This window comes from Lepus europaeus, chromosome 1, assembly GCF_033115175.1.
Source record: "Lepus europaeus isolate LE1 chromosome 1, mLepTim1.pri, whole genome shotgun sequence".
Lineage (NCBI taxonomy): Eukaryota > Metazoa > Chordata > Mammalia > Lagomorpha > Leporidae > Lepus > Lepus europaeus.
In genome coordinates this window covers 42,680,237-43,814,803 of record NC_084827.1, presented here as the reverse complement: position 1 = coordinate 43,814,803, position 1,134,567 = coordinate 42,680,237, and the positions used below count along the sequence as shown (strand labels likewise).

Here is a 1,134,567-nt window from a genome sequence, read left to right as displayed (position 1 = left end):
CACGGAGTTGTTATTAAACAAAAAGTCACACGTGGCCTTTGGGCATTTCCTGGATAGTCATGCGTTCTTCTACCCATCTGAGCCTCTACAATGACTGCGTCCTTATTGAATACTAACAAGCGGTGTGTGCCACTTGAATCCGGCTAGTCGGTGGTGGTTTAGGGGGGCCTGGTCTCCACCTCCGACTCGGAAGCCACATGAGGAATTCCTGGGTGACGGGGACACAGAAGAGCCTCACTCGTGTCCAAGCACACCCTAGAAAGTTCTAGGCGTCGGAGACGCGACCTCTGCGGAGAAAAGGAGCCACGGTCCCGGTCCTGGGTCCCCAGGGGCCCCAGGAGGCGGGGCGGGGCGAGCCGAGGAGGGGAGGGGCGATGCGGGGTGGGAAGAGGCGGGGCGAGGTGGGGAGGGGCAGGGCACGGCGAGACCCGGCGGGGCGGGAAGAAGGTAGTCGGGGAAGGCGCAGCCGGCGCTGGCGCGGTCCTTCCAACCCGCGGCCGCCGGCGCCTCCAGCGAGAGCCGCACGCGGAGGCAACGGCACGACGTCCAGGCCCAGCGGCTCCGTCTGAGCAGCGCGGGCCGGTGAGTGCGCGCGGGCGGCCGCGGGGTCGCGGTGCTTAGAAAGAGCCGGCCGGCCGGGATTCCACGTCTCGCGCTGGGGCTCCGTCTCTGTCCTAAAAACCCGTGGTCCACCTGTCTCCAAAGCTGGGGGGTGGGAGGGACGCGCCAGGGAGGCGCCTTCTCTGCACCCTGCGCGACCACGCGCGGGTTGAGTGCGGGACGTTTGCCACCTACCCCCCTGCCCGGGCCAGACCGGCCTCCCGCTTCCTTCCTGGAGCGCCTGATACTCCTCAAGCCCTGCCCGGGATCCCAGGTGAGCCTGCAGCCCAGACCTTGTGAGGGGAGGGCCCAAGAGTCCTCCCACCCTGCCGTCTCCTGTCGGTTGCCGCTTCCCGGCTGCTCCCTGGAGATGGTCGAGGTGGCTCGGGGCCCCGTGACCGCGCGCGTGAACCGGGCCGGCTACCCTGCCCCCGCACGGAGAGCCCCGCGTATAGGAAAGCTTGCACAGGTATGCCTGCAGGTAGAGCACAGTAGGGCGCGCCGCGATGAGCTCTTGGGGTCCAGGACTGACAAAGTGGATAGAGAATCCGATAAGAGGAATGGCCGCTTGGCGGGACTGGGCTTGGGAGTCCAGTTTCTCTGATCTGAAGGCTGGGGGGTCGTGGGCGCGAGCTGTAAAGGCGTTACCTCCTGTAAGGGAGGGACTGGCCCTGAGAGGAAGCGCAAGGGAATTGCTTTGAGGGGTGGGCAGTATGAGCGGTTTGAAGAATGAGTTTGTGCCAGGCGCAGGGCAGTGGGTTCTAGCAGGTGCAATGAGTTCTGACAGGTGCCGGACAGTGTTGTCTGTATCAGCTTCTCAGGCACGTAGAGAAGCAGAGAGAGGGAAGTTGCAGCTCATTTGCATTAGCAGGAGGCTTGGGGAGAATTCCTAGTGCCAGTAGCTGGGACTGAAACCTTAAGTGAGCTGCTGGAAGGCTTTGTAGCCTATTAGGTAACACCTGGAGCCCCAGTTCTGTTTCAGCGCATTTCTCTCTCTGTCTCTCGCTAACTACTTTGAAACTATACAGAGTTACACGTTCCTCATTAATTGATGAGCGATACCGAAAGAATTGACTCAATCCAGCAAGCATTTGGGGCGCCTTCTTTGTGTGGGCGCTTTACAGCTGACAACCGCAGAGGGTGGAAGGTGGAGGAATTTTCCCCCCGCCGCAGCGGTAGTCTGACTTGTAGAGTTCACACGCAGGTGTGTGCTGCCTTTTTAACTAAAACCCAAAATCAGTTGCATCTTCCTCTCATTCCAAATGCGGGGTGTGTCTTCTGGTATCCCCGACGTTTTTGTACTTTTTCTGCCATCTCAGGTAGCCTGGTTTTCCAAATAAGAAGATATGTCTGTATTTCTGGTTTTTTTTTTTTTTTTTTTTTTTTTTTTTTTTTTTTTTTTTTACTTTACCATGAAATCAATAAAGTTAAACTCAACAAGAGAAGATGTTAATTTTTCCTTTGGTTTCAAATGAGTGAAAGCTTGCCAAGAAAGATGACAATGTCAGCATGGACAAGTGGAACCCTCAGGTGCTTCCCAAACTAAGACCCAAATCCATCCTCTTGGAGAATAGATTCAGCCTCATGAATTGTATTTATTTGGGGCCAGCGCTGTGGCTCACTAGGTTAATCCTTCGCCTGCGGCACCGGCATCCCATATGGGCGCCGGATTCTGGTCCCAGTTGCTCCTCTTCCAGTCCAGTTCTCTGCTGTGGCCCGGGAGGGCAGTGGAGGATGGCCCAAGTGCTTGGGCCCCTGCACCCGCGTGGGAGACCAGGAAGAAGCACCTGGCTCTTGGCTTCGGTTCCACATAGTGCCGGCCGTAGCAGCCATTTGGGGAGTGAACCAACAGAAGGAAGACCTTTCTCTCTCTCATTGTCTATAACTCTACCTGTCAAATAAATTTTAAAAAGAAAGATTTTATTTATTTGAGAGGTAAAGTTCACAGAGAGAGGTCTTGCATCTGCTGGTTCACTCCCCAAATGACCACAACGGCTGGAGCTGGGCTGATCTGAAGCCAGGAGCTTCTTCCAGGTCTCCCACACAGGTGCAGGGGCCCAAGCACTTGGACCATCTTCTGCTATTTTTCCAGGCACATTAGAGGGAAGCTAGATGGAAAGTGGAGCAGCCAGGACTTGAAACAGCTGCCATATGGGATGCTTGTGCTGCAGGTGGAGGCTTAGCCTACTATGCCACAGCGCCTTCCCCGTGAACTCTTGCTTCTTTACTTTGGAAGTTAGTTCCAGGGACCAGTTTCATAAACTCTGTCGTTGGAGGTACCAACTATCATCAGTGTTTCTAGCTTCTCCCCAGCTTCATTCTTGAAACAGTTGTGCTCTAGGGATAGATCTTTTTCAAAATCCAGTGAACCCAAGAGACTTGAATGCAACTCATTCACAATGCTGTGTACCTTTTAAAGCATTCTTGGTGTAGAACATGAAACCTTGCTTTAAAACGGGAAGTAGGTGGATGGAGCAAAATGAAAAAATGAAGCAAGGGTGCAGGTAAATCCACAAACTGAGTGGGCACCGGTTAGTTTATTTCCAACCTAGCCTCTTGAGTATGTGTTTTGTGAATGGGCAATGATAATTGTATCATTCAAGAAGACTAAAGACAGATTAGTTCTGTTACTTTTTTTAAAAGATTTTTATTTATTGGAAAGGCAGAGCTAGAGAGAGAGAGATCTTCCATCCCATTCATTGGTTCACTCCCTAAGTGGCTGCAATAGCCAGGGCTGGGCCAGACTGAAGCCAGGAGCTTCTTCCAGGTCTCGCACATGGGTGTAGGGGCCCAAGCGCTTGGGCCATCTTCCACTGCTTTCCCAGGTGCATTAGCAGAGAGCAGCCAGGACTCGATCTGGCACCCATATGGGATGCTGGTGTTGCAGGCAGAGGCTTTGGCTACTATGCCCCAAATGCCGGCCCCTGCTGTTAAATTTGGAATTAAACAAGATCAACTTCTATTTGGAACATCGTGATTCTCTCTTGTTGTTGTTGTTTTGTTATCAAGGAAAGCACTTTTGTGGGGTACTTGAGTCCACGAGAAATGTCCTGTCTGTGTACAGTCTATCACGTACACCCTTCGTGCCCATGAATTGCAGAGTATGGGAATGGTCAGTTCAGCAGTTGGACTTTGTCTCTCCCTTGCTCACACACACCCCTGCCATTCTCCCTGAGGAAGGAGACGTGTAGACATTTATATGTAGTGATTCACATATGCATGTGTGTATTATAAAGCCATACTCCACATAAACCGCTGTGATAATGGCTGTGTCTCAGGAGGGGGCGGGTGGGTGTTAGGAAGAAGGAATAGACAGCATTAAAAAAATGTTTTGGATGTGGCTCCTTTGAAATAGCAGGATAGCAGCTGCCCGATGAACTTGTCTGTCTTCTTCTACATGCAGAGCCGAGGAACCTGCGCCGCCTTCTCCCGTTCGCAGCCCCATTGGGCGAGCTGTCCCTGACCTCCTCTGCAGCTCCCGCCGGGCATCCTGTCACCTGCCCTGTGCTGCTCGTTGGATCTGGGTGAGTAGAGGTTCCCCTTGGAACTAGGAAAGGAGAGGGCAGGTCGGCGACATTCATGGCTTTTTGCCTGCACGAGGGGCTTCCTAAACTTTTCCAGAGGCCTGAGTTCCACACCACGGTTTGGAAGGAAACCATGAGAGAGAAGGCTGGAACCATCATCCCTTACTCTTACCACCTTTTAATGTGGCTCAAGACCAGCCTGACTGCCCCTCGGCTTATCAGCCAGCTTTGACTCACCTTGTTCTTGAGTGGCAACCAGCTAAGCGGTCCACACCCCTGCAGTGGTGCTGGTAGATGCTTGCTCAGTGAGTAAGTTAATGGGGATCAGGCTCTGCCACTAACTAGATGTGTGTTCATGGACAAGTCCCAGGTCAGTGAAATTCTTTGGATGTTAGTTTTTCTATATTAAAAAAAGAGTGCTGTGTGCGATCGAAAGTTCTAACTAATAATCTGTAGTCTTTTGTGTTTATGTTGCCTGTGAGGTGGACTGTGTTTGTTTATCCAACAGAGATTCTGATTTAAGTGGACTGGAGTAAGCCCAGGTGTCTCTAGTTTTTTTAAGGTTTCCCAGGAAATACTAATGTCCAGCCAAGATTAAAGGTTACTGGGTAACCCAGTATGGTGGCACAGTGGATTCTACTGTCCTTTGCGATACCAGTATCCCATATTAGAGTGCTGGTGCCAGCCCCAGATGCTAATGTGTCTAGGAAAGCATTAAAGATGATCCAAGTCCTTGGGCCCCTGCCACTCATGTGAGAGACCTGGGTTGAGTTCCAGGCTCCTGGCTTTTCAGTCTGGCCCAATCTTGGCCATTGCAGCCTTTTGGGGAAGTGAACCAGCAGATTGAAGATCCATCTCACCCTGTCATCTCTCTCTCTTCTTCTTTCTTTATCTTCCTCTCTCCCTTTCTCTCCTCCCTCCCCCCTCCATCCTCCCCTCGGCCTTTCAAATAAATAAATGAATATACCTTTAAAAAATAGTAAAAAAAAAATTGTTTAAAAGGATCACTGGGTTAAATAATCACTAAGAAGTAATTCAATGATTGTCTCTTAGGATGGAAAGCAGGCCCACAAAATTCCCAATACACAGAGCCGACCCAGCAGTGTACAGTCTGGGATAGCCAAGCATAATGCATGTGTGTGTGAAGCAGTCCAGAGGAAGCCATTCCCCTTTACCCAAGGAGGGGGCGGTGCCCTCTCTCCTCAGTGCTTTGCTGAGTCCCTAGTCCAGGTACATTTTGCTGGACTGAATTCGGTGTAACTCTGCCTGCCCCAGCTGATCAGCTGCCCCTGAAGGTCCCCAGAGAGGATTCTGCCTCTTCTCCAGTTCCCCAGGCCACTGCTTAACAGCCTCGTGTGATGTTCTCCTAGCCGTGATCTGTGGCTTGTGGAGGTGGGGAAGAAAGGTGTCAGCAAGGGACAAGGATGCTGGGGGCTGAAATGTGAGCCTGTGGGGCCACAGTGAGATGGACAGCGATCCTCACGCCTTCTCAGGTAGTGGAGGACTATTGAGTTACCACACCTGCGAGAGGGCTTCTGGGGACCTCACCTTGTTGCTGTTACATTGTAAATTCTGTGGCTGTTCATGCCTGGAAAATGATCCTTGGCTTTGAAGCTATAACTTATTAAGTTAGCATTCGTGGCATCTGTTTGTTGCTCCTATTCCTCTTTTCTCTACTACCCTTCCTATTTCCTGCCCCAGATACCTAGGAGACAAAACACAGTATGTTTACATGGCTGTCAGATCAGTACAGGAGAGACAGATGTGAGTTGATAAATAGCAAAAAGGATGTGAAGGGAGAAAAGTAAAAGAAGGGTACGAGGCACGTGGGTTCCAGGGAGCTATACTCGATTTCTTTTTTTTCTTTTCCTCTGTCTCCACCAGTCTCATCCACAAGTTTATTCTCAAGCCTCCTATCATTGTGCAAATTATTGCATCCCAGTTGCTGTGTGTTGGTCAGTGTGGGTTTGTGGCCCACAAGTCTTTTTTTTTTTTTTTTTAAGATTGATTTATTTGGAAGGCAGAGTTACAAAAAGGCAGAGGCAGAGAGGCAGATCTTCCAGCCATTGGTTCACTCCCTGAATGGCCATACCTGTTGGAGCTGTGCTGATCCTAAGCCAGGAGCCAGGAGCTTCTTCCAGATCTCCCACATGGGTGCAGGGGTCTAAGGACTTGGGCCATCTTCTGCTGCTTCCCGAGGCACATTAGCAGGGTGCTGGATCAGAAGTGGAGCAGCCAGGACTTGAACCAGTGCCCATATGGGATGCCGGCACTGCAGGCTGGGGCTTTAACCTGCTGTCAGCCCCCCCTTACTCACTTCTTAAAGTGAGCTAAGAAAAAAATGACTGTGCTGAGGAAAGGGGGATTTGTTATAACTAACCCTGATGAAAAAGTTAATTATTGCTAAACTCAGACACTTGTATGTTTCTATGTAAACATTTTTCCTCCCATGAGTCTAATTTTTGAAGATGGTAAGAAAAGTCAGTCTTGAGGGATGTGCTGTCTTTAGGATTACCATAAGTTTGCTTTTTAAAACTTTATTTCCTTGGGGCTGGCACTGTGGCGTAGTGGGTTAAGCCACCACCTGCAGTGCTAGCATCCCATATGGGCACCGGTTCAAGTCTCAGATGCTCCACTTCTGATCCAGCTCTCTGCTGTGGCCTGGGAAAGCAGTAGAAGATGGCCCAAGTCCTTGGGCCCCTGCACCTGCGTGGGAGACCCAGAGGAAGCTCCTGGCTCCTGATTTCAGACCAGCACAGCTCTGACCATTGTGGCTATCTGGGGAGTGAACCAGCGGATAGAAGACCTTTCTGTCTCCATCTCTGCCTCTGTGCCTTTCAAATAAATAAATAAATCTTTAAAAAAAAAAAAACTTTCCCAAAGCAAATTGTTGCAAAAGAATTAGCAATGACAGACTTTCTTTTTTTAAGATTTATTTATTTATGAGAGGCAGAGTTAAAGACAGAGAAAGAGAGACAGAGAGGGACAGAGAGACAGACAGAGGTCTTCCATCTGCCAGTTCACTCCCCAATGGCCACAATGGGAAGAGGTGGGCCAATCCAAAGCCAGGAGCCAGAAGCTTCTTCCAGGCTCTCACATGGGTGCAGGAGCCCAAGAATTTGGGCCATCTTTTGCTTCCCCAGGCCATTGCAGAGAGGTGAATTGGAAGTGGAGCAGCAGGAATACCAAATGGCACCCGTATGGGATGCCGGTGCCACAGGTGGAGGCTTAGCCCTTTATCCCGCTTCTTAAAGTGAGTAGGTGCCAGCCCCTAGAATTCTCAATTAGTCCCCGCTTTATTGAACACTTAACACCAGTCTCCAAAGATGACAGTTTTCCTTTCTTAGCTCTCTTTCCACCTTGTCTTGCTTTCTGCTGCCTTTGATCCACTGGCTGGTTCAACAAATAGCTGACACATTCCTCCTAGGTGCCTGTCCTCACGTAGCTTACATTACCAGGAAGAGAGGAGGGAAGACTGAAGATAGAGAAGAAAAATATAACGTAACTTAGATGTCGACCACTGGTGTGGGAACACAGTGACTCTGAAAGCAAGGTATTGGAGTTGGTTGTACAATTCTTAAAAATAAGATGCTCAGAAAAAGCTGCCCTGAGGATGTGATATTGAACAGAGACCTGGTGAAGGTGAAGGGCAAAGTTATGAGACTTCTTGGAAGAAGAGCTTTCTAACCAGTGCAATGGCCCTGAGGCAGCTGAGTGCCAGGCTTGTTCATCCAGTGTTAAGGAGATGTGTATGTGTGGCTGGTGCAGACTGACAAGGTGGGAAGTAGAAGGTCATGAAATGAGAAAATAGCAGTTGTGGGCAGGAGCCTAGGAGGGTGCTGAGCTCATAGAAGGCCTTAAAGGGCCTTTTCAGGGGCTTACTTTAGAGTGAGATGAAGAAGGAGATACTATTTAGTTAGAATAACAGCAGCCTGCATTTTCGTTCTTCCCTGTTGCACCCTCTACAGGTGCCCCGCGGCTTTTCTTTCTTTCTTTCTTTTTTAAAAGATTTATTTATTTGAAAGGTAGAGTTACAGAGAGAGAGAGGGAAGATCTTCCATCTGCTGGTTCACTCCCCAGATGGCCTCAATGGCTTGGGGCTGGGCTGAGCCAGGCTGGAACGGGGAGCCAGGAGGTTCTTCTGAGTCTCCCACATGGATAGCAGGGGCTCAAGGCCGTGGGTCATCTGCTGCTGCTTTTTCCAGGCCATTAGCCAGGAGCTGGATCAGAAGTCAGGACTTGAACCTGCACCTGTACAGGATGCCGGCATCATACATAGGCAGTGGCTTGACCCCCGGTGGCCCAATGCCACCCTACGTGTATCCTGCCGCTTTTCTCTCCTTGCTCAACCATCTTCTTCGCATTCTTTCTCCTGCGGGTCCTCTTTCCCCAAGGCTGGCTGTGGAGTAGGTGCCAGCGGCCCTTTCTCCTTGCTTTTCTGTTGCCCTGAAGATAAAGCTGCCCTTTCTGTTTAAGGAATGTGCTACTGATTGGCAGCTCCTGGTCAAACAATGATCAGGAGAGCAGTCTTGATCAGACTGTAACAGGTGTGAGCTCAGTTGCTGCTGCTGTGGGGCAGATACGAAGTAGCTCCACTGCTCCAGGGCTGAGGTTAGCCCATGTGCTGTGTTGAGACTGCACATTGCTTCATTACAAATGTGTGTGGTTTTTTTAAAATACTGGATGCTTTATGTGGTGATCTAAACTAGGCAAAATAAATCTACAGTGATAGCATCAGACTGGGTTGGGGTATGAGGGAAATTTCTGGATGGTGGAAGGTTCTATTTGTAGTGCTGTAAAATAAAAATCATTAAACTGGGCTGATCTGTACACATTACCATCTACATTGGAGCTCAATATAAAGAACATTTTATTACTTCTTTCACACACACACATGGAGTGCCTGTCTACTGGTTCACTCCCCAAATACCTGAAATGACTAGGACTGGGTTGGGCCAAAGCCAGGAGCCAGGAATTCAATCCAGGTCTCCCATTCAGGTGGCAGCAACCCTATGATTTGAGCCATCTGTGGCCTCCCAAGGTCTGTAGCAGCAGGAAGCCAGGTCCAGGCATCAGACCCCAATACTCTGATGTGGCATGCAGTCCTTTGAACTGCTAGGCTAAATGCCTCCTCCCATAAATTTTTAAAATTTTTTAAATTAATATTATTGTAATGGGCAAATCATAATTATATTTAGGGGGTACCATGTGGTGTTTTGATGTGTGTATACAGTGTGGCGTGATTAGTGTAATTGTTCTTTATGATGAGACGTTTGAAATTCACGTAGATATTTTGAGATGTATGATACATTATCCTGGGCTGTAGATACCCTGCTGTTCAGTAGATCTCATTACGCACTCCTCCCATCCAGCTGAGACATTGTACTCTTTGACTGGCAACCCGTCATTTCATTCCCTCCCTCACTGCTCTCAATCCCTTTGGATGTATGCCCAGAAATTGGATTACTGAATCATATGGTAGTTCTATTTGTAGATTTCTGAGGAGCCCCCAAACTCTTTTTCTTAGTGGTTTTGTCAATTTGTATTCCCAACAGTATACAAAGATTCTCTTTTCTCCACACATCACCAACTTCTGTACTTTCATCCTTTTTGTGAACTTGAGAGATGAAGAGATGGATAAATAGGGCTCCCATCTGCTGTTTCACTGCACAAATGCCTGCAACAACCAGAGCTGGGCCCAACTATTCAGATCTTTGATGTGGGTGACAGGAACCCAATCACAAAAGTCATCATTGCTGCCTCTGAGTCCGAATTGGCAGGAAGCAGGAGCCAGGAGCCAGAACCTGAGCCTGGAATCCAGCCCAGGTACTCCAGGGTGGGATGTGGTTGTCCTAACTGCAGAGCTGAACACCTGCTCTTATTCTCTCATCTTTTTGATAACAGCCATTCTAATAAGCGAAGGTGATCTCTCACTGTGGCTTTACTTTTCATTTCCCTGATGATTGTTGATTCTGAACATTTTTGTACTTGATGGCTGTTTTTTGAGTGTTGTCTTTTGAAGAATGCCTATTCTGATGTTTTTCCCATTTTTAAGTTAGGCTGGTGGTTGTTTTTTTGTTTTGTTTTGTTTTTGTTTTTGTTTTTGTTTTTTTTTTGGACAGGCAGAGTTAGACAGCGAGAGAGACAGAAAGGACAGAGAGAAAGGTCTTCCTTTTTCCGTTGGTTCACCCCCCAAATGGCCTCTATGGCCGGTGCATTGCGACTGGCATGCTGCACCAATCTGAAGCCAGGAGCCAGGTGCTTCCTCCTGGTCTCCCATGCGGGTGCAGGGCCCAAAGACCTGGGCCATCCTCCACTGCACTCCCAAGCCACAGCATAGAGCTGGGCTGGAAGTTTGAGTTCCCTAGACATTTTGGTTGTTAAACCCTTATCAGATGTGTGGTGTACAGTTTTTTTCCTGGTCTTTGTAGTTGACTGTTCATTTGATTCCTTTGCTGTGTAGAAGCTTTTGAGTTTGCAATAATTCCATTTGTCAACATTTGCTTTTGTTACCTATGCCTTTGGGATGACATCCAAAAAAAAAAAAATGACTTCCCAGAGCAATGTCATGAAGCTTTTTGCTCTGGAAGTTTTGTAGTTTCAGGTCTTACATTTAAGCCTTTAATGCATTTGGAGTTGGTTTTTGTATATAGTGTGAGATAAAGATCCAATTTTATGCTTCCTCATGGACAGCCAGTTTCCCCAACACCATTTATTGAGATAGTCTACAGAAGAAAGTTTCCGTGGGATCCTTCCCCAACATTGTCAAGAGCTGTGCAGGAGCAGACTGCTGTAGGCTTGGCACCCGCTTTCTCGATCAGCATGGGCGTGCCTGGCTCACTTCTGTCACTTTCATGAACCACCTTGCCGTTCCTGAGTGGCATTGCTTTGTGATTCCTTCAGTCCATGCTTGGGAAGTTTTTGTTTCAGTTATCAGTGAGGAGAAAATCTGATACTGTTAGAGTGACTTAAAAAAATAGTATTTCTGTACAACGAAACAGAATGCTCTTAAGGAACAATCAGGAAACACACAAAAGTGATCTTGAAAATTCAAAAAAGTAGGACTAAAGTTAAAATTGTTTTTAAAGGCCTAAAAGATAAAATTTTTAAAACCTCCCAGAATGACTAATCGAAAGTCAAAAGGGGGGAGAATCTGCTGGAAACAATGAGAAATAGGAAGATGATCCAGTAATTCTATTGGAGCTCTACAAAGAAAAAGGAAAGAAGTTGACAAAGAAATGCAAGAAAAAAATTTGCTGTAAAAAGGTTCACAAATGAATTAACACCCAGAAATAGAATCATTGCAGAATTTCCAAGTCAAAGATGCAGAGAGATTGCTAAAATTTTCTGAAAGGAAAAATAAAGTCGCTTCCTTAAGATTGACCCAAGACTTCCCATGAGTAAACTGGATGCCAATGGAACAATGCCTTCAAATTTATAAGGGAAAATTATTTTGAACTTGAAATTCTGTTGCCAGTAAAATTATCAGTTATATGTAAGGGTGAAACGAAGTTGTGTTCAGACATTCAAAGAATGAGTCCATTTACCTTCAAGTACGCTTTCTGAAGTAGGTGCCTAAGGATGTGCTCCAGCCAGCTGAAGGAAGATGTGGAATTGGAAAGAGTGGAACTAATTTGAAGTACAACAGTGGCGGGGGGGGGGGGTGGGGGGGGGTGGGGGGGCAGACTACTACATTGGCAGAGATTTCCTGAGCTTAGAAAACATTTTCACAAAATAGGGGAAGCTAGTTAGAGAACTCCAAGAATGATTTTAAGAATTAAATATGATTCACTGTTTAATCAAGCCATTAGGATGCTCATGTTCCATATTGGAGTACCTGGCTTTGGCTCAGCTCTTTTTTTTTTTTTTTTTTTTTTTTTTTTTTTTTTGAAAGGCAGAGTTATATATAGAGAGAGAGAGATCTTCCAGTCACTAGCTCCCTTCCCAGATGACCACAACGGCTGAGATTGGGCCAGACCAGAGCCAGGAGCTTCCTTGGGATCTCCCACATGGGTGCTGGGGCCCAAGCACTTGGGCAGAAGATGGCTCAAGTACTTGAACCCCCACCCCTGCCTCCCACATGGGACACCCAAGCATTTGGGCCATCCTCCACTGCCCTCCCAGGCCACAGCAGAGAGCTGGACTGGAAGAAGAGCAACCAGGACTAGAATCCAGTGCCCATATGGGATGCTGGTGCTGCAGGTAGAGGATTAGCCAGGTGAGCCATGGCGCCAGGCCCCTCAAAGCTTTTATTTAATGAATACATATTTCATAGGTACAACTTCAGGAATATAGTGGTTCTTCCCCCATACCTACCCTCCCACCCTAACTCCTGTTCCACCTCCTACTCCCTCTCCCATCCCATTCTTAATTTGGTTCATTTTTAATTTAACTTTATATACAAAGGACCAACTCTATGCTAAATAAAGATTTCAACAGTTTGCACCCCCCCCCCACACACACACACAACATATAAAGTACAGTTTGAGACCAAGTTTTGCAGTTAATTCTCATAGTACAACTCATTCAGGACAGAGGTTCTACATGGGGAGTAAGTACACAGTGACTTCTGTTGTTCATTTAACAATTAACACTCTTATTTATGACATCAGTGATCACCTGAGGCTCTTGTCATGTGCTGCTAAGGCTATGGAAGACTTTTGAGCCCACAGTCTCCATCAGTATTTAGACAAGGCCATAAGCAAAGTGGAAGTTCTCTCCTTCCTTCAGAGAAAAGTACATCCTCCTTTGGTGGTCCCATCTTTCCAGCAGGGTCTTACTCACAGAGATCCTTCATGTAGGATATTTTTTGCCACAGTGTCTTGGCTTTCCATGCCTGAAATGCTCTCACAGGCCTTTAGCCAGATCAGGATGATTTAAAGGTTGATTCTGAGGTCAGAGTGTTACAGTGAATGTCATTCTAGGAGTTTGCTGTGCAGACTGCTTCAAATGTTGGATATTCCCCCCTTTTTAATTCTATTATTACTTGATGTTATTTATATGATCTCGTTAACACTTAATCCTATCTATATGTTCACATTAACACTTAATATGATCACTTTAACAATTAAGATGGCATTTTTACCACCGATTTTAATGGTATTGAAGTCCCATGACAAGTTTTTAAACTGTACCCTTAGAAGTAAGTCTGTAGGACTGTGTGCAGATCTATACAGCTTTACAGTTACAAACTTCCTCCTCCCTCTCTCATTCTCCCTCTTATTTTTTACTGGGATCTATTTTCAATCGACTTTATAGGCCGGCGCCGTGGCCCAACAGGCTAATCCTCCGCCTTGCGGCGCCGGCACACCAGGTCCTAGTCCCGGTCGGGGCGCCAGATTCTATCCCGGTTGCCCCTCTTCCAGGCCAGCTCTCTGCTATGGCCTGGGAAGGCAGTGGAGGATGGCCCAAGTCCTTGGGCCCTGCACCCGCATGGGAGACCAGGAGAAGCACCTGGCTCCTGCCTTCGGATCAGCGTGGTGCGCCGGCCGCAGCGGCCATTAGAGGGTGAACCAACGGCAATAAGGAAGACCTTTCTCTCTGTCTGTCTCTCTCACTATCCACTCTGCCTGTCAAAAAAAAAAAAAAGATTCTATTGACTATATATACATATGATTAACTCTATGTTAAGTAAAGAGTTCAACATATAAAGAAGAGAAAAGAAAAAAAGAAAAGAAAAAAAACATATAAACTGCCCCTCAACAGTCAGGACAAGGGCTATTCAAGTCATTGTTTCTCAAAGTGTCAATTTTACTTATATGGCTTCCATTTTAGGAGTGCTATTAATTCTCACAGATCAGGGAGAACATATGGTATTTGTCCCTTTGGGACTGGCTTATTTCACTAAGCATGAAGTTGTCCAGATTGATCCATTTTGTTGCAAATGACTGGATTTCACTTTTTACTGCTGTGTAGTATTCCATAGTGTTCATATCCCATAATTTCCTTATCCATTCTTCAGTTGATGGACATTTAGGTTGATTCCATTTCTTGGCAATTGTGAATTGAGCTGTAATAAACATGTAGGTGCAGATAGCTCTTTTTTTTTTTTTTTTTTTTTTACTGATTTCATTTCCCTTGGGTAAATTCCCAGGAATGGGATGGCTGGGTCGTATGGTAGATCTGTATTCAGATTTTTGAGGTATCTCCATACTGTTTTCCACAATGGCTTTACCAGTTTGCATTCCCACCAACAGTGGGTTAGGGTGCTCTTTTCCCCACATCCCCTCCAGCATATGTTGTTAGGTGATTTCTGTATGTGAGCCATTCTAACTGGGGTGAGGTGAACCCTCATTGTGGTTTTGATTTGCATATCCCTGATGGCTAGAGATCCTGAACATTTTTTCATGTGCCTGTTGGCCATTTGGATTTCCTTTTTTGAAAAATGTCTGTTTAAGTCCTTGGACCATCTCTTAAGTGGGTTGTTTGTTGTTGTGGAGTTTCTTGATCTCTTTGTAGAGTCTGGTTATTAATCCTTTATCAGTTGTGTAGTTTGAAAACAATTTCTCCCATTCTGTCGGTTGCCTCTTCACTTTCCTGTTTCTTTTGCTGTAAAGAAGCTTCTCAATTTGAAATAATCCCATTTTTAAATTTTTGCTTTGACTGTTTGTGCCAATGTCTTGCAGAGTTTCCCCAATGTTCTCAATTAATTTGATGGTGTTGGGATATAGATTTAAATCTTTAATCCATGTTGAGTGGATTTTTGTGTAGGGTGTAAGGTAGGGGCCTTGCTCCATGCTTCTGCATGTGGAAATCCAGTTTTCCCAGCACCATTTGTTGAAGAGACTGCCCTTGCCCCAGGGATTGGTTTTAGATCCTTGGTCAAATATAAATAGGTTGTCAATGTTTGGATTGATTTCTGGGGTTTCTATTCTGTTCCATTGGTCTATCCATCTATTTTTGTACCAATACCAGGCTGTTTTGATTATAACTTCCCTTAGTATGTCTTGAAATCTGGTATTGTGATGCCTCCAGCTTTGCTTTTGTTGTATAAGATTGCTTTATCTATTCAAGGTCTTCTGTGCCTCCATTTGAATTTCAGCATCATTTTTTCTAGATGTGAGAAGAATGTCTTTGGTATTTAGATTGGTATCACATTGAATCTGTAAATTGCTTTCGGGAGAATGGACATTTTGATGATATTGATTCTTCCAATCCATGAACATGGAAGATTTTTCCATTTTTGTGTGTGTGTGTCTTCTATTTCTTTAAAGTTTTATAAGTCTCATCATAGAGATCTTTGACATCTTAAGTAAATTTATTCCAAGGTATTTGATTGTTTTTGTAGCTATTGTGAATGAGATTGATCTTAGAAGTTATTTCTCAGGTGTGGCATTGTCTTTGTATACACAGGCTGTTGATTTTTGTGTATTAACTTTATATCCTAATATTTTACCAAACTTTTATGAGTTCCAATAGTCTCTTAGTGAAGTCTTTTGGATTCCCTATATATAGAATCATGTCATCTGCAAATAAGGATAATTTGACTTCCTCCTTCCCAATTTTTATCCCTTTGATTCCTTTTTCTTGCCTAATGGCTCTGGCTAAAACTTCCAGGACTATGTTGAATAGCAATGGTGAGAGTGGGCATCCCTGTCTGGTACCGGATCTCAGTGGGAATGCCTCTAACTTTTCCCTGTTCAATATGATGCTGGCCATAGTTTTGTCACAAATTGCCTTGATTGTGTTGTTAAAAGAAATGTTTTATAAGAAATGTTTTAGGCTGATACAGAAAGATCACCAGGATTATTTAAAGATTTTATTTATTTGAGAGGTAGAGTTAAGACAGAATGAGAGAGACAGAGAGAGAAGTCTTCCGTCTGCTGGTTCACTCCCCAAATGGCTCCAATGGCCGGAGGTGAGCCATTCTGAAACTGGGAGCCAGGAGCTTGTTCCAGGTCTTCCACATGGGTGCAGGGGCCCAAGCATTTGGGCCATCTTCTACTGCTTTCCCAGGCCATAGCAGAGAGCTGGTTGGGAAAAAGAGCAACCAGAACATGAACAGGCACCCATATGAGATGCTGGCACTGCAGGCAGAAGCTTAGCCTGCCACGCCATAGCACTGGCCCCACCAGGGTATATTATTAAATCAAAAAGGCAATGTATAAAACAGTACTAAGGCATGATTTCATTAATGGGAATATATGTGTATTTTCATATCTGCTTGTGTGTATATAAAATATTTCTGAGAAGACATATAGGGAATGGGTACTGTTGTTTCCCAGCCATGGAGTGGAAGTAAGCCCTCACTTGAATTCTTTTTAAATGTGGATTTTTGAGCTATGTGAATATATTAGTGATTGAAAAAAGCAATTAAATAAAGAGCAGTCATGCTCCTCATTTTTTGAAAGATTTATTTATTTATTTGAAAGAGTTACACAGAGAGAAAAGGAGAGGCAGAGAGAGAGAGAGAGAGAGAGAGACAGAGAAAGATCTTCCATCTGCTGGTTCACTCCCCAGTTGGCTGTAGCAGCCAGAGCTGTGCTGATCCGAAGCCAGGAGCTTCTTCTGGATCTCCCATGCAGGTGCAGGGACCCCAGGACTTTGCCTGTCCCCTACTGCTTTCCCAGGCCAAAACAGAGAGCTGAATTGAAAGAGGAACAGCCGGGACTTGAACTGGCGCCCATATGGGATGCCAGCACTGCAGGCAGCGGTTTACCTGCTATGCCACAGCACCAGCCCCTCATGCTCCTCATTTACAAGTGAGCAACCTGGAGCTAAGGGAAACTACATGCCTAGTAGTAATGCTAGTCACGCAGAGCACTTACATGATAAACACTTCAGAAGTTTTTTTCTAATTACCTCTACAGGGGTATTATTTTTATGTCACTGTTACAGCTGCAGAATTTGAAGAGAACATAATTTATTACCAAACTCTGGGCCACATTTGGATGTAATAATTACTCTGGGACAGCAGGCCAAAGCCACACCCTGTTGTCTCAATACTTAGGGCAAATAACTTGCTGATGTTCCATCATAATGGCAGAGTGGGGCCGGTGCTGTGGCATCATAGACTGAGCCTCTGCCTGTGGGGCCAGCATCCCATATGGGTGGCAGTTCGAGTCCCGGCTGCTGCTCCTCCGATCCAGCTCCCTGCTAATGTGCTGGGGAAGCAGTGGAGGATGGCCAGGTACTCGGGGCTCCTGCACCCATATGGGAGACTTGGAAGAAGCTCCTGGCTTTAGCCTGGCCCAACCCTAGCTGTTGTGAACATCTAGGGAGTGAACCAGCCAATGGAATACTTTTCTCTCCGTCTCTCCCTCTCTCTCTCCCTCTCTCTCTCCCTCTCTCTCTCCCTCTCTCTCTCCCTCTCTCTCTCCCTCTCTCTCTCCCTCTCTCTCTCCCTCTTTCTCTCTCTCTCTCTCTCTGTAACTCTGCCTCTCAAATAAATAAATCTTTTTAAAAAATGAAAGAGCAAAGTCTTGAACTGAGGTTAATGGCAATACAACTCTTTTGAAAGGTATTATTATTATTATTATTTTCATGTTGTTTGAAAGGCAGAAGAAGAGAGACAAGCAGGCAGAGCTTCTATCCACTGGTTCTCTCCCCAAATGCCCACAACAGCCAGATCTGGGCCAGGTGGAACTCAGGAGCCTGGATTTCAATCCAGGTCTCCCACTTGGACGGCAGGGACCCAAGTACTTGAGGCATCACCCGTTGCCTCCTGGGGTGCACATTGGCAGGAAGCTGCATCAGAAGCAGAGTAGCTGGGACTCGAATCAGGCACTCCAACATGGCATTGCAGGCATCCCAAGAAGTGGCTTAATCTCTGCCAGTGCCCACATCACTAGGCCTGGCCTCCAAGCCCAATCCTTCTGATCCCCAGGCCTTGCATGTGGTATTGGCATTCTGGACCCTAATTTCAGAGCCCTTTGGCAGAGGACTCTTAGGGGTGGGATAACTAAAAGAAGAGGGAAGCAACGTGCAGAGCCCTAGGCCAACTGGTCCCAGAACCTTGGCGTGACTACTGAGATACACCTCTGTCAAGGAAATGTGTGGAGGCCCCTGTGAGCTAGGCCACGGCTCGATCCCAGGCAGCAGCCCTGCCCTTGCACAGCTGCCAATCCACAGTCAAGATCAGCTTGCATCAACTTGAGGGCTGTCTGCTCTCCCTGCGTATTGGGCCACTATAATCAATCAGAGATTATTAAGAAGGGATAGCAGATCATATATCCTGGTTACGCTAAGGGTTCATAAGTATAAAGAGGAACTTTTTCAAATTTCTTTCAAGTAAAGTTGTAAGTGGAAAAAATATTTTTGGATTTTAAATCATGATATCTTTTCTGCATGCTATGCACATTATAGAACAGTTTATGTCTTGCTCTGGGCAGAAAAAAATTCTTAATTGGTTTTTGTTAGTTGTTCATGCAAATACCTATAGAGGAGGTATATAAAAGTAGATTTCTCTGTCTCTCTAACTCTGCTTTTCAAATAAATAAATCTTAAAAAAAAAAAAGTAAACTTGGGAATGTGCTGGCATGCTTGGAACTAAAAGGTTAGCATACGCTTTACCAGCTGAGTCAAGTTCCAGCTGCTCCACTTCGGATCCAACACCCTGCTAATGCTTCTAGGAAGGCAGTGAAAGATGATCCAAGTACTTGGGCCCCTCCGCCCAAGTGGGAGTCCCAGATGAAGCTTCTGACTCCTGACTTCTGTCTGGCTTAGCCCTGGTCATTGCAAGCATCTGGGGAGTGAACCAGTGGATAGAAGATCTCTCTGTCTCTATAATTCTGCCTCTTAAATAAATAAAATAGATCTTTAAATGAACATACACACACATTACCAGAGTTGCAAATGCCTACTGTGAGTGGATGGATGGATGTATGCCCTGATACTCATTACTTTCTTTTTATTTATTTATTTATTTATTTATTTATTTATTTATTTATTTGAAAGGTAGAGTTACAGACAGAGGGAAAGACAGAGAGGTCTTCCATCTGCTGGTTCACTCCCCAAATGGCTGCAACGGCCGGAGCTGTGCCGATCCGAAGCCAGGAGCCAGGTGCTTCCGCTCAGTCTCCCACACAGGTGCAGGGGCCCAAGGACTTGGGCCATCTTCTACTGCTTTCTCAGGCCACAGCAGAGAGCTGGATTGGAAGAGGGGTAGCCAGGACTAGAACCGGTGCCCACATGGGATGCCGGCGCTGCAGGCAGAGGATTAACTTACTGCACCACGGAGCCAGCCCCTGATGTCATTACTTTCTAATACCTCCAAGCCACAGAGAAAAATGCTTGGTTTCAAACCTTGAAGAAAAGCATTGCTGTGCTATTACTGTCCTTAGTTTCAAGAAACTGAATTCATTTTACAAAGTTTCAGCACACAGAAAGTTCAATGGTGTTTTAAACAAATCTGCCAAATACTGTTCTGAAGAATGTGTCATTAGAACCTTATTTTTAAGAAGCAAAGAATTTCTGTTTTTATATTTATTTTTACACTTTATTTATTTTAAGAGGGGGAGAGGGCTGGTGCCATGGCTCACTAGGCTAATCCTCCACCTGCAGCGCCAGCACCCCAGGTTCTAGTCCCGGTCAGGGCACTGGATTCTGTCCCAGTTGCCCCTCTTCCAGGCCAGCTCTCTGCTGTGGCCAGGGAGTGCAGTGGAGGATGGCCCAAGTGCTTGGGCCCTGCACCCGCATGGGAGACCAGGAGAGGCACCTGGCTCCTGGCTTCAGACCAGCGTGGTGCGCTGGCTGCAGCGGCCATTAGGGGGTGAACCAACGGAAAAAATGAAGACCCTTCTCTCTGTCTCTCTGTCTCACTGTCCACTTTGCCTGTCAAAAAAAAAAAGGGGGTGGGGTGGGGAGAGTCCTCCCTGCTCCTGTTCACTCTTCAAATGCCCACAACTGAGATTTCACCACGCTGAAGTCAGGGACCTCAATTTGGGCCTCCCACAGGGGTGGCAGGGGCCCTACCACTTGAGCTACTACCTGCTGCCCGCCCCCCCCAGGGTTACATCAGAAGGAAGCTGGGGTTGAGAGCAGAGCAGGGACTTGAACCCAGGCCCTCCAATATAAGGTACAGGTGTCCCAAATAACATTTCAACTACAGTGCCAAGCTGCTTCCCAAACACATTAAAGAGGAGGAAGCATAGAAGCTGAGAGAGTAGAATGCAGGAGCTAGAGGGAAACGTTAGTCAAAGGCAGCGAAGTTTCAGATCTGTGTAGTAGCAGGTTGTATGTTGTGTGTTTATGAGGTAGGATCTTGGGATGTTCTATCACGAGATGATAAAGAGAGCAGGAGGAGGGCAGGTGCTATTGTATAGTAGTTTAAGCATTTTCCTGAGGCACTGGCATTCCAAATGGGCACCAGTTCAAGTCCCAGCTGCTCCACTTTTTACTCTTTGAATGGGAGCATTCAAAGAGTAAACCAGCTGATGGGAGATCTATGTCTGCCTTTCTCTCTTTCAAATAAATAAATGGAATAATAAATATTTATCTTTTCAATTTGATAAGTGCTTTGAATTGGAAGCAGGTTTGTGGTTTGAGAACATTTTTGTAGAAGTCGTTCACCCTCAAGTGAGTGTAGGCAAGTCCATTTTCTCAGGCACAAAGTGAGAGTGAAATTGCATGGTCTTCAAGATTAAGATCTAAAATATGAAAAAAAAAAAAAGAGATGTTCTAAACTGCAGTAAAATCCCTTGTGTTACCGCTGTGCAAACTGTGTCTTAAACCTCTAGGCCAATTTGCTGTTCTGTTGTCAGTGTTTTGTTTGAGGACCTACCAGAGGATTTTTCCCTTTAGGCCATCTTTTTGTTTGTTTTAAACTTTTTGAAAGGCAGAGTTACAGAGATAGAGATAGAGAGATCCTGCATCCCCAAGTGGCCACCACTAAGGCTGGGCCAAGCCAAAGCCAGGAACAACTTCTGGGTCTCCCACATGGATACAGGGGCCCAGGCACTTGGGCCATCCTCCACTGCTTTCCCAGGTGCATTAGCAGGGAGCCGGATCAGAAGTGCAGCAGCCAGGACTCACACCGGTGCCTGTATAGGACGCCAGCAACACAGGTGGTGGCTTTACAAGTTCTGCCACAATTCTGGGCCCTTTAGGCCATCTTAGAAGTGACTTTTCTCATGGAAGGATTTTAATTATGTAATCATCATTGATGAGAATAAAAACTACCCCCCAAAAGGGGAGTCTTTCACTGTAACATCCTTTTCTTTCCTTTGCCAGTTGACACATTCCTGGAGTGACAGACACCTGACTGTAGCCAGGATTCTAGCACCTCAAAAATACTTGTGAAACCCCTGTTTTCCATGTCTCTTCTTAACCCATAAAAGTTAGGGTTGTCAGATCTAGCAAAGAAAAATAGAAGATACTCAGAGGGAGACAAAGAAAAATATTTACTACAACATGTGAAATCCTTGAGATACACAATCATGTGTTGCCTATGTGACCTTCAAATTTAAGTAGACCACCTGTTCTTCTCCAGCAACCCTACAGTGTGTGCACACAGGAACACCAAGTCCTTTGAATGTTCTGAGATCTCAGGTGTTTGCCACAGCAGTGAAGTTGCTGCTTAGATTCCTGCACCCCAGATTGGAGGGCCTGGCTTACGTCCTGGCTCTTCTGCTTCCAATCCAGCTATCTGCCAATGCACACTCTTGGAGATAGCTATAATGGCACAGAATACTTGGGTCACTTCCTGTGTGGAGCCCCTGGTTTTGGCTTGGCCCAGTCCTAGGCATCACAGACATGTGAGGAGTGAACCAACCAATGGAAGGTGTTTCTTTCTCCCTCTTTATCACCCTCCTGAATGTCTCTTTCTGTCTCTGTCTGCCTTTCAAATAAAATGAAAAATTTTTTAATTAAAAAAAAATCAGAATGTCTAACTACATAGGTGGGTGCAGGGACGTTTGCTGCCCACACCAAGTGAGTGTCCATTGTCCACCCAGGCACCACTCTGGAAATTCCTAATCCATTAGGAATCCATTCAGAATCACTCCCTGGCACCAGTAGCCAATGCTTTCCCCAGACTGTGGTGCTAACTGGCAAGGTTTGGTCCCCTTTGTCTCGTAGATGGACACCGTCGCTCCACAGTGGCCATCATAATTCATCCTGTTGACTGCTGAGCAAATTCATGTGGATAGCAGTAAAATCAAAGTGAGTTTTTACAACAGGAGAAAAATCAGAGCTGCATTCTCATTAGAACTCCCTCATGAGGGTCTTTCTATCTCTGAAGGGCTGTAAGAAGGAGGACATGACCTTCCTGGCAGAAGACAGAAGATCAAGGAGAAGTCCAGAAAAAAATAATTTTTAGAAAAGTTAGGCAGACAATCTTCTGTAATGAGAAATATCAGAGAAGAAGCATGGTGTACATTATCAACAGTCATGATCTAGCCAAAGGTTCCATTCATCCACCACTTACTGAACACAGCTAAGTAACGGGGCAGGACTGAGGGAGGTCCCGGGAATTCAGGGTCCGAAAGTGCCCAAGGAACTTGCAGTCTAGAAGAGGAGACCAGAAACTGCAATGCAGCAGGAGCAGAGTGGAAGAGGGTATAAGTATCCAGTGTAGACTGGCTCCATGTGGGATTAAAGATGACAGAGGACCTCACAGAGATAGCGAAGGCAGTTCTGGGGTTGGAAAGATACAGTGATGAGGATGTGAGGGAAATAGGAGAGAAGGAAGGGGAAACAACTGACCTCCCTTATGGGAATGAGTTGGAACTGTGCATGGACACATATGGAGCACATATCCTGTGCTGAAGCAGCAAGATATGTTGCCCGGGTTACGGTGGTTCCAGAATGCCACTGGGTCACGTTCTGGAGGAGCTGGGGACAGGTGGAAGTCAGTGGTAGGGTTCATGATATGAGCAAGTCAACTCACATGCATTAATCACCATGAATTCCTAGGCTGGCCTTAAAAAGTTAAGTGAGCAGTAGCCAACCAGCCATACTAGTGAAAGACGAAAGATGTACCATCTTCATTTGTCAGGCTCTTCTCGCCAAATCTTTATCCAGACATCATGATCAAGTGGGAGCTGGGTCTCTCTGCCTCCAAGATGCTGCCTGGCTCTGCATCCTCTGGGGGCGGGATGCTGTGATGTCTTGTGGTGGAAGGAACAGAAGGGATGACCCTCCTGCAAACCCTTTGATGAGCAGACCTAATCCTGTTCAGGTGGCCAGTGCCCTCAAGATTCAGTTTCCTCCTGAAGGCCACGTCTCCTTATGCTCTTGCGTTAGGGATTGGGTTCTCTCCTCGTGCAGGAGGAGAGAAATACATTCCCACACTGGCATTTCCATATCATCATTTGCTACTGACATTTCCTTTTATTCTAAGCTCTTGAATTTTCAACTTCCTTGGACATAGATACTTACTGGGTTTAGTTGTCTTTAAGCATATCATTCTCTTCTTGTGACATATGCAGTCCAAATACACACACAGGTACAAAGAATCATGTAACAAACACCAGTGTATTTACCCTCCCTCACCCCAGCTTGATCAAGTTTTCACATTTTGCTCTATTCACGCCAGTTTAAAAAAAAAAAAAAGATTAAATCATTGCAGTTGTGGTTAGTCGAAGCTGTGACTAGCCCTTGGCGGTCTTTATCTTCCTCTCTGGAGGTAACAACATCTTGGTCTTAGTGTTCATCATTGTTACCAATGCTCTGATACTTTTATGGGGTGTCTATGTATCTAAAACAATGTATATAACTGCTTTGTAAGTTTTTAAACTCTTGTTTGGTTAATTGCATTCTCTAAGTATTCCCCTATGCCTTACATTTTTGAATTGACTTTAAGGTTCTATTTATCTGAGAGGCAGAGAGAGACAGAACTATTGTCTGCTGGTTCATTGCCCAAAGACCCACAACAGCCAGGTCAGAGCCAGTAGCTATGTAGGTGACAGGAACCGTTCCATCCACTTGAGCCATCACCTGCTGCCTCCCAGGGTCTACACTGGCAGGAAGCTGGAATCAGGAGAGGCAGCTGTCCATTCCAGGCACTCTGGGATGTGGGTATCTTAACCACCAAGCCAAATACCTGTTCCCTGTACTTTTCTTTAAAATCAAGCTTTGGGGATTTATTGATGATGATACCTACAGATTTAGCTTGTTTTTTAAATACTATATAGTGTTCAGTTTATTAATATGCTAAAATGTGTTTTATTGTATATGTGTAGACACTTGAGGTATTTTTCCAAAATTTTACTATCATATAGCTACCATGTACATTCCTGTATACACTTCCATGTGCGTAGACATGTTGAACTTTTCTTTCACTTATATAAGTGGTATTCACTATGTAGCATGAAAAATAATTACTGACAGTTTTAACAGTATATATCCTTGCAACATCATCAGCTTTAGAACAATACTATAGAGTATAGAGTTACACTAATTTTTTTTTTTTTTTTTTGACAGGCAGAGTGGACAGTGAGAGAGAGAGACAGAGAGAAAGGTCTTCCTTTGCCGTTGGTTCACCCTCCAATGGCCGGCGTGGCCAGCACCCTGCAGCCGGCGCACTGTGCTGATCTGAAGCCAGGAGCCAGGTGCTTCTCCTGGTCTCCCATGTGGGTGCAGGGCCCAAGGACTTGGGCCATCCTTCACTGCACTCCCGGGCCACAGCAGAGAGCTGGACTGGAAGAGGAGCAACCGGGACAGAATCCAGCACTCCAACTGGGACTAGAACCTGGTGTGCCGGTGCCGCAGGCAGAGGATTAGCCTATTGAGTCACGGCGCCGGCCTGCACTAATGTTTTTAACTATGGCCTTCTGCAAATGTCACCAGGGACTTCCCTCACAGAGTCATACGAACCTCGGTTCTGAACCACAGGATGCTTTAAGAAGTCATCAGGGGCTGGCACTGTGGCGCAGTGGGTTAAAGCCCTGGCCTGAAGTGCTGGCATCCCATATGGGCGCTGGTTCTAGTCCCGGCTGCTCCACTTCCGATCCAGCTCTCTGCTATGGCCTGGGAAAGCAGTAGAAGATGGCCCAAGCCGTTGGGCCCCTGCAACCACGTGGGAGACCCAGAATAAGCTCCTGGCTCCTGGCTTTGTGTCTACCCCTCTCTGTGTAACTCTGTCTTTCAAATACATAAACTAAATCTTAAAAAATGCAAATGCTATTAAAAAGAAAAGGAAGTCATCAACCATAAATTCAGAGTCAGAAAAGGAGACTAATAAACCATCAGGAAACTTGAGGTCCCGATTGAGGATTGATCCTCGCCTCGTTTCTGTTCTCTTCTTACAGAGCTGGTTAAAGTCTGCCTGCTTGGCAGATCCGCTTACCTGGAACCAGAGGCCCTGGCTGCAGTGTTTAGCCCCTGAGCTTGCGAGATTTTATGAAAAGCAAACATATTACTTGCTTAGCATCCTGGGAAGGAAGAAGTCACGTTTACTCCTTTTCTCGATCCTGGTTTCCTTTCAGTTTTCAGTGCTTACTGTTTAGAGGACAGAGTGGAAGGGGCCCTGGGGTGACCAAAGAAGTCCTCAGGAGAACTCGGGGCACCACAAGGAAGAGCGGCCAGGGGGCGGTTGGCAGGAAGACTCTGGCATCTAAAACGGAGTTTTCTCTCCTCCCTTAGTGACGCTCCGCGATGCTTGTCTCCTGCCGCTGATGACTGATGTCAGAGGATGGATCATGCGGAAGACAGTGAGGCCCTGGCGGCCGCCCAGAGGTACTGCGTGGAAAGGCCCATCTTCAGCCATCCCGTCCTCCAGGAAAGGTTACACAAGAAGGACAAGGTTGCGGACTCCATCGGGGATAAGCTGAAGCAGGCATTCACGTATGTCGGCCCCCAGCCTGCCTCCTTTCCCGTACTGTGCTGTGACGCCGTGAGCCAGGTGGGAGGCGGGGGTCTGTTAGGTGAAGTGGAGAAGAAACGAACGGGGAACATGTGTGGTTTGCAAAGCTGTCCGCGGCCGTTCAGCCAGGGTTAGATACTGGGTTGAACACGGGCATGTATCTCACCATGTATGTTGGATTCCTACTGTGCCTTACATCTGCGTAAAGCAGGAGTGGGGGATTTTTTTTTTTTTTAAACAAGGGCCGTTTGGGTATTGACAACATCATTCACGGGCTCCTACAACGTTAGCAACTTAAACAGCTTGCCATAAATGTGTTGGATTTCAAGTCCTCTCTGGTTGCCTTAGCAGGTCCACACCAGATGATTTTGCTGGCCTTGTTTGACCCGCAGGCCAGACATTCTCCACCCACTAGTAAAGGTTTACACAAGCAACACCCTTTCTGCTTCCCTTTCAAGTAGCCATGTCTTCCCTCGGCCTCCCAGCAATGCTGCAGCCGCTGTGTCTCTGGTTTGCACTCCTGACTCCCACCCCATGGAGTAGCATCCAGAATCGCCAGTTGTGAACTTGTCCTTGTTGCTCATCTTAGTGCGTTTTCTGTTGCTGCTAACACAAGACAGGGCACATTCTAAGCCAGAGAGGCTCTCTGTTCGGCCTGTGGTTGTGGCGGCCCAAGGGCCTCCCAAGGCGAGACAGGGGTACACACAGGTGTCCTGTGGTGTCTCTCTCTCTCTCGCTCGCTCTCTCTCTCGCTCTCTCTCTCGCTCTCTCTCTCCAGTGTTCAGTCATGGGTGCTGCACCTGCTGACCTCACCTACACCTGCCCACCTTCAAACCCCGTAGTCAGATTAGGTCTCCACCCTCTTCCTGCCTCACAGCGGGAATCAAACCCCAGTGGGAGTTTCAGGGGATAAGCTGATTGCAGACCTTAGCATCGTCACTGCTGGGCCTGAGGAAGGGAGGGAGAATGCGTGGGTGTGACGTGCAGAGATGTTCCTCACTTACGCCTTTATCTCTGTCTTTGTCCTTCTAGATGTACTCCCAAGAAAATAAGGAATATCATTTATATGTTCCTACCCATAACTAAGTGGTTACCAGCGTACAAATTCAAGGAGTACGTGTTGGGTGACTTGGTCTCGGGCATAAGTACGGGGGTGCTGCAGCTTCCTCAAGGTTAGTGGAACTCTTGCCACTGTCTCCTCACACGGTCACTTGGCCTTGTTTCTGTTTGTTCCATCATCATTGTAGGTACAGTGGATTTTTGTTTTGTTTAAGACACTAAGGTGTAGCTTCTTTTTTAAAAAAAAATATTTATTTTATCTATTTGAAAGAGTTACAGAGAGAGGTGGAGACAGAGAGAGAGGTCTTCCATCTGCTGGTTCACTCCCCAGATGGCCACAATGGCCAGAGCTGCACCGATCTGAAGCCAGGAGCTTCCTCCGGGTCTCCCACGTGGGTGCAGGAGCCCAAGGACTTGGACCATCTTCCACTGCTATCCCAGGCCATAGCAGAGAACTGGATTGGAAGAGGAGCAGCCAGGTCTCAAACCAGCACCCATATGGGATGCTGGCACTTCAGGGCAGGGCGTTAACCTGCTGTGCCACAGTGCTGGCCCCAGGTATAGCTTCTTTCTTATGTGCTATTTATTTTACTTGAAGAGCACAGAAAGAGATCTTTGATCAGTTGGTTCACTCCCCAAATACCCACAACAGTCAGGGCTGGGCCAGACTGAAGCCAAGAGCTTGGAACTCCATTCAGGTCTCCCACATGGAAGGCGACAATCTAAATACTTGAACCATCACCTGCTTTTACCTGTGGTATACCTGAACAGGAAGCTAGATTGAAGGTAGAGCCTAGACTTGAGCCCAGGGACTTGACTATGGGAATCAATGACTTACCTGCTATGCCTAACATCCACCCAAAAACCATGGATTCTTATCACACCATTCTATTAACCATCACCTGTATAAAGGAATGCTTCAGAAATGTTTACCTTATAAAAAGCCCCAGGGAAATCGGCATATGACACAACAGGTAAGTTGTCACTTGGGCCACCTGCCTCCCATATTGGAGTGCTTGGTTCAAGCCCCAGCCACCTTACTTTCAATCCAGCTTCCTGCTGATGCATACCCTGGGAGGCACCAGGTGGTAGCTCAAGTCTTTGGGTCCCTGCCATCCACATGGAAGACCTGGGTTTAGTTCTTTGATCTGGCTTCAGCCTGGCCCACCTCTAATTGTTTGGGAAATTTGAGGAGTAAACCAGTGATGAAAAATCAATTATTCTGCCCCTCTCTTATTCCCTCTCCCTCGTCCTCCCCCTCTCCCTCCCCCCCCACCTCTCTCTGCCTCCACCTCTCTTTGCCATTGAGATGAAATGAGAATAAATAAATAATAATCTCAAGCAAAAATCCCTAGGGATATTAATAGTGAAAAATGATGGTGCTGTTTTGTGGGTCAGCACACTGGTTGCATATTATCTTGCTTCTTATCAAGTCATTCATTCAGTCAGCAGTTTGGGGTGGTTCTTAAGTTCTTGACTTAAGAAGATTTATTTATTTGAAAGACTTACAAAGAGACAAGAGATCTTCCATTCTCTGGTTTACTCCCAAAGTGGCCACAACAGCTAGGACTGAGCCAGACTAAAGCCAGGAGCTTCATCCGGGTCCCCCACATAGGTGGCAGGGTCACAAATGGTTGGACCATCTTCCACTTCCTTTCCCAGGGACATTAGCAGGGAGCTGGGTCAGAAGTGGAGCAACTGGGACTTAAACCGGCACCCATATGGGATGCCAGTGTCACAAGCAGCAGCATTACCTGCTGTGCGACGGTGCCGGCCCCAGGTTCTTGACTTCTAATTCCATATTTTAACTACAAGGGACCATGATGAACCAAATTTCTTTGCAACTCTGTGGTTTTGTAGGTGACGTAAGGGCTCAAAAAATACTCATTAATTTATTCGTGGAAACAGTATGTGATTATTAAGCTCCTGCCTGGCCTCCTGCCACTAACTGACCATTCAGTCAGAGAGTACGATGTGCAGAAAACAGAGGCACATTTAGGTCTTGTTTGTTTGCTTGCCTGTTTTTTAAAGATTTCTTCTGTATAATTGTTTCAAATAAATAAAAGCCCAAGAGATCTTCCATCCACTGATTCACTCCCCAAACGGCTACAATATCCAGGACTGGACCAGGCTGAAGCAGGAGTCTGGAAGTCTGTCCACATCTCCCATGTGGATGCAGGGGCCCAAGCACTTGGGCCATCTTCCACTGCTTTCCCAGGTGCATTAGCAGGGAGCTGGATCAGAAGTAGAACAGCCGGGTCTCGAACCAGCACCCATATGGGATGACAGTGTCACAAGCAGTGGCTTAACCCTCTGTGCCACAGCACCATCCCTGTAGTCAAACATCCAAAAGTAAAGCCTAGGGGCTGGTGTTGTGGCACCATGATTTAATCTGCCTGCCTGCATCTCCGGCATCCCAAGCAGGCACTGGTTCGAGACCCGACTGCTCCACTTCAGATCCAACTCTGAATGAGCTCACTGTCTGTATCACTCTCACTCTCTCACTCTCCCTCCCTTTCTCCCTCTCCCTAGCCTCATCCATCTCTCTCTCTCTCTCTGACTCTGCCTTTCAATAAATAAAAGTTTTATCAAAATGGTATTTTTTGGCCCCTCATTAATCAAGGACAGAAAAAAAATGAAAGAATAGACACAGTGAACCAGAGGAAAACCAATGGCAAGCAGCTGGGCAAGTGACCGGTGAATCAGAGCAGAGGAAGCTGAGACTTGGGAGCCTGCGTCCAGAGCCCTGGGGGACTGGAGGCTCCTGGTGTTGTCAAAGCTGGGAGCCAGGCAGGGAGCTGACAGCAAGGGCCTTGGTTGGAAGTCTCATCTGGTAAGCAACGCGTGGACGCTCAGGTTGTCAGCCATATGCCGTGTGGTCGGGTACTGGGGGCTGTGAGGAGGAATCGGTGAAAGTCTACATGCTGGGCTGTGCACTCTCAATGGCTGTTCCCTTTCCCTGCTCAGCTTCCAGTGCCTGCAGAAAGACTTAGCGCCCAGGCAGCTGGTGAACTCCCCCAGAGAAAAGACCTGGAGTGACAACTGGGAGTCCCCCAGGAAGGATGCTGGCTGGACACCCAGCAAGGCCCATCAGAAAACGGCATGGGCTGTGCACTTGAAGCTTCAAGGAAGAAACCAAGGGCCAGCGCTGTGCTATAGTAGGTTAAGCATCCACCTACGGCACTGGCATCCATATAGACACCAGTTTGAGTCCCAGCTGCTCCACTTCTGATCCAGCTCCCTGCTAATGCACCTGGGAAAGCAGTAGAAGATGACTCAAATGCTTGGGTCCCTGCACCTGCATGGAGACCCAGAAGAATCTCCAGGCTCCTGGCTTCAGATTGGCCCAACTCTGGCTATTGTGGCCATTTAGGGAGTGAACCAGTAGATGGATGATCTCTCTCTCTCTCTCTCTTTCTCCCTCTGTAACTCTGCCTCTCAAGTAAATAATAATCTTTTAAAAATAAATAAACCAAACCACACTAGAAAGAAGGAACTTGTCAGGAATGGAAATAACAGAGATTGATGGCATTGTGGCACAGCACACCTCAGAGTACCTGGGGTCAAGTCCTGGCTTAGCTTCCTATCCAAGCTTCTTGATAAAGCAGACGCTCAGGGGTGGTGAATGTTGGCCCAGAAGCTTGGGCCCCTGCCACTCATGTGGGAGACCCAGATAGAGTTCCTGGCTTCTAGATGTGGCCCCGATCTGCCCTGTCTGTTGCAGGCATTGGGGAGTGAAAAGGTGGATAGAAGCTCTCTCTCCCTGTCTCCTCCCAAATAAAATTAAAATAAACTTAAAAAAGGAAAAAAGGTGGGGCTAGCATGTGGTGCAGCAGGTTAAGCCTCTGCCTGTAATGGCAGCATCTCCTATGTGTCCTGGATGTTCCACGTCCCATCCAGCTCCCTACTGATGCACCTGGGAAAGGAATGGAAGATGGCCCAAGTGCTTGGGCTCCTGTACCCACACGGGAGACCCAGATGAAGCTCTGGGCTCCTGGCTTTTGCCTGTTTCAGCCCTGGCTGTTGCTGCCATTTGGGTAGTGAATAGCCAAGTAGAAGAGAGAGCTGTCTCTCCCTCTTTCCTCTCCCTCCCTAACTCTGTGTTTCAGATTAAGAGAGAAAAAAAAAGGAAGGAGCATTCAAAGAACAATAGCCCATAAAATTATAACTATGACAGCTGCAATCAGATATTTGCTTGGAGGATTGGAAGATAAAGGAGAAGAACTCTGCTAGAAGTAGGAGAGAAAGATAAATCCATAAATAAGAAGAGAACAGATGAGAATATCGGAGGCTCAGCCCTGGTGCTCTGGCCTGTTTCCTATAGGACTTCCAGAAAGAAAGAAAGCAGGGAAACAGGAAGGAGGAAGCTACCAAAGAATAGTCCCTGTCGTTGAAATGCCCAGATTTTCAGACCAAGGAAAGTCATTCAGTACCCAGCAGAATACGTGAAGGAGAACTCAAACAATGCACGCTATAGTGAAAGAATACCAGGGGTAAAGGAAAGATCCCAAAGTTTTCTAGAAAGAAAACTATGCATCTAATTATAAAATAACTGATGTGGTGCTGAAATGATGGGTGTAATAGCTTATGTCTAAAGTTGATAAAAATAAGAAACAGCTCTATTCTCGTGTTAGTAGGAACTGGGTTTCCCAGCACCGCACCAGGTACATGTTGTAGGATGTTTAGTAGCATCCTGGCCTTGAGTGCAGGGCCAACCCCCCCACCCCCACCGTGATCAGCAGCAGTGTCCATCCCAGATGTCAGAACATGGAGATAGAGGGCAGAGCAACCACCAAAGAAGGGAGCGGCACCTGGAGGGAGGGCAGGAGGCAGAAGAGTGCCTTCGTGTTTCTTTGCTAGAAACAAAAAAAATTTGTAAAGGCATTAGAGTGAACATATGAAACAGGGATATTTTCCCAACTTCTCTTTGGCTAGAGGTGTTTTCTCCCAGCCTAACAGCACATTAAGAGTGTTTCCTGGCTGTCCTGAGTCCCCACGGTGGAGAACAAAGGGCATTTGTGCCGGCACGTCCAGACCATCTCTGTACAACTGTGAGTCAATGACACCAGTGCTCTCTCTGGAGCGCATCACTCCAACAGCGTATGAGGGCCGTCTGGGATGAGAGCTCCTAATCCCCGCATGAAAAGCCTCTGACTGCCCTTAAAAAGTAACATCTGTTAAAAACAACTCTGAAGTGAACCTGCCCCTGTGTGCTTACAGCAGCTTTACTCGAAATGGTCAAACCTTGAAAGCACACAAGGCATCCTTCAGGTGATGGATAAATAAGCTGTGATACACCCAGACAAAAGAAAATTAATCCTAAAAAGAGAGGAGGGGCTGACATTGTGGTGTAGTGGGTTCAGCTGCTGCCAGCAATGCCGGCATCCCGCCACCCTGCCACTCCACTTCCAATCCAACCCCCTGCCTAATGCACCTGAGAAAACAGCGGAAGATGGATCAAGGGCTTGGGTCCCTGCCACCCACGTGGGAGACCCAGATGGAGTTCCTGGCTTTGGCCTGGCCCAGCCCTGGCCATTGTGGCCATCTGTGGAGTGAACCAGTAGATAGATCTCTTTCTCTGTCTGCCTCTCCTGCTCTGTCATTCTGCCTTTCAAGTAAAATTTAATTTAAAAAATAAAAAGAAACAAGCTCTCAAACCATGAAAAGAAAGGGAGGAAATGTAAATGCACATCAGGAAGTGAAAGAAGCCAGTGTGAAAAGGCTGCAGACTATATGATCCCGACCATTCAGCTTTCTGGAAAAGGCAAAGCTAGGGAGACAGTAAAAAGATGGATGGTTGTGGGCCAGCACCATAGCTCACTGGGTTGATCCTCCACCTGTAGTGCCGGCATCCCATATGGGCACCAGGTTCTAATTCCGGTTGCCCCTCTTCCAGTCCAGCTCTCTGCTTGGCCCGGGAAGGCAGTGGAGGATGGCCCAAGTGCTTGGGCCCTGCACCCACATGGGAGACCAGGAGGAAGCTCCTGGCTTTGGATCGGCAAAGCGTTGGCCATAGCGGCCATTTGGGGGGTGAACCAATGGAAGGAAGACCTCTCTCTCACTGTTTAACTCTGCCTGTCAAATAAATAAAAAAATAAAAATAATAATAAAAAACAAGATGGATGGTTGCCCAGGTTTGCAGGGAGGGAGGGATGAGCAGCCAGAGCACAGAGGCTGTTTAGGGCAGTGAATTGCCTCTCTTTTGCTCTGGAATGGAGTCTCCCTGTCCCTGTATTATATGGAATGTCCACTATCAGCAGTGAAATCTTTCAACGCACAGAACATGCACCACCAAGAGTGGACCCTGATGCAAACTCTGGACCTTGGGTGATGATGTAGCAAACAGACCACCATGGTAGGGGGTACTGATGGATGGGGGGAAGCCATGTAAGCATAGGGGTAGTGTAGGCAGGAGATCTCTGTGCCTCTGCTCAATTTGCTGTGAACCTACAAATGCTCTAAAAAAATAACATCCATTAAAAAATGGAAGTCTGTCGGTCAAGGATGAGAAGAACTGCCCATGACAACATAATGAAGAGATAGTCCTCCCCAGAGTGGAACCAAACCACCTACATGTCCTCAGGTGCAAATGCCAGGCTTTCCCATTAGGGGAGTGGACACCCTGCAAGGTAGCCAGGCTTGGCTCCCATCAAAAGCACCTGCCCGAGAATGCTGCCTACAGGGTGAGCATATGGCAGTGGAAAGAAAATGCAGACTACCTTCTAATAAAGAAGCAAAGAGAGGAATCCATGAGTCAAGTGGAGGGGCTGCTCTGTAGGCCAAGGAATGCTACAATAGGATGGCCAGATCACAGCCAGACCCATTCGCTAAGACTTTTTGACTCTCATCTAATTTGTGAGAGAATAAAGCAAGAACAATATTCCACCCACTGGCCCAGAGCAGCTGGCCGAGAAAACCATCTCAGCCCAAACTCTGCCCACAGATGCAGGAGCCGTGCAGGACTGCCGTGGAAGAGCAAGCAGCTCGGACACATTGGCCCAAATCTAAATGGGCTCCACGTGGCCATCCGAGTTAGAGAACCAAGAAGAAGAAAACGTGGACCCCCCCCCCCCACACACACACCAGTTTTCTAATGATCTTCCCATGTCTGTCTGCTTTTGAATCCCACAGGCTTGGCGTTCGCGATGCTGGCAGCTGTGCCTCCTGTGTTCGGCCTGTACTCTTCGTTTTATCCTGTGATCATGTATTGCTTTCTGGGAACCTCCAGGCACATATCCATAGGTAAAAGCTTACGTCCTTGATATTTTAGCACCTTTCCTTTTGGACCTCTAAGCTTTGCAATGTAAGAAATAGCATGGTGGTTACAAGAACATCTGCTTCATGATAACTTTTGATACTACATACACAGTACTTTTAAAAAAACTCCAGAGATTTCAAGAAGTAGTAGCTTTCTTAATCATCTTAAGGTAATAAAGACCATGTTCTTGTGTAAAAGAGCAATTATTGAAATCTATGATGTTAGATAAATGCTTTATTTCTTAATGCAAGTTGCTTGCATCTGATTTTTCTGTTAATTTTAAGATTTGGTACTTCAGGTTCCTATTGCTATGCGGTTACTTCATTTTCATCTTATGTTAGGCACACACACACACACATACGGTGGTTCACATATCTATTCTTGGGTAACAAGTGCCCCCACAATTTGACAACTCATACAACAATCACTGTATATTCTCTCACAGTTCCTGTGAGTCATGTTTCTTAAAGAAGGGCTGTCTGGGCAGCCTCCCTCCCTCCCTCCCTCCCTCCCTCCCTCCCTCCCTCCCTCCCTTCTGCTTCCCTCCCATCCTCCCACTTCCCCTTCCCTTCCCCCTCCCCCTCTCTCCTCCCTTCTTTCCAGGTAATCCCAGGACTCCTGCATACGGTCTAGGTGAAGCTTTCTTACATACAGTGGCTCCTGGGGCTTTCCCTTGGCCTCTAGCACAAGTACTGCCGCTCTTAGGGGGAAGCCGCACCAGCCTCTATTATCACAAGTCCCACAGGGTCATTTCTGGTTGCCAGTGGATCTCAAACCCACTAGATTCTAGGAGAGAAGAATTAGACTCCACCTCTTGATGGGGAATTGACTAGGTTATAGATTAGTGTGTAGGATGAAGAGTATTGCTGTGGTCAGTTTTGGAAAAAGATCTTCAAAAAGTTTTTGGGAAATGCTTAGTGTGAAAAAAATATACATAGATTTTAAGTATATTTTGTACCAAAAATAAAATGTGTTAATATCATTTTCCATGTACTTTTTGAAGCCCCCTCATACAGTCTGTGCACACGAGGTTGCTCGTACCCCAAGAGCAGGACGCCGAAAGAGGGCAGCTCAGCCTTTGGTCCACCTCCCCTGTGTCTCCGGTGGACTGGCAGCAGCCACGTCAGACACACTAGTTTCCTTGCACCCTGGAGCAGGGCTCATGTGCGCCTTGTTATTTCAGGTCCTTTTGCTGTCATTAGCCTGATGATAGGCGGTGTGGCTGTTCGACTGGTACCCGATGACATAGTTATCCCAGGAGGAGTAAACACAACGAACGGAACAGAAGCCAGGGATGCCTTAAGAGTGAAAGTTGCCATGTCGGTGACCTTGCTTTCGGGAATCATTCAGGTAAGACTCAAGGATGGGTGATGGGTTCTCATTTGTTCGTTTGGTAAATATCCACTGGGCACTTGTGGTCGGTGTTACCGCACCAGGGCAGAGTCCACCAGCAGAACTCCAGGGCTCCAGCTCATAGCACACAGGAGCGCTCCTCCGATGCCATGCCTTGTTACTACAAGGAGTGCTGGCAAGTTGCACTTAGGGCGGGCCCAGACACGAGATGAGCTGGAAGCAGCGGGATAGGGTAGGGCTGGGAAGAGGCCAGCCCTCGTCAGCTGTAAGATGCAGCCAGCAGTCCTGCACTCCGTGACGGTGCATGCCCCTGGCTCTGTGGCACAGGGAAGGCAGGGCCCTGGCCAGTGCCCTGTAGGGCTCCAGGCTACTCCCGGCTTTCCACTGCGTCCTGTCCAACCCGTGGTTTACGTGTGAGCCACTAACTGCTGCAGGCCCAAGTATCTAGTGGCAGGAGGTAGTCCAGAAAGAAGTTTTGAATGTTTTTTTTCTTGGTTGCATCTTCCTGATCTATCATGTGATTTATTTGTTTCTTTGTCATTTAAAAAAAAAAACACCAGTTTTGCCTAGGTGTCTGTCGGTTCGGCTTTGTGGCCATCTACCTCACGGAGCCCCTGGTGCGCGGCTTTACCACCGCAGCAGCCGTGCACGTCTTCACCTCCATGTTAAAATACCTCTTTGGAGTTAAAACCAAGCGGTACAGTGGGATCTTTTCGGTGGTGTATGTAAGTAAGCAACTTCCTGACTCACTGCTTGTTTCTCTTCACGCTCCGCCTTTCTCCTGAGTGTCTAGTTCCCCAGCGAGCCTAAGGTTCCCTTTTCCCAAAAATTTCCAGCACAGGGAGAACATCAGGGATTCTAAGGCTTTCCGAGAGGAATGCTATCATGGGCATCAGTATCTCAATCTCTGCTCCTAGTTCTTGTCCCCGCAGAGGTGAGAATTCAGAGCAGAGGCATAAATATGGTGCACGAGGGAGCGCAGAACGTATTTGAGAGTGAGCGAGCGAGTATACACTCAGGTGAGAGTGTGGGCAGCCCCACACGGAGGGAGACCCATTCTGAGCGGGCCACTGAGTTGCCTGTGAGGAGGGAGCATTGGAGGAGGCCAGAAACCAAAAAAGCAAAAAGGGCGTTTCCACATGTAATAGGCACTTTTATGGGGTAGAGGGTGGAGTCTGGGCAAGGTTTAGCGTGTGTCTGAGGCTTTCTGGGAGTTTCATGGTGCCTCCACCTGGAACTTTGCTTCCCATGTGGCCATCGTGGCATCTCCTCCTTCCTGGTCCCAGATGAGACACAGGTGCATCCTGGGAAAGTGGGCATGCTGGATTGGTAGGTAAGGGATAGAGTTAGTGCAGGGCTGGCAGAGCTTGTGAGAAAACTTCCAGCTCAACTATTCCTACCTAATCTTGCTGCCTAGTTCTCCCATATTGGCATCACAAGAAGGGTTACACCTCAGAGTCCCACTTCATCAATGCATGGCTCTACCTATGCACAAGGAAGTTGTTGTCAGACTTTTATTTAATGACTGCACCATCACTGGCAAAGACATCGACCAAGTTCCATTTGTTTTAGAAACTAACAAAGATTGTGTCTCTCAAAAACAGTCAAGCAGGCATAAAAATAAGTAAGGCTGTGAAAGATTTCACTAACACAGTTAACCAATTCAATATAAGGAAACATATAGACTGTGCCCAACGCAGAGAAAATATAAGTCATTGGCAAGCACATAAGAAACTATGTAATAGCCAATGGTATTGACGCTGGTCACAAATTCTAAGAATTCAGTGTTTTTTTCACAGAGTACAGTAATCAGTAACTAATTGTATCAGTAACTAAACATATTTATATGCACGTGTATATCAGCAACTAAATAGAGCTTTAAAAACCCCATACATCATATGATACTGATTACAAATTCTGAGAATTCAGTATTTTTTCAGAGTGTGATAAAACTCAAAATCAGTAGCTACATATAACTTTAAAGCTCCCTACAGTTAGAACCCAAAAAACACATTCCTATACAGAGGGAATTCAGAAGTAGTGAGCTCAGCTGACAAGGGAAGTGTTGCCCTTCACAACATCAGAGGTGTCGCTGAAGCCATCCCTGGAGAGAGAAGCCTAGAGCCAGTGCGCTCAAGTGCCGCAGACTGTGCTGGGCTCTGAGCTACAGCAGCAGCCAGGCAGAGGGAGCCCTCGCCCTTTGGAGCTGACAGCCCAGGGAGAAGACAGCTGGTCAGCCATGAACCGTGTAGGTATGTGGTCAGTGATGAGCAGTGTGAAGGGCTACAAGATCTAGGCTGCTGCAGGGAAGCCTTTAGATGAGAGGTCCAGGGAAGTCTCTCTGAGGAGGCATCATTTCAACAGTCAGTGCTCTGCTATGATGTAGTCAAACTGTAGGCATATTCCCTAAATACCAAAATTCGCAGTTTCCCCTGATGGCTAGCAGCATCCTTCTTACTCTGGGACCTCCCAAAATGCCTTGTCACAAAGGAAAGACGACGTGCCCACACACCTGGAAGGTGTAGGCAGGTGGGAAAGGGTGTGCGGCCTGGGCTCGGCCAGAAGTCTACTTCACTGGCATCAGATGAGAGCTGGCTGTCTCCGGGGCGCTCAGTAACCCTAGGATATCTCTAGGTGGCCTTCCCCTCCAACTCTCCTGGGCTCCTTCCAGATACGACTGCTCTCTGGACTTCAAAGCCTGATTTCTCTTTCATCTGCTAACATCAATCCCCTCACTCTTTGAGCTCCTACGGATTCGTCATTCTTTCCTATTGCTCGGGACTCAGGTTCATGGTTACGTTTCTACATGTGATAATACCACATGGAGACGTCAGCATATCGAAAAAATACTGCAAGTTTGTTGGATAAGAATTGCAGCTACCGAGTTGCATGAGGGGGGTTAAAGATGCCTCCAGGTTGGAGGAAGCTGCTGGGAGAGCGACGGCAGCCTGAGCAGCTGGCACGAGCAGGGTCCTGCCTGCTGGCCGGCCGCGCTAGTGCACTAGTGGGACTCTGTGCTCCAGAGCTGTTCCTGATGTAAACACCCAGTGTTCACTGTGTTGCAGAGTACAGTTGCTGTGTTGCAGAATATTAAAAACCTCAACGTGTGTTCCCTAGGCGTCGGGCTCATGGTTTTTGGTTTGCTGTTGGGTGGCAAGGAGTTTAATGAGAGATTTAAAGAGAAATTGCCGGCACCCATTCCTTTAGAGTTCTTTGCGGTAAGTCAACGCAAGGCCGTCACCTGTTCGGCTTCTGGAATTGCGCCCACGTTTTTGTATGAGGGGTTTCGAAGTGGATGCTAGCAGAGCAGGGAGGTAGAGGGTCTTCTGTTCTGTTGGTTCTGCCAAAAGAAGATTAGACTTTGTCAAAGGGAACTTTTACCAACTCACAAAAAAGCTAAAAGCTTTAAAACGTAGACGAAGATGTTTGACCCCTAAGTGGAGACCATATGTGACTGTTAACACTAATTACTGCTGAGGGATGGGATTATGGAGGATTTGATTGCCTCACATTTTTATCGTCTAATTGTTTTCTAATGAGCAAAAATATTGCCTTAATGACCTGAAAAAAAAAAAGAATTCAACTGTTTCCATTTTTTAAAAGATGAGGGTCCCCAAACTTTGTCAGCTCCCTAGCAGTCCTAAGCCAAAAGCCAGTTCCACTGAGTAAATGGCTCAGTCCCAGCACCTTAGGGCATGTTTATGATTGACAGCTGGGGAGCTGGCGCTTGATAAGAAATATGCATGTGAATTGGAATTTTAAAATATGGTTTTAAGAAAGCACAATTACTGACCGGCGCCGCAGCTCAATAGGCTAATCCTCTGCCTTGCGGCGCTGGCACACCGGGTTCTAGTCCCAGTCGGGGCACCGATCCTGTCCCGGTTGCCCCTCTTCCAGGCCAGCTCTCTGCTGTGGCCCGGGAAGACAGTGGAGGATGGCCCAAGTGCTTGGGCCCTGCACCCCATGGGAGACCAGGAGAAGCACCTGGCTCTTGGCTTCAGATCAGCGCGGTGCACAGGCAGCAGCGCGCTGGCCACGGCGGCCATTGGAGGGTGAACCAGCGGCAAAGGAAGACCTTTCTCTCTGTCTCTCTCTCTCACTGTCCACTCTGCCTGTCAAAAAAAAGAAAAGAAAGCACAATTACTTACTCATGGCATGTAGGTGCCTGTGGAGCACATACCCCAAACCTTGAAATCAGGTTGGACATCATTGCCTGATTTTCTATATTTTCATATGGTTCCTACTTTTTGAGAGAAGGAGGGAGGAAGAGAGGGAGAGAGAGAGACAGAGAGAGAGACAGAGAGAGAGAAAGAGGGAGAGAAAAAGAAATCTCCCATCTGCTGGTTCACTCCCCAATTGCCTGCTCAGGCTGAGGTTGGGCAAGGCCAAAGCCAGGAACTGGGAACTCAATCCAAGTCTCCCACATGGATGATGGGGACCCAACCACCCGAGCCATGACACCCTGCCCTCCAGCATCCACACGTCCACACTGGCAGGAAGCAGGACTTCAGAGCAGAGCCAAGGGCCATTTGGATATTTATGACATCATTCATGGGCCATACAGAATCATCCACTTTAAAATTAGCCTGCTGGAGATGTATTGAATTTCAAGTCAGCACTGAGAAGGGGTTTGGCCTGGCTGACCAGGTCTTAGGAACTCATTGTTGTGGTTCTGAGTATTCCTTCCTCAAGGCACGCTTGGGTCTGTTTCAGGTGGTCATGGGCACTGGCATCTCAGCTGGGTTTAACTTGAAGGAATCATACAGCGTGGACGTCGTTGGGACACTTCCTCTGGGGTAGGGAGATCATTTGGAGAACAGGGTGGCTTGAATAATCCATGGATCTGTTGTTTCTAACTCCTGCTTTAGTGCCCTTGCAATGTAAAGTGTGTGTGTGTGTGTAATACATTTGTTCCTACAAATCAGATAGCTGAGAGTTGGAGGGCTTGGGGTGTGTGCTTTTAGTGGTAAAACCTATAGAACATAAAATTTACCATCATAACCATTTGTAGGTGTACAGTTGATTAGTGTTAAATATATTCACATTGCTGTAAAACAGCTCTGCAAAACATAAATCTCACAGATCTGAACTTCTGTACCTTCGAGACCCTGCTTTCAGTTCTGTGGGATGTGATATAATAGCTCTATTTTTAACTTTTTCAGGAACCTCTCTACTGTTTGCTATAGCATTTTGCAATCCCACCAGCAGCTGGGTTTCTTGGTTTCCTTTTATTTCCTTAAATGTACAGGTTTTTTTAAGTCTCTCCTTGACTGGTGTAGGAATGACGAGCAGAAAGACCTAACTCCTAGCCTGCCACTTACTAGCTCTGCGACCCTGGGCAGCTCGCTGACCTTCTGCAAGCCAGGTGTGCATGGGAATGGACACTCAGACCATGGGCAGGTGTAAGAGCTGCAGGAGCTGACGTGTGCAGAGCAGCACGTTAATACAGCACCTCGCACACATCAAGTGAAGGCTCTGAGGCTTGTTGTTTCCATAAATTTTCTGATTTCAAGTAATATTTTACTTCTTTACATCATTTCTATACCTAACTCCATGTTTTTAAATTCGTTACTCTATACTTTAAAGAACAAGGGTGACTACCACCTCTCAACCTCTGACATGATCTGGCTATCTCTTTCTCTGTATGTCCCTTCTATCCCTAGTCCTATTAATCTCTCCCTTCTTCCCTCCCTCCCACCATCATGTATGCTCTCGCTCTCTCACTCTCTTGCTCTCTCATCCAGAAGAACACAGACGTTTGCCCAAATGTTGCACATTGGTGGAACTGCCCATGTCCCACCAGGCCTGTCTAAGTTCCATCCTGGGAGGCAGAAGGAGCAGAGCTTGCTCTTTAAGTCAGTGTTCACCCAGTGAAGCAAGTATTAGAGGAGGAAGCGTGCACTCTACTTTTCTTTAAAGATTGTATTATTGGCCGGCGCCGCGGCTCACTAGGCTAATCCTCCGCCTGCGGCGCCAGCACTCCAGGTTCTAGTCCCGGTCGGGGTGCTGGATTCTGTCCCAGTTGCTCCTTTTCCAGTCCAGCTCTCTGCTATGGCCCGGGAGTACAGTGGAGGATGGCCCAGGTCCTTGGGCCCTGCACCCGCATGGGAGATAGGGAGAAGCACCTGGCTCCTGGCTTCGGAACGGCACGGTGCACTGGCCATTGGGGGTGCGAACCAACAGCAAAGGAAGACCTTTCTCTCACTGTCCACTCTGCCCATCAAAAAAAAAAAAAAAAGATTTTATTATTTATTTGAGAGGTAGAATCAGAGAGGGAGAAACAGAAAGAACAGTCTTCCATCTGTTGGTTCCCTCTTCAAATGGCCAAAACAACCAGAGCTGGGCCAGGCCAAAGCCCGGAGCCAGGAGCTTCTTCCAGGTCTCCCACGTGGGTGCAGAGGCCCAAGAAGATGGTTCCATCTTCTACTGCTTTCCCAGGCCATTAGTAGAGAGCTGGATTGGAAGAGGAGGAGCCAGGACTTGAACCAGCACCCATATAGGATGCAGGCACTGCAGGCAGAGGCTTAACCCCATATACCACAGCACTGGCCCCACACTGTATTTTAAACCTCAAATCAGTAAATTGGTATCATGAACATGTCACTAGCAATGATTCAATGTAAAGCTTTAACACAGTAATATGCATTGCTTTTATATTTGGGCTTACGAAATACTTTTATTTCCATCATCTGAAACTCTGTAGACAATATGCACTATTATCCCCGTTTTACAAGTTCATTTATTCTCATTTATTCAGCAGGTGTTTCTTGAGTGCCTGTCATGTCCTGGGGATGCAGCAGTTAAACACACAAGAAAAAAGGTCCTCACCCTCACGGACTTTGTATTTTCCTGGAGGATATAGGCAGTCAACCAGTAAACACTGAGCAGTGCTGTGAAAAAAGCGAAGCCAGATAAGGGGGAGGGGGGATGAGGTTGCTCTTTGAGGTAGGGTGTCAGGAAAGGTGATATCTGGGTGACATGAGTGAGGTTTAGGGACTCCGGCGAGTTCCAGCCTGCTCCTAAAACTCAGTATTCTGATAGCCAGAGTGTACTCTTTCCATTAGCTCACACCTAGGTCTCTATACAGTCATGTGATAAATGTCAGTCTTTGATTGGATCCAATGGCTAATCCTGTTCAGTTGCCAGTTACAAATAATTTGATTAAATGTGAAATGCTTACACTTAGGTTTCTGTCTTAAAAAAAAAAAAAAAGATTTATTTATTTGAAAGACAGAGTTACAGAGAGACAGAGGCAGAAGCAGAGAGAGGTTTCCATCTGCTGGTTCACTCCCCAAATGACCGCAATGGCTGGAGCTGGGCTGATCCAAAGCCAGGATCCAGGAGCTTCTTCCAGGTCTCCCACATGGGTGCAGGGGGCCAAAGACTGGGACCATCTTCCACTGCTTTCCCAGAGACATTAGAAGGGAGCTGAATCGGAAGTGGAGAAGCCAGGACTCGAATCAGCGCCCATATGGGATGCCGGCACTGCAGGCAGCAGCTTTGTCCACTACACCATAGCGCCAGCCCCACATTTTTCTTTTTAAAAATAGACCAATAGGTTAAAATGCACATTTCACCATAATTTCTACTTAGTACCTTTCTTTCCCTATTTCATTGCACCCAAAAATGTTTGTTTTCTCCCATGTGAGAGAGCTCAACTTAAAAAAAAAAAAAAAGTATTTACTTTTCTGAAACTTGGCTATTGAGAAACCTTATCTTTCTGAAACTTTTCCAAAGCCAAGCAAATAACAAATACCTACCTACCTACCTAATCTCTATGTAATCATACCATTTTAGTCATCTGTGAATCTTATTGAAAAATTGTCTCAAAATAGTGATTCGCTCATAGTTCTCAGCCTAGGTTGGGCTCAGCTGGTTGGTTCTTCTGGGCTCACTTGGGGGTCTCTCATGTGTCTGAAGGTGTGTCTGCTGCTAGAGGGTCAAGAGGGTTTCATTCACACGCCTGACAGAACCTGGTTGGAGTGGCAGGAGCAGCTGTGGGCTGGCTAGCTGGCATATTCTCTCCACATGGTGTCTCTAGCAGAGTCCTGAGACCCCAGTGCATGGAACTCAGGGCAAGCAGAGAATTGGCCAGGCCTTACATAAGCATGTGTACAATATCACTTCCACCACATTCTGTCGATCAGAGCAAATCAGAAGGGCAGACTAGAGTCAGCCCAAGGGGAAACATATTCCATATGTGGACGGGAGAAGCAGCATGCAGTACAAGTATGGTAGGAACGACTGGTGGCCGTGCTTGAAAACAAACTGTCACCCTTATCTTTTAGACATGAAATGTATTACACTGCATTGCCCAGAAAGGAGTGTTGAAGTGTTGAAGACTTAATGATGGCAGTATATCTTGATTTTTTATTTACTTTCCTTAACTTGTTGTGAAATACATCTTTTTCTTACATTTGTGTTCCTCAAGCCCAGACCTGCTGCTTGGTCTCCCCTGTCAGTTAACGCTTAGGCAGCCAAGTACAGTGAAAACCATTTTATAGTCAGACCCTTTGTGTTTAACTCCCTGCTCCGTCTTGGAAAAAATCAGTTAACTTCTACAGTCATCCATTTTTCTTCATCCTTAAATTAGGATAATAATGGACCTATCTGATAGAATTGTTTGGAGGGGGAATGAGATGGCTTAGTTAAGGCATGTAGCATCGAAGGGGTCCTGAACACATCAGAGCTTCCTTTCTCTTTCTCTCCTCCCTTTCCTTTACCCCAAAATTTGAAACTTCCCTTCTGTCACTGTGCCGTGACATAGTGAGAAAGATGGGGAAGAGGTGCATGCTATTTGTGGTTTTGTTGTACTTAGCGGATGAGCTGTTGACCTTGTTCAAGCTGCCTAACCTCATTATGTCTAATCTGGAAAATGGAGTTTACACTGGTACCTTGTTCACAAAGCTATTAGACATAATTAAATGAGCACAGAACCTGGCACAGAGGAGGTGCCTAATGAATGGTTGTCATTGTGATACTTACTGTCCATCAGCTGGGTGATTATTATTGTTGTTTAGCCCAAGTGCCTTGAACTGGAGCAGGATGCCTTTGAAAATCCTCATTGACCCTTCCCCAGTAACATCAAGGGAATCCTTGTTCTGTTTCTTTAAGACAAGGATCCCAAACACCTGTTAAGGCTGGACCACAAAAGCTGGGCTCCCCATTGTGGGATTCGAGGAGTCACGCTTTGGGCTCCCTGAGGCTCACAGGATTCCCAAGGGGCATCATCTTCTGCTGTTGGTTTTCCTCACCCAGAGGGGGAACATGGGGAGAGGTAACATTCTCAGATTCCTCACATCAAGTAGCAAGAGGAGTGCCCATGTCACAAGGACATCGATTCTCCTCGGAGGGAGCCCTTGTCCGATAACCTCCCCACCCTAGACTTTGGTTCAAATGTCTTGTGGCATCTGAGTATTCCTCTGGGCCTCTTTGCTTCCTGGTCCTGAGTCTTACTTACACCTGTCCATGGGGTGCCATGAGGTGTGCGGTTACTCCCTGTCCAAATAAAACGGTACCCGATCTCTGCAGATTAACCCTCCAGGGCCTCCAAGGTAGCCCTCTGTGTCCAGCAGGGCCCTCCAGGGAACACAGGTGTCCAGGTGTGGGTCACCTCCTTGACAGTGCCCCTCAGAAATGCTGCCCTCCCATCTCGGGCTTTTTCCTTAGAGTCACAGCACTCAAGTTAAAGCCATCTTGGTTTTCCAGGCTACTACCTCCAGCCAATCCAGACACCAGCCTCTTCCACCTCGTGTATGTGGATGCCATTGCCATAGCCATCGTTGGCTTTTCAGTGACCATCTCAATGGCCAAGACCTTGGCAAATAAACATGGCTACCAGGTTGATGGCAATCAGGTAAAAACCACCTGTTTCCTGCAGAAGTTTCATAGGACAGTCATTGTGCTCTGTTAGGGAAGGCACAAGAATGAAATTTATCTATCCTGGGGGAAAAACATTTGTTTTGGTGATGGACCTATTTGAAACATGTGTTTATTCAATAGTACAATCTTTTTTCATTATTTGTGAGCATTAAGTAATCAGAACCCTGGGGTACAGAGTCCTGCCTCACCTCAGGCGTGAAAGTCTGGCTACAAACTTGAAATCTCCAATCTGCAGCCTATTCCTAGAGATGTTGTCCCTATTTTTAAGGATTTGTTTATTTTAATTTGAAGGGCAGACTGTGTGTAAGAGAGGGAAAGATGCCTTCCACCTGCTGGTTAACTCCCCTAATGGCCACAACAGCTGGGGCTCCCCAAATAGCTGCAATGGCAGAAGCCAAGAGTGAGGAATTCCATCTGGGTATCCCATGTGGGTGACAGGGACCCAAGTGCTTGGATCCAAGTACAGGTGCCTTAGCAGGAAACTGGATCAGAAGTGGAGCAGCCAGAACTCAAACCACACTCTGTTCGGGGAAGTTGGCCTCACATCAGCCGCTTAACCCACTGCCCCACAATGCCAACCCCATCCCTGTCTTTGTAAAATCATTGCTTGCAAGTAAAATATCTTTCCAGAAGGATTTTTGCTCCACAGGAAGGCTTACCTTCGTTCCTTAAGCTTTGGGTCTGTAACTCATCACTCAAACTCCACAGTATTCTCTAAGCTGTCCCCTCTTGCTGCATGGCCACAAAGGTGCGATGTTGAATCCAAACCCCATGAGTTCTAATCTTGGTGTGCCGATGTCTGTTTTGCACCTTGTGTATGTCTAAAGGAAGACGAGATGCTCCACCTTCATGGGAACTTCAGTGATCAAACTAGAAGTACCAGAAATAGCCTTAGGAGCAGGACTCCCCAGTCCCAGAAGACTGGCACGTGCTCATCAGTGAGCAATAACCCAGGCATTTGAGAGATGCCAGTGGCCCTAGATATCAAAACCTTCCTATTTATCCCTTTTACTGGACTTCCGTTCAAGAAACAAAGTATTATTTGTGTAGAGAGAGTGTTTGATAAGGCGGCACTGGGCAGGAAGCATAACATTTATCTCCGACACAATAAAAATTCAACCTGTGTTTTCCCCCACCATGAAATATGCCCTACTTCCTATTTTGAACTGATGCTAAACAAGTTCTTATCTCTGAAAAGAAAATGAGGAGACAGCAATCCTACTGAAAGTGTGTAGTCAGTGGACTCTCAGGCGTCTCTTGCTGAAGAATGATCTGTCTCACTCATGTCTTGTTTGCTTGTGGCAAAGGAACTCATTGCCCTGGGACTGTGCAACTCCATTGGCTCACTCTTCCAGACGTTCTCAATCTCCTGCTCTTTGTCTCGGAGCCTTGTGCAGGAGGGAACCGGAGGGAAGACACAGGTGTGTATGCTACAAGCCTCTAACAGCCACTGGCATGAGCGGTGATTAAATTGTCATCTCCCGATCCTATGCTGAACCCAAACAAAGCTACTCTGCCTGCAGATCCATGTTCCAGGGAGCTGGGTAGTGAATCAGAGAAAGGCATGACTGGTTGAAGCGAATCACCAGGAACTGAATCTGTAGGAAAGAGGGGTAGTGTCCAGTTAAACTGGAGAGTTCCAGAGCACTCCCTGCTGTCAGGGACCCTCCTGTTCAGACGTGGGATGTTATCATGAGAGCTGAGACCACCAAGGGCAGGAGGCCAGCACTAGTGACACGGACGTTTCTGTAGTGATGGAAATGTTTGATGTTTGCGCCATCCAGTGTGGCAGCCAGTAGCAACAGGCAGCTCTTGAGCACTTGAAATGTGGCTACTGCGATCAAAGCCTGGACTTTCATTTTAATTTTTGAAAGGTTGAATAGCCACATGTGGCTTGTGGCTACCCTATGGGACAGCAAACACTGTCTGAACTCTTCCGGCCCTGGTGGGCCTCAGCTCTGAGAAAGGCATTTCAACTGGAATGTGGAAGCATTTCAGCTTTTGCATAAAAGCTAGAAGAGGACCCAGAGCTTCTAAAAGGGTGTGGGCAGGAGCTATAGGTTATGTGGTGGTTTGGACACTTTGTTTGAATCTGTATTTTCTTGATCATTTTCTTGAAAATCACTTGATTTTCAGTGGCTATCAAATGAATAAGACCAACCTGTGCCACTTAAGTCCCCTCAAAGTGCCTCCTTGTGTTTTCTCATTCAGCTTGCAGGTTGTTTGGCCTCCTTGATGATTCTGCTGGTCATCTTAGCCACTGGATTCCTCTTCGAATCATTACCCCAGGTGTGCAGCATGGACTTGGTGTGAGGTCTGGCCATATGTAGAGATCTTGCACTTTTATTTGCATATATTTTTGAGGCTGTCTTAGGGAATTTTAAGCAGTAACCCTAGCAAGGTGGTATGAGAAAGGGTCAAGGCTGAGCTCAAGGTCATGCTCCGTCATCTGTTGATACCTGCTCACGGGACCTTGGGGACACATCTCAACCCCTTATCTCCAAGAAGTGGTTTGGACTGGCTGGTCTCCAATCTCTCCCCTCTTTGACTCCTGTGGCCTTATGCCTTCATTAAAAATGGAGTGGCCTTCACTCATAAGATATTTGCATTTAATCTAATAGAGATCAGGAACAATATAGAGAAAGTCACCGTGGCAGAAGACTCTGGATGAAATCACTCCTTGAGTCCCAAGTCTAATTCTGAACCTCTTGGCCAGGTATGCTTCTAGGAGATCAGTCTGCTTTTCCCAGGCCCACTTTGGCCAGCCACGTCCTGAAAAGCCAAGTGTTCATGGCTGCAAGTTAGCATCAGTGTCAGGTAGGAAGCGAGTGGGGAAGTCAGCAGCAGGACAGTGAGGAACCAGCAGAGGGCACCAGAGAGGAGGCACCTGAGCACCTGTGCTGTGTTTCAGGCGGTGCTGTCAGCCATCGTGATCGTCAACCTGAAAGGCATGTTCATGCAGTTTGCAGATCTCCCCTTTTTCTGGAGAACCAGCAAGATAGAGCTGGTAAGTAACAAAGCTGATCAATAGGTTAATGCGTTCCAGCAGCAAACGCGATCAGTGCCAATGCAAGTGTGAAAAAGAGAAGTTAATGTGGTTGTTACCTACAACACCCAGTTATTCTGGGTCAACATAGCTCGCACGTGTATGTGTTTAACTCTTAGGGTTTTTTTGAGAGACAGACGGAGACAGGAGAGCTCCCAAGCACTGGTTCACTCCCCAGGGGCCTATAACAGCCAGGGCCAAAGCTGGGAGCCTGAAACTCAATACAGGCCTCCCATGTGGGTGGCTGGAACCCAATTACGTGAGCCAGCACCAGCTGCCTCCAAGGGTGCGCATCAGCCTGAAGTTGAAGTCGGGAGCCAGATCCTGGCACAGAGTCCAGGCGCTCCAGTGGTGGGACCTGGACATCCCCCGCCCGCCCCCTTCTGGAATTTCCCAGGGATTCCCCACGCACTTTTCCGCCTTTGTCTAGACGATCTGGCTCACCACCTTCGTGTCCTCCTTGTTCCTGGGCTTGGACTACGGTCTGATCACGGCTGTGATCATCGCGCTGCTCACGGTGATTTACAGAACACAGAGGTGAGTGAGCGGCTGAGACCACGTCGTGCACTCCTAAGTGTGGAGCGAGGCTGCAGCTGGGGAAAGTGGAGCCCTTGGGCTGTTTCCGGTGAGCGTGCCAGGAAGCTGTAACACTCCCGCGGGATGTCGATGAAACAAAATGCCAAACCGATCATCTGGTGCTCTCCTGGGTCGCAGTTCGGACTTGCGTCAGCGACTGTGTTATATAAGAGCCTGAGACCCATCACGGTTCCTGCCATGTGTGGCCCAGGGGTAGCCTGGGTTTCCTCCCCACATCTGAGGACAGCGTACGTTCTTGCGATTTGCTTGGGCACCAGGGGCCAATGTGAGTTTTAGCTGATGTGGACCTCAGGTATCAGATGCAGCCCCCCCCCAGTGTCCCCTCCTCCCTGGCCATTACTCCCTGTCATCCCCTCCTTCTAACAGGAAGCTGGACTCACTGGAGAAGGTAGAAAGTAGCCTGTAAAAAAAAATACTGTTTATGACAAAGACATCGCCATAAAGGTGAAAAGGAAATGTTTCAGAGAACAGCCTAGATTTTTTTTTTTTTTAATAATAGATGTATTTGTTTGTTTGAAAGGGAGACAGAGGCTGGTGCTGTGGCATAGTAACCTAAGCCTCCCCCTGCAGTGCTGGCATCTCATATGGGTACCAGTTCAAGTCCCGGCCAGCTCCCTGCTAATGTGCCTGGGAAAGCAGTAGAAGATGGCCCAAGTGCTTGGGCCCTTGGACTCATGTGGGAGACCCGAATGAAGCTCCTGACTCCTGGCTTGCGGCCCTCTGAGGCATGAACCAGCAAATGGAAGATTCATTCTCTCTCTCTGTCTCTTTGTCTTTCCCTCTATCTCTGTAACTCTGCCTTTCAAATAAATAAATCTTTAAAGAAAAGCAGGGAACATCTCCTTTAATAAGGCACGATATAGAATTAAAATTCTTTGTTTTCCTTACAGAATAGAATTTGATGGTTTCAGATAATAAAGTTAGAAGTTATACAAAGATTTTTAAAATTTATTTTTAATGCTTTTTATAAGAAAAATATTCATTTATTTATTTGAAAGAATTAGAGATCTTCCATCCACTGGTTCACTCCCCAGATGGCCACAAATGGCCAGGACTGAGCCAGGAGCCAGGGGCTTCATTCGGGTCTCCCACATGAATGCAGGGGCCCAAGCACTTGGGCCATCCTCTGCCGCTCTCCCAGTCACATTAACAGGGTGCTGGATTGGAAGTGGACCAACCAGGAATCGAATTGGCGCTCATACAGGATGCTGGTGTTCAAGGTTGGCAGGTTAACCCGCTGTGCCACAAAGCCAGCCCCTGGACAAAATTTTTGTTTGTTAAGATTTATTTATTTATCTGAAAGGCAGAGTTACAGAGGGGCAGAGGCAGAGAGAGAGAGAGAGAGAGGTCTTCCATCCACTGGTTCACTCCCCAAATGGCCGCAACGGCTAGAGTTGGGCCAGTCTGAAGCCAGGAGCCTCTTCCATGTCTCCTACGTTGGTGCAGGGGCCCAAGGACTTGGGCCATCTTCTACTGCTTTCCCAGGCCACAGCAGAGAGCTGGATCAAAAGTGGAGCAGCTGGGACTGGAACCAGCTCCCCTATGGGATACCGGCACTACAGGTGGTAGCTTTACCCACTATGCCACAGCACCAGCCCCTGGACAAAGTTTTTTAATACTATATTTCTTTCTCTGTGATATAATTAACAAAAAGTGATGGCTGACTTATGTTCTGTTTTTGGTTGCTGATTCTGCTGGGTCTCAAAGTTCGAGTTGGAGCCCCAGCCTTTGGGACACTTGTTCGTGCTCCACTGTCTTCTTTTCCTATAATTAGGGCACTTTTAGGAGACAGCTGGTGGCGCCTTGGCCTTGGCCTTGGCCTTGTGTCCCAGGGCCTAGTTTCCTTTGGAGCATGAACAGTATGAGACAGCCACTTCTTTCAGCACACAGCTCCCATATGCCTCTTCCAGGCAGGCATTGTGGGGGCCAGAAATGTGATGGATGTTCAGCCCCTGCCTCCAGAGAGCTCAGAGTTTGCCCAATGTTATGAGCAGTCAGTATAATCTTCATTGAGGGTCATGTCTGTTCCCAGGGCAATGCTAGACTCAAGGGTATTACAGGAAATAAGACATGGTCCTTCTCTTCGGGAGGTCACGTTTCCCTGGATGACAGCCACGCCATAATGATGAGGGCGATGTCAATAGTGACAGTGAAGTGACAGTGCCCCTGAATTATCACAGCTCCTCTGTGGCTGGCTCTGTGGGGAGACCGATGCTTTATATCACCTCCCCCCTGCAACACAGGGACTCCTAGCATCCCCGTTTCCCAGATGTGCAAACTGAGGCCTAGAGTGAGTGGGTAACTTCCCCAGGTCGACAGTAAGTGATGAGGCAATGACTCACCCCTGGGTTTTTTAGGAATCTGGAAGCAGTCGCTTCATTAGCATGTCATACTCCACAGTGAGAAGTGTGTCTGTAGGTGTGAGCAGGGCGAGTGGGACGATGAGCCTGACACACGCCCAGAGAAAAGCCCCCGGGAGCTCACGGCAAGAGATTATCTTGCTCCTGGTGCTGTAAAGGAAGTCATAAGGACTTGGCCTTTGCTGGGAGCAGCAGTCTTTGGACTGGGTGATATGGGATCCCAGGGTACTGCGCGTGGCCTGGGAGGCTCATTCTTCCCCTGCCTGTTAAAATCCTCATCCTTTGAGGCCCAGCTCCCCGGCCAGAGGGACCTCAACTTCCCCTGCATCCAGCAACAGGATGCCCTGGGAAGGTGGGGGGGGGCGCCCTCTGCAGAGGCTGCAGGCAAGGATCATTTGTCTGCTGAGTTGCTAGCAGATGCACGCGTCACATGCACACGTCACATGCACACGTGAAATGCACACATGACATGCAGACGCACAAACCCCACATCTGAAGCGCATGCGGCGCCTGCACCCAGTGGTATCTAACGGCCTCTCTGTCTCCAGTCCGAGCTACAAAGTCCTTGGACAGCTTCCAGACACCGATGTGTACATTGACATAGATGCGTACGAGGAGGTAGGCCCCTTCTCTGCTGTTCCAAGAGGTGGTAAGCGTGTGCTGTGAGCTGCCAAGTAGTACTTTGACCCAGAACGGGAAGTTGGGATGAAGAGAAGGGCGGCTTCGCGGCCAAAGTGAGAAGTCAGAGCCTGTACCCTCTGGATTCAGCCATGTCCGTCACGGGCATTACCTGCTCAACCTCCTAGTGTTTCTTTTTCCCAATTTTTAATGGGGAATTAAAATATGGATTGGCCAAATACGGACGCCAGGAGGCTGGCTTGCATGTGCATGGTTTTCTCCTGAGGAATCCCAGCCAGTGGCAAATTCCGATTTTGACCACGGGGAGTAGGGGTGGCGGGGCCATTGAATGATGCCTGTAGGTTCCCATGGTTTTGAACGTTCTTTTCTTCTGTGGGGTCTCAAAGACTGTTCCAGAATCCTTGAAAAATGGCTTTTGTTCATTTGTTTTGGTTCCTGCGCAGGAGGGACTTATTGGGGTCACTCTAAGGGGTCTGGAAATGAGACCGTGGTTGGGATTCCTCTTCTCTCCTCATTGCAAGGATCAGTGCTTCCCCCACTGCATCCTGGGGCTCTCGGAGGCTTCTCCGTGCCACCTGTCAACCACAGCTGCGTGCAGCTCTGTAGCCTTGGCCGGCCTGCCCCTCTCAGCCTGGCCGGCCGCCTGCCCACCCCCACCTGTCTCCTCCTCTCTCGTAGAGTAGGAGCGCGCTTCAGACAACTCATGGACGAACGGAATTAACGTAGGAGTTTGAAGTGCCCTTGGATTTGTCTCTTCCTTCTCTGTGCTTCAGGGGAACAATGACCCCGAGTCAGACGTTGAAAGGTTCCCTGCTTGGCACTCTCCCCTCCAGGGCGGGAGCGGAGTGGCCTCGCTGTGTCATGAAGCCATTCTGCAGGACTTCGGGGTTCCCGCTCCGGCTGGTGGAGGGCGGTGCCTGCAGCTCTGAGTCTGAAAAGTCTCCGTGTGTTAAGTGTGTGCGTATTTTACTCCTTAGGTGAAAGAGATTCCCGGTATAAAAATATTCCAAATAAACGCCCCGATTTACTACGCCAACAGCGACTTGTACAGCAATGCCTTAAAGAGAAAGGTGAGTGTGACCAAGTGTGAGCGATTGTTTCCGGGGCAGGAAGGTGCTTTGGGTTGACAGAGTGTCAGCAGCTACTCTGTTTCACTATTTCATCCTTAATCCTTTCTCCTTCCCCCATCACCCACTCCCCACACACTCCTCTTTTCGCTGATGGCAATATATATATATAATATAACTTGACATTTACCATTTTAACAATGCAGTGAGTAACATTAAGTATGTTTACATGGTGTTACATCAGCATGGCTGCTCGTATCCCTTATCATAAGGACAAAAGGTTCGTGGGAAAATCAAATTAAAAGAGAAGTTTGGGTGCAAACGTTTTGAAGTCTGTGCATAATTTTTCCATAATAGAAGTTTTCCATCAGCCTTCTGAAGACCTCGTGTATATAGTTTCGATTTTTTTCTGCGCACAAAATGAATTTTTCTTCTAATTCCACTTTCCATGAACTTTATGGAAATACTTTCATATGGTGCCTTTTCCAAAAAAAAAGGAAAGTGAACAAACAACCTAGATTTCCATACAACCTAGGTTTCATACTCTTGAGATCATATGGGGTTTCTGTGGTCATCATTAGAATCCAACCCCGCTCTGCCCCTTTTTTAGGAAAACCTCCCCATCTACCCACAGCATCTCTTCAGCATGAATCACAGGGTTTGGAGTTTGGTAAATAGCCATCCAAAAATTCTCTTTAGTACTTGAGCTTCTGGTTGTCTTGAATAAGGATCGTGAATAGGAGAGGCTGCTACTACTCTTCTAGTGAGGGAGGAGGAGTGGGCGTGTAGCCCAGGAGTTAAGCTGCTATCAGTGGAGACCCCCACATCCCACAGACGAGGACCTGCATTGCCTTCCTGGCCCTGCCTCCAGCTCCTGATTCCAGCTTCCTGCTAATGCAGACCGTGGAAGGCAGCAGGGGCTGGCTCATGTGCTTGCTACCTGCCACCCATGTAGGAGACCTGGATTCAGTTCCCAGATCCTGGCTTCAGCCCCAGGCCAACCCTGGCAGCTACAGGGGAGTAAACCAGTGGATAGGAGCAGTCTGGTGCTCACTGCGGCTCTTACATGCATGCTCTCACTCTCTCACTCTGCCATATATGTAATATGTGTGTATATGTGTGTATGTATATGTGTATATTTATATGTACATGTATGTGTATGTGTATGTTTGTAAATATATGTATTGTTTAAATATATGTGTATTTGTGTATGTGTGTATGCATGTGTATGTATATGTGTATATATGTGTGTATATGTTGTATAAATATAGGTGTATGTGTATATTTGTGCGTATGCATGTGTGTATATGTGTATATGTATCTGTGTATATGTATCTGTGTATATATGTGTTTGTGTAAATATGTGTGTTTGTGTACGTGTGTATGCATGTGTATATGTGTCTGTATATGTATGTGTGTGTGAGTATATGTGTGTGTATATGTATGTGACTGAGTTCAGGACATCAAAGGGAAAGGCAGAGCAAGGGCAGGGGTGATTCCTGGCATAGGAAGCAGTTCCCTGGAGGAGAGTGGAGGATTACTGGTGTTTGGGTACAGCTCTGGGAGCCAAGAAGTGACTCTGTGTCTGTTGTTCTTCCGTGAAGACTGGCGTGAACCCAGCAGTCATCATGGGAGCAAGAAGAAAGGCCATGAGGAAGTATGCTAAGGAGGTGGGCAATGCGAACATGGCCAACGCCACCGTGGCCAAAGCGGTGAGTGGCCTCCTCACCACGAGCTGCCCCTCTCTCCACCTGCAGTGGCCTCCGTCTGCATTCACGGTCCAGAAATTTCCACACCAGGAACGCTTAGAAATAGTCTAAGTGTCCTGTCGTACTACAGGTACATGAGAAGGTCAGTGACGGGGACGGTTTGGAGAGAAGGAGTGAAAACGTTTAAAAAAGAAAAATCACTGGTGCAGTTAGCTAAGCCACCGCTTGGGACAACCACATCCGATATCATGGTGCCCATCTCTCTCTGTCACTCTACCTTTCACATACATTTTTAAAAAACCTTTAAAAATAAACTTTTACCATCGCACTGTCCCTTAATAAATTTTGTCATCAGAACAAAGATTTACTCAAAAAAAAAAAAAAAGGTTGATTCAGCTGACAGTAGAAAAACCCAACAGCTAGATTTTTTACTGTTTAAGCTTACTGTTTATTGTTTACTGTTGAAGCTTACGGCAACCTGCAGCCTCTCAGGAACAGGAACTGTTTGGGGTATGGATGGCCAAGGAGATGGATTTCACTGGACCAGAAAGTGAGGGGAGAAGAGAACAGGACAGGCTGGGCTGTGACCCATGTTCTAGAGGGGACCTGGCAGGGTCAGTCGCTTGAGAACAGAAAGCTGACTTTCCGGTACCAGTGTTTCTCACAGCCCCGAGTGTGGGTTGTTGACCCAGTTCCCGGTTATGTTTCGCCTCTGGCAGGATGCAGAAGTCGATGGAGAAAACGCCCCCAAGCCCGAGGAGGAGGAGGAGGAAGTGAAATACCCGCCGATAGTCGTCCGAAGCACCTTCCCGGAGGAGCTGCAGAGGTTCATGCCGCCAGGGGACGGCATCCACACCATCATCCTGGACTTCACGCAGGTCAACTTCATCGATTCTGTCGGCGTGAAGACCGTGGCGGGGGTAAGCATCGCCTGGAACAGGCACTGAAACCTCCATGCCCCATGGCACCCTTGGAATAGCCGGGGAGCTCTCCCTGGCTTGCCCTTTCTGCTCTTTGGGAGCTCTTGTTTGTTATTTTTTCAACTATTGATTATGGGGAATTCCTACAAGGTCCAAAAGTGGAGAGCTAAGTTGAGCGGATCCATGTGGAATGGTCAGTCTTCATGCTTCAACAGTGACGAAATGCAGTCAGTCTGGGCTCGTTAATTGCTGGGGTCCCCTCGACCTTGTCTCTGCCATCCCGTCCTCAGGGGCTCTGTAAAAGGCTCTCCTTGAGAACTCAGTACCACAGTCTTTTCTGTGTGAGTCTGCTTGTCATTATTTTGAATAGACTGTCTGAGAGGAACTTCTTGGGGGGAAGAACGGGCTTGTTTCAGCTCATGGTCCGGAGGCTCCCGCTCAGGATCAGGTGACCCCATAGTCAGCCTGTCTGGTGGAAGCTCCTCGTGATAGGTGTGGGGGAATGATCCCGTGGTGAGCCAGGGAGCAGAGGCAGAACAGCTAAGCAGAAGTTGAGCCCAAATCATTCCACGCTCTCGGACGAACCACCCTGCCAGGGCATACCCCCAGAGACCTAAGCATCTTGCACTGGCCCTGCCTTTCAGATGCTGTAATTAAATCCAGCTTCTGCCCTTAGCCCCTCAACCATCAACAATAAAGACTATACCTGCTGTACCCATAACTCCTTCAATAAGTTCCACTAAAACGTCCTAACGTTTTTGATACCTCCAGTCATCCCTGTGTGCATAGAAAGCAGAAGAAATAGGAAGTTAGTTTTAACTTATTCGTCAAAGGCGCATCATTACTGAAGCAAACGAGAGCACGTGAATGGATGCTCTTGTATCATTAAAATGCGTACGAGGACTGGTGCAGAGACTCGCAGCTGGCAGAGGCAACAGAAACAAAGTATTTCAACATTTTTACAGATTGTGAAGGAATACGGCGATGTCGGCATTTACGTCTACTTAGCGGGATGCAGTGGTGAGTGCGCGTCTGCCGTGGGCCGGAGGCCTGACACTTTAGCTTTCTCTTTTCTTAAATCATTGCATTTGGGACATTTTCCCTTTAATTTTATATAAAATTAAAAACGATTTGTCGGAAAATCACCCTGAAGGCAGCTTTAGAATGGGTCGCCTGCGGCGGATCCCCCCAGCCTGGAATTTGGAGGAGCACTGTTTACTGTCTCGTGCCTGCTGCCAGAAACATACTGCAGTTACTGCAATTCTGTATGCATTACTGCAGTCAGCATTGTTCCGTGAGTGCCGTAAGCATATTACATTTCTATGAGATCATTCCAGTCGCTTGTTTCTCCACCCGAGAGTCTTGGAATGTCTTGCTCATCGTTTCTGCTTTGTATTTTGGCTAAAACAATGCTTGGAAATGAAATGGACACACAGACAATGCATGACCTGTGAGATGGGCAAAAAAATCAAAAATCTTGACAACGTGCTGTGTGTGTGTGCGTGCAGTGGGAGGACAGATTGTCATGGGCATTACTGGTGAGAGGGCAAAATGGAGCACCCCCTGATGCTGGCCGACAGCATTGGCTTTCCAAATTCCACATGGCTCTACCTTTGAAGGAAGTAACGCCACAGTATACTGTACACATTCAGAAGGACACGCATGTGTGGTTGATCATCATGGCACTGGTGTCAAAACCAGAGAGGGACCAGTTAAATAAGACGGGGTGCATCCATCCATAGGGTAGAAATCCATGCAATGGATGAAAAAAAATTAAGTAAAAGAATTATTATTATTGAAATTATTATTAAAATGAAAAATTTTTAAGATTAAGTTAAAATTTAGTAAAAGAATTACAGAATAATCCGTGAGGGGAGTTCAAAAGGTTCATAGAAAATTGAATTAAACGCTGAAATTTATTTTGATGCAAAACATGTTTTGAAATCCAAGCGTAATTTTTTCGTAATACATAATTTCCCTGAACCTTTATGAAAACCCCTCAGCGATCTCTGTTGGGTAAGAAAATGGAGAAAAGAGTATCTATTTATATGTACTTATATGTGTGTAGAGGAATTCTGGACGAATACGTAAGAAGTCACTAGAAGTTGCTTCCTCCTACAGGGGTGTGGTACACCGGAGATGGTCATTAGAGTGAGCCTTCTGCACAGCATTTTCATAATTAAACTCGGTGAAGCTGCTCCCTAGGGTACAGACTCACTTTCCTTTCCTTCCTGTTGCAGCCCAGGTTGTGAATGACCTCACTCGAAACAGATTCTTTGAAAACCCTGCCTTGAAGGAGCTGCTGTTCTACAGCATTCACGACGCGGTGTTGGGCAGCCAGGCCCGAGAGGCGATGGCCGAGCAGGAAGCCCTGGCGGCCCCTGGCCAGGAGGACCTGGAGCCCAATGCCACGCCCACCACTCCGGAGGCGTAGACGAGGACCCGAGCCTGGGACAGGCTTAGGGGCCTCTCATGAAATTCCCGAGTTGCACTTTTTAAATGCTAGACACGAGGCTTTTTCCTAGGCGTGAATAACCATAGGCAGGGCTTGATTTGGAGGGTGAATGACGCATGCGTGGCAAGAGTATCTGCCTTGTGCTCTTTTCATTGAGTATTTCCCAGACAAGTAGGACTCCTGCCTGCATGTATCGTGCAGTGACATCTCTGTGACTTTTTTTAGTGTCGTCTTTGCAAACCAAGCACTTAATGCATTTGCTTTAAGACCCAGGTAGGATAAGCTGACACCAGATGGCGGGGGGCACCTTGCTGTAGTAGCCCCATTGGTCTATTGACTATAATCCATTTTCTGACAGAAGAGGGAAACCCACTACTTTCTAGAAGCTATTGTTTTCGAATAACTTTTCATTATTACAGAAACAATAAAAGTTTATTGTGGACATTTTGAAAAAAATAGACAAGCGAAAATAAGAAAAGTATTTTGTTAACCGCTGTTAACACTTTAACCCATTGTGTCCCATTGTCCTATATATATGATACCCAGAAAGACTTAAATTGAGCAGCAAACACACCACTTATGCTAACTGTGAAGTAAATATTATACTGCATCATTGAATTCAAAAGTTGGACATAATGTGTTAATGCATATCTTTCCAGATCTTTTTCTGTGCATGAATATTTACATGTTTAACCAATATAAGATCATATCTACATAGCATTTTAGAACCCAGTCAATAATCTCCATTTTTTTTTTTATTTCAGAACATATTTGCCTCAGATAGTATTCAGATTTCCCCAGCTATCCCCAAAATTGCAGTTGGCTTGTCCAAGCTGCTATTCATTCTGACCTTACACTGCAACTAGTCATTTCTTTTAAGTCCCTTAAGTCTGGTGTAATCTAGCGCAGTTCCTTTTTTTTTCTCCATGACATTAGCTTGTTAAAGAGACTGGGGCATTGTCCTGATGTCTCCTCTTGTGGATACACGTTTGCTTTCTCATGGTGGTGTTTAGCACTTGTTCCTTTATTCTGTGATCTGCAGACAGTATCTAAAGGCTTCATGGGTTTGAGTTAGACATTTTGTGCTAGACTCTTAGAAGTCTCCTATCACATCAGAAAACATGCCGTGTATAGTTGGCCTACCATTAACAGTGCTAAGCTAGACCAGGGTCAGTGAGTCTGAATGCCCAGTTAGGTTTTCCCCTAGTTATCCACATAGTGTTGCTTTGTCATTGAATGGAAGTCTGGTTTTCCACTAACCATTCATCCATAAGTATTAGCATCAAATGATCATCCATGGCTAGATCAGTTACTTTATTAAGGTTTGTGATTTCTTTTTCCTAAATCTTGTTTCTTCTTCTTTTTGTTGTTCTATATAAACAATAGCCTTCCCTCTTCAACTTGACCTATTTTGGTTATCCTTAAAGGTTCTTTTTTTTAAAAAAAATATTTATTTATGATAAAGTCAGGGTTACAGACAGAGGGATATGGAGATCAGTCTTCCATTCGCTGGTTCACTTCTCAGATGGCCACAACAGCCAGGACTGGGCCATGCTGAAGCCAGGAGCTTCTTCCAGGTCTCCCACGTGGGTGCAGGAGCCCAGGGACTTTGGCCACCCTCAGCTGCTTTCCCAGGCCATTAGCAGGCAACTGAATTGGAAATGGAGCAGCCCAATGCAAACTGGCACCAATATGAGATGGAAGCATCGCAGGTGGTGGCTTCACCAAGTGTGCCCTAAAGGCGGATCTTAATAGGGAGGTTGAGTACTTGGTTGTTGCCATTTAATTCTCAGCTTCAAAATAAGGAATTGGTTTAATAGAGAGTGACAAATTAGTTTTAAAGATTTCTTCTTTGGTATAAATGTAATTTTGTGAATTTGTATAATTTTAATGTGTTTCAGTCCTTTATGTTCTTCTTGATGCTAAAATTGCCACGACTGTGGCCTGTAGGAGTTGCTGAAGTTTCTATTGTGGTTGCTAAATACTATATTTTTAACAAAGTGAACGCCCAGGTATAACTTGGTATCTTCCTCGGCCGGCGCCGTGGCTTAACAGGCTAATCCTCTGCCTTGCGGCGCCGGCACACCGGGTTCTAGACCTGGTTGGGGCGCTGGATTCTATCCCGGTTGCTCCTCTTCCAGTCCAGCTCTCTGCTGTGGCCCGGGAAGGCAGTGGAGGATGGCCCAAGTGCTTGGGCCCTGCACCCGCATGGGAGACCAGGAGAAGTACCTGGCTCCTGGCTTCGAATCAGCGCGATGCGCCACCCGCAGCAACCATTGGAGGGTGAACCAACGGCAAAAAGGAAGACCTTTCTCTCTCTCTCTCTCCCACTATCCACTCTGCCTGTCAAAAAATAAATAAAAATAAAAACTTGGTATCTTCCTTAGACATCCACAACAGCTAATTCTTCATCACTAAGTTTTTAGCATATGGAATAGAATAGTTGTTTCATTCTTCAGAAACATGGAATATTCAAAGATGGGGACAAGGGGATCTTTAACCCAATTTGTCATCAATAGTTCTTGTTCTTGTGGTTCTTTCTGCTGTCTACCAGAGTTTATTGTAAGTCAAAACACAGGTACTAGCCAACCTGTTTAAAGCTGGCTCTGCTAAGAGTTCCTGCTCTTGGTGAGTGTGTCTTTTTTTTTTTAAGTTTTCTCATGGACTCCTTTTCATTTTCATGAACACTGCCAGGACAGAAGGGATCTGGCGGTTCCAGCCGAATTATGCTAGCATGGCCTACTTGCAACTGAACCCCATGGTTTTGTTTAACTCCTATCAGGTTTCTCAGTGACTTTACTCATCTAATTTGAAGTAGATCCCTTCTTTCTAGTCAGTAGTCTATCTAGATCTAGAGTAAAATTAGACTTGCATCCAGGTAGTTCCTTTGCAGTGATCACACACAAGGTCAGATACATTTGTGTCCTGATACAGACTGCCTTCCGAAACAGCATGTAGCTTGTAGAACTTCTGCTTATACTAGAAACTTTGATAGAAGGACCCATATCATTTCAACCATTTAAATAGAATTTAAGGATTTTAAACAATGTTATAAAATACTTCATCGTGTATTCTTCAACAAATGCTTTCCATGTGGTAGATATTCAGTACTAGTGGTTGTTAGATTGATGGTAGCACACAAAAAGCACACGTGTATTTAACTTTTACTATTCTTTAATTTTTTAACCTGTTTTCATTAGAATCCATCATGTACATAAAAAGCACTTAAGTCTTAAGGCAAAAAACACAATTCTTGTTTTAGCATGCATCTGAGAATGAGTGCATTTCAAAAACTATTTCATCCATATGTAAATAAGCCAGAATGTTTTAATTTCCAATTATTTCATACAGTGGAACATTGCCTGACCTTGTCTTTGTCTCCTTTTCAAGGAATTCATGTATTAAGCCCAGCTTGTTCTTTCTGGGCTGTAGTAGCTGCCAGTATATGCATTTCAGCCCTGACTCAAGTTCAGGTTCATATTACCGTATCAAAATGGGTACATTCCACAATGATGACTCAGGGACTGGAGTCTTACCTTATGGCAACATGGGAAAGCCTGGTTTTTCAGGAAGTCGCATAAAGAGAAGCCCTTTGTCTTTCTCAAATCCTCTGCAATGTAACAGTGGGTAATGTCTACTTCATGGATGAATCAAATATATTTGAAAGACCATTGTGAACCAGCATCAGGGAGATTCCAAACATCCATGCGTGGACTCTGTATAAGGTACGGTGGCTGATGGTGGGGTCCCAATCGCGTCTCCTCTGCAGTGAGACCCCAAGAAACGGTGAAGGGTGTGGATCTTCTCTAGCCCTGGGAGCAGCTCATTTTGTAGTCTTCATTTAACACGGAAAATAGCTTCTTCGTGTGATTTGTTCCTGTATACTTAATGTTGAGCAGAAAAGAGGTGCCTACCTCCAAGTGTACATTTTGAGAAAATGACTGCCCTCTTGTGTGCATGGAGGGAGGGTGGCAAACCCAGAGAATCTGCTGGAGTGCATGGGTGTGTTTTTCTGTGTGGTTTGGGGTTTGGGGTGGGGGTGGGGGCGTGCCCTTGTGTAGGGGTGAGGGAGAAAAAGGGAGGGAAGGGTATATGGTGGGGAAGGCTATGATCAATTACGTATGCCCATTTAAATTTAAATTCTAAAGTCAAACAAAACTTCCTTGTCGTGAGTCTGTATGCTTTAGTGAGCCTTTTAAGGGCACCTTTCAGGAAAATTCAGTAGGTTGGTTCTTGATGATTTGTGTGCTGATAGACGTTTGCCTAACTGATAAAGTTATTAACCAACCCTCCAAAAATACAGCCAACCAAAATGCATGCAATGAGTGGTTTAAAACCCCTTAAGTTCCAGCAGTAATCAAAAGCTAGCACAGCACCAGCAATATACCTGCTTATTGACTTGGGTTTAATCAAGTCTGAACAGCTTGGAAGTTCAGCTTGTCTTTGAGAAAGGCTTACCAGGCTTTTCACTGTACTGGTACATAATTTTTTGTGTTGTGTTAACACATGAACCTCAGAAGCATGGTGGAAATGTTTTATAAACTTATTCCCACATTTGTGAGAGAAATGTTTTTAAAGGCACCCTACAACACACTTTGCTGCAGTCATAGACCCTTTGCCTATCAGCATCCTGATACAATGTACACGTTATGTATATCTATATACATGTAATCAGATGTTCCTTGAATTATGGTGTGACTACATCCCAGTAAACACTCTGTAAACTTACTCTAAGTCTACCACACAGCACAGTTCGCGACACAGCACACCGTGATGTCTGCTGTGTCCCCTCATGATCACAGGACTGACTGGGAACTGCTACTCACTGCTGCAGCACAGCATCATGAGAGGATCATACTGCGTCATTAACCCAGGGAAAGACTGAAATCCAAAGTATGGTTTCCACCGAATGTGTACTGCTTTTGCACCACAAGGTGAAAAAACAAGTCAAAGCATCATTAAGCCGGGGACCATCTATAAATGAAGGCATGCATGTAGTTTAGGTAGTGGGAGTGAGCAATAACTCTTTTTCTAAGTAGGGTGCAACTGTGCTAATCTAGATTCTGCTGATGCTGTCTGCATACACATATGTAAGCAGAAACATGTTTTTCCAATCATTCTTTATATATTTGATGTGTAGCCAGTTAGATTTTTCAACTGCAGTATCAAGATTATTCATAGGCTATACCATATTAGGCCTGAGTGAACTCAACATCTCCAGTTTGAGTTGTCTTAAATCGGTGCGTATGAATAAATGGAAAGAGTTCAGAGTGTCTTTTAAATGCTTACATTTATTTCACCGGAACATTCACAGAAATACATCTCTGGTTTACTCGAGTATATTTTATTGTACACACAATTTGGAAATGGTTTGCTCTACTTCATACCTCAAGAAAGACTAGACCAGTGCTTGAAAAATGATGAAATTTTCTGGTCAAGTTCACAATACTGAAAAAGGAGTACTGGTTAGATGTAATGAATGAAGGGCTTTACTTCTTCTACTTAAAAACTTTTGTAAACTTAAAATATTTAAATAGAACACAGGATTTTCTATGTTGTCAGCTTTTTCTTTTGTGAATTAAAAATTATCTAACATTCACTGTTTTGCAACTTATTTATGAATATTGAACTTCAATAAAAATATTCATTACTGTGCTTTGGTCTGAGTTTTTTGGGGCAGGGAGTAGTTGTGGGGATTTGGTAGTGGTTACATAGGAAATAATTGTTAGAGATATGCTCAAATTCTAACACAGCCTTTATTTTAAAAAATATTTCACTGTAGACCAGCAGTCTAACATAAAATGAAAACAATCACTTCTCTGTAGGAAGCCTATTGAGGATCATCTAAATGAGATTGTTCTTTCTGCTGTATCTGCACCACTTCACTGTTCATTAAAATCATCAATTCTGGATTAATTTGAAATCAGAAGCAAAGCAAAAATCTATTACACCAAGTGCTTCTCCATTTTTTAAAAGGCTTGGCCAAAACTATTATTCAACTTTGGGGTGGGGGTGGGGAGGGACTGTTATGCATGTACTCATAGACCTAGATGAGCTATTTTAATAAGATTATAGATAATGGAAGTGACAAACAGACTTGAATGCTAGCTCTGCTGCACTAAGTAAATCAGGAAAGTGTGCATCCGTTAGATCCAGACCCATGGAACCATGGTCACTGGGCAGGTGGGAGAACACGATGAGATCGAGTGTGCACTGGGCCTGTGAACCATCTAACATAACTGTACATGATGTGAACCCTCTTTACAATAATGGGCCAAAAAGCAGGCAGCAGTGGTGCAATAAGCTTGGCCGCCCAACTACATTCGCTACTGGCACCTTTCATTATACTACAGAAAAGACATCTGGAAAAAAGCATACAATTTTGAAGCCATTTATTTTTTGTGAGGTGGTTATTAAGTCTATAAAAGGTTAGGATTCCAATTGAAAGAAGTGTTTTCATTTGAAAGCCGTAGGGGCTCAGTTGTATGTCATGTAGCGAGGAGTAGCACTGAACTTGGCATAAGACTTAATGACCTTATTTACAGCTTCCAGGAAATCCTTCTCCGTAGCAATTTTCCTCCTCGCTCTGATGGCAAACATACCAGCTTCTGTGCAGACACTTCTGATCTCGGCACCTTTCAAACCAAACGAGAATAAGCTTAATTTAAAGCAGTCTCAACTGGCAGACCAGCAAGTAAAGCAACACCTTTGCACTCACCAGTGCTATTTGGACAAAGTCGTGCTAGCAATTCGAATCGGATATCTCTTTCAACACTCATCGAACGAGCATGGATCTTAAAGATGTGAGTCCGACCCTAAAAGTCAGAGAAGTGACAAATGGTTAGCAGCAGAAAACATAGGAAGACAACTTTGAGGCAGCTCTTTTCTAATTTCTCACCTCGAGATCAGGTAAGCTAAATTCAATCTTTCTGTCCAACCTCCCGGGCCTCATCAGTGCTGGATCCAAAGTATCCGGTCTGTTAGTGGCCATCAGCACTTTGATATTGCCTCGAGGATCGAAGCCATCCAGCTGATTGATCAGTTCCAGCATTGTTCTCTGCACTTCATTGTCACCTCCAGCACCATCATCAAACCGAGCCCCTGAGGAGACAAAAGCAAAGACAAGCTCTTGGCGCCCACTTGGAGTAACGGTACGTGGAACTTCACATTGCCATAAACCTCAGTTCAAATCACGCCCTCCAGCACAAGTGCACAGTTCATTTCCAAACAAATCCTGTGACCAACTGTCTGCTTTACATAAATAGTGAAACCTTCTTTGCTTTCTAAAAGATTCATCATAGATTTAACAGTTAAATTCCTTAGAGAAAACTGAAAAAACTTTTTTTCAACTCAACTAAGAACACCTCTATTGTTTAATACAGTCCATACCTTAACGAGCCAATAGAGTAACACACAAATTTTTGCACTATAATGATGTTTGATTTTTATGTAGGAAATTATCAGACTATATTTCCCAAAGCTGTCCTTTAAAATATGGCTAAAGCCCTAACACTATAGAAGCTTAACAGCTTGCTATCAGGCTGATCTGGAAGTACTTAAAAACTCTATGCACATGTCAGTCTCCCTTTCATTTCAACCAAAAGAGAAAAACAAAACCCTCCAAATATATTTTTAAATTGATAAATGCACACTGTTGTATTGATATACGCTAAGATACCAAAAACAATTTTGAAATTAAAAATACAAAGAAATTCTAGTATTTTCTTCCTGCATGTGCCCGACTAGACTGTCTTGTACACACTGCATTTGGGAAGCTGCAGCTCCGGAGCGCCCTGACAGCAGGAGACTTACTGAATGATGCTATGAAAATGACTGCAGAGTCACAACACGCTATCATTGGCCTGGAGCCAAAGTATGGCCTTTGACAGCATTAACTGCATCATTTCCAACCTCAGCAACACCCGGCCAGTCTCTTTCTCTCTTTCTCCCTTTCGCCCCCTAAAGAAGGCAATACTGTATAGTGTTTGTTTTCTACTGGACTGCAATTAAAATTTTGCACAAGATTAAGATATCAGAAAAACTAATACATAATCACTGCAGAGCTCTCACTAAACCCAATCCTAAAGTAGTTCTCGAAAATATTACTCATACCTCCAATGGCATCGATTTCATCAAAGAAGATAAGACAGGCTTTTTTTGTTCTGGCCATTTCAAAGAGCTCACGAACCATTCGAGCCCCCTAATGAGATAAAGTATCTGTTAATTCAGAGTTGACTTTAAAATCTTTTAAAATACTGTAGTGATGCTTCAAACTTTTTCAATATTTATTCCTAACAATATTCTACCAGCAAATCTTAGTCTGAAAACAATTTTCATGATTCTAATTTATAGTAAGATCAAGAGGTCAAATTAATGCTTTTAAATAAAATAAAGGCAGCATTCTAATCTGTACAACTTGAGGAAATAAACTCATCTGATCTATCACTGGGAATTCCTACTCACTGGTTTTGATCTGTTATTGGCAGGGAATGAATGTTCATCTTCACTCCTGCAGCTCCCTGTCTAGTTCTTCCTGTAAGTACACTAATCACTAATCCCTGACTAGGCACACAGACACACAATCGATGTTCTCTCTCATGAGACCAGGAAACACTGTCTGCAGTGAACACACATTTCCGGATGCATTCCCCAGGTATCTCTAGAGTATCTACCTCCCAGATCAGATCTGAAGAAAATGCCATCCTTTAAGTGGATACTGATTACAATTTTAAGTGGCTGTCTATTTCCAAATGACCAAAAAAGGAAGGTTGGTGGCTTCTGGGCTTCCAAATTATTAACAATCATTCAAGAAATTGAAGGTCTTTATCCTTCAACGTGGGATTGTCATTTTAACTTCAGTCCTACTTTACAAATCATTCACAAGGCTATAGATTCTTTGCTTTTGGTAAATTTACCTCACCGACGTACTTCTGCACGAGTTCAGATCCAATAACTCGAATGAAGCACGCATCAGTCCGATTAGCAACTGCCCGCGCACAGAGCGTCTTGCCTGTACCCGGTGGACCGAAGAGCAGCACACCCTTGGGAGGCTCAATGCCAAGGTTCACGAACCTCTCTGGCTGTGAAAGAGACACAACTTTTACACCTGTCACTTCTTTGACAAGATGACTTCTATATCAAAATGTTTAACCACAGTCATTAAGTCCACGATCAAAACAAGTTAATTCTAAGACATAAGATCAAAACTAAACCAGTTCAACAGGCAAGGCTGAACAACTTTTAGAAGTGTTTCTACTAACCCAATCTTAATATTTTCCTAATTTTGAAAAATTAGTGTTTTAAGTTGGAGAGTATTACCTGGTCTTCAATAGCCTTGTTTTCTGTTATTGTCCCAAATTTAACTTTATTCAATTTAAGCTCATTTCATCTTGATGTCATCAGAATACCTGGTTTCTTCTATAAAAGCCTATACACATTTAGCATATTGCTAAAGGCCACACCTCAAGTGCCCTTGTCACTCTAAGTAGTTCTTCTTTTTTGAAAAATGCTTGACTACTCAATCCTCTTTGCTTGCTCTTTTCTGAAACTTACCAACTTGCCACACCTCCACTTTCCATCCAAGGTTTTCATCAAGGAGGACATCAAACGTGAAAGCTATCTAATGTACAAGACATTCCAGTGCTAAATACACAATAGACGTTCCACCTTCACACAAAAACTGAAATCCAACCCTCGGCTACTTACATGCAGTAGTGGGGTTTCAACCACTTCTCGCAACTTCTCAATCTGTTCCTTGCAGCCACCAACGTCACTGTATGTGACGTCAGGTTTTTCCTCCACCTGAGATAACAATATACAATATTCAGTCACAGGCTTTTAAATGCTGGTCAAAGCCCAGTACGGTAGACTCAATGCCCCGCAATGGAAAAATCCAACTTAAAAAGAACTTTAATAAAAATGGAATACAGGGACCAGCACTGTGGTGCAGCAGGTTAAGCAGCAGCCTGTGACACAAATACTACCAATGCCAGTGGGAGTCCCAGCTGCTCCCCTTCCAATCCAGCTTCCTGCTAATGTTCCTGGGAAGGCAACAGACAATGGCTCAAGTGCTTAGGAACCTGCCACCCACACAGGAGACCCAGATGGAGTTCTAGGCTTCTGGCCCAGCCCCAGCCCTTTGAGGACTGAACCAGCGGATAGAAGATTCTTCTCTCTCCCCCTCTGTCATTCTTTCAAATAAGTAAGACTTAAAAAAAAAATTTAGAAAATACATTTATCAATGTCTAAAACGACTTGGCATATTACTTGTTAGGATGCTTGCTAATAAGCAAGAGAGACAAACCAGTAAAATAAATTTTCTTCTGAAAAATTGTTCAAAAAGTTTTGGCAACTCTGATACACAGCCACTTATTAACGGTTTATAAACTTAAAACCTCAATACATTTTTGGAGATTGATATAATTAGATGAAAAGGTCAATCTCATTCCCTCCCATAGCTTCTTACCTGCATCATGGTAACGGTTGGATCAATCTTAGGAGGCAGTGGAATGTGAATTTGATACTTATTTCTGTCCACACTAAGGAGGTTAAAAAACACACATTACAGTCTATCGGCTTTCAAAGTATTTTTACGGTTAGTCTGTCTTCAAAATCATATTTTAAACAAGAGAAAGACACAAAGTCCCTCAAACTAATACAAATAGAAACCAGGAGAATATTATGACACCAAGTCAGCAGCCTACACAAAAATCTTGACTCAAGGGGAAGGAGAGTTTTTTAATTTACTAAGTGAATTCTTACATACTCTGTACATCATCACCTTCCTAAATCAAGTACTTCCTCTACCTACATCGTTATTACGGTAAATGGACTGGTAAACTCAAATTCTGCACTTACTTTGATTATGACAGTTGAAAGCCATTCATCAAAAACAATAGTAGGGGCGGGGTAAGGAGAAGCTGGTCAGCGGTTAAAAGTAGATGCAGAAGAAAAATGTGCAAATCAACTAGGCTGTCCCTCCGTATGCCGTGGCACTCAATTCATTCCCTCACAGCAAAGCCAAGGACATGCATGCGACATGCTATCTTAAATGAAAGAAGAGTACTGAGTGTCAGTAGGAATCTTACCCAACTCTCATTCCTTCTTCAATGTCAGTGGGTGCCACCTGATCACTAAGGTCCACCACAAACTTGGCAAACTGCTTCACGTTGATAATGTATTTCGGGTCCTCCGAATCAGCGTTGATTATCTTTGTACACCTAACACAGCAAAAGGCTTGATTAGAGTGAGGAACCTAAACCACTAATAATGAATTCAAGGAACCGGACTCTCTCCTGGACATGCAGTATACTGATGAGCAGGTGTACACTAAAACTCCAGAAACGGGGCCGCCGTTCAAGATTCCTCTCTATGCTCAACCCCAAGGTCCACTCAATTTCAGCCAAGCCACAAAATTTTCAAAAGATGCCTTCACCTGGATAAGGATACCCGCATATTTCATCATTAAGAAGCTCTCTCATTCCCTGATGATCATAGCTACCTCCTATAATGACCCTCCTTTATTTATTAAGTTGCTCTCCTTTGTATTTTCCCTGTAAGCAGCAGTCATCTTGTCTTACATCAGATTCAGCAATCGGTGTGGTTTTTTCTTCTGAGTTTGTACTTCAAATCCATTTTTAATGTTGCTATTTTTAACTTGAATGTATTTGCTTTCTGAGTGAATTGTTAACACCATGTAAGCCAGAGCTTTCTTTTGTCTCCTTTAGTTACCTGTCTACTAAAGAAAAAAACTCATGCTAGAAAACTGTGACACAAGCCACGGTAACAAACAGAGAACTGGAAGAGTCTCTGGAGCGGGCACACCAGTGGGGCTGAGCAGCGGGGAGAACACTTGGCCCTGCAGTGACAGGTCCCTCTTCCATCACCAGTCATGCTCTCCCAGGGAGACTCATACACACACACACACACACACACAAAATTATCACTACCTTATCTCACAGAGCCTGCCAGCACTATCTACAAAGATGAGAATTCTTCAATTCACAGTTTAGAAAATATAGAGGCCGGCACCGTGGCTCAACAGGCTAATCCTCCGCCTTGTGGCGCCGGCACACCAGGTTCTAGTCCCAGTTGGGGCACCGGATTCTATCCCGGTTGCCCCTCTTCCAGGCCAGCTCTCTGCTATGGCCCGGGAGTACAGTGGAGAATGGCCCAATGCTTGGGCCCTGCACCCGCATGGGAGACCAGGAGAAGCACCTGGCTCCTGGCTTCGGATCAGCGCGATGCGCCGGCCGCGGCGGCCATTGAAGGGTGAACCAACGGCAAAAAGGAAGACCTTTCTCTCTGTCTCTCTTTCTCACTATCCACTCTGCCTGTCAAAAAAAAAAAAAAGAAAAAGAAAATATAGACAGACCTCAACTTCCAGATGGACCCGAGAGAGAACCCAACAGGTCAGACATATCTGCAAAGGAACAGCGGTCTACACAACCAAAGAACAAGCGGGAGCTGAGTTGGTAATACACAGAGAAAACGAGGCAAGGGAAGAAACAAGACAGTTACAGAGAAAAAAAAATGGTATGAGAAAAGAAATCAGTTTACCACTTGTTCTTTGTGCCCCCCCCTAACAGGGTAACAGGGTTTGTGCACAGCCATAATTATATAAACATAAAATTAAACTGGATAGGAAATTAAAATTAAACAGATAGGAGCAGATGTCTTTGGAAGGAAGGCATAGGAAACAAATCACAACAAAGTCCTCACCTTCCACAGTGGAGAGCCAATAGATACTAACTAAAACTAAAAAAATCAAGGAGGAACAATCTCTACTACCTAAGACACAGCAATATCCATTAGAATCATGAAGGTAGAAACTGCAATCAGCAGCTGAGTGTGAAACTGGAATCTCTAGCGAAAAGGAGCTGTTACTATAACACTTCTTTTTATTAAATTTGCATTCATGTGAAAGGCAATGACAGAGAAGAAGAGACAGAGATCTTCTATCCTTTAGTTCCCTTCCCAAATTCCCACAACAGCCAGAGCTGGGGCAGGCCAAAGCCAGGCACCTAGAACCCACCCAGGTTTCCCAAGTGGTGTAACAACTCTTTAAAGCCCTGATAAAACTAAAACATGCATGAATGAAAAACAAAAGATGGAAAGAGAGATGGGGAGGACAGATAGGAACAAAGAAAAATAATCTTTAGCTGTGCTGAAGATCACATTAAAAAAAAACCAGTTTTAAACATTAGGATAAAATTCAGGAGAATGACTACAGTCGATTGGGCTTTTCTCATCAATGTTAATATCCATAAGGTATGGTGAAAACATTGTTACATTTTGCCTCCTAAAAATTTTCAAAATCAGTGCGACAAAAGGTATCAAGAAGTCACATAATAGAACGGGGACAAATATTTGTAGCATAGTTAAGAAAAGAGTAATATGTACAATATATGAAATGATTCTAAGAATAAGAAATGACCCAATAGAACATGAATAGCAAAGAAATATCGATTTTTTTTTTTTTTTGACAGGCAGAGTGGATAGTGAGAGAGAGAGAGACAGAGAGAAAGGTCCTTTTTTGCCGCTGGTTCACCCTCCAATGGCCGCTGTGGCCGGCGCATCGCACTGATCCGAAGCCAGGAGCCAGGTGCTTCTCCTGGTCTCCCATGCGGGTGCAGGGCCCAAGCACTTGGGCCATCCTCCACCGCACTCCCGGGCCATAGCAGAGAGCTGGCCTGGAAGAGGGGCAACCGGGATAGAATCCATCACCCCAACCGGGACTAGAACCCGGTGTGCCGGCGCCGCAAGGCGGAGGATTAGCCTGTTAAGCCACGGCGCCAGCCGAAATATCGATTCTTAATAAGGATAAGTAGCTATACTAGTTATCAGTATAGTGCAGATTAAAATGAAATATTTTTCTTCTTATTGGTAAAAAATTGATATAAAATTTGATTATCATGTATCTTCTGTTGCTCAAACAGGCATCTGCCCCCTTGTGCTTAAAGTGGTCAAGACACTTGTTTTCAGATTTTCAAAATTATAAATGCCTCTGACCCTATGATGCCAGTTCTAGTAAGCTATCCTACAGAAATGTATGCACATATTTAAGATGAATGTCCACTACAACACTGTGAATAATAACACAAATTGCAAACAGCTTAACTTCTATTGATCACAAAACTTAAATAAAGGAAATAAAGAGGTACACCTATACTAAAGACTGACAGATGTCTGAAACATGTAATTATGTCCAAAAACACTTACACTGTTTCTTTGCATGCTAACATATGCATGAAGACACACAAGAATTAGAAGGACCAATCTTTGGTGCCTACATCCAAAGAAGGGACAAAGGGAGAGCAAAGGTGAGAAAAGGTTTTCATATTTTGCTCTTTATCTTTTTGTATCTTTCCAGTCTTTTACAATTATGCCTCTGTGTACTTTGAACCATAGCAGATGGCTTTATTTGCCTGGAGTTTGCAATACAGATTCTTTATAAATTTCCATGTTATCCCTAAAACGTTAAAAAGTGCTTGAAAATACAGATAAAAATAAATGTCCACAGAGAGCTATGCCTACCGTGCAACCTGCAAAGGCTGTTCACTCTGGAGCGTTTGCTTATCTGCAGCCAGATCCCATAGTGCTGGTGGGGCCAGACCAGTGTCAGACTCTTTAATACCTACACAGAGAAAGATGACAAAATCCAGTGAAACATCACCCTACCATCAGCTTCGTCAGCCTCAGCACTGCTGGTATTCTGGACTCACTAACTCTTTGCTGTGGGGACTGTGTACGCACTGTAAGGCAGTTAGTAGCATCTCTGACTCTGGCCACTAGATGCCACTAGAGCCACTCTCCCTCAAGTGAGGAGGATCAAAAACCTCTCTAGACATTCCTGAAAGTCCCCTGGAGGGGCAGAATCACTCACACTAAAAAGCATGGCCCTAAGGTGCTCATCAGGCTAAAATCTACTGACATATTTGTTATGTTTTGTGTGGGCCAAATACAGCAGAACTTCACATTAGAGTTCTCAAGAAGAAACTTTCCAACTGTCAATTAACTATCCACTTACTTCAAGCAATACTATGTGAGATCAAAATTGTATTCAATTAACAATTCTAACTTGGCATTTACTGAGCAGGGCTCTGACCAACTGAAGCATTACTCGCTTAGAGAGGCATGTTGTTTGTTGATTGTACAAGCTTTAAACCTGGTTCTGAAAAGGAGTCAGAGAGATTAAATGAGACTCAGTTTCTTAACAGATCATTTTTTAAATCTGTAACTCATGAAGGCATAAAATTGATGTAAAGTCTTTTGACACAATGAACATATAACATGTAGAGAGGAAATGAAAATTAAAAAATAAATACCAGTGAGCTCATTAATTTTCTTGAGAAGCTGCTGAATGTCATCCTCAACCTGTTTGATCTGCCTGGAGTAGGTACTCTGTCCCTAGGTGATGAAGATCAGTTGAACATCAGGATAGCAACAACTTATTAAACTGGACAGAAATTTTAAGTCACAATCTTAATAGTGATTACTGTCCCAAAGCTTGCAATTCCTGAACCAACATTTCCCACCATTATATAAGACAACAAATTAAAATCATGCAAAACCAGACTTATTTCTATGCATTAAAACTTTACATTTTGCATCTAATTCAACTGCATATGTTTTAAATACAGTGAATATTTGTATAAACTATTTGAAATAGCTTTCATATAGTACTGTACTTCAATAACAAATATTATAAAAATAATGGATAAGCTTCGACAAGCTGAACACTTACTGATCTACTCCAGAAAGAAAACTTTAGGAAAACATTTTTTCAGTGGAGATTACTGTGGACTGCTGGACATCCTTGTCTATCTTGGAAAGACAATATCAAATGTCTACACTTTGCAGACACCGCAAGTACTTACGTAAGTTTTCAGCAAGGCAATGTCCCCCTCATCCAGAGCTGAAAGAAGAAGTAACACATGAGATCCACAAAGTACTGGAGATCAACTTTTTGTTCAATTCAAATTGTTTTAGATGAGTGCCGAAACTGGAGCAAAACTATGATGATACACATACAATCATCAAGTATTTCCCCAACTCAAGGAAGCTAATTTTGGGAAGGAGAACTTTAAGAATATATAATGTATATGACTGCATATTTTATATGCATAATAAAGTACATATCTAAAACACACCCATTAAGGATCTTTGGTTAAATACAATAACTATTTCATGCAATGAAAAACAATGTAACCATCAAAAATAGCAGCACCTATGGAAAGCTATCTAAGAAAAACTATTAAGTGAAATAGATATACTAAAAAGAACACATAGAATGTGTATGTCATTTGTTTTCATACAAAAAATTTTATTTTTTAAATATATATATATTTAAGATTTATTTATTTGAAAGAGTTACACAGAGAGGAGAGGCAGAGAGAGAGAAAGAGAGAGGTCTTCCATCCACTGGTTCACTCCCCAGTTGGCCACAACGGCCGGAGCGGAGCTGCGCCAATCCGAAGCCAGGAGCTTCTTCCGGGTCTCCCATGTGGGCGCAGGGGCCCAAGGACTTGGGCCATCTTCTATTGCTTTCCCAGGCCATAGCAGAGAGCTGGACTGGATGGAAGTGGAGCAGCTGGGTCTCGAACTGGCACCCATTATTTGAAAAGCAAAGAGAGACCCAGGTGGAGTTCCCAGCTGCTGCCTTGGCCTGGTGCTGTCCTAGCTGCTACGAGCATCTGAGGAATGAATCAGCACACAGGAGATCTCTGCCTGTCTCTGTCTCTTTATCAAATCAATAATAATAAAAGCAGAAACAAATCAGGCTCCAGAAGTCAGGTGCTAGCCTGAAGATAAAAAGATTGATTATACATAGAGTGAAGACAATCCAAAATGAGACTGGATGGAAGCCAGAAAAACAAACCCTTAGCGGAACTACACGAGGACCCAATGAAAAGAAGTGAAAAGGCAAAGAAAGGTAAACAGGCAGGTTCAGTAAGAGAAACAAAGACGGGAGGTTAACAGCTTCCCCAGTGTCCACACCATGAAGATCAGCTGGAACATGTGGAGAACGGGGAGAGTAAAAACCCACAAGCCTTGTGGTTCAGAATACTAAATATGAAGACACCACTGATCACTTTAAACAGATTTATAAGGACAGCAACCTAAGTGCAAGGGGCTTAAAAGTGAAATAAGCCGGGGCGCCGGATTCTGTCCCGGTTGCCCCTCTTCCAGGCCAGCTCTCTGCTGTGGCCCGGGAGTGCAGTGGAGGATGGCCCAAGTCCTTGGGCCCTGCAACCGCATGGGAGACCAGGAGAAGCACCTGGCTCCTGCCTTCGGATCAGCAGGGTGCGCCGGCCATAGCGCGCCGGCCATTGGAGGGTGAACCAACGGAAAAGGAAGACCTTTCTCTGTCTCTCTCTCTGTGTCCACTCTGCCTGTCCAAAAAAAAAAAAAAAGTGAAATAAGCAATAAAGAAATGCACACAGTGGGCTTAATAGCAATACCAGGTGCCATGGAGACACTGTGATGAGACAGACATGCATTAATTAATCCTACAGGTTTCTAAGCCTAGAAAAGGAATACAATTACTTCCACATTACGCACAAGAAAAATGGAGCTTCACAGAATTTAAGTGACTTGCTCAATGTCACACAGCCAGTGAGAAGCAAAGCCAAGATTCAAACGTAAGACTAACACACAAGCCTGTTCTTTCCAGCCACCTTTAGGCCGTAGAAGAACAAAAATGGAAGTTAGCTTGGGAGGGTAGGAGAGTGGAAAGACTGTCCTAAATGCGTGTGTTTTTAAGATAAAATGGACCCTGGCATAATTATAGGAACAGATGGGAAAATTCCATAGGAAAACAAACACAAGTGGTGGCTGATGAAACAAAGTACAACAGGAGGAAGGGACGGGGTCAGGGACACGGGACAGGATTGATGGCATTTCCTCCACGGCCAGGTTGAAACCAAAAAAATGGGAAAAGGACAGAGACGTGGAGAGAACGAGTGGCTTTGTGCTCCCCTGAGCAGAGAGAGAAAACAGCAACTGCCGGAAGAAAAGGGACTACACCAAGTACTCAAGACAAGCAAGAAGTCACTGCACAGCACTCTACGTTTATGCAAACGAGGGATATATAAGCAGACTTGCTTGCAAATCCGCAGAAAATGTCTACATACAAAGGCAACGCAAAATTAGCTGCCTTAGGCGGGAGCCAAAGATGGGAAACTTTTCAAATGTATCTTTGCTGCCTCTCGAGTTTTGATCCTTGTGCATCCATAACCTAGTGCAATAAACGGGAGGAGGAGGAGGAGGAAACAACGTCTCGGGATTCCCGCTGCCCCCTGGGGCCGGGGCGGCCAGGAACCGGCATCAGGTGACGGAGCACCGCCGGGCACAGGAACTTTCTGGGGCCTGGTAGGCCGAGCAGAGGCCTGAGCAACAACAATTTTGATCAGCCGCAGATGAATGTAGGCCTTGGAATGGGATGAGCAAGCCAGAGAGGGCCGGCAGCTCAACCCGGCAGCCGCCCGGCACTGATCCCGAGCAGCAAGGCGGGCCGGGGCACCGAGCGGGGAATTCGGCAGGGCAGCCCCTCTCCCGGGCCAACGCTGGTCCCGCCCGGGCTCCTGCCCACATGAACTCACCTCGGATGGGCTTGTCGTCTTTCTCATCCTCTTTGGTTTTCCGCTGATCGGCCCCGAGGTAATCCGGCATTTTGGGAGATCCAGGTGCCTCGGCTCCTTGGAGATTACACAGCACCTTCCTGGCTTCCGGTGGCGCTTCCCTTTTCCCTTCCCCTACCGGAAGTAGAGCTCCGCGGGGAACGCTTTTCACGGCGCCCAAGGCGGAAGAGGGCCTGGGCAGACCCCGGCGTGGCGTCTCGAGTGTTGTTAGGAGACCGCGAGCTATCCCAGCCTCTACTCTCTCCATCTCTGGCCCTTAGGGCTCCCCGAGCGACAAATCCGAGCCTCGCTCTGGCACAACACTCTGAGTTTAAGTCCATAGGCTGAGCAGCCGTGGATAACCTCAATCTCTGAACTTTCGTTCGTCTTCATCTCACAGGATTGTGTAGGTGAAGAGTCAACACTGTGTAAATTACCTGGCGTATTAGACACATGGTGACTAGTGCTAGATCTCCAAGTGGCGTGAAGGGAATACATTCCTGATAGGGAATTAATATCTAGAATATACGGAGAGCTCCTATAACTCAACAGTCTGATGTTTTTAAATAAACGTAGAACCTAAACAGACATTGCCCCCAAAGAAGATACACAAATGGCCAACAAACACAGGAAAAGGTGTTCAGTATCACTGTTACCGGAAATACAAATCAAAACCATAATTAGATGCCACCTGAAACCCCTTAGGATGACTAGTATTTACCAAAAAAAAACCCCAAGAAATACGTGTTGGTGAACATAAGGTAAAAATGGAACTCTTGTGTACTGGATGTGGAAATGTAAAATAGTTTAACTGCTGTGGAAAAGAGTCTGGTGGCTCCTCAAAAAATAGAACTGCCATAAAACCTAGAAATTCTGAAAACAAGGTCTCAGAGGTGTGTACCCTCTGTTCAACCAGCAGTATTCACAATATAACAAAAGTTGGAAGCAACCCAATTTCCCATCTGCATATGAATGAATAAACAAAATACAATACACTCCTACAATGGGGTATTATTCTGCCTTAAAAACTAACAGCATTATGGCACAGTAGGCTAAGCCTCCGCCTGCTGTGCTGGCATCCCATATGGATGCCAGTTCTAGTCCTGGCTGCTCCTCTTCCCATCCAGCTCTCTGTTATGGCCTGGGAAAGCAGTGGAAGATGGCCCAAGTGTTTGGGCCCCATACCCATTTGGGAGACCTGGAAGAAGTTCCTGGCTCCTGGCTCCATCAGCTCAGCTTTGCTCGTTGCAGCCATTTGTGGAATGAACCAGCAGATAGAAGACCTTTCTCTGTCCCTGCCTCTCTGTGTTACTTTACTTCTCAAATAAAAAATAACATTTTTTTAAAAAAGCAATAATTCTGATCCATATTACAACATAGATGTACCTTGAGGACACTGAACTAAATGAGTAAGCCAGTTACAAAAAGTCAAATACTGTATGATGCCATTTATATGAATTTGACCTGGAGTAGTCAAATTCAAAGAGATAGAATTGTGGTTGCCTGTGGCTGAAAGAAGAGAAGAATAAGAGTGTGTTCATTGAGTTTAGAGTTTGTTTTGCAAGGAAAAAGATCTCTGAAAATTGGTTGCACAACAAGAATACTTAATACTAATGAACTGTACTTTAACATGGTAAAGACAGTATATTTCATGTTATGTATATTTTATGACAATTTTAAAACAAAAACCTCATCAACTTTAGAAATGAAAGTCAAAATGGATGTGAAGCAGTGTGGGAAAAAATTAAGATTACAAAAATGGAGTCAGGTTTGTACCTTAGAACAGGTGTTAGCAGTGGCTGCATAATAGAGAAAGGAGTCAGGAAGAGGTTTGTGGGTGCTGATTATTTCCATTTTAAACAGCAATTCTGAAGTAACAGTCGTGCATACAGCCCACCAACCTGTTCAATGTATTTAACAGTGAAAATGTAAGACCTAGAGAATAATTTGCTAAGTTCTGGTACCCTTGCGGAAGACTGCACATCAAGTCTGTTTTTGCCCCCATCTGTTCCAGATATTACTGTTGGAGATGAGCCTTCACCCACTGGTTTCCTTTTGCTAGTTTTTGCTTTCTACTTGTATCCTAAAACAAAGCAGTTAGTAAGAATACAATTGCATTTACTATACATAAACAGTTAAATATACTAAACATATATATACTAAACAGTTAAATTCCAGAGTACTGTAATTGGAACTATCTTGAAAAAAAAATAAAACTCCATTCAGTTTGAGGAGGGTAAAAATATTGCTGGCCTAGGAATAGAATCCAACAACAGAGAGGTTTCTTCTCCAAATTAGTACTAAAAGAGATAATGTGGATTAATTAATCATAGCACAGCAAATGTTAGCTGCTATTATTATTATTATTATCAAGGCAAACACAAACCCATCACATAATTCTCTCTAGACACACACACTATACTAGTTACTGTCAATAGTAGTTCATATACTCCTTTAATTTTTTATTTATACAAGTGGAGCTAATTGGAAACTCGGTGATTAAGTTCAGCCTGACACATTAAGTAGCATAAACTTAAGAAGAATATAGAAGGAGCTACTTTTCAATGTTCTTAACTTATTTCACCTGGACCAGGAAAACAACCTCCTTTTACAGGGGAACCAATGAGTCTAGGAACCATTCTTGCCGGCGTCTCGGCCTCCGGCCGGATCTGAGTCAGCGGAGGAAGTAGGCTGCCGCACACGTTGGCGGGGGCGAGCGGGGGTGGGACTGGCGTTCGCACCACGAAAGCTCCATCCCGGAAGTGCTTACTGGTCGTCTCCATGCGCCGGTTCGTGGGCGTCGTGGAGCCAAGGCGCGAGGCTCGGACGGGGAGGTAGAACTGGAGGGGACGCCAAGCGCCCTCCGCCCGGGACGTGAGCCGCTGCGCCCGCGGGGCGAGCCGCAGCGCCATCATGCTGCTGCTGCCGAGCGCCGCCGAGGGCCAGGGCACCGCCATCACCCACGCTCTGACCTCCGGTACGTGCCCACCCGGCCGTGGCTCCTACCCGCCTCAGCCGCCCCCTGCCTCAGTCCTCTGCCCGGACGACCCTTGGTCACCCTACCCTTGACCCTGGCGACGAGTCTCAGGCCTTGGGGCCGTGACAAGTGCCCTTGTGTGCTCCGTGCTGGACAGTAATCCTACCTTAGTTTGGAAGGAAGCGGGGTGGGGGGCGTCTTCCTGCTGCGCTTACCTTTCCTCCTCGCCTTGCGGCTGATGATGACTCACGGGGAGGGCTGGGCAGTTCGGGTTCGGCCCCTCCGGCGCCCCAGAAAGAGTCGCCTGAGCATCTGTCGCCTTGCCTGCGGCGAAGGGACCTGCCGGGTTGCGCGCAGCCCACGTGCCTGGGTCGTACAAAGCCTTGCTTGCTAGCGCTCTATTTGAACGCCTTTCTCGCCCACTGCGTGCGTTGCAGCTTTGTGCTTTAAATGTCAGAACTCTTCTCGGTCGGTGTGGAAAGCGCCTTTGCCAGCGTTGGGGGACAGGTTCGCGCAGAGAGACTGTTACAGGCAGTCAGCACAAGGGAGACGCGGCTGGGATTTCACAGCCCAGGGACAGTCGCGGGCATTGTAAACGGCGGCGGCTTCCGCTCGTTCCCATTTGAGCGTAGTGGAGATGATTTGGAATGTTATCCCAAGACTCGTGTTGCATTGCTGTGTCTCTGTGGAATCCTACGAGGAAAAGGCAGTGTTCTGCAAGCCGCACCCACAGCACTTCTCGTACTGTGCTGTCCTGTAACGTTGAGCAAATACTGATTTTCCCAAACCAATTCAAACATGAAAAACCAGTTGTTACGGGAGAGGAGGTTTGCCTTTATTTATTTATTATTTTTTAAGAAAACTGGCCATTAGGTAGAAAAATTTTTCTTGGCTTTTTGCTTTTTTGTGTAATATTAATTTAAAATTCAGAGTTTACCGTTTATCTTTTGACCCAGATGACCCCTTTGAATTACTGATATACAGATGGTCAGTGATTTACTTCCCAGGAAGATATAATGCCTCACTTTTACACACTTTTGTTATTTTTCAAAATGTTCTTGTTTCTCACTCTGTCTGCCTGGGAACTGCAGTTTGATTCCCATTTTTTTACAGCTGAAGACGTCTTTGCAGCACTTCGGAGTAAGTGGCCACTGTCAGACTTAGATGAACACCCAGAGCACGTAGGCAGCCCCCCCTTTCAGAGGCAGTCACTGCCAATGCAGCCTTGACACTTTTAAGAGCTTTTTCAGTTCCAGATTTGAATAATTGAAATAGTTTGGCTTGTTTCTGAAGACTCTCTGTTTTTAAGGCCAGATCTTGGTTACTTTTATCATTTATAGCTTTATTACACTTACTAGTCTAAAGGTGCAGCTGTTCGCTACATTCCTTCCTGTTCCTCACCTTCCTTTCTGTCCTCAGAAGAGTATTGATTTCTTGTTGGCATTGCTGAATGTTTTATTGGGTAAGATGGATGATTGACTGCACCGTAAGGTAAGGTGTTTTATTTGGAAGAGGGTGAATGGATGCCTGTAAATACCAGAGAATGATTTCCTGCCAGTCGTCATATAAGCAATCGTTTTCTTAGTGGCTTGTCGTCAGGTTACATTCTGATGGTATTACTGCTTTGCTCTTGCTGCCTGAGAAAGTTTATTATCTTGAAACAGATCGATTCCATGCCATACATTGAAGCCTCTCTTCACACTTTCAATCACAGCCTCAACACTCTGTCAAGTTGAACCTGTGGGAAGATGGTTTGAAGCTTTTGTTAAGAGGAGAAACAGAAATGCTTCTGCCTCTTTTCAGGAACTGGAGGATAAGAAAGAGTTATCAGAAGAGTCAGAAGATGAAGAATTGCAGTTAGAAGAATTTCCCATGCTGAAAACACTTGATCCCAAAGACTGGAAGGTATTACAGCTGAATCTTTGTTCAGGCAGGTGCTTGCTAGTCAAAGACAACTTTCTCATGAGTTTTCCATAAACCATGGCTTAGTGTGGATCAAGCAGGTAACTGTTTTGAGCACCTTGTTGCTAAGCCTTGAGCAGGATACTGCCAGCTATAGGATGCTGTCTATTCAGGAGAAATCCGGGAAGGTTTCACCAAAAAAATGTTCAAGCTGGTCTTAAAAAGATGAATGGCAGTTCATGGAGCAAAGAAGGGAGGAGAGGCGGAGGAACAGGTGGGCGGACACACAAAGGTGTAACACTGTGGTCACCTCTTGGGGATTAAAGAAGAGCAGAGCAGGTATAGAGGGATGGGGGGAGAAACTGGGCTAGGAATGGACTCCACACCAAGCTCTGTCGTGTCCTTTCTGTGCCATGCTAAGGATGGAGGTAAAACTTTATTTGTGGTGCAGTAGGAAGTCACCAAAAGTTTCTAAGATAATTTTTAGAAAAGTAATTTTCTTAACAGTACAGAAAATTACTTGTGGTTAGTGGGCTGGGGGACAGGAATGAAGGGACTAGTTCCCTGGTATAAAGGCAGTGCTCTGACCCTCAGCGGTGAGTGAAGACTTGAACTGATTTGCAACTGGATGTTGAGGAAGGGATGACAGGTTTACGGCTTTCAGAGGTAGAAGCGACAGGTCTTGCTGACACTGGCTGTGTGGCACCAGGGAAGCAGAGGTATTTAGAAGGCCTGTGGCATTCTGTGGGAGTGACCTGCTGCAGTGTGAAGTCAGGAACCAGCACTGGGTGCAGAGTAAAGACATTTGTGGGGAAGTGCTGTTTGGATCTAAGTCGGGCTGTGTCACAGCCGAGATCATAGGACTACATTGGTGAATTTGTCTAGTAGATGGTTAGACTTTGATCCGTGACAACCAAAAGAGGTTACAGTACAGGACACTTTGAAGTCATTGGCACTCGTATAGTAGTTAAAACTGTGAGGCAATGAATCACCTTAGCCAGAGAGAAGTACAGACAAATAAGCATAGTGCTTGAGTAGGCACTGGCATACTACTGTTTGTTGTAGAATTAAAATACGCAAATTGACGTCTGCAGTTCTGTGCACTGGGACCTGGAGAAAGTTACTAGATGTCTCTGAACCTCATTTCCCTCCTTAGTGCAGTGAGTTGTTAACAGCTCAAAGGATTATAGTGGTGGGAAAAAAGGATTTTAGTGAAGATCAATAAACAGTGTACATAAAACACACAGGGCAGAGTTGGTGTTTGTCATAAGAATTACAGTGTAACTTGGGACACCCACCTCCCAGATCAGAATGCCTGGGTTTGAAAGCCATCTCTGCTTTTAATTTTCATTTCCTTCTTGTATGCACCCTGGGAGGCAGCAGGTGATAACACAAGTGCCTGGCTCCATTCCACCCATGTGTGAGATCCAGATGAAGTTCTGGGCTCCTTCCTTTGGCCTGGCCCAGCCCTGGCTGTTGTAGGTATTTGGGGAGTGAATCAGCATTTGCGAAGATCTCTCTCAAGTAAATGAGTTAAAAATAAAGTATTTAGTGGTTGGTGTGTGATAAATGTCAAACTAGTGGATAATAAGAGTTCCTATCTCATAGGGTGTTTGGAGAATTAAATAAAGTAAGGCTTATGTATAAAGCACTTGGAAAAGTAAATAAGCACTCGAAAACTTTAGCTGGTTATATTAGCATTATCACTTTCAAGGCAGAAGCACTGAGGTGGGTAGTTAGCCTCACATTAGAATATTCACATCCCACATTGGAGTGCCTGTATTCAAGTCCCTGCTCCATCTCTCAGTTCTGGTGGGAGGCAGCAGGTGATGGCTCAAGTGCATGGGAGCCTGCCACCCATGTGGGAGAGCTGGATTGAATTTTTAGCTCCTGGCTTCAGTCAGGCCCAGCCCCAGCTGTTGCTGGCATTTGAGGGAGGACCCAGCCATTGGAGGCACTCATTTGTGTGCATGCTTCCCCCACCTCTGCTCCCTTCAAATACGTAAATATCTTTTAAAAAATAGTTGACTCAATATTCAGGAACATGGATATTTAAGGGGTTGGAAGAGGAGAAGAAACAGAGGATCATGAGGGTGAAAGAAGTAGAAAAAAAACTAAAAAAAAAAAAAATTATCTCCACAAAAGTTTAGTGACCATCAAGCACAATACTACAGAAACTAAGGGGAAGAGGAAGTCATAGAAAGGAAAAAACAGTTATCACTGTCACTGCTTTAAAGTGGGGTCAATCATGTGATGTGAGGAAATGATAAAAAGCCACTGGGATTGACAGGAAGTTTAGGTAATTGAAAGCAGTGCCCATAAAATGACTGGAAAGGAGAAAGATGGCAGTGAGTGGAAGAGAGATTAGGAGGTGATGTGGTAGAGAAGTAAATGTAAAATTCTGTCTCTCAGAGCTGGATTGTAAGGAAAACAAGAGAGGATATTAACTGGAGAAGGCAGAATTGGGACTGTTGAACTCCGTGCAAGAGAAGAATGAGTAGAGAAAAACATTGGTGTAGAAAGGAGTAGATGGCATCAGAGCAAGGTAATTTGCTTGTTCCATTAATTATTTCATCCATCAAATTGGAATCAAACACCTATTAGATATCAGGACCCCCCCCCCTTTTTTTTTTTCCATTTTCCCCAAAATGAATGTACTCGCTTATTTACAAGGCAGAATGACAGTTCTTTCGTCTACTTACTCACTCCCCAGTTCGCCACAACACTCAGGTCTGGGCCTGCCAGGAACTCAATCCTGGTCTCCCTTGTGGGTGGCAGGGGTCTGGATACTTGGGCTATCATCTGCTGCCTTCCCAGGCATATTAGCAGGGAGCTGGATCAGAAGCAGGGCAACCAGGACTCTGATATGGGATGCAGAAATTAGAAGTGGCGGCTTAAAGTGCAGTGCCACAACACTAGCCCAAGATGCTGTTCTAAGTGCTAAGGGTACTGTGCTGAACAAAATGATATAAGGTGTTCTCCAAAAGTTCATGGAAAGCAAGGATTTAAAAATAATTTTTTTGCACCAAAACTTACCTTTTAATTCCATTTTTCTGTGAATTCTTTGAAGTAGCTTTGTATCACTGCTCCCACAAAGCTTATTCCAGTGAACAAACAGACAATAAGTAAATAACCAAGAACATGTGGCCAGGAAGTGTTCAGCAAAGAATAGGAAATGGAATAGTGTCCAGGTGACTGCTTTAGATTGAGAAGGTAATGAAGGCCCGTTGAGTTGACATAAGACTTATATATTTGAAAAGCAGGGCCACAGAGAGAGAGAGAGAGAGAGAGAGATCTTCCATCCTCTGGTTCATTCCCTAAATGGCCTCAGCGGCCTGAGCTGGGTCAGTCCAAAACCAGGAGCTTTTTCCTGGTCTCCCACGTGGGTGGTAGGGACCCAAGAACTTGGGCCATCTTCCATTGCTTTCCCAGGCACATTAGCAGGGAGCCGGATCAGAAGTGGAGCAGCCAGGAGTCCGACAGGTGCCCATGTGGGATGCCGGCGTTGCAGGCAGCAGCTTTACCTGCTACACCACAGTGCCAGCCCCCGAGGTGACATTTAAGATAGAATCTGGATGATACACACAGATCAGGGAGCACTAGCTTGCTAGCCTGACAGCTTGGGAGTCAGGAAGAAGTCTGGAGTGTACCAGAATCTAAAAGACAGCAAGTGGCTGCAGCAGTGTAAATAGAGGACAAAGTGTGGTCAATAGAAGCTGTTAGAATTTTCAGCACTATCTGTAAGCATTTTGGAAGTAATGCAAAAGTAGAGCTGGGGGAGAAGAGTGGCTGTTTGAGGTAAGGGGAGCTATCTAAGCTGAGACCTGGATAAGAAGGTTGCAGCCCTGTGCAGGGTGGGGGACAGAATGTGAAGGCAGGGGGAATAGCAGGTTATGCACCTCTTCCCTCTGGGGTGGGAGAGAACTCGGCACTTTCCATGAACCAAATGCCTGTCTTGTATTTGAAGGTGAGGGACCCAGGTAGAGGTTCATGCATCAGGAGGTTGGAGAGATGGAGGTGCTGTGTGTGCGTGGAGCTTGAGAAATCTGTGCCAGAGTTAGCAAGGGAGCGGTCAGAATACACGAGCTCCATGTCCTAGCCTGGGATTGAATAAGATCACCCAGGACCAAAGGCAGCAAAAGAGAAAGAAACCCCAGGACAGAGCCTTGAAGGTCTGCTACAAGTCAGCAAACATAGCCGAAAACAAGGCCCCTGAGAGGTGGAGGAAAAGGAGAGTGGATTCACTTAAACTCTAAAGGAAGATCCTCTTTCAAGCAAGAAGTCGGCTGTGGGGCCACTGGAAGTTGAAGCTAAAGAGGGCGGGAATCGGTACTGAAGGCAACAGTCTCATAGCCCATGGGGTGGGGGAGCAGGTAGAGCAGAACCAGCCTACACTGGGCTGGAAAGTGAACACGGGGAGAGTAAAGACATTGTGGGGACAGCTTTTTTAAGAAGTTTAACTCTGGTGCTGGCACTTTGGCCTAGTGGGTTAAGCTGCCATCTGCAGCACTGGCATCCCATAAGGACCCCGGTTCAAGTCCCAGCTTCTCCGCTTCTGTTCTAACTCCTTGCTAATGCGCCTGGGAAAGCACCGGAAGATGGCTCAAATCCTTAGGCCCCTGCACCTACACAGGAGACTTGGATGAAGCTCCTGGCTTCAGATTGGCCCAGCTTCGGCTATTGTGGCCATTTGAGGAGTGAACCAGTGGATGGAAGATCTCTCTCTGTAACTCTGCCTTTCAAATAAATAAGTAAATCTTAAGGGAAAAAAAGTTTCACTCTGACAGAGCTGGGTGGTGACACTGAAAAGGGGGTCTTAAAGAGTTTTCAAGATGAGCTATGAGAAATCATCTTTTTAAATTCTTTAAAAAAAAAAACAAAACTGTTCATTTGAAAGAGCATCAGAGAGAATGAGAGACTGAGATCTTCCATCCACTGAGTTCACTCCTCAAATAGCCACAGCAACCAGGGCTGAGCTGTGCCAAAGCCAAGAGCCAGAAGCTCCATCTTGGTCTCCCACATGGGTGGCAGGAGCCCACACATTTGTGCCATCCACTGCTTTCCCAGGCGCTCTAGCAGGGAGCTGAATTGGAAATGGAGCCATCAGGACTTGAACAGGTGCTCTGATAGAGGTTGCTGGCAGTGCAAGCAGCTGCTTAGCCCAGTGCTCTGCAATGCCTTCTCCAGTTTGAAATTTCTTTAGCATTTTTACAAGAAAATCCTTACACATCTTTAATGGATACAAGCTAATGAGGTAGTTTTAATTTTTTTTTTTTTTTAAGCAGGAGGAAGGCTATCAGCTAGATGGTAGAGAAAGGATATATGAGATTTAAGGAAAGACTAGATGACAGCGGTATCAAATAGCCACCCTCAGGAATAGAAAAGTAAACTGACTGGAACAGACTGATTGCTTGGCATAATAGGCTGAGGTTTGTAATCCTGAATTTAAAGGAGAACAAGTCATTCTGTTTGACATTTTCTCCTCACTTTCCTTCCCTTCCCTTCCACTCAGTTGTCCAAGACAAAATATGCCATTGGAGACTTCTCTCTACTTGCTGCCTTGTCTTCTGAATTTGCTAGAGTGTTAACCAAAGCAGAAATGAAAGCAGGTACTTCCTGCCCAGAGAAGCCTCTGAGTTGCTCAAGAAATTGCCCTCCAACCTACCTTCGTCGCCTTTCAGGACTCCTGCTAGTCTGAGGCTGTCATTGTCCACTAGCCCAACCTTGTGGAGCTCCTGCGATGCTCCCCTCAGTTCTGAAATGTTGGCTGGTCCTTAGTTTTAAAATGGTCATAGGATATTAGCAGGTGTTGAGAGAAAAAAAGGTGTTTTGGTCGTGTGTTTGGAAAATGCTAGGTTTTAGAGGTTTCTGTTAGTTTTTTATTTTTTTTTTAATTGCTGGACTTCTCAGAATCATTATTAAGCTTATTTGCATACACATCATCAAGGAGGCTATGTAAAAGTCCAGATTTCCTAAACTCACATGACTACAGAACCTATTTTATGCAGAACTTATTATTGGACTCTTGTTATGAAAGTGTCACTTTGGGGAACACTTTTTAGGGTGCTAGAACACAAGAGATAGGATGTATTGTGTGTTGCTGCATTTCAAACTTGACTCTCTTATGTGTGTTTTTCAGAACCAAGATCATTATGCAGTTCTTGGTCTTGGCCATGTAAGATACAAAGCTACACAGAGACAGATCAAAGCAGCACGTAAGTACTTAGTTATTCTGAAATAATGAACATCTGGTACAGGAAATGTTATCCCTGTGAATAGCATGTGATACCTGATGATAACAGTGTCAGACCACAGTCACCTTTACCCTTAGAACCAGCAGAAAGTCGTCAGTTCCATGTGTGAATTTTTCTCATTGGGAGAAGGAATCAGAATGGGTGTGCATGTATGTCAGGATAAAGATAGTCTCCCATGGCAAGCTTTTAAAAGATACTTCATCTCTCTCTAGATGTATCAGCTGCCTCGTTACTTGAGTTTTTAGATGTTATTTTTTGGTCCTATTCTTCATAGACAAGGTTAAAAATTTGGGGAGGAAAGTGTTGGGAACCCACTCATCATATGCCCTATAAAACACCATCCCTGGATGCACCTAAATATCCTATCCTTTTTCATTCCTGTGGACGTAAGTCCTTAGACACTCAGTTCACCTAGTTAGTGACGTTTCATGAAAGAGGTGAGGGTGATTAGTTTTCTATGTTTTATCTTAGGAGAATGTTCTGCCCTCCACTCTAGAGAATGGATGTTGAGGTCAGAGGAGGTAAGATTGTGGCCATATGGAAAAGGAGTAGGCAGTTAAGACCAGTCAAGAGAAAATATTGTACTTGGAGGAAAACCGCTGAACAGTAACTGATGTTGAGACTTAGTGTCATATGTAAGCTCAGAATTTTCCCCCATTAGTGTCTATATTTGTGAAATCATAGGAAATATTTTTTAACAGAGTGAAGGCGTTTATTACATTCTTTTAGACTTATTTATTGGATTTCTGAAAAGGCTGGTTTGATTTTAGGTAAAACATATTAATGCATAGTCATGCAGTATGCATAAATACCCAAAAGTTCATTTGCCATGAAAAAAATATTTGCAGAGCCTTATTCTGTTGAAGAATAGCATCCAAAGACCAAATGTGCCTGATAGAAACGTGTGAGGGATGTAGAAGTGATGCAGATCTGTGGGAATGGTGATGTTTTAAGATGAAGGAATCCTTGGGCTCTTTCTGTAAAAATTAAGATACTTAATGAACTGTAAACGACACAGATACTGGCTTCTGCTAAATCCACTCTTACTGGCATAATATAAATTTTGACCATTCTGTAACCCAAAGGTTTATACCACCAGTACCCAGATGAATGGTCAGGTCACCCTCTCACACCTTTGCTGATAGGCTCTCTGTATTTAGTCAGAAGATTGTCATTCTCTACCTCCATCACTGTAGGAAACATGGTTGCTACGTCTCTCTGAAAGTCTAGCCCAGAAATAAATATACCCAGTTAGTGTTTACAAGAAGATGGTTATTGGCACAACAAACCTAATCAAAACCTAAGTCTGATAGTGTTTAGATCCGTTGAGTCCTTGCCTCAAATTCCAAACACACAAAAAAGTTTTCTTTGTTGACTGCATTTTGAATGGCTATAATTAAAATTAGGCAGTCAATCAATGGTGAATAAAGTAAGTGTTCTTTTTTCCCCTCCTCTATAGTATCTGAAAAGAATAAATACTAGAAAAGTTGAATGATGGGTTAAGAGACAGTATCCGAGTACTAAAGGAGGCATTTAAATTATCGATATAATTTTATTCTTCAAGTTAAAGAGTCTATGCTGGCAAGTGAAACGTGTAGATTTTATATTCTTTGCATAAAAATGAAGTCTTTAGTAATTTGAATTTTCTATAGCTAATAATTTTAGTTTAAAATATTTGAAAATTTTCATATCAGGCTTCTTAAAATTAAAACTCATATTTAAGGACATTTTATTATAATAGAAATGTAAATGTACAATAAAAACCCATTACTCAGGGCTGGCGCCGTGGCTTACTTGGCTAATCCTCCACCTGTGGCGCCGGCGTCCCATATGGGTGCCGGGTTCTAGTCCTGGTTGCTCCTCTTCCAGTCCAGCTCTCTGCTGTGGCCCGGGAAGGCAGTGGAGGATGGCCCAAGTGCTTGGGCACCTGCACCCGCATGGGAGACCAGGAAGAAGCACCTGGCTCCTGGCTTTGGATCAGCACAGTGCCGGCCATAGCGGCCATTTGGGGAGTGAACCAGCGGAAGGAAGACCTTTCTGTCTCTCTCTCATTGTCTAACTCTATCTGTCAAATGAAAAAAAAATATATATATATATTAAAAAAAAAAACATTACTCATGTATGCTCAAAATACCTCAGAAACTACATTTGATAAGGACAAGAAAGGCAAGGGAAGTCTCTGAAATTTCATTAGCTTACAATAGCTGCTCCCTGATAGCCTTTGTTTTTTTTTTCCAAGCGGGTAATGTCCTTTGCCCCCCTTTACCTTTTAAAAATTGGGTGACATGGGGTAGGTATTGTGGTGCAGCAGGTTAGGCTGATGCTTGGGATGCCTGCAGCCCTTACTGGAGTGTCCGTTTGAATCTCAACTGCTCTGCTTCTGATCCAGCTTCTTTTTTTTTTTTTTTTTTTTTTTGACAGGCAGAGTGGACAGTGAGAGAGAGAGAGACAGAGAGAAAGGTCTTCCTTTTGCCGTTGGTTCACCCTCCAATGGCCGCCGCGGTAGCGTGCTGCGGCCGGCGCACCGCGCTGTTCCGATGGCAGGAGCCAGGTGCTTATCCTGGTCTCCCATGGGGTGCAGAGCCCAAACACTTGGGCCATCCTCCACTGCACTCCCTGGCGACAGCAGAGAGCTGGCCTGGAAGAGGGGCAACCGGGACAGGATCGGTGCCCCGACCGGGACTAGAACCCGGTGTGCCGGCACCGCAAGGCGGAGGATTAGCCTGTTGAGCCACGGCGCCGGCCTGATCCAGCTTCTTGCCAGTGCATTCTAGGAGGCAGCAGATGATGGCCCAAAAACTTGGATTCCTGCCACCCATCTGGAAGACCCGGATGGAGTTCTGGGCTCCTGGCTTTGACCTATAGGCCCTACTGTTACTGGCATTTGAGGAGTGAACCAGCACATGGCAGACCTCTCCCCCTACCTCTCTCTCTGCTTCTGTGTATGTGTATCTCGGACTATCTGCCTTTCAAATAAATAAAAATCAAAATATTTTTAACAATTGGGTGACCTCTTGTGCTCCTCACAAGGACAGAGTACAGGATGGTGAGGACCTACAATATGCATGGATGACAAAAGATGGTTAGGTATCAAAGGCAATGCACAAAAGAAACAGTGCAACTTTAGTAAGAGGAGATTAACAAAATCCAGACACACTTCTCTGACTTTATCATAAAGCGTCTGTGACATTGTTGCATTAGGGTGTAATACAGGCATTGCAGGAAGAAACTAAGAAGAAATGGGTGGAAATTGCTTGGAAATTAGAAATATGAGGGCAGAGCTTACAATTAGGCTCATGTGCAATTAGTAGACATAATAAAGCAGAGGGCATCCTTGAGAAATGTTCCCAAGATTCTGAGGGAACAAATAAAGGGATGCTAGATATCCTGAAAGAAGAAATCAGAGTAAGTGTAACAAACAGTAATTGCAAATCAAGAAGAAAATGTAGTTGATTTTTTTTTGTTTTGTTTTTGGAAAGGCAGAGAGATGGAGATCTACCCATTGGTTCACTCCCTAGGTGCCTGCAACAGCTGGGGCTAAGCCAGCCAAAGCTGGTAACCCTAAACTCATTCCAGGTTTCTCACATGGGTAGCAGGGACCCAAACACTAAGTCATCACCTGCTACCTCCCAGGGTGTACCTCAGCAGGAAGCTGGAATTAGGAGCAGAGCTGGGACTGGAACTCAGGCCACATGCCCACCCTGGGATTTACATATTGAAATGGAGAGTTTTTTGTGGTTTTGTGTTTTAGCTAGTTGACAGACAATTGGAATTGAAAGAACAATGCAAAGCCATGCTGCAGAATCCCTGTGGCTGCCAAGGGTGCGAGAGCCTTAGAATCTTTTACCAGCTGCCTTGGCAGGGACCATAACTTGCAGGGAACATCCTCAGTGCAGTGGCATGCCCAGCAGTGGCAGGATCATCATGCTTCTGAACTGTCCGGGGTGATCTGATTCCAGAGCCTCTATTCCTGAGAGTATCTGAAGCCAGGGCCAGGAGCTGCTTTTTGGTCTCCCACGTGGGTGCAGGGGCCCAAGCACTTGGACCATCTTCCATTGCTTTCCCAGGCACATTAGCAGGGAGCTGGATCAGAAGTGGGACAGCCAGGACTTAAACCAGCACCCAAAAGGGATGCCGGTGCCACAAACCAAAGCTTAACCTACTACACCGAACTTTTAACTGTGTGATATTAGTGCTGTTACTATTATTATCCAGGGGAAAAACTAACCACATTATTTAATACTGTTTTGGGAATTGGTGCAATGAATTAAGGATTATTTGTTAATTTATTTTAAGGTATTTTAATTAAGTTAAATAAAGATATCTCTTGGAAAGAAATATATTTTTGTGTAGGTAATATAAAATCTACCTGGAACACCAAGAGTTGAGTCAAGTGGCTATATAAGAAAAATATGTTAAATGTTGCAGTTTGGGGAAGTTAAATATATTAGAAAGCACGCCCATTTTAAAAATAATCCAGAGCAAGCCTAAGTGACTGAAGCAAGAAGTAAAGTTGTCTATGATAAAGGAGGCATTTCACATCAGGGGAGAAGGGGATTTTTAGTTGATATTAGGGTTTTGAAAAAATGACCAAGTTTAGCTATTAATTTGGCTGTCAGCTCCAAAAAGATTTAAAGATTTTTTTTTTAACTTTCAGTCTAACCATTGGAAATACTAACAAAGAAAAGTATCGGGGCCGGCGTGGTGGTATAGTGGTAAAGCCGCTGCCCACAGTGCTGGCATCCCACATGGGCACCAGTTACAGTCCTGGTTGCTCTGCTTCCGATCCAGCTCTCTACTGTGGCCTGGGAAAGCATAGAGATGGCCCAAGTCCTTGGGCCCCTGCACCTGTGTGGGAAGAAGCTCCTGGTTTCTGATAAGCCCGGCTCCAGCCATTGCAGCCATTTGGGGAGTGGACCAGCAAATGGAAGATCGATTGATCTCTCTCTCTCTCTGCCTCTCTCTGCCTCTGTAACTCTGCCTTTCAAATAAATGACTTTAAAAACATAAATACTGGAAGAATTTGTAAAGGAAATGGTCAGTAATTGTAAATAAAAATGACTGAATTTTTTAAAAAATATTTTATTTGAAAGAGTTAGGAAGAGACAGTGAAAGATCTAACATCTGTTGGTTCTTGTTCTCCAAGTAGCCACAATGGCTGGGGCTGGACTATGCCAAAAGCAGTAGCCTGAAATTCCATCTGGGTCTCCCATGTGGATGGCAGGGGCCCAAGTACTTGGGCCACCTTCTGTGGTCTCCCCAGGTGCATTAGCAGGAAGCTGGATCAGAAGCGGAGCAGCTGGGACTCAAATGGCCCTCCAAATCAGATGCTGGCATCCCAAGCAGTGGCTTAACCTGCTGTATCACAACTTCAGCCCTTCATGAATATTCTTAAGATCATAAATGTGAATAACATTTGAAGTAACGCATTAGTGATGAATCTGGTGATGTTAGGAGAGACAACATAGAAAGCACAGGCTAAGGTGTTCAGCTGCCTGGATTGGAGCCCAACTGAATCACACTTGGAGGAGGTTACAGTGGTTCTGACTGCTGCCCTCTCTCACCTCATCTTCCTCTCTAAAATGGAGAAAATAATAGTACTTTTCTTATAGGGTTTTTTTGGACAGGCAGAGTGGACAGTGAGAGAGAGAGACAGAGAGAAAGGTCTTCCTTTTGCTGTTGGTTCACCCTCCAATGGCTGCTGCGGCCGGCGCACCGCGCTGATCCGAAGGCAGGAGCCAGGTGCTTCTCCTGGTCTTCCATGGGGTGTAGGGCCCAAGCACTTGGGCCATCCTCCACTGCCTTCCCAGGCCATAGCAGAGAGCTGGCCTGGAAGAGGGGCAACTGGGACAGAATCCGGCGCCCCGACCGGGACTAGAACCCGGTGTGCCAGCGCCGCAGGCAGAGGATTAGCCTATTGAGCCGCGGTGCCGGCCTCTTATAGGGTTTTGAGAGATGAACTGATACATAAGCCTGGCATGTGTTAAACGCCCAGTAGAAGTCAATGACCAGCCATTTGAACAAGCGGATGCAAGATAACGTCTCTTCCTCACCCCCTTCTCTTCTATCGCTCTGCCCTTTGAATAAATATTAATTGTGAAATGATTCACACAAACTAGAAGAAAAGCATAAAACAGTCCCTCCATCCTCCAAATACAATGGAAGAGCTGTTGAGCACTGTTAGTTGTCACTGATTTTAAATACCAGACCCTGTGCCAGTGAAAGTAGTGAAAAAGAGCATGGCGGAGTGTGACTTGCAGAGGAACCTGCTGCTGCATTTTCATTGACTAACTTCGCTTTTGTAAATGTATCCTAAGAAGAAAGAAGCCCAAATGTGGGGAATGCTTCCATTGAAAATGATTCATATTGGCTTTACAGTAGTTAAAAATTGGAAACAATCCAAGTGTCCGACAGCAGAGAGACACCTACATTAATTATGATAAATGTAACTTGAAATATTGTAGTCTTTAAAAAGAAGATTTTGAAGAATATGCAAAAAGATGTAAATGCTAATGTTGACAAAAAGAATATAAATTTGGATATGTGATACAATTATGCCTACTATTTTTTTTAAAGCATACACTTAAAGAAAAAGATGTCTTAAGAAAGAAAGTATATGGAAATCCACCAAAATAGTCATTTTCTTTGGATGCTGGCACTAATTCTTAAAATATTCTTTCAGTTTCCTCTGTAATTTCCCCATTTAATAAGTGTAGGTTTTACCATGGAAGAAAGTATTTTAAAATTAGCACTATCATTTTAGAAGTGGTCTCCAATTAGCTCATCTTTAGTTTCAGTTTTGATGCCTGAAGTGACAAATTATCTCGATGTGACTTCTTTTGTAGACAAAGCAATGGTTTTAAAACATCACCCAGACAAACGGAAAGCAGCTGGTGAACCGATAAAAGAAGGCGATAATGACTACTTCACCTGTATAACTAAAGGTAAGAAAACAGAGTCGGGCATTTCTCGGAGTAATTCTATTTAATAATTGCTAGGGTTGTATACCGTCATTGGATTAACTGTTCCTTGCATTGTCAGATGTTCTCAGTAATGTCAGTTTATTTCTAGTAATCTCCCCAGAGCCACCTGGCAGCTGGTAGCAATGCAGGCTCAGGCCCTGCCCCTATGAGAATATGTATTTAACAGGCTCCTCAGGTGATCCTTTTTAGAAGGAAGTATTCATTTTCCTTGAATGTGATTTTTTCCTAAATATGTTTTGATGGTCATTTCTGAAAACTGTCTGTACCCTTCAGACTTGCTCCTCATGGCCCTTGCAGGGAGCCTGACATCCTTCCATTTTTCACAACCTCAGCCTGAGAGCCCAGCAGTGAAGTTTCTAGCTATTTCTTTTTCCCTAGAGTCACCTGCCATCCTCCAAGGTGAACATTTAACTATTATTTTGTTTCTTGTTTATCAGAAGTCCTTTTAAAAGGAGCTAAGTGCAGTGACATCCAGGAGTGTAAGAACTGTTCCCTAAATTAAATCTTTCCTACCTCACAAACACAAAATATTTAAATGTGAAAACCGATAACTGTTTTAAAGGAGGGAGGTATTTGTTTTATTGGAGACAAAAAAGTAGGTAATGTTTTGGTAATGTGACCCTACAATTTTTTTTCTCAGCTTATGAAATGTTATCTGATCCAGTGAAGAGACGGGCGTTTAACAGTGTAGATCCTACTTTTGATAACTCTGTTCCTTCTAAAAGTGAAGCAAAAGACAATTTCTTTGAAGTATTTTCCCCAGTGTTTGAAAGGAATTCCAGGTGAGTGAGGGCCTCTCCTTCTGATCAGAAAACTCACTTCTTAGAGTCATCCAGGTTTCCTCTTTTCCCTCTAATTAGAGCTTTGTTTATAGAATGTTCCCAGTGTCCCCTCCTCACTGAACCTTCCCTGAGCTTACTGTTCTCATTTATGTTTGCTGTGAACAGAAGTTCTACCTGTCCGTAGTGAAGTTCCTTCCTTCTTAGGGTGTCTTTTTCTTGTCAGTTCCCTTCAAGGGAAAGAACCATACAGTCATCTCCCATTCTTTGGTGTCCCCTAAAAAGTGGGTATACTTTTCTGTTTGGCTTGATATCAGTTAGAAAAGCTTTTGATCCTTTCTTGAACACCTGGTCATCACAAGGCTTTGGGACAAAAGGCAGATTTATATTTAAGATGAAAGCAGGAGCAGGCTTTGGCACAGCCGTTACGGTTCCCACACCCCACATCACAGTGCCTGGGTTCCAGTCCCAGCTCCACACTAGGCTCCAGCTTGCTGCTAAGGTGCACCATAGGAGACATCAGTGACTCAAGTTCTTGGGTCCCTGCCCTCTCTACATGAGAGACCTGGGTTGAGTTCCTGGCTCCTGGCTTTGGCCTAGCCTAACTCCGGCTGTTGCCGTCACTTGGGGGATAAACCAACAGATGGGAAATCTTCGCTCTGCCTTTCAAATAGAATAAAGAAAAGGTTAAAGCATATATAATTTATTTCATTAAAGTTCATTTAAAAATAGTATATACAGAACCAGTAGCCAACTCCTCTGGTTTCTTCTGCACTGAAAAGTTCCCTTCAAGTTCGCCTGGGCTGCACACTGGAATCACTTGTGGTGTCTAAAAACATTTGCCCGAGTTTCACCCGGAGAGATTTTGATTTACTGGTTTACATACATGCAGAGATGTTTAATGCTCCCAAGTGATTCTGCTTTGTAGCTGGTTTGTGAACCGCTTGGTGAGAAGTTTTATGTGGTCTGATACTTCCTCCACTCTTTCTCATTTGTGCATAACAGTGTGGGAAGTGGTACAGTGGAGTATATGTGTATATAAATAGTTTTAATCATTAAGATCTGGTTTACTGTTTAAAGAGAGCACATAATTCAAGAACTGTTGATGTTTAAATGATGATAGATAAAAAAATTAAAACATGGCTTTAGACAAAGATTTCCTAGAGTATTTCCAGGACTGTTAACTTCATAGAGTGGAAAAGATGGGATCAGACTCCTTTTCAGAGGCCAGGCGTGAAGTGCTGAGCCTAGAAATCCAGGTCTAAGCATGGGGTGGTGGTGATGAGGAGATTGAAAACTGTTTCCTCCTTGCATGTCAGTATGTTATAGGATTGGCCTACAGGGTGCTCCTGTGCTGCCTGTGAAGAGCAGAAAGCAGTGAGCTCGGGAAGATGGGCCGGCTGCCAGGCAGCTCCCACGTCATCATATTTATAGGCCTGGAGCTAACCTGGTGGTTGGAAGACTGTTGCATAGTTTCTGTCCCCTCTCCTGGCCATCCTTGTTCTCACTCTTGCACACCTCCCTTGTTTAATGCACTACAGCTGACCTTCCAGTTCATTATTTAGATGCACAGGTTAGAGATGCGAGAGATTGAGGGGATTAGTAAAATCTTTGAGTTGAAATTTTCTTTTAATGTTTCAGATGGTCAAATAAGAAAAATGTCCCTAAACTTGGTGATATGAATTCCTCATTTGAAGATGTAGATGCATTCTATTCTTTCTGGTAAGTGAATACACTACTTCTCTGATGCTGTCTTTTTTTAAAAAGTTAAATATTCAATAAGTACTTCATTGTCATATTAATTGTGGGATGGATGAATCACAGACTTTTCACCGAACAAAAGCACTTTGGTCAGAAATGAAGATCTTTACATAATTTTCTTCACTTTCCATGTGATAGTTAAACTTTTATGAATATTTTTCCTGGTCTGTTTTCTATTAATAAAAAGAAAAAAGTACAGTCTTTACTAGACATTTTATGTGCTGTATTTTCTCTAAATCATCTTGTAAATATGAAAACATTTTTATCACTGTTGAACAAAATAAGGTTTAGTTCTCTGAGCTGTGCAGTAGTCGCTCTTACCTGATCACTCCTAGAGTGGCCTTGTAGCTTGACAGACGAGGGAAGCCGGTAAGCCATGCAGGTCCTAGGCAAGAAATGTTGGACCTCTCAGTTGTAGAGATGCCCACTTGCTCGAGAGGACGCCCAAAAATCCAGACTCCAGACCAGTTGATGCAAAAAGCATGAGGTATTTATTGTACGTTTGCGCAAACGGGCCCCCACCTAAGGCGGTGAGGAGCCCTGAGCGGCAGTTTCACACAGGTTATATAGAGGGATAATTAGCATACCGGAGAATGCTGAGGAGAGTGCTGAGGGAACCAGCTGAAGAGAATGCTGAGGAGAGTACTGAGGGAACCAGCTGAAGAGAATGCTGAGGAGAGTACTGAGACTCTTCGAAGGGGGAGTGGCAGCTCTGCTCTGGGCATGCCTAGAGGTTCTCTAAAGGGGATAGACTTTTCCTTCCCAGAGAACGTGCCCGCTGGACCCTGGGGAACATCTAACCTCTTAAGAAGCCCCTGATATCTGCCCAGGCCTAGTTTCTTGTCCCTCTCCCCCATAAGGGTCCTTCAGAAAGAAATCTAACAGAGAAGGGATAGCAGGGAAGTGTGTATGTGCCTTAGGCATGAGGGGAGAGAGTCTTTTCCTTGTTCATGCCAAATGCAGTTTCAAGAAGAGGGGAGGGAGCTGTGCCTGTGAGAGCTGAAGCGCAGCGTCCCTGACCACAAGGAGGGCAGGGTGACCTGCTGAGGCAGACCCATCCGACCTGTCATGATTGTTTTCTGAAATGACATGCGTTTTTCTTTTGTTTTCATTTTTTTGGTCTTGATTTTATTATTGTCTAGGTATAATTTTGATTCTTGGAGAGAATTTTCTTACTTAGATGAAGAAGAAAAGGAAAAAGCAGAATGGTATGTATGAACGGCATTGATGAAGAAAAATATTTATTTGGTTTTTTGGTATTAGTGATAATGTAAAATTGTGTCACATGTTTTCTTTTGTTTTTTCTCTTTGTACATCTTTTTAAATAAGCTCTCTGACAAAGTATTTTGAAATCCCTTCTCAGAAGTTAAGCTAGACAGGGCCACATCAGTAATTGGTTGGGATATGCTTAAATAGTAAAATGTAACTGTCAAAACAGCTTACTTCATGAAATCCTTTTTCTTCTGTTTCCTTGACCCAGGTTTTATTTTAATTTTCCCTGTGAGGAGGGGGAATTCTTTTGACTTGAGTGTCCAAAAGTTTTCGCCAAGGTTAATACTAAACAGAGGCACACTTCAACATTAGGAGCAACAGAGCATTTTAGCCTTCTAAGACTTTACTTACGTAAAATGTATAAAACAGTACATTTTTCAAGAATACTACCTATAAGCAGTAATTTATTGCCAGTATTTTCTGTTTTCTAGTCGTGATGAGAGGAGATGGATTGAAAAACAGAACAGAGCAACCAGGGCTCAAAGAAAAAAAGAAGAAATGAACAGAATAAGAACATTAGTTGGTCAGTATAATCGCTGCTGTTTTTTAAGTTCTTGAATTAAATGTTAGACATTCAAAAGATTAACTTTTTTTGGTAGACAATGCATATAGCTGTGATCCAAGGATAAAAAAATTTAAGGAAGAAGAAAAAGCCAAGAAAGAAGCAGAAAAGAAAGCAAAAGCAGAAGCAAAACGGAAGGAGCAAGAAGCTAAAGAAAAAGTAAGATAATATTTGATGAAGTTGGACTTTAAATGTTCATAAAATCTTTAGTCTTTGGATCTATTTTAAAAATTGGGAATGCATCATGACAAGCTGGTTCAGTTGATTGAGAGCTTCCTTTAGCAGATTCTTAGCAAAAACATGATGTCCTACCAGTGCCTTTAATACCATGCTGATTTCTAGTGTTTCTGTTGCACATTTTGCAGTAAATATTGTAGAACTTAATGAACTGTGTTTCCCAGTCCAACCTCCAGTCCTTAATAAGTAGATGTCATTTTTTCTAATTTGACATTTTTAAAAGATTGAATATTTTGAATAAAATGACAGGGCATTTGGAAATTCTGAGTTTGTTATTAAAATGATTGAACTTTCTATTTTTAAAGCAAAGACAAGCTGAATTAGAAGCTGCTCGCTTAGCTAAGGAGAAAGAAGAAGAAGAAGTTAGACAGCAGGCGTTACTGGCAAAGAAGGAGAAAGATATCCAGAAAAAAGCAATTAAAAAGGAAAGGCAAAAACTTCGAAACTCATGCAAGGTATGTCAGACTGATTGAATAAATAGTATTACTAATAGGCACAAGCAAGCTAAGCTTAAAAATAGCTCTTTCTTTATACTATATAAATATGATTAAAAGGTGTACACATTTTATCTTAAAATGCAAATTTGCTTTTAAATTAACTTTTGCTGAACTTCCCATGTGCCTATTTCAGTATGCAGTCCTGGTGGACTGACATTAAATGACCATGATGCCATTAGTAAACCAAAATATATTTGTCAGTGTTGATGGTATTAAAGTTGGTATTCATATTCTGATACTCAGTTCATATTCTGATCTCCCTGTATATCACTGTAATTTTTTTTATACTTGGTTTATGTAAAGTAGGATGCACATAAGGTCAACACAGCAGCTGCAGTGGTCTGTAATTCTGTAACAGGCCCCCAGCCCTCCTCCTCCACCCCCATTTACTCTTGATTTGTTGCAGAAACCAGATCACTGTGCAAATGGACCACAATTTGTTTGTTTTTAATATTTATTTATTTATTTTAAAGTCAGGGTTACATAGAGGTATTTAAAAAAAATTGTTAATTTATGTTTATTTTTATCTACTAAGTGGGGAGGAGGAGATGAACAGGACGGAGAGAGAGAGAGAGAGAGAGATCTTTCATCCACTGGCTCACGTCCCAAATGCTTGTAACAGCCAGGGCTGGGCCAGGCCAAAACCAAGAGCCCAGAACTCAGTGTGGTTCTGTCACGTGAGTGGCAGGGGTCCAAGTGCCTGAGTCATCTTCTGCTGCCTCCCAGGATGCATAAGCAGGAAGTTGGACCAGAAGTGGAGTAGCTGGGGTTCGTACCAGCTCTCCAATATGGGATGCAGGACCCAAGCAGCAGCATAAGCCACTGTGCCTCAAAGCCTGCCCCTGTTGTGTTTTCATGTGAATGTCTAGAAGGCTCTAGACACTGACACATATAGTACATGCTCTGCCAAATCATCAGTTAATAATGAACTGAAATTAGCCCATCCCTAGGCTGCATTTATTTTTTTTTTTTAATCATTTCAAGCATTTGGTGAGCAGGAAGAGAATTTAAGAGTAAAAAAAAATGAAATATTTTCTTAAATTTCACTTGGGTAGAAGATTGCTATGTGTGTACTGCTTCTATCAGAAAACAAAGTGAGCCGGCGCCGCGGCTCACTAGGCTAATCCTCCGCCTTGCAGCGCTGGCATACCGGGTTCTAGTCCCGGTCGGGGCACCGATCCTGTCCTGGTTGCCCTTCTTCCAGGCCAGCTCTCTGCTGTGGCCAGGGAGTGCAGTGGAGGACAGCCCAAGTACTTGGGCCCTGCACCCCATGGGAGACCAGGAGAAGCACCTGGCTCCTGCCATCGGATCAGTGCGGTGCACGGGCCACAGCGTGCCTACCGCGGCGGCCATTGGAGGGTGAACCAACGGCAAAAGGAAGACCTTTCTCTGTGTCTCTCTCTCACTGTCCACTCTGCCTGTCAAAAAAAAAAAAAAGAAAGTGATAAAGAACATGGGCTCAGGCAAGCTGCCTGGAGTTGAAGCCATTCTCTGTCTACCACTTTTTTTTTTTTAAGATTTATTTATTTATTTGAAAGATGGAGTTACAGAGAAGCAGAGGCAGAGAGAGAGGTCTTCCTTCTGGTGGTTCAGTCCCCAAATCGCAGCAACGGCCAGAGCTGAGCCAATTCAAAGCCAGGAGCTTCTCCATGTCTCCCATACTGGTGCAGGGGCCCAAGGACTTGAGCCATCTTCTACTGCTCTCACAGGCCATAGCAGAGAGCTGGATCATAGGTGGAACAGCTGGGACTCCAACTGGCACCAATATAGGATGCTGGCACCACAGGCGTGCTATGGCACAGCGCTGGCCCCCCTACTACTTTTTTACTTCACCTTTTCCACCTGTATTCTGGCTGACAATGCCTTGCCATTGAGTAGTGAAGATTAAATAATTCACAAGTATACATGTAGTACACCCAGCATATAATGAAAACACAATGGAAAATCTTTTTTTAATTTGACAGGTAGAGTTATAGACAGAGACAGAAATGTCTTCCTTCCATTGGTTCACTCCCCAAATGGCCACTACGGCCAGCACTGCGCCGATCTGAAGTCAGGAGCCAGCTGCTTCCTCCTGGTCTCCCATGCAGGTGCAGGGGCCCAGGTACCTGGGCCACCCTCCCAGGCCACAGCAGAGAGCTGGACTGGAGAGGAGCAACCAGGACTAGAACCTAGCACCCATATGGGATGCCGGTGCCGCAGGCGGAGGATTAGCCAAGTGAGCAATGGTGCCGGCCCAATGGAAAATGTTAAAAAGGCCATTTAGGGATGAGAAAGCTTGAATAGCTATTAGAGATTATGCATCAATGAAGATAAAAGTACTGGCATTTTGTAACTTCTTTATTTTTTTTAATTTTTATTATGTTTAAAGATATATTCATTTATTTGAAAGGCAAAGCTACAGAGGCAGAGAGAGAGAGGAGAGGGGTCCTCTATCCTTAGATGGCTGCAACGTTCAGAGCTGGGCTGATGTGGAGCCAGGAGCTTCTTCTGAGTCTTCCATGTGGGTGCAGGGGCCCAAGAATTTGAGCCATCCACTACTGTTTCCCAGGCCATAACAGAGAGCTAGATGGGAAGTGGAGCAGCCAGGACCCAAAACAGTGTCCAAAGAGATGCCGGCACTGCAGCTGGTGGCTTTACCCACTATGCCACAGTGCCAGTCCCAGTAACTGTTTTGTTGCTGCTTTCCAGCATGAGTAAATCTATTCATTCATCAAATGTCTCTTGATCATTCACTGATATGGATATAATGACAGTCATTGCCTTCACGGGATCTACTGGTTAGTGATGGAAAATGACTAGAAAAACAAGTGATTTAAACACTTCAGAATGAGTACTAATATGAGAAAGTACCAAAAAGCGGTAAGAGGCAATGCAAAGATGCTGAGAAATGGGGCCTACTGAGCCAGGAGTATCTCAAGTGGTTACAAGGACCCCAATTTTTTTTTTAAGATTTATTTATTAGAAAGGCAGAGTTACAGAGATGGAGAGATGGAGAGATGGAGAGATGGAGAGAGAGAGAGAGAGAGAGAGAGAATCTTCCATCTGCTAGTTCACTCCCAGATGGCTGCAATGGCCAGAGCTGGACTGAACTGAAGCCAGGAGCTAGGAGCTTCTTCTGGGTCTCCCATGCAGGTGCAGGGGCCCAAAGACTTGAGCCATCTTCTACTGCTTTCCCAGGCCATAGCAGAGAGTTGAATCGGAAGTGCAGCGAGCAGCCAGGACTCGAACTGGTGCCCATATGGGATGCCAGCACTGTGAGCAGTGGCATTACCCACCATGCCACAGCGCTGGCCTCAAGGACCCAAATCTTGAAGGACTTTATATTAAAGCTTTACTGAAGAGTTTAAATCTGGTACTGAGCTGGTTTTGGTCAGGGTTCTGTGAGAGAACTAGAGGCAGAGAGACCTAATAGCAGTCTTTTGTCCTAGGAGTCTTTGGCCATAATCCAGATGAGACAGTTTTCCAGCCTGAAATAAGTTAAAGATGGTAGGAATGGAAAAAGTTAAATGAAATGAAGAGATGTTCAGGAAGTAGAACAGGCTACTGCCTATTGGGCCTGGTAGTGTATTTCAGGTAATAGAGGAGGGAAGTGGTAGCATTCAGTGAAATAGCAGACATGGGGCCAGCGCTGTGGTTAAGCCTCTGCTCTGTGGCTCTGGCATCCCATAAGGGTACCGGTTCGAGTCCTGCCTGCTCTACTTCCCATCAAGCTCCCTGCTAATGTGCTTAGGAAAGAGTGGAAGATGGCCCAAGTGCTTGGGCTTCTGCACCCACATGGGAGACCCAGAAGAAGCTCCTGGCTTCAGATCAGCCCAGTTCCAGCCATTGCAACCATTTGGGGAATGAACCAGCAGATGGAAGATCTCTCTGTCTGTAATTCTGCCACTCAAGAAAAGAAATAGAAGACAAAGGAGGAACAGACTGCAGGGAGATGATGAGTTCAGTTTAGAGCACATTGAGTCTGCTGGGACACTTAAATCAAGATGCTCAGTCAAGAGCAGGATCACCACAGCCTCACCCAGGTCGCACTGGCATGAGAAAACATGCAGGTGATGAGGTATCTCCCTGGAGAGTCAGGAGGGTGCAGGATGGCACCCTGACAACACCAGTGCTTAAGGTGTTGTTGAGGAAGCAGTGACCAGACAGGAGGAAAACCAGTGGTGCGTCTGAAGTCTGGGGAAGTGTCCATATAAAAGAAGCACTGGAGGGGCTGGGGTTGTGGTGCAGTGGGCTGAGTGGGATGCCTGCAACAGAGGCATCTGTATGGGCACGTGTTCACATTCCAGCTGCTCCACTTAGGATCCAGCTCTCTGCTAGTGCACCTGGGAAAGCAGCAGTGCTTGGCCTCTGCAGCTGCGTGGGAGACCCAAATGAAGCTCTGGCTCCTTGCTTTGGCCTGGCCCAGCCCCTGCTGTTGTGGCCATTTGGGAGTGAATCAGGGGATGGAACAGAATTTCTTTTTTCTTTTTTCTTTTTTCTTTTTCTTTTTTTTTTTTTTTTTTTTTTTTGACAGAGTGGATAGTGAGAGAGAGACAGAAAGGTCTTCCTTTTTGCGGTTGGTTCACCCTCCAATGGCCGCTACGGCCGGCGCATCTCGCTGATCCAAAGCCAGGAGCCAGGTGCTTCTCCTGGTTTCCCATGCGGGTGCAGGGCCCAAGGACTTGGGCCATCCTCCACTGCACTCCCTGGCCACAGCAGAGAGCTGGCTTGGAAGAGGGGCAACCAGGATAGAATCCGGCGCCCCAACCAGGACTAGAAGCTGGTGTGCCGGCGCTGCAAGGCGGAGGATTAGCCTGTTAAGCCATGGCGCCGGCCAGATAGAACAGAATTTCTGTTAATATTGCCTCTTCTTTAGTATTATGTTATCTTTAATTTCACATTTGAAATTTCCAGCAGGGGGGTGGGTGTCTGTTGCATCAGTTAGGATGCCACATAGGACACCCACATCCCATATCTTCCTAGTCCTGGCTCTGCTTCTTGTCCACGTTCTGCCTATGTATACCCTGTGAGGAGCAGGTGATGGCTCGAGTAGTTGGGTCGCTGCTACCCACTTGGAAGACCCAGATGGATTTCTGGGCTTCTGGCTGTTGTGGGCATTTTGGGGGTGAACAGCAGGTCGATGATTTCTACCCATATTGTTCTCTCAAATCAAAAATTTAAAAAAAAATTAATGAAAAATGAAATTAAAATTTCCAGGAGAGATGGGCCTTTAAGACAGTGGTTAGGACTCGCACATCCTACATTAGTGTGCCTGGTTTCAACGCCTAGCTCCAACTTCCTGCTGGTGCACACCCTGGGAGGTAGCTGGAATTTGGGGAATAAACCAGCGGATCAAACTGCTCTCTCTCTCTCCTTCTCTCCCTCCCAAAATTAAATTATCAATCAAAATTTTTAATTCTATCAGATTTTACAGTTAAGTACACTATATAGACTAAGCAGTCAAAAAGAGATTTTGAGTCATCACATAGATTTCTCAATCCTTAATTAGTTCTGAGGAGTAATGACTAACTTTTTTAATGCCATCCAGAGATACTCTACCTTTTTTTTTTTTTTTTTTCCTGTTTTGATTCTCTTCCTGCATTTGGTAATGCCTTTTGTTGTCAGCTGATCAGGGAGAGCCCTGGGATTACCTAGTGATGGACAGAAGACCATCATGTACATTCGCATCAAGAACCTCTCAGAGGTCAGCGTCGTAGAGCTGCAGCCTTAGACATTGGCATCCCTTATTGAAGCGCCAGGTTGAGTACTGGCCACTCTGCTTCCAGTCCAGCTCCCTGCTGATATATGCCTGGGAATGGAGTGTCCCAAAGTGTGTGCACCCCTGCCTGTGGGAAACACAAAGATGGAGTTCCTGGATCCCGAGTTCAGCCTGGCCAAGCCTAGCTATTGTAGGCATTTGGGAGTTAACCAATAGATAGAAGTTCTTTCTCGGCCAGCGCCGCGGCTCAATAGGCTAATCCTCCACCTTGCAGCGCCGGCACACCGGGTTCTAGTCCCGGTCAGGGCCCTGGATTCTGTCCTGGTTGCCCCTCTTCCAAGCCAGCTCTCTGCTGTAGCCAGGGAGTGCAGTGGAGGATGGCCCAAGTGCTTGGGCCCTGCACCCCATGGGAGACCAGGTGAAGCACCTGGCTCCTGCCTTTGGATCAGCACGGTGCACCTGCCGTGGCGGCCATTGGAGGGTGAACCAACAGCAAAAGGAAGACCTTTCTCTGTGTCTCTCTCTCACTGTCCACTCTGCCTGTCAAAAACAAACAAAAAAAAGTTCTTTCTCTTCAAACAAAAAAACACTCTTTGAAAAGGTCATGCTCTATAATTGTGCCCATGGATGCATTTTTGAGTGTCAGGAGATATAAATGGAAATGTTTGCATTGTGTTTCTAGACATGGAATCACTTTTCTGACAATGAGGCAGAACGGGTGAAGATGATGGAAGAAGTGGAGAAACTTTGTGATCGGCTGGAATTGGCAAGGTGTGTGCGTTATCTTTGGGACTACTACGGAAAGCATCTTCAGGCTTAGCAAGAGTTTCATACTTTTTTCTTTCTTTAGCTTACAGTGCTTGAATGAAACACTCACATCTTCTACAAAGGAAGTAGGAAAGGCAGCTCTCGAAAAACAGGTAATGAAGAAAGAATCACTTCTACCTATATTTAACAATTAATTCTGCTTTTACCCTGCTGTTTCTCCACCTAATATGTTACTAAGAGCAGAGAGTATCTGACTTCTGTTTATGTCTCTTACTATGTTCTGTTAATAAGTTTATCATTGATAGTATTTGTGCTAGATAGCACATTAGTCAGTTTTCATGAAATTTTTAGAAAAAATTTGATTATTCCTTGAGTATTTTCATATGGTATAACATTTTGATCCAAAAGATCTTTCTGTCCAGTCTACAGCTTTTATTTTATAAAGTTAACTCAGTTCAACAAGTTTGAGCGCATATATATATATATATATATATATATATACACACACACACACATACATACACACATACATACATATAGCACTGACTGTGCCTATGCACTTTTGGAGAAATGCCTAATGCTGTTGCTGCCACAGAGTTCAGGAACAGTTATGCTGAAAAGAAAAGGATTCTGGAAAGATGAAAGGCCATAGTAAATGCTATTGGGTGGACAGGAAGTGCCCAGTCCTCATCTGAGTGGTTAGGGGAAGGGCAGAGGGCTCAGTGAGGAAGGAGTGTTAAAGTGAAGGCTGGGGACCATGAACTACACAGCTATGAAACGGGGGCCGGCATTGTGCACAGTGGGTTAAACCTCAGCCTTCCATGCCAGCATCCCATCTGAGTGCTGCTTCATTTCCGATCCAGCTCCCTGCTAATGTGTTTGGGAAAGCAGCAGAAGATGGGCCAAGTGCTTGGTCCCCTGTACCCTTGTAGGAGACCCTGTTGAAGCTCCTGGCTTTGGCCTGGCTCAGCCCCAGTCATTGTGACCATTTGAGGGGTGAACCAGCAGATGGAAAAACTCTTGCTCTAACATTCAAATAAACAAACTTAAACTATAGAGAACTGGGAAATGAAGTTGATTAGGAAGAATGAAGTCAAAGTAAGGAAGTGTTTAATACCCTCAAGACCCATCTGTGTTACTGCAGATCTCTCAGAGGGTTCAGCGCTGTACTGTACTGGCATTTGTGGGCAGGATGCATCAGCTTACATGTAGTGACTAGTCAGGAGTGGTCACTATAAGGCCCTGGACCATGAAAGTGATGGTGGAATCAGGGAAAACTCACAGTTGGTATCACAGGGACCCAGTGATTGTTTCTAGGGTCCGAAGGGGAGAAATGTCAGATGCTGCCTGGGTAGCAGCTGAATGAAAGCTCAAGTAGAGGAAGTATTATGCATATTTGAAGTAGACTACAAGTAACAGTGGAAGGGGTAGAATCTGAAGGTAAAACAGATTTTTCTGTACCTTTTCCTTCCTGTAAAGAACAAATGAGATGATCCACTGTGAAAGGCCTGGAGCTTGCAGGTTTGAAATGGCCTTGTGTGTGAATGACCTAGTGACCACAGACTTCCCAAGTAGTGTCCAGGGCAACTGGAAGTCGCAGGACACAAGGGCAGGGCAGGGCAGGCCATGGGTGGTTCTTGTTCCTGGAACAAACTGGAAGCTAGAGTGGAAAGCTGATGCTAGTTTGGGGGCTTGGCATGAGAGGTTGTGGGGCCAGAGTGAGGGCTACACAGAGCCAGAAAGGGAGTATCAGGTAGCCAGACGCCTGAGCTTCTGACTTACCTATGATATTTTGTGTAGATAGAAGAAATAAATGAGCAAATTAGAAAAGAGAAGGAGGAAGCCGAGGCTCGTATGCGGCAAGCATCCAAGAATGCAGAGAAGTCAACGGGTGGAGGTGGAAGTGGCAGTAAAAATTGGTCTGAAGACGATCTGCAGTTACTGATTAAAGCTGTGAACCTCTTCCCTGCTGGAACAAATTCAAGGTACTAGTTCGAATGACACCTTTTCCTGAGCACACGCGGGCTACAGCAGGAACTTCAGAGATGGCCTTTCCACTAGATCCTGTGCCACACACAGGTACACTTCACGCTGGCCAGTCTTGTACACGTGTATCTACTGCAAGATGCTGCCGCAGGGTCTGGGGCGAGTGCAGGTCGCCGCCACACGGGAGCCGCACTGGCCTGTTGGCTGGTGCTGGGCTTCATGTTCTGTGGCACCCTTTCACAGTCTTGCTCGGAGACTTTTCACTCCAGCTGAAGCCTCAAAGTCTGGGTTTAGAACTCAGAAAAGCTTTGGAGGTCAGCCTCCCTCATTCTATAGATGAGGAAAGTAAGGTTCAATTTTCAGAATGAATTATCTCAGTACCAGGACGCTTTAAAAAAGTCTGTGAAAAGTGGAATTAAAGGATTTATTTTGGTACAAAACCATTTGGAAGTCCACACACATAAAGGGTCTTCAGGTAGTTCATGGAAAACTGAATGGTTTTCAAAATCCTTTCGCACTAAAAGTAAACTAACCTTTTCATCCTGTTTCCCCCTGAACTTTCAACTACCTTCATAGGCATTACATTGGCAGTAGTGCATGTATGGTTTTATTTCTGTTGATTTGTACAGACTGTCAGGTTTTGTATGAACTTAAAACCAGAATTATAAGTAGTTGGTTTAAACATATGAAAAGCAAAAAATTATAGTCCAGGAATAGTAGTTTAGGGAAGTAGCATAATCAGACCACCAATTTGGAGCTCGTACCGTTCTCTTCTGCAGTAGAAATGTAACGACTTTTGGTATTCCTTAGTACTATTACCTGATCATGTCCATTGCTCTAGATGGGAAGTTATTGCTAATTACATGAACATACATTCTTCTTCTGGAGTCAAAAGAACTGCCAAAGATGTTATTGGCAAGGCGAAGAGTCTCCAAAAACTTGGTGAGTTACTTTTGAGAAATCACTTCTCTTAAACACCTATTTTTTAAGTGACTTAGGCAATTAATGAAAGAGTAAATGAGATAATCTGTTCTGCATTGAATTTTTTTCATTTCTCAGACCCTCATCAAAAAGATGACATAAACAAAAAGGCATTTGATAAGTTCAGAAAAGAACATGGAGTGGTGCCTCAAGCCGACAACGCAACACCTTCCGAACGATTTGAAGGTAACAACGTTTTGCTTTTCTGGAAGTGGAAAAAAGATAGCCGTGTATCCAGGCAAGCATTTTCCAGACAGTCCCAGCTTTACTCCAACTAACTGTTACTGAGAATTAACAGTGCTTTCATCTCAGGTGCCGTGGGGCTGGGGGTGGGGGTGGGGGAAGGACCTGGGCTTATTTTAGTCCTAGGTTTTACAAATCAGAGTTAGAGAGGATTTCATTGGGACAGCTGAAGAAACAGTACTTTATCCAGGTTCATTTCCTGATTCTGAAGGATGTATGGTGTAAGAAAATTTACCACTGATTAACGTTCAGGAGCAAAAAGGCATCTCCTTTTCAGCTTGCTGTCTGGCTCAGAACAAAGTGTGTCTGCATGTGCAGAACAGGCATGTTTGGTGAAATGTGTACATTTGAGGTGACTGACGAGAGTGCACAGGGATCCTTTCTACTCTATTTCACAGTAACGTTTAAACCTGTTAGAGTGTTCACATTACCTTGAGTATCCTAGACAGCCTGACTACAAGTCAAGACCCATAACTGAGCCATGAAATCAGTTTTGTGGTTTATGAATGGGAAACATCACCAAGCATTATACCTATAACATAAATGTGTATTATTTGTGAAACTTGTTTGTGTGCATTTTGGGATGAGATGTATATATTTTTTTTACTATGACAAAGTTTGAAGAAAGATCTTTCACTTACTGTTTTCCTTTTTTTAAAAAGATTAATTACATTTATTTGAAAGTCAGAAAATCATACAGAGAGAGAGGGAGGGAGGTCTTCCACCCGCTGATTCACTCCCCAATTGGCTGCAACAGCTGGAGCTGCGCGGATCTGAAGCCAGGAGCTTCCTCTGGGTCTTCCCATGCAGGTGCAGGGTTCCAAGGACTTGGGCCATCTTCTACTGGTTTCCCAAGCTATAGCAAAGAGCTGGATCAGAAGTGGAGCAGCCGGGACTCAAACCTGCGTCGATATGGGATGCTGGCACTGCAGGTGGTGACTACCCGCTTTGCTACAGCGCCTGCCCCAATGTTTTCCTTCCTTAAACTAATTTCCGGTGTACTTTCTAGATCAGGTCCAAGGATGTTTTTGGATTAAAAGCTAACCACACGATAAGCTGTCCCTGTTTTGTAACAGACCCAGCTTTATCTTTCCTGGTCTGGTTTACAATACCCAAATTTCAGGTAGAAATAATTTTCTATAGAGCATAAAAATCATTCTGCCATTGCAAAATGTTTGAGTGAGGCAACAAAGTACAAGTTTCTGAACACCTGGAAGGCATTTCTCAAGAGGCTTGTTCCTTTATCTCCTCCACAAAATCCAGCCTCAGCACACTTGGTCCCGTGGTGGAGACAAAGCTCGATATTTGTGCCCACAGCCCATCGTCTTTCTGTGAGGAGTGACCACGCCCTGTGAGAGCAGGCGTGACTGACAGTGATGCTGCCTGGCTGTGCCTTCCCTCTTTTGCAGGTTTAATGGGAAGGCACCTGCCTGTTCAATTATATCATTGAACAGCAGGCTGCTGCTATGTTTTGAACAGTGGCTTCTCATAGGAATTGTGCAAAATGTTGTAAAGTAACTGAAGAACAGTCAAAATATAAATGAGTTAGAGCTCTGGTACTGGGGGGCTTTAGACCGCTAACAGGGCCTCAGGAAAGCTTTCAGTCTGCCTTCAAATACAGATACAAGTTCCCTGGCTTGTCTTGAGGAGGTGTACTTTTCTTTCTTGGGAAGTAATCATATATGCTATGGCTGTTACATTTTTATTACATGGTCTGAAATAATAAATTAGTCTGTGAATTTAGAATAACCAAATCAGCTTTTTTCCACTTAACATTCATTTTACCTACAGTATGGGCTAAACCACATCCTTAAGAAATCCAAGTGTATTTCCTCTTGAGACTTTACAAAAACTTGGTTAAAAGAAGTACATTAACAGTTTCTAGAGGTGGTTAGCAGTGACTCCACGCAGTTTAGCATATTTATTGGAAAGAACATCAGACTAAAACCAGATCTCTAACTTCAGCTTGCCTCTTTAGCACTGAAACCTTGAGCACCTGGCTTAGTATTTCAAGGCTTGTTTTTTCCAGTGTTAAACAAAATTGGTTTTCAAGGGCCCATGCAGCAAAACGTTCAAACTGTGAGGCATGGCCGGCGCCGCGGCTCACTTGGCTAATCCTCCGCCTGCGGCGCCGCACACCAGGTTCTGTCGCGGTTGCTCCTCTTCCAGTCCAGCTCTCTGCTGTGGTCCGGGAAGGCAGTGGAGGATGGCCCAAGTGCTTGGGCCCTGCACCCGCATGGGAGACCAGGAGGAAGCACCTGGCTCCTGGCTTCAGATCAGCTCAGCGCGCCGGCCGTAGTAGCCATTTGGGGGGTGAACCAACGGAAGAAAGACCTTTCTGTCTCTAACTCTGCCTGTCAAAAAAAAAATTTAAAAAACTGTGAGGCAGCCCAATCCTGTAGGGAACCAGACTTAATTTAATGGTGAGGGGAATGTCTGCTACCTCAAGTTTTTCTCTATCTGTACAGCACATCCCTTCACTTAGCAAGCTACTTGTGTGTAAACATTTCTACAAATCAGGATAAGCGTTCTCAAATAAAAATTGTTGTGAAACAGGTCCATGCACGGATTTCAGCCCATGGACAACAGAAGAACAGAAGCTTTTGGAACAGGCTCTGAAGACATACCCAGTAAATACACCTGAGCGATGGGAGAAAATAGCAGAAGCGGTCCCTGGCAGGACAAAGAAGGACTGCATGAAGCGATACAAGGTTGATGAGATTCCGTTCTGATGTTGTAACTGTGTTATAGATAGCATTTTGATTATGTTTGTTAACTGGAAAGAGGTTACGGTGGCTTCTTCAATATCACAGTAGTTATGGGGCCAAAGTTATTACAGAGAAATGCCTACCTGAGAAACTTTCTAGCCCTGGCAAATTAGTGAAATCGGTCTTTTTTTTTCTGAGTTGTTACGTATTCCAATCTGTTCTGAAATCTGGTTTCCTAATCTCAGTCACCCTTTCTCCCCTTTCTTAGGAACTTGTCGAGATGGTAAAAGCGAAGAAAGCTGCTCAGGAGCAAGTGCTGAATGCAAGTAGAGCCAAGAAATGACTTAATGACAATCTTTGTTGTGTGTGCATTTTTATAATAAAACTGAAAACACTCTACCAATTCTCTTTCTTAAAGCCATACTTACAGAGATTTGAGAAGTGTGCTGCTTCCAGCACAGTTTTTTAGATCAACCATCTGACAGAACAGCCTTCAGGGCATTAATGTGTTGTGAGACAATTTTTATTTTTGTCTTTAGGTATTGATAAAAATCTGTAGGTCTCTCTTTGATATCGTTCCAGAGGTCTTGATTTAGGAGCATGTTAATCATGAAGCCAGCGCATGTTACTGCGAATCTGGTTAAAATCTGGAAGTTGCTCAATGGGACCTATAGATTGAAAAGATAGCAATTACAACTGCGAAGAAAAGCACTTAGCCAACTTGCTGCAAATGAGGAGAGGGGCCAGACTCACCAACAGCAGCAATAGCTGGACTCTTATCATAAATGTATCTGGTGCATACTTCTCGAACCGTCTCGGCATTCACAGCCTGAAAGAAGAGATTATCATTCCAAGCTTTTTGTAGGAAGGACACATTTTGCAACGAACTCTTTAAGGCAAGATGTAGGATACACATGTTCAGTTTCTGTAAATGACTTACATCAATCCTTGCTTCAAGCTCAGGAATAGGAATTCTTCTATTATAGCATAACATTTGCCTACCAATATCTTCACAAATTGGAGTTGAACCTGTTTCAAGAGAAAGAAAAACTAAGCGGTGCACTATAGATGAACCATATGAAAGTAAAACTTAAGGGCTGCAGCTTACCATCAAGCTGCAGCAACATGTTTGTTTTCAGAAGATTTTTGGCTCGTGCAACTTCACTTTCGGTGACACTTGTACAGAGTCGCATCCTAAAAACATTTGCAAGACTGGTATCACCAAATGGTTGGAAAGCAAATAGTACACAACATAAAAATGACTGCTTTTAACTCAGTAAAAAGTTAAATTATTAATCCCCATAAAAGCACAAGCTAAAATAGTATTTTCCTTGCAGAGGAAGGTTTGACAGGATATAAAATAAGCTGCCAACAATTTGAGAAATGCTGTAATCTTGATACTTCACCAGTTTCCATCTGGTAGGGCCTGGTAAAGTCTGTGGGCCATTCAATTCATTTATCAAGAGAATATGTTGAATTTAACTTAAAACTACTAGAAATTACATCTCAGTTGACTGGATTTAGCTTCCCAACAGTGATGGCTCAAGTAATTGGGGTCCTGCCATGCCTGCAGAAGACCTGGATGTAGTTCCCAGCTCCAGGCTTCAACTCCAGCCCAGCCCTGGTGTTGCAGGCATTTCAGGAGTATGCCAGTGGATGACAGCTCAGTCTTTCTATGGAAGTTCTCGGTCTCTGCCTCTCACATAATCACTATAAAGAAACAGGCCTGCAATACTAATCCTAGACAAGATTTAACTTAATCAGAGCTATTTTCTCACCATTCTTTTTGAACAACATGTAGCATGTCTGCAACTGTGCCTGGTTCACAAACCGTATAGAGTCCCCACAGTCCGGTATCTGTGTAAGAAGTGTTGAAGGACTGGAAGCTATGGCACAGGTTGCCATGACAGGTAAGCTGCGCCAGCTTGCTAGATAAATTCTGCAAGGGAAAAAGAAGTCCAGGAGAATTGTAGGTCTGTGAATGAGAAATGTCTGTGTGGCAAACAGTGACTCCCCTGGCAGTAATAAAGTTAATGAGACTGAAGAGCTGGGCTTGGCAGCACTGTGCAGGGGTTAAGCCCATGAGCATTGTTTGAGTGCTAGCTGCTCTGCTTCCAACCCAGCTCCCTGCTAATGCACCTGGAAAACCAGTGGAAAATGGCCCAAGTGTTTGAGCCCCTGCACCCACATGGGAGACTAAGATGGAGTTCCGGGCTTCTGGTGTTGGCCTGGCTGTTGCATCCATTTGGGCAGTGAACCAGTGGCTAGATCTCTTTTCCTGTGTCTTCCTGTCAGCTCTGCTTTTCAAGTAAGAAAGATATTGAGTTAGGCTCATCTGGCCCAATGTAACCCTGGAGAAATTTATGACTAAATGCAGTTAAGTCCTTGTAATAAACGTAGTAGCCGTACTTTTAAAACAATACGCTGCTGTATCAACCTATTTTGTAGGGCTCACTCTTGGCAACATATACCTAAATATTCAAAATTATACTGCATATGGAATCTAAACTACATGAAATGCATTTTGGAGAAATCTGAGTACAGACAAATTTGTAATAAACTTATTTTGTATTTGACTTACAGAAGAGATATAAAAAGAATACACATAATTCCCTTTATCCTGTAACAGCTGTTAATCATTTTACTTTTTCACCTGTTTGAAAGTACATTCAAATATGTCTCTTAGCTTCTATGTAGTATGCACTCATGAGAAATAGAAAATTTTCTTACATCACCTCAGTACTATTAAATTAGAAATATTAACATTAATACAGTACTATAAACTGTATTAACTGTAGTAACTAGTACTACAGTATTAGCAACTACAGTTATTTCAATAGTAACTCTTCTGTCCTCAAAATCTTACCAATAGTCCACTAATTTGTAGCAAAGAAAAAAGATGCAACAAGATTAGCTTGTATTTTCAAAGTCAAAATTCATAGTACAAAGTTCCACTTTGTGATAAGGGAGGTGGGGGTGGATAGGGGATTCTTACAGAGAATTTATATTTAGAAAAACATGCTAATCGCCATTTATGAAGGAAAGATCACATACCATCCCTCCTCCGAAAGAACGATCCCAGTTGCCAATCAGCGTGTTTGCAACCATGAGGCAGATTGTATCTGGGTGTGCCCAACCAACAGCTTCCACAGCTATGGCAAGGTGTGCCAAAGGCATCTTGTCATCCCTCACACGAATCTAGTGAACACAAACGTCTCATTAAGATGACCATTACAGCACTGCTTACCAAGGAACAAAACTGCCAGTCACATTAACTGCAGCGTTTAAACAGCTTATCGTGACTAGTTTTTAACTAGCAGGCTTCATAAAACCTTTGCATGGTTTTATCTAGAAGAATTTCTAGAGTTAAGGAAAAACTACTTTCACCAAAAATCTCAAAGTAAAATACAACAGCCAGCCATCAGATGGCTTACCTGGTCAAAAAAAGGTTGCATTTCCCTGGTACAAATCAATCTTTTGCACCTGAGTTTTTACAAACTGATACTAATGTTGGCATTGCAGGTTTATTTTTGTACTACAGTTCTGAAGCTTCCAACTTAACACCTCTTTCGAGGTACTACATCGAACATCATCTTTAAGTGGCAAACTAAACCCTTACTAGGGCTTAAAGCTGTTAACTGACAAGTGGCAGTTTCTCTTTAGCTTCTGGCTTTAACACTTGCTACCCTTAGAAATGTATAGTGAGCAGAACTTAAAAGAGTAAAACCTGATAGGAAAGTCAAAATTGGGGGCCTTTTTAATCCTACAATTACTTTTTTACCTTACTGCATACAAATACGTATACTACCAAAGAAAAACACAAAAAGACCAGATTACAACACTGCTCTTAAAAGCGTAGCCTTCTGGTGCCGGTGCTGTGGTTAAGCCACTGCCTCCAATACCAGCATCCCTTATGGGTGCCGGTTCAAGTCCCGGCTGTTCCACTTCTGATCCAGCTCTCTACTATGGCCTGGGAAAGCAGAAGATGGTCCAAATACATGGGTCCCTGCGCCCACATGGAAGACCCAGAGAAGCTCCTGGCTCCAGATCAGCTCAGCTCAGCTTCTGGCAGCAGTTGCAGATATTTGGGGAGTGAACCAGCAGATGGGAGACTTTTCTCTCTCTCCCCCTCTGGAACTCTGCCTCTCAATAAAAATAAATCTTCCAAAAAAAAAAAAAGCATGCATGTGTGCTTGCTCTCACATGCATGTGCTTACAAATAAATCTCAAAAGGGAGGGGCAGTGTTGTGGCATAGCAGGTAAAACCACTGCCTGCAATGCCAGTATCCCACATGGATGCCAATTCATATCCTGGCTATTCCACTCCCAATCCAGTTCCCTGTTAAGGACCTAGGAAGTGTGTGATCCCCTGCCGCCCACGTGGGAGAGCTGGAAGAAGCTCCTGGGTTCAGCCTGGAGTGAACCAGCTGTTGAAAGAAAACTCTGTAGCTTTTTCAAATATATATATATATGTATATATATAAATGCACATTTCATACACTCATAACACAAGACACCCAAAAGGCAAGGAAACTCTAGCCACAAGGCTTGCCCTACCTCACTTCCTGTGAATTTGCAAGGAGGCAGAGCTGGTACATCTCCTGTGTGTGTGCACAAAGAGTCTCCACCAAAATGAAACTTTGCTAACTCAAGCAGTTCATCATGGGAAACACCTAAATTGAAGGAAAATATTTTCACATGTACCCAGCGGCAGGTCAATCTGTTAAGACAACAAACTGCCAATACCTTGGTTTACAATCAACTGGTGGCACAAGTGATACACATGAACTGTGTGCACTCACTAAAAGCCATTTTAAGAGTAAGGTCACACCACACTTAATTTCTTTAGTGTTAAGGCCCAGGGTTGCACAGCTGTCTGATTCTGTAAAGCAGCTGATGGTTTTCATCAAGATACCAATGTAGGGTATTGTCCCACAGCAGGTTAACCAAGTTAAGGAGCAGCTTGGGCCACCTGCATCCCATGTCCTGGGATTGAGTCCTGCCTCCACACCTACTTTGGATCCATCTCACATCTTGAAAAGACAGCAGATGATAGCTCAAGTACTGGGGTCCCTGCCTCCCATGTAGGAGACTTAGATGGAATTCCTAGCTCTTGACTTTGGCCAGGGCCAGATCCCGCTGCTGGCTGTTGTGAGAATTTGGGGAGTGGTAGGTAGGTAGGTGGGTGTGTGGGTGTCCCTTTCACATAAAGATATTTTAAACATTTTAAAGAGACCACTGCATTCACATCGTGAAAACAGCACTACAAGCAAGCCAGAAGCACAGTTACCAGAAGACAATCATTCCCACTGCTTCCCTATTTACTAACCTGGGTTGGCTGAGCCAAATACTTAGCTCCTACTCCACTTACTCCCAATTTAAAAGGCAGAACATAGAGGTTTTTGTTTTTTTCCCCCAGTAATGCTAGAATACAAAAGTGTTTGGCAAAATAAAAGCTATATACCTAAAGAGTGACCCAGAAGAGCTAAATGGAAGCTCAAACAGTAAAACCAGAAGAGGTCAGCAAAGATGTAAACCTGGCCTATTTTTGAAATGCCATCATTTATGAGGAGCCTTTGAAATGTTTATGGGGAATATGTATTCTGAAAAAACTATGCAGACATTTTTTTGTACCAAATAAGTATATCTTTTAATTCTATTGTCCATAAACATTCTGAAGCACACTCATAGAAGGCGCACCATCATCTATGTGCCAGTAACATAAAATACTAATTTCAAGACAATCTAACCTCAGCGATGTCAAAATGACCCCATAAGGGGCTGGTGCTATGGCATAATGGGTTAAAAGCCACAGCCTGCAGTGCTGGCATCCCACGTGAGAGCAGTTCAGTCCCAGCTGCCCCACTTGCAACCCAGCTCCCTGCTAATGTGCATTGGAAAGCAACAGAAGATGGCCCAGGTGCCTGGGCCCCTGACCCACGTGGGAGACCTGGAAATTCCTGGCTCCAGCCTGGCCCTGTCCTGACCGTGGCAGCCATTTGGGGAGTTAACCAGCAGAGGGAAGATCAACTGATCTCTCTCTGCTACTTACTTGCTCTCTACCTCTGTAACTCTTTCAAATAAGTAAATGTTTTAAAAAAAGAAAAATAGAATTCTGGATAACTTTTCTTTCCAAATAAACATGCTCAAAGGATACATTTTAAAAAAAAATCTAGGGCCAGTGCTGTGGCATGGCAGCTAAAGCCACCGCCTGCAGTGCCGGCATCCCATATGGGTGCTGGTTCTAATCCCAGCTGCTCCACTTCTGATCCAGCTCTCTGCTATGGCCTGGGAAAGCAGTAGAAGATGGCCCAAGTCCTTGGGTTCCTGCACCTGCATGGGAAACCCGAAGAAGCTCTTGGCTCAGTTTCAGATCGGCACAGTTCCAGCTCTCATGGCCATCTGGGGAGTGAACCAGCAGATGGAAGACCTCCCTCTCTCTCTCTCTCTCTCTGCCTCTGCTTCTCTCTGTGTAACTGACTTTTTTTTTAAGATTTATTTTACTTATTTGAAAGACAGAGTTACAGAGAGAGGTAGAGACAGAGAGAGTCTTCCATCTGCTGGGTCACTCCCCAGGTGGCTGCAACAGCCAGAGCTGCGCCGATCCGAAGCTAGGAACCAGGAGCTTCTTCTGGGTCTCCCACGTGGGTGCAGAGGCCCAAGCACTTAGGCCATCTTCTACTGCTTTCCCAGGCCACAGCAAAGAGCTGGATGGGAAGAGGAGCAGCCAGGACTAGAACTGGCACCCATATGGGATGCCATAAACATTCAGGCCAGGGCATTAGCCTGCTGCACCACAGCGACAGCCCCTAACTCTGACTTTCAAATAAATAAATCTTAAAAAAAAAAAAACAACCAAAATCCATAAGCCAAAATAAAACTCACTGCCCATATGCCACACTTGCTGTTGAGGTCTCATATAACCAAGAATTTCTCAACATTTTCAAAATAGTTTCAAATGTGTAAGAACCAGGGAACATCAGACATTTTGAAAACATTGTTACTAAAGAGAGTCCCAGAGTGCACTGCTGCCTTACAAAGGTAACGTGATTGGATTGGAAGTCACGACAGGGACATATTTGAGATATGCAACCTGAATTTTCATTTTCTCCAATACCTCCACATACTCAGCTCAACAGGCTATCCAAGTTGACTAAAATTTTAACTTATTATGAGGGTACTTTAAAAAGTTTGTGGAGAGGCCGGCTCAATAGGCTAATCCTCCGCCTTGTGGCACTGGCACTCTGGGTTCTAGTCCCGATCAGGGCATCGGATTCTGTCCCGATTGCCCCTCTTCCAGGCCAGCTCTCTGCTGTGGCCAGGGAGTACAGTGGAGGATGGCCCAAGTGCTTGGGCCCTGCACCCCATGGGAGACCAGGAGAAGCACCTGGCTCCTGCTTCGGATCAGCGCGGTGCGCCAGCCGTTGGAGGGTGAACCAACGGCAAAGGAAGACCTTTCTCTCTCTCTCTGTCCACTCTGCCTGTCAAAAAAAAAAAAAAAAAAAAGTCTGTGGAGAATGGAACTAAAAATGAGTTTATATTGGTACAAAAAACTTCTAAATCCATGCAGTTTTTTAATACATCTTTTCTATGCACTTTTTGAAGAACCCTCACATATGTGGATTTCAAATTTTGTTATCCCAAAGAAAACATCTTTTAATTCCACCCCACTAACTGGTTGAAATCTGAAAACTGCCAGCTCAGACAGAATCTACTGTGAATTTTCTTTTATTCGCTCTCTTCAAACATGAACACGAGAAATCCGATGCCACGTCCATGTCTGGATTCCCATGAAATGTTCCATGAAGGCTCCCTGTTTCCCCTTCCTAGTAACTCACAGATCTATTAAATGAATTAGCAAATGAAAAGAATGAGCACAATCATTTCATTCCTCACCAGGGATGAAGCGGTTTCTCGAGAATGAAGGATCTCCAGATTGTCAAGCTGCAGAACACTGAGTTCCAAGTGTAACTTCTCCCAGTTCACTCATTCACCCCCGTCTTACAAGTAAACAAGTGGCTGTACACTTACGTGGTGAATAGTTCATTACGTTTTTCTATAAGTGAAACCCACTAAAAAGAAGACAGTCTTATTCCACTGTTCCACACTCCCTTTAGACAGAATATAGTTGGCTCTAAATAAAGCTTTTGCACATCTCCCCCAAAATGATCAAACTGACTCTGCATACCACTCAACACCTGCATCTAAAACACGCAACAAATATTGACTGACCTCCAGCTGCAGCAAGCACTATTCTGGGCCCCTTATAATGGGTGGTGATATAATCCACTAAGTCCTTACGATTTATAGACCTGTAGATGGAGTAGATAAAGCAATTGTAAAAGGAAATTTTAAGCAGCACAGATCTTTATATAACACACCTGAAATCAAAGACAACCTGAAAGGTATCCTAGAATTAAATGCAGTCAGCAATAGACTATGGGGTAGGTGGGGGGCAAGCATCCAGCCTCGACACCACTTGGGACACCTGCATCCCATATCTGATTGCCTGGTTCTAGTCCCAGCTCCTCCATTTCTGAGCCAAGCCTGTGATGGCTCAAATACTTGGGTTCCTGCCATGTATGTGGGAGACCCAGATTGGGTTGTGGGCTGCTGGCTTCAGCTTGGTCCAGCCTCAGTTACTGTGGGCATACGCCAGCAGACGGAAGCTCTTTTTCTCTCTTTGTGTCTCTCCATGTCTCTCTGCCTTTCAAGTAAAGAGAAAATAATTGAAGTAAAAAATTAAGGACAGGATCTAAGTACTGGAGAACTTCGCCTAGTGCTAAGACGCTGGAGTGCCTGGGTTCAAGCCCTGGCTCCATCTCCGCAGTCCAGCTTCCTGCTAAGGCAGACCCCGGGAGGTGGTGGAGACAGCTCAAGTAACTGTGTCCCTGTCACCGAAGTGAGAGCCCTAGATTGAATTTCCACCTCGTGACTTTGGCCTCAGCCCAGCCCTTGACATCACAGATATTTGGCAGTGAACCAGTAGGTGGGGAAGGAGGAGGCGGCAGAGGAGCGCTCGCTCTCACCCTGTGCTTCTCAAATAAATAATAATAAAAAGCTGTCAACATTCTTACAGCAAGGAGAAAGATTCAGCATCATTACATCTTTACTCCAGATGTACACCTGGGAATTAAGTGAAGTGGAGCTAACTACAATTTCATCTGGGCCATCAGGGGCAAAAGTGACTTCGAAACATACTTTAGGAATGTTCCTTTTCACAACTCACAACTTTTCCCAGAAAACTAAATCTGAGAATTGTACCTACTTGATATTCTCAGTTGGTCCCAGAATTGTCCGACCGAGTGCAGTATTTTGATAAGCTGTGGCATGAAGATAATCAAAAACAACTTCCTGTAAATTAGTTTCCACTTCCTGCATCTCTCTGAGGATTACACCACGCTCACGTTCAATCTCGGCTTCTCCCAATGTGCTGTTCTGTATTATATCAGCAAGGATTTCTACAGCTAATTGGAAAAAAATAAATAAATAAAAAAATAAAAATAAAAATCTTAACTCTCACTATTAAAATCTCTTTAAACATCAGACCCTATGACCCCATCCATCAATTCACTATGGACTAAATGAGTAATTTGGGGAGAAACTTTCCCATTCAGTGACCCTAAAAGGACAACACTACGATGGAAAGGACAAAGCCCTGTGGCATAAAGAGCTTGAAGAATCCTTGAGTCACCCTTGCTTTGCAATAGGCCCACCTACTACAAAAGTGCTAAGGAAATTGCACGTTAACGTACAGTGTTCTGTGTGAAATCGCAAGGTTTCAGACTCTAACAGTCTGAAAACAGTCAGCTATGCACAGAGGGTTCAATCACCCAAGCACTTACTAGCCAAGTGCCCACAGTAATGAGGCTGCTTTGTAAAGGAGTACAGAATGAATACAAGCTAACATAAGCCCCCAATGACCCATTAACATAATTACGTCCTCTCCACACTACTGTGCAAAAAGCAAAAACTGAGGTGAAGGGCGTCTTATCAAACTATTAAGCAATTTTATCAGAAAAACCACATCCCTTCCCAAAAAATAAAAGTTTGTTCTTGAAGAATGAGTACATAACTGCAACCACAACCTAAATGTTATTAAACACAAAATAAAACCTAAAGAGTTCATTTTCTTACTCAATTGTGACCTTCTGTTCTTTAAGATCAGTTAAGGAGCCTTATCTCAAAGTCACTTAAGTTCAAATACCAAGAACTTTAGAAAACAGACTATTAAGAGTAAGCTGGGACTGAGATGACCAGCAAAGAGGGGGAAAATCTATAAAAGCAAGTAAAATCCTCTGTCTAGATGAGAGAACCAGAGTCCAAGAATGGTGAGGAAGAGCCCGCAACCAGACAAGGGGACAAGATTAACCAATGGGGTCGGGCGCAGTGGGTCAAGCCTGACTGGGACACCGGCATCCCATAATGCAGTGCTGGTCTGAGTCCCAGCTACTCTGCTGCCAATCCAGTTTCCTGTTAATGCAATCTTGGGAGCCAGCAGATGATGGCAAGTGGGTAAGTGCCTGCCACCTGCAAGGGAGCCCTGCGACACTGGCATTCCACACGAGGGCCACACAGAGGCCCTGGCTGTTAGAGTCTGATCCAGCTCCCGGCTAATACACCCGGGAAGGTAGCAGAAGATGGTCCAAGTCCTTGAGGCCCTGCGACCCACATGGGAGTGAACCAATGGACAGCATCTCTTTGTCTCTGCCTTTCAAACGAAAAAGGAAATGGGCCAGCACGATGGTACGGCTATGTGGCTTTCGTCTACCCTCCTGCTGGTGCGTTTGGGAAGGCAGCAGAGGATACCCAAGTACTTAGGTTCCCACAACCCACGTGGGAGAACGGGATGGAGCTGCAGGCTTCTGGCCTCCCCCTGGTCCCACCACGGCTGTTGCTTCCATTTGAGGAGTGAACAAGTAGACAGAAGATCTCTCTCTCACTCTTTCACTCTTTCAAATGAATTTTTAAAAATACAAAATTTTAAAAAGCAGACATGCAAAACAGTACAAACATAGTAACTACAAAAAAATGCTGTACTATTCTGTCAAAATAACTATTTTATTTCAACAAAATAAAAATAATATCTACTTGATTATAAGTAAACATGAGCTTATTTTGCCCAGAACCAATAGTGTTTGTTACAAACAAGGAATAAAAATGACTTTAAAAGTTTTCCCACACAGGTATGGGAAAGTGTTCCTCAAGTGTTAGGGCCTGTAGGCACAAGTCTGTAGGCCTGTAAATATTTAACGTCATTTGCCTTATGAGAAGAAAAAAAACTCAGAACAGCTGCCCTCTCACCAGAGTTTGATCCCCCTTTTTTTGTTCTTCCACATTTCTGGAGGTTACAGACATAATCAAAGTCATGCTAAATTATCTCTGAGCCCTGGAAGGTAAAGTCTGCATCACGCACAGTACAAATAAGAGCAGTACCTCTTGGCAAATCTTTGGAGAACGCTTTGGCATAATACACAGTCTGCTCCCTGGAGGTATAGGCATTGAGGTGTGCACCCATGTTTTCTATCTCGAGTTCCAGATCTAACTGGGATCTCTTTTTGGTGCCCTTGAAACGAAAGAAGAAAAACAAGTTACGGCTCCTCTCTTCATCCTTCCTGTATTCTGAACACTCCAAACCATGGGTTCGGAGGACATCTGCCAGCGTCAGCTTCTTGCAAGGACAAATCTGCTTTGTGAAGTGCACAATGCAGAAATGGCCTACATTCAACCACCCTCGTGCCCAGGAGAAAACCCTCGTTTCAGCTTCAAGAGCCGAGATCAGTAATCATTTCAGATACTGCCCTAAAAAGCAAACACGTTAAAGCGGTTCTTCACTGTGAAAGGATGAACTCCCGCCGTTACCAAGTCTCAGAGAAGGCGACACTTCCTGTCCAGTCCCACCACTTGCCTTGAAAGCCATGTGCTCCAGAAAGTGGGCTGTCCCGTTATTCTTCTCATTTTCGTATCGACTTCCAGCGTCAATCCACAGCCCAACCTTAACGCCAGCAAAACACAAGGAAGCAACGACAGTCTTCGTTGTTTCTCTGGACGAGGGGAGGTTCCTTCCCTTTTCTGACAAATGCTTTCAGTTATTAACATTAAGGTTTTCTTATTTGACTGAACCGAGTTCAGTCCTATGATTTAAATGCTGACCATCCGGCTACTAATACCCACTACCAGTTTCAAGCAAGAACCTAAATTCTCAGCCCAACTCATGACTATAGCCAGTTAATACTGGTTGAACGAATAACACTGGAGACTGTCAGACAACTGAGCTCAGATCCTGGATCCAATCTTAGCTCTGTGACCTTGGACTAAACCAAGACTCTTAGAATCTGCTTCCTCCACTACAGACCATGCGGGTTGAGGCCTGCCACCAAGAACTGTTTTAACAATCAAGTAAGAAAGACAATACTGAATTATGTCAAACACCTAGCACCCAGGAAGCCAGCCCTCTTTCATTATTCTCAATACTGCTAGCAATAAACACCATACTAGGCTACAGGAACCAGATGCAGATCGTGAACCAGGGTTCCGAACTCAAGCGGCACCCGTCAAGCAAACCACCACCAGCCAACTGAAGAGCTAAAGCTCGACTCAGCAGTCTGCCCTCTGAAAAGGGAGCCTGGTCACGTACGGTGCACGTGGACAGCCCCGAGTCTTCCGAGGCCACTCGGAGTCCGTTTTCCAGACGCGTCACTCGGGTCTCGGGGACATTGAGAACAACTTGCGGTGCAGCCTGTGTACTTCTCCACCTGTTCCCTCCACAATGGGGGGGCTGGTCGGGGGTCGGAGAGAGGAAGCAAAACATCTTTACTATTCTTATCTTAGAAATCAGTTAGAAAACCAAACCAATGAGCCAGCACACATCAGAGTCCCTGGCTTCAACTCCCCCCCCACCCCACTCCCCACTCCCGCGCTGGGAGACAAAACCAGACTGGGCCCCTGCCACCTGCTTTCCCGGCTTCAGGATGGCCTGGTCCCGACCGCTGTGGGCAGGTGGAGAGTGAACCAGTGCTCTCGCTGCTTCTCGAAGACAAAAATCCCACCCCTCCTCCCCGATCTACAGCCAAAGGGAGGCAACCTGGAGAACCCTGCCCCAAACCAGCCACTCTCCCAGAGCCGGCAACCCGACGAGAAGATGAGCAGAGCCTAGCAATACGGAGAAACTGATACTACATTAATTATTATCCAGAAATGTCTCGGGTTCGTTCCTGCGAAAACAAAGGTGGGCGGAGAGGGAAAAAAAAAAAAAAGAGAAATATAAAACTACCCACTCACAACACAGGAAGGAAGGAGACTCGAGTTTTCCCCGTTCTCGAAAAGCAACGAGTTCTACAAGGAGGGGCAGCGGGAGCAAAGACAGGGGACATCCGCAGCCCCGGACTCCGAGCCTCGGACTGCTGGCCTGGCTTTTCCTCTGCACACAGGTGAACGCCCCCCACGCCCTCGGAGAGGAGAAAAAGGCAATCGCACACTGAATTCTGCCTCCAGCTCCCCCGAGGCCCCGGGCGCGCGCAGCTGAGGCTGAAGCTCCGTCTCGGGCCACGAGAGCGCGCGCCGCGGGGAGGCTACCACCTCGCTTCCCCGCACTGTCGACCACTCAGTGTCTGGAGGGCCACGGGCAACCTTCATACTGGCAACTCAACAGCGGGGATAACGGACGAGAAGCAGGGTCGTCCCTCGTGTCTCCCAAGTCCCGAGGAGGGCGGCCCGAGCCCAGCAGGCCTGGCCCGACCCGGTGTGGGGACCGCGCCCAGCCCAGCCGAGGGGAGCTCACCCGCCCCGTGGCGCCCCGCACCAAGAGCTTCTCGGCGAACCCCCAGAGGCGCCGCCGCGCCGCGGGCAGAAGCAGCCCTCGAGCCCCCGCCGCCGCCGCCATGTCTGCTAGGGGGTAAAGGGGAGGATGTGCTTCCGGGGTCGTGACCCGAGGTCCAGAAATAGCAGGCGGGCCCCACCTTGTGGCCATAGTGAGAACGACACCCTTGGAAACCGCCGTGGAGGGCAAGCGGGGATGCTTAACTGTTGCCACCAAATCGATTCCACGGAGCAGTCCGCAAGCAGCTTAAATATTCATGTATATATATTTGAAAGGCAGAGTGACACGGAGAAGGAAGTATGAGATCTTCCAACCACTGGTTCACTGCACAAATGACCACAAGGCTCCGACGGGCTGGGCCAGGCGGTAGCCATGAGCCAGGAACTCCATCCGGATCTCCCAAGGACTTGAGCCTGGGCACGTTAGCAGGGACTTGGATTGAAAGCAGAGGATGTAGGACTTGAGCCCAGGCACTGCAATATGGGGTGTGTCCATATCTTCTCACAGTGCTGGGGAGGTGCACACTGTACAGGCTTTGTCAGAATCCTGCTGGCGGGACTGGGTGTGGTTGGTCTCTGAGGTTCTTTCCTACCTTAGAGCTTCACCTCACCGTGGTGCCCTCTCTTTCATCTTCCTGTGCTCTCTTCCCACTGTGAGGTCCTACTATTGCTATGCTCATTTTACAGACGTGGAAACTGAGGTGCAATGACTTACCCAGGGTTCTGCTGTTCCAAAGATGCCCATCTGAAACACGTCGGCATTTGGTCCTAAGACGCGGCACTGCCCAGTGTTCTGGGCCTCTCCTCCAGCACATCCTCCCTCAGGACTTCTCTTCCTCCCGATCTGCCCACCCAACCTGGGCTTTTTGAGCTCCAGACCCACTTAAACGTTGACCGCTGGACAACTGCCTTTGAATGTCCTGCTGACACCTCAATGTCGAATTCGCTGTCTTGTCCCTAAATCTCTTCCTGTATTTCCAATGCTCAACAGCTAATGGTACGCCCCTCCATTGACTCAGACACCCAAACCAAGAACCCGGGTGTCATCCTCAGCTCCTCCCTTTTCCCAGCGCCCACATCTGCTTCATACACCCTTTCCAGACTCTCCCATCTGCCTGGGCTCCATTGTCCCAGTTTCCCACATCGCCATCTATGGGATCTTTTGGAGTATGACAGCCCTGTCCTAAAAAATCCTCCAGGAATTCACCTTGGTCAAGCATGGCCAATAGAGAGACCTGCAGGGCTGATTCCCAGTTACCTTCTGCAACTCATCTGTCTCCTACCCGTTCTGCTATGGCTCAGAGCATCAGCACTTTAGATCCATTGTCTTGTAAAGGACAGCCAAGGTCATGCTCTCACGTTTCTAAAACATGTGTGTGTGTTAACCATAAACAAACCATGCCTACATATATACAAAAAATATTTAGGCATAATAACAAGAAGCACCTGGGAAAAGTGTAGCAAGAATTTGTGTACAACTTTGAATATAATCCACTTTATGAGTTTGTTACAGGTTGTTAACAATCAATATCTTAGACCACAAAACCTACAGGAATTAAGTATGCAGGATGAAACCCAAAAAAGTACTTGACTGTTACCAAAATGATCCTATACTCTCACCAGTACCTATTACTTTTTTTAAAAGATTTATGTGAGAGGTAGAGTTATAGACAAAGACGAAGAGACAGAGAGAAAGATCTTCCATCCACTGGTTCACTCCACAATTGGCTGCAACGGCCGGGGCTGGGCCGATCTGAAGCCAGGAGCCAGAAGCTTTTTTCTGGTCTCCCATGTGAGTGCAGGGGCCCAATCACTTGGGCCATCTTCCACCACTTCCTCATGCCATTAGCAGAGAGCTGGATCAGAAGAGAGGCAGCCAGGACTCGAACCAACGCCCATAAGGGATGCCAGCACAAGAGGAAGCTTAGCCTACTATGCCACAGCACCGGCAAGTACCCACTACTTTTAGGCCCTCACATACCTGAATAAGATTTAATGTTGCCCCCTAGGTCCATGCAATCACGTTTAGAAGACAGCATTGATAATTAACATGCTTCACCTATGTCTTTTATATCTAGATATATTTTTTAAAGTTTTTTTTATTTCCATCAATAAATGAGAGAGAGATATACCTTCCAACTGCTGGTCTACTCTCCAAATGTCTGCAACAGCCAAAGCTGTTGCAAAGCCAAAACTGCACACCAGTGCATTCAAAAGCCAAGAGCCCAGAACCTAATCCAGGCCTCCCACGTGCTTGGCAAGAATCCGTCCTAGGCTCTGCGTTAGCAGGAAGCTGGAATGAGAAACAGCTGGGACTTGAACCCAGACACTCCGATATGGATTGAGGGCATCCTATACAATATCTTAACTGCTGCCTCAAAGCCCTGCCCCTAAGCGTACTTTTGTTTCCCTTCTTGTAAGGCGCAGAGTTAAAGATTGGACATGAGAAGGGGGAGGACAGAACAAAGGAGAGAAAGCAGTCTGTGATAAGTTATTGCAAAGGAGCTGAGAAGCTACTAGGAATCTGAATGTTTGTAAGAACATCTCTACTGATAATTTTTTACTGCTGGGGCGGGGGGGGCTCCAATCGAAAAGGAAACAAAGTTGCTAAGCCTTCGCTCCACAAGGCCGCTAAGCCTTTGCTCGAGTTTGCCTCACTTCCGCATCCCAGCGACTCAGCGTTTCCAACAATCCAAGATGGCCCCCGGGGGAGGTACCTAGCCTGACAGGAGACTTCCGTATTCGTGGACAGTATGTGTCCTCGGCTGTGATAGGCCCTTGAGGGCGTGCCCGGCTCGTGTCCTGCCTTACCTTTCAGCTGATTGGCTCAGTTCCCTTGTGCCCTGGACAGCCCCCTTTCTGTGTCTATAAAAGCTCTTCCCCTCCCAATAAAGTCAAGAACCCGGCTGCCTGGGCGTTGGCTGATCTCCCGGCTCTGGTGGGCTCTGGTGTGGTTCCTTTGCCGCCGACACTCCTCATCCCGCTCGGCCCCCGAGCTCCCCAGGCTGGCCCTGAGGAGCTCTGTCGGACCTGCTGCCCCGTGACGAGCAGCATACTGCAGGAGATTTTTTCTAAGACTATTGCCTTGGGGCCAGCATTGTGGCATAGTGAGTAAAACCCCCAACATTGGCATCCAATAAGCTCTGGTTCAAGACCCGGCTGCTCTACTTCTGATCCAGTTCCCCGCTGATGCACCTGGGAAACTGGTGCAGGATGGTCTCGCTCTCGCTCTCTCTGTAAATCTGCCTGTCAAATACATATGCAAATAAATATTTATTTTTAAAAAAGACTATTGCCTTGTTCAAAGGAAGGGTGGTGGATGGAGTTGGCTAGAAAAAAGGGTATATAAATATGCACATATTAATTTAGGATATCAGAGAAGAGAGCAGAGCAAGAACTCTGAAGATTCTCTCTGCCATAAAATAATTGAAAAAAAAAAACTGGTGAAAATAATAGAACTAACATTTTCTTTCTTTTTAAAGAGATATTTATTTATTTATTTATTTATTTAAAAGAGAGGGAGAGTCAAAGAGAGAGAGCCCCCCATCTGCTAATTTTTTCTCCAAATGGCTACAACGGCCAGGGCTGGGCCAAGCCAAAGCCAGGAGTGAGGAATTCATCCAGGTCTCCCACATGGGTGGCAGGAGTCCAAAGACTTGGCCAGGTGCACTAGCAGGGGATGCCAGCGTCGCTATGTCACGATGCTGACCTCTTCAAAATCAACATTTTCAAAACTCTGGACATAAAAAAAAAAAAAAAGACCTGACAGCAATCTGAGGAATATTTGTTCAATAAAAGCAGCTAAATTTGGGGCAAGCATTTAGCCTAGCAGCTAAGATGCCTGCATCCCACATTCAGTGTGTGAGTTCAGTTCCCAGCTCTGGCTCCCGACTCCAGCTTCCTGCCAATGCAAAGCATAGGAGACACTGCCTGCCAGGGTCTGTGTTAGCAGGAAGCTGGAGTCAGGAGCCAGTGTATCAAACCCAAGCATTGCAATATGGAATTCCAGAGTCTTAACTGGTTGTCTTAAAAATTAGGTCAATCACCCACCCCATAAAAATGTGTTCAAACTTTATTAAGATATTTTTTATTTGAAAGGCAGAATTAGAAAAAAGAGAGGGAGACACAGAGAGATATCTACCATCCATTGGTTTACTCCCCTGAATGACCACAAAGGCCAAGACTGGGCCAGGATGAAGCCAGGAGCCTGGAACTCCATCTAGGTCTCCCATATGGGTGGCAGGGGGCCAAGTACTTGGGCCTCCCGCCACAGCTTTCCCAGGTGCATTATCAGGGAGCTGGGTCAGAAGCGGAGCAGCCAGGGCATGAGCTGGTGCCCACATGAGATGCCAGCATCGCAGGCAGCAGCTTAACTCACTGTGCCCCAACACTGGCCTTCGTGTGTTTCAACTTAAACAGTAGCTCTTGACCTCTAGCTTTGAAAGATAAAGGCATTTGCAACCTTACATTTCCTCTGACTTCATTTCTCCACCTCTTGATGTCACGTAGCCATTGTTCGTATCTATAGAGTACAATGTAGTATTTCCATGCATGCATAAAATATATAAGATCAAGGTAATTGGCCTATCTGTCAATGACCTCATCTATATGTCATTCCTTTCTTGGGGACATTAAAAATCCTCTCTTCTAGCTATTTTGAACTATGAAATTAATCGTCACCAACCATATTTATCCTATTGTGCTAAAGAAGATTAGACGTTCTTCCTCCTATCCAACTAGGATATGAATGTATAGCACCTGTTTATGAATGTAGAGCACCTGTTCTATTTTTTAAAAAGATTTTATTTTATTTATTTGAGAGGTAGAGTTACAGAAAGAGGGAGAGACAGAAAGGTCTTCCATCTGCTGGTTCACTCCCCAGATGGCTGCAACAGCCGGAGCTGTGCTGATCCAAAGCCAAGAGTCAAGGGCTTCTTACAGGTTTCCCATGCAGGTGCAGGAGCCCAAGGACTTGAGCCGTCCTCTACTGCTTTCCCAGGCCATAGCAGAGAGCTGGATTGGAAGGAGAGCAGCCAGGACTCAAACTGGCATCCACATGGGATTCCAGTGCTGCAGATGGAGGCTTAGCCTGCTGCGACACAGCACCGGCCCAGCACCTCTTCTTTATCATTCACGTATTGGTGGACACCTAGGTTTAAATTCCATATCTTGGCTAAAGTGGATAGTGCCACAGTGAATATAAAGATGCATGAATATGAATACCCGTGTTTCCTCAACATTCCGATTTCATTTCCTTTGAATATTGAGCAAGGAAAGGGATGGCTGGACAATGTGGCAAATGTTTTTTCTGTCATTTGTTTATTGGAGAGAGAGAGAAAAACACAGACAGACAGATAGCTTCCATCTGTTGGCTCACTCCCCAGATGCCCACAATGGCTACACAACCCGGCTGGTCAAAGCCAGGAGCCAGGAACTGAGTTCAGGGCTTCCAGATGGGTGGCAGGAACCCAATGACTTGAAGCATCATTGCTGTCTCCCAGAGTGTGCATTGGCAGGAAGTTGGAGTCGGGAGCTGGAGCTGGTACTGCAATGTGGGATGTGGGTGTCTTAGCAGGCTTACGCTAAAGCTTAACCACTACGCTAAATACCCGCCCCCATGGCAGTTCTGTTGCCAGAGTTTTGAGGAATCTGCATGCTGTTTTCCATCCTGCTGGCAGTGTGTGCACACCTTGATTTTTGTTGTATTTTTCTTCTCACTGAAATTTCTCTCATTTGTATTCTGTAACCACCACTCCCATAATTGTTTTGTTCTGGTGACAATATTCTCACCCCAATGTTCCATTGGAAACCAAGCCTCATTGTGAGTTTCCGTGGGGACAAATCCTATTCAAACCCCAGCACCACATACTCAACAAAGGACTTGTGTCTAAGTACACAAAGAACCCTCAAAACAAAACAAAACAAAACAAAGACAAAATCTAACTAGAAAATTGGCAGAAGACATGAGCAGACATTTTCCAGAAAGAGACCTACAGATGGCAAATCAGCACATGAGGGGGCCGGCGCTGTGGTACATCGGGTTAAAGCCCTGGCCTGAAGCACCAGCATCCCATATGGGCGCCAGTTCAAGTCCCGGCTGCTCCACTTCCAATCCAGCTTTCTGCTGGGGCCTGGGAAAGCAGTGGAAGATGGCCCAAGTCCTTGGGCCCCTGCCCCCATGTGGGAGACCCCGAGGAAGCTCCTGGCTCCTGGTTCCTGGCTTCGGATTGGCGCAGCTCCAGCCATTGAGGCCAACTGGGGAGTGAACCAGCAGATGGAAGACCTCTCTCTCCCTCTCTCTTCCTCTCTTCTCTCTGTGTGCAACTCTGACCTTCAAATGAATAAATAAATCTCTAAAAAAATCAGCACAAGAAAGGATGTCCAAATCATCAGTCACTGGAGGAATGAATCCTAAAATCATGAGCTATTGCTGCACACAGGGCAAAATGGCTCAAAAAGCAATAATACCATATGCTGGCAAGGGTGCAGAGAAATGAAACCACTCACACAGGCACACTGATGGTGGAATGTAAAATTCCAGAGGTACAACCACTTAGTATGCAACCCAACCATTATACCCTTGAGTATTTATCCCCCAGAGAGAAAAACTTAGATCCACACAGAAACATCTACATGAATATTCATAGCTGCTTTGTTTGTGATAGTCAGACACTAGAAACCATCAAATGTCCTATATCAGGTGAACAAGGAAACTGTGGTACACCCATACCACGGAATGCGCCCCAGCATTCAAAGGGAATGAACGCTTGATGATTGCAACACAAATAGACCTCGAGGGACTTAGGCCCATCTCAAAAGTTATGTGCCTTATGATTCAACCTATACAGCATTCTTTAAATGATAAAATTATAGAGATGGAGGATACCTTCGTGGTTCCCAGAAGTTCAAGTGAGGAGAAGAGGAGGGTAGGGACAGGAGGGAGATGAGGAGGAATACAAAAGGGTAATGTGCGATGTCCTGGAGGCAGAGGAGCAGTTCTCTGTCTTGACTGTGATGCCAGGCACATGAATCCACACATGTGACAAGATTCCATGAAATTAAATGCACACAGACGAAAACATGCACAACAGATGATGTGTGAATAGTCAGTGATTGCATCAGTAGCAGTTTACTGGTTGTGATATTGTATATATATATATATATATATATATTTTTTTTTTTTTTTTTGACAGGCAGAGTGGATAGTGAGAGAGAGAGACAGAGAGAAAGGTCTTCCTTTTTACCGTTGGTTCATCCTCCAATGGCCGCCACGGCCGGCGCATCATGCTGATCCGAAGCCAGGAGCCGGGTGCTTCCCCTGGTCTCCCATGCGGGTGCAGGGCCCAAGGACTTGGGCCATCCTCCACTGCACTCCCGGGCCATAGCAGAGAGCTGGCCTGGAAGAGGGGCAACCGGGATAGAATCCGGCGCCCCAACCAGGACTAGAACCCGGTGTGCCGGTGCCGCAAGGCGGAGGATTAGCCTGTTAAGCCACGGCGCCAGGCCAGTGATATTGTATTACAGTTATATAGTTATGTTAGATGTTATCATGGGGCCGGCACTGGCACTGTGGTACAGAAGGTTAGGTCTTGGCCTGCAGTGCCAGCATCCTGTATGGACACTAGTTCAATTCTCAGCTGCTCCACTTCTGATCCAGCTTCCTGTTAGTGTGCCTGGGAAAGCAGCGGAAGATGGCCCAAGTCCTTGGGCCCCTGAACCCACATGGGAGAATTGGAAGAAGTTCCTGGCTCCTGGCTTTGGCCTGGCTCAGCTCTGGTCATTGCGGCCATTTAGAGAGTTAACCAATGGTTGAAAGATTCTCTCTCTTTCTCTCTCTCTCTCTCTCTCTCTAGCCACACCTTTCAAATAAATAAATAAATCTTTAAAAAAAGATGTTATTAGGGCAATCTGGCTGAAAGGAATGTGACATCACTCAGACTTCTGTTTTATTTCTTGTAACTGCAGGTGAACCTACAATTATCTCAAAATAAAAAGTTTAATTAAAGGAAAAAATAAAGTTATAGTTCAAAAAATGTTTTATGATGGGAGGGGCAGCATGGGGGAGGATACTGTTTTGCTTCTGTTGTCTGTTATGTAACACAGCCACATAATCAAATTTGCACATTACATGCACACACACACACACACGCACATGAGTCACAGGGGTTCCTATACAAATTGAAATGAGAAGAGAATTTCATAATTGTTCATCTGGCCATAACTAATAAGGTAATAAAGGGAACTGCAAATGAATTGGAGCAAAAAAATCTTTGCATGTTTCATAAAGCTTTCCTGTTCTAGCCTTTTCTACAATGGCCCCCTGGTGCTAAGGGAGCGATTAGTGTGCTATGAGATGTGTAATGTGACAGTTTGAGCTGCTCCCTGCATCTGCTCGTGGTGCTGGGCGGTCTTTGTGCACAGTCTGCACCCACTGAAGTGCTTTGGTTTTATTCCTTTTTTTGTCTCCTGCCTCTTAATAGAGGTTATATTGGGTAGGCGGTGGGCCCTGAGTTGAATGTACAATCACCATGGGAACTGAGGCTACAATCGGTCCCTGGGACTGCGGCCCGGGGCCCCGCATGTCTATTGTCCAAGTTCTTCTTGTGCACTTTGCTACGTTCCGAATGCTTCTGAGTTTGAGTGAGTGCGTGCCAATGTCGCTGTGTGTGTTGGTGCTTCTCTGCAGGCTGATTTGCCCCTGAGACCGAAGCGACGAACACGCAGGCCACTTTGTACAAACACCGTCACAGCCCTCAAGCTTCTGCTTTGTGCCCAGAAGTCCACTCTACTCAAGCACAGTTGGAGAAAATTCATTTCTGAAAAACTCCCACTGACCCCACACAAGCCGCCATTGTCTCTCCCACAGAAAACAAAAACCAGCACTGATGGTGATGGTGACATCTGATTTCCCATCACCCTCCCCTTCGTTCCCCCCTGGACTGCATGACCCCAAATTCTGCAGATCTTTCTGTGCCCACTGGTCCTTCTGGAGTGCTTGAATAGTGCATTCCCTCCTCTATGTGTTCATCGTTCATCCATGTAGTGTCCCTAGCTTGACACTGGGCTGATGTGTACTGAGAGTTTCTGTCCCTGGCTTCCATTCCCCCCAACAAACCATCTTGGAAATTCTGTCTGATGTAGTGGAGACCAACAGGGACTTCCAGGCAGGTGTCCTGACCAGGATGTCTTCAGCAAGTCGCCTGTTAAAGTGGAGGGGTAGGATGGGCACAGAATCTGGATCAGAACTCAGTGTGGGAAAGCTTCAATAAAGGTCTCAATGCTGATTTTCAAATACCAAATCCTCTGGGTCCCAAGACGCTGTTCTGGAGACATGTTTATAAGATTCTCCCAGAAGTACATTGAACCTGTTCTTTTTTTTTTTTTTTTAAGATTTTATCTATTTATGAACCTGTTTTTTTTTTTTTAATTTCTTTCTTTTGACAGGCAGAGTGGACAGTGAGAGAGAGAGAGACAGAGAGAAAGATCTTCCTTCCATTGGTTCACCCCCCATGGCTGCTGCGGACGGCGCACCACGTTGATCCGAAGCCAGGAGCCAGGTGCTTCTCTTGGTCTCCCATGCAGGTGCAGGGCCCAAGCACTTGGGCCATCCTCCACTGCACTCCCGGGCCACAGCAGAGAGCTGGACTGGAAGAGGAGCAACTGGGACAGAATCCGGCGCCCCGACCAGGACTAGAACCTGGTGTGCCGGCGCCGCAGGCGGAGGATTAGCCTAGTGAGCAGCGGCGCCAGCATGAACCTGTTCTTAACACCTGCTCAGCTATATGGTCTCTGGGAAAAGGACAGCAGAGCCAGAAACTGCAGGGATAATGATTTTCCAATTAACCGACTAACTTTTGGCACTGTTTTAATGTTGATTCCTTGGGAGAAAATCAAGCCGTGTCTATATGGTAACCCATTTGCCTGGGTCTCCCATGTGTACCCCTGCTTTCTTATCCCTGGCTGATTTCACCAAAGTTGGGCGGAGCACTCTAACCCTGAAGTCCAAATTTAATGGTTAAACCAAAAGCTAGCATGAAACTCTTCTATCACTGATGTCTTTGGAGCTCCACTTTGTGATAAGCAGAGACCTAAGATGACCCCCAAAGACCCCTTGCCCTTCTGTAATCCCCTCTCCAGGGAGCCTCAACCAATCAGTTGACCTTAAGTTAGTCAAACAGGAGATCCTGGGTGGATTTACCCTATCGGCTGAGCTATTTGGTGGGTGGGCTAGAGATCAGAGATTCTCCTAGCCCTGAAGGACAAGACTGCAAAGGCTCTACAGCTGCAAGAAAATGAATTCTTCCACCAATCACGTGAACTTGGGAGAAGACCCCAAGCCTGAGGTGAGACCCCAGCCTTGAGCGACACATTGATGGCAGCTTTGTGAGCCCCTGAGCCGAGGACCCATGTGCAGGCTGCTGACCAATGGAAATCATGGGAAAAGAAAAGCTTTGTTGCAAGCCAATTGGTTTGTCTTCATTTTTAAGAGACCACCAATGCACAATTGAGTAGGAGTTTGACTGACTGTTGCATAGTAGCTGTTTTCTTATTTGCCTTCAGTCTCTCTCAGGATGTTCTACCAACCAACAGGAATAAACAAACAAACAAAAACAAAAAACAAAACAGCCCTTAATGCCAGGCTCTAGAGCTGGGTTTTGCTTGCCTTTTTAAAGATCTATTTATTTATCTGAAAGGCAGTTACAGAGAGAAAAAAAGAGATCAATCATCCATCTATTGGTTCAATCCCCAAATGGCTGCAACAGTCAGGACTGGACCAATCTAAATCCAGGAGCCAGGAATTCCATCTGGGTCTCCCAAGTGGGTGGCAGGGGCCCAGGCACTTGAGTCACTTTCCACTGCTTTTTCCCAGGTGCATTAGCAGGGAGCTGGATTGGAAGTGGAACAGTTGGGACTCGAACCAGCACTCCAACATGAGATGCCAGCATCATAGGTGGCAGCTTAACTTGCTGTACCACAATGCTGGCTCCATAGCCTCTTACCTTGATTCCCCCATTGCCTGCCCAGTATACAAACTTTCCCCATCAGAGACAATTCACTATCAGACTCCGTGATTCTACCTACAAAATTTATCCTGAGCCCATCTTTTCTTTCAATCACCTTTCCACACTATCCTAAACCCCCATTGCTTATACACCAAGACAACCACCGACTAGACTCCTCTCCAGCTTCTCTCTCCCTCTGCTGACTCCATCTTGATCAGTCCAAAGTGATACTGAAACACTGGGAGGGGGCCGGCATTGTGGCACAGCAAGTTATCCCATATGGGCACTTGTTTGTGTCCTGGCTACTCCACTTCCAATTCATCTCCCTGCCGATGTCCCGAGAAAGTAGCAGAAGACGGCCCAAATGCTTGGGCCCCTGCACCTTGTGGGAGACCAGGAAGAAGCTCCTGGATCCTGAATCCTGGCTTTAGCCTGGCCCAGTCCTGGCTGTTATGGCCATCTGGGGAGCGAATCAGTGGATGGAAGATCTCTGTGTCTGTATTTTTTCAAATAAATGAATAACTTAATCATTTTTAAAAGAAAAACTATGCGGCCGGCGTCGTGGCTCAATAGGCTAATCCTCTGCCCGCAGCGCCGGCACACCGGGTTCTAGTCCCAGTCGGCGTGCCGGATTCTGTCCTGGTTGCCCCTCTTCCAGGCCAGCTCTCTGCTGTGGCCCGGGAGTGCAGTGGAGGATGGCCCAGGTCCTTGGACCCTAAACCTGCATGGGAGACCAGGAGAAGCACCTGGCTCCTGGCTTCGGATCAACGTGGTGCGCCGACCGCAGCGACCATTGGAGGGTGAACCAACGGCAAAGGAAGACCTTTCTCTCTGTCTCTCTCTCTCACTGTCCACTCTGCCTGTCAAAAAACAAAAACAAAACAAAAAAAAAAAACACAAAAAACAACTATGCAAACTCACGTTAAAAAACACTGTAAGGGGGATTGTGTCACTCCCTGCCTTAAAACTCTGCAGTGGTTTCCCACTGTCCTTAGGATAAAACCCAGAATGATCTGGGCCCTTCTCAAACTAATCTTGACCTGCCTTTCCTCAGCCTCATGATTTCCCAGCCCTGCTGGTGTGATTTCTTTTTCTTCACCTTAGGGCCTTTGCACATGCTGTTCCCTGAGCCTGTGATATTCTGCTTTGCCAAACTCCGGCTCATCCTCCAAGTCTCCTCTCAAAAATCCCTTCTTCAGAGAGACCTCCACAGAGGCTCTGTCTGTGCAGATCCCACTGGAGGCCTGACTGCCTCGCCTGCACCCAGTTAGCACCCTGAGCCACTGCAGGTGTGGCTGCTGCTCTCTGCCCACGCTTGCCCCCTTCTCTGGAGCACTCCCTTGGGCTGGTGATGGGAGCTGCCTCACTGAAAGAAGCCCGGAGCCTCATCCTGTCCCCAGAGATGGCTGCCTCAGTCACTTATCATCCAATGTGGGTCACCACCGTTCCACCCCCTTTCCTCCCTGAGTGGGACAAACCCAGGCCTGCAGTTCCAGAGCTCCCCATGGTATCAAGCTCGTCCCAGGAAGCCTCCTCTTTGCCTGATTCCTCTATCCTCACTGTCTTACGAGTTGCTCTGAGAGCACACCCTCCATGCGTCTTTGCAGTAGGATCCCCACTTCAGGCCCTGCTTCAGAAACCCCACCCTCACACACTCCCATAGAAGTACCCTTCTCCATTATGGTCTCACAGGTATCCTCTGTGCCGTCATTCCACTTCTCAGAAATAGCCACTAGGTCTGTAACCCAGTGATGAGGCTGATGGGCCCTGAGCTCCGTGAGCTGGGGACCAGATCTGTTTCATTCAACCTCTGCATCCTCACTAGCACCGTGCCCAGCATCACAGGGGGAGATCAGGAGTTGTTGAGTGGCTGGATGAACCAGTGCATTTTATTTATTTATTGTCTTTGAAAGGCAGAGAGACAGAAAGGGAGAGAGAGACAGAGATCTCCAGTTTGCTAATTCACTCCTCAAATGTGTGCAAGAGCCAGGGTTGGGCCAACCAAGGCCAGGAGTCAGGAACTCAATCTGAGTCTCCCACCTGGGCAGCAAGGGATCCAAGTACATGAACCATCATATGCTGCTTCCCGGGATGTACGTTAGCAAGCCCAAGACTGGGAGAAGAGTCAGGACACTCCAGCATGGGATGTGAATGTCCCAAGAGACAGCTTAACCATGTGCCAAATGCCTGCCCCATAGCGATTGTGTCATAATTATTCTTTGATCATGCGCAGCCACATATACAGGTATTTAAAAGCCCTACTGGATACAGGCAGCGTTTCAGTTGCTGTGGTGATAGGAGTAGATAGCAAAGAAAAATCGCTTCTGTCACGGATCTCGGTGTATACTGGGGAGAGACAGTCAGCGGACAAAGAAACAAGCCTAACAGTAACACATATAGACACTCAAGTTGCAGGACCCCTGTGGATTCCAAACTCCACAGATGTTTGAGTCCCTTCTGTAATAGCATAGTATTTGCATATGACCCACGCACATATCCTCCCATATACATTAAAGCATCTCTAGATTATTTACAATACCTAACACAACAGAAATGCTATGTTAATAGTTGCTACCCTGTATTATTCAGGGAATAATTACAAGAAAATAATCTGTACCTATCCAGTACATATGCAATTTCCCCCCATCTCTTTCTCATCCCTGGTTGCTTGAATCCCAGTGCACAGGACCAGCTGCACTCTGTAGGTGGAGTGGGCAGGGAAAGCCTCTGTAACTGGATGTCCTTCAAGTTCAATGGCTGCAGTTACAACCCAAGCCTCAGAAACAAATTAACACAGTAACAATGCTTCTCTATGTGTTTCCCAGTGGAAGCACTTCGGAAACTGGGCCTCATTAACTTGCGGTCTTGTTCCTGAGAAAAACCAGAAGGAGGAGGAAAAGGAGATGAAAATACTTGTGGCAAATGCCTTTTAAATTTACTTAAGAGAGATGAGAAAAGCAAGGCTCAGGGAGATTAGGCCACCTGCCCAGGGCACAGAAAAGGTGAAAGTCTGGCTAGAGAACCTGATCAAGGGTTTTCTGACTCTGAGGCTTACGTTTCTTTTTTCCTGTTGTATTTATTATATATTATTCTCTTGCTCTCTCTCTCTTATTACTAATCTTACCTGATCATCTTGGACTAAATATAAGTTAAAAGTTTGTTTGAGAGCGAGAGCGAGAGAGCGAGAGAGAGAGAGAAAGCTCTCATCACTGGTTCACATCCAAAATGCCTACAATGGTCAGCCAGGGTTGGGGCTGGAGCCAAAGCTCCAGTGGATGGTGGGGACCCAGTTACTTGAACCTTGAACCGTCATCTGCTACTTTCCAGGGTCTGCATTAACAGGAAGCTAGGGTCAGGAATCAGAACCAGGAATTGAATCCAGCTATTCCAATATCTGTGGGTATCTTAAAAAAAAAAGATTTTATGTATTTATTTGAGAGGCAGAGTAACTGGCAGAGAGAAGGAGAGACAGAGAGAAAGATTCATCTACTGGTTCACTCACCAAATGGTTGCACCAGCCAGAGCTGGGCTGATGCAAAGCCAGGAGCTAGGAGCTTCTTCAGGGTTTCCCACGTGGGTACAGGGGTCCAAGCACTTGGGCCATCCTCTGCTGTTGTCCCAGGCCATAATGGAGAGTTGAATTGGAAGAGGAGCAGCCAGGACATGAACCGGCACCCATATGAGATGCTGGTGCTGCAGGTGGAGGCTTAGGCTCCTACATGGTCATCTTAACCCATGTCTTAATCACTAAGCAAAATGACCACCCCAGGAATAAATTTTTAATATGTAATTATCTGTGTTTGAAAAAATGGCATAACTAGGTACAAACCTTAAACTTCTGTTAATCTTAGGAATAACTGTTACTCTACAATATTTTTTAAAGTCCTTATTCATTGAGAGGCAGAGACCTAATAGGGAGAATGCTCCCATCAGCTGGTCCACTCTACAAATATCTGTAACAGGGCTGGGCAGGAGCCAGGAACTCACTGGAATATTCACTGGGTTAAATCCCCGGCTCTGGTTCCTGACCCTAATTTCCTATTCATGCAGACCCTTGGAGGCAGCAGGTATGGCTCCTTGGATCTGCTAAAGGCAGGACTCCAACCCAGGCATTCTGATAGGGGATGCTATGGTGTTTTATTGAATGCTGATAGTGTGTTAAACATCGACTTCACCATGAGTTAAGGAAATTAATTGGAGATGATATTGTCTTTTTATTTCTGCTTGTTAACTGATGACCTAGCAAGTCAGGCACGTGAACTCAACCGTCTATTTTCTAGCTGGGACGGAGTCATCAGTGGATACTTACTTATTTAAAAATTTATTTATTTGAAAGTTTATTTATGGGACTGGTGTTGTGACACAGCAAGTTAAACTGTCATCTGAGATGCTGGCATCCCACCTGACTGCCAGTTCAAGTCCTAGCTGCTCCATTTCCAATCCAGCTCCTGGCTAATGTGCCTGAGAAGGCAGTGGAAGATGGCTCAAGTGCTTCTGTTCCTGCCACCTGTGGGAGACCCAGATGGAGTTCCTGGCTTCTGGTTTCTGCGTGGCCCAATCCCAGCCCTTGCAGCCATTTGGGGGAAGGAAGCAGTGGATGGAAGGTCTGTCTTTCTCCTTCTGTCTCTCCCTGTTTCTGTAACTCTTTCAAATAAATAAATACATCTTTTAAGTAAATAGATAATTATTTATTTGAAAGGCAGAGTGTCAGAGAAAGAAAGAGATCTTCCATCTGCTGGTTCACTCCCTCATGGCTGCAACAGCTATGGCAGTTGGAGCCAGGAACTCCCTCCAGGTCTCCCCATGGGTGGCAGGAACCAAGCTCCTGAGTCAGAGTCTGGTTTGGTGGGCCAGGAGGTGTGAGTTGCCCAAGACCTGTGGTTGCCGCCCTGTCATGCTGGCTCAAGGTACGCTGCTCTTGACATCAACACAAGCAGCTTTCCCAATCCCAGTGTCAGGCTGGTTGACGAAGGTTCTCCATTTCCGGTTTTCTCCAGGAACTCTTTTGAAACATGTCAAAATGAGTGAACCAACACCAAGTCAATCTTAGTAGTGTGATATTTTTGAATACTGACAAATGTTATTAGGAAACTTTTTCTAAAAGGATTTATTTATTTATGTTTAAAGGAACTATTTTTAAAAAATTTTTAAAAACGATTTATTTATTTATTTGAAAGTCAGAGTTACAGAGAGAAAGAAAGGCAGAGAGAGAGAGAGAGAGAGAGGTCTTCCATGTGCTGGTTCACTCCCCAATTGGCCAAAATGGCCGGAGCTGTGCTGATCCGAAGCCAGGGGCCAGGAGCTTCTTCCAGGTCTCCCATGTGGGTGTAGGGGCCCAAGGACTTGGACCATCTTTCACTGCTTTCCCAGGCCATAGCAGAGAGCTGGATCGGAAGTGGAGCAGCTGGTACTTGAACCAGCGCCCATATGGGATGATGGCACTGCAGATGGCAGCTTTACCCACTACATCACAGCACCGGCCCCAAGATTTATTTATTTATTTTTTGTTTTGTTTACTTGAAAGGCAGAGTGACAGAGAGAAAGGGAAAGGGCTGGGCCACAATGAAGCCAGGAGCCAGGAACTCCATCCGCGTCCCCCATGTGGGTGCAGGCGTTCAAGGACTCAGGCCATCTTCTGCTGCTTTCCCAGGTGCATGAGCAGGGAGCTGGATGGGAAGTGAAAGTGGAGCCCCAGGACTCGATCTGGCACCTCTGATAAGGGATGCTGGCATGGTAGGAGCAGCTTAACCCACTGCATCACAACACCAGCTCCAAGAAACTGTATCTTGTCTGTTGTCAATTTGTATCAGACAATTGGCTTTCTCACTGGTGCAACTGTTCCAGTTCATCTGATGGAATTAAATGTATGGGTTTTTCAAGGACTCCAAGAATGGCTCCTCTGTCTCCAGTCTCATATCCCTCAAACCAGTCCTTAACCCAGGAGTGCACAGGGACACTTCGCAGCCTGCCTGCAGGAAGAAATACAGTCTGGAAGGTTCTACACATGGCCCTGCCAGGCCCCTACCCCTTCCCCTGTCACTCCCCTCTTTGTTACTTGGCTCCAGTTACGCCCGGCCTCTCATCCTCAGAGGCACAGCTCTCTGCAGCCTCAGGCAACGAGGCCTTTGCTTAACCCATCTCTCCAGCCCCACAAGCCTTCTTCTCCCACCAAGCTCTGCTGGGCCTTGAAGATTCAGAGCAGGCAGCACACTCTCCAGGAAGCCAGGGGCTTCCTTCTACCCTGTGCAGGTAGCATGTTATGCTGACTTTTCAATTTTAATTTTCATTAGTTTATTTTTTAATTAGTAATACATTCATGTGATTCAGATTTCAAAAGGCTCAAAAAGGTAAACAGCACTATCTCTCCTTTTAGCTTGGCCTGGAGACAAGATTTCTGTTGCCCAGAGACAACAAATATCACCACTTTCTTAGGAAACCATTCAGAGACTGGCCAGTATATACAAGCAAATGCATACCATATATTCTTTTTCTTCCTTATTCTCCTTTCCTCTCTTCCTTCCTTCTTTTCTATCCTTCCATCCAGTCACACAAATGGTAGCATATCACATACAACAGTCCTCTCCTGTTTCATTCAACAAAATGTCTTGGGGCCGTTGCCGTGGCTCACTTGGTTAATCCTCCGCCTGTGGCGCCGGCATCCCATATGGGTGCCAGGTTCCTGACCTGGTTGCCCCTTTTCCAGTCCATCTCTCTGCTGTGGCTCAGGAGTGCAGTGGAGGATGGCCCAAGTTTTTGGGCCCTGCACCTGCATGGGAGACCAGGAGGAAGCACCTGGCTCCTGGCTTTGGATCGGTGTAGTTCTGGCCGTAGCGGCCATTTGGGGGGTGAGCCAACAGAAAAGGAAGACCTTTCTCTCTGTCGTTCTCTCTCACTGTCTAACTCTATCTGTCAAATAAATAAACTAAAAAAAAGCTTATGTGTTCCTTTTCTGTCTCAAACATCTATCAAAAATAGATTAAAAAATAAATTAAACAAAATGTCTCAAAACCTGCAGCGTGGTACAGCAGGTTAAACCTCTGCTTGCAACATGAGCATCCCATGTTCTAGCACTATTTTGAGTCCTGGCTGCTCCACTTCCCATCCAACTCCCTACTAACGTGCCTGGGAAAGCAGCAGAAGATGGCTCTGCCACCCATGTGGGAGATCCAGATGGAGTTCCTAGCTCCTAGCATCTGTCTGGCCCAGGCCCATTCGTTACAGCTTTTTGGGGAGTGAACTGGTGGATGGAAGATATCTCCCTGTATGTCTCTCTGTCTCTCATCTAGTCTTTCAAATTAGTAAATGTACTTTTTTAAAAGTCTCAGAGATTATTCCATTGCACAACATGAAGATTTTCATTTTAAATATGCAGTGATATAAGATTCTATTGAATGGATGGCCCATTATTTAACCAACTCTGAACTGATGGGCAGTGAGTTTATTCCTCTGCTTTCCTGCAATTATAAGAAATGCTGCAATGGATGACTGCCCACATGCATTTATTTCTCCATGCCATATTGTATTGAAATCATCTCCTCACCAGTCTGTCTGCTGCCTTAGGTTACAGATCCCTCAGAGAGAGGAAATGATGTTTGGTATCCCAAATTTACCTGCTTCTCATGGGCCTAGCAGGTGTGTGTGTGTGTGGGGGTGCACTTGGAGTTGGTTGGACTGAAGGTGTGGTGTCTATGCTCTGCCACTTCAGTGGGTCAGGGAATCACAGGCCTGCAGTCCTTTCTGGGTCTGTTCTCATCACTTGCTGTTTGCCCTCCTGCTCTCCCCGACTCTTCTCCACCCCTGTCTAACCTGATCCGTGCACCCAGCAGAGAGCTGAGCCTTACCAACAGTGCCACCTGGGTTCCCTGCCGCCAGTTTCCCTTGGGGACCAACCAGAGGGAGGCCCTGCCAGGGGATGGAGGGTGGGAGAAGAGGGAGATGGAGGTGCCTCTTCCTGCCTCTTCCCTGCTTCAGGGGCTGCATCTTCTGGGAAGGACTACTCAAGGTGGCCCCTGCCCCGCAGCTGCAGCTCACCCAGCACTCACAGCCCTGTTTCCTGTCCGTGAGCTTCAGGGCCAGAAGAGTACCTGCAGCACTGTTAGTCCTGGTTACTTCCCCATCCCTTTTGGGATCCCTTAACCCTGCCTATCTCCATATAACTCAGCCTGCCATTAAATTAGCTCTGCTGAGGGAGCCAGGCAGTTGGCACAGAGGTCAAGAAGCCACTCGGGACACCCATATCCCCATATCAGACTGCCTAGGTTAGAGTTCTGGCTTCACCCCAGACTCCAGCTTGCTGTGAATGCGCACCCTGGGACTCGGCAGGTGATAGCTCAAGTACTTGAGTTGCCGCTCACATGGGAGACTTGGGCCGAGTTTCCAGCTCGCAGGCATTTGCAGAATGAGTCAGTGGCTGGAAGCTTGCTTTCTCTGTCTCTCCCTCTCCATCTGTCTGCCTCTCAAATAAATTACATTTTTTCAAAGATAGCTGTGGTGAAACTCTTTGCATAAAACTCTGTTTACTGCGGGTACCCTCACTTAGGTGGCGTCCCTTCTGAGCCGTGCTGAATCTTGGTGCAGACAGAGTTTCCCAGCCCTGATTTGAAATGTAAGAAATGTGGGCTGTGCTCACTTTGGTAGCACATATTGTAAAATTGGAATGATACAGAGAAGCTTAGCACGGCTCCTGCATAAGGTTGACACGCAAATTCGTGGAGCGTTGGGGCCGGCGCTGTGGTATAGTGGGTTAAGCCTCTGCCTGCAGCACTGGAATCCCATATGGGCAGTGGTTCTTGTCCAGGCTGCTCCTCTTCCAATCCAGCTCTCTGCTAAGGCCTGGGAAAGCAGTAGAAGATGTCCCAAGTGCTTGGGCCCCTGTACCCACGTGGGAGACCCTGGGGAAGCTCCTGGCTGCTACCTTTAGATTGACTCAGCTCTGGGTGTTGTGGCCATTTGGGGAGTGAACCAGCGGATGCAAGACCTTTCTCTCTGTCTTTGTCTATAACTCTACTTCTCAAATAAATAAATTCTTTTAAAAAATGTGTGGAGTGCATTTTTTTTTGATATTTCAAGATTTGATGATTATTTACAGCCCTTGTCTCTACTGTTGAGAAACAGTGGTTTCTTTTTTTCTTCTTTCTATTTGTTCAATTCTTTACTTAGTGTAGGACTAATATTAGGAATATAAAATAGACTGAGAGTAGCTCATTGTAAAAATTAATGGAAGGAATGGGAAAGGAAGGAGGAGGGAGGGTGGGGGCTTGGGAGGGCAGGAGGATAGGGTGAGAAGTATCACTATGTTCCTAAATCTGCATATGTGAAATATATGAAATTTGTTTCCCTTAAAAAATTAAATAAAAAATTATCAAAAAAAATTGGTAAATCCAGAAAAAAAAAATGGACTGCCCAGACAGTTGGTCCATAACTGATTCCCTGAAGCTTTATAACAATAGTAATAAGGATGTCTGAAAAGACAGACAGGCACCCTGAAAATACTCCCTTATTCTACTGCGACTGTTTTGCCTGCAGTAGCATCTGTGACTGGGCCAGGAATGTTGGTTAACAATGCAGCCCAGCGTTTCAAGACTGCGTCAATGGCTCTGCCTGGATGTTCTCTCTACTCACTGAGGCAGCCCACAGGCGCTGAAAAGATGGAGCAAACAGATAGGACCAGGGAGGTTTTTATGTGAATAAGGTGGTCTTCTGCTTTCTGCCTGCCATGTGATGTCTACACATAGCGCTTTCAGTGTGTGTGTTTCCTGCTAACTGCTCGTTGGTGCGCTGTGGTTTGCATTATTTATGTCTATAAGGTTGCCCTCCAAGCAATTAAGCTGAAAATAGGGTTTTGATTTTTTCTTCCCTATGATTAATTGCTGAGCAATAGCCTGAAGAGTCTTTAGGGCACTGAGATTGATTCTTTGTACTTTGGAGCCACGAGGAAACATGGTTCCAAGGAAAACACAATGGCTGCAGATCGCAGTGTTGCTCATTAGCAAAGCTCATGCTTTGGAAATCAATGATATGGTTTCCCTTTAGGGAAGATCAGACCACAGTGTCTACATACACAGTGCTTGCTTCTAGACATAAACCACCAGAAATACTAAAATACATACAAAAAGTAGGCCTGTCACTTTGTCTCTGATCATTCAGCTTTGAAGATACGCTATATCTTTCTCAGGCATAAAAAGAGTTTGAATGACTCATGAAATCCTTCCTCCACAGTAAAAGGGAAGGGAAGGCATTACTGTGGAGTAGGAAGTAGGGAAAATACACGAGACAGATATGTGCACATATGTACATATGTAATATGCACATGTGTGCATGAGATAATTTAAAAAGTCCATGGAAAATGAAAATTTTTTGTGTTTTTTTATGTTGTTTGTGTAAGGAAAATGGAATTTAAAAATAAGTTTATTTCAGCATAAAAAATTTTCGAAATCCATGCATAGGAGGTGTCTTCAAAAAGTTCTTGAAAACTCATATCATAACAAAATTATGCCTGGATTTTAAAATTTTTGCACCAGAATAACCATATCTTTTAGTTCATTTTCCATGAATCTTTTGAAGATCCCTCATACATACTAGGGAATACCAATGTTTTCCTATTTATAGCTCCACATAGAGAATTTTGTTTAAAAATAAGATTCACATAGGATTAATTTTAATCATGCTTTTGTTTTTAGACAATTTGCATGTACTTATATCACATCAAATCTTGTGTGTGTGTGTGTGTATTCCTTTTAAATCTTTTTATTTAGAGCAGGCATTTGGCATAGTCAGAGTCCTGGGTGCAAATATCAGCTGTGTGTCCAGTTCCAGTTTCCTGGTGATGTGCAGTGGCTATGGCTCAGGTATTTGTGTTCCTTTCACCCGAGTGAGAGATCTGGATTGAGTTCTTGGCTCTCAGGCATTCAGGGAGTAAACTAGCAGATGGGAATTCTGTCTGTCTCTCTATGACTTGCAAATAAATTGATAAAAATTTAAATAATTTTTGTTTATAGAGTAGCATTAACATAGCAATAACAGAATGTCTTTAATCAGGTAGGGTCATTGTATTCATACATTACATTAATATACTCTTTTTTGGTTAGTGAGAGATTATAGTATTTGAAAAATATACCAATATTACAGTTATAAATCTCATAATGGTCACCATGGTTTTTTCTTTTCTTTTTTTTTTTTTTTTGACAGGCAGAGTGGATAGTGAGAGAGAGAGACAGAGAGAAAGGTCTTCCTTTTTGCCGTTGGTTCACCCTCCAATGGCCGCCACGGCTGGCGCATCGTGCTGATCCAAAGCTAGGAGCCAGGTGCTTCTCCTGGTCTCCCATGCGGGTGCAGGGCCCAAGCACTTGGGCCATCCTCCACTGCACTCCCGGGCCATAGCAGAGAGCTGGCCTGGAAGAGGAGCAACCGGGACAGAATCCGGCGCCCTGACCAGGACTAGAACCCAGTGTGCCGGCGTCGTAAGGTGGAGGATTAGCCTGTTAAGCTACGGCGCTGGCCACCATGGTTTCTGTTCCTATGGTTTTGGTTTCCAGTATTTTGAGCTTTATCAAGTGCATGTGAATGATGTAATGCCAATGGGCAGGTTAATAAGACCATGTTTCTGTGGAGAAGTAGGCCTAATACTCTTGTATTATTATATATAAAACTGATATTATTATTGTTGTATATACAACTAACAGTTTGTCTTAATTCAGGCTTCTGTTCAAAAATTACCATAGATTAGGTGGATTAAACAGTATGTATTTATCTCTTACAGATCTGGAGGCTGGGAAATTCAAGATTAAGTGCTGGCAGATTCAACCCACTTCTTGATTTGTAATTAGGTATCTCCTTGTGTAGCATAGAGAAGCAGTCAGCTGGCTCCCTCTTTTTTTTTTTTTTTAAAGATTTGTTTATTTGAAAGGAAAAGTGGTAGAGAGCAGAGAAAGGGAGAGGGAGAGACAGAGAAATCTTCCATCTGCTGGCTCACCACCAACATGGCCATAATGTCCCAGGCTTGGGCTCATGCCAAGAGCTGGCAACTCCATCCAGATCTGCATACGTGGCAGGGGCCCAGGGTCTTAGCCCATCATCTGCTGCTTTCTCAGGTGCATTAATAGGGAGCTGGATTGGAAGTGAAGCAGGCAGGACTTGAAGTCCTTGGAGACCAGGATGGAGTTCCCAGCTCCTGGCTTTGACCTGGCCACAAGCCTTGTCTGTTGTAGCCATATGTGGAGTGAACCAGCAGACACGATCTCTCTCTGCCTTTCAAATAAATAAATAACCTTTTTTTTCTTTTAAAGAAAAAGTTCATGGAAAAGTATATAATGAAAAACAAATCTGCCTAGATCTCAAAAGTTTTTGCACCAAAATCAACTTATCTTTTAATTCCATTTTCCCATGAGCTTTTTGAAGTCCCCCTGTATTAAAGCACTTAGTAAGGTAGTTGGCACATAGTAAGTGCTCAATAAGTGATAAAGTGGTAACTTTTATTATTACTTTTTCCCCAAGATGTTGTCTTAAAATGAAAACATTATGATATATGAAGTTTTGTTTTTAAAGATTTATTTATTTGAGAGGCAGAGTTACAGAGAGAGAGAGGAAGAGACAGAGAGAGAGGTCTTCCATTCACTGGCTCACTCCCCAAATGGCAGTAACCACTAGAGCTGTGCCGATCTTAAGCCAGGAGCCAGGAGCTTCTTCCAGGTTTCCCACATGGAAGCAGGGGCCCAGGCAACTGGGTAATTTTCCACTGCTTTCCCAGGTACATTAGCAGGGAACTGGATAGGAAGTGGAGCCAGCATTGCAGGTGGAGGCTTTCCCTACTATGTCATAGTGCCAGGCCCATGTGCAGTTATTTTTAAACTACAAGTATGATTGCATAAAAATGTTAGCAGTGGTTATTTCTAGATGCTGGGATGGATAGATGGTGATTTTTTAAAAGATGTATTTGTTTATTCAAATGTCAGAATTATAGAGAGAGCAGGAGAGACAGAGATATCTTCCACCCACTGGTTTACTCCCCAAGCAGCTGCAATGGCTAGGACTGAGCCAGGCTGAAGCCAGGAACCAGGCACTTCATCCTGGTCTCCCATGTGGATGCAGGGGCCCAAGCACTTGGGTCATCTGTGGGTAATTTTCCCAGGCCATTAGCAGGGAGCTGGATCACAAGTGGAGCAGTTGGGACATAACCTGGCGGCCATATGGGATGCCAGCTTTGCAGTCAAGCGGTGGTTTACCTGCTATGTGACAACACTGGCCCCTAGATGATGGCTTTAAAAAAAATTATTTATTTGAAAGGAAGATCTAGAGAGAGAGATTGAGAGATATCTTCCATCCATAGGTTCACTCCCCAAATTCCCACAGTAGCTGGGTCTGGACCAGACTGAAGCCAGGGGTCTGGGGCTCTATCCAGGCCTCTCATGTCAGTGGTTGGGACCCAAGTACTTCAGCCATCATCTTCTGCTTCCCAGGCACATTAGCAGGAAGCTGAATTGGAAGTGGAGTAGCCAGGACTCTATCCAACACTGATATGGGATGTGGACATCCCAAGTGGCAGCTTAACATGCTCCACCACAGCACCAGCCCCTGGATGGTGATTTTATGTTTTTTTATACATGGATGCAATTTTCTAGGTTTTTAAGAGAAACCATGAATTATTTTATTGTATGAAATGTTCTTAATTATCTTTTTCCCAACCAGATTATTGCCACCAGGGAGGCAGAAGAGGTAGAAAAACAAAAACAAGGAAAACAAAAACAAGAAAAAACAAAACTTAAAATGTTCCTAGATGCCTCAGCAGGGAGAAAGAATGACTGAGTCCAGCAACTCGCTGAGTCTGAGCTGGGCTACCTCTGGGACAATGTTGACAAAACAGTACCAGGTGTGCTTGCTTCGTCTTACTTCGCAGCTCCCGACCATGGTCAGCAACCAGCTGACAGCTGTGTTTTCTTTTTTGAGAACTGGCAATATTACAACACTAATCTACAATCTAAACCGAAACTCCGTCTTCAGTGAACTGTTTAATGGCAAGAGCAGCTGAACTTCCAGCTCTTTAATGAAGGCGCTAGATTAACATAAACCTCCACAGAAGCAGTGACTTGCCTACAATCCCGGGGTACTGGAATCCTCAGCTTCACAGCCTTCATTACCACTTACAAGGTCATTAGATCAAAGGTGAAACATATTTTTTTTTAATACATCTTGATGTGGCCTTCAATTAAAGGCTTCAGTATGATGGTTTTATTATCCTGATACTTTCCCCAGTATAATTGGGCAAGAGGAATAAACAGCATTCAGGAATTCAACCTGGTAACTGGGCTGGGTGGTATTCAGGGAACAGATACTGAACAAAAGGTGCAGAACACACCAGTCAAACCATCCTGCTCAAAGAGACTGGGGTATCCAAACTGCTGAGCGCAGGGCCTGGGCGTCCAGAAGAGGTGATAACTGGAAATCCAGGCAGCGGACTCAGGGAAGCTCCTTTGCTGGCTGTGGGACCGCATTCCTGCACTGACCTCATGGCCCTTCATCTTCCTTGGGATCCCTTCCTTGTGGGGGTTGGGAACACAAAGACAGAGAGACTAGGCACTGTGACCGCACACTCAGGCCCAGGGGAACTGGCAGAGGTCTGGTTCTTGGAGCTGAAGGAGGCGGGCAGAAAAGCCAGCAGCCAAGACGGGTTGACACTGAGGTTAGGATTGGCTTCAGGTTAGGGTTGAGCTCGTCTGGTGGGCAGAGGGGATGAAGTGGATGTAGGGTGGCAGGTGGTACCAGACTTGTGGGAGGTAAAGGAATTAAGTAGTTGGAAACTAGATAGGATCTGACATAAATAAAAATAGCCACAGCTTGCTGAGTGTCCACTGTGCGGCGGACACTGCACTAGGACTTTGCACATATGATCGCTAACTCACAATACCCTTGCACAGCAGTAGTATTCTTACTTGATAAATGAGGAAAATTTCTTCCACTCGTTGAGCACGTTTACTTTTTTTTTTTTTTTTTGACAGGCCGAGTGGACAGTGAGAGAGAGAGAGAGACAGAGAGAAAGGTCTTCCTTTTGCCATTGGTTCACTCTCCAATGGCTGCCGCGGCCGCCACACTGCAGCCGGATCATCGCGCTGATCCGAAGCCAGGAGCCAGGTGCTTCTCCTGGTCTCCCATGCGGGTGCAGGACCCAAGCACTTGGGCCATCCTCCACTGCACTCCCGGGCCATAGCAGAGAGCTGGCCTGGAAGAGGGGCAACTGGGACAGAATCCGGCGCCCCGACTGGGACTAGAACCCGGTGTGCCGGTGCCGCAGGCGGAGGATTAGCCTATTGAGCCACGGCACCGGCACGTTTACTCTTTATTGCGAATGAGTGCAGTGGATTCCCATTGTTTTTCTTGCTCTTGGAGACACCACCATTCAATACAACACCATTCATACAACCGATGTTTAAAGAGGGACATTTCTATTCATGGAAAAGTAAGCTCAAGCCTCAACCTGGTAGTTATAAATCATGAATGACTGACTCCATATTGTAGGTATCAGTGACCTTTGACTCCACCTAAAGAGAACATAAAGAAACATTCTGGAGTGACAAGAACCAGTAGGGGTTTCAACATCATTTTTTTTTTTAAATAAAATATCTTTTAGTTCCATTTTTCACAAATCTTTTTTTTTTTTTTGAGATTTATTTATTTATTTGAAAAGCAGAGTTACAGAGAGAAAGAGAAAGGGAGAGGTCTTCTACCCACTGGTTCATCTGCAACAGCTGGAACTGAACAGGTCCAAAGCCAGGAGTCAGGAGCTTTTTCTAGGTCTCCTACGTGGGTGGCAGGGGCCCAAGAGTTTGGGCAATCTTCTGCTGCTTTCCCAGACACATTAGCAGAGAGCTGGATAGAAATTGGAGCAGCCTGGACTCGAACCGGTGTCCATGTGGGATGCAGGCATCGCAGGTAGCGGTTTTATTCACTACACAATACTGGCTCCAGCTTCAACACTCTTGCTGGCTGTTTTGCTAACTCTGAGGAGGCCACAGAAATTAGTGTCAGCTTTATTATGTAGAAGTAGAGTAGTTTAAATAAAAACCTACACAATGTATGTTGAAGCAAATTTTCAACAGGAAGAAGAATTTTGGAAGGAGAGTTTGAGGTTTTTTTTTTTTTTTTTTTTTTTTTTTTAGAGTTTATTTAAGGACCAGTGCTGTGGTACAGCAAGTAAAGCTGCCATGTACAGTGCTGGCATCCCAAATGGACACTGGTTCAAGTCCTGGATGCTCTACTTCCAATCCAGCTCTGTGCCCTAGGCTGGGAAACCAGTAGAAGATGGCCCCAGTGCTTGGGCCCTTACACTTGCATGGGAGACTCAGAAGAAACTCCTGGCTCCTGGCTTCAGATGGGCCCAGCTCCGGTCATTGTGGCCATCTTGGGAGTGAACCAGGGGATGGAAGACCTCTCTCTCTCTCTCTCTTTGCCTCTGCTTCCCTTTAACTCTGCCTTTAAAATAAATAAATAAATAAACTTTAATTTTTTTAAGTTTATTTATTTGTTTGAAAGGTAGGGTTAGAGAAGAGAGAAAGAGGGAGAGAGCGAGAGAGTGAGAGCAAGAGAGCAAGCTTGATTGCTGCTGCCAGACCTGGGGGAAATAATGCTCCCGGCTGGCTTTGCAGCCGGCTGTGTCTGTCTGTGATCTTCCCCCAAGCCTGTTTAACAGTGAGGCTGTTCTTTCCTTCTTTCTCCAGTCCAAGCTGATTTGTCACCTTTAAGCTCTGGAAATCTGAAGGGCTGAGGTCAGCTGTGGAGCAAAGTTGGGAGGTTCCCTTTGCCACCACCTGGCTGGCTCTCCTGTGTGCTGTGCTGTGGATCTGCTCCTTGTGCTTGGTGGCTGCCACTTCAACCTCGCCCTCTGCAGCTGTATTTGTATCGTGACCCAGCTGAGAACACTGAAGGCGTGGTTATCAAGTCGTACATGACCGATAAATGGAGGCACAGAACTTTTCAGATGACCAGACTGGGTAATTTCTGAAACTTAAGTGCCAGCCATGCTCAAATGTGGCAATTAAAGCAGCTCCAGCCTATGCCTTCAGGTGGTATGGTATTGTGGGCTTGGTTAAAATCAGGTCACACCTGCCTCCTGCCAACACACCTTCCAGATTTACAACTCCGCGGTGGCTTCTAGCTCACTGAAAACCCGCACTTCCTAATGCTCTGCTTGCCTGTCCACTTTCATCTTCTGCTACTCTCCCTCCCCACACTGGCCTTCTTTCTCTTCCTGGCACCAACCTTGTAACTACACCCAGGCTTTTTCTAGAATATGCTGGAATGCTCTGGCAGAGATTTTTTTTCTTTTAAAGATTTATTATTTGAAAGGCAGAGAGACAAACGCAGACAAAGAGGAAGCTCTCATCTACTGGTTCACTCCCCAAATGCTGCAATGGCCAGGGTTGGACTGGTTAAAGCCAGGAGCTAGAAACTCCATATGGGTCTTCCACATGGGTGGTGGGAACTCAAGTACTAGGACCATCTTCCACTGCTCCCTAGGCACATTATCAGGAAGCTGGTTTGGAAGTGGAGTAGCTGGGACTCAAACCGGTGCTCGTATAGGGACTGGAGTTGCAAGTGCTGGCTTAACCTGCTGTGTCACAACGCCCACCCCTCACAGAAATTTTAATCAGATAAGTGCTTTTCTCATCACTCAGATCTCAGCTTAAATTTTATCTTTTCATTGAGGCCTTTCCTCTCAACACTTTTAATGCCTTCTCTCCTGCCCTCTCTGATTACCTTGATTTTTAGTTTATCGTTTGGTTAATTTTCCCTTAGTTGTTTATTGGCTTTCTTTCCCATCAGAATAGGTGCTCCCTGAGGGTGGAGTCTTCGTCTATACCACCAGCACCTCTAACAACACCTGGCACATGATAGGTGCTCAACAGCTGCTGAATGAGGGAACACATTTTTGTCAAGGGGCCCCATTATGTTGACGACATCCCAGGGATCTAACCAGGTACTACTATTCTAGTCCAAACCAATTGTTGGGAGAATGGGGGAGTGTTGTGGTGCAGTTAAACCACTGCTTGTGACACCAATATCCCATATGAGAGTTAGTCTGAGTCCTGGCTGCTCTGCTTCCGATCCAGCTGCCTGCTAATGCACCTGCGAAGGCAGCAGAAGATGGCCTAAGTACTCGGGCTCCTGCCACCCACATGGGAGACCCAGATGGAGTTCCTGGCTTCCGACCTTGGCCTGTCCTAGCCCTGGCCATTGTGGCTATTTGGGGAGAGAACTAGTGGCTGAAGATTTCTCTCTTTCTGTCTTTCCCTCTCTTTCACTGTTACTCTGCCTTTCAGATAAACAAACAAACAAACAAAAAGGAATCTTTAAGACACAACAAATCAACTGTTAGGCTAGACACAGCTGGGCAGCGGCCAATGAGGGTGTGCGCGTGGACAAGCTACCGAACAGTGTGCTTAAAATTGGATGGAACTCTCAGATGCCATCAGATTCACAGTTAAGGGCAAAGGAATAGAAAGGGAAGGAATAGAAATAAGTTGTAACAAAGAGGGCAATAGAAGCAGAGTTAGTAAAAGAGCAGTTCATGAGGGAATCAGACACGTTTTGGACCTCAAAGATGTCACTGGTATCTGGATGAGTTTTGGATTACCAAAGATTTTAGAGCTGTAATTCTATTCCAAGCGATAAACATTTGTCCAGTTTTCCATGATGCCCTTTTCCTCCATCTTTAAGTAAACACGCAGTGATTTTTGCCACATGAAAGAATACTTGACAGGGGTGGGCATTTTGGTCCACGTCCCATGGCAGAGTGCCTGGGATCACACCCTGCTCTGCTCCTGGCTCCAGTTTCCCAGTACTGCAGGTCCTGGGAGGCAGCAGTGATGGGTCCAGTGATCGGGTTCCAGCCACCCACCTGGCAGAGCTGCACTGAGTTCCCATCTCTTGTATTTTGCCCTAGTTGGGTGCTGTTTGGGGCATTTGGGGAATGAACCAGCGGATGGGAGCTCTCTCTTTCCTTTACTATCTCTTTCTGTCTCTGTCTCTCAAGTTAAAAAGAGGGAAAAAAGAATAGTTGACAGAGGCCAAATCAGTACCTAAAATACCCCCAAAGGGCTAGGGTGATAGACATAATGTAATTTATTTAAGGTTTCATAGGAACAAACATAAAAGCTCTCCATTTAGGTTCAAAGAACCAACTGTGTAAATATGAGATTAGAGGGAGATAGCACTACATAGCCAAATAAAACCTGCAAGTTCAGGTTATATAAATAGATTAATACTGTGATGATTAAAAAACAAGTAATGTGCAGCTGGTGTTATGTGGCCTGTGACAGCAGCACCCTATATCAGTGCCAGTTCAAGTCCTGGCTACTGCACTTCCAATTCAGCTCCCTGCTAATGTTCTTGGGAAAGCAGCGGAAGATGATCCAAGTGCTTGGGCCCCTGCACCAACATGGGAGACCTGGAAAAAATTTCTGGCTCCTGGTTTCATTCTGACACAGCCCTGGCCTTTGTGGCCAATTGGGGGAATAAACCAGCAGATGAAAGCGCTTGGTCTCTCTCTCTCTCGCCCCCCCCCCCCACTTCAAATAAATAAACCATTTTTAAAAAAATGTTTTAGGCAACTTTCATAAAACTAGAGTGTTCTAGTTCTCTGTGCTCTGTACATCTGCCTGCAGCTGGATGGTGGAGTTAGTTGCCAGGACATACTTCAAGAGAAGTTTTGTGGAAGGAGGTCCCCGTCTGAGTGGACAGACACTTCAGCTCTGGAATTCACATGGCCTAGGAGAGTCTGCCTAGGGGATGGGCAGATTTCGGTGTGGGTTATCAATCCCAGTGATAAATCGCAGACTACCTCATGGAAAATCACAGACCACCTGGAGCAGTTAACAGACTTAATGGTTGAGTAAGAGTGTACAGTACATGCCCACACTCGATGCAGTCCATGTGCAGGGAGAGGCAGACAATGGACTTGTGAATCACTCTTGCTGCGACGGCCCAAGACACAAAGCTCACTCCTCTTTTTTTTTTGACAGGCAGAGTGGACAGTGAGAGAGAGACAGAGAGAAAGGTCTTCCTTTTGCCGTTGGTTCACCCTCCAATGGCCACCGCGGTAGGCGCGCTGCAGCCGGCGCACCACGCTGTTCCGATGGCAGGAGCCAGGTGCTTCTCCTGCTCTCCCATGGGGTGCAGGGCCCAAGCACTTGGGCCATCCTCCACTGCACTCCCGGGCCACAGCAGAGAGCTGGCCTGGAAGAGGGGCAACCGGGACAGGATCAGTGCCCTGACTGGGACTAGAACCCGGTGTGCCGGCGCCACAAGGCAGAGGATTAGCCTAGTGAGCCGCGGCACCAGCCTAAAGCTCACTCCTCTTTAGGAACAAACAGTTGGAGCCAACTGCAGGGCGTCGTCTTCACGGTCCGGGCGGTGTCCCGGCTCAGACTCCTGCAGTTACCACTTGACCCCCGTGTCCACAGTGGCAGGGATGGAACTGCAATCACAGAAGCCATCACTGCTGCCTCTCGGGCTCTGCGCTGGCCAGGACCTGGATCCAGGAGTGCAGCTGGGTAGCCAGTCCAGGCACTTTGATGAGGTACGTGGGCATCTGAACTGGCATCTTAACCACGAGGCTAAGCACCTGTTCTTGTCTCCTTCTTTTTACAAGGCCACATTCCTACAGCATTAAGGTCCAACCTTTGCCTTTCATCCAATCTTTTTTTTTTTTTTTTTTTTGACAGGCAGAGTTAGACAGTGAGAGAGAGAGACAGGGAAAGGTCTTCCTTCCATTGGTTCACCCCCAAATGGCCGCTACAGCTGGCATGCTGTGCTGATCTGAAGCCAGGAGCCAGGTGCTTCTCCTGGTCTCCCATGCAGGTACAGGGCCCAAGCACTTGGGCCATCCTCCACTGCCTTCCTGGGCCACAGCAGAGAGCTGGACTGGAAGAGGAGCAACTGGGACAGAATCTGGCGCCCCGACCGGGACTAGAACCCAGGGTGCTGGCACCGCAGGCAGAAGATTAGCCAAGTGAGCCGTGGCGCCGGCCTCATCCAATCTTAATTACCTCCTAAAGATGACCTCACCAAAGAATGTCATGGGGGAGGTTAGAGCTTTGACATATGAATTTTGGTGGTTCAGTCCACAGGACTTTGCTTTTCAATGGAAATTGTGAAGATTTTGACTTTGGAAATTACGGTTACCTTTTCTTTTTCATTTCTCTCCATAGGCTATCGTTAATTGCTGAATGGTATTTCGTTTCTTTCCTTCTTTTTTTTTAGAATTATTTATTTGAGAGACAGAGTGAAACAAAGACAGTGAGAGTCAGAGGAGGAAAGAGATCTTCTGTCTTCCAGTTCAGTGGCTGAGGCAGGCTCAGGCTGAATCCAGGAGCCAGAAACTCCATCCGGGTGGCAGGGACCCAAGCACTCGGGTCACTTGAGGAGTGAACGAGTGGATGGAAGAGCTCTCTCTTCTCTTTTTCTCTCTCCCGCTCTCTCTGTAACATAAATACATTTTTTTAAGTGATATATTATGAAATGTGTGATTTCATAGGTTTTCTGGGTGTGTGGAATTGATAACCTCATTTCTGCTGGAAGGAGGTTTTCAGAGTAGGGTTCCCTTTCTTCTATTTATCAGGAAGAAGGGAGAGACATCTGGAGTGCACCAAGGGTGGTAGCCCAGGGGTGTGTACTCTGTTGGACTCAGAAGGAAAACTAAAGGTGGGTAGGTTAATCAGCTGCTCCTCAGAATGCTTTGCGAGGACAGAGTTGTGAAGCAGCCACTGGAAAACTCACAAGCCATCAGCCTCTGCCTGAGCTGGGCAAAGATGCAAAGCTGACAGATCCTGTGTGGCTGCCTGCCATCCGCCCCAGTTAAGAGCTCCTCACCAGCAGATTGCTGTGCCCTGGTGCTCAAGCTGCTAACTCCACTTAGAGGCTGACTTTGAAGCAAGGTCAAGAGCAATGCTACATTGCATGTATAATGAGAATCGGAGGATATTCTTGAATTGAGTCATCACACAAATCAGCCTTGTCTTTTTCTCCTATGCTCGGATGTCTTGTTGAACCATTAATTTCCTGCTCCCTTACCCTGCCCTGCTTCCTACTCCTGCCAATCCCAAGTAGGCTCTTTAGAATTTAGGGAATTCTTAACCATTCATTTATTCAGTCCACAGACACAATATGAGTGTCTGTTGTGAAGCACAGGAGTAGGTGCTAGAGGTATAAATGTGGATCAGTGTTTGCAGGGGCCGACATTGTGGCTTAGCAGGTTGAGCTGCTGCCTGCGATGCTGGCATCCTGTATGGTCACTGGTTCAGGTCCCGGATGCTCCACTTTCAATCTGGCTTCCTGCCAATGGCCTGGGAAAAGCAGCGGAAAATGGCCCAGATGTTTGGGCCTCTGCTACCCATGTGGGAAACCTAGAAGTAGCTCCTGGCTCTGGCTGGTCCAGCCCTGGCCATTGTGGCCATCTGGGAGTGAACCAGAGAATAGATCTCTCTCTCTCTCTCTGTGTGTGTCTCTCCCTTTCTCTGTATAGCTCTTTTAAATAAATAAAGAAACCTTTAAAAAAAAAAAACCAGTGTTTACCTATGAGGAGCCCACATTCTGGTTTGAGAAATAGAAATGGAAACAAATAGAGTTTAAATTAGTAACTGCTTTAAAAGTTAAATGGCAGGGACAGTCATTTAGCTTAGCCATTAAGATGCCCATAGCACTTATCAGAGGGCTTGGGTTCAATTCCCATTTTTGGCTCCTGGCCCATTTCCTGCTAATACAGCACCAAGAGGCAACAGTATTGGCTCAAGTAGTTGGGTCTCTGCCACCCACGTGTGAGACCTGGACTGAGTTCCCAGATCCTGGCTTCAGTCCTGGTCATTGCAAACATTTGGGGAGTGAACTTGTGATTACTAGTTTTCTTTTTTGAAAGGTCTAACTGGGGCCAGCTTGTGACAGTGGCATACAGAATTGGAGCTCTGGATAGAGTCCCAGCTGCTCTGCTTCTGATCCAGCTCCCTGGGCTCCATGGGCAAGCATGTGGGAGATACGGATGGAATTCTAAGCTCCTGGCTTTGACCTGGCCCAGCCAAGACAGGTCTGGCCACTTGGGTGAGTAAACCAGTGGATGGAAGATTTCTCCTCTGCCACTCTGCCTTTTTTTTTTTTTTTTTTTACATTTTTAAAAAAGATTTATTTGAAAGGCAGAGAGACATAGGCAGAGAGAGAGAGAGAGAGAGAGAGAGAGAGAGAGATCTTCCTTCCGCTGGTTCACTTCCCAAATGGCTGCAAAAGGCAGAGCTAGGCCAATCTGAAGCCAGAAGCTAGGAGCTTCTACAGAGAAGGCTGTAACCTACCTTACGCAGGATCCCAGAACCCAGGCTAGCAGCAGAGTTCTAGGCGTCAGCTCCCGTAGGGAACAATCAGCTCTTCTGCCTTCACCTAGGACTAGAGCCTCATGAATCGCAATGTCTGGTCCACAGTAGACACCGGATCAGTGTTTACTGGGTGAATAACACATCTCTAGAAAGTTCCACACTGCCCAGCCTTCCTTCTCCAGGCCCTCCTCATCGTCCACCCTCCTGCTGAACTGACTCCTCGCCATGCCCCACGCCTGCTGCCTCGGAGCACCTGCTCTGCTCCCCCCTCCCCCCGGTGGCAGCGCCTTCCTCCAGGCCTTCACAGGGCCAGGTTCAGGCACCACTCTTCCCGTGAGGCCTGCCCCATCCCTCCTGGGGGAAACAGTCCCTAACTCCGAGACCAACCAGCTGTGCCGCACTACAGCACCTCCCCTTCCAACACCCATCTCACATGTGCGCCTCCCATCATCCACCAGAACCAAAGCCTCCTTGCAGGGGAAGACAGGATGGCTCCCTGTCCTACCTCCGGGACTACACACACACGCTTGGTTATGGAAACTCATGCTTTGTTAACTCTAAAGAAATCAGCCCAGAAAGAGGACGGTTTCTCCCTCTGCAGGTACGGATGTCGTGACTAACCGGAGCGACGTACCAGCCTCACGCACGCAGGGACTGTGATGACTGTGCAGGGTCCGAAGCCCCGTGCAGCCTCGGAAAACACAGCTGGGGACAGGGACGCCTGAGCCCTCCCATGGCTCGTGCACGTCCCCGACGCCCTGCTTCTCGCCAGCAGACTCACCTCATTGGCTAAGGCAAAGGTTCCCCAGTGAATGGCCACAGATTTCTTGGTCTGAACGTCCATGTGAATCCTCACCGCCTCTTCAGGGTCCACGTGCTGGTATCTCATAAACCACCTGACGGGACACAGCAGTCATTAATTCTGGCCTACGGAAGCAATGACGATGGATTCCTCTCTCTAGCCTTTAAGATTCTGCACAGGATGACGGGAAATGCCAGCCACTCAGCGTGGTGATTTGGCGCTCCCTTCCTGATTCCTTCGTTGGATCGTTAATCAGCCAGACCTAAGACTGTAGGCTGGGTGGCCAAGACCCAGCAGCGGTGCCTTCCCCACGCTCCAGCTGCTGAACTCAACCCGACTCAGCCAGGGAGCGCTTCATAAGGACTGCCACCCTGCCTGCGCTCTCCTCCATCATCCTGACTTGTCCCAGGTGAGTCCAGTGCACAGCCACTGAACCTTGGGGGCGAACACAGGCAATGGGGGGGGGGGCAAGTGGGAGGTGGGGGTGTGGCAGAGCTAGGAACCAGGATGGTAGAAAGCAGACAAAAAGATGCCAGACAGGAACAGTCACAATAGGTGCAGAGACCATTTTCCTTAAGTCTGCATTTTTTTTTAAAGATTTATTTATTTATTTGAAAGTGAAAGTTACACAGAGAGAGAAGGAGAAGCAGAGAGAGAGAGAGAGGTCTTCCATCCGCTGGTTCACTCCCCATTTGGCTGCAACAGCTGGAGCTGGGTCAATCTGAAGCCAGGAGTTCCTCCCGGTCTTCCCATGCAGGTGCAGGGGCCCAAGGACTTGGGCCCTCTTCCACTGCTTTCCTACGCCATAGTAGAGAGCAGGATTGGAAGTGGAACAGCCAGATCTTGAACCGGCACCCATATGGGATTCTGGCACTGCTGGCGGCAGCTTTACCTGTTTTGCCACAGCACCGGCCCAAGTCCACTTTTCTACTCAAGAAAAAACACACACACACAAAGCACACTCACACAACAGTCTTTCTTTTACAATAAATAAGCCTCAAGCAAATTCCCGTCTGAACAGTAATATTTTTGTTTTCTGTGTATTTTGATTTTACAGATTTATCATGAAAATATGCTGATGACTTCACAGCAGTTTTTTTTTTTTTTTTTTTGACAGGCAAAGTGGACAGTGAGAGAGAGAGACAGAGAGAAAGCTCTTCCTTTTGCCATTGGTTCACCCTCCAATAGCCGCCGTGGCCGCCGTGGCCGCCGTGCTGCGGCTGGCGCACCGCGCTGATCCGAAGCCAGGAGCCAGGTGCTTCTCCTGGTCTCCCATGCAGGTGCAGGGCCCAAGCACTTGGGCCATCCTCCACTGCACTCCCGGGCCACAGCAGAGAGCTGGACTGGAAGAGGGGCAACCGGGACAGAATCTGGCGCCCCGACCGGGACTAGAACCCGGTGTGCCGGCGCTGCTAGGCGGAGGATTAGCCTGTTGAGCCGTGGCGCCGGCCCACAGCAGATATTTTGTAATCCTGGGGATGAATCAAAGAAACTGAATAATGGGGAAAGAGCTAGAAACCCAATGTCCGATTGCAAAGAACCTGAATGTCCTGTGGACATGACAGCTTTGGAACTTGCAATGGTGACAAGCAAACAAAACTTCCCTGGGGCCAGCTCTGTAGCATAGTAAGTTAAGCCTCCACCTGCAGTGCCAGCATCCCATATGGTCGCCAGCTTGAGTCCCGGCTGCTCCACTTCTGATCCAGCTCTCTGCTGTGGCCTGAGAAAGCAGTGAAAGATGGGTCCCTGCTCTTATGTGGGAGACCCAGAAAAAGCTCCTGGCTCCTGGCTTCAGACTGTGCAGCTCCAGCCATTGTGGCCATCTGGGGAGTGAACCAGAGGATGGAAGACTGACCGACCATCTCTCTCTGCCTCTGCCTCTCTGTAATTCCACCTTCCAAATAAATAAATCAATCTTAAAAAAAAAAAAAAGGCAGCACAGCAGCAATGTGTGCCTGAGCTCAGATGTGCACCCGGCTGACACTCGGGCTTCTGGCGGCAGGGTCGCCTGAGGGTAACTGTGACAGCAATCAGATGTGGACGTGAAATTCAAAGGGAAACGCATTCTGCCGCAGGTCTGAATTGTAGAGCTAGAAGGGATCTTATGACTGTGTGGATAAATTTCATTAGTTCACTGACAAGGAAACGCAGGCCTAAGGCAGTGAATGACTTGGACTAGGACAAGGAGCCAACTCTCCCAGTTCTTCTTCTGTTTTTTTTTTTTTTTTTTTAAGATTTATTTATTTGAAAGGGAGAATTACACACACACAGAGAAAGAGAGAGAGAGAGAGAGAGAGAGAGAGAGAGAGAGAGAGAGAGGAAGAGAGAATTTCTTCCATGGGCTGGTTCACTCCCTAGATGGCTGCAAAGGTTGGGGCTGGGTCAGGTCGAAGCCAGGAGCCAGGAGATTCATCCATGTCTCCCTCATGGGTGCAGGGGCCCAATTACTTGGGTCATCTTCTGCTGCTTTCCCAGGTGCATTAGCAGGGAGCTGGATTGGAAATGGAGCAGCCAGGACTCGAATTATTGCCCATATGGGATGCCGGCCCTGACTTTCCCTGTTCTAGGTCATCTGCTCCCTTCTTCTTGGCCTCCAACCATCACCCCTAGCACCCCTCTAGGAAACCAGTCCTACAAAGCCTGGAAATTGGGTCTTTCACAGCTTAACCTGGAACTCACACTATGGAGTCTAGGTCTGTAGTCCTGTCTACTCATTAGTGTTTTGCTAATTTGACAAATATTTTAAGATTTGTTTATTTGAAAGGCAGAGCAACAGAAAGAGATAGGGGAAGAGAGAGAGAGAGAGAGAGAGAGAGAGAGAGAGAGAGAGTCTTCCAATCCACTAGTTCATTCCCCAGATGGTTGCCATGGCCAGACTGGCTGGGCCAGGTCCAAGCAGGAGTCAGAAACTCCATCTGGAAGTCCCACACGTATGGCAGGGGCCCAAGTACTTGGGCCATCATCTCCTCTGCTTGCTCCCCAGGGTGCACATTAGCAAGTAGCTGGACAGGGAGCTCAGCAGCTGGGATTGGAACTGGCACTATGAGATGGGACACCGGCATTTCAAGTGGCCGCTTAACTCACTGCACCCCAATGTCAGCCCCTACACAAATATTTTATACATTTGTCAGGAGACTTCAAAGACTTTAAAAGGAGTATGTACGGACTGGCCTGGTGGTGCGGCAGGTTGAGCAGCTGCCTGCGATGCTGGTATCCCAATTGGAGCCTAATTTAAGTCCTGGCTGCTCTGCTTCCAATCCAGCTCCCTGCTAATGCGCCTGGGAAAGCGGCAGAGGGTGGCCCAAGTGCTTGAACCTCTGCCCCCAACATGGGAGACCCAGATGGAGTTCCAGGCTCCTCGCTGTGGCCTGGCCTGGCCCAATCCCAGCTATTGTGGCCATCTGGAGAGTGAACCAGCAGGTGGAAGATCTCTCTCTATTACTCTGCCCTTTAAATACATAAAATAAATCTTTACAAAAGTAGAAATAAAATAAAGGAGTGTGTATTAATTTTCTATCGCTGCTAAGACAAATTACCATAAAGTTGATGACTGAACACAATGGCTCTCTGGAAATCAAAATCTGAAATCATTTCCCTTGGCTGCAGTCAAGGTGTTGGCAGCACAGGCCCCTGTGGAGGCTGCAGGGGAGACCGTTCCTGGCTTTCCAGCTGCTAAAGGCTGCCCCCATGCCCCGGCCATGGCTGCATCATTCCAAGCTCGGCACAGCTGTCACCCCATCCTCACCCCCCAGCCCTCCAACCCCCGTATCCCTCCTGCCTTCCTCTTCCAAGGACCCTTGAGATTACATTTAGAGCTCATCTAGTAGTTCCATCCAAGGTCTTTATTCCCCTGCAGACTCCTGCAACACAAGGTGACATTCCCAGATTTCAGCAGTTAGGAAGCAGATATTTTGGTTGGTGGTGGGGTGGACAGTATTCAGTTTATGACAGAGAACGATACTCAGTGATCAGAGTGGAAGCATGCAGAAGACATGCACCTGTTTGTGGCTGGGGACTTGGCAAAGCAAGGGTAGAGGAGAAGGGCCGTGGGATGAGTAACTCTCATTCGTTACCCAGTCTGGGGGAGAATCGGACACTCCTGAGGGGTTTGGTCAGACCTTTGCAGGGAAGAAGGCCATAGTCTGTTCTTCCTCTGCTCATAACAGATGTCATCCTAGTTGTGGTGAATTGTCCTGGAAGTGTGCTGGAAGTTTGGGGGACTCCTGAAAATAGCAATCACTGGCATCAGGGCCTATGACTGGATGAACAGTGGCAGAAAATGTTTCTTTTAAAAGATTTACTTGTTTATTTGATAGGAAGAGAGACAGCGAGAGACATCTTCCATCTGCTGGTTCACTCCCCAAATGGCTGCAATGGCTGGGGCTAGGCCAGGCTGAAGCCAGGAGCTAGGAACACCTTTCAGATCTCCCACATGGGTAGCAGAGGCCCAAGCACTTAGGCCATCTTCAACTGCCTTCCCACACAGGCAGAACCAGACTGGAAGCAGAGCAGCTGAGACCCAAACCATTGCTGGCATCTCAAGCAGCAGCTTAACCCACTGAGCTGCAAACACTGGCTCCTATTAATTTTCTTAATCATGAAATACATACGGCTACTTTAGTTTCCTCTCCATTTTTGTCATTGTCATTGGTTATTGTTTTAAAGAAAACACATCTGAAGTTTCATAGTTGTGGTCAAAAACAGCAGGCTCACTGGTACTACCCATTGTTGCAGGATTTTCAAGGCGTAATAGATAGTACAGTCAGGCAGGGGAACCCTTAACCTGTGAAGTTCTCTCTGGTACTTTTGTAGTTATTAACCCACATAAACATTTCTAAGAAGCTAAAATTCTTATCTTAAAAATCATCAAACTCATCAGTACCACATTTTGAATATCATAGTTTGAGTATTTTTATTTTATTTTATTTTAATTTTTTTTCTGCATTTGAGAGAGAGAGCACACGAGAGAGGAGAGAGCACATTCTGATTAGCTGGTCCACTTCCCAGATGCCCACAACAGCTGAGGCTGGTCTGGGAGTGAACCAGGAGCTTGAAACTTAGTCCAGGTCTCCACAAGGGTGGCAGGAACCCAATTACTTGAGCCATCACCGCTGTAGCACAGGGTGTGCATTGCCCTTTGTAGTTGGTTATGCACTGGAGCAAAAAATCGAACACAGGTACCCAGGCACTCTGATGGTGGGATGTGGGTATCTTAATTGCTAGGCTAAACACTGACTCCTCCTGTGTCTTTTAGATTAGGAAAAAAAAAAAGAAAGAAAGAAAAAAGGAAATAATCTGGATAATTGTCAGTAAGAGAAATATTACTTTTCACACAATTGAAACACCATATCTGACTAGCCTACATTTTCCAGTCTCTGATAAATTCTAGACGAAATTCAGAGTATGCTCCTATAACTACAGTGTATGAAATTGTTCATAAGAAGCAAAGGAGTTTACCTTTTAGTTATTTCTTCATCAACTATCTCCTCTAGTTGCTAACACCATCCTCTAATTTGGAGACCTAAAGCAGTCCCCAGTTATTTTTCTTTCATTGTGAGTCCCTACACACTTATTTATTTATAAATATTATGATGTACTGTTGCACTGATATATGTTCCTTATGAAACTCAAACTCAGGGAAAAAGAGGACATGAAAAATATAAACAGAACTTCTGCTCTTCTTTTGGGCACTGCACTTTGAAAGTTGCCGCTGTGAGTTGGCATCATTTGGTTTAATAAAAAATTTCTCTTGAGGTGGGCTTTGTGGACTGCTGGCTGCCCCACTTGTGATCCTGCTTTTTTAAATTTTTTTATTTTTTATTTATTTATTGACAGGCAGAGTGGACAGTGAGAGAGAGAGACAGAGAGGAAGGTCTTCCTTTACCATTGGTTCACCCTCTAATGGCCACCATGGCCAGTGCGCTGAGGCCGGCACACTGCGCTGATCCGAAGCCAGGAGCCAGGTGCTTCTCCTGGTCTCCCATGCGGGTGCAGGGCCCAAGCACTTGGGCCATCCTCCACTGCACTCCTGGGCCACAGCAGAGAGCTGGCCTGGAAGGGGGGCAACCAGGACAGAATCCGGCGCCCCGACCGGGACTAGAACCCGGTGTGCCAGCGCTGCTAGGCGGAGGATTAGCCTGTTGAGCTGCGGCGCCGGCCTGATCCTGCTTCTTGATACTGTGCCTGGGAAAGCTGTGGATAATAGTTCAAGTACTTGAGACTCTGCCGCCCATGTGGGAGATCTGGATGGAGTTCTATGTCCTAGCTTTGGCATGGCCCAGCCCTGGCTGTAGCAGGCATTTGGGGAGTGAACCAGAGGACTAGAGATCTTTCTCTCTCTCTGTAACTCTGCCTTTCAAATAATAATAATAATAAAATCTTTTGAAAAAAAATTTCCCGTGCTTATTAATTGTGCTTTAAAATAAGAAGAGAAGGTTTGGGTAACTTTAAAAAAAAAAAGCTTTATTTATTTTAAAGGCAGATAGGGAGAGAGAGAGAAAGAGAGCGAGAGAGAGAGAGAGAGAGAGAGAGAGAGAGAGAGAGAGGTGGCTTAACCCTCTGTGCCACATCGATGGCCTCATGATAACTTTTTTTAAAAAAATTCCTTTCCTTTGGGTAGACTACTAACACAACCCTGGACTTTGAGTTCTTGACTCTACACTTTTTTACAGTTTAATTTTATTTGAAAAACAGAGTTACAAAGAGAGAGGGATCTTCCATCTGCCGATTCACTCTCCAAAATGACCATTATGGCTGGGGCTGGGCCAGCATGAAGCCAGGAGCCTAGAACTCCACCTGAATCTCCTGCGTGGGTGGCAGAGACCCAAGTACTTGGGCCAATTTATGCTGCCTTCCCAGGCACATTAGCAGAGAGCTGGATCAGAATGGAGCAGCCAGGACTCAAACCAGTATTTATATGGGATGCCAGCACTTGCAGTGCTGGCCCCTATACTTTAGCTTTTTTATTGGGAAGAGTACCTAACACAGGGGCCAGAAAACTTTTCTATAAAGGGTCAGAGAGCTACTATTTTAGGTATTGTGGTTCAGGTGTCTCTGTTACCTCTTCTCAGCTCTTCTGTTGCAGCATAAAAGCCATCCTAGGCAATAAGTCAATGAATAGGTATAGCTTGTGCCAACAAAATTTTACCTATGAGTACCAAGATAAAAGTTTACTTAATTGTTAGGTGTCACAAAATACTATTCTTCACTTGTTTTTTCCCCCCCAACCACATAAAACTAAAAAAGTCATTCTTAGCTCATAGGCCATAGAAAAATAAATGGCAAGTTAAAACCACTAAACTCCTAGAAGAAAGTATAAGGAAAAGATTTCCTGATATTGGACTTGACAATGGTTTCTGGGATCTGATACCAAATGCACAGGCCACAAAAGCAGAAATAGAGAAATGGGACTATACAAACTTTTGTGCATCAAATGACACAATCAACAAAGTAAAAAGGTCACATAAGGAAGTGGAGAAAATCTCCTCAAAACATAATGAATAAGGGGTTAATATTCAGAATGCATGAGGGACTTCCATAGGTTAACAACAAAAATTTATTTTAATTTTTTTCTCTTTCTTTGAAAGGCAGAGTTATAGAGAGGCAGAGAGAGAGAGAGAGAGAGAGAGAGAGAGAGAGAGAGAATCGATCTTCCATCCATTTGTTCACTCCCTAGATGGCCACAATGGGCAGAGCTGGGCCAATTTGAAGCCAGGAGCCAGGAGTTTCTTCTAGGTCTTCCACATAGGTGCAGGGGCCCAAGGACTTGGACCATCTTCTGTTGCTTTCCCAAGCGCATGAGAAAGGAGCTGGATCAGAAGTGGAACAGCCAGGACTTGAACTAGCACCCACATGGGATGCCGGCACTACAGGTGGCTGCTTTATCCACTACTCTACAGCACTGCCCCCCACCCCAAGTTAATCAATTAAGAAATGGGTGGGTGTAGTGTAGTGCTCTGGTACAGTGGGTTAATCCACTGCCTGTGATGCCAGCATCCCAGCATCCCACATGAGTGCCATTTTGAGTGCTGGAAGCTCACTTCCCATCCATCTCCCTGCTAATGTGCCTGGGAAAGCAGCAGCAGATGGCCCAAGTGCTTGTATCCCTGCATCCAAGTGGGAGACCCCAGTGAAGTTTCAGTCTCTTGGCTTTGGCTTGGCCCAGCCCTGGCACCCATTTGGGGAGCAAAATAAATCTTAAAAAAAAAAAAAAGATAAGAGCAGTGTTTACCCAGGTGGCTAAGATGCCTGAGTCTCACAATGGAATGCTTAGATTTAATTCCTGGCTCCAGCTCCTGACTCCAGCATCCTACCAATGCACACCCTGGGAGACAACAGCGAAGGCTCAATACACACCCTGGGAGACAACACATGGGAGACAACATCCTACCAATGCACACCTTGGGAGACAACAGTGTTTGGCTTGATGCAGACCCTGGGAGACAAGACTCACATGAGAGGCCTAGATTGTGTTTCCGGCTCCCTACTTTGACCCTGGCTCAGTGCTGGTCATTGTGGGTATTATGGGGGTGAAACAAAGGATGGGTGCTCACTCTGTCCATCCCTCTGCCTCTCAAATAAAGTATTATTAAATAAAGGAAATAAATAGGCATTTCTCCACAGATGATATACCAACTGCCAATAAGCATATGAAATGATGCTCACCATCTTCAGAGAAATGCAGACCAAATCACCTCACACCCATTATTTGATGGCTACCATCAAAACAACAGAAAATAACAAGTGTTGACCAGGGTGTGGAGAGATTGGAACCCCTATCCACTGTTGATTGGACTGTAAGATGGTGCAATCATTTACAACTGCTATGCAAAACAGTACAGAGTCTCCTCAGAGAATTAAAAATGGGAGAACCATATGCTGTAGCAATCCCATTCTGGAAACAAACCCAAAATAATCGAAAGCAGGGTCGTGAAGAGATGCTTGGATCCCCTTGTTCATAGCAACACTTCATGGCAACCAGGACCTGGAGGCAATCCACAATGTATATACACGCAGGGGAATAGTATTCCTCACTTACTACAACATGAGGAACCTTGAGGACCTATGCTAAATAAAATAGGCCAGACACAAAAAGACAAATACTGGTGAATCCAGTTTTATGACCTATCTGAAATAATCAAACTCATAGAAATAGAGAGTGGAATTGGTTACCAGGAACTGGGTGGGGGTGAGGTGTGGACAAGGGGAGGACAGTGTTGCTGTTTAACAGGTATAGGATTTCATATTTATAACACGGAAACGTTCTAGAGATCTATTTCACAGCAACGTGCATATGCTTTCTGTAGAACCGTATACTTTAAAATGGTTAAAATGGTAAATTTTAAATTACACATTTATATATATATATTTTTTACCACAATCAAAAGGAAAAGAGAAAACCTCTGCTGTACTACAATTGTTGAGGACTTAGTGCTCTGAAAAATCAATAGATTGAGTCCAACACACACAGTGACAGGTGGCAGGTCAGATTTGGCTGTCACAGGCCCGCTGACCCACAGCCTAATGCAATCGTCCTCTCCCTGGAGTCAACACCTTGTGTTTACATAGTTCCCCCACACCTTTCTCTACAGTAACAGGTTCCAAGTGGACATAGAGAGTGCCATTCACTGTTACCTCAGTGGGGAGCAGTAAGGTGAAGCAGGTAGCAGGAGTAGTATTTTAGACTGTAGTTAATGGCAGAATAACGATTAGAATTTAGCTAGGGGCCAGCACTGTGGAAAAACTGGTTAAGCCTCTGTCTGCAATGCTGGCATCCCATATAAGTGCCGGTTTGAGTCGCAGCTGCTCCACTTGCAATCCAGCTCCCTGTTAATGCCCCTGGGAAAGCAGCAGAATATGACCCAAGTACTTGGGTCTCTGCCTATGTGGGAGACCCGGATGAAGCTCCTGGATCTTTGTTTCAGCCTGACCCAGTCATGACTGTTGCAGTCTTATGAGGAGTGAACCATAGGATGGAAGACTCTCTCTCTCCCTCTCTCTCTCCCTCTCTTTCTCTCCCTCTCTCTCTCTTTCAAATAAGTAAAATAAATTTTTTTTAAAAAAGAATTTATCTGCCCAGGATTTTTCCTGTAGCTATATGGAGCTATCTATAGATTTAAAAAAAAAAAATACTTCATTTAGGCCGGCACCGTGGCTTAACAGGCTAATCCTCTGCCTTGTGGCGCCGGCACACCGGGTTCTAGTCCCAGTCGGGGCGCCGGATTCTGTCCCAGTTGCTCCCCTTCCAGGCTAGCTCTCTGCTGTGGCCCGAGAGTGCAGTGGAGGATGGCTCAAGTCCTTGGGCCCTGCACCCACATGGCAGACCAGGAGAAGCACCTGGCTCCTGGCTTCGGATCAGCATGGTGCGCCGGCCGCAGTGGCCATTGGAGGGTGAACCAACAGCAAAGGAAGACCTTTCTCTCTGTCTCTCTCTCTCTCACTATCCACTCTGCCTGTCAAAAAAAAAAATTTTTAAAAAAGAACTTTTTGAAGACACCTCCTATGCATGGATTTCAAAAAAATTTTATGCTGAAATAAACTTATTTTAAATTCCATTTTCCTTACACAAACAACATAAAAAGAAACAAAAACAAAAAATTTTCATTTTCTATGGACTTTTTAAATTATCTCATGCACACATGTGCATGTTACATATGTACATATATGCACATATCTGTCTTGTGTATTTTCCCTACTTTGGATCAGCGAGATGCACCTGCTGCAGCGGCCATTGGAAGGTGAACCAACGGCAAAAAGGAAGACCTTTCTCTCTGTCTCTCTCTCTCACTATCCACTCTGCCTGTCAAAAAAAAAAAAGTAAAAAAAAAATACTTCATTTATTTGAAAGGCAGAGTGACAAAGATCTTTCATCCACTAGTTCATCTCCAAATGGCTGCAACAGTCAGAGCTGGGCCGGGCAGAAGCCAAGAGCCAGTAATGCTACTCAGGTCTCTCACATGCTGCCTCTCCAGGAATCCGGATCAGAAACAGAGTAGCCAGGACTCAAACCAGTGCTCAGATAAGGGATGCCAGCATTCCAAGTGGCGGTTTAACGGCCTACACCACAAAGCTGGTCATCCATAGTTTCCTAACAATCAGGAAAACAATACTGATTTGACTGGAGTGAACACAGTATTTCAATGAATTCCATACTTGCTGCTCTAAATTTAAATTGAATTAAAGTGCTCTGGTGCTCTGTGTGCATTTAACCCTAGAGCTAGGAGAAGAGAGGACAGTACTGATTCCAGAACTCATTTAACTTGAGATCTACTATGTTAAATGTTTCTCCAGAAGTAATTTCAGTAGCACCTAATCATCTATGAACTATGAAAATAATCTCATTTAATACTAGTCTCCAGTGGGCATTAGGCACTTTTAGGGAATTATGTAAATCTGTCCTTTGTCTTTACAGCATTGACAGACATTTAAAACTTAAGTAACAATTTAGAAGACAAATGGTTATCATTGCTGTCTCTCTAGGGGTGGCATAAAAGGGAAAGACAAATATAGCCCAGTTCAGCAGGTCAGGATCTAAAATTAAACCATGAGTAAAATGCTGAGGGTACAAAGTTCATTTGGCTCCGTACTGTGAAGCTGCACAAATGAGAGATTTTGCCTGGCATGATATGAATTCTCATACTACACAGCTTCTTTTCACTGTCTAGGGAAAAACCCAATCAGTTACACTTTGGTTACACCACAGTCCATAAAGTTTATGCAGAATCTGGAGAGTTACGGAAGCATAAACATCACTGTGTACTTAACACAGTTCCGATTATAAACGTGAATGCCGTGTTAAAAGACCTCTTTCTTCGTGTACACAGAGCTGTGCTTAACGAAAGCAGTGGCTCTCAGGGAAAAACACCTGCGAGTGTCTGTCTCTCTGATATCTGTGTGATAAGCACAGAAACAGGAAGTGAATATTTCACTGTTACTCAGACATAAGAAGCAAATGCAGCACAGAGGCATCAAGAGGCTCTTAGTTCAGAAACACAAACCTATAAGAGACGTCCTGGATTCAATCACGGAAACTTGAATACGGACTGAGTATTAGTTGATATCAGGAAATCACTGTTTTCTTCAGATGTGATGACGCTATTAAATTAGAAACTAATGTTCTTAGTCTCAGGAGAGACAGCTGAACAATTTGGAGAAGAAGTACTATGATCTTTGTAACTAATTCAAATGATGTTATAGAAATAACCTCTATTTTCTGTGCATTTGAAGTTTTTTTTTTTTAAGAGAAATGAGAGGGAAGAAAGAGCATCTTTAAACAATTCCTGGAGTAGGTGTTTGGCCAATTGGTTAAGATGTTTGTGTCCCACCTGAGTGCCTGCGATGGATTCCGAGTTCCAGCTCCTGCATCCAGCTAGTGCAGCCCCTGAGAGGCAGTGGTGATGGCTCATGTGGTTGGGTTCCGGACATACACATGGGAGACCTGGACTGCAGTTGCTGTTTCCTGGCTTTGGGCAGGTCCAATTCTGGCCACGCCAGGCATTTGGAGAGTGAACCAGGATTGGGCACTCTGTTTCTTAAATAAATAAAATAATAAAAATATCCTTAGCCAAGAGCACTATGGGAGAACTTTTGAGCAATAACTTCCCTTTGGGTTTGCATGTTACTTTTTTTTTTTTTCCCTGTTGCACTCAGGGTATTTTTCAGTTCCTGCAGGCTCAGCTCCACCCAGGCACAAGCAGCCCTTAATCACATTTAAGTCAACAGAATTCAACAGCCACTGCAAGTGAGCCCGAGGAGATAAAGTCCACAGTTACATTCAGTCTTTGCATTTGTGCAGTATCACACGGGCACACTCACTTTCAAGGTGCCCAATGGTTTCATCGGCACTTTTTGCAGTCTTATCACCATGTAGGGTCTGTGTTTCTCGCTTCTTTCCTAGAGGCAGACAATGACCTCAGACAGAGGCTATTTCTTTCTAGCCCATGGACGCAACCTGAAAGGACTTTTCCAGAGGAACCTTTGTTTTTTTTTTTTCTTGGTCCAATCATCATCCATTCTTCAATCCTATGGCGATGGGCCTATACTGACGTTTTTTCTCCTCTGAAAATCAATGTCATCCTGCAGCCTGAAAAGGAAAGCCAGTATGAAAACTCCAGCCACCATGTCATACTCTTTGGTCATCAGCAATAAGGATGTAAATCAAAGTGATAAGCGTGTGTACCAGGACGCAGTGACATCACTCTGACAAGAGAGCACACGGTGACAAGGCTGTGCACACTCCAACTTAACAGCCTGGCTTCCTCCCTGCCAGGTTTTGGCGCCAGAGGCTGTAAGTATTTAGCAAGCGCCGGTCGGTCTGTTATTCCTGAGCGAGCTCAGAGAGGGGACTACCGGGTCACCAGGATCCCATTTAGCGTTAGCAGCTGGGGCAGGTGTCCAGGATACATGTGCTCACACCGTGGTACACCGGCCGGGGGCCTCCTGAAGGACACGGGCGGAGCGTGTGCCTGAGTGGCAGGCGCGCCGCACCTCCCCTACCAGCATGGCCCCGGCGCCCCGGCCCGCGGGGGCGGCCATCTTGGTCAAGCCGGGCCCAGGGGGCCTTGGCGGGGCTAACGGCGGCCGGGTTGCCAGAGCCCAAGGTCACAATGGCCGAGTGACCGGGGCGAGCCGAACGGCGGCCTGGGGCCCCGCGCGGCCCCGAGGTGCCCGGGGGCGCGGCGCGCAGCCCCCACCGACGGCTCACTGCCAAGGATGGCGAGGAGGCGAGCGCTGAGGCGCTGCCTGCAGCAGCTGTTGGCGCCCTCGGCGGAGCCGGCGCGGCGCGGCCGGGGGCGGCGGGATCCGGGCGCCGGCCGCCGCGGCTCCTCAGGCAGCCCGGGGGCGCTGCGGTGGCAGCGGCAGCGCGCGCGCCCGGCCGCCCTCCGCGCCAGGTGAGCCCGCGCGCTCCGGCCCCGCTCCCTCGGTCCGCCCCCCGGCCGCGTGCCCGCGGCGGAGGCGAGCGCCGGGCGAGAGCGCTCGCTGCGGCCGCTTGCTCCCGGCCGCGCGGGTCTTCGGCGACTGTGCAGCGGCTTCCTCCCGGGTCTCCCGGGGCGGAGAGCTCGGCACGCCTGAGGTTGTGCGCACTCGGCTGGCCGCGCCGAGCCCCAGCCCGGCCGCATCCTGGGCGCGCTGCGCTGGTGAGCGCCCGCACCCCGCGAGCTGCGGAGCCTGCACCCCCGGAGCTGCCTGGGTGAGGAGCCGCAGGCTGTCCCCCGGCGCTTTCGGGCGAATCGCCGTATCTGGGATTTGTGTCAGATCCTATCTCTCGCGCGGATGACCGGGTTGCGTGTTCGCTGTCTGCATACGCGAGGCGGGTATTTTCTTTAGGTTGCATACAAATAGATGGGTGGACAACTTCTCTCAGAGCCACTGACTTCTGCCTCGTCTCTAGGACTTAGCCTCCGAAACCCCTTTCCAACAGGTTGCTCTGCTTTTACCTTGAAATAAGTGTGTTCATTTAACCACGGCGTGGAAATGAAGAGCAAAGTAATGGGGCAAGGTGGCCTGGGGGAAGGCGCTGCTTGCTTGAATTTTCTGGGCTGGGACGGTTTGCTTCTTAAATCGGTTGTGCCTGCGGGATCTGCAGAGTAGGTATTCAGGTAGGGATTTTTTTCCCCCCAGTGGATAGGATATGGTAGTTGGGATAAGTAGGCTGTCACAGACTCCTGGGAAATCCGGGGGTGAGACAAATTAATAGCCTTTAAAAAAGTCATTTAGTTGTGTCTTTGCTTTACTGTATGTAGGTTGTTACCTACGTGATAGTTGGCTTCGGTTAAGCATGAATTGTTTGCTATATGATCATTCATTAATTGGTTCCGAAAGTCACTCCTGAGATGCTGTTGTCTGCGATTCAAACATTTCCATCGTTTGTTGAAAACTGGAAGTTATGCTTTAGCTTCAGATGTCAACTTCGTTTAGAAAGAAGTTATGTAATCTTTAAAAAGAAAAGATTACCCACATCCCAGCACACTCTGGTGTTGCTGCAAGATCCGCGAAAGACGACACTCAGCACAAGTGGACTTCATTACAGGAAGAATTTGAGAGAGAGCTTGAGGGGTTGAAAGGGTTTTAAGTCAACTGAAAGTACAGTCACAGTTTGCAAAGATTTTACTTTTATCTTATTTTTTTTTTTGCTACAAGAAGTATGGTAAGTCTCCAAGAGATGGGACTACCTAGTGCACTCCCTACACCCTTGTTTTCATGCGTAGTTGAAAGTTGTATTGTACAGGTTCTAATTGTGAAATTCAGCATTTTAACTAGCCCAGCTATTACTACGTGAAGAACATTTGAATATAAACATCACAACACAGGGTTTCAATCATACTTTCATCTCTGTAGTCATCCTCATGTGTTTGTTTGAAAAGAATATTATGTTACTTTGGGCATTTGTGAGCTTGGAAAACTGAGGGTTTGCTTTTTATTTATTTTTTTGATATGCACATTTAGCCTGTTTGGAAAATTGGAAACGTAATATTTGCCTTTAATTGAGTTGCTTCATTCTGCTTTTTCTTTGTAGTGGTGGCTAGCTGTGACCATAGTGGATTTTTCCATTCCTTCCCCCCTCTCTTTATGTCAATAAGAACATGGCTGCAGGGATGTGGGCATTTTAGGTTGAAATGCACACAAGCAAAAAGTGTTCTTACTGACGTGTTATTAGGGAGATGAACTGTGCATGTAATTCACTGCTTCAGAACAGTTTTATCCTGAAGGTCTGTATAAAACTGGCATAAAAAAATACCCAAGTGATTTCCAGCATAAGGCTCAAGCAGTATTTCATCCTAACTCCCATCATCCTGGAGAATCCCACCCACCTATAATCTAGAGTGTTCTGCTTGGTTGTCTTTTGAATTCAGTAACCATTGACTGAGTATGTAACTCTTTTTGTAACAGCCTTTTGTGACAGATTCCATACGAATTCCCATACCTGCAGGGGCAGTTTGAGGTCAGCAATGCAGCCTTCTGCCCAGATGGTTAACTAATGTATTTTGACTTTATCATTTACAAAGCTCCTCCTATCATTTACAAAGTAATTTTTATGTATTTATTTTTAGTTTGATTTTATGGACATGAAAAATGTGAGATTATTAACCCCATTCCACGGATGAACAAAACAGGAAACCGAGACCTGGGTGATTTTAATCGCCTGGCCGGGGCCAGCCTTGTGCAGATGATGAACACTAGCTGACTCATGTTAGGGTGCTGATGAGGTCAGGGTCCAGGGGACTGGGTCAACAGCATGGGTCAGCAGCGTTGGGCCACAGCTCATTCATAGATTGCACCCCTAAACCTGGGTGACAGCTTGTGAGCTGTCGGTACCATTGTCTACGGAGGCATAGGCCTGGCCAGTAGATGGGTCAGCATAATTCACCACTAGACTCAGAAATTCAGTTTGTGCCTGCTTTCTAGAACATTCTGTCTTTCCCCTTAAATGCAGCAGATTGTCGTGTTTATATCTAATTTGGAGGCCTTCCCAGATTAAGGGACAGTAACACACTGATGGAACAATGGATGCCTGTAGACTTCTGCCTAATTTTGTAATCTCTCTCAGCCATAAGAATGATCTTACCAGATAAAGAAACATCAGGCTGTCTCGCTGTTTCTAGCATTCCTTAACCTGGTCACATACTTGTTTGTATTGCCAACAGCGTGATGCTAGGGCTGTCAGATGGCAGTCATATTTTGTTTTGAAAGTTGCTCTTTTCCGTTCCCTTTTCAAGTTGCTGTATTCATTCCTTTGGTTTGCCTAGCTCATGGAAAGCTCTCTAAGCTTTGTTTATTTATTTATTTTTACATAATGTTGTGCTATTTTACAGCTAAGCAACTAATGAAAGTTCAAGACAGGGTCCAAATGCTGGTGTTGTTCAGGACGGCCTTGTTGGGCTATTCTGGGCTTGTATGCAGATTGGGGAAGTCTCCCAGCAGGGCAGTAGGGCGTCTTTTGCTACTTAGGATCCAGACGGTTCTTGCTCCTGATTGGTTGATTAGGAACTGGAGCTGGCTACATGTCAGATCAGAAGGGACTTGACTGAGTGAGTCCTGTTTCTATCCTGTCTTAATTGTACCAAGGTTAGTTTGGGCCAGTTTGAAAGACTGTGCTCAAATATGGTTCTTGGAGCTAGTGTTTGCCGCAGTCGTTCTTTTTTTTTTTTGAGAGGCAGAGTGGACAGTGGGAGAGAGAGCCAGAGAGAAAGGTCTTCCTTTTCCGTTGGTTTACCCCCGAATGGCCGCTGAGGCAGGCACGCTGCGGCCAGCGCACCGTGCTGATCTGTAGCCAGGAGTCAGGTGCTTCTCCTGGTCTCCCATGCGGGTGCAGGGCCCAAGCACTTGGGCCAGCCTCCACTGCACTCCCGGGCCACAGCAGAGAGCTGGACTGGAAGAGGGGCAACTGGGACAGAATCTGGCGCCCCGACCGGGACTAGAACCCAGTGTGCTGACGCTGCAGGCGGAGGATTAGCCTAGTGAGCTGCGGTGCCGGCCTTCTGCAGTCGTTCTTAATGGTGCCATTTGGGACACCTGCATCCCATATCTGAGTACCTGGATTTGAGTGCTGCCTCTACTTCCAGTGCCAGCTTCCTGCGAATGCAGACCTTGGGAAAGCAGTGGTGATGGCTCAAGTAGTTCAGTCTTTGCCACCCATGCAGGAGACGTAGATTGAATTCCCAGGCCCTGGCCCAGCCCTGGCTGTTACAGGTTTTTTGGGTACTGAACCTGCAGATGGGAGCTTGCCCTGTGTCTGTCTGCTTTTCAGGTAAATACAAATTAAAACACAAAAAACATGGTTCTCACATCAAAGAAGTCCAGAGTTGGGCAGGTCAGCTGGTAAGGTAGACCCTGAAATCATGGATCTCCTCTCTGCCATTTCTAGGATGTGACCCTCATGCCGCTGGCTCAGGCTGCAGGGAGAATGAAGACAAGTGCTTTCGGGAGGAGACTCCCAGGAGCACTGTGTATGTGAAAGACTTGAGCCTGAATCACATCAGTCACAGCATCACCAACATGGCCATGCCTCGCTGGAAGGCTGGAGTAGAGTAATTAGGGTATAGTAACCCTGAGTGCAGGCGACTCTGCTGTGGGGGGCAGAGGGAGACTGGATTTCCTTGTGAGCACCGTCTAGTCTTTACCACTGTGCACCGCGGAACTCAGCCACTGCCCAAGACGCCTCAGCTTTTATTTTCAGTGACCAGTAGGGTTGATGGAATGTTCTTTTTGTCTCTCAGCCCTTTGGGTATTTTTTCCTTCTCAGATTATTTGATCCCAGTAGATCTTTTCAAAAATAATTAACTAGGTGCGAGATGAAGAGTGATTAGGAGCTGAATCTCCAGTTTGTTTATTCATCCCATCAATAACTGAGTGCGCCTTATGTCCAGGCTGCGGTGTGTTAGTATGAATCATTACTGATTGTATGTTTCTGGCTTGGCTTGGCTTGGCTTGGTTTGGCTTCCTAGGAGCACAGGGTAGAATTTGTGTTGAACTTTGTATCCAGGAATGTAGTGTTGCCAGCATGTAGCAGTCTCAGGTTTAGACGGCCTCCAACCTGGAGTGCTGGGGAGGCAGGAAGAGGAGACACCAAGGTGGGCAGTTGCCAGGCTAGCATACATTCTAGAGGTACCTGAGAGTCATGTGAGTCAGTCCTTTGGTGCCTGATGATTTAAAGTTTTGGTTCTGGACAGAATCACCACCAACTGAGCTTTGAAAAAACTACTACAGCCCCAGTGCAGCCTTTGATTCAGGAACCTCAGGGATGGGGTGGGAAGCTCCACAGGTGCTTGTGATGTTGCAGCCAGGGTTGACGATCACAGGTCCAAGGCTTTGTAGCCAGCGGCCTTGGAGATAGTCTAGGGAGGGTTCTCATGGCTTTTCCTATGACTGTCACACTGGAGATCGGATCTTTTCTCGATACCTTCTTGTGATCAGAAAGAAGAGGTAGGAGGAGTTCTGAGATAAGCAGGAAAGAGAAAACACTGAAATGCTTTTGAGGCAAACTGTCTCATAATTTCTCCAGAGCTGGCTTTGCTTGCCTGTTCCAATTGTGGGAAATATTTCCTTGGAGAAACACCCCGTTTTAACTGGGACTTCAAGCCCTGGGGAAAATGCGGGGTCTCCATGAGGCCAGTGTTAGTACCGAGTTTGCAGTTTTTGTTCCTGCGTGGGGGCAATGAGGGGAGGTAAGGACAGTGGGAGGAACAGGATTATGACTTTCACAATTGTGGGACTTTTCAGGGTTGATGACAAGAGCCTCCTGGTGAATCTGGCAGAATTGGTGGAGGCTGCGGGAGCCATGTGTGGGGTTGGGTAGGAATCCTTGTTTTATATTTAAAGGTTGTGTGAAGTCCAGAAAGGCAGGCTTTCTCTTATTCAGATATAAGAACACAGACGCATTCCAGGGTTCATGTCATTTCCTACAGCCCCCATATTGTATTCGTGTAGAAATTTTAAAACGACCTTGATGAAAACATCCACTAACCCTTATTAAGCCCTTTCTAGAGTATAATAAAGTAGTGGCTTGCAGTTACTGACGGCTTACTATGCACCAGAGACTGGATGAAGAATTATGAAACTAAGGCTTATAAAGGATGACAAGGGGCAAGGGAGCAAAGTTGGGAAGCTTTTTTTTTTTTTTTTAAAGAAAGAGCAGGAGGAAGGAAATCTTCCATCCACTGGTGCACTCCCCAGGTCCCCTAGTGCCTGCAGTCGCTGGGCTAGGCTGAAGCCAGGAGCCCAGAACTCTGTCCAGGTCTGCCACATGGGTGGCAGAAGCTCAACCACTTGAGCCATCATCAGCTGACTCTCAGGATTTCATTAGCCAGAAGCTCGACTGGAAGTGGAGTAGCCACGACTTGAAACAGGCACTAAGTGATGGCTTAACCTGCTGCACCACAATGCTTGCCTCAGGAATTATTTTTTTAATTTTATCTGTTTTACAATATTTAGTTATTTATTTTGAAAAAGTTACAGAGAGAAACAGAGTGACAGAGAGAGCATCCATCTGCAGGTTCACTCCCCAGATGGCTGCAATGACCAGGAGCCAGGCACCTCACCTGGCTCTCCCATGTGAATGACAGGGGACAGAATACTTGTACCATCATCCACTGCTTTTCCAAGGCTCATTAGCAGGGAGCTGGATTGGAAGTGGAGCAGCCAGGACATGAACCAGCGCCCATATGGGATGCTGGTGTTGCAGGCGGCAGTTTTACCTGCTACACCATAATGCTGACCCAGGAATTATTTTTTTAAAGTTTTTTTTTTTCTGTAATATTTTATGTTCCTTTTCCTAGTTATATTTTTTTCCTGAAAATGGATTCAAGTATGTATATGTATATATATATATATACACATACATATATAATGTGCATATTATATATATGCTTTTGGAATTTATGCTTCCTGCTATTCTTCTACAAAGCATGCTGAATTGAATTTAGAGATCTCGATGTTTCCTTGAACTTCAGCATCCTGTTAGTCGACCTTTTGGGACTGTCTCCAGGCAGCATTCTGAACAGCTTACAACCCCAGGGAGCGGGCCGGGCCTTGTTTCCTTGGCTTGCTTTTTTGTCAATAACCCTCTTCTCCTAAAGGATGGGCCACGCAGGTCTTGAGGGCAGAATGTCGCGCCTGCCCTTCTGCCAAATTCTCTGGTGAGGGAGCCAGCGGCTCGGGTGACCTCATGGTGACTCTCCTGCTTTCCCCCTGTCTCTGCTGACCTCAGGGCTCTGCTGCTGCTGTCTGCCTGCAGAAGGCAATGAGCCTTTTTAGCACGCCTGACACTTGGTCACAGCACTGGCTCAGAACCAGTAGCGTGTAAGGAAACAGAATTCCTCACCACTTCCAGATCTGGGGCCGAGGGTCTTGGAATGCCTGATTCTGGATATATACCATTTTCATGATCAGACACCTCTGTAAACGTGAGATTAAGCTCCAGTCTGTGTGATTGCTTATTCCCCACCCCCCACCCCCCACACACATTTTGGGTCACTGGAGGTCAGAGCCTCACATTCCTCCCAGCACTGGGAGGACTAGAACTTAATTAAAGTAGACGTTCAAACAACGTTTGCTAAATATGACTTTACAAATGCTTTAAGTCGAGGCCATTGCAAATTACGTCTGAAATCTTAACATGGTTGAGGTGTGATGGCTGTTTGATGTGTCAGTTTTCAGATTGGTTATGGAATTTCTGAAATGTGGCGTCATTCTCCCAGCAGCTTCCTGGTCTACCTGATTCACCTTTGGAATTACCTTTTGCCCAGCAGATAACTGCTGTGGTCAGTTGAGAGATGCTTTGCTTATCACTTACCAGCCCAGCCCAGGGAGTACAGATTGGCAGGGCCAGACCAGGGCCTGGGACGAAGGGACAGCCTCTTTGGTGGCCTGAGCTGGCTCTTGGTTCAGCCAGATTGTTAAAATTTTAGAGAAGTAGGAACCTTAGAGGTGCACCCTGGGCCCCTCGTTTTACAGGGAGGGAAAGTGAGTCGCAGCAGTGTTAGGTGACTTTTTAAAGGCTACAATTCAGTAAAAGTTGGAACTAGGGCTGAAGTCAGAAAGAAGTATACAGTTAACTTTTTTCATTTTTCCCATTTTTCATTTTTTTTTTCTGTGCAGGAGCTATGAGAACTCCATTTCTCCACTGCTTTTTTTTTTTTTTTAAATGGGTTATGCTTTTAAACAGGAAGCTTTTCTTTATGCATAACTGATCATGAAGAAGAATAGAGAAAGAATGCGCACCTTCTGGAAGCATGTTGTTGTTAAAATCTTGGTTGAGGACTGGTAAATGAAGCTTTAACATCACTTTACAGCCTTAGGATACCTTTTCAAGTTCTGTAGGCATTAACTTAGTATTCTTTCCTCTTCATCTTCCCCCAACCTGTTCAGTTTGGTAAATCTGTATATCACCTAGGTATTCTTCTCTATACCAGAAATGAATTTGTACTTTGTGTTTTTGTATTATTTTTAAGGTATTAAAGAGACTATAACTACATATTTTTAATAAACATTATTTTATGCATGTTTTTCTAAATTTGCCATAACATGACATTTTAGTGTGATTATCCTAAGGATTCCAGTTGTGTGTTGTGACATTTTAATTTTTTATAGACAGAGAGATCTGCTGGTTCACTTCCCAAATGGCCACAACAGCCGCAGCTGAGCCGATTCAAAGCCAGGAGCCAGGAGCTTCTACCAGGTCTTTCACGCAGGTGCAGGGGTCCAAAAACTTGGGCCATCTTCCACTGCTTTCCCAGGGCATGAACCAAGAGCTGAATCAGAAGAAGTGCAGTCAGGACCTGAACTGGCAGCCCATATAGAATGCCGATGCCATATGGAGGCTTAGCCTACTATGCCACAGTGCTGGCCCTGGTATTTTAATTTTTTAAAAATTTATTTTGGGCCCAGCATTGTGGCATAGTGTGTTAAGCCACCACCTGTGATGCCAGCATTCCATATGGACACCGGTTTGTGTCACGGCTGCTCTACTTCTGACCTAGCTCTCTGCAAATGGCCTAGGAAAATCAGTGGAAGATGGCCCAAGGCCCTGGGCTCCTTCCACCTGCATGGGAGATCTAGATCCTGGCTCCTGACTTCGGCCTGGCCCAGTGTCGGCTGGTGTGGCCTTTTGGGGAGTAAACCAGTGGATGAAAGATCTCTCTTCCTCCCTCTCTGTAATTCTGTCTTTCAAATAAATAAGAAAGCATTTTAAAAACTATTTTATTTGGGAGGCAGAGAGAGAGAGAACAAGAGGAAGAAGCACTCCCATCTGCTGGTTTACTCCTCAAATGCTTGCAATAATGGGCCTGGGCCAGGCTGAATCTGGGAGATGGGAACTCATTCTAGGTCTCCTACGCAGGTGGCTGCAACCTAATTATTTGAGCCATCACTGCTGCCTCCCCGAGTCTGCATTTTGGAGTCGGGTGAGTACTGAACCCAGATACTCTGGTACAAGTTGCAGGTATCTTAACTGCAAGGTTAAATGCTCACCCTACAAGTCATGTTTTAAATGAACTTTGTCCTTAGGCCTGTAGTTTACTTTCTTGTTTCTAATTCTAACCAAAGCTTTGCTTTCTTACTCACATATAGGGAAAACCTCTTATTGTAGGGGGAGCACCTAGAATGTTTATGCATGTTGGTGATTTAAATCTGTTGGTAGCCTGTGAAGTGACCTGTTCAATGTATTGATTTTTGTCTAACACTAAGAATTTTCAAAGGCTTTGGCAATTTATGGGCAAGAACATTTGTTGTCCTTGACTACTTTTTTTTTTTTTTAAAGAAAGCAATGTTCTGTAATTTTTTTGTTTAAATTTTTTTTTATTTGCTTACTTTCATTTTATTTGGAAAGCTGATATACAAAGAGATCTTCCATCTGCTGGTTCACTCTCCAAATGGACTGCAATAACAAAGGCTGGGCCAGGCCAAAGCCAGGAGCCTGGAACTCAATCTGGGTCTTGCATGTGGGTGGTGGAGATCCAGGTACCTGGGCCATCACCTGCTGCCTCCCAGGGTGCACATTAATAGAAAGCTGGAGCAGAAGCAGAAGAGCCAGGACTCAAACTGGGCACTGCCAGTTGGGATGCAGGTATACAGCAGCATCTTAACTGCTGCTCTGATTTGTATCCCAAGGAGTCTACCTGTGTTCTGTGTTCATCTTTCTCTAATTCCGTATTCAGAGTCCTGTGTGCTTTTGGTTAGCAATCATTTCTTTGTAAATTATTTGTCAAAGCAATTGTCCTTTGCCTATAATCAGATAAGTGCTTTATGAGACATGTAACTTTTAAAAAAAGTTTTTAATTTTGAAAAACAGGGAGGCAGGGAGGCAGGGAGCTCCCTTCTACTGGTTCTCTCCTTAGCTGCCCGCAGTGGCCAGCTTTGGGCCAGGCTGGGCCAGGTTGAAGCCAGGAGCCTAGAACTCTGTTTGGGTCTTCTACATGAGTGGCAGGGACACAAGTACGTTTTAAAAATTTTATTTAATTAAAAGAGTTACAGAAAGTGGGGCGGGGGGAGTGAGAGTGAGAGAGAGTGAGTGAGAGAGAGAGAGAGATTTGTTCCATCTGCAGGTTCATTCCCCAAATGGCTGCAACAGCCAAGGCTGGATCAGGCTGAAGCCAGGATCCTGGAACTCCATCTCGGTCTCCCAGGCAGGTGCAGGGGCCCAAACACTTGGACCATCTTCCACTGCTTTCCTGGGCTCATTAGCAGGGAATTGGGTCATAAGTGGAGCAACTAGGACTCAGGGTAGTGCCCAGATGGTTTGCTGGTGCCATAGAAGGCAGCTGAACCCACTGCATCTCAACGTCAGCCCGAACCAAGTGAGTGAACCATCACTAGTGCCTCCCAGGGGTACGTTAGCAGGAAGCTAGAGCTGGAAGTGGAGTGGCAACTCAAACCCAGGCATTCTGATAGAGGACACAGGCATCCCAAGTGGTGTCTTAACTGCTGTGCTAAAAATCTGCCGTATTGTATGTGTGTGTGTGTGTGTGTGTATTAACAGAGGAAAACACACTGTTATTTTTAAAATAAAGTATAAACAAACTTACATAATTTTGTAGTCCTTTGTTACATAAAATTATTAAGGAAAGAAGAAACACTTCAGCAATCTAGGTTTTAATATCCAAAATGTAAGAATGTTGATCTTTAAAAGCAACTCGGTTGTATGGAAAAGTCCTATTGTATTTTCTTTACTCTTTTACTGAATATGAACCATAGTTGTAATAACAATTTAAGTTTATCTAGCACTATGAAGTGCTAACCGATGGTGTCATTTGTTCATTGCAGCTCTTTAAGGAAGTCCCTAGGGCTTCTCTCTCTCTCTCTCTCTCTCTCTTCCCGTTTTCCCTGGCTGGACAAGTAAGCCAGCTTTAAAAAGTTGATTCCTACCCCCAAGCCAACACTTCTAATTAATGCTCAGAGTGGAGTACTGGTTTCCTGGCTCCAAGTTAATGTTCTTCGCACGCTTGTGATGATGAATTGCTTGGTGAGATATATAGATTGATATTATGCACACATCCATTTAAGTGTACTTTATGCATGTGCATTAGTTCCAGTAGATTTTGACTCAATAATTGTTCTTAAAAGTTATCATAACTTCCATTTAGTTTGCTCCTAAATGTACTGTGTGCTAAGCTTCATGGTTGATGTGTGTGTGTGTGTGTGTGTGTGGACATAGCTCTTACAGAACGTTCTTCCTTTCATTGTCCAATGTACTTGCCATGCTTGGACATAGCTCCCTCCCACCAGTCTCTTAAATGCCTGTGGGCGTCAGCTCCAATTTCACCCAGCATCTATTGAATGTGGAGGTTGGGACTAGTTTCATTTTACCCTAGGAAGCCCTTGGCAGACACTTCAGTGAATCAAAATAGTTTCATTAGCTGTGTCATATAGCACTGTATTGAAAAGACCCTTCTCTTCAGCAAAGGTAAAAGGAGAGGAAATATAAAATTGTGAAGTTAATATTATTTAGTCTGAGGGGTCTGAAAATACAGTTCTTTTTTAAAGATTTATTTATTTGAAAGAGTTACAGAGAGAGGTTGAGAGAAAGAGAGAGAGAGAGAGAGAGAGAGAGAGGTCTTCAATCTGCTGGTTCACTCCCCACATAGTCCCAACGGCCAGAGTTGAGCCGATCTGAAGCCTGGAGCCAGGAACTTCATCCAGGTCTCCCATGTGGGTGCAGGGGCCCAAGGAATTGGGCCATCCTCCACTGCTTTCCCAGGTGCATTAGTGTTACAGGTGGGAAGACTCCCTTTGTTCAAACAGGCACCAGAGACAGTGGAGGATCGAAGCGGTTTATTACGCCAGCGGGCTCAGCTAGAATCATTTCCTGAGAACTGAGCGACAATCCCAAGCTTCTTACACTATTTATAGGTTCATCAGCATCGTACCTTAGCTGTTGCAGCATTGGTGGGTTTAAATTGTAGCCTGCGTGATTAGGACCACACTTCCAGTGGTCGATGGGCCTGCTATGTTTGTAAGAGAGATACCAGGGGCAGATTTATTATGACAGATTCATGACTGGAGTTTACAGAAGCAGAATTTAGGACATTTTCCCTCCCTAGACAAGTTAACAGTGGGCAGCTGCTTCACTAGTTAATTGCGGGCAGCCACTTTTCAAGGTCTGTGTTGGGAGGAGGGGTACGCTTTTCTTTGTCTCTGGTTGTGGCCATATTTCCTTTACATTAGCAGAGAGCTGGATCAGAAGCAGAGCAGCCCGGCCTCGAACTGTGGTGCCCATATGGGATGCAGGTGCTGCAGGCCAGGGCTTTAACCCGCTACACTACAGCGCCAGCCCCAAAAATACGGTTTTGAATACTCTTCAGATTGATTGCATGTCAGCAATCTGTAATGTATTTATTTTTGTAAAGGACAGTCACTCAATTTTTATTTGAATGCTGATTTGCTACTGCAGAATTGATGAGTATGTTGAAATCTCAAACATACATTGTACTATTGTGTTTTTTTTTTCACTTTTTAAATGATAAAGCTGTGCATTCAACTCTAGTCAGCTGGCAAATCTTAAATGTCAAAGAAAAAGCATGAAACATTTGCTTTTGAAATAGAGAATTCTTGGGTTTTGAACACATTTTACCCATGTGTGCAGTTTTTGAAGTAAAATATTTGTGCTTGCCTGACTTTTCTTCACCAAATGTCACAGTTCAGAATGCTTTTTGGTAGGAGACAGAGGAGTAAGTTCATCTGCTGTTAAACAGGCAATTAATCATCAAAGAAATGTGGGGAATGTGCATCTCAATTAACAGGATGGAATTTATGTTGTCCCTTTTATAATACATAGTTCTTTTAAAAAGAGATTGGTTTATTTATTTGAAAGAGAGAGAGAGAGAGATCTATCCACTGGGCCACTCCACAAATGGCTGCAGCAGTCAAGGCTTGACCAGGCTGAAGTCGGGAGCCAGGAACTCCATCCTGGTCTCCCACAAGGATGGCAGTAACTCAAGTACTTGAGCCATCTTCTGTTTTCCTAGGTGCAGTAGCAGCTACGTAAGAAGTGAAGCAGCTGCGACTCAAATCAGCACTCTGATACAAGATGCGAGTGATTTAACCTGCTGTGCCATGGTGCCTGCCCCAATAAATTGTTCTTTCAAAAAGAACATTTCAGGGTGGGCATTTGGTACAGCAGCTCAAGCTGCCATTTCACTCACCTTTATTCCATGTCGGAATACCTGCGTTGGAGTTCTGTATCTGCTTCTGATTCAGCTTCCTGCTAATGTGGCTGTGGCTAGGAGGCAGCAGATGATGGGTCAAATACGTGGGGCCCTGATACCCACGTAGGAGACCTGGATGGAGTTCCTGGCTTGGCTTTAGCCCGACTCAGTCTCAGCTGTTGTAGGCAATTGGGGAGAGTGAAGCAGCAGATGGAAGAGCTCTTTTTCTTTCTACCTTTCAAATAAATAAAAATCAATACACTTAATAAAATGATATTTCCTGTACAAAAAGAACATTTCTACTTATTTATATATTTATTTGAAAGGCAGAGTTATAGAGAGAGAAGGAGAGACAGAGATTCTTCCATCTGCTGCTTCACTCCCCAGTTGGCCTCAATGACCAGGATAGGGCCAGGCTAAATCCAGGAGTCGGCAGCTTCTTCTGGGTCTCTCATGTGGGTGCAGAGGCCCAAGGAATTGGGCCATCCTCTGCTGCTTTCCCAGGCACATTAACAGGGAGCTGGATTGGAAGTGGGGCAGCCAGAACTCGGTCTGGTACTCAGACGATGCTACAGGCTGTGGCTTTAACCTGCTGCATGATAGCACCGGCCTCAAACGTTCCTATTTTATACTTATCAGTTGTTTAGGGCTTATTTAGCTTTACACTTCTGAATTCTAGCTTTCCAGTCAGTTTCTGCTATTTTGTGTATTCTGTATCTAGTTAGTTACAGAGGGAAGAAGGTCAGTAAATTAATTGTGCCTCTGATGATATTTAATTACTAAGGTTCATGTTTTCATTCCTGTTCTGACATACATATTTGCTTACATAAAATACATCGTGTCCATTTCAAGATAGACATTTTATTGGTATTTCAGTACCACTGATACCAAAGTATGTTATACAATTCCTGACCTAATCATATTTGGTAACATTTTTACCTTAGTGGTACATAAAACAGTGGTGTGCCTTATGGTTCATGGTATCTTAAATTACATAAAAACCTCTAAAATTGAAGGCTCCTTATCTAATTCTGGAGCACTATTTGAAACCCAGTTACTAACTATTAATATGCACTCATGAGCACCCATCTCTGCCTTTGCTTGGTGTTAGCACGAAGGCTGATTTACATTGTTAACTTAGGAGACAGATTTATAACAGGAAATAATTGGGACATCTGCTGCATTTAGTGATGGAAGGAAGCTAGCTCGAGGACCATACATGCAAGCACTGCCGTTTCTTCTTTGGTTCTAGTTTATCTGTCATTTTATCTTTGATGTTTAAGGGTGACTCTTGTTACATCATTTCCCTCATAAGACATCCTGTGAAACGTGCTTCATTCATCATTTTATGCTGTTTGGCATCTTTCAAGTCACACATGATCCTGTGAATATCTATGTCCAGAAGACCCTTCTTCCCACCCCACAGATAGCTGGAGATCACAGGCAAAGGCCCTGTGGGGACAGAGAATGGGCCTGTGGTTGGCGCATGATGCATCCAAGGAAATAGACGAAGGCCTTGTATTTGGAGTAGAGGAGATGGCAAGGCTGGAGCCATCTTACCAACCTCAGCCTCATTCTCGGAGCAAAGTTTCTTTTCTTTCTTTCTTTTTTTTTTAATGTGCCTTTTAAAAGATGGCATCCAAGGATTGGGAGTTTGGCTTAGTGGTTAAGACACTTGTGTCCCCATATCAGAGTACCTGGGTTCAGTACCTGGCTCTGGCCCCTGACCCTAGCTTCCTGCTAGTGCAGACCCTGGAAGGCAATGGTGGCTCCACTGGGTACTGCCACCCACCTGGGAAACCTGGATTGCATTCCCAGCTCCTGGCTTTGGCCTGACCCAGCCCTGGCCCATCCCCTGGTGTTGCAGGAGTGAACCAGTGAAGGGGAACTGTCTGTTTCTCTGCCTCTCTATTAATTAATTAGTTTTAAAGAGATCACTCCCAAGATGGAATTTTTGTGTGTGTGTGTGGGCATGCGCCTGGGGGTGGGTGTTGAGAGAAGATGGCTACTTGGTAGGGAGACCTGTTTTGATTGAGGTGTAAGCCTGAGCGGATGGGAGGTGATAAAATGGAGGTGATGTGAACATACAACTTTGAAAAAGCTCATTGTCCTGGGAGAAAGCAGATCACTAGGCCCAGTCTTCAATGTCGTCTTACTCTCCAGGTTCTTGGAGACCTTTCTGTCTCTTTCATTGTTTATCACCCCTAAAGCGGCCCGGATCCCGGGATCATCCATTTCCATTGGCTGTCAGTGAGTCTTCCTCTTGGATTCTTGCTTCCCGGTGCTCGCAAGCCCAGCCTCCAGTTCCTGTGTCAGAAATCCACCTTGGTTCTTGGTGCTGCCGTTTCTGATTCCTCCTGCTTTGCTGCCTGCCCTCCTGCCACACAACCAGCCCTACAAAGTGTCCAAAATCTGGACCATCCAGATACTGCCAAGTCCTCTTGATTGAGCTTCTTTTCAGTGCCTTGGGTTTATTCTGTTCTTTGTCTTCTCACTGTCGCTGCCTCCTCATCATTTGCCTGGGCTCTTAGCTGCCTCTGAGTGCTGCAGTGAGAACCTGGTTGAAGGTGTGCTGGGAACATTCTTTTCAATGAAACGTGAGAAACGCTGGCGTTTTCTGTTTCCTGCTCGCTAACCCCTCCCCCCACCCCCAGCTCCAGTTTTAGTCGTTCTCTTTCATTTTTTATCCTGTTACCAGAATTGTCTTCCCTAAATAGCCATGATGTAGCCGAACTCCTTACGGTGGCAGTCTGGGTTCACCATGTAGTCCCGTCCTTGACAGTTCAATTCTTTGTCCTGTGACCTTCACAAGCCTGCCCTGTTTCTTGTATCCTAGCTATATTAGGCTATATTGTTCCAAAACTCTATTTTTATTTTGTTTTTGTGCTGTTTGAGTGAAAATACTTTTTTCCTGTCTCCCATTTTTCCTGATTGTTTGAAGCAGACTACATTTTATTAGTCTATTTGGTAGAATTATTTTATATGAGAAGACTTCAAAAAGTTCATGGAAAAATTGTGAATCATGATAAAACTGCATGGGTTTTCAGTTTTTTTGCACCAAAATAAGCTTTTTATTTTTATAATTATGGCTGTTTATTTTATTTATTTACTTTTTTATTAATTTGAACAACAGAGACAGACATAGGGCTCTTCCATCTGTGGGTTCACTCCCCAGATGCCTATGACAGCTGAGACTGGGCCAAGCCAAAGCCAGGTGCACGGAATTCAGTCTGGCAGGGACTCAAGCACTGAATCTATCACCTGCTGCTTCCCAGAGAGCCCGTTAACAGGAAACTGGAATCGGAAGTGAAGCTGGGACTCCAAACCCAGGCACTTGGTGTGGGCTGTGGGGCTCCCAAGTGACATCTTCCCCATGGCACCAAATGCCCTCCTCGTCTTTTAATTCCAGTTTTCATGAACTTTTTGAGGGCCACTTCAAAAAGTTCATGGAAAAATGGAATTAAAAGGTGGCATGCACTTCCCATGACCTTTATGCAGACCCTTTGTATATGAATATATGTGTGTCTACACGTATATTAATCCATGTTTTCATTGCTATGACAAAATACCTGATACCAGCTAACTTTATAAAGAAGAGAGAGGTGTATTTGGCTCACAATTTTGGATGCCTTAAGTCCAGACATCATGGCACAAGCTCTGTCTGGCGGGAGTCCCCTTAGCCGTGTCGCCTCATGATAGATTGCAGGAGAATGTGAGAGAGAACACAGCTTGAAACAGGAAGCCAGAGCAAGAGTTGGGTTTCGCAGTCCCTTCCAAGGCCCTCCATTGACCTCAGTGGTTCTCAGCAGATCCCCTCCCAACATCAGGACACTCAGGACTAACCTGGCAATGTAGGGAACATTTCTGGGACTAGGATTGGGGACCCGTTGAAGCCATATCCAAAACCTACCATATACAAGTATGTGAGTAGAAACGTACGGGGGCCAGCGCTGTAGTGTAGTGGGTGGGTTAAAGCCCTGACCTAAAGCGCCGGCATCCCATGTGGGCACCTGTTTAGTCCCGGCTGCTCCTCTTCCGATCCAGCTCTCTGCTATGGCCTGGGATAGCAGTGGAAGATGGCCTAAGTCCTTGGGCCCCTGCACCTGCATGGGAGATCTAGAAGAGGCTCCTGGTTCATGGCTTCGGATTGGTGCAGCTCAGGCCATTGTGGCCATCTGGGGAGTGAACCATTGGGTGGAAGACCTCTCTCTCTGTCTCTACCTCTCTCTGTAATTCTGACTTTCAAATAAATTAAAAAAAAATAATATAAAAAGAAACATACGTGCACCTCATAAGCTGCTTCTCATGACAGGGGTGTAGCAGAAGCTTAGCTCTGCCACCTGTCTCCGTAGATTCTGCCCTTTGGGAAAGTAACTTAAACTCTGAACTTGTGTGTGGGGCTGAGCTGGATGACTTTGGTAAAGGTGTTGGCCTGAACTTAATCATGACCCAGAAAAAGTGCTTCTGTGAGAACAGCAATGACACACCTAGATCAGTTTTAAGTTCTGACGGAACTTAAAGGATTTGGATATTTGGCCAGTGAACAGTTAGGAGAAAAGGAATTAGCATTTGAGAGTGCCAAGTACTTTATGTACATTGTATCATGTAATCCTTTGAGAAGCCTTTAGGTAGGTGTTTTACAGGTGAGAAAAGGGAGGATTAGAAAAGCTGAGGTTTACCCAAGCTAGCGAGCTTGTTAGACTCCACCCTCCCGGAAGCAGGGCTGGCTGAGCAGCATTGCGTGCTGTGGCTTCCTCTCTTCACAGCCGTGGTTCTCCAGTCTTGGCGGGGAAAGTTCTGGTTCGGCCCGGAGTTTATCTTCTTTCCCTTCCTCTCCTGAATAGGTGTTTCTATTTAAACCCCCTTATGGCCAAATACTGTTTGGCTCTCTGTTGCTGTGCTTTTTTCCTTAGGGTTGCAAAGTGCATTATGTGTATGCCTTAGATTTAAGCCAATGAGAAAGAAAGCAAACGTTTGGAGTTCACGGCAGATGAGTGCATGATCTGAATAGCTGACCCCTTTCGTGCCTCTGTTCAGACGCAAGGATCGCAGAGCTGTGGGTTGAGCAGTAGTGGTGGTGGTAGAGGCAGTAGCAGGAGTCACCGGGTCAGCAGCAACAGCTAACAGGTGCCTGAGCAGCTCTGAGGTGTGTCACGTCCCCAAGTGCTTTCTTTGCGTTTGCTTTTTTTTTTAAATCCTTTCAGTAACCTCAGGGAATAGATAGCAATGTTACCTTCAGTTTATAGTGAGGAAATCCAGGGCCTGGTGGCTGGTGGGGGGTGGGTAGGAAGCCTGCCTGAAGTCACATAGCTAGGAGAGGTATTGTGCTGCCTTAGCAGTTCTAAATCAAATTTCTGTTGTTAGCCAGTTACATACATTATTGAAATGTCTCTCGATTAATGGGCTATCATCTCCTTTCCCCAGATTTGGACTTACTGTACTTTCTCCCTAGGGAAATTTCATTGGTAACAGATTAGTTTTTTCTTTCTTTCTTTCTTTTTTTTTAAGATTATTTATTTATTTATTTATTTCAGAGGTAGAGTTACAGACAGTGAGAGGGAGAGACAGAAAGGTCTGCCATCCATTGGTTCACTCCCCAATGGCCATAATGGCTGGAGCTATGCCAATCTGAAGCTAGGAGCCAGGTGCTTTTTCCTGCTCTCCCATGTGGGTGCAGGGGCCCAAGGACTTGGGCCATCTTCTACTGCTTTCCCAGGCCACAGCAGAGAGCTGGACTGGAAGAGGAGCAGCCGGGACTCGAACTGGAGCCCATATGGGATGCTGGCACTGCAGGCGCAGGATTAACCTACTGTGCCACAGTGCTGGCCCCAACAGATTAGTTTCAATGTGGGTTATATCTAAGTCTGTTGAATGAACCCAGATGTCCTCAGGGAACTGAAGCAAGCCTTACTGTGTGTTAACAATTATATTTTCAACGTGTAGGTATGAAAACATCATAATTCATGAAAGTGATTTAATTTATTCTATATAAATGTCACTGAAATTTAAAATTTCGTGGTTACCTGCTGGCTAGGGAAATGCATTTTGTGGATTATAGCAGAGGAGGAAGTCGCTAAAAAAGGTTTGGCTGTTGTGCTAACAGGTAAAGCAAGCATTTTTTTTTTTTTTTTCTATGTAGCAAGCAGTAATACTGGATTCTAAAATTTTCCAGGAAGAAAGATTGAGCTAATAGAGACATAATTTTTTTTTTTTAAGTTTGGGGAAACTTATTGGCTAAGCAATAATACTAGATGAGTATGTTTTAATGCTTGTATGTTAAACTCAGTAATTCCTTCCCCCTTCTTTTTTTTTTTTTTTTTTCTAAAGTTCTTCACCAAAGGTCATGGAAGAAAGTGAAAGCAACCAATCACTGGTGCCAAGCAGCCAATATCCTAAGGAAGCCGTAAGAAAACGCCAAAATGCAGCTCGGAATTCTGGAGGAAGTGATTCTTCTAGGTTTTCCAAGAAGAGCTTCAAGCTGGATTACAGACTAGAGGAAGACGTAACTAAGTCAGTGAGAGGAAGAGATGGGAGATTTGTTAATCCTTGGCCAACGTGGAGAAACCTCTCCGTTCCGAATATTCTCAGGTGGCTAATAATGGAGAAAGATCACAGCAGTGTTCCATGCTCTAAAGAGGTAGTGCTTGGCTCTTTGGAATGCCCAATGCGTAGAGCACCTGCTTTTGCTGAGGATTGTATTTTGACACTCACGTTAGTTCATTGAGTTCTTTTATAGGCATAGAACTGGGTTCTGGGAGATTGAGTGAAGAGGGGTAACCCGTGCCCTCAGGTTCATAGTTAAGATGAAAACCAGCTCTGACGTGGCTGCAGCCAGAGGTAGGCACAGATATTTGGAGGTATAGGAAAGAGGGTGACTCATTGTCACCAGTAGGGTTGGAGGTGGTATTCCACAGGAGGGGATCTTTGAGCTAGGCCTAGAGAGCAAAGAAGTATTTTGACAGTGATGTGCTAGATAGCTGTTGGCATGACCAAGGCTGCGAAGCTGAGAAAGTTTGCAACAAGTTCCAGAAAGAGATAGGGGTTTGGAGCGTGAGTTATGAGGTAAAGACCTGGCCTGGAGTGCTTGGCTTCCGGTCCTTGAATAAGGCTGCCAGAGCTGTGAATGGCATCTTCACAGGAGCGTCCCTGACCTTTGAAGATGAGCTGTAGGTCACTGACCTTTACCTATGATATGTTTACTTAGGGTCAGACCTACCAACACTTGGCATGCAGACATTGAGATGAACGACATTGTACTGTAAAGGTGACAAGATGAATGGCTCTGTGTTGTGGCAGGGGTGGGTGGGTGGCTGGGTCGCACTTGCAGTAGCATCTTCTTTCACAGTTCCTTGCATGCCCTCCGGCCTCCTGCCCCTCACCCTCTCATCCCTAGCCTGTCTTCCCTACCAGCTCCAGAGAGACAGGAGACCTGATGTTGTGAGTTGAGGAGGAGGTGATATGAGAAAGGGGAGACATCCTGAGGGCTTGGTCTGCAGTGCCAAGAGCAGGAGGGAGTGGAAATTGGTGTTCCTGCTGGTGTGAATGGTAGATCTCGTCCATTTTTCTTTGAAAACCTGGTATCACTTTGATGCTAGAAATGTTTATAGTGTTCATTTTAGTTACCAGAGTTGATTAATGTGAATATTTTTAAACACCTTTTTAGAATAAGGCAGGATGCTCATAGATGAAACCTTGTATGTTTTCAACTTTGAACTAGGGACAAAGGAACGGGGAAGGTTTTTTTGGTTATGATTTGGGTTTCCTGGAGAAGCCCCTCTAAAGAGGAACGTGGAGTGAAGCTGTGAAGAGGAGAGGAGGGTGTGTTTGTGTTTTGTTCCCATAACTAAAATGCACGAGAGAAGCGAACTTAGGAAGGAGAGGGCTTATCTTTGCTCACGGTTTTGGAGGCTCACAGTCCACGGTCGGGCAGTGTCATCAGTCTGGCGTTTGATGAGGGTGCTGGATGGCAGATGCATGCAGAGGAAGGAGCACGTGGCAGACCAGGAAGCAGAGAATGAAGCCACACACTTGCCCTACATCTGCGGTGCCTCTCGTAAAGCCAGATCAGTTTGCAAGGCCCCACTTCCAGACACCATAACTGGATTAGCTCACGTCCCCAATCCATCCACTGAAGACTCTGGGAACCAAGCCTCTGACACCTGGGATTTTGAGTGGCCTTCAGCTGGAAATAACTTACTTAGAGGTCTTCTTTCAAAGTGACTTTTAAAAAAGATTTATTTTATTTACTTGAAAGAGTTACAGAGAGGAGAGGTAGAGACAGATGGAGAGAGAGGTCTTCCATCCGCTGGTTCACTCCCCAAATGGCTGCAACAGCCTGAACTGAGCCAGTCGGAAGCCAGGAGTCAGGAACTTCTTCTGGGTCTCCCATGTGGGTTCAGGCACCCAAGCACTTGGCCCATCTTCTGCTACTTTCCCAGGCGCATTAGCAGGGAGCTAGGTCAGAAGTAGAACAGTTGGGACTTGAACCGGCGCCCAGGTGGTTTGTTGGTGCTGCAGGCCAGGGCTTTAACCAGCTGCTCCACAGCCCCGCCCCATCAAAGTGATTTTTTTTAAAAGAAACATGATTTAAACATATTCTGATGAGATCATTTTCTTGTTTCATCATTCATGCTTACAAACACGTATTTTTTTTATAACAATTTTATTTATTTATGTGAGAGGTAGAATTACAGACAGAGAGAAAGGTCTTCTTCTTCTTCTTTTTTTTAATTTGACAAGCAGAGTCAGACAGTGAGAGAGAGACAGAGAGAAAGGTCTTCCTTCCGTTGGTTCACCCCCCAAATGGCTGTCATGGCTGGCGTGCTGCGCCGATTCCAAGCCAGGAGCCAGGTGCCTCCTCCTGGTCTCCCATGTAGGTGCAGGGCCCAAGCACTTGGGCCATCCTCCACTGCCTTCCCGGGCCACAGCAGAGAGCTGGCCTGGAAGAGGAGCAACCGGGACTAGAACTCGGTGCCCATATGGGATGCCGGCGCTGCAGGCAGAGGATTAACCAAGTGAGCCAAGGCACTGGCCCCTCAAACATGTATTCTTAAAGTATGTTAACAGGAGTATGGGTTTCTTTGTTTACTTCTGATGTAAGCTAATATTTATGTCACAGAAAGGGTCATGGTTTAGTGAACGGACAGATCTTTTGAGTAAGAGAGTTGTGGCTTCCACTCCTGTTTGGACACTTACCTGTCCTATGAACTTGGAAAGTTTCTTAGTGACTCTCTTTGCTTTGTCCTGGTTATCTGTGAAATGACCTCATGGAGTTAGATAACACAATGTGCTTAGGGCATCTGGCAAAGGGTAGTGGCTGGATGAACCCTAGGATGTGTCCTTTCTCCAAGAAAAGCAATACATTAAGTAGTGGAGTAGCTCTTGGGAGTTCCCCTTTTGCAACTTTCAAAAAGGAAGATCAGCCTTGATCTAGCCAAGAAAATGCCAAGTGAGTGCTTAATTTCCCCAAATAAATAGGAATTCCTCCCCTCCCCCACCCTTCTTTTCTATGTGCGTTTTTCAAACTCTGGTGATTACGACAGAAAGTTAAAAAAGATTTTTTCTTTTTAAAATCTGAGTTATAAATTCTGTTTCTTTGTGTTTTATGGGATAGCTGTGCTAGAGATAAAATTCTTTAAAAAAATATTTATTTATTTGGTGGAGTTATAAAGAGGGAGAGACAGAGAGAGAGAGAGAGATAGCTTCTATCCACTGTCACTCCCCAGATGGCTGTAATGACCAGGGCTGAATCTGGCCAAAGTCAGGAGCCAGGAGCAGGGACCCAAGCACTTGGGCCATCTTCCACTGCTTTTCCCAGACCATTAGCATGGATCTGGATTGGAAATGGAGCACATGGAATATGAACTGGTGCCCATATGGGATGCCGATGTTGCAGGTGGCAGCTTAACCCGATGTGCCACAATACCAGCTCCTAGAGATCAAATTCTTTAAAATATGTTATTTTATAATGGATGTGGAACAATACAGTACAAAGAAAGGAAAATAAAGTGGATTACTTATCTCAGATTGTTTACTATCTTGCCTTTCTAAAATTAGCTTTATTGATATATAGTTCATCATAGTATACAACAGACTGTGCAAGGTATATAGTTCAGTGGTTATTTGCATATTCACAGAGTAGAGGACAAAATCTAATACATTTTGTTTTTCAAAAAACATTTATTTGAAAGACAGAGTTACAGAGAGAGAGAGAGAGAGATATCTTCCATCTGCTGGTTCACTCCCCAAATAGCTGCAATGGCCAGAGGAACTGGACCAGTCTGAAACCAGGAGCCAGGAGTTTCTTCTTGGTCTCCCAAATGAGTGCAGGAGCTCAAGTACTTAGGTCATCTTCTGCTGCTTTCCCAGGCACATTAGCAGGGAGCTAGATTGGAAGTGAAGTAGATGTGACCCGAACTGGGGCCCCTATGAGATGCTGGCATTGCAGGCAGTGGCTCTACTCATTATACGACAGTGCCAGCCCCGATCTAGTACATTTGTATTATCCCTAGAAGAAACTCATTGGTCCCTAGTCATAACTGACCAGTTTCCTTACCCTGCAAGCCTTGGAAACGACAAACTTATTTTCTGTCTTTTTTTTTTTTTTTTTTTTTTGACAGGCAGAGTGGACAGTGAGAGAGAGAGACAGAGAGAAAGGTCTTCCTTTTGCCGTTGGTTCACCCTCCAATGGCCGCCGCGGTAGCGCGCTGCGGCCGGCGCACCGCGCTGTTCCGATGGCAGGAGCCAGGTGCTTCTCCTGGTCTCCCATGGGGTGCAGGACCCAAGGACTTGGGCCATCCTCCACTGCACTCCCTAGCCACAGCAGAGAGCTGGCCTGGAAGAGGGGCAACCGGGACAGGATCGGTGCCCCGACCGGGACTAGAACCCGGTGTGCCGGCGCCGCAAGGCGGAGGATTAGCCTGTTGAGCTACGGCGCCGGCCCTATTTTCTGTCTTTATGAACTGGTCTATTCAGTGTATTTTATATAAATGGACTCACATCGTATGTGGTCCTTTGGGACTATCTTCTTATAGTACTTTACCTGCTCATACTTTGGAGAAAAAACTGAAGCTTCCAGAGTTGCTCTATTGAAGTTTTTGCTTTTCCACCAGTGGCAGCTGTGGTTCACATTCTTTTGTTTTGTGTTATCATTCACCAGTGTGAATGATACATCATCCTCATCATTATGAGCCTAGTATGATGCCCGTCACATGGGGGTGCTCAGTTTATCCTCACTCCCTCCTCTTCTCCACCCTCAAGCCTTGATATGCACACCATTCGGCATTTGTGCTTGTTCACTAATGCTATCAAATCTGAGAACTTATTGAAAAAAAATCTAAATTCATTCATTCATCCAACAAATTTTATTGAGCACATGCTGTGTTTCAGTCATGGAACCAGGCACTCTGAATGAGTCCAGGTTGCATAAGACGTGGGGTAAATTCACAGGTATCTGATCAGAATATCCAGAGGAGACGTGTGGACAGAGGCACGGCAGTGAGCACTTCCAGCTGTGGAGAATCAGGGATGGCCCCGTGGAGAGTGTGCTGTTTGCTTATGGTTGCAAAGGGATGAAAGAGGAAGAGAATTTAACCTGAGCAATGAGATTAGCACAATGTGGGATTCTCCAGCTCAGTACAGGAATGGGAAGTCATCTCCCCGTAGGTGGCAACCAGAGTCCATGGAGAGAAATAATGGGAGACACAGCTGGGAGGAGGACTGGGGAGTTCCCGGGCCAGCTTGCTGGCGAGCTAAAGACACCTCTGGTGAGAGTGAGGGTGGACATGTCAGCAGGGGAGAGTTTATCCCTTATGTAGGTTGTGTTGGACATGGCTCCTGAGTATGGATTGAGTTCACAGGAAGATGGTTATGACTGCGAATATGCAAGAGATCCAAAAGGATCACTGTGGGGTTGGTTGTCAGGATTGGAGGTGGCTGTTTTCTTTTTCTTTCTTTTATTTTTCAAGATTTATTTATTTACATATTTATTTATGTATTTATTTATTTATGTTTGAAAGGCAGAGTTAGAGAGAGAGAGAGAGAAGTTTATCTTGGGATTTTCATGTTCCATTCTCTCCCCAAATGGCTACAACTGGCAGGGCTGGTTCAGGCCAAAGTCAGGAGCCAGGAACTCCATCTGGATCTCCCATGTGGGTGCAGGGGTCCACACACTTGGGCCATCCTCCACTGCCCTCCCAGGTGCATTAGCAGGGAGCTGGGTCGGAAGTGGAGCAGATGGGACTTGAATTGGTGCTCATGTGGGATGCCCACAGTGCAGCTAATGGCTTAACTCATGCACTAAAATGCAGACCCCAATCTTTTTGAATGCTTGGAGACTACCACTCCTAAGCCAGTCTTCACAGCAATGGAGTGTAGGTATAATTACTATACCCATTTTCCAGATAAACAAATTAAGGCTTGGTTATCCTCTGCCTCTGTTGCTCTTCCCCTCCATGGTCTTCTTTCTGTTTAGCTTCTCCAAGTGATCTCTCAGTTTTCCTTTACCAGTGTCTCCCCCTCTGTGTCTCCTTTGTTCAGATCCTCATCTCTTTGTAGTATGGCAATGGTTGTGATTGCCTGCAGGTCAACATGTGGACTCCAGAGTCCTTTCATCTGAACATAAATCGGGTCAGTCTTTGTGCATACACTTGTGTAAGAAGATGCTTCCCAAGGCCTGGCATTGTGATGTAGCGGTAAAGGTGCTACGTGTGATGCAGGTATCCCATGTGGTTGCTGGTTCGAGTCCCAGCTGCTCCACTTATGATCCAGATCTCTCTACTAATGTGCCTGGAAAAGCAGTGGAGGATGGCCCAAGTTGGGCCCTTGCACCCATGTGGGAGACCTAGATGAAGCTCTTGGCTTTAGCCTAGACCAGGCTGTTGTGACCACTTGGGGAATGAACCAGCAGATGGAAGATTTCTCTCTCTCTCTCTCTCTCTCTCCCTCTGTCTTTCCCCCTCTCTCTGTAAATCTGACCTTTAAATAAATAACTGAAATCTTTAAAAAAATATGTTTCCCCACTCTCTTGGGGTGGGGCAGGGCTCTCAGAGTTCTTACGGTGTTCTGATCCTTTAATTAATTTCATTTGTTCCCTGCCCAGACACCACGTTCCCATTTGGCTCTGTGCCTTTGCTTGGGAGGTTTCCCCAATATGAAATGCCTGTCTTCCTTTTCTATGCATTATTAGGCTATAGTGCATCTCATATTTTATTTAGTTATACATATCAAACCCTCTTCAAAATTGACTTGCAGTGACTTATAAAAGTATACACACACATACACACACACACAAGGGGGCTAGTGCTATGGCGTAGTGGGTAAAGCTGCCACCTGCAGTGCCGGCATCCTATATGGATGCCAGTTCAAGTCCCAGCTGCTCCACTTCTGATCCAGCTCCCTGCTGTGGCCTAGGAAAGTAGTGGAGCATGGCCCAAGTCCTTGGGCTCCTGCACCTGCATGGGAGACCTGGAAGAAGTTCCAGGCTCCTGGCTTTGGACTGGCACAGCTCCGGCTGTTGCAGCCATTTGGGGAGTCGAACCAGTGGATGAAGACTTCTCTGTCTCTGTCTTTGTCTCTGTCTCTCTCTCTGCCTCTGTTCCTGCCTCTCTGTAACTCTGCCTTTCAAATAAATAAAATTAGGGTAGAAAAATCAAGGTAAGAGTAAATTTAGTCCCAAAATACATTCTACCATGCCCTGCACATTGCTGGGGTGACCTCTGCTTTCCACTCTGGACCCCCAAAGTCAAGGCAAAGAGGGGCGGGGCATGATCTGTTCAGTCTCCTGGTGAGTGACAGTTGCTCGGGAGCAGCAGAGTATCCCTGTTACTGAGAATTGAGAGGACTGTTGGTGGGGTAAGTGGGCAGTGGAAGTAGTACCAAGTCATCAGCAGGTCTTGAGGCAGCTCCCACAAGAGACCTTTTTGGTTGTGTTTTAAGACTTACTTATTTGAAAGGCATAGTTAGAGAGACAGACAGAGATCTTCCATCCACTGGTTCACTCCCCAGATGGCCACAGTGGCTGAAGCCAGGAGCTTTATCTGGGTCTTCCACATAGGTGGCAGGGACTCGAGCACCTGGCCATCTTCCATTACTTTCTGAGGTGCATTAGCAGGGAGCTGGATCAGAGGTGGAACAGTCAGGACACCAACTGGCACCCACATGGGATGCTGGTGTTGCCAACAGAGGCTTAACCTGTTGTACCACAGCATCGGTCCGCTTAAGAGGCTTTGGTGTTACTGAGCAGCGTGGACATCAGGCCCAGTTCAGTAAAAGCAGCTTTATAGGAGCCTGTGACCCCCAAACTTAGTTTTTTTATTGATCTCAGTTAATATAAAACTTTGAATAGCCAGGGCTGGTAGTGTAGCGCAGCAGATGAAGCTCCTGCTCGTGACATTGGCATCCCATGAGGGAGCACCAGTTAGAGTCCCGGCTGCTGTACTTGCCGTCCATCTTCCTGCTAATGCTCCTGGGAAGGCAGCAGAGATGGCCAAGTCCCTGGGCCCCTGCCACCTACGTGGGATATCTGGATGGAATTCTATGACCAGCCTCAGCCCTTGTGGCCATCTGCAGAGTGAACCAGCAGATGGAAGCTGTCTCTCTCTTTCTCCTTCTGTCTCTGTCATTGTGCCTTTCAAATGAATGAATAAATAAATTTAACAACAAAGTAGAATAGCTAGAGGAATAAGACTCACCACAATTTGTTGTGGTTATTGCTTAGATCTGCTTCTCCCCAACATAGTCAACTTCTTACAGGCAGTCATCACTGGGTGTGAGCAGTGGTAGAAAATGTTAAGGGCAAGGAGTGACGAGAATGGTTTATGCCTGATGTACCCAGAGACAGTTGTGGTGCTGCACTTTGAACTGTATGCACTCAGAAAGATTCCGATCTGAGATCTCAGAGCGGCAAATAAAGATCATCAGTTTTCTTGACTCTTTCCAGGGCCTGCTCCTGAGGCCATCTGCAGCAGCAAATACCCCAGCTGAGTGCAAAATGGCTGCATCTAGGCCAGTGAGCTTCTGGCGACTACAGGAGAGAGCCTTTAAAAACATTAATGAACTTAGCAGTACGCAACATTTTCAATTTAATTTTCCTTTGCCTATTGCCTTTGAGACTGAGAATATACTGTGTTGTTGTTAAATCAGATTCAGGAAGACGTATGCATTTTCAGGAGAAAGGCAAAAATAGCTTGTTTACTGAATGACTCCAACTCTCCCAAAATAGCCCTTCCTGGGTGCTGTAATGTAGGCCACAATGTTCTGATATAATTTTTATTCTTTTCCCTGACTGCTTTTTGTCCTATATATATGTATAATTTATATTATATATATATGCATATATATACACACACACAGGAACTTGACAAAGAGCTCCCAGTGCTCAAGCCATATTTTGTGGATGAGCCCGAAGCTGCCGGAGTGAGGGAAGCTGGTTTGAGGGTCACGTGGCTGGGCCATGCCACGCTGCTGGTGGAAATGGACAACCTCATCTTTCTCACGGACCCCATCTTCAGCTCCCGCGCGTCCCCGTCGCAGTACGTGGGTCCCAAGCGGTTCCGGCGGCCCCCATGCACCATCGCCGAACTCCCCCCGATCGACGCGGTCCTCATCAGCCACAACCACTACGACCACCTGGACTACGGTTCCGTGGCGGCCCTCAACGAGCGGTTCGGCAACGAGCTGAGGTGGTTTGTGCCGCTGGGGCTCCTGGACTGGATGCAGAAATGCGGCTGTGAGAACGTGATCGAGCTGGACTGGTGGGAGGAGAACTGTGTCCCCGGCCACGACGACGTCACCTTTGTCTTCACGCCTTCCCAGCACTGGTGCAAGAGGACCCTGCTGGACGAAAACAAGGTTCTGTGGGGCAGCTGGTCTGTCCTGGGGCCCTGGAGCCGCTTTTTCTTTGCCGGAGACACTGGTTACTGCCGCGCCTTCGAGGAGATCGGAAAAAGGTTCGGGCCTTTTGACCTTGCAGCCATTCCCATCGGGGCTTACGAGCCAAGGTAAGAAGGCTTGCGGAGAAACCGATCCTGCCCGCGAGCTCACTGACCCTGGGAGGAGCGCTTCTGACCTTGACCTGAGGCGGTGTGATTGGCGGTTGAGTGGCCACACTGGCTGGGGGCTAGGGGGTCCGATACAGGGAGTTTTTAAAGGTTTTAAGAATTCAAGTTAAAAACTTTTAATTGACAAGTAGAAACGTTACCAGGAAAAAAAAAAGAGGACCGAAGTGTGACGAATGGCTGAGCCTCACCGGAAGTCCAGGTGCTCGTCCAACTGCGGTTAAACCGGAAATCGCACCTCGCTCTGGTCTTCCTTCTACTTTGGGTTGCACACTTTTCGCTCTGTGACTGGAAGGCTCCAGTGCCCTGGCTTAGCAGCTCTCCTGTGTGTAGCAGAGAGAAAAAGCTAGAAGTCGGTCTGCAGCGTTAGTCCCCTGCCAGGGTCTGGTTCCGTCAGCCCCGGAAGTGCATCCGGCCATGGCTTGGTGGGGTGACTCCGCGCTCTGCCAGGGCTGGACTTCGGCGCCGCTGAAGGGCCCCCTGCCCCTGTCTGTTTCCTGGATACCGTCTGGGGAAAAGACAAGTGATTTCAGAGACCTGAGGTCGCAGTCAACGCTTGAGTGTGTGTAAAGCACTGACAGTATGGGATAATTTTTAAAAATATTTTATTTTGTTCTAAAGCACACGCACAGAGAGAGATACAAATGCTTTTTCCTTAGTCGTAAAAGCAGAAAAACGAGTATTTCTCTAGTTCACGGATGAATGTGATCTTTTGTTTCCAGCTGATTTTGTTAAACTTGTTAATTTTAAAATTTCACTGAACACATTTCCCTCCTATCTTTATTAGTGCTTGTTTTCCCCTTTTATGTTTTTTTTTTTTTTAGTTTCCTTATGTGGGGAACCAGATGTTGTATCCCCTCTTTTTTTGTGGCTCCTGAAAACGATTAAAGTTATTGTAAGTCAATATTAGTGCTTGAATTTCACTTTTCCACTTCAGTAACTCCTCCGAGGAGACTTCTGGAAACACCAATCCACCCGTGTTTTTCAGAACTGTGACAGATCAGTCGCATATGGTATTGGCCTTACTATCTTTTCTGAATATAGTGGAACATCTTATTTGTAATGAGGCAAATGGTAGCAGTATGTATTGGCACACGGGTTTGTAGTGATGGGATGCCTGCCACCAGACTGCGCAGCTGACCTCCCGCCCCCTCCCTGCCTGCGTGGCTGCGGAATTCTTTCTATGTTGGAAGGAGGTGAGACTTCCTAACGGTGGCCTCTGCGACGGACTCACCCACTTCCCCAGTGAGTCCTAGCAAGTGTAGAAATCAGGTTATCCATTCTGCCACACGGGAGTGCGCTCTGTGGGCCCAAGGCGATTACAGCATTGGCAACTTGCAGTTAATATGCCAGGAAGGTGTCTCTTGTCTCCAGGGAGTCTATCCAAGTCAGTTAAATTTCCTATTTTCGTTGTTACACCTCAGTAAGAACTTTAATTTCATTTCAGATGGACATAAGGATAGAGAGGAATATGTCTATCCCTTCAATTTGGAGTAGGATTTTGAAAAAAAAAAAAAAACAACGACAACAACAACAACAAAAAAACCAAAAAACCAGCAGAAACACCAAAAAGCCATTTTCATCTTGTGCTGAGCTCTGAGCGGTCCTGGGATGCTGCTGTAACCTGGTGTTTTGGGCTCCCCTAGGGCTCAGCAGCTCCTGACAGTAACTAACCAGTGTGGGGCCTTTGCGGAGGCATGCACTCCGCTGTGTGTTCTCTGGAGTGGGGAAGCCCCTGGCCTGGGTCCCCATCCGCTGCCACGTGGAGCAGAGCCGCTTGAGTGGGATGTAAATTACACGAAGACTGCGTGGATTTTCCTGCTCCAGCCTGGTCACTTGGAAAGCACAGAGCTTACTTGTGCACGGCATATTTTTCCCTTCCTGTCACAGATAAAAAAATTCTTTTCCTTAAAGTGTTGGTTTTGTCAGCTCTTTTCTGGGAGAATTCTACAGGGTAGGTGCTTGCTCGAAGCTCTCACTAACTTTGGCTTGTCTAATCCCATGATACTCTTACAAGGTAGATGGGAATCTGGATTTCACAGTCAAGGAACTAGAAGCTCAGAGAATCTGAAGGAGTTTCGAAAGGGAATCCAGGGACTGCACGAGTGGCCGAGCCTATTGCCTCCTGAGCCCGTGGCCCTGGGCAGCCCTCCTGCATAACTGCAGTGTCTCTAATCCTGTTAGTCCTCTCTGTGCTCGCCAAGTCAAACACCTCACCATCAGCTTCATGGTGTTTAAATAAAATAGCAATTGGAATTTTTTTCCCTTCTGATCTTTACATTTTGTATGATGTTATTTTTTTAAGATTTATTTATTTATTTGAGAGGCAGCATTATGACAGAGAGAAAGGTCTTCCATCCGCTGGTTTGCTCCCCAAATGGCTGCAATAGCCGAAGCTGGGCCAACTCAAAGCCAGTAGCTAGGAGCTTCTTCCTGGTCTCCCATATGGTTGCAGGGGCCCAAGGACTTGGGCCATCCTCCACTGCTTTCCTAGGCCACAGCAGAGAGCTGGATTGGAAGTGGAGCAGCCGGGACTCAAGCTGGCGACCATATGGGATGCTGGCACTGCAGGTGGAGGCTTAACTTACTACACCACAGCGCTAGCCCCAGAGAAGTTTTGTTTGCTTGTCACCGTCGCAAGTTCCAAAGATGTTATGTCCACAGGACATTCAGGTTCTTTTACAATCGGACACTGGGTTCCTAGTTCTTTCTCCATTATTCAGTTTCTTTGATTCAAACCCAGGATTACAAAATATCTAATATGAAGTCATCAGCATATTTTCATGGTAAATCTAAAATCAAAATACACAGAAAACAAAATGTTACTGTTCAGACAGGAATTAGGCTTGAGGCTTATTTATTGTAAAAGACTGTCGTGTGAGTGTGCAGGTGTGTGTTTTCTTGGTAGAAAAGTGGACTTAAAGAAAATGGTTTCTGCACCTATTGTGACTGTTCCTGTCTGGCATCTTTTTGTCTGCTTTCTACCATCCTGGTTCCTAGCTCTGCCACACACCCCTCTCCCAGTTGCCTCCCCCCCCCACCCCCCATTGCCTGTGTTGGTCCCCGAGGTTCAGTGGCTGTGCACTGGACTCACCTGGGACAAGTCAGGATGATGGGGGAGAGCGCAGGCAGGGTGGCAGTCCTTATGAAGCGCTCCCTGGCTGAGTCGGGTTGAGTTCAGCAGCTGGAGCGTGGGGAAGGCACCGCTGCTGGGTCTTGGCCACCCAGCCTGCATTCTTAGGTGTGGCTGATTAATGATCCAACTAAGGAATCAGGAAGGGAGCGCCAAATCACCACGCTGAGCGGCTGGCATTTCCCGTCATCCTGTGCAGAATCTTAAAGGCTGGAGAGAGGAAGCCATCGTCATTGCTTCCGTAGGCCAGAATTAATGACTGCTGTGTCCCGCCAGGTGGTTTATGAGATACCAGCACGTGGACCCTGAAGAGGCGGTGAGGATTCACATGGACGTTCAGACCAAGAAATCTGTGGCCATTCACTGGGGAACCTTTGCCTTAGCCAATGAGGTGAGTCTGCTGGCGAGAAGCAGGGCATCGGGGACGTGCACGAGCCATGGGAGGGCTCAGGCGTCCCTGTCCCCAGCTGTGTTTTCCGAGGCTGCACGGGGCTTCGGACCCTGCACAGTCATCACAGTCCCTGCGTGCGTGAGGCTGGTACGTCGCCCCGGTTAGTCACGACATCCATACCTGCAGAGGGAGAAACCGTCCTCTTTCTGGGCTGATTTCTTTAGAGTTAACAAAGCATGAGTTTCCATAACCAAGCGTGTGTGTGTAGTCCCGGAGGTAGGACAGGGAGCCATCCTGTCTTCCCCTGCAAGGAGGCTTTGGTTCTGGTGGGTGATGGGAGGCGCACATGTGAGATGGGTGTTGGAAGGGGAGGTGCTGTAGTGCGGCACAGCTGGTCGGTCTCAGAGTTAGGGACTGTTTCCCCCAGGAGGGATGGGGCAGGCCTCACGGGAAGAGTGGTGCCTGAACCTGGCCCTGTGAAGGCCTGGAGGAAGGCGCTGCCACCGGGGGGAGGGGGGGGCAGAGCAGGTGCTCCGAGGCAGCAGGCGTGGGGCATGGCGAGGAGTCAGTTCAGCAGGAGGGTGGACGATGAGGAGGGCCTGGAGAAGGAAGGCTGGGCAGTGTGGAACTTTCTAGAGATGTGTTATTCACCCAGTAAACACTGATCCGGTGTCTACTGTGGACCAGACATTGCTATTCATGAGGCTCTAGTCCTAGGTGAAGACAGTAGAGCTGATTGTTCCCTAAGGGAGCTGACGCCTAGAACTCTGCTGCTAGCCTGGGTTCTGGGATCCTGCGTAAGGTAGGCTACAGCCTTCTCTCCTGGGCTGGATCCAGGGCCAGCCGTAAGCACAGTTTTGAAAGACGTGGTTGGAATATGACTTTTCCCACTTTGCTTTCTATGGCATCTTTCACATTCCAGGGCCTCTCTAGGAACCTAGCGTTTTCTTGCTATTTGAGGAGTTCCACCTGTCCCGTTTCTGGCTTGGCTTCTCCCCCAAGTAAGATGCAGCTTGTTTCAAAATTATTTCCCATTGCTCACCTCAGCAGTGTGCTGTCACAGTTCTTAGCTCTGTTGGTAGAGGATGGAGTACAACTCATGAATGAGTGAGTGAATGAAGGAATGAGTGAATAACCATGGGATGCAATGGAGGATGAATGGGAATATAAATGTGAATGTGTGTACTGGGACAGGGGAAGCTTAGACTGTATTGGGTGGTGATTCCTTCTTTCATATCTGTGTGTGTGTGTGTGTGTGAGAGAGAGAGAGAGAGAGAGAGAAAGAGAGAGAGAGAGAGAGAGAGAAAGTCCCATTTATATATAAATATATAATATATATCAGTGTTGGGTGAAGTAATACTATTTTATTAAACCTGTACAAAGAAAGTGATCAAGGATACTTCTAGATTTTTAACCTGCATAATGGGGTAGTCAGTTGTCATATTTTATTTTTTAATTTTTAATTTTTTTTTTTTGACAGGCAGAGTTAGACAGTGAGAGAGAGAGAGAGACAGAGAGAAAGGTCTTCCTTCCATTGGTTCACCCCCCAAATGGCTGCTATGGCTGGCGCGCTGCGCTGATCCGAAGCCAGGAGCCAGGTGCTTCTTCCTGGTCTCCCATGCGGGTACAGGGCCCAAGCACTTGGGCCATTCTCCACTGCCTTCCCGGGCCACAGCAGAGAGCTGGACTGGAAGAGGAGCAACCGGGACAGAATCTGGCGCCACAACCGGAACCAGAACCCAGGGTGCTGGCGCCACAGGCGGAGGATTAGCCTAGTGAACTGCGGCGCTGGCTAGTTGTCATCTTTTATTGAGATGGGGAGAATGAGGAGAGGGGCAAAACTTTAGTCATTCAAAATTACTGTTATTTGGCCTTCAAGAATTATTCTGGTTATTAATCATTCATGTTATCTTTACTTCTAAATGAGACATGTAATAAAACCTCATTTAGCCTTCAACAATTTAGAATTCGTTCACTGTTTTGACATATACTTGAACAAGTCAGACAGCATGAGTTTGTTAAATTGTAAGGTAGATGGAATTTTCAGAGAGGATGCTTAGCTTATCATTCTAGACTCTTTAAAGCTATTTGCATATAAACAGTTATAAGCGCTGCTCACTGTAATATGGGCAGGATAAGAATGTTCATAACTTGGCAACCCTGAATTACTGTTTGTATAGCAACATCTGATATATCTGGTGCATGATGAGTGGGTATCCTAGATGTTATATTTAAGCACCAGAATTTATATCAGTAGTTTTGACAGAAATAGATTTTAAGCATTACAAGATATATAAGTTAACTCTTTTTATATTTTAATTTGCTTTTATTTATTTGAAAGAGAGAGAGAGAGATGGTTGGATCTTCCATCTGCTGGTTCACGCCCCACATGGCTACATTTTCGGCTGCTTTCCCAGGCACATTAGCAGGGCTGTGCTAATGACACTGGGATGCCAGTGTCACAGGCAGTTGTTTAGTCCTCTCTGCCACAATGCTGGCCTCATGAATTAACTTGTTAGAGGATCCAGCTCTGTCTTTTATTTGGATGGTATTCTAGTGGATCATAAAACCCCCTTTAGGTACCTGGTTGCCTGGCCATTAATGGATCCAGAGTGTTGGCGACTCTTCTGCTTTGCCCTCTTGCTGATCTCTGATCTCCTGTGTTGGTTTGTATGTGGTTGTTTGGCCGCATAGCTGTGGGGCATTTTTTTCTCCGTGCTCAGACCAGTTACCAGTCAGGTGGAAGTCTCTCTTGCCCACTTCCAGAGTCAGTGACCTTTGAAGAAACACAGTAGATCTGGCTGAATCTGAGGAGATGAAAGAGAGTCTACTTTCAACCTACAACATCTAAATCCGCACGTCACTCTCCACACACGAATTACAGCTTGGGCAAGACATGATCAGTGTAGGGTGACTGGTATGTGTATTATTGGCCCAGATGTGTAAAGAGTGGAAGAGGAAAGAATTTAACAAAAGGAGTTGTTTTGGCAATGGGAAAGAATTTCATGCATTTGAAGCCTCTAAAATCATTTTACAAGGGAAACTTACTGACTTAGGAAATTATTTAGTGACATGCTAGTGATATTTTAATGTGTATACAAGTAGATTCCTGTTAACAGATATTGGTTACTAAGTGGTTCACTTCAGCAATACTGAGTAACCGAGGTACTTGGGCAGCAGTCAGTTGAAAGGCATCCTTGACCCTCCAAATGTAGCCGTAAGCCGGTACGTGAGCTGAGGGGAAAACACCTGTATGTGTGACAAATAACTGTACCAAGCCAGCGCATTCGAAACCCCAGGAAACTCTCCCTGTTTTCCCCTGTGCGTCACTGGCGGTCCTGTTTTGGCTGTTTCCTCTGAACACTGAGTGCCTTTGGAGTGCCTCCTCTTTCCTCTACCTGGTTCCCCCCATGAAGCTGTCATCCAGCCATGTGGCTTTGGTACCACCTGTCCACTGCACCGCCCTAGCTCAGATGTTTTCCCACTATAATCTACACTTACACATCCGACTAACATGGCATGGGCACGTAGGTACTAGAACGGAAGTCTGAGACTACACCTCCTAATCTCCCCTCCTACTTGTTTCTCTCACATCTCAGTAAATGGCAGCCCTCCTTCCTTGTACTCAGACTAAAGCCTGGGCTTCTCTTTCTCTCATAGCCTCCATCCAGATCCCGTCTCTACCCCCGGCCTCAGCAGCTCAACCTTCAGATTATATGCAGAATTCGCCCCTTTCAGCCTGCTCTCCACACTGGAGAGCAGTGACCTTTACCACTGGAAGTGGATCATGACAGCCCTCTGCCAGCCACTTGACAACTTCCCATCGTACCCAGAGGCAAAGCTTCAGCTCCCACAGCTGCCCACAAAGCCCTGTGCTATCTGCTTTATCAGTGCTCTGTCCCTGGAGACTTCTGAGTGTTGCATTTAAAACTGGATCTCCATCTCCTGCACCCCTCACTCTCTCTCCTACCCCTCCCCAGAACACATCAGCCACTCAGATCTTATCTGTTTCCTTGTTATTTGTTTTCTTCTTTCTTGTTGATCTCTGTGTCACAATGGAAGCTCTGTGAAGGCAAGGGTTTTCATTTGGTTCCCTAGCCCGGCACACTCTGGGTGCTCAGGGGATGCTTGTTGCACGAAGGGGAGGGGCAGACTGCTGCTCTCCTACGATCAGATCAGACACAGCTTGATGCTTTCACTTCCACTTTTTACGGCTTTTCTAATTGAAACTAGGAAAAAGTCCGAAACACAGCAAAGATTTAGACCAAAAGAGAAACAACTACTGATTTATATTTTTCAACTTCTTTATGAAGAAGTCTTTTACTCCACGTTCAAGTTGTCTCAACTGACTTGGAAGACATTGGAGTGGATGACACCACTCTGGAAACTGCCATTGCTGTCTTTTTCTTGAGCTGTGGAAAGAGAAAGTAAAGGGAAATAGAGAAGCGTCACCTGTCGTGTCTGTACTCGCAGGACCTCTTCCATTCTGTAGACTACGGTGTCTGTTTTGGCTATGGTTTCTACCCCAAAACATTTGCTCCAGCATTGCTTACACACATACATGTGTCTTCTTAGATTTCTCCGTCCTTCAAAAATGTCGGTAACATTCACTTCCTTTAATAGCATCTTTGGTGTTAATTCCACCTAGATTGGAATTTCAAGGAGTCAGATAGTGATCAGAAGTAACGCAGTGTCAAGGTGTTCAGGCTAGGATGGAACCACAGGTGATGTACATAGTGTATGGATGCTTGATTTCCATGCAACAACAGTATTTCTATCAACAGTCAGTGTTTCTAACTATGGGAAAACACGATGAACTCAGTTGCTGATGTTTCGTTTAAAAGAAAGGTCATTGTTTTACATACAGAGCTCTTAGTTATTTTAGGCTTATTTATTTGAAATAACCCCCCATGAAAGTATTGTTAATGTCTCCTTTTTCTTCTCTCTGCCCCTTTCTAGCATTACTTAGACCCGCCAGTGAAACTGAGTGAAGCTCTGGAAAGATACGGACTTAAGTGTGAAGATTTTTTTGTCTTGAAGCATGGAGAATCAAGATACTTAAATACTGATGAAGAAAACGTTGAATAAATATAAGCAGAGAACTTTGAAAGGGAAAGGCATCATCTGTATAAGTTTGCAAAACAATGGAAAAAACTAAGAAGTTTATGAATATTATGCTTTTTTAAATCTTTGGCAACACCTTCTGCAAGTTTGTGTTTTATGTCTTGTGTAACAACTCGCTTACGCATGTGATGACGAGTTCATATAAACTACAGCAGGCCAGGGGCAGGGCACTTAAATAATGAATTGGCTATGGATGGTATAAAGTGATGTCAGCATTGCAGAAATTTGTCATGAAAAACTGATAAAACATTCATTTTTCTGTCTTTTGAGGTCTTTGATAAAGTGAATCAAGTTGCCTGCCTCCCTAGGGTTTTCAGGGGCCTACCCCTACAAATATCTTCCTTATATTTATATTATAGTAAATGATAAAACTGATTCCCACTTGCTTGTAAATGTAGCTGTCCTTGCTCTATCAAGATTTGCTTATATGCTAAATATTAAATGGCTTATTTTGTTAAGCATAAAAACAGGAGCTTGGGCTCAGTTGCCATTTTTAAAGATGATATTTTTATCGTGGTGAAACATATATGTTTATATGTGTGTATAGCAAATTTTGTCACTGTCCCCATTATTCAGTATACAGTTCTTTGGCATGAAGCAAATTCACATTCTTGTGAAGCCATGACCACCATGAACTTAACGTTTTTAAAGAGGGGGGAGCAGTATATTCTATTGCATGCCTACAATCACTAAATCAAAAGCCCTCTGATTTGGGCAGAGAAAGGGAAAGAGTGGTTATAAGTACATAATTTAGGAAATTTTCTATTTTTAACCTAAAAGTCAGGGCTTCTGCTAAGCACAAATACAGCTACACTGCAATATTTTATAGAGATAGATGCAGATCTTAAATGTTAATAGACCATCACCTTTGAATTAAATTTTATTTTCTCTACATACACTTGTTTTGCTGATCCGTTAGTGCTAACTCTAACACTTAACTCTAAATATATCAATAAGATTTATAAATATTTTGTTTTCCATGATTCAAATGTCTTATATATTTTTGTATTACATGAATTCTAAGTACCTTTGTAGCTTTTATTAAGCCAGTGTGGAATACCACCAGTGGCATAAAAGGATGGTGATTCTGGGAGTCAGCTGACCCAAGTTTCAGTCCTAACTCCTGAGATTTCTCAGAACCTTCTCTAGGGAGGGGACCGGATCAGAGACTCTTGGAGGCCCATTCTATGCTTCTGATCCATAGGCTCAGTGAAATAAACTTTATTCACACAAAGTAATCTAATTAAGTTTTCTACATTACACGCTACCCAGACAGTGCTCTGTAATTTGATTTCCTTGCACGTACATGCGCATGCCACTTGTTAGCCAGTAAGTACGAATGTTAGTCCGACTTCCATTTCATTGTCCATGTTCTGCATTACCTGAAACAAGTCACTGTGCTCACTGTGCCTCGGTCTCCTCCTGTGCAACATGAGGATGACCCTGACCTACCTCCAAAAAATGTGTAGAATAAACAATAAAGTGATTTTTAAAAAGCACTTTAGAAATATAAGGGAGAAAATAACTTCTTAATATATCACTGCCTAATTTACTGATAAATATATTTGAAAGCTAAAAGTAGACTAATGCTTTGATTGTCTATTGTTCCTGTTGCAGATATTACCACAGATCTTAGGACATTAACATTGAAGAGTAACAGCTTTACCCCACTCATTTTGTAAACCCGGAGAGTAATAGCCAAAATAAATATAAATGGTCTTTATCAAAACTAATTATTTTTGTCTACAAAGGTTTGAAACATTCGAGGGGAAATGTGTTTGCAATGTGTGTATATATAATGCACGTGGATGTATGTGATTTGTGGGCACTAAAGCACAAAAGATTTCCCCATAAAATAAACATCAGGAAAAAAAAAAACAAATAAGTACAACTGTTTCATTCCTAGTAGAGGTGAATCCAGGTGTTCGGTTTACGATGCTTAGCTTTGGGGCATATTGTCCAAAGGCTAGTCAACATTATTGTAGTCGGCTCTCTTGTTGCTGCACACTGAACTGAAAACTCATCGTACCTCTGCTCTACAAAGCAAGCCAAGCATATCTTGCTCAAGGATTTCTTCTCCATGAATGGCCTTGGCATTAATTTTCTACTTTCAGGTATTATTTATCTGAGGCTCTCTAAGCACTCAGAATTGTGTTCTAGGTCCATTTAATCAGTCCTGCCCTCATTTTTCTAGGTCTCCTCACAAGCCATTCACTTCCTTTCTACATGGACATTCTATTCACTAAGGAGTTTAGCAAACCTCATCTCTCTATAGAATCTGGCCCTGTTGAGCAGCCTCCAATTTTTCACTCATCTACCATTTGAAAGGTTTATGTACAAACTGAAAAATTTTTAAAATTGCTAATCTGTTGTCTTCCCTCAATTCGGCCTAATGCACAATGCAGTACTTTTTATGTTCTAACTCAGTTTCATGTCCTCTTTGATTAGTGAGCATCTGTACCAATAATGCACACTGCATACTACACGCAACACTGCAGACACTGCACGCTTCATACTGCAGACTGTGCACACTGCACACACCACATGCACTGGACTCACTGGCACTGCAGACACTGAACATTGGTGTGCTGCACCAGTACACACACTGCACACTGCAATCACTATACACAGGTGAGAAATCCAGAGTTCCAGATTCCTGCCGTCAGCCTGGTCCAGCCCTGGGTGTTACATCCAGCAGATGGAAGAGTTCTTTTCTCCCTCTGTCCCTCCACCCTTCAAACGAGCAAATCTTTAACAAAAGTATGCAGGGTATTTGCTTGGGCACCAAGTAGTCCTTCTATCGTAGCTGGATTTTCAAATTCACAATTTCAAAACTTGAACCTGAAATAAAATATTGGTTTATTTCAGACCAGCAAGCAGTGCTAGAATTGTGTGCAGTGTGTGGTGTTGCAGTGTTGAAGCGTGCACTGTGTAGTGTGTGTAGTGAGTGCAGCGCGTACAGTGTGTGTGCATATAGTGGTGCAGTGTGTGCTGTGTTTCCTGGGTGAGGAACGGTTTGATTCGCCTTACTTCCTAACAGGGCAGGTCCATCAGTTATGAGGAGTCCTGGCGAAGAAAGTCAAGATGTGCCATGACCTACACAGAGATCTATTTGTGTATTTTCAACTGTGAATTCCTCCTGGGTAGTAAAAAACCACTGCCCTCTTTGTCTAGCATTTTGACACTGCAGATGCAGTGCTGAGAACTCTGGGAAGTGTGCTATTCAAACTAACAAGAAAGGAAGAGAAGGTGCAGAGTTTTAGAAAGCACATGGAGTTTTAATATGTGTGCGTTTTGAGCACATACTTTAAGTAGGGGGGCACTTTTTATTTTTTATGTATTTACTTGAAAGAGTGGAAGAGTGGAAGAGCGAGAAGAGAGAGAGAGAATCTTTCATCCTGTTTCACTCCCCCAGATGGCTGCAACACCTGGGGCTCAGCCAAGCTGAAGGCAGAAGTCAAGAGCCCCATCCTGGTCTCCCATGTGGGCACAGGGGCCCAAGCAATTGGGTCATCTTCCACTGCTTTTCCAGGTGCATTAGCAGGAACTGGATTGCAAGTGAAGTCAGGACTCCAACTAGTACCCAAAAGGATGCTGGCATTGCAGGCCGTGGCTTTATTCACTACACCACAACTCTGGCCCCAACGTGGGGGCACTTTTTTTTTTTTTTTGACAGGCAGAGTGGACAGTGAAAGAGACAGAGAGAAAGGTCTTCCTTTGCTGTTGGTTCACCCTCCAGTGGCCGCCGCGGCCGCTGTGCTGCGGCCAGTGCACCTCGCTGATCCGAAGGTCTCCCATAGGGTTCAGGGCCCAAGCACTTGGGCCATCCTCCACTGCACTCCCGGGCCACAGCAGAGAGCTGGCCTGGAAGAGGGGCAACCGGGACAGGATCTGGCGCCCTTACTGGGACTAGAACCCGGTGTGCCGGCGCCGCAGGTGGAGGATTAGCCTAGTGAGCCGCGGCACTGGCCAAGACACATTTTTTTTAAAAAGAAATTGTTATGAAGAAATGTGCCTTTCAGAGGCTACTTATGTGTCGCCAATATATACAAGTAGTATTCTTAGCCACCATATTACATAACCACTGCAGCCTACTGGAAATTTCCATTTTTCATTTTCTACTGAACTCTTTTTCTCCCATGAAAAGTGTTTCTTGAGTCTGATTTCTGTTTCGGGATAACCCTGAGAACACACACTCTTCTCATTGAAGATTTGTGACTTTGTACTGTAACAGGCTTGTGCCTATGTATTCGTAAGTGGAACTTACAGTATCCTTGAAGCTCCGTCATGGATACATGAGTGCTGAAGCTTCTGCTTGCACCTTGTTTACTTCATGCAAAGCGTGATGGAGGCTATGAACCTGAGTATTATAAATCTTTGCTGAATTCAGATACCTCACATTGTTACAGTAGCTTATGGAATGGAAGTACTATTTATAAAGATAATAGTTGAGAAATTTTCTTATTCAATTAATGGGAGAGAATACATAAGCTTTGTCATTTTTTTCCTTTTTATTAAAAAAATTATACAATTTATGCTCAGAGTAAAAATATGCTAATAGAAGGTGTATACATAGAAAAGTCATGTCCCAATCTCACTCCCAGGAGTTTGAATATCATTCCAGAGATATTCTGTTCATATATAAGCATATTTTTTTAAAAAAAGGTTTATTTAAAAAATTAGAGATTGAGGGAGAGACAGAAAGGTCTTCCATCAGTTGGTTCACTAAGTGGCCCTAATGATCAGGGCTAAGCCAGGCTGAAGCCAGGAGCCAGGAGCTTCATCCAGGTATCCTATGTGGGTGGCAGTGGTCCAAGTACCTGGGCCATCTGCTGTTGTTTTTCCCAGGCCATTAGTAGGGAGCTGAATTGGAACTGGAGCAGCCGGGACAGGAACTGGTATTCATATTGAGAAGCTAGCATCGTAGCCAACAGCTTCACCTGCTGTGCCACAATGCTAGCCCCAGCATATATTAAACACACACACGCACACACAAGGGATATTATACATCTTTCACAATGCATGTTTTAAAACCAACCATATTTCATAGGTGTCTTCTGCAGCACATTCAGCAGAGCTTCTTCAATAATTAAAAATGGGATAACTAATATAGCCAGTTGCTTATGGATGCACATTTTGATTAATCCCAGTATTCTGTATGTGACATCTTTACCTACTGGCACACTGAATGGCAGGGGGTTAGCACCTAAGAAACTTTCTACCAAGAGTGGAGTTTTCATTGTCAGGAAGTGATGAGAATGGATTTTCATGGTTGCAATAGGCCTCTTGAAAGCAATATGGCCGGGTCGCCAGGTGGACTCTGGAGCTCAGGATCTCACTGCTACTGAAAGAACAAGGTCATTCCCGGGGCAGCTGTAAAACAAGGACTTGGTCACGTGCTAGTGCTGTCTCAGAGGGTTACCCGCAGACCACCCCAACAGCAGAGGGCAGCTCATACACAAAAAGGCCACCGCCCCTTCCTGTAAACAAAGCAAAACCAGGTGATATCCATGCAAGCTGTGATATTCGGTAAAATGGTCCAAAATAAACCTGAAGACCATGGTAACATACACGTATTCCTTTTCCAAAACACTCATGACCTGAGTGTTTCTCTCTGAGAGTTTTTTTGATTACTTGCATAAACTTCATTGCTTGAGAATGCCTAGGCCAGCGCCACGGCTCACTAGGCTAATCCTCCACCTTGTGGCGCCGGCACACAGGGTTCTAGTCCTGGTCGGGGTGCCAGATTCTGTCCCAGTTGCCCCTCTTCCAGTCCAGCTCTCTGCTGTGGCCCGGGAGTGCAGTGGAGGATGGCCCAGGTGGGCCCTGCACCCCATGGGAGACCAGGAGAAGCACTTGGCTCCTGCCTTCGGATCAGCGCGGTGTGCCGGCCACAGTACGCTGGCTTCGGCGGCCATTGGAGGGTGAACCAACGGCAAAGGAAGACCTTTCTCTCTGTCTGTCTCTCTCTCACTATCCACTCTGCCTGTCAAAAAAAAAAGAAAAAGAAAAAAAAAAGAATGCCTAATCTTAAAACCTTAAAGATGCCCCCAAACTTGAATTTTTAAAGCATGTTAGATGAGGGATGCTTAATCTGTAGTGTGCAAATGATGAAATATGCTATTTACTGGTTAACTTCAGCAGCTGAAAGCCTGTACCAGGAAAATGGAAAATAGGTGTACGTATGTTGCTTCCAGACTGCAATATTCCTTGGAAAAACAGGACCGAGCCATCAGAATGCTGGTATGATTGTCACGGCCTTCTCTCTCACGTCCGCATCTTGGTGAGAAGCCAGAGCTCTCATTTTCTGGGCACACTCTTCTCCGTACAACAGGAGAGACAGTGAACCCTGAGGGGAGGGTGGCCGAACGGCTAAGCGGCCTCCCGTTTGGAGGCAGTTGTTTATGTTCTGAAACAGTGTGAGTACTCGAAGAAGAATCTCCTTTGCCACGTGGCCGTCGTACAGAGCAAGGAATGATGAGTCCACCTGAAACGGGAAACAGTGTCATCGTCATACAGCAAAGCTGCGTGCAAAGTGTTGCATTTTAAATCTCCTGTGGGAATATTAACTTTAATATACAATTTTCTTGGAATCCCAGTGTGTAGTCATTTGGAAAAATATCCATTTTCTTTCTAAGATCCATCGTCTATATCTCATCTAATCACTAATCCATCAAGTATGTACTGCCCAGACACTGAGGCCCAGGGTGGGGAGAAGGGAGAGCAGACACAGGTGCAGGTGCCCTTGCTACAGAAGCTGAGCTCCACTGTATCTTGGCATCCCTTCTGCTTCCTTCAGAGCGCTTGCTACAGCTTTTCATGCTCCTGCTCGCTTGTTCGGTATTTAGTCTTTCCACTACACTGTGAAATCTATGAGAGCGAGTGCCAAGGGCTTGTTGGTGTGTCTCAGCAGGGGACTCCATACCGTTTCAGTGGATGCTTAAATATGTGTGCATTAAAACAGGCCACCTCAGGGCCGGCGCCGCGGCTCAATAGGCTAATCCTCCGCCTAGTGGTGCCGGCACACCGGGTTCTAGTCCCGGTCGGGGCACCGATCCTGTCCCGGTTGCCCCTCTTCCAGGCCAGCTCTCTGCTGTGGCCAGGGAGTGCAGTGGAGGATGGCCCAAGTGCTTGGGCCCTGCACCCGCATGGGAGACCAGGAGAAGCACCTGGCTCCTGCCATCGGATCAGCGCGGTGTGCCGGCCGCAGCGCGCCTACCGCGGCGGCCGTTGGAGGGTGAACCAACGGCAAAAGGAAGACCTTTCTCTGTCTCTCTCTCTCACTAGCCACTCTGCCTGTAAAAAAAACAAAACAAAAACAAAAAAACAGGCCACCTCTAAGAGGTGTGATGCCATAGGTATACCCAAAACTGTTTGAGACAGAAAAATGATAATTCATTGTTGTGAGGGTAGAACTTTAAAGTAAAATACACTTGCAGAAAATTTAGAAAATTCATATATGAAAAAAGAACTGAAAATCACCCATTATATTATTTTTCACAGATCATCTCTCTTAGTATTTTCGGATTAAGTCTTTCCAGATCTGTTCAAATCTATGTGCTTACAAAAAGATAGGTAAGCCAGGGGCTGGTGTTATAGCATGGTGGGTTAAGCTGCTGCCTATGACACTGGCAACCCTTTATTGGAGTACCCTTTTGAATCTCAGTTGCTCTGCTTTCTATCCAGCTACAGCTGAGGTATCTAGGAAAGCAGAGGAAGATGGCCCAAGTGCTTGGGCCCCTGCCTCCCACATGTGGAAGATCCAGATGGAGTTTCAGGTTCCTGGCTTCAGCCTGGCCCAGCCCTGGTTGTTAGATCCAGCAGATGGAAGATTTCTTCTCTCTCTCTCTTTCTCTCTTCCTCTCCCTCTCCCTTTCAAACAAACAAATATTTAAGAAAAGTATGCAGGGTATTTACTTGGGCACCAAGTAGTCCTTCTGTCATAGCTGGATTTTCAGACAAATTCACAATCAGTTTCAAAACTTGAACCTGAAATAAGAATATTGGTTTATTTCAGACCAGCAAGCACACATTCTCTCTTCCTAGCACGCTGTCCCCTCAGTGTGTCCACCTACCCTCCAGGACCTCGGTCATCCTCTCTGTACTCCACGGAGCCTTCACAATTCCTTCCACATCAAATGAATGCTCTGCACTCCTACAAAACTTGGCACTGCTCTCACAGCACTCACTGCACAGCCATCTTCTGTCAACCTGATATTTTCTGGCACACCATGCTGATTTTCCAGCAGTGTGGCACAGGGGGTTAAGCAGCCAACTGTGACTCTAGCATCCTATACAAGAGCAGGTTGGAGTCCTGGCCACTCTGCTTCTAATCCAGCACCAGGCTAATGCACCTGGGCAAGCAGCAGCAGATGACCCAAGCACTTGGGTCCCTGGTACCCAGTGGGAGATCCGGAAGGAGTCCCAGCCCTGGCCACTGTGGCCATCTGGGGAGTGAACCCAATAGATGGAAGATTCTCTCTCTCTCTCTAACTCTATCTTTAAAATAAATAAGTAAATATTAAAAATAAGCAATAAAATTTTTAAAAGAAGTTTATTTTGGTGCAAAAATACTTTTGAAATCCATGCTTTTTGGCACCAAAATAAACTTACCTTTTAATTTCATGCTCTACAAATTTTTGAAGTGCCCTCATATTGTGACTTTCTTCATAATTCACCCCTCCCTCAGACACATTCTGAATTCACTATAAACAATGCTTTAAGTGTTCTGTATTATATTACTGACAAATGAAGTAAGATCTTTTTTTTTTTTGGACAGGCAGAGTGGACAGTGAGAGAGAGAGACAGAGAGAAAGGTCTTTCTCTACCGTTGGTTCACCCCTCAATGGCTGCTGTGGCCAGCACACTGCGCTGATCCGAAGCCAGGAACCAGATGCTTCTCCTGGTCTCCCATGCGGGTGCAGGGCCCAAGCACTTGGGCCATCCTCCACTGCCTTCCCGGGCCACAGCAGAGAGCTGGCCTGGAAGAAGAGTAACCCGGACAGAATCGGCGCCCCGACCAGGATTAGAACCCGGGGTGCCGGCGCTGCAGGTGGAGGATTAGCCTAGTGAGCCACGGTGCTGGCCGAAGTAAGATCTTTAGAACCACCAACAAACCAACTCAAATCTCAGTTCATTTCTGCTTAAAATGTATAAAATTTGGTTACCGAGACCAGTAACAATGTGGCCTTTTTCATTTTAGTAGGTTACCATGATTCTTTAAGGTTATTTCTTTTTGTTGTGAAAAATGTTTTACAGCCATTTAAATGGGCACAGTGATGTTATCAGCAAACAAATGTTACTGAATAATTGACTAGCCAAAATGTCAACACTCTTCTCTTATTTCTGCAAATTCAATAATAAAAACTTTCTAATAGAGTTCCTCTTTTAAAAACAGGCCAGGGTGAAACCACACTGTTGTACAAGATAGGAGGGGACTTCAAAATGTTCATGGGAAAGCGGAATTAAAAAGGTTTACTTTTATGCAAAAACTTCTGAAATCAATGCATAGCTTTTTATAGTGAGTATTTTCCATGAACTTTTGCAAGATCCCTTGTACTTGAAATTAAAGTGAGGAGGGGGTGGTGGTGCTAAAGTCAGGGAGACGTGACAGATGTGCTCCCATTATACCTAGGAAGGAAGCTGGTTGTTTATAAAACTTTTGATTATAAAGGCAAGATATGTTTACCATCTAAAGCATTCTTTGTAAATATGGAAAAACACAAAGAAAAAAAGAAGTTCACTCATATTTTCATGACCAGATATGCTTATTATTTTTGGTCTTTAGCCATATACCCTGTATTGTATACTCACAATGCCTTTGCTCATGTTGTACCTACTCATTTATTTATGAAGGAGAAGGATACAAGGCTTTGGTTAATTAAATTGTTTTATCAATGATTTTTTTTTAAAGCTTTCATAAGGCTAATACATGGTCATCACTTCAAACACTGCAGAAATAAAGGAACCAGATTAAAACAAAAACCAGCATCCTAGCAGCCCATCTTAGACCCGAGGCCTGACTTCTGGTAATGCCTCTTGCATGTGCAGAGATCATTGTTTTTCAGGCAGACTCTCCTCATAAATAAATGATGGCCTCTGAAGGTGAACCAAGCAGACTCTGACCCTCTGTAGCGCGCTCACTGTCACATCTCATCTGGTGTACTTGGTGGTCAGCAGCACCAAGAATACGTGTCAGGTAGAAACATGTGGCTCCACAGTCAATGAAGTCTTGATTAGGAAAACAGGAATGAGAATTAAGAAATTGGATGGTCCTGAATCTATGAAATAAGCTAGAGAAAGTCAATATAGAATCTAGAAAAGACCAACCAGCATCCCATATGGGCGCTGACTCCTATCCTGCCTGCTCCTCTTCCAATCCGGCTCTCTGTTATGGCCTGGGAAAGCAGTAGATGACTCAAGTGCTTGGACCCTTGCACCCACGTGGGAGACTTGGAGGAAGCGCCTGGCTCCTGGCTTCAGATCAGCCCAGCTCTGGCAGTTGTGGCCATTTGAGGAGTGAACCAGTGGATAGAAGACTTCTCTCTTTCTCTCTCTCTCCCTCTCTTTCTCTCTCTCTGTCTCTGTAATTCTGCCTCTCAAATAAATAGAATAGAATAGAATAGAACAGAATAGAATAGAATAGAAAAAAATAAAGAAAGAGAGAAAGATAGATTCACCAGCAGTCAAGGAGGGCAGGTATACAATAGCATCCTGTAGAAAACATTGATGTTGCTATTCTTGGGAGAAGAGAGTGAAATGTGGAAGACAACTATAGATTAAACGTGTCAACTGTAGATTAAATGTGTATTAAATATATATAATTAAATACATATATTGGTTTGAAACCATAGTGAGGCCTGCTTTTTCCCTTTAATCATGTATGCCATCTTGTGGTGACTCCAGGACATTTATTTTTAATCTGTTAGTTTTATTCACTCTCCTAGCAATGTAGCACACAGGGTTTACTCATCTAAATCTTCCACTATTTGTATATAACAAGTATATATTAAGGTATAACAAGTATATAAAAATATAACAAGTATAAAGTATATAATAAAAATTAAAAGTATATAACAAAGTATATAATAAAATAACAAGTATATAAAAATGTTATTTAAAAATAAAGTAAGGGGGTGAATGTTTCGTGCAGCAATTAAGATGCTGTTTGGGATGCCCACAAACCATATCAGAGTGCCTGGTTTCAAGTCCTTACTCTGCTCCTGATTCCTGCTTCCTGCTAATGCATACCCTGGGAGGAAGTGGTGATGGCTCAAATACTTGGGTCTTTGCCATCTACATGGGAAACCTGGACTGAGACCCTGACTGCCTGCTTTGGCCTGACCAGGAGCTGTTGTGGGCATCTGAGGAAGATGTGCTTCTGTTTCTCAATTAACTAAATTAATTTTTTTAAAAAAGTAAAGTGAGATCATGGCTTTAAGCAAAATACAATTTTTAAAGTCATTTTGGTGGTTATTTACTAAGACAATCTAAAATGGATGTATTTTCCTACTATCAAAGATATGACTATTTAAAAGTTTATTTGTAAGTTGGGAATTTTACACTCAATTTTTATGGAAAAATGACATTATAATGGTGGCTATGCTCCCAGGTAGATCCAAAAAAAAACCAAATTTTCTATCCCAGCAATATATTAGGTAATGTAATGGAAAAACAAAACAAAAACAGAAATACTATTATTGTGGTGTGAGTCACCTTTTATAAAATTGTAAAATATATGAAAACATAGACAGAAATATACAGGCCCAAGGCAGACCCGCCTGCCTCTGAACTCCATGTTCCTCCTGGAGGCTTGGGTAAAGCAGTGCAGAGACAGGCAAAGGACAGTTTTCCTAGTACGGCAACGCCATGGAACGAAGAGGAAAGGAGGTGCGGCCAGGACTTGGCTGGAAGTCATCTTGCCCCACTGGAAAGAGAGCTGCCGATGGGGGCATATCGGACGTTGGCTGGAGAGGGAGCAGTGTTACTGGAGAAGGACTAACTCTTACATCTAATTTTTTTTTTTTTTTTTGACAGGCAGAGTGGACAGTGAGAGAGAGAGACAGAGAGAAAGGTTTTCCTTTGCCGTTGGTTCACCCTCCAACCCGTGGCCGGCGCGCTGCAGCTGGCGCCCCGCGCTGATCCGAAGGCAGGAGCCAGGTGCTTCTCCTGGTCTCCCATGCGGGTGCAGGGCCCAAGGACTTGGGCCGTCCTCCACTGTACTCCCTGGCCACAGCAGAGAGCTGGCCTGGAAGAGGGGCAACCGGGACAGAATCCGGCGCCCCGACCGGGACTAGAACCCGGTGTGCCGGTGCCGCAAGGAGGAGGATTAGCCTATTGAGCCGCGGCGCCGGCCTACATCTAATTTTGAATGCCTTCGGGTGCAGCCTGGGCCATGTCCAAGTAGGTCTGGCTGGGGGACAGGTAGAGAGCCCACACACAAAGCCCTCTGTCACACAGAAGCAGGGCTGCTTGTGCAGTGAGGCCCTCCTGTAATCACATCTTGGTAGCCTCAGAGGTAACCGCAGTGACCGCAGATAGGGTAAAACCCTGAGGAACAGCCAACCCGACTACCAGAACGTTCGATGCACCTACATTTTATTTTCGTTCTTCTCTTGAAAACAGGCAATGAGATCACTGCGCAGTAATACGATGGAGTCAGGAAACGTTCACGGGCATCTCCTGAGGTATCCCATCTTAATTCAGCTCTGTCTCTGTGGCCTCCTACGTCTGCATGACTGAACAACGTGAGGCACTGAGACAGCCTTCACACACCCGCTTCACTTCCTACAGCTTCAAAGTGGTTTTAGAAAGATCTTCAACAAGTTAATGGCTGAATCAGAAAAATGTTTTAAGCCTGAAGTAAGACAAAAAAAAAATTCAGCTAACCACTATTACCATTCAAAGAAACCTTTTTACCACAATGTTTGTATGTTTGGGGGGGGAAAAGTTAGCTACTTCACTTCACATAAAGGTAGTTTTACTGATTTTCGGAAAACCAAATGAACACCAACCTATTGGTTAGGGAAATTATGCATGATTTTACTAATTTTGCAGCTCAATATTAGGACAAAAATAATATACTGTCTTGGGCCCATGTGAGGGTTTTTAACAAACCTTGACTGAACTTTCTCTTTTTTGAGGGATACCAACTTGAGATACCTGATACTCAATTTCAGTCTTGGTAGGCTGATACACCAGCTCTTTGCCCTTTGAGTAATAATCCCTGCATACCTTGGTGCGTCCGTTTCCAGCGAGTAGCACGTGGAACAGGTCTGTAATGTAACTGCTCAGCATGTGCTGGTGGTCGTTGGTCACGGTCATGTTTGTTAAGAGTCTTAGTCCAGCCAGTTGTACAGCGGAATTCAGGGGGCCAGACAAGACATCCTCACAGACTTGATGGAGGTACATCTGAAGGCATCAGGGGAAACAGTGAGCAAGTGAACAACCCTGGTGTTCTGTGAAGCAATCACTTTTCCATACAGAGGAGGAGGGCAAGGGCTCTGGGTGGAAGCGGCTCCTCGGAAAAGATGACCTCAAAGTGTAGAGGCTTTTCCAAGCCACCTTTGTGAATGCCAGGCATGATGCTATGCGTTTTGCCACTAAACCTCACTTAATCCTGAATTCGACTCTAATCAGGTGGGTGCTGCATCCGCTGGCTTACAGACAAAGACTAAGACTTCAAGGAGCGTGGGTCCCCTGCCCCCTGTCAGCCAACAGGTTGGGGAGCAATGTCCATGCCCAGAGCTCATGCTCTCGACTCTCTCTTGTTGGGGTTGAGGGTTTCTCAACTCAGTTCAACTTTTGTTTTGCCATGATTAGGAGGGAAGATGTGTGAGGCTATACTGTAACTTGTTAGGTGCCTTACCAATAGGGTCTAGAGAGTACACCATGTCAGCACAGAATGCTGGTCAAGGAGTCAGTGTTGTGGTGCAGAGGCGTAAGTCATCACTTGTGACACCACTGGTGATACTACCATCCCAAATGGGAGTGCTGGTTCGAGTCCCAGCTGCTCTGCATTTGATCAAGGTCCCTGCTAATGTGCCTGGGAAAGCAGCAGATGATAGCCCGATTGCTTGGGCCCTACCACCCATGTGGAAACGGGGATGGAATTCCTGGCTTCTGGCTTGGTCCTGGGCCAGACCTGGGGAGTTTATTTGGGGAGTGAACCAGCAGATGGAAGATCTCTCTCTCTCTCTCTCTTTCTCTCTGCCTCCCTTCCCACTTGCACACTGCCTTTCAAATAAATAAATAAATAAATCTTAAAAAAAAAAAAGAATGAGGGGTCAAAGTGAAATAGGATAAACAGAACAAAGTTATATTCGGTGCAAGGTTCTCCTTAATTACCTAAGTGCATATTTATATGATATACCCTTTCATAGTATTGTTAGCTACCACTGGCAAAAAGTATATTGCAATCCAGGATCTATTCCTGTTTCATATACGAGAAACTAAGCCCAGGATGATGTAAAGTGTGTTAGAAAGTTTTCTGAAACTGTTTTCTGTGTCTGGCCATGATCTGATCTAACAGTGTTTCACAAATAGGTGGCATTCACCCAACTAAATCTGAACTCTACCAAAAGTTCAAACAGGTAACAAAATTTTCCCAATTTGAAGTGCTAGGAAATTACCAATTATCCCATTGACCATCATTAATTAAAAAAAAAAAAAAATCCCCCAATTTCTCCATGTCACCACAGAAGCTGCATGCCATAGTGGAGTGCCTGGGTTCAAGTCTTAATTCAACTTCTGACTTTAGCTCCCTGCTGACATGCACGCTGGGAGGCAGCAGGTGAGGGCTCAGTGCTGTGTCCCTGCCACCCACGTGCGAGACCTCAACTGGTACTAGGGTTTTGGCTTTGGACTGGCTCAGCCTAGCTACCATAGGTCATTGAGAGAATGAACCAGCAGATAGAAAATCTGTTTGTCTCTCTGGTTTTCAGAGAAATTAAAAATAAAACAACTTCCTTTAAAAAATAATAAATTACATGTACTAGTTGTTTGTTCACAATTTAATTGTTCTTTTTAAAAATGACTTTTTTTTTTTTTTAATTTTTTTGACAGGCAGAGTGGACAGTGAGAGAGAGAGACAGAGAGAAAGGTCTTCCTTTTGCCGTTGGTTCACCCTCAAATGGCTGCTGCGGCTGGCGTGCTGCGGCCGGCGCACCACGCTGATCCGATGGCAGGAGCCAGGTGCTTCTCCTGGTCTCCCATGGGGTGCAGGGCCCAAGCACTTGAGCCATCCTCCATTGCACTTCCTGGCCACAGAAGAGAGCTGGCCTGGAAGAGGGGCAACCGGGACAGAATCCGGTGCCCTGACCAGGACTAGAACCCGGTGTGCCAGCGCCACAAGGCGGAGGATTAGCCTGTTGAGCCGCGGCGTCGGCCAAAAATGATATTTCTTTAACTCTTTATAAATCCCATTTCTTCTCAAGATGCTGATATCTCTCAAAGAATTTCCTAAAATATGATGAACACTTACATTCTTACATTGGAAGCTTTTCACTGCTTCCAGGCTAGCGAGATCATCAAGTGGGCCAGCTCTGTTATTCGTGGAGCTGTGTCCACCTCACCTTGTTCCTTTTTCTTGGAATTCTCACTTTTCCTAACTCCATCTGTAGAAACCTTGGACATCCTTAACAGTAAAGTAAGAATCTACTTCTTACAGAAATTCTTCAAAGGGCTCTCTCTTTCTACGTACTGGACAGTGTTGTACTTTTTTTTTTTTTTTTTTTTTTTTTAAGATTTACTTATTTGATTGAGAGGTAGAGTTGCAGAGAGAGGGAGAGACAGAGAGAGAGGTCTTCCATCCCCTTGTTTACTCCCCAAATGGCTGCAATGGCTGGAGCTGAGCCAATCTGAAGCCAGGAGCCAGGAGCTTCTTCCAGATCTTCCAATGTGGGTGCAGGGGCCAAGCATCTGGGCCATCCTCCATTGCTTTCTCAGGCCATAGCAGTGAGCTGGATCAGAAGAGGAGCAGCCGGGACTTGAACCAGTGCCCATACAGGATGGCAGCGCCACGGGCAGAGGCTTAACCTTCTATGCCACAGCGCAGCCCCCTATATATTTTTTTTAAAGCACTTCTCTGTAGCTTTCTTAGAACAAAAGCTGTATCATGTTCACTTCTGTACTCTGTACTATAGAGTAGATGCTAGATAAATGCTGCATTTTAACGTAATTTTCTACTTTATTGTGTCTCCCTGTTGATGTTACCTGACTCTCTACTGGTTCCTTTAATGTCCTTGGATTAAACTGAACTCCCACTTCAAAGTCCATTGTAGCTCTTAATTGGACGGTTCCTTCTCTGCCCTAGCCTCCATTCCTCTAACGGTAATTCCTGGCCACAGAGTTTTAAAGGGCAATCTCTTAAAAGTTTCCTCACTTACCTTTTTGTTACTTTTGCTTTCATTTAAGGAAAACCTTATTCATTGGTGATTTCAGGCAGCTTACCTTTATCTTGACTTGATTTTCAACATTCACACTCAGGTTATTTAGTGCATTTAAGGCTTTCTCTTTAATGCTCTGGTTGGGATTGTTGAGTTTGTTTCCGACAACTGGGATACCACCCAATTCACGAATAATGGCCTACGAGGGCAAAAAACAGGGCCAGGACTTCAGTACGTATCCGCTTCATTGAATTTTCTACATTCACAAACACAACTAAAAGTTAATGAGTTTTAGAAATACCTCTCCCAAACATGAATCTGTAATTTCTCTTTCTAAAAAACAAAACAAAACAAAACAAAAAAACAAAAAAAACCACTACTTACAATTTAGTAAGAAATAAAATCAACTGAAAACAGAATTATTGAGATACTTATTTAAAACACAGCATGGAGATACATTATTTGCCAAGTTTCTGTAATGATCTCAAAGCAATTCCCAGTGTTATTTTACTTTGAAATGACATATGACTTCTCTGGTATAGGAAAACTTGAAAAAATGTTATGATTTAGAATATTAAAGTAGTGTTTTACTAACATGTTCTTTGTAACACAATCCCTCAAGAAATTGATAGACAGTCCTCAAGAAGGGGAGACGTCCTACAACTATGTAAGATTGTGAAAATCTAGGTATTACAAGATGAAGCATTTTTTACTGTGAGGCATTAATATGTTCATGTGCACTGGGAATCTCTAAGAGGCAGGTACTGACTATTCTATTTCTGTGAACTATACTAAAAAGAGGACCATTTTTCAGTGGTGGGAAGAAAGATAGTAACATCTTACAGAACTGGAGCTCTACACAGTTTGAAAAATGGTATCCAAATTTTCAAAGGAACAATTTCCTGGGTTTCTCAGGACTCACTGTAACACTGTTACCATGTATCTTTCACCCTAACATTGAAAGAAGTATTGATTACTTTAATTAACATAGGAAAAATAAGTTGACAATGAGTCCTGCCATGCTATGATGGGTCATCCCATCAGAAAAAGAACACGATTGCTATCACCTACTGCACTACACTGTTAACAGTGGGCTGAGCATCGAGAGAAAAAGAAAATTTCCCTTCTGCAATTCTAGCTTCTCTCAGAGACATTCAGTCATGGCGGGGGTAGGGTGGAGGCGGGAGGCACCTTTTTATTAAAAGACTATCAAACAACTGTACTATAGATCAAGGCCACAAACTGTGGATACTGACCCGTCTGACAACAACTTGTTTCAGAGGCAAAGAAAACTATGGCTTCAGAAATACTCCAATACAGGCAGGCTAGCAATTTAGTCACCATCTACTGTTTTTTGTTTGCCTACCGCCTCTTTCCACTGGGGCTGACGTGGCACCACCTCCATCCCACATAGTCCCTGGTAGGACTGTTGGCCAGTGGTGTCTACGTCCATTCCTGCTTCGTGGCTGTGGGATGCACATGGAGCCAGGCCTCCCTGCCATGGTCCACGTCCCTTGCTCTAGAGACTGATACAAAGGACTGGCGCTTGATCCTCATAGAATGTGCTATCTTGGGGATCATGAGCTACAGAGATGAAGGCTTGAGAAGCCAGGGGCTTTCTTTCCTGTGAAGCAAAACTCTTTGTGGCAAGAGAGGCAAAGAGCAAAAGAAAGAGGCCCCGCAAAGCCAAACAATGTGGAAAAAAATGCTCTGATAACTCTGCCTGAAACCCTGACCTGGATTCCATCATGCCTGGAACCAACGCTATACTTAGATGTCCACGTTAACTGACATTGGTATTTTCCCCCATTTTGGCTTACAATAATTTATGTTGAGTCCTGACTTGCAACTGAAAGAGTAGAATAATGCATGAACATTCTGTGTAACTATTTCTAAATATTGATATTCTATTCTATTGATTTTCTATTGATATTCTATTGATTTCTAAAGCTTTACAATCACCCTTGCCATTCTTGAGAAAACTGAATACAGGACAAATTCAAAGTACTTCTGCATTTATGACAATGTTAACAAAGGTATTGGCTGAGGGGCTGGCACCATGGTACAATAGGTTAATTCTCCACCTGTGGTGCCAGCATCCCATATGGGCGCTGGTTCTAGTCCTGGCTGCTCCTCTTCCAGTCCAGCTCTCTGCTGTGGCCTGAGAAAGCAGTGGAAGACAGCCCAAGTGCTTGGGCCCCTGCACCTGCATGGGAGACCAGGAAGAAGCACCTGGCTCCTGGCTTCAGATCGGCACAGTGCCAGCTGCAGTGGCCATTTGGGGAGTGAACCAACAGAAGGAAGACCTTTCTCTCTGTCTCTCCCTCTCACTGTCTGTAACTCTACCTCTCAAATAAATAAAATCTTTTTTAAAAAAAAATCAAAGGTACTGCTTGAAAAAAATTACAATTTTTTTTCACTTTTTCTCCGTGTTGGGTGGGGGCCAGTTAGAATGAAAGCTGGAAGCATTCAAGTTGGGCTCTTTAGTGCTCCTTACTTGTAGGGGCTGGTGCTGTGGCATAGTAGGCTAAGCCTCTGCCTGCAGTGTCGGCCTCCTATACGGGAGCTGGTTTGAGTCCAAGCTGCTCCTCTTCCAATCCAGCTCTCTGTTTATGGCCTGGGAAAGCAGTGGAAGATGGCCCAAGTGCTTGGGCCCCTGCACCCATGTTGGAGACCCAAAAGAAAATCCAGGTTCCTGGCTTCATTTTGGCCCAGCTCTGGCTGTTGTGGCCATTTGAGGAATGAAGCAGCAGATGGAAGACCTTTCTCTCTGTCTCTCCCTCTTTCTGTAGCTCTGTCTCTCAAATCAATAAAATAACTAAATAAATCTTTTAAAAAAAGATTTTTTAAAAGTCCCATTTGTAGAAACCATTGACATTGATCAGTGGGTGTCAGAGTATGGTCCAGGGATCACCTGCATCAGAACCAAACTGTTAAGGCCTACACACAACTTAAAGCAGGAGCTTAGATGTTAGATGCTTTCACTGTTTTACTGAAGCACTGCTGAATTCTAAGTCACTTAAAAGGTCACTTGGAGTCAGTGCTGTGGCACAGCAGGTTAAAGCCCTGGCCTGCGGTGCTGGCATCCTATATGGGTGCTGGTTCAAGATGTGGCTGCTCCACTTCTGATCTAGCTCTCTGTTATGGGCTGGAAAAACAGTAGAAGATGGCCCAAGTCCTTGGGCCCCTGTACCCACGTGGGAGATCAGGAAGAAACTCTTGGCTCCTGGCTTTGGACTGGCCTGGCTCTGGCTGTTGCAGCCATTTGGGGAGTGAACCAGGAGATGGAAGACCTCTCTTATTCTCTCTGCCTCTGCCTCTCTGTAACTGAGCCTTTCAAATAAATAAATAAACCTTAAAAAAAAAAAAAGTCAAACAATGCTAAATGTCAATGAGATACACTTACCATGAATGTGATGTTAGTGGCTAACTTCACAGGGGTCTGAGATTCTATTAATAATTGCATTACTATTAGGGTGCACATTAAATAAACACTAAGTTGTAGGTATAAATATCCACACTGTATATACTTGAGGCTCTAGGAGGGTAAGTATCTTACCCAGGGTCACAATTACCGTGAGTGTGTAAGAATGGGAGGAGCTCGTTTGCTTAGACTAGGGTACTTACCTGGTTAGCTGAAAAGGCTGCGCTGTTACCCAGAGTGACCAAAGCTCTTTCAGTAATGACAGGGTCTTCAGTGGACTCGAGCAGATAAAGAAGTTTCTGGAGTTTGCTGGCATTTAGGACATCATCATGTGAACCACTGGTTAAGTCTTCTGCATAATAGGAAGAAAGTTATTTAAAGTTCACTTAAAGTCACTATGAGAGTTTTTTAAATCAAAAAATATATTGAACACATATTCTGATGCCAGGGACAGTTTTATGAACTTTACATGCTTTATCTCATTTAGTCCTAAAACAATCTTAGAGAAAAGATAAAGATAATAGTCTCAATTTTCAGATAGAAATCTGGGGCTTACAGACATCAAGAAATTAACTAACTTATTAGGAAAACACTGAGTGCAAATAATATGAAGGTTTCAGAAAGTTCATGGAAAAAAGGACTTAGAAGATCCTTTTGGGGGCCAACATTGTGGCACAGTGGGTTACACTGCTGCATGTGAAGCCATATCAGAGTGCTGGTTTGAGTCTTGGCTGCTCGGCTTCTGATCCAGCTTCCTGCTAGTATGCACCCTGGGAGGCAATGGTGATGGCCCAAGTACTTGGGTCCCTGCCAGCCACGTCAGAGACCTGAATAGAGTTCTAGGCTCTTGGCTTCCGCATGGCCAGTGCTGGTTTTTGTGGACATTTACACACAAAGAGAGTTAAACCAGGATAACTTAAGGATTTGTTTTTTTATTTAATAAATGTAAATTTACAAAGTGCAACTTTGCATTGTTGTGGCTTTTCCCCTCCTAACCTCCCTCCCACCCGCAGCCATCCCATCTCCCACTCCCTCTCCCATCCCACTCTGCATCACGTTTCATTTTAGAGTCACAGGGTTAGTAGCAGAGGCCAGAGAGAGGAAAATACAAAGTTGTCAGCAAGTTACTTAACATTTTTGGATCTGTTTTCTCATCTGTAAATAAAAGGGTTGCTCTAAGACTATTAGCTAGCTCCAAAGGTTCCTACACAGATTTTTTTAAGAAAGATTTATTTATTTATTTTGCTAGAGTTATAGAGAGAGAGAAAAAAAAAAAAGAGAGAGAGAGAGAGAGAATCTTCCAGCCTCTCGTTCACTCCCCAGATTAGTAAAAAGCCAGGAGGCCTGTAGCTTCATCTGGGTCTCCCATGTGGGTGACAGAGGCCCAAACACTTGAGCCATCTTCCACTGCTTTTCCCAGGCCATTAGCGGGGAGTTGGATTGGAAGTGGAGCAGCTGGGACATGAACTGGAGTCCACATGAGATGCAGGGGTCGCAGGTGGCAGTTTTATCTGCTATGCCATGACACCAGCCTCCTACACAGTTCTCAAGCTGTGTGATTTTACAGACATGTGGTGGAAATGTGCTAAACTTAACTCATCCATATTTCTAAGATATTTCAAAATTGTACTATTTCCTTTTGCATTGTCCCATAAGGACATCTAAAGAAAGCTTAATGGAGATATAAACTCATTGTTTTCAAGTCAAAGTTTAACAACAACCAGTGTTAAATCAATAGAATTTTCACTTGAAGGTAGGCGATACAGTGTGGTAGTTCAAAGCCAAGGCTATGGGAGCCAAAGTGGCTAACTCACATTGCAGTAAAGTTTCTTATCAGGCGAGAAACTTAACCTAAGCTTCACTTTTCTCATCGTTAAATGGGAATTAATAGCACCTGCCTCAAAGCCTTTTTGTGCCTAGAACATTGTGCCTGCTGTATTTTAGTTATGGTTATTAATAAGACCCGTTAGCCGTCACAAAGCACACCAAACATCGGAGTAAGGGAAAGGGTTTATTGGGGAAAACTCAGCAGACCGGAGGGAAGGGGCGAAGAGGGAAAAGACAGAGGAGAGGAGAGTATAAGAGAGACAGAGAGGAGAGGAGAGGAGAGAGAGTGAGGAGAGAAGAGAGAGAAAAGAGAGACAGAGGAGGAGAGGAGCCAAGAGAGCACGTGTTCAGGAACAGGCCCTTTTAAAACTTTGCCTGAGGGCGGGCAGGGAAACAGGAGCAGCAAATCCTATTAGGATGGGGGTGGAGCTTGACAACAGTGGTTGGGCCATGTGGCCACCTGGCTTCCAGCAATGGCGGAGGGGGCTAGGGCCTAGGATGTAAATCAGGGTGTAGATCACACCATAGATAAAACTGCACCAGTTTCCTAACAAGACCCATAGCAGGTATTTTATTCCCAATCTGTTGCTCTTCCTTTACCACCATTCCTCTTTATATATTACAATGATGAGCCTTTAATTTTGTAAATAAATTTTAACTTCTCCATTGCTTGAATTTTAAATAAAAACCATGTATTACTTTTTTGAGTAAGAAATAAGAAACTTAAAATTCTAGAGGACAGCGATCATCCTCTACATTGTTTTTGAATTGCGTCACAGGTGAGGCTGTCTAACACTGTGTGTCTCTGAGCTTTGTGTCAGCAAGACTGAGAGAAGCTTGGCTCAGGGGTTGTCAGCCTGCCAGGAAACAGGGGAAATTACATTTCTCAAAGGCAATCACAAGTGACTGCCAAATGGTAGCATAGCCAGGTAAGTTTCAAAATATGGTGCACAATCTTTCCAACGAGGAAATCTCTATTTATGTAGACTTAGGTCTTTCAATACAATTATTTTCACATAGACTTCTTGGTAAATGTTTTCCAGTTTTGAAAGTTCTTATAGTTTCCACGAATGAAATCTTTCCAATAACAAATTTTAATTGGCTATTGTTTGTATACATGGAGCTATTGATTTACTTATCTTGCACTCAAGTTACTTTATTAAACTCTTATTGCTTCTAGTAGTTACTTTTGATTCTTCCAAATAAATCATCATGCTACTTACAAATTATAGTTCTAGCCGCTGCCGTGGCTCAATAGGCTAATCCTCCGCCTTGTGGCGCCGGCACACCAGGTTCTAGTCCCGGTCGGGGCGCCGGATTCTGTCCCAGTTGCCCCTCTTCCAGGCCAGCTCTCTGCTGTGGCCCAGGAGGGCAGTGGAGGATGGCCCAAGTCCTTGGGCCCTGCACCCCATGAGAGACCAGGAGAAGCACCTGGCTCCTGCCATCGGATCAGCATGGTGTGCCGGCTGCGGCGGCCATTGGAGGGTGAACCAAAGGCAAAAGGAAGACCTTTCTCTCTGTCTCTCTCTCTCACTATCCACTCTGCCTGTCAAAAAAAATAAAAAGATAAAAAAAGAAATAAAAACAAAACAAAACAAATTATAGTTCTACCTCCTTTCTAATATTGATGCATCTTATCTTGTTTTGTCTTGTTAAGTTGCCTATGATGCCAAGACAATGCCAACAGTCTGACAGCAGGCAGGCTTCCCCTGTTCTTGAGTTTGGAAAAGCTACTATTAGTGCTCTACTACTCAGCAGATTTGCTTCTGGTGCACAAAGGATGCTCTTCAAAAACACCAGCCGGCCCCGTGGCTCACTTGGTTAATCCTCTACCTGTGGCGCCGGCATCCCATGTGGGCACTAGGTTCTAGTCCCAGTTGCTCCTCTTCCACTCCAGCTCCTTGCTATGGCCCGGGAAGGCAGTGGAGGATGGCCCAAGTGCTTGGGCCTTGCACCCGTATGGGAGACCAGGAGGAGGCACCTGGCTCCCAGCTTCAGATTGGTGTAGCTCCAGCCGTGGTGGCCATTTGGGGGGTGAACCAACGGAAGGAAGACCTTTCTCTCTGTCTCTCTCACTGTCTAACTCTATCTGTCAAATAAATAAAAACAAAAACAAACAAAAAAAAAAAAGAAAAAACATTGCCTCCCATTTTTTTCTAACCTGCCATTAAATTTTGACCAAAATTGATATTTTAATGACATTTTGAGATCACTATGTGGTTTTTGCTTTTCATGTATTAATGCAACAAATTACATGGATAGGTTTCTCAATATGATTCTCTTTGCATGTTCACTTGGCATTTTATTTCTTTAATCCTCTGGTATACTTAATAAGGATGTAATGTTTTTATATTTTAGTAATAACTCACTGTAGTTTCTCACGCTATCCTTATCAGGTTTGGATATCAGGCTGTTGAATGATTTGGGGCTGTTTACATTCTCTTCAATGTTCTTAAATAGTCTTAACAGCACAAGAATGACAAATTTCTTAGTTTAAGACAGAAAAAAAAGTCAGCTTCTAAAAACTAAAGGATGATGATGACAAAGTGGGCATTTCTTAAGTCTTCTTCAAAGACAAGGGTGTAGCTTCAGGAAGATGGGATCACAAACAACTTATTTTTAAGTTAACTGATCTAAGATAATGATGATTATGAGAATTGGTAAAATTAAGTTTAAAAGTAAGACTGTCAGTGTTCATCAGGTTGAATCAGCGTAAGTGAGAAGTTACATGCGCGCAGGCCAGCACCCCAGGTACTTACACAAAAATCTCCCACAGAGAAAGACAACAAATTAGGCTTTATTAAGTAAGGATAAATATAAATTAAAAAAGTTTTTCCCTTGTGACAGGAGAGAGACCCCTCCCACTCCCTTTTCTTAGAACAATTCCTTGAGCCAATATGTAATTACCTTTTGTCTCTTTGTCATAAATGTAAGCCTTTTAAAAAGCTTAGCAAGAGGTAGACAATTGGGTTGCCTCTTGAGAAACCTGGATCCCCATATTGCAGTGCCTGGGTTCAAGTCCCAACTCTGCTTCCAATTCCAGCTTCCCTGGGAGGCAGCAGGCCATGGCTCAGGTACTTGGATCTCTGCCACCCATGTGGGAGACCTGGATTGTGTCCCCAGTTCCTGGCTTCAGTCTGGCCTAACCCTGGCTGTTGCAAGCACTGGGGAAGTGAACCAGTGGATGGAAGATCTGTCTCTGTGCCTTTCAAATAAAAAGACAATTAAAAAAATTTTAAAGTAAGTGCTAAGTAAGTCTGTAGCCATTTTTACAACACAAGAGTCTTTCTAAGGGCTGAGGAGCCATCTCTTTGAAATACAGTCATTAAGAAGTAAGATCCCCATCTCCCCATTTCTGTGGGAGTTTAGCCTAGCTATTTTTAGCTATTTGCTTTATCACAAAGGAAAGAAATCTTATCGTCTGTGGGTAAAGGCAATTAACTAACACAAGTGACCACCCCAATTACCAGTGATTGTAGGGTGAACTATAGGTGGCCAATGCTACTGTCAAGTCTTCTTGCAGGCAAGTTAACATTTCTCTTGAGAACACGTCTGTAACATGAAATCTGTTGCATGTGCATGGCTACGTTAAAAGAATACAAATTGTTTCTGCAATCCCATTAGAAGATTATCTGAGATGTGCCAGACAATCTGGTTTAGTGCTAATTCAGTAATATTGTTTAGATTTTTTTCTTTTTAAAGATTTATTTTATTTGAAAGGCAGAGTTACAAAAAGAGGGTGGGAGAGTGGTTGTCCATCTACTATTTCATTCCCCCAAATGGCCACAACATTGGAGCTGGGTCAGTCCAAAGCCAGGAGCCAGGAGCTTCATCTGGCTCTCCCACACGGGCGGCAGAGGCCCAAGCACTATGGTGGGCCACGCTCCACTGCTTTTCCAGGTGCATTAGCAGGGAGCTGGATCAGAAGTAGAGCAGCTGGACTCCAACAAGCACCCAAATGGGCTGCTGGTGCTACAGATGGCTGCTTTACCCACTATGCCACAGCACCAACCCATTTTTAAAATTTTTACTATTTTTTAAAAAAAGATTTACTTATTTGAAAGCTAGAGAAAGAGAGAGGGCCATAGATTTTACACCTGCTGGTTCACTCTCCAACAGCCAGGAGCCAGGAACTTCATCCGGGTCTCCCAGGTGAGTGGTAGGGACGCAGGTATTTGAGCCATCACCTGCTGCCTCCCAGGGCACGCTGAGCAGGAAGCTGGATTAGAAGCAGAGTAGCGCATACAGGAACCAGGTATGCCTGCATGGGAGGCGGGTGTCCCAAGAAACCCTCGCCCACATTTTATTTTTAACCAGTTCCCTAACAGTTTCCAGGGCCTGAACTTTCTCTCCAGAACATTTAGCAAACCTAGGATTCCGCACAGCAACCTCAGTCCAGCCTCACCCACGCGCACGCACCAAGCTGTGAGGGGCTAGACCACCTCGACTTCCAGGCCCCTCTCCCCTCATAGGCGCCGCGGCGGGTGCCTTCTCCCGGGCGGCTGCACGTGGCTCTGGGCCCCCGCAGCAATCCCTCCGGACCGCCACGGCCCCGGCGCAAGCTTTAAAGTGAGGCCCGGGCAGCACCAAACCCTCCACGGGTGGCCAATTTTCCATCCCAGGGCTGTGAACAAAGGCGTGGAGACCAGGGAGGTAGCTCAGGCCTGCACACCCACCAAGGCCAGGCACAGCCGCCCCCTCGGCCCCGGCCTCCCGACCGCGCCAGCCCGCCCCCTCCTCGGTTTGGCTCCCGCCCCCCTCTCCGGGGCGCTGCACGGACCCCCGCACCCCGTGGCCTCACCAGCTGATCCCGAGCGGCGCGGCCCCTGCCCGCGGCCACCGCGCCGCCGGCCCCGCGTCAGCAAGTAAATGCCGTAGCAGGCGCCGGCCCCCAGGAGCAGGCCCGCCGCCACCCAGCTCGCGTGCCGGACACCGCTCATGCCGCCGCTGGGACTGGGCTGGTGCGGGCCTGCAGCGTGCACCGGGCCTGACGCCACCGGAGCGCAGCCCAGCTGAGGGAGGAAACCGCGGCCCGAGCTCCGCCCCCCGGAAGCCGCCCCGCTGACACCGCACACCGCCCTCTCCGGGTCCCCGAGGCTGCCTCCCGGCGGGCTGGCCACCAGACTCCGGCTGCTGCCGCACGGGCTTCGCGCCTTCAGGGGAGCCCTGCCCGCCGCCCTGAGGCGGGGTTCGGTTCCCGCCGGCACGCGAGGCCGCCGCCCCGGCCCTGCCCCCAGCGACTCTCCGGTTGCCGGGGCAACGCCGGGACGCGCTCCGCCCCTGTCCGCGGCCCGCGACCATGGCTTCGCTCCGCACCGCCAGCCCCACGGTGAGGAACTACTTCAAGGAGAACTACATTCCTCAGGTTTGCGAGGTACTGGAGCCGCGTGGCGGCGGACACGCATCCTTCGTGGGGCGCGGGAGGGGAGGATGCAGGGAGGACCGCCCGGAGGGGCTGCTGCGGCGGGCGGGCGGGGAGGCGCGCGTTGGGAGAAGGTGGTGAGTTATTTGGGCTACTCCGTGGTCTGGGCAGAAGAGGGGGGCGGTGCTGATGGCTGAAAGGCGAGAGGGGGTGACAGCTCTCAGAAACACGGAGTCGGTCAGGCACCCTCGCTGTCGTCACTGCTGCCAAGCCCGGTCCTTTATTATTATTATTTTTTTAGCCATAGCTGGTCATTTAAAAAATACAATCATAGCTGTGCAACATGCTCCCGTCTGTGCCAACGTAATAAAGAGGTGTGTCTGCAGTCAGCTGCGCTGTTCTTCTTTGGTCTGTCCGAATCTGCAGCCGAGCTCCTGAGTTAACTCTTGGGGTCGTCTGCAGGATTCGTCTCAGGCCCCTGTGGAGCTTGCTTCCCGCCAGAGGACGGGATTCAGGGGTGACAGTGAGTGGCCTTGTCTGCCTGGGCAACACCCCCCTGTCCCGGGAGTGGGCCAAAGTGGATGGTGCCTGTTAGTATAGAAAAGGCATTGCATGGCCGGCGCCACAGCTCACTTGGCTAACCCTCCGCCTGCGGCGCCGGCACACCGGGTTCTAGTCCCGGTTGCTCCTCTTCCAGTCCAGCTCTCTGCTGTGGCCCGGGAAGGCAGTGGAGGATGGCCCAGGTGCTTGGGCCCTGCATCTGCATCTGCATGGGAGACCAGGAGGAAGCACCTGGCTCCTGGCTTCAGATTGGCACAACGCCCTGGCCATAGCAGCCATTTGGGGGTTGAACCAACGGAAGGAAGACCTTTCTCTCTGTTTCCCTCTCTCACTGTCTAACTCTGCCTGTCAAAAAAATTAAAAAAAAAAAAAAAAGAAAAGACATTGCATGGGACCTTAGAGAAGGATGCCTGGGCAGCGGCAGGGGCTGTGCGGTGGGTCTTCCTGGTGGAAACGACTGGTGGAAACCACTGCTAGGTTATAGGGCATTCCTTGGGGGATGAGGAGACAGGAAAATCGAAAGGTGAGGGAAGATGGCATTCTGGCCCTGGAAGTCGAGGTCGCTGTCCTCCAAGCCACACCTGACTCTGGAGATAAACCGGTGGTGGTGGTGGTGGTGGTGGTCAGGTCCTGGATGACGAATATAATGCTGAGTCTCTGATGCTGTTCCAGGCCTGCCTGGTTGTCACCCAAAAAATTAAGACTCAGCAATGGAAAGTTCCACAGGGACAGCTGCAGCCCTCCCACCCCCACCCCCCAGGAGGTGGAGCCTTCAGTGTTCTGCCTGTATACTCAGGTGGAAATACTGGATCTGGAGTCTACAGTTAGGCAGAAGGCCTCTGAATCCATTGCAGCTTGGCTGCTCCAACTGAGGGATGTAAGGGTGGACACACCCGTCATATGGCAGGGCATCTGCCCTTGTAGACTCGATTCTGGTGGGAGCCCACACGGTATAGCTTAATGCCTGGGGCCATCAGCAGGTGGCAGATGTATGCCGAACTACAGCAGGTGTTGCAAAAGTTGGGGCCAGATAAAGAAGTTTTTATTGCAGGGATGTGGGATCTTGGGCTGCAGACTGCTCCCACTGCCCTGTCTGGCCTCCTGGTGGTGATTCTAGCCACCCATTGGCCAGCCTGTTGCTATGATTATCTGTACCATTGCTTATTTGGGGGAGGCAGAAACAGTGCACACTCAGAAGGGGGTGCGGGCCACAACTAGAGAAGAAAGAAGGCAAAGAACCAATCAGGGTCACTTGAACCCAGATGTGGGTCGATTTTCTGGCAGCAGGGACAGACAGGGAAAAATTAGCCGGGAAGGCTAATTTGAATTATGGCAACAATGAAAACTGCAATGATAGTTTCAGCCATCAAAGAAGCCCAATTTGAGTACAGCATCCAAGTGGACACCAGGAGGCTGAACAGGATGGTAACAGGATTTTCTTTCCTTTTTTTGTGTGTGTGTGAAAGATTTATTTATTTATTTGAAAAACAGAATTAGAGAGAGAGAGATCTTCTGTCGAGAGAGAGAGAGAGAGAGAGAGAGAGAGATCTTCTGTCTACTGGTTCACTCCCCAAATGCCGCAATGGCTAGAGCTGGACTGATCCGAAGCCAGGAACCAGGAGCTTCTTCCCGGTCTCCCACATGGGTGCAGGGGCCCAGAGACTTCCTTTCCCAGGTGTATTAACAGGGAGCTGGATTGGAAGTGGAGCAGCAGGGACTCTAACCAGGTCCACGTGGGTTGCCACTGCAACTTTGCTGCTTTACCGACTATGCCACAGTGCTGGTTCCCCCTTTCTTTTTCTTAAAGATTTACTTATTTATTTGGAAGGCAGAGTTAGGGAGAGTGAGAGTTTACAGGATTTCTAAGTGACCCTGAGCCGTCTGAAGTGACTAACAACTGGACATCTCAATTCAGTTATGGACAAGGCCAAGGTTCCTTCTTGGCTGAGACTTGTGGGGACCAGAGACCTCGTGTAGAATTGGCTATTCACTGACCCACTTCTAACAGCCATCAAGTGCTGGCATTAGTTCACACAGGGGCCGATGAACATTCTACTGCTATCCTTAGAGGTTTCTGGGTCTCCTGGTAGTCATAGATAATTATGGGGGTCGTGCTATCCAGATAAAAGAAGTAAACCTGCCCCTGAGAATCAGGCGTCTGCCACCTTGAGAATGCACTGTGTGTGTATGCCCTGTACCTGAGCACCTACTGGTATTGATGCTCTCCAGGGCTTATGGCTAAAAACTGCAATAGGGGAGTTCTGCCTGTGAGTACCTGTGGCTAAAGTTACATTGAGGGGCTGGCGCTGTGGCGTAGCAGTGCTGGCATCCCATATGGGCACTGGTTTGAGTCCCAGCTGCTCCACTTCTGATCCAGCTCTCTGCTGTGGCCTGGGAGAGCAGTGGAAGATGGCCTGAGTCCTTGGGCTCCTGCACCCATGTGGGAGACCCAGAAGAAGCTCCTGGCTCCTGGCTTCAGGTTGGTGCACCTCTGGCCATTGTGGCCATCTGGGGAGTGAACCAGCAGATGGAAGACCTCTCTCTCTCTCTCTCTCTCTCTTTCTCTTTCTCTCTCTCCCTCTGTCTCTGTCTCTCTCTCTCTTTTCTCTAACTCTGCCTTTCAAATAAATAAAGCTTTAAAAAATAAAAAAGTTGCACCGAGGGGGCACCCTGCCCACCCGCTGTTACAGTTGCCCACGCCTAATCAGGTGATGAATACCACTAAGTATAAACTGCCAAAAGGTCCTGAGGAAATTACTGGAACATTCGGGGAACTGGAGAAGATAAGCATCATTAGGCCTGTTTAATTCACCAGTACGGCCTATAAGGAAGCAAGATGGGACATGGCAGATGATGGTGGAATACCAAAAGTTTAATAAAATTGTATCTCTCTTGCATGTGGCGTGATTCCATTCATTTTTTTTTTTTTAAATCTTGATGTTCCTTTATTGGAGCATGATTCCTAACCAGCACACAGTGAGGGATTCACTCCAGACCTGGGCACAACGCACACTCCCCATCCCAACGAGCCTGTCACACTTCGCCAAATCCAAAAGCTTTGGATTTGTCCAGGGTGCTTAATAATTCATCTGTGAAAAAAGTGGCATTTAACTTCAGCCCACTCACAGCGTTCAAAAGCTTATCCACTTAGGGACATTCTCAAAGACGCTCTGTACAAGGGCAGTGGACATCATCCCACCAGGACCGAGGCAACACCCCCAGCCTCAACGGGGACTGTTCTACTGACAGTCTCTGCCCGTGGGCCATACTGAAGCGCCAGTGAAGACCCGACAGTGACCGTCTCATGTCTCCCTTGGTGTCAAGAGCACCAGGTCTGTCTGATGGTGGTGGCAGCCACTAATATATTCAAGTAAATAAAAGCCCATTTTAAAAAAACTGCCAATTTGGTAAAAGTCAACAGTACCACATACTCAGAACTCAGCTGAGCAAGATGCTCTCCAAACGATGTGATATTTTAAGAAACCAAAGGCAAGCTGTGCCCATGGTTCCCAGGTATGGGGAGACAATAATACATTAATTCAAACCCCTTTACTGGTGATTCCATTCATAAGCAGTATTATGGACTGTCTCAGCCATGAACTTGGGACCTATCATTATTGTTTTAGATTTAGCCAATGCCTTCTTCTCTATTGAAATACCTCCTGAGAGTCAGGACCAATTAACTTTCACATGGGACGACTGGCAACAGATCCTGACTGTTCTTCTACAAGGTCATCTACGTTGCCCCACCTTGTATGGATTTGGCACAATGGCCAGTACCCTTGACAATGTGTGTCAGTGATGTGATGAACCTGACTTTCTTTTAGAGTTGGAAGCAGCCATACTCGCTTTGCTGAACCATTTAAAGATGGGTGGCTGGGCAGTTAATGAGTCAGGGACCAGGACTGTGTCAAATTCTTGGAAGCTGTCTGGTTGGGTAAGGTGAAGGTCATTCCTGAGACTGTGATAAACAAACTCAGCCCTTTCCCATCCCGATGACAGGAGTAAAGCAGTTGTAGGAGTTTATAGGATTTTTGGGATATCGGAGATACTGTCCCATGAGTGGCACAGATTCTGAGACCCTTGTACTGCTTGGTGAAGAAGGGCATCAGTTGGGAATGGGGTGAGCAAGAGCAAGCAGCCTTCACAGTGGCTACGCAAAATGTGCGAGCTGCCGGGCCCTCAATGTTTCATCCAACCCGCCCCTGTGACTTTAACATGCATGTCGCTGCGGAAGGGTTTGGTTGGGGACTTTGGCAGTGGTAAAAGAGGCTGAGGTGGCCCATTGGGGTTTTGGTCCCAGTTATGGAAATGAGCAGAGATTTGGTATTCCTTGATCCAAACACAGCGCTATGTGGTATATGCTGCTTTGATGACTACTGCAAGGATAACGGGCACCGCCCCTGTTATTTTGTTATTTGTTATTTTGTTATTTTATCCTCTCATTGGCTAAATAAGAGACTGGGCAGTGCAACCACATGGTAAAACAGCACAAGTGCTCACACTGGCAACGTGGGGAGCCTTCCTGCAACAGCAGGGAGTTCTAAATGCAAGCCCATTGTGGGCTGAATTAGAAGGACTTGGGGCCAGTGACTTAGTTAACTGACAGCACTCTTGAGCTATGGAACCAGTACCTAGTCCACTACTGGCCTGGTCTGGTCCACTCCTGCTGATCTCTGCAGTTGCCTGGTACATGGATGGATCTAGCAGAGGACACCCTGCACAGTGGATCGTGGTCCCCTTCCAGCCTTCCATGAAATGATTTGGTGAGAGTCAAGTCATCAGCAAAGTAGTCAGTCATCAGGCTGGCTGGTTGCTGTCAATGAGCACTCGCCTGTGATTTGCAGGATCAGCTGGGCTGTCTCTCAGACCCTAACTGGATATTGTTTAGGCATGTAAAAAATTGGACGGTCATGCACCAACATTTATGGGACCAACCATGTGGTAAGACCTGTGGGAGATGGAACACAAGGAGAAAATCACTGTATACCCTATGACAGGTCGCACGCCCCTTGGCCATCTAGGGGATGATGAATCTGATACCCTAGCTAAGGTGCGTTGGTTGGAAAAGGCACCAGAAACTCATGTTTCCCAGTGGTTACATCAGTGGTTGCTATATGCAGGACAAAAAGACTATGTGGGCTACCTACCAGTAGGGTTCTAGATGCTTGCAAAAGCTGTACCATCTGTTCCCAGGAGCATCTCCACCAAGTACCAGTGGCCACTAGAACTGTGATACAGTGGCCACTGGAACTGCGAATGTCCCTTGAAAGGTGGCAAGTGGAATTTTGGACCTTTGCCCCAATCTGATGGGTGCAAGTATGCTGTTACCTGTGTAGATGCTGCTGTGGGACTGCTTTTTGCAGTTCCCATTAGGTGGCGATCCTGCATGCCTTGGAAAGATTATTTGCCATGTATGGAAGACCACAGGTTATTGAGAGTGGCTGAGGGACTCATTTTACAGGCTTAGGAGTGCAAAGTTGGGGTAAACATCTAGGGAGGCATTGATTGGAAACTGCGTGCACCATACCGTCTCCAAGAAACCAGCATGACTGAATGATAGAATGGCCTGTTGAAGCATGGCCTCAGAAAGGAAGCTAACTCAGGCTCCCTGGTGGGATGACCTGTGGCCTGTGTTAGGGTGATTAAATGGCCGGCCCTGGGCAGGAGCACCAGCCCCTGTGGAGGCTTTGCTGCATCATTCAGCAGTACCCATTCAACTCCTGGTGCAAACCACTGACCTCCTGCTGAAGCCAGGTTTTGGAAGACTAAGCAGTGTGTTGTTACCTACCCCTGTGGCTTTAGAGACCGGGAGTGTGTATGTGACACCTGGAAGTGGCTATGGAAAATATGAGAAGCTAACAGCAAGGCCTGATTTGCCTTGCAGTTGCCATAGGGAGCAGGAATAAAATGTGACCTGGGTGTGACACCATGGGTAATGGCCACTAGGCCCCCTGTGGTCCAGGGACATTACCCATGCAAAGAAGGGGCCACTACCTTGCTTATTGGCACATTTGTTCGAACTTTATAGCTATTGTTAGCTTCTCCAGTATCCCTACATGTGAAAGATTACCTGTCAAAACCTGTGCCCCACAAAGTCTGATAGAAGAGGCTGGGATGACTCCTTTTGCCAACTGTAGCATTGTCCCAAGTCTCTTGCTTGTATCCTACCCAGTGCTTGAGATTTACCATTGTTGGTGTTGCTTACTTCTTTGTCTTATTGTCCTTAGCTTGGTGGCTGCGCACACCCTGGCTGACTGGGCACACATGTGCACCCAGCTGCCTATCAGATCCACAGCTGGACTGCTGAAGCCACTGACAAAAACTGGACTTGGTTGAAAGGATGAAATTCTTCTGACCCATTGTGGAACTACACCTGGATAGAAGAGAAGTAGTCTGGACACTAACTGGCACTTTGATATAGGATACTGTGTTGCAAATGGCTTCTGTTGCCCCACCATGCTGGCCATCTCCCAATTATCTTTGCTTACACTGTTCTTTAGTCATCTGCTCCTATGATCCATACTTTTGACTCTTTTATCTTTTATTGTTTCATCTGTGAAGTCTCTGTTTCTTCCTCATCTCACTTTCCTTCTAAGCTCACTCTTTCTAGAACTACTTTTTTTTTTTTTAACAATTTTTAAAATTTATTTGAATTACAGAGTTGAGAGAGAGAGAGAGAGAAAGTCTTCATGATATTTCAGTTACCCATTGCTGTATAACACAAAGCTGTAAAACTCAGGGGCTTAACTCAAAAGGAATTATTTACTTTGCTCAAAAATTTGAAATTCTGGCAAGTTTTCTAGGGACAGCTTATATTTGTCCCATGTGTTCAGCTGGGATGGATCAACAAGGGGTAGAAGGTGTTCTTTTAAAATGATTCACTTGCATGCCTAGGAAGCTGGTGCTGGCTTTTGGCTGGGTGTTCAGCTGGAGCTGTGAACCAGGAGCCTTGGTTGCTCTCCATGTGGGCCTCTCCATAGGCTCTTGGACTTCCTTACAGTATGATAGCTGGGTTCTAAGAGCAAGCATCCCCAGATAGAACTGGCAGAAGTTATACTACTATTTTAGACTTTGGCTTGGAAGGCAATGTAATATTATTTATACTGAGCTGCAAGGGATGGGAACATCAAATCCATTTATTGATGAGAAGCATATGAGAGTCACATTGCAAAAGGAACATATGGCTTGGGAGATATTGTCATAGCCATTTGGGAAAATATGAATGCATCTGCTGTTCTTGGCTTGTTCTTATAGGGGGTGGGGATTACTATCAAGTTGGATCTCAGACTATCTGAGAATAAGATATAGATCACAAGAGCATCACCTAGTAAATGGGCCTCAGTCTCTCAATAATTATCTCCTCTTCTTTTGCTTTTTCCTTTTCTGTCTGTGCTCCTCAGGAGCAAATCTGTAGTTGGCATTAGGTTGCCCATGCAACATCCGTTCCCTGCCTGCAACAACCTCTTCCGTCACATGGCCCGTAAACTTCAAGGACATTGATTCTCCTCACCTGTATTAGCTTCCTGTTATTACAACTAAAACACCCGAGAAAAGCTACTTAGGAAGAAGAAGGTTTATTTCAGCTCACAGCCTGTGAGGTTCAAACCAAGACTAGGTGGCCCCATCAGTCTGATGTCTGGTGAGGGTGTTGGAGCAGATGTGGAGGAGTGATCACATGGTGAGCCAGAAAAGCAGAAAGAGAGAGAGAGAGAGAGAGAGAGAGAGAACACTCTGTGCCCACATGTGTAAGGTCTCTCCTTATGAAGACATCATGATTTGATAATAGAGTCTCCAACCTAACAACCTAATCACTTCCCAAGGCCCCGCCTTCAAGGATCATGCTTGGATTAAGTTCTATTTGCATAGGAGGTTAGCACAAGGGTCTTTGGAGGGGGAAACACAAACTGCCGTCCAAACCATAACACCATCCCTGGGATTGGACCCTGACATTAGTGCGCCATTGTATTAAACTCAGGCTGAAGCTTGATTTACCTTTGAGTGTCTAGTGGTAGGAGCCAATACATTTCATGCTGAATTGAGACTTGTTACTTAAACGTAAAGCAGCTGAAACAGTAGAAGAGGATTCTCTCTCTTTTGATAAGATGGCCTAGGTTTGACTCTTAACTTTACCAATTATTAATTGGATGACTTTGATTAAGTTTTAAAATTTCTGTTCCTCAGTTTTCTTTATAGTAATATTTCAGATGTATGAGATTCAGAGTGGGAGAAAGTGATTGTGAAAGGGAAAAGTAGGAAAAGAAAGTTCCAAAGGGTGTCCTCAGATCAATTTTAGGGAAGAATACATAGGGAGGGCAAGGATCTGCAAGTGGATTTCTTTATACCATTCATGTCCCCATGTCCCTTGGGAAGCCTTTTGTGGACTCTAAGAGTTTCACACACTCAGCTTAAAAACTGCTACATGGTATGTTCAATTCAACTTAGATAAATTTCACTTTTAAAAGATTTGTTTATTATTTATTTGAAAGATAGGATTAGAGAGAGGGAGACAGAGAGATTGTCCATCTGCTGATTCACTCCCCAGATGGCCACAACAGCCAAGGCTGGGCCAGGCTGAAGCCAGGAGCTGGGAGCTTCTTCCAGGTCTCCCACACACGTGCAGGGGCCCAAGAACTCAGGCCATCTTCCACTATTTTTCCCAGGTGTATTGGTAGGGTGCTGGATTGGAAATGGATCAGCCGAGTCTCGAACCAGTATGGGATGTTGGCACTGTAAGGTGGCAGCACTACCTGTTACACCACAGCACCAGCTCCCCAAAATGTCATTTAAAAAATATACTTGCTTCTTGACATTAGCCAGCTTTTTCCTAGGGGAATGTCAAGAGTGGTCACCTAAGGGGGTGTACATTAGGCCATTTGATCAGCAGATATTTGCTTACCATCTACTATGTGCTAGTAAAAAACATCTTGTTCCTTAACCACTTAGAGCTGTGACTCTGAAGCTGCCTCTAGCCCAAACTTTTCTCCTGAATTCTCTAAGCATTTGTCTATTTGGGTGTCTAATAAACACATTAAGGAGGTAAAAAGACTAGATGAAACTAATTTTAACTATATTTTCTGTAAACCAATCTATTTAAAATATAGTCATTTCAACATGGGCTTATAAACTAATAGTAAATCTTTAAAATTGGACATCTACTTTATACTTCTAGCATATCTCAATTTGGACTAGCCGTATTTGAAGTACTCAGGGTAGCCAATAGCTGCTATATTGGACAATGCAGGTCTAAAATATGAAGAGTCTTCAAAATATTCATGGAAAATAGGTATTGTGTAGGAAAAAAACTTATACATGGATTTCAAAATTTTCTTATTTGAACTGATTTGTTATATCTCGGAAGGATCTAGTTTGAAGTACTAAGAAGGACAAGACTTCGATTTGAGGGTCTTGCATTGTGGTGCAGTAGTTTAAGCCATTGCTTACACTGCTGGCATTCTGTATCGGAGAACCAGTTTGTCCTGGATGCTCTACTTCAGATCCAGCTTCCTGGTAATGAGCCTGGGAAAGCAGTGGAAGATGGCACAAGTACTTGGGCACCTGTTACCCATGTGGAAGACCTGGATGAAGTTCCTGGCTCCTAGCTTTGGCCTGGCCTACCCCTGGACATTTAAGCCATTTGGGGACTGCAGCAGCAGATGAAAGATCTCTGCTTTTCTCCCTCTTTCTCTGTAACTCTGCTTTTAAATAAACAAACAAAATAAAATAAAAAGACTTAGATTTGAAAGAGCCCCTATTGGAACAACATGAATTCTGTTAAAATGGAAGCAAGAATAAACATCAAATTTATGGTAAGGCTTGGGTGGAAGAATGACAAAATCATTGATGCTTATGAAAAGTTGATGGGGACAGTGCCCCCAAAGAAATGAGCAATTTTCAAATGGATAGCTCATTGTAAGAAGGGATGAAGGGCCGGCCTGTGACACAGTGGATTAAACCACTGTTTGTGATGCTGGCGTCCCATATTGGTGTGCCCCTTCAAGACCTGGTTGCTTTGCTTCCAATTCAACTTCCTGCTCACGCACCTGGGAAAGCAGTGGAAGATAACCCACCAAGTACTTGGGCCTCTGCCATCCATGTGAGAGAGCAGAATGGAGTTCCTGGTTCCTGGCTTTGGCCTAGCCCAGACCTAGCTGCTGTGGCCATTAGGGGGAATGATACAGTGGATGGAAGATCTCTCTTTGCCTTTCCCTCTTTGTGTTTTTATTTTATTTTTTTAGACAGGCAGAGTGGACAGTGAGAGAGACAGAGAGAAAGGTCTTCCTTTGCCGTTGGTTCACCCTCCAATGGCCGCCACAGCCGGCGCACTGCGGCCGGCACACCGCGCTGATCCAAAGGCAGGAGCCAGGTGCTTCTCCTGGTCTCCCATGGGGTGCAGGGCCCAAGCACATGGGCCATCCTCCACTGCACTCCCTGGCCATAGCAGAGAGCTGGCCTGGAAGAGGGACAACCGGGACAGAATCCGGCGCCCCAACCGGGACTAGAACCTGGTGTGCCGGCGCCGCAAGGCAGAGGATTAGCCTATTGAGCCGCCGCGCCGGCTGCCTTTCCCTCTTTGTCACTCTGCCTTTCAGATATTTAAATACATAAATCAACAAGACAAGGTGTGAGGCCTGCAGCAGCAGACCCCTCGAACCAGTTTGTAGGCAAAGGCTTCACTGTGTTTGTGCTCTCTGTGAAGAGAACAGATGGTTAACAGCAGAACTGGCTAGCCATGTAGATTAGTCCCATGCACTCAGTTCTGACTGAGAGATTAAAGTGGTGTGCACTTTCCCAATGGGTTCCAAACTTGATGTACCCAGATCAACTGAAGACAAAAGCACAACTTGCTTTTTTTTTTTTTTTGAGCATGTAAAACATGTTTTCTTGCCCTTTAAAGGGTTCAGGGTTTGGTTTTAAATCATCAGTCTGTCTCTCCTACCATGTCAGATTGGCTTCAACCAGCAGCGCTTCATTAAATCCCAAAGAAAAACTTCTTTCAGTTTTGCAGGAAAAAAAGACAGTTTTGAGAACAATTAACCTTAGTCTGTAATTTCAAAGAAAATGATGGCTAATATTTCATGTTGCTTTATACACTCTTCTACTCACACAGAACCAGGAATGTTAGTTTTCCTCACCTACCAAGTACTGATACTGATGGACACTGTGCACAAATGTATAGACACACACACACACACATACCCTCTCCCCAAACAACAGAATTTATAGCATGGCAAAGGGGAAATTTTTGTTATGTTATTGGTCAAAACCCTTGGCGTCAACAGTCTATCTGAACTTAGACGGTATGCTTTTTTAATCTTGAGTTTATGTTAATTGCATCTATTTATCATGTTCTGAAATAAAGAACTTTAGATAGTACCATCATTTTTCCCTCAACATTCTTGAAAGAATTTCAAAAAGCATGATTTTGTTTTGTTTTCTGGGGTGGATGGGGATAGAATTTAGATTTTCATTTAGCTAAAAATCAAAACAACTCTGATAATAGGAAATAGTTCACATAGCCGGCCAACATCTGAGGTATCATCAGTGTGAGACAAGGTCCCGTTCCATTCCTACTGGCCGCGCCAATGCTATGGTTCTGCACAGGAAGTTCCAGCAGGACAAGATGACTCCAAGCTTGTATGCAGAGCCTGAGCAGCAGGGCATTAATAAGCTTGTAGAATCTCAGTGCAAAGAGTTCAAGAACACCTGAGGTGCCCTTCCACCTGCTTCATCAGTGCCGCCCAGCCACAGCTGCCTTCCACAACGGAGCCGAGAAACAGCCTGTCTAGATCAGCACACTGAACCCAGCACAAAATGTGCACAAATGCTTGTGTATACCATTTCCCAAACAACGCAGGCCGTCTGCTGCTCACTGGGCTGCTTGATGTCTCTGTTATGGCCTATGGACACATAGTCACTAGGTGTTGCTGGTTTTGAAAACCTAGTAAAGTAACAAGGCAATCAGTGGTTAAACTGAACTGTACATACAAGTGGCAATTTGGAAAAACACCTACCACAGGCATTTCTCAAGCCTAAAATACTGTGGATTTAGAGTACAAGTAATCCTAAAATAAAAAATTTAAACTACTAGCATTCTCTGACATCATTAGACAGAAGATCAGAGGAGAGCTACAGCCACAGCTCTACAGGGCGCAAAAACTGTGCTAACTCAGCCTGGGTGCCTCGAGTCTCCCTTTAGAAAACTAGTTCCGGCCGGCGCCATGGCTTAATAGGCTAATCCTCTGCCTTGCGGCGCCGGCACACTGGGTTCTAGTCCCGGTTGGGGCACCGGATTCTGTCCTGGTTGCCCCTCTTCCAGGCCAGCTCTCTACTATGGCCCGGGAAGGCAGTGGAGGATGGCCCAAGTCCTTGGGCCCTGCACCCGCATGGGAGACCAGGAGAAGCACCTGGATCAGCACAGTGCGCTGGCCACAGCGGCCATTGAAGGGTGAACCAATGGCAAAAAGGAAGACCTTTCTCTCTGTCTCTCTCACTGTCTAAACTGCCTGTCAAAAAAAACCAAACAAACTAGTTCCGGGGATGCCCACTTAGCTTCATTGGTTGGGAAAGAGAAGAACTCAGTTCTCAGCTAAGTTCTTCAAGAGACTTCTCTTAAAATGCCATTTTTCCACTAATTTACCAAAACAAAAATCCAAATGATATGTCTTGGCTATTGCCTATACATATATATACAACCACTGAAAAGCAGAACTTTCTTTCTTTTTTTTTTTTTTGACAGAGTGGACAGTGAGAGAGAGAGAGAGAGAGAAAGGTCTTTCTTTTCCATTGGTTCACCCCCAATGGCCGCTGCGGCCGGCGCGCTGTGGCCGGCGCGCTGTGGCCGGCGCACCGCGCTGATCTGAAGCCAGGAGCCAGGTGCTTCCCCTGGTCTCCCATGCGGGTGCAGGGCCCAAGCACTTGGGCCATCCTCCACTGCACTCCCGGGCCATAGCAGAGCTGGACTGAAAGAGGAGCGACCGCGACAGAATCCGGCACCCCAACCGGGACTAGAACCCAAGGTGCCGGCACTGCAGGTGGAGGATTAGCCTAGTGAGCTGTGGCGCTGGTGGAGAACTTTCAATACAAGTATTAGACAATTGAAATAATGATCCTGGATTATTGCTTGCACTATAACAGGGACCTAGGGAAAGCTAGATATTGTGGATAAAGTGTCTACAAAGTTATTAAGTAAGTATATTTAATCGTTGTATCTGAATGCAAACAGTGCTGTTCGATTTTAATGTCTGGGAAAGATGAAGAGTTTACAAAACTAGATCCCTCCAGCAGAGGGCACACTTAAACTACAAATCATGATTTTAAAAGTTTTTTTTTTTTTTTTATGATTTCATGAAAAGTTTTTATGCTTTACTTCTTTCAAGATTTAATTGGCAATCTGTATTTTTTTAAAAAAATATTTATTTAGTTATTTAAATGGTAAAGTGACACAGAGGGAGAGACAGAGAGAAAGAGATCTTATATCCATTGGTTCACTCGCCAAGTGGCCACAGTGACTGAGGCTGCGCCAGGCCAAAGCTAAGAGTCTGGAACTTCATCCAGGTCTCCCACGTGGGTGGTAGGGGCCCAAGTACTCTGGCCATCTTCTGCTGCCTTCCCAGGCACATCAATAGGGAGCAGGATCAGAAGCAGAGCAGCTGGGACTTGAACCACTCTGATACGGATACTGGCATTGCACAGTGGCTTATTCCAATGCACCACAACACTGACCCTGCCAATTTGAATTTTTTAAAATATTGCATTTATTTAAAAATCACATAGAGCCTATCATTGGATCAGTATTTTTTTTTTTAAATTGATTTTATTTATTTGAAAGAGTTACAGAGAGAGGTAGAGCCAGTGAGAGAGGGAGGTCTTCTATCCCCTGGTTCACTCCCCCAAATGGCCACAACAGCCAGAGCTGAACTGATCTGAAGCCAGGAGTCAGGAGCTTTCTTTGGGTCCCCCATGCAGGTGCAGGGGACCAAGGCCTTGAGCCATCTTCTACTGCTTTCCCAGGCCATAGCAGAGCACTGGATCGGAAGTGGAGCAACCGGGGCTTGAACCGGCACCCATATAGGATGCTGGCTCTGCAGGCTACCCGCTACACCACAGCACCAGCCCAGACAAATATTTTTTTTAAATATATATTTATTTGAAAGGCAGAGTGACAGAAGCAGAGGAAAAGAGATGTTCCAGTCAGTTGGTACATTCCTTCAATGTCCACAACAACCAGACGGAAGCCAAGAGCCCAGACCTCTGTTGGGATCTCCTGCGTGGGTGGCAGGGCCTCAGGTTCTTGGGCCATCATCTGCTGTGTCCTGGCATATTAGCAGGAAGAAAGATCAGAAGCAGAGTAGCTGAGACTTGAACCAGGTACTCCCATACGGCCTGCAAGTGTCCCAAGTAGTGGCCTAACCTGCTACTACCATGCTTGCTCCTCACTAGGCAATTTTTTAGGGACTTATTGGTGGACACACTTGTCTGGAGTTCCTGGCTGCGGAGCAAGGTCTGCAGGAGAGGACTTGCTTGCACTAACTGATTTGGCTGGAGCTTGGGGCCAGGAGGATGTGGTTTCTCTGAGGGGTAGTTATCTTTGCTGAGTCCCCTCAGCCTAACCAACAAGTTCACAGAAGCAGTTCCTGAGGTGAATCCACAGGGTATTGAACAAATAAAAAATATTCATTTATTACTTCTGCAGTTACAACTCACTCATCTAGGGATTAGCGGCAGGGGCTGCTTCCCCGTTGGGACAGCACAATCCAGCAGGTGTCACAGTCAGCTCCTCCCATGTCCAGTCTGCTTTAAAACCTCCGTAAGTCTGGCCCGAGGGACCCTTCTGGATGTCTGGGGCCAGATGGCCTTTTTCAGTGATCTTCAGGATACTTTATTGATGGGGTTTCTGCAATTAAAACTTGGTCCCCTTGATTTAAATGTCAACAGGACAGAGAAGATTTTTTTCAGCTTTTTAATGTACTGACTTCCATAAATACAACTTTTTTTTTTTTTTTAAATTTATTTGACAGATAAACAGAGAGAGAGAAAGGTCTTCCTTCTGTTGGCTCACCCTCCAAATGGCCACTACGGCTGGCGCTGCGCTGATCCAAATCCAGGAGCCAGGTGCTTCCTCCTGGTCTACCATGCAGGTGCAGGGGCCCAAGTACCTGGGCCATCCTCCACTGCCCTCCCAGGCCACAGCAGAGAGCTGGACTGGAAGAGGAGCAATTGGGATTAGAACCTGGCACCCATATGGGATGCCGGTGCCACAGGCGGAAGATTAACCAAGTGAGCCATGGCGACACCCCCCCATAAATACAACTTTAAGATATCCCCCTAACTTGACAGCATGCTGACTCCCTCCCCATTCCAGAGGGAGATGTCAGTCATTTGTGAGATGCCACTCTGGACTCATTGCAGAGGTTAGGGATGGGGAATGGGAAAGTAGAAGGGACTCGGAACGATGGTTAGGAACTGAAACCTGTCCCCAAGTAAGGGGTTTTGTGATTGTGATTGTGACGTTGCTTTTTTTTTTTTTTTTTTGACAGGCAGAGTGGATAGTGAGAGAGAGAGACAGAGAGGAAGGTCTTCCTTTTTGCCATTGGTTCACCCTCCAATGGCCGCTGCGGCCAGCGCACTGTGGCTGGTGCTTCACGCTGATCTGAAGCCAGGTGCCAGGTGCTTCTCCTGTTCTCCCATGCAGGTGCAGGGCCCAAGCACTTGGGCCATCCTCCACTGCCTTCCCGGGCCATAGCAGAGAGCTGGCCTGGAAGAGCGGCCACCGGGATAGAATCCGGCGCCCCAACCGGGACTAGAACCCGGTGTGCCGGCGCCGCAAGGCGGAGGATTAGCCTGTTAAGCCACCGCGCGGGCCATGACGTTGCATTTTAAAAAAACAATCTCATTTTTTTTTTAAAAGGCAGAGAACTACCTTTTATGAATTATTTGCCATCTCTTTAAAAGAAGAGTATGTTTCTGAATTTATATATGAATAAAATATTCTCAGATAGATGAAGAAGCGGCCCACCACACCCCACAACCCCTCCTCTGTGACCACACATATTCTGGTGGAAGAAAGACAGGTACACAATTTTGTGTGAATGCATGGTAGTGGCAAGTAGAAAAGGAGAAGCCCAAAACCTATCAGCTCTTGGGGCTGGTGTTGTGGCGCAGTGACTTAAGCTGTTTCCTGCAACACCAGCATCCCGTGTGAATGCTGGCTCAAGTCCGGCTGCTCTACTGCCAATCCAGCTCCCTGATAATGTGCCTAGGAAAGCAGCAGAAGATGGTCCAAGTGCTTGGGCCCCTGCCACCCACATGGAAGGCCCAGGTGAAGTTTCAGGCTCCAACTGAAGCTTGGCTCAGCCCTGGCTGTTGTAGCCTTTTGGGGACTGAACCAGTGGCTGAAAGATCTTTCTCTCTCTCCCTCTCTCTAACTCTTTCAAATAAATCTTTTTTTTAGAAAAGAAAAAGGAAATGTATCAGTTCTTGTGCAACAGGGATGCCTACTTGCACACACACTACTATTATGCCAACATGGAATTCATCTTCTGAGAAAGAGAACATTTTATGATTGCAGACCTCCAAGGAGAAGAAGCAAGTACTGTCAATGTCCAAATTAGTCTCTGCTCAGAAAGGGGTTTGGGAATTCATGGAGTCAGGGTAAATGGGGTGTAACTGAACTAAGAGACTGAACTATGACTCAACTAAGAGACTGAACATGACAGGTGCAGAGGAAAGGGATGGGAAAGTCCTTTGAGCATGCGCCTTAACAAACCTTGCCTGTACGTGCAGTGCCTTTCAAGGATGGCTGCTGAAACACTGGGGATGTGTATTTTAACATCGTAATGAACCATAAGGTAACTCTGTGGTCAGTCTGAGTGGGTCTGCTCAAGCTCCAGTCACAAGGTTGGCTACAGCCAGTTCCGTTTGGTTTTAACAGGGACCTTCAACAGCTCAGCAGATTTTCAGCAAAAACAACTACTGTGGGACAGCAAGTTACTGTGCAACAGGCAAACGACTCTTACCAGCTGCTGGTGTGATAGGAAGCTGAGGGGCACTTGCTGTTAAGCAAAAGGGAGGGGACCTGTTGTTGTCCATGGTTTCACTCTGTGGACCACCCAGCCCTTCTTTGTGTCCTCTGTGAAATCCAGAAGCCAGAATATACCATCCAAAGTCAAGGTCATCCCTAATGGGATGATGAGAGCAAACTCTACTGGGACTCTGAGTAGACGGATGGCCGTCTCTGACCTTTGGCTGTGAGATTGGTCTTTCTGGGGTTTCACTGTCTAGAGGGTCTAGAGGAGGACCCAGTCCAGGCCCTGGTATAGGATGCTGGCGTCTTCACAGAGTGGCCTTGGCTTCTGTTCTCTTACATTCACCCTTTAATACTTCAAACTGGTCTGTGCTCCGGGGGCTTGGCTTTTCCTGTTTCCCCACCTGTAAGCCTCCTGCCCTCTCATTGCACTTGGGCATTTCTGCAACAGCTGAGGCCCCCACAAGCATTTGGTAATCAATTTTATCTCTGCATTCTTGGAGCACTTTTTATATTACTGCTTAGGCCCATAGCGTATTTTACCATGTTTATCTCAGTATCTAAAAAGATAGGATGCGATTTCTTTAGTGTCTTGCATCTGTTTTCGTTCTATCAAGTTCTCTCTCCTAGTGATTTTCACCAAAATGCATTTGTTTTAACCTCTTCCATTCAATCTGGTATAATGTCAGTTTTCCTCTTTCTGTTTTTGTCTTTCTCTATCATCACACTGAACTCGAGTGGAATAAAGGAATATTTCGAAGTTTTTTTCTTTGTCCAAGTTTTTTCTTCTAATGGAGATAACAGTGACCAGTGGAATGGTTCAAAATAATGTTGATGACTTGTTATATGATCTAATGAGTGCCTATTTTGTGCCAGACAATGTTCAAAGCAGTTTACATATATTCATTTAATTTATTTTCATGGTAGTCCTATGGCATATATGAATTTATTATTTTATTAAAATTTATTTATGTGAAAGATATATGTATATATAGTGTATATATATATGTATATATATATATATATATATATATATATATATATATGAAAGAGAGAGATTGAGAGTACATTCCCATCTGTTAGTTCTCCCCCCAAGTGCCAGAAATGGCCTGGTGTCAGAGCAAGGAACCAGGAACTCAAGCCAAAGCTCATACGGGTATCTGGGACCCAGCTCCCTGGGCCATCATTGCTACCTTCCAGGGTCTGCATTAGCAGAAATGCTTTAATCAGGATCTTGAGCTTGAACTTGACCCCAGTACTCTGATATGGAGTGTGTGAGTATGTCTTAATTGGTGTCTCACACATTAGGCCAAACACCTGCCTCTGTATCTCATTTTAGTTGAGGGAATACAAGATATAGCAGTAACTTGTCAGAAGTTACACACAGAAAAATTGCAAATTTGGGATTTAAACCTAGTGGTCTCCACTTACTGCATTATCTTGCTCTTTGCAAGACAGGTTGGGGACCAGCATTGTGGCATAGGGGGTTAAGCCACTGCCTGCAATCCCATATGAGTGCTGTTTGAGTCCCAGCTGCTCCACTTTTGATCCAGCTCCCTGCTAATGGCCAGGGAAAGCAACAGAAGATGGCCCATATGCTTGGGCTCCTGCATCCCTATGGGAGACCTGGAAGGAGTTTGAGGCTCCTGGCTATGATCTGGCCCACCCCAGCTGTTGTGGCCATTTCGGGACTAAATTAGAGGGTGGAAGGTTTTTTTCTCTGTCTCTCCCTCTTTCTCTGTAACTGTGCTTTTCAAATAAATAAACAAATCTTTAAAAAAAAAAAAAAGGAAGGAAGGAAGGAGAGAAAGAAAAAGAAAGAAAGAAAGAGAGAGAGAAAGAGAAGGTTGTTGTGGAAAGGAATGGAAGCAACCATCCTAGAGAAAGCTGTATTTGTCCTCAATATCCAGAACATCTTTTAGATTAGAATATTTGAGAGATATGGGGACAGAGATTTGGGAAGCAGAGCCAAAGGAAGTGGAGGACTGTGTGATTGTTTTGTGAATTTTTAAGCATGAGGAAGCCAATCAGAATAATTAAGTCATTGTGTTTTTTGTCCTTGGTTGTTTGTAAATTTTTATTAAGAGGGCTAGCTAAATAATCCTGATTAGTGAATCAGCCATCCATCTTGTAGGGTCGTTTGCATATTTTGCTTCTGTTTATGATAAAGACTAAATTCATAGCTTTATGATTTTTAGTTTCACTAAACAGAAAAAAAAGCCACTGATTCATTTTCTGTGCTGTCCTGTTGGCATGTTGCCAAATGCTGTTCACTGTTAATATATAAAATCTCATGCTGTCTTATATTGTTCCATAGTAAAAGATGAACAATGAGTTTACTTGTGCAAAAAATGAATGTTTCAATTCTGCTAGTTCCATATGTCCTTGATTAGTATTCCAGTCATCTTAACTTGACTTCTGCAGAATAGGTTTTTGGGAAAAATAATTTTCTGATCTGTGGAGCTTGGAAGTATATAAAGAAATAAACAAGTTGTAATATTCTGTAAACAGACCTCAGCTTTCTTAAACATTCATAATAAGGCTGAACTCCAGTATGGCACTAGTTTTTAGACTTTAGCATACATAGGAATCATGGACACAGCTTATTAAAATGCTGGGTTCTAGGCCCCATCCCCAGAGCCCAGCCTCTGCCCCCATCGTGGTTGATGTAGATGCCCTCGGAGTCCCAGAATTAGATGGAAGAGGAGATGTGGAGTGGAGAGTCCAGAAACCCAGTACTCTGGGGATCCAGGCACAGAAGTGTCAGGGAGCAGATGGGCTTTTCAGGGAGCTGCGGGAAGTCTGGCCTCCAGGCAAGAGAAGACTTGAGCTCTTCCGGCGGGTTCCACATGGGACCCGCTGTTGCTGGCTCTTGAAGTAATAGATGAGTGTTTGAATTCAACTTGCGACAGTGGTGAGGACCAGTGATCTCCTGTGCAGCCACGTGGTCTGCAGATGGCTGAGTTTCACCGTGGGCAGCTGGGATGGGGCTGGGTTGGGAGGCGGAGCTGGAGAGGGAGGGGGATCACAGCCATAACCATTTTGCCATTGTCTGAAAGGGTGGGTTCCTGGCCTGCAGGAACACAGAGTTGTTACGAAAGGGGAAATTGCATTATGCAGGATCCAATTAGGAAAAATTGTCCTCTTTTGGGAGTGGGAACTGCTGAGTCTAAGACAAAGGCCCCAGGCCTGGGTCTGCTAACTCTTGGCCTGCAGGGGTGGGAAGAACTGCCCTGCAGAAGTCAAAGGGTGGGATTATTTGGTTCCTTAAATACAGGAGCAGGAAAGAAGCCAGCAGCAGTGATTCCTGCGTAGGAGAAGAGCCAAAGAAAATGTTTCCACCCCCAGTGTGCACACACTAGACCTCACTGGAGACCGGGAGAGGGAACTGAGACATGCCTAAGGAGCAGGCCTGGCAGTCTCTGTGTCCTGTAACCTTCCTGCCTGCCTCCTATGGAGAAGTCTGCAGGGATTCTGTGTCTCTCTCCAGTACTTTTAACTAGAACTTTCTTTTAGGGGACCTTATAGAGGAAAATGAGACAACAGTGGCTTTCTGAGTTCCATAACACATGTTTTAAATGTTATCTTAGGTCTAGGAAGGCATTTGTTTCTCTCCTATGCATACTGTGCCAGTTTTTCAAATCTGTATACCCTGGAGATATACATACAAATGCATTTTTCAGAGTTCTTATTTGCACAGTAGATTTTTTAAAAAAAAATTTATTTTGTCTGAAAGGCAGAATGAAAGAGAGAGAGGGGGCTGGACAGGGTTCACTCCATAAAAGGGTACAATAGCTGGGGCTGGGCCACACTGAAGCCCAAGCCAGGAACTCCATCTGGTCTCTCACTGAGTGCTGGGGCCTAACGTCATTTTCTGCTGCTTTCCAAGGTGGATCAGAAGTGGAGCAGCTGGGACTTAAACCAGGGTTCGGATATGGGATGGTAGCATCACAGGCTGTGGCTTAACCTGCTGAGCCCCCGTGCTGGCCTCTGAATGCACAATAGCGTTTGATGACTGGTTTTCTCAACCACTTTTAGGTTGAGTCTGGGAAATATTCTACCTTTAAAAAAACGAGTCCTTGGTTTTAAAAGGGTAGAAACCCTAGAGCCAAAGCATCACAACCATTTCTTCATTTGGGTATAAAGAGCTTGCTCATCATAGAACGCACAGCACTGTCCAGTGACTCTTTTTTGTGCCTTATTTGATAGACATTTTAGAGAGGGGCAAGGTAAACAAACTGTGCCTTGATTTGACTTTAGAAAAATATTAATCTTGAATAAATACAGAGGGGTTTGTGAAAAGCAGATCTGCTTAAAACCTGGCGTGTTGTTTGACTTTGTGATCATATGAGAAGTCTGTGTCCTGCTCAGTAAGAACATGCCAATTCAGAAGCAGTGACTCTTTCCCCTGTTTTGCCCAGGCGCTGTTATGCGGTCTACTTGTCATGTGTCCCGAGGATCCACTGCAGTATTTAGAGGAAATGATCATAGCTATAATGGAAAATGGTCTGGAAAGTCTTCTTTGGTAGGTATTGTTTTGGTTTGTAAGAGGGAAGTGTTTTCTTTTGAAGGCAAAGCATTCATTGTACAGTGGTTGTAATGAGGTTTTGCCAGTGAAGGTTTTCAGTACCCACATTGCTACAGAATCCGTCCACAGGCTATTTTAGGCCCAGAGGTTTATTATTTTTTATTTTTTTATTTTTTGACAGGCAGAGTGGACAGTGAGAGACAGACAGAGAGAAAGGTCTTCCTTTACCGTTGGTTCACCCTCCAATGGCCGCTACGGCCGGCAGGCTGCGGCCGGCGCACCGCGCTGATCCAAAGCCAGGAGCCAGGTGCTTCTCCTGGTCTCCTATGCAGGTGCAGGGCCCAAGCACCTGGGCCATCCTCCTCTGCACTCCCGGGCCACAGCAGAGAGCTGGCCTGGAAGAGGGGCAACCGGGACAGAATCTGGTGCCCAACTGGGACAGAATCTGGCGCCCGACTGGGACTAGAACCCGGTGTGCCGGTGCCGCAAGGTGGAGGATTAGCCTAGTGAGCCACGGCCGGCCTTAGGCCCAGAGGTTTAAACAGGAATAATTTGTCCACTGGTTTTCGACTTGGAAAATACAGTGTACCTCATCAGTGACCTGTGTTCACAGGACAGTTTATTTCAGGTTGGGGATAAAGAAAGGCGTGGCCTTCTTGAAGGGTACAGCAGTATCTCAGGTGTGGAGGGTGGGAGGGGGAGGCAGAGGTGTGGTTTGAAGAATCCTCCAGGTGACTGTGTTCTGCTTCTGCAGGAGGGATGTGTCTCTGCCCCCCCCCCCTTCTCCTCCACCCACAAGAACCAGTGATATAATTATGGAGCCGGGTACTGGACGTGAAGTTACTTTTTGACCTTGTTTTATGATTTTATTCAAGGGACATGTGCATTGATCCATCAATGAGACCGAAACTCCAAAGATTATCCAAAACTTACTTGGAACAACTTTTTGGACTGGATGATCAGCTGGTAATTATTAGTAACCAAGCATTTCTAAAATATGTATGTTAAATTTTGATGGAAGTTTCCCACATGGACTTTAGATTTGATGGGAGATGTAAGGTCTGATTGTTTTTGGAATTGGGAACACCTAGAAAAGCACTTACACACAGCCACATTCACAGGCACACCCACAGTAGCCTCCCTAAATTTCCAGGAAGCACTGCTCTTGCTCCTAAGATCTTTCCCCTTTCTTTTTCTCATGATTCTTTGTAATGGTAAAACAGCTCTATGGAAACTTTTTTTTTTTTTAATGTTTTTTAGAGCTGTATTTGTTTGTTTGAAAATCAGAGTTACAGAAAGAGAGGGAGAGGGAAAAACAGAGAGAGGATCTTCAGTTTGCTGGTTCACTTCTCAAATGGTCACAATGCTTGAGGCTGGGTCAGGCTGAAATCAGGAGGCAGGAACTCCTTCCTGGTCTCCCACATTGGCCACAGGGGCCCAGATTCTTGGGCCATTATCTGCTGCTTTCTCAGGTGTATTAGCAGGGAGCTGGATCAGAAGTGGTCTCGAACCAGCCCTCATATGGGATGCCAGTGTTGCAGGGAACAGCTCAATCTGCTGTGCCACAATGCCAATCCTTATGGATACTTCAAAGGAGAGGATTTTCTTTCCTTTCCAGTCAGCTTCCTCTGTGTTCTGTCTCCCTCCATTCTCTTCGGCATCTGCCTACTTGGGTTAAGGGTTAAGAGAATGATGCCCATAAAGACGGGGCTAAAACATGAACAAGATCAAACATAAAAGCTGGCCCTGATTGTGAAAGGAACAACCAGCTCCAGCTGCTGGTTTGGATCCTGTAGAGAGGACATGGAAGTAAGTCAAGACATGGAAACTTCTAGAACAAAAACTATGTCTCTAAGAAAAGCTAACATAGCCAACGGCATGCAAGGTGAGCAGCACTAGCACCAATGTGAGTGTGATCTTTCTCCATCCCAGGGCTGCTGTCAGGGTAAGCCCAGCAGGGCTTGAGTGCTGTTGGTGAAGCCGGGCATTGTGAAGTGCACTCAGGGCCGCGTTCAAAGTGGGTGCTGAGAACCAGAACCCATTTGTAGCATCTGCATAGACGGACAGGTGGAGAGTCACACTGGTCCCCATCCATGGTCTGCGACAGAGGAGCAGAGGGATGGGCCGATTCTGCCAAGCCTGGAGTGGTTAGGAGGCAGCACTGCACTAGGCAGAAGCCCCATGTCCAAGTCCAAGTTGGTCTGCATCATGGTGTGTGGGGTAGTCGCTGTATTTGCTATGGACTGTGGATATCTGCAGCCAGGTTCTTGGAGATGTTCTTAGCCAGGGGCTAAGGGGGAGTTCTAGGGCATGGGATTCTGGATCCTCTCTCATCTCCACCCCTACACTCTTGGAATAGTTTTTGTTTTGTTTTGTTTTAGTATATTCAGAATACAGCTCGAGAACCATTGGTAAAAGATGCTAAAATGTTTGCAGACCACTGTTGTAGAGGGATATGTCAGTATTTTCACAAGAATCTCAACATAAAATCAAGTTGTGTCCAATGTCTAGCTGGAGGTCTTCTATGTGGGTGCAGGGTCCCAAGGACTTGGGCCATCTTCTTCTGCTTTCCCAGGCCATAGCAGAGAGCTGGACCTTGTTGATGTGCTTGGGATTGAGCCCCAGCTACTTCCTATACAGCTTCTTACAAATGCACCTGGGAGGCAGCAGAAGATGTCCAAGTACTTAGGTTCTTGCCACCTATGTGGGAGAACCAGTTATGAGTTCCTAGCTCCTGGCTTTGGCCTGGCCCAGCCCCGATTGTTGTAGCCATTTGGGTAGTGAATGTGGATGATGGAAGATCTCTTTCTTTCTCTCCCTCTCTCTCTATCACTCTGCCTTTCAAATAAATAAACTTAAAAAAAAAACTAGCCATAATACCATCACCTTTAGACAATTAGTTATTTTTAAAAAGAGGAATTCTTGGAAATATTTCGTGACCTTGAAAGTATAAAGGATAAAATGTTGGAAGCTGCTCCCAACTTTTAAAGGAGTTTAACAGTTTGCTAAAACATAGAAAAGCATTCCTGCTTCTTATTGTAAGTTGGAAAACATAGGAATTACATGTGGGTTTGCAGCAGCAGTGAGGAAAATGCCTAAAGTTAGAGAGGAATGTGAATCTCCAGTTACCTATGGTTGCTGGTTAGGAGGACTCAGCCTTGACTTGATCTAGATTAATGCAATTATGCTTCATCTGAGAGGAAAATAAACGTTTTTTTTTCCTTCCAAGAAGTAAAATGCTTTAGTCCTCAGTGTTTCTGATATTTTTAAATATAGTGCTCTAAATAAATATTAGCTTTACTTTTTTTCACTTTCCTTCCCCATACAGTTTCCTATTTAACTTCCAGTAATAGAGTTTCTAATGTTTCATTGAAAAAAATTAAAATTTGCCAGAGAGACAGAGAACGTCCATTCACTGCCTCTCCCCTCAAATGCCTGCTGTAGCTGGGGTGGAAGCCAGGAGCCGGAAGGCGGTCCAGGTCTCCCATGTTGGTGGCAGGATCCAGTCATCAGAGCCATCAGCACGGCTTCCCATGGAGTGCTTAGCCCTCTGATCCAGCATCCCAGGCCATCCCAGTCAGCATCCTGGCTGCTAGGCTGGACTCCTGCTCCTATAAAACATTTTAAACGTTATGAACAACTATAATTTTCCATGGATTACTAAGATTGCTTTGCAAGGTTTTACCATGTCACATACATAGCCCTGTATGGTGAGGGCTGTCTCTGTATGTCTATTTATAAAATATAAAAGTCTCAGAGAAGAGTAAATACAAGAAGCAGTAAGTAAGCCTAATAGTCACCAAAAAAGTAGGAATTGTTCTCCTAACCAAGAAGGGAAAGACCATTTAATTGTGTGAAAGGGTCAGTAATGGAAGGTGAGCACTAACTTGACTGATTTGATTCTCATTTCTTAGGAAATGGGATCTCCAGATGGACCTACTAATTGTGAAAGGAGACATGTATAACACTTAAAAACTCCTTTTATGATGGAAAACTTTAACCATAACACAAAAGTACATCCAGCTTGAACAATGATCAGCATTTTGCCCATCTTGTTAATTTGTTCTGTTTCCTCCTTCATGGTTGGAGTATTAGGAAGCAAATCCAAAAATTGTATTATTTTACTGTTAAATACTTTAGTGTGCATCTCTAAGAGGAAATGGCGTTTTTGGAGAAAATAAACACAGTGCCATTGTCTTCCATAATGAAAACCAGTAATTCCTGAATATCATCTAGTACTGATTATATCCAGATATATATTCCATATTTGAGTTTCCCAAATTGTCTAAGAAATGTCCTTTTATGTATGACTCTGTTCAAACCAGAATGCATATAGTGTTTGCTGTATTGCCTTTGGTTGTCGTCTAATGTCTCTTGTAATAGACATTTCTCTTGTGTTATATTTTTCCCATGCCAGTTCTTTATTGAAGGAAACAGACCTGTTTTTCTGTAAAATGTCGCACATTCTCGTTGTTTCCTCTGTGTCATTTTACTCTGTTTCCTGCATTTCCTGGAGACTGGGACTTAGAGCAAGAAGCTTGATTCCATGCAGGTTCTTTCTTACCCCCTTTCTTCTTTTGCTGCCAAGAATACTGCATGGGGGTGTGGCGTTCTTCCTAGTGCATCACATCAGGAGGTACTATGGTCTGGTTGACCCACTGTCAGTGAACCTTGGATCATTAGAAGTCTATAGGACATGTATAGACATTAACATAATTGCTCACTAGTTGAATCCTAGAGGAGTTTCAGGAGCCTACGATGGTTTCAGAATGACTGTACTCCAGAATCACTAAGGATAAGAACACCAAATGCAGTTTAAGAAAACTGTGATTCTTTTTTAGCTTCAAGATCTACATATCCTATCAGGTATTTGCAGCAAAAGTGATAATTTTTTGTTACCGAAAATAAGTCCTTATATTATTTGATGACTGTCTATATTTCTCTTTAATATAATTATGTTTTTGCAGTTATGTAACATTACAAAACAATATAATGAATATTGAGGTGATTATTATTTAATTATTTTTGAAAGATGTATTTATTTATTTGAAAGAGATACAGACAGATAGACAGAGAGGACTTCCATCTGCCGGTTCACTCCCCAAATAACCACAGTGACTGGGGCTCGGCCAGGAGCTGGGAGCTAACCCTAACCCTAACCCTAACCCTAACCCTAAAGCCAGGAGCTGGGAGCTTCCTCCAGGTCTGCCACATGGGTGCAGAGGCCTAAGCACTTGGGCCATCTTCTGCTGCCTTGCCAGGCATATTAGCAGGGAGCTGGATTGGAAGTAGAGCAGCCAGGACTTGAACCTGCACCCATATGGGATGCTGGCTCTGCAGACGGCGGCTTAATCAGCTGTGCCACTCAGGGCCCCAGAGTATTCTTTCTGTCTCTCTCTCTCATGTCCCTGTAGCATCCTTCCCTTCCTCTCAGTAACCAGCTGTAGCAGGCTTTCATTTATCCTTCTGCTGTTTGTTTTTGAAAAATGTGAGGAAATGCCCCGTATTCCCCTTACCTGTGATTTCTTATACAGAACTAGGAGACTGTCCATACAGCTAGCTTTATACATCTTGTTTTTCTCACTCAATATGTCTGGGAGATCAACCCTCCTACATAGCTTTTTAAATGATGCTACCACAGGTGAGAATCACATAACAAAAACCTAAAATCTACATGGAAAAATGTCAGCCTACAATGCCATACTGATGTAACACAGTGGAACTAGGAAAGGGAAACTTAACCTCAGGGCCCTGAGGGCTGGGGTTTTGATTATTGGAAAGAGGCACACAGGTCCTGTGCCCCAGAGAGAGAGAGAGAGAGAGAGAGGGAGAGGGAGAGGGAGAGGGAGAAAGAGAAGAGGGGGGAGAGGGAGAAGAGGGAGGAGAGGGAGGAGAGGGAGGAGAAGCAGAGGGAGAGTGAGCGAGCTTGCATCTGCTGGTTCACTCCTCAGCAGTGATGTTCAAGTACTTGGGTGCCACCCACTTGGGAGACCTGGATGGAGGAGATTCTGGCTCCTGGCTTAGGCCTGGCCCAGTCCTGGCTGTTGTGGACATTTGGGGAATTATCCAGTGGATGGAAGAGCTCTCTGTCTGCCTCTGTGTCTCTACTGCTCAAAAAAAAAAAAAAAAAAAAAGTGAAGAATGACTTAAACAATTTATGTTTTTTTCTCAGCATCATCATAATTTGTATTTAATTCCTGATCCAAATGAGAATATTCAAATGTCATTGAACACAAATGAGATAGCCTACTAGGCCTCTCTTATGTGCCTGAAATATATCTGTGACTAACATGTGTTTAATGGGGTCTGTTAACTTACCAAAGCATTACAGCTGTGTGCCTTAGAAAAGTAGAATTCAGAAATCCTGGCAGTTGGTGTAGATTTGAACCCAACTTCTCTATACAGACAAATTGAGATGACTACGTTTGTGTAGCTGTATGGTAAATAGAGTGGCAATAAAATGAGAGATAAACACCATTAGCATTTTTTTTAAAGATTTATTTATTTATTTGAAAGAGTTAGAGAGAGAAGGAGAGGCAGAGAGAGAGGTCTTCCATTCAATGGTTCGCTCCCCAGTTGGCTGCAATGACCAGAGCTGTGCCAATCTGAAGCCAGGAGCCAGGAGCCTCCTCCGGGTCTCCCACATGGGTGCAGGGGCCCAAGGACTTTGGCCATCTTCCACTGCCTTCCCAGACCATAGCAGAGAGCTGGATCAAAAGTGGAGCAGCAGGGTCTTGAACTGGCACCCATATGTGATGCCGGTGATTCAGGCCAGGACGTTAACCCACTGTGTGACAGTGCTGGCCTTTACCATTAGCATTTTTTTTTTTTTGACAGGCAGAGTGGACAGTGAGAGAGAGAGAGAGAGAGACAGAGATAAAGGTCTTCCTTTGCCGTTGATTTACCCTCCAATGGCTGCTGTGGCCGGTGCACTGTGGCTGGCACACTGCGCTGATCCGAAGCCAGGAGCCAGGTACTTCTCCTGGTCTCCCATGGGGTGCAGGGCCCAAGCACTTGGGCCGTCCTCCACTGCACTCCCTGGCCACAGCAGAGAGCTGGCCTGGAAGAGGGGCAACCGGGACAGAATCCAGCGCCCCAACTGGGACTAGAACCCGGTGTGCCGGCGCTGCAAGGTGGAGGATTAGCCTATTGAGCCACGGCACCGGCCTCTACCATTAGCATTTAATAGTAGCTATACGCCTACTGACCGACTTCAAAAAGTTTGTGGGAAAATGGAATTACAAGATAAATTTAGAGTGAGCCTCTGGCCTTATGGGACTTCCCTATTCTGTATCAGAGTGTCTGGGTTTGAGTCCTGGTTCTGCTCCCAGTTCCAGCTTTCTGCTGGTATCAGCTTGGGAAGCAGCAGGTGATGGCTGAGGTAGTTGGTCCCTGCCACCCATGTTGGAAATGCAGATTGGGTTCCTGGGTCCTGGCTTCAGCCTGGCCTCACCTTGGCTGCTGTGGGTATTTGAGGGGTGAGCTAGTGAATGGGGTGTATCTGTTTCTCTGTCTCTCTGATTTTCAAATAAAATAATTTAAAAATACTTAAAGTTTATTCTTGTGCAAAAAAATTAAGATACATGCATGTAGTTGTTTTCCTTTTTTTTTTTTTTCCCCTTTTTTCTTTTGGACAGGCAGAGTTAGACAGTGAGAGAGAGACAGAGAGAAAGGTCTTGCTTCCGTTGGTTCACCTCCCAAATGGCAGCCACAGCTGGTGCGCTTTGCCGATCTGAAGCCAGGAGCCAGGTGCTTCTCCTGGTCTCCCATGGGGTGCAGGGCCCAAGCACTTGGGCCATCCTCCACTGCCTTCCCGGGCCACAGCAGGGAGCTGGACTGGAAGAGGAGCAACCGGGACAGAACTGGTGCCCCATCCGGGACTAGAACCCAGGGTGCCGGCGCCGCAGGCGGAGGATTAGCCTAGTGAGCCGCGGCACCGGCCTGTAGTTGTTTTCATAACATACATTTCCATGAAATTTTTGAAGATCCCTCATATTTTAAATATGTTAGTACAATAATATTACCTTTGCTTATTCAAGAATGAGTGGACGGTACAGATGATTTCAGCAATCCTCAGTTAGCAGGTAATATATTCACAATTATTGTGAATAATTGTAGGTGATCAGTTTTTCACCTCTTAAAGCATATTCCAATTTAGACTTTTAACTCATGTGGCTTTCCTATTCCTGCTTGGCAAGTGAGGCAGTCCAGTATGTTTTTTTGACAAGAGAATCTCATTTTATATCCCTGAGAAGGCGGAATCATGTAGTGATCAGTAGACATGCAACTCAACACCCCTATGAATCTGAGGATAGCTAGTAATAACAACACCATAATACTTCCCTTAAAAGGCTTTAAAATAAGTGAGATGGAATGGGACAATTTGAAGCTGTGATTTTAACTTTTAAAACATATGGACTAGGCATACACAGTAGGATCCCAATATGGGAATGGTGTGTGGTTCTTCTGATCCATGCCTATGCCCTAAGTGCCCATTCCTCACCCCAGAGGCAACCATTGCTCTCATTCCCCCTTTATCTCACACAGGGGACACGCACAGTCCACTCATTTCTAATTTTTTTCAATTATTTATCTTAGGTGACTCCAGAATTGATGATAAAAGCATGTACCTTTCACACTAAAAATTTAGTGAAGACTCATTTTTGGTAAGAATCAGATTTTTGGGATAAGAATGTAGTTTTAATGTCTTCCTCTTCAGATTTTTAATTCTTGATCTATTCCATAAAGAAAAATTCTTTTAGCTTCTATTTTGTCATATTTCCACCACTTTGAATTAGATACTTCATTTTAATTTAATAAGCTTTACTATTCACAATAGCCAAAATTTGGAATCAACCAAAATGTCCATCCTCAGACAAATGGATCAAGAAAATGTGAGGCCGGTGCCGTGGCTTAACAGGCTAATCCTCCGCCTTGCAGCGCCGGCACACCGGGTTCTAGTCCCGGTTGGGGCGCCGGATTCTATCCCGGTTGCCCCTCTTCCAGGCCAGCTCTCTGCTATGGCCTGGGAGTGCAGTGGAGGATGGCCCAAGTGCTTGGGCCCTGCACCCGCATGGGAGACCAGGAGAAGCACCTGGCTCCTGGCTTCGGATCAGCACGATGCGCCGGCCTCAGCGGCCATTGGAGGGTGAACCAACGGCAAAAAGGAAGACCTTTCTCTCTGTCTCTCTCTCTCACTATCCACTCTGCCTGTCAAAAAAACAAAACAAAAAAGAAAATGTGGTATATATGCACGATGGAATATTATTCAGCTATAAAAAAGAATGCATTTCTACCATTTGCAGCAAAATGGATGCAATTGAAGGATGTGATATGGACTGAAATAAGCCAGACTCAGGAAGACAAATACCTCATATTCTCCCTTACATGTAGGAGCTAAAATTTAAAAAACAAACAGAAAAAGAAAGAAATGTCTGTGTATCAGTATTGCTGCAAATACAGTTTTGTAAAACTTTGTTTTATACCTTTGTTAAACCAGCGGTTAAGAATGTTACACTTCTATGTTTTTGTAAAAAATATTTATTTATTTATTTGAAAGTCAGAGTTACAGAGAGAGAGGAGATGCAGAGAGAGAGAGAGAGAGAGAGAGAGAGAGAGAGAGAGAGGGAGGGAGGAAGGAAGGAAGGAAGGAAGGGAGAGGTCTTCCATCCGATGGTTCACTCCCCAATTGGCTGCAGCTGATCCAAAGCCAGGAGTCAGGAGCTTCCTCCGGGTCTCCCACGCAGGTGCAGGGGCCCAAGGACTTTGGCCATCTTCCACTGCTTTCCCGAGCCATAGCAGAGAGCTGGATCGCAAGTGGAGCAGCTGGGTCCTTAACCAGCGCCCATATGGGATGCTGGCACTTCAGGCCAGGACGTTAACCCACTGTGCCACAGCGGCAGCCCCACTTCTTGGTTTTAATGATCTGTGATTACTTTAAAATTCATGATGTATGGGTAAAATGGCCATTTTTCCGTTCAATTATTGTTTATAGCCATTGTTTATATTCCCTCTAAACTAGAGTCTTTTTGCTTTTTAACTTGTTAAACTCTTATTTGGTGAAGTATTAAGCCTTTTTAATATAATGTAAATTTAAAATATGTTATCTCAAAAACTGCAAAAAAGATGACAGAAAAGGAGAAGAAAGAAGGGTAGGAGGGGGAGAGAGGGGAGAGAGGGAGGGAGGGAGGAAGAGAATATCATTGTGTCCTCTGAATTGTCTCTACAGATCACATTGAATATGTTCAAAACTAACTAAAAATTAAAGTAAAAAAATTTAATTAGCTTTTACTTAGTTAAAAATTTTCTTAGTACTTCAAAGTATGGCTTTGTATAGCCCTGCAGGCCACGTACTGAAGACCTTGGGGCCAGATATGTGTTGGAATTTAGATTCCCCCTCCCACATTTTTTGCTTTTAATAATTATTTCGGTGATTCTTTTGATAAATCAAAGTTACGATAACATGACTTTAGCTCGTGTTCTTTTTCTTAAAGAAAGATATGACTTGAAGCTGCATTTTCCTGTTGACCATCAGAAATTCTTCAGGTCATATGCAATTTGTAGGAGTTTCTTTCTGTGGTGTGGTTTTGAAGAGATAAAGCAGGTCTCACTTATTGTTGCTCTTACTTTATTTACTAATGTGTTGCACTAATATAAACATTATTTTTCTGTATTTTCTGCCTGAAGCACTTGGAGAGACATAGCAATACCTCATGTAAATGAAGATGAAATTATGGCTGAAAAAATGGAAAAAGCAATAACACATTATAATTACAAACTTCAGAAATCTGCATTTTATTACTGGCACTCTTTTGCAGAAAATCAAAGAAGAAAGCTTAAAGGTAAATCCTGACATAGCTGTAATTAATTTTTGTATTCATTTGTTCAAAGAGTCAACAAAACAACCGTCAAAGCAAGGTTTATGTATTATTTTTTGTGTTTGGACAATTGTCATGACATGAAAGTAGGCCGGCTAATTTAAAATTAGTGATATTTGTTTCAAAAGATTTAGTGGAGTGGGCATTTAGCCTGGCAAGTGAGATGCCAATTAAGATGCCCGTTTCCCATATTGAAGTTCCTGGGTTTGAGTCCCAGCCCCAGCTCCTGACTTTGACTTCCTCTAGTGCGGATCTTGGGGGGCAGCAGTGGTGGCTCAAGTAGTTGAGTTACTGCAGCTCACGTGGGGCCCTAGACTGAGTTCCAAGCTCCCAGCTTCGGTCCAGCCCAGTCCCTTTGCAGGCATTGGGGGAGTAAATCAATGGATGGGACTTTCTCTTTGTCTCCCATGGCAATTTTTGTAAAAATATTTTATTGTAACAGAAAACTGACATATTTAAAATCACATTCAATGTGTATTTGCATATATGTACATGTAAATATAAATTGGTATCTACTCTCAGCTCTTTTTCCCCACGTAATAGCTAATATGTTATGGAGTAGTACGAAAGTTGACTGGTTTTTTAGAAAGCTCTCCCTTCGTTGTGAATATTTTATTTAAAGGATATATGAGGAAATACAAAGGCAAATCAGTTTCTCTTACTTAAGACCTGGTTGTTGTAATGAGTACACAGTGCATTTAAGTGATGCTGGGGGCAGGGACCAAGAACTGCAGCCTTTTGCTTAGACTCGTTGTAGCTCTCCAGGTACAGACTTTTTCATGGCTGTTGCAAACCAGAGAATCTTTCTTTTGCCTGTCTGTTGTCTTTCCATCAGTCAAAGGGAACCCTCCAAAGGTTTTAACATAAGAGTAATGAGAGGTTCAGAACTGATTAACTGACTAACTAGACTTTCTTGAGGTTGTAATAGTAGGTGATAACTGTTTTCAAAATTCATGTTCTGCTGGCACTGTGGCACAGTGGGTTAAGTCGCTGTTTGCAGGGCTGGCATCCCTAATGGGTGCTGGTTCAATTCCTGGCTGCTCTGCTTCTGATCCAGATCTCTGTTAATGCACCTGGGATGGCTCAAGTTCTTGGGCCTCTGCACCCATGTGGGAGACCTGAAAGAAACTCCTGGCTCCTGGCTTCAGCCTGGCCCAGCCCTGTGTGTTGCGGCCATTTGGGGAGTGAACCAGCAGATGGAAAATCTGTTACTTCTCTCTCTCTCTCTCTTTCTCTTCTCTGACCCTGTAACTCTTTCAAATAAATAAATAAACAAACAAATCTTTTAAAAACAAAAATCCATGGTCGGATGAGCTGCAAGCTCTGTGGGGAACACAGTTTAGTCTGCACACCGGCCAGCCTCTCTGCCAATGCCTTTCCTCTCACATCTGGGTTATTTTTTCTGTTTCTCAACTCCTGCCCTCTCTCTGCGGCAGTTGCTTGCTCCGTCGTTGTGTCCCTCTTTCCCTTTTCCTCTCCTTCTCCAAGGTCTCTCTGGTTTCTGTGCCCTCCTCTTCATTTCTCTCTGACTCCTTCTCTCGCATGCCTTGTCTTTGTCTCCCTCACTCCTAGTCCCTTCCTGTCCTGCAGCCTGGCCTGTTGGACCTGCCCATGCTCTCCCCTCACGCCTCCCTTGCCTCTCGGTTTTCCTTTCCCCAGAACGTTGTCCTCCTGCTCCTTCTCCATACCCTCCTCCGCCCCCCTTCTATCCCTCGCCCTTCTTATCCCTCTTTAATTCACCACTGTACAACACAGGAGCCTATTTTTAAGAAGTCTTTATTAGATTCATGCAGAAGAACTTTATATTTCTCTTTGCAACCAAAATCAAGTAATTTCAAAATTATATCTTTCAAAATATCTGTTGCATTCATATGAACTGATTAGACTATGTTTTTTGTACTCCTGAATGAAAAAAAAGTAAAAATTTTCCTTGAGAATCAATTTTCAGGCATTCCAAATAAGCCTAACGTATGTTTCTGTAAGTGGTACCATTGAAATGAACAAAAATAAATAAAACATAGCCATAATTTAGACATTTTACTATACATTTGTATAATGCTACAATAAAGCCTTAAAAATCTATGAAATGTTATTAGAGTCTGATACTATATTTTAGAGTATATACAAATAATCTAATATATCAAATGATATGCAGATGTGAGTTTCTGTTGATACAGTATAGTAATGAATCATCAAATTTTTTACTTTGTAATTGTTATAATTTCAAGGGTAAAAGCTAAAATCACCCTAAGCATTGAAATATATGGAAGACTATTTTGTTAAAAAACAATTCAACTACCTGGAAAACATCATGCTGAGTGAATTAAGCCAGTCCCAAAGGGACAAATATCATATGTTTTCCCTGATCGGTGACAACTAACTGAGCACCAAAGAGGAAACTTGTTGAAGTGAAATGGACACTATGAGAAACAGTGACTTGATCAGCTCTTGTCCTGACTGTTGATGTACAATGTAATACTTTATCCATTTTAGTATTTTTTTGTTCTAGTGCTGGTGGTTGAACTCTGTAATTAACACACAATTATTCTTAGGTGTTTAAATTTTAACTGAAAAGTGATCCCTGTTAAATTTAAGCGTGGAAAAAGAGAGGGAGGAGATGTACAATTGGGGACATGCTCAATTGGACTTGCCCCAGGTGGTGGAGTTAGAAACGTGCCAGGGGATTCCAATACAATCCCATCAAGGTGGCATGTACCAATGCCATCTCACTAGTCCAAGTGATCATCTTCAGTTCACAATTGATCACTGATAGGTCTAAGAGTCAAAGGGATCACACAAACAAAACTAATGTCTGCTAATACTAACTGATAGAATCAAAAAGGGAGAGAACGATACAACATGGGAAGCGGGAGACACAACAGACCCATAGAATAGCAGATGTCCTAAATAGCACTTTGGCCTCAGAATCAGCCATTAAGGCATTCGGATCTGGCTGAAGAGCCCACGAGAGTATTTTAGGCATGGAAAGCCAAGACACTCTGGAAAAAAAAAAAAAGAAGAAGAAGAAGAAGAAGACCTATATGAAAGATCTCTGCGAGTGAGATCCCAGTGGAAAGAACGGGGCCATCAAAGGAGGAGGTACCTTTCTCTGAAGGGAGGAGAGAACTTCCACTTTGACTATGACTCTGTCAGAATAAGATCAAAGTCGGCGAACCCTAAAGGCTTCCATAGCCTTGGCAACTCATGACTAGAGCCTAGGGAGATTACTGACGACATAAACAAGAGTGTCAAATTGTTAAATCAACAACAGGAGTCACTGTGTACTTTCGTCTCATGTGGGATCTGTCCTTAATGTGTTGTCCAATGTGAAGTGATGCTATAATAACTAGTACTGAAACAGTATTTTTACACTTTGTGTTTCTGTGTGGGTGCAAACTGATGAAATCCTTACTTAGTATATACTGAATCGATCTTCTGTATATAAAGATAATTGAAAATGAAAAAAAAACTTGGTTTTAAATTGGAAATTGCATAGAAAATTAATTAATTTTTAAAAAATATCATGTAGGATCTCTGTCCTTAATGTGCTGTACATTGTGATTTAATGCTATAACTAGTACTCCAACAGAATTTTCACTTTGTGTTACTATGTGGAGGCAAACTGTTGAAATCCTTACTTAATATATATTAAACTGATCTTCTGTATATAAAGAGAATTGAAAATGAATCTTGATGTGAATGGAAGGGGAGAGGGAGCAGAAAAGGGGAGGGTTGAGGGTGGGAGGGAAGTTTGGGGGGGGAGCCATTGTAATCCATAAGCTGTACATTGGAAATTTATATTCATTAAATAAAAGTTAAAAAAAAAAAACCAATTCAACCAAAAGGAATTGAAATTATTTTAAGGAAGTCATCCATTTAAAAAAGGTTTATTTACTGAAAGGCAGAGAGAGAGAGAGAGAAAGAGAGAGAAAGAGATAGTTCTTCCATCCATTGGTTTACTCCCCAAATGGTTGCAACAGTTGGGACCGGGCCAGGCTGAAACCAGGAGCCAGGAATTCCATCTGGGTCTCCCACATGGGTGTCAAGGGTCCAAGTACTTGGAGCATTTTCCACTGCCTTCCCAGGTGCATTAGCAGGGAGCTGGATCTGAAGTGGAGAAGCCGGAACTTAAACAAACTTTCCAACATGGGGTGCCATTGTTGCAGGCTATGGCATAATCCACTGAGCCACAGTGTTGGCCCCTTGAAGTCATCCATTTTTTAAGGGACCTTTTTGCCTGTAGTTTTACAAATGTTGAAATTTATAATTGTCCTTAAAAAGATTGCTGAAGTAATAAAGTAAATGGATCTAGTTTCATTTGTTTGTCTGCTTGGGAGCTAAACTTAACAACTAGATCAGTCCAAGTTCTCCTGTTATGACTGAACCAAAATCTGAACATATAATGAAGAAATAGGAGTCATTCAGTAGATGAGTTATACCTACTCATTGTAAATTTACACTGATAAATGCTCGTTCATTTCCCAGTTGCTTAAGACCAGCCGAATTTGATAAGTATGAATAGCTAAACTAGTTGAGCTGTAGGCTTTTGGGACAAAACTGCAAAGTGTAGCAGAGCTGTGACCCACGAAGACAGACAAAGACTTTCAAAGTCCAACAGTGATGTTAAAGACTGGTAGTCTACATGTTTTGCTTTATTTGTTCTCTCTGCCTTTCAAATAAATTTTATATATATATTTTATACAGATTATATGTATATATATTATATAAATTATATGTTATATAATTTATATATCTATCTATGTAATAAATTATCTATATCTATATGTATATCTAGAGAGATATCTTCCATCTGCTGATTCACTCCCTAAATGGCTGCAACAGCCAAGGCTGGGCCAGGCCGAAGCCAGGAGCCTGGAACTCCATCCAGGTCTCCCTTATGAGTGGCAGGGGCCCGGGCACTTGGGCCACCCCCTGGTGTTCTCCCACATGCGTCAGCAGGAAACGGGATGGGGATCACTGCAAATGGGATGTGCACTGGTGTTCTGGTATCAGATGCTGGCATTGCAAGCAGTGGCTTAACCTGCTGTGCCACAGTGCAGTCCCTGTTTGCACAGTACTTTTAAAAAAATCTTAAAAATGTGTTCCCAAAATGTGAATGTCAAAAGTATTCATATAAAATCCATATATCCTGCTCCTTTTGAAAATACAAAAACAAACCAAAGATGAAACACCACCACCACCACCACCACCACCACCACCACCACCGGGTCTCTGTTTCTGAGAGGACAGGACTGACTGCAGCTAAGAAGCCACTGCCTTCAGTGAGTGGTTTTCCAGGCCTGATTCAGTCATCTTTTTTGGCCTCTGTGTGTGGGCATTGGCCTGGCTAACTCATAAAAGGAACCCATTAAATAATGCAGCCTATAATTAAGTTCAAAGTCATTGGATCTGAGTACTACCTCATGATTATATTTCTTATGAGTAAGTCTGGAAATTCTGATTTTATGCAGAATAGATTTGTTAAAAAAGAAGAAATGGGGGCCAGTGCTGTGTAGTAGCTGGTAAAGCCACCGCCTACAGTGCCGGCATCCCATGTGGGCGCTGGTTCGAGTCCCGGATGCTCCACTTCCAGTCCAGCTCTCTGTTACGGCCTGGGAAAGCAATAGAAAATTGCCCAAGTCCTTGGGCCCCTTCCAGAGACCTGGAAGAAGCTCCTGACTCCTGGCTTCAGATTGGCGCAGCTCCGGCTGTTGTGGCCATTTGGGGAGTGAACCAGCAGATGGAAGACCTCTCTCTCTCTCTCTGTCTCTGCCTCTGTCTCTATGTAACTCTGACTTCAAGTAAAATAAATAAACCTTTAAAAAAAAGAAGAAGAAATGATATATGATATGAAATTTCTCTTGCATCTGTTACATGTTAATTTCTATGGGCAAAGGTGACATATACAGGTTCAAGTTTCATGAGTACTATCTAATGTGTCAAAAGTAAATGATTTCTGGGGTGGGCATTGTGGCACAGTGGGTGGGATGCCCATATCCCATATCAAAGTGTCAGTTTGAGGCCTATTTTGCTTCCGATCCAGTCTCCTGCTAATGTGCTTGTGAGGCAGTAGATGATGGCTCATGGTGGAAGATCTCTCTTTTTCTGTCTCTCCCTCTCTCTTTGTTATTCTGAAAAACTTTTTTCTGAAGTAATTAATTTCAGATGTAATTAAAACCAAAGACTGGGGCTGGTGTTGTGGTGCAGCTGGTAAAACTGCCACCTATGACACTGGCATCCCGTGTGGGCACCAGTTTGTGTCTTGGCTGCTCCACTTCTGATCCAACTCCCTGCTAATGGCCTGGGGCAAGCAGCGGAAGATGGCTCAAGTGTTTGAGTCCCTGCCACCCAAGTTAGACCCAGATAAAGTTCCTGGCTCCTGGTTTTGGCCTGCTTTAACCTTGGCACCTGTGGCCATCTGGGGAATGAACCAGCAGATGGAAAATCTCCCTCTCTCTTTCTCTGTCTCTCCCTCTCTTTCTGTAAGTCTGATTTTCAAATAAACAGATCTTTAAAAACAGAAATAAAAAATCCCAAATACTATCAGATACAATATTGGTTTATATTATAAAAATGATAGAATGTTAAATCACTTTTTTTTGGAAACAGCTTTGACCATAAATAATCTATTTTCTTTAGAAGTACTATGGAGGATACAACAGATGTTATATTGTCACAAACTAAAAGTTGTTCTAACAAACTGGCGGGATAAAGCAAGATCCAAGACTAAAATGAGAGAAGATGAGCTGGTATTGTATATTTGGAAGCAGTTTTTAAAAATCTGAATTTTTCAATTATAGTTGTGCTGCCTTAGATAATAATGCCAAGTGTTGGAAATACTAAAATCCTGAATATTATGTGCTTTTGGTGGGCTCTTTGTTCTTTTACTTAATAATTTAAATTTTGCTTCAGCTACTCCAGGTGCTTCCTAACAATTTCTGTTTGTTTGAATTATGAACAAGGAAAATACAATTATGGATTAAGGAAAAAATTTATAACATTTTGTTTAAACACATTGATAAAGAAACTAAGAATTTATCTATCTATATGGAAGAGAAAATATCTGATGTAATTGTAATGGAGAAGTAAATGATAAAGACTGAATAAATTTATTCTTTTTCTAGATGAAGTTAATTCTTAATATGCTCTAGTTTGCTGAGCTATTTATACATAAACAACACTTAATGTTGTTTTAGAATATGCCGGGTAACTTCCAGGATCAGGCATAGAAGCATACTGGAATTGTTTTGTAGCTACATTATTTAATAATAAATATCAGCATTTATTAGCATTCTTTGAAATACAAGGTCAGGATGTACAGGAAGTGATTGGGTCGTGGAAGGCAGGATCTCTACCTCCACCCATCCCCAAACTGGTTCAGATGTTGAAACTGCTGATACCACACAGGCAGCTAGAGGGCAGGAGGAGGTTTACTACTCTCCCAGTGCTTGAAGCAGTCCTGGAGTCTGCAGGGACCCCGAGAGGCCTGAAGCATGGTTCTTGCTCTCTAGAAGTCTGTCTGCTACAGGTCTCGAGCTGTTCTTACAGGCAGCCCTCTAGCCCTTGTCTTCTGTGGACTACCCTGTCAGCAGTGCCCATTCCACAGTTCCAATTTGGGAGCCCCTGGGTGAGTCTATGCATCCAGGGGTCCCTACCACTTTGTGTGCTAAGCTAGTGCTTCGGTGGCTGCCTTCCATGCCTGACTACTGAGTGCAATGGTGAAACAGGTAATCCTACGTGACCAGCTTCTTTCTTTAAGCTGGAGATCCCTGAGAGCAGGTTGTGTTTTCTTTGCCGCCCCCCCCAACACTGAGCATGGTGTTTCACATGCACTAGTTGATAACTATTAATATATATAATGCATATTGTTTGCAGTATTCAAAACGTTCACAGAATGTGTATTATTAAAAAAACTACATGGAGCTCAATTATTTTTTACATCAAAAATCTTACCTTTGAATTCTAAGTGTCCACAAACTTTTGGAAATATCCTCATATTTATATGAAATATTTAATTGAATGCTTAGAGAAAGTCTGTTCTCGTAGTTTTAGATTTCTCGGCTTAACAGTCACTGCACAGTCATGTAGGTGGCGTGGGGATGGCAGGTGTGTGCTGGGAGCACAGCAGGGAACGCTTGTGTGTGCCGCCTCCCCAACATCTGCTCTTCTTCAGGCTCTGCTGTGTGTATATGAGGGCTGAAAAAGTTTGGAGAGGGGAAGTAAGACAGAAGTTTATTTGGGTGCAGAAATACTTTGAAATCTATGTATTTTTTCATTATATGCATTTCCATGAACTTTTTGAACACCCCTTGTATGTACAGATTTCAAAAATTTTTGCACCAAAATAAATTTATCTCTTAATTCCACAAACTTTTGAAGTGCCTGTGTATACGTGTTATATATATATATAATATATATTATATAATATATATATACACACACATGCACACACACACACCAAAATTGTGTATGTGTATGTATATGTGTATGGGGATGTTAGTAAAATACTTATTTATCCTTAGAGCATATTATTTATTACACGGTTTCCAGTAATCTATCAAAAATTAAAACAGATTTATAGGCCGGCGCTGTGGCTTAACAGGCTAATCCTCTGCCTTGCGGCACCGGCACACCGGGTTCTAGTCCCGGTTGGGGTGCCGGATTCTATCCCGGTTGCCCCTCTTCCAGGCCAGCTCTCTGCTATGGCCCGGGAGTGTAGTGGAGGATGGCCCAAGTCGTTGGGCCCTGCACCTGCATGGGAGACCAGGAGAAGCACCTGGCTCCTGGCTTCGGATCAGTGTGATGAGCCGGCCTCAGCGGCCATTGGAGGGTGAACCAACGGCAAAAAGGAAGACCTTTCTCTCTGTCTCTCTCTCTCACTATCCACTCTGCCTGTCAAAAAACAAACAAAAACAACAACAACAACAAAAACAGATTTATAGCAGTCATTCTGGCGAGTTCTCAAATAATCTCCAGCTCCTCTTCTATGCTCATCACCTCCCATCTGAGCCCAAGTGCAGGTTCTACCGTTATCAGAGCCTTGATTTTGTGGGCCTCTACTTCCTCTCTGTGTAGGAGGAGAGGAGCTGAAATCTGCAAAGTGGCTGCCTGTCTGTGCCAATTCAGCATGGCAGCTGGTGGCAGTGATTTCTAATGCTGTGGTCGTTCAGAGACTACTAAACATGTGTGTAGAACACTGTAATGCACGTGACAGTGATATCACTACGTGAAGTTCTGTGCTTTATATCTGTCATCTCACCCCTGCAGTTCAGTGGAATTTGTAAACTATTTTCATTGCAGATATTAAAACATGAACGGCAATTGAAAAGATGGAAAAGTAAATTAAAATTCAGAGTCACCACTGAAGAAACCAGTTCGCCTGAACTAAGTTCATCTGAAATCTCTTTTGTGGGGGACCTTCCAGAATGCGACATTTCGCTGTTACCTGAAAAAGCAATATCCCAGGTTTGTATGGACTCGATGTATGTGAAATAATGCAGTCTTGTTCTGTATGTACAGTATGGAGTCAGGGTATGTATGTCTTTGTCCATTAGTTCCACATTTACATGTTAACTGCTCACATTTTGTTTGTTTTTCAGTTGTAATTCCTTTAATTCTAATATTGGTTCATAATAGCACTCTACAAATATGTATGGGCAGTATTAGCCCTTTGTCTGGAATTCATCTGGTGATTCCATCCACCCCATACATTTGCAGCTTTTTCTTGTCTCTGGAATCTTTTGATGAAAGGAATTTTAAAGCTTTGTATAATAAAGTCGATCACTCTTGAGCTAATTATTTTTATTTTCAGTTCATGTTAATATTGCCGTATCCATATGCCTTTTTAAGTTGTTGTTCTAAGTCATATCATAGTTCTTACATTTAGCTGTTTTTTATTTGTTTTCTGTGAATTCCTATGCTGTTGACTATTAATGTTTATTTACTTTATCTATGGCAGTGCTAAAGCTTATAATATGCATTTTTAAGATGTCACAGACTTCTAGTTTATATGTTTTCCCTGATCCAAGGTAACTAATTGAGTACCTGAATTGTAATGTATTGGAATTAAGTAGACATTTTTTTAAAAAGGGTTTATTTATTTATTTGAAAGTCAGAGTTGCACAGAGAGAAAAGGAGAGGGAGAGAGAGAGGTCTTCCATCCACTGGTCACTCCTTAATTGGCTGCAACGGCCCGTGCTGCACCGATCTGAAGCCAGGAGCCAGGAATTTCATCCAGGCCTCCCACACGGGTGCAGGTGCCCAAGGACTTGGGCCATCTTCTGCTGCTTTCCCAGGCCATAGCATAGAGCTTGATTGGAAGTAGAGCAACTGGGACTTGAACTGGTGCCCAAATGAGATGCTGGCACTGCAGGCGGCAGCTTTAACCACTATGCCACAGCACCAGCTCCAGACATTTTGACATTCGATGATTGTTTAACAGCCCTTGTCTCTTCTATTGAGGAACTGTTTTTTTTTTTTTCCATACTATTTGTTGAACTCTTTTACTTAGTGTAGGGTTAATTATATGATCATTGAGTAAACTGAAAATAAATCTTTGTAAAAATTAAGAGTGGGAATGTGAGAGGGAGGGAGAGGAAGAGTTGGAGCATGGGCAGGAGGGGGGGTGGGTGGGAGAAATGTCACTATGTTCCTAAATCTGTACATATGAATTACGTGAAACTTTTTATATCATTTTACATTTAATGTAAGACTGTAACAAGAGTATGCTTTTATTTCTTGTTCCTGGGCTTTGTGCTATTATTGTCATATTTTGTTCCTATATTTTATAAACTCTACAATATAATTTATTATATTTTCTTTATACAGTTAATTATCTTTTATCCAAAACACTTATTTTAAAGAATCTCAAACTTGTAGAAAAGTTGCAAGTATAGTACAAAGAATTTTTGTTTTTCTGAGCAGTTTGAGAACAAATTGCCAACACAAGGTATCATCACTCCTGAATATTTTTGGTATATTTTCTCTGAACTGGACAGAATTTTCAGACCTGCTTCAGGTTTCTCTGGCTGTTTCAGTAATGTTCTAGCTACAGAGTCCAGTCTGGATCACATGTTGTCATTGGTTGTTGTGTCTCTTTGGTCTCCTTCAGTCTGGGACAGTTCCTTAGTCTTTCTTGAATTTTCATGACCTTGACATGAAACTTACGCAAGTTTTGTTGTAGAATGTGTCTCAACCTGGGCTTGTTTCATGTTTCCTTGTGAGTAGACTTGTGCTATGCGTTTTTACAAAAACAGCCACAGACCTGATTCTGTTGTGTTCCTCTCATTGGATTTTATCAATGGCACAGGACTTGGAGTTGGGGGGTCAGTTAGTCAGCTTTTCATACTACAACAAATACCTGAGGGGAGCTACTTCGGAAGGAAGATTTATCTGGGCTCAGAGTGTTGTGGGTTGCCAGTTCAAGATTGGATGGTTCTATTGGTCTGGTATCTGATGCGGGTGGTGGATGGCAGAACAAGGATCAAGTAGCCAGCCAGGAAGCAGAGAGAGACAGGAAACACACTGTGCCTCTACAGTCAACCTTCTGAGGACCACCACCCAGTGACCTAAAGACCTCTCATGAGGCCCACCCCCAGCATCATAATTGGATCAAGCCTTAATCCATCAACCATTAAAATGAACGCATTAATGATTGATGTAAAACTTTTCAACACATGGTCCTGGGGACAGCCGAACCATTATCCAAACACAATAGGCTGGTGGCTCCAATAGCCCACAAGCCAGGCTCCCTCACATTGGCCTCCTTTTCCTACCCTGGCTTATTCCTCCCTGGAGAGACCTTCCTTACCCTGTTGGGCTCTAAAACTCCATATCAGGGTGCTCCACTGAGTGATTGCCCTCTCCTTTTCATTCTTATATGCAGCTCTGGCCACCTCAGGGCCTCCTGGCCACCTCAGGTCCAGCCTGGCAGGGGTGCCTGCACTTCGTGACCCAACCTAATACCTAACGGCTTTAGGACTGAATTGTATGGGAAAGAGAAAGCAAAAAGATCGAGAAGTTCAGTGATTTTTTTTTAATCAAAAACCCAGAAAAAATATATTGTATTTTTCCATGAATTGGCCCTTTTTGGTAGTCTTTTTATTTAGATTGCAGTTTTCACCTAAAATAGGGAACTGTCCAATATATCAAATGTTCTTGTCCAATATATCAAATAAATGCTTCATATTATTTCCACAGATAAAAAAAAATAGGGAACTGGATTGGAGTGGAGCAGCCAGGACATGAGCTGGCACCCCTAGAGGGTGCCTGCATGGCAGGTGGCAGCTTTACCTGCTCTGCACAATGCCATCTTCCACAAGTAGGATTTTTTAAATGAATTAAATGAGACTTTTAGAGATGGATATAATATCTGTAATTTTTTTTATTTTTATTTTTTGACAGGCAGAGTGGACAGTGAGAGAGAGAGAGACAGAGAGAAAAGTCTTCCTTCGCCGTTGGTTCACCCCCCAATGGCCGCCATGGCCAGTGCGCTGTGGCCGGCGCATTGCGCTGATCCGAAGCCAGGAGCCAGGTGCTTCTCCTGGTCTCCCGTGGGGTGCAGGGCCCAAGCACTTGGGCCATCCTCCACTGCACTCCCGGGCCACAGCAGAGAGCTGGCCTGGAAGAGGGGCAACCGGGACAGAATCCGGTGCCCCGACCGGGACTAGAACCCGGTGTGCCGGCGCCGCAAGGCAGAGGATTAGCCTATTGAGCTGCGGCGCCAGCCTGTAATTTTAAAGTTTATTGCAACCTAGCCCAGACCTGTCTGTGCCATTTGTAGGTGAGCCAGTAGATGGGAGAGTTCTCCGGTTCTGTGTTTCCTTCTCTGTTACTCTTTCAGAAAAGTAAATATGTCTTTTTTTTTTAAATAGTTCATTTTCCCTTTTTTTAAAAAGATTGATTTATTTATTTGAAGGTCAAAGTTACACAGAGAGGAGAAGTAGTGAGAGGGAGACAGAGAGGGAGAGAGAGAGAGAGAGAGAGGGAGAGAAAGAGGGAGAGGGAGGGAGAGAGAGAGAGGTCTTAACATCCTCTGGTTCACTCCCCAATTGGTCACAATGGCCGGAGCTGTGCTGATCCAAAGCCAGGAGCCAGGAGCTTCTTCTGGGTCTCCCACATGGGTGCAGGGGCCCAAGGACTTGGGCCATCTTCTGCTTTCCCAGGCCATAGTAGAGAGCTGGATGGGAAGTGGAGCAACCGGGTCCTTAACTGGCGCCCATATGGGATGCCGGCACTGCAGGCTGGGGTGTTAACCCGCTGTGCCACAGCGCTGGCCCTCGTTTTTCCTTTAAACCCTTGAATATTTCTATAATAGCTCTTTAAAAAGTTTAATAGGTCTGTTACCCCTGGCATTTCTACGTACGTCTCTATTTTTTATTTTTCTCTTGATTATGTGCCATGTTTTCCTGCTTCTTTACAGATCTAGTAATTTTTTATTAAATCTGGACATTTTATAAGTTACATTTGTTGAATATCTACATGTTGTCTTTTTTTCTTTTAAAGAGTATTGGTTTTTGTTCTGGTAGTCAGTTAATTTACTTGAAGGCAAGGAGTGAGTTTCTTTATACAGGTGTTTCCAGTTTGGGGAAGAATGCAAAGGATGGGAACAATACAGGGTGTGAGACTGAATAGGGACGCAGGGATAAGGGGTAAATTCTGATTCTAGCAAGGAGCTAGAATGGCTGAGGCTTAAGTCTTTGTTCCACCAGGTGGCAGGGGTGCAATGCTTAAATCATTACCTGCTGCCCTCAGGGTGCACATTAGCAGGACGCTGGATTGGAAGCCAAGCTGATTTGAACCCGGGGACCCCAATATAGGATGCAGACATCCCAAGCTACATTTTAACTGCTGCATGAAATGCTTGCCACTGGAGTAGCTATTTTAAGCACAATATTCTGGGTCCAGTAATTTCCAGATATATCAGCTAGTTCTGACTTCAGCTGCCAATATAAAAAAAAATATGATGGGGCTGGAGTTGTGGCGTAGTGGGTAAAGCTGCTGTCCACAACGCCAGTGTCCTGTATGGGCATCGGTTCAAGTTCCAGCTGCTCCACTTCTGATCCAGTTCCTGCTAGTGCACCTGGGAAAGCAGTGGAGGATGGCCCAAGTGCTTGGGCCCCTGCATCCACAAGGGAGACCTGAAAGAAGCTCCTGGCTCCTGGCTTCAGGACCAGCCAAGCTCTGGCTGGTGTGGCCATTTGGGGAGTGAACCAGTGGATGGAAGATCCATCTCTCTCTCCCTTCCTCTCTCTCTCTGTAACTCTGCCTTTCAAACAAATAAATAAATCTTTAAAAATATATGGTTCTTGGTAAGACTTAAATAAGTTATTTGTTTCATATTACACAAACTACAGAGGAAACAGTCCAAGCCTGATTGTCTACAATGCCAGTCAAAGTGAATCTTTCCACCTTTTTATTACATATCTGTAGGGTTTTGTGGTTGTCTTCTGGCAGCAATATGGCTACCACACCTCTAGCTTCATGTTCACCACCAAGCTGGAAAAAGGGGGAAAAAACTCAGTGGTAGAACACAGAATGGTTATCTATCCTTGCTTATTAGGAAAATCAAAGTTTCCCCAAGACTCCACTGTCCAGACTTTCATTGATGCAGTTTGGTCAAGAACTTTGTCACAAGACCATGTTTTAACCGCTAGAGGGGCGGGGCCATCTGGTGAGTTTATCAGCAGGATGGGTCTCATTGAGTGTGAATGTGAGCTGTCAGGCATTAGCATCTAAAGCAGCATTCCTCTGTGCCCAAAAAGAGCTTGTGTGGGCTGCAGTAAGTAAACCAAGAGAAGGACAGAGAAACAAACATGACAGATAAGAAGCAAGCAAGCCTAAACAGCACTTGCCTCATAATCAGCCCTTAAGGCATTCGGATCTGGCTAAAAAGCCCATAAGAGTTTCTCAGGCATGGAAAGCCAAGACACTGTGGCAAAAAAAAAAAAAACAAAAAAAAAAACAAAAAAAAAAACAAAAAAACAAACAAACAAACAAAACAAAACCAAAAACCTAAATGAAAGATCTCTGTGAGTGAGATTCCAGCGGAAAGAACAGGCCATCAAGGAAGGAGGTACCTTTCTCTGAAGGGAGGAGAGAACTTCCTTTTTGATTATGGCCTCGTCTAAATAAGGTCAGAGTTTGTGAACTCAAGAGACTTCCGCCTTGGCAGCTCATGACAAGAGCCGAGGGTGATTACTGACGTCATAAACAAGAGTGTCAATTGTTAAATCAACAACAGGAGTCACTGTGCCCTTGCTCCCCATGTAGGACCTCTGTCCTTAATGTGTTGTACTATGCGAATTAACAATAAAACTAGTCTTCAAACAGAACTTTATACTTTGTGTGTCTGTGTGGGTGCAAACTGTTGAAATTTTTACTTAGTATAGAGTTGATCTTCTGTATAAAGACAATTAAAAATGAATCTCAATGAAGAATGAGTTGGGAGAGGGAGTAGGAGATGAGATGGTTTGTGGGTAGGAGGGTGGTTATGGGGGGGAGGAAGAACCACTATAATCTAAAAGCTGTACTTTTGAAATTTATATTTATTAAATAAAAGTTTTCTATAAAAAAATAAGAAGCAAGCAAGTATTTCAGGAGTCAAAACTTGAGTGCTGCCGAGAAACTCCAGCCTAACGCTCTTCCCTCTCCCGAATCCCCATGACGAACAGGGACCAGAAAAGCCAAAACTACTCAATAACCACATTCTCCAGCGTCAGCGGACCATTTCATAAAGGGATCCAGGGCCCAGAAGAAGGCCTGGTCCACAGAAGCTTCAACAGCTACAGCAGAGCTATACATGTACATGTTTTCTCATCAGCAATCTTTCAGCTTGACAATACAGTGATTAAAGGTCCAGGATCAAGACTCAGAAGAAAGCGAGTTTAAATTATTCCCATTTGGTTCTGGGCAATTTCAGCCCCGTGGGCCTTTGAGCCTCAACACTTTCCCCACCAAACCCTAAACTAACATGGAAGAGTTTATGTTGGCTTAATAGAGGTTTTAGACTCATTTTGGTAACATCTCATTTTGTTGTGAGATTGGGAGCCTTGCCTGGGCTGTGGAAGACCCCTGGCGAAACTTGTTCAGGCTTTTACCTTTGTAGGAATGCAAGCAGCAGATGTGGGTAGAGGTGAGTAGGAAAGCAAGATTAATTGAAAGGCACAGGGCTAGAACTGCACTCAGCTAGGAGTGTCAGCAGCCTCATGAGGAAGAATTGCCCCAACCCAGACTGGTGTTGTCCTTTGATGGGACAAAGTGTGGTGCTCAGGGCAGGGCCTGATTGAATATTCAGAGGAGGCAGGGTTTGGGGCGGGTCTGCAGCATACCTGTGGTGATCTCCAGCAAGGAGTCATGGCTTCTGGTGCATGATGGAAAGTGAGGCTCAGGTGCGTGATGAGGAGTGGGTGTGCTGAGCCTTCGGCCCTGTTAAATCAGCTGGGAAGGGCGTGGGATTTGGGCGGTGTTGGCGGCGTGGGTGTTGGCCATCCTTAGCTCCTCGCGGCTCACTGGCTCCCTGCCTACCCTCATCCATGGCATCACAGGGGAAGCACGTAGACTTAGTGGGAATGTTGCTCAGGGCAATGAACATCATCAGCAGTTTTTTCATTTTAGGTCTTGCTTTCTAATACCATGATCATGGGTCATGACTGTGCTTCCGGCGACTTCTCCCACCCCAGCTGCCTCACCCCACCCCAGGGACTGGGAGTAGTGGAGTTTGCCAGAGTGCTCAAACCATGGCGTAATGGAGTTTTAGAGAGTTTAGTGCTAACCGTTTACCTTTTGCAAGAGGGACAACTGAAGAGCTGAGAAATGGTATGACATCCCCGAAGGCAGACAGCTACAAAAACGAGAACAGAGCCTGGGTTTCCTGTCTCCTTGGCTAAAGTAATAGCTTCTGTATCTTTTAAAAAATGCTTATTTTTTCATTTTTATTTATATGAAAGGTGGGGTGGGGAAGAGGGAAGAGAGAGAGAGAGAGAGAGAGAGAGAGAGAGAGAGAGAGAGAGAGATCTTCCATTTATTGGTTTACTTCTCAAATGCCTGCAACAAACCTGGCAGGGCAAAGCTGAAACCAGGAGCCAGGAACTCCATCCCGGCTTCCTATATGAATGGCAGGCACTCAGTACTTGGGCTGTTATCTGCTTCTTCCCAAGCACATTATCAGGAAGCTGGCTCCCAAGCAGGGGAAAAGAGAGGATCCAGTCCCAGGCACTCTGATACGGGATGCAGGTTTCCCAAGTGGCAGCTTAACCTGCTGCACCACAGCACCCACCCCATGTGGATTCTGTCTATTTCAGGTTTTTTTTTTTTTCTTTTGGAGAATTCTAAGGAAGTAGAATATATGTACATATTTTACTGATGAGATGAAAAGCAATAATTAAGATCCAGTAATTTTGGGGCCAGCGCCGTGGCTCACTTGGTTAATCCTCTGCCTGCGTCACCGGCATCCCATATGGGCGCCGGGTTCTAGTCCCGATTGCTCCTCTTCCAGTCCAGCTCTCTGCTGTGGCCCAGGAGGGCAGTGGAGGATGGCCCAGGTGCTTGGGCTCCTGCACCTGTATGGGAGACCAAGAAGAAGCACCTGGCTCCTGGCTTCGGATCGGCACAGCGCTGGCTGTAGCGGCCATTTGGGGAGTGAACCAACGGAAGGAAAACCTTTCTCTCTGTCTCTCTCTCACTGTCTATAATTCTGCCTGTCGAAAAAAATCCAATAATTAAGATCCGTATATCTGTGTAGTTGCATGACCCTTGAAAACACAAGAGTAACTTTTTAAAAATTACTAAACCTTTATATGACATTAAAGCACCATGTAATTTTTAGAGATATACTCAATTTTTTCCCAATCAAATAAATTGTATGCAGGATATCCATTAAAAAAGCACAAGTAATAGTAGAGTTAATTTGTTTCATGGCATAGAACTGGAAACTAATTCTGACATGAACACCTTGAGGACTGGGCTTATTGAGCTTATGAAGAATAGATTTGCAAAGTTAATTTTTGAAATGCATACAGGTATTTTAAAAAGAGCATTTAATTTGGAGACTTGTCTGGTTGATTAATTTTCAGAGACTTGATTTTGAAAGGGGCATGAAAAACATAAAAATGTAATGTGAATTGGGCTTGCAGTTTATTTATAATTTTTGGAAGTGTTAGTTTTAAAGTAAGTTGAGATTTGTATGTACAGGCTGCCTAATGTTTTTTGAAGGACTAATTAGAAACAAAAATTTGGAATAGGATACAATTTGAACTTACTTTGGAAATATGTAAACTGTAGGCTTGCTTTTTAAGTTCAGTTACATCAACTCATGGAAACAAGACAGGCTCTGTTTTGCAGCCGTTTTCCTTAGTATCATTTACCCGTCAGCAAATGCAGCCTTGTTAACAGATGGTAGGGTTCATACACTATCGGCCAAAGTGCTGGCCAAACTCAAGAGCTAGTGGGAGGATTGGCAGAGAGCGTTTTCCATGAAAACGCAAGTTTATTTCCCCCTCTTCTGTGTAGTTTGGCACACAACACAGAGACAGGCCTTATGTTGATGAATTAGGAAGGTCTAAATAATGTAGTCAAGTAATGCAGTTGTCTTAAAGTGTAAAATTGTTTGGTTTAATGTAAGTGTTGCATTAGGGTTGCCTTTCATTTGAAACAGCTGTGACTTTGTTTGTCAAAGGTCCATGGCGTGTGGACTTGCAGTTATCAAGCCACCTTCAGATTTTACACAATGCTGGTGACTCATCTTCTCACTTGGGTAGGAAAAAACCCTGGATAGCCATTAAAACTGTTACCATTCTGTAGAAGAACCAGATGGTTCAGGCCTGCTTAGTTAAATGGCTTGGAAATAAAAAACAAAAGAATATTATTCCCAGTGACTTCTCAAATCCATGTTTTGATAACCTCAGGGGTCAGTCTGACCTTAATTCAGCGAAGCAGAGAGAGTGGCTCCAGATTTCATGGCTGTGTACCTTATGAACCTCAGATAAGGGAAGGTTTCCGAACCACATGACTCTATCAAGGAACTATGTGTGTGTTGGCTCGGTTAGTGGTGAGGGTGAAAAAGCAGATGAAACAAAACATCTAAAAATTGCTTTAGGAACAATTTATTTTTGGTAGAAGGCTGCTCTGTCCGTAGACCTCACTTTCAACACATTAGCCTTAGTTGGTAATGCTAAAGCGTTTACAAATGATTCTGATCTGAACTTTTCCCAAGTTTTAAGTTGTAGAAGAGGCCCCGTTAATTTAAGAGGAACCATTCATGCCACAGATGGAGCGGATGGGGATGTGTGTGCAAAACCACATCACAGAAACAGGCAGCCGCTCTGAAACCTTGGAATCTGGGGGGTCGGTTCTGTCTGTAGCTGTGTGTTCATGGGCACCTGCTTAATCGTTCGTTTTTCAAGTCGACTCATTTGTAAAAGAGAAATGATGGAGATGATGATGGTGATGCTGTCTCCTACGTTTGCTATTGTGAGGATTAAAAGGATCAATGCATCTGAAGTACTTGGAGCAAAGCCTGGCAGGTGTGATTCAGCAGTAGCAGTTACTGTTGGTAACATGCTGAACGTGGAAGGGTGAGTGGTGGAGAAGCCACTGGATAGGAGGGCAGGAGGACTAGTTCTGAACTCAGGTCTGGAGTGAGCATTTGGTCTGGTGGTTAAGACACCTGCTATGGTAGCTGTGTGCCATATTGGAGTGCCTGGGTTTAGCTCCCAGTTCTGCTCCTCATTCCAGCTCCCTGCTAACGCAGAGCCTGGGAGGTAGCAGTGATGACTCAGGTCACTGGGTTCCTGCCACCACAGAAGACACCTGGATTGAGTTTCTGGCTCTTGGCTTCAGCCCAGCCTTGGCTGTTGCAGGCGTTTGGGGAGTGAACCAGTAGACAGGAATGCACTTATGCATTCTCTCTCTTTCTTCCCCGCCCCCCAAGTAAATAAATACAATTAAAAAATAAATAAAGCAAACTCTGGTGTGCTGGCTGTGTCAGCTTGCAGAGGGCATCCTGCGTCTCTCAACTTCAGCTGAAAGACTTTGGAAGTCCCTAGCAAAGGGTGTGCATTTGTATTTTCTTTTGTGAAATGAGCATGGTCCCTGGGGTCACGTCCAGCTCTAAATGTCTGTGTGTGAATCTCAGATGGGAATAAACTCCCCAGGAGAGGAAAATGTCAGGAACCAATTCAGAAAAATCTAGCAAACTCTTCTCCAGGCTCTTGGCATTACCTGAACACAGCTCCACCCCACTGTTAGCCTGACTGGGTCTCTCTGTATGTCTCACCTTCAAATTATCTATCAGAGAGGCTGCTCTTGACCACGTGTTCTAGAATCAACCTCTGTTATGTTATTGGACCTTGTTCTTTCATTCATAGAATTGCATATATATGTATATATGTATGGATATGTATATTTGCAGAGAGAGAGAATGAATCTCCCACCTGCTGGTCCAGTCAGCACTGGGCTCTGAACCCAGCAGCTGGGAACACTCTCTGGCTCTCCCACATGGTGGTAAGAATGCAAGTTTTGAATCATCACCTGCTGCCTCCCAGAATATGCATTAGCAGGAAGCTGGAAACAGGGGCTGGAGCTGGGAATAGAACCCAGGCACTATGATATGGGATGTGGCCATCCTAACTTGTGTCTTAACTGTAAGCCACACACCTACCCTCATAGCACTTCTTATCATCATAAATAACTATCAATTTCTAAACATCCTTGGTTTTTTGGTCTTCTTTCCCACTAAATTATATGTGTTTGGGGTTCGGGAATTAAATGTGCTTTGATTATTCCTTTGCCCTCAGCTTCTAAGAGCTATCACAATCAGGCACACAGTCAAGCTGTAATGTATTTGTTTAGTCACAATTTGATATTTGCAGTGTACAAGGCTATGTTCTGAGTGCTGTGGAAATAGCAGTGGATTAGACAAATAAAAGTCTTGCTCTCACGGGTTTCTATTTTAATGTGAAGAATCAGACAGTAAACAAGTAACAAACACACAAGATCATGTCATACAGAATTCAGTGCAATGAAGGAAACAGATCAGGTTAAAGGATGAGGAGTGGCTGGAGTATGCTAATATATTCAGTTCTTTCTGGGAAAGTTTCTCTCTCAAGGGGGTGTTTGCTGAAAAAATTAAAAGAGAAATACGAGGCAGGGCATTGGGACACCTGCATCCTGGGATCAAATCCTACCTCTGCTTCCTGATAACGCACACCCTAGGAGGCAGCAGATAATGGCCCACATCTTTGGGTGCCTGCCACGCACATAGGAGACTCTGATGGAGTTCTGGCTCCTGACTTCTGCCTGGCCCAGCCCTCACTCTCGCAGACATTTGGAGCGTGAACTGGTGGATGGAAGGTCTTTGTCTCTCTCTGTTGCTCTGCCTTTCAAAATAAAAACAAATAAATTAAGTTTTTTAAAAAAGAAAAATAAAGCCAGGAAAATGGGAGACACATTTCAGGGGTGGTTGTTGGAACGGAGAATTTATGTTGGGAGTGATAAGTGTGAATCTGGAGAAAGGGATTGGGGCCACGTTGCTGAGGCTGTTGAGGGTCCATTCAGGAGGTGGACTGTAACCAGTGGGCCGTGAGGAACCATCGCAATTCGGTGGCACAATGCAAACCAAAGAGCTGCTCTCTTTCCCTTCCTCCTCCCCCTGCTCTGAGTGGGTCAAGGGCATTGAGTGAAGTCTGGGGGTGGAAGGGGATTTCTCTAAGAATGAGCATGGGGATAGTGTCAGTGGGAATGTAAAGGAACAGATCAAAGCATTAACAGTTCTAGGACCAGTGGTATGAAGGGATCTCAAGAGCTTCATGGAAAAATGGAATTAACTGTAGAGTGGGGGCAGGCCTGTGGCACAGTGATTAAGACTCCCCCCTAGTGGGGAGCGCATTCTGGCTCCAGACACGGCTCTTTCCCCAAGACCGCCGCTGCCAGATGGTCTGGAGAACTGGCTGTCTGGGCAGGGGCAGGGGATAAAAAAAAAAGAAAAAAAAAAAAAAAGACTCCCCCTAGGATGCCCACAGCCTGTATCAGAGTGCCAGAGTTCGAATCTCAGCTCTGGTTATGGTTCCAGCTTCCTGTGAACCTGCACCCTGGGAGGCAGAGGTCATAGTTCAAGTAGTTGCATCCCTGCCACCCACATGGGAGACTTGGATGGCGTGCTTGGCTCCTGGTTTCAGGTTGGCCTAACCTTGTCTGCTCTGGGCATTTGGGGCATGAACCACTGGATGAAAGATCTCTGTCTCTGTCTCTCTGCCTTTCAAAAGAAATGGAAGTTTTTTTAAAAAATATGAATTTCTTTGAGTGCAAAAATTTTTTGGTGCAAAAATTTCATTATATTTTAAATAATATATGAAAAATGCATATTATGTGAAAACTACTCATTGATTTCTTTTTTATTTTTCTTAATTTTTAACAAATATGGTTCATAGATATAATAGATAATAGATATAGTTCCTTTCTCCTGCCTCCCTCTCACCCTCTCGATTCTCCCTTTCTTTTTCTTTTAGTTTTTGAGATAGCATATGTTTAGTTTACATTACAGTCAAGGGCTTAATAATGTTCTACCAAATGAAAAGTTTAACATGTAAAAAGTAAGTTAGACCCTAATTTAGTGGGAATTTAGGTAAGGGCTATAAACAGTAATTGAATGGAAAGATGACCATTTCACCCATATACAGTAAATTTTAAAGTAACCATAGATCATTAAAACTATAGTAATATATGGCTGGCGCCGGGGCTCACTAGGCTAATCCTCCACCTGCAGTGCTGGCACACCAGGTTCTAGTCCTGGTTGGGGCACCGGATTCTGTCCCAGTTGCTCCTCTTCCAGTCCAGCTCTCTGCTGTGGCCAGGGAAGGCAGTGGAGGATGGCCCAAGTGCTTGGGCCCCTGTACCCGCATGGGAGACCAGGAGGAAGCACCTGGCTCCTGGCTTCAGATCGGCACAACGTGCCAGCCATAGTGGCCACTTGGGGGGTGAACCAACGGAAAAAGGAAGACCTTTCTCTCTGTCTCTCTCTCATTGTTTGACTCTGCCTGTCAAAAAAAAAAAAAAACTATAGTAATATAAAATTCTTAATCATTGGTTTGATGAAGATGTACTATGCATGGGTTTCAAAATTGTTTTTGCATCATGATAAACTCACACTTTAAATTTCGTTTTCGTCATACTTTTGAAGTCCCTGGTAGATGGACAGGGTGAGTGGGGCAGGGCCTGAGAGGGCAGCATGGAGGCTGGGGGATGAGACGGGGAGAGGCTCAGGAATAATGGAATCAGGAGCAGGGCCAGCTTCTTTATTGATCTTAAATGCATGACTCACGCTGCTCTGCGCTGATTCCTGACTCAAGCCTCCTGTCTTGCCAAGTGGCTTTTTTTCCATGCTATACAAGGTTCCATTGAAATAGTTGGTGGCATATAATTCACTTTAGCAGTTTACCATCTGTTGCTGGTGGCCCATGGTCTGTACTGAGGCATGTTATCAATTAGCCCAAGTGTCCATGTGTGATGTTCTAAGGGCACCCCTCCTCTGTCACATGATAAGGTGACGTTACATAGAGAGCTGCAAGCCCTGCTCCTTCCTGTGCCTTCCTGGGCCCCATCATCTCTGATGTCTATCTTTCAAGTGATTTACTTCTCCGTGTCTATAAATGTGTTCAGCTCATTCCATTTCTCAACGCTGCTTCTCTTGAGTTAGTATTCTGTTTCCCTCCTTATATGTGAGCCAGACTCCTTGACACCACCTCCCACCTGCCCACCGACACATCCAAAACTGCTTTAAACAGTCTCTGCCTGGGTGTTCCAAAGGCACAAGCCAATGCATCGTCCCCAAAATAAACTCCTCATTTCCTTCCTCCACATTCTCTCTCCCCTATACCCTGTCCAACCCTCTCTTTCCAATGTATCCTGCTTCTAAATGAATGGCACCATTATCTACTCATTTGACTTAGCTAGAAACTGGAAATTACCTTTGACTTCTCTCTTTTATTCCCCAATGCCTCTCTCTGTTTAGATAGTAATTTCTTTCTGCCCTCTGTTCTCAGGCACTCATAATATGTCAGTGACATTAGTGTCAAAGCTGCTTAATTGATCTTCCAATATATGCCCTTAACCTTGACCTCCCAACTCTGTTTTCATTTGCCCACTGGCGTTGTCTTTCTAACATCACATCGAAGACTTCCCCTGTGCTGCTGAGAACTCACCACGATGCATGCATCTTGCATTCAGGTTAGGGCAAGGTGGAACCAGAGCTGAGTTGTAGGCACAGTTCTTTCTCCCAAGTTCACAAATCATGTTTGTCCCTCCTCTTCTGCTGGGGATGAGTGAGGGGTGGAGAGAAGCCAGGGTATTATGAAGTGTTTATAAATGGAGATACAAGCCACAGGAATGAAAGCACCTACATTGATAGTAATATTTATCCAGCCTCTGGCCTAGTGCTTTCCGTGCTGGAGAATGTTGACTTTGGGATGCGTTCTGTCCCACTTTGGGAAGGACTGGATAATCAGCAAGTTGTTTCTCCATATCAAAACAAAGAAAGCAGCTGCCCCCAGGGTTGGTATTTTGTCCCTAGTTCCTTACGCTGCATTTGTAAGGAATAAGACCAAATTTGTCAGTTACTTAAACATTTTGTTTCCAAGTCCTTTCATGGTTGCCATTCCTAGTTCAGTCAACTTTGTGTTCTCCTGTGATGGTTTCTCGTTCTAAGCCTGCCTGTTTCTGCCTGTGCCACTCTCATGGCTGCCATCTTTAAGAACTCTGTTGACTCCCTATGAAGTGTGTTCAGCCAGGTTTTCTTCCCCACTCTGAAGGCAGGGGAACTTCCTCTTTATCCTGGTCCTGAGGTTTCCATTCAAGTAGAAAAGTGAGAGAAAAACCGTGCAGGATAATGTGAATGTGCAACCTCATGGTATGTTCTTTAACAATGAGGTGGAGCAGAATCTGTAGGAGAAGCAGCAAAGGAGGGTATCTCTTGGTTCAAGTTCATTGTTTTATATGGAACGCATGTTCTTCCAGGTGAAGAAACTAAGATCGTTTAAGACCCTTGCACAAGTTATGATTTATCCTTAGCTTGAGAAGTTCCTCATGATGCTGTTTGCATCATGAGGGTGTCATTTGCCTGAGCACTAGGAAGTGGAGAATGCACCTGCTGAGACTGTCAACCCTGGAGTCTGATTCCCACTGCGTCCCCACAGTGTTCCTGGCTCCTGTCACTCCTGTGGTTAAAGAAATGTACACCATTCTACATCTCTGCCCTCTGCTGATTTGTTTTGTCCTCCTTTCCCTATAACATGGCTGGTCTGGTTTTCCCCAAATTTCTCACTTATCCTGTATTTCCATTACTAACGTTGATGCCTCTCTGCTTTTCATATGGAACAGCTTCTTTCTACAGTCAGAACTTCCTGCTCAGCTGTGCCTGGAACTAGGAACAGTGTTCCACGTGTGTTCCAGTTAGTACAGCATCCAGTGCAAGTGTCAGCCCTGAAAGCAGACTTCCGTGTGGCCTGTCTTTATGCCTCACTGAAGCTGTGCTAGCTAGACTCACTGTTGACTTTCAATAGCTAGGGAGAATTCTATGGACTCTCTGCACCTTTCTGTGACCTGGCATGAATGATATTTCTTCAGCATTAATCCCTCTTGAAACTAAGCGTCAGTGACAGTGCTGACTCTGGATTCCGTCCATCTCTCTGAGCTTTCCTCTTAGTATTTCTTTAGGGATAACGTGTCTGCCTTGGTTTCTTGTGTGAAATCAAGGAGTATATAAAGGCTCCATCTTCAGTCCCTGCCTGATTCACATGCTTGCTATAGGTTAGATGCCACTTACTCATGACTCCCAAATCCATACATCTGCAACCAGCTTTTGAGATGCTGGCCATTGCAATCAGTTCCTGCTGGGTAACTGCCATTGAGTGTTCCATATCACTGACCATCTAGTTTGTCCAACTTGAAGGCATCACTTCTCCACCTCTCTTTTTTTTTTTTTTTGACAGATAGAGTTAGACAGTGAGAGAGAGAGACAGAGAGAAAGGTCTTCCTTCTGTTGGTTCACCCCCCAAATGGCCGCTACGGCCGGAACTACGCCAATCCAAAGCCAGGAGCCAGGTGCTCTTCCTGGTCTCCCATGAGGGTGCAGGGCCCAAGCACTTGGGCCATCCTCCACTGCCCTTCCGGGCCACAGCAGAGAGCTGGACTGGAAGAGGAGCAACTGGGACTAGAACCCGGTGCCCATATAGGATGCCGGTGCGCAGGCTGAGGATTAACCAAGTGAGCCATGGTGCCGGCCCCTTCCCCACTTCTTTGATAGAACTACTCCCAGCCCCTCTGTATTCCTGGTCTTTCTTGGTCAACTAAATCACTACTCGTCACCCCAGTTAGAACTATAGAGTCAGCCTAGACTTCTCCTTTTCTTTTTTATCTTTCACATCCAATTAATTATCAGCAAATGACATCCATTCAAGTTGCATTTTCACGTAGGAATAAATGCAAAGTGGGACTCACTTTATTTCAAATTTTGCTGCAGAGATAGGCTTACATTTTTATTGTGCTATTTTAAACGCACAGCATTCAAATTTGTGTAAGATACGTCCAAACTACCCCAAGAACTATGCTAGGATTTTTTACTGTGAGTTATCTCATGTAGTCCTTCCCAAATCTTTATGAATTAGACATTGTTTTTTTCTGTTTTGCAAGTGGAAAAAACCGAGGCTTCAGCAAGTGGGTTAACTCTCAGTGGCGGGGTTGAGTTTGCCTACTTTGCAAGCCCGTTTGACTGTAGACAGTGTGGATTATACTTGCTAGTCTTTGGATGAAAATAAGTACCATATTTGTTCCTTTACACCAGGTCCACCCACTGCATACCCTTACCCATTTGTCAGCCAATCAGTTCAATCTCCATCATCACCTTCAATTCTACTCACCCTGTTGACCCCTGCTCCTTGGTTGTGCAAGCATTTTCAAGGCCTCTCATAGCCCAGCTATCCCAGAAGAGCACGGGCTCTAGTCTACACTGATTGCCATAGCTGTGCCCGCAGTCTCAATCGACACAGTCTCTTGAATGCAGGAGATCCTAGACCAGCTTGGGCACTGGACCTAGGACCCTCAGGCACGCCTCTTGGTAATCAGTTGCCACTAACTTTTCTGACGACACCTGTTAGAGGGCCTGCCACCTCTTAGGAGAGAGAGAGTATGCATGAGAAGGTGGTGCAGTGTGTGCCATCACCTTCCATTCTTGCCCTAAGTCTCAAAGGCCCCTCTCCCGCCTCTACACCCCAGCAACACTTTTCCATTGATTGATCCAATTCTTTTCTCGAAGGCTGGGTAGTTTTTGTCAGACTATTTCAGTTTCTGGGGTTGTTGGCAACTTCTACTTTGGTCCTGTCATGTAAATGCCATGAAAGGACTCAAGTTTTACCACAGAGATCTTAACATCTTCCCACTCTGGCTTCCTACAGTAAACAGAGCAAAACAAAATTAATCTTTCAACAGATCATCTACCAAGAGCTAAGATGCATCCTGTAAATAAAATGTGTTGATAGTGGGGCGTTGTGCTAGGTACTAGGAAGGTAGGTGTAGGGACCTGTGTTCAGTGGATTCTCCCACATTCTAGGAGATTCTGTCCACTGTTTGGACACTGTCCAGTGTTCCATCATTAATCCTAACAAGTCAGTAAATTGGGTATCAGTCATTTTATGTTGGGGAGACATAGTATGTTTAATATAAGTATGTCCTATGCAATATGTGGCATACACTTATACGGAAAATGTATTCTTTGTTTATCAGAAACTCAAATTTAATTGGGCATCTTGTATTCTGTGTGGCACCTTTAATCCAGATAGATCTGGACAATGATGTGGGGCAATTCAGTGGTGAAATCAACCTTTGTGATGGGGTCTAAGTATGTTTCTTTCCTTAATACACTACAACATTTCTTCTTGAGCTGTGTTGAACCAAAATGCGGAGGTCGTTATCAGAACTGCTGGCCAGTAGTCTTGCCTTATGTCATTACTATTCTCAATTTAAGCACAACAGTTCCTGTTATTGCTGTTCAATTTTATCTTGTTGACTTTGGTTCTGATCCAATATTCATTAATTTAGCTTAAGTGTTCCAGCCTTGTGGAATGCACTGATTTCATAAACATGATGCTTACAGCCTTATCCATGTTGAAAAAATATTCAGCAGAAATCCTATTGACGTCCCCGTTGCAGGGGCTCTTACTGCCACCTGTGAGCTGTGACTTTCCTCTGTGCATCTTTCTTTGTTAGGTATCCATCTGTGTTTTGTGCTTCCCTTAAGACCTTGTATGGAATGAAGGGTGATTTCTATACTGGTGGGATGCTCAGTCACCAGCAGATTCTGGGTGTGGTAGGGCAGGGTCTCATGAGGATTTGGCTATAGTCCAAGGGGACAAGTGTCTGCAGCCTAGCCAGGTGGCGAGTATTGGAGAATTTGAACCTGATGGGATCTGCATGAGAGTTGAGCACAATGATATGGGTTTGGGAATGAACCAAGAGATAGGAGTACTTTCTGTCTCTCTGCCTCTCAAATTAATTAATTAACAAAAAAAGAAATGCAGGCCTTGTCTTGGGTACAACTAGAGAAAGGGATTCAAAGGTTTAGGGAGATTGGAATGGCAGTTGTTTAAACTCACCCTGCCTGGGAGTATCCGGAAGACGTGCCTTTCACCACTTCTGTGAACAGAAACTGTGGGGGGAACCCTGGCATCCTTAGAGAGCCCTTTGCTATAGTGGAAGTCTATTTTATTCAAAAAGATTTATTTATTTTATTTGAAAGGCAGAGTTCCTAGTAGGGGGAAGAGATGGAGATGGAGATGGAGAGGGAGAGGGAGAGGGGAAGGGAGAGAGAGAGAGAGAGAGAGAGAGAGAGAGAGCGCTTCCATTGGCTAGTTCACTCTTCAAATGGCCAGGAGCCAGGAGCTTCATCCAAGTGAATTATCTATCATGTGGGTGATAGGGGCTCACATATTTGGGCCATCTTCTGCTGTTTTCCCAGATGAATTAGCAGGGAGCTGGATTGGAAGTGGAACAACTGGGGTAGGAACCAGTGCCCATATGGGATTCCAGCATTGCAGGTTTAACCTGTGGTGTAGCAGCTTAACCTGCTACACCACAGTGCCAGTCCCTATAGTTTAAGTCTTCAAATTAGATATCATTTATGCATCCCAGAGTTACATGACTGTATGTAGCATGAAGCAGCAATAGTAATGCCTCATTAGCAACTGTATAACATGTTGTTTCCAAACGCGTTCCCATGCATACTGGGCCAGGTCATTCTGTAAGGAGGAAATGCTAACTTCATCAGGTCTAGGTACATATAAAGGGGGTGGGTGCTGTGGCTCCAAGGTTTAAGCTGCTTCTTAGGACACCAGCATCCCATATTGGAGCTCTGTTTCAATTCCCAGCCTCTGTGCTTCTGATCCAGGTTCCCACTATTGCATTCCAGGAGGCAGCAGATTATGGCCCGAGTGCTTGACAGGAGACCAGGTGAAGTTCCTGGCTTCTGGCTTTTGGCTTTGGCCTGGCCCAGCCCTGGCTGTTGTAAGCATTTAGGGAGTGAAGTAGATAGAACTCTCTATGTGTGTCCCTTCCTCTTTCTTCCTGTCTGCCTTTTAAGTAAATGAAAAATGAATAAATAAACATTCAAAAAATAGCCATAAGAAGACATGAGAAAAACGAGCCAATGAAAGGCTGATTTTCTTTGAGCCTACACATGTATCTCCATCTGGTACCTCCATCCAGTTACCGAGAGGAGGCCTGACTAGTGAGCTCTGTAACCAGGATTCCATACCTCACAGCTGCAGAAATGGAAAAGATCTTTTTCCTCAATGGAAAGTAAAATATAATAAAAATGAAAAACGCAATTTTGCTCCAGCGTGCATAAGGCGCCAAAGCCTATGTCTTCCGGTGGATTGGTCCTCTGCCAGGAACAAAAGAAAGCTGAGGGGAGAACCTGGACCCCTGCCCTTCCAGGCCGTGCAGTGGGACTGAGTGAAGTAGGCACCATCAGGGGATGGGACAGTGGCCAGAGGAGGGGTCAGAGCCAAGCAAGCTGAGGACGGCGTCCTCCCAGGAGGGCTGCCCTGCACAGACACCCGAGTCTCAGTGAGGAGGGAGACGGGCATCCACCCTGGGTGGGAGGAGGGCCTGGTGTGGAAGCTGGGAGCCGGCACCGTGTGAAGGGGCTGGGCTGGCACAGGGGTGAGGGCTTGAAGAAGAGGAAAAAGTTCTCATCAAGGAGTGGGACTCCCGGAGGAGCTAAGGCAGCAGTCACCCTGCAGGGTGTTGGTGGGCCGAGGAGTGAATGTACCCAGGGGAATTTACTCAGGGACTGGGCTGTGTGGATGTCAGAGGCGAGGGGCATGCAGGGGGTACTGGTGCAGGAATGGTGGCCCAGCCAGGGGGGCTTGGTACCTATGGGAGGAAAGTCAAATAGGTAAAAATATTCGGAAATCGGGAGCCTAGTTTCTTGTTCTAGAAGATATTTAAATTTTGGAAAGAATAAACTAGATGGAAGCTCGTGTTAGATTGGAGTTGGTGTATTGGTGGGAAGTCGCGGTTTTAGTATCTGCAGCTAACTGGTGAGGCGGGGCTGGCAGTGGAAAGGTTTTCCCCTGAAGCTCCTGGAGAGTGAATCCTTAAGCCAACTGAGGTTCTGTTAACAAGGAGGAGGGAGAGGGATCGGTTATGAATTAACAGATAGCTTTCTACCCATTGCCCAACAGATCATCAAAGCAGAGAGCAAATGCCCTTGACTCCAGGACAGGGCTCCCCTTCCTGCTGGCTTAGTGCCTGGTTTTCACCACCTCTTTGGTTCTTTGATTCTTGCCCCCAAATATATTGAATTTTAGATTACTAACTCTGGACTGGGAATTGAAGAAACTTGTTTTCAAAAGAGCCAGGAGATAAATATTTTAGACTTTGTGGATGAACAAGTAGTATGCTCAGCTCTCTGAAGAGTTCTCTCCAAAAGCTGCCCAGGCTTGTTTTCTTATTTTGCTGTATTTTTTTTTAACATTGTAAAATATAAAAACCATTCTTAGATTTAGGTCTGTACAGAAACAGGTGCAGAGGGGATGATCAGTTTGGGCACATGACTGTAGTTTGCCAACCCTGCTGAAGGCAGCCCCCCATCCCCTACCCCCACTCTGACCAAGCAAACCCATGGTGGACTCAGTTCAGCTTGCCAGCTCTTCTGGAACTTAACCTGCTGGGTCCATGGTATCTTTAAGGTCACTGAGGGCAAGCCAAATCCTTAACCTACACACTTCTGGTCATTCCTATCTTGAGGGCCACTTCTGTCAGCAGAACAAATACATTCATGTTGAACCAAACAGAGGGATAGAAATAAGTGAAAATTCCCTAGAGATCTTTTTGGCAATCTGTATTTTTTTCTTCAAAGGGTCAATATTCAAAATTCCAGAGATTGCTGGCACCGCAGCTCACTAGGCTAATCCTCCACCTGCGGCGCCGACACCCCGGGTTCTAGTCCTGGTTGGGGCTCCGGTTCTGTACTGGTTGCTCCTCTTCCAGTGCAGCTCTCTGCTGTGGCCCAGGAAGGCACTGGAGGATGGTCCAAGTGCTTGGGCCCTGCACCTGCACGGGAGACCAGGAGGAAGCTCCTGGCTCGTAGCTTCAGATCGGCACAGTGCACCAGCGATAGCAGCCATTTGGGGGGGTGAACCAACGGAAGGAAGACGTTTCTCTCTGTATCTCTCTCTGTCTAACTCTGCCTGTCAAAAAAAAAAAAATTCCCAGAGATTAATGTGAATGTATTTATTTTTTTAAAAAGATTTTTATTTATTTATTTGCAAGGTAGAATTATAGATAGAAAGAGGGAGATACAGAGAGAAAGGTCTTCCATCTGCTGGTTCACTCCCCAAAAGTGCAACAGCCAGAGCTGGGCTGATCTGAAGCCAGGAGCCAGGAGCTTCTTCTGGGTCTCGCACGTGGGTGCAGGGACCCAAGCACTTGGTCTATTTTCAGCTGCTTTCCCAGGCTGTAGCAGAGAGCTGGATCAGAAGTGGAGCAGCTGGGACCCAAAACAGCGCCTATATGGGATGCTGTCATTGCAGACAGAGCTTTACCTCCTATACCACAGTGTCAGCCCCAGAAAGTAAATGTATTTAAGCATTCATCAGTAATTTAGGTCACCCTTGGACAGCTCAGGCTGAAGGGCTTTTGAACATCAGAGCAGATGTCTTGCGTCCATCCCACCCCTGACTGTGTACCCACCAGTGTTCAGTATTAGTTTCATCATGTTGTACATTGGTAGGTTCACTGGCAAACATTACTACCCACAACTTTGTCCCTTGTACACAAATCTGAAAACTGAAGGTCAGAGAGATTAAATTACCCATTGTAGGTCTATAAGCATCATGGTCATCTCAGGCTGAGGTAACAAAGTACCATAGCTTGGGTGACTTAAACAACAAATATTTATTTCTCATAGTTCTTAAAGGTGGGAAGTCCAAGATCAACGTGCAGGCAGATTCAGTTCCTGGTAAGGTCTCTCCTCCTGGCTTACAGGTGGCTGCCTTCTCACTGTATGATATGATCAGGTGTCTCTTCCTCTTCCAATCTCTTCCACCACACTAATCTCTTTAAGGGAGCTCCACCCTCGTGAAGTCATCTAACCTTAATAACTTCCCTTAGCCCCATCTCCTAATGCCTTTGCATTGAGCGTTAAGACTTCAGTATAGGGGTTTGGAGAAGTATGTCACAATTCAGGCTACTTTACACAGTTGTTACAACTGAGACTCATGCTCTGATTCTCTCCATTTAGGATTTGTTTTCTTACATAATTCCCACAGAAACATTACCCCCTTCTAGAATGATGGATTATTCCTGCCTGCCAATCCTGCCTAGAATACAATGTATGTTCATAACATAATTCTTACCATAAAGTTTAATCTTCACCATACTAACTCTATTTTAAACATTTTCCCAAGTGATCATAAGGAAAATTATTGGATGGTTTCCATTCATAACCTACTTTACAGTATGTAATGATGGTGTCATTCACTTTTGCTGACAAATTCTTGGGAGATATTTGTGTCATAATTCCACAGGCATCCATTACTTGAAGACAAAATTGGCTCCAAAGTAAACCTCAGTTGTTTAATGGAGTCCTTCTTTTCATTTAAAATTAAAATGGAACTTTGACCAGTACAAGTGCAAACGTTTTCTGTTCCTTGTTAAAACTCTAATGTCAAAAAATATAACAACACTTTGACTTCCAAACACTTAGAGGGAAATTTAACCACATTCCTTTAGAAATAAAACTCCTATGAGTAAAACACTTATTAAGTAAACACTCTGCTCCCATGCCTAGTTGTATGTTCCATTTGTGCTTTATCTCTGAAAGTTTTAAATATTATTACAACACCTGTTCTTAGCATTTACCCTACATATCCAAACTAGGGCATTCTATGGAAATTATCCTTGTTTCTAATGTGGTGTTTCTGATGTGGGCGGTCACTTGGCACAGTGGTTAGGACCCTGCTTGGGACACCCGTATCCCATTTCAGAGTGCCTGGGTTTGAGTCCTAGCTCTGCTGCTTGTTCCAGCTTCCTGCTAATGTTCACCATGGAAGGCAGCAGTGATGGCCCAGGGAGTTGGGTTCCCTGCCACCCACGAGGGAGATCTAGATTGAGTTCTGGGATCCTGGCTTCAGCCTGGCCCGTCCCTGGCTGTTGTAGGCATTCGAGAATGAACCAGCAGATGATATCTCTCTCTGTCTCTCTATCTGTCTGTCTCTCTGCCTTTCAAATAAATACATTTTTAAAAAGGTTTATTTATTTATTTGAGAGGCAGAGTTACAGAGAGAGAGAGAGAGAGAGAGAGAGAGAGAGAGAAAGGTCTTCCATCTGCTGGTTCACTCCCCAAATGGCTGCAACATCTGGAGCTGAGGTGATCTGAAGCCAAGAGCAAGGAGCTTTTCTGGGTCTCCCATGCAGGTGCAGGGCCCAAGGACTTGGGCCATCTTCTACTGCTTTCACAGGCCATAGCAGAGAGCTGGATCAGAAGTAGAGCAGCCAGGACTCAAACTGCACCCATATGGGATGCTAGCACTGTACGCGGTAGCTTTTCCCAACATGCCTCAGTGTTGAGTCCTCAAATAAATAGATTTTTAAAAAGCTAGATATTCTAAACATGTAATTAATGTGAGATTCTCCTCATATTGATAGCATTGTAAGGGAAAACTAATAATTAATGTTTTTTTCTATTTTCATTACTCTTTTATTCCTTCCTAATATAAGCTTATTCTCAAATGGTGTATGCTCTCTCTGGAAGACAGCATTGTAAAAAACATTCCACTGTTGTCTGTTTGGGTTGCTGTAACAGATCATAGAGTTGGTGGCTTATAAGCCACAGAAACTTACTTCTAAATTCTGGAGGTTGGAGATTGGAGGACAGAGGTCCAAGGTCAAAGGGCCAGGAATTTCAGTGTCCACTGGGGGCCCATTTCCTAGAGCACACACAGCTGTGTTCTCACTGTGTCCAGCATGGAAGAACTCTGGAGCTTTCTTTATAAGGGTACAAATTCCATTTATTAGGGCAGAGACTCTCATGACCTAATCACCCTCAAGGCGTCTCCTCCGATTACATTAGTAATTTGGGCTCATTATATGTGTTTCAGAGGGACATAAACATTCAGTCCATAGCAATGTTTCTCAGTACCATTTAAAATAAAAATGTTATTCTGAAAATACATTCCATATGGGTCTGACTCATGGTGGATATAGCCCAGTATTGAGCATTGGATTCCAGGGACACATAGACTAATATTTCCAAGAAGTGTTCCTTAAAACACTTCTTGGAGAGGGAGGAGATGTACAATTTGGGACATGCTCAATCGGACTTACCCCAAATTGTAGAGTTAGAAATGTGCCAGGGGATTCCAATACAATCCCATCAAGGTGGCAGGTACCAATGCCATCTCACTGGTCCAAGTGATCAATTTCAGTTCACAATTGATCACACTGATAGGTCTAAGAGTCAAAGGGATCACACAAACAAGACTAGTGTCTGCTAATACTAACTGATAGAATCAAAAAGGGAGAGAAGGATCCAACATGGGAAGTGGGATACACAGCAGACTCATAGAATGGCAGATGTCCTAAACAGCACTCTGGCCTCAGAATCAGCCCTTAAGGCATTCGGATCTGGCTGAAGAGCCCATGAGAGTATTTTAGGCATGGAAAGCCAAGACACTCTGGCAAAAAAAAACAAAACAAAAAAAAAACCTAAATGAAAGATCTCTGTTAGTGAGATCCCAGTAGAAAGAACAGGCCATCAAAGAAGGAGGTACTTTTCTCTGAAGGGAGGAGAGAACTTCCACTTTGACTATGACCTTGTCTAAATAAGATCGAAGTTGGCGAACTCAAACGGCTTCCGTAGCCTTGGAAACTCATGACAAGAGCCTAGGGAGATTACTGACGCCATAAACAAGAGTGTCAAATTGTTAAGTCAACAAGAGGAGTCACTGTGTACTTACTCCTCATGTAGGATCTCTGTCCTTAATGTGTTGTTCAATGTGAATTAGTGCTATACCTAGTACTGAAACAGTATTTTTCACTTTATGTTCTGTGTGGGTGCAAACTGATGAAATCTTTACTTAATATCTACTAAATCAATCTTCTGTATATAAAGATTATTGAAAATGAATCTTGGCCGGCGCTGCGGCTCAATAGGCTAATCCTCCACCTGTGGCACCGGGTTCTAGTCCCAGTCGGAGCACTGGATTCTGTCCTAGTTGCTCCTCTTCCAGTCCAGCTCTCTGAGTGGCCCGGGAAGGCAGTGGAGGATGGCCCAAGTGCTTGGGCCCTGCACCCCATGGGAGACCAGGAGAAGCACCTGGCTCCTGGCTTCGGATCAGCACGGTGTGCCGGCTGCAGCGCACTGGCTGCAGCGGCCATTGGAGGGTGAACCAACAGCAAAGGAAGACCTTTCTCTCTATCTCTCTCTCTCACTGTCCACTCTGCCTGTCAAAAAAAAATTAAAAAAAAAAAAGAAAATGAATCTTGATGTGAATGGAATGGGAGAGGGGGCGGGAGATGGGAGGGGTGCAGGTGGGAGGGAAGTTATGGGGGGGAAAAAGCCATTGTAATCCATAAACTGTACTTTGGAAATTTATATTTACTAAATAAAAGTTTAAAAAAATTTTGTTATGGGGGGGGAAAGCCATGTAATCCATAAGCTGTACTTTGGAAATTTATATTTATTAAATAAAAGTTAAAATAAAATAAAATAAAATAAAATAAAATAAAATAAAATAAAATGACAGCCTGGGCCCAAAGCCAAAAAATCATAGTTCTTCTGCTTTTGGCTTTGGGGGCAGCTTATAAGAGTAACCCATGTAAAGGTTTACAGTTATTGGAGAAACAAACTTCTCTTAATCTGAAAGATAAAACTTTCCCCTTTTCCTGAGCATTAGAAATGGTTGGTCAGTGTGACAGCGTCCTTGCTCATCCCAGCAGTGATTCTATCAACTTGACATTGTGGCTTATGAGACGAGTTGAGGGAGAGTAATAGGATTTAAACTCCAATTCTTTTCAGCTGCTGGCTAGGATTAGCGAATGGAAATAAATACACAGAACCCCTTTGCTGTTTTTATAAATCCCAGCTTTGATGTAGGTTTTTATTTGAAACATCTGAAATTTCTCCAGAGATGACATATAAAAACTTCTAGTGGAAAGGTACAGAAAAACCTACCTTGGGTTAAAGAATCTATATCAGTTTTACTCCTAGACAGCATTTTGGGAAATGATCTCCATCAGATTTTATGATTACTGATCACTCTGTACTCCTTCTTGAACACTTATCAACAAATTGCTCCAATAAAAGTACTTGTAATAAAAAAAGTTTGCAGCAAGAGAAAATGATCATATGGGCGAATAAGTTTGGGAAACTTTGGTAAAAACGAAGTAAAAACTTTATTATGCAACATCCAGAAAAGAATAGTAATTAATAATAAGCACATATGCACTAATCAGATCTAACAGATATTAGCCATTGGGAAATTATATTTAAGAACTTTTTCTTTAGGACCCTCTTTCAGCCCCAGAAAGACAGTGACATTAACGATTTGCTATGGACTCTCTCCCACCCTCACCCCCATTTTTCCCCAGAAATTATTCTTCCAGCTTTCAGAATGCCACAATACCCAACCTGGTTCTTCCCTGATTCTCCATTGGTGGGTCTCTGCTCCTTACACTGTGTTCTGGTATCTGGTATTATTCTGGGTTCTCCAGAGAAACAAAGTATGTGTGTGTGTGTGTAGTTAGCCCACGTGAAGTCCAAACTCTGCCATCAGCAAATTGGAGACCCAGGAGAGTCAGTTATCTCAACCCGAAGGCCTGAGAATGAGGAGAGCCCCTGGCGTACTCAAGCCTGAGTCTAAGGGCAGGTGAAGCCTCATGTCCCAGATTGAAGACAATCCAGTAGGGAGGGAATTCTTTCTCACTCAGTCTTCTATTCTGTTCAGTCCTTCAGTGGGTCCGATGAAGCCAGTCCACGTGATAGAGGGCAATCTGCCTTACGAGGTCTACTGATACAGTGCCAATCTCATGTAGAAACCCTCCCAGACATGCCCAGAAGTCATGTTCAACTGACACAGAAAATCAGCTCACGCAAGTCTACCCTTTGTCAGAATGACAGCTGCACACATCTCCTTAAGCCATGCTTAATCTCCAGCTAAGTGAAGACAGCAATAAGGCCAAAATGCTAATGTGACACACCTATCCTGTGCATAATCAAAAACAGAATATGGGGAGATGTGAGATAAAATACTTGAGTATGTTCACTCTTCTTCTTGACATCTTACAGTTTAAATACCAGGATGCAAAATCAAAAGTACTTCAATACTATGATATGAAGTCAATAAATCTTCTTACATGATAAAAGAGAGGGAGGAAAAATATATCATATATATACACATATATAATATATATAAATATATAATCTTAATGTAAGTTTATATATAGATATATAAATAGGTATATATTATGTATTTATAACAAACTAAGGAGGAATACTCTGACAATTGCAATCTCTTCTGTAACTGGTCCTGTGGGTGTAGCTGATATTTATAACTACGTTCTTCTACTACTCTTTGTTTTTAACAAGTACCTTGGGTAATCATTATTGTGTGTGTGTGTGTGTGTGTGGTCCAAACCTTCACTGCTCAAAGGCCTATGCCACTAGTAGTCCTTGGATTGGGTGGCTGTGGTTTTCCACTGATGTTCATTGTAGGGCACGGTAACAATAAGAGACGTCCTACGGGGTCTTCTTTTCCAAACATGCTCTTTCTCACCACCACTATAGAGCAGCGGTTCAGTTTCTCCTTGACAGGCAGAATCAGTCACCCCAGCCAGCAAATAACTCCCTTCTTTGCCTGTTATGTGAAAGGCAGAGTTACATAGAGGCAGAGAGAGAGAGAGAGAGAGAGAGAGAGAGAGAGAGGTCTTGTACCTGCTGGTTTATTCTTCAAATGGCTGCAACAGCTCCTGCAACAAAGCCAGGAGCCAGGAGCTTCTTCTGGGTCTCCCATGTGGGTGCAGGGGCCCAAGCACTTGTGCCATCTTCCACTGCTTTCCTAGGCCATAGCAGAGAGCTGGATGGGAAGTGGAGCAGCCGGGTCTTGAACCGACACCCCTATGGGATGCCAGCGCTGCAGGTGGCTGTTTTACCAGTTATGCCACAGCGCCAGCTCCCTTCTTTGCCTGTTGATTCAGAGATGTGAGGAGGTCAGAGTAGCCTGGTGGCAGAATTCATCTCCAGTTCAGTGGAATCATTATTACATCTCTTGGTGGAAAGATTACTCCTTTTGGAACTAAGACCTCTAGCTCAGCAGTGTAAGATCATGGGAACAGGGAGCAAAATTTCTCCTAGAGGGTTACCCGGGTTGTAGTGAGTGTGCCGTTTCCATTCCCGGACCTGCACATCCTGGTGACTTGGGAACTCAGCACTATCAGTTGGATGCTGATCTGGAGCACAGATAGCCTTTTGGAGGACCTTGCCCCAGCCCGGCAACGTATCGCCACCTACTGGGCACCGCTATCCCCCCATTCTATCAAATGACTGCTCCAGGAGACTGGGGAACTTGGCAAGACCAGTGATTCCATGAACCTGGGCCCTGAGGCAAGTATTTTGTTGTGAAACTCTTTGGTGTGAAGCAATGCTGTATATATTCAAAACCATGACTTCCCACCAATACCCTGGTTCCAATCTAATACCACAGGGTTCAGTCTAGTTTTCTTCCTTTCATGCTTGTAAATATCTTCTAGAACAGGAAACTAGGCTCCCGATTTCCAAATATTTGTACCTATTTGACCTTTCCTCCCATAGGTACCAAGCCCCCTTGGCCGGGCCACCGTTCCTGCACCAGTACCCCCTGCGTGCCCCTCGCCTCTGACATCCACACAGCCCAGTCCCTGGGCAAATTCCCCTGGGTACATTCACTCCTCGGCCCACCAACACCCTGCAGGGTGACTGCTGCCTTAGCTCCTCCGGGAGTCCCACTCCTTGATGAGAACTTTTTCCTCTTCTTCAAGCCCTCACCCCTGTGCCAGCCCAGCCCCCTCACACGGTGCCGGCTCCCAGCTTCCACACCAGGCCCTCCTCCCACCCAGGGTGGATGCCCGTCTCCCTCCTCACTGAGACTCGGGTGTCTGTGCAGGGCAGCCCTCCTGGGAGGACGCCGTCCTCAGCTTGCTTGGCTCTGACCCCTCCTCTGGCCACTGTCCCATCCCCTGATGGTGCCTACTTCACTCAGTCCCACTGCACGGCCTGGGGAAGGGCAGGGGTCCAGGTTCTCCCCTCAGCTTTCTTTTGTTCCTGGCAGAGGACCAACCCACCGGAAGACATAGGCTTTGGCGCCTTATGCACGCTGGAGCAAAATTGCGTTTTTCATTTTTATTATATTTTACTTTCCATTGAGGAAAAAGATCTTTTCCATTTCTGCAGCTGTGAGGTATGGAATCCTGGTTACAGAGCTCACTAGTCGGGCCTCCTCTCAGTCACTGGATGGAGGTACCAGAGGGAGGTACCTATGTAGGCTTTAAGAAAATCAGCCTTTCATTGGATCGTTTTATCATGTCTTCTTTTCTGTTTGTACAAGCTTCAAGAAGTGAAGGCGTCTTGACCTGATGAGAAGCCCTTCTTCATCTTGACTGAGCTACATGAGCTTTTAGTCCTTGTAGAATGCACTGGCCAGTAGATGTGCCAAAGCATTTGTAAACTAAGTGCTGTGCACTTGCTAAGGAGGCGGTGCTGTTGCCAGTTGATGGTGCACAGAGTCATCCAAGAACTCTGATGTGGGATGTGGGCATCTTAATGGACAACTGTTATGTTGAACATCTGACCCTTATCCTATTTTTTTGATTTAAAAATGTATTTATTTGTTTATTTGAAAGGCAGAGTTACACACACACACACACACACTCAGAGAGAGAGAGAGAGAGAGAGAGATTGAGCTTCCTCCCATGCATTGGTGTGCTCCCCAAATGACTGCAATGACTGGGGCTAGGCTGGGCTGAAGTCAGAAGCCTGGAACTCCATCTGTATCTCCCATATGGATGGCAGGAACCCAAATACTTGGACCATCTTCACCTGCTTTCCCAGGCACATTAGCAGGGAGTTGGATTGGAAGTGCAGCAGCTGGGACTTGAACTTGTGTCCATACAGGATGCCACATTGCATGCAGTGGCTTAACCCACTGTACCACAACACTGGTCCTGTTACTTCCCTTTCTTGTTTCATTATTTGTTCATGGGACACTAGGTGCTCTTTCTTGTGAAGATCCAAAGTCCCTGGCACACGGTGTGTGCAGACACATGGTGAATAGCATTGAGTAGCTTCACTTGTCATACTGTTCACGTAGACTTTCAGTGATACACAGTTTTCTTAAAACTCCCCTTTTTCATCTGTGTCCTATCTTGTCACTGTTTTTGGGTTAGGGTATCTTGTACAGAGAATGAGCCAGAATAAATTATCTATGGAATTGCATTAAGAACCCACACTCCCCCACTCTATGTTCTTCTAGATTGCCCTGTTGGCAACAGCCCATGTTCTATGTGGAATTATTGCCTAGCTTTTCCAAGTGTGATTACATAGGAATGTTGTGAAATTCCCAACATATATTGTACAAAAATGGCACCACTCTCTTGGAGAAGCTGTTAAGTCCATGTTAATTGCACTTACGTCTTTATTCCACTGTTCCGCTCAAGTGTGGACTACTTACCTTTTAAATGCTTCTAGGCAATGTCCTGTGGAATCAATGAGGTATGACTTGTAAAGTAGGTGCTTAACAAATGCATGTTAAATGAGTAACTCCCTGCATACTGGAAAAGGCATCAGAATCCTCACATATTAGGAAGGAATTATATGGTTTAATTCTGATAACTGCTTTGTTCTCTGCTATGTAGACAGGAATGCAAATAGACTTTTCTCATAAAAATAAGTCTCCACTAATGCAAGAATTTAACACCTAGATTCCGAGTTGGATCTATTCAGATATGGACTTTTATTCTTTTTCTATAATTAATACACTGCTAGAATTCATATGTGAGAATAACTTAATCCCGTACTATGGAAAAAATAAACCCTTTAACCTAACAGTAAAATTACACAAGGGCAATACAATTAAGAGTCTAGGGATTTTTAAAAAAATATTTATTTATTTGAAAGACAGAGTTACAGAAAGAGACAGCCACACAAACACACACACACAGAGGTCTTCCATTCACTGGTTCATTCTCCAAATGGCCACAACAGCTGGAGCTGGACTAATCCTAAGCCAGAAGTCAGGAGCCAGGAGCTTCTTCCAGCTCTCCCACATGGGTGCAGGGGCCCAAATATTTGAGCCATCTTCCTCTACTTTCCCAGGCACATTAGCAGGGAGCTGGACAGGAAGTGGAGCAACCAGAACTCGAAGTGGCATCCACATGGGATGATGGTGCTACAGGTGGCGGCTTTACCCACTACGTCATGTGCTGGCCCCGAGACTAGGAATCTTTTAAAATATTTATTTACTATGTGAAATGCAAAGAAGGAGAGAGAGAGAGAGAGAGAGAGAGAGAGAGAGAGAGAGAGAGAAATAGATATCTTCTATCCACTGGTTCACGTCCCAAATGCCTCTGCAACAAGCAAGTTAGGCCAGGCTGAAGCCAGGAGCCAGGAACTCCATCTAGGTCTACACATGGGTGACAGGGACCTATATTCTTGGGCTATCTTCTACTGCTTTCCCAGGTGCCTTAGCAGGGAGCTGGATCAGAAATAGAGCAGTCAGGACTTGAACTGGCACTTCGATATGGGGTGCTGGGTTTGCAGGCAGCAGCTTTACATACTGTGCTACAATGCTGGCCTCTGGAAGTCTTGGAATCTGATCATCAATCACAAAACTAATCACAAAATTTCATGCTGTGGGAGAGGCCATTAGAGATCAAAGAGGCAATAGAATCAGAGGAGTTGAGTAACTACTGGATTGTATAATGTCCTTCCCACCTCCAAACTCATCCATTCAGAATCCCCACAATGGGGCCTTATTTAGTAGTAGGATTTTTGCAGAAATACTTAAGATCAGGTCATCCTGGATTTAGAAGGGCCCTAAATCCTTTAACTGCTGTGTTTATAAGAGACTAGAGAGGGACAGACGCATATGTACACATGGGGGAAAAGAAAGCCATGTGATGACAGAGGCAAAGGTTGCCCAAGGCATAGAAAGGGATGTTGGTGACCATCAAAGCTAGGAGGAGGTGAGGGAGGATTCTCCTTGGCCTTCAGCACTTTGACTTCAGAGTTCCAGTGTCCAGGACAGAAGGAATACACTGTTGTTTTGAGACCCCTGGTTTATAGTGATTTCCTATGGCCACCCTAGGAAGCTAGTGGAGTAACCCCTCAAGGAGTAGCCATGATTCTGAATAAAGGCCCACGTGAGCAGCTGTGGCCGGCTTATCCCCGTCTGCTTCAAGCATGCCGACTGCATGTAGAGGCGCTCTCTTCAGAACCATCATGTCTTGATAGTTGTATGACTGTTTGCTGCCCCAGGGCTGTGATTCCTGCTCCCTCTCTTACATTCTTACACAAGTCACTTGTTTGATCAGAAATTCGACCCCACGCTTCCACTGTGTTTCTGCACTGCCATTTCTCTACTCAGGGCCTAATCCTAATTCTTCCTCTCTGTACAAGTGCAGGGCAGGTGCAGAACCACATGTCCAGTTTTTGGGCCACCTGATCCGGCAGATGTGGATCACAATCCCAAAAGACACAACGCTGCCCACCATACTACCGAATGTTGAAATCTGGAAAGCGCAACACCTCTAGACTCTAAAATATGGCGAATCATAATCACGAAAGATGCAAATCCCAAACATCGAATGGGTTTGAGCAATTTTGGTTGTATGCAGGATTTTTGCACCGTGGTAGACAGAATGAGCGTCTGGAAACTTGGTACAGCGTAACTTTGAGTGTGACTGTTTCCAAGAGAGGTATGTGAGGCTAGGTGGACCACATGGAGTAGACAATGTCAGATCTGCCAAACATGTGACTGCACTAACAGCTACAACCACAGCAAAGGCTTTGTGTGTAAGTGTGTGTGTACATAGGGACATCTGCACTTTCTGAGGAAATGCAAAGATGGACTTCTTGTACATCTGCACTAATGGAAAGACGTAAGTTGTCAAGGTTGTGTCTCTTCGGATGGCTGCATGTGCGATGTCATCCATCCCAGTTTTTGATGGCCCTTGTCAAAAGACTTAGGTTGTCTGTTACAGAGCATGCAGGTACCTACCAGAGTAGGTAATGCCTTTACACAGAGTGCTACTGCATTTACACATGTTGCTTTTTGACCTGTTTCTTTAAGAAGATGAGTCCTCTGCTCATGACTACTAGACTCGTGTGACTGTGGTTAGTGCACCTGAGTGGCAACACTTGCAAAAATATGTTATTATTACTATTATAATATTATTGTTATTGTTGCCTGCTGGATTGTGAAAGTACCTATGAAGCATTCTGTTGTGTTTTTATGTTTTGCAAGTGAATCTCTTTTAAAAAATGTAAATAAATGTCAAGGATTCTTAAAATTCTTTTTTTCAGGATTATATTTTCAGGATTTGGGGATTTTAGTCTCTAGTAATTTTGTTCTTTTGGGACTGCAACATTTGAGATTTTGGGCATTTGGGACTGCATCTTTCTGGGTTGTGGCCCAAACCATGTTCTTTGGATATCTGGTAGAGCACTCTTGTAAACCTCTGTGAGCCTGTGTTTATTTGATGTTTATTTATTGGTGGATTTAAAATGATAATTCACTTCTATTTGTTGTTATTATGTTCTAAACCATGAAAATGGAAGTCTTTTCACATATATTGATCTTCTTTAATTTCTTTTAGCTTTTTTTGTAGTTTTCTGTATACTAGTCTTTCTCCTCCCCAAAAATGAGGTTATTAAAATATTTCAGGCACACAATGAGACTTCATACAAGGAAAAACTGTATACTCACTGACTGCTCTAGGAAATAAAACTTAATACAATCGAAGCCTCCTTTTCCCTCAGAGATATCTGCTCTTTTGAATGTTTATCATTCCCTCCATCTACGGTAGGTAGAACATTAGCCCCCAAAGCTCATTGTATTAATCTGTAATTAACAGAATCCTGTAAGGCCTGACTTAGTGTGTATCTCTTTAGAGAATGGTATTTCTTTCTGTCAAATATTTCAGAATTATTACCAACTTGAAACCTCCTTGCATGTCAATATGTGAAATCCCATCATAAAGGTGAAAAGTTCTTATTTAATTCTCAAGTAATTAAAATTGAAGTCTCAACATATGATAGCTGATCTTTGGTTATAAGTTCTCTCCTTCCAGCCCTGGCAGCTATGCCAAGAGTTGGATCACTGGAAATGGACCTTCCCTGGAGTCGAAGGATGCCCAGGTCAGAGCCACAGATCTTATTGGCTCTAAGCTGAAAAGCCCTTCACTCAGCCCAACTTCCAAAGTGACCACTGCAGCTGAGGGGACGGCCAAGTAGGGTCAGCAACATTGCAGGCAGAACTGTAAATTTCTTGTTAGAGATGCCACCTGCCTTTACCTGGCCAACTCTCCTCCCAGGCCAGTTAAGTAGTGAAAGTCAACAGAGTGCCTTCCCCTAGGAGGTTCACACCTCCCTTAGGATATACCCCATGTGAAGAGATAGATAGGTCTGGGCCTCTTAACTTACAAGGCCTAAAGCCCACCAGATTATTATCAAGCCCCTTCTGTCAGGTTCTATTTGCCTCTTAATCAGAAAACTTAATTGTAGCTTAGACAGCACCTTTCTTAGCTCCTCTAATAATGACTCTGTCCTTTGTTCTAGACTCTGTCTAGTGCACTTGGGCCTCATTCCTTTCTAATCATAACCTCTACTCTACCTTCAATGGCTCTACTCCCAACCTGTGTGTACTGATGGTCCTCTTCCCCACTTAATGCTGTATAATTGTTCAGACCTGGTTAATGCCACTCTTAGGATCATTGGTTACTATCCTCACCCTGTCTTTTATGACCTTGTCTAAATATGATCAGAGTCGGCGAACTTGGAAGGCTTCCATAGCCTTGGCAACTCATGACGACAGCCTAGGGTGGTTACTGGTGCCATAAACTAGAGCGTCAATTTGTTGGGTCAACAACAGGAGTCACTGTGCACTTGCTCCTCATGTGGGATCTCTGTCCTTAATGTGCTGTACATTGTGATTTAATGCTATAACTAGTACTCAAACAGTATGTTTCACTTTGTGTTTCTGTGTGGGTGCAAACTGTTGAAATCTTTACTTAATATATACTAAATTGATCTTCTGTATATAAAGAGAATTGAAAATGAATCTTGATGTGAATGGAAGGGGAGAGGGAACGGGAGAGGGGAGGGTTGCGGGTGGGAGGGAAGTTATGGGAGGGGGAAGCCATTGTAATCCATAAACTGTACATTGGAAATTTATATTCATTAAATAAAAGTTAAAAAAAAAAGTTCTCTTCTTCCTCCTCCTCCTTCTTCCTCCTGTTGCTCTTCCTCTTCCTCTTCCCCTTCCTCCTCCTCTTCCCTCTTTTTCTTCCTCTTCTTTTTCTTTTCATCCCAGTGTGAAAACTGAGTTTTTGTTTTGCTAAGTGGTAGATTTTATTTTTCAGCTCCCTCTCATGATTCTGGATCCATATTCGTGTCCCAAGCCTGGAAACTTTGTTCTGTCATTACATGATCAGTTCAATCTGAACCCATTTATTATGAAAAGCAGCAGCTACCCCCTTGGCATTCCCATGCCAAGCATCTGTAGCAGGAGCACCTTATTGCCCATCTGGGGATGCAAGGACTAAGCTCTGGAAATTTCTCATATTGGTTTTTTTTTAAAAGATTTATTTATTTTATTTGAAAGTCAGAGTTACACAGAGAGAGAAGGAGAAGTGGAGAGAGAGAGAGAGAGGTCTTCCATCCCCAGATGGCCACAATGGCCGGAGCTGTGCCGATCCGAAGCCAGGAGCTAGGAGCTTCTTCCGGGTCTCCCACGTGGGTGCAGGGGCCCAAGGACTTGGGCCATCTTCCACTGCTTTTCCAGGCCATAACAGCTGGATCGGAAGTGGAGCAGTCGGGTCTCAAACCTGTGCCCATATGGGATTCTGGCGCTTCAGGCCAGGGTGTTAATCCACTGCACCACAGCACCAATCCTTCATATTGGTTTTGAAAACTGAGTTATGCTTTGTAAAAATAAAAAAGGAAGAAAGGAATGAAGGAAAGTTTGTTTTATTGTTGACTGGTACTTTTTATCAAGAGGATTTTCTGGTTTCCTCATCTACCATTTTTTTTTTTCTGAAAATAGAAGCCAAAATGAGTTTGTTGATCTTCCCCAGGAAACTAACAACATTAGAGAGAACCCAGTTCAGTTCAGTTAACAGTTATTGGATGCCTTCTATATACCAGATATGGTTTAGGGAAATTGCTAGTTTTCTAGCAGAATTCCACCTTTATTTGGAAAACCCAACATATGTGCCTGTCTTCCTCACCATCTTTGTGCAAGAATCAATGAAAAGGATCACATTATAGAAGAAGTATCAGAAGATAAGTTCTAGCACTCCCACTATTATAGTGCATAGATTACAAAACTGTTACCCACACACAAGGTAAGTGGAAGAATTATAACAAAGTTCACGTATTTTTCAAAATTATTTTTTTCTTTGTGTTTAGATCTTCCTATACCTCAGCTTAAGAGATATAGTAATATGTGGCCAAGTTTGTCATACCTGGATGTTGATGATACAAATAAGGTCATTGTGGAACTCTGTAAGTAGATATAAATACAGTATGTCTTTAGTTTCTTCAAGGAGAATGGAATGTTGTGAAACTGTCTGTCCTAGGGACCGCCTTCTTCCCTGTCACCCTGTCTATAGCCAACAAGTGCATTTGCTTTTCTCTTGTCCAGGCACAAGCCTGGAGGAAGAGATAGAAAAGATGATTTTTTAGGAGGTACATTATTAATACTTTAACATTGAAATGGTAGGGGCTGGCATTATGACAAAGAGGGTTAAGCCGCTGCCTGTCACACTGGCATCCCATATGGAAGCCGGTTCATGTCCCAGATGCTCCACTTCCAATCCAGCTCCCTGAAAATAGCCTGGGAAAGTGGCAGAAGATGGTCCAAGAGTTTGGGTCCCTGCCACTCACCTGGGAGACCTGGTTTGTTTCTGGCTCCTGGCTTTGGCCTGGCCCAACACTTGGCCATTGTAGCCATCTGGGTGGTGAACCAGTGGATGGATGATCTCTCTCTCTGTCTCTCCTTCCCTCTGTATAACTCTTCCAAGTAAATAAATAATGTTTTTACAAAAAGAAAAATTAAAATGGTAGATATAAATTTGAATCTTATATTGCATTCACGCAAAGCCTCATCGTATTCTATATATTTTATCCTACCTTGGTTTCCTTGTTAATGTATGCCCGCTTCCTTTCCATGAGCACAGACTGTAAAGTGAGCCCTAGACTGTGGGAAGAACACTTCAAAATGTATGATTTTTTTAATGATCTTCATAATTCAGAATTTGGAAGGTTTAGTTCTACAATAAAGAAAGGATGACCTTCATGTACCTGGCTGATGGTGAATAGGATTGGCAAGAGGTAGCTTATGTGAGCTCTGGGTGGCCAGGGCCGATTCATAAACAACAACATTGATACTGTAGTATTGACAGTGTGTTCAGTTAAAAGTTGAAGTTTGTGACCATCCAATTTCTCATTACCTTTTGAACAAAGCTATTCTTTGTTCTCAAATGTTTGTTATGATTTTGCCACATCTGCACACCAAAAAAATAAGGCCAGAAATGTGAGGAAGAGCAGGATATAATTGTGGAAAGAGAAACGTGCTGAACATAGACAAGCTTAATTTTGTTTTACAGCTTGGATTTTCACTGCCTGTGCTCTGTCCTCATCCAGAGAGGCCTCGGCAGAGCACCGGCTTTTTTCCTAACCCCTGCCAGGCTTTTGCACAATCTGTCCTGTTCTTAATACTGTGCATATTCTTTCTGCTCCAGACCATTTGGATTCCATTTTCTTCTTTATGATTTTCCAAAAGTCACAATCCCCCCACCCCCAAACCTCTCACATAAGTCAGATTTATCCCTTTAAAATCAGTGGTTCTGAGAGTGGTCCAGGGACCAACAGCATCAGCATCACGCAGGAACTTGTTGGAAATGCAAATTCTCAGGCCCTACCCCAGACCTGCTGAGTTAGAAAGTCTAAGGATAGCAATCATCAGTTTTCACAGTCCTCCCAGATGGTCCTGATGTGAGTAAAAGTTTGGGGATCACTGCCTTAAACTAGAAATAAACTTAAGACAGGAATACCTATTTGTTGGCTAAGGTACACTCACTAAGGCAGAATCAGTTCCCTTCTGGCCACAGTTGCACAGAGTATGAGTAGAGCTACAGAGCCAAGAATGGGGTGGTGTCCTCATGGGATGTAAAGGTTGAGTTGACTTATTGAGCTGAAGTCCCTGGTGTCAGCTCCTCTTAGTTTCTTTACATTTTGGACTTTCTGCAAAATGGCCACTGATTCTTAGGTCAATCTGAATGTGTGCTATCATCGGTCCTGCAATCATTAACGATCGGAGGGGTGGTGAAGTCTACAGATAACTGGACCTTAGACAACAGGGAGTGTCGCCACCACTCATTACTTGATGGCGTAAGTGATCATCATTGTTGAGATTACAGTGTCATCCAAGAAACAGATAAGAGAAGTCTTTGGGGAGACAATATTTGATTTTTTAAAGAAGATCCATGCTAGTGTTGTGGTGTAGCAGGTTAAGCCGCCGCCAGCAATGCTGACAGGTACTGGATTGAGTCCTGGCTGCTCCACTTCCCATCCAGCTCCCTGCTAATGTGCCTGGGAAAGCAGCAGAAGATGGCCCAGGCACTTGAGCCCTTGCCACCCACAGGGTGACCTGGATGGAGTTCCTGGCTCCTGGCTTCTACCTGGCCCAGCCCTGGCTGTTGTGACCATTTAGGGAGCGAACTAACAGAGGGGAGATATCTTTGTGTCTCTCTCTTTGTCTGTAACCCTGTGGTTTTTCAAATAAATAAATGAATCTTTTAAAAATAAAAAATAAATATGTATTTGAAAGGCAGGGTGACAAGGAGAAAGAGGGAGAGACAGAGAGAAAGAGATCTTACATCTGCTGGTCTACTCCCCAAATGGCTGCAATGATCAGGGCTGGGCCAGGCTGAAGCCAGGAGGCTAGAACTCCATCTGGGTCTCCCACCTGGGTGGCAGGGACCCAAGCACTTGGGCCACCTTCTGCTGCTTTCCCAGATGCATTAGCAGGGAGGTGGATCGGAAGCACAGCAGCCAGGCCTTAAACTGGCACTCATATGGGATGCCAGTGTTGCAAGCAGCAGCTTGACCTGATGTGCCACAATGCTCGCTCCCAATATGTGCTTTAATTTTTTTTTTTTAATTGTTGGAATCTTCTCCCCAGTGTCTGTTTGGAATGAAAAACACAAACTTGTTCCAGGTTTCAAAAATAGTACTAGGGCAAGAATAGTACTATGTAGTACTAGCATAAAAGTCTGTATTGGAAAATGCTAAAGTGCATTTTTGGCTGTGTGCATGCAAAGGCATCTGCCAACAGGTTTTTCTTACTTACATTTTAGTCTTACTCCATGCTCAATTTAAAAAATTTCCGTACTCTATATTTTGTGCTGGTCTGTTCTATTTTTGAATTAATAATAGTAGCTAATATTTATTGAGTGCTAGCACCTTACTTGCCTTTTTCTCAATTTATCCATTGCGGAGTTAGGCATTGTTATTTTTCCCACTTTACAGATGACAGAACTAAGGCTGAGCAAAGAAACTGCCCAACTTGTTAAGAGGCCAAGATGGAATTCAAATACTTGTCTGTTCAACTACAGAGTGTGTGCTCTTGATTAGCAAATACTTATAAGGGACTGCCAGACCTGCCATTTGCTTTCCACCTAGCAGACAGCATAAAATTTCGACTCCTCGAATTCTTGTAATATAGTCTTGAGCTCTGAGATCCCAGTCTTATAAAAACCTTGGCATCAAGGAGTCATATTCATGAAGGATTTGAGTCCAGCACATCTCCTAAATGTTGTAAATTTGGTACTTCCATTGAATCGTCCAATCAGGGAGCTGCACACCTGGATCCTGTTCAGGTTTTCTCCTTCTGAGTTGTATTTTCTTTGCTCTGAAGTCAGCTTCAGTCCAGTGTTCCTGTTTGTTGTTGTTTTTAAAGATTTATTTATGTATTTGTAAGTCAGAGTCACAAAGAGAGAGGAAGAGCCAGAGGGAGAGAGGGATGCTTCATCCTCTGGTTCACTCTACAGATGACCACAATGGCCAGGAACTTCTTCCAGTTCTCCCACGTGGTTGGTAGGGGCCCAAGTGCTCGGACCGTCTTCTGTCGCTTTTCCCAGGCCATTAGCAGGGAATTGGACCAAAAGTGGAGCAGCTGGGACGTGAACTGGTGCCCATATGGGATGCTGATGCTGGCTTCACCTGCTATGCCGCGATGCCCCGCCCAGCGTTCTGTTGTGTGGGAGTCCTCAGTGTATTTCATCAGTCTTCTGCTGAAGGCCAGTCACAGTGTTCCCTGTCTTCTGCTGTCAGATCCTGCAGTGGATATCCTGTCCCTCATTTCCAGGACACACACGTATAATCATATTTGCAGGGTCAGTTCCTGGAGGTGGAGTTATTAGGATGAAGGTGGATTTAGAATCATTAATGTGTACAGAATGATGGCATACCTTCTGCTTCAAAACTTTTCTTAAGGGTCTCTGCTCTTTGATATTTGATATCTCATTGCTATTTTAATTTGTCTCAATTCATGAGACTGGACATCGATCAACTCATGTTAAGTCAATTGCATTTGCGTTTTTTATCCTACTTCACCGTATTTTTTTATCCGTCAACCTAAATCATTTTTAGAAGGAAAAGGAATAGTGTGTGCATGTGTGAGTGCATGTATGTGTGTGTGTTATTTTTGAAATTAGCATACTCTCTAGTAAATAGAGCACTCAGATTAATATTTCACACTTTTTTCTATTGAGGAATTAGGTGATGAAGAGCTTTTAGTACTTGATATTTTAAAATATTTAAAATATTTACATGACATAGGTATTTTTCATTTCTTAACGTCTTTGTTTATCCTGTCCAGATTGATTTTTCCATGGTGAAAAATATAATTGCTGATAAAGATATCGTGACTACACTGCACAGGTGGCGTCTAAATGTGCTGCGTTTGAATTTCCGTGGTTGTGTTCTCCGACCGAGAACTCTGAGATCTGTTGGTATGTGTATTCACTATAGCTACTGGTCTTGCTTTCCTGGTTTCTAATTAAATCAGTAAAAAAAAAAAGAAAAGAACAAATAAAACAGAAACTTTGGTGGCATTGTTAGGTCATAAGGATGCCAAAAACAAATATTTAAACAAAAGGACAGACATTTGGTGCAGGGTTAAGATGCTGCGTGGGATGCCCACATCCCATATCAGAGTGATTGGTTCAAGTCCACTTCCAATTCCAGCTTCTTGCTAATGTGCACCCTCATAGGCAGCAGGTGATGGCACAAGTGCTTGGGTCCCTGCCACCCACATGGGAGACCTGGATGGAGTCAGGATCCTGGCCTCAGCCTGACCTAGGCCTAGCTATCAAGGACACTTGGAAAGTGAGCCAGTGGATGGAACATTCTCTCTGTCTCTGTTTCTACCTGTGTCTGTGCTTTTCAAATAAGATGAAACAAATGAACAGGAGTTGTACATTCAACAGTTGGCCTTTTGCTCATTCTTCTTCTTTTTTTAAAAAAAAGATTTATTTATTTATTTGAAAGGCAGAATTACGGAGAAGCTGAGGCAGAGAGAGAGAGAGAGAGAGAGAGAGAGGTCTCTCACCTACTGGTTCACTCCCCAAATGGGCACAATGGCTGGAGCTGGGCAGATCCAAAGCCAGGAGCCAGGAGCTTCTTCAGGGTTTCCTATGGGGTTCAGGGGCTCAAGCACTTGGGCCATCTTCTACTGCTTTCCTAGGCTAGAGTAGAGAGCTGTATTGGAAGTGGAGCAGCTGGGACTTGAACCGGTGACCATATGGGATGCCAGCACTGCAGGCGGCGGCTTTACCAGCTGCAACACAGTGCCGGCCCTATCCATTCTTCTTAACTGGTTTTTTTTTCTTTTCTTTTTAAATTTTATTTATTTATTTTAGATTTTATTTTTATTTATTTGAAAGACAGAATTACAGAGACAGAGAGACAGAGAGAGAGGTCTTCCATCTGCTGGTTCACTCCCCAGATGGCTACAATGGCCATAGCTGAGCCGATCTGAAGCCAGGAGCCAGGAGCTTCTTCCCGGTCCCCAACATGGGTGCAGGGACCCAAGGACTTGGGCCATCTTCTGCTGCTTTCCCAGGTCACAGCAGAGAGCTGGATTGGAAGAGGAGCAGCCGAGACTAGAACTGGTGCCCATATGGGATGCCAGGGCTTTAATCCACTGTGCCACAGCTCCGGCCCCCTTGACTGGTTTTCTTTTTTGTTTGTTTAATATGTCTATCTATGTCTCATCAGTGTATTTACTAAAATATAATACATGAACATTTTTCTTTATTCAACACACACACACACACACACACACAGCTTCTACCCACTTCCAAAATGGCTGCAAGTGCCTTGGCTTGGCCAAACCAAAGCCAGGTGCCAGGAACTCAGTCCGGGTCTTGCACATGGGTGGCAGGTATTCAATTACTTGAATCGTCACGTGCTGCCTTCCAGAGTGTTCATTATCAGGAAGCTGGAATCAGATGGTGGAGCCGTGACTTGAGCCAAAGCACTCCTATATGGGTTGCAGGAGTTTCAGGCAGTATCTTAACCTCTACAGCCCCAAGATACATGTTTTACTAGGCACTTATATTTCTGGAAATGAGAGAAATAGCATATATTTTTAAAAAGCATGCATCCATTCTTATTCTAGATAATGGGAAAGAATACTTGTACCTGTGTAAATGTCAATATGGGTTAGTCTAAAGAGATTAATGGGTAAAATGAAGTTGCAGAATTATATATATAATCTAATAACATTTGTGTATAATTTTCAACATGAAAATATATGTATATACATTACTTTTGTTCTGAAGTAAGTTAACAGCATTACTTATGTATTCAAAAGGCACAGTGACAGAGAGACAGAGAGAAAGAGGGGGAGAGAGAGACAGAGACAGAGAGACAGACAGAGATACATGTGGATCTTTTACATCTTTTGATTCATTCCACAAATGCTTGCAAAAGCCTGGCTGGGCCAGTCCAAAGCCAAGAACCAAAAGCTCCATCCTGGTCACCCACATAGGTAGCAGGGGCCCAAGTTCTTGGTTCATCCTCCACTGCTTCCTGGGTACATTGCCAGGGAGCTAGATGGTAAATGGAGTCGCTGGGACTCAAACCAGGCACTCTCCTATCGAACGCAGGTGTCACAAGTGGTGACTTAACCTGCTGCCCCACAATAGCTACCCCTCAATCACATATTTTAAAGGAAATATATATACACCTGGTAACCCATGGAAGACATGCACAGGGTGAAAAAGCTACAAATGCAAGATAGTGGTCATGGAAGGGTAGGAAAAGTGTTTAATAAAATAGGGAAAAAGTACACAGGAGTTTCAACTGTATCAGCAAAAAAGCTTTTTTTAAAGAAGTCATACAAAACAGAATAATTCTGACTTGTTATTATTTTTTTAAGAAGTCATACAAAATGGAATAATTCTGACTGGTTATTTTCAGTGCTCTAGAAAGCTGTAGTTTTTGTGATATTATTGTAGCAGTTTTAAAAAAGATTTATTTATTTACTTACTTGAAAGGCAGAGTTACAGGGTTGAGGGGAGAGGCAGAAATATCTTCCATCTGCTGGTTCACTCCCAGTGACCACAAGGACCTAAGCTGGCTAGGCCAAAGCCAGGAGCCAGGAGCATCTTCCAGGTCTCCTTTGTGGGTTCAGGGACCTAAGCACTTGGGTCATCTCCTGCTGCTTTCCCAGGTGTATTAGCAGGGCACTGGATCAGAAATGGAGCAGCTGGCTCTCTAACTGGTGCCCGTATGGGATGCAGGAGGCTTAACCTGCTACGTCCCAATGCCGGCCCCAGGAACTGTTCATTTCTGATCCACCATTTCTGCTTTGTTTCCCAGGAATGTTATAGAATTTTGAAAAAGTGAATTTATTTTTTGCAATTTGGACAGGAGAAGGAAGATGATCATGTGTTTATTCTGCCATTTTTGTATAATTTATCACTTTTGTAGTACATTTTACAATAAATTTTAATAAAGTTATTGTAAATCTTATAACATTAGCTGCCCAAACTTTCTCTGACTCAGTTCCGGTCCCCCCCTCCTTTACCCCACATATGTATAAGGGCACATCAGAAAAGTCTGTGAACAAATGGAATTAAAAGATGTGTCTTTTCCATGAACTTTGGAAACCTCCTCTTAGGTGTCAGTATATACATACTTGTCTCTACACACATGAAAAATGTATAGAAAACGTGCTGTAAAATAGATGTATGTTTCCTGATAAAAACGAAATAGACTCAAGAGGCAACATCTATAGTTTTGGTTTGAGCTAAGATTGTCGTGATAATAACTGTAGTTGAACACAGCTGAAAGAGTTCTTAGGAATAGCAGGGCCTGTGACCCATTATTTATTGAGATAAAATGCACATAACATAAAATTGGCCTTTCTGGCCACTTTAAAGAATACAACTCAGTGGTTCCCAGTGTATTCACAATGTTGTGTAAGCGTCACCGTTATCTAATTTTGGGACATATTTTCAGCTCCTAAGGAAACCCCACATCAACTGCTGTTTATTTCTACCCATTTGATCATGGTGAGAGCAGACATCATGTCTTGTTCCTGGTCCCAGGGGGAAGGCTTACAGTCTCTCACTATGAAGCTAGATGTTTACTGTGGGTTTTATTTTATTTATTATTTTTTTTTAAATTTTGACAGGCAGAGTGGACAGTGAGAGAGAGACAGAGAGAAAGGTCTTCCTTTTGCCGTTGGTTCACCCTCCAATGGCCGCCGCGGTAGCGCACTGCGGCCGGCGCACTGTGCTGATCCGATGGCAGGAGCCAGGTGCTTATCCTGGTCTCCCATGGGGTGCAGGGCCCAAGAACTTGGGCCATCCTCCACTGCACTCCCTGGCCACAGCAGAGAGCTGGCCTGGAAGAGGGGCAACTGGGACAAGATCGGTGCCCCGACCAGGACTAGAACCCGGTGTGCCGGTGCTGCAAGGCAGAGGATTAGCCTAGTGAGCGGGGGCGCCGGCCTACTGTGGGTTTTAAAAAACAAGTGCTCTTGATTAGATTGAGGGAGTTCCCTAATATTCCTACTTTCCTGGGTGCTGGATTTTGTCAATGCTCTTCTGGATGAACTGAGATGGTTTTTTTTCTTCAACATATTGTTATGGTATATCATTGATTGATTTGTGCTTGTTGAACTACACTAGCAACCCTGAGATCAAAGTTCATTTGTTCGTGGTATGTAATTCTTTTAAGATGCTACTAGATTCTATTCGCTAATACATTTTTAGAGTTTATTTATTTATTTAAAAGGTATAGAAAGGAGAGGGATCTTCCATCCTCTGGTTCCCTCCCCAGATACCCACAGCATCTAGGGCTGGGCCAGGTTGAAGGCAGGAATTTCATCAGGGTCTCCCATGTGGTTGACAGGGGCCCAAGCACTTGAGTCATCATTTGCTGCCTACAATGGTGTGCATTGACAGGAAGTTGGATTGGAAGTACAGGTGGCACTGGAACCAGCATTCTGATATGGAATGCAGATGTCTCAAGTGGCATCTTAACCTTTGTGCCATAGTGCTGGCTCCTATTTGCTAATAAATATTTTGTGAAGAATTTTTGTATCTATATTTAAAAGGAATATTATTCTTCGTTTCTTATGATGAATTTTTTTTTTCTGTTGTTGTTATTTGAAACCAGTAGCCAGGATCCTAGTCATGGCCTCCTACATGGGTGGCAGGGACCCGCGGAACAAAAATCACCGGTTGCCTTCCAAGGTGCATGTTATCAGGAAACTAGGATGGAGAATGGAGCAGGACTGAAACCCATGCACTGTAATATGCAAATGTCCTAGGCAGGCTCTTAACCACTGTATGAAATTTTATTTTTATTTATTTGAAATTTTATTTGAAATTTTTATTTTATTTATTTATTTTCATTTTATTTGAAAGGTAGAGATGTAGACATAGAGAGACACAGGCTGAGAGAGATTATCCCCCCTGAGATTTACTCCTCAAATACCATAATAGCCAGGGCTGGGGCAGATGGAAGTCAGGAGCTTCTACCCACTATGGGGGTGGCAGGGACCCAAATACTTGAGCCACCATATGCTGCCTCCCAGGGTGTGCATTAGCAAGAAGCTAGATTGGAAACAGAGGTGGGTTTCAGTTCCAGATACTCTGCTATCTGATGTAGACATCTCAAGTGGTGACTTAACCCACTGTGCCACAACACCCACACCTTAACTGTTCTTTAATGTTTGATAGAATCTGCCAGTGAGGGCGTCTAGCCCTGTGCTGCTTGTTGGGAATATTTTTGACTGATGGCTTTACAGCTTATTATTTAGAGTTCCTGTTTCTTCTTGAGTCATTTTTGGCAGTTTATATTTCTATGAATTTATCAATTCCGTATAGATTGTCTAATTTGCGTGGATAAAATTTTTCATAATATTCTCTTGTAATCCTTTTTATTCCTGTAAACTCAGTCCTAATGCACTCACTTCCATTTCAGATTTTAATAATATTAGTCTTTTACTCTCTTGGTCAGTTTAGATAGAGATTTATCAATTTTGCTAACTGTTTCAAATGACCAACTTTTTAAAACATTATTTGTTTTCATTTTATTTGAAAGGCAGAGAGAGAAATTTTCCATCCACTGGTTCACTCCTCAAATGCCTACAAAAGCCAGGTGTGGGCCAGCCAAAGGCAGGAGCTCAGAACCTGGTCTGGGGCTCCCATGTGGATGACAGGGACCCAAATACTTGAGCCATCATCTCCTGCCTTCTAGGATGCACATTAGCATGAAGTTAGAATCAAAAGCAGAACCAGAACTCAACAGAGTCACGCTGATAGGGGATGTAGCCATCCAAAGTGTCATTTTAACTGCTGCACCAAACACCCACCCTGCTTTTTATATTGTAGTAAAATATACACAGTTTTACCGTGTTAACCACTTGTAAACATACAGTACTGTAGTATTAAGTGTGTGCACACGTCATCACCATCTGTCTCCAGAACACTTCATCTTACAAGACTGGAACTCTGTGCCCATTAAGCACTAACTTCCTGCTTCCCTCTCCTCCTAGTCCCTGACAGTTTGGATCAGCGTGGGATGATGTGTGTCTATCATTGTAGCATCCTACTGAGTAGTCTCAGTGTCTAAAAATTCTCTGTTCTGTTTATTCATCTCGTCACTCCCCTCTCAGTCTCTGACAAACACTAATCTCTTTGCTGTCTCTAGTTTTATCTTTTCCAGAGTGCCATGTAGTTGTAATTTCACAGTATGTAGCCTTTTCAGATGGCTTTATTCACTTAGTAATACACATTTGAGTTTTCTGTGTGTCTTGGTTGTGGCTTTATAATTCATTTCTTTTTTTAGTGCTGAATAGTATTCTATTGTCTGTGTGTCCCACAGTTTATTTATCCATTCACCTATGGAAGGATATTGGTTATTTCCAAGTTTGGGCCATTATGAATAGAGCTGCTATAAACACCCATGCACAGGTTTTTGTTTGGATTTGAGTTCCCAGCTCCTCTGAGTAGATGCTGAGGTACATGAGCGCTAGATCATGCAGTAAGAGTATTCAGTTTTGTAAGAAAGTGCAAAACTGTTTACAAAGTGACTGTACCACTTTGCATTCCCTCCAGTGATGATGAGTTCCTATTGCTCCATGTCCTCACCAGCATTTGGTGTTGTCAATGTTCTGGATTTTCAAAAAGATTTATTTGAGTGAAAGGCAGAAAAAGAGAAAGAAAATAAGACAAATAAGAACAAGAGAGAGAGAGAGAGAATCTTCCATTCACTGCTTTACCTCCCAATGGCTGCAGGAGCCAAGGCTGGGCCAGGCCAAAGAGGATGGGAGCCAGGAACTCCATCCAGGTCTCCCATATGGATGGCAGTGGCTCAAGTATTTGAGCCATCATTTGCTGCCTCCAAGATGCATTATCAGTAGCTGGATGGGAAACAGAGCAGCTGGGGCTTGAACTGGTGCTCCAATATGGGATGCAGACATCCTAAGTGGTGGCTTAACCTTCTGTACCATGATGCTAACTCCAGTGTTCTGAATTTTGGCTCTTGCAGTAGGTGTGTGGTGGTATCTTGTTGCTGTTTTAATTTGCATTCCCCTGATGACACAGTGCAGTCATATATCTTTTTGGTGAGGTTTCTTAAAATCTTTGGTTCACTTTTCTTTTTAAAAAAGCTTCATGTATTTTTTTGAAAGGCAGAGTTACAGAGAGGCAGAAGGAGAGAGAGAAAGAGCTAGAGAGTAAGAGAGCAAGTGATAAAGAGAGAGAGAGAGAGAGAGAGAGAGGGAGAGAGAGAGAGGCAGGATCCATCTGCTGGTTTACTTTCCAAATGGCTTCCCTGGCTGGAGCTGGACCAATCTGAAGCCAGGAGCCAGGAGCTTCTTCCAGGTCTCCTAGGCAGGTTTAGGGGCCCAGGCACCTGGGCCATGTCCTGCTGCTTTCCCAGGTCATAGCAGAGAGCTGGATCAGAAGTGGAGCATCCGGGACTCAAACTGGAGGCCATATGGGATGCTGGCACTGCAGGTGACAGCTTTACCTGCTATGCCACACCACTGGCCCTCTTTGGTCCATTTTTAAATTGGGTTATTTCCTTATTGTTGAGTGTTAAGAATTCTTTTTAGTGCAAACTGCTGAAATCTGTACTTAATATAGAGTTGGTCTTCTGTATATAAAGATAATTAAAAATGAATCTTCATGAAGAATGGGATGGGAGAGGGAGTAGGAGATGGGAAGCGAGTAGGGGTGGGAAGGCAGGTATGGAGGGGAAGAACCATTATTTTCCTAAAGCTCCACCTATGAAATTTGTATTCATTAAATAAAAGTTTTATAAAAAAAAGAATCCCTTTTATATTTTGGATAGAAGTCCTTTATTATGTGTATCTTTTGAAAATAGAATCTTCCAGCCCTTGGTTTGTCTTTCCATTCTCTCGATGCATCTCCTTTTTGAATGCAGGCATTTACAGCTATCATTTTTCCTAGGTGTTTGTTTTTAAGTGCTTCTGTATAAAGTCTTTTCCTGATGCTTAGGCACAAGTCTCACTGGGAAGTTTGGGACTGAGAGGAAATAGACAACACAGGTTGTGACTTGTGTCGGGAGCACAGAGAGTGTCAGTTACTGAAAAAACCTAAGTCAAATTCTCTCCTGTACAGTGGGCATATTGAACCTGTGGTCATTTGATTAGATAATGGTATGTCATATATATGCCATATTTAATACATGTGTGTATATATGATAGTTCATCTTTCTACCTGAGGCCAAAATGTCAAAATAGCCTAAAATATTTTCTTGTTTTTAATCTTTTGATATTTTATTGTCTACTTAAAAATATTTAATCTTTGCAAATGTAATTCTTAGTCCAGATATGTTTATTGTAGAAACAACTAAGCATGCAAGCCTGACTAGATTTTGACTTTTGAAGGAAATAAATGTAACATCTGTCTCATCTTTGTGATATTTTTTATTTTCCAAAGATAGTTAATAGAACTGGCTTTAATTCCAGCAGTCTTGAGTGTATCAAAGATAAAAGTCATTCTCAGAGATGTCTTAGCCTTTCCACTTTTTCCTCCCCAGCTCATCTACTGGTGTGTCTAGAAGGACACACATTTCTGGCAAGAAGTTTGGTTTTTCTGACTTTCGGATTAAAGATAAATATTGGCTGATCTCCTGGGCTGTTTGGCTGACTAGAAATGACAGTTATGTTTGTAATCCTTTTGTCAATAAAAGCTTTAGAAGATTAACTTTATCTTAAAACGTTTAAAAGGCAGAGCCTGGGCAAGCAGATTTGCATTTCTGAATCTCTCCTCTTTGCCAGAGCAGGAGACTTGTCTGGGTTTTGAGAAGAGAGGGGAATGGTTAGTAAATGAGAAGAGCTCAGCTACTTGAAGTTGAATATCTTCCCCATACAACCAGGCATTAAGTCAGAGCTAAATTGGGCTGAGGCTTCGGAGGCCACAGCTGATAGTAAATCTTGTTTACTTTAGAAAAACCCAAGTCTTAGAAGCAGTAGGAAAGTTAAAAAAAAAAAAATGCTTGCTTTATCCAAATAGTCAAGTGATAAACATACTTGTTCAAATATATATACATCAAGATTTTCATACTTTTGGCTACCGTAAAATAAATTTATGTTTTTTATCTCATGAACTTTGTTGAACAGAAGGAAAGTCCAGGGGCAAGTTGTTAGAGTCACTCTCATGTGAGGAGTTGATAGGAGAGGAGAATCTAAGTGTTCGTTCCATCATGGGCAAGTGTGCTTCCCTGAGAAGGTATCCACACTGCTACAGAGAGGGGGCAATTCATCTTTCCAAAATGTACTTTGCTTTCAACGCTGGAGATGTTAGCAACTCCATCGGACTCAGATGGTCTGGATTGGTTCCTGCTTCGATGTGAAATGTATTTCCAATTAGATCCTTGGAGATGAGACTAAATGTACAATCAACCGATTAAACCTCCAGCTTGCCTCTAAAAATCAAACCAGAGAACAAGGTGGGCCCTGTGTCTAAATCAGATTTAATTTCCTTGTTTCATTCCAGAATCCTCTTACCCACAGTGCAGTCCTCCTGTCTCGTATTGAGGTCACACCAAACTTTCTCCACCATCAAATCTTGGCTGTTTCACGCCCCATGTCCTGAACAGTCCACATTGAGGCTCATGAACAATAAATGGATTTGTTCTGCCTGCTAACACTTCAACTTGAACAGCTGTGTTTAATGCCTCACAGTGAGTAAGGTAGGAATTTGCACTGAGAACCAGTATCTGAGTCTACCTCTGACTCAGATCACTGGTGGAATGGGCAGAGTGGCTGGAACCTCTCCATCCAGTCATTTCCTGAACCACAGCCTCCTGTGATCCTTCCGGCCTCCCACTCTTGGTTTCCCATGCACGTTGGTATAGATTGAAATGCCTTGGGCTGAAGACCCCCTCTTGCCCACTGCTCTCAGGGGGGCTCCTGGAGAGAGAGGTTTACCTTTCCTGATACCTGCTCCTCTTTGGGGCTCTGATTCTGCAACTTCTGGTGCCAGGCAGCCATGGCCAACAGTAACCTTTAGAGCACCCTGCTTCCCTGCATAGTAGAAAGGACTCTGGCAGACCTGAGTCCCAGCCCTGCCACCTGCCAGCTCTCTGGCTTTGTTGAAGTTACCTGAATCCCAAACCTTAGATTCCGCACCTGTGAAAGGCAGGTCATATAACCTATCACAGAGCTATCTTGTGAGAAGTAGAGGTGAAATGTAGGGAGCTCTCAGCACAGTGTCTGGTGTGTAGTAGGTGCTTAAAATGTGCTCAGTACTGTTTGTCATATATCATCTTCCACGCTTTAGGAGCATCAGGTAAGACCAGTTGCTAAACTATGTGAACAGCTTGATACAAGAAGTGAAAAATTTTTGGCACAGTGTAGAAAGGGTATCTGTGTAAAAATCAATGACAAAGATATGTATGTGATCCTTTTAACTCTATTTTCTTCCTATGTAGAATACAACTGACTACCTAAATGCAAGCTGGTGGAGTAGGGAGTTTAGATTCTCCACATATTTCCTCTTTTTCTCATGATTTTTTTCTTTAAGCTGATTTTAACCTGCAAACTCAAGCCTTGGGGCTTCTGTTAGACACCTCTCCCCCAAAACTGCATCTGATATTATTTCCTTTTTTTTAAAAGCTTTATCCAAAATTCTGATCCTGGATCCTAATTTTATCCTTTGCTCTATGCATCCTGATATATTAGCTTAGCAGAAAGGGCTCAGCCCCTCCCCCTGTGACAGGCAGCGTCCCTGTCCAAACTCTGCTCAGAGAAAAACAATACTGCTTCCATGTTCACTAGTGTTTATAACTCTTTTTTTTTAAAGATTTATTTTATTTATTTGAGAGACAGAGTTACAGAGAGCGGTAGAGACAGAGAGAAAAGTCTTCCATCCGCTGGTCCACTCCTCAGATGGCTGCAATGGCCGGAGCTGTGCCGATCTGAAGCCAGGAGCTAGGAGCTTCTTCCGGGTCTCCCATGCAGGTGCATGGGCCCAACCACTTGGGCCATCTTCTACTGCTTTCCCAGGCCATAGCAGAGAGCTGGATGGGAAGAGGAGCAGTTGGGACTAGAACTGATGCCCGTATGGGATGCCAGGGCTTTAACCTGCTGCACCACAGCACTGGCCCCTATAACTCTTTTTTCATTGAAGATTTATTTATTTATTTGAAAGGCAGATTTAACAGAGAGGCAGAGAGAGAAAGAGAGAGAGAGAGAGAGAGAGAGAGTTCCATCTGCTGGTTCACTCCCCAAGTGGCAGCAACGGCCGGAGCTGGGCCAATTTGTAGCCAGAAGCCAGGAGCCTCCTCCAAGGTCTCTCATGTGAGCACAGGGGCCCAAGCACTTGGGCCATCTTCTATGGCTTTCCCAGGCCATAGTAGACAGCTGGATCAGAAGTGGAGCAGCCTGGACTTGAACCGTTGCCCATATGATATGTTGGCACTGCAGGCAGCTGCTTTACCCCCTATGCCACACCACCAGCCCTGTAGGCTGGCCAGCGCTGTGGTACAGCAGGTTAAAGCCCTGGCCTGCAGTCCTGGCGTACCATATTGGTGCCGGTTCTAGTCCCAGCTGCTCTTCTTCTGATCCAGCTTTCTGCTATGGCCTGGGAAAGCAGTGGGAGATGGCTCAAGTCCTTGGGCCCCTGCACTCACGTGGGAGACCTGGAAGAAGCTCCTGGCTCCTGGCTTTGGATCGACACAGCTCCAGCCGTTGCGGCCATCTGGGGAGTGAACCAGCAGATGGAAGATCTCTCTCTGTCTCTACCTCTCTCTGTAACTCTGTCTTTCAAATAATTAAAATAAATCTTAAAAAAATAAAAAGAAAATCTCTTCAAGGGTTCTGATTCACCTAAATCTGCTTCTTAGAGGCACCATTATTTGACCAGATTCCAATGTAATTCTTTTTCCTTTTTCCTGCCCTTTTTTCCTTTTTTTTTTTTTTTTTTTTTTTTTTTTGAGGCAGACAGACAGAAAGCTCCTGTGTGCTGGTTTATTCCCAGATGAATGCCTTCAATGGCAAGGGCTGGGATGAGTGGAAACCAAGAACCAGGAGCTCAATCCAGGTCTCTAACATGGATGGTAGGGACTTACCTACTTGAGCCATCACCTGCTGCCTTCTAGTGCTCATTAGCAGGAAGCTGGAATTGGGAGTGGAGCCATAGCTCAAACCCAGGCACTCTGATAGAGGATTGGGCATTCCATCCAGTAGCCTACCTATGAGGCCAGACACCTGCCCCCAGTGTAATTCCCATATTCTCTACTTACTGCTTCTACAATTCTTCAGGTCTAGCTTGACAGGATGTAATGTGTTTTGGTTTGTTTTTTGGCAAGGGTCAGTGAAGAATGGTTGAGAATCTGGATTTGCCAGGACCTCATCTGAGAATGGACAGTTATCAGAAATTGCCACGTATTTAATGCATAGGCTGACTCAGGGAAAAAAAAAGTTGGTGTGTGTGGGGGGGGCGAGGAACAGAAGGAAAGAATGACATTTAATTATGGGCAAGTACTTGTGTCTCCATTTTGATCCTCTTTAGGTTTGTACACATAGTCAAACATACAAGTGAACCATTTTTTATAAATTTTATTTTCAAAAAGCAACAAAACCATTTATATAGGACATGATGAGATCCTAATGCCATGATTAGAACCCAGCTCCTGCAGGCTGCCAGTGCGGAATCCTGGATGGCCTGAAGCTCCTTTCAGAGGGACAGGCAAGCAGAACGGGAGCACTCACTGATAACCACCACTGTCCCAACAACAGCCATGACCATCAGACTGAAAGAAAGCTCCCTGTAGCTGGGTAGCCCTGCATAAACAGGCAACACAGTTCATCCACATGTGAACGGATGGCTCTCTAACACCAGCATAGCAAATACACAACTGTTCTAAGCAGAACTACTTCTGCGTCATCCCACTATAGTGATTCTTACACTATGCTTCTTGGCCACGTGGTCCCTGTGTATTTTCTCCCACTCGTCATCTTCCGCGTCCTGCTCGAATGTCTCAGGGTAGGCCGGTAGCTTGTCTTTGGGGCATTCCTCATAGTAACTCCGGACGTATTTTCCCACAAACCACCCTTTGTATTCTTCGGGCGTTTTGCACTCCAGGCCATTATACAGGACGTTGTAGTGGTGCTTCAACCAGTAGTAGAGGTAGTGGATGTTGTAGTCACATCTCCAAGGGTTGTCTCCGAGCCACAAGAGTTTCAAAAAATACAAGTCTTCTAATACTCCATAGTCGAAGTTTTGCAGGTTGTTGTTAGATAAATCCAACTCTTCTAAATGTGTGAGCCCTAGAAAAGCAGCTAGAAAACAAAATATTAAACTAATGAGTCATCGCCTTAATGCAGCTGTGTATCCTAAGATAATTAATGCAGGGTGTGTCATAAAAGGTTGAATTCTCCCTGATATTTTCCCTCTGTCCCTTTTCTCAGAGTATTTTTAAAATATTTATTCACTTATTAATAAAGATTTATTGATTTAAGATTTGTTTATTTATCTCTGTTACACAGAGAGAAGGAGAGGCAGAGAGAGAGAGATCTGCCATTTGCGGGTTCATGCCCCAGATGGCTATAACAGCTGGGGCTAGGCTAGGCTGCAGCCAGGAGCCAGCAGCTTTTTCTGGTTATCTCATGTGGGTGCAGGGGCCCAAGCACTTGGGCCATCTTCTGCTGCTTTTTCCAGGCCATTAGCAGGGAGCTGGATCGGAAGTGGAGCAGCTGGGACACAAACTGGTGGCCATATGGGATACCGGTGCTGCAGGCTGTGGCTTTAGCCGCTACACCACAATACCAGCCCCCAGAGCAATTTCTTTGGAAAACTTGTAATTAGAAGTATTTTCTCCTCTCTTTGAAGTGCCTTATTTCCATTTTGAAGATCAGACAGGGCCCTTGTCACCTTTATGACCCATGAATGTCTTTATGAAGGATCTGAGAACCATCTCTTAGAAATGGAGACATCAAGAGAGATGTCTTATCCTTAAGTTTCTGTGAACAGGTAGAAGCCTAATTTGGTAGGGCTTTGCTTGCTGTTGCAAAACTAACTCTTGTTCTGAAGATATCAGGGTACTTCAAAAAGTTGGTGGAACATGGGACTAAAAGATAATGTGATTCTGGGGCCGGGGCTGTGGCGCAGTAGGTTAATCTTCCGCCTGCGGTGCCGGCATCCCATATAGGCACCAGGTTCTAGTCCCAGTTGCTCCTCTTCCAGTCCAGCTCACTGCTGTAGCCTGGGAGGGCAGTGGAGGATGGCCCAGGTACTTGGGCCCCTGAACCCGCATGGGAGACCAAGAAGAAGCACCTGGCTCCTGGCTTCGGATTGGCGCAGCTCTGGCCATTGCGGCCACTCGGGGAGTGAACCAACAGAAGGACGACCTCTGTCTCTTTCTCTCCCTCTCACTGTCTGTAACTCTACCTCTTAAATAAATAAATAAAATCTTAAAAAAAATTTGATTCTAGTGCAAAGCAAAATTGCTATCCATGCATAGTTTTTGGATAATATTCATTTCTCTTAGAATTTTTGAAAACCCCTTGAATGCATGGATTTCAAATATGTTTTGTACCAAAACAAGCCTGTCTTTCAATTCTTAAGTTCTATGAACTTTTGAAGTGCTTATGTTTTTCCCCAGATAAAGACAATTAGTGGACACAGAGGGTTCCCCTGTGATCAGTTAGGATGAACTAGGGGTAATAATATGCATTGTCAAGTCCTGTGAGGGCTGGTTATCATGTATTCTAAAAACATGTGTGAAATGGGTGGTATCTTCTTGGCTGTCTAAGTGGGCCAAGTTCCCTTTTGTCTTTGCTGTCTCAGGGGTTTGCCTGTGGTTTGTATCACATTCTAGTCCAACATTCACTCGAATGAAAATGTTTTCTTTCTCTGCTACCCCTGTGGAGAGGTCTCCTGGACTGGAAAAGATTGTTTTTATTTCCCCACCATATATGTGTCTAAATGTAAAATTCTGAAATGTGTTTTTACTCAAACCTTCCTTCTTGATTAGATTGGCTAGAATACAATATTTTATGGGAAAAATAAGTTTTAAGTTAGCCCTTAAAAATGTATTCCAGGATCATGGGCATTTTTTTAATAATACTGGAAAGATGCCACAAAAAAGAAGCATAAATTAGGAAACTATTTTACTCTTTCAATTGTAAGACTTAAAGTACATGGGGGAAAAAAGGACAAGAAAAATGTGCCTGGTGATTGATGATTTGACAGCTCCCCAGGATATCCTTGTAAACTCTGAAGATATCTAGAAAACAGCCCTCTTTTTTTAGGGGGGTGGGAAGGATTCTATTCCTGTAGCATCCAAAAACCGCAATTTTTAGCAGTGTTTTGAAAACATCTGGTTGTGTTTTGGCAAAAAGTGGTAGCTATCAACTTTGGATCCATATGTATTTCATTTTGCCGGAGGGTGGAGAATTAGAGCAAATATCAAACACACAACACAAAATAAAATAACAAAAAGCCCTTTTCCCTTCTCAGAGCTAAGAAATATACACCCAGATTATCCCTAGTTTAGTTGATATGAACAGATCAGATATTACAGAATTTAAGGGCCAATCTTGATTTAAAATACTTTGTTTCTGTTTCAGTCATCGGCCTATTACAGTTTTAAACTAGCCTTGTGATATCATATCTGTATTTTGAATTTGGAAAATATGCCATTACATCAATATTATTAATGATTTTCATTTCATCTGTTTTCATACAAAATCCATAATTGCCTGTAAAAAGAATACTTTCTGTTTGATGCAAAGCTAAGACTGGGGTGAGGGACCAAGGGTTAGCCTCTGTGATAATATTTCTGAAGATCTTGTATTTTTTTCTATTTGCTAACATTCTGAGTCAATGATTTCACCAATTGACTCTCCTTAAACAAGTAGCCTGTCCCACTGAAAGCATGTGTAAACATTCCTAGATTTTATTTTGAAAGTGGTAGAGCTGTTACTTAAGCCATACACATCCAGGCACTTGGGAAAGTGATTTTCATCTGTTGCTTAAAGGAGGTCAACCCCTGAGTAGGTGTCTCCCTTCCGTTTCCCACAGCAGTGCCTGGCATTTTACAGACTATTCAGGCCTTATAAAATCTGGCAACTCTCGCTGCCTCTGTGTACTTAGCAGCCTAACTCGTTAGAGTGAGTCTGCTTTGGCAGGGATTCATCTCAAAGACCCTGACATCTAGAAGGTCTTCTCTTTTAAAACTTCTTTATGTCAGTTTGCCTTGATGAAGTGCTGACTTGCTTTTTGGTTCCAGAAGACCCAGCAAGAAAAAGTGCTTGGTGGTTGTGCAGTGCTCAGTGTCTGTCTCTTAATGGAGAGCATGCCTTCCCAGGCTTGCACTGAAAGGAGGAGTGGCAGGAGGAGAGCACCACTGCCCTGACAACAGTTAGTGTTGTGTGTCTGTGAGGAGGACGCCTTGGGCACACAGATGAGTGGCCTTCAGGATAGTCCACGGAGGGAGCAGGATTTCTCACAATTACAGGAATTCCATAATTGTAAAGGAGGGAATTCCAAAATATGTAAAACAGGGAAACATAGCAGGAGGAGGACATGGGTTTAGGAAAACAAACCCATTTTGCTTTATTATCAACTTCTCTACAGTTTTCTCTCATTTTCTCTAGTTTTCTTTACTTAGTATATTTCTATTGTAATGAAAACACTGTTGTGTAGGTATTGTGGCACAGCGGATTTTTTGTTTAAGATTCATTTATTATATATTTGAAAGGCAGTTACAGAAAGAGGGAGGAGGGAGAAGGGGAGGGAGAAGGAGAGGGATAAGAGGGGAGAGAGAGGGAGAACGAGTGAGCTTCTGCCGCTGGTTCATTCCCCAAATGGCCGCAACAGCCAGGGCTAGGCCAGGCTGAAGTCAGGAGCCTGGAACGCCATCCAGGTCTCTTACACTGCTTTCCCAAGTACATTAGCAGGAAGCTGGATCAGAAATGGATGCCAGCATTGCAGATGGTGGCTTCACCAGAGGCATCAGTATGCTGGCCCCAGGCCCAGCAGATTAAGCCACCACTAGGGACGCCCGTGCTGTGTATCAGAGTACTGGTTCCAGTCCCAGCTCCTCGCCTTCTGATCCAGCTCCCTGCTAATTTGCCTGAGAAGCGGCAGATGAGGCCCAAGTAATTGAGCCCTCACCACCCGTGTGGGAGACCTGATGGAGTTCCTGGCTCCTGGCTTCAGTCTGGCCCCGCCCCTTCTGTTGCAGGCATTTGGGGGAGTAAATCAGTAGATGCAGATGGAAGATATCTCTAGCATTCTGCCTTTAAAGTAAATAAATATATAAATCTTTAGAACACTGTTGCACTGCTATTTACTACTTTAATACATTGTATTTATTTTACATATTTGAAAGGGAGAGAGAGACACGTACAAATAAAGAGAGAGAGAGAGAGAGAGAGAGAGACAGAGAGAGACAGAGAGAGAGAGACAGAGAGAGACAGAGAGAGTAAGGAATAGAGAGAGAGAGAGAGAATCTCCTCCACTGATTTATTCCTTAAATGTCAATAATAGTTGGGGCTGCGATAGGCTAAAGTTGGGATCTGGGCACGCCATCAGGTGTCCCCACATGGGTGACAGGGACCCAAGTGTCTAAGCTGTCACCTGCTGCCTCCCAGGGTGCACAGTGGCAGGAAGCTGGAATCAGGAGTGCAGTCAGGTCTTGAACTCAGGCACTGTGATAGTCCAAATGATGTCTTAATAGCTGTGCTGAACTCCTGCCTCAGGCTGATACTTTCAATAGTTGATGAAGTACAGTTTTGGACAACAGTCAGAAGGCAATTAGATGTTTGTTCAGGGACCTTTGGCATGGCATGCTTTTCCTGCAGGTCATTAGTTCTCATGGGGCAAGAGTGGATAGTGAGAGAGAGAGACAGAAAGGTCTTCCTTTGCCGTTGGTTCACCCTCCAGTGGCTGCCGCGGCCAGTGCGCTGCGGCCGGCGCACCGCGCTGATCCAATGGCAGGAGCCAGGTGCTTCTCCTGGTCTCCCATGGGGTGCAGGGCCCAAGCACTTGGGCCATCCTCCACTGCACTCCCGGCCATAGCAGAGAGCTGGCCTGGAAGAGGGGCAACCGGGACAGAATCCGGCGCCCCGACCGGGACTAGAACCCTGTGTGCCCGCACCGCAAAATGGAGGATTAGCCTAGTGAGCCACGGCGCCGGCTACCACCTCCAGCTTCTTCTCCTTGTGGTCTGGCTTTGGGGAAACTGGCTGCCGGTGCCTGGCCTAAACACTAATGTAATGATGGCTCACTTGGGGAAGGGTGGCTATATTTTCTTTTCCTTTTTCTTTTTAAGATTTATTTTATTTATTGAAAGGCAGAGTGACAGAGAGAAAGGGAAGGACAGACAGAGAAAGAGATCTGCCAGTCTCTGGTTCACTCCTCAAACGTCTGCAATGGCCGGGGCAGGGCCAGGCCAAAACCAGGAACCAGAAACTCTATCCTGGTCTCTCATGTGGATGGCAGGGTCCTTCAGCTGCTGCTTTCCCACACATGTTAGCAGGAAGCTGCAACAGAAGTGGAGCAGCCAGGACTTGAACCAGCGCTCCAATATGGGATGTTGACATTGCAGGCAGTGGCAGGGCCACAGCAGCAGTCCCATCTGTAGTATTCTTATTAATTGTGATATGACAGTTGCCTTTGACTTCACAAAGCAAAGATGCACCCAAGCTTGCACTGTTCAAACAGGCTATAGTGTAAGTATTGCCCACTGCTGTTCCTTTGGGAAATTTTTAAAAAATATTATTTCCCAATATTTAAAAAAGATGTTAATTCTACAGTGTGCCTGTGTGGTTCCATAACATCATTCTCAATTTTCACTTCTCTCTGGTGAAAATCACTGTGTACTACTAATAGTATTGCATCGCAATTAATAAAAGCAGGAGAAACAACTGTTCCCAAAATATTTATAGCACTATAGTGCATTATTGATAGTATTAATCATTTTTTAAGATTTTTCAAACTGGAGTAACAACATGAAGGCACATGTATTACATATGTTGCAAATCTGATCCACATTACAATAATTCTCAGTTCTTTTAGCTAGATTTAGTGTGTTGATTACTTAACTGACCAAGCTTTTTTTTTTTTTTTTTTGGCCAGAGGCTTTGCTTAACATGGAGAAGAGGTTTGAACAGTGGAAAAACAGTTTATCTTGATTTGGGATTAGGCTTAATTTGTCTGGCTCTGGTTTGAGCACATTTTGTCTTCATTTATGAGCTCAGTGCTTACCAGTTTATTTCAAATTTAAACAAATTGGGGCTTTTGCAAAGAAAGATGCCAAATGTGAATTTCCCTTTAAAAATCACTACTTGCTTAGTGTATTATTGCCCATTTGCCACATATTCTTATTTTTAAAAATATATTTTACAAAACATTTACTATTTGGGATGATTTGGGACATGCTGCTTAGTATCCCGTACTAAGCACATTGTCACAAATGTTTCTCTCAAGTGCCAAAAAGTCCTAGTTTAGGTGTTATATTCAATTAAAATTCATACTTTTTATCATTTAGCTTAATTTAATTTTTTAAAAAAATTAAGTTATATTTACTATAAATTTTAACATGGGGAAAAAATCACGAGACTATATGTGAATGGTCACTCCAAGGCACTGGGCAGAGTGGGAAAGTCTTAGGGTGCTAAGAGTAGTGTGGACTCCCCATCTCTGCTCAGAAAGGCAGGTTAGCTAACTGGGAGAACTCATCCTCACTGTGGAGATGCTGCAGTTACAAGTGTACCCTTCAGAGTATCGGCTGTGATGCAGCAGCCAACCTCGCTCTTCCTGGGCCGTGCGTTCAGTACATCTAACTCTGCTCGCTCTCACTGCTCCGGTCAGTTCTTTCACCATCTGTGATTCTGGCCTCCATCAGTCACTTCCCACGACAGATACCTGTCACCCATTTCACTGAGTGGTACATACCAGGATCTATGAATTCAATGCCGTTGCTGCTGAGGTTTAATTTCTTTAGCTCATGCACATCTTCAAATTCCTTGGGTCGAAGCTGTTTGATTTTGTTGTATGACAAGTCAAGTTTAACAATGTCTGGAGGGATGTTGTTTGGAACTTTCTTTAGCTCTGGAAAAAATTAACAATATTTAAATTATGGTGCCTTTCTTGCCCCTGTTCTCTTCAATACTGTAAACCTTTATGTTGTTGAAGAACCAGTTGTTAAAGGTAAAGGAGGAAGGCGTATCCCCAAGCCAAAGAAAATTGGTATGAGCAAACCTTAGCATGCGCTCAATTCCATCAAAGCCCATCACTTCCAGAGCATCACGCCTAGAGGAGGGGCAGTCACTCCTTGCTGAGCTGTGCTGAGGAGCTCCCTGGAGGCAGGGTAGCCAATCAGAGTAAGACCAGCAGGTAGTGCAGCTAAATTGGCTGAGTCAGCAGATTAAGCTCAGGGACTCAGTCCTGGCCAGCCATTACAAACACCTGGGCAGCTTTTTCTTTCTTTTTTTCTTCTTCTTCTTCTTTTTTTTTTTTTTTAATAGAAGTTGATGTCACACACACACACACACACACCGCAAACTAAACATGCATGTACCCTCCCATGCTCTTCCCACTCCTTTAGGAGTCTTCCTGATTCATGACTGCTTTTTTGTTGGATCTTCTCCTTAGGCTCCTTTGACAACAAACAAGCTCAAGTCTGTCCACCCTGAAAACAAACACAAAGCTCTTGACCCTGAGGACCTCCAGCTGTTACCGTCCTTCTCCTCTCCCTGGATGCTAAAATCCAAGAAACCACAGTCCTGATTGCTGTGCCTGCTTCCTCATCACCCGCTCACACCCCTTAGTCTGGGCTCCACCACTCCCTGACTTTCCCTGCTGTAGCTGGAATTGGGCTCCTCCGGAAGAGCAGTCACAGTAGCAGTACCACTCCTCTTCCAATAAAACACAAACATCCCTAAAAGAGGAAGCCAGGCTATTACTTACTTATTTATTTGAAAGATTTATTTATTTATTTCAAAGTCCGAGTTACAGACAAAGAGAGAGGGAGAGTTCTTCCATCCATTGGCTCATTCCTCAAGAGGCCACAACAGGCAGGGCTGGGCCAGGCCCAAGCCATGAGCCACGAGCTTTTTCCAGGTCTCCCACGTGGGTGTCGGGGGCCCAAACACTTGGGCTATCTTCAGCTGCTTTTCCAGGTAAACTAACAGTGAGCTGGACCGGAAATGGAGCAGCCAGGACAAGAACCAGTGTCCATTTGGCTGGCTTTCCTTGCTATGCCACAACGCTTGCCCCTTATTTATTTATTTTTAAAAACCGCCTTTTAAAATCTGCCTTTTATTGATTTGAGAGGCAGAGACGGAGAGCATGTGCTCCCACCTGCTGTTTCACTCCTCAGATGCCTGCAATGGGTTGGGCTGAGTCTGGTGACCTGCTTCTTACCCAAAGACTGCAGCAATACAATAGGATGTTGCGGCCGGCGCCGTGGCTCAATAGGCTAATCCTCCGCCTTGCAGCACCGGCACACCGGGTTCTAGTCCCGGTTGGGGCACCGGATTCTGTCCCGGTTGCCCCTCTTCCAGGCCAGCTCTCTGCTGTGGCCAGGGAGTGCAGTGGAGGATGGCCCAAGTGCTTGGGCCCTGCACCCCATGGGAGACCAGGATAAACACCTGGCTCCTGCCTTCAGATCAGTGCGCTGGCCGCGGCGGCCATTGGAGGGTGAACCAATGGCAAAAAAAAAAAAAAAAGGAAGACCTTTCTCTCTGTCTCTCTCTCACTGTCCACTCTGCCTGTCAAAAAAAAAAAAAAAAAAAAAAAATAGGATGTTGCTTCTGTGATGAGGTTACCAGAGATTGTGACTTTCATCTTGCTACAGCTCTCTCTTTGGCTGGCTTTGATGAAGCAAAATGCCATGTTTGAGAGGCCCACATGGCAAGGAATTAAAGGTGGCCTCAGCCAACAGGGAACCAAGGCCTCAGTACCATAGTCCTTGAGTGGCTGAATCCTGCCAACAACGCTACCACCTTGAAAGAGAGTCCTTTCCCAGCTGAGCCTTCAGATGAACTCACAGCCCTGAGCTCTCATCAACACTTTGATTGCACCCTTGTGAGAGGTGTGGCGCAAAGGCCCCAGCTGAGACCAATCTGGTTTTCTGGCCCACAGATAATAAACGTGTGTTGTTTTAAGCTGCGAAATTTTGGGGGTAGTTTGTTGTATGGCAATAGATGATTAATGCATGATAAGTAAGAAGAGCCCATTAAGTTTGTCGAGTGTAATGATTCAGATATATGAGGCCTCTTACAATAAAAGTGCTTTGAGAATTTGGGCTGATCTTATTTCTGTCTTCTGACAAGACATTGGTCTGTTTGACCTAGAATTGTGTCTGCCAACACACTGAAAGGAGAAAGGTTTTAAGATTTGAATTGATTATAACATTGCAACAATGAGAGAATCCTGCATTTAAAAATGCCAAGACTAACTGGAGAGCTGTACTCTTCTTAGGCACTACAAGGAGTTGGAGGTTCTAGCAACATGTAAAAACCAGTTAACTGAAGTTTGAGGACAGAAGAAATAATTTCTGGACATTATGAGTTTGAGTGATTATTGAGAACAGCTGTGGCATCTTTTATTTAGAACGCTTTGAAAAGTAGGATGAGTTGTATTTCCCAATACCGAGGGCCCCACCTCTTCTCACTTCCTGCACTGTTGCTGCTTTGTTCCAAGCCACCATCACCTCTTGTCTGGATTGTTTCCAGAGTGTCAGAAGCCTATGCGATCCTGTTAAAAACATATCTCTGCCTGTATCAGTTTTCCAGATGGTGAGATCCTCCAGGGGCTTCCCACCTCACTGTAAATAAAGCCAGAGGTCCTATAAAACCATTAAGGACTGTAGAGCATCCTTGTCCCCAGAGTCAGCACCTCCGAGGTCTAGGAAGCAGCCTGTTTGTCAGATCTTGCTTCCTGAAGCCACATCTGCTGGGCTGGGCATGGGGGTGGATGACAGAGCAACCACTGCAGGACATGGTTAGAGTGGGTTAACCACAAATCAATGGGTAGAAAAAATGTTTAGAAGAACACCGTGAAACCCAGCTTAAGAAATGTGGCAGAACTGTCGATGCTGTAGAAAAGAATGTGAATTGAGAACCAACTTTGGGGTTGTTAGCAAGAGCCCCATGTAAAAATAGGACCTGCAAGTAATACCAGGAAATGCACACAACAAAGCCTTTGCTAATATGGCTTAGAAAAACATGGAAAAATCATAGCATATGTGTTTCTATGATGAGTAAAAACAAACCATGAGTTGTTTTACCTTAGAACTTGAATGTGAATTGCAAATATTGATGCCAAGTATGTTTCTCTTTGATAAAGAGTAGATAAATACAGATTTCACCAGGCCAGAAGTCAAATTTTATCAATGTCCCCATTTCTAGACCAGGTACCACATGGTATCCATATATCCTTTTTACTGTTACTGCAAATTCTTGGTTAATTCCTAAAGGAATACCATATTTACTGCATTGTCACCCCTTGCAAATCTTGCCTTTCTCCCAACTAAACCTTGTTGGTTTTGAAGAGGAAATTGGGGCACTTTCTTCCTGTAATCTTTCCACTTCGATTGGCTGTCTTGGTTGTCGTAAGTCTTAGAACTACTCCGACAGCTGGGTGATAGTAGGTAAAGAGATACGAATGGCTTTGTTTACCGAAAATAACGCATTCGTTAACTATTGTCCAAGTCAGTGGTAAAACTGTGCCATTAACTTCAGGAGCTCCTGGGGGCCATTTACCTGCAGAATTCCCCCCAGCCAGATCTTAGAAGTAGAAGGACTACTTCACATTAGTAACTCTGGAGCTAAAAGCAATTGAAAAACTCCTACTTTCGTGTATTCTTGCAAATCCATTTACCTCAATGTGTCATGAACATGCTTTTCAACTAACCTCACATTTATTCCCTTTGAAAAACTAAGTTTTGTTGGAAAAGTGCCTGTGTGAATAAAACTGCTATTCCTTTTTTCATGCTGTCTGAAGGTAAAAATAGTGATCTTTGAGGTCTATGTGGTCACACTGGCATACACTGAATATCCAACTCACGCCATCTGACTCACTCCAAGGCAGCTGGCAAACACAACTCCTGACTGAGGGGAATCCGCACTGGGTTCCCTCTGTGGGATCTGCACATGCTAAACTCATACAGAGCCCAAGAGAAGGCTGCGATACTGAAAGGAGGCCTTCAGAAAGCATTGGTAAATTCTTCGTGGTTAATAAATGATCCCAGAGGGGCCAGCACTGTGGCATGATGGGTAAAGCCTCCACCTGCAGTGTCAGCATCTCATATGGGCGCCGGTTCGAGTCCCAGTTGCTCTACTTCCCATCCAGCTCTCTGCTAAGGCCTGGGAAAGCAGTAGAAGATGGTCCAAGTCCTTGAGTCCCTGCACCTATGTGGGAGATCTGGAAGAAGCTCCTGGCTCCTGGCTTCGGATTGGCACAGCTCTGGCCATTGCAGCCAATTGGGGAGTGAACCAGCGGATGGATCTCTCTCTCTCTCTCTCTCTCTCTCTCTCTCTCTCTCTCTCTGCCTTTCCTTCTCTCTCTGTGTAACTCTGACTTTCAAATAAATAAATAAATCTTTAAAAAAATATTCCCAGAATCCTGAAGGAAGACACTGCATGGTGATCAGTGGCTTGTAAGCCAAATCGTGAGCTGCCTGTGTGGCCTGTGAAGAGCAAATTGTCTTCTCTTAACTCAGTTTTATAATTTCTAAAACAAGAATATTAATAGTTCATCTTTTAGGGTTGGGTGGAGGAAATACATAATGCATGTAAACTGTTGTGTCTCAGGGCCCCAGAGTATTTAGATGATAGCTCTTGCTCATTAATGTCACTGATAGGGGCCGGCGCTGTGGCGTAGCAGGTAAAGCTGCTGCCTGCAGTGCTGGCATCTCATATGGGCACCGGTTTGGGTCCCAGCTGCTCCACTTCTGATCCAGCTCTCTGCTGTGACCTGGGGAAGCAGTAGAAGATGGCCCGAGTCCTTGGGCCCCTGCACCCACTTGGGAGACCCAGAAGGAGCTCCTGGATCCTGATTGGCACAGCTGTGGCCGACTGGGGAGTGAACCAGCAGATGGAGGACCTCTCTCTCTCTCTCTCTCTCTCTCTCTCTCTCTCCCTTTCTCTGCCTCTTTTTCTCTGTGTAACTCTGACATTCAAATAAATAAATAAGCCTTTAAAAAAAATCACTGCTAGTTCCAGTCTCAATGGCATGTGGTAGGCTTCTTTAGATTCTACATAAGGCCTAACACGTGGCACAGAATCACCAAAACTATTACTACATTCCAGCAGGGATGAGCTTTGCTGGATGTTTCTTCTTAGTATTTGACATTTGGTAGCCATTTATAGGATAGAATAAGGAAAATTAGAGTGGATTAAATTCATGCTTTTGTGCTTGAATCTTAGCCATGGTTTTAACTTAAATGTACTTTTAAAGGTTCCTTAAATTACTGCTTTGAAAGAAATAAGGAAAGCAGCTCAGTTATCATCATCTATCTAAAGCACACGGCCTTGTGTGGGGCACCACCAAAGGGACTTTAATAGACAAGTTTTGCCTTTCAGTTTATGGGACTCATAAATTGGGAAATGTGGCAGAGCAATATAGCAAAAAGAAAGACAGAAATTATCAAATGAATCAATAGATTGATGTAAACCATAGTGAAAACCATTTTTATTGATGGCATTAAAAGACAAAACTACCCTTAGGGGCAGGCATCATGGCACAGTGAGTTAAGCCACCACTTTGGACACTCACAGCCTCTATCATAGTGCCTGGAATCGCATCCTGGCTACTTCACTTCTGATCCAGCTTCCTGCTAATGTCCCTTGAGTATGTGGGTTCCTGCCACCCACATGGGAGAACAGGATGAAGTTCCTGGCTCTTGGCTTCAGCCTGACCTAGCCTTGGCTATTGCCAGTGTTTGGGGATTGAACAAGTAAACCCAAGGTCTCTCTCTATATATATCTCTATCTCTCTCTCTCTCTTACACACACACACACACACACACACATTCTGCTTTTCATATAAGTAAATTAAAAAAAAAAACCTACACTTCACCTTATAATCTAAAAGTATAGGCTCTGAATTACATAGCCATGAACATTTAGAGGAGCTTGAGTCATCCATTAATGGATGTATATACTAAGTGTATATACTTACTGTATGTACTAAGTGTGTGTGAAACCTTATGTACGTTGTGTTCCAGTAAAGAGTATATGCATTTTTAGAGCAGGAGCTCTGAATTAATGGGCCATTTCTGGAAGGTTGTATTTAGACAATAATATGTTAAAAAAAAGAAAGCAATGAAATATATTTGTATTTTTATAAGTTGATGTTTGCCAAAAGAAAAATATTTTGGGGAAAAAAAGGTGAGGATACTGAAACAGAACTAGTCTCATTGTGGAAGGGAATAGCCCAAGAGTATAAAAATAGTAGGAAAAAAGCACTTCCTAACATGTTATATCTTTTTTTTTAAGATTTATTTATTTATTTGAAAGATGGAATTACAGAGAGGCAGAGGCAGAGACAGAGACAGAGAGGTCTTCCATCTGCTGGTTCACTCTCCAGATGGCTGCAATGGCTGGAGTTGCGCCAATCTGAAGCCAGGAGCCAGGGGATTCTTCCAGTTCTTCCCTGTGGGTGCAGGGACCCAAGGATTTGGGCCATCTTCTACTGCTTTTCCAGGCTATAGCAGAGAGCTGGATCAGAAGTGGAACAGCTGGATCTCGAACCGGTGCCCATATGGGGTGCAGGTGGCGGCTTCACCCACTGTGCCACAGCACTAACCCCATGTTATATTTCCTTAGGACACAGTGTAGATGTCTTAAATTTTGTGTAGATGGTATTTTTCTCAGATTATTAATAAACTTCATCCTACTGACTTTTCTCTTTGACCCTGATGCAGTAAGTAGAAATCCACTTAACTCAAATGTATGATTGTAGCTTTGTGTTGTTTTTAAAATGCATAATTGCATGGGGCCAGCATTGTGGCACAGCAGGTTAGCCGCCATGTGCAATGCTGGCATCCTCTATTGGAGCACCAGTTCAGGTCCCAGCTGCTACACTTCTGATCCAGCTTTCCACTAATGTGTCTGGGAAGCTTCCTGCTGATGTGTGAATGATGGCCCAAATGGAGGTCACTGCCACTCACATGGGAGACCCAGATGGAGTTCCTCGTTCCTGGCTTCAACCTGGCCCAGCACTGGGTGTTGCAGGCATTTGAGGAATGAACCAGCAGATGGAAGAGTGTGTGCTTCTCTCCCTCTCTCTCTCACTCTAACTTTCAAATAAATGAATACATAAATCTTTAAATAAATACACAAGAATATTTATAAATCTATAATTCCAGTTACAGCCTAAGCATCATAAAAGAAATCCCAGTAAAACATGCTCTTCAGCATGAATTAAGTACCCACCATAACAATAGCTGGGAAATTTTACCCAACCTGGCTACAGAGAAACCACGTCTACTGCCCTTTTGGGAATTCTCTAATGCTTGCATTGCCAAGGCCACTGCTTGTTTGATTGGATGAACTCTGGACGACAGCAGAGCAAAGTCAAAAGCTGATAGGCTCCAACTCAGGTAGACCAAGGTTCAAATCTTAGCCTGGCTGCTTGTTAGTGAGACCTTGCCCAAGTGACTGAACCTTCCTGGGCTCAATTTTCCTCATCCAAAAATGGGAATACTACCTCCATCCTGGAGGTTGTGGACAACTTGTGTGAGATACCTGGAGTGAAGTAGCTTCTCAATTAATGAGTGCCTTCAAGTTCAGAGCAGCTTGTCCCGAGTTAAGATGCTGTGATGGCTCCCCTGTGGCACTGAATTATGTATGCTGTTCATACAGGGTCTTAGCAAGCAAACCTCTCTGTGCCACGTGGCTATGGTTTGATCCAAGCAGGTGTCTGCTTTGGGTCACCATGACTTTTGCTGCTAGGTGAACAAATTCACACCTGGGCTCTGGTGGCCTGATTCTTTGATATGAACAAATTCTCTGCAGATGCTGAGATTTCTGTGGTCCTCCACACCTTCCCTCTCTCTTGCCCTCAGACAAAACACAACCTCCCCAAATAGGTAGAAGGCATAATAACATACTCTGTATAATCCTAGGCCCATGACATCAGGCTTTGTTTTTATATGATAGATAAATTATTAACCCATGCAAGAAGTGGAACATAGACATGATCATATGGCTTGTTATCTAGTGTTGTTTAGCATTCCCCAGGCCACACTTGGAGAACATCTGTGTCCACTAACATGTCAAGGGCCTTCCCAGAATCTCCCATCTGTTTCTTTAGTTCATGGCTTTATCCCCTACGTGCAAATTCTGCACAGTTCTAGTACAAGACATTGTGGGATATAAAACCCAGTAAGGATTTGCCAATAGAAGGTAATATTCTAGGACTTCCTTGGTCTCATAAATCTTGGATACATTCTTTCTTTTTTTAAAGATTATTTGAAATGTTGCAACACCTGGGCCAGGCCGAAGTCAGTGGCCAGAGACTCCATCTGGGTCTCCCTCATGAGTGGCAGGAACCTAAATACTTGGGCCATCTTCTGCTGCCTTCCAGGTGCCGTAGTGGGAAGCTACATTGGAAGCAGAGGATCTAGGATTCAAATAGGCTCTCTGATAGGGGATGCAAGTGTCCCATGCTGGGGCTTGACCTGCTGCATACAGGATAAATGCTTTAGATTTAGCCCTTTCCAATGTCTTTGTTTTGGGGTGGTGGGTACTTGTCACAGTGATTAATAAGACACCTACCTCCCATATCAGACTGTGGGTTCGAGACTCACTCCACTCCCAACTCTAATTTCCTGCTACTGTGTGCCCTGGGAGGCAGCAGGTGATGGCGCAAGCACTTTGAGCCCCCGCTACCTATGTCTGAAGACCCTATTAACTTCCCAGCTCCTGGCTTCCATTTGACTCAACCCTGTCTGTTGTGGGCAGCTGGGGAGTAGATCAGCAGATGGCAGATCTCTTTCTGTGTCTCTGTCTCTCTCTACTTTGAAATATATAGAATGTTTTTTGTTTTACTCTGGGCAACTCAGGAACAGTAAAGATACAGGATGTTGGCAAGAATTGACTAAAACCTTGGAACGAACTGTCAAGAAATACAGAAGCACTGTCACTCCCTCTTACAGATGTTTTTATTCCTTTAATTATCTGCCCACAGATGCATAGCTCATTTTGACTTTAACTAGTCAGGTTATGAATGGCATCTGCACCTGTTATACCCCCTGGTTTACCTGCATAAATTGAATTGCATCTAAGATGAAAGCAGTGCCTTAGAACCACAGCTTGTGAAGAGCAAATGCGCAGGACCCCAGTGGCGCCCCCTGCTGAGGACACGTCCTTTCGTCCTCTGCTGCCCTCTAATCACCAACCACTTTGGGTCTGGGCTCCAGAATAGGTTGGAGTCAACCTTATTTTCATTGGAGAAAGACTTAATGGTGGAGGGTGTTATAAGCTCCAGAGAGAATTTGCAATCATCCCCCAACTCAAAATGGAAGAAGCATACAAACCTTTCTTTTTGCAGTCCAGCGTTTGGATGGGAAACACGTAATTGTGACAAAGAGTCGAGTCCACCTCGGGCTTGGTGACGAGAGGTCTCCCGGCTACTTGGGATTTCGGGTCCAGCTGTTCCTTTTCCTCTTCGTTGCATAACTGTTCGGATCTTATCTGCAGCAGTTTTTTATTTTTCAGTTCCTGGGGGCTTTCGCACTTGGCGTAGTTCCCCAAGTTCCGGTTCCTGGGAATTTGCAACATCGAAACGAGCGTTTCTATCTCGCAGGTGCAATGCCAGGGGTTGTCGTACAGACGAAGGTAGCTCAGGAGCGGCGTGTAAATGAAGACCTCCTCGGTCAGGACCTTGATCTGGTTGTGCTGCAGTAAGAGGGTGGTGAGTTTGTTTAAGCCAAAGAACGCCTCACTCTCAATCTTGGAGATCTCATTCTGCTGCAGATCCAGGCTTCTCAGCTTCCTGAACTTGGAGAACATGTTGTTCTTCAATACCCGGATCTTGTTTCTGGCTAGCAGCATGTGCAGCAGATCCTGAGGCCAGCCAGGTAGCACATAGACTAGTTTTCTTTCCTGACAGTCCAAGTATTTCTCATGGAGATACGTGTACACGTCACAGGGGAGGCCTGGCGCATAGCGTCTGACCAGGCTGGAGGCGCGCCGGCCCCCACCTGCCCGGCCAGGAGTGGCCCGGCTTCTGGCACCGCCGCTGGGGCCTGCCTTGCGCAGCGCAGCCGCTTTGCAAAGGCATAGCAGGATTACAATGGTGACCACGCGCATCCTGTCATCCAGCTGGCTACAACTCCTTGCTGTGACAGATGGACCAGTGAAGGTATTCCTTTGAAATCTGCGTTTGGTCAATCTTAACTAATGTAGTTCAGGAACAGTGGGACCCAACTGGGTTCTGTGGAGGTCCTAGGTTAAAATAGAGAAAAAAAAAATACGTATTGGCAGTTAAGGACCACCACAGGCACTTTGTTGTTGATGGGAAATATCAGTCTTTCTTTAAGAGAAGCCCTCCTGGTTAACAAAGGCACCCCAGAGCCTCTGCTCCAACTTGCCTGGTTTAGTGGCCAATTATTTGGGCCCTGAATTTGAATCAAGGCTCTCCTACCTACTCAGCCGTGTAACCCAGGTCAGTTATTGAACCTCATCTTCGGCATCTATAAATTGGGACCAATTTATTGGGCCTCCTAATTTTGTTGCGAGGATGAGGTGGCTCATGCATGTCAGGAATGTCACAGTGTCTGGACTGGAGAGAGCAGACGGCACAATGGAAGCAGAAGCCTGGAATTCATCGTCACGTTGGATCTAAGACGCTTAAAGGAATTCTCCCCATAGGCCTGGGATGTGCTGAAATGGCTGTGTCTAGAGCTTATTTTTGTCTATCCTTTTCTGCCTCCCAGTCATCAACCACATTGAGGATGGACTCTGGAAACTCTAGGGAGAAGGTGGCTCTGTCCTTGTATCTCCTGTGTGTCTTGACTCCAATGACCCCCTCTAAGCGAAGACTTCTCTGTGGGCCTATTGAACCCCACACTCCCTCCAGATCCCCATGTGTTCCCATCCCTGTGCTGGTTTGATTTGCCTCCATAGCGCTCTTCACCACTGTCACAGTAGATATTTTACTTCGTTTATCTGCCTTCATTGATTAGAAACTGAACTCTGCAAGGGTGAAGGTGTGTATCTGTTTTGTTCACTGCCATATTTCCTGGACAAATGTTTGCTGAATGTATGAAATACCCTCAAACAACTATTCTGTAAGAACATGTACCTCAAAAACTAACTTTGGCCGGCACTATGCTGTAGTGGGCTAAGCCTTTGCCTGTGGTGCCAGCACCCCATATGGGCACCAGTTCGAGTCCCGGCTGCTTCTCTTCTGATCCAGCTCTCTGCTATGGCCTGGAAAAACAGTAGAAGATGGCCCAAGTGTTGGGCCCCTGCACCCACATGGAAGACCAGGAAGAAGCTCGTGGCTCCTGGCTTTGAATTGGCACACCTCTGGGTGTTGTGGCTATTTGGGGAGTGAACCAGCAGATAGAAGACCTCTCTCTCTTTCTCTCTCTCTCCCTGTCTGCTACCTCTCAAATAAACAAATAAAATCTGAAAAAACAAACAAACAAACAAAAAAAAACAAAAAAAAAACCTCGCGTTGGGACTCTGTTCTTGCCTTTATCACTAATGACTTTCAAGACCTGTACATTTTTAAGGATTGTTTTCATTTTTTTTTCCCAACTCTGAAACTACTTCTGGTTTGCATTCATTACTGAGAACGTGTTTACTCTTGGAAAAGATAGAAGTATTCCAAGTGGATTTATAAGTAATAACAGGTCTGTTATTATTAGCGTGGGGCTGTGATGAGCCGCACATGTGCTTTCTGTTTGTGGTAGCGCTTTGAAGGCCAGCCACACCCCCTGGCCTGGAGTTGTCCTGCTTGGTGGGGTCTCCTCCACCTAGAAGGCCTTCCCCTCTCTTTGTCTCAAGATTGCCGCCCTTCGACTGGTGTGTGTGTCCTCTCCAAGCTGCATCCAGAGATCTCAATGATTGGGTAACACTTTCCCTTCTGGACAGTGGCCTCTGGTCCCAGAGCTCATCAGGTCCTTAGCTTTTTCCACTTTTGTGTCTGCAGTTCTTTGTAAATTAAATGTAAATCTAACCTAAAAAATCATAGCAGGAGTGGGCATTTAACCTGGGACATCTGTGTTCCACATCCAAGTACCTGGGCTCCCAGCTTCGTGTTAATGCAGACCATGAGAAGCAGCAGGGATGGCTCAAGTAGTTGAGTTCCTTTTAGCACTTGGGAGACCTGGATTGTGTTCCTGGCTCCTGACTTGAGCTTTTGCTCTGCCCTGGCATTCCCAGGCATTGGGGGAGTGAGCCAGCAAATGGGAGTGCTCATGCACTCTCTTTCTGTCTCTCTATGCCTTTCAAATACATAAATAATTTAAAAATCATAACATTTTGTCTATTATTATTATGCATGTTGAATTATTTATGATATGTATGCTGTAGTGCTTGGGTGTACCGTTGTTTGCAACTTGCTTTGCAATGCGTAAAAAATAAGATGAATTGAGGGATATTTAAATAGATTTGTAGATAGGTGACTAGGTCATAAGGGAAATATATAATTAGAATCTGGGTGGTGGGCATGTAGACATTCATTGTGCATTTCTTTCAACTTTCCTGTGTGTCTGAGAAGTTCCATAATAAAATAATAAAAGAAACCAAACAGAACAAAATAGGTATGCACAGACACAAAAAACAAAAAATGGGTTGGGATGGTCATTGTGTCTCTGTAGGTTAAGCCTCCAGTTGGATCACCTGCATTCTGTATTGGAGTCTCAGCTACTCTGCTTCCAATCCAGCTTCCTGTTAAGGCACAGTCTAGGAGGCAGCAGATGATGGCTCAGTTACTTGGCTCACTGCCACCCGTATGGAAGACCAGATAGAGTTCCTGGCTCCTGGCTTTGCCCTGCTCCAGCCCTAGCTGTTGTGAGCATTCTCTCTCTCTCTCTCTCTCTCTCTCTCTCCTCTCTCTCTCTCTCTTCGGTTTTCAACTAAATGAAAAATAAAATTGGGGATGGTATTTTGGCATACCTGGTAAAGCTGCTGCTTCCAATGCCAGCATCCCTTGTGGGCACTGGTTCATGTCCCAGCTGTTCCAGTTCCAACCCAGCTCCCTGCTAATGGCCTGGGAAAAGCAGCAGAAGATGGCCCAAGTGCTTGGACCCTTGCACCCACGAGGGAGGCCCAGAAGAAGCTCCTGATCCCTGGCTTCAGCCTGGCCCAGCCCTGGCTATTATGGCCATCTTGGGGGTGAACCAGTGGATGGACGATCTCCTGCTGTCTGTCTTTTCTGTCTCTCTCTATATTTCGGACTTTCAAAATAAATAAATAAATTTTAAAATAAAATAAAACTTAAAAAAGAAACTTTTGATTTGTTTTTACAAAAAAAATGGTGCTTCCAAGTTAAAAGTTCTAAGTTCCAAGCTAAAAACACTAATGATATAGTGTTTTTTGCAAAGTAATATTTTTCTCCTTTGCCCTTCCTCCAATAATCTTTAAACTGTAATAAAAATGTGTATATATTTTAATTGTGAATCCAAAAGAAATAATTTTTGTGGGAAAACAAACCATATACTTGGAATATGTTATCTGCCAATGTATTTGTTTATTTTCTAATACATACATCACATTGAATGTAGGATTGAAAGAGTTTTAAGTTGGAACGCCTGTGCTGTGTTGTTCAGTGACGTGAAACTTGTTTGATTTAGGCCACTGTAGAAACTTGCAGGAGCTGAACGTCTCTGACTGCTCAACAATCACAGTGAGTATCAGCGGCTTAGGTACTGTTGTTGATGTAGATTCAGACTTGTCGCCTTGCCCTGTCTGTGTGCTCGGTCAGTATCCGATGTGCAAAAAAAAAAAAAAAGCAAACTATGTAAAGGATTGGAAAGAAATTTTACCCATCTGTAGGAAGCTGTTACTAATCTGTAACTAACTCCTCACCTAGAATAGAGATAGTCTTCTGTGTATAAAACTATGAAAATAGATCTTAGTAAAAAAATAAGACTGGGAATGGGAGAAGGAAGAGGAGGAGGGGTGTGAGTGTGGGTTGGGAAGGTGGGTACGGTGGGAAGAATCACTATGTTCCTGAAGTTGTACTTATGAAATGCATGCAAATAAATAAATAAATAAAAGAATATATCAAGGAAAAATAAGCTAATCTGTAAATAGATGCCCACCATTGGAGCCTCTGACGAGGGGGAACTCTTTGACGAGTCCACAGCAATGAATTGTATTTATATTCAATGGGTGTGTGTGTCTAAGACAGAAAAAAATTGGCTCAAGCAGAGATAATAGGTTGATTTAGTGGTTTTCAGGGCGATCAGCAGCCATGCCAAAGAAAACAGGAAGGAACATGTATCCCCAGTCACCTCCTTCCTGGACCCCTTCAGTCGCTGGTCCTTCCGGCAGCCCCCAGCCCATCTCCCACCCTGTGAATACTCTTTTCTAAAAGGCAGATCTGACCTCTCCAGGCCCTTGTGCTGTCAACGACACACATAGAGGACTGCTGGAGCCTGGGACCCTAAGCTGTTCTATGGCTTACACTTCCACATAAGCAAACTGCTGCCTTATGCCCTCAAGCATAATCCACATGGAATTGAGGCATAGCAATATGCATCAAAGACCACATCAGGGAAAAATACTCTCCTTTTTCTCTGCCTGTAGTGTGAGCTTGGGCTCTTAAGAGGGGAGGTTTCAAATCTTTGCAGCAACATCCCCAAATGTCTGCCGGTGGCTATAGTGAGGCCTTTTGTCAAAATGGATTTTTTCTTAATAGGGGCATTTTTAGCACCTACAACATTAAAGACAACCTGTTAGATGTCAGAAGGAATTTTTAAATGAATAAATTTTCAGTTCTTGCCCCCAGGGAACTTCAGTTCTGTATGTAAGTAGAAGATCAGAGTCCTTGAATTTGCCTTTCTTGCAGGAAAGTCAAAATAATGCCTTCTGCACTGAGTTTGTGAACATCAAAGTCTTGTCCAATTCTGGAGTCTAATAATAACGCAGGGTGGGTAATTTTATCCAGCTACAGTTTACTCTTGTTTCTTTCCTTTGGAGACATAGACTGGGAAAAGGCTTGCATGTAAGGAATTGGATAACGTTCATTCACGGGACTTTACTTTCTAAGCTTGTCTTGTGAACTCCGTTACATTCAGAAGGCTGTCAGTGCATCGGGCACAAATTCATATGCCATTCTGCGACATAGGCACCCAAACAGCCTCTGCATTCATTCAGTGCCCAAATCAAGCCCCCTGATGCTCTCCAACACTGAGAATGGGAAGGACTGAGCTTGTTTGGATGTCCACAAGCTCCTCCAGACGGGAGAATGGATCGCGTCCCCATCTCAAAAGTTCAGTCGGATAAAGCATACTGCACATTCCCCGCCCCGTCCCGCACTGTCGTCTTCCCCGCGGCTGCCTCTCTGAGCCTGTGGAAGCCAGCTTTGTCTCCTCTCCCTTCCCCATCTCATTTGCGTTTTCAACAAGTGCATAATCACTTTGCTACTTGATTGGCACACTGGACATTTCTGAAGACAGATGTTGTGTCTACCCATTGTGGTCGTATTCACCAGTCTTTTCAGGAAAGTCGTACTTTATATTTTTTGTCTATCCACATGTTTCCAAATCTTACACCTTGGTGATGGATTCTAGAACAAGTGCCCGCATCTTGAATGTGGTGGTAAAAGCCCAATGTTCATCAGGAGCCCTGCACTTGCCTTTGCACTTGGGCTTGCACTCACGCAGCATTGGTACCTAGAATCTGTCCTATAGCAGAATCAACAGGAATTTACAGCTCAAAACAGAAATGTGTGTTCTCTTTAAGGACAGTTTGCCGCTCCATAAATCAACCAGTTTCGTTTCCAAGTGTAACAGAGGCTCCAACCTGCAGGTTTTTGTTATTTTTAGATATCCATGACTCTCAGAAATAGCTAGGATGGAATGTTAAACACTGGTGATTCTGCTGGAAAAATAAAAACAACTTTGCCATCTTGAGTGCTGTCAGAGGGTGGCCCTGTGACCCTGCCAACTTCTGCAAACTACATGGCCTGGCCGGGGTGCAGAGGTGCCCCTAATGGCCCATTCTTTTCAGTACAGATGTAGTGACAAACATTGCATGAACCACAAGTACTTAACACTGGCTGACCTGCTGATGTTCCTTGGGAGATTCATTAACCATCGTTAAATAAATAACATGCTGTCACTGACTGTGTTCAATAGTTACCTAGAGAAGTAGCTCATTGTAATCAAACCTGGCAATTTACGTGGCCCGACAAATTTCAATTTAGAGCCCAAGCTGGAAGCCACTTTTTCTTCGCACAGACTCACCATTTTCTTATCTCACTTTCAACTCCCTGGGAGAAGGTTGCTTCAGTATTTGAGATTCTCTCCAATCCTGTCACCAACTCTAAATTCGATGCTCATTCTGTAGGTAGTCTGTATTTTTACTTCCGCCTTCTCAAACTTTTCAAAACTTTGATGAAAATCTTTCTAGCTGTTTTAATATATTTAGTAACAGAATCACAGAAACTTAATTCACACACACACCTGCATATAATTATATGTGTGTAAATATGGATTCACTTTTAACGAAGTCCAGTTGTTTGAAAGCATTTTCTATTGCTGTCTTTCAGAGAATAACTGTAGGAAGGTTTTTTTTTTTCTTTAATGCTTTTACAAGTTTTAAAATGGATCCACTTTTTAAATCCCTATCCTGCATCTGCAGTGTCAGGGTGTTTGGAGGTAAAATTTCCCATTACAGAGTTGAACTTGCAGAGTTTCACAGTGTAAGAAGTGTCCCAGTGATGGACTGGGACTTGATTTCCAAAAAATTTAGGGGGAAAGTGGAGTAAGAAAACTTCAAGCAAAACCATTTGCTATTTGATTTGATTTCAACCAATATCAAAGGTCCAGGGAGATAATGGGAAAGCTGCAAAGCCTGTTAGAGTTTGTTAAGATTCTTCTCCCTGTTTTGTCATGCAGGATGAGCTAATGAGGTACATTTCTGAGGGCTGCCCTGGGGTCCTGCATCTCAATCTGTCGAACACAACCATCACCAATAGGACCATGCGACTCTTGCCAAGGTAATGTGTGTGTGATTTTTTTCTTTTTAAAGATTTATTTATTTTACTTGAAAGTCACAGTTACACAGAGAGAGGAGAGGCAAAGAGAGAGAGAAAGAGAGAGAGAGAGAGAAAGAGAGAGAGAGAGAGAGAGTTCTTCCATCTGCTGGTTCACTCCCCAGTTGGCTGCAATGGCAGGAGCTGTGCCAATCCAAAGCCAGGAGGCAGGAGCTTCTTCCAGGTCTCCCACGTGGGTGCAGGGTCCCAAGGACTTGGGCCATTTTCTACTGCTTTCCCAGGCCATAACAGAGAGCTGGATCGGAAATGGAGCAGCCGGGTTTCGAACCAGGGCTCATATGGAATGCCGGCACTGCAGGCGGTGGCTTTACCCACTATGCCACAGCGCCGACCCATGTATGTGTGATTTGTATTGCACTGAAAATAATTATGCTCGTGTGGCTCTGGCTTGCTCTGGTGTTCCCCAGCAGCAGTGCTAGCCTGCCTCCACTGTGGCCCCCTGTCCTGATGACAGAATCACTGCTTTCAAGTCCCCAAACTGATGTCTGAACTCTCCCCACTTGGCAGGCCCAGGCGACAATTGGACTTCTACCTTGGCTGGTGTTTGTTACTCTTGTAGCCAAGCCCAGTAGCTTGAGTAGGACCTGACCCCCACCTGCTTTCTAGTCCCCCTGGGCATTGGAACCTGATCCCTAAATGCCAGTCTGGTGCGTGGGACCTCTTACAAGAGAACCCCAAATTCCTGCCCCCCTAGGCTTTGAGCTCTGCCATCCAGACTCCTTGCTGCCATGCTCTGTGTATATACAGCGAGCAATCTGGACACGGATGTGGCTTCTCCTCAGCACTCCTTCAGAGAAGGGATGGAAGAATACAAGAGTTGGCTGGATAGTAAAATTCATCCCATATTTCTGTTGTTCAATTAGTCTTTAGTTTCAGTACGGGAAAACCAATGAGAAAGAATATATGATCATGATGGGAGATATTCAAAAGTTGACTTTGGGAAAACATTTCTCAAACTGTTGTGGAAGAAGAGCTATTTTTGAGAATACAATTTTATGATTTTTTTTAAAAAACCCAGACATTTGGAAAAGGTTAAGTAGAGAATATTCTTGGGTGGTAATTTTATCTTGTGACTCTAACCATTTTCTGCAAATGAGCAAGTCTAAAAAAAGTGACCCCATAGTGTCTGTTTATTCCATTAATTGAGCTGCTGGATTTTATTTCATTAAATTTATCAAGATTTCTTCTGATAGCTTTAAATATAGAAGGCCTTGGGCAGGCACTGCAGTACAGCAGGTTAAGCTGTCACTTGGGATGCCTGTATGCCCTACTGGAGTGTCTGGGATTGAGTCCCCCTGCTTCTGATACAGCTGCCCGCTAGTGCCCCTTCAAGGCATTAGATGATGGCCCTGTTGTGTGGGAGATCCAATTGGAGTTCCTGCTTCCTGGATTCCGCCTGGCCATCTCCAGCTATTGTGGGCATGCAGAGAGTGAACAGACGGAGGATCTCTTTCTCCCTCTCTCCCTCTTTCTTTCACTCTTTCAATTAAGTAAATAAGTTGGTAAATAAATAGATTTAATATTCATTTACTTATTTTTCTTATATGGTTTTTAAAATTCAAATATGTGTATATAATCAATCTAGAATTTACTTTGGTAAATGAACAAAACAATGATCTAAACCAGGGGTTAACAAACTATGACTTAGGGGGTCCAAGTCCTGTTTTTGTGCAGTCCATATGCTAAGAACAGCTTCAGACTTCAAATGTCGTTAAATACTTGTAGCTAACCAATTATTCCAGCATCATTTATTGAATAAAATAATAAAATAAGCCTTTTATCAATATCTAACTCTTTTATCAAGTGAGGTGCGATTCCTCCTAATTTATCTAAAATTCTTATACAGAAAATAAATACTTAAAGCCCATCACTTTCTAGTATATTTCTATGCGTTAACTTCATGCGTGTTCTTGAGGATGTTTTTGTCTACTGTATCCCTCTGGTGGAAAATGCTGCGGAATGATGAACCACTGCTGCTCGTCTCTTCCAGCTCAGTGGTAGCCTGGGGTTATCAGATCTAAGAGTGTTCTACAACACTAACAAATCAAGGCTTGATTTTTTTTTTTTTGTTTCATTGATTGTCCAGACTTGAGAAAGTGAAAATTTAATGCAATTTAAAAGTGTGTCACTTCTATAGCTACATCTTATGAATAGCAGAAAAAATCTGTGGAACTACTCTTTCAGTACTTGAAAACTATTTTTGGATCCAACGGAGAAGACACTTCATTGATGAATGAGTGAAGTCTGGACATACTGACTTTGCTATTTTACTTTTGTCTTAATAATGTAAATGAAACAGTTCATATGGGAACTATACTCAGTCTTTAATTGCAACTATTGGTTGGCTAGCTACATTTATAAGAGTTTCGGCCGGCGCCGCGGCTCACTAGGCTAATCCTCTGCCTTGTGGCGCCGGCACACCGGGTTCTAGTCCCGGTCGGGGCACCGATCCTGTCCCGGTTGTCCCTCTTCCAGGCCAGCTCTCTGCTGTGGCCAGAGAGTGCAGTGGAGGATGGCCCAAGTCCTTGGGCCCTGCACCCCATGGGAGACCAGGAGAAGCACCTGGCTCCTGCCATCGGATCAGCGCGGTGCGCCGGCCGTGGCGGCCATTGGAGGGTGAACCAACTGCAAAAGGAAGACCTTTCTCTCTGTCTCTCTCTCACTGTCCACTCTGCCTGTCAAAAGAAAAATAAATAAATAAATAAAGAGTTGCATTGGCAGAAGCCAATGGAAATGTGTGAAAATTAATTGGCTGTGTGGAATTCACAAGAACAGAGTTGTGTACTTTATTATTGTATGTAAGTTGTATATTACACATCCTTCAGAACACAATAATTATAAAAATAGTAAAATACAAACTTTTGCAGTGAACTTAAATATTTTATATGCATATATATTTTATTTACTTATTTATTTGAAAGGCAGAGTGACAGAGAGAGAGAGAGAGTGAGAGAGAGAGAGAGAGACAGAGAGACATACAGACAGAAAGAGACAGAGAGAGAATCTTCTATCCACTAGTTGATTTTCCAAATGCCTGCAGAATCCTAGCTGAGTCAGGAGCCGAGAACCCAACCTGGGTCTCTCGTGTTACTGGCAGGAACCCAAGTTTTTGGACCATTATCTGCGTTGCAGGAGCACTAGCTGGAAGCTGGATCAGGAGTGGAGGAGCTGGGCTGGAACCAGGCACTCAATATGTGATGCAGGTATCCGAAGCAGTGGCTTAACCTGCTGCACCACAATGCTTCCCCTACTTTTTTTTTTTTTTTTTGGAGAGCTAGTTATTAATTATTTATCACTATACCACTAACTACCCATGGGAGAAACTAGGAATTAATTTATGTTTTTACAATGTTCCATCTATCACAATCATAACATACTTATAAAAATATTTTGCAGAGGTCTTAAATCTCAATAAAATCTTGTTTTAGTTCACGTTGATTTTTCTTTATGAAAGTTATTCCTGTTTATCTTTCTTTTTTTTTTAAGATTTATTTATTTATCTGAAAGGCAGAGGCAGAGGAAAAACAGAGAGATTGTCCATCTGCTGGTTCGTTCCCAAATGGCCTCAACAGCCAGGGCTGGGCCAGGCTGAAGTCGGGAGCCAGGAACTTCTTCTAGGTCTCCCACATTGGTGACAGGGGCGTAAGCCCTTGGGCCATCCTCCACTGCTTTCCCAGGCCATTAGCAGGGAGCTGGATCAGAAGTGGAGCAGTTGGGACTCGAACGAGCACCCACATGGGATGTCAGTGCCACAGGCGGACGCTTAGCCTACTATACCACAGCACCAGCCCCCCTAGGTATCTTTCTAATTATTTTTATGAATGGTATCTTTTCTGATTCTGTTTTCTTGTTATATTTTCTAAATGGCCATTTTTGGTCTTGGGTATGAAGGTTGAATATCTTTAAAAAACTTTCCTCTGAATAATTGACTTCTTTCCTTTTAAAATGAAACATTGGGGACTGTGAAATTACTTCTAAATAAGAATTTGGGTAAAACTTGTAAGGTTTGATAAGTATTATTTTCATTTTCTAAGCAAAGTATTCAGTTTGTGCTCCTCTCTGACCTAACAATTATTCAGAAGTGAACTTTTGTTTCTAAGTGGCTTAAAGTTCTTTGATTAAACTTCTGTTTTTAATTATTTATTGTGATTCAGAAACGTGGACTGAATCATTTCTGCTTTTTAGAAGGTATTGAGATTTTTTTTTGGTTGATTTTATGGTTTCACCAAATCATGCATGAATGTCTAAAATAGAGTGTTTCTTTCAGAGGGCAAAATTTGTGTGTATGTGTGTATGTTTGTACGTATGCATATAAATTCTTAAAGGTTCATAGTATAATCATGATATGTGGACCACCTATTATAATTAAAGTTGGCTGAATTTATTTTTGTGTTATTTTATACGTAAAGATTAGTAAGTACATTTCATTATAGGTGATAGCTCTTATTCACATAAAATGATAGTCCTTATCCTAGTTGAAGTGTCTTTATCTTGAATTCTTTTTTCTCTATTATTAAAACCTTTGTAGGCCGGCGCCGTGGCTCAATAGGCTAATCCTCTGTCTTGCGGCACCGGCACACCGGGTTCTAGTCCCGATTGGGGCACCGGATTCTGTCCCAGTTGCCCCTCTTCCAGGCCAGCTCTCTGCTGTGGCCCGAGAAGGCAGTGGAGGATGGCCCAAGTCCTTGGGCCCTGCACCCCATGGGAGACCAGGAGAAGCACCTGGCTCCTGGCTTCGGATTGGCGAGATGCACCAGCCACAGCGGCCATTGGAGGGTGAACAACGGCAAAAAGGAAGACCTTTCTCTCTGTCTCTCTATCACTATCCACTCTGCCTGTCAAAAACAAACAAACAAACAAAAAAACCTTTGTTTTCTTTTGCTTGTGTGTGTGTGTTTAATATTTATTTGCTTATTTGAAAAGCAGAGATACAGAGAGAAAGGGAAGGATGGAAAGAGATCTTCTGTCTGTTGGTTCATTCCCCAAATGGCTGTAATAGTCAGGATTTGGCCAGGCTGAAGCCAGGAGCCAGGAACTCCATGGTCTCCCCCAGGGGTTGTCAGGGACTCAATCACTTCAGCCATCATTGACTGGTTCCGGGTTTATTAGCAGGGAGGCAGCCTCCCATATGGGACGCAGTGGCTTAACCTGCTGTACCACACAACACTCCCCTCCAACCTCCACCACCCCTAATCCTGCATTTTTAATATTTGTGTCATGGGGTTTTATACTTGTATTTTATATACAGGTAACTTCTGTTCCAAAGATGTCCACTGTTTGCCTTTTTAAGAGGCTAGTGTAAATGATTACTATTTCTTGTCAACATTGAGTATATTATCTAGTTTATATTGTCTTCTTTTACCTTTTGAGTTCTCTATCATTACACCATACTCAGTGTTTCTGTCTTTTGCTGTTACTTTTGTAACCTGAAGGCATCTGAAAGGCATGTGCACATTCTGCTGTGTGTTCTAACTCATGACTCTGTTTTTTGAAAGGATGCTTTAACACACACTCTCTATTGAAGTTAAGATGAAACAATACCATTTGGCTCTTAATGTGTTTGACGAGAAAGAAAATGCATTTCATCTCCCCTCTACTTCTCCTTGAACTTGATGTCTCTGCTTCCACTTCCTTGTAACGAGCTTATTCATTTTTTTGACATTTACCTTTTCTTTTAATATTAACTTTTGATGTTTGAACTTAATATTAAAATCCTACTTCTAATGGTTATACAGTCATAACCAGTTTAGGCCATTCATTGATGGTCATTTTCCCCCATAATTTTCTTATTCTTTGGTTTTCATTTTGTTGCATCCTATGATGACTGTAAATCTAATTTTAGAAACTCTTTATCAGGGAAGATGCATCAGTATTAGGTTCTCGGCCACTGATCTCTGAAAACGACTGTATCATTCTTGAATCACCTCCTTTATCTTTAAAATCCCACAAATGATGCTGTGTGAGCGTTGATATTTCACTTTAAAGAGAAGTGTAAAGCCTGCCTGATTTTTCATTCCCTTGTTGGTCCCTATTTTTCTTTCCTGCCAAGATGCTTGCAAGATTTTCCTTTCCTCTGAGAAATTAAAGACTCTCCCCAAGCTTTTAATTATGTTCTTCCAATTAATTTCTTCCCCTGGAGCATGGTAAACCTTTTGAAAATTGAAACAAAATTTTTTTTTTCCCAGTCAAGAAAAGCATTTTTCTTTTGAATGCTCCTCTCCATTTGTTCAGGGGCTCTCCTAAGAAACCTCTTTTACTTTTCTTTTTTTGACAGGCAGAGTGGACAGTGAGAGCGAGAGACACAGAGAAAGGTCTTCCTTTGCGTTGGTTCACCCTCCAATGGCCGCCGCAGCGCTGCGGCCGGCGCACCACGCTGATCCAATGGCAGGAGCCAGGTGCTTCTCCTGGTCTCCCATGGGGTGCAGGGCCCAAGGACTTGGGCCATCCTCCACTGCACTCCCTGGCCACAGCAGAGAGCTGGCCTGGAAGAGGGGCAACCGGGACAGAATCCGGCACCCCAACCGGGACAGAATCTGGTGCCCCGACCGGGACTAGAACCCGGTGTGCCGGCGCCGCTAGGCGGAGGATTAGCCTAGTGAGCCGCGGCGCCAGCCCCTTTTACTTTTCAATCAGATTTTCTTCCTGTCCTTCAAAGCTGTCATCTCGTGTTTCCCGGTCTGCACCTCTACACACATTCCCAGGAGCACACTGCCTTCTCTGTAGCAGTCCTTCCTACAGGGCCCCAAGGACGGCTGTGTTCCTGGAAGTGGATAGCAGCTAGCTGGGCAGGGGCAGAGTGCAGGGTTCACTGATCTCCTGGAGTACATGACTCCACCAGGGCTGATGTTAAGCTACCAGCATGATGCCACTGAGTGTAGAATTGGCAAGAGGTGCTCACTAGCATGGACTCTTGTGAGCTGGTGCCAACCAGCCCCAGTGACCATGGTGGGAGACCCTAGAGGCTCCCAAGCCCTTGCAGGATGTCATTTAGGCCCTGGGTCCTCTGATGTAAGACATGATTACTCAGTGCTCTTCTTTCAGCATTCCATTCCTAGATAGATGTGGAGTCTTCAAAAGTGTGTGAAAAATTCAGATTGTGAAAAAAACATGCGGAGATGTCAAATTTCCATTGCACCAAAATAGACTTATCTTTTAATTCCATTTTCTGTGAACTTTTTCAGTATCTCATAGAAATAAATTTATGTATATATTTATGTATATATGTATATGTTATGTATGTGCACATGCACAAATGTGTATATATATATACATACATATATATAGAGAATGAGAGAATTATAAAATCCACATGTGAAAGCTGGAATTTACAAAGTAGATGATTTCAGAGTAGCTTAGATCACATTATAATTAATTAAAACATTTTGAATGCAAATATCACATTGTTTTGGTTATTATAGCTTTACTGTAAATAAAAGTTTGTTTATTTGCATTTACTTGAAAGGCAGAGAGATAGAGAGAGAAAGAGAGGAAACCTTCTCTGCACTGGTTCACTCCCCAGATGCCCACAATGGCAAGGTGGAAGCCAGGAGCCAGGAACTCCACCCAGATCTCCCACGTGGGTGGCAGGGACCCAAGCACTTGAGCCATGACCTGCTGCCCCCAGGATGCCTTAGCAAAAATCTGCCTCTGAAGCAGAGGCGGGACTCAGTCCCAAGCACTCCAATGTGGGATGTGGCCATCCCAAGCAGTAGCTTAGCCCGCTGTGCCACACCTGCCCTTGACGTTTTTAGCTGAATATATATTTTTATTCTAATCATACTCTGAGGTAGACGTTTTCCTCCTCTGAAATTTAACATTATACTATAATGAGACAGAACTATTTAGGAACATTTATTTTACAAATGAAGTTGTATCCTCAGTTGGCAACAGAAAAGCAGAACCCAAAATAAGAATATTATTTTGTCTTTAACCTCCAGTTCTTGCCTTGAAGAGAACATTCAGAGGGGCCGGTGCTGTGGCGTAGCGGGTTAAGGCGCCACCTGCAACACTGGCATCTCATATGGCCACTGGTTGGAGTCCTAGCTGCTCCACTTCCAACCAGCTCCCTGCTAATGTGCCTGAGAAAGCAGTGGAAAATGGCCCAGGTCCTTGGACCTCTGCACCTATGTGGGAGACCTGGAAGAAGCTCCTGGCTCCTGGCTTCTGACTGGCCCAGCTCTAGCTGTCGCGGCCATCTGGGGAGTGAACCAACACATGGAAGGAAGATCTCTCTCTGTCTCTCTGCCTCTACCACTCCCCCTCTGTAACTCTGCCTTTCAAGTAAAATAAATAAATCTGAGAGAGAGAAGGAGAATATCAAAATAAATGCTACTTTGGTACTGATGTTTCTTGTCATGTGGAAAACATTACACTGACTTATCTTTGATAAAACTACTTTTCATAATATTCTCTATTTTTACTCTGTTTTCCATTGTTTCCAATATGTTTGAATACGTGGAAGTGTTCTTTAAACAATAAATAACCAAGGAAATGTTGGTTGTTGCAGCTGTCATTCTCTCTGCATTGCTTTTGATATTTCTTTCCACAGAAATCATTTTCCAGGAGAAAAATGTGATTTGTTTGCCTTTCTTGGCAACACTGATTTGCCGATTTTTTATTTGAACATTTTCCTCACTTTGGGGACTCACTCAGTTTCCTTAAAGTTGGAAATGAAGGCTGCCCACAGCTCATGCCCATTCCAGGATGTTTTCTGTTCCTAAATTTTCTGGAACTAGACCTGTGGCCACAGCCCAGATGGCCTTCTCAGCTCCGTTTCTGGTTCTACCTCTGGTCTCTTCCCTTCAGACTTATCCTGGAACCATCTTCTTGTCGTGTCTAGATGCTTCCCTCAGTGTTCCATAACATTATCCAATTGAACTCATCTCCCCAGGCTTTCCAAGAGAAGCCCTTAACTCTGACCTTCTGACTGCTACGTGTTTCACCTTCTCTACAGTCTCTTTACTAAGCTACAACCTTTAACACTTCAAGTTGAGCCGTCTGCCAGAAGTCCAGGGATTTCTCCTTTCCCTGGCTTCTAACAGCAACTGCATTCACTTATCCACCATGTGGTGATGAACTACAATGTGCAAGGCATGCACATATAGTGGGGAGTAAACATATCAGGTTTTAAAAATTTATTTGAAAAGATAGACAGAGACAAAGAAAGACACACACACACACACAGAGAGAGAGAGAGAGAGAGAGAGAGAGAGCACGCGAGCAAGCACAAGAGTGCTATCTCCCACCTAGTGGTTCATTTCCTAAATGTCTAAACAGGAGCCAGGAGCTCAGTCTGGTGGCAGGGACCTAAGTACTTGGGCCACACCTGCTGCCTCCCAAGGTGCACATTAGCAGGAAGCTGGAATCTGAGCAGTGTCCCAAGGGATCTTAACCACTGCCTTGAATAGCTGCCCCTCTTTGTTCTTTAATGGAGTCTTGTATTGCTATGTTGGAGTGGTGACTAATTACTTTTCCAATGATGAATTAACCCTTCAGTTATTGACAGAATGTTGATGATATTATTATATATTGACAGAAGCTATCATGTTATGCAGTCTCACCAGTGCCCATCGAAGATAGGCAGACAGAATAAGCTATTGTCTTGACTGGACAACCCCAAGGCCCGCAATTATGAGGTCATATCACCCCACTTAGACTGTCTACAGAATTCAGTTACTTGAAACTGCCTTTGTGGAACTAAAGAGCAACACTCAATTCAAAAGAATCCATTTGCGAATTCCCATTTGCAGACTGGGCTATGTCTTGGTTATCTTTCAGAGAAATTTTCATTTAAATACGTAATTCTGCACTCCTTGGAGCAGTAACTCCCTCAGGTGTTGGAGATCTAACACAGACTTATTCAACTCTTTCATGGAAAACATCCAAAAGAACGGAAGGAAAAAATGATCTCTGTAGTTTCGATAAGAATTGTAGGCTTTAAAAGATCACAATAGTAGCAGACAAATATATAAATCACAAAGGAAGAATCTACCCTCCATAAGAAATAGTTATCAAATAATCAGGAAAAGATTAAAAAATAAGAAGAGGGAAAAAAATAGGCAGCAAACACTGTGCCTTGAAGCTGAGTTGTAATTATGAAGTGGTCTCTGGGCTGGGAAAATGATGAGCCAGGTCTTACTCATGGAGGAGCACGTTTCCTTGCCAAAATTCAGAATAAAAAAGAACAGTATTGCATAAAGCTTGCCAAGTGCAGCTCTGCTGTTGGTTGACACTTTTCCTATCCCCAGCAGCTCTGAGTCTGCAGCACTGTCAGTCCCTAGAAAGGTCCACGGGGCCAGTCCACATTCCTGTGCTTGGCTTTCAGGCTGATGGCTCCCAAAAGGCTCAGTCTGAAGAGAGCCACCCAGGGAGTTCAACCCAGAAGTCATTCAGTCTAAACCAGAGGTTCTTAAACTGGGGTCAATGAATTCTTCCCAAAGGAGCATGGAATCTAGGGATTCTGTAAAGTTTATTTTTAACATATATTTATTTTTATCTACTTGAAAGGGACACACACACATACACACACACACAGAGAGAGAGGTAGAGAGAGAGAAAATCATCCATCTGCTAGGTCACTTAAAATACCCAAGGCTGGGCCAAGAACTCAGTCCTGGTCTCCCCACAGGTGGTAGGGGCTCAGGTACTTGGGCCATCACCTGCTGCCTCCCAGGCACATTAGTAGGGAGCTGGATCTGAAGCAGAGGCAGACCTCAGTGCCAGCCACTCCAATATGAGATGTGGGAGTACCAAGGAGAGGCTTAACCTGCTGTGCCACAGAACTTACCCAGGGTTCTGTGAATTTTGTTGTGTACGTGGGGGGGGGAGGTTGTTTCTATTTTCACTAAGCTCTAACTAAAATGTAGGTAAAAACCAGAATAGTATCAGTCCCTGGGACTTCCATCCATATAAATTAGAAATATACTCCTATTTCATTACAGTTGTTCTGTGTACTTTGAAATATCATTGGTACTCTTGACTACTTCTTATTCTCAGTAGTCATTAGAACTGCCAATAGATGCTGTTATTTAACAGGCAAACAAAGAAGCACATAAATCGCTATTCCACTGACTTGGTTTATAAACTATTTTAATAATTTACATTTCAATGTAACTGGCTGCCTTTGTAATCTTACATACTTTATTTCATGCATTCAAAAATGTTACTCTGGGGAAGGCATTTGGAGCATCAGTTAAGTAGCTGTTGCGACGTCCATATCTCATATTGGAGTAGCTGGTTTGAGTCCCTGCTCTGCTCCTGATTCTGGCTTCCTGGAAATGTGCACCCTGGAGGCAGCAGGGGATGACTCAAGTGCTTGGTCTGTGCCACCCACTTGGGAGATTCAGATTGAGTTCTAGGCTGCTGGCTTTGGGCATCTGGGGAGTGACCCAGTGGATGGGAGATCTCTGTCTGTCTGTGTCTCTGTCTCTGTCTGCCTTTTGGGTGGATTTAAAAAAGAAATTAAAAGCTTGCTGAGAAAGGGACCTCACTGCCAAAGGTGTCTATAACATAGAAGCAGTTAAGGGACCCAGCTCAATTCTCTTTTTTGGTATTTGTTAACTGATCAAATGGATTCAAAGAACATGGGCCAAGGTGTAGACCCAGCGTGGCAGATCACCCATCTCTAGGAATCATTTGCAGCACTCTTAGCACATGAATATTTATTCTATTAACAGAAGAAAATGCTACAAGTTCCACAAACATCATTAGTGTGTTATTAGTGCCTGGCATAGTAGTAGCAACAAAAATGGCATGTGGGCTTTTAAAGTTTCTATCATGGTCCCTGCCGATTTTGATAGTCAAAGCCACCCTCAAGTTAACACCACAGGGCAAGTGTTTGGCCTAACAGTTAAGATGCTGGTTGGGATGGCTGCATTCCAGGTTTCAATATCCGCCTTTGCTCCTGATGGCAGCTTCTGCAAATACATACCCTAGGGAGCAGCAGTGATGGCTCAAGTGATGGGGGCCCTGCCACCAACATAGGAGACCTGCATTGAGTTCCTGGCTCCCAGTTCCCAACCCAGCCTGGGGCTACTGCAGACATTTGAGAAGTGAGCCAGCAGATGCATGATCTCTCTGTCTGTCTCTCTGTCTCTTCTACTTTCTCTGCCTCTCAAGTAAATAAAAATCTTAAAAGAATATCATTATGTTTATGTTCTCATGTAGTTATCACACCTCTGATGAAAGCAAGCACATAAGATTATGTCCATGTAACACATGAGAAAAGTAAAGTCCAGGAGAGCCGGAGGCTCACAATAGTTCAGGGTAAAAAAAAAAAAATCATAAAATCATTATCTTCACCTGGCAGGTGGGGGAGCAATTTTGGAGAGGTTGGAGAGATGCAGTAAGTGGCCGGGCTAAGATTCGAATCCAATGTGGTCAGGTTCCAAAGTGTGTTTTCCCCTGGGTGGCGATGCCTGGCTCACTACTCCTCTCTCCAAGTTAGAGAGCTGGCTGCAGGATTGTTCAAAATGACTCCTCCTACCCCTACCCCGAGGAAATCATTCTTTCCTTAGTGGAATCACAGGCTGCGCTCCAAGGAGAGGAAGGGAAAGCTTGTCCAGAGCTCTGGCCCCACTCAGGGTCCCCGGGTGGCCGTGGTGGCCGTGGTGTAGGAATGTGAGAGCCGCTCTCCCCTTCTTGGCCCTGCCCACCCAGCCCCTGGGAATGCAAGACATCCCTCTCTGTTCTGTCCAGTCTCACTTGATCTTAGCCAAAAGGTCGAGAAGAGATGTGTCCAATCTCATAGACACAACCATTCCCAGAGGGCCGTGGTGTTCTGAATCAAATAATTCAGTGTGTAATAGAAATCGTTAAACCATCCGGATGTATTTTTCAGATGTTAGGAATACATCTGATGGACAGGCAATGCCTGCATAGCTTGTTTCCCATTTGTATGGAAAGTAAACTTTATGGTTCATCTGTAGGCTTTTTAGTTTGCTGTTACACTGTTATAGATGCTAAAACAAGGGCATGTTGTTAATTCAGTTACAAGAGCAGGCAGTAGTAGGAGTCCTTACAGTTTTTTAAAAATTTTACTTGGGAAAGAGGGAGGGGGGAGAAGAAGAGAGGGAGAGAGGGGGAGAGGGGAAAAGTGGGGGGAGGGAGAGAGAGAGAGAGAATGCATGAAAGAGAACTCCCATCCCTTGGTTCACTCCCCCAAATACCCCAATGGCCAGGAGCCAGGAACTCAACCCAGGTCTCTCACAAAAGTGGCAGGAACTTCCAAGGTCCTCATTGGCAGGAAGCCGGGGCCAAGGACTGGAGCTGGGAATTGAACCCAGGCATCCTGATGCAGGACTTGGGAGTCAACTGCTAGGCCAAATGCCCACTTTCGGCACTTTTGAAAAATGCCAGGCTTAGGAGAGCTAAACCTCCGTGCAGCACGACAGACGCATCTGAGCCATTTTCCGTCTCCCGGACGCTCTCACTGTGGCCGTTGTGATAATGCTGTGTTTAATCTGTCTCAGCTCCAGCGAGGCTGACAGCTTCTGATGTCGTTCTTAGGCTGCTCGTGTGGCGCCCACTCCTTTGCAGACTGTTCTTAACTCACGTCTCAGCTCTATGTGCCGGTCTTTGTTTCAAAGCAACGGAACCAGGACTGACAAAGCCATGCATAGCTAAATCTACTTTTCCAAACCATGTGCTTATCAGATCCACTGCAAGAGCCTTCACTAATTGATTTTGGCTTCTTTTTTGCCCCCAAGCCCCATGTAACAGTTCATCTCCGTTTCAATGTTTACCAAAAGCTTGCCTTTCTAAACATTGTGCATGTTATTGTGGTGCTCCAAGAGATCAAACCCTAAAAAGCAACCAGAAAGTAAACTCTAACTTTGGTTTCAAAAGCAAGCTAACTCCCAAACAGTATGAATGCAACCTTCCCCTTGTCAAAAAACCACACACACACACACACACACCAAAAACAAAACAAAACAAAACACTGTGCCCCAGTCAACTTTCTTTAAAAATGTAGGCACATAGTGTTTAATTATTGCACTTGAATTCTAATTAGGCAGTATCTGATATCCTACTGCAGCCTCCCTTAATGAACAGGGGGAGATGAGCGGTAACATTAAGCTGTCGAGCATGTGCAGGGAGAGAAGGCTACTTTACAGTGTTACTTCTCTTTGTTGTGTGGTTGAAGAAAGGCTTGAGCAAAGAGCTGCAGTCTGATCGCACGCCTCCTCTCTCTGCTTTACTCTGTCTTCAGGCACTTCCACAACCTACAGAACCTCAGCCTGGCTCACTGCCGCAAGTTCACAGACAAAGGACTACAGTACCTGAGTTTAGGGAATGGATGCCACAAGCTCATCTGTCTGGACCTGTCCGGCTGCACGCAGGTTCGTCTTTCAGCCTTCTCTTCCCTGCAGCAGGCGAGCAAGTCCCTGGGAGGATGGGCTACATGCCGCCCTCATGGTGTTATCCCAGCGCTGTGCACGGACTGCAGCACACTTTTCCGAGGTTTTAAATTACACGGCCACAGCTGCTTCAGTTTTCCCCAGGAGCTCCACTATAGGCTCTTGGCTTCCTTCCCCGGGAGTGGCACACCCACAAGCAGGCAGAGCTCATTGGAGGAGGGAACAGACCGCTGTGTGCACACGCTCGCTCCCAGCACAACGCGCGTCCCACACGCCAGAGCTCGGAGACTTGTGTGTCCTCCCAAGAGCTGAACAAAGGGAAAACCTCTGCGGGAGAGGGTGCACAGGGCTCCCAGAAAGTCAGTGCACTCCCCAAGGAGGGGTTTGGGGAAAATGCTGCCTGTGATCAACGTGAGAAAGGAAGTCTGCACAGCCAAGATCTGTGATTTTAAACACTGCACTCCCGCCTTGGGCTGAGTACAGTGAAGACTCGAGATCTCCATGGGAAAACGTTTTAAGCTGAGAGAAGCAGATTAGAAAAGCTGCGCAGGGAAAGGGGGAATGTGGTGGAGGATCAAGGGTGGCGCTCTGCAAGTAGTGGGTGCCTCGGTGGTAGCTTCCTCTGCTTTCATGTTGAGAGATCCAGGCTGTGATTCTTTTTAAGATATATTACCTATAATTTGAAAGAGTTAGAGAGAGAGAAAGAGAGAGAGAGACAGAGACAGGAGAGAGAAAGAGAGAGATCTTCCATCCACTGGTTCTCTCCCCAAATGGCCACAATGGCTGGGGCTGGGCCAGGCCAAAGCCAAGAGCCAGGAACTCCATCCAGGTCTCTCATGTGAGTGTAGGGGCCCAAGTATTTGGGCCATTTCTTTTTTAAAAGATTTTATTTATTTATTTGAGAGGTAGAGTTGCAGACAGTGAGAGGGAGAGCCAGAGAGTAAGGTCTTCCTTTTGTTGTTTCACTTCCTAAATGACTGTAACAGCCAGAACTGCACCGATCCAAAGCCAGGAGCTTCTTCTGGGTCTGCCACACTGGTACAGGGGCCCAAGCACTTGGGCCATTTTCTACTGCTTTTCCAGGCCACAGCACTGAACTGGATTGGAAGAGGAGCAGCCGGGACTAGAACCAGTGTCCATATGGGGTGCCAGTGCCGCAGATTAACCTACTTTGCCATGACGCTGGCCCTGGGCCATCTTCTGCTGCTTTCCCAGGCACATTAGCAGGAAGTTGGATTGGGAACGGAGCAGCCAGCACTCAGACTGGCACTCAGTGAGACAGGTGGCATTGTAGGTGGCAGCTAAACCTGCTGTACCACAATGTGAGCCTCTAAGCTATAATTCTTTTAACATTTTTCCAGCCCTCTGTGAATTTTTTGGGTGTTGGTTGGTAGTAGCCAGTTCCTTGACTTTGCCACAAGAAGGAACTAAGGAAAGAGTTAGAGAATAGTAACTAATGAGCAGCAGGTGTTTTATTGGGAAAGCAAATATGCACCCTCCACAGAGGGCAACTTACTGAGTGGAGTGGCCCATCTCTTAACTGTGTTCAACATTAGATGAGTTGTTTAATTAAATTAAAGGGGAGTTAAATTCTAACAAGGGGAAGGATTGCTCTTGGTTTTTCTGGAAGGGTGGGGAGTTAGAGATTTCACAGAATTTGGTTACTGCCGCTTTTCATTCCTTAGATGGTCCAGTGTTTCCTGTTATGGTGGCTAGTAGGTGTGTCATTTAGCATGCCAGGGTATTACAATGAGTTTGTAATGAGCTGTAGTCAATCTAGGTCAGCCTTAGCCCCCTGGTCCAGGTAGGGGGTCTGTTTGTCTTCAGAGTAAAGGAAGTCAAACCCCTAACCTGCTGGTCTTGGGAGCATAGTGATCTCAAGTGGGCAAGGGTTGTATTATTTTCACTCTAGGCTCTTGTCATGCATGAAGACACATATTCGAAGTCTTGATACAAATAAGTACACAAAGTGACAAAATTTACTTAAAATGTGAGAAAGTGAACACACACACACACACACACATGAGTATAGATTGCCCCACAGAGAGAAATACCTGTCATGAGTGGGCAGTGGGCCAGAAGATTGCCCAAAAGGAGAAGGAGAGAGAGAGGGGACACACACACACACACACACAGAGAGAGAGAGAGAGAGAGAGAGAGAGAGAGAGAGAGAGCACCCTGCAGCCCCTCCCACTTCTATGGTAGAAGATAAAGCCAGCCTTTCCCAGTTGTAGCGCTCTCTCTCTCTCTCTCTTTTTGACAGGCAGAGTTAGACAGTGAGAGAGAGAGAGAGACAGAGAGAAAAGTCTTCCTTTTCTGTTGGTTCACCCCTCAAATGGCCGCCATGGCTGGCGTGCTGCGCCGATCCGAAGCCAGGAGCCAGGTGCTTCCTCCTGGTCTCCCATGCAGGTGCAGGGCCCAAGCACCTGGGCCATCCTCCACTGCCTTCCCGGGCCACAGCAGAGAGCTGGACTGGAAGAGGAGCAACCGGGACAGAATCTGGCGCCCCAACCGGGACTAGAACCCGGTGTGCTGGTGCTGCAGGTGGAGGATTAGCCTAGTGAGCCGTGGCGCCGGCCTCTCTCTCTCTTTTTAAAGATTTATTTTATTTATTTGGAAGGCAGAGTTAGAGAGAGAGCGAGCTAGAGAGTGCTTCCATCCGTTGGTTCACGCCCTATATGGCTGTAACGGCCAGGGTTCGGCCAGGCCAACGCCAGGAGCTTCATTCAGGTCTCCCATATGTGTGCAGGAGCCCAAGCATTTGTGCCTTCTTCCATTGCTTTCCCAGGTACATTAACAGGGAGCTGGGTGAGAAGTGGGGTAGCTGAAATATAAACCAGTTGTCCACATGGGATGCAGGTATCACAAGCGGTGGCTTTACCCACTATACCACAACGGTGGTCCCTGTTGGTCTTTTTTATAAGGTAGGGGGTGTTACCTCAGCAGATAGGAAGCCAACTGGAAATTATGTGGCATCTCCATACACTGAGCTCAATATCTGTATTTTCATGGCATCCTTAGGTCATGGATGAAGCAGATGCAGCCCGGGAAAGAGGGCATTTTGATTGACAAGTAGGAGGATAGAATTATGGGGGAGAGGGGGCTTGTGACTTCCAGCTCAGCAGATCTGTCTAGCTGCCTTCCTATTCCCATATCAGTAGGAACTGTTATCTCCAGATAGCTCATCTGCTTGCCCTGACTAACCTGTCTCCATGTCACAGAATGTTCACTATTCTCTAGGAAAAATATAATGGCATAGGTGATAACTGACTGAAGGTATTGGCAGTTACCATTTGTTGAGTTATTATCATATGGCAGGTGCTGGGCATAGATCAGATTTACTCCTCATGCAATACTGTGTAGTATGTATCGATTGTGTGCATTTAAAAGGAGACCAAGGTTCAGCGTGGTGGAATAAATTTCTCAATGCTGCACAGCTGGCACATGGTCCTGGTACAGCGATAGTCATGTGTTGGTAGGTATCTAGGAAGGCAGATGCCCCTTGGGAGCAGGGGGACACGGGGGCAGCATGCTTTTTTTTCCTCCAAGTTGTGAGAGATGGAGTTCTTGCCTAGGCCCCAGCACTGGCATACCATGGTTTCCTGCTGCAGTAGATGGTGGGGGAAGGTTGGGGAGGACTCTAAGCCTGGGATAAGCATGTCTAGAATTCTGATTTATTTAAAATCTACATAGACCTACATGATATGTACCTAGTTTGCTAAACATCAGCATCTACCATATGTACTGAGATGGCCTTAATGTCCCTCCCCAACTTGGATGAACTTTAGATCAACTTCTTCCTGATCTCCTTTTTCTTGAAGGATTTACTTTAGAAGACTTGGAGGCAGATGCTTGGCTTAGCAGTTAAAACACTTGTTGGACTGCTCATGTCCCAGCTCTGGTTCTTGACTCCAGCTTCCTACTAATGCAGACACTGGAAGGCACCAGCAATGGCCCATATGATTGGGAGATCTGGACTGAGTTCTAGGCTCCTGGCTGCAGCTCACTGCCTTGTGGGCACTTGGGGAATGAGCCAGCAAATGTGATCTCTCTCTCTCTCTCTCTCTGTCTCTCTCTCTCTCTCTCTCTCTGTCTCTGTCTCTCTCTGTCTCCCTCTCTGACTCTTAAAGAAAGGAAAAGAAAAATTGCCCATCACTTCTCAATTTTAAAAAAAGAAAAGTCAGAATTGTGAGTTCTTTTTCTGCCTCCGCTAAGATACAAATCTTTTGAAAAGTTTCTTGCTAAGGTTCTGTTGTTTAGTTTTGCTTTTACAACCCAGGAATGTCCTTCTTCCCCAAGGACCTGGAGCCGTCCCCTTGATACGTAATCATCAAAGAAGATAGTCCCTGTTTCCCAGTTTCTGTGGGAGGGCAAGAGTCTGACTTTGGTGGGCACCAATTAGCACACGCCGAGGGCCTAATCACAGAGAAAAATATTCGCTCATTCAGGAATCACTTAATGTGGGTGACACAGGGGCAGCCTCCACCATCCAGTGTTTTTCTGCTAGGGCCCCCCGGTGCTCAAAACCCTCCCCGCAGGCTGACTTACCTCCTTGTGCTTCTCAGTTTCTGCAAGGGAAGTGTTGTGGCAACACCACACACACACACACACACACATGTCCTAAGGTTATCTCAGACACAGGGAAGTCCCAATCAGAAGTTCCACTTCTATGACCCAGCACCCAGATATGCGTGCAAAATACTGTTTCTCAAAATTTTGAGCCAATATTTACAACTTTGGGGTTCACACACACACACACAATCAAATAGAGTTTTAAACTCTGTAAAAGCTGGAAGAGCTAGCAGGATTGGATCTGCCTTCCCCCAGGGCAGCACGGGGTGGAGCTGAGTCAGCCTCCTCTCCTCCCACAGAGGGCGCGTGTTCCCACCACTGTGCACACCCCCTCCACTCAGGAATGTCCACATAGGCATTTACCCTGGACTGGGACCACTTAACCACTTAATCACATTGCCTGCCTGGCCTCAAGTCAGTGTTTCTGACTGTATAATGAACAGAATTCTTGTCTTGATTATCCCTTAATTTTTAAGACCTAAACCGCAAAGAAGTTAGTATTTCACATCATTATGCTCTCACATCATTGCATGGAACAATGTTTCTTTCATTCTTCCTTCTTCCATTTCTAGTGCTTACAAGGTTTTATTTCAAAAGGAGAGAGAGAGAGAGAGAGAGAGAGAGAGAGAGAGACTTCCACCCACTAGTTCACTCCCCAAATGCCTACAATGACCAGGACTGGACCGAGCTAAAGCTGGGAGCCAGGATCTCAAACCAGCTCTCCTACGAGGGTGGATGGAACTCAGTGTCTGGAGCCATCGCTGCAGCCTCCCGCAGTGTGCATTAGCAGTCAGGGGAGTCAGGGGCTGGACGGGAACCCAGGAACTCTTGATGTGGGATGAGGTCATCCTAACCAGCGTCTTAACTGCTAGGACAAATGCCAGCCCCTAAACCTTGTTTATGTAATAATTCAATAGAGATTTACCTGTAGGTGTCACACACTGCTCCGGGCACTGGAAACCGAGCCCCTTTAGAAGCACTGGGAGTAAAACTGGGCTCCTTGTGCTCCACAGATACCTTCATGGAAGCCACTGCTGTAGACTCACAAACCCCATGGCCCTGAGCTTGTAAGTGCTCTCAGGAGGCTCCATCCAACTCTCCAGCTCTCACTGTGGTGCAAAAAATGGTTTCAAAGGAGAAAAATAGATGATTCACAGATCTTGAAGGTTTTGCCCTCCAAGAAGCTCTACTTTGGAATCTATTTTTTTTGTAATTGTGGGGTTTTGCACTAGGAAGTCACGTGTTACTATCTGACCAAGAAACAGGTCCCAATTAGATACAAATACTTGAGAATGGGACTTTTTGTAATTGTGGGATTTTGTTACTGTCTGACCAAGAAATAGGCACCTGCTTGCTCATCCTGAGCTTGCCATTTGCTTTCTGTGGGAGCAGGGAAGTATATTCCACTGCACACTCTAGCTTTCTCATGTGTGAAATGTGGCAAACACTAGTACCTAACTCATATTTGTGCATGAGAATTGAATGATTTGATGCTTGCATCGTGGCTGGCACATAACAAGGCCTTCATCACCCTTTTCTGCCGTTGTAAGATGACTGGCATTTCCCCCATACTTCTGGCCTCTTGATCCAAGCCTCATCAACCATAAATTCCATTTCCAGTGGCTGGGGTTTGTCCAGGAAGAACATGTAACCCTAGAGTAACTGTTTGGGATCTTCCAGGTCTGCAACATTGGGAAACATAAGTTGTGTGTTCCCTGAGGTTGCAGGGCCTTGAGCATATACACCCAGGCTACTCTGGGGTCCTCTTCCCCAACAGCATGGGAGAGAATGGAACAGTCACAGAGAAGCTAGCCTTTGAGAGGGAGAGACTCAGAGTTGGAGGAGGAGAGATGGTGTTTTGTGTGAGTGGACTTCCAGATGGTGTCTCCTGTGGTTCTCATCCTACGAAACTTAGCTCATCACTGCAACTGAAAGACATCGATTTAACTCTGGGGCTAGAAAGAGCTAAGAAAAATATTTATGGTTGGACTTTATGGAAAGCCTTACTCAAGAAGAGAACTAAGGCCTGAGAGAGAAAGTTGTGAGCATTTCTCATGCTCTTCATATGCTCATAGTCTACAGTGCACCTGCATTTGTTGCTTTGGACATGGTTGTGGCTGACCACAAAACGATCCTTAATATCCAAGAAACCGGATTAAATCTGCTTCCCATTTGTGACAGTTGGGATCTAATGAACAAAGGAACTCCCCTAATATTTTGGGGGGTAAGTTTTGCCAAAGTATAACATTTGAGGATACTTCAAAAGTTCACGGAAGGGAGCGGGTATTGTGGCACAGCAGGTTAAGCCCCTGCGTGGCATAGCCACATGCCATATCAGAATGTTGGTTCGAGCGCTGGCTGCCCTGCTTCTGATCTAACTTCCTGCTAATGCATCCTGGGAAATAGCAGATAATGGCTCAAGTACTTGGGTCCCTGCTATCCACGTAGGGCACCAGAATGGAGTTCCTGGCTCCTGTCTTTGACCTGGCCTCGCCCTGGCTGTTGCAAGCATTTGTCTCTCTCTTTCTTTCACTCTACCTTGAAAATACATGAAAACTAATATTTCTTAAAAGTAGAGAGAAACATAAAATTAAAATTTGCTTATATTGGTACAAAACATTTTGGAATTCATGCAGTTTTGTCGTAGTGCACATTTTACATACACTTCCTGCAATCTCCTTGTTGACACACAACAGTGCACAGCACAGAGTGCTGCAAGCAGCCACGCACGTGTCCTTTGGCAGGCCCAGCACACCCCTCTGTCAGGTGTGCACAGGGGGGCCGGATGGCCAGATCAGTAGGCATGTGTACATTTGGCTTTAGTTGTTAGTTTTCCAAATTCCTTGTGTCATTCCTAATGACATTTTTACGCATAGGAAGCTTACAGAGAGTGGGTATTTGGCCACGTGATTTATTTTCATAGCAATGCAATTGTTAATGAGTTACAGGAGGAGCAGGACAACATTCAACCCTAGAGAGGGTTTCTGTGCTGATAACTCTCTTTCCTTCTCAGAAATTAGCATTAAGCATTAGAGTCATCTTATATTCACTCTCACACTAAGTACCTTTCTTTAATTGCCTGTCTTCCCAAATATTCTAATCAAACTGTCAGAACCCAATAAGCAGCTTCTATTGGTGACTATTCTCTCTCCTTAAAAAGATTTATTCATTTGAAGGTCAGAGTTACGGAGAGAAAGAGAGGGAAGACGGAGGGAGGGAGGGAGAAAGGGAGGGAAAGAGAGAGAGAGAGAGAGAGAGATCTTCCATCTGCAAATTCACTCCCCAGTGGCCGCCCTTGCCAGCGCTGGGCCAGGCTGAAGCCAGGAGCCAGGAGCTTCATCTAGGTCTCCATATAGGTGGCAGGGTCCCAAACACTTGAGCCACTTTCTGCTGCTTTTTTCAGGTTGTTATTAGAGGGCTGGATTAGAAATGGAGCAGCTGGGTCATGAACCAGCGCCATATGGGATGCTGGCATCACAGGTAGTGGCTTTACATACTATGTGACATCGCCGATCTGGTCACTATTCTCATTAAAAGACTTGAAGAAGAGGCCGGCGCCATGGCTCAATAGGCTAATCCTCTGCCTGCGGCACTGGCACCCCGGGTTCTAGTCCCGGTTGGGGCACCGGATTCTGTCCTGGTTGCCCCTCTTCCAGGCCAGCCCTCTGCTATGGCCCAGGAGTGCAGTGGAGGATGGCCCAAGTGCTTGGGCCCTGCACCCCATGGGAGACCAGGAGAAGCACCTGGTTCCTGGCTTCGGATCAGCGCAGTGCACTGGCCGCAGCGCGCCAGCCGTGGCGGCCATTGGAGAGTGAACCAACTGCAAAAGGAAGACCTTTCTCTCTGTCTCTCTCTCTCACTGTCCACTCTGCCTGTCAAAAAAAAAAAAAAAAAAAGACATGAAGAAGAGAGGTGTAAGTTCACCTTTTATCACTATAATTAAATATTCGAGGCAGCCTACCTTTGTAAAGGAAGGAAGTTGGTTTTGACTCGCAGTTCTTGAGCTTCACAGTACGAGATCAGGTGGCCACACTGGTTTGGCCTCTGGTGGTGGACTTCTTTTAAAATATTTAACAAAATATATTTGGAGCTGGTGCCGCGGCTCACTAGGCTAATCCTCAGCCTGCGGTGCCAGCACCCTGGGTTCTAGTTCTGGTTGGGGCGCCGGATTCTATCCCAGTTGCCCCTCTTCCAGGCCAGCTCTCTGCTGTGGCCCGGGAGTGCAGTGGAGGATGGCCCAGGTGCTTGGGCCCTGCACCTGCATGGGAGACCAGGAGGAAGTACCTGGCTCCGGGCTTCAGATTGGCACAGCGCCAGTGTGGTGGCCATTTGAGGGGTGAACCAAAGGAAAAGGAAGACTTTTCTCTCTGTCTCTCTCTCACTGTCTAACTCTGCCTGTCAAAAAGAGAGAGAGAGAGAGGGAAAAAAAAGTATTTGCAGAGTTATAGGGAGAAAGAGAGAGAGAGAGATTGAGAGAGAGATTTTGTATCTGCTTGTTCATCCCCCAAGGGATTTGGCCAGGCCAAAGCCAGGAGCCAGGAGCTTCATCTGAGTCTCCCATATGAGTGGCAGAGGCCCAATCACTTGGTTCATCTTCTGCTGCTTCCCCAGGTGCATGAGCAGGGAGCTGGATCAGAAGTAGATCTGCCGGGACAGAAACTGGTTGCACATATGGGATGCCGGCATCATAGGCAGTGTTTTAGCCCACAGTTCACACCGCCACCTCGAGGTGGTGGCCTTCTTGCTGGCAGAGTCCCTCAGTGGCACAGATCATCACATGGCAAGAGACAGGGAGTGCATTTTAATGCTCATTAATGATATTGTGCTACAGATCTGGCTCCTTTTCTTCTGACAATATTTCTAAAAGTACCTAAGTCACCTCCTTTCAACCCCTCAATCATAGAGCACCCAGAGTTCAGTCCTTGGTCCACTTGCCTTCTCAGGATATACCTGCTTGCTTGGTGCTCTCACTGTGTCTCATGGCTTTGTATTGCCTACAACAATGAAAACATACACACACACACATATAAACATGTACACATGTGCATGTACATACATATACTCACGCACATATATCCGTATAGGAAATATTTATCTATAGGAGTCTGTGTACATTTTATATATATTACTATGTGGATATCATGAATATGACATATATCTCTAATGCACACTTTCTCAAATTTTATTTTTCAAAAGATTTATTGATTTGAAAGGCAGAGGGTTACAGAAAGAGAGACATAGAGAGAGAGAGAGACCCTCCACCTGATGATTTACTATCCAAATGGCCACAATGACCAGGGCTGGGCCAGGCTGAAGCCAGTAGCCTAGAACTCCATCTGGGTCTCCCAGGTGGGTGGCAGGGGCCCAAACGCTTGGACCATCTTGTACTGCTTTCCCAGGTGCATTAGCAGGGAGCTGGATCAGAAAAGAAACTGCCAGCACTTGAACCAGTGCTCGTACGGAGTGCCGGCATCACAGGCAGCAGCTTAATCCACTGTGCCACAGCGCCGGCCCCTTTCTCAAATTTTAGACTCTTAGCGTCTGAAAGAAAAGTCACTGAACCAAAAAATAACTTCTTGCTGCCTCCACAGCCTTCTCCATCTCAGTTAATAGCAACTCTGTGTTTATACTTATTGAGGCCAAAAATCTTGGCATCGTCTGTTACAGACTGAATGGTGCTGTCCCCCCTCAACCCGCCCAGTTTCAAATGTGGAAGCCCTAACCACGAGTAGTACTTCAGAATGAGACCTTATTTGGAAATTGGGTCGTTGCAGATGTAGTTAGTTAAGATGAGGTCATGAAAGGTGGGCCTTAATCCAATATGACCCGTGTCCTTATAGACAGGCAGTTCTGGGCACAGACACATGCAAACGTGCCCTGTGAGCATGAAGACAGCCACCAGCCAGCCTGGGAGAGAGGCCTGGGGCAGAGCCTCCCTCACAGCCCTCAGAAGCATCTGGCCCTGCCCACACCTTGACCTTGAGCCTCCTGATACATCAGAGACTAAGCCCAGCCTGTGGGCTTGGAGGACTTCATCATGGCAGCCCTGGCCTACTGAGACGTGGTCCTCAACCCCTCTGTCTCTGCTCATGGTGTCAGGAATTCCGGGTGACTATGCCCCAGAAGCTGACTGAGGCCACCACCCCAGGCCAAGTCCCCGTCAGCTCCTGCTTGGTCACTGTGCTAACCTCCTGCCTGGTCTCCCTGCCTACCGTTGCCTCCTCCCAAGAGTGTACTCGCAACACAGTCTCTAAATGCTCCAAGTCAAGGGGCTGGCTCTGCGGTGTAGCAGGTTAAGCCACAGCCTGCAACATCAGCATCCTGTATGGGCACCAGCTGCCTCCCTCTGAGCCAGCTCCCTGCTAGTAGCCTGGGATAAACAGTGGAAGATGGCTCGAGTGCTTGGGTCCTTGCATCCACACGGGGGACCCAGGTGAAGCTCTTGGCTCCTGGCTTCAGCTTGCCACAGTCCTTGCCATGGTGGCCATCTTGGGGCATGAACCAGCCAATGGAAGATCTCTGTCTCGGTGTCTCTCCCTCTCTCTCTGTAACTCTGATTTTCAAACAAAAAAAAATAAATTTTACAAAAAATCAAAACAAAAAACTCAGTCAAGTGATCGTCCTTCCTCTGAGGAGGCAGGGTGTCCAATTCATTGGGTGACCCCCAGGCCCTGAGTGATCCGTGCACCCTCCACGTGCCTTCCGGGCGTCTGCCCTGCTACTCTCTCTTGCCTTCCTTGCTGTTCCTCACAAACATGAGCAATCTTCACAATGGCTGTTCCCTGGGTCCAGGATATTCTGTCTGAAGATATCCTTCTCTTCTAAATGTTTTATTTGAAATGCAGAGAGGGAAAGAGAGAGAGAGAAAGAGAGGGGGAGGGAGAGGGGAGAGGGAAGAGAGGTGAGAGAGAGAGAGAGAATGAAAACTTCCATGTGCTAACTTACTCCTCAAATGCCTATAACAGCCAGGGTTAGGCCAGGCTGAAGCCAGGAGCCAGGAGCTCCAATCCAAGAGCCCATGTACCTGGGCCATCGCCTGCTTCTTCCCAGGTGCATCAGCAGGAAACTGGATCAGAAGAGGAGGAGGCAGCTGACCCCTGACACTCCAATATCGGAAGTAGGCATCCCAAGGGGCAGCTTAACCAACTGTAGCCTAACTCCCACCCATCTCTCTGCAGATATCTCTATGGATAACTTCCTTTTAGTCTGTCCTCAGATATTCTCATGAATGAAGGAATGAATGGTTAAAATGGCACCAGCTTAAATTCTCCAAAAGAGACCTGTGTTAGTTGCCTGTTTGTTTCAGAACTGCCTAAAATATGTCCTTGTGTCTCAGGAAATCTCAAAAACTGGGACTTGTGGGTAGGAGTAAGAGTTTCAGTAGGGAGGATATGGCTGTGCTAACTGTCCATGAGACAATGCCAATGGGGAGGGCAAACATTCCTGGCTGTCCTTCCCTTTTATCCTCTGCTCTGTGTGTTGACCTACTCGCCCATGGACGTCTTCTTGGGGTGGCTGCCTTTCCTTCCCTGCCGATCCGTGCGTCTGCAGCTGTGTGCACTGTGGGGAGGTGGTGCCTTGCCGGAGGCCAGGCCTGGAAAGCCACAGGCAGGCTGGGGCTCAGCCAAGCTCCAGCTGAAACCCAAATGCTCAGAAATCAGCAACTCTGAATGCTGGGAGGGAGAAGGAGCCAGAGGAAGAGCGGGGAGCCTGGACCAAGGTTCCTATGTATGTGTTCAGATTTAGGATTGTCAGCTGGACAGTAGGCGAGCTTGCCAAAGGGCCTTCTGCCTCCGAGTCTCCCTCGTTCTTCCTTTCCGGTGTCAGGTGTTTTACTGGGAGCACCTTTGCCCTTTGCCTGGACACCCTCCGTGCTGTCCCTTCCTCCCATTCACCGGGTGAACTGGCACTTGTCCTTCCAGGCTCTGCTCAGTCCTGACCTCCTGCGGGAGGCACTCACTGACCCCCGCTTGCTCCCCCACAGGGGGTGTTACCTCATTGCACCTTTGACCACGCGTCTCTCTGTGTGCTCTGCGGTCTGCTTACTCACCTGCCCCCCTTGCCACTGTGAGATTCCTTTTTTAAAGTTTATGTTTAATTATTTAAAAAGGAGGGTGACAGGGAGAGAAGAGGAGGGGAGAGAGAGAGAGAGAGAGAGAGAGGAGAGAGAGAGAGGAAGAGAGAGAAGAGAGAGAGAGAGGCAGAGAGAGAGAAAGAGAGAGAGAATCTTCCAGCCATTGGTTTATTTCTCAAATGCCCACAACAGCTAGGGCTGGGCCAAGCTGAAGCTAGGAGCCAAGAACACCGCCTGGATCTCCTACATGGGTGAAAGGGACCCAAGCACTTGAGCCATCACCTGATGGTTTCCTGGACACATTAGTGGGAAGCTGGGGAAGTGGAGGTGGGGCTCAACCACAGGCACTCTGATATGGATGTGGCTCACCTTGCTGCAATGCCTGGTCCCCACTGCGAGCCCCTCAGTGGCAGAGGGTATTGCCTTCTTTATCTGGGCGTCTTTGTCTTTAGCACTCAGTGTAGTACATGTCGATCAATGTCTGATGAGTCAATGAATGAATGAGACTGCAGCCAGTTTCAGGGCGCGGTTTGCCAGGTAATTCAGGTGCAGGCGCAGGAGGCCTGCCAGGTAGCCGAGAAGCCGGCAGCTTTCTAGAGCGAAGGGTGTAATGATTTCTTCTTGGTGAGGCTGGGTCTGATGTTCTTCAGTTTCACAAGTAGCCAAGAACCTAGGACACTAGGAAACACTAAATGAAAGTATTTTTTTTCATCAGCTCTATTTCAGTCACTATACACAAGTCAACAAACTTGAAAAGAGACCAGCATTGCAGATAGGTTCAAAAGATTTTCATGCTCGCAGCAATCATGATGATTTATCGGTCATTCTTGTACTGTTAATCTCTCTGGGAGCCACACAACTTAAAGGTAGGCTGTGCAAGCTGCAAGCCGGAAGATCCCAAGGTCATTTCAGTTCTCTCTAGGCTCCACAAATTCCAACCTCCCCCCTTCAGAAAGGCAGAGATCATGGAAGGTCTTAGTTGTTCACCCCTGGGGTTTGTGGTGGAGGTGGGAGAAAGCCACATAAGGCCTGTCCAGGAACGAACGCAGGAGCCAAATGGAACAGAGACTGCGTGCGCAAAGCAAGACGGGAAGGGACTCTCTCCTTCAACGCTCTTTGCAGTAGACGGAATGCTGAGAGGAGCCCGCGCTGAAGTAGGAGATCTGGAATCCAGTCCTTGTTCAACCACTCACCAGCTGTGTAACAAGCACAGTTATTTGTCTGCTTATTTATTGAGTTATTTTTTGCCTCATTTCCTTCATCTGTAGAATTGCCAGGCTGAGCTCGATAACCCGCGAGGTCTTTTTCATCTTTCGGATTTTGTGCTTCTGTATGCTGACTTACTAAGCAAGACAACCAAAGAAGGAGCAAGACTGGACAACCGGAATGATGAATTTTTAAATTTATTTTTTATTTTTTTGACAGGCAGAGTGGACAGTGAGAGAGAGAGACAGAGAGAAAGGTCTTCCTTTGCTGTTGGTTCACTCTCCAATGGCCGCCACGGCTGGCGCGCTGCGGCCGGCGCACCATGCTGATCTGAAGCCAGGAGCCAGGTGCTTCTCCTGGTCTCCCATGCAGGTGCAGGGCCCAAGCACCTGGGCCATCCTCCACTGTACTCCCTGGCCACAGCAGAGAGCTGGCCTGGAAGAGGGGCAACTGGGACAGAATCCGGTGCCCTGACCGGGACTAGAACCTGGTGTGCCGGCGCTGCAGGTGGAGGATTAGCCTATTGAGCCGTGGCGCCGGCCTCGGAATGATGAATTTTATTTTGAAAAAGCTGGACTTGAGGTTCCTGTGATACAGCTGGATATGCTTGACAAGAGCCACTCGAAAGCAGAAGCCTGGTCCTTGGAGCAGAGATGGGAGAGGAAGGGCAGCTTTGTGAGTCTGTCAGTAAGGTTAATTAGAACAATGAGAGTTTTTGACCAGCCAAACCTGTTGCGAATTAGCATATTGTGTACCAAAATAAACTGGTAAAAAACCAAAATTATAATGCACTTACATTTGGTTGATTCCATTTTTTTAAACATAACCCATGCAATAATAAAGGGCAGGGGAAAGCATGCTTTTTAGTGTGTGCTGTGAACACTCTCAGCCTGTCCTATTTTCCGCTACCTATGGAAGGCCACTGAACAGGGCAATTGGGAAGAGTGCAGTAGCGCACTGTTCTGTAATGTCCCACCCAGAGATACGGCAGACACCAGTACCCTCAGGGCCATAGACAGTGGCCGCATGGAGGAAAAGGAGGAAGTCACGAGTGAGGAGGGTGCAGTACCCTTATGACCATGCACTACCCTTGCTTTTAGTAGCAGTGAACATGAAAGATGTATTTTCATTCTATTTGAAGGGCGGAAAGACAGAGACAGGTATCTGCTGGTTCCCTCCCCAATGCCTGCAATAGCTAGGGCTGGGTCAGGCTGAAGTGAGAAGCCAAGAACTCCATCTGGGTCTCCCCCATAAGTGGTAGGGGCCAAGTACTTGAGCCATCACCTGCCGCCTCCCAGGGTCTGCATTAGTAGGGACTCCAGCCCCACGCTTTGATGGGATGTGGCCATCTCAAGTGGTGGTTTAACCACCATGCCAAAGGCCCACCCCTTAATATCAGTTAAACAATTCTAAGTGTATGATTTAATTTTGAAAATAGCCGTGTAACAACCAGCTTGAGGAGTTCCTGCAGTAATTTGCTCTTTCAAGTAGGGTGAGCTGGCTTCCCACAGCCCTGAGACAGATGCTAAGACAGTGTAGGTAACTTGCCTAGGGTTGCACCCAAGTCTGGGCCAAGATTAGAACTTTGTCGCGTGGAGTTCTGAGGACCAGGCAGGCTCTTAGCCACCAGACTACCACTTGTACAACTACCAGTGCTTCACTGCATATTTTATAAAATTATTTTTAAATAACTTTAAAAGCTGTTGCACTTTCCATTTGGAAGAAGTATTATGTGGTCTCAGATGTCGCTTAATAAGGAGTTTCAGTGTGTAGGCAGTCACGAGCCAGAGAAACCACGGGGCAAGTCCTGCTTTTCTGGGTCCATTTTTGTGCCCCAGCACCCCCGGTAAAGGAATGCTTTGTGTCCTTTCTGAACCACACTGCAACCTGTGCTAAGTTGGTTTTATGAAACGCTTGTTGCGTACCTTGTTAATAGGACTTAGAAAACTTAAATGGTTTTTATGATTCCTGGTTGGAACATGGATGTCTGCTGGCCACACTGAAAATAAACAAAGAAAGATAACTAACACCTACTGTTGAATATCCTCTGCTCATATAAGCTCTTTGTGGGCAAGATGTATAATGATGTTTATTATATCAAGTACTTTAGTGAAACATCTGGCAATAATTTTTAGGTCTCGAAAAATCAGATGACAAAGTGATGAGGCTCAAGAGACTAAGATCATGTTTCCCACTCCTGAAGAAAAGTTTTGAACACATTTTCACGCTTTCTGGAAATTAGACTTACTTGAGCTGCCACTCCTCTGTTCTGTGTCTTGGGAAGTGACTTAGATCTGGAACTGCACGAACTGCTCACAAAACTCTACCTTGTCTGTAGACCTGGTTTGAAGCAGGTGGTAAGGGAGGGGCCCGTGGCGCTGCCCTCTAGCTCGGTCAACCCAGACAAGTCAAGCAGTGCCAAGGGTCACGGTGTCGGAAGAAGAAAGTATAGTGGTTGAGATTCTCTGTTATGAAGGCGATAAGCCTGCACTACAGGACAGGGGAAGCCGTGAGCAATTTGGCCGCTGCTTGAGGAAAAGAACGGGACAGTGTGCTCTGGGCGAGCCTGAGAAGGTTTTGGATGGGCCAGCCCGCTTCTGGCAGATCACAGCTCTGAGTCACCCACAGCTGTCAGCGTGCTCGCCTTCCTGGCACCCGTAGGCACCGCTCATCTCTATTCTAATTCCTACCTCAATTTGGAAAAGGAAACTCTTCTTTCATATTGGGTTGTCTCATGGTATTTTTTTTAGAGAAATCTGAAATCTTTAACTGACCATATCGACACCCTCCCCTTGGGAACCACTAATTCTGATTCACATTCTACAAACAACTCATGCAACAACTACTTGGTCAGTTAAACCTTGGGCCAGACACTGGAAAGCATACAGTGACAGCTGTGGCGCTGTCCATGTTCGTCGGCAGAGGTATTAGGCACGTGTACTGGTAACTCTCATACAAGGCAGAGGATCCAGCAAGCAGAGGGAGGGCTGTGGGCTTCCGTGCTCTGAGATGTAAGAGGGAGAAGTCCTTCTACCTGGGATGATCTGAGCGGTGAACCTGGAGAAGTGCACTGGTAGATAGGGAGAGGATTTTAGGCTGTGGAGGGAGGGGCTGACCGTGAAGATTAGAGCTGGAAACCACCGAACCGTCCGATTGGTCCTTTTGGCAGGACCTCATGAGGGACAATAACCAGGCCTCCTAGTATTTGAGAGCCTGTCAAACCCTCTTGGTTCAGACCCTGAGAAGTGTTGCTATTGAAGATGCTTATGGTGCATTTGAAGGCAATAAAAGAGTGTTGCATAATGTTCCGGGGAGGAGGGGGGGTTTTGCCTTCTTCTCCAGTAACTCATTCCACTTGCTAAGCCTGGAACCCTTGGGGTCACTAAGGGGCCGCAAAGGCTATGTGGATATGACTGAAGTCATCACGTTACCCATTAGTCATTGGGTACAGTGCTGGGAGAATGACAGAAACAGCTGGGAATGGAACGGGGACACAGCGTGGGCCTGTCTACTTAAGACGGACACTCACCTGGTCCCGTGTCTCTACCTGTCCTACGCTGCTGAGCCTGCTCTTTCAGAGATGTTGTTGTGAAGGAGGAGTGGAAAGGGACAGCTTGGTCACATGTTATCACCCTTCCTTGTACTCTCTTGTGGCTGTGAAGAGGGACCCAGCTCAGCCTTGGTGCTCAGCACCTTGGTCTTCCTTTCCTGGGGCTCTCTGGCAGTCCAAATTCTCCACAGATAGCACTGTCTAGAACTGATACGTTGTGACCCACCCAGCAGCAGCTGTAGCCCCACTTCCTAACCAACAGGGACTGAACCAGCAAAGGGCAGGGTGACGGGGCTCCTGCTGGGGCCAGAAGGGAAGCCCCAGTCACAAGTGCACAGAGCAGTCAGGTCCCGGGTGTTGTCAGAATCCTCCCCAGAAAATGCCCAGATACCAGCTGTGATGGGGCCTGAACTTCTAGCGTGGTAAAGGATTTGCTTTTTTTTTTCCTTTGAAGAGGAATTTTTAATTTCAGAATTAGATCCTCATTATTTCAGCGAAGAGGAAGGGACGACTCCTAATTGCTTGGCTTAGAAAATACTGGCAGGAATATGGGAGTCCTACAATACTAGCCAAACATTTTTTTGGAGATTCTAGTATAAACTTAGTGGGGAACTAAGCGCTTCATGCCAGGACAAGGCTGAACAGCTTTTCTCAGGGCTGCTGCTCATCCCCTTGCTGGATGCTACACTTGTTAGGTAACAGCACCAAGCTCTTGTCTGCATTGCAAGGAATTGCCCCGCTGTGGCTGTGTGTAGCTGTCATTTTCCCATTTTGTTCTGGAAGTCTTGTCACAGATAGGTTTCCAGGATGGCAAGAGAGGAAAGGTTGGATGCTGGTTTGGTGGAAGCCGTTGTTAGAGAGAGAGCAGTGCTCAGATTAAGGACCCGGGCAGGCAGGAGATAAAGGGAGGCACTTAGAGGTGTCAGCAAAAGCAGCGGTCTCATCCCCAGGGAAGAAGGAGGCCTCCAGCCTTGGCTCTGTCACTGCTGTGTGATTCAGAGCCCTTCGCGCAGTCATTCATTCATTCATTCATTCAGCGTTTAGAGAGCATGCACTCTGGATCGGTCACTGTGGCCAGTCCAGGGGATGCCTGGTGAGGGGCGGATTGAGGACTTTTCTCAAATCGTGCTCCTTCTCTGTTGGCATTGTCAGGAATGCATGGCCACAAGTCCCCCCAGGGCCCTCCATCCCTAGTTCTTGATGCTTTACTTTTCTATAGGAGCAAAACACACCCAGGAGAACAGGGAAAAGTGGCCGCCGATATGGCACACCAAGTCTTGTGCTAAGTATTTTTATATGCATTGCCTGATTTTGTTTTCTCAAAAATCTCCTAAAATAGGTATTATTGTGCCCATGTGACAGCAACTAAGAGTCCAAGAGGTTAAGCTGCCCTTGGTTGCAAGAGAGAAAAAGACAGAATCAGACCTAACCCCAGCTCTGCTGATTTCAGCCTTCCGCTTTCCTCCTCTTTCAGTGCCGTTCATCTTCCTAGGACTTTTCTCTGGGAGTACTTAGGGAAGATTTGCTCAAGAATCCCAAGGAGCTCATTCTCGCTGTGTGGATCTTCTGTTAGCTTTCCCTCTCTCCTGACCTTCGGACTTCTCTCATGCACTTGCTACCTTGCCCAAGGCCACCACTCCCATGGCTTGGCCTTTGCTTGTGCCTACCTTCTGCATGGAGACTCTTTCCAGCTTGGCTGTGGCCAAATCCTGCACTCTCACCCAGACTTTGTTTGTCTTACTCCTACATTCAGTTCACTCAGCCCCCAATATTGTTCAACGCAGTGAGAAATTCGAAAAAGAGCACATGGGCTTGGGAGATGTAAGACATATATATGTAGGTTGTAAGAAAGAGCCCTGGGCCAAAGTAGAGACTTCTGGGCCATTTACTGGTTGCTGTTTCCCTGCAAGGTGAGGTCTTTGGCAGGAGATGATTCAGACCTGCCCTTATGCTGTTGCCTTTCTCCCAAAGGATACCTCCTCCCTCCCCCCACCCCTCCTTCTCTCTCTCTCTCTCTCTCTCTCTCTCTCTCTCTCTCTCTCTCTCTGTCTCCTGCTTAGACGTGGTCATTGAAAAAGTTAGAGCGATACAGGAACTATTCATTCTTCAGAGGTAATATTTTCATCTATTCCCTTCTACAATAGCTGGCTTGGTTATGGTGCTGACTTGTTTGATCAAACACCAGTCCAGATGTGGCCATGGAGAATTTCTTTAGATTTGCTAAACATTTGAATTAGTAGACTTTGAGTAAAACAGACCACCCTCCTTAACATAAGTGGGCTTTATCTAATAAGTTACTCCTTAAGAGAATAGATGGAGGTTGCCCAAAGAACAAATTTTGCTTCAAGACTGCAACATAAAAATCCTGTCTGAGAGGCCAGCCTTGTGGTGTAGCTGGTTAGGCCGATGCCCAAGATGCCAGCATTTCATATGGGCACCAGTTTGAGTCCCAGCTTCTCCACTTCTGATCCAACTCCTTACTAATGGGCCTGGGAAAGCAGTGGAAGATGGCCCAAGTGTTTGGGTTCCTATCACCCACATGGGAAGCCCAGAAGAAGCTCCCAGCTCTTGGCTTCAGCCTGGCCCAGCCTTGACCTCTGTGGCCATCTGGAGAGTGAATTGGGGGATGAAAGAGCTCTCTCTCTCTTTTTTTTCCTCTCTCTCTTCCCATCTCTCTCTGTAATTCTGCTTTTCAAATAAATAAATCTTAAAAACAAAAGAAGATCCTGTCTGAGTTTCCTATCTGCAGATTTTGGATTCAAGTCTACAGCATCAGCTCCTCCATGAATTTCCAATCTGCTCTACAGGTTTCAGACTTGCTGGTCCTTACAACCTCATGAGCTAATTTGTTAAAAATAAACACTTCTCCCTCCCTACCTCCCACCATGTACACACATGCATTCCCACCACAGGTATGTCAAACAGTTCATGGAAAAATGAAGGTAAAAGATAAGCTTGGAGATGGACGTTTGATGCAGCAATTAAGTTGCCACTTGGTACCTATGCACCCCCTATCAGAGTCCTGCTTCTGCTCTGATCCAGCTTCCTGCTAATGCATGCCATGGGAAGCAGCAGGTGATGGCTCAGGTGCTTGGGTTCCTGCCACCCACATGGGAGATCTGGATGGAATTGCAGGCTCCCGGCTTCAGCCTGGCCCAGTCCCAGCTGTTGTGGGCACTTGGGGAATGAACCAGCAGATGGAAGATCTGTCTTTGTCTTTGTCTCTCAGATAAGATGGAGCATGCTCATGTTGGTATGGAAATAGACTCTTATTTTCAAAATAAATAGATCAGTAAAATTATTTAGGAAAAAACGTTGTCAACATTTAAAAAAGGAAAACAAGTGTTGGTAAAGATGTGGAAAACCCTTCAGTTGGCATTGGAGAAATTGCCTGACTGGTGGGAATGTAAAGTGATGCGGCAAACATTTTTGTCCCTTTAAAGGCTAAGCATAAAAAAAAGTGAAGCATAGGGGCTGGTATGGTGGCTTGGCAAGTTAAAGCTGCCACTTTCAAAACTGACAATCCTGTATGGGCTCCAGTCTGTGTCCTGGCTGCTCCGTTTCTAATCCAGCTCCCTACTGGTGGCCTGGGAAAAGCAGCGGAGGGTGCCCTGGGTGTTTGGGCCCCTGCAACCCACATGAGAGACTCAGATGGAGTTCTAGGCTCCTGTTTTTGGCCTGGCCCAGCCCTGGTCATTGTGGATATCTAGGGAGTGAGCCAGCAGATGGAGATCTCTCTCTCCCTCCCTCCCTCATCCCTCCTTCTCTGTAACTCTGACTTTCAAATAAATAAATAAATCTTTTTTTAAAAGTTAAGCATAGTCTTACCATATAACCCAGCAATTCTACTCCTAGGAATTGAAAAGTGGTACTCAAACAAATGTATGTTCACAGTTACATTACCCAAAATATTCAAGAGATGGAAACAGTCCAGGCGTCCTTCAGACAGATGAATGGATAAACAAGACGTGACACATGTATGCACTAGGCTCTTGTTCTGCATACAAAGGGACGGGGTGCTGAGGCAGGCTACAGTGTGGGTGGGTGAGCCTCAACAGCTTTGCACAAAGGGAAGGGGCCGGGGACAAAAGGCTGCGTGTTGTATAATTTCACTTATGTGAAATGTTCAGAACAGGGAAAGGTGTAGCGATAGAACACAGCTGAGTGATGCCAGGGCTGGGAGGAGGGAGTCTGGGGAGCCACTGCTTGATGGTCTCCTTCTGCAGTGATGAAAGTGTTTGGGAGCTGGACGCAGGTGGTGGTTGCTCAACATTAATGGATGGTTAATTTTAGGTTATATGAATTTTGCCCTTTTAGACCAGCTAACTAGTAAAGGAAGAAATCAAGACTAAATTCTTTCCCTCTGATGCCTGCCCTATTTTATGGTTTCACTTTTAAAGCATAAGCACAAAATGATGCCATACCTTTGGTTATTCTGACCTTGGAGTTTTATTAGCTTCTCCCAGCATTTTCACTACTCTGTATCTTGCAGATTTCTGTTCAAGGCTTCAAGAACATTGCAAACAGCTGCAGTGGAATCATGCACCTGACCATCAATGACATGCCAACCCTGACGGACAACTGCGTGAAAGTAGGTAGCCAGACAGTCCGCTTCTCGTCAGTCTATTAGATGGGCACATAGTTTAGTGGCTTGAGTTAGTGAAAAATATGAACAGGTCTTTCAGTTTATTGTTTTTTAAAAATAAAAAAGATCATTTAAACTTGTAAGCACACACACACACACACACTCACACACACTCATACACATGCTCCAAAAGCATTTGAACATTTGAATCCTTAAATACACTAAGAAATCTCGTTTCACAATTAAGCCATTTTTATTGGAGTGGTGGTGTTAGCGTACGTGTAGACGTTGAGTTCTCTGTGTCAAGCTGCCAAGGGAGGTGATGGTTTTTTCAGCCTCCCATTTTCTCATGTTTCCCCGTACTCTTGTTACTATGACTTAACTCTGATTCCTCTGCTTTACTCAAATGTAAGTACATTAAGATCCATTGAAATAAATTCCATTCTCCCTGAAATTTGGAAAATGTGTTAGTTGATGTATCTGTTTCTGAAAATGCTGAGAGACCAAAAAAAAAAAAGTCACCTCCTTCCCTCGCTAAGCTTGTTGTATTCACTGTGCTTCATCCCATCATCCTTTTCTCTCCTACAGGCTTTGGTTGAGAAGTGCCCGTCCATCACCTCAGTCACCTTCATAGGTTCGCCACATATTTCTGATTGTGCCTTCAAAGCTCTCACTGCCTGCAACCTCAGAAAGATCCGATTTGAAGGTGTGTGATGTTAACACTGTGGGTTAGCTTTGTCACTCTTTCACTCCTATGGCTTGATAGACAAAGTACTTGTCATTTCTCTCTCTCACACAGGAAATAAAAGGATTACTGATGCATGCTTCAAGTTTATAGACAAGAATTATCCAAATATCAATCACATTTACATGTCAGACTGCAAGGGAATAACTGATAGTAGCCTCAAATCACTTGCAACCTTGAAGCAACTCACTGTGTTGAATTTGGCAAATTGTGTAAGGTAATGAGTCATTCAGTCGTATGTTTTCAAGAAATATTGGTTATCTGGTATGTTCCAGGCCCTCTCACCAAGGATATCACTGGTCAGCAGGGTAAACATGAAAAGGAGCAGTCGGTCAAGGGCATGCAGCTCTGTGGGCCCATGAAGGAGGGGCGCCAAACCCCAGAGCTGGTACAAGGGGCGCAGCGAAAGCGTCAGGGACAGCCCTGGAGTGAGCAGTCAGGAACCCTTCTAAGAGCAAGTGAACTCAGGGGAACGCTTCTGTGGGCTGCCTTTCCTGGTTTAGAGAACAGGATCGGCTGGTTCAATCCAAGGTTCTTTTCCTAAATGGACTTCCTGGCTCACTTACAAGGAACCAATTCAACCGAAGGGTTTCCTCTTGGGTACTGGTTAGATTTCTCCTCTTGTGGATTTTCCAACAATGGGTAGATGGCAGGTTCTTACTGCAGCCCTTGCTTTCGTCGGGCCAGTAGCTGCCACCCTGGTGTTTTCAGATGGGTCACGATCAAATTCTTGCCTATATCTTTTCTGCTATGGACATCACAACCTTTGGCCTATGTATATTTCTTTTTTTTCAACTATTTAAAAAATTATTTATGGTTGACACATAATACTTGTACCTATTTCTGGGGTACGCCATGGTGTTTCAAAATATCTTTACATTTAGTAATTATCAAATAAAGCTAACGAGTATCCTCATTTCCCTAAACATTTATCATTTTTTTGTGATGAGGATATTCAAAAATCTCTCTTCTGGTCTTTTAGAAATACCCAGTACATTATTGTTAACTATAGTTGTCTTACTCTGCAAAGGATCGCCAGAATTTACTTCTACCTAACTCTAGCTTGTACTCATTAATCAGTCTTTCTGTCCTCCCCTCTGTACCTCCCCCACAGCCTCTGGTAACCATTATTCTGCTCTCTACTTCTATGAGAACAATTTTTTTAGATTTTACATAGGAGTGAGATCATGCTCTATTTTTTCTGTGCCTGGCTTATGTCAGTTAATGTCCTCCTAGTCCATCCATGTTTCTGCAAATGACAAGATTTTACTTTTTTTTTTTTTTTTTTTGTGGCTTGAATACACCTTATATCTGATTGCCTGGGTTCAAGGCCTGATTCCACTCCTGATTCCAGCTTCCTGTTAATGTACACCCAAGGAAGTAGCAAGTGATGGCTTAAGTTGTTGGGCCCCTGCCACCCACATGGGAGACCCTGATGGTGTCCTGGCTCCTGGCTTTGGCCTGTTCCAGCTTGGGCATTGCAGGCATTTGGGGAGTAAACCAGTGGTGGGGATCTCTGTCTGTCTCTCAAATGAAAAAACACAACAAGAACTAAAAACATTGCTATTGAGAGAATCAGCTTGGAGTAAGACTCAATGTAGGGAAGCAGGACCTGAGACTTCTACAGGGTCTGGACCTCCTCACAGGGGACAAAGTGGTCTCAGGTAGGTAGCACCCAGGATCCTGGAAGAATCTAACACAGAGCTAGAGATTAAGATGAAATAAATGGGTGCTTAAAGTTGAAGACTGTTCTGTGCACAGCCATGTGAGTCATCATGAGAGTCACAGAAACCACAAAATTAATTTGATATTCAGATAATTCAGTTATGGGAATTACCAGAAATAGAATATTAAGTAAGTGGGTATAAATTGTTTGGAGAAACAGATAATAGAATCAGAAAAGAGAAGAGGCAACAAAATTTCAAAATATTGAGGGAGCAGGAGATGGGAAGGTTGTGGGTGGGAGGGAAGTTATGAGGGAGAAAAAGCCACTGTAATCCAAAAGCTGTACTTTGGAAATTTATATTCATTAAATAAAAGTTAGAAAAAATTCCAAAAAATTAATTTTTTTAAAATGTGCAGCTTTTAAAAATAGAAAATATAATCTAATTATTGAAATTAAGAGACTCAGTAGATTACTAATAAGCAGAATGGAAGTCACAGAGAAGTATAGAGATGGAAGATAACTCTGAAAAAATGAAAGCAAAGGGAAAAGAGATGAAGAATATGAAAATACATAACTTTCAAGATAAAAAACCAGGGAAGGTTTAACATCAGAGTTTCAGATTGTGTATTTCAATTTTTTTAAACATTTCCTTTCTATTTACTTGAAAGACAGAGACAGAGACAGAGATCTTCTATCTGATGATTTACTCCCAAAATGCATGTAACAGCTAACTCTGGGGTGGACCAAAGTCAGGAGCTTGGAACCCAATTTGAGTCTCTCCCATAGGTGGCCTGGACCCAAACACTTGGGCCGTCATTGCTGCCTCCTTGCGTGTAAGTTAGTAGGAAACTAGAATCAGAACTGGAGTCGGATTTGAACCCAAGCACTCCAATGTTGGAATCCAGTGTCTCAACTGATACCTTAACCACTATTCCAAACACCAGCCCCCAGATTAGACTAAAAATTCATCTAAGTTTGAAAGTCAAAGAATAGGCATTTTTCACACATCTGTCAAACAGTAGACCATGTATGAAATTTTAAAGTTCCAATAACTTTTATTTTATTATTATTTTAAAGTATTTATTTATTTATTTGAAAGACAGAGAGTTATAGAGAGAGGAAGAGAGAATCTTCCATTCACTGGCTCACTCCCCAGCTGGCTACAATAGCCAGGGCTATGTCAGGCCAAAGCCAGGAGCCAGGGATTCCATCCCAGAGTCCCAGATAGGTGGCAGAGACCAAAGTACTTGGACCATCTTCTGCTGCTTTCCCAAGTGCATTAGAAAGGAGCTGGATTGGAAGTAGAGCAGCCAGGACTGGAACCAGTGCTGGTATGGAATGCCAGCATCATAGGCAGTGGCTTAACCTGCTGTGCCAGTCCCCCAGTAACTTTCTTTTTATTATTTTTTTGACAGGCAGAGTTAGACAGAGAGAGAGAGAGAGACAGAGAGAAAGGTCTTCCTTTTTCCATTGGTTCACCCCTGCAGTGGCCGCTATGGCCAGCACGTTGTGGCCGGAACGCTGCGCCGATCCGAAGCCAGAAGCCAGGTGCTTTCTCCTGGTCTCCCATGTAGGTGCAGGGCCCAAGGACCTGGGCCACCCTCCACTGCCTTTCCAGGCCACAGCAGAGAGCTGGCCTAGAAGAGGAGCAACTGGGACAGAATCCAGTGACCCAACCAGGACTAGAACCCAGTGTGCTGGCGCCTCAGGCAGAGGATTAGCCTAGTGAGCCGTGGCGTCAGCCACTCCAGTAACTTTTAAACTATTGGTATCAACAAATTTTCTCACTACAGTACAATTAACTTAGGAATCTGTCACTAAGGGATGAATTAAAATGCATGTATGATTTAAAAGTAAAAATCCCGGGGTATCAGAATCACCTTAGGAATGGAATGAAATGTTTTGTGGCCAAACCCCACCCCAGAGTTGCTGAATCTAAACCTTTAGAGATTCAGTCCCAGAGAGTCTATTTTTTCCCAAAGACTTAAGTATTTGAAAGACAGAGTCTCTCTCTCTCTCTCTCTTTCTCTCTCTCTCACACACACAGGGAGAGATGGAGGAGTGGCGGAAGCGGGGATCGATCTCCCATCCATTGGTTTATTCCCCCAAATGGCCCCAGTGGCCAGGGCTGGGCCATGTAAAGCCAGGAGCCTGGAACTCCATTTGGGTCTCCCACATGGGTTGCAGCAATCCAGATACTTGAACCATCTTCTGCTGCGTGGTCAGGTGCATGAGCAGGGAGCTGGAGAGGAAGCACAGCAGCCGGGGCTTGAACCTGGTACTATGATGTGGGATGCTGGTGTCCCACGTGGTGGCTTAACCCTCTGTACCACATTGCTGGCCTCAGGTGTGTGTGTGTGTTTGTATGTGTGTGTGTGTGTGTGTTAAACAACACACATGCTTTTGATGCCCAGCCAGTTTTGGGACTAAGTGTATTAACCAATAAACTTGAATTCTTACCTAAATAAATAACCCTTTTCCATCAACTTTTTTTTTTTTTTTTTTTTTGGACAGGCAGAGTGGACAATGAGAGAGAGAGACAGATAGAAAGGTCTTCCTTTGCCGTTGGTTTACCCTCCAATGGCCCCCGCGGCCGGCGCGCTACGGCCGGCACACTGCGCTGATCCGAAGGCAGGAGCCAGGTGCTTCTCCTGGTCTCCCATGCGGGTGCAGGGCCCAAGCACTTGGGCCATCCTCCACTGCCTTCCCGGGCCATAGCAGAGAGCTGGCCTGGAAGAGGGGCAACCGGGATAGAATCTGGTGCCCCAACCGGGACTAGAACCCAGTGCGCTGGCGCCGCAGGCAGAGGATTAGCCTGTTGAGCCACGGTGCCGGCCATATAGGATTTTCTGTTGGGTAAAATTATCTTCATTGCACGTGGTGATAGTCTTAATTAAGATTTTGTTAACATAATGTTTTGACTCAATATAAAAATGTTACCCCTATATTAATTTTATTTACTCTTGCCTAATATATCTTTGCAAATTCTCTAAGGGCCACATGTCTTATGAATAACTATGTCATCCAGTTAAATCAACGAATGAACAGAAATAACATTTTTATTAATACTTCTCCCATTACCATCATTCCTATATTTTCTATTACAAAGCTATGTAATCGGCCAGCGGCGCGGCTCACTAGGCTAATCCTCTGCCTGCGGCGCTGGCACACCGGGTTCTAGTCCCGGTCAGGGCGCCGGATTCTGTCCTGGTTGCCCCTCTTCCAGGCCAGCTCTCTGCTGTGGCCTGGGAATGCAGTGGAGGAAGGCCCAAGTGCTTGGGCCCTGTACCCACATGGGAGACCAGGAGAAGCACCTGGCTCCTGGCTTCGGATCAGTGCGGTGCGCCGGCCGCAGGGGCCATTGGAGGGTGAACCAATGGCAAAGGAAGACTCTTTCTCTCTCTCTCTCACTGTCCACTCTGCCTGTCCAAAAAAAAAAAAAGGCCGGCGCCGTGGCTCAACAGGCTAATCCTCCGCCTTGCGGCGCCGGCACACCGGGTTCTAGTCCCGGTCAGGGCGCCGGTTCTGTCCCAGTTGCCCCTCTTCCAGGCCAGCTCTCTGCTGTGGCCAGGGAGTGCAGTGGAGGATGGCCCAAGTGCTTGGGCCCTGCACCCCATGGGAGACCAGGATAAGCACCTGGCTCCTGCCATCGGAACAGCGCGGTGCGCCGGCCGCACCGCGCTACCGCGGCGGCCATTGGAGGGTGAACCAACGGCAAAAAGGAAGACCTTTCTCCCTGTCTCTCTCTCACTGTCCACTCTGCCTGTCAAAAAAAAAAAAAAAAAAAAACCAAAAAACAAACAAAAAAAAAAGCAAAGCTACGTAATCAAATTTTGTTTTAAAATGTTGATAAAGCATCAGTATACTTTAGTCTATAGAGATTACTATGCTATTTTTTGCAATACATTGAATGTAGTAATCATCATTTTTTGGTGATTATAATATTGATTTACAACTGATATATAACATCTCATGTGAAACTTTTTCCACTCCTTTCTGCAGGATCGGTGATACGGGAATCAAACATTTTCTTGATGGTCCTGTGAGCCAAAGGTTAAGAGAGCTAAATTTAAGCAACTGTGTGCACCTGGGGGATGACTCGGTCCTGAGACTCTCAGAGCGGTATGGGCAAACGCTACTTGGCATCAGTCGGTCATTATTGTACATTTGCTATAGGAGAGACCAGAGATGGACCCAAAAGCCTTCTCCAAAGAATAGGGGTGCCCTGAAGCTGGGCCAGAACTCCATGAAACCAAATATACGACATCAAAGTCATAGATTGGACTCATGTTTTGATTAGATCTCATATGTTTCTGATTAATTTCACCCCCAAGGAGAAAGTTTGAAGTGGAGTTGTTCAGGACTAGAATATCTGGATGTGGGTGATGTCGCTGTGTCTCCTCCAGCATTTCCCCAAGGAGTGTCCTGGCTGGATGGGTTTGTCCTTGACCTCCTTACTTGTCAGAGGTCTTGGGTTCTCTAAGGGTCAAGCCCAATTCCTGTGGCAAACTTGCAAGGGTTAAAGGAGAAATTTAACCTTGTACCTTTAGTGATCATTCACCCTGGTACTTTACACGATAGTTTTTTGGATGGTTGTGGTATATTTTTTCCTTATTAGAAATTGCAATATGAAAGTGACTCAGAGGAACAAAGTCTTACATAATATTCTATCTTCTTTGCATCCAACTTTGTAACACCAAGTCATAGTCCACTTTTAGGCCTATTTTTATTCTGAGAAAAGGAAAACCCTTGTTTCTGTATCAGTTGTTTTCCCAGAGTTTTTATATAAAGACACTGTTTTTCACAATGCGATTGAAAGTTAAAATTAATCCTTCGCCCCACTTTCTTTCAGCTGCCCTAACTTAAACTACTTGAGTTTGCGGAATTGCGAACACCTGACTGATCAAGGCTTTGAACATATCGTAAACATCCTTTCCTTGGTATCGGTAGATCTCTCTGGAACAATCATCTCTAATGAGGTGAAAAATATTCAGTATAGTCAATGACTTTTATGTTTTTCTGTAATATAATTATTTTCTATTTTGTAAATAGTGGAGAGGACAATACGTAGTTTTGTTTCTTAAATTATCAGATTATAAAAGGAATGGATAAGAATATTGTTTCTAGAATAGTGATAGATGAGGTTCTTTGTAAGTCAAGTCTTGCTTCTCTGCATTAAAAAAAAAAAAAAACAGGAAATACTGTTGAGAGTCTTGACAGATCAGAGTGTTAGATGATAACCTGAAATTCATTCATCATGGAGATCTGGTCAACCTGGATGTAATATGTTTTAGATGCTTTACCTATTTTTGGTGGGTTGCACATTCTGCGTGCCTTGAGATCTAACTCTTTGAGACTGAAGTCTAGAAACGACCACGGCAGATCTTCATAAGGCTGCATTGTAAGGAAGCTTATTTGCTGCTGGCTGCTGATTCTCACCATGAGAGCTGAAACTCAGGTTTTAACCTAACCCTCACAGCAGCACTACATAGCTGCCCCACTGACCATCGGGGAACCCCCGAGAGGCTGGCTGTTCCTCCGAGACTTTGATGGGCTCTCCTTAGACTAGGAGAGCTGCTTTTAGCAGTCAGTGCTCTGGGCGGGACAGAGGGAGACAAGAGAGTGGACTCCACACACCCCTGCTTGTTCATCCCTGAAGACCCAGACGGAGTATCACCTGTGCGTGTGAGCCCTCGGGAGAAGCCGTGCCTTGTAGGCTGCATCAGAACTGCTCCCTGTGCGTGTCCAGCCCCGGTGCGGCCATTAAGGTGGTCTGTTTCTCACTCATGACAGACACCTGTGTTGGGCGCCAGCGTCCTTGTCAGAGATTCTTGGTCTAACCTGGGGTGGAAAACGTTTCAGCAGATTATTTTTTTTTTAATTTTTTTTTGACAGGCAGATTTAGACACAGAGAGAGAGAAAGAGAGAAAGGTCTTCCTTCCATTGGTTCACCCCCCAAATGGCCGCTACGCCGGTGCGCTGCGCCGATCCGAAGCCAGGAGCCAGGTGCTTCCTCCTGGTCTCCCATGCGGGTGCAGGGCCCAAGCACTTGGGCCATCCTCCACTGCCTTCCCGGGCCACAGCAGAGAGCTGGCCTGGAATAGGAACAACCGGGACAGAACCGGCGCCCCAACCGGGACTAGAACCTGGGGTGCCAGCGCCGCAGACGGAGGATTAGCCTAGTGAGCCGCAGCGCTGGCCAATTCTTTCTTTCTTTTTTTTTTTTTTTTAACTTTTGTTTAGTGAATATAAATTTCCAAAGTACAGCTTATGGATTACAATGGCTCCCCCCCCCCATAACTTCCCTCCCACCTGCAACCCTCCCCTCTCCCATCCCTTCTCCCCTTCCATTCACATCAAGATTTATTTTCAATTATCTGTATATACAGAAGATCAATTAAGCATATATTAAGTAAAGCTTTCAGCCGTTTGCACCCACACAGAAACACAAAGTGTAAAATACTGTTTCAGTACTAGTTATAGCATTAAATCACAATGTACAGCACATTAAGGACAGAGATCTTACATGAGGAGTAAGTGCACAGTGACTCCTGTTGTTGACTTAACAAATTGACACTCTTGTTTATGGCATTAGTAATCACCCTAGGCTCTTGTCATGAGTTGCCAAAGCTATAGAGGCTTTTTGAGTTCTCCGACTCTGATCTTATTTAGACAAGGTCATAGTCAAAGTGGAAGCTCTCTCCTCCCTTCAGAGAAAGGTACCTCCTTCTTTGAAGACCTGTTCTTTCCACTGGGATTTCACTTGCAGAGATCTTTCATATAGGTCTTTTTTTTTTTTGCCAGAGTGTCTTGGCTTTCCATGCCTGAAATACTCTCATGGGCTTTTCAGCCAGATCCAAATGCCTTAAGGGCTGATTTTGAGGCTAGAGTGCTGTTTAGGACGTCTGCCATTCTATGAGTCTGCTGTGTATCCCACTTCCCATGTTGGATCATTCTCTCCCTTTTTAATTCTATCAGTTAGTATTAGCAGACACTAGTCTTGTTTATGTGATCCCTTTGACTGTTAGTCCTATCATTATGATCAATTGTGAACAGAAATTGATCACTTGGACTAGTGAGATGGCATTGGTACATACCACCTTGATGGGATTGAATTGGAATCCCCTGGCACGTTTCTAACTCTACCATTTGGGGCAAGTCCGAATGAGCATGTCCCAAATTGTACATCTCTTCCCTCTCTTATTCCCACTTTTATATTTAACAGGGATCACTTTTCAGTTAAATTTCAACACTTAAGAGTAATTGTGTGTTAATTACAGAATTCAACCAATAGTGTTAAATAGAACAAAAAAAAATACTAAAAGGGATAAAGTATTAAGTTGTTCATCAACTGTCAGGGCAAGGGCTGATCAAGTCACTGTTTCTCATAGTGTCCATTTCACTTCAACAGGTTTCCTTTTTGGTGCTCAGTTATTTGTCACCGATCAGGGAGAACATATGATATTTGTCTCTTTGGGACTGGCTTATTTCACTCAGCATGATGTTTTCCAGATTCCTCCATTTTGTTGCAAATGACCGGATTTCATTGTTTTTTACTGCTGTGTAGTACTATATAGAGTACATGTCCCATAATTTCTTAGTCTACTGTTGATGGGCATTTAGGTTGAGCCCAGGTCTTAGCTATTGTGAATTGAGCTTCAATAAACATTAAGGTGCAGATAGCTTTTTTGTTTGCCAATTTAATTTCCTTTGGGTAAATTCCAAGGAGTGGGATGGCTGGGTTGTATGGCAGGGTTATATTCAGGTTTCTGAGGAATCTCCAGACTGACTTCCATAGTGGCTTAACCAGTTTGCATTCCCATCAACAGTGGTTAGTGTCCTTTTTTCCCCACATCCTCTCCAGCATCTGTTGTTGGTAGATTTCTGTACGTGAGTCATTCTAACCAGGGTGAGGTGAACCTCATTGTGGTTTTAATTTGCATTTCTCTGATTGCTAGTGATCCTGAACATTTTTTCATGTGTCTGTTGGCCATTTGGATTTCCTCTTTTGAAAAATGTCTATTGAGGTCCTTGGCCCATCTCTGAAGTGGGTTGTTTGTTTTGTTGTTGTGGAATTTCTTGATCTCTTTTAGATTCTGGTTATTAATCCTTTATCTGTTGCATAGTTTCCAATGATTTTTTCCCATTCTGTCAGTTGCCTCTTCACTTTCCTGACTATTTCTTTTGCAGTACAGAAACTTCTCAATTTGATGCAGTCCCAATAGTTAATTTTGGCTTTGACTGCCTGTGATTCTGGGGTCTTTTCCAAGAAGTCTTTGCCTGTACCTATATCTTGCAGGGTTTCTCCAATGTTCTCTAATAATTTGCTGGTGTCGGGTCATAGATTTAGGTCTTTAATCCATGTTGAGTGGATTTTTGTTAAGGTGTAAGGTAGGGGTCTTGCTTCATGCTTCTGCACATGGAAATCCAGTTTTCCCAGCACCATTTGTTGAATAGACTGTTCTTGCTCCAGGAATTGGTTTTAGACCCTTGATCAAATATAAGTTGGCTGTAGATGTTTGCGTTGATTTCTGGTGTTACTATTCTGTTCCATTGGTCTATCCATCTGTTTCTGTACCAGTACCATGCTGTTTTGATTACAACTGCCCTGTAGTATGTCCTGAAATCTGGTATTGTGATGCCTCCGGCTTTGTTTTTGTTGTACAAAATTGCTTTAGCTATTCGAGGTCTCCTGTGTCTCCATATGAATTTCAGCATCATTTTTTTCTAGATCTGAGAAGAATGCCTTTGGTATTTTGATTGGAATTGAATTGAATCTGTAAATTGCTTTTGGGAGAATGGACATTTTGATGATATTGATTCTTCCAATCCATGAGCATGGAAGATTTTTCCATTTTTTGGTATCCTCTTCTATTTCTTTCTTTAAGATTTTGTAATTCTCATTGTGGAGATTTTTAACGTACTTGGTTAAGTTTATTCCAAGGTATTTGATTGTTTTTGTGGCTATTGTGAATGGGATTGACCTTAGAAGTTCTTTCTCAGCCATGGCATTGCCTGTGTATACAAAGGCTGTTGATTTTTGTGCATTTGTGATTTTATATCCTGCTACTTTGCCAAACTCTCTATGAGTTCCAATAGTCTCTGAGTAGAGTTCTTTGGATCCCCTAAGTAAAAAATCATTTGTCTGCAAAGAGGGATAGTTTGACATCTTCCTTCCCAATTTGTATCCCTTTAATTTCTTTTCCTTGCCTGGTGGCTCTGGCTGAAACTTCCAGAACTATATTGAATAGCAGTGGTGAGGGTGGGCATCCCTGTCTGGTACCAGATCTCAGTGGAAATGCTTCCAACCTTTCCCCATTCAATAGGATGTTGGCCATGGGTTTTTCATAAATTGCTTTGATTGTATTGAGGAATGTTCCTTCTATACCCAGTTTGCTTAGGGTTTTCATCATGAAAGAGTGTTGTATTTTATCAAATGCTTTCTCTGCATCTATTGAGAGAATCATATGGTTTTTCTTCTGCACTTTGTTAATGTGGTGTATCACATTGAATGATTTGCAAACATTGAACCATCCCTGCATACCAGGGATAAATCCCACTTGGTCTGGGTGGATGATTTTTCTGATGTGTTGTTGTATTCTATTGGCAAGAATTTTATTGAGGATTTTTGTGTCTATGTTCATCAGGGATGTTGGTCTGTAATTCTCTTTCAATGCTGCATCTTTCTCTGGCTTAGGGATTAAGGTGATGCTGGCTTCACAGAAAGAATTTGGGAGGATTCCCTCTTTTTCTGAATAGTTTGAGAAGAATTGGATTTAGTTCTTCTTTAAATGTCTGATAGAATTCAGCTGTGAATCCCACAGTGGACCTGCGTGGAGAGCGTGGGAGCCCAAGTTCGGGACACCAGCGGCAGACTCAACGCACCAGCACTGGAACGCGAGGTGAGCCGAACCTCCATAGCCCGAGATACCAGCGGGCAAGCGGAAAGAGGAGGCTAGAGGGAATGAGGCTTGAAACTCCGTGGGGAAAAGTTCACCAGGCTAACTAGAAGAGAGAGAAAAAAAATAAAAAAAGTGACTGATACGGACACAAGTTTCTCTCTCTCCGCTCACCTCTCAAAGGCGAGCAAGACAGAGCAGGCGCCATTTTGGACATACGTCATAAGCAGGGCGACCTCAGGTCTGCACCAGCCCTGAGCCTAGCAGAAAAACCTGACTCTGTGGGGAGGGGTGAAATAACAGGAGATTAGCATCTAACTTGGCAACCCAGTGGGAGACTGCAGGAGAATTGGAGCCCACACTGAGGGCAGCAGAGATTCCCTGTGTGGTCCTTGGGAAAGAGCTTCAGATCTCTGGCTCCTGTGGGTATATCATTTGCCTGCTAACTACCTCCAATTACGTTCAGCTGTGCGGAATTACTTCCCTTTTAAATCAAAAAAAGAAAGAGAGATTTACCACACCTAACCTGGGAGTGTCATCCTTGACACACCCTCAACCCTGAGGAACCAAACACAGCTCTCAGTCCACACTCATCTCAAGCCTCTAAGGCTCCACTGAAAGCAGACAGTCCACTTAATATAGAGCCATAGTGTAACAAGAAAAAACACCACAGTGAAGAAACCAAATATCTCCAACATGCCAAACAACAAACGCAAAAACCAAGCTAACAAGAACAAGGAAGAAACTATGACGCCCCCAAATGAAAAAGACACCCCAATTCAAGATTATGAAGATGATGAGATCGAAGAAATGCAAGAAGCGGATCTCAAAAAATTGATAAGAACATTAAGAAGTTCTCAAAAACAAATTCTTGAACTACAGAAATCCTTCATGGACAAGATAGAAAATCTCTCTCGTGAAAGTGAAATATTAAGGAGGAATCAAAATGAAATGAAACAACTACTGCAACAAGAAACTCTGATAGTGACTAGAAATCATAATGAAATGAAGAGTTCAATAGATCAAATGACAAACACATTAGAGAGCCTTAAAAACAGAATGGGCGAAGCAGAAGAGAAAATATCAGACTTAGAAGACAGAGAACAGGAAAGGAAACAGGCAAACCAAAGAAAAGAAGAAGAAATTAGAAATCTAAAAAATATTGTCGGGAATCTACAGGATACTATTAAAAAACCCAACATTCGGGTTCTAGGAGTTCCCGAAGGCATGGAGAGGGAGAAAGGATTAGAAGGCATTTTCAGTGAGATACTAGCAGAAAATTTCCCAGGTTTGGAGAAGGACAGAGGCATCTTAGTACAGGAAGCTTATAGAACCCCTAATAAACATGACCAAAAGAGATCCTCACCACGACATGTTGTAATCAAACTCACCACAGTGAAACATAAAGAAAAGATCCTAAAAGGTGCAAGAGAGAAACGTCAGATCACTCTTAGAGGATCTCCAATTAGACTCACAGCAGACTTCTCATCAGAAACCCTACAAGCTAGAAGGGAATGGCGAGACATAGCCCAGGTACTAAGAGAGAAAAACTGCCAGCCCAGAATACTATATCCTGCAAAGCTCTCATTTGTGAATGAAGGTGAAATTAAGACTTTTCACAGCAAACAGAAACTGAAAGAATTTGTTGCCACTCATCCTGCCCTGCAAAAGATGCTTAAAGATGTGTTACACACAGAAACACAGAAACATGGTCACCAATATGAAAGAAGGTAAAGGAAGGAAACCTCACAGCAAAAGATCACAGGAAGCTCAATTTCTCTTTGACATAGAATTAAACTCTGATGCTCTGTTAAAGCAATGTGTTAAAGTAATCTATTATGTTCTCTTGATGTCTGTTAAATTCTAATTGTTCAAAAACAGCTGAATTTTTATTAAGAGCTATGGGTTATTTAAATATGTGCTTTTTTCAAAAATTTGAATAATCACCTTGTAACAATGATCAAATTTGGTCTATGTTATGTCATGATTTTAAGAAATCTTATTTCAACCAGATATTTTGGATTTTGAGCCTTCTTGGCATTCTTGACAGGCATTCAAAAAATCAAAGTTTCAAACAATCTGGTCTCTAAAATTTCCAGTAAATCCTGGACTTTGGTTTTTCCAGTTTGGGCCCTATGTCTCTCATCTTATAGAGACACCAACTAATCAGTCTATTTGGAGTATATTAGAAGGACTGTCAAGATGTGATGTGGTACCAGACTTTAAGTTTCTATAATGGAAAATGCTATTAATACAAATGTTTGAGAATTAAAAAGTCTAATGATCTTGTGTTACTAGACATGATAGTTATCTTAATGAGAAAGCCCCAGAGGCTTAAAGGGTTAAATACTTGTAAAATCCTACAGGTGCTTTCAAAAATACTGTGAAGTAAGCAAGTGCCTCTTGTTGGTTGATGAGTTTATAATTTTAAACATGGCGACTTAAAGTCTTTTGTCATCCACAGTTATATATGATCTGCTGCTCATAAAACTAAAGCGTTGTTGGTTCTGTGTTTAGCTGTCCTCCTATAGGTTCCTATGGACTTTTTCCAGCCACTTTTATCGTATTCAGTACTTTGGGACGGCTCTGTAAACAGATGAAGCCAATAATGTATTACCAGTACCAACTGAGAGAAAGTATGGTTAACTGAGGTTTCTAAAAACAAAAAGCAATTCAAATCAATTGGCAATCTACGAAAAGAGTTAAAGATTTTAAAAGCTATTATTAAAATTGCTATATTGGTCTATTATGCTATATTATATGTGTGTACATATTGTATGTCCACATGGGGAAATTTTATTAAGAGTTTTATTTTAAATGGCTTATAGATAAGATTGTCCATAAATTTAAGCTGCTAAAATCAATCAAAGATACATTTTAATTTGTGGGACCTGAATCTGTGTATCATATGTTTTAGACTTGTTGGTAGAAAGAAACTAAAAACATTTTAGATGGTTGTGCTTAAGTTTACTGGCTAAACAAACTACACCATGTTAGATATTTAAGAGGTGTTTTCAAATACATGATTCTTAAAATTTATAGAAGGCATTGGACCTTCTGGTAAATGTTTTCTTAAGTTGTTATCTAATGGTTGAAACGGTTTGCTAAGTATTCATGTGATATTGCTATTGTCAGCAAGCGATCTAGGACTTGCTCCCTCATTTCTCTATTCTAAGCCCAACTTGTTCTTTCATTTCTCTATTCTCCTCAAGGTAGGAAACTAATTCTATTATGAAGGAATCTGTAGGATGCACAATTTAATCTTTAGACCTTATAAAAGAGATGGCTAACATTTTTCTGCAATAGCATAGCCAAAATAAGAACTCAAATAATAATCTCATAGCTAGATTCACTTTGCCATCAGCGAAGTATACAGTAAGTAGAAAAAACCTCCCTTTCAGACCAAAGGGAAAGAAAGTTTTAAAGTGAGAATATAATTTTCCTCATGGGCATTGTCTACCTTAGAAAAACTACTACAGAACATGCCTGTGACTATAGACTTGTAGTTCAGGCCACCGAAGATTAGAGATGGGAAACGGGCACTCCCTTGACTTGCATCCTCTGGTCTGCTTTAACACAAACCAGGAGGAAAAGAAAGCTCGGCATCAGAAGCAATGGGTGGCAGGCCTATTAATGGCTGATCTGTACAGTGATCTGCCCTCAAGGAGACCCAACAGGCCAGTCCACTGCAGTGGCTTTCAATGTGGTAAGCCTGGGCTTCAGCAGAAGTCAGCTTGTGAAGAGCCCTGGCAGCTCTGCCAAGAGTTGGATCACTGGAAATGGACCTGCCCTGGAGTCGAAGGATGCCCAGGTCAGAGCCACAGATCTTATTGGCTCTAAGCTGAAAAGCCCTTCACTCAGCCCAACTTCCAAAGTGACCACTGCAGCTGAGGGGATGGTCAAGTAGGGTCAGCAACATTGCAGGCAGAACTGTAAATTTCTTGTTAGAGATGCCCCCTGACTTTACCTGGCCAGCTCTCCTCCCAGGCCAGCCAAGTAATGAAAGTCAACAGAGTGCCTTCCCCTAGGAGGTTCACACCTCCCTTAGGATATACCCCATGTGAAGAGATAGATAGGTCTGGGCCTCTGAATTTACAAGGCCTAAAGCCCACCAGATTATTATCAAGCCCCTTCTATCAGGTTCTATTTGCCTCTCAATCAGAAAAGTTAATTGTAGCTTAGACAGCGCCTTTCTTAGCTCCTCTAATAATGACTCTGTCCTTTGTTCTAGACCCTGTCTAGCGCACTTGGGCCTCATTCCTTTGTAATCATAACCTCTAGTCTACCACCAATGGCTCTACTCCCAACATGTGTGTACTGATGGTCCTCTTCCCCACTTAACGCTGTATAATTGTTCAAACCTGGTAAATGCCACTCTTAGGATCATTGGTTACTATCCTCACTCTGTCTTCTATGACCTTGTCTAAATATGATCAGAGTCGGCAAACTTGGAAGGCTTCCATAGCCTTGGCAACTCATGACGACAGCCTAGGATGGTTACTGGCGCCATAAACTAAAGTGTCAATTTGTTGGGTCAACAACAGGAGCCACTGTGCACTTGTTCCTCATGTGGGATCTCTGTCCTTAATGTGCTGTACATTGTGATTTAATGCTATAACTAGTACTCAAACAGTATGTTTCACTTTGTGTTTCTATGTGGGTGCAAACTGTTGAAATCTTTATACTAAATTGATCTTCTGTATATAGAGAGAATTGAAAATGAATCTTGATGCAAATGGAAGGGGAGAGGGAGCGGGAGAGGGGAGGGTTGCGGGTGGGAGGGAAGTTATGGGGCGGGGGGAGCCATTGTAATCCATAAGCTGTACACTGGAAATTTATATTCATTAAATAAAAGTTAAAAAAAAAAAAAAGAATTCAGCTGTGAATCCATCTGGTCCTGGGCTTTTCTTTGTTGGGAGGGCTTTTATTACTGTTTCAATTTCTTTCTCAGTTATGGGTCTATTTAGGTTTTCTATGTCTTCATGGTTCAATTTAGGTAGGTTGTATGTGTCCAGGAATCTATCCATTTCTGATAGATTTCCCTGATGATTCTTTTTATTTCTGTGGTGTCTGTTGTTACATTTCCTTTTTCATCTGTGATTTTGTTTTGACAGGCAGAGTGGGCAGTGAGAGAGAGAGACAGAGAGAAAGGTCTTACTTTTTGCCGTTGGTTCACCCTCCAATGGCCACTGCGGCCGGCGTGCTGAGGCCGGTGCACTGTGCTGATCCGAAGCCAGGAGCCAGGTGTTTCTCCTGGTCTCCCATGCGGGTCCAGGGCCCAAGCACTTGGGCCATCCTCCACTGCACTCCCAGACCACAGCAGAGAGCAGGACTGGAAAAGGGGCAACCGGGACAGAACCAGCGCCCTGACCGGGACTAGAACCTGGGGTGCCGGCGCCGCAGGCAGAGGATTAGCCTATTAAGCCACAGCACTGGCCTCATCTCTGGTTTTATTGATTTGGGCCTTTTCTCTTCTTTTTTTAGTTAGTTGGGCCAATGGGGTATCAATTTTGTTTATTTTTTCAAAAAACCAGCTCTTCGCTTGGCTGATTTTTTGTAATTTTTTTTTATTCAATCCTGTTGATTTCTTCACTGATTTTAATTACTTTTCTTCTCCTATTAGATTTGGGTCTGGTTTGCTGCAGTTTTTCTAGATCCTTGAGATGCATTGAAAGCTCATCTATTTGGTGCCTTTCCAATTTCTTGATGTAGGCACCTATTGCTATAAACATTCCTCTCAACACTGCTTTTGCCGTATCCCATAAGTTGTGATATGTTGTGTTGTTATCCTCATTTACTTCCAGAAAGTTTTTGATTTCTCTTTTGATTTCTTCTATGACCCATTGTTCATTCAGGAGCATGTTGTTCCATCTCCATGTGTTTGCATACGCTCTAGGGATTCCTGAGTTGCTAATTTCCACCTTCATTCCACTGTGGTCTGAGAAGCTGCATGGTATGATTCTAACCATTTTGAATTTGCTGAGACTTGCTTTATGGCCTAGTATGTGGTCAGTCCTAGGAAGGTTCCATGCACTGCTGAGAAGAATGTAAATTCTTTAACTGTAGGATGAAAAGTTCTGTAGATACCTGTTAGATCCATTTGGGCTATAGTGTCGATTAAATCTGTTGTTTCCTTGTTGATCTTCTGTCCAGTTATCTGTCTATTTCTGAGAGTGGAGTATTGAAGTCCCCCAGTACTGTTGTATTGGGGTCTAAGTCTTCCTTTAAGTCCCTTAACATATCTTTTAAATAAAGCGGTGCCCTGTAATTAAGTGCATAAATTATTTGGTTTTTAAAAACTGTTATGCCCGAAGTCTTTCAGGGCTTAGTTTTTTGAAGCTTAAAGGTGCAGGGTTTTTTCTCCTGGGTTCTTCTGTAAGAACTCCCCTCTGACGTATGTGAAGGGTCACAGGGCAACGAGAAGCAAGGAGTCAGAGTACAGTGTAAAACGTAGAATTCCTCCACGGCACTTACCACGAGCCTGGAGCCTGGTAAATATTTGTGGAGGGAATGCTAAATGCTTCAGCTTAGTTTTTTTTTTTTAAATTTAATTTAATTTAATTATATTTTATTTTTTTCACAGATAGAGTTAGACAGTGAGAGGGAGAGACAGAGAGAAAGGTCTTCCTTCCGTTGGTTCACTCCCCTAATGGCCACTGTGGCCAGCACTGTGCCGATATGAAGCCAGGAGCCAGCTGCTTCCTCCTGGTGCCCCTCCCATGTGGGTGCAGGGGCCTAAGCACTTGGGCCGTCTTCTACTGCTTTCCCAGGCCACAGCAGAGAGATGGATGGGAAGAGGAGCAGCCGGGACTAGAACCTGGTGCCCATATGGGATGCCGGCGCCACAGGCGGAAGATTAACTAAGTGAGCCACGGCACTGGCCCCTTCAGCTTCATTTTTTAACATTTAGGGGGTAGAAATCTGTTTTTCGTTTCCAAAGACCATATATTAAAATCTTATCTATTGTGGGCAAGTTAAAAATTAGGAATATAGAATCAAGTTCCATTCTCTGCATTCATTTCCTTTTTAAAACATTTTATTTAAAAATTTATTTGAGAGGTAAATGGAGAGAGAGAAAGAGAGGAGGAGGAGGAGAGAGAAAGAGTGCTCCCATCCATTGGTTCATTCTCCAGATGCCTTTGGTGGCTGAGCTGGGCCTGGACCAGAGCTGGGAACTCAGTCCAGGTCTCCCATATGGGTAGCATCACCTGTTACTACCCCCAACCCCCAGCCAGGGTCTGCATTAGCAGGAAGCTGGCATCAGGAGCCAGAGCTGGGATTTGAACCCAGCTATTCTCATGTGGGACACGAGTGTCCTAACCTCTAAGCCAAACACTTGCCCCCAAGTTTAGTTTCTATTGAAGAATACGAATTGGGGCCGGTACTGTGGTGTAGCAGGTAAAGCACTGGCATCCCACATGGGCACCGGTTCTAGTCCCAGCTGCTCCACTTCTGATCCGGCACTCTGCTATGGCCTGGGAGCAGTAGATGGCCCAAGTCCTTGGGCCCCTGCACCAGTGTGGGAGACCTGGAAGAAGCTCCTGGCTCCTGGCTTCGGATAGGCTCTGGCCATTGCAGACATTTGGAGAGTGAACCAGCAGATGGAAGCCCCCCACCCACCCCGCTGTGCTTCTCTGTAATTCTGCCTTTCAAATAAATAAATCTTGAACAATAAAAAGAATATGCATAACCTGAGAGAGCCTTGAACAGACATCTGTGTGGAGGAAAGCTAGTTGTTTTCTGTCAAAAGATTGCAAAATAAATATTCTGAAGGTTGTTCTTTTCTTCCTCCAAGTCAACTAAACTGATCCAAAAGGCAAATGATTGACAATTACAGCGCTACAACAGCTGTGGAAAGTAACCTCACACAGTCAAACTGAAATGAGTCAGCACAGATGTCTTCTTGGGCTGCTGAACACCAGCCTGGATCATAGGCCTGATGAAGTGCAAATCTGCCTGTAGACCTAACATTCAGGATTTAGACTCTGGAATGTTCCAGACACTCACCAGAGAGCAAGTGTGACCATGGTCCTGGGGGGTGGGGGTGGGGGTGGGGGTGGGGAGGCTGTGTCGTGTCTTTTCTGCTCATTCCCAGTTCTGCTGAATGCGTTGTCAGTTAGTTACACTCCTTGTTTAGTTCACAGATTTTTGTTCCGACGCTGTGGTGCTGGGTGCTGGAATGAACACAACAGCCGTGGCCCCTCCTTCCTGCACTTCCCCTCTAGTGTGACAGGTGCTTACTGAGTACGTGGGCGTGGGAAGCAGTGAAGAGGGACATGTGCCATGCACAGAGGTCCAGAAGGACTTCCTCTTTCCAGTGGAGGAGAAGGGACGTGCAGTGAGCCACAGGCTGCACGAAAAACATAGAGGGGTGTGAGTGTGGAAGCATCAAGAGCCATTCATCTGGGCATGGCGCAGGTGTGAGGAGAATGGGGAGAGATGATGGGGGCCATGCAGCTTTTGCAAATCTTTAGCTGCAATGGCTTTTTCAAGGGTCTAATAGAGGCCAGTGGTGGTGAAGAGGGTTAAGCTGCCACCTGCAGCCCTGGCATCCCATATGGATGCATCTTCCAGTCTCGGCTGCTCCACTTCTGATCCAGCTCCTTGCCAATGTATCTGGGAAAGCAGCAGAAAACTATCCCAGTGGTTGGACCCCTGCCACCCAAGTAGGAGACCTGGAAGAAGCTCCTGGCTCTTGGCTTTGCTGTGGCCCAGCTCCGGCCATTGTGGCCATTTGGGGAGTGATCCAGTGGATGGCAAATCTCTCTCTCTCTAACTCTGCCTTTCAAATACAATAAATGGGCCTTTTAAAAGAAGTGTCTAACAAAGGGCTGGCATTTTGGCTCAGTGGGTCAAACTGCTGCTTGCAACACTTGTATCTCATATGAGTGCTGGTTCGAGTCCCATCTGCTCCACTTTTAAAGATTTTATTTATTTATTTGAGAGATAGAGTTATAGACAGTGAGAGGGAGAGACAGGGAGAAAGGTCTTCCATCTGCTGGTTCACTTCCCCAGATGGCTGCAACGGCTGGAGCTGGGCCCATCTGAAGCCAAAAGACAGCTGCTTCCTCCAGGTCTCCCATGCAGGTGCAGGGCCTAAGCACTTGGGCCATCTTCCATTGCTGTCCCAGGCCGTAGCAGAGATCTGGATTGGAAGAGGAGCAGACGGAACTCAAACTGGAGCCCATCTGGGATGTCGGTGCCGCAGGTGGAGGATTAACCTACTGCACCACAGCGCTGGCTCCACTGCTCCACTTCTGATCCAACTCACTGCTAATTTGCCTGGAAAAGAAGCAAATGGTTTAAGTGCCTGGGCCCCTGCCACCCATGTGGGAAACCCAGATGGAGTTCCTGGCTCCTGGCTTCCTCCTGTCCCACACCTGTCTATTGTGGCTATTTGAGGAGTAAACTAGTGGATGGAAGATCTCTGTTTCTCAGCCTCCTCCCACCCCCACCCTCCCACTGTCATTCTGCCTTTCAAATAAATAACTTTTTAAAAAAGTGTCTAATAAAATGGAATATTATGCATTTCCCCCCCTGCTCTAGAGGAATATTGGAATGATTTGGTATAGCTCTGTGTGCACGGGGAAGGGTTTCCTGCTGGTTAAGAGAGTTCCCGTATACTAAAGACCACAGAAGGTTCCACCGTTAGAGCAGGTCAATCCGTTGGTTAAGTCGCCTTAGTCACTGCCATACTTGTTCAAAGGCAGAATGAGTCAGAGCGAGGTCCCAGACGGTGTGCTTAGACAGTGGTTTAAGAAGACTCTTTAATTTGCCTGCTTTTCAAAGTTTTCCACTATGAGCACTGATCTTGAATGTCTACGATGTAGACAATATCCTGCAGCTCCTCACTGCAGTGAGAGCCACGAGCACTTTGGCTTTTGTGTGTTTGCTGCTTTTTCCCCTACACCCTGGGAAGCAGTAAACACTTGATAAATATTCTTCTAACGAACAAATAAGGGCCTGGCTGTTTGCCAAATGGGAATGAGATCTGTTCTCTGTGGCTGATTTGGAAGACAAGGTGTGGGTCGTTTAAAAATAACGTGGCAGGTTCAGGGACAGAGGGAAGCAGAGGAAAGACTCTTCACTCAGGCTGTCCAGCACAGAGGCCGGCCTGCAAGCTTCTTGCAGGCGCTCTGTGTAGCTGAATCCTGCTGGAATACACTAGGAAAAGGAGGTTGACTTGGGGGAGTTCCGCGTGAAGCCAGGGAGGCTGGACTTGAACCGGCAGATGATGAAGTGGCACTCAGGAGAGCTTTAGCCATTTGGGGAGGGAAGGGAGGAGGGGGGAAGGACTTGAGGCAGGGAGACCAGTAGAGGGTATTTTCAGGTTAAAGAAGGAGCCGGTCGGGGCCAGACCAGTCTGGGAAGGATGTATTCAGGAATATTTAGGAGGTGAAACTGAAAGAACTTAATAATTGATTAGCTGTGGAAGACAAGGGCGGAGTGGCAGGAGAATGATTCCAACAATCTGGCTTTGGGTAGATAGAGGTTCTATCTCAGAAAAAAAAAAAAAAAAGGTAATGGAGAAAAGAAGTAAAAGGTTTTGAGGAAATTCTCGGAACAGGATGCTGTGGATACTCAGGCCAAAAGCTGGCTTGGGAGAAAAATTGTGACTGGAGTGGCAGACGGGGGAGTCACTGGCATAGGGGTGTGAATGTGGCCAAGACCCTCAGGGAGAGCTTGGGGAGTGAGGAGGAAAGTCCACCCAGCCACCCAGGAAGAACACGGCAGAGCACCCATGTTTTGGGGGGGGGGGGGACTCCATGAAGGAGACTAAAGAGAGAAGCTAAGAAGACTGTGACTGCAGGTGAATATGGTCAAGTGTGGAGTGTAGTGGGAATACCCAGCAGTGTCTGAACACACAAAGTCAGGAGAGACCAAGGTTTGAAAGACTGTTAACCATTGATTAAACATGCCAACTGTTTTGCTGCCTCAGGACCTTTGTACATGCCATCTTCCCGCTTGGGATGCCTCTCCTTCCATTCTTCATGTGACTCGGTAGGCACCTATGAAGTGAAGATGGGAACAAAGTAGTCATGGATGATAATGATAGCAGTTAAAGCCAGTTGTGCCTTTTACTATTTTTGGCTTCATTTTATGTGTTATTGCCCATGCTGTCCATATGACCAGAAAGTCCTACTTCTCAGCCTAGACTTTTTGGAGGTGATTATCCCTGGGTTTATGTTATGAATGCATTTTTTTCTGTAGGTCTCACAGGTGACATTAAATCTCTGGTGTTTTTCTAAACAAGTGTCACTTAGTTCCTGGTGTACTGAGTCACACCTCTGCCACACTGCAGCATGGTTCTCAGCTCCGTTACCACTTAGAAAGCCCTACAGTTATTATGACTCTTAAATCAAATTATCTAGAAAAGAATCAACTCTAATTGAGTGTTGGCATTGAGTGTTGGCATTTCCATGTTAATTTTAATTGTCTATGTTGTAAGGCTGTGTAGTTTCAGATTTTTTTTTCTTTTTATCTTACTTTTCTGTCTGCTTTTTAAATTTTAGCTCCCACATAAAGTATTTGTCTTTCTGGGTCCAGCTAATTCCACACAACATAATGTCCTCCAGTTGCATCCATTTTGCTGCAGATGGTAGAATTTCATTATTTTATATAGCCAAACAATATTCCATCGTGCATATAAACCACAGTTGCTTATCTGTTCATCTGATGATGGACACCTTGAGTGTTTCAAATTTTGTCTATTGTGAACAGTGCTGCTGTTAACATGATGGTGCAGGTATCTCTTTGATATGCTATATTAAAGTCTTTTGGGTAAATACCCAGTAGTTGAATTGCTGGATCACATGGCAAGTCTATTTCTAGATTTTTAAAGAAATTTCCACACTCTTTTCCCCAGTGGCTGCACTAATTTGCATTCCTCGAAACCATGTATAAGTGTTCCCCTTTTCCGCATTCTCACCAGCATTCATTACTCTCTGTGTTTTTGATTTTAGCCATTCTGACAGAGGTGAGGTGATATCTCACTGTGCTTTTGATTTGCATTTCCCTGATGGCTAGTGATGTTGAGCACTTTTTCATATATTTGTTGGCCATGTGTATTTCTTCTTTTGAGAACTATCTATTGAAGTCCTTTGCCCATTTCTCACCTGGATTGGTTGTTGTAGAATTCAAGTTGCTGATATATTCAGGATATTAATCCTTGATCAGATAGGTGGTTTGCAAATATATTTTTCCCATTCTGCTGGATGTCTCTTCACTCTACTGATTATTTCCTTTGCTGAGTTTGATGTAGTCCCATTTGTTTAGTTTTGCTTTTTTGCCTGTGCTTTGGGGGTTTTATCCAAGAAGTTGACCCCTACCCCAATGTCTTAGAGTGTTTCCCCTATGTTTTCTTCTAGCAACTTCATAGTCTCAGGTCTTAAATTTAGATCTTTGATCCATCTTGAGTTGATTTTTATATGTGGTATGTATCTAATTTCTTCTACATATATACATCTAGTTTTGCCAGCATCATTTGTTGAAGAGATTATCCTTTACTCCACTGTATGGTTTGAGCCTTTTTTGTCAAAAATCGGTTGGCTGTATGTATATGGACTAATTTCAGGGCTCTATTCTGTTCCATTAATCTATGTATCAGTGTTTATGCCAGTGCCATTGCTGTTTTGATTACTGAAGCATTGTAGTATGCTTTGAAATCAGGTATTGTGATGCCTCCAGCTTGATTTTTCTTGTTCAGGATTGCTTTGACTATTCTGGATCTTTTGTGATTCCACATGAATTTTAACATTGCATTTTCTGATTCTGTAAAGAATGTCATTGGTATTTTGATAGGGATTGCATTGAATCTGTAGACTGAGTTAGGTAATATAGACATTTTTAATATTGATTCTTTTGATCCATGAGCAAAGACTATCTTTCCATTTTTTGTGTGTCTTTGATGATTCCTTTCATCAATGTTTGATAATTTTCATTGTGAAGATCTTTCACTTCTTTGGTTAATTTTGTTCCTAAATATTTGATTTTTTGTGGCTATTGTGAGTGGGATTTCTTTCTTGATTTCTCATTCTGCGAGTTCATCATTAGCATACAAAAAAATCTGTTTTTTTATGCTTATTTTGTAACCTCCAACTTTACTGAATTGGCTTATCAATTCTAACAGATTTTTGCTGGAGTGTTTAGCTTTTTCCATGTATAACATCGTGTTATTTGCAAACATGGATAGCTTGACTTGCTCTTTTCCAATTTTGATGCCCTTTATTTCTTTCTCCTCCTTAATTGTTCTTGCTAAAACTGTACTATATTAAATAGGAATGGCAAAAGTGGACATCCTTGTTTTTTTCCGGATCTGAAGGGAAATGCTTTTATTTTTCTCCATTCAGTAGAATATTGGCTGTTGGTTTGTGATATATAGCCTTTGTAATTTTGAAGAATGTTCCTTCTGTACCTAATTTGTGGAAAGTTTTTATCACAAAGGGTATTGAATCTTATCAAATGCATTTTCTGTATCTATTGAGGTGATCATATGGTTTTTGTTCTTCATTCTATTGATGTGATCTATGATGTTTATTGATTTGCAAACATTGAACTACCTTTGCATTTCTGCGATAAATAACATTTGATTATGCTGTATGATATTTTTTATATGGTTTTGGATTTGATTTTGGTTGTTGAGAATCTTTTCATCTGTGTTTACTAAGGACATGGGTCTGTAGTCTTCTTTTTGTGTTGTGTCTTTGGCTTTGGTATCAAGGTAATGCTGGCCTTGTAAAAAGAGTTTGGCAGAGTTCTATCCTGTTCAATATTTTGGATTAATTTGAAGAGTACTGAAGCTACTTCCTCTTTGAATGTTTGTAGAATTTAGTAGTAAAGCCATTGGGTCCCAGACATTTCCTTGATGGAAGACTTTTGGTTACTGCTTCAGTTGCATTGCTTGTTATAGGTCTGTTTATGTTGTCTGTATCTTCTTGATTTAATCTTGATAGGTTATATGAATCCAGGAATTTATCCATTTCTCATTTTTAAAAGGTTTATTTATTTATTCAAGACGTAGAGTTACAGAGAATAGGAGAGACAGAGAGAGAGAGAGATGTCTTCCATCCACTGGCTCACTCCCCAAATGGCCGAAACTTCCAGAGCTGGGCTAATCCAAAGTCAGGAGCCAGGAGCTTCTTTCAGGTCTCTCACGTGGGTGCAGGGTCCCAAGAGCTTGGTCCATCTCAGGCCATTAGCAGAGAGCTGGATCTGAAGACAAGTGGCCAGGAAATGAACCAGCACCCATATGGATGTCAGCATTGCAGGAGGAGGAGGCCTAATCTACTGCTGCCATGGTGCCAGCTCCAAATTTATCCATTTTTTTGAGGTTTTCCAGTTTATTAGCATAGATTTCTTCATAGTAGTTTCATATGATCCTTTGTGTTTCAGTGGTATCAGTTTTAATATCTCCTTTTTCATCTCTAATTTATTTGAGTTCTTTTTTCTTCGTTAGTCTGGCTAGTGGTTTATCTATTTTGCTTATCTTCTCAACTTTTTGTTTGTTGATCTTTTGTACTTTTTTTAAGTTTCAATTTCATTTATTTCTGCTCTGATGGTTATTATTTCTCATCTCCTGCTGAGTTGAGAGTTTGGTTTGTTCTTGTTTTTCTAAGTCTTCAAGATGCGTCATTAGATCTTTAATGTGAGACATTTCTCTTTGGATTATAAGCACTTAATGCTATAAAATTCCTTCATAATACTGCTTTTGCTGTATTTCACTGGTTTTGATATGTTGTGCTTTCATTTTCATTATTTCAAGAAAGTTTTTGATTTACTTTTTAACTTCTTAAATGACTCATTGATCATTCAGTAGCATATTGTCTAATTTCCAAGTACTTGAGTGTTCTCTTGTTCTTCTTGTTGATTTCTAGTTTTTTCCATCATGGTGTGAGAAGATACATGGTATGATTTCAATCTTTTTAAATTTGCTGAGACTTGATTTGCTGCCTAATATGTGGTTTGATCTAGAAAATGTTCCACGTGCTGATGACAAGAACACGTATTCTGTAGCTGTTGGGTGAAATGTCCTAGAAATGTCTGTTAGGTCCATTTGTTTGATAGTATGTTTCAACTCTGATGTATCCTTATTGATTTTTGTCTGGATGATATGTCAGTTGATGAGACTGGAGTGTTGAAGCCACTATTATTGTATTGGAGTATACCTCTCCCTTTGGCCTAATAGTATTTTCTGCATATATCTGTGTGGTCTTGTGTTGAGTGCATATATACTTAAGATTGTTGTATCTTCTTGATGAATTCAACCTTTTATCAAAATGTAATGTCTTTTTTATCTCTCTTTATAGTTTTTTATTTAAAGTCTTTTATCTGATGTCAGGAAAACTATGCCTGCTCACTTTTGGTTTCTGTTTGCCTGGGATATCTTTTTCCAGTGCTTCACTTTCAGTCTGTCCATATTTTTGTGAAATGAGTTTGTTTTCGGCAGCATATAGTGGGGTCATGGTTTTTTTATCCATTCAGCCAACCTAAGTCTTTGTGTTGGTGAATTTAATCCACTTACATTCAAGATGAGTATTGATGGATAAAAACTAAGACCCATCATTGTGTTGATTGGGTAATGATTCTACCTGGTCTGTTGGTGAATTTGATGGTGTCATGTGTTTTCATTATATTTACTTTTAATGCAGGATGTCCTTCAGGATTTTTCTTGCCAGGCTGGTCTGGTGGTGGTGAATCTTTCAGTTTTTGCTGATATGGAAAATACTTAATTTTTCCTTCAATTTTTTTTAAAAAAATTATTTGTTTATTTGAATGGCAGAGTTACAGGTAGAGCGAGGGCGAGAGAAAGAGAGAGATCTTCCATCCGCTGGTTCACTCCCCAAATGGCTATAATGGCCTGGGCTGGGCCAGACCAAAGCCAGGAGCCAAAAGCATCTTCCAGGTCTCCCACATGGGTGCAGGGAACCAAGTACTTGCGCCATCCTCTGTTGCTTTCCCAGGCATGTTAGCAGGGAGATGGATCGGAAGTGGAGCAGCCAGTATTTGAACTGTCCATATGAGATGCCAGCACTGCAGGCAGCAGCTTTAGCTGCTACACCACAGTGCTGGCCTCTCTCCTTTACGTTTAAAGGATAGCTTCGTTGGATATAATATTCTTGGTTCAAAGTCTTTTTTTTCAAAATTAGTATTTATTTATTTGTTTTGAAAGAGAAACATTTCATTTAAGGAATATAAACTTCATACATTTCATAATTACAACTTTAGGAACGTGGTGATTCTTCCCACCATACCTGCCTTCCCACCCACTCTCCCACCCCTCTTCCTCCTCCTCCTACTATTCCCCTGCTTATTTTTTACTAAGATCTATTTTCTTTTTTTCCAGGGAAACCTTTTATTTAAGGAATACAAATTTCATGCATTTCATCAGTACAACTTTAGGAATATAGAGGAATATAGTGATTCTTCCCACTGTGCCCATCATCCCACCCCTCTTCTTCCTCTCTCCTATTCCAGTTTTATTTTATACTAAGATCTATTTTCAATTAACTTTATACACAGATGATTAAGTCTATAGTAAGCAAAGAGTTCAACAATTTACATTAAAAAAGAAGAAAAAATTTAAAAAATTTTTCTCAACCATCAAGAAAAAGGCTGTTCAAAATCATTGCATCTCAAAGTTAATTTCATTTTTTTTGAGAAACTCAATTAACTTTAAAGAAGCACCCGAGAATGATACATCTTTTGGGAGTGCTTAGACATAACTGTAGCTTATGAGACAAAAGCATATCCTCCACTTATCCATTAAAAGAAAGTAAGTCTTTGGGAATAAGTTTTATCATTAACTAAAGAAGTACCTAAGAAAAGAAGCAATGGAATTGGACAATTTTGCATAACTAAAACTTATGAGACATAAGTATATCCTCCACTTAATACACAAAATGGAATAAATCTTTGAAAACAAGTTTTACTGTTAATTCTCCTAATACAAATCTGTGCATGGGAAGTTAATGCACAGTGACTCTTGTTGTTAATTTAGCAATTAACACTCTTATGTATGATGTCAGTGATCACCTGAGGCTTTTGACATGAGCTGCCTAGGCTATGGAAGCCTTTTGAATCCACAAACTCCATCAGCATTTAGACAAGGCCATAAGCAAAAAAGTTCTCTCCTTTCAGAGAAAAGTACCTCCTTCTTTCCACTGGGGTCTCATCCCTTCATGTAGGACATTTTTTGCCACAATGTCTTGGCTTTCCATGCCTAGAATGCTCTTGTGGATTTTCAGCCATACCAGAATGCCTTAAGAGCTGATTCTGAGGTCAGAGTGCTCCTTCAAGTGATTGTCATTCTATGAGTCTGCTCTGTGGACTGCTTCCCATTTTAGAGTATTCTCTCCTTTTTAATTTGATCTATTATTATTACTTAATAACACTTAATACTATTTATACGATCACTTTAACATGCCTATCTATATGGTCATTTTTAGAATTTAATCCTATCCATATGATCACTTTAACACTTAAAATGATATTTTTACCCCACAGCTTAAGAAGATTTGGGATCCCATGGCAAGTTTTTAAACTGTACCCTTAGAAATAAGTTTGGGGGCTGGCACCATGGCTCACTTGGTTAATCCTCCACCTGCGGCGCCGGCATCCCATATGGGTGCTGGGTTCTAGTCCTGGTTGCTCCTCTTCCACTCCAGCTCTCTGCTGTGGCCTGGGAAGGCAGTGGAGGATGGCCCAAGTGCTTGGGCCCCTGCACCTGCATGGGAGACCAGGAAGAAATACCCGGCTCCTGGCTTCGGATTGGTGCCACTGCGCCGGCCATAGCAGCCATTTGGGGAGTGAACCAACGGAAGGAAGACCTTTCTCTCTGTCTCTCTCTCTCACTGTCTAACTCTGCCTATTAAAAAAAAGAAGTAAGTCTGTAGGAATGTATACATAACTATAGAGCTTTATAATTACAAACTTCATACACTACCTAACTACAACTTTAGGAACATGGAGATTCTTCACACTATGCATGCCTTCCCACTTCTCTTCCTCCTCTCTGTCTTATTCCCACTCTTATTTTTTTTTACTAGGATCTATTTTCAATTAACTATACACAAATGATTAACTCTATGTTAAATACAGAGTTCAACAAATAGTATATAAAAAAAACAAAAACCCTGTTCTTCAACAGCCAAGACAAGGGCTGTTCAAAGTCCTAGCTTCTCAAAGTGTCAATTTCACTGCTATAGATTGCCTTTTAGGTGCTCTATTAGTTATTATGGGTCAGAGAGAACATCCGGTATTTGTTTTTTGGGGACTGGCTTATTTCACTAAGTATGATGTTTTCCAGTCTCATCCATTTTGTTGCAAATGACTGCATTTTATTTTTTAAAACTGCTGTGTAGTAGCCCTTGTTTTGCATATCCCATAATTTCTATACTTGATCTTAGCCAAAAGGCCGAGAAGTGATCCCATAATTTCTTTATAAGGTATTAAGTTGGTGGATATTTGGGTTGATTCCACATATTAGCTTATGGACCACCTATATATAGAATCATGTCATCTGCAAATAGGGATAGTTTGACTTCCTCCATCCCAATTTGTATGGGCTCTGGCTAAAACTTTCAGGATTATATTAAATAGCAAGGATTACAGTGGGCATTCTAGTCTGCTTCTAGATCAGTTTTGGAATGCTTCCAACTTTTCCCCATTCAATAAGATGCTGCTCTGCATTTGTCATAAATTGCCATGATTGTGTTGAGGAATGTTCCTTCTGTACCCCATTTGCTTAGAGTTTTCATCATGAAAGGATGTTTTATTCTACTAAATGGTTTCTCTGCATCTATTGAGATAATCATATGGTTTTTGTTCTTCAATTTGTAAATAGGATGTATCACTTTGATTGATTTGCTAATGTTGAACCATCCCTGCATACCAGGAAGAAATCCCACTTGGTTTGGTTGGACGATGTTTCTGATGTGTTGTTGAATTCGACTGGCTAGGGTTTGTTGAGTACTTTCGCATCTATGTTCATCAGGGAAATTTGTAGTTCTCTTTTCCTGGTATATCTTTTTCAAGTTTATGAACTAAGGTGATTTTGGCTTCATAGAAAGAATTTGGAAGGATTCCCTCTCTTTCAATTGTTTTGAATAGCTTGAGATGAATTGGTGTTATTTCTTCTTTAATGTCTGGTGGAATTCTGCCGTAAACCTGCCTGGTCTTGGCTTTTCTTTGTTGGGAGGGTCTTTATTGCTGATTCAATTTCTGTCTTGGTTACGAGTTGGTTTAGGTATTCTGTGTCTTCAAGTCTCAGATTAGTAAGGTTGTATGTGTCCAGGCATCTATCCGTTTCTTCTAGATTTCCCAGTTTGTTGGCATACAGCTCTTTGTAGTAAATTCTGGTGATTCTTTTTTATTGCTGTGGTATGTTATTACATTTCCTTTTTCACCTCTAATTTTGTTGATTTGGGTCTTTTCCCTCCATTTTTTTTTTTTTTGGTTAGTTTGGCCAGTGGTGTGCCAATTAAAAAATTTTTTTATACAAATGAGCTCTTCATTTTGCTGATCTTTTGTATTGTTTTTTTTTTGGTTTCAATTTAATTTCTTCTCTAATTTTAAGTATTTCTCTTTCTGCTACTAGTTTTCAGTTTGGTTTGCTATTGTTTTTCTATGTCCTTGAGATGCATTGATAGATCATTTATTTGGTGCCTTTCTAATGTCTTGATGTAGGCACCAATTGCTATAAACTTTCCTCTTAACACTGCTTTTTTTTAAAGACTTGTTTATTTTATTTGAAAGGCAGAGTTACAGAGAGGCAGAGACAGGGAGAGAGAGAGGTCTTCCATTTGCTGGTTCACTCCACAGATGGCCATAGCTGCTGGAGCTGCACCAATCTGGTGCCAGCAGCCAGGACCTTTCTCTGGGACTCCCATGCTGGTGCAGGAGCTCAAGGACTTGGGCCATCTTCCACTGCCCTCCGAGGCCATAGCACAGAGCTGGATCAGAAGTGGTGCTGCTGGGACTCAAATCGACACCCACATGGGATGCTAGCACTGCAGGCTGCAGCCTTATCCACTGTGCCACAGAACCAGCCCCTTAGCACTGCCTTTGCTGTATCCCATACTTTTTTTGAAGATTTATTTATTTATTTGAAAGTCAGAGTTACACAGAGAGAGAAGGAGAGGGAGAGGGAGAGGGAGAGGGAGAGGGAGAGGGAGAGGGAGAGGGAGAGGGAGAGGGAGAGGGAGAGGGAGAGGGAGAGAGAGAGAGAGAGAGAGAGAGAGAGAGAGAGAAAGAACTTCCATCCACTGGTTCACTCCCGAATTGGCTGCAATGGCCAGAGTTGTGCCAATCCAAAGCCAGGATCCAGGAGCTTCTTCTAGGTCTCTCTCGCAGGTTCAGGAGCCCAAGCACTTGTGCCATCTTCTATTGCTTTCCCAGGCCATAGCAGAGAGCTGGATAGGAAGTAGAGCAGCTGGGACTCGAACCGGCGCCTATATGGGATGCCGGCCCTGAAGGTGGCAGCTTTACCTGCTACACCACAGCACTAGCCCCCATCCCATAGGTTTTTTTTGTTTGTTTGTTTGTTTGTTTGTTTGTTTTTTGACGGGCAGAGTGGACAGTGAGAAAGAGAGACAGAGAGAAAGGTCTTCCTTTTGCTGCTGGTTCACCCTCCAATGGCCACCACAGCTGGCGCGCTGCAGCCAGCGCACTGCGCTGATCCCAAGGCAGGTGCTTATCCTGGTCTCCCATGCGGGTGCAGGGCCCAAGGACTTGGGCCATCCTCCACTGCACTCCCGGGCCATAGCAGAGAGCTGCCCTGGAAGAGGGACAACCGGGACAGAATCCGGTGCCCCGACCGGGACTAGAACCCGGTGTGCCGGTGCCGCAAGGTGGAGGATTAGCCTGTTGAGCCACGGCGCCGGCCCCATCCCATAGGTTTTGATATGTTGTATTGTCATTTTCATTTGTTTCCAGAATTTTTTTAATTTCTCTTTTGTTTTCTTCTATGACTCGTTGTTCATTCAGGAGCATGTTGGTTCAGTCTCCATGTGCTTTCATATGTTATAGAGATTCCTGAGTTGTTTATTTCCACCTTCATTCCACTATGGTCAGAGAAGATGCATGGTATGACTTTGATTTTTTTTTTAATTTGCTGAGACTTGCTTTATGGCTTAGCATGTGGTCCATCCTAGAGGAAGTTCCATGTGCTGCTGAGAAGAATGTGTATTCTGCAATTGCAGTATGGAAAGTTCTGTAGACACCCGTTAGGTCCACTTGGTCTATAGTGTCAATTAACTCTGTTGTTTCCTTGCTGATTTTCTGTCTGGTTGTTCTGTCCATTGCTCAATGTTAAGTATTGAATTCTGCCATTACTGTTGTATTAGAGTCTATCTCTTTTTGGATCCATTAACATTTCTTTTAAATAGTCAGGTGCCCTGAAATTAGGTGCATATACAATTATGATAGTCACATTTTCCTGCTGAATTGATCCCTTAATCATTCGTGCCATTCTTTGTCTCTTTTAACAGGTTTTGGTTAAAGTCTATTTTGTCTGATATTAAGATGGCTACACCCATTCTTTTTTGTTTTCCATTCACATGGAATATCTTTTCCCACACTTTCACTTTCAGTCTGCATGTATATTTGATAGTGAGATTTGTTTCTTGTAGGCAGCAAACAGATTGGCCTTGTTTTTTTTTTTTTCAAGATTTATTTATTTATTTGAAAGCCAGAATTACACAGAGGAGATGCAAAAAGAGAGAGAGGGGTCTTCCATCCTCTGGTTCACTCCCCAATTGGCTGCAACGGCCAGAGTTGTGCCCATCCAAAGCCAGGAGCTTCTTACGGGTCTCTCAAAAGTGTGCAGGGGCCCAAGGACTTGGGCCATCTTTCACTGCTTTCCCAAGCCATAGCAGAGAGCTGGATCAGAAGTGTAGCAGCCGAAACTTTAACCAGTACCCATATGGGATGCCGGCACTGCAGGTGGTTGCCTTACTCACTATGCTACAGCACTGGCCTCAGGCCTTGTTTTTGAATCCATTCTGCCAATCTATATCTTTTCACTGGGGAGTTGAGGCTATTTACATTCAAGGTGACTATTGGTAAGTAACAACTTGGCCTGCCATTTTTCCATAAATATGCCTAGTGTTTACTTAGGTTTCCTTTTGTACTTTTACTGGGAGATTTTCTGCCTTCACCTTCTTTCACAGTGATGACCATGTTTCTGTGTTTTTGTGTGTTGCACATCCTTAAGCATCTTTTGTAAGGCTGGAAGAGTGGTGACAAATTCTTAGAATTTCTGTTTGTTATGGAGGGTCTTTATTTCACCTTCATTCATAAATGAGAGCTTGGCAGTGTACAGTGTTCCGGGTTGACAGGTTTTTTTCTCTTAAGTACTGGAATATATCTTGTCACTCCACTGCCAAGTCTGGTGCTCTGCAGGTGTGGAGGAGGGGAAGGGAGTAGGGTGGCTCCCTCCTGTGCTCCAAGGCTGGGCAGTTGCTCAGCCCCCAGTCAGCTCTCCAGGCTGAAGTAGAAGTCAGTGGGTGACCGTGGAATTCCCTCTCAGCTGAAGCTGCGAGCAGTGGGGCACAGCAATTTCTTCCTACCTTGATGCCTTGACGAGGTAAGGTGGCGGCTCACAGCCAGCAGCTGGCTGCAGCAGTCTCTGTCTGCTCTCCTGTTCTCCCACGGAGGCTTTGGGTTTTTTTTTTTTTTTCCAATTATTCACCAAAAATTTCTGTGAGTCAGACCCCTGGAAAATGTAGTGCTTCCTTTGTTCTTTTCATATCCCAGAGCAGCTAAACTTATTGTGGCTGTATCCTATTCAACCATCTTGGATCCCCCTTTCAGCTGTTTGTAAGAACAAAAATGATGACTAAATTATATACTGGCCACACACACACACACACACACACGAGAAGCCAGGGTGAGAACCTGAATAATCCCGGATATGATATAAATGTCACTGATAACTGCCTCTCCGCCTCTGGCCCACTGCCTTGTCTTAGTCCAAGCACTGTTTTTCTTACCTCTCCAGCCTCAAGCACTGGGCTCTACTCCAGCCCCATCTCTACTCTGCTTGTAAGGTGAGCTTCCAGCACACCAACCTGGGCCTGTCGCCTCCTTGCTGCGAGCCTCTCTGGGGCTCCACACCCTCTACGGCATTGCAACTCAACAGTCCAGTAAGGTGGACCTGCTTCTCCCGGGGTGGGCACTGTCAGCTCTGCAGCCTCCCCTCCAGCTCCAGGGATCCAAACACACCATGCTCTTCCTCCTCCCCCATCCTGCAAACTGTCCTGGCTCTCAGGAGCCAACTCCCCCTTGCAGGTCCTCCAGGAAATTATTGCGTATCTCTTAAGGTTCAGCTGGGGGAAGCTCTCCTCGGATTTCCAGCCAGGCTTTGGATCTCCTCCTCTGTTTCCACAGCACTTTCCACGTGCCTCCACAAGAGCAGTTGGCTTATCACATGTTACATTTGTTCCACACCTGTCTCCCTGTGGCCCTGTGGGTTTCTTGAAGGCAGAGGCTGCAGCATCCCATCTTCGGGGTGCCTACCATGACGCCTGGTCCACAGGAAGCTCCCGAGATGTTTGCTCCGTGAGTCACCGAGTGAATGAATGCATCTGGCCCCATTTCTCCCTCTCAGCCCAACACTTAAGGCTTCCCCCAGATGCACATGTGCTCAGCTCTGCTCGGAGCAGGCGCAGGAGTGCTTACAACTGCGTGATGCTGCACTTGCAAGGGACCACCCATCTGCCTGGAACACATACACAAATAACCCCCAAGATCCAGTGAAGAAAACCCCTACAACAGGAAACCCGTGAGCTCACTCGGGATTCAAGGAACAGGAGGAATGGGATTAAAGGGAAACAGGGCAACTCGGAGACAGACGGATTTGCCTTGGGTTTTCACAAAGCACCCCACAAGAAGTCTGCCCAGTTGGGGTTTTCTAGGTGGAGCTGGGCCAGGGGCAGGATATGAACCTGTTGCCCCCACCCTGGTCATGGTGGTTCCTCCTCACACAGATCCACCTGGTCCTGTTTCTCTGCACTGAAACCAAGGCGGACAGAAGTGGCCCAAGTGAACCTGTCCCTTCCCTTGGGAGACTCTTTGATGAATCCCCTCAGCCTCCGTCAGGTAGGAGCCCAGCAGTCCTCAGGAAGATTCTTCGATTTCCCACTCTCGGAGCTGGTCCCCCTCCTCCATGAGTTCGCAGAGGCCTTTTCCCTGGACGCTCACTAAAGCTTGCTGTCCTTCAGACTTGGAGGCCGTAAATTAGGCCACCGGGGTTGAGACATTAAAAAAAGATAATATCCCTATTAACAATTGAGTAAGTAGAAAGGAACAGAAATAATTGGGAGGAAAAGGTCAATTATTTTTATGCAATTATACTTTGAAAAGGAAGAGCACTAAGGAAATGAGCATATGTTTTCAAGAATATTGTCTGAGATAGTGTTATCAGGGATTTTTCCAAGAGGATGTGTTCCTTGAGATAATACATATTTCCAGGATGAGTTTTGTTCATTAATCATAGAAGAATGTGACAGCACCCAACACTGAAAATGTTTCAGAAAGAAACGTACAAAATGTAAACACTGTTTCTAACAATTCTTAAAGGAAATACATTCCATCCAAGAATTCTGAGAATGCGCTGAGATAAGAGAAAATTGAATCCATAAGAAGAGAGCATTTTATAAACAGACTCCTCATTTCTTCAATGAATAGTTGTTCATTTTCAACTGTGTGTTAGATGCTATACTAAGTTCTGGGAGTGATAAACTGGAAGAGCCTGGTCGCAGGGTGCAGTCCGGTGGCAAAGCCACAGTAACAACAAGAGAAGTAGTAACACTGCATGGTTATTTTTCTCTGTGTGAAACATTTTATTTTATTTTACTTTATTTTATTTTTACCAGAGACATTTCATTTAAGGTATATAAATTTCATGCATTTCACATATACAACTTAGGAACATGGTGATTCTTCCCATCCTGTACTCTCTTGCACCTTCTGCCTCCTCCCTCTCTTACTCCTTTCTTATTTCTTGCTAAGACCTATTTTCAATTAACTTTATACACATATGATTAACTCTATACTAAGTAAAGAGTTCAACAAATTGTATATTAAAAACAACTATTCCTCAACAGTCAAGACAAGGGATTTTCACAGTCATTGCATCTGGAAGTGTTAATTTCACTTCTATAAATTACCTTTCAGGTGCTATATTAGTTATCACAGATCAGGGAGAACATACAGTATTTGTCCTTTTGAGACTGGCTTATTTCACTAAGTATGATGTTTTCCAGTTTCATCCATTTTGTTGCAAATGACAAGATTTCATTTTTCCTACTTTATAGTACTTCATGGTAGATATACCTCTAATTTCTTCACCCAGTCTTCAGTTGATGGGCAATTTAGGTAGATTCCATGTCTTAGCTATTGTGAGTTGAGCTGCAATAAACATGGGGGTACAGATAACTCTTTGATATGCTGATGCTGATTGCATTCCCCTGGAGTAAATTCCCAGTAGTAGGATGGCTGATGCCATAAACAAGAGTGTCAATGTGTTAAGTCAACAACAGGAGTCACTGTGCACTTACTCCTCACGTAGGATCTCTGTCCTTAATGTGTTGTACAATGTGAATTAATGCTATAGCTAGTACTCAAACAGTACTTTACACGTTGTGTTTCAGTGTGGGTGCAAACTGTTGAAATCTTTACTTAATATATACTAAATTGATCTTCTGTAAAAAGAATTGAAAATGAATCTTGATGCAAATGGAATGGGAGAGGGAGCAGGAGATGGGAGGGTTGCAGGTGGGAGGGAAGTTATGGCGGGGGGAAGGCATTGTAATCCATAAACTGTACTTTGGAAATTTATATTTATTAAATAAAAGTTAAAAAAAAAAGAAATCTGTTTTTCTAGGTTTCCTGATTTTTGGCATACAGCTCTTTGTAGTAATTCCTGATGATTGTTTTTATTTCTGTGGTTACATTTCTTTTTTTCATCTTTGATTTTATTAATTTGGGTCCATTCTCCCCTCCCCCTCCTCTCCCTTCCCCTCCCTCTCCTCCTTTTTTTCAAAAAACCAGCTCTTCATTTCACTGATATTTTGTATTTTTTGTTTCAATTTTGTTTATTTCTTTTCTAATTTTTAATTATTTATTTCCTCCTACTTATTTTGGGTTTGGTTTGTTGTTTTTCTAGGTCCTTGAGATGCCTTGATATCTCACTTATTTGGTGCCTTTCCAATTTCTTGATGTGGGGACCAATTGCTATAAACATTCCTCTTAGCACTGCTTTTGCTGTATCCCATAAGTTTTTTTTTTACTATATTTATTTTTTAACTATGTTTAGAAGCAAACCAGAAAACTTTATTTGGAGTAGTAGCTAACAAAGCAGTTTTTAATGGATACTGGAAAAGGAAGAGATGATAGCTACCTCTGAAGAAATACTTTTAATAATTATCTTTCACAGAGTCTTATTAAAAAGAAGCAACTTTAGTTTAACGTTTGACATAGATGAAAATTCTCAATGATAATATAGCTTCGTTATTAGACCTCAGATCAGTATGCTTTGTAGGTACAGATGTAAATCTTCAAAGTACATACATTAAAGACAAGCCAATCAAATATAAAATAGTGTTAGGCTATCTTTCACTTTATGTTCTTGAAAACAGAGTAGTGTACTTATAACCTTCTATTAAAAATGCCCCTTGAACCACAAATTCAAACCACACTGACTTGTATCAGAGAATATCACAGTTTTCTTTCATTTTTTAAAGATTTATTTATTTATTTGAAAGAGTTACAGAGGAGAGGCAGAGAGAGAGAGAGGTCTTCTCTTTGAAAGTGTATGGGTTACATCTGCACATGTGGTAACAAAGATCATATAAAATATACTCAGAAACTAATGCCATTATGAACATAAAGGTTTTATGTACATATTTTTGTCAAATTTTCAAAAATTTGTTTAAACAGCTAATTCACTATTGGGCAAATGGCCAGATGCTGAGTTTTAAATCTGTTATATTATCTCAAGGATGTATTGTTTTACAAACATTGAAAGTGCAGTAAGTTAAAAAAAAAAAAAAGAAAACCTTAGTTTACTTAAAGCTTATATATAAAGTGGATATGAAAAACTTGTTCACTAGGAACAAAGCATCAGATAACTTCTTATGAATATTACAGCCCAAAGTACAAAGCAGTAAAACAAACCTCACAGCCAGCTTGTCTTCGGATGAAAATTTTAACCATGCTGTTCTGTGCTCTATCATAAACAAAATCCATGAAAGCAAACTAAGACCAAGAAATCTGAATCGATGTCTAGCAAAATGAAATTTGGTTTACTGCTAAAGGTGTTAAGAAAGTTCAACATATATGCTACAAAGCTTGAGCACTGAAAAATAAAAAAAATCTCCTTATTATGGCTAAGAAGTTCATTTTTAAAAAAGAAATATTTGTCATTTAATATGCACACTTTCCAATATATTCTAAGGATATTATACTGAAAGACCAATAATGAAAAGCAGTGATAACTATATTAGGAAATAAAAGACTAACACTCTTTCTGTCATCACCAATTTCTTTTTTTTTTTTCGTTTTCAATTATCTTTATATACAGAAGATCGATTTAGCATATATTAAGTAAAGATTTCATCAGTTTGCACCCACACAGAAACACAAAGTGTAAAATACTGTTTCAGTACTAGTTATAGCATTACTTCACATTGGACAACACATTAAGGACAGATCCCACATGAGACATAAGTACACAGTGACTCCTGTTGTTGACTTAACACATTGACACTCTTGTTTATGGCATCAGTAATCTCCCTAGGCTCTAGTCATGAGTTACCAAGGCTGTGAAAGCCTTTTGAGTTCGCCGACTTTGATCTTATTCCGATAGGGTCATAGTCAAAGTGGAAGTTCTCTCCTCCCTTCAGAGAAAGGTACCTCCTTCTTTGATGGCCCCGTTCTTTCCACTGGGATCTCACTCGCAGAGATCTTTCATTTAGGTCTTCTTCTTTTTTTTCCAGAGTGTCTTGGCTTTCCATGCCTAAAATACTCTCATGGGCTCTTCAGCCAGATCTGAATGCCTTAAGAGCTGATTCTGAGGCCAGAGTGCTATTTAGGACCTCTGCCATTCTATGAGTCTGCTGTGTCTCCCGCTTCCCATGATGGATCATTCTCTCCACCAATTTCATCAAGATTTCTAGCACTTTAAATGTGAAACTTTAGAATTCAAACAAATAAACCAAAACAAAACAGGAAAATAAGCTAATATTTAAAGCAGTAGTGATTTTATTTCCCTTATTACTTATAGTTTTGTTTTCTTTTTCAGCCCTTATAAATACTACCTGGAATTTCTAAAGCATTTCCTTTTTATTCTGAATCTTCTTTCTTAATACAATACTAAATCACAGCCCAACATGCTAATTGGTATCAATTAAAACACGGTTCTGATACACCTCAGGATCTGATTCTTGGCTCTTTTAACTGGTGGTGCTACTTTACTGATTCAACATACTTTTGCTGCTGATGAAACTGATCTGGTCTGTGGTTAAACTACTGACAAAGGAGTAGACAGTACCTCTAGAGCCCACCTCATTTCTCAGAATCATTAAGTGCACTGTATGCAACCATGGAGAAGAAGAAAAGAGGGGCTTCTAAGTTGAATTTTATAATATCAGTTTGGAATCATTTGGAATGGTTAATCTAATTTTTGAAATCTCACTCAGAGTACTTATATAGAAATATTAGACATCGCTGGCGAATCACAAGGATTGTTCCAGTACAAGCTTCTCCCCACCTGCTCATCAAATCTAAATGGGCTTCACCAGTGAAAACACATTTCAAGATTTATTTCATTATAATAAAGTGTGGTTCTCATAGAATCAAGTTATGAGTCATGCCACATTAGTTCTAAAGCAAACAAAACAAATTCAGTCAAATTTAGGATCTAAGCTCACAGTCAAAGCTTACAAGAAATGAAAACAGCATAAAATGAGAACTATATAGCAAACACCTTGGGTCCGACATGCAATGACACTAATGACCAACATTTTGTCAGAATGACAACTGAAATAACTTCTGTCCTGAGAAAATACTCATGCATGTTATCACTTCTCTGTAAATACATATACATCTCCCATAACTGCATCATCATTAAAAAACACTGATTTTACATTAAATTGTCTTTTTGACAATTTTGCATGGAATAACAATAAATTAGAACTTTTGTATCTTTCAAATTGCTTAAGCCAATATTATAGATGTTTACACAAAGAATTACAATAATATACAGGAACACTTCAATAAAAATTGTGTGAGCAATATTTAAAGTGAAAGAAAAGTTTATAACCAAGCTGTACGGACATCCAGGGGTTTAGGTCTCAGCAACAGCCATTGGGTTTGTCAAAGGCCTGTCATTCACTCGTACAGCTGAGGTTGCACCGGATGTCCTGGACACTCCTCTTAATGGGCTATACTGGCCTAGAGTAGATCTCACTCGTCTTGAGGATGGAGATGGGTCGAGATAACCGTATTGCGATGATAGTCCATTAACTGTTCTGAATGTTTCATACCAACTCTTGGCTTCACTGCTTCAAGGCTTTTCAGTAAAGCCAAATTTTCTCTTTCAATCCTTTGCTGTTTCCTCTGTCTATTGAGAGCACTGTGATACAATTTAGGGAGATGACCAACGGATCTTCTGGGAATTGTATTTTTGCTTCCTGGTTTTTCAGCCTGTCTTGACAGGTCTTTCAGAAGCCTCTGATTCTCCTGATCGATACGTCTCACTTCTTCTCGTGGGAAAGAATAGTTTTTCCTAGGTACTACTGAAGGCTGAGCAAAGTGACATCTTTGTAGTCCCCTTTCATCCAATTGCAGAAAAGCTTTCAAAAGATGATTCAGGTGCACTGTGTCATGTAAGACTTTCTGTTTGTATCTGTGGGCTAAATTAGAATCTGACACTGAAGACTTTGAGGTAGGATTAGGCTCATGTTTTTCTTTCCCTTTTTTGGCAGTTTGCAAACACCTTGAATTATTTTTTAAATCCTCAACATCTTCATATATCTCCTGACTCAACATTTTCTTGCCTTTTAACTTTTAATTTTTGGTCATTTGATGCCCCCAGACTGAACAGGGCTGATGCTGATATCTGGAGTTGATAAAGGAGTTACGTCAGTCACAGTATCTTCAGATTCCTCAATGTAGTCACCAATTTTGGGTCTAGTAGTTGAGGGTCATTTTCCTGTTGACTTTATTCCTGGTTTATATTTCTGTTTTGGTGATAAGAGGGTTACTCTAGATACATGTTTCTTTGATGATGGAGAGGAATCAGATTTGGAGATATTAGACCCTGTATCTGTACCTGAACTTGGAGATGAAGAAGACAAAGAAGAAGAGGAAGAACTAATTTTGGAATACTTCCTACTTGTGCTTTTAAAAAATTATTAGCTTAGCTGACTTGGACCTCACATGACACTTTTTCCCATCATCAATGCTTTCCTCTCCATCTGTATAGTAGTCATCCCCAGCATCTTTTACAGTTTTGGGAATCCTGCGGGACATGGGCAGGTATGTTTTATGGCCTATTGTATTATCACACAATGTTTCTGATCTTGGAGAAGTGTTCAATGATAAAGAATTTCCAGTTTGGACAATACCATTCTCTATTGGGTTTTCTTCTAGAGGAATTTTTGTTCTCTTTTCATTCCCCTTATTGCTGAGATAATTTTCTTTTGTTTGTATTCCAAATTCTAGGTTTACATTTTCTGTACCTTTATCTAGTCTCTCTTCGGCATCAACATTTTGCTTGTCAAAAACTGAATTACTTTCATATTTATTTATTTCTTCAAAGTCACTGTCAAAGAAAACATGATCTACTTCTGATATATCTCTGAACTGATCCATGAGAGTAAATACTCTGCTATATCTCCGAACTGATCCATGAGAGCCGTGGCCAGTACTGGCCCTCACGAGGTGCCCACAGCTTCCCGAGCCTCACTCCCGCGTCTGCTTGCTCCCACAGCCCCAGTACATGTTCCTGGCAGCGTGCTCGCCGGAGCTCAAGGGCTGCCAGCAGCAGCTTCCGGAGGTGGAGGGAGTGGAAAAGGCTATCCCATAAGTTTTGATTTGTTGTATTGTAATCTTCATTTGTTTCCAGAAATTTTTTGATTTTTAGTTTGTTTTCTTCAATGACCCACTATTCATTCAAGAGCATGTTGTTCAGTCTCCATGTGTTTGCATATGTTCTAAAGATTCTTTAGTTGTTGATTTCCAGATTCATTGTACTGTGGCAGTATGGTATGATTTTGATTTTTTTTTTAATTTGCTGAAACTTGTTTTATGGCCTAGCATGTGGTCAGTCCTAGAGAAAGTTCCACGCACTGATGAGAAGAATATATTTTCTGTAACTGTAGAATGAAAAGTTCTGTAGATATCTGTTAGGTCCATTTAGTACATATTATAAATTAACTCTGTTGTTTCCTTGCTGATATTTTGTCTGGCTGATCTGTCCATTGCTGAAAGTGGTGTACTGAGGTTCCCATTACTATTGTATTGGAGTCTATGTCTCTCTTTGGGTCCATTAACATTTCTTTTAAATAGCCAGTTGCCCTGTAATCTGGTGTATGTATGTTTATTAATGTCATATCTTTATGTTGAATTGATCCCTTAATCATTCCATAGTGCCCTTCTTTGTCTCTTTTAACAGTTTTTGTTTAAAGTCTGTTTTATGTGGTATTAGGATGGCTCACCAGTTCTTTTTTGTTTTCCATTCACATGGACTATCTTTTTCCATCCTTTCACTTTTAGTCTGTGTGCATCTTTGTTGGAGAGATGTATTTCTTTAAGGCAGAAAATAGATGGACCTTGTTTTTTAATCCATTCAGCCAGTCTTTATCTTTTAACTGGAGAGTTGAGACCATTTACATTCAAGGTGACTATTAATAAGTAATTACTGGCTGGTGCCACAGCTCAATAGGCTAATCCTCTGCCTGCAACACCGGCACACCGGGTTCTAGTCTGGGTCGGGGCGCCGGATTCTGTCCCAGTCGCTCCTCTTCCTGTCCAGCTCTCTGCTGTGACCCGGGAGTGCAGTGGAGGATGGCCCAAGTGCTTGGGCCCTGCACCCCATGGGAGACCAGGAGAAGCACCTGGCTCCTGCCATCGGATCAGCGCGGTGCGCCGGCCGCAGTGCGCCTACCGCGGCGGCCATTGGAGGGTGAACCAACGGAAAAGGAAGACCTCTCTCTCTGTCTCTCTCTCTCACTGTCCACTCTGCCTGTCAAAAAAAAATAATAAGTAATTACTTGGCCCTGCCATTTTTCCATAAATATTCCTATTGTTTGCTTTGGTTTTCTTTTGTACTTTTACTAGTAAATTTTCTGCCTTCACCTTCTTGCATAGTGATGACCATGTTTCTGTGTTTCTGTGTGTAGCACATCCTTAAGTGTCTTTTGTAAGGCTTGATGAGTGGTGACAAATTCTTTCAATTTCTATTTGTTACGAAAGGTCTTTATTTCACCTTCATTCATAAATGAGAGCTTTTCAGGGTACAGTATTCTGGGTTAACAGTTTTTTTCTCTTAAGACTTGGAACATATCTCTCCATTCTCTCCCAGCCTGTTGGGTTTCTGATGAGAAGTCAGCTGTGAGTCTAGTTGGTGATCCTCTGAAAGTAATCTGGCATTTCTCTCATGCACATTTTAGAATCTTTATGGTTTACTGAGGAGAGTTTGACTACAGTCTGTTGTGGTAAAGATCTTTTCTGGTCATGTCTATTAGGAGTTCTGTGTGCTTCCTGTACTTGGACATCCCTTTCTTTCTCCAAAATAGACAAGTTTTCTGTAATTATTTTGCTGAAAAGATCTTCGCTCTTTCTTCACCTTCATGGACTCCTAAGACCTGTATGTTGCACTGTTTGATAATATCCCATAAATGCAACACTTGCTCTTTAGTTTTCTATTTTCTTCTTTTTTTGATCTGACTAAAATTTCCAGAGATTTGTCTTCTAACTTGGGTATTCTTTCTTCTACCTCATCAAGCCTATTGTTAAGGCTTTCCATCACATTTCTTATTTGATCTATTGAATTCTTTATTTCTATTATTTCACTTTGATTTCTCTCTAAAATCTCAATTTCATGGGAAAATTTTTTATTCATGTAATGTATGCATTTCTTTAATTCATGGATTTGCTTCTGATTGCTTCTGAGTAATTCTATTACTTTTTTAAATTCAATTTTCATCATTTCATCAATCTCTTCATCTTCACATTCTAGTGCTGAAGTGTTGTTGTGTTCCTTTGGGGGCATCATTGTCTTCCTTATTCTTGTTTCTTGAATTTCTGCATTTATTTTTAGGCATTTGTGGAAATACTTGTTGTTTTCTTTTTGCCCCATGACGGCTTTTCTCTTTGGACTATGCTTCTGTGGCTTAGTGGATTGTCTGCTCTTTCAGTGAATACTCAGAGGTGTGTGTTTGGTGGGGTTAGGGAGCCCTGGTCAGTGCTCCAGGGTTAAGAGAGTATTCAGGGTGACACTCAAGTTGTGCACGATAAATATCTTCTTCTTCTTTTTTATCACAGGGGAAGGTTTGTTCAGCTCTGTTGATATAATCTCACCCTCACCTTCACTCCTCCAAGGGACCAATGCTGGGCACTAGTCCCAGTGGGTGTAGTATTCATCTTTGTTGCCACAAGAACCACACAAAGGATCCATGCGGTTCTCAGGGTGAGCACAAATCCTGCAGCAGTGACCCACCTCAGGCGATTAGGAAGCCCTGAGCATGTGTAGCTGCCCACAGTGACTGGCCAGAGACCCAGCACACCCTGCACTCTCCCGTGCAGCCAGTGTTTCCACAGTCCCAGCACACAAGGCTCCTGCAGTCACAGGGTGCCGAACATCCACTCTACCATTCTGGTCTGTCCCATCTACAGAGAGATGGAAATGCTCCCAGAACCAGCAGCCGGTTGGTGCTCCAAACAGGCAGCCTAAGCCCCAGAGCCTGTGACATACTGGGAAGCTGGAGGCCCCTCACAGTCCTATGTGGGCGCCCAGCACCCTGTTAATCCCCCTAACCAGATTCAGACGTCTCTTCTCAGCTGGTTGCCAGGCGGGTGGACACAAGCTAGTGCAGCTGTTATGTATGTCAAAAATGGCACCCTCCCTGTCTTAGCTAGTTGCAGGGCACTGTTGCTGGGGGTTGTAGAGAGAGAAACATGTCCCATTTTTTCCTCTGTGTTGGTAGATACACTGTCCCCCACAGGGCTCCAGACCAGACTCACGCCAGGCTCTCCCAGCAACGATATCACCAGTGGCTTGGGCTGCCGAAGTCTGGTCTCACCTCACTCTCCAAAGTTGGTGCTGAGGCTCTCGGCTGCTGGGGTCCTGTGTTGTGTCTGTGCCCATGCTGCATGTCCACACCCTCCTGTAACTTTTATGGAGTTTCCACCACAGCTTTCTCCTTAATACTTCCCTGAGATTGCACTCACTCCACTTTTTTTTTAAACTATCTTCCCCTAGACTTGAACAGTAAGCTCTCTCCCTATTCTACCATCTTGGAATCTCTGCTGTATGGTTTTTTGTTTTTGTTTTTTTTTTTTTTTTTTTTTTTTTTTGGACAGGCAGAGTGGACAATGAGAGAGAGAGACAGAGAGAAAGGTCTTCCTTTGCCGTTGGTTCACCCTCCAGTGGCCCCCGCGGCTGGCGCGCTGTGGTCGACGCACCGCGCTGATCCGAAGGCAGGAGCCAGGTGCTTCTCCTGGTCTCCCATGCGGGTGCAGGGCCCAAGCACTTGGGCCATCCTCCACTGCACTCCCGGGTCACAGCAGAGAGCTGGACTGGAAGAGGGGCAACCAGGACAGAATCCGGCACCCCGACTGGGACTAGAACCCGGGGTGCTGGCGCCACAGGTGGAGGATTAGCCTATTGAGCCACGGCGCCGGCCCTGCTGCATGGTTATTGAAAGCATGAATTCAGAATGTGGGTTCACATCCTGGCTGGTACCTCCATGCTGTGGGACCCAGAGCAAGCTACTTAACTTTCTCTGTGCCTCCATTTCCTTCTCTTTAACTTGGTGATACAAGTATTATGCGCATCACCGTATTGTTGTGAGGGTTAAATGAGACAATGCATGTAAATTGGCTAAGTTACATTGCCTGGCACATGGAAACACTCAGTACCTCATTGTGATGATTTATTTGCTGTAAATGCACCGAATCACAACCACAGAGGAGCTGGAAAGAGTCCTTACCTCTCTGTAGCTTCTGCAGAGGAGCGCTTTTGAAGTGAAGCTGAAAGCTTCAAGAGATAGTTCTGAGATAAAGAAGAGGTGGACATTCGCAGTAGAGAATGAGCAAGTGGAAAAACACGGGGGTGTGGGAGATTATGTGTTGGTTGAGCATGGCTGGAGAAGAGAAGCAATGTGGCAGGAGATGAGACTGGAGGAGGATTAGGAGGCAAAACATGAATGGCCTTGGGCATCCTGCATAGCTATTGAGACTACTTGCGGTGTGCACTGGAGAACTTGGCATAGATGGACACGTGTGGGTTTGTGTCGAAGAAACAACTCCGGTGGCCACAGATGATTTATCAAAGGAGCGAGCTCTTGCAGGGACAGCTGAAAACAAGGAGGTTTTGACAGTGGTGGCAGAGGGCACAGGGATAGGAGATCTTTAGGAGGTGGTATTGTTGGGGCTGCATGATTGGGTATGGGGGGTGCTGGGACCAGACACAGACAGTGCCCAGGTTTGTTATTTGTAGATAGTGGTGCCCTTAACCAGGAAAATAACATACAGGAGAGATTAGGGCCTGCAAACAAGATGCCGAACTCCATTTTGGTCGCGTTTAATACCAGTGTTAGAGTGCCTCTCTCCAGACGATGGACTCCTTTGGTCGTGGGTGACAAAGAGAACACACCATCTGAATTTTCAATCTTTGTTTTTACATAAAAATTTTATTTAAATATTTATTTATTTGAAAGGCAAAATGAGAGAGGGAGAGAGAGAGACAGAGGAAGACAGAGGAGAGAGAGATTTTCCATCTGCTGGTTCATTCCAAATAGCCAAGGCTGGGCCAGGCTAAAGCCAGGAGTCAGGAACTCCATCCAGGTCTCCCCAATGAGTGGCAGGGGCTCAAGTATTTGAACCGTCATTTGCTGTGTCCCAGGCACATTAGCAGGGAGCTGGATCAGTTGTGGAGTAGCCAGGACTTGGACTGGCGCTCTGTTATGGGATGCAGGTGTCCCAAGCATAGGCCTAACCTACTGCTTCAGAATGCCTATGCGTCATTTCCCACACCATGTCTGGAATCATAGGAATTAGGTGTATTCCAACTGGAGTGTTACTGAAAAACAGAACATTTACACAAGAGTTTTCAACACCTCCCCTATTCTCTCTGCCACACTAACACTGTATACCCCATTTCATCCTCAGAGAAAGGCAGCAGGAAAGGAGGCTGCTGCCCGTGGCGGGGCTTTTTGGATGTCTTGTAATCGATCTCTCCAGTTGGCAGAGTCCCCATCATCCTATTCTCCTGAGCACCCCATTCCATCTGACAGCATTGAGTGCCTATTCCAGCGTTGTGCATTCAAATATCAGATATCTCAAGTCATGCAGACGTTATAGATTTCCCCTGTAGGGAATCTAAGCCCTATAAGAGGGTCATAAAGGTACAAAGTGCAGAGGAGAGCACAAAGTAGCTAAATCAAAGGGAAGTCCATCATGGGCCTTTGAGTGTTAGCCAGGCTCCCGCTGGAAGCAGAAAGGGTAGGGGAAGCCCTTTGACTTCTCATTGGTTTCCAGCTTGAGTCTTAGTCCTCTGAAAGTGACCGCTGAGTCTGAGATGCCCGGGGCACACTTGGGTATCCCAATAGCACTTGGAGGACACAATCTGGAGTCAGGAGCGCTTCATCCATTCAGAGAGAATGTTCTTGGTTACGACAATCACTTCTTACGTTTGCAGGAAAACCCAAGTGTACTGTAGCTTCTCCACTTGTCCACTCTGAAGAAATTTCACTTACTCATGAATTTATTCTTTCTGTCCTCCTTTCCTTCCTTTTGTGCTTCCTTCATTTGATAAATCATTACCTGGTTACAGATATAGGCATACTTGGCATTCTAGGCCCGAGCATGAAAACAGGAATAAGAAAGGGACTTGCCTTGAAGGTTTTATAATCCGTGTGTTCCCTCTCCCCCACCCCCGCTCCATGTTTCCTCGTCTTTTGAGTGGGGCATTTTGTGGTTATGGTCTGGGTCGGTTGCTTTGTTGTTTTGGTTTGCTATGATGTGGATGGATTTTGTCCCCCAAAGTTTCATGTGCTAGAAGCTTGGTCCCCAATGTCACAGTGAACTTTTAGAAGGTTGGGCTTTGTGGAAGAAGGTTAGGTCATAATGAATGAATCCATCCCCATAAGTGGATTAGTGCTGGTCTCGGGGAGTGGCCCAGGTGTGGTAGGAGTTAGTGAGTTCCCAAGAGGGTGGATTGTTCTATAGGGTGAGGCTGGCCGCCATGGGTCTCTTGGTTCCTTGCTCACACAAACTCTCTCCGCACACACCGCTCCTCTTCTCCACCTTGTTGTGAGATAGACAACAGAAGTCTGCCAGGACACTGGCACCATGCTCTTGGGACCCTCCAGCCAACAGAATCATGAGCTAAATAAACCTCGTTACTTACAAAATGCCCGGCCTCAGAGATTCTGTATAGCAACATAGCGTAGACTAAGACAGGACTGTAGCAAATAGATTGTCATTCACTTTTGCGTGGAAAAAAAGTTCTAGCAAGATAAACAATTTCCTTTTGTTTTTGTTTATGATGGTGATTATATTTCCTCTCATGGATTTTCTGTTCTGGTCCTTCACTCGTTTATACTTGTATATTGAAGCTCTCCATAACCCTGCCACTTTTTTATGAGCTTCTTAGAATAATGTAGTTATTAACCACTCATCATATTTGTGGTATGTTATTCTTAGAGTTTTTGAGAGATTATGTAATATTTCAAATTATTTTCTCTATACCTTTATAATGGTTTTCTCTTACAATTGTGTGTGAGAAATTCATCTTAGCAAGTTTATCTTTTTAAAATTTTCATTTATTTGAAAGGCGGAGAGACACATAGAGAGAGATCTTCCATGCGCTGACTCATACCCCCAAATGTCCACGTTGATCAGGGCTGGGCCAGGCCAAACCAGAATCCTAGAACTCAATCCAGGTCTCCCCCATGAGTGAAAGGGACCCAAGTACTTGAGCCATCACTAGCTGCCTGCCTGAGTGTGTATTAGAAGGAGGCCTGAATTGGGAGTGGAACTGGGCCTGCAACCCAAGCACTCCCACATGGGATGTAGGTGCAGAGTAGCCTGGACTTGAACCAGCACTCAGTATGGGGTGTGGGCATCCCAAGTGGCAGTTCAACTCATGGCCCCACAACACCCACCCCGGCACGTTTATCATAGGACTCATAAAGACGATTGAAAAATGAAAAAAAAAAAAAAAAGCTGGACAAAATGTGCAATCTTATGTAATTTATGTAGTTTTTTTTTTTTTCAAGATAATGACAGATTATAAAGTTCATTTATGCATATTTGGTGTTCTGGTGTGCCTGTATTAAAGAATGTTTCTAAACTGAAACATATGGTCAGAAAGGATGATTTATAGCAGTGTAGCTGTCAGATAAATTACAGCAGTACGTTTTGGTCTGATGCTCAAATTCCATAATGCATAGGCCATTTTTCCAGACTTTTTCTCAAAGTGCACTATCTCAGAAGAAAAGCTGTGTTCAAGTTTTAGAGAATAAATCTTACTTTCAGAATGTTAAGCTCTGCTTAACAAGGTTTCATCTGCTTCATTTCATGCATGAAACATGGTTTGTTTTTTCATTTAAATTTTTAAAAATATTTATTTTCGGGGCCGGTGCCGTGGCTCACTTGGTTAAACCTCTGCCTGTGGTGCCGGCATCCCATATGGGCACCGGTTCTAGTCCTGGTTGCTCCTCTTCCAGTCCAGCTCTCTGCTGTGGCCCGGGAAGGCAGTGGAGAATAGTCCAAGTGGTTGGGCCCTGCACCCGCATGGGAGACCAGGAGAAGCACCTGGCTCCTGGCTTCGGATCAGCGTAGCTCCAGCCGTAGCGGCCATTTGAGGGGTGAACCAATGGAAGGAAGACCTTTCTCTCTGTCTCTTTCTCTCACTGTCTAACTCTATCTGTCAAATAAATTTTAAAAAAAAATTTGTTTTCATTTTATTTGAAAGACAGACACACATACACACACACACAGAGAGAGAGAGAAAGAGAGAGAGAGAGAGAGGCAGACGCTATCCACTGGTTCACTCCCCAAATGGCAACAGCCAGGACTGGGCCAGGCTGCAACCAGGAACCCAGAATTCCAACTGGGTCTCCCTTGTGGGTGGCAGGGGACCAAGTGCTTATGACATCGTCTGCTGCCTCCCAGGCTGTGCATTAGCAGGAAGCTGGATCAGAAGGAGAGTAGCCGGGACTGGAACCAGGCACTCTGATGTGTGATGCAGGTGTCTCAAGGTGCGGCTTAGCTGCTGAGCCAAATGCCCGTCTCTGTTTTTAAATTATGTCCAAGTGTCCTGTCTTTCAATGGGTAGAATATTGATGTTTTTGTTGCCTCAGTGTGTCATCTTTTGCCAGCAAGTAACATAGTCACACCAATCAAATAAAAACTCAGTTTTGTAAATACCCCTAAAAGGAATTTGGGAAAATCAAAAGATTTTTAATGGGACGCACAGAAAATTGAGACAGTGAACGTTCTGCCTAAAATAATATTCTTCTATTTCGAAGCACCTCCAAAAACATTCAACGTAACTAAAGGAAAGGGTGATAGAAAAACAGGTTTAAATGAATATCAATGGTTAGATGTGGAATTAAAGATAGCACCTATAGGGGCCAGTGTTGTGGAACAGCAGGTTAAGCTGCCTGTTGAAACCCTGGTGTCCTGTATCAGACTACTGGTTTGAGGCCTGGTTTTTCCACTTCCAATACAGATCCCTGCTAATAATGTGCCTGGGAATACAGCAGATAATGGCCTAAGTGCCTAGACCCCTGCCACCCATGTGGGAGACCCAGATGGGGTTCTGGGCTCCTGGCTTCAGCCTGACCCAGCCCCGGCTGTTGTGGCCATTTAAGGAGTGAACCAGCAGATGGAAGCTCACCTCTCTCTCGCTCTCTGTCGCTCTGCCTTTGAAATACATCCCTTTTAAAATGTCAAAAGGGTAGCATTTATAAAGCAGTGTTCCCCAACTGCCAGTATCATGCCTGATTTAGGCATGGGTCACCAGTGACTACTACAGACTTGCAGCCCCACGAATCCCACCACAGGGCACCAGTAAATAAAGAGGGGAAGATGTACCTCTTCTAATAAGGGGAGCTGGTGGTCACCACCTAACCAAGTGAACTGGCAGCATCACCAGATATGGGACAGTAGCCTGACAATATGTGCCTCCTGCCAGGATGCGACAAACTAAGGTAGCCTTGTTTTGCAAAAGATGTTTATCCTGGCTTAAATCACTAGAGTCCGGTCGGACAATCTACATAATTAATTGGTCTGGCTCTTTAAAACAGTCAGTCTTGAAAGAAAAAATTTAAAGGAAAAAGAATGCTCAAGAGACACAATAATCAGACATAGTGCATGAATTCTAACTGGGTCCTTGATACAAAATAATTGAATATTGACTTTGAATTAGATATTATGGCATTACTGGTAATTTTCTTATATACTACATAGGTGTATACTCTATGCATAATGATATATGTTATACCCTCATCACAGGATATCTAGGGATAAAATATCATGACATCTGAGACTTGTTTTTAAATCGTTCAGGGAAATTTCTGAATAAATACAGAAAAGCAGATGTATATACATATAACTACCTATTGGTATAAATCTAAAACCGCATGAGAGTACTTTTAAAAAAATTCATAGAAAATGGGCTTAAAAATAAGTATATTTTGGTGCAAAAAATATTCAAAACCCATGCATAGCCTTTTTTTTTTTTTTTTGGACAGGCAGAGTGGACAGTGAGAGAGAGACAGAGAGAAAGGTCTTCCTTTTGCCGTTGGTTCACCATCCAATGGGCGCCGCAGCCGGCGCGCTGTGGCCGGTGCACCGCGCTGATCCGATGGCAGGAGCCAAGTGCTTCCTGGTCTCCCATTGGGTGCAGGGCCCAAGAACTTGGACCATCCTCCACTGCACTCCCGGGCCACAGCAGAGAGCTGGCCTGGAAGAGGGGCAACCAGGACAGAATCTGGCACCCCGACCGGGACTAGAACCCGGTGTGCCGGCGCTGCTAGGCGGAGGATTAGCCTGTTGAGCCACGGCGCCAGCTGCATAGCTTTTTCATAATAGACATTTTCCACAAGCTTTTTGAAGGACCCTCATATTCCTACATAGTTATGAATGAAAATGTGTATGCTATGCACAGTGAAGTAGATGTGGCCAAATGTTTGTAATTGGGAAAATAGGCGAAGGGGCATATTTAGATTCACATAATTTCAAAATAAAGAATTGGAGGAGGAGTATGTATGTGATAGTTGGGGGAGGGGGAGTGTATGTTAATGAAATTCTAAACTAGTGTACCATAACTGAGTTATGTAAGTGAGCACACTCATGCAAACACACACACACACTCACATACTCCTCATTCCAACATTTGCTAACAAGTTCAAGCTTAAGGTCCGTCTACATCAGCTAAATAATTCCAGATGTAAAACTTTGGGAAATAAAGTGGAGTGTTCAAGAATGTGTGTTCTCCCAGATGTCCAGCGTGCGTCTATCTGTTCCTGGCGGTGTTGAGTCTTCCCTCCCGCTGCTCCCAGTGACCCTGCACTGAAGTACTGCCCAGCAACTCACACTTTCCCCATGAAGTCTCTGTTCATGCCACATCTCAGCCTGCATCACTGTTCCCATCATCGCGCTGATCAAAAAGCACAGCCTTGAGGCTCAATTCAAATCCTCCTTCCTCCTTGCAAGTCTTTCCTAGACGGCCACCTCTTCCAACCGCGACCTCTCTGGAAACACATGCCTCATTCTTTCTGGAGTCACGGTCACTCACGTACCAGCTCACAGCTCCTCAAGACGGAGGTTTGTGCCACCCTGTTGCACGGGGTGACGTCCAGGTTCCTGAGGATTTGTCTGAGGCCTTGGGCTCCAGGCACCTGCTTCCCATGTGAGCCTGAAACCAGGGCTACCATGAGGCCAGGTTTCCATGGGACCCTGATGGCCTCAGTGGCAGGTCCCTCACTTCAATGGGCTTTGGGGTGCTCCCCAGGATTGCTGTGGGTTCCCGGAGCCTCACCTTCTCGCACAGCCTGTGCTGCTGGTGACTCTGTGCTTCACCTGATGATGCCATCGAGCCTCCATCTGCACCCTGGGAAGGGGAAACCAAAGCCTCTCTCCTGCAAAAGCGTCCGAGGGTTTGGCTGACTTTGGAAGGAGAACACTTGCAGTGATGCCGGGGCTCCCTCAGCAGCAGGCATCAGTCTGCCTTCTGCCCCGCGGAGGCCCCGGTGCTGCAGGCTGCTGGCTCCTCTTCCCGCCCCATTCTTCTCTTCAATGCCCACTCTGCTGTCTCCATCCCTCCCAGAGATAAAACGTCAGCACCAGTCAACCACCAAGGTTTTTTATCTCAAGCACTTACGGTATTGAACAAAACAAAACAGCAATGATCTACAGTTTCCTCCTTCAGAGGAGGAGTTATATGATCAATTTCAGATAATTTTTTAAAATATCCATAATAAATCCATTCACACCGTGCTGAATAGTTCCCTACACATGCCATCCTACTTCATAATTTAATACCTTTGCACTTTCTGTTCCCTCTGCCTAGAGTGTCCTTCCCTCCGTCTTGGCAACTTACACTTTGCCACTCACAACTCTCCTCCAGGTAGCCCCTCCAGGCATGACAGCTGGCCCGAACACCCCTCTCCCAAACACCATTGTGTGGTCCTGACCTCTCCTTGGGTTGTCACAGTCCTCTCCTCATGTCTGTCTGTCAGGCCACACCGTGGGTTCCTTGAAACCAACACAGCACCTCATGGACTGTTCTACATCTGTGAAGCGTCTATCCCAGCTTCTGATCAGTATTACACATGCGAAATAAATATTTATTGAATGATAAATTAAGAATGATTTTTTTTCTAGATCTGAGATTTAAGACTTTCTACAGATATAAAGAAAATCTTTAAAAAGTTGTAACTGTCAGTTGTTTCAAAGAACACCTCCTAATTTGGAGCATTTTTGAACCTCCGGTGCCAAATAGAACATTTACCTAACCGCCTGTGATGCACTTTAGGTCACTACTCAGAAAATCTTCTGGGTGTCTCACATACGCATATCCCAAAGCCCTCAAGTTCTCTTATGTGCAGGAGGAGGCGCTTGGTGGGCTGTGGGAATATTGTCTTTATTTATACAATTACCGCATCAATCAATTCACTTTCTTAACATCTTTATTGAGAAAGAGTTCACATACCATAAAATTCATGGATATCAACTGTACAATTCACAGGGTTGCATAACTATCACCATAATCTAATTCCAGAACATTTTCATCACTTAGAAAAAGAACCCTCTTCCATGAGCAACCACGCCTTATTTCTGTCCCCTCTTCCAGCTCTACCTCCTGTTTCTATATAGTTGCCATATAGAATCGTGTGAAATGTAGCCTTTTGGGTCTGGCTTCTTTTATTTAGGATCATGTTTTCAAGGTTTACCCATACATATAGTGGCCTGTGTCTTTTGAGCACCAGATCCTATTCATTGTATGGATATAGCACATTTTATTTACCCTTTCATCAGTTGATAGACATTTGGGTTGTCTCCACATTTTTCTATGATAAGTGTTGCTTCTATGAACATTTGTGTAATACAAGGTTTTCTGGGGGCACATTTTAATGTCTCTTTGATATATAAACCTCAGAGTAGAACTGGGGGATCATATGAACACATAAGCTATTAAATGTCATACCTAGCAAATGCACTTCATTTAAAGCTCACCTAAAAATTCTAGGGGCTGGCACTGTGGCTCATTGGGTTAGAACTCTGGCCTGCAGTGTCGGCATCCCATATGGAACCCGGTTTCAGTCCTGGCTGCCCCACTTCCAAGCCAGCTCCCTGCTAATGCATCTGGGAAAACAACAGAGGATGGCCTAAGTCCTTGGGCCCCTGCACCCATGTGGGAAACCCTGAAGAAGCTCCTGTCTCCTGGCTTCAGATCATCACAGCTCTGGACATTGTGGCCATTTGGGGAGTGAACCAACAGATGGAAGACCTCTCTCTCTGTGTCTCTGCCTCTCTCTGTGACTCTGTCTTTCAAATAAATAAAATAAATATTTAAAAAGCATTCTAATTTGTCAGCATGGAAGTAAACCTACAAATACAAACTGTAGAGATAGCTTCATAGGACAAATTCCCCAGAGGATTAAACAAACAAACACACACACACACACACATAAACAAAAACACTTCACTATGATCAAGTATAGGGCAAAGGGACAAAGCTTGCTTCCCTTCTTGGTATTGTTCGGATAATTTGGTTTCTATTGGGGGAATATCCCAACCCTTCCAATTCTTCCGATGTGAATCAATTAGCATCCACATCTGGAACATAGACCACAGTCAATGGCTCCATGGGGTTTGGTCATTCTTTGTTTTTGAAACGGGAGGCAGAAGATATAATATGTTCCTAGCAAAAGAATTGTAGAGACAATCAAGTTAAAAGAATGAACAGACTGATTTATTTTGGGGTGGTGGGCAAGACTATTAAATGAAATTAGAAATTACAGTTTAAATAGTGGCTTAAATCCAGTACTTTTTTCATTGATTTGGACTGTTTTAAAATTTATTTGAAAGTCAGAGTTAGAGAGAGAAAGACACACACACATGGAGAGAGAGAGAGAAATCTTCCATTTGCTGGTTCACTCCTCAAATGGCCACAATGGCCAGGGTTTGACAAGGATGAAGCCAAGAGTTTCATCCCGTGTGCTTGACAGGGGCCCAAACACTTGGGTCATCTTTGCTGCTTTTCCAAAGCCATTAGTAGGGAGTTGGATTGGAAGTGCAGCAGCTGGGACACAAACTGGTGCCCATATGGGATGCTGGTGTCGCAGGCAGCGGCTTTACCTGCTACAACACAATGCCCAACCCTATTTGGATTTTATTCTTATTCTTATTGCTATTATTACAAAAGAAAGGGCCTAATCTATACATCAGAGGGAAAAACAGGATCATCAATATTTTCATAACCTATTTTCAATGATGGTTCAAATGCTGTTTTTAAAACCAATGAAATGTAAGTCCCGCCTGCAAATATAAAAAAGGACAAATCCCTATTCTGGTTCTGGCATTTTCTCTACTCTGCAGCTCTGGAACCATAGAATGGGAATAAAAGCTGCTCTTGTGTCCTAGTTTGGGGGCACATCACATGGGATTATCAAAGTGATATAGTTCTGAATGCTGGCACTTACAAGGGGTGCCAGAAAACTCATGGAAAAGTAGCATGAAAAGACAGGTTTACTTGGGGGCAGGAAGAATTTTGAGATTCCTGTATAGTTTTTTCATGCTGTGTGTTTTCCATGAACAGTATTTGCAGAGCCTTTGTATAAGCCAAACTCTGTATTTCCTTATCTGAGTACTGTGACAGTCAGTTTGGGGAAGGAGGAGGAGAATACTGAGAGAGCAGACAGCATGACCAAAAATGTAAGGGCTGAGAAGTATGATCTGTTATGATTTACCTGAAAAAGAAGTTGGCTATTAGCAAACAGTTGTCTCCCTCTAGGCTTTTATAGATCTTGTTTTTTCTTTAAGGCATTAGACATTATAAAATGAGCTGAAGATTTTAAGTTTTTAGGTGAGGCATAAATAAGAATTTATGACAAATACATTCATCCACGTGAAGTGTCTTCAAAATAAAGCTATAAGTTAGATTTGTTTATATGGAATCAGATAACATTTACTTGGAAACAGGGAGCAAGATAATGACCTCCTAAGGAATTTTCTGGTTCTGGGATTCCTCAACACTTTTTGCAAAACATTAGGGACAAATTGAAAGTTTAATTTAATGTCATTGTCTAATTAAAGTGATTTTAAGTTGTAGGCATAAAATGTAAGAAGCTAATTTTTTCCACAGTTTGCACAAATTGCTTATGTTGTTAGATTGCACAAGTGATTTCTGCACTGAATTCTAATCACCAAATGCTCTTTGTATTTTTAGGGTTTGATGGTACTTTCCAGACACAAAAAGCTGAAGGAAGTTTCTATATCTGACTGTGGTAAAATCACAGATGTTGGAATTCAGGTGAGCAAATTAAAATCTTGTGTTAAAGAACTCAGATTGAATGGTAAGCACACAGAGAATTAACTTTTTGGTCACAATAGAAAAAGATATGGATTGGAAATGCGACAACACATATATTTTCTGTTGGGTCAAGGTTAACTCTGGACTCAGCTGGATTGCCAGGGCCTGAAGTGGCTACAAGATTTGATTTCCATTCTATCCTCTCTGCTCTCTCTTCCTGTGTCAGACTCATGAAGGGATGATAAAAGCCTTCTCATGTACCAAAGTGTTCCGCAGGTAGAAATGTTATATAATCTAACCATGAAAACCGTCAAAACGGGGAGTTTGAACAACTGTGCAGGTACTTGACAATTAGGAGCTGAAGTTACTCAAACATGCTCGGACGCATGCTGTATTGGAATGGGAAGCACGAAATAAACACTTGGGTAGGATGAATGATTATGTGCCTAACTGATACTTCAAAAATTCACAAAGGTAAATCTGCTAGACCTGGACTTGAGTGATGTGCAGTACATCATAAAGTAGATATTATTATTACTTATGAGTCATACACAGTACAGTTTTTTAAAATCACATTAAGCATGTCTGTGTATGGGGGACAGAAACCCAAAGCATAATCGTGCATGTATCAAACAGGAGAGAACTGGAAACTTAGACCCACTGCAAGCTCTTGAAGAATGTGTCTTGAGAGTTTAAAACCCCAACTGCTTATGAAAACCTGGGGAATGAGGAGGAAGAAAGTGTTGTGGGGTTGCTGGGTCAAGGTGTCATCAGAGAGCTGCATCCAGTTCTTGTCTCCAATGCAAGCAAGAATTTGAGAAAGAGATGTGGACAAACATTAGCAGAGGACTAAAAGGTACTTACATGTAAAGCTAAAACACTCAGTTGAGAGGGAGTATGGGTGTAACCCACTAGCAGATAAAGCCAAGAGACTCCATTAAGGTTAAACTATGGGGGCCGGCGCTGTGGTGTAGCTGGTGAAGCTGCTGCCTACAGTGCCAGCATCCTATATGGGCATCGGCTGCTCCACTTCTGAACCAGCTCTGTGCTAATACACCTGGAAAAGCGGTAGAAGATGGTCTTGGGCCCCTGCACCCATATGGGAGACCTCGATGAAGCTCCTGGCTTTGGCCTGATGGAAGACCTCTCTCTTTCCCTCTTCCTCTATCCCCCTCTCTAACTCTGCCTTTCAAATAAATAAATAAATATTTTAAAATAAATTAAAAGCTCAAACCATGACTTATGTACTGCAGTTAATCTAAGGGTTAAGGAATGTATTTACACAAAGCTCTATTCATGAATATGATATAGTCAGGCTTCAAAAGGTCTTTGGCAGGGCGATAGACCAAAGGACTTTCAAATAAAGCAAGAAAGTATTAAAGTTCATAATGTTGGCTTGTATTTCTTATATGGTGATCATTTACATTTGACCAATAACTGTAAATTATTGAGAAATACTGAAACCTACCATAGTGATGACGTAGCCTCCTGTCTGCCACTCGTGCCTTCTTGCATTCCTGCATACAGTCTGCATGTTATAATTTGTCATGCTTCCTTGGCGTGAGACAGTATTGACCAAATCTGAGGCTAACTTTCTTGAGACCGTTGTCTTCTGCATTACATTTTGAATCTTTGGGCTCCAGATTTATTTTTGTGTGTATATTCTGTAAAGTCTAATAATGCTATTTCAGGTGTGCTGAGGATTCTAGGTGACAGCATTTATCCTTACTCTATTTTATCATATAGCAGAGTGCTGGCATATCTTTTGAAAATTTTAGACTTCTAAAAATCGGTATGTCTTTATTTCCAGTGCTCTGAAAGAGAAAATAGAAAAGAAACATGGCACACAGGGCTATGAAAATGCAGAATTCTCATTACTAGTTGCACAAGATCAGCGGATCTACTCAGGTTCACGAAAAAGAAATCTTTCTCGTAATCCCACTTCCCTCTTTTTCAGTGTGTTGTGACTTGTCAAAGTTTTACCTCTTCCGGGCACATGGTAATCTCTCCTCCTGGCCTCTCTCAGCCCAGGTAGTAAGTCCGAGAGGCAGCAGACAGACAAGGAGGGGAGAAAGTGACACAGGAACCAAGTTCACAATCTGTATCTGGATTTACAGAGGCAGGGGGAGTAAAGGAAATTGACTAAATTGAGATTCAGTCTCCATGAAGCATGTTCAGATTACCCTCAGTGCATCAGGAATTCTCTCCTTTTGCATGCAAGTTGAAGATCGGAGAGAGTTAGCAAGAGACACTGAAAACACGTCACAGAACGCATTTAATGAGAAAAATGAACACATTTATTTTTACCCTGCTCAGGTTTTGCAAGAGTCATGACCATAATAAGAATAAAAAATTACCTCATTTTAATGTTTTACTGGAAACCACAGCACACGCAGATTGAGTATCTGGAACTGCCGGCGTATTGACTTGTGGCTCTGGCTTTAATTACTTTTTCTAACTTGAGTTTTTCTTTTCTGAGAACATGAGCTGTTCAGTGATTATGTTAAGTTAGAATTATTTGGTACTCTTGAAAGACATTTTGGGAGAGGTTTTTAATACAATGCTAATTTAGCATTTCTTAAGAAATCTTTTTCTTGGCATTTTATGAATTTCATTAAATAACAGACTGTCAAGTTTGGCAAAGGAGCAAGTTTCACTGGAGGTGTTAACAGTACATATAAATTTGAAGTTCTGTCTTATTTAGTGTTCTGGATGGAACCAGTGGAATAAATCCATAATTTACCCTGGTTGCTTTTTATACTTCCTTAATCGTTTGCATTTCTCATTCCTTTTTGAGGATGAAGAATGGTGTAAATACATTAGTGTAATATCCATGTATATGAATTTGTGCACTTATGTGCAGATCATCTGTGAGTAAAAATCTTGCAGCTAAACAAGAATTTGTGATGATTTCAATCTTAGAAGATTGTGATGCTTTCAATCTTAGAAGATTGAGGTAGCTGATCAAGAAAGGGAAGAAGACTTCATCATGACCCAACACAAAGACTATGAAACATGTGTGGCCGGCGCCGTGGCTTAACAGGCTAATCCTCCACCTTGTGGCACTGGCACACCGGGTTCTAGTCCTGGTTGGGGCACCAGATTCTATCCCAGTTGCCCCTCTTCCAGGCCAGCTCTCTGCTATGGCCCAGGAAGGCAGTGGAGGATGGCCCAAGTCCTTGGGCCCTGCACCCGCATGGGAGACCAGGAGAAGCACCTGGCTCCTGGCTTTGGATCAGCACGATGCTCTGGCCGCAGCGGCCATTGGAGGGTGAACCAACGGCAAAAAGGAAGACCTTTCCCTCTGTCTCTCTCTCTCTCACTATCCACTCTGCCTGTCAAAACAAAACAAAAAAAGAAACATGTGCACTGTGTGTGTTTACATGCACATATACATGTAAATGTGCACCTATGGATGGTGTGTGTCAATTCAATTTGTATAGATGTTAGCACATTGAGGTTGCACGTGTTTACATGTAAACATACATGTAAATGTAAACCTACCTACCTAGTATATTGTGGAAATTAAATACCTGTATATATTATTAGATTCCGTACATATGTCAGTGTGTGTACAATATATTTATAACATGCAAATTGTATGTAGGGATGCTATCAGATTATATGTATACATGAATTTTCAATGTTTATATGTTTATTTACATTTTATTTGAAAGACAGAGAGAAACAGATCTTCTGTTTGTTGGTTCATTACCCACATGTCTGCAACAACCAAGGCTGGACTGGGTGGAAGCCAGGGACACAGAATTAACTTTCCATGAACTTTTTGAAGGCCGCTTCATAGTTTGATAATTTCTTTGTACTTAAACACATAAAACAGATATTGACAACCAAATTATTTCTAATGGTAAGGAGATAGTTTTGAATATCCTCTTTGAAGAAATAATTTATTAACTATTATTCCTTTGAATGAATGCATTTTTGGAGGTACTCAAATTATAATAGACTAAATAAATGTATGAAGAGTACTTAAAATATAATACTACATAAATGTCTATTGCTAGTATTACAGAGAATAGGAGAATAAACCAGGTAAAAAGGAGACTGGTATAAAAATTTGAAAACACCAGATTAAAAAAAAATGGGTCACTGTATTTCATTAGGAATGTTATTTTCTTTTCAAAATATAAATGGATTTGTTCACAACATGGAACACCTATGGCCTTGTGTTACGTAGTGACAGCCAGCAAAGGCACATACCCAATGTTGGTTCCAGAGATTACCGTGGAGCGGGAAAATCCGTGTCACCTGGTGAGGTCAGAAGCCATCCTGCTACAGCACAATACACGGCTCATGTGTGTGGAGTGCTGCTGCTGGAAACCAACCTGGGGTGCTGCCATTCACAGAAGTACAGCACATCCAGTTATACACTGCACAATAAGTGACTATGTTAAGAGTTTATGTATTTGCTAGACTTTTATCTTTATTCCTGCTATTTATAAGAACAAAAAGCTTACTGTAAAACAGTGCGTGGTGTTACACCAGTAGCAGCCTTATATGTGCCATGGTTACTGTACCCTTTGATTGCATCATGAGGCTGTGTCAACCATCTAGGTTCGCTAGCTACACTCTGTGATGTGTGTATAACACAATCACCTAACAGCACCTTCCTCAGATTTTACCCTTATCATTAAGTGATGTGTGACTGTATTAACACACACACCTACAGTGATCTTTTTAATTCATCTGCAGAATATGAGGGAACTTCAAAGATCATGGGAACATGATATTAAAAGGAAAGTTTATTTTGGTGCAAAATATTCTGGAATCCATGCAGTTTTTTCCTTACATGCAATTTCCATGTAAGAATTTTGAAGACCCCTAATATATACGATTTCAAAGCTTTTTCACCAAAATAAACTTATCTTTTCATTCCATTTTCCCCCACATTTTCAGAATATCTTGTGTTAAGGTTTTATTGGCCAATGACCCAGTAAAATGATGTTTGCAATATTATTTAAATTCACAGCAGTGAAAGATAAGGGAAAACCAAGCTTATCTTCACCTCACTGAACCCAGTATTAAGTATGTTTAATATTAGGACTAGTATTTTTTTTTAATTTTATTTATTTGAAAGAGTTACAGAGAGAGGTAGAGATAGAGGTTGGTTGGTCTTCCATCTGCTGGTTCACTCCCCAATGGCCACACAGGCCAGAACTGAGCCAATCTGAAGCCAGGAGCCAGGAGCTTCTTCCAGGTCTCCCATGTGGGTGCAGGGGCCCAAGGACTTGGGCCATCTTCTACTGCTTTCCCAAGTGCATTAGCAGGGAGCTGGATCAGAAGTGAAACAGCCGGGACTGGAACTGGTACCCATTTGTGATGCTGGTGCTGCAGTCCAAGGCTTTAACCCACTGCGCCAGCCCCCTAGAGCTGTTATTTTAAGCTTATTTTCCAACATCCCAATTCATTTAGTAATCTTGCACATTGACTGTGGCAACTTTCCTGTGTCCTTTGCCCCAGGAAGGAGTGTTTTTCATCTTTCTTTAGCCCAAGTCTACGTCTACTTGTATCACACTGTCCATCTCAGCATGTACTGTGTTAGTATGCCACAAAGGCAGGCCTCTCCCTTCCACTCACGTGTGGGTGGGACTGACTGAACACTGGAGGAGGAGCGCATGCAGGGCCAAAGTGGGCAGATGGACTATTCCCCTTGCATACCAACCTTGTACCCCACAATAAGCTAGGAGTGCTTGTTGATCCCAGGAGGTTGTTGATTCCTCATGATTTCTACATTGTCTGTCATATAATCTGCACATAAGGGCAGTTGTATTTCTTCCTTCCCAATCTGTTTACCTTTTATTTTTTCTTATTGCATTACTTAGGACTTTTAATACAATGCCAAATGCCAGTGGTAAGGGGGGCATAATTGCCTTGTTCTCTACCTTAGGGGAAAAGCACCTAATTTCTCACCACTTTAATATGAGGTTAGCAGTAAGATTTTTATAGATGCTTGTTACCACGTTAGGGATGTTTCTGTCTGTTAGTAGTTTGCTGAGAGTTCTTATCATGAATGGGTGTTAGATTTTATCAAATGCTTTTCTGCATCTATTATTATGATCATGATTTTGCTTGTTGATGTGAAAGTTTGTATTAATTGACTTTTTAAATTAAAGCCAGACTTAATACTTAGAACAAATCCCATGTGGTCACAGTTAACAATTCTTTTTTTAAGAATAATTTTTCAGAATATTTATATTCATCTACTTGAAAGGCAGAGTGATGGGGGTGGAGGATGAAGCGAGAGAGAGAGAGCACGCATGTAAGCTTTCATCTGCTGGTTCACTCCCCAAAAGCCTGTAGCACCCTGGATTGGGCCAGGCCGAAGGCAGGATCCTGGAACTCCATCAGGGTCTCCCCTGTGGGTATCAGGGCCCAAGAACTTGAGCCATCGTCTGCTGCCTCCCAGGTACATTAGTAGGAAGCTCAATTGGAAAGCGGAGTAGCCAAGTTTCAAAGCAGCACTCTGATAAAGAGGGTGGGCATTCCAAACAGCAGCTTAATCCACTGCACCAGTGTTGGTGTCTGTAATTCTTCTCATATGTTGCTGGATTTGATTTGCTAATATTCTATTGAGAACTTTTGCATGTTCATGATAGATATTAGTCTGTCATGGTAATTTCCCTTTCTTTGTGACTATCTGTGATTTTGGTATTGGGATAGTGATAGCATTATAAAATGAATAAGAGACTATTACCTCTCCTTCTATTTTCTGAAACAGACTATAGACAATTGGTATCTTTCTCTCCTAAATGTTGAGTAGAATTTACTAATGAAATCCTCAGGGCCTGGTGTTTTCTGTTTTGAAAGTTTATTAATCGTTGATTCGATTTCTTTAATACATATAAGTCTATTTGGATTATTTATTTCTTGTGTGAATCTTGGTGGATTGTATCATTCAAAGAATTGGTCTGTTTCATTTAGGCTGTCAAATTTGTGGGCAAAAAGTTGTTCATAATATTCCTTTATTTTTTTTAACATCCATGGAATCAGTGGTGATGGCTTCGCTTATATTCCTGATTTCTAATTTTTGTCTTTTCTCTTTTCGCACCTTCTTGGTTAGCCTGGTTAGAGGTTTTTCACTTTCACTGATATTTTCAAAGGACCAACTTTTGGGGTTGATGCTTTGGCACAGTGGGGTAAGCTGCTACTTGGGATGCCCACATTCCGTACTGGAGCGCCTGGTTTACGTCCTGACCACTCCACTTCTGATCCAGCCTCCTGCTAACGCAGCTGGCAGGTGGAAGGTGATGGCTCGAGTACCCGACTCCTTATCAATCACTCAGGAGACTCAGGGAATTCCAGGCTCCTGGCTTCTCCCTGGTCCGGCTATCATGCAGGTATCTGGGGAGTGAACTAGTGAATAGAAGATCTCTCTCTCTGTTTCTTCTCTCTCTCTTGCTCTCTCTCTCTCTCTCTGTGTGTGTGTCTTTCAAATAAAAATGTTCCATCTGCTGGTTTACTCCCCAAATAGCCACAATGGCCAGAGCTGGGTAGATCTAAAGCCAGGAGCCAGAGGCCAGAGGCTTCTTCTGAGTCTCCCAGACAGGTGCAGGGGCCCAAGTGCTTGGCCCATCTTCTGCTTTCCCAGGCCGTAATCAGAGAGCTAGATTGGAAGTGAAGCAGCCGAGACGTGAACCAGTGCCCATATAGGATGTGGGTGCCACAGGTGGCGGCTTAGCCTACTATGCTACAGCACCAACCCCATAAAATTTTTTTAAAAACCAGCTTTTGATTTCCTTGATTTCTCTATTATTTTTCTGTTTTTAATTTCATCATATTGGCTCTAATTTTTATTATTTTTTCCTGCTTATTTTGGATTTAATTTGCTCTTCTAGTTTCTTAAGGCAGAAGCTTTGATCGTTGATTTGAGATCTTTCTTCTTTTCCAATACACACACAGAATACTAGAAATCTCTCCCTGGGCACTGCTTGCAGTGTACCCTACAAATTTTCATAAGTTGTATTTGTATTTTCATTCAGTTCAAGAGATTTAAAAATATCTCTTGAAAATTTCTCTCTGACCCATGTGCTATTTGGAAGTGTCTTGTTTAATCTCTAAATATGTTAGGATTTCCTAGCTATCTTTCTGTTGATTTCTAGCCTCATTCCATTGTGCTTTGTTTTTAAAGATTTATTTATTTGAAAGGCAGAGATGTACAGAGAGGCAGAGGCAGAGAGAGACAGAGATTCTTCCATGTGCTGGTTCACTCCCCAAATGGCCACAACAGCTGGAGCTGTGCTGATCCGAGGCCAGGAGCTTCCTCTGGGTCTCCTCTGCGGGTGTAGAAGCCCAAGCACTTGGGCCGTCTTCTTACTGCTTTCCCAGGCCATCAACAGGGAGCTGGATCAGGAGAGGAGTAGCCTGGGCGCGAATCAGCACCCTTATGGGATGTCGGTGCCACGGGCAGAGGCTTAGCCCACTACGCCACAGCGCTGGCCACCCATTGTGCTTTGAAAGTATATTTTGTATGGGTTCTAATCTTTTTTTTGTGCTGTTACACAAGGGCCCTTGTGTGGTCATAGGCATGGGTTGAGGGAACCCGTTCTACGTTCCTGTGATTAATTCTCAGTCTTTTAGGGGGCCTGGCCCCAGGACTGATTTCACTTTCCTAACGCCCCTAAACGGGAAAGACAGGAAGGTCAGCGAGGACCGGAGTTGGACGTTGTCCTATCTCAACGTAGAAGGCTGGAGAGGGCTGGAGTTCAGTGTTTCCCTTCACACACACCCACCCACACACACACATACATACACATCCTCCCTACACTCCCGCACAAAATAGCTCCCCACACACATACACATTGCTCCACACACACATACACAACACTCCCCCACATATACATACACTCACCACACCCAAACCTACACCCGCACATAACACACCCACATACATACACATACATACACATACACACAACATACCCCACACGCATACACACACATCACACCCACACACACATACACAACAGCCCCCCACATATACATACACACACTCTGCACCCACACCCACACACAACACACACACATACACATGCATACACACAACATACCTGCACATATATACACACACATCGCACCACACACACGTACACAACACACCCCACATGTACATACACACACCACATACACAGCACCCACATACACATGCAACACACATGCACATATACATACACACAATACATAGATACGCCGCACTCAAGTACACACATAGCACACACACATAACACACCCACACCCACACACATACACACCCCCACACGCATACGTACCCACATGCATACACACGCCTCTACCCCCCACCCCCACCCCCTTGTTCTGACTCCGGTGGAACCACGTTAATCAGGTACTTTCCCTCGGGGACAGGCCACAGCGAGAGAGGCCTGTTCTCTTCCTGGGAACAGATACTCGGGGATACTCGAACATGGTTACTTGCCCCCTCCCATTGCCTAAAGCATGACTTTTTCCTCTACCTTCACCCTGAGAACCTGGCTGGCCTCCCTGGCGACAACACCCTTGGAAGTGAGGAGACCCCCTCACCTTGGGCCTGAGGACTTCTCTCAAGCCAGCCCGGTCTCAGCCTCCAGCAGTCAGTCCGTTACCCGTCCAGTGTTCCTGCTGATCCTGGATCCTGCGCAGCCTTCGGTTCCGGGCCAGCCCCGGTTCTCGGTGCTCACTCCGGCTTGCCCCGTGACCGCTGTCATCTGACAGACCTCGAAAGACCTGTGGGTTCTCAGCTTGCTCAGTGTTTTTTTCCGTTTTGAGGCTGGGAGTGATAGACAACCGGAAGGCTGGACCATTCCCCTGGGCTGTGTGGGTGTTGGCTGAATCGGGCGCATCCAGGCGCCTCCAGGTGGGGTGATGAGGGTGAGGGAGGCTCTGAATCAGATCCTGAGACCGCGGGAGGGCGCGGGAGCTGGGAGCCTGTGGCGGGGCTGGGTGGGCAGGCGGCTGGCCCTGCTGAGCGCTGCACGTGGCTGTGACCGCCGCTCATCCTTCCCGCTGGCCACAGTGCGGCCTGCAGGACTGCCCCCCACGGCTCGGGCCTGTGTCGCACCTCGGTTTGAGTATTTCCGTCATGTGTGTTCAGGATTCTTAAGCTTCCTTAACGTGACAGTAGGATATTATTTGCAAATATGGAATCGGAAACAATTTAAATGATTGATGAGGCTACTCCCCGCCTTCTTGTATGACTCTACTCAAATTGTCTCATGTCCGATGACTGTCAATTTATTTTGTGAAAATGTGGCTTCTTGCTTAGTGACTGAACTGAAATATTTTGGATTCGAATTTCTATGTAGTGGACACCGAGCTAATCTGATTTTGAAAACATCATTATAAACTTTTTTTTAATGTTGAGGTTTGAACCAGTGAACTGGACTAAGTTTATACACAGCAAATCTAATACAGTGTGGCAGTTGGTAGGTAACATTGATTTAGCACTTAGTGCATGTCAGACAGTATTATATTTCCTCTAGACAAGAATACTTGAAAAAGTTCATGGAAATTGGAAATAAAGGATAAATTCATTATGGTGCACAAATTTTTTGAAATTTTTATATAGGTTTTTCATAATTTGCAAATGTCTGATGTCAGAAGTGAAATGTTCTGGAAGTATTAAAAATAGCATGAGTATAGAGAGAAAAAGTGTGTTTTTCTTATACATGGGGTGATTTTTATTTAAGATTCATTTATTTGTTTATTTAAAGGCAGAGTTACAGAGAGGCAGAGGCAAGAGAGAGAGGTGTTCCATCCGCTGTTTCACTCCCCAGATGGCTGCAAGGGCGAGAGCTGCTCCAATCCAAAGCCAGGAGCCAGGAGCTTCTTCCAGGTCTCCCACGTGGGTGCAGGAGCTCAAGGACTTGGGCCATCTTCTACTGCTTTCCCAGGCCATAGCACTGGATGGGGAGTGGAGCAATTGGTTCTCAAACTGGCGTGCATATGGGATGCTGGTACTGCAGGTGGTGGCTTTACCCAGTATGCCACAGCACCAGCCCCTCCTCATCTACTCTTAGGACAGAATCTTCTTTGAGAGGGAGGGGAGAGAGAGAGAAAAAAAAATGCTCCCATCTACTGGTCTATTCTCCAAATGGCCAAGAGGAAGCCCAGGAACTCAATTCAGTCTTCCACGTGAGTGGCAGGAACCCTATGACTTGAGCCATCATTGTCACCTCCCAGGGTCTACATTGGTAGGAAGCTGGAGCCAGGGCCAGCTGTGCAGCCCAGGCACTCTGATGGGAGTGACACACAGGCACCTTAACTGGTGTCTTAACCACCAGGCCAAACACCTGCTCCAGGACTGAGTCTTTGAGGCACCTACCTCTCTCTCTCTCTCTCTCTCTCTCTCTCTCTCTCTCTCTCTCTCTCTGGGCTGTGGCAGCTGCAGGCAGGCTAAGGGAGCTCTGTTGGAATTTGTTTCTGTTTTTACTTACAGGTGGTTTGGAGGTCTCTGATTCCAAATAATGATGAATTGTGGGTCCTGTACGGTTGATTTGTTCTCTCTGGAGATTTTCTGGCCTGGAGGGAAGGGGAATTCTCAGACTTAAACAATTGTTGTTCTTCAAATCCAAGCATGGGTTCATGTTTGCCTTTATTAACAGAGACAAGTGTCTGCTTTGTGGTGTTCTGCAATGAGAAATCATGGGCACAGGATTTATAACCACACAAGAGAAATAAGAAGTATATGGCAGGGCCCAGCATTGTGGTATAGCTGGTAAAGCCACCACCTGTGACGCCAGCATCCCATATGGGCACTGGTTCGAGACCTGGCTGCTCCACTTCCGATCCAGCTCTCTGCTATGGCCTGAGAAAGCAGTGGAAGATGGCCCAAGTCCTTGGACCCCTGCATCCACATGGGAAACTCGGAAAACGCTCCTGGCTCCTAGCTTCAGATTGGTGCAGCTCCGGCCGTTGCAGCCATCTGGGGAGTGAACCAGCAGGTGGAAGACCTCTGTCTCTCTCTGCCTCTGTCTCTCTGCCTCTCCTTTCTCTGAATAACTCTGACTTTCAAATAAATAAATACATCTTTAAAAAAAGCAGCATGTGGCAGGGGTTCAGCCTCCCCTGCGCTCTCTGTCTTTCCTGCCCAGCTCGGCTTCCTGTTCCTCACAGGCTGATTTACTGGTACCTTGCAAATGGCACTGTTGATGAGTTCAAGTGAGGGGAGCCAGATCAGTGGTGTCACATTCTTTGAAGATCTCAGAGGCACCTGATGACGTTTGTTCGTGGGGTATAAGCAGCAGCAGCAGCAATGCTAGAACTTTCAATTCCCCAAGTATCCTCTTAGGACCCCTTCTTTTTTTTTTTTTTGAGGCCCTCAATCTTGTCCCATCTGCTTGAGCATTTGAGACAACATGTTCCTCTCACCTTTAGTCTTCGATGTGTTTTTAGCCTCTTAGATTATAAACTGTAAAGCATATGTATTTGTTTAATTCACTTATTTGAACAGCAGAGAGAGACGGGGAGGGGGAGAGAGGAGAGAGAGAGAGAGAGAGAGAGAGAGGGAAGGAGGGAGGGAAGGAAGGAAACAGGCAGAGAGCTCCTAACTGCCAGCTTACTCTCCTAAACACCTACATCAGCCAGGATTGGGCCAGGTCAAAACCAGAAGCTTGGAATGCAATCTGTCTCTCACATGGGTGGCAGGCACCCAAGTACTTGAACCATCAGCTGCTGCCTTTCAGGGTGTGCATTAGCAGGAAGCGGGAATCAGGAGAGGAGGCAGGACTGGAACCCAGGCACTCTGATATGGGCTGCAGGCCTCCCAGCCCAACGTCTTAACCACTGCACTACATTTCCGTCCCTATGAACTCCTGATTTTTGTCTCTATTTGACCTTTCGTAACAGTATTGTCTTGCTTTACAAATATAAAGGAGAACAGAGAAGAGGGATCAAAGAAGGGACAAGGAAATGCAGCCATGTGGGGCCAGTCATTAGCTACTTCATAGTTGAGAGAACAGCAAACCGAGATCCACTGGTTCATGTGGCTTTCAGCGCGACTCAGGAACGTCCAGTGGACATGAGTCTGCTCCTCGCAGAGCCTAAGTGGGAACTGAGGGTTCGGTATTCTCAGTCCTTGCACCCTGGGCTACCTGTGCCCAGGATGTGAAATCATTAGAACTGATGTGGAGTTCTTTCTGGCCTGGACACTGAGGTCAGAAAGTCCCAGGAGCTCCAACCTTATTGAGCAACCATCCGATTCAAATCGTCCTCCCCGGAACGGCCTGCGGCCAGCCTCTTGACCGTGGGTCTCTAGAGTATAACAAAGATTGAGTTCGTGTGGCCTAAGAGCAAGAACTGAATTACTTTCCAGTGATTCTTTTTATTTATTTGGCAGAGAGAGTGAGAGAGCAAGAGAGCTCTCCATCACTGGCTCACTCTCCAAATGCCTGCATTGGGAATGGGGACACCTGGGTGGCAGGAGCCCCATTACCTAAGTCGTCACTGCTGCCACCCTGTGTGTGTGTTAACAGGAAGCTGGAGTCAGGAGCCAGAGCTGGGAATTGAACCCAGGTACTGCAGTGTGGGATGTGGGCTCTTAACCAGTGTCTTAACTGCTAAGCCAAAGGCCCATCCCTCCAGTGACTCTTTTCTGATCTTCAGCACTTACTTTTTGAATCACTGAACTTTCTAGCTAGTTACAAAATATTGGTTCTGTCGGATTCTCACCCATCATTCTTGCCAGTTGGTAGACTCTACCCTGTGGTGCTCAAGGAAAATTGATTTTGGTAGCCATTGACATGGACTGTGATGCCAACAATGGATCAGATGTCTTGGCTCCAAACAGCAACCATTTTTAAAAAGTCAACACGGCTCTCTATTTGGTTTCCAAGATTGAGTCATTCAGGAATTATCAAAGAATGAGATTTCAGTAACTCCACCTCCTCTCCAGGGATGAAGTGATATTATGCGTTGCAAGGGAAGCAGCAAACAGAATTCCTTTCCAAAGTGGCTTTAAATCATGGCCTTTTGGTGCAGCAGAAACTGCAGGCGCCTGTATGGGGAGGTGGGACAGCCAGACATTTCGACCCTATGTCTACTGGTCACATTGTGCAGGAAAATCTTTCTTCCTGTCTAATACTCCAGGCTACCATTGGAAAATACTTAACTGCTTATGATGAAGATCCCAGGGGATCTGAGGCTTAGACTTGCTTTACAGGGCCTTGGAAGAGGGAACTAAGAGATTCTTCTTGCAGAATTCAAGATGCTGGAGTATCTGAGAACTCAATCTCCATGAAACCTGGAACAATTAAGAGCTTTGTTACAAAAATTTGTGTGCAAGGTGGCTTCCAGGCCGAGAATGGCCTTCTAAAAGCTAGAACAGAACAACGTGGCCCAGGAGACCTGGAGCACCTGGAACCAGCTGGGAATCACAGAGGAACTCCTGCCAAGATACTTAGACACTGATCTTCAAAGACTGTGAGCAAAAGAAACAAGCTCAGTATTCTCTGTTCCCGCTGACATCAGTGTGTTTCCAATCGTGGAGGCAGCACAACAGAGTTAGAAGTTTGCCAGACTTCAAAGGATGTGGGATTTGACAGCTTGTCAGTTTCCCATAGTCTGCAAGGTTCCACGGAAGACTGGAGCCCTGGGTACCATGTTATCTTGGCTGAGAAGCAGCTGAAGCTGGGGACACCCCCACAACACTGGCTTCTGGCCCACTCCCCGCCAGGGAGAACCACTCTCGGACAACTGAAGTTCTGCTGAACTCGCTAGAGGGCTGTGCACGCCTGTTATTCTCATGTCAAGCATCCACAGAGCAGAACTTATCAGAGGCCTCGGTGAAAGGAAGACAATCCAAAGGAGGCTGTTCCCACACCTTTAGCTGCCCCTAGAACATTAGTTTAGCCTATGAAAGATGAAATTTGCCAAAAGTTAACCAAAGCCTGTCAGATTGGATACATAAAAAGCAGGGGAAATAAACATCAGAATCCCTCTTTCCAACTATTAGCTTGAGTCTCTGTTTCTTTAGCTTCTTGCACCAAAGAGGCCGACTTGGGTTTGATCCTCTTTCTGGGTGACACGCCCAGGCTTTGCTCATTGTGCCTCACCCAACGTGGCCAGGGTGCCTGAGGCATGTCCCATGGGAGCTGTTTTTCTCCGTGTTATGATTTCTAATAACCCTTTCTGTCACTTCCAGTTCCGTTGTTCATGGTATTTTCTCATCCCAAAGGCCTCATCACATTGGAGGTGCTGTTCACAGGTCTTGAAGTGAGGGACAGGGTGGCCCCAGGATCTCTGTGGTTCCACTGTGGGCACATAAAAGCCAGCATGTGTGTCTGTCTCTTTTATTCGGAAGATACAGTGTCTCCCCTTCTTTCAGTAAGCCTGTGAGATAGGTAGACAGATTTGTTCTCCCCTAGGAGATGAAGAAACTCGCAGTCAAATGGCTTGTTCAAGGTCACGGAGAGACCCTGCCAGATTCCAGACCCTGTGCTTTCCTATGACTGGCAGTCTCCCTGGGTTACATCATCCCTGGCTCCATCCTGTCCCAACGCCGGAGGTCAAAGCAGGACTCACAGGTCATGAACTCGTATTTCTTAGAGATCTTTAAATGGGAGAAGTCACAGGAGGGTGGTGTAACAGCTAGGTTGCCATTGTCTGTCTTTTTCCTTTTTAAATATTTGTTTTATTTATTTTATTTATTTGAAAGGCAGAATGACAGAGGCAGAGACCGAGAGAAAGACATCTTCCACCCATTGGTTCACTGTAATGTGCCGACACGGGCTGGGGCTAGGCCAGGAGCCAGGAGCTCCATCTGGGTCTCCCACATGGGTGTAGGAGCCTGAGTGCTTGGGCCATCTTCTGCTGATTTTGCAGGCACAGGAGTGGGAACGAGTCAAACCAGTGCTCCAGTGTGGGATCCTGCACGGCAGCAGCCCCTTCACCTGCTGTGCCACAGTGCCAGCCCCAAATTGCCATTTTCTTAAGGAAGAATCAGAAACAGAACCAAAGTTGCTATAGCTGGTTGTTCACATAGAAACTCTTCATGTCTTTCAGACTGGTTGTTACAGCTGAGGGACTAGTCCCCCAGAGACCCCTAATGGGTCGCCAGCTAATTGGGCCGCTGGGTACCACCCGCCCCCCTTTTGTAAATTACAAAGAAATGGAGAAAGTGTGGATGATTCTGCAGACCACAACACAAGAAAAATACCTCATTGCTCTTTGGTAGTCCAACTATGGCTCATTTTTATTTTGGCGATAAAAATGTAAAACTGGTAACTTTCCTGCAATTTTTTTCCAACACATTCTAATTACCAAAAGTAATTCAAGACTACTTTGTTTCAGTCATTTCCTAATCTTCTGTCCTTTGGGTTTTCCCAGGGCACATCACGTTCTCTGCCACTGCCTACCCCTTCTGTTCTTTAGCCTCGCCCATTTGCTTTCTTTTTATGTATCTGCCACATCTTATATTTTAAAAGCAATCCCTTGTTTTTACCAAATTCCTGGAATTGGTGCAACTCACAAGCCATGAAGCTTTGCTGACAACCAAACTGAGAAAGCCTCTCCACAGGAAGCTTTTTCTCTGGCAAATGAACAAAACAGTGTGCTCTGGTGTGCCCAGAGAGTGCGTGCACTTCGAGAACTTTTCTTCAGATTTATTTTCATGCCATACATTTTTACTTGTCTTCGTATGTTTATGACATATAACATATCTGACCAGCTGAACATCTACGTAACTTACAAAGTTCATTAAGAGATACTTCTTGAAAATGTGTTCTCTAAGAATCTTTCCTGTGGTGTTCATGATGGAACAAAGTTGGCAAGCAGTCACACAGAAGCGGTGAATACAATACTAATTCTAGGTGCTGTCTACTGAGGGCCTGCTGTGTGCCGGGTACCGTTCAGTGGCATGACTCAGACACAATCACTGAATTTTCCCAGCTCTATGAAGTCAGTGCCCTGTTAACATTCAATGTCATTCCCATGTTGCAGATGAGTTCACTGAGGTTCAGAGAGGTTGGGTAATTTATCCAGAGACATAGAACTTCCAAGAGCAAGATTTGAACTCAGGCCACTGCATGCCCCAGCTTTGTGCTCTCTGTAATGCTTTCAAAATAAATAAATATTTTTTAAAAAAAATTCTAAATCTTATAAATTTTAAAATCTTTTTTAAAAAAAGATTTATTTATTTATTTGAAAGGCAGAGTTACAGAAATGCAGAGACAGAAGTTTTCCATCCTCTGGTTCACTCCTCAAATGGCTACAACAGCCAGGGCTGGGCCAGGCCGAACCCAGGACCTTCATCTGGGTCACCGACATGGGTGCAAGAGGCCAAGGACTTGGTCCATTTTCCGCCACTTTCCCAGGCACGTTATCCAGGAGCTGGATCAGAAGTGGAGCAACCAGGACTCAAACTGGCGCACATATGGGATGCCAGCCCTGCAAACAGTGGTTCAACCATCTGTGCCACAGAGCCAGCCCCAATAAATCTTTAATTAAAAAAAAAAAAAAAAAAGCAGCAGTAGCTAAAATCAATGCCCAAAACAACACAGTTAGGCTCAATCTGAGTAGCTGTAATGGAAGTAGAAAGTGAGAAAAAAATGGAAAAGCTGTAGGAATGTGGAAGAGGCATTTCTTGCTCAAGTTGAATGGGGGGAGGGGATGGCATTGTGGCATAGCAGGATGGGCCACAGCCTGCAGTGCCAGCATCCCTTATGGGCATTGGTTCAAGTCCTGGCTACTCCACTTCCAATCCAGCTCCCTGCTAATGTGCCTGGGAGAGCAACAGAAGATGGCCCAAGTGCTTGGATACCCGGCACCCATGTGCAAGACCAGGAAGAAGCTTCTGCCTGCTGGATGCAGCCTGGCCCAGCCCTGGCTGTTGTGACTATTTGGGGAGTGAACCAGTGGTTGGAAGCCCTCTCTCTCTCTCTCTCCCCCTCTGTCTCTGTAACTTTGCCTTTTAAATAAACACAATAAATATTTTAAAAAATAACAAAGACTGAATTGAGGAACTGTATGAAAGGAGCCACATTTGAGCTAATGTGAAGCTAAAGCTGATAGTCCAGGTCCCCGTAGCTTTTCATAACGAGTTTCACCATGGCTGTACTTTGGAAATACTTGCACTGGACCCGTTGTTGTCCCCTTCCCCTTTCACAGTGTCCTCTCTGTACTGAAAGCCGCGTGTCCCCTGAGTCTGGGCTGGCCTCTGGCAGGAGGGCTGCGGGTGCAGGACTGGCACTGCGGGGTTGGTTCCAGTGCCTGGGCCGTGAGTTCTCCCACTTGCTCTCATGCTGAGTGGGAACATGCCCATCTTTGGGGGATGCAGCTGTACGTCTCATGTTATATAGGAGATCCAAATGCAAATATAAAACCAGAATTTCGTATTTAGTTTACGACTGAAAATCATGTAAGTTGTATGCTAGCCTCTGAGGCTGTCAGAGATAATCATCATAGAAAATGATTCTTGACAGCACAAGATCTTTACAGAATTATCAACAGACAAGGGGGACAACAACAAACAGCCAGTGTTGCAGTAGACCCCTTCAGGACCTAATGAGGCAAACGGCCAAGAGAGGGTGTCATGAGCATGAAACACGAAATGATTTGGTCTAAGGCAAGGACCTGCCACCTGTCAAGCTGGTTTAAGTCAGGACTTCGACAGAAGCACATTACTGTGATAGCAAATTCAAGGGAAACCCAGATCCTCTACATACCCAGCTGAGGAATGTAGCTTCACACTGTGACTCAGCTCAGAAGATTCGGGGGTGGGGGGAGATTCAACTCTGTCAGAGACAAGGTTGTTACCCCACAGCAAAATTGTGATATGTGAGCAGGGAGCCAAATCTGCTCATTTTTATATATTTCTCTATCTTCACTAGGAAAGACTTGGACTGGGCACAAGGGTGGGGTAGCTTTTCCAAGAAAGGAAACTCGGTGTCATTGACATGTGTTTGGTTCTGGAGGATTGGAGCTAGAGAGCAGATGAGAATCCCGTCTAAGGGGGGAGATGGGATTTCCTGAGTGATGAGGCGGACATAGGCCTACGGACTTCAGTACTTAAGTGACCTACACATCTCTAAGGAAAGTGCGAATTGTAAGAGAGGAGAAGTTTTGACTTTGGTTCTGGAATTTGCCACCGATTGGAGCATAAAGCATTGGACCCATCTTTGTGCCTCAGATTTTCAAAGGATGTGAATGGTACCAGACATGCATCAGGGACCTTAGAATCATTGTTCATAAGCTATTTTTAGTTTCAATAGCTTATTAAACAGTTTAATAGCTTATTAAAGCCTCTGAGAAAGTTCATAGAATATCAGAGTCATTAAAAAGGCATGGAGCTGGACTGATTCAGCAGGTCCAAGATGTTGGCAGAGCTACTGAACAGGAATTCTCAGACACTCTGAGCCTTGGGTCTCCCTTTAACGCTTGTTTCAGCTTTCAATAAATTACTCCAGGGCCCAGCATTGTGGCATAGAGGGTAAAGCCTCTGCCAGCAGTGCTGGCATCCCATATGGGTGCCGGTTTGAGTCCCAGCTGTTCCTCTTCCAGTCCAGCTCTCTGCTATGGTCTGGGAAAGCAGTAGAAGATGGCCCAAGTTCTTTGGCCCCTGGGCTTTCATGGGAGACCTGGAGGAGGCTCCTGGCTCCTGGCTTTGGATCAGCACAGCTCTGGCCATTGCAGCCATTTGGGGAGTGAACCAGCAGATGGAAGACCTCTCTCTCTCTCTCTCTCTCTCTCTCTCTCTCTCTCTCTCTCTCTCTCTCTTTCTCTCTTTCTCTCTCTCCCCCCTCCCTCTCTCTCCCTCTCTCTCCTTCTCTCTCTCCCTCCTTCTCTTTCTGTGTAACTCCGACTTTCAAATAAATAAATAAATCTTTAAAAAAATTACTCCGGTGGTTTAAATATTCTTTCTTGCTTTAAATTTTCTCTGGTTCCTGAAACTCTATCCAGTCTCTAAGTAGAAAGTGATGTTTTCTTACTTTGCAACACAAGAGTTCTTTTTTTTTTAAAGATTTACTTATTTGAAAGTCAGAGTTACAGAGAGAGAAGGAGAGAGAGAGAGAGAGAGAGAGATCTTCCATCTGCTGGTTTACTCCCAAGATGGCCACAATGGCCAGGGCTGGGCCAGATCAAAGAGCCAGGAGCTTCTTCCAAGTCTCCCACCTGGGTGGCAGGGGCCTCAACACTTGGGCCATCCTCTGCTGCTTTCCCAGGGAAAAGCAGGGAGCTTGATCAGAGTGGAGGAGCTGGGGCACAAACTGGAGCTCCTATGGCATGCCAGCATTGCAAGTGGCAGCTTTATTCGCTACACCACAATGCTGACCCTAGCACAAAAGTTCTTGTATCATGAAAGCAGTCTTTCTAATTTTCTTGAGAACACTTAGAAAAGGTCAGCCAAACGACTAGTATTTATTGAGAATTTACTGTGTTCCAAATATGATCCTTGCAAAGGGATATCAAAGCTTGCAGCGTTCCAGGCAGTGCCATGAGACACCTACTGCTCTCTCACTGAGAAGGTCCTTGAATCTCTGAGCTGAGAGGCAAGACCACAGATTCCAGTCATGCAAAGATAGATACCCAGCTGCACCCCTCTGGGTGTGGCCCCTATCCTGGATTATCTCCAAGGACAGGGGCTTCACTGTTTCCTGGCAAGCTGCCCCTTGCAGTTTCTGAGCTCACTCAGTTGCTATACTGGACAGATTTCCATACAGTTAGTCAGAATACGGGAACGAGTCGAGTGGCGTAAGTGCTGAATCAGTTGGAAAAGACAAGTTGTGCGTGAGATCAGAGGCTGGGGTAATCACTGTTAGCTGTTTGTGGCCAGCGAAAGATGATGATTTGTGGTGAAACAAGCAGTATCTTTTAGGTTTCTGGAAAGTGCAATACAGGTGTGCATTTTATTATTGATGAACATATATATTACCTCATATACTTAACATTTTGAGGGTGTGAGAACATTGAAACTCTCTTATTTGAATTCATTCAAACTCTACTCTCAGTATTCAAATACACAGCACATCATTATGAATTATAGCCACCATGTTGCACAACAGATCTCCTGAACTTTCCCCTACTTACTGAGAAAAACACAGGAAGCTTCACAGATTGGCATGCCATCCTGGCACAGGGGATGAGTTCCTCTCTGTATTGTTCCAACTGCAGTATACATATGTACTGCCAAAGTTAAGGCACCAGTTAACATTATAGAGTGCTCACTATGTGCCCAAGCACTAACCAATGTGCTATAGTGCCCTGTCAATGCTGTGTACAGTAGGCAGCATCACAACTAACGGGAGAATCCATTTTGTGTTAGGAGCCATCTTAGTGGTATGTGTTATTTTATAACCTGCATGAGTATACTTTCTATGGGTATTGCTACCATTTTACCCAAGAAGAAGATGGTGGGGCTGGGGGAGGCTCCGTAACCCACACAGTGGCTGAGCCAGGGTGCTGGCCCTGCTCTGTGGGATGCCATGCCCTGGTCTTATTTTCAGTGTCTCCCCGCCTCTTCTTTTAACTTGGCTGAAGAAAAGAGCTGGCTACCTACTTCTTGCCAGTCATCTTTAGGGCTGACATGAGAACGAACAGGCAAAAACATGAGAGAAGGCAACTGGTGGTTTTAGCTCTGGCATCCTCCTGATGGCCATGAACTGATCTTGTAGCCCAGGTCCTGCCTTTAGACCTGAGAGGAAAAGAACAAGTTGTCCCATGGACACCCGCTGTTAACTTACAGACAAGGAATACCTTATAGTAACCCACCAGGCTTTCTAAATCTAGCGTGCATAACTAGAATAGTAAGCGGTCATTTATTGAGGTCTCTGAGAACTTTAAGAGCTTGAACTGCTTCATGGTGAGGCAAAACCTCGGCACAGACTGAGCACGCGTACTTATGCGTAACTCTTACATTTCGGGGCAGGGACATCTAGACGTATCACTGTGAATGGGTCACAGTTTCCGGTTTGTACCTGCTTCATTTATTAGTGCATTTTGGCAAACACGGTTCAGTCGACTTTTGTGAATCCTTCTGTTCCCGTGTCATTGCTGAGTTCCAAGCTTTTATTTCCTCGTCGACTGCTTTTATCACTCAGTTCAACTTGTAATGAAAATTAAGAGAGTGTGTGATAAAGGGCAGATTTCCAAGGACTTGCAGGCCCTTTTCTAACCCTAAATGTTCCAGATGCACATCTTGGAATTTCAAAACAGTGTTGTTTTCCTGAAGATAAGAAACCGAGGCTTCGAAGGGTTAAATGACTTGTGAAGTTTCAGAGGTAACAGGTGGTGGACAAGAAATTAAAACCCACGTCTGCCTGACTCTAAAGAATTCCTCTTTGCATCACATTCCTCTGTCAACTCCAGAGTGTTTGCCATCCAATTTCACCTCCAGATTCCTTTTCCTCAACTCATTTGGCTGAATATAACACTAATAATTACTGACCCAGTGAGTCAAATGTCACCAGTCATAACTTCAGGAGGACTAAGTTTTGTTAGCAGGCATTTGAGTATTACCAATTGGTGAAGCTGGTGTGTGAGGCTCTTTCATTGTAAAAAGATTTGGGAGCTAATTTTTGTTCCTTTTTGTGAAAACAAGACACGGTGTTTATAATTCAGAGACTTAAATGTATCCTAAGTGAACCACTATGGCTAAGATGGCTCTAGATAAATGCAACATTTGAATAAAGATTTGGCAATGGAAAAACAACAACAACAACAACAAACCTTTGACCTTGGAATTTCTTACAGGCGTTCTGCAAAAGCTCACGAACCCTGGAACACTTGGATGTCTCGTATTGCCCCCAGCTGTCAGATGATACTATTAGAGCGTTGGCCATTTACTGTGTCAACCTCACGTCTCTCAGTGTTGCTGGCTGTCCCAAGGTGAGTAGAGGCATCAGAGCTCCGACAGGTCCAACCAAAGCCCTGCCAGAGAACCCAGGTGGTGCTGCAGCCAGGGCTCGGCTCGTCCTAGAACTTGTTTGCTTTGGTGTTCATTTGATTCTTTTCCTAACGTCCAATTGCTTTATGATGTCATTCGTGTGTCAAAGCACTTTCAAAATGCTAAAAACATAATCCTGATGCAACTATAAACGTGTCAAAGATTTATTTAATTCATTCATGTCAGAACAATCCAAACGATAAAACACTGAATCAATTTCGTATTTATAGAAACTGAAGAGGGAATGTTGGCTTATGATTGTTAGGTTAGATCAAAAATTGGTTCACGTTCTATACAGCAATAAAGCTGTAACTTTGGGTTTATAGTTTCTGTCAGATAGAAATAATTTCCACCTCCCCTGGACAAAAATATAACATGTTGCTATCTAACTTCACTGAGTTTTGGCCTCGCGACTAGTAAATAGCACATCAAAGGTGTAATTCTCTGGCGAATTCCTTAGGTGGACAAGTTAAACAGTATTCTAGCATGACACCGAAAGGGCATGCAATAATCTTTTTGTCTCCTTTTCAAGTATTTGATCATTTTTCTTGGCATCTGTGTATAAAAGAAATATGTAATCATTGTAGACAAAGTTGAGCTGCAGATAAAAAGCTTGCAGGAGAAATAAAGCTCCTCTGCCATGCCACTGCTCAGATAGGGTCGGTGTCATGTACTTAATTTCTAGATATTTTTCTATGTACAAAGAGATTAGAAATAATTATTTAAAAGTTTGTATTTACCCTTTTTTAAAAAAATAGAATATTTTCCAAAATACATTGTAATCTACTTTCTTTTCTCTTACTATATTATCGACATACCTCCATGCTAATAGAGACCTTGGGGTTAATATGGCGCACTGAATAAATACACACATGATGGTGCTGCCCCAGAACTGAAGAGGAAGAGGAAGGGCCCATGTGGGTGAGGAAAACATGGGAAGAGCCAAAAGCAAAAACACTTTGGAAGCATGAAAATAGAGGGACTTGTTTAGTAGACTAAGGACAGCTTTGAATCCTAAGCTAACAAACAGTAGGGAGAGCTGGAAAAATATATATATATGTGTGTGTGTGTATATATATATATATATATATATATATATAATTTGCACCATGATTTTCAAACCTGGCAGCATCTTGTGTCCCTGGAACTGGGTTAAGAAGGGAGCGAAAATAAGGAATTTGGAGTAAAGACTGGAGATGTGGATTGTTCCCTGGATCTGTCACTTTTGGGCCAGTGTCCCTCCTCATCTCAACAAGAAGCCTGGAGATTGACTTCCTACATCCAGGCTTGATGCTTTGGACAAGATTGTTCTTGGCGGTGTGAGTGGGGATGGCCAGTGCGCTGCAGCGTGTTGGCCAGCACCCCTGCCCTCTGCTCACACACTGTCAGCTGCACCCAACCCCCATCCTTCCAGTCCTGACAGTCAGATACCTGGTGATGTCTCCAGACTCCTGAGAGAGACCCATTGCTCCAAAGCTAGTAACACAGAGGGTCATGGCGGTGCTGGGAGCACCCTGTGTAGTTGAGGGTGTGGGTGCGAGAGGGAAGAGGGGAATTAAGTGGCTGAGTTGTGGGTACAGAGACACTGCAGAACTTTTTCCAACCCAATATCCAGAACTTGGCTGCCAGGTCTTTTTTTTTTTTTTTCCAGGCAGGCGATTGCAACATCTTGTCTCAAGGGGCCTTTGACTAGACCAAGCCTAAGACTCTTGACCTTGAGGAGTTTCCCAACAAATTACCCGCCTTGACCGTGCCTCCTCCAGTGGGGCTTAGATAGCAAATCTCCACTCCTGCATCCAGAACACCCCTCTTCAACATGAGCATCCAGGCAGACACTACCAGGCAGAGAAGTTTCTAAGGGAGATGATCAAGGCCAGAATCCATGGACAGGAAACAATGTGCAGTTGACAAGAAAAATACAAAAATGTTTTAAAAAACTCCTTGGGAATTGCAAGGTCATTAGCAACCTTGTTCCCCTCTGTGATGCACAGCATTGGGCATTTGTTTCATTAGATTTGTTCCAACACTCAAGCAGCCTGCACTGGAGCCAGCCTGGAAATTCAGCTCCTGTGTTGCTCAGTGTGTGGCAGCTGGGTTGAGAGAACCATGCTAGAACCTCCTGCGTCTCCCGTGGCTAGCCGTGCTGCCCCACGGAGGAGGCGGAGGCAAGGGGAGAGATGCGGTAAACCATGACAGAGTGAAGCCAGAAAGCTCACAGCAAAGTTCTTTTTATTTAATAGAAGGCTTGTTTAGAAGTGGGGAAACCAGGGGCTGGCCTTGTGGCCCAGTGGGTTAAGCTGCATGTGTGTTGCCAGCATCTCATGTGGGCACCTGTTCAAGTCCCAGCTGCTCCACTTCCCACCCAGCTCCCTGCTAATGCACCTGGAAAAGTAGCAGAGGATGGCCCAAATACTTGGGCCCCTGCATCCACATGAGAGACCTGGATGGAGTTCCTGGCTCTTGGCTTCAGCCTGACCATTGTGGCCATTTGGGGAGTGACCCAGCAGATGGAAGATCTCTATCACTCTCTGTCACTCTGCCTTTCAAATAATTTAAATAAATATTAGGGGAAAAACAAGAGTTGGGGGAGGCCAGATGTCCTTCTGGTCCTAGGAGGGCACAGATCAGGGGCACAGCGCTAACCGCTGCTCTCTGCAACCCCCACAGTGACGGCTCACAGAGATCCTGGCGGCCACAGCACAGACACAGAGTAAAACACGGCTCCTCAGGGACCACCGTAGCTGTAAGGCAGGTGCACATGGGGACTGGGCTTTTTCATGGCTTTGCTAATTAAGGGAGAAAGTAGGAGAATGAGGAAAGGCAAGAGTCTAGTAAGAATGGGAATTAGGGTGGAGGATGCTTTTTCCTTTTTTTTTTTTATAGGGAGAAACTGAGGAAATTTCTTCTAGAAACCATGAGAGACACTGTTTTTGTGACCTAGAAGCTAGGGATGTGTAATATAAATGAGATGTCATGAAATGCCTCGCTCTGCATCAGAGGTCTGGGGGAAGAGAAAGGTCAGGGCAATGTGTTCCTCCAGAAGTCTGCTATAAGCCGGCGCCGTGGCTCAACAGGCTAATCCTCCGCCTTGCGGCGCCGGCACACCAGGTTCTAGTCCCGGTCGGTGTACCGATTCTGTCCCGGTTGCCCCTTTTCCAGGCCAGCTCTCTGCTGTGGCCCGGGAGTGCAGTGGAGGATGGCCCAAGTGCTTGGGCCCTGCACCCCATGGGAGACCAGGAGAAGCACCTGGCTCCTGGCTTCGAATCAGTGCGGTGCGCAAGCCGCAGCACGCCAGCCGCAGCAGCCATTGGAGGGTGAACCAACGGCAAAGGAAGACCTTTCTCTCTGTCTCTCTCTCACTGTCCACTCTGCCTGTCAAAAAAAAAAAAAAAAAGTCTGCTATAAAGAACTAGAAGGCTTTCGCATCACCCCCTGAAGTGCTGCAGTCAGACTGTGGGGCGGATGCATATGCTGAGTCAGGATTTGGCAGCCGCCATCTGGGACAGTTCAGGAATATTCCTTGGCTCACCTCACCCAGAAGTCACGGATTGTGGTCCCTACTATATAAACCCATGTGGGTTGCTTTTAGGGAGCCATAACACACAGTCATGCTTGGATCATCGTTTGTTTTTAAGATTTATTAACTTATTTGAAAGGTAAAGTGACAGAGAGAGAGAGAGAGAGAGAGAGAGAGAGAGAGAGATCTTCCATCCATGGGTTTACTACCCAAATGGCTACAATAGGCAGGATTGGGCCAGGTCAAAACCAGGAGCCAGGAGCTCCATCTGGGACCCCCATGTGGGTGGTAGGAACTCAAGTACTTGAGCCATCATCTGCTGCATTCCCAGGAGCATTTGCAGGGAGCTGATCAGAGGCAGAGGAGAGAGAACTCAAACCAGTGCTCTGCCATGGGATACAAGTGTCCCAAACAGCGGCTGAGCCCACTGCAGCATGATGCGAGTCCCTTAGATCCTCTTTCAAGGCCAGGTCTCCCAAAAGCCCACAGGTGAATCCTGAGTGGCCACCTTATTCATCTTCTAAGAGGTCAGCTCTTCCCTGCAGCTACCTCACCTCCAAGGTCACTCACTGCTTCCTTATCCTAGACAACAGTAAAATGCCAAGGCATGCACATGTAGGTCCACATGGAGAAGAAAAAGAGCTGGTTGTTCTGGCACTTGGCATTGCTGTCTTTGATCTTCATGGCGTTGGTATGAGGGAGGAGTTAGCAATGGTTAGAAAGAAAGAATCAGAACTGGGTAAAGAGGACAATTGAAACAAATTCCAGAATAACAATGACAAGCTATTTCTCAGTGAACGCCTGAGGAAGATAAAGACCTGGGCTTTGGAATTGCATGTGTAGTTGTCAGGGAGGTGTAGATGATGTGAGGCAGGTTCACTGTGCGCTGGTTACCAACTTGCGTGCGTCTGGTGAGACGGAACCCATTCCCAGGCAGCAAGTTACATGGTGAGATTTATTACTGACAGGCAGGCAGCAGGGACACCGGAAGCCTAGAACGCATCCAGAGACAGTTCTCCAGGGCTCAGGAAAGCCCCCGGCGCCGAGGGACGCCCTGACGATGCACGCCTCACTTGCATTGCCCACAGGGACTCTGGAAAGCAGCTCACAGTAGGTTTTGTGCTCCAGGTGCGGGGTGGCATTGCTGGGCTGAAGCACTTAAGGTCATCCTGTTTCCTGGGCTGGGGGGAGAGGACCTGGAACAGAGGCAGCTCCTGACCCCCATCTCAGGATGCTGCATTCCCAGAACATCAGGGTTAATCTTGAGAACTGTACACTAGGAAATGGAGAGAACTGAATGGGTTCAAGGCCACCGAGAGAACGGGCTTGCAGGAAAGGCATATCTGAGAAGGTGACTGGGCCTGGTGACAAAGCCAGGCCCTAGACTCAGCCAAAGCTACACAACAGGGCACACATAGAATTTCTCAGTCATGTCTGTTAAAGAATCCACCCCCCCCCCAAAAAAAAAAAAAAGCAACGCTTTATGATTAGAAGTGCTTCCAGAACGTTGATAGCTCTGGGAGATGAGAGTTAATAATGTTTTTGTGTGTATATTTTTAATTACTCTCATTTTACAAATGGCAAAATAGGAATGCAAAGGTATAGGGCTCTGAAAAAATGACTCAATGTTGCGTGAAGTGACTTAACTCCAATTCTGCATACTTGCAGTGCAAAGGGAACGGGTAGGACATTTGCTAATTTTAGGGTTCCCCAAGGCAATTCTACCCTTTTAAACTTTTATTTCCTTAGTTTATGCAGCTAGTTAACAGATTTGAAAATACTTTACATTTAATGATTCATTCATTTTAAAATAGTATAAGGAAGATCAATTACAGATTTCAAAATGGCCACAAGGAAAAGAAATGATCAATGGGTTGTATTTATTTGCCATACGTTACAAAGGATGAGACCCCAACACATGGCGTTGGCTTATGCATCTCTCATTTATTGCTATGTCCTGCCCACAGTCAGTGTTTTAAAACAACTACCATTTTATCTGTTCCCAGTTCTGTGGGTCAGTGATTTGGGCTGGTCTCAGTTGGGTGGTTCTTCTGGAAGTGCTGAGTCCAGGTTTGCCCATGTAGCTATCGTCATCTGTTGGTCCCACTTTGATCTGGTTGGCCTGGGGGCCTTTCTCCTTCCTGACATGGTCTCATTCTCCAACAGGTCAGCCGAGCTTCTTTGTAAGGCAGTAACACAGCCCAAAAGGTTAGGGTGGAAGCTGTGAGACCTGGCTCAGAAGAAGAATGGCTACTGCCCATTCTTTTGAGAAAGCTAGCCACCAGGCTAGCCTAGGCTCAAGGGGTAGGGAAACAGATTCCAACTTCTTGCAGTGAGTAGCTGCAAAGCATTTATGGCCACTTTTCATCTCCTACAGCTATCATCTCACTTATTAATAAAAAGAATACAATAGCACTCTTAGGAGATAGTCAAATATAGCATAATATTCAAGAAGGTAATTTCCGAAGAGTCTCTCTTGCAAATGTATCCAGAATACTTTCATTATATTTAAAAATTGTTCATCTAAAAGCTAGAGCAAAAACTTGGCCACTCCTTTTTAGCCTGACAGCCAAAGCAAGTCATTTCCTTTATTTAAAACAATGTTTGTTTATTTTATTTGAAAGGCAGAGTTAGAGGGAGAGAAGGAAGTGGAGGAGTTGGGGGGGGGGGGTGGCTGGGGAGAGAGAGAGAGATCTTTCCTTTGCTAGCTCACTCCCGAAATGGTCACAATGGATGGTTAGGCCAGTCCGAAACCAGGAGCCTGGAACTCCATCCAGGTTTCCCTTGTGAGTGGCAGGGGCCAAGCTCTTGGGGCATTTCCCACTGCTTCCCCAGGTGCTTAGCAGGGAGCTGGATAGAAAGTGGAGAAATCAGGACTCTAACCAGCACCCATATGGGACACTGGCACCTCAGGCTTGGCTTAACTTGCTGCACTACAATGCCAGCCCCACAGCAAGTAATTTCTTACTACATTAGATTTCCACTGGTTAATAATCCATGCAGCCAATTGTTATGAATCTGAAAGTTTATTTTGTGGGCTATTCAGTGCCAATCTTTGAGGCATTTTTTTTTTTTGACAGGCAGAGTGGACAGTGAGAGAGAGAGACAGAGAGAAAGGTCTTCCTTTGCCGTTGGTTCACCCTCCGATGGCCGCCGCGGTAGCGCGCTGCGGCCGGCGCACCGCACTGATCTGATGGCAGGAGCCAGGTGCTTCTCCTGGTCTCCCATGGGGTGCAGAGCCCAAACACTTGGGCCATCCTCCACTGCACTCCCTGGCCACAGCAGAGAGCTGGCCTGGAAGAGGGGCAACCGGGACAGGATCGGTGCCCCGACCGGGACTAGAACCCGGTGTGCCGGTGCCGCAAGGCGGAGGATTAGCCTATTGAGCCACGGCGCCGGCTTTGAGGCATTTTTTTCCCCTTGGGACTACCATTAGAGGTGCTAGCTTACTAGACAAAAAACAGGCATTGATGGCCGGCGTCACGGCTCACTAGGCTAATCCTCCGCCTTGCGGCGCCGGCACACCGGGTTCTAGTCCCAGTCGGGGCACCGATCCTGTCCCGGTTGCCCCTCTTCCAGGCCAGCTCTCTGCTGTGGCCAGGGAGTGCAGTGGAGGATGGCCCAAGTGCTTGGGCCCTGCACCCCATGGGAGACCAGGAGAAGCACCTGGCTCCTGCCATCGGATCAGCGCGGTGCGCCAGCCGCAGCGCGCCAACCGCGGCGGCCATTGGAGGGTGAACCAACAGCAAAGGCAGACCTTTCTCTCTGTCTCTCTCTCTCTCACTGTCCACTCTGCCTGTCAAAAAAAAAAAAAAAAAAAAGAAAGAAAGAAACCTAAGAGCCCATGAGATGAATAATCATAGTTACAGCTACAATTTATCAAGCATTTTCAGTATGCAAATCATTGGTCACAAACATTATCCCATTTAATCCTACAGCAATCTTGGGTAACTGCTTTACAGAATTGCCCCTCACTGGGACCTACACTTTGGTAAAGGCCAAGGTGGGATACCAGGGGGAGTAGGAGTCTGTGCAGGTGGTACCCCTGGGTATCCAGGGCTTCAGAGGCCTGGGTGCTCCAGCTGCACACTTGCTGAGCCATCTTGCCAGTTTCTATGCTGGCCTGAGCGGCATCATTCAAACACTCATATTCACTGCATTTTCCTTAAGCCTGGTAATATCATTTATACATACCCAGTGTAATGCCTTCCACATACGGAATGACGATGTATAGGTGGGTTGTTTGTTTTTTGTTTTTTGCTTTTTTTTTTTTTTTTTTTTGCAAGTAACTTCCAGAAGGAGTAGCTATTTAACAAGTCGATAAACTGAGGTTCAGAGAATGTAAGCTGTTTAGTCATGGTCACACAACCAGAGAGAGTGGCAGAGCTGGGACTCAACACACAGTGTTGGAAACATTCAACAAAATAAAGCAGACCGAGGTGAAACATCATGTAAAGTATGATTTATTCCCGATCAAATTATATGCCTTTTAATGATAACGCCCAGTGGGTGGCGAGGGTTCCATGAAACGGGCTCTTACATGTGGCAATGTTATTGGTGGGTGCGAGCCTTTGGTGAAGCCATGGGTGAAAATTTGTCCACAAGAGCCACATGAATAGAACGTCCTCTTAACTCCCCTTCTTCCTAAGGGAAGCAGTCCAAAATTTGGAGCAGGCTAGATAGGTGAACAGTCATCAAAATGGTACCTAAATGGTAAAGACTTGGAAACAACTCAATTTACCAAAAATATGGAATGGTAAAGTAACTTATTTCTATGAAATGAGACATTTTGTCCCTATTAAAGGTTGTAAGTGTGAAGATTCTATGAAGTAGCATGAGAATGCACCAGTGGGGAATGCAAAATTAATTTCTCTATTATTATTCTGTGAAAAGAGGAACTAGTAACAAATCCTCCAGAGTGTTAAAAGTAGTGATGTTGAGATGACGAATGTGTAATTGCTTTTCCTTTGCTATGTTTGCTAACTTATTTTGGTAATGTACTTATATTATTTCTAAAATATAAAATAACTTTATTAAAATAATCTAAAACATTCTTCCCAGAGCATCAAAGGAGCTGTGTTGGGAATAAGATAATCTCTGCCCACTGGGGCTGGGACCGGGACCCTGGTCCTGTGCAGAGCCAAGTCAGCTCCATCCCAGTTCCCAGCCCTCAGTCCACAAACCTTAGCACTGTCACCTCAGTCTCTGTAGAATTTGAGCATCTGATCCGCAGAAACTGCCAGGCCCATTTTCAGTCCCTCAGCATCACACAGAACCTGCCACCCTCAACTCCACCTGCCCAGGCCTCTTCTGGCACCTCCTTGTCCTTTTCGTCCAAAATTTGGAGGGCTTCTCCCTTTGTTTCCTCATGATACCCAACCCCCAGAGGCCCACACAGAATGGAGTCAGCTGCAATGCTGAGTGTCCTGAGCGTGTTCTGGAACCAAGGGCATGCTTAGACGGTGACATAGGATTTTCCAAACCTATTAAGTGTACACTTCAAACTGAAGGGTTTTTCTGCATTATCCCCTTAACTTTACATTAAAAACGAGAGCCAAGCCTCATAGCATATGTTTTTTACAATGTCCAAACATTTAAAATGAGAAATTAAATCCAGTTGGGGAAAAAAAAACTCCTTTGGGAAAAGCGATCTGGTTGATTCTTGCAGTAAGTCCCAGCTTAGCTATAAATTCAAAAGCTAGACCTTGAGTAAGTGAAAAATTCCAAGAAGTGGAGTTGAATTACCTCGGAGGAACATCTGGACAAATGTGCAAGATGCTAGACTCCTGAGCAGAATTTCTCAGAGCTGGGTTCCTGTGGTCTCTGTGGCTTCCGCTTCCCCGGTCTCCAAACATCTGCCTCACCTGCTTGTCTCTTTCCAGAACCAGGTGATTCCATCTTTTATTTTTACAGATTTTTGTGATTTATTTGAAAGGCAAAGTGAAAGAGAGAGTTTCCATCCACTGGCTTGCTCCTCAAATGGCCACTTGGTCAAGGCTGGGAACCACGAGCTCTGTTTGGGTCTCCCACACGAGTAGCAGAGGCCCAAGCACTTGGGTCGTCTGCTGCCTTCCCAGGAGCATTGGCAGGGAGCTGGATCGGAAGCGCAGCAGCTGGGACTCAGCCAGGGCTCCTGTGGGATGCGGCCCCTCCACCTTTCTTTCACACAAACTGTCAAAGACGTCCAGACCTTTCTCCTAGAAACCTGCTCCTGACTCAGGGCCTGTAACACACGATGTTGTCAAACACGGTTCCAAATCGGTGAAGCCGTAGGGTGGATTTGAAGTTTAAAGCCAAGTCCCGCCTCTGCAGCACTTCAAAGTAGTTCAAGTTGTCATGACAGGTATTACCAAGGAACTGGTGAGGAAGTTTCCTTTCCAAACCAGGGACTCTTCAATGAAAATCACAGCAAGACCATACATTCTGCTGGTGCCATTTGAGTCAGATATTTTATTGTGCTGCCCTAAGTTAAGCCACTAACTTGGCCTGCAAGGCTCCTGATTCTGTTCATTCTGGACTGCATGTGTATCTCCCAGCCCCCATTCATAACCTAGAACTCTGAGTCCCATTGAGACAGGACGAGGGAGCAGGGCCCTTGGGAGGGCAGCAGGTCTAGAAGCGATCGTGAGACTGGAGCGTCGGTGATGGCATAATGAAGAGACGAGAGCTCTCTGCCTCGAGAGGGTATAGTGAGGAGGCAGACCCCTGTAACAGCAGAAGGGGCCTCACCGGACAGCACATCGGCGGGCACTTTGATCTTGACCTTGACCTTGGACTCAGAACTGTGAGAAATGCGGCGCCGGCACACCGGGTTCTAGTGCCGGTTGGGGAGCCGGATTCTGTCCCGGTTACCCCTCTTCCAGGCCAGCTCTCTGCTGTGGCCCGGGAGTGCAGTGGAGGATGGCCCAAGTCCTTGGGCCCTGCATCCGCAAGGGAGACCAGGAGAAGCACCTGGCTCCTGGCTTCGGATCGGCACGATGCGCCGGCCGCAGCGGCCATTGGAGGGTGAACCAATGGCAAAAAGGAAGACCTTTCTCTCTGTATCTCTCTCTCACTATCCACTCTGCCTGTCAAAAAAAAAAAAAAAGAAAAGAAATGAATGTTGAGTGGTAGAGCCAACTGGTCTAGGTGTTTTATTACATCAGCCCAACGGGTGGTTTCGCCCCAGGATGGAGTCTGAATAACGTTACTTCCTTTGGCTGTGTGTTCAGATCACTGATGCGGCTATAGAGATGTTGTCAGCCAAATGCCACTACCTGCACATTCTGGACATCTCTGGGTGCGTCCTGCTGACTGACCAAATCTTTGCGGACCTTCGGATGGGCTGCAGGCAACTCCGGAGCCTGAAGATGCTATACTGCAGGCTTATTTCCACGTAAGTGAGGACCTAAACAGGAAAAGCTTTGAGAACCGCTTTCTGAGAAAACGAACGGAGTGGCTGTCAGCTTTAGAAAGTTTCATTTTACTTCTTTCTCTGCCTAATTGAAGCCACCATTTTGAGTTAAACTCTGATTAGAGGGGCGGGCATTTGGTGCAGTGTTTAAGGTATCACTTGGGACAGCCACATCCCATATTGAGTTTGAGTCCCAGCTCCACTTCGGAGTCCAGCTCTAAACAGCTGGCTGCATCCGAGAGCTACCTATGCGTTGGGAGCCCGATTGTTAGCACAGTTACCTGCACCTTCCCTGTCAGTGAGTTGAGAGCGCTCTGAAGTGAAGTTGACTGGTGACCGTGCATTCTCCAACTCCAAATGTGGCCTGCCCCAGCGATGACAGCTGCGACTGACTAATGCTACCCACTGTTGTGACAGGGAGGCCGCGAAGAAGATGGCATCGGTGGTGCAGCAGCAGGAGCACAGCTGTGACAACCCTCCGCGGTGGTTCGGCTACGACTACGAAGGCAAGCCTCTTACAAAGCGTCACAGCGTGATGCCGCAGAAGGAAGACCTCGAGCTGATCGTGCGAGACTTAATGTACGGTAGCGAGGAGGAAGCCCTATAGCCCTCGGCGTCCCGCAGAGGCACACCCCAGTCTAGAACCTGGTAACTCTCCCTCACCTGATGCGTGTTTCCTAGCTGGCTCTCCATAGCAGAGCTAACTGGCAGCAGCCATCTGTTTCTTATTCCAACTATCAATGTTTCTAAAATACACCCGTAGTTCTTTTATCTAAAGAATCACGATTAAAGGAAGCCAAATAAAGTACTGCTGTTTTGCCAAATGTCCACCTCAGTGTCACTTAATTGGATGAGATTACTGAATAAAGGTGAGGTTCTAGAAACAACCCTGAGAGATGTGACCTCTGACCTCTCCCATTGCACATCTACATGCAGAGTTTTAGTAAGCTTTCATCTGTGGCTGATCACCATGATTTGATATTATATAAGCTGACATTCGTAGGAGCCCAGGAGAAAGTACTCTCTCCTGACTGCACAGTAATATTAGGCCAGTAACTGAACCTTTCTGTTGCCTCAATAACTTGTCTCTGTCTTTGTGTCCCTCAAGTCTGAAGGAAGAGTACAAACTGAAGATAAAGGATATGAAAGTTCTTTTGAAAAGTTCTAATTATCACAGGGTACTCTTTTAACTCCATGCTTTGGAGTCGAACGTTTTCAGACCTGACCCAAGACACTCACAGCTGTGGTAAGGGTGCGATTTTTAGCTCAATTTGGAAGTTTCTGGCAGCTGCGTTAGAGTTGGCTTCAAAGGCCTGACCCCTAAGTGTCTGGTGCATACAGCTGCAGAGACCTGTTAAAGAGGCAGCTACTTTGAAAAGGGATAGCAGCTGTGCGGGGAAGGCCAGGGTAAGGAGAAACACTGGTACGTCCTCTGGAACTCCATCGGATTGCTTGATGGTCAGAGCTTGCCCCAAGCCTCACTGACATCCTCTTTTAAACGAAAACAGGAGACACATTCATTCCTCCTGGAAAGACAAATGTCAAGAGCTACGGAAATGGAGGTCGGTGTTCAAACAAACAAACAAAAATAAATAATAAATAACAAAACTATGAAAGAGACCCAAGAAAAAGAGTGGAATGCTAGAGAAAGCTTCAAGTTCCCAGTGCAGAGCACTCAAGGTATCCAAGACTTAGCTTTAACCGTTAAGCTTTTGACTTATACTTTCCTGTGTCCAAGAGAGTAAAATATGCAGCTTTTGGTTTTTGTTTGGGACTTAAGCCTGTGGCCCAAGTATGCACAGTTCCATTTATATATGTATATATTTATTTAGACAAGCAGAGTTAGACAGTGAGAGAGAGAGACAGAGAGAAAGGTCTTCCTTCCGTTGGTTCACCCCCCAAATGGCCACTACGGCCATCGTGCTGCGCCAATCTGAAGCCAGGAGCCAGGTGCTTCCTCCTGGTCTCCCATGGGGTGCAGGGCCCCCCATGGGGTGCAGGGCCCAAGCACTTGGGCCATCCTCCACTGCCTTCCTGGGCCACCGCAGAGAGCTGGACTGGAAGAGGAGCAATCAGGACAGAACCGGCGCCCCAACCAGGATTAGAACCCGGGGTACCGGTGCCACAGGCGGAGGATTAGCCAAGTGAGCCGTGCCACCAGCCCCATTTATACTTTTAAATAGGCTGTTTTTGGCTAATTTTCATCTGATTGCAGAAAGGTGAAAAAATGAGAAAAAGCACTTCATTGCCTCACATTCTTTTAATGAACAGTGGAACATATACCACAACCACATCAAATATGTAATTTTCAAACTCGTACAAATTTTGATTTTATGAAGGATAAACTGAGACTTTGAGATATCTCATAAAACTGAGTTTTTGTTTCAGAAATAAGTTAAGGGGCCCGGCGCTGTGGAGCAGCGGGTTAACGCCCTGGCCTGAGGCGCCGGCATCCCATATGGGCGCCGGTTCTGGCTGCTCCACTTCTGATCCAGCTTTCTGCTATAGCCTGGGAAAGCAGCAAAAGATGGCCCAAGTGCTTGGGCCCCTGGGCCCATGTGGGAGACCTGGAGGAAGCTCCTGGTTCTCGGATTGGCCCAGCTCCGGCCATTGCAGCCATCTGGGGAGTGAACCAGTGGATGGAAGACCTCACTCTCTCTGCCTCTCCTCTCTCTGTGTAACTCTGACTTTCAAATAAATAAATAAATTTAAAAAAAGAAATAAGTTAAAAGAACTGCACAGAAATGTAATACTAACAAAAAGGATCCTATTATAAGTCAGAGTATTTGGAAAGGCTTATTAAAAAATCAGTGTTTACAAATTGACTTACCCTAATCATAAAAAAATACAATCCAATAGATAGGTCTCTTCAGTGTTGTTTAATGTAAATGTTTCACAAATAGACAAAGTATTAAAGAAATGGGATTTATAAAATAACTTTACTAAGTAGATCTTTATAAAGGGAACACTCAATCTTTATACATTAGGCTATGAAATAGCTGAATGTCCCCCCTCCATGAAGTATGTCTTAAGGCACACAAAAGATATTAATCGGTAGCAACTGCTTCACATTGATGATAACTTTTTTATTCACAACGTCTACTTACAGTGATGAGTAACAGGTGCTAAGCAGACAACCCAGGGCATGAGAGCTGTAGCACAAAGAATTCTGAGATGACTGAGCAAGCGTGAGGTGGGGGCGGAAGCTGAATGAAACTCTTGTATGTCTGTGTTACATGTTATGGCAAAGCCAAGATCATCCTTCATGGGCCTGACCTAATCAAGTGAAAAGCAGAGATTTTTTTCCAACTGGTTGCAGGTGGCCTGAAGAGACTCAGTGCCTCACTGCTGTCTAAAATTTTTGAGGGCCACACGAGAAGGGATGTAGATGGCCTCTGGGTGTTTAGAGTGATTGCTCACTCAAAACCAGTAGGAACATGGAGACCTCAATCGCCCAGTCACCAATACCAGGAATCTGCCAACAAGCTGAATGAACGTGGAAGCGGATTTCTCCCCCAAGTCTCTAGAGGAGAACTCAGCCTGGCCAATATGACAATTTCAGTCTTGTAATAATCTCAGCAGGGAGCATGGCTATGCTGGGCTGTTGACCTACAGAACTGTGAATTGATAAATGGGCAAGATTGTAAGCTGCTAAGTTTATGGTGTAGTAGTTCAGGGTTTGCTTTCCATACTTCCAAGCAGTGTCATGCCATCCTGCCCCTGTCCTGCCCAGGACGTGAACCAGCTGTGTCCCACGTAGCCTTCCCACTAGACACTTAGTAGCTGTCTTGGTCAGAGACCGACTATCTCCCCATGACAGTCCCTGTGTTCAAGTAACCTTTACCTTATTTGATAATGACCCAATAGTATGAAAGTAGTGATGTTGGTCATTTGGGGATGCCAAACAAGAGCTTTGCTGTGTTTGTTTCAAGTGAAAAGGTGAAAGTTCTTAACAAAAGTTGCTAACATCTATGGTAAGAATGCATCTTCTACCCGTGAAAGTACAAAGAAGAAAAAAGGAAACTCATCCTAGTTTTGCTAGTTGTACCTCACACTGTAGCAGTCGGGAACAGCCACAATGTGTGCTGAGTGCTTAATAAAGATGAAAAAGGTGCTAAATTTATGTCGTCTGGATAGAGAAAGCATAGTACATATAGGGATCGGCACTGTCCTTGGTTTCAGGCATCCACCAGGGGCCTTGGAAGATATTCCCCGTGGATAAAAGGGGACAACTGTAATCTGCTTCAGGGTGATGGAACGTGAGCACAATAGCGGAGCACAGAATTTGAAAAAGCCCCCCCCGCAAAAAAACCCAAAAAAACAAACAAACAAAAAAAACAGTTCATCAATATTCATTCCTGGTTTGCTGTTTTCAACATTAATATGGACTTGCATTTTTTTTAAAAAAAGTATTTATTTATTTATGTTTTATTTGAAAGGCAGAGAGAGAGAGAGAAACTATTTTTCATCCGCTGGTTTACTCCCCAAATGGCCGCAGCAGCCAGGAGCTTCATCCAGGTCTCCCAGATGAACCAGGAACTCGAGCATTTGAGCCATCACTGTTACTTCCCAGGTGCATTGTTAGCAGGGAGCTGGATCAGAAGTGGAGCAGCTGGGACTTGAACCTGTGCTCTGATATGGGATGCCGGTGTTCCAAGCGGCAGCTTAACCAGCTGTGGCACAATACCCACTCCGGTATTTGCATTTTTGTGGTCACACATATGCTAATCATTGTGAAAAATCATAAATACAATTCAAGCCACTCAGTCCGGCAGTTTCAGGGACTGGAACCAGCTTTGACTTCTCAAACTGACAGTGCCTTTTGGGGCATCTGCATTAATCCATCTTTCATGCTGGCTTGCTTGATTCATGAATCCTGAAACACAAAAATCACATGAAGTCACATCTTCATGGACAAGAGTCTGGCCACACAGATCCCACCAACACGTGCATAACTGAAAACCCCTCAGAGCACCAAGAATCCTCTTGCAGATCGTCTGGGCTGGGAAGGAGTTGTACAGAGGCTATCTGAGGGTAGCCCTGTCCCCTTCCATTTTTCCCAGAACAACTCTGAGTGGGAAGCTACTCTTTTTTATTTGCATTATTTCTAATGCAGGATTTTAGAAAAAATATATATAATTGACAAAATACATTGTGTGCGTATGATAGATCAGGTGGTAAGTTTTGACCTGTGTAGAAACCTGTGAAGCCATCTCCTCACGATATGAGCACATCCACCATGCCCCAGAGTTCCCTTGGACCCTTCTGTCATCCTTCCCTCACGTCCCTCCCTGCCTGTTGCCCCCCAAGCCCCCAGCAATCACCCGTCTGCTCTGTCATCAATCACTTGCATTTGCTAAAATTTTATACACAGTGGAATCACATGGTATGCACTTGTATAAACTCTTCTTCCCCTCAGCCTGATTTTTCTGAGGTTCCACCACCTGCGCCCTGTCTCGGGCAGCTTCCTCCCAGGCATGCCGGTCACCCTGTTGAATGCTCGTGGATCCCCCACTGCAGACCCGCTCTGGCTGCTCCTTCCTCTCTGGAACGCTGGGCAGCCCTGGTCTCCCCAGAACCCAGCTCAGCCTCCTCCCCACAGGCAGACTTCTGGGCTCTGCCTGTGTCACCTCCTGCCCCGCTGCCCAGAGACCTTCACGGTTAACAGACTGTGACGGTCCTGACGCCCTCTTGTGTGTGTCCCCTTTCTACTTCCAGTTGTGTAACCTCTCTGTGTATGGGCATCATCATTGAGGCGTTTTAGCTCCTCCAGAGCCCCCACTGCGCCTCTGGGTTGAAGAAGCCCGTGGCCACTGAGCTGGGAGCTGTGGACATGCTGTTGCTCCCCACGGTCACCCTTTCCCTCATGGATTCCTGCACATCTTAGAGACTGAGCCTCTTCTGCAGTGTAGGGTTTCTCCTGTGTTAGTGCCAGGGGGTACTCTCAGCCACGGGATGGAGCTTGGCCCCTTCCGACCTCAGGGCAGGTGCTTTTCTGCTGCAGATTCGCCCACGTGCTGGCTTCTCCTCTTCACTCTGAGCCATTATCTTGTCTGTGTGCTGGGTTTCTCCCAGGACAGCGCTGAGTATTGAGGGACTTCCTCTAGGGGTTCTCTTCTGCTTCTCTTGCTGTGTTTTCAATATTATCACCTTCATAGAGTGGTTAAAAGCTCTCTTACCACACTTAGGAAAGCCCTGTATTATAAGCTTTTTTTTCTCCTCTAACTCCTCACTGGTAAGAGGTTCAGCTTTATCAAATTTAAGCTGTTCTACAAAATTTCTTTTTGTAATAATTCAAATAAACATGGAAAAAAGAACTAGAAATTCGGACTTTTTTTTAAAAAAAAGATTTCTTTGAAAGGGTTACATAGAGAGAGGAAGAGATAGAGAAAAAGCTCTTTGAACTGCTGGTTCACTCCCCAGATGGCTGCAATGGCCAGAACTGGGCCAAGCCAAAGCCAGGAGCCAGGAACTTCATCTGGGTCTCCCACATAGGCAGCAGAGGCCCAAACATTCAGGTCATCTTCCACTGCATTCCCAGGCCACCAGCAGGGAGCTGAACCAGAAGTGGAGCAGCTGAGACACTAACCAGTTTACTCTGTATGCCGTAATGCTGGCCCCCCTCCCTTTTTCCCCCTAAATTGATTGATTTATTTGAAAGGCAGAGTTAGAAGAAGGAAGAGACAGAGAGGGACAGAGGAGGAGACAGAGAGAGAGATCTTTCCTCTGCTGGTTCACTCCCCAAGTGGCCACTCTGGCTGAAACTGGTCCCGGCAGAAGCCAGGAGCTCAGAACTCCAGGAGCCCGGTCTCCCACGTGGAAGGCAGGGGGCCATCGTCCGTCCTCTGTGTCCCCAGGTACCCCCAGCAGGGAGCTGAAGTGCACTCTGATTTGTGATACTGGTGTTGCAAGCGGCAGCTTAATCCACTGCACCACAGTGCTGGCTCCCCTCTTATTTTTTCATTTTTAAAAAAGATGTATTATTAATTTGAAAGGCAGAGTTAGAGAGGGAGGGAGGGGGAGAAAGAGAGAGAGAAATTTGTATGTGAATATCTTCCATCCCCAAATGGCGGCAACAGAGACAGATAGATCTGTTTTAAAAACATCATTTAGCACCAATAATAGAACGTCAACAACAGTAAGGCTTTTCTAAATATCTCAGCTTTCTCTGAACTTAGTTGTCACCTCCCCGTCATGCATTTCTGTTCAGCGAGCGAGCAGCCTGTCTCCCATTGTCTTCTGCGGCAGCAAAAGCTAAGCACCGTGTTACTGCTCCTAACCCAAGGAGCACATGAGCAATTTCAGCTTAGAGACAACACCCAAAAGGCAAGACAGTTTCCACAGTTTCATTAGGTTGCTTGAAGATAGCTCTCTCTCAAACTTGCTAACAAACAATTTACTGAAAGTTCATTGTGTTTTTGCCTGAATCTGTGGAGTCAGATTAGAATAATTTGTCAAGTTTGTAAATTTCTTCCTACAAAAGTCTTGCAACACATAGGAGAACTTAGGGTTCCAGAAATCTCATTCCCTTTGCCAATGGAAATCAGATGTTTTGTTGGCCAAGCAATGGGAAAAAGAGTACCCTGCCTCTTATGCAGTGTGTCTTCCAGTAATGGAAGGAAAGATTTCTTATGCAATATGTTTAACTTTGCCATTTGTTCTCTAAAGCCCTGCCCCAAATCTACCCCACTATACGAAACTCCAAGCTCTTTTTATCTAACCCAACTTGCCTGACCTCATCAGCACCAGCCCTGGGCAAAGACAGAGATCTAGGGAATCACTTGCAAAATGCAGTGATCTCTTTTAAAAATAGGGATGGAAAACTTCTTGGTTAGGTGAGCTTCTTCCTGCCTCCCTCCCTGCTCCTACTCCAGCTCCACAACAGACTTTGTTTATTTACATTTGCTTCACAAGGATGCTTCTGTAGCTGCCCTAGTAAGAGAAGATCAGAGGAGTCCCTCTTTGCATTGCAATCCCTGTGGACCACCCACTATGGGAAACACCACACTGAGTATTTCAAGGAGGTTCAAAGATATAAAAAGACATGCTAATTCCGGCTCCTGACTCCAGCTTCCTCCTAATGCAGACCCTAGGAAGCAGCAGCAATGGCTCAAGTAATTGGGTCCCTGCCACCCATGTGCAGGAGACCTGGATAGAGTTTCCTGCTCCCAGCTTCACCCCAGTTCAGTTCCAGTTGGCCATTGCAGACATTTGGGGAGAGAACCACTGGTTGGTGCACTCTCTCTCACTATCTGTGTGTGTGTGTGTATATATATATATATATAAGTTTTTTCTGCCTCTCAAAAAGAAAAAAAGGACATGCTAATGTCCTCAAAAAGCTTAGCATCTGGCTAGAAAAATAAATCATATACTAGTGAAACAAAATGAAAATAATTACTCCAAAATTTTATTTTCTTAACACGTGCATTTCACAAAATCTCTAAAACCACACAGTTCCATAGCGAAATCATCATTCATTAACTATTTGAAGTCTTTTTTTTTTTTTTTTTTTTGGACAGGCAGAGTGGACAGTGAGAGAGAGAGAGAGACAGAGAGAAAGGTCTTCCTTTTTCTGTTGGTTCACCCTCCAATGGCTGCTTCTCCTGGTCTCCCATGGGGTGCAGGGCCCAAGCACTTGGGCCATCCTCCACTGCACTCCCGGGCCACAGCAGAGAGCTGGCCTGGAAGAGGGGCAACCGGGACAGAATCCGGCACCCCGACCGGGACTAGAACCCGGTGTGCTGGCGCCGCTAGGCAGAGGATTAGCCTAGTGAGCCGCGGTGCTGGTCTTGAAGTCTCCTCTCAACAAAAGTATAACCCAAGAGATCTTCAAAGTTTTAATGACAAGAAAGTATTTTTGCGCTAGTTTTTTGTTTGTTTTTGAGAGGCATATAGAAGACAGACACAGGGACAGTGCTCCCATCTGCTGGCTCACCCCTCCAACTCCTGCAACAGCTGTGCCAAAGCCAGAAGTCAGGAACTCAGTCTGGGTCTCTGCCATGTGTGGCAAGGACTCAACTATTACCACCTGCTGTCTCCAGAGTGCACGTTGGCAGGAAGCAGAGATCCAGAGGGGAGTTGGTACTTGAACCCAGGTAGTCTGATATGAAACACAAGTGTCTCACCAGTGGCTTAACCACCAGGCCAAACACCTACCCTGAGAGCTAGTTTTAATGGTGCCCATCCATTAAATTTTCTTTCAAATACCTGGAATAAAAACAAAGTCAACAATGCTGTAGTCATCAAACAAGCATACAATGAATGAGCTCTACATACGAAATACTATTAGAGATTCTTCCTCAAATCTTTTCTTCTGCAGTGTCTAATCCCATCCACTGCATTTTTCATTTTGGACACTGTAATTTGCATTTTCAGAAATTCAGTTTTTGTCTTTTTTAAAAAATATATCTTCCATGTCTTAACTCTTTACATATGTGGGATACAATGAAAATAACTGTTTCTTTCTCTGCTACTTCTAACATCTGAGTCCACTCTGGGTTGGTTTCGGCAGATCATTCTCTTCATTGTGGGTCATGTTTTCTTGCCTCTAATTGGAGACCAGACATGGTGAATTTTACTTTGTTGGGTGCTAGAAACTTTCCTATTCCTACACGTCTTGAGCTATGTTCAAGGGTGCAGTTGGAAACAGTTTAAGCCTTTCATGTCTTGCTTTTAGGATTCCACATCTCTGCAGCAGTGCTCAGTCTAGACTATTTCCCACTCAATGCTCTATGGGTTATGGTTCTTTTTTTTTTTTTTTTTTCCAGTTCGTCAGGGAACACAGGCATTATTCCTAAACTTGTGTGAGCAGTAATGCCCTATTATCTCTGGTACTTTGTCCTATGAATTCTGTCTGTCTTGGTTTTATGGACTCTCATTTTGGATCTCCTCAACTTGGGGAGTCTGCGGGCTTCCACGTCTGTTCTCTCTCCCTGTACTGTAGGCTGGTGGCTCCCTCACCGCAGTAAGTAGGACTCACCTCATTTGTTTCCCATTTCTTAACGATCACTTTCTTTCATTGTCTACCTTTTTGCAAACTGTTTCATGTGTTTTGTCTGTTTAAAAAAGAATATTTTCGGGGGCCAATATTATGGTGTAGCAGGTAAAGCCGCCTGCAATGCTGGCATCCCATATGGGCACCTGTTCCAGTCCAGGCTGCTCCATTTCCGATCCAGCTCCATGCTAATGTGCCTGGGGAAGTAGCGGAAGATGGCCCAAATACTTGTACCCATGCACCCACGTGGGAGACCTGGAAGAAGCTCCTGCCTGGGTTCCAATCGGCCCAGCTCCAGTTGTTGTGGCCATTTGGGGCGCAAACCAGTGGATGGAAGACCTCTTTCTCTGTCTCTTCCTCTCTCTCTCTTTCTCTCTCTCTCTGTAACTCTGCCTTTCAAATAAATAAAAATATACACTTTGTGTTGTCACTATTTCAGATGGGACCGTAACTCAGTGCCTTTAACTTCATCTTGGCCTGAAGACTGTTGTTTTTCTTTTTCCATATCCCTCTCCCTCCCCTCTGTCTCCCACTCCAATTTTTAACCTTTTATTTTGCAATAATTATAGACTCACAAAAGCCACAAAAATAATAGAGAGGTCCTGTGGAGCTGTCACCCAGTTCCCCCATGGTGATGCCTTACATAAGTGTAATGCATTACGAAGACCAGGAAACTGATGGGCAAAGTACAATTAATTAAGTACATACCTTACTCAGATTTTACTATGTGTTATATCCATTCATTTTTTGGGGGTTTGTGTACACATTTATGACATTTTATCACTTATTCCGATGCATATAATTATAATCAAGATGTTGAGTTGTTGTTAAAACGAAGAAAGTCCCTTGTGATGTCCCTTAAAGTCATACCTAACTTCTCCTCTAACCTTCAGAAACATTTGTCTGTTCCCCACTTTTGTAACTTTGTCATTTCAAGAAGGTTATATAAATGGAGTCATATGAGTAGATAACATTTTTAGATTGGCCTCTTTTTTTTCCACTGAGAATAATGCCCTTAGATTCCATCTAAGTTGTGTATATCAATATATTGTTCCTCTTTATCAATGATTTCCAGTTTTTGGCTATTCCAAATAAAGATGTGAACACTTGTATAAAAGTTTTTGTATGTACATTCTCCAGGATAAGTGCCCAGGAGTATAACTGCTAGGTCGTTTGGTAGTTTCATATTCAGTTTTTAAAGAAATTGCCAGAAAACTGTTTTCTAGAAGGATCAAATAACTTTACATTACCATCAGCGGTGTAGGAGATCTAGTTTCTCTGCATCCTTGCCAGGATTTAGTAGTATCAGTACTTTTTATTTTAGTCATTCTAAAAAGTATATAATGGACTCTCACTTGAGTTTTTAATTTGCATTTCCATAATGGCTAGTGATGTTGAGCATCTTTTTGTGTATTTGTATTTCTTCTATGGTAGCACTATTCTGTTACTATCAGGATTAACTTGTATATGCATAAGTTATGTTTTTTTCACTAATGGAGAGGGTTCATTCAGGCTAAGGATATGATTGTGCTTCAGTATTTGTTGAAAGACCAAAAGAAATGCAATAACAGTCAAAACAGGAAATCTGACAGGCATCACAAGCATAACTTGTAATGCTCTGAGAGTATGGGTTATACTTACAAGTTGTAGCCCATAGGTCAAATCTTAACAGGGGTCTGTTTTTAACAGCCTGAAAGTTAAGAATGGCTTTTACATTTTTAAAGGATTATAAAAAAAAAAAACCAACACAAAGAACACTTGCAACAAAGACCATATGCAACCTGCTAAGTCTTAACACATTTACTGTCTGGCCTTTACAGATAAAGCATGCAGAAAAGTGTTCAGATGAACAGAATCAAAACCCAATCTTGCTTTTTTTTTTTTTTTAAACAAAGTTGATAACTGACTGATCAAGATACTCCCAGGATCTTACACTTGAGCAAAAATAAGAGGAAAGAAGAACAGCATAAAAATGATCTAAAGATAGCTCTTCCATTAACTCTCTGCCAATGTGTTTCTGAGCAGCCAGAAACCTCATAGCATTCTTCCTCTGTCACTGAATTTATTCCACGTGGGCCTGAAGCATATTTAATGTCTGACAGATTCATGTGCAAGAAGCTTGGAGAAAATGCAAACTTCACTGTGTTCCAAAAAAAAAATTAAATAAATAAAAGTGATATCTAATGATGTCTAAGAATTAGTCATAGCAAGCCTTTGTTATTTTTCCATTTGGAGAGAAACACTGTCTCTAGATTTTTAAAAATGGTATCCTGCAAGCATCTCATTTCAACATCTTTTCCAACCTAGGAATCTATTTTCTATTATAAATCACCATTATATGTATAACTCTCATGGGCTAAAGACTATCTGAAAGTATTTTACTGACTTGCTTTATTTTGGTCCCAAATGAATTTATTTTTGATGCTTTATATTTCTAGGTAGATCTAGTACTGCCAGCTTCTCTACTGCATATCAATCCCTTTTTTTTAAAAAAATATAGAAATGTATATATATATATATATATATATATATATATATATATATGTAGCTCTATTTGCCAGTGCAATATGAAGTAGAAAAAAAGCCATATGGCCATGTGTGTGTGTGTGTGCAATAATTGCACATATTTATGGGGTTACTGTGACATTTCAATGCACGCACACAGCATTTCCACCTTCTCTTATTTCTGTTTGGAGTCCTTGAGATTTACTCTTCCAGCTTTCCTAAAAATATAAGGGTATTGGTAAGTATGAACTATAGTTGCCCCACTGTGCTATGGAACACAACTCACTCCTTCTGTTTAACTTATTTTAGCACCCAAACGTGTCGGTCAGCTTCTTGTTACTTTAAAATACCTGACAGGAATTACTCAGGATGGAAGAAGGTCGATTTCAGCTAATAATTTTGGTGGTTCCCACTCCAGTATCGGGCAGCCCTTTTAGTTTGGCATTTGATGAGTGTAGTTCATGGTGGACTGTGCATGGAGAACCACATGGCAAGGCCAGGAAGCAGAGAGAGAGAGAGAAAGCTGAGACAAACTTGACTAAACAGCCCCTGGGTGAGAACTACCTCTGCAGGTGTGCCCCAAGGAGGTGAAGGCCCCCACTGGGCCACCTTCTGAGTGCCATTAAATCAAGCCCCCACCTTCAACCTATTAACCATTAGCATTACCCCATTAACTATTAACATAAGACTTTGGAGACCAAGCCCCCAACACAAGGGCCTCTGGGGGACACCCAAACCATTATCCAAACCAGAACGTCATATCCATACCTCCTCTATCCCCCAACCTTTTCCAGCCTTCAGTAATATGTATCTCTATCCTATTCCACAATGAGAAAGGGCTTGTCTTTCTGTATCTGGCTTATTTTATCTAATATTTTCTAGTTTCATTCATTTTGCTGAAAATGATGAGATTTTGTTATTTTTACAGCTGAATAATGTTTCATTATGTATACTTTTTAAATTTTTTATGCATTCATAGGCACCTAGGTTAATTATCTTGGCTATTGTGGATACTGCTGCAATGAATATAGAAGTATAGGTATCTGTTTGTTATGCTGACTTCACTTCCTGTGGGGTATACTCAGAAGTGAAGTAGCTAGGCCATATGATAGATCTAATTTTAGTTTTTTGAGGAATCTCAGACTTTTCTTCAAAATGGCTGTACTAATTTGCACTGCCATCGATAGAATTTAATAATTCTGTTTTCTTTATAACTTTGCCAGCATTTGTTAACGTTTGTCTCTTTGGTAACAACCATTCTAAGATGATATCATCATTATAGTTTTGATTTGCATTTGCCTGAAGGCTAATAATATTCAGCAATTTTTCATGTTCGTTGGCCATTTATCTTTCTTCTTTTGAGAAATGTCTATTCAGATCACATGTCTATCTCTCAGTTGGACTGTTTGTTTTATTCTATATGTCGTGGACATCAATCTAGGATTGTTTTTCTATTTTTGTGATGAATGTCACTGGCATTTTCATGGTGATTGCACTGAGTCTGCAAAATTGCTTTGCATATTCTAACAATATTAATTCTTCAATCTTTGAACATGAGAAGTCATTCCATTTGTGTGTGTGTAAGTGTGTGTGCATGTCTTCCATTTCTTTCATTGGTGTTTCGTAATTTACATTGTAGAGGTCTTTTTCTTCCTTGGTTAAATTTATTCCTGTTTTTAAAAAGTCTATTGTGAAAGGGATTAATACTTGGTAAGTATTTTCTTCCAGTATGTAGGTTATCTCTTCACTCTGTTGATTGCTTTCCTTTGCTCGGCAGAAGTTTCTTAATTTGATTTAAACCTATTTGCCTATTTCTGCTTCTTATTTCAATTTTGGTAGATTATATGCATCCAGAAATTTATCTGTTTCTTCCAGGCTTCCTAATTTGTTGCCATAGACTTGTTCATAACAGTCCTCACTGTTCTTTTGTATTTCTGTGGTATCAGTTGTAATGTCTCTTTTAATCTCTGATATAATTTAGGTCTTCTCTTTATTTCTTGGTTAGTTGCTAAAGGCTTGTTAACTTTTGTTTATATTTTCAAAAACACAATTCCTCATTTTACTCATATTCTTTATATTTTCAAGCCTTTATTTCTTTTATCATTGATCTGATCTTTGTTATTACTTTCCATCTACTAACTTTGAGTTTGGTTTGTTCTTGCTTTGCTAATTACACTATGTTTTATTTGAAATCTATTTTTTCAATGTAGGCAATAAGTTGTTATAAACTTCCCTCTTAATACTGCCTTTGCTGTATCCTATACATTTTATTATGTTGTGCTTATATTTTCACTTAAGAAAATTTTAAATTTCCCTTTTGATTTCTTCAACAACCTATTGTTCATTCAATAGCATGCTTTTAATCTCCATGAATTTATGTTGTTTCTGAAGTTTCTTTTGTTGTTGATTTCTAATTTATTCCATTGTGGTCAGAAGATACATATGATTTTGATTTTTTTTTAATTTGTTGCAACTTGTTTATTTGGCTTAACATATGGTTATCCGAGACTATTCCTTGTGCTGCTGCTGAAAGAATGTATATTCTGCAGCTATTGGGTGAGATGTTCTATAAATGTCTGTTAGGTCCATTTGGTCTCTAGTTTAAGCCTGATGTTTCTTTGTGGAATTTTGGATGATTTGTCCTTTTGATGAAAGTAGAATATTGAGGTCTCCCACTTTTATCATAGCGGTGTCTATCTCTACCTCACAGCTAATAATGTTAAAGATTTATTTATTTAAACATCAGAGTGAAAGAGAGGGAGAGACAGAGATAGAGAAACAGATCTGCTATCTGCTGGTTTACTTCCCAAATGGCCACAATTGCCAGGCTGGGCCAGGCTAAAGTCAGGAGCCAGGAACTCCATCCAGGTCTCCCAAATGGGTGACAGAGGCCCAGGAACTTGAATCATTCTCCAGTGCCTTGATGGGTGCATCAGCCTGGAACCAGATCAGAAGTGGGGCAGCCAGAACTCAAACTTGTGCTCTGATACAGGATGCCTACGTCTCAGATGATGGCTTAACCCCCTATGCCACAGTGCTGGCCCCGGAGCTAATAATGTTTGTTTGATAAAATTGGTGCACTAACATTAGGTGTATACACATTTATAACTCTCAAATCTTGTTGGGTGCATCCTTTTACCATTGAGAGGAAAAGAGACACAAAGAGAGTCAGAAAGGTAAACAGAGAGAAAGGAAGCTTTCTTCTGCTGGTTCACTCCCCAAATGCCTCCAACGCTAGGTCTGGACCAGAGCCAGAGTCAGGAACTTGGAATGCAATCCAAATCACCTGTATGGCTGGCAGCATGCTGTAGAGCAGGCGCCCTGCATCAATGCCTTTGTGTGCAGCGCACGCAGCAGCAGAACCAGAGAGGCCACCATCTCCCCAGACCATGTGAGGTGCATACACTCAAGCTGCCCAGGCAGCTATGGCATTCACAGAAGCAGGAGTGTCATCCCCACTCTTTGGCCATTTTGGTGGGCCCAGACAGGTTGGGACAGTGTGAATGCATGTCGGTTTTCACAGATCGCACAGGGGAGGGACCACTCCAGTGTGCCTTGACTGGAATAGTACAGTGTACAAGTCAATGTACCTGGGTGCCAGTCAGTCTCCACAGGTCACACGACAGCAAAGCTAATCCAGGGGGGACCAGGAAGATGTGGTGCAGCTCACACAGTAGAAGGTGCAGAGCACCTCTGTGGAGTGAGCATACCTGTTAGTCTCTGGGGACTCCATGGGGCTGGGCCTCTCCAGTGTGCCTAGGCGGGGAAAGTGCAGCTTGTGAGACCTGTGCCAGTCAGTGTCTGGGGACTACACAGGGCTGGAGCTGCTCCAGTGTGCCCAGGCAGCTGAGGGACAGTTTGTTTAGTGTGTGTAGTGAGCACCTGAAAACTGCATGGGGGTGGGATCACTCTAATATGCCCAGGTTGGAAAACACCAATCCTTTGACTGACAACACACTTCTGATACTCTTTAAACATCTGACTTGGAGAGTTTCAAGACAGACTTTGTACCACCAGCATTTCTGGGCTTGGAGAATGGCTTAATACGCCACAATCAGGTTTCATATCTAAACTGATGAACCAAATTGAAAACCTAACATAGAAGTCAACTTCTTATTATAAATATGTTATACCAAAGCCATTCACAACATGTTGAATTTGCTATATATGGGTAGGTCACAAAACTGAGAATCCAAGGCACTTACAAAGATTGGAGAATAACCCCCCAAAGAATTCACACTTTGCATAGACGTTTGGTAGCTAAATGTTTTGGTTTGAGCCTTGGATTTTCTTTTCACATCAGAAAAGCATACGATACTTGCAAATCACTGTACGAATTCTATAACTGAGATTTATCAGTGACAGCAACATAAAGGGAAATGACTGAGCAGGAAATTAAATAAAATTACAGAGGTGTCACATCAAAACCCTGGGGGAAGCCAGAGTCAGAGACCAGATTTTACTGGCGAGGCTTTTCACAGAAATGATCATGATCCAGAAACCATGCCACAGATGAAACCCAGACCTCGAAGCACCAGGGGTAGTATTTCGGTTTCTATGCCTCATAGTTCTCTCAGGAAGGCCCAGATGAGCTGAGGTCAGCTGTTTATAATAACAAGTCACAAAGAAAGCTGCTCGTTCTTTCCAAAACTGGCTTTCAGACTGGAAACCTCCACAGAAGAAGGTAATTGACCCTGCTTTCCTAGGCCGCTTGGATTATTTCATCCTCTTGACACAGAAGGCCCATAGCCTTTTGGGTACCAGTTTTAGAATAAAAATCAACTAGGAAGGCTTCTCACCTGCTCATATTCATAGGTCTCTCTAAGAGACACTGCTGCTGCCTTCATCTGAGGTCTCTGCACAAGTTCTCTGATGAACTTAATCAGAGACAACACACAGATGCACCTGGACCCCAACCTCGTGCTATGTCCTGAGCTGCTCTACAAAAGAACTCCGTGGATGGGTACCCAGATCCTAGCACCGGGAGCAGGATATAAACTCTTCTTCTGCAACTGGGGCCCTTCTGGATTCAGGAAGCAGGGACCACAGGGTAAGGCTTAATAACAGGTAACACACAAAAAGACCAACATAGGCTGAGGTGCTTCACAGCAGCCAGTGAGGGGTGTGTGTAACTTCCTAATTAACATTCATTTATGTTTCCTTCAACCCAAATTTGCTGAACCCATTTATTTATTTGCTGAGTTTCAGGCAGTTGGCTGTGGAGTCCAGGCACTTGCTCGTCCTTCATCCACTATTGGTTTTTCCAATCTTTCCCCTACTCAATATGCAAAATGATCTTCCTCAGATACAAATTTGATTGTGTGAACCCCAGGTTAAAACAAGTGCGATGGATTTGCAATGCTTCTAATATAAAATCCAAATCGGCCCTCTCTGATCTGACTTCTCCCAAACTCTCTGGCCTCCTCGTTGCCACTTTCCCTTGTACTCTCTCTACTCTGCCGTTACTGACTTCTCCCACTTCCTGAAACTCGGAATGCTAGTCTAATGAAGCGCCACTGCTCTGCTCCCACAGCACCATGTGCATAGCTTTCCTGGGACTTGTGTCCCACTGTGCCATGTGCACTGCTTTGTTTCCCTTCTCCACTAGGATGCATGCTCAGAAAGCAGGGGAATTGCACTTTGCGTATACTTTCGCACTCCTGGCTTCTAGCGGTGCCTGACTCACTGAACATTTGTGCAGTGACTGAACCAAGGAAAATCGGGAAATAGGAAGACTGGAGGAGGAGGAGGTAGGTTAGAGAAGCTTAATTTTTATCTTAAAAAAAATAAAGTTTGAGCGGTGCTGGTTTAGTGGACTGGAAATGGACAACAACAGAAAAGAGATCAGGTCTGTAGATAGTGATTTGGAAGTTATATGCACAGAAATGAAAGGCTGTTGCCATACAAATAGTATTTAAAACTAAGTCTAAATTTCAGGAAAGCATATGATTCTATGAGTAACATAAGGAAAACATGACAAAAGAGCCTTAATTTATAATTTGCACATGCCATACGATTCAAAGCATTGTTAAGCAAGCTTGTATTACTGCACAGGATTACTGGGGTCAAAAACAGTCTCTACTGGTTCCTTTTCAAACTCAAAAGATTAGGTGCAACAACTTGATTCGTAGCATATTTGATATGCAACAACTTAGATTTTCATCATAGGTATAAGGTATCTTTTTATTCCTGTTTTGCTTTGTTAATAGTCTGTGATTCCTAACACAGAATATTTGCTTTCTTAACTTTCATGATGTCTAAAATGAGTATTCAAACTGAAACTTGAAGACACTATGGCCACATACAAACACTTCCTCTTTCCAAGCCAGTAGCATAGGTACAGGTACACAGTTTCATTTCAGTGTCTTTCCTGATGCCACTCTGGCAGGATTTAAAGGAAATGTTGAGTGGAATTAACTATTTTACCCATTAGAACAATAAATACTTTACAAAGTAGTATCATCCATCAGTGCAGCCAGATGTACAAAAGTTATTCACATTTGTGGAATTAAGAATTTGCCATGCTAAAACAAGTTTACAACGCGTAGAGCAAACTCCCATCTACTCTAATCACACACACAGTTAGCTTTAAATCTTGCATTATTTATACACACATACCTGCGCACACTCAGATTCACTTGATTTTTAAGTTCAAGAATTAAAAGGCAACTGTTCCAGGAAATATGTAAAATCAGTTTTATCTAGTGACAGGACTAAAGAGTGTTACTAAAAAATTTAATGAGGTCTTTTCAAGAAAAGTATCTCTGTTTGAAATGTGTTACTGAAAAATAACTGCAAGAAAAAAAATGTCAGCTACTAGAATGTGACAATGAAAAGAATAAGAAAGACTAACGCTGCAGTTAAAGGTGCCACATTTCTACTCGTGCTCGGGCAGTGGCTACTCATCTGACCTGGCACAGGGCAGCCTCCTTACCAGTGACTGTCACGCCAGAGTCGCTCTGAGCTTCAGCCATTTCCTGAACACACACTTCTGAGCTCACGTCCACCTCTCTCCCTGATAACTCGACGTGAGCCTGGAGAGAAGGTGGGACCTTGACAGTAACAGAGCCTGTAACACATTTAAAGGAGAGCTCATTAACGCAAAGAAATCACAAAGTGCCACGGTCTGTTATGAATTTGATCAAAAGGGTAGCACTGTTCTTGACACACTGTTTTTACTTCTCAGCACATGTATTTTTTTAAACTTTTATTTAATAAATATAAATTTCCAAAGTAGAACTTTTGGATTATAGTGGTTTTTTCCACCATAACCTCCCTCCCACCCACAACCATCCCATCTCCTGTTCTCTCTCCCATTCTATTCACATCAAGATTCATTTTCAATTATCTTTATATACAGAAGATCAATTTAGTATATACTAACAGTTTACACCCACACAGACACACAAAGTATAAAGTACTATTTGAGTACTAGCTATACCGTTAATTCACATTGTACAACACATTAAGGAAAGAGATCCTACATGGGGAGTAAGTGAACAGTGACTCCTGTTGTTGATTTAACAATTGACACTCTTGTTTATGGCGTCAGTAATCACCCTAGGCTCTTGTCATGAGCTGCCAAGGCTATGGAAACCTCTTGAGTTCGTCAACTCTGATCATATTTAGACAAGGCCATAGTCAAAGGGAAGTTCTCTCCTCCCTTCAGAGAAAGGTACCTCCTTCTTTGATGGCCCTTTCTTTCCGCTGGGATCTCTCTCACAGAGATCTTTCATTTAGGACATTTTTTTTTTTTTTTTTTTTGCCACAATATCTTGGCTTTCCATGCCTGAAATACTCTCAAGGGCTTTTTAGCCGGATCCGAATGCCTTAAGGGCTGATTCTGAGGCCAGAGCTCAGCACATTTATTTAAGCAAGGGTGCCTTCCCCTGACTGCAGGTGGTCAAAGTTTCCTTATTCTCAAGGCACTCACAGTGCCTTCAGGAGAGGCAGTGGGTCATCAGGACACAATGAGCTGCTCATTCTTTTGCCAAAGGCCCTATCCAGCTCATCCAATATCAAAAAGAGAGTACTAAGCGACAAAGGTAGCTTTTAAATAGGATTTAATGAGCATGTGCTAAGAGCCAAGCACCTAATTATATTGTCTTTTCACCCCCATTTCAACTTTATAAGGTATTATTGTAATTCTGATTTTACAGAAGACAGATTGCTCAAGTTCCCACTAGAGCTAGTTCAATGATTTTAATCACTATGGAATTTCTTTTTTCTTTTTCTTTTTCTTTTTTTTTTTGACAGAGTTAGACAGTAAGAGAGAGAGAGAGAGAAAGGTCTTCCTTTTCCGTTGGTTCACCCCAAAAATGACTGCTAATGGCCGGCACGCTGCACCAATCCGAAGCCAGGAGCCAGGTGCTTCCTCCTGGTCTCCCATGCGGGTGCAGGGCCCAAGCACTTGGGCCATCCTCCACTGCACTCCTGGGCCACAACAGAGAGCTGGACTGGAAGAGGAACAACAAGGACAGAATCTGGTGCCCCAACCGGGACTAGAACCCGGGGTGCCAGCGCCGCAGGTAGAGGATTAGCCAAGTGAGCCATGGCATGGGCCACTATGGAATTTCACATACCACTGACCCCACTGTGTGACAGGACTGGTAACCTCACAGATCGTTAGCACAACTAGAAGCCTGAGCATGTGTGCTTTTCAGTTGGACTTAGCGTATTTAGAAAAAAAAAATCAATAAAAGGAGGGTGATTGAAACTGTCATTGACTAATGTTACAGGCTTTTGGGTACCTGGGGCAGGGCATTCAACTTTATTGCCAGAACAATCTGGTGGTAATTCAAGCATCTAAAGGCGTAAATCAGAAACAGTGCTCTGTAGCTATGGAATGATTCTTCAAAACAATTATGTGGGTTGTACTGCAAATTCAGGAGCAGACTCCTATTTCCCAAGTTTTCTTTCTCTGTTTCTTATCAAGTAGAGTAGGTAAGAAGCCCCTTCCATAAAACCATTAATCCCATCTCCATGGCAAAGACAGTTGGGGTGACATCCATTGTCTGTAAAGATTCCTTTTAAAAATGTTTATTTATGGGCCATGATTTCCTTTCTAGTCTGGTTAACATCAACTGAATTCTCATAAGTCATTTCATACCTTCTTGGTCTTCCTAACTGAAGCTGGAAGTTTGGGGTGAGACTGATAAACTCTCCATGTATTCCTCAAAACAAGTAGGGAACTAAGCCCATCACCACACTGGTTTATGTTATATAAAAATCAACAAATTGCATTCCAGAGTTCAGAAGTGACTGACAGAAGAGTCGCCGTAATGGTGATGGGACGGTTTTAGGAAAAAATTAAAGCAACCCTGGAACTTTTCGGGATGAACAGAGATGTGATACATGTTTTCTCACATAATTTCAAAAGTAGAAAATCATGGGTGGATGTAAAAAAAACTTTTTTCTAAAATTTTATATCTCTAAATGTATCAAACGTGATACTTTTATGAACATTTTGATCTTAAATCTGTGAGATCTTTAAAAAGGTTAAGCAATGCATAGTTCTGTCCCCTCTCCCTCCACATCTTGAACAAAACAAAAATCACCACTATCAAAACTCAACCACTGTTTGTGAATGAAGAATTGTCACGACTTGGGAACTTTCTTAATGTCCAATTTTTAACATTATCTTTTTCTCGAAAGAGGACTCTTTGGCCTCCTTTATTTATTTATTTATTTATTGCTTTGAGAGGTTGAGAATAGAGAGAAAGAGATAAATAGAGCCCCCATCCACTGGTTCACTCCCCAAATGCCTGCAACAGCTGGGGCTAGGCCAGAACGAAGGCAGGAAGTAGGAACTCAGTGTAGGCCTCCATGTGGCCATCGCTGGCTGGCTTGTAGAGTCTGCACCAGCAGGAAACTGGAGTTGGGGGCTGGACCAAGGAACTGAACCCAGGCCCTGTGATGTGGGGCACAGGTGTCCCAACTAATGAGAACAAATGCTTGTCCCTAGTCTCTTTGGACTTTGTAAACTTTTTCATGGTTATCTACATCAATACTATCCTTTTAAAAATTCAAAAGTAAACTATTCCAGCACCATTTATTGAAGGCATACTATGTTAACATTAATTTTTCCAAGGACAAAAGGCTAAGTGGAAAAGCCCATCCTCAAATGCAGAGATGACTCCCAAGCCCAACACAGCCTCTCTGGATGGACTAAGTTCTAAGGAGAGAGGAAACAGTACTGTAACTCTTTTTTTTTTTCCCCCACATAGCAAAACAGTGATGACCCAAGACACTCAGGTGGCTGGCTCTGAACTCTACAGCAGGCCAGTGGCAGCATCAGAATGGACTCCAGATGTTCAGAACTGACCATTAAGCCACAGAGTCCTGAATAAACTTCTATTGCTTTAAAAAGTTACTGATCTCAAAAGGAGTGAGAACAGAGAGATCTGAAGCAAGACGGAAATCTTTGTTTCTAGTTATCTTTAAGCTTCTGCTTAATGGTCTCAGTAGCAGAAAAAAAATTGGAATCTTCATCAAATTTTGCATCATTTACTATTTCAATAGTTGCTGGAATAATATTCTAAATAATACTGAAAATAAGTATCTGAAGATCAACAATCTTCAAACATTTTAAAGTTTTTTGTTTTGTTTTACTTTTTTTTTTTTTTTTTTTTTCGCTCACCACATAAAACAGCCAACAACTTCCATGTAGGAGCTGTTTATTCAAAACTTTGTTTCCACTCTGTTATTAGTCACATTGATGGTTTGTGTGTTTTCTCCTTTGGTCTTCATAATAAGAGGGGCAATTATGTGACCTATATGGCATTTACAGTTCACTCTGAATAGTACTATGGAATCTCCTAGGAATTTAGTGATGTTAGGTTATCCTGTTCTGTTACCAAGTGATCTCGAGAAACCACACCAGTGTGTCTGCACCAGTTCCCCCTTTAGGCCTCTGTATTCTGTTGCTCTGCTCTGGCGCCCTGAGAAAGCAGCCTACTCAGATGAAACACTGCTAAATCAACATGGCAAAGTAATGACGAAGAGCAGGAACAACCAGTCACTGTAAGGAAAAACTTTCCCTGTGATACATAAAGCTGCGTATGCAAGGGCTTCTAGACGTGGTTTTAAAAATATTTTTTAATATATAGCTACAGTTCTTAGCTTTCTGCACTTCCCCCAAGCTACCTCAGACTCTATGGCCAGGCACCTGTACCCAAGCCACCTGGTACCATGCACATGTACATGCGTGTGCACATAGGCACACCCACAAACTCATATTTACCTTTCAATTGAATACAAAGTATAGTGTTTTTAATCAAAGACCTGGACTCTTAGAAAAAGGTATTTGAATTAGAAATTAAATTACATAGAAAGACATGTCATAAGTCTTGATCTTTCAAGAGACTAATTTAGCAATAATCACCTTAGAGGTGATTTCCTGGTAATACCTTTCATTCAAGATCAGATTTTACTCTACACGTGATAATCTGAGAAACTACTCTTACAAGCTGGTAGAAAGACTGCCAAAGGAACGTATGGGAGCATTTTACCTTTGGAGAATATTCTATTTGACACATAAGACTAAAATGAAAAACCCACGCAATAACATTAAAAAATTCCAGAATAAAAGACAGTCAAAATATTACATTTTTGTATGTACAACAGAGGGAAAGACAGTCCTCAGAGCCAAGTGTCCCAAAAGTTGTAAAGACCATTGGTCTACAGAGCTAGCGGACCAGTCCTTAAGTCATGTTCTATCAGAAGAAATTTTCTTAAAAGTCGCTATGTCAGTATAGACACTCTGACCATCTGTTTCTTGAGTGTTACATAAAAACTTCCTTACACCATATGTCAAAATAAAACATTCCAGTTGGCTAACCTTCATGGGATTTCAATTCCACTTTCCCCAGTTGGCTCACATAAACATCTATGGCACCCTGATGAGTTGAAGCTTTTAGACATCCAGAGGATGAATCTGGGAGGAAGAGAAAAACACAAGTGCAATCATTCTTACTTCAGTAAGTGGAACCATAAACTTGAAATAAAAGGCTCTACTTTAACATTGGTAAAAGGAACTCAGGATCAAAGAAGGTTTCGTATTTTCCTCAAAAATAAAAATTGCCATTATTTGCATTAAATGTAAATAGCATTAGAAATCTACTCACAGTCAACAGAAGAATCTCTAAATCTACAGCAGCCCAATAACTCACCTCCAGACATTTCCTTTAAAACCCAATGTGTAGGAAGGCCTATAAGATATAAGCATTGGCTTTGCTACTGAGGAATCATATTAAGGAATTTGGTAAACTTTGAACATGAAAGAGCTTTTAATAGTTCATGGAAAATGCATGTAATAAGGCCGGCGCCGTGGCTTAACAGGCTAATCCTCTGCCTTGCGGCGCCGGCACACCGGATTCTAGTCCCAGTTGGGGTGCTGGATTCTATCCCGGTTGCCCCTCTTCCAGGCCAGCTCTCTGCTATGGCCCGGGAAGGCAGTGGAGGATGGCCCAAGTCCTTGGGCGCTGCACCCGCATGGGAGACCAGGAGAAGCACCTGGCTCCTGGCTTCGGATCAGCACGATGCGCCGGCTGCAGCGGCCAATGGAGGGTGAACCAACGGCAAAAAGGAAGACCTTTCTCTCTGTCTCTCTCTCTCACTATCCACTCTGCCTGTCAAAAAAAAAAAAAAATGCATGTAATAAAAAAGCTATGCATGGATTTAAAAATTATTTTGTAGCAAAATAAACAGCTTTAAATTTTAAACATTTTGAAGTTGCCTTCTGCTTATCAAAACAGTCCTCCCTCATATATAGTCACACTTCAGCAGTAGCAAAGATAACAAAAATCCAAACCTCTCTGATAATTTCTCCTTTTAGCAAATTTACTAGTACTAGAAAAGTATTCCTAACAGTAAAAGGTAACATAATGGTTTTGGTAGAGGGACAGAAACTTGGCAGGGGTTGGGGGTGGGGAGGGCTTGCAGAAGACATTGAAGAGTGAATGAACCTTGCTTATATTTAATCTTTCTTTTCAAGGTTTTGGAATTAAACCAGTATCTTCAAGTCAGGGTGAGAGAATCATATTTAAGGCAGTCTTGATTTTATACTCAAAGTTCTCTGTCATTAATGACCACAGCTTTTTAAAATTTACTTATTTAAGGGTTGGCATTATGGTGTGGCAGGTTAAGCTGCTGCCTGCAACACCAGCATCCCCTATGTGCACTGGTTCCTGTCTCAACTGCTTCACTTACCATCCATTTCCCTACTAATGGCCTGAGAAGGTAGCAAAGGATGGCCCAATAGGTTGGACCTCTGCCAGCCAAGTGGGAGATCTGGAAGAAAGCTCCTGGCTGCTGGCTTTAGCCTGGCCCTGATCCGATCATTGTGGCTCTCTGGAGAGTGAACCAGTGGAAGGAAAACCTTTCTCTCTGTCACACTTTGTTTCAAATTTTTGTAAAACTTTGTTTTATATGTTTGTCAAACCAATGGTTAAGAATGTTATACTACTACTAGTTTTGATGATCTATGATTACTTTGAAATTTACTATATATGCGTGAAATGGTCATTTTTTCATTCAATTATTGTTTATAGCTGTTGTCTGTATTCCCACTAAACTAGGGACTTTTTGCGTCTTACTTGTTAAATGTATTTGGTGAAACATTCAGTCTTTTTATTGTAATGTAAACTTAAAATGTTATCTCAAAAACTAAAAAAAAAGAGGGAGGGAAAGGGACAGAGGAGAGAGGAAGTGTGGATGGAGAGAGGGAAAGGGGAAGTAAGGATCATTGTAGTCTTATAATTTTGTCAACAAAGCATACTGAATCTGTTAAAAGCTAATTAAAAATTTTTGAAACAGGAAAAAATAAAATTAGATGGAATACGGCCACTAAAAATAAAGTACGTGTGAAAAAATAAATCTTTAAAAAAAAAACCAAAAAATTTACTTATTCAAAAGGCAGAGAGGCAGAGATCTTCTGTCTTCTGGTTCACTCCTCAAATGGTTGCAAAGGCCAGCGCTGAGCCACTCAGAAGCCAGGAGCCTGGACCTTGAGTTGTCTTCCACTGACTTCCCAGGCACATTAATGGGGAGCTGGGTTGGAAGAAGAGCAGCCAGAACTTGAACCAGCACATCATCACAAGTAGAAGTTCAACCTGCTGGGCCACAGGACCTCAGCTTTAAGTCAGCCAGTATTTCAAGTTCAAGGGAAAACTGATAGAATCAGAGACAAGGAAGAATGACAAGTGGTTTCTCCTTCTTCCCCTTCTCCCATGGCAATGGAACCTTGAATTTAATATTCTGACTGCTTTAAGAAGGTCAAAAAATACTTTTTTAACAGAGGCTTCTTAAAAGCATATTTTATCAGAGCTTTTATGACTTCAACGTGGAAATCAAGTAGGGAGTGTAGTGAAAGTTATGCTAAAATTTTTTATGTTATACTTTTTACAAAATGATAGAGACAAAACATTTGGTTTTCTACAAAGGAGCCAACATTTTTATTTAAAAGAAATTTTTAACAACTCTAAACAAAGGCAATAACTTTGGAATAAACTGTTTAAAATATGGCTCAAAGATCACTTATAATATATCTGTCTCCAATCTATACTGAAAAATGTCATTCCTCAGACCCAATTAGTTTGTCAAATAAACACTGATGTTGATAACTTAAGACTGAAGAGAAAAGTGACATAGAAGAATGGACAAAGATGACTACAGGGTATTTCCAAAAGTTTATGTAAATGGAATTAAGATAGATTTAATTTGGTGTAAAACATTTTGAAATCCATGCATAGTTTTTCATAGTGGGCACTTTTCCAAACTTTTTGGAGACCTTTCTTCATACTTTACTGCTTAGGAACCAACAGAAACTCGTTTTAAAACCACTTACTATATCCTAAAAGTAGCTGAATAAAAATTTGGTTAAAAAATGGAGTACACAATATGTGTACATATAGAACAAAGTAAAATATTTGAAGCATTGGTTTGATTTCTTGCTTTCTCTCCAGGGAAACACACACACACACACACACACACTTTTTTTTTTTTTTTTTTGACAGGCAGAGTGGACAGTGAGAGAGAGAGAGAGAGAGAGAGAGAGAGAGAAAGGTCTTCCTTTGCTGTTGGTTCACCCTCCAATGGCCACCGTGGCTGGCACGCTGCAGCCGGCACACCGCGCTGATCCGAAGGCAGGAGCCAGGTGCTTCTCCTGGTCTCCAATGGGGAGCAGGGCCCAAGCACTTGGGCCATCCTCCACTGCACTCCTGGGCCACAGCAGAGAGCTGGCCTGGAAGAGGGGCAACCGGGACAGAATCCAGCGCCCCGACCGGGACTAGAACCCAGTGTGCCGGCACCGCTAGGTGGAGGATTAGCCTGTTGAGCCACGGCGCCGGCCACACACACACTTTTTATGTGGATCATAAACATTACTTTCACTTCTTCCCCCACCAGCCATGGGAAATAACAGCTAAATAACTACATCTTAAGCCACCAAGTAATTAGATCCTCATGTCATCAGTCATGAGTTCTGATAATGATAGCAGCTCATTCCTTGGAGGCTGTCGAATCACAAAAAATAAAACTTAATGTATGCGTTGGAAAGAGAAAGCAAAGGTGATATTTACAAACCATGCAACAAAACAAACCCAAATGTTCTTTTATGTAATATAAGTTATTGGAATGAAAATTATCAATAGTAAAACTAAAGCTCACTCACAAGATTTCATTTTTTGGAAATTTAATAGATATTGTAGGAAGCCCTCAGGGAAATATATAGTGGAGAATGATTAAGAAGCGAGCAGAAATCACGAGTCCAGACAGTGGTAGGAATTAAGCAGACTCCCACAGAGAGTTTTCTATCATTGCAGTCTGGGCAAAGATCTTGCTGATCTGGCAGACACCACTGAGATTTGGAAAATTACACATGCAAAAGGGAAAAACTGATGTCAACCATCAGCTTAACACTACATGCAACCAGGAAAAGAGATATGTGTAACGTACGCTATGCTAAGAGAAAAACAACTGAACTTGAAAAGCTAAAATTCTCAACTTTGCACTTTTAATTCAGAAAAATGGAGAACTTTCTCAAAGGTAGTCGAGCACCTTCAGGAAGTTCTTATGGCTTATAAAGTTACTTCAAGCTTCAAAACATAGATACTAAAGAACAATACAAAAGATGACGTCTTCATTTCTGCAACATGATTCACACTTTCAAATCTACATTCATTGCAGCAACAAGAAACAACTTAAAGTTTTTATTTATTTTTACTGATTTGAAAGGCAGAGAAAGAGAGTGAGAGACCAAGAGAGATCTTCCATCTGCTGGTTCATTTCCTAAATGCCCACAGCAGCCAGGGCTGAGCTGCCCAAAGCCAGGAGCCTTTTCCTCACTCTAGCTCTCCCATATGCGTGGCAGGGACCGAAGTACTTGAGCCATCGCCGGCCTGCCAGGATGCATAGTATCAGGAAGCTGGACTGCAGGAGGAGGAACTGGGACTCGAACCCACGTACCACGACACAACATGCAAGGGTCTCACTTGGTGTTTAATTGCTGTGCCCATCGCCCACCACTGGAACATTTTTTATATAGGACTCAAGGGTTTGAAATGGCAGAATGTTGTCACTTCAAGTTGTTTTTTATTTAAATGTTTCAAATTTATATAAATGGAACAAATTTCAAGTAACTCATACATACAGTTTTAAGAACATGACACTTCGCACCCCATCCTCCCTCCCTCAATTCTACCCTTCCTCCTACTTCTTTTCTTATTTTTCTTTTAATTTTTGTGATAATATACATTTTTTCTTTGAGAATAAGTTTTATCATTAATTGAAGAAGCACCTAAGGAAACAAATAATGGAGTTAGGCACTTAGACTTATCTAAAACTTATGAGACATAAGAATATTCTCCACTTAATACACTAACATGAAGTAAATCTTTGAGATTTTACTCTCATGAGGACAGAGGTCCTGCATGGGAAGTTAGTGCACAGTGACTCCTGTTTTTAATTTAACAGTTAACACTCTTAACGTCTGATGTCAGTGATCACCTGAGGCTTGACATGAGCTGCCTAGGCTATGGAAGCCTTTTGAGTCCACACACTCCGGCAGTATTTAGACAAGGCCATAAGCAAAGTGGAAGTCCTCTCTTCCCCTCAGAGAAAAGTACATCCTTCTTTGATGGCCACTTCTTTCCACTGGGGTCTCACCCACAGAGGCCCTTCACGTGAGACACTTTTTGTCACACTGTCTTGGCTTTCCACGCCTGAAATGCTCTTATGGGCTTTTCAGCCTGACCAGAATGCCTTAAGGGCTGATTCTGAGGTCAGAGGGCTTCAAGAAAAGTTTTAATGTATGCCCTGTCTAGGTATTTTGCATCAGCAAGGTAGCAAATAGAAGACTGGGCTCATGAGAGACACAAAAGGCAAAGAAAAAATAGCTTTCCTTTAGATATAATTAACAGGGTACAACTTCTGACAGTGGCTTACACAAGAGGCACAAGAGGGCAGAGAGAGTAAAGTTAGGTTAGCAACTCTATCGGCACTCCTTCCCCACCAGAACCTACTCTCAGGTTCTGCTTACCCCTCTTGACTCATTTTAATTGGAAGACGGGATAGAGCTGTTCCAGAAGAGAGGTATTACAAGCTGAGAAGCCCTAACCGCAAAACCTAAAATTTAATGTTCCCAAATCTGAAACTTGAAGCACCAACAAGATGTCTCAGTGGAGAAGTCCACACCTGACGTCATGTGATGGGTCTCAGTTCAAATGCCACACACTAAAAATACTGCATAACATTATCATTAGGCAATGTGTGTAAGGTGTATAGAAGCTATAAATGAATTTCTTGTTTAGACTTGAATCTCATTTCCCAAGATATCTAATTATATTGTTGCAAATATTTCAAAATAAAAATATCTGAAATCTGAAACACTTCTGGCCCTAATTTTGACAGACATAATCCAACTTTCAATAGCATTTCAGCTTCTGAAAGGAGCTCAGAAGTAGGCTAGAATGTACATACAACATCCAAACGGCTGACGAGATAAGCTTATCAATTACATTAACTAGGAAAACAGCAGCCTAACTACACTTACTTCTTGATAAAGGAATCACTGAGAGAACTCTTGAGATCAAATAGAAGGATAGCTAAATCATATCAAATCTTACATTCCAGTTTCATAATATTTTACAACTTCTGCTCTGGGCCCACTCCAATATTTTGAAGTCTTTGCTACGATTAACAATTTCCCCCGTGGGTGCCTATGAATCTCTTTTTGTTACTTTGTAACTATTTTGCTACTAACTGCAGACCTTAAGTCATGATTTGTAGAGTTGCCTTCAACTTTCTCCAGCAAATCTGTAGTTTTTTTTTGTTTTGTTTTGTTTTTTAATTTTTGACAGGCAGAGTGACAGTAGAGAGAGACAGAGAGAAAGGTCTTCCTTTTTGCCGTTGGTTCACCCTCCAAACACAAACCAACCAATCAAGAAATGCCATATAAAATAAACATTATACAGTTCACATTTTTAGAATTAAGGTACCTAACCCAGAATTTCCTCAGCATTAATAAACAACAGTTTTTAAGGCTCTAAACTAGAGTCGATAAACTGTAACCTACTTCCTGTTTTTTGTTCATAAAGTTTTACTGAAATACAGACACACCTATTTGTTTCTTTATTGTCAATGGTTGCTTCTGTGTTACAATAGAGAGTTAGATGGTCTGGACAGACTGTATGGTCATATGACAAAAAGAGCCACTATCTGGCCTTTTTACAAAGTCTGCTAACTCCTGCTCAAGAGCAAAACGTATTTTTTTTTTTTTGAGAAAATGACTTATTTCCCTCAAAAATGTGAAAAAATTGATTCAATTTAAGACAAACACATTTCCCTAAATTACTGGCACCAGCTCTTTTCCAAGGCTTCAGTAATGCAGAAAGAGCTGTAAGATTCTGACAAAATGAAAAAAAAAAAAAAAAAAGGGTGCTACCTCAAGGCAGTTGTAACTTTTCATTGACTTGGTGCTCACTATTTTCTGCTGGTAATTTTTTTAAGATGCAAAGTTACTTTTTTTATTCTTTAAGGATTTATTTATTTATTTGAAAGGCAGAGTTATGGAGCGGCAGAGGCAGAGAGAGTCTTCCATCTGCTGGTTCACTCCCCAGTTAGCCAACATGGCTGGAGCTGCACTGATCCAAAGCCAGGAGTCAGGAGCCTCTTTTAGGTCTCCCTCGTGGGTGCAGGGGCCCAAGGACCTGGGCCATCTTCCACTGCTTTCCCAGGCCATAGCAAAGAGCTGGATCAGAAGTGGAGCAGCCGGGACTCAAACCGGCGCCCAAAGGGGATTCTGGCACTGTAGGTGGCAGCTTTACCGGCTATGCCACAGTGCCGGCCTTTTCTGTTTGTAATTGAGTTGTCTCCAACAGATTTATTAAAGTTGGAAAAATCATATAGCATCTACTTCTCTGGTTATCAGTAAAAATTAGAATGGAATTTCACAAATCAGTGAAATTGAAAGAGGAAACTCATATCAAACTCATATCAAATCTCAAGCCAACTTTGACTTCTGTATGCATGGGGCAGTTTTTTGCTGTGTTCCCCTCCCACTCTCTTGTCTTCCCTTCCTTTTCTGGTTTAATACTACACTCTGGACATACAATAATTAGAAATAATAGTATAACATTTTATGTTCTGCTTTATTCATTCAACAGACTATCATAAATATGTTTTTATTTTGCTGACTCTAGGGCTATGCTATTATTATGTTACTGAAGACTGAATAACATTTCACTCCATAAGATATACTAATACATATTTAACTTACTGGGAACAATAAAAGGTACACCATCTTTTGCTAGGATAAACAAAGAAACTAATATCTTTGTGAATTTCTCTCTATATCCTTACCAGATTATCTGATTAGGAGAAGATTTAAAAAAAAAAGGAAATACAAGAACAAAGGAAATGTACTCTTTTCCAATTTGGATATACATCTCCAAACAGCCCTACAAATTGGTTTAACAAATTCAAGCTTGAACTAACAACTTATAAGACTCCTGGTTTCACCATAATCTCACCACCACTGGGTATTATCAATATTTTAAGTCACAACTGCTCATGTATTTAGGTTAGTAATGAAGTGGGACAACAGGGCAAGTGCTTCTCCTGCAAGAGCTCAGCAGTGTTTATCATGGGACCGTGCTCTTCTCATCTCTGTCTCACATACACCCATATACACACAGCACACAAACGTGAATATATGAGGGCACATCAAGAAGTCTGTGACAAAATGGAATTAAAGTGTTTATTTTGGTATCAAAACAGGGACATTGATGCATAGTCTTTTTCATAATATGCATTCCCCATGAACTTTGTGAAGACCCCTCACATAAGCATATGTGAGAGTGTGTGTGTATTTGTGTGTGTATAACAAATATCTTTCTAGTTTATCATTTACCTTTTACCTGGCTTATATTTTATTCATACAAGAAAAGAAAAGTTAACCCAGAATTATATACCTACTGGCAACATCTTTCAAGAAAGGAGGTAAAATAAAGACTATTTTCAAGAAAGAAAACTAAGACAAATTGTCACCAGCAAACCTGAACTATAAGAAATGCTAAGGAAATGATACTATTTATAAATTCCTGTCTTCAAGAAGGAAATAAAGCACTACAAATAGTAAACAACTAGGTAAACAAAGATATTATTTTCTCCTCTCAATTTCTTTATATATGACAGTCTAAAGCAAAAGTCATATCAATATATTACTGGATTTATATTATAAATAGATATAAGATAGCCTATACTATAAAAGGGGTAAATGGGCCCATCTGAATCACTAGAACATTCACTAAAAATTAATACAAATAGTATAGCTAAAAGGCCTAAAGAGAAATTAAAATGGAATTCCAAAATATGTCCACTTAATGCAAAAAAAGGCAAAGAAAGGAAGAAGAGAGAAATAATAATAGCAAAAAGAAATGAGACAAAATCAAACAGTCAAATGGTGGACCCAAACCTAATCATATCATTAATGATATTATGTTCTAATGGATTACATATTCCAATGAAAAGAATTTTCAAAGTGAATTTTTGAAAGTATCAACCATATGTTTTTTATAATAGAAGATTTTTAGATCTAAAATAGATTTAAATACATGGAAAAAAAGATATACCATGTTAATATTAAGTATAAGAAAACAAGAATGAATTTATTATTACTAAGTTAAATGCCAGAATGTGAGAGTAGGGGGCCGGCATTGTGTGCAGCAGGGTAAGCCACTCTCTGTGACACTGGCATCCCCTGGTAGCGCTAGTTTGAGCCCCAGCTGCTCCACTTCCAATCCAGCTCCCTGTTAATGCATCTAAAGAAGCCGCAGAAGATAGCCCAAGTGCTTGGGCCTCTGCCATCCACATCGGAGACCTGGATGGAGTTCCTGGCTCCTGGCTTTGGCCTACCCCAACCCTGGGTGTAGCAGCTATTTGGAAAGAGAACCAGCAGATGGATGATCTCTTTCTGTCTCTCCCTCTCTCTGTAACTTTGCCTTTCAAATAAATAAATAAATCTTAAGAAAGAGATAGAGAGACAGAGAAAGACAGAGAGAGAGTGCCTTCATTATTATCAAACGAAGTAGAGTTGGCGCCGTGGCTTAACAGGCTAATCCTCTGCCTTGTGGCGCCGGCACACCGGGTTCCAGTCCCAGTTGGGGCGCCGGATTCTATCCCGGTTGCCCCTCTTCCAGGCCAGCTCTCTGCTGTGGCCCGGGAGTGCAGTGGAGGATGGCCCAAGTGCTTGGGCCCTGCACCCGCATGGGAGACCAGGAGAAGCACCTGGCTCCTGGCTTCGGATCAGCAAGATGCGCCGGCCGCAGCGGCCATTAAAGGGTGAACCAATGGCAAAAGGAAGACCTTTCTCTCTGTCTCTCTCTCTCACTATCCACTCTGCCTGTCCAAAAAAAAAAAAAAAAAAGTGAAGAAGGCTATATCATCACAACAAAATGTATATACCTAAATAACCGACTGAAAAGTTAAATGTAATGCTGACAGAATTAGTTTCTAAGTAACTGACAGAATAAGAAGATTAAAAAACAAGTCAGAATAGAACTCTTATTCCAAGTGCACTTGTGCATTCATAAGCAAGATGATAAAATAAGTCACAATAAGAAATACTGAAATCACACAGTATGTTCTCTGACAAGAATGCAATTACATAACAGTCAGCAAAAATTAGAGATGTAGAGAAATCCTAAATACATGAAAACTAAGCAGTAGACCTTCATGGATCAAAGAATAAATCACAAGCAATATTAAAAGCTTATTAAATGCAGGATAATGAAAATATAATAGATCAAAATATGCTTGAAATATTTATTTTCATTAATTTGAGAGATGTTTTCCTTATAATATAATTTAAATGACTTATAATTTAAATGCTTATCATTAAATAACTTATAATTTAAATGCTAATTTTTTAAAAACTTTTATTTAGTAGATATAAATTTCCAAAGTACAATTTATGGATTACAATGGCTTTTTCCCCCTCATAACTTCCCACCCACCCACAACCCTCCTATCTCCTGCTCCCTCTCCCATTCCATTCACATCAAGATTCATTTTCAATTATCTTTATATACAGAAGATCAATTTAGTATATATTAAGTAAAAATTTCATCAGTTTGCCCTCACACAGATCACAAAGTGCCAAATACTGTTTGAGCACTAGTCATATCATTAATTCACATTGAACTACGCATTAAGGACAGAGATCCTACATGGGGAGTAAGTGCACAGTGACTCCTATTGTTGACTTAACAAATTGACACTCCTGTTTAAGGCGTCAGCAATCTCCCCAGGCTCTAATCATGAGTCACCAAGGCCATGGAAGCCCCCTGGGCTTGCCAACTTTGATCTTATTTCGACAAGGCCATAGTCAAAGTGGAAGTTCTCTCCTCCCTTCAGAGAAGGGCACCTCCTTCTTTGATGGCCCGTTCTTTCCACTGGGATCTCACTTGCAGAGATCTTTCATTTAGGTTTTTTTTTTTTTTTTTTTTTGCCAGAGTGTCTTGGTCTTGGCTTTCCATGCCTAAAATATTCTCATGGGCTCTTCATAAATGCTAATGTTAACAAAGGAAGTCTAAAGTCAATTATCTAAAGTTTTACCTTAAAGTAGAAAAACAACAAACTCACTCAAACTACATAAAAGTAAGGACATGATAAGATAAGCATCGAAACCCAAGAATCGGAAATCAAACAACCCAAATCTTAACAAAGCATACAGCCAATTCTTCAGAAAGGTCACAAAACTGATCAAGTATATCTCACTAATCAAGACAAAACAGACTACAAGTACCAAAATTAGTAATGAAAAAAGAGATATTGCTATAGCTCCTATAGATATAAAAAGCATAAAGCACTACTATGAAAAACATTGTGCAAACAAATTTTTTAAAATAAATAAAGTAAACAAACTCCCTGGAAATATCAATAACCAAAATATGATACCAAATAAAATAGAAAATATGAATAGATTTATACTATTAACATAATTTAATTCACTGTTCAAAACATTCCCACATAGAAATTTCTCTGGCGAATTCCTTCAAATATTTCAGGAAGAAATTACACCAATCTTACACAAATTGGGAGAAAAGTAGGGAAACTTTCTCAACTCATTTTATAAAACAGCATAACTTTGATGGCAAAACCTAGAAGGACTGAATGAAAAGCAAACTACAGATCAATATTCATCATGAGCAGGGATGTAAAGTCATTGATAAAATAATAGTAACCCAGGGGCCGGCGCCCTGGTACAGTAGGTTAATCCTCCGCCTGCAGTGCCGGCATCCCATATGGGCACCGGTTTGAGTCCCGGCTGTTCCTCTTCCGATCCAGCTCTCTGCTGTAGCCTGGGAAAGCAGTGGAAGATGGCCCAAGTGCTTAGGTCCCTGCACTCATGTGGGAGACCAAGAGGAGGCTCCTGGCTCCTGGCTTCAGATCGGCACAGCTCTGACCACTGTGGCCATTGGGGAGTGAACCAACGTGAGTCTCTCCCTCTCACTGTCTGTAACTCTACCTCTCAAATAAATAAATAAAATCTTTTAAAAAAAATAGTAACCCAAATCCAACAATTTATAAAATGATAATACAACATCGCCACATGGGTTTTTTCCCCCAGGGATGTAAGGTTGGTTTAACATGAAAAATCACAGTGGGCTTACCCAAGTGCAAAATGTAGGCAGTGGTTCCATCCAACTTCAGCCCTACCAAAGGACAGAACCAAATAACAAGCCCAGTCCAACCCATGGACACTACCAGCTAGCCTATCCACAGCCCCAGGCTGGACTGACTAGTGAAAGTCAGTGACATAATTTATACCTTTCTTTCCTTTCAAAGAGTTAATATGGATATTTGAAAAATTCAAGAAATTTAAAAGTGTGTCTTAATACCATGCTTAGGTCATTTTTATTTTTGAGTGGACATATTCAGAAATTGGATCTACCTGTATTTGACTTCGATATCAAGATCTTTTCAGGTTCATTAGCTAAACTGTAGACTTTAAATAGATGAATAAAGAATCACAAACAGCAATTTTTAAAAAATGAGCAAAATTTACCAGCTAGCAGTTTAGTACATACCTACAGTGATGTTACCCATCTTGCTTTGTAATGTTATATCACCTATAAAAGAAAAAGGAAAGAGAATTTTATGTATTAGGGATAATCAAGAAAGGAACAATATGAAATAAAATCCTAAAACAGGGTTGGACATCCACCAAGTTATTTAGTAACACTTCTATTGTTGCTGGCAATGTTTCTCAGTATCACAAATCCAGTCACAGAGTTAGCTTTAGAGATCTTCTCCACTTCCAAACCTTAAGCTTTCATAACTAACTACAAAACAAACCACTGTACTTCCTAGGAAACAGAGAAGAAAAAAAATTGATACTTCTAAAGCCCATAAATGAAAAAAAAATATTCAAATGTATTCACTACACATTTCAACCTAAGCATTAATATATTTACCAGACCACACAAAGCCAAGTTTTGAACCAAGTAACACTAAAAGATTGTATGGAAAAAATGACTTTTTTAAGAGGCTAGCTGCCAAGTCTGTTTGTTAGATTAAAGTAGTTTCTGGGCCAAGCATTATAGTAGTTTGGGGTAAGAATAATGAATATGTAGAAGTATGACTAACAAAGCAAAATCTTCAAAGGTTTCCATCTTTCAATAAAAATGTATTTTCCAGGAAAAATATGAAATAGTTCAACCATTGTTGCCAGCCATCTTCCCCTAAAGCCAAAATTAGTAGGGTTTTTCTTCATACGCGTGTTTGTACGTATAAGTAATCCTAGAGCCGGGAACTTCTATTTACTCCACCAAAAATGTAAGCAATAATATTACACCTTCAAACATAATTCCAGAACTATACAAGAAAGTAAAGGAAGACATTAGTCTCAGGATTAATCCAGGGTAAGTAAACTCATTTATCTCTTTTCATGTGTTTTGTGAATACTGAAGGTATCAATGTCTGGGAAAAGGCACTTGATTCACTTCCTGACAGACAGATGTGCCTGATTACCAAAAACAGAAAACAAAAAACCGCTCTAAAAGTCTAACATTCCATCATGCTTCATGTGAGTACACGAACAAGGGTACATTTGTGTAGGGATAAAAACTTGGTTTGTGTGCAGAGGCTCATAACATTTACTTTCAAGTCTGAGTGGGTTACCAGGCTGTGAAGATGTTGTTAAAAGTGTTAAGTAACTATTATTTCTCTGGTGGGTCCTGTACACTCTCAGCCAATTGTGACATCCAGTAAGTGTGTGCCAGCACATGCAAATAGTGGCCAAAGATCAGATAGCTTCAAAGTGAGCTTCCAGCCACCCCTGTCTGCCAACATTCATGCCCTTGTGCAATCTCCTCACCTCCTTTGCAGGCTGGACTTAGCGATTTGCTTTTAACAAAGACACCCAGAGGAAACTGATGGGATATCACCTCTAAGATGAGCTCACCAAGAAATTCTTTTTTTTTTTTTTCTTTTTTTTTTTGACAGGCAGAGTGGACAGTAGAGGGAGACAGAGAGAAAGGTCTTCCTTTTGCCGTTGGTTCACCCTCCAATGGCCACCGCGGTAGGTGCGCTGCGGCCGGCGCACCGCGCTGTTCCGATGGCAGGAGCCAGGTGCTTTTCCTGGTCTCCCATGGGGTGCAGGGCCCAAGCACTTGGGCCATCCTCCACTGCACTCCCTGGCCACAGCAGAGAGCTGGCCTGGAAGAGGGGCAACCGGGACAGGATCGGTGCCCCGACCGGGACTAGAACCCAGTGTGCCCGCGCCGCAAGGCGGAGGATTAGCCTGTTAAGCCACGGTACCGGCCTAAGAAATTCTGCTTCCTATCTTGCGAGTCCTGTTCTGCTCTTCTGGAAGCCAGCTACCATGCCGTCAACTGCCTGTGGAAGAGACCGCCAGCCAGCAGGATCAGAACGGAATCTTGCCAACAACCAGAAAAGAGAGCTAGGCACATTCTTCCTGGGGTCAGTGTTCAGGTGAGCCCATAGCACTGGCTGGCAACTTGATTATAGCCTTGTGAGGGATGTTTAGGCAGAGGACCCCTTGGTCCATGCAAAATATAAGACAATAAAGGTCTGTTTTCATTTGCTGTGTTTTATGATGCTAAGGATGCACAGGTAATCAGTATATATGATAATACTTGAAGTGAGGTGCTATCATAATAAATGCCTAACAATGTGGGATTCACTTTGGAATGTGGCAGTAGACGGAGGCTGGAAGGATTTGAGCATGTTACAGAAGATCTCAATTGCCCGAAACAGACTCTGAGTAGGAATCTGGACTTTGAGTGAAGGTTCAAAGGAAGTGAGGGAAATGTTTTTGAAAACTGAGGGAAGGAGGAACCATGTTAGATTATGGCAGAAACTTAGCAATGCTATCATTTTGGAAATGTAAAGTAGGAAATGCATCCAATGAACTGAACTATCTGGCTAACAACATGTTCAAACAAAGTCAAAGTATTACAGGTGCTGGCTGCTGCTCTCCCCCCACCCCTGCTTCCTTGCTTCTTACAGTAAAATGTGAGAGGAAAAAGATAAATTGGGGGGCTGGTATGGTGCCGTAGAGAGTAAGATTGTCACCTGCAGTGCCGGCATCCCATATGGGCACCAGTTCAAGTCGCGGCTGCTCCACTTCCAATTCAGCTCCCTGCGAATGTACCTGGGAAAACAGTGGAATATGGCCCATGTGCTTGGGCCCCTGAACCCACGTGGAGACCCAGATGAAGCTCCTAGATCCTGGCTTCTGCCTGGCCCAGCCCTGATCATGGCCATTTCAGAAGTGAACCACTAGATAGGTTTTCTCTCTCTCTCACTCTGCAACTCTGACTTTCAAATAATTAAATTTTAAAAATAAAAAAAGATAAACTAAAACCAAAGAAAGGCCTGATTAAAAAAAAGGATCTGGGCTTGAATGGTTTTGTAAATTCTCAGCCTCTTAAGATGGCTTCCAGACAGTTTGAATCTGGGGAACTGCTAGACATGACCTAAAAGAAAAGCTGATGGGTGACAGTGAAGACTTTTGGTAAGACCCTAGAAAGGTCCATGATGATATCTTACAAATCCACTCAACCAAACAGGCCATCTGGAAGGCTTGAGGGTATTATCAACATCTCTGCAGGAGCCTGTAGTTTGAAGAGATTCTGAGATATTGGCTTTGGTCTGTTGGAATAAACCTCAAGGAGATTCACAGGGCACTGATATAGTTTTTTTTTTTTTAAAGCTTTATTTTATTTATTTGAAAGAGAGAGGTAGACACAGAGAGAGAGAGGTCTTCCATCTGCTGGTTCACTCCCCAGATGACCTCAACAGCTGGAGTCATGCTGATCCAAAGCCAGGAGCTAGGAGCTTCTTCCAGGTCTTCCATGTGGGTGCAGGGGCCCAAGGACTTGGGCCATCTTCTACTGCTTTCCCAGGCCATAGCAGAGAGCTGGACTGGAAGAGGAACAGCCGAACTAGAACCGGCGCCCATATGGGATGCTGGTGCTTCAGGCCAGGGCTTTAACCTGCTGCACCACAGCACCGGTCCCCTGATATAGTTTTTGAGAGAACTGTATGAGCAAACACAGCATGAACTGGGACTAAAGGGACGGTAGCAGTACAAAGTGAGACCATCAAATACCCAAAATTCTAGAACTACTCAGCTGCAGTCATATTTCATTAAAAAGCAAAGATGACTTAGAGGGTGGAAACAAGAGCTCAGAAGGAAATACATAGAAACATAAAGAATTATTCTTGGGCATTGACATCTAATCAAAGAACTGTCAACATCTGCCCACATGAATTCCAAAATTCCTAAGGGCCAGTAACTCCTCTGCATCTCCCTTTCTCCTTCTTTTGAACAGGGAAGTCTATAGCCATTGTCTTTTTTTTTTTTGACAGGCAGAGTTAGACAGTGAGAGGAAGAGAGAGACAGAGAGAAAGGTCTTCCTTTTTCCGTTGGTTCATCCCCCAAGTGGCCACTGCGGCCGGTGCATTGCGGCCAGCGCACTGCACCAATCAGAAGCCAAGAGCTAAGTGCTTCCTCCTGGTCTCCCATGGAGTGCAGGGCCCAAGCACCTGGGCCATCCTCCACTGCATTCCCGGGCCATAGCAGAGAGCTGGCCTGGAAGAGGGGCAACCAGGACAGAATCTGGCACCCCGACCGGGACTAGAACCCGGGGTGCCAGCACTGCAGGCAGAGGATTAGCCTAGTGAGCCGCGGTGCTGGCCTATAGCCATTGTCTTATACCTCGCCTGTCATGTATGCTGTTAGGTTATGGTGTGTCTGTGTGAATGTGGGTCGGGGAGGGGGGGAAGGGGGAAAATAGTATATCTCTTTAGTTCACCAGTCTCCAGATTCAGAGGAACTGCACTTGAACTTTACTGAAGGCAGGGATTATACTGAGGAGGCTGTCCTGTGCTGAACCTGACTTTGATGTGGAGCCTGGATTTTTGGCTGATGCACACTAGGATGACACTTCCGGGAAGCCTGGGAGAAAGGCAGTATATTTTGCACGCAGAAGGGATGCTGTGTCCTGGAAAATGCGTTCCCAGTGCGCCAGTGTTCAGGTGGTGGGACCTTTAAGACGCGGGGCCTCATGGAAGGTGGTTAGGTTGTGGGGGCTCCACCCTCCTCAGCAGGTTACTTCTGGTCTTGTGGAGTAGGTGTGTTCTTGCAGCAGTTGGTTCTCAGGATACATGAGGGTTGGTATAAAATGAGGGGAAGCCATGTGCTTGGTCTCTTCTGCACATGCTCTTTACCTTTCTACCTCGGCCACACTGTGATGCAGCCAGGAAGCCCTGGCCAGGACACTGGCACCAGGCTGTTTGGGGCTTCCCATCAACAGAACTGTGAGGCAAATAAACCTCATTGCTCATGAAGTACTCAACCACAGGTATTATATAATTGTAACACAAAGCAGACACATGCAAGGGGCGTTAAAAACTGGGGAGCCAGAAGACAGACTGGCCATCCAATACCTTAAAGGGTGACTGGGGAGATGCACACACAGAAAGTTTAAATCATTATGTATGGGGAGCCGGTGTCATGTCTCACTTGGCTAATCCTCCGCCTGTGGTGCCGGCACCCTGGGTTCTAGTCCTGGTTGGGGCACTGGATTCTGTCCCGGTTGCTCCTCTTCCAGTCCAGCTCTCTGCTGTGGCCCGGGAAGGCAGTGGAGGATGGCCCAAGTGCTTGGGCCCTGCACCCCATGGGAGACTGGGAGGAAGTACCTGGCTCCTGGCTTCGGATCAGTGTAGCTCCGGCCATAGTGGCCATTTAGGGGGTGAACCAACGGAAGGAAGACCTTTCTTTCCATCTCCCTCTCACTGTCTGTAAACTCTACCTGTCAAATAAATAATAAAAAAATCATTATGTATGAATAATTATAACCTAACATCCTAAGTGAACAGCATGAATTAGGCACCATAGCTGTTCAGAAGAAAGAGATCAAAATGACTTGATAGGGAGGGAAATAGTCATACAGAAGGTTATCACTTGAGCTTGAGATTTGAAACATGAGTAAAATTTGAATATCCTAAAGAGTTTCAAAGGATTTTTGAGGAAAAAGAATCACAAAACAAAAGTAAAAGGTCAAACTACACACAATGTGTTTAAGTCATGCACTTAATTCGGCAAGCCTATTAGGACAGGAATCATGCCTGTCTGATTTATCTCCATACCTGGAGAGCCTGGCACAGTGCCCTGTATGCAGTAAAGACTGTTAGTTTTTGAACAAATGGAAGAGTTTGGAAAAGTAAATATACAGCAAACTATGGTAGAACCATGGAGTGCTAGTCTATTGCATGCCTTACACTGCAGGAGCCTGTGAAGAATTTCAAGAAGGTTAACAGTATAAGAAGATGATACTTTCTGGCCAGCACCGCGGCTCAATAGGCTAATCCTCTGCCTGCAGTGCCGGCACCCCGGGTTCTAGTCCCAGTTAGGGTGCCGGATTCTGTCCCGGTTGCTCCTCTTCCATTCCAGCTCTCTGCTGTGGCCTGGGAGTGCAGTGGAGGATGGCCCAAGTCCTTGGGCCCCGCATCCGCATGGGAGACCAGGAGAAGCACCTGGCTCCTGGCTTCGGATCAGCGTGGTGCGCCAGCCGCAGTGGCCATTGGGGGGTGAACCAACGGAGAAGGAAGACCTTTCTCTCTGTCTCTCTCACTGTCCACTCTGCCTGTCAAAAAAAAAAAAAAAAATTAAAAAAAAAAAAAAGATGATACTTCCAGAGAGCTGATCTAGTTTGAGGCAGTGGGCACTCTCATATTCAGAATTCTCTTTATTGCTTCTACCTCTTGAACACTTAAAGATGGAGCAGACCTCTGCTATTTATAACTTTAATTATTACTGAAGAACTATGATATAGCTCTATAGTCAGTCATTTAGCTGGTGAATCCAATTATCTACTCAGGAAGGCAATGGAACCTTATTGGGTTATCCTAGTCTTTCATAAACTCAGTAAAAGTGTACTAGTCTTTAATAAAAATATAGTCTTTTGCAAAAAGTCAATCATAAATGCTTGTGATGAAAGTCAGGTGGTTTCAAGAAAATATTGATCCTCAGAACTAAAAAACAGAAGTTGTAGAATCATAAAGAACAAGAATTAATCTCTATAATAGTGAGACCTATAGATCAGACAACATCCCCCTTAAATCTGGTCCTCTGTATGGTCAAAGCACAAGGAACAAAAAACTATAGAAACACAAAATATTAGTAAATATGGTTATAAGAATATTTCAAATTATTTTTTATCAACATTAAATAAAACAGTAAAAAAAAGTATATATTTTCAAGTCACACCAAAATTATTAGAAAATCAACTTAAACAAAAATATTCCAAAGTCATCAGAATATACAAAGTGGATCCCTTGCATCAAATATTTTGTGAAATGAGGTAGAGCATTTAAAAGTATATAATTCAATATAATGGACAATATTAGCAAAATTTTCTATACTGTAGTTTCACCTATTTCATCTTCAATCACTTAAAATAACAAACAATTCAACTATTTTAGGAAGAGCAGATTTTAGTAAAAGCTTTTTCCAATAAAATGGATGTAATATGTCCTCTAATAACTACATATGCTCACACTACTCTCAAGTTACATAATTTTTCCAGAAATACTAGTATTTGACAAATACACAGTTTTTCCTATCTTGCAACCCTTCATTCTAGCATGGTCAGCTTTGGGAAAAAAAGGAGCAATCAAATTAAAGATAAACATTGGTTTATATTTCTTCACTAAAAGAACTATGGTTATGGTTAAAACAGCACAAAAAAAAAAAAAAAGAAATGAATATTTAGGAGGCCCTTTGTATACACCACATTTGTTTTGCACCCAAACAAACTTATCTTTTAATTCCATTTCCATCAATCTTTCAGTGCCTGTATACTCTCAATTCAGTCATTACACATTTGCTATCACACAACCTCCCGCCTACCTACTGGCACAAGGACTAAAAATACATACAATCAGTAACATTTACTACAAAGACAATCATTGTGTCACATTTGTGTAAAAATGAGTTTTTACAACACTGTATGTTGGATATTTTTCAGCTCTACCTGGAAAAAAAAAAAGAAATCAGGTCTTAAGCCTTACTTAAGAAAAAAGAAGCCAAACTAAATAAATCTGAACAGGCAGGTCTTAGAATGCATAGATTCTCAAAGTTTGTTTTCAGTAAGTCAGATGTTTGGAAGTACTAACATATTTTCCTATAAAAACAAGCCTTAAGATTCCCAAGCCAGTTGGTTTAAATACAACCAAAATATATACCTAACAAAGAATTCACTGAACTATGTATTTGGGAAGGTCTTGGGAGACTTCACTACCAACCAAAACCCCGGGGTGAGAACACAGGGACTCTCTGTCACAAGGCATGGCTCTAGGGACCAGGATATGGAGCTGAACTATTACTTGCCCTTCTGTACCTCTCCCACCCAAAACTCCAGTCTCTAAAAGGATGGAAATAGAAGTGACACGGGAGAGTAAGGCAAGAAACTTAGGCCTGTCACAAGGCACATTGAAAACACTGTCCAAACACTGGAACGTGACTAAGGAATGCAGAGGTGTGTCCTTTGTTATTTCTCTCTCATGTTGACTGAAAAACCCAAAGCAGAGTAAGAGCCATGGACTGGATGGAGAAAGTAGGGCTGAACAACACGGGGGCTTTCCTGCAGTTGCAACTTAGTCAAGTTTTCCCTACTATTCCTTCCTACTGCCACGCAACTTTTACTGAAGGAGCCGTGAGAAACAGGCAAGGGTGCATTGCATTAGGGCGGGCTTTAAAATGGCAGCACTTCAGATACTGAGGGAGGTAGCCTCTCAATGAGAAACGTAGTGGCTCAGAAAATAAGGAAGAAAGGTCAAGCAATCTTTCCACTAACCTGAGTTATTTAAGGATAGGTATCATGTCCTGCCCAGCTTTGAACCCACTGCTGCCTGAAAATCTAGCACACAGCAGGCTGTCAATCAATATGTTGAATGAATGAATACATACATCTGTAGTGGATTCTGTGACTCATCATCAGATCCAGTTTCCTAGCTGAAGGGCTATTTTCCTAGCTGTTGGGGGCACTGCTAGCACACGGTCCTTAGCTGTTAGCCCTTTGGCAATTGCCTTAGCTGAAGAGAGCCCGAGATCATCCCGCTTCCTGGGACAGCATCCATCTACAACTAGGGATATAAAAGTCCAGCTTTCCTCACCCCAACATGAGATGACTGAGAGGCCATCCTAGTTTCAGAGCACAGCCTTAGAGCTGTTGAAACTATATCACAGACTGACTTGTCCCATGAAAGTTGGGCTACCTTCCTTCAGCTGGCCTTGGTCCCAAGAGGCTTCTCTCATACATATGCTATACTCAGACTTCCATCTCAGAGTTACAGAGAGGCAGAGCAGAAAGAGAGAGATTGATCTTCCATCCACTGGTTCATACCCTGGATGGCCGCAACAGCCAGGGTTGAGCCAGGTGGAAGCCAGGAGACAGGAGCTTCATTCCATTCTCCCACTTGGGTGCAGGGACCCAAGCACTTGGCCTATTTTCCACTGCTTTCTCAGGCACATTAGAAGGGAGCTGGATTGGAAGTGGTGCAGCCAGGTCTTGAACCAGCACCCATATGAGTTACCAGCACTGTAGGTGGCGGCTTAACATGTTATCCGAGAGTGCTGGCCCTAAGAGTCCAGGTTTAAATCACCTACAGGGATGTATCTGACTTCATATGAAAGATCAGCAAATATTACAAGTTTTTACAAAAGCTAAGAAGTGAACTCTCTTATCTCTAACAATCTGCTTCTATTTCAGCTACTTAATCACAAGACATAGAATATTTTCAGGGTGGCATCAAAAAAGTATACCTGCTTTACTGTCGCAGACACAATTAACAATGAACTGTACCAAATTCAATTATTGTCAAACTTACAAGAAATTAAATATCAATGAGTATACAACAAACATGATATAAAGCACCACAGAAAAAAGAACTGTTTTTCCTATGGATGTTGAACAACATCTGACAATTGACAAGCAATTGTTTTTCTATTAAATGCTACTCTGTTCTTTTATTTATGATTAACATAGTTAGGAATGCAATGCTTATGAAAGCTGTTTTTAAAATATCAAGAGTTACAAATTACCAGAACTACTTAATGTACAACTAAATAAAAAATATAAATGAGTAAGTAACAAAACCATGTGCTTTATCTGGGTACAGATCCATTTATGTACTCAAGCTATTTTGAGCTCAAATAATACCTTAATCTTGCAAGAACAGTTGAGGCTTAATGATTATATTGAGGCTCAAGAATTATTTCAAATATATAAGCACTCAATTTTTAAGACATTTTTTAAAAAGTAGAAGACCACTTACCAATTTGCTACCAAAAGAAACCACACTTTCTGAGACCACCTAATAATTTATGCTCACTGCTAAAAATCTGGGGGGGTTGCCAAAGTATACAGGTACCAATATTCAGCTTCACTATAGAAGTGAAATGAGTGGACTAGGCACAGGAAAAGTTCACATCACACTTCCCAGAAAATGGCCCAAAAGGCACGTAGCAGATGTGTGTGTCCTGTACTTCCTGCCAGGATAAGCGATTCTTAATTCTGTGTGTACATGTTTCAGAAGACATTCCTGGACTTGCATCACCACCTCGCGGAAAGTGAAGAAGCAGGCTGGGTGATGTGACGCTGAACACCAGCGCGCCCCTTGCTGTGTCTCCCCGCCAGCATGCTGTCCTCATTCCTCTCAAGAACACAAACGTTAACTGAGTAACTTTGCTAAAAAGGCATGTTTTGGCACTCACTGAGGATACTTAGTCAAAGAAACTTGAAAATGACAGGGTGCTAAGAGGACCTGTGCCATGGCAAATGCACCTAAGTATTTTCACTCTGATTAGGATCACTGAGTTGCCATAATTAGATTCCACCCAAATGTTTCATTAATTTAATTCTTAGCTTTCCTACCACAACATAAAGACAACCATTCAGAACCGATCTTTATTTATTTATTTATTTATTTATTTTTATTCTCAGCCCAAGACGGCGAGTTGGGGACAGGGCTGAGCTCAGGTGCCGGCCAAATGCAGGGCAGAATGCAGGCCGGGGCTTGAGAGAGGCCCGTGGTCAGGCCAGCAGGCCTGGCCGCGCTGGGCTTGGTCTGCCTCTCGCCCGCCCCAGGGCACGCAAGAGCCAGCCCGGGGCTCCAAACGGGCCCCAAGTCCTACCTAGAGGCTGAGGCCGGCCTCTGGAGGCCTCAGGCACACAGAAGAACCCATCTTTATATAACACTGCTTTTATGGCGTATATTTCCTTGTTGTTCATTTCTTGTTAGAAGGAAATGCCTTACAAATCAGAACTATTAGCCTTATGTGTAACAGCATAATCTTCAATCACTTGCCAAAATAAAATTAAATTAGTTTATGAGTCACTTTATTATGTTTTTTCAAAGATGGCTAGCCTACAATTAATTATTTAGAAGGCCAGTTTCCTGATCCTTCTCCAGCTACAGAGAAAGAGCCAGCTGGTAGTTTATGCGACATGGAAAGTCTCAGAGGTATGAGGCCTTTGTCAGCTTACCATGAATGCTTCCTAAGGTAATATCGCCAGCAGCAGAAGACAGAAACGAGGATTCTGTGTAGAGATACTTGGCTTTCAGTAACCCATCTTCAGCAGAAATATTCACAGAACTTCCCTGCAGTTTATCTACGGTCACAGTCTAGGAAGAGAAAGACTCTACTCAGTTCATAATAAAACAAAAACTGCTTAAAAGCCAAACAGTACGACAACCTACCATACCAACATCCTGTGGATTCCCCAGGGTGACAAGATTATGTAGAATGTGGAACAGTACCACCACACCTATTTACTTAGGTCTTCTTTAAGATCTCTTAATCATGTTCTGTAATTTCTATATAAAATTCTTCATCATCTTGCCTTAGATTTATTCCTACTAGGTATTTTAAGTGCTATCAACAAAGGATTTAAAATTATTTCATTTGACCTTAATTGACTTTTATGTCTAAACTTAAATGCACAAACTCATTTTTACATTTTCTTTCTGTTTTTCTCTGGAAAGGCATTGAGATAAAGAGTGTGAGAGAGTAGAGTGTGTGTGTATTTCCATTTGTGGGTTCACTCCCCCATGGCCTGCAATGGCCAGGACTGGGCTGGGCTGAAGCCGGGAGGGAAGAACTCAATCCAGGGAACCAATCACTTGAGCCATCACCCCTACCTCCCAGGGTTTGCACTGAGAGGAAGCTGGAGTTAGAGGCCAGAACCAGGTATAGAATCCAGATATTCTAGTACAGGTCATGGACATCTTAAATGGAATCTTAACTGCGGGTCTAAATGCCTGCACCATTTATATGTTTTTTAAAAAAATTCTAAGCACGTACTTACATTGTCTTCAAGGGTAGCTCATTCTCTCCCTTCCAACCTTTGTTTCAGTGCTGTTTTTCCTGAGTGTTTTTTTTCCCCTTTCTTCCTTTTTCCTACCTTACCATCTGGCTCAGGCCTCCAATTCAATGATGGATTGCAGTTAATACAAACTATGGGATAGAAAGCACTCCTGTCTTATTCCTGTTGTCAGAGGGAATGCTTACATTTCATCATTATATATACATATATATATAATTGTGTAATTATATATAATAAATATATATTATATATAATAAATATGTAATCATATATAATAAATATATATTATATATAATATATAAATAAATATGTAATTATATACTTATATATAATTATATATATATATATATACATATATATTTGAGAGGCAGAGAAATGAGGCAGGGGGCAGACAGAGAAATAGACAAACAGAGCTCCCATCTGCTGACTCCCCAGATGTCCCCAGTTGCTACGGCTGAAGCCAGGAGTCAGGAACTCAATCTAGGTCTCCCATGTGGGTGGCAGGGACCCATGCAATCCAGCCATCACCTGCTACTTCCCAAGGCTTGCATTAGTAGGGAGCTAGAATTGTGAATGCAGCCAAGACTTGAATCCAGGCACTCCAATATGGAATGTAGGTGTCCCAGCATGTTCACTACAAATACTATTCAGAAATCTTTTACGGATAAAGGAAGTTCCCTTCCACTGCACATTTCTTTTATTAAATTTCTATTATTAAAAAACTAATGGTTCTGAATTTGAGCACATAATTTATTAGATTATGTTGAGCTACCATGATTTTCCTCCTTCAGCATGTTAACACTGTATTATTTCTAGAACTTTTCCACTAAACAAGTAGTAACAGGCAGGTGTTTGGCCTAGTGGTTAAGACACTGGGTTTGATGCCCAGCTCTGGCTCCTGACTCCAGCTTCCTGCAGTACAGATCCTGGGAAGCAGTGATATAATTGGATCCCCGCCACTGGTGTGGGAGACCTGGACTGAGTTCCAGACTTCTGGCTTAGATCATTGGCCTAGTCAACCCTTGGCAATTGTGGGCACTTGGGGAGTGAACTTAGAGGATGTGAGTGCTCCCTCTGTGTCTCAAATAAATAAATAAGGTAGTAGCTTTCCACTGAACAAAAAGAAGGGAATTTTTTTTATTTATCACTAAACTTAATAGTGTGTGTCTCAAATATTGCTCAAAGTGCAAAATGTTATCTAGTTAAGGGTCTAAATCATCTTTAGAGTATTTTAAGCAACTGTTTTATAAACATAAAGTGAATGTTGATATCAAATGGTTGATGTAAAACTGAATCAACAGGGGGGGGCGGAGCCAAGATGGCAGATAGTGAGGACGTGCGCCGTGGTTGGGGAAAATAAAGTTTCATAAAAGTGGAATTACTGTAGCCTCAGGAAAAGACTCAAGAAAAAAACTGCAGAGGAAATGCTTCCGGATCTAGTGGATGTGACACAGAGGACCTACAAGGAGCCCACCGCGTGGAAACCCAACCGTGGGAGACGAGCCGCAGAATCTCGCCAGCGCAGGAACGAACGGAAGGTAAGACAAAGACATCAGAAACCCGAGACATTGAGGGGGAAAGGCAGAAACCTCTCTCTTCACTCACGGAGCAAAAAAGAGCAGGTGCCATTTTAAATATGTAAAGCGCCACCAACTAGTACACAAACTCAGTAACTATGGAACTTTGGTGAAACTTGAGAACACATTAAGGGCTGCATAAACTCTTTGTGTGGTCCCAGGGGTAGATCAAACGAATACTCACAGAGGCCAGATTTCAACTACCCTCAATTCCAATCACCTGTGCAAAATTACTTCCCAACTGAGTCAAAAAAAAAAAAAAAAAAAAAAAAAGAGAGAGAGAGAGAGAGCAATCCAGCGATCCAGCAAGGAGCAAGGGACAGAACAATCTGGGTGAGTCGCTTTTTGCACAGCCTTAAACATGAAGAATCAAGCAGAGCTTTCTGGCCACACCCATCACAGCCTCTAAGGATCCATCAAAGCAGACAGCCCACTTAGAGGCATAGTATAACGAAAAAAAAACACCACAGCCAAAATAAAATAAATAAATAAAAAATAAATTATCTCCAACATGCCAAACAACAAATGTAGAAACCGAGGTAACAAGAGCAAGGAAGACACTATGATGCCCCCAAATGAACAAGACACCCCAATCCAAGATTATGAAGATGAAGAGATAGAGGAAATGCAAGAAGCAGATTTCAAAAAAGTGATAAGAACATTAAGAAGTTCTCAAAAACAAATTCTTGAACTACAGAAATCCTTAATGGACAAGATAGAAAATCTCTCTCATGAAAATGAAATATTAAGGAGGAATCAAAATGAAATGAAACAACTAGTAGAACATGAAACTGTGATAGTGACAAAAAACCACAATGAAATGAAGAACTCAGTAGATCAAATGACAAACACATTAGAGAGCCTTAAAAACAGAATAGGTGAAGCAGAAGAGAGAATATCAGAATTAGAAGACAGAGAACAGGAAAGGAAACAGTCAAATCAAAGAAAAGAAGAAGAAATCAGAAATCTAAAAAATACTGTCAGGAATCTACAGGATACGATTAAAAAACCCAACATTCGGGTTCTAGGAGTTCCTGAAGGCATGGAGAGGGAGAAAGGATTAGAAGGCCTTTTTAGTGAGATACTAGCAGAAAATTTCCCAGGTTTGGAGAAGGACAGAGACATCCTAGTACAGGAAGCTCATAGAACCCCTAATAAACATGATCAAAAGAGATCCTCACCACAACACGTCGTAATCAAACTCACCACAGTGAAACACAAAGAAAAGATCCTAAAATGTGCAAGAGGAAATGCTCAGAGGATCTCCAATTAGACTCACAGCTGACTTCTCTTCAGAAACCCTACAAGCTAGGAGAGAATGGCGAGATATAGCCCAGGTACTAAGAGAGAAAAACTGCCAGCCCAGAATATTATATCCTGCAAAGCTCTCATTTGTGAATGAGGTGAAATAAAGACCTTTCACAGCAAACAGAAATTGAAAGAATTTGTCGCCACACGTCCAGCCCTGCAAAAGATGCTTAAAGATGTGTTACATACAGAAACACAGAAACACGGTAACCAATATGAAAGAAGGTAAAGGAAGGAAACCTCACAGCAAAAGATCACAGGAGTCTCAAACCATATATTAGAAAAAATCTTTGGCAAATGACAGGGCAAAGTTACTCCTTCTCAATAGTCACATTGAATGTTAATGGCCTGAACTGTCCAGTTAAAAGACTCCGATTGGCTGATTGGGTTAAGGAACAAAACCCATCTTTTTGCTGCTTACAAGAAACTCATCTTTCCAACAATGATGCATACAGACTGAAAGTGAAAGGCTGGAAAAATATATACCATGCCAACAGAAATGAAAAAAGAGCGGGTGTAGCCATCTTAATATCGGACAACATAAACTTTACCACAAAAACTTTTAGGAGCAACAAAGAGGGGCACTATTTAATGATTAAGGGATCCATTCAACAGGAAGATAAAACGATTATCAATGTATATGCACCTAATTACAGGGAACCAGCTTATTTAAAAGACTTGTTAAGGGACTTAAAGGGAGACTTAGACCCCAATACAATAGTACTGGGGGATTTCAATACTCCACTCTCAGAGATAGACAGATCAACAGGACAGAAGATCAACAAGGAGACAGTAGATTTAAATGACTCTATAGCCCAAATGGATCTAACAGATATCTACAGAACATTTCATCCTACATCTAAGGACTTTACATTCTTCTCAGCAGTACATGGAACCCTCTCTAGGATTGACCACATACTAGGCCATAAAGCAAGTCTCAGCAAATTCAAAAGAATTAGAATCATACCATGCAGCTTCTCAGACCACAAAGGAATGAAATTGGAAATTAGCAACTCGGGAATCCCTAGAGCACGTGCAAACACATGGAGATTGAACAACATGCTCCTGAATGAACAATGGGTCATAGAAGAAATCAAAAGAGAAATCAAAAATTTTCTGGAAGTAAATGAGGATAAAAGCACAACATACCAAAACCTATGGGATACAATAAAAGCAGTGTTAAGAGGAAAGTTTATATCAATAGGTGCCTACATCAAGAAATTGGAAAGGCACCAAATAGATGAGCTTTCAAGTCATCTCAAGGATCTAGAAAATCTGCAGCAAACCAAACCCAAACCCAGTAGGAGAAGAGAAATAATTAAAATCAAAGAAGAAATCAACAGGATGGAATCCAAAAAAAAATTACAAAAAATAGCCAAGCGAAGAGCTGGTTTTTTGAAAAAAATAAACAAAATTGACACCCCATTGGCCCAACTAACTAAAAAAAGAAGAGAAAAGACCCAAATCAACAGGATCAGAGATGAAAATGGAAACATAACAACAGACACCACAGAAATAAAAAGAATCATCAGAAATTACTACAAGCCCAGGGCCAGATGGATTCACTGCTGAGTTTTACCAGACATTTAGAGAAGAACTAACTCCAATTCTTCTCAAACTATTCAGAACAATCGAAAAAGAGGGAATCCTCCCAAATTCTTTCTATGAAGCCAGCATCACCTTAATTCCTAAGCCGGAAAAAGATGCAGCATTGAAAGAGAATTATAGACCAATATCCCTGATGAACATACATGAAAAAATCCTCAATAAAATTCTGGCCAATAGAATACAACAACACATCAGAAAGATCATCCACCCAGACCAAGTGGGATTTATCCCTGGTATGCAGGGATGGTTCAACGTTCGCAAAACAATCAACGTAATACACTACATTAACAGACTGCAGAAGAAAAACCATATGATTCTCTCAATAGACGCAGAGAAAGCATTTGATAAAATACAACACCCTTTCATGATGAAAACTCTAAGCAAACTGGGTATGGAAGGAACATTCCTCAATACAATCAAAGCAATATATGAAAAACCCACGGCCAACATCCTATTGAATGGGGAAAAGTTGGAAACATTTCCACTGAGATCTGGTACCAGACAGGGATGCCCACTCTCACCACTGCTATTCAATACAGTTCTGGAAGTTTTAGCCAGAGCTATTAGGCAAGAAAAAGAAATTAAAGCGATACAAATTGGGAAGGAAGATGTCAAACTATCCCTCTTTGCAGACAATATGATTCTTTATTTAGGGGACCCAAAGAACTCTACTAAGAGACTACTGGAACTCATCGAAGAGTTTGGCAAAGTAGCAGGATATAACATCAATGCACAAAAATCAACAGCCTTTGTATACACAGGCAATGCAATGGCTAAGAAAGAGCTTCTAGATCAATCCCATTCACAATAGCTACAAGAACAATCAAATACCTTGGAATAAACTTAACCAAAGATGTTAAAGATCTCTACGATGAAAACTACAAAACCTTAAAGAAAGAAATAGAAGAGGATACCAAAAAATGGAGAAATTTTCTATGCTCATGGATTGGAAGAATCAATATCATCAAAATGTCTATTCTCCCAAAAGCAATTTATACATTCAATGCAATACCAATCAAAATACCAAAGGCCTTCTTCTCAGATCTGGAAAAAAATGATGCTGAAATTCATATGGAGACACAGAAGACCTTGAATAGCCAAAGCAATCTTGTAAAACAAAAACAAAGCCGGAGGCATCACAATACCAGATTTCAGGACATACTACAGGGCAGTTGTAATCAAAACAGCATGGTACTGGTACAGAAACAGATGGATAGACCAATGGAACAGAATAGAAACACCAGAAATCAATCCAAACATCTACAGCCAACTTATATTTGATCAAAGATCCAAAACTAATCCCTGGAATAAGGACAGCCTATTCAATAAATGGTGCTGGGAAAATTGGATTTCCACGTGCAGAAGCTTGAAGCAAGACCCATACCTTTCACCTTATACAAAAATCACTCAACATGGATTAAAGACTTAAATTTACGAACCAAAACCATCAAATTATTAGAGAACATTGGAGAAACCCTGCAAGATATAGGCACAGGCAAAGACTTCTTGGAAAAGACCCCAGGAGCACAGGCAGTCAAAAACAAAATTAACATTTGGGATTGCATGAAATAGAGAAGTTTCTGTACTTCAAAAGAAAGAGTCAGGAAAGTGAAGAGGCAACCGACAGAATGGGAAAAAATATTTGCAAACTATACTACAGATAAAGGGTTGATAACCAGAATCTACAAAGAAATCAAGAAAATCCGCAACAACAAAACAAACAACCCACTTAAGAGATGGGCCAAGGACCTCAATAGACATTTTTCAAAAGAGGAAATCCAAATGGCCAACAGACACATGAAAAAATGTTCAAGATCACTAGCAATCAGAGAAATGCAAATCAAACCACAATGAGGTTTCACCTCACCCCGGTGAGAATGGCTCACATTCAGAAATCTACCAACAACAGATGCTGGAGAGGATGTGGGGAAAAAGGGACACTAACCCACTGTTGGTGGGAATGCAAACTGGTTAAGCCACTATGGAAGTCAGTCTGGAGATTCCTCAGAAACCTGAACATAACCCTACCATACAACCCAGCCATCCCACTCCTTGGAATTTACCCAAAGGAAATTAATTTGGCTAATAAAAAAGCCATCTGCACATTAATGTTTATTGCAGCTCAATTCACAATAGCTAAGACCTGGAACCAACCCAAATGCCCATCAACAGTAGACTGGATAAAGAAATTATGGGACATGTACTCCATAGAATACTATACAGCAGTAAGAAACAATGAAACCCGGTCATTTGCAACAAGATGGAGCAATCTGGAAAACATCATGCTGAGTGAATTAAGCCAGTCCCAAAGAGACAAATATCATTTGTTTTCCCTGATCGGCGACAACTGAGCACCAAAGGGGAAACCTGTTGAAGTGAAATGGACACTATAAGAAACAATGACCTGATCAGCTCTTGTCCTGACTCTAGATGTACAATGTAATACTTTATCCTTTTTAGTATTTGTTGTTGTTGTTGTTCTAGTACTAGTGGTTGAACTCTGTAAATAACACACAATTATTCTTAGGTGTTTAAATTTTAACTGAAAAGTGATCCCTGTTAAATTTAAGAGTGGAAAAAGAGAGGGAGGAGATGTACAATTTGGGACATGCTCAATCAGACTTGCCCCAAATGATGGAGTTAGAAATGTGCCAGGGGATTCCAATACAATCCCATCAAGGTGGCATGTACCAATGCCATCTCACTAGTCCAAGTGATCAATCTCAGTTCACATTCGATGGCTCTGATAGGTCTAAGAGTCAAAGGGATCACACAAACAAGACAAGTGTCTACTGATACTAACTGATAGAATCAAAAAGGGAGAGAAAGATCCAACATGGGAAGTGGGATACACAGCAGACTCATAGAATGGCAGACGTCCTAAACAACACTCTGGCCTCAGAATCAGCCCTTAAGGCATTCAGATCTGGCTGAAGAGCCCATGAGAGTATTGTAGGCATGGAAAGCCAAGATACCATGGAAAAGGAAAAAAAAGAAGACCTAAATGAAAGATCTCTGTTAGTGAGATCCCAGTGGAAAGAACGGGGCCATCAAAGAAGGAGGTACCTTTCTCTGAAGGGAGGAGAGAACTTCCACTTTGACTGTGACCCTGTAGGAATAAGATCAAAGTCAGCGAACTCTAAAGGCTTCCATAGCCCTGGCAACTCATGACTAGAGCCTAGGGAGATTACTGACGCCATGAACAGGAGTGTCAAATTGTTAAGTCAGCAACAGAAGTCACTGTGTACTTACATCCCATGTGAGATCTGTCCTTAATGTGTTGTCTAATGTGCAGTGATGCTATAACTAGTACTGAAACAGTATTTTTACACTTTGTGTTTCTGCGTGGGTACAAACTGATGAGATCTTTACTAATTATATACTGAATTGATCTTCTGTATATAAAGATAATTGGAAATGAAAAAAAAAAAACCTGGTGTTAAATTGGAAATGGCATAGAAAATTAATTATTTTTTAAAAAAAAAATTAGTATGTAGGATCTCTGTCTTTAATGTGCTGTACTCTGTTATTTAATGCTATAACTAGTACTCCAACAGTATTTTTTTTCACTTTGTGTTGCTATATGGGGGCAAACTGTTGAAATCGTTACCTAATATATACTAAACTGATCTTCTGTATATAAAGAGAATTGAAAATGAATCATGATGTGATTGGAAGGGGAGAGGGAGCGGGAAAGGGGAGGGTTGTGGGTGGGAGGGAAGTTTTGGGAGGGGGAAGCCATTGTAACCCATAAGCTGTACTTTGGAAATTTATATTCATTAAATAAAAGTTTAATAAAAAAAAAAACTGAATCAACAGGAAACCTTACCACAGTTTTACTCAGGACAAAGTTAGGTAGTAAATTGGGATGTTTAAAGAAACAGCATTGTTTTTTTTTTTTTTTTCTTGTATGTATGTATCTATGATCAAGTTTCATTTATACACTAGGCACAGTAAGAGCTTAACAATAATAACAAAAAGTGGAATGGTTATGGACATATACTGTAATAAAAGGTGTATGAATGTAAATAAATAAATAAAAACATTGGGTTGAGCCAGCATCCCATATTAGAGTAGTGGTTTGATCCAGCTTCCTGCCAATAAGCTTGGGAAAGCAGCAGATGATGGCCCAAGTACTTGGGTCCCTGCCAACCATGTGAGACCCAATGGAGTTCCAAACTGCTGGCTTCAGTCTGGCCCAGCCCTGGCCTTTGAGGCCATTTGGGGAGTGAACCAGCTGATGGATCTCTCTCTCTCTCTAACTCTGCCTTTCAAATAAAATAAATCTATAAAAAATAAATTATGGGTCCAGTGCTACCACATGGTGGGTAAAGCCGCCACCTGCTGTGCTGGCATCCCATATGAGCACTGGTTCAAGTCCCAGCTGTTCCACTTCCGATCCAACTCTCTGCTAATGGCCTGGGAAAGCAGAAAATGGCCTAAGTCGTTGGGCCCCTGCACCCATGTGGGAGACCCAGAAGAAGCTCCTGGCTTCTGGCTTCGAATTGGCCCAGCTTCAGGTGTTACAGCCATTTGGGGAGTGAACCTATGAATCCATAATTAGCTTAAAAGAAACTGTAGTAGATAAAAAAAATGAGTGAATGGGGGCCGGTGCTGTGGCATAACGAGTAAAGCTGCCGCCTGCAGTGCCAGCATCCCATATAGGCAATGCTTAAGGTCCCGGCTGCTCCACTTCCAATCCAGCTCTCTGCTATAGACTGGAAAAACAGTGGAATATGGCCCAAGTCCTTGGGCCCCTGCACCTGCATAGGAGACCCAGAAGAAGCTCCTGGCTCCTGGCTTCAGATCAGCACAGCTCCGGATGTGCGACCAATTGAGGAGTGAACCAGCAAATGGAGGACCTCTCTTTCTCTCTGCCTCTCTTCTCTCTGTGTAACTCTGACTTTCAAATAAATAAATCAATCTTTAAAAAAAAAAAAGAATACTAAAACTTAAAACAGTCACATAAATAAAAATGTTACAGTTTAGGGTGCACATTTGATCATCTTGTTGAGTAAGCAAAGCAGATACTGCCATGCTTGCTTTCTGAATAACAAAGCAGTCTCGGCTGGGCATTTGGAGCAGCAGTGAACATTGGCAGGCCCGAATCCTAGGTGGGAGTGGCGGGCTCTACTCCAGCTTCCTGCTATGGGCACTCTGGGAGGCAGCAGGTTATGACTCAAGTACTTGGATCCTATCCTCCTGGGAGGCCTGGATTAGGTTTCCAGCTCCTGGCTTTGGCCTGGCCCAGCCCCAGCTACTGTGGGCATTTGGGAAATGAACCAGTAGATGGGAAATATCTCACCAGCCATCTTTCTGCCTTTCAAATGCATAATTTTTTTAAAACTGAAACTGCATCTTGGGTATTTGGTTGGCAGATCTAGGAGTGGCCATGCTCCCCTCCTGTGATTCTTTACCTTTGTCAGCAGCAGCAGCCGCAGCAGAGGCAGTCATGTGCCAGCCATTCTGTAAGTATTTTATTAACTCATCGAATCCTCATGGAACTCTCTAAGTCCATTGCTTTTACTCTAATTTTCAGAAAACGGAGGCCCACAGAAGTTAGGTGACTTGTCTGAAGTTATATAGCCTAGGAAATGGCAAAGCCAGGATTCAAACAGCAGTAGCATGGCGTGATTCTGTGTTCTTCAGTGCACCAGGCTGCCTCTCAAATACCCAAAACACGTGTTTATGAAAGCTGCATATGCACAGGCAACATCTTTTATGGGCTTAAAAAATCACTCACTTAGAGGTGTGCTTTAAAAATTAACTATATATATTTGTGAAAATATATATCACAAACAGAAAAAAAATATAGACCGATTAATATATCACAAAACCCAATCAGGCAAGAAACAAAATAGTATAATAGGAAGTAGGAATAACTGAATATGCAGTAAACCATGAAAGTTAAAATAAATACATGCAAACATAATAACAAGTGCAAAACAGTGGCTAAAACATTCAGCCTATCAAATAATTAAGAGGTGCTTTAAACTCTTTGATACTTATATTTGAATACACATCCAAGATATCCTGGTTACTTAGATCATTTCAGATAATGTCAGCATGAAAGGACAGAGTTTGAAGGAGGTGCAGAGTTGCCCAGTTTCTCTCTTGCAGCTCTGAGACCACAGCAATCTGAGAGGTAGAACTCAATGCTATCTTAAATGGGCTGCATAAGAGGCTACACAGTGCCTTTAAACACGTCTCTGGTTTAATTTAAAGGACAAATTTAAATATTGGGTTTAAAGAGCCTACAACAAGTTCTTTTTTTTTTTTTTAAAGATTTGTTTACTTATTTGAAAGTCAGAGTTACAGAGAGAGAGGGAGCAATACAAAAATAAAGAAAGTTTCCATTTGCTGATTCACTCCCCAGATAGCTGCAATGGCCCGGGCTGGGCCAGGCTGAAGCCAGGAGCCAGGAGCTTTGTCTGGGTCTCCCATGGGTAGCTGTGGCCCAAACACAGAAGCCATCTACCGCTGATTTTCCCAGGCCATTAGCAGAGATCTGGATCAGAAGTGGTATGACTGGGACACGAACCAGCATCCACATGGGATACATCACAAGCAGCAAATTACCCGCTATGCCACAATGCCAGCCCTGCGCTTCCCACAGGTTTTAAGACAAAGGTGATGAAAAACAAAATGGCGACAGTAGAAACATTAGTGTTATAACACACCTTGTTTAATTATGCCAGCAGAAACCTATCTACAAGGCACGGGATACAGTGTGGGGCACAGCAGGTTAAGCTGGCACCTGTGATGCTGGCATCTCATGAGTGCCAGTTTCAGTTCTGGCTGCCCTACCTCTCATCCAGCTCCCTGCTATTGCACCTAGGAAGGCAGCGGAAGATGGCTGAAGTGCTCAGGCCCCTGCTACCCACGTGGAAGACCAGGATGGAGTTCCTGGCTCCTGGCACTGTTGTGCCCACGTTGGGGGTGAAGCAGAGGAAGGACGATCTCTCTCTTTCTCTAGCTCTCTTTCTGTGTAACTCTACCTTTCAAATAAATAAATAAATCTTTAAAAAAAATAAAAGATATGACAATGTTATCTCCTTAATTATCTGAGGATAAAGCTGACTATAGAATTTTACAAACTTAAAAGACATCTGCAAATTATGTAAGTATAAAATAAGATTTTGCTCAAAGACTTAAAACACTATTGTTCACATTTTTATTTTTTTTAAATATTTATTTATTTGAGAGGTAGAGTTACAGACACAGAGAGAGGAACAGAGAGAAAGGTCTTCCATCCACTGGTTCACTCTCCAAATAGCCACAAGGCTGGAGCTGAGCTGATCCAAAGCCAGGATCCAGGAGCTTCTTCTAGGTCTCTCATGTGGGTGCAGGGGCCCAAGCACTTGGGCCATTTTTCACTACTTTTTCAGGTCATCAGCAAAGAGCTGGATCAGAAGAGGAACAGCTGGGACACAAACCAGTGCCCACATGGAATACTGGCGTCGCAGGTGGAGGCCTAACATACCACACCACAGTGCTGGGCCCCGTTGATCACGTTTTGTTTTTTTAAGACAGGCAGAGTTAGAGAGAGAGACAGAGAGAAAGGTCTTCCTTTTTTCCATTGGTTCACCCCCCAAATGGCTGCTATGGCTGGCACGCTGCACCAATCTGAAGCCAGGAGCCAGGTGCTTCCTCCTGGTCTCCCATGCGTGTGCAGGGCCCAAGCACTTGGGCCATCCTCCACTGCCTTCCTGGGCCACAGCAGAGAGCAGGACTGGAAGAGGAGCAACCGGGACAGAATCCGGCAAATATCAGTTTTTAAAATGCACCGAGGCTCACTTGGCTAATCCTCCACCTGCAGTGCTGGACCCCGGGTTCTAGTCCCAGTTGGGGTGCCGGATTCTGTCCCGGTTGCTCCTCTTCCAGTCCAGCTCTCTGCTGTGGCCCGGGGAGTGCAGTGGAGGATGGCCCAAGTCCTTGGGCCCTGCACCTGCATGGGAGACCAGGAGAAGCACCTGGCTCCCGGCTTTGGATCAGTGCGGTGTGCTGACCACAGTGCACCGGCTGCAGCGGCCATTGGGGGTGGGGGGGGGTGAACCAACTGAAAAGGAAGACCTTTCTCTCTGTCTCTCTCTCTCACTGTCCACTCTGCCTGTCAAAACAAAACAAAACAAAACAAAATAAAACAAAAAAACCTGATATTTAGGGTGGGTATTTGGCCCAGTGGTCAAAACAGCCACATTACGTATTAGAGAGTGTAGGTTTGATATTTGGCTCCAACTCCAGATTCCAGCTCCCCACCAGTGCAGACCCAAGGAGGCAGGAGGAGGCGGTGACTCAAATAGTTCATTTTCTCCTGATTAAGTTCCCAGCTCCTGGCTTCACCTAAGCCCAGCCTCAGCCATTGCAGGCCCTAAGGAAGTAAACTAGCAGATGGGAGCTCTCTTCCTATCTCTGTTCCTGTCTCTCAAATAAACAAGTTGTTTTATGAAAAAATTATTTTTTAAATAAACGTGACAATTTACATACCAAGAAGTATACCTTTACCCTTAATACTATGCTAAATCACAGAGTGCAAAAAAGAAGCTGATTCAAAAATATAAACTACCTTCCTGTAACAATGCAAAATCCAGAAAGCTTTTGGAGAACAGTGAAGCTACCTAATGGCGCCATCTTGTGGAGAATAATAAAGAAAGCTGAGTTGTTTTTTTTCTTTGACAGGCAGAGTGGATAGTGAGAGAGAGAGACAAAGAGAAAGGTCTTCCTTTGCCATTGGTTCACCCCACAATGGCCACTGCGGCTGGCGCATCTCGCTGATCCGAAGCCAGGAGCTTCTCCTGGTCTCCCATGCAGGTGCAGGGCCCAAGGACTTGGGCCATCCTCCACTGCACTCCCGGGCCATAGCAGAGAGCTGGCCTGGAAGAGGGGCAACCGGGATAGATTCCAGCGCCCCAACCGGGACTAGAACCCGGTGTGCTGGTGCCGCAAGGCGGAGGGATTGGCCTGTTAAGCCACAGCGCCAGCCAGAAAGCTGAGTTTTTAAACTTATCCATATATCTGGCCCAGCTGAAGTAAACGGGCTTGGCAACTATTTGAATAAACCTAACACTTAAATACCTAACCCAGATACTGGTGGTATTACTTAATGAGCTACTTTAATCTATAATCATAAAAATAAAAACCTCCTCAGAATTAACTATTATTTAAGTTTTAATAGATTCTAAATAAGGAACTAAATGTCAAAGTTATTCAACCACAAACTAAAATTTAAATTATATAATATCTAATCATAAAAATATATTAAAAAGGCAACGTTACAAATTCGTTCAACAATTAATTAATTTTCTATGCCATTTCCATTTTAACACCAGGTTGTTGTTTTTTTTTTTTTCATTTCCAATTCTCTTTATATACAGAAGATCACTTCAGTATATAATTAGCAAAGACCTCATCAGTCTGCGCCCACACAGAAACACAAAGTATAAAAATACTGTTTCAGTACCAGTCATAGCATCACTTGGCTTTAGACGACACATTAGGGACAGATCCCACATGGGGTGTAAGTACACAGTGACTCCTGTTGCTGACTTAACAATTTGACACTCTTGTTCATGGCATCAGTAATCTCCCTAGGCTCTAGTCATGAGTTGCCAGGGCTATGGAAGCCTTTAGAGTTCGCTGACTTTGATCTTATTCCGATAGGGTCATAGTCAAAGTGGAGGTTCTCTCCTCCCTTCGGAGAAGGGTACCTCCTTCTTTGATGGCCCCGTTCTTTCCACTGGGATCTCACTCACAGAGATCATTCATTTAGGTCTTTTTTTTTTTTTTCCATGATATCTTGGCTTTCCATGCCTGCTATACTCTCATGGGCTCTTCAGCCAGATCTGAATGCCTTGAGGGCTGATTCTGAGGCCAGAGTGTTGTTTAGGACATCTGCCATCCTATGAGTCTGCTGTGAAAAAAAAATTATGTAGGATCTCTGTCTTTAATGTGCTGTACATTGCTATTTAATGCTATAATTAGTAATCCAATGGTAGTTTTTTCACTTGATGTTGCTATATGGGCAAAATGTTGAAATCTTTACCTAATATATACTAAACTGATCTTCTGTATACAAAGAGAATTGAAAATGAATCTTTACATGAATGGAAGGGGAAAGGGAGCGGGAAAGGGGAGGGTTGCGGGCGGGAGGGAAGTTATGGGAGGGGGGAAGCCATTGTAACCCATAAGCTATACTTTGGAAATTTATATTCATTAAATAAAAGTTTAATAAAAAAAAAAACAAATTCGTTCAACAAATTCTCTAGAACCTGCCCACTGCAGAAGCCAACTGAAAGCAAAATTGCAGTATCTAAAGAAAGTTTCAATCTTACACTTTTATCTGACGCATGAATATTTATATTCCCGTAGACGGTTCCCAGACACATCACGTTGCCTCCTTTTGTTTGGACATGTAAATTTTGACTCTGAAAGATAAAGACAGAAATACATATAGAGAAGAAGTGAGAGTAAGTTTGACTTCTGCTCAGGAAACACTTTCACCGCTTCATTTTGGACACTAACAAAGCAGTACAGGAAGAGTCTGGAGTAAAGCAGAAACTCCTGGGTTAGACTAATGACATCAACAGGAAAGGGATGACAGCTGCTGCTAAAGAGATTACTACGCCACCTGGACTCGGTGAGAAAGAAAACACGTGAAGTTTCCGGTAGCTTCAATAACGAAGGGATTGAAAATCAAATATCACTGGGACCAGCTAGTGACACATCAGGATGACAGCATTAACAATTGTTATATTCATTATTGTTAACATCATCATTAACAACAAGATCACTCACCGCTTCCTCTGCAAACACAGTTCCCTACTTGGCATGTGCTATCACTTAATCTTCACAACCAGAAACATTAGTGTGATATCTTTCCTGTTTCACAGGGGAAGAAAACCAAGACTCATAAAGCTCAAATAACTTTTCCGGGATGACACACTTAGAAAACTACCAAATCTAAACTAAGGCTAGGATTAAGCTCTGTGAGATTCCAAAGCCCGCGCTCACAAGGCTGGAGGGGTCTGAAGGAGGACAGATGACAGAGTAACAGCCCAGTGTCCAGGCGCGGCACAGCCCAGACACGGGAACTAAGGGAACATGTCTCCAGGCACAAATACGACACAAGTCACAGGCCCGTCAGCCTCATCCTACGACAAAAAGACACATGTGTGTACGGCTTGATTTTACATTTGGCAATTGTGAGCAGACACTGCTGCTGGCCCTGACGGGTAGATGGGCCCATAACAAACACATTTTCCAGCTTCCTGTAGCTCTTGGGTTCTTACTGATGGAATGTAAGTGGAACGCTAGTGTCATTGCCTGGCTGTTGCTTTTAGAAGAACCCACAGGCTTTCCCAATGCCTGCCCCCTTCCAGCACATGGGTGCAGACCACAACAAGGCTTAAGAGAGGCAGAGCCGAAGTCGGAAGGAGCCGGGAGTCATCGCTTGGAAAAGAGCTCCTCACACACCAGGACACAAGTGAAAACTAAACTCATTGTCCATGAGCTACTTTGAAGAGTAGTTTGGGGCTGGTGTTGTGGAGTAGAGGGTAGAGCTGCCGCCTTCGACACTGGCATCCCATATAGACACTGGTTCGTGTCCCAGCTGCTCCACTTCTGATCCAGCTCCCTGCTCATGTGCCTGGGAAGCAGCAGAGGATGGCCCAAGTACTTGGGCATCTGCACCCACGTGAGAGATCCAGATGAGGCTCCTGGCTCCTGGCTTTGTCCTGGCCCAACCCTGGCTAATATGGCCATTTGGGGAGTGAATCAGTGGATGGAAGCTCGCTCTCTCTCTCTCTCTCTCTCTGTAACTCTTTTAAATAAATAAATCTTAAAAAGAGTCATTTACTTTCTATTAACTACTGCATATGCCATCAGTTCTGCTGTATGATAAAGAAAGAAACACTACATAAACAGCAGGAGCTGCAGAGGATGAGAAGTAACAAAAGCAAATTCATCAACATCATGACTAGCAACTGCAAAGAAATGTCTAAAGATGGGAGATAAAAATTCAAAACAACCATGTAGCTCCTGGTTGTTTCACTCAGGTGGAAATATAGAAAACCTTAGATAAAGCAGTCAAGGAATCTGTTTCAAAAACTTAGTGAAAAAGCAAAATGAATCTTTTTTTTTTTTTTTTGATAGGCAGAGTGGACAGTGAGAGAGAGAGACAGAGAGAAAGGTCTTTCTTTTCTGTTGGTTCACCCCACAATGGCCGCTCTGGCCGGCGTGCTGCGGCCTGTGCACCGCGCTGATCTGAAGCCAAGAGCCAGGTGCCTCTCCTGGTCTCCCATGTGGGTGCAGGGCCCAAGCACTTGGGCCATAGCAGAGACCTGGCCTGGAAGAGGAGCAACCGGGACAGAATCCGGCACCCCGACTGGGACTAGAACCCGGTGTGCCGGCGCCACTTGGCGGAGGATTAGCCTAGTGAGCCGCAGCGCCGGCCATGAATCATTCTTAAGGTCTGTATTATTGCATGGTTAATTCCTTCATGTCTATAGAGATACGAGTCTGATGTCAAATTATAGTTAATACTCTTACACTCTTCGTCGGGCAAATAATGAACTTTAGGAAAGACTGCTTCCAAAGCAACTGCTGTTTTAAGTCAAGAGATCTTAATCAAGCTTATATAAGTTTCTTGTTTTTTTTTTTTTTTATTTTTTTATTACTTGTTTATTTGAAAGGGAGAATTACAGAATGAGAGGGAGTGACAGAGAACTTCCATCTGCTGGTTCACCCCCCAAATGGCCACAACAGCCAGGGCAGGCCCAGCCCAAAGCCAGGAGTCAGGACCTCCTTCCGGGTTTTCCATGTGAATGAAAAGGATCCAACCCGTTGGGCCATCTTTCACTGCTTTCTCAGGACATTAGCAGGGAGCTGGATTGGAAGTGTAACAACCAGGACATTAACCAGCACCCTTATGGGATGCCAGCATTGCAGGTCGTGGCTCAACCTGGTATAGCACAATGCCAGCACCAAGCTTATATGAATTTCTAAATTCATTGAAACTAAACTCTGTGAAACTTATACAATTGTAATATTTACAAGTACATTTTTTTCTAAATGGACAATCATCAGATTTTCCAAGCAGCTTAAGGTTCAAAAATATTGAGTTACAAGTTACAAATAAATAAATATTTACTTTAAAAAAGCAAACAAACAAAAGAATGACGGAGTTGCCTAGAACAGTGGTTTGCGACTGAAGGTGATTTGATCCCCCACAGCACATGTGGTGATGGCTGGAGACATCTTTCCTTGTCACAGCTAAGGCAGGTACAACTGGCATCTTGATGGTAGGGGTCAGGGATGGTGCTAAAACTATTCAATGCTGCATAGCACAACCCCCCCCCCCGCCCCCATGAAAGAATTATCTGGCCTAGAATGTCAGTAATGCTAGGGCTGAGAACCTGTTTTATGTGCATAATGGCAAAACAGAAGAAAACTGACACAGATCTTTCAGAATTGTCAGAGGAATCAAAAGCTGAATGCAGGCCGGCGCCGTGGCTCAATAGGCTAATCCTCCGCCTTGCGGCGCCAGCACACCGGGTTCTAGTCCCGGTTGGGGCGCTGGAATCTATCCCGGTTGCCCCTCTTCCAGGCCAGCTCTCTGCTGTGGCCCGGGAGTGCAGTGGAGGATGGCCCAAGTGCTTGGGCCCTGCACCCCATGGGAGACCAGGAGAAACACCTGGCTCCTGCCATCGGATCAGCGCGGTGTGCCAGCCGCATGGCGCCAGCCGCGGCGGCCATTGGAGGGTGAACCAACGGCAAAAAGGAAGACCTTTCTCTCTGTCTCTCTCTCTCACTGTCCACTCTGCCTGTCAAAAAAAAAAAAAAAAAAAAACAAACAAACAAACAAAAAGGCTGAATGCAGAGAGATGGTGGCACAGCAGATTCTAATTCTGTGAAATTGGAGATCTCAAGGATGGCAGGCTAGATGAATTTCCTGAAAACTTGAGTGTCATTGTGGAACAGTATATATTTTTTTTGTTTTTGTTTTTTGTTTGTTTGTTTTAATTTTTTTTTTTTTGACAGGCAGAGTGGACAGTGAAAGAGAGAGAGACAGAGAGAAAGGTCTTCCTTTGTTGTTGGTTCACCCTCCAATGGCCGCCGCGGCCGGTGCGCTGCAGCCGGCGCACCGCGCTGATCCAAAGGCAGGAGCCAGGTGCTTCTCCTGGTCTCCCATGGGGTGTAGGGCCCAAGCACTTGGGCCATCCTCCACTGCACTCCCGGGCCACAGCAGAGAGCTGGACAGGAAGAGGGGCAACCGGTACAGAATCTGGCACCCCGACCGGGACTAGAACCCAGTGTGCCGGCGCCGCAAGGCAGAGGATTAGCCTGTTGAGCCATGGTGCCGGCAGAACAGTATATTTTTAAGGACAAAAAAAGGAACTATGGTATTCTCAGTCAACTGGTCATCCAACATGAAGACTTCATTATATAATCTTTTATGACAACCTGAGCCAACCTGTTTTTGCTAAAAGGACATGTAACAGTATTCTCAACTCCTTAGAATGTTTTTTGCAACTAAATGTATTTTAAATGGTGGATATATGGACAGATACTGAAGGCAGATATGCAAAGTAAATGAAAGAAGATAAACGATACAGAAATTATAAAGGCATCAAGTTAACCATCCTAATTAGTGTTTGTAAATCTCCAAATGAAAGCGTTTTGCACTATAAAGAAAAGATTACCGAATTATCAACAAAATTACACACTATTGAAGTTCACAAAATTATTATCTTTTGGCTATGCAACTGCAAAATGTACTGGGAGTGATGATAAGCAAGAACCCATCAAAACTGTATCTCAAGTCATTTATACATGAGACAAACTTAATTTTAAGAAAACTTAATATAAAAACATGAAATGTATAACGAGATGATATCATGTGTTGTTTTGTACAAGTAGCTCCCTAAACCTTAAGTAATGAGCTAATTGGTACATTTAAAATGGGAGGAAGGTAACCTAGTATTTTAAGCACACTTACGGTGTTAAAATACTTTTCCTTACTCTTCAATAAACAGAAGAAAATCACTCATAAAAACTAAAATTTCTTTAGTGTGATCTTAAAATACTAAGAATGTGCTATTCATTTCACTGTATACTCTGAAATAAAATCTAAAAGAAATATGAGATGAAACCCTCATCGTCGCTACAACCTATATTTTCAAAACAACTAATTTCAAGGCAAAATTTTTTGCCAGGAATTTCTCAGAGTTGAATAAATGATTACATTCTGAAAAACAGAATAATTTCTTTCGTTTGATAACTACAGCATATAGTTCATTTTTAAAAAAATATTGAAACAAAATTAGAAAAATATGTATACCTTAACAGATTGTAAGGTGCTACTGCCCTGGTCGGTTTGGATTTCACAATGATCGCACTCAATATTTTGGACTTTTACACAGCCAGACCCAGATGACTTGATATTCAAATCTAGAAGAGAGAAAAGACAACACAAGTTAGGACTGTGTTTACTGAGCCCACAGCATTCAGCACCCCCTAGGAACTCAGCTCCTCAGTATGTCTCTAACGTTACTGAATCCTGGAGACAACACAGTTGTTAGCATGCTCTCTGTAGGCGAGGGGTCCCCACCATGATAGCAGCATCAAATGCAGTGGCCTCTCTGCCAGCTGTTGCAACTAGAGCAGCTACTTCTGTTAGCCTAGGCCATCTAAAGAGAGAAACTAACACAGATGGGAAGAGGGGGGACTGCAATCCTTCCAGGTATGCCTGTGGAAGATCATAGAAGCTTCTTCCCCACTAGGAAAACCACACACACGTACGAATTAAGAATTGGTCAACTTAACAAGTCATTACGGACAATAAGAGAGATCTAAAGATTTGTTTCCAAACTGACCCCAAATTAAAAGCATACAGGTGGGGCCAGCGCTGTGGCATAGTAGGTAAAGCAACCGCCTGTGGTTCCGGCATCCCATAGGGGCACCAGTTCGAGTCCCGGCTGCTCCACTTCCTATCCAGGTCTCTGCTGTAGCCTGGGAAAGCAGTAAAAGATGGCCCAGGTTCCTTGTGCCCCTGCACCTGTTTGGGAGACCTGGAAGAAGCTCCTGGCTCCTGGCATCGGATTGGCGCAGCTCCAGTCATTGCGGCCATCTGGGGAGTGAACCAGCAGATGGAAGACCTCTCTCGCCAGGATCATTACATATGTCATGACATAGGTTTTCAAATCCTACCTCTAATCTTTCATACCTAAAAAGTGAGAATAGGCCAGTGCCGCGGCTCACTAGGCCAATCCTCCGCCTGCAGCACCAGCACCCCGGGTTCTAGTCCCAGTTGCTCCTCTTCCAGTCCAGCTCTGTGCTGCGACCCGGGAGGGCAGTGGAGGATGGGCCAGGTCCTTGGGCCCTGCACCTGCATGGGAGACCAGGAATAAGCACCTGGCTCCTGGCTTTGGATCAGCGCAGCGCACCAGCTGCAACACACCAGCTGTAGCAGCCACTTGGGGGATGAACCAATGGAAAAAGGAAGACCTTTCTCTCTCTCTTTCTCTCCCTCTCTCTCTAACTCTGCCTGTACCAAAAAAAAAAAAAAAAGCCAGAATATTACAGTATACCTATATCACGAGGTATTTGAAGTAATTAAAGAAAATAGCAACAACTTCAAGAAACCTCAAATTATATAGTATTAAAACCACAAATTGTGGTACTGGCAGAAAATTTGAAAAAAAAAAAAAAAAAAAGAGTCACTGGTCTAAACTGTGATTGGCTGCCAATTTAATCAACTTCCAGTTTGTACTTGGCAGTTTCTATAATGCCTTATTAACAGCAGTATTTGGGCTGAGATTCAGCTATAACATATGAAAAGACAATTCTACCCCACATAATCATGGATGCAATTATAACTACAAAATGCATTACTTAGTTAAGTAGTGTTAAACAACAGAAGGTTTGCGCTAAGGGAGCACCGACAGATATGTTGAGATGGAAACAGATTCTAAAGATAGTGTATTCTCCCTAGGCAAGTAGAACGTTGAGGCTGGCACTACTGCCACTCTTTCCCATTCACTGAAACAGGCAATAGACAAATTGGAAGTATGAAGAAAATAGTTATGTTGATTAGAGGGCCAGTGGGATAGACACAGAGAAACAGTAAATTAGAAGTGGGATTCTGGCCCTAAAAAGAGGGGGCAATTAAGAATGAGGCTTGGAATTATTCCCATTTTGGAAATATTCCATTTTCATCTATGCTGCCATAACCTTTACTTAACTCCAATTCAATACTCAGTTCCCATGTACTATTGGTGACTCTTCCTCCCCAGCCCAGACTGCTAAACTTTGAGGGCAGGGAATGGCATTCCTCTAAGCAAGTTAAAAGAAGCAATCAGACATTATGGTTGAGTGGCCTCCAGCCAGTTCAATTTGCAGCCCTGCCACTTTCTATCTAAAAGAGAGTAGTAATGTTTGCTGACCAATCCCCACTGGGGTCTAAGTTCCATGAAGCCATGGATTATTTGGTTTTTTCTACTTGTTCATCCACAATAAATACTTCTTAATGAGACTTCCTACATCTCAGTTTCCTTATCTGGAATGGTGACAGTAACAGCATATGCGTTATAGTGCAACTGTAAGGACAGGAAATGATTATCTGAAAGATGCTGAATGCTGCTGGGAGGCTCATCGGTATCCACCAGGCTCAGGAAGAACAGCAGCTTGGGAGTGCTTCCGGGCTGTGTGTGCACAGCGGCTGGGAGCTGGAAACCAATACATCTGACAGGCCTTATCACCATTTCTGAAGTTTCCTGGGCAGACTTCCTGTGTGTCTGTCGTTGAACATTGCTACTCATGAAGAGCTTACTTAGGCTAAAAACTAGGGAGACGTTATCAGTAAGCAGGGTGCCTGTCTGCAATCAAGTACGTGGTCCAGGCAAGACAGCACACATCCACTAGACAGGGTTGTCGGGGACAAACCCCAAGCTGTGAGCAGGGGGAAATGGGTGCCCCATGACAGAACCCCAACCTTGAAAAACAACCCAGTTTGCTAGTGACCAAAGAGAAGAGGTGTCACAAATGTATTTGACTTCTACTCCAAATCATGTTTCCATTCAGTGTATACAATTCTCTAAGTGGGAGCCTAATTCTTAAACACTACTGGGAATTGAGTGGAACCGAAGGGGTGGTTTGCAAGGAACCTCTGCGGATTAGGTTAGGAAGTCAGGTAGGAGGGGGCCCATGAAAAGTGCATGCTGGCCCCTTGGAAGAAGTTCGCCCAGCGCGCCCGGGGCCCCAAAGCCGCTTCCACTTCAATTTCACTTGCCGAACTTGAGGGGCACGTTCACTTCCACCGACGCCCCGGGGTCGAGGGTGTCGGCCACGATGGCCAGCTCCTCCAGGGCCTCGTCGTACTTGACCCGCAGCCCGGCGACGAGAAAACTACAAATCCCAGTAGGCAACGCGCAGAGGGGAAAGGACAGGAAGACTCGGCTGGGAGAGGCGCGCCCGTTGCTTCTAGTCCATTGGCCACTGGAAAGGCGAATAATTTGCATGAAAATCCAAATAGCCAATGGAAAAAGCGGTAGAGGCAAGGTTGGGAAGGCTGTGTGGTTACCTTGGATACCGAGGACGCTACTTGTTTGTATAGGGTGGAGTTTTGGAGTGAGACTCAGGAGGTCAAAACCCGAAAGGAAAGCTTGGCGCCTAAATAAGGATCAAGACCGAGGGAAGGGGTAAGAAACCGCCCTTTAAAGATTAGAACAAAGTAGGAGTCCCCTAGCGGTGGAGAATTACTTGGCAAGAGGATAGAGAGCCAGGCTGGTGCTTTTCTGGAAGGAACTCCCTGGATATGTTTGACCTCCAAGGCTTTAGGAGCCCTTTGAGCTTGAATCTGCCGCTCTTGACGTGCGGACGATAATACATTCCGAAGGCTTTGTGAGCAGGTCTAGGGAGAGAACTAATGGGAACTTGGCGCACGGTCTACAAAACTGCAGTGTAGAGTAGTACTTTGTTTTTGTTTGAAGGATAGCAGTGATTCCAGGTTACCAAGAAAAATCTGACACAGCAGAACCCTGGGAGCAGCACGGATCTGGTTGACTGCAAGTGGTCCTCAATCTTAGGGCGAAAATGTGATTTAAAAAAAAAAAAGAATCCACATGGTGCAGTCTGGGGCTCTGGGGCTCGGATTGTGTCCCTGGCTCTACCCCTGGTTTATCTATGTCTCCCGGGCCCGCTGTTCAGTTTTCAAATTTGAAAATTCTTATATTTTATTATCCTATGGGCAATAAAAATAATGAAAAAGCAACGAACTTAATTTCCTCCTTTTCTGCCTGGTCTATCTCCTTCTGTGCCCCTACCTCATCCTACAACTTATTCTCCAAATTCTTTGGCCAAGACAACAGCCAACAGTGGCGTTTGATAAAATCCAAGTGCTGAAACCGAAGGCTTTAAAAGGTTAATCCCTTGGCCAGGTGCACAGCCCAGAATTCCAGTGAGCTGCAGCGATAGACAGTGTACTAAAGTCCCCAAATTCCATGTCGTAGCTTCATTGCTAGCCATTACTGTTTTAAAATTTTCTCGAGTTATCTTTGCCTCTTTTATGTTCTGTTAGTCCTCCCCAGTCAAAGCCACAGCCTCCTTCTCCTCCTCCTCCTTTTGGTGAAGCCTCGTGATAGGTACAATCTTTTAGGTTCAGCTAGGGCCCACTAATGAATACTGATTCTGTCTCTGGCTCTGTGTTTCATGTGATCATAATTGTTCAGACTAATCTTTCAAGCTATCTGTGCCATAGGATTGATAGGTATATTTAGATTAAATATAAAACCCTTAATATTTCGGCTTATGTGGTAATTTTTCTTTTTCCAAGACAAACTAAGTTAAGAAATTGGCAACCAAACCATCATTGTCATCAGGTATAATCATTATTTACTATTTTCAAGTATATAGAGCTAAATAAAACAGGAATGGAAATGGAGAGGATGATTGACATTAAGATTGATATGAGATCACTAAAAAGTGATTAACACTTACGGAAAGTCAAATGAGTATCAAATCTGTCCACCTGCCCGTGGTGACTAATGGACAGTGTGCCTTCTGTGTGTCTGACGCAGTTTTCAGAACCTGTTCCTGTGCCTCCTCTCACTTTCTGCTGAGCAGGCCCATTGTTCTCCTTACGTAACAGGTGAGGAAACAGATTTGAAGCATTAAGATTAGGCGATAGAAGAGTAGACTCTTTTCTGACTCTACCAAAAAGTCTCTCTCTCTTCTTTTTTTAAAGTAAGATTTTATTCATTTATTTGAGAGGTACAGTTACAGAGAGAGGGAGAGGCAGACAAAAAGGTCTTTCATCCACTGATTCACTCCCCAAATGGCTGTAACAGCCAGAGCTGGGCTAATCCGAAGCCAGGAGCCCGGAGCTTCTTCCAGGTCTCCCACGTGGGTGCAGGAGCCCAAGGACTTGGACCATTTTCCACTGTTCTCCCAGGCCATAGCAGAGAGCTGGATCAGAGGTGGAGCAGCCGTGTGGGATCCCAGCACTGCAGGTGGAGGCTTAGCCTACTACTCCACAGCACCTGCCCCCAAAAAATCCTTCTACAAATATTTTCCTGATACCTTTGAAGAAAAAAAATCACCTCCTGGAGATTCAAATGTAACATTTCTTCCTTATCTTTATAAATATCTATAGATATTTTTACCTATTCAGGTAAAAGAGTGATTTCTGTAGTCAAAAAACTACAGAAATTGTGTTAGTACAATTCAGCAATAGGCATGAAAAGCTTTGAAAATGTGTGATCCAGAGTCCAGCAACTGTACTTCTTGGGATGTAAGTACAAAATCAGGGATCTTTGTTGAATTTCATGTTACTTATTTTCTTAAATATTTTTATTTATTTATTTGAGAGGCAGAGTTACATAGAGAGAGAGAGAGGTCTTCCATCCGCTGGCTCACTCCACAAATGGCCACAATGACCAGAGCTGGGCCAATCCAAAGCCAGGACCCTGGAGCTTCTTCTGGGTCTCCCATGCGGGTTCAGGGACCTAAGGACTTGGACCATCTTCTACTGTTTTCCCAGGCCATAGCAGAGAGCTGGATCAGGAGTGGAGCAGCCAGGACATGAACCAGCCCCCATATGTGATGCTGGCAATGCACCAGACCTTATAGGGCTATTTTAATAGTCAATAAGCATAGCTGGCGCTGTGGCTCACTTGGCTAATCCTCTGCCTGCGGTGATGGCACCCCAGGTTCTAGCCCCAGTTGGGGCACTGGGTACTAGTCCTGGTTGCTCCTCTTCCAGTCCAGCTCTCTGCTGTGGCCCAAGAGGGCAGTGGAGGATGGCCCAAGTGCTTGGGTCCCTGCACCTACATGGGAGACCAGGAATAAGCACCTGGCTCCTGGTTTCGGATTGGCACAGCGCCGGCCGTAGTGGCCATTAGAGGAGTGAACCAACGGAAGGAAGACCTCTCTCTCTGTGGCTGGGAGGTGCATGTTCAGCTCACATCCAGGGCCGTGGTTGGTCCACAGTGCTCAGGGGCCCTCCTCTGATTGGTTAGGGACATTATGTTCTTTTGGCAATTTTGATAGTGGTAAAGTGGGCTCCTGTCAATCAGACTGGGGCTTAGAGATTGAGGCTCCTCCTGGAAAAACCCCGAAGGCGAGGCCTAACATCAGGCCGTTCTGTGCAGGAGCAATAAGTGGCCTCATGAGTCTTGTGAGCAGGGACCCTGTAGGGCTGATGGCACAGCTTCCTCAATTCAGTGAATTAAACTTAGTGAGAGGGTGATTTGGGAAAGAAACTGAGCTAAGGGAGGGAGATGGAGAAGCCATGGGTTATTAGGGTCTGATAGTGTCTAGCATCTACATCATTGGCCCTGTAGAGGGGCTCAATTTCAAACATATATTAGTAATAATAAAAAGTTGGTCAGTATTTCCTAGCATACATTGTTTCATGAGACTGACTCAAATAATGAACTGGGTGGAAGATTCCAGTATTTTATTTAATAATTTGTGTAATAATGTTCATGGACAGCAGAGGGCGTGAGAGAGTTTTCAGAAGAAAATGGAACTGAAACAAAGGCGTCGTTAATTCACCTTAAGTGAGGAAAGCTGTAGAATTTGTTAACTTCGTAAAGAGAAATGTGTCTTGTGACACCTATTCTTATGATCTATTAATAAAGGCAGTAACCTAAACTAGTAACTAACAGTGCTATGGAGTATTCAGTGAATACGTAGGGAGTCCCATTTGAAGTCTGTATGTCAATCTTCAGAGACCATTTAACTTCCCTCCTCCTGGTCTGTATGGCTTGTATTTCTGCTTTAGTGTTGTTGCACTAGCCCAACACCTGCACTGTGTACAGCGTGGAGCGGTGACAGCACGATCCTTGTAAAGCGTTTGGTATTTTACTTTAAAGTTAGTTGCCTGTTTCACAGGTGCCTTTTATTATTAGGGTCACTTCTAGTTGCAGCTTTTTATCATGACTAAATGTTGCATTTTGTCCATTGCTTTTTTCTGTTATCTATTGAGATGATCGTAGAACTTTTCTTTAATTTATTAGCATGGTGTATTACAATGATTGATTTTCAAATGTTAAACCACCTTTCATTGCCTTACATTATAATTATATTATATATATTATATATATCCCTTTTATTAACTTTTCTATTTATTGATAGATTCAATTTGCTAATGTTTGGTGAAGATTTTTCATTTTACGTTCATGAGAGATATTATGCTAAAGTTTTCTTTTATGCCTTTTTCTGATTTTTTGGTATCAGGGTAAAATTAGGGGGCAGTGTTTATCTTCTGGAAGGCTTGTAGAGAACTGGTGTTGTGGTCTGGTTTTATTTATCCTCCTCAAACGTTAATGTGCTTTATCTGAAGTCTTCAGTCTGTAAATCTGCCCCTCCTCCCCGTTCTTTCCGTTCTGCTTCTGGAGCTCCTACTCACACACATGTATAAATTTCTAATTCTATCATCGATGGCTCAACTGCGTTTGCCTGATTTACACCTTCTGAATCATTTCCTCAAGTCTGCGTTCTAATTCCCTCATTCTGTACTTGTCTTTGCTAATCAAGTGTTTAGCATGTGCATTGCGTTGTCAAAAAAATATTTATTTATTTGAGAAACATGAGAGGCAGAGAAAGAGACAGATGGACAGAGGTCTCCGATCCACTGGTTCGGTCCCCAAATACCTGCCATGCCCAGGATAACGGCAGGAGGCAGGAACCCAATCCAGGTCTCCCGTGTGGATGGCACGGACTCAACTGCTTGAGCCATTGCTGCTGCCCTCCGAGGTGTGTGTTAGCAGAATCAGGAATCAGAAGCAGAGACAGGATTCTACCCAGGGACTCTGATATGGATGTGGGCGCCCCAAACTGTGCACCAAATGCCTGCCCCTCTGCAAGGACTTTTTCATCCCAATGACTATATATATATATTTTTAATTTACTTGGCTCTTTTACAAATCTGCTTTCTCTGGTTTTAAACAGCCCTTTTTATATATTGTGGCTTCTGTACCTTCTCTTGCTTCTTGATTTATTTTAAACACATTTAGAATTATTATTGTATGCTCTGTTGGAGAATTGCTGTTTCTGTTTTATTACATAAACAAACTCCCTTTTGCGGTGGTTTATTTCCTGTCTTGGCTTGTGAGTTTTTGTTCAAAGCTTATCTTCAGTGGGAGTTCCCTTTTGTGAAAACCCTGCAAGTTCTGGATTGTGATAGTGTCCTTCCAGAACAATTTTGCATTTACTTGGGTTACAGCCCTGCCAATTTCAGTGGTCATGGGCTGATTTTTAAAATTTTTTCCTAGTAGACCAACTGTTAAATTTTTGCTTGTTTTCTTTTGTTTTTGCTGTGTGTTTGCACAAAGTAGTTCATTTATTCAAAAGGACGAATATACAGTGTGAATATGGCATAAAAGATAATAGGGAAAAGAGCATCTTGCAGCTCAACACATAGTTGAAGGAGTGAGACATGCCCAGTGGCTTTGCTTTTCCTTTTTTCCTCCTCTGTCTCTGGCTTTCACCCAAGAGTGGGCAGAAATGAGCAATGCGTAGGAAAAAAAAGGCTCTTATAACACAGAGGGTACAGGGAAATCCCTGATTTTTTTTTCTTGCCTTTTTGCTCTGCTGGCCCTGCCCCAAGGGCGGTTCCAAACATAATTCTGCACTGCCACCACCAGGCTGTGAGACTGTAAGCATGAAAGAAGGCTCTGTCTTCTCACAGAGGAACTGGGAAGCCCCAGTTACATGCAACTGAGTAACAGCATCAGGCAAAACTCTAAGAGAATTGTCTTCCAGGCTATAGCACAGGAAGCCCATGAAAGCTGGACAGTGTGGGAGAGTCCCTGTGTGTGAGAGCTAGGCAAGGTGATCCCAAATGCTAGGTTTGAATCTACACAAGTATAACAAGGTCAGCCCCATCCCTGCATAAACACAGAGCATAACTCAAAGGACAGTTAAGGCTTTGAGAAATGGACTACAATGAAAAGCACCACCAAGATCCCAGGAACAAGTCCTGGATGTTGGCTGTAATGTACAGAACAGACAGTGTAGCAGAGCCTGAAGATTGTCTGCCCAGTGAAGGCGGGACAGAACTTGTGATCTGAGCCCTATCAGACTGACTGCCACTACAGTAAAGCATCAGTGTCTCCAAAAAAAATTTTTTTAATGGAACCCAGAGTTTCCCAGTGTAACTTTGACAATGCCCAGCATACACTCCACAATTACTCAGCACAGGGCAGGTATTTAGTGTCCTAGGTCAGATGCCACTTGAGATGCCTGCATCCCATGTCAAGGTGCCTGGGTTTGAATCCTCGCTCTGGTCCTGCTTCCTACACACCCTGGGAGGAATCAGATGATGGCTCTTGTGGGAAACCATGAATAAACCCCTGGCTCTTAGGCTTGGCCTGATCCAACCCTAACTGTTGCAAGCGAATGGGAAATAAACCAGTGGATGGGAGTTCTCTTTCAAATAAATAAAAAAGTAAATAAAAATTGTTTTCAATTACTCAACATATCCGAACAATTCTCAAAGGAAAAGACAATCAATAGATACCAACCTCAAATTATCTGGCAGAGACTTTATTCACAATTGCCAAAAGCCTTGTCACAATCCGAATGTTTTTTAGCTGTGAATAGAAAAACAGAATAGGATATCTACATCATTGATAAACTACTCCATAATAAAAAAGAAGAGTAACAATTGATGCACACAATAAAATGGAAAAATCGCAGACACATTTTACTAAGTGAGAGAAGTCATATGCAAGAGATTATATAACATGTGATTCCACATACATGATGCTCTGGAAAAGGCAACATAGAAGGTTTGGAGAACATGCCAGTTGCTGCCAGAGATCATGGGTGTGGAGGTAAAGTCTGGCAACAAAAGAGTAGCACAAAAGAATTTATTTTTTGGGGGGGGAGGGGAAAGAATTGTTCTACATCTTAGTTGTAGTCATGGTGACATGGATGCAAGCATTTGATAGAATGCACAGAACAGTAAACAAAAAAAGGGATTTTTACTCTATGTAAATTTAAAAATGAATTTTAAAAGATTCATAAAAAGGAAACCCCATCTGTGAAGCAGATGGCTTCACAGGTGACTTCTACAATAATACCATAAAAAAAAGCCAATTCTACATAAACTCTTCTAAAAATTACAAAAAGGAGCAAACTCTTCCAAACTCATTTTATGGGGCCAGTGTTAGCTTGATAGCAAAATCTGACAAAGATATTACCAAGAAAGAAAACTGCAAAACAATAGCCCTCATAAACATGGAAGTAAAATCCTTAACACAGAGAGCACATTGAAATCAGCACAATGTGGAAAGGATGATGCATCACAACCAAATGAGGTCTGCCCCTGGAATGCAAGATTGGTTTCATGATCAAAAATCACACAATATAATTCACCACTCACAGACTGAAAAAGAAAAGGGAAAATGTGATCTCGTCAAGATCTTTAAAAAGAATTTGCCAAAATGTAATGCCCCATTACTAATTAAGAAAAAAAAAAAAGAATACTCTCCTCAAACTTGGTAGAGGAGGAAACTTCCTCTACTTAATACATACATCTATGAAAAATATACTCTGAGTATCGTACTTTACTATGTAGCCATTAACTGTATGCTTTCACCAACTCTGTTACCACTTTTATTCAGCATTGTGTTGAAGGTTCCGCACAATGCAATCAGGCAATAAAAATAAATAAAAGGGCTTTGAAAAATAACTAAAAGGAACTTGGAAATTGCAACTCTATCCTAGCAAATGAATAGCTGAGTAGAATAAAAATCAATAATTATGTATGCATATGTATGTACATATATGCTTGTATTTGCTTACATATAAATGAAATGCATAACAGCAATGATGCAACGGGCAGAAGGGAAGAATTACAGTTTTTTATTATAAGGTGAGGGCATATCATGTTATTTGAAAGTAGAGTTGGATAAATTGAAATTGCATATTGTAAAATCTAAGACAAACAATTAAGGAAAAGTTGAAAAAAGGAAGTACAACTGCAATCTACTGAGAAAGGAGAGAAAATGAAATCAAATAAAATGCTCAGTTAAAACCACAGAAGTCAGGAAAAGCATGAGACAAAATAGGATCGGGGAACAAAGGTAATGAATGAAAAATGATAATATGTGGCTATTAATCCAGCTATATCAGTGATCACTTTGAACAACTGTGGTCTACATGGGTCAACTATCAGAGATTATCTGAGTGGATCAAAAAATAAGACCCAACTATATGTTGTCTACAAGAAACCTACTTTAAATGTAAAGATACCTACAAACTAAAAATGCATGGCTGGAGAAAAATATACCATGCTAACAGTGGTCGGAAGAAAGCAGAAGAAAGGAGTAGTTATATCAATTTCAAACACAGGAGACTTCATGCAGGGGAGGTTATCAGGGAGTAAGAATGGTGTTGCGGGACTAGCACCGTGGCATATATGTTAATCTTCTACCTGTGGCGCTGGCATCCGATAGGGGCGTCGGTTCGAGACCCAGCTACCCCTCTTCCAATCCAGCTCTCTGCTGTGGCCTGGGAGGGCAGTAGAGGATGGCCCAGGTGCTTGGGCCCCTGCACCCGCATGAGAGACCAGGAGGAAGCTCCTGGCTCCTGGCTTCGGATCAGTGCAAGCTTCAGCCGTTGCGGCCATCGAGGGAGTGAACCAACAAAAAGGAAGACCCCTCTCTCTGTCTCTACCTCTCACTGTAACTCTACCTCTCAAATAAATAAATAAAAGTCTTTTAAAAATAAAAAAGGAATGGCGTTGCATAATGATAAAGGGGTTGATTCCCTGAGAAGACAATAATTATAAGCATTAATAAATGTATACTGCCAACAACAGAGTGCCAAACCAGGTGAGGCAAAAACCGACAGAATTGCAAGGAGAAGGATGGGCGTTTGGTGCAGTAGCTTAAGTCACCACTCAGCAGGCTGGCATCCCGTGTTGGAATGCCTGGTTGAGTTCCAGCTTCTCCACTTCTGGCTAATGTGTGTCCCAGGAGGCAGCAGATGTTGACTTAAGTACTTGAGTCCCTACCATCCACATAGAAGACCTGGTTTCTGCCTAGCCCAGCCCTGGCTCTTCTAGGCATTTGGGCAGGGATCCAGAAAATGGAAGATCTCTCTCTCTTTCTCTATCTCTCGTCTTGTCTCTCTGCCTTTCAAATACAATGGAAATAATATATTCTTAAAAACAATTGCAAGGAGAAATAGATGAATTCACTATTGTAGCTGGGAACTTCAGTGTCCTTCTATTAGAAATGACTAGATTCAGCAGGCAGAAAATCAGTAAAGACTTAGTTGAGGGGCCAGCGCTGTGGCGCAGCAGGTTAACACCCTGGCCTGAAGCGTTGGCATCCCATATGGACACCGGTTCTAGTCCCAGCTGCTCCTCTTCCAATCCAGCTCTCTGCTATGACCTGGGAAAGCAGTAGAAGATGGCCCAAGTCCTTGGGCCCCTGCACTCACGTGGGAGACCTGGAAGAAGCTCCTGGCTTCAGATTGGTGCAGCTCCAGCCATTGCAGCCAACTGGGGAGTGAACCAGCGGATGGAAGACCTCTCTCTCTCTGCTTCTCCTCTCTCTGTGTAACTCTGTCTTTCAAATAAATAAATAAATCTTTTTTTTTTTTTTTAGAAAAGACTTAGTTGAACTCAACAACACCATGGATCAACTGGATTTAATGGGTGCCTATAGACTATTTAATTCAACAACCACAAATTAAATATTCTCATGCTCAGATGGAATGTTCACCAAGCTAGACCAAATTCTGTGCCATTAAACACAACGATTTTTTAAAAGATTTATTTATTTATTTAAGAGGCAGAGTTAGAGAGAGGGAGAAAGAGAGAGAGGTCTTCCATTTGCTGGTTCACTCTTCAAATGGCAACAATGGTCAAAGCTGGGCCCATCTGAAGCCAGGAGCTTCCTCCGGGTCTCCCACATGGGTACAGGGGCCCAAACACTGAGGCCATTTTCCACTAACTTCTCAGGCCATTAACAGATAGCTAGATCAGAAGAGGAGCAGCTGGAACACAAACCAGCACCCAAATGGGATGCGCGCGCCATAGGTGGAGGCTTATCGTACTATGCCACAGCACTGGGCACAACTTAACAATTTTAAGAGAATAAATCTTGCAATGTTAATTCCCAAACCACAATAGATTTAAACTAGAAATCAAAAACAGAGATAAGAAAATCCCAAAATACATGGACATTAGCAACTCATTTTTCTTTTTTTTTTTTTTTTTTTTTTTTTAGGGAAAGGGTTTATTGGGGGAAAACTGACAGACTGGAGGGAAGGGGTGAAGAAGGAAAATGAGGGAAAAGGAGAGTGTAAGAGAGAGATCCAGAGAGAGAGACAGAGATCAGGAAATGGAGAGAAAGAGAGCCACATGTTCAGGAGCAGGTCCTTTTAAAACTTTGCTGGGGGGCAGGGAAGTAGGAGCAGCGAATCCCAATTGGATGGGGGTGGAGTTGACACCGGTGGTTGGGCCATGTGGCCACCTGGCTTCCAGTAATGGCAGCGGGGGCTAGAGCCTAGGATGGTGTTAGGACTGCTCCATTTTACTAACATTCCCCACTTTTGTTTTTTATAAAGCAGGAGTTCTATGGAATTACATTAGCCCAAAAAGTCCAGGACGGGTAGAGGGACCATGATCTGTCTGTAGAGCTACTTCCTGCTGACATGGGGCGATGAGGTACTCTTCGCTGGCATGGGGCAATGTCTCGAGCCGCTGTCTCCTGGGTAGGGAGCCGAGTATATTCCTGTAGCAGCGTTTGGTTGACCGCCTGGTTGGTGAAGGCCTTGGTTCATTCCATTATCACCTCCTGTAAACACTTGAACAGACACTGTAGTATAAAAAGACAGGGTGAGAATAGCAACCAATGATCCTAAAAGTATCATTAACCAAGTAATGGGAGGATTTCATAGAGGAGAGGAGATGAGGAGGGTCTCTGGACCCTTATGAAGACTGTTTGATGGATGTGGTTTAAAGCTGATCCCAACCAAGACCGGGAGAAAGGCCACTCAACTTTCGCAGGTAGAGGGGTTTGTCTGTAAAGAAATTCTGAATAATCATACAACATTAAGTGAGGAAGAGGACCATCAGTACACACAGGTCAGGAGTAGAGCCATTGATGTTAGCGTAGAGGCTATGATTACAATGAATGAGGCCCTAGATAGGCTAAATAGGGTCTAGAACAAAAGACAGAGTCATTATTGGAGAACCTAAGAGAGCTGCTGTCTAAACCACAACTAAGTTCTCCTATTGAGAGGCAAATAGAAACTGACAGAAGGGACCTAATAATAATCAGGTGGGCTTTAAGGCCTTGTCAGTTAGGAGGCCCAGACTTATCTCTTCACATGGGGTACATCCTAAGGGAGGTGTGAACCTCCTTGGGGAAGGCACCCTGTTGACTTCCATTACCTAGCTGACCTGTGAGGAGAGCTGGCCAGGTAAAGGCAGGTGGCATCTCTAACAAGAAATTTACAGTTCTTCCTGCGATGTCCCTGACCCTACTTGGCTGTCCCCTCAGCAGCAATGGTCATCTTGGAAGCTGGGCCGAGTGAAGGCCTTTTCAGCTTGGAGCCAACAATATCTGTGGCTCTGACCTGGGCATCCTTCGACTCCAGGGCAGTTCCATTTCCGGTGATCCAACTCTTGGCTGGCAGAGCTGCCAGGGCTCTTCATAAGCTGACTTCTGTTGAAGCCCAGGCTTACCACATTGAAAGCCACAGCAGTGGGCTGGCCTGTTGGATCTCCTTGATGGCAAATTACTGTACAGAAAAGCCATTAATAGGCCTGCCACCTATCTTTACATTGCTTCTGATGCCTAGCTTTCTTTTCCTCCTGGTTTTTGTTAAAGCAGACCAGAGGATGCAAGTCAAGGGGGTGCTCAAGTCCCATCTCTAATCTTCGTGGCCTAAATTAGAAGTCTATAGTCACAGGCACGTCCTGATAGTGTTTTTTTCTGCAGTAGACAATGCCTATGAGGAAAGCTATGTCCTCACTTTGAAACTTTCTCTCCCTTTGGTCTGAAAGGGAGCTTTTAGCAATTCATTTCTAAATAACATGTGGGTCAATGAAGAAATCTCAAGAGAAATTTAAAAATACTTTGAACTCAATAAGGAATGAATGTACAATTTATAAAATTTGTGAGATGCAAGGAAAGCAGTGCTTAGAAGAAAATTTACAGCATTGAATTAATATATAAGAAAAAATCTAAAGTTAACTTTCCACCTTCAGAAACTAGATATAAAAGGAAAAAAAAAGGACAGCAAGCTAAATCCGAAGTAAGCTGAAGAAAAGAAACCATTGAGATTGAAAGCAGGAAATCAACAGAAAAGATTAATAAAAGGAAAGGCTGGTTCATTGAAAAGAATGAAAAAGTTTATGAGGCGTTAGCAATTCTAAGAAAAAAAGGCAAAGGGATGTGAATTACTAATATCAGAAATGAAAGAGGAGGCATCACTACAGATTCTATGAACATTAAAAGGATAACAGAGGAATACCATAAGTAATTCTGTATCCCCAAATTTCATAACCTAGATGAAATAGACCAATTATTTGGGAGATACAATCTGCCAAAATTCACACAAGAGCAAAAGCACAATCTGAATAGGCTGATACCTATCTAAGAAATTTAATCAATAATTAATAGCCTTCAAAACAGAAAGCACAAAGCCCAGCTAAAGTCACTGATGAGTTCCCTCATACATTTAAGGATGAAATCCCCCAGTATGCTACAGTTACTTTGATAATCAGATGGAATACTTCCTAATTGTTCTGAGTCGAGCATTATCCTAATAACCAAAACCAAAGACATCGAAAGAAAAGGAAATTACAGGCCAGTGTCTCTTGGGAACATATGAGGAGTCTTCCAAAATTTCATGAAAAATATACATTATGGAAATGTGGATTATGAAAACCAATGGGAGCCTACGTTGTATCATAGCAGGTCAAACCAGCATTCCACCTGGACACCGGTTCGTGTCCTGGCTGTTCCACTTCTGATCCAGCTCCCTGCTAATGCTCCTGAGAAAGCAGTGCAAGATGGCTCAGGTGCTTGAGCCTCTACCATCTACGTGGGAGACCTAGATGGTGTTCCAGGCTCCTGATTTCAGCTTGGCCAAGCCCAGGCCATTGCTGTCATTTAGGGAGTGAACCAACATATGGAAGACCTCTCTCTCTCTCTCTCTCTCTCTCTCTCTCTTCCTGTCTGTCCCTCTTTCTCTGTAACTCTGACTTTGAGCTAAATAAAATAGATCTTTAGAAACATGCATGGACTTTAATTATTTTGTACCAGAATAAACTTTTTTCATTCCATTTCCCACAACTTTTTGGAAGTACCCTTGTACCATTAAAAAGCTACTAGAACTAAACCAAAATATCACAGGATTATAAGGTACAAGGCCAAGAACAAAATCAATTACATAAATTAAGAATTAACAACAGAATTCAGAAATTGAAATTTTAAAAGGAAACCATTTACAATAATATACAAAACAGGTACTACTGCACTGAGGGATAAACTTAAACTAAACTCAAAACCTGTAGCCTCAAAACCTGCTAGAACAAAAATGCCCTGTGGCTTAACCAATAGAAATTTATTTCTCACAGTTTGAGAGGCTGGGTAGCCTGAATGAGTAAGCTCTCTTGTAGCTCTTCTTATTTTTTGTTAAGATTTATTTATTTATTTTGAAAGTCAGAGTTGCACAGGGAGAGGGAGAAAGAGCTTCCATCCACCGGTTCAATCGCCAGATGGCTGCAATGGCCAGCATTGGCCTGGCCAAAGCCAGGAGCCAGGAGCTTCCTCTGGGTCTCCCGTGTGGATGGCAGCGGCCCAAACTCTTGGACCATCTTCTGTTGCTTTTCTCAGGCCATTAACAGGAAGCTAGATCAGAAGTGGAGCAGCCGGGACAGGTTCCCTTCTTCAGATGCCATCACACTGGGGATTAGTGTGTGAATTTTGAACAGACACATTCAATCCATAACACCTGTCCCTTGAAATCTATAAAATGTTGCAGAGAGAAAGTTAATAATATCTAAATATGGGAGAAGACATACAATATTTAAGGACAACTAGATTGAGTGTAAGATGTCAAATCTTTGGGGATGTATTGAGTCCTCACCATCCCAGTCAATTCCAAGCAGGCTTTCTTAAATAGATATTGACCAGCTTCTTCTAAAATCTATATGGAAATGCAAATTATCCAGTATAGAGAAGACAATTTTGAAAATGATTAAGCATGAAGACTTGCCTCAGGGTCTGACCACCCTGGCTCCTTTGAGATGTGCATCCCTTTGGCTTTCAGAGCTAGGACTCCATGAGGGCATCTTCTCAGAATTCTGCATGCCCCTCTGGTTCCCAGTTGTATGGTCCCCAAAGCTTGGTGAAGCAATGTCCTTCCATTACAGTTGCAAAGGCTCTTGGGATGTAGTGCTTGCAACCAGCCTCTCACCCCTCCCCCACCACGCTGGGCCCTCCCTCAGCTCCCTAGGTTCCCTTGGCTCCCTCAGCCTACATGGTCCTCTGTGCTTTGTCACATGAAGGAATGAGTGTGATTGTGGCTGTGACACCTTGCTGCTTTCCCCAAGTCCCAGCAAGGGAAGGAGGCAAGTTAGCCCCTTGAGCATCTTGGCTGTCTCAGTTCCACCATTTTCTTTGCAATGTCTTAGCCAGGGTAGCCAGGATGTCTCAGGCGGCTGCGTCCACTCAATCCCTCACCAAATCCCTTTGTTTCCCAACTCAGAGAGAGGTTTGTTTTTATTTTTCATTTCCTCATCCAATGTAAATGTAGGAAAAATGGTTTGGAAAATATTCTTCTAGCCCTACAATGAATGTAAAAGCCTTTGCCTTTAGAGGAAGGAAATACATTGTGTAAGAGATACTCTCTGAGAGAGGCAGAATGATGTGCGGATCTGCACAGGCTGTGGCAGGCTGAGGACAGGAAGCACTTTTGCAACAGACAGAGGTGGCTGTGAAATCTCTACATGTGGGAGAGAGAACTTTGCCTGCTTCACGTATCCTCTCAGCTGGCTTTTTCCCAGGTCACAGTTGGCATTGATTCTTTTTTTAAATTCATATAAAGAGACCAGATTTCATAGATGCGGTTCTAAGACTATAATGATACTTCCCTCTTTCTTTTCATTTTTGCAACAACACACTTTGAATTGACTGTATAATCACAGGCTTAATGCTCCAGTAAATGAAGAGCTCCACAAGTAAAAAGTAGAGACTACTGATCCATAGGAATATAAACATGACTATAAATAATAATCAAACTCCAAGATGTCAGTTATACTCGTATACATTAAGATTGTTTTTTGGACTCTATATATTAGCTACCACAAATCAGAGAAAATACAATATTTGTCTTTTTGGATCTGGCTTATTTCACTGAGCAAAATGATATCCAGTTGCATCTGTTTTGTTGCAAAAGATGGGCTTTCTTTCGTTTTATGGCTGAGTAGTATTCTGTCATGTATATCTGCCACATTTTCTTTAGCCAGTCATTGGTTGATGGGCATCTGAGTTGATTCCTAGCTTGGCTATTGTGAATTGAGCTGCTATAAACATGGGGTACTGATAACTCTCTTATATGCTGATTTCATAAAGCATTTTTCTTGAGTTGCATTGCTCCCTTTTCTCCCTCTCTAGAACCCAAAAACAGCTCTACAGTAGGGTTTGAAGAGTAGATCTTCCAAGACTCTTGCACTAAAGCCTAGAGGAGTGCCCTAGGACTGGAAAGAACACTGATTGTCTTTCCCAGATCAGACAGTACTAAGGTATTTGGTCTAGCTCCAGGCTGGTATCTGTTTGTTTTTTCCCTGCCAGAATAATTTATGGCACATTATATATGAAAACAAAAGAGCAAGCCAGTGGTAGGAGGGAACTAACATTTATTCAGGGTTGCATGCTGGGCTCTGGCTGAGACTTCACCTGCATTGTCCTGTTTAGTCTTCATAACTCTTTTTTAAAAAATTCTTCATTTTATTTGAAAGACACACATACACACACACACACACAGAGAGAGAGAGAGAGAGACAAAGAGAGAAATCTTCCATCCACTGGTTCACTGCCCAAATGGCCACAATAGCTGGAGCTGGGTCAAGTCAAAACCAGGAATGTGGAACTCCATCCCTCACTCCCATGTGAGTGGCAGGGACCCAACCAGTGGAGCCATTCCCTGCTACCTCCAAAGGTGTGCATTAAGAAGAAGCTGGATTTGGAAGCATGGCTGGGACTAAATCCAGGCATTCCATCTTGGGATGAGATTGCTCCAAGTGGCATCTTAACCTCTGTGCCAAATACAGTACCCAAACAAGTCTTAAATCATGTTACAGTTTGCAAAACATCCACTTAGTGGTTGAACATATCTTGCCCAAGTCACATAGGAAGGGGAGAAATGAGATTCAAGCCTAAACTGATGAACTTGTAGTCATTCCCATTACCCCATTCTATCACCCTGGTAGACTAATTTAAGACCACTAATTCTAGACTTCAGTGAAATACCAGGAGGAGGAAGGGTAAGAAGGGAGGAACCTGGATGCTGCCGATGGGAAGCAGTGGTAGCCTGTGTTGCATGAGAATCTTTGTCAAGAAAACAGACCCATCTGAGTCCACAGTTCCCACTATGCAGGGTATGGGGAAGAGGCGAGGCGGAAATGAAAGAGCAAGTGTGCAAGACAACTGCCTCCTTGGACAAGACAGAGAAGACTATCGTAATGTGCTTTCTGGGGTTTTTAAGAATCCATGCAAGGGGGACAGTGGCATTTCTAAAACTGTGTCCATTTTTTGTAGTATGTGTGAGTGGCCTGCTGTTGTGAAGACTCTAGGTTGCACTCAGCTATATGGACTGTGTTTTATAGACCTCTGGACGACTCTTAGCTTTAGATCACGCCTGCATTCCAAACCTCCCACGGGGGTTGGAACTCTTCATCTCTGCTCACTACTACATGAGGTGGAAACTATGAAGAGAACTGATAGGGTCTTGCAGGCACCCTTGACACTGACTAAGCCTGACCAGACTTGTAGAATGACTGCACATCATTGCAGATGTCAGATCAGTTTCCCGCCACACTGTGCAGGCGTGCAGGCTTCCCTTTGCTTTGCAACCACAGCAACAAGTTCTATAGCCCATTGTCTTGCACAGCTCAGTCCCACACCTCACGGACTGTGCTGCAGGTTTAATTAGTCTTTGATTTACACTGTATTGGCCTGCTCTTTGCTAAAGGAGTCCCAGCCTTACTCTGTCCCAGCCTTACTCTGTTGCAGTGATAGAAGTTCAACTCCATCAGCCTACCTGTCCTGCTACTTGATCCTGCTTTCTGCTACTGGAAACCAAGAGGAAAGGGTTTCCCTGAGATGGGGGATGAGAGAGAGAGAGAGAGAGAGAGAGAGAGAGAGAGAGAGAGAGAGAGTCTTGCATTGTATAATGGAGAAAACAGAGGGATTTGGAGCTGGGGACATGGTCTGAATACTGCCATTTATTGTTGTGTGATCTTGGGCACATCATTTATATTCTCTGACCTTTAATTTCTTCTTCTACAAAATGGAGAGAATTGTATGGCACGTGGCTTTTGGGATTGAGTGACATAACAGGAGGGAAAGCTTTGTTTCAATCACAAAGGGCTATAAGACATTGTTAGTTGGTGTGTAGTGCGGGGGCAGGGCATGCTGACAAAGGCAACCAGGGGGGTGTGTTGGGGACAAACTCATGGCTGTTATCTACAGCTCTGCTTCTCCATCACGATCCATCTGTTACACCAACTCAGAGATACAGAGCTCCTTTTGGCTATGTAGGTTTCTGAGAAGGAAGAAAAAAATATGTAAGAAGAGTTTAAGAAAGGGTGAAGATCTTTTCTTAGGTCTGTGCTTGAGGTGCCGGTGGAGTGGGGGTAAGGGAGGCCAGAGGAAGGTGAGCAAAGGGGCAGACACAGAGCCTGGAGCTGTCTCAGCAGGGAGAGGCACTCATCCTGGAACAGACCCCTCCGCTGCCCACGATCCACGCGGGCAGGCGACGAGCAGTGTCCTCGTGATTGCAGAGGCACGCAATGCAAGAGCTCACTGCCCGACACGTGAGCACTGAAACTGAGATAGGCATTTGCAGCCTCGTCTGAGATTTGCTTTCTTTTGTGTGTACGTGCGTGTGTTTTTAATTAAAGGCGGTCTGGACCACATCGTTACCAAACACTTAAATTATCAGGCAGATTTTATCTGTACTTACTTAACTGCAGTTTACTCTTTTTTTGTGTGCCCCCCAAAAAGCAAGGGTTTGTGGGAAGCGTTTGCAGGATTCTTTTCTGGAGGGGATTTTTTCTTTTCTTTTCTTTTTTTTTTTTTTTGAGGAACAGAAAGAAGCGTTTTGAGCTGTTGAGTCTTTGAATGACAAAGCTTTTTCGTTCTCTTTCTAAAATCACGTTATCTGTATCTTGAAAAAATGTTTCAAGCCTAATTGTGTCTTGATACAGGAATGCATATTGCATACTTGTACACGGAATAGAAGACCTACACTGAATAAGTGCTGTCTGTTGCATTTAGGACTGCCAAGCTGATCGCATCAGATCTCATTCTTGATGTCTATTAAATGGATCTGAGGGAGGCCCCATGTCAGAGTAGCTGCCCAATATCCAGGGCCTGTCGTCTCGTGTCCTATTGTGCTTCCCAGGGTGAGACTACAATGTAGAATGTTGGTGTTCTCTCCCAAAGAGAATATAACCACAAAGATACACACACAGGACTGAGAGGCACCTGGCATACAACTCTGCACCACAATTTTTGTAAGCCTGTTCAGAAAATTCTGGGGTTTTTTTCTTTAACTTCTTTTTAATTTTTATTTATTAGAAAGACAGAGATGCACACACAGAGAGATAGAGAAAGAAACAAGCAGACATCCATCGCCCATTGATTCACTTCTTAAATGCTCCCAACAGCTAGGCTGGGCTAGAGTGAAGCTAAAAATCAGGAGCCAGGAATTCAATCCAGTGTCTCATGTGGGTGTCAAGAATTCAGCCCCTTGGGCCATTGCTTGCTGCTTCCCAGTGTCTATAATAGTGGGTATTTGGAATCAAGAATGGAGCCGAGACTAAAGCCCAGGTACTCTGACATGGAATGGAGGCATCCCAAGAGGCATCTTAACTGCTGTACTAAATGTCTACATCTGTGGGTTTTTAAAATTTTCTTATGCATTTTTCCCATTTATTTATTTTATTCTTATTCATTTGAAAGAGAGAGAGAGAGAGAGAGAGAGAGAGAGAAAGAGAGAGAGAAAGAAATATTTCTTCTGCTGGTTCACTCCCCAAAAGTCTGGTCCAGGCTGAAGCCAAGAGGCAGGAGCTGCTCCTGGTCTCGCAGATAGGTGGCACGGACCCAAGTATTTGGCCATCACCTACTGCCTCCCAGAGTGTACACCAACAGGAAGCTAGAAGTGGAAGCAGAGGGGGAACTTGAATGTATGCACTTTGTTATGAGATCTGTGTGTTCCAAGAAGCATTGTAACTACTATACCAAATGCCTGCTCTTATGGGTTTTAAATACATCAGGAAAGTGAAACAAATGAAAATCTAGAAGTTGCTTAGAGATCTCCCTTTGTCCAAGGGGCTGCGCTCTGAGTTGCTGTAGAAACAGTTCTGCTGCTAAGCTGCTAGCGCAATGGCTGTTAGAGAGAGGGGCCCATATATTTCTGGGCCAGTTAGAAGAGCTAAGTTAGAAAACAATGCTCAGACTGTGTGTGGGGTGCGGTGAGAAGCAGAAGCAGAAGCAGAAGCAGATCTTTTAGCCTTTGTATTACTGCTGTTGCTAACCCGAGTAAAACTTGTGTCTGTTCAGCAGCCGGTGATATTGAAAGACAGCGTGGGTTCCTGGTACATCTTTCTTGAAGCATTGCCATTTCATCATCAAAAAGTCATCACATCGTTTGTGACTCTGGCCCCATTCTCTGTAGCATGTGACACTGTGTTTGTTTTTTGCACACGCTCCTTGTAACTGTCAAAAAAAATTTCCTTAAGAGTCCAGACTGAAAACCAAACAGCAATCACTTCTGCTGTGCTGTAAAGAAGAGGAAGTGGAAGGGTGTCTTAGGAAACAAGGCACACCCCGCAATGGGATTGCTCCATGATTCTTTGAGAAGCTTCCTATTCGGGCTTTAAATCTTAACTACTAGGTGAAGCATGAATCATGAATCACAATGTAGTTAAATGTTTTTCTATGATGGGACTAAACTTTGCATTTAGCTTCCTTCCCCCTTCACTAGATTTTTGTATCTCTGTGGATCTCAAGCATATGTGTCAAAGCTTAGTTAATGTCCCCTGATTTCCATAAAGCCTTGGAAGAACCTATCTGCTCCTCTTTGGACTGCTACAGCACAACACAGCCCTGTCTTGGCTCAGGCTTTCATCGACCTGCAGAACATGCTGTGCCCGTGGCGCCCCCTGGAAATGTGTAGTCCAAGCTTGAATAGCACCTATTTCAGTTGTAACTTGAAAAAATATGTCTGCAGTTATTTGAATGATTTCTGTCTTGCTATCGGTCTGTGAATTCCCTGAGGATAAGATTCTTGCCTGATTTTGCTCACCACCATATATTTCTTTAAAGTTAATTTATTTGAAAGAGAGGGAGAGGGAGAAAGGGAAGGAGGAAGAGAGGGAGGGGTAGGGAGGGAGGAAAGAAGGGAGGGGAAGAAGAGAGAGACAGAGAGAGACAGAGAGAGAGAGAGATCTCACATTCATTGGTTTACTCTCCAAATGCCCCAAATGGTTGGAACTGGACCTGGCTAAATCTAGGAGCCAAGAACTCAATCCAAGTCTCTCACATGGGTGGTAGGGACCCAAATATTTGACCTACCACCCACTGCTTCCCAGGGTGTTCATTAATAGGCAACTAGATTCAGGAACTGAGCAAGGACTTAAACCCTAGCACTCTGGTATGGGATGTAGGCATCCGAAGTGGAGTCTTCACCACTGTATCAAATATGCACCACTTGTTCTTTTAGAAATAGCCACCCTAGTAGTTGCAAGGTAGCATCTCATTGTGGCTTTGATTTGCATCTCCCTGATGATTAATGATGTTGAACTCCTTTTTATATACCTATTGCCATCTATATGTCTTCCTAGGAAAAATTGTATTCTGATCCTTTCTTTCACTATTCAGTTTTATGAATTCCTTGTGTAGCTTGGATATTACCTCCTTATCAGATATATAGTTGTCAATTTTTCCCCCTTCCATAGGTGGCCTTTCCATTTTGTTGATCGTTTCATTTGCTCTGCAGATTTTTTTTAGTTTGATATAATCCAGTTTGTTTATTTTTCCTTTTGCTGCGTATGCTTTTGGTAGCACAGCTTGCTTGTTCCATTGGAAAATACTTCTATCATACATTGTACTCTGAGTATTATTCATTATGTGTTGAATCCACATGGGTATATGAGATTCGGTTACTGTTCTAAGGAGTCTAGTAAGGGAATCAATATGAAAAAATCATAAATTATAACAAACTGAATGAAATAATGGCTGAAAGATTCCCAATTTATGAAAGACATGGACATCCAGAGACAGGAAGCTCAAAGGACCCCAGCCATACTCAATCAAAAATGATCTTCTCCAAGGCATATTATAGACAAATTCTCAAAACTAAAAGATGAGAGAGGAATCCTACAGACAATGAGATAAAATAACAAGTTACACATAAGGGAAAACTCATTAGACTAATAGTAGATGTCTCAGCAGAAACCTTAGAGGTCAAAAGAGAGTGAGATGATATATTCAAGGTCTTAAAAGAAAAAAACTTTGGGGCTGGCATTGTGGCTTAGGATAACCCACTGGCTGCAATATAGGCATCCCATATGTGTGCCAGTTTGAGTCCAAGATGCTCTATTTCTGATCCAGCTCCCTGCTAATGCACTTGGAAAAATTGTGGAAGATGGCCTAGGTCCTTGGGCCCCTGCCACTCATATGAGTGACACCAGGATGGAGTTCCAGGCCCCTGGCTTCAGCTTGACCCAGCCCTGGGTCATTGCAGCCATTTGGGAAATGGGGAAATGGATCAATGGATGGAAAAATCTCTTTCCCTCTTTCTCTCTCCCTCCCTGTTTCTCTCTCTCTCTCTGTAACTCTGCCTTTCAAATAAATAAAAAATTTAAAAAGAAAAATCTTCAAACAAAGAACATTATATCCAGCAAAGCTATCCTTTAGAAGTGAAAAGCAGGGGCTGGTGCTGTAGCGTATCAGGTAAAGCTGCTGCCTGCAGTTCTGGCATCCCATATGGGCACCAGTTGGAGTCTCAACTACTCCACTTCTGATCCTGCTCCCTGCTAATGCACCTGGGAAAGCAGTGGAAGACTTGGGACACTTCACCCTCACGGGAGACCCGGAAGAAGCTCCTGGCTCCAGCTCTGGACATTGCAGCCATTTAGGGAGTGAACCAGAGGATGGAAGACCTCTCTCTCCCTCCCCCCCCCCCCCCGCCTCTCTGTAACTCTGCCTTTCAAATAAATCTTTAAAAAGAAGAAGTGAAAAACAAGCCGGCGCCACGGCTTACTAGGCTAATCCTCCGCCTGCGGCGCTGGCACACCGGGTTCTAGTCCCGGTCGGGGCACCGATCCTGTCCCGGGTGCCCCTCTTCCAGGCCAGCTCTCTGCTGTGGCCCAGGAGTGCAGTGGAGGATGGCCCAAGTCCTTGGGCCCTGCACCCCATGGGAGACCAGGAGAAGCACCTGGCTCCTGGCTTCGGATCGGCGCAGCGCTACGGCCATAGCAGCCATTTGAGGGGTGAACCAATGGAAGGAAGACCTTTCTCTCTGTCTCTCTGTCTAACTCTGCCTGCCAAAAAAAAAAAAAAAAAAAGTGAAAAACAAATAAAATGTTTTCCAGAGAAGCAAAAACTGAGAGAATTCAGACCAGTGTAAAAAAAAAATCCCAAAGGGAGTCCTATATTAGAAGTGACCATCATGAAAAGCATGACATGACAGTACCAAATTCACTAACAGAGCAGTAACCCATCAACAAAATGACAGAAGCCAGTTCTTTTCTATCAGTATTAACCTTGAATGTAAATGGATTAAATTCCCCATTCAAAAGATATAAGTCAGCCAAATAGATAAAAACACAAAACCTAACTATATGCTACCTGCAAGAAACTCACTTCACAGATAAAGATACACACAGACTAAAAGTGAAGGGTTGGCAAAAGATATATGATGCAAATGCAAAAAATAAACTAGAGCAAGCTATACTCTCAGATGAAACAGGCTTTAAAACAAAAACTATTAAAAAAGACAAAAAGGACACTGTATATTAATTAGAGGATCGATTCATCAAGAAAATATAATAATCACTAATACATATATGCACCCAACATAAGACCATCCAGATATATAAAGCAAATGTTAAAAGACCTAAAGGGAAAGATAGGCTCCGATACAATAGTAGTGAGGGACTTCAACACTCCACTGTCATCAATGGACAGATCATCCAAACAGAAAAATCAACAAAGATGCAGCAGAGTTGGCCCATACTATAGACATACCTAACAGACACCTAGAGAACATTTCACTCAACAACTACAGAATACACATTCTTCCCATTAGCACATGGAACATTTCCTAAGGTAGACAATCTATTAGGCTACATATTAAGTACCACTAAAATTTTTAAAAATTTTATTTATTTATTTGAAAGATAAGAGTTACAGACAGAGGGGGAGAAACAGAGAGTGAGGTCTTCCATACACTAGTTCACTCCCCCAAATGGCTGCAACAGCCAGAGTTGAGACAAGTCAAAGCCAGGAGCTTCATCTGGGTCTCCCATATGGGTGCAGGGGCCCAAGTACTTGGGCCATCTTCTGCTGCTTTCCCAGGTGCATTGGCATGGGGCTGAATCAGAAGTAGAGCAGCTGGGACTTGAACTAGCACCCCATTTGGGATGGTGGCATTGTAGGCTGTGGCTTAACCCACTGTATGACAATGCCAGCCCATCTACAAAACATTTAAAGAGGAACTAACTCCATAATTCTCAAGCTATTCCAAAATATTGGAAAATAGGGAATGCTGCCAAACTCTTTTCTGAAGCCAGCATCACTCTGAGCAATGACACAAACCAGAAAGAAAACCACAGACCAGCATTGCTGATGAATATGGATGCAAGAATTCTCAACGAAATGTTATTAGACCAAATCCAGTACGACATTAGCAAGATAATACATCATGATCTAGTGGGATTTATCCCAGGAACACAAGGGTGGTTCAACATTTGCAAATCAATAAACACCATAAATCACATCAGCAAAATGAAGAAAAGCAACATGATTATCTCAGTAGATGCACAGAAAGCATGTGATAACATTAAACATCCCTTCCTGATAAAAATTCTCAGCAAATTAGATACAGAAGGAAGACACTTCAAAATGATAAAGGCTGTATAATGCAAACCCATTGCCAATATTCTACTGAGTGGGGAAAAAAGAGCCAAACGTAAGACCTGAAAATATACATTTGGGAAGAAAACATAGGGAACACCATTTAAGATATTAGTGTAGGCAGTGATTTCTTGGATAAGACCCCCCAAAAGCACAGACAACAAAAACAAAACAAGACAAATGGGATTATATCAAACTCAAAAGGTTTTGCTCAGCAAAGAAAATGAGCAGTAGAGTGAAGAGACATCCAACAGGATGGGAGAAAATAATCTGCAAGCTATTTATCTGACAGATAATATCCAGAGTATAGCAGGAACTCAAAAATCTCAACAACAAAAACCAACCCAATTTAAAAAGGGTAAAGAAGCTGAATAGACATTTCACAAAAGAAGAAATAAAAATGGTCAACAAATATATGAAAAATGCTCAATATCACTAGCCATTAGGGAAATGCAAATGAAAACCACCATGAGAAGTTACCTCAGTCCTGTCAAAATGGCTATTATCCAAAAGACAAGTACCAAATGCTGGTGAGGATGTGGGGAAAGGGGAACCCTTACACACTCCTGGTGGGAACATAAATTTGTGCAGCCACTGTGGAAAACAGTATGGAAATTTCTTTAAAAACTAGAAATTGAACTGCTGTATGAGTCGTCAGTCTTACCACTGAGTATATACCCAAAAGACATGAAATCATTTGACCAAAGAAATATTTGTTCCACCATGTTTATCTCAGCATTGTTCAAAATAGCCAAAATATAAAACCAACCAATGTGTCCATCAGCAGATGAATGAATAAAGAAATAAAGGTATACATTCAGTATTATTCAGCCCTAAAAGAGAATGAAATTCTGTCATTTGCAGCAAAATGGGTGGAATTGGAGGACATAGTGTTAAGTGAAATAAACCAGACACAGAAAGACAAATACTACCTGTTTTCTCTCAAATGTAGAAGCTAAAAAACCCCTCAATATGAACCCAGAATGTTAATTACTAGAACCTGGGAGCAATAGTAGGGATAAAAGGAGTTTGGCTTTAAAAATAGGGACAGTTGGAACCAGTGTTGTGGCATAGTGAGTAAAGTATCCACCTGCAGCGCTGGCATCCCGTATGGGTACCAGTTTGCTCCACTTCCAATCCCGCTCCCTGAAAATGTGTCTGGGAGGGCAGCAGAGGATGGCCCAAGTGCTTGGGCTGCTGTCACCCACATGGGAAATTCCGATGAAGTACCTGGCCCAGCCCTGGCTGTTGCAGCCATCTGGGGAGTGAACCAGCAGATGGAATATCTCTCTCTCCCTTTCTCTCTTTTGTCTAACTCTGCCTTTCAAATAAATAAATAATTTTTTTAAAAAAAAATTGGGGAAGCTGTGTGTGGTTCATTAATTGTAACAAATATGAAAAAATATGAAATGTTAATAATAGGAGAAGCTGAGTATGGTTTATTTCTTGTGACAAATATATCATAGTAATATAAGATGTTAATTGGGGAACTGGTGTATATAGGGATGCTTTGTACTACTGCACAATTTTTATTTTGTAGATTAAAAACTATCCTGAAATAAAAATTTCAATAATTCAAATATAACAATTTAAGGGAAACTATAGGAAAATGTACAAGATAAAAAATTACAGACATGTCAGAAACAAAGCATGATTTACCTGACAGAATAGCTGGAAAGGCTCCTGCCTACTTACAAGTATCTTTGCTGATATTGAGCTGCAATCTTACTATAATGTTTTTATTCCTTGCACTTTAACAGAAAGCAAAGAGTCTATTGACTGCAATCCAGTGCCCACCAGCCCGGCCCCAGTTAGCATAACCATTGCAGAGCGGGATTTGCCACCTTTGTTCCTTCTCTGGACTTGGCTCCTCAACATGTTTCCTGTTTCTGCCCAGCCTCACCTTGCCTGTGCCCATGTCTTAGCCTAGCTATTGGCTTAGATTTTTCCCAAAATAATTGCAATTAACTTTGCATTACACTTTCAGGGTAAGGGTTCTATTTGTTTATCAGTTCAATAAACAGCAACTGAGTGCCTATTCAGTAGTGCTCTTCTCCTTGTAAGAAGAGCTCATCTTCTAGGTATATATTCCATTTTCCAGTGAATGCAACAGTAGCCCACTTTTTAAAATTAGAAGTACTGATTTGAGAGCAGCAATAGAGAGCGTCTTTACAACAAAGCAGACTTTTATAACGGGAAAGTGATAGCTTGGCTGTGTGGACTTAAAAGTTTCATTTGTAGAATAGCTTGTACCAGTTGAGTTTTGCTTCATTATTTTCCAATAACTTTCCTTTATGGCATTCCTAAATCACTAAAAATGGAATGACTTCATTTTAGGATTGTGAAAAATGGAGGAGAGTATCACAGACACAGAAAAAGAAGAAGAGGGGAAAGATAAAAAGGATCAGGAAGACCCCATTTACGCCATACTGCCTACAACCAACATTCAAGACGAGCGGCTTGTTGACTTGGCAGAAACTCCCGCTTTCATCTTCCTGCATGAGGTATAGTTCTTCTTATCTATTACTATAGTAACAAAGGAACCATCGCCTACCTAAAAATTCGAACGAAGCCAATATCAGCATCAAAATTCTTTATTGGGTATATCCTGTGGGCAATATGAGCGTTTAAAAACATTTCAAAATGACAATTTCTCTGGCTTTTCTTCCAAGAGCTCATCAAGTATGGTGAACAAATGCAGCAGCGCAGGTTCTTTAACAGTAAATGTTTGCATGCATGGAGTTAGTTAAATACATTTCATAGGTTGGTACATGAAATAAAAAATATTTTTAAATTGGCATATATGCCACATTTTCTTGGATAAAATAAAGACAAAAGATCTTGTCATGGCATGAAAGAAAGACTATACGTTTCCCTAACTCAATAGAGGGACTGCAGGGAAGCCCTGAGACTGCCTTCTACCAACAAAGAAGCAAAGGGGAATCTGGTAAGTTACGCTTCCTCAGGGTCTGAGTTTTTAAAAGCACGGTGAACACTTAGGAAATAACTATACACAAGAAGAGCTTTAAGAGGTGATAATTGATCTAGGACCGGCATTGTAGCACAGCCAGTTGACTCGTCCTCTCCATTTTCTGCAAATAATTCCTAACCTAATCGCTGATAATTCTTTGGCCTGTAAACTTAGCCACAGGCTGGAGTAAATGACAGTGCAGGAGGGGAGCCGGTGCTGTGGTACAGTGGGTTAAGCTGCCATCTGCAACTCCTGTATCCCATATGGGCACTGGTTCAAGTCCTGGCCACTCCACTTCCAATCTAGATCCCTGCTAACACACCTGGGAAAGCAGCAGAAGATGGTCTAGGTCCTTGTGCCCCTGCTACCCACATGGGAGTCCTGCATGGAGCTCCTGGCTTCAGTCTGGCTCATCCCTGGCCATTACAGCCATTTGGGGAATGAACCAGTGGACGGAAGACCTCTCTCGCTCTCTCCCCTCCTCATTTCTCCCTCCCCTCCTTCCCAGTGTAAAACTGCCTTTCAAATAAATAAGTAAATAAAATCTTAAAAAAAAAAAAAAAGCCCAGGAGGATTTATAAGGCTCAGAAGTGAGCACAGACATTGCAGGAAACACTAAGGAAACAAAAGTGAGAGAGCAGAGTGTGGAGTATACAAGTAATTGTGGCTGAGTAGATGAAGATTCAATTCATTGATATTCCCCAGATGACCCCAAGTTACCTCCAACCAAACACACTCTAAACTAAATTCATTTGTTCTCCCAAACCTGACTCTCCTGCATTCTGTCAGGCAAACACATATTCTCTCTTGTTACTGTCTCCTGGCTTTATCTTTTCTCCATTCCCACAACCTTTGCAGTGAGAACCATTTCTTGTGGTCAAGATCAGATGAGAAGAGAAGTTGAACCCGGCAGTGGCAGCTTGGTACGGGGTATATTTACCAGCACAGTCTAGTTATGCAAAGGTGCTTCCTTGGTTTACCTAACTCAATACTTCTAAAGTTATTTTTCACTGTAATATGTATATATTCAAAGTATACCTAATTTTTATCCATTTGGTTCTCCTAATGCTGGTACCCGATAAATCTTGGATTTTGTTAAAAATGTTTAATTGCTGAAAATGGCAGTGCTTTTCTGAGGCTATTAAAGCTTCATTCACTCTCTAGGTGGGAACTTTTACAGTTATTTATGAATTTCTTGAGCTGATCCTAATGAAATTCAAAATATTTTTAAGGAATTACGTTTATTTGATACCTTAATTCGTAACTGGTTACGAAGGTCCAAATACTCCCCACCTCGAGAAGCTTGCAGTCAGGCTGGTTTCAAGCCTGTAACTGAGTGTCTGCTCCCTGTAGAATCACTAGGACAATTTTGAGACACAATGTCAATCGTAAAGATTCTGACGACTAAGGCTTGCTCTGGGCTACACAGCTAGACGAAACCAGAAGGGAAATCAGTTTCTGTCTCCTGCCTTCATATGCCTTTCACTTGACATTGCTCACTTGACAGACACATGTTTAAACATTACCATTTTAGGATTTTACAAGTGGAGTTTAAAAAATAAACTATTTATTAAAATAGTAAGTATTAATTAAATAGTAAATTATATTACACAATAAAGATAGATATTAAAATAAAGTAATTTTAAAACAAAAGACAAATATGTAATGCTGTTATTTAAACATTTGTTAGCTTTCATAGCCTTTTCTTAGTTGTCACACCTCATTAATAGCAGTACTTAGAGGAGGTTCTATTTTTTAAATCTGTCTATAAATCTTGCTACTATTGGCATTTTTTTTCAACTTTTATTTAATAAATATAAATTTCCAAAGTACTTTTGAATTATAGCGGCTTTTCCCTCCATAACCTCCCTTCCACCCACAACTATCCCATCTCCCACTCCCTCTCCCATCCCATTCTTCATCAAGATTCATTTTCAGGCCGGCGCCATGGCTTAACAGGCTAATCCTCCACCTTGTGGCGCCGGCACACCGGGTTCTAGTCCCGGTTGGGGCACCGATCCTGTCCCGGTTGCCCCTCTTCCAGGCCAGCTCTCTGCTGTGGCCCGGGAGTGCAGTGGAGGATGGCCCAAGTCCTTGGGCCCTGCACACCATGGGAGACCAGGAGAAGCACCTGGCTCCTGCCATTGGAACAGCGCGGTGCGCCGGCTGCAGCGCACCTACTGCGGCGGCCATTGGAGGGTGAACCAACGGCAAAAAGGAAGACCTTTCTCTCTGTCTCCCTCTACTGTCCACTCTGCCTGTCAAAAAAATTAAAAAAAAAAAAAGATTCATTTTCAATTATGTTTATATACAGAAGATCAACTTAGTATATACTAAGTAAAGATCTCAACAGACTGCACCCACACAGACACACAAAGTATAGAGTATTGTTTGAGTAGTAGTTTTTCCGTTAATTCACATAGTACAACACATTAAGGACAGAGATCCTACATGGGGAGTAGGTGCACAGTGACTCCCGTTGTTGATTTAATAATTGACACTCTTATTTATGGCGTCAGTGATCACCCGAGGCTCTTGTCATGAGCTGCCAAGGCTATGGAAGCCTCTTGAGTTTGCCAACTCTGATCTTATTTAGACAAGGCCATAGTCAAAGTGGAAGTTCTCTCCTCCCTTCAGAGAAAGGTACCTCCTTCTTTGATGGTATTGGCATGTTTTAACTTCTCCTTAGATATCCAGGCAGCTTTATAAGAATAACTTTTCAAGATTTTACATGTCTGTCAAGAAACTTACTTGTGGTTGATAGACAACAGAGAAAAGGTTCATTATTTCCATACATTTTGCAGTTGCTAACAGTGGAGTGAAAAACTTAAAACCTTTCTAGTATGGGAGATGGCCTTGGGATGTCCAGGAATACACTTAAATATCTGAGGCATTGACATAACTGCTACCTGATCCAGTTAAAAAGTTAAAGATTTATACTGGGGTTACAGGTGATATTCCACTCTGCAAAGTAGACCAACACCCCTCAATTTGATCCGTCACATTGTAGACTGCAGAGGAGTTCAGAGTAAGAGATGAAGATCCTGTGTTAGGATGTCCTTACTCTTAACTCCTTTGAAATGATAAACACAAAGATCAGTTGGGATTTGGCAGTCTTGCCAGAAAAACTGCGCTCTCAACAGGCTGTGGTTAATGACCAAGGCAGTCAAAAGAACGTTGAGAATGAGGGGCAGAGAACTGAATGTTCCTCCCTCTCCTAACTGTGAAGTCCCCTTTCTTTACTCATTCTGAGATATTCTGAGATTGTCTACTGAGCATCTCTACCGTGCCAGACCCGGGGCGAGGACGAAGACGATGATGTGGTGATGTCCCACTCTCTGTGGCCCATCTGTCCCATCTGCGTGGTTTATTTTCCTCTCTCCCTTTCATCTTTGTCTAGTTCATTGCGGACATAATGAGGATGTGGTTTGTGTGTGCACGTGCATGTCTGTTTATTTTTAATCCCCTCTTTTTCTTCTACTGATGCTTTGACCACTGTGGTAGTAACTTGACTACATATTAAAAATAACATCAACTTGGATACTGGTTTTGAAAGTCACTCTGAACTGATGTCTTGTTAAAATAAGGATTAGAGAAATAATTGATGGCATTGTTTTCTGCTTTAACAAAGAAAGCTCTTAAGGAGGAAAGTAGATGAGCTTTCGGAAGCTGGTGGCTCTCAGAAGGGAATGTGCATCTTGCAGAAGTCTAGCTGTAGCGACCCAGGAACTATCTGACTGTAGTGAGAACTGAAGATGGACACCCGAGGCTAAAGTACAATGTACTCTTTTCAATTAAGGTGTAGCTCCAGGTGGGTGGGGAATAGGACTCTTGTCTGTTGTGTAGATTCTTGGGGACATGAATGGAAGGGAACAGGATGGGGAATTTGGCCATCTGGTGAGTGGATTTACACATGATATGAGTTAAATGAGTCAGCAGGAAGTCAACACCAGAAAAATCAGCTAAGGTAAGATAGTCGGTCACAGAGTTGTGTTGTGCTGGGCAAGCAAGGTCAATGGTCGAGCAATGAGATGCAAGCCAGACTAGGAAGTTAAAGAACAGGTTATCAGGGAGCCATGTAGTAGCTTATCAAATATGGAGTTTAGATTTTTTTAAAGCTGTTTTAAATATTTAATATGTAAGATGTGTACACAATGTAAAATTCAACAGGTGTAGAATAGTATACAATGAAACTAAGTCAGCCTCCCACTCTATTCCACATCCTTAAACTGCCTCCCATAAGGCAATTGCCATTTCTTTTGGGGGATTTATTTATTTATTTGAAAGGCAGAGTAACAGAGAGGGAAGGGAAAGGAGAGAGACCTTCCACCTTCTGGGTCACTCCTCAAATGACTGTGATAGTCAGGGCTGAGTGAGATTGAAGCTAGGAGCCAGGAATCCTATCCATGTCTCCCATGTGAGTGGCAGCAGCTCAAATACTTGAACCATCATCTGTTGCTTCCCAGGTGCATTGCCCGGGAGCTGAACTAGAAGTGGAGTAGCTGGAACTTGAGCAAGCACTGTGATATGGGATACCAGCTTCCTAAGCAGTGGCTCAACCTACTGCACCACAACATCCCAAAAAAATCATCAACAACCTCCTACATGGCCTTACAAAAAGATATGCACAAATGAGTTATAGTATAATAGATGCTTTTTTCACATACACATGTATTTTATATTCTTTTAATTGTTTGATTAGATTTCAATGCATGAATAGAACACTTTATTAATCCAGTTTCTTATTACAAGATACTTACGTAATTTTCTTTTTCAAATTTTTAGAGATTTTTAACTGACACATAAAAATTATACATTCTTACAGGGTATTGTGTGATGTTTCTATATATGTATACACTGTATAATGAAAAGTAGTTATCTAAGTCAATTTCAATCTTCTGCTCTTATAATGGTAAACTGAATAACTTTACATACCCAGCATTGCACATTGGAAAAGTCATGAAAAGGACAGATTGCTCATGGTGAGATTGCTGGGTCAGTTTTTAAAACTGGCCTATTTTAAAAACTGACTCATTTTTTAAAACTCTCTGATTATGATTAAAATATACTGTCTTAATCAGTTCTAAGCATACAGTTTGGTAGTGCGGAGTACCTTCACACTGTCATGCAACCAACCTCCAAAACATTTTCATATGCAAAACTGATACTGTAAACCATTCAACAATGACTCCCCAGCCCTCCCTCCCCTTATCCTTGGCCATTGCTGTCCTACTTTCTGTTTTCACTAATGTGACTGCTCTAGATATCCTCAATCATGCAATATTCCTTTTGCCATCTGGCTAATTTCATTTAGGATAATGTCATCACTGTTCATCTGTGTTGTAGCATGTATCAGATTTCCTTTGTTAAGACTGGATAAGGCTCGTAAATCATTGTGTTTATATACCACATATCAAGTTGTGGGTTGATTTCTCCTCTTGGCTATTTTGAATGTTGCTGCGATGAACATGGGTATATGAATATCTCTTCAAGATCCTGTTTTCAGGGGCAGGCAATTGGTCTGGTGGTTAAGAGCCAGGTTGGGAAGTCTGTGACCTGTATGTAAGTGTCTGGTTCAATTCCTGTTTCAACTCCTGACTGTAGCTTCCATCCAGTGCAGAACCTTGGATGCAGTGGTGATCAAGTAATTGGTTTCAGGAGATCTGGGTTGACTCTGGGTTCCTGGCTTCAGTCTAGTTCAATCCTGGCTGTTGCTGCTGTTTGGAGAGTGAGCCAGTGAATGGGAGATATCTGCCTCCCCCCTCCCCCCCGAGATAAATGAAGCTTTAATAAAGTACAGTTTTCAGTTGTTTTAGGCATATATTCAGAAGTGGGATTGCTGGATCATGGGTGCATATTTAAAAATTCTGATGTGGACAGGCATTTGGAACAGTGGTTAAGATGCCACTTGGACTCCTGCTTTCATATAGGACCACCAGGGTTCAAGTCTTGGCTCTGTTTCCAATTCTAGGTTCCTGTTCATGTGTGCCCTGGGAGGCAACAGATTATGTATTGAGGACTTAGGTCCCTGTCACCCACATGGGAGACTAAGACTGAATTGCAGGCTCCTGGCTTCAGCCTGGCGCAGCCCTGGCTGTTGTATGCCTCTAGGGAATGAACCAGCCAGCAGATGAAATATTTCTCTCTCTCTCTCTCTCTCTCTCTCTCTCTCTGCCTTTCAATTACCTTTCAATTAAATAAGATATTTCTTTTTGTTTTTATCGCTGACGTTTTATTGCTCTCCCTGGAGGTTCTAACAGTTTATGTTCCCGGTAACAATGAGGGTCTCTACTCACAACAGCAACATGTGCCACCTAAGTTTTGAACTTTGTCACTGATAGGAGCAAATGAATGTTAAATCCTCATAGTCTTTGTTCATCATTTGTCTTAAAATGAGTGAGGTGAAGCTCCTTGTTTCATGTTTAAATTTGTTTTTAAAAATATAGGACATTACTAGACAATTTGAGTATAGGGTGGCTGGCAGAGGAAGCGATGATCTATTACCGTGCCCATGGCCTGGGGTGGGGTGGGTGGGGGGAGATGTGATATGGAGGAGAACTTGGGTTGTTCAGGAGGCAGAGGGAAAGGGAAGAATGGTGAGCGAGAGCCTTTGCTGTGGTTTTCCATGCAGGACACAGGTGAAGCAGGATTGGCTGGTCTGAAGGATTTGAGTGGGCTCTGGGGAACAGGGACTGCCCATGTTTGTCTGATACTTGGCCTTGGTGTGATTTGAGCAAGTGAGAGTGTAGGTTCTGGGCTGGTTTGCATTTGAAATATGTGCCCCCAGAAGAAGGGATAGGGGTGCAACCAGGAAGGCAGGAAGCAAAGGCAAGGTGACTCAGACGTAACATACTACCTACCCCTTGTCCAGAACAAGGCGGGTCTGGGGTGTGCGTAAGGCAGGTGTTAAAGGGTCAGTTCTGTCAAAGCTACTGCCATGGTTAATACAGAGATCCATAAGCCCTTCCTTTTTTGTGCATTCTGTTCACATTCCTTTTTTCTCTTTTCCACTGAGTAGTTTATTCTCTGTCTGATTCATATGTTTCAAAAGTAGGCCTTTGTGTACACATTGCAAAAATCTCAGTTTATTGGCTTTCTTTTGAGTTTGCTTATGGTAATATTCCCCCATAGGGAGACTTTTTTTTATGTGCTTGAGTTTATTAATCTTTTCTTCGGCACCTTCAGGGTTTGAAGTCATAGTTAAAAAGACCTTTGTTACTCTGAGGCTATAAATCTGTTTCCTGTGTTTTCTCCTAGTTCCTTGATGGTTTGAGTCATTGCATTTTAACCTTTGTTCTAGCTGGCATAAATGTTGGTGTAAGGAGAAACCCAAAGGAGGTACCAGCTGCTCGGCGCCGTCCTCGTCCAGCAAGAGACAGAGACCGAACACTTTGCACGGGGTTCCTTTATTGCTCGGCAAGCAGGAGATCCAGCTTCGATCTCTTCTGGGCAGGAACTTCCCTTACACCCGCGTAGCAAGGGTTTATATGCACAATACACGTCACAAATCAGGTGATAGGCTAGAAGCGCGGGGATAGGACAATCTCGTGGCAAGGCGGGAAGGAGCGAGCTAGAGCGGGAAATCTAAGGCGGGAAGGAGCGAGCAAGAGCGGGAACTCCCTGAGATGAGGAAGAACCCGGAAGCAGGGAGTCGGCGCCATCTTAGGGGCACGGTTCCTCCGGTCTGGTTCCCTACATCTCCCTCCTTTTGTTTTTGCACAAATCACATCCCCGACGGCCCTGGCTCATGAGGGCCGGGAGAATATTTACTAGGCAGAGAGTAGAGGTGCATACCCAGCGTGCTTGTGATCCGTTAGTTACGGAACTTCAAGGGCCTGGCCACAACCCCTGATGTCTCCGTTAGGGATCAGTTTTTATTCCCTTTTGCTGGGGCAGGCTGGGAATTGAACCTGCATGCATATGCATATGCTCTCCCAGGACCCCCGGAACCCCCGGGTGGACTCCTGCTGCAGTACCTTTGGTCTCGCATACCCAGTTTTCGCTCCCCGTCAGGGATGGGTGATACAGCCCAATGAATGAGAGGGGGAACAAGACAACTCGAGGAAGGTGTGTGCCTGATGGAGGCATTGTCCATATGTGAGGCGTGAGTAGGGATGGGGGGACGAGGGTTTTAATCGCTGGTATGGACCCGGTCATAAGTCATGCGAGCCAGCATGGCATATGCATCCGGATCACGGTGATGGAGAGCAGCATACGCTGCCGCGCGGAACTGATGTCTGACGCTCTCCAACTTGTTGTTGATGAAGGAGCTCACCCAGCGAAGTACACAGGGACGTCTCGTTGTTTTGTTGCAATTTGTCGTCCTGTGAGAGCGTGGTAATCTCGGTTATCTCGGGGGAGATGTCGTCCGTAGGTGATAGAGGTGTATCTTGTGGCGGCGGGGCTGTTTTTCTGACCAATCTTTCCGGTATCCAGAGAGGTTCTCTTCCAGATTCCTGTGGGAAGACACAGACCGCGCCTCGGTTCCAGCATAATACCGGATCCGGGCCGTACCACTTTCCCGTGAGGACATCTTTCCAACGGACATAGCCTCGTGAAGATGGCTCCTTTAACATGTGTCTCTCAGCGGGGGACATAGAATGATCTGTCAAATTCAAAAAGTTTATAGTAAACAGTGCAAGGGAGAGGCGCATTCGAGGGGTTTTGCCCGTGGCAATTCCCTCCTTTTGTTTTAAGAGAAAAGCCTTGAGGGTTTGATGAGCCCTTTCAATTATGGCCTGTCCCTGAGGGTTATAAGGGATTTTAGTTTTATGTTGTACCTGTATACGGGTGCAGAAATTTTGGAATGATTTACTTGTGTATGTAGGACCATTATCTGTTTTTAAAGTTTTTGGTTTGTCCCAGGCTGCCCATGTAGCAAGGCAGTGATTAATGACATGGGTGGTACGCTCACCCGTCTCCAGAGAAGCAAAAATTACTTGGGAACAGGTGTCAACTGACACATGAACATACTTTAAGGTCCCAAACTCGGATATGTGGGTGACATCCATCTGCCAGATATGTCCTGGTAGTAATCCTCGGGGATTAACCCCCACCGAAGGCACAGGGGTTAAAGTAGGGCATGTGGCACAATGGCGAACAATATCGCGAGCGGCAGCACGAGAAAGACCGAATTTGGCGGCAAGGGTTTTTGCGTTTACATGGAACTCTGAATGAAACTGGATAGCCTGCTCTTTTGGGGAAGAAAATTGGAGTATCCAAATGGGGCGTGTGGCTTGATCAGCTATAGTATTGCCTGTGGTCATGGGTCCAGGTAAGGAAGAATGAGCTCTAATATGAGTAATAAAGAAAGGAGCAGACCGATTCCAAATAGATTTTTGCAGGGTGAGGAAAACTGTCGCTACGGAGGATGAAGAATTGACTAGTCCTGCGGCCTCAAGGATAGACACAGAATTAACCACATAGCGTGAATCAGACACAATATTGACAGGTCCGGGGAAATCAGAGAAGACTTGGTTAACTATAAGAAGTTCAGTTACCTGGGGGGAGTTAGTAGCGAATTGGAATGTTTTTGGCACAGATCCTGAAACAACATATGCACCGACTCCTGTTTTAGAACCGTCGGTATACACTACTGGGGCTCCCTGTAAGGGCTTTTGGGATGTGGACTTTGGAAAAATAACTGGGTGAGACTGAACAAAGGTTAGCAAAGGATCAGAGGGTGTTTTGTTTGTAATAGTTGCGGAAGTGGAGCAGACTAAAACCGCCCAAGCATCAGTACAAGCGATTAGCACACGTATCTGTTCCATGGAATAGGGGACAACAATGGTGGATGGTTCGCGTCCAAAATGTTGGATAGCCCTCTGAATGGCTAGGAGAGTTATCTCCGCCACTGCCACGGGATAGTAACTAATAGATCTAGTAGATGACATTGAGGGATGGATCCAGAGGAGAGGCCCATCCTGCCATAGGACCGCGGTGGGCTGTTTAAGGGTGTCGAGGACCCAAAGAGTAAGGTCTCCCGCAGGGTCCCAACGTTTTAGGGCAGCTTTACTAAGGGCATCGTTGACAATTGACAGTGTTTGTTTGGCCTCAGAGGTGAAGGTTTGGGGGGAAGCAAGATCCGGGTCTCCTTTAAGTATATTAAAGAGGGGCTGCAATGCAGCATTAGGAATGTTAAGGTAGTGTCTAATCCAATTGATATCCCCTAAAAGTTTTTGTAAGTTATTTAGAGTGGAGATAGCATTGATTTTTATTTGAATTTTTTGAGGTCTAATTTGAGTAGGGGCGACTATAGCCCCAAGATAAGAAACTACAGACGACAATTGCACCTTATTAGGTGCAATATGCAGCCCTGCCCCTTCCAGCACTTGTTGGAGTGTACTGTATAAGGCCAGGAGCCTCTCTGTTGTGGGGGCTGCACACAGTAGGTCGTCCATATAATGTAGGCACCTGCAGTCGGAATATCGGTCTCTAAGAGGTTTTAGTACTTGGGCTACATAGACTTGACACATGGTGGGGCTATTAGTCATACCCTGAGGCAAGACTGTCCACTCCCAACGCTTGTCCGGTTGTTCCTGGTTTTGGGTGGGGACAGTAAAAGCAAAACGTGGGGTATTCTTTTTGTCCAATGGAATGGAAAAGAAACAATCCTTAAGATCTATTACAATAACAGGCCATTGGTTGGGAAGTGCCGAAAGCAGAGGAAGACCACGTTGCACAGGGCCCATAGGCTGCATCTGTGCGTTGACTGCCCTAAGATTATGTAAGAGTCTTTATTGACCTAATTTTTTGCGGATGGCAAAAATAGGCGTATTTCATGGAGAGGTGGATGGGATCAAATGGCCAGCGTTGACCTGCTCCAAGACCAGAGTGTTGACTGTCTCCAGTTTTTCCTGAGATAGGGGCCACTGTGGAACCCAGACGGGTACGTCCGTTAGCCACGAGATGGGTAAAGGCTCCACTGGTTTAGGAGGCGAAACAGTGACCCCTAGGAAAAACCCAGGCCAACTTTACTTGGTCTTTGTTTTGGTTTAATGGGGGAAGGGTGGCCCTGGAGCTGGACACCGAGTCCCTTGCCTGGGACGTAACCCATATTTTGTAGCATAGATCGTACTGCAGGGGAAGTGGTGACCAAAGCAACATCCATTTCGGCCAGGACGTCTCTCCCCCAAAGGGAAATGGGTAGAGGTAAAATGAATGGAGAAAACTGTCCTCTATGACCCTCGCTATCCTGCCATGACAACAAGGCTGCACTGATTTTTGGGAAATGAGCAAAACCAAGTCCTTGCAAGGTTTGTTCCGCCACATTTGTAGGCCATGTACTAGGCCAGTCCTTTGTTGCTATAATGGATTTGTCGGCTCCTGTGTCTAAAAGTCCCTTAATGTCCTTGCCATTAATCTGTAACACTAAAGTGGGACGTTCATTTAAAAGCATATGTAAGCCGGTAAAATTAATGCCAGAGGACCCAAAGTTACCAGTGCCGCGAACGTGGTTTTTAGCTGGGATTAAAGAGTGAAGACTGGGCAGTAATAACATTTGTGCGATACGGTCTCCAGGATTGATTACTAAAGGTCCCTGAGGGGCCTGAACCATGATCTTTACTTTACCAGTGAAATCAGAGTCAACTACCCCGGGGATTACAGCTAGCCCTCGGAGGGCGGCGGAGGACCGACCCAACACTAATCCAACCGAATCCGGGGGCAGAGGACCGGAGCAGTCGCTCTCCACTAATTGTACCCCCATCTCCGGAGTTAAGAGGAGAGGGGAGGTGGCGCGGAGGTCCAGGCCTGCGGACCCGTGAGTGGCACGGGCTGAGGGTGTACTGGGTGTAGCGCAGACACGGGAGGTGGAACCTGAGAGTAGATTTGATTTTGGGGGCTCCTCGCTGGGTTGGGGAGCCCCCTCTGGCCGTTTTTTGGCCCCTGGGCGCTACCTGTAAGTGGGTTGCCATCGATATCGAAAGCAGAACGGCATACCTCTGCCCTATGAGGGCCCTTGCGGCAACGGCGACAAGGCTCTATGCCTGAAGGCTGTGCCGTGGAATACCCATGGCTGAGATTGGGGCAATTGCGTTTTCTGTGACCCGGTTGATGACATTGGAAGCAAAGTCCTGAAGATATGGGGGGTCGGGTCGATTTAGATTTTGGACTGTTTTCTTTGACTTTTGCCAGCATCGCAGCTAGGCCCGCATTAGTAAGTGGCCCACCGGTATCTCTGCAGTATTTTAACCAGGAGTCCAGAGATTTATGTCTATATTGTCGAAGAATGTTTTTGCACTCTTTATTAGCCTGCTCAAAAATAATTTGTTTGACCAGTGGCTGAACGTCAACCTCGGAAGGGAAAATACGCGACGCAGCCTCAAGTATGCGAGCGACAAAATCAGCGAAGGGTTCGGCCGTGCCCTGAACGATCTTGGTGAGGTGGCTAGCTGAGTCACTTGGATTGGACGCCTGCCTCCACGCACGTTGGGCACAGTTGGAAATTTGCCTGTATACTTGTCTAGGGAATTGGGTCTGGTCAGCCTGATAAGGTCCACGCCCTAAAAGCATATCAGCATTCCACGTAGGGTGGCCGTTCTCAGCATTTTTATCTGCCTGGTCATGACAGCACTCTGTATTTATAGATTGCCACAAAAGAAAGCCGCCTGGACTTAAACAGGCCCGAGCCAATTGGGTCCAGTCGCTAGGTGTTAAAATGGACTGGCCGACTGATTCAAGGAGTGACAATGTGAATGGGGCTGTGGGTCCATAGTCATGGACCGCAGCCTTAAGTTGTTTTAATACTGTCATGTCCAATGGTTTGTGCCGGGCCTCTCGCGTGCCCAAAGCCAAAACAGGGTAAGCCTGAGCGGGGGCAGCGGGAGCGCCAGTTCGCAACTGTTTCCAGGCTTGTTGATGAAACTGTCTGCCTGAAAAAGGTGGCACATTTGGGACGTTTAATGGCCATGGCGGCACGGGTGTTAGATGGGGCTGAGGCACGCCTACATGACCGCCAGTAGGAGGCGCTGCGTCTTTAATCTGATGGGCGGGCACGACATCGATAGGAGGAGCCGTAGGCACTAGAGGGCGTAAACAGGCATCTTTTAACTTTTGCCGCAGCTGCGCATACGTAGGAGGCGGGGATTTAGGATCGCCGTCCCCTTCCCCCTCAGACTCAGAGGAGGCGGAGCCACATTCGGAGCCTGAGGCCAGTGAGGAAGTCTGGCATCCCGTGTCCTTAAATTGTATGAGGTCCCGGGCGCCGTCCGAGCTCTGAGAACGAACTTCCTCGAGAGCCTCGCGAACCGCCGTAAGAGTCGGGCGGTCCGCTCCCACCGACCTCTCCTCTTGGAGGCACGCCCGCAGTAGTTCCCATAAGGGGAGAACAACGGGGTCGATATCGGGTTCCTGGGGATCGTTAACTGTGCGCCGGAGATCCTTTCCTAATTTCTCCCAAGACTCAAGAGTTATTTGGCCCTCGTGGGTGAGCCACGGCGCAAAGAAATCAACACTTCCAAGGAACCTGACAAGTGTGGTCTTAGAAACCTTAATCCCTTTGCTACGCAATAATGCTTTTAACGGATTAAGCAACATTGAATGGCTAGATGAATTTCCCATTTTCAGTTTAAAGCGGGAAGACACGTCCGCTATCTTATTTTCAGTTTAAAGCGGGGGAACAAGTCTGCTATTCTTTCAGTTTAAAACGGGGAAACAAGTCTGCTATTCTTTCAGTTTAAAGCGGGGAAACAAGTCTGCTATTCTTTCAGTTTAAAGCGGGGAAACAAGTCTGCTATTCTTTCAGTTTAAAGCGGGGAAACACGTCCGCTATCTTAGGGTGCGTCCACCCTCCAACCACGAGATATACCTCACTCGCGGGGCCCAGACGGTAAGACTGACCTCGCTTACCTTCTACTTACCGGGCAACGTAGAGGAAGCTCCCCGTACGGGCCACCAGCTGCTCGGCGCCGTCCTCGTCCAGCAAGAGACAGAGACCGAACACTTTGCACGGGGTTCCTTTATTGCTCGGCAAGCAGGAGATCCAGCTTCGATCTCTTCTGGGCAGGAACTTCCCTTACACCCGCGTAGCAAGGGTTTATATGCACAATACACGTCACAAATCAGGTGATAGGCTAGAAGCGCGGGGATAGGACAATCTCGTGGCAAGGCGGGAAGGAGCGAGCTAGAGCGGAAAATCTAAGGCGGGAAGGAGCAAACAAGAGCGGGAACTCCCTGAGATGAAAAAAAACCCGGAAGCAGGGAGTCGGCGCCATCTTAGGGGCACGGTTCCTCCGGTCTGGTTCCCTACACCAGCAACAAGCTTAGAATCTAAGACCAAATGCATTATCTTCCAGGGCAGAAGTTCCTCCCATTTGCCTATTTTTAGCCCATACATACCCATCTGAAATGAGAAAGAAGGGGGCACAAGAATTACTTGACGTGAAACCTCTGATTAAGAAGGCAGGAATATTGCTGTCTGTTAAAGCTATGACTAAGAAAGAACAGGCTTGAAATATCCACCTTAAATCTTAATGGTTAAGGGGGAAATTTTTCTGATCAGTAGTGGGTGGGAGAGTGGTTCGGTTCTGCATGTACTAGGGGTGCTGTCTTCAGCATGTTGCTAAAGCTCTCTGAGCCTCACTGTAGGTTCACAGTGCTTCTTCAGCTCACGGTCCCTTAGGGGTACCTCAGTGCCTGCTGAGGTGGCTTCATTCTCCTTTTTCAGTTGCTTTTGTCATGGCTTTCCAGTGGAGATCTTACCCAGCAGCCACCTGCCTAGCCGACTTGGCAGTGAGAGATGTAGAGGTGAGGGAAGCTGGGGGAAGGCCCCTACACACAGCCCTCCAGGGCTGCACTGGCAAAACCCCGTGGTCCGTGCAGATAACTTGTGAGCTCAGTGTCCTGAGCCTTCTTGCTTCCTGCCTCAGAGCTCATCCCTGCACAGCCTAAAGGAAACACAGACCCCTTCCCAGAAAGCCATGGGGAGCAGCATGGCTGCCTTGCATGTCCCTTAGGAAATGGAGCAGTAAGTTCCACAGCCCAGCAATCGGCGAAAGTTCCTCCAATTCCTCATCCCCCTTCATTCCCTCTTCCCTCCCTTGCTCAGACTACATTTTTCCTCCCTGAATCTCCACCCATCTTTTCCTGATATCTTTGGCCCTTTCATTATAGTGTTGAGCAATCTTCCCAGCGCTTTCCAGTTTTCCTCCTGCTCCAGGATCCCAAGGTCTCCTCATGGGCCCCAGGGAACAGCACTGAGTCATCAAGAGGTAGCTGAGAAAGATTGTAGACTGTCCGATCTGAGTTGTTCTTTGCCTATCATAAGGATCAAGTGTCATCTCCTTGACCTTACAGTCAAGTCCCCCTAAGGCCGATCTACCACTCGGCTCTCCCATTTTTACAATCTCCTGCCACGTAGCCCACACTCCAGCCAAATTAGACACATCATTATTTTCCTAAGTAACTTCTGACTTCCTACCCTGCTGGTGCCTTTGCTTATCCTGTCCTCAGGCCCGAAGTCCCCTCCCTGCATCTGTGCTGTAGGATCTCGCCCATCCTTCAAGAGAGCTCAGGCTTGAAGCATCTCGCTTGCTGACAAAATGTGATCCCTTTTGCTTCTGTCACCTCTGCCTATGGTGCCGGTACCTTATGTCACTTTGTCTTTCCTGTTTTGTAAGCTAATCAGGACTCTGAGAGCAGGAAGCATATGTTATGCTTCCTGATAATCCTTGCAAACTGTCTTGCAAGTAGTGATGCCAAGCTTTTCAACCGAATGGATGTATGTAAGGATCAGTAAAATCCTCTGCTAAAATATTCACACAATTGAGTCACTACTTGACAAAGCAGACTTAAAAGAGAGCAAGTTCTTAGTTTCTAAAGGCGTTTTTCACATCAAGTCAACCTAAATTTACAGTGACTTCAATGTTTATAGAATCACTGTGCATCTATTTTCATTTTATTTTGCTGGCTAAGCCCCCAAAGAGCTATGCAATAGAAAGGCAATTGTTTTCAAGTATTAGGGTTAGAAATCAAAACTATACAAATCTTGTATGTGAAATTAAAGTCGGAACTCCAAGATGGAATAAAAACAGAGCTATTCCAGTTGAACTGCGTGTCACACGTGGTCCATTCTCTTGACTCCTTCTCTGGCCCCTTTTCCCTTTGGGATGTTCTAGAAACCTTAGGATCATGAAGTATGTGGTCTGCAAATGTCTACTCTGGCAGTTCAGCCTGTGAAATACCCACCCTGGATTCATCAGACAAGTGTCGTCTTTCCTTTCCAACTCTCATAATCCCCCATGATACTGAGCCCTCTCTCAATGACTTAGAGTTGACTTGATTGAGGCATTGGAAAAAGCCTCACTCAGTATAGGATAGGAAGGAAGGAAAGTTGCCATCATCAGCACCATCCATTTGTAAATGATGCTCACATTTTGAAAGAATTATCTACCAAAGGAAAATAAGAAATTTGGCAGGTGCACGAGAAGTCTGGGCTTCCAAAGACCTTCTTGAGTATTTTGTGCTTAAGCAGAATGTGTTCAGCAGTGCCTTCTGCCATGTAACCATGGAGTAAAATAGTGTTTGGGGGAGCATAGGAACTTGTTTGCCTTTTCTGTCTGAATAGTTATAAATTTGGATTTCACTGCAGGAAGAAAATTTGTAGCCAGTAGGTTAAGTAGGGACATCGACACACTTGAAAATACATTCATTTTTGAAAAATCTCCTATCAAGAAAATGTTTTATCACTGTCTTGATAAGCTACAAAGAGAGATGTTTCCCCTCAAACTGAGATATAATTAGCATCATTTTCCTCTTTTTAAGATCCACACTCAAAGCCATGGGAGGGATGATGCTGAGGTTTGCTATGTGTGTAATTTAGCCTTGAAATATTAGCCCATTTTATGAGAAATATACAAAGAATGTCGAGAGCTGAAGATGGAGAACAGCCCACAAGTTCGTAGATAACAGGGCTCTCTGCCTAGTCCCACCCCAGGGAAGGCTCTCAGTGAGTGTAAGGTTACCTTTTTATTATAGCATTAATTTCACCAAAAGGGGCCCTAGGAAAGCGTCCAGCTTAGCAAGTGATGACTGCTTGTCATTAGTACTTAGAAATGAGAGTTTCTAAATAAGATTAAATTGGGTCATTTAGAGTCATCGAAAGAAATTATTACCATTACCGAATGGAGAAGTAAATGGAGTTAAGGGATCTCATGGACTGTTCTTTGAACTCTCCCAACACAAGCAGTACTTGCTTCCATTAGTAGGAAATGAGAAGGCAAACTTCCAGAGGTTGAAAACTGAACAAAGTTGCAGATCCTACCTGTTCCAGATATATGCTATATTTTATATAAGGCCTTGTGTAATAGAGAAGCAACTTATCTTAAACAAAATCCTTCTCATTAAGTTCCCAGATAAAATCTTGATGACTAGAGATTGAATTGAGATTTTGAGAGTTTAGAAAGTGTTGTTTCGAAAAAGTCTCATTTGATATAAGATAAGCATGTAGCACCATGCTATCCATGTATTTAGAGGTAAATGGTAAATGTATATTAGATTCAAATGATACAGCCAATGGATGAGGGGTTGATTTTGCAGGGCTGAGATAAAGGCTTGAAGGCTTACTTTTATTTTATTTATTTATTTTTTTTTTGGACAGGCAGAGTTAGACAGTGAGAGAGAGAGAGAGAGAGAGAGAGAGAGAGAGAGAGAAAGGTCTTCCTTTTTCCGATGGTTCACCCCCCAAGTGGCTGCTATGGCTGGTGTGCTGCGCTGATCTGAAGCCAGGAGCCAGGTGCTTCCTCCTGGTCTCCCATGCGGGTGCAGGGCCCAAGCACTTGGGCCATCCTCCACTGCATTCCCGGGCCACAGCAGAGAGCTGGACTGGAAGAGGAGCAACCTGGGACAGAATCCGGTGCCCCAACCGGGACTAGAACCTGGGGTGCCTAGTTCTCACTAGGCGGAGGATTAGCCTAGTGAGCTGTGTCGCTGGCCTGAAGGCTTACTTTTAAAGCTGATCCTTTCCTTTTGAAAGGAGAGTATATTCTCAGAGGTAAAGCCTAGATTGCCTTCTGAGATGGACAATGGAAGAACAGCTTTTTGAAAGGCTATGCTGTATCCAGAAGTTTCTGACCAGCAGTCATGCTTTTCATTTTGGCTTACCGTTGGGTGAATGAAAATACCCAGGCAACACTGAATATGGGCACAGGGACAGTAGGCTGCTGACCTGACCGGGAAGTTGTACCCATGTAAAGATTGATACAGAGAATCTCTGCTATGGGGTAGTGGTGGGCAAGAGACAGGCTTTGCCGTGGTTCAAAGAATAAAAACAGCATGCATAGTGTAGAATTTGTTGCAAAGGGTTAAAATAAACTGTCTAAATTTCTATTGTGTGGCAAGTTCCTAACATTGCTTAAAATAGGCTTGTGATGAACCCGTGGTAAGTTTTGTTGTATTGACTTTTGGCTGCATGTAAGCTGCGTACAAGGGATCTTCCAAAAGTTCGTGATGGAATGGCTATTTAGCCTAGTAGTTAAGATACCCACGATGGGACCAGGTGTTGTGGAGCAGCAGGTTAAGCCACCACCTGCAATGCTGGCATCCCATAAGAGCACCAGTTACAGGGCTGGCTGCTCTGCCTCTGATCCTCCTCCCCACTGATGAACCTGGGAGAGTAGTGGAGGATGGCCCGAATACTTGGGCCCCTGCTAACCATGTGGGAGACCTGGGTGGAGTTCGAGGCTCCTGACTCTGTCCTTGTATCAAAGGGGTCTTCAAAAAGCCCGTGGAAAATGTGTTTTACATAAACAGCTGGATTTCAATATTTTTGGGACCCAGATAAATGTTTGTTCTGCTATCCACAAACTTTTGGAAGTAACCCTTATCAAATAGCATTCCTTCCTCTAACGTTCTCATATCCTGCTTAATTTTTCATGGTATGTATTTTTTATTAATCTGTCTCCTCTGATAAGATATGATCTCCATGAGAGTAGGATTTTTGCCTGCGTTTGTCACTGATGTATCTCCAGCCTCCTAGAAGACTGTTACGGCACATGGTATATAGCCCATAAATGTTCACTGAATGAATTAAGGCTAACTATTACCCTAACTTTCCTATCTTTGTGTCTTGGAGTTATACGGCATTTCTGGCTTCTCAACTTTATTTTTTTTTCCATTACAGTTCTTGGTAGTGGTTTATTTTGACTTCTTTTGCAGCAAACTCACTGCAGCTTTTATAGACAGAACTCCACAGAAATCCAAACAAACAATAATAAAGTAACACTTCCTAGGAATGCTAAGTCCCCATAACCTGAATGGCTGTTTACTTCACAATGGAAATACGTTTTGTTCTGACAGGTAGGGACAATTGAGCAATCACTAAAAGATTCAGATAAAACTTCATGATGACAAACTCATAGTTCATTTACTAAACTCAATAGAGAATAGAATTTTTACATTGATATAATTTTCTCAATCTTAAAATGAGGGACTTCTTAAAATAACCTCTCCCTATTTATTCAAGTACAATGACATTTTCATAGCCTTTTTTATAGAAAGTTTTTATTTAATAGATATAAATTTCATAAGTACAACTTTTGGATTATAGTGGTTCTTCTCCTATACCTGCCCACCCACCACCAAACCATCCTACCTCCTACTCCCTCTCCCATCCCATTCTTCATCAAGATTCACTTTCAATTATCTTTATACACAGAAGATCAACTCTATACTAAGTAAAGATTTTTAACAGTTTACACCCACACAGTCACACAAAGTATAAAGTACTGTTTGAATACTAGTTTTACCATTAATTCTCATACTACAACGCATTAAGGACAGAGGTCCTACATGGGGAGCAAGTGCACAGTGACTCCTGTTGATTTAACAATTGACACTCTTATTTATGACGTCAATGATCACCTGAGGCTCTTGTCATGAGCTGTCAAGGCTATGGAAGCCTCTAGAGTCCACAAACTCTGACCTTGTTTAGACAAGGCCATAGTCAAAGTGGAAGTTCTCTCCTCCATTCAGAGAAAGGTACCTCCTTCTTTGATGGCCCCTTCTTTCCACCAGAATCTCACTCACAGAGATCTTTCATTTAGGTCATTTTATATGGCTTCTCAATTTTAATTAGCACATGCTACTATTAATCAATGTTTGTGTTAACTAATCAAGCAAACCATTATAATCAAACACATCTATTGGAGCTAGCCTATTGAATTCTTAATTTCATTTATCTATATTTATGAGGCTGATACAGGCAGACTGATAGAGCTCCCATTCCCTGGTTCATTCCCCAAATGTGTGCAATGGCCAGGACTGGCCTGGGCTGAAGTCTGGAGCCAAGAACTGAATTCAGGCATCCCACAAGGGTGGCAGTGACCCAATGCCCTGAGCCATCATCTAGTGTCTCCCAGGGTATACACTAACAGGTAGAATTGGGAGCTGGAGCTGGCCCTTGAATCAAGGTAATCTAATACAGGACATGTACATCCTAACCAACATCTTACCCACTGGGCCAAAAGCACATCCAAAATCCATACTGGCTGCTGAAACATGCCTCTATCTATTCAGTCACATCTACAATTCTCTTTCTTCTCTAGTCAAGCAACCTCAAACTATGTCTCCACATGTCTCCCCCAGCCTTCTGCTGATATAAGCAGGCAAAGGTGAACAAAGGCTTCTCCTCCAAGTTGACTTTATAACTGATACCAGGGCATGCCCTAATTATAGATCTCAGAGATAGGGTGAAGGGAGTGCGGGGAAGGAGCCAAAGGAGAACTCGGAGCATGCCCTCGGGGGAGAAAGCAGAAGTGTCTTCCAGTGAGAGAACAAGAGTCTTGTCAAATGTCCGGGATCAAGGGAGGCTCACTCCTGTCTGGGGACTCGGAGGATTCTGAGTCCTCCAAATACGCCCGTTTCCCCTTGTTTCCAGCTCTTTCCAGTCAGTAAACAAGAGAGACCTGGCAAGACTATGATTCGGTAAACGTTGCAATTTGGCAGTGTGCAGAGTGAAATCAGACGTTGGGTTCAGCCGCCCTGGCTTGTTGCCTCTGAGGAGAGGAAGGAGATGAGAACTGAAGGTGGTTAGCAAAGGTATCTTTAGTCTAATCTGTATTTCTTTTTGAAATTAAAGGATTTGCTTCCAAATTGCAAGGTAGTATAAATTGAATGAGAAGTGCCGTGTTTTCTTTAGGAACTCGGTCAGTTGGAACAATCACTGAGCCTGGTATTGCCATACCCGCAGGCATGGTGCCAGGCTGCCTTAGAGCGGTTGACTGCCATCTTGTACCCCATCCTGGAGTGTGTATCTGTTCACACCTTGCTATGATCTCTCTGGCTTAACACACTTCCCGTCTCTATTCACAAGCTCTCAGATGCTCAGATTTGACAATGCCTATCTTCCCCACTCTAAGTCTGCCTCTTTATATAACAGCTCTTCCTCTAGGACACCATATTTTTCAGCCACTTTGAGTAACAACAATCTTGTATCACATTTCCTTTACTCCTGTTCAGATTCCTGTTTCAGGGTGGATCCTGGATGCCTATTGAATGATGTAGTCTATACTAAGGAATGTATAAGATGGCAGAGGATCAAAGCAGAGAGGTGCCACGCCCCACCTAGTGTCATCAGGAGGGAGAACTGTTTAGGGTGATGATGATGACTTTATATATAAACGTGTGTGTGTATAGTGTATGTGTATAAATATATATATATATATATATATATATAGAGAGAGAGAGAGAGAGAGTTAGGTGCTTAATAATATATACATAGTGTATATATGTGTGTGTGCTTTATACATGTTATATCACTTAATCCTCTGCAGAGTCCAGGATTAGCCCTATTTTATGGTTGAAGGAACCCAAGAACAGTAAGATTAAGTGAGTCACCCAGGATCATACAGCTTACAGAGAGTGGGTTGGAATCCAAACCTAGGGCCTGAGTCTCTGCTCTAAATCCTGAATGATAAGACAAAAATCCAGTGGGGGTTGAGCGTGCCATTCTGTTGAATGTTGAATATTATTGGCCAAGCATGACCAAGGGGGACAGCACACACAGAGTTCACAAAAGATGAACAGGAATAGATTGAAACTGGAGATAGTGGCTACTCTTGAAATGTTTTGAATCACCCTCCTAAAGAGATGACTTTGGGGGCAAAAGGGAGCAGTGGCATCCATGATGGAAAAAGAAAACCTGGAATTCATTGTCACAGAGTGAAACTGAGACTCTGGTATTTCAAATAGGTTAACAGCGTTTCAGAGGATAATCAGACAAGGGTGTTCCTCTATGTGTCTTCGTCTTCCTGTTAATGAAATGGGCCTCACCGCAGTCTTCAGAGGGTCAAAGAAATTGTCTAACTTAAGAAGGCATCATACCACTTTTCAGACAAGAGTCAGTCTATCAGTAATTTATAAGGCATGTTTAATATTTTCACACTGAAGGATAAATATGTGAAGATTAAATCTTTGATTTTACAAGGTTTTAAAAAGATACAATAACCCAATTGTACATTTGAAAAAAGAATTCTAAGCAAGAGCTTATTATGATGGAATTACCCATCACTTTGACCTTTACAGCCTTTGCTAGGGTAGCTGTTCAAGACTAGGCCCAGCAAATTTTGTTGCTCAAATACATCTCATGCTGTGTATATTTAAACTGCTTATTGTACAGCTGTGTCATTAATCCATGGGGAGCAATACTGCTAATCAGTAACATCTGAGCCCCCCATCCCGTGTTAGGTGTACCAGCTCCGTATGGAATCTCCAAGGACTAATTTTAGATAGTATTTTCCAAAGAATGATAATGTTCAGAAATAATCTTGGTTAACAAATATTAGCCATCAAAATTGAACCAAGACAAGATTTTAAATGTCATATTTGTAAAGTTAATCCATATTTATGAACATTAGCATATATTAGTGAATAATTCAGGCAAAAGACTCAGGTATATTTCCACTAACATGTTAAAGATGACCAAAGTTCAGAATACATTATAATGGGTGACATGAAATGAAGGGAATTTCTATGTTACAGAATTTATTAGAAAAGTGTTATAAAAGTATAATAGAAAATAAAAAGTTTGATTCTTTGACATAAAATAGCTTTTTTTAAAAAAACAAGCTTTTGAGACTATCTACATCAGTTAATGAATTATTTGCCACATTCTCCTGAAAAGACACATTCCTATTAAATCACAGGCCACTTTCTCTGGAAATCTATTTTTCTTTAGAACTGTGTTTTGTGTTAAGTCCATTTTTGATCACAGAAATTTACTTAATACATAGTAAATGAAAATGCTCTTATCTGAAACAAATACATATATGGATATTGAAGCAAACATCAATTTTCCCTAGCTTTAAAAAAAAAAAAGAGAAATACAATGAGTTATAACATGTACACTTAGCATTCAGTGAATGGATACATAGCCTTTGAAATCTGTAATAGTTTTAATTTTTTTCATCATTTAAGTCCACTTTCAGTTCTCTTGCTTTAACAATAATAGTATTTGTAATAACTTACTTTTTTATCATGTTTACCTGAAATCTTTGTGTGTTATGTATTTTGAAAAGAATATTTTCTTCTTGATTAAAGTTTTCTATAAGGGATTGACATTTGAAAATGACTTGATATCATTATCATTCTGAATGACAGGTAAGTACATTTTTGTGAATATATTTTGAAAACTTAGCATAGTAGAGACAGACACCAGAAATGAAATGTCATACTTATTGCTGTGACTTGCACATATACAGAGGATTACTTCAAAATGTATGTAAGTGTTTTTGAATACACAGTATAATACTGCTCCTCTTTGAAGTGACCCCTTGCAAGGATGAAACCAAATACATTTTTAATCTTTTAGGTATATTTATTATTGCAGAATTAAAGAATTATAAAAAATTTAGATACTTTTTACTTGGTTAAAAAAATAAACACCCATCTGAATTTCTGATAACAAAATAAGCGATCTGTCAGAGTTGGAATAGATAATAAATGAACTATTTTATAAATTTTGAAATTCATATATTTTTAATAAATAAATTTGTTCTAAGAAGTCTTAGCTTTCTAAGAAGTGAATCACTTAATGATGTTGCTTTGGCTATACAGCTGGCCTTCACAGTGGTATAGCCTATAGATAAATGTCATTCCTAACTCACACCTATTCCTCCCAAAGACAACCTCCCAGTAGTCTAGCACAGCATTGCACAATCTTCTGCCCTGTGTGCACAATAGTTTTAGTTTGAAGAACATACTATGTCAAAGCAGCTTCCACCATCAAACTTCTGATGACTTAGAAACTGTGAATGCATTTTCTTGGAACTGTGGTCTGTAAGGTTACATTGTTTCATGAATACTTCTTAGAATGGACATTAGGCTACCACACTGAAAAAATATTTCTAGTAACAAATATTTTACATATCATGAATATTATTATCTGTTATTTCCCTTTGTTTGGAGTTAAAATGCTATAGTCTTCCTGACCCAAAGTGAAGGCCATAAATTAAATACAGGTAGATGGAAGGTGATGCTATTTAGAGAAAATACCCAAATTACTGTCTGTACCTTGAAAAGAGTGATACGCCTTCAAAAGTCATAGCCAAAATGCAGTTTATGTGTGCAGAAGCTGGCTTCCTGACAATTGTTTTTGTGTATGTAGCAACTAGCACGAGTAATAGAAAACTTTATAATTAATGAGCATCTTAAAAAGTATAAATCTAATGTGTAAGTCTCAGTATTCCCAGGGGCTCACAAGCGTTCATTGAGTAACAGCTTAATAACCACAAGGGACTCTGCTTTATTCCCAATGCCGTGTAGCATTAAAAATCTGCCACTTGAAGGAAATGTTAGCCACGGAAAAACAATATGGATGCAACAAGGCTTGTTTCAAAATGCTGAAAGAACTAATTGCCCTGTTAGATCATGGATGCCTGGAGAAATGAGCACTAGAGACTTACGACTTAAAGTGCTTTGGTCTAATCATCATTTTGGCCTCTTTGAAAGAAGACTTGTAGCCACCAGTCTGTGCATCACTTATACCAGGCCAGGTGCCCCAGAAAATCCCATTACGGACACCCTTGTACTTTTGGTGATAATATTTGCCATTTAAGTTTGCAGAAAGACATGCATCAAACCACCAGCCAGAACTGTAGTAGAGCCCACAGTTGCCGGAGGGATATCGATCATTATCTCTATCTGGGGTGGTGAAAAACTTGAGATTGTGGTTATAATGTTTGTTGTAGTGTAAGGCATCCCCAGCTGTGCCGTTATAGTTACCAACGTGCAAACGGTATTTGAGAAACTCATTAGCTACGTAAAACTGATCATACGTGGCATACAGTTTGACACCGTTAAAGTCTTCCAGATCAATCCTCAGAATCATTTCCTTACTCTTGGTCAGAAGATGGATTTTATCATTCCCCAGCCAGAATTCTCGTCTGAGGTTGCCAAAGCCTGCTTTGTAGTCCCGCCAGGTTCTGGTGAAGTTGACGCTGCCATCGAGACGTGCCTGTAGCACTGTCCAGCCTCCCCCCATGGTCTCCATGTCACAGAAAACTTCAAAGCTACTATTTTTGGGATCAGGTGTCACTCTGTAGATCTCGCTGCTTCTTTTGCCTATTGCATAGTAGTCAGAACAATCTTTATATATTAGATGTTGAACTGAAGGGGGAAGAAAAGGAAGGCATTGAGTTGTTAAATACTGCACATCTGAAGAACTCAATATATCCAAAATGTTTGCTAAGAAAACTTCACTCTGCTAAACCTACTTGAACTTGTTCAGCAAATGCACAAGAACATGGTGCCCTCTGCACATCAAACTCATCGCCAGTCTGCAGGGGAAGATAGCTAGGCTCCAAGGGGGTCAATGGCTTGCCCAGGCTCTCACAAGCCTTAAGCGGCAGAGCCAGGGCACAGACTCATTTCTGGCTGGCGGCAATATTCCTCCTCATACCCGTTGCATTCCTTGTTACTAAAATTCAGATAATTGTAGCTCTCCTAGAACTGTATTTCATGCACAGACAGGAAACACAGGCTTCTCTTTCTGTTTACCTAAGGGACTGGTAGTTGTCAAAGTTTTGTTCCAAATGATGCATTAAAATCTTAGTGTACAGTATTAACCATAAATTCACATTTATTTTACTAGACAGCTACCAAAAGCAGCTTAACTGAAAAATCCTTTTTCAATAGTATATCAATATTCTTATTCTGAAATTATTATCCCGGAAGGTACTTAGCCAACATTTCACATGTTTGGTTTCTAGAAAGAGATAACAGGTGATTATATTCAGGATAAGTGTAATGATCAGTTAAGGGGATTTTGTGGGAATCAAAGATAGATATTCCAAGATAATTTATTAAAACTTATAAAAGATTAAATTTAATATAGGATTCCCTAAGGCACAAAAAACCTATTCATCTGTGTAATAGAACTCAGAATATTTAGCTATTTCCCCAAAACTTTTAGAGGAAAAATGGACAACAGCACCTTCATATCATTACCAGTTGCCAGGCAGTGTCAGATCTAAAATGCACTCAGATGCCACTTGGGATAGGAGCGTCTGCCTTGCAAGGTGCAAGCTGCCGGGTGTTAGCAGCAGTGGCACTTAAAGCCACCACCTGCCTTCACTGGCAGAGTCCCTGGGGCTGGAGCAAGCCTGAGATACTGGTTCTAGGTGACAGTGAGGTCTCCGGTTGTCCCTGCAGCCTCACACTCGCGGTCAGTGGACGTCCTAATGGAGAGACCAGCAGCAGCAAGCAGCTTCCACCTGGAACTCAGGCGGAAAGCCAGGGGCTAGGGCAACCAATGCCACTGATAGTTCATGTGAAGGCTAACTCTCCCCTTCACACATCTGTGTTGCTGGGTCTCTCAAAATCTCCGGTTTTCACTAGATATCTGGGATTCTGAACTGCAGATTTTTTGCTAAAATCTTTCAAAAGACCTCTTGTTAACACATGAGAAGGGGCAGTCAGCCAGGAGACACGGATGGCCAATGAACACAATTGCAAACATAGTCTGTCTCTATTGTTTTCAAACACTTCAGTGAAGAAATAGATAAGCTAAATACACTAAAACGTTAAGAAGTGCACTCTCTTTGCCTCTCTACTTCTGCTTGTGGGTGGGTCTGGCTTGAGCAAATGAAGATCTTGAAACTGAAAGTGCATTCCAGTGGAGACAGAACTAATTATGACTTTTATAATTAGGTCTTATATCATTTCTGTGGGCATGTTTGAGACAACACTTGCTTTTCCTATACTAGCTTGATGAATAAAAGGTATAATCAATTACTCCACCATGTATTCATTGCTCAGGTTAATGTTTATACATACTGTCTGATCCTGTGACACCCATGAACAAATGATAAAAAACGTTCTACGCACCCGGACGTGACTGTATTTGTTCTTGGTTGGGACACTTCGATGAACATTTGCCATCCAAGCTATTGACAACGAAGGTTAGATTCGCCACTTTGCTGTCGACATAATTCTCTATGTTGTTCATGTTTACGAGATTCAGCTTCTCCAGGCGACCTTGCAGTATGTTGATCTCCTCTTTGGCATTCTTCAGCTCCGAAGACAGCTCGTTCACCTGGCTCTCTAGTTCTTCAACTCGGTTGTCGGCAGCCAGTTCTGGGGCCCCGGTGCTGGGTAGCAGGAGTGCATTCCTGCCCGGGTCTCGGCTGTCATCAGCCTGCAGTTTGCAGTCTTGACACGATTTCCTCAGGCTGTGTATGATTTCCTTGAGGTTCTGAACTTCTTTGACCACCTCCTCGATCCTGCTGAACTGCTTGGGGAGCTGAAGAGTCAGCGGGGGCAGGCTCACCTGGTAGGGGCACTCCTCTCCCTCACATCTTCCTCTCCTCTCCAGTCTCACCGGGCAGGCGTCCCTGGCTGTTGCATCCTGAATTTCCTCCGTTTCATTGTGTGCGACCACTAGGAAGCTGTAAGCAGCGAGGAAGGCAGCGCTCAGCCGGTACCAGTGAGCCGCCTTCATCTTGCCGTGTGCTCAGCCCAGCAGGGGAGTGTGAAGTGCTGGAGCTGCTGTAATCGCAGCCTAGCAGCTGCCTGAGTCAGGCTCTCTGCGTTCCCAGAAAAGGGCGGGAGCGTTTGCATCACAAGTTTCAGAAACACACAGGAAGAGGAGAGCGTCCTCATCCCGTGCAGCTTGCCAAAGGCTGTTTTCTTTTCAATCAGAATAACAGCACGTCGGGACTACTGTGGTCGGGTCGGACACACGTGCTCGGCGGGGTTCGCTTTCATGGTGTATTTGATAAAGCCCAAGAAAAGTCTTGCACCTCAAAAATCATTTGCCATATGTGGGCTTGAAAGAAATCATTGTAGTCTGTAGAAATCATTGTAGTCTGTTTAACTTCATTGGTGGGGGGGGGGGGGGGGGACATGGTTTTGAAAGATACATGTGGAGGTGCCAGGGACCAAACTGATGACCAGAAATGTTCCTGAAACGGAAGGAGCTCTTTTTCCTTCTGAGATATTCCTTCAGGAACAGCTATCGTCTCCACCTTGGACTTTCTGGAGAGGTCTCTAGCACATTTGAAAGTTTCTAAATATAACAATGCAGCTTTCTGACTCCTAAAATAGATTTTTTTTTATTTGTTTCATTTACTTGGAAACAAGAAGAAAACTAGTAGAGAAAAGCCTACTGCTTTCTGTCCCTCTGGCCACAACATAGGGAATAATAATATCCAAATGCCCGAAGCACGTGTAAAAGTTCATCTCTGTCTCTTATGGAAACCACTGGCTGCCTCTGTTGCCCGCCCCCCTGTTTGTCCTAGTGCTGTCGCCTTCCCCAGCGGCTCAGATGGGAATCTTCCAATTCTTCCTGTCTCTGATCTGATGCCTCTCCTGGCTACAGCATCTTTGCCTTGCTGTTTGCTTCCTGCCTGCATAGTGGGTTCCTCCATCCAAGCTCCAGGCCACATGGTGCACCACCTGTCCCAGTCCTAGCAACACCCACAATAGAGCTCCTCAAACTTTTCTCCCCGGAAGCTAAGGACAGGAAGGAGGAACCACTCAGAGAAACCACCTTCTGTTAATTTGATTTACATAATGGCATCTCATAGAAGATTTTGTATTTAAAAACATTTTATTGTTTAAAAATTTCAGAGATGGGTGCACCCTATGTTGGAGTGCTTGGGTTTGAGTTCTGGCCCCACTCCCAAGTCCAGTTTCCTTCTAATATGCACCTTGATAATTTAAGTGGTTGGGTTCCTGCTATCCACATGGGAGTCTTGGATTGAGTTCCCAGCTTCCAACTTCGGCCTGGCCTAGCCCTGGCTGTTGTGAGCACTGGGAATGAGAGCTCTCTCTTCATCTTTCTGCCTTTCAAATAACAAATAATAATGATAGGCTCAAAGTGACTGATGGATAAAAATCAAAATTCTTTATTGTATCAAGACACTCTCCTGTCTAGCTCAGGTTTATTTCCTTAACCTAGCTTTGTATGATTTTTCTCTGCAGCACCTGCATTCCAGCCAGACCCTCCTCTTCATGTTGTTGAAGTGTTGGGCTCGCTTTATGCTCCCACAACTGTATTTACTTGTGAACACTTAGGAGACCTGGCTTCCAACTCCAGTTCTGCCTCTGATTAGATAGATAATGTCCCTTCCTGAACCTTCATTCTTGTGATTGTTGAGGAGGAATTCAGGGATCCTTCCCTCCTATGGGAATAAGAGTTTCACAAAATCTGAGTGCTGAAGGAAAAAAAAAACCACTTGGTATATAAACCTAACATTCTTTCCAACTGAAGCTGTCAAACATGTTGCATGCACCTTATACTTCATTTTCTTCCAGCTTTATAAAAAAAATTGTTTTTCTTTTCATTCTAGTCAATGTATTCCATTTTAGACATTTTTAACTTTCCAACTAAAAAGACCTATTTAATCTCGGACTTTTCTTTCCCTCTCCCTACCTACTTCTAAACTTCGGCATTCTGCTATTGTGAGGGGGAAACTAAATGAATGATTAAGCAATTTAAGAAAGAATGACGTTGATATAGAGTCAAACTATTTTATGAAGTATTTTATAAAGTTAGAAGTATATGGGCCTCATGGGTTGGTTCTAGTACATTGCTGCCATGCTAACCTACAAACCCATAGATTTGGCCCATCAGGTATTTTTTAAAATTTTACTTAAGGTATGCAATTTTTTTTAAGATTTATGTATTTCAAAAGCAGAGTTATGAGGAGTAAAGAGGAGAGAGAGAAAGGTCTTCCATCCACTGGTTCACTCCCCAGATGGCTGCAATGGCTGGAGCCATGCCAATCCAAAGCCAGGAGCCAGGAGCTTCTTTGGGTCTCCCATGGGGGTGCAGGGGCCCAAGAACTTGGGCCATCTTCTACTGCTTTCCCAGGCCATGGCAGAGAGCTTGATCAGAAGTAGAGCATCCAGGACTCGAATCAGCACCCATATGGAATGCCAGCACTGCAGGCAGCAGCTTTTCCTACTATGCCACAGTGCCAGCCTCTCTCTAGGGATTGATTTTAGCTCCATTGTAAAAGATTAGTTGGTTGGATGTATGTGGATTGATTTCTGGAATTTCTATTCTGTTCCATTGGTCTACATGTCTTTTTTTGTGCCAGTACCAGACTGTTTTGATTATAACTTCCCTGTAGTATGATTTGAAATTTGGTATTGTGATGCCTCAGGCTTTGTTTTTGTCTTATAAGATTGCTTTAGCTATTTGGGGTTTCTTGTGTTTCCATATGAATTTTGCATCATTTTTTCCAGATCTGAGAAGAATATCTTTAGTATGTTATCTGGGATTGTGTTGAATCTGTAAATTGCTTTTGGTTGTATGGGCATTTTGTTGATACTTATTCTTTCAATCCATGAACATGGAAGATTTTTCCTTTTTTGTGTGTGTGTGTGTCTCCCTCTCTTCCTTTAATTTTTTATAATTTTCATCATAGAGATCTTTGACAACCTTGGTTAAATTTATTCCAAGGTATTTTAATATTTTTGGAGGAATTTTGAATGGGATTGATCTTAGTTCTTTCTCAACCAAAGCGTTGACTGTGTATACAAAGGGTGTTGATTTTTTTGTTAATGTTATATCCAGCCCCTTTACTTACTCTTTTATGAGTTCCAGTAGTCTCTTAGTGCAGTCTTTTGGTTCTCTTATATATAGAGTCATGTCATCTGCAAATAAGGATAGTTTGACTCCCTCTTTTCTAATTTGTATCCCTTTGATTTCTTTTTCTTGCCTAATGGTTCTGGCTAGAACTTTCAGGACTATATTGAGTAGCAGTGTGACAGTGGGCATTCTTGTCAGGTTCTTAGAGAGAATGCGTCCAAGTTTTCCCCATTCAATAAGATACCGGCTATGTGTTTGTCATAAATTGCCTTGATTGTGGTGAGGGATGTTCCTCCTATACCCAATTTTCTTAAAGTTTTCATCATGAAAGGATGTTGTATTTTATCAAATGCTTTCTCTGCGTCTATTAAGATAATTGGATGGTTTCTGCTCTTCATTTTTTTAACGTGATGTATCACATTTATTGATTTGCAAATGTTAAACCATGCCTACATACCAGGAATAAATCTCACTTGGTCCAGTGAATGATCTTTCTGATATGTTGTTGGATTGGACTAGCTAGTATTTTGTTGAAGATTTTTACATCCATGTTCATCAGGGAAATTGGTCTATAGTTCTCTTTCTCTATTTTATCTTCATTTGCTTTAGGAATTAAGGTGATGCTGGCTTCATAGGAGTTTAGGAGGATTCCCTCCCTTTCACTTGTTTTGAATAACTTGAGAAGAATTGGAGTTAGTTCTTTAAATGTCTGGCAGTATTCAGCAATAAAACCACCGGCCCTAGGCTTTTCTTTGTTGTGAGGTGCTTTTTGTTTAAGATTTATTTATTTGAAGGCAGAGTTACAGAGTTACTGCTTTCCCAAGCAATAGAAGAGAGCTAGATTGGAAGTGGAGCTGCCAGGACTCAAACCGGGACCCATATGGGAGGCTGGCACTGCAGGTGGCAGCTGTACCCACTAGGACACAGAACCAGCCCTTTTTGGAATGGTTTTTGCTACTGATTTAATCTCTGTCTTGGTTATTGGTCTGTTTAGGTTTCTGTGTCTTCATGACTCAAATTTTGGTATATTTTATGTGTCCAGAATTGTATGTGTCTATCCATTTTTCTAGGTTTCCCAATTTGCTGGCATACAGTTTTTTGTAGTAATTCCTGGTTAATTTTTTTTTATTTTTATGGTACTTGTTATGTTTCCTTTTTCATCTCCAATTTTCAGTCTTCTCCCTCTTTTTTTGTTAGTTGGGCCAATGGTGTATCAATTTTATTTTTTTTAAGCAGATCTTCATTTTGTTGATCTTTTGTATATTTTTTCAGTTTTGCTTATTCTCCAACTTTATTTCTTTCATCCTGCTAATTTGGGGTTTGGTTTGTTATTATTCTAGGTCCTTGAGATGCATTGATTTGGTACTTTTCCAATTTCTTCATGTAGGCATGTAGGCACCAATTTCTATAAACTTCTCTCAACACTGCTTTTGCTGTAGCCCATAAGTTTTGATATGTTGTATTGTCTGTTCATTTCCAGAAATTTTTTTATCTCTTTTGATTTCTTCTATGAACCACTGTTCATGCAGGAGCATATTGATCAGTATCCATGTGTTTGCATATGTTCTATAGATTCTTGAGTTATTAATTTCCAGCTTCATTCCATTGTGGTCAGAGAGATACATGGTATGATTTTGATTCTTTTGAATTTTCTGAGACTTGCTTTATGGCCTGGCATATGGTATATCCTAGAGAAAGTTCCACGCACTGATGAGAATTTGTATTCTGCAACTGTGGGGTGAAAAGTTCTGTAGATATCTGTTAGGTCCATTTGGTCTATAGTGTCAATTAACTCCATTGTTTCTTTGTCAATATTCTGTTTAGTTGATCTGTCCATTGAGGGAAGTGAGGTGTTGAAGTCCCCCATTACTATTATATTGGAGTCTATGTCTCCCTTTAGATTCATTAACTTTTGTCCTAAGTAGCCTGATGCCCACTGGGTACATACATATTTATTATAGTCACATCTTCCTGTTGAATTGATCCCTTAATCATTACATAATGGCCTTCTTTGTCTCTTTTAACAGCTTTTGAGTTAGTCTATTTTGTCTAATATTAGGAACGTTTTACCTGCTCATTTTGCTTTCTGTTAGCATGGAATATCTTTTTCCATCCTTTCACTTTCAGTTGTAAATCTTTGTTTGTGAGGTGTGTTTCTTGTAGACAGCAAATAGATGGGTTTTGTTTTTTAATCCATTCAGCCAGCCTGTATCTTTTAACTGGAGAGTTGAGGGCATTTACACTCAAGTTTACTGTTGATAAGTGATGACTTGGCCCTGCCATTTTTCCATAAATACTCCCATTGTTTACTTTGATTTCCTTTTTACTTTTACTGGGAGTTTCTGCCTTTACCTTCTTTCATAATTATGACTCTCTGTGTTTCTGCATAGCACATTCTTAAGCATCTGTTCTAAGACTGGATGAGTGGTGACAAATTCTTTCAATTTCTGTTTGTTTTGGAAGTTCTTTATTTCACCTTCGTTCATAAATGAGAGCTTTGTAGGTTTCCATATTCTGGGTTGACAGGCTCTTTTCTCTTAAGATTTGGACTGTATCTTTCCATTTTCCCCTAGCCTGTAGGGTTTCTGATGAGAAGTCCACTGTGAGCCTAATTGGAGATCCTCTGAAAGTAATCTGGCATTTATCTCATGCACATTTTAGAATCTTCTCTTTATGTTTTACTGTGGAGAGTTCGATTACAGTGTGTTGTGGTGAGGATCTTTTCTGATCATGCCTAGTATGAGTTATATGTGCTTTCTGTACTTGGATGCCCCTTTCTTTCTCCAAATGGGGGAAGTTTTCTGTATTTATTTCACTAAAAGGGCCTTCTAATCATTCTCTGTTTCCATGCCTTCAGGAATGCCTGAGATCTGTATGTTGGGTTGTTTGATAGTATCCCATAAATCTCCAACACTGTTTTTAATTTTTCTAATTTCATCTTTTTTTATCTGACTGAAACATTTCTAAATATTTGTCTTCTAGCTCAGATATTCTTTCTTCTGCCTCGCTGAGACTGCTGTCAAGGCTTTCCATGACATTTTTTATTTGGTCTATTGAATTCATCATTTCTAATGTTTCATTTGATTTCTTCTTAAAATTTCAATTTCTTGGGAAAAATTTTCATTCATGTCATGTGTGGTCTTTAGTTTGTGGATTTGATTTTAAATTTTAAAAATTTATTAATTTTATTAATTTATAAATTAATTTAAAATTTTTTTGAATTTTGTTTCTAGCATTTCATCTGTAACTTCATCTTCACATTTTAATATTGAAATGTTGTTGTGTTCCTTTGAGGGGTATGGTGCCTTCCTTAGTCATATTTCTTGAATTGAATTTCTATATTTATTTTTGTTTATGGAGATACTTTTGGTTTTTGCTCTGATGGCTTTTATCTTTGAACCATGCCTCCATAGCTTAATGGAATGTCTGCTCTTTCAGTCACTATCCAGAGGTGTGTGCTGGGTATTGCCAATCAGTGGTCCATGGTGGGGTGAGTATCCAGGTGACATCCAAGTTGAGCATGATAGATAGCCTCTTATAAGCAGAAGAAGGGATGTGGTCACCTCTGTTGATATAATCACACCCTCACCTCCTCTCTTCCAAGGTGATCAATGTCCAGATGTAAGCCCTCAGTGGGTAAAGTACTCATCTGCTCTTCCACATGAACCACACGAAGGATCTGTGCAGTCCGCAGTGTGAGCACGGATCCTGCTGCAGTGACTCACTCCAGGGAATCGGGGAACTCTGAGCATGTGCAGCTGCACACGGTGATTGCCCAGAGACCCAGCTACACCCTGCATCTTCTCATTCAGTCACAGAGTTCCCACAGTCTCGGTGCCCAGGACTCCCACAGTCCCAGGGTGCAGAGAATCCACTCTGCCCCACTAGCTGTCCTGACCACAGAGAGGCTGAGACATTCCCAGAGCCAGCTGCCTGTGGGTGCTCCACCTGGGTGGTTTGATACCTGGAGTCTGATATATTGAGAGGCCGGGGTCAGCTCAGTCTTATGTGGCTGCCCAGTTACCTGTCAATCCTCCGAGCCAGACTCAAAGTCAATGGGGTATGCAGATTTTTCCCTCTGGTAAAATCCCTGCATCACACCCATGCACAATAGCCCTACTCATTTCATAATCATGCCTTCTTTCCACTGGTTGCTGGGCACTTCCAGGGTCTCAGTAGCTGGTACTAATGTCAGAATGGCTCCTTCTGCCAGTTGCTGGGTGCACGCACAAGAGCTGCTGTAGAGCTGCTACCTACTTGTGTCCAAAATGGCCCCTGCCCTCAGCCGGGTGCTGGGCACCATTGCAGGGGAGGGGAGGGGAGAGAGAGATGTGCCCCTTTTCTTTTTCTCTGGTGAGCGGGCACCTGGTTCCCCTCAGGGCTCTGGGCTGGTCTCAGACAATGTCATCTGCTAGACTCCCCCTCCAGCTGTATCACCAGTGGCATGGACCACTGCAGCCACATCTCACCTCGCCCTCCAAAGCTGGCGCTTTATCCGGCTCAGGGTGCTGGGGCCGTGTGCTGTGTCCGTGCTTGTTGCGGCACGTCTGCACCTTCCACACAGATCCATGGTGTGTCTCTCCTCCTTCCACGGCAGCTTTTCCTCCAGCTCTCCCCTGAGAAGGCACTTGCTCCCCTTCTTTTACTCTTTTCCCCTAGCCTAGAGCAGTCCGTCCTGTCCCTATTCCGCCATCTTGGAATCCTGCCCCTCGGGGATTTATTGAGGCTGTTCCATTCACTGAGCACCATGCCAGAACATATAGCAGAGGTAAGAGGTATGCCACAGCCACATTCCTCCGGGCGTCTTATTTTAACCAAACACCCTCTCCATGCAAGATGCCCTCCTAAGCACTTGGACTGAACCAGTGAACAAATCGGACAAAAATCTTTTTCCTTTTTAGGAAGGGGCGTAGAGGAGCTTGGATTTTCTCCACTTAGTGAAACCCTAAGTACCTTAAAAAATGTCTAAATATGACAAGTACCACTTTGACTCTTGCAGTGGGTTTTGGTTCATCTGTTTGAATAGAGATTGGCTTGCAAGCATTGCTGCTGACTCTTGGGCCCTGCTCTTTGCAACTTAGCCGAGGCCCCATAGCATAGATCCACCTAAAAAGCTTGGATATCCTTTGGGAACTGGCTTCTACCTCTTCAGGATGCATAGAAAATTCCCCAAATAGATACAGAGAACTGCTTTATTAATCAGCTTCAGTGGATTCATGGGTGACTCTCAGGGTTCTTGGCTCTCAACTACACCTCAGAAGAAGTTTGACGCGCCTGAAGAGCGCAGAACCCCTGGGGGCACAGCATGCCCCCCACGATTATGCACACAACTGGCACAGTTATGCAAGAAGCTCTCATGCTCTGTTATCTCACTGCTTCCTCCCACCTCTGCAATTACTGCTTGTGCTTGCAGTTGAGCAAAGAAAGCACCCAAGCACTAAATGGCTTGGCTCTCGTTTTACAGTTTGTAAGAGTCTATGCTGGAGTTTGACCCTGGGTCTCACTTTAAACTTCATGCCTTTTCTCCTAAGTCACACCGCCACACAGGGGGAGAGACACACTGGCAGGGTATATTGGAACCATGTTGGGGAGAGCCTGGTACTTTAAATCAGTGCTTAGATCCATCAGCAGCCACTAACGACTTTCAAATAGGATCATTCTATGGGAAGAGTTATTTGTAGGAGCAAATCTTCCACTAGAAACCAGTGGGGCATGGTGTCCTAGTGAGAGGAGTTAGTGCTAGGAAAGAGAGGTGAGAACCAGGGAACCAGGAGGGCAGGTGAGGGGATGCAGGTAGAGAAGCCATAGGATCTGGTAAGTGATGAGAACCAGCAGGGAGTGAGGGGAGAACTCTGAACTGTGCCTCAAATTATAGTTAAGTCATGTCGTGTCGTGGCAATGGCCTTGGAGAGGGAACAATAGGTCGTGGGGGAGAGCAGTAGTACTGGGGATTCTTTTCTTTTTTAAAGGAAGAAAATAAAAATTTTTATTGTTCCACAAACCCACACATACACATCGTACGTGTAGATATAATATTTTCTATTTTACATGTGTATTCTGTTTCATTTTTAATTTCGCATCTGTATTTTTAAGGAATTTATTCATACATTGGATTCTCAGAGCCACAGTAAATGCATGATAAGTACTACATCACAATTCTCATTAATTCTCATGTTAATGTGATATTAGTACAAAGAAAATGTGAGACTATGAGAAAACTCATAGGTAAAATTCTAAGAATATAATGTAGTGTGTTCTTAATGCATTGAATTTTAAGTATTGACAAGCCACCAAGAAATTGACAAGAAATATCTAGCAAGCAGTTGGACATCCAGTCTGAAAGTCAGCTCAGAATAGACAAGGATGTCAGTCTGAAGCCCAGGAACCAAAGGAGTAGTCCCAGAAATGGGACGAGAAGTAGGAGGGTGTGGTGTGAAGACTGGAGAGGGAGTTTCAAGGCAGAGGAGGGCACCAGATGCAAAACTTGAGGAGCTCATTCCTGGTTCTCAACTCCTGTGGAACTGCTACCCCCTGACCTTGACCTTCTGCCTCTTCCTTCTTGCTGGAAAGTCTGTCTGGACTCTAATGCCTGCCTGAGTTCTAGTATTGGTTACGAATTTTTCATGGCAGCATCAGAATCCCTTCTATCCCCAATCTGCCTTCAATCCAGTGTTGACACATCATACCCACCATTTGCGTTTCATATCTAAACAAACTAGTACATGGCAGGATTTTAAAGTAGCAAGACTCATTTCTATAAACCACTTGTTTCTGTAAAATTTGCTCTCATTCATCTGTGTTCACAACATATTCAGACTTCTTTTTCCATTGTACAAAGTACATTTAGATACTCTGGTTTCTCTTCAGATCATATAAATCTTCTGCTTTTTATAAAGCACATTTAGGAGAGGATATGCATTTTCTACATCTGGATCAGATCTCTGAAGTAAATCCTCATTCCTGCTAAGATAGTATTTTTAAGGAAATACCCTGTTTCTCTTTGTACCAAAGTAAATTTAATGGCAATTATTTACAGTATTGAGATCCTTTAATTGACAGTAAGCTATAATTTAACATATTTGTAAGTTTCTAATTTATTAAATTCAGGAGCGCTTAATTGTTCTTTAGGGAGCATGTGCTTTTCTGATAAGTGTTTAGCAAGTGAATGTCTTAATTTTCTCGATTTGAAATGTCAGCAGTAAATGTATATTATAATCTTCCTTAGAAGTCTTTGTTATTCATGATAAATGTCATCCTCACAGCAGCAGAGTCTGGGCCATGCTGAAGCCAGGGGCTGGGAACTGATTGCAGGTCTTGCACGAGGATGGCCAGGGACCCACGTGCTTGAGTTATCACCTGCTGCTTCCATGGTATGCAATATCAGGAAGCTAGGATTGTGAGCAGAATCAAGACTTGAACCTTGGACCCTCTGATGTAGTGTCCGTGTGTCCCAAGCAGCACCTTATCAGCTATGTTAGACACCTGCCCCTCATGAAAAGAGTATTAAACAAAATCCTGATTTCGGCAGCCCGTAGAAAGATCAAGAATTGTCTCATCAGACTAGAAATTCCTCCAGGATGAACCTCCACAAAAGATCTAGTATGTGAACCCTAAGGATGCCGGACCAAGAAAAGGGCAGGACAGAAACATCTGAAGATTGACTGTGAATGAGACTACAGAATGTATAGTCACGTGCTGTGCCAACAACTCAGGCCTTCAATGGGGGAACTCAGAGCTTCTAGGGTTAAAACTTCATGGAGCTGTAACATTTCACAGGAATCTTGGGACATCCATCAGTCAAAATCTATCCAAAGGGTCTCTTGTTATGTACCCCTGCCCAAGCTAGGGTTTGTGGAAGATCCAAGAGGTGTATGAGATGTGACATCGAATTGTGCTGTCATCTCTCTCAATTTTCAGAGCCTTGGAGAACCTCACTTAACCAGTGTTCAGGAAACAACATATTGATGTTTATTTCTTGTGTAGAAACCTGGTCTTAAGTTTCCTGATACAAGCCAAAATTCACAGTAAAGTTATGAAAATCCGATTGTGGCTTTTTTCCATCTTCTCTTCATTTGACATTGTTGCTGGTAGTTATATTCTACAAAGTTGTCACAAATACTGGATTAGCAAACACTGAATCATTAGTCGTGTAATTTTTGTCAGCCAATCAATCTTCCCTCTGTTGGCTCCTCCCCCAGATTTCTACAGCAGGCAGGGCAGGAAGGAGCCCAGAACTCCATGTGGTCTCCCCCGTGAATGGCAGGGGTGCAAGCACTAACGCCATCATCTGCTGCCTCGCAGGATGCATTAGCAGGTAGCTGACTCAGAAGCAGAGGAGCCAGGAATCAAACCGGGCACAACGCCAGCCCCACGACCTTGTTTTATGTGCATTTCTGTACAAAGGCATCTTATTCAGTATATATATATATATATATATATATATAGATATATATTTTTATTAAACTTTTATTTAATGAATATAAATTTCCAAAGTACAGCTTATGGGTTACAATGGCTTCCCCCCTCCCATAACTTCCCTCCCACCCGCAACCCTCCCTTCCCGCTCCCTCTCCCCTTCCATTCACATCAAGATTCATTTTCAATTATCTTTATATACAGAAGATCAGTTTAGTATATATTAAGTAAAGATTTCAACAGTTTGCCCCCCCACAGAAACACAAAGTGAAAAATACTGTTTCAGTACTAGTTATAGCATTAAATAACAGTGTACAGCACATTAAAGACAGAGATCCTACATAATATTTTTTTAAAAAATTAACTAATTTTCTATGCCATTTCCAATTTAACACCAGGTTTTTTTTTCATTTCCAATTATCTTTATATACAGAAAATCGATTCAGTATATAATTAGTAAAGATCTCATCAGTTTGCATCCACACAGAAACACAAAGTGTAAAAATACTGTTTCAGTACTAGTTATAGCATCACTGCACATTAGACAACACATTAAGGACAGATCCCACATGGGATGTAAGTACACAGTGACTCCTGTTGCTGACTTAACAATTTGACACTCCTGTTCAGTATATATTTTTGATTCATTAATAAGGAACTCATGGCCAACAGACCTGTAATTCACACCTGAAGAAAGCTGACCCAACACAAGGCCTGACCCCAAATTCTTGTGCTACGAGGCTCTGACAGCATGGCAGCACTCTGCTCAGGGGCCATTTTACACAGTGAAATCACCAACAAAAAGCAGAAATACTCGAGGGGCTGGCACTGTGGTATAGCGGGTAAAGCTACTGCCTGCAATGCCAACATCCTATATGGGTGCTGGTTTGTATCCTGGCGGCTCCACTTCCCATTCAGCTCCCTGCTATTGACCAAGCAGCAGAAGGTGGCCCAAGAGTTTGGGCCCCTGTATCCATGTGGGAGACCCAGATGAAGTTCATGGATCCTGGCTTCAGTCTGATCAGCCTAGCTGTTGTAGCTATTTGGGGAATGAACCAACGGATGAAAGACCCCTCTCCCCTCTCCCGTCTCCAGTCTCCTGTCTCCCCCTTCCCTCCCCCTCTAACTCTGACACAGAGACAGAATTCCTTAATAATGAGGATTGACTGTATCTTAGTACAAAAACCTATGACTTTAAATTTCTAAAAATTTCTAAACATTCTAGGCTGAGGTGGTTAATTTGGTTTTACTTGTTTTATCACTTGCATATCTTGGAGCTTTATTAGGTTTGCCTTTATCTGGCTTTTTGAAATAATAGATAAATATAAATATAAATATATAATACTACAGGTATACATTATATATATATCAAGCTATATAATGTTATATGTAATATGCCATATATTATATGATCTATGTAAGTTTAATAATAAAACGTAGTTTAGGAACCTATTGTAATACTTCAGTTCATTCATAAGAATAGAGTGCTGCTTAAACAATTATGGAAAAATGAAAATATTAAACTGATCCCATGCCACCTGGATAATTTCATACAGAATGTGTACTTCTTAGCTACCCACCCACGTACTCTTTGAAACACATTTTTTTTTAAATTTTATTTATCTGAGAGAGTTATAAATGGAGGGAGAGAAAGAGAGAAAGGTCTTCCATCCACTGATTCATTCCCCAAATGGCTGCAACAGCTGGAACTAGGCCAACCCAAAGCCAGGAGCTTTTTTGAGGTCTCCCATGTGAGTGCAGAGAGCCAAGTGATTGGGTATCCAACACTGCTTTCTCAGACCATAAGCAGAAAGCTGGATCAGAAGAGGAGCAGCTGGGACATGAACCAGTGCCCATGTGGGATGCAGGCACCACAGGCAGAGGCTTAGCCCACCACGCCACAGTGCCAGCTCCGAAACACAATTTAAGACAGGTGTTTGGTACAGCAGTTAAGACTGTGCTTGGGATGCCCACCAGCCATATCAAAAAGCCTGGGTTTGTCTCGGCTCCCCTCCCAGCTCCAGTTTCCTGCCAATGTGTACTCAGGAGGCAGCAGGCGATGGCTCAAACATTTGGGTCCCTGACACCCAAGTGGAAGACCTGGATTGAGAGTTCCTGGCACCTGACTTGGGCCTGGCCTTTACAGTCATTTGGGGGAGTGAACCAGTACTCAGGAGATCTCTGTCTATCTCTTTGTCTTTCAAATAAATAACTAAAACCTTATAAAGACTAAGTTGATCTTAGGAAATACTTATGTCAGCATGTGAACTCTCAGTAAGGTTAATTTAAAGGTAATTTTGACTCTGCTCATAAATAAAGATTTATAAAATGGAGTAAATGTTTTAATGGTCAACATTGAAACACACTGATGGGGACTGGCATTGTGGCATAATGGATAAAGCCACCACCTATGATGACAGCCTCCCATGTGGGTGCTGGTTTGTGTCCTGGCTGCTCCACTTCCGATGCAGCTCCCTGCTAATGGCCCTAGAAAAGCAGTGGAGGATGGCTCAAGTACTTGGCCCCTGCTACCCACACAGAGACCTAGATGAAGCTCCAGGCTCCTTGCTTCTGCCTGACTCAGTACTGGCTGTTGCAGCCACCTGGGGAGTGAACTGGTAGATGGACGATCTCTCTTTCTCTCCTTCTCTCTGTAGTTCTGACATTCAAATAAAAAATAAGTAAATTTAAAAAAAGAAATACACTGATAGCTCCTTATCTGATTTCTTCTGTGGAATTATTTTTAACCATGATTAAAATTAAAAGTATATAACATTCTAAAGGATAGCATTATCTTATTTAGCTTATTTCTTTTTTCTGCTTCAGTTTGATACTATCTATGATAGTCATTTCCTGTTGTTTGCAGTGAAAACCACTTGATGATCATTATCAACAGATATAAAATTGCATGGCCCTTATTTTGTTTATTTTAAAATTGTCCACTGTTATTAGTTACAGCTTCTCTGCCTATGTATTTAACACAATTATTTTGCTAATGACTATATGAATAATATGCCAGGTGTTTTGGCAATTGATATAAAGTTCAGCTACAAAATTTGTTGTTGCACAAAAAGAAGGCAAAATAGACGTGTAATTTATGCTAATCACTTGTAAATAGATCAAAAGTAAATCCCCTTTTACTCCTGTGATCATCTCAAAATGTAGCAAGATATGAGAGAAGGGGAAAAAAGTATTATATGGTAGTGATTAAACCATTTTCTTAGTGAAGAATCGTCCGCTAATACATTGCTTAAGAAGGCCTTCAGAAACAAGACCTTGGTTTTGTCAGGAGAAGGTCAGATTAGAGAACTGTAAAGTCCTTTGCAGGGGGCACATTTTCTGATTCTAAATGTTAGTTAGAAACCATATAACAGCAAAGCCGATGATTAAGATATGAACACAAATTTGCAATGTCCTTTAATTCAATCATGAATTCCAATGGAAGAGGATGATGACCTAATTTTGAGCTATTCGCCCATTCAACAAATACTTATCTTGCAGTTACTGGCCCAAGCTCTGTGCTGACTCTGGGCATAACAAGGGTGGAGAAAACAGACTTATCCTTGACTTCGTGGAGCTGTAAGCTGCAGAGAAATGAGTGTCCACCAGAGTCAGCCTTGGGCAAATGCTGCTTGGTCTTGGAGTGGCGTTCAACAAGAACACCTTTGCCAGACACCTCACTGCCCTTCTGCTACACCATGGCCATGTCCTGTTCTTCCTCTTGCTGGCCTTGAAATGGCCACTTTCACATTTTTTTTCCCCAAGTTAGATCCCTAAGGAGGTTACAGTGTCTGCAAGTAGCTATCAGCATGTTGAACATACGCCACCTGGGCAGAGACGAGAACTTCCTGTCTCTCTCCTTCCTGAGGCTCACCTCTGCCTGTAACCCCCCTCCTTAACTGCCACCATGCCAACATCTCTCATTTATGAAGCAGAGAAAGAAAGAGTTTAGAATAAGAGCATTTGGGGGAAAAAAAAACACAAAATGTTGTTCAATGCAAATGGCACGTTTAGCTTTCTCATGCCTAAACTTGATTTAGTGTGTTGAGCTTATTAGCTCGATAAATTATAGAAATTTCAGAATGTACCTAATAAAGATCTCTATAGCATTAGAAATACAAAAAAATAGGAGGCAAAATAGAAAAGCTTCCTGCTTATTGCTTTTGTTGTCCCCACCCCTTTATATCTCTCTGCTTCTGCAGTAGCAAGCAGTAGGGGAAGAAGGGAGAAATTACTGGTTTTTGAGCCATTGCGAAACTTAGGGGTTTGAGGATTTGACTTTTCCCCTCTGTCTGGCCTCCCTTGGAGGATGCAGGCCAAGTTGAAGTCGCTGTTCCCCAAAGAGCCAACGTTGGATGCTGGTTATGTGGCCCTTTGTCTCTCATTTTCCCCTCCAATTCCTACCTAAACACAGATGACAGAAAATGTGGTACAGTGGAATGAGAGAGAACCCAGACTGGTGAAAGGAGTGAGGTGAGGATGACAAGGACACAGAGGAGTCCGAAACAAAGGGGAGGGAGAGGGAAAGGAACGGAAGAAGTATGGCCGTGCTGGCAGCTACACTGTAGTCTTCTGGTTAATGAAGATACTGAGTCTGTACGTAAAACTCCCGCCATCTCCCCTAGAGTGGATATAGAGAAACACAGAGGACATGGTGAGACTCAACATGAGACCATCAGAGACAGACGCCACGCTGGCAGAAGTCTCTGTTATCTGTTGCTTTAGCTTGTCTTTTTAGAATACACATCAACAAAGTTAAGTAAGCTTTTAGGACACCTAAGACCTGAATAGTTTAACTTTACAAACTGTAAATTTTTAGCCAACACCACTTATACTCTCCATGTGTTTAAAGGAATTCTTGCTGTGGAATTATTTGCTATCATGATTTAACTCATTGTAACTTCCTAAGGTTTTTCATAATTTAAAACATCATGCCCTCAGCCTGTTGCAAAAACAATATTGTCAAGTTGAATTCATTAATTTAAAGTAGTTAGAACCAATGGCTTTTAGAGTTTACTAAGCAACTTTCTACCTGTAAGCAGCCATTTCAGGTTGTAATATTTTTTTTTTTTTTTGCTATGCCATAAAACTGCAGGAAATGATGCTAGCCCTTGTCAACACCAGCGCTATCATTTGACAAGATGAGGAATCGGGTCTGGGAGCAACTACCTGACCTTTGCAAGCTGGACTGAGGCTGCTTTAGGGCTCCTAGCTTCAGGACCACCTATTCTACATGGATCTCAATGTTTCTCTCAATTTGTAGCTTAAATTTTAAAACTGCTGCAAAAATAGGTCATAGCACATTAAAGTTCCTAGTGTGATGCTTCTGGGATTTTAGAAAGCTCTACCATTTCTCAGGGTCTTTGGTAAGAATTGGCCGTTCCTGAATGCTGGTCCCCTGCTTTCTGGTGCAGGAAAATGCACCATCAGTTTTGCCGATATATATACTAAACTGTTCTTCACTCATTTTTCCCATTTGTGTGTTCATGTGAGTTGTCTGCCTTAGAATATAAATTCTTAGTGTGTCTTTTGAAAACAAAATCTTGTGACGGTGAGTGTTGTGGAGCAGCCTATCCTGTATCAGGGTGCCTGGTTTGAGTCCTGGCTATTTCATGCCTCTGATGCAGTTTCCTGCTAATGTACCTGTGAAGCAGTGGATGATGGCTCAAGTACTTGGGTCCCTGCCACCCATGTGGGAGATTCAGATAGAGTTGCAGGGTTTGGGCTTCAGTCTGGCCATGCCCTGGCTACTGTGGGTCTTTGGGAAGTGAACCAGTGGATGGAACATCTATCTGTGTTACTCTTTTTTAAGTAGACAAAAGTAAGCATTTTTAAAAAATCTGCGCCCCACTCTACAAGAAATGCACTCTGGAAGGCATGTGGCTTTTTACAAAAATTTTGCAACATTTAATGCAATATTTTTAATTTTTATTTTATTTGAGAGGCAGAGAGACATAGAGACAAAGATTGTCTATCTACTGGTCCACCACTCAAATGCCTGCTACAGCTGGGTTTGGGACAGGCCAAAGGCAGGATTCCAGACCCAGTCGAGGTCTTGCCCTGGGTGGCAGGGGTCCAAGTACTTTAGACCCCATCTGCTGCCTCCCAAGGTGTATATTACCGGAAGCTAGATCAGAAGCAGAGTAACAAGATGCAAGCAACTTAACTGCTGTGCCACAACCCTTGTCTCTGACAGTTTTTACAAAATTTACTGGGGCCAGTGTTGTGGTGCAGCGGGTTAAGCCATCACCTGCAGTGCTGGTATCCCATATAGCCACTGGCTCAAGTCCCGGCTGTTTCACTTCCCATCCAGCTCCCTGCTAATGTGCCTGGGGAAGCAGCAGAAAATGGCTCAAGTGCTTGGGCCCCTGCCACTCACATAGGAGAAGTACTTGGCTCCTGGCTTTTTTTCTGGCACAGCCCTTCTCATTGCAGCCATTTGGGGAATGAACAAGCAGATGAAAGATCTTTCTCCTTCTCTCTCTCTTTCTCTCTCTCTCTTTCTCTAACTCTGCCATTCAAATAGACAAACAAATCTTTAAAAAATTGTAAGTATGCATTAGAAAGTACAGAAACTCTAGTAGTTTTCTATCACCATTAAAACACACATAAAATTTACCATTTCAACCATTTTAAAAAAAATTCATTCATTTACTTTGAAAGAGTTAGAGATATCTTCCATCTGCTAGTTCACTCCTAGGATGGCCACAATGGCCAGATGTGGGCCAAGCCAAAATCAGGTGTTTCATCCAGGTCTCCCATGTAGGTGGCAGCGGCCCAAGCACTTGGGCTATCCTGTTGCTTTCTCAGGCACATTAGCAAAGAGCTGGATCAGAAGTGGAACAGGCCGGCGCCACAGCTCACTAGGCTAATCCTCTGCCTGCAGCGCTGGCACCCTGGGTTCTAGTCCCGGTGGGGGCACTGGATTCTGTCCCGGTTGCTCCTCTTCCAGGCCAGCTCTCTGCTGTGGCCCAGGAGTGCAGTGGAGGATGTCCCAAGTCCTTGGGCCCTGCACCTGCATGAGAGACCAGGAGGAAGCACCTGGCTCCTGGCTTTGGATTGGCACAGCCGGCTGTAGCAGCCATTTGGGGGGTGAACCAACAGAAAAAGGAAGACCTTTCTCTCTGTCTCTCTCTCACTGTCTAATTCTGCCTATCAAAAAAAAAAAAGAAGTGAAACAGCCAGGACTTAAACCAGTGCCCATATAGGAGGCCTGCACTGCAGGCAGTGGCTTTACCTTCTACACCACAGTGCCAGCTCTTCTACTTTTTCTTAACAAATTTGACTATGATAGATACTTCATATAAGTGAAATCATGCAATATTTATCAATTTGTGTTTGGCTTATCTCACTTCACATCATGTCTTTTTTTTTCTGTTTTTTTTTTTTTTTTTAAATTTTTGACAGGCAGAGTGGACAGTGAGAGAGAGAGACAGAGAGAAAGGTCTTCCTTTTTGCTGTTGGTTCACCCTCCAATGGCCGCCGCGGTAGCGTGCTGCGGCCGGCGCACCGCGCTGATCCGATGGCAGGAGCCAGGTGCTTATCCTGGTCTCCCATGGGGTGCAGGGCCCAAGGACTTGGGCCATCCTCCACTGCACTCCCTGGCCACAGCAGAGAGCTGGCCTGGAAGAGGGGCAACCGGGACAGGATCGGTGCCCCGACCGGGACTAGAAGCCGGTGTGCCGGCGCCGCAAGGCGGAGGATTAGCCTAGTGAGCCGCCGCGCCGGCCCACATCATGTCTTTAAGGCTTATCCATGTTGTTGCGTATATCAGAATGTCATTTCTTTTTAAGGCCAGGCATCCCATTGTTCATATATGTCACATTTTGTCTTTTCATCTTTGGATAGACATTCGGGTTAGTTCCATATTTTGGCTAATCTGAGTGCTGCTATGAAGCTCAGAGGACAAATATGTGTTCCAATCCTTGCTTTCAGTTCATTTCTGTACATACACAGAAGTGGAATGGCTGGGTCATGTGATAATTCTATGTTAAATGTTTCAGAAGAACCACCCTATTTTCCACAGTGGCTACAGCATCTTACATTTCTACCAGAAATGCCCAGGGGTCCAAACTCTCTGTATCCTCACCTATGCTTATTTTCATCTGTTAAATACTGTCCTAATCAATGTGAAGTAGGATTTCATTGTGGTTTTGCTTTGCATTTACTTACTGATTAGTTGTGTTGAGCTTCTTCTCATGCACTAGTGGCCACATGTCTGTCTCATTTGGTGAGATGTCTCTTGAGTCCTTTGCCCATTTTGAATTGGGTTGTCTGTTTCATTACTGTTGAATATAATCCTACTACTTTCAACGTTTAAAATATTGTCCTGAATATATGCTATTATATAAATAAGTATTCATAGCTATAATTTTATAAAACTTAGACCATCATATGTTCTCACTGATCGGTGACAACTAACTGAGCACCAAAAAGAAAACCTGTTGAAGTGAAATGGACACTATGAGAAACGGAGACTTGAGCAGCCCTTGCCCTGACTGTTGATGAACAACTTAATACTTTATCCCTTTTAGTATTTAATTTTTTCTGTTTGTTATACTTAATACTATTGGTTGAACAGCTGTAACATATTTGGATATGGGAAATGTGTTATCCTTGCAGCCTTGATATTCAGGGTGGATTGTAAAATACAGATTTTTGTGAGATTTCAAAGATTAAAAAAAATAAAAATAAAACTAAGACCATCTTCTACTAGTTTTTGTTTTTTAAGTTGGGAAGTTTTATGTGTGTGTATTAAGAGGTTCAACATATAAACATGTGACTTCAATCAAATACTCAAATAAGTACCACCCGGGTTGAAAAGTAAAACATTTTCACCTCCCAGAAATTCCTCTCATGCCTTCTCACCCACCCTAGGGTAGCTGTCTCCTGGTTTCTGTATTCCTCCTTTTCTTGCTCTTTAGTTTTACCACCAAAGTGTGAATTCCTAAGCACCAAACCTTAGTTTTATCTGTTTTTGAAACTTTATGTAAATAGAATCATGTAGAATGGGTTATTTTTGTGCCTGGAATGTTTCGCTCTGTATAATGTTTGTGGGCGCCATCCACTGAATTGCAGACTTTTTTCTGTTGAATTCTTACACCACTGTTTTGTCCATTCTATTTCTAAAGGATACTGGGGTTGATTCCAGTTTCCATCTATTACAAATAATGCTACTTAACCATGCTTGTCCATGTCTTTTGGTACACTCATTCATGCATGTAAACAGGGGTACTGTCACTTACACCTTATTTTATAACTTGTTTTTTCACGTTGTCTACAGAATCATTTTTAACAGGTGCATAGTAAAGTGACACTGCAGAATTATTTCACCAGTCCCTCATTGGGGACGATTGCATTATTTTCAAAATTTCAGTGCCTCTTGTACTGATAAGCACAAACGCACATACATACACATTCATGTACCTCCATATCACTGCACTAGAGCATGTCCTTAAGTTAAAATCTCAGTGCTGGGGGCTGGCGCTGTGGCACACCAGGTTAAGGCCCTAGCCTGCAGTGCCGGCATCCCATAAGGGCACCGGTTCTAGTCCCAGCTGCTCCTCTTCTGATCCAGCTCTCTGCTATGGCCTGGGAAAGCAGTGGAGGATGGCCCAAGTGCTTGGGCCCCTGCACCTGCATGGGAGGCCTGGAAGAAGCTCCTGGCTTCGGATTGGCAACCTCAGGCCATTGCGGCCATCTGGAGAGTGAGCCATCGGACGGAGGACCTCTCTCTCTCTCTCTCTCTCTCTCTGTCTGTCTGTCTCTGTCTCTGTAACTCTTTCAAATAAATAAAATAAATCAGTGCTGAAATTTCTGAGAATGCATATATATATATATATGTGACATTTGCAACAGATTGTCACAATCTATTTTTAAAAAGATTTAAATATTTATATCTTTTTAAAATGCGTGTGTTCACAGAAAATTGGATATTGTGAAATTTTCCAGTAGCCTGTGTCAAAAATAAAACCTAATATCTTTAATTTTCTAAATTATTAGAGAGACTAGGCACTTTTTTGCTGAATCAGTCATTTGAATTTTTTTTTTAAAGATTTATTTATTTGAAAGGCAGAGTTACAGAGAGAGGCAGAGAGAGGCGGGGAGGGGGGAGAGGGGGAGAGGAAAGAGATCTTCCATCCATTCCCCATATGTTCGTAATGGCTGGAGCTGAACAGATCCGAAGCTTGAGCCAGGAGCTTCTTCCAGGTCTCCCACGTGGGTGCAGGGGCCCAAGGACTTGGGCCATCTTCTACTGCTTTCCCAGGCCATAGCAGAGAGCTGGATCAGAAGAGGAGCAGCTGGGACTAGAAGATGCCAGTGCTGTAGGTGACAGCTTTACCCACTATGCCACAGTGCAGGCCCCTTGAACTTATTTTTACTGACTTATGTTTTCATTACTTCTCTTCTATTGTAGTGTTTCCTTTATGATCTTTTTTAAGTACAGGCCTTTTTAAAAAAATAATAATAATAATTCATTTATTTGTGAGGCAGAGTTACAGACAGACAGGAGGTCTTCCATCTACCTGTTCACTCTCCAGACGGTTCCCTATATTTCCTTCCCAATACTACAAGCAGATAAAGAAGCACCTATATTTTCCTCTATTATGTTTTTGTGCTTGTTTTTTAAACTGATAAAGTTGCATGTATTTACAGTATACCACAAATTGGTTTGAGGTATATATGTACAACTGGAATGACTGTGTAGCCAATTAGCATATGTGTTACCTTGCCTAGAAGTTGATCATTACTTGAGTATTTACCTGAATCCTGATTGTTACTTAAATATTTTGTCTGAATATTATCTTTGTGGTGAGAACATCTTGCAGTCTTTGGATTCTTCAATAATATAGTGTATTAAGTATAGCCACCATATTATGTGAGAGAATTCTTAAACTTCTTCCTTCTATTTAACTGAAATTTTGTTGTCTTTTGATTAACATATCTCTGACCCACTCCCTTCAACCACCCAGGCCCCCAGTAACCATCATTCTATTTTTACTTCTATGAGATCAACTTTTTTTCCCCATTTAAAAATGTTTCTGACATGTTTGATTAGCATGCAATGCTTATACATTTTTATAGGGCACAATGTGATGTCTTTTTTTAAAAAATTTATTTATTTGAAAGAGTGGCAGAGAGAGAGAGAGAGGCCTCCCATCTGTTTTAGGGACTGGCTTATTTCACTAAGTATGATGTTTTCCAGTTTCATCCATTGTGTTACAAACGACTGGATTTTTTTTAAACTCTGTGTAGTATTCCATGGTGTACATATTTCATAATTTTATCTAATTTTCAGTTGATGGGCATTTGGGTTGATTCCACATCTTAGCTATTGTGAATTGAGCTGCAATAAACATGGGGGTACAGATAACCCTTTCATATGCTGATTTCATTTCCCTTGGGTAAATTCCCAGGAGTGGGATGGCTGGGTCAAATGGTAGGTCTATATTCAGATTTCTGAGGTATCTCCATACTGTCTTCCATAGTAGCTGTACCAGTTTACATCCCCACCCAACAGTGGATTAGGGTACCTTTTTTCCCACGTCCTTGCCAGCATTTGTTGTTTTTTTATTTCTTATATGAAAGCCATTCTAACTGGAGTGAGGTGAAACCTCATTGTGGTTTTGATTTGCATTTCCCTGACAGCTAGTGATTTTGAACATTTTCTCATGTGTCTGTTGGCCATTTGAATTTCCTCTTTTGAAAAATGTCTGTTTAAGTCTTTTGTCCATTGCTTAACTGGGTTGTTTGTTTTGTTGTTGTGGAGTTTCTTTATCTCTTTAAATATTTTGGTTATTAATCATTGATTAGTTGTATGGTTTGCAAATCATTTCTCCCATTCTGTTGGATGCCTCTTCATTTTGCAGTGCAGAAGTTTCTCAATTTGATATATCCCATTTATCAATTTTGGCTTTAATTGCCTGTGTCTCTGGGGTCTTTTCCAAGAACTCTGCCTGTGTCAATGTCTTGCAGGGTTTCCCCAATGTTTTCTTTTCTTTTCTTTTCTTTTTTTTTTTTTTTTTTTTTTGACGGGCAGAGAGGACAGCGAGAGAGAGAGAGAGAGAGAGACAGAGAAAGGTCTTCCTTTGTCATTGGTTCACCCTCCAATGGCCGCCACGGCCGGCGCGCTGCGTCCAGCGCACCGCGCTGATCCGAAGGCAGGAGCCAGGTGCTTCTCTTGGTCTCCCATGGGGTGCAGGGCCCAAGCACTTGGGCCATCCTCCACTGCACTCCCTGGCCACAGCAGAGAGCTGGCCTGGAAGAGGGGCAACCGGGACAGAATCCGGCACCCTGACTGGGACTAGAACCCGGTGTGCTGGCACCGCAAGGTGGAGGATTAGCCTATTGAGCCGTGGCACTGGCCCCCAATATTTTCAAACACTTTGATGATATCAAGTTATAGATTTAGATCTTTAATCCATTTTGGGTGGATTTTTGTATAAGGAATAAGGTAGTGGTCTTGCTTCATTCCTCTACATGCTGAGATCCAGTTTTCCCAGCAGCATTTGCTAAAGAGACTATCCTTGATACAGGGAATGATTTTAGCTCATTTGTCAATGATCAGTTGATTGCAGAGTTGATTATATGTATTATTCGTTGACTGTGAGTTGATTTCTGGCATTTCTATTCTGTTCCATTGGCCTATCCATCTGTTTTTGTAACAGTACCAGGCTGTTTTGATTATAATTGCACTATAGTATGTCTAGAAAACTGGTATTGTGATGCTTCAGGCTTTGTTTTTGTTGTATAAGATTGCTTTAGCTATTAGGGTCTCCTTGTTTCCATATGAATTTCAGCATCATTTTTTCTATATCTGGGAAGAATGTCCTTGGTATTTTGATTGGTATCACATTGAATCTGTGTATTGCTAATGGTAGTAATCTGTATATTCTGTATATTGCTAATGGACATTTTGATGATATTGATTCTTCCAATCCATGAACATGAAAGATTTTTTCATTATTTTCTGCCTTCTATATCTTTCTTTGTTTTTTAATGAATTAATTTATTTTTAAGGAAAACAAATTTCACATGTACAACTTTAAGAATATAGTTATTCTTCCCACCATACCCATCCTCCCACCCACAGTCCTACTCCTACTCCTCTTGCCTCTCCCCTTGCAAATCCAATTCTCCATTAAAATTCATTTTCAATCAACTTTGTACACAGAAGACCAATTCTCTATTAAGTAAAGATTTCAACAATTTGCACACACATACACACACACACAAAATAACTGTTTGAGAACAAGTATCACAGTTAAATCTCATAATACAACTCACTGAAGACAGAGGTCCTGCATGGGGCATTAGTGCACAGTGACCCTGTTGTTAATTTAACGCTTAACACTCTTATGTATGATGTCAGTGACCACCCGAGGCTCTTGACATGAGCTGCTTAGGCTATGGAAGCCTTTTGAGTCCACAGACTCTCAGGATTTGGACAAGGCCATAAGAAAAGTGGAAGTTCTCTCCTCCCTTCAGAGAAAAGTACCTTCTTTGTTGTCCACTTCTTTCCATTGGGATCTCAGAGATCCTTCATTTGGAATATTTTTGCCATAGTGTCTTGGCTTTCCATGCCTTAAATGCTCTCACTGGATTTTCATCCAGTCCATGATGCTTTAAGGACTGATTCTGAGGTCAGAGTGTTACTTAAAGCAATTGTCATTTTATGAGTTTGCTCTGTAGACTGCTTCCCATGTTGGAACATTCTCTCCTTTTTAATTCTGTCTATTATAATTACGTGACACTTGATCCTATTTATATTGTCACTTTAGTAGTTAGTCCTATATATATGTTCACTTTAACACTTAATACGATCACTTTAACACTTAAGATGACATTTTTATCACCCAGCTTAATGGGATTTAGGGCCTCATGACAAATTTTGAAACTGTATCCTTAGAATTTTTTCCTTAGGAATGTGTGCAGAACTATATAGCTTTACAGTTACAAACTTCTCTTCCCTCTCTTATTACCACTTTCATTTCTTACTGAGATCCAGCCTCAGTTGACCTTATATACATATGATTAACTCTATGTTAAGTAATGAGTTCAACAAATAATTTGAAGAGAAAAAAATGAAAAATCAAGAAAACAAAACTGTTCCATGTCAGTCAAGAAAAAGGGAAGCTCAGGTCATCCCTTCTCAAAGTGTCAATTTCACTTTGGCAGATTTTGTTTTAGGTACTCTATTCCTTCTCGCAGATCAGGGAGAACATACAGTATTTGTCCTTTGGGACTGGCTTATTTCACTAAGTATTATGTTTTCTAGATTCATCCATTTTTATTACAAATGACCAGGTTTCATTTTTTACTGCTGTGTAGTATTCCATAGTGTAAATATCCCATAATTGCTTTATCCAGTCTCGGTTGATGGGCATTTAGGCTGGTTCCATGTCTTAGCTATTGTGAACTGAACTGCAATAAACATGGGGATGCAGATAACACACTTTTATTTACTGATTTCATTTCCCTTGGGTAAATTCCCAGGAGTTGGATGGCTGGATCAAATAGTAGGCCAATATTCATATTTCTGAGTTATCTTCATACTATCCTTTATCAGTCTACAATCCCACTAACAGTGAATTAGGGTACTTTCCCCCTACATCCTTACCATCATTTGTTGTTTTTTGATTTCTGTGTGAAAGCCATTCTAGTGAGGTGAAACCTCATTGTGTGTGTGTGTGTGTGTGTGTGTTTGACAGGCAGAGTTAGACAGTGAGAGAGAGACAGAGAGAAAGGTCTTCCTTTTCCATTGGTTCACCCCCGAAATGGCCGCCGCGGCTGGCGTGCTGTGCCAATCCAAAGCCAGGAGCCAGTGCTTCCTCCTGGTCTCCCATGTGGGTGCAGGGCCCAAGCACTTGGGCAATCCTCCACTGCCTTCCCGGGTCACAGCAGAGAACTGAACTGGAAGAGGAGCAACCGGGACAGAATCCGGCACCCCAACCAGGGCTAGAACCCGGGGTGCTGACGCCACAGGCAGAGGATTAGCCAAGTGAGCCATGGCACCAGCCCCATCCTTTGCCCATCTCTTAACTGGGTTGTTTGTTTTGTTGTTGAGTTTCTTGATCTCTTTGTATATTCTGGTTATTAATGCTTTACCAGTTGTATAGTTTGCAAATTATTTCTCTCATTCTGTTGGTTGCCTCTTCACCTTGTTGAGTGTTTCTTTTGCAGTGCAGAAACTTCTAAATTTGATGTAATCTCATTTATAATTTTGCCTTTTACTGTCAGTGCCACTAGAATCTTTCTCAAGAACTCTTTGCCTACAGCAATGTCTTGCAGGACTTCCTCAGTGTTCTAATTTGATTGTTTCCTGTCATAGATTTAGGTATTTAACTAATTTTGAGTGGATTCTTGTGTGAGGTGTAAGGTAGGGGTCTTGCTTCATCCTTCTGCATGTGGAAATCGTGTTTTCCCAGAAGCATTTGTTGAAGAGACTGTCGTTGATCCAGGGATTGATTTTAGCTACTTTGTAAAGATTAATTGGTTGGAGATGTATGGTTTGATTTCTGGCATTTCTATTCTGTTCCATTGGTCTATCCATCTGTATTTGTACCAGTACCAGGCTGTTTTGATTATAATTGCCCTGTAGTATGTCTTGAGATCTGGTATTGTGATGCCTCAAGCTTCGTTTTTGTTGTATAAGTTTGCTTTAGCTATCCGAGGTCTCGTGTGTTTCCATATGAATTTCAGCATCATTTTTTCAATATCTGAGAAGAATATCTTTGGTATTTTGATTGGTATTACATTGAATCTGTAAATTGCTTTCACAAAAATGGACATGTTGATGTTATTGCTTCTTCCAATACATGTCCATGGAAGATTTTTCTTTTTCTTTGTATCTTCTTCTATTACTTTCTTTAATGTTTTTGTAATACTCATCCTGGAGATCTTTGGTTAAATTTATTCCAAGGTATTTGGTTTTTATAGCTCTTGGAATTCATAGAAGAGTTTGGTAAAGTGGCAGGATATAAAATTAACACATAAAAATCAGTAGCCTTTGTATACACAGACAATGCCACAGCTGAGAAAGAAATTCTAAGATCTATCTCTTCACAATAGCTACAAAAAATCAAATACCTTGGAATAAATTTAACCAAGAATGTCAAAGCCTGGTACTGGTATGCTGAAAAGTCTACAAGATCATTTCAGGCATGGAAAGCCAAGACACTGTCAAAAAGTGTCCTACATGAGGGGACCTCTGTGAGACCCCAGGGGGAAGAAGTGGTTATCAAAGAAGGATGTACTTACCTCTGAAGGGAAGAGAGAATTTCTACTTTGCTTATTTCCTTGGCTAAATACTGAAGGAGTTTGTGGACTCAACAGCCTTCCATAGCCTAGGCAGCTCATGTCAAGAGCCTTGGGTGATCTCTGACATCATACGTAAGAGTTTTAATTGTTAAATTAACAACAGGAGTCACTGTGCACTAACTTCCCAGGCAGGAACTCTGTCCTCAAGTGGTATTATGAGAGTTAAATGTATTAAGTGGAGGATATTATGTCTCATAAGCTTTAGTTGTGCCTAAGTGTCCAACTCCATTGCTTCTTTTCTTAGGTGCTTCCTTAATTAATGATAATTCTTGTTCTTAAGGACTTATTTTTTCTTAATGTATTAAATAGAGGATATTCTTATGTCTCATAAAAAAATTCTCATTTAGTACTACCACTGCTATATTCTGTATGTTTTGTTATAATGTGTTTCTTTTTCATTAGTTTCAAGGAATTTTTAAAATTTTCTTTTTGACTTCTGCAGTGATCCATTATTCATTCAGAAGCATGTTGTTTAGTGCCAATTTAATAATTCTTAAAGGTTCTTTTATTGCTGATTTCTAGCTTTATTCAGTTGTAAACAGAAAAGATACATGATTTGATTTTGATTTTGTTTTACTTGAGACTTGTTTTGTGCCCTATCCTGGAGAATGTTCTATATGCTGATGAAAAGAATATTTATTATGTAGCTACTGGATGAAACATTCTGTAAATATCTATTAGGTCCATTTTGCCTATAGTAAAATTTAATCCTGAGGGGTCTTTTTGTTTTGTTTTTGTCTAGACCATCTGTCCAGGTGGATGTTGAGCATTAAAGCCCCTTGCTGTTGTATTTAAACTTACCTTTCTCTTCTAGATCAAATAGCATTTGTTTTATAATATTGGGTATCTTGGCATTAGATACATACACATTTATAATAATTATATCTTCTTGTTGAGTTGATTCTTTGATCGTTTTATAGTGAACTTTGTGTTCTCTTTTAGCAGTTATTTTTCAAGTCTATTTTTTTATGATACAAGTACAACTACTCTTGTTCACCTCTGGTCTCCATTTACATGGAATATTTTTTTCATCCTTTCAGTCTATGTTTGTGTATATCAGTGAAGTTTCTTCTCTTGTTTTTTAGAATCCATTGAGCTAGCCCATATATTTTAATTGGGGGATTTAATCTATATACATTCAAGGTTATTATTGGGAAGTGATGACTTTTCATGATGTTTTAAAACTTTTTCTTCCATTCATTTTGTTGTTCTTCTTTGTGGTTTGCTGTGTTGACAAGGTTTGCTCTCCTCTAGTTATCTTTTGTACATCTGCTCTTCTGGTGGTTTTTGTACTTTCCTGTTTTCATGTTATCTTCTTTTGCTTCTGTATGTAGGACTCCCATAAGCATATTTTGTAAGGCTGTTCTGGTGGAGATGAATTCTCTCGGCTCTCTTCTATTTGGTTCTTTAAGACTGCTGTCTCTTTTCTATGCCACTGATAGTTTCCTAACTTCACCAAGCTATCTGCTTTGTCTTATATGTCTTTGAGCATCCTTACACTCATTCTTTTGACTTTATCAGGTATCTTGTCCTTGGGTGCATTATACTGCCTTGCTTTTTCATAGTTCCTGTGTCTCTGTATTGTTATGTGTGCATCTAGAAGATCGGTTGTCCTTATTTCTCTTAAAGAGTGGCTTGCCGTGGCAGAAGCCTTTTTCCTTGTGATGTGTCTTCAGGTGTCAGTTTGGTAGCTGTTTTGCCTTGAGTTGGATGCTTATGTCATCTCCCTATGTCCTCTTCCCCTGTCATGAATGACTGTGGAAGCAGAAGCATGGGTGCTCCTCCCCGTCCCAGAGGAGTTGTGAGGGCCTTGGTGGTGGCCTGCTGAGTGTGGCCACAGGGACACTGGCCCTCAGTCCAGCATCTGGGGTTGGCAGAGTTCGGAATTGGTCATTTGGATTTCCACAGTGACAGGGCCATGACTGGGGTCATAGTAACACAGGCTCAAAACTCAAAAGTGGGGGCACTTAGGTCTCTGCAGTGCAGTGCCATACCCAGGTTTCTATGTGGTATTTTGGCACCACTTACCTTCTCTTTTCCAAACACTCAATTACTCTCTGTGGTGCTACCCAAGGTCAAAGGATGTATCTGAGTGAACAGCTCTGCCAAGGCCACAGTGTTAGAGCTCAACAGATCCTACAGCCCAAAACCAAGACAGCTCACTGGTAACGCCAGGGCCCATGTCACTATGAGCTGTCTGCTCCTGAGGTAGACTTGGAATCTGAGGCCACTGCAATGAGTTCTGGTTGGTGATGACTAACGTATAAGGACAATTGGCTGGTGCCATGGGTCTCTACTTGACACCATAGCAGATCCAGAGGCTCTGCCCCAAAGCACTGACCTAGAGATGGGAACTGTTTGGATCTGCTCTGTGTTGGGTTTTACCAGTGCATCCCTGAGTTCCAAAACACAGTCCTCTGCCTTGGTGCCCTGTGGCTTGGGTCTTGCTCATTGGTATCTGCCCAAGGTTGAGGAAGGGATGGTGATATCGGTCTCTTGGCTCTTCAGGCAGACACTTAGCTGGATCGCATCTAGGACTCACAATCTCTGAGGTGCATTCCAGGCAGTAACACAGACAGGAATGAATCTATCACCCTTAAGTACAGGTCTGCCTAATACTGGGGCAGATCTAGAGACTGTATCTGTGGGCCCTGGCCTGGGGAGAGAAGCCTTTGGGATTTGTCTGCTATTGGGTCCCACAGCAGTAGGCCTAGCACTGAGCTTCAAGACAAAGTCCTAAGCTCACTTTCCTTTCCTACCCCTCAATAGTGGAAGTCTCTTTCCACTGTCTGCCTGACAGAAGGGGAGGGGTGGTAGAGGCTGTTCCTTGGCCACCTGGCTGAGGAGAGTCCAGAGGCTCAGTCTGAAGGGAGCAGTCTGGAGGCAGGAGCCACAGGGTGCTGTCCAGCACTGGGTTTTACTGTAGCAGGTCTGGTAGTGGGCTTCAAGTCTGAGGTATGGACTTAATCCTCTCTCCCTCCTCCAAGTGCTAGTTAAGGCATCTCTGTCTCTACATTACACTACCTGAATCTAAGGGAGCTGGTTCTGTCCTGGCTGCTCCTCTCCCAATCCAGCTCTCTGCTATGGCCTGGGAAAGCAGTAGAGGTGGCCCAAGTCCTTGGGTCTCTGCACCTGCATGGGAGACCTGGAAGAAGCTCCTGGCTTTGGATCAGCTCAGTTCTAGCCATTGTGGTCATTTGAGGAGTGAACCAATAAAATGGAAGACCTCTCTGACTATCTCTCTCTGTGTGACTCTCAAATAATTAAAATAAATCTTTAAAAAAACTATTCATTCACCCATGAACACCTCAGCTGATTTCATTATCTTAGCTATTATGGATAATGCTGAAACAAACACGAGAGAGCTGTTCTCTCTTTTTTTTTTAAAAGGTTTATTTACTTACTTGAAAGGTAGTGTGAGGGAGGGAGGAAGGGAGGTCTTCCATGCACTAGTTCACTGCCCAGATGACCATAATGCCTGGAGCTGCACCGATCAGGAGCCAGGAGCTTCTTCTAGATCTCCTACGTGAGCTCAGGGGCCCAAGGACTTGGACCATCTTCCACTGCTTCCCCAGGCCATAGCAGAGAGCTGGACTGGCAGTAGAGCAGCTGGGACTTGAACCGGCACCCATGTGGGATGCTGGCACTGCAGGTGATGACTTTAGCTGCTATGGCACAGCACTGGCCCCAGCTGATATCTCTTTAACATGTTGATTTCATTTCCTTTGGCGATGAACCCAATAATGGGTTTGCTGGATCCTTTTTTCCCTATTCTTTTTATTCAATCATTTTTATGATTAAATTTTAATACACTAGAATTTATCCTAAATTAAATTGTGAGAATGGGATTGTTTTTCCAAATGGTTAAGAGTTCACTGAGTACAATGTCCATCTTTTCTTTTACTAACTTGAAGTGGAATGTTTTACCATTTATTGATTTACAAGGTGTATTCCTGAACTTTCTATTTGGTTACATTGATGTCTATTCTGGTGCTGTTATCAGACTGCTTAAATATTATTATACAATAATTTGAAAGGAAAATTTCACATCATTCTCTTGGTTTTCAAAATTTAGATAATTTATTTCAGTTGTACCTTATAGTCATTTTTGATGTTCCAAAAATATCAGTGATTAATTCGAGGATACTTGTATTTTTTAGATTTTTGTTATCCTGAAACATTGTTCAAATATTTTATGTGTCCCCACAAACTGTTTTCTTTACATGGATCTTTTATGTCTCTTGTAATGTTTATCTCCATTTTTAGCTTACCTATTAAAATATAGTAAATGAAATATATTCTCCAATATATTTTCAAACTTATTCTTCTTTGTAATTAGGAAAGGTACATTTTTGCTTATTTATTTTGTAAATGATCACTTTACTATTATTTTGGAGTTTTCACTCTGGGCTACAAGTTATGGTCATTTGTTCTTTCACATACATGTTCGTCATTTTCATGCCTCAGTAAACATTCCCTGAATTCTGTTCCATGATGATATTTGTGTCAAGTGCCCTTTCCTTATTTCTAACTTAATGGAAATACTCCTAGGCTTCAATAATTAGGCATGACACTGGTTATTTGGCTGAGATTAACATCAACAAGACAGTAAATTCTCCATAGTTGTTGGCTAGGCCTCTAACTATTGTAATCTGTTTGTAGCCTGCATGGCAGGAGGTAGAATAGAACAGTAGAAATTTTTTGTTTACGAAGTTAAATCACTTTGTCCCCTAAATTTCTCACAATTTGGCTTTTACTTCATTCTGTGTTTCCTTTCCTTTCATGGTCCCTGGAGACCTGCTTTAATGCCTTAGGGTGGTACTGTGGCCTTTCCTTAGGAGGCATGGAACACTGGCTGTCTCCCTTTGTGTGGTTGCCCACCCTTGATGATCTGCAATGAAACCTGGATCTGTTGATTCATAAGGGATTGCAAAAGGGCCATATGGTAATTCTATCATCTCTCCTTCATTTACTAACTGGAAGCCTTCTCAAAAGAGAAACTGATTCTCCACTGTTTGGTTACCCTGAGGTAGAGTCCATGCAGGAAATGTATGATAAGTAGTTGATTCATTCCCTTGACCTTCCAGTTTTCAAAATGACTAATCAATTCTTTGGTATCTTCCAAAGGGGTGAAATCTTTCTCATTTTAAGTATTACTGTGCACTTGCTTACTTAAACATATCCATCCCAGTCCTTTGTAGTTATTTCCTAGCCTGTTTTTGGCCAGTGGGAGCCCTTTGACATGATGCTGAATCTCGTGGCCTTGATTCCACCTGGTAGCTTTTTCTGCTTCCTGATGTGACAGGTTGTTCAAAGCTTTTTTGGTTTCTGAGTTCTGAACCTGGACTCGATCACTTTTCCATTGGAGCACTATTTCCTTTAGTGGGAAATGGCATTTTAGAGACAGAATCTGGGGACTAAAGGTGCTTGTTTTTACTAGAGTGAGTCATTTATTTATTTATTTATTTGAGAGACAGAGTTACAGAGAGAGAGAGGTCTTCCATCTGCTGGTTTACTCTCCAGATGGCCACAGGTCCAGAGCTGAGCTGATCTGGAGCCAGGAGCTTCCTCCAGATCTCTCACATGGGTGAAGGGGCCCAAGCACTTGGGCCATCTTCTGCTGCTTTCCCAGGCCATAGCAGAGAGCTGGATTGGAAGTAGAGCAGTCAAGACTCAAAACAGCGCCCATGTGGGATGCTGGTGCCATAGGCAGAGGTTTAACCTACTACTCCATGGCACTGGTCTGTAGTGTAATCTTTATACACATTTTTAATGGACAGAGCTGAGAAATAGATATTGGTACATGGATATAAATATGTGTATGTAAAATACAGCATGATATCACTAAGTTAAATTCAGCAATACAGAGAATTTACTTCAATCTTATATCTCTTTTCCCGCCCACATCAAAATTTTAGTTCTTAATGATATGAATATAATCACTCACTTACTTTATCCCACAATATACATATAACTATTACTTATTACATATTACTATTACATATTACATATTACTATTACATATTACATAATATTACATATTGCTATTTCAGAGTAACGCTATCATTAACAAGATAATTATAGAAAACAGTTGCAGGTCTTTGTCCTTAGGGCATAATCTACTTGGGATTTTTCTGCCTTGAGATGTTTGGTCTATTTGTTTTCATATTTTAGCAATTGCCTATTTCGTATATAAAACATGGCACATAGCAATCTCAATAAATAAAATGTTAAGCATTACTTTTGATAAGATATGAGATGAATTATCAATTTGCACTTTTCATGTATTCATTTGGAAAATATTTACTAAATAGTTAAATTCATGAATTATTTAGTAAATATTTACTGAATGACTATTTCCTAGGCATTCTTGCATTCTCTCTCATTCATTTATTGAATAAGTACTTGTGGGTTCCAGTTCGACTAAATCTTGGAGATATGGTGTTAAAAAAGTGGACGTGGTTTCTGCCTTAATGGAGCTCCCATCTCACATCTTAACCAGACATCAGAAATGGTGCAATTTCTGAGTAAGTTATTTTTGTCCCAATAACTCCCCTGTTAGAATCCCTGATTTGCTGGTATTTGACTTGCCTGGAAATCATGTTCTCATCTGACTGTATTACTGGATGTTTGCTTCCTTTTTGGCTCAAACCTCCACTAAAATAATAATTGCTGGGGTAAGTTGTTCAGAATGTATCTGTACTTCCCTTACAAGTCAGTGTGCTTTTCTGTTGAACTCATAAGTACAATGCCAAAGAGATCATTAGCGTCAAGGATAGTGTTTGTAGATACGGAAAAGTTCTTCATGTCACCTGGCTGTTTCCTGTTTTTCAAACCCAATAAAATTCATCCAAAACCATTTTCCCACAGTGTCTGTAATATTGTTTACCTTTTTTTGTTGTTTCAAGTGTGCATTTTACTGAATTGAGTATATATTTCCATATCTAAGTAACCAAATATTTCAATATAAACTGAAAACAATTCAATTGGTAAAAGCATCAGACTCGAGGTTATACAATGTTCTCATAAAATTACCAGAAGATGAAATGGAAAAATAGGCAAATCTCTGAAATTTTATTTTTTAAGTTTTTTTCCATTTTTATTTATTTAATTGTAACTTTCTTTCTCTATGCTTCTCAATGAAAGAGCTCTCATTTGCTGATGCAATCCCCAAATGCCTGCAACAGCTAGGATTGGGCCAGGGCCAAAGCTGGGAGCCAAGAACTCCATCCAGATCTCTCATGTGAGAGGCAGCAACCCAATTCCTTGCACCACCACTGCTGCTCTGAGAATCTGTATTAGCAGGAAGTTGGAGTAAGAAGCTGTATCCAGTTATCAACCCAAGCCCTTCAATATAGGGTGTGGGCATCCTAACCAGTGTCTTAACCATGAGGCAGACCATAGACCTACTCCATACATTTTAAAGCATGAAGTTCTAAATTTCAGGTAATACAGTCCCGCAGCCTCATGCTCAGGCGAGACAGACACAATGGCAAGGAAAGGGGCATTCAAAAAGCCTGCAAGACTTTGAGAAATGCAGCCATTCTTGCAGGCAGCTGAGTGGTGTACAGAGCAGGGTCCCGATCTCACCTGCCTACAAGAGCCACAGAAATAACACAAATGAGTGAAAAGGCCCCTCTTTGAGTGTGTGCTCCTTTAGAAAGGAGGCAGTCTCCTCAAACCTCTGAGAGCTGGTCTCTGGAACAGCAGAGGATTGTCGCAATACTGGCGCATGAACCCAGTGTCATCAGATTTAATAATTTTAAGTGGGGCTGAGGACATAGATTTTTATGACAAATCTACCAATTTATAAAATGTTGCCAATGAATTTTCTAATTAAAAAAATTATGGACCCTAAAGACATCTGCAGAGTCTTTTTATACTGTTGGCTACCATTTTAGAGTCTCTGGCATGAAATGAGAGAGATAATAATAACATGGATTAAAGTCCATCTTATTTATGTTAAGAGATTGAAATGATATCTTCCCTTCTTGAGCTTATATAGAAATCTTTATAAATGGTTACGTATCCTTAAACTGTTAATAACCAAATAGTAATAACTGGAAATGTGGCATTTCCATGAAGTGAGGCTAGTTATTATGTTTGCCAGAAAACATATTAAAATATTTTGTAATATTCAACTTAGTGAACTAGAAACAGCTGTGTTCAGTGAGATGTTTGTTAGAATCTGTTTTTAAAACTTTTTTCATTTCTTCTTTGCTTGGATATCAAAATTGGTAGGTTTAAGGGCTGATTCGGAATGAGCCCTTAAGGCATTTGGATCTGGCTGAAGAGACCATGAGAGTATTTTAGGCATGGAAAGCCAAGACACTCTGGCAAAAAAAAAAAAAAAAAAAAAAAGGAACTAAATGAAAGAGCTCTGTGAGTAGAAAGAACGGGCCATCAAAGAAGGAGGTACCTTTCTCTGAAGGGAGGAGAGAACTTCCACTTTGACTATGGCCTTGTCGAAATAAGATCAAAGTCGGCGAGCTCAGGGGGCTTCCGTGGCCTTGGCAACTCATGACTAGAGCCTGGGGAGATTGCTGCCACCTAAAACAAGAGTGTCAATTTGTTAAGTCAACAACAGGAGTCACTGTGCACTTACTCCTCATGTAGGATCTCTGTCCTTAATGTGTAGTTCAATGTGAATTAATGATATGACTAGTGCTCAAACAGTATTTTGCACTTTGTGTTCTGTGTGGGGGCAAACTGATGAAATCTTTACTTAATATATACTAAATTGACCTTCTGTATATAAAGAGAATTGAAAATGAATCTTGATGTGAATGGAAGGGGAGAGGGAGAGGGAGAGGGGAGGATTGTGGGTGGGAGGGAAGTTATGGGGGGGAAAGCCATTGTAATCCATAAACTGTACTTTGGAAATTCATATTTACTAAATAAGAGTTTTTAAAAAAGCATTGGAGAAAAAAATTGGTAGGTTTAAAAAGTTAAACATATATTTGGTGATAAGATTTCTGGGCATTTTGAAAAATTAAGAAAAGCTGTAGTATCTCTCAAGTATCACATAAACCAGATTTCTTGGAAAATTGTGAATTTCTGAATATCCCACCCTTTTCTGAGGAAATTCCAGCACACTCGGTTATGTAATTATCATGGGTAATAACTATTTTCTGTTACAAATCAATTACAGTATTTAAAGAAATTTATAAGGTGGGTAACTGGTTCGTATTAGTATGTAAACTAAAAAGATGCTGAGGGCCTAAATTTAGGTTTGAGTGTAACACTTTATAATAGCCATTTAGTTATCAAAATTCTGTTAGCCTTCCCCTGGCAAGTGTTTGTTGCGGATGGGGGAGCAGGCATTTGCCACAGTGGTGAGGCTACCACTTCGGACACCTACAGCAGAGCGCCCGGGTTTGAGCGCTGCTCTTGTTCTCCTTTCCAACTTCCTGCTAATGCGCACTGGGGAAGCTGCAGGTGAGGGTTTGAGACTCAGAGAAAGTTCTGGGTTCTCGGCTTCCGCCTGACCCAACCCTTGCTGTTGTGAGCATTGGAGCAATGAACCAGCAGTTGGGAGATGTGTCTGTATATCTGTCTGTCTCTCTTTTTCAAATAAAATTAAAAATTACAAAGAATTGTTAGGATTCAAATCCTCAAATATCTATTAGGTTTTCAGCTTTACTCAGGAATTTGAAACTCTTAAATTTGGCCTACCAGTCTACTAAAATTCTTTATATTAGGTTAACTACAGACTGAGTTACATATCTTTGGAGTTGATATTGTTGAGTTGAGCATTTTCCCTGGATAGCAAACTGTCGGGAGGAATCGTCTGGCAACTTTTCTACTCAGGGGCTCTTCATACTCCATTCCAAACCATCTAGGGAATGTGTATTCCATATACAGCTACCCAATCCATAAGTCCCCCACAATCAATGTCAAGTTCATGTCCTTTTGCCTTTACACACTCACAAGCACACGGATAGACAAATAGCTGTCAGGCTGCTGGTGTGTTGCTTCTATGGCTGATTCATTGCATCCAGTATCGTTGGTGATCTTTGACAGCCAGTGCACCTGTGGATGTGGGCAGGGAAAGCCACGCATTGAGATTTCCTTGGATGACATGCTTTGTCATTGATGCTGCACCTGTGTCCTGCTGTGTGCCCATCTTCAGACATGTGCTGAGCACCTGCCATACGTCATGTAAGATTCTTGGGACAATGAAATGGTCTCTGCTTTTGGAGAGCTTCCCATCCAGTGGACAGATATCCATGAGCACGACTTCAGCAGAACAGGGCAAGTGCCCTCGCTGAGGAGTATGTGAGATGCTGGCCTCAATCATTGAATTTAGTTTAGTATTTTAGGCCATGTTCCAGATGCTCAGTGAACAGCAAGTCTGAGATATTCTGCCCCAAACAAAACCTTTGTTGAGCACATCAAGAGGTTCCAAGGTTAGGCTTTGATTTATAGGATAAATAATAATTTTAGTGAACACAATTAGATGGCCTCTCTATACTGATAATAAACTATCCAAAAATGAAACTAAAAAGAGACACTCCATTTTTAATGAGATCAAAAAGAATAAAGTACTCTGGAATAAATTTAACAAAAAGGAAATGGCTTGTCCAAATAACACTGCCAGCAGAAGCGAGAGTGCAACTCAAACACTCCCATATTGTGCCAAGTTCCATTTTACGGTATCACTGGGGAAGTTCAAGTTGCAACTTTGAGCCATTGTTCTTTTTGAAAGAACATTTCTGTCATTGGCAGTGAAAGGTTTCATTGTCCTTTGCAAGCTGCTCGCTAGAAGGGGAAGCACAGAGCACCCCCTCCGTGTTGAAAACATGGGTGTGGGTGAATCTGGGAAAGACCTCTGTGGGCAGACACATCCTCAAGACATGAGTGGGCACCCCAGGTCCCACACTTTCTTTGTTGTGGGAAGCACCTGCTTCCTCTACCTGAAACCTCACACCCTTGCGCTGGAGTACACCGGCTGATGTGCAGTTGAAAGGGAGGTGCTCTCAGCAACATGGGGAGGAGGGGGCTGAACCGTGGTGTCCACAGCTACTGGGATCCAGCCTGCATTTGCTATCACAGCCTCTTAAGGCGGGGCATGGCAGTGAACCAAACAAATGATCAGTATCAAAGTGATGCAAACAGTCACCTGCTATGGACGGCATCGGATGTGGTCTCCAGGACATTTGTAACCCTCATGTGAAACATGCCGTGCTCACTGAGAGCCCTGGCTGCATTTCAAGTGTTTTGCTGCCAGAACCCACTCAAGCCCTCCACAGGTGTATGCAGAGCGGGAGCCTCTGCTTTGGGGGACTGAGAGCCAGTGGGTCAGAGGCATATCCGGTGATGGGATTCTTTCTGGGTCAGAGGCATATCCGGTGAGGGATTCTTTCTGGGACCTGCGCCACCTGCTGAGGCTTTCCCAGTTTTTCTGATTCCTGTTCTATGACTGGTTTTATCCGACTGGTTTTAACCTGGCTGTGTCTCCAGACTCTAATTATATTTGGACCCTGTTTTAATGCCCTTCTTTACTTGGAGCCTGTTGGGTTCTTTGTTCGTTGCACTGGTTCACCTTTGGAAGTTCCCAGCGAGGCATCCGAGTTCATTGTGGCTCATTCCTGGCTCACAGCCACTCCAGCTGCTGCTGTTCCTCCCTAGAATCTTTGCAGGTAGAGAAGATAAAATTTTGAACAAGAGTTAAATGATTTTTAAATTTCCAAGCAATTGCAGTTTCCCTGGGACAATTGTGTTTTACAAGGAATGGCACTTACTGGCAGGTGTGTGCTTGCCACATGTTCTATTTATCTGACTGCACGTCATATAAATTATTTAGATGATGTACTCACTGGAACTTCACTCTGAAGTCGTTCGTCTAGCTGAGCACCTGTGCCATTCACCCACAATGTCCATTTGATACCCTCACTCGTGGGAGGCCCTGTTTGCCTCTTCTGGTCTGCCGCTGGCATTCTTGTGGTAGGCCCCCAAGGGAAGAACCAGACAGCTGTGAGTACACAGTCCCAGATCTCTCTGCTCCCCCTGCGAACCTCACCAAGCACACAGAAGGGAGAGGAGCAGCTGCGAATAGGACAGCCACCAGGGTTAAGGGACATCCACTGATTTTCCAAGTCCTCCTTTTACATTTGACCTGTGACATTGAAGTTGGAATGGGAGTGAATGAATCCAAGTTAAACAACGTCACTGGTTTTAATGTAAGCTCAAATCAACAACAGTTTAATGAAAATTACTGACTACTTACAAGAGCCAAGCTATGAGCTAAGGCTCACTGATGACTTCAGTAGGGTTTCTGTCATCGAATCATGCACAGCTCAATGAAGGAAACACATCTTTAATAATGGAGCATGATGTGTGCAAAAACAGATGCATCTGAATATATAGGAGCAGTAGAGAGAAAGAAGAAAATAATTCTGCCTGGGGGGTATCACTTGAAGGAGCTGCAGGTGGTGACCAGTGAGATTTTTTTTTTAAAAAAGAGTGCTCCAAGTAGGCAAAATAGAGGGGAGAAATTGTACATTGAGAAATACAGCATGCAAAGATGTGGGATGGTTTGGGAACTGTGATAGTCTTCTATTGATGTCACCACAAATGTGTTGATTTAAGCAACACAGATTTATCATCTTACAGTTCTGTAGGTCAGAGGTCCAACATGGGTCTCAGTTGGCTAAACCATAGCCATGTCTTCATTCTTTTCTGGAGGCTTCTAGGGGGTCGTTCCCCAGCTTTTAGAGGCTGTCCACATTCCTTGGCTCACAACCAGCCATCGTCCTCCATATTCAAAACCAGTCATGGTGGGTCAAGGCCTCCTCAAATCTTTGTTCCTCCTTCCTTTTCATTTCTCTAACCCCACAGGAAATAGTCTGTGCTTTTCAGGACTCATATGATTAGAACGGGCCCACCCAGATAATTCACAATGATCTCTCCATCTCAATATCCAAACTCTTGCTCACATCTGCAGATCCCCCCTTACCGTGTAAAGTAATACATTTGCAGGTTCCAGGGACTAGGGAGGTATAGCTTGCAGAGGGGGCAGTATTCTACCTAGTCCAGGACTGATGATTCATATTACAGAGCCAAGATGGCCATGGAAGCTTAGAGAGGGAGGAAACAGGTTTGGAGAGGGTAGAGATCCTTGCATCCCTGTTAATCTAGACTTACTCCTGAAGGGGATGGAATCCTCTGAAGGTCAGTCTGCTGGGAGCAGGTAGCCCAGACCAAGACAAGAAGTTGGCTATTGCCAGAGTCTCAGTAAGAAGCAATGTGAGCCGGCGCCGTGGCTCAACAGGCTAATCCTCTGCCTTGCGGCGCCGGCACACCAGGTTCTAGTCCAGGTTGCCCCTCTTCCAAGCCAGCTCTCTGCTATGGCCCAGGAGTGCAGTGGAGGATGGCCCAAGTGCTTGCGCCCTGCACCCCATGGGAGACCAGGATAAGCACCTGGCTCCTGGCTTCAGATCAGCGCGGTGCGCTGGCCATGGCGGCCATTGGAGGGTGAACGAATGGCAAAGGAAGACCTTTCTCTCTGATTCTCTCTCTCTCACTGTCCACTCTGCCTGTCAAAAATTAAAAAAAAAAGAAGCAATGTGGACTTGTGGACACACATGCTAGATCCTTTGTCCTGTAAACTAACTGACAATGTGTAGTTCAACAGAGTCTGTGGGTGAAATGCCCCAACAATATCAAGTTTTTCTAAACAATGGCCACAATGCCTGAACATTGATATTACATAGTTTCAGTAAGCTGTTTTTTGGTGTGTGTACCAGGTGTTAAGCCTTTAACGCCTGGAAGGTGTTTCTTATTCTGTAACCATAAGTGCCCGTGTCTTGCATGGCCCCTGCCTAAATGACGCTGATCCTATGAACAGCTGAACACCTCTGTTTGGGACTCATCAGCACGTGGTGGTAGTTCCGACTGAGAGACTAAGGGACCCTAGAGAAAATCAGTAAAAAGAGAAATACCACCTTTTAGAGGGAGGGCTTGGGAAGACAACAAGAGCAAGGAGGGACCAAAGTACCATATGTCACAAACCACAGGAGGAGAGAGTTGCAGGGATGATGAACATCGAAAAGTCAACATCATAAAACTGACACAGTAACACCAGAGAATATCATTTGAATTGAATAGTTAAGAGGTTCCTGGGGTTCCTCTACTTCCAGCCAAGATGGAGGCATAGGAGCCAGACTTACCTAGTATCCTTTTCCAAGCTGAAAAAATGAATCAAACTGTTTGAAAAAATGGCTTATAGATTTTGGATGATAGGCAACAGAGTACGGTGAACCCCAGGAGAGGGGAAATCGGTGAAGTGAGCCCTACAGTTGCCCCACCTTACTACCCAGAGAGAACATCTGGGTTACAGCATTGGGAGGGGAACACGAACAGAGCCAGGTGGCCTTGCTGATTTGAGGAGGTGTGGTTTGGTGTTCATGAAGACCGAGTTGGCTAAAATATTTAGATATAAAGAGGAGAGGGCCTCACAGAACCACAGCAACGTGTTGAGGGTATACAAGAGTCTGTTGACCGATGCACATAGGTGAGGATGCTCCTGAGGCCAGAAGAAATACTCTCAGGAGGGAGATGTGAATACCACCCAGAGCTCACCCAGGCCAAGAATAGTTCACATTCCCATCGCCAATTTGGAAAGACCTCCATGGGGCTGGTGCCATGGCTCACTCGGTTAATCCTCTGCCTTGTGGTGCTGCATCCCATATGGGCACCGGATTCTAGTCCCGGTTGCTCCTCTTCCAGTCCAGCTCTCTGCTGTGGCCCAGGCAGCCAGTGGAGGATGGCCCAAGTGCTTGGGCCCCTGCACCTGCATGGGAGACCAGGAGGAAGCACCTGGCTCCTGGCTTCAGATCAGTGCAGCACCAGCCATGGTGGCAATTTGGGGAGTGAACCAACAGAAGGAAGACCTTTCTCTCTCTCTCTCACTGTCTATAACTCTACCTGTCAAAAAAAAAAAAAACTAAAAAAAAGAAAGACCTCCTAATACATGGGACGTTGAATAGAAACATACGGACTCAGTAGTGGGACCATTACCAGGTGGAAGATTTTAGCAAATGCTAAAAACAAGACTTGAAAGGAACAACCTATTTCCAAGTAATGGTACTCACAAAACCCAAAACTATATTAAACAACACCAGGAAAATCTGTGTAAACTTTTCAGTGTCTTGGCATCCAACCAAAATTACCAGGCACAGGAAAATATGGCCTGTAATGAGGAGGAAACTCACGCAATGAAACAGCCACAGAAGTGGAGTTAGTGGACATGGACATTGGAAGAACTGCTGTAAATATTCAGTAGTTTGGGAAACAGAGGAAAGAATGAAACTAATGACAAGTGAAAGCTCTAAAAAGACTCGAACAAGCTTATAAAGATGAAAGGTAAAGTATCTGAGATTACAAAATTACCGGATGAAAATTAACAGTAGATTAGATGCTAAAGAGAAAGGTTAGTGAACTTCAAGATTTGGCAGTAGAAAAATTCAGATGACAGAAATGAAGAGGACATCAGCGATCTGTGGCTATCAACTAACCAAATGTAACAGTGAGCATACGAAGGCAGGAAGTGCAGACAAAAATACTAGGAGAAATAATTCCTGAAAATGTTTTCAAATATGAAAAACATTAATAAACCTACAGATCCAAAATTTTGAACGCTAAAGCTGAAGAAAACCACACCAGGACACGTCATAGCCAAATCTACTGAAAACACAGTGATGAAGAGAAAAATCTCATCAGTCAGATAACTGAAAAAGTCCTTGGTCCGTGTGCTGATTTGGTGGCGTCCTGACATTGGGTTACTGTGGGTTGGTGATGATTGGGAGGGGAAGGGCAGCCAAGAGCAGAAACGGGAGGTACAAGGGAGAGGATGATTGGATGGGAGCATTCATTAGGAATACAACCTCCGAAGTGGATTTTGTTTTGTTTTTTAAATGATTAAGATGAACAAATTTATAAGTAGAGGATAAGAATAAAACAGCTGACACTGATTCAGCCTTTATTTGTGTGCCAAGATACTGCACTAAACCCTGCACATACATTGATCCATGTTATCTTGGTCTCATGAAATGGTGATGACTTTCATCTTTTGCAACTAAAGAAACCAAGGCACAAACTGGGTCAACATGACTCCTAGTTACATAGTTAAAAAGTAGCAGAACTGGAATTCAAGCCAAAGTCCACTCGTGATGTCCTTGAGTAGTATACTAGGCGGAGGCAGGATAAAGGGAGAAGTAGAGCTTATGAAAAGAAGGTAGGCCTGATGACTTATTTGAGAGCATGGTGGATGGGCTGGCCTTACCCAGGAGGAAAGGAATACTTCGTTGTCAAGATCTGGGGAAAGAAAGTAAGGATGAGTGTGTCCCTGTAGATAAGTGGACCCAGCGATGTGGAGGATGAGTTGGGTGACCTCGCTTGCTCTGGTGGATGAGGCGTGGGGGGAAATGGAAGTTCGTTAGAACTAAGGAGAATGTTGAAGGAGTGAGGAAGCAGTGTTGAGAGCTTGGTTGCATTTGGAAACCACTCCAAGTAGCTATCTTGTTTATTTCTGGTGCTGAAAGGAAGAGGAAGATGGAGAGGATTTCTGACTTAAAGTTTGCCTTGCCTCTCACAGCATGCCAGTTGTTTGGCTGAGAATGAGGCCATATCAGCAGGTAATGTCCACAAAGCCAGAAGCACAGGGCGGGGTACTAGCCATGGCTGCTTGGACCAGTCCCGGTTCCCCGCACAAGCACTTAATTGTTCCCTCGGGCCAACCCCCTTCCAGAGAATTCACTTGGAAAGAGTTCTTGCTGAGCTCTGACTTTCCTTGGACTGAGCTAGGATTTCCATTTTTGACATTTTTTCCATATTGTTACATGTCACCCATGAATCACGAACTCTTGTTAAACTTTTAGCTCTAGAGTAAATGTTTCCTTCCAGTCACAATCACCAACAAGGCGATTCAGTAACACAAGCATCTATTGTGCAGCCGTGTTTATGAACTTCTGACATTATATCTAACCTTTCACTGTGTACACTCCTTGACAAGTTCAGATTGGCCTTTAGGCCGCATCTGTTAGATGGTGCATTTTTAAAACATGACAGACTGGTTTCTGTACCCATTTGTATCATGCGGTATGAAAATGCCACCCTGTTTTCCGTGTCTGGTACTGCTCATCACTGAAGCATTTTCATCTCTAGAGCTGAGGCTAACATTTCTCAGCAGGGGTGGACCTGCTTAAAGAGACACTTTACACCTTCACAGAAAAGGCGCTTTCTGAGTCACATCCCAATTCTGGTGTTCTTGCCTTTAAGGAGGCTGAAATCCAGTCTTCGCAGTTGGTCCACTTTTAAGAGAAATTTACTTTTAGTAGAGGAGACCAGATCACAAAGCTTACCACCTTCTCTCTGAACATTTCTGACTTAACCCCTGATTTCTGAAGAAACTGCAGAGACCTTTCTGGTGTTTTGCCTTGTCAGCTCCTTTCATGTGTCCCTTAGACACCAAAGGACAGTGGAGTGATGGGGACAGGAAACAGGAAAGGAAATCTCCCAGCTTTTCTGCGGCCATAAAACCTGCCAACATCCCTGACCTACCTGCCATTAGACTTCAAACCATTGCTGTTAAAGACGAAACTCTGAGAGGCCAACATTGTGGCATAGTGGGCTAAGCTGCCACCTGCGATGTGGGCATTCCATGTGGACCCTGGTTCAATACCAGGCACTTCAGACCCAGCTCCCTGCTAATGCACCTGGAAAAGCAGCAGACAATGGCCCAAGTGCTTGGGCCCTGCTACCCACATAGGAGACCTGGAAGAAGCTCAGGCTCCTGGCTTCAGATCGACCCAGCTCCAGCTATTTGGGGGAGTGAAGCAGCAGATGGAAGATTCTCTCTCACCCTCTTTCTCTCTCTTTCCCTTTCTCTCTCTCTTTCTTTCTCCTTCTTTTTCTTTTTCTCTTTCTCTCTCTCCTCCCCCTTTCAAATCTCTTCTTTTAAAAGAACAAATATATCTTTAAAAAAAAAAAAAAAGAGATGAGGCTCTGAGGAGCTGGTGTAGCACAGTGGGTTACGCCACCACCTGCTGCCCTGGCATCCCATACTGGAGAGCTGGTTTGAGTCTCGGTTGCTCTGCTTCCAGTCCAGCTCCCTTATAATGCACCTGAGAAAGCAGCAGATGATGGTTCAGGTGCTTGGAGCCCTGCCACCCATGTGGGAGACTTGGAGGGTCTGGCCTAGCCCCAGTCTGTTATGGCCATTGGGGAGTGAACCAGTGGATGGAAGATTCTCTCTCTCCCTCCTCCTCCCCTGCCCCCCGTCTCTCTCTGACTTTTAGATAACTAAAATACATCTTTTTTTTAAACAACATACAATAAAGATATACTCATCTGCTGATTCCCTGTTTATAGCAATCATCTTCAAGCATATATTTTTTAAAGTTTTTTTTTATTTAAAAGACAGAGTGATAGAGAGTCAGAGACAGAAAGGGACCTTCCATAGATTGGTTCATTCCCCAAATGGCCTATGACAGTTGAGACTGGGTCAGCCCAGAGCCAAGAACCTGGAACTCCATCCGGGTCCTCCACACGCATGGCAGGGACCCAGGCAGTTGGGCCGTCTTCCACTGCTTTCCCAGACACTCGATCAAGGAGCTAGATCAGAAGTGGAACAGCTGAGACTCCAACTGTGGTGGCTTAACCAACTGTGCCACGATGCTGCTTTGAGTTTATTTTTTAAAAATTCTAATTCATTTAACAGGTAGAGTTATAGACAGTGAGAGAGAGACAGAGAGAAAGGTCTTCCTTCTGTTGGTTCACTCCCCAAATGGCCGCTATGGCCAGCACTGCACCGATCCGAAGCCAGGAGCCAGGCATTTCCTCCTGGTCTCCCACATGGGTGCAGGAGCTCAAGCACTTGGGTCATCCTCCACTGTCCTCCCAGGCCACAGCAGAAAGCTAGACTGGAAGAAGAGCAACTGGGACTAGAACCAGCACCCATATGGGATGCCGGCACCACTGGTGGAGGATTAACCAAGTGAGCCATGGCGCCAACCCCTCAAGTATATTTTAATAGCCTTTTGTTAAAAAAAAATCAGTGTGTGTACATTGGGAAAAATTAGAAAATTCAGGTAAGTAAAATTTAAAACATAAAAACAACACATTCGTAGCACCCACAGAACATCATTGTAACACCTTTGCTCTGATCCTGCTGAATCTCTCTACCTATTTATACTTTTGTGTGTGAAATAAGAGTACATTCTTGCTTTCTACCACAACCAGATGTCCCAACTTCACTTTGTGTCTTCCCTGCACCAGACCTGAGATCTGCCCTTTCTCTAACACATGGGTTTTTGTTTTTTGTTTGGTTTGTTTTTTTTTTTTTTTTTTTTTTGACAGAGTGGATAGTGAGAGAGAGAGAGACAGAGAGAAAGGTCTTCCTTTTTGCCATTGGTTCACCCTCCAATGGCCGCTGCGGCTGGCGCATCTCACTGATCCGAAGCCAGGAGCCAGGGTTTCTCCTGGTCTTCCATACGGGTGCAGGGCCCAAGGGCCCAAGGGCCCAAGGACTTGGGCCATCCTCCACTGCCTTCCCAGGCCATAGCAGAGAGCTGGCCTGGAAGATGGGCAACCGGGATAGAATCCGGTGCCCCAACCGGGACTAGAAACCGGTGTGCTGGCGCCGCAAGGCAGAGGATTAGCCTGTTAAGCCACGGCGCCGGCCAGGTTTTCATAGTGAGAAAAGATATTAAACCCGCAGTGTGGGCGTTAGGATGCTCACTGTTGCTGATGTGCCATTGTTTCTAGACTGTTCTATCAGACAAAGAGGAGCTGCCTTTTTTTTTTCAGAATTTTGTATTGAAAACAGAATTTAGTATTTTTCTATGGAGTGTTTTTTCAACTTTTATTTAATAAATATAAATTTCCAAAGTACAACTTTTGGATTATAGTGGCTTTTCCCCCCATAACCTCCCTCCCACTCGCAACCATCTCATCTCCTCTGGAATTTTTTAAATACATTATCATGTTTTGGTGAAACTCAGTATTTTCCAAATAATATCACCTTTGTCTTCAGATAGGTTAGTAACTCCAGTACCTGAATCCAGCAATAAGGGCATCCTTTGAAGAATTCTAGGATTAGCTAGTAATTCCTTAATCACAGAAGAGAGTGTAAAAATCTCAAGTCAAAATGAAACAGGCAAGGGACCGGCGCTGTGGCTCTCAGCTGTGCTCTCAGCTGCCTTTGTTGTTAGAGTCAACCAGCAAGACTCAGACATTACCTTCTTCACTAAAGATTCGAACTCCTGGATTCCAGACACTGGCTGTTATCTTACCCACCATGATCCGTGATGACATCAGCGTTCACATGATCTGCTGATACATCTTCAGATCTCTCAGTTCCTCTACTCCTGTTCTCAAATGAACTTGTCCTTCAACTCTGATTAAGCCATGGCCATACTCATGGCTTTTTTACTGCCAGTAATTAAAACCCCTGACAATTTCAGGTTTTCTTTTTTCCTGTTTGTTTTATTTTGTTTAAGGAATACAACTTCATGCATTTAATATGTACAAATTTGAGAACATGGTGATTCTTCCTCCCCACGCACCCCTCTCACCCATACTCCCACATTTATTTCTCCTCCCTCTTCCTTTCCCATTCTTATTTTTTACAGATCAATTTTCAGTTAGTTTTGTACTCATAAGATTAACCCTATACTATGTAGACAGTTCACTGTAGTTTGAAGAAAAAAGAAAAAACGGAAAACAAACAAGAAAAACATTGTTCCTCAACAGTCAAGGAAAGAGCTGTTCAAAATCAAGGTGTCAGTTTTGCACCTATAGATTACCTTTTAAGTACTCCATTAGTTGCCACAGATCAGAGAGACAATGTGGTGTTTGTCTTTTTGTGGCTGGCTTATTTCACTAAATATAATGGTTTCCAGTTGCATCCATTTTGTTGCAAATGACAGGATTTCATTTTATTTTAACTGCTGTGTTTTCCATTGTGTGCGTGTGTGTGTGTATACACCATAATTTCTTATCCAGTTTTCAGTAGATGGACATATGGGTTGGTTCCATATCTTACTATTGTAAATTGAGCCGAGATGACATGGGGGTACAGATAACTCTTTCATATGCTGATTTCATTTCCTTTGGATAGATTCTCAGGAGTGGGATGGCTAGGCCATATGGTAGGTCTATATTCAGATTTCTGAGATATCTTCCATAATGGCTATATCACATTCCCACCAACAGCAGGGTACCTTTTCCCCCACATCTTCACCAGCCAGCATTTGTTGTTTGTTGATTTCTGTATGAGAGCCATTCTGATGGAGTGAGGTGAAACCTCATTGTAGTTTTTATTTGCATTTCCCTGACTGCTAGCAATCCTGAACATTTTTTCATGTGTCTATTGGCCATTTGAATTTCCTCTCTTGAAAAATATCTGTTCAGGTCCAATGCCCATTTCTTGACTAAGTTGTTTTGTGGTTCTTGAGTTCCTTGAGCCCTTTATAGATTCTGGAGGTTAATCCTTTATCAGTTACATAGTTTGCAAATATTTTCTCCCATTCTCTCGGTTGCCTCTTCATTTTGCTAAGTGTTTCTTTTGCAGTACAGAAGCTTCTGAGTTTGATGTAATCCCACTTGTTGATTTTGGTTTGATTGCCTCTGCTTCTGGGGTCTTTTCCAAGAAGTCTTTTCCTATGTTAATGTCTTATAGGGTTTCCCCAATGTTCTCTAGTAATTTGATGGTATCATGTCATAGATTTAGGTCTCTTAAACAATTTTGAGTGGATTTTTGTGTAAGGTATAAGGTAGGGGTCTTGTTTCATACTTTTGCATGCAGACATTCAGTTTTCCCAGAACCGTTTGTTGAAGAGACTATCTTAGCTCCAGGTGTTGATTTTAGCTCCTTTGTCAAAGATAAGTTGATTGTAGACATGTGGATTAATTTCTGGAATTTGTATTCTGCTCTGTAGATATGTTCTACATATCTGTTTTTGTTCTGTGTTGATTATAACTGCCCTGTAGTACATCTTGAGGTCTGGTATTGTGATTCTTCCAGTTTTGTTTTTATTGTTTAATATTACTTTAGCTACTTGGTGTCTTTTGTGTTTCCATATGAATTTTAGCATCATTTTTTCCAGATATTAGAATAACATTGTTGGTATTTTGATTGGGATCACATTGAATCTATAAATTGCTTTTGGTAGTATGGGCATTTTGATGATGATGATTCTTCCAATCCGTGAACATGGAATATTTATCTACATTTTATGTCTTCTATTTCTTTAATATTTTTAAATTTTCATTTTAGAGATTTTTGACATCCTGATTAAGTTTATTCCAAGGTATTTAAAATTTTTGTAGCTATTGTAAATGGGATTGATCTTAGAAGTTCTTTCTCAGCCATGGCATTGTCTATGTATATAAAGACTATTGATTTTTGTGTGTTGATTTTATATCCTCCTACTTGAGTTCCCTATATATATAGAATCATGTCATCAGCAAATAGGGATAGTTTGACTTCTTGAGGAACTTTTTCTTAAAAATCATGAGTTCATACTTGTGCTTACAACTCAGTTTTAACTTGTCAGCATTTTCACTCATTTCTGTGATTTTACAACTGTGTATCTTTTCCCTTACTCTGAAAATCTTGGTTTCTAATCTACTTACATTTAAAATTTTTTGTTCAGTTATCAAGTTCGTATCATAAAATGCATGCTTTTTGAGTGTTTTCAGTGCTCTTTAGTACATCAAGATTGTGTAATAATTTAAGAACATTCCCATTCACCAAAAAAAAAAAAAATCCTGTGCTTGTTAACAGCCACCATATCTGCTGGCAACCACTGAATCCACTTTCTGTCTCTATAAATTTGCCTCTTCTGAATATCTCATAAAGATGTAATAAAACACTGTTTGTTCTCTTTCACTTAATATAGTAATTTCAAGCTTGATCCATATTGTGACACATATGAAAACTCCATCCTTTTTTTTTTTTTTTTTTTTTTTTTGGCTAAAGCTTCCACTGTATGGATGACATTTTGTTTGTCCATTCATCAGTTGATAGGCATACAGGTTGATTCCTGTCCTGATTATTACAAATGATACTGCTATAAACATTCAAGTCCATGTGTATGTGCAAACATGTATTTTCAATTTGCAAGGACATACTCTTCATTTTTTTTCTTGTGGATTTGAGTTATTGTCTGATGCTACTTCATTTCACAATCCTAAAGAACTTGATATAGCATTTCTTCTAAGGCATATCTGCCCAGCAATGATTCTTTCCATTTTTGGTTTATCTTGGAATGTCTTTATTTTCCCTTCATTTTGGAGGCATACTGTTAATGGATAAATTCTTGGCTGGCACACTCTTTCTGTCTCTCCATCACTTTGAGTTTGTCATTCCACTGCTTTCTGACCTCCACTGTTTTAGGTGAGAAGTCACTTGTTACTCTTATTATTCCCTTGTACATAATGAGCTATGCTTTTTCTTGATTTTCTTCCTGCCTTCAAGAATTTCTCTATCTTTGGCTTTCAACAGTTTGACTATGCATGTGTCTGGGTAAGAATATCATTTTGCTTATAGGGCTTGGTGGAATTCATTGATATTTTTCACTACATTTGTAAAGTTTTCTTCATTCCTCTCTCTGGATCCTCCTTTACATGTCAATTTGTGGATTTCACAATTTCAATTTGTGTCTCATTTCTATGAGGATGTGTTCATAAGTCTTCAAACCTTTTCTCTCTCTCCTCTTCAGATTATAAGAAAGAACTTCAAAAAGTTTATGGAAAATGGAATTAAAATATAAGATTATTTTGGTGCAAAACTCTTTGGAAATCCATGCATGGTTTTTCATAATATGAACTTTTCTCTGAACCTTTTGAAGACCTTTCTTATACTATGTACTGGCCTATCTTCAAGGGCACTGATATTTCTGCTGATTTAAATCTACTGTTGAGCTCCTCCAGTGAAATTTTCAGTTATTGTAATTTTCTGCTTAGGAATTTCAATTTGACTCTTAAAATTTTCTCCTTATTAATATTCTCTATTTTATGAATAGCCATCATTCTCTCCTTTAATATTTTTTAAAGATTTATTTATTTGAAAGGCAGAGTTACAGAGAGGCAGAGGCAGTGAGAGAGAGAGAGAGAGAGAGAGAGAGAGAAAGCCTTCCATCCACCAGTTCACTCCCCAGATGTCTGCAACAGCCGGAGCTGCACTGATCCAAAGCCAGGAACCTCCTTCAGGTCTCCCATGTGGATGCAGGGGCCCATGGACCTGGGCCATCTTCCACTACTTTCCCAGGCCACAGCAGAGAGCTAGATCAGAAGTGGAGCATCCAGGACATGAACTGGTGCCAAAATGGGATGCTGCCACTGCAAGCAGCAACTTTACCCGCTATGCCACAGCACCAGCCCCATATCTATTACTTTTAAAAATGCTTTAGAACCTAGATGTTCTATATTCCATATAAAGTCGAAAGCAGGGCTTCCAAGCTGCAAGTCTTCACAGCTTGCTCAGTCCCCAGCCTATGTCTCTGAGCTGGAGCTGGGGACATGGGGAACTCTCATCTTTCTTGTTTGCCCTCCCCAGAGTCTCCCTGCAGAGCAGGACACTGGGGATTAGGGACGGCCACTACTGAACAGCTGCAGCCACCCACCTGCTAAAATCCTCCACATCACAGAGCTGCAGCAGGAGGATGAGTTCTGGTGTTCTCTAAGCTGTCCCAACCACCTGGAAGATCTTCAGCAACTGGAAAGTGGGGGAGACAGGCACTTACTCCACTGGCTGCCATGCCTACCTGCAACAGATCTGCAACACAGAGCTGGGGGTGATGGGTGCTGCTCACAGACCAAGTGCCACAGTTTCTCACTGTTGTTACTGAGTGTCAGCAGATTTTGTTGAATAAATTCCCTCAGCTTCTTGCATACTCTTAGATCTATTTCCAGAGTATCTAAAACGGTTGTCCTAGATTGTTTTGACCATTTTAACTAATGTTTGAGAGAGAGAATTCATCAAAATTCTCAACCATTGTTGTTGGCTTCTGGTCTCCAGGAAGTGGCTAGCAATTTGTAATTCCATTTAATTTATAATTCAAAGGCGATAGTTAGGCCGGTGCCATGGCTCACTAGACTAATCCTCTGCCTGTGGCACTGGCACCCTGTGTTCTAGTCCTGGTTGGGGCACCGGATTCTGTCCCGGTTGCTCCTCTTCCAGTCCAGCTCTCTGCTGTGGCCCAAGAAGGCAGTGGAGGATGGCCCAAGTGCTTGGGCCCTGCACCCGTATGGGAGACCAGGAGGAAGTACCTGGCTCCTGGCTTCAGATTGGCGCAGTGTGCTGGCTGTAGCGGCCATTTGGGGAGTGAACCAACGAAGGAAGACCTTTCTTTCTGTCTCTCTCTCTCACTAACTCTGCCTGTCAAAAAAAAAAAAAAAAAAGGCGATATTTGCAAAATACATTTAGTTACTAAAAATAAAACTACCTGTAGTCATTGATTCTGCTAACTCATATTCTGGGATATGAATCAGGGGGTGGAAATTCTCTCCCTCTCTGCCTTTCAAGTAACTATTTTAAAAGCTACATATGCATTTTAAAGTTGTCACATGATCGTCTTTGAAGAAGGAGGCAGAGCATCCTCAAAGGTCCTGAAGATCCTGTTCACCACATTTTGTCCATGGGACCATTGTGGATGTGGGGGTTGGAACCCAGGCCTGGTACCCATGAGGGTGGCCTCCATGAAAAATCCCCAAGACCTGCTCAGAGGAGAAGAGATGGCCCTCTGATGCAGTGAACCCTTTTCTACTTAGATTTAGGTAGAAAGACCAGTGAGTTAAGCCAACACATGTGACGCCAGCATCCCATGTGGAGCAACTTGTTCGAGTCCCAGCTGCTCCACTTCCTTTGCAGTTCCCTGATAATACATCTGGGGAGGCAGAGAAAGATGGCCTGAGTACCTGGGCCCCTGCCAACCACATGGGGAATGATGGAGTACCAGGCTCCTGGCATTTGCAGCCATTTGGAGAGTGAACCAGTGGATGGAAAATCTCTTTCCGTCTCTCTTATCCCCCACCCCCATATCTCTGCCTTTCACATAAATTGCAGGGTCTTAGTCCACCCGTACAAGGATGGACTGGGTCCGAGGAAAGGTAAGTGCGCCGCTCAGATCCCATCCCGGAGACAATCAGACGCAGCAGGGAGCCAAGTCTAGCAAGGACTCATTTACCTTTTGCATAATAGTACCTTTTATAGCACAAAACTGCAGAGTCATTGGGGCAGGGCTAAGGACCAACCAATCACTTAAAAAATCACCTTATGGGGGGATTTCTATAGGACTAGCCCTATGTCTATATACTTGTTACTAGTTTTGTTACCTCCCCTGATGTTGCGCGGCCAATTAGTTTTAGTGGTAAACAACTTTGGATTCCGCCCATCTTACTTCCTCTGGGCGCCATCTTACTTGGCTCCGCGCGGCTTCGTTCCCCGCAGCTCGGGGGGGGGACACCCGGGGGTAGCTGCGCATGTGGAGCCCCTGGGCCTGGCCTGGCCTGGCCGCGCTCATGCCCCACAATAAATAAATGAATGAATATATATATTTTTAAAGATTTATCTTATTTATTTGAAAGACAGAGTTACAGAAAGAGGTAGAGACAGAGAGAGAGGTCTTCTATCCGTTGGTTCACTCCCCAGATGGCCGCAACGGCTGGAGCTGCGCCGATCGGAAGCCAGGAGCCAGGAGCTTCTTCTGGGTCTCCCACGCAGGTGCAGGGGTCCTCCACTGCCTTCCTGGGCCATAGCAGAGAGCTGGATCGGAAGAGGAGCAACCAGGACCAGAACCAGCGCCCATATGGGATGCCGGCACTTCAGGCCAGGGCTTTAATCTACTGCACCACAGCACTGGCCCCAATGATTATATATTTTTAAAAGGCCATGAAACCCCACCATGTAGACCCAGCCCTTTGCCTGTCATCAGTTGAACTCATTTATGTGCTAATAAATATGAGCAGTGCACTGAGCACCTGCCTGCGTCTGGGGTTCTACCTAGGCTGAGGAAAACAGTGAAGATCAAGGTAACCCAGGCCTTTCCTCAAGAAGCTTCTATGTTAGGTGGGGACATCATTTTTTTTCCATCACATAGTGAATGTATTATTGTAACACATTACAATATGTAATGTGTTAGGAAGTACAGAGTTCTTGATGGGGAAGGAGTTGTGCTATGGGTGTCTCCCTTAGCTCTGGAAGACAGAGAAAGCTTTTGCATGAATCAAAGGTGAAAAAGACTTGGAGTGAAGTGGGGAGAACATGAAGAATGACCGATGCAGAGATCTGGGAGAAAGAAAGTTATGCATTTCTGGAGGTGAAGATGGTTGGTGTGGAAGTAGCACTGTGGGCTTCAAGAAGGGGCTGTGAAAGGAGGCTTGGAGGGGCCCGAGTCATGCAGGACCCCAGGGCCTTGAATTTTACCCCACTTGAGGAGTTTTAGGCACCTAGGATGTCATTTTTTTTTATTTTTTAAATGTATTTATTTATTTAAGGTGGAAAGAGACAATGAGAGACACCCACAGAAAGACCAACTTAAAGACAAAGATGGAGAGAGAAATCTCTCTTCCACTGGCTCACTCTCTAAATGCCTGCAATGGCCAGGGCTGGGTGAGACTGAAGCCAGAAGCCAGGAACACAATCCAGGTCTCCCACATGGGTGACAGGGACTCAGCTGTCTGAGCCATCACCTGTTGCTTCCAAGGTGGGGTACGCATTACCGGGAAGCTGGAATTGGGAATGGAGCCGGGACTCAAACCCAGCCACTCTGTTGTGGGATGTCTCAACTTCTGGGCCAGACGCCCACCCCTTGTTCGGTTCTTAAAACGACCTTCAGGGAAAGCAGACGGGGGCGGTCCCTGAACGGATGCAGAGGTGGGGGCCAGCGGAGGCAGTGAGGGTTTGTGGTGGTTCAGCTGAGCTGATACGACTTGGACAAGTGGGCCAGGGATTGAAGAAAGTAAGAACACAGCACGGTGGCAAACACAGCTTTCCTTTGGTTCTGTGTGTGGGCACTTTGTCACTGGCAATCCAGTTAAGTCCAACCTGATATAAGCACTCATGGCCTTATGGCTGTAATGAGGTAGAACGGTGGCGTTTGCTGTGTTAGGTGTCTGCTGATTAACTGTCACCCAGTGCAAGCGGAAGGCAGAGGCTTTCTCATTAGTAGTGGAAGAGGAGTGAGGAGCACTTCCTCGTGTGCGGGGTCACCTTTCCTTGCTGCTTTGCCAGAGGAGGCAGAGGCAGCCATGTGAGGGAAGTGAGGTGGGCTTCTGGAGCCGGGCCACCTGGATTTAAATCCAGGTGTTTTCAATGATCTCTATAATCTCATGCAAACTACGTAACTCACCTGAACTGTACCTTCAAGTGGAGATAATAATCCCTACCCCATACATTTTTGAGAAAGAAATAACTGACGTATGACACTTGCACATAATAGATGCTCAATTTTTCCTTCTCTTGATTTACAAATGACCAGCCTGGCAGTTTGCACTGGTTAAGTTGCTTGCTGAACTTGGGAAGGTGTTTTCCACAACTGGAAGAGTTTAACTCAGTGCCCTCAATTTGTAGATGTAGGAGTCACAAGTCCAGAGAGGTGAAAAGACCACAGAGTTTCCTGAACTACGACTGTTTTCTTTAAAAATGTATTGATTTGAAAGGCAGAGTGCCAGAAAGAGGGAGAGTTGTCATCTGCTGGTTCACTCCCAAAATGGCCGGAACAGCTGGGTCTGGGCCGGACTGAAACCAGGAACCTGGAACTCCATCTGGGTCTCCTACATGGCTGGAAAGGCCCCAAGCACTTGGTCTGTTCTCTGCTGCTTTCCCAGGTGCACTAACAGGGAGCTGGATCGGAAGTGAAGCAGCCAGGACTAGAACCGGCACCCATGTGGGAATGCAAGTGTCGCAGGCTTAACCCACTGTGTGCCGCATTGCCGGCCTTGTAGAACTGTTTTCTCTAAACACTCAGTGTCTTTTGTAATGAATCACATTGCCTCGTGTGTCTCCTCTCTAATTTCAAACTGAAAGCTTTGTGACATCTACTTATATCTAAGTACCCACTTTGTCTTCTGCCCAGCCTACAGATGACAATGGCTAATCGGAGCCTTCTGTTCTCTTTGCTAGTTACATGCTACGGGAAAGCTACATGGGACCAGAATGGCGGAGTTAAAGGCCAAGTACACCTTCCTGCACGACACGGTGATGAGGTATGCCATTTGCCAGTGTGCAGGCATCTCTCGTCAGATCTAGGAGGGACTCAGAGGCAAGGAGCTGGGTTCAAGTGCTCTGAGAAAGGAGAAAGACAGCATTATGAGAGGCTGGGGGAGACAGACCAGAGAGGGAGGCATCCAACAGGGGGTGGATTCCTCTATGGGTTTCCACTGTGGGGTCTCACAGAAGGCCCCCCGAGGGACTGTGTGCAAGACACCTGCAACTCTGCTGGCAGCTGGGGGGTGGGGAGGGTGAGGTGGGGGAGCCTGGGGTATTTGTCCTGTAATCTCCGCCCCTCATTGGTTAAGCATTGCCATGGAGATGAGCTCCTGGCATTTCAATGCACTCCTTCCAGAAGCTAAACAAATCCCTAGGGTCAGGGACAGCCCTCAAGAAAGGAACCCAGGTCTATGGGGTAACCAACCACCAAAGCTGCAGGTGGACGGGAGTGTTTGGTGGGACGCTGGCGGTGCGTGCTGTGGGATCTTCCTGCAGGACTCCTCTCGTCTTCTCACCTTGAGGTGTGGATTCTGTGGCAACCCTGGCTTACGCCTTCTGAAACTACTGTCTACTTCTCACCTCTTCCTGCTACCCCAGGCTACTTGCCTCGGCCAAGTCCAAGTCAGCAGCAGGTTGGAAGAACAGGTTTCCAGAGAATAGAATGACAAGCTTTTAGAATGCCTGCTATGAGTCGTTGGGAACCAAGGGAGCAGGGGAGTGAACAAACAAGGAGAAACCCTGTCCTGTTGCTGGTCCTTAACTTGCATGCCCCTGTCTTCTGTCGCCACTTGCAGTTCTCAAGATAGTGTGATGAAGGGGCTGTAGATGGAAAAGTCTAGAGTAACCTCTGCAATTACTTCTCACTGCTTAGCTGGGGGAAAGCCTCATGCAGGTTCAGGGCATGCTTTGGAGCTGTTTTGCAGATCAAGGAGCACCGCAGGGCTCCCTGCCTTGTGGACAGCTCTTACCTAGAGCCCAGTGGGGCTTTGCAGGGTGCTCTGACTTCACTTCCCCCTCCCCAGCCCACAGCTCAGCAATGCAATGACAAAGAGCAATGCATGACCAAGGCTGTGTTGTTGTTGCTTCCTGCTTCCATGCTGTGTTGCAAAACCACTGCTTTCCTTCTGCTATATCTCACCTCCATTTCACTCCTTAGTTCTTGCTCTGGCCCCCACGAATGCCTGCCACTCTCGCGCTCCCACTGCCTGGAGGGAGAGAAAGGCACAATAGAGACTAGAATTATGGGACTGAATCCAAATGAGTTCACCTCAGAAACTATGAGTTTCACTCCATTTTTCCATGAGCTTAAATTTTTTTTTTAGTTTGAGAGCCATACAGAAAAAGAGCACCCATCTGCTGGTTCCCTCCCTAAATTCTCACAATGGCCCTGGGCTGGGCTCAGGCTGAAGCTAGAAGCCAGGAGCTCAGTCCAGGCCTCCCACATAGATGGCAGGGACCCAGTTATCTGAGCCATCACTGCTGCCTCCCAGGGTCTGCGTTGGCAGGAAGCTGGAGTCTGGGGCCAGAGACAGAAAATCAAACGCAGGCACTCTGATGGGGATGCTGGCATCTTAACCGATCCTCACTGCTGGGCCAAATGCCTGCCTCTCCATAAACTTTTGATGGTGCTCTCATGTCTCACGTACATGTGGACAAACAGCCATTTGATATCTGACTGGGACCCTCACCAGCCTGCCTTCCTCTCTGTGGGAAAACAGGCACTGGGGCTCAAGCCAACGCCTTTCCATTCCAAGAGTTGGTCCAATAACTTTGGATTGACAAAGGATGTTAGCTTTCAAGGAAACTGAGTTGCAAGGGAGCGGCTCCAGCTTCCATTAATGAGAATGGTATGTGCTGGCATTGCTTTAGCTGCTACTTTTGCTTCCTTGTTCCTGACACCGGCCTCGCAATACATGACATCCTAATAAATGTCTTCCCAAATGCATGGAGCAGATGACGTTCGACAGCTGGGGGAAGCAGGCAGAGCTGATAACTGCAGTTGAGACAGGCATGATCCCGGTGTTGGGCGTCTCTGCAAATGGGCTGAAACCTGGAGGTTTCTCTCGGTGTGGAACCTCGGTAGGGTGTACACAGCAAAAGAGAATGCTGGCTTTCAAACAGGAAATGGCAAGGGCTTCCCCTGCGTAGGAGAGCGAGCTGATGTGGGGGTTTCTGAGAAAGATGAGTCATGGTCACTGGGAAGTGCAAATTGCATGTTCCCATTGAATTTAATCCTTTCTCGGCCATTTCCCACTGTCTGGACCTGGACATTGGGGATAGTACTTGCTGCCTGGTGTTCCAGCCACCTGTTGCCATCTGTCCCTCTCAGCTACATGTGAGCCAACATGGTGAGGCCAGGAGCTGACCCTCATCCATCTTCAACCCCTAAGCATCTCACTTGGCAGTAAAACATCACTCAGTTGGACTGGACCCTGGAGTGGGGAGCAGCTGTGGACACGGTCCCTGTCCTCCTTGCTGGGTCCCTGCAGGGCTCACCAAGTGTGCTGAGGGTGCACACTTGTCACCACACACATCCCTGTCTTCCCATAACCCAGCTCGCAGGAGTCCGAGGTCCGGCTGCTGCAGAACGCCAAGCGGTTCACCGAACAAATCCAGCAGCAGCAGTTCCACCTGCAGCAGGCGGACAACTTTCCGGAAGCCTTCTCCACGGAGGTGTCCAAAATGAGAGAACAGCTGCTCAAGTATCAGAATGAGTTCAACGCTGTGAAGGAAAGAGAGTTCCACAATCAGTACAGGTTGAAAAGGTGAGTGGGATGGGCTTAAGATGATGGAGTAGGGAGGGAGCTTGCTGCTCTAGTCTACAGGAGATAGTTTAAAGAAAGTGTGGAGAGTGCAGTCTCAGGGAAGAGTTAGGGAGAAAACAGCAGGGGAAACTCTGCAAATTGGAAGGACACAGTGGACCACACAGAGGGCGGGACATGCACAACTCAGGACTCCAGCAGCCGAGAGCCACTGCACCAGCATTGGAGAGTGAGGTAAGGCAATACCGCAGCAGCCCAAGCCACTGGCGAAAAAGCTGCAGGAAGAGCCTAGAGGGAATCCAGCTTGGAGCCCAGTAGGGGATAGTGTACCCACCAGACTAGAGGAGAAAAAAGAAAGGGGGAGACGTGTTTCTCTCTCCCCAGTCATTCTACAACTCTGTCCTGTAACAAACTGATAGAGTGCAGGTGCCATTATGGACGTACATAACAGCTGCACCAGCTCATATCCGCATGCAGCAACCAGCCACGCGGAGACTTCTAGTCTGGTGGGGAGAACAGACGGGGCTGGGTGCTCGTGATTGGGAGGCTTGTGTGCCAAGACTGTGAAAACACTGAGGCTGTGTGGGAAGACTCGGGGTGTGGCTGGGATTTTGGGCAGTCACTGTGGGAGGCTCCACATGATCTGGGCTCCCTGGTTACCTAGCGAAGGACATTGCTGGGGAATCTGAGGCTACACTGAGGGCTGCACAGTGTGGTCTTGTGGTAGTATGGATGAATAATATATGCACTGGGGCTAGCACCCAGGCACTGGTCTCCTTTGAGGAGAGAGGCTCAGCTGAGTCTGTACTAACAGACAAGAACAAACCTCCCCTTTGATTAAAAAAAAAAATTACCATGCCAAACCTGGCTGTGTCACCTCAGACACGCCTTTCACCCTGGAGCACTGAACAGCTCTCCTTTGCCACACCAACCCACATAGTACAGAGATAAAAGCTGCCTCAGGAAAAAAAAAAGAGTAAACCAGCAAGTATCTCCACAAGTGCCAAGTAAGAAATGCACCAATTCAAGAAACAAGAATAAGGAAGACAATATGATACCCCCAAAAGAACACAACACTTCAATACTAGATTGTGAAGATGATGAGATTGAAGAAATGCCAGCAATGGAATTCAAAAAATTGATCATAGGATTACGTAGAAGTAATCATAAGCAAATACACAAACTAATGGAATCTGTACATGACATGAAAGAAAATTTCTCCCACAAAATTGAGACCTCAAAGAGAAATTGGGGGCCAGAACTGTAGTGTAGCAGGTAAGGCAGCCTCCTGCAGTGCCAGCATCCCATATGGGCACCAGTTCAAGTCCCAACTGATGCACTCCCAATCTGACTCTCTGCTAAGGCCTGGGTACACAGTAGAAGATGTCCCAAGTCCTTGGGCCCCTGCACTTTGCATGGGAGACCTGAAAGAGGCTTCTGGCTCCTGGCTCTGGATCGGTGGAGCTCTGGTTGTTGCGGCCAATTGGGGAGTGAACCAGTGGTTGGAAGACCTCTCTCTGTGTGTCTCTCATTATCTCTCTGTGTAACTCTGACTTTCAAATAATAAAATCTTTAAAAAAGGGAAAAATCAAAATGAAATTTTGGAAATGAAGAATTCAGTAGAACAAATACAAAATACAGTGGAAAGCCTTAACAACAGAATCAGTGAAGCAGAAGAAATAATGTCTGACTTAGAAGACAAAGCACAGGAAATTATACAGTCAGACCAAACACAAGAAGAGTAAGTTAGAAAACTAAAGAACACTTGGGAATCTACATGATACTATCAAACAACCCAACATACAGTTCTAGGAGTTCCTGAAGGCACAGAAAGAGAATGGATTAGAAGGCCTTTTTAGTGAAATAATAACAGGAAACTTCCCTAATTTGAATAAAGAATGGGACATCCAAGTACAGGGAGCACATAGAACTCCTAATAGACATGACCAGAAAAGATATCAACCACAATACATTATAATCAAACTCTCCACATTAAAACATAAAGAAAAGATTCTAAAATGTGCATGAGAGAAACACAGGATTACTTTCAGAGGATCTCCAATTAGACTCACAGTGGACTTCTCATCAGAAACCCTACAGGCTAGGAGAGAATGGCAAGATATAGTCCAAGACTTAAGAGAAAAGAACTGTCAACCCAGAATTTACAATACCCTGCATAGCTCTCATTTATGAATGAAAGTGAAATAAAAACTTTCCATGGTAAAGAGATATTGAAAGAATTTGCCACCACCGTTCCAGCCCTGCAGAAGATGCTTAAGGATATGCTATACATAGAAACACGGTCATCACTATGAAAGAAGGTAAAGGAAGGAAATCTCCCAGTAAAAGTACAAAGGATATCCAAAGTAAAAAATAGGAATATTTATGGGAAAATGGCAGGGCAAAGTCATTATTTATCAATAATCACCTTGAATGTAAATGGCCTCAACTTTCCAGTTAAAAGACACAGACTTGCTGAATGGATTAAAAACAAAACCCATCTATTCACTGCCTACAAGAAACATATCTCACCAACAAAGATGCACACAGACTGAAAGTGAAAGGATGGAAAAGGGTAGTCCATGCTAACAGAAAACAAAAAAGAGCTGGTGTGGCCATCCTAATGTAAGAAAAAATAGACTTAAACACAAAATCTGTTAAAAGCAGCAGAGAAGAGCACTATATAATGATTAAGGGATCAATTCAACAGGAAGATATAAATATTATAAATGTTTATGCACCTAATTACAGGGCACCTGGCTAATTAAAAGAAAGGGTAAGTGATTTAAAGGGAGACATAGACTCCAATACAATAGTAATGGGGGATTCCAATACCCCACTTTCAGCAAACAACAGATCAACCAGACAGAAGATCAGCAAGTAAACAATAGAGTTAATCAACACTATAGACCAAATGGACCTAGTAGACATCTACAGAACTTTTCATCCTACAGTTGCAGAATACACATTCTTCTCAGCACTGCATGGAACTTTCTCTAGGATTTACCACATGCTAGGCCATAAAGCACATCCTGGCAAATTCAAAAAAGTTGAAATCATACCATGCATCTGTCTGATCACAGTGGAATGAAGCTGGAAATCAGCAACTTAGAAATCTCTAGAGTATATGCAAACACATGGAGCCTGAACAACATGCTCCTGAATAAACACTGAGTCATAGAAGAAATCAAAAGGGAAATCAAAAACCAGACAAGGATGCCCACTCTCAACATTGCTATTCAATATGGTCCTAGAAGTTTTAGCTAGAGCCATTAGGCAAGAAAAAGAAATCAAGAAGGGGCCAACACTGTAGCGCAGTGGGTTAAAGCCCTGGCCTGAAGCACCAGCATCCCATATGGGTGCCGGTTCTGGTCCCAGCTGCTCCTCTTCCAATCCAGCTCTCTGCTATGGCCTGGGAAAGCAGTAGAAGATGGCCCAAGTCCTTGGGGCCCTGCACCCACGTGGGAGCCACAAAAGAAGCTCCTAGCTTCAGACTGGCTCAGCTCCGGCCATTGTGGCCATCTGAGGAGTGCATCAGAAGATGGAAGACCTCTCTCTCTCTCTGTCTCTACCTCTCTCTGTAACTCTTTCAAATAAATAAAATGAAAATCTTTAAAAAGAAAAAATCAAGGGGATACAAATTGGGAAAGAGGAGTCAAACTATCCCTATTTGCAGACCACATGATTCTACATATAGGGGATCCAAAAGACTCCACTAAGAGACTATTGGAACTCATAGAAGAGTTTGATAAAATAACAAGATATAAAATCAATACTCAAAAATCAGTAGCCTTTGTATAGATAGTGTCTCAAATGAGAAAGAAATTCTAAGATCTATCCCATTCACAATAGCTATAAAAAAAATCAAGTACCTTGGAATAAATTTAACCCAGGATGTCAAAGATCTCTACAATGAGAATTACAAAACATTAAAGAAATAGAAGAAGATACAAAAAAATGGAAAAATCTATGTTCATGGATTAGAAGAAGCAATATCATCAAAATGTCCATTCTTCCAAAAGCAATTTAGAGATTCAGTGCAATATCGATCAAAATTCCACAGACAGATACAGAAAAAATGATGCTGAAATTTATATAGAAACACAGAAGACCTCAAGTAGCCAAAACAATCTTATACCAAAAAAACAAAGCTGGAGGCATCACAATATCAGATTTCAAGACATGCTGCAAGGCAGTTATAATCAAAACAGCCTGCTACTGGTACAAAAACAGATGGATAGACCAATAGAACAGACTAGAAATGCCAGAAATCAATCCAAGCATCTACAGCCAACTTATGTTTGACCATGGAGCTAAAACCAATCCCTGGAGCAAGGACAGTCTCTTCAACAGATGGTTCTGGGTAAACTGGATTTCCACATGCAGAAGTATGAAGCAGGACCCCTACCTTACACCTTACACAAAAATCCAGTTAAAATGGATTAAAGACCTAAATCTATGACCTGATGCCATCAAATTATTTGAAAACACTGGGGAAACCATGTAAGATACTGGCACTGGCAGAGTTCTTGGAAAAGAAACCAGAGGCACAAGCAATCAAAGCCAAAAATAACAACTGGGATTATATCAAATTGAGAAGCTTCTATACTGCAAAAGAAGCATTCAGGAAAGTGAAATGGCAAACAACAGGGTGGGAGAAATTATTTGCAAACTATGCAACTGATAAAGAATTAATAACCAGAATCTACAAAGAGATCAAGAAACTCCACAACAACAAGACAAACAACCCAGGTAGGAAATGTGCAGAGGTCTTAAACAGACATTTTTAAAGAGGATATCCAAATGGACAGCAGACACATTTAAAAATGTTCAGCATTACCACAATGAAGTTTCAGCTCACCCCAGTTAGAATGGCTTTCATACAGAAATCAACAAACAACAAATGCCGGCGAGGATATAGGGTAAAATGTACCCTAATCCACTGTTGGTGGGAATGTAAACTGGTAAAACCACTATGGAAAACAGTCTGAAGATACCTCAGAAATCTGAATATAGACCTACAGTATGACACAGCCATCCCACTCCTGGGAATTTACCCAAGGAAAATGAAATCAGCAAACAGTTACCTGCACCCCCATGTTTATTGCAGCTCAATTCACAATAGCTAAGGCATGGAATCAACCTAAATGTCCATCATCTGAAGACTGAATAAAGAAATGATGGGATATGTACACCGTGTAATACCACACAGTGGTAAAATAAAATGAAATCCATTCATTTGCAACAAAATGGACGAATCTGGAAAACATCATACTTAGTGTAATAAGCCAGTCCCAAGTTCAAATACCATATGTTCTCCCTGATCTGTGAGAACTAATAGAGCACCTAAAAGGCAATCTGTAGAAGTGAAATTGACACTTTGAGAATCAATGACTTGAATAGCCCTTGTCTGGACTGTCGAACAGTTTTTTTTCCTCCGTACTATTTGTTGAACTCTTAATATAAAGTTAATCATATGTGTATAAAGTCAATTGAAAATAGGTCTCATTAAAAAATATAAGTGGGAGAGATACCCCAATCGAAAGAAGTGGTCATCAAAGAAGGATGTACTTTTCTCTGAAGGGAGGAGAGAACTTTCACTTTGCTTATAGCCTCATCTAAATACTGACAGAGACTGTGGATTCAAAAGGCTTTTGGTAGCTCTTGACAAGAGCCTCAGGTGATCACTGACATCATACATAAGAGTGTTAATTGTTAAATTAACAACAGGAGTCACTGTGCACTAACTTCCCATGCAGGACTTCTGTCCTCAATGAGCTGTATTATGAGAGTTAACTGTAAAACTTGTTTTCAAACAGTTTTTCTGTGTGTGTCTGTGTGTGTGCGCGCACGGGCGTGTGTGCACAAATTTTTGAAATCTTTACTTAATATAGAGTTGGTCTTCTACATATAAAGTTAATTGAAAACCTTAATGGAGAATGGGACTGGGAATGGGAGAGGGAGGAGGAGGAAGGGTGGCGTTGGAGGTGGAAGGACGGGTATGGTGGGAAGAATCACTATATTCCTAAAGTTGTACTTAATGAAATTTGTACTCATTAAATAAAAGGTTTCTTTGGGGAGGAAAAAAGGTGGGTGCACAATTCTCTTGAGCCCACTGCCAACGAAGCTGTTTTCCCATCAGTACAATGAGAACAATTTGAGTACATTAGGAAGTCCCTTTAGGTACAAGGATTCCACAGTAGCCGTGTGGTAACAACTACAGGTCTAGTTCTTGCCGTGGGTTCCTCAGAATGGATGCTACTTGAATAAGAGAGTTACATAACTTTTGGGAAAAGAAAAATCTCAGGTGATGGAGATCCCTACGATATTTCTTTGTTGTTTGTTGTTGCTGCATGTCAGAAAATACAGAAGGCTTGGGAGTTACAGCCAGAGTACAGCTTGGCTCTGACTGTGGCCACTTACTCTTCCTATCCTTTTTTTTAACATTTATTTTATTTATTTCATAGACAGAGTTTAGAGAGCAGGAGAGAGAGACAGAGAGATCTTCCATCCTCTGATTCACTCTCCAAATGGCTGCAACCGTCTGGGCTGGGCCAGCCCATAGCCAGGAGCTTCTTCCAGGTCTCCCACATGAGTGCAGGGGCCGAAGGACTTGGGCCATCTTCAGCTTCTTTCTCAGGCACTTTAGCAGAGAGCTGGATCAGAAGTGGAATGTCTGGGACTCAAACTGGTGCCCATTTGGGATGCCGGCATTGCAGGTGGTGGCTTAAGCCACTACGCCACAGCACTGACCCATACTCTTCCTATTCTGGGTAGCACATGACATTTTCCCCCCACACGCACTTCCCAAGCAAGACTCCATGAGCTAAGGGTCACATCCCGCTCACTGCCATCTTCTAAGAAGTACAACCACAATGGGGACTACATAGTCAACCCTCATGTGTTGCTGAACTATTCCTTAGCATGGAGAACAGAGGTTGTACCATTTGGGGTCTAACACGTTTCCTTCTCCAAATCCAGGGGAGGTCACTTAGTGAGTCGAAGCAGACACTCCTTGCTAAAGGGGCAAATACTGCTTCTGAACTCCCCTCTAACATCCCTCCTATGCGGAAGCCAGGGAGCCTTAGCTCAACAAGATGCATTGTGTAGGTTGAATTTCAAAATGATTGCATTTCAGGTTTTGTGCTGTGTGCTCTGCCTGGGTGCTGGAGAGAAAGCCAAACCATCTCTCCTAGGACTTGTGACCATTTAAGGTGGCAGAATGTTCCCCGGCTATTTTTAAGAGTAGGTAGAATCTGAGAATGCAAATGTAATTCACTCTTGCCTGGAGATAAGCAAAATAACTTGAGTGATCACCCAAAGATCGCGTGAGCCCTGGGTTGTGAATCCTCTCTGCGGGATCTCCTTTTTCCAAACCAGAAGGGACAAAGAAGACCAATTTAACCAAGAGAATTTTTTTCTGGAGGAAAAAATTGGAGGGCTTTTTGTCTTTCGATCTAAACTGGCCTCAGCATGGCCAGTGAGACCTATAAAAAGACAGCTTAGCTATTTCTGTGCTCTGTAAGCGTTCTTTCAGTTGAGAAAATAATGAATTTAAAACAATTGGTGGTTGTTCATTAGTCCTGAAAATATGAATGCTTGACATTTCCAAGAAAGGCTAAGAGGAACATAAATCAGTTGGTTATTTAAATTGTTTAAAGTTTCCAAGTATTGCTGCCAAGAAAGAACAACAACAACAAAAAAGAACTCTTGCCTTTTAGGTGTAGATGGGCAAATTGTTCACTGAGCTGCTTGACATAGGAAGGAGATAGTTCTCAGTGACCCACAGGGAACACAAACATTTGAAATGCACATTGGCACAGGTGTTTAAGCTGTCTTCTTTAATTTGTAGTGTACAGTACTTTAGTTCGAGCAGCTTCCCTGGCATGCGCAAACATTAGCACCTCACCAGTTCACTCGCTTGATTTCATACAACCAATGGCAATAGGAAGAGAAATAGCAGGAAAGAAGTACAGGCTGTGTATCTCATTGGCATCACATATTTAAAATGACATGGTACAGAAACAGATTCACTTAACAGTCCCCCCCAACCAGGAAAAAAAGTAGCTATTTCCATGCCCACATAATAAGCTAAGCCAGTGAGAGGAAACTATTCATTGGAATATACAGATGATATTTGTCAGGCCAGTGCAACAAACTCTCATTTTGTTCAGTGTCTAAATAATAGAAGCCCAAATAACATCTCTAGGAACCTCTGAATCATTGGCAATTACTAAGAACAATGTATTGTTCACATACCCCAGACAAGGGATTTTCCTCTGTGATTTGGTTGTTTTCCTATAATATAAAGTCTTAAATGATGCTGATGGAAAGTATGATTGTAGGGTTGGTTAATAATTAAATCTATATTATAATACTTTTACTTTTGGACTAGTATCCATTGATATCTTGGTAAATGCACAGTTCAAGAAAGAGTATGTAACCTGTTTAAATGGGTCAATTAAATACATTAGAAATAATGAAGTAGCTAAACACTGTGGAGAACTCACTTTTCAAGTCCAGTTGAAGTAGTTCTGTTTACCAGAGCTGTCTCTGAAAATATTTCCCGCATTCTCTTCAACCTTTTCCTTGCCTTGATACTGTCACCATTTCAGGCTAGTGTGCTTTCTAGCAATTCCTAAAATCTGGACAGCAAATACAGTGTGTGTCTCATTCTAAATCTGACACTTTCTGATGGGTCGTGGTCAGCTAGGGAAGCAAGTCCCTGGTCACTTAGCACAGTGAGTCACGGTGTGAACTTGGAGAGTAGGGACACTCAGGGCTGTCCCAATGTGACCGTGACCTCAGAGACTGTCCACTTGTAGCTGGTCCCCAGTTCCCTGTTGTTGCTGGTACAGGGTTACTAGTGAGCTGTTTTCCATCCTGGGTTCAAGAAAGCAGAGCTGGAACCAAGCAGCCAACAGATCCGGTGAGGAAGGATGTTTCTAGCAATGCACCTGGAGTTCTACAAAGTAAGAATGTGAGAGCAGTCAGGCTTAGTAGTAGGTAGAAGTCACAGCAGGTTCCAATTTACCCTCTAAGCTTGTTTTTTAATCTTCTCTTGCTCCCCTTGCATGGGTGGGGAAGCTATTTTTTTTTTTTTTTTTTGCCATCTGGATACATATAACGTCATTCATGGGCCATACACAATTATCAACTGAAAAATTAGCCTGCTGTAGATTTATTGAAGCTCAAGTCCCAACTGTGGTTGCCTTGGCAGGGCCCAGACCAAATGATCGTGTGGGCCTCATATGGCCCATGGACCCCAACTAGGGTAAGCTGCGTCTTAGCAGAACAAGCTTAGAGCAGATTGCTCAGAGGATTGGCCTCAAGCCACTAAAAGGGAAACCCCTGAGATATGCATGGAAAAGGCAGATCCAGCCCCAAACCGAAAGACTGATTTCTGCACAAGCTCTAACCTCCCAACCCAAAGTGACATTTGCATTTTCTACAAGCTTATTCCTTGAGTCCTACTCCCTGTCTGCTCTAAGAGCTGTTGGTGCCAAAGCTGGTTCTCAGCCCAGTCACCTGGGTCTTCTCTCAGGGTCCACCAGTCCGATCCTAGGAGTACCCAGGACAGGGAGCTGTGAGCCTCCCTCAGTGGCCCACTGCAGCTTGGGGAGCTCCTACTCTGCGCAGGTTATTGGGTTGGTTCAGAAACCTGCCTTTACAGGACTCCCACCCGTTCGTGCTCTTCCTACTCCTGCTCCATCACGCCAAGTGGTGGCTCCCACACGTAGCTTCCTGCCTCTCCTCTCCCTCCCCAACAGCCAATACCCTTGGAGACATGGCTTCCGTTGGGGCTGTTTTGTTGCAGAAAAGAGGTAAACCCAAAAGTGCTTTGACATTGAAAAATACCTGAGTGCCTGGTTTCAAATCTTGGCTATTTCTGTTCCAAGCTTCCTGCTAATGCAATTTCCAGGAGGCAGCAGGTGATGACGCAAGCTGCCGGGTCCCATCCACCCATGTGGGAGACCGGGATTGTCCCAGCTTTGGCCTGGCCCAGTACCAGCTGTTGTGGGCATTTGAGGAGTGAACCAGCTGATGAGTGATCTCTGTCTATTACTCTACTTTTCAAATACAATTTTAAAAAATGTTTTAAAAATTTAATGTGAGTTTAAAAAGCTAGGAGTTAATGTATAAGGGTACTTCAACAAGTTTGTGGAAACTTGAAATTAAAAGAAATTTATTTTCATGCAAAAAAATTTAAATTCATGTGTAATTTTTTCATAGTACTCATTTTCCATGAACTTTTAAGGACCCCTTGTATGCAGAGATTGCAAAATTTCTTGCACAAAAATAAGCTTATGTTTTAATTCTATTTTTCCAGAATGTTTTTTGAATTACTCAGGTTCAAGAAGCCCACACAAAAGCTGTTTTTGCTCTAGTGATGCCATGTATAAACGACAGCACCAAAGGAAAAAAAGAATTCACAAAGATTTATTACATCATTACTTATAAAAGTGAAAGGTTGAAAGCAAATTTGTATCCTTATAGAATAGTGGAATATTGGTGGGGGAGGCAAGGCATTCCAGGGGCACTGTTACTGAGTAGCCCTGGAAGCAGAGGAGGGTCTACCTGTCAACTTAGCCTTTACTATGTGGCCTTGGAAAAGTTGCTGGAGTTCTGTTTCTTCAGTGACACAATGGAGATACCAACGCCTACCCAAGGTGACTGTGAAGTTCACAGATGACGCGTGTAAGGTGTCGGTTGTTCAGTAGGCTCAGCGTATGATAGAGCATTCAGGATCGTTTCACTATGGCACATCCACCCATAGAAAACCCTGAAAATAGCTATTCAGTTACTCATTATGACGTCTACTTAGCCACTTTAGAAAATAATTGTTAGGTAGAAGTTAGATTCAACCACTATACCTTTAATATAATTTTATTAAAAGATATGGGGAAATAAAAGTGATCAACCACCATCTGATATAATTGGGATATGATTAGGGTCTTTCTATAAATAAAAAAATACACGTCTTGAAGGAAATAAAAGTCAACCAGTATTTCTCAATAAAAAGGAAAATGCAAGCTAGAAATATAGTTTAAAGTGTCCTAAATAATTGAGCACACTGTGTGTGTTTGAAGAAAAGATCCTCTTCTGTCTGTTTAAAGACAGGGTGCTAAGTCCTATGCTTGTGGAAGAGCTTCATGTGACCATTTTGAATCTCAAGTGCTTTGGAACCAAAAGATGGCAACACATTACCGCCCCCTGGTGGCCACATGCTTGTGGCATGGGATCAATACCGGGGATGTAAGCTACTGCCGAGTTATGTGCAAGCGCTAAAAACTGAAAGCTTTGCATAAATCAACTCTAACTTGTGGTCTGGGAAACTGACCTATCTTGAAGTCAATGTGACACATACTTAATACACTAGCACTAGTCTACATGACTGTGAATAAAATTTCATACAAATGAAGTCTGGTGGGCCCACAGCTTTAGTTCCATGTCCCCAGACCTGCAGGCTGGTGGGATCTGCTTAACATAGCGAGTGGAATAACACTCCACACATCCTCAACTTCTATTCCATAGCTGAATCTTGTATTTTATAAAGTCTGCGTTGATCACATTTGGAAAAGCTTATGACTTCTTTGATACTTATTCAACAGCCATTTAATACAGAATGAAAAGAAAAGTAGAAAATTAGTTCTCTTTGAAATCTTCAGGAAGTCTAGTAGACAAAATGGAGTTCAAAATAAGATTACTGGGAGAAGAAAATAAACAAGCAGTTTTATCCAACTGGTGATTATTTATTTTGTTTAGAACATTCAAGCCGACTCTATTTGAAGCAATTTCCAAAATCTCATTTTTAACAATGTGTCTTCTCATCCTAACAGTTAAAAATATGTGGGTTTTTTTGTATGCTCATCAACAAGTGAAAGGAACCATATGTTTCTATTTACTTTGGGTACTGCCTACTATTATTTCTTTTTAAAACAAAACAAAACAAAACCCTATTTATTGAAAAGGCAGAGTGACAAATTTTCCATCCACTGGTTTAGTAACAAAATGGCGGCAATGGCTGGGGTTGGACCAGGCCAAAACCAGGATCCCAGAACTCCACTGGGGTCTCCAAGGTGGGTACAGAGGCCTGAGTACTTGGGCCATCCTCCATTGCTCTCCCAGGTGCATTAGCAGGAAACTGGGTCAGAAGTAGAGCAACCGGGACCTGAACACACGCTCCCACATGGGATGCTGGTGTTGCAAGTGTCAGCTTGACATGATGTGCCACAGTGTTGTCCCTACACACACACTATTTTTTTCCCCTCTGGTATTTTTTGTGTAGATGTCAATTATATTTAACTGATCAATAATGTGTTTGATTTGCCTATGTCATTCCTGATTTTCTGCCTGCTGAATCTGTCCATTTTTTAAAACTTTTATTTAATATAAGTTTCCAAAGTGCAATTGTTGGATTATAGTGGCTTTTTCTCCCTATAACCTCCCTCCCACCCGCAACCATCCCATCTCCCACTCCCTCTCCCATCCCATTCACATCAAGATTCATTTTCAATTATCTTTATATACAGAAGATCGATTTAGTATATACTAAGTAAATATTTCATCAGTTTGCACCCACACAGTCACACAAAGTATAAAGTACTGTTTGAGTACTAGTTATAGCATTAATTCATATTGTACAACACATTAAGGATAGAGATCCTACATGGGGAGTAAGTGCACAGTGACTCCTGTTGTTGACTTAACAATTGACACTCTTGTTTATGGCGTCAGTAATCACCCAAGGCTCTTGTCATGAGCTGCCAAAGCTATGGAAGCCTCTTGAGTTCACTAACTCCCATCTTATTTTCTGTCCATTTCTGATACTGAAATATTGAAATCTCCAGGTTATATGCCTGATTCATACATGAGTATTTTTCCTTACAATTTTATGTTTTACTTCATGTATTTTGAGCCTATGTTGTTAAGTATACACATTAAGAATTGTTACTAGAAAATTAGCCCTTATATCATTATGTAATACTTATCTTTATCCTTGATAACCCTCCATGCTCCAAATTCTTCTGTCTGAAATTCATATAATGATTCTTATGTCTTTTGATTAGTGTTAGAACAGCTTGTCTTCCTCAGTCCATTTACTATTTTAAAAAAGATATATTTATCTGAAAGGCATTGTGATAGAGATCGATCTTCCATCTGCTGGTTCACTCCCCAAGCATCTGCAATAGCTGGTACCGGGCCAGGCTGAAGCCAGGAGGCAGGAGCTCCATCCCGGTCTCCCTTAAAAGTGACAGACACACAACTACCTGAGCCATCCTCTGCTGCTTCCCAGACCCATTAGCAGGAAGCTGGATTGGAAGCAAAGTAGCTAGGACTTAACTGGTGCTCTGATACGGGAGGCGATAAACCATGCAGCGGCTTAACCTGCGGTGCCATGACACCCACCCAGATCCATTTACTTTTCCTCTATGTACGTCTTTCTAGTTAAAGTGAGTTTCTTGCAGATAACCTATAACTGGGTTTCATCCTTTTGACTCATCCTGATGATCTCTGTATTCTAATTGACATTTAATATGATTATTGATGTAGTTGGATCAGCCAATGTCATATTTTTGGGTGCTTATTTTGTCAAATACACTTTTCTGGGTATTTTGTGGTTTCAGCTGAGCCTTTTCTTATGATCCCATTTTCTCGCCTCTCTTAGTTTATCCATTTTTTTGTTCACTTGTTTCAGTGGTTGCTCTAATTTATAACTAATCCAAGCAATGACACTAAACACTTCAAGGAATTCATAATAAAAAATAATCTCAATTCTTTTGTCCCCTCTTTCGTATCATCACTGTCATTTATTTCACTCAGATATAAACACACTTAAAAATGCATGTTTGGGGCCAGCACTGTGGCATAGCAGGTAAAGCCACCACCTGCAGTGCCAGCATCCCATATGGGCACCAGTGGGAGTCCCAGCTGCTCCACATCCAATCCAGCTCCCTGCTATGGCCAGAGAAAGCAGTGGAAGACAGCCCAAGCCTTTGAGCCCTGCACCCGCATGAGAGGCCCAGAAGAAGCTCCCGGCCCCTGGCTTCAGATCGGCACAGCTCCAGCCACTGAGGCCAATTGAGGGGTGAACCAGCAGATGGAAGACCTCTCTCTTTCTGCTTCTCCTTCTCTACGTAACTCTGACTTTCAAATAAATAAATCTTTTTTTAAAAAGTATGTTTGTATCTAAAACATACATAATTAAATACATTATTGCTTGTATAATTGTGAACAAACTCAGATATATCAACAAAAAATGTTTTTATCTTGCTTTCATCTACTCTCTGGTGTTCTGTCTTTCTGAATATAGATTCAAGTTTGTTACCTCTATCACTTTCCCTCTCCAAAGAGATTCTTTTAATTTTTTTAAAAGGTTGGTTTTTTTATTTGAAAGACTGAGTTACAGAGAGGGAGAGGCAGAGAGAGAAAGAGAAGGAGAGGGAGAGGGAGAGGGAGGGAGGGAGGGAGAGGGAGAGAGATCTTCCAGCTGCTGGTTCACTTCCCACATGGCCACAATGGCCAGAGCTAGACCGATCCAAAGCCAGGAGCAAGGAGCTTCATCTAAGTCTTCCACGTGGTTGCAGAGGCCCAAGCACTTGGGCCATCTTCCACTGCTTTCCCAGGCCATAGCAGAGAGTTGGATCAGAAGTGGAGCAGCCGGAACTCAAACTGGCATCCATATGGGATGCTGGCACTGCAGGCAGTGGCTTTACCTGCTACAGCACAGCACCGGCCCCAAATTTATCATTTTCCCTACTCTGATATCACCCAGTAAGCACTATCACCACTAAGCAGCATGAAATCTAGAAGTGGACATTGAAAGCTCTCTAGCTTTGGCTCTGGAGCAGGAAAGGAACTCTCAGTGCTCAAAGAGAGTGCTCAACCTCTGTGTCATTAATCCTCTCCACCTCAGCTCCACTAGAGGCAGGAGTGGCAGCAGCCGCACGCAGTGGGAGCCTCCAGGAGCCACAAGTCTGAGGGAAGCAAGCCTTTGCCAGTTTGGGATCTCTGATCCCCAGAGAATGGGAAATAAATCTACTCTTCTTGTTTTCTTCTTTCTCAGTGCCTGTCTGTCTCTCCCTCCCTCCCCTTCCACTACCTGGCCCCAGGCATGAGCAAAGTTGTGCAAGTGTGTGGTGTGGTTGCACAGGCAGCTAAAAGTCACTCTTCTAGTTGAAGGACAAAAAGGGAGAGAACAGCTGAGCGTCCAGAAGGTGCTGGAGAGATCCCGGAGGAGGAAGAGCTCATGAAAGCAGGCCCAGTGAGCTGTTTCTCAACTTCTGGGCTCTCCCTCGTGCTGTGCGTGTGTGCATGTGACCCGAGACAGTAAAGACTTTGAATGCCGAATGAAGGCAGTCCACTTCCCAGGTCAAAATCTGACAGTGGCACCCATGCAGGAAAGAGCTGAACAGCCCTACACAGGTGTTGAAAGATTTTAAAACCATAGCCCCAGGATGTTGGCCGGATTCTTTGACCTGAAGCTAATATTAGATCTACTAAACAAAAAAAAAAAATCTGTTTTTTCATAGGATTTAAACAAGACACAATCTCATTATATAAAGTTCAAAATGTCCAGAGTATAATCCAAATTTCTTCTCACATAAAAGGCCAGGAAAATATCAACTTGCATGAGAAAAGCCAACCAACCTACACCACTAATGCGATGACAGAGGTCTTTGATTACTTGACACATACCCTGAGAGAAACTTTTAAAAAGTACTCCAATCTCAATCCCCTTTGAAACAAATAGGTAAATAGAAAGTCTCACAACACAAAGAAGTCATACATGGACCCTTTAAAACTGATAGAGCAAATGAAATTTTTAAAAAACGTACGGGCTCAATGGCAGATTAGAGATGATGAAAGTCAGAATTTATAGATATTATCTAATCTGAATAAAACAGAGAAAAAAGATAGAATGAAATGAACAGAGCGTTAGGCAGCCACGGGACAAGATCTAATTCATGTTATCAGAGTTGCAGAAAAAGTGTGTAATGATGGAAAACGAATGGCAAAAGACTCCCAACACATAAACCCACAAATTCGAGAAGCTCAGTGAACCCCAACAAGACAGCCCCCCAGTATGTCATCCTAAAACTTCTGAAAGCTAAAGACAAAAAGAAAGAAACTTTTGTAAGAAGGCATAGAAAAGCTTCAAGAATGACTCAGAGGGTTTTAATTTTGAAAAAATGACATGACTGGAAGGGCATGTGCTGCTGAGGTTTGGATGGTGTTTGCCTCCCCAGGGATTCCTGTGTTAAGAGCTTGGCTCCCAGCTGGTGATATTAGGTGATGGGGAGCTTTTAAGAGGTGGAGATTTGAAAGGGAATAAGATGTTTCTTGTGGAACTCTGAGGTCTCATGCAAGAATGGTCCCTAAAGCCCACACTCTGTCTCTTAGTCCTGTGTTGTCCTCCTGTGTGTGTTCCCAACATCCAATGTTGGGCCCTCCCCAGAGCTAGCCCTACACAGCCTCCAAAAATCATGAGCTAAATACGCCTTTTTCTTGATAAGTCCACCCTGCCTCAGACATTTCATTAGAACACTACAAAATGGACTGGAGCAAGGAAGACAAAAACAAAGCAGATTTCAGAAGAGAAGTTAGCTTTAGTTTGAAAGTTCTTTGGTACACACAGCTAGACTTATCCAAAAGTCAGCTGAAAATAATAAGTTGGAGTTCCAAAGAAGTTCTGAGCTGGAGATGAGGATCCTGAAGCCATCACTGTGAACCAAACTGTGAAAATAACAGAGTAAAAAATGTTAGGCCTTAGCTAGGCTGTGTGACAAGTATGAATAAATCTCAGTTTCAATGGATAACATAAAATTTTGTTTCTGGCCCACAGCATAGTCTAGTGCAAGTAAAGTAGCCTTCATCCCATAGCTTTGGCAACCAGAGCACAGGCCTTCCAAGTTAACACGGCTGCGGAAGACAAACGGTATTGGCTTGTACTCGCCTTCCTTTGGCATGCCTCCATGGTCCCAATCCAATGTGAGCGAGGCTGTGAAACACAGTCCTCCTGTTTGTCCAAGAAGGAAAAATAGTGTGAACACAGGGCAGTGTGTTGGTCACAAGGCCAAAGGCAGATCTTTATGAACTTAGTCCAACAAGCCTGAGATAGACGTATAGACCAGGTTGGTGCACCTGGTCATCTTAAGAGTTCCTATCGGGTTGTGATAGTTTGGAATAAAAAAACACTATTAGGCCGGCGCCGTGGCTTAACAGGCTAATCCTCTACCTTGTGGCGCCAGCACACCAGGTTCTAGTCCCGGTTGGGGCGCCGGATTCTATCCCGGTTGCCCCTCTTCCAGGCCAGCTCTCTGCTATGGCCCGGGAAGGCAGTGGAGGATGGCCCAAGTGCTTGGGCCCTGCACCTGCAAGGGAGACCAGGAGAAGCACCTGGCTCCTGGCTTCGGATCAGCGAGATGCGCCGGCCACAGCGGCCATTGGAGGGTGAACCAATGGCAAAAAGGAAGACCTTTCTCTCTGTCTCTCTCTCTCTCTCTCACTATCCACTCTGCCTGTCAAAAAAAAAAATAAAAATACTATTAAAACTAGTTGGTCTCAAATACCCACACGTAAATATCCCGTTTACCTTGGCTCTTGGTCTCAGTCTGTGCTCCCTTTGAAGTGTCCACGTGACCCCCGGCTTCTGTGTTCTAGCACCTCTGAGTCCCTGTGAGGCTCCTACTGGCAGTGATCGCCATGACTCTGCGCTGTCCCTCTCTAACGTCGTGTCTGAGAAACGCAATCGCCTCCTAAAACAAACACTGAGCTCTGGGAAAACTCCTCTCCATTCCCGTGAACACTTGTATAGTTCCTGCTTCCAGAATTTCCATGAGGGTTTTGTCCAATCTGGATGCAAAGAATGGGTCATTCTGGGGAAAGAGTTGCACATGCTTGCCCTTAGCTCATCTAGCATGTAAAGTATTTCATTTCAAATAATGAAAATGAGACTGAACTTCATTGCAGTTTCACTTATTCATGTAATATTTATTGGATGACAACTCTGCACAGACATCTTGAGGCATTGATGATGCAGTGGTGAACAGAACAAAGTCCCTGCCCTCCTGGAGTAAGGTTTCCCACGGGGAAATAAACGAATGTGTTCTATAATGTCAGGTAGTGATGCATACTACAGAGAAAGAGCAGAAATCGTGAGGAGTGTTGGTGCTACTTTGGATAGGATGCTCAGGCTTGGTACAGATTGTTGTGAAGTAAGGAGCGAATCATGGAACAAGCTAGCCAGTTGGGGGGCCCAGGAAGGGCAAAGACTAGGGGGAAAGAATTAGTTTGGCAAGAAGGGCAGCGTGGCCAGAGCCAGAGAGTGGCAGGCAGGGAGACGGGAACAGCAGACCACGCAGGCTCAGGAAAGGAGTTGAAATTTTGGTCCAGACATCATGGGAAGTTATTGGGCATGGAGGTCGTGTGATCTTGTTTGTGTCATTAAGAAAAGAAGCCACTGCATTGGCTGGGTAGAAAATGGAGGGTGGAGGCAGGCAAGGTGGATTGGTTGGGAGGCTGTGGCAGTGAAAGCAAGACACATAAAGAAGAAAATGCCCAGAGTCTGTCTAGGAGGCTGACTTTAGGGGAGCGGGTCCTTGCTTCTACATACAAAGTGCTAAGCCACCTGCTGTGTGGGTTGAGGCTGCCCAGTGTTCCTGGAGGGCAGGGGGTAGGAAGCACCTCCATGGGCCTGTGGGTCCAAGGAAAGCCACCATGACGGACATGAGGACACTTGGCAGACAAGCGTGGGAAGGGCATTCTGAGAATGGAATGTGGACAATGAAGAGTGCAGAAAGAACTCACCCTTTTGTACTTTCTCAAACTTGATTTTTGTTTTTCAGTTTACAGGAAGAAAAAATGATGTTACAACAGGAGTTTGAGAAGATACCGAAGCCAGGAGTAAGTCTTGGGTGATCTAGAGTTTGTTTGATTCAAATATCCCCTTTGGAAACCATATTTATCACATCCCTACCCCGAGACATTGGAAAGATTGAAAAACCATAACTGTTGAGGATGACCAAAGGAACATATTTGTAATTTCTGGAGTAAATATAAGTGGTACCTATTATAGGCTCTGGCCATCTGGTATCTAATTGAGGCTGTGTTTGGTTGGACAATATCTGCTTTGTGTCCAGAATAAGAAAAGATTCTGTGGTCGGCAAAAAAAATGCATCATTTTTGCCACTTCCATGATCCTCATTGCCTTGTGTACAAATCTCAAGTCATTACAAGAAATATTCATAAAGATGTATCACTGTCTACTCCTACATAACAAACCGTCCCAAAACTTCAGGGTTCAACACAACCATTTCTTCTATTTCACAGTTCTTAGTTCTTCTGTACTAAGTTGGCTCAGTGGGCGCAGAGTAGGCTGGGATGACATCATTCACATCAGCCAGTTGGCAAGCTAGTTGTCTAAAGTCCCATGTGACTAGTTGGTCACCTGATGGTTGAAGGGTTTCCAGCCTCAAGAGAGAGCAAATTCCAACACCTGAGAATTTTTGAGCCTCTGCTTAAATCATTTTTGGTGAAATCCCATTGGTGGTCAAAGCATATCCCAGGGCCAACACTGGAATTAGGAAGTAGAGGAACAGGCCTTATCACTTAAGGGGAAGAATGGCAAAGATACATTGCAATAAAGCATGCATATCTTGTGGAACAGGTATGTGGCTACTTCTTGCACTCTACCATAGAAAGTTCATTGCACCTTACATTGCTTTTGCTTTCTGAATGGTTGTATTTCAAAAGCATGTTGGTGGTGGCTTCATTCCAAAGCCAGTCCACAAAATGCTCATTAATGTAGAGTAAAATAGTATTAATTCTGTATAAAGATATCTAACCGCCATTCAAAACACAGATACCTAGTGTGGGAAAGCATCTTGAACTTTAGTTCCAAGTTATAGGATCATTCATTTTAATGTCTCTGAGCAGCAAGAGAGGGAGGGATGCATTAAAAAAAATCCAAAGCAGGCCACATGAATCTATCCACTGAGACACAGGTAACATGTACATTTTCTGAATATAAGAAGGCTCCTCCCATAGATTGCACAGCACCCCTGGAGAATCAGACACAGGAAACAAAGATCTGTTATGAGTCTGAGTTGGGGGACATTTGAGGAGAACACATGAGCTACACAAGTGATATTAAGAAAAGCACAGGGAGTACAAAGAGTTCCGTGTTCCAAATATGAGTTCCCTTATCTTTAGTTCCCACGTGTGGCTCAGGTTAACCCTAAACCATATATTAAAAGATTATCTGTATCTGATTTTGTCAAATCACACTGCTACCAGAAAATGGACTGGGCACTTTCATGAATGCTTTTTGGTATGAATAAAAATTAATTCAGAAAAAGGATACATATTAAAATACAGGAGACTAGAAAAGAGCACTAGCTTAAAGGGGGGGATAGAAATTAAATATCATGCAAAATAATGTAGTGTAATTAAATTGTCATGCCTTTGTGAGTAGGTCATAAATCATAAGTTGTGTTTTTCCCCAAAATCTTTTGTTTAAGGAATACAAATTTCATACATTTCATAATAACAACTTCAGGAACATGGTGATTCTACCCACCATACCTGCCCTCCTGCCCCCACTCCCACCCCTCTCACTCCACCCTCTCCTATTCCCATTCTTATTTTTTTTACTAAAAATTATTTTCAATTAACTTTATACACACATGATTAACTCTGTTTAGTAAAGAGTTCTACAAATTGTATATTTAAAAAACTGTTCCTAGGCAGTTGAGACAGGGTTGTTCAAAGCCATTGCTTCTCAAAGTGTCAATTTCACTTTTATAGATGGCCTTTTGGGTGCTCTGTTAGTTATCATAAGTCAGGGAGAACAGATGGTATTTGTCCCTTTGGGACTGGCTTATTTCACTATGTATGATATTTCCCATTTTCATCCATTTTATCGCAAAAGACTGGATTTCAATGTTTTTTTAATACTGTGTAGTATTACATGGTGTACATACCCCATAATTTCTTTATCTGGTCTTCAGTTGATGTGCATTTGAGATGATTCCATGTCTTAGCTCTTGTAAATTGAGCTACAATAATCATAGGGGTACAGATAACCCTTTCATTTGCTGATTTCATTTCCCTTGGGTAAATTCCCAGGAGTGGGTTGGCTGGGTCATACAGTAGGTCTATATTCAGATTTCTGAGATATCTTCAGACTGTCTTCCATAGTGGCTTTACCAGTTTACATTCCCAACAGTGCATTAGGGTACCTTTTTCCCCACATCCTCACCAGTATTTGTTGTTTGTTGATTTCTGTAGGAGAGCCAGTCTAACTGGGGTGAGGTGAAACCTCACTGTGATTTTGATTTGCATTTCCCTGGTGGCTAGTGATCCTGAGTATTTTTTCATGTATCTGTTGGCAATTTGGATTTCCTCTTTTGGAAAATATTTAAGTCCTTTGCCCATTTCTTAACTGGGTTGTTTCTTTTGTTGTTGTGGAGTTTCTTGATGTCTTTGTATATTCTTGTTATTAATCCTTTATCAGTTGCATAGTTCCAAATAATTGCTCCCATTCTGCTGGTTGCTATTTCCTTGCTGATTTTATGTCTGGTTGATCTGTCCCTTGCTGAAAGTGGGGTATTGAAGTCCCCCATTACTATTGTATTAGAGTCTATGCCTCCCTTTAGATCCCTTAACATTTATTTTAAATAATCAGGTGCCCTGTAATTAGGTGCTTATACGTTTATAATAGTCATACCTTCCTGTTGAAATGATCTCTTGATCATTATTTAATGGATAAATGACATGAAAAGATAAATTTATTTTTGGTGCAAAAATCTTTGAAATGCATACATAGTTTGTCATAATATACATTTTCATACATTTTTGTAGATTCCCATATAATCCATTTAAAAGATCCACTTCACATTAGCTTTATTTTTTGAAGGTTTTATTTAATGAATACAAATTTCATATGTACAGCTTTTAGGGACATAGTATTTCTTCCCCCCATTCCCGCCCTAGCACCCCCACTCCCATCCCACTTCCTACTCCCTCTCCCATTCCATTTTCAATTGAGATTCATTTTAATTGATTTTATATACAGAAGACCAACTCTATACTAAGTAGAGATTTCAAAGATTTGCACCCACACAGACACACAAAGTATAAAGTACAGTTTGAAGACAAGTTTTACCCTTAATTCTCATAGTACATCTCATTAAGGACATAGGTTCAACATGGGGAGCAAGTGCACAGTGACTCCTGTTGTTGATTTAACAACTGACACTCTTATTTATGATGTCAGTGATCACCTGAAGCTCTTGAAATGAGCTGCCAAGGCTTTGGAAGCCTTTTGAGTCCACAAACTATTGGTTTTTAGATAGGGACATATGCAAAGTGTAAGTTCTCTCCTCCCTTCAGAGAAAAGTACATCCTTCTTTGATGGCCCCTCCTTTCCACTAGGGTCTTACTCACAGAGATCTTTCATACAGAACCATTTTTGTCACTATGTCTTGGCTTTCCATGCCTGAAGTGTGTTCATGGTATTTTCAGTCAGATCTGAATGACTTAGGGGCTGATTCTGAGGTCAGAGTGCTGTTTAGGGTGTTTATCATTCTATGAGTCTGCTGTGTGGAATGCTTCCCATTTTGGAATTTTCTTTTAATTCTATCTGTTGTTATTACCAGGCACTTGGTCTTATTTATGTGATCCCTTTGACTTTTGGTCCTATCTATATGATCAGTTCCATACTTAATATGATCACTTTATCACATAAGATGGGATTAGTGCCACCCAGCTAAATGGGATTGGAGTCCCACGACAAGTTTTTAGATTCACCCTTAGGGGTAAATCTGTGAGAATGTGTGCCAATCTGTACAGCTCCTCCCTTTCTCATTCCCACTCTTATTTTTAACTGGGATCTATTTTCAATTGACTTAATACATCTATGTTAGTTAAGGAATTCAACCAATGGTATTAAGTAGAGAAAAAAGAATAAAAAATAAATAAAATGAAATAATAAGCTGTTCCTTGACAGTCAAGACAAGGGCTATTCAAGTAATTGCTTCTCATAGTGTCAGTTTCACTTGTACAGGTTTCCTTTTAGATGCTCTGTTAGTTGTCACAGATCAGAGAAAACATATGGTATTTGTCCCTTTGGGACTGGCTTATTTCACCAAGTATAATATTTCCCAGATCCACCCATTTAGCAGTAAATGGCTGGATTTCGTGTCTTTTTTAACTACTATGTAGTATTCCATAGAGTACATATCCCATAGCTTGATGGGCATTTAGGTTGATTCCATGTCGTGGCGATTGTAAATTGAGCTGCAATAAACATGGAGGTGTAGATGACTCTTTTATTTGCTGATTTCACTTCATTTGGGTAAATTCTGAGGAGTGGGATGGCTGGGTCATATGAGGACTAGATTCAGATCTCTGAGGTATCTCCAAACTGTCTTCCATAGTGGCTTTTCCAGTTTGCATTCCCACCAACAGTGGACTAAGAAACCTATTTCCCCACATCCTCACCAGCATTTGTTGTTTGTTGATTTCTGTATGAAAACCATTCTAACTGGGGTGAGGTAAAACCTCATTGTGGTTTTGATTTGCATATCCCTGATGACTAGTGATCCTGAGCATTTTTTCATGTGTCTGTAGGCCATTTGGATTTCCTTTTTTGAGAAATGTCTATTTAAGTCCTTTGCCCATCTCTTAACTAGCTTATTTGCTTTGCTATTGTTGAGTTTCTTGATCACTTTATATACTCTGGGTTTTTTTTTTTTTTTTTTTTTGACAGGCAGAGTTAGGCAGTGAGAGAGAGAGCTATAGGCAATGAGAGAGACAGAGAGAAAGGTCTTCCTTCCGTTGGTTCACTCCCCTAATGGCCGCTACTGCTGGCGCTGCTCACCGATCTGAAGCCAGGAGCCGGGTGCTTCCTCCTGGTCTCCCATGCGGGTGCAGGGACCCAAACACTTGGGCCATCCTCCACTGCCCTCCCAGGCCACAGCAGAGAGGTGGACTGGAACAGGAACAAGCGGGACTAGAACCCAGTGCCCCAACCGGGACTAGAACCCAGGGTGCCTGCACCACAGGTGGAGGATTAGCCAAGTTAGCCACGGCGCCGGCCGTACTCTGGTTATTAATCCTATATCAGTTGTGTGGTTTGCAAATAATTTCTCCCATTCTGTTGGTTGCCTCTTTACTTTCCTGACTGTTTCTTTTGCTGTATAAAAGCATCTAAAGTTGAGGGCCGCATGGGAGACCAGGAGAAGCACATGGCTCCTGGCTTTGGATCAGTGGGGTGTGCCGGCTGCAGCGGCTGTTGGAGGGTAAACCAATGGAAAAAGGAAGACCTTTCTCTCTGTCTCTCTCTCTCTCACTGTCCACTTTGCCTGTCAAAAAATTTTTTTAAAAAAATAATAAAGTTGGTGTAATCCCACTTGTCAATCTTTGTTTTTATTGTCTCTGCCTCTGGGGTCTTTTCCAGGAACTCTGTACCTAGGCTGATGTCTTGCAGGGTTTCCCCCAAGCTTTCTAGTAATTTGATGGTATTGGGTTTTCGATTTAGGTCTTTAATCCATTTTGAATGGATTTTTGTGTAAGGTGTAAGGTAGGGGTCTTGCTTCATATTTCTGTATGTGGAAATCCAGTTTTCCCAGCACAATTTTGTTGAAGAGACTGTTCTTGCTACAGGGATTGGTTTTAGCTCATTGGTCAAATGTAGGTTGGTTGTAGATGCTTAGATTGATTTTTGGCATTTCTATTCTGTTCCATTGGTCTATCCATCTGTTTTAGTACCAGTACCAGGCTGTTTTGATAATAACTGCTTTGTAGTATATCTTGAAATCTGGTGTTTTTATGCCTCTTGCTTTATTTTTGTTGTATAAGTTTGCTTTAGCTATCTGAGGCCTCTTGTGTTTCCAAATGAATTTCAGCATAATAGATATGATAAGAATGCCTTTGGTATTTTGAATGGTATTGCTTTGAATCTGTAAATTATTTTTGGAAGGATGGACATTTTGATGGAATGGATTCTTCTGATCCATGAACATTGAAGTTTTTCCCATTTTTTAATGTCTTCTTCAATTTCTTTCTTTACAGTTTTGTAATTTTTGTCATAGAGATCTTTGACCTCCTTGGTTAAATTTATTCCAGGGTATTTAATTTTTTTTGTAGCTATTGTGAATGGGATTGATCTTAGAAGTTCTTTCTCAGCCATGGCCTTGTCTGTGTTTACAAAGGCTGTTGTTTTTTGTGTGTTGCTTTTATATCCTGCTATTTTACCGAACTCTTTTATGAGTTCAGTAGTCTCCTAGTGGAGTCTATTGGTTCCCCCTATATATATATAATCATATCCTCTACAAATAAGGATAGTCTGACTTCATCTTTACTGATGTCAATCCCTTTGATTTCTTTTTCTTGCCTCATGGCTCTGGCTAAAACTTCCAGGACTATATTGAATAGCATTGGATAGAGTGGGCATCCTTGTCTGGTTCCAGATCTCAGTGGGAATGCTTCCGGTTTTTCCCCATTCAATAGGATGCTGACCATGGGTTTGTCATAAATTGCCTTAATTATATTGAGGAATGTTCCTTCTAGACCAAATTTGCTTAGAGTTTTCATCATGAAAGGTATTGTATTTTATCAAATGCTTTCTCTGCATCTATTGAGATAATCATATGGTTTTTGTTCTTTGATTTGTTAATGTGATGTATCACAATGATTTTGCATGTTGAACCATCCCTGCATATCGGAGAAATCCCACTTGGTATGGGTGAATGATCCTCCTGATGTGTTGTTGAATTTTATTGGCCAGAATTTTGTTGTGGATTTTTGCATCTGTTCATCAGGGAAATTGGACCTGAACCGGCGCCCATATGGGATGCCGGCACTGCAGGTAGTGGCTTTACCCACTACACTGCAGTGCCAGTCCCTGATTTCTCTTTAAGATCTCAATTTCATGGGAGAAATTTTCTTTCATGTCATGTATGGATTTCATCAGTTCATGGATTTGCTTCTGATTACCTCTAAGTAATCCTGGGATCAATTTTTTTAATTCTTTTTTTTTTTTTTTAGTGGGAGGTAAAATAGCAAGGTTTATTAGGGAAGGAACATCTGTAAGGACTGATGGGCACCTCTCCAGACAGAGCCTGAGAGACTGGGGAGGAGGAAGGAGGGAGGTTACATGTTGAGTGGAGAGATTACACCTGACCAGGCCAGGCAGGCGGCTCAGCAAAGATGCAGAGAGCTGAGCACGCAGTCCAGTTGAGGCTGGGGGTTTTTAAGCAGATGAGTCTTGCTTCCCCACCTCTGCTCCTCTTGGAACAAAGGGATTTTTGGATGTAAATAGAAAAACCTCTCTTGAAGGTCTGACACAAAGGACTTTATGGATGCAAATGTTATCAGACAGGAGGAAGGGAGCAGGGTGTTTGAGATGCAGATACTAGGCTGCACCTGGGAGATTGTGGAAGCTTGTCAGGCAGAAGGGGTGGGAACCTCCACCTGGCAGGTTATCAGGTAGAAGGGGGCAGGGCAGGATGCGAACTCTGGGCTGCCCCTGAAACATTGGGATGACTTTGAGATGCAGATGCATATGCTGGACATAGATGTCTTCTCTTTGTGCCTGTTACACACACATAAGCTCATAACTGACTTTCTACCTAACATTCCCCCCTCAAGAGGTAATACCCAAAATTCTTTTTTGGGATTATGGATGGAGTTCCGTTTTCTGTAACTTCTTCAAAGCTGGCATGTGGGCGTCGAGGAGGATTTGAGTATTTTCCTCTTGCTATCTGTCTTATGGTGTGCAACAGTGGCCTTGGAAAGACTGTCCTGCTTGGTCCAGAGGGCTGTTCAGGTCATCCAATGGAATGGGCTGGAAGCCTTGTCTGATGACCATTTGGAGTTTGACAGTCTTTAGTCTGTTAGAGACAAAAGGAACAAGGGCATTAAAAACATAAGGTCCAAAGAGAAGCAGCAAGATTACAGAAGTTATTGGGCCAAGGAGAGGAAATAGGCAGGATTTCCATGACCAAATGTCAGGCCAGAAATCCCAGCCCTGCTTGGCCTGGTCCTGGAGCTGTTTGGATTTGTCCAGGAAAAGTACAAATTTGGGTTTGTACCTGTCCAGTCTGATTGACCCATAGACAACATTCTTCCTGGAGCATGGCAAAGATACCTCTCGGAGCAGCAGTTAGCATGTCCAATATTTTTTTATAACCTTTTGTGACTTTCACACACCCTCTTTAACTTACTTTAAACATTTTACCATTTTTATTTTAGTCTAGAGTAAACTAGCCATCAGGATAAAGTCATTCTTACAAACCATGTCCTTTCCTTATTTAAAAGGCTCTTTCCTTTTTAACCCTTCTTACCAACAACACTCTTTTCTTCTAAACCTTTCTTACCAAGCACACATTTTTATACTTGATGTTTTTTTATAGAGCCTGGTTGGCTCTTCTTACCTTACCAGAAGACTGAGGTCTCCATGCAGAGTGAAGATGCCTTACAAATCCCTTGTGTGATCTAGAGCTCTGGTTAAGGCAATCAGTTCTGCTAGCTGAGCAAAAGTTCCTGGGGGCAGAGCACGCTTCAATAACATGTCATGCTGTAACTGTTGAATTCTATTTCTGGCATTTCTTCAATGTCTTCATCTTCACATTATACTATTGATGTATTATATTCTTTTGGGGGTGTCATGTTGTCTTCCTTATCCTTGTTTCTTGAATTGTTGCATTTATTATTAGGCATTTGTGGATAAACTTGTTGGTTTCTCTTTTGTTTGTTTATCCCCTATGATGGCTTTTATCTTTGAACCATGCCTCTGTGGCTTAGTGGAATGTACACATTTTTAATGAATACCCAGAGGCATGTACTACATGTAGCCAGTGAGGTCTGTTCGGTGCTCCAGGATAAAGGGAGTGTCCAAGGTGACACCAGGTTGAGCCTGGTAAATCTTTTTTTTTTTTATCAGAAGGGATGATTGTTCTGCTCTGTTGGCATAGTCTCATGCCCACCTCCACTCCTCAATAAAGACCAGTGCCTAGGCACTAGCCCCAGTGGGTACAATATTCATCCATGCTACCACAAGAACCACACATAGGATCTGTGTGGACCTCAGTGTAAGCATGAATCCTGCAGCAATCTCTTCACCAGGGAATCAGGGATTCCCAAGTGTGTGGAGCTGCCCACAGTGACTGCCCAAAGTCCCAATCACACCCTGCTTCCCCCTCTCCCCAATTAACCATAATGTTTTCAAAGTCCCAGCACACAAGCCTCCCATGGACACAAGCACCCAGCTTCCTGTCAATTCTCCCAGCCAATCTCGGGCACCTCCACTTGGCTGGTTGCTGGGTGCACAGACAAGAGCTGGTGCAGCTGGTACATATGTTCAGAATAGCTCCCACCCTCAGCATGTTACCAAAGGCTGGTGCAGGGTGATTGGGTAGAGAGAAATGTGCCTCCTTTTTTTCTCCTCTAGGCTGGCAGGCACACTGTCCCCCACAGGGCTCCAAGCTGGGCTCGTGCCAGGCTCTTCCTGCAGCTTTATTGCCAGATCTTGAGCTGCTGCAGTCTGGCTTCACCTCACTCTCCAGAGTTGATGCTGAGGCTCTTGGCTGCTGGGTTCTGAGTTGTGCACATCCACACCCTCCACATATATCCACAGTGTCCCTCTGACTTGTGTGGAGTGTCCCCTGCCATTTTCTCCCTAACTCTTCGCTGAGACTGCACTCTCCCCTTTTTCAAACTAACTTCCCCTAGACTAGAGCAGTAAGCTCCCTCCCTATTCTGCCATCTTGGATCTCCCCAAGTTGTATTAATGTGGTGAGAATCATTCACAAACACCAAGACAAACATAATCAAAATGGTGAAATTATTTCCTATCCAGTTTTTAGGTAGATAAATGCTTGCTAAGACTAGTCACCCGATCACTGTCCTTTTAAAGGAAATGGAGAAGAAGATGAGAATATTGAAAGAGAGCACTGAGGAATTACGTAAGGAAATAATGCAGAAGAAGTTGGAGATTAAAAATTTACGGGAAGATTTGGCATCTAAGCAAAAGCAGTTACTGAAGGAGCAGAAGGAGCTGGAGGAACTGCTGGAGTATCAGGTTGTCCTAAAGGTATGCTGCTTGCAGTTCATAGATTCTTTTTTTTTTTTTTTTTTTGACAGGCAGAGTGGACAGTGAGAGAGAGAGAGAGAGAGAGAGAGAAAGGTCTTCCTTTTTGCCGTTGGTTCACCCTCCAATGGCCGCCGCAGTAGGCGCGCTGCAGCCGGCGCACCGCGCTGATCCGATGGCAGGAGCCAGGTGCTTATCCTGGTCTCCCATGGGATGCAGGGCCCAAGCACTTGGGCCATCCTCCACTGCACTCCCTGGCCACAGCAGAGGGCTGGCCTGGAAGAAGGGCAACCGGGGCAGGATCGGTGCCCCGACCGGGACTAGAACCCGGTGTGCCGGCGCCGCAAGGCGGAGGATTAGCCTATTGAGCCGCGGCGCCGGCCCAGTTCATAGACTCTTAAGCATGGTGCCTGCCTGAGTGTCAGCGTGATGGGGATCAAGACGAGCTATGTAGGTCTAAGGGATACTGTCACACAAACTGTGGAGATCTGCATTGTGGCTGAACCTATCACACTCTGCAAGTTTGCAAAAGACTTGAAGGTAGTATCACTCTAATTCTGACACCCCGACCTGGAAGAGGCCTCTCTAGCCCGTACCAAGCATTTTTCAGTACTAGAAATGAGTGTCACAGACACACTTGCTTTTATCAAAAAGGGGAGGGGCGTATCTATTTATTTGAAAAGCAGAGTGATGGGGCAGGAGGAAGGAAGAGACAGAGCAAGCTCTTTAATCTGCAAGTTCAGTCTGCAACAGCCAGGGCTGGACCAGGCCAAAGCCAATAGCCTGGGACTCCATGTGGGTTTTCCACACTGGTGGAAGGGTCCCAAGTACTTTATCCAAGAACCTCTGCCCTCCGGGGTGCATTAGCAGGAAGCTGAATTGGAAGTAGAAGGGCTGAGATTGGAATCAGCACTCACATCTGGGACGCAGGCATCCCAAGGAGAGGCTTAACCTGCTGCTCCATGATTATTCTACCAAGAGCAACCAGCTGTCCCAACCTCTTGTGTGTATTTGTGCTGCCTTCTCTTTGATTCTATTCTACTACTTCTCACCATAAAAGGGATGATAGGCCTGTGCTTATGTTTTAGGAGATAATGAATTACAAATTCATTTTATTTTAAAAAGTATATAATTCTCAAAACATTTAAATAACTTATAGTGTTCTTTTTAAAGAAACATAGCTAGGTGCATTGGTTTAGGGGATTGTTATGACACCTTTTGACCTCTCTTGAGAGTATTAAGGCAGTTGGCCAAGCTGTGTCCAGCTATAGGAACAGAACAGAGACGGGTTTACCAGATGTCCAGTGAAGCTTCAGCCTCTCCATTGTTGGAGCCTTGTCTGGGGCCCTGAACCTAATTTGCCATCTGTAATATTTTGCTCTTTTTCTTAAAGAAGGTTCCCCAAACTTTACAAGTTCCAGCCTCACAGACCTTGGACATGGACTAGGACAGAGCCTAGTCCCACCCCAGCACATTGCAGCCAGGTGCCTAGCCTCCAGCCTATGCGTGTCCCCAGCCCAACCCCAGCGAGATCTTCTAGAACCCATGTCTTGTACATAAATAACACCCTTGAGGTTTAAACTGAGCCTTCCACGAATACACGAAGCACAGTGTAAAACAGTGGTAGACAACCTTAGCTTCTGATCTTGGCCTTGCCACTTCATAACTGTGTGACTATGGGAAAATGACTTAACTTCTGGTGAGTCTTGAGTCTGGTTCCCGAGAAGCAGGCCCAAGACAGACATTAGTTGTAGGAGAGCTTGAAAGGGAATCCTATAGGACATTGAGAAAAGGAGGGACCCTGGGAGGAAGCTGAGCTACTACATGGCTTGCAAGGGACCTCTAGTCTAACCTGATCCCACAGAGAACGCCAGGTCAGGAACTGTCCCCAGGCTGTACCTCTAGAGGCAAGGGAGACGGGCTCTTATACCACTGTTCCCCTCTTCCATCCATCACCATCAACCAGTCCTCCCAGCTTTCCCTGACAAGGTAGTGGCACATGGCCAATAGCACTCAATCCAAGGGAGAGGACAGTGAGCCAGGCTGTTTGTACTCATAAAGGGGATCTAAGCACCACACCCGTGGTATTTTTATGCCTGGTTACATATACCTGAAAATGGCAGCAGATATACCTATCTTAGAAGGTCATCTGAGTATTGAATGAAATCATTCTTACCAGTATTAGGGCAGATACGCATAAGAAGTCTACATAGTAGGGACAGTGCTATGGCATAGCACGTTAAGCCACAGCCTACAGCACCAGCATCCCAAACAGACCAATTTAGGTCCTGGCTACTCTGCTTCCAATGCAGCTCCCTGCCTGAGAAAACAGTGGAGGATGATCCTGCAACCACATGGGAGACCTGGAGGAAGCTCCTGGCTCCTGGCTTCAGACTGGCCCAGCTCTGGCTATTGTGGTCATTTGTGGGTTGAACCAGAGGCTAGAAGATCAATCTCTCTCTGTCTCTCCTCTCTCTCTCTATCTCTCTCTCTAACTCTAACTCTCTAACTCTCTAATGCTGCCATTCAAATAAATTAAATCTTTTTTAAAAGAATTCTACATATTTTAGTTCTTCCCTCTTTCCAGTTTAATTATCTTGTCTTCCTTGCTCTGTTCCAAGACTGAATTTAACATGGCTCTCTATTTCTTTACTAGGATGAAGTGGCGCACCATCAAACTATTCCTGTACAAATTGTGAAAGAGATAGAAAAAACGACACGGAAAAAAGTGTATGATTCAACATTTTCACTTTCAACCCCACCTTGCCTACACTCACTAGACACATCACATTACTATGGTAACTTTAGGAACGTCTGCTCTGGGCCCTGTCTAGGTCATATATGTCAAGTTCTTTAAAAGAAAGAAGTGCAGCAAATTATTATCATTCATATGTATTTCTGTTTTAATTATGGATTCAAATTCTATTCCCAACTCGTAAATCATATCTTCATGGAGAAATCCAATTGACTTTCACAGATGTGGGGACAAATTAGGTGAACAGTTTTGAAGTTCATGGTCTTGGAAGCAAGTCAACCAAGCAGCTGCTAAAAGCCCCAGTGATAGTAACTTCTCTTTGCCACCCATTTCTGTATCTGACACCTGAGACAGAGGTCATGGGGGAGATTCTCAAAGTTTAGAGGAACCAAACAAGATAAACAACCTTGAAGAAACAATTTAGAGAGAAGAGGGGAAAATGCAGCAGGCACTAATGGTTCTAAAATCCAAGTTCACTGGCACCAAAGATGAGAAATTTAGGTCCCTTGTGAGAAGCTAGTGAGGAAGGGAGTAGATTCCTGGAGGTGAAAGCAATTGGTTGACAGGAGAGGAAGGTGGGCTGCTTTTCCTCTGTAGCTGTCTAAGGAGGATACCCTCCATGCCCCATTGCTCTGTGGCCTTCACCCACTTCTAGTCATTGAATTTATACCAACTCTTCTGCCGCCTGGTTAGGAAGTTAACAGTTTCAGGCAGCATGGGCTCAGAATAAGGTAAATTATGTTTGTGTGTGTCCATGCACATGTGTGTTTATGTGTGTCTGTCTGTCTTCTCCAGAGAAACAGAAAAGAAGAAACTTGTCTTGGAATGCGAAGTCAAAGAGCTAAATGACTCCATAAAGAAAGTTGAAACCAAAATTAGCGCCGTAGTGGAAGAGAAGGAGGATGTAATGAAGGAAGTGGAAGGCAAACGAGCCTTACTTGAAATCCGAGAACGAGAATACAACCAGTTGGCCAAGATGCTGGAACTGGCCAGAGAGAATGAAGCCACGTCACTAAGTGAGAGGTCAGTGGTCGTTATGTGCACCTGACATCTGAGACTTCAGTTTGTGTTTGAGGATTCAGAAAACAATCTCAGTGTTCTGTCGATTCAATGAACATTGTATAGGATTTTAAATTGATTTTTATCCTAATGAAAAATTATCAGAGAAAACATTTGAAGTATTTCCCCCTTCTCGACTCATCATTTTCTTCAATTCTGTGATCAAATGTTAAGGGGGAAAAATCTGTTTTATGTTGTAAGTTTCTGAAATGTGCCTCTGGGATAGTCTATCCCTGGAGAGTGTTATGTAATTCAGGGATGTTTACCAACAAGCGAATGGTATTTCTGAGGTTGTCGTCACTTTTTCCTAATGGGAGCAATTCTATGGTACAATTCTCTGGGAGAGTTTTCTTCCTACGTGAGGTACAATTTCAGAGGAACAGGGGGCATCTGTCTCTGCCATTTTGTTATTCTGGTTGTCGTTCTGTTTGTAAGATTGTAGCCCTAAATGGTACCAACTCCAAAACCCAGTGGCTGATGGCATGATTGACAACGTATGGTTCCAGCGTGAGGATATTTCCCTGTGTACATGCTGAGTGTGCTGTCATGTTCAGTTTCGAAGGCCATGCAATGACAATTCACTTTCCTTTTCTCCGCTTACCTGGAACAGAGGGATCTTGGATCTCAATTTGCGGAATAGCCTCATCGACAAGCATAACTACCATGACGAACTGTCTCGTAAGCAAAGAGAGAAAGAGCGAGATTTTCGACATTTGAAGAAGCTGGAGCTGCAGTTGAAAGTGTCCTGGGATACCTTCGCTCAGACTCAAGCAACGCACCAAAGGCTACTATTAGAGGTGGGTGCTATAGACCACCGTCTTGACTTTTAAGTTCACTGCCATCCTTTGACATGGAAATATTTCGAGAAGCTGTTTTTCCTGCCAGGAGAGAAGGAAGGAAAGTTAACAGAGAAAAGTTAATTTTCAAATGCACCAAACCTATTAAATGAGGGCATTGCCAAAGCACTTGGAAAATGAGATTAAAAAGAAGTTGTTTTTTTTTTCATTTATTAAACTTTTATTTAATGAATATAAATTTCCAAAGTACAGCTTATGGGTTACAATGGCTTCCCCCCTCCCATAACTTCCCTCCCACCCGCAACCCTCCCCTTTCCTGCTCCCTCTCCCTCTCCTGCAGGTTTTTGATAGTACACATTTTTTCATGAACTTTTTGAAGACTGCTGGTAGAGTCTAGAGTCTTATAATGTTTTTCAATCTCTTTTTCCTAGCCCAAGATTAGTGAAATGTCTTGTCTGGGTCAGGTAACAGCCTGGCCAAGGAAAATAACTGGACCTTCCGATTCTGGAAGAGCCTGAGGGTTTGTTACAGGGTAGGGCCAAGTGGAGCACTGCCTTTTCAAGCAAAAAACAATCAAATGCAGCGTGATGTCATGGCAGAGTCTAGCAGTTAAGGACCAGATCAAATAAACTAAGTATAGATGGGCAGGTGACCCAGCTAGCTAAGAGCGACTAGAACCCAATACAGGCCACCTGGCTGAGGCTGTGCACTCTCAGAAGTGTGCTCCGGTCAGCAGATGCCCAAGAAGCATCTTCAGCAAGATGTTCCCGTCTTCCCGCCTCTGTGTTCTATGTGAAAGTTTGTTCCTGTTGCCTCTCTCAGATCACCTGCCCGTACTCGTGACTAAGCGTGACTAACAGGGCAGAGGCTCCTGGAGAGGGCTGTGTGCTTGTCCGGAGCCTGGCTCAGTGCTTCCTTGGTGAAAAGGGGACCAGTCTCTGAGAGGAAGCAACCGAGTGTGTAGAACCTTACCTCTTCTCTCTGGCCAGGTTTAGGTGCTAGATCCATTGAACTCCTGCCTATGCAATGTGTTTCTAACCTTCAAACTGGCATCACTGCAGGGGATAAAAATGATGGCAAGGCAAATGGGTTTCAGCTCAAATATCAGCTCCATCCATTTGGTGGGAGCTCCCTATAGTGACCATGTTGCAAAGGATTCTGAAGCCCAAAACTGGCTTGTCATATAGGAGCTCTGTGACTGATTGGTGATGTCTACCCCCAGCAAAGAAATATTTCCCGTTCCTAGTCATGGGCTTTCCCTTCAGCTGATTTGGGGGAGGGGAAGTGTATCTTCATACTCTAAGAAACATGCCCAAAACGTTGCTGGTTGAATTTTTTGTTTTTGTCCTGATCTTTGTATTTCTTACTTATGTAAGATGAGGTGTTGGCTTTCATTTAGACTACACCTTCTTTACCCAATATTCTCATGATTCTGGTTAATTCAGAATTTGGTGTTTATGTATTTATAAATACATAAGTACCAGCCAGACCTGAACCATGTAATCAAATTAGTCTTCCTTACAAAATTTTGTGTCCTCAGGAACTTATAAATATCTTGTTTTCTGTGTAGTTATCATTAGTTCAGCTCCAAGCTCTTTTCCAAGTCTATACATTGCCTTTCAGTATGTTAAAACACGTGTGATCTTCTTGAAGAAATTACTTCAGAACCTTGGCAGTGACCTCTAGCTAAAGACCAACAAGAACATATCTGTAGTTCAGGAGTGGGGAACATCCTGTCCACAGGCCATGTAAGGCCTGCAAAATTATTTGATCAGGTGCAGCCAAGGCAACCCCAGGTGGGACTTGAAACTCAATAACTATAGCAGGGTAATTTTTAAAAGAGATTTATTTGTTTGAAAGGCACAGTTAGAGGGAGATAGATCCTCCATCTGCTGCCTCACTCTCCAGATGGCCATAATGGCCATGGGTGGGCCAGGATGAAGCCAGGAGCTTCATTCAGGTCTCGCAAGTGGGTGGCAGGGGCCAAACACATGGGCCATCCTGTTGTTTTTCCTTGGTCATTAACAGGAAGCTGGAGCAGAAAGTAGAGCAGCCAGGACTTGAACTGGCATCCGTATGAGATGCCAGCTTTGCAGGCAGCAGCTTTACCTGCTACGCCAAAACACCAGCCCATAGCAGGCTAATTTTTAAAAATTTCATTAATATAGAGAGAATAGATTTCACGTATCTCATAGGTACAATTCTAAGATAATCATAGTTCCCTTCCTATTCTTCCTCCCTTGATCCCTTTTCTTTCCTTCCTTTTTTAAAAATTTTTGCAAAAACATAAGTTTTTAAAGATTTATTTATTTATTTGTTTATTTATAAGTCATAATTACAGAGAGAGGGACAGAGAGCAATGTATCTTCAATCTGCTGGTTTACTCTCCAAATAGCCACAACAGCTGGGACTGGGCCAGGCTGAAACCAAGAGCCAAGAACTTCTTCCAGATCTCCCACATGGGTTCAGGGGCTCAAGCACTTGGGCCATCTTCCACTGCTTTCCCAGGCAGGGAGCTGGATCATAAGTGGAGCAGCTGGGACTTGAACTGGCACCCATATGGGATGCTGGCACTGCAGATGGTGGCTTCACCCACTGTGCCACAGCGCCAGCCACCAAGAAAAACATAATTTCAACCTACTCTATAGTCACAGGCTTCATGCACCACTAACCATAATATTCAACAAGTAGGAAGACCACAGTTCCACAGGAGTATAAACAAGGGCTAAAAACAACAATCATATCACAAGGTGTCCATTTCGTTCCTATACATGCTTTTGTATTCTACGTTAATTACCACAAATCAGAGAAAACGTGATATTTGTCTTTTGGGGATTGGTTTATCTAACCAAGCATGATGGTTTCCGCTTGCATCCATTTTGCTGCAAAAGATATTTCACTCTTTTTTATGGCCAAGTATTATTCCATTGTGTATGTATACCACATTTTTTTATCTGGTCATCAGTTGATGGAAATCTGGGTTGATTCCATATCTTAGCTATTGTGAATTGAGCTGCAATAAACATGGGGGTGCAAATAATTCTTTCATATGTTGATTTCATTTAGCTTGGGTAAATTCCGAGGAGTGGGATGGCTAGGTCATATGATAGATCTATTTTCAGATTTCTGAGGAATCTTCATACTGTCTTCCATAATGGTTATACTAGTTTACATTCCCACCAACAGTGCATTGTACTCTTTTCCTCACACCCTCACCAGCACTTATTGTGTTTTGATTTTTGAATGGTAGCCATTCTAACTGCAGTGAGGTGTTTTCTGTTTGAGAGCCATTCTAACTGGGGTGAAGTGAAACCTCATTGTGGTTTTTATTTAAATTTCCCTGATGGTTACTGATCTTGAGCAATTTTTTCATGTGTCTGTTGGCCATTTGTATTTCATCCTTTAAAAAATGCCCATTCATGTCCTTCGCCTATTTCTTAACTGGGTTGTTTGTTGTTGAGTTTCTTTTTTTAAAAAATTATTTATTTATTTGAAAGGCAGGAGTTACAGAGAAGCAGGGGAAGGGAGGGATGGAGGGAGAGAGAGAGGTCTTCCATTCATCAATTGTGAGTTGATTTTTATATAAGGTGTAAGGGAGGGGTCTAGTTTCATACTTCTGCATATGTAGACCCAATTTTTCCAACATCGTTTGTTGAAGGGAATGTCTTTTCTCCAGATTGATTTTTTAGCTCAGTTGTCAAAGATTGGTGGTTGCAGCTGCACGGCTTCATTTCTGGGGTTTCTATTCTGTTCCATTGGTCTACTATGTCTATTTTTGTGCTAGTATCAGGCTGTTTTGATTATAACTACTCTATAATATGTCTCGAACACCAATATTGTGATGCCTCCAGCTTTGTTTTATTTTTTGTTAAGATTTACTTATTTGAAAGTCTGAGTTACACAGAAAGAGGAAGTGACACAAAGAGAGAGATCTCCCATCCTCTGGCTTACTCCCCAAATGGGCACAATGGCCAGGACTGGGCCAGACTGAAGCCAGGAGCTTCTTTTAGATCTACCATATGAGTACAGGGGCACAAGCACCTGGACCATCTTCCACTGCTTTCCCAGAAGCATTAGCAGGGAGCTGGATCAGAAGTGGAACAGATAGGACTTGAACTGGCACCAATATGGGATGCTGGCAATGTAGGCAGTGCCTTTGCCTGCTATGCCACAACACCAGCCCCTCTTTTTGTTGTATAAGATTGCTTTAGCTATTTGGAGTCTTTTTTGTTTCCATACAAATTTTAGCAGCATTTTTTTCTAGATCAGAGAAGAATGTCCTTGGTATTTTGATTGGGATCATGTTGACTAAGAAAAATTTGAAGAATGTGCAACTCTTAAACAAAAGTGTCATGATGCTTCTAACTATTCAGTTCACAAAATAGCACTCTTATAATATAAAACTAACAGAAATTGAAATCCTTGGGCCAGCGCTGTGGCATAGCGGGTGAAGCCACCACCTGCAGTGCCAGCATCCCATACGGGTGCTGGTTTGACACCTAGTAGCTCCACTTCTAATCCAGCTCTCTGCTATGGCCTGAGAAAGCAGTAGAAGATGGCCCAAGTCCTTGGGCCCCTGCACCCAAGTGGGAGACCCAGAAGAAGCTCCTGGCTCCTGGCTTCAGATCAGCACAGCTCTGGCCATTGTGGCCAATTGGGAAGTGAACCAGCAGATGGAAGACCTCTCTCTCTCTCTCTCTCTGTCTCTCTCTCCCTCTCCCTCTCTCTGCGCTTCTCCTTCTCTCTGTGTGTAACTCTGACTTTCAAATAAATAAATAAATAGATATTTAAAAATCCTCTTCCTTCATTGATTTTGAGCAAAATCTTTGCTAGTACAGGTTCAGGGATGGACTAAGTTCCTCTTTGACCTGAATAACTATCATTAGCCCCTCCATAGCCCAGCCACTGCCCACAATTGGCAGGACTTAAAAACAGGAGTGGATCAGGCCAGTCACTCCCAATGAGTATTTCAGACTTGCATGAAATCCAAGGAGGAGAAAAATGAAAGATAAGCATAAGGGCTCTGGCTCTCCATCAGAACAAATCTCCCCCTGGAGACAGTTTGCTTGGGTCTCCTATGGCTTCTGACTGTGCAGGAAGACTCTCCCAGAAACCAAGGACACAGGCCTCATGGGAGTTTGAAATATTTCAGAGAAAAAAAAAAAAGAAAACATTAAAGTGTTAAACTGAGGTTTGCTGGTATCAAATAACTGGGATGTTTACAGCAACAGAATATTGTCTAAGGTTCTAGCTTTTATAAAAGTTACAGGTGCATTGAAAATACCTGCAAGATGGGGCTGGCGCCATGGCGCAGTAGGTTAATCCTCCACCTGTGGCACCGGCATCCCATATGGGTGCTGGTTCTAGCCCTGGCTTCCCCTCTCCCAATCCAGCTCTCTAATATGGCCTGGGAAAGCAGTATAAGATGGCCCAAGTCCTTGGGCCTCTGCACCCACATGGGAGACGGTGAGGAAGCACCTGGCTCCTGGCTCAGATAGGCACAGCTCCAGCTGTTGTGGCCATCTGGAGAGTGAACCAACAAAAGGAAGACTTTTCTCCCTGTCTCCCCCTCTCAATGTCTGTAACTCTACCTCTCGAATAAATAAATAAAATCTTAAAAAAAAAATACCTGCAAGAATCAATGCCAAAGTATTTAACAGTGACTCCTGGGGAATAAGTAGCATTGGACATAGAGGTATGGAGAAAAAGCTTCCTTCCTTACCTGACACATTTCTGTAGTTTGGTTGCAATAAACACAGGTTTTTATGAAGTGTTAAATGCTATGCTACAAGAACCGAAATAAAGAAAATAAGTAACCTTACACAGGCTGCTGACGCATGCAGTTTGGGGCTCACAAAAGTAATAGCACAAATATCTCAGGTCATCTCAGACCACGTAATCAGAATTTTGAACTTGTTAGGTGTGTGTTTTCCTGCTGCCTTAGGGAAGACGTCAGGAGAGTTCTAGCCTAGTTTCCAGATTGCTTTAGGAGGTTTCCTTCAAAACTACTGTCAATCAGATTTGCAGTTCTGCTTCAGCAAGTAACAGAAACTTAACTCCGCTGCCTCACATAGGAAAAGCCCCGAGGCAGGCACAGCAGGGAACGTCCATGGCGTTGGAGTCCCGGCCTTTCAGCTCCCCTCTCTGCCCTCCTTCCTGTGGATGCTGCTTCCTCCTGGCTACGAGATGGCCTTTCCTCCCTTAGCATGGGCCACTGTGGGAAAGTGGCGGGCCAGAGAGCAAAATGCACTGGGCTGGCTTTGTCTTTTGGGCAGGAAAACAGGGGCCAGTAGACTTGCACTCACATTTCAGGGGCTTGTCCTGCGTGGTCAGCCCCAGCCACACAGGGGTCTGAGAATGTCTGGATACCTTGCAACGCTGAGCAAAAACGGAGTTCTGTTCATGGGGACACCATGGAGGTTTGGTACCAACAACTCACCTTGTCTCCTCTTCCACAAACCAAGCACACTGATTTATAGAGAATTGAAAAGGGCGTCAGAGAAGCAGATAGAATGCAAAAACGAATACAGCTCATTGCTGTATAGTTTGTACTGCAAAACGCTGGACATAACCAAGGAGTTTGAGACCACAAGCCTGGAAAATAAATCTACTGGAACCTTTAGTGGATATTGTGCCTGGTGAATGTGATCCCATCATATTTTATATCAAAAATGTGTAAGCTCTCCTGGGCCTGGTCAGCACTCATGTACCTTGAGTCTACACATGGTAGCAGAACAGGAAGAGCATTGGCAACTCCCAGCGCAGCCCTAGCAGAGAACCAGGCAGGGACCCAGGATGCTGGCTGGACCTCCTCTGTCCAGGGGGCCTCACCTTTCCAAAAGCAGAAAGGTGAGTGACTTCTTGGGTTTTCCACAGAGGCGTCCCTAGTGATTCAAGTCTTAGAACCTTACTAAACGCTTAGTCAATGTTCAATAAATATTAGCTATTGTTAGTAAGATTTATCTTATTTTTAAAAAAAAAGATTTCTTATTTATTTAGAAGACAGAGTTACAGAGAGGCAGAGGCAGAGGTAGAGAGAAAGGTCTTCCATCACTCCCCAAATGGCCACAATGGCTGGAACTGTGCCGATCCGAAGCCAGGAGCCAGGAGCTTCTTCCAGGCCTCCCATGTGGGTGCAGGGGCCCAGGGACTTGATCCATCTTCTACTGCTTTTCCAGGCCATAGCGGAGAGCTGGATCGGAAGGGGAGCAGCCAGGACTTGAACCAGCGCCCATAGCTTCACCTGCTACCACCACAGCACCGGCCCTGATTTATCTTATTTCTAAGTGAAAAAAAATTTAGATAAAAACATTGCAGCTGGTGAATGATAGATTTTTGGTAGACCTTCAAGTTTTAGTTCACCAGGATTTTATAAAGAATATTCCGTATAATGGGCAATTCCTGTAAGACAACGAATCATGATTTGCCAACAGTTTTAGAAAATATATGGTGAGGTCAGCTACGTGACATTGCAAATTTCTTTCTGACATAAATGCCTGTTTTAAATTTTTATTTCCAGCTTGAAACTTTTCCCAAAGAGGCTTCTACATTGTCTGAGAAAAGGAGAGAGCGCCACAAAGAAGTTGAATTAATCAAGAGGAATTTGGCCCAACAGGTGAACAGTAACTTTCACTTAAGTTTCTAAGAATGGTTAATAAAAAAATCGGTGTGCTTTTTCCCCACAAGCCTTTGATTTCAGGTATACAGACTTAATGCACTTCCTAAATACAACTTTAGGAACATAGTGATTCTTCCCACCCACACACCTACCCTTCTTCCTCCTCCCTCTCCTATTTCCATTCTTAGTTGTTTTTTTTTTTTACTAAGATCTATTTTCAGTTAACTTTTTACATATAAGATTAACTGTATACTAAGTAATGAGTTCAACAAATTGTATGAAAAAAAGTAACTGTTCCTCATCAGTGGAGGGGGCTGTTCAAAGTCATCACACCTCAAAGTGTCAGTTTCACCTCCATCATTTTGGAGGCTCCGTTTGTTCCCAGAGATCATGGAGAACATACAGTATTTGTCCTTTGGGGACTGGCTTATTTCGTGCTTTTTAAAAACACAATTTTTTGAGAGGGAGGGAAATGGAGCTCCCATCCACTGGTTCACTCCACACATCCCAGAGTGGCCTGAGCTGGGCTGGGTGTGGAGCCAGAGCTGGAAACTCAGTTCAGGTCTCCCACGTGCATGGCAGGGCAAACCGCCTGAGCCATCAGCTCTGCCTCCCAGGGTCTGCATTGGCAGGAAGCTGGATTCAGGAGCAGGAGCCAGGAAATGTACCTGGGCACTCTGAGATGGGACACAGGCCTCATAACCACCTCTTAACAGCTCAGCCAGGGTCAGATGTACAGTGGGGTAAGCTGCTGCTTGGGTATCATCTGTGTGCCATATCAGAGGGCCTGGGATCAAGACTGGCCTCTACTTCCCATCCAACTTCCTACTAATACACACCTGGGGAGGCAAATGATGGTTCAAGCACTTAGATCCCTGCCACCCATGTGAGAGACCTGGATGGAGTTCCTGGCTCCTGCCTTCCGCTTGGCCCAGCCCTAGCTATTGCAGGCATTTGGGGAGAGAACCAGTAGATGGAAAATCAGTCAATCTCTCTCTCTCTCCCTCTCTCTCTCCCTCTTTCTCTCTCTCTCTCTCTCTCCCCCTCTCTCTCCCTCCCTCCCTCACTTGCTCTGCATTTCAATTAAAATAAAAAATAAACTTAAAAATGAGACCACAGTTGTGTTTTAAATCATGCTCCATGAAACCTCCTAAATAAGAGTCATCAAATAGTGTGGTGCTGCATGGACCCAGTCCCTCATCCTAGAGTTCACTGCAGTCAGATTAAATGTGAGAAAGAAAATAGTAAATTGCAACTGGCAAAAATTACATCAACAAAGGGCTGGCATTGTGGCACAGTGGGTTAAGCTGCCACTTGAAATGCTGTCTTCCCATCTTGGAGTGCCAGTTTGAGTTCCCACTTCTCTGCTGTGCACGTGGGAAGGCACAGAGGATGGCCCAAGTACTTGGGCCCTGCCACCCACATGGGAGCTCCTGACTTCGGCCTCACCCAGCTCTTGCTGTTGCAGCTGTTTGGGGAGTAAACCTTCAGATGGAAAGTATCTCTCTCCCCCTCTGTCATTCTGCCTTTCAAATAAATAAATTTTTTAAAATTATATGAATGAATCAGATTTTTAAATAAGAGGCTATTGGTTACATTACAAGTAAAAAACAATGCTTGATTACCTCATGTCTCATAAAATTTCAAATTTATTTAAAGATTTATTTTATTTATTTGAAAGAGTTACAGAGAGAGGTAGAGACAGAGAGAGAAAGAGAAAGAGAGAGAGACAGAGAGATCTGCTGCTGGTTCACTCTCCAAATGGCCATAAGGCCAGAGCTGAGCCAATCCAAAGCCAGGAGCTTCTTCTGGGTCTCCCACGCAGGTGCAGGGGCCCAAGCACATGGACCATCCTCCACTGCTTTCCCAGGCGCATCAGCAGGGAGCTGGATCAGAAGTTGAGCAACCGGGACTCGAACTGGCACCCATATGGGATGCCAGCACCACAGGCTAGGGTTTTCACCCACTGCACCACAGTGCAGGCCCCTCAAGTTTATTTTTTTACTGAAACTACTTTTTAAGTATTTTAAAACATTCTATTATGTTTCTTCTTATAGTCACTTGGAAATATGATCTTAACAAGAAAAAACACTATCATGTTTACCCATTGGCTTTCATTTTCTTCTATAGAATAAAAATATTGTAGCTAAGAAAGTACACTTACTATGTTTTATGATTTAATAAAATTCTACACGGGAAAGACAAAGTCTAAGATACTAGTCTTATAGTGCTCCTTCAAACAAAGCATAACTATTAATTTATTTTTCAAAAGAAAATTCTAACAGATGCTGAAGCCAAGGCAGTAGAACAACAACTTACAGAAGAAAACAAGCTTTTAAAGGAGCAAGAAAATATGCGAGACCTGGTCTTCAACCTTGTCCATATGACTCAAATCAAACTCGATGAAAGGGAGCAAAAGTCCAAGGATTTCCTGAAAGCTCAGGTAATGACATTTTCTTGTATCCACCAATTTCTGCAAGAGTGCATGGACGCCTCATTTTTGTGCAATGCCTGTTAGAAAGTGCTAATGGTAAGTCACCTTCAAGTTCCAATGACTGTCAATCTTCCCTAAGCCAGACTCACTCATGCACTGAAAAGTAGTCCCAGGATTTAAATAGCAGTAGTCAGCAATCTAGGGAGAAAAGAAGAGGAACGACAGTGAGCAGATGTCTAGGTCAGCTCACGAGTTCAGTAGGGTTAAGGCAGGTACCTCCCGTGGACAGGGCTGGCAGCTGCATAGGTCACAGCTGTCATCCGGGACTCACTTCTATCTCAGATTCACTGTGATTTGCCTAGAAACAACTCAAGAGCAAGAGCACCTAACAGCTCTTTCTCCCTCGTGCATCAAGCCAGGACCATTTAAACCAGTGCCACTCTACCCCTTAGTTATTGACTCTGCCATGGCAACACCCAAAAACAAAACCATCCTGGCACACTAGCTAAAATTCTAACATTACAATCACTTACTGCATGTAAGGAGTTACGTCCAGACTATGCCCAAAGGTCTCTGGAAAATGGATACGATGCAACACTCAAACAGAATACCTGGATGTATTATGGACCCAGATATTGGCTAAGTGCGAGCTCCGCTCTCTGAGTGTCTGCATGGGGATGGCATCCCTGCTCACTTCCTAGAAAGAACCCATTCACATCAGAGCAGTGCTGAGCAGTGACGTTAAATGGATCTCGCAGAGAAGACGGGAGGAGGAGACCTGTATCATAGAACCCACCGCAATCTCTTCATGTCCCCCATTCCGTGTTTGGTTTCCCACCTTAGCATTTGAAGAACTAAAGGGAGTTCAGCATGGTTGGCTCATGGTAAGATGGGGGGGGGGGGGAGGGGTGAGACAAGACAGCAGGGGAGTTCAGAGGGCCAGAGTCATGACCTCCCCAGGGGGGTCCACCGTCAAGACTGCTGCAGGCCGGGCAGAATTCACAGGAGACTTGGGCGTTGATAAAGACGACAAACAGCAGTCATGGAGGAATGGAGGAAGGAAAGGCAGCCCGAGAGGAGGAGGAGGAGGAGGAGGGGCAGGGGCAGAACAAGCAGAGGGAACCAAGGTGCAAGCTGGCGTCCCCACCAAGGCTGGAGTCTGGAACCGGGCCCTTCAGAGCTGTGTTCTCAAAACAACCTGGTGTTGGCTGGGAAGGTCCACTCATTGAGTTTTCCCTAGTTAGACACTTGCTCTTCGTTAAGTTCTAGAAGGTGTCCTTATTTGTTGTGCAGCAAAACTGATCTATTTTATAGGTAACTTCCAGTCTCAAAAACTGATGCATATGTGATCTATGAGTGAGTTGATATTTGGAAACCAAACCTCAGCATTAAATGAGCTAATTCATATTAAAGCACAAGACAGGTCTCCCATTTGAGATATGGAAATCAATATAGGAAAAATATTGTGTACTCCCTGGGTAGTCTTTTTCATACTTTAATTTTTAATAAGTTTTTTAACAGATTCAATGTGATTTGTAAATGCAATTCTAAGAATGTACTCCCTTCCTCCCTCCCCTTCTCTCCCTCCTTTTTTCCTTCTCCCTTTTTTTTTAGTTTTTGAGATAACATTTTAAAATTACATTACAGTAAAAAAGCTTAATACTTCATTGAATAAGAAGTTTAACTGGTAAAAAGCAAAAAGACCCTAGTTTACTGGGAATATAAACAACAGCTATAAACAATAATTAAATGGAAGAATGACCATTTCACCCATATACAATAACTTTTAGAGTAATCAAAGATCATTAAAATTATAGTAGGATAACATTCTTAACCATTGGTTTGACAAAGGTATAAATGTTTTACAAAACTGTGTTTGCAGCACTGCTGATAGATAGACATTTCTTTCTTTTCTCTTCCTTCTTTGGTTTTTAAACTTTAGCTCCCATATATAAGGGAGCAGTGTTTGTCTTTCTGGGTCTGGCTTAGTTCAGTCAGCATGGTGTCCTCCAGTTGGGTCCATTTTGCTGCACATGGTAGAATTTCATAAATTTTTATAGCTGAATAATACTCCCAATGTGTGTATATACTACATTTTCATATCCATTCATCTGATGATGGACACTTCGGTTGATCCCAAATTTTGGCCATTGTGAACAGTGATGCTATAAACATGGTGGTGCAGGTACCTCTTTGATACATTGTGTTCAAGACTTTGGGTATATATGCAGTAGTGAGATTGCTGGATCATATGACAAGTCTATTTCTAGTTTTCCACAGATACTGCACTAATTTGCATTCCACCAACAGTGTGTTAGTGTTCCCCGTTGTCCACATCCTCACCAGCGTTTGTTACTCTCTGTGTTTTGGAATTTAGCCCTTCTTAGACGGGTGAGGTGATATCTCACTGTGGTTTTGATTTGCGTTTCCCTGATGGCTAGTGTTGTTGAGCATTTTTTCATGTATTTGTTGGCCATTTGTGTTTGTTCTTTTGAAAACTGTCTATTGAAGTCCTTTTCCCACTTCTCAATTGGACTGGTGGGTTTTTTAGGTTGAGTTTTTTAAATTGCTGATATATTTGGGATATTAATCCTTTGTCAGATAGGTGGTTTGCAAATATTTTTCCCATTCTGTTGGGTGTCTCTTCAGCCTGTTGAATGCTTCCTTTGCTGTGCAGAAGTTTGAGCTTGATATATTTCCATTTATTTGGCTTTCCTTTTGTTGTCTGTGCTTTGGGGGGTCTTGTTCAATAAGTCATTCCCTACACCAATGTCTTGGAGTGTGTCCTCTATGTTTTCTTCCAGCAACTTCATAGTCTCAGGTCCTAAATTTAGGTCTTTATTCCATCTTGAGTTGATTTTTGTATATAGTGAGAGGTATCAATCTAATATCATTCTTCTACATATATCTATCCAGTTCTGCCAGCACCATTTGTTGAAGAGATTATCCTTACTCCACTCTATGGTCTGAGAACTTTGGTCAAAAATCAGTTGGCTGTATATATGTGGATTAACTTCTGGGCTATTATGTTCCACTGATCTATGGATTGATTTTTATGCCACTACTATGCTGTTTTAATTATGATAGCTTTACAGTATGTTTTGAAATCAGATATTGTGATGCCTCCAGCTTGGTTTTTCTTGCTCAGAATTGCTTTAGCTATCCTGGGTCCTTTTTGATTCCATATGAATTTTAGGACTTTTTCTTTTTCTTTTTCTTTTTTTTTTTTTTTTTTTTTTTTGACACGCAGAGTGGACAGTGAGAGAGAGAGACAGAGAGAAAGGTCTTCCCTTTGCCGTTGGTTCACCCTCCAATGGCCGCCGCGGTAGGCGCACTGCGGCCCGTGCACCACGCTGATCCGATGGCAGGAGCCAGGTGCTTCTCCTGGTCTCCCATGGGGTGCAGGGCCCAAGCACTTGGGCCATCCTCCACTGCACTCCCTGGCCACAGCAGAGAGCTGGCCTGGAAGAGGGGCAACCGGGACAGGATCGGTGCCCTGACCGGGACTACAACCCAGTGTGCCGGTGCCGCAAGGTGGAGGATTAGCCTAGTGAGCCGCGGCGCCGGCTAAATTTTAGGACTTTTTTGTGACTCTAAAGAATGCCATTGGTATTTTGATAGGGATTGCATTGAATCTGTAAATTGTTTTAAGTAATATAGACATTTTACTGATATTGATTCTTCCAATCCATCAGCAAGGAATATTTTTCCATTTTTTGTATGTCTTTGATAATTTCTTTCATCAATGTTTAATGTTTATTGTAGAGCTCTTTCACTTCTTTGGTTAAACTTATCCCTAAATATTTTATGGTTTTTGGTAGCTATTATAAATGGGACTTCTTTCTTGATTTCTCTTTCTGTAAGTTCATCATTAGCATACAAAAATGATACTGATTTTATATGATTATTTTGTAAACTGCAACTTTACTGAATTGGTTTATCAATTCTAACAGCTTTTTGATGTAGTGTTTAGGTTTTTCCACTTACAACATCATGCCATCCACAAACATGGATAATGTGACTTCCTCTTTTCCAATTTTGATGCCATTTATTTCTAACTGCTCTTGCTAAAACTTCCAGTACTATATTGACTAAGATTGGTGATGGTGGATCCTTGTCTCGTTCCAGATCTGAGATGAAATGCTTTCAGTTTTTCCCCATTCAGTAGGATATTGGCTGTTGGTTTGCCATATATTGCCTTTATAATTTTGAGGAATGTGCCTTCTATACCTTATTTGTGAAATTTTTTTTTCATGAAGGGGTGTTGAAACTTATCAAATGATTTCTCTACATCTATTGAAATGACCATGTGGGTTTTGTTCTTCATTCTATTGATGTGATTTATGATGTTTATTGATTTGTGAATGTTGAACCGCCCTTGCATTTCTGCAATAAATCCCACTTGATCATGATGTATGATCTTTTTGATGTGGTTTTGGGTTCAATTTGCTAGTATTTTATTGAAAATTTTTGCGTCTATGTTCATCAAGGATATGGGTCTGTAGTCTTCTTTTTGGGTCCTGAATTTGGTTTTGGTATCAGAGTAATGCTGGCCTCATAAAAATAGCGTGGTAGAATTCTATCCTGTTCTATATGTTGGAATAGTTTGAAAAGTATTGGAGTTACTTCCAATTTGAACATATTGTAGACTTCAGTAGTAAAGTTATCAGGTCCTGGACTTCTCATTGATGAAAGAATTTTGATTACTGCTTCTTGTTTCTTGGGATGGGTCTATTTAGGTTGTCTGTATCTTCTTGGTTTAATCTTGGAAGGCTATTCAAATCCAGGAATTTATCCATTTCTTCAAGGCTTTCTGGTTTATTAGCATAGAGTTCTTCATTGTAGTTTCTTATGATCCTTTGTAGTTCAGTGTTATCAGTTGTAATGTCTCCTTTATCCCTGAGTTCTTTTTTGTTAGTCTGGCCAGAGGTTTATCTATTTCATTTATCTTCTCAAACAACCAACTTTTTGTTTTGTTGATCTCTTGTATTTTATTTCAATTTCATTTATTTCTGCTCCAATCCTTTATTTGTCACCTACTGCTGATTTGGATTTGGTTTGTATTTTTCTAAGTTTTCAAGATACATCATTAGACCTTTGAGACTTTTTTTTTTTTTTTGACAGGCAGAGTGGATAGTGAGAGAGAGAGACAGAGAGAAAGGTCTTCCTTTGCCGTTGGTTCACCCTCCAATGGCCGCCGCAGCCAGCGCGCTGATCCAATGGCAGAAGCCAGGTGCTTCTCCTGGTCTCCCATGCGGGTGCAGGGCCCAAGCACCTGGGCCATCCTCCACTGCACTCCCTGGCCACAGCAGAGAGCTGGCCTGGAAGAGGGGCAACCGGGACAGAATCTGGTGCCCCGACCGGGACTAGAACCCGGTGTGCCGGCGCCGCAAGGCGGAGGATTAGCCTAGTGAGCCGTGGCGCCGGCCAAGACTTTTTTTAATGTAAACACTTGGTACCGTAAACCATTTTCTTAGTACTACTTTCACTGTATCCCACAGGTTTCTATATGTTTTCATTTTCAATATTTCAACAAAGTTTTTTATTTCCTTTTTAATTTCTTCAATGACCTATTTAATTTCTAAGTTTTTTTGTTTAATTTCTAAGTGAGTGTCCTATTCTTATTGATTTCTACTTTTAATCCTTTATGGTCTGAGAAGACACATGGCATAATTTCAATCTTTAAATTTACTGAGACTTGAATTGTGGCCTAATATGCGGTCTATCCTAGAAGATCCATGTGCTTATGAGGAGAATGTGTATTCTGTAGCTGTTGGGTGAAACGTCCTGTAAATGTCTTAGGTCCATTTGCTCATTAGTGTGTTCCAACTCCAATGTATCTTTATGGATTTTCTGTCTGGATAATGTGTCCACTGACGATAGTGGGGTGTTGAAGTCACCCACTGTTACTGTATTGTAGTTTCTCTCTCCCTTTAGGTCTAATAGTATTTTCTGTATTTATCTGCACGATTTTGTGTTGGGTGCATATATATTTATGATTGCTATGTCTTCTTCTGAATCAAACCTCTTATCAAAATGTAAGGTCCTCTTTTTACAGTTTTGGACTTAAAGTCTGTTTTATCTGCTAGCAGAAGAACTACACGTGCTTGCTTTGGGTTCCATTTGCCTGGTGTCTATTTTTCTGCCCTTCACCCTCAGTCTGTGTGCATCTGTTTGTAAAGTGAGTTTCTTTTAGGCAGCATATAGTGAGACAATGATTTTTTTATCCATTCAGCCAACCCAGGTGTTTTTTGTGGTGAATTTAACCATTGCATTTCAAGGTTAGTAAAGGGTAACTTTGCTAGATATAATATTCTTGATTGGAAGTGTTTTTTGTTTTTTGTTTTTTGTTTTTTTTTTTTTGACAGGCAGAGTGGACAGTGAGAGAGAGAGACAGAGAGAAAGGTCTTCCCTTTGCCGTTGGTTCACCCTCCAATGGCCGCCGCGGTAGGCGCACTGCGGCCCGTGCACCACGCTGATCCGATGGCAGGAGCCAGGTGCTTCTCCTGGTCTCCCATGGGGTGCAGGGCCCAAGCACTTGGGCCATCCTCCACTGCACTCCCTGGCCACAGCAGAGAGCTGGCCTGGAAGAGGGGCAACCGGGACAGGATCGGTGCCCCGACCGGGACTAGAACCCTGTGTGCCGGCGCCGCAAGGCGGAGGATTAGCCTAGTGAGCCGCGACGCCGGCCGGAAGTTTTTTTTTTTCCTTTGAATACATCATTCCACTCTCTTCTGGCCTATAGGGTTTCCACTGAGAAGTCTGATGTTAATTTGTTTTCCTTTACATGTAACTTGATGCTTTTTCTTACTATCTTTAGGGATCTCTCCTTGCCTTTAGCTTTTGACAGTTTGACAATATGCCTTGGAGAAGACCTTTTTTGGTTGAGTCTGCTTGGGCTTCTCTGAGCTTCTTGTAACTGGATGTCTATGTGTCTTTTAAGATGTGGGAAATTTTCAACTATTATTTTGCCTTTTCCCTTTTCTTCTCCTTCAGGAATACCTGTAATATGAATATTTGGTCATTTAGTGGTATCCCATATTTCACATAGACTTTCCTCATTTTTATTTTTGTCTAATTGGGCAAAATTTCGAAATTCTCATCTTTGGGGTCAAATTCCTTCCTCCTCTTGGTCTATGCTGCTGTTAAAGCTCTCAATCATGTTTATTTCACTGATAGAATTTTTGGAGATAAAACTTGTTAAGAAGAACCAAACTGAAGATTTTATCTCCTTAGTAATATTTTCATTCATGTCACTCATTGATGTCCTCATTTCTCTAACCTGTGTCCTGTTGAATCTTGTTAAGTTTCCTTACAATCATTATTTTGAATTCTGTATTTGTCATTTCATCAATTTCCTTCATTTCGGCTCTCATTCTCAGTGATTACTGTGTTCTTTTGGAGGCGTCATGCTACCTCCTTTATGTCTCCTGTGTCCCTACATTGAGTCTGCCCATGTGGTGTACTCTTCTTTATGGAGTAGGTTTTATTGTAAAAGCGTTTTATGGTTCAGTTGGTATGCAGGGTATTGCTGCTTGGACCGTTGCTTTGGTTCTAAGTGAGCCCAGGAGTGTAGTCTGAGTGGCTGCCTTCATCTTAACCAGTGTCAGCTGTGTATTTACTGGCCACCGTGGACTAGTTTGCTGCAGCTTATAGATACAAAAGTGGCTTTGAAATGAATACGATTTTCCCTGGTGTGTTTCTTTGGTCCGCAGAGTTCGGTGTCCCTGATGGATGTGATAACCAGGGCCTTGCTCTTGGTGCTGTGGGAAACAGGGATGGCTGCCCCCTTGTCCCACTGGCAAGCCTGGGAGATGCCAGGGCTTGTGGCCCAATTGCTGTGGCTCTAGGACTGTGTCATACAGATGGACCCTTCCTCAGGAGAGTCCAACTGGTGCTGTGGCTTCTAATACCTACAGCCCTAGTCCTAGACTAAGGGATGGGAACTGAACCCTGTTCCAGTCCTACAGGGGGACTACAAAGTACACAGGAGATTTTACTCTCAAGGGTTTGAGTCCAGGGAGGTGGAAAGCAGGTAGGTTCCGCCTGTGTCCACCACATAGATTCCAGTGGCACTGAGAAATTTAGAATGGTTAGAGCCATGGGGTTGCAGGGTGTAGTGACATCATTACCCAGATCTCCCAAGATGGGGAGTTTTTTTATGGGCTGCTTCTGGTACTAGCCCCCAAAAGCTAAGGTGGGTCCCCTTTATTCACAGAGTATGCGAGCATAGTCCTGGGGCTAATCCCCCAAACTCCCACAGTTGCAGTTCAGGGGATCTGTCCTTTGTCCCACATGTTGCCCTGTGATGCTGGCGGAATGGAGGTGGACTGCATGACTTCTCCCTGTGGAGTACAGCACTCTGGGTGTGGGAGCGGGGAGGACAGGAGCCAGGCAGCTGCTCTGTCCCAAGCCCTGACAGTAGCTCAGCCCGCAGTCAGCTTCCCAGGCTGAAGTCCAAGTCAGTGGGTGACTGTGGAGTTCCCTTTCCGCAGAAACTGCGAGCAGTGCGGTACACGGCAACTTCTTCCTACCTCGACCTAAGATGGCGGCTCACAGCCATCTGTCTTCTCTCCTCGTGTCCCCCCCCCCCCTTTTTTTTTTTTAATTCTTCAAAAATTTCCATCAGTGAAAGCCACAGAAATGTAGTCCTTCCTTCGTTTTTACATATCCCAGCGCAGCTTAAGTTACTGTAGCTATACCCTGCTCAGCCATCTTGGATTTCCTCTCCCTGGGTACTCTTAGCACTGGAAATTCATCTGCGAAACCTTAGCTGTCATTTCCTTAGGAAAGAGGGCCATCTTATTCTACTTTCACACCACATCCATGTGCCTTAAAAAAAGACAAAAGATGAAAGGGAAAAGCAATGTTGCTAAGCCCCTCAGGGTAGGGTAGATGCTATCACATTATAATATGTTCTATTCTTTATACTTTTATTGTTGATTCTTTATATGGTAACCTGAGTGTTAGTTTCTTCTTGATTCCCATTTTCACTGAGAATAACATTAAGTAAATTTCTCACATCAATTTTATCTCTGATGGCGAGTTTCTTTCCAACTACTTATGCCAAATGGGTTTTGTTTTCATTATTCCTTGGGAGAAAAAAAAAAACTGAGAAACCCTTCCTTCTGGTTTCTTCCAGAAAACACTTCATCTTTGAATATGTTTCTTATCCTAGATGAGTGACCACTATCTTTAAATTTGAAGAACTGGAGTATTTAGTACTTGGTATGTTCTAGGACTTTAGAATTATCACAGATTTCCTTAAAAAATATGCAATATGTTGCTCTCAGCTTGAAGCTTTATTATGTAGGAAAAAACACCCAACATGCAAAAGATGGAAAATCACTTTAAAAATCCTCTGTGTCTCTCACAAAACAGCTCAAGAGGGTTCAACTCATAACGTTTATCAGGCTTACTAGGAATCCTCCTGTCTCTCCAAGTTTCCCCCAGTTTTCCTCAGAACGAACCTGTGCAGGCTCCCATTCTTTGTCCGCTGTCCTCTCCCTTCCCTAAGCCACCCGTTGACCCAGCCAGCGTGGGTGGATTCAGAAGGCTGGGCAGTCCCGAGGTGGCCAGGATAGAATGTTCCCCCACGGACGGGAATGGCACAGGGTGAGGCTGGGAGTACTCGCGTGGCCTTCACTTCACACATAATTCTTACATTTCAGCAAAAATATAACAACATCGTTAAGGAAATCAGAGCAAAGGATCTCGAAATCAGGATCCACAGGAAGAAAAAACGAGAAATTCACCGAAGGTAAAAGAATTGCACGATTTGTCTGTGTAGGTGGTAGAGGAAACTGGTTTTTATTTTATAAGTTTCAAAAAAAAATACTTGGTATTTTCACAGACTCAAAAATTTTGCTAAACTGTACGACACAGTGCGAAATGAAAGAAACAAGTTTGTTAACTTACTTCACAAAGCTCACCAGAAAATAAATGAAATAAGACAACGGCACAAGATGTCATTAAACGAACTGGAAATTTTAAGAAATGGTGCGGTGACTCAAGAGAGGTACGTGGGTACTAACCATTGTCCTTCCAATGCATTGTCTTCTGTTTCCTTTATGCTTCTGAAAGATCCGGGGACAGCAAACTAGGAAGCAGTGACGTGTGTGTGAGCTGGGACACGCGTGTTTCAGTGCCCTGGCTCAAAGACAAAGTTCTAAGCATCTGGACACAGTGGCTTCTGCTTTCTGTTTGGGAGCCATATGTTTTTAGTAAATAAACTATAATATATATGATTTTCATTTGCCCAATTAGAAAAAAATACTGTACATCTGATCAGTTGCACTTATTAGCCAACATTTCATGGGCTTGCAGGAGCCAGGGTCCACAGTGCTCCTAAGAGGTAGCTCCCTGGATTCAAATCCCAGCCCTGACACTAATTAGCTGTGTGACCTTGAGCAAGCTACCTGGCCTCTCTGGGTTCACTTTCCTTATCTTAAGAATAATTCGTATTGCATTGGACTTCTCCTTATTCATGGGAGAACCCTTGTAAAAACCCTCAGAAGAGTGGCAAATGGTTTTATTAATGTATTGTTTGCCCAGTGCCAGGTTCTGTTGGGTCCTTTCATTTGTGTCAGTCCCAGGTCCCCAGAATCTCGACAGCCAAAATCTTCTACCATTGGTCATGATTGCCAAGGTTCCCTTCATAAAGATATTACACAATGGCCTCACCAAGGGAAGAAGAGTATGAAAAACACAATTTCCTGATCCAATTCTCACCCAACATGAAAGCCAAGCACCCTTTATGGAGGCCACGCCTTCATTCAGTACTTCCTGTGACCCTCTGCTGAGTCGAGCACCAGCCTAAGTCCAAGGTTAGGGTCACTTAGACCATCTCTGCCCTCCAGCCAGTGCGGTCTCCTACAGGGGACAGCATGCATCCAAAAGACTACGGGCTCTTGCTTTGGGGAAGGGGGAATGGCAGGAGCTTGGGACACGAAGCAAAGATGTCCTAATTCGGATGGGGGAGGAGCAGCTGAGGCCTAGGAACGTGACAGAACTTTCTGAAGAGTATCCGATGAGGCACGTCCACCGTCACTACTGCTATTGTCCTGCCAAAGGCCACGCTACAGCAAGAGCTACGGTGATACTCTTGTTTCCCGGCGAAGGAAACTCAAGAAAAATGATCCTCCTACCCCTTGTCCCATTATCTTTCCAGAGAGCTCCAAAACTCCATCCTGAAACACGCCAACAACGTCACCATCCGAGACAGCATGCAGAACGACGTGGGCAAGATCACGGCCAAACTGCAGGAAATGAAAGAGAAGAAGGAAGCGCAGCTGAGCAACATCGACAGACTCGCCAACACGATCACCATGATCGAGGACGAGATGGTGCAGCTACGCAAGAAATACGAGAAAGCCGTGCAGCTGCGCAACGAGAGGTAACCGGCAGGAACCTAGCGCGAGAGCCGAGTCCCGAGGTGCTCCGCGGAGAAATGGCACCCCTTTGTCTCCCTAGGCTTCACAGAGTGAGGACATTGACCTCCGGGGGTCTTAGGCTTTGGAGGGGAGGGGGCTTCGTGACTGGCCTGAAACCTTGTACGAGAGAAGGCAGGGGGCCAGTGTTGTCGCACAGAGGGTTAACACTTGGCACCCGACGTGGGCACTGTTTGAGTCCTGGCTGCTCCACTGCTGATCCAGCTCGCCGTAAGAGAGGCAGGCAAGGAGGGTTTGAAGATCAAAGTCCTTTTCCAGGCTACCATTCAGGATGCCTCCAATACAATCAGATTCTGTCAGCCTAATGGTTAGAAATAAGTCTTTGGAACTTGCGTCAATTTTTGTGGTAGGTTTGGTCTTAATGAAAATAAGAAACCATCCTCCCCATTCATTTGCAAAGAACATAAGGCCTTTGGAGTAGCATTATTTCTTCCAGGCTGCAATTATAGCATTCATCAATTTCCTATCTGAGAGCTCCCCCCCCCCCCCCCCCCAGCACTGTGCTCCGAGAACTCAGGGTGTGGGACTGTAGCTGCCCTCGAGTAACCACGTCTGGGTTAATTCTTGGTTTCGCATCACACTCTGATTTTGCATGTTTCTGTGTAAAGCATGGGGGTGCCAGACCCCGAGAGGACAGCATGGCTCCTGGCTTCTGTTGTCAAGGGGAATTGATCACAAGACGAGCCTCAGAAAAGGGAAAGACAAAACCACGTCCAACTCCGTGCACATTTGCTTTGAGGGTGGAGAGAAAGAGAGTGATTGAAGGGGGAGCCTGGGGAGCAGGTGGAAGAGCTGTAAGGTCCCATGAGGCACCACACAGTCTCCCAGGGCTGGCAGGTGTCCCCTGGAGGGAAAAGTCCTAGTTGGCTCCTGGCACAAACCAAGGCAGGTGAGCAAGTCATGTGCGCCCAGGCCCCCGCAGGATCAGCTGTGCCAGAACAGAGCCCCTGGAGTTAGAGAACTCTTTGTTTCCTCCCCATAGTCTCTTCTCAAAGAGGGGGGGGGGGGGTCTTTCCCCTGGCATGAATCCAAAGGACAGATTTTTGCCTGATGATGGGGAAATTAGCATAAAAAAATCTCTAACTTAAAAAAAAAAAAAATCTAAAGAGCCTGACAACTAAGAGCAGATGGCTCCGGAAACACTTTCCCTGGCCTCTTGCCTGCGCACTTCTGGCCAGGCCCTGGTTGGCAAGGCTGGCCCAAGTAAAAGCAGCTGCAAAACATTCGACTCTGGGGCCCCTTTGTTCGTGTCTTGGGAATGGCATTCTCTCCTAGCCCAGGAGACTGGTGGTGCTGGCAGAGACACTGCTGCCAGCCAGCCACACGGTCAGCCTCAGCGTTGAGATGCCAAAGCACCCGTCATGGCCCCAGGGAAGCTAAGGACCTGTTGTCTTGGGCGGGGGGAGGTGGTACCTTGATGTGTATTTTTGCACCATCGTGGTTGGTCAAGCAGCGTCCACCACACCCACTGAACATTGTTTCTGCTTCTCCATTGGCCCACAGCGGTGTCCAGCTGATAGAGCGGGAAGAAGAAGTGTGCATTTTCTATGAGAAAATAAATATCCAAGAGAAGATGAGGCTCAACGTGGAAATCGAAATCCACGTCCTGGAAGAAAAGATCCGCTTCCTGAAGCTCAAGATCGCAGAGGAGCAGAGACACATCCGTGTCACCCGGAAGCTCCTGCCGGTCAAGAGGGCCCTGGACGCCGACCTCACGGTGCTCCAGATTCAGGTAGGGCAGGGAGTTGGGGGACCCATGCTGGGGCCAGGGGCCTCGGCCTGCTTGCTAGGTCTGTAGGTTGTTCGGGTTCTTGCCCATGATCCAAACCATGCTCCTCCTCGTACCTGGGAGAGCCCCCAATCTCGTCTTGTGTCAAAATGCCTTTGAATGATGCTCCAGGCCTCTGAGTCACGGAGCTGCCTCTTCCCTTGGGCAGCCTGGTCTGCCTTTCTTGGAATTTAGACCCTCCCAGGATGCACTGCCAGCTCAGCTTCCTCACAGCTCAAAACTTCCAGATTCTAGGCTCCCACTCCCCCCAGGCTAACCTCGCTGTCCATTCATGCCAGAAAGAGCCTGGGGAACCGCCTCCCTCTTATTTTCTGGATTCTTGCCCTGTGTAGCGAGAGGTTGCCTGGAGGGAGTATACTGTTCGCTGGTCATCACCTGGAACTGGACTCCTCCTGAGTCTCTGTAGTTGCTAGAACTTAGCTGCCTGGCCTTTGATAGGACCTTTTAAGAAGTAGAATAAAGGCCGGCACCACGGCTCAATAGGCTAATCCTCCGCCTGCGGCGCCAACACACCGGGTTCTAGTCCCGGTCAGAGCACTGGATTCTGTCCCGGTCGCCCCTCTTCCAGTCCAGCTCTCTGCTGTGGTCAGGGAGTACAGTGGAGGATGGCCCCAGTCCTTGGGCCCTGCACCCCATGGGAGACCAGGAGAAGCACCTGGCTCTTGGCTTCGGATCAGCGCGCTGTGCCAGCCGCAGCAGCCATTGGAGGGTGAACCAAGGGAAAAAAGGAAGACCTTTCTCTCTGTCTCTAGAATAAAGCCAATGCAATTCAACCAGAAACTAGTAAAATAGAAAAGAGCATTATAAAGTTCTTTCTTCATTTTTTTTTCTTAATGGAGAAGAATTGTAACCTAAATTTTCCTCATTGATTCAAGTGTAGCAAAGAACAAATTCTAACCTATAACATGTTTTCTGCAACACTGGGTTTGTTTAATATTGTTGAGAGGCAGAAGGGGAGAGAGCAAGATCTTCCACTTGCTGGTTTGCTCCCCCAAATGCCCGTAATAACCAGGGTCTTGCCAAACCATAGTCAGGAGCTAGGAACTCAACCTGCGACCCCGGTGTAGGTGGCAGGGACCCAAGGAGCTGAGTCAGTACCTGGTGTTCCCTGGCAGGGGTGGGAACCTTTTTCCTGCCAAGGGCCATTTGTATATTTATAATATCATTCACGGGCCATACACCATTATCAGCTTGAAAAGAAGCCACTGTAGACTTATTGAAGTTCAAGTTCCACCTGCAGTGGCGGTGGCAAGGCCAGACCACATGATTTCTTGGGGCTTATCTATCTTGTGGGCCAGCCATTCCCACACCCCTCAGGGTGTGCATTAGCAGGAAGCAGGAATCCAGAGGAGAGCCAGAACTTGAACCTAGGCTCTCAAATGAAGATGTGGGTATCCCCACATTTGCTTCTGGATATCTTTCTAATTACACTTAAAATTATAAAAAATCTGGGGAGTGCTTTCCTTTTTTTTTTTTTTTTTTTTTTGGTAAGTCAATGTCATTAGCTCATGCTGCAGAATTTTTTTTAATCTTGTCAAGGTGTTGTGGGCTAGGTTAGGTTGAGTCTAAATTCCTATTCCAGGCTCTTGCCTCTTACTTAGAGAAGCATTCTAACTACAGGCACACATATGATGTCAAAGTGATAGTTTATTTAAAAAGTGAAGAAAGCATACACAGGCATTGTTGAGATAGAGTGGGCCAGGAAAGGAGAGGATGAGAGGGAGATTTGAGTACCCTGCTTCCTTGGGGAGACAGAGAAAAGAGTCCTCTTCCCCTTTGCCAGGGTTTTTATGAGCTTAGAAAGGGGAGTGGCTACAGGGTACCACCCCCATGCAGGTCCCAGGTAAGGGGAGGTACATCCTGGGGAAGGGGTGGATAGGATTGACTGACAAGTGAGTGGATGGGATTACTTGGGGCAAGGAAGGTGTGGCTACTAATTCATGGTCTTAATCTAGCTATCTTCCTTCTTCCATATCAAACGGGTTCATGGAACTGAATGATGGTCCTAGTTGCCTATTTCATGCCCTTTGAGTTAGCACAAACATGCCCAAATCCTGATTTCAGATTTTTTTTAACCCATGTTCCCACTCATTTCTTCAGTGACAGTAGCCCAGATTTAGGTTGATTGGTTGAAATGTCTTAGCCTCCCTCTGGTTCTGAGCTCTGCTTCCAACAAGTGATCCACCTGTGGGACACCCTCACCCAGCCTCAGCCTGTACCTGCATGAGACCATTCACGCAGGGTCCCTGTCTGTGGTGTGTGGGGTCTCAACACAGAAAGGCATAGACGATCACAGGTATCCGTGCCCTTCCAAGCTGTCTGGAGCCACTCCCTCTCTGGGGACAGTCCCCCAGTGCTGCACCTCTACAGCATACACACTGTGCTGGATTTCTCGGGCTCCTCTTTCCATCTCTCGCCTCCCCTCTCCCTCCCCAGCCTCCTCACCCCAGGTCACCCCCAGGAACTCCTCATTTGTCTCATTCCCTTCTACAGAATCGCCTGTTTGCTAAAACTTGGCTTCGGGTCCATCTTTGCTCATCCTCAACTATAAAGATGCCCAATAGAACAAAAGGACTTTAGAAGCATACATAACTTTCTTCTCTACTGTGCAAACATAGTCCTCGTGTTAACTCCAAATCTGTATTGCCATTCAATGGGTAAAATCAATGCTTCTTCGAAAAATCTACTTGGCATTTCATTCCACACAACCAGTTTTGCAGTGTGAAACACGAATTCGGTGCTACCCAGGAGGGACATGCGACTACATGTTCTCGCCACTTACCTCTCTTCCCAGAGCTGCTTCAAAGTTTATGAACAGCTGAGTGGAACAACTCCCACTCGTCTTTCAGCTGCACTCGACGGCTCACATTTTGTGCTCTGGAGGGCTGTGACGTGAGATTACAAATTTCAGATGGGCCAGGTTTGTGTTCTGCACAGCCATGCCCTGTGCCTATCATATCCTGTTATTTGTTATAGCTGCAGTGCCTTTTTTTTTTAATCTTCCCCTTTTTTGCATCATTCTTGGAATTCTGCTCAAGTTTGCGTTTTTTCCCCGTTTTGGGAAACAGTTTTTTTAATTGTCCCACTGCCTAATCCAGGACCCCACATGAGTCACAGTCTCCCAGTTCCTGCAATAATGGCTCTATTTTAGGTACTTTGGAAGCTCCAGGGACCATTTTAGGATACCAGGGCACTATTTTTTTTTTAATGGAAAAAATGAACCATTTTTGCTCCAGTGTTAAAGAGGAAATAAAATCAAGGCACGACTTTGACAAGCAAGCACCGTATTTTTTGTTCCTCACTGAGTTTCCTAATTAAGGAAAACATTAAGTGCTGTTAATAAACACATATACAAGTTTCCATTCTCTACTAAGGGCAATTAAGGAAAGTGGAGAGAAAAAAAAAAAAAACTACGTCACTACTTAGGATTCTTCTTCTAGGAACCTGTTTTGCTCTTAAATATCTAGGGGATCTTCAGAAAGTTCACGGAACAATGGGATGAAGCTAACACGCACTTCCCACAACCTTTCAAAGCCTCCGGGTCTTATCCATTTGATGGAAGATAAGGCTCAGTATCATGGGGTTGAGTCCAGGGGACAACTGGGGAAGCGAAGGCTTAGAGGAAGTCAATGACTTGCCTGTGGCTGACACAAGTCTTCAGCAGGAATGCGGAGAATGAGGTCTCCTGGTTGTCGTCACCACGTTCCACATCTCTTCCCCGAGAGCAGCATCTACCCATGACCGTATTTCCTCCTCCATCTCCAGTCTCACTGATTCCACAAATGTAGTAGATATGTAAGACCCAGAATTGGGAGGTTAGCAAAAAAGACACAAATGGCTCAGGCTGTCCCCAGTGTGTAGGTCGTGCTGACACAGCAATCTAGAATGTTCTTCCTCTTTGGGATGTCATGACACCCATGGGTAGCACAGGGTCCAGTGTTCTGTGTGCTAGCTACCTTGGTCTTCCCCATGGTCTTCTGCCACAGGATGAAGGATATAGAGCTTTTTATCCTTAAAAGTTGTTACTTGGGGCTGGTGCTGTAATGTCAGAAGGTTGGGCCTCTGCCTGCAGTGCCGGCATCCCATAGGGGCGCCGGCTCGAGTCCTGGCTGCTCCACTTCCAACCCAGCTCCCTGCTACTGGCCTAGGAAAGCAGTGGAGGATGGCCCAAGTGCTTAGGCTCCTGCACCCACATCAGAGACCCAGAAGTAGCTCCTGGTTTCTGCCTGGCCTGGCCCAGCCCCCACCACTGAGGCCATTTGGAGAGTAAACTAGCAGATGGAAGATTCTCTTTATTTGAAAGGCAGAGGTACAGAGAAATAAATCTTGTAAAAAAAAATATTTATGTGAGAAGCAGAGAAAGACAGAGCTCCCATGTAAATGCCTGTAACTGAAGCCAGGAGCCAGGAACTTGACCACATGGGTGGCAGGAGACCTGTTACTGAGCCATCACCACTGCCTCTCAGGGCCTGCGTTAGTAGGAAGCTGGAGTCATGAGCTGGGTTTTGAACCCAGGTACTCTGCCCTGGGACACAGGTGTCTTAACCACTAAGCCCAAGGCCCAGCTGGCTGTGTAATTTGAGCCCTGCAACCACAAAGCATCCCACAAATCTGAGTGGCCTTCAAATCCTTTCTGAAAAAGTGTAGGTTATGCTAAACAATGCATGGTTTTCTTTTTTAAAGAAAATTTGCAATTGAAGAAAACTTACCTTTCGATTCCATTTTTCCGTGAACTTTTAAAAGTACCCTTGTAGAACACATAATGGAAACTCAACTTCCTCTAATGGTCTCGAAAGTCCTCCCTTGCCTATTGGCCAACTGTAGGTATCAGCCTCACAGCACCTTAAGGGAGCAGAGCAGAGGCCGGGTTTCGCCAGGGGTGCAGCTGATGGGCATGGTAAGAAGACAGGGCTGGCTCGTTCTCCCACCCTGGCCTGGGTTGGTCCTGCTCAGACCCTCAAGGCCTGGGCTGTGTGCCTTGAAGATGCACTGAGCTGCAGGCTTGTTCTTTAATAGCGCTTGCTTCTCTCTCTCTTGTCTGCCAGTTCTCCCAGTGTACAGACAGAATCCAACACCTGGAGAAACAGTTTCTAAATCCTGAGGGTCAGAACAGAACCCACTTCCTCTCGGGGAAGGATCTGACCGAAGAAGAAATAATGGAAAAATTAGACGAGGTGAGTCTCCCTGCTAGACATCACCTCCCTGTGCCCCCCCGTTGGCACCTGCAGTCCCACAGAGGGTGCGTGTCACGCGGGCAGGCCTACCCTCAGCTCACAGGGGAAAATGTCCCAACTTGATTCAGCCACTTAGCGCGAGAAGGCAAAAATCCAGTGGTTTCCAGAGTCCAAAGGCTCCTCCCTCTCACAGCCCCAGAGGAGTGGTTCTGGCCCCTAGAATGGTTTCAGCTGCCTTTCTCTAGGGACCAATAGCAGGAGCGCAGAAAGACACAGGTGCTAGCGAGGGGCTAAGCAGAGCCCTACCCCACCAGGGGCAGGACCCCCAGAGTGATCTGGAAGGGGGATACCCGTGAGGTCTTTCAGCAAACGTGTCTCCTCCTCTCTTCCTGTTAAAACTGTTTTTCGACCGTAGCTGGAAGTACGGCTGGCTAAAAAGGAGGAGCAGTTACTGGAGAAGGACTTCATCTACGAACAGGTGTCCCGGCTCACGGACAGGCTGTGCAGCAAAACTCAGGCCTGCAAGGAAGACACGCTGCTCTTGGCCAAGAAGGTCTGCCGGCCCCGCCCCCTCCCTCCGCTCTGCTCCTTGGTTAGAGAGTTGCCTGAAAAAAGCTCGCATCTCAGTGGCTGGCTCGATTCACTTGCTAGTAGGAAAAGCTAAGCTTCGCGGTAACAGCCTGGGAGTCTGACTCAGCAAGATAATTGCTCCAACATGACCCTTGTAGCCTTTCTAGTTCATGCACTTTCTAGTGGCGGGAAGGCCTCCCTTTCCCATCCATCCGGCCGGAACCAGCACGGGGAGGGGACAGGGGACTGGTCACGAAAGGGCAGTCACACCATGGGGTGGGGGGACCACCGGGCCCCCTTGGGCAGGAAAGGCCAGTCCCGTGGCGCTTCCTCCTTGAATAACCTTAAAATACCAAGACGTGGGCTTCCAAGCTACAGGGCAGGGGAGGAACCGATAGAAAGTTCCACTGAAGGACACAGCCAGGGGGAGAAAGGCTGGTGACTGGGAGGCAGCGTCCCGAGACCGTGCACCGCAGAGCAGGTGGAGGCCCAGCCACTCACACTCACCTGACCCCTAGCCCTTGCAAGCCAGCGATAGTCATAGTGATTGAACACACTCGTGCGTACTCCCTCATGCTGAGCCTGACCACGCATGTGTGTGCGTGCGCACACACACACCCCGGAGGCCTTGTGAAGACATAATGGTAACGCTCGCACCCCAGGCTATGGGCTCCTAAGGGCAGCCGTTATCTCTCATTGCTCTGGTTTCCCAAGACCGTGGAAGCAAATCCACTGACCACGTACACAGGCAGTCTTGTTCCGGGAACAGTTCCAGCACACTACCCGGAAAATGACTCCAAACCTCGGGCTGCCTTGGCCACCCTGGGCCTTGGACTTTGACCCTCACAGCCTCCGCTGATCATGCATCCCAGCAGCTGTTGCGTCATTCACAACTCTCCCTCGTGAAATCAGGAACGCTAAGGTGTGCTTAAGCTCAGGGACGCTGCCTGAATTAGCCTTACCCGTGTTTCTTTAAACGTCAGCTGTCTTCCTGTTGCAGAGTCAATTTCCTTTTCTTTGGGGAAGTCGTTTTCCAGAATCTCTCTGGAGGCAGCCACAATGCTAGAGAAATGGAAACAGGGGCCGCTTGGTGCCAGAGAGGCTCCCAGCGAGCTGAGTCCGAGCCTCTGATTAACCTCTCTCCTCCCCCAACTCCCATGCTCTCCACTTGCCTCTCCTCGCCACCCACAATCTCTTCAAACTAGGAAGAACTGGCAAGTAGTAGAAAGACAAGACCTTTAGACCTATGAATGATCTGAAGTCTCGGTTTCCTCATCTGTGAGATGGGTGTGATCTCAGCTAAAGCCATTGCAAGCCTTACGTAGTTGAGCATGTAAGTGTCCTTAGCCGCTTAGGGGTATCTCTTTTCCTAAATAGTTTATGGCTCCTCTTGCCAATTTCTCAGGTGAGCAACAATATGGGAAGTCTCAGAACAGTCCATAATGATACCAAGCTTATTTGAATTTATGGAGGAAAAGGAAGGTTGGCCAGTTTTGCACACACACAGACACACAAGTGCAATGACTGAATTAGATTTACGATAATGACTTAGCATTGAGGCCTACAGGACAAGTCTTTTTCACTCAGTACATGCTTCCTAAAAAATCAGTTCAGAGCAGAACAGTCATAAAAATTCATATTCCCTACTCCCTTAAGGGAGTTTGTCTACAATCAGTTACTACATTTTCAGAGGCCAGGAACGCACCAACACCAACATTTCTCTCAACAGATGTGCAGCTATGACCAGCGTATGCCTATTAGGAGAGAAAGGTAGGGATAGTTTGGGGCATGAAAATGAGCTTCCCCAATCTGTCCTGATCCAAAAGACTAAGAATCCATTCATTCCTTCAGAAAACATCCGATTGTGATTTTCTTTGGTGCCTCATATTCTAAGCACTATTCCAGGAGCTGGGCATATCATCGTGAATAAAACAAATAGTCTTTGGCCTCATGAAGAACGGATTCTTACGGAATAACAGACTATGACCACTGAGCCAAACACACATGGAATAGGTCGGCGGTGAGCCCTGATACAAAGGAAAAACAAAGCAAGGAGAGAGCAGCAGGTGTCTTTGGGTCGAAGGAGTCACACTACTCCACTGCCTCACAATGGCTTTGGATGCACCCTAAGCCTCCCCACTCTGGAAGCCAGAAAGCTTACCAGACCCCCCAATTGCATTTCTACTCCTTTCCTGTCTTCTGCAATCATTTCTTCCAGTTAGTCCTAACTTTATTGGTGCTAAACCTGTGCAACACCTCTCATTCCACATTATTGGCCAAATTCTCCCCCGTTCCACTCATGCTTGCTCACGATGCATCCCAGGAATAATGGCCCACGATTCAAATGTGTTGAGGTGACAGTTTCCATAAAAAGCATCCTCCACACGGGACCTTTGAGAATTAGCTTATACAAGCCAAGAGTAACTTCTAAAAATAGTTTTCTTCTTCTCCTAGGTTTTTCTCCTGGTTAAGTGACAAACTAATAACAAGGAAAACTTGGGCATCCAGAAAACACCTTCCCCTCTCACCTCCTCACCTCTTTAGGGTAGCCACTTAGGGAAGCAGGCGGTGCAGCAGGTTAAGGTGCCTGCTTCCCATATTAGAGTATTTGGATCGGCGTCCCCGCTCTGATCTCCTTCCGGCTAATGTGTACCCTGGAGGCAGCAAATGAGGACTTGAATAGTTGAGTCCCTGCCACCCAAGTGAGAGATCCAGACTGAGTTGTAGACTCCCTGCTACAGCCTGGTCCAACCATGGCTGTTGTAGACATTGGGGGAAGATATTTACCTACCTTCCTTCCTCTGTCTGCCCTTCAAATAAATAAAAATTTAATATAGATCCTTAACTATTCCCCCTTATCATCCTTGAAAACCAATAACCTTTTGAAGGACCCTTTCTTTTCTCCTTGTCCTTATTTACACAACCAGTGTGTTGGGCTCAACCTCTGAGGTCCCTTCCAGTTCTCATCTTCTATGAATTCCCAGGTAAACAACTCCTTCCTTCAGGCAAGAATGATTCCCATCAATATAGGCATGGCCAGCAACCTGTCATTCTCTTCCAGTGACCAGGGGACGGAAACACAGACTAAGCCTCAGGCTCTTTCATTCCAGATGAATGGATATCAGAAAAAGATCAAAGATACTACTGAGAAAATGATGGCTATTGTGGCCGAGTTGTCCATGAAACAAGCCATGACCATTGAACTCCAGAAGGAAGTCCGAGAGAAGCAGGAATTCATCTTCACTTGCAGTTCCAGGATGGAAAAGGGCCTGCCCCTCAATAAAGACATCGAGAGAGAATGGCTGAAAGTGCTTCGAGATGAAGAAATGTATTCCCTGGCGATGGCTGAGAAGTCTCGGGTAAGCTTTGGCTGTGGCATCCCTAAGGTGTGCTAGCAAGGGCTGTTTTGAGAGTCAACCTTCCCAACACAGGTTGAGCACTCTTTCACCACAATGCTTGGGCCCAGAAGTGCTTGGGATGTTTCTGATTTTAGAATATATGCATATACACACGGAGATGTCTTGGGGATGGGACACCAAATTCAGTTATGTTTCTTCATCAACACAGCCTGAAGCTAATTTTATAAGTATGTTTAGTGCACCTGCGTTTTGACTGTGACCTGTCACATGAGGACATCTAGAATATTCCCCTCGTGGCATCACATTGGCACTCCAAATAGGTCAGTTCTTGAGCATTTCATAGACAAAGCATGCTCAACCTATAAAAGTTGCCCACTCTGCCATACGTGCAGTCTCAATTGTCATTAGAAAGAAGTTTGTTTTCAGATATTAAGTAGACAAGTCCAAGTATAGAAGTCCCTGAAAAACCTTTAACAAGCATCAAGTCCTACCCACAGCCTTGCATCCTGGGGTGTGGCTTACAGTGGGCTCCCACCAGCATGGCACTGGCTTTATCCATTGTACCTCTGCTCAGACCACAGCTGCCTCTTCCATGTTCAGCTGCTGGGCCTCCAATAGCATTCTGAGGCCTCCAGTATCATTGTGGTTGCCACAGCCTTCTACAGACACCGCACCTGTTGTATCTGGTGTCACAGGCCTCAGTGTCACCTGTTTCTCCTCCCACCACTGGACCCACCTACATCCATCTAAGTCTCCTGTCTTCCCCATGGCCTTTCTGTTGTCTTAGGACAGAATTCGGCATCTCTTTCCAAGGAGTTCACATCCCAGGATCATATAAGTCACTCTTAGCTTGTCAAGTTGACATCCTCAGAAGAATCACTACTCACTCCCTAGCCCAAGAAAAAGGTACCTTCCAAACACACACTAGCAATACTTGCTGTACTGTAATTTCTACACCACCTGGAATCAGACATCTTAGAACACTTGGATTCTACCTGTGGTGCCTTGCTGTCACTTACCCATATGTATCACGTACAGTTCTTTTAAGTGCAATGAGAGAGTATTCTGCTTTTACTGAGAAGCAGGCAAAGTCTTGATGATCTTGAGGCTCAAAGCAAACTGAACTCATTTTTCTCTTGAATCCACTTTAGTCCCATTAAGACAATAATCACCATTGACTTACCAAAGGAAACACATTGTCAAAACATGGACATAATTAGTGCTTGGTGGTAGGTACTGAGGTTGGAATACACAGTACATTTCAGACCCGTCCAGCAGTTTTTTTAGTAAACCTTAACCCCCAGGAACAGTGTGATGCTTGAGCAATATAGTGCGGTCCAATGAGAAGGTGTGTGTGTGTGCGTGTGTGCGTGCGTGAGAGAGAGAGAGAGAGAGAGAGAGAGAGAGAGAGAGAGAGAGATCAGTAGCCCCACCCTCATACCTTCATATCCCTTTAGGGGAAATATCAACCAGCCCAGCTGAGGCTGCTCAGCCCCAGCTGTGTCTTTTGGGAGGCCCTGAGGTTGAAATGACCTCTGAGTTACCAATAGACTGAAAACAAGAATTCATTCCTTGCAGGAGTTCATGGAAGCAGATACCCACCAGCTGCCCAATGGTGTGTACACGACGGCAGAGCAGCGTCCAACCGCCTACATCCCAGAAGCAGATGCCACCCTGCCTCTGCCAAAACCGTACGGTGCTTTGGCTCCTTTTAAGCCCAGTGAACCTGGAGCCAACATGAGGCACATAAGGAAACCTGTTATAAAGCCAATTGAAATCTGAGGACATGCGCCAACCCAGGCTTCGCCCATAGAGGACTGTCTCCAAGCCTCCTCATGTCCCCAGCTGGAGTATGCAAGCGTCACCATCCCCTCATTATAGATACACAAGACTCTCACAGTTCAACACCCACCAACTGCACCCCACATGTTGTTGTCTGGGACACAAAATTGTCCTACAGTTGTGTCAATGCACACGCCTGGATTGCTCATGTATGTCTTTTTTCACTCTGACTACATTTCAGAAATAGCTCTAGTAGGTAAGGTGCCATAATAATACAATTCAAATAAACCAACTTTCAATGAAGAACAGACATTGGCAGAGGTCTGTTTGTCAACAGAAAAACAATACTGTTCCATAGACACATTTTTTAAAAGAAAGAATAACCATCAGACTAGGAAAATGTCCCAAGTATTGCAAAGTCATAACTCCACTTTGTTGAAGCAGCAGCAGGGCTTGAAGTTGATGCTGGCAAAATCTAAATCATGCAGGAAAACACAGTAGCTTGTCGCTTCTGAAGTATTGTAATGGTGATTCTTCTAAGAATCCTTTAAGGGCAAAAGTAATTCATCCCCCTTATAAATCCAAGTTTTTTGCAATAGTATCTGCAGATAACCTGTGATGACTTTAAAGTTATACAAATTCTTCCAAAACCTCATGAAAATTTTTGCAACTTTGCATGTGAAAGAACTGAAAATGAAGCCAGTTCCACTTACTTCCTTAAATGCATTATAATAGAGTTTCACTGCTTCTCACTCAAGTGCATTTTCTACTTATATTTTCTCTTGTACAAGGATACTCGGGTTTGAAACCTATGATTTTTATTTCACTAATATGCTATAACTAGTCTTATTTTATAGTGGTAGCAGTTAAGGCTTTCCTTTTGCACTTCTACGAGTAAGAAATATCACATCCCTTTATTTGGCTAAATTAACCAGTCTATTCCGAGCACCCACCCTGGCAGCCTATGACAGTCACCTGACTGCTTGGCAAAGTCACTATGAAGCAGTTACTTGCGAGTGCCTTTGATAAGTAACCTGGTATAAGCCATGTGGATCCTACAGAGAAATACCAGACACTTAAACACAGGTCCTGTGTTGTGGGAACTAGTGGCTTCATCAGGGGATTCAGAAAATATACACAGGAAATTTGAACATGAGAATGGGAAAAAAATGTTTAAATCAGAGGGAAGGTCCTTTGACGGTGGACACCTGAGAAGGAAGTTACCATGGCGGGAACAGCCTGGATCAGTCCGCGGGCATGTTTAATCTCGCCCTTCAGCATAAATAAGGTTTTAACAGGTGGAAAAGGTTTCCAAGGCAGCTAACAGCCTGAGCAAGCCTCGGAAATAAGCCGACAAAAGTTGTGTCTCAAGGCCCAGCGAACTGACCTGCCTGAGACAGAACTGGCTCATGTTGTGTAAGGTCAAGGTCAGGGAGAGCTTCAGGGTCAAGGGGTTTGAATTTGCTCCTGTAACGAATGGCAGATTATTCAGGGGTTACTCCTGGAACAGAGTGACAGGATCAAGCTAGTGTTCATCTCAGATGTGCATCCGATAGAGTACAGCTTAGGAAGGGACCACACTAACCCAGGCATGGAAAGAAAGGAATGAAAGCAAGGAACCAAAGGTAATGACTGTATCAAGAGAAAGACTCAGCACAGCTTCCCTGTTTGGCTCCGAGGTTTTGAGGCTCGGTGATCAGGAAGTATCAGAGCCAAGGGGAGATTCTACAGGACACAGTGATAACTAGCCTTTTTTTATAGAAAGTAAGTCGAGTTATCACACCAGTGAGTGATATTTATAATCATTAAAATTTCACAAGTTCACTGAGAACCAGAAGGGAAAAGGTGGAGGGTTATGGGCTATTCCCAGGAAGCACCTAGAATTTATGAGTCAGAATGAAATTATGTAGAATACACAGTAAGAGAAATGGTACAACTAGTTAGTGTCATGGGGGCTTCTGGAGGCACATGTTCAGGGACTCAGGATTCCTGGCTCAGACAGAAAGTCTGTTCAAAACACAGGAAGAGACCCGTCGAAACTTTCAGTGTGTGTGTGTGTGTGTTTAATGAAAAGATACTATTAAATCAGATTTGTATCAGTATAAAAAACTTTAATATAGTTTCACATGAACCATCAGGCAGACAAATCTAAACCCCTTACATACATATGACTATGGGTGACAGTTACTCTATTGCATTCTTCTATTCTGGAACTAGCAGACTTCTTTTAGTCCAAGTTCAGTTTTAAGTATAAGAGTTCTTCAAAAACTGCATAGAATCAAAAGATGTTTATTCTTGTGTGAAGATGTTTTTGAAATCCATTCAGGGCCAGCACTGTGGTATAGAGGCTAAAGCCATCGCCTGCAGTGCCAGTATCCCATATGGGCACCGGTTCGAGTCCTGGCTGCTCCACTTCTGATCCAGCTCTCTGCTATGGCCTGGGAAAGCAGAAGAAGATGGCCCAAGTCCTTGGGCCCCTGCACCCACATGGAAGACCCAGAGGAAGCTCCTGGCTCCTGGCTCTGGCTCAGTTTAGTTCCCACCATTGTGACCATCTGGGAAGTGAACCAGCGGATGGAAGACCTCTCTCTCTCTCTCTGCCTTTCAATAATAACTCTCTGCCTTTCAATAACTCTGCCTTTCAAGTAAATCAAATATTTTTAAAAATTTCATTCATATAAACAATCTTCCAAGAGTTTATGGAAAAGATATCATAAAATCTATACATGGATTTTCCAACAAAAATGTTAACTCCATTTTCCATGGACCTTAAAAGTTTTGTTTAAAAGGCAAAGATAAAGAAGCACCTTCTGACATTACATGTGTATTTTTGTAGAAACTGTTACTTTACTTATAATTACATACTTAGTGCCAATCAGGTTTCTGTAAAATTTAAGTAAAACCAAATTCAAAATAAAAGCAGCAGCACCCATCTGCTATGTCCCTCCCCAAATGCCCACCGTGGCCCCTGACCTGGGATGAAGCTGGTAGCAAGAACCCAATCGCTTGAGCCATCACTGCCGCCTCCCAGTCTGCACTGGCAAGAAGCTGGAGCCGGGCATCGAACCCAGGGACTCTGGTGTGGGATGCGGGTGTCTCAGCTGGTGGCTCCACTGCCAGGCCAAACATCTGCCCCTTCACAGCACTTCTGGAGCTCCCTATCTTCTTTCCAAGCAGAGTTCCTCGATAAGATTTAATTTTTCTTCTTGTTATTTTCAGTAACACATGTAGTTATCACTTTCCTAAGCACTGTTCCCTACATTTTTAAAAGCATGTCTTATTTCAGAGAGTGATAGAAACTGGCGTTTGGCCTGTGACATTACAGGGAAGAGCACTCTTTCTGCCGCGGCATGCCTCCTTGGACTGTTCATTTCTCTACATGTGACTGTGCCCCAGCTGTTCAAAACTGGCCCAAGACACGCAGCCACGTCTGTCTGAACAAGTCCCGCGCTGCAGCTCGGCTGGCTCAGTGCTACAGTCTCATGTGGGTTACCAGTCTGCCGTCTTGCTAGAGGATTCCCAGCAGGAGATAGGCTGGGGACCAAGATTGCAATACCGGGCACAGATCCAATTGCATTTTCTCTTACAAGCCTAAAAGCATCATGGTGTGTTTCAGAGCCGCTTCCTGCACAAATTCTGCGTCCACATTGTCATGTCCTTCACACGCATAGAGATCTGGGGGGGGGGGGTGGGTAGAGGGAGAGGGAGAGAGCGAGTTAGCTAGTTAGTTACTATAGAGCCATGGAACATTGATAAATTTGTGCCTATGGCTCCATGGCATCAGATTTATTTTATATTTTAGTAAAACACATTATTCTGATATTCTGAGAGCGTTCAAATTGATGAAACTACAACACCAAAAAGGACTGTTCTCATCAAGAGGCTTTAAAATCCCCAAACCCTTTTAAAACTTCAAAAGCGATTAGGTTATTCCTTTGGTAATTTATTCTAGGTAGCAAGTTGCATACTGCTCATGACAACCACTTGCAATAAAAAAAAAAAAAAAAAAAAAAAAAAAAAAAAAAAACACCTCCTTCTAATTAAGGGTATCTTGGAAAGAAAACAGTACCCAGAAGTCAAACAGGGAATGACTGAGGCATCAAGAGAAAAGACGCCAAAGCCCGAGAACAGAGGAGTGAGTTACCTTTGTTGGAAGATTCCAGATCTGTCAGAATTTCGATGAAGTAGTTCAGGGGCAGAAATTCTATGCTGAAAGACGACTTGTCGATGGTAGAATTCCAAGGCTAAAAGGGAGAGCACTACTGGTATTAGCTGATCCTTCCAAACAGCACTAACTTCAATACAGGGGTCCCAACGACAGCTGCTGTCCAGGTGGACAGGCTAACATGGGCGAACGGGATTCAAGCCCTGTCTCGCAGGCTGTCCCTCCCCACAGACGCACCTGCTTCTTATAGTTCTGCAGGAGTCTAGTCACGTGGCCCCGCGAGATGATGTTCGAACTCATAGGATGATCCCAAAGGCGACAGATCTTCTGGCCGATGTGCTGTCACACAAACCAAAATGTACAATACGTAAAGGAGCACAAACCTCACGCTGCATCAGATGTACCTCATGTCTACTCCTAATTCCCGAGGCATTCCCCCACAGCTCAGAGTCTAAAGAAGAGGCCATTTATGACCCGGGGCCCTCAGAGAAATGCCATGTTGCAATGTAGCATGCGCCTGAACTTGGAATAAACACCATGGCCTCCCGTGCCACTTTGAGGAAAGCTGTGTACACGTGGGCCTTCTTGCCACATTTTTTCTCTACACTCTCTTTTTCTGCTGCTCTCCAGCACCAGAGAGGTGCACACCAACCCCTCAGTGATGTCTGGACAGGCAATCAAAGGTTGAAGGCATGTGGACATCGCCTTCTCTGCCATCACCTGGCCTAGAACATTCTAATTCCCTACACGTACTGAAGGGGGAGATGGGGGAGTCAAATTCAGAGACCAAAGGAAACATTCAGCCCCAGCCCCCAGGGAGATGGGAGCCGTGGAAAATATGTGTGGCTCTTTTGCCTGTGCTCAGTGAGGGGGGAGGGACTGCTAGGATCAAGGCTGTTAGGTCCAGAAAGGCAGTGGGCGTCCCTTTGGGAGAAGATGGTGCCAAAGGCCCAAGTGCTCAAGGTACGTAAACAGCCAGGACGGAGCTGGCCAAGGCACTCTGGGGCAGGAAGTCAGCAGGCTCAGGGGCGTGGCGCACCTCCCTGTGGAATTTCATATTTTCATAGTATTTCTTCCTGAGAGCTCTTCTATCCCACCAAAAAAAAGGAAAAAAAAAAAAAGAGGCATGGCTTTCAAACTTTTCCCCTCACGTTCCTCAACCTTCCCTTGACCTGGGAATGTTTTCCTGCCTATGTAGAACTGTAGAAGGAAATGCAGTTCCAGAACCTTCTGACCCCACCTAGACTTAAATAACTGATCGGTTTAAAATGCCAAAGGCACGCGTTTCCCCTCCACCTCCCTCTCAGATGCAGATGTAAACATCAGTGCGGTTTCCTGAGATGAGAAAGTGGCTGAATGTTCTCCGTGAGCTGTGCCAAGGCCACGCGAAGCCAGAAGAGCCAGTACTTGATGGGCCCCAGGGGGAGCAGTGACAGAGGGGTGGGAGGGATGATGGGATTTCTTGCAAAGGGCTGCAAAGTGAAAGCTCAAAGGACTTGAGCCCACAGCAAGAAGAAGCTGAAGGACGCTCCTGGCAAGGAGATGGGAGAAAAGAACTTATAATTCAAGGTTACCGGGGGAAGCCGCACGATGATGCTGAATTTCAGTTTTTCATTTTTCTCTGTATCATCCAGATCTACGACAAAGTCAGAGGTTGGCAAACAAAACAACCAAAACATCCATTTTAACCAATCAGTAAGTTACGCACAGTGGAGTGGTTCGTCCTGATAGACACCGTCTGATTTTCCGTCCTCAAGCTAAAGTAGAGCCCCGCTGCAGATGTTCGTTTGGGTCACGGAGGTTGGGTGTGAGAGTTGAGCCTGGCAGCTAAGGCGCCACATCCCTCACTCGAGTGGCTCTGTTTCCTGGCTCCAGCGTCCGACTCCAGCTTTCCTGCTCCTGCAGGCCCTGGGAGGCAGCAGGGGTGGACCCAGTGACTGGGGTTCTGCCGCCCACGTAGGGCGACTGGATTGAGTTCCTGGCTCCTGGCTTCAGTCCCAGCCTTCGCAAGCATTTGGAGGAGTGAACCAACAGACAGCAGTACTTTCTCTCTCTCCCCCTAATAGACTTTTTTAAAATAGGGATTAGTCTGCTTCAAGCTGCCAGTCACTATGCAGTTTTATTAACTTAAAATAGAAGCTACTTTGAGAAAGTGGCAAATGCTTTTCTATATGTTAACAAAACTTGGGGCTGGCACCATGGCTCACTAGGTTAATCCTCCACCTGCAGCACCAGCATCCCATATGGGCACCGGGTTCTAGTCCCGGTTGCTCCTCTTCCAGTCCAGTTCTCTGCTGTGGCCCAGGAGGGCAGTGGAGGATGGCCCAAGTGCTTGGGCCCTGCACCCGCATGGGAGACCAGGAAGAAGTTCCTGGCTCCTGGCTTTGGATTGGTGCAGCATGCTGTCCATAGTGGCCATTTGGGGAGTGAACCAATGGAAGGAAGACCTTTCTCTCTGTCTCTGTCTTTCTTTCACTGTCTATAACTCTACCTGTCAAATAAAAATAAATAAAACTCATCTATTTAAAAATGACAATTGAGGCCGGAGCCGTGGCTTAACAGGCTAATCCTCCACCTTGCGGCGCCGGCACACCGGGTTCTAGTCCCAGTTGGGGTGCCGGATTCTATCCCGGTTGCCCCTCTTCCAGGCCAGCTCTCTGCTATGGCCCGGGAAGGCAGTGGAGGATGGCCCAAGTCCTTGGGCCCTGCACCCGCATGGGAGACCAGGAGAAACACCTGGCTCCTGGCTTCGGATCAGCGAGATGCGCCGGCCGCAGCGGCCATTGGAGGGTGAACCAATGGCAAAAAGGAAGACCTTTCTCTCTGTCTCTCTCTCTCACTATCCACTCTGCCTGTCAAAAAAAAAAAAAAAATGACAATTGAATCCTGTAAGTGAAAGTTATTATGCTACACATCTTGTTTAAAGTCCAAATTCACATGGACACTGCCTCTCTCGTTCATGTTCAAGTATAACTCTGCCATGAGAGTCAGTGAGCCGACAGCCATCCCAGGACACATTCTTGAATGGAAAGCCCGAACAGTCTCCTGGCCTCGGATGCCCTTGTGCACAGGAAAGGCAGCAGAGAGCTGGCCGAGTGTGGCCTGCAAAATCCTGTGGGGTTTCCTGAAGGCCAAAGGCAAAGTGGCCCAAAGGATGGGGACAGGAAATGCATGGGACTTGGCAGGAGCAATGGCTCAATTCGTGAGGCCCAGCGCAAAACGCAAACTAGGAGGCCCTTGTTCGGACATTAAGAACTTTGAGATGTAACCCAGAATGATGCAACCAACCCTGGCAGCCTTCTGTGCGACCACAGAGGTGGCTCCCGCCAGGAAGCCAGCCCTGGGGCACTCGGGCCAACTCAGAGCCTCTTACCTTTCATGAGCCTTGTGACAGCTGTCTCGGTGAGAAGCAACACCCCGTCATCGATGTAATGCAGCAGGCTGTGCAGCGGGAGGCAGTGCACGCCGAGGATGGTGTGCAGAGTGTGGAAACCTAGGGCGAGAGAGCGCAGAGGGTCAGCATGGCAGCCGGCCATCCCAGCACCAAGAGGAAATGAATGGAAACACCTCACCAGGGGCACTAGGCTCAGTACTCCGTGTACAGCCCTTGAGGGCAAGGTCAAGGTCACCATCTTTGTGTTCTCATAGCTCAGTACTGTGCTGGGTACACAGGAAACTTGTTCCCTTCCTCTGGTCCCTTCCTGGGCTACAGGAGGGCAAGGCGTGCTTGATGGAAAATGATTTTATGGTTTAGTGTGTCTCTAATTCTACAGTAAGACAGGGAAAGAGAACAAAAGGGCTTACATCCCATAGGCTCAGCCTAAAACGTTACTGGGGTGGGGACCATTTTGCTGAAGGGAAACAAATTGAGACCAGAAACAAACTGCTCGTGTGCCTGGTCTCTGGTTATGCTCTAGAGAAGGGCTTTTGGGCTACATTATAGAAAAGAAAGACGTGAGGGGCTACCATGAAGGTGCAACACGTTAACCGGTGCTTACGACACCAGTATCCCATATCGAGCACTGATTCCATTCCTGGCTGCTCTGCTGCTGACCGGCTTCCTGCTAATGTGCCTGGGAAGGCAACAGAATGTGGCCCAAGTGCAGGAAACCATGATGGAGTTCCTAGCTCCTGGCCCAGACCTGGCTGTTGTGTACATTTGATGGAGTGAACCAGTAGGTGGAAGCGCTCACTCTCTCTCTCTCTCTCTCCTTCCCTCTCTGCAACTTTGCCTTTCAAATAAATAAATCAAGGAGAGAGAGAGAGAAAAAAGAAATGCTACATACACACAGCAAATCTACAGGAATTCAGTAGAGAGGCAGTCTTTCTAGCCCATGTCTCATGGGGTGGACTCCCCAGCGCGCACACACACACACACACACAGTTCTACGTATGCTGTTAATGACAAAAGATAAAAGTTAATATTCCTAGGCCAAGAGAATACCAGGCCAGGACAAAGTCAGAGAAGCTGTCTTGGAGAATGGCGGCACTTGGGGAAACTTTGAAGAGTAACTGTAACCCCCAGGAGGGAATCGAGGCAAGAGAAGGCACTAGAAAAAGTCGGGTTCTGCCTGGGCAGACCCAGGCATGACTCCAGCGGTGTTAACAGCTATAGAGAACTAAGCTTTTCTGAACCTCCATTTCTCCATCTCCAAGAAGGAATCACCGGTACCATTCCCACAGGGCTGCTCTGACAACTAGAGCAAGGTCGAGGAGGAGCCCTGCGTGTGGCCTGACGTGGCCAGGACTGGCCACTGAAGAACAAGCCCTTTTTTCTGCACATGGCTGCTCATTCGATTCTCAGACAACACTAAGATGGGGAGCTGGGGCAATCGAGAGTCATGGGAGCCAAGAAGCCTGCCCAGGATCATGTGAGTAGGAAGTAGCAAGTTGAAATTTGAACCCGAGCTGTGGGATTTTAGCCTGGGTGTTTAACTGTAACACCCTGCCCTCATAAGCGGTAGTCGTGTCAACAGACCATATAAACAAGGAACGAAAGGAGAGGAAGCACAGAGCCAACTCAGAAAACATCAAATGGCCCATTGACTGGGAATCCGGGCAACAGAAGAATGATTAAGAGGTAAGGTTGAGGGTCTGGCGCTGTGGCATAGCGGGTAAAGCCGCCGCCTGCAGTGCCAGCATCCCATGTGGGTGCCGGTTCTAGTCCCGGCTGCTCCACTTCTGATCCAGCTCTCTGCTGTGGCCTGGGAAAGCAGTAGAAGATGACCCAAGTGCTTGGGCCCCTGCACCAGCATGGGAAACCCGGAAGAAGCTCCTGGCTCCTGGCTTCAGATCGGCGCAGCTCCGACTGTTGTGGCCAATTGGGGAGCGAACCAGCAGATGGAAGACTCTCTCTCTCTGCCTCCCCTTTTCTCTCTGTGTAACTGACTTCCAAATACATAAATCTTAAAACAAACAAACAAACAAAAAAAGAGGTAAGGTTGACAAAGTTAATTTATTCAACAAATCCCAACCAGGCAAAGTTGTGGGAGTTCAATAAAGATACCACTGCTGCTCTTATAACCCTCACACAGCCTACGGAGGGAAGCAGATCATCAAATAATCAGAAACACTCGTTTTATTTTGACCAGTTCCGTACCATGAATGCACGTGACAAGGTTCGAATGCTGGCTAACAGCAAGGCATTGGTTAGGAGACTTTGGGGAGGCACTGGAAGTTTCTGAGCAGGACAGAAAAAGCAATTGAATGTAGCAACAGGCAGAGAACAGAAGGGAGCACCAGCTCGCTACAGCGGTGTGAAGACCCCTGGGAAGGCCAGTACATGCGCATGTGTAGAGGTGACGAGGGTACTGAGAGTCAGCGAGAAGGGCGGGAAGAGACAGCCTTGGAGCACGTGCACACTTGGCAGCTGGCTGGATTGGAGGACAGGAGAATCCCAACCTACTTTTAGACCCTTCCACTGCCAAGAGATAACATTCAGTGAGCAGAGGCTGGAGTCGGAGCCGTCAGGGAATTTTCCATCTCCTAGCACCCAACTCAAGGGCAGCAGGACAGTCCCAAGAACTGGCAACAGCAAAGGTCAGCAGTGTGCAGGCTGCCGGAAGCAGAGCTCAGTGGGCTGATATGGGATGAGGCCGGCAGCTTCCCCGAATCAAAAAAAATAGCTTTGACTAGCTCATCAATGAGATGTTTCAAACAGATTCGGGGCTGGCGCTGTGGCTCACTAGGCTAATCCTCCGCCTGCGGCGCCGGCACACCAGGTTCTAGTCCCAGTTGGGGTGCCAGATTCTGTCCTGGTTGCTCCTCTTCCAGTCCAGCTCTCTGCTGTGGCCCGGGAAGGCAGTGGAGGATGGCCTAGGTGCTTGGGCCCTGCACCCCCATGGGAGACCAGGAGGAAGCACCTGGCTCCTGGCTTCGGATTGGCATAGCTCCGGCCATAGCAGCCATTTGGGGGGTGAACCAATGGAAGGTAGACCTTTCTCTCTGTCTCTCTCACTGTCTAACTCTGCCTGTCAAAAAAAAATAAAATAAAAAACGGATTCAGAAATTCTTTCCCAAATGAAAAAGGTTACAGAATTCTTTCTGAACAACAATTTATACTAAATTATGGGTCCTGTTCATTTCCTGGTTTCAGAATCCCTTCTCTAGCACTCCATTTATGACCTAAAGACCCCGATGACTCCTCCTCCTTTATCCCCAGGGCAAGGGTTCCAGGTTCAATGGCCTGTTCTCGGCCTCTCCTCTGGAAGTCAGCCCTGAGCGCCAGAGCAAATGGCTTGCAACCAGGCATGCATCCTGCCCAACCATCCTGCCCAAAGGGAACACAGGTCCCTTTTGAAATAGCAAATGCTATAGCTCTAAACTCTCTTCTTTTTTGGCGGTCCTCATTCCCTCTTTTCCTTTAACCAACTTGGGTTGCAAATTTGACACTTGTAGCTCAAATGATGCTCACCAGTCTCACAGGCCTGGAAAGCAGGCATTCTTACTACACAGGTGCACAGGGAAACACCCTGGATTTAGATACACACACACACACACACACACACATGATCCAGTGTCATTTCATACCTCTATTCCTACATTACCGGAGGGCCATAAACAAGAGAAAAACTATTCTTCCTTATTGGGTCCACGGGCACAAGCCAGGAGGTCTATTCATAATAATTCCCGGTCTCTGTGGGTAAGATTTTTCTGTTCTCTTCCTTATCCTTGTAAAGGAACGTAAATTCAGTAGAACGTGGGCACTTACGATCTCCAGGCGTCACACTGTCCCCAGGAAGTCAGTTTCGTCCATTTTCAAAAGGAGCTTGGACATCCATGGTGAACAAATCTGAAGCCATCAATCCAACCCCCTACCCAGCCTTCTGTGTTAAGGACAAACAAGGGGTTTACACAAGGAAGCCACATGTAGTTTCCATGAAATCTTTCGAGGGGGTGCCTCACGACTCTGATTGCATTGGGGTAATTTTCAGCCATCATTCCTCTCCCGGAGAGTCACTGTCAAATCCCTCTAGAGTAAAAACAAACTCATCTCGCACCTCCACTAAGAACAGACCTCATCAAACGAGAGGAAGGGATAGAGGCGGCATGAGGAATGTATCAGATACACCGCACGTGCAGAGAAGCCGAGAGGTCCTGTGTGCACTCTGGGCCCATAAATGGCCAGTTTCAACATCAGCTAACTCAGTGGAATACAAAATTCAATAGGCAGCACAGAATAGTAACATTGCACAGATTCCAGAGCTAGACAGCCTGGATCTGAATAATGGCTCTGTCGCTTAATAACTCTATGACTTTAGGGAATTACGTAACCTTTCTGGCCTCAGTTTTACCATCTGAAAAATGGATCTAATATTAAGTGAAATTATATAATAAGTGCCATTTTGTTGGTGAAAAATGGGATATTAACAATATAATGTGGCCAGCGCCACTATATATATATATATATATATATATATATATATATATATATATATATTAGTAGGCTAATCCTCCACCTTGCGGCGCCAGCACACCAGGTTCTAGTCCCGGTTGGGGCACCGGATTCTATCCCGGTTGCCCCCTTCCAGCCCAGCTCTCTGCTATGGCCTGGGAAGGCAGTGGAGGATGGCCCAAGTGCTTGGGCCCTGCACCCACATGGGAGACCAGGAGAAGCACCTGGCTCCTGGCTTCGGATCAGCAAGATGCACCGGCCGCAGCGGCCATTGGAGGGTGAACCATCGGCAAAAAGGAAGACCTTTCTCTCTCACTATCCACTCTGCCTGTCCAAAAAAAAAAAAAAAAAAAAAAAAAAAAAAAAAAAACAATATAATGTAATTCAGTTTGAGTTCATACCACTTAGATTGTTGTGAGAATTAAATGTGTTGATTTATGTCATGTACTTAGAACAGTACCTGGTACAAGATGAACACTGTAACCTACACAAGGGCTGGCATTGTGGCAGGTTAAGCCACCATGCTTGACACCAGCATCCCACACGAACACTGGTTCTAGTCCCAGCTCTTCCACTTCCAATCCAACTCCCTGCTAATGCACCTGAGAAGGGAGTGGAAGATGGCCCAAGTGCTTGGGTCCCTGACGTCCACATCGGAGTCCTGGATGGAGTTCCATTCCAGGCTCCTGGCATTAGCCTGGCCCAGCCTTGGCCCCGGTGACAAACCTGAGGAGTGGACCAGTGGATGGAAGACCTCTGTCTGACCTGTATTTCTCTCTCTGTAACTTTGCCTTTCAAACAAATCTTTTAAAAATAATCCACTTACGCGTGTACAACTGATCTTCAACAAGGCTGACAAGAACGCAGGGGGAAAGGCTGCTCGATGAGTGGTACTGGGAAAACTGGATGTCCTGCCAAGGAGTGGAATGGGGCATTTACCCAAAAACCCACTCCAGGTAGATTAGAAACTCCAGCCGAAGGCCTCCAACTACTCAACTCCAGAAGAAAACATAGGGAAAGCGTCACAGTAGTGATTTTGGCAATGATTCTTGGATGCAACATCAAAAGCACAAGCAACCAAAGCAAAAATATGTGCGTGGGACGACATCAAACTAGGGAGCTTCTACACAGCAAAGCAAACAATCAGAGTGAAAAAGAATTCTGGAAAATGGGAGAAAATATTAACAAACCATGGATCTGTTTGAGGTTAATATCCAAAACATATAAGGAACTCAACTCATTAGCAAGAAAACAAATACCCCAATGAAAGACGAGCAAAATGAGGCAGGCACCCGGCACAGCAGTTAAGTCGCCACATCCCACAGTGAAGTTCCTGGTCAAGTTTACTACTGGCTACTCCACATCTGGTCCAGCTTCCTCCTAACGCACACCTCGGCAAGCAGCAGGTGAGGCCTCCAGTACCTGGGTCCCTGCCACCCCCATGGGGGACCTGGCTGGAGTCCCTGGTTTGTACTGCCTGGCCCGCCCTGGCTATTGTGGGCATTTGGGGAGTGAACCAGTGGATGAAAGATCTCTCTCCATTGGTCTCTCTGTCTTCCAAATAAAATGAAAATCAATCTTTACAATGATTTAATGGCCAAAGACTGGAATAGACACTCTCCAAAGACAACATACAATGGCCGTTACATAAAAAGGTGCTCACCATCACCAGTCATCAGAGAACGGGAAATCCAGAGCACAATGAGACACCACGTACCCCTCTCAGGACGGCTATTATCAAACAAACAAAAAGATGAGCATTGGCAAGAAGGTGGAGAAATCTGAATCCTTGTCTATGCTGTAGGAATAGGAAACACGGTATAGCCATTCCTCAAAAACTTTAAATAGCCTATGATTCAGAACAGCCACTTCTGGGTATGTATCCAAAAGAACTGAAATCAGGATCTTGAGATATGCACACCCCTTAATCCGTTACAGCACTGTTCACAACAGCCATGATATGTAAATAGCCTAAATGTTCATGGAGAGATGAATGGATTAAGAAAATGTAGAGTATCCATACAGTGGAATATCATGCACACCTGAAAAGGGAAAAATCCTACCAAATGCACATGGATAAACCCGGAGGGCATTGGGCTATGTGAAGCCAGTCATCAGAGGACAAAAAAGCCCCATGATTCCACTGACATGAGGCATCTAAAATAGACCCTTAGAAATAGAGACTAGAATGGTGGTTGCTAGGCGACAGAAGTCACTGCTCAGCAGGTATGAAGGTGAGGTTCTGTAGGATGACGACCAAGTTCTCAAGGTCTACTCTACAACACTAGGCCTATGCTTACCCTTACTGCGCCATGCACTTGAACGTTTGTCAAGGGGTAGAGCTCAGGACAAGTGTTCTAATAACAAAGCAGATGAAAAAGGAAGAGAGGGACAGGAGGATCAATATGAACCAAGCAGGTGGCTTATACCAAATAGGACTTTAGTATTCCTTAGAGCAGATGCCGATTCATATCTTCCCAATTACTACCTTTGTAACGTCTAATCTCTAGCACACTGCCTTGCATGTAATAGTCGCTCAACAAATGTTTGTTAACGAAAGGAACCAATGACCAGGTAAATGAGTGACTACATACATGTGTGTGTGTCTATATATATATATATATATATATATATATGTGTGTGTGTGTGTGTGTGTGTGTGTGTGTGTATGTGTGTGTATCTCAAAGGGGATTTTTATTTTTTAAGATTTATTCATTTATTTGAAAGGCAGAGTAAGAGCGAGAGAAAACAGAGAGAGAATCTTTCATCTGCTGGTTCATTCCCCAAATGGCCACAATAGCCAAGGATGGGCCAGCAGCCAGGACCTTCTTCCAGGTCTCCCACATGGGTACACAACACCGGCCCCCTCCCAAGGGGCTTTTACAGCCTGACTTGGTCCCATTTCAAAATTCTATGGAAGGGGCTGGCACTTTGGCACAATGGGTTTAAGCCCTGGCCTGCAGTGCTAGAACTCACATGGGTGCTGGTTTGAGTCCCATCTGCTCCATTTCCAATCCAGCTCCCTGCTAATGTACATGGGAAATCAGCAGAGTGTGGCCCAAGTCCTTGGGCCCCTGTACCCATGTGAGAGGCCTGGAATAAGCTCCTGGCTGTGGCCATTTGGGGAGTGAACCAGCAGTTGAAAGACCTCTCTCTCTCTGTCTACCTCTCTCTGTAACTCTTTCAAATAAATAAAACAAACCTTTAAAAAAATCCTACAGAAAATGCTTAGCTTCCAAGCACAACTCAAAATCAGTTCAATTCTTGGGACAGGGCCAGACTCATTTTCTCCTGCGCGCTAACCCTCAGGCAACTCAATCAGATAAAGGGGGGCCTGGCAGTCCCAGACAAAGAGCTCCCTGAATCTGCTCCCCTGGGCCAAATTATCTGAGCAAGGTGCCTGGGATCTGCCTGTGCGCCCTCAAATTAGTAACAAACTACAGAACAGTGGAGTGGTCAGGGGAGACCTGGGTCAGCAGAGACCAAGCTCAGGGCCCATCTCTCACAGTGATGCAGACACACATGTCTCATCGCTAAACCCACATTGTGCCAACATCCAAGGACCGTGGGAGGAAGAAACGTACCACACCTGTGGACAAGAGCACCAAGACTTACCAGGAGGCAGAGGTAAAAACAAGCTGCTGGTAGCTTCCAGAATCCTGGTCATGATGTGAAAGACTGCGGATTCAGCAGCACTCCCACGCCTATTGCTGGGAGAGAAAATACAGCAAAACGCTGTGTTGGCCAAGGGTCTCATCTCCAGCTCCCCATCTGTCCTAGGTAGTAGCTCTGAGTCCCACATACGGAGGGTTCATGCTCGTTGTGGACTGCTACATCCTGTAGCACCAGCCCAAGACCTAGAATCTAGCCAGACAGCAGGTGCATCAACCATGAACTGCATTTACTCAACCTCCCTTCTTGGCAGGACTGAGCCTGTGTGTCCCTCCCCCTTCATCAACCATTCACCTGGGAAAGAGGACGCGCGAAGGGACCAGGGCATAACTTTAAACACTGTCTAGAACTAAGACATGGCTGGTGGGAACTGCTTTGAGACAGGAAGTTTCAAAGGGCTTTGCTCAAACAGGCAATGACCAGAGTTGTGCCAGTTCTTTGTGCACCATGATCCGAGGGTGAGAAATACTTGCGTACAAGTGGAGAATGCAGGAATTAAGGTTGTGTTTCTTCCAGCTGGTGTCCAGTATGCGGCACATGAGATCCAGCTAGAGGGTGAAGACAGTCCCTTGGTCAGTGCACCATCCTGTCCCTCCAGGGCCTCTGGCTGGCCCCACATAGCTCTGATAGCACAATCAGGGCAGCTGGCAGTCCAGCTGTGCTCAGACACACAAGTGGCCTTTCTGAGGTCAGTTCTGAGGCACTGGCATCAAAAATGGAAAGACTGAAATGTGCCCCAGAGTCTAACAGAGCACCCTCTGTACAGGCAGGCAGTGCCCCAGCTAAGCACCCGTGCAACCCCCTAGCCAACTGGCTCCATCATTCACACTTACAGTCCCCCATCATCCACCCAAGAAGGTCAAGTGCCTCCAGGTTTGCACTAGGTTTGTAAGAGCCAAGAGGTGATAGAAGAAAGATGACGTAGGATACAGTGGTGGCCATGAACATGAGCTTGGGAGAAACCCTGGGATCCAGTTCAGGTTCTGTGTTTTATGTCTGTGTGATGACCCCAGGACAGTTAACTATCCTTGCCAACTCTCAGCACCCTCATCTATAAAATGACAGGGGGTACCTAACAGTGTTGCTGTTAAGACTTTTGTTAACACGCTGATGAGAAGACAGGTGGTCAATAAATCATAATAATTAGTAGCCTCCTTTGCCTTAGAGTTTTATCCAGAAATCCATCCTCACTTTGCAACCAGTGTGTCAGCACTAGGGCGGCTTCCGTGGGGCTATCAGCCATGAACCCATGCATTGTGGTTAAGAACAGGGAGCAAAACAGAAAAGAGTTGGCAGGGACACACAGGCAAACACCATTACCTTCAGTGACAAAGACAGATTCTCAGTTTCTGGCTGGCTGAAACCAAGCCAGACAACAGAAAACCGTGTCTTCAGGAGCTGCAGCGCCTCCCTAAGAATGGAGGGGGAGGCACAGCTGGGTGCTGCCGGGCAGCAGCAGGGAAATCTGGCATCAAGAAGTCAGGAACATGGAGCTTTCCCAGACTACATGGATAGCACTTCTGAGCCTACAGGTGCTAGGGGTTAGGGGGATTAACACACACTAGTGTTAAAACTACAGGGCAGGCATTTGGCCTAGTAATTAGGATGCCTACATTCCATATCAAAGTACCGGGTTCAAGTCCCAGCTCTACTCCCAGTTCCAGCCTCTTGCTAATGTGCACCTTGGCAGGTAGCAGGTGATGGCTCAAGTAGTTGGGTCCCTGCCACCCACATGGGAGACCTGGATTAAGTTCCTGGCTCCATCTCTGGTCATTGTGAGCATCTGAGGAATGAACTAGCAGATAGGATATATATATATATATATATATATATCTGCCTCAATTTTTAAGTAAAAAAAGAATACTTAAATGAAACTCAATTTAACACTTTGCAAGGTGAGATTTTTAAGGCAACAAAGTTGATAGGCAGATGTGTTAAATAATTGAATGTCATGAGTTAAAGGACAAAGAAGGCATGTTAATACCAACATAGAGATTAGTAACACATTCATAAATTCTCCACTGAGAATTATTTAAAAGTTATAAAAAGTTGATTATGAAGATCACTATGAGAATGCCTACTTCCCCTAATAACTATACAACTCCAATCTTACTAGAGAAATTCAGACAAGTTATTTAAAAACAGACATGTATGACCGCCTCATTTCTATTTACACGAGGACTGCTGTCACTCATTTGCACTGCACAGTTTCAGTAAGTGGCTACCAGGCAATGAATGAGCCACCGACGTCCTGGGCAGACTCTAACGTAGTAGCATCTCCACAACTGAGCCGGAAGCTGTGCTAGTCGAGCTGTCGGAGCTAAGCATGAATGGAAGTTCAAGTTCTCTCACGCCTGTACCAGTCCCCAGGTACAGAAATCATTCTTACTGATTCACAGGAGCTGGGAGTTGCCAAGATGAGATGTGAACATTGGGCAACCATGGTGAATTCATTGTCCTGAGTGTCTGTGAGTTTATAATTGCTACTTAAAGGGAGAACAATAAGTCACTTGTGAAACCAAGTGCTCATTCTTTATTGTTCTTACACAGCACCAAATACACCGCTTTGAGAATAGGAGCGCTCCAAAAACCCAAATTAAAAAATACACGTGGGCTGGCGCTGTGGCATAGAAGGTTAAGCCTCCTCCTGCGGTGCCGGCATCCCAGATGGGTGCTGGTTCAAGTCTTGGCTGTTCCACTTCCAATCCAGTGCCCTGCTAATGCCCCTGGGAAAACAGCAGAAGCTGGCCCAAGTGCTTGGGCCCCTGCACCCAGGTGGGAGAGGAGACCTGAAAGAAGCTCCTTGCTCTTGGCTTCAGCCTGGACCAGCCCAGTCCCAGCTGTTGCTGCCATTTGGGGAGTGAATGGCAGATCGATTGATTTCTCTATCTGCCTTTCAAATAAATAAGTAAATAAATCTTTAAGGAAAACACACACATGAGTTCACTGTACCACATTCTGAGAATTAAGAAGGGGACAGAGAGGAGTAGGTAGTGGGGAGAGAGAGTAAGGAGATCAAAAAGCCAAACAAACCAATTTTGAAATATAGTCCAGAACCATCTGTTCAATTTTCTTCTTTTCCACGCCCTGGAGGTGTCTCAGAAGATGGTCTCTTAGCTCAGACACCATCTGAAAACAGAAAATGCATTGGGGCATATCTCAATCAGACCTGTTTATTAACACTCCCTATCAGTCGGAGGAACCCCGATGTGGACGACCCCACCACCAGAAACGCAAGCTTTCAGTTCTTCCCTGGTGACCATCAGTCAGGGGGCCCCAACATTTTCCTCAAGAGGAAGGACTGATGATTTACCCAAGCCCAGTGAGCAACTGAGAGTAGGCCCAGGCCCAGCGGAGAGTGAGGACTCCCTAGGCGTCAGTGGACAAGTCAAAGACTGGGGCGGCTGTGACGCCTGCATCCCACGTCCGAGTGCTGGCTCAAGCCCCAGCTGCCCTTTGTCCAACCCAGCTTCAAGGGAATGCATCCTGGGACTGATCCCATGATGGCTCAAATACTTGGGCCCCTGCCACCCATGTGGGGGACCCAGATGGAGTTCCCAGCTCCCGGCTTCAGCCTGGCCTAGCCCTGGCTGTTGCAGCCATTTGGGAAGTGAACCATAGGATGGTAGGTCTCTCTCTCTCTCTCCTTCCCTCCCTCTCTCCCCCCCTTTCTCTGTGTCTTTTAAGTAACAATTAAAAAATAAACATCAAAAAAGAAGTCAAGGATGGCAGAATCTACCAAAAGATTGATACTACTACTCTCAATGTCCTTGGGGGATTAACGGGAACAACTGTGAGCATGAAATGACCGTGCTAACAGGGCCAGGAGTGTTTGGTGTTCTGAAGGTCAGAGGCAGGAATGATAAAGGCAGTAACACGGGGTACCTCTGTCTGCCACTGACAGTCAACACAACCCCCAGCACGCAAAGGATTCCGGTGCCTCCAAACAGGCTTGTGGCTATGCCTGCCCTGTTGTGATCACCCCCGGGGCACCCCCCTGGTCACTAGTTAGAATTCCCAGCCCTTCTCACTTTTTGCTTCTCTCTTTCTTTCTCCTCTTCTTGCTCCTGCCTCGACACCCTGTTCTGCAAGGGGCTTTCCTGGCTGGAGTGACCACTGTGCCACTAAACAGCCCATGAGAGCTGCACAGCTGGCATCACAGGTGCCCACATCTTCTTTCTAGCATGTTCCCAGATTTCCCGTGACCTCCGGGCCAGCTTCCGGGGGTATCTCCTTTCAATCCAGCCTCCTACATGCACTGATTGATTTGGCTTTTAAACAAGTTTGAAAAATAATGCATATCTTCTTGTGTTTTAAGATTTTTCTACCATAACCATAAAGGATGAAACTTAAAACCATCCATAATCCAACCATCTGTGTTTACATTTGGGATTTTTTGTTGTAGTTATACACACATCCATCCTGATGTTTTATAAATCTGCTTTTATAATAGTTTCCTTATCTCATTAAATATTCCTTGTCATACTAGTTTTAGTGGCTTCACAGTAATTAATTTTATGAAAGTGCTATGGTTAAAATATTTATTCCCTTCTTGTACTTACGGCATATTTTACTAGTACCATTCATGCCACGAAAAATTCTTACAGAGGCTGGCATTGTGGCATAGTGGGTAAAGCTGCAGCCTGCAGTGCCAGCATCACGTATGGGTGCTGGTTCATGTCCCAGCTGCTCTACTTCCCATCTAACTCCCTGCTAATGGCCTGGGGAAAGCAGCAGAGGAAGGCCCAAGTGCCTGAGCCCCCTGCCACCCACATGAGAAACTTGGAAGATGCTCCTGGCTCGACTTGGGCCTGGCCCAGCACTGGGGAGTGAATCAGTGGTTGGAAGATCTCTGACTCTGTCTCTCCCCCTTTAACTCTTTCAAATAAGTAAATCTTTTTGAAAAATTCTTACAAAAGAATTATTTGTCGTCTATTTCCCATATATCTAATTACTCTGTCAGACTCAATTCCTAGAAATCGAATTTGTTAGGTTACATAATTAAGGTTTGTAAAATACCACCAAAAGGCAGTGGTTGTACTAATTCTTAAGTACGTTTCATGAGGATATCCAATTCCCTGTGCCCTGAACTTCACTAGTATGATTTTTAAACCATAGCTAACCTGATAGACTGAAAAGGAAAAAAAAAAAAAACAGGAAACAAAAAGTCACTTGCTGTTGGGCATTTGGCGCAGTGGTGAAGACAGGGGTTGGGACACCTGCATTGATTCCAGCATGTCCAGCTCTGCATCAGCTCCGGATTCCTGCTAACGTGCACACTAGGAGGGAGTGGTGACGGCTCAAGTAATCGGGCCCTGCTTCCCACCTGGGAGCTCTGAATGGCTTTCCTGGCTCCTGGCTTCAGCCTGGCCCAGTCACAGCTGTTGCAGGCATTTGGGGAGTGAGCCAGCAGAGGGAAGATTTCTGTCCACCTGTCTCCCTCACTCTGTGCTTTCCAAATACATAAACATTTTAAAAAGAAGAAACCTGTTGGGCTACTTGTCATTTAATTGCAGCCATGCTGATGCTGAATTTTTTTCTTCTCCTCTATTCTAGACTTTTTGGCTATTTACTCTTTTTTTTTTCTTTTAATATTTATTTATTTGTTTGAAAGAGTTGCAGAGAGAAAGGAGACAGAGAGATCTTCCATCTGCTGGTTATTTCCCCAAATGGCTGCAACTGCCAGAGCTGAGCTAAATCTGAAACCAGGAGCTTCTTTGGGGTCTCCCTTGTGGGTGCAGGGGCCCAAGTACCTGAGCCATCCTCTCTGTTTTCCCAGGCACATTAGCAGGGAACTGGATCAGAAGTGGAGCGACTGGGACTCGAACCAGTGCCCATATGTGATGTTGGCACTGCAGCCAGCAGCTCATCCTGTTGTACCACAATGCAAGCCCTGGCCGTTTACTTTTGAAAATTGATTAATCAGAGCTTTGTTTGCTTCCCTGCTGCTTTATAAACTATTTATACCCTAGATGTTAATCATTTACCATATGTTTCTTTTCCCAAATGTATTTTTTATCTGTTTTTCAGCTTAGGTTTTAAGTTTTCTTTTACTCAAATCTCTTTTCCCTATCATCATTGACATATTGTTTTAAATTATTCTATAGTTGTTGGGTTTTCAGCTTTTCTTCTTTGACTAGATTTGGTAAATTCTACTCACTAAGAAAATTATTTAACTGGACTTCTCAAGTGTATTTATATGTATTTTTATGTGTGGCTTATACATGGGTTTATATATATTTTTAAACTTGCCATATTTGAGGTAACACATTATCCCATTCTTATTAATTTATTTGAAAGGCAGAGTTATAGAGAAAGAGAGATCTTCCATCCACTGGCTCACTCTCCAAATGGCCACAACAGCAGGGCTGGACCAAGCCAAAACCAGGAGTTTCTTCCAGGTCTCCCATGTGGGTGCAAGGGCCCAAGCATTTGGGCCATCTTTCTCTGCACTCCCAGGTGCATCAGCAGGGAGCTGGATCCGAAGTGGTGCAGCCAGGACTTGAACCAGTGCCCACACGGGCTGTAGCAGTGCAGGCGGTGGCTTACCCCATTACACGACTACACCAGCCCCTAGTCCTGTTCTTACTTAAGTATGCACAACATTTAAAGTATTTTTTTAGACTTTCTCCATATCTCATGAATCAGGGTTTTCAAGGATTTTGGATCTACCTACTCTTTCTGCTCCTCAATTAACTTATTTACAGTTCTATTTTCCTTTGTCCATCCTAGCCATAGGACCTCTTGAGAAAGAATACTTTTTTCTATTGCATTCTAAGCTTCAAATGCAGATGCTACAAGGATGCTGCACTTTCCCTTTTTAAAAACACCCCGATGCAATACAGCCCTCATTGTGATTTAGGACTGAGTGTGTCTGTCAGTGTGTGTCTCCCTCCACTGGACTTCAAGGGGACAGAAGTCCTATTTGTGTTGCTCACCGCTGGACACACAGGGTCCACAGTGACGGGCAACGACTCTGTTGGCAGAGTGAATGACAGCTTCAGAGTGAGACCTGCTCCCTTCCCAGTGGGGCCCTCTGTCGGCCGCCCTCGGGAGCGCGCAGGGCACTCACCAGCCCCATGAGCAGCCGCTGGTGGTCGTCCTCTTCCTGCAGCAGGGGTATCAACCTTGGCTCTGCAATTCAACAGGGGCGACAGTCAAAAGCAGGGTGATTTGGGGGAAATAGCTTAGAAGGAAGAAGAATCAGCCCGACTTTCCCTTCCCTGGACCCCTTGGAAAACCTAACACTTCCCTGGTGGGAAATTTGCTCACCAGCTAGTCTGACCTAGAGCCTACAAGCTGGCCTATCTTGCGGTGACACCCAGAGCACTGTGTGCAATGGGAGGGGAAGACAGAAGAAGAACCAGAGGAAGGAACACACGTCTCAACCCAAGAAGGCTCTGGTTGTAACACCCAAACTCACCACTGTCGAAGGACCTCCACCTCACTGGAGAACAGGGGGCCCTCTCTCAACCCTAGGGAGGGTGACACACAGGGGGCCAGCGATTGCACAGCTCCCTCCTACCTTCTCACCCTGTGGTCCCTTAACTTTGCAAACTGTTGAGCTGAGGGCACGAGCCAATTGCTGTGACCAATGACACCCATGGGCACAAGTTTTCAGACTGGAAAAGTGGCTAGACCAGGATGAAGAAGCGTTGGGTGAGGTTTACTCCATCGGCACTTTCCGCACCTTGATTTGCTCTATGCTAGCCAGACCACAAGGGCACACCAACACAGTCTCCCTGAAGATCTGCCCTATGGCTCCTCCACCCACCCCTGCCTGCCCATTGCTCCTCGCCCAGAACACCAAGGCCCAGGCCAGGCAAGCGGGCTGGCAGCACAGCCATGCTCAGCAGGCTGACAGCTCCTCCCGCGAGGGCATGGATCCCCCTCTGCCCCTCAGAATAAATGCTACTAGGATCCTATTCAACCCTTGGGTTTGAGAGGGAACCGCTCAAAACCTGAGCCCAGTGGCTCAGAACCTCACAGGGCTGTTCCAGGCAGTGGCGGCACCCTCACGTGGGAAACAGCTGCAAGCAAAACACAGGAAAGGAAGGGGACGTTTGCTAAAACGCATGATGAGAGAACTGGCAGCCCAGAGCCAGGATTCAATCAGGCTGAGGCCGAGCAGCAGGAGCAGCCCCGTAAGCAGTGTGAGAGTGTGAGAAGGGTGGACCCAACAGAAATCCCCAGCAGCCCAGCAACATTTCCCACCATGCAACACCACAAGCAATGCAAGGAGGGTGAGCCTGGATCCCACACGTTCAGGCCCCACCCCCATTGGCAGGGCAGAAGCCCTGGCATCTGGCACAGCTGGCCTGGTCACATAGCCAGGGGCTGGTTCCCCTGGGGCTCCTCAGTGAGCTCAGGCTCTGCTGGCCCGGGCTGCACAAGTTCACTGTCATGGTTCATTGGGCTGTGTGCACAGCTGCAGGATGTGCAGCAAGGGACTGCAGAAAATAGTTTCCACCAGGGTCACCCAGTGTATACCCCAAACATCCAAGCCCATAAAGCAGGAGTGGGCTACAAAAACACAGCTTGCTTAATGAAGGCGGAACTTCACGAGGCACGAGAACAGCCAACCAGAAGGTGTGTACCTATGTCCACTCAGCAGTGCCCTTCCCAAATTTCCCCTAAGTTCCCCTTGTTTCTTGAGACTCAACTCAGACGTCACCCTCGGTGGAGCCTCTTCCAACTTCTCTCCCTCCCCCAGCTGTCCCGCCCTGCCCACTGCCACCGGCTTTAGAAATGACGGTTAGCATTTTCTCCCTCTCACACTGATGAGGGAACCACCTCGGGTGCCTCCCAGGCTGGGTGCTGTCCACATAACCCTGTTTACTCTTGCTTTCTCCCTCCCAGAGCCTCACAGAGACAATGACTTGCCCGAGACCCTGCGATCGGCGATCGGCGTGGGACAGTGCAGGGATTCAAGGCCAGGCTCTCTCCCCCAGAACCACGCTTAATGCCCATGGGGCCTCCTCAGTCTTTGTACCCAGGACCTTGCCCATCATGTGCCCAGGGGAAAAACCAAAATGAAAGGCGCATACAAGTCAGACTCTATGATCAGACAGCTGGGAAGAAATCAACCCCAAGACCCAAGGGAAAGGTCAAGGGCATGCTTGGGTACAGCCAGAGGGCACGATAACTAGATCAAGTGTCAGGAGAAATAATGAAACCCAGCAGCCAACGCCCAGGGACTCCTCCCGCAAGAACCCGTGGAGCAGCTGTCCCTAACGGTCCCGGTCCCGGAGCCAAGACAGACATGGCAGGGCTGGGTGGAACAATCCACTCCTGTCAGGGATTTTCTGGCCACACAGTGCAACCCAGAAGGCTTTCTTACAGGTCTTTTCTTACCCAAATTCCTTGCTTCTAGGTTAGAAATCACCCTGCGGAGAAATGAGAGCCGTGTGAGGAAGCAGTATTCAAAGAACGAAATGTAAACCACGACACCATCCAAAGACATCCTCCCTCACCACCCCGTGAAACCACTGCAGAAACTGTTCTCAGGCTGCTGCAAAACCTCAAACTTCAATCAGTGGAACAAAGGCACCCCGGGGCCATCAGAGAATCTCCAAGCACTCTAGAGCCGACTATGGCAAGTCATTTAAAGTCATTTAGAACTGTTGCCGCTCTCTCCATTCTTGGAAATCATGGGGACAGAAAATAGAAGAGAGGCAGGAATGGGGCGTCTGCTGCTAGCACTGGGCAGTGACTCACCTACTGCAGAGACCGAGCTTTCAAAATAAGAGCCAGCTCACCCGCCCACTAACACCTTTGATTCACAAAGTGCTCTTGTGAGAGCTTTGTTTTCCACCTTTCCGGTGGAAACTGTCCATCCCCAGGGTGCGGGTCTGTAAGGTTCAGCATAGAAGCTTTTGCCTCTAGAAATCCCAGCACAGAACTCAAAATGCGGCCCAGGTGGCCACACTCAGGAAGCCAGCAGCGCCACCCATTTTGCTAAGGATACACAGCTAAAGAGGCTCCTTCCTGGAACTGTAGCCACCAGGGTCCAAGACAGCCATCTACATAGACAGCCACTTTTCACAGCACTTACCTGACTGCGTTATCGAGAATATTCCGCACATATGCCACGGACCTCCTTTTTCCTGTTTTCTGAGAGTGAGAAAACATCAGGAGTGTCAAAGGTGAACATGCTCGGGGTGACCATTTGCACATCAAAAACAATGCGGGCCAGCGCTGTGGCATAGTGCCCTAAGCCTCTGCCTGTGACATCAGCAACCCATATGGGTTCTGGTTTGAGTCCCAGCTGCTCCTCTTCCTATCCAGCTCTCTGCTCTGGCCTGGGAAACCAGCAGAAAATGGCCCAAGTCCTTGGGCCCCTGCACCTGTGTGGGAGACCTGAAAGAAGCTCCTGGCTCCTGGCTTCAGATCGGCCCAGCTCCAGCCATTGTAGCCATTTGGGGAATGAACCAGCAGATGGAAGACCTATCTGTCTCTCCCTCATTCTCTAACTCTGCCTCTCAAATAATTAAGTCTTTAAAAAAATGCATTATAGTTAAGAGCTTCAGAAATTTTATAACGGATTTCAATACCTTTTGCCCCCAAAATAAACATCTTTTAATTCCATTTTTTCCATTAACTTTTTGAAGTACCCTTATACTATATACAACTCTACACTATATACAACACTACAGAGATCCCATGGACCCTTTGTCCAGTCTCCCCACCACACCCCTCCTCTGCCATGTTTTAATGTGTGTGTGTGCGTGTGTATGTGTGTGTGTGTAGTTCAATGGCATCTTACCAAACATGTAGGTTCCTGTCCCACAGCGCACCCCTTTAGTCAAGATCCAGAATAGTCCCATCTCTTCAAAGATGTCCCTTGGGCTCCCTTTACAGTCAGAAAATATCCATTCTCCCTCCCTTAACCACCTCAACCCCTGGCCACCACTAATTTAGGAATGTTAGGTAGGTAGTCAGTTATGAGCTTATGTGTGTGTAACAGGCCTAAAGAGAAGACATCTATGTCCAGCATATGCATCTGCATCTCAAAGTCATCCCCATAATGTTTCAGGGGCAGCCTGGCCCTCACATCCTGCCCTGCCCCCTTCTGCCTTCCACAATCTCCCAGGTGCAGCCTAGTATCTGCATCTCAAACACCCTGCTCCCTTCCTCTGGTCTGATAACATTTGCATCCATAAAGTCTTTTGTTTCAGACCTTCAAGATAAGTTTTTCTATTTACATCCAAAAAGCTCTTTGTTCCAAGAGCAGCAGAGGTGGGGAAGCAAGACCCATCTCCTTAAAAACCCCCAGCCTCAACTGGACTGCGCGCTCAGCTCTCTCTGCATCTTTGCTGAGCCGCCGACTGGCCTGGCCTGGCCAGGTGTACTCTCCACTCCTTCCTCCCCCCCCAGTCTCTCAGGCTCTGTCTGGAGAGGTGCCCATCCATCCTTACAGATGTCCCTTCCTAATAAACCTTGCTATTTTACCTCCCACTACTCTCTGTCTCACGCCTGAATTCTTTCTTGCGCGAAGGCAAGAACCCTGCAATTTCTCCGGTAACAGGAACACCTTGATGACCTAATATTTTCAACCACACAAGTCATACAAGAATACATCTGAGGGGCCGGTGCTGTGGTGCAGCACATTAAACCCCAGTCTGCAGCACTGACATCCCATATGGGCTCCAGTTTGGGTCCTGGCTGCTCCACTTCCGATCCAGCTCTCTGCTATGGCCTGGGAAAGCAGTGGAAGATGGCCCAAGTCCTTGGGCCCCTGCACGTATGTGTGGGAGATCCGGAGGAAGCTCCTGGCTTCAGATTGGCACAGCTGTGACCATTACAGCTATCTGGGGAGTGAACCAGCAGATGGAACACCTCTCTCTCTCTCTCTCTCTCTCTCTCTCTCTCTCTCTGCCTCTCTAATAAATAAAATAAATCCTTTAAAAAAACTGCATCTGAGATGTGGACACCAATCAAACTTCTACACTTCCATTCCCCACTCAGAGAACAGAGGCCACAGACGCTGCCTCCGTCTGCCTACTGGGAGATGAGCCACCACCGCGGGCAAGTGCCTGGTGACTGGGAGGAGCGTGGCCAACGCCAGCCAGCCTCGTGCCCACAAGGCAGCGCTGTTTGTGCTGCTCGCTTCGTTCTCCGGGACCACACGTACCTCCTCGGCAGTCAGGTTCTGCCATTCTCTCCTGACCACACTGTTGTTATAGCGTAAGTGCGGCTTGGCGTACTTGACGTACTCGAGGTTGGAGTTCAGTTTCTCCCAGTAGCCCTTAAAGCTGTGCACCTGTAAGACACACATAGGTCGGTGAGCTCGAGGAGCAGGCCCAAGAACCAGACGACCCAAGCCTCATTTCCATGGCTCCCGCTTGGCAGCATTTCTGATTGGACACTTCTACCAGTCCCAGTAGCAATTCTGAGACAGAGCCTCACCATTCTGCTTCATTTTCTATCCCCTTTACAGCAGGGGGAACTGCCACCCACTCCCCGAATCAACAGGACTTTCCAGGATCTCGGCTTAACGGAGACGCTACGTGAACCCATCAAGCCATTTCCTCCCTCGAGATCCCTTTTTCTGACTTGGATTGTATCAACAATCCATGTTCCTTCAAGACCACTCATAAAACTCAGAGCCAGTGGAGTGGGCTTACCTTCCTGCTAAGATCATTCGCTCCTGAGGATATTTTTCAAAATCTAGACTAGTTTCACACTCAGTTGTCAAATATTTCAAAACAGAATTAGTTGCTATTCTATGTAAGTCTTTAAATTATGGCTATAGTTCCAGTGCCCTGGAGCAAGAATGCAGTCATTCTTTTCATTGAGAACAATGAGATATAGTGTTAATGCATTTTTAATGTTGAAGGACATACTGACTCAATTTGTTTTCTAAACCAACGAGAACAGATTTACGATACATATTCTTTCTTGCCAAAATAGGCGCACTTAAAAAAAGATTTGACTGGAGCCAAGGATGCAACATGCAAGCACAAAACAAAGTGAGCTCTTGTCTGCCATGGCGACAGACTTGACTGAGCTGCAAGAACAGGAGAGAACTCAAAGTACACTTCACTCAAGAAAAATGCCCTCATGTTGAAGAAGAGCACGTTAGCCGTCACAACTGGATTGACACGGATGTGGACTATCAGTAAAGGGAATTACATGATAATATTAAATCTCACCGTTTGAAAGCCCCAGATGCCTACCCAGCCAACATCTCTTCTCCTAGAGAGGGAAAAACTATTTCAAAGAAAATGCCGTCACCAGGGGAAAGCGGACAGCTGGAGTCAGGTCTCGCCCTTCGCTTGACCTACCTGCTCACTTTCCCTTTCCGTTTATTGATAATCACCCCTCTTCTTTGTATTGGAGAAATAATAAGGCAAAGCCCATGGATACGTGGCAGGGTTAGGTCCCTGGCTGGAAGTCACTGCAGCTCCCTTGTCCTAGGTTTGGACTCTGGCACACCCATGCCAAAAGCCAGAAAGCTAATTGGTGCTGTGGCGACATCTGGTGGTCACTTTAGCTAGTAACTCTGCTTGCTTGTGACCCACTGCCTAGGACGTGGTCCACCCAGACCTCACCCAGGACAGAACGTGGGAGGGGAGAGATTCAGATGTCTTCTACCTGTCACTTCATCCTGTTCCCTCAGGCCAGATGTTCACATGAGAGCTCCTAGGCAAATTCTCCCACCTTACCTTCCTTCTCACTCCCCCATCTAAAAATCCCTTCCTTCATAACCCTCTGCAAACTGACAATAGAGAGACAGGAGGGGGCGTTGGAAACAGCAGGTCTCCCACATGGGTGGCAGGGACCCAAATACCTGAGCCATCAAACGCTGTCTCCCAGGCTGCACGTTATCAGGAATCTGGGTTGGAAGTGAAGGTGGGACTCAAACCTGGTCGCTCTAACTTGGGATGCAGGCAACCCAAGCAGCACGTTCACCACTGTACCATGAGGCTGCCTCCGATTCTGGGTTTACATCAAAGGCAGGGAGTAGGAAGAGGAACAGCCAGTGGCAGGGGCTGTGAGTTTGATGCACCGGGTTAAGACACCAGTTGGAATACCTGCATCCCTTGTCACAGTGCCTGGGTTGGAGTCTTGCCTCTGCTTCAGATTCCAGCCCCCAGCTAATGCGCACCCTGAGGTGATGGCTTAAGTAGTTGGGTCCCTGCCATGCATGTGGGAGACCCAGATTGAATTCCTGGCTCCTGACTTTGGCTTGGCCCAACCCTGGCTGTTACAGGCATTTGGGGAACAAACCAGCCAATGGAAATTTCTCTCTCTCTCTTTCATAAATTAGTAAAAATTTTCCAATAAAACACAGTTTGTTTTCTGCGCCAGTGACCTCTGGCATGCAATTTTCAGCTCCAGGAACACAACAGAACCACCTGAGTCACATGCCCTGGAGGTGCGAGCTGAGCCTTGGGAGTTTCACAAGTCCCCCAGGTAATCCTGAGGTCAACCCGAGACTGTCCACCCCCACCCTCCAGTGTTTCACTCAACCTACACCTCTGGCTTAAAGGCTGTGAAAGCAGCCGCTCTCCAAAGACCTGCGATCTTGTTGGTTCCAGAGGAGGGGAGGGTGCATCTTTGAGGGCTCCTGAAGGCCCAGGGAGTTCCAGGGTGCTCGTTCACAGGGTAAAAGCAGCTCCAACAGAAAACTGTGGATGTTGTAACCTGGCATGGAGGGAGGAGAGGAAAGACCGCAACCCGCACAGACCGGGGAGCGAACGAAGTCAGCCCTTCACACACACCACACACACACACACACACACACACACACACCCCGCCTGCCAGGACCACCACCAGCACCAGGAGGAAGCCACAGCCTCCCAAGGAGCACATCGCCAGCCACTTCAAAGGAGCTCACAGGGCTTTAAAAAAAAATACGCCAAAATGCTGTATAAGAAAATACCCAGCAATTGGCTACTTCCAGGAGACTGTGGTATCATAGGTAATCAAGGAATGACCTGGAAGTTGTTTTTTATCTTTTAAAGCACAAAGGAGAGTTTGAAATTTTGATGTGAAAAGAGGTATTCCAAGTCCCTTCAGAAATGCTCTCATGTGGTCTCTTAGGATGACATGAAACAACTACTGGAGGCAGCCCCGCATGGCTATTGATCGAACAAAAGGACCAAGGAACCTGAAGGGACTGCTTCCCATCTGGGATCTGGGTTGCCCACTAATCCAGAAACAAAGCACAAACACCTGCTAGGGCCATCGCCTCTGCGAACTGCTGCCAAGAACACACATCTGCCCCGCATTGCTCAGAGCCCCCCCCCCCCCCCCCCGGTGGGGGTCTACTCCTGCTGCTCACCCAGCATCTTCTTACAGGCTGGGAGCAGCCTTGAACTCTGTGTGCCAGGACCCCCGCAGCAGAGCCACAGCTGCCGCGCAGTTGGGCTCCACAGCAGGTCCTGTCTCAGTCTCAGCTTTTACGCAATGACCTACTACCTCCAGCCTGGAGTGAAACAGACAGCCTCTGTGTGTGCAGGAATCTAGCAAGGCACCGCATTTAACTAAGGTGTTAGAAGCAAGAACATCCATACACAGAAAAACGCTAGAACTCCGGAGGCTGCTCCCTTGTACACTTTGAGTTCAAGGTCACCTGAATAATGATGAACTTCCTCCTCCTTCCCTAGTGTGCAAGTCCTTCAGAAAGTGTACGTGAAAAATTCATGCATCTCTACAAAATGAATTTCCCATGAACTTTTGGCAGCACTCCATAGCTAGCCAAATTTTTTTTCCCCCAGCGGGTACAACTAGGTAGTTCCACAATGATTAGCCGTTTTTAATGGGCTGGGTTTTTCAAAATGTAATCACAACCTATAGCTCCAGAACTATGGCATTCCATCTTGGAATCTGCACATGCATTGAGAAAGCCAATACACAGATATTTCTCTGTGCTCAGCCTTCAGGCTTAAACAATATGTCTGCAGCCAAATCTATGAATGAGAACAGCACAGCCAGGGAGGTAGATGGAAACTCCCTACTCTTCACCTCATCTCTAGGAAAGTAACAGCAGTGAATGCAACAGCCAGATACTCTGTTCCTAGTAGGTAGTGCTTCTTTATAGCATCATAAAATCATGGCTTATAATATTAACTGAACACACTTAAGCAGAAAGTTAACCCACTACACCACAACGCCCACCCCTTCGCAGTTTTTCAAAGCAGCAGCATATAAATAGGTGAATGAACAGCCCAGGTATCAAGCATGATTTTCCCCGCTGCCCCATGACATGAGGCCCCTGACAGACACCAGCACCTGAGTGGACCTAAGATGAGAGGCGCTTTAACTCTTTCTGGCTCTCCCAGACTCTGGTCAGGGAGGGTTAAATGCATGCAAGATGCCCAATGTAAAAAACGACTCGGGTGAGAACGCCCCATCTCTGCAGTGTAGCACGCTCATTCTTTTACCTTGCTTGGTGACTGCTTCCTGTCCAATCCTTACACGCTTCCTAAGGCTGAGCCGTGGTAATGGCTTCTCTCCACACCACCAGGTCAAGGGGAGTCAGCAAGCCTTTTGTGCAGCAGCCACTTCCCCAGGGAAACCCATGCTTTACAAAGGGGTGAAGTCATTCTCAGGAAAGTCACTCTCCAGAACGTTCCTTTTAAGGCAAGGACCTTGTCTCAATATACTTCCTGTTCTTTTTTTTTTTTTTAATTCTTTTGGGATGCATCTGTGAAGTGAGGCTGTCTTTTCAGTCTTGCAGGTGACAATCTCCAACTTGAACTAAGTCTCTACTCCCAGCCTGCTCATGTGTGTCTTAGTCTGTTTGGCTGCTATAACAAAATGCCATAAGCTAAGTGACCGGTGAACAGCGAGGGCTGTGTTTTCACCGTAAACTCACCGGGGCAGAGGGCCCAGCCAGCTCTCAGGGCTCCGTATCCTCTGGGCACTAATTCCCACCCTGCCCACAGGATATCATCACCTCCCCAGCATATCAGGGGTGCGATTTTCAACCTGTGAGTGTTGAGGACCACAGCCACATATTAAATAAGTGCTCCGCATCCCACTACAACCATGTGCAGACAGAGCAGTGTGCATTTGTCTCAATTTGCCTGTTCCTCCTGCAACTCCTGCCGCAGAGAGCAGAGGGGAGGTGGGCAGGGGGCGGAGGGGCTCCTGGGGCCTGGGGGACAGAGGCTGAAGCAAGGAGAGACTCCACAGGGAATCCATGCTTCAGGTCACACGTGCTCAGAGCCAGGCAGGCAGGTGCAAGCGCAGCCACAGTACTGGGGCCGGGGAGGGAGGAACAGGGGTGGGCAGCGCCATTGCACCCGGGGCCCATCCTGGTATAATTAAGCTGGGACTTGGGGGTAGAAGAAGTAGGTCAAAGGCAAGGGCGGCAATTTACTGAGAGTGGAACTATACAAGCAGTCAAATGAGACAAATGAGAGCTCTCAGGGCTGGTGTCCTGTGCAAGGCACTGATTAGTCTCCGAGTTGAGCCACAGGAGTGCGGTAGAGAGAGCGGCTGAAATCAAACTCAGGGCCACGTTGTCCTTGAATCCAGGGCCAGTCCCTGTGGTCTACCTCTGCCTTCCCTGATGGATAGAGCAGGGCCATGCAGAGAGGGTCAGAGAGAATTCGGGTCCTCCCAGCTTGTCCTAGGGAACTACTGCACTAGCACAGGAACCCGGAGAGAGCCACCCAAGAGTTCCCACCAAGCAGGTGGGGGATGGGCAGTGGGAAACAACTGCCTGCAGGGGGAGAGGGGATAAGAGTGCGAAGAAGGGTTCAGAGGAGTGGTCAAGAGGCTGGCGCTGTTGCATAGTGTACTAGGACTACACCTGCAGCACCAGCATCCCACATGGGTGCTGGTTCTAGTCCCAGCTGCTCCACTTCTGATCCAGCTCTCTGCTATGGCCTGGGAAAGCAGCAGGAGATGGCAAAAGTACTTGGGCCCCTGCACCCACATGGGAGACCTGAAAGAAGCTCCTGGATCCTGGCTCCAGTTGAGCCTACCTCCAGTCATTGCTGCCATTCAGGGAGTGAACCAGGGGATGTAGACCTTTCTCTCAAACTCCACCTCTCAAATAAATAAATAAAATCTTTTTTTTTAAGATTTTATTTATTTATTTGAGAGGTAGAGTTACAGACAGTGAGAGGGAGAGACAGAGAGAGAGGGCTTCTGTCCGTTGGTTCACTCCCCAAATGGCCGCAACGGCCAGAGCTGCGCCGATCCAAAACCAGGAGCTTCTTCCAGGTTTCCCACGTGGGTGCAGGGGCCCAAGGACTTGGACCATCTTCTACTGCTTTTCCAGGCCACAGCAGAGAGCTGGATTGGAAGAGGAGCAGCCAGGACTAGAACCAGCGCCCATATAGGATGTCAGCGCTGAAGGCGGAGAATTAACCTACTGCGCCACAGCACCGGCCCCAAATGAATAAAATCTTAAAAAAAAAAAAAATAGGAGGTAGAAGGAGGAAAAGATGTACAAAGACACACATATACACACAGACCAGAGAGAACAAAAACAAGCTATTCTCTTCCTAAGCAAAACCAGATCTTATTCTTGGACTATGCCAATGGGTAAAAAATCTTGGAGGGATCCAGGAAGCCAGCATTGTGGCACAGTAAGCTAAGCTGCTGCCTGGGACATTGGCATCCCCCATTTGAGTGTTAGTTCATGTCCCAGCTGCTTCACTTCACTTCCAATCCAGCTCCCTGCCAATATGCCTGGGAAGGCAGGAGTTGAGGGCTCAAGTATATGAATCCCTGCCACCCGGGTAGGAGACCCGGATGGAGCCCCAGGCTCCTGGCTTCAGCCTGACCCGGTCCTGGCTGTTGCAGTCATTTGTGAAGTGAATCAGTGCGTGGAAGCTCACTCTCTCTCACCCTCTGTCTCTCCCTCTCTTTCTCAGTCATTCTTTCAAACAAATAAAAGTCTTTCAAAAAAGTTTAAGATGACCCGTTCACTCTTCTTCGTGTACTTAATTCTTTATGTGAAAATAGACAACATTGATGAGGTTATGATAAAATGGATCAATTGTTCAGAGCAGTATAAATTATCACAACTTTGTGATAAGAATCAAAAGCTATAAATGGTTACAGCTTTTTATCTGATGATCTTCTGGCATTTAACCTTAAGGAAACAGACCAAAAGAGAAACTGTATGTTTCAAAAGTAGTCACTGCAACGTTATTTTTAATAGCAAAAAAAATTTCTGAAATGGGAACAAGAGACAAACTGAATGTCCAGAAACAGAAGAAGATTATATAAGACAAAAGCAACCCAGTGAAATCCTGTAGAGCCTTTAGAAATCATAAGTTAATACAGTAACAGAAAACATGTCTGATATAATTGATAACATTTATCAAGTATTTCTAGATCACCATACAAGGTTAAATATGCATTCCCTTGGCAAAGACCAAGAGGTAAGTGGGGTGGGGGTGGGGGAGAAGAGAGCCATTGATAAGAACCATAGGATTGTGGGTGACATTTCTCGCTCAATAATTTTGTCACTTTTTTGTCCATTCAACAAGTTCCTGGGGCAGGCATTTGGTGTAGCAATTAAGACGACACTTGGGATGCTGGGATCCCATTTTGGAATGCCTGGGTGCTGGCTCTGCTTCCAATTCCAGCCTCCTGCTGATGCACACCCTGAGACGCAGCAGGTGAAGGCTCAAATACTCGGGTCCCTGCCACTCACATGGGAGACCTGGATTGACTTCCAAGCTCCTGGCGTCAGCCTGGCTCAGCCTCATCTGTGGCAGGCATGTGGGGTAGTGAACCATAAATGAAAGGCAGGCAGATGCCTCTTTGTCTGCCTCTGTCTCTCACATAGATAAAAGTAAATAATTAACACACACACACACATTGTGAGTCTGTGGGACCGATGGTAAAGGCACACACAGTTTGGGATGAGTTGCTTCAGACACTGTTGAAACTATTACTAAATCTCTCTTCTCCCTTCACTTTCCTACATAAGAGCTCCACAGTGGTCCCACGCTTCTGCCTACACACACAGATGGTCAGTACATGCTTATGGGACCCTTCTCAGAGCCAACACCTGGAGCCACAGCACCAGCCCCCACTCTGCTTTCTCTTGCTTCCCGCCTGCATCCCCATGACCTCAAAAAACCCACGGCCTTCCCCAGCTGTCCAGACCTGGCCTGCCCCTTCATGGATCCAAAAGAATCAAATGTAAGAGTCAAAGGCAGCAGCACACTGAGCTGCCGGTTGCCAAGAGCTGAGATGTCCCAGTCCACACCAGGCTATAATTACCAGGAGGTGATGCCAAAAACAACAAAAGAGCTGCAAGGAAACTGTGCGAACAGTCTCCCCGGTGTTAACTACATGCATATTTTTCTCTTCTCCCCGCCCACCTTCCTCTGCCTATTGTATTTAAAAATCTTCTGAAACCACCAGATTGTAGACAGACACTCCTGGCCGCAGCTTAGTGTGCAGAAGGAGGTGTGTGGGCTGCACTGAGACTGCACAGGGAGCCAGTGCAACAGAAAAGCTCTTCTCAGAACCAGGAGGAAGTGAGACAGTCCCGGCCCCAGTTACCTAATGGCTTTCAGATTACAAATTCTTTGCATGAGTGTGTGTGTGTGTGTAATCGTGTGCATGTATTTTTAAAAATTTCAGAGGGTGATTAAGAGGGTGATCTCTCATCCACTGGTTCAATCCCCCAAACTCCTCCAACAGCCAGGGCTGGAGCCACACTGAAGCCAAAAGCCAAGAACTCAATCTGGGTTTCCCACGTGGCTAGCAGAAACCTAAGTACCTGAGCCATTACCTGCTGCTTCCCAAAATTCATTAGCAGGAAGCAGGATCAGGTGCAACCCAGGCATCTCAAGCAGCACCAGACACCCGTCCCTGTAAAGACAGCTCAACCAGAACCCTACAGTTCAGATGGCGGGAGGGGTGCAGCAAGTGCCATGTACGGGTTATGTTGAATACTGGAATTCTCTGCTTGCCCTCAGTATCTCACTCATCGACTCCTCCAGAAAACCAGGTAAGCCCCCACCCCACCTCCATCCTCCGCCCCGTCTTCCCAGGCCAGCTTGCAATTCCCTCTGGAGCCACCGCCACACTGGGGGGCAGCAGAGGCTCAGCCAGGCAAGAGTGTGTGCCGCGCTCCACCGCGCCCACTCACCCGCATCAGAGGCAAAGCGATCTCTTCCGTCACCAGGGTGATGCCAGGGATTTCCTACAGTAGAGACAAAACACGCACACATCTGCTCATTGCATCAACTGTCACGAGCCCAAGGCTTCAGGAAGCGCTCTCTGCATAGACAGAAGCTGAGGGTGGCTTCCAGTTTGCGAACCTCTGCTTAAAATAAACCTCAGGAGGTACAAATGACAGCAGACTCAACCTAGCTCGTCAAAGTCCCGGTTCTAACAGCTGACCGGGTCTCTGAAGGGAGCAAACGCCTGCATTTCTACTTGAGAACAAATAAGGCAAATTGGATTTGCACCACCCAGTGTAATAATAAAGGGCCGCACATGTCCGCGGGTTCCTGCTACCCACATGGGAGACCAGGATGGAGTTCCTGGCTCCTGGCCTGTGCAGCCATTTGGGGAGTGAACCAGTGGATGGGAGGTGAACCTCCCTGTCACCCTGCCACTCAGGTAAATAAGCCAATCTTTTTTTTTTTTTTCTTGACAGGCAGAGTGGACAGTGAGAGAGAGACAGAGAGAAAGGTCTTCCTTTTTTGCCGTTGGTTCACCCTCCAATGGCCGCCGCGGTAGGCGCGCTGCGACGGCGCACCGCGCTGATCCAATGGCAGGAGCCAGGTGCTTCTCCTGGTCTCCCATGGGGTGCAGGGCCCAAGGACTTGGGCCATCCTCCACTGCACTCCCTGGCCACAGCAGAGAGCTGGCCTGAAAGAAGGGCAACCGGGACAGGATCGGTGCCCCAACCGGGGGTAGAACCCGGTGTGCCGGCGCCGCAAGGCAGAGGATTAGCCTATTGAGCCGCGGCGCCGGCCAATAAGCCAATCTTTAAAAAACTAAATAAGTACAGTTTCCATGGCACTATCTCCATGGCATCTGAGAGGCAAGAAACCCATACCAGGAAGTCCAAAGGACAATGTGGTACTAACGAGTGAGCATTCAAACAGAAATTGAATAAAATGCTCAAGTGCCCAGACTGCCCTTAATTCAATGTTAGTCTGAAAATGTGCTCTCTGGGCTAATGCCATAGTTAACCTCTCCCCAGGTCAATTCAGCTTTCAGTTCTCCAAGAAACAAAGATGGTGAATAATGGAGATGGTGCCATGTAGAAAAAAAATTAATCAGTGTTTGTTTGGAACTTAAATGACCTGGGTTTTAGGGACACAATGATAGAGAACTTTCCAGAAAATTCAAGCCACTGAGTCTCCCATTCTGCAACAGCATTCGGTCACACCACAGTTTTAGGTTATGAATAGTATTTTAAAATAGCTACAAATTGGGAGCAGACATTTAGGTTAGCAGTTAAGACTCCTGAATCTGCTATCCAAGTATCTGGATTTGATCTCTGGCTCCAGCTTCCTAGCAATGCAGACCCTGGGAGGCAGCAATGATGGCTCAAGCCATCAGGTTCCTGCTCCCTGTGTGGAAGACCTGGATTGAAGTCCCAGCTCCTGGCTCCAGCTCCACCCAGCTCCAGGAAATGCGGGCATTTGGGGAATGAACCAGGGGATAGGAGCTTGCCTTCTCTGTTTCTCTGCCTCTCAAATAACTTTTTTAAAAAGTGTTTTCAAATACATAGAATAATTATAATTGTTTGCAAAGCAGAATTCAGGACTACATAAGAGTAGTGTATTTTCTTTTTCTTTTTTTTTTTTTTTTTGACAGGCAGAGTGGACAGTGAGAGAGAGAGAGACAGAGAGAAAGGTCTTCCTTTTGCCGTTGGTTAACCCTCCAATGGCCACCGCGGTAGCGCGCTGCGGCTGGCGCACCGCGCCGATCCGATGGCAGGAGCCAGGTGCTTCTCCTGGTCTCCCATGGGGTGCAGGGCCCAAGGACTTGGGCCATCCTCCACTGCACTCCCAGGCAGAGAGCTGGCCTGGAAGAGGGGCAACCAGGACAGGATCGGTGCCCCGACCGGGACTAGAACCCGGTGTGCCGGCGCCGCAAGGTGGAGGATTAGCTTAGTGAGCCACGGCGCCGGCGTAGTGTATTTTCTATCTTAAATAACCCAAGTCAGTTGTCTCCATATGAAAGTGTGACACTCATGTTGCCTACTGTGTCAAGTTTTTTTTTTTTTTTTTTTTTTTTTTTTGACAGGCAGAGTGAACAGTGAGAGAGAGACAGAGAGAAAGGTCTTCCTTTTGCCCTTGGTTCACCCTCCAATGGCCGCCGCAGCTGGCACGCTGCGCTGATCCGATGGCAGGAGCCAGGTGCTTATCCTGGTCTCCCATGGGGTGCAGGACCCAAGGACCTGGGCCATCCTCCACTGCACTCCCTGGCCACAGCAGAGAGCTGGCCTGGAAGAGGGGCAACCGGGACAGAATCTGGTGCCCTGACCAGGACTAGAACCCGGTGTGCCGGCGCCGCAAGGAGGAGGATTAGCCTAGTGAGCCGCGGCGCTGGCCTACTGTGTCAAGTTTTTAAGCTGATAGCATTAAGAACATTTGCAGGGGCCGGCGCTGTGGCGCAGTGGGTTAAAGCCCTGGCCTAAAGCACCGGCATCCCATACAGGCACCGGTTCTAGTCCTGGCTGCTCCTCTTCCGATCCAGCTCTCTGCTATGGCCTGGGATAGCAGAAAATGGCTCAAGTCCTTGGGCCCCTGCACCCCCATGGGAGACCCGGAAGAGGCTTCTGGCTCCTGCCTTTGGATCGGTGCAGCTCTGGCCATTGTGGCCATCTGGGGAGTGAACCAGCAGATGGAAGACCTCTCTCTCTGTAACTCTTTCAAATAAATAAAATACATCTTCAATTAAAGAACATTTGCAGATTAAAATATAGGGAAAGGAAATGATTACATTACTGCTAAAGATCTTCATAGACTCAGAGAATTTCAGGATAAGGAAAGACCCAAAAGGTAGCCTGCTCCAACCACAAGAAGTTTAAAGTAACATGGTAAACTCCAACAGAAGCTCAGTACACAGAGGTTATAAATGTGGGTTTCTTGACGCTGTACTTGTGGGACTTTCTATTGTCACTCGGTCAGCACTCACCAGGGCTCCTCTGCCCTCAGAGTCTTGAGAAATGCCAAAGTCAAGCACTGCATGTCAGGCTGATAGTCTCACCCAACAGCGCTAACTCACGCGCCATCATTTAACATGACCCTGGGAACCAGTGGTGTGGGCCCTGCCTGGACACTTCAACCACAGGACACAACAGCAGGTGGTGAGGGAGGGAGCCGAGACGTGCATTTCCTGCAGTGTCGCCTGCAGACTTCCTGCCACTAAACCACAGAGGCTGCATGTATATCCTCAAGCCCTGATGAGGAGCAGCTCAGGTCTTCCCCCTTAAAATTCTATAGCAAAGCATAAAAAATCTAACAATTAAGTACAGAAGATGAGAAGGGCCTTCAGGAAGACTAAGCATGGTGCATACCAGAAGCTTAGAAATCAACTCACACACTCGATACGTGAGGGCTGTATTTAGATGTGATTTAAATAGAAAATGAGAAGTAGCACAATTTAACCTAGGATGTATTTCCCTATGTCTGTGCTGGCTAAATTAAATCAACTTCTCTAAAATGCCTTTTTGATACAAAGCTCTGTCTCTACCACATTAAGCTTCCATTCCAACATCTCAACCTCAAAGGAGAGGAAGCAGAACCTTTTCAGACACAGCCCACACGTGGTTCTCACTTGCTGGTCCACCACATCCAGTTGACTGCACCATGTTCAAGAGAAAGCAGAGTTTAGGCTGGGTACTTCATTGAAAAGGAGGGTCAGGCCTGCGCAGTGGGTTAAGCTGCTGCTTGTAATGCCAGCATCCCAGACTGGGGCGCTGGTTCAAGTCCCACCTGCTCAGGTTCCCATCTAGCTCCCTGCTAGCAAGCTTGGGAAAGCAGCACATGCTTGGGCCCTTGAACCCATGCAGGGGACCCAGACAGAGTTCCTGGCTCCTGGCTTCAGCCTGGCCTAGCCCAGTCCTGGCTGTTACAGGCATCTGGGGAGTGAACCAGTGGATGGAAGATTGTGTCACTCTGCTTTCCAAATAAGTACTAAAAGGACAGAGTCCAGACTGTCAAGAAAAGGTTGAACAGAGCGAGCTTACTTAAGATTGCCGGCTTTTACTGCTCTTGGAGCACTCCACTTGCTACAGGTTTTCTTTATGATGCTGGGAAACAGAAGCACAAAGGCCTCAATCTGCAGCAGGGGTCCAACCCTACCTCATCGATAAAAACCTGGGTGATATTTAATATACTCTAGTCACTTCAAATATTAATATACCATTTTATAAAATTATACGATAGGGGTTTGGTTCTGCCTGGTGGTGGGAGACTGCGAATACCCTACACCTTCTCCTTCAATGTCATGTTAGCCTAGGAATGCTTTGGCCAACAGTAGGAATTCATTATTACACTGTTGCCTGAGAATTCCAAGCTTGCAAGCTCGGATATGTACCAGGGATGTCCTCCAACAGACCAGCACTGTGGATGGATTTTCACTGCACAGGAACATGAAGTGTTAACTTACTGTATTCCACGTGAGCACTGAGGAATATGGCAATAGTCTGTCCATATTACTTGTCTCTGGATAAATGCTCCAATACGAAGAAGCTAGATTAGTCAAAGAGGGAAATACCACATGGTTTAATAGGAACAATAAAGTAGCTGACATTTGCAATTCAACCAAATCAAGCAAACCAAAGTTTTCACTGCCTTATCCTCAAGAGGTTAGCCATTATGATCTTATCTACTGACTAAACTGCTCGGGTTCTGCTTTTTACAATGAGAATTTCAACAATTCAGAATTTGCCACTGTATCTAACCAAACGACATGACACCAGTTCATACAAGATCCAGCCAACACTGTACTGGGCTGAGAAAATTAAATCCTGCCCTCCCCACCCCCACCCCATAAAAAAAAATCTAATAAGGTTGCAGAATCAAAGTCCTATCTTACATCTCATCAGTCTCTGAGCAGCCACAGTTTCTCAGAAAACCACAAGAGAATGAGATCCAATTAGCTGTTGACTGCAATTTTTTTTAACAAAAAAGTGCTCATAAGCGGCATTGTGACAGCTTATGACACTCGTTATCCATGTACTGCTGTCCCCCTTGCAAAGGGGTCAAGTGTTCCACTCAACACACGCCATCAGCAGCACTTACCAATTATAAATTCCTGAATGAGGTCAAAGGAATGGCAGGCAGGAACGGTCTCCGAAATCCACTGGATAATCTTTAAAAAGTAAGAGGACAGAACTCTGTTGGTATGTAAATCTGCACTCCAGCTCAGAGAAGTACAACTATATTGGAATTTTTTTTTTAATTCTCTATCTTGGGATTGCCTAAGAATACACTCACTTCCAGGCTGTCTTCAAATTGTATATAGTACGATAATAAATGAGATCCTCGTTCACACATCTTTTTAGTACACGCCCCTGGTCTGGGGTTCAAACAAGCCTGCTTGAACCCAACCTCCGTTTGTTTTTGCTAGAATAGATGGAGTGATAGCAGAGCGCCAGGGGGAAGAGCTGAGGGGTGTAGAGGGAAAGGAAGCAAAACAGAAGCACTCAGCTGGGGTTCATGTTGCAGCTCCGGCACCCAAGTGAACAGTCACTCTGCCTACCTCTGTGAGCAGCACTGCTCTGCCTGCCCAAGCAGGGACGACCCCTGTTACAGCATCAACACTTGTCAATCATTCTCCACATCCCCAAACCCACTGGAGGGGATGGGCAACGAATCTCCTCCTTTCTTGCCTTGGAACTGGAGGATGTTCTAAGCTTTGCCATAGGGCACTCACATTTCTTCTTCTACCAACAGCCTCTCCAATTCCAAACCTAGTTGTTTATGTTGGTTGTGCTCATTTTCACGATTCGATCACTTAATAACATTTACTAGAGACAGGTGAACTACAGATGAAAAAAAGAGTGTTGTGTTGTTGACACAATGAAAGCTGAACATTTTGGGAAGACGCTAAAAAAGCATGTCTCTGGAACATTAGAAATCTAGGCATAGGCGAGACCACTTTAAAAGACGGTGTGAAAAGTACCCAATTTACCCAGGTTGTTTTGGAAAGCTCTTTTAAATTATCGACCTCTTTAGAAATAAAATTTTAAAGGTAACAGGAAGTCAGAGGTAACGCATTACTCTGGTTTTGTGCAAGAAAAATTACTTTGATCTCTAATTAGCTGATGCACACACACCCCAAAAAAGGCCTTACTCTACATCAAAAGGTGAGTGCACAAATACACACTTGTATACTTGGGGTTAAAATAAAATGTCCAATGTATTCTTTTTTCCAAATAACCTGCCACACATTGACCTCAACCAACCGACTTCAAGGCAAGATAGCTGTAAAAAATGAAATGTTAGAGAATGTCTCACAGTGCTCTGTAAACCATAATGTAAGCTCTCCCCGCTAAAAGTGTGCTGTCTGCTGCTAGATTTTAGTCCTTTCAACAATTCTACTCATGTACCAAATAGAGCCGAAGAGGAAAAGCAGACATGTGGGAAACTCATTATTTACTGAACACTTCCTTGGAATGTTACTGATAGAGCTCCACACCATTCACATTCTGGAAAGCACAGGGCAAGAATCTGCAGAGTACATATCTACAGGACATAATTCCCTAAACCCCAGGGGCTGTCTGAAACCACAGATTATCTTGAATCCTTAGCAACATTGCCTACAATTTTTTTTTCCTTTCCAATTCTTTTCTTTCCTTATTTAGCCAAGAACTTTACCTTTTTCACCAAAAGAAAGCACTATATAGCTCTCTCAGTTGCCAGCATCACTACTCTTGCCTTTTGGTACCATCATTAAAATAAAGATTATGGGGGATGGGCACTTGGTAGAGTGGTTAGGACACTGCTTGGGATGCCTGAATCCCATATTACATTGCCTGCGTTTGAGTCCCAGCTCCACTGCCCATTCAAGCTTCCTGCTAATACATGCCTAGGAGGCAGCAGGTGAGGGCTTGAGTAGTTGGGTCCCACTCACATGGCAGATCAGAATTGAGGTCTTGGCTCTGGGCTTCAGCCTGGCCCAGCCTCAGCTGTTAAGAGCATTTAGGGAATGAACCAGCAGATGGAAGATCAACCGATACATACATACATACATACATACATACATACACACACAGAGACACATATGTTGTTCTATCACTTGCTCACTCTCTCTTCCATCTCTGTCTTTCAAATAACTGAAATCGGGGCCAGCACTGTGACACATGTGGCACAGTGGGTTAAAGCCCCAGTCTGCAGTCCTGGCATCCCATATGGATGCTGGTTCAAGTCCTGGCTGCTCCACTTCCAATTTAGCTCTCTGCTATGGCCTGGGAAAGCAGTAGAAGATGGTCCCAGTGCTTGGGCCCCTGTACCGCCATGGGAACCTAGAAGAAGCTCCTGGCTCCTGGCTTTGGATTGGCCCAGCTCTGGCCATTGCGGCCATTTGAGGAGTGAACCAGCAGATGGAAGACCTCTCTCTCTCTCTCTCTCTCTCTCTCTCTCTGCCTCTGCCTCTCTGTAACTCTGCCATTCAAATAAATATTTAAAAAATAAAAATAGCAAGTCAAAAAATTGGCAGTGGGGGGTGGGGGGTGCTGCTTGGCATCACAGCATAGCAAGAAAGGCCACCACCTACAATGCTGACATCCCATATAGCTACTGGTTTGTGTCCCAGATGCTCCACTTCCAATCCAGCTACCTGTTGACAGTCTGGAAAATGCAGTGGAAGATGGCTCAAGTGTTTGGGCCCCTCCACCCCCATGGGAGACCTGGAAGAAGCTCCTTACTCCTGGCTTCAGCCTGGCCCAGCCTTGGTCATCGCAACCATCTGGGGAGTAAACCAGTGGATGGAAGATCTCTCTCACTCTTTCATTCTAACTCCGTCTTTCAAATAAATAAATCATTTTTAAAAAATTTTTAATAAAGGTTACTTACTTGAATTAAAATACTGAAATTACCACTTCAGTCAGTCTAACAACTGAGACAGCAACTAAGCGATTCCCAGGTGATCAGTACAAACAACAGGTATGTGCTTTACAAAGGGACAGTTCGTGACCATGAGCGACATTGAACGTGACAGCTCAAAATCTCATCACACTGCTCTGAATAGTGCACAGTTTAAAACTGATTAATTTTGTTTCTGGAATTTTCCATTGCCTATTTTTAGACTGTGGTTGACCGTGGTAACTGAAACCTTAGAAAGTGAAACCATGGGTAAGGGCAGACCTCTGTACTCAAAGGGACAGGCACCCTCAGTCCAAGAGCTTGGAGAGATCCATTAAAAAATAAAAAGCCCCAAGTCAAGACAGAGACCAGACGCCTCAATTAGCTGTTACCAAATAAACCAATTCATATTCAGCCATTAATAAACACATTTGGTATCATCTATTTGCCAATCTTTGAGCATGCTTTTATTTGAAAGGGAGAGAGGGAACGAAGGAAAGGCAGAGATCTCTCATCCACTGGTTCACTCCCGAAATGCCTGCAATGGCCAGGGCTGGGCCACGAGCCAGGAGCCAGGAACTCAGTGTTGGCCTCCCGCCTGGTTGGACAAGGATCCAACGCTTGAATCCTCACCTGCTGCCTCCCGGGATGCATCTGAGCAGTCAAATTGGAAGCAGAGGTCAGACTCCAGCCCAGACACTCAGCTACGGGCCGCTCACGTCATACTTCCTACACCAAATGCCTGCCCCTATTTGACAGCACTCAAACGTGAGCTATACTCGCACCTTGCCTTCCAGGAACCTCAGGTCTTGGCCACACGAGAGTAAACAGTGCAACGCAGCCATCTTCTCACAGTCTTGGCAGGTGTTCCATAGGAACTGTAATAAATACGACTGGTTGAGGTGTGCTCTGTAGAGCTTTCCAGAACACCAATCCAGAACCAGGGACCCCGACAGGCATTGTAAAGGACCATGAGGTAGCATGTCAACCACTTCATCGTTTCCTGGCAAAACAAGTAGACAAAAAAAAATCAGCAAATAAAAAACTCGCTGTCATCCAAACATAGATATTAATGTCAAAGTAACCCCAGGAGAGAAAGCTTTCAGCCATACCTGTCAGAAACAGACTGTGGCAGGCCATGTCTGGGTGCTGAATATTAAGGAGATGGAAGAAATGACCAGGTAAGTAAACAGCCACGTAGTAGTCTGCACAAGAGAAAGATCTGAGTCACCCACACGTGACAAGAGCTGCACAGGTGTAGATAAAGCCTTGAACATCACTTCATCCCCTCCTTGTCTTTGAACCTCTCAAAAAAAATCCCATTTTACCAATGTAATCCCAAACAATCTGATGCCAGTACATTTCATCCTGCTGGCTGGACCCCACTGTATTTCTATCTGTGGCTAATTTTCTTCAGACATGTGGCCATGGTTACCTCAGATTATACCTATAGTTTTATTTCTAGGTAAATTGAAGCTTTAAGCGAACTAAATGATTTAAGAGTAAGTGATAATAAAAATACCAAGCAATATACATTATTCCTTAACCTGAACGGCTGAAATTAGCTTATCCTGAGAATCTTCAGTTTCTACCAGTTTGGGAAAGCTTTAAGATTTACTTCCTGGAGCCAGTACTGTGCCATAGCAGGTAAAGCCACTGCCTGCAGTGCCGGCATCCCATTTGGGTGTCAGTTCACGTTCCGGCTGCTCCACTTCCAAACCAGCTCTCTGCTGTGGCCTGGGAAAGCAGTAGAAGATGGCCCAAGTCTTTGGGTCCCTGTACCCACGTGGAAGACCGGAAGAAGCTCCTGGCTCCTGGCTTCAGATCAGCCCAGCTCCAGCTGTTGTGGCCACTTGGGGAGTGAACAAGAGGATGGAAGACCTCTCTCTCTGCCTCTCTGCAACTCTGTCTTTCAAATAAATATTTTTTTTTAAAAAAAGAAAGATTTACTTCCCCATTTTCATGGACTCACTATCACTGTCATCTTTTTGTTTAGAGAACCTTTAAGTCGATGGCCATCAAAACCATCTACACAGGCACAGTGGCTCTTTGTGAACTGCTAGCTCCTCTCCTTGCATAGCTGTCTAGAATCCATCCCTGCACTTGGTATTTTTATACCAAGAACATTTATATCCAGATGGAGACAAAGTGTAAAAGTAGATCCTGGAGAATCAGAGGGTGGAAGCTGCTCTTGACAATTTTTCTAGAATCTTAGAGAAACAGAAATGCACACGGTAGCAGTGAATTTCATAGAGATGAAACGTTCAGATTATAATCGAGCTGGCTAGACTTCTTTTTTTGAAGAAATTAAAAACATGTGTTGCTCACTGGTGGGCAGAGGAGATGGGAGACAGAAAGCTCTAACCTGTTGACTCAGAAATGCCCTTCTAGGGGCTGGCACTGGGGCACAGTGGGCTAATGCACCACCTGTGACATCCCATGAGTACCAGTTCAAGTCCAAGTTGCTCTGCTTCCAATCCACTTCCTTCCTGCTCACACATCTGGGAAAGCAGCAGATATGGTTCAAGTCCTTGTGCCCCTGCCACCCAACATGAGAGACCCATTTGGAGTTCCAGGCTCCTGGCTTCAGCCTGGCCCAACCCTGGCCATCGTGGCCATTTGGGGAGGAAACCAGTGGATGGAAGATCTCTCTACCTCTGCCTTTCAAATAAATAAAAGTAACTCTTAAGAAGAAAGAAGTGTCCTTCTGGTCCACAGGAAAGTGCTGAGCACAGATGGGTGCAATAACCTTATTATTCTGGCAACAGGTGTATGGAAAAACACAAGCGATGATACAGTGGTGCATAGTGGAAAGGGCTTGGGCATCAGATGGCTAAACTCCCAGTCTGCCACAGAATAAGTTAATGAGAGGGGGACCTGGAAATATACGAGGTTGTCTGGGTGGTCCACAATCCCTGGGGTAGAGGCATGGGGATTCCTACTGGCATTTGGTGGGTGGTCTCTGGGGAGGCCCAGGCCTTCCATGTGCGGCATGGTCTTCCATGAAATTTCAGGAGTTCCCGTGGTGAGCTGAGTGATGGCCTCCAAAAATATTCACGAGCTGACCTCCAGAGCCGGAAGTGATCAGGCTCTTGAGATGGGGACAGTGTCCTGGGTCACCCAGATGGACCCAATGTGATCAAAGAAGTCCTCTTAAGAGGGAGGCAGAAGGGTGCTCTGACTGCAGAAGAGGACTAATGACAAAAGCAATTGGAGTGGTATGGCCACAAGCTAAGCCACCCTAACCCCCAGGTGCTGCAGGAACCAGGGATAAATTCTTCCCTCGGAGCCTTCCGAAGGGACCAGCCCCATGCCTGATTTGAGCTCCTCCAAACCATTTTCAGTCTTCTCACCTCCATACTGCTAAGAGTATGCTCATGGTGATTTAAGCCCTATGCTTGTGGTCATTTGCTACAAGACATTAACATAATGTCCCTTGTCAGAGATGCTGAAAAAAAAAAAAAAAACAAAAAACTGGTACACCCATCTCACTGCTTTTAAGTCTCAATTCTATGATCTATAAAATGAAGATCACCAAGCAGTACTGTTGTACAGAGCAAGACACCTTACGTAAAATATTGAACATACAATAGCTATTAGATAAGTAATAGCATTTTATTTATAAACTATTTCATATACAGAGGTACTTGGAGTTTATGGAACATTTTTTGAAACCATTTGTGGGGCCGGTGTTGTGGCTCAGTGGGTTAACTCACTGCTTGCAATGTTGGCATCCCATATCAGAATGCGAGTTCAAGACCAGGCTGCTCATCAACTTCCTGCTAATGTGCCTGGGAAGGCAGCAGATGATGGCTCAAGTACTTGGGTCCCTACCATCCACACAGAAGACCAGGATGGGATTCCAAACTCCTAGCTTTGGCTGGGTCCAGCCAAATCTGGTACTCAGTCCCAGATGTTCCAGCTGTTTGGGGAGTAAACCAACAGATGGAAGATGGAACTCTATCTCTTTCTCTCTGTTGCTCTGCTTTTCAAATACACAAATCTCTTTAAAACTGCTTGTTAATATTGCAATCAACATAAGCCACTTCTAACAGGATAAAAATTATAATTAGCAGATAAATTATAATTAACAGCAAAGTTACATCACTAAAAAAAAAACCTAATATTACTATAAAAATTACCTCTAGAGTAGTTTTAATCTTGGGGTCAATTTTGTGCCTGAAAAATGAAATGTATACATATGTAATATATGTATACAAATATTACCAATATGTATCATGTATATTATATTTGTATACATTAATAAATCTTTTTCATCTAATTATTTATAAATATGAGAAAACTTCAAAAATGTCATGGAAAATGGAATTAAAAGCTAAGTATGTCTTGGTGAAAAATTTTTAAACCTCTGTATATAATGAGTCTTCAAAAAGGCCATGAAAATGTACATCATGAAAAAACTGCATTCTACAAAGGATAAAACTAAGGAAATATGAGGATAAGAAAAATTCCAGTTCTTCACACTTATATTTTTTGTTTTCTCCTAAAAATCTTTACTATTATGGCTTTAGATTCCATAGAAGGTAGGAAAGTAAGAGGAAATTTAAATTAAATAACTTGACTCTAAGCTATCGCAGAGCCTCCGTGTGAGCCTGTTTCAGGATCATCTAAACTTCTCTGGCATGGGACTTCATTGTGAACGCACTGCGCAGTGTGGAAGACGACAGAGTATGTACGATAGCCTATTTCACAAAGCGTTACTTCATTTCTGCCTTCTGTACACATGGAAGACCACAGATTCAATCATGCCTTCCCTTTCCCAAGTCATTCCCAGGAGGGGGGCAGGGAAGGAAGGATACCTTTGCCCTCATAAAATGCTAAGTTTTTCTTAGGGGAAGTTTCCCACATCACTCTCAAGATAGGATGCTGATACTACACTGCTGATAAGAATCAAGGCCAGGCCCAGGCAACCTTACAGGCACCTCTTTTAACACAGGAAGCAGCAGAACCAGGCCTCCCCAGGGCCATTTCCCACAAGTTCTGAAATCATGTTGAAATTTGCCTTGTACTGAGCCCAGGGAGCATGAGGTATCTAACCCCATCCGCAGCATCAACCAAAATAAAAAACAAATTTTATGGACTTTATCATTCTTGATTCTCACTTTGCTCGGCTCCCTCACAAGGTACTCTCCTAAACCTTGATCATGAGAGAAGACAGGTGAGAGAATGGAGATGGAAAAAAGGAGCAAAGGCTCAAGTGCACTCAACCTGAAGCTTTTCTTTTCAAGATTTTGCGCCATGTCCCACATGCAGGCAAGCAACAGTGCCATCACTTAGTCCTGTGCTAACCTGTTAGCACCCCACACCCCAGCTGGCATGGGGAAGCGGCTCTCAGCAGGGAGATCAACTAAACTCCTTCTGTATTTCCTTCATTAGAGACTCCTTCAGTGTGTTCAGACCTAACACTCACCTGACCGCATTTACTCAGTGAAAACAACTGACTCAAGCCGCTCCATAAACCATTAATGAGACTTGGAAGCTTTCCACAGTTACCAACAGGGAACAGGCAATTTCCCAAGGGCTCTTGTCCTCTGGGATTGAAGGCCAACACGGAAAATGATTTCTCATGGATTGTTAGGGCATCTCATTCACAGTCGTCATTTTTGTACTAAGAAGCGACTGTTATGACTGCTACACAAAAATATCGGGAAACCCACACCTTAGGTTTTCCTGCAAGTTGGGAGGGGGGTGTCCAGATAAAACCTCCCTCCAGGTTTCAAAAACCACAGTGGTTGTCATCACAGTCCGAGTCTCAAGGAAGCATGAGAAAGTGGGGTCCACAGAGAAGAGAAGAAAAATAGCAAACCCTGAGGCACAGCACATCCTGGAAGAACCACAGGATCACCCACCGAGGTTGAGGAAAGTGATGCCCGTGGTCACAGGTGAGCCAGGACTCCCGAGAGCAGGCATGAAGGTCTTGCTGTGTCCTGCAGAGAGAGGAAACACAAAGCCAGAGAGAGGTGGCAGAGAAGCCAAGAACTAAAGCTCCACCCAAGGCTTTGTCACACCCTCCACATTCAGAGCTGGTAATGTGAGCAAGCATCTTCAAGATTCCACTTCTAGATCCCCACTGCCCCCAAAAGCCAGCCTTGCAGGTGGTCATCTAAGCGCAGGCACAAGCCGGGCGTGGCTCTGGGCTCATGGGTCATCTCAGACCATGAGAGGGACTGTCCACAAAGGGAAGGTCCGCAGGAATCCACCGAGGGTGCCACGAGGTAGAGGAGACCCTCTGGCTCCTTGGGCCCAGAGGCTGAGCCCCCAAAACTCCTCCGAGCCCCTGGCAAACCCCACTGTTAGAAAGGAAGGGGATTAGACATCGACTCAACTCTGGGTACTGGGAATCACTCTCCACTTCTCCAACGCAGAATCTTCAGGAATATTTTTACTGGTTTTAGTCATTACACTCATCATTAGAAACATGCGCAAAGACTTTCTACTAACTCTCAAACCTATGCTCCTTCAGCAGGGGTGTCTAGTTCTGAAGTTGCTTTTGGTTTCTCCATTATTAAGTAAGTTCTCTTGCTCTCTAACCCCTGGAGGTAATATCAGACTCACCTGCAGAATGACAAACTCTAGCCTAACAGTTGTGTGAATATTGGAGAAAATTTCCATCTTTAAAAAATGTTAACCCTACCCACAGAGTGAACTACATAAATACTAATTTTAAGGAACTAAACAAGCAAAGCAAATGCCCCTTAGCGTGGTTCAGACTATTACAGGGCACGCTATGGTCAACCACAGAACTAAGGTTGAGTACTTTACCCCTGCACCCAGCCTGTTGCCATGTAAATATCTTTGACCACAGATGTGTAAAATGGAATAAATGTATCTGATGTCTAAAACCTGTGTTTAGGTCTGGGCTTCTGGAAGCTTTTAACTAAAACCTTATGTCACTTCATAAACTACATCTACACTTACTTTCCAAGTAGTATTTACTAGAAAGAAGCACACACATTTGGGGCGAACACCAATCCACTAGGATTGTTTCTCAAGCCTAGAAAAAGATACCAACAAGGATAAAAATACATGTAGGACATAAAAATAATTCTCTAAGTTAACATTCACCATTAGTGAATTTTATCAGGAAGCATTTTTTTAGATAGCCACAGAGATATAGAATGTACTGATAAAAATTGATCATAAGGTAATGAGACTTCCAATTTATCCACTTTGCTATTATTTGGAAAAAGTAATTATGCAAAAGTAAAAAAGAATAAATGAAAAATACCTTTATGAAAATAAAACACCGAATATGTGATTTGGTCCCAGGAGTCAAACGTGGGGCTGTAACATACACACAAACTTCCTAGAAGAAAAATGGTATTCAGTAGAACTTAAAAGAATTTGTAATGAACAGTTCCTAAGCTACTTATCCTACTTGTACCCCCATAGATATTCTGCCTCCTCTTCCTCATAGATTATTTCAGATTTTAGAAGTGGCTCTACTGACAAGTCGCTGAGAAATTTTAAATCAGTTCGGAAGCATGCATTTAATACACACCATAAACAATGCTTTGTGGCAGGCTATTGAAGGCAGAAAAAAACAATAGAGGCACAGAATTTCTGTGAATTCAGTCTCCCGATAAATATATTAAAACACAAAAAAGAATAATTTTATCAAATAAAAATGGTATTGTTAGATGTAAAACTACTATCACACAATTATAGTAACTTATTTAAAATTACAGATTTATTGATAAGTTATTAAAACAAAAATAATCATTACAAGAATTATAAAAGTCTCATGTATCACTTTGCTTTCATACAGTAATGTATTAGCTGTTTTATCCAGTTCTTTTACATTCGATGATCATATGGAGAAGGAAATTGTTAGCAAACATAGAAAAGTAAAAAAGGAACTTCTCCAGCAATAAAAAGTAGAAATTAAGATACAGCACCATATATTTCCATGCAGATTAGTAGAGGTTTCTTAAAATGTTTTATTTCCTGATATGAGAGACACAGCAAGCAAGACACAGAAAGAGCAAGAGTGACAGCGCCTGTCCGGTGGTTTACTCCTCCAGTGCTTGCCATGGCTGGGCCGGGGTCAGAGCAGGGAGCTGGGAAATCCTCAATCCAGGTCTCCTATGTGGGTGGCAGAGAACCAAGTATTTGGTGTCACCATTGCTTGCCAGGGTCTGCATTAGCAGGGAGCTGGAGTCAGCATCCAGATGTGAGTATTAGACCCAGGCACTCTGATGTGAGGCATGGGCGTCCCAACCAGAGGCCTACCCACCAGGCCAAACGCCCACCCTGCGATTTTATTTTTTTAATGATAATCAGTGCTGTCAAGGGAGTGAACAAATGGAAGTGCAAGAATGAACTAGAAAAACCTTTCTGGGGGGAAAAAAAAAAAAGTTTGCAAAGGATTAAATATATTCAGGCCTGCTGACCCAGTAATTCTTTTAGGAATTCATTCTGAGAAGGAAATATGAAATGTCAACAAAATAAGGAATAGAAGATCATAACCTCCATTTAACAAAATCTCCCACACACTATCAGAGAATGGAGTTCCTTGCTTTCACTCATTTTGAGGCAAGTGATATATAAAAATAGATACATGAGAATATATTTTAAAAAGTTTATGAAAACATGGAATTGATAAGCCAAAAATTCCGAAATCTATAGTTTTTTCCATACATGCACTTCTGATGACCTTCCTGAAAACCACTCATACCTAGCTGCATCTACTGAGACCCACACTTAGATTTGGTCAGCAGATATTTCCAAAAAAAGCTGTGACCTAATTCCCCTTCCCACAGCACCGTGAACTTGAGTGCATCGGCTACAGCACCTTCCCACGGGACCCTCCCCAGTGACGCGATGCTCTGTACTTGCACAGTCCAATATGGTAGCCACTTGCCAATTAAAATGTGACTGGTATGACCAAGGGACTGCTTTATTTTAAATTGTCACTAGCTTAAGTTTATTAGCTATATGTGGCTGGTGGCTCTTCCATTTGACAAAGTTTCACTTTGATAGAACATCTCCACATGGGGTCACAGATGTGCAGGCTCCATCTCCCATCCACTAAGTCTCTGAGGACAAGATCAAGGATCTGGGTTGTTTGTTTTTTTTTTTTTTTAAAGATTTATTTATTTGAAAGGAAGAGTGATGTAGAGAAAAACAGAAACACAGAGAGTGTGCAATCTTTCAATTGCTGGTTCACCTTCCAAATGGCCACAATGGCTGGGGCTGGGCCAGGCCAAAGCCAGGAGCCTGGAACTCCATCCATGTCTCCTATGTGGGTTTTAGGAGACATCCCTCTGTTTCCCAGGCACATGAGCAGGAAGTTGGATCAGAAATGGAGTAGCCATGACTCAAACCAGTGCTCACAGGGGATGTCAGTGTCATGGGCAGTGGTTTAACCCACTGGGCCACAATACTAGCCCTAACATCAGTATTCTTTAAGCTCCATAAGTGATTCTAATATGCAACGAAGAGCTGAGAACCATTATCTACAATCAGCAGGACTAGATATGAATCCTGACTTTTGGTTTACTTCCTAAGTATACTGCCTCAGGCCAAGTCAGCTAGATTGTCTAAGCCAAGTTTCCTGATCTGTAAATGAAGAAGCTAAGGAACCTCCTTCCTAAGGTTCTTGTGTGAGAATTAAATAAGAGAATGTGTATAAAGCTCTGGCAAAGTATTTACCTCCAGCTAGAAAGGCTAGCTGCTATTCTTCTTCCAGGACAACTCTGCAGCTACTTACAAGTTGGAGGAGGTCATAGTTTGAAAAAACAAAGCATCCAGAGACATTTCAGAAATGGTCATCAGTGATGAAGGTAACATCTCAGTGTTGACCAGTCATTGGAAAACCAAACAGGCAGTGAAAACCATTATAGACAAAGTTTTCCAAGGGAAATTCTCTCACTGGAACAATTATTAAAAGGCCCAATAAAATGCTAAAACATAGGCCTAATTCTGGGAACTTTGCAAGGATTAACTCTTGCAATTGTATGAACAGGGAAAAGCATTTACACATTTTCCCACCCACGGCCTCTCAGCAGGTAGTGCACAAGAAAGATGACAGCCACTGACCCAAAGCATACAAGATTGCTCCAGGGATGAACACTGTGGTGTAGCTGGTTAAGCTAACACCTGCGATGCTGGAATCCCACATGGGTGCCAGTTCTAATCCTGGCTGCTCCACTTCCAATCCAGCTCCTGCTAATGCACCTGGGAAAGCAGCAGAAGATGACCCAAGTGTTTGGGTCCCTGCACCCATGTGGGAGACCTGGATGAAAGTCCTGGCTTCTGGCTTTGGCTTGGCCCAGCCCCTGCCATTGTGGTCATGCAGTGGATGAACAAGCAGAGGGAAGATCTTTCTCTCTCCTTCTCTCTATCCCTCTGTATCTGGAACTCTGCCTTTCAACTAAATCAGTAAAAGACAAGACTGCTCCAGCTGTAGGTTCAGAGTCACCGCTCAGACACAGAAGGAATTAGAATATTTTCCTTCCTGTCAGCACCTACAGAGGCTGTAACTGGTTTACCCTCCTATGATAAGTATTAGGAAAACCAATACGAATTTAGAATCTTAAATTCTACATGAGTGGCCTGACCACAGGTGCAGCCTCTTTGCTCACCGTCAGCTCTAAGGAGCACACCCATCATCTGGATTGTAACCTCTCATTTCTTGGAAGCAGCCAATTCATTTCAGAGGCTGGGGAGTTTCAAGGTACAAAGATGCTTCCAGAAATGCCACACATAATTTCTGTGTCTCTCAATGACCAAGGCACAGCAAATGAACAGCAGGTATCACGACATCCTCGTGATCCATGTATGCAGCTGAAACAAGTGTGCGTGAGGCCCTGAGTCTGTCGGCATCACCTGAATGAACCGTATTTTCTGGTCCCCATCCCACTATCGTAGAGGGAGCCAACTTAGGATTAGTTATTTTTCTGCTTTCCTAATCCTACTTTGCCACAGTACATTTTTTTTTTCTTAATTTTTGTGGTTAAAATAAAATTTTGAAAAGTAACTTGAAAAACATATGAGCTCATGACTTTTAAAGTCAAAAACCAAAAGGCTGCTTCTCCAGCTTGGGAAATCTGGGGGTATCTCATGTGAAACTGGCTTAATGTTTGTCCATTTCAAAGCTATCAAATGCAAAGCTCGTTTTCTACTCTCCCAGACATTGATGAGAAGAAAAAAACCAGACTCTTTCACATCCCATGCCAGACAAACCTAGCGTTTCATGAAATAAGAAATATCACAGACGGGGGTCAGTTATGAGGTGTGGCAGGTCGGGCCACCAGCTGCTAAGTCTGCATCCTATATGGGTGCCAGTTTGTATCCTGGCTGCTCCACTTCTGATCCAGCTCTCTTTTCAGCTCCCTGCTAATAGCCTGGGAAAAGAGAGAAAGACGGTCTAAGAACTTAGGCCCCTGCACCCATATGGGGGACCTGGAAGAAGCTCCTGGCTTCGGCCTGGCCCAGCCCCAGCTACTGCAGCCATCTGGGGAGTGAACCAGCAGGTGAAAGATCTCTGTGTCTCTCTCCCTCCCTCTAACTCTCACTTTCAAATAAATAATAAAAATCTAACCAAAAGAAAAGAAAGGTCGCAGACAGCCAATTTATAAGCTATAGCGGCTTCTGCTCGTGAGAAACTCTTGTGGGAACAAAATGAAAAGGATTACAAAAGCACATAGAATTAAAGCCTAAAATGAATGTTTACATCCAACAGATTGAAGGCAAAGAAGCAGGGCAGAACCTCTCACAGTACCGCTAGGTAAGCTCTGGGTCCCACTGCATCCCACGGCCTAAGCCAGTTCACTCTGTGGATTATTCGTCTTTGCTATGTCATACTTCTTTCCCCTTGCCACCAAGAACATCCTTTAAGCATTCAAACGTACTGGAGCCCTGACCATCTTAAAAAATAATACTCCCGAGACCCCGCTTTACTTCTGCCTGAGTCTCTGGGATGCATGCTGCTCCAGGTTTTTCTACTCCATTATGCCACAACCGAGCATTCAGCTCCATCACCCACTCAGAGCTCCCAGCAGCCTCTGTGCCGCCAGGCCCAATGCACTGCCCCCACCCTCTGTGTCCAGCTAGCCGTGCTCTCCTTGGACTGCTGCACGCCACTCTTCTTTGGGGTTTCCTCCCCTTTCCAGACATTAGTTTGTCTCTGTCCTTTGGGACATGCATATGTTTCCTGCTAATTTGTAAACATCTTCTCTCTTCACCCTATGGCCCTCCCATGGCTGCAAATGCCAGCCGTGTTCTGACAACTTCCACTTTTATTCACTGCCATCTTGACTCCTCTGCTAAGCTCCAGATTAGCTGGTTAACATTCCCAGAACAAAACTCACAACACTTCCTAAGTCCCACCCAAACTCCCATATCAGTAAATGGCACCACTCTTGACCAATCTGCTTATACCAGAAACCCAAAAACCACTCTCTTCCAACTAATTTACACTGAGTTTCATCTCCAAAATGTATTTCAGGGGCTAGTGCTGTGGCATAGCAGGTAAAGCCACTGCCTGCAGTGCCAGCATCCCGTATGGGCACCAGTTCAAGTCCTGGTTGCTCCACTTCCATCTAGCTCTCTGCTATGGCCTGTGGAGGCAGTGGAAGATGGCCCAGGCCCTTGGGCCCCTGCACGTATGTGGAAGACCTGGAGGAAGATTCTGGCTCCTGGCTTTGGATTGGCACAGCTCCGGCTTTTGTGGCCATTTGGGAAGTGAAGCAGTAGATGGAAGATTTTCTCTCCCTCCCTGCCTCGCTATAACTCTGCCTTTCAAATAAAATCTTTAAAAAAAAAAAAGATACATTTGAACCCATCCAGCCCTCCGCCTCTGCTGCCCATCCTGATTCAATCCACCATCATCTCAAATGTAGGCCGTGGCCTCCTTCTCACTGCTCCTCTCCCCACTTTTTCTCTTGCCTTCCCAATCCATTCTTCTAACCGCAGCCACAGTGATGTCTTAAAAACACCAATACCGTCACACCACCGCCTGCCTCAAACACATCAGTGAAGCAGCATCAGTGGCTCCTACAACTGATGTGTGGAAAGTTGCTGGGGAACAGTCACATGATGCCAAAATCTCCCAACAGATTATTGCATCAGTTAAAACAGCTTTGTAAGGGAGGCACGCAGTGGTTACCGTGTAACCAAACCATGTAGGACACCCCAACAGTGTTTGCCTCCTGATCTGACGTAACCAAGTCCACATTGTCTACGAAGGTTCTCAGCAGAAACACATAATTACCCTTATCTGCATGTTCCGGCCTAACTTGTGATCTACAGGAAACACTGAGGATAGATGGTCAAGGTAAATGCCTCCACAAGGGAGCAGGTAGACAAATCCAGAATGCAGGACATTCCACAGGCAAATGGCCTGGACTCTTCAAAGACGGAAGTTGTTGGGGAAAAGGAAGGGAGAGAGGGCAGGGGGCAGAGACGGTTGTACATTCAAGCAGACAGCTTAAATCATGAGGAATGCATGAGTCCTGTTCATGAATCCTGGGAGGCAGCAGATGATGGCTCAAGTACCTGGTTCCCTGTCGCCTGTGTGGGAGACCCAGATGGAATTCCTGGCTCCTGACTGCAACCTGACCTGACCCAACCCTGGCTGCTGCGGACATTTGCGAAGTGAACCAGGGCATGGAAGATCTCTGTCTCTCCCTGTCACTCTTTCAAATGAAATAATCTTTCTTTAAAACCGTATATACTCAAATACATAATGCACATAAATATATTACATTTTTGAAATATAAAATTTGGAAATGGAATAAAGGTTGTTAAGGTAATTCATTTTTGCCAGTGATAATAGGACAGAAGTCATATAGAAGAGTGTCCTTAACTTATGAAGATAAATGTTGAAATATTCAGTGGTAAAGTGTTCAGATGTCTACAATTTACTTTTGAATTTAATAAAAAAAAAATTGAACCTATACATAGGGAGAATGATAATGCAAATATTGTAATTGATACAATTACTTAAGTAGAGGTACACAGACGCTCATTGTATTCTTGGACTCTTTTGGTATGTTTGGGCTTTCTCAAAGTAAATTGTGGTAGTTGGGAAAACAGACCTTCCATGACTTCTCACATTCTTAGGATAGAACCTAAAATCCTTCCATGATACACAGGACCCTTCATAATCTGGCCCCTGCCTACCAGCTCTCTCACAATCCTCTCCCCCTCACTCATTATGCTTCAGCAATATTGGTCTTAGTTTATACATATCCTTCAAATCTCAACCGAAATACCACTTCTTTCCTTGAATCTCCCAGAACTGGAATGACTCATGTGTCAGAGGGGTGCCTGGGATGGACATGAAAAATGGGATGGATTTTGAAGAAGAGAGTTGGGAAAGGGGTGATTTTTTAGAATAGGACAGAATGGAATGGAACGACTTGCAAGGAGGAGAGTGGACTGGCTGAAGTAGGACATACTTGAAGATACCAGTGTCTTCCAGGAAACCTCTATCACATGCTCTCAAGACTTCTTATAATTCTCATTCATAATGTTTGTTATGATTCTATTTAAAACTATGTGTGTCCCTATGTAATGTCTAAAATCCATACCAAATAGCTGTCTTTATATAATACAAGTCAGTTTTGTTTATCATGGTATCCCCCCAAGGCCTTCCATACAGTAAGTGCTCAATAAATGTTGGCTGAATGAATGAACATCACATAGTTTCACTTTAAAAGAATACAACTTTAATTTAAGTACTATTCAGATAGTTAATGTCCACTCAATTTGGGACATTACAATGAGCATTAGATTCAATTATTAGATTATTTAGATGATTATTAATAACCTAACAAGCAGATTTTTCACTAGATTTATTGAATGTAGTCCTATTCCTCACTCCAAGATTTTAGTCCTCTCCATTTTCTTGATCTACAATTAATGAGTTTTATAAAGCTCTGATTGTTAGATCAGACTTTTACAGCCAAGTACATGAAACCAAACACCGTAGTAACCCTAACACAGACAGCAAGCCCATTACTGTTTGCTATTTGTTAAAAGATGGGGCAGGTTCTTGTTCCTTTTGTCTCTAACAGACTAAAGGCTGTCAAACTCCAAATGGTCGTCAGACAAGGCTTCCAGCCCATTCCATTGGATGACCTGAGCAGCCCGCTGGACCGAGCAGGACAGTCTTTCCAAGGCCACTGTTGCACACCATAAGACAGACAGCAAGAGGAAAATACCCAAATCCTCCTCGACACCCACATGCCAGCTTTGAAGAAGTTACAGAAAACGGAACTCCATCCATAATCCCAAAGAAGAATTTTGGGTATTACCTCTTGAGGGGGGAATGTTAGGTAGGAAGTCAGTTATGAGCTTATGTGTATGTAACAGGCACAAAGAGAAGACGTCTATGTCCAGCATATGCATCTGCATCTCAAAGTCATCCTGACAATGTTTCAGGGGCAGCCCAGAATTCGCATCCTGCCCTGCCCCCTTCTATCTGATAACCTGCCAGGCGGAGGTTCCCACCCCTTCTGCCTGACAAGCTTCCACAATCTTCCAGGTGCAGCCCAGTATCTGCATCTCAAACACCCTGCTCCCTTCCTCCTGTCTGATAACATTTGCATCCATAAAGTCCTTTGTGTCAGACCTTCAAGAGAGGTTTTTCTATTTACATCCAAAAAGCCCTTTGTTCCAAGAGGAGCAGAGGTGGGGAAGCCAGACCCATCTCCTTAAAAACCCCCAGCCTCAACTGGACTGTGCGCTCAGCCCTCTGCGTCTTTGCTGAGCTGCCTGCCTGGCCTGGTCAGGTGTAATCTCTCTACTCAACCATGTACCTCACTTCCCCCACCAGTCTCTCAGGCTCTGTCTGGAGAGGTGCCCACCCGTCCACCCGTCCTTATGGATGTCCCTTCCCTAATAAACCTTGCTATTTTACCTCCCACTAAAAAAAAATAAAAAAAAAAAGATGGGGCAGGTGAGAAAACGTATATTCACTAAATATGAATATGTCCCCTCTAACAGAACATACAAAACATAAGCGTTGGAACATTAATTCTACTGACTGCCTTCTTTCATATAGCCAGCATTTGTATAAAGTTATAGTGGAGAAGATAAATGGGTACACAAAAATCCACATGATCACCTATGTAAGAAGGCAGCTCTGTTATACTGCATTTTCCTGGCATGGCTAAACAATGACTAAGTCTTGAATAGAGGAATAACAGCTTGGATAAATTGATAAATAGAACACAGGTTCTACCTGTATGGTTGGTGAATACACACAGAGTCAGGTGCTTGGATAATTTCTCTTGGTCTTGATGATAATCATATCCAAAGTTGACAAGCCTAAGAAGGCAAAGGAAAAGACATTATTGAATGCATTTAAAAATAGATCCCATCAAGGACTGTAATTATGGTGCAACAGGTTAAGCTGCTGCTTTTGCTACACTGGCGTCCTATGCTGGAGCACCAGTACAAGACCCAGCTGCTCTGCTTTCAATCCCGCTCCCTGCTAATGCACCTAGGAAGGTAGAAAAACATGGCCCAAGTACTTGGGGCCCTGCCACCCATGTTGGAGACCAGGATGGCGTTCCTTGCTCTTAGCTTTGGCCTGGCCCAGCCCTGGCTGTTGCAGCCATTTGGGGAAGGAACCAGTGGATGGAAGATCTCGCTCTCTCTCCATCTCTCCCTGTCTTTCTGCCTTTCAAATAAATCTTTAAAAAATAAAAATACAGAGTTTCCTTTTATAGCATTTTAGGATTATCACTGCTATAATTTGGGAGACTTCGGTTTCTTCTGTGTTGCAAAGGACTTATTTTTTCTAAAGTGCCTCATGGTTTTATCACATGCAAAGCAGTCTATAGAAAGAAAAAGAAAACCTTGCCTTTGTGTAAAAGGAACACAGAAAAAAAGCGAAGCAAGAGACCCAGCTGAGCCACAGTGGACTGTGTTGTCCTCCGATGCATGGAAGCAACAGGTTTTCATGTTTGATCATGAGTCACTGACTCACTAAGTTCAGGGGTTAAGTATAACGGTATAAAAATATTATTATTAAATAAATGGCTAAGAAAATCAACACAACTGGATTTACAAGGGAAATCTTGTGCTCAGGCTTAATAAAGCTGTCTACACTCCCAATAGAGAATATCAAGATATAGGTACACACACATGCAGTATCAGACTGTCCTATCCGCAGATCATGAATTAGGAATCAACACAAACATGAGTCACCCATGAGTATCTATAAAAACAATTTGCTAATAATTAACAAATAAACTTACTTAAATCCTGAGTCACTTAATGATATGTCCAATGGCGCTTCAAACTGTCAAAAGAAATCGGGAGAAAATAAGCTATAAAAATGCCATCAACAAAGTGATCAAGGTTCTGAAAACCAGGGCAAGCCCGGCTGTGCTGTGCTTGCCTACCATGAAGAGCCCCCTTACCCATCACTGTCTTCAGAGGGTACACTCCGAGTCCACCACAAAGACAGTGCATTGGGAATATACCGGGGGTTACAGACAGTCACAAGCTTGGCACAGAATTGTTTATTAAAGGGATAAAGCTGGCCAACTTGGCCTTAGAGGCAAGCATCCTCACTGAGTTGTACGATAGTCAAGTAGAAGCAGTAGCCGTTTATAACACAGATGACCATATAAGCAAGAAAGGACCGAATGTCTTTAGAAGGAGAATGAGAGTGCAAAAGAAAAAAAAAAAAAACAGGTAAATAAAGTTCTTATAATGGTGGGACATCAATCAATATTGGATTCCAATATTAGCCCTGCTTGAGAACAATAAAAATGCAAGTCTATCACAGATAAAGATGTTAGTGAGTCCTGACCACAAGGCTGACATTCCAAATAACTTAAGGAATAATGCTGGATTTTTACCAACTAAACTATCCCCTCTCTCACTGGCTTTTTCCTTATTCTCAAATGCACTATTCTCACAGGTCCCTTTGGGTCAAATAACGTGCAGCCACTTGAAGCCACCTGCTACCCTGTGTTAATCCCCACTCTTACACTCGTTTCTTTAAAGTGAGGCATTCAGTACATGGAGATTTTGCTATGTATTCTCTCCTAACCACTTATATGGATTGCGATTAAACAGTATTTTAAAATGCTAAAATACTGTTTATGATAGCGTGCATTATCCATCAAGACACCCACATCCCCCTTCAGAGTGTCTGGTTTCAATTTCCTGCTCTGGTTCCTGGACTCCAGTTTCCTGATAATGCCGACTCTGGGAGGAAGCAATGATGGCTCCGATAGTTGGGCCCTGCCACCCACATGGCAGAGCTGGACTGAATCTCCAGCTCCCTGCTTTGGCCTGGCTCAGCCCCAGCTGTTACTGGTATCTAAGAAGATCAGTGAATAGAAACGTTGTGTCTCTCAAGTACAGTGCTTTTTAATAGATAATGTTGTATATGATAGCAGCTGTCTTAAAACAAGGCAACATGGTACCAAATTTCTTCTAAACTTCTGAACTTACCATTAAATTAAAGTTCTCATTGGCATAAAATTGGATGCATTTTAAGATACTTTTTGATTTCTACAAGAGAAAAGAGAATGATATATTACCCACAAATCAATGAAAAATGCTAGAAACAAAAAGAAGTGAAGAAGCAAAGCATAGTAGCAAAAATCTTCCCATTATTTGTAATAAACTTTCCTTGATTGCTTCCATTAATGGAAATGTTGTGATTAATAAACTACAGTGAAGATAATGTCAAAGTCCACTTGTTCCTATGAAGACGAGTGTCCACGGACTAGTTTGTACCTTCAGGTCAATGTAGTATAATCTCTGCTCCGACATATCCCATTGAGCCCAAACAAAATCCTCGGCTATTTTGTCTTTAGGGAGGTGGCCAGAATTCTTAATCACCTGAAGAGGTAAAACAATCTCATAAGTAAATAAAATTTAAGAAAAAAGATAACTAGGATTCATTATTTTGCATATCTATCTTACGATACATGTAAACATTTCCTCAGTTTCTCTTTAGAAGGTCTGCATCCCAACACCCACAATCTTTCCAGCAAAGTGTTAAGTTATCATTTCATTACTTCCTCTTCCCATACACTCTACACTTAATTCTGTTCATCTTCCTACTTTGACAGGCCAGGGTTGGTCAGGGCAAGATCATACCCACTACAAATCAACAGTGGTGTCCATAGAGGATTCTGTATACCCCATTCTGGATGTAACCCCCTCAGTCAGGCCTGCACAAACAAGAAGTCTTCACTACCAAAGAGGCTATGATGCCAAGTGAAGACTTGGGTCTGGGAGGAGACTGCACAAGGCAATGACTCCAGCTTGATCCTCAACCAACCATGCGGTCTTGGGTGTGCTTCTTTAGCTTTCTATCTTCGCCTGTCAGTGGGATGATACTGCTCATTTCTCAGCAATACCGAGCTACTCACCCTCCCACAATGACCGGCATTGTCTCTTGTATAATTCCTTCCCTAATCTCCCCCAGAGGAAGGCGAAACCCCTCACCTCTGTATTACTATAATGCTTAGTTTGGCATGCTTCCTTTACAGTAACATTTCAATTAATGCTGCAAGTCTGCTCTATAGAGTGTGCACTCTTCAATGTGTCCATGTCTATACTGCTGCTAGCATAAAATAGTACTCAAACAAGGCTTATTCAAAAGCAGGATAATGAAATAAGGTGCGCAAGAGTAAACTTCCAAGGATATGAGTGTAAAATACTTACTAGGTAACAAAATCAGAGAATCCCAGAACTTTAGAAACAGAGACTCTAGAAGATTTCAAAACACATCTAGTTCAACCTCTCTACAAGTGAGGAAACTCAGGACAAGAGAGTTTGGACTGCACAGTTGGTTCAGTAAGACCCATAATCCCTGTGTCTGGCACCCTCTCACAAACTATTTTCATATGTCAGTTGACCTCAATGTAATTTGACAGGAATTAAGAATTACTTTCCTCAAAATGTCTATCACACAAAAGTCATCTACATTGATATAGATGAGAAAAAAATGAAGCTGGACTGAGAGAAATGAGGAGAAAGGGAACACCAGAATGGTTCATATTTATGCCTGAGCCCATTTTAATTCCAAGAGAGATTTCCCCATCAAGTTTCTCCAGGAGCTTGACAAGACTCAAGGCCTAAAGAGTAACAAACTTCTTGACTTCTTCCTTGCCCAGGCTCAGAGGAAAGAGAAGCTTAGGACCTGAGACTGCTTCTAAACCTCCAACAATCCTTCCCTTTTCCTGAGCTTTGTTAGGTTGGTATGTATTTAGAAACCCTTTCAGATAAAGCTAAATGCTGACAAAAACATAAGAGTGTGGCATGCCCAGGTTCCAATACCACTTTTAAGAAAGAAAGCAGAGAGACAGAGCAAGTGTACTCCCATCTGTTGGTTCACTATCAAAGGACCACAATGGTTAAGTGGCCAAAGCCTTGATCTGGGAACTTAACCAGATCTCCCACAGGGGCATAAACCCAACTACTTGGCCTGGCACCAATGCCTCCCAAGGTCTGCGTTAGTGTGAAGCAGTAATAAGGAATAGGATCTGGTGATCAAACTCAGGTACTCAATATTGTTTCTCTACATTACCTCACCTATTTGAGTCTTGGTTCCCATCTTTTTTGTGAAAATGAGGCTGATAATACTACTTCTATCACGTGGGATGTCACAAAGAATTTACGGAATTGCCTGGTGCTGCAAGAATCTGTTGTCAGAGATACCAAGATGGAGGGTTAGGGAATGACATACTGTGCTAGGCTAGGGATAAACATTAAAAAAAAAAAAAAAAAGGAAGACAGTGTAGGAAGTGTACTCTCAGTGGAGAATTGGAGAGAAAACTGCACTGGAAATCCTACAAGAGGAAGAGGAATGCCATGGACCCATGTGGAGGGTGCAGAAGCACAGCACAAAAATGAGCACAAACACAACTGCAACAGCCAAGAGCCAGGGCAGAAGGCAGCTTGGAGACAGAGGTGAGACCAGACCACAGCAACCCATGGCGATATAGCCAGAGGGAGAGGGTGGCGTGAGTGTGGACTAGAGCCCTGGGGGCTAGCAGCTGCCCTCAGACCAAGTGGAAGTAGAGGGGGAACATTTATCTTGCCTCAACTTCCCAACAACAGCACCCACTGCCCAGCTGAGAAAGGGCAGATGCCATTTTGGGTTTGGGCAGGAGCTGCAGAAAACTTTGTATGTGTGTACAGCAATCGGCTAAGATAGGATGCCATTGTCTCGGCAGTACTGGCGGCAGTGGCAGGAAGAGAGCAATGTTCATCCAGTGCTTCTTGTGTTCATGTGTAATCCAGAGATTCTAGCAGAGGAACAATCTGCAGTCCCCACTGACTTTGAGCCTGGCTAGGAGGTGGTTGGGCAACCATATAGGACTGTGAGGCACCCACAGTCTCCCAGGATCAAGACACCTAGGCACAACTATCTCAGGGAACATCTGCCTATCTGTTGACTGGGCAGACTGGCAGGGAAGAGAAAAACCTCTGTACCCATTGACTGTGGCAATCTTGTGTTCTGAGACCATGGGAATCAGTGGTTAAATGAGAAGATGCAGGATGTAGCTGGATCTCTGGGCAATCACTGGGTGTGGTTCCACACTCAGAGCTCCTTGGTTGCCTAGAGCAGGTCATTGCAGTGGAACTGAGTGCACAGTTAGGACTGCACAGATCATTTGTGTAGCTCATACAGTGTGCACAACACACTGGGGGCTAGCACTTGAGCATTGAGATCTACCACGCCCAACTTGGGTGTTACCCTGGATACTTACCCCACCCTGGAGAACTGACCAGCGCTCCCTGACCACAGCCACCACATATCTTTTGGTATTCACTGAAAGTGCAGACATTCCACTAAGCCAAAGACAAAAGCCATCAGAGGGGAAAAAAAATCAACTCCACAAATGCCCAAAAATGCAGAAATTCAAGAAACAAGAATAAGGAAGACACCATGACCCCTCCAAAGGAAAACAACATCTCAATATTAGAATGTGACAATGAAGAGATTGAGGAAATGTTAGGAATGGAATTCAAAAAATTAATCATAGGGATTTCTCAAAAGTAATCAGAAGCAAATCCATGAACTAAAGAAAACCATACATGATATTAAATTTTTCCATGAAACTGAGATTTTTAAAGAGAACTCAAAATAATTATTAGAAATGAAGAATTCAATAGATCAAATATGTGGTGGAAAGCTTTAAAAGCAGACTCAGAGAAGCAGAAGAAATAATATCCAAATTAGAAGACAAATCTTTGGAAAACTTAGACCAAAAAAAAAAACCACACAAAAACAAGAATTAGAAACTTCTGAACAGTGTTGGAGATTTATGGGGTACTATCAAACGACCCAACATACAGGTCCTAAGAGTTCTTGAAGGTGTGGAAAGAGAGAAAGGACTAGAGGGCCTATTTAGTGAAATTACAGAAAATTTCCCCAATTTGGAGAAAGAAAGGAATGTCCAAATACAGGAAGCACACAGAACTCCTGACATTATGAGAAAAGATCTTCACCATGATACATTTTTTTTTGTTGTCAAACTTTCCACAGTAAAACAAAGAAAAGATTCTAAAATGTGCATGAGAAAAATGCCAAATTACTTTCAGAGGTTCTCCAATCAGGCTCACAGCTGACCACTCATCAGAAACCCTACAGACTAAAAAGGAATGGCGAGATATAGTCAAAGTATTAAAAAAAAAAAAAACAAAACACTTGATCAACCCAGAACACTGTGTCCCACAAAGCTCTCATTTATGAATGAAAGTGAAACAAAAACCTTCCATAACAAACAGAAATTGAAAGAATTTGTCCCCACTCATCCAGTCTTGCTTAAGGATGTGCTATACAAAGAAAGATAGCCATCATTAAGAAAGAATGTGAAGGCTGAATACTCCAGTAAAAGAACAAAATCCAAAATAAACAATAGGAATATTTATGGAAAAATGGCAGGGCCAAGTTGTTTCTTATCAATAGTCACTTTAACTGGAGAGTTGAGGACATTTAAGACACAGACTGGCTGAATGGATTAAAAAGACCCATCTATTTGCTGCCTACAAGAAATACATCTCACCAACAAAGATACACACAGACTGAAAGTGAAAGGATGGAAAGTGATATTTTATGCTAACAGAAAGCAAAAAGAGGCAGACCTTGCCATCTTAATATCAGACAAAATAGATTTTAACATAAAAACCATTAAAAGATACAAAGAAGGGCACTATGTAGTGATTAAGGGATCAATTCAACATGAATATGTGACTATAATAAATGTATATGTACCTGGCTATTTAAAAGAAATGTTAATACTAAATAGCCAGGCACCTGGCTGCTTAAAATAAATGTTATTGATTTAGAAGGAGACAGAATCCAATACAATAGTAGAGGGAGACTTCAACACACCACTTTCATCAATGGACAGATCAACTAGACAGAAAATCAACCAAGAAACAGGGCTAATTGACACTATGGACCAAATGGACCTAACTGACATCTACAGAACTTTTCACCTCATAGTTGAAGAAAACATTCTTTCCATCAGTGCATGCAACGTTCTATAGGAAACACCACATGCTAGGCCATAAAAAAATTCTAGAAAATTAAAAAACTCAAAATCATACCATGCATGTCCTCTGACCACAATGGAATGAAGCCGAAAATGAACAACTCAAAAATCTCTAAATCATATGCAAACACAGAGACTGAACACTATGTTCCTGAATGAAAGCAGGTCATAGAAGAAACCAAAAAAAAAAAAAAAAAAAAAAAAAAACCAAAAAAAAACCCTGGAAACAAACGAAGATGACAATACATATCAAAACATATGGGAAAACAGCAAAAGCAGTGTGAAGAAAGTTTATAGCAATCAGTGCCTACATGAAGAAATTGGAAAGGCACTAAATAAATGAGCTATCAATGCAACTCAAGGCCCTAGAAAAACCAAAAAAAAACCCAAAATTAGTAGGAGAAAAGAAACAATTAAAGAAATCAACAAAATTGAAACAAAAGAATTCAAAAAAAATCCATTAAATTAGTTGGTTTTTTGAAAAAATAAACCAAATTGACACACCATTGGTCCAACTAATAAAAAAAAAAAGAGGAAGAAGATACAAATCAATAAAATCAGAGATGAAAAAGGAAATATAACAATAGACATCACATAAATAAAAAGAATCTTCAGGAATTACTATAAAGAGCTATATGCCAACAAACTAGAAAACCTAGAAGAAATGGATAGACACATACAATTCTGGACACATACAACCTACCAAAACTGAGTCATGAAAACATAGAAACCCAAACAGACCAATAACCAAGACAGAAACTCAATCAGTAACAAAGACTCTCCAAACAAACAAAGCCCAGGACCCAACAGCTCACAGCTGAATTCTACCAGACATTTAAAGAATTAATTCTTATCAAGCAATTCAAAACAACTCAGAGAGATAGAATCTTCCCGAACTCCTTTATGAAGTCTGCATCACCTTAATTCTTAAGCCAAAAAGAGATATAAGAGAGAAAAAATAACTACAGACCAATTTCCCTGGTGAATATAGACACAAAAATCCTCAACAAAGTATTAGCTAATTGAATTCAACAGCACATCAGAAAGATCATTCACCCAGATAACGTAGGATTTATCCCTGGCATGCAGTGATGATTCAACATTCACAAATCAATAAATGTGATACATCACATTAAAAAACTGAATAACAGAAACCATATGGTTATCTTAATAGATGCAGAGAAAGCATTTTATAAGATACAACATACAGAAATCAACAAACTACAAATGCTGTTGAAGATGTGGGGAGAAAGGTACCCCAGTCCAGTGTTGGTGGGAATGTAAACTGGTGTAGCCATTATAGAAGATAGTATGCAGATACCTCAGAAACCTGAATGTAGAACTACCATATGATCCAGGCATCCCACTCCTGGGAATTTACCCAAACCAAAAGAAATCAGCATATTAAAGAGTTATCAGTATCCTCATGTTCATTGCAGTACAATTCATAATAGCTATGATATGCAGTCAATCCAGATGTCCATCAGCTGTTGATGGATAAAGAAATTATGAAATATATATACACTATGGAGTATTACTCAGCTGTAAAAAAAAAAATGAAATCCTGCCTTTTTTTTTTAATAAGTTGGATGCAACAGGAAACCAATATACTTAGTGAAATAAGCCAGTACCAAAAAGACAGATACCATGTTTTCCCTGATCTGAGGTAACTAATAGAGAACCTGAAATGTAATGTGTTGGAGTGAAATAGACATTTTCAGATCCAATGATTGTTTACAGCCCTTGTTTCTTCTGATGAGGAACAGTGGTTTTTTCCTCATATTATTTGTTGAACTCTTCTACTTAGTGTGGGGTTAACTATACTATCACCAAGTAAACTGAAAATAGATCTTTGTAAAATTAAGAGTGGGAGAGGGAGGAGGAGGAAGGGTTGGAGCATGGGCAGGAGGGGGGGGGGGGTTCTATGTTCTATGTTCCTAAATCTGTATTTATGAAACATATGAAACTTGTATAATGTAAATAAAATTTTTTGACAGTCAGAGTTAGTGAGGGAGACAGAGAAACAGAGAGAAAAGTCTTCCTTTTCTGTTGGTTCACACCCCCAATGGCCTCTACAGCCGGCGCGCTGTGCCAATCCAAAGCCAGAAGCCAGGTGCTTCCTCCTGGTCTCCCATGCGGGTGAAGGGCCCAAGGACTTGGGCCATCCTCCACTGCCTCCCGGGCCACAAAAGAGAGCTGGACTGGAAGAGGAGCAACCGGGATAGAATCTGGCACCCCAACCGGGACTAGAACCCAGGGTGCTGGCACTGCAGGCAGAGGATTAGCCACGTGAGCCACGGCGCCAGTCAATGTAAATAAAATTTAAAGAAAGAAAAAACACCAAAGTTCACTAAAGAAAAAAAAAAAAAAAGAAGAAGAAGAAGCTGTTGTCAAAGCCTCTAGGAATGAGGATGTGGGCTAGGCCTTTTGTGCCGCAGTCAAGACGCCTACATCCCATACAGAATGCCTGGGTTCAAGTCCCACTCTGCTTCCAATTCCAGCTTCCTGCAAGGTGTAGCCTGGGAGGCAGCAGTTGATGAGTCAAGTACTTAAGTCTTTGCCACCCAAATGGAGACTCAGATCGAGTTCCTGGCTTTTGATTTCAGCATGGCCCAGCCCTGGCTATTATAGAAATTTGGGATGAGAACCAATGGATAGAGATCTGTGTCTCTGCCTCTGTCTCTGCCACTCTGATTTTCACATTAAATTTTTTTTTTAGCTAATTAAGAATAAGAACAAAAGTATGGGCTGGCGCCGTGGCTTGACAGGCTAATCCTCCGCCTTGCGGCACCGGCACACCGGGTTCTAGTCCCGGTTGGGGCGCCGGAGTCTATCCCGGTTGCCCCTCTTCCAGGCCAGCTCTCTGCTGTGGCCCGGGAAGGCAGTGGAGGATGGCCCAAGTGCTTGGGCCCTGCACCCGCATGGGAGACCAGGAGAAGCACCTGGCTCCTGCTTTCAGATCAGCGCGGTGCGCTGGCCGCGGTGGCCATTGGAGGGTGAACCAACGGCAAAGGAAGACCTTTCTCTCTGTCTCTCTCTCTCACTATCCACTCTGCCTGTAAAAAAAATTTTTAAAAAATTAAAAAAAAAAAAAAGAACAAAAGTATGGCCACGACTGACAAGAATCCTTAATGGGCTGCTGGCAAGTTTCCCTGCCTTCATTCTGCCCTCAGTGTCCCTTGGTTCCCAAACCCTCTTTTCTTAAATAAATCTTTTTTTTTTAAAAATTTATTTGAAAGGCAAGGCAGAGGTGGAGAAAGAGAGAGAGTCAGTCTTCTATCCACTGGTTCACTTCCTAAAAGGCTGCCATGGCCAGAAATGCCGATACCAAGCCAGGAGCCAGGAGCCTCCTCTGGGTCTCCCATGCAGGTACAGGGGCCCAAGGATTTGGGCCATCTTCTACTGCTTTCCCAGGGGGATAGCAGAGAGCTGGATGGAAGTGCAGCTGCCGGGTCTCAAACCAGCGCCATATGAGATGCCAGCACTGCAGATGGCGGCTTTACCTGCTACACCACAGCACTGGCCCCAAACCTCTTCATTTAAAAAAAAAAAAAAAGATTTATTTAAAAGGCAAAGTTACTGAAAGAACAAGGGAGAGACAGGTCTTCCATCTGCTGGTTCACTTCCCAAATGGCCACAATGGCTGGCCAGGGCTGGGCCAGGCTGAAGCCATGAGCCAGGAGCTTCTTCCAAGTCTCCTACATGGGTGCAGGGGCCCAAGTGTCTGGGCCATCCTCCACCACCTTTCCAGGTGCATTGCAGGGAACTAAATTAGAAGTGAGCAGCCAAAACTCAGGACTTGAACCAGCGCCCACACAGGAGGCCCGCGCTGCAGGACGCGGCTTAACCCGCTACGCCACAGTGCCGACCCCCTTCGCCAAACCCTTTTCTAACCACCAAGACCTCTATTCATGCTCATTCCCAGTTCCCAACCCCAACTTGTTTATTTAACTCTCTTTTGAATGGTCATCACTGGCTTTGGGATTCAGCTTCAGCCTTCCTCTTGGAAATTCACTTAACCATCGATGGCCAGAGCTAGCCACATTCTTTCTCCAATCATTTTCTAGCCAGGCCTCTTGATTTGAAGCTGTCAAATGCAGACACATAGTACATGCCATTTCCAGTTCAAGTTTGTTCACATAACATTCAAATGAAAATCTTCATCAGCACATTAAAATATTCAGAGATGATTTTGATGTAGACTACTCAAATATTGAAGGAAATAATGTTAATAATATTTATAATATGTTAAGATCTCATACAAATTGTCAAGAAAAAAGAAACCCAGGAGAAAAACAAAGATATAACTATTGTCATTACAGCAAATCCAAATATCCAAAAATATACGAAAGGGGCTGGCACTGTGGCAGAGCAGTTAAAGCTACCGCCTACAGTGCTGGCATCCCATATCAGTGCCAGTTCAAGTCCCAGATGCTCCACTTTCAATCCAACTCTCTGCTATGGCCTTGGAAAGCAATAGAAGATGGCCCAAGTCCTTGGGACCTTGCACCCACGTGGGAGACCCAGAAGAAGCTCCAGGTTCCTGGCTTTGGATCAGCCCAGCTCTGGCCGTTGCGGCCATTTGTGGAGTGAACCAGCAGATGGAAGACCTCTCTCTCTCTCTCTGCCTCTCTGTCACTCTGCCTTTCAAATAAATAAATAAATATTTAATATATAGGATAATATATTCAAATAAATTAATATTAAGAGAAACAGATTAAGATATCAAGCTACACTCGTCAAGTTGGAAATTTTAAATATAGGTAAGTACACTTATTACTGGAACTTACACTTTGCTACAAGAAAACCAGATTTTGGGGGAAAGAAATCTGGTAAAATCTGTTAAAATGTATTAAGTGTGTGTATTCCCATCAACCCAACAATGCACCCCTAAGGATTTAGCCAAAGAAATACATGCACTAATATATAAAACTAGAGACAACAATGTTTGAGAGGATTTGTAATACAAGAAACAGAAACAAAGAAATGATGAGCAAGTGGATATCCATCCATGGGATAATGGTTGAAAAATTATGTGCGTCCATACCAGGGGCCGTCACATGCTTCTAAAGAGAATGATCTGGAGCTAGTCTAGTGGACTTGTGGGTAAGTCCACAAAGTCGAATGAGGAAGAAGTGAACAATAAACACTTCGATTTGTCAGCTAAGAGTAGGAGATGATGCAAGCATGGACAAAAGGACCCACAGTGGGGTATGCACAAGTCAGAGGTGAAAAGGAAACGGAGACATGGAAGGCAAGTAAAAAAAAAAAAAAGAGGAAACTATATAGATAAGACTAAAATCATATTCTATCTGTTTTATTCGATCGTCTGCATCTGAGAATATACATAAAAATCAAGGCCAAAAAAACCCCACTACAATTCGTTATATCTCTATTTAGTAATCTGTAGGGATACATGTGATATATCAAGTTAAAAGCAGGAGGTAAATGTTATCTATTATGATTCTATCTTAGTAGAAACAACTGTGCCCCTGCACACTGCATCTAACCTTCCAGGGGTTTGCATGAACCAGATAGAACCTATGGGAGCACTCACGCAGCTCTTATTACCCAGGGAGACTGGAACTGGGTTTGAGGTAGAAACAAAGGCCATAATTAGCTCCCTCTGTGTGTCTTTGTGTTGTTTCACTTGTTACAACAGCAAGTCTACAATTTTCAAGACATCAAAGAAAGAAATGTTATGTATCAGTAGCATCACTCTATCATTAACAGTCCAGAAATACAGCTCTTGGTGGGAAAGAACATTGAGGCAAAAGAAATTTCAAGTCTTTACCACTTTATTTCCATCTTCATGGGCGACTTGAATGTGAAATTGCTCGATATCTGTTAAAAAAGAAACAAAGATAATTTAAACTTCAAGGAAAACCACAGTTGCTTCGAACAAATAGTGTAAAAGCAGTGTAGAATGGGGCCAGCGCTGTGGCACAGCGGGTAAAGCCACCAGCTGCAGCACTGGTATTCCATATGGGCACCAGTTCAATTCCTGTCGGCTCCATTTCCAATCCAGCTCTTGGCTATGGCGTGGGAAAGCACTGGAGGATGGCCCAAGTACTCGAGCTGCTGCACCCCTGTGGGAGACCCAGAGGAGGCTCCTGACATGGAAGATCTCCTGGTGTCCTGGTGTTTCTCTTTCTCTGCCCTCGCCCTCTCTGTAACTCTGCCTTTCAAATAAAATAAATAAATCCTAAAAAAAAAAAAAAAATAGGGCAGTGTATATTAAACACATGGCTATGAGGCAGGACAGTCAGAGACAGGAATCTCACAACATAGAGCCAAAATCATAGTCTATTTCAAGTCAGGCATTTACTCCGCTCTTCACTCGAAATGATCAGGAAGCACTGGGCTCTTCTGCTCCCCCTGGCTGGCCCTCAACAAGTATCTGTCCTCCCGGCACCATCAGCGTTCCACAGGGCTAACCAGGGCTCACTCAGCAGAGCTGGGCTGCAATCTCCAAACACCACAAGTACTTGTTTGTGGGAGCCTATCACACAGAAAACTCATTGTACGAGATATTTGGGGGAAGCATTTTTATAGGGGTCAATTTCATACCAGCAAAACCCTAAACACTTTAAATCAATTTGTTGATGGCCCCTTGCTACCAATAACAATGCAGACTCAACCTTGCTTATCTTCTGCTGGTTCTAGTTATAAAAATGTGAGATGGGCAGGTAAGCAAGAGCAGAGGGAAGCAACCAAACCCCTTGGGCCTGTCCTCCTAACTGTAAGCATTTTCACTAAGATGGGGATAGACCACGCTAAAGCTGTCCCCACCCCCTCCATCCAAGCCTCTCTCCATACACAAGGTATCCACTGTGACAGACATGCATAAAGAGGGTGGTTCAAAGGAGGCACAAATGACCTGCCAAGTTGTCCTACAAACATTCCACCTTGTCACAACATTGGAAACCTATGTATGCACGAAGCCAGCATTCCCAGTGCTCGAGAAAACCACACAGGAGACCAAAGAAAAAGCCCTTCCACTGGGATTCTAGGTCTCAAGTGTCCATCCGGGGTCAGCAGACCCTCAACAGTAGCAAGGACATCTAGAAGATTCTATCATGCCCCAGACTTCCTTAGGAGACTATGTGACACTCACGAAGTCCCACGCACCACCTAAAGGTACACTTACATCTCTCTTCTGAAATCAGCAGTAGATGGTTCTCTGGGAGTGGACGATTTTCAACATGCGGGTAGAGGAACTGGAAGAAAGGAAATTAGCCAACATCAAGCAATGATCTTGCTTGCACAAATATTTCAGAAACCACGTTTGCTCATGGTACCACCGCACACTACAGAAGGCACAGGGAACCTTGGAATAGTTTAGGGTAATCACACACATACATGCACACATCACGGGTCCAAGCAAGTATGAGAAGAGTGCACATTGTCAGGGCTTCAGTTTTCCATGGGCAAACCGATTTCATGGCCAACACTCTGACCATTTAAACTGTAAGACTAACGTTGAAGCTATTTCTAGGGATGGTGTTTCCCATTTTGAATATCTGATACTGATGCCAATCAGAAGCAATGCAAACAGCATGTATACAGAGTGTTTTACTTCACACACAGAAAGGCCAATTCATTCATTGTGCAACTAAACCTACTACATAATTTGAGAGGCAAGTAAACACATTCCCCGCCACAACTTCCAAAGTCCCACATCAAGAGACAAAGCACTGCCCAGCTAGGGACTTTCCAAGAAAGCGCAGTGAGTCACGGTGTGGCATGTGGTTGAGATTTCTGAGCCTCCAAGCACAGGATGACTGGCATGGGGAACAAAGGCTCTGGCCTCTCTGTTCCCCTTCCCCTGTGCTCTCCCGTCTGGCTCACCACTGCGTATCTGCCCACAGGACAAAGCACGCAGCCAGCAACGCCAAGCCTGACCCTATCGGTTATGATCAAGAGTTAACATTAGCCACGGTGACTTTATTTTTCAACATCCAAAGGGTCACTACACATCAGCCATTTAATTCCACGCATGAAAGGCAGCTTCCTAGGTAGGATCCATGAGTCAGTTTTGTTCTCCCTCCAAACCTCAAAAACATTATGAAATGATATGACCTTTTATGTCTCAATTTTATCAACATCCTCACTACAACATTTTTATAAACCTCAGAAAGTTCATGGAAGATGTGTATGTTATGTACTTATTTGTTTGAAAGGCAGTTACAGAGAGGAATAAACGTTTTCCATCCTCTGGTTCACTCTCCAAATGGCCAGGGCTGGACCAAACCGAACTTAGGAGCCAGGAACTCTACCCTGGTCTCCCATATGGGTGACAGGGGCCCAAGTATTTGGTCCATCTTCTGCTGCCTTCCCAAGTACATTATCAGGGAGTTGGATTGGAAGCAGAGAAGCCGAGACTCTAAAAGGCATTCAAATATGGATGCCAGTATTGCAGGGGGCAGCTTAACCTAGTGAGGCACAACACTGGTCCCAGAAAATAGCATATTATGAAAAACCTGTGCATGCACCTCAAAAATTTTTTTGCACCAAAATAAACTTATTGGAGCTGGTATTGTGAAACAACAGGTTAAGTTACCACTTGCGATGCCAGCAACCCACACTGGAATGCCAGTTTGAGTCCCAGTTGCACCACTTCCTATCCAGCTCCCTGTTACTGCACCTGGGATAGCAATGGAAAATGATCCAAGTGCTTGGGCCCTTGCCACCATGTGAGAAACCAGGATCAAGTTCCTGGCTCCTGGCTTTGGCATGGCCCAACTATGGCTATTGTAGTCATTTGGGGTATGAGCCTATGGATGGAAAATCTGTCTCTCCTTCTGTCTTCCAAATCTTTATAAATTTAAAAAAAAAATCTGCTACTTTAAAAAATATTCTTTTAATCCCATTTTTCCATGAACTTTTTAAAGTACCCTTGTATATTACCCGGTGTCTTAATTTTTCACAATAATAAGCTGGAAATGGAACTGCTTGATTTTTCAAATTTATAGTCAACTTTCCCTTTTAGAATTAAGAACAAGTGAGGGCACAGTGGTTAAGACATCACCTGGGTAGGGGGTCGGCACCGTGGCTCACTTGGTTAATCCTTCACCTGTGGCGCCGGCATCCTATATGGGCGCCGGGGTTCTAGTCCCGGCTGCTCCTCTTCCAGTCCAGCTCTCTGCTGTGGCCCGGGAAGGCAGTGGAGGATGGCCCAAGTGCTTGGGCCCCTGCACCCACATGGGAGACCAGGAGGAAGCACCTGGCTCCTGGCTTCGGATCGGCATAGCTCCAGCCATAGTGGCCATTTGGGGAGTGAACCAACAGAAGGAAGACCTTTCTCTCTGTCTCTCTCTCTCTCACTGTCTGACTCTCTCTCTCTCCTGGGATGCCCGCATACTCTATCCGAGTGCCTGGGCTGCAGTCCTGGCTCGCTCGCAGTCCAGCTTTCTGCTAATGCACGCCCTGGGGAGCAGCAGTTGATGGCTCAAGTGGTTGGGTCCTTGCTACCTACGTGGGGGACATGGATGGGGTCCAGGCTCCTGGCATCAGCATGATCCAGCCCTGGCCATTGCAGACATTGGAGGATGGAATCCACAGATGTGAAAGATAGCTCTCTCTCCCCCTCCCTCCCTTTCAAATCCATAAAAATAAGTAAATTGAAAGTTAACTTTAACCAAGAAAATTGAAGAGCAGAAAACTAACTGCATATCATTCTTCCTATATAAAACAGACAGCCATGCAGAATTTAGCTGCGAGAACGACATAAAACTAGTTCTCACAATTTGTGCAGGTGTGCACATCATACTGGATACTTTGTGTTCCGGGGTGGATGCAAAGCTGGGATGTGTAACATCACACTGAGTGTCACAGAATTGGAAAGAAAATGCTCAGTAGCCCCAAATACAGAGACACCTCCTGCTACAGATGGCCAGGTCTCCCAGGTGCGCAGAGGTGGCCAGGGCTTGCCTGCTCAGGGACAAATCAAAGACTGGGGTGCTAACAGTCAGGCTTGCCATCTTCTGCCAGTCGGAGAGCAGGCAATTTTGAAAGCCCCACATAGGTGGGTATGGCTGGTCTATGAGGAGACGGTCCCAGAGCAAAGCCTGGAAGCAAACCATCTGGGCCTCAGACACAGCTCAACAAAGGCAGTCCAGGCGGTTCTTCGCTCTCTCCATGGCAGTCTCTACAGAGAACATTGTATTTAGGGCCATATTCACCTCACAAACGTGGAGCTGGGAGCATGTTTGTCTCTGGGGGCCATGTGGTCCATGAGAGTAGAGGAATGTGCAATTACCCAGGGGGACTGTCTGTAAGAAGCAGCTCAGGCCAGGAGGGGACTCCCCAAGGATACCAGAAGGGAGACCCAAGCCCCGCCCCAGCTGTCCTGCTAAAACACCCCGGTGACAGCCAGCACTGCTTGTGTAGGGACGGCAGCGCGGCTGTTCTGGTAAGAAAGAGGAGATCCATCCCGGGGCAAGATCCCAACTCAGGGGAGGGGAATGGCATTCGCGTACAGAGGGGATGCATGGAGAAGACAGTGAGCATTCGCCATGGACAGAGGCTTGGAGAAGTCTCTCCCTGGGGAAACAGACACGCGAGGAGCAGGGGGCAGGGCTAGGAACAGAGATGGCCCACAGTTTACTTTCGGGGGAGGCAGGAGGAGGGGCTCTTCCTTTAGCCTCTAGTTGCTTTCATGTGTTGCATACTTCAAAATTTTTTAACTGAGGTACAGCTCACTAGCATAAAATTCACCATTTTAACCACTTCAAAGTGCACAATCCTCAGGGGTATTTCATACAGTCATGGTGTTGTACAAATATGTACTCCCAAACATTCTTTCCTTTTCTCTCATTCTCAACCTGTCGATATGTCTCCGTCATCAATGTAGCTCCTGGGGGGGGGGGGGGGGGGCGGTGTGTGGAATGCCAGAGAAGCCAACAGAACACTGACAGAAAAAGCAAAGTGTCCCTGTCCCCTGTCACCACCACCCCACCCCATGACAGTGCAGACACAAAGCGGCTCCCCGGGGGAGAGGAATGCAGCCTGGGGGCTGTCTGGAGGCAAGATTGGCCCCCAGGAGAGCCAGGAGGGTGGGGAAGTGCACAACTAAAAGGCATGGCCAGCAGTGGCGGTCCCAAGGCAGAGGGAACCAACCCTCTCCTAGCACACGCTGCAAGAGGAAGGCCAGGGGCTAGACACAGGGAGTAGCTGAGGGAAGGCAGAGGCAGATACTTGCTGTGATGCAGGTTGCCTCGAGGCATCAAGACTCCAGAGGTTCTGACCCCATGGCAAAATGTGAAACTGGGTGCCGGGGAAAGATGCTGTAGCACGCTCACAGTTATGAATATGCACAGTTTATCCATGGTAGTTACAGACTACAAAGTCCACCGAAGTATCACATACTGAATATGGAACCACTGCTCCTCGGGAAAATATAAGGCTAGGTTCCTGCGAGCCTCTGGCCGTGACACTAGGGTCAACAGAGGCACAGTCCTGTTGTATGTGTGTTTCTGTTTAAAGACACCTTACTTGATCATCTATTGTTGACTGATTAGCACTGAACTCCTACTACAACATGTAACTCATGCCTGGATGACTTGCCTCACAACACACATATGCTCTCCATTCAGGCCTGTCCCAACCTTCTTCCAACATAGGATGCTGGACAGCACCCCAGCACTTTGCTGAGCGCCCACTTGAAACTGCGAGATACCAACCCAAAGCACAAAACGTAAAAACATGGCATTGTACTGTGAAAATAACACTATTGCATGGGTGGAGGGAACACTTGGTCTTCCAAGAGCCTGGTGGATATTTATAACATCATTCAAGGGCCCTATAAAATTTAAGATTAGCCTGATACAGATTGAGTTTCCAGTCTCACCTGTGGTTGCCTCGACAGGACCAAATTATTTCATGGGCTTTCTATGCCCCGTGGGCTGCACACTCCCAGCCCCGTACAGGACCACAGCTCAACAAGAGGGTAGAGCATTGCCTTGTTCCACTTCAGGTGTGCATGTGCTCACCTATAGGACTGTTTTTCACCAATCAGCATAGATCTAACAATGACTGGAACAGTGGCATGATTGTGAACGAGGGGGTTAGGAAGTAGTTTTAGTGAGAATTTGCAAATATGGAATCTGTCTAATCCACTTGCATTGTACACACAGTGCTATGTCTGAATTTGTGGAGTTGTTAAATTCAGGGATTAAGTCATTTAATCACAGATATCTCATCTAGCAAATGTGATTATATTAAGTGAATGATGTTAAGTATGTTAATTTTTTCATTACTTGAGAGTTAGAGAGCTATTACTCTTCAGATGGCCACAATGGCCAAGGCTGGGTCAAGCTGGAGCTAGACACCAGGAACACAATCCAAATCTCCCACATGGGTGGCAGGAACCCAATCACTTGAGCCATCACCACTGAGAACTTCCATCCAAACCCATCTGTAAGACTGCTTTGAGAGTTCAGTGTGATCATGTGTGTGAAATCCCTGGGTCAACACCATTTCCCCTAGGTTTCAGGCCTCTGACTAAATGAGATTAAATGATGACTGCCAGACTTACTTACCTGTACCCACACACAGCTATCCACTGCCTTTAGAACCTTCACGTTGTTCACCGGGTGGATTTCAACCAACAAAGTCAAGCACTTGGATCCTACAGAGAAAAGGAGGCACTAAGTAATGAAGAGAATACATTATCTTTTCCAAAACAGGCAGGAAGAGGAATTCCTGGGAAATCCCGATTTTGACTGTAACAAAACAGAACAATTCTATTTTCACTGTCATAAAGTACAGCGAGGTGGCTTAAACTGTTACTCTCTCCTCAGCTCCACTCATCAGGGATATGTGAGGAATCCAGGACCTCAAGGGCCATCAGTCTAGCAAAGCAGCCATCTTCCCCACCCTCAGGAGTTCTCCAGAAGCTGTGTTTTATTATGAAAACCACAGGACCCTCAAGAAATGCAAATGCCAAGAGGGAAATCTTTGAATAGCTTAGGATATGACAGCAGACACCAGGACAAATTTCAGGTTAAAAGAACTCTTTATAAGAATGCATTGGACTGAAAACACAAGTGACTTCTAAAATTGAAAATGATATCACGATGCACTCTCTCAGTAGCAATGTATGATAAGCAGGATTCTAACATGTATCATCTCCCCCCAAGTTCACAAGACACTAACATTTGTAAACAGGGTGTGTCTGAACTTGGAAAAAGTGTGTTAGCTATTGCAGTCATTATTGCAAAAAGAAAAGCAACTTCATTTTTAAAATGATTTTTTTAAGAATTGTGTATTCATTTATTAGAGAGAGAGACCTCCATCTGCTGGTTCACTCCCCAAATGTCAACAACAGCCAGGACTGGGCCAACTCCAAGATGGGATCCAGGTACTCAACGCAAGTCTCCGGTGTGAATGGCAGGAACCCAACTACTTGACCTATCACCACTGCTACTCAGGGTCTACATTAGTAGGAAGCTGGAGTTAGGAGCCAGAAGTAGGCAGGTTCTCTGACATGAGAGGCAGATGTCCCAACAGCTAGGCCAAATGCCCACCCCAATTTTCTTCAAGTTTCCTTTGATACTTCTTCAAATGCAAAATAGATCCAAGAAACATCGCAGGGCAGAAGTCAGTGCGTACAGAGTGAGAAACAAGTTCCTACCCATTACTCAGCCACTGATAACAGCTTCACGGACTCTCATGGCTTCAAAGTCCACACAACGTAGTTCAGTGCCACTGCAACCCAGCAGCACCAGGGCACAACTGGGCACACAAACATAAAGCCGCTTCCTCTGCATGAACACACAGTGGCCGCCAGGGCCTCTCAGTCAGATAGGCATGGTAGACAGCGGCACTGACAATGAGCCACCAGTTTCCTCAGTGTCACATCTGAGCAGGTGCTACAGAAGAGAGCCGTGAGGAAGGACTCTGTGGACATGAGCTAGAATGGGATTACGACAGACACCCAGATTTCAGCCAGAGGTTCCCCTGCTCCAATATTAAAGCCCAAAAATAAATTTAAAAAAAATCAGCTGCCTTATGTCTGAGTTCTTATTAAGATTTTTTTTTTTTTTTTTGACAGGCAGAGTGGACAGGGAGAGAGAGAAACAGAGAGAAAGGTCTTCCTTTTGCCGTTGGTTCATCCTCCAATGGCTGCCGCGGCTGGCGCACCGCGCTGATCCGAAGGCAGGAGCCAGGTGCTTCTCCTGGTCTCCCATGGGGTGCAGGGCCCAAGCACTTGGGTCATTCTCCACTGCACTCCCGGGCCACAGCAGAGAGCTGGCCTGGAAGAGGGGCAACCGGGACAGAATCTGGCACCCTGACAGGGACTAGAACCCGGTGTGCCGGTGCCGCAAGGTGGAGGATTAGCCTAGTGAGCCGCAGCGCCGGCTTATTAAGATTCTAAGATCAGGGATTCTCTTGCTGTCTTTACCTTGACATATAAATTGGGAGTAGCACAGCAACCTGGAATTAAATATTGAAAATGGCCGTGATTCAAGAAAGCAACCTGACAACACTCCTTTATTTTGAAAAAAAAAAAAAAATTTTTTTTAAGGTAAAGGATATAAAATGGTGGCAGGAGTTGTAAGGTTAAAAGCAGGTTAAAACAGCACTTGGGGATGCCCACACATGCGGGGGTGCCCGATTCATATCCCAACGTCCCCATGCTTCAAATCCAGCTTCCTGTTAATGTGCCTGGAGAGCAGCAGATGATGGCCCAAGTACCTGGGTTCCTGCCACCAATGTGGGAGACTCAGAATGAGTTGTTGGCCCCTGGCTTTAGCCTAGCCTTGCCCCAGATGTTTTGGGCATTTGGGGAATGAACCAGCATTTGAAAAATCTGTCTCTCCTTCGCTGTCACTACTCTTTCAAAGAAATAAGTCTTTTTAAATATGTAAAGGGCTGGCTCTGTGGCGTGATAGGTTAAGCCTCTGCCTGTGGCACCAGCATCCCATATGTACGCTGGGTCATGTCCCAGCTGCTCCTCTTCTGATCCAGCTCTCTGCTAAGGCCTGGGAAAGCAACAGTAGATGGCCCAAGTCCCTGGGCCCCTGCACCCACGTGGGAGACGGGAAGAAGCCCCTGGCTTCAAACTGGCCCAGCTCTGGACACTGCGGCCATTTGGTGAGTGAACCAGAAGATGGAAGACATTTCTCTGTCTCTCCCTCTCTAACTCTACCTCTCAAACAAAAACATTTTCTAAAAAATGTAAAACAATTTCTAGGAGGCAGACTAACAATGTCAAGGACCGATATTTCTGTAAACATGCCTTTAAAAGATGACTTGAGAAGGCAAGTAAGTCAATGAGTGACAAACCTGCAACTACAGGACAAATGAGAACCAAATGACTGCTAAGTGAATCCTGTGGCTTAGGACGAACACCCTAGAGCCAGGACCGCAGTCAACCCAAAAGGGCTGCATTCCCAATAACTGGGGTTAGAGGGCAAGGTGAGGCGATTTGGGAAACTCTGATGACTCCAGGAGTAAGTCTGACACTGGTGTCAAAGACAAATGTTCTGTAAAAGGTGAGAACGGAGGGGCGGGGGAGCAAATTTCCTTATGGCCATTTTAAGTGTGTGTGACTAAATTAGCATATGACAGGGCCAGCTTTGTGACTTAGCAGGTAAAGCGCCAGATGCCAGAAACCTTTATGTTGTAGGTTCGAGTCCCAGCTGCTCCCCTTCCCAACCAGTTCCCTGCTAATGTGCCTGGGAAAAGTAATGGAAGACAGCCCAAATACTCGTGCCCCTGCCACCCACGTGGGAGACCTAGAAGCAGCTCTTGGCTCCCAGCTTCGGCCTGGCCCAACCCTGCGCCCTGTTGCAGCCATCTGGGAAGTGAACCAATGAATGGAAGATCTCTGTCTCTTCCTCTGTAATTCAGAGTTTCAAAATAAATACATCTTATAAAAATTAACATAGAGGTATTAAATAGTACAATCCGACATTTGATTATTTTCCCTCAGGTCTGGAAAGTTTTCTTCCAGTTGTAATATATAAACATTTAGGGGAACGAAGGCAACCTCCTCATTGGAAGAATAAGCCACCTTACACACAAGAAGCCTTGAAAAAATTCACGGACAATGTACATCATTCCATTTTTCCATGACATTTTTTAATACCTCTGGTACTTGGACTTTTCTACATGAATTTGTGAGATGATCAGCTAACAGCTAACTCTCTTACCTTTGAAATGGGAGGTGGGGAGGAAGTTCAGCCTAGTAGTTAAGACACCTCTTCAGAGGCCCACATTCCATATTGGAGTGCCTGGCTTAGATACCTAGCTCCAGTGTCCTGCTAATGGAGACCCAGGAGGCTGCAAGGAATGGCTCAGGTAGTTGGGTTACGGCCACCCACTGGGAGACAGACTGGGTTGAGTTTCTGGCTCCTGGCTTCTGCCCTAGTGTAGCCCCAGCTGTTGTGGGCCTTTGGGGGTAGTGAAGCAAGAATGAGAGGTACCACTCTCGCTTTTGCTCGCTCTCGCTTTCCCTGCCTATCAAGTAAATAAGACTTTTTTTTAGAAAGTAAAATTGGAGAAGCTTTAAGGACAGAAACAATCTTCCTGCACTCATTTTTCCTTTCTTTAGAGCATCTCAGACTTTTAACTACTATAACTAGCACAAGGATAAGAGTAAAGCTTTGCAAACAGGAATTCCTCTCGCTAACAGGATCAAGTGCTTTCACAGTGTAACAGGACACACTCCGGAACAGGATTCCAGAGACATGGTTCTAGTTTTAGTTCTACCACTATCCCAACAGAAGCCTTACAGAATATCACCAAACTTTCCCAAGCCTCAATCTCTCGTTATTAAATAAAATACCATAGAACAAGATGACGTCTACAATTATTTCAGTCGTAAAATCTCAAGGTTCCACCATGAACTTAAATTAAGAATTGAGAGGTTAGGTGTGGGCGGAGCCTGAGGAAGCTGTCACTGAAGGGGAAGACAAGGCGGGCAGGGGCTGGAGGACACTGGGAGCAGAGGCTGAGGGACCGGAGCACAGGGCCAGGTATGACTGGGGAGGGGAGACAGAGGAGCCTGGTCTGACGTAGGTGAGGGTACAGGGTGCGACATGGTGACAAGTTCACAAGAGTCTTGTAGGGTGTGGTTCTGCAGGAGCTCTGGTTAGTAGAGCCTTTGACCTGAACCTCAGCTTTCCGGAGCACCCGGGGGCACTCTTCTGCCTATAGTGGCACCCAGGGGTTCCAAAGAGTGTCAGCAGCAAAGGGACCCTGACACACGAGGTTGCCCCAACCGCTGCCCAATAGGAATCTTCTGTGTAGAACAGTGGCCAACTTGGGCCTGGCCATTTTCTAGATGAAACGTTGACTCACCATAGGCCCAGCCAAGGCGAGAAGCACTGGTGCTGAACACTGTATTGGTTCTGAACACAGGTTCTGAAATCTACATGGGACTCTGACCGTGAGCACACCGTCCAAACACTGACCACTCCCAGTTGTGTATCTGAAGCTCCAGTCTCTCACCTGAACTTGGGACTCACATCCAATTTCCTACCTCACAGCGAACTTAGCACGGGACAAAACCCAAGTCATCTTTCCTATAGCCTCCAACAGTGCACACACTCACACACCTGTTCTAGCCAAAAACCCTCAGAGTGAGTCATCCTTGTCTCTTTTTCCCATATCCTGTCAAATCCACAGGCAATTTTGCCAAGTCTGTTTTCTAAACACAGCCCAGCCTTGCTCCAACCCCGCCGTGCAAGGCACTGGGAGCAGTCCGAGCAGCTTCCCGGCTTTCTTCCTGCCCTCCTGCAGTCCATTTTCCACACAGCAGCTACAGTGCTCCTTATCCAAAGTCCGGCCACTCCCCTGCTCAAAACCCACCCTGCTCCCCACTTTACTGGGCACAAAGGCCTCCACTTCACAATGGCCTCCTAGGGTCTACATGATCCACCCGCCTCTCACCCCCTTTTCCCACTGACTTCAGTGCCTTCCATTCTGCCCTTTGTTCATTCCACTCCAGCCTCCCTGACCTCCCTGCTGTCCTTGAACTGTGAGTCTACCAAGTCCAGTCCAGCCTCAGGGCTCTTGGTGCCAGCTGTCCGTGTGGCTGGAAATGTGCCTTCCCTTTCCCCTCTATCAGAGCTCTGATTAAACACGCCCCTCGTGAGGTTTCCCAGGATCATCCCCCAAATACACCAATTGCGCTCAAATCCTTGCCTCAGAGGCCAGCGCTGTGGCATTGCAGGCGAGGCTACCACCTGCAGTGCCAGCATCCCATGTGGGCGTTGGTTCGAGTCCCAGCTGCTCCACTTCCTATCCAGCTCTCTGCTATGGCCTGCGAAAGTGATGGAAGATGGTCCAATTCCTTGGGCCCCTGCACTTTCAGGGGTGACCTGGAAGAAGCCACTGGCTTGGCATTGGCCCAGCTCCAGCCGTTGCGACCATTTGAGGAGTCAACCAGTGGATGGAAGACCTTTCTGTCTCTCCCTCTCTCTCTCTGTAACTCTACCTTTCAAAGAAATAAAATCTCAAACACACACACGCACCCCTTGGATCTGAAGTTGTTAGAGTGCTTTTTGCATCATGGGGGACAAGAGGGAGGCACTCATCCTTCAGCTCCTTGTCCCGCCCCCATTGTTTGCAGGTTACCCTGTTGAGCACCACTGTAGGTAATAAACATTTTCACAAAAGCTCTGGACAAAAAAGCAAGAAGCAGGTGGAGCAGCAAAGGTGAGGCCGTGTCAATTATACCTGAGCGGAGCTGGGTCTCCCCACAGCAGCTGACACGAAAGGTGTGCTAAGGTGCAAAGCACCAAGGTATCTAATACAGTAACTATGTATGTTTTCAAAGATGCAAGCAGATCATCTCAATACAGATGTCAACTGCCAAGACAGAGCAAGCATGCGTGAACATAACTTATTATCAAATACAAGTGACAGTGCAGTCAGTCTCAAAGTGCATTTTCTAACATACGTCATCAGGAATTACTACTTTTCTATGTGACAATCAGGCATAGACAGTAAACACCATGAGAGATGATAGTTACTACTGGATTCCCCAACACAATGAAGAGTTTCTAAAAGGAATCAGACAGGCAAGGACTAGGAAGCACAAAGAAGAGATCCAAGTTCCCATGCGGACACCCGGCCTTGCCATCTCAAAGAATAAGAGGGGCTAGGCCTTTCTCTTCTTGGGTAAACAGGTTCATTGGCTCAGCCCAGGAGATTAGGGCCATCTCCTGGTTTTGACTGTACCCTTGTTTTAGGAGACAGGACACCATCAATGTCACTCCAGCTAGTCCAGTTCTCTCCTCTGAAGTCAGCAATGCACCTGCTTCTAAGAGCAGCAGAGGGTGCTAAGAGGGAAGGGGCCATCGTGGTTCTCTGGATCTCAAGGCGGAGGAAGGCAAGTATGAATAACATAAAGGAGGAGATGTCAGGGAAAGCCTCTTACCCCACCCCAACACCTCCCATAAACTTTGGCAAAGGCCCCACCAAAAAGGCCTCATCGAGACTCGGCACTGGGTCCCTTGCCCCTCTAAGCCAGTTCTATTAGGAAACAGGCATCACAAGACACTCAAGTCAGCCTCGCAAGCCTCACGTGCAGAATGTGTACAAAGGGTTTTTCCATCACATGCAACCCCAGGAGAACATATCTGAGTGGAAACTGTGCAAACAAAAGGAGGAATTTAAGTGCCGAATAAACAGAGCAGGTGGAAAGCACCAGGAACAGAATAGCAAGAGGCTGATAGGAGAGCCACGAGACCTGAGGTTGCGAATGTAGTCACAGGCTGGCCCTAGCCCACAGGCAATTATCATTGCCTATGCAGGATTTTTTTAAAACGCTTGTGCTAACACTTACAGATTATTATTATTATTTTTTTTTTTTACAAGAAAGTCCAGACTTCTCTTGATAAACTGAGAAGCTGGCCCCACTGAGCTCACTGGCCCATTTGACAACAAAAAGTTAGAGCTGAGCTGTGGCTGTCCCACTGAAGTCCTCCCTGGGGCACCCTCACCCCACAGCTAGCCCCTTGAACTCTCCTTCGTTAAAGATAAGTATGTCTTGGTTTGCACGTTCAAAGAAGAAAGAACAAAAACCCTTTGTGGGTCACTCAGGGTTTCTTACACTTCACTTCTTTCCCTTTGTATGCATCTGTCCACTGTACGCATTTGTGATCGGAATCTGGGACCAGTGTTGGAGCTCAGTGAGGGTGATGGCCACGCCTCTCTTGAGTCCCACAGCATCCCTAACACATGCCCAGCACCTGACCCAGAGCAAGCGCTTACCACTGCTGAGTGCTGGACAAGTGGATGAGACTGAATACTGATTTACTGAAAAGGGGGAAAGGCAGGAGAGAGTCACCTAGCTACAACTGAAACCATGCCTTGGCAAGTCAGTAGAATTGCTTTTTATTTAGTATTGGTGGACTATGCACAATTTATTAAATATTAATCAATATTTAAGCAGCTATAAGAAAAAATGGTGTCCTTGACTTTCCCAAACTTATTGCCAGCTCCTGGCCTGAAAAAAAAAATTATTCTCAGCACTTGCTTAGTCTTCCAGTACTAATTATAACCCAAATACTTCTGCTTTTCTTTGTTGTTATTTTCTGTACTTCCTCGATTACTTGGGAAGAAATTTTTGAAAGACTTGTTCATGCTTGCCTTGACCTTTGTTTTTTCATTCTGAAACATGCCAAGGTTATTTCTAAAGCTACTTGAAATTCAAGTGAGTAGTGCAATACATTTTCATCAAGCAATAGGCACTAAAGAGTCTAACTTCATTACCTGGTTGAAGCTCATTCCTTCTTCCTTCTTTAGTAGACTGAACGAAACTTGCAGCTAACAGAAGAAAACAAAAATCCATGAGCAGTTATTCCATGTGATGTGTTAAAGGTTATCATTTATCCCAAAAATAAACCAAACAATCTGTCAGGGGAAGGTTAAGGTGGAATAGAAAAGATTCTTTTTTTGTAGGGTTACCCTACTGATTCTTTAATTCAAATCTAATTTCCCAACAACATTTCCTTCCCAGAAAATCATTGTTATGGAAAAACCAAATATTGCAAAAATCCAGTACTTTGAAACTCTCAAAAGATGCAGTTCGGTTCTTGACACGTAGCAACAAAAGAGGTCAACTTACCAAGCAAAGTCCTCTCACTGTTGACAGAGCCACTGATAACTTGCAAGTCTTTCTCAAAAGTATACAGATGCTAGAAAGATAAAAGTATTAATTTGGGGTTTCAAATTAATTATCAGTCATAGGAATATAAATTTCCATTAAGCCCCATACCAAGTATGATTGTGGCAAAGCATTTACAAAACAATCAATAAACTATACGTTTTTGCATGCTAAGATGTTTCAGGTTTCTAAATAGGCTAAGAGAGAGAGAGAAAGAGAGAGAGAGAGAGAGAGAGATGCAGACAGAGACAGAGACAGATCTTCCATCCATAATGGTTCACTCCCCAAATGGCTCCAACAGCAGAGCTGGGCCAGGCCAAAGCTCCATCTGGGTCTCCCACATGAGTGGTCCAAGCACTTGAGCCATCATCTGATACCTTCCCAGGTAGATTAATAGGGGGTTGGATCAGAAGCAGAGCAGCCAAGACTCAAAGTGGCACTTGATATGGGATGCTGGCATCCAAAACAGGGCCTTAACCTGCTGCCTCACAACACTGACCCCAGATAACTGTTTAATGAAAAGTCGGCTATTGGAGACCATGTTTGGCCCTGAGACTTAGCCATGAGACGACAAAACCTAGTATGGAAGAGCGCAGACCTTGGAGCCGAAGGAGACCCAAACTGAAATCCTAAGTCTGCCACTCAGTGGCTGTGTGATTTGAGACAAATTACTTAGCCTTTCCACCCTCAGTGAGTAAAATCTATTTCAAGAAGTTGTTAGGAAGATCAAGTGAGATAATCCACATGAAGCACTTAGTACAATGTCTGCCACAAAAAATAAGCACTCACATGTTTGCTATCATCATCATTAAGGCAAGTAAAGTTTTAACCAAAACAACTGATGAAGATGTCACTCATTTTGTCTTAGACACTGTCACGAGAGAATCTTCTGTGGGGCTAGAGGATGGGCAGAGGATTCTATTATCATTATTTAATCTTTTTCTTTTCTGATTGCTGTTTGTGATGTCCCAGAGTTGCAAGACTCCATTGCCTTGAGTATTAAAACATATGGTCATGCAGGAGAACGTGCAGCTCGGAGCGAGGATCTGCAGACAACCAGTGCAACATCAGACAAAAGCTCGGACGGGACACTCAAAATACAGGAAAGACAACCAGTCTGAAACCCAGCAGAGAGTCAGCTAAGGAAACAGTTAACAGCCTAAGTATCGAGAAGGCAATTAGTACACAGACGATAAAGGCCCTGAGAACACACTAGAATTCTGTGGTCCGAAGTTGGCAGAAAACGTTGGGAAAGTCAGGAAACAACTGAGAAAGTGAACTTTGAGTTAAAAAGATAATGATTCATGTGAGAAATCCTGGTTTCCTTAGAATCCCTCACTGAGAGCAAGAGTCAAACGGTAAATGAGAAGAATCACAATTGTATATGCTTAATTTTCAATGCTTTATCCTTTCAATTATAAAACCACACATGAGCATAGTCTCAGGGATTAAAAGACGCAAACACTGTCCAAGTCTATTATACTCAGCCAATCCCAACTCCCTTTGAAAACGAATATTGTTTATCATTTTTCTCTAGAGCCTTCTAGATCTTTCATGAGTTTTCAGTATTTATTTATGCATTTACACTGCACAGTTTTCTTGTAAGTTTTTAAAAGACATCTATTTATATGTCTATTTATCTACCTATTTATTTATTGGAAAGATGGTCAGATAGAGAGTAATCAATTTTCCATCTGCTGGTTCACTCCCTAAATTGCAACAAATGACCAGGGCTGGGCCAGGCCAAAGCCAGGAGCCACCAACTCCATCTGGGTCTCCCAGGTGGGTGGTAGGGGCTCAAGCACTTGGACAATCTACTTTCATCTTCTCAGGCACATTAGCAGGGAGCTGGATCAAAAGTGGAGCAGTCAGGACTCCAACCAGCATCAGAATATGGAACGCCAGCATCCCAGGCTTTGGCTTAACACATCGTACCGTAACTCTAGTCTTGTAAGCTTTTTTAAGACCTAAATGGAATGTTATTCTGACAGTTTCCTTTTCTCTTATAACAGTGTTTTGGAGAACCTTCTGTGCCAGCATACATTTACAGCCTTCTGAATCCTCTAACAGTTGCACTGATTTCCAAAGAACTTGCTAAGAAGAATTTCATTTCTCCCCTATCTTTGGACATTGCAATGATCCAGTGAAATTCCTTTTACATACATATTTACAAACCTGTGCAAGTATTTCTGTAGAATCAACACCTCAAAGTTGGGGTGAGAATTGTGGTACAGCAAGTTAAGCTGCAGCTTGGGATGCCTGCATCCCATACTGGAATACCAGTTTGAGTCTTGGCTCCTCCAAGCTCCAAGACAACTTCCTGCTAATGCACCCTGGGAGGTAGCAGATGATGGCTCAAATACATGGGTCACTACCACCCACATGGGAGACCCAGAAGGAGTTGCAGTCTCCTGAATTTGGTCTGGCCCAGCCCTGGCTGTTGTAGACATCTGGGGAATAAACCAGCAAATTGAAGATATCTATATCTTCCTCTCTTTTCTCTCTTTTTTTTTTCCTCTGTGTGTGTGTGTGTGTGCATGTGTCTGTGTGTCAAATAAAAATTTTTTAAATCAGCCCAAATAGCTTATGCAAAAAGGCACTTTCACAGTGGTTCATAGAATTCAGTAGCGTAGAGTACAAGGCTTCAGCAGACCTCCAAACACCTATTCTTCTAGTATTATGGATTCAACACTTTTTTGGCCTCCACATATTGAAGATTCAAGTTCTAGCCCCCAAAGCCACAGCAGTTCCAACCTCACATTTGCATATCATCAGATCCATTGGGAGACAGGAGAATCTATGCCCCAAATTCCTAGGAAGTCCAGTATTCACTTGTATTTAACTAGCTGAAGTCATAACCACTCTTGTATGCACAAACAGGAGAGGCCCACATGAACGGGAATGGAGAGAAGGGGTGAGAGAGGGTGAGGAAGGACAGGCATTGAAATTTATTATGCATATGTGATTTCCTCCAACTGGGCTACTGCAAGGAGAAATCACTCAGTCAAAACTTAGAGAGAGTGTGTCAATGTGAAACAGACAAATGTCATACCTCCCTTATACTAAGTATAACTAAAAATGCCTTGATGTGTATAAAGCAAATCTAAGATGACTAAGGTAGGCAGACTCTCCAGTGGTGCGTTCTCTGGGTTTTCCTTGTGCATCATATATCCTAGACTCAAAGCATAAGAAGCAAATACAACAGAAATGCAGACAGGAGCAGAGAGAAGCACACACACATACACACCGTAGCCAAAGAAACAGGAAAGGGGAAACCTAGCAAGAAAGATAACTTTTAGACTAAATAAACCTTTTAAAGGAAAGATTTTTTATTTATTTGAAAGGCAGAGTTACAGAGAGGGAGAGGTTTGCCATCTGCTGGTTCACTCTCCAAGTGGCCACAATGGGCTAGGACTGGGCCAGGCCAAAGTCAAGAGCTTCATCTGGGTCTCCCATGCGGATGCAGGGGCCCAAGCACTTGGGCCATCCTCCACGGCTTTCCCAAGTACATTAGCAGGGAGCTGGACCAGAAGTGGAGCAGTCAGGAATGAAACCAGCACTTATATGGGATGCCTGCACTTCAGGCAGCAGCTTAACCCACTATGCCATAGCACTGGCCCCTCTTTTTAAAACTTATTTCTTGGGGCTGGCGCTGTGGCACAATGGGTTAAAGCCCTGGCCTGAAGCGCCAGCATCCCATATAGGCACCAGTTCTAGTCCAGGCTATTCCACTTCCAATCCAGCTCTCTGCTGTGGCCTGGGAAAGCAGTAGAAGATGGCCCAAGTCCTTGGGCCCCTGCACCCAAGTGGGAGACCCGGAAGAAGCTCCTGGCTCCTGGCTTCTTATCAGCACAGCTCCAGCTGTTGCCACCAATTGGGGAGTGAATGAGTAGATGGAAGACCTCTCTGTCTCTCTCTCTGTAATTCTTTCAAATAAATAAATCAAATCTTTAAAAAAAAAAAAAAGACTTATTTCTTTATTTGAAAGAGATAGAGAGAGAGAGAGAACCATCATTCACTGTTTTACTCCTCAGATGGCCACAATAGCCAGGGCAGGGCCAGGCAGAAGCCAGGAGATTCTTCCGGGTCTCCCACGTGGGTGGCAGGGACCTGAGCACTTGGGCCATCTTCTACTGCTTTCTCAGGCCATAGCAGAGAGCTGGATGGAAATAGAATAGCCAGGACACAAACTGGTACCCATATGTGATGCCAGCTTCACTGGTGGCAGCTTAAGCAGCTACACCACAATGCCGGCCCTAGGGGTTCCATCTCCTAAGATTAACTTAATCTCTTCCTGCCTTTCAAATAAATGAATGTCATTTAAAAAAAAAAAAAAAACTAAGTGAATCCCAAACAAGAAAAACCCAAACAAATCTATACTGATACATGTCAAGATCAAACTTCAGGAAACTAAGGACAAAAATTTTGAGAATTAGAGGAAAATGAAGGAAAACAATTTAAAAGACAGCAGCTTGGGTCTGGCACTGTGGTGCACTGGGTTAAGTCGTCACCTTTTATGTCATCATCCTATATTACAGTGCCAGTTAAGAGTCCAAGTTGCTCTCCTTCCAATCCACACTAATGCTCCTGGGAAAGCAGAAGATGGCCAAAGTACCTGGGTTCCCACTCTCATTGTGGGAGACCTGGATGGAGTTCCTAGCTCTTGGCTTCAGCTTGGTCTAAATCTTGCTGCTACCGTTATTTGGAACATAAAACAATGGATGGAAGATCTTCCTCTAAATCTCTATCACTATATTCTTAAATATTAAAATCCAGAAGACTACTCATAAGAAATTATGGAGGTCAGAAGAAAAGTGGCACATTTCTCAAGAGCTGAAACATAGGAACTGTCAATCTTGAATTCTATAATTGGCAAAGTTATCCTTGAAAAAAGAAAAATTAAGACATTCTTAGATAAAGGAAAACCATGAGAATTTATTTCATCAGTATACCTACCCCAAGATAATAGCTTAAAAAAAGTTCTTGAAAGAGAAAGGAAATGATCAAAGAGGAATCTTTCCACCCACATAGGACAGTCAGATGGAGTTCCTGGCTCTGACCCGGCCCAGTCCAGGTCATATCCATCAATCAATCATTCAGTATCTCTATCCTATACTATCTTTGGAATCAATCAACCTTAAAAAAAAAAAAAACAGTGAGAAAAATGGAAAGTAATTAATGGGTAAGCCTAATTTACTTCCCTTCTCATGTTTTCTAATATGTTTGACAATTGAGACAAGAAGTGTAACAGCGTCTACTTCTGTGGGTATCAGAGTTCAAGGAAAAAATTTAAGATAGGTAAATGGGAAAGGTAAAGGGATTTAAAGAAGGAACTCTATACACACAAGATGTAACAGTTGAAGAAAATGGGGTGAAGGGTATGTGGGACATCACTGCACTAGCTTGAAAATTTAAAAAAAAAATTCAAGAAAAGGATGAGGAGCCCCATCATTCCATCCTGAAGCTCTGTTGCCAAGAGACAGCATCTTTCGCTTGGCAGTACCTCTCCAAGGCAAAGCATAGTTGAGAATTTGAAAGCCCAACTAGACTTGGCATACAAATTCATGACCTCAAACTATTAAAGGGCTGATTAAAAAGCATGTGGGTTATAAGGATTCATGAGTATGTGTGGGGAGAGGGGGCTGCTTAGCAGCTGTAGTAACTTGAATGTTTCCCCCCAAAGCTCATCTATTGGAAACAGAATGCCCAATGCCACAGTGTTGGGTGGTAGGAGTCCAAGAAAAGCTGACTGGGTCGTGAGGGCTCTGCACTCATGAATGCTTTGATGTTGTTTTCACACAAGTGGGCCAGTTATCCTGGGAGGGGGTTTGTTATGAAGTGAATTCCACCCGTCTTGCTCTCACTTCCCTTGTTCTTCTTCCTTCCAAGTTGGGATGATGCAGCAAGATGTGAGCCCCTGGATTTTGGACTTCCCAGCATTCAGAACTATAAAAACTCAAGTTCTGCTCTTTAGAAATCACCAAGTCCTGGGTATTCAATTACAGTATCAGGAAAAGGACTAAGCAACTACAGTTCACAATCAAGTGTTGCCCATTTTTGTTGTTGTTTTAAAGATTTATTTGGGGCTCACACTGTGGCACCGGCATCCCATGTAGGCAATGATTGGAATCCTGGCTGCTCCTCTTCCAATCCAGCTCTCTGCTAATGGTCTGGGAAGGCAATGAAATATGGCCCAAGTGCTTGGGTCCCTACACACATATGGGAGACTCAGAAGAATCTCCTGCTTCCTGGCTTCAGATCAGCACAGCTCCAGCCATTGCAGCCATTTGGGGAGTGAACCAGTGGATGGAAGACCTTTCTCTATGTATCTCCTTCTCTAACTCTACATCTCAAATACATGAATCTTAAAAAAAAAAAAAAAAGATTTGAAAGGCAGAGAGAGAGAGAGAGAGAATGAGATCTTCTATCTGCTGATTCACTTTCCAAATGGCTACAGTGGTCAAGGCCAAGGCTGGGAGCCAGAAGCCAAGAGATTTTTCCAGGTCTCCCATGAGGGTACAGCGGCCCAAGCACTTGGGCCATCCTCTGCTGCTTTCTCAGGAGCAGTAGTGAGGAGCTAGATGGGAAGTCAGCCAGGACTCAAACTGGAGCCCATATGGGGCCACACACCGGCCCCAAGTTGCCTGATTTAAAAGCTAGTTAATTACCCATTAATTTACCCGTTAGCCACTTTGTTTTCTGGACTAACTTCCATACTTGTATATCCAGAGGAGCCTTGTCACTAGAAGAAATTTGAAAAACAGCCTCTCTGGATGAAATCAATCAGTATTTATCCACTGAAAGGCATTCACCAAATTCCTACCGCTCACAAGGCAGTAAGCCGAATGCAATAGGGATGAAGCACATAGGCATGGAAAATGAGCCTACTTTCAAACACAGTCTTGGAAGAGCAGCATCTATCTACCAAAGATTTGTTCAGTCCCCTCCACTACAAGATAGAAGACAGACTGATGCTTCCTTTCAACTCACTTTCTTAGAAAAGAAACCACATAAAAAGTAAGCTAAGGACTCCACTAAAAACTTGGGATCGTACTGTCTCTTTCCCGAGACTAAACTCTGAAAGGGTTTGTCTCTGTCACCACAGTGGCCCTCCAGCATCTATTTGTTGGATTGGTGAATGAGTGAATGAATTAATCTATGAATACAGATCAAGGGTAAAAGAATGGGAAAGCAGAGAAAAATTTACCAAGCAACATATTGGAAGTCTGAAGAGTAAGATGACCTGTGAGAAAGCTGAAATTTATTGATCAAGGACATTTTAAATTCAAGGGCTCTAATATTCTATTCTAAATTGTTTTTACATACTCAGAAAATAACTCCATCCCATTCGTCCCAAGAATTCGGCAAACCCTGCCTAATCCATGCCATAGGAGTAGTTTGGGAGGAAATTAGGCAAAGGAAGTTGAGTTCCATCTAGGGACTGTTGAGGAATAATGAAGGTAAGTGAATGTGGAGCAAAAACCGAATGCAGAGCCAGACACTAGCAGATGACTCGGGAGCACAGATTTTGCAGGAGCCCCTGGGCTTCCTACTCCCCTACAAAATCTTGGCTAACTGGGGTAAGCAAGTTTCACTTAAATCTCAAAGGACTAAGAGTTCAGCCAATGTTTCTGCCCACGAATCCTTGTACATTTTTTGTTTTTGTTTTAAGATAATGGGGCCAAGAGAAGGTAGAAGGGGGAAGACAGGCAAAGAAATAAAAATAAAATTTCAGAAAATGAAGTTGGAATTAGAGCTAGGAAAAAATGGCAGGAAGAGGAAAACTAAAAGCTGTAACTAATGACTCATTTATGATTTATGGTGACTTTTACCTCGTTCTGTCCAGTCCGGCCCTCATATAATCCAAAGAAGACATTTCCCTTATAATCCTAAGAGAAAAAATAAATAGTTACCCAGATGCTCATTAAAGGCCATTGTTTAGGAAGTCAGAGTGCCACCGGTTTTTAAATAGACCCTGCAATAATTCCACTAGTCCTAGCAATAAGCACTCTAAAGGAAGCTTGCCAGGTACTTCAGAAAGGGACTGAACCTGATGTAGCTGGCCATTTGGGCTTCAGTAGTAAAACAGACCAACGGTGCACAGACCAGTGAGCTGAGGACACCCTATCCATCAGGGCTGATCAGCGGAAGGAGTGACTCTTCTCATGCCTCCATGTGTATCTTAAAGAGAATATGTATAAAGGGTAATGACAGCAGCTAGAAAAAGCCCATGATATTCTTGTAAGTGAAACTTTCTGAATCATACAATTCTATAAATGCACTATCCTTGGATAAAACTTAGGAACTTTAACCAAAAGGGGGGAAAAAAAAAAAAAAAACTAGTACAGGGATACTATGCTGGCAAAGCAAACTGGCCATAGGAATTATTCTTTCATATTCCTACCAGTCATTGGAAAACACCAAATTGTCATTAGAGCACTTCACATTGAAAACACACTGTTAGGTGACAATGCTTCAAAATTCCTAGCAAATCTAAGGCTGACTAGACAGAGCATCTATATTTGGTATTTTTGCAAAGATAAAAATGTAACACGTTAGTTAGGTTTTAAAACCTTTTACTTTTCCTCTAGAAAAGTGAAAATGTTTATTCAAAAATTTTGAGCACTATGTTAGACATGCCCCTTCATTCTGAACTTCAGTCACCTACCTATTCAACCACCCCCACAAGAAACAAGGTCATATGTTTAAGGTTATATGCCAACAAATCATTTTCATTACCCCCTCAGAAAGATATAGCATGAAATTCTACATAAATAGACTAAAAATGATTAGGTTAGAAGGTTTTATGTTCCATATATTTTACCACAGTAATAAAAAAAGAGAATATAGACATACCTTACAGGTATAAATAATATTTCCATTTCTTTCAACGTTTAGTACACGTAAGCTCTCATAATTTTCCAAAACATCTGAAATAAGATAATTATAATTTAATACTTAGGTGTTGAAAAACATCTTGCAAATATAACACTTGTAAAAAAAGTGCAAATGGTACATCCTGTTGATTCCATCATATAATGTTTAAACCAGGCAAAGCTAATCTATGATAATAGAAATCTCTTATCATTCTGTGATAATAGAATGATAGTGACCTCTAGGGAAGAGAAGGGGTACTGACTGGGCAGCCTCCCAAGGGAGACTTCTGAGATGTTGGTGATGTTGTATTCATGTGCCTTATGTATACTGATAGTCACACTCTTGACCATGTACTTTTTAAGATTTTATTTATTTGAAAGACAGAGTCTTAGAGAGGCAGAATCAGAGAGAGGTCTGTTTACTGTTATGTATATGTTATACTTTGATTAATTTCAAGTACCTTTTAATTTTTGCTTTGTGTGTTTTGAGGCAAAATTATTAGAAGCCTACAAGTTCAGCACTGTTGTAAGTTCCCCATAGATGAACCCCTGTTAGCCACTCAGCTGAGCCACTAGGTGTCTTAAAACAATAAAAGGTGGTTCCAAGACGGTGGAGCAGGGAGGAAGCTTACTGCTCTAGTCCAGGAGAAAACAGTTTTTAAGAAGTGGAGAGAGTATAGTCTCAGGGAAGAGTTAGGGAGAAAATGGCAGAGGAAACTCTACTGAAATTAGGGGAACACAGTGAACCTACATGGAGGGTGTAGATGCCCACAACTTAAGACTTCAGCAGCCGAGAGCCTACCCAGAAGCCAAAAGCCTACACACCAGTGTTGGAAAGTGAGGTGAGACCAGACCACAACAGCCCAAGCCACTGGTGATAAGGCAGCAGGAAGAGCCTAAGGGGAACCTGGCTTGGAGCCCCATGGAGGATAGTGTACCTGCCAAACTAGAGGAGGAAAAAACAAAAACAAAAAAGGATGGACATGTTTCTCTCTCCCCGATCATTTTACAACTGCATCCTGTAACAAGCCGATAGAGCAGGCGCCATTTTGGATATACATAGCAGCTGCACCAGCTCGTATCAGTGCCCAGCAACCAGCCGAGTGGAGACTCCTGACTGCTGGAGAGAACTAACAGGAAGCTAAGAGCTTGTGACTGTGTGAGGTTTCTATACAGGGACTGTGGAAAAAAACTGAGGGTGTGTGGGAGGACTCTTGGTGTGGCTGGGACTTTGGGCAGTCACAGTGGGAGACTCCACACACTCAGGGCTTCCTGGTTACCAGGTGAGACATTTCTAGGGAATCTGAATTTATGCTGTGGACTGCACAGATCCTTTGTGTGGTCCTTGGGACAGAGCTGACAAATAGCTTACCCACTGGGACTAGCACTCAGACACTGGTCTCCTTTGAGGAGATGAGCTCAGCTGAGCAGAATAAATTTCCCTTCTGATTAAAAAAGATTTACCATGCCAAAGCAAGGTGTGTCACCATAGGCACACCCTTAACCCTGAAGAACTAAACAAGCTCCCTGGCCACACCCACAACAAGCCTCTAGAGATTCACTGAAAGTACTCATTCCACTTATCTATAGAGTCATAATACAATGATAAAAGCCACCACAGTGGGGAAAAAAAAAAAAAGAAAGAAACCAGTGAGTATGTCCACAAATGCTGAACAAAGGCAACAATTCAAGAAACAAGAATAAGGAAAACAACATGATGCTCCCAAAAGAATGACACATCAATGATCAATTGTGAAGATGATGAGATAGAGGAAATGCAAGAAATGGAATTCAAAAAGTTAATAAGATTACATGAAGTAATCAGAAGTAAATGCTCAAACTACTGAAATCCATATAGGACAAAGAATTTCTCCCATGAAATTCAGATCTTAAAGAGAAAGCAAAATAAAATGAAGAAATCAATAGAACAAATACAAAATGCAGTGGAAAAACTTAACTACAGAATTGGTGAAGCAGAGGAAAGAATATTGGACTTAGAAAACAAAGCACAAGAAATTATACAGTCAAACCAAAGACAAAAAGGAAATTAGAAAACTATAAAACACTGTTGGGAATCCGCAGGACACTATCAAACAACCCAATAATAGGGTTCCAGGAGTTCCTGAAGGCATGGAAAGAAAGGATCAGAAGGCCTTTTAGTGAAATAATAACACAAAAATTCCCTAATTTGGAGAAAGAAAGGGACATCCAAGTACAGAAAGCACATAGAACTCCTAATAGACATGACCAGAAAAGATCTTCACCATGACACATCGTAATCAAACTCTCCACAGTGAAACATAAAGAAAAGATTCTAAAATGTGTACAAGAGAAATACAGGATTACTTTCAGAGGATCTCCAATTAGATTCACAGCTGACTTCTCTTCAGAAACCCTCTAGGCTAGGAGAGAATGCTGAGCTATATTCCAAGTCTTAAGAGAAAAGAACCGTCAACCCAGAATATCATACCCTGCAAAGCTCTCATTTATGAAGGAAGGTGACATAAAGACCTTCCATTACAAACAGAAATTGAAAGGATTTTTCACCACTTGTCCAGCCCTACAAAAGATGCTTAAGGACATGTTGCACACAGAAACATGGTCATCACTACGAAAGAAGGTAAAGGAAGAAAGTCTTTCAGTAAAAGATCAAAGGAAATTCAAAGTAAAAAATTTAGGAATATTTTTGGAAAATGGCAGGGCAGAGTCGTTACTTATCAATAGTCACATTGGTTGTAGATAGTCTCGACTCTCAAGTTAAAAGACACAGACTGGCTGAAAGGATTAAAAAATAAAACCATCTATTTGCTGCCTACAAGAAACATATCTCACCAACAAAGATGCACACAGACTGAAAGTGAAACGATGGAAAAAGATATTTCATGCCAACAGAACCAAAAAAGAGCTGATGTAGCCATTTAATATCAGACAAAATAGACTTCAGTACAAAAACTGTTAAAAAGAGACAAAAAAGGGCACTATGTAATGATTAAAGGATCAATTCAAGCAGGCACCGTGGCTTAACAGGCTAATTCTCCACCTTGCGGCGCCGGCACACCGGGTTCTAGTCCCGGTTGGGGCACCGGATTCTATCCCGGTTGCCCCTCTTCCAATCCAGCTCTCTGCTATGGCCCGGGAGTGCAGTGGAGGATGGCCCAAGTGCTTGGGCCCTGCACCCCATGGGAGACCAGGAGAAGCACCTGGCTCCTGACTTCGGATCGGCGCGTTGCGCCAGCCACAGCGGCCATTGGAGGGTGAACCAACGGCAAAAAGGAAGACCTTTCTCTCTGTCTCTCTCTCTCACTATCCACTCTGCCTGTCAAAAAAAAAAAAAAACACCAAAGGATCAATTCAACAGGAAGATATAACTATCATAAATGTATATGCACCTAATTATAGGGCATCTGACTATTTAATGAAAGGTTAAGTGATTTGAAGGGAGACTTAGACTCCAATACAATAATAATGGGGGACTTCAATACCCCACTTTCAGCAATGGACAGATCAACCAGACAGAAGATCAACAAGGAAACAGCAGATTTAATCAATATTATAGACCAATCGGACCTAACAGATACCTACAGAACTTTTCATTCTACTGTTGCAAAATACACATTCTTCTTACCAGTGCATGGAACCTTCTCTAGGATTGACCACATACTAGCCCATAAAGCAACTCTCAGCAAATTCAAAGAAATCAAAATCATCATCTTCTTGAACCACAATGCAACAAAGCTGGAAATCAGCAATTCAAATCTCTAGAATATATGGAGACTGAACAACATGTTCCTGAATGAACAGTTGGTCATAGAAGAAATCAAGAGTAATCACAAAATGTCTAGAAACAAATGAAAACACTACATATCAAAACTTATGAGATACAGCAAAAGCAGTGGTAAGAGGAAAAGTATATAGCAATTGGTGCCTACATCAAAAAATTGGAGAAGCACCAAAGAAGTGAGCTATCAATGCATCTCAAGGATCTAGAAAAATAGCAAACAAAATGCAAAACTAGTAGGAGCAAAGAAATAATTAAAAGTAGAGACAAAATCAATCAAATTGAAACAACAAAAGAAACAAACAATACAAAAGATCAGCAAAATGAAGAGTAGGTTTTTTTGAAAAAAAAAAAATTGACACACTATTGGCCCAGTTAACCAAAAAAAAGGAGAGAAAAGATCCAGATTAAGAAAATTAAAGATGAAAAAGGAAATGTAACAAACACCACAGAAATAAAAAATCATCAGAAATTACTACAAAGGGCTGTACTACAAAGGCAACAAACTGGGAAACCTAGAAGCAATGGATAGATTCCTGGACACATGCAACCTACCTAAATTGAGCCACGAAGACATAGAAAACCTAAACAGACCCATAACTGAGATGGAAATTGAATCAGTAATAAAGGCCCTCCCAACAAAGAGAAGCCCAGGACCAGATAGATTCACTGAATTCTACCAGACACTTAAAGAAGAATTAACTCCAATTCTTCAAGTTATTCAAAACAATTGAAAGGGAGGGAATCCTGCCAAATTCTTTCTATGAAGCCAGCATCATCCTAATTCTTAAGCCTGAAAAAGATGCAACTGAGAAAGAGAACTATAGACCAGTTTCCTGATGAACATAGACACAAAAATCCTCAATGAAATTTTAGTGAATAGAATCCAACAATACATCAGAAAGATCATCCACCCTGACCAAGTGGGATTTATGCAGGGATGGTTCAACATTCGCAAATCAATGTGATACATCACATTAACAAGCTGTTAAACAAAGACCATATGATTACCTCAATAGATGCAGAGAAAGCATTTGATAAAATACAATACCTTTTCATGATGAAAGCTCTAAGCAAATTGAGTATAGAAAGAACATTCCTCAACACAATCCAGGCCATTTATGACAAACCCATAGTCAGCATCTTATTGAATGGGGAAAAGTTGGAAGCATTGCCACTGAGATACAGAACCAGACAAGGATGCCCACTGTCACTACTGCTACTCAATACAGTCCTGTAAGTTTTAGCCAGAGCTATCAGACAAGAAAAAGAAATTGAAGGGATTCAAATTGGTAAAGATGAAGTCAAACTATCCCATTTGCAGATGACATTATTCTATATATAAGGGATCCAAAAGACTCCACTAAGACTATTAGAACTCAGAAGAGTTCGGTAAAGTAGCAGAATATAAAGTCAATACACAAAAATCAACACATTTATATACCCAGACAATGCTATGGCTGAGAAAGAAGTTCTAATATCAATCCCATCCACAGTAGCTACACACACACACAAAAAAGAAAAGAAATGAAATACCTTGGAATACATTTTACCAAGGATATCAAAAGATTTCTATGATGAGAATTAAAAAACATTAAAGAAATAAATAGAAGATACAAGAAAACAGAAAAATCTTCAATATTCATGGATTGGAAGAATCAATATCATAAAAATGTCCATTCTTACAAAAGCAATTTACAGATTCAATGCGATACCAATCAAAATTCCAAAGACATCTTTCTCAGATCTGGGGAAAATGATGCTGAAATTCATATGGAGGCACAGGAGACCTCGACTAGCTAAAGCAATCTTATACAACAACAACAAAGCCAGAGGCAGCACAATATCAGATTTCAAGATATGCTACAAGCCAGTTATAATCAAAACAGCCTTGCACTGGTACACATATAGATGGCCAGAACAGTGGAACAGAATACAATCACCGGAAATCAATCCAAACATCTACAACCAACTTATATTTGACCAAGGAGCTAAAACCAATCTCTGGAGCAAGGACAGTCTCTTCAACCAATGGTGCTGGGAAAACCAGATTTCCACATGCAGGAGTACGAAGCAAGACCCCTACCTTACACAAAAATCCACTCAACATGGATTAAAGTCTAAATCTATGACTTGACACCTTCAAATTATTAGAGAACATTGGTGAAACCATGCAAGGTATTGGCACAAAGAGTTCTTGGAAAAGACCCCAGAGGCATGGGCAGTCAAAGCCAAAATTAACAAAGGGTTTACTTCAAATTGAGAAGCTTCTGTAGGGCAAAATAATCAGGAAAGTGAAGAGGCAGCCAACAAAATGGTAGAAGTTATTGCAAACTATGTAACTGATAAAGGATTAATAACCAGAATCTACAAAGAGATCAAGAAACTCCACAACGACCAAACAATCCAGTTAAGAGATGGGCCAAGGACTTTAGCAGACATTTTTCAAAAGAGAACTACAAATGGCCAACAGACACATGAAAAAATGTTTAGGATCACTAACCCTCAGGGAAATGCAAATCAAAATCACAATGAAGTTTCACCTCACCCCCATTGGAATGGCTTTCATACATAAATCAACAAACAACAGATGCTGGTGAGGATGTGGGGGAAAAGGCATACTAATCCACTGTTGGTTGGAATGCAAACTGGTAAAACCACTATGGAAGACAGTTTGGAGATACCTCAGAAATCTGAATCTAGTCCTACCATACGACCCAGCCATCCCACTCCTTGGAATTTACCCAAGGGAAATGAAATCAGCAAATAAAATAGTTATATGCACCTCCATGTTTATTGCAGCTCAATTCACAATAGCTAAGACAATGAATCAACCTAAATGCCTGTCAATGGAAGACTGGATAAAGAAATTATGGGATATGTACCCTCTGGAATACTACCAAAATCCGGTTTTTTGCAACAAAATGGATGATTCTGGGGGAAAAAATCACTTCGTGAAATATGCCAGTCCCAAATATCACGTTACCCCTGATCTGTGATAACAGAGCAACTAAAAGGAAACCCATATGAGAAGCAATGGCTTGAACAGCCCTTGCTTGACTGTTGAGAAACAGTTTATTATTTTATTTTTTACTACTTAATACCATTGGTTGAACTCTTTACTTAGCATAGAATTAATCATAGGTGTATAAATTCAATTGAAAATAGATCCCAGTTAAAAAATAAGAATGAGAGAGTAAGAGATGGAGATCTACAGTTAGGTATGTGTTCCCATGGACTTACCCCTAAGGGTAAAGCTAAAAACTTGCCATAGGACTCCAAATCCCATTAAGCTGGGTGGTACTAAAGCCATCTTACATCTTAAAGTGATCATATGAAGTGTATAACTGATCATACTGATAAGTGTCAGAGGGCTCATGTAAATAAGACCAAGTTTCCAGTAATAATGATAGAATTAAAAAGGAGAGAATGTTCCAACATGGGAAGCAGTCCACACAGCAGACTCATAGAATAACAAATGCCCTAAACAGCACTCTGATCTCAGAATCAGCCCCTAAGGCATTCAAATATGGCTGAAAAGCCCATGAGAGCATTTCAGGCATGGAAAGCCAAGACCCTGTGGCAAAAAAATGTTCTACATGAATGATTTCTATGAGTGAGACTCCAATGGAAAGAAGGGACCATCAAAGAAGAATGTACTTTTCTCTGAAGAGAAAAGACTCCCACTTTGTTCATGGCCCTGTCTAAATACTAACAGTTTGTGGACTCAAAAGGCTTGCAGCCTTGGCAGCTCATATCAAGAGCCTCAGGTGATCACTGACATAATAAATTAGAGTGTTAACTGTTAAATCAATAACAGAAGTCACTGTGTACTTACTCCCCATGTAGGACCTCTGTCCTTAATGAGTTGTACTATGAGAATTAACAGTAAAACTAGTCTTTTATACTTGGTGTATATGTGTGGATACAAATTGTTGAAATCTATTTAGTATAGAGTTGGTCTTCTGTGTATAAAGTTAATTAAAAATGAATCTTAATGAAGAATGGGATGGGAGTGTGAGTGGGAGGTGGGATGGGAGAGGGGGTTGAAGGGGAGAAGAACCACTATATTCCTAAAGCTGTACCTATGAAATTTGTATTCATTAAATGGAAGCTGTTTTTAAAAAAATGCAATAGGCCGGCGCCGCAGCTCAATAGGCTAATCCTCCGCCTGCGGCACTGGCATACCGGGTTCTAGTCCTGGTCGGGGCACCGGATTCTGTCCCGGTTGCCCCTCTTCCAGGCCAGCTCTCTGCTGTGGCCAGGGAGTGCAGTGGAGGATGGCCCAAGTGCTTGGGCCCTGCACCCACATGGGAGACCAGGAGAAATGCCTGGCTCCTGGCTTCAGGTCAGCGTGGTGCGCCGGCCATTGGAAGGTGAACCAATGGCAAAAGGAAGACCTTTCTCTCTGTCTCTCTCTCTCTCTCACTGTCCACTTTGACTGTCAAAAAATTAAAAATAAAAATAAAATGCAATAAATCCATAGCAGGCTGAGGTTTAAGCTGAAAAAAAAAAAATTAATAGTCAAGCCCTTAATCACGTACTGTGATGCTACAAGCAAGCACTAAATCAAAGTGTCAGCTTCCCTGTTTTATAACAGGGAACAGTGTTGATGGTTAAGGTTCAGGGGGAAACAGCACAGATGTGGGGCTCTCACTGCCAAGGGAACCTCCCCCCCCCAAAAAAAAAAAAAGATTCCTGCAGTGTTACCGACCCAGTAGCCATGGGAGTGGGAGAGTGGGAGAAGCAAGGAGTGGAAAAGCACTGAGTGCTGAGTCCAAGTAGAGGAAAACTATCAAAGTTCCCTTCTTGCCTCTTGCTAAGATGCTTTCCTAGCTGGATTGGAAGCAGAGGTGCCGACATTCAAACTGGTACTCTGACATGGAATACAGGTGTTCCAACCCAGGGCTTAACCTACTGCACCACGACACAAGCCCTGCACACGAAAGTTTTAAAGATTTACTTATTTATTTGAAAGGTAGAGTTACAAAGAGGCAGAGGCAGAGAGAGGTCTTCCATCCGCTGGTTCAGTCCCCAAATGGCCGCAACAGCTGGAGTTGCGCCAATCCAAATCCAGGAGCCAGGAGCTTCTTGCAGGTCTCCTACACAGGTACAGGGGCCGAAGTACTTAGGCCATCTTCTATTGCTTTCCCAGGCAATAGCAGAGAGCTGGATCAGAAGAGCAGCCAGGACTAGAAGCGGTGTCCATATGGGATGCTGGCACTTCAGGCCAGGGCTTTAACCTGCTGTGCCACACCCCTGCACATAGAAGTTTTAACTAGAAGCTGAACTAATCAATTCCTTTATTATGAAATGTCCTTTATCTCAAGTAAATCATTTTTTCTTTGAAGTCTACTTTAATGTTAGTATAGTTACATCAACTTTCTTTTGGTCAGGTTTCCCATTGTGTAACTTTTCTACCATTTTATTACTAACCTTCCCATGTCCTTATAATTAAAATGTGTCTTAAAGCAGCAGCTACTTGGTGTTTTCTTCCCCAGTCTGACATTCTTAATCTTTTAATTGGAATTTATGGTCCACTTGCATTTAATGAAATTACTGATATACTGGCTTCGTATCTATTCTGTTATTATTTGTTTTCTATGTAACACACCTGTTTGACTCTTTGCCTTCTTCTGGGTTAAACAGTTTATTTGTGGAAGATGAAATTAAAATGTGAGTGAGCATTTGGCACAGCAGCCAAGACCTCATTCAAGATGCCCAAAAACCATATCAGAGTGCCTGGGCTGGAGTCCCAATTTCACTTCCAATTCCAGCTTCCTGCTGATACTTACCCTGGGAGGAAGCAGGTGCCAGCTCAAAGACTTGGATCTGTCACCTTTGTGAAACACCTGGATTGAGTTTCTGGCTTTGGATTTCAACCTGGCCTAGCCCCAACTATTGTAGCCATTTGGGGAGTGAACTAGTAGACAGGAGGTCTCTGTTTTTGTCTCTTCCTTTCTCTTTCAAATAAATGTTTTTATTCATTGCTATTTATTTGAAAGGCAAAATGACCGAGATAGAGCTCTTCCACTGCTTCATACACACACACACACACACACACACACCCTCCTCCCTCAGATACCCACAACAGCTGGGGGTTGGACACAGTCAGGAGCCTGGATCTCCATCAGGGTCTCCCCTGTACATCAGACATCACCTGCAGCCTTCCCATGGTGTACATTAGAGAGGAAGCTGAAGCACAGGTGCAACAAATCCCAGGCCCCATGATACGTGATGTGAGTGTCCCAAGCAGTAGCTTCACCCGTTATGCCACATTGCCTGCCCCCTCCCAAATTTTAAATAAGAACAATCACTTGTTATCTTAGGAGAGTAGGATCCAAACAATTGGCTTATGGCTAAACAGAACTTCCCACTTTACAGTCTTCTCACTTCCATCTCATCCAAGCCATGGGCAAGGTATTCCATTGTACTATAAGACAGCTGCATACCAATGAGGTACACCTAGTTGGCCAATATCATGCTGTGACAAAGTGGCACACAATGAGCTAAAACTTAGGAAAAAGTCAACGAACTCCCAAGCTAAGTGTCCTGCATTAGACTTACCATGGGGAAATGGAGAATTATTTAAAATTCTTTTACCAGGGATTTTGTAGACACCTACAGAGATTTTCAGTAAGCTCCTTTCATCTTGCACATGACTCAAAACTTCTGGAATGCAGTGTGTCAATATTTTGAGAAGTATCATTCTTTTAAGATTACAAGGATGCAGGGAGAGACTGTCGCAAAAGCACACTTAAAAGGTTTCAGCTAAGATAAGAAACTCTTAAAAACACCTTGCTGAGAAAATTCAACTTCCTTGCAAAAGTGCATCTAATTCAAAGAGAAAAATATCCTTCAACAAAGGCAAATGACACATGCTTATGCCATTAAACTCATGATTCTCGACTCTGGCTCTGTCACAATCGGGAAGCTTTTAAAACACCACTGGTGACCCAAACCCTCACCAAGATATTCTGACTCCATTGGGCTGATGTTGGACCCCAGTGTCTAAATTCCCCAGGTGATCACAATGTGTGACCAGGGTTGAGGGTCACTGACCTATTTATATGACTTTTTTTAGATTGATTTTTACAATTGGAAAGTCAGAGTTACACAGAGAGAAGAGAGACAGAGAGAGGTCTTCCACCTGATGGTCACTCCCCAAATGGCCGCAACGGCCGGAGCTGCATCCATCCAAAGCCAGGAGCCAGGAGCCTTGAGCCTCCTTGGGGTCTCCCATGCGTGTACAGGAGCCAAAGACTTGGACCATCTTCTACTGCTATCCCAGGCCATAGCAGAGTGCTGGATCGGAAGTGGAGCAGCCAGGTCGCGAACCAGCACCCATATGGGATGCCAGCGCTTCAGGCCAGGACGTTATCCTGCTGTGCCACAGCGCCAGCCCCTATATGACATTTTAAGCAGTATTCATTAGCTAGCATAACTAGAACCACCCTATAACATAACCATGGTAGACAGACTTGAAAGAAATAAAATATTACCTTCTTGGTTACATTAGCTAATACTAATGCTGTTCAGTATATGGTTTTCATTTCAAGGTCATTTGAAATAGACAAATTTGGCAATGTTGGAAACCCAGAGACTAACGTCTGACCACACACTATTAACCCAGCATTAATCCTCCCCAGATTAATTGCTCATATTTTGGACTCGCCCTTTTAAAAGAAGTATTCAATAACTACTTTGCTTACTCATTCTGACTCTTCTCCTAGTAGTTTATCACTGGAAAGTCCAGAGGAGGAAGTTTAGCAATTTTAAATGAGGAAATGTGGTTGGATTTTACAGTTCAGTGTACTCAATGCTCAGGAAAGAAAAAAAAAAAAAAAAAAACCTAACATTGTGACAGATATTTGCACAAGCAAGTCTATTAAAGAAAGGAGTGCCTAGATTGAAAGGTATTGACCAGTCACAATTCAAATAAAATAGAAGCTGGTGTTTCAGATATTTTTATTCAGTTTGATGTCTTTGCCTAACAAAGCTGATTTCACTTTACAAAAAGACATTTGCCAAGTGTGTAAGTTCTCTTCACTTTGAGACAAAAATCAAAGTAGTTCTCATCTTTTCGATGACCATACTGGGTGGGGTGGGGGAAGAAGGAGTCACACACATCCTTATACAATAATTTGACCTGGGAGTGGGCATTTGGCCTAGCCGTTAGGATGCCCCACGTCCCATAGTGGAGTAACTGGGTTTGAGTACAGGCTCCAGCTCCCGACTCCAGCTTCCAGCTAATGCAGACCCTGAGAGACAGTGGTGATGGCTCAGGTGATCGGACTTCTGCCACCCATGTGGGAAACCTGGATTGAGTTCCCACCTCCTGACTTTGCGCAGAGCCAATCCTTAGCTGTTATAGGCTTTCGGTTAGTGAAACAGTGAAAAGCATCGCGCTCTCTCCCCCTTCTCTTTCTCTCCCTCTTTCTCCATCCTTCTGCCTTCCAATTTTTAACTAGCCCTCAATACATAGATCAACAGTGAAAACACAGTGACAAAGGCAGGCTCCTGGCCCCGATATCAGTCTGAGGATAGACAGAAGGCAGCAAAAAGACAATTATCACTCCTGAATCAGTTACCTGGTAAAATACAGCACTTCCCTGTAAAAGATGAGGGATTATAACATATGGAAGATAAATCAGCCGGGCCCATCATAAACTCAAGACTAATCAAAACAACCAAGAACATACAGGCAAGAAAGCTCATATGGCATTTAAACCATAGACAGCTGACACACCACAGACCTCAGTTTCCTGAGGATGTGATTCATCCCAACAAGGCATTAAACATTGGATACAAAAGTCAATATTAAAAACTTACTTGGGGCTGGCGCTGTGGCATAGTGGCTAAAGCCACCACCAGCAGTGCTGGCATCTCAAATGGGCACCAGTTCAAGTCCCGGCTGATCCTCTTCTGATCCAGCTCTCTGCTATGGCCTGGGAAACCAGTAGAAGATGGCCTGAGTCCTTTGGACCCTGCACCCACATGGGAGACCTGGAAGAAGCTCCTGGCTCCAGATCAGCACAGCTCCAGCCATTGCAGCCAATTGGGGAGGAAGCTCCTGGCTTCGGATCAGTGCAGCTCTGACCACTTCGGCCATCTGGGGCGTGAACAAGTGGATTGAAGACTTATCTCACTATGCCTCTGCCTTTTTGTAACTCTGCCTTTCAAACAATAAGTCTTTTTTTAAAAAAAAAATTAAGTATCTAAATAAATAGCAAGCTCTACTTTGTTCAGAGATGGGAAGACTCAATATTGTAAAGATACCACTTCCCTCTCACGCTTATCTAGAGTCAATGCAACAAATCCAAATTCCAATAGACTTTTTGGCAACATTTGATAGGTGGATTCCAAAATATATGTATAGGAATATATACAGGAGAACAAAGGGCACAAAAGAGCCAAGATCTTCCTGAAAAACACTAGGCTGCAGGGACTTGCCCTCCTAGAAACCAAGATTCACCATAAAGCAGTCATTAAGATGTCATAAGCTCAAGTTCAGACAATGGAACAAAACAAAAACTCCACAGGAGAGGCCTACACATGGAGAACTCACGGTGATGTAAGTGCCTTTGCTGTCAGTGAGAATGAGGCCAAGTCAAGCTAGGATATTCAATAGGTTAGTCATGTTAAGTGCATTTTCAACTTCATGGTATTTTCAATTTATGATGAGTTTAGAGATGTAACCCCATCGTAAGTCTAGGAAAATCTGTATAGCGTTAGTGATACTGGGAACAATTAGCTATTAGGATGGAAAAACAAAATTGGATTCCTACATTCACAAAACAACTTCCAAGTGCATTAACACAATGTAGAAAGCAAAGCTATAACAGTTTCAGGATTTAACCCTGAAAATGTCCTCCTGACTTCTGAATGGGAGGACTTCTTTAAAAACATTAAAAAAAAAAAAAAAAAAAAAAAAAAAAAAAAAAAAGGACACAAACCATAAAGGAAAAGATTCGCAAGTTAGAACACATTTACAACTCCCATTCATCAAAGGTGCCATCACAAACTGAAACACAAGCAACAGATTGAGGGAAAAGTACTTGAAGCACGTATGATCAACAAAGCACTAAAATCCAGGGTACAGAAGAAACCCCTAACAATTTTTTTTAAAAAATCAAAAAATTGACAAGAGGATGAACAGACATTTCATAGAAAGGGAAATTCAAACAGCCAATAAATACTAGGGTCCCTCAAAATAACTAAAGTTGAGTTTGCTGCATACAGTTTGGAGGTCTATGCGTGGTTCTTTCTCAATATGCGTCTTTTTTGAAGACCTCTCATAGGTAGAGATTCTCAACCTCAGAGCATAAAATAACTTTAGACCCACCAATCTGACAAAAAGAATTTTTTTACTGGAACCATCAAGAGCTTGTGTGGATACAGAACATCAGAAACATGTCTACACCACAATGGCAGTGTCGATCAACATCAACACGGCGGAAGACAACCCGGTACGGGGAGGGGGACGGGGATGGGGAGGAAATGCAGGGCCTACGGCTCAGCAACTCCTCTCTTGGGCATCCTAGAGAAGTATGCACCTGTGTGCGACAGGACACACGAGGTGCTCAGAAAAGCAACGGCTGTGATAGCATCACCCAGAAGCCCCCCAAGCGTCACCCACCAGAAACAGGGTAAGTAGATGTGGGCTTCCTAGGAAGCTGTCTAAGATGGCTTAGGACCCAGTCGGTCCATGAGGAACCGCTCCATTGAGTAGGAAGAAGAAAGCAGATCCCAATGTGGGGAAAAGCACACTGCAGGCCGGGTACTGCAGACGGTCTTCAGGTGCCCCCACAGGGCTCTAGAACGGAAATGGATTGCCAGAGGGGCTGGTGCTGTGCTGTAGTGGGCTAAGCCTCTGCCTGTGGTGCCAGCATCTCATATGGGCACCAGTCTGTCCCGGCTGCTCTTCTTCCAACCCAGCTCTTCACCTATGGCCTAGGAAAAGCAGTGGAAGATGGCCCAAATGCTTGGGCCCCTGCACCCACGTGGGAGACCTAAAAGAAGCTAGTGGCTTCACATTGGCACAGCAATAGCCATTGCAACCATCTGGGGCATGAACCAGCAAATGAAAGATTCAAAAAAAAAAAAAAAAAAAAGCTCTTGGGAACTAAAAATATGTTACAAAAATTTTTTTATAAGAAGTCTCCAAAAATATCGATATTCTAATTGTAAGCTTGGTGGCACATATGTGGTTTTGTTTTGATTTTCTGTATTAGAGTTAACATGCTAAAATATTCTTGGGGCCGGCACTATGGCACAGCGGGTTAAAGCCCTGGCCTGAGGTGCTGGCATCCCATATGGGCGTCGGTTCTAGTCCCGGCTGTTCCTCTTCCAATGCAGCTCTGTGCTATGGCCTTGGAAAGCAGTAGAAGATGGCCCAAGTGCTTGGGCCCCTGTACCCGCATGGGAGACCTGGAAGAGACTCTTAGCTTCGGATTGGCACAACTCCAGCTGTTGCGGACATCTGGGGAGTGAACCATCGCATGGAAGACCTGTCTCTGCCTCTCTTTCAAATAAAAAATCTTTTAAAAAATTATTTAATGTAATGCTTTAATTTTTTAATATTTATTTTTCATTTTATTTGAGAGGCAGAGATAGAGATCCTCCACCTGCTGGTTTACTCCCCAAATGCCTAGAACAGCTAGGGCTGGGCCAGGCCAAAGCCAGGAGCCAAGAACTCAGTCTGCACCTCTCATGTGGGTGACAGGGAGCAAGCATTGGAGCCATCACTGCCGCCTCCCCCAGTGTGTATTCGCAGGAGGCTAGAATCAGAAGCAGAGCGCAGACTCAGAGCCAGGCGCTCCAAAATGGGATGTGGGCATCCTCAACAGCACCTTCTTCCAAGTTCAACCAGAATCCAAAGGAGACATCACAACCTAGTCTCCTTCTTCCTGGATCTCATTGACTAAAATGCCCTCCCGCTAAGCACCAAATTCCCATGACTGATTTATCTCAGATCCCTGACCATTTTACCAGGCATGTGTTCTATTTCACAAGAATTACTTAGCACCACTGAGAAATCTGCAGTAGTATTTGTGTAAACACATCAAGGCTTCAGGGCATTTAACACCAGTTAAGACATCTTTCTCCCACATCAGAGTGCCTGGGTTTGAGTCCCAGCTCTGGTCTCAGCACTGGATTCCAGCTTCCTGCAGACCTTGGGTTGAAGCGAGGGAGTAGATCAATGATGGTTCAGGTCACTGAGTCCCTGACTCCGCTGCAGAAGACCTGGATTAAGTTCTGGCTTCTGGCTTTTGCCAGGCTCAGCCCCAGCCATTGCAGGTATTGTAGTGAGCTAGTGGATGTGGGCGTTCTCGCTCATTCTCTCCACCTCTCAAATAACTGCTACAAATGTATCAGGGCTTCAAATTTAGAGAGCTCAGGTGCAAAAAGGAGAGCTTATGATGCTTAATCGTAACTTACATTTGAAAATCCGGGGCTTTGCAAGGAAAATTTGCACAAATGTGTGTAGTAATGGCTGTGCTGGAAATGAGACCGTATACCAGATTCCTCTACCAGTAGACTAAGCTACAGGAGGAGAGGAAGTAACTGGTGTGGCTTTTTGGAGCCACCACCCACTGGTGATACTCACCAGTTAACAATTCTTTCCCTATAGCCAGACTAACACCTTGCCAAGGTGCTCTGAATGGGTCAAATATTACCATTATCCACAGGGCTAGTGAGTGTTTCCAGTAAGTTTACCGCCTGAGGGCCCAGCTTATCAGTTATTCAGTTGGAATGTCAATGCACAAGTTCAAATTTCTTCACAGATGAGTGAAACATCCAAGGAAGCCAGGATCCAACAGAGTTGCACCCAGCACTGAAGTGTGAGACTGACACTTCACACTTCTGCCTTCTCATTTGCAGGTATCTGCCATTTAGCAAAATTAGGTGGGCGTTTAGGAAAAGGACTCCTTTGTGGTAAAAAAATAAAAATATATAGATAGATTTGGAACAGCCTTCGTATTAAAAAAAAAAAACTTTTAGACATTCAGGAAAGTTCTAAAAATTATCTCCCCACACCCAGGACCAAAAAAAAAAAAAAAAAAGCTTTCCTAATGATGGTACCAACAGCGGACTCAAGGGGTAAACTACAAACATATACAGCCCCTCATTTGCAACTAACAAGTAACACTCCAAGAAACCTAGATAATTTTGTGAAGTCCCTCGGGTGGTGTGGAGACAGAAGGTAGCAACGGCAAAGTCTCAGCAGAGTTTAAAGCACAGGAGTTGGAGAGAGGGTAATCGGCCGCACCCCACCAGAAGAGCTCCGGTGCAGTCCAGAGTTGAAGGAAAAGTAGAAGAGGAAGCGGGCGCAAGCACACGCGCCAGACAGCTCCCGTGCGCAGGTGGGACTGCGTGGAACCTGCAGTTTAGCCCCGAGAATGCCCAAGCACGCCACGGCAAACTCCGAAAGAAGAAACTGGGGAACCACACCGTTCCTCTTTTCAAGAGGCTCAAAGCTGCGAAGACCCGAAATCTGTCACTTCTCACTCTCTCGCCAGCAGGTGCAAAAAAAAAAAAAAAAAAAAAAAAAAAAAGCCTCAACTGCTGGGAACGGGTCCAATGCGCGCGCGCTGCAGAAGCTGGGCGGGAAGCCGAGCCTCCCTTGCGCTCTCCCCGCCGCGGGCGGGCACAGGTGCGGGGCGCTGGGCGGCTGCGGATTATGGCTCACTGCCTGCCGCCGCCTGAGACTGGCCGTGCGCTCCCCTCCGTAGATCCCCAACGCCCGTCTCACTGACTGCAAACTGCTCTTTAAAAAAGAAAGGAAGAAAAAGCTGAGAAATCACAGAGTTCCCCTTCTTCCAAGTAGATCGGTGCCAGCAAGGCCTAACAGCCACAGTTTGGGCTACACATGGTGTAACTGTCCTATTTATGGGGCTGGCGGCCGCAACTCATCTCCTCTCCAAAAACGCACCACCTCCGGGAAGCCCTCGTCTCGGCAGAGCGCCTCCCCCGCTGCTGAGAGCCTTCCTGGGCACCTAAGAGGCGGCCTAAACGTGGGCGACGACCCTCCCCCGCCCGGGGTGGGGGTGATGCCCAGAGCACCCCGGTGCCCCCCGGCTTTCTGCTAGGGGTCATTGAGGGAGGCACAAGCCGGCCAGGAGCTGGAAGACTGGCGGGTAGAGGCGGAGCAGCCCTCTGCACCACCTGGCCCGAGCTCTGCCCACTGAGTCCTTCACCCGGCAGCCAGGACTCCACAGAGCGACGCTCACCCCCTTTGCCCTGCCGGGGTGCTCGGGGTCGGGCCCGGGCCCCCACCCCTGGGTCTCAGGGAATCTGACTCCAAGCCCCGCCCGCACCCAGACGCGCGCCTCTGCACCTGCGCCGTCGCCGGCCCCCGTGTGCTGCGCCCGCAGCCAGGGGAGCACGTCCTTCCTGAGGTCAAAGTCGGCGACCAGACGCAGCGCCATCGCCGGGACGCGGCCTCCGGGCGGCTCCGAGGCCGCTCGCCGCGGACATTCCGGGCCCGCGCCACGACCTCGCCGTCGCCCCGCGCCCGCCCCTCCTTCCTCTCCCCGCCTCCCCGGGCCGCCGCTGCTTTCGCTTCTGCGGCGTCCGGGCCTCGGAGGCCCCCGAGCACCGCCTCCTCCGGGCAGACGGCCGAAAGCGAGCCCTCAGAGTTCGGGTGGACTTGGGGTTGGTTTAGGGTGCTGGCGATATGGCGCGGCCGGCGGTTTCTAAGCTCAACTGTTGAAGGTGAGCTTGTTTTATTGTTGTAAATTCCCGGGTGATTCCGCTGTGCGGCCAAGTTCGCAGGCCACCTGGCTGGAGGCCACAGAGTCGCCCAAGGAGGAAGGGTCAGGGTCGAGGTTCCGGCAGAGGCAGGTGGCATCTTGGGCCTGTGCGTCCCGCCCTCGGCAGGAGGGTAGGGGCTGCCTTGTTAATGTTTTCTGTAACTAGCAGCAGCTGGAGCTCGAGAAAAGGGTGATTCTTTGCTGAGCCACTGGAGGTAATCGGTTTAACACAAACAGGGCCCTCTTGGCCTGTTAATTCCCTGGGCTCCTTAAGGAAGCTGAATTGCTAGGATTCCTTCTTAAAATAGTGCAGTCCCCTGCAACGCCTCCATCCCGTATGGGCGCAGGTTTGCGTCCCGGCTGCTCCACTTCCAATCCAGCTGGGCTAAGGGCCCAGGAAAAGCAGCGGAAGATGGCCCACCTGCATGGGGCCCTGCACTCAGGTGGGAGGCTCAGGTGAAGCTTGGGCCTGGCCCAGCCTTGACCATTGCAGCCATCTGGGGAATGAACCAGCAGTTGGAAGATCTCTCTCCCCTCTCTCTCTGTAGGTCCTGTCATGCTGAATGCTTCCTCACCCCCTCTCCTCTCCATACACAAAAGTTGGGTGCCACCCCCTCATGTCTGAGGCACACACACACCATGGGCAGGCCTGTTGGTCATTATGCCTTTGGTATTGCCAGATCCAATCCATCCGGTCCATACCAAGTTACCACCCTCCCTAAGCTAAGCTCTGCTCAGGTGTCTATGCAGAAATTCTTGAGTAAAGGCTCCCTGCCCCAGGCTGAGTGCTTCTCTTTCCCTGCCCTTTCAACCTTGGCCCCTAGAAAATCAAATCCAGGTTGACCTGGCTCATAGAAGGCCTGATTCCACCTAGAAAAATCTACAAGTCCTTCAAGCCAACTGCACACACACACACGCACACACACACACCTTCCCAACCCTAAACTCCTCCAGTGGCTTTGCTGGTCCACCTCATCTGACATACGCTGTCACAGATGGAGCTGTGACCACCAGAGTGCCCTGGTTAGTGATGAGAGTAAACACAGCAACAGACTGAAGGCTAGTTATCCCCATATCTCTCAAAGTTAAGATCTGAAAACTCCCTGCACTGATATCACCTGGTGCATTCGTGATTTTAAGTCAGACTCCTGGTTCTAGTCTAGACTTTGGCAAGGCCCAGAAACGTGCGTGTCAGCCAGTGCCTCCAGGCTGCGGCCAGCCTCGGTTTGAAAACTACATGAATGAAAAAGAAAGTCTGGGTTTCCCCTGGAGGCCTGCTGCTGCTGCAGCTCAGGGGGTGGGGTAGTTTCAGTTGAAACTCCACTGCTCCCTGCCACATACAGAAAAGAGAATCCTGCCCCTGAGTCATTCGCATGCACATTTAAGAGAAATCAAGTGAAGCTGCTAGTTTTGCCTGCAGTGGAAAGGGAAGCCCCTGAAACCACGAGGGAGGAGCTTCTTGATCACACGGAAACATTCTCCCCTGCCAGTTTTAGACATTAACTTTCTATGGTTTTTATTCTTATGGGTAATTTCTACTTTTACCAAGCAGTGATGATAGAAAAATGTTCTTCAAAATATTTCTGAGTTAAAAGATTAATGTTGAGCTGAGACATAGTGACCAAGAGAGCAGAAAACTGTGGCCACAATCATGAGGTTGCAATGTGAATGACAACTGAGGCTATTAGAAGAGGTTGGTGAAGGGTTAACAGAATGCAGATGGGTTATCTCTAGAGACTCTCATGTCTTCTGTATTAAAAACACTGCCTTCAGGGCTGGCCTGTGGTATAGTGGGTGGTATAGTGGGTGAAGCCACTGCCTGCAGTGCAAGCATCTCATATGGGTGCCAGTTTGAATCCCTGCTGCTCCACTTCTGATCCAGCCCTCTGCTATAGCCTGGGAAAGCAGTAGAAGATGGCCCAAGACTTTGGGCCCTTGCACCTGCATGGGAAGGCTTGGAGGAAGCTCCTGGCTCCTGGCTTTAGGGAAGACCCAGAGGAAGCTCCTAGTTCCTGGCTCCTGGCTTTGGATCAGCGCAGCTCTTGCCTTTGCAGCCAATTGAGAGTAAACCAGTGGATGGAAGACCTCTCTCCATCTCTGCTTCTGCTTCTCTCTGTGTAACTCTGACTTTCAAATAAATAAATCAATCTTTAAAAAAAAAAAAAAACTGCTTTGGGCTGATGTTGGGGCTCAAGGGGTTAAGCTGGCACTTTGCAGTACCGGCATTCATATCAGCAGGCCAGGAATCCTGGCTGCTCTGCTTCCAATCCAGCTTCCTGTTAATGTGCCTGGGAAGGCAGCTGATGATGGCCCAAGTACTTAAGTGATGTTACTGGCTCCTGGCTTTGGCCTGGCCCAGCCCCAGCCTTTTCGGCCACTTGGGGAGTGAACCTGTGGATAAAAGATTTCTCTCTCTTTCTCTTTCTAACTCTAACTTTCAAAGAAATAATTAAATCTTTTAAAAAGAAGAAACCATCAACTTCCTTAAAATCAGAGTTTACAATAGAATGGGATAACAAAGGATCTTACAATCAAGGCCCTGCTCAAAACAGTGTCAGAACCAAAAGGGGTAAAGGTTGTTAACCACCAAGCTGCCACTTCCTGCCACAGGTGTTTGTATGATAAAATCCAGTGGGCTGAATTGGAGGACTCTCAGTTGCCTTGTTGCCTGAAGGTCTCCTGTTACTCAAATACCACACCCTGATGGGTGCAGAATTCTGGGACCAGAATAAAAAGTGACAATGCTTGGATACTGTTTTCTCAAAATGGCATAGATCCTTTGTCATTTCATCTTGATTTTTTAGATTTGAAAGAAACAAAGAATTGGAAATGTGGTTGAGTGAAGCGCTTGAACATAGAAGATAGTTTATTTGACAGAGATGTGAAAATGGAATCAAAAGTCAAATCATAAAGTTTCTAAGGCAGGACTGATGATATTTGAAGCTTGCATTGAGTGGGACACTAAGGATCTAAAGGACATTTTGACTAATAAACTAGTGTATTGAAATTGGGTAGAGGCCAGCGCCACGGCTCACTAGGCTAATCCTCTGCCTGCGCACCGGCACACTGGGTTCTAGTCCCAGTTGGGGCGCCGGTTCTGTCCCAGTTGCTCCTCTTCCAGTCCAGCTCTCTGCTGTGGCCCAGGAGTGCAGTGGAGGATGGCCCAAGTGCTTGGGCCCTGCACCCGCATGGGAGACCAGGAGGAAGCACCTGGCTCCTGGCTTCGGATTGGTGCAGCACGCTGGCCGTGGCAGCTATCTGGGGAGTGAACCAACGGGAAGGAAGACCTTTCTTTCTGTCTCTCCCTCTCTCTCTCTCACTGTCTAACTCTGCCTGTCAAAAAAAAAAAAAAAAAAGAAGAAGAAGAAGAAGAAGAAGAAGGAAGAAGAAGAAGAAAGAAAAAGAAATTGGGTAGAAGCACGGGCTAGCCCTGTGGAGTGGGCTAAATCTCCATCTGCAGCACCAGAATCCCGTATGAGTCCCAGCTGCTCCTCTTCCGATCCAGCTCTCTGCTGTGGCCTGGGAAAGCAGTAGAGGATAACCCAAGTCCTTGGGCCCCTGAACCTATGTGGGAGACCTGGAAGAAGCTCCCAGCTCCTGGCTTCGGATCGGCACAGCTCTGGCCGTTGCGGCCATTTGAGGAGTGAAAAAGCGAATGGAAGACCTCTCTCTCTCTCTCTCTCTCTCTCTCTCTCTGCAACTCTGTCTCTCAAATAAATACATAAAATCGTTAAAAAAAAAAAAAAAGAAATTGGGTAGAAGCAAATCAACTGGAAATCAAATTTTGTATTTCTGGCAGTCTTTTCAAAGGAGAGCCAAGAATTGTATTCTTGAATTTAGTAGGAATTACCCCCCAAAAAACCTGTTAGGATCCAAGTGATAATAAGCAAAGCTGCTCTGCACTTCCCAGGAAAAATAATTATCTCAGATTTCGTAAGAAAAACACAACACTTAGTAACTTATCTTTGGTGAAAATACTTATATTTTTAAAGAAACAAGTATTTCATATGGTGCTCACTATGGCTGCCCTGATTCCATTGGCTCTCCAGGTAGGTAGTAATAGTTTTCCCTTCCTAGTGATTGATTTTGGAACGGGCATATGCATTGTGTAGAATTGGCTCCGCCAGAAGTTAATGAAAACCAAAATTAACAGTAAATTAAACACACCAGCTTTCACTCTTTACCCATCTGGAGATGAGCAGTCCAAAGCTCATAGGGCAGATCCCTGACGTCATCAGGGACCCAGCCGCCCTCCAGCAGCTTGCCCCAGCACACTGTGAGTGCACCCTTGTCCTCATAGTCAAAAGTGACTGTGAAGGGCTAGGCTGTGGCGGAGCGAGTAAAGCTGCCACCTGCAGTGCCAGCATCCCATATGGGCTGCTCCACTTCCGATCCAGCTGTCTGCTATAGCCTAGGAAAGCTACTGCAAACGCTTGGGCCCCTGCACCTCCAAGGGAGATCCGGAGGAAGCTCCTGGCTCCTAGCTTCGGATCTGCACAGCTCCGGCCATTGCAGCCAACTGAGGAGTGAACCAGCAGATGGAAGACCCCTCTCTCTCTCTCTTTCTCTCTCTCTCTCTCTCTCTCTCTCTCTCTCTCTCTGCTTCTGCCTCTTTGTAACTCTGCCTTTCTAAAATAAATAAATAAATAAATAAACAAACAAACAGTGACTGTGAAGCTCCAGCCATAGTATCTGCATCCCAGAAATCAGAATGGAAGAGTGACAGAAGGGCAGTGCTGCCTGTCTTCACAATTCTTCCCAGAAGCTCTACAACACATTTCTCCTTATATTTTATTGACCAGAATTTAGTTACAAAGCCTAATATAGATTCAAAAAAGACAAGTAAATATACCTGGACAGTGATTACCCAAATAAAAAGGACAATGTCATGAAAGAAAGTAAGGAACTTACATTCTCAGAAGCAACTAGAGATCTCAGGGAACAGTGTGAAATCCAACTCCAACCAATGGGCTGTTGGGAAAACTCTGCTATGGCATTTCTGGGTATGATTTCTCTATTGCTAAGAAAAGGAAACCTGGGGAGAGAGGACCCTTTCAGCCTTTGCGTTCTGAGGCCTGGATGTGATTCCTGGGATTTCAGCCATTTTCAAGCCAGACTTTACCTACCAGACTGAAGATGACGCCAACAGACAACAGGCGCCTTGACACGTGATGCCTGGAGTCAGCCCTGTCTCTGGCCTCATTGATATTAGAGATAATAGATTTCTTTATTCTTTAAATGATACTGAGTCAGACATCTATTTACTTGCAAGTAAGGTCTATGTTAAAGGGTAATTGTTTCAAAAATTTGGTCATACACCAAAGAGCATTCTGATCATAAAAGGCTGCTGTTTGAACACTTATTAGGACATATTGTTCTATTTTTGTACTGTTTATACTAACATAAATGAAATAATTTTTAAGAGGGAAGGCTTGGGGCTGCCACCTTCAGTGTGGGCATCCAACATGGATGTCAGTTCGAGTCCCGGCTGTTCCATTTCTGATCCAGCTCTCTGCTATGGTCTGGGAGGGCAGTGAAGGATGGCCCAAATTCTTGGGCCCCTGCACCCATGTGGAAGACCCAGAGGTGGCTCCTGGCTCCTGGTTTTGGAATGGCCCAACTCCGGCCGTTGCGGCCATTTGGGGAGTGAACCAGTGGATGGAAGACCTCTCTCTCTCTCTTTCTGCCTCTGCCTCTCTGTAACTCTGCTTTTCCAATAAATAAATAAATTAAAAAAAAAAAAAAAAAAGAGGAAGGCTTCATGGGAGGGCCCAGATACGCATGGTTCTTACTTCTACTACAATGAATGCCTTTTCTTCCCCAGCCTGCCCTTGTGGCCTCGTGGGATCCTAGATAAGCAAAAAGGATTAGTTCCAGAACCCTGACTACCTAAGAGCAGCTGGATCCGATCACACCTGGAACTCATTCTTGGGCAGACTCTGCAGTCCTGTGTGTCCATCAGTTCTTGGTATTATGGAAGTCGGTCTGAGAGGGATCCTCTGCTGCTTAAACAAAAGCACCCACATCAGGGATTCTCAGGCTGTGAGCAGCACAGAAAGAGCCTGCAGATCTTGTTAAAGTGAAGATTCTGGAAACAGGACAATTAGTCTGGCAGTTGAAATGCCTGCATCCGCCGGTCGCCTTGCGGCGCCGGCACACCAGGTTCTAGTCCCAGTTGGGGCGCCGGATTCTATCCCGGTTGCCCCTCTTCCAGGCCAGCTCTCTGCTATGGCCCGGGAGTGCAGTGGAGGATGGCCCAAGTGCTTGGGCCCTGCACCCCATGGGAGACCAGGAGAAGCACCTGGCTCCTGCCATCGGATCAGCGCAGTGCGCCAGCCGCAGCAGCCATTGGAGGGTGAACCAACGGCAAAAGGAAGACCTTTCTCTCTGTCTCTCTCTCTCTTTCACTGTCCACTCTGCCTGCCAAAAAATAAATAAATTAAAAATAAAAAATTAAAAAATAAAAAGAAATGCCTGCGTCCCACATCAGAGTCCCTGCGCTCAATCCCCAGCTCTGGCTCCAGATTCCAGCTTCCTGTTACTGCACACCCCAGAAGGCTGTGGTAATAGCTCGAGTAACTGGGTCCCTGTCACCCACGTGAAAGACCTGGATGGAGCTCCTGGCCCACGCTCTGGCCCGATCCAGCCCTAGCCATTGAAAGCATCTGGGCAGTGAGCCAGCAGATGCAAGAGCTCTCTGTCTGCTCTCACCTGCTGAGGATGTTTAAATGTAGATTCTGATGCAGCGAAATGGGAGGCACTGAAGAACTCATTGACTGAGCTCTCAGGGCCATGCTGATGCCTCTGTCCATGAAGGGCATCTTGGATAGCAGGGTTCCGCCACTCGGCAAAGAGATCTTTCCACCCCTTGTCACTACCTTCCCCTCCACCATGACAGGGCCAGATGGGGACAGGACTGAAGGGAAACCCCCAGAGCTAAAGGCCTCATTCCAGAGAGAAGTCCAAAATGAGGGTGAGAATTTTTTTGAAAGCTTGGAGCAGACCGCAGAGACTCTGGAACCAAAGAAGAAAGAAGAGCCTGGGCAAAGAGCTCCCTGCTACCTCTGTGCACAAGAGGCAAGCGAGAGACATGAAATGAAGCGACACAAGATGATGCATCTGAATCTGCAAGGTGACCCGGGATTCATGCGCCGTTAAAGTAGGAGAAGCACTGGTGCAGTTACCAGTGTTTACATAAAGGTGGTTTTCTGTCTTTCTCTGTTTGTGACCCAGTGACTGAGCTGCAAGCCTGTGTTGATTTGGTGCAGAGCAGGGTCCTCACTCCAAGATCCAGGACGCAAGTATAAGAATCCACCAAAGTATATGTACGCTGTGCACAGCACAGTACAATGGTCCTAAGGAGACCGATGGGCATCTGAGATCAAGGCAATCCTTGTTACAAATGTTCCACCTGTTTAGTGCTCCACTTACAACGAGACCAGGAGTGGCATTAGAGATCCACATATCAGGAGATGGGAAAAGATGTGGGCTTTTTTAGCCAAGACAAGACATTCAGGGTGGAAAATCTATGGATTCCTAAATCGCCAATTCCAGGTTCTGTTATGAAAAAGATAGTACACAACCATTTTGTAATAGGTTTGAATTCTGTCCTAAAAATGAAAATGAAGCCATCAACATCCTATTTTCTTCAGCTGTCTTTTGTAGGGATGTGTTAAAATATAATATACAGTTGTATTTCTTACCAGTTACAAATGGAATTCCAAACACTGCCCAACTGTGAACAATAATTACCTCTGAGGAGCACAATTATGTAAAATATTATTTTAAAAGCCTAGGTACATATTAACCTGAGTTTTAATTTTAAAAACTAGCTTAATTTTTAAAAATTTATTTTCGGGGTGGACATTGGGCATAGCAGTTAAGATGCCACTTGAAGGGCTGGTATTATGGTCCCCTCTCATATGGCTGCTGGTTTGTCTCCCGGCTGCTCCACCTCAGATCCAGCTCCCTATCAATGTGTCTAGGGAAGTGGCAGAAGATGGCCCAAGTATTTGGGTCCCTGCCACCCACGTAGGAGACCCGGATGAGGCTTCTGGCTGTGGCCTGGCTCAATGCTGGTTGTTGTAGCCATCTAGGGAAGCAGATGGAAGCTATTTCTCAATCTCTCTCTCTCTCTCTCACTCTCTCTTCCCCTCCCTCACTCCCTCACTCCCTGTCTTTCAAATAAATAAATAAATCTTTATAAAAAGATGCCATTTGGGAGGCCTGCATCCCACATCAAAGAGCCTGGGTTTGTGTCCTGATTCCAGTTTCTTGCTAATGGACACCCAGGCAGCCAGGAGATGGTTCAATAGTGAGGTCCCTGCCACTGATATAGCGGACTTGGATTGAGTTTCTGGCCCCTGGTTTTGGCCTGGCCCAGCCCTAGCTATTGCAGGGGAGAGTGAACCAGCAGATGGGAGGTCTCTTTGTCTGGCTGTCTCTGTCTCTCTTTCCCTTTATGTGCCTATCAAATTAAAAAAAAAAAAAATGTTTACCTTCACTCCAGTTTGGGTTATAAAACTACCGTTGAACCTTTAAGAGACTGTCTTCCTGACAACTTGGGCCAGTTTTTGTCCTGTGAACGTCAGAGGGGGCTGCATGCTAAGTACACGTTTGTGTGTGTTTCCTCAGGAAGATGACACCCGGTTTCACCGTAACTGACAGGCTGACTGTTGGATCTGCCTGCTTATCACTTAACAGCACTCCAGGAGGGGCACGCCCCTTGCAATTTGCTGAAATGACTGACATAGATTTTTTACAGAAATGCTTTAAGCCATCATAGCCTTACGACTTGGAGGGAGATAAAGAATTCCATGTAACAGGTAGATTCGACAGCAGTTTGAATAGTCTAAAGAAACTAAATTTGGGTAACTGAGAAAATCAGGATGAAAACAGAAAGTGTTCTTCACATTTTTTAAAGATGTATTTATTTTGGGCTGGCACTGTAGCATAGTGGGTAAAGCTGCTGCCTGCAGTGCCGGCTTCCCATATGGGTGCTGGTTTGAGTCCTGGCTGCTCCACTTCCAACCTAGCTCTCAGCTATGGCCTAGAAAAGCAGTAGAAGATGGCTCAAGTCCTTGGGCCCCTGCACCCACATGGGAGACCCAGAAGAAGCTCTTGGCTCCTGGCTTTGGATTGGCACAGCTCTGGCTGTTGTGGCCATTTGGGGAGTGAACCAGCAGATGCAAGACCTCTCTATCTCTCTCTGTCTCTCTGTAACTCTTTCTTTCAAATAAATAAGTAAATCTTTTCTTAAAGATTTACTTATTTATTTGAAAGAATGACAAATACAGAGAAAGGGAGAGAGAGAGAGCGCAAGTGAGTGAGCTAGCATCCACTGGTTCATGCCCTAAACGACCCCTAGGCCAAAAGCTAGGAACTCCATCAGAGTCTTCCTGTGGGTGGCAGGGCCATCATTCTCTGCCTTCTCAGACACATTAGCAGGCAGCTGGATCAGAAGCAGAGCAGCCAGGACTTGGGTTTCTGAAGCAGGCACCCTGATTTGCACTGCAGGCAACCCAAGTGCAGCTTAACCTGCAATGCCACAACTCCTGCCCTGGTACTTAATATTTATGAAGGCAAGAATATTTCACCAAGTTCCTTTGAAAAGTGGTTATCGGGCGCAGCAATTGCAGCATAGTGGGCTAAACCACCACCTGCAACGCCAGCATCCCATGTGTGTCCCAGCTGCCCCGCTTCCCATACAGCTCCCTGCTCATGGCCCAGGAAAGCAGCACAGGATGGCCCACGTATCTGGGCCCCTGTCACCCACTTGGGAGACCTGGATGAAGTTTCTGGCTCCTGGCTTTAGCCTGGTTCAGCTCTGGCCATTGCAGCCATTTAGGGAGTGAACCAGCGGATGGAAGACCTCACTCTCTCTGCCTCTCAAATTCTGACTTTCAAAAACATAAAATAAATCTTTTTAAAAATGCAGTTAATAAGTAAATATTATTGACTGTGTCAAATGACTGTATCTCAAATAAGAACGAAGTCATCAGAGAAATAATCTTGTGAAAGTTTATTGTCATCTATGAAAATACATTACATTAGATAAATGATACAGATATAGATGTTAGCATTACTTGTAGTGAACAAGAAAATACACTTTATTCTATGTAAAAAAAAAATTCCCTTTTAAGTGGTTTCTTAGTGGCTTCTCCTCCTACTAAAAAACCTATCATTTTCAAACAGAACCACCATAATCCAATTACTTGCAATTTACACATCAATGAACTTCCCCCTCCCTTCTCCTTGTCACTCTTTATTCCCTGCCCCCTTCAGTTCTCTTTCTAGATAATTCCAGGCTAAAGTCACCAGGTGAGGTGAAGAAATATAAGCATCCACCCAAGTGAAGTTGAAAGCAAAGTATTGATCAGACTGTAGAAGTCACAGCTCAACTATCAGGGAGAGAGAGAGTCCAGAGAGGGGGGTGGACACCCAGCTGGAGCTGTCAGAGTTGGAGGAGGTTGAGGAGGGCTTTTGTGGAGTGGGGAGCGGGTTGGGGTGGGGTCCAGTCTGAGATATCAGATTTCAAGTGGCTTGGAGGAGGGCACTTGCAATGGGGTGAGAATGGCAGCTAAACTGGGAGATGGGTGACCTAGGTAGGCATTGATCAGGTAAGTAAACTCATGAGCAGGCAAGGAAGTCTCCCTCTGTCTCTCTCTCACTCACACACACACACAAACACACACACACCATGGAGAAAGAAAAAAGACACTAAAATAAATCCATAGTTTCAGATTGAATTGGAGGTGTTGGTATAAACTTGTAGTTGATAGAGAAATTATGACAGAGAGATGATGGCAGATGGAAATGTAGATGCAATGCACATGCGCATAGATGAGTCGGTGCACGCCCTAGCTCTGTGCACCAAACGCCTGGCAGAGGCACTCTCTCTGTCAATTAATACACCCGGCACAAGGAACAAACAACATAAGCCTGGAACGCCCTGTGGTGCTGGAATGCAAGGATGTACTCAAAGAACCATGGTGACATGTTAGAAGCACCTGGAGGCCAGCGTGACAGGGCTTCCGGCTGGCCAGATCTGGAGCCATTTGAGCACCAACACAAACAAGGTAAGCTATTTCAAATAGGAAGCCATGAGATAGATAAAAAGATACATGCTCACAAAAGAGATTTGGAAAAGGTGACGAGGAGCAAGATTTCCAGATGCTTTCCAAACACCCCCCTCCCCCCCCCCAAAAAAAAAAACCATTCTCAAGCCTCATCTACAGAGCCTTAGTGAACATCAGTAGTGGAACAAACAGGAGTCAGAAGAAAGGAATAACTTTTTTTAAAGATTATTTTATTTATTTGAAAGACAGAGTTAGAGAGAGAGGTAGAGCCATAGGTGTCCACCCACCTCCATGGACTCTCTCTCCCCCTAGTTGAGCTGTGACTTCCACAGTCTGATCAACACCTCACTTTCAACCCCATTTGGGCAGATGCTTACATTTCTTTGCCTCACCTGGTGACTTTAGCCGGGAATTACCTAGAAACAGAACTGAAGGGGAAGAGGGAAGGAATAAAGAGTGACAAGGACCAGGGAGAAAGGAGGGGGAAGATCACTTATGTGTAAATTGCAAGACGTAGAGACAGAGAGAGAGGGAGAGAGGTCTTCCAGTTGCTGGTTCACTCCCCAAATGGCTGCAATGGCTGGAGCTGCACTAATCTGAAGTCAGGAGCCAGGAGCTTCCTCTAGTCTCCCATGCAGGTGCAGGGGCCCAAGGACTTGGGCCATCTTCTACTGCTTTCCCAGGCCATAGCAGAGAGCTGGATCGGAAGAGGAGCAGCTGGAACTTGAAGAGGTGCCCATATGGGATGCCGGCACTGCAGGTGGTGGCTTTACCCACTATGCCACAGCGCCAACCCCAGGAATGACTTTAATCTAATCATGAGGAACCATCAGAAAAACCCAACTAAAAGATTTTTCACAAAATAATTGTAGTATTTGAAAATGTCCAAGTCACTGAAAGATTTAAGACCATTCCAGAGGAAAGGAGACTAAAGAGATATGACAGCTAAATGGTCCGTGGGCTCCTGACCTGGATCCTTTTCCTATAAAACTCATTATTGGGGGTTGGCACTGTGGCGCAGCGAGTTAATGCCCTGGCCTGAAGCACTGGCATCGCATATGGGCGTCAGTTCAAGACCTGGCTACTCCACTTCCGATCCAACTCTCTGCTATGGCCTGGGATAGCAGAAGATGGCCCAAGTCCTTGGACCCCTGCACCTGTGTGGGAGACCTGGAGGAGGCTCCTGGCTCCTGGCTTCAGATTGGCATAGCTCTGGCTGTTGTGGCCAATTGGGGAGTGAACCAGCAGATGGAAGACCTCTCTCTTTCTCTCTCTGCCTCTCCTCTCTCTGTGTAACTCTGTCTTTCAAATAAATAAAAAAATCTTAAAAAAAAGTATTGGGAGGTGGGCATTTGGTCTAGCAATTAATACACTGATGTCCCACATTGGAGTACCTGGGTTTGATTCCTGGCTCCAGCTCCTGATTCCAGTTTCCTGCCAATGCAGACCCTGGGAGGCTGCAGTGATGGCTCAGTAGTTGGGTCCCAGCTGTCCACATGAGAGACCTTGGTGGAGTTCCTGGCTTCCTGCTCTTGAGGGCATTCGAGGAAACAACCAGTAGATGTGAGTTCTTTCTCCCTTTTTCTACCTCTCAAATAAAAACAAAACAAAACTAATTCCATTATTGGGCCAACTGAGTAAGCTTCAATGCGCCTTAGGGTTAGGTAGTCATCATGTATCAGCATTTTTTATTTTTTAAAGATTTATTTTGGGGCCAGCGCTGTGGAGTAGTGGGTAAAGCCACCATCTGCCATGTTGGCATCCCATATGAGCGCTGGTTCGAGTCCTGGCTGCTTCACTTCCAATTCAGCTCTCTGCTATGGCCTGAGAAAGCAGTAGAAGATGGCCCAAGTCCTTGGACTCCTGCCCCTGTGTGGGAGATCCAGGGGAAGCTCCTGGCTCCTGGCTTTGGGTCAGCACCACTCTAGCCATTGCAGCCAATTGGGGAGTGAACCAGCAGATGGAAGACTTCTCTCTCTCTTTCTCTCTCTCTCTCTCCCTCTCTGCCTCTCCTTCTCTCTGTGTAACTCTGACTTAAGAATAAATATTAAATATCTTTAATTACATATTTTAATATTTTAATAAATATTAAATATTATTTCAAATATTTATTTGAATAAAATAATAAATATTAAATGTTATTTCAAATAAATAATAAATATTTATTTGAAAGAGTTACAGAGAGAGGTAGAGGTCTTCCATTTGCTGGTTCACTCCCCAAATGACCACAACCACCAGAGCTGAGCTGATCCAAAGCCAGGTGCCAGGAGCTTCTTCCAGATCTCTGTCATGGGTTCAGGGGCCCAAAGACTTGGGCCATCTTACACTGCTTTCCCAGGCCATAGCAGAGAGCTGGATTGGAAGTGGAGCAGTCGGGTCTCAAACTGGCGCCCCGTGGGAAGCCGGCACTGCAGGCAGTGGCCTTACCTGCTATGCCACAGCACTGGCCACAGTACCTCCTTCTTTGATGACCACTTCTTTACACTGGGGTCCTTGCTGCACTATAGCACAGGCCCCCATGCACCAGCTTTATGGTGCAGTAGGTTAAGTGGCGTTCCAAAGTCCTGGTTGCAGCAGCCATATAAGGTGTGAAATAGCAGATGGATACCTCTCTATGTCTCCCCCCCCCCCGTCTCTATTGCTCTGCCTCTCAAATAGATAAATTATTATTCTTTTAATTTTCCTGGGGCCAGCATTGTGGTGTTTCAGATTAAGCCAATGCCTGCAATGCTGGGCATCTCACATGAGCACCGGTTCAAGTCCCAGCTGCTCCACTTCCGATCCAGCTCCCTGCTAATGCACATGGAAAAGCAACAGAAGGTGGGTCCAAGCACCCCTGCCACCCATGTGGGAGACCAGGTTGGAGTTTCTCACTGCTGGCTTTGGCTTGGCTCAGCCCTGGCCATTGTGGCTACTTGGGGAATGAAACAGTGGTTGAAAGGTCTCTCTCACAACTCTACCTTTCAAATGAATAAATAAATCTTTTAAAAAGAATTTCCTGATTTTGATGTGTATACTGTATACTGTTTATACTGTATATGTGTATACTGTTGTACAGGAAAATGTTTGTGTTTGTAGAAAATACACACTAAAGTATTTGGGGTAACTGGACATCATGCCAGTATTTACTCTCAAGTAGTTGGAAATAAAGTTATTTATATTGTACTCCTTTTCTGTAAATTTCTGGTTATTCAAAATGAATGATATTTTTTAAAACACAAGTATTAGGCCAGGCATTTGGCACAGCAGTTGGGATGCTACTTGAGAAACCTGCAATCCAAACGAGAGTGGCAGGTGCAAGTCCTGGCTCCTCCACTTCCGATCCTGCTTCCTGACAGCGTGCACCCAGGAGGCAGCAGGTGCTAGCTTCAGTAGTGGGCCCCTGCCACTGGTGAGGGCCCCTGGCCCAGCCCTGGCTGTTGTGGGCGTTTGGGAAGTAAACCATCAGGTGGAAGATTCTCTCCCTCTCCCTCTCCCTCTCTCCCCTCTTCCTCTCTGTGCTTTTCAGATACAATGAAAAGATACATAAAAATTTTAAAGATAAATGTTATCAGAATTGATGTTTCAGGGGCCCCGTAAAGATTTTTTTCTCTTACATCTTCTATTGTATCGACTTTCCTCTTACAAACATTTTTTTAAAAATTTATTTACTTATTTATTTAAGTATTTGAACGGCACTGTGGCAGGGTGGGGGAAGAGAGAGAGAGAGAGAGAGAGAGAGAGAGAGAGAGAGATCTTCCATCCACTGGTTCTTTTCCAAAATGCTCACAACAGCCAGGGCTGGGCCAACCCAAAGCCAGGAGCCAGGAGCTCCATCTAGATCTCCCACAAGGGAGCCAGGGACCCAGGTCCTTGGGTCCCAATCTGCTGCTTCCCAGGTGCATTCCCAGGGAAGGAGAAGCAGAATAGCAGGGACTCTGAAATGGGACGTGGGTGTCCCAAATGCAGCTTAACCGGCTATGCCACCCCACCCAACCGCTGTTCTTTTTCAGACTTTCCATGTCGACATGGGGAGCATTTGATATGAAACACGGAATTATCATTAGTACAAAGGATTACATTCCATTTCTCCCACTCTGCTGTAAACCCCTAAAGAAAGTTATTGCACACATTAACCTTGTGGTCTGCGAAGTTAATTCTCTAAAACCAGCTAAAAATAAGCTACAGTCAAACAACAGAAGAAGATGGAAATGTTTATCTCTTAAATGACTGTCTTTTCTCCTGAGTAGGAAAATTCCATTAACTGGTCTCAGGGGGGAAAAAAAATGACTTAAATTATTATTTTTTTTTTGTCAAGCATGAGACTTTATTTCATAGGAAAGTTAATGACAAGGAATACCTGTCTCCTACAGAAACATTTCCATCAAAAAAAGAACACACTGACTTCATCAAATCCTTTGTGAGTCATGAATGGCACTTGGCCATTCCTAAAGAAACCTATGATGGATATGCGTGTGTGTGCATAGCAGGTTTTTGATGGCCAACCTCCATGTGTTCTGTACCTTGACTTTTTTTATTTAATTTCTAGACACCAGAGAAGTAGTTCCCTAAACTCCTGGGAGCCAGGCCCCAGCTGGGCTCTGCCTGAAAGCCCACTTTCCTCAGGCTGACAGCTCTCAACAACTCGCTCCACACAGCATCCCTGGTACCTGCCCCGCCCCCCGCAGGGACAATTCCCGGAGGAACCAATCGATGGATTGATCAAGGGGCTCAAAAACACAAAGACTAAGTGGAGCAATCAGCATTTCGAAAGCAGTGGGTTAGTTTGCTCTTTTGAACGTCCTTAGGAAAAATAAACCGGATTAAAATGAAACCGTTTGGTGTCAGACACCAGGCTCCAGTTCAGGGCATTTTGGTGTCCCTCGGCCACGGTGGGGGCAGGGAGCTGCCAGAGCTGACCTTCAGCTGTTGAATCGCAAGCACCTGTTTTCTTTGAAAAGCTTTTACATGGAGAATTTATGGTAGGTGTTCTTAAAGGCAAGAGGGAGCGAAGAACGTGACGTTTTCACCTGTTCGTTTTCAGCGGCTGTCCTCTCTCCGCTTGGCTTTGGCAGTGAGAGCTGGGAAAGATTCCCTGATTCCAGGGCTCCTCCATAGCCTCTCCCTCCCTCCAGTTTCCCCCCAGTGCTTATCTCTTTGTTGTCTTTGTTCTCAGCTCAAAATAGTTCCTGCAAGCGCAGATCAAAGTTCCATGAATACACACTGACTCATTAGCTACTTAAAGACCTTCCCTAAGTAGCTTCTTTCATTCTTTCAATTGTGGTTTATTTTTTATTTAGCTTATGTGCATCGCAATATGCAGAGGGAACATGATTTGACCTGAGATGAAAAAGAAATAGCCATATCATAGAAAAGCTTTTTGAAAAAGATTTCACAGGTATCAGAAAAAGTGAACCTCTGAACTTCTCTGTATGAGCGTGGGCATGCTAATAATTCAGACCACCTTGGAGGAATAGAAACTGGCCCAGCTCACGCAAAAGCTAATCTCCCAAAGGACCACACATCAACGCTCTTAACCCATGATGTTCTGAAAATAATTTAATCTGTGGAAGTTTGGAAAAAAGTTTGAGAGTGGCATTCAGGTCCCCCTTCTGTTTATTTAACTTTTAAAAATGTAAAGACTTTTCATTCTCAAAATCCTACACCTTCTCCAAAGTTTGAGACTACTCCCTCCGGGGAAGAATTTTTTCTTGAACAAGATAATCTGTTTTATTTAAGACCCATTTGGGACAACACCCGCATCCCGTAACAGAGTGAGTCTGAGGGCTCAGCTGCTCTGTTTCTGATCCAGCTCCCTGCTAATGCACCTGGAAAAGCAGTGGAAGATGGTTCTAGTGCTTGGAGCCCTGCACCCACATGGGAGATCCAGATAAAGTTCCTGCCTCCAGGCTTTGGCCTGGCCCAGGCCCAGCCTTTGCAAGCATTTGGGGAGAGAACCAGTGGATGGAAGATCTCTTTTTCTGTCTGATCTCTTTGTCTCTCCTCTTCTCTCTGTACTCTGCCTTTCAAATAAAATAAATCTTTAAAACTTTAAAACACAGAGAAGAAGGTAAGCCCATGGAAAGAGACACTGTCTCCTGTGCATGGAATCAGGAAGCCATCAGAAAGTGAGAATTAATGACCACTCACAGCTTGTAATGTGCCGCCTCCTTCTTCAGGGCCTCCAGCCTCCCAATTGTCCATCTCATCTGTGTCCACCCCAGGGAGCAGATAGTAGAGTTCCCTGTCTGGGTTTTCTTTGATAGAAATCAAAACGTCCTCCAGAAACCTGATATTTATACCAGGTTGGCTGAAAAGCTCAGCTGAGTCTCAAGAGAGTACAGAATTTCAGGTAGTCTTTTTTTTTTTTTTTTAAGCCAGCATTAGAATGATGTACTCTGCTGCACTTGACCAAAAATTAAGAGGCCTGAAGTCTTTTTTTTTTTTAAAGACAAATTTTTTATTTATTTATTTTATTTTATTTTATTTTTTGACAGGCAGAGTGGACAGTGAGAGAGACACAGAGAGAAAGGTCTTCCTTTTGCCGTTGGTTCACCCTCCAATGGCCGCCACGGTTGGTGCGCTGCGGCCGGCGCACTGCGCTGATCTGATGGCAGGAGCCAGGGGCTTATCCTGGTCTCCCATGGGGTGCAGGGAGGCCTGAAGTCTTGAAGCTGCCCTGGCTATGTGACCTTGGGCAAGTCATTTAACCTTGTTGAATTTGGTTTTCTTGTTTGGAAAATGAAAGAAGCTGGACTCTGATCCTCAAGGTCCTTTTTGGCTTATACACAGTTCTATGATTCGTAATTCTAATTGCACTAAAATAATCCAGAAAATGAAATCCAGTCTCCAACCCCTGTCACCAAGTTCAGAGGCAGAGAACAGTTCAGGAGAAAACCACAGCTCGTGTCACCAAGAAGACATGAACATCTTCAAAGTGGGAGATGTCCTTTGTAGTTGAATGAGAAATTCTACAAAGCAAGCCAGGGAGATGGAATTGAGAATTATGGAATATTATGATGCTGGTATCCTACCTCAAAATGCCAGTTCCAGTACATGTTGTTCTCCTTCCAATACAGCTTCCTGCTGATGTTCCTGGGGAGGCAGTGGAGGATGGCCCCAGCGCTTGGGGACTTGCTACCCATTAGGGAGACCCAGATGGAGTTCCTGGCTCCTGGCTCTGGCTATTGCAGTCATTTGGGGAGTCAACCAGCACATGGAAGGTTATCTCTCCTTCTCTCTTTCTCTCTCTGTTGCTCTACCTTTCCAATAAATAAATCTTAAAAAAAAAAAAAAAAGTATTCACTGATCAGAGACAGCCCTGAGAGGTCACACTGCTCCTGCTCCCACATTCATTGCCTCTGTTGCCTGCACGTACAATCCCAGGCAGTTTGCGAGGATGCACCCAGAGCCTGCCCCCCACTGCTGCTGCAACTCTTCACCTGACACATGTGGGTGCCACATGCTGGAGACTTCTTCTGTCCCACACTCTCCCCTCGAGTGTCCAAAAGAAAGGAGACATGCTCCCAGGATTTTGCGCAGCAAGTACAGAGAACAAGAAGTGTGTGTGGGAGAGAGAAACTTAATTAACTTTAAAGAAGCACCCAGGAATGATACATCTTTTGTGAGCACTTAGACATAATTATAATACAACTCTTTGAGGACAGAGGTCCTGCATGAGAAGTTAGTGCACAGTGACTCCTGTTGTTAACAATTGCCACTCTTATGTATGACATCAGTGACCACCTGCGGCTCTTGACATGAACTGCCAAGGCTATGGAAGCCTTTTGAATCCACGAACTCCGCCAATATTTAGATAAGGTCAAAAGCAAAGTGGAAGCTCTCTCCTTCCTTCAGAGAGAAGTAACTCCTTTTTTTTTTTAATATTTATTTGAAAGAGTTACACAGAGAGAGAAGGAGAAACAGAGACAGACAGAGAGAGAGAGAGAGAGAGAGAGAGAGATAAAGAAAGAGAAAGAGGTCTTCCATCTGCTGGTTCAGTCTCCAACTGGCCACAACAGCCGAGCTCCACCCATCCAAAGCCAGGAGTCTGGAGCTTTCTCCAGGTCTCCCACGCGGGTGCAGGGGCCCAAATACTTGGGCCATCTTCCACTGCTTTCCCAGGCCATAGCAGAGAGCTGGATTGGAAGTGGAGCATGCAGGTCTCAAACTGGCACACACATGGGATGCCAGCACTGCAGGCAGCAGCCTTACTTGCTATGCCACAGCACTGGCTTCAGTAACTCCTTCTTTGATGACCACTTCTTTCCACTGGGGTCCCAGTCACCAAGGTCCTTCATGTAGGACACTTTTTGCCATAGTGCCTTGGCTTTCCATATCTGAAATGCTCTTCAGGGATTTTCAGCCAGATCCAAATGCCTTAAGAGCTGATTCTGAGGTCAGAGTACTACTTAAAGCAATTGTCATTCTATGATTCTGCTGTGTGGACTACTTCTCATGTTGGAGCATTCACTCCTTTTCAATCCTATCTTTTATTATTATCAGACACTTTAAAGCCACCATGAGGGAAAAAAAGAAGAAGAAACTAGTGAGTATCTCCACAAATGCCAAATAATGAATACACCAGTTCAAGAAACAAGGATAAGGATGCCCCCAAAATAATACAACCTTCAATACTAGATTGTAAAGATGAAGAGTTTGAAGAAATGAAAGAAATGGAATCCAAAATATTGATCATAGGATTACCTAGAATTAATCAGAAGCAAATGCATGAACTAATGAAAGCCATACATGACATGAAAGCAAATTTCTCCCATGAAATTCAGATCTTAAAGAGAAAGCAAAATGAAATCTTGGAAATGAAGAATTCAATAAAACAAATAAAAAATGCAGTGGAAAAACTTAACAGAATTGGTGAAGCAGAAGAAAGAACATCTGACGTAGAAGACAAATTGCAGGGAATTATACAGTCAGACAATAAACAAGAAGAGGAAATTAGAAAACTATAAAACACTGTTGGGAATCCACAGGACACTATCAAACAACCTGACATAGGGGTTCCAGGAGTTCCTGAAGGCATAGAAAGAGAGAAAGGAATAGAAAGCCTTTTAGTGAAATAACAACACAAAACTTCCCTAATTTGGAGAAAGAAAGGGACATCCAAGTACAGAAAGCACATAGAACTCCTAATAGACATGACCAGAAAAGATCTTCACCATGACACATTGTAATCAAACTCTCCACAGTGAAACATAAAGAAAAGATTCTAAAATGTACACAAGAGAAACACAGGATTATTTTCAGAGGATCTCCAATTAGACTCACAGCTAACTTCTCTTCAGAAACCCTCTAGGCTAGGAGAGAAGGCCAAGCTATATTCCAAGTCTTAAGAGAAAAGAACCGTCAACCCAGAATATCATACCCTGCAAAGCTTTCGTTTATGAAGGAAGGTGAAATAAAGACCTTCCATTACAAACAGAAATTGAAAGGATTTGTCACCACCTGTCCAGCCCTACAAAAGATGCTTAAGGATGTGTTGCACACAGAAACATGGTCATCACTATGAAAGAAGGTAAAGGAAGAAAATCTCCCAGTAAAAGATCAAAGGAAATTCAAAGTAAAAAAATTAGGAATATTTTTGGAAAAATGGCAGGGCAAAGTCGTTACTTATCAGTAGTCACGTTGAATGTAAATAGTCTCAACTCTCCAGTTAAAAGACAGACTGGCTGAAAGGATTAAAAAACAAAATCCATCTATTTGCTGCCTACAAGAAACATATCTCACCAACAAAGATGCACGCAGACTGAAAGTGAAACAATGGAAAAAGATATTTGATGCCAACAGAAACCAAAAAAGAGCTGGTGTAACCATCTTAATATCAGACAAAATAGACTTCAACACAAAAACTGTTTAAAGAAACATAGAAGAGCACTATGTAATGATTAAGGGATCAACAGGAAGATGTAACTATTATAAATGTATAGGGGCCCGGCGCCATGGCTCACTTGGCTAATCTTCCGCCTGTGGCATCGGCATCCCATATGGGCACCAGGTTCTAGTCCCGGTTGCTCCTCTTGCAGTCCAGCTCTCTGCTGTGGCCCAGGAAGGCAGTGCAGGATGGCCCAAGTGCTTGGGCCCTGCACCTGCATGGGAGACCAGGAGAAGCACCTGGCTCCTGGCTTCGGATCGGCACAGCTCCTGCCACAGTGGCCATTTGGGGAGTGAACCAACGGAAGGAAGACCTTTCTGTCTTTCTCTCTCTCTCTGTAACTCCACCTGTCAAATAAATAAATAAAAAATATTTTTAAAATAAATAAATAAATGTATATGTACCTAACTACAGGACACCTGACTATTTAAAAGAAAGTTAAAGTGATTTGAAGGGAGACTTAGACTCTAATACAATAGTAATGGAGGACTTCAAAGAACAGACCAGTTTTAGAATCCTTCCATCTGAGTTTAAGTTTAGTTTCCCAACAGTAGCATTTCCAGAGTATCAATTTATCTAGTTGTAAATCATGTAAAGGCTGGTCAGAGTTTTAGTGGAAAGGTCACCTTGATGTGTTGATCATTGGGCTGGGTATTACATTAATCACCAACAATGCTGGAAGATAACATCTCCTAACTATTTTTTATGCTGGAATACATGGAAATGTCTTCCTAATTTCATTTTCATATAGTTCATTGTTAGTATATACAAACACTTCTCATTTTTATAATTTTAGCAATTTTTGATTATTTTATACTACTCATACAGTATTATAGGGTATATAGCAATATCTGAACATATATACATCATAGAAACTGCTCAAGCCAGGCAATTAGTGTTTCCACTTTCTCTTCATGATTCGAGCCTACAAGATCCTCTCCTCCAGTTCTTTTCTTAGAGGTATTTACTGTTTTGTTTGTGGTGCGGGGCTACAGAGCAGCCCAGGCAGACAGAAGAAGGTCTTTCATCTGCTGATTCACTCCCCAGGTGACAACAGCAGCCGGAGCTGGGCTGATCTAGGGCCGGGAGCTTGGAGCTTCTTCTGGGTCTCCCACTTGGGTGCAGGGGCCTAGGCACTTGGGCCATATTCTACTGCTTTCCCAGGCGCATTAGCAGGGAGCAGTGTTAGAGGTGGAACGGCAGGGACTCAAACTGGTGCCCATGTGGGATGAAGGCACTGTAAGCTGTGGCTTTTGCCTTGCTACACCACACTGCTGGTCCCAATCTTCTCCTCCAGTTCTTTACACTGTACCTAAATAGGGTGCAATGCAGTCATCAATCTGTATTATTGGACAACAGAAGTTACTTGTAAAAAAAGAATATAAAGGATGGTTTTCAAAAACTCTTCGATTCCCCAGTTCCCTATCAAAAAATCAAGTTGTGTGTTTACTCACAGGCCACTGGGTAGCCTGATAATTCTTTGGTGCAGTTCAGCTATTCTATTTAATTTAAGATTCAAGCAGCATTGCCGACGCCTATATGGGTTGCTGGCACTGCAGGCAACAGTTTTACCCATTATGCCACAGCACCAGCCCCCAAAATGGAATTATTTTTGATGCAAAAAGATTATTTGGAAATTCTTGCATTTTTATAGCACCTATTTCCATGAACATTTTGAAGACCCATTGTAAGCCTGGATTTCAAAATGTTTTTTGCACCAAAAACAAACTTAGCTTTTAATCCAATCTTCCCAACACTTCTGAAGTGCCCTCATCCCTCACAGTCACATCCTGTTTAAGTAAAAGAGAAGCTCTGTTTCCAGGAACTGCCTTTTGTCTGAGAAGAGGGAGAAGGGAGCAGGGTGGGTTACTGGGTAGCTGGGGTCAGCTAAGGGACAACCCGGAGCCTAGAGTCAGAGTCACACAGATCAAAGTGTGAGGGGGAGCTGGACCTGGGGCCTCTCTCTCTGTATCTCTCTCTCTCTCTCTCTCCCCTGCCCCTTTCTCTTTCTGTCAGTCTGCCTTTTAGATAAATCATTTTTGGAAAAAAAAAAAAAAGGAAAAAGACACTGAAAATCTAATAATAGGTGAAATATTTTGTAGGAAACTGTTATATCCTGTATATCTGTGACAGCTTTATCCCATATAATTGACAACTGCATAATAAGGAGTATGTAAATTGACTTTTTTTTTAAAAAAAAAAGATTATTTATTTGGGGCCGGTGCTGTGGCACGGTGAGTTAAAGAACTGGCCTGAAGCGCCGGCATCCTATATAAACGTTATTTCTAGTCCTGGCTGCTCCTCTTCTGACCCAGCTCTCTGCTATGGCCTGGGATAGCAATAGAAGATGGCCCAAGTCCTTGGGCCCCTGCACCCATGTGGGGGACACAGAGGAAGCTCCTGGCTTCAAATCAGCACAGCTCAGGCCTTTGAGGCCATCTGGGGAGTGAACCAGCAGATGGAAGACCTCTCAGTCTCTCTCTCTCTCTCTGTAACTCTGTCTCTCAGAGTTACAGAGAGAGAGAGAGAGAGAGAGACTTTCCATCCACTAATTCATTCCCCAAATGGCCGCAATAGCTGGAGCAGAGCCCATTCGAAACCAGGAGGCAAGAGTTTCTTCCTAGTCTCCCACGCAGGTGCAGGGGCCCAGGCACTTGTGCCATCTTCTGCTGCTTTCCCAGGTGCATTAGCAGAGAGCTGGATCAGAAGTAGAGCAGCGAGGACATGAACCAGCACCCAAGTGGGATGCCAGCACCTCAGTTATAAGCTTAACCTACTAAGCCACAGTGCGTAAACTGACTTTTGATTTTTGTCAAATCTTGAGGAAAACATAATAATTAAAAAGCTAGGAGATGAGGGAAGGCATTTGGCCTAGGGGCTGAGATGCCCACTTCCACATCAGAGAGCCTGGGTTCAAGTTCTGGCTCCACTCCTGTTAATGCAGATCCTGGAACATAGCAGTGATGGCTCAAGTAATTAGGTTCCTGCTACCCAAGCCAGAGACCTGGATTGGCTTCCAGTTTCTGGCTTTGGCCTTGTCCAGCTCCAGTCTTTGGCAGCATTTGAGGCGTAAACCAGCAAATGGGAATGCTCTGTCTCTCAAATAAAAATAAATCTTTTATTAAAATTTTATGAAATGTCTAAATGATTAGCAAAATTTACAAAGAAATGCTTTTGGAAGCAGAAACAAACATTTCTCTTCTTATTTATTTATTTAAAAGCATAGTGAGAGAGAGAGAGAGAGATCTTGCATCCACTGGTTCACTCCTCAAATGGCCACAATAGCAGTGGCTGAGCCAAGCTGAAGCCAGGAGCCAGGAACTCCATCCAGGTCTCCCACATGGGTAGCAGAGGCCCAAGGACTAAGGCCATCATCTGGGGCCTCCCAGGTGGATTACCAGGGAGCTGGGTTGGCAGTGAAGCAGCTGGGACTTGAACAGCACTTCCACATGGGATGAGGGTCTCCTAAGCGGTGACTTAACCCACTGCACAACACTTGCTCCAGAAACAAACATTTCTGACCTAGATAAGTCGTGAGCCAGAAAAATACTCTAGGCTGCCCAGCGGGGTTCCAGTTCGCCACTTCCTTCATGTCCTTTTTTTAGCTCATCTCCTTCAGCGTCAAACCTGAACACAAGGGAGTTAAAAGGAAATGGATTATTGAAAACCTCTTTTGGTGGCTAATTTTGTTATTCTCCAAACCCTGTCTTTTCTCTATTCACTTCAGGAAAAACTCAGAGTGCATGTAGAGTCAACTTTGATTGAAGGGAACTGAACACCGTAATGCACCTTCATCCATATATTGATGACTAGAAGTACTTAAGCTTTGCAGGGCCCACCATCATGACAACCCGTATTCTTGTAATTTGACTTCTCCATGCTCAAATAGCTTTATAGGCTTTTTAAATGAATTTCTGTAGTATCCCCCTAAGGGAGAGAAGAAGCAGGTATAATTATCTCCTCATTACAGATGGGTGGGCAAACACAAAGGAACAGACTGAATCAATGAGGAACGAAATCAAACTAAGGGTCCACGTAATTCTAATACAATCCGCTGCTTCCTTTGACTTAAGAGAAGCTGTGTTTTGGGAAACTTTGAGAGCCTGGTTTTTTCATTCTTTAGTGTTGTGAGAAGCAAAACTCCAGGGAAACCTAAAGAGGAAATGATGAGCCTGGTAAATAGAGCAGCAGCAGAGCCAGTCTACGGAAACAAGATTCAATTTTTCTGGGTCATGTGACCAGGGCCCTTCCAGGCTGAATTCCATCAGCATTGGATCAGCCACAACACTGCTATTGACATAAAAGCAGGCAGAGAGAGGGAACAGTAAACCAACAGACATTATTGCATGGCTACAAACCTCTGAAAGCGCTCAACATTCGGGAAGTACTAAGTGACTGGGAATTTTTCTGAAAGACAATAGTGTTAAGTGCAGCAGGCTTGGAAAATATGCTGCCTCTGGCCAGAAGCCAGGGTGCTGACACTAAACAGCAGAGCCACAGACCCTGCGGAGAGAACAAAACCCGCATGAAAACCTGTACTACTAACCCTCTTTCATACAAGGATAACCCTGAAAGTTCATGGAAAATGCAATGAAAAGATACGTTTAGGGGCCAGTGCTGTGGTGTGGTGGGTAAAGCTGTCGCCTGCAACACCGGCATCCCACATGGGCATCAGTTCGTGTCCTGGCTGTTCCACTCCAATCCAGCTCCATGCTAATGGCCTGGGAAAAGCAGTGGAAGATGGGGCAAGTGTTTGGGGCTCTTCCCACCCATGTGGGAGACCTGGATGAAGCTCCTGGCTTCAGCTTGGCTCAGCCCTAACCGTTGTGGCCATCTGAGGGAGTGAACTAACAGATGGAAGCTCCCTATCTCTCTCCCTCTGTCTCTGTGTCTCTCTGACTTTCAAATAAATAATTTTTTAAAAATCAAATGAAAGATACATTTTGGTGCAAAAACATTGAAATCCATGCAGTTTTGTCCATAATATGCATTTTCATGAATTTCTGAAGACCTCTCATGCACATAGATTTCAAAATATTTGACACCAAAATAAACATATCTTCCAAGTCCATTCTCCTCAGACTTTTTGAAATACCCTCCTATTGTGCTGTAGTTTGTTAAGAAGAGATTCACAGAGCGGGGGGCATTTGGGCTAGTGGTTAAAGCACTGTTTGCCATGCCCTAGTCCCACATCAGAGTGGCTGGGGTTGTGTTCCAGCTCCACTTCCATTTCCAGCTTCCTGCTAACACAGACCTTGGGGGGCAGCAATGATGGCTGAAGTGATTGGGCTTCTGTCACCCACCCACATGGGAGACCTGGACTGAGTTCCAGGCTCCCAGCTTCAGCCTGGCCCAACCCCAGTCTTTGGGGACATTTAGGGGAGTACATCAGCAGAGACGAGTTCCCCCTTCCCCAAATAACTAACTTTTTAAAGGTGACAATAGCCATGTGTTGTAGGGGGATGAATGTAGGTTCTTCAACACCTGAAGGAATTCCACGAAATAGAGGTCAGCAGAGAAATCAAATCTATTAGCAAAGCAAAAGCACACAAGACTGTGCAAGCAAGCTCCGCAGTGAGCTGTGACTCACCAGCTGGGGGGCAGAGCTTCTCAGAGAGCTCAGAGGGATCAAGGCATCACCGGGTGTTTGATAGAAGTGGGAGTACCAGTTTTGTGGTAAGGGAGGCGGATATCACAGGTAGGTTTAAAAAAAAAAAAAGAAGGAAAAACATACAGGTGAACCTGCTGAACACACCTCCAGAAGCAAGAGGCAAACAGAACAGGTGAGAACTGAGCCTCGCTTACAATGAAAGCTGTAATTGGAGGAGTATACCTGTAAGAGCAGACCCTCTCAGTGAGGGTGACTGTTGCCATACACTTGCAACGGAGTAGAAGGAAAGACAGCCACAGGCTGTCATTGCAATATGGACCACAATCCAAGAAGCACACCTGTAACTCAGTATTTCCTCAGAGTGAGTTTTCTATGTTCCAACAGGTTTTCCCAGATAGGTGATTTGCATCTCTGGTAAAGCCGGAGAGTTGATGTTCCCTTTAGCTTAGGGGCATCACCAAATGCCCTGGAGCCTCCCTCCACATAACTGTGATACCAATATATTACGATTACCTGTAGGTCACAGCCAGAACGCGGTATGTAGCCATGTTGGATATTTCAGGTGGCGCTGGTCTGGGGCGGCAGCTTTGCTGCGATGGCGATTCCAGGTTGCTGGCTATGGGAGCAGTTTTAGAGGCAACCCTGGGGGCGGGGGTGATGTGCCTCTTTCTCTGATGCCATCTCCTTACCTATAGCACATGTGCTTAAAGAAGGGGAAGGAGAAAGAAAGGAAGAGGAGGCGGAGGAAGGAAGAGGGGGCAGAGAAGAGGGAGAAGCAGATGAAGAGAGGTGGAGGAGGAAGAGGAGAAATGCATACAACAAAAACTGGGTCCTTCGGGGATTCTGGGTTACAATAATCTCACCTTTTAAATAGTGGACGCTATGGCAGAGTCATAAACCGGAAGTCTGAAGTCTCTAGGCTGCTGACTTCATGAGGTCCCCCGTTGTCCCCAGCAGGTAAGGTCATCTGGAAGCAGAAGCTCACCCCCGAGACCTCATTTTCCCTGCCCTTCACACGTGCACCTCCCTGAGAGTGCCCCCGCCCAGACACCTGCAGCCTGTGAGGCACAGACTGCAGGAGATGAGCGGTGGTCCAGCAGGTGGAGGCCTCAAAGGAGGAGGCTTGGGCTCTTCCTTTTCTGTGAGTTCTGTTCTTCGCCAAGGCGAGTATGTTTTGAAGTGTGGACTTCAGTTCACTAACAGAGCAGAAATGAACCAAAGTCTCAAAAGAGGCAGAAATTTTTAAATGAATGATCTGCTATTCCCAAAAGTACTTGCCTTAAAATTCAATAAATAAAGATAAACGTAGTGTTCTATCCATGTTTGTAATGTTCTAAGCTTGAGAAGGTAACATACTACACACACAGCTACCTTCATAACTTGGAAGACTGATTGTATAAAGATCTAAGTATTTAGATGGAGGAGACTTACTGTACTAATCAAACCAAACAGCCTAATTGGATACATTTGATGGTATACTTAATTGTTTGTATTATATGGTGATAAGAATGACTGTAATTGGCACTGCTTCACACAGCCTTCAGGGTTTATTTATTTATTATTATTATTATTTGAAATGTAGAGACAGATCTGCTATGCTCTGGTTTAGTCCTCAAAAAAAAAAAAAAAATGCTAGCAACAGAGCTACATCAGGCCAAAGCCAGGAGCCTGGAATTCAACCTGGATGGCAGGGATTCAAGTACTTGAGCCATCACCTGTTGTCTCCCAGGGTGCTCATCAGCAGGAAGCAGTAACCCAGGCACTCAGCCACGGGATGCATGGATACCAAACAGCATCTTTTTTTTTAAAGATTTATTTTATTTATTTGAAAGAGTTACAGAGAGAGGTGGAGACAAAGAGAGAGGTCTTCTATCAGCTTGTTCACTCCCCAGATGGCTGCAACGGCCGGAGCTGTGCCGATCCAAAGCCAGGAACCAGGAGCTTCCCCCAGGTCTCCCACGTGGGTGCAAGAGCCCAAGGACTTGGGCCATCTTCTACTGCTATCTCAGGCCAAAGCAGAGATCTGGATTGGAAGTGGAGCAGCCAGGACTAGAACCTGTGCCCATATGGGATGCCAGTGCTTTAACCCACTGTGCCACAGCGCCAGCCCCCCAAACAGCATCTTAAGTGTTGCCCTAAACACCCATTCTAGCCATGGGCATTTTAAAGATTTGAGGTTTTGTTACTTTCATAGTTTAGATTCTTTTGCCACTGACATTATTAACCTAGCAATCAATATCAGTTATCCATAATGCCATAAATTTTATGAGCAACATTCACACAGATATATAGCAGGGAAAATAATCAGATTCTTTTTTACCTCCTGCTACTTAAGCCCCTGGGCTTCACCAATCTTCCACCTCCTTGTTCTTAAACTTCTCAGCACAAAAGAATTCCCTAAGGAAAAAAAGGAGACAGACAAAATCTTCAGGGCCAATCAGTTGAATTGGAATCCTGGGGGGAGGGGAGGACTCTGCCTATTTAACAAGCAGCACAGGTGAGTTGGAGAAATACTAAAGTTTGAGGTCCATATGTTCTACATCAAAATCACAGCTCATATAATGTTTTCACAGGTTAATCAATTTTTCACAAAAAGTCTCCCTTGAGATATACTTATGTCAAATATTTTTTAAAGATTTATTTATTTTATTTGAAAGTCAAAATTACACAGAGAGAGAAGGAGAGGCAGAAAGAGAGAGAGGTCTTCCATCTGCTGGTTCACTCCTCAGTTGGCTGCAATGGTCGGAGCTGCGCTGATCTGAAGCCAGGAGCCAGGAACTTCCTCCGGGTCTCCCAAGCTGGTGCAGGGGCCCAAGCACTTGGGCCATCTTCTACTGCTTTCCCAGCCCATAGCAGAGAGGCTGGATTGGAAGTGGAGCAGCTGGGACTAGAACCAGCGCCCACATGGGATGCCGGCACTGCAGGCGGCAGCTTTACTTGCTACGCCACAGCGCCAGCCCCATGTCAAATACTTTTAGGGAGGTGGTATTTAGCCTAGCAAATGAGACACCAGCATCTCACACTGAAGCACCTGGGTTTGATTCCCTGTTGTGGCTCCTGACTCCAGCTTCCTGCTAATACAGTCCCTGGGAGACAGTGATGATGGCTCAAGTAGTTGGGTTCCCACAAAGGAGACCTGGATGAGTTCCCAGCTCCTACCTTTGGCCCCTGCCCAACCTGGTCTATTGTGTGCATTTGGGGAGTAAACCAGCCTGTGGGAGTAATATGTCCATCTTTCTCTCAGATAAATGGAATTTTAAAAATACTTTAACAGGGGCCGGCGCCGCGGCTCGACAGGCTAATCCTCCGCCTTGCGGCGCCGGCACACCGGGTTCTAGTCCTGGTCGGGGCGCCGGATTCTATCCCAGTTGCCCCTTTTCCAGGCCAGCTCTCTGCTGTGGCCCGGGAGAGTGGAGGATGCTCCAAGTGCTTGGGCCCTGCACCCCATGGGAGACCAGGAGAAGCACCTGGCTCCTGCCATCGGATCAGCGTGGTGTGCCGGCCGCGGCGGCCATTGGAGGGTGAACCAATGGCAAAAAGGAAGACCTTTCTCTCTGTCTCTCTCTCTCACTATCCACTCTGCCTGTCAAAAAAAAAAAAAAATACTTTAACAGCTTCTCCAAGAGAACACCAAATGGCAGATGACACTGGTGCAACAGGAGAGCGCTGGAATGGTAGGCCGTGGTGGCTTTTGCAGGGGCTTCAGCAGTGGCACCTATCATGGCACTTTTGAGAGCCAGGCTGAGGACAAGGAGTAACTCCCTGTCACCAAGCTGGGCTGCCTGGTCAGCTCCCTGAAGTTGATCTCTCTCTTCTCCCTCCCATCACGGAGTCTGACTTTTCCCTGGTTCCTGGGGGCATCCCTCTAGGATGAGATTATGAAGACAGTGCCAGTGCAGAAGCAGACGTGGGCTGACCAGCGGACCAGGTTCAAGGTATTTGTTGCCATGGGGACTACAATGACCATGTCATCCTTGGTGTGAAGTGCTTCAAGGAGGCAGCCATGGCCATCCGAGGGGTCATCATTCTTGCTAAGCTCTCCACCGTGCCCATGAGGAGAAGCTACTAGAACAAGATAGGTAACCCCCACCCCCTCCCTTGTGAGGTGACCAGACACTGTGGCTCTGTGTTGGTATACCTCATTCCCACTCCCAGAGGCACAGGCATCATCTCGGCCGCATCTCCAAGAAGCTGCTGCTGATGGCTGGCATTGATGACTGTTACATTTCAACTAAAGGCTACACAGCCACCCTGGGCAACTTTGCCAAGGCCACCTTTGATGTCATCTCTGAGGCCTACAGCTCTCTGATCCCCAACCTCCGGAGAGAGACTGTGTTCACCAAGTCTCCCTATCAGGAGTTCCAGGGCCATCCTGTAACGACTCACACATGAGTGTCTATGCAGATGACCCAGGTTCCAGCTGTGGCTACCACATGAATTTTTACAGCCAAAAAATAAAGTGAATTAAGCCTGTTAAAAAATAATAATAAAATAATATAAAAATAAAAAGTAAATAAAAAACTTTTGTAAATGAGGTTGAATATAAATGGATGATTTAAAGGTGACTGATGTTAAATTGCATTTTGACATAGTGTATAAAACACCTTTCTTTAAAAAGATTTATTTATTCAAAAGTCAGAGTGACGCAGAGAGAGGACAGGCAGAGAGAGAAAGAGAGGGGTCTTCCATCCAACTGGCCGCAAAGGCTGGAGCTGCGCTGATCAGAAGCCAGGAGCCAGGAGCTTCTTCTGGGTCTCCCTCCGAGTGCAGGGGCACAAGGACTTGGGCCATCTTTTACTGCTTTCCCAGGCCATAGCAGAAAGCTGGATCAGAAGTGGAGCAGCCGGATCTCAAACTGGCACCCCACATGGGATGCTGGCGCTTCAGGCCAGGGCGTTAACCCACTGCACCACAGTGCTGGCCCCTTGTTTTTATTTGTTTAAGAAGAAGAGGATGGCCAGCGCCGTGGCTTAACAGGCTAATCCTCCGCCTTGCGGCGCCGGCACACCAGGTTCTAGTCCCAGTTGGGGCGCCGGATTCTATCCCGGTTGCCTCTCTTCCAGGCCAGCTCTCTGCTATGGCCCGGGAAGGCAGTGGAGGATGGCCCAAGTCCTTGGGCCCTGCACCCGCATGGGAGACCAGGAGAAGCACCTGGCTCCTGGCTTTGGAACGGCGAGATGCGCCGGCCGCAGCGGCCATTGGAGGGTGAACCAATGGAAGGAAGACCTTTCTCTCTGTCTCTCTCTCTCACTCTGCCTGTCAAAAATAAAAATAAAAATAAATAAATAAATAAAAAGAAGAAGAGGACACTCACTGAAATGACAGCATCCTGGATGCATGGCCACTTCCTGGCCTTGAGTTCTAGAACATTCTGCCCTTTCTTATAGGACTACCCACTCTATATCTACAACCAGGTGAGCTGGCTGCTGGAGCGTGAGACAGTCAATCCTAGGCAGGGAGTAGGGCCTGACTCTGGAAGAGCAGGTTGGACAGTGGCACAGAGAAAGGGGAAGAGAGTGAAAACAATGTGGATACTAGGCATCTGAGAGAGACAGGGACAAGAAGAACTGGAAATAGGGAAGGAACTGGGACTGTGTTGGTAGCAGCTTAGCCACAGTGGTTGTTTTGATCTGTGACCACTGATGTTCAGCCAGCATGCCCTTTGGGCATAGAACAGGGTCAGGGAAGGCAAACACTGAGTCTTTAGTTTCTTTTGTTTAAAAAAAAAAGATTTATTTATTTATTTGAAAGGCAGAGTTATAGAAAGAGGAGAGATAGAGATCTTCCATTCATGGTTCACTTGGCAAATGGCACAATGACCCCAGGCTGGGCCAAGTTGAAGCCAAGAGCTTCTTCTGGGTCTCCCATGTGGATGCTGGGTCCCAAAGAGTTGGGCCATCCTCCGCTGCTTTCCAAGGTGCATTAGTAGGGAACTGGATTAGTAGCTGAGCAACCAGGATTTAAACTGGTGCTCATCCAGGAGGCCAGCGCCGCAGGCTGTGGCTTTAACTGGCTACACCACAACCTCAGCCCCAAGTCTTCAGTGTCTTGTCTCCTCCCACACAAGCAAGGAAGGCAGAGTTACCATCCTCGGAGCCACAATTGGCTTTCAACAGCAAGCTACTCTATGCCCAGAGAAATAAACATTTCCCCAGGAAGGCGGAGAGCAAATGGTATAATGTACTTGCTCTATTTCAAAGACTGTGGAAGGGACCCTGATGTGTGGGTCTGACATTCCTTTGACAAATTCTTCTCAAGGATCTGTTAGGGCAGAAGTAGAGAACTTTTTTTTTTTTTTTTTAACCAAGGGCCATTTGGATATCATTTACACATCATTTGCAGGCCATACAAAATTATCAACTTAAAAACTAGCCTTGTACAGGTTTATTGAATTTTGAGTCCTCCCTGCAATTGCCCTGGCAGGGCCAGACCAAACGATTTGAAGCCAGATATTCCTCACCCCTATATTAGGATCCAAGCACTGGTGTAGGTGCTAAGAAGACAGAAAAATAAAAGGATAGTCTGTGCCCGCAGGAAACTTACAATGAAAGGAACAGAGGTCTAAAATACATAAATGTGAGTTGTGTGTTTGGTTTAAAACTCATAGCCAGAACCCAGATATACTGGAGGATGCCTTTACCTTATCTGATGAAATTCAGCTTAACTCCTGCACCCCCTTTCTGCTGATGGGAGTGAAATCAACCCCACCTTGCCACTGAGGCAAACCAGTCTCTTTCAGTATAAAACTGATTTGGATTCCAAGTTCCCCTCCCCCATCTTTGGTTTCCCTTTTTCATGAGGATGACCAGATTCTCCCAGGAAGGCTTCCCTACCCTCCAGCGGCACAGAGCCTCAGGACTTCCGTAGTGTGGTTGTCTTTTTTAAATTTTTTTTTTTTTTTAATTTTTGACAGGCAGAGTGGACAGTGAGAGAGAGACAGAGAGAAAGGTCTTCCTTTTGCCGTTGGTTCACCCTCCAATGGCCGCCGCGGTAGGCGCGCTGCGGCTGGCTCACCGCGCTGATCCGATGGCAGGAGCCAGGTGCTTCTCCTGGTCTCCCATGGGGTGCAGGGCCCAAGAACTTGGGCCATCCTCCACTGCACTCCCTGGCCACAGCAGAGAGCTGGCCTGGAAGAGGGGCAACCGGGACAGGATCGGTGCCCCGACCGGGACTAGAACCCGTGTGCCTGCATGCTCCTTGGAGGGCCACATGCATGCCGCGGCCGAGCTGCAGTCTATCACAGCTGGTATTTGGTACTCGAGGCTGGGGTCCCTGGCCCCTGCCATTGCTGCTAACCCCAATCCTTTCCCAGCCACACATTCAGTCTCTCCTGCCACCACTCTGAACCTTGCTAGGCCCCGAGGCTCAGGACCTCTAGACCATCTGGCCGCCCAGTATCAGAATGTGCAGGCCTCCGTAACGCTGTCTGTGCTCAGCTGGCCGTCAGAATGCCCTCCGACTTCCTGGACAGATGTCCTGTGGGCTGGCTGCGGTGCCCAGCTTGAGATGCACCTGAGCACATCCAGATAGCACGATTTTCTCCAGCAGGACCGGGCTATCTCTCGGCACCTCTACCCTACACCTGCCACCTCTGACTCTGCCTTTCCTATTCATAGGACTACCCACTGTATATCTACAACACGCCTATGAAATAAAGAAATAGTCCCACCTCTGTGAAAGGTGGGGACCAAATAAAGAACAGCGCACATTAGGGCTGACCCCAACATAGGAACTTAGCTGTCTCCAGGGAGAAGAGAGAAATGAAGCGTTGAACTCTTTTTTTTTTCTTTTTTAGGATTTATTTATTTATTTAAAAGGCATAGTTACAGAGAGGCAGAGAAAGAAAGAGAGGTCTTCCACCCGCTGGTTCACTCCCCAAATGGCTGCAACAGCTGGAACTGCATGGATCTGATGCCAGGAGCCAGGAGCTTCTTCCAGGGCTCCCACGTGGGAGCAGGAGCCCAAGGACTTGGGCCATCTTCCACTGCTTTCCCAGGCCATAGCACAGAGCTGGATTGGAAGTAGAGCAGCCAGGACTCAAACTAGCGCCCATATGGGCTGCCAGCACTGCAGGTGGCAGCTTTACCCACTGTGCCATAGCGCCAGCCCCTGAAGCATTGAACTTGACTGCATGCTTAGTCATGAGAGAAGATTCCATCTGGAAGTGATGATCACAAACCGTCAAATGTATGCTCCGCTATTCTTAGCTGAAAGCCATGGTTTGTGCTGTTCCGTGAAACAAAGTGACTTCATGCATGCCTGACTTTTTGGACTTTACAATGTCGAGGTCTGCGGCAGCTACACATTCTCATGACTGCTGCAAAGGGAACGTAGAGGATGTTCTGCAAAGATAGAGCAAGAAGTCCAGTTTAGATTAGAGAACAGGAAGACTGGGGTACCAGAGACAAACTTCCTTGGCCTGACAGCGGCTGCTCATGCTGACAACATGCCTACCCAGCCACAGGGCGCTGGCAGCCTGGCAGCCCGCCAGCCAGGACCCATGAGAAATCCTGGCTCTTCCTGACTTCCAGCTGGTATGTCCAGCACCCAGTGAGCACCAGCCAAATTGGGTGAAACCTGACAATAGCAGGCATGGACATCTATCATCTTTAAAGCTGCCCTGTAGCCACACCACAGACATGAAAGCTGCAAGCCCAGACTGCGGGGAAAGCCACAGCTCCAACATCTGTTTTTTTTACCAAGTCAATTGAGAGAGAAAAGACAGAGATTGAGGAGACATAATCGCAGTTTGTGGGAGTGGGGCCTGATTCAAAAATGAAAGAAACCAAAAAAGATGATGCTTGTTTTAGAGAGAGGAGGACAGAGAGAGAGATTTTCCATCCGCTGGGTCACTCCTCAAATGGCTGCAATGGTCAGGGCTGGGCCAGGCAGAAGCCAGGAGCCCAGAGCTTCCTCCGGGTCTCCCAAGTGGATGCGGAGGCCCGATTACTTGAGCCATCACCACTCCCTCCTAGGGTGCACATTAGCAGGAACCTGGAGCTGATGCAGAGCTGGACATTGTGAAATCAATGCAGGTGTCCCAACCCCTGTCCTAAACACTGCGCCAAATGCCCAACCCAGCAAGTGATTTTTTTGTTTGTTTGTTTTTTGATTTGTTTTTTAGTCTATCAAGTTAGCTATGGTTTAAAAATCATAATACGAAGTACAGGGCACAGGGAATTGGATATCCTCATGAAATGTATTAAAAATTAGTACAACCGGCTGGCGCCGTGGCTCACTTGGCTAATCCTCTGCCTGTGGCGCCAGCACCCCAGGTTCTAGTCCCGGTTGGGGCACCGGGTACTAGTCTTGGCTGCTCCTCTTCCAGTCCAACTCTCTGCTGTGGCCCAGGAGGGCAGTGGAGGATGGTCCAAGTGCTTGGGTCCCTGCACCCACATGGGAGACTGGGAGGAAGCACCCGGCTCCTGGCTTCAGATCGGCGCAGTGCCGACCGTAGTGGCCATTAGGGGAGTGAACCAATGGAAGAAAGACCTTTCTCTCTGTCTCTCTCTCTCTCTCTCACTGTCTATAACTCTATCTTTCAAATAAAAATTTAAAAATTTAAAAAATTTTTAAAAAAATTAGTACAACTGCAGCCTTTTGGTGGTATTTTACAAACCTTAAATATGTAACCTAACAAATTCCATTTCTAGGAATTGAGTCTGACAGAGTAGATATATGGCAAACAACTATTTTTGTAAGAATTTCTTTAAAGATTTATTGATTGATTGATTTGAAAGAGTTACAGCATAGTCACACAAGCAGCCAGTCCTGCACACACCCACTGCCTGTCACCAGTTCTTGGGCTCCACTTTGCTGATTTCATGGACATTTGTGTGTCTTCAAGCATGCCATTCATGTCACTCACTTTAAAAAAAATTTATTTATTTGAAAGGCAGAGAGAGAGAGAGAGAGAGCGCGCTTCCATCTGCTGGTTCACTCCACCCAAAGACCTGCAACAGAAGAGGCTGGGCCAGGTTGAAGCCAGGAGCCAAGAACCCCATCCAGGTCTCCCATATGGATGGCAGGGACTCAAGTACTTTGGCCATCAGGTACATTAGCAGGGACCTGGAGCAGAAGCATAGTAGCCAGGACCAGGACTTGTACTGGTACTCCCATCTGGGATATGGGCATACCAAATCGTGGCTTCACCCACTGTGCCACAGCCTAGCCCCAAATTTCTGACTTTTAACTCCAACAGTGACACTGTCAGCTTTAAGAGTAGGGTGAGAATTGACAGAGGAACACTTAAAATAGCTCAACATTGTGCAGTGTCATGGAAAGAAGTTGGGAACCAGGGCTGGTTCCAATGTCAGATCTGTTACCAGTCCTAGCTGGGCCATTCGTTGGTCATGCAAAGTTAGACAAGACATTGAACCTGGTTAGTTCTCACTTTCTTGACCTATAGATGAAGTATGAAGGCTGCTCTCCAAGGTCCTTTAAGGTCCAATATTCAAAGATCCCATTGAAGTTCATTCTCAGACATTTAAAAAGCCTTTCCTCTATGGTAACCAATAGAATACCTAAAAGGTAATCTACAGAAGTGAAATTAACACTTTGAGAAGTGATGATTTTGAATAGCCCTTGTCTGGACTGTTGAGGAACAGTTTTTTTTTTTTTCTTCTTCATACTACTTGTTGAACTCTTTACTTAGTGTAGGGTTAACCTTATGTGTATAAAGTTAATTGAAAATAGATTTATTTAAAAAATAATAATATGAATAGGAAAGGAAGGAGAAAGAAGGGTAGGAGTACAGGTGGGAAGGAGGGTAGGGTGAGAAGAATCACTGTGTTCCTGAATCTGTATATATGAGATGCATGAAGTTTGTATACCTTAAATAAAAAGTTTCTAGGCAAAAAAATAAATTAATTAATAAATAATTAGGCCAGCGCCGCAGCTCAATAGGCTAATCCTCTGCCTTGCGGCGCCGGCACACCAGGTTCTAGTCCCGCTCGGGGTGCTGGATTCTGTCCCGGTTGCCCCTCTTCCAGGCCAGCTCTCTGCTGTGGCCAAGGAGTGCAGTGGAGGATGGCCCAAGTGCTTGGGCCCTGCACCCCATGGAAGACCAGGAGAAGCACCTGGCTCCTGGCTTCGGATCAGCGTGGTGCACTGGCCGCAGTGGCCATTGGAGGGTGAACCAACAGCAAAGGAAGACCTTTCTCTCTGTCTCTCTCTCTCTCACTGTCCACTCTGCCTGTCAAAAAATAAATAAATAAATAAAATAAATAATTAAAAGCCTATCCTACAAAATATATTGCTTTTTTTTCCTCATAAAGGTAAGGGTATAGGTAGCTTAAAGAGTAAGCTAAATATCTTTAGGGGTGTGTAGTAAAAATGATTCTTAATTGATCTATAAACAAAGAAAATAAAGCAAGCTTTTGGCACAATGGTTATAATGCCACTTAAGACTCCCATATCAAGTGCCTAGGTTCCAGTCCCAGTTTTACTTCTAATTCCAGCACCCTAGGAGGCAGCAGGTGATGGCTCAAGTGATTGGATTCTTGTCACTCCACGTAGGAGACCTAGATTGTTGAGATCTGGGCTCCTGGCTTTATCCTGGCCCAGCCCCAACTGTTCTGGGCATTTGGGGAGTGAACCAGCACATAGTGTGAGAGTTCCTCTTTCTCCCTCTCCCTCCCTCTATTCCCTCTCCCTCTCCTTCTGTGTGTATCTTGGTCTCTCTTTCAAATAAATAAAAATAAATTTAAAAAAATAATTTAAAGTACAGTATTTTTAAAGCAGAGTATTTAAATAGTATTTCGTAGTAAATGACAGCAGAGGTTAAGTTCATAGCACATGTAAACTAATCAGGGTTTTGACTGAGGGTCAGAGACTGAAATTATATAAAACATAGTAATTAAATTATTGCTGTTAATTACCTCAAACACCAGAAAAAATAAAATAAAACTACAACATCAAGGCTAAAGCTGAAAGAAATTGTAGTGATAGCAATACAACAATGCTAGCAATGGCAGCAGTATTCTAAACAATTTGTATGTATTTAACTTGTTTAATTTTTTAAAAGATTTTATTTATTTATTTGAGAGGTAGAGTTACAAACAGAGGGAAAGACAGAGAAAGGTCTTCTATCTGCTAGTTCACGCCCCAAATGGCTGCAGTGGTCAGAGCTGGGCTGATCTAAAGCCAGGAGCCAGGTGCTTCTTCCAGGTCTCCCACTAGGGTGCAGGGGCCCAAGCACTTGGGCCATCCTCCACTGCTTTCCCAGGCCACAGCAGAGAGCTGGACTGGAAGAGGAGCAGCCAGGACACGAACCGGTACCCATGTGGGACACCAGTGTCACAGGCGGAGGCTTAGCCCACTACATCACAGTTCCGGCCCCTAACTTGTTTAATTTTCATAACAACCCTAAAGGTAGCTACTACTGTCATTGCAATATTAGGGTGCTTGCCTAAGGTCTCAGAGTCAGTTTACTTGTAAGGTGTTTTGTGGGGGCCAAAGAGTACCTATTTGGCCTGCCTCTGCCCTGGCTGTTGCAGCCATCTGGGAAGTAAAAAATGAATCTTTTTTTTTTTTTTAAAGAGAGGGGCCGGTGCTGCAGCACAGCAGGTTAAAGCCCTGGCCTGAAGCACAGGCATCCCATATGGCACCAGTTCTAGTCCTGGCTGCTCCTCTTCCAATCCAGCTCTCTGCTGTGGCCTGGGAAAGCAAAAGAAGATGGCCCAAATCCTTGGGCCCCTGCACCTGCGTGGGAGACCCAGAAGAAACTCCTGGCTCCTGGCTTCGGAGCAGCACAGCTCCGGCCACTGAGGCCATCTGGGGAGTGAACCAGCAAATGGAATACCTCTCTCTCTGTCTCTACCTCTCTCTGTACCTCTATCTTTCAAATAAATAAAATAAATCTTTATTAAAAAAAGAGAGAGACAGATGTGACCAAGGAAGCAATGAACCAAGATGTGATCATCAATGGCAACCAAGATCAGCAGGTGAAACACGGAGGGAAAACTTTATAAGGGATGCATCAAGGTGAAAACTCCTTTTTTTAAAAAATATTTATTTATTTATTTGAAAGGCAGAGTGACAGAGACAGAGACAGAGATAAAGGGAGAGAAAGTCCATCTGCTGGTTTACTTGCCAGGCGAACAAAGCCAGGAGTCAGGAACTCCATCCAGGTCTCCCATGTGGATGGAAGGGCCCAAGCACTTGCGCCATCACTGCTGCCTCGCAGGGTTTGCATTAGTAGAAAGCTGGAGTCAAGACCCAAAGAGAGGTAGCAAACCCAGGCACACCAACGTGAGATGAAGTGTCTTAATAGCTAGACAGAACACTCACCCTCAGCTGACAAATGTCAATTCAAGATTATGAAGATGAGGAGATTGAAGAAATGCAAGAAGCAGATCTCAAAAAATTGATAAGAACATTAAGAAGTTCTCAAAAACAAATTCTTGAACTACAGAAATCCTTAATGGACAAGATAGAAAATCTCTCTCATGAAAATGAAATATTAAGGAGGAATCAAAATGAAATGAAACAACTAGTGGAACAAGAAATGGTGATAGTGACGAGAAATCATAATGAAATGAAGAATTCAATAGATCAAATGACAAACACATTAGAGAGTCTTAAAAACAGAATGGGCGAAGCAGAAGAGAGAATATCAGACTTAGAAGACAGAGAACAGGAAAGGAAACAATCAAATCAAAGAAAAGAAGAAAAATAAACATTCTACACCTTCCGATGGAGGTATGCAACAAAGGTACATCCTTGATGGAAAATATCAAACCTGAATCACAACCACCTAACTCCAGTGTGCAGCAAAAGCTAGGGGCAGAGGTACACTGAACTGTTAAACAATCATAAAAATGAAATCAGCCAAATTCAGAATATGAAAAGCAACACAAGGCACATGTTCTGGTATCATCAACAAAAAATGTTCCAAAGATAATAAAGGTGGGGAAAAACTAATTTTAAAAATAGTGACAAAGTATATTAAAAATGTACTGTGTATTGTGTGGACCTTGTTTGGATCTATTTAAGTTTCTTAATAGTGGAGTTTTTTTTGTTTTTTTTTTAAGCCACTTTATTGAAGTATGATTGGCGTACCAAATGCATACATATGAATGCATTCAACTTGATGAACTTGGGAATTAGTCTGTGTCCCTGAGCTCATCACCACCATCACTGACATACACATTTCTATCACCTCCAGGAGATTTCTCCCACCCTCTGTTTATTTTGTGTCTGTGTGGTAAGATCACTTAGACCTTTCTGGATCTCAGTTTAAACAAACCAATTGTTTAACAAGGAGGAAATTTGAATTCTATCTGGACAAAAGTGTCGATATTAAGGAATTAGTGTTATTTTTAAGTGAGATATACTATTGTAGGGAAGAGGGGTTGGGCCTTATGTATTAGCAATACAGACACAGACACATCTATATATGAAATAATAGGATCTTATGCTTAGCGTCAAAAACTTTTATGTGGGAAGGTAGCAGTATAAATGAAACAAGACTGATCACGAGTTAATTATTGTCAAAGCCAGCTGATGTATGCATGGGATTTCCTATGTGTTAATGTTTATTTAATAAATAATGTAGTAAGAGAAAGGGAAACAAAATTCACCAACTTAAAATTATTCTTATGGAAGCAGAAAAGAATATTATAGGGGCCAGAACTGTGGCATAGTGGGTAAAGCCGCTGCCTGCAATGCTGGCATCCCTTATGGGGGCTGGTTTGAGTCTCAGCTGCTCTTCTTCTGATCCAGCTCTCTGCTATGGCCTGGGAACGCAGCAGAAGATGGCCCAAGCACTTGGGGCCCTGCGCCCATGCAGGAGACCTGGAAGAAGCTGCTGGCTCCTGACTTTGGTTCGGCTCAGCTCTGGCTATTGCAGCCACTGGGGAGTGAACCAGTGAATGGAAGACCTCTCTCTCTCTCTCTCTCTCTCTCTCTCTCTCTCTCCCCCTCTATCTCTCTCCCTCTGCCTCTCTGTAACTCTGCCCTGCAAATAAATTAATTTTAAAAAAATAATATTATCATTCTGAAATTGAAGATAATCCCACCAAATTTCATTTCTGTGCCTGAAGTGAAGAATGCATTGCAAATGAGCTCTTAAAAAAAGGCAAAGACGGAACCCTTAGGGATTTGTTACTTTCTGTTTCCCTTTCTTCCTCTAACTTAGGAATTAAGAACTTTAAAAACTATTATTAAATTATCCTGTTACTTAACAAAAGCCCGAGAAGCAGGTGCTAAATGCCAGACTCTGGCTGCATCTGTGGACTTTTAGTTACAGTGGGAAATCCAGATGGGCACACCAGGGCAGCATGTATTAAGGGACCGGAAATCAGTACAGGATAACACTGTAACAAAGACAGCTGCTCCCTAGATTCGTGCTTCCCTTCCATGGAGCAGAGCAGTTCCAAGGTTGCAGACATCCAGCCAGGGGGTGCTTTTCCCAGCACCAGGTGGAGCCCTGTGCCTAGTTCTGACAAAGGTATTAAGCCACATCACTTCTGAACAGAAGTGGCTAAGAGGCAGGCATGCCTTCTCCATTCTTTCTCCAGCTTCCAGTTGGATGCCTGCACCCTGGACAACTCTAGAAGCTTTGTGCTAAAGAAAGCAGAACCCACATGGGAGACCAGGAGGAAGCACCTAGCTCCTGGCTTCGGATCGGTGCAGCACACTGGCCGTAGCGGTCATTTGAGGGGTGAACCAATGGAAGAAAGATCTTCCTCTCTGTCTCTCTCACCATCTAACTCTGCCTGTCAAAAAAATTAAAAAATAAAAATAAGACAACAGAGCTTCCCTCACCCTGGGTCCCTAAAAGATTGCAAAAAAGCACAGCATCCTCCCGACCTCCCTATACCACCACCACCAGTACACCAATACCATACACACTATCGTCACTGAGCAGCAAGTATAATTTGTATGGTGGTTAGCCACCAAGATTTGGAATTTTCTCTATTATAGGGGTGATGGTATATGTAAGTTGTTAAGTGGGATATTGCAATTTATATTCATAGGTGAGGAGTTTAAAAAAAAAGCCACAAATTGTTTCATGGAGAAGGTAAAGCCTGAGCTGGATTTTGAACTATGAGCTATGAGGTCTACACGGAGAGGGATACCAGAATAAAGAACCAACAGAGAGACCACAGCAGGAATTCACATGTGGCCTGAGGATAGGGGGCCCCACTCTGAAGAGCAAGTGTAGGTCAGGAGAGTGGGAAATAAGGATGAAAAGACAGGATGGGATCCGAGTAAGGAGATTCATGACAATGGATCCATGATAATGACAAACACTGACGCTTCTGCAGTAAAAGAATGCCTAATAGAAAGTCTATATTAGGAAAAATGATAACACAAAAGAGTGCAGGATGGACCTGAAGGGAAAAGATTAGGCTGGATGATGAGCCAAGAGGATGCTGTGGTAATCCGGTTTTGATATAATTAGAGACCGTTGCCACCTCAAAAGCAAGGAAGGGATAAATGCAATTGTCATCTTAAAGCATAAATCAAGTAGGCTTGACAACAGAGGAAAAACACACAAAACCAAACATTTATTCAATTAGAAGATCTGTGTGTAATCCTCACTCCTTCGATTGTGTGTTCTACGACTCTATTTGGAGTATATTACTGAATCTCTGAGTTTGTGCCTTCTTCTATATAATGAGGGGATAGACCCAGATGACCCCAGAGATCTTTCCATCTGTAAAAGCCTGTGGTTATGAAGTCATGAAGGAAAATGGTGGCGCAACCTAAGAGAAATATTCACCGGGAGGAGGCAAACTAGGAAGAGTATTCCAATGAAGAGCTGAAATTTAGTTTATTTGAATGGGTCCCCTAAAGGTAGTTGCTTGAATTGTGACCAGTATTTGTATTAGAAACAATGCTATACTGAATGATGCAAAAATACTTCAACTCTCCTGAATTTTAAATTTGGCTGTAAAAACCAAACCCTGAATGTGATAACTTCCCATAACAGTTCCACTAATTGCAGTGTTAATTCTCTTTTAGAGAAGAAGAAAACTCTTTAATTTCTTGATCATAAAGCTTAAAAATGTGAGAGTATTTTAGGGAAAAAATGATGGCTTCACAAATAGATGCTGAAACCATCAATTTTATCACTACCACTTTTTTTTCAATTCAATAGACCTTTTATTGCATTACTAAAATACTATAAGACATAATTCAGGTTCTTGTTCTTGTAGCTGGACAACTTTTAGATCTTATTCATGAGCCTGCTGAACTGTTCCTTTTTCAGGGACATAGACACCATCCAAAAATCTTCTGATATCTTTGTTTGTTTTTTAAGATTCATTTATTTACCTGAAAATCAGAGTTAGATTACAGAGAGAGAGAGAAAGCGCTCTCATTCCCCAAATGGCTGCAACCATCAGGGCTGGGTCAGGCCGAAGCCAGGAGCCAGGCGCTTCTTCTGGGTCTCCCATGTGGATGCAGGGGCCCAGGCACTTGGGCCATCCTCTGTTGCTTTCCTAGGCCATAAGCAGAGAGCTGGATAAGAAGTGGAGCAACCGGGACTTGAACCAGCACCCATATAGGATGCTGGCGTTGCAGGCAACAGCTTAACCCTCTGCACTACAGCACCAGCCCCTGATATCCTTGTTTTTAACTCTCCTTGCCCGCTGAGTCAAAGCAGCTGAATTTGAAACAGGTTCAATGTTATTGCTTTCAAGGACTAATTTATCTTTCTGGGCTTGAGATATTGAAAATATAACACCTGGCCTCATCTGAACCCTTTGAATATAGTATTCACCCCAAAATTTCAGATTTCAATGAGAGACCTATTCTCCTCAACAGTGAAGTTTATGGGGAAGGGAGTGACACAGATCTCGTTTTGTAACAGAAGCCCAATGTAACCCCTTTGATCATAGTCTGTCCGTGACTGCAGGTGGTGCAAATGATTGCCAGTTCCTTTCTATTTCCCTACCATTTGTCAACCTGGAGTCTCTTCTTTTTCTTTCCAAGGAGGCTGAGTTCTACGTTGATCTGGCTGACGTCCCTCTGTATGGTTCATCTGGAACCCTTCACGATAACTGTGCGCCCTTACAGATGATGTCAAAAACCTTCTGAAATGCCGACAGTCTGATTGTTGAGAATGGTCTTCATTCTCGCAGTAGATGCGGCAAAGAGAGCTATTATTGCCACTAATCATAATAGCACTAACTGCTTTTTTCCCCAACTATGTATTGTTTAACATTACATTTTTTAAAAACTTTTTCTCTTTTTCACAATTATGCTTGGATTTGTTTCATTTTTGCATTATTTTATTAATAGAAAGACTCCTAGGGGAAGCTTTTTTTAAAAAATTTTTTTATTGATTTATTTGAGGCATAGTTACAAACTGAGAGGGAGAGACAAAGAGAAAGACCTTCCATCTGTTGGTTCACTCCCCAAATGGCTGCAACCGCTAGAGCTGAGCTAATCCAAAGCCAGGAGCCAGAAGCTTCTTCTGGATCTCCCACATGGGTGCAGGGGCCCAAGCACTTGAGCCATCTTCCACTGCTTTCCCAGGCCATAGCAGAGAGCTAGACTGAAAGTGGAGCAGCCAGGACACAAACAGGCATGCACATGGAATGCCAGCGCTGTAGGCAGAAGCTTAGCCTACTACCTCACAGTGCTGGCCCCAAGAAGCTACTTCTCAACTGCACTAAGAAAGTAAGCTCTACTTTCTATCCTGAAAATAAATATTGCTAAAGGCAAATAACAAGCCCAGGGCCTGAAACTCAATATAGTTTTCTGGTCCTCCACTATTGGCTTGCCATGGCAAGAAAGGATACCACCCAGCAGGTATTTATTTCACAGCCTTATATGGCTCCTTAGAGAAGCTATGTAGACAAAGCTTGATACAGGTTCAGTTATGCTACAGAATGAAAGCCAAAATGGATGAAATCAAAGAAGAAATGGATTCACAAACATGACAAGAGACTAGTGTCTAGGATAGATGGAGGGGAGGTGTCTTCAAAAAGTTCACGGAAACTGCATATTATAAAAAAATCATGCATGGATTTCAAATTTTTTTTGCTCCAAAACTGAACTTTTTGAAAAATAAGTATTTTTTCAAATATTTTTAAGATTTACAATTTATTTGAAAGGCAGAGTTACAGACAGACAGAGGTGGGGCTCGGGGGGAGGTCATTCATCCACTGATTCACTCCTCGGGCTGAAGCTGGACCCATCCGAAGCCAAGAGCCAGGAGCTTCTTCTGGGTCTCCCACACAGGCACAGGGACCCAAGGACTTGGGCCATCTTCTATTGGTTTCCCAGGCCATAGCAGAGAGCTGGATGGGAAAAGGAGCAGCCAATACTTGAACCGGCACCCATGTCGGATGCCAGCGTTACAGAAGGCAGCTTTTTGTTTTGTTTTTTTTTTTTTTGACAGGCAGAGTGGACAGTGAGAGAGAGAGACAGAGAGAAAGGTCTTCCTTTTTGCTGTTGGTTCACCCTCCAATGGCCGCTGCAGCCGGCGCACCGCGCTGATCTGAAGCCAGGAGCCAGGTGCTTCTCCTGGTCTCCCATGCGGGTGCAGGGCCCAAGCACTTGGGCCATCCTCCACTGCACTCCCTGGCCACAGCAGAGAGCTGGCCTGGAAGAGGGGCGACCGGGACAGAATTCGGTGCCCTTACCGGGGCTAGAACCAGTGTGCCGGCGCCGCAAGGTGGAGGATTAGCCAATTGAGCCACGGTGCCGGCTCAAAAGGCAGCTTTAACCACTATGCCGCAGCACCAGCCCCAAACTGAACTAACTTTTAATTCCATTTTTTACACAAACTCTTTGAAGTATCTTCATATAAAGAACTTCTGCAACTCAATGACAAAAGCATAAGCCATCCCATAAAAAGTGGACAAAGATTTCTAACAGATATTTCACAAGAGTGGCCTCTGAACAGCCAATAAGCAAATGGAAAGTACTGAACACCATTAGTCATCAGGGAATGCTCACAAACACCACAATGAGATACCATTATGCACTCACCAAAACAACAAAAATTCAAAAGACTGACAGCACCAAATGTTGTTAAGAATGTGGAACAACCTCGGCTCTCACACATTGGCAGTAGAAGAGTAAAACGGCAAAATTTGGAAACAGATCTGGTTGTGTCTTATAATATTAAACACACATATCCTATTGATTAGAATTCCACTCCTAAGTATTTATCCAAGAGACATAAAAACATATGCCAATAAAAATATGTGTACAATACAAAAGTGCTCACAGTAGCAGTTTTCATCAGCCCAAATCTGGAGACCACTCTGATGGGCCTCCATAGGAGAATGGCCAGACCAGCTTTGGTATGGTCATACAACACAACACCACTCAACAGTAAAAGGAAATGTGGAGGCACAGAACACAGTGGATGAATCTCAAATCCATAAGGGTGCAAACTCAATGATTTGTAGGAAATTCTAGAAGAGAAAAAACTAATCAATGGTGGGAAACAAATAGAACAGTGTTTACCTAGGGTTGAGGGAAGTGAGGGGGATTGACTGTAATGAGGCAAGAGGAAACTTTCTGGGTTGAAAATAATGTTCAGTCTTGCAAGCGGTTGAGGTTACATGGGTGTTCCACTACTTCCACTTGTCAGCACTCTGAATGGTAAGCTTACAATTGATACAGGCCATATATGTACATATTAGTTAAGAAAAAGAACTGTAAATCCATACAAAATCTTGTTAATGATATACATGCTGAAGCCTTTAGAGATGAAATATGCCATAATCTGTAATTCACTCCATAAAAAATTATGGATGAAGGGACAGATAAATGCAGAGTTGAGTATTAAAGCAAATATAGCAAAACATTCATTGTAGAATGTACATAGGTGGATATAAGGACATTGTGCAATTATTTCTGCAATGTTTCAAATCTTTCAAAGTAAAATGTTGGGCAGTAAAAGGAAACAGTGAGACTTCTTCAATTGTATTTCTTATCATGATACTTGATTGGAAGATAATAATAATTGCTAAAAGAGCAACAGGAAAAAAGCAATTTGGCAATAGTATGAGACCAGCTAACATTTATCAAGGGTGTGCCTGGCTTTTATGAGTTCAATAAAGTTATTAAAACTGGACTCTGATGTCAAGGGTCCATCATTCAAGGGATCTGTCAAATGAAAAACTCATGAGCCAGCATTGTGGGGCAGCAGGTTAAACCACAGCCAGCAAAACCAACATCCCATATCAGAGTGCCAATTCCAGTCCCGGCTACTCTGAATCCCACTCAGCTCCTGCTAGTGTTCCTGGGAAGGCAGCAGCAGTGACTCAAGTACTTGGATCCAAGCCACCCATGTGGGAGAAGCAGGTGGAGTTCCTGGCTCCTAGCTTCAGCCTGGTTCAGCCCTGGCTGTTGTGGGCATTTGGGGAGTGAACCAGTGGATGGAAGATACCTCTATCTGTGTGCATGGTGCTCTGTTGTCAAAAAGAAAAGAGAGAAAAGAAAAAAATTCAGTTGAGGGGAGGGAAGTACTACAAATAACTGCACCCCCTGGGAAAAAAAAAAAGATTTAAAGAGAAGAGAGAAAAAGAGAATGACTAGTACAAAAATGCAAAATATACATTTTCATTTTGACCAGTTTTATGAAGAGATAAAATGACCAATTTTGGACTTTATAATATCATGGCAGTGATGTACTGGTACACATGTTTTCAGATTCCTAATTAGGTGTGTCAGTGAGATTTACTATACTATTGACTCCTTTTGATCAAAATGGTTGCTCCAAAAACGCACATTGATCTTGGCTTTAGTATGTCAAACTTTAGTTAGCAAGGTAAATGTGACTGGAGGCTACATTCATAAAAAGGGGGTGCTGGAAGAGACAGAAAGACGTCAAGCTGATAGGACGGAAGCTGTGTGGAAAAGAAGTGTTATACCTCGACACAGAAAGGATGCCTCCGGAGCAGGGATAAAGCTATCAGCATTAATGAGACAAACCTGCCCTAATGAAGGGTCTGTGGGCTCTCCCGTTTCTGAGAATAGATTGTCTTTGAGCCTTAAACCCTGAACTGTGTAAGGTCTCTTAGGATATCACAGAAAGGCCTGTTTTCACTGGTTCATCTCAGTCCTAAACACTAATCTTGTATAGCACCTGTTAGAGGACAATTTGTTAGTTTTGTTGATTGCATAACTAGATATGCATTAATGTGTCTTTTATGACCCAACAGAGCAAGAGAAGTGGGAAATGAACACAAAATGGTGCTGGAAAGGGTGCATGTATGCATGTGTGTGTGTGTGTGTATTTGAGAGGCAGAGAGACAGAAACAGAGACAGAGAGACAGACACAGACATCTAGAGAGAGCCAGAGAGCTCCCATCCACTGTTTCTCTCTCCCCAGATGCCTACAATAGTTAAGGTTGGGCCAGGCTGAAACCAGGAGTCAGGAACTCAATCCAGATTTCCCATATGGGTGGCAGGGACTCAACCAATTGAGCCATCACCTGCTGCCTCCTGGGATTCACATAAGCAGGAAGCTGGACTCGGTAGCCAGAGCTGGGATTCCAACCTGGGTACTCTTGATGTGGGCTGTGGATGTCTTAACCATTCGCTAGGCCAAATGCCTGCCCCAATGGGGTTAAATTTTAAATGACAAATGTAATATTGATTTGGTTTCTTTTTTTAAAATTCTTTTAATTCTACAGAGAAGACAATTACGTGCAAAATTGATCCACAACTGTCTGTCGTCTGTAAACACAAGGAATCTTCTATCAATTGGCTGAATCAATTCAGCACCTTACCATACCTTTTCTAGATGGAAGATCAATGTCCTGCCCCTACAACCCTGGCTGCAGCCTTGACATATAGGCTGCAATATCCTAAAAGACAATGCTAGCATTTTACCTGGTTAAACTCATTTGAATATAAGCACTTAAAAACACTTTATTTTTGAATTAAATAACTTATTTTCATGTTCATAGACATTGTCAACATAGCTTTATTGAAGCAGAATTCTGCCAAATAATCTTTAACCTAGGGAAGGCTGGGATGTGATGTTCTGAAAAATGAATTTACTCAGGGCAGTGCTGTGATGTAGCAGGTAAAGCTGCCACCAGCAGTGCCAGCATCCCACATGGGCACCAGTTTGAGTCCCGGCTGTTCCACTTCCCATCCAGTCCCCTGCTAATACACCTGGGAAAGCAGCAAAAGACAGCCCAAGTCCTTGGGCCCCTGCACCCATGTGGGAGACCCAGAAGAAGTCCTGGCTTCAGATCAGCCCAGCTCCGGCCATTGCTGTATTTGGGGAGTGAGTCAGCAGATGGAAGATCTCTCTCTCTCTCTCTCTGCCTCACTGTAACTCTGCCTTTCAAATAAATCTTTTTTTTTTTTTTTTTGACAGGCAGAGTGGACAGAGAGAGAGACAGAGAGAAAGGTCTTCCTTTGCCGTTGGTTCACCCTCCAATGGCCACCGCAGCTGGCGCACCGTGCTGATCCGAAAGCAGGAGCCAGGTGCTTCTCCTGGTCTCCCATGGGGTGCAGGGCCCAAGCACTTGGGCCATCCTCCACTGCACTCCCAGGCCATAGCAGAGAGCTGGCCTGGAAGGGGGGCAACTGGGACAGAATCCGGCGCCCCAACCGGGCCTAGAACCCAGTGTGCCAGCGCCGCTAGGAGGAGGATTAGCCTGTTGAGCCACGGCGCCGGCCCTCAAATAAATCTTTTAAAAAATCATCCAACACAAAGTCTATTTTTTTAAAAAAATGAATTTACTCACCATGCAAGGGTGAGGAAAAATTTTTTCTGCCAAGGGCCATTGGAATGTTCATAAGATCATTCCTTTGCCATACAAAATTATCACCTTAAAGACAGCCTGCTAGAGTTTTATTGAATTTCGAGTCCCACCTGTACTTACTTTGGCAGGATCAGACCAAAAGATAGGTGGGAGATAACCCACCCCCAAACTATAACTTGCCTGTTACACTTTCTCTGCCCTGGGCTGGGCTGCTGTGTAGCTGGAGCCACCCTAAGCAGTTGCAAGGTAATTGGGCCTGCTTGTGGGTGCTGAGGTCTGTGTGCATACTTGTGCGGGTTTACAAAGCCGGTGTTCCTACTGGAAATGCAGTAGATACCAGATATCAAAAACTTCAAATCCTTGGGGGAAGAGCAAATAGCCTCCTTTCTGCTTCCTACTATGGAAGATGAATTGGGAACAATTATTAAGCCACTTGGTGTGGAGAATGGCTAGATGGGAGAAAGACATTTTCAAGCGTAGAAGACATCTTCACTTTCTCCAATAATGGTGCTGGTTTGCCTTTGCCTGGTCACTCTAGCTGTGGAGACAGCTGCATAAAGAATGATCTTTTTTAAGACTAATGGGGGGAGGACTGGCACCGTGGCTCACGTGGTTAATCCTCCACCTGCAGCGCCGGCATCCCATATGGGCACTGGATTCTAGTCCCAGCTGCTCCTCTTCCAGTCCAGCTCTCTGCTGTGGCCCGGGAGTGCAGTGGAGGATGGCCCAAGTGCTTGGGCCCTGCACCCGCATGGGAGACCAGGAAAAGCACCTGGCTCCTGGCTTCTGATCGGCGCAGGGCCAGCCCTAGCGGCAGTTAGGGGAGTGAACCTAACTCTCTCACTGTCTATAACTCTACCTGTCAAATGAAAAAAAAAAAAAAAAAGAGTAACGGGGGGTGGGGGTTGGTTCTAAGGTGGTGGAGTAGGGAGGGAGCTTACTGCTCTAGCCCAGGAGAAGACAGTTTTAAAAAAGAAGAGGTAGTGTAGTCTCAGGGAAGAGTTAGGGGAAAAAATGGCAGAGGAAACTCTACCAAAATTAGAGAGACACAGTGGACCTACATGGAGGGCATGGGTGCCCACAGATCAAGACTCCAACAGCCAAGAGCCTATGCACCAGCCCTGGAAAGTGAGGTGAGATGAGACCGCAGTAGCCTGAGCCACTGGCGAAAAAGCAGCAGGAAGAGCCTAGAGGGAACAAGGCTTGAAGCCTCGTGAGGGAAAGTATACCAGCCAAACTAGAGGAGAAAAAAAAAAAAAAGGAGAGTATGGACATGTTTCTCTGACTCTGATCACCTCACAAAGGCATACAAGCTAGCCAGCGCTGCAGCTCACTAGGCTAATCCTCTGCCTGCAGCGCTGGCACCAGAGGTTCTAGTCCCGGCTGGGACACCAGATTCTGTCCCGGTTGCTCCTCTTCCAGGCCAGCTCTCTGCTGTGGCCCAGGAGGGCAGTGGAGGATGGCCCAAGTGCTTGGGCCCTGCACCCACATGGGAGACCAGGAGGAAGCACCTGGCTCCTGGCTTCAGATCAGCACAGCACGCCGACCGTAGTGGCCATTTGGGAGGTGAACCAACGGAAAGGAAGACCTTTCTCTCTGTCTCTCTCTCACTCACTGTCTAACTCTGCCTGTCAAAAACAAAAAAAACAAAAAAAAAAAAAACACACACACAGAGACATACAAGCTGATAGAGTGGGTGCCATTTTGGACATATGTAATAGCTGTGCCAGCTCATGTCTGTGCCCAGCAATCACCCGAGTGGAGACTCCTGACTCTGGTGGGGAAAAATAACAGGGGACTAGGAGCTTGTCACTGTGTGAAGCTTCTGAATCAGGGCTGTGGAAAAAAAATGCTGAGGGTGTGTGGGAGAATTCACAGTATGGTTGGGACTTTGAGCAGTCTCAGTGGGAAATGCCACAGCTAAGGGGTTCCTGGTTACCTGCAAGAGACATTGCTAGGGAATCTGAACATACTCTGAGGACTTTGTGTGATCCTTGGGACAGAGCAGACCAATATTAAGCCCACTGGGCTAGTGCTCAGGCACTGGTCTCCACAGAGGAGAAGAGCTCAGTTGAGCAGAATATACTTTCCTTCTGATTAAAAAAAGAGAGAGAGATTTACCACGCCAAACCTGGGTGTGTCACCTTAGGTACACCCTTAACCCTGGAGAACTGAACAGAGCTCTCTGGCCACACCCACTACAAGCCTCTAGAGATTCACTGAAAACAGACAGTCCACTTATCTACAGAGTCATAGTACAACAATAAAAGTTGCCACAGTGGGAAAAAAAAAAAAAGAAGAAACCAATGGGTATCTCCACAAATGCAAAACAACAAATGCAACAACAATCCAAGAAACAAGAAAAGGAAGAAAACATGACACTCCCAAAGGAGCATGACACTCCAATACAAGATTATGAAGATGATGAGACAGAAGAAATGCAAGAAATGGAATTCAAAAAAATTGATCATAAGATTACATAGAAGTAATCAAAAGCAAATGCATGAACTACTGAAATCCATGCAGGACATGGCCGGCGCTGTGGCTTAACAGGCTAATCCTCCGCCTTACGGCGCCGGCACACCGGGTTCTAGTCCCATTTGGGGCACCGGATTCTATCCTGGTTGCCCCTCTTCCAGGCCAGCTCTCTGCTATGGCCCGGGAGTGCAGTGGAGGATGGCCCAAGTGGTTGGGCCCTGCACCCTCATGGGAGACCAGGGGAAGCACCTGGCTCCTGCCTTCAGATCAGTGCGATGCGCCAGACGCAGCAAACATTGGAGGGTGAACCAACGGCAAAAAGGAAGACCTTTCTCTCTGTCTCTCTCTCTCACTATCCACTCTGCCTGTCAAAAATAAATAAATAAATAAATAAAAATCTCTCCCATGAAATTGAGATTCTAAGGAGGAATCAAAATGAAATGAAGAATGCATTAAGCATGAAATTGACATATTAAAGAGAAATCAAAATGAAATTAATAATTCAATAAAACAAATAAAAATGCAGTGGAGAGTCTTAAAAGCAAAATCAGTGAGGCAGAAGAGAGAATATCGGACTTAGAAGACAGAGCACAGGAAAGTATACAAACCAAAGACAAGAAGAGGAAATTAGAAATTTAAAAAAACACTATTGGCAATATACAGGATAGTATATAAAAAAAAAACAATTTTCACGTTCTAGGAGTTCATGAAGGCATGGAGAGAAGGAAAGGATTAGAAGGCCTTTTTAGTGAAATAATAGCAGAAAACTTCCTGGGTTTGGAGAAAGAAAAGACGTCCAAGTACAGGAAGCACACAGAACTCCCAATAGACATGACCAGAAAAGATCCTCACCACGACACATTGTAATCAAACTCACCACAGTGAAACATAAAGAGAAGATTCTAAAATGGGTAAGACAGAAACACCAGATTACTTTCAGAGGATCTCCAATTAAACTTACAGCAGACTTCTCATAAGAAATCCTGCAGGCTAGGAGAGAAGGGTAAGATATAGCTCAAGTCCTAAGAGAAAAAAAAAAACTGACATCCCAGAATATTACCCTTCAGAGCTCTCATTTGTGAATGAAAGTGAAATAAAGACCCTTCATAACAAACAGAAATTCAAAGAAATTGTCACCACTCATCCAGCCCTGCAAAAGATGCTTAAAAATGTGTTATACACAGAAACACAGAAACATGATCATCACTACAAAAGAAGGTAAAGGAAGAAAATCTCTCAGTAAAAGATCAAAGAAAATTCAAAGTATAAATTAGGAATATCTTTGGGAAAGTGGCAGGGCAAAGTCATTACTTATCAATAGTCACATTGAATGTAAATGGCCTCAACTCTCCAATTAAAAGGCATAGACTGGCTGAATGGATTAAAAAACAAAACCCATCTGTTTGCTGCTTATAAGAAACACATCTTTTCAGCAAAGGTGCATGCAGACTGAAATTGAAAGGTTGGAAAAAGATATTCAATACTAACAGAAACCAAGAAAGAGCTGGTGTAGCCATTTAATATCAGACAAAATAGACTTTAACACAAAAACTGTTAAGAGAGACAAAGAAGGGCACTATGTAATGGTCAAGATCAATTCAACAGGAAGATATAACTATTATAAATGTATATGCACCTAATTACAGGGCACTGGGCTATTTAAAAGATATGTTAAGGAACTTAAAGGGAGACTTATACTCCAATACAGTAGTATTGGGGGACTTCAATACTCCACTTTCAGCAATGGACAGATCAACCAGACAGAAAATCAACAAGGAAACAGCAGATTTAATCGACACTATAGACCAAATGGATCTAACAAATATCTACAGAACATTCATCCTACAGTTGAAGAATACATGTTCATGGATTGGAAAAATCAATATCATCAAAATGTCCATTCTTCCAAAAGCAATTTATAGATTCAATGTGATACCAATCAAAATTCCAAAGACATCCTTCTCAGATCTGGAAAAAATGATGCTGAAATTAACACAGAGGCACTGGAGACCTTGAATAGCTAAAGCAATCTTGTACAACAAAAACAGAGCCGGAGGCATCACAATACCAGATTTCAAGACATACTACAGGGCAGTTATAATCAAAACATCTTAGTACTGGTACAAAAACAGATGGATAGACCAATGGAACAGAATAGAAATGCCAGAAATCAATCCAAACATGTACAACCAACTTATATTTGATTAAGGTGCTAAAACTAATTCCTGGAGCAAGGAACAAAAAACGGTGCTGGGAAAACTAGATTTCCACATGTGGAAGTGTATGAAGCAAGACCCCTACCTTACACTTTACACAAAAATCCACTCAACATGGATTAAAGATCTAAATCTACATCATAACACCATCAAATTATCAGAGAACATCAGAGAAATCCTGAAGATATAGGCACAGGAGAAGACTTCTTGGGAAAGGCCCCAGAGGCATAGGCAGCCAAAGCCAAAATTAACAACTGGGATTACATCAAATGAGAAGTTTCTGTACTGCAAAAGAAACAGTCAGGAAAGTGAAGAAGCAACCGACAGAATGGGAGAAAATATTTGCAAATTATACAACTGATAAAGGATTAAAAACAAGAATCTACAAAGAGATCAATAAACTCCACCACAACAAAATAAACAACCCACTTAAGAGATAGGCCAAGGACCTAAACAGACATTTTTCAAAAGAGGAAATCCAAATGGCCAACAGACACATGCAAAAATGTTCAGAATCACTAGCCATCACAGAAATGCAAATCAAAATCACAATGAGGTTTCACCTCATCCCGTTAGAATGGCTTTCATATGGAAATCAACAAACAACAGATGCTGGTGAGGATGTGGGGGGAAAGGCATACTAATCCACTGTTGGTGGGAAAGCAAACTGCTAAAGCCACTATGAGAGACAGTTTGGAGATACCTCAGAAATCTGAATATAGCCCTACCATATGAGCGGTCCATCCCTCTCCATGGAATTTACCCAAGGGAAATTAAATTAGCAAATAAAAGAGCTATCTGCACCTCAGTGTTTATTGCAACTCAATTCACAATAGCCAAGACATGGAATCAACCTAAATGCCCATCAACGGAAGAGTGGATAAAGAAATTATGGGATATGTACCCTATAGAATACTACACAGAGGTTAAAAAAAAAAAAAAGAAAAATGAAATCCGGTCATTTGCAAAAAAAAAAAAAAAAAGAAAGAATCTGGAAAACATCATGCTGAGTGAAATAAGCCAGTCCCAAAGGAACAAATATCATATGTTCTCCCTGATCGATGACAACTGAGTACCTAAATGGAAACCTATAGAAGTGAAGCTGACACTGTGAGAAGCAATGACTTGATCAGTCCTTGTCCTGACTGTCGAGGAACAGCTTACTATTTTATTCTTTTTAGTATTTTCTTTTTCTATTTAATACCATTGGTTGAGCTCTTTACTTAACATAGAATTATTCTTAGGTGTTTCAATTCAATTGAAAATTGATCCCTGTTAAAAATAAGAGTGGGAATAAGAGAGGGAGGAGATGTACAGTTTGGCACACATTCCCTCTGACTTACCCCTAAGCTAAAAACTTGCCATAGGACTACAAATCCCATTAAATTGGCAGATACCAATGCCATTTTACTAATTAAAGTGATCAGTTTAAGTTTATAACTGATCATGAAGATAGGATTAAGAGTCAAAGAGATCACATAAATAAGATCGTTTCTGCTAATAATAACTGATAGAATTATAAAGGAGAGAATGATTCAACATAGGAAGCAGGCCACACAGCAGACTCATAGAATGACAAATGCTCTAAACAGCACTCTGACCTCAGAATCAGCCCTTAAGGCACTCAAATCTGGCTAAAAAGCCCATGAGAGCATTTCAGGAAAGGAAAGCCAAGACACTGTGGCAAAAAGTGGCCTACATGAAAGATCTCTGTGAGTGAGATCCCAATGGGAAGAAGGGGCCATCAAAGAAGGAGGTAACTTTCTCTGAAGGGAGGAGAGAAATTCCACTTTGATTATGGTCTTGTCTAAATAATGTCAGAGTTTGTGGACTCAAGAGGCTTCCATAGCCTTGGCAGCTCATGACAAGAGCCTTGGGTGATCACTGACAACATAAATAAGAGTGTCAATTATTAAATCAACGACAGGATTCACTGTGCACTTGCTCCCCATGTAGGACCTCTGTCTTTAATGTGTTGTACTATGAGAATTAATGGTAAAACTAGTCTTCAAATAGTACTTTATACTTTGTATGTCTGTGTGGGTGCAAAGTGTTGAAATCTTTACTTAGTATAGAGTTGATCTTCTGTATAGAGAGATAATTAAAAATGAATCTTAATGAAGAATGGGATGGGAGAGGGAGTAGGAATTGGGATGGTTTGGGGGTGGGAGGGTGAGTATGGGAGGCAGAACCACTATAATCCAAAAGTTGTACTTGTAAAATTTATATTTATTAAATAAAAGCTTTCTATAAAAAAAAAAAGTAAAGCGGATGGTGGCAGGAAGAGGGTGGGAGGCCAGAGGTCCCAAGCCACAGAAGAGGTTCAGAAGCAGCAGACAAAGAACTATTAGGACGGATTCTATTGTATATATTCATCTGATGAACACTTTATGAAATAGTGTTACTACCCTTTTTTGTAAAGATAAAGAAATTGATCACCAGAGAAGTTCAGTAAGACCCAGGGCCCCTCAGTAGTCAGTATCAGAACCTGGGCTCAAACTCAGGACTACAAAGCCCTGTGTTACAGAAATGGACCTGAAGAATCTTCCCAAAGGAGTTAGGATTTAAGATGTGCAGTAAAGTGGGCAGAATCAGATAAATATAGACAAGGGGAAGACCTTTCTAGGAATGGAAGAAAAGAAGCAAAAGGACAGAAGTAGGAAGTCCTGTTGGTGGAACTTAAGGACACAGGCCTGCCTGGTTAGGGGAGGTGCTCTGTTATGAAGACCATGTAATATCAAGTACACAACTTTGTAGAATACAACTTCAGCACATTTTTATCCATCTCATGGCTCCTTGGAACAATCCTTTCCACAGGACAAACAGTATAAGCCTTTTTGTGTGTGCAGAAATTAAAGATCCAAGGATTCAAATAAGTAAATAAATCTCTTTTTAAAGGGAGGGGATGGAGACTGGTGTTATGGGGTGGTGGATTAAGCTACCACTTGTGACACTAGCATCCCATATGAAGGTTGGTTGGAGTCTTGCTGCTCCACTTCCAATCCAGTTCCCTGCTAATGCTTCAGGGAAAGCCGTGGAAGATGACCCAAGGGCTTGGGTTCCTGCCACTCATGTTGGGGACCTGGATGGGGTTCTTAGCTCCTGGCTTCAGCCTGGCCCAGCCATGGCTGTTGTGGCCATTTGGGGAATGAACCAACAGGTGGCAGATCTCTCTCTCTCTCTCTCTCTCTCACTCTCTCTCTCTCTCTCTCTAACTCTGCCTTTCAAATAAATAAATATTTTTTGGACAGGTAGAGATATAATAGTGAGAGAGAGAGAGACAGAGAAAGTTCTTCCTTCTGTTAGTTCACCCCCCCAAATGGCTGCTACGGCCAGCACTGCACCAATCTGAAGCTAGGAGCCAGGCGCTTCTTCCTGGTCTCCCATGCAGGTGCAGGAGCCCAGTACCTGGGCCATCCTCCACTGCCCTCCCAGGCCACAGCAGAGAGCTGGACTGGAAGAGGAGCAACTGGGACCAGAACCCGGCGCCCATATGGGATGCCGGTGCCACAGGCAGAGGATTAACCAAGTGAGCCATGGCGCCGACCCCAATAAATCTTTTTTTAAAAAAATCTAACAGGATAAATGACAGCTCCATCACCTATCCTTCCCATGACAAGGCTCATTCTGCCTGGGAAAAAATGCCTCCCCTTTTCACATTGTTAACTGTTACCCAACCATTAGCTCTCAGTTCAACTGTGATCTCCTAAGAGAGCGGTAGCCAACTTCCCCTGCCTGGGTCCAATCCCTCCCTAAAGTGTGCACTCATTGAACCATGCACCTCTCCTTTGTAATATTTGTTGTGATTACAATATTCCATTTAACAGTGGAAATAAATGCACTAAGAATAACAAATTGAGTGAACAAATTAACAGAATCCAGATCTGCCTAATGGCTGTTATTCATCCATTATCCACATGAATTCATTATTTACAAAAGGTATAAGTAAAAGATCTGCGGCTAATTTACCTGGAAAAGAGAAAGTTTAGGGTCAAGTCCATGACAGCTGTCTTCCAATGTCCGAAGAACTGTCATGGGGAAGCAGGGTTCAACATACTCTGCATAGCTCCAGACAGCAGAACAAAGACAAAGGGGGTGAAAGTTCAGGGAGGCGCATTTCACTGCCGTGTAAGGAAGTGAAATATGTCACAGTAAGACCTGGCCAAATATGAAGTGGACTGTCTGTTCAGGAGGTGAGCAAACAAAGACCGGAGGCACACCTGTCAGGAGTATAAAGGAAATTCCTGTTCTGGTCAGGAAATTTTTAGCCACTTAGGCCTTTCCAAGTGTAATCTGCTTTTCTAAGTCTGGGAGGGACTTGAAAGCAAAATTGAATTGGGTTTGAATGGACCTTAGGGAGAGAGAGCCACAGTGAATCGTCGTTGTTCTTATCATGGCCTACTAACTTTGGGCCCTTTAAGAAATATGCCTGGATCTGTGGGCGGCCCCTACTGGGCCTGTTGAGGAGGCCTTCGAGACCTAGCATTGCTGTGGTCGTTGGCACTGTGCAGCTGCCAGTGTGACTGTACCCGGAACACTGCTGCACAAATGGGACAATCCCTCCAAGCAGTCTTTTCCCTGCCATACTCCCCACCTCCACTAGACAGATAGGCAGACACACACACACACACACACACACACCCCTACGCTGGGAGCCACTGCTGTGTGCTGAGAGTCCTCATTCCAAGTTACTGTTGGAAGCTGTCCCTTTTCCCAGCTGCCTAAGGCTGCCCTTACCCAGAGCCCAACTTGTTAGCCATGTTTCTCTCTCCTCATACAAAAATTCATGAAAAAGACAGGAGAAGAAAACTAGAATTCATCTTCTTAATACATTATTTCTACCTTAAATTCACCAAAAAAAATTAAGGTTTTAAAAAATATGTGGATGGGACCAGCACTGGTGTTGTGACATAGCGGGTAAAGTCGCAGCCAGTAATGACGGCACGCCATATGGGCACCAGTTCTTGTCCCAGCTGCTCCACTTCCAATCCAGCTCCCTGCTAATGGCCTGGGAAAAGCAGAAGAAGATGGTCAAGTGTCTGGGCCTCTGCTTCCCGTGTGGAAGATCTGGATGAACTCCTGGCTCCTGGCTTTGGTTTGGTCTAGCCCTGGATGTTGAAGTCATCTGGGGAGCAAACCAGCAGATGAAAGATCTCTCTCTCTCTCTCTCTCTTCCTCTCTCTCTCTCTCTCTCCCTCTCTCAGCCTGCACCTCTCTGTAACTCTGCCTTCCAATAAATAAATAAATCTTTGAAAAAAATTATATGGGTGTGTGGGCCTTGTGACCCAGTGTGTTAAGCCACTACTTGGGAGGCTGGCATCCCATATGGGAGTGCTGGTTTGAGTCCTGGCTATTCCACTTTTGAACCAATTCCCTACTAATGCACCTAGAAAGGCAGCAGATGATGATTCAAATACTTGGGTCCCAGATGAGACCCAGATAGAGTTCTGTGCTCCTGGCCTGGTCCAGCCCTGGTGGTTGTGGGCATTTGTGGGGTGAACCAGAAAATAGAAACTAACTCTTGTCACTGTACCTTTCAAATAAATACATAAATTTTTTTAAAAATTACATGAAAATTGAAAACTATGAATCTGGATTTGGAAACTTATGTTTGAAAACATCAAGTTTGGGTGGAGGTAAGCTTGCACAAAAAGATCTGTAATTGTTACTTTTTTTTTTTTTTGACAGGCAGAGTTAGACACAGAGAGAGAGAGACAGAGAAAGGTCTTCCTTCCGTTGGTTCACCCCCCAAATGGCCGCTATGGCTGGCGCACCGTGCTGATCCAAAGCCAGGTGCTTCCTCTTGGTCTCCCATGCGGGTGCAGGGCCCAAGCACTTGGGCCATCCTCTACTGCCTTCCTGCGCCACAGCAGAGAGCTGGACTGGAAGAGGAGCAACCGGGACAGAATCCGGTGCCCCAACCGGGACTAGAACCCGGGGTGCCAGCACCACAGGCAGAGAATTAGCCAAGTGAGCCATGGAGCTGGCCTGTAATTGTTGCTTTCAATAGGTGTAGGCTTGGCTCAACAATGATAGTTTTTCTTTATGGAGAAATACGATCTAAGTGTCAAATAATCAGTTTTTAAATCCTTTGTGAACAAATTCAATAAATTGTAATATTATTAAAATTACAGAGTAATTTCTCATTTATGGTTCAAACCACAGTGCTCATTTTGCTGTATGATAAGATATTTGACAATCCCATTATTAAAGATTTGCTCAGTATCTACTATGTGTCCTGCATTCTGCTGGGTACTAGGTAAAGGAACAAAAGCAAAATACAATGATTGTTAATGTTAAAAGCTTATGTTCCAATTCAGACAACACTGTAAGCACCAAACTAATACCTAAGTACAAAATGTGACAACTGACATGACGAGAAAGGGTCAGTAAGAGAATCCTGAAATCACAGGAGGCTTTTCTGTGGAAGAGATAGTTGGCTGAGCAATTAAGAGGAAGTAAGAATAAACCTCATAATGAGTTAGGGAAAGGATATTCCTGACAAAGGGCACAACCTAAAGCCCTAGGTTAGGAAAAAAAAAATCCAGTTCCTTCCAGAACTGGAAAGAAGTCCAAGATGATGCTGGGGGAAAATGCAGGGGCAGACACTGGAGAGCTTTGGAGAGCAGGCTGTGGAAATGTAAGTTCAAGTTGACTTTAAATGTACTGGGCAGTCCAGAGAGAGGGAGGGATGCCCTTCATGTTTTTAAATGATTATTTCACAATACAGAGAGGTAAAGAAGAGATCAGATGGAGGCAGGAATTATGTCTCTTTATAAGTTCCTCATTCACAAAATTGACAACTCCAACTTCTAACCATTGTAATGAAGCATATTTAAAGTTATTTTTCTGGCCAGCGCCGCGGCTCACTAGGCTAATCCTCCGCCTTGCGGCGCCGGCACACCGGGTTCTAGTCCTGGTCGGGGCACCGATCCTGTCCCAGTTGCCCCTCTTCCAGGCCAGCCCTCTGCTGTGGCCCGGGAGTGCAGTGGAGGATGGCCCAAGTCCTTGGGCCCTGCACCCCATGGGAGACCAGGAGAAGCACCTGGCTCCTGCCTTCGGATCAGCGCGGTGCGCCGGCTGCAGCACGCTACCGCGGCGGCCATTGGAGGGTGAACCAACGGCAAAGGAAGACCTTTCTCTCTCTGTCTTTCTCTCACTGTCCACTCTGCCTGTCAAAAATAAATAAATAAATAAATAAAGTTATTTTTCTTAAATAATCATAAAAACTTAACAACCCACTATTTTTTTTCCCTACTGGGTAACTCTCTTCTAAAGAGGCATACTATCACTAAATGAATGATGAAAATTGAAATCTTTTTTTAAAAGTTAAAATTATTATTTAATATTGCCTCACCATTACAGTTATCATACAGAAGACTATTACTAAAAGTCACTCAAAGTAGCTGAACCATTTTATGCTAGATTTCTTTTTTCTGCAGAATTTATCGCAGACATACCAGGAAAAATCATTTCAGACTAAAACGTGGGTGAGGTGGTAGAAATATCCTTTTATAGCCTGCAGTATTAAAATAGTACTCAAGAAGTCAGGATTCCTTCAAGTTCCAAGATTTAACAAACCTAATGCCAAGCACCATCTTCAAGGCAAGATAGGCACTTTCAAGACACATCTCTAATCTTTTTAAAATGGGCCAATGGGAGAGGGCATTCGATCAGGAGATTGGGATGTCAGCTAAGACTGCCTGGCTTTGACTCCTGACTCTAACTTCCTGCTAACTGTGGACCCAGGGAGTTAGCAGATGATAACTCAAGTAGTTGTCCCTTGCATTGGGTTCATGGTTCCTGGCTCAGCCTGGCCCAGCCCAACCATTCTGGAAGATTGGAAAGCATATCTGCAGATGGAAGCACGCATTCTCTCTCTCTCTCTCTCTCTCTCTCTCTCTCTCTCTCACATACACACACACACACACACACACTATATCTCTCAAAATTTTAAACAACTTTAAAAAATGACACAAAGCATGAGCCACTGTTCAGCACTGGAATAGTCCCCGTGGAATTGCAGATGAATTGGGAGGAGACAGTATGACATGGGTGGTAGGCTGGGGGTGGGGTTCTAGTTGTCCTCAGCCCCTCCCAGCTATTCCTGTTCCATCTGTTTTCCAAGCTGGCCCAGTTCTCTTCATTCAGTGAATCACCAAAGGCTGCTTCAAGGAACAAAGGCAAGGGGCCACCTATACATAACCTCTTCACTTGGCTGCCTCTTTCTGCTGCCACTGAGCACCACGCCCAACTGCTCTAGCTGCACCATCCTCGGTGTGTCCAGTCCCCAGACAAGGAAGGGGAGCCCTGGTGAGATCCCAATTCCAAGGCTTAACTCCTTACACTCAATCTTTTGCTTCTGGCCTCATTTATGTATCTACCCACCTGATACCTATGGTACCCACCTGATCTACCTATGAGTCACTAAACTATAGTAAGATCCCAATACTAGCTCTAGCACCTGATGGTGGAGATAATCTTAGTGAATGCCTTCATTTCTAAACAGCCTCTAGCTAAATTGGGTTAGCCAGGCAAGGATTAGGGAGAAAGGAGATCAATGTTCTACTTTCATTTTTGAAAGCCATCAATTCTTAAAGTACATGTGGTGGCTTTGTATAACACTTCTCAATCTAAGTCTTTTCTCAAGAGCAGACATTTAGCCTGTAGTTAAGATGCCCATATTGCACATTAGAGTACCTGGTTTTGATGTCCAGCTCTGGCTCCTGGCTCCAGCTTCCTGCTAATGCAGACCCTGGGAGGGAGCAGTAATGACTCAAGTGACTGGGCTCCTGCCACCCAGGTGGGAGACCTACTTTGAATTCCTGGTTGCCACGTCCGGTCCTGGTCTGGTCCCTGTCATTTGGGGGCATTTTAGGAGTGAACCAGTAGATGAGAGCACTCATACTCTCTCTCTCTCTCTCTCTCTCTCTCTCTCTCTCTCTCTCTCTCTCTCTCTTACTCTTAAACAAATCCCATACCTCTTCTACAACACACCTATCATAATCCCTGAAGGGAGGGATTATGTCTCAGGTTAAGAAGGGAAAATCTGCAGCATTCTCCTTGCAGGGGGAGAGCTCCATCCCACCATCTCTGCTCACCTATCAATTCACCCCACCTTCAGAACTGAAATCTTTTCTATTTGGGCTACCAATTTACCATTGGAGGGTGAACCAATGGCAATTTTTAAAAATATTTATTTATTTATTTTAAAGGCAGAGATAGAAATGGAGAGAGAGAGAGAGAGAGAGAGAGAGAGAGAGAGAGAGAGATCATCCATCTGCTGGTTTACTCCCTAAACAGTTGCAACAGCCAGTGCTGGGCCAAGCCAAAGTAGGAGCACAGAACTCCATCCAGGTCTCCTACATGGGTGGCAGGGGCCCAAGCACTTGGGCCATCACATTAAAAGGGAGTTGGATTAGAAGTGGAGCAGCCAGGATTTCAATTGGTGCTCCAACCTGGGGAACCAGCATCAAAGGCAGTAGATTAACCCTCTGTGCCACAACACAGGCCCCACCATATTAATTCTAACATACATTGAGAATGAAGACAAATTATTATTTCCAGGGCAGAGAAAGGGGTGAAAATCAATGGCTTTTCACATAATGTCACATTATTTTATAATCATTATCACTATTTTCATTATTTTATAATCAGGGAAAACCAGGTCCTTCACATCACTGAAGATGCTGGGACCCAGAGTCAGAATAAGACACTTTCTGAGGCCGGCGCCGTGGCTTAACAGGCTAATCCTCCACCTTGCGGCGCCGGCACACCGGGTTCTAGTCCCGGTTGGGGCGCCAGATTCTATCCTGGTTGCCTCTCTTCCAGGTCAGCTCTCTGCTATGGCCCGGGAAGGCAGTGGAGGATGGCCCAAGACCTTGGGCCCTGCACCCACATGGGAGACCAGGCGAAGCACCTGGCTCCTGGCTTTGGGTCAGTGAGATGCGCCAGCCGCAGCGGCCATTGGAGGGTGAACCAACGGCAAAGGAAGACCTTTCTCTCTGTCTCTCTCTCACTATCCACTCTGCCTGTCAAAAAAAAAAAAAAAAAAAAAAAAAACAAAACACTTTCTGTCCATGACTGCTTCTCTCCATTTCTGATGCCTGTTACTACTTCTTCCTGTGGAATACGGAGGAACAGCAGCCAGTCCTCTTCATTACTGTCCTCAAATTTAAGTGTAGACTCCTGGCCAAGGTGAGCATGTGCAAGGGTGTCATACAGAACTCTGGGTACAGGGCCCTCAGCACAGTCAGTTCATGGTGTCCATTTCAGGGGAAGGGGCTGAAAGTTAGTAAACCTTGAAGAAGAACAAAGAGAAAAGTAAGTCTCAGCTTCTGGCACTCCAAACATCTCATGTAGCAATCCAGGTTATTTTCCAAATATCTTCTTCCCTGGCCTCTCCCTAAACAAACCCACAGGGCTCATCTTCACCGTCTATTTTACTTGACATAATGCTGCTATGAGGGCTCATGCTTTATGGGAGTACGATGTCATGTTAGGGGCAGTAAAATAGCTTTCTTTATTCTAGTCCCAGAGAATTGTGGGAAGAAGATAGAAGCAGCAAGAGAATAGAGAACAGGTGAGTTATTCAGTCAGACATATGTTCTGATTGCCCCTTTCAGTAAACTGCATTAAATCCATGGTTCTCAAATTCAAATCACCTGGAGTGCTTACTAAAACACAATTGCTAGGTTCTGCCCCTAGAATATCTGGTTCATTAAGTCTAGGGTAGGACATGGATTTCTCACAGGTTCCCAGGAACCACACTCTGAGAACCACTATTGGCCGGCGCCACAGCTCACTTGACTCATCCTCCACCTGAGGCACCGGCACCCCGGTTCTAGTCCAGGTCGGGGCGCCAGATTCTATCCCGGTTGCCCCTCTTCCAGGCCAGCTCTCTGCTATGGCCCGGGAAGGCAGTGGAGGATGGCCCAAGTGCTTGGGCCCTGCACCCGCATGGGAGACCAGGAGGAAGCACCTGGCTCCTGGCTTCGGATTGGCACAGCACACTGGCCATAGTGGCCATTTGGGGGGTGAACCAACAGAAGGAAGACCTGTCTCTCTTTCTCTCTCTCTCTCACTGTCTAACTCTGCCTGTCAAAAAGAGAGGGAGAGAGAGAGAAAGAGAGAGAACCACTGTGTTGGCTAGCTCAGAGTAATACCAAGGGCAAAAGGAGTCTTTTGTCCTTGACCCTCATAGCGTGCCCAGTAAATGGATCCCCCCTACAACAGATCTCTGCTGAAAACTGGTGAGCAGCTAGATCTCCCCAACTCGCCTCAGCTCACATAAGTGGAGAACCCTAAGCCACACTCCTCTGCCCCCGACCCCTGAGCGTCTTCTTAAGTACAGATATGGGATTAGTGGGGGCAACTCACAAATGGTCATTTTTTTCCTAGAAAAAAAGAAGTTGCACAGCTTATGAGACTGTTCAAATTCCCAAATCAAACTACTCTTAAACCATATTGGAGACCTGGCCAGGATTCATTTCCCTTCCTTCCTCTTTCAAATAACCATGTCAGGCTCCACAAAGCCTTCTGCTTCCCCTCTTCCTTTCTCATAGACTGGAATGTGAACCCAGCCAACACAGTGGTGAGCCACGGCCAGAAGGGTGGATGATGTAAAGATGTAAGAATGGTAAAACCACAAGGTGGAAGGAGCCTGGGCTCCAGACACTACCAGTCCATCTTACAGTCCCTAGACTTGTTTCAGTCACCACGTGGTAACTGACTTGACCCAGAAATCATATCTGTATCCCAACCAACACAAATCCTCAAGCTGCCTGAGTAGAATGTGAACAATACAGATATTCATTGCAGTGCTCACAGCTGTAACATACCCTTCCCATTGCTCTTCCACAGATTGTCACTGATCCATGCAAGGTTTTGGCGAGTTCCATCCTTCAAAGTTTTCTCGTTTCCAGTCCTCCCTCCTTCTCTTTCTGGACTGTTCTCTGTCACTGCATTGATTCAGGCTGAGCCCTCTGTAACACCAGCTCACGCCTCATTCACATTTCTTCTGCAGCTGCTTTAGAATTTTTACAAATAGTCCCAGCAATTTTTGTACCTCTTAATGCTTTTGCATATCTGAATAAATAAATAAATGACCAGAGGAGCACACTTCTTTTAAACTGTCATTATCAATTTTTCACTTCTTCAGTTAATAATTGGGAATTAACAAGTATGATTTTACTAAGGTAATAATACGAAAATTATATCCAGATCTTAGGTATTGGGAAACATACCTAAGAATAAATCAATAAAGACCTATATATACATGTAGATATGGGATACCTAGATAATTCTATTGAAAAAAATCCTAGGGGATGGCACTGTGGCGTAGTAGATTAAGCCTCTATCTGCAGTGCCGGCATCCCATTTGGGCACCGGTTCAAGTTTCAAGTGCTCCACTTCCAATACAGCTCTCTGCTAATGACCTGGGAAAGCACTAGAAGGTGGCCCAAGTTCTTTGGCTCTTGCACCCATGTGGAAGACCCAAAAGAAGCTCCTGGCTCCTGACTTTGGATCGGCCCAACTCCAGTCGTTGCAGCCATTCGAGGAGTGAACCAGTAGATGCAAGACCTCTCTCTGTCTCTCTCTCCCTCTCTCTATCTATAACTCTGCCTCTCAAATAAATAAATAAATCTTTTTTAAAAACCTACATAGTAGATACATTCTCAAACCCTTATTTATTTAGTAGTCAGACTTTTAATCAAGTTGGTCTCTTCATAAACTTAGTATGCCGTCCTATGGTGTCAAATATCCTTAAAATTTCTATCTTCCAAAATAATATATTATTTGTAATAAAAGCAAACTTGCAGGCATTGGCATTCAGAATACAAGCTAATATGCAGTCCTGAACATAAATGAATACCACTTCTGAAGCATTTTTAATTGTGTCTGGAAGTCAAATCCTTCAGAATATAAATCACTTTCTAAGTAAGCAGTAAATACTCTGAATTTCTCTTGGTTTAGCCAAGATAAAACCATTTGAAATGCAAATATCCACTACAGTTTATCTCCATCCCCAAGGCCAATCAATATAATACTATTCTGTATCTCCCACCATTCAATGCACCAATACTGCCAAATAGTCCTCCTCTCCAAAACAAATAAATACAGCTTTAAAGGCAAAATAAAAGAGACTGTCATTTGGTGCAGCAGTTAAGCCGCACCTTGGGACACCTGCACCCCATATCAGAGTGCCTAGGTTGAGTCCCAGCTATTCCAATTCCTGTCCAGCTTCCTGTTAATGTGCCTGAGAAGGCAGGGTGGATGATGGCCCAAGTACTTGGGCCCCTGATACCCATTTGGGGAGTGAATCAGCCAATAGAAGATACCGTCCTACCCCCATTGCTTTGAATATTTTTAAAAAATAAAAGCAAAGTAAGGTTTCATAGCAACATCATTACAAAATAAAGACATATGGCATATTTTCTTTAAAATAGAGTGCTTTAAATATAGTTTCAGAAGAAGAGAATACATGGGTATACTCTAAGAGACACTAATGCTTCAAGAAAGTATAAAATCATTTTATCACCCAGCATTGATCATATTGGTGAGATGAGCTATGATGAAGACCAAAGCAATGAGCCTTTGTGAGCAGCTACAGGAGTGCAGCAAACCCAGAGACGTGGCTATTGACTGGAAGCAGCACTCAAGACAGCACCAGTTCTCAGAATTCAAGGAGCCTTCATGCGTGCTGGAGCATACACATTCGGGAGTTCAAGGCAAGTTATTTTTTTAAGAATAAAAAAAGGGGCTGGCGCCACGGCTCAACAGGCTAATCTTCCACCTTGCGGCACCGGCACACCGGGTTCTAGTCCCGGTCAGGGCGCCGGATTCTATCCCGGTTGCCCCTCTTCCAGGCCAGCTCTCTGCTATGGCCCGGGAAGGCAGTGGAGGATGGCCCAAGTCCTTGGTCCCTGCACCCGCATAGGAGACCAGGGGAAGCACCTGGCTCCTGGCTTCAGATCAGTGCGATGTGCCGGCCACAGCGCCCCGGCCGTGGCAGCCATTGGAGGGTGAACCAACGGCAAAACGGAAGACCTTTCTCTCTGTCTCTCTCTCTCTCACTGTCCACTCTGCCTGTCAAAAATAAAAATTAAAATTAAAAAAAAAAAGATGTGTTTCTTATTTACTTGAAAGGCAGAGAGTGAAAGACCCTCCCCCCACATACACACAGAACGGGCAGGGGGAGAAAGAGAGAATCTTCTATCGGCTGATTCACTCCCCCAATGGCTGCAATGGCTGGGGCTGAGCCAGGCTGAAATCAGGAGCAAGGAACCCCCCAGGTCTGTCACAGGGGTTTCAGGGGTCCAAGCACTGGGGCCATTCTCCACTGCTTTCTCGGGAGCATTAGCAGGGAACTGGATTGGAAGTGAAACAACTGGGACTCAAATTGGAACTCTAATACGGGATGCCAGCATCGCATGTAGTAGTTTAATCTGCTGTGCCACAATGCCAGCCCCTCAAGGCAAGTCTTGAGTCACACAGACAACAAAAGCCAAAGCAAGGCACAGAATCAAGACAAGAATTCAGGATCGTGCCAGTGAAGCACGACACTGATAATCATGTCCATGAGACATTTGAGTGGATATGATTGTACGAGAGCAGTGTATGTTAGCTACACAGAAACCAGTCCCAGCCACCTCTTCTACTGGATATGAAATATATTTACCCATCAGTTGAGGCTTCAGGAGAGTGGCTCACTTGGCTAATCCTCCGCCTGTGGCGCTGGCACCCCGGTTCTAGTCCCGGTTGGGGTGCCGGGTACTAGTCCTGGTTGCTCCTCTTCCAGTCCAGCTCTCTGTTGTGGCCCAAGAGTGCAGTGGAGGATAGCCCAAGTGCTTGGGCCCTGTACCCGCATGGGAGACCAGGAGGAAGCACCTGGCTCCTGGCTTCAGATAGGCACAGCACCAGCCGTGGCGGCCATTAGGGGAGTGAACCAATGGAAGGAAGACCTTTCTCTCTGTCTCTTTCTCACTGTCTGTAACTCTCTCTCTCTCTCTGTCTCTCTCTCTCTCTGTGTGTGTGTGTCTCTCTCTCTGTCTCTCTCTCTCACTGTCTAACTCTGATTATCAAAAACTTTAAAAAAAAATTTTTTTAAAGCCAGACTGGTTATGAACTGAGTAAAGATTTTATATTTTCTCTTCACTTTTAAATTGCAGTTATAAGTTAAATGTCCACCCTGTTTCATTAGCTATCAACTGGACTTCAAGCAGAATGAAAGGGCAGGGGCTGGCGCTGTGGTGTAGTGGGTAAATCTGCCACCTGCAGTGCCGGCATCCCATATGGGCGCTGGTTTGAGTCCCGGCTGCTCCACTTCCGATCCAGCTTTCTGCTATGGCCTGGGAAAGCAGTAGAAGATGGCCCAAATCCTTGGGACCCTGCACCCATGTGGGAGACCCAGAAGAAACTTCTGGCTCCTGACTTCGGATTGGCACAGCCCCAGCCATTGCAGTCATCTGGGGAATGAACCAGCACATGGAAGATATCTCTCTCTCTCTCTCTCTCTCTCTCTCTCTCTCTCTGTGTGTGTGTGTGTTTGTGTATAACTCTGACTTTCAAATAAATAAATAAATCTTTAAAAAAAAAAAAAGAATGAAAGGGCAAAGTCTGAAATTAGGCATGAGAATGTCCAGCTAGCCAAAATAGAACTAGGAGACAAAATTTAATGTGAAAACATACCCCCCCTCATTTTCTAGTTTTTACAGCTTTATTGAGATATAATTTGCATATTGTGCAAACCATCCATTTAAATTGCATATGTCAATTGCTTTTAGTATATTCACAGACTTGCACATCCAGAACCACAATGAATATTAGAACATTTTCATTATTCTAGAAGAAAACCCACTTCCCTTAGCCATCATCGTAGAACTTATTTTCTGTTTGCATAGAGTTACCTATGTGGGCATTTCATACAAACAAAATCATACCATATGTGATCCCTTGTGACTGGTCCTTTTATTTACTACACGTGTTTTCAAAGTCCATCAATTTTGTAGCCTGCATCAATACTTTGCTCCTTTTTATTGCTGAGAATGTTCTGGATTTGTGGGTACACCACATATTCATCAACTGATTGAAATTTAGAATATTTCTACTCTTCGGCTGTTGCTATATATTATATTGTTGCTATGAACATGTGTGCATACAGAGTCTTAAATGGACACATGGTTTCATTTCTCTTGAGTATAAGAGTGGAATTGCTGAAAATATGGTGACCCCAAGAACATTTGTTGGAGACCAGCCAGACTCTTCCAAAAGAGCTGCACCATTTTTCATTCTGCCTGCAATCGATAGGGGTTCCAATTTCTCCACATCTTCACCAAGACTTGTTATTATATGCCTGTTTAAAATAATACCCACTTCCTTTTGAAAAATCTCAAACAGATCTCTTGGCTCTTTGGATATGGTCATTGAGCCAGTTCTCTAATTACAGAAACCCTAACAATGGGCAAAACAGTGAGCACGTGTGCATGTGCACACACACACCTATTGGGCAAGCAAGAAAGAAAAGAACACAGCTCTCTGGGAGAGAGGGAGTAAGTAAAGCAACAGCCTTCTCCTCTGAACATAAACACAAAGGAGGTCTGGTGCTGTGGCTGCTTCAACTTGAATTCATTCCAGGAATGGCTCAGGCAGGACACATCAGTGAGAAACAATGAGCAAGGCTTCCTACAGTACTCAAATTAACTGGACAGGGAACATGAAGCCAAGCTCAGACTATTGACCTATTCTCCCCAACTCCCACTTGGTATTTTTTCACCAAAGAGCAGCTACTGAAAATATTGGGAGTCTCTTCTGTCTTAAAGTTGAAGACTTTAAATGAGATTAAAACTGAAGACTTTAAATAAGATTCAGCTTACATATTTTCAAAATATTTGTTACTTTTAATGTTTCCAGAAGCTTTTTATAATGTTGTAAGTCTATTCATGGCATGAGTGTTTCCTGAAAGCCCACCTAAGATAAAAAGTGCAGAAGAAAACAGAATTTATTCCTTGGAAGGCACACTGATTGCTTATTTATCTAGTTAGAGAATTATGTGTGGTTTCAACCTTGAGAACTGTGTCATGAAATGCAATAATTCCATTGAATTACAATCTAATTATCACTTCTGAAAATGTAGGGAAAGATGAATGACAGCGATAGAGGATGCAAAGCATGGGGACCAATTCCAAACAAAATACCAGCAAACCAAATTCAAAGACATTAGAGGATGTTACACATTCTCTTCCGTATTTAACGTGGGAGGAAATTGCAAGTATTATTCAGTAACAAGGCATTTCCTTGTCCCACAAAGTTGCTGGTTCTTCATTTCAACAGATATTTGTTGTGCATCTGCTGCAAGCCGGAAATTTTGTTAGTCCTGTGGCTGCCAAAACAAACAAGACAGAGTCTCTGCCAGCAAACAGCGACAGAGGACTTGCCCTCTGCCCAGCAGTCGCAAACTTAATACTCAGCTGCAATGCCCTGGGATCATTCTGTAGCTATGATAAGAAGGTGGACGTGGTGAAGAGGGGTGATTCACAGCTGGGCTGCGGTACACAGAGGACCTGGAGAGTGGCAAGGGAAATGGGAAGAGGGAACCTGACCCAGGAACTCAGCCTCATAAAAAAACAGTAGAGAGGCAAGCATTTATCTTAGAGATTAAGATACCAGTTAGGACACTCACATCCTGCACTGGTGTACCTGGGTTTGAGTCTCAGATCTGGCTCCTGATTCCAGCTTCCTGCTAATGATGCAGCTCCTGAGAGGCAGCAGCGATGGCTCAAGTGATGGGGTTCCTGCATCCGGAGATCTGGACTGAGTTCCTGACTGTCAGCTTCAGTTCCAGCCTACTCTTGGGGGCTTTTGGGCCATGAAGCAAATGATGGGAGTTTTGTCATTTTCTTGTCTCTCTCTCCTTTTCTCGCTCCCTTTCTCTCTCTCTCTCCCTCTCTCTCTCTCTCTCTGTATATGTGTGTGTCTGACTCTCAAACACTTAATTTTTAAAAAATAATTATTTTATTTATTGGAAAGACAGAGTTACAGAGAGGGAGAGACAAAGAGAGAAGTCTTCCATCCACTTGTTCACTCCCCAGGTGGCTGCAATAGCCAGGATTGAGCCAAACTGAAGCCAGGAGTCAGGAGCTCCTTCCAGGTTTCTTACATTAGTGCAGGGGCTCATGTTCTCCTGCTTTCCTAGATACTTTAGCAGGGAACTGGATCAGCTTGGACTTTAACTGGTGCCATATGGGATGCTGGCATCCCAGAATGCAGCCTTTACCTGCTACACCACAATGCCAGCCCCATAAATAATATTTTTAAAAGATTTTATTTATTTAGTTGACAGGTAGAGTTACAGACAGTGAAAGGGAGAGGCAGAGAGAAAGATCTTCCATCCACTGGTTCACTCCCCAAATGGCTACAATGGCTAGGGCTGGGCTGATCTGAAGCCAGGTGCCAGGAGCCTCCTTGGGCTCTCCCACCATGGGCGCAGGGGCCCAAGCACTTGAGCCATCTTCCACTGCTTTCCCAGGCCATGGCAGAGAGCTGGAACAGAAGTGGAGCTGGACTAGACTAGAACCGGTGCCCATATGGGCTACTGGTGCCATAGGCAGATGGTTAACCTACTGCACGACAATGGCAGCCCCAATAAATAATATTTTTAATAAAAGAAAAATAACTGTACTATTTCACCAAGCAGAGAGAGGCAAAGGCATTTATGAAAGCATCAGAGTGAAAGCAAGGGTTTTGAAGGCTGACAAGCTTTCACCATGTGAAACTGTCAATAGTCAGCCATATTTTGGCCTACAAAAATACCATATTCATATGATTTGATCTAATACAAAAGGATTCCTTGAGTGTGAAGGGTTAATGTTTACGACTTGTAGGAGGATTAGAAAAGTAGCTGCAGTCAGGGGAGAAATAGCCTAGTTAGTTTCAGCTTCATCCTATAGATAATGGAGAAGAGAATTAACAAAAAACTTTTTGATAAGTGGCCCAAAAATTATTTTTAAATATTTGAAGAATCTCAAATTTAAGAATTATATTTCTTCTGGTGAATTCTATGCCACATTCAATACTACAAAGAAAAAGCTTAATGATCAAATTCACTGTTAATACACACTCCGTGAAACAAGATACTCCAAACTGCTGGGTATATAAATTGGAATACTATTTCTAGAAGGCAGTTTGAATGCCCTTTAGCCAAGCATTCAGCTTCTGAGGCTTTATCCCTTGGAAATAGTTATGGATTAAAAAAAAAAAAAAAGCTTAGCCACCAGGATATCCTTAATATTCAACAACAGGGAGTTGGTAAAATAAATCATGAATCATCCTTACAATCGAACACTCAGTAGCCACTTTCAGTGCTTAAATGAATATTTAATGGCATGGAAATGCTAGTGAAGTTTTGGCTAGCATGAAAAAAAATTACGTTATAACACAGTATATGTGCTTAAGAACCAGGCCAGACTGACAAGGTTTGAGTTTTAGATCCACCATTGCTATCATGTGATCTTGGGAAAGTAAGCTAATCTCCCTGTAACTCAGTTTCATTATCTGTAAAATGGGGACACTACCAGTCATAGTGCTCTATCAATATACACAGTAAACACCATGAAAGAGGTAGTTGTTGTTCATATCGTTCGTATTTGTTGCCACTTAGTCAACTGTTGAGCTAATTTAAGAAGCCAAGGTGGAAAGGAGAGCCATCTGGGCAGGAATCACACCCCAAGCCCTCCACAGAGCTGGCCCCATGAAGTCACCACACCAGCTGCAGGGCACTGACCTTACAGTGACAAGTCCTGGGGTGCTGGACACCACACCCTGCCACAGAACAGCTGTTTCTGTTGCTCCTGGAAACCGGATGCAGCTGCCACTGCGACTGTACCCTGGCCAGAGTGCCGTCTGCGCCATCCCCGCTGCTCTGAGTCACCAGCTCCTGAGTCAAAGACTAGGGAGGATGCATCTGCTCAGCTGCACCAGGTCCCCCAGTGCTCAGACGCCGGGGAGGCCCAGAAAAGAAGTTCTGGTATTTTTATCATATAGACAAGGAAGAGGAAAAGACAGAGGAATTGGCAAATTTAGGGGGCAAATTAGTATTGTCACACTGGTGACAATAATAAAAATATATAAATGATCCCTTTATGGCTTAAAAAAAGTCAAGATATAACCTGAATATATATTTACATGCAAAGAAAAGACTGAAAGGCTATACAGCAAAGTGTTGGCAATCAGTTCTGAAATGACCATTATGGCCAATTTGTATTTTTCATCTCTGTAACTTTCCAAATCTTCCGTGACATAGGAAAAAAACACCTTTTCTTGGGGCAGCCCTTGTGGCACAGTGAGTTGGCACAGTGAGTTACATCACTATTTGGGATGCCTGCATCGCATATCAGAGTGCCAGTTTGAGTCCCAGCTATTCCACTTCCAATCCAGCCCCCTGGTAATGTACCTGGGAAGCAGTAGATGATGGCCCAAAAACTCAAATCCCTGGCACACAAGAGAGACCTGGATGGAGTCCCAGGCTCCCGGCTTCAGCTGGGCACAGCCACAGCTCTTGCAGCCAACTGAGGAGTGAACCAATAGATGACAGATCTCTCTCTCTCTCTCTCTCTCTTCCTCCCTCCCTCCCTCTCCCCCGTCTCTCCTTCTCTCTCTGACACTCTGCCTTTCAAATAAATAAACAAATCTTTTGAGAAACAAAAAAAGAAGATTTTCCTTTTAAAGGAAACCAGAGGAGTATCAGACCTTCCTTTTTTTTTTTTTTTAAAGATTTATTTTATTTATTTGAAAGACAGAGTTACAGAGAAAGGTAGAGACAGAGAGCAAGGTCTTCTATCTGCTGGTTCACTCCTCAGATGGCCACAACGGCTGGAACTGCTCTGATCTGAAGCCAGGAGCCAGAGGCTTCTTCCAGTTCTCCCATGCAGGTGCAGGGGCCCAAGGACTTGAGCCATCTTCCACTGCTTTCCCAGGTCATAGCAGAGAGCTGGATGGGAAGAGGAGCAGCTGGGACTAGAACTGGCACCCATATGGGATTCCAGTGCTTCAGGCTAGGGCTTTAACCGGCTGCACCAGAGTGCCAGTCCATAGACCTTCCTTTTTGAAAGAGAATTGAGGGGCTGGTGCTGTGGCGAAGGAGGTAAGGCCACTGCCTGTAGTGCCAGCATCCCATAATGGCACCGGTTTGAGTCCCAGCTGCTCTTCCAACCAAGTTCTCTGCTATTGCCTGGGAGGCAGTGAAGGATGGCCCAAATCCTTGGGCCCCTGCTCCTGCATGGGAGACCTGGAGGAAGACCTCGGCTCCTGGCTTTGGATCGGCACAGCTCCAGCCATTGCAGCCAACTAGGGATTAGACCAGTGGATGGAGGACCTCTCTCTCTCTGCCTCTCCTTCTCTCTTAGTGTAACTCTGACTTTCAAGTAAATAAATAAGTAAATCTTAAAAAAAAAAAAGAATTGAGCTTTAGCTATAACCATGAACTAGGATGTAGAAGACTGGGTTCAGGTGGCCATCATAGCATACAGCTGGTCTTTGCTACTCAAGATTCTTGCAATATGGGGTCAACTCAGAAGCTTGTGAGAAATGCAGAATTTCAGATCCCATCCCAAATCTACCAGAAGCAAAGAAGAAGTTGAATTATGACATATTCTAGAAGTTTAAGCAATGAGACTTGACAATGTGAAGAAACTCATGAAAGATCACAAGCCTTGGAGACATTTCCAAACCTGAAAGTAGGCAAAATCATTAACAGAAATGGATTATTGGAATGGGAGACAATTTCAAAAGAAGATAAATTTGGTTTTAGATAAATCAGGTTTGAGAATTTGAAAGATAACCCAGCCTGGAAAATGTAGAACAAAGGCCAATAAGAAATGTCAAGAGGGAGAGGGAGATGGGGAGGGAGAGGGAGAGAGACTCTTCTATCCATTTGTTCACTCTCCAAATGGCTGCAACAACCAGGACTGGGAAAGGCTGAAACCAAGAGCCTGGAACTCCATCCGGGTCTCCCACAGGGGTGCAGGGGCCCAAGCATTTGGTCCATCTTCCACCACTTCTCCAGGTACATTAGCAGAGAGCTGGATCAGAAGTGGAGCTGCTGGGACTCAAACTGACACTCATAAGGGATGCCAACGTCACAGGCAGTGGCTTAACCCACGATGCCACAATGGCAGCCACTATAAATAAATTTGTTAATGTAATTCTAAAAAAAAAAAAAGAAAGGAAGGAAGGAAGCTAAAGTTACATTGCTTTTTGTGGACTTTAACATTCTGGCTGCTATTTTTTAAAGCAGACTGAAGAAAATTAAAGAGGAGTGACTATTGTAAAAAGCCACACAAGAATACTGGTCATTTGGACCAGGTATCTTCGACAGTTTTATCTCTTTTCAGATAGCTACTATTTTGGTTTTTCTTCTAGTATAGCATACAAATATAGAAGAGAAAAAGGGGAGGTTGTATATGTGGTAAAGAAAGAAGTATAGAACTTTCAACACTTTTAGTCATACAATTCTATATATTTCCACATTTATCTGCAGCCACATAGAAAAGAAGCTATAAGCCATTTAACATTTAATATGCTTAAATACTTAAATGTTCTAGATTATTACAGAGCCAAGGAAATGTTTTTAAAAACGAAAAAAGCTATTATCATCACCATGTCAATAAATTTTTATTTAGGCCAAGGTAACAAAAAAACACTCATAATTTATTTTAAAGACATGAGCAATATTTTTGAAATGTAGTCACCAAATAATGACTAGTTCTGAAAGTTGTAATTTTAAACCTTCCACTCTTTCAATGCTATAATTAAGACAAAAATGAAAGTGAGATCTAGAGAGTACACACAGAGACCTGGGTCACATCAGGACATATACTTTGCTTTTTCTGTGGATCTGAGACCAAAGCTCCATTTATTTGCTAAAGATTAAGAGGATAAGCTGACTATCTCTTATTTTAAAACACACAGACAACTAAGTCAAATTAAACATTGATTCAAGAAGAGTTGTCAACACTGTATTACTATTACCCCATATCTGTGGAGTGCTTTATTGTTTACAAAGCACTTTTACTGCCATCAGCTCATTTGAAGCTCACAATAGATGCACCGATATCATTATTCCTGGGTTACGGATGAAGAAACCCAGACTCAGGGAGGTTAAAAGATTACCCAAGGGCGTCCAACTAACTATAACTAGCGAGTGCCAGAGCTGACATGGAATGCTCACTTCCTTGGATTCTTTCCCAGATTCACAATTGAAGAAAAAATGGTTTTCTTGTATGAGAATTATCCAAAGCATCAAGGCCAAACGTGAGGAATAGTTTCTATGGAAAGGTACCTGTTTGGGAATGACATTTTTATGGAAAATACAATAGTATTTCTACTCAACATTGGAAAAATCAAGGGCAGCAGTTGTTCTAAGTCAAACAGCTATTTTAAAAAATATATATATTTATTCAAAAGACAGAGTTACAAGGAGAGGTCTTCCATCTGCTGGTTCACTCCCCAGATGGCCGCAACGGCCGGAGCTGTGCTGATCTGAAGCCAGGAGCCAGGAGCTTTCTCTGGGTCTCCCATGTGGGTGCAGGAGCCCAAGGACTTGGGCCATCTTCTACTGCTTTCCCAGGCCATAGCAGAGCTGGATTGGAAGAGGAGCAGCCGGGACTAGAACTGGCGCCCATATGGGATGCTGGCACTTCAGGCCAGGGCGTTAACCCGCTGCACACAGCACTGGCCTCCAAACAGGGATTTTTAATTGCTTGGGTTTTTTCTTTATTTGAGAGGGATGGTGGGGAGAGAAAGAGACAGACATACAGAAATAGCAAGAGAGAGAGAAAGAGACTCTCATGAACTGGTTCACACCTCAAATGCCTACAAAAGCCAGGGCTAGGCCAGGTTGAAGCCAGGAGCCAGGAACTCAACGCAGGTCTCCCACATGGCTGGCAGCAACCCAATCACTTGGGCCATCGCCTGCTGTCTCCTAGTGCATTCACAGGAAGTTGGAATCAGGAGCCAGAATCAAACTCAGGCACTTTGATATGAGACACAGGTGTCTTGAGTCTTATCTTCACCACGAGGCTGAACACCCACCCCACACCATGGTCTTTTAATTACTCAGGGGTGCTTTGCCATTTAGGCTTCCCTTTGAGTTCTTCACTATCCCCCTTACAGCTCACTTAACCTCCAGGGATGCTCTTCAGCACCTCCACCAGAGGGCAGGCAGGTAGTAAGAAGAGCATGGAGCTGGTTTGATCCCAAAAGTTGGAAGAACACTTAGATCACCATCTTAATTTATGATTTAGACTCTTTGTAGATTGCTGTTGTTAATGTGACCTTTGCCACCATCCTCCTAGGTATACCTCGAGTAAACAGCACAGTGAAATGATTTCTGGACTAGAAAAGAGTTTTGCTTCGATATGTTTCCCTAGCTGATTTTTTCCAGATGATACAGACATGGGAGAAATAGACGGGCAAGAAATAAGAACCATTCACAAAGAAGAAAATTTGATAGTGTGGCAGGAAACACAGAAAAATATTCCGCTTTACCAGCAATCAAAGAAGCACACATTTTAAACAAGAAATCACCATCTTTTATCTGTCACAGTCATGAATATTAAAAATGAGAATGATTGGTACGGGTGTGGTGAGACAGGAACTTTCATATATTTTTAGTGGAAGGCAAATTGGTACCATCTTTTTGGAGAGAAATCTAACCCTAAAGAGAGATTAATCTTGACAGAAGAAAATAAGAATCATTTCCTTTTACACAAGTTGGAACTAAAATCTGGTTACTTTTCCTCTAATCAATGACAGGCTCAGTGACATAGGACAGAACAAAATGCAAGCTATGTGCCATCTCCTGCCCTCTGCAGACTCAGTGGGCTCAAAGATAAGGGTCCCTGCCTCGGGACAGAGTAAGGGCTCTAATTCTCACCACTCTGGGGAAGACTCAGAGCACATACTGATGGGAGAGGGAATTGGAAGTGTCTGGATGCCTACGGGCCTCTCCAGATCCCAGGCTCTGCCATATACCCGTAGGGAAGGAGCCTACTGTGTTACAGCAGGTAAAACACAGGCTATACTGGAGAGACAGAGAGAGGGCTCTGACATTTATGACTGTATCCAGATAGAGTCACAGATGTCATCAACAATGGCCAGGCATGTACCCTCAAATCAGATTGCTGGGGCAGGTGTAAGGCACAGTAACTAAGATGCTGGTTTGGGATGCCTGCATCCCATGCAGAGTGCCTGGGTACAAGTCTTTGTTCCACTTGCAAGTCCAGCTTCCTGTTAATGTACAACCTGGGAGGCACTGGTGACAGTGCAAGTGGTTGGATCCCTGCCACCCACTTGGGAGACCCAACTTGAGTTCCTGGCTCTTGGTTCTGGCCTAGATCAGTCATTGTAAGGGAATGAATCAGTGAATGGGAATTCTCTCTCTCTCTCTCTCTCTCTCTTTCTCTCTCTCTCTCTCTCTCTCTCTCTCCATCTCTTTCAAACAAACCAACAAAAATTTACATTGTTACAAACCAGTCATGGTCAAACAGGTCAGATATAACACTTGCCCTAAATTCAAACTATTGTACTACAACAGAGGTGCTTAATCTTGTTTACAATTTGAAACCTATTAGTTTCAGCCAAATTAAGAGAGAGTGTGATGGCAAAAGAGGCAGAAGAGTGGGTGTTTGGCCTAGTGTTTAAGATACCAGTTAAGACACTGCATCCCCCATGGGAGTGCCAAGGTTCAATACCCACCTCTGCTCCTGACTCCAGCTTTCTGCTAATGTACATCCTGGGAGACAGTGGGATCCTGTCACCCACATGGCAGACCCAAAGGAGTTCCTGGACCCCTGTTTCCATCTGGCCCAGTCTCAGCTGTTGCAGACATCTGGGGAGGGAATCAGCAGATGAGAACTCTTTATCTATTTTTCTGCCTCTCAAATTAAAAAAAAAAAAGTTTCATTAGAGCAGAAATTTTCTGAAAGGCCGAGACTCAACAACAAGAGAGATTTTTCTAAATTCTCCTAACCATATATTCATCACAATTTACAACAGGGGGCAATCTGGAAAAAACCCTAAATGTCCAATCTAGAGTGTGGTATGTGTGGTTGCCCGGGGCTTGGAGGCAGAGCACAAAGGGAAGTTGTTAGGTTGTTAGGTTGTTGTTCAATGGGTACAGTTCCAGTTTTGCAGAATGGAAAAGCATTTTAGATCTATGGCTCACCAAGATGTCCCTACTCCTCACTACTCAACACTGGAAAATGGCTAAGGTGCTATAAAGAGAAAGGTATGTACACATTAAGTATTTAACAAAAATGGAAGGTGCTTATCACATCATAAGTTAAAACACAGAATGCAGCTCAGGGTAAGTAAAGCCCAGCCTGTGTTTCCCACTGAGTGCAGGTAGAAGATGGACAGAATGTGTGCAGCAACTGTGAGTGGCAGGAAACCAAGATGGTGGCAAGCAGATGGGGACAGAAGGTCATTGGAATCAGTGTGAAACAGCAGGGGTTTTCCCATTTTGTTTGCCCTCCAGCATGTCTGGATTCAAGGAAGCCGGAAGCCCGAGGCAGGAACCCCATAGGGGTAAAGAAAGCTCCAGATGAAGCCTTATGGTTCCGGCCCAAAGAGCAAGAAAGAGAATCCCCAATGCTCAGAGAAAATGGAGAAATCACCTGTTTCTCTTTTCCTGTTTCTTTGTGATCTTGTCTCATGTTTCCACTCCTAAGCAACCCAGCAGCTACAACAGTGGCAGCAGGAGCCATGGGTGCCTAAAACACTAAGGGACAAGGTAAGTATTTACTGAAGGGAAATCTGTCTGGGGGCTGGGGAAGGGAATCATAGTATTTGAATCAGAATAGCAGGAGCCAGCACAGAAGCTTAAACCAATACTTGGGATTCCCTCATCCCATATCAGAGTAGTCAAATCTGACTACTCCACTTCCAATCCACTCTCTGCTAATGCACCAGGGAAGACAGTGGAAGATGGTCCCAGTGCTTGGGCCCCTGCACACACACGGGAGCCAGGATGTTCCTAGATCCTGTTTTCAGCTTGGCCCAGCCCTGGCTATTGTAGCCATTTAGGGTATAAACCAGCATATGCAAGATCTTCTCTCTGTGTCTCTCCCTCTCTCTGTCACTGTGCCTTTCAAATAAGTAAATAAACTTATATATATATATATGTATATAAATATATATTTATACATATAATATATATATATAATGAGAATACTAGACATGATGTGAGCAAATTGCTTAAGAAACATCCCAGGTGGATTTGTCACGTGTAGCTGGAAATACAAACTCTAAAGAGTTGTCCTGGGTAGAATTTTAAGTTTCTGAATCATCTGCATTTAGAGGTTATTTAAAGCTAAATATTTCTAGGTTTCTCCTTAACTATTGAGTTAACAGCTAATTACTGAGATTTTCTTAGATCATTTTTAGATCTTGCTGCTGAATTAGTAAAAGAAAAGGCCGATTATTACAATCTAAAGACAGGATCTAATCTCACCAGCAGAAAAAGGTTAATAGGATTATATTTGGTTGTAGGATCTGAACCCAGTAGTCTTTAGACTTTACTAAAAGAAATCTGAAAAACTTTAAATCCCTCACACATTTTCAAATTTGTATCTAAAATTTTCATCATAAACTTAAATAGTGGCAAAGGATGTGATTTCTGCAACCTTTAAAATTAAATGGTTACAGGGTGGGCATTCAGCCTCAGAGGTTAAGATGCCGCTTGGATGCCCACATTCCACATTCGAGTGCCTGGGCTGGAGTCCCAGTTCTGCTTCTATTTCCAGGCTCCTCCTGAGGCACACCCTAGGAGGTAGTAGGTGAAGGCTCAAATAGTTGGGTTCCTCTATCCATGTGGGAGACCTGGATTGAGTTCCCAGATCCTGATTTTGCCTGGCATATACCTAGTTATTGCAGGCATTTGGGGAGTGAACCAAAGGATATGTGATCTCTCTGTGTCTTTGTCTCTCTCACACTCCGTCTCTCTCTCACACTCTATGCCACAGCTCTGGCCCCCCATACTAGTAATTTTAACGGTCATTTGGTTTGATGGTTTGACACTTCAGAGTTTCTTCCACCCCAAGGCAATGTGCATCTGAGAGGAAGGGCAGCCCCTCTTGTGTAATGTAGGTGGTGGCAGGGAGGTGAGAAAGAGGAAAGCAGACACCACAAGGGCACCCATCCTCACGTCCATCCTCCCACAGATCAGTTTTAAAGCAAAGGAGGGGGCCAGCGCTGTGGCATAGCAGGTAAAGTCACAGCCTGCAGTGCCAGCATCCCATATGGGCGCTGATTCTAGTCCTGTCTGCTTCTCCTCTGATCCAACTCTCTGCTGTGGCCTGGGAAAGCAGTAGAAGATGGCCCAAGTCCTTGGGCCCCTGCACCTGTGTGGGAGATCCAGAAGAAGCTCCAGGTTCCTGGCTTTGGATCAGCCCAGCTCTGGCCATTGCGGCCATTTGAGGAGTGAACCACTAGATGGAAGACCTCTCTCTTCCTGCCTCTGTCTCTCTGTAACTCTGCTTTCCAAATAAATAAATAAATCTTAAATAAATAAATAAATAAAGCAAAGGAGGGAAATCGAAGGTCCTGAGGCTGGGTTCAGTTGATCCATCTTTAGGCCCTCACACCCCTTAGAAAACTTTGTGCACCCTCAGTTGGTTTAAACTGACTGGTATTTCCTTTCTTGCATCAGGTCCTCTCGTGAAAGAAACAAGATGGGAAGATCAGCACTGTGGGACTGCATTTCATTCATTCAAACACTTTTATGCTACTTTCTATGTCAGCCTCTGTGCCAGTCCCAGGAATGCAAAGACCTTTACCAGTCTTCATAGAGCTTACACCACCCATCTGAGCCTCAAGTCCTTCCCTGAGGGCTCCAGCCCTGCTTCCCGTCACTGCCCTGGGTCTCTCCCCACATCCCAGTTCCCTATTTCCCACCCACCAAAACCTATGTTCAACCTCATCTCCCGCAGGCACTATCCCATGCTTTCTCCTGCCTAGTGTGCCCTTCCATAGTGGGTGCTGCAAAGGGGCAGCAAGGGGTTCCAGCGGTGCCCAAGATGTTCAGTCCTCAGCCCTTGGCTAGTTCAAAGGGGAAGGCTGGGATCTAGGCACAAGGAGGTCACAGTTAGGATATTTCTAGGCTATTCTGGTTTTATGTGTGTCCTGGTGTCAAATACTTTGGGAAGCACTGTAAACTAATTTACCCAAGTCTGAGCCAAAAGTTTCCAGCAGAAGTTCAAATTCATGGCCAGAAGCTATATCTGACCTGTAGACATTTCTGATTTGGCAGAAACAGTGTTGACAATTTTTAAAAACTAATAATTTGGGGTCAGTGCTGTGGTGTAGTGAGTAAAGTGACCACTGTAGTGCTGGCATCCCATATGGGCACCAGTTCAAGTCCTGGCTGCTGCACTTCCAACCCAGCACTCTGCTATGGCCTTGGAAAGCAGTGGAGGATGGCCCAAGTCCTTGGACCCCTGCACCTGCATGGGAGACCTGGGAGAGGCTCCTGGCTCCTGGCTTCAGATCAGTGCAACTCTGGCTGTTGCAGCCATCTGGGGGTGAACCAGTGGATAGAAGACCTCTCTCTCTCTCTCTCTCTCTCTCTCTGCCTCTGCCTCTCTGCAATTCTGCCTTTCAAATAAATAAATCAATCTTTTAAAAAAACTAATTTTTTGCAACATTGAAAAATTTCACGTTAAAATCTAGATATCTGGTTCCTAGATATCTGACACTGAACTGTACTCTCTTGCTACAGCAGTGAGCTGGCCTTGAGTAATAGCTACTCCTTTAGCAGAACATGCCCTTTGCACACCATCTGCTTTCTTCTTCCACCTCTATGACTTCCCTGCCCTCCCGACCCATATCAGCTCTTGAAGTCCTGTCTACTGGGCTAGTAAATCTGCTCCCACATACCTTCACACTTAACATGAGTGCATGTGTGCATACACGCACAAAGAGTGATAAGGTTTTAAAAAGATCATGGAAAATGCAAATTATGAAAAAACTATGCATGGATTTCAAAAAATCTTTTGCACCAAAACAAACGTATCTTTTAGTTCCATTTCTGTATGACCTTTTCTTTTTGTTAAGATTTATTTATTTATTTATTTATTAAAAAGTCAGAGTTACAGAGAGAGAGGTCTTCCATCCACTGGTCCACTCCCCCAAATGGCTGCAATGGCCAGCACTGGCCCAGGCCAAAGCCCACAGCCAGAAACCTCATCCAAGTTTCCCATGTGGGTGGCAGGGACTCAAGGACTTGGACCATTTTCTGGTGCTTCTCCCAGCCACATTAGCAGGAAGCTGTATTGGAAGTGGAGCAACTGAGACAAATATGGGATGCCGGTGTTGCAGGTGGTAGCTTAATCCTCTACGCCACAATGCTGGCCCCATCTATGAATATTTTAGAGTAGCTTCATACACCCACACAATCCCAGCTGTCTCAGTGATAAAATATTCAAAAGCAGAAAGTTGCAGATGCAATTTATTTATTTAAAAAATTTTTAATTTGAGAGATTGAGAAAGACTGAGAACACATGCTCCCATCTGCTGGTTCACATCCCAAATCCCCATAACACCCCCACCTCTACCCCTTGTGTGAATCTGGAGCCAGAAATTCAATCCAGGTCTTTAGGATGGGTGGCAGGAACCCAATTACTTGAGCCATCACCACTGCTGGAGCTGGCAATTGACCCCAGGCACTTAGATGAGGGATATGATTATGTTAACTGGCATCTTAAACTTCTCCTGAGATTTATTTTTATTCTAAAAATAATGAATATGCACTAAAAAAAACTTGGAAATTAAATTAAATGAAAGAAAAAATATTAAATCACCATGATCTTGCAACCCAGAAATACTATAAATACCTCAGAATACATTTTTTCTGCCTCTCTTCTCTATCATTACATCCAAGGCTACACCTGTGTAGTTTTTGGCAGACTTATGTTTATGAATACTTCAAAACCATTGTTATTTTCCTTTGTGCTTAAAAGTACAAGCAAACATGATTTCCTATCAATAAAAATCATGTAGTACTAATCATTGTTCAGTACAATACTACATACATTGAGTATTATATAACATTTTAATTCACTTAGAACCTGTTACATACATTAACTTTGTATAACTTTTTAACTAATTTACAATTCATATGAGCTTCTCAGAGGGTACATTAAATACTGTGAAGGTTAGATAATCGAATGTTATCACTGGGTTCTGGTGGAGAGCATTACGCTATCACTTTTAGTTTCAGAATCTCAGATTCTGACAGTTTCAGAAGGCTGTCAGCTGGATCTGGCTATGGTTGTACTATGTCTTTTACTATGTCATTGTTGTAGACACATGAGAGGTAGCTGGTTAGATGACGAGGCATGTACAAAGACAAGGTGATCTTTCAGGATGCCCAAGTCTGTGGAGATTTATCTTTTCTTTGTTGCTTCTGCCTAAGAAAGCATACTGTTTGGGGACTTGGATTTTTCCTGGAAGTACATGAAGAAGTGAGGAAAGTCATTCAAAGCATAAGGCACAGTGTGTGCGGAGTTAATGGAAGTGTCATAAAGCAGGGTGAGTTGTTTAAAATTGGTTCAGCAAAATCAAGAAGTTGGAAAGAGAAAAAGAGTGGAGGCAGATAAGGTTGAATGAAGGGCAAGATGTTAGAGGGTAAAGAATCCCCTACATCACATTGAAGGTTTGAATTTTATTCCGACAGCAATAGGAAATCATTGAAGCTTTCTAAACAGCAGAGGGCTATGATCACAGTTGTATTTTAGGTCAAATTGTTGTCAGAATGGAGAACAAACAAGGAAAAGGGAGATCAGTTAGGCAATGGGGGCAGACATCCAAGTAACAAACGATAATGGCATGTGCCTAGTTGGAGACAGTGAAGACACAGACCAAGGATACAAGTGAAGATATTTAGGGTATAGAACCAGGACCACCTGACGACATCCTGCAGGTGAGGAATGAAGGACCTTTCTGGCTATGACCATTATAAACGCTTGTGAAAATGTTTAGACTCCTTGATGGGTGCAAAATTTAGATCAAGAAAGAAAACCACCTTATTTTTCAATCCTAAAATTGTAAGTTGAAATTTTTCCACCCTCTTGAGAGAACATTCCGATGGTCTTAGCTCAGTATTCAGCACATCTTTTTCCGAATCATAAAACCACCTTTTGCAAAGGAAGCGACAAAAAATGGGGATGTGGTTCTTTAGAATTGCAGCAATTTCATGTATCTTTCACCACAATCTACTACACCTGTTCATACACCCACCTCCTGTCATTATTAATAGTTCTTTGTGTTCACAATTTTCCATTCAAACCTAATTTTTAAAAAAACAGGCTGACCACCACATTGGGTGTCACATTTCTAGTTAATTCTTATGGTTTGTGCAGTTTCAGTTCTCGGTTTTTAAAAAATAATAATTTATCCTAAATGTCTAAAGATGTCATTGAGTAATATAATCAACCTTCTTAAATGAATCAGAAAAAGTCAAGAAGGTTGTAAAGCAAGATGATCTTAAATTTAGGAGTCAAGTAATGTAAATTAGGACTTAAGATGTGATTTGAAATAGAGTTACTCACTAATATCAACTTAATTTGTTTAAAAAAATGGGGAGAGCATTGCTTAGCACACTTTAAGCAGATAAGTTGCAAAACATAATACCTCATTACTTGAAAACTTTTGCCATCTTGTTGAAAAATTCATTATCATACAAGAAATATTAAGCTTGCTTTTAACATGAATCTTCGTTGTATTCCATATGCCCTTGAATTTAACATTAAATTACTGTTTTGTTGGGTCGGCACTGTGGCACAGTAGGTTAATCCTCCACCTGCAGCACCGGCATTCCATATTGGCCCCAGTTTGCGTCCCGGCTGCTCCACTTCTGAGCCAGCTCTCTGCTATGGCCTGGGAAAGCAGCAGAAGATGGCCCAAGTGCTTGGGCCCCTGCATCCATATGGGAGACCCGGAAGAAGCTCCTGGCTCCTGGCTTCAGATTGGCACAGCTCCAGTTGTTGTGGCCATTTGGGCAGTGTACCAGTAGATGGAAGACCTTTCTCTCTCTGTCTCTCCCTCTCACTGTCTGTAACTCTCCCTCTCACTGTCTGTAACTCTACCTCTCAAATAAATAAATAAAATATTTTTTAAAAAATACTGTTGTTGACATTAAAAAGCTTAGAAATCTAAATATTAAGTGACACTTAATGGTAGAACTAAGATATAATGGAAAATAGAGTTTGGGAAATTCCTGACTCCACTAAATAATTTCATAAGATGAGATTCAGGATTTTCAAGATAGAAATTTGAACTATGGATAGCGACACATCTCCTATATCAGTGACCCTGGGTTTGAGTCCCAGTTCTGCTCCTGATTCCAGCTTTGTGCTAATGCACACCCTAGGAAGCAGCTGGTGATGACTCAAGGATTTGGGTTCTGCCACCTATGTGGAAGACCTAGATTTAGTTTCTGGCTCCAAGCTTTAGCCTGGCCTAACCCCAGAAGTTGCAGGCATTTGGAATCAGCAACTGGGTGATCTCTCTCTCTCACTCACTCTTTCTCTCTCTCTCTCTCTCTCCCTCCCTCTTTCTCTCTCTCAAATAAATAAAACAAATAAAAAATGTTAAATAATATTAGTTTTTTTTTAAAAAAAAGGATGGGTCTTGTTTTATACAAATTCTCAATTTTAGGTAAGTTTCTGTAACTCAAATTTACAGAAGCAACCATGGAGACCATTTTGCTCAACTCCCTAATATTAAGGAACTGAGGACTAGAGAATTAGCTGATGTAACCAGTGTGACAAAACTGGTTGGTAACGGCCCTAGAATCTGAGCCAGTGCTCTGCCCACGCATCCGCCCATCTTTTCCATGACCTTATTGCTAATTTAGTTGAATCAGAAAAGTTTCAAGTAGAGAAGGAATTATTTTTCATAAACAATCACTAGGCTCTAAATTACACATTTTAAGAATTCTTATAATCATATCTCAATTCAGTATACTCAAACGAAAATATTTTCAGTTTCATCTGTCAATTTTGAGCTAAAAGAGTTTCAAGATTATGAGGATACACGTCAGCCTGAATTAAAGAAAACAGTGAAATCAAAAGTAATTTAGGGGGCCAGTGCTGTGGCATAGCAGGAGAAACCGACGCCTGCAGTGCCGGCATCCCTTATGGATGCTGGTTCGAGTCCTGGCTGCTCCATTGTTGATCCAGATCTCAGCTATGGCCTGAGAAAGTAGTAGAAGATGGCCCAAATCCTTGGGCCCCTGCACCTGCATGGGAGACCCAGAAGGAGTTCCTGGCTCCTGGCTTGGGATCAGCGCAGCTCCGGCCATTGCAGCCACCTGGGGAATGAACCAGCGGATAGAAGACCTCTCTCTCTTTCTCTCTGCCTTTGCCTCTCTGTAACTTTCCCTTTCAAATAAATAAATAAATCTTTTTTTTAAAAAAAAGTAATTTAGAAGATGTCTTCTTTGGAGTAAATACTGCAGTGAGACTAACATAACTATGCTCATGGATGCACATTAAAGACCTTGGTTTAATAGCTGGGTATGGATGATGGATAATCAAATATCTGAGCCACGTTGATTCATCTCACTCTGCATCAATGGGGTATGAGGCCCAGCCAGCGTATATCTAATTTGTGATTTTTGAAAGTTCTATTTATGGTGTTATTTTAATTGCAAAAACATCCAGCAAAGGGAAAGTGGAGGCCTGGCAGGAAACTGCACCTGAGGCCTTCAGTGAGGCCCCAAACAGGAACACTGTCTGTCTTTCTACCTCCTTGTCTCTTTCTACCATCAACCTCTTTATATAAAAAGAAACAGGGAGATTGTCATATAATCATGACTCTTGTCCTGACATACAAGAGTCCTTGGACTTTTGGGGGATTCTTGGTGTTTATAAGGAATATTCCAATATAGTTATTTGATGGTTGGATACCAACGTCCTTTTAACAAATTAGTGTTGCAAGTGCTTACAACTAAGGAACATTGCAATGCTCAGTGGTATTCATTTTCATACTGGCTGGGCGCGGACCTAGGCCAAGGAAAGTTCAAAGCCATAAAACAATTACTCAAGCCCATGTGTCTGAACCATTCTAAGCCAAGAATTAGGCTATTCATTAAAGATGAACTTGCCTTCTGAATGCTAGCCCTGTACTGAAAATCCCTCTCATAAAGTGCTGGCTACTCCTAGTCAGTAAGGAAAGGGAACTGGCCCAGGAACGCCAGCAGTGGCTTTTGCATGTTTCCTCTCTCTCACAGCAGCCCTGGGAGGTGTGCATTGCCTCACTTCACAAACGAAGGAACCGATTGTAACAAATGAAGACAGTTGCTCCAGGTCAAACAGCCCACACTGTTGTATGTGGTTCTACCAGCTGCATATCTTAACTCAGAGCTCAAGTCCATTCCACGGTGCTCTGCTCTTTCCCCAACATAAGAAAAGCTAGAAGATACACCAAAATCTCCATTCAGAAGGAAAACAGCTTTGAAAATCTAAAGTCCTTTGGATATGAAAACAGTTGGCTTTGCTGAGATGCGGTTCTAAGCTTCTGCACATGTTATCTGCAAAACCTGCTAGCTATTTTTCTCCAAAGAGCCAGAAAATATGTCTAACTCGGATTAACTAACTCTAGGGTGAGTGTTTAAGAAATGCAATTTGATGATGACTGGGGAACATTTGCTTCACAGCCATCAAACCAGACGTCCCAGCTTCGTTGTGCTGAGATTGTCAGGTGTCAAAGGGAGTGATGACAAGGGGCCAAGGAGGTTGTGATGACAAATCAACAAGGGAGTCTGCGGGCCAGGGAAGAAGTGCTTGAGGTGGAAATTGGAAGCATAATTTCAAGGCGTCCACTGTCACTAACTGAAAGGAGCTGTTGAAAAAGTAACCCAGTTTTGACAGAAAGAGCCAGGGACAAGACAGCTGAACTCCCTGCAGGATCTGGTTTTGTCATCAGGAGTTTCACGGCAGTCTGGCTGAGCATTTGGGCTGGCTTCCACAGGCAACGGGATCATGTACGACGGAACATTAGGTCATGTCCAGTTTGCCAGAGCAAGGCCAGTATGTTCTACATTTAGAAAAAGAATTTCTGGGTCCCTGCCCCCTTAAGGGCTGCATTGAAGGTCAATTAGAATGACAAGGTCTGGCTGTCACTTACCCTCCATCCTCATGGAAACCCCTTCTAGCACTACACAGCCCACATGTTTATATTACTCAAGTACTTAAAAAAAAAAAAAAAGAAAACCAAAGCGTTTTTTACCAAACACAAAAGGAAACATAAACAGCACTCTACAGTGTGAAGAAAAAAAAATACTTCCCACCACACTGATATCTGAAGATGTTCAATGAGATCGCCTTTTTGTTTCTGACATTTAAGAAAGTACAATGGTCAGTGCAGGAATGAGTATGATGAGATGAGATGGGCTTTCTCATATTCCACTGGTAAAAATTTAAGCTACTATAAGCTCGCTAGCAAATAATTTACTAGTACACTTCAAGCTCCTTAAAATGTTTATATTGGAGGCAGGCGTTGTGATGTAGTAGTGGATTAAGCTGCCACATGAAAGACTTGCATCCCACATCAGAGTGCTAGCTTGAGTCCCGGCTGCTCAGTTTCCAATCCAGCTTCCTACTAATACACCTGGGAGGCAGCAGATGATGGTTCAAGTACTTGGGCCCCTGCCACCCACATGGAAGATCTGATGGAGTGACTGGCTCCTGGCTTCAGCCTGACCTACACTGGCTGTTGCATGCATTTGGGCTGATACATATTTCTCTCTCTCTCTCTCTCTCTCTCTCATAAAATGAAAATTTTAAAAATGTTTAAACTAACAGAAACAGCTGAAATACAGGCTGTTGTCTTCTCTTCAGAAAACAATTTGATGTGAGACAGAGTAGTGGTAAACAAGGTACCAAGGTTTCCTGAGGCAGTGCGGAAAAGCACTTCTCAAGATGCGTCTGGGAGATTTCCAAGTGTGTAGAGTCCACTTCTTCCCACTGTTTCTCATTACCCTCACCCTCCTAGACAAAGGGTTTCCTGGGAGCAAAACTAATGAAATTTCTCCCAAGGTTTTATTACCCAAGGTTTTCAGACTGTGTAGCCCTTTTGGCACCTGGTAAAGAGGATTCTCCTGGGGTGCTTTTCTTGGGGGAAGGCTGGAACCACCTCTAAAGTTATTTAGGAGGGGTTTGGGCAGGTCTTTGTAGTGTAAAATACTAGGCTGCTTCCAAGGCATGTTTTGGGGGTTGCTACATTCCTTTCCGGGGTGCTTTGTTTTCTTTAGGCCCCTTTTACACACATAGCTAATTTCCCTCTTACTTATGAGTTAGGTCATGAGGGGCAGAACACTCAAGGCACTACTTTCTTATAAAAGAAACCACAGAGAGCTTCCACACCCCTCCCACCTGAGGTTACAGTGAGAAGGTGTCATCTATGAACCAGGAAGTAGGCCTATACTTGAATATGGTCCTGCCTTGACCGTGAGCTTCTCAGCCTTCAGAACTGTGAGAAACAAATTTCTAAGATTATAGGCCAGCAATCTATTTCTGTCACTCTGCCTTTCAAGTTAACCAATCTTTCTCAATTTAAAAATATGGGCCGATGTTGTGGTATAGCAGGTAAAGCCACTGCCTGTGATGCTGGTACCCCATATGGGCACCAGATTGATTCCCAACTGCTCCACTTCCAATCCAGCTCCCTACTAGTGGCTAAGGAAAACAGCTGAGTATGGCCCAAGTGCTTGTGCCCTGCACCCATGTGGGAGACCTGGAAGAAGCTCCTGGTTCCTGGCTTCAGACGGGTTCAGCCCTGGCTGTTGTAGCCATCTGAGGAGTGAACTAGTAGATGGAAAACCTTTCTCTCTCTCTCTCTCTCTCTCTCTCTCTCTCTCTCTCTTGTAGCCATCTGAGGAGTGAACTAGTAGATGGAAAACCTTTCTCTCTCTCTCTCTCTCTCTCTCTGTAACTGTGCCTTTCAATAAATAAATAAATCTGTTTTAAAAATTCAAAATAAATTTAAAACAGTGTTCCATTTGCAACTACTTTTCTGAAGGAGTCAGGATTTTATCAATATCAATATTGCCAATTTTGCCAATTCCAACAAATTTGGAAATTCATTTGATAACTTATGTATAATCATCATTCATATACCCTAGTTTAAAATTCTAATATACTTTAAGAGGGCCTTATTGTTCTCATAAAACTCAGGCAAAAACTTTATAATGAGTAAACGGTATACATGCAAACTCAATCAAATACAGTTCAAGTAATGAGATACTACTTCTGCATAAGATTTCACTTGAGGGGAGTTCCAAGAGGGCTGACTAGGGAAAAGATGAGCTGATTTTGACCAGGGAAGACAGAAGAAAAACAGAGGAAGTGCATTTCCAGCAGATGTTAAAGAGAAGTTTGCTGGGGAAATTCTACATAAAGAAGAGGGACACCATCGAGCAGTGTGGAAAGTGCAGACCCACAGCCGTGAGTGGGCACACCACTCTCAACTCCTGCAGCTGAGGGTGGAGGAGACACCAGATTCTGAGAGCAAGGTGAGAACAGACTACAACAGCCTGTGCCACCGTCACAGTGCCTGCAGGAGAACCTTGGGGACCACCCTGACTTTGAGTCCATCCTGGAATTCTAGTGATGGGCAGGGTAACCACCTAATCCAGGGAAGGAAAAGCACATTTCTGTCTCCCCATATCCCTGCAAGGGCACCAGGTAACAGGTGGGGAGAAGGCGACATCTTGATGCCAGTGATGCATGTGCAACCAGGGGATTTTACCAGAGGGAAAAAAATCCACATTCCCCGCCCACTTTGAGTCTGGCTGTGAGAGTTGGCAGAGGGCTAGGAACCCACTTAGAACTGTAAGCTGCTCCCATTTCCTGAACCTTTCACAGGCTCTGAGGCTCAAACTGACACGGCAGATCACCCACAGCCAGCTGGCTCTTGGAACATCTCTGTTCTCTTGGTGGAAGGGACAGGTCTGCAGGGCTGAGAGTGGATCCTCTGCACCCTGTGACTGTGGAAGCCTTGCATGCTGTGACTGGGGACTCTGTTACTGCACAATAGGACGTAGGGTGCAGCTGGGTCTCTGGGCAATTACTGTTGTGTGGTTGTAGGGTGTATCACTGCAGAGGGTTCCAAGATCACACAGAGGACTGCACAGATCCTTTGTGTGGTTCATGCATTTGCATGGGTGGGGATTGGACCCATTGTGGGCTAACTCTAAGCATTGATGATCTTAGAAGAGAGGAGGTAAGGTTGTGATAACACCGACAGGCATGATCATACCCTCCCCCTACTGACAATAAAGGAGATCTACCATGCCAAATGTGGGTGTCACCTTGGATTCTAGCTCCACTCTTGAGCACTGACCAGAGCACCCTGATCCCACCTAGAACATGCATCTGAATATCCACTCCACTAAGCTACAGAGACAGTACAAAGATAAAACTCATCAGAGGAGGAAACCAACAAGTGTTTCCACAAATGCTTAAAAATAAATGCAGAAATGCAAGAAATAAGAACCAGGAAGACATCATGACTCCCCCAACAAAACATAACACTTCAATATTAGAATGTGAAGATGAAGAGATTTATGAAATGCCTGAAAATGAATGCAAAACAATGATCATTAAATTACTGAGAAACACAGAGAAATAAAATCATAAGATAAAGAAACCCACGCATGATTTGGTAAAAAAATTTGGCCAAGAGATGGAGATATTGAAGAGAAATCAAACCAAAATATTAGAAATGAAGACTTCAAATAAAAAATGCAGTGGAAAACCTGAAAAACAGACTTGGTGAGGCAGAAGAAAGAAAATCCAAGCTAGAAGACAAATTCTTGGAAATATCTGTTAGACAAAAAAGAAAAAGAAATTAGAAAAACTGAAAATAATGTTTGAAATTTATGTGATATTATCAAATAATCAAACATATGTGCCTTAGGATTTCCTGAAGGTGTGGAAAGAGATAATGGATTAGGAAGTTTATTCAGCAAAATGATAGCAGAAAACTTCCCTAATTTGGAGAAGAAAGAGACAGTCAAGTACAGGAAGCACATAGAACTCTTAATAGATATAATTAGAAAAGACCTTCATCTTGACATATTATAGTCAAACTTTGAACAGTAAAACATAAAAAAAGATTCTAAAATGTGCACAAGAGAGATGCCAGATTACCTTCAGAGGATCCCCAATTAGAGTAACAGCTGATTTCTCATCAGAAACCATAGAGGCCAGGAGAAAATGGAGGAACATAGTCAAAGTCTTAACAGAAACTGTCAATACAGAATACTATACCCAGAAAAGCTCTCATTTATAAATGAAAGTGAGAGAAAGAATTTCCAAAACAAAGAGAAACTAAAATAATTTGTCTCCACTCATGCAGCCTTAAAAATGATACTTAAAGATGTGCTACACACAGAAATACAGAAAGATAGTCATCATTATGAAAGAATGTGAAGGCAGAAAATCTCCCAGTAGGATTACAAAGAAAATCCAAAGCAATTAATAGGAATATTTACAGAAAAAATGGTAGGACAAAACTGTTACTAATCATTTATAACCTTAAATGTAAATGGCCTAAATTCTCCAATTAAAAAATATGGACTGGCTAAATGGATTAAAAAACAAGACCCATCTATTTGCTGCCTACAAGAAACACACCTCACCAACAGGCATACATGCAGACTTGAAAGTGAACAGATGGGAAAAGATATTCCAACCTAATGGAAAGCAAAAATGATCAGATATAACCATTCTCAATGCAATCAAGGCAATTTATGACAAACCTATAGCCAGCATCATATTGAATGGGGAAAAACTGAAAGCATTTCCACTAAGACTCAGAACCAGACAAGGATACCCACCTTCACCATTGCTATTCAATATAGTTCAAGAAGTTTTAGCCAGAGCCATTAAGTAAGAAATAGAAATCAAAATGATACAAACTGGAAAGGAGGAAGTCAAATTATCACTGTTTGCAGACAATATGATTCCATATAGGGGAACCAAAAGACTCCACTAAGAGACTATTGTAATACATAAGAGAGTTTGGTGAAGTTGCAGGATATAAAATCAACATACAAAAACAAATAGCCTTTGTATACACAGACAATGCCATGGCTGTGAAAGAACTTGTAAGATCAGTCCCATTCACAATAGCTATAAAAAATTTAAATATTTTGGAATAAATTTAATCAAGGAGGTGAAAGTTCTTTACATTGAAAACTAAACAATAAAGAAAGAAATAAGGGGCCAGTGCTGTGGCATAGTGGGTAAAACTGCTGCCTGCAGAGCTGGCATCACATATGGGTGCCAGTTCTAGTCCTGGCTGCTCCACTTCTGAGCCAGCTTTCTGCCATGGCCTGGGAAATCAGTAGAAGATAGCCCAAGTCTTTGGGCCCCTGTACCAGCATGGGAGACCTGGAAGAAGGTCCTGGCTGCTGGCTATGGATCAGCCAAGCTCCAGCCATTGCGGTCATTTGGGGAGTAAACCAGCAGATGGAAGACTTCTTTCCCTTTCTGCCTCTGCTTCTCTGTAGCTCTACCTTTCAAATGAATAAATAAATCAAACAAAAGAAAAGAAAAGAAGGAAGAAAGAAACAAAGAGAAAGAAAGAAAGAAAGAAAGAAAGAGGGAGGGAGGAAGGGAGGGAGGGAAGGAGGGAGAGAGAGAGGAAGGAAGGAAGGAAAGAAGGAAGGAAGGAAGGAAGAAAGGAAGGGAGGAAGGAAGGAAGGAAGGGAAAAATCTTCCATGTTTGTGGGTTGGAAGAATTAACATAATCAAAAACATCCAGATTACCAAAAGCAATTTATTGATTCAATGTGATCCCAATCAAAATGCCAATGATATTCTTCTTGGATTTAGTAAAAATGATGCTAAAATTCATATAGAAATACAAGAGACCCCAAATAGCTAAAGCAATCTTAAACAACAAAAACAAAGCTGGAGACATCATAATACCAGATTTCAAGACATACTACAGGGCATTTATAATCAAAACAGACTATTGCTAGCAAAAAAATAAATAAACATTTAGACCAATGTAACAAAGTAGAAACTCCAGAAATCAATCCACACAACTGTAACCAACTAATCTTTGACAAAGAAGCTAAAATCAATTCCTATAGAAATGACTATCTTTTCAACAAACAGTGTTGGGAAAATTGGATGTCCACATGCAAAGTATGAAACAAGATCCCTATTTGCTACCTTATACAAAAATGGAACAAGGATTTAAAACTATGAGCTGATACCATAAAATTAATATAGGAGAACTTTGTGGAAACTCTGCGAGACATTGGCACGGGCGAAGTCTTCTTGGAAAAGACCCCAGAAGCACAGGTAGCCAAAGCTAAAATTGACAAATGGGATTACTTCAAGCTAAGAAGTTTCTGCACTGCAAAAGAAATGCTCAACAAAGTGAAGAGGTAACTGACAGAATAGGAGAAAACATTTGCAAACTATGCAACTGATAAAGGATCAATATCCAGAATCTATAAATAGCTAAAGGAACTCAACAACAACAAAACAAACAGTCCAGTTAAGAAATGGGCAAAGGATTTTAACAGGCATTTTTCAAAAGATAAACTTCAAATGGCCAACAGACACATGAAAAACTGCTCAGGATCACTAGCCATCAGGGAAATGCAAATTGAAACCACAACGCAGTTTCACCTCACCTCAGTTATAATGGCTATGATACAGAAGTCAACAAACAATAAAAGCTGGTGAGGATGTGTGGAGAAAGGTATCCTAATACACTGTTGTTGAACGTATAAATTAGTATAGCCATTGTGAAGATATTATAGAGATTCCTCAGAAATATGAAAATAGATATACCATATGACCCAGCCATCCTACTTCTGAGAATCTACCCAAATGAAATGAAATCAGCATATGAAAGTTATCTGTACCTCCATGTTTATTACAGCTCAATTCACGATAGCCAAGCTATGGAATCAACCCAGATTTCCACCAACTGATGATTGAATAAAGAAATTATGGTATACATACACTATGGAGTACTACTCAGCCATAAAATAGAATGAAATCCTGTCTTTTGCAACAAAATGGATGCAACTGAAATCCATTATATTAGTGAAATAAGCCAGTCTCCAAAAGACAAATATCATGATTCCCTGATCTGTAGTAACTAATGGAGTACAAAACAATGTAATGTACATAAATGAAACTGACATTTTGAGATTTGATTGTTTAAAGACCTTGTCTCTACTGTTGAGGAATGGGTTTTTTTTTTCTTCTTACTATTTGTTGAGTTCTTTACTTAGTGGGGAGTTATACTTATGATTTTTTTAAAAGATTTACTTATTTATTTGAAAAGCAGAGTTACAGAGGCAGAGAGAAGTATTCCATCTGCTGGTTCACTCCCCAGATGGCCACCAATGGCTGGAGCTAGGCCAATACAAAGCCAGGGGCCAGGAGCTTCTTCCAGATCTCCCCCTCGGGTGCAGGGGCTCAAGGACTTGGGCCATCTTCTACTGCTTTCCCAGGCCATAGCAGAAAGCTAGATTGGAAGTGGAGCAGCTGGGATGTGAACCGGCACCCATATGGGATGCCGGCACTGCAGATAGCGGCTTTACCCATTGTGCCACAGTGCCAGCCTCTAAGCTTATGATTACAAAATAAACTGAAAGTATGTCATTGTAAAAATTAAAAACAGAAGGATGAGTGAAGGTGGAAGGGAAGGTAGTGTGGGAAGTATCATTATACCTCTAAATCTATATATATGAAATATATAAAATTTGTTCAGCTTATCTAAATAAAAAATAATTTTTAAAAAATTGCACTTGAAAAGACAGTTTGAAAGTCACTGTATTAACAGTGGCTTGAACTCCTATTGGGAGGAGAAACAGAACTTTTACAATAAGGTTAGAAAAAGAATCTAGAGTTCTCCTTTACATAAAGATATGAGACATCTGCAAGAAAACCATTATTTCACCCAACCTGGTTTATAGCTGAAATGCTTATAACAACACTCCTGGTCTTAGTTTTCATTCTCCTCTCTTACACTCATCCTACATAATTTTTTATTTCCCAGTTCATACAACCCAGGTGTATTTCTCCCTGGGATGGAGGAAACGGAAGGAATGGTCAAGGGAGAAGGAAGGAAAGCTCTAAAGGAGAGTGCTGAGCTGTTGTCATCTCTTCGGCAGTCTGTAACATTCCTACTATGAATCTTCTCTTTTCCTTTTATACAGACCAGCAGGAAATACAAAATATATTTCACTCCATGTGATATTGCAGATGATACTAATAGATTTATGTCATCTTCAGAACAAACATGGTTGAACCACATTAAAGAAATAATTTAGCTACAGCAGTGATTCTCTGAAGTCTCAACAAAGAATCCATCCATCCCACTGATCAACTCCCAGACCTGAGTCATCAAATCCATTACTAGCTGCCAACAATGTATCACCTTCACTTGGATGTCAAACCCAACAGGTCTCAGATGGACTCATTCTCTTCCTTTACAAACTGGTTTCCATTCTTCTTTTGCCTTTGTGAACCAGTGTTACAGTCATTATCCACACCAGGAACTATCTTTACTTCTCTCTTCTCACCCTCACAGTGCAGGGAAAAAGGGAAGGAGGTAGGGCCTAAGCTCTATTCCACCCACTGAAGTGGGTTAAGCACTGACATCAGAGAGTTATCAAGGTGTAGTTCAAGGTCCTCATGGATCTGAATGCATTATGGGCTTGTTAACGATGTAGACTTCCAACCACATCTCAGCCCTGCTGAGTCATAGTGGGTTAAGGTATCTGCGTTTTTTTTAAATAAGCTTATCTTTTCATTCAAGTTTTCCATGAAGCTTTTTAAACAATATTTATTTATTTATTTATTTGAGAGGCAGAGGCACAGAGAGAGAGAGAGAGACAGACAGACAGACAGACATATCCTCCATCCATTGGTTCACTCCCAAAATGGCCACAATGGCCGGAGCTGAGCCAATCTGAAGCCAGGAGCCAGGAGCATCTTTAAATTAGATGCCCAGAAGACTTAAAGGCCAACACAAGAAAATCAGTGCTCTAAAGGAAATGACCCGATTACAGAGAGACACACTGTGGAGGAGCAGCAAGTGAGTGAGGCACCTGTCCAAAGGGTGTAACAAAGATTCAGGAGGAAACAATGATGTCCCAAACAGGTAGGTGGAACAGAAGCAGACAACAAGAGTAAACAGTATATAAGAGATCAACACTTCTGAAGCTACCACTTGGATCTGTTCATGACTAGCCTATCCTAGCATAAATCAAGACAGACTCTATTTCCCAAAAGGAGAACCAGACAGAATAAGTTATGCTAGATCTAGTTCTAGGAATTTAAACCCATGGGGATGAAATAGCAGCAACTCAGGTACCAATGTGGCATTCCAGGTTTGTCACTGACCTCTTGCATCCCAACTGTTTCACACTAAAAAGACATAGGGGACAATGCAGCAGGCTGGTGGGGTGCTCCCAGGACTTACTCAAGACCTCAAATGTTTTAGCTAGGATTTGGTTGCCAGTAGAAGAAGCCATTCTTTCTACTTTAAACTCAAAGGGGTTTGATACAGACGGCCCCTGACTTACGGCTTGTTTCAACTATCCAATGGTGCAAAAGTAATTTGTATTCAGTAGAAACTGTGCCTGGGACTTTGAATTTTGATCCTTTCTCCCATCAGCAATACGTGGAGGGATCCTCTCTTGTGATGCTTGGCAGCAAAAGCCACAGCTACCAGCCTTGCAGTCATCAGGGTGAACAACAGAAACTGAAGTGTGCCATGTTATGGAGCCTTGATGCTCAGTAGGTTAGGGGTAATTTTTAAGATTTACATATTTATGTGAAAGGCAGAGTTACAGAGAGAGAGGAAGAGAGAGAGAGAGAATCTTCTATTGTTTCACTCCCCAAATGGCCAGGATTGGGCCAGGCCAAAGCCTAGAGCCTGGAACTCCATCTGGGTCTCCCACATGGTTGGCAGGGACCCAAGTACTCAAGTCATCTTCCACTGCTTCCCCTGATGCATTAGCAGAGAGCTAGATTGGAAGTGGAACAGTGGGGACTTGAACCAGTGCTCATATGGAATGTTAACATTGCAGGCTGCACCACATCACCACCCTATAGGTTAAGAGTATTAAATACATATCAACTGAATGATATTTTCAACTCAACAATAGGTTAATCAGGATATAACCCTATCATAAGTTGAAGAGCATCTATACAATGGATTAGGTACTTGTGGTATTTTTTGAAAGACTAGAGGAACCAGGAATAATAGCCAGAAATGCCAACCAAGGTGGCTATTGCCTGTGCCATGGTCAGAAAACTGTAGAATGATCAGAAAGCTGGAGAATAAGGAACCGATTGCCCCAGTGCTGGCTGCAGGCACAGTGCCTCTACCCAGATTGATACCAGCAAAACCAGATACCCCTGGCACCTAAAAAAGTAACAGAGCCCTGAGGCTTTTGCTACACTGCCATAGAAAAATTAGTCTCCATAGCCCTGCTTGCCAGTGGAAACAGCAGATGGGTCACCGCTCTCTCACTTCTGTTACCCAAATATCACATTCAGACATCTTTCTGGCAGATGTTAGGTCACACGTGGAGTCTGAAGGAGTTTGGGACACGGGAGCTTCAGTTTTCAGTAGCATGCTACAAAGGGAGGGGAGACCAGTGGAGTCGTGGGGGCCATATATAACAGCTCTCCTGGCATCATACTCAGTCGTAACCTTCTCTACTAGACTAGAAGCCACCCTAGGCCAGAGCACAAATATTCCATGTTTCAGAGGTCCTAGCACTTAGCAGCGTGGCCAAGGAACAGCAAGGGAAAAAAATGAAAGAAGGAAGCAAAGAGAGAAAGAAGAGGCTCGGGACCAGGTCAGGACAGAGTCTGCAGGTAGAAAACATTAGGAAACTCCGTTTTGATGCTATTGATAACCTAAGATGAAATGAAGCAGGAACAGACACTAAGAATTCCTATTTCCTAGCAGCTTTTGGTTTCAATTTGTTTCTCTTCATTTCCATGGCTAAGAACCTAATATGGCTCAAATCCCTCAGGTCTGGAAAAAATCAACTGTTTCCTAACTGGTGCTCTGCCCAATTGCTCCTCATTCTTCACCATTCTCCCATATTGTACACACTGATCCCTGCACTGGGGCTCCTAAAACCATGGTTTTCAAACTTTTTATCTGGAAACACTTCCAAAAGGAATTTGGAAAAGTGTGTATCCTCTCGTACATTATTAAAATGACAGCTTCAAGTTTTCATCCCAAGTTAAAATGATTGCAAAGGATGGTTCCAATGTATTATAAATATTGTCATTTTAACATAAAATATTATAGCACTTTTAAAAATAACATCTAGTACAATCTAAATACCACATCCTCTATTTTTAAAAATACATGAAAAAGCTGTTCTTTAATAATCAGAGATTTTTGTATCTTGGCTTTTTCTCCTTAAACATACATTTCCATTCTGCTTCTACCAAAGAATTTCATCCTAACGTCTATAGTAAAACTCTATTATATTTTAATTGTTTTACAACAATGGCTTATCACAATAAAAGTATATATGTTGACGTGGCATGTTTTTTATTTCCTGTGGCTACAAAACTATGTTTAAAAATTATCCTGAGGAGCCAGCCCTGTGGTGCAGTGGGTTAAGCCACCATCTGCAGTGCTGGCATCCCATATGGGCACAGATTCGTGACCTGGGTGCTCCACTTCCAATCATGTTCCCTGCCAATATGCCTCGGAAAGCAGCAGAGGATGGCTTTAGTAATTGGGGCTCTGTACCTATGTGGGAGACCTGGAGGAAGCTCCTGGCTCATGGCTTCAGCCTGGCTCAGTCCTGGCCATTGCAGCCATTTGGGGAGTGAACCAGAGGATGGAAGATACCTCTCTCTCTCTCTCTCTCTCTCTCTCTCTCTCTCTCTCTCTCTCTCATAAAAATAATTTTAAAAATCCTGTATTGAGTCATCATTTCAATTATTATTTGCAAACTGTTTGTAAAAACAAACCAAGAATGGAACCAGCATTGTGGTATGGCCAGTTAAGCCACTGCTTGCAACACCAGCATCCCATATCTGAGCGCTGGTTTGAGTCCTGGTTGCTCCACCTCCCCACCCAGCTTCCAGCTAATGCAGCTAGGAAGTGAGAAGAAGATGGTTCAAGAGCTTAGACTCCTGCCACCCACATGGGGTTACCGGGATGGAGTTCCTGGCTCCTGGCTTCAGCCTAGCTTAGTCCTAACTGTAGCAGTCATCTGGGGAATGAACCAACAGATAGAGGATCTTTCTCTCTCTCTCATCTGCCTCCCCCATGCTGTCCTTTCAAAAAAATATTTCCCCCCAAAATACCATGAATATATTACAAATTTAAAGTTTCTATTCTAAATAGAATTGGCCCTTTAAGTTATTCATGTATTTGAAAGGAAGTCAGAATTAGAGCTCACATCCAGTGATTCACTCCTCAATGCCTGCAACAGTCAGAGTTGGGCCGGGTCAAAGCAAAAAGCCAAGGACTCAATCCACATTTCCCATGTGAGTGACAGACACCTAAATACTTGAGCCACAAATGCTGCATTAGCCATTGTGTGCATTAACAGGAAGCTGGAATGGGGAACAGAACTAGAACTTTACCCCAGCACTCCTTTAGAGATGTGGGAAATCCAAGAGGTGTCTTTTTAAAAAATATTTTTTATTTTTATGTTTTTTTAAAGATTTATTTATTTATTTGAAAGTCAGAGTTACACAGAGAGAGGAGAGGCAAAGAGAGAGAGAGAGAGAGGTCTTCCATCTGCTGGTTCACTCCCCAATTGACCACAATGGCCAGAGCTGCGCTGATCTGAAGCCAAGAGCTTCCTCCGGGTCTCCCACGTGGGTGCAGGGGCCCAAGGACTTGGGCCATCTTCTATTGCTTTCCCAGATCATAACAGAGAGCTGGATTGGAAGTGGAGCAGCTGGGTCTCAAACCGGTACCCATATGGGATGCCAGCACTTAAGGCCAGGACATTAACCTGCTGCACCACAGCGCCGGCCCTATTTTTATGTATTTGAAAGGCAGAAGAGTAGAGACAGGGAGAGATCTTTCATCTGCTGTTTCACTCCCCAAATGGCCCTACCAACTGGGGCTGGGCCAGGCCAGAGTCAGAACCCTGGAACTCCATCCAGATTTCCTACATGAGTGGCATGGGCTCAAGTACTTGGGCCATCTACTGATGCTTTCCCAGGCACATTAGCAGGGAGCTAGATCAGAAGTGAAGCAGCTAGGACTTAACCAGCACTCATATAGGATGCTGGTGTCACAGGTAGCAGCTTAACCCCCTGTGACACAATGCCAACCCCCAAGCGGTTGTCTGCTTTGCCAGATACCTATACCATTAATGTTTCTCTTAATGAGCTGAGTAAGGACTAGCTGGTTTTGCAAACATTAAGCAGTTATCTGTAGATAAAAATTACTTATTGCTAAACTGAGACATGGTTCAACCTCAGTTCTATCCCCTCACCTTTTTCTGTTTTACTATTAATGTAAACACTGAGAATGCCAATTTCCTTGATTCTCTAACACTGATAGATATTTTTAGATTTAATAATCTCAAAAATTTTCCCCCAAAATGTAGGGTTTCTTTTTACATAAAAGTTATCACTAAATCAAGACAGCATCTTGAAACTGGAAGAAGTATACTTTTTTAAAAATCATATTATTTATTTGAAAGAGAGAGCAACAGAGATAGGAAGAGATACCTTCCATCTGCTAGTTAACTCCCTAAATAGCTGAAAAAACCTGCACCGGGCCAGGCTGAAACCAGGAGCCAGGAACTCCATCTGAGCCTCCCACAGGGATGGCAGAGACTCAGGTAGAGGGGCCATGGAAGAAACATACAGTTAAAGACAGGGTGGGCAGGAGTTGAGTGGTGATCTGTTGTTCTTGGGCCTGTAATCACAAAGGCAAGCATGCTCCACAGCTTCAGTGCTAGTCCTAAATGTACCCAGGAGCCCTGTTCCCAGGTGTCATGTCCACAGATTCTGCCCCAGAACGTTCTACATGTTTAACAGTACTCCGAGTGATTGAGATGCAGGCAGGCTCTTAGGTCAGGCTTTGGGAAACAGCCACCTAAAGGGAAGGCATCCTGGAAAATGTGGAACTTTGTAGAGATAATTTACAAAATGCGAAAGTTAAGAACTTACAGAGGCCGGCGCCATGGCTTAACAGGCTAATCCTCTGCCTTGCGGTGCCGGCACACCAGGTTCTAGTCCCAGTCGGGGCGCCGGATTCTATCCCGGTTGCCCCTCTTCCAGGCCAGCTCTCTGCTATGGCCCAGGAAGGCGGTGGAGGATGGCCCAAGTGCTTGGGCCCTGCACCCCATGGGAGACCAGGAGAAGCACCTGGCTCCTGCCATCGGATCAGCACGATGCGCTGGCCGCAGCGGCCGTTGGAGGGTGAACCAACAGCAAAAAGGAAGACCTTTCTCTCTGTCTCTCTCTCTCACTATCCACTCTACCTATCAAAAAAAAAATTAAAAAAAAAAAAGAACTTACAGAGATGTTAATTAACAGGAGCAAGGAGAAGCGCCACAAAGTGCATGTGTTGCTTCAGTGTTGATTTACACAGGAGTATAACCATGCCTACGGGAATTATCTCCAAGAGATCCTGCAGGTCCCCTGGCGAACTCAGACTCATGACCTCACCCAGGGCTCTTGAGCCCGTGGTCTCTTGGGGAATACGAACGACCAAGTCATTCTACCATCCCCATAACAGAACAGTATATCTGCCAGGGAGGAGCCCATGACATCCCACTGTGTAAGCTACTTTACAGGCTAAACAACTTGAATTTAGAGAAACTTCATTTTAGCCAGCTCTTAACTGTCCAAGAAAGGCTGGAATTCTTAAACAGTGTTTACAGGTAGAAGGGGCAGTGTAGAGAGGGAGAATGGGGGTGGGTGCTGTGGCACAGCTGTTCACTGGCATCTCATATTGGATTGCTGGGTTCCAGTCCCAGCTCTGCCCTGCTTCTGATCCAGCTTCCTGAAAATGCACCCTGGGAGGCAGCAGGTGATGGCCCAAGCCCTTGGGTCCCATGCTACCCCCAGGGGAAACCTGGAGTTCCTAGTTCCTGGCTTTGATCTGTTCCAGTCCTGGCTAATGTGCATATTTGGGAAAGTGAACCCCATGGATAGATTTGTCTACCTATCTGTCACTCTATCTTTCAAATAAAATAAATAAAACTTAAAAAAAAAAACAGTTCTACATTTATATTTGGTAATATCCACTAGTGTCCATAGTGCAATTATGTTGTTCAAAAAAAAGCTGAAATAAGAAGAGATACACTCTTTTATGTAAAGGATAGACTATCTAGAATACATTAACTTGTTAGACTTGTAGTAAATGTTTAGTTGTCTTTATCATAGCCTTTAGAATTACTAAGAGATTATTTATCGCCACATGAATACAGATTAAAATTCTTCAGCACAAAAGATATTAGAAGCCTGTAGAAAGAACTCAGCTCCCCATAACCTACAGAAGGGGTAATGAAGTAATGATGTTAAAGTGGACTGCACATCTTTATATTTGTGAAAACACTCCTCTCCCTCCCACAAGTACAAGATGAAGTGTGTAACTATAATATGCCTTTTTAGAACTTTTTTTTTATGGAAAAAACTATAACAGGGGACTGGTGCCATGGTTCATTTGGTTAATCCTCCACCTGTGGCACCGGCATCTCATATGGGTGCCAGATTCTAATCTTCCAGTCCAGCTCTCTGCTGTGGCCCATAGGGGAGGGCAGTGGAGGATGGTCCAAGTGCTTGAGCCCCTGCACCCGCATGGGAGACCAGGAGGAAGCACCTGGCTCCTGGTTTCGGATCAGCATAGCTCCGGCCGTGGCGGCCATTTGGGGGATGAACCAACGGAAGGAAGATCTTTCTCTCTGTCTCTTTCTCTCACTGTCTAACTCTATCTGTCAAATTAAAAAAAAAAAAAACTATAACAGGGTCTGGTGTTGTGTAGTGGGTTGGGCGATGCTGGCATCCCATATAGGTGCCAGTTCTGGACTCAGCTGCTCCACTTTGGATCCAACTCCCTACTGATGCACCTGGGAAAGCAGCATAAGATGGCCCAAATGCTTGGGCCTCTCTATTCATATGGTAGATCCAGAGGAAGCTCTGGGCTCCTGGCTTCAGCATGACATAGCCCTGGCCATGGCAGCCATTTGACTCCCGTCAACCAGCCAATGGAGTGATGGAGTATCTCTCTCTCTCTCTCTCTCTCTCTCTCTCTGTCCCCAGTTCTTTCTGTAATTCTTTCAAATAAATAATAAATAAATCTTTTTTTAAAAAAAATCTATAAGAGATGTTAGCATTTCTTAAAAACATTTTTGGGGGTCAGTGTTGTGGCTCAGTAGGTTAAGCTACCACTTGCAATACAAGCATCGGTATGGGAGTGCCAATTCAAGACCCGGCTGCTCTGTTTCTGATCCAGCTTCCTGATAATATGCCTGGGAAGGCAGCAAAAGATAGGCCCAAACTTGGGCCCCTGCCACCCACAAGAGAGACCAGGATGAAATTCCTGGCTTCTTGGTTCAGCTTGACATAAACCTGGCTGTTGCGGCCATTTAACCAGCAGATTAAAGACCTCTGTCCTCTCTGCCTCCTTCTCTCCCTCCCCAAGTCAATCTACCTTTCAAGTAAATTAATAAATATTTAAAATTTTGGAAAAGATCTCAAAATTGCTTTAAAGACTTTCAATATATTGTTTTAAGTATCCCAAATCATGATCATTTTTCACTCTTCAAGGATAGATTTGACTTGAAAACAGTCCAAGGGCTGGTATTGTGGCGCAGAGAGTTAAGCTGTCACCTGATGTCGGACCCCATACCAGATCAGCGGTTGGTGTCCTGGCTGCTCCACTTCCAATCCAACTCCCTACTAATGTGCCTCAGAAAACAACAGAAAATGGCCCAAGTACCTGGACCCCTGCATCTGGGAGACCTGGATGGAGTTCCTGGCTCTTGGCTTCCACCTGGTCCAGCCCCACCATTGTGGATATTTGGGTAGTGAACCAACAGATGGAAGATGTCTCTCTGCCTCTGCCTCTCTCTGTCACTCTACCTTTCAAATAAATTTTTAAAAAGAAAAAAAAAAAAAACCCAGCTCCAAAGTCTTTAGGAATAAACCCCAGTGAATAGAGGGAGTAATCAAACTGGGTAAGATTGGTTTCGGTAGAGAATAACATACACACGGAGGCACAGGGTGTGTTCCTTTCATGAAGAGTCTGATGCTTGTAAACCAGCTCAGAAATCACCTCTCAACAACCAGACCAGATGTACCGGTAAGAGAAGGAGCTTTATTGCATCAGGAACTGAAGCAGGAGTGGAATTAACAGGTAGCTGGACAGTCAACTGGTGAAAGGAAGATACGCTTAATCTTTGTCCCCTAAATTCCAGTGATTCAGGCCACTTTGGGGATTTATCTTGCATGTCAGGCCTCCATGTTTTCACAGTGTTCCCTGTCATTGAAGTGACTCTCCCAGGGAGGCCACTGTGAAGCTACAGTCATCCTTCAAGACCTTGATCAAACATTACCATCCTTTAACTCTTTATGGCACAATTAATTGTTCTATTATCTGGTCTCTGTTGTACTTTGTAGGTATTGCTTTTAATGTCTCCATGACAGCTTTATATTATTCATATGTGAATAAATTCCCCCAAGTAACCTGGGAGTTTCCTTTTCATATCCGGCACAAACAGTAACTGGCACATAGTGGTCTATCGGTAATTATTTGTTTATTACGCAGATATGATTCAAAATCTGTGTCTTTAAATGGTTTAGACTCTGAGATGTCCTCATACTACAGTCAAGGAAGAAAAACTTTATGCAACAAAAATCTCTGGATGTTTCGGTTCTCAGCAGTGGAAAGTTACAGCACAGAACTACCCAAATAAATGTTGGAATTTCTTTTTTTCTCTTTTTAAAATAAATTTTCCAAATCTATCTTTTTTTTAGATCATAGTATCTTACTTTTCTTTAAGGGATTAGATTTGATGAGTTAACAAAATGAGTATAAATTGAAACTAAGCTGAAACTTAGCTGATCCACATGTTCCTCAAAACAAAATAGGAAAACACAATGCATGGTTTAAAAATGACATCGGGGCCAGCATTGTGGCATAGTAGGTAAAGCTACCACCTGCAATGCCAGCATCCCATATTGATGCTGGTTCGAGTCCTAGCTGCTCCATTTCCAATCCAGCTCCCTGCTAGTGTGCCCAGAAAGGCAGCAGAGGATGGCCCAAGTGTTTGGGCCCCTGCACTCATATGGGAGACCCGGAAGAATATCCTAGCTGCTGGTTTCTATCTGGCCCAGCCCTGGTCATTGCAGTCATTTGGGAGTGAACGAGCAGATGGACAACTGACCTCTCTCTCTCTCTCTCTTTCTCTCTCCGTAACTCTTTCAAATAATTTTTTTTAAAAATCCTTAAAAAAAATGAATCATCAACTTCAAAATAAATAGAGGAGTCATTGTCAAGGCCACTGTGTAAAAACTATAGAAATTTAGAACAATTGAAACAATTGAACCGGGAGTTAATATGCTCACTTGACAGAATGACTCATTTATTCTTCTTTCTCTCCCACCTTCTGCCCTAGAGCAAGAACAGCTCTACTCACTCTTCCTCAAATGGTCAGTAGTAGTGGCGTAGCACTAGGATGAGAAATAAACTTCTGTGGGTAGCCCAGGTGGGTAGAAGGGAGAGACAGCACTTGTAAAGAACTATGGCAGCTGATATCATCTGCTCTTGAATGAATCAAGACAATGAAGCCTTCTGAGCCCCAGTATGTTTTCAAAGTAGTTTATTATTATTATTATTATTATTACTATTATTAAAAATCAGCAGTCCACAGAAATTTTTATGATTTTTCCTGTCATATGGTAAATACTCTATTAAACCAAGTTTGTATGGAAATAACCTCATTTGGATACAAAAGAAACAGGACTGAAGTAGTTGAGCAACAAACAGGTTTGCTTGGTTTTAATGGTTACATTGCACAACCTGGGCAAGACATCCCATGACATAAAAGATTGTTATAATTCAACCCGGAAATCCGGTCAGACCACCCAAAGACTCACAAAAGCATTTTAGCCTCATAACATGGAGTTTCTCTGACCTCATGCCATATTGTCTCTGTGACCATTTCTAAAATGAAGAATATATGAAATAAGTAAGCACTTGCTTTTTGCTAGTTTTATAAAGGAAATTTATTTTTTTTTTTTTTAAAAATCAGAAATCCAAAATTGGAGCTTAAAATAAATATATGCACACAAAGCAGTGAATAGAGAATGATGTACATACAAAAAAAGAAATGATATATATACAAATAATAGTACCATTTGTATTTTTTTTTGACAGGTAGAGTGGATGGTGAGAGAGAGAGACAGAGAGAAAGGTCTTCCTTTTTGCCGTTGGTTCACCCTCCAAAGGCCACTGCGGCCGGCACATCATGCTGATCCGAAGGCAGGAGCCAGGTGCTTATCCTGGTCTCCCGTGCGGGTGCAGGGCCCAAGGACTTGGGCCATCCTCCACTGCACTCCCTGGCCACAGCAGAGAGCTGGCCTGGAAGAGGGGCAACCGGGACAGAATCTGGCGCCCCGACTGGGACTAGAACACGGTGTGCCGGCGCCGCTAGGCGGAGGATTAGCCTGTTGAGCCACGGCGCCGGACACCATTTGTATTTTTAAAAACAGCATATTTTAATAAAAGACATCCAAATTGGAAAGGAGGAAGTCAACTTGTCCCTGTTTGCAGATGGTATGAAGTTAAATATAGAAAACCCAAAATACTTAAACAAAATTGTTAGAACTAATAAAAAATTCCATGAAGGTGCAGTATACAAAAATCAGCAGTGTTTCTGCACATCAATAATGAATTATCTGACAATGAAATGATAAGAACAATCCCATTTATAACATCTACAACAAAATTAAATAGCAATAAATGTAATCAAGGAGATAAAAGATCTCTATAATAAAAACCATAGAACATTGATGAAGGAAGGGAGGTTGGAGGTGTTTAGTCGCATTGTTAAGGCACTCACATCCCGTATCAGAGTGCCTGGGTTCAATGCCTGGCTCTGGCTCCTGACTCCAGATTCCTGCTAATGCAGACCCTGGAAAGCAGTGGTGACGACTAAGTAACTGGGTCCCTGCAACCTAATGATGTGGCAGATCTGGATTGAGTTTTCAGCTCCCAGCTTTAGTTCCACCCAGCCTCAGACAATTTTGGCCATTTGGGAAGTTAACCAGTGGGTGGGAGCTACCTTGCTCTGTTTGTCTGAGTGTGTGTGTGTGTGTGTATCACTTCTGCCTTTCAAGTACATGAAAATAAATAAGATAAATACTGAAAGAATTAATACAGATATTTTAAATTTTTCTCCATGGAAAAATGAATTAATTTTGATGGATATTTTTTGAATTCCAATGGTAAATCTAAAAAATTATGTCAAAGGTGTATTTCTAAAATAGATGCTAGAAATGATGGGCAATTTGCTTTGCCAGCTTTAAGTAAGATGGTGTATATATTAAACTTTTATTTACCACATTTCCTTCTTTTGTTTAATTCCTATTTTTTATTTATTTTCATCTACTTGAGAGAGAGAGAGAGAAAGAGAGAGAGAGAGAGGCTCTTCCATCCACTGGTTCACTCCCCAAATGGCTGCAATGGCTGGAGCTGGGCTGATCCGAAGCCAGGAGCCGGGAGCTTTTTCTGGGTCTCCCACGCAGATGCAGGGACCCAGTGACCTGGGTCATCTTCCACTGCTTTCCCAGACCAGGGCAGAGAGCTGGATCAGAAGTGGAGCAGCAGGGACCTGAACCAGAGCCCATATGGGATGCTGGCACTGCAGGCAGCGGCTATACCAGCTATGCCACAGTGCTGGCCCTGAGGATTAGTTTTAAAGGATCAGTCCTGAACCCTATGTCATTCAGCACTTCCATTAACATTTGAATGATGATAACAAAAGTAATCCCAAATTGGATGCAGTGGCTACAACCTAGGAAAATTACAGTAAAATTAAAATTCCTGACAAGATGTAAAATGGATGGATAAGAACAAAAGATACTTTGTGGATGCCAGCCTTATAATTACTTTAGGGAAGAAAAACTATGTATCAAGCACAAGGTGGTACAAGATGTTCTTTATGTAAGTGTACTAGGAAAGCATAGAAAAAATAGAGATTAGAGTGATGCCCATTCTAAATATAAGAAAGCAGCACATCTAAAAATAAGTCTAATATTGTTATGAATGAACAATATAAAAATTACAATGAGGTTGTTCTTCCTTTGTTCTCAGGTGTGTTTAAATCTCAGTTGAAGCAATATTTCTATTTTGGCTTTTTCAGAAATATAAGATAATTAATGTTTATAGATATATTACAGATTAATGAGAGATTCCAGGGAAAAGCAACCAAAATCTTTAAAGTCTACACAATCAGATCTATAAGGACACACTTAAAAAATTGAGCTTATGTTATCTGCCTCATTTCAAAACCATCAATTAATATTAATAAAGCAGAAAACTTCACATAAGGGAATGAGAATATTTATGGAATCTAACACTACTTAGAGGGGCCGGCACTCTGGCATAGCAGGTAAAGCTGCAGCCTGCAGTTGTGGGCATCCCACATGGGCAACCGGTTCAAGTCTCACCTGCTCCACTTCCAGCTCTCTGCTATGGCCTGGAAAAGCAGTAGAAGATGGCCCAGTCCTTGGACCCGTGCACCTGCTTGGGGAACCAGAAGAAGCTCCTGGCTTTGGATCAGTGCAGCTCCGGCCATTGCCGCCGTCTGGGGAGTGAACCAGCAAGTGGAAGACCTCTATCTCTCCCTCCTCTCTGTAACTCTGCCTTAAAAAACAAAACAAAAAAACAAAACAAAAAAAAACAAAAACTTAAAGAAAAAAGACTACTTGGACGAAGGGATCTAATAGTAACAGATACAATTTGCTAGTAACAGATACAATTTGCTTTCTGATGCAATCTACCATATGCTTTGCTATTTATTATTATTTCTAAATGGCCTAAACAGGAAGTAATAGTAGCCCCAACTTCTATTATCTTTAAGTAATAAAAATTTTATTCCTTTAGTAGGTGATTACTTTACAAAGTAAACATCTACTGAAGAAAAAAAGTCCTATGCAATCATTCATATATTTAAATGAAAAATGTTTTATCAGATCATCATTTTGCTCTACTCTTAATACCTAATGAGGTGCTCGCTTCGGCAGCACATATACCAAAATACCTAATGAGTACTTGTTTTGATGGGAGACAGGAATAAAGATAGAATCATCTAGGACCACTGAGATTTCATGAGATAAACTAGCTTGAGTTGGGTGTCAGTGGGATTTCTGTCACTTAAAGGGGTATAGTAGCACATTACAATTTATTCCTACACCTCATATGCCAGCAATTACTCCATGGAGCATTTGGGGAGGTTCCCTGGTGAACAAATTTCTGTTTAGCTTTTACCAATGGGCACAGCAGATGGACTGGAGAGAATGCAGTAGGAGCCATATATGGCAAATGCAAAGATGAACTTGCTGATAAAAAGAATGAGCAAACACTGGAACCAGCTACTTAGAGGGTTTGTGAAATCTCCATCCTGGAAAAATCATTTTGTCTTGGGAAAAAAATTATTTGTTCAAAATAAGTTCTATGAGCCACAAACCCATCTGGTCATGACTGGAGATAGTAAGGAGGATGAACTTGGCTTTGAATGAGAGGCAGAGTTGTCTTTTGTTTTGCTTTTAATGAAATATCATGGGTAAGGTATTTATGTCCAAAGCTAAAACAGACACTATCACATTACAAAAATAATTTTTTTAACTTTTATTTAATAAATATAAATTTCCAAAGTACAGCTTATGGATTACAATGCCCCCCCATAACTTCCCGCCCACCCACAACCCTCCCCTCTCCCGCTCCCTCTCCCTTTCCATTCACATCAAGATTCATTTTCAATTATCTTTATATACAGAAGATCAATTTAGCATATATTAAGTAAAGATTAGTATATATCAAGTAAAGATTTCAACAGTTTGCACCCACATAGAAACACAAAGTGAAACATACTGTTTGAGTACTAGTTATAGCATTAAATCATAATGTACAGCACATTAAGGACAGAGATCCTACATGAGGAGTAAGTGCACAGTGACTCCTGTTGTTGACTTAACAAATTGACACTCTAGTTTATGGCATCAGTAATCACCCTAGGCTCTTGCCATGAGTTGCCAAGGCTATGGAAGCCTTTTGAGTTCGCTGACTCTGATCATATTTAGACAAGGTCATAGTCAAAGTGGAAGTTCTCTCCTCCCTTCAGAGAAAGGTACCTCCTCCTTTGATGACCTGTTCTTTCCACTGGGATCTCACTAACAGAGATCTTTCATTTAGGTCATTTTTTTTTTTTTGGCTTTCCATGCCAGAAATATTCTCATGGGCTTTTCAGCCAGATCCAAATGCCTTAAGGGCTGATTCTGAGGCCAGAGTGCCATTCTATAAGTCTGCTGTGTATCCCACTTCCCATGTTGGATCGTTCTCTCCATTTTTTTTTATTCTATCAGTATTTTCAGACACAAAAATAATTTTGTTTTGCAGGAGATCTGGTAAACATTCCTCGCAGAGAAACTTAAAATTCAAGTTTTCGGATCTCCTGATTTCTTCTTTCAAGGGTCCCTTCAACATTTCTCCTTCCAGTGGGAAATTAGTAAAGAGTAGACTAATTCTGAGGAACTTTATGCTACTGAAACAGTACTTTTCTGTGAACTCCTAAGCTGGCCTCATCAAGATAAAAGGAAATATCAGTGGAGAACCCAGGAACGTGCAGGCACCTGCGTTTTGTTCATTTGGTTCTCTGATGATTTTCCCATTGCCAGCAACATCTGTCTCACCACAAAAAAAATTAACAATCATTATTACAGCATCCTCTCGTATACTTATTAAAATGTGAATGTCTATGATATACTAGGCAAAGAATTGAATTATTAGAAAAATTTCATATCCCCATTTGAAAGCACAATATCATTGTGCCTCAGTTTCCCTATATGTAAAATTGGTGTATTGGGGCCAGACATTTGGCATTGCAGTTAAGATGTCACTTGGGATACCCACATCCTATACTGGAGTGCTTGGGTTCATGGCCCAGCTCAGCTTCCTGCTAACACACACCCTTTGAGGCAATAAGTGATGACTCAATTACTTGGGTTCCTCCACCCACATGGAGTCCTAGGCAGAGCTCCAGGCTCCTGTCTTTGGCTTGGTCCAGTCTTGGCCACTGCAGGCATGTGGGAAGTGAATTGAGGATGGAAGATCTCTCTGTACCTTTCAAATAAATACATGTTAGAAAATGGTGTGCTGTAGGAGGTTCAACATGATGATCACTGAAATCTCTTTTCATTTCTAAAATTATGTTTCTGTGGTCTCTCCAGGCTGACGGTGCTGCTTGTGGACTATGGAGCCAGATTCTGCTTCTTCCACTTTCTTCTTGAAGGATGTTGAGGGTATTGCTTAATCTCTTCATTTTTGTTTTACAAATTTATTCATTTATTTATTTTAGACACACAGGGAGAAAGAGAGAGAGCTCCCATTTTCTAGTTCATTTCTCAAATGCCCACAAAGGCTAGGGTTTGGTCACGCCCAAAAATACAAGCCATGTGGGTAGCAGAAACCCAGTGACTTAAGCCATGACTGCTGCCTCCCAGGATCGGCATTAACAGGAAGCTGGAATCGGGAGTACAGCCAGGACTTGAACCCAGATACTCTGATGTGGGATGCAGGCATCTTAACTGCTAAGCCAAATACCCACCCTCTTAGACCCTTTGAAATCAGCTTCCTCATGTTATTGTGATCACTTGGTGCACTTTCTTGGTCAAATCTATTTCCTCATGGATGAGATGCTAAGGATAGAACTTGAGACCATATAATACCTACTGAAAACGTCTAGCATAATGTCTCTCATAGGAGAACCTCAGTCAACGTCATCTCATTCTTCTGGCTAACTGTATTTACATAGGCTCCTCATCCATTCCAAACAAATATCACACAAATTCCTGTGAAGACAAGGGTCAGAGGCTTAGAAAATTGTTAGGTTTATGCTTTGGAGTTTGTTCCAGGCCTTGTGCTGCATGTCCCTTTTTCTTTTGTCACCATTACAATCAAAACCACCTGGCATGTATGTTAGCTTTTTGAGTTCCCAAAGACAAAGCTCAAATAAATATACCTGAACTTTACCAGAAATGCTTACTTTTATCAGAAATACAAATGCTATGTTGAATAGTCAGATAAAAGCTTATGAGTCTGGGGGCCAATGTTGTGGCACAGTGGGTTAAGCCACTGCCTGCAATGTCAGCATCCCATTGAGCACCAGTTCAATGAGTCCTGTTGTTCCACTGCCAATCCAACTTCTTGCTAATGTGCCTGAGAAACAGTGGAGGTGGCCCCTGTCACCCATGTGGGAGACCTGGAGAGAGTTCCTGGCTCTCCTGGCTTTGGCCTGGCCCAGCCTCAGCCAATGAAGGAGTGAACTAACAGATGGAAAATCTCTCTCTCACCCCACCTCTCCCTATCTCTCTGTGATTCTGAAATTCAAATAAATAAATTTTGTGGCCAGTGTTGTGGCATAGTGGGTAAAACTGCTGCCTGCAAAGGCAGCATCCCATATGGGTGCTAGTTTGAGTCCTGGCTGTTCCACTTCTGATCCAGACCCCTGCTAATGCACCTGGGAAAAGCAGCAGAAGATGGCCCAAGTGCTTGGGTCCCCGCAACCCACATGGAAGACCTGGATGAAGCTCTTGGCTCTTGGCTTTGGCCTGGCCCAGCACCAGCTTTTGCAGCCACCTGGGGAGTGAACCAGTGGATGGAAGCTCTCCCTCTCTCTCTTGCTTTCTCTCCTCTCCACCTCTGTAACTCTCAAATAAAAATAAATAAATAAATAGGACGGTGCTATGGCTCACTTGGCTAATCCTCTGCCTGTGGCGCCGGCACCACGGGTTCTAGTCCCGGTTGGGGCGCTAGATTCTGTCCCGGTTGCTCCTCTTCCAGTCTAGCTCTCTGCTGTGGCCCGGGAAGGCAGTGGAGGATGGCCCAAGTGCTTGGGCCCTGCACCCACATTGGAGACCAGGAGGAAGCACCTGGCTCCTGGCTTTGGATTGGCGCAGCGCACCAGCCATAGCGGCCATTTAGGGGGTGAACCAACGGAAAGGAAGACTTTTCTCTCTGTCTTTCTGTCTCTCTCACTTCTAACTCTGCCTGTCAAAAAAAATAAATAAAATAAAATAAAAATAAATAAATCTTTTAAAAAAGAAGAAAAAGAAGGGATATATACCACAAGGGGGTGAAAAGCACAGAACACTATGTATGTTTTAAAAATAGTTTATGCCTGCAGCTAATTAAGCCAACCAGCTCCCTTTCTTCATGGGGTCCTGGTATGCAATGGCTGCAAACAGCAGCCTCCTTGGTAGTGTAAGCAACCTATTGTTTGTATGGGTTGCCCTAAGGGACCTTGGAGACAGCCCTTCACAGTGGACATTCATGCCTCTGACTTCATGCTGTTCTTTTTTTTTTTTTTTTAAGATTTATTTATTTATTTGACAGGTAGAGATATAGACAGCGAGAGGGAGAGACAGAGAGAAAGGTCTTCCTTCCGTTGGTTCACCCCCCAAATGGCCGCTACGGCCGGAGCTATGCCTATCTGAACCCAGGAGCCAGGTGCTTCCCCTTGTCTCCCATGCGGGTGCAGGGCCCAAGCACCTAGGCCATCCTCCACTGCCCTTCCAGGCCACAGCAGAGAGCTGGACTGGAAGAGGAGCAACCGGGACTAGAACCCAGTGCCCATATGGGATGCCGGCGCCACAGGAGGAGGATTTAGCCAAGTGAGCCATGGCGCCGGCGACGGCCCCCTCATGCTGCAGACAGGTATGCGGGGTGCTTTTGGAAAGCCCCAAGGCGCAGTAGCCAGAGTTCACATTGGCCAAGTCATCATGTCCATTCACACCAAGCTGCAAAACAAGGAATATGTGGTTGAGGCCCTACGCAGGGCCAAGTTCAAGTTCCCTGGCCGCCACAAGATCCACATCACAAAGAAGTGGGGCTTTACCTAGTTTAATGTGGATGAATCTGAAGATATGGTGGCAGAGAAGTGGCTCATCCCGGACGACTGCGGGGTCAAATACATCCCCCAGTCGTGGTCCCTTGGACAAGTGGCAGGCCCTCCACTCATGAGGGCTTCACTCTCCTGTGTTCCTTAATCATCGATAATAAAGCTTGATTCCCATTTAAAAAATTAGTTTATGAGGGGCCAGTGCTGTGGCATAGAGGGCAAAACTGTTGCCTGCAGTGCCAGCATCCCATATGCCGCTTTGAATCCCAGCTGCTCCACTTCCAATCCAGCTCTCTGCTATGGCCTGGGAAAGTAGTAGAAGATGGCCCAAGCACTTGGGCCCATGCACCCACGTAGGAGATTTGGAAGAAGCTCCAGACTCCTAGCTTCGGATCAGTCCAGCTCTAGCTGTTGTGGTTGTTTGAGGAGTGAACCAGGAAGACCTCCCTCTCTCTCTCTCCCTGCCTCTGTCTCTCTGTAATGCTGCCTTTCAAATAAATAAATTAATTTAAAAAAAAAAATAGTTGATGAGGCCAGTGCCGCGGCTCAATAGGCTAATCCTCCGCCTTGCGGCGCCTGCACACCGGGTTCTAGTCCCGGTCAGGGCACCAATTCTGTCCCGGTTGCCCCTCTTCCAGGCCAGCTCTCTGCTGTGGCCAGGGAGTGCAGTGGAGGATAGCCCAAGTGCTTGGGCTCTGCACCCCATGGGAGACCAGGATAAACACCTGGCTCCTGCCATTGGATCAGCGCGGTGCGCCGGTCGCAGCGCGCCGGCCACGGCAGCCACTGGAGGGTGAACCAACGGCAAAGGATGACCTTTCTCTCTGTCTCTCTCTCACTGTCCACTCTGCCTGTCAAAAAAAAAAGAAAAAAGAAAAAAAATAGTTGATGAGTCTGGGTTTTTTTTCTCAATATTTTTAAGCCTCTGCCCATTGTTATTTTAATTGTATTATTAACAATTAAAATATTCTTCTCTGCTTAGACTCATATGTTTTCCCTTAAAAAAAAAAAAAAGATTTATTTGAAAGGCACCCTCCAAATGACTGAAACAGCCAAATCTGTGCCAGGCCCAAGGGTGGGGACCCAAGCATGTGGGCCAGTCACTTCCCTGCTTTCCCAGGCATATTAGCAGGGAGCTGGATCAGAAGCAGAGTAGCCAGGACTCTGACAGGCACTTGAATATGGGATGCTGGTGGAGCAAGTGGAAGCTTAACCTGCTATGTTACAATGCCAGTCACATTTTTTCTTTTCAACTGCATATTTTCAGTGAAAATGAACTATTGGTAGATCTCATGAAAACATTAGTTGAATGCAGAATTCAGTATGTATATATACATCTTAGAGAATCAGTTAATAGTATAACTCTTCCTCAGGCCAAGTGGATATGTACATTTTACATAAATACTTAGGGGCCATCTAAGTATGAGATATTCATGAAAATTCTCACATGTAGAACAAGTCTGTATGTCATGATATCAGTAAATACCAACTGAATGAAAATAAGAGAGCTCAGGTTTGTGAGTCGTAAAATGTGATACATTAGATACTCATTGTTTACTAAGTGGGATTTTCTAAGAGGCACAGCAACCCCAGAATTAGAAAATCTACATTTCTTAAGCTTTCACGGAAATCTAATGACATTATATTCCTGGACTTCAGCCAAAAGCCTATGTTGAAACACCACATAAGGAACATTTTTTGCACCTTTCATGAAATTGCAGTTTAGTAGTACTTTTGTTTGTTCAATGTCCTTCATAAAAAAATCTGTTTACTAAATTTTTTTAGAGTTCAATGACAGACAAAATTTGTATCTTCTAAGCAATTCGTATTTATTCATTTTATTTTAGTGGTTAATAAGAACCATGCAGCCAATACTTATATTTCCCTTTTTATCAAGAAGTTCAGAGTTAAATTTCTACTCAGTTTTAACATCTACTCATGCTTAAGTATGCATTCCTACACTTTCTGCTCCCCCTACTGTAATCATAAACTGGTTTTTGTTCTTTTATTCTGGGATTTTTTTTTTTAAAGAAAGTGCCTCTGTGCCTTAATATAAACTACATCAAATCTTAGAAAAAAGAGATGTTGACTGATTGTCAAATTGAATATAATTTTTTCTTAATTTAGAAATTATTGTAATTAAAGCCAGTATTATGTCTGGGAACATGATGTTAATGCTTAAATCTGAAGAAAACTTTAAAAAAAAAGATTTTTTTTATCTGAAAAGCAGAATGAGAGTGAGAGAGACAGAGACAGAGAATCTTCCATCTATAGGTATACTCTTCAAATAGCACAGCAGGCATGACTGGGCCAGGCTGAAGTCAGGAGCCAAGAATTCTAGCCAGGTCTCCCATTTGGTGACAGGAACCTAAGCACTTAAGCCACACATACACACACACACACACACCCCTCAGATCAGAATCAGCAGTTCTACTCATTAAAGTACCTGCAGCGACCAGCATAGTCATTTACCTTTTGTGGCTCCTACAGATATTCTAAAATCAATCAGACCTGCTGAGAACTGAATACCAGGACTGCATCATACAGCTGCCACCCTGGTGTCCGGACTGCTTTTTCTGATTTCACTTTGGTGGCTGTCATTGGCCTATATTTAGTGATGCTATAGAGCAGCCTTGAAAATTCAGTGTCCAGCTATGGTGAATGTGAGATACACATTCTTTACAAACCAGAATCTTCTCTTTTATATTTTTGTTATCATGTAATCAAAATACTTGTGGGACATTACTTTTTTCTCTAACCAAAAGAACAGTGGACACTATATGTTATTGGTAGAAAATTAAGAGCTCTTCTACAAAATTCTATGAAAAAAATTTTAAATTATTATTGAATATATCAAGTTTTATTTTAAAAAAAATACAAAAGAAGCCAGGAAATGGACAATTATGTTGAAGCAGGCCCACTTTGTGTGGACTAAAGATTTGCTGTGATTCCTAGATATTCCTTCAGAAAAGTCCTACCTATAGATTAACTGAAAAGTTTGAAACAGCAGAAAGTAGGTACAAAATAGGAATTTGGGCAGGTTATCCAGTACAAAGCAGAATATTCTATGAGGCTTTTTATAAGAAATTTTCTGCTGGCTTTACTAAGAGCATTAGTTATGCTTGTCTGAGACAATCTGTTTGCTTTTCTTGCATAAATATGATGACTTGTACATTTCATCAGCCTATGCTTTTCTTTCTGGTGACTGGAAAGTCTGAAGACAAATATTCTATCCATTCTGAGCAGCTCCAGAGCTCAGTGGTGTATGGGTACTCTTGACTACAGCTTATGCTACTCTTCTTTTTGCTTTGGCCTTCTTTCTCACTTCTGTCTTACAGCTATTTAAAAAGAAACATTTGCTATATTTTAATAAAGGAAAATGAAAAAAAAACAAAAAATAGAATACCTTGAGAATTCCTTTTCATATTTAGAAAAGTAATACACAGTCATGTTAGAAAATTCAAACAATACATAGAGTAAAGTTAAAAATCTCCCTCCAGGGCAGGCTGTGATACAGTGGGTTAAGATGCCACTTATGGCTCCAGTGTCCCACATCAGAGCACCAGTTTAAGTCCCAGGCACTCTACTTCTGATCCAGCTCCCTGTTACTGCACCTGGGAAGGTAACAGATGATGACTGAAGTATCTGGGCCCTGCCATCCACGTGGAAGATCAGGTTGGAGTTCCAGGCTCCTGGCTTCATCATGATCCAGCCCCAGCTCTCTCTCTCTCTCTCTGTGTGTGTGTCTCCACCTCTCTCTGTCACTCAGCCTTTCAAATAAATAAAATAAAATAAATATTTTTTAAAAATCTTCCCTTCTTCTTGCCAATCACTTTTCTCAAGGTTAATCATCAGCAAACAGATAGGTGCACATACATACCCCTATATGTATATATCAGAGAATAGATACATCATCAATACCACAAAAATAAGTCCCCTTTCAAATATTTAGTATTTTTTGGGAAATTTGGCTTAGATGTATTTTTAAAGAATGTTATATTGTTCTGAATACCTTAACTTCTTTTTTAAAATAAAATTTATTTATTTGAAAAGCAGAGTTGCATAGAGAGAGCAGGAGAGACAGAGAGAGATTTTCCATCTGTTGGCACACTCCCTCAGTGGCTGCAATGGTGGAGGCTATGGCCAGGCTGAAGTCAGGAACCAGGAGCTTCTTCTAGGTCTCCGACTTGGGTGCAAGGGCCCAAGCACTTGGGCCATCCTCTTCTGTTTTTCCAGGTACATTAGAAGGGAGCTAGATAAGAAGTGGAGCAGCTGGGACTAGAACCAGCATCCACATGGGATACTAGCACTGCAAGCGGTGGCTTAACACACTACGCCACAGCACGGCCCCTAATTTAATTGTTTTATAATAATTCACAGTACTAGGGGTTTTTTTTTTCCACATTAAAAAGACCACAAAATATCTATTTATAGGACAATCAAGAAAACAAGAATTCTGACTGAATATTTAGTGACTCTAAAAACCTATTGTTTTGTGTTTATGCTTAAATGGTGAAGTCCTTATCTTTTAAATATATATGGTAAATACTGACAGATAATATATGATTATTAGCACTTCAGATAATCTAAGGTATAGAGAAAACAAAATTGGTCAATGTAATTGTTGAAACTGGGTAATGGGTACATGGCCTTTGTTTATTGTTCTATTGTTGTATATGTCTGAAGTCTTCCATCATAAAAAGCTGTAAAATGTCATGGGTACAATAACATTTGTTTAAAATGTGGTAGGAATGGGCAGTTGGCTTAGTGGTTAAGATGCTAGTTAAGAAGCCTGTGTCCCACACTGGGGTATGTGGATTTGATTCCCAGCTCTGTCCTGCACACACTGGGAGACACAGGTGATGGCCCAAATAGTTAAGTTCCTGCCAACCATGTGGGAGACTAAGATTGAGCTTCCATCTCTTGGCTTCAGCCTGGCCTAGTCCTGGCCATTGTGGGCATTTGGGGAATAAACAAAAGAATGAGAGTTCTCTGTCTCTCAAACAAATCATTTTTTAAAAATAATAAAACTGATTTTAAAAATACCAACTATCATTTCTCTGAATTTATATGTTAACATTACCAAGAAAAATATGAAGTTTCCTAAATTATAGAAGGTGGTGGTATACAATCCTAGTATATAGGTTTTTTTTTTATAAATTACACTGAAATGTAATCCACATGCCATGAAACATCCCCTTTAAAGTATTCTCTGTAGTGGTTTTCAGTATTTTCCCAGGGCTGCACAACCATCACCACAATGTAATTTTAGAAATTTTCATCACCCCAAAAGAAACCCAGAGCCTATTAGCAGCCCAGCAGGCAATTTGACAGCAGGCTCACTCGGTGTGCCACACTCCAGCTCTCTCCCCATGGCGAGACAAGCAAAGCCGCTACTGCCCTGCACAGGTATCAATTATCTTTAAGCATTTTCTCTAGTCTTTCAGAAGAGTAACACTTCAATTGTGGCAGCTCCATTTCCCTCACTGCCTCATCACACCCCCGACATTAAAAGTACAGTCAACTTCTGCAGCAGATTGCAATGAATGTTCCCAAGTATAGGTTTCCTGAAAGTTATGTAGCCCTATCCCGTGATTTTGCGTGTGGTCATATGTCATGCTTTTGTTGGTAGGATGTGAACAGACATGATATACATAATGTCTAAGCAGAAACTCTAAAAGGCATTGTACGAGGACCTGTGTTGTGGTGTGTCAGGTTAAGCCCCAGTTGTGACACCAGCATTCCATAGGAGCGTCCGTTCAAGACCCAGCTGCTCCACTTCCCATCCAGCTTCCTGCTGATGGCCTGGACAAAGCAGCAAAAGATGGTCCAAGTGCTTGGGGCCCTGCCACTAATGTGGAAGACCCAGAAGAAGCTTTTAGCTCCTGGCTTCAGCCTGGCCCAATGCTGGTCATTGAGGCCATGTGGGGAGTGAACAAGTAGATAGAGGACTCTCTGTCTATCCCTTCCCTTCCTCCCTTTGTAATTCTTCCAAATAAATAAATATTTTTTTTAAAAAACAGGCATCATGTGTTTCTACCAGATCTCTTGCTTTAATTTAGTGTAAAATGTCAATTTTTTTATAATTTTTTTTATTTGACAGGTAGAGCTATAGACAGTGAGAGAGAGAGAGACAAAGAAAAAGGTCTTCCTTCCGTTGGTTCACCCCACAAATGGCCGCAACGGCCGGCGCTGCACCAATCCGAAGCCAGGAGCCAGGTGCCTCTTCCTGGTCTCCCATGTGGGTGCAGGGCCCAAGCACTTGGGCCATCCTCCACTGCCCTCCTGGGCCACAGCAGAGAGATGGACTGGAAGAGGAGCAGCCAGGACTAGAACCCGGTGCCCATATGGGATTCCGGCGCTGCAGGCGGAGGATTAACCAAGTGAGCCACAGCACCGGCCCAAAGGTCAATACTAATTTTACCTTTAAATGTGACTATCTCTATAGTTGGCAGATTGTATATTTAGTTGCTTTTTTTTTTTTTTTTTTTTTTTTTTGCAGGAGTAGGTGGAGGGTGCTTGTTATACTTTTGTCATTGGTAATAAAGGAAGTCATGTTTTTATTCTGGTTCTATTTCCTGTTTATAGTCTAAAGATGGAACTGTCATAATGTTGTGGAAATGGCATATATATTCTTTTCCTTTCACACTTCCATGAATATAGCATAGAGGAATCCTTGCTTTGTCATGGGGTGTTTGAATGCTTATGCATGAAAAGTGATATGTAATCAAAAGTGAATTTCAGGATAAACTGGTATCACTTTTTTGGGTGGCAATTTGGCAGTATCTTTTAAACTTAAAAAAATTAGAGATGGATTAAGATGGCGGAGTAGGGAGGGAGCTTGCTGCTGTTGTCTAAGAGAAGATAGTTTTTTTTAAAAATGGAAAGAGTGCAGTTTCAGGGAAGAGTTAGGGAGAAAGGAAACTATGCAGATTGGAGAGACACAGTGGAATTGCAAGAAGGGCTAAGACATGCACAATTCAGGACCCCAGTAGCCAAGAGCCTCTTCACCAGTGCTGGAGAGTGAGGTGAGATCAGACTGCAGCAGCCCAAACCACTGGCAAAAAAGCTGCAGGAAGAGCCTACAGGGAATCTGCCTTGGAGTCCTGTGGGGGACAGTGTACCTGCCAAACTAGAGGAGAAAAAAGGAGGGGGCACATTTTCTCTTTTCCCAGTCATCCAGAAACAGACCCCTGTAACAAGCTGAAAGAAATCAGGGGCAATTTTGGACATATGTAACAGCTGCACCAGCTCATGTCCATGCCCAGCAACCAGTCAAGCGAAGGTTCCTGAGTCTGGTGGGGAGAACAGAGGGGGATGGATGCTTATGACTGTGAGAGGCTTATGTGCCGGAACTGTGAAAACACTGAGGCTGCATGGGAGGAGTCAGGGTGTGGCTGGGACTTTGGGCAGTCACTGTAGGAGGCCCCACATGATCAGGAATCCCTGGTTACCTGGTGAGGGACATTACTGGGGAAATTTGAACTTATACTGAGGACTACACAGATCCTTTATCTGGTCATTGTGGCAGAGCAGATGAACAATATACCCGCAGGGGCTAGCACCCAGGCACTGATCTCCTTTGAGGAGAGGAGCACAGTTGAGTCTGCACAGACAGACAAGAACAAAACTTCCTTCTGATAAAAAAAAAAAAGAGGAACTTCACCACACCAAACTTGGGTGTGTTACCTCAGACATGCCCTCGACCCTGGAGCACTGAACAGAGCCTTGGCCACATCCACAACATGCATCTAGGTATTCTCTAAAAGAATACACTCCATTAATCCACTCAGACATAGTCCAAAGATAAAAGCCACCACAGCAAAAAAAAAAAAAAAAGAAAAGAAAAGAAAAGAAACCAATGAGTATCTCCACAATTGCCAAATATCAAAAAATGCACCAATTCAAGAAACAAAATTAAGGAAGACAACGTGATGCACACAAAAGAAAACAACACTTCAATACTGGTCTGTGAAGATGATGATATTGAAGAAATGCCAGAAATGGAATTCAAAAAATTTCAAACTATACAACTGATGAAGGATTAATAACCAAAATATATAAAGAGATCAAGAAACTCCACAGCAGCAAAACAAACAACCCAGTTAAGAAGTGGGCTAAGGCCTTAAACAGACATTTTTCAAAAGAAGAAATCTAAATGGCCAACGACACATGAAAAAATGTTCGGAAACACTAGCCATCAGGGAAATGCAAGTCAAAACCACAATGATGTTTCACCTCACCCTGGTTAGAATGGCTTTCACACAGAAATCAACAAACAACAAATGCTGGTGAGGATCTGGGGAAAAAAGGTACCCTAATCCACTGTTGGTGGGGATGTAAACTGGTAAAATCACTATGGAATAAGTTTGAAGATTGCTTAGAAACCTGAATATATCCCTACCACATGACCCAGCCATCCCACTCCTGGGAATGTACCCACAGGAAATGAAATCTGCAAATAGAAGAGTTATCTGTACCCTCATGTTTATTGCAGCTCAAGTCACAATAGCTAAGACATGGAATCTACCTAAATTGCCCATCAACTGAAGACTGGCTAAAGAATTATGGGGTATGTATTCCATGAAATACTACACAGTGGTTAAAAAAAAAAAAGAAATCTTGTCATTTGCAAAAAAATTGATGAATCTGGAAAACATCATAGTGAAGTAAGCCAGTCCCAAAGGGAAAAATACCATATGTTGTCCCTGATCTGTGATAACTAACAGAGCACTTAAAAGGCAATCTGTAGAAGTGAAAGTCACACTTTGAGAAGCAATGACTTGAACAGCCCTTGTCTGGACTGTCGAGGAACAGTTATTTTTTCTCTTTTTCATACTATTTGTTGAACTCTTTACTTAACACAGAGTTAACCATATGTGTATAAAGTCTATTGAAAATTGATCTCAGTAAAAGACAAGAGTGGGAGTAGAGGGAGGAAGAAGTTTATAACTGTAAGACTGTATAATTCTGCATACATTTCTATGGACTTACTTCTAAGGGTACAGTTTAAAATCTTGCCATGGGACTGTAAATCCCATAAGGTGGGTTGTACAAATGCCATTTTGAGTATTAAAGTGACTATATTAAGTGTTAAAGTGATCATATCAATAGAATTAAGTGTTAAAGGGATCAAATAAGTAAGATCAAGTGTCTGGTAATAATGATAGAATTAAAAAGGAGAGAATGTTCCAACATGGAAAGCAGTTCACACAGCAGACTCACAGAATGACAATTGCTTTAAGTAGCACTGTGACCTCAGAATCAGTCTTTATGGCATTCTGGTCTGGCTGAAAAGCCCATGAGAGCATTTCAGGTATGGAAAGCCAAGACATTGTGGCAAAAAAAAAAAAATCCTACATGAAGGATCACTGTGAGAGAGGCCCCAGGATTTACTTTACTCTGAAGGAAGGAGAGCTTCTACTTTGCTTATGGCCTTGTCCAAATAGTGATGGAGATGGTGGATCCAAAAGGTCTTGGCAGCTCATGTCAAGAGTCTCGGGTGACCACTGACACCATACATAAGACTGTTATTTTTTAAATTAACAACAGGAGTCATTGTGCACTTACTTCCCAGGCAGGACTTCTATCCTCAGTGAGTTGTATTTTGAAAATCAACTGTCAAACTTTTTCATGGGGCCGGTGCTATGGCATAGCGGGTAAAGCCAACACCTGCAGTACTGGCATCCCATATAGGCACCGGTTTGAGTTCCGGCTGCTTCACTTCCAATCTAGCTCTCCCCTATGACCTGGGAAAGCAGTAGAAGATGGCCCAAGTTCTTGGGCCCCTGCACCCACATGGGCGACCCAGAAGGAGCTCCTGGTTCCCGGCTTCAGATCAGTACAGCTCCTGCCACACGGCTGTCCGGGGAGTGAATCAGAAGATGGAAGACCTCTCTCTCTCTGCTTCTGCCTCTGTCTCTCCATAATTCTGCCTTTCAAATAAATAAATAAATCTTTAAAAACTTGTTATCAAACAGTTCTCTGTGTGTGTGTGTGCATATTGTTGAAATCTTTACTTAGCATAGAGTTGGTCTTCTGTGTATAATGTTAATTGAAAAATGAATCTTAATGGAGAATGGGACTGGGAATGGGAGAGGGAGGAGGAAGAGGAGGAGTATGAGTGGGGCTGGGAGGGCAGGTATGGTGGGAAGAATCACTATATTCCTAAAGTTGTACTTACGAAGTTTGTACTCATTAAATAAAAGGTTTCTTTGGGGAAAAAAAATGGAAAAAAACACATATTTTTGAGCAAAACAAATGATAGAAATGTATCTTACATAAACATTTCTACATTTATTCAAAGACCTATTGATCAAGATATTAAAGAAAAAAGAAAAGCTCTAAATGACTTTCAATAAGAGTATGGTTAAATAAGTTACGGCACATCCATATTGCAAAATATTGTGCAGCCTTTGAAAGGCAGGAGAAAGTCTTCTAGTTAAAGATAATTGGCGGGTTGTGGCATAATAGGTAAAGCAGCCACCTGTGACACCAGCATCCCACTTGGGTGCTGGTTCAAGTCTCAGCTGCTCCACTTCTGATCCAGCTCCCTATTAATGTGCCTGGGAAAGTGGTAGAAGATGGCCCCCCAGGGCTTGGGCCCCTGCACCCATGTGGAAGACCTGGAAGAAGCTCCTGGCTCCTTGCTTCAATCTGGCCCTACCCTGGCCATTATGGCGGTTTGGGGAATGAACCAGCAGATGGAAGATCATTCTCTCTCTCTCTCTCTCTCTCTCTCTCTCTTTCTCTCCCTCATTCCCTCCCTCCCTCCCTCTCTGTATTTCAAATAAATAAAATATTTTTTTAAAAGATGGTAATTTGACTACATTAAAATCTCATCAAAATGAAAGTAAAGGATAAACTCACAATGACAAAGACAGAAGAAAATGGAAGAAGGGAAAAGATATGTTAACAGATTTCTAAAGAAGATGGAGGAAAGGCAATCAATGAGGCAAAAGCAGTTCAGAGTAGAAGATATGGATAGAAAGGGAGCCAGTAGGTCCCCAAAACACCAACATAGGGTATCCCATAGTGTGTTTGCCTGCCCTCTCCAAAAGTTTCTGCCCTCATGTGGACATCTAATTGTTCTTGTAACAGTATCAAGAGGTGGGACCTCTGGAAGGTTATTAGGCCATGAGGGTTCTGAACACATTTGTAACATTGATGTTATAAAAGGGCAAGTTTGGGAGTGGGTGTCTGGCATAGCAGAATGATCATGTTCCATATCAGGGTGTCTGGATTTTATATCTGGCTCTGATTCTTTTTTTTTTTTTTTAACAAAATGCTCTTATTAAAATTCTCCCACACCCCCAGTTAACTTTCTTTTTTTAAAAAAGATTTGTTTATTTTTTATTTGAAAGTCAGAGTTACACAGAGAGAGGAGAGGCAGAGAGAGAGAGAGAGAGAGAGGTCTTCCATCTGCTGGTTCACTCCCCAACTTGCAGCAACGGCCAGAGCTGTGCCGATCCGAAGCCAGGAGCCAGGAGTTTCCTCCAGGTCTCCCATGCGGGTGCAGGGGCCCAAGGACCTGGGCCATCCTCCACCGCCATCCCAGGCCACAGCAGAGAGCTGATTCTAGACTCCAACTTCCTACTAATGCAGAACCTGGGAGGTTTCAATGGCTTAAGTGATTGCATGTGTGCCATCCACATGGGAGACCTGAATTGAGTTCCTGGCTCCCCAGCTACAGCCTGATCCAGTCCCAACCATTGCAAGCATTTGGAGATTGAACCAGCTGATGTGAGAGTGCTCTCTCTCTCTCATTCTCTCTGCTTTTCTCTAATAATTTTTTAAAGAGTAAATCTGTCCCTCTCTTACACTATTGCCTATTGCATTCCACCAGGTGATGACACAGCAAGAAGGTTGTTGCCAAATGCCAGCACCTTGACTTTGGACTTCCTCACTTCCAGAACTATGAGACAAAAATTTCATGTCATTACAAATTAGCCAGTGTCAGATATTGTTACAGCACATGGCAGGAAGAATGTTCCATCCACTCTTTCTTAGGAAGAAGTTTGAATATATGCTCCAACAAAATGAAAAAGGTAAACGAAGAAAGAGAAGACACTGGATCCAAGAGACACAGGAGCCAAGAAGTAGCAAAGGGAAATTCCAGAATGCCAGTTGTGCAGCAGCCTTGAAGCAACCAGCTCTGACAGATATGTGGGAGGAAAGTTTCCAGGAAAAATATGGTGACTCAATAGTTTAACTATTATGTTGGAGTATGGGAGGGGGTGGAGGGAATAGCTGGAATATGATAAAGGGAGAAAAAGAGAATTTAAAACTCCAGTGAGAAAAAAACCTACTATGTAAGAAAAACATGTAATCACAGGATCCTGCTTGGACTTACAATGAATACTACTTACAATTGTACAATCATAATAATGCAAACAGTGACTTTGTATTTAACCAAAGGAAGTGACCTAAGTCTGTTGAGTAGATGGGGGGAGAGCAGGCAGTACAAAAATGCTACTCTCGGGCCAGCACTGTGGTAGACTAAGCCTCCGCCTGGAGTGCCAGCATCCTACATGGGCATCCTTCCTGTTCTGATTGCTCCTCTGCCAATCCAGCTCTCTGCTAATGGCCTGGGAAAGCAGTGGAAGATTTCCCAAGTGCCTGGGTCCCTGCACCCGTGTGGCAGACTGGGAAGAAGCTCGTGGCTCCTAGCTTCCGATTGGTCCAGCTGCAGCTAATGCAGCCATTTGGGGAATGAACTAGTGGCTGGAAGACTTCTCTCTCTGTTTCTTCCTCTTCCCATCTGTGACTTTGTCTCTCAAATAAATAAGTCGAGAGAAAGAGAAAGAAAGGAAGGAAGGAAGGAAGGAAGGAAGGAAGGAAGGAAGGAAGGAAGGAAGGAAGGAAGGAAAAAAGAAAGAGGGGGGAGGGAGGGAGGAAGGGAGGGAAAGAAAGAAGGAAAGAAGGAAAGGAAAAATATCTATGGTATCAAAGAGCATATAAAGTCTGTGATGATTTGAAAATTTGCACACAAATTCCCCTTCCTCTGAGTGTGAGCTGTACTAAGTGACTTACTTCTAGCTAACAGAATAAAGTGGAAATGACAGCATGAAATATGTGAGACTAGGTCATAAAAAGCACTACAGCTTCCTCCTCATTTACACTCCTGTGGATCACTACGTGGAGGAAGTAAGCTACATCATAAGGTCCTGTGGAGAGACTCACATAGTGAGGAACTGAGGCCCCCAGCTAAGAGTCAGCTGGAAAGTGAGGAGTTTTGCCAGCATCCAGGTAAGTGAACCATCTTGCAAATGGGCCTTCTACTCTGAGTCCAGCCTTCAGATGACAGTAATCCTGAGCCACAAATACCCAGATAAGCCACTTGCAAAGATCTAATCCACAGAAACTGAAGATACCAAATGTTTGTTGTTTAAAGCCACTATGTTTGCAGGTAATTTGTCACACAGCAAAAGATAACACAAAGTCTTAAACTGATAAACTAAGAAAGAGTGTTATATGCTGGTTGTTAAGAGATGTTACAGTGTCAGAAAACCCTATTGTTTGTTAATGGCAGGTGACAATATAAGTGGGAAGGAGGAAGCTGTTTTTTCACTATGTTTTTGTCACTATTTGGTTTTTTTAGAAACTGTATGTACTTATCTCATTATTTTTTTTTAATTTTAGAAAAACAGACTTACATGCTAGAAAAATTTTAAACCCTTTTTCATATTTTCATGTACATAGGTATTTATATATTCACACATGTTATGTATATATACAAACATACCTTTGCATAAATCTGGATATATATGTGGAAATATACATATACACAAAGTTCATAATGTATTTTGAAAACAGATTGAAAAATATCTGGAAAAATCAAACTAAAGCCAAAAGAATTAAAGGGGCAGTTAAGAGAGATCATTATTCCTTATATGTTTATATTGTTTAATTTTTTTACATTGAGTATATTTTTTGTTTTGTTAATTGAAAAATATATGTAGAAAGTGAATAACCATTGGCATGATCTAAGGGAGCTAAAAGTTCTAAGGAAGAATCCTTTCACCTAAAGCAAAATAGTTCATGATAAATCACCAGAATATATGTAACATAAGGAATTTTGAGGGGTGCAGCACTATGGTATAATAGGTTAAGCCTCCTTCTGCAGTGCTGGTATCCCATATGGGCTCCGGTTTGAGTCCTAGATGCTCCACTTCTGATCCAGCTCCCTGATATTGGCCTAGGAAAGCAGCAGAGGGTGGCTTAAGTGCCTGGGCCCCTGTATCTACCTACCTGAGAGACCCAAAAGAAGCTTCTGGCTTCAGATCAGCCTAGCTCCAGTCTTTGCAGCCATTTGGGGAGTGAACCAGCAGATCTAAGACCTCTCCTGTGTCTCTCTTTCTGTCTGTCTGTAACTCTGCCTCTCAAATAAATAATTAAAAAAGAAAGAAAGAAAGAAAGAAAGAAAGAAAGAAAAGAGAAAGAAGGAAATAAAGAAAGGAAAGAGAAAGAAAGAAAGAAAGAAAGAAAGAAAGAAAGAAAGAAAGAAAGAAAGAAAGAAAGAAAGATTCTGAGGCTAGACATTTGAAATTTTTTTTGAAAGATCTATGGACATTACATTGTAGGAAGCCTTTGTACAGTGTTGTGGTTAAGAGCACTGCCTATGTACCAGGACTGCCTGTGAACGTTCAGTTTTGCACATATAACCTGTATGATCTTGACTTCTCTCTGCTTCGTCTTGGCATGTCTAAAATGGGCATGATAGTAACAGTACTTCTGTCACAGGGTTTCTGGGAAGATCAAATAAGCTATTATAAACAAAGTACTTAATACAGCCACTGACCAATGTAAAGTATAACATAACTAGTATTAAAAAGTATGCTGTGGGTAGACTAAGTACCAACAGTAACAGGAAAGAAACTGTACTTGAAGTCAACCAACCCAGTTGATGACTCCAGAATTTATATGGGACAGAAAGACAATGAGAAAAGCAATTTAATCTGTGATTGCACAGTAAAACACTATTTCCACCTAAGTAAATCTGAGGGGGTGAGTGTTGTGGAGCAACAGGCTGAGCTGCCATTTGGGACCCCCGAGTCTCATATTCAAGAGCCTTGTTCAAAGGCCCACTACTTAGTTCCCCAGATCCAGTTTTGTGCTAATGCTCCTTGAAGAGAGTAGATGATGGATCAAGTACTTGGGTTCCTGCCATCTATGTGGAACACCTGGAGGAAGTTTCTGGCTCCTGGTTTCAGCCTGGTCCAGCCCTGGTTGTTGCAATTAACTGGGGATTAAACCAGTGGGTAGACGACCTCATTCTGTGTCTCTTTCTGTCATCCTACTTTTCAAACAAATATTTTTTAAAAAATACATAAATCTGAGGTGATCTGGGGGAATTCTAATAGATTTTATGGTCTTCATGTTTTATGACACAGCAAGAGTGTTTGTATTTAGGTACAATGGTTATTTACTTAGCATAATGTGTAGTATGGCGAGGGGTGCAGGAAGGCAGAAGAGCACCTCTGGCCACTGACTGGGACTCCCTGTTTTGTCATATTGAACAAATCATCTTAACCTCTTGAGGGCTCAGTTTCTTCATCAGCAAAAAGAGAAGACTGGGGGCTAGCGCTGTTTCATAGTAGACTAAGCTTTTGCCTGCGGTGCCAGCATCCCATATGGGCGTTGGTTCTAGTCCCAGCTGCTCCTCTTCCCATCCAGCGCTCTCTACTATGGTCTAGGAAAGCAGTGGAAGATGGCCCAAGTCCTTGGGGCTCCTGCACCCACATGGGAAACCAGGAAGAATCTCCTGGCTCCTGGCTTTGGATTGGTCCAGCTCCAGCTGTTTCAGCCATTTGGGGAGTGAACCAGCAGATGGAAGAACTTTCTGTCTCTGTCTCTGTCCCTCTCTGTGTAACTCTGCCTCTCAAATAAATAAATCGAGAGAGAGAGAGAGAGAGAGAGAGAGAGAGAGAGAGCTTGGACCGCATAATTTAAGAAGTGTCATCCCATTTTCAGATTCTGTCATTCTGACTTTTTGTGATATCCAAACTCAGAAGAGTGAAACATTAGTTACAGGGGCAACTGTAACTTGTGGATGCAATGTAGAGAAATTATAGATTTTTTAAAAAAATATTAATTTTACAACTCCTTTAAGAGAAAGGAACAGGCGCCGGTGTTGTGGTGTAACTGGTTAAGCTGCCGTGTGCAGCACTGGCATTGCATATGGGCACCTGTTGGAGTTCTGGCTGTTCTACTTCTGATCCAGCTCCCTGCTAATGTGCCTGGGAAAGCAGTGGAAGATGGTGCAGGTGCTTGGGCCCCTACACCCACATGGGAGACCCAAAAGAAGCTTCTGGCTCCTGGCTTTGGTTTGGCCCAGCCCTGGCCATTGTGACCATTTGGGGAATGAACCAGAGGATGGAAGATCTCTCTAGATCCCTTTTTTTCCTTTCTCTCTCTCTCTCTCTCTAACTCTGCCTTTCAAATAAAATAAAAAAGGAACAGTACTGTAACTCATCCAAAAAAGCACGACTTAAAAATGATTTATATTTAGCTTTATAATATCTTGAAGTATGAGATAATTTTAAAGTAAATATAAATTTTTCTATGCCTTATTCCAACATTAAAATTATTCTTAATTTTCTGACATCTGTGAGCAATATGACAAACCTGGTCAGCAACTGAAAATAGATTTTGGGCTGGCGCCACGGCTCAATAGGCTAATCCTCCGCCTTGTGGTGCCGGCACACCAGGTTCTAGTCCTGGTCGGGGCACCGGATTCTGTCCCGGTTGCCCCTCTTCCAGGCCAGCTCTCTGGTGTGGCCAGGGAGTACAGTGGAGGATGGCCTAAGTGCTTGGGCCCTGCACCCCATGGGAGACCAGGATAAGCACCTGGCTCCTGCCTTCGGATCAGCGCAGTGCACCGGCCGCAGTGTGCTAGCCACGGCAGCCGTTGGAGGGTGAACCAACGGCAAAGGAAGACCTTTCTCTCTGTCTCTCTCTCACTGTCCACTCTGCCTGTCAAAAAAAAATAAATAAAAATAAAAATAAAGTAAATAAATAAATAATAGATTTTGAATAAAATTTAAAAAGTAGAAAACCAAAAGTTGGCTTACTCTAGAACTTTCTTACCAAGAAGTGTAAACATCTATTCAGCTTTGAAACATAACTATGGATATATAGGCAACACTTCATGGCAATTAAGAGCATGAATACTACTGTCAGATAGACCTGAGGTTACCTTTTGTAAGTCATCTAAGCTCTCTGAATCTCAGTTGCCATATCTGTAACATGGAACTAAAAGTTAATACCTACTTTGTAGCAGGTGGTATGAAGAGCAAATGAGATAATATATAAGTAAAGCACATGGTAGAGTTCTAGGCATAGTGCTTGCTCAAGGCAGTTGATTTCTTTCTTTTTAAAAAACTTAGCTTACCGAGAGCCAGAGAGCCAGAGAGAGACACACACATGTATGCATACAACATATACACAAAGAGAGAATATGCTCACACACCCACAGCCAAGAAGAACACAATCCAACCCAGGTCCCCAACATGGATGGCAGGAACCCCAATTACTTGAGCCATTCCCACTGCTTCCCAGGGTACACATTAGCAGGATTCTGGGGTCAGGAGTCAGAGCTGGGAATCAAACTCTGGCATTCCCACTATGAGATGCAGGCATCTTTCCTTTTAGTTGTATTTATGTATTTATTAAAAATCAGAGTAACTGAGAGAGGGAAAGAAAGAGAATCACTCACTGCTGGTTCACTCTCCAAATGGATACAATAGCCAGGTCTGGGCCAGGCTGAAGCCAGAAGACAAAAGCCAGGAACTCCATCTGGGTCTTGGACATGGGTGGCAGGGGCTCAAAAACTTGGACCATCTTCTGCTGCCTTCCCAGATGCATTAGCAGGAAGTTAGATTGGAAGCAGAGCAGGCTGCACCCGAAACACACACCAATATGGGCTGTTACAACAGGTAGCTTAGCCACAACTTTGGTGCCTGATGTGGGCATGTAAACTAGCAACTTAACTATTATGTGAAATGTCCACCCCTATACTTAATTTTAAAATCTTATGTTGACGATCTTATTGGCTCTAAGTCGAAAAGCCCTTCACTCAGCCCAGCTTCCAAAGTGACCACTGCAGCTGAGGGGACGGCCAAGTAGGGTCAGCAACATTGCAGGCAGAACTGTAAATTTCTTATTAGAGATGCCACCTGCCTTTACCTGGCCAGCTCTCCTCCCAGGCCAGCTAAGTAATGAAAGTCAACAGAGTGCCTTCCCCTAGGAGGTTCACACCTCCCTTAGGATGTACCCCATGTGAAGAGATAGATAGGTCTGGGCCTCTTAACTTACAAGGCCTAAAGCCCACCAGATTATTATCAAGCCCCTTCTGTCAGGTTCTATTTGCCTCTAAATCAGAAAACTTAATTGTAGCTTAGACAGCACCTTTCTTAGCTCCTCTAATAATGACTCTGTCCTTTTTTCTAGACCCTGTCTAGCATACTTGGGCCTCATTTCTTTGTAATCATAACTTCTACTCTACCACCAATGGCTCTACTCCCAACCTGTGTGTACTGATGGTCCTCTTCCCCACTTAATGCTGTATAATTGTTCAAAATTTCTCTACAGACAAACCCATCTACCTACAAAAGATGAGTGACTTTTCTCCCAGTCTTGGCTGGAATCAGCTGTCCGGTCTGTTGGGTGTTCCCCAATAAACCCTTTCCCTTAAAAAAAAAAAAAAAAAAGAGGGAGGTGCCTTTCTCTGAAGGGAGGAGAGAACTTCCACTTTGACTATGACCTTGTCTAAATATGATCAGAGTCAGCGAACTCAAAAGGCTTCCATAGCCTTGGCAACTCAGGACGGGAGCCTAGGGTGGTTACTGGTGCCATAAACTAGAGTGTAAATTTGTTGGGTCAACAACAGGAGTCACTGTGCACTTGCTCCTCATGTAGGATCTCTGTCCTTAATGTGCTATACATTGTGATTTAATGCTATAACTAGTACTCAAATAGTATATTTCACTTTGTGTTTCTGTGTGGGTGCAAACTGTTGAAATCTTTACTTAATATATACTAAATTGATCTTCTGTATATAAAGAGAATTGAAAATGAATCTTGATGTGAATGGAAGGGGAGAGGGAGCAGGAAAGGGGAGGGTTGCGGGTGGGAGGGAAGTTATGTGGAGGGGGGAGCCATTGTAATCCATAAGCTGTACTTTGGAAATTTATATTCATTAAATAAAAGTTAAAAAAAATCTTATGTTGACAACACATTTAAAAAAAAGTATAATCTTTATTGAATGCAGAAAAAAAAATCTGTTCACTTATGATTGTTTCCTTAAAACACAAATCATGTTAACAGACCTGTTTTTCAAAGCACAACTAAGATTTCTACCTCCTTAAAAATATATATGGAAAAAAGCCTGTGTGAGGTAGCACTCATTCCCATCTCCTGGAAGGAACTAATCCTCCCTCCGTTTCTGTATACACAGTACCTTCCACTTACCAGCACTTATCACCAATAATCATTTTGTGTTATCCTGTAGGGATGGAGATTCCAAGGGACATCTTATTCTGCAACATGTTCTTGGAATTTAGTTTTTGTCTAACTAGTTTCTATTTTGTTCCTGGCCTCCCCTTGGTAGACTCAATGCTTTTCTTACTTGAGATATTTTTCCCTTTTTGAAAGAGAGACTGAACCTGCAATTCGGCATCTTTGACTTCACCAGTTTAATTTCATGGCTTATTCATTTTCTAAACTCATGTGTCTACTTTTTAGCCTACATTAATTTTAGTGACATTTTTTAAAAAGCCTCTTGGGTTTCTATAGTTGGGAGAGTCTGGCCAATCTCCAACCTCCTCCCTTCTACAATCACAGAAACTCCAATATTTATGGAGTCCATGAAAACACAAGAAAAAGGCTACTTTTCTCAGCAACTGCTACAATTGAGTGTGGTCCTATAACTAATTTATTGCCAATGATACACATCAATGCCCTCCACCCAAAGACCACAAGAATAGGCCAGTACTTGAACAAGTTGGGTTTACTGCTTATTGTAATAAGGAGAACACACCCTATGGAGAACCATGAGTGTCTCAATAAAGAGGGTATTAGAAAGACAATATATATATATATATATATATATATATATATATATGATTTACCCAGTATTAGGTGGTTTTAAGGAGGACTAAAGGAAGCAGGAGTTTACTCTGGGTTGGACACTGTTGTATAAATGAAAGAATATCAAGGAATCTGTATTGTTATAAGTTGAAATACCTCTGACTAAAGTAATGACTGCTCACTGTAGAACTGTGATTTATTTACTATATAAAGATAATGATGGAGGCTGGCGCTGTGGTGCAGTGGGTTAAGACCCTGGCCTGAAGTGCCAGCATCCCATATGAGTGCCAGTTCCAGTCCCAGATGCTCCTCTTCCGATCTAGCTCTCTGCTATGGCCTGGGAAGGCAGTAGAAGATGGCCCAAGTCCTAGGCCCCTGCACCTGCGTGGGAGACCCGAAAGAAGCTCCTGGCTCCTGGCTTCAGATCAGCGCAGCTCCAGCTGTTGACACCATTTAGGGAGTGAATCAGCGGAAGGAAGACCTTTCTCTTTGTCTCTGCCTCTCACTGTCTGTAACTAGACTTTCAAATAAATACATTAAAAAAAGATAATGATGATAATAATGTCTGTATCTCTGAGGCTGTTGAAGTTAGCATTTTTGGCAATAGTAAGTTGATTTAGGCTTCAAACACAATGCTTAAACAGAATTCAAGGAACAAGCAAGTATAAAAAACGGAAAAAAGTTTACTCAATTTTGTGAAAATATTCCTTTTGAACCTGCTATATAACTTGATAGCTTTCTGTTTCCTGAAGACACTTCAAAAGTTCTAGTTTATTTCTTCAATCACAGAAAGCAGTTTTTTAATTGTCACACAGCAATCTTTGAGGGTCCATTTCCTTTGAGCTGCTTACAGAGCCAGATTTCCTTATTTTCCTCATTATCTTTGTGTACTGCTCACTGTACCTGAAAAATTACTGAAAGTAATAATTTGAAGTCCAAGACTCTTTTCCTCCAGAGAAGATTTCTGTTTATCTCTAAGACCTGGTGGTAGTATCAGCTGGAGACCACCTTAATGTGAGTTCTAAGCCTGAGGTCCCCTGAAGCCCTGGTGAGTTAAAGCAAACCCAAACAGGCATAGTGAGTACTTGTATATCTCTGGTATATTCTTTTTTTTTTTCTTTAAAGATTTATTTATTTGAAAGGTAGAGTTACAGAGAGGCAGAGGCAGAGAGAGAGAAAGGTCTTCTATCTATTGGTTCACTCCCCAGATGGCTGCTATGGCCAGAGCTGCCCTGATCCGAAGCCAGGAGCTTCTTCCAGGTCTCTCGTGTGGTTGCAAGGGCCCAAGGACTTGGGCCACCTTCTACTGCTTTCCCAGGCCAAAGCAGAGAGCTGGATCTGAAGTGGAGCAGCCAGGACTCAAACTGGCACCCATATGGGATGCTGGCACTGCAGGTTGCAGCTTTACGCACTATGCCACAGCGCCAGCCCCTCTGGTTCATTCTTATACAAAATTGTAATCTTTCGGAGTCTCCACTCACTGTATGAGTCCAAGTCCCCCTGCTGGACTCCTGGCTGTGCTCGCCAGGCATTTTGACTTCTGCATCCTCATTCCCACAAGGCCATCAAAGTGAAAGCTGGAATGCGCTAGGGAATCAGCACATGCCTTTACCACATGGCTTGTGTTCAGTAACCTCTCTGGGTTCCAGTGTTCCCTTCTCATCAATGTTCTTTAACTATTTTTTGTTATGTTTTTTAGCATTTTATTTTTAGCAGAAGATTGCCTCAAATAACCTAGCATACCATTATTCATCAAAATATTTACTTTGTAATTTTAAAACTCATTACATTTTTTGGTTTGTTCTGCAAGTACATATTACTCTTAACAGTAAGAAAAATATACAAGTTATAGAAATTGTAATGCTATAAACATTGATTTTTCTTCTATCTTTAAAATACATTCTTCAGGGATGGTATTGTGTTGTCTGGCAACACCAGCATCCCATATGAGCACCAGTTCGAGTCCTGGCTATTCCATCTCTGGTCCAGCTTCCTGCTAATACGCCTGAGAAAGCAGCAGAGGATGTCCCAGGTGCTTGGGCCACTGCCACACACATGGGAGACCCGGATGGAATTCCAGGCCCCTGGCTTCAGCCTGGCTCAGCCCTGGATGTTGTGTTCATTTAGGGAGTGAACAAGGGAAAAGAAGATTTCTCTCCCCTCCCCCACTTCTGTAACTCTGCCTCTTAAGTAAATAAATAAATCTTTAAATAAACAAATAAATAAATAAATAAAATATGCCCTTCGGTGGCTGAGTTTGGCCTACTGGTTAAGAGACCCATATCCCATATCGGAGACCTTGAGTTTGAGTCCTGTTCCACTCCTCTAATGCAGACTCTGGGAGGTAGCAGGTGATGGCTCAAGTAATTCATTCCTGCCACCCTTGTGAGAGACCTGCATTGCGTTCCTGGCTCCTAGTTTCAGCCTGTCCCAGCCCCAGCAGTTGCGGGCCTTTGAGGAATGAATCAGTAGCTAAGAGCTCTCTCTCTGTCTTCCTCCCTTTGTCTCCCTGCCTCTCAAATAAAAAAAAAAGAATTAAAATAAAAACATATCTTCCATAAATTATACTTTAAGGTGAAGATCTGGCTTTCTTATGAAGTGATTATAAGCTATAATTTAGTAATATGTAATATTAAATCTATAAAAAGGACTATCTTCCATTTTAATTCTGAATATTTTGAGCATATTACTGCCCTAACTAGTCCTAAAATGTTTCTGAATATTATCATATATATGTTGTAAATAGTCTGTTTTATTTATAGATGCTGTTTTGTCCCCTTTGAATGAAAAAAATTACTTCCTTATCACTTGTACTATTTCTCATACTACGTATATAGATACATGTTTATCATCAGAACCATTTGTTTGACACCATAAAATAGCCTATCTTATTATCTTTTCTACAAATGTGTCTTATTTCCTCTATTAAATATTAAATTCCTGGAAGGAAGTCTATCTTACACATGTTTGCTTAATACATAGTATTTCACTCTACATTTTTTAGGCTAATTGTGTGACAGTTTGTGGCATTTCTAGCATGAAACCAGCTGAGGCAAGAGTTATGAAAATTACAAAATACTAATATGTATGGAACAACAAACACACTGCCACAATGTGGTTTTCCTCATATTTACTTTACATTTGGAATGTGCTGGCTACTTCACAGATTGCAGAAGAGATTTTCATGGAGTTAAGATTATTCAGCACCTAAGAATCCACTTCCAAGATTACTCCCGTGAGTTTCCAGCTTTCTCTTAGATATTACATTTCCTAATAACACCTCCATTGAATGTGAGCTGGGAAAATTAAAGCAAACTCGTCAGCGGATGGAGCTTGCTCCTGTCTTTCCCTAGCTGCTCTCTCTCTCTGCTGGCCTCTTATTAAAATATAGTGTTAAGATTCTGCCCCTGGTTCTCTTTTCATCCCATTCTATATTGTTTCCATGAAATTCAGTTTCATCCACCATCTATTTTCTGAGGGCCCACATCTTCATTTCCAGTGCAGATGCTTTCTCTGTGTTTCAGCTTCCTGTTAACTGAGACACCTTAAGCTCTTCCGGTTCAAAATTAACCATTAGCCTTCTCTGCCTCCCAACCACTTCTTCTTTATTTCCTTCATGATTAAATAGCACCATAGTGCTCTGTTTGTTATCTCATTGTTTCATTTGCTTGGTTTTTCCTTCTACCTTTCTTTACGTCTAGCTAATAAAAAGTGCACGCATTCAAGGTACACAGTGATATTTTCACATTTGTATCCTGTGACGTGATTTCCACAGTCAAGTTAATTAACGTGTTCCCACACTTAAGTTCTACTCCTTTAGGGAACACTATACTGCTAATCACTGATGGTGAAAGAATACAAGAATCATCCCAGAAGAAATGCAGCAATCTGCTTATTTGCAGAAGTTGTTTATATTTAGTCCAGACAGTACTCAAAAAAACTTTGGGCTCAATATTTGAGATTTAGGAGATCGTACATATATACAGACCTGGACTTTTTGAAAATCAGATGAAGGGTTGGCATCATGGAGCAGCAGGTTAAGCCACTGCCTCCAACACGGGCATTACAAATGGGTGCCAAGTGTTCTTCTGATCCAAGTTTCTGATAATGTGCCTTGGGAAGCAGAAGATGGCCCAAGTGCTGCAGCCATGTGGGAGACCTGGATAGAGTTCCAGGCTCCTGGCTTTGGCTGGCCCAGTCGCTGCTACTGAAGCCACTTGTGGAGTCAACCAATTGATGGAAGCTCTCTCTCTCCTTCCCTCTTTCAAATAAATAAATATTTTTTAAAAATTCAGAAGATGAGTGGCAGGTGTTTGGTCTGGTGGTTAAGATGCTGGTTGGGAGGCCCACATCCCACCAGAGTCCCTGAGTTCAAATCCCAGCTATAAATAATAATTGATAGAATTAAAAAGGAGAGAACGATCCAACATGAGAAGCGGGATACACAGCAGATTCATAGAATGACAAAAGCCTTAAACAGCACTCTGGCCTCAGAATCAGCCCTTAAGGCATTTGGATCTGGCTAAAAAGCCCATGAGAGCATTTCAGGCAAGGAAAGCCAAGACACTGTGGCAAAAAAAATGACCTAAATGAAAGACCTTTGTGAGTGATATCCCAGAGGAAAGAAGGGGCCATCAAAGAAGGAGGTACCTTTCTCTGAAGAGAGGACAGAATTTCCACTTTGATTATGGCCTTGTCTAAATAATGTCAGAGTTTGTGGACTCAAGAGGCTTCCATAGCCTTGGCAGCTCATGACAAGAACCTTGTCACTGACATCATAAATAAGAGTGTCAATTGTTAAATCAACAACAGGATTCACTGTGCGCTTGCTCCCCATGTAAGACCTCTGTCCTTAATGTGTTGTACTATGAGAATTAATGGTAAAAGTAGTCTTCAAACAGTACTTATACTTTGTGTGGCTGTGTGGGTGCAAACTGTTTAAATCTTTACTTAATATAGAGTTGATCTTCTGTATAGAGAGATAATTAAAAATGAATCTTAATGAAGAATGGGATGGGAGAGGGAGTAGGAAGTGGGATGGTCTGGGGGTGGGAAGGTGGGTATGGTGGGAAGAACTGCTATAATCCAAAAGTTATACTTACAAAATTTATATTTATTAAATAAAAGGAAAAAATCCCAGCTATGTTCTCCAGCTTCCTACTAATGTAGATCCTTGGAGGCAGCAGGCCTCAGTAACTGGAACGTGAGACAAAAGCAGGCTCCACCTGCATGACTAGCGATGAACAGATGTCCTATTTAGACTCCATCAGCTCCTTATTCATGTAGTGCTCACAATGCCCACAAGAGAGGGGCAAGGTTCCATTTATTCATTTATATCATAACCTTACCTGGGTCTTGAAGGCTTCTGAGATTGATTCCCACCCTAACTCCTTCCTTTCCCCATACCTCCATCTGCAATTAATCAGAAAGTCCTAGATTCTAGCAGTTCTCTAATCTGTCCTCCTTCTCTTTACCTTGGTTGCTATATTGTTTTTTTTTTTTTTTAATTTGAAAGGGAGAGAGAGGGAGATGGAGAAGAAGCAAAGGAGAAGCAAAGAGGGAAAGAGGGGGAGAGGAGAAAAGAGAAGGAGAGACAGGGAGCAAGATGCTATATTGGCTTTTTACAAGTATTTGTTTATTTTCATTTATTTCAAAGGCAGATAGACTGAGGAAGAGAGACAGAAATCTGCCATCTTCTGGTTCAACGCAACAGCTAGGCCTGAGCCAGGCCAAAGCCAGGAGAATGGAACTCAACCTAAGTTTCCCATGTGGGTGGCAGGCACTCAAGTACTTGAGCTGTCCCTCAGGGTGAGTGCATATTAGCTAAGAAGCTGGATGGGAGATGGAAGAAGCAGGACTCCAACCAGGCATCCCCAATACCCAATTCTTGACTGCTACATTCTTGGTTCAGAGTCTCAACATTGCTCTTATAGTCACACTGGTTCCATCTGTCTAATCACAGACACATCAGCAAGGTAAGATGATGTTATTACTTCACTGGCTCTACAACCTGTGGGATAAAGTTCAAATTCCTTAGTTAATGGTACCAGACCATCATGCCCTGACCCATGCCCACCACTCCAGCCTTATCTCACTGCATTGCATAGCATAGTCTGTGCTCCAAAACCCTGTCAAACGGTTCTGCTAACCAGGCAGAAAAATCTCAAACCTCTGACTCACATTGCTATTTATGCCTAGACTATCCTCATCTCACCTACCAGCCACACAGCCCACAAAACCACATTCTTAACTTCAGGGATTCAGTTTAAGTATTACCACCTCTTCTGAAAACTTTTCTACACCATTTTCAATTCCACATGTGGATATAACCATTGAAGTCCTACCTCAATCTCTTTCTGTCCTTTGTAAAATTGCTTTATTGGTGGCTATGGCATTTTATTGTACTTACTTGTTTACTTGCTTGTATTCCTACTGACTGTAAACTCCTTAGAAGTAGGGGCTACACCTTATTAGTTCTTATATTTCTAGTTCCATGTTTGATGCCTACAGCTGCTTAATAAATATCAGCTAGGTGAATAAAGAATTACTTCAAATTACTTTCAAGTACATTCTCTAAAATTGGTGGTTCATCTTTCTATAATCCTATTTATACTACTGATCTACTTTTATTCAGGGATTATTCAGGTAAAGGTTTTAGCTCAGTTTGAGCAAATTAAACCAATTTTTGAAACAGCAGGGACTTAAATAAATAACATATATTTGTATTAACAATGCTTTTGCCAATTTTATTATTAAGAAAGATACCGTATATTGGCTCTAACACCTGAGGGCAAATAATTGGTAAGTAATTTATAATTCAGCCTAATTATACCATATGTAGGACACACATCAGTATGCCTTAGGGGTATGGCTTATAAATAAAATTCAGTAATAGCTGTCAATCCTTTTAATTAGGAAAATACAACAGAACCTTAAATAACCAGATATGACTCAACTAACTTTTACTGCATAAAAAGTGCACTTCTGCAGGTATTGTATTATTACTATATTCTGCAGGCACTTTGTATTATTCTCCAGAAAACCAAGTAATATAAAAGTTAAATATTTTAACTTTAATTTTATTTATTTGAAAGGCAGAGAGAGAGAGAGAGAGAGAGAGGCATCAAGCCAGACAAAGCAGGAAGTTGGGTACTCAATCGGGTCTCCTATGCAAGTGTCAGGAACTTGAGCCATCATCTGTTATCTCCCTGGGTTCACACTTGCAGGAAGCTGGAAGAGCCAGGCTCAAACCCAGGCACCCTTACAAGGAATGTGAGCATCCCAAGAGGAGTCCTAACTGGCTCAAAAGTTATAAAGTTTAAATCTTCACATTTTCAGGTAGAATCACAAATCCAAAAAACTTTCTAGTTATTATTTTTTTTTTTACAGGCAGAGTTAGACAGTAAGAGAGACAGAGAGAAAGGTCTACCTTTTCCATTGGTTCACCCCCCAAATGGCCGCTACAGCTGGCACGCTTCGCTGATCCGAAGCCAGGAACCAGGTGTTTCCTCCTGGTCTCCCATGTGGGTGCAGGGCCCAAGCACTTGGGCCATCCTCCACAGCCTTCCCGGGCCACAGCAGAGAGCTGGACTAAAGAGGAGCAACCAGGACAGAATCCGGTGCCCCAACCGGGACTAAAACCCATGATACCAGCGGCGCAGGCGGGGGATTAGCCAAGTGAGCTGCGACACTGGCCAAAACTTTCTAGTTTTAAAGCTTTTTATTCGGCCAGCGCCGTGGCTTAACAGGCTACTCCTCTGCCTTGCGGCGCTGGCACACCGGGTTCTAGTCCTGGCTGGGGCACCAGACTCTATCCCGGTTGCCCCTCTTCCAGGCCAGCTCTCTGCTATGGCCCGGGAAGGCAGTGGAGGATGGCCCAAGTGCTCAGACCCTGCACCCGCATGGGAGACCAGGAGAAGCACCTGGCTCTTGGCTTCGGATAAGCGAGATGCACCGTCCGCAGCGGCCATTGGAGGGTGAACCAACGGCAAAAAGGAAGACTTTCCTCTCTGTCTCTCTCTCTCACTATCCACTCTGCCTGTCAAAAAAAAAAAAAAAAAAAAAGACGTAAACTTATTTAAAAACAAAAAAAGCTATTTATTCATTCAGTAAGTATCGAACACTTACTCTGTGATAGGCACTGTTCTAAACCCTGAGGAAGTTGCTGCCCACATAAAAGGATTAAAGGATGGGGAAAGCCAGAAGGATCTATCAGGCTACAAAATAAGAAGGGAGTCCAGAGCTGACCCAAATGCCAGGGTGGGTATTGTGGCACAGTGGGTTAAGCCATTACTTAAAAAACAGCATCCCATAGCAGAGTACCCGACATTGAGTCCAGGCTGCTCCATTTCCAATCCACTTCCTGCTAGTGCACATGTGAAAGCAGTAGCAGATGGTCCAGGCTTGGGCCCCTGCCACCCATGTGGGAGACCCAGATGGAATTCCAGGCTCTTGGATTCAGCCTGGCCTGGCCCTGGCCATTGTGGCCATTAGGAGAGTGAACCAGCGGAAGGAAGATATCTCTCTTGGGGCCGGTGCTGTGGAATAGTGGGTAAAGCCGCCGCCTGCAGTGCCAGCATCCCATATGGACGCTGGTTCAAGACAAACAGCTGCTCCACTTCCGATCCAGCTCTCTGCTATGGCCTGGGAAAGCAGTGGAGGATGGCCAAGTCCTGGGGCCCCTGCACCCACATGGGAGACCTGGAGGAATCTCCTGGCTCCTGGCTTTGGATCGGTACAGCTCTGGCCGTTGCAGCTATTTGGGGAGTGAACCAGCAGATGGAGGACCTCTCTCTCTCATTCTCTCTCTCTGCATCTCCTGTCTCTATGTGGCTGTGACTTTCAAGTAGAACGAGTAAATCTTTAAAAAAAAAAAAAAGAAAGAAAGAAAGAAAGAAAGAAAGAAAGAAAGAAAGAAAGAAAAGAAAAATATCTCTCCCCTCTCTCTCTCTCCTTGTTACTCTGCCATTCAAATAAATAAATAAGAACTTGTTTTTTAAAAATGCACTAGGATGGAAAATTGGATAATTTTCCACCAGCACCAACCCCTGTATTCTTGCTGTGTTTATGAAGTTTATATTGTATTGGGGGAGGCAGCAGGGCAGGTAAGGGTGAAGGTTAGTCAAGAGATTACCAGATAGTAAATAAAACATAAGGTCTGTCCAAAGAGAAATAAGTCCTGTAAGAGAAAGCAGGTAAAGTTCACCAAGATAGCACTGAAGCAAAGAACTGAAAGAGGGAAAGGAATGAGAAATGTGGATACCTGGTGGAAGAGCACTCAGCAAAGGGACAAACATCAAACACAGAGGGCCAGAGGTGGGCAGATGCTAAGGCTTTCATGAAACAGCAGGAAAGCTAGTGGCTGGTGTGGCCAGAGCAAGAGCAGAGAACAGGAAACTATATCTTCAACTACAGGGTTACCTGGAGGGGGCAAGGGGCTCGGCCAGACTGTGAGGGGCAGTGACTCTCTACTCTAAAAGTTCAATGTTCCCTGTTTGGTTTTGGCTTTTTAAAGATTTTATTTAGGCCGGCGCTGTGGCTTAACAGGCTAATCCTCCACCTTGTGGCGCCGGCACACCGGGTACTAGTCCCAGTTGGGGCGCCGGATTCTATCCCAGTTGCCCCTCGTCCAGGCCAGCTCTCTGCTATGGCCCAGGAAGGCAGTGGAGGATGGCCCAAGTGCTTGGGCCCTGCACCCGCATGGGAGACCAGGAGAAGCACCTGGCTCCTGGCTTCGGATTGGCGCGGTGCGCCGGCCGCAGCAGCCATTGGAGGGTGAACCAACGGCAAAAAGGAAGACCTTTCTGTCTTTCTCTCACTATCCACTCTGCCTGTCAAAAAAAAAAAAAAAAAAAAAGATTTTATTTATTTATTTATTTGAGAGGTAGAGTTACAGAGGAAGAGACAAAGTGTGGGTGGGAGGGAGGGTATGGTGGGAAGAATCACCATGTTCCTAAAGTTGTAATTATGAAATGTATGAAATTTGTATTCCTTAAATAAAAGGCTTTGGGGGGAAAAAACCATATATTTCAGACTCACTCCTTACTATCCAGAAATTAAATTAAGATAATATAATCCATGAGCACACTTAAATAAATGAAATTAATTTATGACAAAATATCTATTTCAATATGTAAATGTGCAGACACATAAAAGATACAGTGAAACAGATATTTACACCTCTATGTAGAATCACCATAAATGTGACGGCTAAAAATTCAAACTAATACAGGAGTGTTCTCTTCTAATGCTGATGCAATCTCTGCCATTTTTCCAAAATGTGAAACCTCTAGTAAAATTCTGAACAAAACAACCATGTTTCCTCAATGTATATGATACTGGCATTTCTGTCAAAAGATGCTAAAATACTTTGTATTTATATAGAAATGGAGTTAAGCTCAGATCATTAAAAACAGGTCTTCCCAGGCTGGCGCCGTGGCTCACTTGTCTAATCCTCCGCCTGTGGCGCCTGCAACCGCGTGGGAGACCAGAAGCAAGCACCTGGCTCCTAGCTTCGGATCAGCACAGCGCCAGCCGTAGCGGCCATTTGGGGGGTGAACCAACGGAAAGAAGACCTTTCTGTCTCTCTCTCACTGTCTAACTCTATCTGTAAAAAAAAAAAAAAGTCTTCCCCTGACTTGTTCCCTCATTTCTCTATTCTCTTCAAGGTGTGAAACTGATTCTATTCTGAAGGACTCTCCAGGATATACAGTTTGATCTTTAGACCTTATAAAAGGGATGGCTAACATTTTTTCCTGTACTAATAGCACAGCCAAAATGAGAGCTTAAATTATGATTTCACAGCTAGATTTACTTTGCCATGGGCACAGTAAACAGGCAAAACCTCCCTTTCAGGCCAAATGAAGAGAAAGTTTTACTAATGACTTCAAATTTTATAGATAGGGTGGTCATCATGTTTGTTAAAGTGAGAACACAGCTTTCCTCATGGGCATTGTCTACCCACCTCCCAGAAAAACCACTATCAGAACAGGCCTGTGACTATGGACTTCTAGTTTAGGCCACCAAAGATTAGGGATAGGACTTGAGCACCCCCTTCACTTGCATCCTCTTAAAGGTTTCCTCTGGTCTACTTTACCAAAAACCAGGAAGAAGAGGAAGCTAGACAACAGAAGCAATGTAAAAATAGGTGGTAGACCAATTAATGGCTGCTTTACACATGATCTGCCCTCAAGGAGACCCAACAGGCCAGTCCAGTCCACTACATTGGTTTTCAATGTAGAAAGCCAGGGCTTCAGCATTAGTCAGTTGATGACAAGCCTCGGCAGCTGTGCCAGCCAAGAGTTGGGTCACTGGAAACAGAACTGCCCTGGAGTTGAAGAGCTCCCAGGTCAGAGCCACAGAACTTGTTGATTCTAAGCTGAAAAGCTCTTCACTTGGCCCAGCTTCCAAAGTAACCACCGCTGCTGAGGGGATGGCCAATAGAGTCAGCAACACTGCAAGCAGAACTGTAAATTTCTTGTTAGAGATGCCACCTGCCTTCACTTGGCCAGCTTTCCTCAGTCCAGCTAGGTAATGGAAATCAACAGGGTGCCTTCCCTAAGGAGGTTCACACCTCCCTTATAATGTACCCCATGTGAATAGATAGGCCTGGGCCTCATAACTGGCCAGGCCTTAAAGCCCACCTGATTATTATTAAGCCCCCTTCTGTCAGTTTCTATTTGCCTCTGAATGGGAAAACTTGCTCATGGTTTCGATAGCACCTTTTCTAGGTCCTCTAATAATGACTATGTCCTTGGTTTTAGAACCTGTGAGTTTAAACTGCTTGTTAAGATTCATTTTCTCCAGACTTGAAACAGGAGTCCAGGCACATGAAATCTTGAATGGAAGCAGTTTCTGCAAGCTGGTGCTGCGTCCTCTTGAGAAGCCACCTCCTGCAGGAACCCTGTCTTGATTTCTGTTCCCAATGATGTCCTTTTTCAGCATGAAGCAGCCAAAGTGATCATCGCCCAGTTCCCCTAACAGAAGTTAGCGTCCGTTCTTCTGGGGAGGAATGTGAGGAGTCAGATGGGCTAATAGATAGTCAGTGGAAATTGAGGGTGGAAAATGTTCCCCCAAAAGTTGTCTTATCAAGGTCAAAAGTGCCTGCCTGCCCACTCCTTGGGAGCTTCCAATCTTATGAGAATAGCAAGGAAGTGGTCAGTCCACCCTTCAGAGCTCTCAGTTTACTGTGAAAACAAATTAGGTATCCCATCCTTGTGGAGCCTCTTTTGTTTTATCATGAGCAAGCCAGACAGGATAAAAAATTGCAAAAGGGGTTTTGTCCTAGCCTTGTAATTGAATGTCAATCTGATTGTCAAGGCTTTTTTTTTTTTCCCCAAAATTGTGCTTAAAAACCTGACTACCACCAGGTACTTTGGGTTTTTTCCTCTCTTGAAAGCCCCCCCTCTATGCCACTCTGGCTGGAGGTCTCTGACTCTAATAATTCTTGCTTTTAAACCTTAAAACAAACAAAAACACACAAGTCAGATTTTCCATCTTTAAGAATGTCCAAAGAGACATTCAAAAATCACACAGAAGGCACATAAAGGAACTCTTTGTGGTGATAAGAATGTTTTACACCTTGACTGTTATGGTGGTTACATGGGTGGAAACATTAGTCATAATTCATCAGACTGCACACTTAATGAATTTTATTGTTACAAATTATACCTCAAAAGTTGATTATAAAAAACAAAAGCATGCAAGATGAGAGACAATTCTTCATAGTGACAGGATGTATATGATGATCTAGCAGCCCAGCCCAGCCACACTCAACACCAAACCACTCAATCATGACATCATAAAAATGCTCCCCCAAATTTCCCACATCATAACTTAGGGAGCAATACTACGCCCACTGAGAATACTGCAAGCCATCTCTTAGTGACATAGAAGTCACTGGAAGGTTTTGAGCATCAAAGTGAGGTCACTGACATGTTTTCAAAGGATACCTCGCCTGTGGCAGAGACAAGGGAGGGTAGATGCAGAAAGACCAGTTAGAAGGCTATCAAAAGGCAGCTGAGAGATGACAACAGCTCGGACCAGGCCAGAGCAAAGTAGTAATGACAACACATTAGAAAAGACCATCAGAAGTTTCAGAGAGCCCCAAAGGACACAGAAAAAAAAATTCAAAAATATTATGTTGGATAACTTAGCAGTAATTTTCAAAATTCTCAACAATCCTCCCAAAAAGTTACTTCATTATCCAATGCAATTTAAAAACTTTGAATTTTTGACAAAATTAGATTTGATTTAAAAAAAAAAAAAACCTTTACCATAGATAAGTGTATTTCTTGCCTAAGTTATATACTTCATCTTGGCTATTTCTGTGATAATTCAAATGTTACAATACTGTTAGGCATGTGGTAATGAATGCAACTTATCATTTTTTTAAGTGTGGAAATCAGGCTGGATTTAAGACTAGAATCTATAAATTCAGTGATTTTATGCTCTGAGATTATAATTTCTTACAGTTTTTCTTGTTCATTTTTAAGATTATTTGAAAGAGTTAGATAGAGAGGGAGAGACAAAGAGAGATCTTCCATCTGCTGGCTCACCCCCTAAATGGCCACAAAGGCTGGAACTGGGCCAATCCTAAACCAGAAGCCAGGAGCTTCTTATGGGTCTTCCACATAGGTGCAGGGGCTCAGGTACTTGGGCCATCTTCCACTGCTTTCCCAGGCATGTTAGCAGGGAGCTGGACCAGAAGAGGAACAGCTGGGACTTGAACCAGTGTCTATATGGGATGCCAGTGCTGCAGGTGGTGTTGTAGTTGGGCGCTGATTTGAATCCCAGCTGCTCCACTTCCAACCTAACTCCCTGGTAATGTGCCTGGGAAGACAGCAGAGGATGGTTCAGTGCTTGGGCCCCTACCCACTTATGTGGGAGACCTGGATGGAGTTCCCGGCTCCTCTTTTTGGCCTGGCACAGGCCTGCCTGTTGTGGCCATTTGTGAATAAACCAGAGGATGGGATATTTCTTTCTCTTATTCTCTGGTGTTTTGTCTTTCAAGTACATGAAAATAAATTTTTTTAAAAAGTGTCAGAGGGACTGGCACTGTGGTGTAGCAAGTTAAAGCCCTAGTCTGTAGAGCTGGCATCCCATATGGGCACTGGTTTGAGTCCTGGCTGCTCCACTTCCTATCCAGCTCTTTGCTATGGCCTGGGAAAGCAGAAGATGGCCCAAGTCCTTGGTACCCTGCACCCGCATGGGAGACCCAGAGGAAGCTCCTGGCTTTGGATAAGTGTAGCTCTGGCTGTTGTGGCCATCTGGGGAGTGAACCAATAGATGGAAGACTCTCTGCTTCTCTGTAACTTTGCCTTTCAAAATAAATAAATATACACATTGTATGCTCAAAGTTACCTGTTGAATATTCTTAATATTTTAAATAGAGATGAGACTAAAACAACAGAGAATAGTGTTTCAAAATCTAAGGAAGGGGCAGCCTATAGAATGGGAAAAAATATTTGCAAATCATATAACTGATAAAAGTCTAGTATGCACAGTACATAAAGGCTCTTACAAACCAAAAACAAAAAGACAAAGAACCCAAATAAAAAAATGGGCAAGGATTTGGCTGAATAATATTCTATTGTATGTATAAAGTGCATTTATGCTTTAAAAAGGAAGGAAATCCTGTCCCCTGTTACAACATGGATGAACCCTGAGTACATTGTGCTAAATAGCAGGTCACAAAAAGACAATTACTGTATAAGGTATCTAAAGTAGTTAAATTCATGGATAGAGAAGGCAGAATGGTGGTAACAAGAAGCTGGGGAAAGTGGGAAATGGGGAGTCATTGCTGAATGGGTATAGATTTTCAGTCTTGCAAGATAAAAAGCTCTGAAGATCTGTTGAGCAATATGAATATATTTAACACTATTGAACACCTAAACACAGTTAAGGTGCTTCTACCTTTTTTTTTTTTAACTAAACACACACAAGAAAGGTAAGACACTATTTAGTATAAGGCTACACATGCACTGGAACAACAAAAATGTCAAGTAAAAAATAATGGCTCTGTCTGGGGAGGGGAGGAAAGAAAGGACTACAAAAGCATCTCAATATTACCTGTAATATATTTCATAGCCCTTGTTAATGATCCATTCCTGAATACAGAAATGAAGTATCATGGTAAAGGATTACTAATTAGATGCTCAGGTAGTATTTGACTTTGAAGTTATTCATAAAATTTTAATTTCTCTTTGAATGTTAAATGAAACAGCATAATAAATACCAGTCATAAAAGTTAGAGAGGGTGCATTTAATTATGGTATTCTTCTGTAGTTACTATTTATATGTGTGTAGCCTTTGTTGTCTTACACTCTGAAGTTTTCATTGAGTGGGGTATCATCTGGATTTTGGCTCCAGTTTTGCCATCTGTGTGACCTTGAGTAAATAATTTCTCTAAGCTTAGGAACTGCTATCTTCACATTTTAATGTACATATAAAGATGAAGATAATAACTGTCTATCCTTTCTAGAGTGAAATTATGAGAATAAACAGAGAGTAATATGTAAAAGAACACTGAAATACTAAGCTCTGGAAGTTTACATTAACTATTAAAGAGAATTCCTCCCTTCTAAGTATCTCTTCATTTTCATGTGCCTTTCTTCTGAATATCATATGCTATTCTAAGAGACTAAAAGTTACACTGCCTTATCTCTAGTTCCATATTTGCTTGATTGTATATTTCAATTAAAATGGTCAACAGGTTTTTTTTTTTTTTTGCCTTGACTAAGGTTAGGAATGAGGGAGTAAGGGATACTAGGAAATAGCTAGAGAAGAATTTCCCTCCCTTCTCATTCATTCTCCTTCAACTTTCCCAGATAGAGTTCACTTGAAATATAGTTTAGATTACAGAAGGCAGAGGAACACAAAATGACATGGGAGGTTAACATTAGAATCTCAGGAATGATGTGAATCCTTACCTGTAGTTTTATGAAAGTACACCAGGGATGAAAGTTCTGTGACTCAATGGTTTATGCAACAAACAGGAAACTCAGGACCAGTAGATTCTGTCCCTGGGTCTAACATTTGCTTCTCTACAAGTGAGCTAATCATGTTCACTTCCTGTGTTTTAGTCAGTTTTTTATCTATTAATGAAGGCAGTGATACCAAATTAATTCCCAGGGTTAGGGTTGGGGGAGAAAACTCACAAAGAGCTATAATGCTGTGAAAGTAACAACACAAAGGGATCTTTTATTAGAGAATGTAAAAATATGCCAAATATTAAAATTTCTCCATATATAACAATATTATTTTTACCTGAGCTAAGGGTAAAGGGACACTTGAACATGAAACAAGTAGATAATTCTGAAACCTCTTTCCAATAATTAGGTTTCTTTAAAAATTTATTTATTTGAAAGGCAGAGCAACAGAGAAAGGGGGGAGGGAAAAAGAGATCATGCACCCACTGGTTTACTCCCCAAATGACCTCAACAGCTGAGGCTGGGCCAGGCACAGCCAGGAACTAGGAATTTATCATTGTCTCCCATTGGAGTACCTGGACCACTATCTGCTGCTTCCCAGGCACATTGGAGGAATGTGAATGGGAAGCGGAGCGGGCAGGGACTTGAACGAGCCTTTGGGCAGGAAGCTTAACAGGCTACGCCGCGATACCAGCCCCCCCAGTTTTTCTGAAGTCTCTTACTTCCACCTATATCCTTGTATTTGTACCTCTATGGCATTAGTATCAGGATTTGTTGCTTTATTTATTGGCTTTGGATAGTTCATATTGGCTTCTGAAATCCCTCATTCCACTCTCTCCCCTTATTAAGTCATTATTTGTCAAAAAGTACTAGATGAATATTTTTCCAATTTTACTTCTACCTTCAGAAATCTCTGGTGGCTTCCACTGCCTGTATCAAGTTCATAGCCTTAACAAGGCAGTTCACACTCCTGAATCCAGTCTACCTCAGAGCCTTCGCATCTATAAAAAAGTTCTACTTCGAATTTCTTCACTGCTGTCTTATACTTTTGTTTCAGCCTTTCCATTACCTAGGCATTCTCCTTCCTGCTCAAACCTAATTTCATTCACCCTGCAAGGTCCACCTCTGACCACCTTATATTCTGACAGCCTGTCCATGAGTCTCTCTTCTCAGAATTTTTAAGACTACTCATCACTCATCTGGAGTTTATTAACTTAAAGTAGCCAGGAGTTTATTGCTTTTCCTGTCTCCTAAATTACACTGTACTTTCCTTAGAAGGATCCATTCCTAAAACATTTGTTTATCTCTCACATACAGAGCATAACCCCTTAAATCTTCAAAAACAAGATCTGTCAATTGAAAAAATACCTAAATGTATTTTAAAGACAAAACACTAGCTATGTGCCACTGAAAATATTGTTAGGCCTTTCCAAGAGTTGAAATTCTGGGAGGTACTTTAATTTTCCCTAACTTGATGCAGATACCAAAGGTAGCTGCTAAGAACTCAAGAAACCCTCAGGTGTTGAAGGAGGGGCTTACTAATAAAAGGAAAAGTAAAAAAGAGAGACTTTATGTCTGCATTAACACCAGTCGAAATAGGACTCAATGCCCCCCAACAAGTAACACCTCCCACCAGACTTTCACAGTTTGTCCAGCATATTTACCAACTACAGCCTGGTTTGTTCATTCTTAAAACATATCAAGACTTGGAAGCAGGAGCGGCCTGGCCCTTAAGATACCACTTGAAACGCCCAGCATCCCACTTCAGAGTGATTGGGTTCAAGCTCTGGCTCTACTCCCCTTTCCTGCTTCATGCTAATGCACACCCTTCGAGGTAGCAGGTGATGGCTCAAACACATGGGTCCCTGTTACCTACGTGGGAAATGCAGATTGATCCCAGCTCATGGTTTCTGCCTGGTCCAGCCTCAGCAGTTTTAGGCATTTGAGGAACAAACCAGGAGATGGGAGATCTGTCTCTCTGCCTTGAAAATTAAAAAAATAAGTAAATAACATTTGAAAGTGGAGGTAGGGGCAAGCCCTTTTGGCCTAGTGGTTAGGACTTAGACTGGGATGCCTGCAACACACATCATACCTGGGTTTGAGTCCCAGCTCTGGCTCCTGACTCTAACTTCCTGCTAATGTATAATGTAGCTCCTGGGAGGCAGCCTGGTAGCTCAAGTAATCAGGCTCCTGCCACCCATGTGAGAGACCTGGATTGAGTTCCTAGCTCCTGGCTTTGGTCAGACCCTGATGTGGCTGTTGGGAGCATCTGGGGAACGAACCAGTGGAGGAACAGAGCTTTGTGTTTCTCCTGTTAAAAAAAGAACAGTGGAGGCACTCCTAATTGTCTACCTATTTCTTTGCCTTTGGTCTAATTTCTCTCTCCATTCTAGGGGCAAACAGGTATCTACAGCCAACTATACAGGTAGAGGATTTAGCCCAGATTCTGACTTTTTCTTACATCCAGTGAAATTGACTCTTGGTATCTGGTTAAACGAAAGTCACCTTAGAAATTAAACTATTCCTCTGAATTTTCCAGATGCAGAACCAAACTCTCTTCATGCACACACAGCTTAAAATGGCCAGGAAAAGACAAGGGCACATTTGGAGGGGCACGTTTTCATGAGGAGGGCCCTGGTAAGCATCAGATGAGTTCTTTTAAATAGAAACATATTCCTTTAGGAAGAGCAACACACCCATCTTCTTCAAGGTTTTCATTAAATTCCATGGTGCTGCTCATCTAGCAAAAGCGTGGTAACCCAGATATGGTATAAACCAAAACCCCTTGACCAGTCTGCTTCGCAAAAACGCGTTCTTTGTGCGGATAAGCGACCAACGTCCACGCATCGAATCCTTCGCTTCTGTCATACCACCAATCTACGCTCCTTGGTGAGGGGCAGTGTGGTGTTGTAGCGAAAGCAAAAGGACTTCAGGTCTACTTATGGTCTGCTAAGGAGCTGCCGGGGGACCCTAGGCAAATCACTTTATTTCTAAGAGGAGGCGCTAGACCAGGAGCGGTAATTCTCTGATACCCAGAATCACAAAGCCGTATACATAAAGTCCGTTCCCCGGAGTCTGTCGTTCAGTGCTGGAGTGCTGACTCCACAGGCAGGAGGACGAATTCCCTGCAGTTCATGAATCACTGAGCCCCTAGCAAGTATTCGGTACGTGAAGCACACTCCGGACTTCAGGCGCTCACTCACCTCAGCTTATACGGATTTGCAAAGACAAAGTCTTTTCACCCAAGAAGCGTTTCGCTTCTGTCAGCCGTAGCCATGCCTTAAAGAGCCAAAGCCTAAGCGGCGTCCACTCGCCACACGCCAACGCCAAGACCAGCGCCTACCAGCCAGCCGGGAACCGGGCGGCTACGGTACTACAATTCCCAGCATGCCTTTCTTCCCACCCCGCCCGCCCCGCCCCGCTCCCAGACTCGCACAGACTGGGACTTGTAGTCCCAGCCCCCGGCTGGCGGCCGCGCTGCAGCACTCTCGAAATACGCTTTTCTTTCCCGGTAGGCGGTGAGACCGCCAAGTTCCAACTGAAGTCTTACTCCAACGGATTAGGGTTTGCTCTGCTCAGCGTCGTGTTCCCGCCTCCAGAGGAACCAATTCCTCTCTCCAGTCCTGAAAGCTCCCGAGTGGGCCACGCCCCGGAAGTGAGGTCAGGCTGCCCAGGCCGCCGAGGCGCCTCCCAAGCCAATCCGAGCCGGGACTGCGGCCGGCGGGGCGGGCTGAAGGGGGTGGCCCGGGGCTGACGAGCGGGGGCGGGTCGGCGCGGCGGCGCGCTTGGGGCGGAGCCGCTTCCCGGGGCCGCGCGTCTGGGTGGCGGCGGGGGCGCGCCCGTGGGGAGAGGCGGCTTGCGGCTGCAAGTGGGGGGTGGGGGGAGGAAGAACCGGGAAGGGGGGGGGCAGGGCGAGCGGAGAGCCGTGTTCCTGAGGCGGCGGCGGCGGCGGCGGCGTTTCGGACGGAGGAGGAGGAGGAGGAGGGCGGGGAAGGAGGATGGAGCAAGCTGGGGGTGGGGGTTGGCGCTAGCCGCAGCGGCTCGCCTCGCACTGTCGGAGAGCGGCGGCTGCTCCTGGAAGTTGTGGTGCCGGGAGCCGGGCCGGGGCCGGGGCCGCCTCAGCCGCCGCCTCGGGCGGTGGGGAGGAGGAGGGAGCGGCGGGGCTGGGCGGGGGTCGGGCGGGGAGGGACCGGCAGGGGGAGCGAGCTGGGGAAGACGGAGCGGGCTCTGCGCCGGGCGGGCGGGCGGCGGGGGGGCCAGCGACCGCAGCCGGGGGGACGCGGGAGGATGGAGCAAGTGGAGATCCTGAGGAAATTCATCCAGAGGGTCCAGGCCATGAAGAGTCCGGACCACAATGGGGAGGACAACTTCGCCCGGGACTTCATGGTGAGTCTCTCCAGCTCGCTGTCGCCTCCTCTCGCCGGCAGCCGAGCCCCCCGCTGGCTCTCGCAGCCGGCCCGCGGGCGCTTTGTGTGCGGCGGGAGGGGGCGCGCACCCGCGCCGAGGGCCGGGTGGTCTCGCGGGCCGGCGCGGGGCTGGAGATCGCCTCCGCCCCTCGGCCTCCTTTCTCCTCCCGGTTTTTGCAGCCCCCTTTTGCGGACGCCCTGGGCGTTAAGGGCGCGGCCCCGGGGCCAAGCTCGCAGCCCGCACCGCCCCCCGCGACCACCTATTGTTTCTCGGGCCGGGAGCCCGAGGCGGATGCGGTGCAGGCCGGGGTGGAGGGCTCGCCTTTGCACACCTCTGGCCCTTCTGAAGGGGCGAGGCAGCGTGTCTGGCTGCGGGCAGGGGCGCAGTGCATCGCGGCTGACGAGGGTTCGGGGGTGCAAAGGTTGGCATTCGCTCGTGGTGTCCCCTTGCCCAAGCCGGCCTCCCAAGGCAGCAAGGTAGGACCTCTGCCTGTTTCGGGGTTCGCAGTTACCTCCAGCGTTTGGCCAAGGCTTGTTAAGGAGTCTCACGGTTCACCTCTTTTGCACTGACCCTCGTTCGACCGTCCCGTCTCCTGTCCTGGGACCCACGTTTTCAGGTGGTCTTGGGGTCAGAGTGACTTGAGGTTGAAGGGCGAAAGCGTGGGTAGGGGGATCTGCCTAAGGAAGCCTACTTTGGACTCCCCTGGGGACATTGGCGCAGGCGGAGGGGATGTGACTATCACTTCCTATCCGGGGTGGGGGTGGGGAACTTGGGAACAATAGTCCTGGTGGGGCGGAGGCGACGCACGGCCGGAGCCCTGAACCGGGAGATAACCTTCCCGCCTCCCTTTCCCCCTCACTTTCCGCCCTGTGCTAGTGCAGACCGGCTCGAGAGGAGGCGAGGGTTAAAAGGCTGGTTGGTGAAATTGCCCTAGATAGACCCCGGTTTGGGGGTCAGATTGCAAGGCGTGGGACCAGAAGTCGACTTCCTTACATTACCCCCTCCCCGCCCCTTTTATTTTTCTGCTGGACAATGTTCCCTCTAGGGTTGTTTCCCGGCTCAGGAGGCGGTGGTTGTGGCGGCTGCTCCTACGGATATTGCGCAAGACTAGGGCGTTGGAAACCGTGGAGGTCTCTGGAATGGAAAAGGAAGTGGGACTTTGGGAAGTGGTTTGCTCCCTTAGCCTTGGCGGGGGTTGGGAATGGGAAATCAGGGAGGGAAATTTTTGCTCCTGGGGGATCAAGGTACTCCTCCGAGAATAATGACTTCACTGTGAAATGCGCTTAGGAGGATACACAGTTAAATGTCTGTAAAAATGAATGGATAGCAGACTGGCTGGTTTTTGTTTCGAAGCGCATTCGTTTTTAAGGTGCAGGTGAAATGGTTTTTAGTACTGAAATACTTCTCCACATTCTAAAGAGGCTTTGGTAAAGATTGAGCGTTAAAGGAGTTAACAACTTAGGTAGGTCCCTGGCCTCACACAATATTGTCTTATTAATGAGCTTTGAGAGACCCACCTCCCCAGACCAGTCATAGAGGACAGGGGTTAAGGTTTTGTTGGTATTTTTTGAAGACTTGAAGCTACAGATTAAGCAATCTCTTTCTTATAATAAGCATTTCTCATGATATTTAGTCTATGTATTTCTGAAGCAGTGCTTTGTGAGAATTTCATTGTGTTGGTATCTTTTGAATGGTGTTGTTTACAATAATTAGATGGAGCCCCTTGTTTTACTGCTCTGTAGCAAAAGTTAAAATTTTTCCTTTGAGTGTTTAAAATATTTAAAACTTGTTTTTTTCAGTTATAGAAGAACTTGGCTATGGTAGAACAGGTGGAATGGTCCCTGGCTAATTTTTGCTTGCATGTTACTCATCTGGTTATCCCTGGGCACATTGTGTGAGGAAGGAGCCTTGTGTTGTGATGCAGGCCCTCTGAGCAGGTGCTGAACTCCTGCACAGGGGAAGCAGCCCGAGGGCTCATGCTTTGGGGATGAGTCAGGAATTCCTAGGGTAGATTTTTGTTCTTAAGGACTACCTGGGTTTCCTTTTTCTTCCGTAATACACATATAGCTAGGTGATGTTGCATTGGAGATTTGATGACTAAGGCTGTTCTTTTATGGTGCTTATTTTTTAAAATTTCCTGGCTTGATAAGCAATAGCTATAATTAAGACTGCTGGTAGCTGGTACTTTTTCCCTTGATGGAATGCTGAGGAACTGTGTCTCTGTCATGGAAAGAGAATAGGTTAGCTGATGGATTTATTTCTTAAATTCTGATAGGGGAGGCCCGGAAGAGGCTCTTGGCTCCTGATTTTGGATGGGCCCAGCTCCTGCTGTTGAGGCCATTTAGGGAGTGAACCAGCAGATGGAAGACCTTTGTCTCTCCCTCTCACTGTAACCCCACTGCTCAAATAAATAAATAAATAAATAAAAATAATGCCTTACACTTAGAAAGGTGAAATGGGCATTCAAACTTGTCTGACAGCAAGCATGGTCCTTTGTCCATTATTTTATATGGCCTTCTGTTATCTCTGTTAATGTTTTTAATGCTTCTGTGTCACCCTAACTACATATACCATTTTGTATTCCTTTTTAAATTTTTTGAAATGACTTTGTCTTTACTCATTTTATTTATTTGAGAGAGAGCTCCCATCCTCTGGTTCACTCACCTAATGCCCACAGCAGCCCAGGGCTGTCTCCCACAGGGGTGACAGGGATCTGACTACTTCAGCCATCACTTGCTGCCCCCCAGAATGGGGGGAAATGGAAATTGGGAATGGAACCAAGATTTGAACCTATGCAGTCTGCTATGAGAATTTGGGGTACCAAGTGATGTTTTAACAATTAGGCCAAACATACACCTTCCTGGTTTTTTAACTTTACATTTTTTTAAAAGATTTATTTATTTGTTTGAAAGGTAGAGTTGCAGAGAGGCAGAGGTAGAGGCAGAAGTGAGATAGAGCAAGGTCTTCCATCCGCTGGTTCACTCCCCAGCTGGCCTCAATGGCTGGAGCTGTGCCGATCCAAAGCCAGGAGCCAGGAGCTTCTTCCAGGTCTCCCACACAGGTGCAGGGGCCCAGGACTTAGGCCATCTTCTACTGCTTTCTCAGGCCATAGCAGAGAACTGGATTGAACCGGTGCCCATATGGGATGCTGGCACTGTGGGCAGGCAGCATTATCTGCTATGCTATAATGCCAGCCCCTTAACTTTACTTTTTTTTTTTTTTTTTTAATTCTTTGACAGGCAGAGTGGACAGTGAGAGAGAGACAGAGAGAAAGGTCTTCCTTTTGCCGTTGGTTCACCCTCCAATGGCCGCCGCGGTAGCGCGCTGCGGCCGGCGCACCGCGCTGATCCGATGGCAGGAGCCAGGTGCTTCTCCTGGTCTCCCATGGGGTGCAGGGCCCAAGAACTTGGGCCATCCTCCACTGCACTCCCTGGCCACAGCAGAGAGCTGGCCTGGAAGAGGGGCAACCGGGACAGGATCGGTGCCCCGCCCGGGACTAGAACCCGGTGTGCCGGCGCCGCAAGGCGGAGGATTAGCCTGTTGAGCCACGGCGCTGGCCAACTTTACATTTTTATAAGAGCTTTTATTATTATTATTACAACAGCTTTGTAACAATTTTAGGTGGTTGTATAATGTTTTACCTGATGACTTATTTTATAGCATAACCATTTCCCTAGGGTTGAACGATTAATCCATTCTGTTTTCTGCTATTGTATATAATTCTGTGATTAACACTCATAAAATGTCTATTTTTATTATTATATATCTTTCCAGTAGTAGAGATGTTAAATAATTCAATACAAATTCATAAGTAACTCTTTTTTACAGATTTATTTATTTGAAAGAGAGTTTCAGAGAGAAAGGGGGAGAGAGAGAGAGAGATTACCCATCCTCTGGTTCACTCCCCAAGTGGCCACAGTGGCCAGGGCTGCGCTAGGCTAGTTCTAGGAGCCTGGAACTCCATCCAAGTGTCCTGTGTGGGTGGAGGGGTCAAAGACTTGGGCTGTCTTCCACTACTTTCCCAGATGAATTAACAGGGAGCTGGATGGGAAGTGGACTAGCCAGGACACGAACCCACATCTATATAGGTTGCTGGCGTTGTAGGTAGTAGCTTAACTGGCCGTGCCACAACACTGGCCCCCTATGAGTAACTTTCTTGAAAAAGTTCTCAGTTTATAAAACTGTCAGTAATGTATACATGTTCATATAGTTATCCAGTCTTCATCTTAATTTCTGATTACCATTAAATATAGACACTTTTCCAGCTGTCATTCTGTGGGTTTTCCATGCTTGGCCTTGGCCTGTTATGCCCTCTTCTTAAAGAGGAAGAAATTAAGGTACTGCGATTGTGTAAACTATGGCTCCCAGATTGTTACCTGTTGAAAACATGCTGATTTTGCTAATAAAATTAGCAAGCAAACAATTTTGTGTAAGGTTTAGAACTTGGTTTAAACTATGTTGACTTTTAGTCGTTACAAGGTTAGTGGACTACAGTCATGATAAATAAGTTTACAAGGTAGCGTGATACACATTCATGATTGACAGGTTTAGGTTTTTTTTTTTTTTTTTTGACAGGCAGAGTGGACAGTGAGAGAGAGAGACAGAGAGAAAGGTCTTCCTTTGCCTTTGGTTCACCCTCCAATGGCCGCCGCGGCCGGCGCACCGTGCTGATCTGAAGGCAGGAGCCAGGTGCTTCTCCTGGTCTCCCATGGGGTGCAGGGTCCAAGCACTTGGGCCATCCTCCACTGCACTCCCGGGCCATAGCAGAGAGCTGGCCTGGAAGAGGGGCAACCGGGACAGGATCCGGCGCCCTGACCGGGACTAGAACCCGGTGTGCTGGCGCCGCAAGGCGGAGGATTAGCCTGTTGAGCCACGGCGCCGGCGACAGGTTTAGGTTTTACTCTGTACAGATTCCCCTGAAATGGTGGGAAGGTCCCTTGATCATGCTTTGAGAACTAGTGAGGCAGCACTTTGTACATGGTAAAAGCGAAGGGTGATGCTGGGATAGGTAGGGGCTGGATTTTAAAGGGTCTTACAGCTACGCTATATTTAGATTTTATTCTATAGACCAATAATAGTACTTGTGAACAATTCTGCACTGCAACTCTTAAGTCACAGGGCAAGTGAGGAGGTGTTCAGAAAACAGACGTGCTGACCTGACACGTCAGCACTATTGCCCCATTCTCCTCCCCTAGCCTGCTCCTGAAGATTACTGTGAGTCTTCGCTTAGGATCACTCAGATAGATTTCTGTTAAAAAAAAAAAATCTCAGCGTCACTGCTCTGGTTCTTGGGAGAGACATTTGTTTGAGAAAGTTGATTCTGATGACAGTATGAAAGATGACACTTAGGAATCTGTTAAAAAAAAATGTGGGATGTGAGTCCCTGAATTGAACTAAGACAAGGGGAACACAGAGTATACAGTGGATCTGATAAGAATCTCAGAGATTCACTACACATGAGTTACAAAGGAGAAAAAAGTTCAGTGATAACATCTTGATTTGTGTTACAGATACCAGATAGTGCTATCATTATCACCCAAGCTTTAGAAGAGGTACCATTTGGTAGGAAAAGGGATAAATGAGGAAAAACAAGTAGAGGGGACCAAACAAGATTATGGGAAGAGTTGGCAGATACTTGACCCAGCAGTTAAAGAAGCCTTCATCCCTTGTCAGAGTTACCAGGATTCGATTCCAGTTCCTAACAACAGCTTCTTGTGAATGTGGATCTTGGGAGGCAGCACCGATAGCTCAGGTAATGGAGTTCTTGCCACTCAAGTGAGAGTTCTGAACCAAATTCCTGGCTCCAGGCTTTGGTCCCGGCCCAGTGCCACTCTACCCCAGCCTGATAAGGGCATTTAGGAAGTAAGCTAGTAGATGGAGGCTTTCATTCTGTGTCTGCCTCGCCCATAAAAAAGTAAGTCAATCTTTTTTTTTTTTTTTTTTTTTTTTAAAGGAGATGAGGCCGGCACTGTGGTATAGTAGGCTGAGCTGCAGCCTGTGATGCTGGCATCCCTTGCAAGCACCAGTTCAATTCCTGACTGCTCCACTGCTGATTTAGCTCTCTGTTAATGTGCCTGGGAAAAGCATGGGAAGATGGTCCAAGGCCTTAGGTTCCTGCCACCCATGTGGGAGACCCAGAAGGCACTCCTGGCTTCAGATAGGCTCAGCTCTGGCCGGTGTAGCCATTTGTGGAGTTACACAGTGAATGGAAGATTCTCTCTCTCTCTCTCTCTCTCTCTCAATTCTGCCTTTCAAATAAAGAAAGAAATCCTTTAAAAAAGATTCACTTGAGATTCTAGGAGGAAGTTTCAAGAGAGAAGAGGGTAAATTTAGCTTTGGATGTGTTAAAACTGAGTAACTGTGCCGATGCTGTGGGATAGCAGGCAAAGCCACCACCTGTGATGCTATGTGGGTGCCAGTTTGAGTCCCAGCTGCTCCACTTCGAATCCAGCATCCTTCCTGGGAAAGTCCTTGGGTCCCTGCACCCATGTGGAACACCCAGAAGAAGCTCCTGGCTCATGGCTTCAGATCGGCTCAGCTCTGGCCATTGTGGCCATTTTGGAGAGTGAACCAGCAGATGGAAGATTTCTCTCTCTGTCTCTCTCTCTGTAACTCTGCCTATTAAATAAATGAATCAGTCTTTAAAAAGAAAAAAAAGATGTGCAATAGAAACATGAAAATCAGGGTTGGAGCTGTGGCGCCGTAGGTTAACGCCGTGGCCTGAAGCGCTGGCATCCCATATGGGCGCCGGTTCTAGTCCCTGTGCTCTACTTCCGATCCATCTCTCTGCTATGGCCTGGGAAAGCAGTAGAAGATGACCCAAGTCCTTGGGCCCCTGCACCTGTGTGGGAGACCTGGAAGAAGCTGCTGGCTCCTGGCTCCAGATCGATGCAGCTCTGGCTGTTGCAGCCATCTGGAGAGTGAACCAGTGGGTGGAAGATCTCTCTCTCTTTCTCTACCCCTCTCTGTAACTCTGCATTTCAAATAAATAAAATAAATCTTAAAAAAAAAAAAAAGTGGAAATCAGGATTGCTGGCAAGATAGAGTTGAAGATTTAGGTAGATGTCATAAGCATGTAGGAGGTAGTTGAAAGCCTGGGAAGTGGGTTGGCTTACCTGACAAGCATATAGAGGGACTAGGTTTAGGTTGAATAGGTCAGCATGAAAGAGCAGCCAAAAAGAATTGGCTAGTGATTGTTCCTGAGGTGTGGTCATAGAGGAGGGATGGGAACCAGAGATGTCGGAAAAGCCTGGGAGAGCTTCACGGAAAGGAGTTCATACAGGAGGCAGATAATGCTGGGAGCACTGGAGAAGTGAGGTTGACAAAGTACCTATCTCACGTGGCAGGAAGAGTACTGTGGTGACCAGGAGAAGTACTTTGGGATTGGGGTACAGAAAAAGCCAGATTGCTATGGGTTGAGGACAGAATAAGTGAAGTCTGAGTATAATTTCCTTCCATTTAAAAAAAATTATTTAAAGATTTTTATTTATTTGAAAGGCAAGAGTTACAGAGAAAAAGGGGGAGAGAGAGAGAGAGAGAGAGATCTACTTGCTGGTTCACTCCCCCAAATGGCCACAAGCCTGAGGCTGGGCCAGGATGAAGCCTGGAGCCCAGTACTCCATCCAGATCTCCCACTTGAGTGTGGGGGCCCAAGCTTTTGGACCACTGCTTTTTGAGGCCAGTACTGCTATGCGAAAGTAGGTTGTAGGTTGTAGAAGTTGAGGAAGACATAGGTGGAAAGGAGAGCTCCGCTCACATGCCTTGTCTTTTTTTTTTTTTCTAATGAGAAATAGAGAGTACTTTCATATTTTTTGTCATGTTTTTCTTTTTTGAAATGATTGTTGTGTAGGTATAATTTTAAAAGATAAGAGCTTTGTCTTTTGGTTAAATAAGACCTATGAAGTTTCAAAGTGTAGACTTGAAATATTAGAAAACAAAAATGAGAGGCCAGCACTGTTGCATAGTGCGTTAAAGCCCTGACCTGAAGCGCTGGCATCCCATATGGGCGCCGTTTCTAGTCCCAGCTGCTCCTCTTCCAATCCAGCTCTCTGCTATGGCCTGGGCTAGCAGTGGAAGATGGCCCAAGTCCTTGGGTCCCTGCACCCTCGTGGGAGACCTGGAAGAAGCTCCTGGCTTCGGATCGGCGCAGCGCTGGCCATTGCAGCCATCTAGGGAGTGAACCAGAGGATGGAAGACCCCTCTCTCTGTAATTGTCTTTCAAATAAATAAAGTAAATCTTTAAAAAAAGAAAGAAAGAAAGAGAGAAAGAGAGAGAGAGAAAGATAGATAGATAGATGAAGGAAAGACTGAAACCTAGAAAGACCTGATGCTGCAGAGGCTAGTTAAGTACAAAAGTTTTCATTGTTACTATTCAATATTTTTTTTATTATTATTATTTTGACAGGCAGAGTGGACAGTGAGAGAGAGAGACAGAGAGAAAGGTCTCCCTTTGCCGTTGGTTCACCCGCCAATGGCCGCTGCGGCCGGCGCACCACACTGATCCGAAGGCAAGAGCCAGGTGCTTCTCCTGGTCTCCCATGGGGTGCAGGGCCCAAGCACTTGGGCCATCCTCCACTGCACTCCCGGGCCATAGCAGAGAGCTGGCCTGGAAGAGGGGCAACCAGGACAGAATCCGGCACCCCGACCGGGACTAGAACCCAGTGTGCTGGCGCCGCAGGCGGAGGATTAGCCTATTGAGCTGTGGTGCCGGCCACTATTCAATATTGTGGCTTATAGGTTCTTAAAAATTAATAACAGCTTTATTGAGATACAATTTCCTAGCATAAAATTCAATTATGGTGTATGATTCAGTAGTTTTTAGTATATTCATGAAGTTGTGCAGTCATCACCACAGTTTTAGAACATTTCATAATCCATGTTAGTGGAAACCCATTATCCACTCATAGTGTCTCTAGGCAACCAATAATCCATATTGTCTCCATAGAACGTTTCATAAAAATATATATGTGATGTTTTGTGACTGACTCCACTTAGCATGTTTTCAGGTTTCATCTATGTTGTAGCATGGATCAATAGTACTTTATTATGGCTAAATACTATTCCATTGTATGGCTATCATATTTTGTTTATCCACTTATCCCTTGATAGGTATTTGAGTTTCCACTTTCTGGCTTTTAGGCATAATGCTACTATGAACATTAGAGTGCAGGTTTTTGTTTGAGTGTATGTTTTCATTTCTGGTAGATGCCAGGTCACATGGTAACTGTTTAACTGTTGAAGAACTACCAGATTTAATTCAAAGCTGCTGTGTGTTCTACATTCTGCCAGAAGTATATGAGGGTTCCAGTTTCTCTACATCCCCAGCAATACTTGTTATTGTCTGTGTTTTAAATTACAGGCAACTTAATGGGTGTTCAGCCGAAGATTTTTATATTTTAACCACGAAGACAGAAGTGAATGCCTAACTACAGTCGTGGCTCATTGACATAGTATAATAAAAATTTACCTCAAGTGTTAATTCTCAAGAATGTTTTACTGTATTTCCTTTTGGAATGTTAAACAACTGTTCATTTTTATTGAAATTTTTTTATTTTTATTTTTTAGATAACATTTTTAATTTACATTACTGTCAAATTCTTAATGCTCCCCTAAGTGAACATTTAGAGCTCAACAAATGAAAACTAAAAAGACTGTAGTTCACCAGAAATATAAGTAAGGGCTGTCAATTATAATCTAATGAAAAAATGTATTTCATTCAAAACAGTAAATTTTAAAATAGTCACAGCTCATTAAAATTATAGTAGTATATCACTCTTAACAATTTGACAAAGATTTGAAGTTTGACAAAAAACAGTAGGCAAACTGATACAGGCATTTCTTTTTTGTTTTTATTTATTGATTTTTGTTTTAATTTTAGCTCCCACATATAAGGAGAACATATGGTATTTGTCTTTCTGTATCTGGCTTATTTTATTCAACATGATGTCCTCCAGTTAGCAATCATTTTGATGCAGATGATAGGATTTCATTCTTTTTTATGGCTGAATAACCATTGCATATATGTATATATACACACACACACCACATTTCCTTTATGCACTCATCTGATACTGGACATCTTGGTTGATTCCATGTTTTGGCTATTGTGGACAGTGCTCCTATAAAGATGTTAGTGCAGGTATCTTTGATCCAACATGTTCATGTCTTTTGGGTATAGTACCCAGTAGTGGGATTGCTGGATCATATAGTAGATCAATTTCTAATTTTTTAGGAAATCTCCGTACTGTTTTCACTGTAGCACTAATTTACAGTATGTGAAAGTTCTCCTTTCTGGACATCCTCACCAGCTTTTGTTACTCTGTGTCTTTTGGATAATAGCCATTATGATGGGTGAGGTGATACCTCATTGTGGTTTTTGATTTACATTTCCCTAATGGCTAGTGATGTTGAACATTTTTCATATGTTTGTTGGCCATTTGTATTTCTTCTTTTTTTTCTCTCTCTCTAAAAGATTTATTTATTTGAAAGGCAAAATTTCAGAGAGAGAGAGGGGGATGGATCTTCCATCAATGGTTCATTCCCCAAATGACTGCAAGGCTGGGGCTGGGCCAGTCTAAAGCCAGGAGACAGGACCTTTATCTGCGTCTCCCACATGGGTACAGGGGCTCGAGCACTTGCACCATCTTCTACTTTCTCTGGTGCATTAGCAGGGAGCTAGAGCAGAAGCTGCCCTTATTGGATGCTGACATTTCAGGCAGTGGCTTAACCTGTTACGCCACAGTGCTGGCCCCTGTATTTCTTATTTTGAGAACTGTCTGTTGAGGTCCTTCACCCATTTCTTAGCTGGATTGGTTATTTTTGTTGTTGAATTTTTTGAATTTCTGATATATTCTGGATATTAATCCTTTTTCAGGTAGCTTACAAATACTTCCCATTATGTTGGATGCCCTTCACTCTGTTGATTGTTTCCTTTGATGCACAGAATCTTCTGAGTTTGGTGTAGTACCACGTGTCTGATTTTGTTTTTGTTACCTGTGCTTTGGGGGTCTTTTCCAAGGAGTCATCACCTTTACCTGTGTTTCCCTACATTTTCTTTCAGTTCCTTCATAATCTCATGTCTTAAATTTAAGCCTTTGATCCATCTTGAGTTGATTTTTTTTTTTTTTAAGTTTTAGTTTTTATTTATTTATTTGGAAGTCAGAGTTACGCAGAGAGAGAGGTCTTCCATCTGCTGGTTCACTCCTCAGTTTGCTGCAACGGCCGAAGCTACGCCGATCCGGAGCCAGGAGCTTTGTCCGGGTCTTCTCATGGGGGTGCAGAGGCCCAAGGACTTGGGCCATCTTCTGCTGCTTTTCCAGGCCATAGCAGAGAGCTGGATTGAAAGTGGAGCTGGCACCCATATGGGATGCAGGCACTGCAGGTGGCAGCTTTACCTGCTACACCACAGCGCTGGCCCCGATTGAGTTGATATTTGTATATGGTGAGAGGTATGGATCTAATTTGATTCTTCTGCATGTTTACATTCAGTTTTGCCAGCACCATTTAATGAAGAGAGTGTTCTCTCTCTAGTGTTTCTTTTGTCAGAAACTAGTTGGCTGTATGTATGTGGATTGATTTCTGTATCTCTTTTCTGTTCCATTGGTCTGTGTGTTGATTTTTATGTTAGTACCATGCTGTTTTAATTACTATAGCTTTGTAGTATGTTTGAAGTCAGGTGTTTGGTAGCTCCAGCTTGACCTTCTTTACTCAGGATCACTTTGGCTATTCTGAGTCTTTTGTGATTCCATATGAATTTTAGGATGGTTTTTCCTAATTCTGTAAGGAATGCCATTGGCATTTTTGTAGGTATCCACTTAATCTGTAGATTGCTTTAGGTATCATAGACATTTTAATTATATTCTTCCAATCCACAACCAAAGAATATCTTTCTATTTTTGTGTTTTTTTCTTTCATCAGTGTTTTATAATTTTCAGTGTAGAGATCTTTTAATTTGGTTAAATTTATTCCTAAATATTTGATTTTTATGTGTGTTTTTGGCTATTGTGATTGGAATGTCTTCTTCATTCTCTTTCTTAGAGTTGATTATTAGCATATTAAAAAGTTACTGTTGGGGCCAACGTTGTGACTCCAAGTTAAGGGACCACCTTGCAATGCTCATGCTGATGCCGGCATCCCATATGGGTGCTATTTGTAGCCTGGCTGCTCCACTTCTTTTTTCTTTTCTTTCTTTCTTTTTTTGAAGATTTATTTATTTATCTGAAAGTCAGTTAAACAGTGAAAAGGAGAGGCAGAGAGAAAGAGAGGCCTTCCATCCCCTGGCTCACTCCCCAATTGGCTGCAATGGCTGGAGCAGGGCCAGTCCGAAGCCTGGAGTCAGGAACTTCTTCCAGGTCTCCCACGTGGGTGCAGGGGCCCAAGTACTTGGGCCATCTTCTACTGCTTTCCCAGGCCATAGCTCAGAGCTGGACTGGAAGTGGAGTAGCTGGGATTTGAACCAGCACCCATATGGATGCCAGCACTGCATGGGGCGGCTTTAGCTGCTATGCCACAGTGCTGGCCCATGCTCCATTTCTGATCCAGTTTCCTGTTAATGGCCTGGAATTCTGAAAGATGACCCTAGTGATTGGGCCCTTGACACACATATGGGAGACCTGGAAGGAGCTCCTGGCTTCACCTGCCAAGCCTTGTCCCTTGAGGCCATTTGTGGGAGTGAACCAGCAGATGGAAGATCTCTGTGTAACTCTGCCTTTCAAATAAATAAATAAACACATCTTTTAAAAAAAATACCAAAAAAAAGTAGCTTTTTTTAAACAAACAAACAACACAAAAAAGCTACTGGTTTTTGTATTTTTTTTAATGTACAGCTTCACCAGGTTTATCAGTTCTAACATCTTTTTGGCAGAGTGTTTAGGTTTTGTATTTACCTTTAGAACAGTTACCTTTGCTTTTTGGTGTCAGTATTTGACATTTGGTTTGGCAAAAGGGTTTTGAAAGGATAATGCTGAAAGCAAGACATTAACATTTAGATAGACTTAATTTCTTATTTATATTTAAAGAATTCTGTGTTTCTATAGCACTTGGTTAATTAGATTCATAAACATGTACATGTCTGAGTTCTGTAGACTGAAAGTCAGCCTCTAATGCTAGACATGGGACTTAATTATCTTTGTATCTCCCTTTGCTTAATATAGAGCCTGGTATTCAATAGCCACTAATGTCCATTGCATGAGTAGAAATTATAGGCAAGCTTAATGCTGTAAGACAGAGATCTTTACTTCAGGTGAATTCTTTTTTTTTTTTTTCTTTTTTTCTTTTAAAGATTTACTTACTTACTTGAGAGACAGAGTTAAAGACAGAGAGGGAGAGACAGAGAGGTCTTTCATCTGCTAGTTCACTCTCCAAGTGGCCACAGTGACCAGAGCTGGGTTGATCAGGTCCAGGAGCTTCTTCTGGGTCTCCCAGGCCAGTGCAGGGGCCCTAGCACTTCAGCCATCTTTTGCTGCCTTCCCAGGCCATCAGCAGGAAGCTGGATTGGAAGTGGAGCAGCTGGGTCTGGAAGTGGTGCACACATGGATGCCTGTGTCACAGGCGGATGCCTAACCTACCTACACCATAGTGCTGGCCCCTCAGGTGAATTTTTAAAATGATCCAGTTGTCTCTTAGACCAGTGTCAGACCTGCACAAAAGAAAATGTAGGATAAAGAACTAGACTGAATTCAAACCTGTTAAATTAATATGACTTTATAAATTGCAGATTCCACATAAATTTGAAAAATAATGCTAGAGGTATACACATACATCTCTGGACACAGATTGGTGTGTGTAGGGATTCAGGGACACATAAAATAACTTATCTACTTATGTATCTGCACCCCATGAATCACACATTGGGGACATTAGATTTTTTTTTTTTTTTTTTTTTTTTGACAGGCAGAGTGGATAGTGAGAGAGAGAGACAGAGAGAAAGGTCTTCCTTTTTGCCGTTGGTTCACCCTCCAATGGCCGCTGCGGCCGGCGCATCGCGCCGATCTGAAGCCAGGAGGCAGGTGCTTCTCCTGGTCTCCCATGCGGGTGCAGGGCCCAAGGACTTGGGCCATCCTCCACTGCCTTCCCGGGCCATAGCAGAGAGCTGGCCTGGAAGAGGGGCAACTGGGATAGAATCCGGCACCCCAACTGGGACTAGAACCCGGTGTGCCGGCGCCGCAAGGCGGAGGATTAGCCTGTTAAGCCACGGCGCCGGCTAGAATATTAATTTTAATAAGATGTCCAATTTTAAACTTTTGATTTTGGACTTAAGCAATAAAATCCAGATATTGTGTCACTGACATCTCTTTAAAAATAGTAAACCTGTAGATATTTGGGGAGTGCTTATAAGTGGTAGCACTTCTCTCCTTGCCTCTATTTTCTTATCTCTAGTACTCACTTTCCTAAAATACCTCTTTCAGTGTTGGCATCTATATACTAATGGAAACTATACTGATTGCAAAATCAGGAGATCTGAATTGAATCCTGGTATTGCATGTTAATTTTATTTTTTCTTTAACATGTTTATAAATACCATGTTGGGAACATGGTTTAATTTTCATGATAGAAAAAAAAAACACTCAAGGTTCCCTTTGGTGGCCATTAATTAATTATTGGAAATTTGGGGCCAGCACTGTGGTACAGCAAATTAATGCCTTGGCCTCAGATGCCGGCATCCCATATGGGCTCTGGTTCTAGTCCTGGCTGCTCCACTTCTGATCCAGCTCTCTGCTGTGTGTCCTGGGATAGCAGTAGAAGATGGCCCAAGTGCTTGGGCCCCTGGCACCTGCATGGAAGACCCGGAAGAAGCTCCTGGCTCCTGGCTTTGGATTGAATTCCCACCAACAGTGTTCAAGGGTGCCCTCTATTCCCTCTTGCCATCACCATTATTTTTTTATCTTTCATCTTTTTTGATAATAGCCTAGTTAAACTGAAGTAAAATGATATTTCATTGTGGTTTTGATTTGTAGTTACCTGATGAATAGTGATGTTGATAATTCTTTTGTCTACCTTTTGGCCATATGTATGTCTTCCTTTGAGAAATATCTGTCTAGATCTACTGCCCCTTCTTAAATTGGATTGTCTTTTTGTTATTGAATGCCTTATATATTCTGGTTATTATCCTCTGTCATATAGATCACTTGCAAATATTTTCTTCCATTCTGTAGGTTGTCTCTTTACTGTTGAATGTTTCCTTAGTATGCAGAAACTCTTTAGTTTGGTGTATTCCCATTTGTTTGTTTGTTTGTTTATTTTTTAATTATTTTATTTACATGAAAGAGGGAGAAGGATCTACCATCTGCTGGTTTCTTCTCCAAATGCCTGCAACAGCTAGCCCTGGGCCAGACTGAATCTAGGAGCCTGGAATTCATTTCAAGTCTCCTAGGTGGATGATAGACACCCAAACACTTCAGCCATCATCTGATGCCTCCCAGGGTGTCCATATTTGCCTTTGTTTCCTGTGCTTTTGGGATCTGATCCAAAACATCCCTGTCCATTACAATGTCCTGATGGCTTACTCCTTTGTTTTCTTCTAGTAGCTTCATGGCTTCAAATCTTATATTTAGATATTCAATCTATTTTGAGTTGATTTTTGTACATAATGAGAGATCGAGGTCTGGTTTCATTCTTCTGCATGTGGATATCTAATTTTCCCAGCACTATTTTATTGAAAAGACTGCCAACTATCTTTTTTCAGTGTATGTTCTTAGCACTTTGTCAGAGATCAATTGGCTGTAGATGGGTGGGCTTACTTGTACAGTTGCTGTTCTGTTCTTTTAGTCTATGTGTCTGTTTTTTTATGCCAATATCACACTTTTCTGTTTGTTTTTAAGTCAGGTGGTATAATACCTCTTCCTTTTGTTCTTTTTGCCTAATATTGCTTTGGCTATTCAGGGTCTTTTGTTCTACATAATTTTTAATAGGGTTTTTTTCTAGTTCTATAAAAATATCATTACTGTTTTAGATTTGTTTTTATTTGAAAGACAGTGATGGAGAGAGGGAGACACTTGATAGCTTCTTGATAGAGTCTTCGGGATTTTCTGTATTTAAGATCATGTCAACAAACTGACACAATGTGACATTCTCCTCTCCAGATTGGATGTCCTTTATTTCTTTGCTCTGGCAAAGACTTCCAGTACTATACTGAATAAAAGTGTTGAAAGTAGTTATCCTCGTCTTGTTTCAAATCTTAGAGGGAAAGCCTTCAACTTTTCTCCATTTACTATAGCATTACCTGCTGATTTGTTATAAGTAGCTTTTTTAAAAACAATTATTTATTTGAAAGGCAGAGTTACACAGAGAGTAGGAGAGACAGAGAAATCTTCCATCTGCTGGTTCATTCTTCAAATGGCCATAATGACTGGAGGTGGGCTAGGCTGATGCCATAAGCCAGGAGCTTATTCCCGATCTCCCATGTGGGTGCAGGAACCCAAGGACTTGGGCCATCTTCTGCTGCTTTTCTCAGATCAACAACAGAGAGCTGGATCAGAAGTGACCGGCACAGTAGGTTAAATATGTTTGTGGTGTGGCATCCCATCTAGGCGCTGGTTCAAGTCCCAGCTACTCCACTTCTAATCCAGCTCCCTGCTGATGTCCTGGGAAAGCAGTAGAGGATGGCCCAAGTGCTTGGGTCCCTGCACCCACATGGGAGTCCTGGAAGAAGCTCCTGGCTCCTGACTTCAGATTGGCTCAGCTGTGGCCGTTGCGACCAGTTGGGGAGTGAAGCAGCAAACGGAAGACCTTTCTCTCTCCGTCTCTCCTTCTGTCTGTAACTCTGACTTTCAAATAAATAAATAAAATCTTTAACCAAAAAAAATGAAGCAACTGGGACTGAAACCGATGCCCATATGGGATAGTGGTACCGCAGGCCATGGCTTAACCTGCTGTACCACAGCACTGGACCCATAAATAGCTTTATATATTGAAGCACGCTTCTTTTTTTTTTTTTTTTTTTTTAAGATTTATTTATTTATTTATTTGAAAGAGTTACACACAGAGAGGAGAGAGAGAGAGAGAGGTCTTTGATCTGCTGGTTTCACTTCCCAGTTGGCTGCAATGACCAGAGCTGCTCCAATCTGAAGCCAGGAGCCAGGAGCTTCTTCTGGGTCCCCCGCGACAGTGCAGGGCCCAAGGAGTTGGGCCATCTTCTACTGCTTTCTCAGGCCAAAGCAGAGAGCTGGATTAGAAGTGGAGCAGCCAAGACTTGAACCCGTGCCCATATGGGATGCCGGCACTGCAGGTGGCAGCTTTACCTACTACACCACAGTGCTGGCCCCTGAAGCATGCTTCTAATATGCATAACTTATTGAAAGTTTTTGTCACAAAGGGATGTTAGACTGTATCAGATGTGTTTTCTGCATCTATTGGGGTGATCATACAATTTTTGTATTCCATTATGTTCTTGTGGTATATATCACATCTGTTGATTGGTGAATGTTGAATCATCCTTGCCTCCCTAGGATGAACCCACTTGATCGTGGTGAATAATCTTTCTAATGTGTTGTTCAGTTTGCTAGAGTTTTCTTGAGGAAACTCTTGCATCTGTTTATCAGCCGGTAGCTTTTCGTTGTTGTGTCCTTGTCTGATTTTTGTATCAGGGTAATGATATATCATAGAATGAATTTCCAAGAATTCTCTTCTCTTGTACTTTCTGGAATAATTTCAGAAAAATTGGTGTTGATACTTCCTTAAATATTTAATAGAATTCAGCAGTGAAACTAAATGTTTAGTGGAATTCAGCAGTGAAACTAAGTGTAATTGGCTTCTCTTTGATGGGAGACTTTTTTTAAAAAAATATTTATTTATTTTATTTGAAAATCAGAGTTACACAGAGAGAGAGAGAGAGTCTTCCATCTGCTGGTTCACTCCCAGGATGGCCACAATGGCCAGAGCTGTGCCGATCCGAAGCCAGGAGCCTCTTCCGGTTTCCCACGTGGGTGCAGTGGCCCAAGGACTTGGGCCATCTTCTATGCTTTCCCAGGCCATAGCAGAGAGCTGGATCGGAAGAGGAGCAGCTGGGACTAGAAACCAGCGCCCATATGGTATGCGGGTGCTTCAGGCCAGGGCTTTAACCCACTGTGCCACAGTGCTGGCCCCATGATGGAAGACTTTATTACAGATTGATCTTGTCTCGCTAATGGTCAGCCTACTCCTCTTTGAGAATCACAGGCCTTTTGGTTAAAGGCTATACATCTTAGCCTGGCATTCCAAAGCCTTCTAATATAGTCTCACATCACATTTCCAGTGTTAAAGTGTATTCTACAGTGTCTTCTCTTCCCTATGAAATAAGCTATTCCTTGTCCTTAAGCATATCCACTAAATGAATGAAATCTTGTCTTTGGTTGTACCGTTGAACATACTCTTTATCTTTCTTGGAAAGCTTTCCTTTTACTTTGTAGACCATTACTTTGTAGATCAGAAAACTAAAAATTCAAAACAAGTTTACTCCATTCACTCAGAACTCAAAAGCATAAATGCAACTATTTCTCACTTTCTGGAATGAATATTTTAACCTAGTCTATCTTAAAGTACTTCTTTTTCTATTATAGAAGTTGATTTTTCATTTTATATATATATATATATATATTTAAGATTTATCTTATTTATTTGAAAGGAAGAGTTACAGAGTACAGAGAGAGGTAGAGACAGAGAGAGAGAGAGAGAGAGAGAAAGAGGTCTTCCATTTGCTGATTCACTCCCCAAATGGCCGCAGTGGCCAGAGCTGAGCTGAGCTGATCTGAAGCCAGGGGCTAGGAGCTTCCTCCAGGTCTCCTATATGGGTGCAGGGACCCAAGGATTTGGGCCATCTTCCACTGCTTTCCCAAGAGCATTATCAGGGAGCTAAATTGGAAAAGGAAGTCAGATGGTAAAGCAGTTGTTCTAAGCCGTTAGTCCCTTCCAAATAAAGATGGAATTCCACTCCCAACATTTCATGTTTTCTGTAGTATTTAAAATGTTTAGTTATGCAATAAAACCTTGATAATTTTCTCCTTCCATCTGAAGTTACAGAAAAATATTGTCTCCATTTATACAATTTTATAGATTCTATGGCTGCTTTATGGCACATAGAAAAACAGTAGTTGTTCCCTAAAGTTTTTCCTGGAGAATGTGGAATGTGGATCATACTAAATCTCAGAGGCTTTGGGATGTAAGCTAGTATGTACATTTCCTGTAAATAATTGGTTTTTAGATGTAGTCTGCATTTAAAAGCTGTTTGACAGCATTTAAATAGCTATCATGGTAGGTTGTGAAGCAATGCAGAGATCTGTGCCTGTCATCTAGCCATTGTTTGCATCCATGCATTCATACAGAAGATTTTTTTAAATACTTACTTACTCATTTTTATTTATTTGAAAGGAAGAGCAACAGCAAAAAAGAGATTTTTCTGCCTGCTGGTTCACTCCCCAAATGGCCACAGTGGCTTGGGCTGATCAGGCTGAAGCTCAGAAACAGGAACTGCATCTGGGTCTCCCACATGGATGGTAGGGGCCCAGGTATTTGGGGCTTTATCTGTTGGGGCCGTTGGGACCATTTGAGGAGTGGACCAGCAAATGAAGTTTCTCTCTGTCTCCCTCTCTCTGTAATTCTGACTTTTAAACAGGTAAATAAATCTTAAAGAAGAATTAAAAATAAAAAAAAATAAAAAAAAAACACCTGTGGGTTTAAGAGAGTAACAGGGTAGCCGCAGTATAAAATAAGCAAATCCCATTATACCTAAATAATGGATTTCCAAAGGGAGATAAATTTAAATGATGACTTAGAGTTGAATATCCAAGTGACTTCTGCATTCCTGAGTGTCTCAGTGAGGAGTGTTAGAATGTCACATTATTATGGTATAGTTTTAGTTTTACTACAGGACCTCTTTAAATTTGTGTTGCAGCCAAAATGGTTAATGTTGTCAAATCTGGTAATTTTACTTTATCTCAGATATGTAAAGTAGTATTCTCTCTGTTTACACAGTTCTTCGATGGCAAGTGTTTTTCATTGGTTTCTGTCAGATCTGTTAAAAGTGCCATATGAAAAATTACGTTAAAAAAGAAAAAAAAGGTCTTCAGGACATGGACAGCATATTTAAAGTGGTGACTGATGGGGTCGGTGCCACGGTCGGTGCGCCGGCTGTGGCAGCCATTTGGGGGGTGAACCAGCGGAAGGAAGACTTTTCTCTCTGTCTCTGTCTCTCTCTCTGTCTCTGTCTCTCTCTCTCTCACTGTCTGTAACTCTGCCTGTCAAATAAATAAATAAAATCTTTAAAAAAAATTAGAACTCTTCAGAAGATGTGCATTTTTCATAAAGTAGTGCTGAGTTTTGAACAGTGTGTTTGTGATCAGAACAAAAGTGAGAAAGGAAAGCAGTTCTAAATCCCATACTGCAAGAACGTGGATAATAGCTTTTCTAGATACCTTCTCTCCCACATTGTTTATGATGGCTTTAGTCCTGAAGTCAGAGATTCTTTAATGTCTATGAATATTAAAACTGTTTAAAGAGCATTTAAGCTGTTCTTGCAGTTAGAAAGGTGGCAGAGATGAGTTTGACCTAAATCATGAAAGCAGATGCTTTTCTATGACATTGAGTATGTGTGAGCCCACATTTGCATTTGTATTAGGGAGAAAGTAAGACCAAAAAAATTTTTAAGTGAAGCATAAGTATCTTGAAAATAACAAAAAGTTTTCAGAATAACAAGAAGCGGAGAACCACCCATAACCTGGGTAACTCCTTCCATGGAAACCTGTGCATCTTTCTGTGGTTCTCTATTTTATTAGGTTATCTGCCTCTCTCAGGCTGCTTCTCTTCACATCTGCTTTACTCTTATCTATTTCTACATTTTGACTTCCGCTGTATTGGGCTGCATCTGCTGAATAAAGGCTTCCCTTCTAGTAATCTAACAGGACTCATTATAAAGTTTCAGCCCCAAATAAACTCTGCCACCTCCTTTCACAACAGTAAGTTAGATACTTTATTTTATTGTTATTATTTTTGAGTACCAGGATTTATTTCCTTCCTTCCTTCCTTCTTTTTTTTTTTGACAGGCAGAGTTAGTGAGAGAGAGAGAGACAGAAAAGTCTTCCTTTTTAGGTACCTTTCTCTGAAGGGAGGAGAGAACTTCCACTTTGACTATGGCCTTGTCGAAATAAGATCAAAGTCGGCGAGCTCAGGGGGCTTCCATGGCCTTGGCAACTCATGACTAGAGCTGATGCCTTAAACAAGAGTGTTAATTTGTTAAGTCATCAACAGAAATCACTGTGTACTTACTCCCCATGTAGGATCTCTGTGCTTAATGTCTAGTTCAATGTGAATTAATGATATGGCAAGTGCTCAAACAGTATTTGGCAATTTGTGTTCTGTGTGGGTGCAAACTGATGAAATCTTTACTTAATATATACTAAATTGATCTTCTATATATAAATATAATCGAAAATGAATCTTGATGTGAATGGAATGGGAGAGGGAGCGGGAGATGGGAGGGTTGTGGGTGGGTGGGAAGTTATGGGGTGGGGGAAGCCATTGTAATCCATAAACTGTACTTTGGAAATTTATATCGACTAAATAAAAGTTTAAAAAAAAAAAGTTTTCCTTTTTCCGTTGGTTCACCCCCAAGTGGCTGCTACGGCTGGCACAATGCAGACGGTGCGCTGCACCCCTTTCTTTCTTTTTAAAGATGTATTTATTTATTTATTTGAAAGGCAGAGAGAGAGAGGGTTCTTCATCCGCTGGTTACTCCCTAAATGGCCTCAATGGCCAGAGCTGAAGATCCAAAGCCAGGAGCTTCTTCCAGGTCTCCCACACGGGTGCAGGGGCCCAAGGACTTGGGCCATCTTCTGCTGCTTTCCCAGGCATTGCAGAGAGTTGGATCGGAAGAGGAGCAGCTGGTACTAGAACCAGCGCCCATATGAGATGCCAGCACTGCAGGAGGCAGCTTACCTGCTATGCCACAGCACCGGCCCCTTTACTTTCTTTATATTTTAATATATTAGAAGCTTTGGTCCTTTTACTTTAGAACAGTAAAGAAGATGAGTATTTTATAGTTTGAAAACTAGAAACAAAATATTTCTTTGTGAAAGTCAACATTCAGAGTCGTTATTAATGGTAAAATAAAGGCTTAAAGTAAGCTTTCTTGAATGGGTGGTTCCATTAGCATCTGCTTGTTTCATTTCCTTGGCCCCTTCTTCATTCTGTTAACCCAAGGTAAGCTAATTTCCAGCTCTACCATTTTGCTGAAATTGCATTTATCTTCCTGGATGTAGCCAGTGGATAGTTTATGCTGGTATTTATCTTTCTTTTTAAATTAAAAGATTTATTTATTTGTAAATAAATATAAAAATAATATTGTATTTACTTGTAAAGTTTTTTCATCTACCCGTTTAAGTCTTTCTTTTCTGTTATTGGCTTAACGCAGGATGCTATTGTATTTTTCATGCTCTTAAATTTAAAACTTGGATCTTTAGAAATACTAAAGAATCTTACTAATCTTGTAAAACTGACAGCCATGACAAGGATTATTCGCACACTACTTATGATTTTGGAAGAATGGGATGAGCATTGCAAAGCAACAGGTTAAGCAACCACTTTGGAATGCCCTCATTACATATCCAAGTACTGGTTCAAGTCCCTGCTACTCTGATTCCAATCCAGTTTCTTTATAATGCACTCTGAAGACAGTAAAGCATGGCTCAATGTGTGGGCCCCTTCCACTCACCTGAGAGACCCTGATAAGAGTTCTAAGCTCCTGGCTTTGACCTGGTCCAACCCTGGATGTTACAAGCATTTGGGGAGTGAACTAGAGAATGGAAGATCTGCCAGAGTCTCCCTCTTCTTTCTGTTGCTCTGTCTTTCAAGTAGATGAAAATAAACAAACAATGTTTAAAAATCATTTTGGAAAAATGATTGAATATTTGTTTTCTCACCTTACCTTTTCTTGTGATGATTGATAGATTGTTTTTAAGCTATTATTGAGAAATGTAACTTAATTTAAACGAGAAGTATAGGATAAACATTGAACCAATGTGTTAACTTATTTTGTTTTATTTTATCAGTTTTGGTGGGCTGGTGCTGTGGCATTGAAGGTTAAACCTCTGCCTACAGTGCCTGCATCCCTTATGGGCGCTGGCTTGAGTCCCAGCTGCTCCACTTCCGATCCAGCTCCCTGCTGATGGGCCTGGAAAGCAGTGGAAGATGGACCATGTGTGGGCCCCTTCACTCTTGTGAGAGACCCAGAAAAATCTCCTGATTCCTGGCTTCAGCCTGGCCCAGCCCTAGCTGTTGCAGCCATTTGAGAAGTGACCCAGCAGGTGGAAGATCTCTCCCTCTGTTTCCTACCTTCTCTCTCTGTATCTCTGCCTTTCAAATAAACTCTTTTTACCCGCTATGCCACAGTGCCGGCCCCATGCATATAGGAACTTAGAGTACTGGTTGAGGTCTTATTTCTGAGGAGTACAGTGCGTGTTCTGACTTTTTTTTTTTTAAAACAAAACAAAACAAAACAAAAAACTTGGGGGGGGGGGCGCTGTGGTGTTGGGGGTAAAGCCACTACCTGCAATGCCAGCATCCCCATATGGATGCCGGTTTGAGACCTGGCTGCTCCACTTCCCATCCAGCTCTCTGCTATGGCCTGGGAAAGCAGTAGAAGATGGCCCAGTCCCTGGACCCCTGCACCTGCTTGGGGGACCCAAAAGAAGCTACTGGCTCCTGGCTTCAGATTAGCACAGCTCCAGCTCTTGCGGCCAGCTGGGGAGTGAACCAGCAGATGGAAGTCTCTCTCTCTCTCTCTCTCTCTCTCCCCCTCCCCCTCCCTCTCTCCCTTTCTCCCTCTCCCCCTCCCCCTCCTTTCCTCCCTCCCTCCCTCCCCCTCCACCCTGCCACTTCTCTGTAACTCTGCCTTTCAAATAAATAAATAAATCTTTTAAAAGATATTTTTGGTTTTGGGTTATAGTAAGTTTATTGCAATTAATAACTCTTGGTCTCTTTATCTTAGCTTATGTATCAGGTTATTCCATACTCACATTATATGTGTGTTTGTGTATAATCACTATATATATGTGTATGTGTGTGTATGTATATATAATAGTTTTAACCTAAAAAATTTTTATCCTATAATATTTTAAAGTTTAAATTCCATGATGAACATAAAGTTCATCAGCAGCCAACTAGGTGATAGGTAAACTCTATTGATTTTATTTTACAAATAAGAAAACTAATGCTGAGAAAGGTCCCATGATGTGGTGAAGTTCAGGCATGATCCTCAGATCCAAGCTTGCTCATCTACTCTCTTCTACTATGAAAGAAAACTTAGTACTTTCTTTAGAAGGCAGAATGGGATCAAGGATTAAAAGAGGAAAACAGATAATGGGTCACTGTGGGAAAGAGCTTGCTAAGAAGAAGAGAAAAAAGGAGAGAAGAAAACTCATTGAACATATAGTATATAGAACTTTTGCGTATTTAGCCTATTAAATCTCTTTCCTTTTTGACTTCCTTTGTTTTGTTGGTGGTTTGTTTTTTAAATCAGAAAAACATAGTAACCACCAGGGCTGAGCCTGGACAAAGCTAGGGTCAGGGTCTTGCTTGGGTAGCAGGGACCAAAGTACAGGAGCCATTAGCTGTTGACTCCCTCCCACTGTGTGCGTTAGTGAGAAGCTGGATTGGAAACTGAGGAGCAGGGGCTTGAACCAAGCTCTTCAATAAGGGGGTGCATGTATCCCAAGCAGCATGTCAACCACTGTACCAGACACCTACCCCTCTAACATTTTTAAGTATTTTTAAAGTAAATTATATTTATTTACTTATTTTTAAATATTTTCTTATTTGAAAGGCAGAGTGACAGAGAGAGAAAGAGGTATCTTCCATCTGTTGGTTCACTCCCCAAGTGCCTGCAACAGCCAGGCTGGTTCAGGCTGAAGCCAGGAGCCAGGAACTACATCTTGGTCTCCCATATGAGAGTGGCAGGACTCAAATACTTAAGGCATTGTCTGCTGCCTCCCAGAGTTTATAGTAGCTGGAAGCTGGATCAGAAGTAGAGGAAGTCACTCCAATGTGGGATGTGAACATCCCAAGCAGTTGCCTAACCCACTGTACCACAACACCTACCCCTAAATAGTGTTTTTAGTGGATCCCTCCTGTAACATGAAGCAATACATACCTATACCTTTTAAATTTGTTAAGTAGTACTCAAAGTTTACCATTCATATTAAGCATTTTGGGGGGTCAATCAACATTTTGTTTTTGCAATCCTGAAGAGCTTGCATTGTGGCATAGTGGGTAAAGCTGCCGACTGCAATGCTGGCATCACATATGGGCTCTGGTTCAAGTCTTGGCTACGCCACTTGTGATCCAGCTCCCTACTGATGCACCCAGGAAAGCAACAGAAGATGGCCCAAGAAGAGGCTCCTGGCTCCTGGCTTTGGATCAGTCCAGTTCTAGGTGTTAAGGCCATTTGGGGAGTAAACTAGTGGATAGAAGATCTCTCACTCACTCATTCACTCTTCCTTTCAGATAAATAAATCTTAAAAAGTTACTGTATTTTTCTTGCCGTCATTCTGTCACAAGAATTTATTAAGTGACTTATATGCCAGATATTCTTCTAGGTATTTAAGATATATTAGTGAACCAAGTAGAATGTTGAACATATGAGGTTGATTTAGTAAGAGTTCAGGTGGGGAGAGCCATGCATTTATGTAGAAACAGTTATAATAAATGGTACTGGAAATATTTGGATAATACTTGTTGACCATTTATGTACTAGATACTGTACCATTCACTTTGCTTTAATTATGTCACACAAAGGTCATTGATAATTGTTATGAATGGCTCTATTTTAAGTTCATAGGCTTTACAAACTAAAAGAAATCTTGGAAATAATTTTCCCACTCACAGAACTCCATTTCTTATCAGTGCCTACTCACAAATAGTTAAGGTAGTTCCCTGTTCTGTGCTGTTAAAGCAGCTTGCTCAAGATAATATTTTGCTGATTTTTTGTTGGAATAAAAAGGGGCAAATTAAGACAGCACAGGAAATAAACAAAAACAAATTTTAGAAATAAATATTTGTTTATTTTATAACTTAATTTATAAATTGTTAATTTTAGGAATACTTACTAATTTGTTTCATCTAAAAATAATAACAGGGGCAAGTGTTGAGCCTGGTTGTTAGGACACCAGTTAAGACACTCAGCTCCAGCTCCTAGCTTCCTGCTAACATGGATGGACCCTGGGAAGCTGCAGTGATGGCTCAGGTAATTGGATTTCTGCCACCCAGGTGGCAGACCTGGATTGAATTTCTGGATAGAACCCCCAGCTGGGAGGAAATAGTAATGAGAACTCTGTTTCTATGTCTATCTCTCTGCCTCTCAAATAAGTAAATTTGTTGACCAACTGTGTATATAAATATTTTTATAAAAGGTATTTTCTTTTATTAAAGTTTTATTTATTTACTTGAAAGAGTGATGGTGGGGGCAGAGAGAAAGAATATCTTCCATTCTATTGGCAAGAGTCATAATAACCTTATATACCCACAAGGAGTGCCTGGCTCCTGTCTGGACCCAGTCCTTGCTGTTACAGGCATTTGGTGTGTGAACTAGTGGATGAAAGATCTCTGGTTCTCTCTCCCTCTCTGATGCTCTGCCGTTCAAATAAATGTTTTTAAAATGATTCCTGATTACTTAAAAAAAATCTTAGGCCGGCGCCGTAGCTCAACAGGCTAATCCTCCGCCTTGCGGCGCCGGCACACCGGGTTCTAGTCCTGGTCGGGGCACCGGATTATATCCCGGTTGCCCCTCTTCCAGGCCAGCTCTCTGCTATGGCCCTGGAGTGCAGTGGAGGATGGCCCAAGTGCTGGGGCCCTGCGCCCCATGGGAGACCAGGAGAGGCACCTGGCTCCTGCCTTCGGATCAGCGTGGTGCGCTGGCCACAGCGTGCCGGCCACGGCGGCCATTGGAAGGTGAACCAACGGCAAAGGAAGACCTTTCTCTCTGTCTCTCTCTCTCACTGTCCACTCTGCCTGTCAAAAATTAAAAAACAAAACAAAAAAAACCTTCTAAAAAGTGTTTACTGATACAGTTGAATTAATGTCTATAACATTTATCACTGTTTTCTATTTGTTGGCCTTGTACTTTGTTCCTATTTTTTATCTTTTTATTCTTCCTTTTGGAGTTTTCATTTAACTCTTTAAAAAAAAAAAAGATTTATTCATTTATTTGAAAGTCAGAGTTACACAGAGAAGGAGAGGCAGAGAGACAGAAGTCTTCCATCCCCTGCTTCACTCCCAATTGGCCACAATGGCCCCGGAGCTGTGCTGATCCGAAGCCAGGAACTTCTTCCAGGTCTCCCACGTGGGTGCAGGGGCCCAATCTTATGTTGCTTTCACAGGTGCATTTACAGGAAACTGGATCAGAAGTGGAGTAGCCAGGACAAGAAGCAGCACCCATATGGGATGCAGCTTAACCCACTACACCACAACACTAGCCCCAGAAAATAATTTTTTAAGTGTACTGGCTCATTCTTTTTATTTTAAAGATTTTATTTATTTATTTGAGAGGTAAAGTCACAGACAGTGAGAGGGAGACCATCCACTGGTTCACTCCCCAAATGGCTGCAATGGCCAGAGCTGCACCAACCCGAAGCCAGGAGCCAGGAGCTTCTTCCGGGTCTCCCACGCGGGTGCATGGGCCCAAGGACTTGGGCCATCTTCCACTGCTTTCCCAGGCCATAGCAGAGTCTGGATTGGAAGAGGAGCAGCCGGGACTAGAACTGACGTGCATATGGGATGCTACCGCTGCAGGTGGATGATTAACCTACAGTAGCACAGCACCATCCCCTACTGGCTCATTCTAATTTGTCTTAACTTCCTCTGATTATCACCACCTGAAAAGACCTAACTAGTTTATTGAGTTCCTATTACTTATCACAGGTTGATAGTAGCTGGTATTAATAGAATCAAAAGATATGTTCTGCATCTGTCAGAGATGGTATATGTAAACAGTTGCTGTAAATGGGGTTGTACCCCAGATCTGGAGGTATATATAAAGGACTGTGAGAGAGGTGGAGAAGCAGTTCGTGAGAAAGTGGTTATAAGAGTGAGTACCAGTACTAGTCTCAGGAAATGTTTAATCAAGATGGTTTCTGTACCAAGGTAGTATCCAGCAAGGAGTTGGCTTGGCAAATAGAGGAATAACTAAAGCATAGAAATGGACAAAAGCAAAGCACAGAATTAATTCTGTTACACAAAGACCTATAAGATTGGCCCATACTTACTTCAAGGTTACAGACTTGATTATCAGTCCTGACTTAGCTGAGAAGGTATGGCATGCATTTCTGAAACAGTATGGCAGACAAGTTAGCCTGTCATGCAGGATTAGGTAAAATGTGAACAAAGATAGGAAGACAAATTTTGAAAGGTAGAGTTAACATGTTTTGCAATTAAAGGTAGACTTTGCAGTTGTGTAGTTTGTACCAATGGTTGTTTGGCTACTTGTAACAATTATTATTAATGGTTTAAGTATTTTATGTTTGTAAGTATATAAGAAAGTATAGTAAAGATGGATAGTATACTATCCTTTGGATGGAAATAATACCCTAATTTTGCTGCTTGCTTCTGTTATTTTGTATTTGGGACTTTTAAAAGAGTTTATTTTGGTTTGGTCATTATGTGACTTGTAGGGTTAAAAAGAGTGGTTTTGTTTCTGAAGACAATTAAGTTTTTCAAGTATAAAAACAGATGAATTTTATTCATTGAACAATTTTAACTGTATCCCATACTACCCGATTTCTTCAAAGATTTTTCAGAGCAGTGGCAAGAGTAATATGATTTATGGATTAAGTATTCTTAATATTTTATTTCATCATATTCCAAAAAGATTTTGAGTTGGTTTAATTTCCATCTTAGTTGTATTTTTTCTGTTCATTTATTGTTTTTTTAATAGTCCCGATTTAAAATTCAGCTAATAAATTAAATAAATTAAAATTAATACTTGTCTGTCTAAATGTATTCTTAGTTCAAAGTTTATTCAGCAAATGTGAAGAGAATTAGCTTAGTGTAGAAAAAAAAATTCGGGAAACAACTTACAAAGAGGCAGAAACTTTTATTTGATTGGCAAGTGACAGAGAAAGCGTCTGGTCCGAGAGGAGGCCCGGCAGAGTGCTTGAACAGGACACTGGCTTTGAGGAACTGTCCCAGGTTTTTAGGGCATTAGTATCTGTTCATTGGGTTATCCTATTGGGGGTGCCCATTGGACATGGGGTTTCACAGAGGTATGTTGATTGGCTTGGGGCTCATGGAGATAGCAGGGGTCTCCTGGAGACTGTCTGGGTGAAAGATTGCAGCCACCCTGGAGGTGTGATTTAAAGCCATAAGGTCATACAAGATCACCTGGATCTCCTGGAACCAGTGTGACTCTCTCCAGGTGCTCAGCCCCTGCCAGCTGTGGGTGAAAGATTACACCCACCCTGAAGGTATGATTTTAGGCCGCAAGGTTACACATGCAGCACAAGAAGCTGTTAGTGGAGTAGATGCCAGTTGGTCTGGAGACAGGCTTTCCAGCCACAGCTGACCCCTGCTTGTGAAGGACATTCTACCAATGTCTGAAGGGCCCACAGACCTCCACCCCTATTGGAGCATAAAGGAGGAAATCAGGGATGCTGCCTCAGGTTTTTGCTTGAGCAGCTGTTGAATAATATCGCTTTTTGGGCATGTTTGTGATGCCGTGAGGTATCCAATTAGTTGTTTTGCTGGGTCTTAGTCCACCCGTACAGGATGGACTGGGTCCGAGGAAAGGTAAGTGCGCCGCTCGCCCGTTCCCCAGCCTCCCGATCCCCAGCCTCCCGATCCCGGAGACAATCAGACGCAGCGGGGAGCCAAGTCTAGCAAGGACTCATTTACTTCCTGCGTAACAGAACCTTTTATAGCACAAAACTGCAGAGTCATTGGGGCAGGGCTAAGGACCAACCACTTAAATGGTCATTTTATGGGGGGATTTCTATAGGACTAGCCATATGTCTATACACTTGTTACTAGTTTTGTCACCTCCCCTGATGTTGCATAGCCAGTTAGTTTTAGTGGTAAACAACTTTGGATTCTGCCCACCTTACTTCCCTTGGGCACCATCATGTAACTAATTTCCCCACAGTTGTTTGACTCAAGAAATTGAGCAAACTTTATACACCGCATTCTATGTAACTCCAGTCTTAGATAAACAATGAGATATTCTACACTTTTAAGAACTCAAATCTTGTTGGGGCCGGCGCTCTGGCATAGTGGGTAAAGCTGCCTCCTGTAGTGCTGGCATCCCATATGGGCACCGGTTGGAGTCCCAGCTGCTCCACTTCTGATTCAGCTCTCTGCTATGGCCTAGGAAAGCAGTAGAAGATGGCCCAAGTCCCTGAGCCCCTGCACCCACGTGGGAGACCTGGAAGAATCTCCTGGCTCCTGGCCTCAGATCAGCGCAGCTCCAGTCGTTGCAGCCAGTTGGGGAGTGAACTAGCGGATGGAAGACCTCTCTGTCTCTGCCTCTCCTCTCTGTGTAACTCTGACTTTCAAATAAATAAGTAAATCTTTAAAAAAAAAAAAAAATGAACTCAAATCTTGATATACAACAAGTATCTTAAAGAAGATATGTGACTTTTGGAGGCCTTTGAGAATCAGTTTAGAAAACATTTTTTTCTCTTCTTTTTTTTTTTTTTTAGTTTAATGAAATTTGGAGTATTTTCTTTTTTGTATCTAGAAAGCTTCTCTCTCTCTCTCTTTCTCTCTCTCTCTCTCTCTCTTTTTAAGATTTATTTATTTATTTGAGAGAGTTAGAGAGAGGCAGAAGCAGAGAGAGAAGTCTTCCATCTGCTAGTTCATTCCCCAAATGGCCACAGTGGCTGGAGCTGGGCCAATCAAAAGCCAGGAGCCAGGAGCATCTGCTGGGTCTCCCAGGTGAGTGCAGGGTCCCAAGGACCTGGGCCATCCTCTACTGCTTTCCCAGGCCATAGCAAAGAGCTAGATGGAAAGTGGAGAAGCCAGGACTCGAAGTGGTGCCCATGTGGCATCCTGGCACCACCTGTGACAGCTTCACCCCTTACACCACAACGCTGGCCCCAGTTTAGAAGACATTTCTATGACTTAACTGAGATGGCACAATAAATAATTCTTGAAATCTCGTATTTTTTTAGGTATGATTTGTTTTGTGTTACTCATCTGGTTTGTACCTTAAGTTTTATAGTCTAGTGAGTTAGACACACAAGTATTGGAATACTTTTTGTAAATTATATCATTAAGGACTTACTACAGAGGAAGATGCCAAGGTGCTGTTTAGGGAAGTTTCAAGAAAGGTTTCATGTTCACCAAGGAAATAACACTTTAGCCAAAGTCCTATAATTAACTCACCAGCAAGAGCAAAAATTGTGAAACATGTTAAGGAGTATAGCGTTGCTGGTGGTAGTGGTAATGGTGAATAATTCTGTATGGCAGAGCTTCAAACTCCAGGAAGAGAGTGTTATAAAAAAGAGACTAGGCAATTGGACAGGCAGCATTCAAAATATAATTCAGCTAAGGAATTGGTAATTTGTCTTGGAGGTGATTGATCCATTGAAGAGTTTCTAAATGTGGAACTTGATTAACTGATCAGACTTAGCCTTTAGATTAGTAACTGATAGAGGAGTACAGTTATTTAAGTAAGGAGTTCTTTCATGCAGTGTTTTCAAGACCTTTTAGGGCAGTCTTAGATGAAAATAGTTTTCTTATAGGCTCTTGTTTGTTTAGTGTTTTAAAAAGCCACACATGATGAAGAGTTGGGAGGATATTCATAAGTTTATGTAAATAAACCATTTAGCTGTATTGTTGTTAGTTAAGGCAGTAAATGCTTAAGAGCCCCTTTTTTCTTTCTTTCTTTCTTTCTTTTTTTTTTTCTTTTAATTATTTAAAAGCAGAGTTAGGCCGGCGCCGCGGCTCACTAGGCTAATCCTCCACCTTGCGGCGCCGGCACACCAGGTTCTAGTCCCGGTCGGGGCACCGATCCTGTCCCGGTTGCCCCCCTTCCAGGCCAGCTCTCTGCTGTGGCCAGGGAGTGCAGTGGAGGATGGCCCAAGTGCTTGGGCCCTGCACCCCATGGGAGACCAGGATAAGCACCTGGCTCCTGCCATCGGATCAGTGCGGTGCGCCGGCCGCAGCGCGCCTACCGCAGCAGCCATTGGAGGGTGAACCAACAGCAAAAGGAAGACCTGTCTCTCTCTCTCTCACTGTCCACTCTGCCTGTCAAAAAAAAAAAAAAAAAAAAAAAAGCAGAGTTACAGAGAGACAGAGGCCTTCTATCTGCTGGTTTATTCCCCAGATGGCCACAACAGCTGGAGCTGGGCCAATCTAAAGCCAAGAGCCAGGAGCTTCTTCCAGGTCTCCCAAATGGGTGCAGGTGCCCAAGGACTTGGGCCATCTTCCACTGCTTTCCCAGGCATGGAACTAGATCGTAACTGGAGCAGCTAGGACTTGAACGGGAGTCCATATGGGATGTCGGCACTATAGGCTGTGGCTTTACCTGCTACACCACAGTGCCAGTCCCTAAAAGCTCTCTTATGATTTAGGAGTATATGAAATAATTATATTACATAATAAATTCCTTTATTAATGTTTAGCTCAGTGCTGTTTTCTTACAGTCTTCTGTATAATACTGTGCTTATGGATAAAGTTGCAAAGTGTGTTGTGGCATGAGTTGTTTGTTTTTGTTAATTTCCTGTTAGCAGCTTCACTGGAGACAATGGAATGGTTGTCAGGAAGTGAAAACAAAATTATGTGTAGATGCTACCTCTCTCATGATTGAATGAAGTTTAATGCTACCTCTATTCAAACACTATTTGGATTCCTTTTATGTAATATTAAAATAAAACCTGTGTTAGTTAGGCTAAGTCAAAATTTATTTATTCACATCCTACTCTAAAGGATGGAACATCTGGCTAGAGGTTAAGTGTCTGCTTGGAATGGGTGCCTGGGCCTGAGTCCTGGCTCTGGGTTCTGCTATCAGTTCCAGCTTCCTGCTAATGCATAAGCTGGGAGGCAGCAGGGTTCAAGTAGTTGGGGTCTGACTGCCAACTTGGATCTGGCCTAGCTTCTAGTCTATCTAGTGGATAGATTTGTCTCTCAAATAAAGAAAATAAAATAAACATTTTTCTAAGATTAATTTACTCAATGTAAAAGCATCTTGTATGCAGGACATTGCAGATACTAATCTGGTAATAATTCTTTTTTTTTTAGTAAAAGAGATAAGGTGTATTCTCTTTATATAAAAGTAGGAAAAGTTAAGTGTTCAGAGTACATTTTAAGGTAAAGAGAACCCAAAAAGTAGAAATTATTTTTGGATGAGGAGCATCAGAAACTTCTAAAAGAGCTAGGGCCTAAAAGGTGGATAAGACCTGCAAGTATGCAAGTGGCATGACCATTTTCCTAAGGGGCAAAGAAAAAGCATACAAAGACACAGAAAGGTGATTATCGAGGTAGTTTTTTTGGGTAGACTATTGGAAAACAACTCCTTACAGTGTTTTTTTTCCCAGTTACACACTGCTGATAAGAAATGTTACCATGCCTATATGGTGTTGGATTATTCAGGTGTTTGAAGAGACAGAAAAGAGATTCAGAAAAATTTTGCTTTTCCTGTTTGCCACTCCTCAGAACCTTTTAATCCTTTTCTTGTAAGCCTTTTGTGTTTCTGTAGTTTTGCTGTTACTTGATGCTGAGCCATGATCTCTTGTCCCCAGCCTTTTTCAAATTGTTACTTAATCACCACATTTTTCCTTCTTAAACCCTCTTTCCCAGTTTCCCATGAAAAATCCCTAATCACTTTTCTAAAATTCATTTGTTACTGCCAACCTATATATAAAATGCAGAGAAACCTAGGAATTGTTGAAAATCAGCTTATTCCCTGCTAATTAATCACAATAATTTCTCCTCTAGGGCCCAGAGACCTTATATTAGTGGGTCTTACAACATGGCCACAGAAGGCAGCAACAATACCTGGAAACTTATTAAAATTCAGATTTTCAGGCTCCACTCAAGATACCTACTAAATCGAAAAATACAGACAACCTGGCTGGGAATTTATAACTGTTTATAAACATTTATTACTGTATAATAAACATTTAAATAAAAGTTTCAGTAATTGTTATCAATAATAATAGTTAATATTTACTGAGCCATTTGATGTGCCTTGCTATTTGCTGAGTGTAGTTATTATCTCAGTTTTATAGATGGTGAGACTTGGAGAGATTAAATATGTTTGTCATCATACATGGCAGATCCAAAATTTCAATTCAAGCAGCTAACTATAGAGCTTAACTTTTTTTTTTTTTTTTTTTTTTTTTTTTTAGTAGTAAAGAGAGCTTATTAATTAATATAGTTGGGTAGAATTTGCTTGTTGATTTTTTTTTTTTTTTTTAAAGTACAGAACAGATTTTACTTTTATGGGCCCCCTTTCAACCTCTGAGGATGAAAATTTCTAGTACACCAATCCTGCAGACTTTTAATAGAACACTCTTTGTTTTAAGTTTTAATACATAACACATTCGTGGACTACTAAGCCTTAAGAAAACTGTTTAATTAAAATTCCAACTTGTTTGTGATATAAAAATATCTCAAAGTTCATTGAAATTTAAAGTCATTTCACTTAAAAACTTTGTTTGATATATTTCTCAGTAGCATAACTTATCATGTAGAAGAAGAAATTATTCCAGAAGCATTCACATTATAATAAAATTCACCCTGCATCCCTCTCTTCCAGTTACATGTACATTTTTCAATATAAGATACATTCCTTTTCCCCTGTGTTGCTGCAACTATTTAAGTTAACATCTTTCTGTAAGTCAGATTCAAGTATAATATCTTGTAATGCATTAAGTTTGTAAACATCTTTTTAGGTATTTGATCTTTGGACAGAGTAAATACAAAAATTCTGAGTAAATATGTAAAATATATATGTAAGTAACTGAAAATCTTTGTTAACAAAGTGATAAAAATGAGCAGTCATTTCTATTTTACTTTTTCTACATTTATTTATTAAACAGGCTATATATTCATGTACCACGAAAGTATAATAATGTCTTTTTCTGATTCATTCCCCATGTCTGTCTGTTTCCCTTCCTCAGCACACTTTTGTTAATAATTTCTCTTCGAGGGGTACTTTATATATATATTCAAGCAAATACAAATATACTTTTAATTCTTTGTAACACCAATACTAGCATCTTCTAATCATTATGTGTACCCTGCTTTGTATACTTAATGTATTTTTGAGATGTGGCAATAACATTTCATATAGTTTTCTCATTGTTTCACATCTTTTTTGACTGTGAATGAAACAAATGTAGCCAGTCTTCTATTAATAGACTTTTTTGAGTGTTTGCAGTCTGTATAAACAATGCTGCAGTAAATAACTTTGTGCATATATCATTCCATATGTGTAGCATTTTTATCGGGAGAACAGTTTGTAGAAATAAAGCTCCCGAAGTAAGGGTTATGTCTGTTTATAATTGCCAAATTACCCTTCTTTGGAATTTGTTAATAATGTTTACTTTTCAATACATTTTTCCCTAACACATGTGTATATTTTGAGAACTTTTATTACCCACAGGAAATAGCATCATAAATGTGGAGAATTTTACTTTGGTATTTGTGCCAGTGCAGAACAAGATTCTAGCCATTCTTTTCATCTTTAAAGAGAGAGTGTTGTTGTTTTAAGTCTCTAATATTGATCATAAAACTTTGTCAGTTTTTCAAAGAAAATCAGAAGGTTTATCATTTTATATATACACACACATATATATGTGCCTATTTGGTAAATTATTTCAAGTCCTTTATCATAAGTATATCATAACAAGAATAAGGCAAGAATCCTAGTAAACTTATAACTGTAGTTTTTAAAAATATAGATGTAAGATTTTTAGTTGCTTAAGTATCAACATCACAAGTAGCAAACATAAAATGAAGAATAAGTTAAATGTTACCAGGCTTCTTTTTCATTTTGTTTCTATTTAATAATTTGTTGCATAGTAAAACCAGAATGCTTTCAATATGTTAAGTCTGAAAGAAAGGAGCCTCCTTTGAAATTAAATTTCAGCAATGTAATTGAGTAGAATTTAAACAATTCACAATGCTGACTTTCAGTGCTTCTGAAAGCAGGAAGTGTATTACTGACACACAGAAATATTCCAGCCCAAAGAACATCCCTACTGCCATATGTGGTAAGAATTTGTCACTAACCCACAAGCTACTTCTGTAACGCAGTGAATAAGCAGAATTGGTCTTTGTTGGACATTTCCAATTCAATATGAAAGAACTTTGTTTTGCTGTGTCTTATAAGTAATTATTAGCTTATGCCTTGGAGAGAACCTGGCACATCATGGGTGTTCATGGTTTAATAAGAAAAGGAATAAAGAAACATAATTTCTTTTAGGCATTATTTTATTTTTTTTTTCCGTTAAGTTGTAGGAATTTATTTTAAATAACCTACAGTTGATTAAAAGGGAATTCATGATAAAAATAGAAGATACTTGAGGAAAGATGTGGGAAATGGACTCTGCACACCCGCTAAACTAACAATGCCTCTAAAACTAATGATTATAGCAAAAAATGTCTTCACATTAAAATTCTGCTTTTTATGTTTTTTACCATTTTTTACACAATTACAAAAGAAAAAATAAAAGCCCTGAAATCTTGATTATTTTTCCCTTTTTTTGGACCAAATACTCATTTTCCTCTAAATTTACTGACCTGTGGAACTTTTTATACCATAAAATCTTTCAAGTGAAAGACTGGGGTTTAAAAAAAAAAGATGGGACATCTTAAAGGGTACAGAGAATGATCAGAACAAAGGATGATGGGAAAATGGTTTCAGTCACTGATTATTTCATTATCCTTAGACTCACTCGACCTTCATCCCTCCCCAACCCAATCTACACGATCTTTAAGATCAAGAAAAAGGTTTAAATATTTTAAAATAATTAAAAAGAAATAAAAATTCACATTTAAAAAGGAACACTCAAGTCAGGAAATATTTTCCCATCATGCTTTTCTGTGAATAGATGTCTGAACCAAAACACTGCCGATGTCATGACGACTTCAAGTTTAATGAAAATTGATTCCCATGACAATAGAGAGTGACAACTCTAACAGGTGCGCTGGGTTTTTGTTCTACTTAATTTTAATTCCTGAAACAGGGGAGAGGGAAGGGAGTTTAGGAATTCATTTCTATTAAAATATAGAAGTTATTGCAAAACCCTAACTATAAAAACGCACCAATATAATCGGACTTCGCATACAGTAGCTAAGAGAATCCAAACATTTCAGTGAAACAGTGAATTTGTCTGGCAGATTGCTGACAAATTCCCATCCACTTGCCCTCTTGAAAATAAAAACAAAATTCAAAACAAATCATACAGCTAGAATTTTGATATCTGAAATATTTTTTAAATAAGTTGTCCATAGGACAACTGGCTCATCTCTCCCTTATAACATCTCCAGGTTACTCTTTTCGTAAAGATGGTTTGTTAAGACTTGCTGCCTCTCTCCCTCCAGTGTGAGGGCAAGTGAGGCTCACAGTTTTTCCATCTTCCCCAAACCACACTGTTCCTTTTCACAGAACCCTGCCCTTTGAGACTGGCTAAAACTCGTAGTCCTCATCAGCCGTGTCGATGGTCCAGGCAAATTTCTCCCGCTGGGTTTTATTGTAAATTTTCTCAATTGGGATGCCCCATTTCTTGCACCAAGCCACTGTGATCCTAGGGTCCAGATAATTGAGTTTGGAGGTTCCCAAGGCAATTTGTTTATTCTCCTCTCGGTCTGTAGCCTGAACTTCCAGCTTCATCAGCTGCTCCTCCAATCTTTGCACAGCTTTCTTCTTTGACTCTACCACCTTCTTGGTCTTAGCATCCTTCATGACCTTGGCATCAGCCTTTGCGCTTTTCAGGTCTCTCCAAGCATCTGCTAGCTGTTCCTTCTTGGCATCAATCTTAGATTGCAAGTTCATCATAGACTTCTCAAAAGTTTTGGGTGGTGCCCTCTGATGGTTACAAAGAATTGCAACAGCTCGATTGGCACGGTTGTAAGAAAGGATCTTTGCTGGGATGTTCTCATCCGGAGCTGTGAGTTCTTTTAGCTGCTGTTGTAGCGTGATGGAGGCATTGTATGTATGGAATAGCTTGGCTGTTAAGCCCTCCATGAGATCCTGAAGATGCTATTTAGAATGTTTTAGGCATTATTTTAAAACTTGGTTATAGGACCCTTAGAACAAATACCCAAATAGCTTGAGTACATTAAGGAGTGAGTTAAATATCCTGACTCAGTTTATTAATGTTATCTTTAATTAAAATTGCTTACTTTTTTCCTAGTTGCTCCCTTTGCTGCTCATTTGGAATAAATAGTTATGTTTGTATTTCTACTGAAAAGGAAATTATCCTTAGGATTTATTATGGGATGGAGAAACTCTGAATTTAGAAAAACAGAAATACCATTTGTGAAGAACTGGTATTAGCAAAAGTCAATGAAGAGCTATTTGTAAATCATAAAATTTTGAAAATAATCAGTGTTTTTCTAAGCTTATTTTTTTTAATTTTAGCGATTAAGAAGATTATCTACCAAATATAGAACAGAAAAGATTTATCCCACAGCCACTGGAGAAAAAGAAGAAAATGTTAAAAAGAACAGATATAAGGACATACTACCATGTAAGTTTGAAATGCCCTTGATAGAACAAATGAAACTTCTCATTAGCCTTTTGTAACTCATATAGCTATAGTCTTCCTGAGTTTTATTGTTATAAAGGTATTAATTAACCTCTCTTTGAAGGCACATTACTAGATAATTTGTAACCATGCTTCTTGTTTTTCCTTCTGATAGTAATTTTTGTCGTTTTGTTGGGGGGCAGTTTCCTTTAAGCATCACAGTTTCTCTAATACTAAGTTACTAGTTATAAAAAACTAAGTTATAGTTATAATAAATACTGAAAATCCAGTGATATTTTGTAGACTATGTTGAAAAAAGTTATTTTATTAAAATAAAATGGTATAAAAATTGAATACATTTTTGTAAAGTATGCTGTAAATACTTGGTATCTGTTATCATTAAATATACATGAAAGAAATGAAACATAAGATGACTCAAGTGCCTGTGTGTCTGCTGGTCTCTGCAGTATCTCTGAGCATGTCTTAGACTGATAGCATTACAACTAATAATAATATTATTACATTTTTAGTTAGCAGAGTTCCCTCAAAAAATAACTGTAATTGTAAAAGCATACTTAACTGTGTCCCATTTTATAATACAAAAACGTAACCTCATACCTGCTTTAACACTGTAAATAGTCTTTCTCTTTAAAGTATCTACATTCTTTGACACAATTTCCTCAACTCTCATTCTTTTTTTTTTTTTTTGACAGGTAGAGTTATAGATAGTGAGAGAGAGAGACAGAGAGAAAGATCTTCCTTCTGTTGATTCACTCCCCAAATGGCCATGACGGCCGGCGCTGTGCTCCTGAAGCCAGGAGCCAGGTGCTTCTTTCTGGTCTCCCATGCGGGTGTGGGGCCCAAACACTTGGGCCATCCTCCACTGCACTCCTGGGCCACAGCAGAGAGCTGGACTGGAAGAGGAGCAGCTGGGACTAGGCCGTGGCACCGGCCCTCAATCATTTTTTTAAAAAAGATTTATTTATTTGAAAGGCAGAGCTGCAGAGAGAGAGAGGTCTTCCATCTGCTGTTTCACCCCCCAAATGCTCGCAACAGCCAAGCTGGGCCAATCTGAAGCCAGGAACCTCTTCTTGGTCTTCCATGTGGTGCAGGAGTGCAGGGGCCCAAGCACTTGGGCCATCTTCCACTGCTTTCCCAGGCCACCAGCAGGGAGCTGGATTGGATGTGGAGAGGCAGGGACATGAACCTGTGCCCCAATGGGATGCTGGCACCGCAGGCGGAGGCTTAGCCTACTACACCACAGTGCCAGTCCCTAAATATTGTTTAGAAGATTTATTTATTTATTTGAAAGGCAGAGGTACAAAGAGAGATGGAGAGATACAAGAGACTGTTCATCTGCTGGTTCACTCCCAAAGTCTGCTACAGGATCAGGCCAGAGCCAGGAGACCCCTCCAGGTGTCCCATATAGATGCAATGGCCCAAGCACCTGTGCCATCCTCCCCCACCTTCCCAGGAACATTAGCAGGGAGCTGGATCAGAAGCAGAGCAGCTGAGTCCTGAATCCGTACCCATTTGGGATGTCAGTATCACAGGCAGCAGCCCAACCCCCTACATCACAACACTGGCCCCTATGAAGAATATTAAAATACATTTGATGTATTGCTTGATGTATTTATAAGCACAATAATATACTGTGACTGGATAGTATAAGTTAATAGACTATAAAATTTGCTTCAGAATTTAAATGAGGAATTTCATTTTTTAAAAACAGAATAATAACTTTAAATTTTACCATATTCTATTTTGTTTTTGTTTTTAATTTAAGAACAGAGAGCTCTAGAGTCTGCTGACTCACTCTCCAAATGCCCATAAAAGCTGGGCCTGGTGAGGCCAGCACTACTCCCCTCATAAGCAGGAAGTAGCCATGGAAGAAAAAATGATTCTGCGCCCCTCAACGCTCCCTAGGATTAACGGAAAGGAGTCTCTGAAAGGGGAATGATCTAGGCAGGTATTTAGGATCAGGTTTGTGAGCTGGAAGACCACGCCTTCACCATGTCCCCTGTGTGATCTCATGCCCCTGCCTGGCCACATCTGTTCGCCCACCTGCCAGTCAGTAAGGCATGAAACATGGTGGGCCTAGCCTTTTTTCCCCTTGCCCTTCTTTTCCCTCCTTGCCTTTAATCCCCATGCTATTGCCCTTCAATTTAACCCAAAGCTTATTGTGGGTTGCAGCATGTTACTGCGCCACGCTAAGCAGGGTTATGCTCACCCTAAAACAGAATGGGGGAGGTGTGGGTGATCTCAGCAGTTAGCTAAGCCCAGACACATTTCTCCCTACCCCTGCCTTCTGCCAGTCAGGTAAGCAACTCCTGGATGTGGCCCAGGCCCATTAAGCCTACCTGGGAAGCCATGTAACCTTCAAGCTGATTGGAGAGGCATATTGGCACCAGTGTCCATTCTGTCCTATAGTTAGCGTTTCCCAGAGTTGGTTATGCCACTTTCACTGGCTCTTTTAAATGTATTTGCATATGAATAAATGCAGATGTGTTCCCTAGGGGGGAAAAAAACTGGGCCTGGGCCAGGCTGTGTCAAAGTCAGGAGCCAGGAACTCAATCCAGTCCATCCTATGGTGGATGGCAGAAATCCAGCCCCTTGTGCTATGACTACTGCCTTCCAAGGTCTGCACTAGCAGGAAGCTGGTCAGGAACCAGGCACTCCTCTATGGGACACGGGTGTCTTACTCAGCCACTTCACTGCTATACCAAATGCCTGGTCCAGGAATATAAACAAAGGCATTTCTGTTCTCCATTTTTAATTTACTGCATCAAACCTACTAAAAAATATACAACACTAGAAATCTTGTATTTTAATTTTTTCCCAAGTCCCCCTAACTGTTGAGTGCTTAGGGTTAGATGAAAAAAAGATGGCAAAATGCTGATATTTACTGAAACTGAATAATGACTACATGAGAATTCATTATACTATTTTCTAGTTTGTATGTTTAAAGTTTTCATCTTGGAAATTTTTCTTTTTTCGAGATTTTAATTTATTTATTTGAAAGAGTTACAGAGAAAGAGGGAGAGACAGACAGGTCTCACTCCCCAGCTGGTCAGAATGGCCAGGACTGTGCCAGGCCAAAGCCAGGAGCTTTATCATGTCTCCCACATGGGTGAGAGGCCCAAGTGCTTGGGCTGTTTTCCACTGCTTTCCCAGGCACGTTAGCAGGGAGCTGAATCAGAAGTGGAGCAGCCTGGTCCAGAACCAGTGCCCATATGGTATACCAGCATCTTAGATGGCAGCTTAACCTGATACACCACAACAGCAGCACCAGAAATTAAAAAAAAATTCTGATGGATCGGCACTGTGGTGTAGCAATTAAGCCGCCATTTGCAACACTGGCATCCTGTATTGGTACTGTTTTCGTGTCCCAGCAGCTCCATTTCCCATCCAGCTCCCTACTAGTGGCCTGGGAAAAGCAGTGGAAGATGACCCAAGTGTTTGGACCCCTGCGCCCACCTGGGAGACCTGAAAGAAGCTCCTGGCTCCTTGTTTCCACCTGGCACAGCCCCAGCCGTTGCAGCCATTTAGGGAGTCAACCATGGATGGGGAAATTCTCTCTCTCCTCTCTCGCCTCTCTCTCCCTGTCTCTTCCTCCTCTCTATAACTCTTCCTTTTAAATAAATGTCTTGATAAAGAAAAAAAAATTCCTAACCTACAGGTAGCCAGCCTTATCACCGATCTTAACTATCATTTGGGAGCCACTGTTGTCATTTGGATTCACAATCCCCAGAAACATTTACTGAGGACTCAATAGTAAACCTACTGTTGTATTTTGCCTTTGAGATGCTTTGAGTAGAGGCTAACATGCCATAGGAATGAGGATAATTAATTGTGACCGTTTACCCCACCAAACATAGCAAGAGAAGCTTGGTATAGTTACTTAATCTCGTTATCTTACTGCTGGGTAGTCTCATTACAAGAAGCTTAGCACTTTTTTTAAATGTAGATCGAGAGATTTGTACAGAATGAATAAAATAATGACAGAGCATTGGTAGACTTGTAAACGTTTTCTCTCCTGTAAACATGTTCAGGAGATAAGTGATTTTTTTTTTAAATATTTATTTATTTGAAAGTCAGAGTTACACAGAGAGAGGAGAAACAGAGAGAGAGAGAGGTCTTCCATCCAATGGTTCACTCCCCAGATGACTGCAACGGCCAGAGCTGTGCAGATCCGAAACCAGGAGCTTATTCTGAGTCTCCCACGTGAGTGTGTGGGCCCAAGGACTTGGACCATCTTCTACTACTTTCCAGGCCATAGCAGAGAGTTGGATCAGAAGTGGAGCAGCCGGGACTAGAACTGATGCCCATATGGGATGCCAGCGCTTCAGGCCAGGGTGTTAACCTGCTGCACCACAGCGCCGGCCCCAGAGATAAGTGATTTTCATCAGAGCCCCATATGCTTTTCTTATGTGTCTGCCCATAAACTCTCAAAAAAGACTTCATGAAAAATAATTAAATCAGCAGACTTGGGGGGCCTGTGCTGTGGTGTTTAAAGCTACCACCTGCAGTAACGGCATCCCATGTAGGCACCGGTTCGAGTCCACTTCCTGTCTAGCTCTGTACTGTAGTATGGCCTGGGAAAGCAATAGAAGATGACTCAAATCCTTGGGGCCCTGCAGCGTCATGGAACACGTGGAAGAAGCTCCTGGCTTCAGGTTGGCCCAGCTCTGGCTGCTGCAGCCATTTTGGGGGGTGAACCAGTGGATGGAAGACCTGTCTCTCTCTCTCTGCCTCTGTCTCTGTAACTCTGCCTTTTAAATAAATAAATCTTAAAAAAAAAAATCAGCTTGTACCCTAATATTGTGTATAAAATTTGAACCATTGAAAAATAAGTTATTGGTTGTGCTTCAGGAGTTGACTAAGAAGTTTGTTTATATCTATTATCATTTCTGTATTTGTCTTTTTTAAATTCTAATTGCCTTTAGCATTCATTGTCCATATATTAAAAAGGATCATAATACAATAATGATGATGGCATTTTACATGTTATACATTATGGTCCAGAGACAGTATTAAGCAAGTCTACTGCTTCAGGATTTCATGCTCTTAGAGTATTTCCCACCAAATATTTACCAAGTATAATGGAAAAGATAATTTTATAGTGCAGCCACTAGCTGGTACCATAATAAATCAAGTGAGCATCACAGATAGTAAAACATATGGGACTATGAATCCCTTGATTTGTTATACTAAGAAATCATCATCCTTCTGTGATGTTCTTACCAAAAATTTATACCTCATTCCATTCATAAGAAAAAGTCACTCACAAGATCTTTTATCTATTAAAAGAGACTATAAGTTCTAGATAAAAAATCTTTAAAAATCACAGCCTGAGGGGGGAACTGTTTTGGAATTATCTATGATTTTCTGTTTTTTACATAGATTTCATAGAAAGCAGTAAGAAACAATTGACATGGAAAAATGGGGAAAAACAAAGTATTTTATGTAAAAAGAAGTATGAATAACCAATAAATAATGTGTAACTGTGTAATACAAGAAATACAAACCAAAGTATTTTTATTTTAGGCTGTCAGTGCTCTAAGAATCTGAAAATATCTAGTCATTCTTATTAATTAATACTTCGTATAATTTGTTATATGCCTTTTAGAATGCAAGAAGCAATTCTTCTGTTAGGAATTTACCCAATAGCAGCACAGGTAACAGATCCATGTACAGCAGTATTCACTGTAGTAGTGTTTTTAATAGTAGGATATCATGTTAAAAATAAATATCCACATAATGTGATACCCTGTTACATTAAAATGAATAAGGTAGATCTATAAATGCTCTGGGAAGTATTTCAGTGTATATTATTCATTGAAAAGTACCAAGGTACAGAATATTATAGTATGATTGCATTTGTGTGGTTTTTCAAAGTATACAAATTACATTTGAAAGGAAAAGAAGAACCTTAATAATAATGTGCTAGCAAAGAAAGCCCAGGAATTGAAGGGCAAGGAAAGACCTGGTTTTTTTTTTTTGGTTTTTTTTTAAGATTTATTTATTTGAAAGGCAGAGCTAGAGATGCAGAGGCAGAGAGAGAGGTCTTCCATTTGCTGGTTCACTCCCCAAATGGCCTCAGTGGCCGGAGCTGGGCTGTTTCTAAGTCAGGAGCCAGGACCTTCTTCCAGATCTCTCAGGCGAGTTCAGGGACTCAAGGACTTGGGCCATCTTCTGCTGCTATCCCAGCCACATTAGCAGGGAGCTGGATTGGAAGTGGAGCAGTGGGGACTTGAACTGGTGTCCATATGGGATGCCAGCACTGCAGGTGGCAGTTTTACCCACTATGCCACAGAACCGGCCCTAAGACTTAATTTTAATTTTGTACTTTCAGGTCTAATTTTTTTAATCATGCATATATTTCTCCTTTTAAAAAATGGAAAATATACCTCATAAAGTTATAATAAAATTTATATTTTATAAACTATTATTGTAAATATTTTTACCCTAATTTGGCCTTACCTAATAATAAATATCATAGAGCACTTTTTATATGCCATCTTCATTAAGTTGTCATATGTTACTTAATTTTTATAGTTTCTTGTGAAATTTATTAATGGTCAGTATGTATCCATCACTTGATATGCTTGTTAAAAGCTGAAGAGACTTAAACCCTAGACTTTGCTGTAGTAAATCTGGAATGATGCTCAGGAATTTATATTTTAAAGGAGTCCTAGAGATGATTCTGAATGCAATTGATTCATCACCTGCTGTTTTCCGTGGTGCCCATTAGCAGGGAACTAGAATCAGAAGTGGAAAGGAGACTTGAACCCAGGCACTGCAATATGGAATAAACATGTACCAAGCATCATCTTAACCCCCATGCCAAGTACCTGCCTCCTCCCCCATTTTCATTAGTCAAAGAAAATATTTCAGTCATCTATTTATTTTCATGCTACATTAGGGAAAATGTCAGCTAACCATAATTTATAAAATCTTTTTTTTCTTTTAGTTGATCATAGCCGAGTTAAGTTAACTTTAAAAACTCCTTCTCAAGATTCAGACTACATCAATGCAAATTTTATTAAGGTATGTATACACTTTAAATAGTGTTTCTCTGCCATAGTAAGTGTGTTCTGCATATCAGTTTTATTAAAACCTTTAAAATCACTCAAATATGGTTCTACCAGCAAAATAAATAAAAATAAAATCACTTCCCTGGCAAATTTTCATGTAAGTTCCTTCTAACCTGCTTATTTGTGCGGGCAAATAATTTTTGCTTACTTTTAAGACAGCAAAGGTAAGGTTTTCTGTTTTGTTTCTTTTGTATTGAAGGCTTAAAAACACTTTACCTGTTCCTAAACCATCATCACAGCTATCCCTTTTTGTTAAGATACAAAAATGTACCAGTTCATTTCCTGTTGTCGAACCATATAGATGTTTTCCAGTTTTTCTTGATAATAATATTGCAGTGAATTTGTTGTTTTGAATAATTTCTTAAGGTAAATTATCACAACTGGAATTACTAATTACTAATAATGCTGATTTGAAATTATGGTACACAAACTTAGATTGAGAATGTATGGCACCTGTCACTGTTTCAAGTGGTAATACAAGCCCATGGTTGGCTACCCATTGATTAAAAGCAGTCAGGTTTTTGTATCACCATCAATAAAAAGATAAATGCAAACTACCACTTAATTGAGTTTACATAGCTTTAATTTGTTCCATTAGCTATTCTGTTTTTCAGTCTTTTTTCTTTAATTTATTTATTTTATTTGAAAATCAAAGTTACACAGAGAGGGAGAGAGAGGTCTTCCATCCACTGCTTCATTCCCCAGTTGGTCACAATGGCTGGAGCTGTGCTGATTTGAAGCCAGGAGCCAGGAGCTTCTTCTGGGTCTCCCATGCTGGTGCAGGGGCTCAGAGACTTGGGCCATCTTGTACTGCTTTCCCATGCCATAGTACAGAGCTGGATCAGAAGTGGAGCATCCAGGACTTGAGCCACTACCCATATGGGATGCAGGCACTGCAGGCAACGGCTTTACCCGCTGTGCCACAGCACCAGCCCCCTGTTTTTCAATCTTTCTAGTCATGATAGTTTAATATTCACTTTTATAGACTGTATTTATAAATATTTCAATAAAATATTTTGTCAAAAATTGTAAGTGTAAAAGTTGATAATATTATCTTTGTCAACACTGAATAGTCATGATTTCAGATAAAACTTTTCCAACAAAATATAGTTTTTTAAAAATTTAGGTAAAGTATAAATTTTATATTAAAAAAATGTAATTTACTGTTTCAGATGTTTTCAGTGTTCATATTCTCTTATGAGAACTTATGTCTAGTTTTTGTTCTTAATTAATTTAAAAGGGAGAGAAAAGAGGGCTCCTGTCTGCTGGTTCACTCCTCAGATGCCTGCAACAGCCAGGGCTGGGATTTCCCAGGTCAGGGTGGCAGGACCCAAGTATTCAAGCCATCAGTACCGCCCCGTAGGATTGCAGCAAGAAGCTAGGTTTGGGAGCTGTAGCAAGAAATCTAACCTAGCATTCTAATATGGGATGCGGGCATCTTAACCACTAAGCCAAACACCTGCCCCTCCCAAATAAGCTCTGGTTTTAAATTCTACTTAATGACACAGCTTCATTGTATGATTGAATTATATGCAAGTTTAGTGTTTTGGTCAGGTATTCTGTTTGGTATATGCTCAAGCTTATTGAAAGTTACACAGCTGGTACTCAATAAGCCCTTGTAAATTGAATAAATAATTGAAGGAAGCTATGGAAAAAACTAGCTAAGAACAAACTGTTAAGTTTTACTATTGTTTTAAAGTCAAAGTATGGAGTCAGAGAGGTTAAGCCTCCACCCACAGTGCCAGCATCCCACAGGGGCGCCCGTTCGAGTCCCACCTGCTCACTTCTTCCGAATCACCATGTCACTCTGCTTTTCAAATAAATTAAATCTTTTTTTTTTAAAAAAGAGGGTGGGGCTCAAAGCATGAGAGGGGTGTGTTCCCTGACCAATGCTGATCAACAGGAACTGGATCTTACTACTGAACAGAGAACTTAGCATTTATTTCCAGACATCTTACTCCCCGTATGTCTGGTATTGAACTGGAATGTTCTTATTAAGAAAACTGACAGGACTGGCACTGTGGCATAGGTTAAGCATCTGCCTGTTTGCCAGCATCCCATATGAGTACCAGTGCAAGTCCCGGCTGCTCCACTTCTGATCCAGCTCCCTGCTGATGGCCTGAGAAAGCAGTAGAAGATGGTCCAGGTGCTTGGACCCCTACACCTGCGTGGGAGACCTGGAAGAAGCTCCTAACTCCTGGCTTCAACCTTATCCAACCCTGGCCATTGCGGCCATGTGTCAGGGTAAACCACCAGATGGAAGACCTCTCTCTGTCACTCCCTTTCTCTCTGTAACTCTGCCTTTCAAATAGATAAAAATAAATCTTTAAAAATAAAGTCAAAATGTGTGCTTACATTTCTGCTACAGTTAGCTTGTTGACTAGGTATTGGGGATTTTGTTTTAAATTCCTAGGCAAATAATAATCATTGATTACTATAAGGCTATCTTTTTTACCAATTCTGCGTACCGTGTCTAATAAACACACAGAAGTTAAAATGAATTGAATATATTTTGTCATGCTTTTGACTATTAAAAAATATTAGAAATGCTTTAAAAAAAAAAAAAAAAAGATGTATTCGAAAGAGGGGAAGAGAGAGAAACTGACTGCTGATTCACTCCCCAAATAGCCATAATGACCAAGGGTTGAGCCAGGCCAAAGCCAGGAGCCTTCTAGCTTCATCTGAGTCTCCCACATGGGTGGCAAACACTAGGACCATCTTCTGCTGCTTTTCCCAGGCCATTCCAGGGAGTTGGATCAAAAGTGGAGCAGCTGGGATGTCAACCAGGCGGCGTCATTACCTGCTACACCATGGTGCCAGCCCCAGAAATGCATTAGATGAAACAATAATAATACCAATAAAATTTGATGTCTTTAAGTAATGAAATATTTTTATAATCATAATAAATGTGAAATTTGCTTTTAATCATTTTAGGGTGTCTATGGGCCGAAAGCATATGTGGCAACTCAAGGACCTTTAGCAAATACAGTAATAGATTTTTGGAGGATGATATGGGAGTACAATGTTGTAGTAAGTAATTTATTTTTTATAATATGTCTTAAGAAGTACTATGTGTAGTGACATAAGACATTTTACATGAATAGGAAATGAGAGAACTTTTTAGCTATAAGATATGTTAAATTATAAGAGGGTGTGATAATTTAAGTTATTAACTATCAAGTCAAATACAAAATAACTTACAGAAGGCATAAAATGATTCATACTTTCATAGGTCAGCATAATCCTTGATAGTACACTCATGTTCTTAATTAGAGGCCCATTTTAGTCCTTCTTCCCAGCAAAAATATATCTAAGCACATAACTGTAAATTGTTAAAGTGTAAGAGGATTTGCAGACAGCCCCGGTCACCCTTGGCTGCTGAAGCCCATTCAGTTAGAAGTATGTCAGGCCACTGGCATTTTAGTTCCCCTGTGTTCTGTTGGGTGAAGGGAATTGGTGTGCCCTTAGGTTTGGAAGCTGGGAAATAAACGAGCATTCTGCAGAGAGCCACCTTGCACTACTGTTTATAATGCTTTTTGCTCTGGTGATGATTTCGATTGTGTAGATGTGGAAAATCAGTAATATAGTTGACATTCTTTATAAAGGACCTTCTCTATAGAATTATAATAATTCTAAAGCTTTGGCACCCCCTGTTAGTCTTTGAAAGATTAGTAAAACAAGAAAGAATTTCAAGTCCTTGGGATTTGCTGTTATTTTATTTTAAAACTAGACTTAACTTGGAAATTGAGGAAAGGGCATCAAAAAACTTTTTGGGTGATAGGAACGTTCTTTTTCTGGTAGGGTTTGGGTTGCATGAATGTATATATTTGATAAAACATGGAGAATGTTCACTTAGGGTCTGTGCATTTTATCCTATGTAAAATTTACCTCAAGGAAAAAGTATATGTACAATATAAAAATTACAGAGTTTCAGGTAATTATATATGGGCTGAAGTATTCAGGGGAGAATATTCTGATGTCTGCAGTTGACTTTGAAATGCATTTTTAATAAGATGGATTGAGAGGGATAGATACGTGATAAAACAATTATAGTGAAATGTTAATAGTAGAATGTAGATGATAAACTCTAGTGTTTAAAGTTCTTTTTAAGTTTTGTTACAAGTTTGAAAGTTTGCATTATAAGATGTTGGGGAGGAAAACATTTTAAAGATTATTTATTTACTGAAAGAGTTATAGGGAGAGACAGACAGAGGGATCTTCTATTCCCTGGTTCACTCTTCAGTGAATAGTTCACTGAGGCTGGGATTGAGCCAGGCTGGAGTCAGGAGTCAGGAGCTTGTTCTCCACCTCCCACATGGTTGGTAGGGGCCCAAGCACTTGATCTGGTGCCCAATTAGGTCCTGGCATCACAGGAAGCAGCTTTATCTGCTATGCCACAATGCCTGCCCCAATCTGAGCCAATTTTATTTGATGATGTATAAGTAGCCTTTGTTTGGAAGGTATAATTTTAATTGTTTCTTAACTCCTGGCTAATATTAAATGTTAATATTAAAACTACTTCTTTATACAAGTCAACTGTACTTTTCGCTCAAAGTAAAAAGTAGTTCTTGAAATTTGTTTTTCATTTAAAAATGTAGTTTTGTGTTTAACTGATACCTTCTTCATTCTGCTCATCACCTTACTTATTTTTTAGATCATTGTAATGGCTTGTCGAGAATTTGAGATGGGAAGGGTATGTATCCTGTTAAATGCTTAAAATAGTTTAATTTCATATTTTATTATTTCATTTCTGGGTTAATTAATTCCAGTCTTTATTATGATTGCTATCATTATAGTCTGATCTCAAGTAAAGTATTTTTTTTTTCCCTAAGATTTTTTAAAAAATTATTTATTTGAGAGATAAGAGTTACAGACAGAGAGAGGGAGAGACAGAGAGAAAGGTCTTCCATCTGCTGATTCACTTCCCAAATGACTGCAATGGCTGGAACTGGGCCAATCTGAAGCTAGGAGCCAGGAGCTTCTTCCGGGTCTCCCATTTGGATGCAGGAGCCCAAAGATTTGGGCAGTCTTTTGTTGCTTTCCCAGGCCATTGCAGAGAGCTGGATCAGAAGTGGAGCAACTGGGACTCAAATTGGTGGCCATATGGGATGCTGGCACTGCCGGTGGTGGTGTCTTTACCCGCTAGGCCACAACGCCGGCCCCCAAAATTTCTTAGTATGTTTTTGTAATGTTGGTATTTCTATGTTATATACAAGTTAAATTAATTTCAAAACCATTGTGATGTCCGAAAGCAGCAATTCTTAATTCCTCATTGTAGGAAGTCATAATACATTTATAAAGAACAGGTATTTAAGTAAAACTGCAAGTATGGCCTTTGAAATATTAAATTACTGATGATTTTATTTGAAATGCCCTTATATTAGTTTGTTAATAAACTAAAAGTCAATTTTAAATTGTTAAAGTTTTTAAAAATATTTTTCAATGAAATGTTGCAAAAACAAGATATTACATTTTTCAGTTATTTGAGATGTTATATAAATCATTAAGAAAACCTTATTTTAGCTGATAACTTTAATTCCTCTCAGCCACATCCTTTATCAGGATTAAATAATGTTGAATAGAAAATAAGCAATCTAAGATTAGAAATATAAAGACTAGAAAATTATTAAGTAATATTATCTGTTGAAACATTGTCAATATGAGCTTTAGCACTATTATTCCTAATTGATTCTATTAGAAAATTTAAATTTTACTCTCCTAATGTTTATAAATTACTGTTAAGGTTTAGGACTTATTTCTTTTATTATTCTATTAATAAATTCACATTGCTTCAGTAGTAGTACTTGATTAAAAAAATTTTGCATGTAAATTTTTTTTTTTTTTTTTTTTTTTTTGACAGGCAGAGTGGATAGTGAGAGAGAGAGACAGAGAGAAAGGTCTTCCTTTTTGCCGCTGGTTCACCCTCCAATGGCCGCCGCGGCCGGCGCATCTCGCTGATCCGAAGCCAGGAGCCAGGTGCTTCTCCTGGTCTCCCATGCGGATGCAGGGCCCAAGGACTTGGGCCATCCTCCACTGCACTCCCGGGCCATAGCAGAGAGCTGGCCTGGAAGAGGGGCAACCGGGATAGAATCCAGCGCCCCAACCGGGACTAGAACCCGGTGTGCCGGCGCCGCAAGGCGGAGGATTAGCCTGTTAAGCCACGGCACCGGCCAGCATGTAAAATTTTTTAAAGCTCAAGGTTTTGTGATTCATAGCGTTTTAATAGTAAAACTTCATTTTTTTTTAAGTATTAATTTATTTATTTGAAAAGCAGAGTTACAGAGGAGTAGGGTGGGAGGAAAGAGACTGGGGCTTAACCTGCTACTCCACAATGGTGGCCCCATAAACTTATCATTTAGTTTCATTTTTCACAAACAATAATGTCCCCTTAAACAGTACTTAACATATAGTTTTTGGCATCAGTTGTTCCTTATTTTATACTGAACCGGTACAGAAATATTAATATAATCCTTACTAAGCTACTCATATGAATGAGGACCCTGTTATTCATGGCTTTCAATTCCTTTTTTTTTTTTTAAGATTTTATTTATTCACTTGAGAGGCAGACAGAAAAATCTTTCAGCTGCTGGTTCACTCCCCAAGTGGCTAAAACGGTCAGAGCTGAGCCAATCCAAAACCAGGACCCAAGAGCTTCCAGGTCTCCCACGTGGATGCCAGGGCCCAAGCACTTGAGCCATCTTCCACTGGTCTCCCAGGCTATAAACAGGATCAGAAGAAGAGCAGCTGGGACATGAACCAACGCCCATGTAGGGTACTGGTGCCTCAGGCGGAGGCTTAGCCCGCTACGCTGGCCCCTGCTTTCCATTCTTCAGTAAATTAGTCTTCTATAATTTGATATCTGTCTCAAAATATTAAAACTTTATTGGGTAGAAGACAAAAAAATAAAAATAAGCCCTCAAAAATAATATGATTTTATTATTTCTATAAACTTCTTCCAAAAAATGAGGTTGAGCAAGACCTATGGTTTTCAAGCTCTAAAACACATATTTGTATTTATTCAAGCAAACAAGGCGATTCTACTTGTTGCCTTGTGAGCATTAGATATATTGAGTTTGTTCCAGCCTATAGGTAATAACTCTACTGTAATTGGAACTATGAAAATGCAGTTAGAAATCCATGAACTGGGGGTTGGCACTGTGGCATAGAGGGTAAGACTGCTGCCTGCTGTGCCAGCATCCCATATGGCTGCTGGTTCTAGTCCTGGCTGCTCCACTTCCGATCCAGCTCTCTGCTATGGCCTGGGAAGGCAGTAGAAGATGGCCCAAGTCCTTGGGCCCCTGTACCTGCATGGGGGACCCAGAGGAAGCTCTTGACTCCTGGCTCCTGGCTTCAGATCGGCACAGCTCCAGCTGTTTTGGCCAATCGGAGATTGAACCAGCGGAATAGAAGACCTCTCTCTCTGTGTAACTTTGACTTTCAAATAAATAAATAAATAAATCTTAAAAAAAAAATCCATGAACTGACAAATTTACACTTAACAGCTTCTATTATTGGTTCTTGTTAAAACAATCATTTCTTAACATTTGAGTCACTGTATCATCTATTAAGTTGGGTTTTTCATTTAGTTCCCCAGTTTTCTAAAATGATGGTTGTTAATGGTAGAAACAAAAATAAGTTGAGTGTTCCATTTCTTTACCTATTTAAAATGTGAAGCTAAGAGGGAAACCGGTTATTCTTTCTGTAATCTCAAATAAAATTGTGTAGTTAAAATAATACATTGTATCATATAAGGTTTTTACTACAAATAGAACATTTGAAACACACTTATTTAGAATATGCAACAACACTGTAAGAATAGGATTATTGTTTTCATTTTTGCAGGTAAAGAAATAAAAGCCAATTAAAATAGTAAAATTATTTCCTGAAAAATTCCTCTGATACCAAGTAGAATGCTCTTTCTAGTATACTACATGTTTTGTACTTGGTGAGAATGTAACCAGATATTACATAGATTGCCATATTACAATCATTGAAACTTGCTTGGCAACTCTTTATATATACTAAGTGGATTTCCTTGTGTTAGATGTGTGTATATATATTTTTTTTTTGACTGGCAGAGTGGACAGGGAGAGAGAGAGACAGAGAGAAAGTCTTCCTTCTAAGTACCTTTCTCTGAAGGGAGGAGAGAACTTCCACTTTGACTATGACCCTATCGGAATAAGATCAAAGTCAGCGAACTCTAAAGGCTTCCATAGCCCTGGCAACTCATGACTAGAGCCTAGGGAGATTACTGACACCATGAACAGGAGTGTCAAATTGTTAAGTCAGCAACAGGAGTCACTGTGTACTTACATCCCATGTGGGATCTGTCCTTAATCTATTATCTAATGTGCAGTGATACTATAACTAGTACTGAAACAGTATTTTTACACTTTGTGTTTCTGCGTGGGTATAAACTAATGTGATCTTTACTAATTATATACTTAATCGATCTTCTGTATATAAAGATAATTGGAAATGAAAAAAAAAAAACCTGGTGTTAAATTGGAAATGGCATAGAAAATTAATTAATTTCTTTAAAAAAAATATTATGTAGGATGTCTGTCTGCTGTACACTCTTATTTAATGCTATAACTAGTACTCCAACAGTATTTTTTTTTCACTATGTGTTGCTATATGGCGGCAAACTGTTGAAATCGTTACCTAATATATACTAAACTGATCTTCTGTATATAAAGAGAATTGAAAATGAATCATGATATGATTGGAAGGGGAGAGGGAGCGGGAAAAGGGAGGGTTGCAGGTGGGAGGGAAGTTTTGGGAGGGGGAAGCCATTGTAACCCATAAGCAGTACTTTGGAAATTTATATTCATTAAATAAAAGTTTAATTTAAAAAAAAAAAAAAAGTATTCCTTCTACCATTGGTTCACCCTCCAATGGCTGCTGTGGCCGGTGCACTGATCTGAAGCCAGGAGCAAGGTGCTTCTCCTGGTCTCCCATGCAGGTGCAGGGCCCAAGGACTTGGGCCATCCTCCTCTGCACTCCCAGGCCACAGCAGAGAGCTGGACAGGAAGAGGGGCAACCGGGACAGAATCCAGTGCCCCGACCGGGACTAGAACCGGGGGTGCCGGCACCGCAGGCAGAGGATTAGCCTATTGAGCTGCCGCGCCAGCTAGATGTATTTTTTTTTTTTTTTAAAGTAGTTTTCAAGAGGAAGATCTTTGGTCTGCTCTGTGGACTAGGCAAGGAACAATGAATGGTTTATATACTTAATGCTAATTAGACTGTTAGGACTATTCTTGGAGTGGACTTAGTAACCTGCCTTTAACAGCAATTGGGTAAGTCTCAGTTCTCCCAGCTCCTTACCTGCTAATGTCAGTTTTTCTGTTTTGGGGAAAGAGTACTGAGCTGATCCCTGGGACACAAAATATTTGTAAATGTGTGAGAAAAACCACATATGCATAGCTTACTAACTTTTTTTTTTATTACAGAAAAAATGTGAACGCTATTGGCCATTGTATGGAGAAGACCCTATAACATTTGCACCATTTAAAATTTCTTGTGTAAGTACCTATTTTTATATACATTATTTGAATGGAAAATTGGCAATGGTAGACTTACAAATAATTAAATTGTAATGTGGTGTGAGCCTAGGTTTATTTAAGCCAAGCAGTCAGTGCTTCCGTGGAAACATATACTTACTTACTATAAACAAATATTAACAGTGTTTGCTTTTAGACTGTTTTTAAATTTAGAAGCTTTAGGTAGGTGTTGGGTACAGCAGTTAAGACACTTCTTGGGACACCTGCATGCCATGTTGAAGTGCCTGGATTTAGGTCCTAGCTCTAGCCCCAAGTCCAGCTTCCTGCTGGTACATACCTCAGGAGGTAGCCCCTGCTAGGCTCCCTGTCACCTATATGGGAGATCTGGATTGTGTTCTTTGCTCCCAGATATTTGGGGATGGAGTCAGTGTCTCTGTGTCTCAAATAAATATACTTTTAAGAAAACTTTTTTTATAAAAAAGCGCAATTGGCATTTTGAGATTTGATTATTGTTTATAGCCCTTGTCTGTACTCTTGAGAAACAGTGGTTTTTCTGTTTACTACCTATTTGATTAAACTATTTTATAAGTGCAATGTGATTTTTGTAATGTTAGCTTGTAACTCACAGTTGAACTTTGTGGATTTAATATTCAATCAATACTCTGAAGTCCTGGCTAACGTTAACTGTCAGTTAAGTGCCAAAGTTTTTTAAAATGCTGCTGTGTTTCATATTTGGAAAGTATAATAACCAATACATACCACACTGTCTAGTTCAGTATGGGAGTACCTCCCCTCCTTATCAGTCACATCGATCCAGAAAGTATTATACAATGTTGGATCCCTGGACTACCCAGGAAACCTAGTTCTGTACAATGTGATTGTATTGAACATTCATAAGTTTGAATGCAGTAAGAGAACTATACTAAATATCCCAATTCAAGTGAAAACATAGTGTGTAACATTCAACAACAAAACAGCTTGAAATTTTGAACACTAGAAAATCAGGGCATCGGCGCTGTGACGTAGTGGGTAAAGCTGCTGCCTGCAGTGCTGGCATCCAATATGGGCGCTGGTTCGAGTCCTGGCTGCTCCACTTCCGATCCAGCTCTCTGCTAGGGCCTGGGAAAGCACTAGAAGATGGCCCAAGTCCTTGGGCCCCTGTACCTGCATGGGAGACCCAGAGGAAGCTCCTGGCTCCTGGCTCCTGGCTCCTGGCTTAGGATCGGCGCAGCTCTGGCCATTGCAGCCAGCTGGGGAGTGAACCAGCAAATGGAAAACTTTTCTCTCTCTCACTCTCTCTCTGCCTTTCCTTATCTCTCTATGTAACTCTGACTTTCAAGTAAAATAAATAAATCTTTTTAAAAAGTCAGAAGTAATAAACAACTTAGAATAATGAATAGAGAAAAGACAAATCATTTATAATGAAAAAGATGAATTGATTTTAGGGGATATTTTCTCATTTGATCTAAAAGTCCTTGATTGAGAGGTTTGTTCTGATTAGTAATAGCTTGTTTGATGTGTCAATATCATGATTGGTCCATGCTGAAGAAGCACAGTTTTTCTTTAACAATTTCAAAATGAAAAGTATTTTATGTGTCTTATTGTTTCAGACAATTCAGGACTTGTTATCCTTGATTATAATGCAAATAGAAATTAATTTATAAATAGAAAGCACATTAGTAAACGCAGTCGTAGTGAATGACTTGACTCCTTGGAAATCAGAGTTTCTGAGACTGAGAAATGAGTTTTTTCTGGAGGTCTTTTTGTAAGGGGGTAGAAGAAGAGGTAAAGTGGTAGTGAAAGGGGGAGGACTGGCTAGCAAGTGCTCAGTGTCCTGTTGCTGCATGTAACCACTCGCCTGGATATTGACACACTTGCTGTGTGTCAGATCTAGCCCTGTTTCATAAATAAAGTTTTACTGGAGCACAATCATCTTTGTTAATTTATATGTCTATCATAACAACAACAAAGTTGAGATGACAGACTTTATGGCCCAAAAAGCCCAAAAGTATTTGCTATCTGGTCCTTTACAAAAAAAGTTGTCTTAGCTCAGTCTTCACATCCATATTCCTTTTTGATAAAAGTAAAAACTTACATGTTTTTTGGAAAGTTTTTTTTGTTGTTGTTTTCTTTTTTTTAGAGATGTATTTTATCTGTTTGAAAGAGTTACAGGGAAAGATAGAGACAGAGAGAGGTCTTCCATCTGCTGGCTCACTCCTCAAGTTGCTGCAACAGCCAGAGCTAAGCTGATCCAAAGCTAGAAGCTTCCTCCCATTCTCCCATGAAGGTGCAGGGGCCCAAGGACTTGGGCCATCCTCCTATGCTTTCCCAGGCATATTAGCAGGAGCTGCATTGGAAGTGGAGCAACCAGGACTTGAACTGACGCCCATATGGGATGCCAGCACTGCAGGCTGGGGCTTGAACCAGTTGCACCACAATGCTGATCCCTATTTGGAAAGATGAAAGTAAATTACTGTAGTTTAAAAACTTAAAATGAATAATTGTAAGTATCTGTTTTATTGATAATGCACACTCTTGCTCTGTCTTGAAAGTCACTATCCTAAACTGTCTGTGGTTTAATTGATAAGGCAAAAAATAATATGCTTCGTGGCAACTGATGTAGAAGCTTCATTATAATACCTCAAATGACTGGCTTTTAGAATGATTAAATTATCAGCTGTAATGTCGTGTTTTGGGATTTTCTTCCTCTTTCCTTTCCCAGTTGCTATCCAAATAATTCAGAGTTGATTGTTGGAGAAAATCAAATCCTATGGAAAGATAAAGTGATTAAATGTGAGATACAGTGGTAGGTACTGAGTGAGTGACTGTGTTATTTCTGTTACAGGATTGTGGGGATGATTACTACATAGCAAATGTCTTCATCCGTTTTGTAAAATTATAAATACAGCTTAGATAAGTGAATTGATGGCTTTTAGAATTATTTTGTTTTGGTATGTATAGGTTTTCACTGATTCTCAGATCTTTCTCTTTTTAGGAAGATGAACAAGCAAGAACAGACTATTTCATTAGGACACTCTTACTTGAATTTCAGAATGTAAGTACTTTCCATTAGAGATAATCTCTTAAGGATACTTTCAAATAGGAGATTATATATGAATAGCATACTATTTACATAGTTAAGAAAGCGTGGTAGTTCTTTAAGTAATGTAAAATATTGAAGAAGAAAATCACAGTGTATATTTTACATAGTATGTTGAGCCTTATGCTTATCAAATTATGTAATAAAATAACTTAAATTTTAACTTAGAACAACATTCCTAAATTAAATTTGTTGTATTTAAAATAATTAGGCTTTCTTTGACACAATAAATCAGGTTACAGTGTTTATGTAATGATTACCCACTTTGACTAGTTTATGGATTTTTAGAAAGTTAACCATCAACATTTAGATACATGTTTTTTTTGTTTGTTTGTTGTTTTTTTGACAGGCAGAGTGGATAGTGAGAGAGAGAGAGAGAGAAAGGTCTTCCTTTTGCCGTTGGTTCACCCTCCAATGGCCGCTGCGGCCGGCGCATCTCGCTGATCCGAAGCAAGGAGCCAGGTGCTTCTCCTGGTCTCCCATGCGGGTGCAGGGCCCAAGGACTTGGGCCATCCTCCACTGCCTTCCCAGGCCATAGCAGAGAGCTGGCCTGGAAGGGGGCAACCGGGATAGAATCCGGCGCCCCGACCGGGACTAGAACCCGGTGTGCCGGCGCCACAAGGTGGAGGATTAGCCTGTTAAGCCACGGTGCCGGCCTAGATACATGCTTTAACTTGAAGCCCTTGATTTCATTATGTCAGAACTATATAAAATGATAGTTTCTCTAGAAAAGAATAAAAAATCTGATGGACATTATAAAATATTTATCCTCATTGCTCTGTTTTTATCATAATTTTTAAACCATAATAAGTAGTTTAGTATGGCTGTGAAGTACATCCCTCTTCCCAAACTCGTGCATTCACACTTAGGGCCTCCCGTCATCCTGTTTACGTGTGTCCTCCCACCTGGCTTCACTATTCGGCTCCCTCTAGATGCATCACTTATTATACTTTGCTGCTATTTTTAAATCTCTAGTAGTAACGATGAGTATCTTATTGAATTTCTATAGTGTATCAGGTACTTCAATCCTCTTAACTTTGTAACAGTAGATATTATTATCTACATTGTATATAATCTTGTTACCTAACAAGACAAAGGCTTTGAAAAGTTAAATAGCTTACCTAAAACTACTAATTAAATGGCAGGAAAATATTTGAGTAACTTTGCTTAAATCTCAAGCCCAGTTCTTTCTATTCAACACCTAGAATAACTGTTCTGAGAACAATTTTTACATCAGAACTCCCTTATATTCTTATCCAAAAGAGCTTTTGTTTATACAGGTTATATCTTTTAATATTTACTGGGATTAAAACTGAGAAATTTTTTAAAAACATGAAAAGAAGCATATATCCCATTAGCTGTTTAAGAAAAAAAGCAAATAACATGTTAGCATTTTTCTCAAAACAGTTTAGAACTCATGGCCACCCACTGAAAAGGGTTCCTAGTCTATATTTCAAGAACTGCTGATCCATAGTAAGACAAATGGATTGCTGTTGGACAGATGTGCTTCTTTCTCTGTTTAATATTTGCTTAGTCTTCTAATTACAGTATATTCTAACACAGTACCCATAGTATATTACTCACCAAGTTTAATAGTGTGTATTTAGTTGAATGGCGTATTGACAATGTTTACATTCTGAAGTTAAGGCTGCCTGGGTAAGATCCTACATTTGTCACTTTTGTCACTTCTGTGATACTTTCAGCAAGTTGTTTCATCTTTCTGTCTCAATTTCCTTAACCCTGAAATGAGAATAGAATTAACAGTACCTTCCTTATGAGAATTGAATAAATTATTGCATGTGACCCCCCCCCTTAAATAGGTAGTCAATATATACAGGCTGTTATTTTTTTAATGCGGTGCTTAGTACCTAACCAGATGTCTTAGATAAGTCAGTTAAGTGAGATAAAGCTTTAAGATTTGCAAATATATTTTCATAACTGTTGGATTTCCATTTTTCTTAAAGGAGTCTCGGAGGCTATATCAGTTTCATTATGTAAACTGGCCAGACCATGATGTTCCTTCATCATTTGATTCTATTCTAGACATGATAAGCTTAATGAGGAAGTATCAAGAACATGAAGATGTGCCCATTTGCATTCATTGCAGGTATAAGTTTCCCAAACATACAAATATAGCAGTTTTCTTTAAGTTTGATGTTGGTTTTATTTCTGCATTAATACAATGATAATAATCCTGAGTTTCTTCTATACAGTATGGGTCTGAGGCCTATAATCTCATGGCTGATTATTTAAATGTTACATTAAAATGTAAGATCATCTATTTGAAAATGGTGGGATGGTTACTAAGTAAAGCATGTAGTCTAATCAATGTCCATTATACCCTGCTTTTTAAAGTCAATACTGTAATATTTAGATTAACTAAGAAAAAATTACTAATTTTTAAAATCAGTTTACCTCAAACAGTGGCCAAGCAAGTTTCATGTCTCATAAACATTGGCATGGGTTTTCTTATGTATATGGATGTACATACTTAAGATCTTAATTGATCGAAAGTACCATCAGTTCTAAGACATACTAATGTTTTATATACATTAAGAATGAAAATGTCTGCCAATTAAAACAGAAAGAGATTGCTTGTAAGAAGCCATTAGTGATGATATAGATACTAATTTCAGAGATGTCATAATGTAGGTTTAAGAAAGTATGTTTTAATGAATTCACAAGTGTAGGTAGCTACATGAGAGGCAAGTTTTTCGCTAACACCAGGGTCCCTTGCCCAATGTGTGGAGTTAGATAGTGACCCTTGCTGCAAGTCCAATGAAAAAAAGTCTGTTTTAGAACTGATGAAAAACTTAGTACTGTTTCTATTCCTGAGGAACATAAAATGCTCATGTTTATACACTGTCATAGTGAAATTATATAATGTATAAGTTATATATGTCTTACAGAAAGATATAAATTATTGATAAACATATTAGACATTTTTATTAAATTGTATATGTTACTTCATTATAAGTATTGCCTGGGCCTGCATGATTATTTATAAACCTAACATTTAGTATTCACAATATGGTTTTTCTCATGTCTTAATTTTGACATAGAATGTTTTAAATTGTCAGGTAGTCAAACTTGTAAGTCTCATACTTAATAGTCCATGGAGGTGTGCTTAGATAGTTCTTCTCCAGCATAGTATTATATAAAAAAAAAATTTGGTGTACAAATTTTACCTTGAATATGAAGGTCTTAGTTAACTCTGACTTCAAGAGGGGGGAAATAGTATATTTGCCTTTTTTTGTGTGTGTGTGTGCTTTTGTCAACTTTTAAAATTTCCTTTCCTTATTTATTTAGTTGAGACACAGAGAGAGCTCCCACCAACTAAGCCACTTTCCAATTGCCCATATATACCAGACCAAAGCCAGGAGCCAGGAACTCAACCCAGGTCTTTTGGGTAGCAGGAACTCAATGACTTGAGCCATCATACTGCCTCCCAGTGTCTGCATTAACAAGAAGTTAGAGTGAGGAGCCAGAGGCAGGTTTTGAATCCAGGCACTCCAATACAGGATATGAGTGTTTTAAAGAGCCTCTTAACTGCTAGGCCAAATGCCTATGCCTGTAGATTTATTTTCTACCAATATATTTTTAATTTATGTGGAATTCTCTTTATAGTTAAGGTATGAGCTGAGAATCCAGCTTTACTCCTGATAACTAACTTTCCCTATACTGTCATTTATTAAATAGTCTACTATTTCCCCTTCAGAGAATCCACCTTTATGTAATAAATACCTCATATATGCATCTGTTTCTGAACTTGGCTCTTGTTTTTCATTGACCTGGTTGTCTTTGTAATATACTTTCAACTGTCAAACTCTAAATATAAATCATTTAGCCCAAATAACTCAACTAAGATTATAAAAATGTTTTGTCAAACTCTAAATATAAATCATTTAGCCCAAGTAACTCAACTAAGATTATAAAAATGTTTTAATATATGGGATTTGCAAGTGTACCAACAACTAAAAATTAATAGTATTATTGATATTTATTATTAAGAGCTTTTAAATGTATTAGGTTATTTATCATGTTCTTTCATAAGAAATGTTTAGGTTACATTTTAACAAACCACTGATACTTAACAAAAGTTTAAAAATATATATTTAAATGCTACATACCTTTTTTTTTCCACCTAGGATTATTTTGGTGATGTTAGTAGCATCTTTTTAAATTACTCAGAGATTTTTCAGTCCTAAGGTACATGCATATACCTCTCTCTAACATTGAGAATTAGTTGCTTCAAAGTATTTTTGTCATGCTTTAAAATAAAAGCTATGGTATTTTATTTTGCATTCTTCACTCCCATTACTTCTTCAGGAGATCAGCATTCTCTTTATTCTTTTGGTGAAATCAATGTGGGTATGCAAACCTCTTTTTGGGACTTGGAGCATCATCTTTCCTAAACTTGTAGCATATAGAAATGATGGACTCTTTCCTTCTCTACTCCAAAATACAAGATCTTGAGATTAGAATAAATTTATCTCTGCATAATATTTTTAGTAAGAAAAGGTTTTCTGTGGTGGAAATAGACTTCCAAAGTGAGGACTTCTGGGTATCCTGTGAGTCACTCCTGGAAGTTCCTTAAGTTGTAGAATGATGTAAATACTAATGTGAAGGATGATGTCTTGTGCACACTTGAAACAGCAGTCTCTTTACTAAATAAGTATAATTTTATCCAATTTCTTGTATTGTTTCTGAATATTAACATGTTTACCTATAATTCTTTTATACAAAAATCAAATTGTTTTTTCAAACTTTATGTCCTTAGTGCAGGCTGCGGAAGAACAGGTGCAATTTGTGCCATAGATTATACATGGAATTTACTGAAAGCTGGGGTAAGAAGAATTTTCATGCAGCATTATATCCAGTTGATCTATATGATTTTCAGATTTTAAGATTACTTACAGTAAATTGCAACCTGTATTTTGTTATGTTTGTTACTTTTTCAGCCTTGGGTTAGCATACTGGGCAACAGGATGAGTGTCATTCTAAGTGAATACCTGTATTGTGTGTGTTAAGTCATACACTGATTTTTCCAAATACAGAATTCTTATTGCTTTCTATATTATTTCTAGGTATAAGTATATTCCTTTCAGTAAGTATTTACTTATTTGAAAGACAGAGTTACAGAGAGAGGAGACAGAAAGAGAGGTCTTTCTTGGGGCCAGCGCTGTGGTGTAGTGGGTAAAGCCACTACCTGCAGTGCTGGCATCCCATATAGGCACCAGTTCAAATACCAGCTGCTCCACTTCCAATCTAGCTCTGCTGTGGCCTAGGAAAGCAGTGGAAGGTGGCCAAAGTCTTTGGGCCCCTGCATCTGTGTGGGAGCCCCGGACTCCTGGCTTCTGATTTGTGGATCATTTGAGGAATAAACCAGCAGATGGAGAACCTCTCTCTCTCTCTCTCTCTCTCTCTCTCTCTGCCTCTGCATCTCTAACTCTGCCTTTCAAATAAATAAATAAATCTTTAAAAAAAAAAAACTAGAGCGGCGTTCCATGCACTGGTTTACTCCTCAAGTGGCCTGCAGCAGCCAAGGCTGGGCTGATCTGAAGCCAGGAGCTTCTTCTGGTCTCCCACATGGGTGCAGGAGCCCAAGCACTTGGACCATTTTCCTCTTCTTTTCCCAGGCACATTGGCAGTGGAGCAGCTGGCGGCTTTAGTCGCTACACCACAAAGTCAGATCCTTTATGTAGCTTTTTTAGCTAGTCCTTATTTTTTTTTTAATTTATTTTTTATTTTTTTATTTTTTGACAGGCAGAGTGGACAGTGAGAGAGAGAGACAGAGATAAAGGTCTTCCTTTTTGCCGTTGGTTCACCCTCCAATGGCCGCCGCGGCCGGCACACTGCGGCCAGCGCACCGCACTGATCCGATGGCAGGAGCCAGGTGCTTCTCCTGGTCTCCCATGGGGTGCAAGGCCCAAGCACTTGGGCCATCCTCCACTGCACTCGCTGGCCACAGCAGAGAGCTGCCCTGGAAGAGGGGCAACCGGGACAGAATCTGGTGCCCCAACAGGGACTAGAACCCAGTGTGCCGGCGCCGCAAGGCGGAGAAATAGCCTAGTGAGCCGCAGCGCAGGCTTAGCTAGTCCTTATATAGCCAGTCCAGGAGACACTAACCTGTAGGATAAAATTAAACTTTTAATTATGTTGCAGTCTAATTCCAAGTAGCCTTATCTTCTCTCCTCCTTTGAGTATCCTTTTTTTTTTTTTAATTTAAAAAGAAATTCATTTATAGAATATCCTTCTTGTAATATCCAACTAAATTGTCACTCCACATACCATCACAGATACTCATACAGCCTCTTGATTCCCGCTACCTTACAATCAGGCTGTGGCTGGTAATTTATTTCTTCACCTGTCTGGCAACAACCTGACTATTAAGGATCGAGTTTAGCTTTGTATCAGTGATGCTATGTACAATCTGTGTTACATAACAGTGCTCAAAAGATGTTTGCAGTTATCCAACATGTATATAAGGTTGATAGGAAAAACTGAAGAGTATTTTACTGCTTCCTGGACAGTTGTCCCAAGTTTATGTATTCTTTGTTTTAGAAAATACCAGAGGAGTTTAATGTATTTAATTTAATACAAGAAATGAGGACACAAAGGCATTCTGCAGTGCAAACAAAGGTATGGGGTGTTTTTTATTATTATTATTTCAATTTATTAACTATTTTTATAAATGCTTTCTTGGTTTTGAGGTTTTTCTTTTTAACATTTTTTCCTGTATCATTCATCTCCCTAATAGGAGCAATATGAGCTTGTTCATAGAGCCATCGCTCAACTGTTTGAAAAACAGCTACAACTGTATGAGATTCATGGAGCCCAGAAAATTGCTGATGGAGTGGTAGGTGCTCTTGGCCTGTAATTTTAGGAAACTTTTATGTTGCGCTAAAATGTATTATTTAGCTTTTAATTGTCATCCTGTGTTTTATCTAAATTGAGAGTTTCCATTATGGTTATTCTTGCTAATTAACCTAGGTTTTATTAACTCATTTCCTTCCTATTTATATCTCTGTTATGATGGATGTTTAATGGCTCCAATACAAATTAAATAATATTCTAAGTAAAATGTGGATAGGAAAGAGCATCTTGTTTTAAGAATCATAGCATTCATTATTGTTTCAAATATAAATTACTCTTAAAAATTTACTGCATTATGTTCTTCTCTTCTAGCCCTCCATGTAAGTAATTGTAATTTGAGTCTAGTTGAATTGATTTTGTTCTTACTCATAATAGTATAACATTTTCTAATTATTTGTGTGTTTTTAATTAAGTAGAATTAAAGGATTATAATTAAATACCTTTTGACTTATAGTTCCATCATTTTAAAAGATCTTACTGAATATTCAAAATACTGTATTATAATGTTTCCCATTTCTGCTTTTGTTTTCTCTGATCTCTTGTTCCCTTTCTTTTTTTCTTTTATAACATTTTTAAAAATTTATTTGAAAGGCAGAGTTTCAAGGAGAGAGAGAAGGAGAGAAAGAAAGAGATTTCCTGTCTGCTGATTCACTCTCCCAGTGGCCACAACAGCCAGATCTGGGCCGGGCAAAGGCCAGGAGCCTGAGTGTTTGACGTGTGTCACTGGGGCCCAAGTGCTCAGGCCATCTTTTACTGCTTTCCCAGGCTCCTTAGCAGGGAGCTGAATTGGAAGCAGAGTTGCTGAGCCTTGGCCGACACTCAGATATGGAATGCTGGTATCTCAGGTCATAGCTTAACCTGCTACACCACCATGCCGACCCCTGTTGTTCCCTGTCAGTATATAATAATCGCCTTGTCCCTGAAGATGCTAAGCTATTTTGAGTATAAAATTTCTTTAAGTTTTTATTTTTAAACTTATTATAACTATCATATGATAGACAAGTATGAGGAGGAATGACCTAACAAATTTAGAACTTTTGTTTTCCTTTTTCCCCTTTAGTTTTTTTGTCAGTTTTCTGGAATATTTGAAATTTCTTGTTTTTTTATGAGAGATTTGTTACCAAATGATCTCAAAGTTTTGTTTGTTTTTGTTTTTTAGATTTATTTTATTTATTTGAAAGACAAAGTTACAGGGAGAGGTAGAGACAGAGAGAGAGAGATCTTCCATCCGCTGGTTTACTCCACAAACCATTCCGAAGCCAGGAGCCAGGAGCTTCTTCCAGGTCTCCCACATGGGTGAAGGGGCCCAAGGACTTGGGCCATCTTTTACTGATTTCCCAGGCCATAGCAGAGAGCTGGATCAGAAGTGCAGCAGCCAAGACTCGAACCAGTGCCCATAAGGGATGCTGGCACCTCAGGCGGAGGCTTATTAGCCCACTACACCACAGCACCAACCCCATGACTATGAATGTGTCTCATGCTCTCTCTCTGTAACTCTTGACTTTCAAATAAATAAGTAAATTTTTAAAACAACAAAACGATTTATATATAACGGGCACATTCATTCCTTTCATTAACAAGGGAGTCATTGTGCATCTAGGTGTCATGTTACCAAGTCTTCTTTCCTTTAGTTTAATTAAATCCTGTTGCAACCTGTTCTGAATCTAGCTAAATATTTTATGCTATAAAATAGAATTCTTATGAATTATTTTATATTCTTTTATCTAAATTGAGATATTTAATATTTTGAAAAGCAAAGTAGACTATATATTTCAATTTAAACTTCAAATGACAAATATTTTCATTTTATTCCATAAATGCAGATAAATTTCAAAGTTAAGGATTTTATTTTGGACCATCATTTTCTTTAATATATAAAAGTGAAAAATTTTCTCACCAGTACATTTTTTAAATATGCAGAAATAAATTTATTTATTTCAGTGTTTAGTGTTGTATTTCTAAAGCTTTTCACTATATTTAAATAATCTTCAGAAAATGTGTGATAAATATTGTATTGTTTTCTCATATCTATTTCCATGATAACTTTTTTTTTAGTCCATAAATTAATACTTTCTAACTAGCCTGAAATATACATTGGAATTATGATTTTGTCATAGACTATTACTGTCTAATGGATGAGAAGTTTATAATTGACTATGAAGCAGGCATTGTAGCACAGTGGGCTAAACTGCTGTCTGCAACTCTGACATCCCATATGAGCATCAGTTCATATCCTAGCTCCTCCACTTCTGATCCAGCTCCCTGCTATTGTCCCAGGAAAAGCAGTGGAAGATGGCCCAAGTGCTTGGGCCTCTAGAAGAAACTCCTGGCTCCTGGCCTTTGTGGCCAACTGGGGAGTGAGTGAGCGGATAAAAGATCTCTTTCTCTCTGTCTTTCTCTCTGCAATTCTGACTTTGAAGCAATAAGTCTTTTTTAAAAGAAAAGAAAGAAATACAAGAGAAACATTAATTGGCCGGTGCCGTGGCTTAACAGGCTAATCCTCCGCCTTGCGGCGCCAGCACACCGGGTTCTAGTCCCGGTTAGGGCACCGGATTCTATCCTGGTTGCCCCTCTTCCAGGCCAGCTCTCTGCTGAGGCCCGGGAGTGCAGTGGAGGATGGCCCAAGTGCTTGGGCCCTGCACCCGCATGGGAGACCAAGAGAAGCACCTGGCTCCTGGCTTCAGATCAGCGAGATGCACCGGCCGCAGCGGCCATTGGAGGGTGAACCAACGGCAAAAAGGAAGACCTTTCTCTCTGTCTCTCTCTCTCACTATCCACTCTGCCTGTCAAAAAAAAAAAGAGAGAGAAACATTAATTAAGAGCAGGCAATTTGGGTTAGACCACTATTTGAGATGGCTGCTTCCCATATTGAAATGCCAGTTTGAGGAATAGTTCCTCCACTTTTGATTCTGTTTTCTGTTATTACACCTGGGAAAGCAGAAGATGATGGCCCAAATCACTGGGTCCCTGCCATCTACATGGGAAACCCAGACAGAGTTCTTTGCTCCTGGCTTCAACCTAGCCCAGCCTTAGCTGTTGCAGGCATTTAGGGAGTGAACCAGCATATGGAAGATCTCTGTGTCGCTTTGCCTTTCAAATAAATACATCTTTTTAAAAAAAGAGAGAGAAAAGTTATATGTTGAGTGACATAAAATAATACATGTAAGTCATGCACTGTTAAATGACTGGAACAGATCTGGAGAAATTCATTATTAGACTATGATGACATTGTCATGTGAGCATCATAGATAGTACTTATACAAACTAAGATGGCTACAGTGTTACTGGGTGATATAATCTTATGGGACCACCATTGTATATGAGGTCTGTTGTGCAGCATGTGACTCTATGTATAAGTCTCAATGAATGCGTGGATTAAAAAATATAAGGATAGGTAGATTATAATTCTAGATAACTTTTTGCTCTTAACAAATCTTGTGTTCTGAGGACTTTTTCAATATATTTTTGCAGACTAAAAATCCAATTTAGGAAGAATATAAAATCTTAAAAATTTGACAAAAATACTTTTAGCACTGTATGGTTATAAAAACAGAACTTGTGCTTGAATAAGATGATTTGAAATTTATTTTGAAAGATGTGTTGTAAGAAATAATAAATCTCTGCTTACTGTTTCTCTGATAACTTAATTCAGAGTTAGAAGTTGTAAGAAAATGCTCTCTCCTCCAGGCTTATTCTTTGGGAATTTTAGTTGGAAATGCTTCTTGGTACCATAAGACTCTATAAATGACATTTATTGAAGATATTTACAACTTAAATGACTTCTGAGAGTCAGAAATCTAAAGAAAAAAATATTCTGGGATCCTCTATCATGTTGACTTAGGGTTTAGAAACATTACAGTAAGCAAATATCTGTAAAAGGTACATAGAAATCCTTTTATCTTGTATATAAAAGACATTATACTACTAATGTCAACACCAGGATTTTCGATTTTAGAATGATTGAGTAATGGTGTAATAGTTTCTGTTGTGGTCCTTCCCTTGTGTTTGTGTTATACATTTTAGAAAGGATATCAAACTACGAATATTCTTTTCTCAAGTGCAATATTCTTTATTTTTAAAGTACCATGGGTTTTGTTTTTAAATTTATTTATTTATTTGAAAGGCAGAGAGAGAGAGGTCTTTAGTTCACTGGTTCACTCTCCAAATGGCCACAGTGGCCAAAGCTGGTCCAATCTGAAGTCTCCTACGTGCGTACAGGGGCCCAGGGACTTGAGCCATCTTCTGCTGCTTTCCCAGGCACATTAGCAGGGAGCTGGATTGGAAGGAGAGCAGCCAGGACTCTATCTGGCACCCATATAGGATGCTGGCACTGCAGGCAGTAGCCTTACCCAGCATGCCACAGCACCAGCCCCAGCACTGCGTTTTTAAATGCTTTTTCTACAGCTGATGATATATTTGTAAATATTTGGTAATTGGATTAGGATTTTTTTTTTCTTTTCTGGCCTTTCATATAGCTGTTGCATAGAAAATATTAATATACAAAATAACTTTAGCAAGCTCTGCTTAAAATGATAGTATATTAGAACCTAATCTCTTTTTTTTTTTTTTTTTTTTGGACAGGCAGAGTGGACAGTAGAAGGAGACAGAGAGAAAGGTCTTCCTTTTTGCCATTGGTTCACCCTCCAATGGCCGCCGCGGTAGGCGCGCTGCGGCCGGCACACCGTGCTGTTCCGATGGCAGGAGCCAGGTGCTTCTCCTGGTCTCCCATGGGGTGCAGGGCCCAAGCACTTGGGTCATCCTCCACTGCACTCCCTGGCCACAGCAGAGAGCTGGCCTGGAAGAGGGGCAACCAGGACAAGATTGGTGCCCCGACCGGGACTAGAACCCGGTGTGCCGGCGCCGCAAGGCAGAGGATTAGCCTAGTGAGCCGCGGCGCCGGCAGAACCTAATCTCTACTATGTTAATTAATTTCTAAAATTCGTTTCGTGTTTTGTTCATCTGATGATAAGAGCAGTTAGGAAAAATGTGGGCTCAGAAAACAATCAGAAAAGGAGGATCAGAAGATATAAAAGTGTAGCAAACATTATTGAGGTAATTACCAGGATACCCAAGAAGAACACTGTAATGTTGTGAACTCCAGGGACCAGGTAGTTTGTTTGTGCTGTTGAGTCTCAGTTCTGCGTTACCACGTTAACTCCTTTCATCAGGTGAACATGCTCAGAAGCTTTAATCTTGAGAAGTTCATTTTCCCACCTTGGCCCTGACTGTTAGTGGCTGCATCATCACTTAGCACCTATGATGATGACTTCTTCTGCTACCTTCCTCCTGCGTCCCACATGGTCATTTGCCTACAGTGCCCTCACTATCTCTTTCTGCTCCCACCTGTTCCACATCCTAATTTAATATTCTCAGCTTTATAATATTTCTTAGTTGTATTTTTAACATTTTTAGCTATAACATCTCCTTTCTCTGAGGTATACCACTTTAAAACTTTATTATTATATTTTTACCCAGGAGTGGGAGACTTTTTTTCTGCCAAGGGCTGTACAAAATTGTCAACTTAAAAATCAGTGTCTATAGATTTCTTGAATTTCAAGTCCCACCTGCAGTTGCCTTCATGGAGTCAGACAAAATGATTTTGTGGGTCTTGTATTGCCATAGGCCAGATCTTCCTGACCTGTCTTTGCTTGATTTTGCCAGTGAATATACTTCCTCTGCATTTCTGACTTTGCTCAGTGCTTGTCAGTTGGGTGGCAAGGGTCTAAGCACCAGGGCCATCTTCTGCTCCTTTCCCAGGTACATTAGCAGGGAGCTGGGTCAGAGTGGAGCAGCAGGGACTCAAACCAGCTCCCACAGACAGCAGCTCTACCCTAGTGGCTCCACTTCGAGTCCAGATCTCTGCTAATGTAGCTGCCACCTACGTGAGAGATCTAGAAGAAGCTGCTGGCTCCATTGACATTGCCTAGCCCTGGTCATTGCAGCCGTTTGGGGAGTGAACTGGCACATGGAAGATTTTTCTCTCTCTCTGTGTCACTCTCTCTGTCTGTTAAGTTTGCCTTTCAAACAAATAAATGAATCTTTTTTTTTTTAGATTCATTTTACTAATTGAAAGACAAGGTTAGAGAGAGAAGTAGAGCTAGAGAGAGGTTTTCCATCCGCTACTTCACTCCACAAATGACTGCAACAACTAAAGCTGAACTGGTCTGAAGCTAGGAACCAGGAGCTTCCTCCAGGTCTTCCCATGTGGTTGCAGGGGCCCAAGGACTTGGGCCATCTTCTGTTGCTTTCCCAGGCCATAGCAGAGAGCTGGATCAGAAGTAAAGCAGTTAGGGCTCGAACCGGTGCTCATATGGGATGCCGGCACTGCAGGCTGAGACTTTAACTCACTGTGCCACAGTGCCAGCCCCAAAAATAAATAAATCTTTAAAGAAAAAAGACACTACTTGGGGGCGAGTGTGGTGGCATAAAGGGTAAAGCCTCCGCCTGCAATGCCAGCATCCCATTATAGGTGCTGATTTATGTCCTGGCTCCTCCACTCCTATCCAGCTCTCTGCTAATGGCTTAAGAAAAGCAGCAAAAGATGACACAAATATTTGGGCTCCTGCCACTAATATGGAAGGCCTGGATGAAGTGCCTGGCCCCTGGCTTTTTCCTGGCCTAGCACTGGGTCAGTTACAGCCATCTAGGGAGTGAACCAGCAGATGGAAGATCTCATTCCCTCTCTCCCTGCAATTTTAACTTTCAAATAAATAAATCTTTAAAAAAAAAAAAAAAAAGACAACATTTGACACTAACATCGTGTATCAAACTGCCTGGGTTTGAACTCTACCTCCTCTTTCAGTACAGCATCGAAAGGCAGCAGGCAATAATAGCTCAAGTATCTGGGTCTCTGTCATTCATGTGGAAGACCTAGATGGAGCTCTGGGCTCCTAACTTTTCCTGGTGCAAGCCTGGCCACTGGAGAGTTAACCAGTGATGGAAGATTCTCTCTTCTATTGCTTTATCTTTCAAGTAAAATAGATTTAAAAAAAAAAAAAAAAAACTCTAAAAGAAATGTCTCATGGTTCACTTTTTTTATTTATTCTATTTAATGCAAGTATTTATAGATTTTAGTATAAAATATTAGTGTTATTATGGGACTATGATTATGTGACTAAAGGAAATAATAAGTCAGTGAGTCAGTAATATGTCAGGAGTATCTTTATGATGCAAAAACGTCTCTAAATCCTGGTGATGTCTGAGCATCTAAAAGTGGTGACCAAAAATCCTCATTTGCTGAGAAGTACCAGTTTATACTTGATGTCTAAGTGTGTTGAACAGTGATCGTTGTGGTCACCTGCTTTTAACAGATAACTCTGCAGCAGAGGCCTCTGTTACTGTAGATGACATTTAATTAAGCATGAAAATTCCCAGTCTTATTATGTAATTCTGTTGTTCTGGTTAGGTAGTTATCCGGCCTACCAGGTTCTATACGAGGAGACAGGGCACACTAAAAATTGCTGAGAAGCTGAGATATCTGCCTTTTATAGTTGGAAATAGTTGGAGTAATAAGTATGAAGACAAAGAATGGTCCACATTGTGCTGCAGCAGGTTAAGCTGCTGCTCATGATGCCAGCAAACTATATGAGCACCAGTTCGTATTCTGGCTACTTCACTTCCAATCCAGCTCCCTGCTAATGTACTGAGGAAGGCGACAGAAGATGACTTCAAGGGCTTGGTCCCCTACCACTCTCTGGAGACCTGGATGGAGCTAAGGTCCTCTGGCTCAGCCTCGACCATCTTAGCCATTGCTGCCATTTGGGGAGTGAACTAGTGGGTGGAAGATTCCTCCTCTCTGTCTGTCCCTCTCTCTTTCTCTGTTACTCTGCCTTTCAATTAAATAAAATCAATTTTAAAATGAATAACAACTAAGAAGCTGCCATGATGGACATTATAGAAGTGCCTCTTGATTAAAGAAACAACAACAAAACAAAATGCAAGTACAATTTCAGAGTTCCATAATTGATAGTACAAAGATGGCTTTTACAAAATTAAGATGTAGGCAAGGATGAAAATCATTTCTGTTCTCTAGCCCAGAAATTTTTTAAATGTTATTTACTTATTGACAGGCAGAGTTGCACAGAGTGGGGGCATGAAGTATCTTCCATCAGTAGTCAGGGGTGGGCCAGGCCAAAGTCAGGAGCTTGGAACTCTATCCACGTCTCCCACTTGGGCCAACTTCTACTGCTTTCCCAGGTGTGTTAGCAGGGAGCTGGATTCAAAGTAGAAAAGCCAGAACTTGTACTGGTATCCATATGGGATGCTGGGTTCCTCCTGCCCATAATTAACATAGCCTAAGAAGTATGAGGCACTTCCTGAGAATGAAATTAATCCAAGCCATCATTTTTTTTTTTTTTTAAGAGAAAGGGTTTATTGGGGGGAACTCGACAGATGGGAGGGAAGGGGCAAAGAAGGAAAAGAGAGAGGAGAGTGTAAGAGAGAGACAGAAACACAGAGAGAGATCAGGAGATGGAGAGAAAGAAAGAGAGCCACGTGTTCAGGGACAGGCCCTTTTAAAATTTTGCTGGGTGCCGGGCAGGGAAGTAGGAGCAGCGAATCCCATTAGGATGGGGGTGGAGCTGACACCGGTGGTTGGGCCATGTGGCCACCTGGTTTCCAGCAATGGCCACGGGGCTAGAACCTAGGATGGTGCTAGAGCCTAGGATGGTTTTGGGACTGTAGATCACGCCATAGATAAGACTGTGTCATTTTACTAACATTCCCCCCTTTTGTTTTTTACAAAGCAGGAGTTGTGTGGGATAAAATTAGTCCCAAAAGTCTAGGATGGGTAGAGGGATGATGATCTGTCTTTACAGCTACTTCCTGCTGACATGGGGTGATGAAGTACTCTTTGCTGGCATGAGGTTTATTTATTTTATTTGAAAGTCAGAGTTAAACAGAGGGAGGAGAGGCAGAGAGAGAGGTCTTCAATCCAATGGTTCACTCCCCAATTGGTCAAAATGGCCGGGGCTGCAACGATCCGAAGCCAGGAGCCTTCTTCCAGGTCTCGCACGAGGGTGCAGGGTCCCAAGGTCTTGGGTCATCTTCTACTGCTTTCCCAGGCCATAGCAGAGAGCTGGATCAAAAGTGGAGCAGCAGGGACTCGAACTGAGACCCACATGGGATGCCGGCACTGTAGGCGGTGGCTTTACCTACTACGCCACAACGCCAGCCCCTAAGTCTGCTTCTTTACAATAGCATTTGAAATGTTTTAAAATGTTACTGAACATGACTGATCTTTTATTGATTGGTGTTGGACTATTTTTTTATATAAATGTCTCCTATTGAAGTTTGGTCCTTCTGGCTAAAATACAGAGCCAAAGCATAAGAGCCATTTTATTAATTGGTAAAATTGGCATTGTTTGTAAAAGGGCAGAGACAAGTTAATTGAAGCATGAGGAAGGAAAATTATTTTTCTTCTAATTTAAGTGAAGCATTTTCTTCCCTTGCCAGAATGAAATTAACACTGAAAATATAGTCAGCTCCATAGATCCTGAAAAACAAGATTCTCCTCCTCCAAAACCACCTAGGACTCGCAGGTATTGTATATCCTTTGTTTTCTTTGTAACGATACTTTTATTTTACTCACTGTTAATTAAAATGACAAATTTTGAACATATCTAAGGTACCTTCATTGTTTATTAATTGATATGGCATATATACAGCAACTCATTTGTTACTGATACACTAAAAATTTTGTTGTATTGTGGAAAAATCTATCAGTAGTTAACTGTACCAGAACAGTGACATAACCATAAATTAACTATAGTTCATTTTAGTATTCATTACAGCTGAAATTTTAGTTATTCTAAAGATTTCCATTTTTCACATGATGACTGAACAAATGATATGCTTGCCAAAAGTTGCATACACTTTAAAGTTATGTAGAGATATTTAATAACATTACTAGCAAAGATCAGTGTATTTCTCTATAGTTATTTCTTGGCATCATTCCAAGTTCATTTATAATAGTTTTAATCACATTTATTCCTGGCCCTCCCCACCCCCCTCCATCCCTTTCAGGGTAGCTGGTAGATCAATTTAAGGGTAGTACAAGAAGAATGCATAGCCAGAAGGATATACTTTTTTATCTTTGTAAGGTTTATTTATTTATTTGAAAGGCAGCATTACAGAGAGAGAGGCAGAGAGAAGACCTTTCATTTGCTGGTTCACTCTCCAAATGGCTGCAATGGCTGCAATGGCTGGTGCTAAGCTGATCCAAAGCCAGGAACCAGGAGCTTCTCTGGGTCTCCCACGCAGCTGCAGGGGCCCAAGGCCATCTTATACTGCTTTCCCAGGCAAATTAACAGGGAGCTGGATCAGAAGTGGAGCAGCTGGGACTTGAACCAGTGCCCATTTGGGATGCCAGCACTGCAGGTGGCAGCCTTACCCACTATGCCACAGCACCGGCCCCAGGAATAATGTACTTTCAGATCTTTTTGAGTCATTTAGCTGTGGGGTTTTCAGTGAGTCATCTTAATCCTTGAGTGTTTTTTGTTTCTTTAAGTATTATCCTAAGGATTAAATAAATTATTAGAATATTTATATTGCCCCTGGGAAGACAGGCCATCTTCAACAGGCTCAACACAGTTCCCTTATAACCCCCTGACACTGCGGATGCTCAGCAGCACGCCACCAACACCGATCGCATGTGCCCCCTCTGCTGTGAACCAGGCAGCTCCTCACGAACAGAACAGGATCTGGGAGCGAGAGCCCGCCCCGCTGCTCTCAGCACAGTACGAGACACTGTCGGACAGTGACGACTGAACCACACAGACGGGGGACACGGCATGGGGAGGGGCTCGTTCTCGGGTATTTTAATTGCAGGTCAAAAACCTGCCCATATGATTTGTGCCCAGAGACTTTTCAGGAGAGCCAGGGCCATAGATGATGGAGAAATGATGGAAATTCATTTGGAGCATCAAACGGGAAGAAACAGAAAATAGCCTTTGATATGCCTCAATTCAGTGGATTCTAATAGTGGAGGGTTGAAATGTAGAGTTTTTAAAAGTGGACAATTCCTGTTCCTACATCTGTTTGTAAAGAAAACCATAATGTCTTTAAATCACTCATGTAAATAGATGACCTTTTTGCAGTGTAGCCCCTTGCTGTAGTATCTGGTGTACTTATGTTCAAATCAGCGCATCAACTCGGGGGGTAATTTTTAAAAGATCTTTTTGTCTATCTTTTTAACCCTAGCCTTCTGAAAAAAAAAAAAAAAAAAAAAAAGACCACACCTCATACAGCCCAGATACATAATGTTGGCTGTCACGGGCATTGTACTTTATCTGATTTTGTTTCCTCTGAATTCAGCTTCCCAGTGATGTTTAAAATCTGTGGAAATGTTTAGGTTTTTAACACAGACCCTGTCATGACGTCTGTACGTTAGGGTCAAAGGCAGGAGCGATGAACTTTCTGCCACATTGTAAATTCCCAGTGCAAGCTTTAAGTTTTCATTAGTAGCACTGAAAACATATTACTGCATGGGTATGTTCTAGTTCAGTTTTTAAAGTTTTAAAGGCTTATTTGAGGCACACCTCACTGTTATGCACACTGGTGATTTAACCACGCCCCTAGGTATCCCTTTTCTCCTGCATTTGATGCAGCCCAACAAAGCTTCTGTTTTGAAATAAATTTGACTTCCCTGTCCATAGCTACGGCAGATAAAAAAAAAAAAAAAGAATATTTATATTGCCTTCTGGCATATAGAACTACCCAAACTGATAGACCCTCTCTCAAGGTTGGATTCTTTTATACAGGGCTCACCAGTTCTTTCCCCCTTAAAAGTTCGGTAGAAGTTGACTAGAGATGTGTGAGATAGCTAGGATTGGATCTTGGCATTGAGTTGCTAATACAGAGATCATCCTATTGAGATCACCTTTCTTTACAAAAGAAAACACCTATACTTTTCCTCAATAAGTAAAGGTTTGACCAAATTTCTGAACTTCTCTGGAGCAATTTATTTTTCTTAACATTTTGACATGCAAGAGTCCAGCTGTCTGTAAAGGAATCTCCTGAATATGGAGAGAGGTCATGTGTACTCTGGAGTAAAGATGCTTTTTGCATTTCTAGGTCTGATTTCAAATTTTAACTTCAGTGTTTACCAGCTGGATGAACTTGAAAACGTACTGAGATACAGTTCTACTTTTCAGCATTGTTAACAATTTGTGATTTTGTGTGTGTGTGCATATGTATGTAGATATAGATATAGCCTGTAATAGTGTAGTAAATGTTTTAAGATGTTTACATGTTTTTCAAAGGAAGATCAGGATACCTATATATAGATGAGGTTAGATCTCAGCATTTAAATACTCAGGGTGTTAATGGTGCACTATCAAAACTTCCCAGTAATTCTTTCCTGTTTGATTTCCACTTTGGTGTCACCAGTATTAGCACTTTGACCTCCTGTGGAAGGTCAGCCACTTGAAACCTATAAACTGTACTCTAACTTCTTCATTCGTGTAGGAGTTCTGTAGTCTTTTTTTTTTTTAAGATTTATTTATTTATTTGAAAGGCAGAGTTACACAGAGGCAGAGAGAGAGAGAGAGAGAGTGAGACAGAGACAGAGAGAGAGAGAGAGAGAGAGAAAGTCTTCCATTCGCTGGCTCATTCCCTAAATGGCCACAACAGCTGGAGCTGGGTCAATCTGAAGCCAAGAGCCAGGAGTTTCCTCTGAGTCTCCCATGCAAGTGCAGGGGTCCAAGGACTTGGGCCACCCTCCACTTCTATCCCAGGCCATACCAGAGAGCTGGATTGGATGTGGAGCAGCCAGGACTTGGACTGGCACCCATGTGGGATGCTTAACTATGCTCCTTACATCTGTATGCATGAAATACAAGAAATGTGTTCACTTTGTATAGATTTTTTTTAAAAATCTGTTAAAAAAATTAAATCTTTTTTAAAAAAAAAAAGGTAGAAAATGAAATCTTCCATTAAAACTACAATGATTTTAGTGTTCACAAACTGAAATCATCACTGATTAAATCTAATCAGCAAATTTAGGGCTTCCTCTCTAGATTCTTTGTCCAGTAAGATTTACTTTAACCAATTAATTTGTTTACTGTTGCCATACTGAAAAACAAAGTATGTTGCTTTTATTTTTAATCAAACTTATGGTTTCATTTTATTTTCAACCCAACCATCTCTCCTTCCTTTTTTCTTTTTTTTTCTTTTTATAATGGCATATGTTGTGTATTTTATAATCATAAAATTAACACTCACTAAGTTAAGAATTCAACAAATTTTAAGAAGAAAAAAAACACTGTTATTCAACAATACCAACCAAGGGCTATAAACAATAAACAGTTCTCAAAATGTCAGTTTTGCTCATATCATTTTCTGCTTTTATATTTTATTAAACTTATAACAACTGTTTATAATTCGTTCATCTAATGCCAGCACTTTGAAAGTGGACCTTTTTTTAGCTATTTCTATGTATTCAACACATTTACTGTGGGGCCACAAAGGTTGCAGCCTTAGTAGATTCTTGTTAGTATAATTCATATTTCAGAGATAGTGACAAGCACTACACTTGATGTTTTCTCCTGATGCCTCTAATCAAACCATTTTGATGAGGAATAGGATTGAGAGGAAGACAAAATGTAGTTCTGCTTTAGATGTTTTGATGTCCAGGCTGGAAGTAAAGATTTGGTGAAGGTTCAGTATATAACTTACAATAGAAGATTTGGATGTAGATAAAATCAGATTTTGGGTGTTTTATAGCAAAGATAAGTCCTGGTAGCCATCAAAATTTATGAAAAGCAGACAAGATAAAACAGTAATCAAGGGATAAAGGAAAACCAGGAAACAATAATGTTGTAATAGCCATGAAGGAATTTTGTATCTTACAGAAATACATGATAGTCTGCTTCATTTAGGTGCTATCTGGGCTAACAAACTGGATTTTCAAACCTTCCTATCCATGATATTCTAAAATTTATGGCTCTTCAAATATCCTGGGTGGGTGAGGGCATTTGTAGGTTTAAAATATGGAGTTGAGGTATTTTCAGATAGAGGTATTTGAAATGGACTTTACAAACCCTCAGATAACATAGGCCGTGTGGAACATTCATGATCTATGACTTTAGGAAAAATGACTTACAGAAAATTGGGTGATGAGAGAAATCCATATCACAAAGAATGAGTGTTATTCTGTGCCAAATATTCTCACCTGTCCACTCAAGAGTTGTACTTGAACTCAAGAAGTATAGTCAAAGTGAGACTTTATTATCAGTTTTGCAAAAATGAGTGAGGAGGCACACCCAAAGCAGTTAGAGCAAGCAATTTATATCTTAGTGTGTGGGTCCCTCCCCTGGCTCTTCATTGGCTGGGTACTGTGGGGTGTCTAGTCTTCCAAGACATTGCCTAAATTACCAAGTTACCTTCCTCCTTCTCTGTACTTTAATTTCCTTTTGTGAGTTAGCTAGTCCTTAATATCCTGTTTGCCTAGTGAGTTTAGCTACATCTGCAAGTCAGCTAACAGTAATTTTCAATTCTGTGTTGAAAATGGACCACCAGTCATTTTCTTACATTTTTTGTTTAAAAATTTCTTATTTCCAGCTGATGGATTTGAATAGACAAGTACGTGATAGATCCTATTACAAATGATAGAACCTATTATGGTTATTACAGTGAATAATGAATAGGGATAAAGGGAAGAATACCATAATATTAATCATTTTGGGGAAAAAAATATTTAGATCTTACCACACCAAACACAAAAGTAAGCGTCAGGCAGTTAAATAAATTTAGTACATATGAACCATCAAAAATAGAACATCATGTCTGACAAACTTAGAAGGGGATGTAATAAAAGCAATAAAGGAAATCAGAAGGACGAGATTGATTCATTCCTTGGAATGAATGGTATTCATTCCAAATTGTCATCTTTTAAGGTAACTATGGGTATAGTTTAGGAAGATGTAGCACCATGCTTGCCACTGCCATAGTTCTCTAATTTTCTGTGCATTCTGTGTTTTAATGCTTTCTTATTTGTGTTGTTCTCTTTCACTGTTAGAATACTTTTGATCTAAGTTTGTAACTTAAAAAGTTTTGGTAGAGATCAGGAAACGTTTGGCAAAGGTGGCACATCTTGCTTAAGTGTAAGTAGCATAAGAGAGTAACAGTTTTAGTTAAAATAATCATTGATGTTGGTATAACATCTACTAAATATGTTGTCTCATCTTCCTGTTTGGGTTGCCAGATGTTCTTTTTCATTCTGTAAAGTAGAGTAATATGACATAGTGAACACAGTGATTTTAGCAGTAATCTTGATCATGCGAATGATAATGTAGCCATCTCCCAAAGAAATTGGGCTGCATAGGCCAGCAGAGTTCAACTGAGAACAGATCTTTTATCTTCATTCGTTTTCCATTAAATGGTATTAACTCTTTAGAAGAAATTATAGTAGGAAAGGTTTCCTTGTTTTTGAATTGCTCTATTCTAATTTTTCAGTTGTAATTTTCTTCACCTACCATAATCTTTGCACTCCATGTTGAACCCATCCTAAACTGTATTTTCTGTGTTTCCATAAAATACCAATTTGAGGAAAAGTTATTTAGTCAAATATTTTAAGGCTTGATCAAACAAATTAGATGTGAATTTTTTTGATAGTAAAGTCCAAACTTGTTATGAAATTCTGGGCCTTCACAATATGGCTTCAACCTACGCTTCTAACCTTATTTTTCAGTATTTCTCTGTACTCCCTAGTGGCCCTAACTCTTGTGTTTTCTTTGTTTTTCTTCTGGTACTGTTATAGTACTAGAACATGATAGTTCCTAAATGTTTTGGTTGCTTTTAAGAAATGAAAAAAAATGCCTTCATTCAGGACAAATGGTATTAAGAAAAATATTTACAATGAGAATTCTGCAATTTATGGCTTATCTATCTAGGGATTTTTTACATCAGAATAATGAAAATAATGGATGTTGGAAACTATAATGGAAAATCAGTATGTAACATACACTTTTTTTTTTTTCATTTTCAATTCTCTTTATATACAGAAGATCAGTTTAGTAACATACACTTTTGTAACTGGGCTAATAATTTTTGTGTACCTGAATGTGTTGTGTTTTTTTAAAGGTTGATTTATAAAGGCAAAGTTACAGAGAGGGAAAGTGGCAGAGGCAGAGATCTTCCATCCACTGGTTCACTCCCCAAATGGCCACAATAGCAAGGGCTGGGCCGCACTGCAGCCAAGAGCCAGGAACTCCATATAGGTCTCCCACGTGGGCGCAGAAACCCAAGCACTTGGGCCATCTTCCACTGCTTTCCCAGGCGCATTAGCAGGGAAGTAGAGCAGTCAGGACTCAAACCTACGCCCATATGTGATGCCTATACTTGCAGGCAGTAGCTTAACCTGCTATGCCACGGCTCCCACACAATGAAAATGTTTTTAAAATGTATCTTAAACTCTGAACCAACCTTAAAGAAGGGTAGATAACAAAATCAATTTAATTATCAATTTAATTTGGGTAACCAAGAATACATTACCATGTATATACCAACATCATGCATTTATTTATAAGACTGTCAATACATTTAACTCCAGCCCCTCCCAAATTCCCTAAAGTTATAATGAAAGCATATAAAATATATAAGCATAATAAATAAAAATGGGAAATTAGAGAGGAATTGATAGCAGATGACATTGACAAAATCTGGAAAGAGAAAAGCATATGGGCTAATGAAAAGGAACTTAACAGAATAGCAAAAGCTGAAACTTGCTTTTCTGTGGGTAAGGAAAGCCAATAAGTAGCCAGATGATTCTACCCAAAGAACCTTCAGAAAGGCTAGGAAATCAGAGGTCCCTGTTAAGGTTTGTGTACAGGACTAAAGACAGGAAGAGTGTTGGGATGTCTCTAAAGAGCGTTTAGAACCCAGATTCCTACAGGTGACCTTTCACACATGGCACACGCATGAGCGTGCACTTGGAGGAATTTACTCTGGCGTGGTTGACCTTCTCATCCTGGGCTGCCGCACATTGCTGAGAACCAGGATCTGCAGGCTGGGTGGTAGATTCCCTCAGTTTTCTGCTTCCACCTCTTAGTTGGCTCCCCAGATACTCCTACTTAAGGTAGGAGACATATTCCTTCTTTTGAAAAACTAATCACCCAGAAAAGAAAGCCCTAGGTCTTGGTAGTTGTGACTCTCCAGTGATATCACAAGGATTGAATTCAGTTACCATGTAATAAGACAGTAATTGTGCCACAAGTCCTCTCCCTTACATACACATTTTTTAGTCATTTTTAATGCTCTCAATTTTTTTAAGATTTATTTATTTATTGAAAGAGTGACAGAGAGAAGGAGCTACAGAGAGAGAGAAAGATCTTCCATCTACTGCTTCACTCCCTAGATGACTGAAGCAGAACTGATTGGACCAGGCAAAGCCAAGAACTTCATCCAGGTCTCCCATGTGAGTGGCAGGGACCCAAGTACTTGGGCCATCCTCCACTGCTTTTTCTAGGCCATTAGCAGGGAGCTGGATCACAGGTGGAGCAGCTGAGACTCAAACTGGGGCCCGTATGGGATGCCAGCGTCACAAGCAGGGGTTTACCCACTCTATCACAACACTAGCCCCAATACTCCATTCTTAAAAGTGGGCAGAGGGGCTGGCACTGTGGCATAGTAGGTACAGCGCCTGCAGCACTGGCATCCCATCTGGATGCCAGTTTGAGTCCCAACTGCTTCACTTCCAGTGCAGCTCCCTCCTAATGTGGTTAGGAAAGCAGTGGAAGATGACCAAAGTCTTTGGGCTCCTGCGCCTGTGTGGGAGACCCAGAAGAAACTCCTAGCTCCTGGCTTCAGATTAGCCCAGCTCCAGTTATTGTGGCCATTTGGAGAATGATCCAGCATATAGAAGATATGTCTGTCTGTCTGTCTGTCTGTCTCTCTCTCTCTCTCTCTCTCTCTTTAACTCTGCCTTTCAGATAAATAAATCAATCTTGTTTTAAAGAAAATTAAAACTGTTACTTTAAAAAAAAAAAAAGGTAGGCAGAATCAGGAGTGATCAGACATTTGACAAAAAGTCTCTAACATGAAAGATAGAGGAAAGTGCAGCAAACACGGAGTAGAAAAAAAAAGATGGGGGGAGCAACTGTCCCATTTTCTCAGTCACTAGTAAATCCCTGAAATAAGAATCAGATGGTAATAAGAAGCTCTTGGAAAATAAAAACATGATAGCATAAGTTTTTAAAATTTCAGCAGAAGGTTGGAAAATAGTCAAAGCTATCCCCCAAGAAAATAAACACACATGATATGTATTTTCATATATAAAGTATAACCCAAGTTCCTAATATAATGGGTAAAAAAGGAGTCCAAATGTAATAGATTATTTTAAAGTTACATCATGAAGGACAGCTTGAGACACCTGCATCCCATATCAGAGTGCCAGTTCAAGTCCCTATTCTGCTTCCAAACAGCTTCTTTCTAATGCACTTGGGAAGGCAGCAGATGTTGGCCCAAAGTCCTTGGGTTTCTCCCACCCACCCAGGAGACCCTGATGGAGCTCCTGGCTTTGGTTCGGCCCAGGCCTGGCTGTTGTCTGAACAGCAAATAGAAGACCTGTCTGTCTCTCTTCCTCTCTTCATCTCTGTGTGTTTATCCCTCTGTCTTTTTTCAATAAATAAATGAATAAATTTTTATTTAAAAAAAGTTTCATCATGAGATTGTAGAAGATCAAAAAAAAAAAAAAAGAATTCAAAACCCAGAGAGAAAAAAGTTTACTGTTAAAGAAATAGGAGTCAGAATTTCAAGAAAATTCTTTTCAATGTAGAATTCTGTACCTTGTTTAAAAATCACTGTGTGAAAATATAATACTCAAATGTGTAACCCCACAAAGAGTTTTCCTCCCACATATACTTGTTGAGAAGCCATAGAGGTTGAAACCCACCAAAACGAGGGAACATACCTGGAAAGAAGATGGGATCTGGGGAATAGGAGAATCTGAAACTGAAGAAAAAGCTGTGAGGTAGCCTACAAAGCTGGGGGTTCACATGGAGCAGGAGGCCCAGTGTGTCTAGGAGGGATATCTGTAGTGTTGATAGTTACCTGGTGTGCTTCCCTTGTTGAGAGGAGATGTACAAATTTGCAGGGAGAAATTAGAAGAGCTAGGTTACAAGCAGTACATAAAGAACCAAGCCATCAGAATATCGAGGCTATCATAAGGGCAAAATGAGAAGTTATAGAGGGAAAGGTATAAAATGCAATGCCATAGGTTTGATGATATCTGATTATCACATTGAGCTAGCTAGAAATTATGCCAGTGTAGGCAAGTTGGGGAAGAGGACACTTCCATAGCAGGAAGTCAGTCGAGAATTATGAAACAGATGTGCCAAGAAATAACTACTATTTTGAAATCTGGAGGCACATCTTAGAAGCAGCTGGAGGAAGAGGTACCCATGGCTAGCTGGAAGGCTGTGAAATGGGAATCCTGTTTTCATTAAAAATTTAATGTTATTTTACTTTTTAAGTCCTCCTAGAATATGGTTATTACACTGATAAACATGTAGTTTTCTTAGTTTGAAAGTTTTTTATTCAAGCTATAGATTCTAGTAGTTTTCAGTACAACAGACTTAGCTATTTCATTGTCATCTATCAACTTATTTCAAAAAGATCAGACATTTAAAATCCTTCTTTTTAATGTCCACGTTTCAGTTGCCTTGTAGAAGGGGATGCTAAAGAAGAGATACTGCAGCCACCAGAACCTCACCCAGTGCCACCCATCCTGACCCCTTCTCCTCCGTCAGCCTTTCCAACAGTCACGACTGTGTGGCAGGACAATGACAGATACCATCCAAAGCCAGTGTTGCACATGGTCTCATCAGAACAACAGTCAACAGACCTCAACAGGAACTATAATAAATCAACTGATCTTCCAGGGAAAAATGAATCAACTCTTGAACAGATAGATAAAAAATTGGAGCGAAACTTGAGTTTTGAGATTAAGAAGGTCCCTCTGCAAGAGGGACCAAAAAGTTTTGATGGGAACACACTCTTAAACAGGGGACATGCAATTAAAATTAAATCCGTTTCAACTTGTATCACTGACAAAGTCTCTAAACCACAAGAATTAAGTTCAGGGGATCTAAAAGTTGATGATATTTCTCAGAATTCCTGTGTGGACTGCAGTGCAACACAGTCGAACAGAATAGCAGTTACTCCACCAGAGGAGTCACAGAATTCAGACACTCCTCCAAGGCCGGACCACTTACCTCTTGAAGAGAAAGGACATACAGTGTGGTCATTTCATGGACCTGAAAATACCATGCCCATCCCTGATTTATCTGAAGACAAATCCTCAGATATCCACTGTCAACCTAGGAAAACTGTGAGTTTAACACCAAGCCCTACAACACAAGTTGAAACTCATGATCTTGTGGATCATCCTAACAGTTCACCTCTGTTCAGAGCACCCCTCAGTTTCACTAATCCGCTTCATTCTGATGACTCAGACTCAGATGAAAGGAACTCTGATGGTGCTGTGACCAAGAATAAAACTAATATTTCAACAGCAAGTGCCACAGTTTCTGCTGCCACCAGTACTGAAAGCATTTCCACTAGGAAAGTGTTGCCAATGTCCATTGCTAGACATGATATAGCAGGAACAATACATTCAGGTGCTGAAAAAGGTAATAATAAAGTATCTGACACTTAAATATCTCTATTATGTGCCAGTTACACACTGTTCTAAGCACTGTATCTGTATTAATTTGTTATACTTTATTCCACATTGCACTTTGAATCTACCAAAAATAGATGCTAACTTTTCAGTAAGCTTTTGTTTACTTATTGTTAGCTTAATTTGACCACATGGTACTTGTGGGTTTTGTGTTTTCAAAATATGTCAGTTGTTTTAATGGGCAAGTTTCTTGTTAGCCCATATTATAACTCAGTGTTTTCTGTAGGTCAGAAATTTATCTGACTGGAGCAAGCATTTGACCTAGCACTTAGACACTCACATCCCATATTGAAGTGCATGGGTTCTATGCCTGGCTCTGACTCCTGACTCCTGACTCTAGCTTCCTGTTAGTACAGACCTAGAGAGGCAGCAATGATGGCTCAAGTAATTGAACCATCCCCCGTCATAGACTAGGGTTGAGTTTCTGGCTTCTAGCTTCAAACCAGCCCAGTAGTACTGGCCATTGCAGGCATTTGGAGAGTAAATCAGTGAATGAGAGTGTTCTTTTTTTCTCTCTCTCTTGCTCTTCTAATTTTCATTCTATATCTAGCTCTCGAGCGAAAAGTAAAACTTTTAAAAATTACTGAGTAATTTGAAGTAATTTAGGAAAGAGAATTGCTTAAGCAGGGATGGGGAATGTCCCACAAAATCATTTTGTCTGGCCCTGCAAGGGGCAACCACAGGTGGGCTTGAAATTCAGTAAATATACACAGACTAATTTTTAAATTAAAAATTTTGTATGGCCCAGAAATGATGTTATAAATATCCAAGTCATTCTTGGTGGAAACAGGTTCCCCAAACCCGACAGTGACATCAGTAAAGTAGAACAACATAATTTGCCATTTAATTTTATCTATGTTCTCATAAGTATCTGTTTAGTCATCTTTTTTTCTGCTTCTTTTAACTACAAAAAATCTTTTTGTATTTTCACTGTATTCACAAATGCTTGCTGATAAGGCAACCCTGAGTTTAACTTAAGAGCCATACTGCAAACTAGTCAGCAGAACAGGGGTGATTAAGCAGTCTCAGAATACAAGATAATGTATGCACTCAGTTTCCTAGATATTTTATTGTTTCTTGAAACTCCTCTTAATTCTGCTAGAAATGATAATGGCTATTTTCTTAAATAGATCATACAAGTTGAGAGCAGATATATAAACACAAAAGCTATTTACTAATATTTTGATTATCATTGGCCAGTGAACTTTGGTAGTGATACATGCAGACTAGTATTTATAATAAGGTAATATAAGTTCTATGAAATTGAGAGATGATGACCTTCTATTTCTGACCATTTTCCCTGACTCAAGCACACTATATTTTTTTGTCTTGAGAATGTATCTGATAAAGTAGATAAGCAACTAAGCTAGTATCTTTACTTCAACTTCCGAGTTTGAAAATATAACTTCCAAACTCTTAAGGATATAAAAAAAATATGTAGACAAAAAATAAGATATGTTCGAGCCGGTGCTGTGGTATAACAGGTAAAGCTACTTCCCATAGGTTCTGCCTCCCATATGGGGACCAGTTCAAGTCCCAGCTTCTCCACTTCCAATTCAGCTCCCTGCTAATGCACCTGGGAAAGCAGTGGAGGATGGCCCAAGTCCTTGGGCCCCTGCACCAACATGGGAGACCTGGAGGAGGTGCCTGGTTCCTGGCTTTAGATCATCCAGCAGGGCCATTGAGGCCATCTGGGGAGTGAACCAGCAGATGGAAGCAGTCTCTCTTTGTCTCTCTCTCTCTTTCTCTCTGCCTCCACCTCTCTATAACTCTTCCTTTCAAATAAATAAAATTTCTTTTTTTTTTTTCCAGTTTTATTTCTATCTCAAAGGTAGCTAAAGGTTTCTTTTTACCATATGGTATTGGTTTGATGTTAATTGAAAATGTTTCTGTATAAATGTTCCTCACTGCAGCATAGCTATAAGTGGTTTGTTGTTTGGATTTTTTTGTTTGTTTTGTTTTGAGAGACAGAAATAGATATAGCATGTTCCCATTCATGGGCTCACTCCCCAAATACCCACAACAGCTGGGGCTGGGCCAGCCCTGAAGACAGCAGCTAGGAGCTCAATCCAGGGTGGCAGGAACCCAGTCACCTGAGCCATCACCACTCCCTCCAGGATCGCCATTAGCAAGAAGCTGGAGTCATAAGCCAGAGCAAGGAATCCAACCTAGGCACTCTCATGTGGGATAGGGGCATCCCAACCAGTATCTTAACCATTTTACTGAACACCCACTCCAGGAGTCCTGCTTTAATGTATTGCTAGTTATTTGCCATGTAGATTATTTTATGGATTATTATTTAAGATTTTTATCTACAGATAATTTACCTTGTCACACCTTTGGCATAAGAGTTAGGGTTTTTTGTTTGTCATAGAACTTGTTAGTGAATTAACTGAATGCTTTTGTGATGATACCTAAAATAACCTTTTGTCTAAGTCCCTTAGTGCCGGACAGAAATTCCTAGCTGTGAATTCAGATTTCAGTCACTCAGGCCTCTCAAATGTTTTCTGAAATTTGGCTGTAGTAGATCGCATACAGTGTATGAGTTGTAACAACTTCTATAAAATGTGCAGTCTCTGGTTAAAACAAAAGTCTGTGACATAGGAAAGATGAAGCAGAAATCTAAAGAGAAACATGCAGTTATGCAGCAAAGATCGGCCCCTGTTCTAATTTCTGAAATGCTACTGTAATGCCCAGACTCTGTGTCCCTTCCTTCCAGTAGTCATCTCTTCATTGCTGCTAACTGCCAACTACTGGATAAGGTTGCGAGTTGTTCTTCGGTGGCAACAGAGAGTTCTGGCACCCTTGATAGGTACATCGAGTATTGGCAGGAGCTCCTCTCTCAGCAGCACCCAGAGGCTGTATTTACTTGTGTCACCAGCTAAGTAAATGTGGGATAGGCAAGAGCAAACATCTACCTTATCTTTGTTGAAAGCAGAAAGCTTTACTTGATTTTCAGTCTCTTACGCATAGTTTATCGGTTGTAAAATAGAGTACTATGGCAAGGAAATTGTTGTCATTTTTTAAGAGAACGAGCCCTGGATGATGATAATAATTCCTTTTGTTATCCCATCCTCCCTAATCTGAGAGTCTGCACACAGAATTGTGTTCTTGTATGTTCTTACTCTATCTGCAGTGAAAACTCAAAAATCTAATATGCTTATTTACCCTAACTCATAACAAGGCGAGCTGATGAAGCTGGCTTAATGCATTTTTCCCAAGAGCTAATTTTTAGTGCTGAAAAAAATTTATATGATTCAGTCAGTATTCTCAGAGCACATTCAGATACTACCGTTTACAAGATTTTAGAAAATAAAGACCATTTGAGGTTTTTTCAGTAGCTACATCTTTATGTGTTTCAGAAAAATAACTAGCACTTCCATTGTTATTTCAGCTATTGCTGTTTAAAACATAACTAAAGTACATAGTTAACTTTAAAAGGAGTGAAGTTTAAAAAGTGAGCGTGGGCAGGTGTATGGCCTAGCAGTTAAGATGCCTGCATCCCTCCTTGGAGCCCCTGGGCTCAGTCCCTGCCTGGCTCTGGCTCCTGATTCCTGATTCCTGCCAATGCAGACTCCGGTGGCTGCGGCGATGTCTCAGAGTGGCTGGGTTTCTGCCAGCCATAGGGGAGACAAAGGTTGAGTTCCCAGCTCCCAGCTTCTTCACAGCTGGCCCTAGCCAGTGTGAGCCTTTCAGGAGTGAACCAGTGGTTGGGAGCTCACATGTTCTCTCAGCCTCTCAAATTAAAAAAAAAAAAAAAAGAGAGATAAATTGTTTTTAAAGTGAATAGGATCAATGGAAGTAGTAAGGCAGAAAGAAAGCATAAGAGGAGTTAGCAATTAAATCCAGTTTGGGAAACACTGGCTTTAGTCAGGTAACTGAAACTTTTTTTTTTTTTTTAAAGGGAAAGGGTTTATTGATGGCAAAATTCCAATAGACTGCAGGGAAGGGGTGCAGAAGGGGGGTGGGAGTTGAGAGAGTGATCAGGAGAGAGAGGGTGAAGAAGAAAGAGATCTGGAGAGAACTAAAACTTTTCTTTCTGAACTCGAAACATCAACAGTAAGCCTGGTAGAGAAGATGCTTGCTTGCTGGCTTTGCTACCAAGGGCTGCGTTCAGACTGAGCAGTGTTTGCAGTCAGGAAAGGCACGGGAGCATCATTTTCTCCGTGCAGTAGGGATGGATTTCATTCTTTTTTCAGTAAGCTCTATAACTCTTCTTGCTAATTAATTGGGTTGTGAAGTTTCTTGTTTAGGTTTTTTTGTTTGTTTTGTTTTTTAAGATGTATTTATTTATTTGAAAGGCAGAGTTACAAAGAGGCAGAGAGGGAGAGAGGTCTTCCATCTGCTGGTTCACTCCCCAAATGACCACAACGGCCATAGCTGGGCCAATCCGAAGCCAGGAGCCAGGAGCTTCTTCCGGGTCTTCCACACAGGTGAAGGGGCCCAAAGACTTGGGCCATCTACTGCTTTCTCAAGCCATAGCAGAGAAGTGAATCAGAAGTGGATATTTCTTGCGGCGCCGGCACACCGGGTTCTAGTCCCGGTTGGGGCGCCGGATTCTATCCTGGTTCCCCCTCTTCCAGGCCAGCTCTCTGCTATGGCCCGGGAAGGCAGTGGAGGATGGCCCAAGTGCTTGGGCCCTGCACCCGCGTGGGAGACCAGGAGAAGCACCTGGCTCTTGGCTTCGGATCAGTGAGATGCGCTGGCCGCAGCGGCCATTGGAGGGTGAACCAGCGGCAAAAAGGAAGACCTTTCTCTCTGTCTCTCTCTCTCTCTCACTATCCACTCTGCCTGTCAAAAAAAAAAAAAAAAAAAAAGAAGAAGTGGATATTTATTTGAGAGGTAGAGACAGTGAGAAAGGTCTTACATCCGATGGTTCACTCCCCAACTGGCCGCAGTGACCGGAACTGCGCTGATCAGGAGCTTCTTCCCAGTCTCTCACGCAGGTGCAGGAGCCCAAGGACTTGGGCCATCTTCTACTGCTTTCCCAGGCCACAGCAGAAAGCTGGGTTGGAAGAGGAGCAGCCGGAACTAGAACCGGCGCCCATATGGGATGCTGGCATGGGATGCGGAGGATTAACCTACTGTGCCACGATGCCAGCCCCAAAAACTGTTTTCTTAGATTTTTTTAGAATGTCAAGAAAGCACTCTCTGTTTAGATGACATCTTGTTAATTTTTAATAACTTATTTAAATTGTATTTATTTTATGTAGATGTTGATGGTAATGAAGAGTCACCTCCTCCCCTACCTGAAAGAACTCCTGAGTCTTTTGTTTTAGCAAGTGAACATAGTGAGTATCTCTTCCTCTGACACTACACTACAGAAAAGATGGCTGGTTGTACTTTAGTAGCTGTTGGGCTGCATCATTAAATCCAAAAACAGGTTTGAATTGATAGTGATATGCATTCAACATTTTGTTTGGAAAATACTTTAAAATAGTAATTTTTACTTGCTAAGATGGCTATTTTAAATGGCTATATTTGCATTAGATACTAGCATTTAGTTAAGTGTAATTATAAGTGTATTTGCAATTTGGTATCTTTTCATTCAGTATAAGTGGCATTTATTTATGAAGGCATTAATTGCTTCAGGTAAGTTAACCTTTAAGTTGGACTGTTATTTAGCATCACTGGATTGATGTTAATTGAGAGACTTAAGACCACTATAGTAGCAGTGAGAATTCCAAGGTGATCATATTTTAAAGCACTGATAAAATTTTTTCCTTTAACCTCCTTAAAAAAGAATTAACAGTTGGAATGTGTTCACAGTGCCTCATACTCAGATACTATTATTAATTTTGGCTGATTTTAAGAGTGTTAGAAACAGTGTATCTCAGTTGTCTAAATTTGTCACATTATTGGTAGATTTACAATAAAATCTTAAGACTGAAGTCATTTAGTTAATTTTTTTTATTTGAAAGGCAGAGTTACAGAGATGGGGGTAAGAGAGAGATCTGCCATCTGCTGGTTCATTTCCCAAATGGCCCCAACGCCCAGAGCTTGGCCGATCTGAATCCAGGAGCCAAGAGCTTTTTCCTGGTCTCTCACATGGGTGCTGGGGCCCAAGCACTTGAGGCATTTTCCACTGCTTGCCCAACACGTTAGCAGGCAGCTGGATCGGAAGTGGAGTAGCCAGGATGCATGCATATGGGATGCTGGTGCTACAAGCAGCAGATCTACCTGCTGTGCCACAATGCTGCCTCCCATTTAGTTAAATTTATAAGGAAAGAAACTTAGAGGAACTTTCTGAATTAACAGAGATTACAAAATTGTTATGGCAATGATAGCATCTAGAAATCTGTAGGATATGTGGCAGAGGTTGGACACAGAGATTAAGACACCTCTTGGAGCCCTTACTTCGCCTATCAGAGTGTACAGGTTCAAGTCTCTGCTGCACTCCTGATGCCAGCTTCCTGCTGAGGCAGCAGCAAGCAGTTGGGGCCCTACCACTCACGTAGAAAACCTAGATTGAGTTCAGGACTCTTGGCTTAAGCCTGGTCCAGCCCTAGCTATTGCAGGAACTTGGGGAGTCACCAACTGTTAGAAGATTTCTGTCTGTTTCTCTGCCTTTCAAATAAAAATAAATGTTTTAAAAAAATTTGACATGGGTAACTTTTGTCAGTTTCATATCTGTTCTCATTATAAAAATAAGGAAAATCTACAGAATTTTTTACATATGACTTAATGCAAAAAAATTGAAGATGTTAATTATAAGATTTTCATTTTTCTCAGATACACCTACAAGATCTGAATGGAGTGAACTTCAAAATCAGGAACAGGCTGAACAAACAAAGTCTGAAGTGAGTACTTTAGGATTGGAGCAAGTATAGCTCTTGGTTAACTTACATTCTAGTAGTTATAACTGTCACCTTGAAACTATTACATATAGTTTAATTTTTGATCAGCATTTTTGTGCTAAGATTTCAGATGAAAGTTGATAGAAAATGTAGAATCTGAAATTCTTAAAAAAGGCAACCTGACCTGCATCAGCCATGACTTCAGAACAGTATTTTCTCAAGCTGGTTTTGAAGTGTATAAATTAGGCCGTGTTCCAGAGCATTTTGGGGGTTTGACTGGAACAGAAGTTGCTATTTTCAGGGTCATGGTACTTTCCTAGATTTTTTCCCCCACCGTAAGAGTGGGCACAAAGTCCCTTTCTTTGGTTTTTCTAGCAACCCTAGATTTTTTTCATGTTCAGGAAATGATTTGGTAGTTTAATAAATATTTTGGCCATGAGAAACATCATTTTTCATTATCATTAATATTTTCCCCCATATTTTAATATTTAAAGATAAGATACATCTTAAAATTGATTGTAAAACATGACATATATTAAGGGGCACACAAAATACTGATAACCCACAAAGGGCTGTCTTAATTGGTGATGCCATAATTTGATGAAATGGAATAGATAGCTTACAGAGTGCAGCAATGTTTATGTTCCTTTGTGTGGTAGCTCCTTTTTAAGTTTACATCTAGAAACTTGTATTGCCAGTATACAATAGCATAGTGTTTTTAAAAATTATAAACCCAATTGAAAATATCATTATTTCCTTTTCCTCTGATTCTAATTTCTTGATCCGGAATCTAATTTCTCAGAATATGCAGGGGGCATCCAAAAGTTAATGGAGAATTTGTAGTACTCTTTAAATTTCATTTTTCTGCAAACCTTTTGAAGCCCCCTCGTAACCATTATTTGTACATAAAGTAAGTGTATTGTAATAGCTATTAAATGTCTTTTCTAGGGCTTGATAACCTCTGGAAATGAAAAATGTGGTAAGTAATTAAGAGTTTTTCTTTTTTGCTGTAGATTTTATAGATTAATTTCTATAAAATAGAATATTGTATGGTTTGTGCTGTTTGGTCATTTCTTTTTTTTTTTTTTTTAAAGATTTATTTATTTATTTGAAAAAGTTACAGAGAGAGGTAGAAACAGAGAGAGAGGTCTTCCATCCGCTGCTTCACTCCCCAGATGGCCACAACAGCCGGAGCTGCACCGATCCAAAGTTCCAGAAGTCAGGAGCTTCTTCCAGGTCTCCCACGCCGGTGCAGGGATCCCAAGCACTTGGGCCATCTTCTACTGCTTTCCCAGGCCATAGCAGAGAGCTAGATCGGAAGTGGAGCTGCCAGGACTAGAACCAATGCCCATATGGGATGCCAGTGCTTCAGGCCAGGGCGTTAACCTGCTGCACCACAGCACTGGCCCCTGTTTGGTCATTTCTGTATGGAAAATATCTAGGACAAATCTTCTAGAAACTTAACTTATGTAGTATAATTCTTTCAAGTTAATTCCTCCTACCTGGTACTGATCTGGAAACATCATGGGAGACTTTATTATCAGTAGATGCAGATTAATGGCAATGAAATTATTTTTAGATAGTTTCTTGTTTTTATTTTCTCTTGTTTATAAAAAACACTTAGAAACTAGATCCTGACTTGAATAAATTCTTTAGATTTATGTCAGTAATAAGAATTTGTTCTATAAGGGCTGGCGCCATGGCTCACTTGGCTAATCTCTGTGCACCTGCCGCAGCGGCCATTGTGGGGTGAACCAATGGAAAAAAGGAAGATCTTTCTCTCTCTCTCTCTATCTCTCTCACTGTCCACTCTGCCTGTCAAAAAATAAATAAAATAAACTTAAAAAAAAAAAAACCAGTTGTTTTAAGCACAGGTGATTAACACGTTAGTTAAGTCACCTTCTAGGACTCCAGATCCCATGTAGGAGTCCCTAGGTTCAAGTTCCTGCTCCACTTCTCTCTCTTTTTTTTTTTTTTTTTTTTTTTTTACAGGCAGAGTGGACAGTGAGAGAGAGAAAGAGACAGAAAGGTCTTCCTTTTCACCCCCCAATGGCCACTGCAGCTGGCGCACCGCACTGTTTCGAAGCCAGGAGCCAGGTGCTTCTGGTCTCCCATCCGGGTGCAGGGCCCAAGGACCTGGGCCATCCTCCACTGCACTCCCGGGCCACAGCAGAGAGCTGGACAGGAAGAGGGGCAACCAGACAGAATCCGGCGCCCCGACTGGGACTAGAACCTGGTGTGCCGGCGCCACAGGCGGAGGATTAGCCTATTGAGGCGCCGGCCCCTGCTCCACTTCTGATTCAGCTTCCTACTAAATGAGCACCCAGGAGGCAGCAGGTGATGGCTCAGGCAGTTAAGTGCCTGTCACCAACATGGAGACCTAGATTATTGAATTTAAGACTCCTGAGTTCAGCCTAGACCAGCTCCCTCCCTCCCTCCCTCTCTCCCTCTGTCTTTCTCTCTCTCTGCCTATCAAATAAAATATTTTAAGAATCAATTGTTTTAGAAATCTTCTTTTGTCCTTTTACAACTATTTATAAAGATCAGTGAAATTTTATAGCTCAAACCATTGTTACAATGCCAAGTTAGAAAAAAAATTTTTTTAAATATTTATTTATTTTTATTATTTATTTCAAAGAGTTACAGAGAGAGAGAGAGAGAGACAGAGAGAGAAGTCTTCCATCTGCTGGCTTACTCCCCAGATGGCCACAATGGCTGGAGCTGATCCAATCCGAAGCCAGGAGCCAGGAGCTTCCTCCAGGTCTCCCATGTGGGTGCAGGGGCCCAAGGACTTGGGCCATCTTCTACTGCTTTCCCAGGTCATAGCAGAGAGCTGGATTGGAAATGGAGCAGCTGGGACTAGAACCGACACCCATATGGGATGCCGGCACTTCAAACCAGAGCTTTAACCCGCTGTGCCACAGCGCCGACCCCCAAAAAAATTTTTTTTAATAAATCTTAATTTGTTAATCAATTTTTTTTAGGGGCCGGTGTTGTGACATAGCAGATTAAGCCCCTCCCTGCGATGCTGGCGTCCTCTATGGGCACTGGTTTGAAAGCTGGCTGCTCCACACCCAACCAGCTACTTGCTGATGTGCCTGGGAAGGCAGCAGAGGATGACCCAAGTGCTTGGGCCCTTCCACCCTTGGAGGGAATCTGGAGGAAATTCCTGTCCAAAAAAAAAATTTTTAGAGATTTATTTTACTTGAAAGTCAGAGAGAGACAGATATTTCTGTCTGCTGGTTTACTCCCCAGATGACCACAACAGCCAGGGCTGGGCCAGACTGAAGCCAGGAGCACCAACCCAGTCTCCCGCGAGGGTGGTAGATGTCCAAACACCTGAGCCATCCTCCACTGCTTTTCGCAAGCCAGTAGCAGGAAGCTGGATCAGAAGCAGAGCAGTCGGAACACCAACCAATAGCAATATGGGATGCCGATGTTGAAGGCAGCAGCTTTACCTGCTATGCCACAATGTTGGCCCCAGAAATTTTTTCTAAATGTTACTTTAACTTGTCAAACTAAAATAAGTTATTTATTTCTTTTATAAATCAGTGATCATGAATGCAACTCATCAAATGGCCTGTACAGTTCCTTCAATTCTATCATTTCTGCTCCTACCTACCATTCTTCAGCTCTTCTCTCTCATGCTTCCAGCCTGGATCTTGGTTTATTGGGTGTAGTCTGTCTCATAAACTTGGTATCTCCTTTCTGAGGCAGTATATTATAATGAAAAGACTAGAAGCATAGGAGCCAAACTGACTTACAACGTTACTGGTGTCCTCTAAGTCTGTCTCCTCTCTGTCCCCCTAGCGCTCCTTGTGTAATTTTGCTAGAAGATTTAATATGCTACTATAATAATTGATATATGTATCTGTTTCCCACGAGACCAGGGACTGGCAATCTGCAACTCACAGACCTAATTCTACAATTGGCTTATTGTTTTTTTATTGTGCCTTTGAACTGAACATATGGCGTTTTGTTATGTGTGTGTGTGTTATATACATATATAATATATGTATATATGTGTACGTGTGTATAAATATATATATATAGAGAGAGAGAGTGTATTTCTTACTTAGTCAGCATGAAGCCCTCTGCTAGGAGCTATACCTATTATATTTTATATTTATTTGAGAAGCACAGAGGAAGAGCTTCCATCTGCTGACTCACTCCCCAGGTGTTCATTCAGGCCAGGACTGGGCTGGGTGGCAGCTGGGAGACAGGAACTCTATCATATTTTCCCACATGTGAGTGGGAGGGATCCAAATACTTGTCACCGCTGCCTCCCAGGGTACGCATTAGCAAGAAGGAAGCTGGAATCAGGAGCTGGAGGTGGGTATCAAGCACAGGTACTCCAATATGGAATGCAAGGATCTCAAGTGGTGGCAACTTAACCATTAGGCCAAGATACCCACCCCAGCTTTTTCTTTTTCACAGAGGTGTTTAAAAACAAAAGCAGGCCTGCGCCGTGGCTTAACAGGCTAATCCTCCACCTTGCGGTGCTGGCACACCGGGTTCTAGTCCCGGTTGGGGCACCGGACTCTATCCCGGTTGCCCCTCTTCCAGGCCAGCTCTCTGCTATGGCCCGGGAAGGCAGTGGAGGATGGCCCAAGTGCTTGGTCCCTGCACCCGCAAGGGAGACCAGGAGAAGCACCTGGCTCCTGGCTTTGGATCAGCACGATGTGCCGGCTGCGGTGGCCATTGGAGGGTGAACCAATGGCAAAAAGGAAGACCTTTCTCTCTGTCTCTCTCTCTCACTATCCACTCTGCCTGTCAAAAAATAAAAAATAAAAAAAAACAAATGCAAACGAACTAATAAAAAATATATGACAGAGATCTTATGTGGCTTGCAAAACTTAAAATACTTAATTCTCTAGACTTATTTTCTATAAGAAGTTTATTTGCCAACCCTTTTGTAGATACAAGCATTAGAAGATGGGAGTCATCTATTTGTATTTCCAATTTCTAAAAAGGTTCTTTCCACAAATGTAGGAGATTGTAGTAAAGGTTCTGAAAAAAAGAATGGATCACAGTAGTTGATTTCTTTTGACACTAGTATTATGCATTAATAACTAAGTGAATGAACTATGATTTGAAAACAGAATTGAGGCCAGCATTGTGGTGCAGTGGGTTAATAAGCCACTGCCTGTGACACTGGCATGCCATTATCAAAGCAACCGAGTCCTGCTGTTCACTTCCCATCCATCTCCTCACTCATGTGTCTGGGAAGGCAGCAGATACGGCCCAGGTGCTTGGGCCTCTGCCACTCATGTAGGAGACCAGGATGGAGTTCTAGGATCCTGGCTTTAGGCTGGCCCAGCCCCAGCCTTTGCAGCCATTTAGGGACTGAACCAGTAGATGGAAGATCGCTTTCTGTCTGTCTTTCCCTTTGTTTCTGTCATTCTACCTTTCAAATAAATAAAATAAAAATTTTTTTAAAATGTCAGTGTTATGGCCCAGTGGGTTAAGCTGCCACCTGTGACACCAGCATCCCAGATGAGCACCATTTAGAGTTCTGGCTGCTCCACTTCCAGTCCAGCTCTCTGCTAAATGTTTTAGTCTGAGAAAACAATGGAAGATGGCCCAAACTACCTGGGCCTCTATACCCACATAGGAGACCTAGATTGAGTTCCAAGCTCAAGGCTTTGAACTGACCCAGCCATGGCCGTTGCAGCCATTTAGGGAGTGAACCAGCAGGTGGAAGATCTCTTTCTCTCTGTCTCTTCCTCTCTCTCTGTAACCCTGCTTTTCAAATAAATGAATGAATCTTAAGAAAAAAAAAAGCAGAACTTGTAATGCATTGCCCACATTAAAACAATGCCAGGGTTTTGAGTGTGCTGCTGCTAAGGATGGTGATTAACAAGGGCTTTGTTTCTGCATTTTAGATCATCTAGCAGCAAGTATTCACGCAGAATCTTGTGCAGAATGTCCACCTATTTTCAGTGACAAGAAAGATCAAATATCAGAAAGTCCAACAGAAGCCACAGATATCGGTAATTTGTTTAATGAATAATTTCAAATAATCAAAGCATGCAAGAATGAAAAAAAGTAATTTGCCATTGTTTCAAGTTTTTCATTAAGTTTTTTGCTTTGCTCTACTCAGGTTCTAATATGGTGTTTGCCAAAAATAAAATATGTCTGATCAAACTTGCTTGGAATTAATCCTGAAAGAAGTGAAACACTTAATTCTATTCCACACTGTGATTAAAAACCAAACTATAAAAAAACTTTTTTGTTGGAAAATCTATATCTTAGATGTTTTTTTTGCATCATAAGATTGGTTGTATTTTTAGCATGATGTTAAAAGTAGCAGTTATTTTCAAAATAAATTTACAATTATAAGTGTTCACAATTGTTTTGCATCTACCTACCAAGTGTTATTTGGTTCAAATTCTAAATTCTCATATAGAAATTTTTGTTCCTGAAAATGATAATGTCCACAGACTTGGAGTGTGAAAGTTTTTTCAAATACCAATCAGTTATTGTGGTATCTTTTTTTCTGTAGGTTTTGGTAATCGCTGTGGAAGACCTAAAGGACCAAGAGATCCTCCTTCAGAATGGACATGATTCAGGGAGCTAAAAGACACTTTAAATTATACTGGAAAATCCAAGTGCCACCAAAAGCCAGATTTATAGTATTCCATCTTTCAAATGTGGGACTAACAGCAGTGTAGGTTGTTACCTTAATATTTTTTGCTGGGACCATCTACCTGCCTTATACTACACTTAGGAAAAAGTATTACATATGGTTTTATTTTGTAACTTCAAGTATTATTGCCTTAATGTCTTTTAACCCTGTTACAACGCTGCTTGTAGACATGTTAATATAGTAATACTTTTATGATAAATTGACTTTAAGGACTACTCTTTTGCTGTTTTATCATGTATGCATTATTTTGTATATGTACAGGGCAAGTAGGTATATAACTTGATAAAGTTGCAGTCATAAAATATTATTAACAGAAGATGTAAGAAATTTCTGCATGGTCTAAATCTTTGTGTACTTTATTTGTAAATTATTTGCCCTGAAGTTTTAGAAAATAGTTTCTGAATTTTAAAATTGCTGGATTCATGCAGCCAGCATTGCAGGTTATCAGAGATCAAAGATTGTAATAATACATTTTGTAAATTGTAAGCAAAAAGTTATTTTTATATTATATACTGTCTAATTGTTCATCTTAATTGTCCTTGTTTTCAACTAGTCATGGAGATTCAGTAAGTGCCTTGGAACAATATTGAAGTCTCTTAGCTTGTGTGTGTTACTTTAATATTTGAACTCAACTGGGATTAGAAGACTATCAGATTATATGTATGTTTCAGAATATTTGACCTGCCATTAAAACAACGAAAACAATTTTACAGTGCCTATGTGTTGTCTTGGTTTTTTCATTCCCTATTCTTGGGAATTTAGACTTAATATTGGCTTTTTTGCTGGCTCGGTCCTTGGGATAAATGTGAATGAATTTTAATTTCTTTGCACCTCCTGTAAAACAAACATGGCTTTTATCCTTGAGCCAAACCTTTTTCCTCCTTGTCATTATTAGCCCACCAACAAATGTCCTGATAGAACACCCACCAAAGTGTGGTTAGGAAAACAGAACTGTTTCTTCCTACCGCTGCATATTTAAAAAAAAAAAAAAAATGACAGAGAGTAACCTTATATTAACAGAAGAGCATTGTTTTAAAGGAAAAAAATAATGCTAAAACTTTGTGTTAAAATATTATCAAAGTTAAATACTTGGCAATGCCAGCATCCAATGGGTATCAGTTCAAGTCCCAGCTGCTCCATTTCTAACCTGCTCCCTGCTCATGGTCTGGGAAAAGCAATGGAAGACGGCTCGAGTGTTTAAGCCTCTGTCACCTACGTGGGAGACCTCAATGAAGTTCTGGCTCAGCTCTGACTGTTGTGGCCATCTGAGGAGTGACCCAGCAGACAGAAGATCTCTCCTGTCTTTCCCTCTCTGTAACTCTGACTTCCAAATAAATAAATCAATCTTCAAAAAAAAAGCTAGGCCGGCGCCACGGCTCACTAGGCTAATCCTCCGCCTTGCGGCGCCAGCACACCAGGTTCTAGTCTCGGTCGGGGCACCGATCCTGTCCCGGTTGCCCCTCTTCCAGGCCAGCTCTCTGCTGTGGCCAGGGAGTGCAGTGGAGGATGGCCCAAGTGCTTGGGCCCTGCACCCCATGGGAGACCAGGAGAAGCACCTGGCTCCTGCCATTGGATCAGCGCGGTGCGCCGGCCGCAGCACACTGGCTGCGGCGGCCATTGGAGGGGGAACCAACGGCAAAAGGAAGAGCTTTCTGTCTGTCTCTCTCTCACTGTCCACTCTGCCTGTCAAAAAAAAAAAAAAAAGCTAAATGCTCTTCATGTTATCCCTTAGAACTTGAAAGTTTTTGTAAATGTTTTGGTCGTAAAGAAATGATAATGTTGTGAACCTTGAAATTCATAAGGCACACATCCATTTTCCTAATGAAATTTGAACTAAAGTAAAAACATAACAAAAAAAAAATTAGCCTTTTTGAAGATTTGATGAGCTGTGTAATATGATACTGAAATCATTCATATTTTTTGTTGGGAAGAGATTTCTTTTTTTTTTTTTTAAAGATTTTATTTATTTTATTTGAGAGGTAGAGTTACAGACAGTGAGAGGGAGAGACAGAGAGAAAGGTCTTCCTTTCGTTGGTTCACTCCCCAAATGGCTGCAACAGCCGGAACTGTGCTGATCCAAAGCCAGGAGCCAGGAGCTTCTTCCCGGGTGCAGGGGCCCAAGGAGTTGGGCCATCTTCTACTGCTTTCCCAGGCCATGGCAGAGAGCTGGATTGGAAGAAGAGCAGCGAGGACTCGAACCAGCGCCCATATGGGATGCTGGCGCCGCAGGCAGAGGATTAACCTACTGTGCCACAGTGCCAGCCCAGGGAAGAGATTTCTTAGAATAGCTTCACTGAAGTTTGTTTGTTTAAGATATTTATTTGAGAGGTAGAGTTACAGACAAAGAGGGAGAGACAGAAAGAAAGGTCGTCATTCCACTGGTTCACTCCTCTTATGGCCACAACAGCCGGAGCTGGGCCTCTCAGGAGCCAGGAGCTTCTGGCTCTTCCACAGGGGTGCAGGGGCTCAAGCACTTGAGCCATTTTCCACTGCTTTCCCAGACCACAAGCAGAGAGCTGGATCAGAAGAGGAGCAGCTGGGACACAAAGCAGCACCTATATGGGATGCCGCCAGTGCAGGCGGAGGCACAGCACCAGTACTGGCACTCCGTGTTCTTAAGGGTACAAAAAGCATTAATCATCTTAAAGTAGACCCATGTGAGTGTGACCACCACCTTGTTCAAGCGATGAAACAGCATTGGCCTCAGAAGCTTCCACCCTAGGCTTCTTGAGATTTCTTCCTTTACATACAGGTAGCATTTGTTTATTTTCCACTGGTACAGACCTTTGTATTAAACAATATGCTACAGTTTGTTCTACTATTAGTAGGCATTTGATGCTGTGAACATTTTGGCTTGTGTCTTGGTAAACATACATACATCTGTTGGGTATATGAGTCCAGTTGTAGGATATGCATATATATTTAAGCTTTGGTAGATAACACCACCTGGTTTTCCAAAGTGGTGTAATAATTGTTGGAAGTCTTTGCTAAGCTGATGGTTAGTGTGGCTAATAATTTTCAGTTTAAACATTTATGAAGTGATCTTGCTATGTGATCTGGATATGTATTTCCCTGATGATAGATGAAGTGGAGCACTTTCTCAGGTGCTTACGACTATGTGGAGATCCTCTAGTGAGCTACCTGGTCAAGTCAAAATAGATACTGTTTGACAGTTTCAAGTAAAGCAGAATATACACAAACTATAATTCTATAATTCACCTGTTTTCTCTTGGGTTGTCTATTTCTTACTGATTAGTTAGAATTAAGTATAATGCATTTTAATCTTGGGTGTGCACTGGTCTGCCTTTTCACTCTGTTGCTGGTGTTTAGTTTTGATAAATAGAAGTTCCTAAATTTAGTCCAAGTTATTGACCTTTTCTTTTATAGTTAATGCTTTTTATAATCAATACTGACCTCTTCTAGAAATCTTTTCCCACTGCAAGATAATGGTATAGTTTCTTAGCTTTTTTATTTTATTTTGAAGATTTATTTATTTATTTGAAAGTTAGAGTTACAGAGAGGCAGAGAGAGAGAGCTCTTCCATCTGCTGGTTCACTCCCCAAATGGCCACAGTGGCCAGAGCTGCGCCCATCCAAAGCCAGGAGACTGGAGCTTCCTCCAGGTCTCCCACACAGGTGTGGGGGCCCAAGCACTTGGGCCATCTCGCTGCTTTCCTAGCACATTAGCACAGAGAATTGGATTGGAAGTGGAGCAGCTGGGACTCGAACTGGCACCCATATGGGGTGCTGGCACTGCAGGTGGTGGCTTTACCCACTACGCCACAGCACCAGCACCTTAGCTTTATTTTATAAATAAGAATATAAATATTTTGTTTTTATCTGGATCTTCAGAATTAGGGTGTTTTTTTTTTTTTAAGATTGTTTGTTTACAAATAGAGAAGAGAGAGAGAGAGCTTCCATCCACTGATTTACTCCCAAAATGTACAAAATGGCAGGGCCAGGCCAGAGCCAGGAGTTCCCTCAGGCTCTCCCACGTGGGTGGCAGGGGTTCAGGTGCATTAGCAGGGAGCTGGATCGGAAGTGGAGCAGCCAGGACTTGAACTGAGCGCTTCTGGGAAGCCAGCATTGCAGGCTGCAGCTTAACCTTCACACCTTTCTTTCATTACTCCTGCCAGTTACCCGATTCATCCTGTACTCTAGGTTCTAGTCTATTCAATCCACCAGACGCATCTTCTAGAAGGCCAATCTTACCTCCACTTGACTTTTTCTAATTGTTTCTTCTTCCCTAAAAATCATTAAAGGTTCTTCATTACCTATGGTAATGTTTCCTGAAAACTCAAAATTTGGTCCAGGTTCTCCCACCCTAAAAGTGTCCTGAAAATTCAGTTCCAAGGTTCCTACCCTGGACTTCAATCTGAATTGTGGTAAGGGACTTACATTTTGGACAAACTGCAGGTGATTCAGTTGCATAAGGAAATTGGAGAACCAGAAACAGTCTAAGCTCCTCAGCAGATCATGCAAGACCCGCCACCCATTCAAGACCTGTCTGCTGCTGGCTTCTCTGGCCTTTTCTCTATTCACATTTGTGTTCTGATTACAGTGAACTACCTAGAGTTCCCTAGGTCCCTCACACCGTAGTCATCCTATACTCTGTCTTACAAACACCCTTCTTCATCTTCATTCTCATGAACCCTACTCATCTGTCAAACTTTGGGCAGCCAGTTTTGCTGGCTTGAGTCCCGACTACTCCACTTCCAATCCAACTTCCTGCTAATGCACTTGGGAAAGCAGTGAAAGATGGCCCAAGTGCTTCGGCCCCTGCAGCTGCATGGGAGACCTGGGAGAAGCTCCTGGATCCTGGCTCTGGATTGGCCCAGCTCTGGTTGTTGGGGCCATTTGAGGAGTGAATCGGCGGATGGAAGACCTCTCTGTCTCTCCCCACCTCTCCCATCTCTGTAACTCTGCCTTTAAAATAAATAAGTAAATTTTTAAAATAAAGAATTTACACATCCCATGCTGAAGTATCGGATCAAGTCCTGCCTCTGCTTCCAATGCAACTTTTTGTTTTTGCTCTCCCCGAGAGGCAGCAGGTGATGGCTCAAGTGCGTGGGTCCCTGCCACCCATGCTGGAGACCTAGAATGAACGCCAGCCTGGTCCAGCCTCAGCTGGTGTGGGCATGTGGAGAATGAACCAGCAGATGGATGATCCTCTGTGTGTGTGTGTGTGTGTGAGAGAGAGAGAGAGAGAGAGAGAGAGAGAAAGAGAGAGAGACTGCATTTCACATAAAACATTTAAGTTTGACACATGAAATTTCATCGAACTGAGCAACTTCTGCATAGAAAAGAAAACATTAGGGTGGAGACAATATTTGTAGTTACATCTGACAAAGAGTTAATAACCAGAATATGTAAGGAGCTCAAACTCAGTAGCAAAAAACAAACCACGAGTATCTGGCATAGCAGTTAAGACACCACTTGGGGCGCCAGCATCTCACATTGATGAGCCAGAGTTTGAGTCCTGGCTCTACCCCAGCTTCCAGCTTCCTGCTAATGCACCCTGGGAGGCAGCAGGTGATGGCTCAAGTCCTTGGACCTCTGCACCCACAATGGGAGACCCAGATGGAGTTCCAGGCTCCTGGCTTTGGCCTGGCACAGCCCTGGCTATTGCACCCTTTTGAGGAATGAACCAGCAGATGGAAGATCTCTCAGTCTCTCTCCTCTCTCTCTGTCCCCCCTTCACCCTCTCTAACTCTGCCTTTCAAATAAATAAATCCTTTTTAAAAAAATTTAGATTCTGGGGCTGGCACTGTGGTGTAGTGAGCTAAGCCTCCACCTGTGGCACGGCATCTCATATGAGTGCCAGTTTGTGTCCATGCTAGTCTTCTGTCCAGCTCTATTACGGCCTGGGAAAGCAGTAGAAGATGGTCCAAGTGCTTGGGAGCCTGCACCCGCATGGGAGAAGCTCCTGGCTCCTGGCTTCGGATCAGCTCAGCTCCAGCCAATGCAGCCATCTGGGGAGTGAAGCAGCGGATGGAAGTGCTTTCTCTCTGTCTCTCCCTCTCTGTAGCTCTGTCTCTCAAATAAATAAATAAAATCTCTTAAAAAAAATTTCAGGTTCTATTGTATTGGTAGTCTTCTAAATAATGAGATGTCACTTAATTTCAATTTTTTAACACTTAAGTCTCCAATGCTGGATCTTTGTGATATAGTTCTTTGAGGCCAGAAACTTGTGTTTCTGATGGAGAATTACAAAGACTGTCACCAAGACCTGGCAGATCCCCACCCCACAAGCAGCCCTCCCTTATGACACTGTATGTGCGCAGTAGATCTAGTTTTGGAAAACCACCTATGTTATTTTAACAGACTGGCCACAACCTGTTGCCTCTTCTGTTTGTAAGTTGCCTGAATCTTGTCAATGACATAGTTGACTAACTGAACCAATGAAAAGCAGCAGTGCTTGGGTTGCTCAGGGAAATGGCACTCTGTTCTGACTACAAGGAATGGGGCTCTTTTGAATTCCTGAGGAAAGTGAATTCCAAAGATTCCAGGCATTTCACTCGGTTTGGAGTTAACAAGATGTATGTGCTTCTATGATTGGATGTCATTAACACCCATGGCTTTAGAATGCTTGCCCATATTTCAGAAAGAACATATTCAGTTTTTTTTTTTTCAAAGACTTATTTATTTATTTGAAAGAGCTACAGAGGTGGGGGGAAGGAGCGGGGCGAGAGAAGAGAAACAGATCTGCTAGTTTACTCCCCAAATGACCGCAATGCCTGGGGCTAGGCCAGGCCAAAGCCAGGAGCCAGGAGCTTCTTCCAGGACTCCCAACGGGTGCAGGGGTCCAGGGACTCGAGCCATCTTCTGCTGCTTTCCGGGAGCTGGATGAGAAGCAGGGCCGCTGGGATGGACCCGGTGCCTCACGATGGGATGCCGGCATTGTCAGGTGGTGGCTTAACTCGCTGCTGCACAGCACCGGCCTCGCCACATGTTTTCCTGATGGAAAAAATCCACGGTAGGAGTAACAGTTTGATAAGTACATACAAGTATAGATCAGCTATACATCTTTTATTTTAAAGTATTGTGCCTTCTAAACTTTAGCTTCGTATATGTACACATATGTACAATCTGGAATATTTTCAATGTCTTCTGAAGCATGAATGTGAAAAAGCATTTAAATAATTTGCGGTATTAGTACTAAACATAGAAATCTAAGGATTTACCTGTTCTCCTTGTATCTGAAGTAAGTACACAATAACATTTTGCATGCAGTTTCTATACCAAATGTTTAAAATACCATTCTAGGGATATTATGTAGGTTTTAAAATTGGAACCATACAAGATGAGATTAACATTAGGAAATTTTTTAAAAATTAAAATGCTATTTAAACAGTTCATTGTTTCAGAAAAGTGAAATGCATTCAGAAAAGCAAGCTATTCTTGTATCTTTTCCACCCAAAGTGAACAGTTCATTTTAATATTAAGAAGTCTAAAGATAAGTAGTAATTTCCATGTAACATAAATAATTGAAATTTATAGGTATTTCACATTTAAACTTTCTTCCCCCCCCCCAAGATTGTATTTATTTATTTTCATTTTATATGAGAGGCAGAGAGAGATCTTCCATCTGCTGGTTTGCTCCTCAGTGGTTAGCCCGGGCCGAAACCAAGAGCCTGGAACTCAGTTCCCAGCTCCCATGTGTGTGGCAGAGACCCAGGAGCTTGAGCCGTCGCCTGCTGCCTTCCAGGGTGTGCATTAGCAGGGGGCTGGAAAGGAAAGCAGAGCTGGAACTCGAACCCGGTCACTCCTGAGTGGGATCTGGTCATCCAGAGAGGCGCTTCACCGCCAAAATGCCAAATGCCGACCCCAAACTGACTAAGGATTCAAAACATAGTTTGTAGCGTTTGGAGTGACTGTAGGCGTTAAAACATTAGCTCATTGTTTCCCCGATTCCACCAGAAGGGGGCAGCAAAGCAAACAAAGAGAAAGTGTGGGTCAAAAAAACTGGAAAGACCGAAATTCAGAAAGCTAATGGCCCCAAAGCTTTTTGGGATGGCTTCACCGTTGGGAGGATTTGCAAAGGCCCTAGTCTCAAATGCCCTACAGACCATCCTGCAAGAGACTTGAGAAAATCCTGCCGCAGGAAAACACCTTCCTACAGACTGAGGCCGCCGTAACAGCCCCGCCGAGCCCGCTGCAGGCCTCCCGTGGGCCAGGCTCTAATCTCTGCACACACCCTCTTCAGTCTTCACACAAGCCTGCAAAGCAGCTGTTACCCCTGTTTTGTGGGCAAATACAACTCGATATCATGAGCTGAATACACTGCTGAGAAATGCAGACTTCAGAAAATGTTTCTAAAGATGCAAAATGACGAAGCCTGAATTTCAACCTAGCTCCTCTTTCAAAATCGTCACTTTTAAGCCACTGACCCTAATGTGTTGGCTTTAAGAGCAAGGATTTTGGGATTGCCAGTTAACTGACTAGAAAAGGGCTGATTAATCCAGTTTTCTGCTAGTGCACCTGGGAAAGCAGCAGACTATGGCCCAAGTGCTTGAGCCCCTGCACCCAGGTGGGAGACCCGGATGAAGCTCCTGGAGCAGCCCCTGCAGCCATTTGAGGGGTGAATCAGTGGACGGAAGATCTCTATCTCTTTCTGTAACTCTATCTTTCAAATTAAAAACAACCAACCAACCCCTGTTCCCCTCACCCCAGCCCAGCAACAGCTTGAGAACAGATAAAGGCCATCCACAAGCTTTTCCACACAAGCTCTATTTCCTGACCTGCAATGGGGTAGTGTCCAGGGCAAGATGGGATCCATGTCATAGGAACAGAGTCAGAATCTGGAAATTTTGCTTGGTCCATTTACGTTGGAGTCAGCTTGGTGAGCGACTGTGGTAGACTGCAAATCATGGCCACCATATTTTGTAGCCCCTCCCATTGAGGTAGCGTTTGTTTTCCCACCCCTAGTAACTGGATCGGCCCTGTGCCTTGCTTTGATCAATAAAAACCACAGATGTGGAGGCGGGTGTTTTGACACAGCTGTTACAGTACTGCCTGGGACACCTGCACCCGAAATCTGGGTGCTGGTTGTGAAGTAGCACCTTGACAGTAGGGACTCCATTTTGGAGAACCTGAGACTCCATTCTGGGAAGGTGCCCCCCCCCACACCGTGAGACTCTGGTCTGAAACGATGATCTAAAACAGTTGAACAATAGCAGTCCACTACATCACACTTGGCAGAGCACAGAAACCCCCTACCATGATCGCTCAAGCTTGGAAGTGAGTAGGCTACACCTGGGTTAATAATAAAAATGTAATTTGTCTATGTCCTACATATGATTAAAACCAATACCTGGATTAATGTCAAGATTATAATTAAAATTGTTAAGATTGTAACTGGTATTGTCAAGATTATAATTGATACTAGTTTCGCATAGGTTTTAGGTCAGCTTGACCCCAGTAACCATGTATTCCCCCCCGATCCTAGCAACCATGTATTCCCCTCCCGATTTTGTGGTTTTTGCCTTTATAAACCCTGTTGCTTTGGGCTTCAGGGTCAAGAGTTCTTTAGGGCATGAGCCCACTCTCCACCGCCGGCAATAAAGGACCATCAAATTTTATCAATGTGTGGAGCTCCTTTGTTTGCACTCGCTCAGGTACAACAGTTGCAGTCCCAGCGCTGCTCCCAATTCCAGCACCTTGCTAATGTGCACCCTGGTTGGTGGCACAACGTGCTGTGGGAACATTAAAAATGCCAAAAGGCTGAAGCTTGGAACAAGTAGTGCTGTGGCCTGCAGTGCCAGCATCCCATATGGGCGCCAGTTCTAGACCCGACTGCTCTACTTCCAATCCAGCTCTCTGCTGTGGCCTGGGAAAGCAGTAGAAGATGGCCCAAATGCTTGGGCCCCTGCGCCCACGTGGGAGACCAGGAAGAAGCTCCTGGCTCCTGGCTTCAGATCGGCTCAGCTCCGGCTGTTGTGGCCAACTGGGGAGTGAACCAGTGGATGGAAGACCTCTCTCTCTCTCTCTCTGCCTCTCCTCTCTGTGTAACTCTGACTTGCAAATAAATAAATAAGTCTTTAAAAAAAAAAAGGCTGTAGTTCAATACCAAGAAATTCCCAAAGTCTTATATCAAGCCTTCAATACTTAGAATGTGCCCATTTGTTTCATAAAACTCTAAGAGATTTCCAGCTCTGGAAAAGCATTCGCCTGGCTTCTACAACAGAGAGGCATTCCAGTAGTCCTCTGAGCAGTGATTGTTTTAAGGCCACAATGGAATACATCCTGATTTCTACTGTGAAAAGTCTCGTACCTTGATCGGAATTAGCACAGCTCTAAACAGATATGAAATCCTTCCTCTTTTTCTCCCCTATGCCTCCAAACAACCACCTGAAACCTGCTGGGTGGTGCCAAAGCTGTGGTCCACAGCTCTGTCATGTAGCGAGCACTCCCGTGGTGCTTACTGCGTCCACCCTGTTTGACTGACCAGCTCGGCTATCCACTCTATTGATGAAGAAATGAAAACGCAGAGAGAGGTTAAGTAACTTGTCCAAGGTCCCAATTTCTAGAAATAATTATTTATTTATTTGAGAATGAGAGAGAGAGAGAGCTTCCACCTGCTGGTTCTTTTCCCCAAATGGTCACAACAGTAGGAGCTGGGGCCTGGTCCAGGAAGGAATTCCATCTGGGTCTCCCACTTGGGTGACAGGAATTTAAGCACTTGGACCATCTTCCATCGCAATCCCAGGTGCATTAGCAGGAAGCTGGATTGGAAGCAGAGCAGCTTCAATCTTACGCTCTGAGCATCCCAAGAGACATCTTGACCTTCTGTGCTCCAGCACCCACTCCCAGTGCAGGAAAGTTGATCCCTGAATGAAAGGCTATGAAAACACATGGAGCTGAGTTAGAAGAGGTGGGGCCAGTGCTGTGGCACAGCGGGTTAACGCCCTGGCCTGAAGCGCCAGCATCCCATACAGGTGCTGGTTTGAGATCCAGCTGCTCCACTTCCGATCCAGCTCTCTGCAGTGGCTTGGGAAGGCAGTGGAAGATGGCCCAAGTCCTTGGACGCCTGCACCCACGTGGGAGACCTGGATGAAACTCCTGGCTCCTGGCTTCGGATCAGCACAGCTCCGGCCGTTGTGGCCAATTGGGGAGTGAACCATTGGATTGAAGACCTCTCTCTCTGCCTCTCCTCTCTCTGTTTAACTCTGACTTTCAAATAAAATAAATAAATCTTAAAAAAAAAAAAAAGATGAGGTATTCTTCATTCAAGCAGCAGCTCTAAGTCCTTCTTCATAAGGAAGTAACAATGACAGCAGGAGAGAGAAAGAGAGAGAGAGAGAGAGAACATCTTCCATTGGCTGATTCACTCCCCAAAGGCCTGCAATTGTTAGGGCTTGGCTAAGCTGAAGTCAGGAGCTGGGAACTCAGTTGGGGTCTCCCACATGGATGTCTGGGACCCAGATACTTGGGCTATCACCCTTTGTCTCTCAGGAAGCACATTAGCAGGGGGCTGGAACCAAGAGTAGAGCTGGGATTTGAACCCAGTGCAGCTAGCAACTTCTCCATCTTGGCATGAGCCCCATGCATGTGACAACCCAGGTTTATAATGTGGATTTGGTGAGTCACTCCTGAAGCTCAGAACACAGGCTGCTTCATTAACCCTGCCAACTGTTTGTTTATTATTTATTTACTTATTGACAGGCAGAGTGGACAGTGAAAGAGACAGAGACAGAGAGAAAGGTCTTCCTTTGCCGTTGGTTCACTCTCCAATGGCTGCCGCGACCGGTGCACTGCGGCCAGCGCATCGCGCTGATCCGAAGCCAGGAGCCAGGTGCTTCTCCTGGTCTCCCATGGGGTGCAGGGCCCAGGCACTTGGGCCATCCTCCACTGCACTCCCGGGCCACAGCAGAGAGCTGGCCTGGAAGAGGGGCAACTGGGACAGAATCCGGCGCCCCAACTGGGACTAGAACCCGGTGTGCAGGCGCCGCAGGCGGAGGATTAGCCTATTGAGCCACAGCGCCGGCCCCTGCCAACTGTTTGTAATCCAAGTGTTCTTAAGAAAAGAAGTGTGGAATACGGAATTAAAAGATAAATTTATTTTAGTCCAAAAAATGTTGAAACCCCTATATAGAGGGGTCATTAAAAACCTTGTAGAGGGGCCAGGCATTGATGTGCAGCAGATCAGCCACTGCTTGGGGACACCTACATTCTCTATTGGAGTGCCTGGGTTTGAGTCCCAGCTACTCTGCTTCTAATCTAGCTTCTTCCTAACGTGATTGGGAGGCAGGAGATGATGGCTACCCTCCAATCAAGTGTTTGGGCCCCTTTCATCCACATGGGAGACCTAGATGGAACTCCTGGCTCCTGGCTGTTGCAGGCATTTGAGGTGTGAACCCAATGATGAAAGATCTCTGGGTCTGTCTATATCTCTCTCTGTCATTCTACCTTTCAAATGGGTCAATTAAAAAAATTAAGTTCATGGAAAAATGTATAATTTTATAATTTCATGGACTTAAAATGTCTTTTAGCAAATAACTTTCATTTTCATGCTGCCTCTCAGGTGTATTATTAGGAAGCTGATAGGAAGCAAAGAAGAGCCAGGACTCAGACTGACACTCTAATATGGAATGCAGACAGCCCAGGGGCAGCTTAACCTGCTGCACCACAAATGCCTGCCCCAGGCATTTTTAAAAATAAAAAATTATACCCTATTTCACATTCCCATTGCCTAGGCTTTTCAAAAAGAAACAGAATCTTAAAAAATTAATCTATACTTATTAATGAATAAAATTTTATTTAAAGGCAGTTTAAGTGTTATCTTAACAAAATCTGCAAAAACATGAACTATAAGGCATAAACCTAGAGTCTACCTAAGAGATTTTTATTCAAATTTCATTCTATAAAGGCTCAAATGCAGAAAATTTGGAAGATTGATGCAGTGACTTTGTATAGGATTGTGCAATCAACGCTGTTATATTTGCTTTGTCACAAGCCAGCCCATCTCTACATCCCTCAATTCATCCATCAATCCGTGTTAGTCTTTGATACATCTCAAAGTTGCAAAAGTGCAAGTTAACTTCCCACTTAAATACTTCAGCATAGCCAAAGGATGTTTTACAGGTATAGCGTTTGGCCACTGGAGGGCTTCCAAATGCCATAAAATGCATTAGAAAGCAAAACCCCGAAGTTTTAGGCACTAGAAGGGTCGAGGGGAAAAGTGCATGCAGTGTAAATGATGTTAAAGTGAAGCCCAATCTGAAATCCAGCAAGAAGACTGTCTACCCTCTTTTTTTTTTTGACAGGCAGAATTAGACAGTGGGAGAGAGAGAGAGAGACAGAGAGAAAGGTCTTCCTTCCGTTGGTTCACCCCCCAAATGGCCGCTATGGCCTGCGCACTGCACCGATCCGAAGCCAGAAGCCAGGTGCTTCCTCCTGGTCTCTCATGCGGGTGCAGGGCCCAAGGACGTGGGCCATCCTCCACTGCCTTCCTGGGCCACAGCAGAGAGCTGGACTGGAAGAGGAGCGATCGGGACAGAATCTGACGCCCCAACCGGGACTAGACCCCAGGGTGCTGGTGCCGCAGGTGGAGGATTAGCCTAGTGAGCCACACCGCCGCTGGCTTCTTTTTTTTTTAATTTGAAAAGCAGAGAGAAAGAGAGAGACATCTTTCACCTGCTGGTTCACTCCCTAAAGGCCCACAATAGCCGAGGTTGGGCCAGGTTAAAGCCAGAAGCCTGGAATTCAATCTGTGTGTCCTAAATAAGTGGCAAGAACTAACACTTGGGCCATCACCTGCTATCTCCCAAGGTCTACATTAGCAGGAAGCTGGATTGGAAGCAGAGCCAGGACTTGAACCAAGCATTCCAAGGGGAGGTAGATATTCCAACCAGAGTCTTAACTGCCATGCTAAACATCCGCCCTGGTGACTACTTTTATTCTAAAGGAGCAATCTCATCACTGGCTCATCTTCCCCTCAAATGATGTGTGCCTTGGAAGGAACACGCTTTTAGATCGGAAACTCAAAACACTTGACAAAGGCAGACGT

The 1,134,567-nt window shown here is 43.8% G+C and overlaps 13 protein-coding genes, 1 non-coding gene and 4 pseudogenes across 22 annotated transcripts; 9 read left to right on the top strand and 9 right to left on the bottom strand.

The window, feature by feature from the left end:
* Positions 1-25,695: 25,695 nt before the first annotated feature.
* Positions 25,696-58,190, top strand: SLC26A5 (solute carrier family 26 member 5). Of its 2 annotated transcripts, XM_062198870.1 has the most exons (18): positions 25,696-25,847; positions 26,899-27,038; positions 34,057-34,167; positions 35,367-35,533; positions 36,097-36,261; positions 38,602-38,754; positions 40,250-40,332; positions 45,245-45,392; positions 46,726-46,839; positions 47,630-47,707; positions 48,330-48,425; positions 48,895-49,001; positions 51,970-52,039; positions 53,038-53,130; positions 54,732-54,839; positions 55,556-55,756; positions 56,722-56,776; positions 57,997-58,190. In XM_062198870.1, exons 1-18 carry the CDS (start codon positions 25,696-25,698, stop codon positions 58,188-58,190), a joined length of 2,235 nt encoding a protein of 744 aa, XP_062054854.1. The 2 variants fall into 2 exon arrangements, with proteins under 2 accessions (XP_062054854.1, XP_062054859.1); XM_062198875.1 differs by lacking the exon at positions 48,330-48,425.
* Positions 58,191-64,211: 6,021 nt separating this feature from the next.
* Positions 64,212-76,962, bottom strand: PSMC2 (proteasome 26S subunit, ATPase 2). Its single transcript, XM_062213139.1, has 12 exons — positions 76,814-76,962; positions 74,090-74,127; positions 73,538-73,619; positions 72,747-72,846; positions 69,299-69,430; positions 68,677-68,749; positions 67,917-68,012; positions 67,127-67,291; positions 66,324-66,411; positions 65,110-65,312; positions 64,930-65,026; positions 64,212-64,846 (listed from the first exon to the last, which is right to left on the bottom strand). Exons 1-12 carry the CDS (start codon positions 76,881-76,883, stop codon positions 64,689-64,691), a joined length of 1,302 nt encoding a protein of 433 aa, XP_062069123.1. The 5' UTR covers positions 76,884-76,962; the 3' UTR covers positions 64,212-64,688.
* A 2,601-nt stretch (positions 76,963-79,563) lies between these two features.
* DNAJC2 (DnaJ heat shock protein family (Hsp40) member C2) lies at positions 79,564-112,841 on the top strand. 2 transcript variants are annotated; one of them, XM_062212938.1, is made up of 17 exons: positions 79,564-79,808; positions 81,523-81,713; positions 87,850-87,925; positions 94,810-94,908; positions 95,588-95,729; positions 97,368-97,448; positions 98,630-98,695; positions 99,191-99,282; positions 99,359-99,480; positions 99,864-100,013; positions 106,439-106,527; positions 106,607-106,676; positions 108,325-108,509; positions 109,352-109,452; positions 109,570-109,677; positions 112,291-112,445; positions 112,711-112,841. In XM_062212938.1, the coding sequence occupies exons 1-17, from the start codon at positions 79,745-79,747 to the stop codon at positions 112,783-112,785; spliced, it is 1,866 nt and encodes a 621-aa protein (XP_062068922.1). In that variant the 5' UTR covers positions 79,564-79,744; the 3' UTR covers positions 112,786-112,841. The 2 variants fall into 2 exon arrangements, with proteins under 2 accessions (XP_062068922.1, XP_062069007.1); XM_062213023.1 differs by having other exon boundaries at positions 79,731-79,808; positions 81,612-81,713.
* A 106-nt stretch (positions 112,842-112,947) lies between these two features.
* Positions 112,948-126,342, bottom strand: PMPCB (peptidase, mitochondrial processing subunit beta). The gene is made up of 13 exons (XM_062213210.1): positions 126,223-126,342; positions 125,080-125,220; positions 124,351-124,437; positions 123,879-124,008; positions 121,711-121,909; positions 120,675-120,754; positions 117,000-117,115; positions 115,497-115,640; positions 114,221-114,381; positions 113,551-113,636; positions 113,383-113,471; positions 113,196-113,271; positions 112,948-113,110 (listed from the first exon to the last, which is right to left on the bottom strand). The coding sequence occupies exons 1-13, from the start codon at positions 126,322-126,324 to the stop codon at positions 113,046-113,048; spliced, it is 1,476 nt and encodes a 491-aa protein (XP_062069194.1). The 5' UTR covers positions 126,325-126,342; the 3' UTR covers positions 112,948-113,045.
* Positions 126,343-145,884: 19,542 nt separating this feature from the next.
* LOC133768535 (U6 spliceosomal RNA) lies at positions 145,885-145,981 on the top strand (annotated as a pseudogene).
* A 29,307-nt stretch (positions 145,982-175,288) lies between these two features.
* Positions 175,289-215,111, top strand: NAPEPLD (N-acyl phosphatidylethanolamine phospholipase D). 3 transcript variants are annotated; one of them, XM_062212724.1, is made up of 5 exons: positions 175,289-175,299; positions 194,875-195,184; positions 203,899-204,545; positions 208,012-208,126; positions 213,086-215,111. In XM_062212724.1, exons 2-5 carry the CDS (start codon positions 194,891-194,893, stop codon positions 213,212-213,214), a joined length of 1,185 nt encoding a protein of 394 aa, XP_062068708.1. In that variant the 5' UTR covers positions 175,289-175,299; positions 194,875-194,890; the 3' UTR covers positions 213,215-215,111. The 3 variants fall into 3 exon arrangements, with proteins under 3 accessions (XP_062068708.1, XP_062068622.1, XP_062068799.1); XM_062212638.1 differs by lacking the exon at positions 175,289-175,299 and adding an exon at positions 175,517-175,598; XM_062212815.1 differs by lacking the exon at positions 175,289-175,299 and adding an exon at positions 184,249-184,308.
* Positions 215,112-217,308: 2,197 nt separating this feature from the next.
* On the bottom strand, positions 217,309-239,870 carry ARMC10 (armadillo repeat containing 10). 3 transcript variants are annotated; one of them, XM_062212427.1, is made up of 6 exons: positions 239,688-239,870; positions 233,263-233,411; positions 229,700-229,834; positions 226,484-226,660; positions 221,168-221,239; positions 217,310-219,737 (listed from the first exon to the last, which is right to left on the bottom strand). In XM_062212427.1, the coding sequence occupies exons 1-6, from the start codon at positions 239,824-239,826 to the stop codon at positions 219,483-219,485; spliced, it is 927 nt and encodes a 308-aa protein (XP_062068411.1). In that variant the 5' UTR covers positions 239,827-239,870; the 3' UTR covers positions 217,310-219,482. The 3 variants fall into 3 exon arrangements, with proteins under 3 accessions (XP_062068576.1, XP_062068411.1, XP_062068494.1); XM_062212510.1 differs by having other exon boundaries at positions 233,263-233,408; XM_062212592.1 differs by lacking the exon at positions 221,168-221,239 and having other exon boundaries at positions 217,309-219,737.
* A 293-nt stretch (positions 239,871-240,163) lies between these two features.
* Positions 240,164-491,636, top strand: FBXL13 (F-box and leucine rich repeat protein 13). The gene is made up of 21 exons (XM_062212179.1): positions 240,164-240,260; positions 262,257-262,360; positions 263,239-263,329; positions 270,962-271,029; positions 273,050-273,204; positions 279,880-279,989; positions 282,541-282,705; positions 320,447-320,542; positions 324,921-325,053; positions 358,862-358,914; positions 362,135-362,235; positions 376,502-376,631; positions 398,544-398,642; positions 399,225-399,342; positions 399,436-399,598; positions 405,050-405,169; positions 405,900-406,026; positions 457,133-457,216; positions 479,912-480,046; positions 490,833-490,996; positions 491,432-491,636. Exons 1-21 carry the CDS (start codon positions 240,186-240,188, stop codon positions 491,619-491,621), a joined length of 2,481 nt encoding a protein of 826 aa, XP_062068163.1. The 5' UTR covers positions 240,164-240,185; the 3' UTR covers positions 491,622-491,636.
* On the bottom strand, positions 337,648-376,868 carry LRRC17 (leucine rich repeat containing 17). Its single transcript, XM_062212307.1, has 4 exons — positions 376,572-376,868; positions 354,593-355,502; positions 345,001-345,156; positions 337,648-338,378 (listed from the first exon to the last, which is right to left on the bottom strand). The coding sequence occupies exons 2-4, from the start codon at positions 355,365-355,367 to the stop codon at positions 337,981-337,983; spliced, it is 1,329 nt and encodes a 442-aa protein (XP_062068291.1). The 5' UTR covers positions 355,368-355,502; positions 376,572-376,868; the 3' UTR covers positions 337,648-337,980.
* LOC133765197 (cilia- and flagella-associated protein 97-like) lies at positions 440,260-441,819 on the bottom strand (annotated as a pseudogene).
* A 2,251-nt stretch (positions 491,637-493,887) lies between the features above and the next one.
* Positions 493,888-563,746, bottom strand: FAM185A (family with sequence similarity 185 member A). The gene is made up of 9 exons (XM_062195510.1): positions 563,742-563,746; positions 562,709-562,824; positions 559,760-559,869; positions 554,754-554,846; positions 539,090-539,228; positions 528,101-528,142; positions 515,353-515,448; positions 510,448-510,582; positions 493,888-495,890 (listed from the first exon to the last, which is right to left on the bottom strand). The coding sequence occupies exons 1-9, from the start codon at positions 563,744-563,746 to the stop codon at positions 495,778-495,780; spliced, it is 849 nt and encodes a 282-aa protein (XP_062051494.1). The 3' UTR covers positions 493,888-495,777.
* CCDC146 (coiled-coil domain containing 146) lies at positions 563,039-745,938 on the top strand. The gene is made up of 19 exons (XM_062198851.1): positions 563,039-563,117; positions 589,653-589,819; positions 675,180-675,262; positions 677,822-678,031; positions 696,877-696,934; positions 706,950-707,126; positions 709,780-709,853; positions 710,674-710,901; positions 711,548-711,734; positions 719,254-719,349; positions 721,625-721,795; positions 731,458-731,546; positions 731,640-731,804; positions 732,957-733,181; positions 734,740-734,968; positions 740,071-740,199; positions 740,615-740,752; positions 743,880-744,128; positions 745,707-745,938. Exons 2-19 carry the CDS (start codon positions 589,664-589,666, stop codon positions 745,908-745,910), a joined length of 2,868 nt encoding a protein of 955 aa, XP_062054835.1. The 5' UTR covers positions 563,039-563,117; positions 589,653-589,663; the 3' UTR covers positions 745,911-745,938.
* FGL2 (fibrinogen like 2) lies at positions 613,087-618,292 on the bottom strand. Its single transcript, XM_062212058.1, has 2 exons — positions 617,605-618,292; positions 613,087-615,885 (listed from the first exon to the last, which is right to left on the bottom strand). Exons 1-2 carry the CDS (start codon positions 618,215-618,217, stop codon positions 615,179-615,181), a joined length of 1,320 nt encoding a protein of 439 aa, XP_062068042.1. The 5' UTR covers positions 618,218-618,292; the 3' UTR covers positions 613,087-615,178.
* A 2,072-nt stretch (positions 745,939-748,010) lies between the features above and the next one.
* On the bottom strand, positions 748,011-862,458 carry GSAP (gamma-secretase activating protein). 3 transcript variants are annotated; one of them, XM_062211923.1, is made up of 31 exons: positions 862,256-862,447; positions 844,117-844,190; positions 843,093-843,149; positions 835,222-835,291; positions 834,867-834,920; positions 826,679-826,767; positions 821,287-821,356; positions 819,931-819,980; positions 809,359-809,463; positions 809,071-809,130; positions 807,861-807,904; positions 806,840-806,925; positions 797,876-797,953; positions 796,497-796,574; positions 791,739-791,831; positions 791,412-791,629; positions 787,843-787,912; positions 787,208-787,290; positions 782,721-782,774; positions 773,775-773,903; positions 771,696-771,754; positions 770,996-771,027; positions 768,714-768,775; positions 764,675-764,770; positions 762,119-762,189; positions 761,585-761,673; positions 753,449-753,568; positions 751,650-751,711; positions 750,313-750,414; positions 750,055-750,154; positions 748,011-749,585 (listed from the first exon to the last, which is right to left on the bottom strand). In XM_062211923.1, the coding sequence occupies exons 1-31, from the start codon at positions 862,344-862,346 to the stop codon at positions 749,494-749,496; spliced, it is 2,538 nt and encodes an 845-aa protein (XP_062067907.1). In that variant the 5' UTR covers positions 862,347-862,447; the 3' UTR covers positions 748,011-749,493. The 3 variants fall into 3 exon arrangements, with proteins under 3 accessions (XP_062067907.1, XP_062067834.1, XP_062067943.1); XM_062211850.1 differs by having other exon boundaries at positions 761,585-761,679; positions 862,256-862,445; XM_062211959.1 differs by lacking the exons at positions 748,011-749,585; positions 750,055-750,154; positions 750,313-750,414; positions 751,650-751,711 and adding an exon at positions 751,745-751,983 and having other exon boundaries at positions 761,585-761,679; positions 862,256-862,458.
* Positions 862,459-892,861: 30,403 nt separating this feature from the next.
* LOC133765182 (small ribosomal subunit protein uS5-like) lies at positions 892,862-893,664 on the top strand (annotated as a pseudogene).
* A 12,746-nt stretch (positions 893,665-906,410) lies between these two features.
* Positions 906,411-907,311, bottom strand: LOC133765178 (large ribosomal subunit protein uL6-like; annotated as a pseudogene).
* A 72,758-nt stretch (positions 907,312-980,069) lies between these two features.
* On the top strand, positions 980,070-980,204 carry LOC133768609 (small nucleolar RNA SNORA70). Its single transcript, XR_009867032.1, has one exon. It is a non-coding gene; the product is annotated as a small nucleolar RNA SNORA70 (small nucleolar RNA).
* A 40,862-nt stretch (positions 980,205-1,021,066) lies between these two features.
* Positions 1,021,067-1,121,277, top strand: PTPN12 (protein tyrosine phosphatase non-receptor type 12). The gene is made up of 18 exons (XM_062211461.1): positions 1,021,067-1,021,192; positions 1,059,756-1,059,864; positions 1,066,835-1,066,911; positions 1,069,893-1,069,988; positions 1,071,613-1,071,651; positions 1,076,411-1,076,482; positions 1,079,457-1,079,516; positions 1,081,526-1,081,668; positions 1,084,342-1,084,408; positions 1,086,126-1,086,203; positions 1,086,322-1,086,420; positions 1,095,891-1,095,976; positions 1,106,091-1,107,064; positions 1,112,328-1,112,405; positions 1,113,847-1,113,914; positions 1,114,860-1,114,890; positions 1,119,797-1,119,904; positions 1,120,417-1,121,277. The coding sequence occupies exons 1-18, from the start codon at positions 1,021,094-1,021,096 to the stop codon at positions 1,120,476-1,120,478; spliced, it is 2,346 nt and encodes a 781-aa protein (XP_062067445.1). The 5' UTR covers positions 1,021,067-1,021,093; the 3' UTR covers positions 1,120,479-1,121,277.
* The last annotated feature ends 13,290 nt before the right edge of the window (positions 1,121,278-1,134,567 follow it).

Bases quoted from the DNA above. Each gene is read 5' to 3' on its own strand.
- FGL2 (XM_062212058.1), bottom strand. From the start codon at position 618,217: ATGAAGGCGGCTCACTGGTACCGGCTGAGCGCTGCCTTCCTCGCTGCT. The intron at 615,886-617,604 runs GTGCGTAGAACG...TTCCCCCTTCAG, and splicing joins ACAAATACAGTCACGTCCGG to TTCAACATCTAATATATAAA.
- DNAJC2 (XM_062212938.1), top strand. From the start codon at position 79,745: ATGCTGCTGCTGCCGAGCGCCGCCGAGGGCCAGGGCACCGCCATCACC. The intron at 94,909-95,587 runs GTAAGAAAACAG...TTTTTTTCTCAG, and splicing joins CTTCACCTGTATAACTAAAG to CTTATGAAATGTTATCTGAT. The intron at 109,453-109,569 runs GTGAGTTACTTT...TTCATTTCTCAG, and splicing joins GAAGAGTCTCCAAAAACTTG to ACCCTCATCAAAAAGATGAC.
- FAM185A (XM_062195510.1), bottom strand. The intron at 559,870-562,708 runs GCAAGTGAAATT...TCTCTCTTCTAG, and splicing joins GAACGTGCCCCTCAAGTTCG to ATTTGAATATCAAGTCATCT. The intron at 554,847-559,759 runs GTATACATATTT...TTTATCTTTCAG, and splicing joins GCACCTTACAATCTGTTAAG to AGTCAAAATTTACATGTCCA.
- PSMC2 (XM_062213139.1), bottom strand. From the start codon at position 76,883: ATGCCGGATTACCTCGGGGCCGATCAGCGGAAAACCAAAGAGGATGAG. The intron at 69,431-72,746 runs GTAGGCATAGCT...TTGCTGTGTTAG, and splicing joins CAGCCTTTGCAGGTTGCACG to GTGTACAAAGATAATCAACG. The intron at 66,412-67,126 runs GTAAATTTACCA...TTATCTCATTAG, and splicing joins TGCAGAAGTACGTCGGTGAG to GGGGCTCGAATGGTTCGTGA.
- FBXL13 (XM_062212179.1), top strand. From the start codon at position 240,186: ATGGCTTCGCTCCGCACCGCCAGCCCCACGGTGAGGAACTACTTCAAG. The intron at 262,361-263,238 runs GTAGGTATTGTT...ATTTTATTCAAG, and splicing joins GGTCTGGAAAGTCTTCTTTG to GGACATGTGCATTGATCCAT. The intron at 325,054-358,861 runs GTATGTGTATTC...TGTTTGATTTAG, and splicing joins GAGAACTCTGAGATCTGTTG to GCCACTGTAGAAACTTGCAG.
- LRRC17 (XM_062212307.1), bottom strand. From the start codon at position 355,367: ATGCGCGTGGTCACCATTGTAATCCTGCTATGCCTTTGCAAAGCGGCT. The intron at 345,157-354,592 runs GTTTGTATGCTT...AATTTTTTCCAG, and splicing joins GCTGGACTGCAAAAAGAAAG to AGCTAAAGAAAGTTCCAAAC. The intron at 338,379-345,000 runs GTATGTACCACT...TTTGTTTTCTAG, and splicing joins CATTGAATTCATAGATCCTG to CTGCTTTTCTAGGGCTCACA.
- GSAP (XM_062211850.1), bottom strand. From the start codon at position 862,346: ATGGCGCTGCGTCTGGTCGCCGACTTTGACCTCAGGAAGGACGTGCTC. The intron at 843,150-844,116 runs GTATGTCTATAT...TTTTTCTCTTAG, and splicing joins ATATTATTTATACCTGTAAG to GATTATAAGGGAAATGTCTT. The intron at 787,291-787,842 runs GTAAGTGCTGCT...TGACTAATCTAG, and splicing joins CATTCAGGAATTTATAATTG to CTTCTTCGTATTGGAGCATT.
- ARMC10 (XM_062212427.1), bottom strand. From the start codon at position 239,826: ATGAGCGGTGTCCGGCACGCGAGCTGGGTGGCGGCGGGCCTGCTCCTG. The intron at 233,412-239,687 runs GTGAGGCCACGG...CCTATTATGCAG, and splicing joins GCGCCGCTCGGGATCAGCTG to AAGACTTAACCAGTGGTTCA. The intron at 229,835-233,262 runs GTAAGTACCCTA...TTGCCCTCGTAG, and splicing joins CAGCCTTTTCAGCTAACCAG to GCCATTATTCGTGAATTGGG.
- CCDC146 (XM_062198851.1), top strand. From the start codon at position 589,664: ATGGAGGAGAGTATCACAGACACAGAAAAAGAAGAAGAGGGGAAAGAT. The intron at 734,969-740,070 runs GTAGGGCAGGGA...CTTGTCTGCCAG, and splicing joins TCACGGTGCTCCAGATTCAG to TTCTCCCAGTGTACAGACAG. The intron at 740,200-740,614 runs GTGAGTCTCCCT...TTTCGACCGTAG, and splicing joins TAATGGAAAAATTAGACGAG to CTGGAAGTACGGCTGGCTAA.
- NAPEPLD (XM_062212724.1), top strand. From the start codon at position 194,891: ATGGAAGAAAGTGAAAGCAACCAATCACTGGTGCCAAGCAGCCAATAT. The intron at 204,546-208,011 runs GTAAGAAGGCTT...GTGTCCCGCCAG, and splicing joins ATCGGGGCTTACGAGCCAAG to GTGGTTTATGAGATACCAGC. The intron at 208,127-213,085 runs GTGAGTCTGCTG...GCCCCTTTCTAG, and splicing joins CCTTTGCCTTAGCCAATGAG to CATTACTTAGACCCGCCAGT.
- PTPN12 (XM_062211461.1), top strand. From the start codon at position 1,021,094: ATGGAGCAAGTGGAGATCCTGAGGAAATTCATCCAGAGGGTCCAGGCC. The intron at 1,069,989-1,071,612 runs GTAAGTAATTTA...CTTATTTTTTAG, and splicing joins TATGGGAGTACAATGTTGTA to ATCATTGTAATGGCTTGTCG. The intron at 1,079,517-1,081,525 runs GTAAGTACTTTC...TTTTTCTTAAAG, and splicing joins TCTTACTTGAATTTCAGAAT to GAGTCTCGGAGGCTATATCA.
- PMPCB (XM_062213210.1), bottom strand. From the start codon at position 126,324: ATGGCGGCGGCGGCGGGGGCTCGAGGGCTGCTTCTGCCCGCGGCGCGG. The intron at 124,438-125,079 runs GTACGTGACCAG...GCTGGCGTTAAG, and splicing joins CGGGGCTGTCCACGTGCACC to GTTGGGCTGTGGATTGACGC. The intron at 113,637-114,220 runs GTGAGAAAATAG...AAATGTTTTTAG, and splicing joins CATGTTGTTCAAAAAGAATG to GATGCGACTCTGTACAAGTG.
- SLC26A5 (XM_062198870.1), top strand. From the start codon at position 25,696: ATGGATCATGCGGAAGACAGTGAGGCCCTGGCGGCCGCCCAGAGGTAC. The intron at 34,168-35,366 runs GTAAAAGCTTAC...TTGTTATTTCAG, and splicing joins CTCCAGGCACATATCCATAG to GTCCTTTTGCTGTCATTAGC. The intron at 40,333-45,244 runs GTAGGGAGATCA...TTGGTTTTCCAG, and splicing joins GTTGGGACACTTCCTCTGGG to GCTACTACCTCCAGCCAATC.